Source organism: Thermobia domestica, chromosome 6 (assembly GCF_964235325.1).
Source record: "Thermobia domestica chromosome 6, izTheDome1.hap1.1, whole genome shotgun sequence".
NCBI classification, from domain to species: Eukaryota; Metazoa; Arthropoda; class Insecta; order Zygentoma; family Lepismatidae; genus Thermobia; species Thermobia domestica.
Genome location: NC_137459.1, coordinates 11,835,155 through 12,988,587, shown reverse-complemented (window position 1 = coordinate 12,988,587; position 1,153,433 = coordinate 11,835,155). Strand labels below are relative to the sequence as shown.

Genomic DNA, 1,153,433 nt, shown 5'->3' with positions numbered 1-1,153,433 from the left:
GTGGAAAAAACGTGAATATAGTTTTCTTCAGTTTCTTGCCTCTCCTGCAAACATTACGAAATCCTGCGGACATACTTGCTTTCTGCAGTACGCAGTTCATATTTTCTTGTGTTAACACTAGAAGCCAAATGGGTCATTTTGACCCCTGACGGAATTTAAAATATTGTAGTTTTAAGAATAATTATCTAATGGACACGATATGGCGTCACTTTTACTCGTTTGTTATAACATGTCCATAGCTGAAATATTTATAGGCAATTATTTTTAATTTTTCCGAAAACTTAAGTTCTACCTAGAAGGACCAAAGGGGTCAATTTGACCCTTAGCGTTTTAAACAAAGTTATATGAATGAATAGTTTAAATATTTTCTGTCGCTGCTATTTTATGACTTTTTTCTTGAGTACCGTGTGTTTTGTACGACGATGTTCTTCTGAGAAGTAAGAATTGTGCTGTGTTTAGATTATACGTAGTGGAGGAGTGGGTATTCTGTTTTGGGTGGTATTGCAATATAATATTATGGCGTCGTGTGGCAGGAAAGGACTCACAACCTCAGGAAATCCTGGACGATTTACAAAACGCTGATGCGATGGATTTGGGTGGTGAAGATGAACAGTGAACTCGAACTGAAACTGAGGACGAAAGTGCTTCTGAAGAGAACAGTGTAGCCGACGAACATACAAGTTCTGATGGTGAAAGTGATTTTAGTGATATTTCAAGTGAAGAGGAAATTTTCAACCAAATTCCCAATGACGAAGTTGCTTCTGATCAGACAATATGGACAGTGATGGATGACCGTTCTGCAGGGTGTGGTAGAATCAAGAAACATAATGTAGTGCATTACAGGGTAGGCCTTACACCTTACGCTATGCGTAACATAGACAATACTGAGGTGAGTGCGTTTAGACTGATTATTGATGATGGGATGATGAGAAATATAAAAGAATCTACTGAAACAGAAGCTCGTACCGTACTAAAAGATCCAAACTGGTCGGTTTCTCTTGATGACTTAGATGCCTTTGTAGAACTATTGTACATACGTGGTGCAATGGGGATGAGAGGAATAAGTATAAAGTGCCCCTGGTCTAAGAAGTGTGGCTCAAATTACTATGGAAACGTGATGTCAAGGAAGAGGTTTATGGAAATTATGCGATTTTTACGGTTTGACTTGAAGTCCACCAGGGATGACAGACACAAGACTGACGTATTTTGTCTGTTTCCTGAAACATTGTATAGGTTTATTGAAAATTTCCAAAAGTGTTACAACCCGGATGTCTTTTGCACCGTTGACGAACAACTATTTCCGATGAAAACGAGGTGTAGATTTATACAGTTTATGGGTAACAAACCAGATAAGTATGGTGTGAAATTTTGGATGTTAGTTGAGGTGAAACACAAATATATAGTGAACAGTTTACCTTACTTAGGAAAAGATGAACAGAGACCAGCAAACATTCCACTGGCGGAACACGTAGTTTTATAGCTTGTAAACCATTTCAAAAACTCCAGACTTCATGTGATCTGTGATAATTTCTTGACGTCGTTACACCTTGCAAGAGAATTGCGAAATTTGAAAATAAGCATGCTTGGTACTTTACGAAGCAATAGAAGGGAGATACCAGCATCAGTTCGCTCAAGTAGGAATGAACTGTATAGCACAGAAGTACTCAAAACGGCCAATGACATCACACACACATCGTATCAATGTAAGAAAAACAAAAACGTCCTTTTGTTGAGCAGTCTTCATTCGGATGTACGTGTTATGAAAGATGAGAAGAAAAAGAAGCCAGAAACAATATTGTTCTACAACAAACAAAAGGTCGGAGTTAATATTGTTGACCTGATGTCACGAAAATACACTGTGAAGGCAACAAGCAGGAGATGGCCTGTGCAGCTATTCTATAATATGCTGGATTTGGCCGCCATCAATGCCCATGTTTTGTACAATTCGCGGCAAAAAACCTGCAACATGAGGATGTAAGTTTATTGTGTAACTACGCCATAGAGCACAGGGAATGAACATAACGTCTAAGTAGAACGAATCACAGCAGCATAAATCTCGGCCTCCTCCCGTGCACACTTATTTTGGAGCAAAAGACTTCGTCATTTCACAATAAACTTATATGTTCATGTTGCAGGTTTTTTGCCGCGGATTGTACAAATGTGCTACAGGAGGAAAATCTCTCGACATACATTCATTCCCAAATTAGCGGAAAAACTTTGCGAAGCGACAAGACAGAAACGGGTGCGGAACGAGCTAAATTCTGAATAGTTGCCAGGTTCGATCCCAACCAAGAAACGAAAGAAGTGTCAGATAGAAAAATGTAAAGACAATAACACACAAGACATGTGCTTTCGCTGTAAGAAGTTTGCCTGTGGCTCTTGTACAGCGGTGGACACTTCTAAATGGTACAGCCATATGGAGATTTACGGCTAAGGTGTACCATTTAGAAGTGTCCCCCGCTGTACCAAGGTTGTCAAGAAATATGCTGTCTGCTCTATCTGCCCTGAATAAAGATACGGGATTCGTGATGGCACATATATGTTGTTTTCAGTAGGAAACTCAATAACATGACTGTTTCATTGCTCCTGTACGGAAATTACAATTCCAGCCAGATAGTTGTTTCAAGCTTTTTTATTCCAAAAAAATGAACATTCATATTTTCAGAAATAATAAAAATTGTGTATCTCTATTCAAGAAAAATAGTTTCTTTAGTTTACATATGATCCAGAATTCCTTTAATTTGAATAAACATTCATTTAAGTAAGTTGCATTAATATTTATTTATTAAAATTTAGTAGGGGTCAAAATTACCCCTTTGGTCCTTCTAGTGTTAATTTAGGTGAATATTGAGAAAAAAACTACTGCTGCTTCATAAAGTCCTTTGTCAATTTAAGCGAGCCAAATAACACAAAATCGGTAATGATGATGTATTGTTTCCTGAAACTGAATATGAAAATCAGGCCAAAATGTAGATATATTTCTGTATTACCTTTCAGTTTAGTTTTGTCAGAACGTATTATTCAAACAAATAGCATTTATTCCTTACCGAAGTTCCTAAACTCAAACAACAATTTGAAAATTGTGAAATTATTGTCAATTTGATTCGTGAATTAATTAAAAAAAACGGTTAGGAATTTAATTACCTCGTACTTGCAGAAGTTTGAAACTGAAGTAAAATTAAATCTTTTAGTTTTACGTCCCACGATTAAACCGTGTAGGGTAAAAGAGACGGTGATGACGATAAATGAATGAAAGTGTGAAAATGAATAAAGTAGGAGAAAACGGGATGAGCCTCGAGAAAACCCACGCACATGGTTCTTGTCTATCAGAAAGCTTATTGGAGCGAACTGTGATCCAACCAGGGACCCAAGAACCAGAGGTGAACGCTCTACCACTGAACCACCGCAACCCCTTGCAGCAGTTTCAAATGACACAATTTTCAATAAAATTATTTCGAAATTGACCCTTGTCATAAAGAATACAAAAACAAGGGTATATGATTTTGGGAAAGAAACACATTCGCAGCTTTCAGGAAGAACTTTAAATAATCGCAAGCTGTAGACTGTAGACTACAACATGTGGTTCTTTGCCGCCGCATGCTGCAGTCAGAGAGTAAAACATTCTCAAAACGTGTCCTTAAGAAAAGATCTCTATTCTCCTAGTAGAGAAATGTGAGTCATCGTCTTGCGATAAGAACCTCCAATGCCTTGCATTTGCAATTAAATGAACATATGTTGTTGCTTCTCTTTCAAGAAGACATAATGTTCAAAGGAAACTGAAAAGGAAAAAAAAGCTCTTTGGGAGTGGAAGAAAAGCATGGTGTTCTCAGCCACTCTTCACGATAATTCTCCTTCGACTCATTAATCTTTCTTAAAAGACTACGCAACTGGCTTTCTCAGCGTTGTCTTGAAAGGCCACCGAGAAAATAGCACATCTCACCAAAGTTTCCTTCCACGAAGCGATCAAGTAGAAAATCCTCACCATTCGCCTATCTCACTTTACAAGGTTACACTCGCCAATAAAATAGGTACAAATTTCCGCAGCAGAACACTCCACACATTGCCTGAATGAATTTGAACACACGCTGCTTCTATAGAAGGTATCTCGAAAAATCAACAGAATTTTCATAGAGTATATCTCCACATACGAAATCTTACTTCATGTTGGAAGAATATTAGTTTAATAGCGATTTTGGAAAATTTGAGATAAATGTATCTTCTATTTTTAAAGCAGCAATGCAGTAGGGTTTTATTTATCTTTGTATACATTTTACTTTTCATAATTATATCCTATGGACCAATGAAGAACATGGTTGATGAGTTATAGTAGTGAAATTGCAATAATACTGATAAACTTACTATTTGTTTTCTGCTTGGGTAACGTCTCAGTCTCTGCTGAAATATTCCAACCTATTAGTAGGGTCCCGTGGCATATGATCCTGTTTTTCAGAAAGGGGTTCAAACTGTTTTTTTCAGGCTCAGAGTTGCCATGTTTCAAATAACAGGAAAAAAAAATCAAATGTGTGTGTTCTTGTTTTGCTGAATAAAATAGTTTAGTTTTCACATAGATTTGTGGAAAATCTGTACTGCATGTTCGTATTGCACGTTGAGAAATTGGTTACATTGTAATATTGTAATCATACATACAAATTATAAGTTACAGATAAATTATTTCATGAATTATTGAAAAATTCAAGTTGGCTGGTATATCAACACCATAAAAGTGAAAGGGAATTTTCGTGAAGTGAAAGGAAATAAAATATACTGAAAGATGGAACGTACAAAATTTGTTCACGTTTATTTTCATAGTTATATGTATTGCACATGAAGTATTTCGGACATTGTTTCCACTCATTTTCTACTTATTGCAGAACAAGTCATTGTACCATCATGTTAAAAAAAATGCCGCGTATACTGTAACTTACAATTTTCCGCAATAACTTTGTTTTCGTAATGTATTATTTTTTTGTGCGTGTTCATGAGAGAAAGAAGTTAGTAAGTAATATTTATTTAAAATCTTATGCAAAAAAAGTGGGAAATCAAGCTGATATAAGCAAAAAAAAAATATAAATCAATAGCAACTTTCGACTCCTACCAACATTGAGTGAACAAAGAAACGAGAGCTCAGGTATTTGGAATCAAGGTAGACGTGAAATTTGAAACCGACATTTCACAATATTTCTGTTTTAATTTCAATGCACATGGTACTGTAAAATCCTTAAATGGTAATTAAGTTAGGATTTTACATCCAAATTAAGTTGCAACATAATAATTATCATTAGAAAATCCGAATCGGCAATGCGAATTTAAGATTAGCCTATACTTTCGATAAAATGAAAAAAAAAATGTAAATAGTGTAACCTAAGTGTTTGGCCGAGTGAGTAGCTAAGCGAGTTAGTAAATTACATGTGTTCTGCGCGGCAGTTCGAATCCGCCTCACTACCTATCAGTAAGTACGCCAGAATTTTTTACTTGGGGGGTGTTGAAAATAAAAGGGGGAGTGTACTCAGAATAGTGATATAATTTTTAAACAAACTCAAACAAGAAAACAGTATATTTTGTTACGCAACTATTGCAACACTACTACTACTACTACTACTACTACTACTACTACTACTACTACTACTACTACTAATAATAATAATAATAATAATAATAATAATAATAATAATAATAATAATAATAATAATAATAATATCAGCTCTTCGCACTGGTAGGTTCAATAAAGTAAGTTCACACATTTCAGCATTTATTATTATTATGAAACTAAGTAATACAGTGAAACCTCTCAAAATGGACATCGGTGGAACACCATTATTTGCCCGTAAATGAGGGGTGTCCCTAAAAGGAAATGTTCTCTCTCATAACACCACACTACTCATATTTATGGAATGGAAGAATACAAAAATTTGTCCTCTTATGAAGATGTCCACTATTAAGAGATGCCCGTTAAGAGGGGTTTCACTGTATTAGGAATTAATCTCCACTATTTTACCCAGTAATTACACGTGAATTGATTACATACGAATTATTGTAATTAATTTGTAAAATTCTGCTATTATTTCGATTTATTCACCCCCAGCAAGTTTTAGTGGGAGATTTTTCAAAAATATTAATTAGGAAAAATTCCCTCGTCCCATGCTGAAATCACATTCGTTTAGTAATTTATACCGTACATAGTTCCAATTTCATTATTTTAATATTCTAACGCTGTTGTTAACGTTAATTGTTGTAATATTATTTGATCTCTTAATGTCCGTTCCTGACCCTTCCTGGCTGCGTTATTGGCTCTGAATATCTTTCATAAGAAAATTATTCATTGATTTAGTTGTTTTCCAGAAGTCCAGTTTTTCAATTTACAAATACAGTGAAACCTGTCTTCAGCGGAATCGAGCGGGACTTGCAAAAATTTCCGTTAAATTCAGGTTTCCGCTTAGTGGAGGTAGACCTTTCCTTTCTTTCTTTTTTTTTTAAATACATGCTTCTAAAGGGGCATACTGAGAAAATATATTGCTGTACGTACATTGTTCGATTACAGTACTTCCTTCTTCTACGAATAAATACACAAAAAATTAAAATGAATACAAAATATACTATGCACACGTTTTCTTTATTTTTCTAATAGCCAAGCAGGGTTTTCTGTGTACATTGCTGCTTGACTTTCCGCATACACTTTAGACTGAGAAATTATACTAAGTGAATCAGAATCATTTTTCCGTAAGGCAAATTTTTGCAGTTCCTTTAAACTTCTGAGAGAATCTTGATATGTATTTATTCTACACTCTTCTTGGAACTCGGTATCGTATTCCTCTTCTTCCTCTATCTCGTTTGCTTCTTTCCGACATTCCGTATGATTCTTGATTAAGTTGCGGGGATTAAGGACAATGTGTGGGGGTCAGTATGAGTAGTGGTTGGGGAAGATCAACACTGTCCAGAAATATGTAACAAAAGAACGAACATTTTATAGCAGACAGTGTAATGTATATGTCTCACAAAATGTCTAAACATCTTTTAAACGCTTTAATCCGGAACTCAGAATTTTCCGTTAAATGTTTATTTTTCTTTCCGTTGTCCGCGTAACACAGTTTCCGCTTAATGGAGGGAGTTTTACACGTTTTGTTCTCCAAAATTCATGGGACCGTGAAATATTTCCGTTTAAGACAGTTTTCCGTTTAATAAAGGGTCCGTTGAAGACAGGTTTTACTGTATTTTGTATCTTTCTGTTTTGTCTTCTTTAATATACCCTCATTTTAATAATCCCAGGGCTCATAGTGGTCTGGTCTCTTGTAAATACTTGAAAAGTGACCAAAAATGGCCAAAGCACACGAAAAAGTGACCAAAATCTCATCATGTCCTTTTTTTTTCCTTTGCCAATATCTCCATCACCTCTCTCTTTATTTGTTTTGTTTCTTCTTTCCTTCTTCTTTTTGAGCTTCCTCCTTTCTTAGGTTTTCAGAGTAAGCTTTGTAGTTAAGTAGACTTAGCACATGTAAGAAGCTCCTGAGTAAGTGGAACCAGTTCTGGCCTATTCCCGAATTTCTTCGTCTCAGACATTATCATCCTTCTCAAAAAAGTATCATTTAGTGACAAATTTGAAAAAAAAAGTAACTTTTAGTGACCAACTTTAAAAAAAAAAGTAAATTTTAGTTAAAAAAAGTGACTCGTTATGAGCTCTGTTCCACTCAATCAATCTACGTGAATATACTTTACAAAAATTAAGCTAGCGCCAAATGCTCCTGCATCACACTAGACTCAGTCTAATATATATATATATATATATATATATATATATATATATATATATATATATATATATATATATATATAATTCTTAATTCCATCGATCTCCTCAATTCTAAAAACGTTTTGACTACACCCTTCTAACGTCCGTCCGTTGATACACCACTTGCAGAGCAGGCTCGAAACCAGCCACAGAGCTTTGGGGAGTCATGAATATGTTAGGAGGGTCCAAGTCATTAACAATTTTATTTTCAAATATCTAAATTGTGCATGTTGTATTGAGGTCTGGAGGGGACATGAAAAATTAAGGGAGAGGCGGGCCCTCCATAGCCCCCTCTGGTTGCAAGCCTGTTGCAGAGTAGCACTTACCAACTGAATGTGGTATAGGCTTATTACTATATTGGCACATTTTTCCTTATTGAGGAGGAGGTAGGTGAATGACCCCTCAACGCGTTGCCAATTTCAGTCATCTGCATCTGTACATAAATCTCTTTTCTCGGAAACGACCGCGGAGTCCAGGAGGATAGGTATAAAGCGGGTCTGTTTTGTCAATTGTTTTTTTCGAAACACCGCCCGAAACAATGAGGTCATGTGGTTCTTGAAGCCCGTACATGAGAACGAGGTCTTTTCATATTTTGAATTGAAATAAATAAATAAGAATATTGCCTTCTTTCCTAAACGCTAAACCTTTTTTAACTTGATGAAATAAATAACCTATGATATGTGATTGATACAATTGGATTTGGGGGAGTATTCCTTTTCCATCCAGGGGTGTGTGTAAAGAAATTTGGAGGGGTGTTAGGGGGGTGTTGGGGGGTGTAGATTACTCCCTGCTACCTATTTTTTTTTTTTTTTACTTTTTAAATAACGAATTACATTAGCACACACTACATGGGTGCAATTCTCATGCCAGAAACCTCAAGTTCACACGCGATGAAATAGCATTTCTGCATTACGCACCTTCAACTATTTCAATATGTGTATTGGTCTTGAGACAAAACCCTCCTTGAAAGGTTTGTTCCAAACCATACTGCATTTATGACGATGTTTCCATTATCAAATATATAGTTTTCTTTAACGTAGAATTGTATACGCCAAAGCAGTTGAAAACTTTTTCATTCTTTTAAATTTACTTGGGTTGACTTGAGCTGATTTTGAGTTAACGTCCCTTTCAGTAGCGAGGCTGTGAGCTGGAAACGCATACATTAGCCGCAATGAGTGGAGAACGCACTCAAAATCTTCATTTTGAGAGAAATTTTAAAACTTTTTTCCCACAGCCTTTGAACAAGCGCTTCGTTAGGGACTACCTTATGTATTTTACTCCTCTTAGAGGGGCCACGAGCCCCGCGTCCCTTCTGTGGATCAACACTGGGCAATACCCGGACAATCGTCACTGCAATTGAAAGTTTTGCATAATGAATCATTGCACTGAGTTTGCCGCGCCCCCATTCGGGAAAGAAAGACAGTTAGGCCTGTTTGAAACCTAGTTGATACTTATACAACTCCCTATTTATATTAAGAATTATAAGCAATGATATCATTATACCTTTAAGCTAAAAAGTAACAGGAAAAAAGAAGCTTTCACTTTTTTCGTCTCAACCACCCTGATAAAAATAATAAATAAAGCTGTGTACTAAAGTAATCATTCGTAATTAAATATAATTTATATCTCTTACAAGCCATATAGAGGAATTTTTCGCACTCTCTCTTCCTCAACTCAGTATGAGATGAACATAATTCATATTAAGTGTGTAGTGATAACTTAGGAAAATGATAAGAAAAACTTTAGGTTTCTTACTAAAAAATTAGCATTGTATACTCTTAATATATGTATATATAATGCAGCAGCTGCAATGCGTGCGGCAGGGGGTTAGTATGAGTAAATCGATGACAGAACGATCCAGGGCGCAGTAAAACTATTTTCGCCACTACTTGCAAGGCATCCTCTTAAATGAGAGCGTTCGTGTCCAAATTCAAGTAAAGGCATAGGAGACCCGAGTTCGATTCCCGATGGGAGCTCATGTGGTTTGGATTCCACGTTAATCAACAGGTCCACGTCTCATATAGCCTCGCTACTGAAAGGGACATTAAACTCAAAATCAACTCAAGTCAACTCAAGTAAAGTTAAAAGAATGAAAATGTTTTCAACTGTTTTGGGGTATACAATTTTACGTTAAAGAAAACTATACATTTCATAATAGAAGCATCGTCATAAATACAATATCCATTAGAGCAAACCTTTTGAGGAGGGTTTTGTCTCAAGACCAATACACGCAATGACATAGTTGAAGGTGCGTAATGCAGAAATGCTATTTTATCGCGTGTGAACTTGAGGTTTCTGCATGGGAATTGTCACCCATGAAGTGTGTGCTAATATAATTCGTGATTTAAAAAAGTTTTTTAAAAAAATAAGGAGGGAGGTGGATTGGAACTGCTGCGCAGAACACATGTAATTTACTAACTCGCTTAGCTACTCACTCGGCCAAACACTTAGGTTACACTATTTACATTTTTTTTTTCATTTTATCGAAATTATAGGCTAATCTTAAATTCGCATTGCCGATTCGGGTTTACTAACGAGAATTATTATGTTGCAACTTAATTTGGATGTAAAATTCTGACTTAATTAGCATTTAAGGAATTTGCAGTACTATGTGCATTGAAATTACAACAGAAATATTGTGAAATGTCGGTTTCAAATTTCACGTCTACCTTGATTCCAAATACCTGCGCTCTCGATTCTTTGTTCACTTAATGTTGGTAGGAGCTGAAAGTTGCTATTGGTTTCTATTTTTGGCTTATATCTGCTTTATTTCCCACTATTTTTGATTAAAATTTTAAATAAATATTAGTTACTAACTTCTTTCTACCATGAACATACACACACAATAAAATAATACATTACGAAATCAAAGCTATTGCGGAAAATTGTAAGTTACAGTATAAGCGCCATTTTTTTTTTTTTTTTTTAAGATGGTGCTACACATATATGCTTCATCAAATCAAGAGAAAAACTGATGGTTGTTACTTCCAATTACATATGCAAAAATTTATGACAGACTTTGAACAAACGGCAATAGATGCTACAAAAGAAACATTCCAGCAAGTGACAATAGCATTCGTTTGTTTCATTTTAACCAATCTATATGGAGAAAGGTTGGTTCCACTTTGCAAGGCTGATAATGATATGAGGAAATTGGTTAGGAGAGCAGATGCACCTCCACTCGTTCCTCTTGTAGACATTCCTGATGCAGATATATATATATATATATATATATATATATATATATATATATATATATATATATATATATATATATATATATATATATATATATATATATACAATACAACGAACACCCAGACGCACAGCGTTTCCTAGAGTACTTGGTGGAGACCTACGTTGACGAACTGATTGCAACCTTCCACCCGTCAATACAGCAACATTTGCAAGTTTACTTTTTATTGGGTTGTTATTTGACTCCTCCCTTGTACTAATTATATTTATGTTAATGTTTCACGGCAATATGAATTCAATTTTATAACAAGAGCGAAATAACTACAAGCAATTCCGAGACTTAGCATTCTAAGTTTAATAGGAAGTCGATACAAAGTCATTCAAATTATATAAAGATTCATTCTAGTTCAGAGAGAAGATCAAATTGAGAATGATGCCTCAATGCTGTTGCTAGAGGCAGGCAATTTAACTTCACGGAAAATATTTTGGAGACGTTTAGACAGTCATACGCGGTTTTTTAACCCTAAGAACACCAAGGTATTTTTGGGTTACATGGAACTCCAACGGGGGACCTCTAAGGCCCACAGCATAAAGGTCATTATTTCTCACGGAAAATAATTTATATTGTCTGATATGAACTTGGGATGTCTAAGACATCATATATTTTTATTTCCTATTGTTACAATGTTTCTAAGTACAGCGTTGCCAACTATATGTTTGTAGTAGTTTAAGTTACATTTTTTTTATTTATGTCAGTAACTATAACCTATTTATTTTATTTGTTTGTGTAGAAAAACTATTAAAAAAATCAATGGCAACTTAGTACAGTGTAGTATGTGTACAAAGGCGGCTTCTAAAAGCATTATGGTGGTAGTACAATAAAGTGCGATAGCATGGGGAAGAGTGGAGTATACTTCAGTATTCCAGCGAATTCAGGATTAATTTTGTATAATTCCATCCCGGTAATCTTTCTAATGGCGAAATTCTTTCAAATTTTATTTCCACGAAAAGATAGACAGTGTTGGGACGTTCATTGGACATTATAGGAGACGTCACCAGAGAAGCAGTGTCGCGAATTCAATATAAGTTACAATTTTTCTAGTAGCACAACGTCAGGTTTTTGCTTCTATTGAATGAACATGTAAAACGTAAGTAAACAACCTACGACTTCTCTATCAGTTTTGTAAACTAACACCACCTACAACATCATGAATATTACAAGGGATTCATTGCAGGAAACGTACCACTGTTTCCATTTGTTCCATTTCATTTATCAAATAAAATGTTCAAATCAGTGTCTTTTGCAACAAAATCTGACATGGTTATTTCCACCTTGCTATATTCGAGCTCACTACCTTCTATGTCAGATTCATTTAAAAGTTCTTTAAGATTTTTCTCAATTGAACTCTGGCAAAGAGCACGATTTGTCATTGTTCTAATGCTGTTGCAGATTCCCACATACAGTCACAGTCACAGTCATAGAATAACAAACTGACAATTTCCTATAAAATATGCGTCTTCAGTCAGTGTTGCAGACTGCTGCTTGTAGATTCTATGATTTAAAATACTTGATAACACCAGAGGCGTAGCAGCATAGTTCTTTCCGATCACTATTGAAACTTGATTACCTCTCTTTCTTTATATATATATATATATATATATATATATATATATATATATATATATATATATATATATATATATATATATATATACAGGGTGTTTCAAAACAACATCGACAACGTTTGGGAGGTGATTCCTGACACCGAGATAAAACAAAAAGTATAGACCATCCTGGCCAAATCCTTCCTTTTGGATATATATATGCTGCCGAAATCATGAAAAAATGAACTTAAAAGATAAATAGCTCCACAAACTATAGGTCCTACCGTGGTCGGGTCAAGATTTAACTTAGGAACTAATATGTGGGCTAGCCAAAAATACATGTTTCAGAATAATAAGATACTCACGCAAAAATTTTTATAGAAGCAGTTTGGCTACGGGCATAGAACTTGAAGTACTCACTAACTACCTCTATAAAAATTGTTGCGGATGTACCGTAGGATTCTAAAACATGGATATTTGGATACGTTATATAGTAGTTCCTAAGTGAAATCTTGACCCGACTACAGTAGATTCCATAGTATTGAAGCTATAGACCTTTAAATTTCATTTTTTCAAGTTTTCGGCAGCCTATTACTCCGAAAGGAAGCATTTGTGCACCCAGGTTGGTCTATACTTTTTGTCTTATTTTGGTGTCACGAATCACCTCCCAATCGTTGTCGGTTTTGTTTTGAAACACCCTATATGTATGTGTATTGAAACACACACACACATGCATGTATACTATATATATATATATATATATATATATATATATATATATATATATATATATATAGTATGCATGTGTGTGTGTGTGATTATAATATAAAGTGAGATGTTTAGGTATTAGCAGGTTTGAAGCAATAAACTAATGGAAAACATAATATTTAGGTGAAAAATAAAATAATCAGAAAAAATGTATATACTAAATTTTTATAAAGTTGGCAACATTACACCAAAATAATAGCTCAGAGTGCCCCTGCATGTTGTAATACCAAAATTCTTTCAAAGGAAATTAAAATAAATAGCCAAAACATTGTAATATAGCAGAGTATGCGGTGAATAGCCCCTTAGTACTACCAAGGGGGGGAGCTCTGAGGCCTACAGCACTTTATTTATAAATAAAAAAAAAACACTCGAAACTAAGCAAGCTTGACAATATCATTTTTTAAAAGATTTTTTATACAATTAGAAATGTTACAAAATGTAACAAAATTAATTTATGGGCCTCCGAGTTCCCCCTCCCCCCCTTAGTGTTCCTAGGGTTAAGAGCAGGTTTAGGTCTGGCAAGGTTGGCCTTAATCTGTACTTTAATGCAGTAACTCATAGCATTCATTTGGATAGCTGAAGTTATAATCCAATGAAGACAAGGTGATAGTATGACTCGCACCTGTATACTAAATGTATTAAGGTTCATGCTATTATTGTTCAATGCAAATGATAATATATATATATATGCATTTTTTCTTCTTGCAGTAGATCACGATTGGATTTGTACGACAGAGCTCTATTGCGAGCTGCACTTCTTTAGATCCATGTTGGTGTCTTCTTTCCTTTCCTACAATATTTCGAATATTGAGGTGCTACCAAAACTCTTCATGTAATTCTGCTAAACACGAAGTCATCATTATTTCGCAACATTGAATACTGATAAGACATTCCGCGAAACATGATTCAGAAAAAAAAATGCATATATATATGATGCAAACTATTCATTAGATCGCACCATAGTCGGTAAGGTGTCTATTTACTAATGATATGGCCCAGATTCAGTCTGTGGGAAGGGCGTGATTTATTTTTATTTTTTATTTATTTATTTATTTATTTTGTCCTACCCCATTTCAATGTGCCTGAGGTGTTCACCCTATCCAGCCAAATAGAACTAAATGTTTTGTGATGCTACAGTTTGCTGCTCAAGAATATCGATTTCGTAATCCAGGTGTTTTCAGGCATACTAATCGTGGATATGGCTCTCTGTACACTGTAACACTTGATTTGATACCTTCCCCTCCTTTATTTTTCTCATTCTGAAAATCCGTGCCTTTATGTCATGCATCGGTCTGTTGGAAATGACTCCGGTCGTGATGTTGACAGCATTTCCTGTACAGGTCGAAGTAAAGAAAATTGCAGTGGCTAAGCCATATGCCACATCCATTTTTCCAGAAAGGAAGAAATCCCTTGTATATTATAACTGTTGCCTCATTTGCATTAGGTGATAGACATGCTTCCTTCTTCTGACAATTAACAACTACTCCGTGTTTTTACCACACACATTCAAACTTCGACTTTGTATTCACAGAACTTCGAAACCGATTCCAATACAATATTAATAATGATTACAATACTTACCCGTGAGGACAATAAATGTAGAATTAAAAAATTACAACCACTTTTGTGTGTCTTTACTTGGTAATGTGTTAGTGGGAAACAATTTCTGAACTGGGGAGAAGAGTTTCGTCACCATATTCTTAAGAAATCTTACGTGTCGTAGCATGATACATTACGATTAATTACATAATACCGTATATACTAGAAACAGTTATTAAATATTCGTAGAAAACGATTTTGCAAGAAAGTCACCGTAAGTTCTATGGTAAAGGGTATTATCCAATCATTTGCTTTCTCGTACTACAAAAAACACTTTATAAAACTCAGTCAGGGTAGCCGATCGCGGGATTGGAACTCGGAAAGTCATTGCAAAGCAAAAACTTGAAGCGTTCTTGTCTGTTCGATGTTAGTGATAATAGGCCTATTAAAAGGGAATGAGAATGCGTGATGAAGACGAAAAGATGATTCGTTTTCAAAAAAAAGAGGGGGAATTGAAGTGGTGACAGCGTCGCGGCGACGGAGTAGGACGCCAGCAGACGTATCTCTTAAAACTGTGAGCAGCCATCCAATTACGTGTGACACGATCTAACAGGCTGACAAGCAGAATGACATTCAAATAGTGTGTTGACGGGGAACAAAGCGGATGTTATATTACGAGGAACACTCCGAACAAAAGATCATTTCCTCACTTGCTTTACACTTATCTGTGCATTAAAAAAAATTGTTTGTGCTTGTGACTTGTGGGGGAAAAAAACGAGAAATGCAAATTAAACGTTCAAAAATTTTAAATTTTTCAAATTACAATGATAAGTATGACGATAACAATGATAAGTCAAAAATAATTTACGTTTTCCAATATGTTCGAAACAAGAAAGGAAATATCTCGTTAATAACTAACTAACTAACTAACTCTATGGCCTATGGAACCCGGAGGTTCAGTGCCGCGTTCACAAAAGCTCTCCACTGACTTCTATCCTTAGCTACTTGCATCCAGTTTCTACTTTGTATTCCAATCTCTGCGAGATCCATCTTAATAATGTCCTCCCATCTGCGCCTAGGTCTTCCTAATGGTCGTTTTCCTATGGGTCTACCAGTCAAGACTTTGAAAGCGTTTCTACTTTCTTCCATTCTAGCTACATGACCTGCCCACCTAAGCCTCCTAGACTTGACGACCCTAACAATGTTGGGTAAACTGTATAAACTATGTAGTTCCTCGTTATGAAGCTTCCGCCATTCCCCATTCTCGTTCCTCTTGGGTCCGAATATTCTTCTCAGGATCCTGTTCTCAAATACTTTCAGTCTATGTTCTTCCCTCAGAGTAAGCGACCATGTTTCGCAACCATACAGAACAACAGGCCTGATTATCTTATATATAAAAGAGAACGCACAAATCCTTTGTTCCCTCATCACGCTAATACGGCTGAACCAATTTCTTTCATTTTTGGGGGGTTATTAGGATTTGGACCCTAGATGGTTTTTATCATATCACTTTAATTTTTAATTACCAGTGTCTTGAGATAATTGACCATTCAAGTGTCCATAACGTACAAATCCTTTGTTAGTTCATCATAGGTAAAAATAAACGTATTTATATGCAACCCGCATGACCGTGTCACTCGGCGGGTTAACATAAATGACAGGCGATATAATGTTAACATTTACTGCAATCTACTATGGTTTTTATCATATCACTTGAAAGCGAAAAAGTAAAAATTATCTAAGTAACAAGGTTTATTGCGTTCCGGGGTGACCCCAGCGAAGCGGGGTGAACGCTGCTAGTCGTTTTATATATTTTAAGCTTCAAATTCCTCGACAGAATTCGCGACGACAAGAGATTTTGAACCGAGTAGTAACACGAATTCCCTGCTTTTAGTCGACATTTAATTTCTTCGTGAATATGATTTTCGTCTGTTAATATTGATCCTAAATATTTGAAAGTATCCACTTTATCAAAAGCATTATTTAATATTTTAACGCCTCCACAATTTGCCGTATTACGGTCCCGACGCACTTCCATGTATTTAGTTTTCTCTGCATTTACTTCTAAACCCATGTCCCTGCAAGCGTTTAATAAGATCTCTGCATTTATTTCTACTGTTCTCCTATCCTCCCCTATTAAATTTACATCATCAGCATATGCCATAACCTGGTGAATGCCGTTCAACTCTAGGCCCTGGTTGCTATCATTGAATTTCCTTATGGCGTATTCCAGCACAAAGTTAAATAATAATGGCGACAACGCATCTCCTTGTTTCAGGCCATTTTCGACGTGAAAGCTCGTGGACAAAAATTTTCCTACCCGGACTTTACTTTGGGATTCACTTAAACATATCTTAATTAATCTGATTAGCTTTCTCGGTATTCCAAGTTATGTAAGAACGTTGTATAATGTTTCTCTCCTAACCGAGTCGTAAGCCTTTCTAAAATCAATAAATAGTTGATGTACCGGGGTATTGTATTCCCACTTCTTTTCGAGTATTTGGCGAATGGTAAATATTTGGTCGATAGTTGTTCGATTTCGTCTAAATCCGCACTGATAATCTCCAATAATTTCATCTGCGTATGGGGTCAATCTTGCTAACAGAATATTTGAAAGGATTTTATAGGATGTTGACAGAAGAGAAATGCCTCGATAATTATTACAGTCAGTTTTGTCGCCTTTCTTGTGAATTGGAACAATGATTGACTCTTTCCACTCTTGTGGCAATTCTTCCTTGTTCCAGATAAGGAGAATGAGTTTGTGTATCTTGTTCCACAATTTTTCGCCTCCAGCTAAAATTAGCTCATCCGAAATTTCATCTACACCTGGAGATTTGTGTTTCTTTAATTTCTTTATAGCGGCTTCCACTTCTATTCGATTGGGTTCTGGAATATACGGTTCTGCGGTGTGTATCTCCTTTTCTCCACGCACATTAGTTTTTGGCTGCGTGTTCAGCAAATCGTCAAAGAAATCTTTCCATCTATTTAAGAGGCTATCCGTATCAGTGAGAACTGTTCCGTCAGATTTCTTTAATATATAAGCACGAGGTTGATAGCCTTTCTTAAATTCGCTGATCACCTTATACATGTCCCGAATATTTTTATTTTTACTATTATCTTCAAGTTCCTTAATTTTAGCTTTCAAAAAATCCCGTTTCTTTGTTCTAAAAGTTTTGGAAGTTTCCCGCCTGATATCTGCGAAATTTTGTGTAGTTATTTCATTCGGATTTTGTAGCCACCGTAATTTTGCCTGTTTTCTCTTCTCTGCTAGTTTAATGCATTCTTGGTCGAACCATGGTTTGTTCCTACGTATTTCCGCGTGTCCCAGTTTTTCTATTGCTGAACTTTTAATGCTATCTTAAATTTCAATCCACGTATCCTCAACACTAGTGCATTCCGAGTCTTCTAAGACCGAGAATCTATTCGAAACTTCAATCTGGTATTCCTCTCTTACCTGGCTCTCTTCTAATTTCTTTAAATTAAATCTCTCCGTTTTCGGACATTGAATATTACCTTTATTCAACGATAATCTCTCCCGTATTATCGCTACTACCAGGTAGTGATCAGTGTCACAATCAGCCCCTCTAAACGACCGGACGTCAATTATGCTAGATTGTCTTCTTCTATCTACTAAAACGTGATCAATTTGATTATGTGTTTTTCCGTCTGGTTATGTCCAAGTGTATTTATGAACGTCGCGATGTGGGAATTTTGTACTCTTCACGATTAGGTTTTTGGATGTTGCAAAGTTCACGAGTCTAACACCGTTGTCATTACTTTCCTTATGCAAACTTTCGTTCCCTATAATCGGTTTGAAAATATCCTCTCGTCCTACCTTCGCATTGAAATCCCCTAATAGAATCTTCATATGGTATCGCGGGAGTTGGTCAAATATCCGTTCCACTTCTTCGTAAAAACTATCTTTTATATCGTCACCCTTATCTTCAGTTGGAGCATGTACATTTAAAACAATAATATCACACCACCGTTCCTTAAGAGTAATAAAAGAAAGTCTGTCAGTAACAAATTCAACCCGTTTAATTGCTGGTAATATTCGTTTGTGAACGAAAAACCCTGTTCCTAACTGGTGATTTTTATTTCCTTCCCCGTAAAAGAACGTAAAATTTCCGGAATTCTCAGATCCATTTCCTTCCCACCTAACTTCCTGAACTTATACTAAGTCCATTCTGTATTTCTCTAACTCACTCGTTACAGATTTTAACGCGCCTGCCCTATAAAGACTTCTAATATTCCATGTTCCAAATCTCATGTCCATTTTCTTTTGCTGATGTCGTGCCAAGTTATCAGTCCTTGTCCGAGGCTTTTGTGAATGTTTCTGAACAAGTACCTTTTTTACAGGATGAGGGTGTTAGCCTTACCCAAACCCCCAAGCTGGAGGACCACTCCTAGTCGTCTGTCCGCGACTGATTATTCAGTATATTCGCAGCTAACCTCTATATCTAGAGGCCTTCTCCTCGATCCGCAACCTGAGGACGCGCCATGCCGTGGTGACAGGAACCCACGTTGCTTTAGAATATTAGCAACTTGCAACGCAGATTCAACTTTGAAAATCCCATTTTGAGTACATGTAAAACGATTTCTTATTCACTTCTGTCTCTTTCAGCGAGGCTTCAAACAACATAAGCGATTTGTATAGAAAGCTAGCCATGGTGAAAAGATTGTTAGTATTGAAGCTAAGCGGCGGAAGTTCTATTCTAGGAACCCTATAAACCCTACAATCTTGGTGAACAAACATTACGTGTTTGCTATTTCCTTCCGTTGTATCATACTATTTATTGAAGCGAACGAACTACATAAGACAAAAATATATATAAGTATATATGTATGTGTATACACGTGTAGGTTGCTAGGTAAGTTTCGTAGTAAAAGGAAGTTAGGAAACATGTGTGTGTTCATTAAAACTCAAGACGTACTGCACCGGATTTAAATTGGTCAATACAAAAGGATGAAATGAACACCTACTTTGAGTTTGGGGCATACTGAAATGTGGAACAAATTTAATTCTTATGTTGTGTGTGTGTGTGTGTGTATTCTAGGGAGATGAAACGTGAACCACTTAGATACTAAAATATACACATATAGCTAAAATGTAACGAAAAAAAAATGTGCCATGAAGTTTAAATGTATACATTTATATTCAGATGGCCAAATAACATTACAAAAAAAGAAAAGAAAAGAAAAATAAAGAAAAAGAAAAAAATAGTCATGTTTTTCTGATTAAATCTGTCAGAAAATAAGAATATGCACCATAAAATAGTCCACTCAAGTTGTTCTTTTTGCCTTAATTCTAAATTCTTTTCCAGCCGTTCATGAATAGGTAATGCACAAAATGTGCTGGGGAGAGACATATCAATTGAGGTGAACATAGTTACGTACGTAAGTATAGAAGCTCATGCGTATGTTTTGAGAAATTGAGAGAAAAAGAATTGTAACCAAAAAATTATGCTGGACAAGAGCCACACAACTTATCAATACGGCTGACACACAACTTATCAACTGACACTGAAGCATACCATTCTCAGACTCTTCATTTTGGCGTCAACAGGACGAGACTACACGGTGTGGTGAATGAGGTAAAGCCCGAAATTTTCATTCATCAAACTTTATTTGCTGATGAAATAATACCTTGTACAATGATATATTCAAGCATTATAGGGGGTCTATATTGCCAAAAATAAATAAATAAATAATAATAATAAATAAAAATAATGATAATAAAATAAGGTGCAGATAAAAATCAAGGTGCACTAAATAAAATTGTCCTTTCTCACTTACCAACTCAATCTCCGAGGAGCACAAGTATTTGCCCTACAGTTACACGAACTTTGGAAATGAAAAAAAAAAATAGTCTTCTAGAGAAGCAAGAACAATTTTCACAAATGTCTGAACCTTCAAGTTATTGTGAAAAAAATCCACTCTGCAGCTGAGACTTCAGGTGAGGAAAACTAGCGAAAGTCACTCGGGGCCAAGTTAAGGCTAGAGATGTATAGTATCGTTAATTCTTTTTGTAAGTAGGTCTTAAATTTCCTCAGTACTGAAAATTGTGATTATGTAATGAGACTGAGACCTGGAACTATGCAAACCAAGTGCTTTCCGCACTTTAACAATTCATTTAAGAAAGGTCATATGCAGAGATGGAATGGGTCAGTGGGTCATGGGCCAAGTGAGTGAAGATTTGTGAGTGGGTCTTGGATTAATAGGACGTAACCCACTGATCCACCACCCACCGTGACCAAATCTGACCCACCATTCCACTCGGACCCACTGACCCACACTCCTCAGTGCATTCTAGACAGCATCTTCTCAACACGTGAATTTTTCTACGTTTTGCTTTTAAGGCCTCTTTTTTTCTTCCATTTTTATTTGTTCTTATTTATTACCTGAGATGAATATATCTAACTGAAAAAAAGAACTTCAGGTACTTTTGGATATTGATATTTGTAATTGTAATAATAGCAATAGGACCTACTACTTGGTTTTCGAGGCACAGCCTGTGCGTTTTTAGAAGAGATGACTACTGAAAAGAAATAAAGATATATTTTTGAATCACCTGTAATATATCGTCGCACGAGAGCCAGAGAAGCATAACTCCAAAAATGCGGTTTTCGTTTTCTTCATGTTTCGACATAATTTTGAAAGCGTGTAAATGTAACGTAACGAGTGAAGAGTAAATGTAACGTAAAAGAAGTGAAATATGTACATAATGAGCTAGTTAAAGTAGCTCTTCTTCTCTTTTCCAGTTGGTACAAAAGAAAATAGTCAACCTAAATTTTATTCATACTTCACTTCTTTTTTTCTAGTTGGTATTCCTTCGTTTATTTGAATAATGGCCCTTCACTTTTTCTAGTTGGTACATAAGGAAATAATCCAATCAAATGTTTCTGGTTCGTACAAAACTAAACACTCCATCCAAATTTGAGTATTACAAAATGAAATGAAATTCTGAGTTAGTTTAAAAAATTGGAAAGCTCACTCAAGAGTACAAAATAGTATTGAACTTCTGAGCCGGTTAAATTTATCCGATTGTTTGTTTAAAATACGCAATTATTTCTCGTTGGTGCAAAATTGAATAGGTCACTCAAATTCACCCCTTCGTTTGTTTAAATATTAGAACATGGTCTAGAAAAAATGACATTTCTCATTGGTACAATATTCCTTCGTTTATTTAATTAGTACAAGAAGACATATAATTCTCAGCTAGTTAAAATGGCATTTCTCGTTGGTACAAAATTGAATAGGCCACTCAAATTTATTAATCCTTCACTTTTTCTGCTTTGTACAAAATTTATCCGTTGCTCCGTTTACAAGCTCTCGATGGTCATTATTTTGGAACTTGCAGTGATTGATGAACTATTACTAAATGTGGAAACAGCACCTCAATATGTGGCTCAGTTTTCGTGTTATTAGGTTTTAAGTATGTTGACTTTTGACCTCGATGATCAGTATTTCGGAACTTATAGTAGTTGGTGGCCGATTACTAAATGTGGAAACAGCACCTCAATATGTGGCTCAGTTTTCAAGTGATTGGGTTTTAAGCATGTTGACCTTTGACCTCGATGATCATTATTTTGGAACTTGTAGTAGTTGATGACCAGTTACTAAATGTGGAAACAGCACTTCAATGTGTGGCTCCGTTTTCGAGTTATTGGGTTTTAAGTATGTTGACCTTTGACCTCGATGATCATTATTTTGGAACTTGTAGTAGTTGGTGGCCAATTACTAAATGTGGAAACAGCACCTCAATATGTGGTTCAGTTTTCGTGTTATTAGGTTTTAAGTATGTTGACCTCTGACCTCGATTATCATTATTTTGGAACTTGTAGTAGTTGGTGGCCAATTACTAAATGTGGAAACAGCACCTCAATATGTGGTTCAGTTTTCGTGTTATTAGGTTTTAAGTATGTTGACCTTTGACCTCGATGATCATTATTTTGGAACTTGTAGTAGTTGATGACCAGTTACTAAATGTGGAAAGAGCATCTCAATACGTTGCTTCGTTTTCGAGTTATTGGGTTTTAAGTATTTTGACATTTGACCTCGATGACCACTAATTTTGGGACATGTAGTACCTGATGATCTATTGCTAAATGTGGAAACACCATCTCAATGTGTGGCGCAGTTTACGAGTGATTGGGTTTTAAGTATTTTGACCTTTGACCTCGATGACCACTAATTTTGGAACTTGTAGTACCTGATGACCTATTGCTAAATGTGGAAACACCACTTCGATATTTGGCTCCGTTTTCGAGTTATTAGGTTTTAAGTGTCATACAAAGGGCGTATCCCACATAAACTATCAGACCCAGTTAAAAATAAGTATGATATTTGTAATCAGCATGTCCGAAAACCCTCATATACCGAGTTTCATCCAAATCGGTTAAAATTGTCATAGAAAGGGCGTATACCACATAAACTATAAGACCCAGATAAAAATAAGAATGATATCTGTAATCAGCATGTTCGAAAACCCCCATATACCGAGTTTCACCCAAATCGGTTAAAATTGTCATAAAAAGGGCGTATGCCACATAAACTATAGGACCCAGGTACAAATAAGTATGATATTCGTACTCAGCATGCTCGAAAACCCCCATATGCCGAGTTCCATCCAAATCGGTTCAAAGAGCGCATCCAATCGCTATGTTACATAGGTATTCATTGTCTTAAAATAGGGGTTGAAAAAAAATTTATGTAATTTCTGCTATGGTAAAATAGGGGTTGGAAAAGTAATTATAAAAGAGAACGAGTCCACCCCTAAAATGGAGGTTTTTGTGTGTTACGTACTCTCAGTGTAATTTCTGCTATGTTCAATTAGGGGTGGAGAAAATGAATGCACCCCCTGTGCTATGTCCGCCATGTTTCGTAGTCTCTGTCATGTTGAAATAGGGGTTGGAAAATATGCTCATAAAAGGGAATAAATTCACCCCTAAAATGGAGGTTGTTGTGTGTTACGTAGTCTTATTCTCTGCTATGTGTTCATAGTCTCAGTGTAATTTCTGTTATGTTAAAATAAGGGTTGGAAAATAAGCCATACTCTTGTATTAGCTCTTCTATATTACATAGTCTTATGCTCTGCTGCGTGTTCATAGTCTCAGTGTAATTTCTGCTATGTTAAAATAAGGGTTGAAAAATATGCTCATAAAAGGGAATGAATACACCCTTGTTATGTTAGGTACTCTTATGTGTTATCTGCTCTGCTGTGTGTTACGTAGTGTTATGTGTTATCTTCTCTTCTATGTGTTCGTAATCTTATGTGTTATCTCCTATGTTAAAATAGGGGTTGAAAAATATGCTCATAAAAGAGAACGAGTACACCCTTGTTATGTTACGTACTCTTATGTGTTATCTGTTCTGCTGTGTGTTACGTAGTGTTATGTGTTATCTTCTCTTCTATGTGTTCGTAATTAACATAGGGGTTGGAAAATATGCTCATAAAAGGGAACGAGTTCACCCCCTAAAATTTGCTCGTAAAAGAGAACGAATACACCCCCTAAAAAGTGCTCATAAAAGGGAATAAATTCACCTCTAAAATGGAGGTCGTAAAAGACCGTGGGCTCACGGTGTACGGTGGTCATTTTCCCAGGGGCTCCTGAGTTGGCCTAGGTTGAGCCAGATCGATCCATTTTCTACTACTGTAACGCCATCTGTTCTCCTTGTCAATCATATGTTGTAATGTAACTCAATTACCATCTTATTAAAAACACATCTTTCTAAAAAAAAAATATATCATTTTTGTTCTCTCGCCTGTAAACCTACGAAACTGGAGTTACGTTCCTCTGGTTCTCATGGGACGATATGAATTATTATATAAAAAGTGAATGTAATTATGAGTACGTGATCATCACAGCAACTTTTGGTATATAGTTATGCCACAATCCTAACTGGGATGTTATTATGTCGTTTTCATAATAATGCATATTCTAAGGAGGGAGCGGGAGTCCGAAGTTTTGCGAAAAATTCAGTATCCCAGGAACCGTTCAACTTAGGGAGCTGAAATTCAATATATTATCTCTTTATTAAGAAGAAGTTTACGAATGATCCAAAAAGCTGGATCAAAATAATGTGATCTTGGCCAATAATTGTTTTTTTTTTTTTTTTTTTTTTTTGATCAGCGGCCACTACATTTTTTAACGCCCCTTAAATCCAGTATTTTCTACGAAATGAGTTCAGCATACTGAGTTAAGTGATAGTTTGGATTTGATAGTTCTCCAGATATAAGGCATACAAGAAAGTGTTTGATTGAATGAAATATACTTTATCTTCGATCAGGGGCCACACAATTTTTGGACGACCCTTAAATCGACTTTTCGTATTTTCTACGGAATAAGCACATCATACTGATAGTTTGTGTTTGGCTGTACTGTATGTAATTCTCCTGTACGGCGTACAAGAAAACTTTTGATTGAAGTATATTTGATTTTTTGGCTCAAAAATAAACATGACGTGTACTAGCAGTTTTAAAGATTCTCTTTTAATGGGGAGGGGGAGCATTTCCTACACATGGGTCATTAGTAGTGGGTTGATTTGTAAAAAAAAAATCGAAAACGATCCATATTAGTTGATAATTAAATTGAGGATCAAAAACTACAGTGCTTCGTATTTTATATAATTGCTGGAGCTAGTGTTTATAGTTTGGAGTGTTCAGAGAACAAGGCAATCAAACCATAAAACTGTGAGAAAAATATGCAAAATTTGTACTGTAAGCTTAATGGAAATGAAAATTATATGGAAATTTTAAGTTTGTGGAGTTTGTTAAATGTATGGAAAATATTACACTGTTTTGTTTTTCTTTCCGTTGACCTATTTTACCTTGATTTGAGACTTTCAAATTTCATCCTATTTCTCACTGCAATTCAACAAGGAAATAATTATATCGCTCATTCTCTGCAACAGTAACACAAGTCGAAAATCCAACTTTTCAGGAGACGAGTTTAAAGGTTTCGATGTGTTATAATTTCGATAGTAATTGATATATACCTAAAGAAACTGTACTAGCAAACATTGATATTCATATCGTCTTTATTGCAGAAACTTCAGAGGACATCCAAAGCATTACAATCGTCAGATCTTAAAGTTACAGATTAAAATGCGTACATAATATTTACAAATATGGATACAGAAGAAAGAAAGAAAGAATATATATGTCGACTAAAATCTCGACTAAAAGCAGGGAATTCGTGTTACTATTCGGTTCAAAATCTCTTGTCGTCGCGAATTCTGTCGAGGAATTTGAAACTTAAAATATACAAAACGATAATCATGTCTGTTGTTCTGTATGGCTGCGAAACATGGTCACTTACTCTGAGGGAAGAACATAGACTGAAAGTATTTGAGAACAAGATCCTGAGACGAATATTCGGACCCAAGAGGAACGGGAATGGGGAATGGCGGAAACTTCATAACGAGGAACTACATAATTTATAAGATTTACCCGACATTGTTAGGGTCGTCAAGTCTAGGAGGCTTAGATGGGCGGGTCATGCAGCTAGAATGGAAGAAAGTAGAAACGCTTTCAAAGTCTTGACTGGAAGACCAATGGGAAAACGACCATTAGGAAGACCTAGGCGCAGATGGGAGGACATTATTAAGATGGATCTCGCAGAGATTGGAATACAGAGTAGAAACTGGATGCAGTTAGCTAAGGATAGAAGTCAGTGGAGAGCTTTTGTGAACGCGGCATTGAACCTCCGGGTTCCATACTCCATAGAGTTATATATATATATATATATATATATATATATATATATATATATATATATATATATATAAGATATAACTGTAATGCATAATCTAATATATACAAATTCTTGATTGTAATTCCAATACAATACAAAGAATAACGATTACAACACAATACAATAGATAACTACTCGTACTATACATGTCTATTCATTTTTCTCACAGTTCTTCAATCTTGTATTATTTTTCACTTGAACTGCTTTGTAATTTCGTAAAACTCTTCTATATCATATAATGGGTTATCTAATAAGGGTGATTTGATTTTCCTTTTAAAAGTACCCACTTCGGCATCTCTCAGTGCTTTCGGTAGAAAGTTGAATAATTTTGCGGACATGCCAATAAAACTCTTTTGTGTTTTGGTATAATTGTAATACACTGCCATTATATTATTTTTGTATCTTGTGTTATATGAATGATACCCGGAATGTTCAGGAAAATTATTTCTGTTCTCTTTTACATACATTAAACATTGAAAACCAAAAGTAGCAGGAAGAGTCATTTTTTGAGTAACTTAAAGCTAGGTTTGCAGTAACTGCGAGAAGAAAGGCTACATAACAATCACAGCTTTCTTTTGCAGCTTTAAAAGCTTATAAGTGTTACTAGATCAACCCCAAAAATAGTACCATATGATAGAAAGCTGTGGGTTTGGGCAAAGTAAACAATTCGTAAGATTTTCAAACTAACGCAACTTCTTAATTTTCTCAACATGTATTTACCCTTTGTTACACTAGCTGCAGTGATTTCAATGTGATTATACCAGTTTAATTTTGAAAAAGTTCAAATCCCCCCCCCCAAAAAAAAATAACTTTAGAATCTTTTATTCTGTGTAATCTAGATTGTTGTATGTAACATTAAGATCTTGTATTTTACTCACCAATCATCAACTACAGTTGTTATGTCTTGGGTTAGTTGTTCCCTTTCCACAACGAATTTAGAACTTACACCGACTCCAAAGTCATCAGCGAAAAGATAACCTTTAGCGGGAACAGTAGCTACTTTGGGAAGGTCATTGATATAAATAAGGAATAAAATGAGATCCAGAACAGCTCCCTGTGTTACCCCAGAACCCACTTGCAAGTATTTGGAGTTTGAATTATGGAATTCTACTTTTTCATATCTGTCTGATAAATATGATTTAATAAGGTTTAACGCATCATGTTGAAAACCGTACTATTTTAATTTACTTAAAATAATCTTATGAGATACCGTATCGAACGCTTTTGACAAGTCATACACTCTAATTTTAGTATTTTTTTTCCTAGGCTGTCTAAAAATTTTTAACTAAAGAAGTTGTTGTTTTAGTTGTACCTAATCCTTTTCTATATCCAAATTGGGAGCTACTAAACAATAAGTTACTCTCAAAATATTTAACTAATTAATCATTGAGCAATATTTCGACAAGTTTGGCTACTACAGGAATTATAGATATAGGTTTATAGTTGTCACATTCAGAATTATTGCTCTTTCTGTGTACTGGAATTACTTTAACATATTTTAACATATCAGGAAATATCGAATCTAATATGCAACTGATGACAATGTGTGTTAAAGATTAAGCAATAAAACGTATCACTTTTAAGTATAATATATTTAAGACCATATACATAACAGGTACTACTATTTTTCATCTTCAATTTTTTTTCAACGTCATTAACAGTTACTAATTTGAAACTAAAAGTACAAGATGGTTGTGGAATATAATTCAAAATATCTTTGAGTTTTTCGTCCCACGGATATGCCGGTTAGATTAAAGGAGACGGTGATGATGAGTAATGAATGATATGGTGGAATGAAGAAAGTGGGAGGAAACGGGAGAACCCCGAAAAACCCACGCACACGGTGTTTGTCCACCACAAAGCTCACTTGGCGGGGGCTGGGATCGAACCCAGGACCTCAAGCACCAGAGGTGAACGCTCTACCACTGAACCACCGCGGCCCCTCGAATATAATTCAGATAATTATATAAAAATTACTAGGAGTTCTTGACTCAATCTTCTTTACTATTTCATTTATTTTATTAATGAAAAAAAAAATATTTAAATTTGAAGCAGTAATTGAAGTAGAGTAATTTTCCTAGTTAATTTGCATTCCCTTCTTACAATATCCCACATGGCGTTACTTTTGTTTCCAGCAATATTTATTAGTGAGTCATTATTTTTATCCTGGTCTCTTTCAATAACTTTCCAAATTGTTTGTATATATATATATATATATATATATATATATATATATATATATATATATATATATTACATGAAGTTCTTTAAATGACTTATTGCCAGTGCTTATATAGAAATCATAACACACGTTACATAGATCTTTTATTCGATCTAGTTCTATGCTATTAACTTTGTTTGCTTTAGGCATCGTCGATTTGCCTTTTAATGGCTTTAAGGGAAATGCAGTTTCAACTGCGTAAATCAATGAATTCAACAAAAACATAATTCTAAAATCAATTGAAAGTTCTAAATACATACTGGTCCAATCAACGTTACTTAAAATATGTCTAAAAGTAACCTTACTATCATCAGAGATGTTACGTACCAGTTGCTTAGTATGCACCTGAGAATTAGAATTTGATTTCTTGTACCTGTCATTTTTCGTAACAATTAAATCTAAGCTACTTATTACTGGACAATGGTCTGAAATCCAAGTTTCTACCACATAACAACTCATACTACTACTACTGTTAGTAAGAATATTGTCTATGCAACTCCCTTCATTAGGTAGGTTTGGTTATATATTATATTTATCGGATAAAATATGTGTAATTCTTGTTGTGGATGTATTCTTATCTGTAAAAACCGGTAGAAAATATGCATTCGGACTAACGCCATTCTTGTAGCAAAATGTCACTTTAAAGACGGCGTTCGTATTATTATTATTAGATTTATTAATGAATATTGCTACAGGAAGTACTGAGAAATTTTACATGTCTTATTAAAATTAAAGTTATCATAGAAATGCTTAAACTATGGTAATGAATTAACTATAGAAAATGCATTTTCAGCTTTCGCAATACAAATACATATTTCCATAGTGTTGAAAAGTACGTTTTTTTTTTTTTAATTCACTGTCACCCTCATCGTCATCAATGCGTATGTATGTTCTATCGCCAATTAAGGCATCACCCTCTTCAGAGGTAGACTCACTAGAGGACGAATTGGAACTAGCAGATGAAGAACGAGAAAAATCAGGCGTTGAACTAAAGCTCGTTTCTTTCCTCTAGTTGTGACTTATCACACTCACAGCAGCACTGGTAAAGAATGGGACTATCAACAGAAGATGAGGAAAGTCTAAAAGCACCCTTGACAAAAAGTAAGCAAGTACTCATTGTTCTTGCAGTTTACTATATCAATGATATTCAATCCTATTTATTCTTGTTTTAACTGTCAACTCATGTAGGGACTGTTGTCCTATCGTTTGATCTTCATTCTGCAGTCAGTGTTTACAGCGAGTATGTGTTCACTGATTTGAAGTAGATCAAACGAAAGGACAACAATCTCCTGCATGAATTGACAGTTAAGCAATGATAAACATGATTGAATATCATTGATGTAGCAAGCAGCAAGAGAAATGAGTACTTACGTACTTTTTTTTTTTTTTTTTTTTTTTTTTTTTTGTCAAGTGTGGCCGCTTGAAACCTATACCGAAAAGATATAATCTCTGAATCTGACAAAACCAAATTTTTCATGAATGCTGAATCAGTAGGTGACGGAGAGTTGCGAAATGTTAACAAAAAAAAAAAAAAAAAAAAAAAAAAAACGCGACATCTTGAGTTTAAAATGCCGCACTAGTATTGAATGCATGTTAAGCTCAAACCACTGATTTTGGAGAAGCGAAATGTGGTATTTACGCTTATGGTCAATAGTAGATATCTACAAAATGTCAAAGAGTATCATATGTAATCCAATATGGCTGTCAGCGTGAAAAATGAGTTTGTATATAAATTTTCTATTTCCTTGAATATTGTGAAAACAACAACAACAACAACAACAACAACAACAACATTTGACGCAGCTCGACGTACTGAAGTGATTTGCACGTGGTTTGATACTGCTCGCCAATCTTGTAAATGAACTTTTTTTTTTTTTGTATATTTGGTATTTCTTGAAATATCGCGATCAAACCAACGAATGACATACAATACGAATACGTTACAATACAGCCCCTAACCTGACTGCTGCAGCAAGTCCTTTATGTATGAACTATGTATGAAAAAATTTGAAAAATACCCGAAATTATTCAACTTTTGTTTAGCAGTATGAATAGGAGGTCAGAGTTGTGTGTTCATCGCATATTCGTTATATTCACGTAAATGATATCGAGAAAACCGTGACGAACGTGCATTAGGAACAAAACATATATGTGTTGTTACGGAATGAAATAATAGTTGAAGTGAATTTAAATTCAATTGTTCTTTAGTCTTCCTGTTGTTTCTAAATACATAATAGAGATTTAAATTTGTACTGGTATGAATGACATAGGTTTTGAGCGGTCATCTTGGATTCAAGGTGGCAATAGATTTTCAATTAAGCTTTTGTTTAAAATTTGACCCGCCTCCAATTTGCACAGGTTTGTCGTAGAAAATCAAGACTTGCTCCATCTTCTTTCATTTAACAACACCTTAAAAACGATGTGCTACTTAACCCCTCTTGCCATTTGTAACTTTTTAGTTAGACCACACGTGAGACCCTGTGGGTGGGTCAAGACGTCTTAACTTTAATCGTTGTACTTTGAAAATAATGCCACATTTCCTTCTCTGTTTTCACACTTGTTTCCGATTTATAGGGGTGGCCACAGAATTTTCAATTAAGTTGTTGTTTACATTTTGACCCACCGTCATTTTGCACATGGTTGTCGTAGAAAGTCGAGGCTTGTTCCATTTTCTTTAATTTTAAAACAGCTTTCAAACGATATGCTACTTAACCCCCTTTCCATTTGAAAATTTAGAGTTGGACCCCGACTGGGACCCGCAGGGGAATCTGGGTAAAAACTTTTACCCCACAATGTGTTCTTGAAAATGATGGGATGTGTGTTCGCCGAGTTTTCCATTTACCCAACCGATTCCGAACAATCACCTGGTTCAAACCATTCTGCCAGGTATTTTTTTGTAGCCTTTACATTACAAAATATATTGCAACTCATGATATCCCGCCAGGTGGCACGTATAACTTGGGCATTCGTTTAGTTATAATATATCAAATACAAACACAATTTTCTCGTTCGAATCTCAGCGGAGCAACTTCGTGACCCTTCCTTGTAGGTTCGGGAAGCGTGAAAATTACTGTGGAAGATTGATTGATGGTACATGGGTTTTGGGGGAATTGAGATAGGATCAGGGATAGTGATTGCTGGAAGTCTCATGATTGAATGAGGCTGTATTTAAAGACTCACATGGAATCATTCCTTGAATTTCGTAGATCCAGTGACATTAGTTCACACGCAAAATATTGAACGTTTGTTGCACAACGCCAAGGACAGTATTCTACGATATGGTAACAAAATGCACCTTTTTGGTGGACATTAACTTCCTTTTGTTTCAGGAACATTTTCCTCCGCAAACGAGATTTTGCAGTTTATCTGTGGAGCTCGGTACAGTATACCCACCTAAAATATGCGGTAAATTAAGCACTATAATGCTTAGTGGAAGGTAATATTAGATAAGGGAAGGGAAGAGTAGAATAGAGTTAGGTTAGGATAGAGTACACTAGGGTAGGGGTTAGGTTAGAAAAGTTTGGACCTCTTCTTTAAAATGTAATTAAAATTCATTTTCTTTATAATTTCCTAACATATTCTTTGCCATCGCCAACATTTTTTAGTGTTCAAATTGATGTTATGGCTATCACTCGGTTAACTTGAACGACGGTAGTCACTACAAACTAGTTTCCCATCGAATCCGGTTCAGGGTGGGGCGTAGCTGGAATGTCCGCGCGTTAATACAGAGGTTCGTCCCTAGGGAGCAGGCGCGATAGGGACCGTCAGTGTTCGTTACTTCCAGTGTTAATTTCTGCATGCGTGGATACTCCATATCCTTGTATTATATGCATTCTTGATTCCTTACCAAGTGCTACAGAGAGTAGCGTGGTACATTGCTGGTTGCCAACATGTCATGTTACCACTTCTTCTAATAAGGTGCGATAATAAGTAGAGGACAATAATATGGGTTCCAAACATTTATCAGAATAGTCACACCGGCGTTCTAAAATATTACCAAAACGTTTTGGCGAGATACTATAAAGCTTACTATCAGGTGTGTAACTGAAAAATTAGCTATACAGGGTAAGAGAAAAAAAACTAGCTATTGAAAATTGATATAAATTGTGTAATATTGATTCATGTTTATTAGAATAACATGTGCATGTTTCTCGTTAGGTAAGAAGACAAAATAAAATGCTAAATCTCAACATATGCACTTGTGTTGTTCACCAACTTCTTGAAACGACCAAGAATATAATTGAAGACCTGATTTGCAGAAAATCAAAAGTCCACCGGAGTACTTTTGTGATTTTAGGTGAAAGACAAGATGATCATACTTGGCATGCTATTTTGTTTTGCTGAGTTATTCTTATTTTTAAAGGTTTTGATCTGTATTTACGTATTATGCAAGCTAGCATAGAAAAAAAGAAAAACGCAAAATACGAAGAAACAAAGTGAACTTGGTATATTATGCAATTCAGGTCTTCAATTGGTTCCTTTCTGAAGGAAGTCAATTTGGGTGATAGCAACAGGGCCGGGTCCTGAATCCTGCAAACTACGCGTTCGCAGGAGGCGCCAGATGAAGAAGGCGCGAAGTTGGAAAAGGATTTTTTTTTAGTGAATATTTATTAGAGAAAATGTTAGGATGAATAATTTTCCAAATAGCTTCCAATAATTATTGTACAGACTGAAATACAAATAAAATACATCAAAAGGACAATAAAATCCTTTGCGTCGTTGGCTGAAAAACACCCCTGTACAATTGAAATTGAAATGGACTCATACGTCAATTGGCGCCAATGCCACACCTACAAGTGATGCTAGTTTGAGGAAAATTTCCGCGGCGCAAGGGGATTTAGGAATGATTTTTTAAAGAGGAAAAAACGAGATTTTACGAATAGGAGATACAATGTAGGAAAATATACAGTAGCTTTTCGATAAATGTTATATTAAGCATTACGAGAGTACGACTGAAGACACCGGAATTCTTTCCATAACTCCACCATATAGGTACACAAAATGCAAATGTGGCGGACTCTTCACTCCTCTCTCGGAATTTGAAAGAGTATTAACATGGAGACGGAGTTGAGATATTTGATCTGTTATTTCGGAAATAGCCTGCGCTGTAGGATCGGTCGCGGTGGTGGAATGTGTCTTTGTTTCGGTTTCCCGTTTGTGAAAAAGGTGGTTGGTTTGTTCCAGCAAGGTGACTTCCTCTAGGAGGGTAGGAGAGTCGGGAATTGAGCGTGTCCCGAACCAACGAATATATTCAGGTAACATATTAGAAACGCATTCTAACAAAAATTCCTGAAAGTCTAGCTGGGTTTAAGCTTGGTCTCCGCCTGTCATGTGGGAGAACGGGGTTCGATTCCCCGTCGGCTAGACATAAGACGTTAAAAAACATGATTGATTGCCATAGGGCAGGTAGTATGGTTCCCGAAAGGAGACAAATAGCTTCTTAGAAGAATAATGCAAAAGGTGACTTTATTGCGTATGCGTACATAATGTATGACCGTCACCAAAATGTTAAGAGAGAGATGAATAATATTTAAGGTAAACGAGAGTATGGTGAAGATAATAAATAATACTTCGATTTACACGGGGTTACATATTATCGTTCTTATGTTAAGACCGCCAATGAATATTTCATTATAATAACGGACAGAGTTCATGGTTGCGTACTTACACTTGGCTGAAGTCCATGATCAGGCACAGTCACTTGACAGCTGAGCCTGCACACCACTAATGCTAAGATTGTAGAACGCCACTGCAAACGATGTTGTTCGAATGCGTTTAGGTTGAGTTGTGATTGCGATGTGATGATTTTTGTAAGTTTTCTAGAGTATATATATTTATTTTCCATACTTTCATTTTCTATTTCGGATTTGAAAAAATAGAATTGTTTATTTTCCGTTGTGAAACTCTTCCTGTGTTTACAATATTTGTTTTTAACTTTCACTATTTTTACCAGGATGTTTTTCGATACTTTATTCAAAATATTTCACTTTTACTTGTTTATTGTTTGGTTTCCCCGAGAGATTAAGAAAATACTTAAGTTTTTAATATCACAAAGTAAAAGAATGTGTTACTAGGAACAAAATTTAATCTCTTCTGTAAATATTATTGTTACTGCAGTCGTTGTGTAAAAAAATTTCTTCAAACTTCGTGTCTACATCTGTTGACAGTGTGAGAATTACAAGAGGAATGAGGGGGAAATATGCTTTGGTTATAGCAACATCCAGTATTGGCAAAGGGGATTTTCCCCCTCAGCTCCTTTGTAAATCGCACAGTCAACAGATGTAGACACGAAGCCTCAAGGACATTTATTACACAACGACTATCATCAAGGGCACCGATCACGGAGGCCGGGGGCCCCGTCCCACCAAGCTCATGTGGCCTCCATGCATTTTTATGAATATGTATTTTCATATATATTTTTTATTGCTACATGCATTGTTGTATGTATTTCTTATGAATGCCCCCCAAATTTACAGATAAATCTGAGTCGTTGACTGTCGTAACCATAATACAGCTCATGATGTCAGTATATTTACGGAATGGATTAAATTTTCTTGCTAGTTAACACGGAACATTCAAAGATTTTACAAGTGATTTTAAAATTTATGTTGTTTTACTCATTATAAACATATTGTGAATTAATATTTTATTTATAATTACAGTGGTTACTTTACTAGTTGAAACAAAAAAACACAATGATGGACTCAAAGGGGAATCGAATCCGGGATCCATTGCATATGGGTTGCACACTTTACTCACTCTGCCACGCCGCCACTTCATAAAGTTGCGCGTCGTACAGTATATGCGACGAGTAGAAAACTTTTGAGGACAGTTTTTCTCCCTTATTTTTGCCCATTGCGCTCTCCCACTTTGTAATATTAATTCTATAAATGTGCACTACCTCCTTGCAAAAAATGACCCCGAAGCTCACTTACCAAAGTCTGCCTTCTCCTTGTCAGATGCGTTCAGTGAATCAGTTAAAGAAAAGAAAAAAGTGTCTAAGGCATGTGTCTGTAAATTGTAAGGAACTCTTAAAGGTTAGTTCCAGTCCCACCAAAGTAACATTTTTCTTTTACTTGTTCTCGAAGTTTCTCTTTGTATTTCTATCGGATTCCAATAAATAGAACTTCGAATAGAGACCACATTGAATTCATTTATTCAGTAAGCCTGAAATTCTTATACGATATGGCTATGCTTTTATTATTATTATTATTATTATTATTATTATTATTATTATTATTATTATTATTATTAGTATTAGTATTAGTATTAGTAGTAGTAGTAGTAGTAGTAGTAGTATTAGTTAAAGTACGAAGTTTCAAATCAGGCGATGCACTATTTACGTAAACTAAATGATAAATTATTTGATAATATTCACTAGCCTACTATACATTTGCGAGGTTTTGCTTTGGGTAATGAAGTGTATGCGACATTGAATAGTAAAAATATTACAATAAAAAAAATATTTTTAAAAATATTGATTAAGTAATTGGAGTTAAACATGCTTTCCAGTAAGAATTATATAGAGAGAGGATTTACTTTAAAGTGAGATGCAAAGCAATATTCTAGTTTTAATCCGATTAGAAATCGATAACTTACACAATAATATTTACTTCAATAGTTCTATAAATCTTTAAGCTTTCTTTAAAATTATGATTTTGCCATTTCAAAACGTAGAACGAGAAATAAATGTAATATTCTACCTACGTATTTGTTAAGGAAATCTTTCAAACAGTGATGATTTCAGGGCATGACCTGTGGGAGAATTTGAGACCCTGTCGACATAAATTTCCCCTTTCGTGGCCATATCTTAACTTACGCTCAAATGGACTAATAATGTTCTATCAATTTTATATCATTCATATATTGACCACTACCGGGGGAGAATCTTCTAAAATCATCAATGCTTATAATTAGTTTTTCATTACAAATTAAAGTATAATAATGAAATATTGAAAATAATTAATATTTTATTTTCAGTTGTGGATGTTAGATTTGCAATTCATGTAATGTTCCCTTCTAATCGAATTTGAGAGAAAAGTGGTTGCCAAAGATTTATCCAAAGAAATGTTCTCAGTCCTCTGATGAAAATAGGAATACAGTTAAGGAAACAAACAAATTCAATACTTCATACAGGGTTTGAACACACAAACTTATGATTGATAAACTATTGTCCCAAACCGCTCGACCAGTTCGTATGTATTCATTGACGTCGTTTAGACTTTTGTGTCAAGCGGTTTCCTGCACCACACTTTTTATTTTTTCTTTTTCTTTATTTTATTTTATTTTTTTTTGTTTATGTCGATACGACTATAAGTTTTTGGTGAATATTTTGGTGTTACAGGTCTCGCAATGCATAAAAGTCTTTTTCGTATAAACTACATTCAATTTTACGTCGTAATAACTTATATACAACAGGTTGAATCTGTGAAATGGTTGGGGTTGGAGTGATCGTAAATGTTTTCATAGTTAGGAAGGTGGATATACAAACCCGCTTAACGTGGGGATTTACTTCTGTGAAATTTGGTATATATATATTACCTGAACATCTATTCAAATGCATATATTCATTTTGAATATATTAAAAAAAAACTATGGGTACTTAAGGATTCACTTTTGCTGGGGATTGCACAATTTAAAACGTTATACTACGAGAAAAATCAGTTCCCTGACTAATAAATTTAAGACTAATTGAGCATTTCGTAAAATAAAGACTGAAAAAAAGACAGTGACAGTCTAAACGTTCATGAGCAGACATCGATCAGTAACTTGCCACAAGGAAGAAAAAAAAAGAGAACCAAAAAGTATTAATAGTAGTAGTATTAACACGAGTAGGAAAAACGTAGAAGCAGTAGCAGTAGTACGAAGAAAAAATATCTTTTTCTCTTTTAAAACGAACAGGTGCACAGAAATGGGAAAAAAAGGAGTGGAGTTTCGTGAATAAGCAATTTAACTCCAGAAAAGAAATTAGCTCCTCGCCTTGATTGGAATAGCAAAGCGAAATAAAAGTTCCATAGTAGACGAAATCATATGTAAATGGGCGTGAATTTGAAAAAGATTTTCAGTATTAGCTCATGCGTAGAAGACTTGCTGCGACGAAACTAATGTGAAATGAAATATCAAGAAAATGGATGAAGAAAACTGTCAAAGCAATTTCCTTAAATCAAATTTTTATTAATATTATAGAACTGAATACAAATTTAAAATACTTATCCGTCTAATAAATGTATTTCTTCTATAATTCAGAAATTTAAGTATTATTTTATAAATTAAACATTTATTAGATGCTGTAAAATAAAAGAAACTACGAGGCATGACTACGGAAAAAGACTAGGTACGAAAAATGTCTAAGCATTTTTTTCATATCCTATTAAAATATCATATAACTGATTTCATGTTGGAGACAGTGTCATAATACAAAGTAACTATTAAGATTCCACATTACCTGCTTTACTTACAGCAGGGGCGGATCCAGAGGGGGGCGATCGGGGCGATCGCCCCCCCCCCAGAAAAGGATATTTATTTATTTGTTATATATAAATAAAACCCTCCCCAAAGTTTGGAGGCCTTAAAAGTAACAGTATGACAACCAACCGCTCCCCCTCAGAAGTCGGTCCTGGATCCGCCTCTGACTTACAGTCAGTTCAATCGTTGATCCTGAGAGCAGAAGGCGCAATGTAAACACATGGTGGAGCGATCATTATTGTTATAAGGGTGTTCAGATCACTGTGCTGGACACCACGAAGCCTGGCCAGCAAGAAATCAGAATTTCACCCTGTGTGATTTTTTTTTTTCCTTATGGGAAGGTTGCAACGGATGAGCGCTTCAAGGTATACAAATCCAAATATCCAAATATCGAGGAATTGGAGGCAAGGATTCAAGAAGTTATTGCAATCCAGGCCGGTTCTAGACATTTCTCAATTGTAAGCAAGCAACAGTTCGGCGCCCCAACCTAAATGAAACTAAAAGAGTAGAAAGTTGTAATGGATAAAAACTCTTCAAATAATTGCTACAGTTACAAATTTCCTCAATATCTGTAGTCTCCCTGGCAATATGAATGAAAGATGGCGAAATTATGACTAATTACTGTGGATGAATAGTGAACAAAGTTCCAATTTTAATAATTGATAGCGTTTATTTAAGAAAAATAAACACAAAACACAACTACGATATATACCTAAAATGTATTTTGACAAATTGAAGCCTAAAAGTCGAAACAGAATAAAACTAATGAGCTTCAAGTCTAACAATAGCAGTATAAAAATGATCGATCTGGAACAGAAGAGAACAATCCAGGAGCTCATGGGAAATCGAACACCCTGAACCGTCCACCCACGGTCTTTGATGACCTCCATTTAGGGGTGTATTTGTTCCCTTTTATGAGCACTTTTTCCACCCCTTATTTAACCATAGCAGTGGAGACTACGAACACATAGTAGAGCAGATAATCTTTTATCGAACACCCTGAACCGTCCACCCACGGTCTTGTAGGGGGTGTATTCGTTTCCTTTTATGAACATTTTTTAGGGATGTATTCGTTCTCTATTTTAACACAACATAGTAAGGGGTGTACTCGTTTCCAACCCTTTAATTACATAAGGCTACGTAACATAGCAGGGATGTATTCGTTTCCAACCCTTATTTTAACATAGCAGGAATTACATATGACTACGAACACCCTGAACCGTCCAGCCATGGTCTTTTACGACCTCCAGTTTAGGGGGTGTACTCGTTCTCTTTTATGAGTACATTTTAAGGGGTGTACTCGTTTAGGGGGTATATTCATTCTCTATTTTAACATAGCAGAAATTACAAAGACTACGAACACCCTGAACCGTCCAGCCATGGTCTTTTACGACCTCCAGTTTAGGGGCTGTATTCGTTCTTTTTTATGAGCATATTTTTCACCCCTATTTTAACATAACAGAAATAGCAAAGACTACCAACATAATAAGGGGGTGTACTCGTTTCCAACCCTTTAATTAACATAGCAGAAATTACATAAGACTATGAAACATAGCAGGGGTGTACTCGTTCCCTTTTATGACTACTTTTTTCAACCCCTATTTTAACAAGCAGAAAATACACAGAGACTACTAACTACTGACATCGATAAAATATTTTCAAACCTCCCATTTAATATATTACATATTACACACGCCTATGTAGCATAGCAGAGCTAATAAAAGAGTTCGGCCTATTTTTAAAGCCCTATTTTAACATAGCAGTAATTACACAGAGATTTAGAACGCAGCACTTCTATGTAACAGAGCAAGACTACAAACATAATAAGGGGTGTACTCGTTTTCTTGTATGACCAATTTTTTCAACCCCTATTTTAACATAGCACATATTACAAGAGACTATGTAACATAGCAGAGCTAATAAAAGATTATGGCTTATTATCAACCCCCATTTTAACAAATACTTTATTCCCTTTTATGAACCATTCTAGGGGGGTTTTCGTTCTCTTTTAAGAGCAACTTTCTCAACCCCTATTTTAACATAGCAGAAATTACATAATACTGTGTAGCATAGCAGAGTTAATAAAAGAGTATGGCTTATTTTTCAATCCCTATGTTAACATAGCAGAAATTACATAAGACTACGAACATAGCAGAGCTTATATAAGAGTATGGCATATTTTGCATCCCTATTTTAATAGAGCAAAAGTTACATAAGAGTACGTAACATAGCAAAGGCTACTAAGATAATTGACAATAATGGAGTTGTATCCGTTGTCTTTTACGAGCACTTTTTTCAACCCCTATTTTAACATAGGAGAAATTACTTAATACAATGAACACATAATCCAGTCAGATATTGCACAAAGACTACGAACATAACAGAGCTGATAAAAGAGTATGGGCTATTTTTAACCACTATTTAACATAGCACAGATTACACCCCTATTTAATACAACAGAGAATATGAACCAGTAGTAGGGATGTATTCGTTATCTTTTATGAGCACTTTTTCCACCGCTATTTTCACATAGCAAATATGACATAAGACTATGAGCACAGAGAATACGAACGCATATTTTAGCAGCACTTCTATGCAACAAGCAAAGACTACTAACATAACAGATAATAATGGGGTCTATTCGTTCCCTTTTATCAAGCCATACGTAACATTGTATAGAATACATAACACTGTGAACTCGGAGACTACGAACATCACTCCTATGTAACTTAGAAAAAGACTATAAACACACCTCTGACATACCACAACCCTTATATAACATAGTAGATATTACACAAGAAAGGCTACATAGCATTATACTATGAGTACATTTTCCAACCCTATTTAACATAGCAGGGATTTGACCAGGTATAGTAAACTGTTTGTATGAGACATTTTTAGGGGTGTACTCGTTCTCTTTTATGACCACTTTTTTAAACTATTTTAACATAGGAGAAATTACACAGAGACTACAAACACCTATTTTTCAACCCTCTATGTATAAAAAAGCATGACCTATTTTTAACCACTATTTAATGTAGCACAGATTACAACCCTTATTTAATACAGCAGAGAATATGTGTCATAGTTCCCTTCAATCAACACCTATGCAACAAGCAGAAATCACACAAGCATTACTCCGGTACTCCATGTCCCAAAAGTATAGACTATCGAGGTCAAAGTCAAAAATTTAAATCCAAATAAATCATAAAATATTGAGGTGCTATTTCTACATTGAGTAACAGGCCATCAACTACAACATGCCCCAAGAGTACTGAATATCAGGGTGAAAGGTCAAGTGTTTATACCCTAATAACTTGTAAACGAAGCAACATATTGAGGTGCGGTTTCCACATTTAGTGACACTTCATCAACTAATACATATTTCAATAGTACTGAGCATCGAGGTCAAAGGTCAATTATTTAAACCTAAATGACTCGTAAACGGAGCAACGTATTGAGGCACTGTTTAAACATTTAGTAATAAGTCATCAACTACTGCATGTCCCAAAAGTACTGACTATCGATGTCAAAGGTCAAATATTTAAACTTGAATAACTTGTGAACGAAGCAACGGATTGAGATTGTTTCCACATTTAGTAATACTTCACCAACTAATACATGTCTCAAAATTACTGACTATCGAACTCAAAGGTCAAATGTTTAAACCATAATAACTCTTAAACGAAGCAAAATATTGAGGTGCTGTTTCTACATTTAGTAACAGGTCATCAATTACTACATGTCTCAAAAGTACTGACTATCGAGGCCAATGTTCAAGTGTTTAAACCTTAATGACTCGTAAACGAAACAACATATTGAGGTGGTGTTTCCATAGTTAGCAATACGTCATCAACTGCAACATGCACCAAAAGTACTGACCATACAGGTCACACATCAAATATTTAAATCCGAATAACTCGCAAACGGAGCAAGAAATTGAGGTGGTGTTTCCTCAGGTATTAATAGGTCGTGAACTGCTACATGTACCAAAAGTATTGACCATATATGTCAAAGGTCAAATATTTAAACCCCAATAACTCGCAAACGGAGGAATCTATTAAGGCAGCGTTTCCCAACCTTTTTCAACTTGCGGCACACTACAGGTGTAACTTGAATTCTCGCGGCACACTCATGTAGATATTTTTATTATTATTATTATTATTATTATTATTATTATTATTATTATTATTATTATTATTATTATTATTTCTAAATATAAAATACCGTAGTAATTTATTTATGTGATTACTGGTCTCCTCACAAAGCTCGATGACTTGTTTTCGGTAATTTATTATGTTATTTTTTATTCTAATTTAAAAATAGAAAACAACTGCAATGAGATATAGGAGTCAGATTTTTAAAAATACACTTTCTTTTTCGAAAACTGTATCCAACCTTTCACTAAGAAGGAAGATCACTAAATAAAGAACGAACAAATAAATCTCTTTTACTTTTAAAACACAATAGGTAATTTGTATGCATGTTTGCTTTGTCGAAAAGATTGAATGATATTACGAAACAGTCTGCAACAATAATGAAGCAATAATGGTCATAACAATCATAGTAAATACTTTTTTCAACATTAAAAATGTATAGAAAAGTAACCGAGTATGAAAATTAAAATTGTAGATTAATAGTAGAGGTTCATAGTAATGTGAAATACAAATATAAACTTTCCCCTATGTTTTGCAATTTGATTGCCATGAATTAATAATTTTATTTCGATTTCCTCGCGGCACACCAGCGGACCATTGGCGGCACACTAGTGTGCCGCGGCACACCGGTTGGGAAACGCTGTATTAAGTGTTGCTTCCAAATTTAGTAACAGGTCATTACTTATACATGTACCAAAAGATTAACCTTACAGGTTAAAGGTGAAGTATTCTAAACCCGAATAACTTGCAAACGGAGCTACATATTGAGGTGCTGTTTTCACATTTAGTAACAGGTCATCAATTACTACATGTTCCAAAAGTATTGACCATCCAGGTCAAAGGAAAAACCTTTAAACCCAAATAAGTCGCAAAAGGAGCAACATATATGGTGCTGTTTCCGCAGTTAGTAATACTTCAACAACTACTACATGTACCAAAAGTATTGACCAACAAGGTCAAAGGTCAAATATTTAAACAAGAATAAATCACAAATGGACCAACGTATTGAGGTGCTGTTTCCACATTTGGTTACAGGTCATCAGCTACTGCATGTATCAAAAGTACTGACCATCCATGTCAAATGCCAAATATTTAACACTTAATAACTTGTACAGAGAGCGACTGGCAAATTTGTGTGACTTATTCAATGTTTGTGCCAAGCAGAAAAAGTGAAGAATGAATAAATTTGACTGGTTTATTTACTTTTATATTAACGAGCGAAAAATCAAAGAAACGTCATTTTAACGAACTGAGAATTTTATAACTTTTGTATTACGCAGATAGAGGAAGGAATAAATTTGTACCAACTAGAAAAAGAGTAGAAGAACCATTTTAACGAGCTGAGTATCCTATACCATTTTCGACTACTCAAATAAACAAAGGGATAAGTTTGAGTGGCCTACTCCATTTTATACCAACGAGAAATGCCATTTTGACTAGCTGAGTATTTTATATCATTTTATAATATTTAAACAAACAAAGTTATAAATTAGTACTAAGTAAAAAAGCGCGAAAAATGAGTCAGTATTTATGTACCTTTTGTGCTACTCAAATAAAATGAAATAATAAATATGGTTGTTCTAATTTTTGTATCAACAATAAAAAACGAAGGAGGACCATTTTAGCTCGCTGAGTATTATTTAAATAAACAAATGAGTAATAATTTTGTACCAATGGGAAATGTCATTTTAAGGACATTTTAAGTAGTTCAGAGTGTCTATCCCATCTTGTGCTATTTAAAGAAAAGAAAAGAATTAATTTGTACTAACCAGAAAAAGCGAAGACGTTTCATTTTAACTAACTCAAAATTTTATATCATTTTGTAATACTCAAATAAACGCCGGAATAAATTTGTGTGACCTATTCAGTTGCAGAAAAAGGAAAGAATTAACATTTTTTGCTATTAAAAAAAACGAAAAAATGAATTTGGATGGACTATTTATTTTTGTACTAACTAGAAAGAAAGCAAAGTTACCATTTTAAATAGCTCAATATTTCTGTACCATTTTGTACTAGTTAAACAAACGAAGGAATACATTTGAGTGGTCTATTCAATTTTGTACCAACGAGAAATGCCATTTGAACTAATTGAGTATTTTAAACAATTTTGTACTATTTAAATAAACAAATGAATAAATTTGTATTAACCATTTTAACTAACTCAAAATTTTATATCATTTTGCAATACTGAAATAAACGTAGGCATAAATTAGTGTGACTTATTCAGTTTTGTAGCAAGCTGCAAGAGGAAAGAATTAACATTTTGTACTAAACAATTAAAAGAATGAATAAATTTTGGGGAATATTTAGTTTTGTACCAACCACGAAAAAACGCGAAGGTATATTTTAACTAGCTCAATATTGCTATACCATTTTAACTAACTCAAACAAACGAAGGAATACATTTTAGTGGCTTAAGCAAAGAAGGTCTATGTTCACTAGCTCAGTATTTTGTACCTTTTTGTGCCATTCAAATAAACGAAGGGTTAAATTTGAGTGACCTATTCAATTCTGTACCAAGCTAAAGAAAATGAAGAATGAATATTTTTTGTCTTCTTTACTTTTGTATTAACAATTAAAAAAAGCAGAGAAAGTCTATTTTAAATAGCTCTGTATTTATGTACAGTTTGTACTACTCAAACGAAGAAATAAATTTTGATGTTCTACTTTCTGTGCCAATCAGAAAAAAACAAAGAAAGACCATATTCTACCACTCAATGTGGAAAGAGCACCTTAATATGTGGTTCCGGTCACGATTTATTCGAGTTTAAATATTTGACCTTTGACCTCGATGGTCAGTACTTTCTGGACAGGTAGTAGTTTGTGACCTATTACTAAGTGTGGAAACAGTACCTCAATATGGTGCTCCGTTTGCGAGTTATTCGGGTTTAAATATATGACTTTTGATCTCGATGGTCACTACTTTAGGGACATGTTGTAGTTAATGAATGCTTGTGTAATTTCTGCTATGTTACACAGCGATGATAAATGGAACAAGTACACTCCTGCTATTTTTTCATATTCTCTTCTGTACTAAATAGGGGTTGTAATCTGTGCTATGTTACATAGTGATTAAAAAATAGCCCATACTCTTTTATACATAGTGCGAAAATAGGTTTTCGTAGTCTCTTTGTAATTTCTGCTATGTTAGAATTATAAAATGCTGAGCTAGTTAAAACCTTCTTCCTGCGTACCTTCTTTGCTTTTCTTCTGATTGTTACAAAAATAAAATAGTCCACCCAAATTTCTTTGAGTAGTACAAAACGGTACAGAAATATCGAACGTGTTACAATTTACCCTCTTTTCTTTTCTTCGTGGTTGGTACAAAACTAAAAGGGCTTTTTCTGCTTGCTACAAAACTGAATAGGTCACACAAATTTACTTCTTCGTTTATTTGAGTAGTACAAAAGTTACACATAAATTCTGAATCCTTTCTCGCTTTTTTGGTTAGTACAAATTTATTCATTTGTTTATTTAAATAGTACAAAATTGTTTAAAATACTCAACTAGTTCAAATGACATTTCTCATTGGTACAAAATTGAATAGACCACTCAAATATATTCCTTCGTTTGTTTAACTAGTACAAAATGGTACAGAAATATTGAGCTATTTAAAATGGCATAACTTTGTTTTCTTTCTAGTTAGTGCAAAAATAAATAGTCCATCCAAATTCATTTTTTCGTTTTTTGAATAGCAAAAAATGTTAATTCTTTTATTTTTCTGCAACTGAATAGGTCACACAAATTTATTCCGACGTTTATTTGAGTATTACAAAATGATATAAAATTTTGAGCTAGTTAAAATGAAACGTCTTCGCTTTTTCTGGTTAGTACAAATTAATTCTTTTGTTTCGTTTAAATAGCACAAGATGGGATAGACACTCTGAACTACTTAAAATGGCATTTCTCATTGGTACAAAATTATTACTCATTTGTTTATTTAAATAATACTCAGCGAGCTAAAATGGTCCTCCTTCGTTTTTTATTGTTGATACAAAAAGTAGAACAACCATATTTATTATTTCATTTTATTTGAGTAGCACAAAAGGTACATAAATACTGACTCATTTTTCGCGCTTTTTTACTTAGTACTAATTTATAACTTTGTTTGTTTAAATATTATAAAATGATATAAAATACTCAGCTAGTCAAAATGGCATTTCTCGTTGGTATAAAATGGAGTAGGTCACTCAAATTTATCCCTTCGTTTATTTGAGTAGTCGAAAATGGTATATGATACTCAGCTCGTTAAAATGGTTCTTCTACACTTTTTCTAGTTGGTACAAATTTATTCCTTCCTCTATCTGCGTAATACAAAAGTTATTAAATTCTCAGTTCGTTAAAACGACGTTTCTTTAATTTTTCTCTCGTTAATATAAAAGTAAATAAACCAGTCAAATTTATTCATTCTTCACTTTTTCTGCTTGGCACAAACATTGAATAAGTCACACAAATTTGCCAGTCGCTCTCTGTACAAGTTATTAAGTGTTAAATATTTGACATTTGACATGGATGGTCAGTACCTTTGATACATGCAGTAGTTGATGACCTGTAACCAAATGTGGAAACAGCACCTCAATACGTTGGTCCATTTGCGAGTTATTCTTGTCTAAATATTTGATTCCAAAAGTATTTATACTAGTACTAGTAAATATACCAAAAGAACTTATTTTAATTTTCCGATTGCAACACCGCCTTGATCTCTTGCATTATGGTCTGGGTAACCACAGCGGAGAAAGTTATATCGAGGAAAACGAATATATGTAGTTGGTTTGAGCGCTGTTTCATTCAGAAGAAAGGCGTCTATATTCTCCTCAAGTAGTAACTGCTCATACAGTATGGGATGTGACGTAGAGAGCGAATGTTCATGAAAAGAAGTGCAACAGACATAATCGGATAAACTTAGACTGCCGTGTCTTCCGGTACAATGTGGAAAAGAACACAGGTACCAGAATATGTAGCATACAGATTAATTTGAAAGATAGCTGAGGCTGCTGCCATAATGTGATCCAGAATAAGTTGGCGTTGGAAAGGAAATATATTTTAAAGTATAAGCGCAATGTAACGGAGTAAGTTTTCAACAACTAATGGAGTTGTTATGAATTGTGACATTAGTACTGTTGAGTCTAGTCCGTAGTGGGACAGTCATCTCAGGATGTTCTGGATTTGCTGGTGGTTTCGCTTCAGGTCGGATGTGTGTCACTGGAACAAGTAGAACAGTGCAGGGCCTTTCCCGTATTTGGACAATCTTTGGTTTCGTGAGTGCCAGCACAATATCCTCATTTCGCAACGTTTGGACATTTGGCTGTTATGTGTTGATTATAAATTTGGCAACACTGACACCGAATTGGCAGAGGGCGATTAGTACGGGATGGTTCTACTCTGTGACGCATTTTTTTAGATAAGTGCGCCCTCTTGCAACAGAATATCAATGGTTGATTGAGAAGTGGTCAAAACTCGTACCATATATGTTGAATCGTTATTGTTTTTAATTCGGATATATTTTGAGACTTCAATTGCCTCACCTTTTAATTATTCAATCACTTCCTTATCAGTTATTTCCGTAAATCACCTCGAGCAACTACTGACACCATGGGTGTTCTTGGAAGTGGAGGATTTTGTTTTACTCTATCCGAGAGTTTAGATAATTGTGCAGCTTTGCCAAAAATTTCGTAACTCGCTTATTACAAAGTGTTGTACCGAAATTTTCATCTTCGGACTTGATGATAATACCACTCCTGGTGAATACTGGCTCTTGTTAGGTATTGGATGATTTGGTTAAAGATATGACGAGTGTTGCTGTACTTAGGATCGAAATTGGTAAGAAGAAATTAGTATAGTTTCGGTCGAGCAAGTGTGGCTGCATATGACTGTTACATACCAACAGTAGACGTGATAGTATTTGATGCAGTGGTCTGCATCGGTTCTGGATCCTCTGGACATTTGATAAAAGTAGGAGAACGAGAGCGGGATCTCCTCTCAACAGATTCTAAACTACCCTCCGAGAGCTGTCAGCTACACCGATTACTTCGGAGATCTCGTTTGGCATACGCCTTTGGTTTAGGTGTAGGTCCTTGAACTTATCCCGGTAGCTTATGCATGGTGCGATAAAAAACATGCACTGCATAAGGTAGGGTTTATACGGGTAAAGAGCAGCCCATTCGGATGAGTGTTACTACCTAGGAGAGCGACAAAATAGTTGGTCAGAGTGTGAATACCACAATGACCTTCAAAAATTTAAGTAAAACTCTCCAGAAGATGAGGATCTTCTATCAGACTCCTAAGTAGAGTATCTGTATTGATCTCCCAAGTACGTATGCAATACTTGATCATTGCTTAGTACAATAAGTATCTACAAGAGAAGTTAGGTTCGAAGTATGGACAAAAGCGTCTGAGCTCCAACCTATTACTTTAGATTTCAAACCTTTGATTTATGGTCATTTGTGATTTCACGTTTAATAGAGATAAATATTTTAAAATATTTGTACTTTAAGTAAATTATTCATTAAATAGATCGTTTTTCATGAAGTTTATTTTCTCAAATTACTGTTCAAAGTCTTTGTATTTTAATAAGACTTCTCCAAACTCAATACAAATGAATTGTGCTGCCATTTTGGGAGTTCTTTTAAACTATACGTTTGTGGATATTTATATGTTTGTGGCCAATCCTTTCGACAATGAGATCTCGGAAACTACAGGCTCTAGAAAGATGACGTTCTCACTGATCGATTGCAAATTGTATGCAGATTGTCCAGTTCTAATTGAATATTAAAAAAAAAAAAAAAAAAAAAAAAAAAAACATGACCATTATTTCTTTATTACATTTTTACGGGTGCACATGAATTGTTGACATGAGAAAAACACTAAATCATTATGTCCTACGCATTATTCATTTCTACATCACATAATTGTACACAGGGGTTGCATACTTCTCAGGCATTTGTTTCATGGTCAAAGTATAATGAAAAACGAAGGACAACCTTTTCTCTACTCTAAGTTGAATCTTTATTGTTTGGAGTCTTTTGCCCGATGAACACCATATATCACTGACATTATAATTAATTGTGTGTGTAATGTATTTGCTTGTTACATACTGCATGCAAGAACAAGAGAAATGACTGATCATACATGAATTAAAAACTCCAACCGGAAGTAGGCTCAAATCTTGCAAACGGTGCGAGATATTGAAAAAGTAATTTAAAAAAAAATCTCCCATTTATGGTATCTCTTGCTAATTTTTATCAAGACTTCTTTCCCTTGTGTTTGCAAAGGGACGTGTACAGATGTGATGTATTACAAGGAAATTCATGATCGTATGTGAGTAATACGCTGTGTAGAGAGCTCAGGTCCAGCTAGTCTATATATTAAAAAAGCTAGGATTATATGTTTGTCTCCAACCTTACGACAATGAGATACCGAAAACCAAAAGTACTAGAAACGTGCCGCTTTCACTTGTCTATTCCAAATTTTGTGTAGATTGTCCAGTACTACTAATTGAGTATTTAGAAAACGTGGCCGTTATTTCTTCATTTCATTTTTAGGGGTACAATGGAACTATTGAATGTTTCTAAAAAAGTAAAACATGATATCCTATGAGTTATACATCCCGACACAGCACAGTTGTATAGTGGTCGTATATCTCTCAGGCGTTTGTTTCATAGCGAAATCATAATGAGAAACGAAAGATAACCATTTCTCCAGGCTAAGATGAATCTTTGGAGTGTTTTGCCCAACCAAAAAAATGGAATGTAATCTTTAACTTTTACGTCCCATGGTTATGCCGGTTAGGCTAAAGAGACGGTGATGATGAGAGATGAGTGGGATGGTGGAATGAAGAAAGTGGGAGGAATTGGGAGAACGACGAGAAATCCCACGAGCACAGTGTTTGCCCACCACAAAGTTCACATGACACGAGCTGGGATCGAATCATTAACCCGAAGCACCGGAGGTGAGCGCTCTACCACTGAGCCACCGCGCCCGCCTGTTTTCCCCAATGAACACAATAAATCACTGACATTATAATTAGTTGCGTATGTACCCTATTTACTTATTACATACTGCATACAGGAAAAAAAGAAAACGATGATCTTTCATGAGTTAGAAACTCCAACTGGAAGTAGGTTCAATCTTGCCAACTGTGCAAAATATTGAAAAATTCCCCCTTTATGGAACATCTTGCCGATTTTTATCAAGACATATTTTACTTGTATTTGTGAAGGGACATGTACAGACGTTGTGAGGAACGAGAAGGAGATTCATACTCATATGTGAACAATGCGCTGTGTAGAGAGCGCAAGTTCAACTAGTTAATATCTTAAAATAGTTGAAAATACATTAAAGCTCTGTTTATATCAACAAAACATGTTTATTATGGGCATTTAAAGGATACGCATGTAGCAAAATGCATATATTAGTACAACTGCAAATAATACAGTATGTACTATCTCTCAAGGAAGCACATGCACACCTGTCTGTCAGTCTGACATCCCTACATCGACTAGTATGGAGGACATGACAGTGAAATCAGTCAGATCTGCAGCTGGATGGGAAGGGTCAATTAAAGTCTAAAGCACACGCTTAATAGAGACAAAAGTTGTACATATAAATTATGCATGGTAGATATAACTGACAAGGACACAAATAAATATGAAATAATGTATGAAACAGAAAAGCGGGATAGAAAAGAAATAGTAGGACAAATTGGAATTTTCTGTATAGATGTCGATGACAATGCCTCAGGATGAAATAGTCGTAGCCCAATGGACACTAATTTGTAGGTGTGCGCGAAGGAGTGAGACCACTGACTTATGCTTGAGGTGTACCCCTTTAAGTATGGACTGTAAGTGTTTTCTCTATTGAATATATGCCAGGCCTTTGGTGAGAGCGTCGTGACTACGTGGACAGTGCAGAGGCGGTTTAATAAGTTTAACGACCTCGAAGACGCACCAGGTGCCGGAAGACCAACACGTGTACAAAATGAAGTTCTTCATGCAGCAATTGAGGCGAACACTGGCCAGACATGCGAGGAACTGGGATTACAATTCAGTGTGAGTGGTGAAACTATTCGGCAGCACCTCCATCAACTTGGGAAGCACTGTGAGTTGGGTCGATGGGTCCCACATGATTTGACTCTGGGCCAGAAGGCAACGCGAGAAGATACCTGTGTTTCTTTGCTGTCTTGTTGACATGTGGTGAGAAGTGAGTCATGTACGAAGCTCCACAGCGTCGTCATCATTCGTTAACATTTAATGAACCGGTTCCAAAACAGCGGAAACCAGCACTCCACCAGAACAAAGTCCTCCTGTGTGTTTGGTGGACTACTCGCGGCATCGTGTATCTGAAACTGCTACCTGCTGGACAGGTCATCAGTGCAACTGTGTACAGTCAACAGTTGAGCTGTGTTCAAGAAATAAAAACTCAAAATTCTGGAGCCAACACTTTTGAATCGCAAAGGGGGTCCTCCTGTTACAATACAATGCTAAGCAGTAAGTGGCTAAGATGATGCGTCACATCATTCTACGCCTTAGATGGAAAGCATTGTTTCATCCGCCATACTCCCCAGACATTGTACCGTCCGATTATTACCTGTTCCATTCCTTGAACAATCAATTCACAGGACGCCAGTTCAAATCTTTAGCAGGGGTGCAAATTGCGCTTGATACTTTCTTCGCTTTATGGACCACCAAGTTCTAACTCGATGGAATCCATGGCCTTCCAGAACGTTGGCAGAAGATCGTCGATGCTGATGAGGACTATTTTTGATCTTCCAGGTACGTCTTAGGTGACATATCGATGTTTGAAGGTGGTGGATGAAAAAGTGACATATTTTCCTGGTTACCTTGATATTCTCCTTCTCTTTTATGTTCGGATTTCAAGTCCATTTTACTTTGTGATGATTGAACTATTTTCATAAATGATTAGAATTGGAAAGATTGATTGAACTTAGCTGTCGAGTGTAGGTCCAGACAAGGTGATGTCGTCTACACGTATGAAATCTAAAATTGACAAAATCTACTTTACATGGCATATGATGCCTTGTGTATGCGACATTATAGTTCCTATAGCGATCGCAGTTCTGCTTACACGTTTCTTGCACGTTTCCTACTATAAGTTATACCCTAAGCTCATGGTACACGATGTAATTAAATATATATTTCGAGAGAAATGGACATTCTGGTGCTGACAGCAGTGAAATTTCGATATTTTAAATTTGTGTGACGAGTTAAGAAGTGTTGGCAGTGTATGAGTAGTCATGAATTCACAATTGCAATACCTAAAAGGTCATTAACTCGTAAGAAGATGATTTATAAGAGTTAAGATTTTCCCTCTCTTTCAGGTTTTTATTTTGAGACCTGTAGACCATCAGATAGGTTTGTTTTATAAGGTTCATGCTGCTGGTGCGTGGCATAGTTTGGAAGTTAATAAAAGGTACAGGCCAACGCATTAAAATTTGTCTCTCCAGTTCCTTAAATTATATCTTGTTGTGTTGCATTTATTAATAAAATAGTTTGCTGTAAAACTACGAACAAAGCTATAAGGCGTTTTCGGAATACTCTGCCGAAAGAAAATGTACCCCCAAAAGAAATGCCCCTATATATTTTCCGTACGAAATGACTTGTTGCTTATGTTAGGGTTATTAGTAAAATATTTGTTTATAAAATAACAAGATCTCATAAGTGACAAAAGATCTCACAAGTATTAAAGAAAAACTAAAAAAAAACTCACTCCCAAGATTAAAGTACCCTTTGTAAATATTGCCATGGAACATTAAAATGTTTATTTATGAACTATGAATAAAGCCGCCTCCTGTGGAACAAGATTTCTGAGAAACTCCTCCAGAAAAAAAGAACTCACCTGAAAGAATAATCTAATACTTGCATACGTTTCCAGGACAAATATGTTATACTATATTGTCAGGTTATTAACAAAATATTTATTTTGAAATATGATGAAAATAGCTTGACTAGTTTTTGAGAAGATCGTCCGAGAAAACTCATTCTTAAGAGTAAAGTAGCCCTACTTTATTTTCCCAGGAAGATAACTCACACTACAGTATTGAATTGCTATTGAAAAACTGATTTATGATATGCGAACATATTTGCTAGAGCCGTTTTTCAAAAAATCGTTTTTCTTTTTCATTTTCACCCTTTAGTAAAGAACCCTAAATTTTAGGGGTACGCAGAAAATTCGGAAAAGAAAGAAAAACAAAACAACTTGAGAATTGCATGAAAATCTTAAATTTAAAATTTGGTTGAAATGCGTTGAATAGTACGATCTCTAGGGGTGTATACATCAGTACAAATGTTTTAAAATAACTTTTCGATATCTATGCAACAATAAATGTGTAAATTCGTTGAAATCTCGAATTTGAATTTTTGCACGATCACCGTACTTTCTACTGTCCTTTCGTCGCTCGAAAGTAAAAAGGTAACTGAGTAAGTTGTATTATATAAATAATAAAATCTCAGACTAATTTAAAGAGCTGAGTGAAAAAAAAATATTTATTGAAACGGAATATGTATGAGTGAAGAAGAGGCTATGAAGCGGATGGATTCAGAAAGCATCAAACGCTGAACTTCACACAGAGACAGTATGCCCAACAATGGGAAATGGTGAGCTGATCAACAAGCAACGTTGGCCCTACGTCGTTTTAACTGTTTTGTCGACAATTTTCCAATCAATTCCGTCGACATCGTAGGGCCTTATACCGCAGCGGTTTTCGTCAATGCAATACAACACTTAAATATTAGCTTGTGATTGTCGGATTACTGGTTGCAATTGTTTGTCTCAATATTTACGTCGCGTTGAGATCTACAAATTTTGCGAAATCTGTTACGGAATGAGGGCTGTAGAATTGAAATTCGGAGTATGAAGTCCAAACTCGTGGATAAATGACAACAAATTGTTGGTTCAGCTTCCGTGATATGTTTTCAACTTTATTCCTATCGATTCCTAACTACACCGACCAAATAATAAAAGATTGCTAAAAATATAGACAATTACAGTTGTGGCCGGCGAAAAACTAGTAGCAATGAAAACAACTCTGGAGTGTATTTCGTTTTAGTTTTATCTCATTTCAAAACCAAACAAACAAAAAATTAGTAGACAGGGATAAGTGAAAATAATGTGAGCGAAAATCTTAAATGAGTGGTCTGGTTTGACACAATATAGGCAGCGCGTTGTTTCAGTGGCGATTAATTTTTGGGTGTTACAAGAAAGACATGTAGTTTAAGCGTTACTGTAAGGTCAACAACAGATGGAATCTTTCTCTTGTATAAATTCAATTTTGTTCAACAAATATAGCAGTGTTATTTCATAAAGAAACATTTCTTTGCTGCACACACATATGAATTTCTTCAAGCTAGCAGAGAGGGAAACAAAGAAACCGGATTGTTATTACGCACCATAGCACTTCAAAGAAAAGACGGAATTATACTCGAGGAATAATATTGCCTCATTTGTACCAAAATCGGTTACTTTTTTGCTAGAGGGCCATTTGGCGTTACACTCACATATTTTGTAGACTAAAAGTCCTTTTGTCATCATAAAAATGTGTACCTTCTCAAAGAGTTCCCTTGCGGGAAAATGCGGTAAAAACTCTTTTGATCTTGCTACCGTCTAAGAGCATACAAACAGCTAGGTTTATTTTTAGAAAATGTTATTGTTGGAATTGTCTTAAGGATGGTGTGTGTACGTGATAGAGCATTTAGATTATTTTTTCCTTCCTCTTTGTATATGTAATATTTCATGATCTTCTTCGCCTTCAGGGCAAACGATACATGGGTCAACAACCACGAGTTCAGCATTCCGTATACAAAAATTGAAGAATGTTTCTTCCGTAACCTTTCGCTTGGTTATTTGAAAATACCTAGGTTGATGGCAACGTTCAGCATATTCCTTAGAAGATTAAAAAGAGACAAGATTATTTCCTTATTATTATTATTATTATTATTATTATTATTATTATTATTATTATTATTATTATTATTATTATTATTATTATTATTATATTTAAGGTTTGGTGAATTTGGTGTTACTGACCTTTAACGTCAGTGGCTAACTTTTGCTGTGATCATCTGGTTGACTTTTTGCGTTTTTTTTTTCTTATCCTCTCAGAGAAACTAAAAATTACCTGCCTCACAAGTAACCTTAAATTTCTACTTCTGTTACTTGTATCAAACATGAATTGCAATGTAATTAGAAAGTAATATGCAACCGAGTTTCTTAACATGATTACATAAAAAACTTCCACCAAAAGAGGTGTGTGTAAAAACTCTTCCTAAACACTACATACAGTTTGGCTCATACTCATTTCTGTCGGTGTACAAGTGAACTATTTGGATCACGGAATTTTTAATGACGCATCTCAGAGATCGAGTGGCTAGCAATTACACGTTGGGTTTCGAGTCCTATTGATGTTTCAATTCCCTCTTCCTCTCAGTCTGTGTGCATTTGTGTTTATGTTACTTTCTCTTCCAGAAAACGTTGCTTTCAATTCAAGAATACTTTAGAGCAGATTTACGTAATTAATTAAGAACTAAAATGAGTTTTAGCACTATTATAAAATACTTCCTTAAAAGTAATGACAGAACGTTTATACTTGAGAAAGAGCCTGTTTTACATGTGCACCAGTGATTTTTCCTCTTAGAATACAGTTCTAAAATTCTCATTTTATTTCAGTTAATATGACTGAACATATATATTAGTTTTTTAGGGAAAGAAACAAGATGACAAGTCAATATGAATATTAAGTTTCAACAACCCAACAACACTTAACTCTTTTTTTTTAATTCGAAATCAAGAATAGGAACAAATAAAGCAAAATGGTATTTTAACTACGGGAAACGAACCATTACGTACAAAAGTAATTTTTATCGAAAAATGCAAGCCCTATCTTTAGGGAGATTTAATAATTTACATATTTGATATTACGCATGAGATCCCAGACATACACAAAATGAAACTGTGGGTACTCCCTGGAATCAAGTGAACGGACAATCTGCATGATAAAGGTAGCCAATAACGTTCTGTCGCTTTTTCACCCACCACCTTCGAACATTGATATTGCACATAAGATGTACCTGGAAGATCAAAACTAGTCCCCATCAGTATCGACGACCTTCTGCCAACGTTCTGAAAGGACATGGATTCCATCGCCTTAGGATTTGGTGGGTCTTGAAGCAAAGAAGGTATCAAATGCATTTTGCATCTCTACAAGGGATTTGGATCGGACGGCACAATGTCGGGGAGCATGGAAGACGCAATGACGTTTCCCATCCAATAAGTAGAATGGTATACCTCTACTTATCTTCTCGCGTTGCCTTCTGGTCCGGAGTCAAATCATGTGGGACCCATCGACACAACTCGTAGTGCTTCGCAAGTTGATTGATTATAGACTTAAATGGTATTAGAAGTGTCATTTTTATTCTCAGTAACCCAGAAACCTTTTTTATTAGAGACTAACATTTATGTTTTCGATTATTTTACTTGTCATTCCCTCACCATTCTCTTGTATTAAAATCTTCGTTAGGTTACGATACGCTCATATTATTTATTATTATTATTATTATTATTATTATTATTATTATTATTATTATTATTATTATTATGCAATTTTGAAATTATTTCTTTTTGTTTTAACAATTTACTTTTTCTATTATTGCCTCTATTAACCTAAGATCAATGTCAAGAAGTTTAAATTGTCATACATTAATTCACAACACTTTTCTCTTCATATTTATTATATACGTAAATAATCTTTAAATTTATGCACACAATGACATTAATTCCGATTTATACAAATGCATTACAAAAATGCAGTTAAGTACATTCTATGGTCAAGGAATATTATCTCTGAAACCCGAATTGGATTGTGTATGTTGTTATCTAATTGACGATATTTATACTTACGAAAATTTAATCTATTAGTGTATCTCAATTAACGTGTTTGATCATTAAAAAAAAAAATTCTAGTAAAGAAAAAATAATACATATATTATAGAAATTATTCTTTGTAGGCATGTTATGGAATTGCTATTGAATTATGGAATTGCATGTTATGGAATTGCTACATGAACTATTAGGCTCACTCCAGAGATGGAGTGGGTCAGTGGGTCGGTGGGTCAGTGTGTCAAGCGGGTCAAGATTTCTGAGTGGGTCAGTGGGTCGTGGGTCAACAGCATGTGACCCAATGTGACCCACCACCCACTGTGATCCACCACCCACTGTGACCCACTGCGACCCACCACCCACCATGACCCACTGTGACCCACCACCCACCGTGACCCACTACGACCCACCACCCACCATGACCCACTGTGACCCACCACCCACCGTGACCCACTGCGACCCACCGACTCAGTATGATCTACCGACCCTCTCTGCTCACTGCATTGTAGAGAGTATCTTCTGAAGACTGGTAAATTTGTCTCCGTTTTACTTTCAAGACATTCATTTCCCTTTCTTTTCCACTTGTTTCTGTCTACTTACCTGAGGTGAGTATACCTAACTAACTAACTAACTCTATGGCCTATGGAACACGGAGGTTCAGTGCCGCGTTCACAAAAGCTCTCCACTGACTTCTATCCTTAGCTAATTCGATTCAGTTTCTACTTTGTATTCCTATCTCTGCGAGATCCATCTTAATATTATTATCCCATCTGCGCCTAGGTCTTCCTAATGGTCGTTTTCCTATGGGTCTACCAGTCAAGATTTTGAAAGCGTTTCTACTTTCTTCCATTCTAGCTACATGACCTGCCCACCTAAGCCTCCTAGACTTGACGACCCTAACAATGTTGGGTAAACCGTATAAACTATGTAGTTCCTCGTTATGAAGCTTCCGCCATTCCCCATTCTCGTTCCTCTTGGGTCCGAATATTCTTCTCAGGATCCTGTTCTCAAATACTTTCAGTCTATGTTCTTCCCTCAGAGTAAGCGACCATGTTTCGCAACCATACAGAACAACAGGCATGATTATCGTTTTATATATTTTAAGCTTCAAATTCCTCGACAGAATTCGCGACGACAAGAGATTTTGAACCGAATAGTAACACGAATTCCCTGCTTTTAGTCGACATTTAATTTCTTCGTGAATATGATTTTCGTCTGTTAATATTGATCCTAAATATTTGAAAGTATTCACTTTATCAAAAGTATTATTTAATATTTTAACGCCTCCACATTTTGCCGTATTACGGTCCCGACGCACTTCCATGTATTTAGTTTTCTCTGCATTTACTTCTAAACCCATGTCCCTGCAAGCGTTTAATAATATCTCTGCATTTATTTCTACTGTTCTCCTATCATCCCCTATTAAATTTACATCATCAGCATATGCCATGACCTGGTGAATGCCTTTCAACTCCAGGCCCTGGTTGCTATCTTTGATTTTCCTCATGGCGTATTCCAGCACAAAGTTAAATAATAATGGCGACAACACATCTCCTTATTTCAGGCCATTTTCGACGTGGAAGCTCGTGGACAAAAATTTTCCTACCCCAACTTTACTTTGGGATTCACTTAAACATATCTTAATTAATCTAATTAGCTTTCTCGGTATTCCAAGCTCTGTAAGAACGTTGTATAATGCTTCTCTTCTAACCGAGCCGTAAGCCTTTCTAAAATCAATAAATAGTTGATGTACCGGGGTATTGTATTCCCACTTGTTTTCGAGTATTTGGCGAATGGTAAATATTTGGTCGATAGTTGATCGATTTCGTCTAAATCCGCACTGATAATCTCCAATAATTTCATCTACATATGGGGTCAATCTTGCTAACACAATATTTGAAAGGATTTTATAGGATGTTGACAGAAGAGAAATGCCTCGATAATTATTACAGTCAGTTTTGTCGCATTTCTTGTGAATTGGAACAATGATTGACTCTTTCCACTCTTGTGGCAATTCTTCCTTGTTCCAGATAAGGAGAATGAGTTTGTGTATCTTGTTCCACAGTTTTTTTGCCTCCAGCTAAAATTAACTCAGCCGGAATTTCATCTACACCCGGAGATTTGTGTTTCGTTAATTTCTTTATAGCGGCTTCCACTTCTATTCGATTGGGTTCTGGAATATACGGTTCTGCGGTGTGTATCTCCTTTTCTGCACGCACATTAGTTTTTGGCTGCATGTTCAGCAAATCGTCAAAGAAATCTTTCCATCTATTTAAGAGGCTATCCGTATCAGTGAGAACTGTTCCGTCAGATTTCTTTAATATGTAAGCACGAGGTTGATAGCCTTTCTTAAATTCGCTGATCCCCTTATACATGTCCCGAATATTTTTATTTTTACTATTATCTTCAAGTTCCTTAATTTTAGCTTTCAAAAAATCCCGTTTCTTTGTTCTAAAAGTTTTGGAAGTTTCCCGCCTGATATCTGCGAAATTTTGTGTAGTTATTTCATTCGGATTTTGTAGCCACCGTAATTTTGCCTGTTTTCTCTTCTCTACTATTTTAATGCATTCTTGGTCGAACCATGGTTTGTTCCTACGTATTTCCGCGTGTCCCAGTTTTTCTATTGCTGAACTTTTAATGCTATATCTAATTTCAATCCAAGTATCCTCAACACTAGTGCACTCCGAGTCTTCTAAAACCAAGAATCTATTCGAAACTTCAATTTAGCATTCCTCTCTTACCTGGCTCTCTTCTAATTTCTTTAAATTAAATCTCTCTGTTTTCGGAGATTGAGTATTACCTTTATTCAACGATAATCTCTCCCGTATTATCGCTGCTACCAGGTAGTGATCAGTGTCACAATCAGCCCCTCTAAACGACCGGACGTCAATTATGCTAGATTGTCTTCTTCTATCTACTAAAACGTGATCAATTTGATTATGTGTTTTTCCGTCTGGTGATGTCCAAGTGTATTTATGAACGTCGCGATGTGGGAAATTTTGTACTCTTCACGATTAGGTTTTTGGATGTTGCAAAGTTCACGAGTCTAACACCCTTGTCATTACTTTCCTTATGCAAACTTTCGTTCCCTATAATCGGTTTGAAAATATCCTCTCGTCCTACCTTCGCATTGAAATCCCCTAATAGAATCTTCATATGGTATCGCGGGAGTTAATCAAATATCCGTTCCACTTCTTCGTAAAAACTATATTTTATATCGTCACCCTTATCTTCAGTTGGAGCATGTACATTTAAAACAATAATATCACACCACCTTCCCTTAAGAGTAATAAAAGAAAGTCTGTCAGTAACAAATTCAACCCGTTTAATTGCTGGTAATATTCGTTTGTGAACGGAAAATCCTGTTCCTAACTGGTGATTTTTATTTCCTTCCCCGTGAAAGAACGTAAAATTTCCGGAATTCTCAGATCCATTTCCTTCCCACCTAACTTCCTAAACTCCTACTAAGTCCATCCTGTATTTTTCTAACTCACTCGTTACAGATTTTAACGCGCCTGCCCTATAAAGACTTCTAATATTCCATGTTCCAAATCTCATGTCCATTTTCTTTTGCTGATGTCGTGCCAAGTTATCAGTCCTTGTCCGAGGCTTTTGTGAATGTTTCTGAACAAGTACCTTTTTTTACAGGATGAGGGTGTTAGCCTTACCCAAACCCCCAAGCTGGAGGACCACTCCTAGTCGTCTGTCCGCGACTGCTTATTCAGTATATTCGCAGCTAACCTCTATATATAGATGCCTTCTCCTCGATCCGCAACCTGAGGACGCGCCATGCCGTGGTGACAGGAACCCACGTTAGAGTATATCTAACCAAGTGGAAAAAGAACTTCGGGCACTTTTGGATATTGATATTTTTAATAGTAATAAAAAAAAATTAAATCTTTAAGTTTTACGTCCCACAGTTATGCCGTTTAGGTTAAACGAGACGGTGATGATGAGTGATGAATGAAAATGGTGGAATGAAGAAAGTGGGAGGAAACGGGAGAATCCCGAGAAAACCAACGCACACGGTGTTTGTCCACCACAAAGATCATTTGGCGAGGGCTGGGATCGAACCCGGGACCCCAAGCACCTGAGGTGAACTCTCTACCACTGAGCAACCGCGGCCCCCTTTTAAATAGTAATAATAGCAATATGACTTACACTACAATTTGGCTTTCGAGACCTGTGAGTTTTTAGAGCTAAGTACTGGAAAAAATACATTTTTGAATCACTGTAATATATAAATTATTTATAAAAAATTGAATGTAGTTATGTGTGCCTGATCATCACGGTCAAATTGCAAAGTCAAATGAAAATACTTTTGGTATATAGTTAGGCCTTAATCCAAATTGGGATGTTATATTGCTTTTATTATAATGCACAATATCCTAAGGAGGTAGTGAGGATCCGAATTTTTGCGAAAAAATGAGTATCTCGAAAGCCGTTAAACTTACGGAGCTGAAATTCAGTGTATTAACTCTTTATTGAAAATAAACAACATGTGTCCTAGCATTTTTTTAAATTCTCCTTTATGTGGGGGGGGGCACTTTCTATATATGGAAAATTAGTAGTGAGTTGGTTTGTAAAAATGATCGAAAACGATCGATGTTATTTCAGAAAAAAAAAATCAGAAACAAAAAATACAGTGCTTGGCTTCATATATCCATTGCTTTCTGTTATAATAATTGCTGAAACTTATGTTTATTATATGGAGCGCTCACAGCACAGGGCAATCAACCCATAAAGTTGTGAGAAAAATAGGCATAAAATTTGTACTGTAAGCTTAATTACACGGAAATATTAAGTTTGGATTGTACGCATAATTGTATGGAAAATTTTACACTTTTTTCCCTTTACGTTGGTCTTCTTACTTTGATTTGGAACTTTGAAAGTTCATCCTTTTTTTCCACTGAAAAGTGTTGATAATTCAACAAGGAAATAATTATACTATGATAATTTAATTTAAATTCATCGAGTTTGGCACATGACAAACAGCAGTGTGGTAATTGAAGGGGAAGAAGGAGGGAAATTCCCATTCACCTCTGAATACTTTCCAGAAACCTCGTTCCCTTTCGCTTTCTAGACGGGGGAGGGAACTTGTTAATGGTATCAAACCTTCATGTGTAATTACAAAAATTAAAGTTATAAACAAATAATAAATCATCAATTTATCAGGCTTTAATTGATAATTTATTCACAAGATTCCCTATCAAAGGCGTGGTAGATGAAGTTTCTGTTCTACATGGGTCGACATTGCCAACTGACACGGTCGATATGGAAAAGATGTTGTATGGTGATAGAGAGATGATATTTCTTGCTGAGTATTTCAAAACTGACCGAGAAAAATCGTTATCAGACTTAAGTCTAACAAGTAGATTGTCGATGGGAAGTTGCAGAAATCGGGTAGAAATATTATTAATTTCCACGACAGAGTGTGAACGGGGATTTCCCCTTATGAATTTACAGATGACTGATATTAGAAATAGATTAAGTGCTAAAAAATTGTCTGACTTGTTGCTCATCAATGTTAATGGCCCACCGCTAGACAAGCTCAAAGTACACGAGCTAGTTATTTCTTGGCTGAAGGATGGACATCATTCCACTGCGGATGCTTTACCGCCAAAAAGTTACCAACAGGAAATAAATTCGATTTCAGATTTGTTTTAAGGTGGAAAATTACGGGTTACGGAAAATGTATACTTGTATTACTAATGGCTTATTTGTGTTATTCAACTTTGTATCTACTTTTTAGTAACTCTCTTCTTTGCTTTAGGTAAACTACTTCCGAATAAATATTCATAATAATTGCAATTATGTATATTTGTAACTTAAATTTAACGTGGTGTTTTAGTGATTACACCAATTACAATTATGAGCATACTTTATGGAGATGCTCTCACATAGGGTACCCGAGCACCTTTATACCGTATGAACAACTGATTTTTCAAGTCTTTTGTGAGAAAAATACTGTGAGCTGAGAAACCATAACGTTTTTCATATTGTACAGGGGTATTTTCCTGCGAATAGAAGTTTCTTGTGGAATACGTTCAGAAATTAACACTTGCAAGGATACTCTCTTAGTACAAGTACATTTTAGGCACACACTAATTTCCCCCCACCTCGAACTGTTTCAATTTCCTCACTGACAAACACTTTACCATTTTATATCATAAAGGTCAGATCCACCGTTATTGTAACAGAGTGGTGGTTGAGCGATTGACTAGAAATTCGAACTCCGATTAGTGACAATTTCACAGTCTTGTTTTATTACAAGTGTAAACTCTTTAGTCAGTTTAGAAGAGGCCATGGATCGTGTTCAGAGTTGATGACGATGGATTTTGGTGAGTCAGAGTAGGTCAAAGTAGATGAGAGTGGTTCGTGGTGGGTCACGGTGGGTGGTGGGTCAGATGTGGGTCACCGTAGGTGGTGGGTCACGGTGGGTGGTGGGTCAGTGGGTCATGGGCCACGGTGGGTGGTGAGTCAGTGGGTCGTGCGTCAAGTTTTCATTGACCCACGTCAACTCTGGATCACTCTGTGAAGAGCAATTGTCTAAAATATGTTATAACGAATATTATGATGAATATATTACAAAAAGACGTCATGTTTGAATAACAAAGCAAAGTGAATTGGAATGTAATAAGATCATGGAATGGATTATTAGATTTAATTAGAGAATTTGCAGATAAAGTTGATTGGGGGAGAGGTATTATTAAATGAAATCTTCTCTTAAGATTTTAATAATTAATATACGGTATATATAAAGTTGATTTAATAAACTTTCTTGAGGAACAAATTCGCAGAATAACTTATATTATCATTATACCAAATTTTAACAGGAAACATTATAAGAAATGACGCTGACAGAGTAGACTGGAACTTGAAATCAATGAAGCATCGTTTATCAGGAGATTTTATTTTAGAATTTAATGCTTTGCTATATGATTTCGCAATATACTCAACATCTTCCCTTAAAATATATATAATGTACTAGCACCGATAACCCGCTTCGCTAGGTTAAAATAGAAAATTAAATACACAACTCTGTATCTCGTGTATTTAGTATCCGTGAACTATGCTGTTCTCTTTTTTAGTGGCATCGATTTAAACGGTATCGGAAAGATCACTGTTCATCTCCTTTCATTGAGATCGGTCGGCTGGTTGAAGTGTGATGAAGTCAGAAAGACAGTTACTTTCATTTATATACGGTGTGACTTGGGGGAGTCCTCCCTCATCCCCCTCCCCTAAGCAGTGTTGGGAAGTAACGTAACGCAAGTAACGCGTTACTTGTAACGCGTTACTTTTTAAGTAACGTTTCCTAGTAACGCGTTACATTTTTTCCAAAGTAACTGTAACGGTAACGCGTTACAAACTTTTAAGTAACGTACCTAGTTTGCGTTATTTTTTTCGCGTTACATTTTGAATGAGTAACTACAATATATATATATATATATATATATATATATATATATATATATATATATATATATATATATATATATATATATATGTATATTTTTTTCGGAAACAAATGTTTCTTTCCTGTAAGTGAATTTCTCAGAATGAAACAATCGAGCATGAACTACGTATGTAAGTGACCGACAGTCACCGACACATAGAGAAACAGATAAGTTCGTAGTGTCACTTGCTGTTTTTTGAAGATGGGAACAGCCTTAGGGAAATCACGTGTACTGACTGCAAGCACCTGGAAGATTTTGTCGTAGATTTTGACAGCTCCAAGTCAATACATTTAGTGAGTGAACTAGGAGTGCAATGATACCGTTAGTTTATTTTACTTTGATTGGTGTTGTTTTTTATAAAGATGGCGAACGAAAATATTTTACCGTTCGAACATTTGAAAGAATATTTTTTTCTTAAGAGCTAAGGATGATGGTGGACAGAACTTAAAAGTAAAGTGTCTGAAGTGCCCCGGCAGAAAATATTTATCAACAACTAGGGTGCCATAATTAACGATGTACAGTAAGGGATTAATATGAATAAACTGTGTTCTGATGAGCAGGCTACTTCATTACTAGAAAATAGTTTGCTGATGGTATGTAATATTGGAGTTCTTTCAGATCAGTTTGCTTGTCCTGGAGTCCCGTTGATTATAGATTAGTGTAGTTTCTCTATATTCTTTATTTTTAATTTTACATAACATTAGTTTAGCAGAATAATAATAAGCAACATTTTTTTCTAACGCATAGGGATGAACACGAGTCAAGCTAAAACTCGACTCGACTCGAATTCAAGTCGAGTTTCGAGTCAAGTCAAGGGTAATATCCTCGAGTCGAGTTCCGAGCCGATTCAGTTTTTCGCGTCGAGTTTAGAGTCCAGTCGAGTTTGATAAATGACTCGTCCGTTTTAAGTCGTCTTGAAATCGTGGCCTGATTACACTGGAAAACGAAAGCCATGGAATACTTTGAGTGTTGTTCACGAGAGGGGACACTGCTCGCATCTCGTCTCGTCTCGATAACGAGACCACAAGATATTTTTTAATAACAAGTTCAGCTTCGCTCGGCTCAACTGAGAAGATGGCTCAAACCGGCTCACTTGGGGTGAACCATCGGCTCGAGCTGGCTTGGTAGATACGAGTCATTTGCTCGGTTCGGCTCAACTGAGCCGAGGGCTCTAGCCGAGTCGGTTGGGTGAGCTGTTGGCTCGGCTCACTTCACGGTTCGGGTCGATAGTGAAAGAGCTGTGAACCAAGCTGCTCGAGTCGTTGAAAATTCTAAACCCGGGCCGAGCAGTTTTGAAGATATTTAGCCAGTGCCCTATAACTTTTAACAGTGTTTGGCTCGAGCCCATACTCAACCTAGAGCCTCAACCCAAATTCAGAAGCTCGTGAACAATATCCTTGTCTCCTAGACCTCACGAGTACCGAGGTTGGCAATCAATTAGTTTTTTAGTATTCAAATACAATCCACCTATCTTTCTTTTTATATACAGTGTTGTTATAATTAATAATAATAATAATAATAATAATAATAATAATAATAATAATAATAATAATAATAATAATAATAATAATAATATAAGTTGTAGTAGTAGTAGTAGTGTCATTGATTATAGTTATACTGTCTATGTAATATATTTGAAGAATGTACTCGAAACTACACACAGGATTTGGCTCGAGTCGACTCGGAACTCGACCACAATTCGAGTCGAGTTGGAGGAAGTTTTTCGAGTCGAGCTCAAAGATGTCTGTTTCTAGTCGAATCGAGTGTCAAAGAAAACTCGATCGAACTCGCTCGTGTCTTCCCTACGAGTAACGCAGTATGGCATTTTATCAATGTTACATTATATGAAAATGTTCATGTATCAAGTAAAAATTTGTCCTTGCATTTACATAAAGCGATTCAGAACGTGCAATAATAATAATAATAATAATAATAATAATAATAATAATAATAATAATAATAATAATAATAATAATAATAGCGGTAGTAATAGTAGTACGGAAAATTGAAGTCATATTTTTTCACATTTTTAAAGTTTCGGACCTAAAAGTAACGCGTTAGTAACGCGTTACTTTCGAAGTAAAGTAACAGTTACTTTTTGGGGGCAAGTAACGCGTTACTAACGCTTTACATTTTAAGAGAAAGTAAAGTAACTTGTAACGCGTTACATTTTTACAAGTAACTTGCCCAACACTGCCCCTAAGTTGCACAGTCAAAGTAAAATAATCAAATAGCATCCCATGACCGAACCTCATCTATGTTGAAAATTTGATCGAGATCGGTCGTGTGCTTCAAGAGTTATTAAGTTTTATTTATTTTTCTATCTCCCCTCTCCCTTTCCCCCAAGTTCTAGAGTAAAAACGAATAGCTGAAATCAGTCTCAGGCCAGAAACGCATCTACATAAAAAAATGATCGAAATCGGTCTTGCGGTTCAAGAGATTAAGAGTCACAAACATAGTCATTTTCAATTTTATAATATAGATTTAGTCACCCGTGAGATTAGAATGCTAAGAAAACGTTATAATAATCTTTGTTTAGGTGATGTTTTAAATATAGCGTTAGGAATATATTAATCTTTTTAATCTTTAATTTTTAAGAAGTGCTTTTATACAGTATGCGGCAAAACAAACAGTACTAAAATCACATCGTTGGCATTTATTTATTTATTAGTTGTACAACATAATGAAGCATAAGAAATGTTGTCAAATTGATATCAACTAAACGTTACTCAACAGATACTGTAAATTTATGAAGACTCGTGCCTGCATATCATGTGTTCAAAATGTTGACCATTACATCGCGCACTTTCTTAATACTGGTCCTATAGATTGACAGACATATTAGTGAACACGGGTTGCTGGAACGACTGAACAATGATCGAATCTTCTCTCTGAACTACGTTATACTGGTAGGGAGTTATCTGTTCGAAAAAAAAATATGTAGGTGTCTGGAGCCCTGAGGCCATGGGAGTGGGAAGGATATGGAAAATCCATTTTGCGGGAAATCAAGTGATGTCCAAACTCTCGTGGGCGGAAGGACAAGTGACCCAGTTGCAATGTAGGCGGTAACCCCTTCTTCTGCATTCATTGTTATTGTAACGACAGAGTTTTGGTGCGGCGGAAACCTCGCAAAAGATGCAAGAATGGATGAATAATCAACTGGCGATCGATGTAGCAATAAGGTACACATGGCTTTTCATCACTGAACCATATGTTACGAATGAAGACTTCATGTTCATATACCATCTCTAGACCAATACAGTAGACGTGGGCGCTCATCTCCTGCAGTGAAATGCTGCTCCACACCTTATGTGCGGAAATAGTGGTCGCAATAAACACCTTCTCCTCTGTTGTAAGTAACATTATCTTTGTGCCAACTGCACACTACGCTATTCCACATACAACTGAGCACACGTGCGGCGCTCACAGCTCATACCATGGTGTGTTATTTCTACCATAGCTCATACCGTGTTGCATCAGCGCACCATCCGTACGCGAATTTCAGTACTGTTTATTTTGTCGCATGCTGTAGATAGTGCTTTGTAGCGAGTTTCCGAGGACCTCCTCAAAAAATTAGTAAATACATCATTAGTTTCTTCCACATCTTTTAATCTAATCCATTTTAAGGTATTTGCAACCATTTTGACAAAGCCTTGTAACATTTTGATAATGATCATACCCGTAATAACAATAAATCGATCTTCTTAAAAGTAATAATGACGTTCTTCTGTTTAATTTTCTTTGATTAGTTTGAAACATACGTTTGTGATATCCATTTTCCCTTACCATATAGAAAATCCTCATGTATTTAAATTGAATTGAAAAGTTTCCTTTACGTATATATGTTTTAGAAATGTGTCTAATGCAATAAATCTTAACTACCATCATCACAGAATTTAGCAGTGCGTATATATCCATTATGATTTCTTGAAAAGTCTCCAATTCGATCACTTATTATTATTATTATTATTATTATTATTATTATTATTATTATTATTTGAAAAGTAGCTGTTAAGTAAATATATGTATACATAAAAAGACAGAAATATTAAATTGCGTTACTTTTATCTACCCAAATATTTTATAAGAATCAGACCCTATTTTTTATCATATACTTTATCGTTTTTTCTCTTAATAGTTTTTTTTCTTCAATATATCCACCTTTCTTATTTATTTTTTTAATAAGTCTTTAAAATAATCTTGTTGTTCAAATCTTCTATTCTGTATGTTGGTAGGTTCAAAATAATAAGATTATTAATAACAAACTGAATTATTAATAACGCTGAAATATATTCACCGTCACCCATTAATACATGAACTGATTGATTCTAGTAAAGAACTCTGCCGATATTATCATTGTACCTATGTATTGCAAAACACATAATTCAAAGATGTACCCACATGCATGAGATATGAACTATATATAGCCACCGCTTCTCGTTTTATGTGAACGTGACCTATTAACGAAACCAGTGTAGGTAAATCGTCAAGATGTATGGCATATAAATATTCACCTTTAAGTTCGCCATTATTCGTTCATACGGTAAGGGATTTACTCCATTAACGAAGTCGGTCGAGGGAATCAATATATATTGCAAACAAGAAAGAAGAAAAATAAAAAAATAATAATAAAAAAAACAGAATTCAGAAAGTTGCTTGCACCTATGAAAGTGTCATTTAGATAGTTGTTAAATTTGCCGTTACCCGTTACAGTGTTGATTGATTGTCTCCATTAACAAACCCAGCCGAGATTATCGTTTTATCTCATACAAATAAACAGAATTCAAGAATGGGCTTATATGCATGGAATATGGGCAACAGATAGCCATGTTTAAGTCTGCCGTTATCCATTAATACCTCAAAGAATTGACCCCGTTAACAAGCTCAATCGAGATAACCTATTGACAAAAAAAAAAAAAAAAAAAAGAAAAAAAGAAAGAAAGAAAGAAACTCACATCCATTCAAGGGTTGTCGTACGGAGTAACATACATATTAACAACACAATGTTATAAGGCTCACTGTGTGATTCTAACTACTGGTGATTGAAATGAAATGAAATATTTCAGTTTTACAACCAACAGTTAGCCGTGTAGGCTAAAGGAGACAATAATGATGAGAAATGAATGAAATTGTGGAATGAACAAAGCGGGAGGAAACGAGAGAACCTCGAGAAAGCCCATGCACACGGTGTTTGTCCACCACAAAATCCACTTGGCACGTACTGAGTTCGAACAGAGTACCCTATGCAATAGAAGTTAACGCTCTATGACTGAGCCACCGCGGTTCATTAATTACTGGTGATTTTAGCAATGCATTTTTTTTTATTTTGTTCGTACAGTGACTACACGCTCATTACTTTTAAACAAATAAAAACTAAATGGTATATGCAGTACTACAAGCCTGAAGTAAGATCGTTTTATCATATGTATAAAACCAGTGTTGTGAATAAATGCTCCTCGGCATCAGCTTTGTCCACGTGTGTGCGTGACTTCGTGTGCAGAATTCAAAGTTATAATACACACTCTTGAAACGCACACATGGGAATATGCTAACGTTCCTTAGAAGCATGCATCTCCGGTGATAGAAAATATATTTGGTGCTTGATAAGGTTTCAGATTAGCCTCTCTGATTAGCTGCACTGAAAGGCTCTCTGAGTATGGAAATCCTCCGATATTGGTTTTCGGAGCTGATAGAAGACATGAATCTCAATATTATATTACGAAAATTCTCACGCCACGCAAAAATTAGATTGGGAGCTACTCGCTTAGAATCTTTACTTCAATATCATCTGTTTTACACACTAATAGAATGTTCATCCTTAATTTCAAGTGTTTACTCTTAATAATTTTCTTTTACTATATTTCAGCCATAATGTTTTGAAGTTTCAAGCATGTAATCTAACAGTAATTGGATACCACTAATACTACTATTCTACTTATTAGTTTAATGCCTTGGTTCGATTCCCAGTAGGAAAGCCTTGATATTTGAACCAAATATGTTGATTGGGGTTTAACCTTAATCTGTAGGTGCACGTCTAATGAAATTAATATTAATTTCAACAAATCAATCGATAACTACTACACCATTATTATTATTGTTGTTATTATTATTATTATTATTATTATTATTATTATTATTATTATTATTATTATTACCACTACAGTAACTACTAAAGTTGTTTCTTTATTATTCAGTGGATACTTCCAGAGGATTTTTTTTTTCGAAAACCCTGGTTAATGTGTTGTTGTTAAGATAATTGATTACTTATTAAGGTTTGTTCTATGGTTGGTAATATTCGTTGAATATTGTATCAATAAATGGAATAGGTCAATATTACTTACTTAAATATATTTACTACCAACATATTATTTGATTAAGCACCTGAAACCGCAGAGATGCAGCGCGAACAGTTTAGAAGCGGTGGTTTACCCCTTTGGTGAATTTTCTTCGGTACAGAGTATTCCGAAAACGTTTATTATAATTTTGCTTATATTTCGTAAGTAAATGTTTCCCTAATAACTACAGCATTCTATGGTTCTATTTAAGAAGTGAGAGCGAGAAGGTTAAGTGCAGTGACTTACTAATATTTTTCCTATATGTATATTGGATGTTCTCATAATGGCGCCCATGGACTGCAGAGCATTATTGTACAAGTCAAAATGAAGCGAAATATATATATGTAATCGTATACCTTGCGGGTTCTCGTCTGAAGACGCAAATTGCACTATGTGGCAACATCGCAGATAAAGAACGACAGAGAAGATCGACCAATCTGTCAAATAGTTACATTGATTGTCTCCAGATGGCAGTTAAAATCGATATACGTTTACACTAGCACAATCTACGTATCTGTTTGATGGATTCGTAGGGCAATGCTAATTGTTGAAAGTTAATCTGCGACGTTGCCACATTGTGAAATTTTGATTCCCTCTAGTGGTTGAAGAAGACCCTCGGGGGTACGCCATTATATATGATTTTTGCTTTATTTTGTCGTGAAGAATTGCGCTCTGTTGTCTGTGTGCGCGAATTTTGGAACACCCGATATATATTGAAGAAATATCAGTAAGTGTCTGAAAGATTCACAACATCCCTCATCGAGCAGAAATAAAAGTTACTAAGCCTAGTTTCACACTGAATCTGTATTGACTAATGTCCTTGTGAAAAATATCACCAAACATCTCGCCCCTTATCTCATTCATTAATGTCAACCAGGATACAGGTAGGGTGTATTAACAAAATAAAAAGAAATAAAGAAAAAAATTGTATGTGAGGATGGACGTCAATCTCCCTCCCCCATGCTTTATATCTACACAGGTTGCAATTTTGTTTCATTCGCACTTACGTTTTAAATTTATGTTGCTCCAAAATTAGGGTTTGCGACTTTCCGAGTACTCTGTAGTTGATAAAATAATAAGAAAGTGGACCCATGAAATATGTTAGTGCCTACGTTTGATCTTAGTTTTATTTTATTTTTTTTCGTGTGTATTGATTCCTTTTTTCAATGCTAAAAATGATCCTGTGTGCCTCGAGTAGCTTCTGGAACTGACGTCGTATTCTCGCTGCTGAAGAAATGGGGAAAATGTTGATGTAGGCGTATCTTCGTTTGGATTAACTTGATGATTTAAGAGCATCTCTGAATATTTTAAAGTTTGCTCTTTCTTAATGAACAAATGCTGGGAAAACTCCATGTGATACATAGAGCGAGCTTTTGATTTCATTTCCAGAGAATTCCTTTTATCCAGAGAGCTTTGGAATACGTCATGAATGATGAAACTCTTTGTTATTCCTCTTAATATAACATTTCAATCTTCAAACCATTCCTAAACCTGTTAAATAGTATTGTTCACACTCGCTAAAGTAATTTATTAATATATTTCGTTATCTGCAATGCGAACAAGGAAGAGCGCGTCTTAGTAAAGCCGATTATTTTAAATTTCATCTGTTTAGTAGAATCAGAAAATTCAAGCAGATTTGAGTATATTTCTAGTTCATTTAATTTTTATTCTAGCCATTTTTTATTGTTTGTTATTATAGTTTAGTAAAATTTTGGAATGAATAATTTGAGTCACTTTATAGATTGACTTTTCTTACAATATTTATTACGACCTTATACCCTATGACAGTTCCATGCAGACTGTACTAACTAATAGGGACAAATATAATAATAAATTGAGCTGAGTAAGCTTTCGTTGAAGTAAAAAAAAAATGTACTATTCCCAAATGTTAAGCCCGCTAATATGGTTAAGTTTTAAAATTTAAGCGTACAAAAATAATTATTTCTTAATATAATTAACATACCTTGGCTTTACATCCCTATGTGGTCACACAAATGAGTACCGTGATTAGTGTTTCGAGGGTTGTCACATTTTCAGAATTATTGACGGTACATTAGAAAATATACTGAATTCGAATCCTTATTTTGCCGAATGTACTGTATCTAGTTTTCTCAAAATCTAATTTAAATACTGATTATGGGAATATTATTGGCTTAATCTGAAACCAAAGATTAATGCAAAAACGATACACAACAGTTTAAAATTAGTTTTGGACTTCATGAACGTTAATAAAACATAAAGTCCAAAGTTTAATAGCAAGATGGACTAGATGGTGAAAACACATAGCAGCTAGTAGCATTCTCTTGTGGAAGAATTCTGAATCGATTGACACAACACTTGACACTGAAGATGAAGCACCAAAGAAGATAGTAGTCCCTAATGGGATATATAAATAGCTGAAGGTATAAATGTGAAATTATTACCTTTATCACTCTGTGCAATGTGTGGCAGCACTGTCAGAGCCTAGCAGAAAGTTCAATGTCTGTAGTGCATGGATGCACAACGCGAGTTCACAACATATGATTGTATGTGCGCTCCTTTGTCATGAGAGTTAATACGCCCCATGTTGTATTTCTGGTTCCGTCATTGCTGTAGGCATATTAAATTAATTGCTTCTTTTACATACTGCTTAATATTCTTTAAGTTCTATCATCATTTGAGAAAATTAAGTTAGTAGCCATCTACATGGTTTAGTGTGTGGTGCCATACTAAACATTTTTATGTATTCAGTGTGAAACGACTTAAATTACTATGTATACGACTGTTTTCATTAAATTTGACTCGATTTAGCATTTTTTTCTATTTTCTTCAAAAAAAAAAAACTAATAAAAGAAATCTCAAGTTAAACCAGTACCATTGGTAGCTGTACCATGTAGCAGACGTCGCTTGTAAATAAGGAAATTAGTTCTCAATTTTGCTGCGTGCGAAGGTAAATCAAACGAGTAATACAATGATTTTATTGTAGCAATACGTTAGGTTTAAATTCTTTAGATTGTTGATCCTGTTTTACCGTATGGCACGCTTCACATCTAGTGAAATCAGTTTACATGTGGTTATTAGACTTTCAAACTGCGCTATGTATAACTGTCAGTAGTCTTATAGAACAAGTTTGTCAGTCCGTCTGTCTGTTGGCAAGTATCAGAGAAAAAAAAAACAGTAAGATATGCTTTTCTGAAATCGATTAATTGTCACCATAATATTTTTTTCTCATCATTTAATTCCCTATTCAAACCGGAAGTGATTTAAATTAGTCACTTATGGTTTTAATGTTTATCATCATAGAACGAAAACAGTAACAGATAGAAAGAAGTTGTTTCTTGCAAACGTTTCCGCATCTCAAGAAAAAAAAAATATCGGGATTATTCACAGTTTACTCAACGTGGCTCAGCTTTGCTACTCTTTCCGATCGTAATACTGATTTTCATAGAACAAACAAGATAAAATATACTGAAATACATTTTTTTTTGAATCGATTCAACTTTCCAAAAGTAGGTTCCAATGTTTTTTTCGTTGACCTATTTAAACCGGAAGCGGGTCAAATTAGCCACATTCAGTTTCAACATACATCACCATCGAATAAGGACCGCAATATATATCAATGGATAAAGGGTCTCGAAACCGGAAGTGCTTCAATTTACTAGTACTTCGGGTATTGATTAGTGATGTAGTGATGGGCAGTAGGAATATTCCCGGTGGGAAGGAAAATTAAATATACGAATATTCCCGAGTTTTTTCCCTGGCATATAAATTCCCGGGAAGGAATTTATTTCCATGTCTTTACTTTATCTTGCAAATTATAAGAACCATAACACTAATCACATTATTTTAATTTATTATGATTTACTTCTAGGTTTTAAATAATTTTTAGATTAAAAAATTAAAATTCGTTGATCGTACTTTATATAACTAATAATATAATTTTTAAAGTTCCATTTATATTTGCACTAAAAAGTAGTAAGTTACTAATTTCCAGATGATGAAAAGGAACAAGTTTCTAAAGTAATATTGAACATACCGTATGTAGAAATAGAAACGAAGTACTATTAACACAAAGAACCACTGTTAGTAATAGACATCAGTCTGTCTCTTGTCTCTGACACGAATTTCTGAAGAGTTATTCGAACTTCTCTTGCATGTGAATTAACCCATGAAATTTCAAGAAATAGGTGGTAAGAAAGATTGTATGTGGCAATGTTACGTGCAAAATTATAAAGTTAAGTCAGTATCTTGCAAGTATTGTAAACATAAATATGTATGCGCAAATGCTAATAAATTGGTGAGACATGTATCTTCTGGCAGTTACCCAACCTAATTTGTTTATAACATTTAAAATTTTAATATGTTTATCTGGTGAATACCGTTCAACTGTAGACTCTGGTTGCTATCTTTGATTTTCATTATAGCGTATTCCAGAACAACGTTGAATAATAGTGGCGACAACGCATCTCCTTGTTTTAGGCCATTTTTGACGTGAAAACTCGTGGACAAAAATTTTTATACCCGGACTTTACTTTGGAATTCATTTAAACATACCTTAATTTATCTAATTAGCTTTTACGGTATTCGAAATTTTGTAAGGATGTTGTGCAATATTTCTTTTTTAACCGAGTCGTAGGCCTTCCCCAAATCAATAAATAGTTGATGTGCCGGGATATTGTATTTTCACTTTTTTAGAATATTTGGTGAATGGAACTTATTTGGTCGATATTTAATCGATTTCGTCTAAATCCGCACTGATAATCTCCGATAATTTCATCTGCGTATGAGGTCAATCTTGCTAATAAAATGTTTGATATAATTTTATAGGATGACAAATGAGAAATGCCTCGATAATTGAAGAGCTCAATTCCTAAAGAGCATAAGTCAAAAAAGTAACTTTTTCAGGAGACAATTTGTGTGTTTGTGTTTCCATCATATTTGTGAAATGAAAGTAATCTACATAAAAGAAAATTGTAATTTTCTATTTTTCGTTAGAAAACGGTAAGATTATATGTAGCAAGATTTTATAAGTTTTTTAAGGCGTGAGTCATAAAATAACTTCAGAGAATACTGTTGACTAAGGACATTTTGGAAAGCAACGCTATTTTCTTTTACCTACAATTAATTTGATTTATGGCGTTTTAGCATGAAACTCAGTTCAATATACGGACATGCTGAAATGTAACTTAATAGAACTAATATCTCAAAATTGACAAAAATTATATTACGCTCTTTTCGAATCCACCCCTTCAATTATTACGGTCAATTTTGTCGCCTTTCTTGTGAATTGGAACAATGATTGATTCTTTCCACTCTTGTGGTAATTCTTTCTTTTTCGAGAAAAGGAGAATCAGTTTATGTATCTTGTTCCACATTTTTTTTTTTTTGCCTCCTGCTAAAATTAACTCAGCCGAAATTTCGTCTACACCCGGAGATTTGTGTTTCTTTAATTTGTTTATAACGTTTTCTACTTCTATTCGGTTGGGTTCATAACATACGGTTCTGCCGTGTGTATCTCTCTTTCTCCACGCATATTAGATTTTGGCTCCGTGTTAAGCAATTCGTCAAAGAAATCTTTCATCTATTTAAGATGATATCTATATCCGTGAGAACTGTTCCGCCAGTTTTCTTTAATACAGGGTGTTAATGAACTATACTGACAAACTTTAAGAGATGATTCCTCACATCAAAATAAGAGAAAAAGTTCATATGGACCTATGGCGGAAAGTGCATAGTTTCAGAGCTAGGAATGGACAAAAACGCGAAAAAGCCAAATTTCAAGATGCCCTATTTCGAATTCGAGAGAATGTGCATGCTGTTCCTTATCAGCGTAAAGGAAGTCAGGCTTACGCAATCAAAAAATGCGTTAATGTTCGAAGTGTGTACAGATTATTCCCTGCAAGGTGAGATTTCCAGACATGCCATCAACCGAATTTTGAGATATGCTCTGACTTTATGATTGGTCCAAAGCAGGCAAGCGATAAGCCTTGATATTAGTGAACACGGAATCCTTTGGCGGAAGAATTAAGGATCGGCAGCATCACTGTGTCTCGTATTTGGGAAAACGTATGGCGTGATGTTTTCATTCATGCTTATAAGTGAAGTAAACATGAAATATACCGCGACGAAATATATATCATCGCACGTTATTCCGAACACAATGAAACAGGGAGAACTGTTCCTAACACTTCCTGCTTCCCTCCGAAAAATTGGATGATCATTGTTGTCAAGGTTTATGTCCTGCCTACTTTGGACCCTTCTTGATCTCACGGTATATCTCAAAACTCTATTTAAAACAAATCTGAGAATTACACCCTGTAGGGAATACCCTCTACACCTATTGACAATTGATGAGATGTATACTTTTGGATTGTGCATACGTGGCTTCCTCTACCCTGATAAAAAAAACCATCCAAAGTTTCTGGAATTCGAAATAGGTGCCATTAAAGTTTAGCTTTTTCGCGATTTTGGACAGCCCTAGCTCTGAAATTATTAACGTTTTTGCCATAGGTCCACATGAACTTTTTCTCTTATGTTTTATGTAAGGAATCACTTCTTACAGTTTGTAGGTATAGTTTATTAACATTCTGTATTTAAGCACGAGGTTGATAGCCTTTCTTAAATTCAATGATCCCATTATACATGTCCCGAATGATTTTATTTTTTCTATTATCTTGAAGTTCCTTAATTTTAGCTTTCAAAAAAACTCGCCTTTCTTTGGTCTAAAGTCTTGGAAATTTCCCGCCTGATATTTACGAAAGTTTGTGTAGTTATTTCATTCGGATTTTGTAGCCAACGTAAATTTGCATATTTTCTCTTCTCTGCTAGTGAATGCATTCCTGGTCGAATCATGGTTTGTTCCTACGTATTTCCGCGGATCCCAATTTTTCTTTTGCTGAAATTTTAATGCTATCCCTAATTTCAATACATGTATCCTCAACACTAGTGCACTCCGAATCTTCTGAAGCCGAGAATATATTCGAAACTTCAATCTGGTACTCTTGTCTTACCTGGCTCTCTTCTAATTTCTTTAAATTGATTCTCTCCGTTTTCGGACAATGAATATTACCTTTATTCAACGATAATCTCTCTCGTATTATTGCTGCAATCAGGTAGTGATCAGTGTCACAATCAACTCATCTAAACGACCGGACATCAATTATGCTAGATTGCCGCCTTCTATCTACTAAAACGTGATCAATTTGATTATGTGTTTTTTCAGTCTGGTGATATCCAAGTGTATTTATGAATGTCGCGATGTGGGAATTTTATACTCTTCACTATTAGGTTTTTGGATGTTGCAAAGTTCACGAGTCTAACACCGTTGCCATTACTTTCCTTATGCAGATTTTCGTTCCCTATGATCGGTTTGAAAATATCCTCTCGTCCTACCTTCGCATTGAAATCTCCTAATAGAAATTTTCATATGGTATCGCGGGAGTTAGTCAAATATCCGTTCCACTTCTTCATAAAAACTGTCGTTTATATGGTCATCCTTATCTTCAGTTGGGGCATGTACATTTAAAACAATAATATCACACCACCGTCCCTTAAGAGTAATAAAAGAAAGTCTATCAGTAACAAATTCAACCCGTTTGGTTGCTGGTAATGTACGTTTATTAATGAAAAACCCTGTTCCTAATTGGTGATTTTTTATTTCCTTCCCCGTAAAACAACGTAAAATTTCCGGAATTCTCAGTTTCATTTCCTTTCCATCTGACTTCCTAAATTCCTAGTAGATCCGTCCTGTATTTCTCTAACTCATTCGTTACGGATTTTAACGTGTCTGCCCTATAAACACTTCCAATATTCCATGTTCCAAATCTCATGTCCATTTTCTTTTGCTGAGGTCGTGCCAAGTTATCAGTCCTTGTCCGAGGCTTTTGTGAATATTTCTGAACAAGTGCTTTTTCTTTACAGGATGAGGTTGTTAGCCTTATCCAAACCTCCAAGCTGGAGGACCACTCCTTGTCGTCTGGCTGCGACTGCTTATTCAGTATATTCGCAGCTAACCTCTATATCTAGAGGCCTTCTCCTCGATTCGCAACCTGAGGACGTACTATGTGGTGGTGACTGGAACCCACTCAGCGAACACATTCCATCTTTGGTCTTGTTACTCTATTCCAGCCGGTAATCATATATGTACACCTTGGAGTTTGGGTTGTTTCGCTGTGTGTTCAGTATTGAGTAGTGAAATGAAAATGTAATAATTATGTTCGTTCTATGAAGAATGGTTACACATATAGAGAGTGATTAGAAATTGTTGATAGTAGTGAGCGTTTGTATGTGTAAATTCCGAACATTTGGCATCTCACCTACCATTTATTATGATTATGCTAAAGTTGTGGAAAAGGCATTTATAGTCGAAAAGACAGAAACCAACTGTTAGGAATCAAAATAAAATTTAGTCCCTTTTTAAGTTCCTGTCATAGCAAATTTTTGTAGCAACTAAAATTACTGCAACGACATTAACGTTTAGTTATCATAGTGTCAAAAACTACCATTCTTATAAGTTTCAAGATTTAATTGTAATTTGCATCTTCATATTTGGATACAAACTTTTAAAATGTTATGCAGGAGAGTTTCTTCTTAACCTTCGGATACCCAAGGAGGGTACAAATGTACCACACGCACATGTTTTACTGTATATTTTATGTCCCAGACACCCGATTTTGACTAGCGTTCTTTACATTGTGGGCCGGACTTCAAGGAAACTTATTTACCCAATAACAATTGCGTTGTAAGGTGGTATGTTTATGCATGTGGCCAAAACTACACTGGGGTACATTATACCCCTCTTGGGTATATATGTTACCATCTTTGTTGCAAGTATTTTATTGTTGTATTTTATTATTGTAAAGAGCAAAATAAATAACATGTAACATTAGAGCCTATTGTAATATATCGTTGCAATGTCCTTGCAATATTGCATTCATATTGCAATATTGCAACTTTTCCTGCCACAAACTATTACGAAATTAATACAGTTCTATAGCGTGTAAACAAATTACCGTTTCGCTAACCTAACCTATCTAAACTTACCGTAAATTAATCTACACTAACAAGAACAACATAACCTAACAAAGCACAACCCAATGTAAACATACAAATAGTATCGGTGCCACAAAAAAGAATGTTTCTAATTGCAAAAAAAAAAAAAAAAAATGTATCGAGGTATACCTGTACTCCTGTTTTGAATTCGGAGTTAAAAAAACATGGTTGTCCGAGGTTAAGAGATATTTAAACTTTCCTTATTCATTAAAAAGTCTGGAGGAATTTATGTCAGTTTGGAGTTTGCTTTGCATAATTATAGTGATATGTTAGGACCTTCTTTTCTGATATGGTTGTCTTTCCAGTCAGCTCTAGAGTGTTTTGTTAAGAAGTAGGTAGTTTTACCGATATTTTATTTACCACCGGGGAAGGAAAAAAAACAGCATAAACCAATCTTGATTTATTTTAGTACGCAGCAAAAAGAAGTAAGTGAATATTCACTATCAGTAGATTTTTCAATGCAACTAGAACATTTTTTGGTTAGAGTTTTAAATAAATAAAGGAGGAGACATTTTCTCTAGATGTTTGCAGGATTAAAAACAATCAAAAAGAAAATTTCAAAGTGGTCAATATGGAATTAGAGTACGTTAGAGAAACAGATAAAGTATATCATAGTAAAAGAGTGACAGATCATTTCAATATCTTAATAATTGGCACAATTTTAGTAACAATTAGATTTAGGAAAACTGCATTCTTTCTCGATTTATGCAATCAACGTTATTTTCATTTAACAATTTGTCAGAAGTGAGGGTGGAATTTAAAATTATTGTCCAGAAAAATAAATAAATAAATAAATAAATAATAATCTGTACAATGCGTCTTGTTTTCAAAGGTGTAACATCGACACTTGAAAGCGAAATTAGCAATAAATGTAAATTAGGGAATGCACTATTATTATTATTATTATTATTATTATTATTATTATTATTATTATTATTATTATTATTATTATTATTTAAAAAATCAGTTCCACTAAATAACGCACAACACTTCTCTATACCAGTCTGTACTCCGAATGTCGAATGGGTGTTTATTGAAATGAAAACTTTGTGGTCAGGTGATAACTAGAATGCCAACGAAAATGACCGATCAAGATTTCTACTAAATGGTTCTGGATAATTAGATACTTATTCACGCAGCAAAGAGCTCCAAAGTTAATCTTAATAAGATAAACGTCTAAAACCATCAATATGTCGCGTTATTTTAATCTAGTTCGGTACAGTGCAAGTTTAGTTAGTAGTAATCAAAGCGTTAATACTTAGCAGTAGTGATTATAAGTGTTAAAAGCAACAACAGTAATGCCAAAAATAAGAGTAAAAGTCTTCAATTTTAGATATGTGTCCGCAAGTATACAACATTTGTCTAGTTTGTCTTCAGTTCAATGTCTTAACATTAAGTTTATATCTCTCTCTGGTTTTCTTTCTAACAGAAGGAAAGCAGGGTCGAATGCAAGTGAAGTGCATAAAATACAATTTCAAGACAAGTATAAGGAGGAAAATGAAATTACCTCCATGTCAATTTATTTCTTAAAGAACATAATGAAGCCCTGAGGGTGCCTCATTAATCAATATCCCTTCGGATCGTCTGGCTGTTTAAACAGTGGTTTCAGAAAATTAGTTTCAGTTTGCCAGAAATAAGAATAGCACAAGACAAAGCACAGCAGGGAGTTCCTCTATTATCCAGATTATATATAATTTCTTTCGTAAGAATGAAGAAAATTCACAGAAATATCAACTCGCTTTTAAATGTTAAGTACACCGTTGTTATTCCCGTTAAAATATAACCTACTTTCACAAAGATGGATTAAATTTTAAAGGTGATTTTTTTTTCATTTTTTTCAGTAGAAAAGATAAAACACAGATGGAATTTCCATTCTTCTAGAGTGCAGTATCCTGTCTTCGATACTGACGACGTAATATGTATACCGCTACCGTATACGGATTTCGCCACTGGTGGAACAGTCCAAAACGCCGTTCCGGAAGAGAATCGGTACAGATTGTGAGTTAGCGGGCGGATGGGAGATCTTTCCCCAATCACATTTTGGCTCCCCACAAAAATAGCTGAATTATCCCTGCCGGAGATGCTTGTTTTTTTTTTTCTAATCAACGATGTGTATTCATTAAAACAATGAGTGTAATGTCAAATTCCGTTGTTGCTCATATTTTCATGTAACCTATCTCTGCTAGCTGTATTCCAAAATAAAAGACGTATTTTTTTACTTCTAATTCGCTATTCGCCGTTACTACACACACATTATACTATTTTACTGTGTCTACAGCTGTGACTTGCAATCATATTTTTATGAATTAGTTCCAGAAGCGACAGTCCTATTAGCGACAGGAACTGTTATCTGTCCTATGAGCGACCGATTCATTTACATTGATATGATGGAAGATGATATGATTCCATCTCGTAAATATGTTTGCCTCTGGCGTTATTAGCGCCCGAACAACCTTGGTATGAAATATACACATGCCAGCGATACTGTTCGTCAAATATATTTTTCCTCTACTGTGAGTGCAAATAAAATTTATTTTTAATTTTGAGTTAGATTTGACATAAACATATCAAATAACTTAACGAGATAACAGGGATATTTTCATGAAAAGTGTACTCGTAAAGGTAAAACAATGCAAAAGGTACACAAACTCTTTAAACTACCACCTCCCCCTATTGTAAGCTACTAAAACGTAAACTAATTGCTTAATTTGCCTTCCTCCCTTGTTTTGACTTATACATAAAAGCTTGTCGTGAAGCAATCTGAAATAATCCCTTATAACTAGAGGAACTGTTAAGTCCTGCGAGAGATTTGTAACTTGTGTAATAACTTCTTCGAATGCACCGTGTTTTTTGATTTCTTTGATATCCTCAAATGGTGAACACCTTTTTTCCATGGGCACCCGATGGGAAAGCAGGGGTTGCCTCCCTGGCTCACAAAAATGTATACGTAATATAGCAAACCACGTATATTAAATACCAGATATACCAGACGTGATAGCAACCTTGTAGATGCCCCTCCCTAGAAAATTTTCTTCGGGCGCCTATACCTCTTTCTGATTTCTTTCTTATGCCATAAACATATTCAATCTAAACTTATGCTCCGTATCATTTTAACATGTCATTTTTAATTATATTAGAATCATAGACAAAGGCAAAGCTATTCTAAATATTTTGTTAGTTTTCCCCTTGATAGAGTCAATGTATTCATATAAATTAATTCAAAAATATAATATTAGAAAAAACGTATAAAAGATTGTTAATATAATGAGAGCATTCTCACGTATTAAATTGAGGTAGAGCGAAATTTTTCATAGAACATTTCTTTAGGTTCTAAATCACATTAGCATAAAACAAGTTAAAGAAGAGAGAACCTTATCTTCTTCAATTATCTTAGTATGAACGAATCGGTGACTTATAGGGCAGTTAATAGATCGAATCGGTCGCTCATAGGACAGTTAACACTTCCTGTCGCTTATAGGACTGTCGCAAGTGGAAAGACACCATTCTGATACAGTTCAGCTCGTAGTGGAATTTGGATTACGACGTTATAATAACGATGGAATGTTGTTTATTCCAAAATATAATATAATATTGGAAACAGTTTGTAATAATTCTGCTCTATTATGCGTTGAAATTGCACAGAAATTTCAATAGAAAATTATTGTAAATAACACCCAACAAAACTACTCAATTTTGATCGATTGCAGCGCTTTCAGTGGAGGGGCATGTGAAGTGGGGATTGAAATTTAATGACACTGAACATAAATAACTATTGTAGCGTTCTGAGAAGAACGAATGTAGAACAGTAAAAAAAAAGAAGAAGAAAGTTATTACAGTATAGTGGAAGCGGGACATTTTTGTTTCATGGAACTTCTGTTTTCTAGGAAAATAATGTTTGTCTTGCCTAGAGATTATTGGAATGAGTTTTGGATATATTAAGAAGATGTATAATAGATATTGTGCCAAGTAGTTGAATGTTGAGAATAAATGCATGATCTATCCAACGTGGGAACTATGTTTTTTTGTTATGAATGTTCGAGATCAAACACAGTTATTGTCTGCACGTGGATTGGAGTCTGGTGGAAAATATAGTTAGGTTGTTGGTAGCAACTATTAGAGTGTAATTGGTGAAATTACAGCAAAGTACTTAAGCTTCGCAATAATTAGATTTAACATTTTTGGCGCCCAGCGTGGGGCATAGAGTTTCGCATTTTATATATTGCGAAGTGATAGTGTAACTAGTGAAACCACGATGGATAAGTTAATTGCATTACGGAAACCCATTCGTACATTGTATACAAGGACTATCATTAGTGCAAAAGAAGAATTGAAGCAGAGTGATCCGAATGAAGAAAAAGTAAGAGTGTATATTACGAAGTTAAATAGGCTGAGTACAGAACTTGCTGATTACGATACAAAGATTCTAGAGCAGTTGGCAGAAGAAGTAGAAGCAATTGACGTAAGTGTATGTGAAAGTGAATATAACAGCATAGAAGAATATAAATCAATGTGGGACGAAGTGCAAGTGTTATATGAGCAGCTCATTAAGTCACAGTACGAGAAAAAAAAGTGAACAAGGCAGCAGTAATAGTTCAACTGGTTGTGTTAATTCATGCAAAAAACTGAAACTACCCAAATTAGAGCTTAAGAAATTTGGAGGACAGATTAGCGAATGGCTAGGCTTCTGGGGACAGTTTAAGAGAATACACGAAGACAAGGACATTGACAAAGAGGACAAATTTCAATACCTACTGCAATCCGTTGTACAAGGTACAAGAGTCTGGGAAGTAGTAAACAGTTATCCTCCTACAGCACAAAATTACGACAAGGTCATTCAGAGTTTGAAGAACAGGTTCGGTCGTGAGGAATTGTTAATTGAATACTATGTCAGAGAATTGTTAGGGATTTTGATACAGAATGTTTCAAACCAATCCAACAAGCTATCGCTTCCTCGTTTGTACGATAAATTAGAATCACAGTTGAGAGCATTAGAATCGATTGGTATGGATAGTGATAAGTTCGCAGCAGTACTGTTTCCCTTAGTTGAATCATGTCTTCCCGAAGAATTCTTACGAGTATGGTTAAGGTACTCAGGAACTGATACAAGGAGCACTGAAAATGAATCAGTTGTAACGTACAGTGATAAAATGAATCAGTTGTTGAAATTTTTGAAAAATGAAGTGGAAGGAGAGGAAAGAATCGTTCTAGCACAAACAGGCTTCAAGGTATCAAGTAGTAAAACAAGTTACGCAAAGAAGGAAATGAGAATTGAAAACAAAATCCCCACTGCTAGTAATTTGTTGTCAAGTCATAAATTGGATACAGAAGCAGGTAAGAAGTGCTTATTTTGTGAAGAATCACATCGTGAACAGAACTGTTCCAAGGCCCGTGACATGTCACTGGACGAGAAAAAGAAAGTTCTTTTGCACAATAGATGTTGTTTTTTGTGTTTTCAGCCATATCATCAAACAAAGTCTTGTAAAGTGAAGGTCAACTGTTTTAAGTGTAAACGAAATCATTTTTCTGTGATGTGTCCAGTGAGTGTGGAAAGAAAAGGTAAAAGTACCGGTGATTGTAAAGAATCGAAAACGTGTACGCTTACAAACCAAAATCACTGTGATCAATATTTGTTACAAACTGTGAAAGTAAAACTGAATGTGAACGGACAAATGTGTGAAGTAAGAGCTTTAATAGATAATGGTTCTCAGCGCTCTTACATTCTGAAACGGGTCGCAAGAGAACTGAATCTTAAAACCCAAAAAAAAGAAACCGTGAAACATATGTTGTTTGGCGGAGTTGAAACAAATAAGGAACAGCACAATTGTTATATGATCACTGTCTGCGACATGCAAGAAAAGTTTTCATGTGAGTTAGAAGTGTTGGAAAGATCTGTTATTTGTGTTCAAATACCAAGTTTGAAGCCAGGACCATGGGTTGCAGAAATGAAAAGAAACCAAATTTGGCTGTCAGATTTCGGAGGTCATGACACAGAAATAGAATTATTGATCGGTGCAGATGTGGCTGGTCAACTTATGACAAATAAAGTGCATAAGTTAAAATGTGGATTAGTTGCTGTTCGAACTTTGTTAGGCTGGGTTATGATGGGAAAGGTGCCGATAAAGAAACAAGATAGCTGTCATGAAGTTTCAACATTAAATGTTATTTCACTATTGACACAGAATGCAAATATATCAGATTTGTGGAAGTTAGACACATTAGGAATTTTGGACCCAACAGAAACAAAATCCAGAAAAGAATCGGATGAAGCGGCTTTGAATCATTTTAAAGAAACTGTACGAGTTAATGAGGAGGGACGGTACGAAGTCAGTCTTCCATGGAAAGTTTGTCACCCAGAACTACCTGACAACCGAATACAAGCAGAAAAAAGATGTGTTTTGGTTACAGAAAAATTAATTGTAAATGGAAAGTATGAAGAATATGAGTCCGTGTTCAATGAATGGTTGCGAGATGGAATAATCGAAGAAGTGCCACCAGATGAGGTTACAGATTCAGGATATTATCTCCCGCATAGAGCTGTTTTCAAAGAAAGATCAACGACTAAAATTAGACCAGTTTTCGACGCTTCGTGTAAAGTACGAAATTCACCTTCGTTGAATGATTGTTTAGAGAAAGGTCCCAACCTTGTGGAGTTGATTACTGACATTTTATTGAGATTTCGAGAGCATAAAATAGGGGTAATATCTGATATTAAAAAAGCATTTCTACAGATAACTGTTAAAAAGGGGGATTGTGATTTTTTGAGATTTTTGTGGTGGAGGAATTTTGCTGAAAGAAACTTAAAAGTGCACCGGCATCGTAGGGTAGTTTTTGGTGTCAATTGTAGTCCATTTATGTTAAGTGCTGTTATACAGTTTCACTTAGAACATGTTTCTTCAGAGTACAAGGGTACAGCTAAAAAGTTGAAAGAATCATTTTATGTTGACAATTGTGTTACATCAGTGCGTAATGAAGAAGAACTCACCTCATTTATTGAACAAGCTAAGAAGTTATTAGCTGAAGCACAATTTGATTTACGTGGATGGGAATATAATAGTGTAGATGATAACAGTGAAAATCATGACAGTACCAATGTTCTAGGCATGTATTGGAACAAGCAAAAGGATGTTATTATGTGTGATCTGAATAGTTTAAAAGGTGTTGAAGAACCTGTGACCAGAAGGAAAATGTTGGCGGTAGCTCATAGCATATTTGGTCCATTAGGATTCCTGTCACCTGTGACTTTAGTACCTAAACTTTTGTTACAAGACAGTTTCCGTAAAAAAGCAGGATGGGACGAGGAAGTATTTCCTGAAGTAAAACGAAAGTTTGATCGTTGGGTAAAAGATTTATATCAGTTAAAACAAATAGCAATACCGAGATGTTTGTCGGTAGATGAATCAAGGAAGTCATGATCTCTGCATATATTTTGTGATGCTTGTCAGTATGCATATGCTTGTGTTGTATACTTGAAAAGTGAACATAATGGTAAAGTCGTAGTTCAGTTGGTAGCCAGTAAGGCACGTGTTGCTCCTATGAAGGAAATAAGCATCCCTCGTCTTGAGTTGTTAGCATGTTGCATTGGTGCACGTCTGGCGAATAATATTATTAGTAGTTTGAAATTAAATATTCCCATGAATTATTGGACTGATTCTACAACTGCGTTATATTGGATTCGAAAGAACGAACCATGGAGTGTGTTCGTGTTCAATAGAGTCAAGGAAATTCGTTCGTTGAGTGACATAGCGTGTTGGAGGCATGTACCTGGTCATTCTAATCCTGCGGACATTCCCAGCAGAGGTTGTAATGCCGCAACTTTTGTGAAATCCCGTTGGTGGGAGGGACCGAATTGGTTGAAGTTAAGAAAACCTGATTGGCCCACAGAAGAAAGCGCTTGCGACGAAGTTGAAATAAATAAGGAAAGAAAGAAGACAGTAGTTGCGATGACTGTACAGTGCGAAGATGTGTGGTATTTGAGACGTTTCTCCAAGTATCAAAATGTGTTGCGTATGATAGCGTGGATGCGCAGATTTATTATAAATTGTCGGACTGTACCAGTTAACAGAAATGTCGGAGAGTTGACTGCACAGGAGCTCAACGCTGCAGAAAGGCGGTTAATATATCTTATGCAAAAGGAGAGTTTTAATGATAACAGTGAGAAATTGAAGACGTTTGTTAAATCTAATTATTGCGAAGCTTAAGTACTTTGCTGTAATTTCACCAATTACACTCTAATAGTTGCTACCAACAACCTAACTATATTTTCCACCAGACTCCAATCCACGTGCAGACAATAACTGTGTTTGATCTCGAACATTCATAACAAAAAAACATAGTTCCCACGTTGGATAGATCATGCATTTATTCTCAACATTCAACTACTTGGCACAATATCTATTATACATCTTCTTAATATAGCCAAAACTCATTCCAATAATCTCTAGGCAAGACAAACATTATTTTCCTAGAAAACAGAAGTTCCATGAAACAAAAATGTCCCGCTTCCACTATACTGTAATAACTTTCTTCTTCTTCTTTTTTACTGTTCTACATTCGTTCTTCTCAGAACGCTACATCCTCCCACCTTTTGATTGCGAAAAGCAATCAAAACAAATACCGTAACGGAACATTTACAACACGTCCACTTCTAGTGACTACTTTTCGTTCATCACCACTTGGCTCTGCCATCGATTCTTCACCTGTTCCAGAGTTTTCGATCTTCTCAACAGTCTTAGACGAAACCTGTTTACTTTGATCGGTCGGAAACACTATCTCTAAAGGATATAATTTCTGTATAGGTCGAGTTAAAGCTCCACTTGATGTTTTCACTTTTACCACTCGAACATGACTATCTATACCAGGACACAATTCTATAACTCTCCCTAGTGGCCAGTTAATTCTTTTCTTATCTTCCGTTGCTACCAAAACAACATCTCGCAGATGTACTTCTCTACCATGTCCTTTATCCCATTGCTTTTGCACCAACAGACTTAAGTACTCTTTTCTGAACCGGTCTCGCAATTGTTGTCTAATAGCACTCAACCTCTTGTATCTCTTGATCAATAACGTGTCTTCCACTCGGTCCAAGTCAGTCACTCCAACTTCTTGAACATCCTGTATGAACATAGTGGGTGTTAAAGCAACAAAATCCTCAGTGTCCTCAGATATATACGTCAAAGGACGACAGTTAATTACGGATTCGCAGTCACATAAAACAGTAGACAACTCCTCAAAATTCAAGGAAGCTTTTCCTAGTGTTCTTCGCAACAGATTTTTCAAGGTACGTATAATTCTCTCCCACCATCCACCCCACCATGGAGCTCCTGGGGGAATAAATTTCCATTGAATTTTATATACAGAGCAACTCAGTTCTATTTCTTTCCAATCAATAGACTTAAACAAATTAACAGTGCCAACAAAATTCGTTCCATTGTCACTGTACACTACCTTTGGTCTACCTCGTCGTGCAATAAATCTTCTCATTGCCAGCATGAATTCACAGGAAGACAAGGAAGACACTAATTCTAAATGCACAGCTCTATACACCGCACAAGTAAATATCACTATCCAAACTTTATTTCCATCATTCAATATAAGCGGTCCTGTCAAATCAATTCCTGTTATCTCAAATGCTAAGGCATCACGCACTCTATCATAAGGCAAGGGACTTGTAACTGCAGTCATTCTTCCCGCGTCTTGTTTCCTACACGTAACACATTTTCGAATTACATTCCGTACAGTTTTTCTTCCTCGCAATATCCAGTAATTTTCTCTTAGCTTACATAATAAAATTTGGGTTCCTGCATGGTTCATCCTAACATGTTCCTCCATAATCATTCTGTGAACTAACTCATGATCTGATGGAAGTACAAATGGACTCCTGAAGTTCTCTTTATCATCTCTTCTAACAATCTTCGTTTTGACTCGGATCAAGTTTTCTTCGTCGTTGAAAGTCATCAACGTATTCAATTTCTCACTGTTGTCATTAAAACTCTCTTTTTGCATGAGATATATTAACCGCCTTTCTGCAGCGTTGAGCTCTTGTACAGTCAACTCTCCGACATTTCTGTTAACCGGTACAGTCCGACAATTTATAATAAATCTGCGCATCCACGCTATCATACGCAACACATTTTGATACTTGGAGAAACGTCTCAAATACCACACATCTTCGCACTGTACAGTCATCGCAACCACTGTCTTCTTTCTTTCCTTATTTATTTCAACTTCGTCGCAAGCGCTTTCTTCTGTGGGCCAATCAGGTTTTCTTAACTTCAACCAATTCGGTCCCTCCCACCAACGGGATTTCACAAAAGTTGCGGCATTACAACCTCTGCTGGGAATGTCCGCAGGATTAGAATGACCAGGTACATGCCTCCAACACGCTATGTCACTCAACGAACGAATTTCCTTGACTCTATTGAACACGAACACACTCCATGGTTCGTTCTTTCGAATCCAATATAACGCAGTTGTAGAATCAGTCCAATAATTCACGGGAATATTTAATTTCAAACTACTAATAATATTATTCGCCAGACGTGGACCAATGCAACATGCTAACAACTCAAGACGAGGGATGCTTATTTCCTTCATAGGAGCAACACGTGCCTTACTGGCTACCAACTGAACTACGACTTTACCATTATGTTCACTTTTCAAGTATACAACACAAGCATATGCATACTGACAAGCATCACAAAATATATGCAGAGATCATGACTTCCTTGATTCATCTACCGACAAACATCTCGGTATTGCTATTTGTTTTAACTGATATAAATCTTTTACCCAACGATCAAACTTTCGTTTTACTTCAGGAAATACTTCCTCGTCCCATCCTGCTTTTTTACGGAAACTGTCTTGTAACAAAAGTTTAGGTACTAAAGTCACAGGTGACAGGAATCCTAATGGATCAAATATGCTATGAGCTACCGCCAACATTTTCCTTCTGGTCACAGGTTCTTCAACACCTTTTAAACTATTCAGATCACACATAATAACATCATTTTGCTTGTTCCAATACATGCCTAGAACATTGGTACTGTCATGATTTTCACTGTTATCATCTACACTATTATATTCCCATCCACGTAAATCAAATTGTGCTTCAGCTAATAACTTCTTAGCTTGTTCAATAAATGAGGTGAGTTCTTCTTCATTACGCACTGATGTAACACAATTGTCAACATAAAATGATTCTTTCAACTTTTTAGCTGTACCCTTGTACTCTAAAGAAACATGTTCTAAGTGAAACTGTATAACAGCACTTAACATAAATGGACTACAATTGACACCAAAAACTACCCTACGATGCCGGTGCACTTTTAAGTTTCTTTCAGCAAAATTCCTCCACCACAAAAATCTCAAAAAATCACAATCCCCCTTTTTAACAGCTATCTGTAGAAATGCTTTTTTAATATCAGATATTACCCCTATTTTATGCTCTCGAAATCTCAATAAAATGTCAGTAATCAACTCCACAAGGTTGGGACCTTTCTCTAAACAATCATTCAACGAAGGTGAATTTCGTACTTTACACGAAGCGTCGAAAACTGGTCTAATTTTAGTCGTTGATCTTTCTTTGAAAACAGCTCTATGCGGGAGATAATATCCTGAATCTGTAACCTCATCTGGTGGCACTTCTTCGATTATTCCATCTCGCAACCATTCATTGAACACGGACTCATATTCTTCATACTTTCCATTTACAATTAATTTTTCTGTAACCAAAACACATCTTTTTTCTGCTTGTATTCGGTTGTCAGGTAGTTCTGGGTGACAAACTTTCCATGGAAGACTGACTTCGTACCGTCCCTCCTCATTAACTCGTACAGTTTCTTTAAAATGATTCAAAGCCGCTTCATCCGATTTTTTTCTGGATTTTGTTTCTGTTGGGTCCAAAATTCCTAATGTGTCTAACTTCCACAAATCTGATATATTTGCATTCTGTGTCAATAGTGAAATAACATTTAATGTTGAAACTTCATGACAGCTATCTTGTTTCTTTATCGGCACCTTTCCCATCATAACCCAGCCTAACAAAGTTCGAACAGCAACTAATCCACATTTTAACTTATGCACTTTATTTGTCATAAGTTGACCAGCCACATCTGCACCGATCAATAATTCTATTTCTGTGTCATGACCTCCGAAATCTGACAGCCAAATTTGGTTTCTTTTCATTTCTGCAACCCATGGTCCTGGCTTCAAACTTGGTATTTGAACACAAATAACAGATCTTTCCAACACTTCTAACTCACATGAAAACTTTTCTTGCATGTCGCAGACAGTGATCATATAACAATTGTGCTGTTCCTTATTTGTTTCAACTCCGCCAAACAACATATGTTTCACGGTTTCTTTTCTTTGGGTTTTAAGATTCAGTTCTCTTGCGACCCGTTTCAGAATGTAAGAGCGCTGAGAACCATTATCTATTAAAGCTCTTACTTCACACATTTGTCCGTTCACATTCAGTTTTACTTTCACAGTTTGTAACAAATATTGATCACAGTGATTTTGGTTTGTAAGCGTACACGTTTTCGATTCTTTACAATCACCGGTACTTTTACCTTTTCTTTCCACACTCACTGGACACATCACAGAAAAATGATTTCGTTTACACTTAAAACAGTTGACCTTCACTTTACAAGACTTTGTTTGATGATATGGCTGAAAACACAAAAAACAACATTTATTGTGCAAAAGAACTTTCTTTTTCTCGTCCAGTGACATGTCACGGGCCTTGGAACAGTTCTGTTCACGATGTGATTCTTCACAAAATAAGCACTTCTTACCTGCTTCTGTATCCAATTTATGACTTGACAACAAATTACTAGCTGTGGGGATTTTGTTTTCAATTCTCATTTCCTTCTTTGCGTAACTTGTTTTACTACTTGATACCTTGAAGCCTGTTTGTGCTAGAACGATTCTTTCCTCTCCTTCCACTTCATTTTTCAAAAATTTCAACAACTGATTCATTTTATCACTGTACGTTACAACTGATTCATTTTCAGTGCTCCTTGTATCAGTTCCTGAGTACCTTAACCATACTCGTAAGAATTCTTCGGGAAGACATGATTCAACTAAGGGAAACAGTACTGCTGCGAACTTATCACTATCCATACCATTCGATTCTAATGCTCTCAACTGTGATTCTAATTTATCGTACAAACGAGGAAGCGATAGCTTGTTGGATTGGTTTGAAACATTCTGTATCAAAATCCCTAACAATTCTCTGACATAGTATCCAATTAACAATTCCTCACGACCGAACCTGTTCTTCAAACTCTGAATGACCTTGTCGTAATTTTGTGCTGTAGGAGGATAACTGTTTACTACTTCCCAGACTCTTGTACCTTGTACAACAGATTGCAGTAGGTATTGAAATTTGTCCTCTTTGTCAATGTCCTTGTCTTCGTGTATTCTCTTAAACTGTCCCCAGAAGCCTAGCCATTCGCTAATCTGTCCTCCAAATTTCTTAAGCTCTAATTTGGGTAGTTTCAGTTTTTTGCATGAATTAACACAACCAGTTGAACTATTACTGCTGCCTTGTTCACTTTTTTTCTCGTACTGTGACTTAATGAGCTGCTCATATAACACTTGCACTTCGTCCCACATTGACTTATATTCTTCTATGCTGTTATATTCACTTTCACATACACTTACGTCAATTGCTTCTACTTCTTCTGCCAACTGCTCTAGAATCTTTGTATCGTAATCAGCAAGTTCTGTACTCAGCCTATTTAACTTCGTAATATACACTCTTACTTTTTCTTCATTCGGATCACTCTGCTTCAATTCTTCTTTTGCACTAATGATAGTCCTTGTATACAATGTACGAATGGGTTTCCGTAATGCAATTAACTTATCCATCGTGGTTTCACTAGTTACACTATCACTTCGCAATATATAAAATGCGAAACTCTATGCCCCACGCTGATGCGCCAAAAATGTTAAATCTAATTATTGCGAAGCTTAAGTACTTTGCTGTAATTTCACCAATTACACTCTAATAGTTGCTACCAACAACCTAACTATATTTTCCACCAGACTCCAATCCACGTGCAGACAATAACTGTGTTTGATCTCGAACATTCATAACAAAAAAACATAGTTCCCACGTTGGATAGATCATGCATTTATTCTCAACATTCAACTACTTGGCACAATATCTATTATACATCTTCTTAATATATCCAAAACTCATTCCAATAATCTCTAGGCAAGACAAACATTATTTTCCTAGAAAACAGAAGTTCCATGAAACAAAAATGTCCCGCTTCCACTATACTGTAATAACTTTCTTCTTCTTCCTTTTTACTGTTCTACATTCGTTCTTCTCAGAACGCTACAACGTTGATGACTTTCAAGGACGAAGAAAACTTGATCCGAGTCAAAACGAAGATTGTTAGAAGAGATGATAAAGAGAACTTCAGGAGTCCATTTGTACTTCCATCAGATCATGAGTTAGTTCACAGAATGATTATGGAGGAACATGTTAGGATGAACCATGCAGGAACCCAAATTTTATTATGTAAGCTAAGAGAAAATTACTGGATATTGCGAGGAAGAAAAACTGTACGGAATGTAATTCGAAAATGTGTTACGTGTAGGAAACAAGACGCGGGAAGAATGACTGCAGTTACAAGTCCCTTGCCTTATGATAGAGTGCGTGATGCCTTAGCATTTGAGATAACAGGAATTGATTTGACAGGACCGCTTATATTGAATGATGGAAATAAAGTTTGGATAGTGATATTTACTTGTGCGGTGTATAGAGCTGTGCATTTAGAATTAGTGTCTTCCTTGTCTTCCTGTGAATTCATGCTGGCAATGAGAAGATTTATTGCACGACGAGGTAGACCAAAGGTAGTGTACAGTGACAATGGAACGAATTTTGTTGGCACTGTTAATTTGTTTAAGTCTATTGATTGGAAAGAAATAGAACTGAGTTGCTCTGTATATAAAATTCAATGGAAATTTATTCCCCCAGGAGCTCCATGGTGGGGTGGATGGTGGGAGAGAATTATACGTACCTTGAAAAATCTGTTGCGAAGAACACTAGGAAAAGCTTCCTTGAATTTTGAGGTGTTGTCTACTGTTTTATGTGACTGCGAATCCGTAATTAACTGTCACCCTTTGACGTATATATCTGAGGACACTGAGGATTTTGTTGCTTTAACACCCGCTATGTTCATACATGATGTTCAAGAAGTTGGAGTGCCTGACCTGGACCGAGTGGAAGACACATAATTGATCAAGAGATACAAGAGGTTGAGTGCTATTAGACAACAATTGCGAGACCGGTTCAGAAATGAGTACTTAAGTCTGTTGGTGCAAAAGCAATGGGATAAAGGACATGGTAGAGAAGTGCATCTGGGAGATGTTGTTTTGGTAGCAACGGAAGATAAGAAAAGAATTAACTGGCCACTAGGGAGAGTTATAGAATTGTGTCCTGGTGTAGATAGTCATGTTCGAGTGGTAAAGGTGAAAACATCAAGTGGAGTTTTAACTCGACCTATACAGAAATTATATCCTTTAGAGATAGTGTTTCCGACCGATCAAAGTAAACAGGTTTCGTCTAAGACTGTTGAGAAGATCGAAAACTCTGGAACAGGTGAAGAATCGATGGCAGAGCCAAGTGGTGATGAACGAAAAGTAGTCACTAGAAGTGGACGTGTTGTAAATGTTCCATTACGGTATTTGTTTTGACTGCTATTCGCAATCAAAAAGGTGGGAGGATGTAGCGTTCTGAGAAGAACGAATGTAGAACAGTAAAAAAGAAGAAGAAGAAAGTTATTACAGTATAGTGGAAGCGGGACATTTTTGTTTCATGGAACTTCTGTTTTCTAGGAAAATAATGTTTGTCTTGCCTAGAGATTATTGGAATGAGTTTTGGCTATATTAAGAAGATGTATAATAGATATTGTGCCAAGTAGTTGAATGTTGAGAATAAATGCATGATCTATCCAACGTGGGAACTATGTTTTTTTGTTATGAATGTTCGAGATCAAACACAGTTATTGTCTGCACGTGGATTGGAGTCTGGTGGAAAATATAGTTAGGTTGTTGGTAGCAACTATTAGAGTGTAATTGGTGAAATTACAGCAAAGTACTTAAGCTTCGCAATAATTAGATTTAACAACTATAAGATTTTTCCAAAGGTGCAGAAGACTGATACACAAGCGGACGAGTGAACACCTAAATGCAGAACACTTCATGCAGAACAACAAATATTTAGTATATTGTTTAACTTAACTAATTATAAAGGTAACCAAGAAAGTTCTGTCGCTTTTTCACCTGCCATCTTCGAACATCGATATGTCACCTAAGACGTACCAGAAAGATCAAGAATAGTCCCCATCAGCATCGACAACCTTCTGGCGACGTTCTGGAAGGGCATGGATTCCATCGCGATGGTACTTGTGAATAAGGTATCAACTGCATATTGCATCTCTGCTGGGGTTTGTGCCGCGTCGACTTCGTGCGGAATGAGGCCGACGAATATGGACACGACACAAGAGTATTCAATCGAATGAAGGATAAAAACTTTGTAAATTAGATTGAGTTAAACATATTTTGTTGTAAGAGTCGCTATTGGATATGTAAGAATCATTGATTTTGTTTATTATTTTCTTCTTTTTAAAATTATAGAAAAAGTAAAAAGAAATGTTAGAAAGGAAGGAAGAAAAAAGTATTGAAATTATGTTGAAAATTTAAGTAAAGACAGTTGGAAAGACTGTTAGAGGAAAAGATTGCAGTTGCGAATATTGGGCGTGGTCTTCGAAATCGAATCTACCAGCTAAACTGGGTTACGTGCCTACTTTACTTTTGTTCGTATTTGTATTGTCGGAAGATTGCCTTTACGGAGTATTTGTATAGCCGGAAGATTGCTCTTACGGAGTATTATATAGCCGGAAGATTGCCCTTAGGGAGTATTATATAGCAGGAAGATTGTCCTTACGGAGTATTGTATATCCGGAAGATTGCTTTGTTCGTATGGGTATAACCGGAGGATTGTACAGTCTATGGAGTGTAGTTTCGTTTCGGCAGGGTTTCTCTTAATTGAGAATTGTTCACCGTTGTTATTCCTGTTGGTGTGTTGTGTGTATTATCGACGTCTATCGATAAAATCATATTGGTGTTGTGTCAGTTATATATTACAAAGTGATCAGTGGAAAAAGTAATGTTTTATTCCTTCACTATTAAATTCTCGCAACCAAACTTAGTGGCAGGTCAAACGGGCTCTTTTTCTTTCCTCGTTTTGTGTCTGCTAAGTTATGAAAGTGAATATTAGAGTGAAAGCTTTCTTTAATAGTGTATTTTATGCTTGTGAATTGATAGCACAGATAGTTATTTGCTTTATAAGCTTATTCTCTCGTTTTCTGTTAATTCTGTGCAAAGAAATAGTGAGTTTAAAGGACAGTGTTCTGTGGGGCCTATTGTGCCGAGTGAAATCCCGATTAGATCACGTTCATAGTAATTCCTGTTGGGCATTAGCTGGTTTAGTTGGTTTAAATACCAGTAATAACTCTTTCTTGCTTTGCGTTTTCGTTTGGAAACTAAGGCACAGAAAGATTTTTGTGAGGGATTACATTACATTAGAAAACTGACGTTTTTCCACCAATCTGATTTTACTCGAACACCAGAAAAGCTCAGACGGAAGCCATATTACCTGAAGAGAGAGAGGGTTGCACATAGAAGGTAAATCCATATTCGAAACAAGTCGAGTGTAATTTCTGACTTTTTCCAAGTAGTGGCTGTGACTTGTTTAATTTTGTGTTTTGTGCGGTTGTCTGAGTTGTGATCCACTCCAGGTTGTATTGCTAATGCAATTCCAACATTTTTTCACCCTTACGGAAATTCTTAGTTTTTTCTGCAATTTTGATCTTTCGCGGAGTTAAGTAGTACGGGGGGACAAAACTGACCTTTTTTTTGGAAAATCGTAATAATTCCAATATTTCCAGTTTAATTTGGTTTCTTTTACAGTTAATAGTTAGTATTCGTTCCATTTTGAGGGTTCAGAATATTTTGCCGTTAAAAAACCAGACTGCAAATAACTTTTCCTCTATCATTCTCACTCCACGTTTATTGAGAAGAGAAATTATAGATGTTAATAGATTATTGACTGAGAATTGCATGAAATTTTGAATAATATATGTATAATCAAGATTTGATGTTTCAACATTTTCATTCTACTATTCTAAAATTTGAGACTAAGAGTTCAAATGAAAGAAGTATTATTTAATTCTTCATAAGAGAGATTATATATACTTATTTTCTTGAAATTAATTATTTCAGTAACTTGGATTTAGTTAGAATTCGTAAAGAAAGAGAAATTAAAAAAGCGCGCTAGTAAATTGTAGAAATTTTGCTTGACTTTATTAATTCTGATTTGAAGTAACGTTGGTAGAAATATTATTGAGAATCTTTGATATAAAGAGGATATTAACGTAATTTATTCCAATTGTATTTGCTTGATAAATAGAATCTTCTTTGAAAAATATTTTTTGAAAGTATATTGCTATTTAGAATAAAGAATACTAAAGAAATTTAATTGCACATTAGAATCACTTCGATATTTTGTTAGTATATTTTTTTATTTAATATTTTCTTTTTTTTGTTGTATTATTCCGTTAGTGTACCTACATTATTCTAACGCAATAGTGTAAATACACAACCCAAGTTTGTTAATAAAGTTGTTACTTAAAATTGAATTTCTGTTGTCGTTATTTGTTTTATATATAATATTTTTTTTCCTATTTATATTTGAATTTACTGTGGTTTTTGGAAATATTGGAATAATAATTAACTTTCACACTAACTAGTTGTACGATGGAGAACTAAATCTTCCGGTCCATGTCCCATCGACTAGATATTAATCGGATTGCATTCGGTCTGACGATTGTTATTATTATTATTATTATTATTATTATTATTATTATTATTATTATTACTATTATTATTATTATTATTACTTTGAATGATAATAGTTGTCGGAATGGAAGCTTTCTGTGTGCGTTAGGTGGAAGGGGCGTTACAGGTTTAAACTCACTTCCTCTAAGGTGATTGTCTACGGAATGGAACAGGTGATAATCGGAGTGTGCAATGTCCGGGGAGTATGGAGGATGCAATAGTGTTTTCCATCCAGAGCATAGAATATTGTCCCAGGTCATCCTATAGTAACGTGGGCTTAGCGTTGTCCTGTAACATGGGATCATACTTGCGGTTCAGAAGTGCTGGTTCCAGAGTTTTGAGTTTTTCTTGAACACGGCTCAACTGCTGACACTACACAATTGCATTGGTACTCTGACTAGCTGGTAGCAGTTCCCGATGCACGATGACTGGCAGCGACGTTTGTCCCGGGAAATCGTACAGGATAGATGCAGTTATGACGCTCTGTGCAAGTCCCATATTCACTCTGTCCTTACTCAAGTTCACGGTGTAACTGAACTATACAACCAGCTAATATATTGGATAAATCCACACCAACAGCTGCCTTTCGCCTTATCTCCATTCCCATTCAACTCACAATGAGAATGACAATTGAACATAAACCTCCACAAAAAGCGACAGAACATTCTTGGTTACCTTTATATATTCAATACACTGAACCTTAACTAGCTGAAACAAAACTTTGAACCTTTTCTGTAAGTACACCAAAAAGTATTTGTTAATACATTACGTAGTTTCCAAGTTATAGAGTTTTACTTTCCTGCAGAACTTTATGGACTCCTTGTACATACTCAATCGTTGAACGTTGTTAGAATAAGTAGTCAGAGAAACATAATTGCAAGGCTACTAATTGCTATGTCTTGGAAGAATACACGCATGCATATATATATATATATATATATATATATATATATATATATATATATATATATATATATATATATATATATATATATATATCAAAAATAAGATTTGTGTAGCAATTTGCGGAAACACATTCAAATTTTCATTATGATTTACAAATTTAAGTATTGATTTTGTCATTTTATCGACTGGCCAAATTAGCTGACTTTGAATGCATCCACGTGGAGTTTTTTTTACTAAGTGCTAAATCCGTAATGTCGTAAAAAAATAATAATCTACATCCACGAAATAAACTTTTATTTCTATGACAAATATATATATATATATATATATATATATATATATATATATATATATATATATATATATATATATATATATATATATAATTTTCACAGATGTGTTATTTGGTAACACATATTGTAGCCAAGCCAAATGCTATCACAATCCAGTTCGTTTTCATTTATTTATTTTGAAAAAAAATGAACTCATATATATATATATATATATATATATATATAGAGAGAGAGAGAGAGAGAGAGAGAGAGAGACAGAGAGAGAACGTCGCAAAGCTATTATTTCTGTGCCAATGCTATGAAAGAACTATGTTGTGTGACTTACCTATTTCTTACTAGAGTTTCAACCGACAATATGGCAGAAAATGTTTTCGTGATTTCGCCATTATCTAATTTATCTATTTCTAAACCGCTGGTGATACAGGCCATAAAGGTATGCGGCCGGCAGTGGCACATGTTCAATGAAGTGATGCGTAGTTAGGGCATTTGTTTCAAGGTGTCTTTATGTACGACGTTCTGGAGTCTAATAACTATTAATTTAGATAGTTTTCCAGGTATCTTATGATGCTGGGTTAACTACGAAATAAAATTAATGCTCCCATTGGAAATACAAGAAGAGGCCAAGCAAACAGAAGTCACGCACGCTTAGAATTCGGGTAAACAGGAGCTCACAAGGTAACATCTTATATTGATAGTAGCGTTGCCCAACTAAATAATGCGCAATCGATAGAGTGAAGAAAAGTGAGAAATTCAAAAGATTTACTTGCCGACACCTAGAAACACAGGAGATACAGAGGAAAGAAGGATCTAGAATTATGTGAAGATAGCAATGCAAAACATACACTGGCACAGAAAGAACTTCAAAATGATTAAAGTAATCAAAATGACATTTACACACAGGGTGCGAATTACCGGGGGGGATGAGGGGGATTTTCCCCCTCAATCACATTTTGTTCCCCCCCAAAGAAGTCAGCTGAAGTATCCCCACCGGGGATGCTCGCTTTCCCCCTCAAACTATGCTTAGTATGGTGACGTGCATTTTCTCACGGTGCAATCTCACACGGTGCTCATTATCGAGCAATTTCACACGGTCCTGGTTTTCGCATTAATCAGTCAGCAGGTGTGGTGCATTTTCACACGGTCCATCTGCAATCACGTGATTCACCCTGAAACTTCTTTCACTACAAGGGGAGGGGAGGCAGAACAACTATGAACTAAGTAAGAACAGAGAAAGAGCAAATACAAGTTAAATACGAACAATTGCAATTAATATTAGAGAAGGAGAGCTTAGAAAATGTTTCACTTTCACAAAAAGAATAATGAAGAAAGTAAGCAGAAATTAAAATAACAAAGAACAAAATAGAACAAAGAAATCAGTAAATAAAAACAATAGTAAAGAAGAAGAGAAAAATAGCATATACAATAAGAAATTGAAATAAATGAAAAAAATAACAGAAACTATAAGAAATTGATATCAATAGGTCTACATAAAGAACAGCAAATGAAAATAAGAACAAATAAAGAATAATCAAAAATTAAAATAATTAGGGACAGAAGATAGAATAATCACATATTAAAATAAATAAAGAATAAAATAAGCAGCACATCAGAGAATTCAGACAGGTAGTTCAACAATCGAAGAAAAATGTGCCCGCCCTAGAGCATAGAAAAACGTTGTGATTTGTAAAACACACAATATTAGCTCCATACTCCAAGGCGGTTCTAAGAAGAACCTTGTCATCTTGTTATTTTCCGAGCGAACAGCACGTCGTTAAGATGGAACCTTCTACTTTTGTACGTCGTCAACCCATTTTTACAGTTCATAGCCCATTATCTTAGCTTTTGGAGATAGCTCAAGCTTCTCAAGCAATTTTTAAGGTCTGCGCCATTTTCTAGCTTCTCCAGGACTAAATGCAATCGTTCGTCAAGACGGATGTAAGTGAATTTTCTACGCTTCTCCGAATTGCAGTCTAAGCCCTGTCTCGAAAACTAGCTGTCGCATCTGCTTTTAATACACTCACAAGCTCAAAGATATGTGGTGTACTCTTAGATATGGTGCGATTTAACTTATTGTGCCAACCCTCCACTGGGTTGTTTGTTCTGTGCCTTTGACCGTTGCAGTTCCATATTTCTCTTGGAACATTTGGATTATCCATCCATTGTTCAATGAAATAATCGATGAACATTTCGATTTTCTGGCCAGATGGACAGTCCTCCATGACGGTGAGCCAACCTTCATCGATCCTGCTTGTTGGTATTAATGCCAATGCACTACACATGTGAACATGATGGCGTACATCTTCATTGTGGAGGTATTCTTCGACGAGACCTATACTCTGAATCTTCCGCCAGATACTCTGGTTGAAATGGTAATGGCAGCCGGAAACCTGTGAATTGGGAAACACTGCACGCAACGCATTGATTGCAGCAAGTTCAAAATCTATTTTTAACACTCGAGGTTCGTTCTGGCCAGACCACGTTTTAAGAAATGTAAACAGTTGTTCGTATGTTCGCTCTGTTTTATCTGGCAACAATGCATACAAGACCGGTACAACCAGTGTCTTATCATGTGTGCTTCCTATGTCTGCATGTATGGTGTATAACTGGGAAAAATACTTACAGGAACTCTTGAACGTTCCGTCAAAAAAACATTGTTCGCTTTCCTTCAGTGCTGGTTTCAAACCCTCGTAACCAAAACACAGAATTCGTCCGTCTCCTTCCAGTGCGTCGTACTGCAAAAACGAGGTACCATCTTCAAACCGAATCATATAATCGGGAAAGCAGATATTTCTAGGAGTCGGTGCACCTTGATGTATGCCGAGTGATTTCCTTCTAACACCATTTAAACCCCCTTCCTTCTGATCATACGATGGTATAGAGGTTACTAGGTCCAGACCTTGATTAATTGGAACAGCCATTTCTTCTTTGAAGATAACAGACACTGGTGTAAGGATCTCGTCTCTTGCTCTCTTCTTGCAATTTGAAAGTCGCTTTCGTATCTCGCAAACTGCAACATCAGGTACACACTGATGATCTCTTTCCACAACTGCTATTTTATCTTCTGTCTTGGGCAGATTGAGCCTGCCATGGCAATTTACCTTCTGTCTGTTGATGCATAGCTAAAATAATAATAATAATAAAAACATCAGCTTCTGAAATAAACAATTGAAATGTGTTTTCGCATATACGTACACACACATAAAAAAGCGTTTGCTCGGTTACAAATGTACAAAATAAATTATTATTCATAAGTATCTTTTGTTTAAAAAATGAAACATAAAAACATGCGAATTTGTGTTATTACTTCCTTTTACGCAATTATATATGTGTAGATATTTGTTTAGGCAAAATGTCACATGAAAGAAAGTTAATTTTTAAACACAGTAAAGCTCCGATTATCCGCGAGTACTTTTTTTTTAAGCCCTGCTGCAGCCGCCTACTATTATTTTTCATAAGTACTCGAGTCGCTGCGGGATGACAATCCGTCCGCAGATATGTACTGTATGTTCTAATACATAAAAATAAATTGCATTGTAAAAATCAATATTTCCAATTTTCTGCTGTATTGTACATATTTTAAAAGTTTTATTATGTCTTGTTCGTACAATAAAACAGTGTTTATGCTGAAATATTTTTGGGTTATCGGAGATTTTCGCCATCTCTGGTGCCCTTGCTACCAAATTCCGCGGATAATTGGGGCTTTACTATATTAGAAGTACTAAAACAACGTGAAAAAATATTTATGCTTTAGAGAAGCAAGTATACTGTCCTCTCAGATAAAGATTAAAAGTAATACAGATACTGTTCTTGTAATTCAGGTAAAGATTAAAAGTTACGAAATTTTCAAAATACCATCATACATGTAAGATATCATAAAGTAAGATATCATACATTATTGCATATTTTCGAGTGCCTTAGACGATCGGTGCCCAGTTTATGAAAACAACCACCAAGAAAACTAAGAATGTATTAAATCCACAATATAAGCCAACCTACTTCATTAAAAGAAACTAACATGTATTACGAGAACATGTCATGTCTAGACATCGGATTTTTATGCACTTAAAATTTATGAAATATGCATACAACTTCAGGGACTTCTTTTTAGAATTTACTTTTATAATAGTTATAGGTTACATACTCTTAACGTTTTAAAACACACACAAATAATGGAATTAAGTTATATGAGAACACGATCTCTGGTTTTCTTGACATTTGTATTTTACAGTGGATTCAATTAACACGAAATAATACGAGTTGAGTTGATTTTGAGTTTAACGTTCCGTTCAGCATCGAGTCTATATGAGACGTGGGCCTACTTATTAACGTGGAATCCGAACCACATGAGCTCCCGCCGGGACGAAATAATACGAGTCTACACGTTTCCATTGTACAAATAATAATAATAATAATAATAATAATAATAATAATAATAATAATAATAATAATAATAATAATCGTTTTCAAGGGTTTACTCTTCCCGCAATTAGCCTTACAGTGTATCACAAGATGCTTCTCTTCATTTTTTGGTATCCGTTTATGACATTTGTAGCCAGAAAATGAACTATTAACATCAATAGATGTTACTATACAATATTTACGCAGAGGAGCAAGTGTAGTATATATATATATATATTCTGGCAAATTGAAATTTAACCCTTGGAGATATTTTCCCATGGCTTCAATTATTTTTAGTTGGAGTTTCTCCCAATAAGATCCGTCATTTTTTTTTCAAGGAGTGCCCGAATTTACCAGAAAATGACCGGAGCTCGTGTCGAACTTCACCAACTAGAGCTAAGCATTCACTGAGTAGCAATACTCGTATCTCTTGTTTCTGAATTGATGTCGACACGATATTACAATTCTTCCATCTTCTCATGCAAAAAGCCCTTCCGTTGCATAGGCATGTAAATGTATTGAAAATATAAACTAAAACTGGATTTATTCCATGTTGTAAGCATACATCTGAAATAAAAACTTATAAAATGTGCTGAATATGCTCTTGAGTACTAATATATGCTCTAACCTTTGAAATATGTATTTATATGCACTACAAAGCTTCAAATTCGGACTATATTATTATTTCTAGAAACCCCTACCAAATTTAACGGAGATGCATACGAGCAAACAATGCATTTGCATAAAAATCCGATGTCTAGTCATATTATATGAAGCTTTCGCCCCCCCTCCCCCAAAAAAAGAAGAAAAGAAATTAAGAACATAAAAAAACATGAATTTTTACAGAAAATCCTAATTCTATTAATACGATACTTACCCATACTGTATGATCCCTGTTTTCTCTCTGCATGTAGTACTGGAACCCTGCATGAACTAAGAGACGATTACCTCTGCTAGTTGTTATAAACTCAATTTCTACGTTGAATCACTATGTTCACCCAACAACGAAAACACTAAAATTAAGGAATTAGACATCAAGGGCGATTATTTTATACCCTATTTATCCCCCACCCTCCAATGACATGATTCACAGGTGTACCATGGCCATACGCACCTGCAGAGATAACTAAGCAGTAACAGGAAAAGAATAATCACAAAATAAAAGTTTATTTAACTCATCTTTCTATTTTTAAACAATGGGTTCCGACTTCATTAACAAAGTGCATATTTTATTCTTTGCTGTGGAGAATGACTTTATTGTCCATACATTATTTCCGATCAACTTAGCCGCAGGATGCCTTGAAAGTCGACCTGCAGAGACGATATCAATTTGGAGTGGAAACCAGTAACACATTTTAGTCTGTTTTCGCAAGATTATTTGTTTTTCTGAATTTTTATTTTCATGTACTTTAATTTGCTATTATTTTCGTTATTAGTTTTATTTTATTTTTGTAATTATTTTCCTCTTCTTTATTATAACGTGTGTTTGTTATTTTTTTTCTTTTTTCTAGCTTCTCTAGTATTAATTGCAATTGTTCATATTTAACTTGTATTTGCTCTTTCTCTGTTCTTACTTAGTTCATACTTGTTCTGTCCTCCCTCCCCTTGTAGTGAAAGGAGTTTCAGGGTGAATCACGTGATTGCAGATGGACCGTGTGAAAATGCACCACACCTGCTGACTGATTAATGCGATAACCAGGACCGTGTGAAATTGCTCGATAATGAGCACCGTGCGAGATTGCACCGTGTGAAAATGCACGGAATCCTTAGTATAACTCCAAATTTCACTGATTTTTGTTATTTCTTGTAAATTTAATCTTCTAGCTGTATTTCGAAATGATCGATGTAAACTGTTCAGTTTTGGTCATTTCTACTTACCACCTAATTACCCACTATTTTCAACGTTGTTTAGTAGAACTATATTATTATGACTACGGTTGTTACTTGCAACTGTACCTTCGTACCCTTCAGTTCGTCATCGTTTGTGAATTTGAATGTACTAATTGCGTATAACAAAGCCACATATAGATTTATAAATGTTCTTAGCGGTTGGCCAAGAAGTAAACAAATAGCTTCTTCTACCATACTTGGCGAAGTTCGGATATGTCATATTCATCCTCTATATTTGTATCGATTATCATCTTATTTTAATTTTTGTTATAACATGTTATTTCATTTTCCAGTGTACTCTTTGTTAGCACATGGTCTTCATTCCCTAGTAGGTTGTGTGTATGCAACTCAAAAGTTGCATTTAATTTGTGATAATTAACAGTTTACGGAAATGAACTTTTGAAACTGTACTCAAAATCTGAGATATAGGTACTCTCTCGTAAGTATATGTTAACGTACACGCTGGGGGATACGCTCCTAGTGAGCAGACATGTTAATGAAGGTGATTTTTAGGTGAATAAGCGAATAATTCAAGATTTGTTTCAGCATTTGTTAATACGACTGGTTCTCCATGTCATTGTCCGTGTCTGTATAAGCATTTCAACTCGAGCGGGTTTTTTTTAAAGTTAACCCTTCATTTTTCCATCTTTTCGCTGTACAGTTTGCTGTCCACGCAATTAATGTTGTCTGAAAAACTTCAGTGTAATGTTTTACTTTATTTGAATAACGTAGCCCATAGTGAATCAACTCATCTTCAACCTAACAGTAAAGTAATTTTTAAGTGTTGACTTTCTGTGCCCATCACGGAATCGATATTTGGAGAAAAAAAGTCGTAATGAGCACAGCTTTAGCGGGAAGTAGAAGCACAAGCTCGAAATTTGAATTGAGAGATTTTAAATATTTGGCCTTCGATTTGACCTTGATGCGAGAAATCGGGACCAGCAACAATCTATTTCTTATTTGATAGGCTAATATCTAGATTTTCTTAAAAAAAAAAAAAAAAAGATATGTCCGGTTTAACTGATAATTTTAGTGGTTTTCACAAGACTGAAGTAGGTTTCTTTTCGCAACCTGTATGTATTAATGCAAAGTGGAAGCTTTCAATATGAGTGGAAAAATTAACATATGCTTGTGATCATGGCTATCGCTCGAGCCGAATTATTAACTAAATAAACCTTAGAGAGCTACGGGGACAAGAGTGAGCACAACATTAAAACACGTTCAGAAAGGATTAGTGGGGTGTGTGTATGTCAGACAATATATATGTGCATAGTTATTGTCGGTAGATTTATTAAATTAATAAATCTCTTATTTATTACAGATGTCACACACACACACACACACACACATATATATATATATATATATATATATATATATATATATATATATATATATATATATATATATATATATGGGGGGTAAGGCATTTATTGTCTCATTTTGAAATTTGAACCTTCAGACTATGTCCTTTGGCCTAATTTTATCCCCCCCAATATAGATTATCTAATTCGCACACTGTTTACACAACAGTATAGTAAACAAACATTGTACCCACAGACATGCTGAATAACATCATATGTAATGGAGTGTTGCCAACTGAGCACAAAATGAAGTTTTGTTAAATGGCACGGAACACAAACTATAAAATATAGAAAATCTAATTATGAGCATGATAGAACGATACCTGTGAAGTCATGATGTATAGTGTTGCAAACATTTGAAGATTGGCGTATATGAATTCCTACATGAATCTCGGATGTAGAAGAGTAAATACAGTACCAACACACTACGGAGCGCTTTATCAACAGCAACACAGCATCATTTTAGTTTTGTGTGTCGTGTTTGATACCATTCTGATTTTCACTGGTAAACCTGCTTCGACACTGTGTTTCGTTCCTTATTTTCGAACTTCAGTGATTATATTCTTGTTTGTGGTCTCATATTTTGGTTTTGACTAATTTGAGTCGTGTACAGTTTGTTCTCTTCTACATCCGAGATTCATATGGGAATTCATATAGGCCTTTCCTCAAACGTTGGCAACGTTGTACATAAAGACGTCACAGGTATGGTTTCGTTCATAATTAGATTTGCTAGATGTTATAATTTGTTTTCTGGGTCATTTAAGAAAACTTGATTTTGTGCTCATTTGGAAACACTGCATTACATATGATGTTATTGAGCATGTCTGTGGGTACAATGCTTGTTTACTATACTGTTGTGTAAATGTCATTTTGATTACTTTAATCATTTTGAAGTTCTTTCTGTGCCAGTGTATGTTTTGCATTGCTATCTTCACATAATTCTAGATCCTTCTTTCCTCTGTATCTCCTGTGTTTTTGGGTGTCGACCCGTAAAACTTTGGATTTCTCACTTTTCTTAACTCCTCTATCGATTGTACATTGTTTGATTGGGCAACGCTACTATCAATATAAGATGCTCCCTTGTCAGCAATATTAAAACAATTCGTGAATATCAATTGGTAAACCTTAATTCAAATAGTAATGGTAAAGAGCTTTAGAAGATAAAGAGTACAGTATGTACTGCTAACTAATTTGCTGAGCTTCTATGCATGATTATAGTAGTGGTGGCTGCAGATATTCGAAAGAAGGTAGTCACATCGGCAGTGGTAGAAAAATCATTTTTTTTTCCCTCCACATTTAGGGTCTAAAAATACTTCCTTTTAGAATGAACAACTGCCGAAAATTCAAAACTAGAAGATCTATCGCAAGCAGCTTAAATAATTACACAAGAACTAGTACTTGTTCTATCTTAAAAAAAAAAACTATGTTTTACAATCTTCTGTTATCGGCAAAACTAACTTTTTAAAGGAAGTTGCAGTATGGGGCTTTAAGAACTAAGTACCTTTTAAGCACTAATGGTGCTTTCGTTTTGCTGGTATTGTAGGATTCTGAAAATGGCCATTAAGTAGAGGTCTTTTGGGTTTCTGTGTAATTCCTTAAATTGATTGAAACGGATTCTATAGTTTACAAGCCAGAACATTTTGAAAAGAGATTTTTTTTTAATTTTCGGCGGTTTATAACTCTGAAATTAGACTTTTTTAGGTTAACGTTATTATTATTATTATTATTATTATTATTATTATTATTATTATTATTATTATTATTATTATTATTATTATTTCACTTCATATAAGGAATCACCTCCCGAAGTTATTCGGATAAGTTACCTCCCATTCTGTATAGTTAGCTCACGAGACCCTGGTTCTATCCCCAATGGCAGTTTGTGTGATTCGGATCCCACGCTAAGTTATATGTCTACGTCTCACATAGTCTTGGCGCCAAGAATGTATTGCATGACATATGGCGTATATCCAGGTAATATTTGTATATTTCGCATATACTCATTTTAAATTGGGGATATAATGAAGGATACCGGTATAAGGGTAGGTATAGGCTATGTTTCTGAAAACGGTCGAGCGAATATCTCCAAAAAACTTTAGCAGCGCATTGTTTCTCGATACTGGAGAGGGTGCTAAACTCGAAATCAACCTTAAATCAAAAATGTATTCATTCGACAATTCAATTCAGCACCAACATGTAGACCTACTGTTATCCATGACGAATATCAATTTGCTACCCACATACTCACGAGAAAGCTTCAAACTATGGATAAAGTTCCGTATATCTAGCGGAGACCGAATTTACTGAAACTCGTGATTTTTCCTTACCTTAAACTTGACCTACATGTCTTAACAATTGACAACTCTCTGCCTACTGGTATTCTACAATGATTTATTGAATTGCAAGTGTAGCATTTACATTCTTGTCTACGATTTCGTATGTTTACTTTTACAGTAACATTTCAGGGGTAAACCAATTTAAAATGTAGCTCAAAAGTATTATTATGCTGAATGCTTTCTCTAAATGCTTTCCAAATAAAGTTTTGTAACCATATATAAGGTATTATTAAGTTTCAAAATTGTGAAGTGTATTAAGAAAGCATTTGATTTCTTCTTCATAATTATTTGTATGTAAGTGTGTCTGAGCACGCACAATGCTTCAAGAATCTCTAATGTGGAATCCCCCCGCCCTTGAAATAATACGAGTCAGTCCTTTCCCTCAGATTAAAAAAAAAATCTTCCCATCTTGTTTGTGTGCAGCCAGAGCAGTGGCAAAACCAGCACTCAATTTAGAAGGTCCAACATATCTTTTCCTCTCCCACCCGCTGCGCAGAGTTACGTATAAAACAAGTTTATTTAGTCACAGTAAAAGTGTGACTACACTATATGCATGGGTATTAATAAGCGTTTAAACGACTGTTCTGTGAGGCAGCCTAAAGGAAGTAAGAACTATACCAGAACACGTGAACAGGGGGTAAAATTAAGCATTACAACGTACATTATGTTTCCGAGTTTCTCCTGGACATTAGTCAGGAATACAGACTTCATATTGAAAAAAAAGATCGGCCTTACCCCATTCGCGTACAAAAATAAATGTCCATAAATTATTATTTTTAATATATTTATTCGTATTATTTGAGAATATGCGCAATTTGTAACTATATTAGTGAATCTCCTCTGGGTTAAAGATGGAATTCTTCAGAAAGAAGATTCTCTAACATGAAAGACGTGATATAATTACTGTATTTCGTGATGAATCATTTAAAGAAAAAAATGCGTGAAACCATTAAAAATTAAGTTAATAAGCGTCAAGTATCACATAACACACTAAAATAGACTTTAATGCACGAAAAACAAGAGTGGAACCAGACTTAATAATGAGTACGCACTTGCAGACAGTTCACTCACGTTACCTAGTACGCAATATGTAGTATAGGTATGTTAGTATAGCGATAAAATAGTACTGATGCTTATAATGAATCTTCAGATTTATTCAACCTAGATAATTAAATATACAATACTACAAAAACCTTTAGTATCCATATCTATCAGTTTTAGTTCTGATGAACAGGTTAAAAGTTAATGGTATTGTAAAGTTGAATAATTAAGCATGAATTATCGTAGATATTTTTCATTGTGAATTAGGAGAACTAGTAATTTACTGGATGGTCTTTACAACAATTAAACTAGATACAGCAACAGACATAATGTCTGAAACCAACCACTCTTAAACGAAAATGTAAACATAGCAATATTAGCTAAAAGTTTCGATCAAATGTTTTTTTCACATAATAGAGAGCAGGTAACAATGCTCAACATATAATACTGTGCAACTAGTTCAATTTCTTTACCTAATATTGAACATATGTCAAACATTTTCGACACCAAGGATTATTGCATATTAATTTTGTCACTTTAAAAGTCAAGAAAACAGTAAGACCTTGCATCAATCGTCCTTATAATATGTATACAAAATATAAAATAATATAGTAAATCGGATATTCCTTAAAGAATAAAATATTCCAAAAACATAATATGAACTATAAACTTGTAAGACATCAATTTAAATTACATGCTTTAACATAAAAATATATACCACATATAAAGAAAACAAACAAATTGAGTGCATCGACGTACAATTTTCATTGAATGTCATTGTTTCTGAGAGGTGAATAATAAAAAACACATTCAATTAAATTAGAGTTATGCTTAACCCACAGTCAAGTTATTTCTCCATTCATCTATATTATGGTCTGGTCACAAGACTTATATATATGTCTTATGTCATGTGAAAGTCCATTTTTGGCCAGTGTTCAAGGGGAAAGAATTAACGGATTTTTAAAGTCTGACATCTGAAGGAAGATTTTGTATAGACGAAGCCAAACGGTTTCCGTAAGTGAATTTGCTGTAAAAGGAATAATATACGAAGTATAATTGGATATAGAATTGTGGAAATTGCGTTGTGATTTTGTGTTTATTTTATCTAAAGTTGACACGGATGGAAATGTACTAGCTAAATACAGTGGTTGTAATATTTTAAGTATTTTATACGATTAGCAGGTTGAACATTGAAGAACTTTTCAAATATGATCTTTAACGCTACATATGTGTGAAATATTCTTGACTGACAGTTTAACGCCTACATCAAATTCGTCAAGCTAGAAACTTGAAATTTGATTTCGTAAAATGAAACGAAATTTTTAAGTTTTACGTTCAACGGTTATGCCGGCAAGGTTAAAGGAGACGGTGATGATGAGACATGAATGAAATGGTGTAATTAAGAAAATGGGAGGAAACGGAAGAACCCTGAGAAAACCTGCGCACACGTTTTTTTATGTACCACAAAGCTTACTTGGCGCGAGGTGGGATCTAACCAAGGTCCCCATGCACCAGAGAAGAACGCTCTACCATTTAGCCATTGCAGCCCTCGGTTTGAATTGATGCTGAATTTAGCGTCCCGTTCAGCAAGTAGGCTAAATGAGACGTGGATATACAGCTTAACGTGGAATCCGAACCACATGAGCTCCCGCTGTTTATAAAACTCGCGTCTTCTACGCCAAAGCCGCGTGCGCTAACCGATTTTGCGACGAAGGAGCTCTAACTAGACATTTGAAAATTGCACATGACTTGTGCCATAAGGTATCACTAAGAAAGAATGTTTTCCTTTTGACATTTACTGTGAAACGGCTAATGAAGGTGGTAATTATAATAATACCTCTATATGGTGAAATCCTTTAATGTTAGAAATCTTGTATTTGACCTTTCATTTAAATAATTAAACACTCGTGTCAGTATTCTTCGATGATTGGCCTAGAATGAAAGAGAGATGACTAGTGCGGTTCGTACGAGGCGCTAGCGTTTCGTGTGCTACTTCCAGTTTAGACAAATTCAATGTGAAAGGAACGGAAAGAAGAAAAACGCAGTAACATGTGGAGATTTTTCTTAGTATCAGCTAAAAATCAGTACTGTTCTTTTGATACAGGATTATCATGAATTCTACGGCTTTGGTGACTTTGTCACAAACTTCTACTCTACGCAGTCTAGATAGGTGAGTCAAAAGGCTGAAATAGACTGAAAGAAACACACGATGTGAGTTTAAAGTTCTTGTCACTAAATTTGTTCCAAAAATATTTATTTATCTAGTTTTTAAATGTAGAAATCTGTTTCAAATTGACACCGCTTATGTTTACAGTTTGATGTCTTCGAAATATAAAAGATTTAAAGTTGGACATGCGTTAGGAGGTATTAAGTTTCTTTCTGAGTTTCAAACCAATTTTAGCCCCTTTTCGTAAGAATTTCAAAAATTCGCTAAACTAAATTATTTAACATAAGAAAGCTACATAGAAAAAATATAATTTCTAAGAAGACACAGGATTTTTTTTCGAACACAATTCTTCGTAAGATGGAACACGAAGTCTGCAATTACACGAAGCAATGGAAAGAATTCCAATCTAATATTATCTTCATATATTTTACGCAGTTCACTTTCTATTTGTTTAACCCTTTAGGAATGGTTATTTTGAATAAGTATTTCTCAAGAGACACCGAAATAAACATTTTCCAAACTGATTTTTAAAATTAGTTAAAATTAAAATTAGGCTATATTGCAATATATATGATATTTTGACAAATTAAATAATATAGCTGAACCTGTCCTGTCTGCAAAGCGCATCGTTCTGTTATGACCACGAATATCTTTACCACTGTGCACGTCTCCATACTCACACACGCAAAGGATAGGTTGATTGATTACTATTGATTTCGAAGTCCCTCTCAGCAACGAGGCTATATGAGACGGGACCTACTGATAAACGTGGAATCCGAACCACATGAGCTTCCGCCGGGAATCGAATCCAGGTCTTCCACACCAAAGGCGTGTACGCCAACCGCTTAGCCACGAAGGAGCTTAATTAAAGGATAGGAGACTCACTAAGGAGGTGAATTGCAATGTATAGATGTTGGAGTGAGTTTGTAGCAAATTTGTAGATGTAACACGATATCAGGTGGATTTTTTTCCCTAATAAATCCATATCCTTCAGAGTACGAATCATTGCATCTCTTGAGGCCTTTGAAGTTGCCAGCATGGAATAGATTTTGCCATTCAGATTTAAGCAAATCGCCTACCATGCTCGTCAACCCGCCATACGCAACTTATCTACGGGTTGCCTAATACTGTAATTTCGGCCTGCTAGGATGTTGATGTTATGGGCTCAAAACCGCCCCTAAAATGTTGAATAGAACAGTAAGGACACGGTGTTTTTGAAAATTTGAATGAGAGCTGGACAATCTACAGCAAATTTGGAATCAACTAGTGAAAACGGCTCGTTTCTAGCAGTTGTGAATGTTTTGAGATCTCATTGTCGAAAGGATTGGAGACAATCATATGAACCTAGCATTTTAACATATAGATAAATATTTATATTAGTCCTACCCGCCCAGATGTGTTTATGTACTACCCTGTCCTCTATAGTATCATCCGCTATTTGTTTATATGCCCCGGGTTAGTACAAATGCAAATTCAATCTTCAAGTAAATTATGTAGTTAGTGCTAATCTTATTTCATTAAGGTGGGAAACATAATACACGCATTGATAATATTATTTGCTGACTGACGCATTGAACTTTGGTGTTCTCTTTCAATATGCTAATCAAGCATTCTTGAATCTACTGCTTTGAATGGCATCCTAACTTAGGTTTAAATGAAAATATAAACACGCCAATTGGAAATTGAATTCTGGAATCAGACGCACTCATTCGGTCTTTATCGGATACTTCCAATGGTGAATGGAGCACGGTGGTTCAGTGGTAGAGCGGTTATCACTGGTGCGTGATATCCCTAGTTCGATCTCTGCCAACTAACTTTGAAGTGGATAACATTATGTGCGTGGGTTTCCTCGGGGTGATCCCATCTCCTCTCACATCCTCATTTCATCATATTTTATTTGCCTTAGTCATGTCTCTTTAGCCTAAAGGGCTTAATGATGATACATTTAATTAATCGATTTCATTTCATTTCATCTACTTTCAATGGTAAAAGTAGAAACAGTGTAAATGGTAGAACCACTACACATGCCATTATTTCAATAGATTTATTAAGCTAAATTGCAGACATCGAAAAATATTTCCATATCGTCTTCATGAACCTTTGCAAATAACCACTTTGTTGTACTGAACATGTTTCTTCTTCAAACTCATGCAGGTATCACAAGAACTGTAATTGTGCCTTCTTGTTTTATATATATATATATATATATATATATATATATATATATATATATATATATATATATATACACTTGAAGTTATTTTATGCGTTGTCTTCTACTCAATATTCTAGATATCACTGCTGTCTGCACTGCTGTAACTGAACTGCGACGACGTGTATTAAGTTCGTTAAATTGGAAAGAAAATCCAGTCTGTGAAGGCAAATGCAATCTGTGGCACAACATAAGTAGTCAAATTTTTCATTTTTCGTTATTAAGATAGCAAATTTATATTAATGTTCAAATCGGATTTCTTCTTTGGACTTACTAATGTGGTAATCTTCTTTTCTAAATCTAATTGAATGTCAAAATTTTTGTCTATGGCAGAAGTAGCTACCTAATTTTACAAATCGAAAGGAAATCAGGAAGAAAGAAAGATTGTCACGTAACCCTGGGAGATGATTGTTTCATCGAATTAAAACTTCTTATGAAGTCTCACAAAGTTAATTAGAAGGATTCAGCTTTTCACAATGGACTCACAGCTACATTACGCATTCTTCTTCTTATCCATGGAATGCTTAGGTATTTTTCTTTAGTATTTTTTTCTCTGTCTTTTAGAATGAATAAAAATGTGATATTACTTGTCTTGCTTCTTGTTTCTCGAGTTGAAGGAAGAATAAAAGACATTTCAGTAACTGGTGAAATGAATTTCTTTGGAGATTAGCATAGCCCAGAGATAAGAGAAAATTCTGATGGCAGAGAACAGTGCTTCGGATGGGAAAAAACTTGAGCGTGAATGCTGAAAAAAGGACAGAGAGAGAGAGAGAGAGAGAGAGAGACGAAGAGAGTCAACCTTTCATCAAGTTCTCTTAAATGTTTTTGTTATTTTCTTCAATTAGATACATCTTTCAGTTACTTTCTAACTTTTCAGTACTACCTTTCTTATTTTTAAATGCACTTTTTTCCTTGTTTGTTTTATATTAAGAAAACATTTCCAAAAGTTAAGCAACACTTCTTTTAATATGTTATTTATGGTAGTAGAAGGTACGATCATACATCCTTTGAATGAATTATCTATATTTAGAAATACTGCAAAGATACTTTAATATTTATAATGTTCAATGTTTTACTTTATTTAGCGACTCGAATTTTACAAAATATGAAGAAACAAGCGCATCAGTCCTTCAAAAATAAAAACGAAAACGTAGCCTAGAAGAAAATAATAAGAAAACTTAATCACGTACTTAAAAAAAAAATGAAATATAACTTGAAACTTACAAAGCAAGAAATTTACACACACACACACACAAATACATTTGTTAACTATTTGTATTAACATGAAAACTTTCCACACTGTATTTTCAATTCCTATTGAATCTATTTCAATCTTGGGAAAATGAAATGAAATTTTTGAGTTTTACGTCCCACGTTTATGCCGGTTAGGCTAAAGGAGACGGTGATGATGAGTAATGAACGAAAAATTGGTGGAATGAAGAAAGAGGGAGGAAACGGGAGAACCCCGAGAAAACCCAGGCACACGGTGTTTGTCCACCACAAAGGTCACTTGACGGGGCTGAGATCGAATCCGGAACCCCAAACACCAAATGTGAACGCTCTACCACTGAGCCACCGCGGCCGCTCAGTCTTGGGAAGTAAGTTAACGCAAGTTACGCGATATTTTTAAGTAACGTTTCCTAGTAATTCGTCACTTTTTTCCCCAAAGTAAATGTAACGATAACGCGTTACAAATTCTTAAGTAACGTACCTGGTTCGCGTTACTTGTTTTGCGTTACATTTCGATTAAGTATATATATATTATATTCGGAAACAAATGTTTCTCTTTTGTAAGTGAATTTCTCAGAATAGTGAAATGGGGAACGAACTAATATGTCAGTGACCAACAATCAGTCACCGACACACAGAGAAACATATAAGATCTTATTGCCACTTTATGTTATTGGAAGATGAGTACAACCTCACGAAAATCACATGCACTGATTGCAAGCACCTGTAAGATTTTGATACTCCAAGTCAATGCATTCAGCGAGTGAACTACAAGTGCAGCGTTACTTTGATTGGTGTTGTTTTATAAAGATCTAAAAGGAAAATATTTTACAGTTTTAACATTTGAAAGAATACTTTTTCTTAAAAGCTGAGGATGATGATGGACAGAATTTAAAAAGTAAAGTGTTTGAAGCGGGGGAAAAATTGGATCTGAAAATGTAAGGGGACCCATGACGTCACGTCGATCCGTGCCAATCTTGGCCCATTGATATCTCTTTAGAAAGTGAGGGACGCCACAGATATTTTATGAAAGTACGGGACGGCGTCCACCTGCGTTCCCCCCTCACTTTTATCCCTGGTTTGAAGTGAAGCGAGAAATATTTATCAATAGCTAGGGTGCCATAATTAACGACACTCAGTAAAGGGTTAATATGAATAAACTGTGTCCAGACGAGCAGGCCTATCTTATTACTAGAAAATGGTTTGTTGATGTTATGTAATATTTTAGTTCTTTCAGATTAGTTTGCGTATCCTAGAGTCCAGTTGATTATAGAGTTTAGAAACAACTAGCTTTTAAAAATATGTATCGACTTTAAAGTTATTGGAAAGTTTTGATTCACCTTCAGTTCATATCTTATTTTATTAGTTATAGTGCAATGCGGCTCTGTATTCTGTATGTTTAATTTTTACATAACAGTGTTATAATTAATTTAGCAGAATAATAATAAGCAGTCATTTTTTTTTTCTAACGCAGTATGGCATTTTAGTCAATGTTACATTATATGAAAATGTTCGTATAGCTGTCAAGTAAGAATTTGATCTTGCATCTACATAAAGAATGTGCAATATTGCGTTTATGAAATCAGCGAAGAACAACAAATTTCCAATTAAGTAACTGTCCACATGAAAGGATATAGCAACGGTGCTATTATCAACCTCCAGTTCTAAACATTCACGATGATTGAAGAAAATCGGAATGTGCAATAATAATAATAATAATAATAATAATAATAATAATAATAATAATAATAATAATAATAATAATAATAATAGCCCCTAATAATACGGAAAATTGAAGTAATAAGATTTTTTTTTTTTTTTTTTTTTTTACATATTCAAAGTTTCGGACCTAAAAGTAATGCGTTACTTTCGAAGTATGATAATAGTTACTTTTTTGAGGCAAGTAATGCGTTATTAACGCGTTACTTTTTAAGCGAAAGTAAAGTAACTTGTAACGCATTACATTTTTTACAAGTAACTTACTCAACATTGATCTATGGGAATATACCGAGTGTTTCAAACGCCCCGTTACTATTACAACTTTCAAACTGAACAATACGGACCATCATAGTCTCTTGACAAATGCACACCGAAGGCAATGACTATTTCATCTTGCTTTTAAACATATTTATAACACTCAAGACTAGTAAATATACTATTGATAACATACCTTCTTTTCAGCTTGTCTTTGATATGTTCTTCCTTTTAAACACAGGGGACTAGGCTAGAACTTCAGTAAACAGAAATACATGAAATGCAGATTATCTACCTCACCAAACCTAACCTAACCTAACCCCCCAAAAAATAAATAAATAAAGCAAGAAAGTACAAATTTTAAGGAAAGAAGTCTGGCCCCCCAGTTCGAATCCTAACATAACATAAGCTGTCCTAACCTAAGTTAAATTAAATTAAACTAACCTAAAACAACTTGAGTTGAGTTGATTTTGAGTTTAACGTCCCGTTCAGCAGCGAGGCTATATGAGACGTGGACCTACTGATTAACGTGGAATCCGAACCACATGAGCTCCCGCCGGGAATAGAACCCGGGTCTCCCACGCCATAGGCGCGTACGCTAACCGCTTAGCTAAAATAACTTATCTAAACCATTGAAACATAATAACAAAGTACAAATTTTCAGCAAAGAATCCTATCCATCCAGTTCTGGATCTAACCTAACCTAACCCAACCAAACCTAACCTAAACTAAACTAAACTAAGTAAACCGTGAAAATAGAGAAAGGAAGTACCAATTTTAAGTGAACATTCTGGTCTACAGTTCAAAATCTTTCCACACGTCACCTAACCTAGTTTTTCCTTAACTAAACCAATTCCCCAAAGAAAGAAAACCAAGAAAGTACGTATTTCAGGCAGAGGATTCTGGCCCCCAGTTCGGAACCTAACCTAACCTAAACCATAAAAATAGAGCAAGAATGTACGAATTTAAACAAACAATTTAGGCCCCAGTTCGAAATCTAACCTAACGTAACTTACATTAACCTAACCTATCCTAATTTAGACTAACCTAACCTAACCCATAAAAATAGAGCAAGGTAGTAGGAATTTTAAGCAATCCATTCTTGCCTCCGGCTCGAAACCTAACTTAACCTAACCTCACTTAGCCTAACCTAAATGAACTTAACCTAACCTAACCTAAGCGAACCTAAACCATAAAAACAGAAAACCAAGAAAGTACGAATTTCAAGCAAAGAATTCTGACCTCCACTTCGAAACCTAACCTAATCTAAACCATAAAAATAGAAAAAAAAAAAAATAGAAATGTTAAGCAAAGAATTCTGGCCTACCAGTTAGGAAAATATTTCTAACGGCGATCAAACTTTTTTTTTTAATACAACTTTGACCATCTATTTGAGGAGTATAAGTACGGCCACAGATATCGCGAAATGTGCAAATCTTCTCCAAGTATGGCGGAAATTTCCACTTCTTTGGCCTAACATGGCGCACATGGCGTGAATAATATGTGGGTGTATAATTTGTTTGTCAGGTTCTCCAGAACTCATTGTCTGCATGCTATGGACTCGATTTGCCAACTATAGATGTTTTACGAAATGATGATTTATCAATGCTGCAGGTATTCTAAAATTGTAATCGTCCTTTTCTATTCATTGAGTGCAGTGGCGTACTTATGGGGTGACTATCGGGCTCAAGTCCCCCCGAAATAAATGTGATATAAGCATAACTTCATTACAATTTGTCGGCACCGAAAAGGAAAAGTACAAGTGGTTATTCGCGTGTTGTGCATAGTCCCTCCCGAAAGAAAATCCTAAATACGCCACTGATTGAGTTATTGATTAAAGTTTATAGGGGCGTCTTTGGCTAGACTATTTGTGGTCATATGATGAAACATCTTTCCACTCGCACATGTATTTCTTGGTGTTTCAATTTTAATTATCAACAATGTATTAGACTAGGGAATGTGGTCTTGAGATCGATCGTGCTGAGGGCCCAGAGTTCTCCAGTGTTAGCCCACCATAACTAGGTAAGTGTGAAATCCTTGGATCGAAAGGAGGCAAAATATAGAACTAATGACAATGGAAGCTGAAGCTGATGTCCTGATTAAACTTAACTCATTTACCGAATTATTTCCGTTATTTGTTTTAACATAAATGTTGAAGTGTAATTCCCCTGTAATATTTTGCGACAGAAACAACAGTTATAACTATCACCACTTTTATCGTTATTATAAATAGTAATAATGCTAATATTAATTAAAATTTTGGCGAGGTATCTCAGAAGAAATCTGGCCAGGTTACGCATGTTCAACGAACATTGGGCAGCGCACTTACTTCAGCACACAGTCCACAAATTTTCACAATGCTAGGTGGAAACTGAAGCAAAATTGAATTGCAAATATTAAGCTTAGAACCAAATGTGTTACAGAATAATTTACTCATACAGTACTTATTAATGGATTATCGGGAAACCTAATTTAAATCTATCATCATAATAATACTGCATAATGAAGATGTAATGTGTTTACCTTGGAAATGTATTACATGATAAGTACCATTCCTGAAAGTGGAGGTTCTCGCATCTCTAGTCATCATTTTTCGTTTTATCTTTTTATTGATCCTTCTTAATCTCGCCTCCTTCAACGCATTCTGGCTTACTTATTAAACAATAGATAGTAATTTAATTAAGTTCTCACCCTGTCTGACAATAGATAACACGTAAGGGAAGGCGCAGCAACAGTTTCGGACGTGATTATAATTGACTCATTGTGGAAAGTATTGTTTTGACACAACAAAGAGATAAGAAACTTCAACACTCTCTTAGTTAACCAGAGGAAAAAGCCCGACAATTGTTAGTAACACAGTGTCATCTACAAGAGAATGCTAATTAGCAACCAAATCTGTTTTTGACTGCTTCGTTCTGTCGCTTCCCTTGATAATTCTATGGTCTTTATCTTCCCATCTCTTTCTGTAAATAGCAGCTTCCCAAGATATACTTTGCAATTAAGCCATTTTCAAAGACGATTCACGCGCAGAATTTCACAAACTTGGATCAATTCCCTGTTGAGGGCTTCTCAATAGAATTGAGTAATTGATCACGATCGTTTTAATATTGTTGTAGGTGGTTTTACAAATCTTATAGGTATACTGAAATTTTCTACAAATTCTACTTCAAACACGCAACTTTTTTTTTCTTGATTTTAGAAATAATGTCATTTTAATTCATTAGCCAATAATGATAAAAGAATCTACTCAGTATGCAGTGTTCTATAGGCTGCCTACTTCAAACATCGTCTTGCTTTGTAATGAGAACCTTTATAATGTCATGGCTTTGCCTCATCGCAGAAAATCACAACGTACTTGGCTCACGCAACGTTGACTAATATTCAAGTGTAACAGATCAACATACCTCGAAAGCAGCATCCAGGCAATGCGATTAGTCCTCTGACTATTTCCTAGAAACTTGATTTAGGCCTACCAAGTGTTCCCTTGAAACTGCGTATGTCCAAGATTAAAAAAAAAATCATGCAAAGCATACAAGTACAATTTGGTTGACGATGCATTCCCAGGACACTCATCTGCGTATTGTCACCGGAGAGAAACTGTTATCTGGTTGACTATCACTATATTTGTTAAAGCTTGAAACGGCCAGATTATTCCATCTTGCTACCATCTAGAAGGCTTCAATAATAATGGCTCAATTAAAACAAAATAATGAAATAATCTTATATACAAAAGAGAACGCACAAATCCTTTGTTCCCTCATCACGCTAATACGGCTGAACCAATTTCTTTCATTTTTGGGGGGTTATTAGGATTTGGACCCTAGATGGTTTTTATCATATCCCTTTAATTTTTAATTACCAGTGTCTTGAGATAATTGACCATTCAAGTGTCCATAACGTACAAATCCTTTGTTAGTTCATCATAGGTAAAAATAAATGTATTTATATGCAACCCGCATGACCGTGTCACTCGGCGGGTTAACATAAATGACAGGCGATATAATGTTAACATTTACTGCAATCTACTATGGTTTTTATCATATCACTTGAAAGCGAAAAAGTAAAAATTATCTAAGTAACAAAGTTTATTGCGTTCCGGGGTGACCGCAGCGAAGCGGGGTGAACGCTGCTAGTAATACATATATATGTACAAGGTGACCAAAAGAATTCTTGCGGTTCTGACTTCCCACTAATCATGCGCTTCAGAGAGAATGCGAAATGACACACGTACTTGAAAAGTCATCGGAAGCTAGTCTGGCCATCGACCCTCAACTAATACAGGCATGTTGAAGCGTTATCGTTGTTTTCTGGGAATCACACTGTCACAACAATTTGTAAATTCAATAATTGAACTAAGCCAATTTATTAAATCTAATATTCTACATGTAGTTCGTTAATACTTGTCAGTATATGGAAGTCAAGAGAATGGTAAAGAAAGGGGACGAAGAAGAAGAAAGAGAATAGAGGGGAGAAAGAGGGTTAGAAGGATTTTCTGAAAGAAATATATTATGTTAGAGATGCTGGAATAGTAGAGGGAAAGGTTATCGGAAAGGAATATTGGATAGTATATTGTTAAAACAGAAAAAGATAAAAGAAGGGAAGAGAGAGGAAAATATAAATGAAGAAATACGGGGTAATTATTGAAATATAGGAAGGGAGCTCAAATATGTACTAAAATTACTTTATATCCTAATTTTATTACTCAAGAATCGATTCTGAACTGTTCATGATATGACACATGCTCCTTCATACGACTCTTGCCTGGATCCAAGCAACTACTCAAGTTGGAGCTATCCTAATCCAGCCCAGATGATGAGAAGTACTAATTTATTCATTTTTTTGTCGTTTCTGATAATTAAATAACTCCCGTCCATTAACTGAATTTTACATGGTGAAGATCGAACACATGTTTAAGAGTTAGCCAAGAAAAATATCAAGTGATACACATATCTTTCATAAATCGGACTTTTTGAAATTTTGAAAAAAAGAAACGTTATTAATCCAGCATATTAGTCTCTTTTGCTTGCCTCTCAGAGCCGATTCGGATTAATTAGGGATTAGTTACCGTTGTCACCTCGATCATGACTTGCATATACACATGCTCCATTTGTATACATAGATAATAAAGATTATTACTTCATATTAAACTTTAAAATGCACCACTTAAAACTAGAGTTACAATTCATTCACCCATATCCACACGTATCGGACAATGTATTGAGACAGGTAAATAGGTTAAAATTTATTTGAAAGGAAACTATCACCTAGGTAGAGTTTTGCACAATTTATTACATATACTAAGTATAAACACAAGGACAGATATTAATATATACACTTTATATTAATTACAAGTTATGATAACCTGCCTCCTTTTACATGCATCATGCCGTTAATATGATAATACTTAGGTGTTAGGTACACATATAGGTTGTCACACTAGAAGGACAAGGATGATATTTAAGTGTAAGACGGTAGTATACTCCAAATCTGCATTTCATGTCAGTCCAATAGCAACTATAGCAACGAACGCAACCGCTCGGAGTAGGTAACGAGACCCCTTGTTTACATTAGTTAAAACATTTTTAACATTATATTATACTATTTTGTACAACACGCACATTCATTACATTTCTACAATTCAACACACATATGTTTAGTCATTTTCTTACGGTTTCTAGTTAATTACTCCGTTTAATATAACTTTAAGGTTGTGCAACTACAACATATACCACGAAATAAACTCGACAACAAGATGGGTAACCGCCCGACATCATAAACCATGTTTACATCCTTAGACATTTACAAATAATATATATTAAGAGTAAAAGGCAGATACGTAAATTGATCTATGATACTGAAAATTTTGCAGTTTGCAATACAGATGATGAAACCTTAAGAAGTTAACAATAATTCATGGGCCCATATACTTCACACAGAAAGATTCATCTCTATAGTACGGCATTGAAATGAAAATTGATACAATGACCGCTACATTGGTGGAGCCCGAAGCATTTCGTCAGGATATGTCGAGATTAAAAAAAAAACAATATGTAAAAGATTTTAATGTCATTTCATTGTGGATAAAACGGAAGCAAAGTTAAACCATATTTAGGACGATCGCTCACGACTACAGTGGGACAACTACAATGGAAACGATCTCTTGATATATGACGGAATTAAATGACCCTACGAATTATATCTTGCAACATTTCGTGCGAATCCAAACAAATATCTAGATAATGTCTGTAAGTTTGTATCAATTACATAGAATGGTTATATGATTGACAAGATAAAAGGGGAGGGGGAATTTGAAAAAATAGAGAGGAAAATAGAAAGACTCTTAGAAAAAGACAGAAATGCACAGAAAAAGGTAAGATAGAATACAAAATATTACAAGAAAAGCGGTCGAATCTAAAAAAAAATGCGAAAAATCGTCGACTTCAAAGCCAAACATATATCTTAAGAGCCTGAATTACTAAAAATAATACAAAATTAACCAATTTTATTTTGCTTGTTTATTCATAAGTGAAAGGAGACAATGAAATGCAACTTACCACAATCATAGATAATGCTATTATTCAACAGAAAATATTAACCTGAAGTCATTTTAATGTTGCCATCCATAGAAATTACAGCGTTTCCAGAAAAACAACGCCTCTAAAATCTAAGTTATGGCAGCGACTAGAGGAACGATCTCAACTGCATTTCGTTACGTATCATGTTGCTTTGGTTTCCTGTGAGCTGTTCTTTTTAAAATAACATTATCATTTATTTTTAATAGCTGTGTGTTAAAACTAATTTGTTTATTACAAACTAAATACAATTATTACTTAAAAAGTAATTCACAGGAAACCAAAACAACATGATACGTAACCAAATACATTTGAGTTCGTTCCTCTACTTGCTGCCATAACTTAGCTTTTAGGGTCGTTGTTTTTTAGAAACACTGTAATTTTATGGGTGGCAACACTGAACATGCTTCAGGTTCATATTTTTTTGTTGCAGAATAACATTATCTATGATTGTTGTATGTTGCATTTCATTACTCATTTCACCTATGAAAAAACAAGCAAAATAAAAACGGTAAATTTTGTATTATTTTTAATAAGGCAGCTCTTAATATGCCAAAACAGCTGGCCTACTAAATGTACACGGCGAATCGGTGAAACACTTGTTGCCAAGAAGCAAGTATCTGCCTTGTAAATAAAAACTTCACAAGGTATTTCTTGTGAAATTTTTATCTACTAATCTCTCCGGCTCAAACCAGAAATGGAAAGGGAAAGGGGCAAGGCGACATTGAACTAAATTATGAAATTTCTAAAATAAAAATATCCGGCCCCTCGGAAAACAGAAGAGTTTGGGTTAAAGTGTGGAGAAAATAGCGTAGAAGTCTATAAGAAAAGAAAATCCGAAAGGGGGTAGCCAAAATTAAAAAAAAAACTAAATAAAAATGTACTGGCAAGTTAATATAAGCCAATTTTGCCAGTCGCTCCCAGTCCGCAAGACTCGCGATGTCTTGAGGCGCCAATTAATTTCAAATATTATATCCTTAGAAGTAAAGGAAATGAAGATTCATGAACATAGATCTCCTGGCGCCCTGGTAGGGAAAAATAAACCTTTACTGTAGTAAACCTAGTATACTATTTATCCTTATCCATCCCGTCACCTCTATGAACGGTAACGAACTCAACTTAGTAAAGTAGCATTGAAAAGGAAAGAGAAAAATCTCAAACATAAACCAGATACTATCGCGAGTCGGAGGTTGAGGACGTGTATACTTAAACTGCACTATAATTCACGATTCAGATATACCGTTCTGTAGTTGCTCTTGAATTGTACGAAAATATTTACGCACAAACACTACTTATATCGTCAAACTAAATATATCGTTAACACACGTAAACATTCACCAAATCGGTTTTCCTGAGTGATTTTATAAAGAGTACGAAATATTAATCATTTCTTGCCATACGAATCCTTTAAGACACTTCGTGGACTCAATTTGAACAATTACGGTTGACCAATAGGTGACGCAGTGTAAACATAATCCGTCATTGGCACACATTCCCTTTCATACGAATTTGGATGTGGAGACCACTGCTCGAATAGTTATCATCATACACAAACATTCATACAACTGTTTATGTCACGATCTTAACCAGTGGCAGAAGAGTAACTGGGCTCACAAATACATTAAGGTGTCCTATTATTCAATTACATTCACTATATTATATGCCTGTATTATTACTTACTTATATTTATTCCCATTTCATATCGAAGATTAGTTTTTCGGATATCTGATTTTTACACACGCCCAAACTACATACGCCACTACAAGTAAATAGTTAAACCACTTCTTACACCCCGTATTCACATTATTCAATACCAATCATAGAGTAGGGGTTATAAACTTCAATAAAAAATCTAAAGCACTGACTACTACATGAAAATTCGCATGAACCAAGTTCCACTTCTTCCAATACGAGCAATATCTTGTATTAACACCCTGCAGCCTAATAATCGTATATATGCAAGGGAAATTTAGTATTATTTACTTTATTTACACTTCTAACATGCAAATTGATGTGTAAAACCATTCGTATTTCTATACGATACTGATTTATAGATAAACTTATATTCCGAAGTCAACAATTGGAGTATTTGCAGAAAGAAAAGAAAAAGAAAACTTTAAAGCTGTGATCTAACGATGGAGTAGCGTTCTGTATAATGTATTGTAGTTAAACGCGAACATAAAGTTTAAATTCGTTTTCCATTTGATTATTAATTACATAACTTATAATAACTTTGAGTACATGGCATCGGTAATGTACTTTATCTATTTAGCTGCTCACATAGCCTGTGACCATCAAATAATTCCAAATACTAACGAAAAATAGGCAATTTCAACTTTACAAATCTTCTTAACTATTTTGATCAACAAAGGACTTGCATTACGCGATTGTTTACTGGCGTTAGAGGGCGCTGTAAGGTGACGATAAACTTTGAATTGAAAAATGTTTTGGGCACTATTTACAACAAACTATCTATTCTATATAACGAGACAAATGTGCAATATCACAACGACTTTAATTTAGGGATGAGTTAACTATTAGGTCTGGTCAAAAGAGATCGGTAATTAATAAACCAAAAATACATTGTCCTTAAATAAGTTAATAACATTCTCACACATACATGCTATATCGACTCACAACAAGTTAAAACTACACATACAATACATATTACTATACAAAATCATATCTTGCATATACCTACACTAAACATTTCTCAACATGAGCACATTTTAATCGGCTCTGATGGGAAAAGGAGGGGAATAACTGGAACCAGGTGGCCCTTGTACCAAAATTAATCCATTCTCTCAATTATATTATTATTATTATTATTGATGACACCGAAGGGGCATATTAAGGAAGATTATGGAAGATCCCTTTCTTGAAGAGAAAGGAAACTTTCACGTAATCATCTAACCGGGGCCGCGGTGGCTCAGTGGTAGAGCATTCACCTCTGGTGCTTGGGGTTCAGGGTTAGATCCCAGCCCCAGCCAAGTGAACTTTGTGGTGGACAAACACCGTGTGCGTGGGTTTCCTCGGGGTTGTCCCGTGTCCTCCCCCTTTCTTCATTCCACCATTTCATTCATTACTAATCATCACCGTCTCCTTTAGCCTAACCGGCATACACGTGGGACGTAAAACTTAAATATTTCATTTCATTTTCATCATCTAACCCATACTGTATTGGAAGCTAAGCCAAATTACGAGTATAATAGGAGTCCCTACTGGAGTTTACTCTGACATTTTAAAATTTAACTTGACTGCTACAAAACCCACGTATACTGCCATATAATCCCCTCAATTACGAATATACCACACACACACACACACACGAAAAACTATGTCAAGAGCAGGCTACCGCATCTAACTATATAACTAATGAAAACCGGAAAATTTTGTGTTGAATCTCCGAATGTCACTTAATAATGCTCATAAAACCGAAAAATTAATTCACTGGCACTGCACACCTGTCCATGAATTCAAACGTGGCAATCCTAACTTGAAATTAAATATTTCACAATTTCCTCTCTGTTTGTCAGATCAAATTTTAATCGTTCAGGACTCCTATTGCTTCCAAATTGTTCATATCGTGATATAAACTAATATTACGTGTTATCTTGTAGTTTTCCTGTCTAATTTATTAAATTTTTCCCTGCGGCGATACGTACAGTATACACATCGGAGTCTAGACGACAAAAAATATGGTAGAGATGCGCCAGAACACTGATGTGGCATATAGTTTCGAATCACAGCGCAGAAAATTCGCGGCGGAAAATACAAAACGAATGACAAATATAAAAACTGGATCGTACCGGATTTTAAGAGGATATGTGTATCTCATCGGGACGAAGGGGGTCTAAAATATCCTACCCAATACTGGATTGGTGGAAAATTTCAGAAAATTCTGCCCAATTATTAACGTATGGATTACATCGAAATAAGAATGTATATTTATCCGAATGAGATACCCATACATCAAAATTTACGAAGAAAAATAATATATAAATAAAAGAAATTATTTACCGAAGATTATTTTAATTAATTATTCTTCTGAAACTTCAGAGTTAATTTTATTTGGACAATACGAAGACGGATCTAGTATATAAACTGAAAAATTATACAGTAAAACCTGATAACGCACAACATTGTTACACAGCTCGAGTGAAAATTATTCGAACCGAGAAAAAAATAATACCACCTCAGCTGTAACTGAATGTTACAAAGTTGCGTACATACAGCAGTCATACCTCGTCCATGTAGAAGAGAAATGGAGATATCGAAGAAACTTGTTTGTATGCGTTTGTTGTGTTACTTTAAAGTGATTGTGTCAGCTGCAGCATACATATGTCAGGCATTTGAGGATAATGCCGTGAACGAACTATGCCAGGCATTGATGCCAGAAGTTTCGTTCGGGAGATGTGAACCTTTCGGATGAACCTCGCAGTGGACGACGTCATATGTTGGGTGGCAAGGCCCTGGAAGCAGCCATCGAGAAGGGCAATGGTTAAACGTGTGATAAAATTCCAGAAAGGTTTCGTGTTTCTGCTGAATCAGTCAGACTACACTTGATAGTGAAGTCATACAAGTTAAGCAACTGGATACCCCACACATTGTCCGTAGCCAACGAGGAACAACGGATAACAGCCTGTTTGTCCTTGCTCACTGGGCATCGGAAGTAACTCATCTTTGATCGCTTGCTCACTGGTGATGAAAAGTGGGTTATCTATGACATTCCCAAGACATCAGACATTAGACCCTGTTCCTCACACATCAAGGTTATGCTCTCTGCTTGGTGAAATGTATTACGAACCCCTTCCAGCTGGTCAGACTATCACTGCTGACCTCTACTCTCAGTAGTTTCAAAGGGTGCACCACATATTGCGGCAGAAGGATACGGTATTTGCGAATCGCAAGGTTAAACTGTTCCTGCAAGACAATGTCAAGACACAAGTGTCAAAAAGGAACCGGGAGATCCTTCAGGAACTTTACTGGGTGGCAGTATGCCATGCACCATATTCACCTGATCTTGCGTCAACAGATTACCATTTGTTTCATTCCCTTCACAACCAGCTCCGTAGTAGATCCTTCGCAAATGAGAGAGACCTCCAGAACGCACTCACGGACTTCTTTACATCCACGACCACATAGTTTTATCACCAGGGTCTAGTGCATGGGGTTCCTGGTTCGATTCCAGATCGCTCTGTGGACTTTCATGTAGAAAAACACGGTGTGGGGGTTTCTAGGGGTTCTCCCGTTTCCTTCAACTTTATTCATTCCATCATTGTATTTATTTATCATCATCAATGTTTCCTTTACCCTAAGAGGCATAAACGTGGGACATAAGACTAAAAGATTTCATTTCATTTTTTTTATCAGGATATTGGGAATAGGTGTTGAATACTGATGAAGATTGAAGCCTAAAGGTACCTGCTCTTGACTGCAATGCTCTACAACGGCAAGAACTTCTTTGGTTACCTTGCATATATCCAACAACCACTTCATCACTCAACATTCAGATAGCGGAAGCATGAACAAACGAATAGAACATATGCAGATAAACCTCACTACACGCTTTCAAAACAAAAGGATACTAATGCATATACAACATACATTTAAAGGATATACATATACAACAGTGTTCGAAAGAAGGCTCCTAGTACAGTGAATTGATTGCACGAACTGGCAATTTTACTACAGAGATCTGCGTGCTGAAACAATGTACTGACGAAAACTATACACAGCAAGGATCCAGTAGTAAACCGTTCAATGTTAATATACCACAGAAATTTGTAGAATATTGTCCACATGGCCGTGATGAACCAGATTCTATAGCGTTGTTCACAGCTTTCGGTGGGCAATGAAGCATTGTGCCTGGTATGAGCTTGTCTCCGTCGGCGGTTCAAGAGATTTGCTGAAGGATAGACAAAGTGGAAAATTTCGTCAATTTCCATTGAGCCAAAATTATAGTCACCTTATATAACAATGGGCACGTGAGCATTGTTGCTGTTGTGATAAGTGGGAGACGATCATACTTTGACACAAGTTCTATTTTAACCTGTCTTTCAGTGATATTTGCATAGATGTTATTCTATCGTAGTGAGCGAAATCTGCCAATGTACAGCATGATGGCCGAACGGAAGTTATGAGTGGATGATGTTCCATTGGCTACATCGCACGATCTCTCCTCCTATGTATTTAGGGCAAATTCTCCAGTGACTGGTACAAATGCAAAATCTGCAGATGATCTCATTGAGCACAAGACGGAATGCGACTGCCAATGAATACAGCAATAAATACGATAAAACAGGTCATAATTCATCAATGGTTAGTGATATGAGAAAACGGACAGCAGCATTGCATTCCAGATCAAAAAGTAGTCTTAAAACATATGCCCCATGCCTACCTTCCAGTTTAAAAAAATAAAGTGATATTCGAAATGGCGTACTTCATGATGGCGGTCGTGGTGGTCATGTTTGTTTTTTAGGTCCCCCAACCCACTCATCGTCTATGACCAACGTGGATCTCTAAACTAACAGACTTTTCTGTTACAGAACTGTCACCTGACTCTTTGCCCACTCTGTACATTATAAATATTTGTTTATGCACTTCATCAATTGTTGACTACATTATTCTCATTTATTTATTTATTTGTTAACAGGCACCAGGTACATCTCAGGCGCCATTTTACACTAGATATATAACAAAGGGAAGGATTTCGGATGGTATGGGCCAGGGCGTGTATGCTAAGTACCATTCTGACATTTGCCTGGTAGGACTGAGGGAAATCCTGGAAAACATCAATGAGGACAGTCGGCCGTGAAACATGAACCCACGACAACCTTCCGAATGCCAGTCCAACACACAGTGATGCATATCTTATTATAACTTTGGTTATATTTACAGGAATGCTTATAAACTTGGTATTTTATCTCTTGATGCTACCCAGCTTATGTGTACAACTTTTCATGAAAATCCATAGTGGTCGCCGGGAAGACCTTTGAAAATTGTTTGATCTGAGGTGGAATGACCCAAGTGGAACATCACACAATTATGTGAAATGAAGAGGAAACGTTATAATTGAGAGGCGCCACATTTTACTACAAGAAAAGGCAAATCAAATGAGCGCGAGATGAAAGTTTTATCAGAAGTAAACGTTCATTTACCCATTGAAGTGCAGCTTCCCTTTCCAGCATCAAGAGCATATAAGATCAGGACGAACATACAGTTTAAGAAAAAAAAAATGAACTGACCAGTAATGCAATTAGTGCTGTACCACATCTAATCCAACACAGAAAGACATGTACAGCTCACAGATGACGAGAAGAACCCTAGCAGAAGTAGTGTGACGTAGGTATGGGCTCGCCCACTTTTCGCACGGGGGTTTCAAATGACACCACGGAATAGCACACAGATAACTACCCGGAGTAGCAGACGACATCTAAGTATAGACCACACCTCAAAAACCGAAAATGGACTTGACCGTGTCGTTGACCTTTCCCCGCTACCCTGTTTTAGGTTTCTTCTCGTCATCTGTGAGCTGTACCAAAGGCACGCGCTGGGAAAGATCAGGACAAGATCAATGAAAATGAAGAAAAATGATGATACATATAATAGGAACGAAATAGTGTTGAGATAGATTAACACAATTTGTAATCAAGATAAACCAAATATAGTCAGGAAATTATTCAAACATTGGGATGGAGCGATTGGGTTATCTCACTGACGTATGTCACTTTAGAAGACCATAATAACATTTATATTAGTCAAAGCAGTATCTGCCTGCAGCTACACTTTTGTCATTTCTCAATCAACAGTTAAATTCCATTGCGAAAGAAGTATGAAGTCTGGAACGTGAAGATGCTGACTTAGGATCCGCTGAACAATATTTAACCTGCCTCTAATTGCACTTCCACTGTTCCAAGGTACACTTCCATGATGCTCCTAAGAACCCCATCACAACATGATGTTGATGGATGGCCGAGGGACTCATTTTCTATATTGTGTTAGTGGCACGAAATTTTACAGACCGATAACAAATGGTGCACCCATTTACAATTCCTGGTTTAAGAACATTCTTTATCTTTTCCATCACGGCTAGATATGCACAATGTCCAACTTTGATCTCGTAAAGGAAAATCACTTGGAAGTGTGCGTTGTCTATGGTAAACTTTCACATGACAATGTTCAAGAACATACTGCTTCCTGACTGATTGGATAACACAATCTGTTTTCTGAACAAATACGGAGTTTGTGATCTCCGCATGTGACGATGGGTTTTATTACAGGGGGTTTCCGATCATATGTAAAAATGGATATGCAGATCACACCAAGGCAACACATTCTCCTTGGATAGATTTGAATTCGATTTCCAGCGGGATGTTATGTAGTTTCGAGCTAATATTAAGCTATAGGCCTACGCCTCATATAGCCTTGCTGTTCTCTAAAGACCAATCCAACCAACTATTAGAAGCTCCAACATCAAAGCACTCAGAAGAAGAAGGAGAAGTCAGATGCTCCTGGATAACATCAACTCACTGTTAATGAGAGATTACAATGCAGGAAGGTGGGTAGATGAAAGGAGACATTTTCCTGGAAATACATAGATTTGAAATGTGTGTGACATTAATCTGTGTAAGAGAATTGAAGAGGCTTTAATCAAGAGTGGGTCGTAACAAACGAATATGATAATGTTGGTTCATGAAGGCGTCGATAACATTACTTTTGCATTGCTAATGTTTCTTTGAAATTACTTTATGCTATCAGAATGTTTACTAAGAATCAGTCTTACTAAATCAGTCTTTTGTTATTTAAGTATTAATTTCTCAAAATTCTCCACAGACTTCAAAAGGAGTCATTTTACTATGAAAGAAAAAAAAAAAACGACCTTTAACGTGTAAATAGTCTCTACCTTACAGACAAGATGAATATTTATGCGTATAACATATTGTGTTTTTATTAAGGACTCCTATACCTAAATACGTAAGTGTTGTTTTATTAATTCGAATGCAATAAAGATTTACGCGTTACAACGAAAAAGTATATAGCAGTACTTTACAATTAATTAAATTTTCAAATACTGCTGGAGTATCTATTTTCTAAAGCAATTATATTTGAAAGTAGAAAAGGTCTATAAAGCTTAACAAACGATCCTGAAAGAGGAAGAAGTTATCCCTGGAATGTGAAGTAAAATTAAAAAAAAAAAAAAACATTTCCTTAAAAAAAATATAATTTGAATGACGTTATAGTCTTTTTACAATCTTAATTAAAAACAACACATTTATGATGAAACAGGTATGAGAGCTTCAGTGCGGTGGGAATTGAAGGATTATGTTTATAGGATAATTCACGTAAAGAATCTCATGTAGATTTTTTTTTTTTATTTTTTTAAATATCTTCCCATCCTTTAATGTTTCTTCCTATTTGAGGTCTCCACAAACGTCATCTCTCACCAACATAAATCTTTCTTTATAATAAACGAAAGTAAATATGCAACGATTTAACTATATATCATGTTGAACTTTGCACTGATCATCCGTTATTTGAATCAGATTACTATACACGGTTTTCAGGAAATATATCATAATTCTTCTAGTGAAAGTTAAAAACATTTATATAACACACACACACACATATATATATATATATATATATATATATATATATATATATATATATATATATAGTGGTAAGGAACAAACTTCGGGAGCTGATTACCGACACCAAAACTAGCAAAAAAGTCCGGTGGAACTTCGGTCAGAGAAGGATAGTTTTGGCGATATAAGGTGCCGAAAGCGTGGGAAAAATGAACTGCAGATGGCTGTAATTCATAAACAATGCAACGTAGAGAGTGCGGTTTAGAACATGACATTTGAAGTCATACCTGCTCAATTAAAAAATGTATGTTTGAAACCTCCGTAAGATGTGCGCGAGGAATCCCCCAAAGGATTACTTGCCAGACCATAGGGAATCCATAAGTGCCTTTGGGGAACACCTCGCACACATCTTCTAAACCGCACTCTCTACGTTGCGCTATTTTTGAATTACAGCCCTCTGAAGTTCATTTTCCCACTATTTCGGCACTCTATATCGCCGAAACTATCCCTTACTGACCAAAGTTCTACAGGACATTTTTGCTAGTCTCGGAATCAGGAATTAGTTCCCGAAGTTTTTTTTTTTTTCAAATAGTTTGTTACCACCTGCCTTATGTAACTTGTACTTTGATATGCGAAACTGGCTTATTCAAGGTCTATTTGCAATGGTTGTAACGGATTTAAATTTGATTTATTCAACGCACACATAAAAAATAGGTGAATAAATAATGATAATGATTTTGTTACTTTTAAATATTTGAATTGGAAAACCTATTGTAAATTCGTAGATAAATGTGTACTAATAAGCATTGGACAAACTCGTGTCACGCAATGGTATTGATTTTCTAAGATACCATCACAATATTTGCAGCGTGTAAATAATAAAAAAAATATTTTCGTCATAACCTACAATATAATTTTATTTCTTAGTTCGATTTTTTTTTTGAGTTTAGCGTCCTTCCAACAGCGATGCGTGAGACGTAGATCTAAAACTTAACGTGGGATCCAAACCACCTGAGCTCCCACCGGGAGCTAAATCAAAGTTTCTCACGCCTGAGACGCTTAAGAAAACTTATAATCATGATGAACCTTAAATGGATGGAGCTTGAAATCTTCCGTCAGTTCTGAAGTTACATGAGGCAGTATAAAGGTAGACTCACCCACCCAACCATGTATGTTACACCAGAAAGTTGCACTTGAAGCGGCCAGACGAAAATAAACAGTCGTTAAAGCTACAGAACCCGCAACACAGGTTATGTGATTATACTGGGTTTTACTATTAATGCACTTCCATTTTTTAAATAAATTCGACCCGAGTTCGATTCCCGGTAGGAGCTCATATAGCTTTGCTTAGCTCTAGGTCCATGTCTAATATAGCTTTGGTACTGGAATGGACGCTAAACTCTATATGAGATGTGGACCTACACCTTAACTCGTGATTCAAACCACATGGATTCCCGCTGGGAATTGAACATGTCAAATAAACACTGAAAAACGATAGTACGCGTAAAACACGACTGAAACAACCAATCAGAATGATTGTATATAAAAGACTTCTACTGACCGATTTGTTTTGGTAGGGTACTGGTAATTATGAATGTATGATTGAAACACCTAAAATGCTTCAACTTCACTATCAAACTTCATGTTTGCTTACCACCACCGCTTACTGAACTTCAAGTTTTGCTGCCTACTCTCCAAATGTGTCATATTGGTGGAAGTAGTCGCATGTCATACGTTATAAACTGTTGGAATATCAAAATAGCGGACTCGAATATAAGACCTAATGGATCGTTTAATTAGATAAAATATTACAAGTTGGCTTTGTTTTTAGTATAATCATGGAATGACTATAGATGATCAGCGTAACGTTCTGAGTTGTCAATTAAATGAAAGTCATAAAAGGTTTATGAAATCGATCCATTTTTAAAATAATGCGATCGATTTTATTCCCAACCAATAAGTAATCTTAACCCTCGGCCTGCCAGATGTCATTCCGAAGTAATAGTCTTCGAAGAGAAACTTCAATGAAATCATATAGCATGTTTCCCATAAATCTGATTACTTATATAAAGGATATTCAGAGTACAGTGGAATCAAGTAAAAGTACCCAAGTTGTGAGAAAATGAAACACAACATTTTTACCGTATGCTTAAGTACAGGGTGGTCCCAAACTGCCATTACAATTACATACTCAAACAAAATGAACACATGATCTCTGCAGTAGTAGTTATTGTTCATGTACACCCAGCCACAAAAGTATCTCCCCCCTAAGTGCTCTAATTCCATTACTTGGGGTCCAAGACTTTGGAATTGTGAGATCGCCTAGACAGATGCAACCAAACTTACACGTAACTTTTCTCGGCACTGACAGCAATTTATTTTGAATATTCGCAGCAACCTTTCTTCAGAGATGACACACAATAAGTAAAATTTATGTGTTCAGAATTATGAACTAAAATAATGTCTATAACATCAGATTACAATTGCTTCATACTTCTAGGCGACAGCTATTATAACTTGTCCTCTACATTCTGTGCACAAACTGCAGATCACCCATCAGAAAAAAAATATAAATCTAAATTATAAAATTAAAAGTGACTCTGTTTGTGACTCTTAATCTCTTGAACCGCCCGACCGACTTCGATTCAATTTTTTGACGTAGATGCAGTTATAGCCTTGGAGGGTTTTTAGTTATTTGTTTTGACGGTAGACCTTAGGGAAGGGGGTATTAGAAATCAATAAATAAAACTTAGTAACTCTTGAACCGTACGTCCGATCTCGATCAAACTTTCAACATAGATAAGCTTCGGGCAGTGTGATATTTTGTTTTACTATTTCACTTTGACAGAGTAATTTATGGGAGGGGAGGTGGGGGAGATATATGAAAATCAATATTAGTTAAAATAAAAGTGATTATGTTCGTGAGTTAATAACTCTTGAACCATCCAATCGATCTGAATCAGATTTTCAACATAGATGAGGTTTGAACCTAGAAATATTTTCGTCACTTCACTTTGACGGTACATATTAGGGGAGGGGGATGGGAAGAGGGGAAATATTTGGAATTGAATAAAACTTAATAATACTTGAACCACTTTTAAACATATTTGTCTGTGTCATCAAGAGAAAAATGACCTGAAAATTGAATCAGTAGTAATGAAAAGTCCATGTGTCAGAAAATTTAGATTTTGCATTGTAGCCTATACAGTTTTTATTTCTGTGAAGGTAAATACACTATCTAGGCTGAATATTGCATGGGTATTTTTTTTGACGAAATATATATAGGTAGTGGTAGATCTGTGTTTGTTCTGAAAAAAAAAAGGCCTGAGTCATAGCTCTTTCCAAAGTGGCGAGCTATGTTGACAATATCAAAATGGCATCTTATATTGAAGATGATATTACTCAGTCTTCCCGCAATAAACTTACAAATGATGTTTGTGAAATAGAGAAACATACAAGTAAACGTATAAAACTGCTAAAATTAAAAACACCGAACATGCCCATAACGCTGGCAAAATAGTTCCTGTACTTATAAAAGCGAGGACATTCATTTCTCCCTTCCCACTAGAACTTCGGCATTATCAAAAAGAAAACGGACAAAACAGATCGTGTCTAGACCCCCAAATAAATAAATAAATAAATAAATAAATATAACATGATTGCCCAAACACCACTAACAACTGGAAAGTTTGTTGTCACAGCGGCTGCGAAGAAATTTGCACTATAATTCAACAAATGGTGACCAAAATATTACAATAAAGCAACACTGTCAATCGATTCATTAAGAAAAACAGTTCCTAGAAATCAGTTGGTTAAATTTTATGTGTCTCAGTTCTATTTTGAATATTGTCATCGGTTCCTGGAGTTGTGAAAGCAAAACAGTTCATGGATGGGTTTACAGAACATTACTTTTGACTGATCAACGGAATTGTGCCATGGTTACCAATAGAGAAAGCTTATTGTACAGACTGCTCAGTGAACGAAAAGAAGATAGCAGATATCAAGGAACTAGTAAAATCAATTCCTGATAATGAGTAAATGAACAGTTCTCACTGATATAGATAGCATCTTAAATAGATGGAAATAATTTTTAATGATTTGCTTAACACGCAGCCCAAAACTAATGTGCGTGGAGAAAGGGAAATATACACCACAGAACGTATATCACAGAACCTAACCAAATAGATGTAGAAATCACTATACAGAAATTAAAGAAACACAAATCTCCGGGTGTGGACGAAATTCCGGCTGAGTTAATTTTAGCTGGAGGCGAAAAATTGTGAAACAAGATACACAAACTCATTCTCCTCATCTGGAACAAGGAAGAATTGTGACAAGATTGGAAAGAATCAATCATTGTTCCAATTCACAAGAAAGGCGGCAAAACAGAGTGTAATAATTATTGAAGCATTTCGATTCCGTCAACATCCTATAAAATCCTTTCAAATATTGTATTAGCAAGATTGATCCCATACACTGACGAAATTATTGGAGATTATCAGTGTGGATTTAGACGAAATCGATCAACTACTGACCAAACATTTACCATTCGACAAGTACTCGAAAACAACTGGGAGCACAATACCCCGGTACATCACCTATTTATTGATTTTAGAAAGACGTACGATTCGGTTAGGAGAGAAACATTGCACCATATTGTTACAGAATTTGGAATACCGAAAAACCTAATTGTATTAACTAAGATACGTCTAAAAGAATCCCAAAGTAAAATCCGGGTAGGATTTTTATTTTGGTCCATGAGCTTTCACATCTAGAGTAACTTGAAACAACGAGATGCGTTGTCGCCATTATTATTCAACTGTGTTACGGAATACACTATAAGGAAAGTCAAATATAGCAACCAGGGCTTAAAGTTGAATGGTATTTACTAGGTTATGAAGTATGCTGATGATGTATATATAATAGGAGATGATAGGAGAACTTTTTTTTAATGTAGATGTCTTATTAAACGCTTGCAGTGACTTGGGTTTAGAAGTGTATGGAGAGAAAACTAAATACATGGAAATGTTTCGGGACCGTAATACAAAAAAATTGTAGATGCGTTAAAATATCAAATAATACTTTTGATGTGGTGGATACTTTCAAATATCTAATATCAATATTAGCAGACGTGTTATTAGAATTAGAATTCGTGTTATCATTCAGTTCAAAAATTTTGTCGATTAATTTCAAGCTTAAAAAAATATAAGATGATAATCATCCCTGTTGTTCTGTATGGTTGTGAAACAGGATCGCTATCTCTGAGGGAAGAACATAAACTGAAAGTATTTGAGAACAATATCCTGAAACGAATATTGGGACCCAAGATGATCGGGACTGGGGAATGGCGGAACTTGATAACGAGGAACTACATAATTTATACATTTTACCAAACATTGTTTACGACCATTAGGAAGGCCTAGACTCAGATGAGAGGACAATATTAAGATGGATCTCTCAGAAATAGGAATACAAAGTAGAAACTGGATCCAGTTGGCTAAGGAGAGTAGTCAGTGTAGAGCTTTCGTGAACGTGGCATTGAACCTCCTGGTTCCATAGGGCATAGAGTTAGTTAGTCATTTACTTTGAAACACCAAATGCTCACAACAAGTTCTTCATTTCAACAATGTCACGAAAACTCTACTTTTTCAAACGGAGGTCGATCATTTCATGTCTAACAGGATTTTTAAAAATTAAACAGCTTTTCTTCAATTTTCTAATAACTTCACTTTCCTGACTCTTCGTATTTTCAAAGATACCGATGCAATTGTTCTTTGATGTCAAGTGGTTTCTCATTTAACGATAATTTACTAAGCTCTCTCTCACCTGAAACAGTCACTAGCAGGCTAGTGAAAATTTTGAGTGCAATGCAAAGTTCAGGAAACATAAATATTGTAAATTCAATTGACAAATTTCATTGAAAAGAAGAAATGAAATCCCTTTATTTTACGTGACTTGGTCAGATCCGAGAAAGTAGCTGCACATAGGCTGAGTTACACATTTGTTTCTCTTTGACAAGTTTATAATTCAGATCACCAGAATAGATTGCAATTAATTTCATGATTGCTCACTATCATCCAAAGTGTTTGTTCTGAGAATGGTTTCGAAAGTTGCAAAAATATGTCTCATTTCTGCTCACCGAGAATCCAAGACACGACCTTGTGTACGATTACATTATATAGATAAAACTCATTTCCCTGTACTCCTCACTGGTAAAAGCATCTGCAACACCAGCCATTTCGTCACAAATGCAGTTTTGTTACTATACTCCTACAGGATATGACTATCATACAGAAATAAAGACTCATAAGAAATCAACAAGTTCCATCCAGATATCATACATAGTTTTAACTAATTACGTTAATATTCCTAACTATTGTGCACCTTAGAGTTATGCAACTGCTTTCTCAGGTAAGAATGGATGGTCATCTACTTACATATTGAAAGGCGCAAGTCGACCACCTGGTATAAATATAAGCAGGGGGCATTGTTTGACATACAATGCGATACCACTAGATTCACGTGTTACCAACCCATCATAAAACTATAGTTTCTTTCAAATGACACTACGACATGTTATTATACATTTCAAATAAGGGGGAAAACAAGGAATGTCCATGTGCGTGCTTTTTCAGGTGCTATGTCCTGTCTGTTGGTGAATCTTGATACTATTTGACTGTATATGCCATGCATGCGTAGATGTAGAAATATCCATGTAAAAAGGGGCAAAAAATTGACTAACCCTATTCTTTTTACGCTGTTTTCAATTTTAAAACGCCGTTTTCTCGAAAATGCAATTTTGTGACATTCCTTCTTTTTTTTTCCCTTACCCTTCTATTAAATGAAATCGTACATGATCAGTTTTATTCAGCGTTGCTAACTAAAGATTGCACAATATCACAAACATCCACATTGGTGGCCTCAATAGCAATAATACCACAAATGAGACGGATGAAGCAGTGCACATCCAAAGTACCTAGTATCTAATACTACGATCATGATACGACAGATTTCGAATGAATAGAAACAACTATATAAATGATTTTAAAAAAAATACTTCTTTCAAAAGCCTTTAGTTCCAAAAACTGCTTAGATAAATGCCATGTTCAATGACATAGATGGCTTTCAATAGATGAGAAGATTAAAATACCGTTTACAGGAATGTGATATCTCAGTTAGGGAGGAATCATAAAAAAATGGAAAAGCTTGCAATACTGCTTAAAATCATAGAAATAATGTAACTTATTTTAATTACCTTACAGAAAGTATTGTTGCAATGTTATAGAAGTAAATCAACAATAGTTTTATGAAGTTTCCATACATATACCATTTTAAGAAATATATCAAAATTAATAGTCTTTTCACATTTTCGGAATGGTGTGAGATATGAAATTATTTTGGAAACCATTTACAAATCGGATATGATGCTTATTTGGACACATTTTTGACATAAAATACTTTAAAGAAAATCAAATTTTCAATTACTTGTAACTTCGTTCCTTCTTCGAAATGCGTCTTGAGATGACGGTATTATCCAACTCAAAGGTATTTTAGGTGAGAATATCCTCGTCCGTGTCACTTGCTTTATTAGTGTCGTAAAATCTTCCATTTTTTTTGTGTTTCGATGTTTGCAACACTGTAATGCACTTAGTTTGCAGCACTGCATAATAATTGTCGTATTGTGTGTTTTCGTTTAACATGTACATTTGAAATACGTAAAAAACTGACGTAGTTGTATCAAAAAATAAAACAATTTTATTCTGGGGGCGCGGTGGCTCAGTGGTAGCGCGTTCACCTCCGGTGCTTGGGGTCTCTGGTTCGATCCCAGCTCGCGCCGTGTGGACTTTGTGGTGGACAAACACCGTGCCCGTGGGTTTTCTTGGGGTTCTCCCGTTCCCTCCCACTTTCTTCATTCCACCATTTCACTCATCTCTCATCATCACTGTCTCCTTTAGCCTAACCGGTATAACCGTAGGACGTAAAACTCAAAGATTTAATTTCATTTTCATTTTTCAACTTTATGCTGGGTTGGTAACACTTTTTCTTGTTGTAGTACAGAGTATGTTATTCTGCAAATATTTGTCAGGTACGAAACTTCAGTATTTGTTTAAGAATTAAAGGGGCACATAAAGATAAATCATCCGTCCTGTATATTAGGATGGTCCACTTTACGACAAACATCCTCTTGACCCTTATACTCAATCTGTTTGCTAAGAGAAGTGTTCTGTCAAAATTTCATGCCCGCATCTCACATAACAAAGGTACTGCAAAATATGTATCATACGAAATTTAGTCTGTTTTCGCGGTTTTGAAAAAGGGACATAAAGAGAATAGGCAAAATAAATTTGTATTGACAAACATTTATTATATATACACAAAGTGCATCAACCCAATTATAAACCTAATATAAAAGTCAACTTAAATGTTTAAATTCGGTCCTTTGAAGTAGAAAACTTTACACTTTCCATCATAGCTTATTTTGTTGATTTGGTTGAACCTAAGTATTTCAGTTGGCCTCCACTGCTGGCAACAATTGTTTCTTTTCTTCATTTTTCATTAACTTTTGAAATCTTGAGACAATTTGACACGTTGTCGAGCACGTTCTGCTTATCATTGACAACTTTGAGATTTATTACCCTTTTATCACCCTCTATATACTCGGGATCTTGAATCCATTCAGTGGGATGTTACGTAAGAAACTATTGATCAATCTCCAGATTGGACATTAGTTCTGACAAGTAAACCTTACGTTTGGGTGAATCGGATTGCTGACTGAGAGACATATGAGAAAGTAGTACTAAATGTGGTCAGTATTTCAGTGAAGTTGTAGGTGCGAAGCTCCAGGGGTTTAGGAGATACAGCTACCAGAACATCACATGGAAGTACAGAATAGTCTTCATACAGTTGGAGGTAAAAGCTCTGTAAGACCTCTTGTAACGACAAAAGGTGAATAACAAATATATGGGTATATATTAGGACTAGGGGGAAGTCATATACTAAGGGTATACCTGACGGCGGCCATCTTGATATCCGCCATTTTGAATTAAGGTTAAGTTTTTAAAATATGAACAGGGTCATGTGATACATGATTTAAGGTGCAAATTTAATCAGAAGAACAATGGTCACGTTAATTTTGAGTTACGCACAATTGGTAAAAAGTTACAGGGAAATTAAATATTGTTGCAGCATATTAGTCCTTTACCCCACCTTGTAAATTTTGTTTTAATGATAATAATTAAATAAAAAGCAGGTGGATAAATATTATATTTTAAGAGTTGCCTTGATGGCGGCCATGTTCAAATCCGCCATTTTGAAGCAGACAAAGGTTTTAAACAAAGCGCATAACAGTGATACATTATTAATAGCAAATTTTACCATAAATCCAACGGTATAACGATTTTTGCTTTATCATTAACCAGCATTTGTTATCGCATAAACAAGTTGCTATTTTAAGGAAAAATGACCAAATAGGAATTGAGTCATAATTGAACTTGGGTCTTTCTTTCAGAAAAGTATTCAATTAGCACAATCAATATTTAGTTCAGAAAAGAGTGTATGACTTGCACAAATGCTCTGCTCACAGCGAGCACACCTGAGTAAGTCAATCGAGTTACATTTGACACACCTGTCGTTAACAAATCCGTCAAAGCAGTAGTCGTAAGGAGCGATCCATTTAATTTTGTGCTGGTTAATGATAAAGCAAAAATGGTTATACCGTTGGATTTATGGTAAAATTTGCTATTAACAAGGTATCACTGTTATGCGTTTTGTTGAAAACTTTTGCCTGCTTCAAAATGACGGATTTGAACATGGCCGCCATCAAGGCAACTCTTACCATAGACCTAATATTTATCCACCTGTTTTTTTTTAATTATTATCATTAAAACAAAATTTACAAGGTGGGGTAAAGGACTAATACATATGCTGCAACAATATTTAATTTTCCTGTAACTTTTTACCAATTGTGCGTAACTCAAAATTAACGTGACCATTGTTCTTCTGATTAAATTTGCGCCTTAAGTCATGTATCACATGACCCTATTCATATTTTAGAAACTTAACCTTAATTCAAAATGGCGGATATCAAGATGGCCGCCGTCAGGTATACCCTTAGTATATGACTTCCCCCTAGTCCTAATATATACCCATATATTTGTTATTCACCTTTTGTCGTTACAAGAGGTCTTACAGAGCTTTTACCTCCAACTGTATGAAGACTATTCTGTACTTCCATGTGATGTTCTGGTAGCTGTATCTCCTAAACCCCTGGAGCTTCGCACCTACAACTTCACTGAAATACTGACCACATTTAGTACTACTTTCTCATATGTGTCTCAGTCAGCAACTCGATTCACCCAAACGTAAGGTTTACTTGTGAGTTTGCATATTTGCCACAATCAAATATATTAGAGTTATCATGGAGCAGATGAGTCTTCCCTTTTACCAAACAAAGTGGTGGAACAGCTGTCATTTTTCTTCATAATACTAACTTTTATTTTTTTTTTCTTTAGTTTAACGTCCCATAATTATGTATCGAAGCTAAAGGAGACGTTGTTGGTTAGGTGGATGATGACAATGCAATAACTTAAGTGAAATGAAAGAGGATAACCCAAAGGGAAAAAAATATACACACCACAAAGTTCAGTTGCCACAACCGCGACGAACCAAGGATCCCACACATGAGAAGTGAACAGCTTTACCACTGATCCATTGTGGTCCCGTTTACTTTTTCAAGTACTTTCAGGAAGATATTAACCAACTTACCAGACAGATCCCGTTGGTCAGAACGGAGAACTTTTCTTGTTGTCAGACTTCACTCTTGATCAAAAACGCTCTATTTTCTAGCTTCTTTCAAAAGGAGTATGCCAATGATGTATGTATTAGTAGCGACTGGTGACTCTATGCTTCTTTGTATGTACAACAGTGTCCCACAATTATCCCTAAATTATCATTATCTTTATTTGTAAGGTGAAAAATAGCCAGATAATTAAAAAAGTAGTTTGATGGTTGAAATTATAAGTTTGGCCATTCAATGAGCATGATGCGTTGCTCCATATGCTCTCTAATTTCCAGTTGGTGTCCTAACAGTAACAACATGAATTTAGTCAGCTCCATATAGTTATCTCTAGATAGGTATACTTACTTTAGCGCAGGAACCAATGAGTCGATGGTAGTAATTTATAAGCATTCCTTTTCAGCGGAAACATTCAATACTTTATAATTATATCGAACAGTTAAGTCCTACGTTTCTTTCCGCTTTCTGAACAGTGTGATTTCAGGTTAATTGGAAGTACCAAATCATAATGTAAAGAAAGGGCCGGAGCTAGCAATTTTACCGCCCTGGGCGGTACTTTCACACGCGGCCCTTTAATCCGGAAACCTTATTTTGACAGAAGGCGTTCAAGGGTCACGAATATCTAAAATATCTCATTTAAAACATGTATAAAATGGGAAAGTAAACAAAAAATTGAACAGCCTCTCTCTAATGCTTAAGTAATATTTAAACGAATCCATACATGACGCAATGTTCAGTGTATTCGCTGTAGCTGTATATATGTGATAAACAGCAGTGCATACAGAAAATAAAATTAAAAATGTATGATTTAATCACGACTAAGAATTTTAATTTTAAGCTTATGTTATATCAAACGGTGTTTCTAATAGAGTACGGAGCATACAAATAATGCACTGAATCATGTATTACGAGAAAACTAAGTGATTATCCTAAGCCTTATAATGTACTAAAACACAAAAGAGGTACATAAATCTAGAGTACCTTAATTGAAAAAAAAATATTGCTTTGAACTGAGCAAAATCCTTTATCACATTCGCGTAATCCAATGTTTCGGCCATTTTCTGTTCTATTGATATCATCGCTAACCACTCAACCGTGTTTCAGACATGGAAGAACGTAGATAATTTTTAATAGGCATAAGTTTCGAAAAATTTATTTTTCCACTTGCCACTGTTACCGGTAAGATTAACAAAATCCAAAGTGCAACACTGACATTGGGAGCAAAGTTATTTTCCTTAATTAAGGTCTCTTTTAGTGAACATTTAGGCTTAATTATAGCGAAAAACACTTTCAGTTCGTTTTCCAAATCAGTGGGGTTAATATCTTTCGATTCTTTGTGTTAAAATGCTGGCAAGTTTAGTACATTTTCAGACAAAATTTCAGGTGGCATGTGGAGGAAGATTACTTATATCGTAAAGAAAATCGAAATACTTACTGTGATGTTTAAATTGCTCAAACCTTTTTCTTAAAGTTAACACAATCACGTCTAGAACTTTGTAATAAAAATCGATCTTGTATCTTGTGTGTAGATCTTCAATAGCTTCATCTTCTGTTCGTACTGTAACTCTATCTTCTTCTTTCGGCTTCGAGGTTGCACTGTGTTACCTATCCGTGGATCATACATATCTAATGCTGATGCCAACTCCATCGCATCAACTAAGTAAGATTAAAACTTTGTATCATTTCTGCTCCTCTCAAAGTACTCAGATATATTTTTAAGAAACCCGACTGCATCCAAAACATGAGAATCAATGCTTGGAGACCTTTGGAGACCTTTACTATGTTTCGTTGAAATATCGTCCTACTCAGCAAGAAACCACAAATGAAAAAGAGCATTCTCGGAACGTAGGAGATAAAGCATCTACAACACTAAATTTGACTATCCCCTGTTAACGAAGATTTAGAAATATCTAAACAAGCGATCCGCAAATCGTGAATATGAAAGCAATATTGCGAATTAAATTATCATTGAAGGATGCGATGTTTCTTGTAAGCAAGAGTGTCAAAGGGTTAACGACAAGGTATAGTAAATGACTGCTGAAAGGAATATAGAAGACTTGGGAATTTATTTCTAAAATTCTCTTCTGAATACGTGAGTTTTTGTCTTTCATATTGAAACCATTGTCATATTTTAGGTCCCTATGTTCATTTCCTCTAGCTGTTTAATTATTACTTCTGTCAGTCCTAGACCAGTGGTGTCTGTTACTGGTACGAAACCAATGAAGTGTTCGCAAACTTTTATAAGGTACTCCATTACTATATGTAATTTGTACAAAACGAAATATTATTGTCATTTCCTCTGTAACAGAAATACATGGCGTATAGTGTATTATTATAATATAATATTATGCAGCTCTCAACAAAGACAGTATTTTACTTTTTATTTGTTCACGGAGAGTTTGAAAAATTTCATTCTGAACATCTTTTCTTAAGTAATGGTGGTATTTGTTTTCTCCTCCCATGATTCTTTTAATGTGTTCGGCCATGACACTGTCAAACTTTGCAAAGAGTTCCACTAGTTTCAGAAAATTACCGTTAAGTTTTCAGTTACATTTTCTGTTGTACACAATTTTATTTTCCATGTGGGCCTACTATGATACATTATATTTTGATAGTATTATTTAAAAAAAAAAAATCACCGCCCATTAAACTTGCCGCCCTGGGTGGTGGCATGGTTCGACTTCCCCCCCCCCTTCGCGACGGAAGACTTTACTAAAAAAAATCTAGAATGTGATGGAGACATGTCAGGCACAGAACGTCTTCCTTTTATTATCGAAGTGCATGTTCCATGTTTTGTACCTACGTCTACGCTGTAGTGACAAAACTCATTCCATCCTGTAACAGATGCGAGTTTCGGTAGTCCAAGTAGTTTTTTTTTTCACAATAAACTATATTACTGGTTATCTATCCACCTTCCCCGAGTTTATAATATAAAATATTTTGAAATCTTAGTGAATATGACAATTGATTTATACCATTAAAATTCGATCGTAATTCTTCAGAGACAAAACTTCATCGTACTTCCTACAGTTCTCTTAAACATCAGGGGGCGCGGTGGCTCAGTGGTAGAGCGTTCACCTCCGGTGCTTGGGGTCCCTGATTCGATCCCAGCTCGCGCCGTGTGGACTTTGTGATGGACAAACACCGTGCTCGTGGGTTTTCTCGGGGTTCTCCCGTTTCCTCCCACTTTCTTCATTCCACCATTTCACTCATCTCTCATTATCACCGTCTCCTTTAGCCTACCCGGCATAACAGTGGGACGTTAAACTTAAAGATTTCATTTCATTTTTTCTCTTAAAAATCAGGTAATATATATATATATATATATATATATATATATATATATATATATATATATATATATATATATATGTGGCCTATGGAATCCCGAGGTTCAATGCCGCGTTCACAAAAGCTCTCCACTGACTTCTATCCTTAGCTAACTGCATCCAGTTTCTACTTTGTATTCCTATCTCTGCGAGATCTATCTTAATATTGTACTCCCATCTGCGCCTAGGTCTTCCTAATGGTCGTTTTCCGATTGGTCTTCCAGTCAAGACTTTGAAAGTATTTCTACTTTCTTCCATTCTAGCTACATGACCCCCTACCTAAGCCTCCTAGACTTGATGACCTTAACAATGTTGGGTAAACCGTATAAATTATGCAGTTCCTCGTTATGAAGTTTCCGTCATTCCCCATTCCCGTTCATCTTGGGTCCGAATATTCGTCTCAGGATCTTGTTCTCAAATACTTTCAGTCTATGTTCTTGCCTCAGAGTAAGTGACCATGTTTCGCAACCATGCAGAACAACAGGCATGATTATCGTTTTGCATATTTTAAGGTTCAAATTCCTCGACAGAATTCCCGACGACAAGAGATTTGGAACCGAATAGTAACACGAATTCCCTGCTTTTAGTCGACATTTAATTTCTCCGTAAATATGATTTTCCTCTGTTAATATTGATCCTAGATATTTGAAACTATCCACTTTATCATATGTATTATTTAATATTTTAGCGCATCCATAATTTTCTGTATTACGGTCCCGACGCACTTCCATATATATATATTCCTTGTGCAGTATGCATATATAAAGGGACATTTTTCTAAATAATAGAAATAATAATAATAATAATAATAATAGTAATAATATATATATATATTATTATTATTATTATTATTATTATTATTATTATTATTAGTAGTAGTAGTAGTAGTAGTAGTAGTAGTAGTAGTAGTAGTAGTAGTAGTAAGGGTTGACATATTCTGAAAATGATTTTCCTCCTTTGAGTTTCAATAAGACTCAATGGAGTCATTTAAATGTAACGGATGTTGTCAAGATATATTTGTCAAGGATTTAGGAGTAATATTGGATGACAAGTTGATTTTCTAAATATATTTAGTAGCAATATAAAAGAACTATAAATAATTTAGCTATGTTGAAATGGTTATTTCGAAATAATAAATAAAAAAAATGTCAAAACTTGTAAAAGTCTTTAATACGTAAAGACTTCATCTGGAATGCTGTACACTTATCTAAAATCTTTGGTAAGCATATGAAATCAGCTCATAATGCTTTCTTAGATTGGCTAAGATGGGAGTTTAAATAACTTAGGGAAAAGAGTTTATCAAATATTAGGAAGGATTTGAAATGAAATGAAATGAAATGAAATCTTTGAGTTTTACGTCCCACGGTTATGCCGGTTAGGCTAAAGGAGACGGTGATGATGAGTAATGAATGAAATGGTGGAATGAAGAAAGTGGGAGGAAACGGGAGAACCCCGAGAAAACCCACGCACACGGTGTTTGTCCACCACAAAGTTCACTTAGGAAGGATTTGAATATTATACTTCTATCTCATCGACTTTGTCTCTTTGACTGCTTTTTCTTTCACATAATTCTTCATGGTGAATATTTTTCCAAAAAAAGAATAATAATAATAATAATAATCCTTTTAAGGAAAGTTCCGTATAAGTAAATAGAAGTTTCGTTCTTTTTCTAATCAAGTTTGTTTACAAAATCATCCATTGATAATAGTATTGTGATAGCAAATGCATCTTTTGCAGTATTTTATTTGTTTCGAAAAAAAACTTTGATCAAGTGCGTTCTCATTTAAAAAAAAGAGAAACTGTAAATATCTTATACTGCTTATTATTATTATTATTATTATTATTATTATTATTATTATTATTATTATTATTATTATTAATATTATTATTATTATTATTATTATTATTATTTACTAGCAATAACAGTAGTAGTAATTATTTTCTAAGCCATACTGTTTTATACCAAGGATGAATTCCCTTCAGCCAGCATGACCTTTTTCTATGAAACAAAAGATTGTGCTTACCTATCAGTAGTCTAGATGACCAAACCAGTGAGGAGAATATCTTAATTTAGAACAACCACAATGGTAATAATGGAAACGAAATTTATAAATAAAACAACAAGAAAAGTTTAAATAAGAACACAAAGCCTTTCTACCGTATGACGACTCTATATATACGATGATCTAATATTGTGTTTTAGGAGTACAGACAATATATATATATATATATAAAGGAAATCTAATGCAGTTGCAATAGGGGAGTTCTTGTAGTTTATTTGAAGAAAAGACGAAGATAACAAGCATAAAATAAATACATTCCTTGGACTTTTCAAATAGTGTCAGGTGGAAAACGAGAAGAAAAAGAAATGTGATGTCCATTCTAATGTTTTATATATGTGAAAACTCAGATACGTTCCATCTTTGTTACCCTTAACTGGTAACATCACTTTCCATTAAAAAAAATCTTTTGTTTATTTATTCGTAATTTTGTACATTCTAGTCACTTTTGTGCAGTTTTCAATTTAATATTATGATAACTGTCACACTTCTTGCTTAACTCAATAAATTTTATTTTTAATACAAAACTTGCGTACAGAAAAAAATAATAAACGTTAAAAAAAAATATTTGGTGTTGATGGGAAAATACCAAAATTGTAAATTAAACTCACATGATTTATTTCGGTTGTTAATGAATAAACTACAATCTTTCAGCCTTGTTATTGTAATGATTTCCTATGTCATGTATTCGGGACTTGTCAGAAGGTGGAGCATAGTAATGTCTAGCAAAAGAATACAATTTCCGCGTGTTTTGTGTGGGAAGTCAACTCAAGGTAAAATGTTTACGTTGTCCAATCTCACTGGGTCAAGATCGCTTTCCAACTTTTTTTTTTCTTTTTAACTTCTTAACTGAAGAACAAAAATGATGTAAGCCTCGATTTTTTCACATCCATCTCACAAATGTACACACAATATTACGTAAGAATTTTCTATGTAATTGCAATTACTATAGTAAAGAACGTGTCACATATTCCCTCTCCGCTTCGTGTGCAAGACATTGTGATGACGTGCAAATGCATTACACGACATTGACAATTGGAGAAATGAATCAGAATTCTATTCAGAACGAAGGTCTTGGGACATAATCTGTCTTATTGTTATGCACCCTCAGAAGTAATGCCGTTTATCTATTGTGCATTTAGATTTAAGAACTTGGAATCCTTCATGAATAAAAGATGATTATATTGGATTTATCATCCTTTTATTTTCAACAACTTCTTTGAGACTTTTACAAACTTTGATTTTGTTAAAACTTGCACTTTCCATCTATATATTCTCAAATTAAGTTGAAAATAACAATTTGCTCTTCGTAAAACATTAATAGAAAAAAACAATTTAAAATCACATACGGAAGGTATAAGTATTAAACATGATTAAACATTATGTCATGCTATTTCTTAGTAACATATTTGGTATGTCCTACGTTGGGCGATGGCTCAATGTAATGTATGTTGGCCAACAGTTTCGATTTATCATTCCTAACCACATTTTAATTTCTTTTACATGAACTACGAGCCTCATTCCGTAAATGTTTTCTCAAAATTTGCGGGTTGCAACGGTATGCTCATAACGCAACAAGTAATTATAACTGGTAAGTGATTTACTATAGTTATTATAACTGGTAAGCAACTTGTTCTCATAACTAACAACCTAATCGTTGCAACTAGTAATTATGATAAGTAAACAAAAATTACTATCGCAAATTTTGCATTGCGCTGACACAAACCACTACGAAATAAGACCCTTCGTTGGCAACTGAGTTGGCAGATGTTCGGCAAAGTTGCCAAGTAAAACGTAGGGCCAACGTTGGCACTTAATTAGCTCACTGTTTCCCATGGTTGGATCTATTGATTGAGTTGCGAAGGAGCACATCAGTAAAGTTCTGTTGAATACTGTTTTTAGTGTTATTCCTGATGCTATAGCGATTATACAGTTATCGGAAACACATGATTTTCAATTTAAAATGGTAGATTTTTCCAATCGCACCAGCCTCATGGGCTTCACACTGCTAAAGCGCTTAATGCTCAACTAAATAAAATCAACGTTTCTAGTTTATCAGACTAAATGGAAATTAACAACATTCAAAAAGCGACAAGGATAACGTGCACATTGTTCTGTGACGAAACCTTAGAGCCACTCGAATCCGTTTCCCAACAATGCTGTATTGTTGATATTGTGAGGGACCGAGGAAATAGGCTGCTTAACTGGCAACGTTGCTTTTGAATTTAACATAGGTAGCCTTACCAGTGTGATGCCTAAATCACTGGTGCGATAAAAAAAAATGAAATTTTAGACTAAAAACCACATATTTGCAATAATTATCCTCTCGTTATTTTTCTTTTCAAATTTCTACTTATGCAGAAGTTGGCCAATAACCCTGAACTTTTGACACACCGTGTATATCAAACCAAGATGAAACAGAATAAGGCCAAACAAATATTATGAAATGTCTTAAATTTTTGTTTGTTGAATCCTTGACCACTGTAATATCATGTAGACATTTATCTTCCCGCAAACCACAAATGAAATCTTTCATCTGAAACATGTTCAACTGCTACTTTTGTTAAGTAATATATATATATATATATATATATATATATATATATATATATATATATATATATATATATATGAGAAAATAAGTATATTTTCAAAGGAAAGTGTGACATTAGAAACACATGAACTACGAATAGTATCATTCTTCAAATTATGAAATAACTATGAATTGGGATATACTATGTATGCAGATGTAGCTAATGTGTAGATAGATGCTAGTAAATATATCAGGTCAGTAATAAGTGTTTGCTGTGTTTGTAGCAGCGACGCATACCTAAATAGGTGTTGTTGCATTGTTCGTAGCCACAACTCCTTGATGTATTCCTCTGCTTACCTGCGTGCAAACAAAACTCACAAGTCGTTTACCTCGTTCAGCAGAGTGGAATAGAAACGCCCTTTTCTTTCTTCTCATGTTTTGACAACATAAACGCAAAGGAATTATACAAATTGTGTGATGTTTATTCTTCTAAAATGCGGCTTCCTTTTTGTGATAGCGCAATTCTTTTCCTTTTCTGAATTACAGGACAAGTTATTTGCACCGTTGTCGTGAAGGCTAACATAATATATTAGTGTAAAAAAAAAAATAGTACTAGCAGTTCACTTCTCAATTTGTTTGCGTAATTGCTCAGTAATTTCAGCCCATACAAGTATATTGTACAACTTATAGTAAAGCACCTCGCCAATACTGTTTCCCAAAATACGATCCTTGCACTTCAAAATTTAAACACATTTAATTTGTGCCAGTTACTTCATCATTGTAAAGCTCATTGCAATGCTTTGATTAGCTAATTTAATAGGTCTACATTATGTCATTCTTTTGCTACAACAGCTTAAAAAGGAGTGTCTTGCAGTACTGATTTGTACTGATAAAGATCTAGAGTAGCAGCACTTGAAAAAAAAATAAAATGAAATCTTTAACTTTTACGTCCCACGATTATGCCCTTGGGCTAAATGAGACGGTGATGATGAGAAATGAACGATATGGTGGAATGAAGAAAGTGGGAGGAAACGGGGGAACCCCGAGAAAACCCACGAGCACGGTGTTTGTCCACCACAAAGTCAACACGGCGCGAGCTGGGATTGAACCAGGGGCCCCAAGCACGGGAGGTGAACGATCTACCACTGAGCCACCGCGCCCCCTGTAGCAGCACTTGAATCCTAGCCATATTCTTTACAGACTTTTTTCTGAAAATTTCTGTTAAAGTGATGTGGTACAAAACAGTTAAAAATATATATTTTTTTTTTTGTTCATAGACAAATAAATAATTGTGTCTTCTATCAATAATTTGCAGTATTACGATCCCGACGAACTTCCATGCATCTAGTTTTCTCTCCAGTTACTTCTAAACCAAGTCTCTACAAACGTTTCATAAAACCACTGCATTTATATTTCTATTGTTCATCCCCTATTAAATTTACATCATCAGCTTGCACCATAACTTGTCAAATTATCAGCATACGCCATACCATTCAACTCTAGGCCCTAATTGCCTAATCTTTGATCTTTCTTATAGCGTTCTCCAGGACAAAATTGAATAATAATTTCTACAACGCATCTCCTTGTTTCAGTTTATTCTCCACGTTAAAGTCCCAGGATAAATACCTGTATTTTACTATTCGTACTTTACTTTGGGATTTATTTAAACATATCTTAATTAATCTAACTAACTTTTCCGGTATTCCAAATTCTGTAAGAATGTTGTAGAGTGTTTGCTCCGAACAGACTCGTAGGTCTTCTAAAATCAATAAATAACTGATGTACCCGTTTTTATATTTCCATTTATTTTCCAGTATTTCTCGAATGGTACACATTTTGTTGATATTTGATCGATTTCGTCTAAATCCGCACTGATAATATCCAATAATTTCATCTGCCTATGGGGTCAATGTTGCTAATAGAACGTTTGAAAGGATTTTATAGGATATTGACGGAAGGGAAATGCCTCGATAATTATTACAGTCAGTTTTGTCGCCTTTCTTGTGAATTGGAACAATGATTGATTCTTTCCACTCTTGTGGCAATTCTTCCTTGTTCCAGATAAGGAGAATGAGTTTGCGTATCTTGTTCCACAATTTTTCGCCTCCAGCTAAAATTAGTTTAGCCTTAATTTCGTCTACACCCGGAGATTTGTGTTTCTTTAATTTCTTTACAGTTATTTCTACATCTATTAGGTTAGGCTTTTGAATATATGGTTCTACTTTGTGAATTCCACTTTCTCCACGAACATTAGTTTTCGGCTGCGTGTTAAGCAAATCGTCAAAGAAATCTTTCCATCTATTGAAGATAATACCTGTACTTAATGAGAACTGTTCCTTTGGCTTTCTTTAATGCACAAGCCCGAGGTTGATAGCGTTTCTTGAATTCGTTGGTGCCTTTATGCATGTCCCGAATATTTTTGTGATTACTATTATCTTCAAGTTCCTTAATTTTATCTTCCAAAAAAAAAAATGCGTTTCTTTGTTCTAAAAGTTTTGAAAGTTTCCCGCTTGATGTTCACGAAATTTTGTGTAGTTATTTCATTCGGATTTTGTAGCCAATGCAATTTTGCCTGCTTTCTCTTATCTACTAGCTTAGTACATTCTTGGTCGAACCATGGTTTGTTTCTATGTATTTTTGCATGTCGAAATTTTTGTTTTGCTGAAATGTTAATGCTATATCTGATTTCAACCCAAGTACCCTCAACAAGAATGAACTGCGAATCTTCTAAAAACGTGAATATATTCGAAACTTCAATCTGGTATTCCCCTCTCACCTGGCTCTCCTCTAATAATCCCCTAATGACATTTTCACATTGTATCGCGGAAGTTGGTCAAGTACACGTTCTATTTCTTCGTAAAAACTGTCTTTTATATCGTTATCCTTATCTTTTGTTGGGGCATGCACATTAAAATATATATCACACTACCGACCCTTAAGAGTAACAAGAGAAAGTCTCTCTTTAACAAATTGAACCCGCTTAGTTGCTGATATTATTAGTTTTTGAACGAAAGACCCTGTTCCTAATTGGTGAATTTTATTTATTTTCCTCTAAAAGAACGTAAAATTTTCGGAATTCAGAGTTCCATTTCCTTCCTACCTAACTTCCTGAACTCCTACTGGATCCCTCCTGTATTTCTCTAACCCACTCGTTACGGATTTTAAAGCGCCTACTCTATAAAGACTTTCCCGGGTTCGATTCCTGGCGGGAACTCATGTGGTTCGGATTCCACGTTAATCAGTAGGTCCACGTCTCATATAGCCTCGGTGCTGAAAGGGACGTTAAACTCAAAATCAACTCAACTCTATAAAGACTTGTAATATTCCATGTTCAAAATCTCATGTCCGTTTTATTTTATGAGGTCGTTCCAGGTTATAGTTCCTGGTACGAAGCTTCTGTAAATGCTTGAGAACAAGTACTTTTTTTTTTTTTTTTTTTTTACATGATGAGGTTGTTAGCCTGACACAAAACTCCTAAGGTGAAGGACCACCCATTGTCGTCAATAAGCGACTGCTTATTCAGTATATTCGCAGCTAATCTATATATCTAGATAGATGCCTTCTCTTGGATCCGCAACCTGAGGACGCGCCATGCCGTGGTGACAGGAAACCACATTACACGGACACACAGGAACTCACGCATAAAGTACATTAGTGAACTTTATTAGTTGCTATGTCTGGAAATCGTTTCCCAACTTCATTCGTAAATGACTTTTCGCAAAGAAAATTAGTTTTTTTTTTCACACCTGTAAATGGTCCATGCCTACGTCATTTAAAAAAAAAAAAACGTTACATGTAGTGAGAAAAAAAAGAATCGCTTCGTCAAAATTATTCCGGGTCACTCACTATTAATATTTGAATTCGTACAAGTTAATGACAAATCCATGCTTTCTGGAAGAGACAAGAATGTATATAATATAAAGAGACAAGAATATTATCGCTCCGCCCAGTGAATTATAAGTCATATGCGGCTTCTCAAATTATTTTTCTTTTATTAATCAGGGTTGTTTTATTTTTTCAACATCCTACCTATAATTTATGAGTACCTACGAGTTATTAACATTTAATCCTCTTTCACCAAATAGTTTTTAAAATGTATGTATTGGTTAATGTAAATTTGTATTGTGTTCCTTACCTATAAGTCAGTATTTTGGAGCCAAACCTCATTTCACAATTACGTTTGTTTGAAACTCGCAGAGGTTTCCTATTTCACATCATAACTGTTTCCCCACTACCACACACGACTCCATTTTCCCCCGCCTGATTCATTATACACAATCATCTAACACGCTACTAATATTAGTCAGGTGTTTCTTAGGCATCTTCCTCTTATTACGTCATCTATCTTACGTGTTGCAGCTACAAGGTGTCCCTATTATTTTGATAACTACCTGTACAGTATACGTTGTCTCAAAGGGCACATTCAATTTCCTCTTGCAGAACCAGCGTTTCAGAAGAGTTTGAAAAACGAAATAATAATAATAATAATAATAATAATAATAATAATAATAATAATAAAGTTCTATCCAGACCAATTTGGTACGGAATTTATCAAAATGCCACCGTATATATATTCGAAAGAAGTACTATTAAAATTCGAATAATTGATTCTTCCAATATTCAGGTAACAAATAAGGAATAATTATTCAAATGAATGCTCGAATATTGAAAGCGAAAATGGGGAGAGAAATATTCGAATAATTTTAACAGCATTCGTCTAAAGTTATAACGTAACGTTTCAAATTTAAAGTAAACGTGCAGCAGTTTTGACTGCGTTAGTGAATAGGGCAATAAGCTTAGCATTTTAGATCTGTTAGATATAGTATGCAGCCCGCAATCCGTCCGTTGAAGTGAATTTCCCTGTATGCTGAAACGCTGAGAACACTTTCTATGAAGAAAGTCCATTTTAATGAGTTTTATTTTAACTACGTGTCAGCCTTCACGTAGTTCAAATTAAAATCAGTGGGGATATTTTATTGCAAAGTGATGATGAATATCCTAATGTTGTCGCATAGGTCTTTTCACTTGTTCCCTGTGAAGGAATGTTACATAGAAACATAATAATCATTCAAATGTTCTATGTGTAGCGTAGCTCTAACGCTCTCGCCTTCGCTAAGAGCGGTCCCGTGTTCGATCTCCGGTGAGGGTACTCGGCCAAAAAAGAGTGAAAACCGTTTTCAATCCAGCTATCTTGAATGAGGTTTTCCTGGGTTTTCCTAATTCATACCAGGCAAATACCGGAATGGTACCTAACTTGATAGATCCCAGGCCGCTCCTTTCCCCAATAATTTCTTCCCTCCTTTTCCTCGGATAGTGTGCTCGCCGAGGGACGTCATCCTTCATAACAGGCTAAATGGTCATAGATGACGAAAGCACAGAAATCTAAATCCTAAATACAAAAATCCTAAATCTTGTATGGAAAACTAAAACTGCATACATCATACTCTTTAATTCCCTAGTTTGATGGAATCTTTCATAAGCTGTCTAGATGATGGAATTTTTTACACAATATATATATATATATATATGATGAAAAACATGCTCTTCTCTAGATGGCTATGCATATATACAGATTTACTTTCTTGTTACTTGAATTTATAGTAAGAAGTATATAACATCTTTGAAGTGTGTGGATATTGTCAAATTTATAAACACATCCAGACATGAATTAAATAATATTAGACTCAAACTTGTATAACAAATTAGAAAAAAAATATATATATTATCAAGAACTTTGAATTTCGGTAAATTTAACTTCAATTTCAATCAGTTTGGTAAACTGGTATGTCTTTTTTTTTAAACACATGTAGAAAAAAATACGGGTGTCTTATCAGTTGATTTAACTATTAACAAAATCTAATCTACTTTGACAGAAATAAATCAAAGTGTCTGTACCGGAGATTTAATTGTGTGCTTTCTAATGTTTGTTTCGCCACTTAACAGATACTAAACGTCCCGCGTTGATGTCTCTTGCAAGGATGGAAACGGCCAAGTTGCGTGGCTAATAGCCTGTATTTATGGCAGAAGAGGCACTATCTAAGGGAACAATAAGGTATGCCGTAATGTGCGTCTGGTAGAGTTAGCCGCTAGTTTCTACACCTTTCTCTATTAACGAAGTTCTTGGTGAATCGCTTAAATAAAACCAACTTTATAATCCTTTGCTAACGACGTTTCTTCTCTCACCGATCACTGTTTGTCGAACTCTATCGAAAGTTCAAAAATCGGGAGTTTACCTCAATGTGAGCTCAGAATTAGCTTTGCGGTAGAGGGTCGATTTTAATGGTGTATAAGCTTACACACGTAAATATTAAGCATTTCACTGGAGTGCAAAGTTGTTGTTTATTTGCAATTGTATAAATGTTTATCTGTTGCTTAATTTCCTCAAAATGAATTTCTAATGTTAATGCGTTACTATTTGTAGTTTATTATTCAAAGAGTTTATTTTCAAAGAAAAAAAACACTATTTAAAAGAAAAAAAAAACACTTATATTCAATTTATGAATCTTTGGAATGAGTTCTGTGGGTTATACAAAAAGATTTTGGGTAGAAATCACAGTGTAAAGTTATTCGTTTCTACCACCGCCGAATCATTCAACTTCTTCGGTATTTTAATTCAAAATGAAACATAGCACAGAGATGGTTGTACGAGGAGTGATCAAAAAGTAATGTTACAGTGAAACGTGTATATGTACTGTATATTATTTCATACAACCAATACAGCCAACAGATAGTACGGTCTACATATATTAGGTTATTCTGCGACATAGTCTCCATATTGCTTGAATGACTTATCACATCGTGGGATGAGTTTGAAGGTTCCCTCCTGGTAAAAAAAAAAAAAAAATCCTGTCCTTGCATGTTCAGCCACGTTGTTACTTTCCTGTACTGCTCAATATTCTGTACAATGTGACAGACGCTTTTGAACGATATTCCCAATTCTGCCACTACCTGCTGTAACGTGATCCTTCTATTATCCTGAAGCAACTCTTTCACGCGATCTACATGTATTTTAAAGTCTGTTGATGGCATGCTAGATCAGCCACTGCGCCCCTCGTCGATGGCGTTTTCTCTAGCAGCCGCAAATTATCGACATCATTCTGCGACATGCTGACGAACCATTTTAGTTTCTAGGTAACCTTTACCAGCTGCTGGTGAATTTCAGCCGCGGTTACATGTTTCGCCCAGAGAAATCAAATAACTGAGCGGACTTCTTCGCCAGACCAGTTTTCTAAACGAGTCGCCATTTGTGTTTACGTACAACCAGCGCCCTAGGTGGCGGATGACTAAACTTCTGCACAGTTGCCAACTCCACGTATTAAAATTATCCCACACTCCTCATTCCTCTATAACAGACGAAACTTATGAAACATCGGCCTTACTTTCTGATCCTCACTCATACGTTCAGGGACTTTTTTTTTTTAACGACAAACTTTCAGAACACCTTTCAAGTCCAACTTTATTTCCTTCTACTGTAAAAATAGCGATTGTCGGAATGTTTAACTTAGAAAATAAGGTCATGATTTGAGGTGTATGCTGTAATTATGTGAAACGGGCACAGCGGCGTAGTGATTTCATGTCGGTACCTAGTGCCGTATATTGCTTTAACGGCTTGGGCTGCCACTGACATTAATAATACATTATTATTATTATTATTATTATTATTATTATTATTATTATTATTATTATTATTATTATTATTATTATTATTATTAAGTTTAACATCCCAGGATTATGCACTGGGGCTAAGGTGGTGATAAGATGGGTAATAATGGTAGAATGACGAAACTGGGTCAAAACGATAGAACCCGGAGAAAGCTCACGCATATTACTACGATACTACGACTTGGCAAAGCTCACTTGGCGCGAACTGGAATAGAGCCAGAGACCCTACGCGACACATATGAGGGCTCTACCACCGAGCTACAGCGTGGCTCTGCAGAAACCGTTAATGTTTATCGCCGTAACTGAAGCGTCATCATACCTCTGTGCAGTTAACCTGTTTTGGTTTGTAACGATTAAATGCTAATTTTTAATTTGGGGTGACTTCCTCCACAGCCGCCTTTTCGTGTTGGCATATGATGCAAGATTTTACAAGTGCTGAAACAAATCAGCAGTGTTTCGTTCATAACTTACTAATAGTGAAAAAAATCTGTTTTGGACTTTTATAAGTAGCGGTTTGCGTCAATGAAAGCAATCGGGATTTTGAGTCCTTGTGAAGAGCACGGGAACTTTGAACTCTATTCGATGTTTCTGTGTTTATGTCCCTGTCGTATATGGTAGTCATGAGAAGTGTCTTTTTTTATCTTATTTATTTATTTATTTACTTTTCGAAAAAGAGTGGTGCTGCGCTCACCTTTGGTTGAATCCCAGGTCATGAGAGTTCGTGTTGGACAACACAGTGTCCGTGTTTTTTTTCTCACATTATCACATATTTACCTCACACGTTATCATTCCACCCGTACTTACATAATCATTCACTTTTATTAATGATACATATCGTGGGACTTTCAATTAAAGTAAGGATAATTTATTCTATTTTACGGAAAATAATGTAAACCTTTTGGGACTAATTTTTGGTTCTAATGGAGACAATTTAGTAAGCAGTTTGTATTTGAATTCACAATTGCTCTCGATTGTGGTGGAGACACTGCTGTAATAATTCCGGCAGGGATTAGTACATATACATATCTGAGCCAAACACGTCTCAATTCAGCACACAAATCTCTGATTCGGCACGACTTAGCTCGGATGATTTCGCAATGATAAAAACGGGTTGACACGGATCAACCCAGGCTGGTGTTCCAGTGCGAAAAGGACTCATGAGATTCGTTACCTAGCTTGAAAAAAAATATTAGTACAATTTTACATGTGTACAGCACCTCTGAACGTGGTGTACCTCTGTAGAGTGAAGCCTTCATGTGCAGCTAATCAGAGCACCTACGTCTTGTATCACATCAAAAGTCATTCCTCAGGAATGACCTCTAACACTTCTAGTATGCAAATCTGCAGAACATAGACAGTGCTAGAGGACAGTATCAAACACACTGACCACCAAACAAATTTTCCTGCTGAGATATGGCGTCCGGAGTCATCTGAAGGAAGGCCTCTGCTTCTAGAAAAGAACTTAGAACGCTACTCTCATTGTGTAGCAGCCCAGATAGCATGTTGCACCCTTGGCGTACCCACATCATCACACCTTCACTAGGTCCCTATGAGTCTCGACAATTGTTCATTGTATGACGTGTTAAAGCAGGATTTGTCCGTAAACAGAGCTGTCTGCCACCCAACACGACAACGATGCTGTTCAAGAACACATTTTATCATGAGGCATTGGGGTTGTAGGGAAATGGAAACCAACGCGAGAACATTCGTGAATCCAGTCCAGCGTTCAGCAAATTATATCGAAACAAACTCACATCCGTTACAGTGATTCAGCGTCGATCTAACAATGTGGACAACATTGAAATGTTCGTCAGAACCATGCAGACAAGATGCCTGCTAATTCCACAACTCAATTGTCGCTGCTCTCTATTTTGTTCTACAGATGCATCACTCGTGCTGGTGTGCTATGTACGTTCACACATTTTGCGGTACAAGAAGTCGTATTTCCATAGTTTGACCATGTTTTAAATTGCGCTTTCTAAAGTCATCGATACATAGTAGCGCTTAGCTATTCATTCATCATTTGCTTGTGAACGTTCCGATACGGAGTAGTCAGCAACTATACCAAATTGTGAACGGTCGTACGTTAACCTATACTATACAAATTGTGTAAATTTTGAAGTATTACGTCATCCCTTTTTAGAATTGCAATTTTCACAAACAACGGTGCATTATAATTAAAATAGTGTTGCTCAGGAGAGACGAGTAATATATCCTCTCGTTGCTGCAGCGTTGTTGCAGATGAGCATGTGTTGCAGCATTTTCAAAAAATTCTAAAGAAGGAAAAAGGGTAATTTTCTTCCAATATTCAAATTCGTAGTTTTATATTTCATTAAACCTTATTCTTCCTATGTCACTTCAACTTGTGCTATTACAAGCATTCTTCATTTGCTGTAGTAAACATGTTTTAGTAAATACTTAAGAGATAAATTTCACTTGGGAGAGTCAGGAAATCGTTTGGAGGCCGATCCCCCATTTGACTCCGTTCTTGCAACACCGTCGTTATATTCTACTTCTATACATCAACGGTAAGATACTCAAGTTGTCTTTTTAATAGTTTTAATAGTTTTTTTTTTTTTTTTTTTTTTTAATATTGTATCGCAGAGGAAATAAAGAGAAAAGAATTGTACATCTTTCTACTGGTGTGCAATCACGCGTGGTGTGTAAACAACAAATAAATTCTTTTGTTGAAATTTCTTTCCGTTGCTTGGAAGTTTTCTTTTCTTTTCTTTTTTTTGTGTGTGGTTTTCTGGAGTGTTAATTAGCCTTTAACATCTATTCACGTAGATTTCATCAAACTGCACCTGTCGTAACAAAGAAAATAAGTTGTAATGTTTATTTCCTTTCTGCTTGCAGTTAATTTTATGTACCGGTAGTTTTCCGTTACCTACCTTAATGGGCACGGTGGCTCAACAGTATAACAGCTACCTCCGGTGTAGAGGATCCTTAGTTCAATCCCTCCACCCAATTAAGTTTGTGGTGGGTAACATTGTGTCCATGGTTTCCTCATGGCATTTCCATTTCCTCAAAATTCCACCAATTCTTCCATCATTATTTACTTGCTTTAATCATCATCTCCCTTAGCCTAGAGGGGATAATCGTGTGACGTTAAACTCAAAAATTTACTTTCCTTCCTTTATCCGTTAATGTTATGCATTTGGGCTTGCCAGTTCGGTTAGGTGCATCTCACACTTATACAATCCTTGGTATGTCTGGAACAAAGTTCATTCTATTTAGCAGTAGAGGAATGTGGTATACAGAAGCAGTGGTTGCAATATCGAAAGTATGTGCGTACACGTGAGTGTTCTCATCCCCAGGCGTTCTTGAACCTTATCCAAATAATATTCAGGGAATATGAAGAGGAAAGTCTTTTCAAGCTCTATTTCTATATTTATTGATTTGAGTACCTTCTCTAATATTTATATAACATATAAGCTATTTCCTCTTTTTTATATAACAAAATGAACAAACACTGTCAATGTACGTTTATACGCTATTTATATACAAAACTTCTATTCCGATGTCATTGAGCATGATATACCTACATAGAATATATAGCACGTACTGTTGGCGTTACGGAAAAAAAAGAAAGAAAAAAAAGAAATTGCATATAATTATGCCTGCAATTAAAAAAAATATTTAATTAAATAAACCATACATTATTTAAAATGGAAGCTTAATCTTCGTTCCTTCCAAGTTGCAAATTTTTATATCACCTTCTGATTAAAATCCGGAATGTTGCTAACCAAGTCTCTCAGAATAAAAAATATCGCTACCGTAAACATTTCCAGCTTATTTTCTTTAACGTAGAGAAACACCTCTCTCCTCCGACAACCGGTATCTTGCTAGCATGTATTTATATGAGTACAAAGAACGGAAATTCAATTTCCATGGACTAAGTGTTTTTGTGCGCAGCTCTAGTGAAAAGAAACATGCAATCTAATATATTTTCCCCTTTGAAAATGAAGAGAAATGAAGTTTTTGTTTAAAGCACCACGATTATGCCTTTTACGCTTAAGGGAACAGATGGTTATTGAAAGTGAATTATTGTGAGACTAACTTTTTGTGCTCTCCCACCAGAAATCGAACACAGAACCGTGTGCACCGAACGCATAGAAGCTAGGCATTAGACCAGCGGCAGGATTTTTCTCCTTAGAGACATCAATTACTAAATAATAATATTTTGAATGATTTGTCAGTTTTCAATCAATGGGAACTACCGTAATTAAAAAAAAAAAAACTATTGAATTTGATGCTGAAAGAACCCCGAATGTAGAAATTTCTCTTTTGTGAGTGGAAGGAGTATATTTGAAGGTAGGATGGAAGGGCGAACTACTATTGCATGCACTAAATATTTCTCCTTTTAACAATGTTTATTTATTTTGTTTGATTTAGTTTTCATTCTCCGCATCATATTACATGTATATTTGACTATTGTTACCTGTTTTTGTTATTAATTGTAACGATGTTTAAAATCGGAGAATTTTGTGAATTAAGCATAAATAGATTAAAGCATAAATGAAATGTGTATAATTCTGTACATAATAATAATATTATTTTTTCACTGTCACAAATTATTTTCTAGATTATAAGTTACTTTGGGCCCCTCGTTCGACCCCAGCTAGCGTCAAGTGAGCTTTCTGGCTGACGAACACCGTGTACGTGGGTTTACTGTTTCCTCTTACTTTCTTCATTCTACCATTTCAATCATTGTCACCATCTCTTTAAGCCTACACGGAATAACTATGGTATGTACAACTAAAATACTTCATGTCATAAAAGTTGCTTATATATCAATGAAAAACATTGATGAGAGATTAATTTCAAATTACTTAACTGGGTGGAATTGGAAGAAATATCATAAATATTAAGTTTCTTAAACTTTTTTTTTTGGCATCGTTGGCTGCATATATACTTCAGTTTTTCATTAGACATACTTCCTGGTATTCCATGTTGGAATCTGCTGATTTCATGACTGGTAGTATAACAATACCAAAATAAAGGAAAACATCTTGCTTGAGAGAAAGCCGATACTTTACATTTTTTGAGGCAGTGAGGGTTCTTAAAAATTTACCTATATGAGCAGAAAATTAAAATACGGAATTAGAATAGTTCGGGGAAAGTGAACATACTAAGCATGAAAGTGAAAAAATCTTACACAGAAATGGTAGCACGGCTGATTGACAATTATATATGAATAGGACAGACCTTCTGCATTCTAAAAAAATAGAAGTATGGTTCATATCGTGTCTCAAGTAACGTGTACAGACATAAATGAATCTAATGGTGAAAAGAACCCTCACCAAGTTTTTCGTTAGAGCAGTACCAAGATGAAAGTTCACAATCTGGTTAATGAGATGTAGCTCGCAATTATGACTTTTTTTTCTTTTTTTTAATGATGTGTTGTTTAATTGAGGAGGTAAGCTCAACGATGGTCTAACCCACATTTTCAAAAATGGAGAAAAATCAAGTTAAACTTAAACACATGTGGGTTTTTTGTACAATATAACAAAAGCAAGCACAAGTGGTTGAATGTGTCATACATTGTACATATATACATATACATATATATATATATATATATATATATATATATATATATATATATATATATATATATATATATATATATATATATATATTGCACAAAAAACACATGGGTTTAAGTTTAACTTGATTTTTCTCCATTTTTAAAAATGTGGGTTAGACCACTGTTGCGCTCACCCCCTCACTGTCAAAAGATGCTACATATATCAATCAATAGGTAACATCAAAATAAATAAAATGAGACGTTCTCTATAGTTCAAGCTTTACTTTTAGTATACGTAAATTTGACTTAAACTACTCGTTGAGCAAACCAATACATTATATGTTATAAAATATATATACCTATGTATTAACGTGTGACAGTTTCGGCAACTTTGGCTTCATCATACACTGTCTTATGAAGCCAAGATAGATAATTGCAATAAACGTCTTGGTAGAAGTATATTACAATTAACGTCTTGGTTTGCTCATCGAGTCCTTTAAATTTTGAAAACAATGAAATGCTTCAAATGAATTACCATGCATGGTGTTCGAGATAATCGACTGAAGCAAACTTCGTGGTACTAAAAGTATTACTTTATTTGCAAATAATAACTTATAGCTTTTTATTCTGCAGGAAACGATTGCTAATTTGTGTATTGTATATGCATAAATACAATACAATAAAGTAGAATACAATAAAGTAGAAACGCTTTCAAAGTCTTGACTGGAAGACCAATCGGCAAACAACAATTAGGAAGACCTAGGTGCAGATGGGAGGACAATATTAAGATGGATCTCACAGAGATAGGAATACAAAGTAGAAACTGAATCAAATTTTCTAAAGATAGAAGTGAGTGGAGAGCTTTTGTGAACGCGGCATTTAACCTCCGGGTTCCACAGGCCATAGAGTTAGTCAGTTAGTTATTTGCAAGAATACAATTTTAAATAGTATATTGTATCTTTTGTTGTTTGCCTATTCGACTAACAGTTACACACATACAACTTGTAACATTTCATTACAATGCGTGAAGAAGCAACAAAAGTCCCTCGAAGTCAGCACTTTTTTTTTTTCAATAGCCAATTTTATTTGTTCATATCCAGCAATAAATAATTATTGGTGCAGAAAATTGATCATCTCCATTTCAATATTTAATTTATATGTAATTAATTACTTCGTATTCAAATTATGTTTGAACTAGAAACTAATTAAATATCAAGAACATATTAACAAAATATCTAGATGCTTTCAGTACTTTAAACTCAACAAACTAGTCTAAATATAAAGACAAAGCATATCTATATTTCTCATTATAACACGTATATATTAAATTAATAATAATGTTAATAAAAGATAGCTATCATTTGCAAATAATGTTGAAAGTGCATGGCTATATGTTTGTTTTAATGTTACAAGATCAATAATCGATATTTCCAAAACATTCTATGCAAATATTCTCATTTCTATAGCAACCATTCTTTTATGTATTTAATCATGTGGTATAATCCGAATTAAGTAACTAACAACAATGCATTTATCTGTATAATCAAAGATGTGACTTGTACCCAATCAGAGATGCTTTATGTGAAACGTCAACAAGCCACTACATTTTATGGTTGAGAAAAAAGGTCAAATATTAAAATGGTATGTTACGTAACTACATATTGTAAATGAGCTCTTATGTATGAATAGATATTTATTATTTTCATGTAGACCTACTGTCTAAAGCTTGCCTTTTATGTACTTGTGAGTTCGATTATCAGTAGAGGCCAACACTTTTTTTCGGTGTTGTTTTATCATCGTTCGAACAAGTATTCCTAACTTAATGTAATCATTTAAGAGTGAAGTTACTTCAATTAACAAGTATCGACCTCTCCGCTATAACACAAAGATAGTCTCTTGGACAACCATGCGAAAACAGTCCACGGGATTTCCCATTTCTACAAGTAGAAGTCTGTCAAAATCATGTGGAAATTCGCATATCTGTTTATGTCATTCATTGCATTGAATTTGAGGTTAGCTTCCCGTTCAGGAGCAAGGCTATATAAGGCGTGGACCTACAGTTTAATATGGAATCGAAACCACTTGAATTCCCGCCGGAAATCGATCTCGTGTCTCCCTCGCTAATTGAAACGAGACTTGGTGCATGATTCGTGTGGACTTCTGGACTTCTAGTAAGATAATCACAAGATGATTTATGTATATCCAACTATTCTCCCATAACAGACACATCTCATTAATGGCCAAAAGAAATACAGTGGATAATTCATTTACCCTTAAAGGTTTCTACTGTAAAGGCATATTCCATTAAAATCAAAAGGAAGTTCCTTGGTCAAGTCCATTATTCTTAAATTTTTAACTTTGAGAAACACATCCCATTAAAATCCAAAGAACGTGGCTAAGCTGTTAACGTCCGAGCCTTTGGCGTGGGAGACCTGGGTTCATTTCAAGGCGGGAGCTCATGTGGTTCGCGGATTCCACGCTAATCACACTCTTAACAATTTCCTTGCTCAGAAATGAGAAAAATGCATGTTCAGAACAAAATAAGTAATTTTAACTTATATTTGAGGGAAAAAAAAATCTCATTATTTTCAAACGGGTTTTCACTTGAGAGCTTAAGGCAAATTTTCAGGTTCCCATTTATGAGATTTTCCCATTTCTTAAATATGAGAATTAAATAGTGCTTAATTCGTAATATAATAGATGATTAAAAAGAAAAGGGAAAAGGGAGTAAACAATATAAACATGCAAGAAACTTCAGACTATTAGTACATACAGAATTTATATTAAATAAACATCTGCAGTTATATTGTTTAAAATATAACACATTTGAATAAATGAAGTTTGCCTTGAAGTGAAGATTTCTTCATTTCAGTGCAATCTTCATTTCATTCATTCCACAAAGACAATGATAACTTGTATTTTAAGTGCGTTACTTATTCCTACTACACCAGACAGTTGAACATTTTTCTTTTGATTACTGTCCACTTTCTCAAGATTTTTCACTGATGTGGGTTTGCTCAAGATTCTCCCGTTTCCTCCAACATTATACCAATTTTTTGATAATTCAAACTTAAGAATTGTCCGTCTACTTTAGCGTAAGGCCATCAATTTCTCTTGGAGTGTAACGTCCCACAATTATTCTACGAAGCTCAGGAAGACGTTATGATGATAATGAGAGAAAATGGTGTAATGAAGAAAGTGAGGGAGCTGCAATCAAGCTAGAAACTTCATGCAAAACAGGCGAGTTCTACCACTGGGTCATCGCGGTCCAATATGCCTACTTCTCTGACATAAACAAGTTGCCTACATGAGAAAACACTGTGTTCGTGGGAATTTCCAAGATTATCCAGTTTCCTCCTACAAGGAACGTACGCAGGAATTTACTTCGGAGGGAATGCAAATTCAATATCAGGAAAAATGTAATAAAATATGTAAAATTACCAACAAAATGACATAAAATTTACAAAAAAATGTAGCGATTTCGGGGAAGGTCCGAAGACCCAATACTCACTCCCTACCTTCCACCTTTTTCATTACGGCAGGGGCATGTGACAGTTTCTGTCAATCATAAATACGTTGTATGCTGAAACTCCATTGCTAAAGACACAATTCAGATTGGAATCAAGGACACAAATCCATGCAAAAGCTGCCCAGAAACGCACATCCATATTTTCATTACACCATTATTATCAATCTCTATCACTGTCTCCCTTAGCATTAGGGTACAATTGTCGGACGATAGCTTCTTCGTGGCTAAGCGGTTAGCGTACGAGCCTTTGGCGTGGGAGGCCCGGATTCGATTCTAATCTGGAGCTCATGTGGTTCTGATAACACGTTAATCAGTAGGTCCCATCTGATATAGCCTCGCTGCTGAAAGGGAATTTAAACTCAACATCAACTCAACAATAGTGGGACATTATTTTTTTTTAATGAAATGAAATCTTGAGTTTTACGTCCCACTGTTGTGTCTGGTAGGCTAAAGGAGACGATGATGATGAGAATGAAAGATATAGTGGAATGAAGAAAGTGGGAAAAATGGAAGAACCCCGAGAAAACCCACACACACTGTGTTTATCCACCACAAAACCCACTTGCCGCGCGCGAGCTAGGATCAAAGACCACAAGGGCCTCACACACCAGAGGTGAATGCTCTATCACTGAGCTACCGCAGCCAGAATTTTAAATTAAGAACAAATGCATGCATTACTATGCCACAAATAGCCTGCAAACATATGTCATTAAAACGATTACTGGTGGTGAAAACAGGAGGCGCCAATCTATGCTAGGTGATCAGCACAAAGCACCTTTACATTACAATTGCATAATAAATCACACTTTTTTTTTTTAACGTTGTTGCTAACTACACAGATGACTTATGTGTTCTTTGTTTCTGTACATACGCTATTTTGCACCTTCTAACGAATGGTAAATGGTGTAAAACGTTGACATGCCTTTCCATTCTATTGTAATATACAAAACAACGTGTTCTACGGGGCTCTAACATGCCTTCATTTGTTATTGCTGCACTCGTTATTATGAGAATTGAGTACTGAGCTTTGATACACAAAGGAGCCAACCTGACTACTATAGCCTAGATAAAAAAACATGATTGTCTCAGCGTTCTACACCCAAACGAGAACGATAGAACATAGTCTTTTAGTATATCGTAGTATGTTTACAATTCATCCAAACTTACGTTCGAAAACTGATAGGCTATGATGCTCTTCTCCGCTGTCACATGATATGTATCCAGCGTCGCCCCAGCCGCATCACTGGGTACTCATACCCATTCGCACTCTGCTACAGCTGAAATCCTTTATCTCATTTCCTGTATAGTATATTAAGCCCTAGAAAAATTACTCAATAGTAAAACATAGTAATATTATTTCGATAAGATTGTTACCGCTACCTTTTAATCATCTATGATATTGCACATCACACACTATTTTACTCTCATTTTTAAGAAATGAGAAAATCTCATAAATGGGAACCTGAAAATTTGCTTTGAGCTCACAAATGAAAACACGTTTAAAAATAATGAGACATTTTCCCTCAAATATGACTAAAAATTAATTATTTAGTTTTGAACATTCGTTTTTCTCATTTCTGAGCTAATTTTTTTTAAGGGTGTGACAATGATGATAATGTATATACAAAGAATGATTGCTTATTTCAAGAACATCCGACATATATAGGTATGTAACGGTACTTATTTTAACATGTTTGTTACATTTCTTGATATTTAAGATGTCTCAAACTATAGTGGACTACTGCGAGTTCACAGTTCTGCATAAATAGCGTATAAATGTCAAACTATTAGTCGGGTGTCCAAGAGATGTCGCGGCCTAATGTGCGCGTCGTAGTAATTTGTCAAATTTCACTTAAAATGTCGTATTGCATTACATTAAACAGCGTTCGTTCCTTTGTGTGAACTGCGCAACAACGGCCCCGACAGGTTAACACAAACACAATCAGGAAATACTTATCATTTAAGAAGTTAATTCTCATTCTACTGTTTGTTTGTCAGTCTCTTTTTCTCTCTCTCTCTCTCTCCCTCTCTCCGTATTGTAAAACAAAAAGCATTCAATATTGCAGGCGTCTTCGAGAAAGTATTGTTTCTATCGAAGCCTCAGTCAAAGGCTGTTAAAGTAAATTGGGTATGTACTGTTCTGAAGATGTCGCCCATCACAACTGGATTCTTACATTACTCTACGTTTGGCACCTTGTGAATAAATAAAAGGGAAAGTTCAATACTAAATAAAGCGTCCCTCTTTCCCCCTTTTAGGAGCTTTTTTTTTTTTTTTTTTTGTGGAAAAATCGAAACATGTATTCTCTTATTTGTATTTAAGAGTTTATATACTGAACTTCCTGTCTTCAACTTAAGTGCATCCTCACATAGGACACTTTCTCAATAAATAATTAGAAATTTCGATGTTATTTAAAAAATGACTCAACTTTTCCCTCTTGAAAATGACATTTTCGACAACGACGAAATATGTGAAAGCTTATCCTTATTCAGGAGTTTATACGCCGAATTTCAAGTCTCAAACTTAGGTGTATCTTCACATTCTGCATTTTGTAAAAAATAAATAAATACATAAATAAAGGGAAATTTAAATATAAACCTACGCTGTCTACTCAGCAAATCGTTCTGTTATGACCATGAATCTCCTTCCCACTGTGCATGTATTCTTACTCACACAAGCCTTCTCTAAAATCAATGCATGTGAATTCTGTTTTCATCTTCCGAGTTCTTTTAGACTATATGTTGAGGACGTTTATATGTTTGTGGTCAATCCTTTCGACAACGAGATCTCAGAAACTACAGGCTCTAAAAAGATGACGTTTTCACTGAACGATTGGAAATTTTGCGTAGATTCTACAGTTCTAATTTAATATTTAAGAAAAAAAAACATGACCATTATTACATGCTTTAGGGTACACTGGAAGCGTTGAAATAATAATAATAATAATAATAATAATAATAATAATAATAATAATAATAATAAACAACTAAAGCATCATATCCTATGCGTTATATATTCCAACAGCTCATTGTTGTATATTGGGGTTGTATATGTCTCAGGCATTTGTTTCACGGCCAAATAATAATGAAAAAGGAAAGATAACCATTTCTCGAGTCTAAGATAAATCTTTATTTATTTATTTTTTTTTTTTTGAGTGTTTTGCCCAACGAACACCATATGTAAGTGACATTATAATTAATTGTATATGTAATGTATTTGCTTATTAAAGAAAACACTGGTCATACATGCATTAGAAACTCCAACCGGAAGTAGGATCAAATCTTACAAACGGTGGGAAATATTGAGAAAAAATAATCGAAAAAAATCTCCCCTTTATGATATCCCTTGCCGATTTTTTTTTTTTTTTATCAAGACGTCTTTCACTTGTGTCTGGAAAGGGACATGTACATATGTTGTGAAGAATGAGAAGGAGATTTATGTTTATATGCGAATGATACGGTGTGTAGAGAGCGCAGGTTCAGCTAGTAAACTTTATGAAAAAGATATAGTTAACTAATTTACACTATTTAAAGTACAAATACTTAAAATGTTTGTCTCTGTTAAACGTGAATAACCGTAAATGAAAGACTTGAAAGCTAAAGTTATAGGTTGAAGCTCAGGCGCTCTTAATTGCTATTGTAGCATTTTAATAGATATATGCTATTGAAAGTGCTTTCTTTTTCCCCTTAGGAGAGGAATTTTCAAAACCACTGAAATACGTGTTGCCTATTTTTTATGTGCGCATAAGACTATTACGAGGATATAGGATAACTAGGACAGCATAAAATATCCAGTGACAAGAAGATAAATTAGAAAATAATTAGGAGATGTGTAATGAATAGAAAATGTGGAATTTCTTAGGAAGGTTGAACTAAATATTAAGAAACATCTTATCTATAAAATAAAAAAAAAATCAAGATTAAAAATAATGCATTTCCCAGTGCATTTGTATAGGTATTAAATGCACACTTTGAATGGATAAATATCCCAAAAGATAAGTTACCCTGAAAGTAAGGAGAAAGTGCATGGTAGGGATAAGTAGAAGGATACAACAATTGATTCACTCTCGAAAGTGGAAGACGACAGGCAGAAATAGGAGAGTTTCATACCTAAAAAAAAAAAAAGGCAAAATGGACTATATTATGTTTTACATTTGATCTCCAGATAAGAGATTCTTTAGGAGACAACCGAAAAGGAATTCAGGCATTTTGCAGTAACTACGAGAATCAAATGGAATAAATATATGGAAGCAATAATAGAAAATTTTATCCAGTGGTGGATTAATAACAATTATTATTATTATTATTATTATTATTATTATTATTATTATTATTATTATTATTATTATTATTATTATTATTATTATTATTATTATTGTTAGTAGTAGTAGTAGTAGTAGTAGTAGTAGTAGTAGTAGTAGTATTAACAGAATTACCACCATAAAACATTAAAAATGGAGTTTTAATCCACGTATGTCTTAAATGAAAGTTACGCCTGATTTACTACTACTCCGTAGGAATTAATATTTGTAATATACACAATTTATTTATTTCATAGCAATGATATAATTAGTTTGACTTAAATTACAGCTTTGGGATTAAAGTAACAATACATCAACTAAACTATTATGGGTCGAAAGTTTTAAGTTGATGCATTAGCAAAAAATATAAATTAACACAATATGTTCGTTGTAATTTGCGTTAATATGCATCACATGGCCACATTTAACTGAATTTTATGTTTAGATTGTAAAGATTAGTAAGTCATTGAATGTATTTTATGTTATTTTCCAAATTGTTTTCCTTAGAATATTAAAACTTCATGGAACTTAAGATGCCTGATAATATAAAATTGATGATTGTAATAAACTGATAACAATATTTCATCATCCATACATAAAATAACTACACAGCAAAATGCTTTTTCAGGAGTATAAACCGAAAATATTTTCACTTTTGTATTTTCAGGTTACTAGGGATGGAGCTAAAACTCATCTCGACTCAAAACTCGAGTAGAATTAGAGTCTAGTTTCGTGTCGAGTCACATGCATTTTTTTTTTTCAGTTGAGTTCCGATCCGAGTCACTGTTTTTGATGTCAACTTTCGAGTCGAGTCGAGTTTGATAAATGACTCCCTCGGTCAGCTCGGTCAGCTCGTTTTAACTCGTTTTGAAATCGAAGTTTGATTAAACTGGAAAGCGACAGCCATGAGAAATATAAGCAGTAATGTGGAATACGTTTAGTGTTGCTCACAAGAAGATACACTGCTCGCATCTCGTCTCGTCTCGATAACAACGCAACAATAGATTTTTTTTTATAACGAGACCAACTCACATGTCGTGAGCACCAATATAAGTATAAACTGTATGAAGTTCTTACCATCAAAGCTGAGTTCTGGATGGTCATTTTTTAACCCATGCAGAAGCCCAAATAGATAGTGATGTCAACCGGGTCAAGTGGGATGAGCCATCGGCTCGGTTCAATTAAGCAGATGGCTTGAGCTGGCTCGGTTGAGATGAGCCACCAAGTTGGTTCCACTCGGCTCAGGCGAGCCATCGGCTTGGTTGAAAGGAGTCCATCGCCCCGCTTCGACTGAGCTCAATCGATGCGATGGGTCGAGAAGCCACGGTTGGTATGAGCTCGGTTCGGTTCTGCTCAGATGAGCCATAGGGTAGAGCTGTTTCAATTGGGTGAGCTGTTTTCTCGGCTCACTTCTCGGTTTGGCTCGGTAGTGAATGAGCTGTGAGCCGAGTGGCGCCAGCGGTTGACAATAGGACTGTGCGATATGTCGATATATTGATATCGTCGACATCGATATCAGCTTATATCGATAATCGATATTGCAAAAATATCGACTTCGATATATCGATATTATCGATATTCGATATCGATATCCGATATCGTCGATATTCGATATCGTCGATAACGATATTCGATATTGGTGTTCGACACTGCCTCGAAAAAACCGCGGCTGGTTTTGCTTTATATATATACCCTAACGCTTTTTGGCTCTCGATAGCAGCTGCATTTGCATTTCTTAACCGAATGAAACCAAACTGCACGATACTCGTATGAGGCAGAAAAACGATCCATTTCATGAGTTAAATTAATGTAGGGGTTGGGGGACTATGCACCCCCAACATTCCATGTTAACATGTAATTTCTTTGTTTACTTCATTTCTTAACAGAATGAAACCAAATTTACACACGATTAGTATGGGTTAAAAATTTGGTTCCTTTTGAAGATAGTGGGGTAGGGATGTTTCTACGTCTATTTAATCCACCTAAATATTGTATATTTAACTTATATTATCGGCTGCACTACTTCACTGAATCAAACCAAACTTGTGCAAAAATTGTATTGGGCAGAAATGATGTTCCTTTCGAAGATAAAGCCAAAACCAGTGCAGAGCCGGGGAGCTATGCCTTCCAAAATGTTTATCATCATTAACATGGCTTTATTCCTTAACCGAGTCAACTTGATATGCTCACTACAATTGATATTTGTGCTGTATTGCCATTGCGAGTGAAGAATCAAATGCCAGTGCTAATATTTGCTTAAAACTAAACAGACAGGGAAAGAAGAATTTACTCGGTTTCTGTGCAAAGTAGTAATTTTCCGTTTATTTGTATGTGGTTACTAGATGTAAGTTGAGCCATATAACTCAACCCGCTAAAACAAACAAAAGCCTCCATTCTGTCATTTCACTACACAGACCTACATATTCCTCCTTATGCAGAGTCGTTCTGACATATGATTAGCATCATACTAAACGTATGACTACTGCAGGAGACTTATGTTAGTCGAACTCTTTAGTATGGCACTAATCGCGAGTCAAAACAACTTTGCATAAGGCCCATTATGTTTAGGTAGTATCAACACTTATCTATTTCTTTGGATTTAAGTATTAGAATATGCATTATTAGGTGCACTATTATTAGGAATGACTTAGAACCTTTCTAAATTGATTTCACAAGCAAAACTGAATAATGGTGCAAAACGTAAGCTTTAGCCTAAATGCAATGAAAACATCAACACTTTTAGATGTGAGTTTGCACAAAACCAATAACAAGAAACCTCTTCACGTCACGTCTTTGCGTAAAGCTCTTTAATACAAAAGATTATCAATTTAATAATAACATGAAATAGATCTCGACTGATCGTGTTTTTTTTTTAATTGAATATTAAAATAGAACACTACAAAAGAATAAGTCCAAGTGTTAAATTTGTAAAGCCAACGGATTAACTTAGAGGAACACAAACACATACATGACACACACAGAGAAAAATGAACAATAACTGTCTTATTTAGAAATATGCCTATTAGCACTGAGTTTTCAACTAGAAATGTATGATGCATTGAAGTTCATGACACTGCTATTTATGAACGAGCTTTTTTATTCATGGAAAGAAAATCAGTTATTTCGAATGTTCTGCGCTAAGCGAAGTATGAGCATCAGTTGCGATATTGCATCCACAACTAAATACTCTTTCCGATAGAACGCTGGCACCTACACAAAACACTTACGAGCTAGAAGAGCTAATTTTGGAAAGTCACTGTCATGAGATTTCCTCCAGTGAGGGAGGTTTTCTTCCATATATGTAGGCAGTGGTGCTATTCTAATTTTCTAACAACTGTTTATATATATGAGAAAGAGATAGTAGATGGATACATAGAAAGATGTATCTCTCCCTCTCTCTTAGGAAGCAAATCATATAAGATAGACAATAGCAAATTTATCACTGGACGCCACAAGTGACAAGTAGAGACCTACACAGCAACCTAATATAAGGTGTTGTGACGAAATTAGGTATCACTGCGAATATCTTGAAAACGAATTATCCAAAATAGATGTTTGTCAAGAAGTATTGGAAACATCTTAACTTAGCAATGGATTAACAATTGTTGATAATGGTATGTATGCGTTTCAAATGTAAATAACCCTCACCACTGCACTGATGTGATCCCAGTTTTCATTCTTGATATCTAACCAGCCCTTTTGAAATTAAGAAAAAAAATCGCTTATAACTTGTTCTGAGAGATCATATATCTAACCCTGTAGCTGTAAGAATTTTTAAGAACAAAGCTAAACACACTGAAACTTGCTCGTTCTTTGGTATAACAGGTTAAAATTTACGTTATGTCTGGGTATAGCAAACGGTTTAGCAAACTCGAAATATATTAACAACCAGTTCTAGCGAACCGGCTGAATAGCACCACTGTCTAGATGGCACTGAAAAATATGCATCGATTTCCTGTTGCAGTGAGGCATCAAATAATTAGCACAAAAGAGAAATGGGTACTACCCGATTTTGCTTTTGTTGATCGGGTATGTCATTCGTCCATCTCTGAAATGAAATGACATTTGTTTTACGTCCCGCGTTTATGCCGGTTAGGCTAAAAGAGATGGTGATAAAGAGAAAGGAATGCAAATAGTGGAATGGAGAAACTGAGAGAACCCCAAGCAACGCTGTTTGTTCACCACAGAGTTCACTTGGCGGGAGCAGGGTTTGAACCCGGGACCTCATGCACCAGAGATGAACGCTCTACCACTGAGCCACCGCGGCCCCTATCGTCCATATCTGGATCAAGTATTGTTTGTGCATGAGCTTAAAATACAAAGCAAGCATGTGTTATAGAAAGAACTTCTCTCTCTCTCTCCGAAACGCATACCGCTACACGTGCACATTCACAAATGCACATACATGAAATAAACACCTACACACAAATAAAACACGCATATTCTATGTTACCCTGTTTCACTCTCACTATTTCCGCAATGATGACTAATATGATAGCTGGGAAATAAATTAAATGACTATTTTCAGTAACTTTTTCTGAGAAAAGAGTGGTGGATTAGTAGGAACACAAGTCTGTTTTCTGTGAATAACAAACAAGTATTCTGAGATATCTGCCATTGAAACGTTTTGAGACCAGATTGTCTATATCAACATGAATATTCAAGACCAATCGGGCAATATATTGAATATCCATATTTGATGCTGTCGATATCATTATTGGATGTTGTCGATATCGATATTTGATGTCGATATATCGATATCGATATTCGATATTATCGATATCGATATTGAATATTGTCGATATTCGATATCGATTTTGTTGATATCGATATCCGATATTGTCAATATTCGATATCGATATTGTCGATATCAATATCCGATATTTTCGATATTCGATATCGATACTGTCGATATCGATATATCTATTCGATCTCGATATCAGAAAAATATCGAATGCCGATATCGAAATTTCGATATCGCACAGCTCTAGTCGACAACCCTAACCTCATGGCGAGCAGTTTTGAACATCTTTGGCCTGTGCCCTATAACTTTTAACAATTTATGGCTCTAGCCCGAATACTTGTTTCTCTGGAACTTAAACTCAGAACCTTGTGAACTATGTTCTTCCCTCCCAGACTTCACGACTACGGAGGTCGGCAGTCAACTAGTTGTTAGTATTCAGAGTCAAACCGCCTATCTTTCATGTTTATACACGGTGTTATAATAATAATAATAATAATAATAATAATAATAATAATAATAATAATAATAATAATAATAATAATAATAATAATAATATGTAGTAGTAGTAGTATCATTGATAATAATTGTGTTGTCTTTATATGATACTTGAGGAGGGTACTTGAAACTACACACAGGATTTGGCTCGAATTGGCTCGACTCGACTCGAAACTCGAACTGGATTGGAGTCGAGTTGGTGGAAATTTTTCGTGCCCAGTTCTCGAGGTGAGCTCAAAGATGTCTGTTTCGAGTCGAGTCGAATTTCAAAGAAAACTCGCTGGAATTCGTTCGTGCCCACCCCTACAGGTTACACAAATTAATGAAATCATAACAGCTAATTAATAGCTGATGATATTTCACATACTTTCAAGACCTTAATAAATTATCTAAACTGATCGTCTTGTGTGCTACCTTCACCTTTCTCTGCTTCTAATATAATGTATTTCGTTTCAATTTGAGTGAATACAATTATAAATAACGATATCCTAACGATATTTTATTCTGGAAACTTTCGTTAGTCAGACACCCTACTCAAAACCTGTTGCAGAGCGTGAAGTCACATTGAGCTCAGAAGAGAATGGGATGAATAATACAGGTGGTCTTTTCAACTCTCCACATGCATTCCTAACATATGACCTTCTCACTGATTCTCACAGTGAGGAATTTAGCTAACACATTAATTATAGAAGACGGAAATTTTGACGTGAATAAAGGAATGACGTCTTGCTGAATTAAAATTATAAATAAACGAATGTATTCAAAATAGCCTATAAGTTTTGTTGACACGTTATTGACATGATAAATACACTTATTAAATTTTCAACGGTGTATAGTCGTCGGCATGTCACACGAGACACTTTTTTTTAGCCAATTGTAGTAGATTCTAACAATTAAATAGTTTCTTTGCAATATCAAACATAGCATAAAATGTCCACAAGATGTCTTATAGGTGTCACACAAGTCCCAAATTCGACCCGGCCATTCAGAATCGATTGAATACATGTTAGGGACAATAGGAATATCGAGCGTTTCAAAACTCGATCTTGGACTCAGGATGGGGTGATGCTCGAACGAAAACTAGGTGTCTTGTTTCGGTGGTAGGATCCGGTAACACCACAGATGGCATGGTAACTATTTAACAGAATTTTTTTCATTATTTGGCGTCGAGTATGGTTCACGTATATAACTATCCATGGCTATCAATGGAACTAGGCTATCCATGTTCAAATCTTACCACTGCACTGGTTTCATTTTCTTAGCAGTGCAAAACGTTTCTTCAAGATAAATGTGAATGGAAGCAATAAAACAAAGTAAGAATAACACACAGAAACAGAAATAAGCATATTCACGGAAACATGTGAAATGAACACATCAATAAATACGTAACTAAACTGTAATTATTGTAATAATTCTTAAGACATTTTAAGACAAAGTATAATCACTGCAATTAAACTGTTTCAAACTACTGTTACCATATCTTCTAGGTTCACTTGATTGTGGTTGAATCAAACAGGAGGAAGCATATGAACTTTGATTTTATTTTTGTTCTTATTCTTAAACTTTAAATAGTTTAGAAACTACTCATTGGTGTAGTTTTTATATTAAACGGTGAATGGACGTTTCTTGTTGTTTGGGTAAAGAAATATAGATGAATACTTGGTCTGAAAACCAATTTTACCCTTGTGCCTGCCCCTGATGAAATTCCAGTAAGGCTCTCAACTGTAGCTTTAGAATGGAAGTTAGGATTCAAGAGTATAGATAACACCTTTGAATTTTTAGTAATGGCGGAAATTTTGGGAAGTATAGAATCTCTGTTGGCTTGGAGCATTTTACCGTTATCGGATCGAGAGATCCAATATATTTCAATCAAACATATTCTTGTAGGTCTTATATCTGGAGAACTGCATATAGTGTAGCCAAATCCAAATTATCACTTAACTCAGTATGAGGTGCTTATTCTGAAAAAAAGAAAAATAACTCGATTTAGGATAAAAAATTTAGTGGCCCCAGATCCAAAAACTAATTATTGGCCAAGACCGCAATATTTTTACGTATTTTTTTTATCATTCCTAAAACTCTTGTTTTAAAACCATAATTAAGAAGAATTTGCATATACTTTTGCTTTGTGTAACTTTTTTATTATTTATTTAGTAAGGAGTGCTAAATCATGGAACATAAAATCTCTGTTTGAAAAAAAGAAAAGTTCAGGTAGTGTAAAACGAACAGCCTTCATCAAGTTCTGACTGCTTCAGCCTAACAGGAAAGCTTGTCATTTTTTCAAGAAATCGATGACAAAATTAAGTGCGTTATCATACCTAATTTCATACTATAACACTATGATTAAAAAAAAAACATATGGAAGTGGATTTCCAGTAACTGGGATATGAATGTGTATAATCCTACAAGTAATCAATTTTATAGAAGCAACAATGTATAGTAGTATATTAATAATATTAATTTCAGTTTCGTTACTTGTAGAAAACACACCACTAAGTGCGTGACATACTAAGAACTTCCCGCTCTCTTATGTTACAGTACCGTACATAAATCATTCGCTTTTCTACGGAAAGCGCATCATCTGTAAAATTTTCTCACAATTGTTTTCAATTGGCGTCCTCTTAAAAACATAGAAATGAAGTGCTCAGAACACGACAATTTTAGTGCGCAATTAGATCTTCAACATTTCTTCAATCCAGGGTGAAATCATCTTATAAGAAGGTTAAAGTATGATCGGAAAACATCTTCCAAATGTTATTATATCCTTGTATGTCCATGGTTTTTGTTACCTTGTAATCGCTAATTTCAGTCAGGATCATATATATAAAAAATGAATATTTTTGTTGCAAGGCAACCCATGGCCCGGCTTCCTCGATTGCATCACGAATCATCTCTCATCGAAGCAAGTACATACGTGGCCTTCTTCCTCTCTGGTTACGTGATCCTTTGATGTTTGTTACCTTCTTACACAGCAGCCGATGAAACACGCAGCATGGCCTTGCCAAACTTAGTTTTAGGATGACATCATTTCACAGGAGAAAGTGCGTGATGTCACGCTATTTTTTTACTACATCTAAGTTTATTAATTATCCATATATATCTTAAAAGTAATTCCAACAAGTAATAGCATCAAAAACTACATTCCAGATCCCAAAATAGCTTCACCGTCGATTTGCGTACTTTACTATCCAGTCCTATATTGCACACTTCGTCACGCATGAGAAGTTTCCAACAATTTACGTACAGCAATTCAACATGCCTTTAGAAATAAATACAAAAAAGAAAAATGTTCAACTCAATCGTTTTGTTTATAAACAAATCTCTTACACCTTTCAGAAGTATTCAGTAAAAAAAAAAAAAAAAATCGTATATCCACTCATCATTGTTGTGTCGTTTACATAATTTCTGTGATGAGTAAAAAATAATCCTAAATTTCACAATAAACACTATGGCATTCAAGTGTATACATGTTGTTTACAACTTCATGACTACGGGAAAGAACAGTAATCTTCCGCCACGCACTTAATAGTATTTGTGCTATATGTAAACGTTCTCACGGGACTTTCTCACGCAGCATGTATATTTGCAGGACATTTTTATAATAATTTTTCTCACCTAAATGTGGTTGTCATAATCCCGTAAACCAATAACTGACCAAACGTACTTTTCCGTACTTCATGTCTAGAAGGATTTGGACATTTTCAGTATATGCAGTGAATTGTAGAATGGTTTAGTAATGAAATTGATCGTTGTTACTAAATTTGATACGTTTTAAATTGCATTAGATTTGGTTATTATTAACCAAGAAAATTGCTTAAACAATCTGGTCAAAAAAGTTAATTGTGAACACCAAACAGTTTTTTTTTTTTTAACATTAAATGCGCTAAGGGAAATAAATCCATATTTTTTCTCTTTATTAGCGAATCTACTAAAAGAAAAGAAAATTAAACTGAACGAATTGATTTCACTCTGCGAAACGAATGTTTGGTTAAATATATATTGTCTGAACATTTTTGTGTAATTTAAACAAAACGTATTTCAGTATGCATGCTTTTCAGTGGAATTTATGTTACGAAGTGTAAAAAAAATGCTTTTGAAACTAACAGTTCATTTATTCAGCTAACTTAAAAGTCTTTATATTCAGAGTGGATTTATGTCTGTTGCTCTTGGTAAGTTACGTGAGTTAGTGTAATTATTTTCAGTGACATGAATACGAAATTTAAATTTTCAAAAGCATAATATGCAAACTAAGCCAATGTCTGCATAGCATTAGGAATGAATTTGATTTTAAACTAAGAAATTGTGTATTAAACATTAAATGCGGTTGTAACAGTAAAACTGTTGAAGCAAAGTGATTATTTCTTGCTTAGCTCGCAATTTATATTTGTTTCCTTTTGCAGATATAAAGTGTGATTTCTAACAAGATTCTTTGCAAAATTAATGTAAATATCGTTTTAAAAAAATCATATTTTCTGCTTGTTAAGAATATGATAATTGTACTAAAATATTTGAAATCTCTTTCCAGTTTGTCTTGCTGCAAAAGATAACTTTGATATTTAAACAAAAATGTTATGCAACATTAAATTTAATTTTAAAATGTTAAAATTCAAGTTTTTGCATAAAATACTTGAGCATTTCATTTCAGAAACAGTATATACCTTACTATTTCATCTACACACTTATTTATTTATTTATTTATTAAATCTCTAAAATCCACAAAATGCCAGAAATCACTGCGAACGACTCAACTAAATGTAAATATTTTTTTTTATTTCCTCCCAAACACAGAAACTAGATGGAAGTGAACTGAAGTTGGATGAAAAATCTCCGTACTCAAGTAAGTTACAAGGCCGACACAGCCGGATAACATCTGTCAAATGTCAGACTCCGAGGAGTAACGAAGTACTCTCCGGTCGCCGACGATCGATGACGAAAGTGGGTGACAACGACTCTGGAGCGGCTTCCATCCTTAACGTTCGTTAGCCGCAAATTCTCGGAGACTGTTTGAAGATTACTGCACGCAATCAACTCCTTTAAAAATGCATTGAAAAATCATTAGCAGAACTAATTCATCTTTTCACGTTTACATTTTTTCCAGCTTTTATCAAAAGGAAGATAAATAACACTACTAAGTACAGCAATTTCTATCTAAGAGCTCATTTTATTATCTCCAGACAGAAACAAATTACTTGTGTTTATCTGGCTTTTAGACATTTCACAAGTTTAAGTTGTCAAAACTACCTTGATATCCCCAACAACCATTCTAGTGTAAATATGTTATACACTTTTTTAAGTTATTTTTAACCAACGAATTCCTTTACACGCGTGGAATTCGGTTTACTTGAATCTAACGTGTAATTGATTGTGCATTTCACTCAGATTTTCAACACTTTGAAACCAGTTGAAGATAATAATAATATCCCCATCTATCATCTATTTTAAACAAGTTTATTTTGCAAAATGTGTAATGTACAAATCAAATAATTGCTTTTATGCAACATACTTAAACGTACAACTATAAACAATGAATTTATTTTGAACTTCAAAGAGAGAACACCTAATTACAAACAAAAATGATCTGTGATGCTTTGCCGGACTTCTTATTGTTTGCCAATAGAAAGAATGTAAAAGAGGACACTAGGTTTTTATTGATTTCTTTAAAAAAACTATATTCAAATTTAATAGTCATTGACTCTGATGCTTACTGTAATTAGGAGACAAACAAAGCCGAATATGATAGGTTTTAATTGGTTAAGTGTGTCAAATTTCGATCATTTTCGTTTAAAAATCTGTATTTCGGACGCAATCAGTATTTGACATGCTAGTTTAGTGCGACGAAGAGTTTAATGCGCACACAGATACTGTTAAGCAAATCGTTAGTTCCTGAGTTACAAGCAAAGGCGTAACTAGAATGAGTCATGGAGGCAGCCTCCTAGAACGTTATTTTTCTCCCTATAAAACCGTTCTATCACAGGTAAGATCCTGTCAGTTCTAGGAAGTAAGTTTCCAAATCGTGTTTTTTTTTTTTTTCTCTCTCTCTCTCTTTTACGGAATAATCACATCATATTGAGTTAAGTGATAGCTTGGGTTTGGCTACACTATATGGAGTTCTCCAGATATAAGGTCTACAACAAAATTTTTGTCTGAAATATATTGGATATTTTGATCCAAAAATATTAAATAACTTCACTTCAAATTGAAGAAACACTAATTGTTCTTATGTTTTTGGCACCCATTTGTTCTCACTGTTGTTGTTGAGTTAACTGTATTGAAGAATAACATTTAGTGATACTCGTGCGGGGAAAAAATGAAATCAGAGCGTCTTTTGTACGTCTCGTGGAAATGCTTTTTATACCTCAGTGAACGAAGTTCTCCAACCGGAATCAAACCTCTATTGTTAGCTTTAGAAGTGAGTATGCAAACCACTTGGGAGGTGAATACGAAGAAAAAGCGGAATCTCTTTGTGTTACAATAATGAGGTTAATAATTTACTAGGGAAGAAATGATGAAAAAAAAAAACTTGTAGTGACATTTGCATATTTTTATTTCAAGAGTACTTTCTTTCAATTTGCATCAAATTATATTGCTAATTGATTAATTTTTAAATCCTTTTACATTGACTTTTCATTGCTGTATTTTCATGAAGTGGAAACGATGAAACATAGTTGATTAGTTATAATTATTGCACACAATAAAATGACAAAACTACCCTACTTTGTTCGACAGTCAATTTGCAGCTATCAAAAATCAAGGATTTTCTGGATACAGGCAGAGCCACTTAACTTGTTATTTTAAAGTGAAGTTACAACTGCCACTGTTCAAAAAAAAAAAATAAAAATAAAAATAAAATAAATACACATTTTTTTTTCGATTGTTTAATTGCACTTTTCACCTTTCAGTGCATATATACAAAGTGAAAGGGAATGCTTCCATTGTGTTTGTAATTACAATGACGACGCTTTTTAAGATGAACACATCACGAAGTGGCAACTTTATTGAATCATTCACGTCACAAAATAACAAAGTCGCACATTTTCGTCGCAAGCTTAAAATGTCACTAGTATTTTATTATGAAGTAACAGCCAGAACTATCACGATGTTCACAAACAGTCGTAAGCAAAATTGAAAAATGGTTAATCTATAAATTACTTTCCATTAAATAACTTCCGTGCAACTTCAGAGCTATCTTGGAATAATTCCTGTTAGCAAATGTCAGAAGCCAAGACTATTTGGTTGTATGGGTCAGTCATTTCATGAGATTTTCTTCAGACTGAACAAACTCTTACCTGAAAATTACTGCTGAATAATTCGTAATTTTCTTATGCGTAACCTACATCAGCGCATTGAGTAACAACGGACAATATTTTTGAAAATAGCAGATGGAATTTTTACTAAGTGTGATGTTGATCTATTCAAATAAATATAGTCAGAAGAATGATACGAATGATTAATGGAAACTAATGATGATAGAATAATTTTTGGGAAGATAATGTGAGAAGAAAGGGTAGGAACCCTAGAGAACTCATGCGATGTTGTCCACCAAAGAAACTTACAAAAGCTGGGATGGAAGCAGGGACCTCAGATACCGGAAGTTACATTTGGGACAGGTCAGTGCAATCTAGTTACCTTTAGAAACTATGGGTTAATATTTCCATTGTTTCAACTTAAAAAGGAGATAGCAGAACGTTCCGATAACCGTTAATCCCAACTACACATTTCGTATTAGAATAGGGTGCGATGATAGTGTTCGTTCCTACTCAAGCATGTACATGTAATTGGTTGATAGGCCTTTACTGACTATCCCGCTGCAGCTCTATTAGTGTTGCCTACCAGACGATATGAGATGAGAAATAAGGCTTTGTTGTCTCGTCTCATATTTTAAAAAAACTATCGTTTTGTATCGATTCTCGAATTATTGTTCAACTCATCTCACTTCTTGTAAAGCTTATATCGTTTCGTTTTGTGAATTTATGCCTGGATTTCATTCCATTAATTTCATCTAAAATACTGTTTCTCAAACTTTCCTATAACGTGAGCACCCTGTTATTTAGGAAAGTGATCTGCGGACCTCCTTGCAACGCTATCTGAAAGTTCACATGGTATTAAAAAAAAAATACTAGTTAGAATTGCCACTGACAAGAAAAATGATCAAGAGACATAATGCAATAAATAATTTATTCTAAAGATGCATGATTGTTTCCTAGTGAACCAAGTTTCAATTGAAGATACATGAACTTTCAATACAGAAAATCATTTTTAATTTTTTTTTTTTAAGGAAATCCACTTCATAAACAATGTTCTCAAACGTGGAGTCACTAATGTGAGGAATTAAATTCTTTGTGTTTTTTTTTTTCATAATTGCATTGGATTATGGAATAAGTTATGTCCCCATCAATCTCAGGTCCCATTCCACATGAAGACGATTTCGCTTTAAGATTTTAATACTGCAAAGAGGAGAAAAGATCTGCTTACATAAGTAAGTGGTAGGGAAAGGCATCGAATGTTGCAATACCTTTTTAGACAACTCTTCATACTCACAGGGCAGAAATTTAGTAAAGTAGGAAAACATTTAAATTTACAAACGTAGATACCGTGTCTAATTGCTTTCTTTTTAGTAACTGAAAAAGTATTTCTTGCCTAACAGCTGTGAGTTTCATTTTATTCCAATGCATTTCATTTTTAAGCGCCACGGACCCCACTTTGAGAACTACTGATCTAGATGTTACCAGAGTCTCCGCGCTACAATAAATTCACGAAACTTGTAACATAACAACATTTAAACCATGTTTCTTATTGGAGAATATTATGCAATGTCTTGCTTATCTTTAAACGTTGATAAATGCTCCTACACTGACTTTATCAATTTATAGTTTTAACCGACATCGAATAAACAAGTAAATAAATAAATAAATAAATAAATAAATAAATAAGAAAGGACTAAGTTCCTACAATTCGATCCGTTTATTATGCACACGTTGTGTCTATAGTTTCACGCATAATCTCGACGTAGACGCACCGACTTTAATGATTCTCCTTACGTTCAAAAGAAACTATAGTGATCGTGAAAAAAAAAATCGAATTCGAGATTTAAATGGTTTTGCACTTTCCATGGCCCATAAATAACGAATACAGTGGTTTCTCGACATCTGTCTATCTGTTCGTCTGTTCGTCCAGATGTACACGTATCTACGGGTCTGTTTGCTTGAAACATTATTTTCTTGTGATCCGATGCAAACATTGTAAGGACCTAGCAATAACACTGGTCAACAAGTTTTTTTTTGTCACGAAATCAGTTTTGTATATTGGGCTCAGTTTTCTTCTAACGTGCTAGTCCCTTCTTATTGAAATCCTTGAAAATCGGTAAAAACACTTCATATGGTTTATTCTTCCATGGCTAAATTTAAGTAACTTTCAGATTTATTGATTGAAATAAAGTTGAGTGAAAGTGAGATAAAATTGAGAAATTATGATGCATACCCTGAGATCAAGAAACACTCCAGGAAATGAGTGACATTTTTCAACATTGTCGATGACTCATATTCAATTACATAGAATTGCGTTGTAATTCTTGCCACCTGTGTCGCAACATTGTGAGTTCTGATAGCGTGGGAAGTGCTTGTAGGTTGTTCTAGGTTGGTGAAATTTCAGTGTTGTGGACATTCAGAAGAAGAAAATGCCTCTTATTTACGTCAATAGTGCAAATTATTTTTGTTATTTCTGTGGAGAGGTTACTCTCAAGTCGCAGAAACGACAATTGACCCCGCTCGTAAAGAAGTGCTACGGACTTTATGTCGGGTATAAGGTGGGTGACTAAGACAAGAAATTGACCCCCTGCATATGGTTCTTGACATGTTTTAGACTCCTGATAGGCTAGGCAAAAGGTTCACGACATGTGCAGTTTGCTGTTACCACGATTTGGCGGAAACCAACGGATCCACAACAGACTGTTACTTTTTTCTAACAAAAATAGCTCAAATCACGTCAAAAACAAAGAGTGTTTAATATCCGAATTTATCGTCTGCTATGAGACTTGTATACCACAGTGAGGGATTACTGGAAAATGTGATAGTGAGTGGCGATAAATCTGGTAACGAACATGAAGAAGGTTCAGAAGATGAGGGATCCACTCATACCGACCAAACATTTGAATTGCCCTGTGAATCAAATACCCCACACATTTTGACAGAAGGTGATCTCAACGATCTTGTTCGCGATTTAAATTTTTCTAAGCTTCAATCTGAGCTTTTAGCTTCGCGATTCAAAGGATGGAATATTCTTTCTCCCGATGCAAAAGTGAGTATTTTTCGTGACCACCATGCTGCCTTTTCTGAATATATCTCGAAGGACGGTGACTTTCCTTTTCTTTTGTAACGATATCAAATCCGTTATTGAAACTCTTGATCATGCAAGCAGTGTAAATGAGTGGAGGCTGTTCATAGATTCTGGTAAATTGAGTATCAAAGTATTTCTCCTCCACAACGTGAACAGATTTCCTTCTGTTCACATTGCTCACGCAGTTAACTTAAGGAGACCTATGAGACTTTGAAACTGCTTCCCACTCTTATCCAATATGACAAATACAAATGGAATATCTGTGGAGATCTAAAAGTAATTGCCATTCTGTTTGGCATGCAGCCCGGGGTGAACAAAGTACTGCTGCTTTCTATGCGAGTGGGACAACAGGGACAGAAAAAATACTATTGTGAAAAAAATGGCATGCTCCTAATGAACTGCTGCCTGGACATAAAAATGTGGCGAACACTCATCTTGTTGACCCTAAAAATGTGTATTTACCTTCGCTGCACAATAAGTTAGGACTTATCGAAAACTTTGTGAAGGGTATAGACCAAACATCACTTGTATCTATGTACTTGTGACAGTAGTTCCCAAAAATCAGTGATGCTAAAATTAAGGAACGAATATTTGTAGGGCTGCAAATTAGTGAATAAACGAATGATGCGGATTCTGTTGAGTTGTTGAGTGACGTTGAGCAAATGGCATGGCTGTACTTCATAAGTGTGTGCAAGAACTTTTCAGACAACCATAAGTCAGAGAATTATGGCCATATTGTACATGAACTAGTGAGATCATATCACTCGCCATACGGGATGTAACATGTCACTTAAACTGCATTTCCTGAACGACCATTTGGATTTATTACGGATAACGTTGGTGTCATTAGTGACGAACGTGGTGAAGGTTTTCAGCAGGATATTTCTGAAACGAAAAAGCGTTATCAAAGGAAGCGGAGTTTAGCGATGTTCTATGACTATTGCTGGACCTTAGGACGGGACTTTCCTGAGGCAAAGTTTCGCAAGAAATCGGGCACAAAACATTTTCAGGTCACTTTTTAATTTTTTTACTTACTTCTATGTTGTTCATTATTTGTTTCCTCAGGCCGCGGTGGCTCAGTGGTAGAGCGCTCACCTCTGGTGCTTGGGGTCCCGGGTTTGATCCCAGCCCCAGCCAAGTGAACTTTGTGGTGGACAAACGCCGTGTGCGTAGGTTTACTCGAGGTTCTCCCGTTTCCTCCAACTTTCTTCATTCCACCATTTCATTCATTCCTCATCATCACCGTCTCCTTTAGCCTAACCGGCATAACCGTGGGATATAAAACTCAAAGATTTCATTTCATTTTTTAAAAATTTCATTTTATTTTCCTTTGATACATTCGTGTACTAATACGAATTTTTAAAATCTTATGTAAGAAACTATTGTTGCTAGACCATGTCTTTATAGCAAATACATATAATAAGTAAGCTGCCATAGGCATGCACACACACACACACACACACACACACACACACACAAACTCATGTGAAAGCAGGCCGATGGGGAAATTGTGCAATTTGATCTGATAGCCAAATTATCTTCCACAAACAGTTTTTTTTTTTGTGACAGAAACTTTATTATTATTATTATTATTATTATTATTATTATTGAGTGTAATCTTCATGAAACTCTTCAACGGCTGACAATGTTAATATGGTAAATATCCGACCGCATTCTATGGTTGTTCACGCAAAACTTCAACGTAAATGTACCGATTTCGATAATTCATTTTCGAAAGATTGGTTTACCAAAAGTCCTTTATATATTTACCATGTCGGTCAGTCCATCCAAGAGACAAACAAAAATCTCTAGAGATACTTAAACAATCATCACCAAGTGTCATAATGGAGGGTCAACAGTTAGTTAATTGAGCAGATACTCACTCCGAAAATGATAGAAATTAACCATTTCCGGTTTTTACTTTGATCACAGTAGAGCAAAATCGGAATGTATATACAGGTATGCTGTTCTGTGTAATTAATTAAGCGTCCCAAATACATTATATATTCATCCATCTACATAAAACTGAAAGTGGTTGAAAACTACTACACCTTCCTCTTTCAGTATTGATCTATATAGAACAAAAAAAAATATAACATATAGCTAAAAGGAGTCTTTGTTTGGGGGGGGGACTCACATAGCGTTCTAGGAAAAGGTTTCATTTTTTCCTTAAGCATCTATTCAAACACAAAGTGGAATAATCAACGATTCCTGGTTTCAGCGTTGATCATTATAGATTAAAAACCGTAGCATACAACACAGGAGCTGTTTCCTGCAGTCAATTAACCCAAAAATATATTCCACCTCAACTGAAAGCTGTGTATTACAACTGGTATCGATAGAAAACAACCACTTCTAGTTTTAACGTTGATCATTATAGAGTGAAATCAATGCTAAATAGTGAGAAGCTCCTTGCTGTAATCAGTTAATGCCTCAAGAATTCCATCTCCATTCAGTTCTCTCTATCAATTTACTTCCATTTTCGGTTTTAATAATAACACTGGCCGACGTCAGTTTAGGTACAAAAAGGAAAACTCATTTCAGGATGCTGAATTCGAAATTAATAGCCCTTTTACTACATTAGCTCGTATCTTGGCGTTATCGTTGTTGCCATTTTTCAGTTTTGTAGGGACGGCTTCAGTTGTCATCGAAGTAATCGGTATGACAATGTTATTTGAGTAAGAAATAAGTTAGATTTCACTCAGTTGGCGATAGATAGGATATATATAACAATCAATACCAGGAGGACGGGGATGATAGAAATGCTTGACAATTGTGTTCCTCCCCCACCTTTGTTTGTTTCTAGACCACTTAAACCGGTTTAAAGAATAGTCTCTATGTGGCAACAATGAGCGGCACGATGACGCGGGCGAAAAAAGCGCCGACTGCGCCGTTATTGCGTGGCTCAGTCTTGCTTTTATGCATTGCAGTAAGTAATCTCTCAAATGTATAAGTATTTTGTCGGGAGAATTGACTTGGAAATTTTACGTCAGTAACTTCGGTTTTATTTTACTGTATTTTTAAAATTGTTTGCCTGTGTTTTCAGTATATTTTAGTGATTTTATGGAATAAGTGGTTTTGCTCTTGCTCTGAGTTTCGCTGTCCTGTGCAAAATATCAAGTTCTCCCCACAGAGGATGTAAAAAAAAACTCACCGGACAGATTTTGTTATATCTGCGGCGTATTTATGGTTAAGTCGCAGATTAGATCGATAAATGATGACATTAAGAAAGCATATTATTTTTATTTTGGCTGCAAGATCGGTGATCAAGATAAAATCTGGGCCCCTCACGTGTATTGTTTGATGTGTTATGCGACTCTGACTGCCTGGCTTAAAGGGACCAAACGAAGGATGCCTTTTGCTGTTCCGATGATATGGAGAGAACTCCGTAATCATTATGATGATTGCTATTTCTGTATGACGAACACAGCAGGAAGTAACAATAAGAAAGAACGTGCCATCGAATACCCAAACTTGCAATCCGCTATCAGACCAGTGCCCCATGGAGAAAATTTACCTGTACTTACTCCTCCGAAATATTGGGAAACTATCGATATTACAGCGACTACAGGAAGCGATTAGGGCACCAACTCAATATCTGCAGATGAAGATCCGAGAGACAGTTTATTCCACGTAAAAGATGAGCCTCACTTCATCCTACAACATGAGTTGAATGATTTAGTGAGAGAGTTACAACTTTCGAAAGAGAAAGCTCAACTTTTGAGTGCTAGACTTAAAGAGTGGAATTTACTGGCTCCTGGAACTACTTACACTCACTACAGGAAAAGGAACGAGCCCTTTTCAGAATACTACAGAATGGATGGTTCCTTTTGCGTATGCACGGACATCAGTGATCTAATGAATGAATTAGAAATTCAACATGATCCATCCGATTGGCGTATTTTCATAGATTCGTCTAAGTACAGCCTGAAAGCAGGTTTACTTCATAATGGAAATAAGCTGCCGTCTATTCTTGTAGCACACTCTGATTCGATGAAAGAGACTTACGAGAATCTCGCCCTCATTTTAAACCGTATTACCTACAAATAATATCGTGGGCAAACTTGCGTAGATTTGAAATTTGTTGCAATATTAATTGGTCTGCAAGGTGGATTTACAAAGTATATTGTTTTTTTTGTGTGTGTGTCTTTGGGACTCAAGAGCCACAGGAAAATATTTTTCACAAAATGAGTGTCCCCCCCCCCCCCGAGAGAGACATTTAAGCTAGGTACCAACAGTGTCAAGTATGAGTCTCTATCGATCCACCCAAGGTGCTGCTTCCACCTCTTCATATTAAGTTGGACCTCATGAAAAACATCGTAAAAGGTATGGACAAAGAAGGTGAAGGATTTAAGTATCTTAGACAGTGTTTTCCAAAACTAAGTTATAGCAAATTAAAAGAAGGAGTTTTCACAGGACCTGATATTCACAAACTTATCCATGACGAATTGTTTGAACAGAGTTTAAACGATAAAGAGTTAAATGCCTGGTGTGCTTTTGTTCAAGTTGTAAAACTTTTTTTTGGGCAAAGCTAAAGCTCAAAATTACGAGGCTCTGGTGCAGCAACTTCTAGTCGCATATGAAGCTCTGGGATGTTGCATGTCTTTGAAAATCCACTTTCTGCACTCCCATCTCAACTTCTTTCCAGAAAATCTTGAATATGTAAGCGACGAAATCGGAGAATGGTTTCACCCAGAATATAAGAACGATGGAAACTCGATATCAAGGACGTTGGGACCCTGCAATGATGGGGGACAATTGCTGGTCGGTGAAGGGAGAGGACCCAACATTTCATAAAAGCAAAAAGCAGATGGTGTTACTTGCAGCTCTAAACATTAGACTTTTTAAATTACTCTGTGTATGTAAGTGCTAATAGGCGTACACTAACAGAATGTATACAGTTTCTTAGTGCTAATACACAAATAGAATATTTATTTTTTTTAACTGGTTTGATTCAATAAATTAATTTTAAGAATTTTAAAAATTGAATGTCGTTCTTGACCAACTGTCGAAATGAAGTTGATTCCCTTGCGGCATGCAAACAGCCCATTGGTCGGTACACTTCATGATAGCTCATTTTCCCTATTATGGTAAATCTGGCAACTATGCGTTAAACAAAAATGCGAGCTAATGTAGTAAAATGGATATCATATTCATATTCAGGGACCTAATATTAGTCAGAATCAGTGAGTTTTGTTTCTATAACATTTCAAATGTTTTAAAAAATGGGTGCCTGTGTAATTGGGAAAATGTCAGACCATAAGGAAGTGCTTCATGTGGTGAGCACCTGACTCTGCTACTTGTTGAGTTTCAAAGAGCTGGTACAACACATTTTACATCTGGATCTTATCGCAGTTTTTTTTAACTAGTTCGTCAAACTTATCAACAGATGACTGTGTTAATATCGTGCTTATACTCACGTATAATTCCGTAACGCGTAGACCGATTAGTATACAGTATATACATGTATATAAATGTGTGTGTTTGGTCACGCATATTTCGGAGGCTGCCCACTTTATATTAAGTTAGTGTCGTACATTTGGTTTTCATATCTAACTAAACTACTTGGGTAACGAAGAAATGAAAATAATAATAATAATAATAATAATAATAATAATAAACTTAAAACAAAATAACCAACTTCAAAAACCAACACTAAACAGAGGATTTTTTTTATTAAAAAAGCTTTAAAAATAATAGGCTAAAGCACTTACAGGCAGAAAGTAATTCATTACTGTACCTGTAAATATATAAATGAAATATGTGCCAATTCTAACAAATAAATACAAAGTATATTTTAGGCACACATTAACTATTCCCAACCTCTAAGTGCTTCAATTTCCGCAATGCCTTAAATTAGGTTCCATGATAATTTTATGAAGCATAATTTGTTTTCTGGCACAGATATCTATTTATTTACCGATAATAGTAATGAATTATTATCCTTATAAACGCTTCATTATTATTATTTTCTGATTTTTAATGCACTTTTATTAAGCACACTGGACAAAATATTACGAAGTTTGGCTTTTCTAGGGGCCTTGTGAAAACTGGCTTTCAAAGCAATATGCTTGTAGATATTGTGAATGTGAGAATTGTATGCTATTTGCGACAGTTTGAGGCAGGTAACATGTACATCGTGGTCCGGAAGTGGGCGTACCTCTAATTGGTGGCGTTTTAGGTTTTACCCACATTTGTTTGGTAACATTGCTTGGCATTGTCTGGCAGCATTACAATCCATATTCATTTGTCTTCTGATGTTTTCTGCTTTTTTAACAATTATTTGCAGTGAAGTTGGAGTAATCAACAATGTCTGATCAAAGTCCATATAGAATTGAACCAAGATTAGAGTAGCTCCCGTTGCCTCCATGAAGTCCCTAGCTGATGACACCAGACAATGCTCTCTGGGGTTTCATAAAGTAACAAGTAAGAAACACTCGATGTCACACAACGCAGGAATTATGAACAGCTGCGGAACTCGCCTTCACCCTCGTGACTCCCGAGTATCTCCGCAAAACATCTGCAAGAACTTGGCGCATGATTCAGCTGCGTTACGACATGGATGGTAATAACACCGATATTTATGTATCTTAAGACTTCAATGTAACTGTGTACAGACAATCTACCATAACTAACACTATACTGTTGAAACTAAAGGGGGTACGCTCTTTTCCGGACCACCCTGTGCATGCGAATGTGGTATCATGTCATACAGGTTGAACCACATGGCGAAGAAGGGATATGACCGAGTGGCAAAACGGAACCATTATCTTTGTTCTTGAACTGTGGCATACCATGCGCGAGGTGCCACAGTTAGTTAGCGTGTCCATGTAGAGTGCAGGACGTCTTGCAGAAATCAATACTCTCGGAACAAAAATGGACAGAAAACCCATTATGTCCGAGTGCGACCGTAGATGTCTGTGGAGATTAGGGACCTACAAATGGTTCCAAACCCGGTAGGAACCGCTGCAGGAGTATAATGCGGGGCTCAGTCGCCAACTCTCTGAGCGAACCATACAAGGAGAGCTGTATGGTGTATGCATATTTAGTTACGTTCCTTGGTACGCTCCACGTTGAATGCCATAAAGAAGAGAAACCACCTGTCATATATGAGATATCACAGTTACTGGAGTAGAGATCAATGGCAACGCATCCTTTGGCTATACGAATAATGGTTCTGCCTGTATTCCAGTGACTACCGCTCCAGGGTGATGAGGTGGGCCGGAGAAGCCTCTAAATCTGAGTGTATGCAAAAGGGCTGTACAGAACGGGGTGGTAGTGTCGTTTCTGGGGTGTATTTTGAATTCTGGCGTGGGTCTCTTGATAGAGGTGCCCAACCAGACGAAGACTGTTGATTATGTGTCCATTCTGAATAATGTGTTTCCATTTGTCCAGTTTCTGCGTAATGGTCACATCCCAAAGTCCGAGTATCAAGACGATAACTCCGCCGTTTATCAAGCTAAGATTACGCGGGAGTGGTTTCCTGAATATGATGTGGGTATCCCACATTTCACGTGGCCCGCGAATTCGCCTGATCTCAACGTTATCGTGACAATTTGGGACTGTGAAGATGAGATATCAACATCCTCCCGCGTTGGCCGATCTGCGGGATCAATTGTTTAAGGAATGAGCCAAGTTAGATTTGAACGTCGTTGTCTTCCACATTGACAGCATGTCACAGGAAATCAAGCTGTAATCAGCGCAAGGGTCATGTAACGGCTTATTGAGCAATAAAGTACGTCTTCATATTTTTTATTACATACTTTTACTTGTTATCGCTATTGTTGAAGTCTGCTAATATTGTTTTTTTATATATATATATATTTTAAATATATACTTTATATACCATACAGTATGTTTTAGTTGCATTTTTCTACTAAGTTAAAACATCGTTTGAAAAAATGAAATCTTTGAGTTTTACGTCCCACGGTTATGCCGGTTAGGCTAAAGGAGACGGTGATGATGAGTAATGAATGAAATGGTGGAATGAAGAAAGTGGGAGGAAACGGGAGAACCCCGAGAAAACCCACACACACGGTGTTTGTCCACCACAAAGTTCACTTGGCGGGGGCTGGGATCGAACCCGGGACCCCAAGCACCAGAGGTGAACGCTCTACCACTGAGCCACCGCGGCCCCCCAAAGCATCGTTTGAGAACTAAGGCTTGTGTAAACTAGTGTTGTCCACGAGACGCTTGGAAATTCAACGAAACGGGATTTGTAATGTTTCTCTTCTTGTCTTAGCTTGTAAAAAACAAGTACTTCTCGTCTCATTTTTGAGACGAAATCGAAAGCGTCTCTTGTCGTGAAGAACATTAATATTATATTTTATTGCAAGTATATTATATTTTACTTATTATCTAGCGGACCTTAGAGAAATATGTTTTAGTGATACTATTCATTTTTCCCTCAGAGATTGTAAGTGTGCTCACTTAATGCCTAGAGGTAGCAATTAGTCAGAGAAATGAAAGTAATTGTGTTAGTTTCGCTCTCCTAGTAAGCTTTGTTTTTTTTTTTCTTTTTTTTTAGGAAAAGATTCTTTCAAGCGAAGAAATTATTTGAGATTTGTAAAAGAAAACAGATCACAAGAAGAAAACTTCTCCATTAAAAGTTTTAAAGAAAATGATTAAGTGTACTCACTACAATTAACAAAGCGAATACGTGCTGCTCCTCTTAAAATATTTATTTTCAATAACTCCTATTTTAAGTCATAAACTCATATTATACTCTGCATTTCAATTTCAAGAGAATACTTTCCATTTACAGATGGATTATTATAATTGCTTTAGTTTAAGATTTGAACTAGTAGTTGCTTAATTGGCATGAACAACCAATTATTTGAAGGAAGAAAACAAAGTAAAAAAAAAATGTACTCTGCGAGTTTATTATAACTTAACTAGTAAAAAGCTAACATTAAACTGCAGTTGACTCAGCATTTTCTTTACTAAATTTGTGATATAAACTTTTAACAATGAACATGCAATTTGAAATTCTTTGATCTTATTTCAAGAACCTGTCCGTTTGTAAAATGCTGGAGAAATCAGAGGAAAGATGAGAAGAAAATGTTTTCTTAACATGCAAAAAAGAAAAAGAAAAGAAAGAAAGAAAGAAAGAAAGATCAATAAAGCAATTTATGAGAAACAGTCGATATATAAAATTCCCAATGCATGCAGTTTTCGTACTTGAAGGAAATTTGTTACTTGTGCAACGAAGATGCATTCTTGCCGTACCGCTCGAATCGGTCGCCTTCTCTTTTCAGGCACTTGCATAGCTAAAAATCAGTTTGTAAATCCCTTTGTGATCATCTCTCAGTTGTCCGAGGACATTTCTCTGCATTCCAAACTTGATAAGTTCAATATTATACCAGTGAGAGATAAAATTGTTTTTTCCAACTCTTTAAGCGACAGTCGTCGGTTAGTCAGCAAAACCTTCTCATTTACAGGGACCAGATCTTCTGGCGTGGAAGAATGTTCGCTCATTCTTAATTTCTTACTAATTAAAAAGTTTGTTTGCTCATTTTACATATTTGCCACCACTTAGTCACATGCTGACAATCACCACAGCCATGATTCATGATTTTTTTTTTTCATTTTTTAATAGTTGTGCTCCTTTTGTATCCCCGTCAAAAATAGCTGATTGCAGACCTCCTTTGCGTACAAACTCACAATGCCGTAATCATTCTCCATTTGAATTCTTTGGAACTAGTGTGGAACTGAAATTAAGCACTCCCACCGCGTATACGTTGACCCATGGGAAACTGAAACCGCGCAATCATATCACGTAGACGTTAATGTATAAACTTCCTCTTTTTTCAAGGTGTAGTTTTCCCCCTGGAATAGAACACATACAGTTTTCTTTTTACTTTTTGGTTCTATTACTTTACCTCGTATTTAACTTGAAAACATTTTTTTTAAAAAGTACTGTTAAAATTCGAATAATTAATTATTGAAAATTCGTCATCCGGACAATGACTGGTGTAAAAAAAAAATAGGTTTTTGAACAATCAACTACAAAGAGTCATTCAAATATTGAAAACTAATATTTGAATATTCGATTAACAAAAACAATGAATATTCGAATAATTCTAACAACACTAGTCTGAAGTAATGAAAATACTGTAAACAAAGGAGGAAAAGTTCACAATGCATTGAAACAAAATTGAGTAAAGTATCTCATCTTGAGTTTTCAACTTTTGTTTAGAAATCAAAGGTATATTGGTATGTGTTACTTTTGGGTATATGGTACGTTTGATTTATCGCGATCTTCAATTGATTTAAAGTGGCATCCTCTTTATAGTTCATGTTTATAAGTTAAAGAATTTTTAAGATGCACTACAAATAATACTGGTATAATGATACTGTCGGAAACATAAAAAAGATCTGGCACATCTGGCATTGAGAATAATCTACCTGAAACAGTCAGCCTGAATATAAGAAGTAAGTGAAGTGTTTCTTAATCCTCGAGAAGTCGCGCTGAAAAAGTAACGCGAGTAGTCGCGCGCGGTCAAAAGGACCGCACGAACATAATGTGTTGCAAATATCGTTTTAAACATTTTTCTTGTATTAGAAACGTAATTTTGTATATTTTCTGATTAAGAGGGAATAACATTTTTATTATTATAATAAGTTTTACAGTAATAGCTATTAGAGAAACCTACAGTTAGACATACCCTTTTTTATTTCTCATTTGGAACAAAACGGTTTTTTTTTCGTTACATATTTCTTTAGATAGCTACAATAGCTACGCACTGGTTTTATTGAAAATTCTAAATCTGATGACGATCTTTTGTTTTTGTTAACTCTGGTTCGTCTAAAATTAGAAATGCAATAGTAAATTAGTTAAAAATGTACTATATAAACATAACACTAAAACAAAGCTTCACAGCGCATTTTACATTGAATTAAAGCTCACTCGTAGCTAAGCGGTTAGAATACACGCCTTTGGCGTGGGATTTCCGGCTTCGATTCCCGCTGGGACCTCATGTGGTTTGGGTCCTTCGTTAAGCAGTAGGTCCACGTCTTACATAACCTTGATGCTGAAAAGGGCGCTAAATTGAAATCAAATCAAATTGACATTGAATTATTTTACGGTTATTTTGAAACTTCACCTATACAGCACTACATTGAATTATTTTAGGTTATCTTCAAATTTAGACTGTTCTACACTTCCTTGTCGCTTATTTCGTTCTCTCCTGCTCTGACTACATTTGGGGAATCGCTGGTCATTTCTGGATGTAAGATCTTCAGATTCGCTCGCAGACTCCTCACTTCAGCTTTCGTGTCCACTCATATATATATATATATATATATATATATATATATATATATATATATATATTTGATATGATCTTCCTCAGGCAAAGCTTCCACGAGATCATCTCGGCTGATTTATCCAAATAGTCCATTCCTAACATTTCCCTCCGTATTCTATGCTGTTCATTTCTAATTTTCTCTTTTTTCATACTTGGTATCAGTTTGTTAACTCTGTCGACCTCTCTTCCGTCCATTAAAATAATATTTATGTTTATAAAGCTTAAAACATCTCCAAAGCAAAGGTCACGTGCAGAGCGAAACACTGAGAAAAAACATTACACGGTTAGTCGCGCGCGGTGGAAAGGACCGCAGAATCACTAAACAATCACTAGTAGTTAAACTAAACAACGGATAACGGAGTGATTGAGCAGGAATGTTCGGGAAGGTGAGGGGAAAGATTAGCTAGACGGAGAAGTCTGTCGGACAAACAGAATGGACACACGATCGAAAATAATTTCCCTGCGGTGCTTTTGACCGCGGCGCGACTACTGGAGGGTTAAGGTTGTTTCGACCGCTTGGCTTACAGCACAAGACTTTTGGGCACACATAGTTGCACATATCGTTATTGGTGTAAGCAATATATGTATCTCAAAAATTTCTAATTTCACCAGTATCTCATATGATTTTACGATATCTACCGATCGCTATGTGAATCTGTAAGAGCTTCCTTACGACGGAGGCTTCCTTCCTCACATATCGAATTCATTAGAAGGCTCAACGATAGATAAATCTCATAAAATCATACAAAGTACCGGTGTTAAGTCAAAATCGCAAATTTTGAGAAAGGGTATTGGTTATTTCAACTACAGTAACACATATGGGTGAAAGATATTATCGTTCGATAATATTTCAACATATTGCTGACAACACACAGAAAAATGTTCAACGAAAATTTAACAGTAAACACGTGTAAAGTTGATGTTTTCCTGATTCCATACTTAAATTTTGACTTGAAACTATTATAATGTTAATTTGTCATGTGTCGAAAAGGAAATATAATAAGCTACATTTTGTCTTCTACGAAATCTTTGTAGTACCTAATACATGTTGGTAACGTCAGGGACGTTTGTAGTTCTGTAGTGTTAAGAATACATTCCAGACTGGACAGATAAGCGTGACGTCGTCCAAGAGAGATAAATGTCTTTCAAGAATGAAAATATTACAGGCTATCCATCCATTTTTTTGACATGAATAAGGAAAAAAATCACAGAAAGAAGGGCAAATTTTCTTTGCAGTGCATTTTTTACATTATAATGTTAAAAAACTCAATAATGTAAAAATGTTCGTAGTAAAGTGCAAACATCAAGTCAGGAATGAAATTTAGTCATGATAATGAGACCTACCCGTTCCTACACTGCAAAGAGCAAACATATCTGTACTATACAGACATTATATACGGAGACTAATTTTTTATAATGACTATTAAAAGATAATCTGAGGAAAACATGATTATGTACAACTTCTACGTACAACTGACTTTTCACTTGGAAAGTACAACAAATAAAGTACGTAAAGGAATGATAGAAAGTGATTATATTGTTATATATCCCAGAAAATGGATAAAAATACATTTAGAACGAATAATTTACAGTAAGTAATGGTAAACAAAGTTCTGAAACTTTCCGTAATCATACAGTTGTTTGGTATTAACATGTTATTGTCATCTTAATTAATATTACCATACTGGCAGTAACGCATTACTCCTGTTATAATAGGTGGGAAAGAAAGAAATACAATTTTTCCATTACCCACAATCCCACACTGTGTGACAAAACCCGAATGAGCTATCTGTCGTTATGTGCTAGAACATAAGAATAACATATAAGGAAAACAGATGGCGGCATTCCTATCATGTAACTGCTTGTCAGACAATTCACAGGTTTACAAAATTATTATTGAAACGGATTAGGCCTATAGAATACATAAATGATATTTGTTACTTCATATAAATGCCAAATATAGAATACAGCGTATATCTTTGCTTATACCAAACAATAAAAAATGCAAATTCTCATAGCCAGTAGCTAGTTATTTCTGATATTCTATTCAGATACTTCGCTGGTTTTCAGCTTTCTCACTGGAGGCACTAATTGCATTGTCAAGTCTAGGCTAGGATTATCACGTACTTGTGGAAGTAAGCACGGCAAGTCGTACTTATGGGCGAGAGAGTGAGAGAGACTAAAGGTTTCACCTAAGTGGAGACTGCCTTACTGTACACACCAGTGTACATATTTTTTGGAAGCTCAGCTTCATCATTCATACATCATTTCTTCATCTTCATCATCATTTTCACTGCAACATACTACAGGACGGAGATTATCACGAGCTCAGACGTGCCTTATGGCATCTTACCCCGTGAGTGGCTAACAATCTGGTTTACAACCAGTTGTACCGCAACCCTCCTTCTCTTCCGGGAAATCGGTAAGACGGAGATGTCATTCATTGGAGCGGATTTCTGCCAGCCAGGGTTCTTCAGCTTGCTCCCGTTCCTCAGTGACATCAACAAAACTTCCGCCTGCTAAAAGACACCATAAGATCAGTGACGCTAGTTCCGAATCTTCAATGAATATTGCCATTCACGACTATGACCAATTTCCTAACCTGCCTCCACCGATTCGACCAGCTATCTATTCTTATTTACTTCAAAATTTTGATCTGAAATTCACTAATACGAAACTTCTTTTTGTTCAGATCACTAACGTAAGTAAATGCCTCGTGCCAATATCACTCAGATCATAAAAACCGGGAACGGGATTATAATCAAAACACCTGATCCAGAATTTCTCCGTACAATTCGGAACAAGTTCAGTTTCGAAATTTTCGGAGTAAAATCTACCATGACCAAGCTGAGTGACCAACGCACCAAACAACCACCACCACCGAAAAAATCGCCCACTATCTGTTGTTATTCGTGGTGTAGATCGGTGTTATACTGATGATGAGTCTTTGAAGAACTCAAGTTAGAAGGCTACACTATCATCAAATTTATCATTATCAGAGGCGACTATGGTCCGACATACATGGTGCGCATCCTTACTAATTCACAGCAGACTATTGATGGTTTGATTACTCGCTGTGCCTATATCTACAAACAGCGCCATCGTGTAGAACCGTCTCGCACCTCTTCCCCATTACCTCTTCGTTGTGAGCGCTGTCTGGTCTATGGTCAGCACTCTACTTATCAGTGCAAAAACCCATTTAAGTGTGGCTACTGTTCAGGTCCACACCCTACACGCAGTTGTACAAATTTAAAATTACCTCCGTCGTGTTCCACATGTCAAGAAAATTCACGTCCAACACATAGTTACAAATGCCGATCCAAACCATATCGTGAGCCATTACAACCAGAAACAGTAGTGCCACTGCGCATACCTGAACAAATCCAGCACTTCAACAGCCTGTAACTGTTCATCAGCTCTTAACATTTCTCACTCTCTCTTTACAAAATATCCATTCGTTCTTACGTAACGACATCGCTCAACAAATTCAGGCAGCCAAGGAAATTTTCCACGCCAACATCTGTCCTACATATTCTGGTAATGATGTCTATTGTCATTCAAATGTATTGGAAACCGAAGTTTGAAAGCCATCTTATCTTTCTTCATTCCACTATGGCGCTCTCTTTCTTGTTTTTGAACATACGTTCTCTACCACAACCCAAACCGCTCTTTGAAGCGATTTTGCTTGAAAAAAGATCAATGCATTTCTTCTAAATGAGACTCATCTCACACACAACCTGACATCCGCATACCTCGATTTAAATTGCTACGTCAAGACAGCACTATAGCACCTAGGCGAGCTAGCGGGGGAGTAGCGATTGGGTTTTCTCTTTCCAATCAGTTCCGCCGTCATTCTCCAGCTTTACCAAATCTTTCTGAACATCTTGTCACATCCTTATATTATAAGGAACTTTATGTGACTGTTGCTACTGTGTATATCCGTCCTGGCCATGATATTTCTCTTAAATTCTTCCAATACATCTCGGATAACTTTCGCACGTACATAATCATGGCAGACGTGAATTTACACAGCCGACCAGTCAATCAGCGAGATCAGTTCCTTAGTTACATCACTAGCCATACTACTGGCGTTACTCTGCCACTACCAAAACATATCAGGCCTTCTAGTCAGACTACCCCGGATATCGTTATTGTGTCGAATAACTTATATCATCGTAGCAGTGTTGAGGTTCTTGATCTCATTGGTAGCGATCATGCTCCCATCAAACTACTTATTACAACTCGCTCAGCCAATAATTCTCAGAATACTCACAATCGAACTACGTACCGCTATCCCTATGATAAAGCAAATTGGACTACATATAATGGTCAGAGTAAAATATGGCGGCGAGTGTAGTTGGTCGATCTGTAGCTCTTGAAGAAAGACAAAGTAGTGATGTTGAACTGTGTAGAAAATGTAAAAATAACAGTGTGTCAGCTATATTAGATGTTTGTGCAACATGTAACATAAAAATTCAAAACAAAAATACCATAATAAGAAGATCAAGAGCCAAAAACAATATAAGTGCTACGAAAACAAATGACGATCAAAATATATTGAAATCGAGCTATTCTATTGGGGTTGATAATATTGAAGCGTGCTTGAAACTGATAATAGAAGACTTTAGTGAGCTTAAGAAACAGGTAGACGTGCTTAGACATGGACAAATAGAGCTTACAACTCAACTTTTAAAGTTGGGTGAAGTACGTGTACAAGATACAAGTTGTTTGGAAAACGCGAAACAAATCCAATGCAAGGAACACAAACAGCGGGTTTCACACTGTAACAACAAAACGTACAGTGATGTATTAAAGATCAATAAAACATCTACAAACAGTAGGCTTACTTCCGGGAACAAATATGGCGTCAAAAAAAAGATAGTGCAAGTGGGAAATACACGATACAGAACGCGCAAGTTCAAGTACAAGGAACAATGGTAAATTCTCACAATAAAATAACTAGTACAGAACGGTCCCCTACGGAAAGTAAACACATAACCAGTGAACAAGTTGATAAGTGGACCGTAGTTGTGAAAAATACAAACAAGTGTAGTGCGAAGAAAATCAATACAAGGAATAAAGTAGGAGACGAAGTAGTACTGGCAAACAGATTTGGTGTTCTAAGTGAGGTAAATGATAAGTGCAAAGAAAGTGTCGAAATAACCGGCACAAAATGTGACATTAGTATTGTAAAGAAAAAGGGTCAGTGGCAGTCATACTGTAAAAGTAAACAAACAAGAAAAATACATATTTAAGCGGACAGTCAAGGAAGAAATGTAGGGTTGCATCTCAACAACTCAAGTAATTGTGAAGTGAAAAGCACTATAAAACTAGGTGCAACTTTCGATAAAGTTAGTGAGAGAATTGATTTTGAATCGGTATCAATGGGCGATAATGATGTAGTAGTTTTCTTGGCTGGCACGAATGGCATTTCAAAAAATCAAGGAAACGCATTTTTACGGTGTCTAAAACAAAGGCTTCAGGCCTTGTTACATAGAAAGGTAATAGTTTTCACTGTGCCATACAGATATGATTTAGCCACATGGCCATGTGTGAATAAAGAAGTGGAACGTGTGAACAAAGAAATATATAAAATAACAAAATACTTCAGAAACGTTCGTGTAGTAGACATAAGTGCGCTAGATAGGAAACTATACACATCACATGGTCTACATCTAAACAGGTACGGCAAAAAACACGTGTGCGCAGAAATAATTAACAATGTATACGAGATGGTAAATAGTAAAGGACATAACGCAATACCTCTGTACTGGAACACATTAGTTCCTTCCAAGGGAATTACAGTAAGAAACGAACATTTTTTAGCACTGAATACAGGAATAACATTGAAAACATAAAACCCGATAGAGAAAGCAATTCTGATGGAGATGTGAGAATCTGTTACTTGAATGTACAAGGGTTAAGTGACAAAAACAGTGTACTATTAGATTTTACAATTGAAAATTCAGCAAACATACTATGTATCAGTGAGCCCTGGGCGACAGAAAACGAACTTGAATTTTATAAATTGGATGGGTACATTTTGGCTAATTATTATAGTAGGAGACAGCATAAAAGGTAAGGGGTAGCTATCTTTTTGCGGTCTGACATACAGTATAGTAAACTAGATTTGAATTTTTTATGCGTAGAAATAGATTTTGAGGCAACTGCAATATGTTTAGAAGATCTGAGGGTAATAATCGTATCACTGTATAGATCGCCTGATGGAAATCCTGACATATTTTTAGAAAAATTGGAAGGTTTATTGGCATATTTAAGTTATAAGAAAAAGTACAAGGTAATAATAGGGGGTGATATAAATTCTCATTTTGAGGTAAATACGAGCAAAAAAAGTGTAACTGAATTTTTAAATCTACTAAGACAATTTGACTATTGTATACAAAATTATAAACCAACAAGACTAAACGCATGTCTAGATAATATTTTTACTAATTTAAGTAGAAATAATGTGAGTAGCGAGGTAATACATTTTCATTTCTCTGATCATTGTTCGGTTTGGATTGTATTGGGAAACTATATATATATATATATATATATAAACTGTCTCAGGAAGGCTCCTGATATTCTAACGGTTAAATCTCGACCAATGACAATAGAAAAAATGAATAACTTCATTATGTCACTGTTGCAGGAAGATTGGGAGGGACTAAATAGAGATATGAACATAAATGCGAATGATACATTTAACTATTTTTTTGAAGACTTTCATAAGTAAATTTCAAATGTCATTTCCGGAAAGAAAAATGGTAATGAACAAAAACACCGGTAAATTAAGCAAAGGCCATAAAGAAATTCCGTGGTACAGTACGCAATTAGCAGATATGAAGAAGAAAGTAGTGACTTATTATAATTTATATAAAAATGAGAGGACAGAGCGTAATAAAAGAAATTATACTACTACACGTAAAATATATAAAAAGGCTGTAATAGAAGAGAAAAAGAAATTTAATCAAATAAGCATCGAAAACTCTCGCAATAAATGTCAAATGGCTTGGAAATTAATAAATAAAGTAGCAAAAGGTAATACGATAGATAAAATGAATATTGCACCTGATGAATTAAATAAATATTTTATAAACTCTATAGATATATTGAAAAATAATATTAATAAAATAGGATCTGATAACCATGAAAATAAACTTAATATATACTCGCACATATTTGATTTTAAATTGGTAACACCGGAAGATATCATACGCATAGTTAATAGATTTAAGCCATCAAATAGCAAAGATATATATGACATATCGAATAAGTTCATTAAAAATGTAATTAACTATATTGTTGAGCCGCTTACATTTTGTATTAATAAATGTTTAAGTGAAGGGATTTTCCCAGATGTTCTAAAAGCAAGTAAGGTAATACCAATTTCTAAAAAGGGAGACAGATTATGTCCAGCCATCTATCGACCAATATCTTTAGTACCCATATTCTCTAAAATTATTGAAACGGTGGCAAAGGAACAGGCATATCATTATCTAAATGAGCACACAATGCTTAATAATTCACAGTTTGGGTTCAGAAGCGGTAGCTCAACGATAGATGCCATTGACAATCTAGTGAAATATATTCATGAAGTATTTGAGAACAAGGGTTTTGCATTGGCTACCTTTTGTGATCTAAGTAAGGCTTTTGACTGTGTAGAACATTATACATTATTAAGAAAATTAGAATGCTATGGTTTTCAAGGTAAGAGTCTGAACTTTTTTAAAACATACCTAGAAGGTCGTACTCAGATTGTTAGTGTTAATGGAATGAAATCTGATAGTATTCAAATAAAACATGGGGTTCCCCAAGGTTCTGTACTGGGGCCGCTATTGTTTATATTAATGATAAATGATCTGCCACTAAATATCTCAGCTAAATCCTTTCTCTATGCTGATGACACAACCTTTCTAAACACTAGTAATAACTCTATAGATCTAATGCAAATGAATGAGAAAACTTTTATAGAAACTAAGGAATGGTTCAAGGCAAACGCATTTCTTCTCAATGAAGATAGGACTACCCAGCAAGTATTTTCATTAACTGAATGTCCGGAAATGTCAAATAATGTGACATTTCTTGGCGTTATTCTCGACAGGCAGTTAACATGGAAGGCACATGTAGAATATGTATGTGTAAAACTTTCAAGAACAATAAGTTTAATACGAAATTTAAGAGATATTGTACCGAACAACTACATAAGATCAGCCATTTTGCCTTTTTTCCAGAGGACCTTAGAATATGGAATATTGTTTTGGGGGAGTAGTAAATACATAAATGAGGTTTTGTTACTACAAAAAAAGGTAATCAGAATAATCAGTGGGGCATCATACAAGGAACACTGTAAACCATTATTTTTTAAGTTGAAAATTATGACTGTTGTAAATTTGTATATATATAAAGTTTTAGTTTATGTAAAACAAAACATGTCAGATGTTAAACGTAGACAGGATATTCATTCATACAACACAAGATATGCTAAACAAGTTGATGTATCATACAGGAGGGTAACAAAAATTAAAAATAGCTATGCAATGCAGGGTACAAAATTTATGAATAGGGTACCAATAGACATCCAAAAATTACCGCTCACTCATTTTAAAAGCAAACTGTATGATTGGTTAATTACTGTACCATATTATAATATTAAGGAATTTGAAGAAGATAAGAGTATATTGAAATAGGGATTAAAATATATATATTTGTAAAACTGTATTTGACGTTGTCTATTGTCTGTATACAGACTTAACGACAATAAAAATATTCTATTCTATTCTATTCTATATAGATTGCATCTCACGGACCATCTTTCTCATCTATCACCACCTACTACTGAGTCAGAACTCTACCATTCTCTCGACTCTCTGGTTCTTTCATGCAAAACGCTATCGACAAATATGTTCCTAAATCTACTGCTTCTATATTTCGGACATCCTTGCCTCCTCAATATCTGCCGCTGATTAGACGTTCTTGTCAGTTTTATAGGGTTTTCGTTGCTACTGGTAACCTAGACTCCTTGCATCATCACCGACAACTACAACGTACCGTTCATAAGTACCTTAGAGCTTACAACCTACGTTGCTGTAAATAGTTTGTAAGCTCTAACCTAAACCTTGCAACCATCTTGGTTCTCTTTCTCATCCAATGCAGTATTGGAAGCGTTTCCAGCAACACACTGGTCAAACTACACGAACAACTTACCCTCTCATAGACAACAATACGCCTCTTCATACTGATACTGATAAGGCTAATGCTTTTGCACACTATCTTCAAGGCATATTTACACCTGATTTGCCTCCTCGTCGTCATCCCGTCGACAAACTAAATCTTGAATCTCCACATTTCCAACCAAATATTCAACACACTCTTCCTCAGAAGAATCCTCTTACTGAGCCACTTGAAGTTTCTGACATCACTTCTGTCGTTTCTCACATCACTTCAGTCGGCGCAACACTGCTCCAGGCATGGCCTCTATCACATATAGGCACGTTCAAGAAAGTCCTTACACTGTCTTATATTTGCTTTCTCTCATCTATATATTTATTCTTCGTACCGGCTAAATCCCAGCTGACTGGAAGACATGCAAAACCCCAATCTTTCTCAAACCAGGCAAACCGCCCCACACTGTAAGCTCTTACCGGCCCATTCAGCTAACATCAACTTTCTGCAAAATTTTGGAGCGTATCCTTGTCAAACGTCTTCATTGCTATCTTGCACTTCACAACAGTCTTCCTCTCGAACAAGCTGGTTTCAGACCCTCCTTCAGCACCAACTACCAATTACTACGGCTTACAAATTCCATCCACAAGCATTTTAATACAGGACATCCATCTTGTTTGGTCCTGTTTGACTTAGAAAAAGGCATTTTACAAGGTTTGGCATCCAGCTCTTCTATATAAACTCAAACAGCTCAGATTACCTCTTCCGTATATTCGCTTCATTTTCAATTTTCTCACCTGTCGCCTGGCTTACGTCTATATAATTTGCAGCTCCTCATTTCCGACTTTTCTTCATTCTGGGGTTTCACAAGGATCGGCTTTATCACCATTACTGTACATTCTATATGTTGCCGTCTTTCCTGCTGTCCCAGCTACAGTAAAACTCTTTCAGGATGCAGACGACACTGCGCTGTTCGCCACTGGTAAAAGTATCCACCAACTCAACTTGTCTTTACAAGACGCTATTAATACCTTTGTCAATTGGTGCTTCCACTGGCGCCTGAAAAGGAATCCGACGAAAACACAGGCTATTGTATTCCAATCTCCGAAAAACCGTTCTCGCATACATCATAACCCCAGTCTCTTGCATCTCACTGTTCAAGATGTACCACTTAAACCTTCTCGTACTGTCAAATATCTTGGCCTTACTTTCGATCACCGCCTTAACTGGTCGGCACATCTACAAGATATTTCAAAAAGACGTATGGTCGTCTAAATTTGTTGAAAAGCCTTGCTGGAACAACCTGGGGACTCTCAGCGACTACTATCCTGAACACCTATAAAGTTTTTCTGCGACCCATACTTGTCTACGGTCTGACAGCCTGGTTATGTGCACCACCATCATATTATGAGAAACTATACATTCTTGAACGACATGCCTTACGTATCGCTTTTCGTATTAAGCTGCCCAATCCAACAAGGGACCTCTATGCTCGCCTCACATTTTCGCACATCTTATATCACCTGGAAACACTTCGCACAAAATATATTACCTGCCGTCTGCAGTCCAATCATCCACTTTTACAGCAAATATTTGAAGAACACACCCGAAATCTCTCCCCTTCTGCTACTCTCATTCCTCCGCTTTCATTACTACTTACTCTGTACCGTTACACCATTCCTCCTTACCATCCTGACAGCCGATACTACGCACCATAATCTTCAGATGTTCATCTTCCTCATATTTGGCCATCATATGTTCCTAACACCTACCGCTCTAACAGGGCACCCCTGTTTCCATTAATGCCTAGCGTCGCCCCTATGCGTTGTGATGTGAACTGCACTTCATTCCATCTTTAATCCAAATTTGATGCTTCTCCTCCATCTGTACCTAATGCACCTTAACAATGATTATAGTTAATGACCTATAAATTGATTATACATAAAGTTATTTCTCTTAACCACCCATATCCCATCTGCTCGTTTGTTCTGACTGCCATAATATTTCTGCATCTCTTCCTATACAGGGGGCATAACCCTTTTCGGGCAGTAGGTAGCTTTTGCTAGCGGGCAAAAGAAACCTTGGAGTCCATACTTAGATCGATACAGTAATCGATCTCACCAGCTGTTGACGTACCATACGTCTGAAAGCTGCCTTTTGTTGGTTACATTCCTATTCCTCATCTCGGCCACTCTGTCATTCCTTCTCAAGAGAACCTAGACGTCAGACTGATCCAGCCTAGGGCGTCTGGTTCTACTGTAAAGGCAACGGGAGCTACTCAACCTAGACTACTATCCAAACGGGTAGTCTAAGCTTTGTTCATATTATTATCTCGTCATTACACAGTTAGGCTCACACTGCTTTGCTTTCGGCCTTCGGGCCAAAGATCTAAACTTTCGAACAACACTGCTTAACAAACATGGATTCGAAATGTTTGAGAAAGGCACTACTCTCACTAGGCTCGCAGAAAAACCTCTAAAACAACGGCCTTCACCACGTAAAGAGCCTTTGCTGTCAGTTTTAATTCGAGGCGTAGATACTGATATTACTGACCAAGAAGTCACTGACGAACTTACAATAGAAGGCTATACCATATCCAAATGCATTCGCATTCGTAAAAATAACGGCTCAACATATATGGTGAGAGTGCTTACACACTCTCAAGACACCATTGGCATTCTTCTGTAAAATGGGACATGCATATATCGTAAACGCCATAGAATCGAGCCTTCTAGATCTCAGCCACCCCTTCCCTGACGCTGTAAATATGTCAGAAATATAATGAACACTCTACTGATAAATGTTCGAACCAGCCAATCTGAGGGTACTGCTCCGGACCACAGAATACGCGACAATGTCAAAACCTTGCAGAACATCCAATCTGTTCAGCCTGTCATGAGCAACTTCCAGCATTCATTTAGAAGTGCAAGCAGCAACCTCCTCCGGAACCAACCAAACCTTAAATGACTGTTCCTTTGCAGCATCACACCAAGTTCATTCCGTCTTCTTCCACACCTACTGACAATCACCAGGCTGTCACTATTGTACAACTCCTTGCTTTCATCACACTCACACTTCAAAATGTTCATCCTTTTCACGGCCCTCACATCCTACAACAGCTAAAATACTCAACACATGCAATATTTCATATGAACTCCCATGCTACCTACAGCGGACATAAAGTATACTTTCATGTCAGTCCACTTGAAACCGAAATCTAACTCCATCTTACTTTTCTTATGTATCATCATGGCATTATGCTTTATATTTGTTAACATCAGTTCTCTCATCCAGCACGAACCACTCTTCGCACTTCTATTGCAAGAACACCGCAATTCAAGTTTCCTTCTCAATGAGACTCGCCTTACACTTTGAAGCTCCTCTAAAATATCTGGATATTCCGTCATAAGACAAGATAGTACTGTGCCAGCTAGTCGTGCTAACGGCGGAGTTGCAATAGGTTTTTCACCTTCTATACCGTGTCGTCATTTCGAACTTCCACAGAAAAACCTTCCAGAGTACCGAATAACAACTCTATATTTCAAAAATTTGTCTATTGCACATGCTAGATTTTACATTCGACCTTGTTATATTATTCCGATAAATTTCTTCCAGTAAATTTCAAATAACTTCCCATATTATATCATAATGGCCGACATCAATATGCATAGCAGAACACCTCAGCAGCGACAGACTTTTCCGTACAACTCATACCACCGGTACCCTTCATCAGCTACCTAAGCACACCCGTCCATCATCTCAAACCACACCTGATGTTGTAATTACTTACACAAACTTACTCTCTTCCAGTACCGTAGAAGCGCTGGATCCAATAGGCAATGATCATTTGCCAATCAAGCTTACCATCAACCGCTCGCATCCTAATACCTCCAACGACAAAAGTTTAACACGCAAATCTTTCAACTATAACAAAGCAGACTGGATCGGATATCGAAATTGCTAAACTGCAAAACTTTCTAACATTTCCGAACCAACATCATTAGACGACATGTATAACTCTCTTAATTTCCTAACCAGTACAATCCATCATTCCTCCAATACATTCATTCCTACATCAAGTTCAAATCCCTACAGTCCGAAATTACCTCCGCACTACCTTCCGCTCATGCGTAGATCTCGTCAGTTCTATCGCGACTACAAGCGTACGAGAAACCGAGAATCATTAGTTCACTACCGTTACATGCAACGCATCGTCACTGATTACATCACAACATATAAAAATCAGCAGTGGGTTAAAACATGTAATACGCTAGCTGATACTTCCCATCCAATGCAGTACTGGAAAAGGTTCAATCAACTCATAGTATCACCACATATCCTATTCTTCTTCATAATCAACCGCTTCGAACTGATACTGACAAGGCAAATGCTTTCGCTACTTATCTGCAGGATATATTCACACCGCCTTTAACACATCCTTATCCTCGACACCCCGTTGATCGACTGGATTTTCAATTTCCACACCTCCAGCCCGCACTCATCCACACATTCGGTAATAATCAAGAACTTACATCACCGATTACAGTCGATAACATTCTATATGTCACCAAACGAAAACGCAACAGTGCACCTGGCATGGACAATATCTCTTACCGGCATATTAAAGAGGCCCCTTACTGTTTCCTTCACTCCCTGGCTCTTCGCATTAATACTCCGCACAGGTTTCTTTCTTATCACATGGAAAATGTCCAGCCCTTGTTTCTTCCTACCGCCGTATTCAGTTGACCAGTACACTCAGCAAAATCTTCGAACGAATTCTAGTTACTTGCCTCCACGCTTATTGCACAGATCATCGCCTATTACCTCTTTATCAAGACGGATTTCTCCCTCAATTCAGTATAAATGATCAGCTACTTCGCCTTGTCAACCATATTTACAACGACTTTCTTTCCACGAAGCCTTCTTGTCCGGTTCTCTTTGACTTAGAGAAAGCATTTGATACTGTTTGGCACCATGGCCTGGTCTACAAACTTACTAAATATAAACTGCCTCTCACCTACATACGATTTATCTTCAATTTTATCAAAGGACGCATAGCCTACATCTCCATTAACATCGCATTATCCTATCCAGTCTTGGGTGCGCGGTGGCTCAGTGGTAGAGCGTTCACCTCTGGTGTTTGGGGTCCCGGGTTCGATCCCAGCCCCCGCCAAGTGAACTTTGTGGTGGACGAACACCGTGCTTGTGGTTTTTTGCTTCTCCACCTTTTCAGTCAACATTTTCTATCCTCCTCCGCAATTACGATACTAAGTTCTCCAATGAGATATTCGTTACACTTGAGCTAAGAAAATATCTTCCACGTGCTTCCATCAAGGAAATTGTGCACACCAGAAATGGGTACATCCTAAAAACAACTGATCCTGATCTCTACAATACTATCCGAAACAAAGTCCCTATAGGTATCTTTGAGGCACAAGCAGAGATCAGCCATCTCACGCCTTCAACGCGTAAGCCACCTCCTCCACCTCGGAGGCCAGCTCTTCTCTCTGCTGTCATCCGTGGAGTATTCTCTTCTTACACAGACGAGGAAGTTAATGAAGAACTAAAATTTGAAGGACACACTATTTCTAAGGTACTTAGAATCCGAAACGACCGTGGGCCAACCTTCATGCCTCGCATTCTTACACTCCATCCAGAAACAATAGACGATTTGCTTGCTCATGGGGCTCTTATATACAATCGCAAACATAGAGTCGAACCCCTACGTTCAATGGTACAGCTTCCAGTTCGCTGCGAACGCTGTCAGGCTTACAATACTCACAGTGCAGCTGAGTGCTAAAATGAGCTCAAATGTAGTTACTGTGCAGGACCACACTCAACCAGACTATGCACAAATTTACATTAGCTAGCACAGTATTCTACATGTCCTGACAGTCATCCTACTTACAGCTATAAATGTAAAGTAAAACCGGAACCAACGCCACAACACCCTAAACTTGTCGTACCATCACTTTCAACATCTAATGTTACCACCACCCCGTCTACATTTGACAATCCGATCACAGTAAATCAAATACTTACCTTTCTTACTCTCGCACTGCAAAACATCCACCCTTTTATCCGGCCACACATCCTGCAGCAAATTACTCGTGCAGCCAAACAACATTTCATATTCATTTCACGGCAACATATTCTGGGAACACAGTCCATTTTTATGCATCTCCAACAAGTCAAACTAGTTAACTTCTACTTCATCATGGCTATAAACTTTCTCTTTTTAAACATCACATCTTTTTTTTTAAAAAAAAGCTCCTGTTTGAAGCCCTGCTACTCGAGGAACAACATATCACATTTTTCTCCTCAATGAAACATTCTTAACTAAGGCAACTACATGTCGCCTACCAGGATATATCATTTTACAAGCAGATATTCCTCTGCCAGCACGGCGAGCTAATGGAGGCGTAGCGGTTGGTTTCTCTCCCCATTTGCCTTATCGTCAGCACACTTGTGCGATTACTCCTTTAACGGAACACATCATTACAACTGTGTATTTCAAATCTCTTAACATCACCATAGCTACAATCTACATAAGGTCTGGTCATCCACTCCCACTACAACTTGTTCAGCATATTTCCAACACGTATCGCCACTGTATTGCAATGGCTTATTTCAATGTGCACAGTCACTCTCAACATGATCGTACTAATTTTGAAGCATTTATCACCACAAACACCACTGGCACCTTCCATCTGCTGCCCAAACCTACTCGCCCAGAGTCTAACACAACACCTGGCAACGTTATCACATCTAGCAATCTCCTAAATCATAGCACCATTGTAGTCATAGATACCCTGGGCAGTGATCACGCTCTCTGCATCCCCTCGCTCGCAAATACTTTTCCGCACCTCTTATCGATTTGATAAAGCTAACGATCTGCTATCGCTCTTACCTCACAAAGCACACAAAGCATCTCTCATCTCCCAATACGGAAGACGATCTCTAAACCACTGTCGATATACTCACTCATACTATACTCACTATTTGCATACCTACTAGCAAAAAAAATATTCCATATCAACCTCGTTTGCCCCCACGTTATCTGACGTTCTCACAAACTTTATCGACAGTACATTCTTACTAGAAATCCTGATTCATTACATCATCAACAACAACTACAAAAAACTCTTCACAACTACATCCAGGCCTATAAGCTTCGATTTTGGGTTAAAACTTGTGATAATCTTCTACTATCAGCCATCCAACCAAATACTGGAAAAAGTTTAACGCTTTATGCGGAAAGTTTACAAAAACTCCATACCCCATTCTGATCGGCAACTCCGCCGCTTACACCGATACGGAGAAAGCCAGTGCTTTCGCAGATCATCTGCAAAATATTTTTACGCCGTCACCGTCTGGGACTACGCCCCATATTGCTGACCGTGCCGACACTCCACCAATTTTGCAACCTAATCACCTACATGAACTCACTATCGATCCACCTGTCACTGCACCAATCACTGTACAAGAGATCATCTATACTATAAAAGAAACACAACATCTGGCCTTGACAACATCACCCATCGACATACTAGGGAGTGTCCCCATCACTACTCACCCTCATCGCCAATCTCTTCACCTTCAAACTACGTACAGGTTACTTCCCTCTGTCCTGTAAAACATCTAAGACTCTCATGTTCCCAAAACCCACAATCCTCCTCATGAGATCTCATCTTAGAGACAGACCCAACTTACAAGCACATTCCGCAAAATCCTCGAACGTATTCTCGTTAAACGTCTCCATATTCACCTAAATGGCAGAAACATCATTCCTCTCACTCAAGCAGGCTTCCGCCCATCTTTCAAGATAAACGATCAACACTTACGACTCACTACGTACTATAACAGAGTCAAACCACCATGTCTGGTCTTATTCGATCTCGAAAATGCTTTCGATAAAGTATGGGACCTCGGGTTTATCTATAAACTGATCAGACTCCAGCTTCCTATTGCATACATACGGTTCAACTTCCTCTCAGGACGTCTCACCTATATACATAGCCATCAACGGACATTTGTCTCACCCCATTTTCTTACTGTCTGGAGTTCCACACGGTTCCGAACTTTCCCCGCTATTATACATTCTGTTTGTTGCTGACATGCCACACCTCCCCGATAAAATATATTCTTTCCAATTTGTAGATGACACTGTAATTCTTGCTCTAGCAACATCTCTCCAGCAAATCAATAACGTCTTACAAAAAGCCATCACTCACGTGACGTTGGTGTCAACTTCGGAAACTTACGATCAATGTTACAGAAACACATGCCATCCTCTTTATCCCGCCGAAGAAAACCAGCAAAGTCCGTCCAAATCCCCATTGCCTATCTCCCCATGTGGACAACGTTCCCTTGCGGGCTACTAAAACAGTTACCTACTTAGGCGCCACATATGACAAACATCTTACCCGGACGCACCATCTTAAAGCAATCCAAAATAAAGCTTATAATCTTCTGAATTTGCTTAAACGTCTCGCAGAAACGACATGGGGTCTACAATCACCTACAGTCTTAAACACTTATACAGTCTTTCTCCGTCCTATATTAACATATGGTTTTACGGCCTGGATTGCCGCGTCAGAAAAATTCTATAACAAACTTCTTATTCTCGAACGCCACGCCTTTCGCATAGCTTATCGCGTCAAATTCCTAGCCCAACACAGGAACTGTATCAGCGTACTATTTTTCCTACATTGCAGTACCAGTTGAAAACTCTTCGACTGTCATTTATACGTCGCCGTTTTCAAACTCAACATCCATTACTTTTCGACACCATGCACTACATAGCGCTACATCCCACACCCACCCGGTATTTTCACACTTCATTAGCTCTTCTTTTAAGAAGTCCAAATTCAATTACCTTTAGCATACAAGTGAGGAGTGAGAGTCGCATGTGAAAATAATAAACGACCGATATTATTGTTCAGTACATAGTTTTGAGGTCACTGAGATGAATTGTAACAGTTTTGAAACCGTTGAAGTCCAAAAACGCACCCCATTGCCTTGAAGATGAGGTGTAACGGAAAGAAATTTAATATGAAAATAATGATAGTAATAAATACCTATATTAATGTACTATCCACAGTTTTCGGTGTCTGTGATGAATAATGACGCTCTAGATGCCATGTAAGTCTAAATTAATTCCCCTTTAGCATAGGGATGAGGAGTGAGGTGACGTAAAACTAATAGTATGCGATTAATATTAATGTCCAATACATAGTTTGAAATGCCACTGAGATGAATGATGATTCTCCTAATGTTAATAGAGTCCAAATTCATCCCTCATTTGCACAGGAATGAGGAACGGGGGAAAGGGATGAAATGTAAACATGATCTAAAACGACTGACATTAGTTTCCAATAGAAAGTTTCCGGGGTTGCTGAGATTAATAGTGACACTAATGGTGACATCCAAGTCCAGATTAATCCCCCATAGTTCTATGGGTGAGAAAGGGGGTAAGATATTCAAAAACTTTCCATAAACCTATACCCGTGTGATGAATGTGCATTTCAGCAACTTTATTTCTAAATGTCCTAAGACAAGCACACAGCATGGGCCCTCCAATCCTTCTGTGGGCCATAAGTCTGATAGAAGATTGTGTAATAGAAGCTATATGAAACTACTCTGTATTCAAAGTGACCCACGAGATGTATTTTCCTTACACAGCAGCACCAACAGCGTAACTAATATGGTGTACTTCGCAACGTGTTTAGATCTCCACAAAATTAGGCAGTGTACACTTCAGAGACAAGTCTTGTATTGGCCTTGAGACTGATTCTTAAGCTTCCTCTCACCTGGTGGACTTTGGGAATGCATTACGATCCAGTAAATATTGTTGAAACTAATCGTTATAGAAGTGCCGGAGTCATCTTCTGGAATGAGCCATGACTGCGGCAAGTGTCCCAGTAGAGGACTAGATCTTCCTAGAACACGATGTGAGACTTATCTATGTTGACCTAGGTTCCGACTGATAATAATCGACCGTACTAGATAGGGCTTGTTTGATGTAGGAATATCTGGAACAAAAGCGTATCGCGCGTCTGGAGTGACTACCTTACCCCTATGCTGTACATGTTAATATTTTGGCACATCTGCTGATACCTTGGCATTGTAGCACCACCAGGACAAGCGTGTGTGATACAAGCAGGACGAGGTCACAGGAGATATGTATGTCTTCATGCATGCTCTCAGTGGTTCCGTATAATTCCCCAAGAACCTATTCCACACTATTTGATACTGCAAACTAATAAATCTTACACTTTTTTCACGTAGGGCCCGCGGTGGCTCAGGGGTAGACCGCTCACCTTTGGTGCATGGGGTTCTGGGGTCGATCCCAGCTCGCGCCAAGTGAACTTTGCGGTGGGTAAACACCGCGTGCGTGTGTTTTCTCGGGGTTTTCCCGTTTCCTCCCACTTTCTTGATCCCACCATTTCATTCAATTCTCATCATCGCCATCTCCATCTCCTTTAGCCTAGCCGGCACAACCTATCGTAGCAGAATAAATTTTAGTTTCCTTAAAACTGTTAAAGGAGTGTGTGCTGTAAAATATGCGTGGGCAATTATCAAAAAGATTGTAAAGAAATAAAATGAAATTAAATCAAACGAAAATGAATGAATGAAGTTAAAATGTCTTTATTGAAGCGGGCGAGGTTGAGCCATAGCTGCTCTACCATCTAACCCTTGTCAAAAGAATACAATAGTCAACATTACACATCAAAAGGAACGGGAACAAAAATAAGAAATCAAGCAAAAGAATAAATCTGAAAATAAACAAGTCACATTTGCAATAAAAAAAAAATATCGATATTGTTGGATTTAGCTAAGTAGTTACATAAAACTGTGCATGTCGTAAGTGCCACAGGCCACTCGCTAGGATTTCATCAAATGTGATTTTAATGAATTTCGAAATGAATTAAATGACTTTATTTCCGTGAGAGCTTTTGGTATCACATTCCATACTCTCGGACCTGCTCTAGAAAATGATCCTTGCACTATCTTCAGTTTAAGTCTTTGTATATTGAATTTCTCATTGTTATGCGTAACGTGAGAGTGAATTTGTGACCGCTTTTTAAATTTACAATATAAATATTGTGGGGATTATGTTTTAAGAATTTTATATATTGGACAACTATGGCGCAGGTATCTTCTTCTCGACATTGTTAAAATATCGTTTCTATTTGTCACTGGTAGGATATGTTCCGATTTCTTTAAGCTGAAAGCAAACCTAATGCACGAGTTCTGTATTTTCTGTATAGATTTAGACTTGTAATCGGAGAGATATTGTCCATATACAGCGTCACAGTAGTCTAATATCGGTAAAACAAGAACTTGTATGAGATATAATTTCATAGGCTGAGATAGAAAGTCTTTGGCTTTGTAAAGTCGACGTAATAAAGTAATAGCTTTATTACGCTGAGTGGATATATGATTATTATAATTTAGTTCCTTATCCAATATGAGTCCTTAGCTTTTCACATGGGCAGAGTAAGAAATATAAGTGTCCATAATTTTTATTTTTAGATCCGCTGCCTTGACTTCACTCAACTGTTGTGAGGTTCCTATAATCGTAAATGTACACTTACTGGGGTTGATGACAAGACCGTTATCGGTACACCATTCAGATAAAGAGGTCAAATCTATTAACAAGTTCTACAGTTTGTTCAATATTTTGAGGTGATGACATGATGCAAAGTTGTGTATCATCCGCGTAGCAATGCACAGTAGAGTATTTAATGGAAGCTATGAGGTCAGCAATGTAAATAGAAAATAAAAAGGGTCCCAAGATTGGTCCTTGAGATACTCCCTTGTTTATAACGAGTGAGGAAGATAAGGGATTTTGAGCTGTCCTAAGATATACTTGTTGCTTCCTGCCTAGTAAGTAGCTTTCAATCCAGTTTATAACGGTATCAGAGAATTTATAGTATGTTAGTTTAGCCAGCAACAGGTTATGATTAACTAGATCGAAGGCCTTGGTTAGGTCTAAGAAGACTATGATTGCAACTTGAGAGTTATCTTCTGTATTTAGTATTCCATCTGTTACCTCGAGCATCGCACTGACAGTACTATTATGCTTACGAAAACCGGATTGAATAATAGGATAATATTATTATGATTTGTGTAGTCGTATAATTGCTGGTTTACTAATTTATCTACAACCTTTGACATTATTGATAATATACTAATTAGACGTAGCTCGTTTAAGGAAGTTATGCGGGGTTTCTTTGGTAGTGGCAACAATTTTGCTGTTTTCCAGGCAGTAGTAAAGCAGCCGTTAACTAGTGAGATGATAGTATAAATGGCAACGCTAATTTGATCATTTTTGTGCTTATTGCATCAAGGTCAGCTGAGTTAGATTTTATGTTGTGTACCGCCTTTCTCACATAGGATTCGTTTATTGGGTTGAATAGAAATGTTGTCTGCAACTGTATATGTTTTCTTAGACAGAAATTTCTTAGTTTGATTGTCAACTCTCTCAGTATTAGTAGGAGGCAAACAAGGAAGACTGACGAAATGATCATTAATAATAAAAAAATAGTAAAATAACTTAATATCAATTCAAAACAAAATATGTATTAAAATAAGGTAAATAAATATTGCGGAGTGAGACTCCGCGCGCGTGCCTTGATGTTATAATTGACTATGTGAGCTATGGAGGGTTAAATATTTAATTTAATGTATTTTCCACGTGTTTAGTTGTTTTCTAACAAAAACTAAACAAATAAATAAATGTATGGATGTGAGTGCACTCTAGTGGAGGCAGTAACCGTTCTGGTAATGGATAATATAAATGGAAGCTATTTCGAACATATGCAAGGCTGCAGATTTTGTCTCAGGACCTTTTTTGCAAATTAACCGAAATTTTCAATCTTCCTAGACTTTTTCCAAATTAAAGGTCTAGCTACTTTCCGAAAACTGACCATATTTTATAAACGTCGTTTGACTAGGCTTGTTGTTTCCAATTAGATACTCTAAAACGTTACAATATTATGTTCTTAGAAAAACGCACATATAGAACAAGGACCAGGTGCGGAACTTGACGTTAAAGGTACACTGGCATCAGCCGAATAACAATAGCCAGCGATTAATGGATGACTTTGCAGGTATTCTATTCTTGTATTCATAACTACGCATACTCTTCAAGCATTTTCTCCTACCTTCTCGGTACAATGTATCCTCAATCTCCAACGAATCATGATATATTTCACACCTTCACCCGTCAGAAATATGTTATGACAGAACGCTGTTCCATCTTGATGCATGTTAATAGTGAGCAGCGATCTGAAAACTGTTGCAGCAACCGTGCTTCTGTCGATACATTCTTCTGCCACTTCCTGGAGAAAAACAACACATTAACAACAATATTGTCAAGTTTCGTAACGCCTGCATCACATTTCCTAATTTTTATAAACTCTTAGAGTTTTCATTTGACTGACCCTCGCATATAAATGAAATTTGATTTCAAGCATGAAATGATAGTTCTCTAATAATATAGTCTTTTTCCTAATTGATTGTTAAGAACGGACTTTATACCTATTACCTGTACTTTTTTTTTTTTTTTTTTTTTTTTTTTTTTGCACACAAGATCTATGCCAATTAGCCTATAAGCTTCGTATCAAGAACAATAGAAAACCAACAGTTCTAAAACAATACAATCATATAACAGAGTTCAGAGTTGCCATTCATAGTTTAAGTTGCCTTTAAAAACTCGTTCAACGTGAGTAAGTGGAATTATTCCAGAAACCCTGAACAATGAAATGTGATTATTAATTGTCTTTTGTTCTCTTTAGAAATAATTAAAGTCAGGTCATTAATATTTTAAAAAAAATACACCAAACGGAATTTTGTAATTAGCTACTAACCTTTCAACGAGAAACAAACTATAATACGGCTGCATAATTTCAAAGGAAATATCTTAACAACCCATATTCACAGATTTTTACGAAATTATTTTAGTTGGAAACTCTTTTGTTGAGGAAGAAATCACAAATATATAAATACATATTTCAGGTTTCATTGCTTATGAACTGCATTTAATTGTTAAATTTCTAATCAATTATTCCAAGTCTTTATTCGAGTAAATAACAGCAAATCTTTTGATCAGGGTATCTTAATACATCGTCAATTTATATTTTTTTAAAAATTTTTCACTAATGAAGTTTTCGAAGAAAATTCCTAAGACAGCGATTATTATTATTATTATTATTATTATTAATAATAATAATAATAATAATAATAATAATAATAATAATAATAATAATAATAATAATAATAATAATAATAATAATAATAATAATAATAATAATATTTTGAAACGTGCAATTCTACTTACTTATCTTATGTATTGTGTTTGTACGCTGCAGTTAGGTGGCCTAGTATTGTAACATTTAATCAATTACGAAGAAATATTTACTAGTTGAACAATTCCACTCTTCAGGAATCAATTACTCGGGTAGGCCTAAGAGATTGCTTAGTGGTAGAACGCTGTACGAAGAGTCACTGTACGTTTTCTAGGAATTTTCCCGTTTCCTTCTCTACTGTCTTTCCAACCATATGCTTCCATTAATCATTTCTCTTCTTTACTCTTAAGGGTATAACCGGCAAATTAAAGGTTTAATTTCGTTTCATCACTTTTAGTTGTCTTACTAGAAATGTGATATGTGGCAGAAGGTGAAAGATGACAAGTGATATGGAACTCAATAATTTACAGAAAGAAACATATATACCTAGGTAAAAGACCCCGTGGCATTTTTGGTGGAAAATGAAATTAATTCGAAAATTGGGTGTAGTCATTTAGATTTGAGAACAACTCCTTAAGAAAACATAGACATGTCAGTATTGAAAAAACACGATGAAGAATGCAAAAGCATGGTAAATTTAATGGGAAATTGTCACTCATTCCTGATTTTTTTTTTTTTTTTTTTTTTTTACCTTTTACTTTATGTTCATGTCAGAAGCTGATTCCTAGACTTCTCCTTTCCACGCAAATGCAACATAGATGAAGATCACGCCTCGGATAGTTTTTATCATTTCACTTTGACGCTGCAACTTAGGAGAGGAGGAGGGGAAATATTAAAAAAAATCATTGAATATGACTGATATTAGTGTCGAATCCATAGTTCTCGGGGTCGTTGAGATGAACAGTGACACTTCCGATGCCATTTAAATACAAATTCAATCATTTATCTCCAATATGAAACACATTCTCCCCTGCGAAGAACGGGCACTATGTTAGAGTATATATATATACGTCTTTTCCTACCGCTTACTTAAGTCATATTTTCATTGACACCAACGGAATCAGTGAAGGTAAGGAACCTGTCCTTGATTAGGATATTATGGCTAAATTTACAATGTACACTGTAGATTCCCCAGTTTTATAATTATTTTTAGCATTTAGCATTTCCTGTTAACTGAGACTTGTTATTAATTATATAATTCAGTTGAGCCAAACAGTATTCCAGTAAAAATGCTGAAACAGCGTTTAATTATACGATTTGAGTTGATCAAAAATGCAATATTTACTTTCGTTCACTTATGCATTCCCAATTCCCTTGAATGGAATCACATTATTTTGTTTTAATGCAGTCGCAGTAGAGTGTTCCGTTTTGCATTCATAATTCCTGGTTTTCATGCGTTCATCTTCATGCTTAGTGAGCTCATAGATAATGAATACAGATCTTTGTTTCATAAAAATTCTGAGAGGCATAGAAAAAAATAAATAACTATTTCCTGGTGTGAAATTGCAGCATTAATATTTGCTGCCTTTACCATTTGAGTTTGCCCATTTCACAAGAATATGTAGGTTTGCATTTTCATTATATCAGTTAAAGCTAATTCTGGAAAGAATGATGCTTCATCAGTTAAACCATGTAACTGAAACAACCTCTAAAATGGAATTTGTTGCTTTTGAAATTAGCAGCATTTATTTCTAGTTAGCATGCGTAGTGAACAGATCACAGGCATAAACTACTTAAAACTTGTCATGAAATTCGCTAGGAAAAGTCGCGAGTAGGTGATCTTTCAGTTTAACGTCCCACGATTATTCTCTTTAGACTAAACGAGATGGATGATTAAGGCAAGTGAATGGCGGTGGAATGGTGGTCCAATGAGAATGTGGAAGGAAACACGAGAACCCCGAGCAAACTCATAGACACGATGTTGTCAATCACAAATTTACCTGGCCGATGATCGAACCAAGGACCCCACACATCAGAAGTAAGCGCTGAGCTACCATGTACCCGGGTGGCTTGTTCCTAGTGAACTTTGTGGTGGGCAAACACCATGTGTGGGAGTTTTATTGAGGTTATTCAGTTATTTTGTATCCCCCATTTTTTTTTTGTTGCACTATTTCATTCATGATCATCATCACCATGTTTTTTAACTTTATTTCACGGTTTCTAATCCTAAACAACATGGTTATATCGGAAAGTAGGTGAAACCTTCATACCATGTTTCATTAAAATCAGATAGGTTTTATGAGAGTTATTGTGGAGACGGACGGACAGATGGACACACAGACAGTCACACACACACACACACATCCCGATCGATTCGTACACCAAAATCTCGCTACTAACTTCAATTTCACCAAAACAACTATTTTTAGTGATTTTCTGTCAAATGACCTCTACCATTGTTTAAGTTCTGTACTTAAAGCAAAACGAAGAAACGCTGATCTCATCTTAAGCCCTATTGTGTTGGCAGTTTTTTTAAAAAAAATCTCTCGTAATAAACCAGATTATTGGCTGAGTGGACGGCGATGAACGCATTGGATTTATGACTGCCTTTGTTGATAAAAATAAAATAAAAGAGCTGAAGGCCATCGTAAGTTCATGACAGCAACTACCTTACGGAACAAGGCCACGTCATGGTTTGTACAGACTCTTCTTCAGCCACAAGATGCAGACGCCTTGGAGAGAATCTGCCATCCCCATCAGATGACGTCATCGCCAAACTTTGCCCTTGCCACTCAAATCAATTACATAGAAAATCATCTGAGTGGAGGTTAAGCACGATTCTCTACACTCGTTGCTTCCTAATCTTCCTTTCCTTCAGGGTTTCCAACAATGAATTAGAGTTCTACATTAATTAGCTTATTAAACTTGTATAATGCGGTTAAACACAGTTATTAAAAAAAATACGCTGTTGTTTTTTTATCTAATGCACCAGGTTCGGACTGGCGAGGGCAGGAGGGCAGGGATTCCTGCCGGGGCCATCTCTAAATATATACATAATGAATATTAAATAACACGGAAAGTAACATAAAAGATGTATATTGTGTTTGAGCATAGTTACTCGTTGTAGTTTGATCCGTTCCCTGAGTTCTGTGTCCCCCACCATTGAATGTAGTCTTGGGGTCCCATTATTGGAATGAAACAGTATTATAAAATCTTGTTTGAGGCCCTTCGTTTGTGGCCTTGTAAGAATATATTTCAACAATATGAAGATTGGGGCCCCATGAATGCCGACATTAGACTTATTTTTATAAAGTCCTGCTGGGGCTGTCTGTTCGTCGTTTTACAAGTTATTGCAACACCATAAAGAAACAGAACAGGCCCCTACCCAGGGGTCCCAGTACCACGCATAAATATGAAACTGACAACTTTATGAAGAAAAGTCACCACCCGAAAGAAGATACTGCCGAGGCCCTATACCCCCCCCCCCCAGTCCGAAACTGTAATGCACCATGTAAAAGAAATTGAGGCGTAGGTAGTGAATGATCCAATTAAAGAAGAAAATATTTTTGCTATAGTCAATTTCTTCGTTCTATAAGCTAACATCAGTGATGTCGTTCAGCCTGTCCGTCTTCTGGCTCCCAAAGTGGTCGTTGGAATAAGAATTGCGATTAGGAGGTAATAGGCCATTTTTAGACGTTTGACATTTCATGACCTTCCAGGGGTAAAAGTGCGAAGGAACGCGGATGGACGTCGTCCCACAATTCCTGAAAACATATGTGGCGTCCCCCACTTTCTAAACATATAATGGCGAAAGATAGGCAGGAAGAAGAATCTCCCTACCTTTTCAGATCCACTTTTACCCCTGCGATCTGCTATTTTTTTTTAATTATTATTATTTGATGAAAGCCATTATAAGTTTAGACTTTCTTTTTATTCACCAACAAAAACGTAGATTCTTCAAAGCTGCTTTTAAGAACATTGAAACTTTTTTTTTTCTGATTCCTACATTGCTTGGCCCAAGTCCTCGTTCTGTTTTGTGCATGAATAGATCGAATTAAAATGAAAGGGACATTTGCATTCATCAACGGGGCGCTAGGCTCATAAAGGTTGAGTACCAGTGAGTTAGCTTATTAAATTAACGTCACAAAGTAATACTACTACTACTACTACTACTACTACTACTACTACTACTACTACTAATAATAATAATAATAATAATAATAATAATAATAATAATAATAATAATTGGAATAGTATATCGATATATTTAACTTTCTCAATTATATTTGTGCATCATTGCACACACAAAGCAGCGCTCTGGTAATTGCTACGAAATTAAACACTTTACAAATGTGCGGAAGTTTGTCTCAATGCGAGAATTAAGTTCCTTTGCTGCAGTGAAAGTACTTCTGAAAAGACACGTGCGTGAAAAACATAAAATTACTGATCTTGAGGATTCCATCCAAACATATATAATACATATACAGCTACACTTACATCATTTCAACTTCTCTTAATTACAAGAGATTCAAGAAATGCAGTCGCTGACTTAAAACCTGCGCACTCAGTTCTTTAATCCACTCTGGCTTAGAAAGTTATCTAACCGAATCGCGTAGTAACAATGAGGTTGATTCGCTCTTCAAAACAAATTTACGCTTCGTAGAATTTAGAACCACTTCAATGGGAGAAGAGATTTTGTTTCGTGCACAGCTCGTTGTCTATTTGTGCCACTAAACGTAAACATTATCAGTGGGAAGGGATCATTTTGCCAGGGTAAAGAACGTTCTTCCTACACAGACATCTCATAAGTCTTTGTTGGTAAATTTCAGTCTGCAAAGATTTCAGAGAAGTCTGTTTCTCGATTGAAAATATCTCAACGGATTTGTGATTACCAAAATGTAATATTTACATTTAAATAACTACAAAAAAAAAACGTTATCTTTGATGCGACAAAAATAAACGTCATGAAATATTTTCCTGATCAAACTAATGGTTAAAAGTGGGGAACTTGAAAACGGTGTGGCAAATATATATGTTGTAGGCACACTGTATTATGCCTATCGCAGTTTTATATTTTTGTTGTGCTTGAAACATTATCGAAAGTGGTGCAGTAAAGAATAACTTTCAACAAGCCCAAATCAATAAATTTAGTTATAAATATTAAACTTCGTAAACCGATATTCTGATTATTTAAATATTAAAAGTATCCAAACGAAATCAATACGTTATTGACTCTTGATTTAACAAAAAGGAAAAAAAACTTGAGACATTTTTTGCCATGGTAGTTGCTAGTGATTTGCAAAATGTTTCGTTTTTCGCTTCCTGTAACTTTTTTCTTCAGTTTTATGCTTGCCTTCAACGATATTTTCAGAAGTTCTCTCCTTCACGCTTGTGTGAACTTCTTCAATACTGCGATTAAGAGTATTGATGAAAAGCGTTTGACAGCATGGAAATGCAAAAGAGAACTTAAACACTCTAGCAAGATTTTACACGTTAAAATGCACACATTTCTGCATCCACTCCAATATTTCTGCAACATATTCGTAATTTTCAGATTCCTTTGCAACTATTTCTTTCTTTCTCTTTTGTTTTCGTTTCTTTTTTTAATGCAGTGCAGTCTTTGCGTCAGTTATTGAAGATCAATTCCATTTCATTGAATAATTGTACTTATATCCTTTGTGAGCAGTGAAGCTGTATGAAACGATAGTTACTGTTTAAACTGAAATTATAGATGTTCATTTTACTCCAACCTCACTCACCCTCGCCCTCACAGTGACAGTTGGCCTTCCGCCTGGTTCACCCTCGCCCTCGCGAAGGGAGTTGTTCATTGCCCTCGCCCTCGTGGTGGAAACTTGTACTCGCTCTCGCACACCCTCACTCTCGCAGTGGCAGTTGGGCCCCTCCCTCGTTCACCCTCGCCCTCGCGAAAGGAGTTGTCCATTTGCCCTCTCGTACCCTCGCCTTCGTCCTCGCTCACCCTCGATCTTCTGTCATTGTCGGCGATGGATTTTGAGGGTGAGGATGGCCTCAAGAGGGCCATCCTCACGACGATGAACATCTCTGACTGAAATCTGAAGCGCTGTAGGCCTAATACATTCTATGAAATTTTGTTCACGAGGTGAGATAAAATCTAACTTTTGTGACGATGTAGAGCTCTTGGAATATAAACGTTTCTGAGAGTAGATTCACTTTCACGACATACTTTTCAGACAGGACGGTATCAACTCCTACTTTGTTGGAAATTTCTGGTTCAATGGAGGGAATATTTCCCAGAACCTCGTTCACCAAAGCCATACGCGCGTTCCACTGAGATTAAACCGGAAGTCCTTGAATGATTTAGGGAAGGAATATATTTAACATTTCTTCTATTATGATTATTTTGAGCTAACACTGCAGAAATATAGACTTGAAAATGTAATTTTAGATGTCCACTTCATTTCATGGGGAAAGGGCTTGAAACAATGACAAAGCAGATCAAACACATCAGAACAATCTTCAACTATATATGGACAAAAAACAACCATTCCCGACTGACCAATGTACGACGTCGGATCACTCTTTTACTATAACAGCAGCGAGACAGAAAAACAGTAAGAGACAAGGAAAAGAGATAGCAAACATTTAAAGAAGTGTTGGCAGTGCACAAGTAGTTAAAGTTCAACGAGTGACTATAAAATAGCTCAGACATTTCAAAATAGCCCATGCATGACGTCAGTGGACGCTTTTACTCTAAGAGCATCAACAGAGAGAAACAGTAAGAGACAAGTAGGAGATAGAACAAATAAGAGGAGAAGTGTTGTCAGTGTACGAGTATCCATGGATCGCTAAGTTGTATAAATGCAAAGTCATAATATATTCCACTTTAAACTGTAGAACTCTAAGTCTCAAATAACCTCTATGTAGAAAAAGGGACAGGGAACTTCAGCAAACCGAAAAATAGACGTGATGCTTTGATTTATCTGTCACCACTGGCTATAACAACATGAGGTTCCTGAGTCTGCTCCCTATGCCCTTACCTCTGGTTGACTGAAATGGGGAATTATAATATGACGTCATACATAATCAAAATTTGAACATGTGTTGCAGAGTAATAATAATAATAATAATAATAATAATAATAATAATAATAATAATAATAATAATAATAATAATAATAATAATAATAATAATAACGTAGTAGAAGACATTAAAGTATGTTTTTACTGTAACCCTAATGTAGTGTTTAAAACGCGGAACAGTCACAACAAATGAAATTATGAAATAAAATTTAAGGTGTAATCACAGCGTTGTGATTACATACTTTTTAAGTTTTAAAAACTCTATCAAGTATTGTCTATAAGCAAAATACAACTACTATTTCCACTACTACTACTATCACTACTACTAATACTACTACTACTACTACTACTACTACTACTACTACTACTACTACTACTACTACTAATAATAATAATAATAATAATAATAATAATAATAATAATAATAATAATAATAATAATAATATGTTAATGTGAAGATCATGGCCAGATCTGAAAGAGATTATATTAAATTTTAAGCTTGAAGAATCTACAAGCGGATAAAAAAGAAGTAAAAAAAGAAGTGACAAAAATAAATTCGAACGGAGGGAGACATGTCTGAACAAGAAAGAGATTGAAAATGGTGAAATAAATTGTAGCGCTAAATTCGTTTTTCTTTTATCCTCTTTCGCCCTAAATATATTACTTTTCAACAGAGAGAATGAAGCAGTGACCAAAAAAAAAAAGTTACACAAAAAAATGTCCTACCACCAAAGAGATTAAAAAACAGTGAAACAAATAGTGATTACAAATTTCATCCATTTTGATACAGTTATTATATCGTTTCAGTGATTCTGCTAACCGCATTAAATATATGGCGGGTACTACTATATTACCGTAAATTCCTTGGCTTTGAAACCTATATGAAGTATAGGTGGTCAGACAACTTTCATATAGTGATGTGTGGTCAGGATATTGTTTCATACTGTGATATTTTTCTCTTTCGAAATCTGAGTTTAATATATGCAAACATAATTAGCCTTTCAATTACCTAATAAGTATGGGTGGACATGAGCGCTAGCTAAAAGAGGCGGATCACAAAAATAATTAAAGCTATCATTTATATATTTTTGAAAGTTTGTAGTAAGTTCAGATATATATACATGTCACAGTCTGGGTTCTGGCTGCCGTTACTGCTAGCTAATTAGTTACTGGGTTAAGATAAAAAAAAAAAAACAATAGAATTAACACTTTCGTAAGCAGTTTTTCTTTTTTTTATCAAAGCAAATAAAATGAAAAACAGACAGTAGAAAATTAAAGAGAGTGATGAATCCAGGAGAGGCATGATTGAAAATAATATCTTCTCCAAAAAATATTTTATTATTATTATTATTATTATTATTATTATTATTATTATTATTATTATTATTATTATTATTATTATTTTGTTTTTTATGTTCTATGGCAGCGTTTCCCAACCTTTTTCAACTTGCGGCACACTTCAGGGTAACTTGAATTCTCGCGGCACACATATTATTATTATTATTATTATTATTATTATTAATTGAAAATATAAAATACTGTAGATTTTTTTTTCTGATTACTGACATCCTTCTCACAGAGAAGAAAGCTAGACCACTGTTTTTTCCCCGTGGTAAATCATTATGCTTATTTTTCATTTTAATTTAAAAATAGAAAACAATTACAATCAGATATAGGGCTCAAGTTGTTAAAAATACACTTTTTTTTTCGACAACTGTATCCAACCTTTCATTAAGAAGGAGGATCACTAAATAACGAACGAACAAACGAATCTCTTTTACTTTTAAAACACAAATATAGGTAATTCGTATGCATGTTTACTTTGCCGGAAGGATTGAATAATATTTTAAAATTTCAAGTTACGATATAGTCTGCAACAATAAAGAAGCAATAATGGTCATAACAATGGTAACAAATACTTTTTTTTTTCAAAATTAGAAATGTACAGAAAAATGTTCTACAGAAAAGTAACACAGTATGAAACTTTAAATTTTAGATTCATAGTAGTAATTTGAAATACAAATATACCTTTTTCTGTATGTCTTGCAATTTGATTGCTATAGAATTAATAATTTTGTTCCGATTTCCTCGCGGCACACCGGTTGGGAAACGCTGTTCTATGGGAACAGCTTACAAATAAAATTTTGTTTGCAATCCCAAAGTCCGTTTTAGTTCAACCACAGTCAACTCAGCAACCACTTTTAGATCAGTCGTACTGAGGAAGAGGGCTTCTCAATTCATGAGTGCTGCCGAATCCTTAGTGAAATTGGGTATGATTACAATTTGTACAGGACTATTGTGCTATATACAATATAACAAATTAATGACCTTGCTGTTTTTCTTTCCTTTATGCAAATCCATTAACAAAGGACTTGAACAATCAAAACAGCAAAATAAGTGCATAGCTTACTGGTGGCCATATGGTTAACATAAACGTCTTCGGTGCCGGAGATCTGTTATCAATCTCTGAGGCGATTTCTCGCATGGCTTCGTATTGAAAAGGTATTCTAAAATTCTCAATTAACCAACTGATCTAAACATAAATATTTCATTACAAGAAACGATAGCTGTGTATGTGTGACAAACCCTATCCTAACTATATATAAAACCACATGAACTGACATAAATGAAAGGGTTACTTGGGGTTGACGTGGAAAGTTGAAATTTGGCATGATTGTAGTCTTCCGGTACCAACCGACAGGAGATTTGCCAACAGTGAATATTTTTATTTTTTTAAAGGTCTAAAGGGGGATGAAGAAATTCCCTTGTTATTTAAATTGACCTTTTCTTGAGATACAAAATATTATTTTTTAGATAGTTGAAATTAGAAAACAAAAACTTGAAATTCGGTAGAATTGTGGTTAGTGAGTTGAAGAGGTGCGAGGTCGAAGACCGAGCAAAGGTGGAGGTGTGGGGGCGAAGCCGTCAGGTGGGAAAATCCAGGAAATATGAAGAGCAAATGCACGAAATTAATTGTTGATGGAAAGGATGATACATAAGAAGATTAGAGGCCATAGGCCGAGTAATAGCGGGAGTCTGGGGACGGAGACACCAGCTAGACAAAAGCTAGTATATACACTAAACTAAACATACAGAGCGATATTATTGATACATATATATATATCAGTGATTATAATAGCCTACATTTTGTTGTTTGTTTGCACGAAACTACATTTACTTTATTAGTGCAGACAACAACATTACCGAAAACCGGTAATTCATATGTTTAAATAAGTAAATTCTCCTAAAAAAAACCTACTAAAATAAAGTAGTTCTCTTAGTCAACAAACTGCAACATACATTTCTTCCCAACTAAAACTATATTAATTCTCTACTGATTTTAAGTGATTGTTTGAATCTAATTGATGGAAGAGAAGTATCAATTTGTCGGGTACAAAATTGTCTACAAAAGTGTATATGCCAATAAAAACGACACAAAGACCGAAGTGACTCACACTATTTCATCTGTAAAAATATGAAGAAAAATTGGTATATATAATTACTTCCGTCAAATTATCCGCCTCGAAAATAAAATAAGAGACAACATGTTGGTTGTCAATTAATTAGATCTTTAACTGTAACACTTACGCATAAATTAATGACGCTTTATTAGAACAATCTCTTTAAAACTGCTATCTCCCGTTGCCTTTTGTTTAACTTTAGGATTCGAATAATCATCCTTCTCGGAAGGCAGCTTCTATCTCGAGATTAGCGCCAAAAGACAGAGAAGCAAAGGATCTCATTATACTCCCGCAGATGGACAGAGTTTTTGGCCCTGTGCTTTCTGCTTCTTCCTCTTCTCTCTTGATAACATGCTCTGTTAATTATAATTGTAAATTTAGTTTAGGGACAAGTCGAAGGAAAACCACTAATGGTCGTAGTGGAGAACGGGATGACGCATTTCATGTGCCAAGCGAGATTTCGATTTCCAACTGAAGCTGCCGTTAACTACAACGTGTCTCTCAATCTAAGTGTTTCATTTACACAAACCAAAGTTTAGGAAACACAATTTCACCCATGAGTATCTAACTGTGCTCGAACTTATTGTTTTCTGGTTAGTGGTACTGCTATGTGCAAAATATGTCAAATCAGATCCAACATATAAGACTTAGAAATAAAACACTTAACTGCTGAACAAGACTGTACTATTCATAAAAATAAATACTTTACATGTTGCGTTTCGATCTTTAACCAACATCCTCATCAGTGTATGTTTGATGAGTATCTTGGTTAGAAGATTGAAACGTAACATGTAAACTATTTATTTTTATGAATAGTACAGTCTTGTTCAGCAGTTCAGTGTTTTATTTCTGTTCTTATTTGCAAGAAGTGCAGCAATGTTGTGCTGTCAGAAAGAACTATATATATATATATATATATATATATATATATATATATATATATATATATATATATATATGTTCCACTACACGGACATAAAAATTTGGTTTTAATCTGAGGGATCAATACAAGCTGCGGTTTTATAAAAGAAGGTTTTAAGGAAAAACATATTCAAAATAAAAATAGTCTAAGAAAATGGGTTGAAAGCTATACAATTTAAAATTTCATAATATGGCGCATTCCAACTAGAAAGCGCAATTCCCGAAAAGCGACCTCGGAGATAGGAATCACTGACAATTCGTTTTCAGACAACATGTTGCGTGGTAACTAACGATTTTTATCAAATTTGCTTGATGACAGCTGCCAAGTTCATTTCGGTATTAACATACATAATTCGATGTTACATAATCCGAATAGCTCACATAAAGTCATCACTGAATATAATCTGATAATATGATCCGACATATAAGATGGGCAGGAATATGTAGCCTGTATGCGTATTAGGCGCGGGTTCTTCTAGCTTTCATGATATAAAATTTAATTTGGTAATTCACTGCACTTTCTTCCGTTATCATAAAGCTTTTAGTCATTGAAAGGTGGGTTGTGAATTGTCGGTTAGAGTGTGTACCTGTGTTTTGGCAGGTGGTGAATCATTGGTCAGAACAGGTTGAAGTTGATGGTAGATCCAGTGAGTCATGGTATATGATGGGTGAGTGCATCATGCTTCAAGTTTTCATTGATCCACATCATTTTTCATGGAGTACACAGAGCGCCTACACCAAATATAGTATATGGCCGATTTGTGATACATATAATACAAATAATGCTAGTGATTGCAATAATTTCGAAAGTTTAAACGCAAAGAGTTAAGAAGCGACTTCAATCAGCATGGCTAAAGCATGAGTACAGACATTTTTTCTTTGAAAAATTGGACAATAATGAAAGAATGTTAATAAATTATATCATCATAGCATAATACAAATAGCTCATTCACTGCATGAAATTTTGAACTTCCAGCCAGAAGAGGTGGAAGACAACATTCATATGATAATACCTAGGTATTAGGAGGAGATTTCAATTGGTGAATATAGTGCTCCATTTTTTTTTCTAAGAGATCTTGTAGATACATAGAATAAGCATGTTCTATTCATTTGCATGATTTTCTTTAAGTAACTTTCGAAGTTGTGGAAATATGGACATTTGAAAGTTGTTTGCTTTTTATATACGACCGAAGATTATTCACTGTAAGAACTTGTACTATTGGTGTCCAACCAATCCAATTATCTTATCTGATTCTTCATAGAAATCGGTTAGGCTATATTTACTTATTTCCTCCGAACCTTGCTCAACAAGAGAGACTTAATAGTGGTTGAGGAAAACATACTTCAGTCTTGTCAGTTCCAAACAGGAGGAAGCTTATCAACTGTGTCAGTAGAAAATGAAATACATTCAGAGGAAATAACAATGATGGAGCAATATTTTGGAATTTATTTTTAGTAGAGAAGACACAAGTTCTGGAAGTGATCATTTATTTGAAGCAAGTTCATCGAAGACTGCCAGTGTGTTAGGTTCATCGAAGTAAACAGCGTCCAGGCTTATGAGAGCTTACAGAATTCATGACAAGGCATCATCAGATGGAGCTAGATGGAGATCCAGTCTAGGTAACAGCGATAACCTAATATTAAAGAGAGTTCCTACAACGAAATGTAGAGCTAATGGGCTCAATTGACTGCACAACTCAATCAGCACCAGATATGACCTGTTTTTACCATCACATGCTCAAAAGAAGTGCATAACGTCAACAACCAAGTGGTTTGGTAAGCATTTACAAACTTTTGATTTTCACCAACAATGTGATAAGATGATGCCAATAGTGGACTGCGTATGATAAGAAGAGACCAATATTGTCCGATGAGTCGTGTGTTTCCTTGTTTCCAAAAACAAGGTGGTTGTCTATATGATAGATGCCAATAGGCCTATTTTGTTGGACTTGATTAGAGAAGGAATAACTTTCAGTGTTTATGTGGATATCTAATGTGATTAGGTGCATCCCGCGGTAGATATTATAATCAAATAATAATAATAATAATAATAATAATAATAATAATAATAATAATAATAATAATAATAATAATAATCTTCCAATCCATATAGCCAGACATGGTTTGAGGAATATGGCTATCTGAACAATAAAACCCGAGGTGCAAAAAGTGCAGCCAAGTTCGTCAGCCTCAAAAAGTGTTGAGATGAGGATGGATGAGCCAAGTTCCTTGGCCGCTGCATCTGTAACGAACACTGGAACTTGGTGCGAGGTGTCTAATATATTCGAATACACCAAGATGTCTGTTCCTAGTTTCACGACCGGGACATTTCTGCCCCAAGGCTGGCGGTGGTCTCCAAATCCACCATGCTCATAAGCACCATCCCTAAAGGTTCGTCAACATCGTTTTCCTTGACACCTCGCGCCAAGTTCCAGTGTTCGTTTCAGATGTAGTGGCCAAGGAGCTTGGCTCATCCATCCTCATCTCAACACTTTTTGAGGCTAACGAACTTGGCTGCACTTTTTGCACTTCTGGTGTTTTTGTTCAAATTTCACTTCTTTTTGTAGCTCATCTTATTAATTTCGTATATTGGGATTCTCAATTGCTTCATATTGTTGGATTTAAATTTAGAATTGCACAGTTTTAAAGGAGTCATAATGTGTCACATTCAACACTATTTCCCAAGGGCTCTTCCACCGGAAATAGAACCCAGGACCCTGTACAACAAAGGCGTGCATGCAGAACACTAGACCAACAGGGAGGATTTATTCTATTAAATATCTGTCAGAGAGTTATGTCCAAACGAAACTCTAATTCATTTACCCGAGCTACAAAATCACGATCATTAACATATCATTGTCCATTACTTAAATACGAGGAGTATCAGCAGGGCCCCAAAACCCTTGATGCTGAAACATCAAGGACAGTTAACCTCCAAAGGCTCTTCGACCGGAAATCGAACCAGGGACTCCGTACACCAAAGGCGCACGTAATAACGGGAAGGGCACACACTCGACCATTCGGGACATTGACAACATTATCGCTATGCATATGATGTGTTGAATAACGGAATCGTTCACGATTTCTCCTTGTAAGGACAGTTTTTGCTAATGAAAAATTTCCCATAGCAAATTCCTAAAATTTCATAATCAAACTTTTATAAGGTAACTTTAAGAGAGTTTCACATCTTTATCTCGTTAAGAAGTATCTAATGGCTATGGACAGTTTTTCGCCCGTAAAAAACTCCCATAGTGCATTTCTTAAATTCGGAATGTTTCCCAAATTGGAGTTATTACGTATGGTAGATACCATTCTGCAGAATTTCACGTCTCTTATTGGGAAGTACCTAATCAATTTGATGGGGGAGTCAGTGAATCAGTGAGCCTTAAAAGTGCATATTTTAGAGGTCCAGTACTCAAATATGGTTGAAGCTAGGAATGTGAGATTCTGTATATGAGCACATCTCTCAGATACCTCCTTAAATTCTGAACCTCATAGTTGTACCCTTAATAGGATCGTTTTTACAGAGCCTCGAAATCGGCGATTTTACCCAAAACTCTTGTTCGTGAACAATATGCTTAATACAGTACAGGCCAGTTTTCATTTTCTTGGCGGAACTTGGCTGCCATGCACTGCCGTGCATGTTGATTAACCTCTAATTCGCCTCCATTGGCTAGATCAATCACCCGCCTTGAACATTATTGTATATACATCGAACAGCCAAAATATTATGACCACCTACCCAATATACGATATGTCCATCTTTGAATCACAAAGTTGCAATTAGGCTTTCTTGGAAGCAATGATGTCTTGGGAGGTGGCTGCACCCAAAACAACACTTCAATTCTGTAAATTCCGTGAAGGAGGTCAACAAGCTTGGATCTGACGTTCAATGATATTTCGAAGGTGTTCAGATTGGTTAACATTGGGCGAATTTAGGAGTCACTGCAATTAACATCCTATGCTCATCAAATCACTGCAGTATAACGTTGCCTTGCTAAAAGCTGACATTACCAGCTGAAAATATGGCTCACATGAATGGGCGTATGTGATCAGCAATGATCTTCTGATACCTACAGGCTGTTATGGTTCCCTATACACTAGCTGCCGAGCCCACGAATGTCCATGTAAAGGTTTCCCAAGTCGTAATGAAGCCACCACCGGCTTGTCAAAGTCCTACTCTGCACGTCTCGAGCAGCTGTTCCCCTCAAAGACGACCGTTTCTGACCCAAATCTCTGGTGTAACAAAAGCAGTATCGTGATTCATAGAACCATGCAACGTTGTACTATTGTTTAAGAGACCAAAGACGATGGTCTCCAATCACAATCTACGACGCCGTGCGGTTACGATTGGTACACATTTGGAACGTCGGCTGTGGTGCATTGTTAACAATTGCTATTAATTGTGCCACAGTTTACTCTTATCCTGTTGTACCAACCTCAACAGCTTACGACACCCTATATCTTTAATGAGGTTTAGCCCTCCCGTGCCTTGTTGATGCAGGTTTCCAAAGTTTGGGAGACACGCTAACAGTAATATCTTCCGAAAAACTGACATGTCTCGCTGATTCCAAGATGCCGGTTCCCAGCCATCAAGCAAAGACAATCTGTCCCCTATCAAACTTTGATATATCGCCGTGCATTCTGTGCACAAGCACCACATTGAGTGATGCAGTAAGATCCCCACTAGTGACTGGCGAGCGGCTTTGTTATATTTCGTGGCTTTTACATCAGCACATCATGCATAAATAGTTTTAAATAATTAGAAATAATCACTCTTTCCTTGATGCATTTGTTCGAAATATTAGCATATGAAAAAAGAAAGTAATTAATTTACTGTCAGAAAATTTCACAGATACAGTGCAAGAAGTAAATAAGTCATTCAATTGCATATACACAGAACAAGCATACAAATAATTCAGTCACTTACAAAAATAATCTGTTACACAATGCACTTCCACCATGTATATATTTAAAGGTAACCAAGAAAGTTCTGTCGCTTTTTCACCCACCAACTTCGAACATCGATATGTCACCTAAGACGTACCTGGAATATCAAAAAGAGACCCCATCAGCATCGACGCCCCCTGCCAACGTTCTGGAAGGCCATGCATTCCATCGCCGTAGAACTAGGTGGACTGTGAAGAAAAATGAGGTATCAAGTGCATTTTTAACCTCTACTAGGGATTTAAACTGACGTCTTCTAAGGTGATTGTCCAAAGAATAGAAAAGGTGATAATTGGACGGTGCAATGTTCAGGGAGTATGGCGGATGCAATAGTATTTCCCATCCGAGGCGTAGAATGGTGTCCCGGGTCATCCTAGCCACGTGGAGCTTAGCGTTGTCCTGCAAGGAGTACCCTATTGTGATTCAGAAGTGCTGGCTCCAGAGTTTTATGTTCTTCTTGAACAGGGCTCAACTGCTGAAAGTACACAGCTGCATTGAGGCTCTGAAGAGATGACAGCAGTTTCCGATGCACTTTGCGCGAGCAGTTCATCAAACACACTGGAGGATATTTTTCTGGTTGTTTTGGAGCCGGTTCGTGCGATGCTAGCCAATGATGACGGCGTCGTGGAGCTTTGTACAAGACCCACTTCTCATGACATGTCCACAGCCTGCCCAGAAATGGCTCCTTCTTGAGACGAGACAGCAAAAAAACACAAGTGTCTACTCGAGTTGCCTTCTGGTTAGAAGTCAAATCATGTGGGACCGATAAACCCAATTTGTAGTGGTTCCCAAGTTGATGGAGGTGCTGCCGAATAGTTTCTCCACTCACATTGAATTGTAGTTCCAGTTCCTCAGATGTCTGGCCACTATTCGCCTCAATTGCTGCCTGAAGATCTTCATTCTGTACATGTGTTGGTCTTGCATCACGTGGTGCGTCTCCGAGTGTTTTGTCAGCATTGCTAAAGTTGTTAAACCACCGTTGCACGGTCTGCGTAGTAAATACACCCTCACGAAAGACCTGGCATATCTTCCGCTCCGTTGCAGCGGCGTTTGACTCCTGTTTGAACTTTTACAGCATACACCCTCTTGTGATGCTCTGTTTAGGTCCCATATTCACTCTGTCCTTACGCAAGTGCATATTGTAACTGAACTGCCACAACCAGGTAGTATGTTGGACATACCCACAGCACTGACCTTCACCTTATCTCCATTCGCATTCAACTCACGGTGTGAGAACCAATTGGAGAAAGGCCTCCACAAAAAGCAAAAGAGCTCAAAGCTTTCTTGCTTACCTAACACACGCACACGCATACACACACACACACACACACACACACATATATATATATATATATATATATATATATATATATATATATATATATATATATATATATATATAGATAGATAGATAGATAGATAGATAGATAGATAGATATAGATATAGATATAGATATTATATATAGATAACCTCATCTATGTTGAAAATTTCATCGAGATCGGTCGGGTCTCTCATTTTCTTTCTATAGATATAGATTTCCAAAGAACGCGTTTGAATTATTCCTCTCGTTATGTTAATACAATTATGTGTTATTGCTAAATATATACATTATACATATAGCAATATATAGAATATTCTACATAGAAGAAATCGTCGTGATGATATTTTATACTGACGATAATTCTTTCCAGGCGAGATTACGTCCCACGTAATTTTGGTCACATGAGATTCTGTGTTGCGAGATCAAGGCCGAGAGATTTTGGAAAGGCGAGATTTTGGGCGGTGAGGTTTTGGTCAGACGAGGTTCCCAAACCCTCCAAACCTATGGGACCTACCGTAGTCGGGTCAAGACTTCACTTAGGAACTTCACGCTTGACCCGGCTACGGTAGGTTGGCGTGTTGTTTTGAAACACCCTATATATATATATATATATATATATATATATATATATATATATATATATATATATATATATATATATTAGGGCGAAAATTCACTTTTTTATATATCGAAAACGCAATAGTGTGGAAAAGTTGTCAATTGATATTGACAAAATACTGTAAAAAATTCGTTGCTGAAATCAAATATCTTGCTGTGGCGAATCGCCAAAAAGGATTTTGTGTCTTTACAGGGTATGTAAACCAGTCGCACACACCACTCTTTTGTGTTTGTACGGTAAATGAACAAACATATTACCTATATTTCTTAATTTAAGCAGTCTGTAAAATCGAAGAAATAATTTCTAGATGATTTAGGCAAATTTGGAACCATAAATTAGCCCATTTTAGCAAAACAAAGTATTGTATAACATATACCGTACTTCATGTAAGGTTTCATGGTATTGTATAACTGTGCCCTACCGCGGTTTCATGTAAGGTTTTAGCATTGAATTAATACGCAGATAAATGTGTTCATTGTTCATTATAATTTTCCCTTCAACACTCTTTTTCCTTTAAAAAATATCATACTGCATTATACAGTTTATATCCCTCCCCTGCGTAAGAATTCAATTGGGGGGACTAGTCCAATTGATAGTAGCAGTATTAAAAAGAAACCACGTTAGTATTCGATAACTTTGCTCGAGTGTTGAAGACGATCTTTTCAATTTAATTTTGTGGCGTTAACATTGCGTCTGTGTTTATTTCGTTGCACGTAGTTGGTAAATGTATAAACAGTTTGTACTGTAAGTGCATAAACAGTGTACTGTAAATTAAACTTTATGTAATGTGTGTGAGATCTGTATGTTATATCAATATTGAAACTCTAAGCATGCCGAAGATAAGAACGATCAAGGACGACTTACCCCTCGTTTGGACATTCAGCTGGGCTTTCAGGTGTAGAGTTGCTCAGAAAATCAGATGTAATGAAGTATTATTTTCAATCGGTAGAGCTTGAAAAGTATGAGAAAGGGTATAATCGATCTGTAAAGAAGGTGACGAGAGGCGTTGTTTTGTGTGTGAAATATGTTTAGGACAAGGCTTCCATCCCTACTGTGTCGTTAGAACATATAGTTCAGCGCCTACTTGCCTTGCACAGAAATATATAAGAAGTTTGTTAAATTTGAGAAGAAAAAAGGAAGCTTGTGGTAGTTTGCAGAAAATAGATATATTTAAACAAGATTACACGAAGTTCTTTGATATTTGTTCCTGTAAATGTCCTAAACTTTACATGTGCTCATGTGAATTGAGAAAGAAAGTATCTAGGAAGGAGTGGACATCTCTGCAAGATCAGAGAACAACACAAGTAGGCAGAATAGAGAGAGTTGACTACAAGGAAGCTCTAAAACTAATCGTACGCCCTAAAAGGAAATCACGAAAGACCATACGCCAACAGTCTTCTTATATATCATAAACGAGTACTTCTAACGAATTCCAGACATCATCTTCTGATGGTGATGACTCAACTGTTGATGATTACTTTGCGAAACAACAGGATATTAGAGAAAAAGAAGCAAGCAGCGACATGTCTTTAGAGCTCTCGTTATGCTGGCAGACCGATTTGGAACATTTGATCGTGCATCTGCTTTGATACCAACAGCTACATTGCAATCTTTTGGAATAATTTATCGAAAGAATGCTGGCCAGATGATAGACCGCTCAAAAATCTGGCGAGAAAGGGAAAAGATACGACAAAAGGAAGTGCTAATGACCAAAGGAAAGGTTCTTAGAGGCTTGTACTTTGATGGTCTTAAAGGTCAACCTATATGCTGGAAATAGACTGGAAGTTGCTTTTTTCAGTAAAAAAGATACTCTACTTGTAAAAGATGGAGCTGAACACGTGTGGCTACTAGAAAAGAAGCTTTAATCCAAAATAACTGTTATTTCGCTCATCCGGTAATATATTGCTCTCTATGGTTGACAATGAAAAACTTCACGTCAGAAAAAAATGAAATGAAATCTTGGAGTTTTACGTCCGACGGCTATGCCGGTTAGGCTAAAGGAAACGGTGATGATGAGTAATGAATGAAATGGTGGAATGAATAAAGAGGGAGGAAACAGGATAAGCCCGAGGAAACCCACGCATGCGGTGTTCACTTGGCGGGAGCTGGGACCGAACCCGAAACCCCAAGCACCAGAGGTGAACGCTCTACCACTGAGCCACCGCGGCCCCCAAACTTCACGTTAGAAAATAGGTATGGAGAAAGATAGTCAACGCGAGGGAAAAGGTTAGGAACTAGAAGGGTAGAGATAATGACAGTAGCAACAGTAGGAAAACGAAACGAGAAAGACGAGCTAAAGTAAACAATGATTCACATGATAAAAAAAAATGGTATGCTATAAAGGCTCAATTTCAATGCAAACTACTATACAGACCTTATTAATTTGGAATCAGTTGAAGAGACGCATCCTCTAGCGCTGTCTTGTTTTCGAACAAAGAACTTGAAATCTACAATAATAACCGTGAACATCCAGGCATAAAAAAAGAGCTTTAAAATATTCCTGTCACATTAAGAGTACATAACGCTGCGTGAAACTTGTAACAAAAGCATCTGCAACAGTTTGTGACAGAGATGGTTTTATTAGACTTAAACTAAAATCCCGATCTGTAAACCCAAAAGTAGAAACAAAAGCAAACTATACCCTGCAAAGAACCAAAGATCTAATTTTGAATATACATGTTTGGATGGTAGGGTGGACATGAGAGGGACCCGACCTGTATCCACATCCTCGTCGTGGGTCCTGGTTCGTTTCAGTGAAACAAACAGAGGTGCAGAAAAAAATATGAATTTTGTATTAAGTGGATTGCTATTTTGATCATATTGACTATTGTGTTATTCCAAATGTGCCTGAATCATGCAGAAAATATTTCGTACATTTTATATATTACTTAAGAAATGTAAGTAATTATTTTTTACATTTGCATAGAAATACAAAAGAGTGGTGTGTACGGCGGGTTTGCATACCATATAAAGACACACAATCTTTTTTTGGCGATTCGCCACCGGAAGATATTCGATTTCAGCGACAAATTTAGACAGTATTTTATGAACATCAATTGACAACTTATCCGCAATATTGCGTTTTCAGTATATAAAAAAGTGTTTTTTCGCTTCGTCCTAATATATATAGGATATCTATGTGTGTGTGTGTGTGTGTGTGTGTGTGTGGTGTTACTATATATTGTAAACTCATATGTCAAATTTTATTGTATGAGGATGAATGGACGGAATAAATTGACTAGTATTCATGTAAACTACTGAAGACTTCTATAGCTCAGTTCAAACAAGCAGTACTCTAGGCCAAAGGTAGCCCTACTCCGTATTGATCAGGAAAGTTTTATTTACTTTGATAACTATTTGTGAAATGCGTGACTTACGACTTTTATGAGAACCATTCTAGCAGTATGCTTTCAAATCATAAGTTTCTACCACATTGATACTTCGTGGTTATTCGTCTCCCTCACTTAGGCATAATTAAAACCATTGACCGTAATTAGCGAACAAGTACTCATGATTTAATAACCTATTATGTATGCTATGCTTATAAGCCATTTATGTCACAGTATGCATAATAACAGATTTATTGGGAACATATTTTAATTATTACTTCACAGAAATAACAATGAAGATTTTTAATGTTTAATTAAGGAAGAAAAGACAACATATCTTCATATGGTGCATTGCTAGTTGGTATTTATTTTCCAAGATTTTGTGTGATTTATTTGTTAAAAATACAGTCCTTTCACTAACAGGCCGAATGTTTACATTAAACAAATGGCTGTTATTATGTGCATTCAGATTGCAATGTTGTTCTCATTGAAAGCAGTTTGCAAAGCTATTTCCAAGTTGAGTTCTGATATTATCTAGATCTGTCAAATGTCGTGACCATACATAATGTATTGCAGAAAAATGGTTCTGACAGGTCCACAAATTAGACGTATTCTTAACAACATAAAAGCCAACCCCCTTTTAATACGTGTCAGATATTCTGAATAAGTTATTATATAGTGAAATCCAAGCTCGTTGTTTAAGTTCGAAATGCATTCCTATTTTTGTCCAATATATATTTTAAAATATACTTAGGTATTAGAATCCGGAATTTCATTGTTAAAGTCTATCTTATCAATTTTGTTGTTTATCATCCTAATGCTCAACCAAACATGTCCTTAGAATGGAAGTAAATGTTAGAGAAAACTTTTAAAAAGTCAATATTAATCTCAAGACTATAGTATGATTCAAAAATATTGATCTGGGCTTAAAGTCTGTGCTATCGTCCCATCTTGTAGACACTCAAAAAATCACTTTAGCTTAGCACAAATAATATAATTTATTTTGTGTCACTCAACAGAAACTAGCTAAGTAAGTGGTAAAAGATTACTTGCTTTTTTATTTCACTTGGAATGCTACATTTACTTATTTAATCATTTTTTCTAGGGCTCGTGGCTCAGTGTTACAGCATTCACTTCTGGTGAGTGAGGTCTCTAGTTCGACTGCGGCATTTGCCTAGTGTGACTGAAAAAAAAAACACGAAAATTTAAATCAGCATGGCTGACCTAAAATGTTTTCCACTTTTTCTACCAAGCTTCCCCACTGGAAATCGAACTGCGTTACGCGCGAGGCAACTACTATAGTAATAGTTGTAGTATTGGCCTTTAAAGCTAAAACTAGCAAAGCTGGTCTATAGCGTAGTTTGCGGTCTAAATATTTACGAATAACAAATTCGCTGTGAAAGAAGCAAATTAACGGTTCGCATGTAATATGAGGAAGCAGCATGTGCTGTTTTGAGATACTATACACATAAATATTGTGAAACACAGGTAACCTAGCACAACCTACTACATTTGGAAGGTAAATAAAACCAAAAGTATTGCATATAGCTAATTATATATATATATATATATATGGACACAGTTTGTAATTACTTTATTCTTACACTCTTCCCAGGGATCCCAACGGCTGCAGCACTCTTCCTTGCAGGACGTTCTGTGCGTTGCAAAATGGACTGCTTTACAGCCTCGATATTCAAACGGTGAACCTATTGTTCAGAAGTCTTCGACCCATTGCAAGGTAATATTGCGATCATCAGCATTTTTACCACGTGTAAACTTTAAGCGAAAAACTCTTTGCAGTGAAATCACAGAACTGCTGTTTTTGACAATGATTTCGACTGCGTACGGGCGATTACCTCCTGGCCAAACGGTAATGACGGAAGCGATGGCCAGTCGCGTAACTACTGTGGCGCGAAACCCCGCAATGCGGAGGGCGACACTTCCAAGGGGGCCTTCATCCTAGCCTCCTAATAGGTCGAATCAACAGGCTTTCCAGTTTTGTATTACTCGGAAATATTCTTCCACCCTCCCCTTTTTTTCGGTATCTTTGGGAGGTTTGACATGTAGGTGAAGCACCGCAAACAAAAAGGAGGGAAATTCGGTTCAGTCGGCTTTTATAGGCCCTTATATTTTTCTCAGGCGGGAATTATTGAATCGTACTTTAGAATTAACATCTATATTAAATTACTTGATACACTAAATTCAGAGTTCCATTGTCGTTTTACATCTTTGCGTGCTACAGTATCCAAATTTTCCTTTTTTTTTCTGCCAATACATAAAATTCATCTTACTGATGGTGAAATTCTAAGAAGAGCACAGATACTTGAAAACACTTACAGTTGTGATATTGGTTCTTCTTTTCCGATAGAAGTAACTTGCTTTGTGAAACAGCTGAAATCTAAAATAAGTGTTCAGAATTCTGTGTTTGACCTACAAAACTGTTAATTGTGAAATATGTCATTGGCATCTAGCTCCTCAGAACTTATTGCCGCGCATTTGTTGTTTTTGAAGCTCCCTGTCTCCGTTAGTTCTGCGGAGAGGTTGTTCTCGAAATTGAAATTAACATAAAACTATGTGAAAGTAATCATGGTATCCGAATGATAATGATATTATTATTATTATTATTATTATTATTATTATTATTACTTCAACCACAAAGTATTTTTTTTTCTTTTTTTTAGATGATTTAACACAGTAACAAAACATGGAAATATTTTATGAAGAAAAGAGTTCACGGTTGTTTGGGCCAACTAAGGGAATTGTTTTTATTGTAGAAAGTGGCAGCGCTTACAAAAGGTTGATGGATAATATTTTGATATCATATTTTCCAAGGATTTCGTCATACATAGAGAACCGAGGAAAGTGTGGTGTATAAGTTAGCAGTTTACGTATGCTTCGCTTTCTTCCTCGTTGATATTTCAAATAATAAATAAACACTTTGGAAACCACGTTGGAAATATTACATGAATCACTCTGCGTCAACCTGTCATGTAAGCATCACCACCTCATGTACAGAACGTCTAAATTATAAAATAGAGACAGCATATGAAACAGTAAGGACAAAAAAATGAAATCTTTACCTTGTACGTCCCACGCCTATGCCGACTAGGCTAAAGAAGACGATGAGGATGAGAAATGAATGAATGGTGGAATGAAGAAAGTGAGATGAATCGGGAGAACCCCTAAAAAACCCACGAGCACGGTGTCTGTCCACCACAAAGTCCCAAGGCGCGAGCTGTGATCGAACCAGGGACCCCAAGCACCAGAGGTGAACGCTCTACCATTGAGCTACCGCGCCCCTAACAGTAACGTTAAGTTTGCCAGGGTGGGCAGTACTCTTTATCTAAACTCAAGACGCGACGAGTTCAACAACAAAGCTGATTCACCATTAGCAATAAACAAATTGTTAAGATCTAGAATTATCCAGTGAATAGTGCTACAGCCCGTTCGTTTTTGACAATTTCCACAAGCTTTATTTGTAACGAATTCCGCGACAACCTATTAGGCACTTGACTGACAAAGCGTACAGATAGTGTGCAAACGAAATATATCAGAGATATAAATCTCAGCGCAGCATGAACAGACAATCTAATTGCCAAGAGTACAGGTCTAAGTATACTGTTCTGATCGGCGGCACCAACTAGAATGCACAGTGTTCTTCCAAGCCCACAAAACGCATAGCATAACTTTCCTGGGCTTCAGTTCACACTCCCCATAGGCTATAGGGATTCTCCTCGCTTCAATCAAGATATTTTCTTTCATATTGTGGTCAGAGAATACAATTTTTATCACTTGTGATAACCACTTCAGAAATGCTTCGAGTTAATGCCGTTTCATTAGATATTCACATATAAAAGTTCGATCGAATTTGTTTTCCAGTCAGATCATGTGGTATGCAAACGTTAAGCATGTTTTTATAGCCAACTTTCCTCAAATGGGTTAACACTATTTGGAGATGAATGAATGGGTCATTGGCGATGCCAGAACTGCTTACATTCCGGTCTTGTTCGATTTTTGATAGAATACCATCCGTCATTTCAGTGAGTGATTCTCACTAGAAGGAGCATCTTGAACATCGACATTTCCAGAATGACAGGGACTGAACACATTGAGTGGCTTTTGTTTTTGATAACACATCTTGCCCACAAACAGCATAAATTTCCCGACGGGCCTGCGCATCATTTGCATATTAGTAGTTGGGCGTTACCTGACGCACACTACCCTAAAAATCGCCTTTTTTTCAGGGCCTCCTGAGAGCAAGGACTCAATTTTTCAGTATCGCACGGTACGTCATGACCCACGTACCGTCCATGGAAAATCGAAAACCCCAAAAACTCGTTCTCTTTTACGACCACGTTTTACGGGTGTACTCGTTCCCTTTTACGACCAATAGTTAGGGGTGTACTGGTTCTCTTGTGTGAGCACTTCTTCAACCTTTATTTTAACATAGCAGAAATTACACAAGACTCTGAGCCCATTTTCCAACTCTATTTAACATAGCAAAGGCTACTATCATAACAGACAATAATGGAGGTGTATTCGTTCTCTTTTATGACTGCTTTTTAACCGTATTTTAACATAACAAAAATTACTTAATACAATGAACACATAATCCAATCAGATATTACACAGACATTACGAACATAGCAGAGCTGATAAAAGAGTATGGGCTATTTTCTAACCACTATTTAACATAGCACAGAATACACCCCCTATTTAATACAGCAGAGGATACGAATCAGTAGCAGAGGTGTATTCGTTCTCTTTTATGAGCACTTTTTTCAACCTCTATTTTACGACCCATCGTAACATAGCAGAAATTACACAGAGACTACGAATATAGCAGAGCTAATGAAATAATATGAACACATTTTCCAACCCCTATGTAACATAGCAGAAATTACATAAGACTACGAACACGTAGCAGACCTAATAAAAGACTTTGACTTATATAAGCGGGAGAAAGGGCAATGTGTATATGGCGTATGGTCCGTACTGTAAACATAAGGAAAAAAATGAAAACACATTTTTGAGTTTTACGTCCCACAATATGCCAGTGAGGCTAAAGGAGACGGTGATGATGAGTAATGAATGAAATGGTAGAATGAAGAAAGTGGGAGGAAACGGGAGAACCCCGAGAAAACCCACGCACACGGTGTTTGTCCATCACAAAGTTCACTTGGCGGGGGCTGGGATCGAAAACGGCACCAGAGGTGAACGCTCTACCACTGAGCCACCGCGGCCCCTGTAAACATAAGGATTCCGTATATTTGTACCTTGGTGCAATATACCGCTGTCCGGATAACGGATTTTTCTCAGTGTGTTCAAAACGTAAACGCATTTATATTAAATTAGAACTATAACAATATGCCGGGATTAACATATGGTATATCACAGAAACCTGAGTTTTATACATATTATAAAATGTTATAAAATTGAAAGTGACTATGTTTGTGACTCTTAATCTCTTGAACCGCCAGACTGATCTCGATCAAATTTTCAATGTAGATGGTGTTCGGGACTGTTTTTTTTTTTATAATTTTAGTTTGACGGAGCAAAGTAGGTCGAGGGGGAGATATACAAAAATCAATAAATATAAAAATAAAAGTGACTATGTTCGTGAATTAATTACTTTTCAACCACCCGATCGATCTCAATTAAATTTCCAATATATATGAAGTTCAAACCTGGGAAGTTTTTTTTATCATTTCATTTCGAAAGACCTTAGGTTAGGGGGAGGGGAGGACGGGAAATATCTGAAAATGAATCAAACATAACTCTTGAACCACCCGACCAATCTTGATCAAACTTTCAACATAGATAATGTTCGTGCCTGGGATGTCTTCTTCACTTGACTTTTACATTGCAACAAAGAGGAGGGGGAGGAGGGAGAAATATATGAAAAAAGTAAAAATAAAAGTGACTGTCTTTTGTGACTTCATCACGTTTAAACCATCCTACCGATCTTAACCAAATCTTCAACTTAGATGAGGTTCAGATATGAGGTGGTTCTTATCATATCACTGCAACTATAAAACTTAGGGCGGGGGAGGGAGGAGATAAATACAACTTAATAACTCTTGAACCGCTCGACCGATCTCGATCAAGCTTTCAACATAGATAAGGTTCGAGCATGGGATGTTTCCTTCATTTCACTTTTACAGTGCAACGAAGGGGAGGGGAGAGGGGAGATATATGTAAAAATAGTAAAAATAAAATGACTGTTTTTGTGACTTCATCACGCTTAAACCCTCTAACCGATCTCTTAAAAAAAATCCACATATATGAGGTTTGGACCTGAGGTGGTTTCTATCATATCACTTTAACGGTAGAACTTAGAGGAAGGGTAAGGGGAGGGGAGAAATCTATAAAAATAAATGAAACTTAATAACTCTTGATGCACAAAACCTCTTGATCAAACTTTCAATATAGATAAGATTCGGGCCTGAGATGTTATTGTTATTCCACTTTTACGGTGGAATCTAGGGTTGGGGGAGGGGAGATATAGAATAAAAAGAATAAAAACAAAAATGACTGTCTTTGTGACTTCATCAGGCTTTAACCACAGGACCGATCTTAATCAAATTTTCAATATGGATGAAATTTGGACCTGGGGTGGTTTCTATCATATCACTTTGACGGAAGACCTTAGGGGACAGGGAGGGGAGAGGACACCTATATATAAAAATGGATTAAACTTACGAGAAAAAGGTCACAAGTGTAAACAGCCGATTTGGCTGGGGTCCGGATATGTGTTACGGGAGACCAAGAATTAGGAGACACGTATTTTGTCGTTTGGGCCCAGACGCAGAATTTTTTTTTTAAATACGGGGCCCCAAAGTGGCCCTACATGCTATAACTAGGAAGCGAATGACGGTACTTGTACACAACCCATTTGGCTGGGGTCCGGATATGGGTTACGGGAGACCAAAGTAGGAGGCACGTATTTTGTCGTTTGGGCCCATACGCACACATTTCCGAAATACAGGGCCCACAGTGGCCCTACATGCTATAACTAGAAAGCAAATGACGTTACTTTTACACAACCGAATTGGCTGGGGTCCGGATGTGTGTTACGGGAGAAAAAATGAAATGAAATCTTTGAGTTTTACGTCCCACGGTCACGCCGGTTAGGTTAAAGGAGACGGTGATGAATAATGAATGAAATGGTGGAATGAAGAAAGTGGGAGGAAAACGGAGAACCCCGAGAAAACCCACGTACACTGTGTTTGTCAACCACAAAGTTCACTTGGCGGGAGCTGGGATAGAACTCGGGACCCCACGCACCAGAGGTGAACGCTCTACCACTGAGCCACCTCGTCCACTATGTTACGGGAGACAAAAGTAGGAGATACGTATTTTGGCGTTTTGGCCCATACGCAGAAATTTCCGAAATACGGGACCCCAAATTGGCCCTACATGCTATAACTAGGAAGCGAATGACGTTACTTGTACACAACCCATTTGGCTGGGGTCCGGATATGGGTTACGGAAGACCAAAGTAGGAGACACGTATTTTGTCGTTTGGTCCCATAAGCACAAATTTCCGAAATACGGGCCCCAAAGTGGCCCTACATGACATAACTAGGAAGCGAATGACGTTACTTGTACACATCCAATTTGGCTGGGGTCCAGATATGTGTTACGGGAGACCAAAGTAGGAGCCACGTGTTTTGTCGTTTGGGCCCATACGCACAAATTTCCGAAAAACGGGGCCCACAGTGGCCGTACATGCTATAACTAGGAAGCGAATGACGTTACTTGTACACAACCGATTTGGCTGGAATCCGGATATGTGTTACGGGAAACGATAGTAGGAGACACATTGTATTTCGGAAATTTCTGCGTATGGGCCCAAACGAGAAAATACGTGTCTCCTACTTTGGTCTCCCGTAACACATATCCGGACCCCAGCCAAATCGGTTGTGTACAAGTAACGTCATTCGCTTTCTAGTTATGTCATGTAGGGCCACTTTGGGGCCCATATTTCGGAAATTTGTGTTTATGGGCCCAAACGACAAAATGCGTGTCTTCTACTTTGGTCTCCCGTAACACATATACGGACCCCAGCCAAATCGGTTGTGTACAAGTAACGTCATTCGCTTTCTAGTTATAGCATGTAGGGCTACTTTGGGGCCCCATATTTACGAAATTTCTGTGCATGTGCCCAAACGAAAAAATACGAGTCTCCTACTTTAGTCTCCCGTAACACATATTCGGACCCCAGCCAAATCGATTGTGTACAAGTAACGTCATTCGCTTCCTAGTTATAGCATGTAGAGCCACTTTGGGGCCCTATATTTCGGAAAATTTTGCGTATGTTTCCAAACGACAAAATACGTGTCTCCTACTTTGGTCTCCCGTAACACATATCAGGACCCCAGCCAAATCGGTTGTTTACACTTGGGACCGTTTCCTCGTTAGTAGCTCTTGAACCTCCCAACCGATGTCGATCAATATAGATGACGTTCGGGCTTGGGATAATTATCATTTAACTTTGACGGTGCAACGTAGGGGAAGGGGAGGGGGTTGCGGAGGCAGAGGCGGAGATATAAAAATGAAAGTGACTGTCTATGTGACTTCACTCTTGAACCACAATACCGATCTCGATGAAATTTTCAACCTAGATGAAGTTCGAACATGAGATTATTTTTGTCAGATCACTTTGACGATATAACTTAAAGTAGGGGAAAGACATTTACAAATGATAGAAAATGACCGATATTGGTGTCGAATCTATAGTTTTTGAGGTCGCTGAGATGAACAGTGACACTTCTGATGTCATTTAAATCTAAATTCAACCCGACAAAAATTGTGGGAGGGAAGAGGTAAAATCAAAATGACCAATATCAGTGTCGAATTCATTCTTTTCAGGGTCGCTGAGATGAACAATGACACTTCCGATGTCATGGCCTGCAACATGGGGAGGAGAGGGAATATATAAAAATAATCTAAAATGACCAATATCAAAGAGCGCTTTACTAATAGTAAAAAGTGACTGACTAAAGAAACATATTACTATTTTTTTTTTCTTAATTTAACCCAGCGAAGTGGGTAATTGTTGCTAGTATTTCTATATTAAATATTTAAAGACTTATGTTTATTTATATAATGAATGTTATTTTATGTTATTGTAGCTACATAGTTCTCTAACAAATAAATCCCCTCTGTGTCTTACCGTAGTATCTTCTTATTACTTCTTATTGATTCAACACTCTGAGTAATGACCTTTCCCCAGCTGAAACATTTGTAAGACGCTCTGACCTTTTTCGTGGGCAAAATGGTAAATTACTGTACTTTGTAGCTGAACGAAATGGTTTTTCTCTGCCGTTCTTTGCGGCAAGAAGTCAACCCCAACTAACGTAAGTTCCCCCTAATTCCTAAACAAGAAAAGATGACCCAGTCTATTGCTCATGGTAGGTCGGAGGTCAAGCGAAGATAAAATGGTTACCATTAAAGGTTTTCTTCATTTGCTTTGGTTTTAGAACCGCAACATTCAACATCGATGTCAATTTTCTTCGCTCTTGTAATATCACAAGTCACTGTAATATTAACAATATATATATATATATATATATATATATATATATATATATCACAATCCTTGAACAATTTGTTGTTTATATGCAATAGATATTTTTGTTATGAGTTAACTTTTATTTATCTATATTATTTACATAATTTATTTTCCTGATTTTAATATATTTTACAAATTTTATTTTCTTAATACACACACACACACACACACACACATATATATATATATATATATATATATATATATATATAGGGTGTCCCAGGAGGAAGGGGCAATATTTTGGGAAATGGTAGTATGGTTGATTCTAAGCAGAAAAGTTTATATTAAACATAGGTCCTAATCTCAACGGTTTGAAAGCTACGTTTTTACTTTGTTGCGTATTGTTCACCCTGTATATATACATATACTGTATATATGTCCTAACTATATATAAAAATACATGAACTGACATAAATTAAAGGGGGTACTTCCTGCTTACGTGGATAATTGAAATTTGGCATGATTGTAGCTTTCCGGGACTAACCCACAGGAAAATTGCCAACAGTGAATATTTTTAAATTTTTAGGTGTCTAAAGGGGGTATGAAGAATTTACCCATGTTATTTAAAAAGTCTTTTTTTGGACTGTAATCTCATGTTTTAGGTATTTGGAATTATAAAAAAACTTGAAATTCGGTAAGTTGTATGTTTTTGTTAGCAACACCTAAGCAAACCAGTAAAACATAAAAATTTCAACATTTAGAATGGTTTTATGGGGAACTGAAAAATCTTCCCCATTTTATATATATGGGATGTCTTCTACACTGCAAAATGTTTAGGCGCTTGCGGCAGGATTAGAATGATGAATTTTGGCATGATTGAAGTATTCCGGCATTAACCAACAGCAAAACTGACATTTTTTTTTAATTTTTAAGGAGTGTAAAGAGGAATGAAAAAATCCCTATGTTATTCAATTTGGTGTTTTCTTGAAATACAAAATCTTATCTGTTGTAATAGGAAAAGAAACTTGATATTGGAACATACAGAAAGTGGTGCGAATCCGAGCAAAGGCGTGTGTGTGGACAAAGCCTCCAGCTGAGCAAATTTAGAAAATATGAAGAGCAAATGCACGAGTTTCACTGTTGATGCAAAAGTTGATACGTAAGAGATGCGAGGGCGTTGACCGAGCAAATGTAGTCATCTTGGGGCGTAGCCCCCTGCTAGCAATAGCTAGTACATATATAATCACTCTGCATATTTTCTGATATGTTCAGCTTCTACAAACCTCAAATTGTTGAGGGCAATCATTTACGTTTGAAATATTTTCAATATGAGGTTCTTACAGAAATATCGGGCTTGCAACTCGTAGGATTGTTCGGAGTACCGATAGAGGACGAGTATTTTACCCCGGCAACACAGATCATTTTGGATTAAGAATGTTCTTGGCAGACAAAGATTCGCATGGTTTAAACCATAGGACGTAAAGAAAAACATCAGAGAAGTTCGTGAAAATTCGTTACAAATTTAATAGTTTCAGAGCGTTTGCAAGGAATGGTGCAGTATGCTGAACACACGAATTGGCCGTTGTCATTTTCCTATATGCGTACAAAGTGAGTTTTTAAATGCTCTTGGAACGATTACTTCCGGATGGATAATGTGTAATTATCAAAAACTTATGTTTCTTCCTTGTTAGTGTGTTTAAGTTTACCGCCCCTAACAACACTAGGGATGGGTACGGGTCACAGATAATTTACTCGAGTTGAGTTTTGAGTCGAGTCGAGTTTGATAAATACATCTTTCGTTCATCTTTCGTTTCTTTCTTTCAACTCCTGGAATCATGACCTGATTAGACTGGAAAGAGAAAGAAATGGTAAATATAAGCAATATCTAGCATCTTGGTGTTAAATATGGCATAACTAACACACTTTGGCCAAATGTAGCATAATTTCACTCTTCCTTCAGGAGAACAGGAAAAGAACAAAAATTTAGATGATTCGATGACTTTCGGGAATTTTCACTTGCAGTTGATAACGATGGTTGGAAGTAATAAAACAGGTCATTATTTCCACTGTTGTGTTGTTGAATTCAGAGAAATGTTCAAAAATAGCAAAACGTGACTCTGCAAAAGATGTTTACTTACCCTTAATTTTATTACTGTCAACTGAAAAACTGAGAGTATGGTTATTTGATATGTTTCTGTTCCTTCTCAGTTTACAACTTGAGAGGGGAGAGGGTATCATTGTCAGGGGACAGTTAGTAATACACCGCTAAAATAAATGCTTTAGGGCTGTGCCGGAAGCGGTATGATTCGTACATATTTTTTAAACTCTTATCCATTCATAAAATATAGATTCACCCCTCCTCCCTTACCCTCTTTGTAATACAGAAAACCGACTCTTTTGCTGAAGAGAGAACATTGAACCCTTTCCGAAAATGCTAAAAACAATAATAAGTGCAATGTGCAAATATATATGTATGATAAATCTGTGGGTGAATCAAATAATAGAGACAAATGGGAAGATGACTTTTATTTGAAAATAACATTGCTTGATGCAGCGAGGTACCACTTGTAAGTGTTTTATTTGTGTATGTGTATGTGCTTGATTCCGAATATGCGTATACACTTGTGTCTTTAAATTGTTATATTAATATCCAGTGGAATAAGTGAACATAAAACGGATTTGATGGTTGACAAATTCACGTCACATTGGTAAGTCATTATATATATATATATATATATATATATATATATATATATATATATATATATATATATATATATTTAGTAATATTATAGTTTAGCGTCTCTTTCAGGAGCAAATCTCTATAAGACATGAATCTGCAGCTTAACGTGTGATATGAACCACACGAGCTCCTACCGGAAATCAAATCTTGGTCTCCTGTGCCGAAGACGCGTACGCCAACCACAGAGCAACGGGGAGGGGGGGCTCAATACTTAGTAATATGTATATTAAGTTGTAAAATTAGTTGTATAATTTTCACTATACAATCTTCACAATGTAAATCCTTAGCTAGGCACTTTATCTTGTTTAAAAACAGAAAGTCCATCTGTTGTGTTTCAGTCTCGAGTCTGACTGCGGGATGATAGAAATATGCATGAGATGTTTCTATACTATTTTGTACAGTACAGCCGTTCCTTCATAATCACCGTGTTTGTTAAGAATAAGTACAAATATAAATGGAAGTCACATTCAAATGTATTGAACTGTTAGCTTAATCTGGAGATGGTTGGGAAATAAAGTTCCTTTTTAGGTACACTATTTCGCAACTCAGTGGATACAATGTCAATGTATTAAAAGTCCATTGATTCGCCTATCAAATTTAAATTTTGAAAAAAATATTCTCTCAACACTAACCTGAGGATAATATTCTTTTTTTTTAATTCCATCGCTAAAGTTTTTTTTTTTTTCCCACAAGGTATCTTCCTTCGTTCGGCATGAAAACTCTCAAGTTTGCACAAATGTTTACCCAGGCTGTTAATAAGTCGTGTGTTTTGAGTAAGAGGTCCTCCAGGAGTATTATTTAGGGGTCCTGGGTTTGTTATGCATATATATTATGTACATAAGTACAGTTAAAACAACACTTCATTAAAATAATAAAGGTAAGTAGGGGTGGGTCTTTAAAATTAGTTCGGAAATTTAGTTTGAAAATCTAACATAATTCAGGCCCGTGTCCGATATCATCACGAGTCTCGAGTGTGAAAACCCTTATAAGCAGTAATATGGAACACTTTAAGTGTTGCTCACGAGAGGAGACAACTGCTCGAGTGTTTGCGTCTCGTCTCATCTCCATAACGACACGACAATATGATGTTATTAAATAACGAGACAGCTTCAAAAGTCGTGAGCACTAATATAATTGTATACTGTAGTTCTTACCATCAAGGGTGAGACCTGCACGGTCGAATTTTTGAGCTCAAGCAGAAGCCTAGCCCGGGTAGTGATGTCAACCGGTTCGCCTCGGTTGGGACGTCATCGGTTCAGCTCATTTCAGCCCATGGCTTTAGCCGGCTCTTTTGGGATGAGCAACTGACTCGGCTCAGGTGAGCCATCTGCTCGAGCCGCTCGGTTGAAACAAGTCCATCACCTCGGTTAGACTCGGCTCAACTGAGCCGGGCCGATTGGGGTGGGCCATCAGCTCGGCTTAAGTTAACCATCAGCTCGAGCGAGATCGGTTGGTATGAGCCATTAGGTGAGCTGTTGGGCGGTTCACTTCTCGGTTCGGCTCGATAGTGAATGAGCTGTGAGCCGAGTCACTCGAGCCCTTGAAACCCTAAACCCTGGCCGAGTAGTTTTGAATATGGTTAGTCGGCGCCCTACAAGTTTTAACAAGTTTTGGCCCGAGCCCGACTAATGGCTCCTCTGGAACCCAAACCCAGAATATCGTGAGCGATATCCTTGCCTCCTATACTTCACGACTACTGAGGTCGGCAGTCAAATAGCTTTTTTTTCTGTATTCAGACAGCCTATCTTTCATGTTTATACATGGTGTTGTTATATTATTACTATTACAATTATTATTATTATTATTATTATTATTATTATTATTATTATTATTATTATTATTATTATTATTATTATTATTATTATTATTATTAAGTTGTAGTAGCAGTAGTATCAATGATAATAATTATATTATCTATGTAGGATACTTGAAGAGAGTTGAGTTGAGTTGATTTTAGTTTAGCGTCCCTTTCAGCAGCGAGGCTATATGAGACGTGGGCCTACTGATTAACGTGGAATCCGAACCACATGAGCTCCCGCCGGGAATCAAACCCGGGTTTCCTACGCCAAAGACGCGTATGCTAACCGCTTAGCCACGGAGGAGCTCGATACTGGAAGAGAGTACTTGAAACTATAAACAGGATTTCGCTCGATTTAGCTCGTTTTGGCTCGACTCGACTCGAAACTCTATCTGAATTCGAGTCGATCTCAAAGTTGTCTCTACCGAGTTGAGTCTAGTTCCAAAGTAGTGCCTATCCCTACTCAACACAAAGGCTATATGAAATGCGGACCTAGATCAATGGCCTCCCTCCAAAAATCGAATCCGGAATCGCCTGCAAAAAAGGCGTGCTCACCAACTATTTGACTAGCTGGTACGGCTAATTGTTTTTGCAAGTGTGTGTGTGTGTATGTTTCGTACGTGTGTATAACTCTACTGCAAATCGAAAAGGAAACAGAAAACACATGTTTCTTGAGTACGGTATACTATCCTCGTTCAAAACCATTAATTGCTCCTGCAACAGAGACAATATAAAGATGCTGATTCATTTCCATACGAACAACTTGGAGACAGGGACACCTGTTAAACCAGGTGTCAACCAGTAATAATAATAATAATAATAATAATAATAATAATAATAATAATAATAATAATAATAATAATAAAGTTCTTAGTATGAATTATTTTATAACTAGCTGAAATACCCATTCTTTGTATGGGCCAGACAAAATATCCACGAAGGGAAAGGAATAACGAAAGGAAAAAAATATCAGTCATTTTTTACTAGTTTTCCATGTCCCGGTAAACGCGCCCTAAGAACCCCTGGTTCGGAATTTGAAAAAAAAAAATACGCCTCTGGCACGTAGACAATGGGGCTCCATTTGAAAGTCAACGCCTGTGGGATTATCACTATTCATCTCAGCGACCACGAAAACTATGAATTTGACAGTAATATCGGCCAGTTTGTACTACTTTTACATGTTTCGGAAAAGCCTCTCCCCCTCAGGCCCCTTTGGTTTGATTTTTTTTTTTTAAAAAAAGAGCGTTTCGTCTTGGTCTGGAACCTGAACCCATGACCGAAATTTGGTAACTCTCGGTCCTCTTGTCTGGTCGCCAGGCCGCACACAGACAGACACACAAACAAACTCTTTATTTTATTTATATTATATTAGATAAATGACTGTGATTTAATCATCGTTTAACTTTTAAGATATTTTAATGTGATTTTAGAAATGTACAAACATGTTTACTATTAAGTTAATGTTCCTTTTTTTCTTTTTTAGTATATTGGGTTCATGGTGCTAAAATATATATAAAAGCTATTGCTAATTTTTCAAAGTGTGTCCAATTATTTTTTATATAACGTACAAGCCCACAACGAGTGTTTATGTGTAATTAATACTTACTATTACAGACTAAAATATTTAAAGATAATTTCAAAGAAATATTGGAAGCGAAAGAATATTGCTTGGTAATCTTTTTAAACATGTATATTCATATTATGTTAGAGTTAAAAAAAAAAAATCTGTATTTTATTTGAAGGCGTTTTAATTTTCTTTGTGTATATGATTTCTCATGAGAGTTTCATGGCCCGGTTGCTCATGCAAAATATTAAATCACGGTTTCTCATTTATATTCTCCATAAAGTTGAGGTCATAGCTTAGTATTGTTCTTTGAAATACAATATTATTTTTTCTGGCTTTCCTTTTTATTTAATTTTGATGTCTCTACAATAACATTACATAACAAAGGATGCAGACGGCTGTAAAATACGATTTAGCTTTATTACTTTTACATTTTTTTTTTTTTTTGTAAAGTATAAATTAATGAAATTTGTTAGTGTTGTTGCTTTCACCAACTTGTTAAATAAACATCGTACTTTGTGGTTTCGTGCAGATTTTTCATCCTTTTGAAAGAAATAGCATATCAAATCAACTAATCTGACCAATGGTAAAAGAGCTTATTCATTCAGCATACATATATAACACTAATTAACACATGAATTTATTAGTTTTGAAGATCTATCTGCCAGATGATGCTCAATATATAAGTAACATTTTTAAAAAAAAAAAAAGGAAGAAGAACAATTCTTTCTCTTATGTAATTTTAATTCAAGATTCCTCTCCTAACATACATATGCACAGAGACAGAGAGGAAGAGAGATAGAGAGATGTTACATCTCTCGAGAAGTCAAAGTATCTAATACATATGCTATGCTTGCAAATAGTCTTGGGTTGTTCCGTCCTGAGTCATGTACGGTCAGGCGCGCATCCACTTTTTTCTTTTTTTACTTTTCTTTCTTTCTTTTTTTTTTTTTTTTTTTTTTTTTTTTTTGAAATGGTCAAAGCTTTAGAGGGTTTGGCAGATCCAACACTGAGAGCCACCATATCTACGTAGTATTGAATGGTTATTATTCTGCACCCAACACTACCTCCTATAATTTCAGAAAATAAAGTAATAGAACTAGATTGTTTTTGTAAGGATGAGTATAGATGAAGTGTAAGATCAAATTTTCATGATGCATCAATTATTTCCCAATTAAAGAAGTATAGCTTTATTGAGAAATTGTAAACATGTATGATGAGTTAGGAATATTTTGGGAAGGTGTGAAGCCCCACACGTGCGAACCTGTGAACGGTTTAGATCTCATGTTTGCCCACGCAAAATTGTCCTACAGGAGCTGACAACTTTTATTAGGCATATTTCTGAAACATGAGAATTATTTATTATGAGAGCCACTCCAAAAGTAATGTCCAACATTGTTCATTCTATATATTTACTATTTACGGAGTACATAAAAGCATTCTTTGCGCTTCTATTATCAACTAGTTCAACCGAAGCCTATGCCTGGTGCCCTGCTAACAGTCTTTGAGAATGGCTGCTACACTTGATGTTTGACAAAAGCAAGGAGCTATGATTGAGGTTCTCTTTTGTGGAAATGAGACAATGCGAAACACTCAAAGAGACTGAAAAAGGGTGTAGAGGTACCGTTGTGGATCATAGTACCGTTGACTGGTAAACATACAGATCCTCTATTCGTAATAGCAGGTTAACATTCACGATTTGCCACTCGGAGACCACAGACTGCACGAACATCGAATAAGATGGAGCGCTTCAATGACATGATTATGGTAGATAGGCGGCTAGATGTGAAAGAAATACTGCTTCACGTGCGCATTGAAAAGCAGGTGTATGTATAATTCTGAATCAGTTGAAGTCGAGGAAATTTTGTGAAAGATGACGTTTGAACACAAGAAGAAACAAGAAACGATATACACCGAACTCATGGGACGGTACGAGAAAGATGAGGAATTTGCTTCAAGAATCGTTACGAGAAGATGAAACCTGACTGCACCGCTTCGAATCTGACACAAAGAGGTGAACAACAGTGTGACATAATGTTAATTGACCATCGCATGACAATATGTTTAGGACACTCAAGAACTCCCTTCCTGGGACCAAGTCTTAAATGTTGACTCTCTTGTGGTGATGTTGAGCTGATAAACATTGGTTGCGATGGATCAGTTCAGAATTTTATTTTACAGGCATACATACCGTTGCTCTAAGATGGCACGAAGCTGCAGAACGAGATGAAGATTATGTTCAAAATGAATCTGTCAATGAACCATGTATCAATATACTGTAAACACAGCCAACATGTAGAATACATAAATTGATATAGAAGCATATGAATGCTCCAAATAGGAGAGTTTTTCATTATATTGTTCTACAATGAAATAAGCCAGCTTTTGTACGTGTTCTGACGTTGGGAACTTTAAATTTCAGAAGCTCAAGTACTTGTGAGAATTGGATTTTTTTTTTTTCGTTTAAAATGTTGTATAGAATGCAGAGTAACCTAACTTTTCTTCTGCTGTCGAGGGATACAATGTTCAGTTGTTTAGTTAAACATTGTTATGCTTCAAATTTAGGATGTATACCTGTTCCCTTGAAAACTAAGTACCTTGCGAATTTTGATTGTATGCTTTTGTGGCCATACATTTCGCTTGCAGGATTTCAGATTTCGGTAGTGTATTCCAGTTTCGATCTAGCAATTGCATTATATGTATAGTATTTTTGGTGTGCGTTGTTTCCTGAAATATCGCGCAGTTCTTTTCGTATACCCCAAGTTTCTCTAAGCGTTGCTCATATATATATTTAACGAGGTTGGAAAATGTTAGTTGGGTGTCAAAAGTGGCCCAAGACGCTTAAACACTTTGATCCTTTTAATAACAACTTTGCCAATGTAATAGTTCTACTTTATACATATATTCTTACATGAGTTGTCACCATTTGAATCATTGAGCTCATGGAGTTGAAACCTTTGGAAACTTCATTTATGTAATTTGTAAAGATACACTGAATATATATATCACTTTTAGACACAGTGCGATACTGTACACATTACGGACACTCTTTGGATACCAGATGACACATATTCACCCCCTGCAGATACTGTGTTGCCCAAGTGTGTCCTAGATGTATGTACAAAATATGCAAAATGTATGTCATCAATTTGTTTTCGAACTGTTTGTCGAGAAGATTTGTTTTAAATATGTCATACTAGATCCTGTTTTTGGAGAATGAACGCTTTTGGACACGCGAAGCACACTTTATATACACACACTTGATATATTTTCATCTCAACATCTGTACTAAAATTATTTAAAAGCTTTTTTTTTTTTTTTTTTTTTTTTTTTTTTGACAGTGTACCGAGTCATTGGCAATACTAATATATCTTCCGAATTTTAGGTCACCTGCGTATAGATGGCTAAATGAATTTTACAGCCAATTGGAAATATCATTAATTCAAATTTAAAATAAAAGTGGGTCAAGTTTTGAGCCCTGAGGGACTTCTGAGAGAACTGAGTAATCGTCAGTTTGTATACGTCGGTACAATACCCTTTGCCGACGATCTTTAAGATATAAAGAAATTAATGTCAATCTGAGAGGTTTAAGCATTTCAATTTGGTTAAAAGGACGTCATGGTTAACCAGATCGAAAGCTTTATTGATGTATGTATACATAGCATCAACCTGTTTTTTATCCTCAAAGTGCGCAGCGCGGCTATAAAGTCACCAAGAAGAATTAGGTACGTAACGGTGGATCTGCCAGGTCAAAAGTCACGTTGGTGAGGACATTATGGGCAGTATGTGTAATGAGCATCGTTGATAAAGAATACTTTCAAAAGTCGTTGTTTATGCGCTTAGCACGACTATTCGAATGTGGTTTTCGAGTGTGGCTGTAGTTTTCCACTTTGTCGGGACTTCTCTTTCCGCCAAAAAAAAAGTTAAAAATACGTGCTAGAGGGGCAGCTAGTGGGTACATGTATCCCTTACTTATACATGGTGGGACTCCGTCAAGTCCACAATCTTTTTCTGCCTTTGAGCGTTTTTATGGCTTTCTCAATTTCAGAGACAGACATGTCATATAGTACAAATGAGTGAAGAACTATATTCATTTCGTGTCCTTTAAGAAGCGCACAGTCATATGTGGGATGTATAAGTAGAAAAAATTGTTTGGTTTATGCACTGGTAATTTCGTTATTGTTGGTTGATATTTAGTTTTTATATGTGAGACTCTTGTTTGCGTCTTTCCTATCTGTATGGTGTATAAAGGACTAGAAATTCTTTATATCAAGATTCATGTCAATTTCCGTTTCTTGAATGTAGTTATTGCAGAACGCATCAATGAGCTCTTTGATTCTCTACATCAATTTTCAAATTGTTTCCGATGATAATGCGAGTATTTCCTATACAGCGTTTTTAGTTCTTGTAATGACGTGATTTACTCTTAAGTGTTCTAATTAATTATTTCGTGAACTAGCAGGGATTTTTTTTTATAGCGTAGATTCCTTGTAAGGCACAGTTGTAAACTATAAATGGTTAAAGTAAAAGAATGAAACAAGTAAACTGAGATAGAAAATCAAACGGAGCATCACATTTATCCCTCTCATTGTCTCTCAGAATCTCCCATCACGGGTCTCAGATGATCACCCGAAAATTTTAAATAGCAAGGTATTTTTTTTTTAAGAACAATTGAAAAGAACATTGAAAATCATTTTTTTTTTTTTTTTGCATCTTAAAGTGTTTTCGTGTATCGCACCGTATACGAAATGATCCCATTTCAATTGAGAGCTCTTGCAGATTTAAATAAAACATCCAATGGTTCCAGGTCACCAAGATTGGAGATGAAAGAATGGATGAAAAATGCCAATGAGCACATCGAATGGAATATTGTTTGTTCCACGAGGCTCTGCACCATTGCGGCCCTGAAGGCCGAACGAAAGTTTTAAACATACTTGATACATCATGGAAAGGGTCATAGGAAAAAAAAAGAAAAAAAAAATGTAGGTAAAATGTTTCGTGCAGAGCCCTGTTTGCTAAATGCCAATCCCTTCATTGTAAATTATGTTACAATAAGATAAAAATCACAGTTCAATGCTGGTAACTTCGTAAATGAAGTCTCAAACGAAAACACTTTTTCCTACAAAATTTGTTTGTTTCTCCATAATTATTTCAATAATGTATCAAATGACATGTTGTAGTGGCCGACAGCAGATGTCAAAACCGCTGGGACCACATAAGAAACTATCCCACCGTAAGTCACGTACACAAACGGCTGTTAGCAAAGCGTATCTCGTTCTTAGGTAGTCAAAATTAGGCTGAGGGCATAATTTGGGAAAATGATAATGAGATTGTCTGGTTGTGATTTATTTAAGAGAACTACATGCCCGTTAAACTGAAAGTATAGAAAAATCTCATAGCTTGACATTCATTTCATTAGGTGTGAAGGTGGTCTGTCCTGTTATAACAGCTGCCGACAACGCAAGGGGAGACGGAAGCCTAGTTATAGCAATATCGATAAAAAAAACAGTAAGAATTTAATGATAATTCAAAATAACATTAATTTATAGGTGTCACACACACACACACACACACACACACACATATATATATATATATATATATATATATATATATATATATATATATATATATATATATATATATATATATATATATATATATCAGTTGACCAGAATAACGTAGTAGTTGCAGCCGTTTATCACCAGAATGAATTGTTGCACGCATTAGATACTAGGCTACTGAAAATAAGATTAATTTGAGTATTAAGCTGAAAGAACACCCAACTTTAGTACCAAGAAGTAATTATTTGTAGCGGGACGACAACCTGACTTAATATAATATGTCCAATGATCTACAAACAAAATGTTAATTAGATTAGATTAAGACAATGGACAGAGATTTGATTTCTTAACACAATAACTAAGGCCAGAAAACATGATTAAAAGAAACTATTCTTAGTCACTCATTAGCAACATTTAACTAATCAACAACATAATAAAATCAGTTAGTCTTGTAATAAGCTTGAGTTAATCATACAAAAGAACGGACGAGATATTTGCCATTAGCAACCAAATTTAAAAGGATTACTTTACGTACAAAATCAAAGACTTAATTGGTGCTCGCAAAATGGCACCTGACCCTACAATTAAATACACAAAAAATAAGACACAATCCAAATAACAAAAATATGCATTACTCACCCTTCAAATATCGAAAAGATTGTGAAGTACAACATATGGTGGCCTCAGGGCGTCGTAGCGTCTCTCAGAGATGGTGCTAATGGCTGTGAACGTGGCGATAATGACAGTCTGGAACAGATTCGTCGTTTCCACAGGCAGGGCCAACAATACATCCAAGCGAATGATCTCCAGTGACATAGCTGGTTTCTTTTAAAAGTAGAAAAGCTCACTCCAGCAGTTATTCCACGAACGAAGGCCGGAATGAAACTGGACTCGCAGGATACAGGATTATGTTGGTCCATACAACTTCTCAGACACAGAAGCTTTCAGCATGTGTGAACTAAACGGCGTGACAAACATCTTGGCATTTGAAGGGGGCGCTCCAAGTTCCATTTAAACGCTGCTAGCAAATGAGAGGCCATCGGTATTGCCATGTTTATTTTGTACACCCACGTCTATCCTTTGCCACCTGATCGCGCTGTAGTCCGTCTGCTTAGCCATAACCACGCCCCTTAGCATTCGGCAACATCGCGTCAGAGCTTGTGTTTTATTCGCTTAGCTGAAACGCCAAGATGTTTGTCACAGGCTTTAGTTTTAAGTCTACAAAAAGTCAGTAATAATAAGGCAGTTTTCGTGATCGAGCGACAATAGACAGTCCACAGACTTGGGATGTAATTTAAGAAAGAATTCCGTCAGGATTGAGGTAATAACTTAAGAGGCGTTAAATGACTGAGAACGCCAAGTTAGATGAAGAGTGAGTTTTATTGAAGGTTGCCAAGATCCAGAGAAATTTGAGAAATCAAGTCTTGACTAGAGTAGACTCAGATATTAGCATGGCACCAAAGTTTAGGAGTTGCGTATGCGCTTGCCCTGCATGGTTAAGAATGTAATGAGATTTAAAAGAAAGTAAGAGCAGCTCAAATTGAAGTATTGGCATTTAACTGGCTGTTAGAATAAGTTCGTGACGTTGTATCAAAGTTTCAACAATGGTTCATGTCCAGCACACTATCAGAATTCTTAAAATAAGCACACACACTGAATGTCGGAAAGTTTACTAAAGGAGAACGAGAATGAACGAAGTTCTCCAATGAAGCGGTGCAGTTACACATATCGAGAAATTAAGTTCTTCCTCTCCATGACTATTAACAAAGTCGGAGAAAGAAAACGCAGAAGGCAGAAGGGCAAAGAATAGAGTCCTAGCCTAGGGAGGGAGTGGCAGGAGCAACCCCCTCTCCAAAGAGCGACGAACACGAAGTTTGTGCCTCGAAGAGCAACTTAGAATTTCTTCACGAAACAAGTTTTCATAGCTGTTTTGTATTCAGGGAGGATGAGCACACGTCCATAACCATGGATATGTATTAAAAAGTGTCTTTTTTTTTCTTTTTTTTTTAGATAGCAGACATTCGTGTGCAATTAGGTTATTCGTCTATTTCGGATTGGGTGCGAATTATCTAAATGAGAGTTGTGGGTGTTAGCACAGGTTTTAGCGCATGAGCTCAAATTTAACTAGTATAAAACTCTGGCGTCAACTATAACAAAATATTCAAATTAAGGTTCAAGAGGTTAACTTGACAAAACATACAAAATCGTGTTTTAGCCAGAAATTACAAGTTACAAGGTGATAACACAAGTGCAGCTGTGAGTGAAGCCCATAAATACATAGGGCGGTATTCAGAGAAAATTCGTTAAACAAGGGTTATTCACCAACTATTGAGTTGCATACTAGCTCTTTACTAAGGAAGGTGTACTTTTTGAAATTCAGAGTCTACTTTGTGTACAACGAAAAAGTTGATTTGGGTATGATTAACTAATACAATCTCAATGTATCGAGTGAGAAAAAATAAATGTGGCAACTATGGAAAAGTAGATGTGTTCATGCGTAATCTGTAAAAACGTAAATACATGAAATAAGAAATACGGATTGTTGTGTCGCACAAGCTAAACAGTAAAAAAAGTTACCCTCTATTCCACATTAATTAGTCACATGTGATTAATTTTGTCAACTACTACGTTCTACTCAGAAACTCTGAATACACTTTTGATAACCATCCGTTAGTCAAACCTTAGGCATTAATCAGACGTCAAAACGACTTTGCATAAGGCCCATAGTGTCTAAAATTAACAAGTATGTGACTTTTAAGTGCTACCAGTGGCTACAAAACTTTAGTTATGCGCCTACAAAATTTGGCTACGCTATCTGGTATTTAAACGGAAAATAAAAGTTGCATTGAGAAGTTACAGATATGACGCAGAGATAAATACAACTGCCGTATATAGTCTGCACTTGTACAGTGATTCACAAGTCATAAGGTCAAAGACTTATTTCCTCTTTATTTTGGTTACATCACGATGGAAAGAGAGAGGGAGATGGTAATAAGACGGCTTCTTCTCAATATTACGAAACAAGCAGGCAGCTTTGCATTTTTAGTTCTTTCTAAGTTACGTTAACGGAATTCAAATGAAAATTAAGAAACAAACTCAAATAGTGAAGAAGTACCTGAATTAATTTTGTAGCAATAGAATAACTAGGTGATATAGAATAATTAGGTGACTAGGTCACTAATTATGATATTGAAACATCAACAACAACAACAACAATAGAAAAAAGTAACCTCGAAAAAAATAATTCTGTTCGGACCACTACAATGCTTTGCCATTTAAAATTTTTGGGTGTGCCTCCCTCCTCCGAGGCCCGAAAACAGGAGTATATATGTGACAAGTAGGTGGCCACATTCAATATGAATTTTGATGTTTTCCAATCTTCTTTTTCTGTTTGTCTCATATTTCATCTTTCATGTTTCATATTCGATTGAAAGTTTTAACTGGGAATGCAATCGGAAAGCTACCATTAGGAAGATCTTGGCACAGACGGGAGGATAATATTAAGATGGATCTCGCAGAGATAGGAATACAAACTAGAAACTGGAACCAGTGTTCTATGAACAGAAGTTAGTGAACAGCTTTTCTGAACGCAGCATCGAGCCTTCTGGTTTCATAGGCCATACAATTAATTAATTGACAGTTCCAAAACTAAAATGGGAAACATTTAGAGACCATAGCACCACCATGCCAAGTTTGGTGAGGGTAAAATGTTTTATCAATGAGGTAAATACTTTTATTTGGGGTGTTCAGAGCACAAGAAAGTCAATTGCAATTACCAAAGCTGTTAGAAAAAAAACGTAAAGTTTGTACAGTACGCTCTAGTACATGGGAAAATAATTGCTTATTTTTACATCATGAGAGTGATTTAGAATATTAGGACACGAATCTCTGAAAATCTGAATGAAGCTTGAGATATGAAGTATGTGCAAAATGATCAAAAAGTGGACTTGATTACATTATGCACTGAACACGTCATTTATTTAGTAATTTATTCTGAAAATTTCATTAAGTCGAAACAACAAATTTGTTTGCCCAAATCTCTACAAGGAAAAGTATGGACCCCATAATAGATCATATCCTTACTAAGGTTGTTAAGATCAAGTATCACGCGATTTGTAGTGTTTTGAAGATCGTATGAGTTTAACTGATCACGCACGATATGATACTGTCCTTCCGGTTGATTTATTTAAAGCAGAAATCTCAAATGAAGGACGATAAAGAAGTGGCGGTAACAGATATAACTAAATCAAAATTTCTGAAAGTGAAATGGGAAAAGATATACAGTTTCTTGTAGTTTTGTTCGATATAAGAGACGTCAAGTCATTTTCTAACGACTCAATGTAGAACCTTCCCTAAAAGTCATCTTGTAAGCTCATGTATGAACACTCACACTCGTATTTATAACATGACGCTCTGTGTAGAAAGTATGCTTGGGTCTTGTATCCGTCTCTTAAGCCTTTATCATTTTTAGTGATTATACGTGATGGTATAAATAAGACAGCTCTTGTTATCCGCGTTGACAGTTTCAATACCAGAAAGACAAAAGGTAACTCCGAAATCCTAATTCCTATTTCTCATCTACCTTTATCTTCGTCAACAAAGAGTGTGTGTTCTCTCCTTTTCAGAATTTTTCATTATATATGCAGTCGCTCTATATCCCTAGAGAGTGCTGCAAGTTCCTTTTCTTATCAAAGTACATTGTTGAACTGAAGATTCTTTCACACAACTGGGACTTAAGAAATAAGGAGGGGAAACGGAGGAGAATTCCATCTCGACAACGTATTAAGTAGAATCGTTTGCACTCTGTGGGATGGAGAGCTAGAAGAAAGGAAGACAAGATAAGTTTGCGAACGTGAGAATTCTTCTCTATTCTAGTTGGTTCTTGCAAAAAGCAGCCAGATGGAAGAGAGAATTCCGGAATGGACGCCATATTCTGTTGAGGTATGTTCTTATTCCTATTTCTACTAGAAAGGCAAAGATGATGATTGAATAGTCTATGCTTAGTATTGTTCTTCCAAAATTGTGTGGCTTCTTCTCACTATCACTTACCATTTGAAATATATTTTCATTATCATATTTTCATCGTTATGAAATAGAAATGAACCTTTTTGCTTGTTCCTCCTTTTCTATTTCCTTCTGCAATCATCTCAATTTTTTGTTCTCATTTTCGTTCATTCGTTTTGTTTCCACCCGGATGAAATTTTCTTCATCGTGGCTTCTTAGCAGGTAGATGTGTCTTGTGGGAGATATAAACTGGTAGGTAAGTCTTCTCTTTTGAATAAAGGCATGCAAAACTTCCTGTCTTACAACTATGTTATATTCGGACTAGTGTCATAAAGATTGTTTTATTAAAATTTAGTGCCACTAAATTTACAAATTCGCTGTTTTTACTTTAAAAAAAAAAATCTAGTACTTTCGTAGTTACGTGCACATTCTCGCTGCATTATGTTTCATTTCCTCTGAATTGTGCCACAAAAGTGTTACTTCTTTCTATTTAAGAACATTGTGTACTTGATTTTCTCGTAACATTAACATAACGCCTACAGAGATGTCTAGTAAATACAATTAGTTATGACTTCCGTCCTATACTCTGTACGACAATTAAGTTAGCGACTAAAGTTCACAAAGATTTAACATATTTAACCTCTTAATGAGACAAATACTTATAATTGTTTACTTTAGAATTGCCAGATCAAGGTAATCATCCATACCACCCCAATCACGCGTTGTGAATCAAACTGTAGCATCATTGAAGTGCAGCTCAAGTCTTATATATGTACAGCGACAACAGTTATAAGCACAAGTTTGGAAAGCTTGTCTTAATTTCTGTAGTTGTGTACAGTTAGATCATTACTACCAATTGGTTAGATATATTGATAAACATTCATTTTGTCAAAATGAGGTAAGACGCCGCAATCTAGGCTGGGAGATGGTGCGCTTTCCTACCATTACACGAACTATAGGGGCACGGTGGTTCCGTGTAAGGCGTTCACCTATTGTGCATGGGATCCATGGTTCGATCCCAGCTCGCGCTAAGTGAACTTTGTGATGGAAAACACTGTGAGCGTGGGTTTCCTCCTGGTTCTCCCGTTTCCTCCCACTTTCTTCATTCAACCATTTCATTCATTTCCCATCATCACCGTCTCCTTTAGCCTAACCGGCATAACCCTGGGACGAAAAGCTCAAATATTTCATTTCATGTATGAAATATATAGAATTTTACGAAAAAAGTTCCAAACTCTGAATCATTCATCTAGTGATAAAATGCTGCAACTACACTGCAATACCACAACCCAATACATCCAGGGTTACTGCACTACTTCCAAATAACCCTTGAACATTACAACATAATATATCTAATTATACCACAGTCAAAAATAGTCTAATATAAGTAAAATAAAGAGTTTGTTTGTGTGTTTGTCTGTCAGTCTATGTGCGGCCTGGACCAGACGAGTGGACCGAGAGTCAGTGGTACACTCATGTCCAATAATTATTATCGAATGTTTATAAATGTGTTTTTGTAGGAATATAATTTGATAACGAATTCGCCCGGTATTTCTTATAATGTTACTATGTGCATAATTGGCAAATATATGTATGTGGCAAATTTCGTGTCAAAAGAGCAGTAAATAAGAACAATAGAAAAATAATAATATAAAATAAAACTTTCTTGTCTATTTAGCAACTTTTTGTTTTACTCATTCCAATTTTCGTATTTATAATTCTTTTCCTGTGAAATTTACCACAAATATACATTTCCCGATTATACACATAGTATCAGTGCTAAAAGTTCCCTGCAAAATCATTATCATATATTCTTACAAGAAGACAGTTATAGATATGCGACAATCATTTTGGATATGAGTTTACCTTGGTGTAGGCCCCGATCAAAGCGGAGCGTTTTTTTTTTTTTTAGTTCAACCAGGGGGTCTCAGGGGTGCGTTTACCGGGAAATGTACAGTTATGTCCAAAATGATTGTCGCATATCTATAACTGTCTTCTTGTAAGAATATATTTTGATAATGATTTTGCAGAGTCCTTTTAATATTGATACTTTGTGTATAATCGGGAAATGTATATTTGTTATAAATTTCATAGGAAAAGAATTATAAATACAAAAAATTAGAATGACTAAAACAAAATGTTGCTAAATGGGCAAGAAAGTTTTATTTTTGATTTAGTGCTCTTATTTACTGCTCTTTTGACATGAAATTTACCACATACATGTCTTTGCCGATTATACACACACTAACATTGTAAAAGATACCGGGCGAATTTGTTATCAAATTATATTCCTTCAACAAGATATTTATAGACATGCGACAATAATTTTGTACATGAGTGTACAAGTAGTAGAAAATGACCGATATTGAAGTATATTCCAGGCGACCTGATAGGAAGTTCCTCTACCTCCCGCCACTTACAACTGCAGAAGGAGAAAGCAATTCGTTTACCTTTACAGGAAGGGAAGCTTTTCTAATAAACAAAATCGTGTAAATTCTAAATTAGTACGTCAATTCACTTGCGCCTGATGTTGAGAAAGCACTGCTGTTTAGCTATCAATCGCTAGTAATAAACAATTACTGTTTATATTTTTTGTCTTGTAGAAAAAAATATTGCATATTCTTTATGTACTAAAGTTTATACTACTATAAAACATTTTATTCTTTTAACAAATATTGAAAACATTAAAATCAATAAGAGCTTAATCTAGCCCATTTTGTATGAATGTCGAAGTTGATCCCTAACACGAATAAAAGAACGGGAACTGTGGGTTTTCGAAAATAAAATGTTGGTAAAAATATTTGGAGCAAAAGAGACATATGCCTACATTCAGGTGAATTAAAGCGTTGTACAAGTTTATTTATTTTTTTTTTCACAACTACAGGTCACCGAATATTATAGAAATAATAAAGTTAATACGTATAAGATAAGATGACACGTTGCTTGTGTGGGAAATACGCACCAAGTCACCAAATCCTATTCAAAAAGCCTAGAAGAAGGAGACTATTAGATGGGCGAAAGAGAAGGCTTCCGGACAATGTAAAGCAGGATCTTTGAAGGTTGGTTGATAACAAACATGGTACATTGACTTTTCGCAGGTTAAAATCTAATGGAAAAGTTTGTTTCTGCTACGATAAGCCTTTGAGCTCTTTAAGCCAAAGCGTTCGTTTTTTTTATATATATATATATAATTGAACGAACTCGTATTAATCGTTATTCTTTCTTTCTTATATAATAATCAACTCTTGTTAAAGCATTAGAGTATCCTGCATCCCTGGGGCCGCGGTGGCTCAGTGGTAGAGCCATCACCTGAGGTGCATGGGTCCCTGGTTCGATCCCAGCTCGGGTCAGGTGAACTTTGTGGCGGACAAACACAGTGTGCGTTGATTTTCTAGGAGTTCTCCCGTTTCATCCCACTTTCTTCATTCCACCATTTCCTTCATTTCTCATCATCACCGTCTCCTTTAACCTATCCGGCATAACGATGGACGTAAAATATTTAAAGATTGTATTTTTGGTTTTATATTATGAAATTCTTGTATCAATAAGTACATAACCATTCAATTACCAACGGTGTGTATGTATTTTTTTCACGGTATATATGTATTTGGCAACACCGTAGTGAATTTGATGGTTCTTATACTTTTGCCGTATTGCGTCCGAAAGTTTCGTATGGGAAACTTTATCGTATGCAACATTAAGCACACTACGTAATATATTCTCCATAGAAGTTTCCAGAGTGAAGGAAAAACAGAGATACTTTCATATACTCTTCTTTTCCTATTTGAAATTCTACACAAGAACGGTTTCTTTGACGTTTCAAACTTTCCAATGTCTGACTCAACAGGAACTCATTTCAACTTTCCAGAGTTAAAAATTAGTCAGTTCATCATTTTGTGCACCATGAATATTCTTTACCAGCCTGTGATCTAAGATGTGTATTTCGCATACTTTGAGAGTTTCTTACAATGCATTCATTATTGTCAGTCTTAAAATGCTTCAAATAATGCAAATACAACATACTTTTTAAATGCATACCGAATTTCTTGAACCAAATGGTCTAATGTGGCTATATTTGATTTTTTTCTCTTCCTTTCTTGTGTTAGGAATCATGCTCATTCGTGAAATCGATATTCAAACCGTAAGTGTTTGACATCAGCCATTTTATGTTTTACGTTGATTGCCATGGAGGGAATTGGTTTCCCGCATTCGATTAACCGTCTCAAGAATTCATTCCATCTTCATTCTTAACTCTGTGTTACATAAATTACAGTGCGTTCCACGAAGGCAGTAGTAATGGCAGCAACTGATCTAAGTTTGGACTTTGACCCTGATTTTTGTGACGTCATAGGTCAAAGGTCAATGACCTTGGCCCGGGGTCAATGACCTAGGGGTACTTAGGACCACCGCCTTAAAATTTGGAAACTGCCAAATCTAAAAATTGTGTATGGTAGCCTAGGACCAGGGTGTGTACATTCGTGTCTATAAATATGTTGTTGTAGGAATATAATTTGATAACGAATTCACCTTGTATTTCTTATAATGTTAGTATGTGTATAATCGGCAAATATATGTATGTGGCAAATTTCATGTCAAAAGAGCAGTAAATAAGAACAATAAAACGAAAATTAAACTTTCTTGTTCATTTAGCAACATTTTGTTTTACTCATTCTATTTTTTTTTATTTGTGATTCTTTTCCTATGAAATTTACCAGAAATATACATTTCCCGATTATACAGATAGTATCAGTATTAAAAGTACCCTGTAAAATTAAGATCAAATTATATTCTTACAAGAAGACAGTTATAGATATGCGACAATCATTTTGGACATGAGTGTACCTCTATTAGTATTGGAAGTCCACCTCGTTCCCTTTCATGGGTAAAAAATTGCAAAAAAGTTAAATTTCGTTTTTTTTTTGACCTAATTTATCCCCTTTGATGAGGTGTTATTACCTTATGTAGTTATATGGGCGTATACTGGGGTCCATTCTCTTTCATAAGATATGGGTATATTGATGCATACTTTAAAATTTTGGGAGGGGTACCTTGGCCCACCACCTAAATTTTGGAAATTGCCCAATTTAAACATTTGTTATTATAGAATAGGACCCTAATATAAATCACTATAAATTTGGGTGGTACACCTCGTTCCCTTTTAGGGGTAAAAAATTGCCAAATTTTAGTACAACCACGTGTTTGGTTTTTGGCCAAATTTATCCCCTTTGATGAGGTCCTATTACCTTATATGGTTATATGGTCATGCATATTGGTCCATTCCCTATCATAAGACATGGGTACATTGGTGCACCCCTTTAAAAATTTGGGAGGGGTACATTGACCCACCCCTTAAATTTTGGAAATTGTCCAATTTAAACATTTGGTATTATAGTACAGGACCCTAATATAGATCACTATATATTTGAGTGGTCCACCTTGTTCCCTTTAGGGGGTAAAAAATTGCCAAAATATAAACGTAAGCAATACGTTGTACCACGCGTTTGGTTTTTGGCCCATTTTATCCCATTGGGTGAGGTTCTATTACCTTATATGGTTATATGGTCATGTATATGGGTTCATTCCCTATCATAAGAAAAGGGTACATTGATGCACCCCTATAAAAATTTGGAAGGTGTACCTTGGCTTACTCCCTCTGTAATGTACCATTACAGTTGAGAGTAATGGCATTTTTTCTCACCCTGTACCTAGTATTTTTTTAATTCGATTTCGGTTTAATTACACGATTTATTTATTCTCTTTGCTTCAAATTAAATGTAATGAATCGAAAGGTCTCATTAGGAATCATATTTTCACTGAATAACATATTTATTTATATTTTGATTAATTGTATTTAATAAATCCCATTTTCGCATATACAAGTTGAATAGTTACAAGGTTTACTATTCTGACGTCATACCGAAATATAGTTCCGACATTGGATATAAATTTTCTTAATTTCAGACCAATGTAGAATTTGGCCATGTACTTAAACTTTCCCTCACCCCCTCTCACTAGTCCATAGTCACTTTCAGATCCGGTTATATCTGGATTTCACCAATTTCTATTTGCTTTGTAATTTCCGTGGCTGATAGATTTCGCCCTGATTGGTGGAATCCTCCTATCTCTGTCGTTTTCGGCGCAATGATGAGGAGCTACCTGCAACATCTTGCGGCCACATATCTGCCTAAAAAACTAGGATTTCCAGGAAAATTAAGGTAACATCTAATCGAATGTCATAGTAAACACCGTGTAATCATTTAGGAGCCTACAAACGTATACTTTGTTGAAAGAACTGTAAAACCAAGGGGAAATGTCAGATTCCGTTTGGCAGGACGCCATGTTGCTGCCAATATAGAATGGACAGAAAGGAAAGTGATTTTTGATCTTTTCAAATTCAGTTAGGGGTTAGGGAAAATACGACCTGGTTTTGTGCATTTTGTTAGTGTATCTGGTAGATGTGATTTTTTTATTTTTATTTTTCAGTAAGTGCATGTACGTAGTAGGTTTGATAGTTGTAATGTTAATTATCATAATGGCAGCTTAAGCTAACGTAAAGGGCTCTTATTCATGTTTCCAAATTGAACTATTTCTAGCGGGGGGATGGGTTAGTTATTGTTTGTTTTAGGGCCTTTTCCCCTCTCAGGGGAAAGGTCCCTCAATAAACTTTGTAAGGTGCCCCCAGGGTATCAAACTTTAGTAAACATGTTTTAAACAATAGGCCAGGTCAATTGGACCTAGGGTTTACTCTTTCATTTTGTCCTCCTAAAGTTCAATAGAGCCAGCTTTATATACCGACAAGGGAATAATGTGTTTTAAATCTAATATATCAGGTACTTGCCTTTAATATGCATATAATAAAGGGTGCTTGTTTAGTTAGTCGTCTTTATGTGTAGTACTAATAGTACTGTATGTAGTTAGTAGTTTTGTGTGAGTGCGTGAATTTTCTGTTAGGACAATGCATAAATATGCGTTAATTTAGCACCATTTGTCTAACTCGAAGTATACTAAACCACAGTAAATATTATAGTTCTGATTAATAAGTGTAAGGGGTATATTTTAGTACACAGTAGATTATTCCTTACTACAGCTCTATCGTGTTCGTTTTCGGTAATCAATTGTTTGTTGACATTACGTCATTGCACGAGTTAGCGATTTAGTTTGTTTGATTTTGGTCCCTTCTTCTTAAATTACATCCGGTGGACATGGTTTTCGGTTTATATGAGTATACATTCATATAAAATAGCATGAGATCTTACTGTTCTGAAAATTACAGCTTCCTACCTCAATTAGAAACCGAAATATCCACTGAAATCAAGAATGCCTATTTTTAAATATAAATAAACCCATGATGTTACTGTTTGTTTCAAAATGTAATATTAAATTCTCTTTTCCCGTTGCTGTAGAAAGATTTCATTGTTGCTTTAGTTTTATCAGCAAATCAGAAATATAATAGTCGTTGACAATTTAACTTTCAGTGAATACACATATGGATTTTTTTTAAAAAAACTGCGAAGTATATATAATTTGGTTGCTTCGGAACAAAGAGTCCGTGGTTCGATGAATGTTATCGTGTAGTAGTTTAAGAGTGACGGATTGGGATAATTATTGATTTATCTATATATATAAAAGAGAACGCACAAAATCCTTTGTCCGCTCATCACGCTAATACGGCTGAACCGATTTCTTTCATTTTTGGGGGGTTGTTAGGATTTGGACCCTAGATGGTTTTTATCATATCACTTTAATTTTCAATTACCAGTGTCTTGAGATAATTGACCAATCAGGTGTCAATACGTACAAAAAATCCTTTGTCCGCTCATCACGCTAATACGGCTGAACCGATTTCTTTCATTTTTGGGGGGTTGTTAGGATGTGGACCCTAGATGGTTTTTATCATATCACTTTAATTTTCAATTACCAGTGTCTTGAGATAATTGACCATTGAGGTGTCCATACGTACAAATCGTTTGTTATTAGTTCATCATAGGTATAAAAATAAACGTATTTATATGCAACCCGCATGACCCTGTGACTCGGCGGGTTAACATAACTGACAGGCGCTATAAATCACTTGAAAGCGAAAAAGTAAAAATTATCTAAGTAACAAAGTTTATTGCGTTCGGGGATGACCGCAGCGAAGCGGGGCGGGTTGGGGTGACCGCAGCGAAGCGGGGCGGGTTAACATAAATGACAGGCGATATAATGTTAACATTAGTGCAATCTTCTATGGTTTTTATCATATCACTTGAAAGGGAAAAAGTAAAAATTATCTAAGTAACAAAGTTTATTGCGTTCCGGGGTGACCGCAGCGAAGCGGGGTGAACGCTGCTAGTTAGTACATAATGTAATATGTGTATGGTCTGAGTGTAAATGCATGTAATAGGGTGTCTAAAATATTACTTCGTGTGGAAATGAGTAAATAATAAATAAATGTAACGATATAATAATAATACAATTATAATATGAAATGAATGAGATGATATGCACCTATATTTAAATGGATAGCCCTAGTGTATATTATATATTGAGAATATGAATATGTTTTACTGAAAATCTCTCGCGTTTTGATTTCTACACCGATATATTCATTCAACCGAGTTTGCTATTGGATAGTTGTGTGTAATTGGGAATTATACGTTACTTCTCATTTAAGTACCTCATATTAAGAGCCCCGGATCTTAAGCTTTTCATCAGATAGGGTAGCATCATATGGGAATTACCTTTAAAGGTTGACAGAAGTGATAATTAAGAAAAATAACTGCTATATCCTGTGATCATCGAAAAGTACAGGTTTGATCATTTGTACCTTTAACGTTCATTGACTCTCCGAGATTTTTTCTTCGTTCCTTATCTTATTTACTGTGCAGTGTTCATATAGCTAACAGCTTAGATCGGGCTGTCCGATTAAATCAACCGCTACTAAGTTAATATTTATGAACATTGCGTACCCGGACGTCGACCCCTAGTCCTCTTAAGTATTTTCGTTTCTTTTATTTGTTTAATTAGATGATGATGGAAATTAACGACGTCCCAGACTTTGGCATGTCTGCACAGGGTAGCCATCGGTCATGTTTGGTCACTGAAATCACCGATCCAAAATTCAGTTTATTTATTTCTTTAATTGTGGCAAATTACTAGCTAGGGATATCTTAGATTTTATTTACTATAGTTTCATTACTATTCTGGACTTTCTTAGTTTCTGAGAGGTCCGATGATTTTTTTTTCATTTGTGAAATTCCAAATTAAGAATTTACACTACCTTCCGGCATGGCCGGGGTCTTCAATGGCGTTGACCGGATACGGTGAGTGGTGGGATTTCCCTAAAGCCTTTGTCTTTCCGAAAATCCCATTGAGGGCACAGACTCGTCTCGTTGTCGAAGATATTTGTTTTTCGGCTATTTTATTTGGTAAGCCGAACCCCTTTTGGCATAAAAGAAGATATTTGGTTATAGTATGTTGTATACGTAAATTCGACCACTTATCTTACGTAGTTGTAGTGTTCTGTCTCCTCTCTTTTTATCTATTCTTTCTTCTACTCCTTTTCTAAAGTTTTTTTTTAATTTTCAACCTCCCCCCGGTTTCTGAAACTCATGAAAGCATACAATGTTCATATCACCTATTTTGCTCGTATGTACTAACTGAGACATCGAGGTATACAATTCGTGGAGGTATTTCCCGGTATTTCAGAAAAAACTCAGGACCATTTTTCACGATACTCAATCCACCATGGGAGGGACTGACGAGAATATGCAATATGATTTCAGATTCCCAGAAACTTGATTATTGTTCATCGATCGTACAAACTATACACATTGATTACTGATTTCTGGTTTCTTTCTATTGATTGGTTATAAGGTGTGTATGTGTTAGTAGTTGGGACCCACTAATTTCAAATAGTCTTGATTTTTTTCTCTGTATATACATTTATATATGTATGCTTAATTAGTTTGAAAAGTTACGTGTCTGTTCTATTTGTTGTCTTTCCACTTCTTGTGTCGACTTATTAAATAATATCAACCATTTCTCCATACGCGCATCTTAGTAAATGGAATTATTATTGATTATCGGGTTTATATATATACTTTTCAATGTTGTAACCTTATTAAAAGAAAAAGAATTTTGTTAGTCAGGGTTTTTTTTTGTTTATTTTGAGCCAAGAAAATGTGATTACTCATTAAATATGAAAAGGTTATGTAGAGAATTAAGTGTCGATGAAATACTAAGATTGATATTAGAATAAAATTTATTATATTGAGTAATATGAATATATATATATTATATAAGCGAATATATGTGTAAGGGATCGGTATTTACCCTGGTTATTTTAGGTTGCCATAGATTTTTGACACCCGATATTGATCAGCTATTTGTGATTGTAAAGTATTACCGCATAACTTGTACTAAATAGCATCTTACGGATTTGTTATTAATGTTCGTAACTATTAAATTTTATAATACTATGTTAAATGTTGCATGTAAATAAAACAAGTAACAGGTCGTAAAAATAGCCCTAATCTGTATCCAAAGTTAATTTTGTGAAACTGTATCGAAATCAGAGAATTATAAAACAGTGTGCCCCAAATCCTTCCCCTACGACCGGAAACATAACTATTTGTCATTCGTCAGTTCAGTGACTCGAATCTCTTGACTCCACGATATAAACCAGAAATGAAATTTAGTTATCTTAAATTGAACTGAAATTTGATTAATAATTTCGTAGTGTAAATACAGGACCTAGGATAGGTCCGGAAATCTAGCTGCATTGAACTATCGTATAATAGAAATATGTCCCAATGTTTGGAACTAAATTCACTATTTTTAAATCTCATGAAATTTGGAAATTTTTAATACGAAGTGCGTCAAGTGACGAAATGAAAAATATATATATAATGTGAAGCAACTATTTTGTTTGTAGTTAAGAAAAACGACTAAATACTCTCATGGACGCCAATCATAGTGTATAAAGAGAGTTCATAAAGGAGTTATTATCGACGTGAGAAAAGGACTCATAAAATTGTCGAATTTTCTCCTCTTGGGACAGAGACTCAATAAAAATGCTATCGAAGTTTTTTTTTTAAATGATTAACCAATTATTTTTTTCCACATTGGTATCTTAAATATGTTCAATGTTAACCTTTGTTTTTTTTCTTTTCCCTCTTTTTCTTTCGTGTTGTCGATTTTTTTAACGTAATCCAACTTTTAATATATCTACAAAGAGAAATATGTTATTAGATATTGAAAAGTAACAAATGTCTATGCATGTCTATAAACCATATTGTTATTACTAGTATTATTTTCATGTATCGAAATTTCTCCTGTGCTGTCGAATTAAGTTTTCTTGAAATGTAATAAATGTCTATAGAAATGTAGTTAGGTTAGTTTAATTCAACTAAATGCAACCTGAAGTATACATTGTCCTGTATGAATGTGAGTGTGAGTGAAATGTAGGTTTAGTATTAAATGCACCAATTCTTTTGACATATATGTGTGACTTACTATAATTAATGGTAGTTGGCAATTAAAAGTCGTTGAAAGTCAATACTAACTCAATTTAAGTTGGCTCTATAAAGGAAGCAACAAAGGACGGAAATAGCCTGAACGAATGATCATCATGGGAGAACTTTGAAGGTAAAAATCTTCGACAAATGTGTATGTTGCTTTGATTTTTTTTTTCTCTGTAGTCAATTCTAACATGCCGTTAACTTCATCATTTATACTTTAAATATTGGATACTAGCCAAGAACTTTCGGAAATATTGAATAAATTGTTAAATTAAACTTTCTCATCTATCTCAGAGCTAGATTGGGATAATTCGGTAGTTGGGGTTAAATGGATCTAGGTCTGGGAGGAATGGGTTAACATGTGTCTACCTTTGATCACCTTAATAACAAATATTCACCCAATAGCTATTGGAAACGATCCCAATTCGATAATTATTCACTTTCCTTTACCATATTTCTCAAAAATATCCAGCAACAGTTTCCCTCTTTTCTCATCTTCTTACTTTCCCTCTTTTTCCTCTGTTCCTATCCCAACTTCCTCTTCTCTTCTATACTTCTTCTTCTATTTTAATAAAACTGAAAAGGGGGCCGTGACTGGGAATTCCATATATAATAAACACGGTCATGTATTTATTTTATTTTATTATTCTTCGGAAGTCCGATATGAAAGTTTTTTTTTTTTTTTCATTTTGGTTGAACCTTGTAGGTTCATAAGTAAGAAATGAAATATATACATAATTAGACATACGCTGATAGCTTCATGAATATTCCCCCACCAGGGGTGAAGGGTTCCCACTCACGACTCGTCTCCATGCATCTCATTTGCACGATACAGGGTTTCCCACCCTTCTTTTGTTGCGGGGCTTCTTTTTTTCTTCTTCTTCGCCCTTTCCACCTCAATTTTAGAAATTGTTCAATATAAGCATTTGGTATCATAGTACAGGACATCAATATGTACCACTATAAATTTGGACGGTTTATCTCGTTCCTTTTCATGGGTAAAGAACTATCAAAAATCAAATTTCGGAGGCTATTGACCACTTTGATGATGTTTATTACCTTATATGATTATGTGTACATGTACAGGGGTCTATTTCATTTCTTAAGATATAGGTACATCGATGCACCCCTTTAAAATTTTGGTAGAGGTACATTGGTCCACCCTTAAATTTTGGAAATTGTCCAATTTAAACTTTGATATAATAATATAGGACTTTAATATGTATTGCTACTTATAAACTTCGGTGATCCATCTGGTTCCCTTTTACGGTTAATAAATTGATAAAAATTAGTACGACCATGTGTTCGGTTATTGATTCCATTTGATAAACTCTTATTATTTATATGATTATATGGACGGGTACAGAGGTCTATTTTCTTTCTTAAGATATAGTTACATTGAAAATTTAGGAGGGGTACATTGACTCACCCCTCAAAATTTGGAAATTTACAAATTTGGTATACTAGTATAGTGCCTTAGTAAATACCATTATAAATCTCGTTCCCTTTCATTGGTAAAATATTGCCAAAAATATAAATGAAAGTATTTGGTAAGGATGTATGTGTACAGGAGTCATTTCCTTTATATTTTTAATATTCCCTTTTAAATTTTGTTGGGTTACATAGAACCATACCTTAAATTTGGGAATTATCAAATAACTAAATTCGGTAAACGTTTTCTAGGACCCTTAGAAAAATGTCGGTGTCCCTTTTATGGCCAAATATTCAAATCTCGAAGGTAATTGACCTATTTTATTTTCTTTGATACGGCTTTATCATTGAATGAGTACAGGATTTATTACCTTTTTTATAAGACACATGTGTATTTGTGTACAAAGCTTAAATTTTGGGCGGGGTACATTTCTTATTGTTAAATCAATAATTGGTAGTTGATCTTAGAATTGGGTGGTATTCCATTCTTTGGGTAAATCAATGTCAAAAATTACTATGATAACGTGGTCAGTTATTGACCTATGATGGGATTAGGAGTCCAGGACATTGGTACATTGAAACTTTGTTGGATAATTTGAGAATTGTCAAAATGAAGTTACGTCATTAGTTTTGATTATTCCCGCCTATGGACCAAATATAAACGTAAGCAACATGATGTACCACGTGATTGACCTTGATGAGGTAGTGCACAGGGATTCATTTCCTTTGTTGTGTTACTTCTTAAGTTTGAGTACACACTTCTAGAAAACAATTGGTTCTGCTAAAGTAAACAATTGACGGACATTATTGACCTTATTGAACATATAATGATATGGTTAATTTTAAGACAGGTATATCAGGAGAGGTATTATTTAAATTCGGGAATTGTGATAAACAGAACTTTAACATAAGGCGCGAAATTTGAAACAATGCTTTGAACTTTAGTCACAGATCATAGTCTAAGATCATTGGTGGTTAAACAGAATTTTAACATAAGGCCCGAAATTTGAAACAATACTTTGAACTTTAGTCACAGCTCATAGTCTAAGATCATTGGTGGATAAACAGAATTTTAAAATAAGGCGCGAAATCTCAAACAATACTTTGAACTTTCATGATGATTTTATATTCTTTGTAGCATTTAGTTTTAAGTTTTGTTTAACATTTATCGATTACTATTTAAAAATCTTGGTTTGAACATTTTCGTTCAACATTTTGCACTCACTGATGAAATCATGCATTTAAAAGCCACAGGGTGTTAATGAACGACACCGACAAACTGCAAGATGTAATTCCTCATACCAAAATAAGAGAAAAAGTTTATATGGGCCTATGGCGAGAACAGCGTTGTTTCAGAGCTAGGGCTGTCCAAAATCGCGAAAAAGCTAAATTTCAATAGGCCCTATTTCGAATTCCAGAAAGAGCTCCCTCGTGGCTAAGCGGTTAGCGTAAGCGCCTTTGGCGTGGGAGACCCGGGTTTGATTCCCGGCGGGAGCTCATGTGGTTCGGATTCCACGTTAATCATTAGGTCCACGTCTCATATAGCCTCGCTGCTGAAAGGGACGCTAAACTAAAATCAACTCAACTCGAATTCCAGAAACTGTGGATGGTGGTTCTTATCAGTGTAAAGGAAGGCACGCATACACAATCCAAAAGTCCATATTTCATCAATTGTCAATGGGTGTAGAGGGTATTCCCTACAGGGTGTAATTCTCACATACGTTTTCAATAAAATTTTCAGATATACCCTGATTTCAAGAAGGGTCCAAAATAGGCAGGAGGTAAACCTTGACAACAATGGACATCCAATGCTTCGGAGGGAAGGGGGAACTGTTTGGAACAGGCAGTCCATGTTTCTTTGTTGTCGGAATAATGTGTGATGATATGTATTTCGTCACGGTATATTTCACGTTTTCTTTACGTATACGTGTGAAAGAAAAAAAAAATCGCACCATGCGTTTTCCGGAGTACGAGAGACCGTGCTGCTGACAATCCTTAACACTTCCGACATCGCGCCAAAGGATCATAAAGTCAGAGCATATCTCAAAATTCGGTTGATGGTATGTCTTGGAATTTCACCCTGCAGGGAATAATCTGTACACCCATTGAACATTAATGAAATATGCATTTTTGGATTGCGTATGCATGACTTCCTTTATATTGAGTAGGACCACAATCCACAGTTTCTCCAATTCGAAATAGGGCCTCTTGAAATTAGCTTTTTCGCTATTTTGGACAGCCCTAGCTCTGAAACTATGTACTTTTCGCCATAGGTCCATATGAACTTTTTATCTTATTTTGATATGTGGAATCACCTCTTAAAGTTTGTTGATATAGTTCATTAACACTCTGTATAATTCAATATCGAGCTTCAATCTCAATATATCGGTTTGCAATTTCAGTTCAACTAGGTCTTTTTCCTTTATTTCTTGATTACCTTTCTACATCAGTTAAATATATATTTTTTAAAAAAAAGTTTCCATCATCAATATGTTTGTAACAAAGACAAGACTAGTTTTCATATCAAAACTCTGATAACTAACTCAATGGAACAGGTGTTTCCTACAGTTCGAGAATTGAGTTCTTGTTTGTGACAACAATCAAGCAATTAATGCTGGGATTTGTTCGACCATTTGTTTTAGCACTGTACATGTGACAAACTAATGTGACCTAAGCATAGTTTAAGAACGTAATATTAATATAGAGGGTAGCTTATTAAATTTAACTACCATCATCATGAAGTATGTTTCCAACAAGGGATATTTATTTTAAATAATATACTTATGACAGATTTTGCCGCCTCTCGAAACTTACCGCGCCCTGCAAATGCACGTGTTGCATGCACATTATGGTAGAGAAGGTCCTGGTTATAGGTATATATCAAGAAGCGGTTTTCTGCAAAGAATTCAGCGTCCTAAGATTATAATTCATCATAATTACTGTTTTACTTTAGTATTTGAAGCAATTCATTTTTACTTTACTGTTACTGTTCTTCTTGCAAGTTTCATTAACACTTCTTCATTGGAGTTTCATTCAATGCAGGTAGTCTTAAAGATTCTTCGTCATCCCTACACTTTGATTGCTTCCAGTATTTTCCTATGGCTATTTCAAGGTGTTCATATTTCTTCTCTTATAGCACAACACTCCATGCGAAGCGTTTGGTAGCTCTTTCCTGTAATCCTTCATTTAAAAAGAAACAACGCATTTGTTTTTCTTCTTGCAAGAAGTATCTTCCGAATTACTTCCTTCTCTATTCTTACCCTTGCATTCATTAATTTCCTGTTGACATTTCACATACTTACCAATAAATAATGCTTTTGTTCATCTAAATGTTTATATCTCAATTCCTACATTTATTTTTACTTCCTCTTCATATTTTGGACCGTTACTAATAATGGTTTTCTTCATCCTAAAAGTTTATTTCTCTCTATCCCTATCATTAGTTTACCTCCCCGTTCGCGTATCAGAATTTCATTAATAATGCTACCTCTTATTATTCTTCTTATTCTGAGCTTTTCTTTTCATTTCTTCGTCGGCTCTTCGGATCGCTGTCCTCCGCCTGTTTCTATCTTGTGTCATATCCCATGTGATACCACAGTGCACTAAATAGTTCTTCACAGAATCTTCCCCCTTCTTCTTTTGTCGGCCTCGCGCTCGTTTCGCATTCACTTCAATTACATCCACTCGGTGAGCTACGTATTTCAAAGGTTTTCTTCTTACATGTCCAAACCATATCACTCTACTTTCTTGCAGTTTTTCTACCACTGATCTCACCTTTACAGTTCTCCTCATAATTTCATTCTTAATTTTGTCCTTCCGTGTCACTCCGCACATGCACTGCGATGTGCCTAAAATTGTTCACCTTTTCTACTTTTTCCTTTTTGATTTCTAGATTTGGGGCCTTTCAGAGCACAAAGAAATCAAGTCAAATTATCAAAGTTGTAGGAAAATGAGATATTGTTATATACCTTATGAGAGTTATTTACAACACTTGAACATTAATCTTCTGAAAGGACCTTCAGATAGAGATCTGAAAGATGAAATATGTCCGAAAATGACCAAAAGTGGACTTGATTCTCTTGTACATTGAACGTGCAATTGACGTAGATTTTCTACCTCTTTGTACCAATCACTATTAATTTCGCCTTATTACAATATGCTTTACGTGTTTTGATGTTGCTTTGAGTGGAATTTATTATATCCCTAATGAAAATTCTGAAACACCATATCGTAGACCACAATTAAGACTATCGTATCCAGATTGTTTTCACTTGGCAAGGACATTCAATCTTTCTTCCTCTTTCATTTAGTTTAACGTTCCACAATTATGCTTTGACGCTAAAGAATGTGGTGATGAAGATAATGGATGAAATAGCGGAATGAAGGGAACGGGAAGAAACGAGAGAAAATTCACATACGTGGTGTTTGTCCACCACAAAATTCACTTGGTAGCAGACTCCTGTTCTCGTTATTATGACTTTCCAGATCGTAGTTCTTTGGCACATTTTTGGTTTGAACTTTGCGTGTTCTCGGTTGGATTTGGATTTTGTTCGGAGAAAGTTGGTTAGAAAAATTAAACGGAATTAAGTTCAAAGAGAATTGTCAAACTCTAAAACGTGACTCTTTCAACTTAATATTGATGCTCTATTATAGCATTAATATTAATAAAAAATTAAAGAAAAAAATGGTTAAATACTTTATTAATGAAAAACTCTCACTTATCTTTGGAATCAAATAAATAACATTTTCATAGACAGTTAATTTTAGTAGTTTGTCGCAATAATTGAAATATAATAAAACAAAATAAGTTAGTTTACATCAGTTATCTATATTACCAGCTTTTATCGTCATACTTTTATATCGAGAAAGACGTTTAATTCTGAATATTACTGAATATATTACTCGATTCTTTTGGATATTCACATTTCATTTGGATTGCACCTGGTATCTGGTTGCTCTGCAGATCAGATTTTTGTGTTGCGAGGTAGGGCTGAAAGCTGTTTCGTTTACATAACAAATTATCCCTTTATCTTGTATGTTAAGTGTCAACCGTAGAAAGTTGGAGTTAAAAATGTCACATTATTAAAATTAGCAATATCTATATCTGCCGGACACCAAATCTGAATCACGTGTATCCAAGCCAAGCGTCGTGACTATTCAACAAATAAAACATTGTAACAAACATTTTCACCGAAATTAAACAGTTCGTTACTGAATTCTCCATGTCTGTGTGTCTGTCTGTTTGTCCGTCTGTCTGTTATTTGCGATTTCTTTTTTAATTTTGAACTCGGCATTCCATAGAGCATCAAAAACTATCAGAAAAAGTGATTAAATTTTTCGCGTCACTCTTACCGTTCCCGAGATATTGGCCAAAAAATGGCCGACTTCCAGAAATTTAAGGAGGAATATCTCGGGAACCGTAAGTCATGGAGAGATGATATTGGTGTTGATCAATATCTAAAAGGATAGTAAATATTTTGGTATAAAATAGTAATCGGTGGTCGTTGTCCAATTGGCCACTGGTTTGACCAATGGACAGTTGGCCAGTGGGCACCAATTAATATCGGTACCAAAATGTTTACCATCCTCCTAGGTATTGATCAACACCAATATCATCTCTCTATGACTTGCCGTTTCCGTGATATTGGCCAAAAATGGCCAATTTCTAGATATTTAATAAGCCATAGCTAGGGATCCTTAAGTTGTAGAGAGATGACATTGGTGTTGATTAATTCCTAAAAGGATGTTTAATATTTTGACACTAAATAGTAACCGGTGGCCTCTGTCCAACTGGCCATTGGATTGGCCAAGAGTCTGTTGGCCAGTGGCCATAAATTAACGTCGGTACGAAAATGTTTAACATTGTAATAGGGATTGATTAAACCAATATCATTTCTCTATGACTTACCGTTCCCGTGATATTGGCCAAAAGATTGTTCCGATTTCGGGAGATTAAAGGAACCAAATCTCGGGTACTGTAAGTCACACAGAGATCATATTGGTGTTTATCAATACCTAAGAAGATGGTAAACACTTTGGTACCAAATAGCAACCGGTGACAACAGATTAGCTGTCTACTGGCCAACTCGTCACTGTTCCCCAGACATTGTCCAAAAAAGGTCGAATTTCTGAATATTTAAGCAGCCATATCTCGAGAACCGTAAGTCATAGAGATATGATATTTTGCGAATTTTTGCGAGAAAGAGTAGGTGCGGATAAAATCATGATTTGCTTTTACATCTAGTTGTCCTTCCCGCTTCATCTCTCCATTCTTTTTAAGTTCGTTCTGGAAATGCTATTGGAGCATTCTCAACTGTTTTTTTTTATTTTTTTTATTTTAGTGATGGGAAACAAAAAAAAAGATCTCTTCAATTGAACAAATTCCATTCCATGCATTTATTTATTTATTTACTATGTTGGATATTGCTATACTTTATCGCCGTAAAATTATTACGATTGGAGGTTATAATTTTTTGAAACAAAGCCTCTAATTCTGTATCAAATTGGTGAAAAAAGTGCCTCTAAGGGTTTGAGCAATAATCAATGCACAATTAAATCTGTTTTTGTCATAAACAAAACCAATAACTAGAAACAAAATACAGTCCCAAACAATATAGTGGTATGATTATTACATTTAAAAGGGGGGAAAAAGAAAGAAAATAATTGAAATGGATGCAAAATACAGCTCTTTCTGTAGTAAATAGAATTACATAATATTACATCATTTGACATCCTCAATATGATAATGAAAAACAAAACAACTGGAATTTGCAACAGTTTTGAAGGAATGCAGAAGAAATAATTGTTTAAGGATGTATCTTCTTTAAATATACATTTCAATGTCCTATGCAACATTGGCCTTGATATTTCAGCTTATTTTCTTGACTTTAGTAGCCGATGGCTGTTCATGATCTTAGCAGCCTTGGTGCCGAATAATCATCTTAAAATATCTCGAAACTTATATTTCTGGCATGTTTTACATGATTTTTGCATGAACATTTTCTCTATTTAAAAAAAGAAAAGAAAAGAAAAAAGTTACAGCACGTAATGTGCAGGAGATTGTAACTAGCCTATTACCGGAATCGGTATGTTAAGAAATAGTATTTTAATCCTAGCAATAGATAGCATAGTTAATTAACTATGTCAACTTCTTTGATTTAGAATCAAAATATTTGAAAGTTCAAAATAACCTTATGGAACACAAAGATTTATCGTCACAGAAAAGGAAACTTCTCTACTTGACTGTCGCATATCTGCGAAGCCAACACACTCTGGATTCATAATACGCCTTTCCTTAAGAGTCTGCTAATTACATCTTCTTCTTGGTCTCCCTAGGGTATCTTGCACATGGTTTCCATCCCCTACTAAAGGCAAAACCCTATGAATTGTCATTACCCACCTCCCTAAGATGATGATGACGATGATGACGATTATTATTATTATTATTATTATTATTATTATTATTATTATTATTATTATTATTATTATTATTATTATTATTATTATTATTATTTTATTCTTCGATTATCTATTATCTTTTGTTATTTCGATCATTTTATTCTTCTTCTGTCTACTTCTCGCTTTCCTTCCATCTTTTCTTCTATGTCGGTATGAAGAACACAATTTATTCGCAATAGATGTCCAATCCAATTATTCTTCCTGTGAAGGATGTTGGTTAAAAACGTCCTCCTCTCTCCTACTCTCTCCTACTATCCTACTCGTTTTCCCCTCTCTTACTCTCCTACTCCTACATCTTCGTTTGTTACTCTTTCTGTCCGTTTTATCTTCTTCATCTTCATCCAACACCACACGAAGTCCAACGATCCATAGTCTATATAGCACTTGACCAACTTCTCCCTTAGTCCAAATTTAAGCCTGCTAGTTAAGAATGACCTTCACTTGTTGAATGCTTCTAGAGCTATAGCAATTCTTGACCTGATCTCTTCGGTGCAGTAAGCCCCTTTCGTCAAAATACTTCCCAGATACTTGAAATGATCAACGTCTTAAAGTTGTCTTTGTTCTACACTGACCCATAAAAACGTGTTTCCTTGGGATATTCTCTGACCTTCGATTTTTCAACTGCATTATAGTATCGTCCAAAGTTTCCTGATCGTCTTAGATGTATTTATATCATTACTAATATTCCATGAGCTGTAGATATTGCTATTGTCCACCTCGCAAAGATATGACTTTTTATTATCCTAACTTCCTATTGGTTCACCTAAAGGTCATTTCTCCATGCGATTCCCGACTATCCGTTTGCACACCGTTTGTGTGACCGACCCTCATAGACGCTTGAACTTTGTTCTCGTATTATGTTCAGTGGGGTGTAGGTAGTTATTGCAAAGTTCCGATACCGTAGCTTTCTAACTTCCTCATATCTTCATGTATTTTCACGATAAATCTTGTTTTTTTAAAAAATTTTCTTTTTACTTTTTCATCAGCCTTTGTTGTTATCTGCGCGACGAAGAGCAACTTTCACATTCATAGAGCAGAATGGACATTTCCTTTCTGACAAAAAGAAAATAATAAATAATAACAATAATTTAATGATTTCATCATGTAGAGCTAGTCTTCAATATAGGGCATGCAAAACGGATTAGAAAAGAAATAGTTGTCAGTTACGGAGATACAAGGCGTTAAACAATGCAAAAATGCGCTTCTTACGTCACGGAAAGAGAAATGGTCTGTTTTCAGCATTATGTCCTATTTCGTGTTCCCTCTCTAAGTTGCATTGGAAGCTTCACTAAATGCTTTCATATTGCAGTTCCATATTGTAAATGGCGAGTTAATTTAGTAAAAAGTAAAATAAAATATAAAAACTGATTAAAATACTAACTGAGTAATAAACGTAATGTTTTAAACTAAAATTAGTTCATAATATTATACCATTAGAAGTATTTTAGATATATATCAGCAGGATTATTTATTTCGTTATATTAGACCAGAAACAACAGTAGTCTAATTACTACATTAATTCGAATTAAAAATAAATAAAACGCAGATTGGGAATGCCTAGTATACCATATTACAGATCGAGATATAGCTTTTCTTTATTTTCGAAACTTGAATTCCAGAGCTTTGAAAGTTCATGTACTATTGGCACTTACGCATCTCTCCCACTCTTAATTGTACACATAGAAAATGTGTCGACATACGTATTACAAATGTAGTGAATCGCTACGCTATTATACTATTGTTACAAATATATCATCCTCTGCACCGAAAATATCTTAATACCTTTAAGAAAAAACTGTAACCTACTACTTCTTTTATAAAGGTAGCCAAGAAAATTATGTCACATTTTGTGGAGGTATGTGTTCAATTGGCCCTCACACCGTGAGTAGAACGCGAATGGAGGTAAGGCGAAGGTCAGTTGTTGGCCTGGGTATATCCAAAATACTATCTGGTTGTGGCAGTTCAGCTAGACCGTGAACTCGCATAAGGACAGAGTGAACATGCAACCTCCACAGAGCGTCATAACGGCATGCATGTTGTACGAGCTCACACTGGGTTCAAACACTGCTGTACAGCGCTGTAGCCAGGTCTTTGGTGAGAGTGTCGTGACTACGCGGAAAGCGCAGCGGTGATTTAACAAGTTTAAGGACCGTGATGAAACACTCGAAGACGCATCACGTTCCGGAAGACCAACCCTTGTACAAAATGAAGATCATCAGACAATAGTTGAGGCGAACAGTGGCCAAACATGTGAGGAACTAAGATTGCAATTCAGTGTTTGTGGAGAAACCATTCGTCAACATCTTCATCAATTTTGGGAAGCACTACAAGTTGGGTCGATGGATCCCACATGATTTGACTTCGAGCCAGAAGGCAACGCGAGTAGACACCAGTGTTTCTTTGCTATCTCATCTGAGGAAGGAGCCATTTCTGGACAGGTTGCGAATATGTGATGAGAAGTGGGTCCTGTACAAAGCTCCACGGTGCCGTCATCATTGGTTAGCATCCCATAAAACTGTTCCAGAAGAGTCAAAATTAGCACTGCACCAGAAGAAGGTCCTACTGCGTGTTTGGTGGACTGCTCGCAGCATCGTTAATCGGGAACTGCTATCAGCTGGTCAATGCAACTGTGTACTGTCAGCAGTTGAGCCGTGTTCAAGAAAATCTCAAAACTCTGGAGCCAGCACTTCTGAACCGGAAAGGGGTTCTCATGTTGCAGGGCAAAGCTAAGCCCCACGTGGCTAGGATGACCTGGGACACCATTTTACGCCTTGGATTGGAAACACTATTCCATCCGCCATACTCCTTAGACATTGCACCGTCCGATTATCACCAGTTAAATTCCTTGGACGATAACCTTAGGGGATGCCAGTTCAAATCCCTAGTAGAGGTGCAAAATGTACTTGATACTTTCTACGCTTCACGACCAAGGAAGCTCTGCCATGTTTGAATCCATGGACATCCAGAAAGTAGGCAGAAGGTGGTCGATGCTGATGGGGGATATTTTGATATTCCAGGTGCGTCTTAGGTGACATAACGATTTTCAAAGGTGTGGGTAAAAAGATACCGAACTTTCTTGGCTACCTTTGTACATTGTTTCTACCATTTACTGTAATTATTAGCAAATGACAACCATATGCATGCTTTTGTTTAGCGAATATGCTTATCTTAATGCTATTAGAACTCCTGTTATATTAGCGTCTTTACTACTTTACTATATTTCCAGAAAGTAAGGACTTTCCTGAGCATATGGGTAGTTTCGACGTAAATAAAGCAATGGTGAACAGATTCAGCCTAGTAGTACAAAAAAAAAATAAAATAAAATAAACTGCCGGAGAGGATACACACGAGCACGATTTTTTTTCTTCTGGGTTAGGTACCAGTTATGGAAACTAGACGTCATAGTACTACAAATTCAATTCGATACACAAGTCTACATATTCTGGATTTAAATTGTCGAGGCGCCAGACTCGTAATTTTCCACTGACACCCGGGTTTTGTCGAGCCCTGAACAGGAGGGATATTAACAGAAATTGTACTAAATTGTTATTATTTCGAAACTTGAAATGTGACTTTTCAACAGCTTATCACCAAATAATGTTCTCAGCGTACCAACACACACACACACACACACACACCTATATAGACTATTGTAATATTCTTCTAAAGCAAGTAGAAGGGAGAGCAATTACATATGGGAATTGGTTTTCTCCCACAACCAGTTTTTTTTTTTTTTTTTTTTTTTTATAAGGAGTCGCAAAGGGCGTCTTCTAGGTATATAAAATTAATGTAACAGCGTTTGTCGGCGAACTCATCCTAGGTGCGTCGATCCTGGTTATTTTAGCGCATGGGTGAACTTTCGCCTACCTTATGTTTATATTAGTGGGTGGGCACAAAAAACGGTTCGGTTTTTCACCGAAACCGGTTTCGGTTTTCTCCAAAACCGGTTATCGTTTTTTTTCTTTCAAAATCAGGTCTGTTTTTCACCGGATTCAGTTTCGGTTTTCTTCAAAACCGGTTCCTTTTTTTTTTTAATTTGTTCCATTTCTGACCAGAATAGTTTCATTTTTCTCCGAAAACCGATTCCGTTTCCACAGAAACAGTTTTATGTGTTTTCCAAATGTTTTCATCGAAATCAGTTTCGGTGAAAAGCCGAACCTGTTTTGGAGAAAACCGAAACCGTTTTTTGGAGAAAATCGAACCAGTTTTGGAGAAAACCGAAATGTCGATTTTTCTAGAAACCGTTTTCCGGTTTTCATAAAAACCGGTTTTGCCCATCCCTAGTTTATATAACTTATTTCCGGGGAGGAGGTGAAGGATGAGGGGTATAGACTACATGAAATTAATTCTGACCTATCGACGCCGTTCATGTCTAAATGCAGCCTCAGTGCATATTGTGAGGAGGGAATGGGTTTAAACAATTTACGTAAATTATTCTCCTTGTGCAAGGAATGGACATTAATTTACCTTTTGAAAAAGTGTTGAATGTGTTACCTTTCTTATTCTTTGTTTTATTAGTAACCTCATACACGATTGGAAAGCATGCATCGTATTTTTTTTCTTAGTCATTTCCCTTCTGAGCTGCGAAGAGAGTTTTCCCTGACCAACAGTTGACGTACAAACATGCGGTCATTGTTTTAGGGCAGGAGCAACAGATCAAAATTCAATCACAATTTTTAACTGGTTAGAATCAACGCATAAGCGAAATGGAATATTTCCCATAAACAGCTAGCTCGAAATTATTTTGTGGTGTAAAAAAAGTGGAAACATCCATTATGCTTTTATCAGTTTTTAAATTTCAATATCTTATATTTTGAATGCGATAACAGCATTTTTTGGTAAGAATATTAACAGGCATTTCCAACCATTAATCAATAGTTGACAGAGAACCAGTAATTCATACATCATTAAAACTACTGTAAACCTCAACTGTACTTCGCCTAATTATCCAAGTGAAACATCCTATTCTGCAATGTGTAGACTAAGCCTATAACAGGAAAGCGAAATTATACAGGGAAAAGCGGGATATTTTCCGATTTTTCCCCTAAAATAGGGAATTAAAATTTTCTATGGCTGTAAAGGTTGTGAACAGGCAGACGCAGAGTACCTTAAAATAAACTTTGGTACACCACTAATATATTCTACAAGCAGCATGTCGGTACCTATAAAACGAAGCATGTAATTTTAAAAGAAATGATTATGTTAAACAGAAAAGTACAAAAAAATCAAGGTTTAGAACCTAAATTCGAATTTTTCGTGCTTCCCCTAATTACCCGATTTTAACGATCTGTACTTGACTTCGTTCAATAAAGACTGATGTTTGCCTGGCGTAAGCTGACTTGCGTTCGTACGTATGGGTAGGGATTTATATACGTAAAATTTGAAACTTTAGTTTTTTTACCGCAAAAATAGTAATATTTTAATTTCTGTAGTTGGTAACACTGATTGTGAGTGATTCAAATTGATCTTAAAAATTAGGTCCTAAGTAAATCTCTCTAAAACGAAGGAAGTTATACTGAAAGAAACTAAAAAGGAAAATTCGAAATTCGAAAATTCACGTTTAGGGAGAAAAATATACCATCAGGAGAAACTATGGCCCAACCATATTTGGCATAGAAGAAATCGTCCCCATATATTTATTAGTGTTCACACAGGAGAGGATTAAGTAAGTGACAACCCCGTATGCGTCACTTTGGACATTAGATATCAAAAGGGTTAAACGGACTGTACTGTATATTTTGTATTTCCTGGAAAAATCAGATTAGTCCTTGTAGAAGATCGCAATTCAGAAGAAAGAAAGGGACAACTGTATATTATAGTTACAAACTTTTTTTTATCTACGTTCAACGTGTAACATTAGCGTAAAGTGCCGTATTGACTATATCACACGGTGTACTGACTGACATCATACTGAAACACAGACTAAATACCAATCATCAAATAATAACATGCTAACATGAGACACTTCGTATGCATTTCAGAGAGAACCTTAAACTGTGACGGGAACTACCAATTTCATGCAATTTGCACACAATCCCTTGGCTTGATTTTCATCCAGCCAAGTATGCAATTATATACTCTGCATGTCTTCCACATTTGAAGCGTGAATCAGGGAGGTGATAATTATTACCAATACAAACAGATTAATTAAAAGAAATTTACAATTAATTGGCAAGTAGAATATTTTACGTTCAATTCCCTCTCACTGATAAGACACATAGTTCTTATAAAATGGATAACATTTTGCGGACAAATATTATTGTGAACAATTCTTAAGAATTAGTTTGGTCTCGCACATTTGCGAACCCATTTAAGCTCACACACTTTAAACATTTTATTTATTTATTTCTAGACACAACAGGCTACATAACCCAATTACAGTGTCCGTTACATGTATAAGCGACTATAACACATTCATACATTCATATTATAATACACTTATAGTTATAATGCAGTTGCAGTATCATTGATGTTCTTTCATCTACAATTATTTCTTATTAGATTACAAAGAACTGCCTTGAATTGACTTAGGCTGTTACTATTATTATTCAAATCCATTGTGTATTTTGTTAACTTATTGTAGATTGTACTCAATCTCCATACTGGTGACTTCTTGTTTTCATTCGTGTGTAATCTGTCACAATAAAATAAATTGAAATTTTCAAGATGAGTTACATTTGTAGGAGTGCGTATTCTAAATTCTTGCAGTAAATTGGCGTAGTCGATTTTATTATTAAATAACTTAAATATAAACAACATATATTGCATTATTCGTCGTTGTTCTAGACTTAATGTATTAAAGTTTAAATTTAAAGATTGACTATTATATGTTATCGTATATACTTGTGTCTCCCTATATGTCAAGTACCTTAGATATATATTCTGAACTTTTTCCATATTATTTAAATTTGTTTTTGTGTAAGGGTTCCATATAGTGGCTGCGTATTCGAGTTTTGTACATACGTAGTGTTCATATAGCTTTCGGATAGTAGTAATAGTAGTAAAATATTTACTGATCTTGGTGATGAATCCAAGGTTTCTGTACGCCTGGTCAATCATGTGATTTATATGATTATTAAATGTTAATTTTCTGTCATATACCACCTCTAAGTCCCTGACAGTAACCGAGGTTAGTAAAGTGATGTCATTCATCTTATAGAAAATTTCTGAGGGGTTTTGCGGTTTGTAAAGGACATTACATTGCATTTGTTAGTGTTCACTTTATGATGTTCTCTTTGAACCATTCCATCAGTTCATTTTGAAGCATTTTACAGTCATTTAATGTTTATGTTGCCATGTATATTTTAACACCATCTGTAATAACAGAAAGTAAGTATTGGTATTATATTCCTAACATTACACTAATTGTATACTAATTGTATATACACTAATTGTGTCGATTGTAGTTAATTTATTTCACTCACTAACGTAACATTCTTCTTCTTCTTATTATTATTATTATTATTATTATTATTATTATTATTATTATTATTATTATTATTATTATTATTATTATTATTATTGCAATGTTTGTTATAATTGTATACCGAGTACAAAACACAAGAAAGAATCGCGATGTAAACCAAGGTGTTCCCCTATGTTTTCTAGTTGAAATACGCCTCGTCGGCCATAGACCATTCTCGATGGTAATTCTAGGAAGTTTTGGTGTTCCACATTCTTATACAACATATGTTATGAAGGACCGAACGTGGGCTTCGAACCATAACCTGGGTTAAATTTAGTGGAATTAACGGCAGGTGCGCAGACCTAGATCAACCATCACATTACCATCTGCTCCCCATCATAAAATCTTGCCTCTAAGAAAGAGATGCATTACAATACTACACCACAGGTTCTGAAGTGTAAATACTAGAGAGTTAACATGCATACCTGTAATTAAACGGCGTGACAAACATCTTGGCATTTGAAGGCGGCGCTCCAAGTTGCCTTTAAATGCTGTTAGCAACTGAGAGGCCAACGGTATTGCCACGGTTATTTTGTATACATCCACGTCTATCCCCTGTCACCTGGTCGCGCTGTAGTTTGTCTATTTAGCCATAGCCACAACCCTTTACCACTTGGCAACGTCGCACCAGAGCTTGCGTTTTACTCGTTCAGCTGAAATGCCAAGATGTTTGTCACAGGCTTTAATTGCCATGGAAAATGAATAAAATAAATCACAAACAGTAAGCTGAAGATTCCTGTTATATTTTAAAACAAAAGCATATACATTCATTAAGTAAATCTCGACAATGAGTTGTCTAGTCTATACTCTAAATACTACTACTACTACTGCCACTACTACTACTACTACTACTACTACTACTACTACTACTACTACTACTAATAATAATAATAATAATAATAATAATAATAATAATAATAATAATAATAATAATAATAATATCACTTGATTGATGTATTTTGAAATATACATCAGAAAGAGACAACAACTATTCTTTATTAGCTAATCGCTAATGCATTTACATGTGTCATGTGGTCACATTTCACCACCGCAACTTGTTCTTTTCTTCATGAAGGAAGATCCTTTCTGTAAATTCAGCTTTTTGGGTGTGCATATTTCTCTCTAGCATTGCGAACCTTCACCGCAGAATGAATACGAAATACGGAAGCATCACCTTTAACCATCGCACAGTCCCTCTTTAACGTGAAACTGGTCTCGCCATTTTGGTTCTAGCTTCAAGAATAAAACCGAGTTGTTCTGAAAGAGAATTGTGATAGAATGCTTGAAATATAGGTCTTTGTAAAGAAAGAAAAAGCGACGACCTCTATGCAGTTTTAAAGGAAACTTTTCGCAAACAATTAACCATGCCTGGCTTTGGCGTTCCGCGTAAATTACATACTCGTTTAATAAGTGAGTAATGAGCTTAATTAGTTACGTCTGGTCTCGAAGCCACGGACCTATTAATAACATGAGCAGAAATTCAAGATTTAATTTTGTAAGTCTTTTCATCCATTTTTCAACCTAGCTTCATTCCTAGGCGTATACACTCACAAGTTTTGGTTTCGTTATAATTAAATATTTCACAGTATATTGTTCGCCTTCTACTTATCTACTGTGCTGACGATGTGTGCTCAGAACAAGAGTATAAAACTTTTGTCATATTTCTTCTTGCAAAAAAGTTTTACTTTAACTCTCACTGCGGACATTTGTTCAGCAAAACTCACTTTGTTTAGACTACAAAATTACAGCAGAGGTAGAGGAACACGAAGACAAATCTGAATGGTTTGAACAGATTTCAAATTGGGTAACAATAATGTCAGAATGCGATAGTCAAATTCTAAGCAGGGGGCACAGTGGCTCACTGGTGTAACACTTGCCTCTGGTGCATTGGGCTCCTGGTTCGATCCCCTGCGAAGTACGTTCGTGGCCAACAACATCATGGATGTGAGATTTCTCGGGGTGCTCCCGTTTTCTACCGATTGTCATTCCACTGATTTTTCCATGATCATTCACTTGTTTTAATCACCCGTCTCCCTTAGCCTAAAGAGTATAATCGTTGGAAGTTAAACTAAAATATTTCAAATAAATCCTATCAAATAGTGTCCACGAGTCTAAAAGTGTCATCACTGAAATGTCGTCAGTTAAGTCAGCCATACACTGGCGTATTTTTCCGACGAAACTATAAAATTTCATGCGCTAGTCTTGTTAGCAGCTCTCAATACGTTAATGTATGAAACCTGGCGTAAGTTTACGTACCGTACGAAGCTGACAATGAGATAAATTACAATGTACACATATTTCATTTATTGATAGCATAAATATTTTAATTTATTTGTATAGATAACATTAGAAATTCATTATCATTGTTATTACTATCGAATGTTCAAATCAGTACTGCACTTATTTACAAATAAAGTCTTCCAAAGTAAAACGAACGAAACGACAATGTTTCTGAAGTTGTGATTTTACTATTGCAAATTATTTACAGAACATAAACAATGTATATTTTCATTGCTGCACGTTAATGATAGCATGCAATAAATTATCACAAAGCAGACACATCGATCATTTGATGGATTTGTGCTCCGCAATGTGATTTTGAAGAGAAGTAACAACGTTCTTACATTTATGTAATATGTGTACATAGTTTACAATCATTTGTGAAGAGAACGTTTGTAAAAACGGTGTTGGACACATCAGGTGCATCATCCATGTACAATACACACAATAATAATAATAATAATTGCACGCATAAATGTTTTTTTTCTAAGTGCATGCATTTTGAAGTATGGATAAAATGAAATGAAATTTTTGAGTTTTATGTCCCACGGTTACGCCTGTTAGGCTAAAGCAGACGGTGATGATGAGTAATGAATGAAATGGTGGAATGAAGAAAGTGGGAGGAAACGGGAGAACCCCGAGGAAACTTACGCACATGGTGTTTGTCCATAACAAAGTTCACTTTGCGGGGGCTAGGATCGAACCCCGGCCCCAAAGCACCAGAGGTGAACGCTCTACCGCTGAGCCACCGCGGCCCTTTGAAGTATGGAAACAACGTATGAAGCGTAACACGTGGAATATTCCATCACTTCAGAGATTCCAGATTTATATTCTACATACAGCTTCCTTCTGGGAACGTTGTTTTAGTTTCCCAGATGGTGACCAGAGGTGAACGCTCTACCGCTGAGCCACCGCGGCCCTTTGAAGTATGGAAACAACGTATGAAGCGTAAGATGTGGAATATTCCATCACTTCAGAGATTCCAGATTTATATTCTACATACAGCTTCATTCTGGGAACGTTGTTTTAATTTCCCAGATGGTGACCAGAGGTGAACGCTCTACCGCTGAGCCACCGCGGCCCTTTGAAGTATGGAAACAACGTATGAAGCGTAAGATGTGGAATATTCCATCACTTCAGAGATTCCAGATTTATATTCTACATACAGCTTCATTCTGGGAACGTTGTTTTAATTTCCCAGATGGTGACCAGAGGTGAACGCTCTACCGCTGAGCCACCGCGGCCCTTTGAAGTATGGAAACAAAGTATGAAGCGTAACACGTGGAATATTCAATCACTTCAGAGATTCCAGATTTATATTCTACATACAGCTTCCTTCTGGGAACGTTGTTTTAGTTTCCCAGATGGTGATAAATTATTGACGTTTAACGAAGAAGGAATTTTTCCATATACCAATCAATTGTTCTTACTGAGCTGAACAATTGAGCGGAGTAGAAAGAAAATGGAAGGAATGTGTAAATCGAAAGATTTAGGCTGTAAGAGAACCAAGCTAGTTCTCAAGGTAAAATCTATGTTATTAACCTCTTTATTATGAAACTATTAAGAAGACAATACAGGGTGGTCCGGAAGTGGCCGTACCCCTAATTGGTGTTTTCTGACGGATTTAGGTTTTTACCCTCATTTGTTTGGTAACATTGCCTGACATTGCCTGTAGAAAATGGTATCAAAGACACTGTTGTGTTGTGGAGCACCAGTGCACTTCACGATTCACGTGCGCAATTACCTGAATCAGACGTTTCTTAGCCGCTGGATTGGAAGAGGTTTTGCATCTTCACCAACTCCCTTAGCCTGACCTCCAAGAAGTTCCTATCTGACAACTCCAGACAATGCTCTCTGGGGTTTCATAAAGCAACAAATAAGCTATCACACAACGCAGGAATTACGAGCAGCCGTGGAATACGCCTTCATCCTCGTGACTCCGGCGTATCTTTGTAAAGTATCTGTGAGAACTTGGCGCAGAATTCATCTGTGTTACGACATGGATGGTGATCATGGCGATGTTTATGACTCTTAAGACTCTTAAGACTTCAAGGTAACTGTGTGCAGACATTCTATCATAACTAACACTATACTGTTGAAACTAAAGGGGGGTACGCCCACTTCTGGTCCACCCTGTACATAATGTGACTAATGATGTGTAGCTTCATACAATCACTAACTTATTATTATTATTATTTCTTTTTCTATTTAACTAAAATATTGCCGAATTATATCAGTCCATAGATCAACAACTTGAGCGAAATAGCATAGTTGAGAACAAATTGTAGTTTCCAAAATAACTTGTAATAAATATAATCATTTTAATGAATTCTAATGCATTGTAATCATTTGCAATTATTTGTAATGCATTGTAATAATTTGTAATTAATTCGAAATAATTTGTAATGATTTATAGGTTTTGAAATCATTTGTAATAAGTTCTCAGGTGTAGTTTCGAACAAAATTAAAATAAAACGAATTTCTTGACGCTAAAAATATATCGGAATGTTGGAGGAAGATGGATAAGATAAAATGGACAGAGAGAGAGTATCAAATACAGATGTTTTGAAACAGGTAGGAGAGAAGAGCATGCTTCTGGCTAGCATCCTTCATAGGATGACCAATTGGATTTGATGCATCTTGCGAAGAAATTATCTTCCCCATACTGCCATAGAAGGAAAGATAGAAGGAAAGCGAGGAGTAGGAAAAATAAGTTCATAACTGATCGATGATGTGAAAAAACATTGAGAGTTAAAAGATGAAGCGGAAGCTCGAAATACATTGAAGAAACATTCCCAGGTCCAAACCTAAACTTAAAAAGAAACAACACCTCATTAATACCAGGACCTGCCAAAAAGCAGGATACATAGTAATAATAATAATAATAATAATAATAATAATAATAATAATAATAATAATAATAATAATAATAATAATAATAATAATAATAATAATAATAATAATAATAATAATTGGTTGTGCATTGTCAGAAGTATTACAAATACCACGCTAAGAAAAATTGTATTTTTTCATCATATTTTCCCGGAAGGAATGTTTCATATTGGTGAATGGAGCTGCAAATTCGTAAATTTAGTTATTTAGTTTTGTTCACTTTTTGAATATGATATAAAATAATGTGATGATATGGGTACTGGTCTGTGAACTGTCCACTTGCTTGTTTATGTCAATTTTTTTACACATGCTACACTTCTTGTGTTTCAACTAACAAGGGCAAATAATGATTTATTAAATAACAAAGTGATGAGAACATTTTTAGTAATGCGTAATTTATGTAAAACAAACAACAAACAAGTTTTAATGTCTGTATTTTCTCTGAGTATGTTGCTATACTAGTTAATGGAAGTCACATACCTTTTAATACAAAACATATTATTAGTGGAATAATCCGATTCTCTCGCCCTAAGTAAGATTACAATACTATTTCCAGAACACGGCTGTATTTTGAGTCCTTTTCCAGTACTGAAGCAATTTTATGGATGTACAATTTAATAGAAGATCATTGTCACTTGTACTCTCACTGGGTGCTAAAGGAATAGGGCTCATTTAACCACATGGCGCTGTTACCTACTTGTTACTTTTTCTTTAAAATTTAACATTTTATGTCGTTTCCTCTCCTTTCAATTAACTTGTACTATGTGTGGTGAGTCAGTAGTGAGCCAGTGGGTCATGGGTGAAGTTTTCCTTGACCCACGAATTTCTGCAGCGCGTCCATCGCTGTGGTAGTGATGATGATGATGATAGTGATTAAATGCTATTTTAGTGTTTAGTGGTGCCTTTTTAGCATTTAGATGACAGTGTGTCGTGTTTCTAGTTAGAACTCGTAATAAGAAAACTCAAGATTGTTATAATTTGCTAAACATATGTCCACAAAAACAATTCCTTTAAAACAACCTGCTCCGAGTCAGAGGAACGTATTTCATTTCAATGGTGTGTAGCACGAAACTGAATTACTATTTTGATTAGCTATCCTGTTATTTGTGTAGTGTTGGAACACATTTTTAATTCCTTGATTACTATTCAATAATATTTTTGCCATATTATTATTATTATTATTATTATTATTATTATTATTATTATTATTATTATTATTATTATTATTATTATTATTATTTATTTATTTATTTATTTTTTCCTTTTAAAATCACTTATTTTCCTCTCTCCTGTAAACGTATGAAAATGGAGTTACGTTATTCTGATTCTTATGCGGCGATATGTATTAATGTGTAAATGAGCTTGGTTTAAACATAAGAATTACTTAGGTAATTTTCATTTGTTGTGAAGCATACTTACTGAAAATTAGACTAAACCAAATTATATTTTATTTAGTCTAGCAAGAAGCAAAGAATAATATTTTAAGTATTTTCATCCGTTAATACTAAGGTAATTGGAACTATGTCTTTTCACGTAGGCTATTTGTTTAATTAAGTGTTTGCTATCACTTTTACGGATTTAGTAATATATAACAGTATAATTATTTTACGTTTAATAAGTAGTAATTTATTAAGAGTAAAGTAATGTTTCAAAGGAAGTATGTCATCAATAGCTGGAAAACAATAATAATGCTGTTAATTACATTTGTAAATGATATTGTTTCTTTTCGAAAAATCTAGTTAACGGAATTGCATCCAAGCATAATTCTTTCAGTAAATTTGAAACTCTCAACATGGATAAAAATAACAAATCTGAGCGTCTCAAGGGCTAACAGCACGCCATGAAAACCTCTTTCCCATTGGCTTTCCCCTCCGGCCACATTCGTGCTTGACATCTCTAATGACTAGTGCTCCATCATGCTGGAACCAAACACTTCGCAACGATGCAAAAACTGTTTCTCTCTCCATTCCATTCACTAAAGCGTCCTAAAACTGTTTTCGATGTTTTCGATCCCTCAATTTGATAACATCATCACTCACTGTATCTCACATATTAATGATGTTTTTCTTTCTTTTTTCTTCATTATATTGTGAAAATACAAATTTTCAAAAAAAATCGTAATTTTAAATCAATAACAACAGTGCAAACAGACGAAAATCAAAATCTGATTCCAACTCTCTTGGTTTTCCCAAGTACTGCAAGATCTTTTATACAGTAAGTCCAAAGTGTTAATACGTAATGTTAAATAGTGAATTTATTATATTAGAACCAATTATTTTGTAATTCACTTATAAGATAAGAAAAGAAAGCCTACTAGAACTTACAAACTACCTTAGACTACTCAACCTGATTTTATTTTAATAACTTGATTCATTTGATTTCTTCAATTTTTGCCTCGAGCTATTGAATTTAAACAGTCAAAGGAAGAAGTTGTATGCTTAAATACTTCCCCTAATTTGACCCGATGACACATGTAAATGCGTTACTACTGCTTAACAAAGCATAATTAATGTCTAGATCTGATGTGTATTTCAAAATACGACAAGTGATAATATATTTTCTATGAATGCAAACAAAACGAGTTTTGGATAAAACTAGTTTGTAAAGAATGTTATTTAGGAATATAACTGAGGATATGGTAATTTCAAGCAAATAGTTTAACTCTCTCTCCTTTTTCCTACAAAATATTTGAGTCTATATGTCAACTGAATAAGTGAAAATATGAATATACGTGTATTAATTACATAATATGAGAAATATTATTCCTTCTTAAGAAGAGTTGCGCTTAAATTATTTTAAATTTCCAATGTGTTTGTTACATTGGCGAGATTAAAACAAATTTTAAATACTTTGAACTTGGTATATTTCAACTCACAGTGAATTGAGATTGCTCTTGTGTCAAAAGTTCTTGCGACATACAACTTTCCATGTCTTTCTGTGCTGGTCAGAAGGGATTTTCTCAAAGGCCATGAATATTAAACGAACTATAAAGCCATCCTTCTCGAAAACTGCCTTTTCCGTCCCTAGAACTGTAGTCAGTGGGATTATTTAATTATTAAAATCAGTAGGTTTGTTCGTGTTGTGTATCTTTTGATGCATAAATGTATTTTAAATTAATATCATGTATTTTTACTATTCTTTGTGGTTATTTAGTTTCTTTTTTCTTTAGGCCATGCAAATTGGAAGAGTCGATACAAGAAATCTAGTATAATTTCACACAGCAAGCGAGACAATTCTCTGTAATTGCTAATTAGTACAATTGTAAATTAAACTTAAGAAATCTAGAAATTTAATGTTGTGATTGGAAGGTGTTTAACAAAGCAAACACCTCAATTAAGAAGAATCGTTGTTACATTATCTTTGTCAAGATGTGGTGAACATAATATTTTCCTTGAAAAAAGGAACTAAATATACTGTACACTAAGTATTTATCGTACTAATGTAAACATGAACCCTTAATGCAGTTTATGTTTACTTTGATGGGATAAATATGCAGTTCAGCAGGTACAAGTGTTATACTCTAGTTTGAGACTTTGTATACTCGTTCTAAATTTTTAGTATAGAACATGGGTGTAAACACAACTTACGCAAAGTATGAAATAATACCTAATGTTGTAATTCTATGGTTAAGGTTCACCGTATCAAAAATAGAAGTCCATCAGTAGAAGATGTCCAATTTTAAGTTAGTTTCTATATTTGATCTTCAAGAGCTATTTAAAAAAAAAATATTCCATTCCTTACCTTGTCCAAATATCGCATTTTATTTTCAATACGGAAATTTAAGTAATAATTATTTAAAAAAAATGAAATATTTAAGTTTTACGGCCCACGTTTATGCCGGTTAGGCTAAAGGAGACGATGATGATGAGAGATGAATGAAATGGTGGAATGAAGAAAGTGGGAGGAAGCGGGAGAACCCCGAGAAAACCCACTAGCACGGTATTTGTTCACCACAAAGTCCACGAGCGCGAGCTGAAATCGAACCGAGGACCTCTAGCACCGGAGGTGAACGCCCTACCACTGAGCCACCGTGCCCCCAAGTAATAATTAAGATCAGCTGCAAATATATATTTCATTTTTGGTACCTTTAATTAACTAAAATTGGGTTGATTACATATAAAGTATTCAGTTATATTTCTCATGTGAGAATTTGTTAATATCGCGTAAATCATTTATTTATGCCTACTATGTGGAAGCCCTAAGTGGTCCTTGAAAGTTACCTTTGCTCATCCTTTCTGTAGCCTATGTTTGGATATGTTAATGAGCAACCGATAGTACATATGTGGAAACATGCATTATGAGAATTTAATTATGGAATGTGTTCAAGTAATGCATTTGTTCTATATTTGTTTTCTTATTTTTTATGCACACTAAAAATGTCTATTTTCATACGTAGGCATATGCATATCTATTACATAACTATATTACAACAATTTTCTATATCAGGTTCTCAACCTAACTCCAATCATGCCCCTCATTTTATCACATCCTCTTGTGAACGACCACTTTATAATTTGTGATTTGTAATAAGTTTGTATCGGATTTTTAATACACCTATTGCGGAGATCTCACGATATTCATCACTTTCTATAATAGTATAATTCATTTCTTGTATATAGTAGACACATTAACTTCCCTAAAAGCAAATGGGTTAAAAACAAATTTGCTTAGTTCATTCATATTACCAATATTAAATGCGATCCTTCATCCTGTTTCAAAATGGAGGCCGTTTGAAAATTTTAAAACTTCATAACTCCCTTAATTTTGGGGCATATGATAAAAAAATAAAGGGATTTTTAATTTTGGTTTTAAAGAAACTTAAAGAGCTGTTAAAAAAGTTATTGAGTATTTTAAGCGTTAAGGATTTATGGGATAATTTTATATCATGACTTAGTATCGTATTTAGCCGCTTATTTAGGTTCTATAACAGGTATTTAAGCCGCTTTCTATTAATGAAGTCAAAGGCGGACAAAGGAACACCTCAGATATGTTTTGAAACCGGATGGTCAACTTGGCGGCGGAAAGGGGTGACTCTTTTTATATTTATTTTTCTTAAGGCATTTTTTTTAAACGCCTTTAGTTTTACGATATCAGACTGGAACTTTGCATACCGAATGTGTGTATCTTTAGGTATTTCTGTTTTTTTCTGAGATATTTAAGTGAACCCGGGCCCGGGCCCGAAGGGCGCAAGTGTACCGAGGAGGTGATTTTTTTTAGGAAAAAAAAACTTTTCTCCCGATCCTTAAAATTGCGGTGTATAATACGGAGATGCGAGTGGTACCGTTGCAAAGGACTTGCAATAATAAAGAAAAATATTCAAACCATGACTCTAGGCTAAGAAGTAATGACGCAGTATTATATATATATATATATATATATGTGTGTGTGTGTGTGTGTGTGTGTGTGTGTGTGTGTTTGTGTATATAGAGATAAATCCTAAAATCCGACTTACAACAATTCTTTCCTGCTCCCTTTGGGGCCGCGGTGGCTCAGTGGTACAGCGTTCACGTCTGGCGCTTGGGGTCCCGGGTTCAAACTGTACTCCCGCCCAGTGAACATTGTGGTGTACAAACACCGTGTACGTGGGTTTTCTCAGGGTTCTCCAGTTTCCTCTCACTTTCTTCATTCCACCATTTCATTCATCCCTCATCATCACCGTCTCCTTTAGCCTAACCGGCATAATCGTGGGACGTAAAACTCAAAGATTTCATTTTCTTTCCTCCATTTGTTCTCAACATACAAGATTGAAATTTTGCACACGTATTACGTACGTAACATTTTCATATATATAAAAAAATTCAGATCCTTGCGTCAACCCAGGCCCGAGACAGAGGGGAAAAATGTTCCAGTGAGATTTTCCAAAATAAAAAAAAAGTTTTTATTTTTATTTTCCAGTTCATGTGTACGATACGTTCATGTGAGTATTGCCGTTGGAAAGGGCTTGTTATATTGAAGAAAATTGCGTTTGAATCATGAGTCCAAGTCAAATAGGAATGACGCAGTACATTTTGATTTATATATATATATATATATATATATATATATATATATATATATATATATATATATATATATATATATGAGGGCGAGTAAAAAAATATCTACACTTTTGTCATATTTTTTCTTACATTGCGCACTTTGTCTTCTGTCCTTGCATATTTTCTTGTTATACTGTTGTTGTAATGCTGTGAAAGTGTGATCTTAATTCCTCCATTTTTTCCCTTCCGTTACATATATATCATGGCTGCCCCATTAGAAGTGTGCACCAAAGAGGAACAACGAACAGTGATCCGATTCCTCTGGTCGGAGGGTGACAAGGGTCAGACGTTCATCGCAGATTATCATCGCAGTATGGGAGAAGTGCACTATGACGTAAAACTGTGTTTTTGTGGCTCGAAAAGTTTAAAAGTGGTCGAACAAGTGTAAAGCATGAAGACGGAGCAAGACGGCCATAAACTTCAACTATCAATGACGACATCCAGATTCTGGCGAATAGGAGAATCACTATCGATGAGGTAGCAGCTGCTTTGAACATCAGTCATGGCTCTGCCCATCAAATCATCCACGACGAGCTCGGTTTTCATAAAGTCTGTGCATAGTGGGTACCAAGAAAGCTTACTGCAGAACACAAGCTGTAAAGCTGAAATTTAAGTTACTGGGACACCCTCCCTACAGCCCAGATCTAGCTCCATCTGACTTTCACTTGTTTGAGCCACTCAAGGATGCTTTGCGTGGTCGCCGATTTGCCTCACATTTAGAGGTACAAAATGCGGTGCAAAAGTGGCTTCACGACCATCCGAAAACCTTTTGTTTGGAAGGAATATGTAAGCTCGTTGACCGTTGGGCCAAGTGCATTGATATAAGGAGGGAGATTACGTAGAAAAATTATGTGCATAGTATAACCCTAGCTTCATGTAAATAAACTGTAGAATGAAAGGTGTAGATAATTTTTGACTTGCCCTCTTAAATATATATATATATATGCAGGGCCGGATTTAGGAGGTTGCAAATGTGCACATACACTCCCCCCCTTCTTTGTTAATATACACTAAGTAAAGTGAGAAGTTAGCAGTGAGTTTTGCAAAATTAATAGTTTAAGTCCATTTTCTGAAGGTTGAAGGATAAGAATTCATCGAGAGCAGACACTTAGCATTTCCAAAGGAATTTCTCATTCACATCACAGATACTTAAAGGCATTTTATAAACTCAAATTTAATTAAAATGTATTGTTAGTTATTGGAGCACCCCCTCAGAGAATGCTATATGAACCATGGGTCACCTTCAGACCTCCAAAAATTTATCCCGACCTCAGTTTTCAAGATACAACAATGAAATCTTGTATATACATGTAGTATTATGTACATAACAACGTATTTTGTCAATAATAAAAAAATCAGATCCCTGCGTGAACACAGGTTCGGACCAGAGGGGCACAAAAATTTTGATTTTTTTCTTCGAAAAATCTTCTGGTTCCTTCCGATTTTCCCGTTTCTGTTGTATAATAGGGACAAGCGAGTGGTACTATTCGAAAGTATGATCTATCCTTAAAAAAAAAAAAAAAAAAGCATGAACCATGATCCTACGATAAATAGTAAGGAAGCGGAGCTCTTTGAATGAAATTCTAAAATTTACTTAAAAAAAAGGGAAATCCTAAAGGGGTTAAATGACTCGATAATATGTGTCACAAAGATTGACCGGACATTGCCGCAGTAGTTAAATCACACCATGCTCAGGTATCTCATTAGCTTTTAATTTTAATTGTATTTCAATATCCACGTTTTGTTGCATTTGTATTTTTGTGGTATTTCAATATGCAATTCTCATTAGTTTGATATCGCATCTCTTTCATTTAAACCGATTTTTAAAGAACTCTGCACCTGTTGAAAATGTGTAGTAGACCTATTTTTGTTCTTAACAGTATGTTAGAATAAAAATGTGCCTATCAGAACAAAATTCAAAATAATATTAAAAATGTTTTCCGGTATTAGGTTAACATCATATTTATCCCTCCCGCTCATCTTCGCGAAATCATGAAACCCTCTCACGACCCCAGTAGGAGTCTCGAACAACAGGTTGAGAAACCCTGCCCTATATGCAACAACTAATGTTTTTCTGATCTAGAAATTCTCGATTTTAATATATACATCTTTCATATTCGGTAATTTTATATCTGATGTGACATGTTTCCAATATGAATTGTATTGTTATTTTTTCTCTGTAATGTAATAAGGCATTAAGATTATATAAGTGTGTGTTTGAAACTAATAGCAACATTAGTTATTTTTTAAGTTGTCAAAACGGTAGTTTGAAAATCTTACGAACTGACTGAAAATGTTACACTTCTGTACATAAACATATTGTTGATAGACCTTTTACCAGAAAAAAAATAAACAAGAAAGATTTTACACTTCTGCAGGCATTCAAAGCTTTGACTTGTGAGTATCTGAGTTACTGTTCTTAAAACTTGTTTCTCCCAACAGATTTATTGTTGTATTAAATATATTTTTGATCCTAAGATATACTTCTTATTTCTGTTCTTCATGCGTATTTTCAATAGACGCAGCATTGACTTTCGACGAAAAGTAAACATGTATTTAACATAATAGAAAAGATTCTTGTAGACTAAATTTGCTCATTTATCATGATACTTCCTATATTACTTTTGTGTGCAAACTTTTTTTTTTTAATTAATGTGTTTTTTTTTGGGGGGGGGGCTGTTTTCCAGGTCTCCATTCCATTCCTTTTTTTTTAGCTGCGGTCTACCTTCCTTTCAACATCTTTTCTCATTTTTTACTCCCGTAAGTGTGTGGGTTGGTTTTCTATATCTTCTGCTTTCTTTTTCAGTGTTTGTTTGTGCTTATTTTCTGCCTGAAAAACTCTATTTTTCTCCGCTGCTTGTCCTTTCTGGTTCTTTAGCTGCACCGTCAATGGAAGTTCGGTCTCTAACCCTTTTTTTCCTTTGAATCTTTCTAACGTTCTTCTTTTCTCTGGTTAAACACAGCTTCTTGGAATGGAAATTAATCATGTATTTCGCTGTTAAAACACAGTAATAAAGGCTTCCTTCAAGGCTGTTTCTTTTTTTTTTCTTTCTTTAAATTTGTTTGCAGTACATGTCTCAAGTGTCCTTGTCAAGGTCAAAGAACCTCTGACATTGCAGTGATGTGATATGCATTTTTAAATCAAGTAATAAATAAGTAATACTCGTCAGTCTTGCAAAGCAGAATACTATCCCTAGTCACTCGTGCAATGATTCGGATATTATTTGCTTCTATGTAATTATGTACAAGATCACTTATCAAAGAAACATACGTTTTTAACATAGAAATTCAACCTATTGAAAACTAACTAACTCTATGACATATGGAATCAGGAGGTTCAATGCGGCGTTCACTTTAACTTCTAATTAGCTCTTCATTAACTTCTGTCCTTAGCCAATTGCATCCAATTTCTACTTTGTATTCCTATTTCTGCGAGATCCATCCTAATATTGTCCTCTCATCTGCGCCTAATGGTCTTCCTATGGTCGTTTTCCGATTGGATTGTCAGTTAAAATTTTGAAATAGTTCCTTGTTTGTTTTGTTCTGGCTACATGACCGGCCAACCTGAGCCACCTATATTTGATGACCCTGACAGTGTTTGATAAACGTTCTAAATTATGCAGTTCATCATTATGAAGGTTCCGCCATTGCCTATTTTCGTTCCTCTTGGGGTTCGGATATTTGCCTCAGGATTTTATTCTCAATTGCTCCCAATCTGCGTTCTTATTCAGGGTTAGTAATCATGTTTTGCATCCATATACCCCAACACACATATTTATCGCTTTATATATTTAAACATTCAAATTTCTCAACATAATTAGCTATGGCAAAATATTCTGAATGAATAATAACATGAATTCAGTGCTTTCACTCGGGTGTACTCTTCCATTCCTGTCTATTGTGAAACTTTTACAATACTATACTATAGAAGTCAAGAGACATCTGCCAGTTGAGACTTGTATTTAAGTATACAGTACTGTATATCAAAACATTTTAATTCCGGTTTAATCGGATTTTCTTTTAATCGAAGCACCACTATACCATAAAATTTGGTTAAACGGTACTCTGTAGCAGAACGGATTTATTCCGGACAAAACGTAGTGAAGTAGGGGATATTACTGAACTGGTTGAGTGGTGAGTGTCTTAGCTACAGGCGCACCAGTCACCAGTCGTCTCCAAGCATTCACGGAAAGTAGATCGAGTTTAAGGTGAACCGCTTCCAAGGTGCCTTATCATCTTCACAATGAATCGTTTGTTAGAGCAGCGTTAGGCGGTGAAGTTTTGCGTCAAACTGAGTAAAACTGCGAGTGAGACCAATGACATGATTAAGGCTGCTTATGGGAGTGATTCCATGAGTCGATCAAGTGTTTTTGAGTGGCACAAATTGATCAAGTCAAAAATGAAATCGATGCTTATTATCTGTTTTGACTACAAAGGACTGATTCGCAGAGAGTTCGTACAGCCTGGTCAGACTGTGAATGCTGCATTTTACATGGAAGTACTTGAAAGACAGAAAACGAGTCACGCGCGTCCGTCCAGCAATCGCTGGATCATGGAGGCCTTCATCAGGACAATGTGCCGAGTCACACTGCCTTTGCTGTGATGGACTTTCTGACGAAACGTGGCATCACACAACTTTTCCAGCCACCCTACAGCCCAAGTGTCGCTCCTGCAGACTTTTTCCTCTTCTTCTGCACTGAAAAGGTCATGAATGGGCTTTATGGCTCGGACCAAACCATTCAAGAGGTCATAATGTGATGTAATTATATCTTACAACGATACATAACACGATGAATACGTTTGAAATTGAAATAATAATTGGTATTCAATAATAATGACCGTAAATCATTGAAACGAACACGATTACTCCACTCAACAATAATTGTGTATGTTTACCTGTTTCAGGATATGCGCCGTAAAATTTATACAAGTTTAATGAAAATTAGCATTGCTTTTCTCCAACTTCAGGAAATAAGCCCATTTTGAAGTTCGAAACCAATGGAGAATAGCCGAGGACGATAAAGCGAGGTAAAATCAAACCCATATTGCAAGTTGACATATACACATGCATAATATAAAAGTGACATTATTTTCCATTATGATGATCATATACGAGGGCAGCTCATTAATTATTGTCCCTGACCTATAAGGAGTATTATTTTTCCAAAAAGTCTCCTTTCATAGTAATGCACTTCTTCCACCTATGCTCTAAAGCCACTAGGCCAGCTTCAAAGAAAGTCTCTGGATGAGCCGTGAGCCATATTCCACAGCTTCAGTAACAGCTGCATTTGAGTGAAATTTCTTCCCCTTGAGGTGCTCCTTCAACTTTGGGAACAAATGAAAGTAACTAGGGGCGAGGTAAGGTGAATAGGGAGGATGTTCCAACACATCAAAACCAGCAGCATGGATTGCGGCACCAGTAAGATGGCTTTTGTGGGCCGGAGCATTGTCTTGGCGGAACAGCACTGTTCGCTGCAACATCCCGCGCCGTCTTTCCTTGATTCCTTCGCGTAACTTAGGGATTAGGGATGCATAATAGGCCCCCGAGACAGTGTGTACAACCTCCAGGCAGTCAATAAGGAGCACACCCTTCGCATTCCAAAAAAATGTGGTCATAACCTTGCGTGCTGATGCTTGCACTTTGAACTTGCATGGGGGAGATGAACTACTGTGCCGCCACTCCATGCTATGTCGTTTGGACTACGGATCACAGTGGTGGAGCTACGTGTCATCCGCTGTCACAAATCTATCACAGAATTGTTTCAGGTCTGCCCCCATAACCTCCAAACCAGTCCTTGAACATCGAACTATGTCTTTCTCATGTTCACGAGATAACATTTTGGGTACCATCGCGCTGACACCTTTCTGAATCCCAAGTATTCATGTACAATGGTTTCCACTGAACCTACAGAGATGTGTATGATGTCTGCTAACAGTTTCACCGTGATTCGTCTCTCTGCTATAATCGTATCATGCACAGCATCAACGTTTTCTGGAGTACCTGCTTCTGTTGAAGGAGCAGCGCCAGTGGCCTGTTGACAGCTTTCCCTGCCGCATCGAAAGTCGCGGCACCAGCTCTTTACCACCTGGTAGGAACGAGCCTCACCACTCAACACACTGATCATATCCTCATGAATCTCCTTTGGGCTTAACCCCTTCTTCTGGAGGTACCTTATGACAGCTAGTTGTTCGGTTTTCTCCGTTTTTCAAGCTAGGTGTCACCTCTCACACCTGAAACGACAAAAAATAATATAGCAGCTATGGTTCTAAAATTTAGCATATAGACATCTAAGACATTAGGCTAGAATATCCCCCATCAGCCATCCCAGCTCAAGTATTTTAAATATGCCGGGGACAATAATTATTGAACCTCCCTCATATATTATATATATATATTCGATTTTGACCACATATTATTAAGTTTTAAGCTTTCCACATTCCAATTATTCCTTGTGTACGGGATTCAAACTGTCAAGGACAGATGATGAAGTTACCCTTCTCCTTAAAAATTCTACGATAAGTAATATGTTCGGTATAACGCACGTTCGGCATATCGCACGTTCGGTCCATATGTATGAGCACACGATATGGTGTGAGATACGTACACGAGTGTCGTGAGTAGCATGATGTAGGCCTACAGGACCAGCTACTTTTCATATACAATGTGTTACAAAATAACAGCGACAAGGTGATTCCTAGCACCAATATGATAAAAATGAAGGTTCATATAAACTATGGGGAAAAGTGCTTAGTTTCACAGTTATGCTTCAACATGTTATTATTGAACACCAGAAACCGTGCAGTGCCAGTCCATTTCAGTGTAAAGACATTTACGCATGAGCTATCCAAAAATGCATATATAGTAGTGTGCAATGTGTGCGCAAGAGATTTCCTACATGTCTGCACGCAAGACAATTTTCACACATGCTCCCAACATTAATATCAGATATGCTATGACTTTAAGGTAACTTTAAAGTAGACAAAATTTAAGTGTTGACAGCTGTGAATATGGAATGTGTCAGCGGTAATTCAAACAATACGTCACACAACTCGTCATTCCAAACACGAGGAACCATAGAGCTGGCGATCCCTAACATTTCACACTTCCCGTTGACGCAATTGCTCGCTGGTGTCAAAGTTTGCATTTTGTCTACTTTATACTCATCTTTGAGTTATAGCATATCTGAGTTATGTTGGGAGCAAATATGGAAATTGTGACCTGTAGTGAATCAATTACTCACACATTGAAAATGGTTGAAATATGCATTTTTGGATAGCGGAAGTGTGATGATTTTGTTTTACACTGGTATGGACTACCACTCCAAGATTTTTAAGTGTTAAACTAGCACGTGTTGCAATATAGCTTTTGCACACTTTTGGATAACCCCAGCTGCAAAACTAAGCAATTATCCCTAGGTCTATGAGCATTTTAAAATTTAACTTTTTGTCAGGAATCATCTCCCAAACGTTGTCTATGTTGTTTGGAAATACACTATAATATATTCTGATGCTCCAAGCATGATCCTTACATGTCGAGGTCAGGTCTTGATTTCAAATAGGGAGCCATATTTTGAATTCGACCGAACACGAGCCCCAAGAGATTTGTGAGACGACGACGAACCCACTGGGGAAAGTAAAAGACTAGAGTTGCAAATGAGACGAGATAAGAAATAAGGTTTCCACTTTTTGGGTCCTAAATTTTGCATAAGTCTCGTTTCGATTCACATTTTTTATCGTGTTGTTCTGTAAATGTATGTACACAATTTACACCAGGATTTGCAAGCCTTAATTTCATCAAGAAGCTACCAGAATGCTTCCGCGTCACGAGAAGTCTACGAAGGGTGTAACATTGTAATCGCCCGGGTGTCAAGTCGCTGTTCGGGCTTCCATTTATTTGTAACCAACTGGAGTTCGGGTCACTGTTCGGGCGAACATTTATTTGTAACCACTCCGTATTCTGTTCGCTGTCCGTGGCTCGTGGTGCTACCAATAAGTATACTCCTGATACTTTAACTTACCTGGACAGGACGATGAAGACCTCTCCAAGAAAGGTTACAAACTGTTTCCAAAAAGCTCGTCGGTCTCAATAATGAGATGAGCATTAGGCGCCGAGAGGTTTTGGTGTCTCGTCTCGAAAACCTCACGGACGATCAGACGGTCATACAGACCATAACGCACACAAACATCACTCATACAAACAACGAAAACACACTGGATTAAATAACACTATACTTATTTATTAGAGCACTAGTATATATAAAAAAAATAAGAAAAAAAATAACGAAGAGAAATGAACACAACACTGAACACTGAGGCTATATATCAATTTTAGTCGCTGAAATCACGCTTTGCCCTTTTCGGGTAATATAGCCCTTTTTATATATATGATTACGATTCAGATATCACTACAAATTCTTCTCTCACACCATTGACACACTTGGGGGATTAGCACTGGGAAAAAGTTGTCTGGATAGTCCCACGATGAATCCAGTTGTTACGCTGAACAGTCCTGCAGCGTAAAGGTGAATCTTCAGCAAATAAGATATCCACAGTGGAATACTGATATTGGAGGGCGCGTATATAACTTTTTAAACGCACAAGGTCTGCGGACCTGGGATTTCACTAGTTGGGGCTAGCCGTAAGAAATCGTCCTTCACCGGCTAAATAGCTTGTGCCCCTTCACAAAATTTAACCCACGCAACGTGCGTGGTGGCTGCGTACAACACCGGAGTCGAACTCCTCGAGCATCCAAGCTCAAGCTACGGGTTGCAATGGTCAACGGAAAAGTGTTGGCAGTTCATTCCAAAAATCACTCAGTTAACTCACCTGTATGCACACACAAACATAATATAGAAAACAATTTATGTTAAATTTTAGTCAACTGCCCATAATGCACTAGACGCGGCGATAACACTGTCGTGAGAAAGTACAGATAACGAGCTGCAAAAACTGTGAGGCTGGTGCCACTTTGGCTACTGGAACATCTGGTCAGCCCGTATTTCTCTAATCTATTGTAATGTTTCCATAAGTGATTAAAGAAAGCACTTAATTCAGTTCCCAATAACTGCAGAATATATACTGTGTATATAATGAGTCAGGGAGAAACACTGAAATGGTTCGTCACTAGCTGAAATGTTCTCAGCAAAAGCAATGTTTTAAATATATATATGAGAAAACGATGAAAGACTTCTTTGTCCAATTGTGTGGGAAAGAAGCAATTACCACCAAAGAAAGAACTTATGTGCGTTGTAGAATAAAGTATAAATCGAAAATAATGATCACAGTCTTTACGAAATATACAGAGTGTCCACAAAAAATCCTTCTATAACTTGGTAGCGGTTATAACATAAAAACATTTAAATCATGTTTATTATTGGTGTGTAATGACCTGCGCATCTTCAAACGTTGATAAATGTTTTTCACTGTGTTCGTACAATCGCATTATAAGTTTATAGCTTTTATACAATGAATGATGTATCACTAAAACTGTGGTTGAGGTCTAAAATTTCGAGGAACTAGTTTTTCCCACAAAAGTCGATTTTTTTTTTTTTTTGTCTTGTCTCGTATCAAATTCAAAACAACTATGATACTTCTCGTTTCGATTCTGGCCCCGTTTTCGAAACAAGAAATTTCTTCCGTGTGATGACATTGTTAACAACCATGAGTCAAAGAAGATTCGATCAAGTTTACGTAAGCATCGTTGAGGACACAGATCCCGAGTGGAAATCTCATCTAGCGTGAACCTAAATTTCAATCTCCTTTGAGAATGGTGAGACTGAGCCTACGCGAGACTATGTTACCAAAGCTTGCTAAACATACAAGGTGTATCTTTAATGATGAGTCAAACTTCAAGGGATGATGGAGAATGAGAAAAGAAGTGATTTAAGATAAAAAAAAGTTGTTATCCGAAAATGCGTCAGTACTGTACCGCCCGCCGAAAATGTATCAAAATGGAACAAAAATGAATAGAACTAGAGAACGAATTGTCGGAGAAGGGTCGGGTCAAAAGAAATAGTGCATTATTTGATCTGGAGATTCGATTCAGGTACAAATCGATGAAGAACAGTGGCGGCGTAAGGGTAGGTTCACAGGAAATGGACATACTCTTTGTGCCGGAGGCAAATATTCGATGTGGAAGCTGAGTTGTAATTCCAGTACGTAGAATTGTTTGGAATATCGGGAACGAACAACATAAATACAGGATATACACAGAGGTATTTGTTTGGAAAAGACATGGCTATACTAGCATCGAAGTAGGTTGCACTAGCTCCCGATAGTACAAATGGAGGTGAGTTGCCAGCATCATAATTTGGTAGATTTGACCACTACTAGCCACAAGAGAGCTCCTATACCCCACAGCTCGAACATTGTTGATATGTAAACATTTACATTTAATATCATCCTTGATGCAAAGTGGTTGCGTGGTAAAGCACTCAGATCTGAATCCAGTGGTCCTGGAGTGGATCCCAAATCATGTAAGGTTTCATGTTCTATGGCACGGGTTTCTCCTAGTTCCGTATTCCACCAATTATTGTAAATATCAGCAGACCTGACTTCCAATAACCTCAAGTTGCGTTTTATTTCTCTTTCGTGACGCTGTGGCAAGTACGATGGTCTACACGCAATCTTGCTTAAATCTTTTCTTGAAGCCCTATTTAGTAACCCACAACAAAATGCGTTTCGTCTTGTTAAAAGCATCATTCGACACCTATCCTTGGTCGAATATCATACGTTACCTACGTTGTTTGCTGCACACCAACAGGGGAAAGAACAAAAGTCTCTGTAGCCGTACACCCCCTGTATTACAATACTCGGAGGTCAATTACGTCATCCTTTGGCAGGCGAGTGTTTCCTTCACTAAACTGAATAAGGCGTGTTTCTGTTCCTTGCTAAGGGGGTTGGGGCGCGGTGGATCAGTGGTAGAGCGTTCACCTAAGGTGCTTGGGGTCCCTGGTTCGATCCCAGCTCGCGCTGTGTGGACTTTGTGGTGGACAAACACCGCGCTCGCGCGTTTTCTCGGGGTTCTCCCGTTTCCTCCTACATTCTTCATTCCACCATTTCACTCATCTCTCATCATCACCGTCTCCTTTAGTCTAACCGGCATAACCGTGGGACGTAAAACTCAAAGATTTCATTTCATTTTATTTTCCTTCAGTAGTTTCTCAGTATCTGTACCTATGCGTTGTCTGTGCTCTTGGTCGGTATCGGAATTAGTGCAGGGGTGAAATGGAGTTCACGTTTAAAGAACTTGCAGATATGGCGACTTTTTATGGGCTAGCTAATGGAAACAGTCATGCAGCTACAAGGTTGTATCACAGCAGGTATCCAGACAAGCGACATCCACAGTACTCCATGTTTTCGAGGCTATTTCGGCCTTTGCGGGGAACAAGACACTTCGGCCCATTATGTCACGACCACGGAAGAGGTTAGGACTCCAGACCTTACACAAGAGGTTCTTGATCGTGTGACAGAACAACCTTCGACAAACACTTGGGCATAAGCACATGAAGTGGAGGTTGATCACAGTACTGTTTAGAGAGTACACCGTGAACAACAACTGCACCCATATCATCCACAGAACGTTCAAGACCTGCATCCTACAGACTTTGCACCCCGTGTGGTGTTTAGTGAATAGCTAGTGCAGCGCCGTTTGCACGACCCGCCGCGATACTCTTCACAAATGAATCCTGTTTTACGAGAGAGGTTGTGTTCAATAGCCGGAACAGTCATGCGCGGGCCGACGAAAATCCCCCTGATTCCATTGTGCATGGACATTAACAGAGATTTGGGATGAATATCTGGGCAGGCATCGTCGGTAACAAACTTATAAGACCGTATCTCTTACCACATCGCTTAACTGCACAATTGTACAAATTGATCGTGCAAGAAACACTCCCTGAATTAATGGAAGATGTACACTCATGTCCAAAGTTACTGTCGCAAGTCTATAAATATATTGTTGTAGGAGTATAATTTGATAACGAATTCGCCCTGTATTTCTTACAACGTTAGTGTGTATATAATCGGCAAAGACATGTATGTGACAAATTTCATGTCAAAAGAACTGTAAATAAGAACAATAAAACGAAAATAAGACTTTCTTGTCCATTTAGCAACATTTTGTTTTACTCATTCTAATTTTCCTATTTATAATTCTTTTCCTATGAAATTTACTAGAAATATACATTTTCCGATTATATACATAGTATCAATATTAAAAGTATCCTGCAAAATCATTATCAAACTATATTCTTACAAGAAGACAGTTATAGATATGCGACAACCATTTTGGACATGAGTGTACATCTTGATGTTCGTCAACGTATGTGGGTTCAACATGATGATGGGGCTCCGCACACTTTGGAGTAGCTTCTCGCCAGTGCCTTGACTATTCCTTCCCGCATAGGTGGATCGGAAGGGGAGGTCTTATTTCTTGGCCGGCACGATTCCTTGATTGCAACCCGATTGCTTTCTTCTTGTGGGGTTATGTAAAATCTCTCTACTACGACACACCTGTACAGGACGAAGACACCCTCCTTGCACAAATCCTCGCTGCCTGTGATATCATTAGCATGAAAACAGACATCTACAAGAAGACGACACGAAACGTATTACGGCGATGCCTTGTCAGCATCGAAACCAGGGCACGTCATTTGAGCAGCTGCTATGACTGTAACTATATTTGCTCATTTTACCAGTATAATTTTCAGTCTTGTCTAGCCTTAGGACGTGTCATCCTCCATTACCATACACGCAATATACGATTGTTCCACCCTATCTCACACGTCACTCCGTTGTCGTTTATTATGTACATATTACTTGCTCCAAGGATCCTGCTTCCTAGGAACGCTCTCAACTTTCGGTGATATCCGGGCTTTGAGATCCCACATATTGCCACAATGTATACAGCTTTCGTGACGCCGGCAAATCTCACCCTGTTTTGCAATGTCCTCTTGAATCACTGCCAACTCTCCCTAGCCCTTTTCCCAACGCTCCGGTAGTAATACACTATACTTCTGTGATTCTTCTCTTGCGTCGCCACTGTTTCTCACCGAATTGTACAATCCGCGGCAAAAAACCTGCAACATGAGGATGTAAGTTTATTGTGAAACTACGCCTAACAGCACAAGGAATGAACATAACGTCTAAGTGGAACGAATCACGCCAGAATAAACCTCGGCCTCCTCCCGTGCACACTTATTTTGGAGCAAAAGACTTCGTCATTTCACAATAAACTTATATGCTCATGTTGCAGGTTTTTTGCCGCGGATTGTACATGAATTGAATGTCCAGGTCAAATAATGCACTATTTCATTTGACTCGACCTTTCTCCGACAATTGTTTCTCTAGTTGTATTCATTTTTTGTTCTATTTTGGTACGTTTTCGGCGGGCTATAGCTCAAAACTGATGCATATTTGGATTACAAATTCTTATCTTATATCACTTATTTTGTCATTTTCCCTCATTCCTTGAAGTTTGACCCATCATTAAAGATACATCCTGTATATCCAATGTTTCAGATTTATACATTCGACCTATGCATTAGGTTTCCATCTATTTATGATGTGGGGGGCGCGGTGGCTCAGTGGTAGAGCGTTCACCTCTGGTGTTTGGGGTCCCGGGTTCGATCCCAGCCCCCGCCAAGTGAACTTTGTGGTGGACAAACACCGTGCTCGTGGGTTTTCTCGGGGTTCTCCCGTTTCCTCCCACTTTCTTCATTCCACCATTTTCACTCATCTCTCATAATCACCGTCTCCTTTAGCCTAACCGGCATAACCGTGGGACGTAAAACTTAAAGATTTCATTTCATTTTTTCATTTATGATGTTTACATTTGGAATATAGTTCAAGATATATGTGCGCTAATTACCTTAATATACCTTATTTTCTTAGTGCATTCCAAATTCGATGTATGCATTTTTGCATTATTATTCAATATGTTTCATTAAAGGTTTACAATATTTTAAATCATGAATATATATATTTTAAATCGTGAATAATGTCATTTACACGTATATTTCGTTAGAAACCTCTAAGAGAATTTGTACTAAAATTGTAATTGAACATTACTCCGCGAAACACACGTTCGTCCAATCTATTTTGTATTCACATTTGCATACTTCTCTGTAGTCACATTTCTCAACTCTTACATTTTGAAGGTGTCCCTTGAGCCATTCTGCATACTTTTTTTTGAGGAGGTTTCTAAATGTAAGCGATATTAATGAGCACAATTTCAAGTTAGTCTTTAGGATTAAATAAATCCGTTCTCTGTACGCTCTCCCTTGTGTTTTTAAGCACTTAGCTTCTCGGAGGCTGTGAGCTACCGTTTTCAAACACCTTGCTTCCTAGAGTGTTTTGAGTACGTGGTTGGGCTCTTTCCACTGATTTATTTTCCGTTTCTAACTTCCGCATTTTCGTGTTCTTAACGCAGCTATTTTTAACACTGAAATAAATCTATACTTATGATGCCATATTTTAAACTTGGGAAGATTGATATGAAATCTCAAGGTGTTAATCGCACTTCTTCATTACAAGAAAGGAAAAGCTTAGACATCAAAAGTTGTCCAGGTGCAAATAAATTAAATCTATATTAATCAGCGACAGATTTAGAGCAGTAGTTCTGGGCATTTCGTAAATTATCTGAAGTGTGCTTACAAGTTCAAAGTTCAAGTGTTTGTATTTTCTTGATTATGAAGTGAATGCGTATCATTTCAAAGGTTGTCTAAGAGATGATGAATTACATTTTAAGCTTCACATATGCATTGGTGAATGCCGTTTTGATTAGAAATAGGACACAAGTTGTGCTTGATTACTATCAGGGGCGATTTCTCTGTGTAGAAAGTGAGGAATTCAATATTTAATTTACAAGCTTTTAATAATTTAATACTTTTTAATATTTTAATTACTCGTATAACACCGTAAGTGTACATTGAAGAGGCAGTTCCATTTTTAGCTACTATGTCCCCCCACCTCTTTATGCTTTTGCACTTGCGTTTTGTGTCCCTGGACGTTCGGAGTTGTTACTGTAACATAACAAATGACCAGCATAGGTACGATTTGCAAGTATCCGCGGAGGAAAAAAGAAGATGCAATTAGAGATGCACAAGAGTTGAGATGTGTCTCGAATCTCGTCTCAATTCGACTCGAAAACGAGACAAGATTCGATTCAACACACGCTTTGTGTAATTCGAGATGAGTCAAGACGACAGTGCTCGGAAAATCTCGACTCGTCTCTAGTGTGCCTTAAATCTTTGCATAATTGTACAGTTATTTCGAAGAAATTATTCACTCAGGAAAACACTAATTGCCTTTTAACTAATACCAATATTTATCTTACGCTAAAAATACAAATCACTCAGCAGAGCAACGTTTGTTTATAAAATAATACATGTGTGACAGTTTCGCCAACTAAATAAACACTGTAGAAACAAGAGAGAGTTGCATCTAAATATAACAGAATCTCAGAAGATGATTCTGAACCCTGACTGACTGATCAAAACAGTTTCAGCCAACCATTAAAAATATGACAAAAATGAAACTCCTCATATCCATTTCCCTCCCTGTTCCAGTGGAAAGCTAACGAGGTAAGGGCGCGATGTCACAAAGATAATTGCACCAAATTTGGTGTAGCAGTAAGTAATGGGGTTATAAAAGAACGTGGAAGCATTCGTTTTGCAGGCGTTCGGAATCAGAAATAATGACCCCTATACAGTTCAGGAGAAGTATAGTCTGCCAATCAAGTATTGATGGGACGGAGCCTTTGCTCTCTGTTGCGGCCAATGCAGATGAAGTTAAATAAAGTAAAACGAAAACAGAAAAGATGAACTGAAGAGAAAATGTGCCTATGTCCACCCTCAGTCCCACCAGGTGAATGCCGGGATACTAAATCTTTAACTGCCCTTCCCGTTACCAACTTTCTCTCTATAAAAACGAATTGATTTTTTTTTAATGGAGGGTTCAGTGGCTCAGTGGTAGAGCGTTCACCTCTGGTGCTGGTGCTCCCGGTTTCGATCCCAACCCCGCCAAGTGAACTTTGTGGTGGACAAACACCGTGCTCGTGGGTTTTCTCGGGGTTCTCCCGTTTCCTCCCACTTTCTTCATTCCACCATTTCCACTCATGTCTCATCATCACCGTCTCCTTTAGTCTAACCGGCATAACCGTGGGACGTAAAACTCAAAGATTTCATTTCATTTTTTCATTTTTGATTTTTTTTAAAAAAGTAGTCTCATCCGTTTCAGATTGAACGTGTTTTTTTCAGCATATTCATTTTTCTAATACTAATTATGCCGGTACTGGTACTGTGTGTGCCTGTTATATTTTTTAATGCTTCTGTTAACAACTGTTTTATTATGTCAGAAAAAAAGTATATAACTTACCGTACGGAATATTAAGGGTAACTACGGTATTTTCTAATCTTGTTCAGACCAATTTGGAAGCTAACTTTATGAACGTGGCATGTGTGTAGACTGTGAAAACGTTCTGTCTCATGTGTGCTAGGCAACAAAAGTGAAACCCTCATGTTCATTTTATGTTCACACTATTAGGCCCTGTCCAAAATTGTATAGTGCACACTTCGAGGATGCATACCCGAAGTCTAAAAATGAAATGCACACTAAATAGTGTACACTTTGTCAAATTACCTTTTGATCCGCACTTGCTTACAACGCCTCATCGTGGTGGAATATGGAACATTGATAACAAAATAAAGGAGAATTTCGCGTACTAGAAAAAAACTAAACATTCTTTATTTTTTATTTATTTATCCATTTATTTATTTTAGATGAATGACTTTCCAGTTATATGAAAGATAAATATATCATATAGGTTGACAATATAGGATAACAGTAAAATAATTTAAGAGTTTCTATCATGTATGCCTACAGCTTCAGTTTTACAGTACCTGCAAATATTTGTCATTTCGGATCGGATCAGATTAACAAGAGCGGAGCGTAAAGACAATATATATATATATGGGAGCAGGAAAATTCGGTGTAGGAAATTTCGGTGTAGGAAAATTCGGTGTAAGAAAACTCGGTGTAGGAAAATTCGGTGTACAGAAAATTCGGTGTACGGAAAACTCGGTGTGGGGAATGTTCGGTGTAAAGAAAGATTCGTTGTAGTAGACAGTAGTATTTATTAAAAACTTAACTTTGAGCATAAATGAGCGTATTAGTTTTAAGTTCAAACTTTGTGTAAAACGTACTTTTACTGTCTGCTATACCAAATTTTGAAAAAATGTGATCGTGAAATAATTTGAATTCTAGATTTCGACAGATTTTAGCATTTCATGGCCCTTACATGACGAGAAATTTGTTTATTGATGTCCGTTTGTGTGATTTAGCGAAGCGATCATCGATACCAATCGACATTTCATTTAAAACTTAAGTTTTTATGCTGTTTTGGAGGATGTCTCCTAGAATTTTATATTTCAAAAAAAAAAAAAAAAGTAGGTTACTAGACGGGTAAAGTTGAAAATTGTAGATTTTTCAAAAATGTTCTGACGATTTTATGTATATTTTATAAATAAATATTTAAATTTAAATTCTTCAAAAACGACATAGTTTATTTATGTTTCTCAAAGGTGTAAAAATAAATGCCTCAACTAAAGTATCTACGCCTGATTGGAGGAGAAGTCAATAAGGAGTCAATAGGGTTGCAGTACTTGTTTACCTTAAGGCAAACAAACTAAAGTGTCTGATTGGAGGAGAATTAAACTATTTGTACAAATATTATATGATAAAACCATCCTGCTTTATATTGCCCTTTCCACTAAGACTTTTTTGATCAATATATTTTTGCATCTTACATATGTATATGCAGAGTGATACTCCCGGATTCATTGGGCTCTAGAATTTCCAACTAAAGTCCGGTTTTCATGCGGTTTGTTGCAAATTATCAAGGGAGAATGGGAGGTTTATGGGACTATGTTTACTGGTTTAAATTTATCCGGCAAATATTCGCCATTGTACGTTACAGTTCGAATGAGATATTGGATATTTGAAGCGAAATTGAAGAATACAAATTAAGTGTTAGTGAGAATACAAATTAAGTGTTAGTGAAATGAAATGAAATCTTTAAGTTTTATGTCCAACAACATCCGCCAGCGGTGTCCGATGCTTCCCTGCCTTACTCAGAAGAGATCCTGTTTCCTGCAATTTATTCACTAGCGACCATATTATGTTCCTGTTTGGGGCAGAACGTGAGGCAAAGTTGCGAGTTTTAAAAGAATCACCTTGTATATGTTCTATGATGTCTATATAGGAAAGGTGTTTTAGTTGTTCCTATAACTATTCTCTGAACTTATAGTTGTAATTGTTTTATTTCTGACAAAAAGTGTGAGCTTCATTGTGTGATGAAAAGTAGTTTATAGTAATACCCCGCAAAAGACATGCAAGAGGTATTGGACTCAAGGCAGAAAAATAAATTTGCTTTTCTTAAAATAGGTAATAACATTTTATTTGTTACATTGTATGGTTTTCGTTTTCACAATATGAAATGTCGTAAATTATTGTAAGTAGTAATATTCAATATGTATTACACCGAATCTACCGTACACCAAAATTTCCCCACACCGAGTTTTCCGTACACCGAATTTTCTGTACACCGAATTTTCCTACACCGAGTTTTCTTACACCGAATTTTCCTAGACCCATATATATATATATATATATATATATATATATATATATATATATATATATATATATATATATATATATATATATATAATGTGTGTGTGTTTTCTTATGTGCACAATAAACTCGTAACACCATAAAAAACACTACACTATTGGCGATGTTCTATTTTATTAGTCATGTTTGAGCGCGGGAATATTTATTTATCTCCCGAAAGAAGAGTAGCACTGGTGGTTAGGGCGCTGACGAAACTGTTGGAAGTATCTTAGAAATTTTATTGCAAATGAAAGTAGGCGACTTGCAAGAGAGGTAGGACACCGGAGGTACCGAGGGAAGCGCTATTTGCAATATTGTGGCTCAAAAAATACCTTTCGAGGGAGTTCATATTCGGTATAATTGCTTCCTGTACGGTAAATACACAACAATGACACTATAATCGCCATAGTTCTACTGTATTGTTCAGTTACAGGCATACTGATTAGACTATTTCCACCACATTACACTAATACTTTATTGAAGTTCCTTAGATGTCACTCTTACTTTGTGAATCTATAAATTTTACCCGTAAATCTTCGAAATAGTGTCTCCATGTTCTTAATCTACACCAAAACTTTACACTTAAATGGATGACAAGGAAAGAAGTGGTGAAGTTGAACAACATGAGGACCAAATTTTAGAGGAAAAAGCTACTATATCACCATGAAATACCAATTTATAAGGATCACATATTCCCGGCGGGAACTCATGTGGTTCGGATTCCAGATTAATCAGTAGGTCCCCATCTCATATAGCCTTGCTGCTGAAAGGGACGCTAAACAAAACTCAGCTCAGGATCACATGTACTCAAGGTGGATAATCCTAATTAAAATAATGTGGTAAACATAACAAAAAAATGTAAGATTACAATCTTATAAGCCTGCTTCAATGGAGTTCTGTTCATTGTATACACTTACGTGCATATCACTACGCTTTCGCCGCCCTACATCTCTCTTGAAATACACCCCATGTTTCTTCTACATGCTTCCCATGCGAAAATGGTTACTCAGTAACGAAATATAACCATTAAAAACTACTACTAATATAATAAAAATTTAATTGAAATTAAGAGACGGTTTTATGAAAAAAATACAGTATGTAATGTAATGGCTTTCGTTGTTCAACTATACGGAAGGAATTTTTTGTTCATAATCGTTTCATAGTGGGTACAGTAATAGGATTATATGAATTAAGAGGAAGGCAAGACTTTACTTTGGCCATTTCATTCAATGAATCGTTCAAAGAACCGAATCGTAACGAAGACAGAAATGAACGTGCACTGCGGGGCTCTAACCTGCCTTCACTCGCTGACGCTCGCTCAGCAAAAGTATGTGGAACCAAAGCAAATTCATTTACACTTTTTTCGCTTAAAAAACTTTTGTCGACGCTAATGATTAATTTCTGTATATATTTTCTATATTTTTTAAATATAATTTCATTAAGCTAACTAGTGATGCATAACCAATTGGTAACGGCAAGGGCAGGGCAGTTGATAGATTTAGTATCCCGGCATTCTCCTAGTGGGACTGAGGGCGGACATTGGTGCATTTTCTGTTCAGCTCATATTTTCTGTTTTCATTCTACTATATTTAATTTATTCTGCATTGGCCGCAACAGCGAGCAAAGGCTCCGTCCAATCGATATCTGACTGACAGGCCATACTTCTCCTGAATTTTAGGGCCCATTGTAATGTACCATTACAGTTGAGAGCAATGGCAACTTTTTTTTCTCACCCTGTACATAGTGATTTTTTTTTAATTCGATTTCGGTTTAATTACACGATGTATGTATCCTCTTTACTTCAAATTAATGTAATGAATCGAAAGGTCTCATTAGGAATCATATTTTCACGGAATAAAATATTTATTTATATTTTGATTAATTGTAAATTCCATTTTCGCATATACAAGTTGAATAGTTACAAGGTTTACTATTCTGACGTCATACCGAAATATAGTTCCGCCATTGGATATAAATTTTCTTAATTTCAGACCAATGTAGAATTTGGCCAGGTAGCTAATTCTCCCTCACCCCCTCTCACTAGTCCATAGTCACTTTCAGATCCGGTTATATCTGGATTTCACCAATTTATATTTGCTTTGTAATTTCCGCGGCTGAAAGATTTCGCCCTGATTGGAGGAATCCTCCTATCCCTGTCGTTTTCGGTGCAATGTTATCATTCTCACCGTAAACACATCAGTAGGCGCAGCTTGTGATTTTCGTGCCACATATTTTTTTTGGGAAGAACTCAAATTTTCGAGTGAAAATCAGGTAAAAATTAGATTAAATGTCATCGTAAACGCCGTGTGATTATTTAGGAGTCACCAAACCTATACTTTTGATGAAAGAACTGCAAAACCAAGGAGAAATATCAAATTCCGGATTTCTGTTTACAGGAAGCCATGATGCTGTCATTCTAGAACAAACATAATGGAAGTGTGATTTTACCCTCTTCTTCTTTCAAACCATAAATTCAGTTAGGAATTAGGGAAAATACGACCTATTTTGTGTTTCGTTCGTGTATTGGGTAACTGTGATTTTTAAAAAATCAATAATTGCATGTACATGGTAGGTTTCGTAGTGTGATATTAATCATCAGAATGGCAGCTTAATTCAACTAAAAGGGCTCCTATTCTCCCTCCAAATTGAACCAGTTCTAGCGGGGGGATGGGCTAGTTATTGTTTGTTTTAGGGCCTTCTCCCCTTCTCGGGGGAAGGTCCCTCAATAAATTTTGTTAAGGTGCCCCCAGGGCTTCAAACTCTAGTAAACATGTTTTAAACAATTGGCCAGGTCAATTGGACCTAGGGTTAACCTTCTCTTTTTGTTCCCCTAAAGTTCAATAGAGCCAACTTTATATACCGACAAGGGAGTAATGTGTTTTAAATCTAATATATCTGGTACTTGTCTTTAATATGCATATAATAAAGGGTGCTTGTTTAGTTAGTAGTATTTATGTGTAGTATTTATAGTGGTGTATGTAGTTAGTAGTTCTGTGTGAATGCGTGATTTTTACTGCAAGGACAGTGTATAGAACACGCGTTAATTTAGTACCATTTGTCTAACTCGAAGTACACCAAACCAGAGTTAATATTTTAGTTCTGATTAATAAGTGTAAGGGTATATTATATTACAGAGTAAAATTATTTCGCTACCGCAGCGCCATCGTGTCCGTTTTCGGTAATCAGTCGTTTGTTGACATTTCGTCATTGCATGAGTTAGCGATCTAGTTTTTTTTTTTATTTTGGGCCCTTATTTCTAAATTATATCCAGTAGACATGGTTTTCGGTTCATATGAGTATACATTCATATTAAATGGCACGAGATCTTACTGTTCTGAAAATTACAGCTTGCTATATCAATTAGAAACCGAAATATCCACTAAAATCAAAAATGCCTATTTTCTTAATAGAAGTAAGCTTACATGATGTTACTGTTTGTTTCAAAATGTAATATTAAATTCTCTTTTCCCGTTGCTGTAGAAAGATTTCATTGTTGCTTTAGTTTTATCAGCAAATCAGAAATAAAATAATCGTTGACAATTTAACTTTCAGTGAATGCACGTATGATTTTTTTTCAAAACTGCGAAGTAAATATAATTGGGTACTTCGGAATAAAGAGTCCGTGGTTTGATGAATGTTATCGTGTAGCAGCTTAAGCGTGACGGATTGTGATAATTATAGACTTATTAGTGCATAATGTAACATATGTATGGCCTACGTGTAAATGAATGTAATAGAGTGTCTGCAAAATATTACTTCGTGTGGAAATGAGTAGATAATGAATAAATGTAATGATATAATAATAATACGATTATGATATAAGATGAATGAGATGAGTGTATATTATATATTGAGAATATTAATATGTTTACCGAAAATCTCTCGCGTTTTGACTTCTACACCAATGCATTCATTTAACCGAGTTTGCTATTGAATAGTAATGTCTAGTTGGGAATTATATGTTACTTCACATTTAAATATCTCATATTAACAGCTCCAGTTCTTAAGAATTTTATCAGATAGGGTAGCATCATGTAGGAATTACCTTTGAAGGTTTATGGAAATGATAATTAAGAAAAATAACTGCTATATCCTGTGATCATCGGTAAGTACAGGTTTGGTCAGTTGCACCTTTAACATTCATTGACTCTCCGAGCGTTTATTTCTACGTTGCTTACATTATTTACCGTACAGTGTTCATATAACTAATAGGACAGACGGGGCAAATCAAATTAAATCAACCGCTACTAAATTAATATCTAGGTCCATTGCGTACCCGGACGTCGACCCCTAGTCCTCTCAAGTATTTTCATTTCTTTTCTTAAGTTTAATTAGATGATGGAAATTAACGACGTCCCAGACCTTGGCATGTCTGCACAGGGTAGCCATTGGTGATGTTTGGTCACTGAAATCACCGATCCAAAATTCAGTTTATTTAGATTTTCTTTATATTTTGGCAAATTACTCGTTAGGGATATCTTAGCTATTTCTCTAGTTTCATTACTATTCTGGACTTTCTTAGTTTCTGAGAGGTCGGATGACTTTTTTCCTCCTGAGATTCCAAATTAAGAGCCTACTCTAACCTTCCGGTATGGCCGGGGTCTTCAATGGCGTTGACCGGGTACGGTGAGTGGTGGGATTTCCCTAAAGCCTTTGTCTTTCCGAAAATCCCATTGAGGGCACAGACTCGTGTCGTTGTTGAAGATATTTGTTTTTCGGCTATTTATTTGTTAAGCCGAAACCCTTTTGGCATAAAAGAGATTTTTTTGGCTGTGAGTTGTTATATACTTAAATTCGATCACTCGTCTGTGTAGTGAGTAGTACCTTAATTTTCCTTATATCGTTGGCGCCGCTTTCTTTATCTTCTCTCTTTCTTCCTTCTTACATCAAGATTTTTTTAAAATTTTCAACCTTCCCCGCCCCCCCCCCGGTTCTGAAACTCATGAAAGCATACAATGTTCATATCAACTACTTCGATCGTAATGTACTGACTGAGACATCGAGGGATACAATTCGTGGAGATATTTCAGAACAACTTACTACCGTTTTTCGCGATACTCAACCCACCATAGGAGAGACTGACGAGAGGGTACACTACGATTTCAGATTCCCAGAAGCTTGATTATTGTTCATCGATGGTACAAACTATACCCATTGATTACTGACTTCCGGTTTATTTCTATTGATTGGTTATATGGTGTGTATGTATTAGTAGTTTGGCCCACTAATTTCAAATAATCTTGATTTTTTCTTTCTCTGTATATACATTTATATATGTATGCTTACATAGTTTGGGAAATTACGTGCCTGTGCTACTTGCTGTGTTTCCACTTCTTGTGTCAACTTATTAAATAATATCAACCATTTCGTCATACGCGGATCTGAGTAAATGGAATTATTATTGATTATCTGGTTTGTATATACATTTCAATGTTGCAACCTTATAAAAAATTTTTGTTAGTCGGGGTATTCTTTTTTGTTTGTTTTGAGCCAAGAAATGCGAATACTTATTAAATATGAAAAGGTTATGTAGAAAATTAAGTGTCGACGAAATAGTAAGATTGATATTAGAATAAAATGTATTATATTGAGTAATATGAACATATATATTTATGAGCGAATATGTGTGTAAAAGGCTCGGTATTTATTCTGATTGTTTTAGGTTGCCATAAATTTTTGACACCCGATATTCACCAACTATTTGGTTTGTAAAGTATTACCGCGTAACTTGAATAAGTAACACCTTACGGAATTGTTATTAATGTTCATAACTATTAAATTTTCAATACTATGTTATATATTGCATGTAAATAGAACAAGTAACAGGTCGTAAAGATAACCCTAATCTGTATCCAAAGTTATTTTTGTGAAACCATAAAGAAAGCAGTGAATTACGAAACAGTGTGCCCCAAATCCTTCCCCTACGACTAGAGCATAACTATTTGTCATTCGTCAGTTCAATGACTTGAATCTCTTGACTCCACGATATAGTCCAGAAATAAAATTCAGTGATCTTAATTTGAACTGAATTTAATTAACAATTTCGTAATGTAAATACATTACCTAGGATAGGTCCAAAGACCTAGCTCCATTGAGATAGCGTATAGTAGAATGGAAATATGTTACCAATGTTTGGGACTGAATTCGATATTTTAAATCTTGATAAATTTTGAATTTTCATACCAAGTGCGTGAAGTGACGAAATGAAAAATATATATAATGTGAAGCAACTATCTCCGTCTGTAGTTAAGACAAAAGACCAACTACTCTTATGGACGCCCATCACAGTGCCTAAAGAGAGTTGATAAATGAGTTATTATGGACGTGAGCAGAGGACTCATAAAATTGTCAAAATTTCCCCTCTTGGGATAGAGACTCAATAAAAATGGTACTAAAGTTTTTTTTAAATGATTAACCAATTTTTTTTCTTTCTTCTTTCACATTGATATGTATTCTTTATACTGAATCATAAATATGTTCAATGTTGACCTTTGATTTTTTTGTCTTTCGTTCTGTCGATTTTTTTTTGTTTTGTAATGTAGTCCAACTTTTAATGTATCTATAAAGAGAAATGTGTTATTCGATATTGTTGAAAAGTGACAAGATATCTGTGCATGCCTATGAACCATACTATATTTTTTTAATTCATGTATCAAACTTTTCCCTGTTATGTCAAACTAAATTTTCTTGGAATGTAATAAATGTCTATAGAAATGTAGTTAGGTTAGTTTAATTCAACTAAATGCAACCCGTAGCCTGGGGTGTAGCCAAGGGGGGGCCATCGGGGCCCGGCCCCCCAAATGAGTTCCTGGGTCCCCCAATGACCAACCTTTAAACATCATCGTAAGATCACCTCTTTTCAGTCACTTAAAAATAACAAAGTTTACATATAATTAATAATTTACTGTAAAATAGTATGGAAAATACTATTTTACCATACTTATCGAAAAATAGTATGGTATCTCTTCCTTACACCGATCGGAAAATAGTATGGTATACATTTTCTTTTCACAGCAGATTACACAATTTACTGCGATTTATATTTGACAGTTTGAAAACAAATGTTTTAACAAAGTACTATAAATACTACCATACAACAATGGTACTAAATTGATTTGTAAGTAGGCCGGCATTACCTTTTTTGTATGCCGTAACTAATGTTTAAAAAATCATTTATATCAGATGGAAAATTAGGTGAAAACCACGTTATTCGGTTTTTCAGTTTGGATTCCAATTAATCGGTAATTTTCAATTATTTTTACATCACATCCCGCTTAGGAGTACTAATGGGGACTAAAATTTGATTTAAATGGCATCAGAAGTGTCATTGTTCATATCAGCCACCCCGAAAACAATGAATTCAACATTAATTCGAGGATTCGATGCCCGAAACTCATCTATGTTCGAAATTTGATCGTGATCGGTCGGGTGGTTCAAGAGTTAACTTACAAATGTAGTCACTTTCATTATATATATATATATATATATATATATATATATATATATATATATATATATATATATATATATATATATATATATATATTTCCATTATTTTGGAAAGTTGTGAACTATAGCCTATATAAATCGAATCATACAGTAGGGATTCCAAGATGCACTAGACACCATGCGTTACGAAATGTGTGGAGTGCCCCTAAAACAGTAAATGAGATATAGCTTTTAATAAAATTATGTTTCTTTTTTTAGTGACGAATAATAAATAAATATTTTTGTCAGGAAATTTTAAAGAAGTTAAGTGAAATTTCAAAGAAAATCACTCTTATGAAGATACAAGGGCTTAAACTAAAATAGTTATGCAGAAAGGTGTAACGTTTGGCGGGGACTGTAGTTATTGGTTAAACATAGTAAAAACTACTTGGAATATAATTTATGAAGAAAAAACGAATAATAATAATAATAATAATAATAATAATAATAATAATAATAATAATAATAATAATAATAATAATAATAATAATAATAATAATAATCTAAAAAACAGCTTTTTAGTTTTCCGGAAGGAAACTAAAATTTTCCGTTTTTTCCAGGCCTCAAGAGCACTAGCTGCAACATAAATTCTTTGGCTTTGTACATTGTAGCTGCCCCCCCTAAAAACGACGGGCCCCTCCTACATAAAACTGCTGGCTACACCCCTGCCCGTAGTATACATTGTCCTGTATGAATGTGTGTGTGAGTGAAATGTAGGATTAGTGTTAAGTGCACCAATTGTTTTAGCATATATGTGTGACTTACTGTAATTTATGGTAGTTGATAATTAAAGTTATTGAAAGTCAATACTAACTCAGTTCAAGTTGGCTCTATAAAGGAAGCAAAAAGGACAGAAATAGCCTGAACAAATAATCATCTTGGGAGAACTTTGAAAGTCAAAATCTTCGACAAATATGTGTTACTTTGATTTTTTTTTTTTTTTTTTTTGTTCTTTTCTGTGGTCAATTCTAGCATGCCGTCCCCTTCATCATTTATACTTCAAGTACTGGATATTAGTCAAGAATTCTCGGAAATATTGAATAAACTGTTAAATTAAACTTTCTCATCTATCTCAGAGCTAGATTGGGATAATTGGAGTTAAATGGATCTAGGTCTGTGGGGTATGGGCTAACATGTGTCTACCTTTGATCACCTTAATACCAAATACTCACCCAATAGCTATTGGAAATAATCCCAATTCGATAATTATCCACTTTCCTTTACCATATTTCTCAAAAATATTCAGTAACAGTTTCCCTATTTCCTCGTCTCCTTACTTTCTTTTTTCTTTCTTTTCTTCTTCCTATCCCATTTTTCTCTTCTTTTTTTACTTCTTCTTTTAATTTGAATAAAACTGAAAAGAGGGGTCGGGACTGGGAATTCTATATATAGTAAACACGGTCATGTATTTATTTTATTTTATTTTTCTTCGGAAGTCCGATATAAAAAAGTCTTCTCATTTTGATTGAACCTTGTATGTTCAAAAGTAAGACATGGATTATATGTTCCTATTAAATTAGATATAAGTTGATAGCTTCATGAATATTCCCCCACCAAGGGTGAAGGGTTCCCACTCACGACTTACTCCAGGCATCTCATTTGCACAATACAGGGTTTCCCCCTATTTTGTTTGTTTGTTTCTTTTTTTTTTCTTTTTTTTCCTTTTCAGTTTTACCATTATTTCTGATTCCGAACGCCTGCGAGACGAATGCTTCCACACGTGTATTCCCATTATCTACTCCTACACCAAGTTATGTCCAATTATCTCTGAGTGGCATCACGTCCTTCCCCCGTAAGCTACAAATTAAGTATTTCCCATAACTTGCCCCACTGTTCGTCAAATTTAAATTCTGTATTCCAATTCATACCACTGCCTTGTTCTTTTTCAATGGATTGGATAAATTTGATGCAAATATAGCTGATCCATTCGAGAAATATCGACTCTTGCGAGAAGTATAATCTTTTTTAAAATAAACATAACTTGCAATAAAGCAACGGTACTTAAAACATTTTTCTTTTGTACAGCTTTTTTTCTCTATTAGTTGTGTTTACCGTAATCTTACGTTCCTAAAAGCACAAAGGTATAATTTCGTATTCTGCATTTTTTTTTTTTAATTTACTGTGTGCATTAGAACAAACATTCAAATTTCAAACACACCTGGAAACTCATTTTAAAAAGTGCGATATATATTAACCGATAAGGACGAAATTCGCATAACATCAGCGTCTGTGCAGTTCAGACAGATCTAAGTCTAAAGAGAGGGAACTCATACTTGCAATCAACTGACTTCGAATGCTACTGCGAGAGGAAGGTAACCGTTCTGCAGTAATCCCGCTTGTGTTGGTCCTGGCATGTTAGAAGACAGTCGGTGCAAATCGGAAGCAGAATGGTTTCACAGCATACATGATCTTCAGTGGCTTGCTGACGCACCTCAGAAGAATCATTTAACTAAATTTAATTGACAGGAAAATCCCATCAAATACGATAATAGTCAACGTTATCTCTCACATGAGGGCAAATTCACCAAACGATTTATAATTAGTGGCACATGAGACTTGTTCACAGCCAGCAACGCTTTTAGTGAGTGCAGTGGGTAACCAAAATCTAGTGGTAAGCGCAATTTCTGTTTTAGTCATGGTTAGTGCCCTCTGTGTTCATAGGTGTCCACCTGAATGGGAAAAATAGAGAATATCAAACATGACCCAGATATCCTACTGTAATATTTCCATTGTGCAAGTTTTGATTTAGTAGACTTAAATCTGATTTAAACTACTCGCTGAGCAAAACAGTACGTTTGTTCTAATATATATTAACGTGCAACAGTTTCGTAGTGTCTGATAAAGTCAAGTGGACACTTGGAAAAACTGTTACACGTTAATATTTTTCCAGAAACATATTGTTTTGTTCAACGAGGAGTTTTAATCCGATTTAAATGCAATCCAATGTAACATGCTATGCATTTTCCTCATCCCTTCAAAACGTGCCCAGCTTCCTCTAGAAATAGCTTTGGTCTGTTTCTATCGGTATCTACGGTCAGTGTGCACATAACAATGGCAGTTAACTGGAGCAAGCTTGTATGTCAGTTGATTTAAATAAGTCGTGAGGATAGGTCGAGTGCTTGTCCGATATGCTTACTATACACTTCCAAATTGTGGGGTTCCAATACTGAAGCTTCACGATTTACCACTTTCAGTTTCAATAAAGGGATGAAGACAGAGATAGGATATACCATTTAGGACCCTCAAACAATTAAAAAAAAAGAAAGAAAAAAGACTCATCTCTGCCGTTTCTGTATTGATACCAATCGACAGCTAGCCAGAAGAATAAGAGGACATGATCACCCATACTTATTCATAAATAAGTGGTGTGGTCGAAAACAGTTTTTGTTTTACCTGTAATGTATTAAATAAAATATAGCGATTTCTACCCGCACAGATGGCACAAATGTAACATGTAATAATTTCAAATATAAACTTAGTATTTGCAAACGCGAACTACAACCATCTAAAGTTTCAACCAGAATTATATTTTGAGTACTCTCTTTTAAATTACGATTAGGATTTATGAAGTAAACAGTTTCCCACAGATACAGTATGAGCAGGCTAAACTAAAATAAGTGATTCATTTGTGGTAAAATTTGTGTTTTGCTGTGTGTATAATGGAGTGAAACAAAATAATTCCAGTTGTTTAGTATCCATCGTAGAGTAGTTTTATATTATTTTTTTTGTATGAATGTCTTAAGAAACCCTCTTAGAATAAACGAGAAAAAGACAATGAAATGAAGGAAATAAAAATTCAATTGACCAGCTCATTCCAAGCGAATTAATGATGTTCTTTCTCGTCTTTTTATTGCCCATAGATTACAGTGTCCGTGTCTCCAGACCCACTGCACTGAACGAACATTAGCCTGATGATTTTTCCTTACAAAAGGAAGCAGAAACACAAAAAAAGATTGGAGTCTCTCTCAAGTATAAGATGCGCAAATACATTCAACTTCCTGTTGGAGTGAACGCAGGAAATTCAAGGTCCAAGGATTTTACCATGTAAGATAGTTTGAATGTCTCTTTCGAGAGGGAGGGGGAGGGGTTACTGAATGAAAGTGTACATGGAGGTTGAATGTAAAGAAGTATTCCGCAACCAAAGTCCGGAGTATCTAAAAAGAGAAAAAGAGGAAAGCAACTATTCTTTTGCAGAAAGTAAGGCCATGGCGAAAGAAACAAACGACATACGAGAAACGATAATGGCTTTTAGACTTGGTTCCGCAGAAAGAATCTGGAAGTGAAATGAATGGCCAGAGATATTTCTCCGAAGACAATGTTGTCTGCAGTGACATTTACGAGAAGTGCCTCCCTTTCTACCAAAGATGCTGAGAAGTTTCCCTCAGCAAAAGATCCAACATCTGTTATTCTACAACTTTTCTAGGGGGAGGAATTTGACGAAGAGAGGAACGAGATAAATTGCAATATTTCTTTATAATAACACCTCATTATCTTCGTCAAAGGCCCATTTCCACAGTCATTTTCCGTGGAAGGTAAGACGTAAACTATTCAAACACAAGTTTTGAATTCGTCATTACACTCTTGCAGAAAAATGTGAACATATTAGGCAATTTCGAATGTCATTTGAAAAAAGGGATTAGATCATATCATCATGGAGACGTGTGATTTACTTGATATATTTATCAATTTAAATTTCGCTTTCCTAAGCAAATTCTAATAACATAGGATTCTCTCTCGCTCTCTTTCTGCTTTTCTTAGTCAAAATATATTCACTCTTTCATGCAACTGGTTCCAAATGACGGCTCATTGTTATTTTTCAAGTGTTCAATACCTTCTGATAACCGAAGCTATTTTGTAGAATGTTTCAATCTTCAAAAATAGCATTACTGAAGGTTTAAGTGTTATTTTCTCCATTAACTTTCCTCCAGTTTCTTAAAATATCCTGAGACTTGAAAAGTATTTCATAGTTTTGGATATTACACAATAACACACTGAGCAAGGCTATGCGATAATATGTAAAAATAAAAAAAAACACTATCACATAAGAGTTTCAACACAATAAATGTGTTTTCATCAGACTTCCACTCCTTGTGGCTGCTTGGGAGTTGGTCATCACTTATATACTCTCCGGATATCAACTTTTAATTAGGCTCCGCCCCTTCTTTAAAAAGTAACACTTGTGTGGGTTTCACTTTCGCTCCTGAAAAAAAGTTGATCTCCGGAGAGTATATAAGTGATAACCAACTCCCAAGCAGCCAGAAGGATTGGGAGTCTGATGAAGACACAGTTATTGTGTTGAAACTGGTATATGATAGTGTTTTTTTTTTTTTTTTTTTTTTTTTGCATATTATCACATAGCCTTGCTCAGTGTGTTATTGTGTATCAGTACAAAATGGAAACAAGGCCTGATTGAATAGTTTTGAATATATATATTAACCTCCAACCATGATCACGAAAAATGAACTGAAGTTTACCCGATTGATACCAGATAAGATACGTTAACATTCTAGTCACTCTTCTGTGTAATGAATCTGTTCATTTGGAGTTGAGTATCCCTCTCAGCACTGAGGCTATATGAAGCGTGGAATTACAGGTTAACGTCGTATCCGAATATATTAGTTCCCACTGGGAGTTTTAGAACAATGCATTTATTTATTTTCTTTCTTTTTTTTTTCAAGTATATATGTTTTAATTATACCATTTTAACAGAATAATGTGTTTCAGTCATATAGTGAAGTTTAGTGTCTTTTCTTCAGAATAAGGGTCATATGCAGTGGCGAAGGGTCGTAAGAAACCCTGAGGACCGACCTACCCATTTACTTTCAGAAATTATAATTTATAATTAATTAATATTTCTTGTACAGAATGTATGATATTTTTTAAGTTGAAAAAAAAATAATGTTCGATAAAGAAATCGTGGTTGGCACCAATGCTGGGAGGCTCACCGAGCAGTTTCTCAGCGGCAGTAGGAATACCGCCAAGCTAGTCAGCAAATCCCGCGAGAGAACATGTTGATGATAACCTGCGAAAGAGACCGGCCTCAGCGCTTATCGACTTTCGTTCCTACATAAAGCGTTTCTCTCGAGACCTTCGATTTTGATTCGATATATCAAACAAATAAAGAGCAAGAGGACATGGGTCCCATTCCGTTCCAACTTTGCTTAATTTTGCGGACTCCAAAGCAACGCAAAAGCTGGAACAAGTAATTCTATAGATGCTACGCTTATTATCACAAACTAATGCCCCTTTATTGAGTTACGAAATCAGACTCGTTGAGGTCATTAGAAAGAGTGTGTGTTTTTGAAACATTGTGAGTGACATTTTTTTTCTTACATTTGCAAAAGAAAATGAGAGAAAATATCAGTAAGTGGAAAATATGAACATAATATAATTCCTATTAAAAAAAAAAAAAAAAAATCTCCTATGTCAGTGGTCTTTTGAAAATTAAAGATGTGTTATTAAGGAACGAAGACCAACCAACGCCTGTGTTGGAAATAGAACAAGTAGAGGACAAGAAAGTTCTGCACAGATAAAAATCCGTTCTGCGGACAATGGCATATTGCACAGATATACGGTATCCTCTTGCTCACTATAGAAATCAGTACGGAGCATACGTTATCCGTGTGCTACATAGGCACTGCCCTTAGATGTTACATCATGCCGTTGCAGGATGTCTGACATCTAACAGTTTTCCGTATAACACATGCATATACTTATGTTACCTTCGTCAGCTATATGTCATATACGTCCATTTGTATGTGAAATACTGACCACCCATATTGTTTCATACAGAAAGTACGTATAGATGGAACACTTATACGGAAAGTATTATAAAACATGTGTTTCCAGTTATACGTCTGCTGTAAGTTAAGTCCAAAAACTACAGGAATTACGCATGTAACCTATCTTTTTAAGTAGACCACCTACATTTTTTTCTCAGTGTGCATGCATTGGCACAAAAAAATTATTTGGAGTTGTTGACATATAAAGAGCACAATATGAAAAAAAAATGTCGCATTCTGTTTTTAAGGGGGAATCAAGTTACATACAAAATGAGTTGATTGAATGCTTGTCATGTGTTTTGAACAATATAATCAAAGACGGAATTTTACAAGCAGAGTTTGTTTCAGTACTAGTAGACTAAAACAACATGGGCCTTATGCAGAGTCGTTCTGACGCGTGATTAGTGCCATACTAAAGAGATCGACTAACATGTTTCCTGGAGTAGTCAGGCCTTTATTATGACCCTAATCATATGTTAAAACGACTCTACATAAGGCAGCATATGTTTCTTGTAAAGCGCAGATAATGTGATAATAAATCTTCCCCACCCGATCACGCCCAATTAAAATAATTAAACTGCATTACGGTGAATTAAGATCAGCTATGAATCACATACGTGAATTTCATTCTGAAAATTGAGATCCGGATCGAATAAGTGCTGTTAATGGACTACAATTACGTTAAATTTATGTGAATTTCTCTTCTTGTGTTTATGTAGTAAAATATTTATGTCTAATCTGTTTCATTTTATTATTATTATTATTATTATTATTATTATTATTATTAGTAGTAGTAGTAGTAGTAGTAGTAGTAGTAGTAGTAGTAGAAGAAGAAGAAGAAGAAGAAGAAGAAGAACATTGGGCATACCCACTTGAAACAAGCACCCTTCGCCACTGGTTATATCAAACGTGAAACTTTAGTAGGCTTGAAGAGGATTTTTTTTCTTTTATTTGCATATGCAAAAATGTGAGTATATGTAAAGCGATATTGTGCACAAAACAGCATGAAATTTACTGCAACAATGCCTTCCCTTTGGAATGAATAAAATAAGTAATTTTCTGTCAATATGTCATTCACGGATCCGCGGAGATTTAAAGTGGATCCGTGAACATTCTACTTAGATTACACTTTACACACCTCCGATATTTGTGATATATATTACCTAGGCTCCAACCAATTGAGTAAAATAAAATACTGAAAAGATAAAAGAAGAAATAACAAAACTACCAACCATTGTGTAAAACACATTTCAATATCAAACAACTTTAGCTATTAACCTCTACAGACCTGATTTTTTTTACTACACCAAAAAATATTTCTGAATATTTTCTAGTTAAATATTTTTATTTCGGTGTATTAAAAGAAATTTCATATTAAAATGTGCCACAGGGGCACAGGGAGGGCATGTGCTCATTTGAGTAGTTTTGGGGCGTACTACATGCATTTATTCTAAATATAAAAATAAATAAAGGATGCTTTTGCTAGGAATAAGGCAAATATTAGCAGCTAGTTATCAATAAAAATTTATTTGCTTTCGTTTTCAAGCAGAATTCTTTCTTTTAACATCATTCAAGATCCATTCAGTATGAGTATAATTATTCGTGAGAATTTGATTGAATTCACTCCATATCATAAACGACTTTTTGCAACTGTTAAATGAAAAATCTAATGTTAATGACAAAAATATTGTTGTAGTGTTTACAACAAAGTTAGAACAAAATAGGCTATATTGTTGTGGTGTATCCTAACAAAATAAGAAACAAAGAAACATGTATTAATTGTATATTTACCTTCAGTGCCTTATAAGATAATCTGCTATAATAATCATGTACCGTCAATGTTTTATTAGAACAATCATACATTTTACATCACGAGGATAACTTTAACGAGAACACTCTTATTGTCCTTAACCATCATATTGATATAATTCATACATGCTGTTCCCATATCATGTCTCTTTTTGGTGCCTCATTTGGAAAACAAGAAATGGAATCTAATTCCATCTTAGTCTGCTGAGCATCATACTCTGAAACAGTACTGGTGCTGGTTTCATTCAATGTAAAGTCACTATTACTCGCCTCATTGTCGTCTAATATTGAAATGTCAGTAGGACATTACCTAAATTTGTAGAATGTGATCAGGATTATGCAGTACTTTTCTTCTATAAGATGCTGAAATAAATTAAGAACAATTCCTTAGAATTTAGGTAGCTACTGCTGAACATTACTCCATAAAAGGAAGTTATTTGAATTTAGTCGCAAGCAAAGAAAAACTGGTAAAATTAAAATAAAGAAAGAGCGCAATTTAATATAGAAATATTTATAAACTATATTAGCGATCACCTCTCATGTAGGGATGCGCACGAGTCGAGTCGAGTCGAGATTTAAGCCTGTCTCGACTCGACTCGAGAAAATGTTGTCTCGACTCGAAAATATCTTTCTGTCTCGACTCGTGTCTCGACTCGACAGTCTCTCTCTCGACTCGACTCGAATTCAAGTCGAGACGTCTCGAAATTCGAGTCGAGACAAAATGTACGAGTTAAAATATGCGCACATATCAGCCAGACCATCATGACTACATACCAAATTGTCAGTATGTCGACTTTTGGCATGGATAAAAACGGCGACACGTCTTGGCATACACGCAATGATCCTTGATAGGTCGCTGGAGAGAGCTGACACCACATGTGAACACTCAGGTCACCTAATTCCCGTAAATTCCGAGAAGGGGGGCGATGCGTTCTGACATCACTTTCAATCACATCCCACAAGGGACATCACTCAAATGTCCGGCTCCAATTTCAATGAAACTTTTTTTGCTGATAGAAGGCATGTATACATTACTTGTGATGACAATTTTTTGCCATGGTGCATGTTTTCTATTTTTTTTAATAACTTTTAAGAGTTGTGATGTGGTTATTAGAGATTACTACAGAAGTCCCTTACTACCCTTTGTAACCGGAGCTACTAATGAAGAAAAGTGAAGAACAACCATGTGGATGCGTATAAGTCCTGGGGGGAAGTCGTATGGTAGGTATGACCTTGACGGCAGCCATCTTGAAATCCGCCATTTTGAATTAAGGTCAAGTTTTCAAAATGGGAATAGGGTAATATGATACATAATTTCGGGCTAGAATTTTATTAGGAAGACAATGATGAGATTTGTTTTAAGATACACCCATTTGCGGGAAAGTTACAGGCATATTAATTGTTTTTACTTACCATGTGCGTAGGCCCCTTCTTACTTTCGTCTCAAGAACTGCAAATCGATCGCAACGGCAGAGCCCGGTTTCGCACTAATGTTTAGAAATCTTTAAACTCACTTGAGGCAATATTTGTGGACTATTGTATTGTATTTTGCCTTTAATTAAATTGGAATCCACTTCGTGATCTTGTGTAAAGTGTCACTAAAAGAGAATTTCTGTTTTTATGGAGAAAGTAAGCATAGCAATTATAAAAGGTGAGTAAGGTGCGTATGTATTTATAAGAAAGTTTATTTTACGAGTCTTTTGTGGTTCCGACAACCTATTCTTTAGTTTCTTCTTTTTTCAAAATACTCATATCTCATAAATAAAAGAGCTATTATAAAATATCTTACCACTATTCTTTAATACTTATAAAATTTTATTTATTGTAAAACCACTGGCGAGATATTTCTTATCTAAAATTATGGTGGAGCTCCTTCGTGGCTAACGGTTAGCATAATTGCCTTTGGCGTGAGAAACCTGGGCTTGATTCCCGGTGGGAGTTCATGTGGTTCGGATTCCACGTTAATCAGTAGGTCCACGTCTCACATAACCTCGCTGCTGAACGGGATGTTAAACTCAGAATCAATTCAACTCAAAATTATGGTTTTGACTTTATTATCATGTCATTAGTTTAAACGCCCAACTGCCCAGTAATTATAAACATTGACTACATTATAAAATTGTAATTTGTGACGACTAAAATATCAGAAATTAAAGATTATTCTTTGGGTTTTGGAAAATTATGAAAAACGTGAAAAACTGGTACTGCACTGATACAACGCACTTTTTGGATTTGTCATTGTGTAAAGTGATACAAACTAAAGAAGAATTACAACTTTATGAAATTGTATTAGGACTTATTATTTAGAAATAAACACCAAATAAGTGTAATTGAATTGTTTACAAAACTAATCATGATGAGAAAACTTTTGACTACTATTATACAAACAATTATTATCTTTTGTTTAACACTGTAATGTAAAGATCCAATAGTCAGAGAAATAAATATAATAATAATTGTGTTTGAACATAATTCACGGTCGTTTTCTACAATCCTAAAACACGATTGTCTAGTTTGTTCAGCATTGTTTATTAAAAGAATACTTAAGAGCCTGACCCTAAATGATGTCTGTCCGACCAAATCTTCAAGCCTGATTACGGCCATGGGTGTCAATATGTTTCCCATACTAAAAGAATAAGCCTTCAATTTAATTATGATTTAATGGGTTTTTAAAAAAATGAAATGAAATCTTTGAGTTTAACGTCCCAGGATTATGTCTGTTAGGCTAAGGCAGATAATGATTAAAGTAAGTGAATGATGATGGAGGAATTGTTGGAATGAAATTGTGGGAAGAAACGGGAGTACCCCGAGAAAACCCACGAGCACGATGTTGTCCACTACAAAACTACTTTGCTGGGAATCGAAACACAGCCCCACGCACCAGAGGTAAGCGCTCTACCACTGAGCCATAGTGCTCCATCTAATTTGTTTAGATAATAAACTAAGTAGTAACAAAGACTATCCACTGGTTATTTACTAAGTAGTATTTTGTGCTCGCAAATATGATGTACGCAAGTGTTACCACCAGGTCTCAAAGGGTTAAACATGCATTTCGCGGTCTGCAACCCGATTTCCAATAGTGATTCTGGACAAACATTCATCTACCAAGAGATAGAAAAACGCAATGAACCCAGGAACATTGTCTAACATGATCGTTTTGGTGTACAGGTGTTCTTGTGTGTGCGATTTAAAAAAGAAAGAAAGAAAATAAAAGAAAATGAGTTCATGGCTTCTATTGCTACTAGTGTCGCATTTAAAATAAAATATAGTAAATAACTATTTGTCTTGTAATCTTTTCTTTAACTGTAAAAATTTGAACTTCACGGTAAGTTTGTCTAGGGTAATTAACAAGCACAGAGTAGTACATACCACATGTTTAGGGAAACTTTGATCAATAGAGCATTTCCACAGTCCATACAGGATATTTTGGTGCTTAAGAATGGTGCTCTGATTTGAGAAGAATTTCCTTTAAGTTAACTGTCATGAAATAAAAGACCAACTTTTCAGTCCGGAGAAGAAGTCGCCTACTTAAGCCTTCATGAAACTATAACTTCAAATCGATTTTCTTTAACGCAGCAAAGCTGTGCTTTAATCATGAGAGAGCAGAACATATGTTTTCTTACATCATACTGCCTCACATCTAAAAGACAATTTCATTAATCAGAAAGCTGTCTGGCCTAAAGTCCTAAACATGGAATGGTCTATAAACAGACTCTCCATCAAAAAGGCTAGTTCTGTTACTTATAAGATTGAGTTGGGTGAATATAAGAAAATTCCTCTCACCAGAGAAGTGAAGCGCCTTCAGCAGAATCTTCGTTTGAGGTTAGGTTCGCATCGAGAACTAGTCCAGTATTATTTAAGTTCACACTCAGTTGAATACAGTCAGACTGTGGTTTAAAAACAGTCTTTAACCTAACCTCGTAAACAAGCATCTTTCTTGCTCACAATTCAAATACGGCTCTCACTCTAAAATTCCTACGACTTGCTCCGTTACTATGGAAACCAGGTATTGCTAGCAATCTTAAATATACGTGGAAATGTCAATATCCATAAAAATTAAAAAGACACTGTCTCCTGTGAAAATGTTAGATATTGCCTACTAAGAAATAACATAAGAGTAATCTATTTCTCTATCCGGGGATTGATTTACCTTGCCTTAACTAGAAACAAGTCGAACTGACTCAAAATAGTTCTGAATTCCACTCATATACTCAGACATAACTTATTTCAACAAATATGCTGCCTGGTTCAAAGCTTGTTATAGAGAATACTGCTCCAACTCGAGTTGTATATCTGATATATCCCAGAGAATCCATTATTCTCGAAGCGAAACCTTTAAGTCAGGGTTGCCACTCTTGAGACAATCGATGATGCCAAACACGGGCCTGAATTACCATATATTTTTCTAATCTTTACTTTCTTTACTAATCTTTCCACACCAGTTTTAAAGACCAACCACCACTTATTTCCATTAAGAGGAGCTAACTGTATTCATGTACTTGTATTAAAGAAATAACATGACTCTTTCACGAACTATATATATATATATATATATATATATATATATATATATATATATATATATATATATATATATATATATATATATATATATATTCACATTCAATGTTTGTTTAAAGGTATTTGAATGACTTAAATTTATATTTGTACGTTTTTAGTTCATATCCGTATCAAATACCAATTTTATGATGAATCAACTACACAATGTAGGATCCAAAAACGCTCATTGCAATTTGTTCCATCCTTCAGTCGAACCAGGAACTGAAACATAAAGAGTGACGTTTTCTTTTTAAAGATACTTTGTCCAGCTGAGCATTGTGAAGGTTTATGTCAGTAGAAGGAATTTCATTCCATTATACAAGCGCAATTTCACAACTTTATGTACACATTACTAAATATTGAACACCCTTGTCCATATGTTTAGCGTACGCGTCTTTGGTGCGGGAGACCTATGTTCGATTTCCGATGGGAACTCGTGTGCCTCTGAACCCACGTTAATTTGTAAGTTCATGTCTCATATAGCCTTGATGCTGAAAGGGACACCAAACTCTAATCTAATACTAAATACAATTATTTAAAGAAAAATGATGACGCACCAAGATGACGTGAATTTGGCTATCAAATCCATTTTGTGTTTTCAGTTATTTTCTAGTAGTATTTTTTCTAGGCATCCTTTCAAAACACAGTGATGCGAATTTCGTAACTGCGAATTCCTGTTAGAAGCCATGAAATTATCCGATTAGATGCAAAATTTCCCCTCCACTAAAATAGATATCGTAAATTTATCTAATATCTAACAATAATATCTAACAATAAATAATTTTGAAAAATATCGCTTTCGAGGGAAAAAATGAAGTGAAATCTTTGAGTTTTACGTCGCACGATTATGCCGGTTAGGCTAAAGGTGAGGGTTGATGATGAGAAATTAGTGAAATCGTGGAATGAAGAAAGTGGGAGGAACGGAAGAACCCCGAGGAAACCCACGCACACGGTGTTTGTCCACCACAAAGTTCACTTGGTGCGAGCTGGGATCGAACCAGAGTCCCGAAACACCAGAGGTGAACGATCTACCACTGAGCCACCGCTGCCGCGCTTTAGAGGGGCCATGACGTATAGTTAAACTCATTCTCGTAGTATGAAAGGCATTATTTATAATTATGCATGATAGGATCACAAACAAAATTTAAAAATATTATGTGCACTTTCTTTTAACAAACATTATATTGTCTTTTATGGTGTGGGAGAGAATGTTATATTCAAAAAAAAGTCCTGCATGTTCCTTGCCACAGAAAAGATGTAGCGATAGGTAGGCTATTTTTCAATTGCTTTACATTAGCTTGATATTTCAAGTCTTTTGCGTGTTTCTGAAGTTCACTTTTACCACAACAGAGCTTAATATTAACATGTCTTACATAGCTTTGGTTCGATTCTCAACACGGACTGCAACTACCCGTTAAATTGTGCATCCGAAGGGCACTCTTTGTTAAACCTCGCTTATCACCGCTCATCTTAATAATATATATATAACTTCACCGCGAAGCAAATGTTGCATTTCTCTCTTTCATCCTATCACAAAACCAAACTAACCACAGCTGTGACACGAAGGAGCTATTTCGAAAAGAAACAAACTATGCTTCATAGAGATATGTACCAAATGATAGAAGTATAAAATATTGTTTTCTTTCCTGTTTATTGATATCAGTTGGTGTTCTTAATGAGTTTACTCATTAGTTTAGAAAGAGTATATATGGAACTTGGACATATGTTGTACGTATTCTCCTGAGAAATTGATGAGACCAGAAAAATTATAAGGACAGATGGAGTAGGTTTAAGCGCATCTACGTGACTTTATCAAATATTTATTCTCCATAATGGTACCACTCGGAAAACTTGGTATACTATAATCTTTGCCTCCCTCTGTTAGTTGTTTCGTATCATATATATCGGATGGTTTTGATATTTCTTCTGATCATTAAAACATAGCAATGGTACCTGTGTGCGTGCAGAAATGCAAAAGCACAAAATAACTTCCTATTTGTTTTGGAAACAACAAACCCATTCCACGTGTGCGAGAGAATTTGAACACAGCGAGATCGGGCGTTTACTCACGGTCAGTTCGCAGCAGGAGTCCATGGTAAAAGATTTGGCTAAATATCTCATCATATTGACGTGAAAACACTCGCAAAACCCTACAAACACAAAAGACTGCGCTTCAAAGAAAGTTTAGACACAGATGTCTCAATTTTCTCTTAGCATCTTTCTTCAGCAAAAGAGTCGGTTCATTGTATTCGAAAAAGAGAAGGGAGAAAAGGGTGAATTTATATTTTATGGTGGGGGGTAACATTGTAAGTAGTATAAACAATACATACCGCTTCTGACTCTGTACTGAAGCACTTCCTTTAGCGGTATATCACTAGATCTGTCCTGACCCTTATCCCACATCAAGTTGTAAAGTAGAAAGGGACAGAAGTATTCAACATGACTGCGCACTTGAGTTTCAGTTCACAATACTAAAACCAGTGAGCAAGTAAACAGTCTTTTGTAGGATCGTGTTTCACTTCTGTGAATTCAACAACAGAACGCAGTAGAAATACGGACTAGTTTTTACTCCAACCATTACTTTCGCTCCAACCCAGGGATGCCACATTTATGATTTCGTATAATACTAGATTTAGTGATTTTACTATTGAACTAGTGATCTAGTACGTACTTTGGGTAAATAGGCACATTCTAGTGATTTTTTGCATTTTTTTCTGATGCAGACAAATGACAAGGAAATGGTTCTTAAAATAAAAGGAAGAAGTATATTGCAGTTCAAAACAAATGTAGAAACTTTAAATTATTTTTTCTTTTCCCTTTGACTGAATGAAACCCCTGCTGTGTAACGACCTTAGGTAAACAACGGCTATCTTTGGTCCGCTACATCCTTTTGTTAGCCGACATGAGATGGGTTACTTTTTTTTTAAGAAAGTGAAGAAATAATTATCCAGTACATTTACGTTTTGTCAGGCACACAGGCGCAGTTTGTACTTGGTTCCTAACGAATTTTAGCAACATAACATAAATGAAACATATGTACCAGAAAATACAGGCAGTACAAACGGACATTTTCATCTGTGACACAATTGATGAGAAATATAGTTAGATGTCATGTGCAAGCACTCTAAACATGTCCTATCCTTTAATTCTATTCGTATGTTTATGTAGGTAAGACTGAGAAATCAAGAAACAATAATAACTGGTTTTCTTCCAGGGGAAAAAATCTAAATGTGAAGGGGTGTTACACTGGGACTTTAATTGCGTCCTTTGTACAAGATTAACAAGTAATCGCAATTTAACAAAATTAACAAGAATCGCAATTTTTTAATTTATCTTAGTTCTTGGGGAGAGGAAGATGGAAGCGAATACTCGTAAGGACCTCTGCAAGAAAACATGAATACTATCCGCCACTGTTTGTTACATTACACAAAATTGTTATATATATATATATATATATATATATATATATATATATATATATATATATATATATAATATTGAGTTTTAGTCAGGGTTTTCATTCTGCAGGAGAGGGGGGATAATAATACCTGGCGAACATTTTCTATTCTCAGAGTGTTGCAAATGATAGCATTTTCTCCATTATAACTTGGCCACGCTAGTTGCATTATATATAAGTATTAAGTTAGCCTAAAAAGCTTAAATTTTTATGGCAGTTTTACTCTGTAGCCATGTTTCTCATTTTCGGTCTACGGGACTCTGTGTCCGGAAATTTTCGATGGCTTCCAAGTCGGAAAATAAGTGTATCAAAGGCATATATATATTATATGTGTGGTTATATGAGGCATGGATCTACAGTTTAAAGTGGGATACCGGTAGCAACTTCATGAGCTTCCACCGTAAATCGAACCAGAGTCTCCCGCGATCAAGGCGTATATGTTAACCATACAGCCACGAGGAAATTCACATAAGCACACATATATATATATATATATATATTGTTGAGTTGATTTTGACTTTACCGTCTCTTTCAGCAGCGAGGATATATGAAATGTAGACCTACTGATTAAAGTGGAATCCGAACTACATGAGCTCGCGCCGGGAATTGAACCCGAGTCTTCACTAGCCTACACTAGCCACGGAGTTCACACACACACACAGAATCAGAGTCCTCACACACCAAGGGTGAAAGCTGTGCCACTGAGTCACAGCAGCCACGGGCTAGGTCGAGTCCACTTTACGTTCATAATTTCTTAGTACATAAATGTTACGATTATGAAATAGATTTTCCTTAATGAGCTGCATAAAATCAAAAGCTTTCGAAATGCATTAAACAATTTGCTCGATTTGACTGTGAACTTAAAGTTATATCAGAGTGTAAATACGGATACGCACCAAAGCTCGAAAACTTAATACACTATTTCTCCTATATAGTCAGCATGTATCAAGCAATCGTTCAGCTTTCATTTGAGAGGATGGAAATCGAAGGCTCCTGAACAACTATGCTACTAATGTGCGGAATGTATTTATCTTACAGTGAACTGCTTTGATGCCAAGTGGCCTAACTCCAAAATTGAAATTTTCCAGTAGTGAAAGTTAAAGTTCAACATCTCATGAACAATCCATATTTCTTTTATGTTGGGAACCAAAACCATAATTACTGTATGTAGTTCATTGTTTTATAATTTAGTGTTTACAAAAATCCTTTTAAAAAAATACCTATTCACAGAAGTGAAAGGTACTTATCTGTACTAGTTCTTGGCATCCAAGCAGTCCATTTATTGTAATACTAGCTTAATATACCCATTCTTCGCATGGGGGCTGTATTTGGAAGTCAACACCTGTGGAAGTATCACCATTCATTTCAGAGACCGCGAAAACTATGGATTTGACACTAGTATCAATCAATATGGGCTATTTATACATGTCTCGATATTCCTTACCCGCTGACACCCGGCCCGCATACAGTGGTAGCTGAATTTGCAAGTCATCGCTGATGGAAGTGTCACCATTGATCTCAGCGACCGTGAAAAGTATGGATTTGATACTAATGTCGATCAATTTGGATTACTTTTACTACATGACTCGGTCTCGGTAAACGCCCCCCTGAGACCCCCCTGGTTCCAATTTTGACAAAAACGCTTCGCCTTAGACTGGGACCTGGACCAACGTATCCGTGACCAAAATTTGGTAACTCTCGGTCAACTTGTCTGGTCCTCAGGTTGGTCCCAGTAAACGTCCCCCCGAGACCCCCTCCGGTTCGAAATTTAAAAAAACGCTTCCTCTTGATCTGGGGCCTGGACCAAGGTACCCGTGACCAAATTTTGGGAACTCTCGGTCCACTCGTCTGGTCCCCAGGTCGCACACAAACAGACAGACAAACACACAAACAAACTCTTTATTTTATTTATATTAGAGAAGATATACTATGTAAAATAGTCTCGTATCATAATATGTGATGTACAATAAATGTTACATTATATATTATCCGTAGCTCGTGATATGCTGCAACATATTAAAGCCTCAAAATAGTTGGGCAAGCGAATAATCCAGAAGTTACGTAACCCTATTGCGTTCATGGGAACGAAAACACAATAATTATAACTATGCTAAATTACTATAGACTACCAACTGCTCATTCAGAGAATTTATGAAGTTCACTTTATCGCAATAGTTTTATACAAACTAGATTTAGACTACGGATAATAGTTTTATACAAACTAGATAATCAATTATTATTATTATCATTATATTTGCAATACAACCAAATACAACGACATTAACTATTAGTTCTAATTAACTAAATTGAACTGAAAATTAAATCTTGATCTTTAAAGATTTAATTATTAATTTTATGCATTCTGTACCTTTCTGAAGGAATAAAAGCTGGAATTGGTTTCAAGGCTGTTTCTGAGTGAATACTTTCTTCAAAATAATATTAAAAATTATAGAAAAATTTTCGAGACATTCGAGTCGAGTCGAGATTTTTAAGAGCCGTCTCGACTCGACTCGTGTCTCGACTCGAAAATTCGAGTCGAGAAATTCGTTTGTCTCGACTCGTCTCGAATTTTACAAAGTGTGTCTCGACTCGAATCTCGACTCGAATTCGAGTCGAGTCGAGTCGAGATTCGAGACATGTCTCGACTCGAGCGCATCCCTACTCTCATGATATTCCAGCAGTTAAAACTTTCATTAACACTACTTAATCGGAAAACAAGTTAAAATCATAAACAGAGAAAGGATAAAATCAGTGTTATGGTTGGCAACCCCAATTACGGCTTACGCCCATAGCATAAAGAGATGTAAAACTTTATAAAGAAAATATTAAAATACAAGCCTATTTTATCACGTTATTTATATCTCAACTGCTTTTAACACATCTTCCTAATCCAGTATCTAATGCTTATTTATTTCTAAGTGCAAGTAAAACAAAACAAAACTTAAAATAGCTTTTGAGAGATAAAAAAATATCTACCAATATGAAAAGTACTCAAATGAGTATAGAGGAATAATATGTATACGTAAGTACCAAAGTACTCATTTGAGTACATGGTAGTTTTTACTCAGTTCTGAAATGTACAGAACGTCCTTGCTACAAATAATACCTTTATATCAAGAAGTTGATATTAAATTACAAGAAAATAATTTTTTGAACCATGCCGAAGGTAAATAAAAGAATATACTCACGATTTTTTTTTTGTGAGGACCTTCAATGCTTTCCTCTCCTGCTGCAGCCATTCTTCTGAATCTCACACTATGTGCTCAATGCTGCCATCCAATAGACCCAAAGTGCACTAAATGTGTTCTCGAATAAGTACCTGAGTAGCAAAACGTATAAGGATGCGATTGAAACGAAACAATATATATTTACGTAGTATTAAAATGAATGTACTCAAATGAGCACTAGGGGACCGTAGACGTTAATTCGCAACTAATACCTCGTGCAACATATTCACTCGAATTAGAAAAAAAAAAAAAGACTAGGTGTACGGAGTACATTCTCGAAAATGAACCCTATTCTTGTCGAAGCAATAAAAAATGTCAATTTTATTAGGACTCATCTTAACAGCCAATTGAGGCACCTAATATCAAAATCCACTTTGCTTAGTTTCGAGTAACCTTGCAAAACGTGCAGTGAAGCTCCATATGCACGCGTACAAAGTTTCATATTTGAACTAGTTTTTTTTTTTTAATATGAAATATTAAGCTTTTAAACAAAATTATGTTTCCATGGAATTTCTTTAGATCAAACATGTAACAAGCGATATATAACTGAATTTCTGTAAAAAAAAAAAAAAAAAAAAAACGCTCAAGTATTTTATGATCTTGAGCACGTATTATTACATTCAGAAATCTGCTTGCTCTCGCGAGGGTAAGGTTGAGATCCGGTTGTTTGAGGGTTGTGTCGGAGTAAAGTTGTCTCTCATTAATTTTAACTTGAGTTAATACTAATTTAAATGATTTTACATGGCTCTTGCACCTTGTTCATTTGGTGAGAATTGTCAAGATATTGGCTACTTTTAACTCAAGCCTTCAAGGTACATTTGACACAGTGTTTTCTGTGTAAGACAAGATACAAACAATAACATTAAAAAAGCTAGATTTGTGATGCAACAATTTCAAAAAAAGCAAAATAGGATTTCTTATACATAGTGACTTATGCTATTCATCTTAGTGAACAACCCTTTGAGGTGATGTTGCTGGAAGGAAATGTGACAGTGGCGTCATTTGGGGGGCAGGAGGGGCACATATACTTTGAGGAACACATATACTTTAATCAATTGTCTACTAATATGCTACTACAAAACGTGAAAAGCTTATGTCGGTGGTGCTCTTGCCCCCTTAAGCGAAGTCTGAAATGACGCCCCTGAAGTGTGATTGAGTATTTCAGGTCGTTGATATTTCAACTACATCTGCACTTTGCGATTTGTCATTTTAAAAAAAATGCTCGGGTGGAAACGATCGTTCTGGACTCGGAAAGTGGACTTCCTTCTCTCGAAGAAAAGCAACTTGTTGTGCGCTTATGATTCGAAGTTCAAAATGACGTTTCCTTTGTTACCATTACTAGAATGCGGGTTCTACTCCAAATCTGTTTATTTTTAAAATTCCCAAAAGAGCTGTAAGACATGTTGTCATTTGCGATATGTAAGATATATAATACATGTAAGACACTTTTGAATGTAATTTTTGATTTCATGGGAGAACCCAGAAAATTAGGTTTGAAACAAAAAGTCGCCGACATCAGGAAGATTGGGAAACGCTGAAAGAAAGTATCAAGTAAACTTTTAACGAATTGTATACAATATTTAACAAAACAGGATTCTCGCGTTGCCTTTCCACTTAGGTAACATTGTCACTAACTGGTACAAGAGAGAAAAATATTATTATTTAAAGTAGTTTGAATAGTTTTGTTTGAAAATTAATATTATTTGTTGTTGGACAATGCACAATGTTGATCATAATATTCCCTAAGATGTATAATGACATTACACTGAACCAGGGCGGATCCAGAACGGACTTCTGGGGGGCGGTAGGCAGGCCCGTAGCCACCCCAAAAAATTAGGGGGACCGGTCGAAATTTGGGGAGCCCGATCCAACCACATTATAGTTCATCACTATATTATAGTTCACTTGTACGCCTAGGATGGGTCAGTAAAAATTTGGGGGGGCGCCCCCTGACCCCCCTGGATACGGGCCTGACGGTAGGTCGTAATACTGTTACTTAGAGCTACTTTTAAGAGCTCTCGGATGGGTTTTATTTGTATATAAAATAAGAAAGTTTCCTCTCCTGGGGAGCGATTGCCCCGATCGCCCCCCTGGATTCCCTTGCACTGAACGATTTTAATAGAAAAAAAAGAGTAATCGGTTTTTACATTTAAAATCAACGTTCTCTACGCTTTTTTTTGTTCTTTTCTAGGGATAGAGGTTGTAAATTTTGTCATATGCTGAGAAAGGTTTTCTTGTTTGTAATTTGCTTGCAAATGCCTTGTTTGAATTGTGAAACAACGGGATTTCGCAGTTTGCTAGAAACATTATAGAATTGTGATGCAAAGGAAAAATTGGATATCAAAAGTTTGTGATACATCTATGACCTTAACTACCTGCCAAAGTTAGCTACTTTTGTCAAAAAAGTTATTCCGTCGTAACAGAACTTTTGTCTTTCGACAACATATGACATACAGTTAAAGACATAAAAAAGCTGGCTTTTCTGTGATAGAGTTTTTCTTCTTTCTTTCTTCGCGTGAAATACTGAATTTAAAAGACATTTCCCCAGCGCTCAGTACTTGTGAGCCTTCAATATTTACTTCCGGGTTGGCTGCGTTAATTGGTTTTCAAACTCAAATTTCGTTAGTTGCCAACAGGTGCAAATTATGCAACTCAAATATACCAGAAATGTCATTTTGGTTGTGTATCCTCATTATCAAACGCCTGATAGTCTACTTTGTCATATGTGTTTAAAAGTTGTCTAAATCCAAATTGACAGACAGGAAATCGTACAAAATACCAAGAAACAAATACAAAATATTTTTTGAGGGGGAAGGTTTGGTATAAATATAAAATTTCGCTTGTGTATCGATGTTTAAAAAAAATGATTTGAATGGTTGTTTGTTTGATTTTAATGAATAGCATATAAAGTTTGCTTAACATGTATGCACATGGTACCCAGCTGTGATGACAACCTGTGGAGAAAATCCCATTCCGTGGGATTATATATATATATATATATATATATATATATATATATATATATATATATATATATATATATATATATATAAACTATTTGGAATGGAATAATGGAAATTTTCGTCGAAATTGACAACATATATGATATTTTTCACTATGCGTATAATTCAGGCCAACAAAATTCTCTACAAGCGAAAAATAGACATAATGGGACAAAAATAAACGTGTCAGTGTTGTTAACGTTTAGACTGAAGTTTTTTTTTATTATTATTTGTTATCAACAGCCTCATAATAAAACTCAAACTATAAGAAAACAAGAAATAAGTGATAAACAGCAATCAGAGTGAAAATCCCGGTAACGCAGCAGTATATCTGTTTTGGAAGACAATGTTCGCCAGCAAGGGTTTCCATGTTGTGGTTTCAAGGGTAGGGCAAGTATAAGCGACATTTCAATTGTAGTCTCAAATTTTGTGGTAACTATTCTAAAAATGAATTGGATTTCAGATCTTCCGAAGTACAACTTCCTGTAAAGGGGGGCGGTCACCCCCTTGTTCGGCAGATAAGGGAAGAGCTGTGAGTGCAATGAGTTATCTGTGAACTGTGGGTACGCACTTGCTGCGCTGGTATCCAGAAGGATGCTAATAAAATGAAATGGAATGGAATGGAGTCTTTTCAGTTTTACGTGCAGATAATATAAAGATTTTTAATGTAATTCAATCTTTCGGGATCAAGGTATAATGCAAAACAATCCAGATATGCGTGTAATTGTGAAATTATCTAAAAAATAAGTATCTTCATTTAAATTATGGTAAGATTCAAGGAATAATATATTCAAAGAAAGTAAATTATATAGGGTCTGATCCAGGATTTTCTGAAGCGGATACCCCAATAACTACCACTCACACTGAAACTCTTCAAAGTGGTAGGTGACAATATTCTTTACAATTGACAACCTAGTACGTAGATGGTGGAGTATTTTAAAGAGAATTGCAAGTGATATGCAGGGAAAAAAATGTTCTTCTCTCCTCATGGCTTCTGTTCTCTTCCATTCTTGACAAATGTTATATATTTTTGGTTGTTGAATCCTTTTCCTTCAACCTTCAAAAAATCGACAGAAACTATTGTTTTTGCAAAGCTTTGCTTTCTTTTAACTCTTTCGCAGCCTTGATTTCAGTACCCCAACCCACTGTGCCGCCTACACCTTTGCAATATTCAGCCTTTTGCATTAAAAAAAAAAAAAAAGAAACTGGCTACATCTACCGAAAACCAATCACACTACATAAAATGACAGGTCAACACTGTGTGCTACCAGAGTAGAAGTCGGACCGGAATTTTAAGCCCGGGCCCAGTCCGGCCCGTTAATTTATAGTGTCAGGCCCAACCCGAGTCCGAAATTTGCTTTTTCCTTTAATCTCGAGCCCAGCCCGAACTCGTGTGATAATCAAATGAGCCCGAAATAAGCCTAAATTACCTAAACTTAATAATTAAAGCAAAATTGTTTTTTTGTTCACAGCAATTAGAGATTTAATTTTGCAGTTTAAAACTTACATGATTCAGAGAGAATAAGGAAATAAAGCTTATCACTTCCACGAGCTAACTATAGGCACCTGTGAATTCTCTAAAGAAGGTTGGAACGTAAAACTCAAAGATTCAGTTTAATTTATCTAAAGAAGATGGTCAGTTATATAAATTCCGTACTCCTTAGCCGCGGGGCATAAAGGCGAGACGTTAAACTAAATATTTCATTTCATTTATATACATTATCATGAAATGCCCAACTTGAAATGAATAGTCCAAACATTTAAAACAAAGTGTGAGCAAATTCTTATGCAAATGGATGTGTACTGAACTCACTATGATAGTCCTCAAATCAGTCATTGTCGATTGCTGTGAAAAACAAGAATGGAATCCATCCTCTGGCTGCTCAAACTTTCACTCACAGATAAGCTAAATATGTTCATTTTTGTTACTTTTAGTGTAGTTTTTTTTCTACACTACTTCACATTTAGCTTTACTCTCATTTAAAAAATGATAATCAGATTTTTAGTGTGGGCATCTCAAGTTACAAACTTAGATGTGCTTTAAAAGTTCTCCAGGAAGAATGGTCCCATCGTCGTACAATATATTTACAAAGTTAGAACGTATAAAGCCCGAGAAATATGGATGTATATTTAAAAATTTACGGTCCGGGCCCGGCCCGAGCCCGAAGTGATCTATGCTTTGAGGCCCAAGCCCGTGCAGACCTCTGCACCAGAGTTTAAAAGCTCCATGAGCGCTTCCAACTTTACAGAGAATGTCTACAATGAGAACTATCTCTTCACGCCAAATGGTGTCAACAGCAATAAATATGGATGACGCATTATGCCGTCAAGTGGCAGCGAACGAGTTAAACCCCAAACGAAACATGATGGCAGAAAGTGTTGCTTTCTTCACTGTTAGCTTCTCATTTTAGATAGTGTATATTTACATCGAAGGGGAGTTGTATGTGCACCGGTGCACCCCCTAAATCCGGCCATATATATATCCGCATCAACTCCCCGCTTCGCTGGCTTAAACTAAGAAAAATATGTCAATATTTTCCTTTATTCAGTCACATTTTACTATTACTAAAGCGCTCTTTGATATCGGTCATTTTCAATGATTTTTACATATCCCCCTCCCTTCCCCATGTTGCAGTTCACGGCAGCGTGTCATTGTTCATCTCAGCGACACCAAAAACTACGAATTCGACACTGATATTTGTCATTTCTATCATTTTTATATATCTGCCCCCTCCCACAAGTTGCGGTTCTGAATTTGAGTTTAAACAGCATCAGAAGTGTCACTGTTCATCTTAGCTACCCCGAAAACTATGAATTCGATACTAATATCGGTCATTTTCGATCATTTTAAATGTCTCTTCCCTCCCCACCTCACGCCGTCTAAGTGATATGACAAAAACTATCTCAGGTCTAAACTTCATCTAGGTTGTAAATTTGATCAAGATCGGTCCAGTGGTTCAAGAGCTATTAAGTTTTATTTATTTTGTATAGTTCCCCCTCCTATCTCTCTCCCCTAAGTTCTAACGTCAAAGTAAAATGATTTTTAAAAATCTCAGGTCCTATCCTCATCTATCTTAAAAAATTGATTGACATTGATCTTTGCTTCAAGCGTTATTAAGTTTTATTTATTTTAACTCATCCCACCTCTCCTTTAAGTTCTATCGTCAAAGTGAATCCAGTCCCGAACATCATTTATATTGAAAATTTGATCGAGATCGGTCGGCTGGTTCAAGAATGATGAAGTCACATAGACAGTCACTTTCATTGTTATTATTATTATTATTATTATTATTATTATTATTATTATTATTATTATTATTATTATTATTATTATTATTATTATTATTATTATTATTATTATTTTGCATTTATCTTCCCCTTGCACTCCCCTACGTTGCACCGTCAAAGTTAATTGACAAAAATTGTCCCAGGTCTACAGCGTGGTCCGAAAGTGGGTGTACACCTAATTGGTGTTTTCTGACGGTTTTAGGTTTTAAACACATTTGTTTGGTAACATTGCCTGGTATTGTCTGCTAACGTTGCTTGGCATTGTTTGGCAACATTGCTACCCATGTTCATTTGTTTTCTTCTTGGTAATAGTTATTTGCAGTGAAGTTCGAGTAATCAACAATGTGTGAACAAAGTCCATATAGCATTGAACAAAAATGAGTTGTTGCTGTTTGGCTTCAAGAAAGGCGTTACACAGGTGTTAAAGCGAGATTTACAGACCGCTTTGGTATCAATCTACCAAGAAAAGCAACAACGTTGGGATGGGAAAAACGTGCATTTTCTACGGGCAGTGTGAAAGACCTTCCCCGAGGAGCAGAATTCAGCTGTGATACGACATGGATTAGGATTACACCGATGTTTATGACTCTTAGAACTCATAAGACTTCAAAGGTAACTATGTACAGACATTGTACCATAACTAACACTATACAGTTGAAACTAAAGCAGGGTACGCCCACTTGTGGACCACCCGGTATGTTGGAAATATGATCAAAATTGTTGGGTGGTTCAAGAGTTAAGTTTTATTTATTATTATATATAAATCTCCCTCTCCCCTTCACCTTCCCTATGTTCTACCATCAAAGTGAAAATCTTTCGATGTCCGACACTTATGTATGTTGAACACTTGAAAAAGATCGGTCGGGTGGTTCAAGAGTTATTCATATGTCCTCCCCGCTCCCCCTCCCCTAACTTCTACCTTAAAAGTAATATGATAAAAAACAATCCAGGTCCGAACATTAACTATGTTGAAAATTTGGTTAAGATCGGTCGGCTGGTTTAAGTATGACGAAGTCACAAAGACAGTCACTTTTATTTTTATTTTTTACATATATGTCCCCCCTCCCCTATATTGTGCCGTACAAGTAAAATGACGTAAACATTCCAGATCCGATAGAGAAAGTTTGATAGAGATCGGTAGGGTGGTTCAAGAGTTATTAAGTTTTATTCATTTTTATATATCTTCCCTCCTCCCCCTCCCCTAAATTCTACCATAGTGATGAGCGCAAGAGTCTTGGTCTTGCAGCTTTTACAAGAGTCTTGCATGCAAGACCAAGAGTCTTGCACAAGTACCGGCTCCGTGGTAGAGCAGTCACATGTGGTTATACTGGTCACTGGTTGGATTCTAGCTTGCGCCATGGTAACTTTTTGGTGGGCAAACACCGTGTGCATGAGTTTTCTCGGGGTTTGGTGTTTTCTCCTACTTTCTTCATTCCACCATTTCATTCATTTCTCATCATTACCGTCTCCCTTAGCCTCGATGCATAATCGTGGGATGTTAAACTAGATATTTCGTTTCGTTTCGAAACATATTAGTGGTGTTTTTCTTCCAAAACTAAAGAGAAATGTAGTATTGAACATTGGTAATACCGTACACCATAGGTACGGTATACTATAACATTATACCACAACAATAAATCTATAATATATAATTGAAAGTTACTATTTTTGTGACCCCTAATCTCTTGAGCCACCCGACCGATCTCGATCAAATTTCAACATAGATGGAGTTTGGGCCTGGAAGTGTTTTCATCATTTCACTTTGACGGTACAACTTAGGGGAAGGGAGAACATAATAAATAAAACTTAATAACTTGAACCAAACGAGCAATCTCGATCAAATTTTTTAACATAGATGAGGTTCAAGCCTGCAATGTTATATGTCAGTTCACTTTGACGCAGCAACGTAGGGGAGGGAGGGGGAGATGTACAAAAATCAATATGAATAAAAATAAAAGTGGCTAAGTTTGTGACTCAATAACTCTTGAACCGATCTCAATCAAATTTTTTTAACATAGATGAGGATCGGACCTGAGATGGTTTCTGTCGTATCACTTTGACGGTGCAGTTTAGGGGAAAGGGAGAGGGAGAGGAAAGATATTTAAAACTGATCGAAAATGATCGACATTAAATGGAATCTATAGCTTTGGAGATCACTGAGATAAACAATGATACTTCCAGTGCTGTTTAAATCGAAATTCAGCCTCGTAGCTTGGAGGAGGGGAGGAAGATAGACTATATAAAAATGATCGAAAATGACGAATATTAGTGTCGAATCCATAGTTTTCGATGTCGCTCAGTTGAATACTCAGACTTCCTTTACCGTTTACGACCAAATTCAGCCTCGTAACTTGGGGAAGAGGGAGATACATAATAATGATTAAAAATGACCAAATATGAGTGCCAAATCCATAGTTTTCGGGGTCTCTGACACGTACAGTGACACCTGTGATGCCGTTTAAATCAAAATTCAGCCCCTCAACTTGGGGAGGAGGAGGGGAGAGAAACATAAAAATAATCGAAAATGACGGATATTAGAGAGCGCTTTATTAATAGCAAAAAGTGATTGACTAACGAAATATATTATTATTATTATATTATTATTATTATTATTATTATTATTTTAGTTTAACTCAACGAAGTGGGTACTTGATGCTAGTAATCCATATTCACAACTGAGACTTCAAATAACTTGGAGTTTGATGCCGTTATTTTGTGTTTCTAATGCAGGTCAACAGTACCGGTATTTATATAAATTGAGTTTACACGAAAAACATAGACAGTTGAATCGTTTTCAGTTTTCACTCAAATTATTCTAAAATATTAAGAGGTTTGATAATAATAATTATTATTTTACTTTTCTCTCCCTCTTTTATTTGGGGTAAATATTGCTAAACATATCATCATCATCATAATAGCTATTGTGGCATTATTGGCAGGTTATTTCCTTCAACAGACAAGGTTCGACGTTCGGCGGTCCTCAACTAGTCTCTTCGTCTTGACGTAGCAATTTTCTGTTTTAATACCTTCAACTAGTCTGCTTCGCTCCCTCCCTCCGTTTCCTTCCACAATACTCCTAGCACGTCCTCCTCAGCCAATATCATAACCAGTTCCTCTTCCTCTCCTAACAATATCTAGAAGTCTTCTTGTTTCTTCTACTGCTAATATTTCTAACACCTTCTCATCCGTTTTCGTTCAACACAGCTAATTCTGTCCTTTTTTTCCATGCCCATGTTTCGAAAGTGATTTGTTTTTCATTATTTTTGCGTAATGTGAATGTTTCTGCCCCATAGAATATATATTGGAATCAGTAAAACAAAGTTTCAATATTTAATTGGAAGTTTGTTTAATACAAGGATTAGCTAATCGTGGTTGAAAAGAAAAATCTGACGCCTTTAGAGTGTAAAAATAATTTTGCAATTCATGGTATTTCAATAATCTGTGCCGTCTGATTTTCTTTCATGCACCTCAGGGGTAGCCTCCCCAGTTTGGGAACCAGTGGAGTGTTGGATCAGTTAAAAAATATAAACAGATTACGAAATGTTGTGATTTAGGCATATCTTATAAGTAGTGAAGCGTGGGCACCCATTAAAAAAATTAAAGGTCATCAGCTATGTTGTACACTATTATCATACTTACACGATGTTAAATTATATTACATTTAGAAACATACATTGTATTTTCGTTACTACTGGTGCATTGTAGAGTTTATTATCCCTTATAGCCATACTAAATTTACCCATGAAAAGCTTGAGATTACTTAAATGCGAGACTTGCAAGACTCTTGCATGCAAGACCAAGACCAAGACCAAGGGTTCCAGTGCAAGACCAAGACCAAGACCACCCCAGTTTTGGTCTTGGTCTTGCATTTGCTCATCACTATTCTACCATCAAAATGAAACGATAAAAAAACTTGTCAAGTTTGAATTTCAACTATGTTGAAAATTTGATTGAGATCGATAGTGTGGTTCAAGAGTTATTAACTCACGAACATGGTCACCTTTATTTATATATTTATTGATTTGTGTATATCTCCCCTTCATCCCCATCCCCTACGTTATTCCGTCAAATTGAAATGGTAAAATCCATCCCAGGCACGAACTTCATCAATGTTGAAAAATTGATCGAGATTGGTCGTTTGATTCAAGAGTAATTAAGTTTTATTCATCTTTTTTACAATTCCCCTCCCCTCCCCCACCTCTAACTTATATTGTCAAAGTGAATTGCTAAAAATCTCCCAGGCCAGAACCGCATGTATGTCAAGAAGATTGATCGTGATGCGTCGGGCGGTTCAAGACATTAAGACTCACAAACATAGTCACTTACAATTTTATAATATAGAAGATATGGGTGTTGTTAAGATTTTCAGTTTGTTATAAAGTGAAAAATTTAGGAGTGATACTGAATGACAAATTGTTTTCACAAAAACATCTTAAAGTAAAAATATCTAAAGCAAGAAAGGATTTAGCTACATATATTGAAATTGTTTTATAGATTTTTTTTAATGCCAACATTTGTAAGCTACCTTATATGTGCAATGGTAGATCATATTTCCAATATTGTACACTTGTGTAAAACAGTGAATGTGGATATGTTAGTAATTTATGGAATCAGTTCTGAATGATTTCTTAGTTTGGGTAAAATGGAAATGTAATTAATTAAAGGAAATGAGATTGTGAACTGATAGGAAAGATTTGAATCTTATACTTCTATTTGAGTCATTGTCTCTCTGAATTATTTTGTTTCTGACACGTGAAAATGTTATTTTAATAAGATATCCTTGTGGAAAAAAAAATAGTAATGTTGACCCTTTTGTAACCAAGATTCCATTTACAAAATATTGTATTTATAATAATATTGTGAGAGCAAACAAATTTCATTATGCATTAAATTTGCGTTTTCAATTTGTTGAATTCATAAATGTTTTTTTTTCTTTCTTTTTTTTTTGTTTTAAGTATTCTCTCAGGTTGGTGCCATTTATACATTATGGTCTAGTTTTTGTGATGATAGGATTGTCTTGTTTTTCCTTTGTTTTATTTCGAATATCTCTTCTTTAACTTCAGATTTAGAGCCGAAGTTATGTTTGTGTATTTGGGTTTAATTGAAAGAATATATTTTTGTTGGCTTGGATTTTACAAATAAGTTTATTTTTATGTTGATATGTTTAAATCAGAAAAAAAATCTCATTTTGAAATACAACATTATGTTTTGCCTTTATAATATTACTCTTTTAATACTTTGTACCTATTTCAATAATATTGTGGATGAAAAGTTGTATTTTTAATACTTTGTATGATGTATTTATTCTGTTTGCATGTGCCTTATGTTTCACTTCTTTAGTTGATAAGAGATACTGCACGTCTGTTTCTATATATTTTTTTTTAATATTTTGTATTTTTTTTCAGTTTTCTGTACCATAAGATGCATTTTGTATTTTATATTTCAGCGTGATGTTTGTATTCTACTTGTATATGTTTTAAGCTTCTAAATACGTTTTTTTTTTATTTTCTTTTGATGCATTTGTGGCTGTAATGTTGTTTGTTGCCAGTAAAAATATTAAACATTATTATTATTTTCATATTCTTAAAGTTGTTCAAAATAGTTTATATTTTAACAGTTATTTCATGACATATTGTGGCTTAATGAAATCTCAAGGAAGGTTTAAAAACGAATTAGACAAATAACTCAACTGTTACGTGCTATTACCCTTAACTGCAGGGTAATTGCACGCAGTGAACGGTTTCAAATTTCTAGGAACGTAAAGCAATCCACTCCGAACCAGACAGCGTATTATCGGAGACTGGCTGTCCAATTGACTACAAACACACGATGAGACTATGGTATTTCATTGTGACTGGAAGTAAAGTGCCGCAATAGATTCTCAAAATCAAAGATCTCATCATACTTTTCGGAAACTACAGCACTAACAAATATATTGAAAATTCTGTACCTTCGTTTATGCCCTATCACTATGTAATTGTTTCAAGCTCTGGTAAGGTTGGGTTAGGTTAGATTAGGTTAGGCAAGGTAAAGGGGTCAAACATGACGTAACTATCATTGACTCTGAAATAGTGTTTTTGCTACTCTCTTTATTTCTCTATTTTTTTTTCATTAGCGACAGGAAAGTATGGTTCTGTTTTGAATGCTTCGAAAAAGAAAGGAAGAAGGTAAAAGAAGAAGAATTGAATGAAAGTAACATTTCACTGCAATATGATACTGAAAATTATATTCGTGTGAAATTGATTGATTCAGGATGAAATTTAAAAAATCAAGGTTCACTTCGTAGACTGAGTTATTCCAGTTCAACTATACTTGACGACTTAATGATTCAATATTAAATTATAATAAATAAATAAATAAATAAATAAATATAACTCCTTTTTGAACTTTCGTTGCCTACGATATAAAAATTGAGGTTGTCTCGCCTCGAAAAGCTGTCGTAAAAATGATGTTTCGTCTCCTCTGGTCTCTCTCCCTCTATCGTCTTGTCTATATATATATGGTCTTTTTAATAACCCTATTTTGGACACATTCAAATTCTGCTACCAGCTTAGGCAATCTAAAAAAAATCGCAAAATTAGCTCTTGGATATTAACAATAATAACCATATTCCTTTGTTTGTGGGGGGAAATGATTTACTTAACTTATGAATTGTTATGTAAACTTCAATTTGTGTGTTTGGGGTGAAGTGTCCAGTTTAACGTGCCAGGATTATGGCGTGCAAAGTAAACGAAACGGTAATCTTGAGAATTAATGAAATTGGTAGAATGGAAACAGTGGAAGGAAAGTGGAAAATCCCGAGATAACTCACGCAGACAGTGCTTTTTTCTATCACGAAGCCCACTTCGTTCAAAGTGTGATCAAACCAGGAAACCACGGATCAGAGGTAGGCACTCTACCATTAAGCGACCGTGGCCCCTTGTTAAGCATTTTTTTTTTTTTTTTTTTTTTTTACGCGAAAAGCAAACTACATTTTTAAGGAAGCAAATGCACATATGTATGCACTCCAATGATAATGTGCTGTTTTATTCCAAATAACACATTTCTGAATTTAAAATACCGTAAAGCACCTCTCTCTCTCTCTTTACAAAGCAAAATTTATGTTAACTTCTCTGTGTTTTGGATTGTTTCCACTGTCTACTACCACAGCGATCATAGAGCACTTGCGCTTTTCTTTAAATGGTTCTCGTGATTGCTGAATTCTCGAATGAATACTTAGTTTAACGTTCTAAGAATATGTTTCGATGCTAAGAGGGGAGGTGATGATGGTAATGCATGAGACGGTTAGATGAATAAAGTAAGAAGAAACACGAGCGCCTAAGAAAATCCATGCACATGTTAATTGTTTAACATAAAGTCCACTTGGTGAAAGCTTAGATCAAACCAGGTACCCCGCTCACAAAAGGTGAGCACTCTACCTTGTTAAATCAATGTTTATTGAAGTAGTGCATTTATCTGTGTTTTTTTTTTTTAATTTTACTTATAACTTTGCTGTAAGAAATGCATGTATTGATTCCTGAAAAAATATATTAAGTGAAAAATGCAAATTATTACGGTTAATTCAACAATTGCAAAAATATTCGCCATATAATGATATGTTTTCAAATAGTAATTTTTATCCACTATGGCAAAATAACAAGGCTAAGAGTTGACCCTTTCTAACGGGTTCTGCTATTTGAAGTATGTAGGACTGTCCTGTGTGATGAATCTTAAGGCACTGCAACCAAGGATTTTAAAAGAGCCCAAAGCTTCTCACGTCTATATACAAGGTATTGAATAAATGTAAACAAAAAGCGTAGGAAATGTCTTCTTCACACGCAACTCTTTAGGAGAAAAAAAAAGGAACTTCTGTAGTCTATAACGTAAGAAACCCACAGGTTGAGTTGTTTCAGGAAACCCCTAGAGATGCTTAGCCTTTGGCTTCAAAATCTAGATCAAGATAACAGTTTTGTTTGCTCTGCTATAGATTCAAGTTTATTAGCATAAAATCTGAAATTGAAATTGTTTCCACCAATAAATTGAGTAACTCAGCCTCAAGGTTAGAAGTTCAGTTTTGAATTTCTACAGACAAATGACACAACAAATATATCCTTTTGAAAGATTGATCATGCGTATGGAAATGCTTCAAAACGATACATAACATCAGTTTTAATTAACTAAAACAAGCAAACTATGTAGCCCTGCAGCTCCATCACCTGCTGACCTAGTGTTAATGACACATGCCTGCAAGAATTGAAGCAGGTTTTAACACGCACTTGTTAAAGGAAAGAGAGAATAAGTTTGTCCATCACAATTCAATTGGCTTGTATTATTCTCGCAGAACAAAGTATGTGTTATTTTAATTGCAATTAAAATGGCCATTTCACCATCTATAAACTGTATTATTATTAATGTTATTACTATTTAAATAACTGTTCTATTTTATGTATACCGGAGGTAAGAAAACTGCAAACTAATATTTTTTTCCTCTTGCATGCATAACACGTTTCGTAAGGAAGGAGAGTTGTACCTAAGGTTGCCATATTTGTAAAATCGGAAAGGAGGACACTTTGATTTAAAACAATCTCTAAAAAAATGATTTTACCGAAACTTAAATTTGTTTCTAGATTATATCAAACAGCACATTTTAAAGGAAAACAAATAGTACAACTACAAAATGATGACTCACTAGCAGGGAGCAATACTAATGATACTTTTTGTCCGTTTAAGCTGCTTCTATCAATGATTTGCCATTTGACATATAGAATATACATTGTGGCACAGAAACATGTTTCAGAATCACCATCACTGTTATAATTGATACAGATTTGAAGTTTAGCCTTCACAGTATCAACACTAAGTCTATTTCTAACATCCGTCCAAAGTAATTTAATTCCTGAGAATATTTTTCACATTCTACATTACAATTCGATATGCAGAAAGTGTAAGGTGCTACGACGAACAATCCTTAAAAATTTGTGCATACTTTTCTTCATCAGATACAAGTTTCTGAAAATTTTCAGACGAAATTATTTCCTTCAGTAAACAATATTCTTCATAGGATTCATCCCTGTTAAAATCATCAATTGTTAGCTTTCTAACAGCAGACAGCAAGGAGTCAAATGAAGAAATTTGGTTCGTTAAGTCATGGTAGTAATATTTATTTATTCTACCTCGATTCTGGCAACCTTGTAGACTAACTTTGTTGACTTGTTTTATTAATTAGTCTAAAGAAGGACAAAAGTACGTCCGACTTGGGTACAAAGCCGGACATCAATTTTATGTCCAAAAACCGGACGTCTGGCAACCTTACTTGTACCAATGTCTGGAACAGAATTCCAAGAAGGGGAGAGGAGGTATAGCTAAAGTTAAGAGCAGAAGTGTAATACCGGTAATAGTATAAAATAGCTAGAGGATACTACAAGAGCTAAAATATACAATAAGTTTGTTCTTCGAAGCTTTACATACCAAAACTAGTTGCGACACGTTTTCGTAATCACTTCACTGTCAAGCGGCGAGATCAGTGGTCGAAGTGAGACGGTATGCGGTGGTATGCCATACCGCCTCTGGTTTTTCAGTAATGAGGACATATCGTCTCTGTTTTTTCAGTGATCAAGACAATATTTAAATAGCCTGTATGTTGAGTCAAAATCGTAATAACACATACCGTATCTGTTTTTTTTTTTTTTTTTTTTTCAACTTCGAGCACTGGGCGAGATAATACATTAGTTAATACAGTTGATTATTTCTTCGCGGTCCATCGTCTTAACCACTCATCTTTTAAAAAAAAAGAAAAAAAAAACTTTTGTTAGTAGTCAACCAAGCTGCTCTACAACAGTATGTTTTCCTTCATTTAATAAATGTGTTTACAAAATACAATACTGTACTTCATTCAGTATTGCAGGATCAATCGTAGAGTTTCAGTTTCGTATTTTTAATTCAATCAATTTACACACGACGTAAGTAACCCTACAATCAAAACATGGAGTCACCAGCGACGCCGGTTCATATAAAATGTGTTCTGCTGCTGCGCGGTTGTGACGCTGAAACATGAAATTTCGTCTAGCCACAGTTCAGAGCATGCCGTTGAAACTGTATGTTCCATTGTTGTGTTAGTACGATAATTTCTGCGGTCTCTTGAGTGCTGGGGTCGTATTAGACTCCACCTTGTCATTCATGAAACTTTCTTTTCTTTCGAACAGCCATACAGCAAAGTATATTGAAGTCAGCAATTTTTTTTTCATAAATGGCAAAATCAAGAAGGTATTCGAATCAGGAAAACATTGCGGGCATTTTAGGTGAATCAGATGAGGATATGCACGATGTTGATGAACTGGTAATTCAAAACAAGAATGATGAGGGACAGGAAGAACAAGAAGTGAATGAATTTGATGATAATAATGTGATATTGCAGACTTGTTATAACGAAAAGTGACTTACGGGGAGAATGACAGTAAGTGGCTAACTAAACCTCTCCACCAAAAATCGACTAGAATATCGAAGAAAAGCATCGTTTTTATATATATCTCAGGTATCTTTTTTTTTTATTTAACATAAATAGAAATTTCGATTTAAGGTCTTAGATCTGAGATAATGGGATTGATAGCCGCAAGAGGACAGTTAAAGGAAGTGAAGATCGCGAAACACGAAAAAAAAAAAAAAAAAAAACATTTCCAGGCCCTAATCTAAAAGGGGTGGGATCGCCTTTTAATTCCAAGATCTACCAATAGGCAGAATACAAGATAATAATGATATGCAGAGAAATAGTGAGTAACTCAGTTGATTTGTGTGTGAAAACTTTGTACAGTAGGTCTAAATGTGGAAAATTGAATTGCGTTGGTCTCCTGAGATGTGGCTTCTAGTTAAGTTGTAAACAACAAAGATGATACAATGGCATGTTTGGTTGTGAATACAGGTAGGGTAAGATCTCAAAATATAGATTCACTATTTTAAAAGGGCGTATAAAAAGTTTCGGCGACATTCGATAGGGCGTCGGTAGTCGATAGTGTTATCACTAATGTCATGAGAAATGCAATTTTGCCAACTCTCTACAAAATTGTTTTCAAGTAATACTATTTCAAGTTATCGAGAAACTTGTAAACAGTGAAAAAACATATCTAATATTTTTGCACGCATTGTTTCTAATGACAAAGCGTTATTAAGTTGGGCCAAAGTCAAAGTTGATATGATGGTAGACCTTGATCTGCTATATTATGTTGTGCAGGCTTTGGGTTCCCGAGTAATGGGCGGTCGAATTTTAGGTCATATTAAAACAATCAACTGTATGGGCTATGGAACTCGGAGGTTCAATGCGCAATTCACAAAAGCTCTCCATTGACTTCTGTCGTTAGCCAGTTGGATCTAATGTCTACTTTGTATTCCTAGATCCATCTTAATATTCTCCTCCCATCTGCGCCTAGTCTTCCTAATGGTCTCTTTCCGATTGAATTTCCAGTTATAACTTTGAAAGTGTTCCCTACTTTCTTCCATGATGGCTACATGACCTGCTCACCAGAGCATCCTAGATTTGGTGACCCTAACAATGTTTAATAAACGGTACAAATTGCATAGGTATGTAGTTCCTCGTTATGAAGTTTCCGCCATACCCCATTCCCGTTCCTCTTGGGTCTGTTTATGTTTTCTTTTAATTTTCTTTCTCTCTTTCTTTATCAAATACTTTCAGTCTTTATTCTATGGTAACTTAACTTTATTGAATTATTATACTGGAAGCATTTCTTCAGCCATTGTAAATGCGATATACAATTTAGGGGCTCTGAAATAGTGATTGCTAGTTTTAACCAACTTTCAATCTATCCGAATAGGCCCTGCGTCTCTGGTGGTTCGTTAATAGTAAGTCCACTGTATACACGAAAATGAGTGATATCCAGAACTTTTAGGAAATAATATGGAAAGTATTATTTTCGTGGTTATATACAATCTGTTGTGTAGAAAGACTGTCCATTAAATCAAGCAAATATTAATCTCCTGTGACCAATTGACATTTTTGTTCCGAGCAAAAGTATTATCATTTTTGTTGGAAGTGTGTGATGATGGAGGAATTGGTAGAATAACGAAGTGGGAGGAAACGGAAATATCCCGTGAAAACCCAGAGATACAATGTTGTCCACCAAACTCTTACTTTGCCGGGATCAAACCAGTGACCTCAGAGGTAAGCGCTTTACCACTTATCTGCCATGGGCCTGTACCTTTTTTTTTAAATGCCTCTTTAAAGTAGGTGGGTACCCAAATTTAAAAAAAAAAGAAATGCATATTGGGGTTGTACATTTGTTTTTCTTTGAAACTTCAACACCAATGGAAAAGAGGCTGCCTATGGAAGAGATTTCACATAAAGGAAATCAGATTATCCTTCGATTGGCACATCTCTCCTAGCTTTATCATAAAGTACAATAGCCAACCGCAGAACACGTGCTTTATTTTCATACTAATTCTAGCTTGGGTTTCCTTAGGTGGTAACGTTAGTAAACAAGACATAATAACTGAAATAGATCAATAGAAGAATGTGGTTGAATATAACAACAAATGTCTCATATCGTAAATATTGGCTTGCAGATGAATAAAAAAGTTGATGATAACATAAATGCACATATATATTGAGCGTAACATTTTATAGATATAAGGGATTTCATGTTTCGCTTAAATACGAAAAAAAATGTAATGGGGTACAAAATCAATGACCCCCGAAAGTGTCACAAAATCATTAAAATAATAATTAAAAAACAATATAAATAAATAAATTTGTTTGTGAAATTAGTTTTTTTTTTTTTTTAAATCGCGAGTATTGTGCTCTGTTTAGAGATAAACGTGGTAATGTGATAACGTCAGAGTCAAAAGACATTGCAGTGTTGGAAATGTTTTATTAATAGAAAAAGAATAATTTGTCGAAAATCTGTCTACATATTAAAATGCTAGGTTTATATGTTTGTCAACAGTCCTTTCGATAATGAGATCTCGAAAACCACATGCGCTAGAAACGTGCCGTTTTCGCTGGTCGATTCCAAATTTTGTGTAATTTTCAAAAAAAAAGTATCGTTATTGTCCTATTCAATATTTTAGGGGCCGTTTTGAGCCCATAAGGTTAACATTGTTGCAGGTCGAAACTAGGGTGTTAGGCAACCAGTAGAGCACATACGTATGGAGGGTTGACGGTCGTTGCAGGCGCGTTGCTTAAATCGAAATGGCAAAACCTATTGCATGCTGGCAACTTCAAAGGCCTCAAGAGACGCAATGAGGCGTTCTCGGACGGATATGAATTTATTAGAAAAAAGTATTTCCACTTGATATCGTGTTACTTCTACAAATTCGCTACAAACTCACTCCAACATATATAGATAGCAATTCACTTCCTTTATGAGTCTCCTATTCTTTACTTGTATCAGTAAGGAGACATGCACAATGGGAAGGAGATTATTGTCATAACAGAATGGTGCGCTGAATAGACAGCGCAGGTTCAGCTAGTCTATATATTAAAATGCTAGGTTTATATATTTGTCTCCAAAGAAAAGTTTATATGTTTGTCTCCAACCTTTTCGACAGTGAGATCTCGAAAACCACAAGTGCTAGAAACGTGCCGTTTTTGCTATTCGATTCCAAATTTTGTGTAGACTGTCCCGTTCTAATCGTATATTTAGAAAAAAAAAAACGTGTCTGTTATTTCTTTATTACATTTTTTTAGAGGTACACTGGAAGTGTTGAATTCTTTTTTTTTTTTTAAAGTAAAGCATTATATCCTGTGAGTTATACATTTCAACACAACGTAGTTATATACAGGTGTCATATATCTCTCAGTCATTTGGTTCATGGCCAAATAATAATGAAAAACGAAGGATAACTGTTTCTCTAGATTAAGGTTAATCTTTATTGTTTGGAGTGTTTAGCCCAATGGACACCATATATCGCTGACGTTATAAGTAATTGTGTATGTAATGTATTTGCTTATTACATAACTGCATGCAAGAAGAAAACACTGATCATTCATGACCGTGCAAGCTCAAATTTTGCAAACGGTGCGAGGTATTGAAACAATAATCGGAATAATCTCTCGTTTATGATGCCCCTTGTCGATTTTTATCGAGGCATCTTTTAATTGTGTCTGTAAAGGGACATGTACAAATGTTGTGAGGAATGACAAAGAAATTTATGCTTATATGTGAATAACGGGCTGTCTAGAGAGCGCAGGTTCAGCTAGTTGAATTAAAAACTTGACACAAAATAATTCTTTTGATAGCTAGGTAACATTTGTTACTAAGTAATTTTGCATTTTTTTTCTCTTGGCATAGCTTTATGAGGTTAAAGAGCGAATAACTCAATTATTATGTTTTGCAAACAAATTAGTGTATTGCCTAATTTATGGTTGAAGTACCGTTCATTACAAAATACTCTCGGTTGGCATGATTCAACTAGCAATGGACCAACGGTTAGAGATATGAAACATTAGAGTGGCATCTTCTGCATTGAAAAACAAATCTTCAGTTTGGACCAAGGCTTAACGTCTACGGCATTGTAACTGAAGCGCGGGCTGCAGTAATGCCATCTCCTAAGCATTCTGCACGGAAGTACCCAGCCGCACTTGGATCATCTGCCTGGGATGTTAGAAGAATCATTCGTTGGGGCAGTAAAATGCATTCATAGAAGATGCAAGTAATGCAAAAGTTAAGCGAAAGAGACTGCGAAACACGAATCTGCAGAATATCCCTTCCACAGCTGTTTTGTTACAAACGACGAAGCCAATTATCACTTATCCAGTAATATACATGAACAAAATTCCCACTTCTGGACCGCGGATAACCCTCCGAATCTTCATTAAAAATCAACTCACGGCAATCGAATGCCACTATACTGCACTGTTCCTGTTTGTGGTGTTTCGGGTCTTACTTTTCAGAGAAGATGGTAAAGTGATGCCGTGACTTCTGCTCGATTTTGTAGCATGCTTTCAACTACTTTTCAACAGAAATTTGATGAAGTGCTGCAAAATTGTGATGTAGGTAGTCATTTGGAAGGTTTTACTTTTAAAACTCATTAAAATAAAACTGTATTACACGCATTCTCCAATAATAAAATTATTTTGTCTTTGTCCAGCTTTATTTTCAATTCACGAGTTTTTGAAATTGGAAATATCAAGATGCCCCACCCTATAGTAGTGTCATTCTAAAAGTTTTTGTTACGATTAGAAGTGTCGAATGACGAATGCTTTTAACATTCAGCAACAAATGGTAGATTGCATGTAGAAAATAAATGAATTGGTATTTATTTATTTATTTATTTTATTGTAGTGTGTCTCACGGTAATTTTTATTAGTGGTAGTCATAAGTTTATTAAGTAGAATATAGTAAAACAAGGTAGGTTAGATTGTGCTTATAGATGGTGACGAAAACAGTCCCTTTATTTGGTTGTTCCAATTCAGTGTTATGATTAATATGATACGTTTATGTGATAGTTCATGTATGTAAGTTACTTGCTAAAAGAGCGGTGAATCGAAAAATTGAACCATGTTCACGTAAAACTGTAATTGTTCTCCAACCAAACGAAATTATGTTATCATTTGATAGAGAACTCTATATTGAATATTGTCTCCATTGCAGAGCTCAATATGAAAAAAAAATGCTATTGTTATAAATAATACTAAGAAAAGAATATTGATTCATGTTATAAATTGATATTTTCCTCCTGCAATCATCTCAAAAGTGTTGGTATGTAATGAAAAGTTTAAAATATTCAAGCGCAACAACATTCATCAGAATTATTTCAACAATAGCGATAATTTAAGGAAGATATAGCTTATACGCTCTAGACTTAACAGAAGAATTAATCATCTTGCCATACAAGTATAAGAGAGAGAAAATCAAAAGTGTATCTCATTTGGAATCTCGTATTTATTAGTTTTATTTTACAGAAAAAGAATTGAACGGCACAAAATTTAAACATGATTCATTTTCCCTTTCTATACATTTTTTTCTCTGTTCTCCGCTCGCGTTGTACTTTCGATGGTAACTATCTTCGTTAGTGCATCGAAAATATTTTGTGTTGTTTATAATAACGAGATGTTTCTGGGAGTTGTTTGCTGCGTGTAACTGGTGATAACGTGGAAATTGAATTCTTAATGAGGTCTTGAATGGTCTCTCGAATACAAAAGCTGGATTAACTACGTTGTCCCAGAAAAAAGAAAGAATATTTCGCTGGGAAAAAATATTTCTGCGAGATTTAGTTCTGAATAAATGTGAGAGCTGCTAAAACGAGCTCCCAAAGTGTATACATTTAAATTATGTAGTATATTTTAGCATCTAAACGATGGATAAAACATGGCGAGAGAAGTCATTATGTAGAATCACATTCATTTATAAGGATATAAAACGAATTTAAACCATTCAAATATGTTAAGACTTAGTACTTTCTATATAACATTGTTATTTGAATTAATGTCATATTTCTCGAAACTTCACTAACTTAAAGAACTCAGAACTTGAAATAGCTACTAACCGATTTACTTGAAAATTAACTAGGAGATGCGATAGTCAATCGTAAACCACAAGTTTCGAAACGTTTAATCAATTTATACATCTCTTAATCTCATACATTAGTTAGTTTGTTGATTTCACTTTGTATTTTTTTTCTCTACGTGTTGTGATTGGTCAACTTCTGTGCGCAGCACTTAGATTAATTTGTATTTACGTATGTTGTTAGCAACGTAATTATGTACCGGGCATCGAATTTTTTTACCTTGTACATCAAAGGCACGTACTCCAGCTAGAGGCGGATTGCGATATCAAAAACTATTGAAGTGTAAAACTACGAAAACTATTAAAATATCGAGAAATGTTGAATATTGAAATATCAGGGGGGGGGGGGAATCGTAGAGTCCAAGCGCTAGCCACAAGACCAGTGCAGAGAGTTTGTATTAAGAAAATTGAGTGAGATAAACCGTTGAGAATAAAGATCTTTTGTACCACGCGAATGACGGGATAATTCTTCAACAGACTAAGATGCTCTATAGGATCAGTTTCATCAACTCAGAAACAGAAGCTCTATATTGAATCCTATTATATTACTCTTCCCCGGTTTGTTACTCTTTGCCCTAAGATTGTGTTTTAAGAGTATGTTTTATCTCCTTAATATACCCAGTAAAAGTATTGTTGATTAGACTTCTCTAGTAGGACACTATAAATTATGCGTATATTTCCCATGCGAGGAACGTCTCTTTCTCATATTATAATATGTCTTTGTTGCTGTATTATATTCAGCGACCTACAGCTATCGTGAAGTTCCACGTTCTGTTAATCTCTACATTTTTCTTTTTTACACCAAATAGTTCTCGTCGTCTAATTTTACATCAAATATTTTTCTTCAGCCTCGGTTTTTCAGAACTATCAGCCTGTATTTCTTCCTAGGAATTAACATTCATAACCAGTTAGCACTACGAACACAATTTTCTTAAAAAGAAAAGAAAAAAACACATTTAATATACGAGTACCATCAATCACAGATTAAATCTATCAAATAAATTCCAAGTCCAAACGTTCATTTAATCAAAATCGCAGTACTTTAATAACACATGCAGCATGCCTTTGATTTTCACTCGAACGTTTATTTGATTGGATTCAAATCACTTTCTTTTTTTTTTATAACTGAAGTTGGTAGTATTTCGCACACGTAAAATGCAAAGGGCAAAGATTATCTCAGAAAGGTAAAAATTGCATTATTGAGGAAATTATGTGTGATGTGTTTACTAGTAAAGATTGTGATGTGTTTGCTAGTAAAGAAATTGTGTTGTACAAAATCTAATGACTCCGAAAGTGAATGGATACTGGAAAGGTTAGATTATAACATTTTCGGATGTTCTCTTCGGTTGTCCCATCATATTTAAATAGCGCTACGAACAAGAAGTAGCTGCTGGACACTTACATTGTAAATACCATAAGTTTGGTGATGTGCATTCATTGTAATAATCGAGTAACTACACCCGAAACGATCCCAAGTGAAGTTAATACCGCCAGCGATACACGGAATTAAGCTATTGACGGCATCGGTGAATTCACTGATGCAGCGCACTGTGGCCACTCCGTTTCATATGTTCAACCAAGCAATTTTGTTCGCCAATGCACTAAAAAGAAATCCACACATTTTCACTCTTCTGGATAAATGTTGTTAGGGGAAAATTCCCACTAAGTCACATTACTAATAATGTGAAAATCAGTTTTGGGTATTATCAGGAACATGTAGTGACATATATTTGCAATAACAAAACCCATTCATTGTGTGCAGTGGACACCAACCAGTGGAGATGCATCAAACCAAAACACTCAATGACTGGACTATATTACAGAGGCACAAATTTACATGCCGGGAACTCCTGAGTTTGGTTCACCGATTGTGTTCCACGTGTTTGAAGTATCAATACGGATTTTGAATCGTACTACAAAATTACTCTCTTATATATTCTGACAAAGATTAAACGTATCATAGTACATTATATAATATCTTATCGTATCACGATATACTAAAGTCCATACAAGAGATATATATATGCGTAAATCATTTATTAAATACTGCGTATTTCCCTGATGTTGTTGTGAACCACAACTTGGATATTGTATCCTCCGATGATCTGGCTACCCTTCTAGCAAGTCATCGTGAGTTGACGACTTTACATCGCTTAATGCGAGGGCAGGTCTCCGACCTTCAATCTGTCATTGAATACCCAACAGCCATTGTCACTAACAAAATATTTCCTCTAGAAAAATAACCATATCGGCGAACAAGCCATCAATTTCAGCATAGAACTACTCTCTATCAACTCGTCTTATCAGTTTTTGAATATATCAGACAGTTGCGTCGGAAGAGGAAGAGTGGTAAACAAGCGTGCTTTCCGTGCATGTTGTTCCGTTCGATTCCAGTAGTTCTACTTGACTTGGATACAAACTCGAGCAATAGTTTCGTTGGTACTTTAAACAATCTATTTCATATAGCATCCGTACAATTTCAGCCAATCAAATCTAGCAATATAAAGGACAATGGAGCAGATTAAAATATGATTTAAATTTTGTTTTATAAGGTTTGTAAACGCTTCCAACCACTGAATATGAAATGAAATATGTACTACACTTCGCTAATGGGAATTAAGAACTAATTAGTTTTAGGTCTTCGGGTAACGTCCTGTAAACTAAAGGAGGCTGTGCTTAATGAAATAGTTAGTTAAATGAGAATCTAGAAGGATGTAAGAGATCCTTGATAAGACCTACGGGCAGGCACGGTATGCGTTCTACCACTGAATCACCGTTCCTTCTACTTCCGACCATTTCTATGGTTTATGAAATGTAACAATGCAGGAGCACACTCTATGGAAATATGAATACAAAGTACACAAATACGCATAAAAAGAGAAAAAAAGAAGAAGAAAATCAGCGCAAATTATGTGGCTGATATTTTGTCATAGTTAAGTCTGTTTCTTTGTATGAATATAGACGAAAACAAGGAATCCATATGGAGGCTCAGAATGTTTATCCTTTTATACGATATCACTAAGAAACTAAATCACCATGAAAACCTCGTTCAAATGAAGATCACTGTGTTATGTGAACGGTGCGTACCTAATGTTTCGCAATTTGTGATAGCTAAAACCGAATAATTACAATAATGATAATAATAATAATAATAATAATAATAATAATAATAATAATAATAATAATAATAATAATAATAATAATAATAATAATAATAATAAAGTCGTTCTAAAGCTTTGAATGTGATTTTCTGCACACCTATGATGTCTATTGGTCTGATGTCTGACACAGTCAAGTTGGATCTTTATAAATTAAGATGATTTTATTTGCTAATAAGGTCCGAAGCACGCATTTGTTAGACAAGGAGTTGTAGAAGATTTAAAAAAAAAATCAAGTAAAAATAAGATCGTAACTAAAAAGTGAATAACGAAATACTTATTCTTAAAAGTAGTCGCTATTGTATGTAACGTCCAATGAAAATCTACATGACACAGTTGAAAAGTTTGTTCTATTTCCGTCTTCAAAGAAGCCGCTACTAGATTGCCTTGCGAGTATTTCCCTCCCTCTTCCTTACGAACAATTACAAGTTTATAGAAAACGAAAAAAACAGTACATGCTCTGTTTATACACAGCATAATAGTTACATATATTAAAACACGTTGGCTGCCAAGGCCAAATTGTGTGAAGCACATCGAGGAGCCAAGTACATTACTTTACATAAAAGGTGTCTCAAGCACAGAATATAATGCCTTACTTTCTTCTTCTTCTTCTTCATATTTTTTCACTTTCTTAAAATTCAACCAACATCAACTAACTAACTTACCATACAAATGCACTAATAGTTGTTTTGACAATACGCAGAATGAACTCACTATAAACAATAAGAAAGCAATTATTTTATTACAACAATGCTAGGGACAATTTCACGCTATTGTTGTCAGCACGTGGTGCTCTCTGGCCCCGAGCCACAAATACAGTGTAACATTCTGAATCCAAAGATTATTTTTGATCCGAGAAACAAATAGTAAGTGAAACCTCCGTGCGGGTATCGCGGCCTGAGGCGGTAGCTGAGGTGATACCCAAAAGTGGGTATCACGGCTCTACGCGGGACGTCCACTGAGACCAGTTTTCGGGTCTCCTGGCAGCCAACGTGTTAAATATATATATTTCTCCATTATAAATGCGAAACTACTTACCAGTGAATATTGAATAGCACTGCTTTACCGCATTACCGTTCCGATCAAACTGCAATTCATTTAAGATTCAAATCAACCATAAAAATTTGTAATACAGTCCTTTGCAATGGGACATTAACACTCAAGCACACATTCTAGGGGGGATTCCCCGCATTTCATGAAAAAGTGGTTGCTTTACAATCGATTTATGCTCGTATCTGAAGTATCTCGTATGTTCTTGATTCGTTTTGTTCTGTGTGTAGATGGCACGCTTAGTTTTCTGTGAACTTTCGTTGTGGAGAGACAATGTTTTGCCGTAAAAGCCTCCTCCGCGTGCGCATGCGTTTCTATTTTTTGATGACCATACTGTACTCGTGTTGCTTATATCTGTAATTAGAATGGAGTATGAAGAAGAACAGAGATGGGTTTTAAAATTGTTTAACTCAAAAATAGATGATGAAGTTGAAGGTGAAGATCTAGCTGAACCACAAAAACCATTGTTTCCTATATCAGATTGTGAAGGTGAGTGCGGAGTCCGTGTGTAGTGATGTTGATGAACCTACAAATATATTAGTTTTCCAAATATTTTTACATTGAAATGTTTCATGCGTTATACTTTTGCATGCATAGTTTCAAGTAAGATGAGCGACAGCTCTTGGAAACCACTACTAGAGGTTACGAGAAAAATAAATTTCTAAAGTGCGGGCAATCACCGTCACCGCGTGTGCTTACGTTTTTTTAATAGCTTATTTTTTTGCGATTTGAACATTTTTGCAAAACATTTCTTGTTCCTCGCATAAAAATAATTAGAAAACTTTCTTGATGTTTTTAAGAAATAGATATATAGATTACACTGTAGTAAAAAATAAATAAAGTACCTTTAAAGTAGAAATCTATGGGCAGTTTTTTTTTACAGAGTGAGGAAATCCCAGGAACGCATGTGGTTACGGCGAAAAAATAAAAGCGTGTGCTTGAGTGTTACGACTTTGAAAAGTGAAAACTTTCTGAACGTATCCTGTGATTCATACGGTTCATTAATGTAATATGCCGGAAGCCCATGAACTTAGCTCAGAAATATGCGAAAGGAATTAATTCTATTTGAAACATGTACCACCTTCCGGCATCTGACTCCGGAAATACGTTCATGGAAGTTCGAGTTCACTAGTCATTCACGCTTCCCCACCGATAAATGACTTTATCCCAGATCAAGACCTAGTTGAACAATTTTCCATCGGCCGCAAACGGGATATTCGCCCCATTCCAGTCTCGACCTCGAAATAGAGTTCTGCATACTTACCTGTAAATTACAACCCAAAATCAAAGCCTAACTCAGTTTCATCTCACATTCGAAAAATTGATTCCATAGATATTGTCTGATATTAAGTTGTCAATTTCTCCAAATGAATTTTCCAAAATTGACACTAAAACATCTTTATCCAAACTAAATTCTTGGTTATTCTCTTTCTCATATACGACATAGAACACGTAGACTATTTTGTGGAAATCGCTAGTCAAATTCAATATTTTCCTTCAACTAAGCAATCTTTTTCCAATCCAAGGATCAACTTGAGTGATTTCTCCGCAGTCAAAAATGTGTTGTTCTTTCGTCATGAAAAACATTTGACAGAGTCGCTAAGCTCCTACAAATGAGCTTTCCAATAGATCAAGTAAATGCTTTCCTCCACAGTCTGGACTTACTTAATACTTAAATTTCATTTGTCATCTTACATAACTAATTAACTCTATGGCCTATGGAACCCGGAGGTTCAATGCCGCGTTCACAAAAGCTCTCCACTGACTTCTATCCTTAGCTAACTGCATCCAGTTTCTACTTTGTATTCTAATCTCTCCGAGATCCATATTAATATTGTCCTCCCATCTGCGCCTAGGTCTTCCTAATGGTCGTTTTGCGATTAGTCTTCCAGTCGAGACTTTGAAAGCGTTTCTACTTTCTTCCATTCTAGCTACATCCGCTCACCTAAGTTTCCTAGACTTGACGGCCCTTACAATTTTGGGTAAACCGTATAAATTATGTAGTTACTTGTTATGAAATTTCCGTCATTTCCCATTCCCGTTCCTCTTGGGGTCCGAATATTCGTCTCAAGATCTTGTTCTCAAACACTTTCAGTCTATGTTCTTCCCTCAGAGTAAGCGACCATGTTTCGCAACCATACAGAACTACAGGCATGATTATCGTTTTATATATTTTAAGTTTCAAATTCCTCGACAGAATTCGCGACAACAAGAGATTTTGAACCGAACAGTAACGCGAATTCCCTGCTTTTAGTCGACAGTTAATTTCTCCGTGAATATGATTTTCGTCTGTTAATATTGATCCTAGATATTTGAAAGTATCCACTTTATCAAAAGTATTACTTAATATTTTAACACATCCACAATTTGCCGTATTACGGTCCCGACGCACTTCCATGTATTTAGTTTGCTCTGCATTTACTTCTAAACCCTGTCCCTGCAAGCGTTTAATAAGATCTCTGCATTTCTTTCTATTGTTCTCCTATCATCCCCTATTAAATTTACATCATCAGCGTATGCCATAACCTGGTGAATACCATTCAACTTTAGGCCCTGGTTGCTATCTTTGATTTTCCTTATAACGTATTCCAGAACAAAGTTAGATAATAATGGCGGCAACGCATCTCCTTGTTTCAGGCCATTTTCGAGGTGAAAGCTCGTGGACAAAAATTTTCCTACCCGGACTTTACTTTGGGATTCATTTAAACATATCTTAATTAATCTAATTAGCTTTCTCGGTATTCAAGTTCTGTAAGAACGTTGTTTAATGTTTGTCTCCTAACCGAGTCGTACGCCTTTCTAAAATCAATAAATAATTGATGTACCCTGGTATTATATTCCCACCTCTTTTCGAGTATTTGGCGAATGTTAAATATTTGGTCGATAGTTGATCGATTTCGTCCGCACTGATAATCTCGAATAATTTCATCTGGGTAAGGGGTCGATCTTGTTAATAGAATATTTGAAAAGATTTTATAGGATGTTGACAGAAGAGAAATGCCTCGATAATTATTACATAGGAGAATAAATAATAATAATAATAATAATAATAATAATAATAATAATAAACTACCTTAACCTAGCAGTACAATTGGTAGACCTATGCGGGAAAATGGTCGGACATTTTTAATTGTCATAGTTTAAAGTGTTATCGCCTTGTTTAGTCCCACGTGCGACATTTTGTATTCGTAACACCCTGTGCATAACACACGGCTATTATAACACGCTCAACACTTCACAAAAATTGAAATGAATTCTCCAAATATAACCAAGCTATCCTAATTCGTTTTTCTTAGTACGTATTAATAGATTTATTGCGTATTATACTAGGGTGGGTCGTTTTGCCACTTTTTTTTCGGAACGAAATGTAATACCTGGCAAAAGTGGCCCACCCACATGGACATTACAAGTATAGATTTTTTTTCAAATCAGATAATATCTTCTGTGAGAACTAATGCCTCAAAGTTTCAAAATTTCGCTGAAAATTACAAAAAATACCAAAATTGTTCATGAATTTTAGTTATGTTAAAGTAAACATATTTTTGGATTTATATCTGCCAGATACTATGAAAACTGACATTCAAGTCTCAAAATGCCAGTTATATGCCCCAGAGGTGGGATAGGGGTGCCCCCTCTGGGGCCCGAAAAAGGGAACAATTTCAGTACAATCAAGCGTTTCTACAGCTATTTTCGTCCTTGCCTTTTCCTTCTACTGGTGGTTCATAGTGGTAGCAGAGCATCGTTATTTTTCACCATGACACTCCCACCCCTCCACCTCACAATACTGCAACGCCCTTCTGTCCCGATCTGCGTAACTCAGCGTCACTATCAGGAACGAGCCGGATACGCTTCAAATTGGGCGCCATTTCTCAAGCGCTATATTTGGTTACTGTTGCCTTCAGCTTATATGAATTGGCCGTTACAGATAATAGTTTGCTAAACACTATTTTCACAGAAAATTCTGTATTTCTTTTTTAAGACAGTCAATCTTATTTATTATATCACAAAAATGACTTCAGTGACAATGAAGCAGACCTTGAAGAGAAAGCAGAGGAAAGCTCTTCTGAAGAAGAGACCAAACCCAGAGACAGAACATCTAAACCGAAGCTAGATTTGACTGAAACTGCTATGATTGCTCAGAGATACAATGTAAACGAAAGGGCTGCGGCACATATAACATCAACTGTGCTTCAGTCAGCTTTAAAGACTGGAATTATAACTTTTCAACAATCTAGCAACATAACTCTGCTTTTATTGTGGACAGGAGCAAAATAAGGCATGCGAAACTTAAAGTTGCTCGGAATTTAAAAGAACATTCTAGAAATGTTGATCCCATTAAAAACCTATACTTTGATGGTCAAAGGGAAGACACTAAAACACACGCAGGCATCGTTACAGAAGAGCACTTATCACTTGTGGCTGAACCTAACTCTCAATACGTTGGTGACGTGACACCATCCTCTGGCTTCGGCCATGACGAGACCGCGGCTATTTTCGAGTACATCATGAACCAAATCGAAGGTGGCTTTGATGAAGTTGAGGTTCTTGGATGTGATGGAACAAACACTAACACTGGTTGGAAGGGAGGTATTCGTCGAAAATTAAAGGAACTAACAGGCTATTTGTTTCTTGCATTTTAATGAACTGCCTTTCCGAGCTCTGTTCACGAATATTGGCGCTAATTCAAGCCCCTATTCTTACACAGGTCCCATAGGTTCAAACCTATCTGACTGTGAAAAGCTTCCAATGGTGTAATTGAAACCAATAAAATGTGACTTACCTCATCATAGTCAGAAGAGCTCAGAAAACTCAGTAAAGACCTGTGATACATATCTCAAGTCTCCCATTGCTAATGGTCCTTGTCACGTCTTTGAGAACTTTCACAGGTCTAGATACTTACCAAATGAATACCAGGCTGTAATCCGTTCATCCATTCAGACGAATGCATTTCTCGCACTCCCAGAGAATGTTCTTTTCGCCATGATAACTGATGGTCTACTTGCTGTCCGACAAGATGTATTACATAAGATTCTTAGTCCTCGAAAACACGAAGCAGAGAATCTTCATAACACTATTAGATATAACATCATTCCCAGACTGAATTTTGAGGCGAAAGATAACACTGAAATGATCTTTTGGGAAAGCACTGATGTTTCAATAACTGTACCAACAGTTCTAAAGACGGTATCAAACAAATAGCCCATGGACAAACTTTCACTTTCTAACAACACTGTGCCAAAATAGTCCTCCACCCGCACGATGGCAGTAGAACGGATAGTGAAATTAGTCACTGAAGCAGCCTCCCGAGCATGTGGCAATGATGCTAGGGACGGGATGATCAGGTCAACCTTACTTTCTAGGCAAGCTGTGTCTAAATTGCAATCAAAGTCCCAATTTGTGAAAATTGTTCCTGACAGTGACGAATTGGTTAGTTCATCCATCCCTATATATGGTTGGTTGGTTGGGTAGGGCTGGCGGAGGAGCCTTAGGTGCAGCCACATCCACGTGGTAGACGCTTGAACAGGCTATATGACCAGGTGAGCGAGGACCTGCAAAACCGCTTTAATGTACTGAATTTGCCCCCTTTGCGGGCCCCAGAGGAGGAACCCCTATCCCACCTCAGGGGCATATAACTGGCATTTTGAGACTTGAATGTCAGTTTTCATAGCATCTGGCATATATAAATCCAAAAATATGTTTATTTTAACATAACTAAAATTCATGAACAATTTTGGTATTTTTTGTAATTTTCAGCGAAATTTTGAAACTTTGAGGCATTAGTTCTCACAGAAGATATTATCTGATTTGAAAAAAAAAAATCTATACCTGTAATGTCCATGTGGGTGGGCCACTTTTGCCAGGTATTACATTTCGTTCCGAAAAAAAAAGTGGTAAAACGCTGCACCCTAGTATTATACTCAACTAATTGGCTTATGGTATTGAACTCTAAAATCAATAGGTATTTTGAAAATAAAAATAAATAAACAAAGCTTGAAGTCGTATATCTTACAGTATTAGTATGCGGTAGACCTTTAAAGCGTTCCAGTCATGGAAAGGCGAGCTCACCGCCTCGTAAAATGTACTATTATTGATTCTACAATCTGAAAACATCGTTAGCTGAGAGCTCTTTAGTATATATATGCAAGTCATACAACAAGAAACAGAGCGAGATATGGCAAAGTGAAGCCATTACCGTGTAGTGAAAAATTAACTGCTTTGATAGACGAGTGCTCCGAACAACACTAACCTCACTGAAAATAAAAGATCATTTGACATCCTTTTTATTGCAGAATTTTGTTGTGACTTGCTATCAAGTACAGAAATATGTACAAATACCTATTACTTGTTCATATCATAACTTATATTTGTATACATTAATATGTTAACCAGTTCAATCTTAAAGATACATTCTAACGCACACACACACACACATATATATATATATATATATTATATATATATATATATATATATATATATATATATATATATATATATATATATATATATATATATGTGTGTGTGTGTGTGTGTGTGTGTGTGTGTATATAAATGTGGCACAACGAAGAACAGAGCGCTATTCTTAAGGTTAAAATAAAGCGAGAATCTTATATATTGGCATACTCTTCAGACGCCATGCGGAATTCAACTTTCACCATGTGACAAGGTCGCAGATTAACTTCAAGCTTTTAGCTTTGCTCTACGAATCCATTAAACAGTTACATGAATTATTATGCTATTAAGTGGTGCTATTGTGCTGCCAAAATGTCTTGAGCCGTGACAAAAATGCGAACTAAAGCTCACACCCTCACCCACCCACGCGTGGAGCCAATAAGGGTTAAAAAAACATATTCACGAAAAAATTAAATGTCGACTAATAGTAGGGAATTCGTGTTATTATTGTGTTCAAAATCTCTTGTCGCGAATTTTGTCGCGGAATTTGAAGCAAAAAATATATAAAACGATAATCATGCCTGTTGTTTTATATGGTTGCGAAACATGGTAGCTTATTTTGAGGGAAGAACATAGACTGAAAGTATTTGAAAACAAGATCCTGAGACGAATATTCGGACCCAAGAGTAACGGGAATGGGAAATGGCGGAAACTTCATAACGACGAACTACATAATTTATAAGATTTACCAAACATTGTTAGGGTCATCAAGTCTAGGAGGTTCATGGGCAGGTCATGTAGCTCGAATGGAAGTAAGTAGAAACGCTTTCCAAGTTTTAACTGGAAGACCAATCGGAAAACGACCAATAGGTAGACCTAGTTGAGATGGGGGATAATATTAAGATGGATCTCACATAAACAAAAATACAAAGTGGCAACTGGATTCAGTTGGCTAAGGATAGAAATGAGTGAAGAGCTTTTCTGAACGCGGCATTGAACCTCTGTGTTCCATAGACCACAGAATTATCTTCTTCTTCTTTTTTTAGCATATCTTAATATATATATTATTTACCTTGCCTTAGCAATGAATTTTAACAAAAGACGGTGAGCTTAAGTTTTTTTTCTTTTATTCACTCTTTTTATATTTAATTGACATAATATTTTCTACCGTTTTCTGATTTTATTATACTGTATTGTTTTATATTTGTATCACTCAATAATACGACCGAATGCCATATTTTTTTTGTTTTAGCTGTTCTCAGAACGTTAATAATTTATTATTATTATTATTATTATTATTATTATTATTATTATTATTATTATTATTAATAATAATAATAATAATAATATTTGTTAGAGTATAATTATTTGTTTTTGGCAATTGAGATGATACATTATTATCTATCCTCATAAATCCATTATATGAAGTCATCTACTTGGCGAGATCTACGTTCTACGTAGCATCGGTGGTAAGATGTGACGATTAGCTCAAAACAAATTAAAACAAACAATACTAAGCAACAATAAGGAAACATGTTGAAGGACGAAAAACGTTTAACATTATAGAAAATGTAATATCCTCATTTAGCTACTTCTAATATGAAAATTACATTCAAAAATTAGGATCATTTTTAAATTACCAATATTGAAATGTGTTGAGTGTCTGGATTCTTGATACTGTAGAAGATCAGATGAATATTAATTAAAATGTTTAACTAGGTAATAACTACTTTAGTTGTTGTTTTTTTTTATCGTAAGTTCTAATTATGTATCCCTTCAATTTAATTCTGCAAGTTTCAGTTTTCCTCGTATCTTCGTGATGTACAGGAGAAATGAGCTGGTCGTCCTACTTGTGTTCTACCGGCATAGTTACACCGCTAGCTAAGTAAGTGGACTAGAACTTTTCTTCAGGTCACTAAGTAAGACATAACTCGAATTCAAATAGTTTTCAGAGATTTTTAGAATACTAAAATAAGTACACGTTAATATTCATTTTCCCTTGCTTTGTTTGATTTTTCTTTTTTTAATCAATCCCAAGGGTAGAATATATCTTACGTGATCTAGTAAATTCATCCAATATTTGTATGGAGAAAACCGTTTTCTGTGCAGACGTTGGTCCCAGAGTTAAGTTAGCCACATATTGACCAGAGGACAGGACAGTCAAACCGAGGCGTAGTGCAGACAAGAAACTGCTAAGTGTGGGACAAAGCCTCACACCGCATGCCCACTCGAGCATGTGTTAAAATATTGAGATATACCGTCAATGCACTCAGGCATCTTACCCTCTGCATCCTCTACTGCCTCGATTCCACTCAGCTGTCCTCTAGTGAATATGTAGCTAGCCTCATGTCTTCAAATGTGGGTTTTGGGCAATGAAATTTTTGCGAAAAAGAAAAAAAAGATCACTAATTGTTATTTAGAACAAGATGTAAGAGAAATTTATGACATTCCAAGTAGTAAAGGCATACTCAATTAAAGTTGAACGCTCGGAAATAACACTTGAGGTTTTCAAGTAATAATACTAAACTGCTCTGTAGTAATCAGTTCTCGTGTCTATATGTATAGTTGCTGGAAATTGTTCCTCTTTGCTTTGAAAAAAACACAATTTCAAAACAAATGCATAGTTGTTTTGATCATTCAGAGTGCATTTTCAGAAAACGCTTTGTTGAGTTTGCCCTTATTACTTACTAGGGATGATACCATACCGGAACCAAGTACCTGGGGAAAACCTATATATCGTCTGAAAGCTCTTGCCATAAGAAGTACAAACCCGTTTTCAAATCACGGACAAACCCACAAACTGACCCTACATCAGGCCAGTTTGTTGGTATTTGTGACCCTATGTGTAGTATATTCAACAGAAGTAAAAAATGAGTGTTAAGATGCATCACATGTAAGCCCCCGAAAACATCATATTCCTGTTTGGCTCACTATTAGAATGTGAATCGGGTAAGGATGTGATAATATCACTTTGCACCCCCCAAAAAAAAATGTAAAACAAGTTCCGTAAGATGAGACGTTTATACACCAAGCTTGGCAGAAATATCACAAGGACTATAGCAAAAAGATGTTGAGTGTGGTATTCTCCCAATCATCTAAGTTGCCAGTGTTGCCAACATGTGTAAATATCATAATGTTGAAAATGGCGTGAATGTCATGGAACTAATATATGACGAAATTGACAGAAGCAGCAGTGGACAATGGAAAACATAGTGTGAGTGTCCCCATCTCCCAAGCACCCCAGTGTGGTAGTGTTACCAGCTAATGCGAACATTCAAGATTTTTTCATGAAGTCTGGCGGACATAACTGAGAACATGGGTGCTTTGGGTTCACTAACATACTACAAACCTAGTATGGGTCACACTCTAATTATATCCGTCAATGATGTAGACTTCTCGCGAAGATATTGAATGTTCGCATTGGTTGACAACACTGTCATACTGGGGTGCTTGGGAGACGGGGACACTCACACTATGTTTTCCATTGTCCAATGCTGCTTCTGTCAATTTCGTCATATATTAGTTCCATGACATTCACGCCATTTTCAACATTATGATATTTACACATGTTGGCAACACTGGCAACTTAGATGATTGGGAGAAGACCACACTCAACATCTTTTTGCTATAGTCCTTGTGATATTTCTGCCAAGCTTGGTGTATAAACGTCTCATCTTACGGAACTTGTTTTACATTTTTTTTGTAATTGGTTGGCAGCACTGACAAACTGGGGTCCTTGGGAGAGGAATATGTCCGAAATATATTTCCTCTAATGGCGAATGATGTTTATGCCGCATTTCACGGATATACATCGAGTGGTACAGAAACCATCTGCCACATTGTATTTACAATTTCGTTGGCAACACTGACGAAATGGTTATGTTTGGGTGCAAAGTGATATTATCACATCCTTACCCGATTCACATTCTAGCAGTGAACCAAACATTAACATGATACGCTCAGCGGATTACGCGTGAAGCATCGTAACATTCATTTTTACTTCTGTCGAATATGTCATACACTAACCCTATATATCGATATAGGGTCAGTTTGCGGGTTTGCCCGTGATTTGAAAACGGTTTTGTACTTATTATAGCAAGAGCTTTCAGACGATATATAGGTTTTCCCCAGGTACTTGGTCCCGGTATGGTATCATCCCTAGTTAGAAGTAGGGGAAAATACCTGTTAATTTTAAGTTAAGCATTACTAAACGCTAAGTAAATACAGTGGCTATTTATAATAAAGATGTCCTAAAAGTAACGAAAGACTATTTTTTGCTCACGATCGAAACATTCATTAATAATACAAAAAAATATATCTAAGTTTGTATTTCGTTTTCATTGTAATTTCAATCCATTTTCTAAAGTCTTAGAATCAACATGTGTAACCAGTTGCATCTTCCTAACTTTACTTTGAAAACTAAATATTTTTGTCTTCTCACTCCATTCCAGAAATAAAAATTCATCACTTGACAAACACAATTTTACAAAAATGTATTTTCAGAGTGTATGACCTTTGGCATATCAGGTTGATTACGTACGAACTTTTACACCAACTTTTAAGTAGACCCACACTATATGACGTTTCAAAAAATATGGGTCATTGAACACTTTTATTTAGGTAATTGGAAGTGTTTAACTCCTCAGTTACACGCAATAATTTGTTTATGCCAAGTTGAATAGCCGAAATGAAGCCCAAAGGATACAACACCAAAGACTATTTTTTTAAAATCCTTAATTATATATCAGAGTGGCAAATACCACTGAAGCAAATCTGCAGTCGTTAGCGTTCTCTTCGAAGTGAGTGTTATTTATAACCCGCTGTTTTATGCTAACATTCGCGTCTTCAGCGGTTGTTTTATTGAAGGCCATCATTTGCGTCCATAAGCTTTTAATATGGGAATAAAAAGTGGTAATAGTTTTGGTAAATATGAAGGATAATACACAACGTTATAACGTTTTCTGCATGTTGTATATGAACCAGACGCTGTTTGCTTAGGTTCTTTTTTTGCAATTTGTTTTATGGAGAAACACTTTTGCATGACTTTAACATATACTGCAGCAAATAAACAAACGCAACAAGTTCAAATAAAAAAAAAAGAAAGATGCATTGCAAAAGAGACCTGAACACCACTATCTAGTTTAAAATGTATTGTTTTCGGAATATTAAATCTTTGCTGTTATAGTTATCTCAGAGCAAACACTGTGCTATATTCTGATATTAAGTTATGCTCATAGCCTGATGTTAACAGCATGTCCCAAGGTTGTAATTTATATGCTAATATATACGAATAACTATAAAACTTCCCGCATTTTAAATTATAACAAAACAAAGAAGTATTACAGATAGAAAGTTGTTTGTTCAAAAATATAGAATGATATTGAAAACTACGTAATCGCGTAAAATGTTTGTTACACTCTCCCTAGAAATCCCAACATCTATCAAAGTTATGCCTCCTTGCAGGACGTGTTGGGTACTACAAAACAAATTGTAGCACAGTCTCAATATTTTCACGCATACGGACATTTTTAAGTCGACCAGATGATATCTTTGAACGCTAATCCCGTAGTTCGCAAATTCTCGACCCTCTACAAGATAGTCTTCTTATCAGAAGCATTTATAAGCTCATATATTACATGGAATAGCGAACTTTCAACAAAAAAAGCTTTTACCACTGAAATCACAAAACTTCTGCTTTTGAAAAATATTCTACTGCTTACGCAAAATGGGCTTCTGACCACAACATAATGGCAACTGAAAACGGCAATAGAGTGGTGAGCGGAAGCAACAACACCCACTCCCTTCGCCCCTCCACTGAACTGGCGAGAATGGCTATGTTACTACAAGTTTAGGTCATAAGGTATCGGTTAAACACGTATAAGAGCAGAAATGGTGAGACGAGGCAAGAGAGACAATTCTATTGTTTATCCATTGTCCCGAAGATAAGTGTTGTATCTTTCTTATTCACCTATTACAAACTAAGGTGGAAGTAATCTACAATATCCGGTCTTAAAATGTGAATTACATAGAACAAAAACGGTCACTTAGGGAGACTTGTTAATTTTAATGAATTCAGCGTACCAAGGAAAGACCCCATATATCCGCCAGTAGTACTCAACTTGCAGATTAAGCGGTTGAAGCTCAGAGGAATACCCGATTTTAGTTTAGTGTTTGAAGAATACGTCCAATAAGAACTTAATCTCCATATTATAGCCGGCAATTAGATACATCTGCAGTATCCGGTTTCAATATCCATTGCCATAGATGGAAGAAAAATGTAAAACTACAGCAAAATATTCTTTTTTTTTTTTTTAATCTGCATCCAGCGTTCCAAGTATAGATGCCAAGTCTTATCACTGCAAAACCTGGAGTGGTAAAATTTTACTACAACTTTCGGTCCAATATTGATTTTCGTAAAAGTTCCTAGTTTGTGCTAACGCTTCTGGACATGGCGTAATTTATTAAAATGATGATAAAGTATGCATATTATTATAGTTTGCATTAGATAGTTATGAGTATGGGGTCTTCCCTGCATGCGAAAGAAACACAGATTCATCTCAATGCACGAAGATGAGAGAACACGCAGGAATGATACAAACGCCGTTCGCATAGACAGCCAGCGAGTGCTGCGCAGTGGGTTGCATATATTGCGTAATGGGAACAACGATGAGATGCATGTTTGAAACGAAAATGTGTGTAGGCAGTAGTAACACAAAAACGTAACAATTACTGTTATGTTGTACACATATTTTTGTAGCGATGTAATGTTGACACTCATGTGTGGTACTGCTATTACTGTTGCTGTTTATCTTGCGTATGTGGACCACCTGCTTTTACATTCTACTGTGGTATGCATTTTTGTTCCCATTACGCAATATATGCAACCCACTGCATAGAAATATCTCGCTGGCTGATCATACGAACGTCGTTTGCATCCTTCCTGCGTGTTCTCTCATCTTCGTGCATTGAGATGAATCTGCGTGTCTTTCGCATACGGGAAAAGCCCCATACCCAAAGGAAAGACCTGCATTTTACGTTTTCGTTTCTCCTTTCTTCTCGATCCTTGCCACCCTATTCACTCATTTCCGTAACACATTGTGACAATATTGTACACGTAATTGGTCCATTTCCGTATGTTCTGCTTCCTTCGCATGGGTGCGTTCCACCTCATTGTCTTGCGTCGACTATGGGTAGTATTTCGTACATTTAACCTTTCCCTATATCTCTTCTTGTTCTCTCTATATTCCACATAATCTCATTTTGACTCATTTTTAGCTCTTATTTGACAATTTCCATACGCTTGTTGCTTGATACTTGTCGCTTCTTTTTTGATGTTTTCTATGCCTGTGCAATCTTACCACAATCGACGTGTTACACCGGGTTACCCTGTCTTGTGAGAAAAAAAATAACTAAGCTGAAACTTTAATTTAAAATACCACAATTTGTTATCACTGGAGTTTGCCGTTAAGTGTCTTAACACGGACACGATTGATCACTGCTTTAAAATTTCTCGTTTGATGTGAATCGATTATGTTATATATCGATGTGATATACACAAGCTTCCGAAGTCTATTATGTGTACATCATACGAACGAAAATTTATGTCCTGAGAACAATTGTGTGTTTCTGATTTCGTCAATGAAACTGCTGGAGTGAAAATAACAATGTGGCTTTCAAAACATCAAAAATATTTTAGAAATTGATAGAATTGAGTTAATATAATTTTGACCCTTAATAAGATTTGCAATATAAACTTTGATCAAAATAAAAACAAACTTTACAGTACTCCGAGGAATTGGAACTAAACTTTATAATACATGATATTTAAATTCCTTCTTTAAAATTAAGTTTGTGGCAGTATTTCGGAATAATTGTCTGTACGTTCGTTAGATATACACTAGGAATTATGTTAAATTAGATAATTGTTTTACTCAGTGAACAGGTGTAATGATTTGCAAACCTTTGACTCTGTGCACATTTATTAAATAATTGTCTACGAGATGTGTCTTTGACAAGTATGTCAAATTCGCAAATGAGATAAAAACAAATGAATCGATCCTAAAGTCACGTTGATCGAATACATGATAATTTAAATTTCAGAAGAGCTTTGATGTGAAAATTATTGCGATTTGATTTTGTTAGACAAAGGAACATTGACTATTAAATTAACGTTTGTTTCATTTATCTACTTTATTTCTTTTATTTTTTTTATTTTATGTGCAAACCCCGTGGTAAGCTAAACTTGTTATATCTCCCGCCGTACTGGGAGCAGACCTGAGCTAAATCACCCATTATCTGGTGACGCGTAGCCTCACACCGAACACTGTCACAAAGTTAATATAATGACAATGCAAATACATTTTTTAAATATTTTTTTTATTTTTTAAGGAATGTTTTCTCTTTGTTTCGTTGAGCATGCGTAATTCAAGCCTGCCCAAATTCGGTGTTCTGTTCTTCGCTTACAGTTGATTTCCCGTGCTTTTGGCCAACTCTACACGGCTCCTGCTACGCGCTCTTTATCTTCATACGAAAACTATGCAGAGCTACATTTTCAACGAACTTAAAAAGTTCATTACTGAATTCTCTATGTGTGTTTGTCCGTGTATCTGTTATTTATGATTCTTTTTTTCAGCTTTTAACCCTGCATTCCATAGGGCGTCAAAAACTGTCCGAGAAAGTGATTACATTTTTCGAGTCACTCTTACCCTTCCCGAAATGTTGGATAAAAATGGCTGATTTCTTGACATTTAAGAAGCCATATCTCGGGAACCGTAAGTCACAGAGAGATGATATTGGTGTTGGTAAATTTTTTGGTCAACATTTTGGTACCAAATAGTAACCGGTGGTCCCTGTTTTACTGGCTACTGGCCAACTGGCCACCGTATCCCAGATATTGGCCAAAAATGTCCGAATTTCCGGAGATTTAAGTAGCCATATCTCGGGAACTGTAAGTCAGAGAGAGAGAGAGAAAGAGAGAGAGAGAGATTTTGTGAAAAACAGAAGATGCGGATAAAAAGATTTACATCTAGGAACAATGACAATTATCCTTCTCTCTCCATCTCTCCATTTTTTTTTAGGTTCATTCTGGCAGTGCTCTTGGAGCATTCTCAACTGATTTTTTTCATGAATTCTTTTAAACCAATATCAGACTCTTTCTAGACTTAAAAACTATGCTATGCTTAACAGTTTAAAGTCGTATAGAACGGCTGTACCTGTCCGTCCGTCCGTCTGAGTCTGTCGGCAAATATCAGAGCTAAAACGGTAAAATATACATAAAAAAAAAACTTCTGATATGGCCTTAGGGACTCTGTACAGAGACCGACAGTTTTGCCGGACACAAAATATCAACTTTCACCAGACTCCTTTAAGACGCCATTCTCATTGGTATTATCAGGGTTGCCAAGTAATATTTTGTTAAATTGTCGCAGATGTTTCCTCTCTCGCTAGAGTGGGTGTACACTTGAACGTCATTTTAAGAGGAATATCATTTGAGGAGGGCAGGCGGCAATCCTCCCCTTGTGAACTTGATAAACACATGCAGAAAAATGTATATTAATGTACTAATACAAACGTGAAGCTCTTTGTTGGTCGACATTCTTGTCTCTCTCTGTGGCAAAATCTGAAATGACGCTCCTGATTTTAAGATAGCACAAAAATCGGAAATAAAAATTCGCTATAAACAAGGTGACATTTTTGTTATGATTAAAATTACGATAAGGTCAATCCAGGATGCCATTTGAGATCTTGCCAGGGGGAAGGTTTCTGTTTTTATTATTGTATCTGTATGCTGTTCTGAAACTTAGAGGACAATTGTCCTCTGCCGTCCCCAAATAACGCCACAAACTCAAACACAATCTATTAGACAAATAATAGTGTTTCCAGATATTAAAATGTACACCCCATAACCACAAAGACGCTAGTTGTTGGGCAGGAAACATTTTCAGAATAATAGGTATTTTTTTTTGGAGTTATTATTATCATTGTCGTTATTATTAAGCATCTAAAAGTATTCTTTGAAGTCGGGACTCTCAGTTAGTATGTTGGGAAATGAGATTTGACCTCGGTTGCGAATCAAAAACGCTAACCACGGCATATAATAGATTAAAGCTATTACGAACAGTTGTGGAAATAAATGTGCTAAATTTATTTTTTAAAATGAAGAACACCTTCCGTTCTCCTGTTTCCTCCTACTTTCTTCATTCCACTATTTCATTCATTTTCATCAGCAGCATCTCCTTTAGCCTGCAGGACATAATCGTGGGACGTAAACGTGAAAGAGCTTAATTTCATTTCATGAAATCGAGCGAAAACTCTTATAATCATGGAGATAAACACTATTTTAATGAATACTCTTCTAAAATTTATATGCGTAGCTAGCTCTAAGATGGAAGTAGGAAAATAATATATTTGCTAATTTCAAGTGAAAAAAAAAAAGTGAAATAATCAGCAACTATCAACTCGAGAGGTTAGTGAATCCTTCCCTTTGCTTTTAGTGCATGCAGAGACGGACAACCAACACAGAAGCTACTGTATTTAAAATCATGACTAAACTCTTTCATATTGAGTTTAGCATTGAAAGGACGCATGTAATTTCTGCTCTTAATCTTGTACTGAAGCCGAAATTGGTAGGAGTTTCCAACTTCGGCTTTCAATATTGATTCATATGGGAGGAATGTAATATACATAGGCTAGGATCCAATAGAGGGCTATAGGGGATATATGCTCCTCCCTCGACGCTCAGGTATACATTGGATACAATGGGCTTCAATCCTACTTTCTTTACACTGGATAAAGCTACAAACTATGGTTTATCCACTCCCTTGAGCATATCTTGGATCCGCGGCTGAATATACGTATATGTATATGGTAGTTTTTTTTTTTTTTTTTTTTTTTTTTTTTTTTTTTTTTTTTTTTTTTTTTTAATGGATTTGACATCCCAACAAGTTGAAGTACGGCTTTAAAACTTTATTCAAACTGGAAATAATAGTATATGCTTCCGGTTTCACAGAAAAAAAAAAAAAAACAACGTGAATGTAAGTTCATAAGAAAAATTAGGATCTTACAAGGGACATCGCCCAATTGTCCGGCTCCGATTTCAATGAAATTTTTGTTGCTGATAGAGGACATATATTCATTACTTGCGATGACAGACATTTTTGCCATGGTGCATGTTTTCTATTTTTTAATAATTTTTAAAGGTTGGGATGTGGTTAATAGAGATTACTGCAGAAGTCCCTTACTACCCTTTGTAAACGGAGTGTTAATGAAAGAACAACCATGTAGATACGTATAGGGCCTAGGGGGAAGTCGTATGGTACATATGACCTTGACGGCAGCCATCTTGAAATCCGCCATTTTGAATTAAGGTCAAGTTTTTAAAATGGGAATAGGGTAATATGATACATAATTTCGGGCTAGAATTTAATTAGGAAGACAATGGTGAAGTTAATTTTAAGATGCTCATTTGGTGAAAAGTTACAGGCATATTAATTATTTATATTTACTATGTGCGTAAGTCCTTTACCTCCGCTTCTAACTCGCGTATTAATGATAATAAGTGGATAAAAGTTTCGGTAATACATATTACGCCTAGAGGGAAGTGATACGATAAGGGTATCATTGACGGCAGCCATCTTGAAATCTGCCATTTTGAATTAAAGTGAAGTTTTGAAAATGAAAACTATAGCATGTGGCACCAAATTTTAATAGTAAATTTTCCCTAAAAGCCAATGGTATGCTTATTTTGGTTCTATAGTTAACCAGTATGAATTTATGACTCTTCTAATGTGCACGAAACGTCCATTATTCGATCTTTCAAATTGGCAACACTCCTAATTTTCACCGCATGTTTTAAGATTCCAACTGGCGCTTTGCAATTGTTTCCATGGCTCATGTTTTCTAAATTTATTACATTTTTTTTAAGAGTTGCGATTTGTCAGTTCATGAATAGTGTTGGGATAAGCATCCAGTAATCTTTCTGAATCTTAAAACATGCGGTGTAAATTAGGAGTGTTGCCAGTTTGAAAGATCGACTAATGGAAGTTTCGTGCACATTAGAAGAGTCATAAATTCATACTGGTTAACTTTAGAACAAAAATAAGCATACCATTGGCTTTTGGGGAAAATTTACTATTAAAATTTGGTGTCACATGCTATAGTTTTCAGTTTTCAAAACTTCACTTTAATTCAAAATGGCGTATTTCAAGATGGCTGCCGTCAATGATACCCTTATCGTATCACTTCCCTCTAGGCATAATATGTATTACCGAAACTTTTATCCACTTATTATCATTAATACGCGGGTTAGAAGCGGAGGTAAGGGACTTACGCACAGAGTAAATATAAATAATTAATATGCCTGTAACTTTTCACCAAATGAGCGCATCTTAAAACTAACTTCACCATTGTCTTTCTAATAAAATTCTAGCCCGAAATTATGTATCATATTACCCTATTCCCATTTTAAAAACTTGACCTTAATTCAAAATGGCGGATTTCAAGATGGCTGCCGTCAAGGTCATATGTACCATACGACTTCCCCCTAGGCCCTATACGTATCTACATGGTTGTTCTTTCATTAACACTCCGTTTACAAAGGGTAGTAAGGGACTTCTGCAGTAATCTCTATTAACCACATCCCAACCTTTAAAAATTATTAAAAAAATAGAAAGCATGCACCATGGCAAAAATTTCTTTCATCGCAAGTAATGAATACATGTCCTCTATCAGCAATAAAAATTTCATTGAAATCGGAGCCGGACAATTGGGTGATGTCCCTTGTTAGTATATCATCAGCATCGTAACAATAATAATAGGTATTTTGCCATTGTTAGCAGGTCACCTGCTGCAGCTTACAAGCTTCCGTGTATCCGATCTTTAACTAACCTCATCGCATTCATCAACATTTTTGTGTGTGTTTTGAAATCATCCATCAACTGTAGCATCCTTCATCCCTCCCTCTCATTTCTGCCATCATATTCTCTATCATGTCCTTAACGATACAGTTTCTGCTCACACACTAACGAGTTTTTCTTCCATTTTTCATATGCATCTAAATTTTTCCCCTCCTACTATTCCTAGCTTCTCGTTTTCCGTGTGACCCATTATTTCCGTTCTTCTCCACACCCACATTTCGAAAACTTCAGTTCGTTTTTCATGAGTTTTTTTTTTTCTAATATTCATGTTTTTGCCTCATTCTATACAATACTTCATATAAAAGATTTTATGAATCTTTTCCACAGCCCTTTATTGAAGGACCTACAACATATATCTTCCTTGCTCCTATCCTCTCCAATCCTATTCTTCTTTCGCCAATCTTATCCTTGTTTTTTTTTTTCATGTTCTCATTTCATGTCAACATCGTTCAGTAGTGAGGCTATATGAGACTTATACCTAGAGGTGAACGTGAAATCCGAACCACATGATCTCCCGCCAGGAATCGAACACACGTATCCAAAGTCATAGATGCGTACGCTAACCTTAGCTACGAGAGAATTCTTAGTTCAATTTGAAACATCATCGATAGATAGATATATAGATAGACAGATCGACAGACATATATATATATATATATATATATATATATATATATATAGATAGATAGATAGATAGATAGATAGATAGATAGATAGACAGACAGACAGACAGACAGACAGATAGATAGATAGATAGATAGATAGATAGATAGATAGATAGATAGATAGATAGATAGATAGATAGATAGATAGATAGATAGATAGATAGATAGATAGATAGATAGATATTGTCAACTTGCATTTTCTTAAACACTTTATTTACTGAGTGTGTTACAGGATTCATACATTATTAAAATGGCATTTTTTTAAAGTGTTAGTTTTGCGTTTCCTCATTTGTTTATTTATGTCGATTATTCAAAAATGAAAAAGAAATCTTTCAATTTAACGTCCTGCGATTACGCCCTTTAGGCTAAGGAAGACGATGATTAAGGCAAGTGAACGATGATGGAAGAATTGGTAGAATGAGAAACTAGGAGGAAACGGGAATACCCCGAAAAAAACACGAAGACGATGTTGTCCACCACAATATTACTTGGTTGGGGATCGAATCAGAGACCCCAGCCATTAGAGGAAAGCGTTGTACCACTGAGCAACCGTTCAGTCGATTGTTCAAACATTAATGTGTGTGTGGAGATTGTGCGAAAATTGCTAGTTTATCACCAGAGAATGTACCCACATGTGTATTTTTTTTTCATGCATTGAAAACGTTTCTAATGAACGCTATTTTGCATCTATTTCCCTCGAATATGTGCTACTAGAAGTACCGTATTAAAGAAAAGAAATAGTTAATAATGCTACAGTTCATGAAGGAAAGAATGACATAGTATTCGTCGTGATTTCTGGAGTTCGTGAACTAAGTTTGTTAGTTCTAAACTGTAGCATGAAATTTGTAGTCACAATACAAATGTGACTGCTTCCCGCGTAGTTCGAATCCCTGCACATGAAATGCATGATACTTATCATTTGACTATTTAACAAAAGTGTTACGACAGTTAAAGTTTATCAAGTGTTTTCCTCTAACAGAAAGGATGGGAAAGATCATTGGTCAATGAGCTTCAATATCAATTTTCTGTTCCAGAATAGGATTTGTAAGTATAGGTTCACCCATTCCGGGGCAAATATTTGACAATAGTCCTGTAATACTCATTTTTTATGAGGGTAACTTAAGAAACAAGGAATACACTTGTTACCACACAAATTTGTATAGTAAATAAATGAAACTTAAAAAGGTAGTTTTATAAATATTACATAATTAATATTATTTCTATTGATATTTTCTGTAACTTCCAGTTTTTCAATTTTTGCTCAACAACTGCATAAGACTCACTTCTTCTTAGAACAAGATATCGCAAGATCAATCGCAATGCATTACAAACATAAAATATCATTTTTAGTTATGGTATATTCCACTAAAGAAGAATGCTTAGGGTAGTTCGTATTAAGATATAAAAAAAAATGGTTCTGCTAAAAGTATCAAAACAAGTCATCTTTCAGAATGTCTTACTTTTAAAGGATGATCAGTGTGAAGAAGAACGTACAATCCATGAGCATACACACCAAAGACAAGAACGCTATGTTTTACCCTTAAAGCACTGCTGTTTAGAAAATCAATCGTCGTCACCTCATCTGAACTTTTAAATCGATTTTTCTTTTTGAATCATTCGATTGTGATAGTTGAAAACTTACATTATATTTCAGTGGCGTAGGGAAGGGGGGGCCGGAGGGGCCGGGCCCCCCCAAAGAGGTCCGACAATGTACTTTGGTACTTTGATGTTTGTAATTTTTTATATATTTTTATGTTTATATATTTTCTTGTTTGTAATTTTTCTATATGTACCTATAACAGCACTTGCCCCCCCCCAAACACACATCCTGGCTAAGCTACTGTTATATTTGCATCGAATTACTCACGTGGTAATGTTCTTGGGACAGTTCCTATTCAGGATGCATAAGTTGCATTGCACTCCAGAATACAATTTTCATTCTTTTCTTTTCTTTTCTTTTCTTTTCTTTTCTTTTTTTTGAAAAAAAAGAAGCATGTTTAGCAGTTTATTTTAAATTAGTTATACATATATTTTCTTTGGCACAGAATTATTGAAGTAGTTTCATGTTTTAATTAAAATGTATCCGCATGATTGTATCCTTGGTTTGAACTTCGGATATGAGTTGATTTTGCTACTAAAGACACCGTGGCTCTTTACCTAGCTAGATTATAATTAACAAGTGCAAACGTATTATCTTCAATTAAAACAGTTCTTTTCCCTATGAAGGATGTTCACCTTTAACAATGCTGCAAGAAATGCGATCGATCATTGTTTACAAACGTGGATAGTTGTCTCTTTAGTATATGTAGGCCTTTGTTGTGTATACTCTTTCGCCTGTGTATGCTCAATCGTAATTAACTTGTTATTAATCATGACGTTTAATTAGACTTGCCTGAAAGTGATCTTGTTCTAGTCGAAACCAAATAACGCTCTTCCTAGTTGCTCAAGCAATTTATTGCCGGTTGACATTTGCAAAAGTACACACGTGGCGATGGGGAAGCAACTATCATTTAGCACACGAGATGTTCAAGGCACGGACAATTTCGTGCTATTGACAATTCAATTATGTGTAATAGCTATACATCACATATATGAGTCGCCATTCATGCTGCAGCGTTAACGAGGGTCGCTATTCGTAATAGTAAGATTAATCTTATTCAAAGTTTCATTTGGAATTATCTCAGGACGTGCAGTCTAATTCCAAAAGAACAGTTAGCTCACTTTATTTTTTTTCACGTCTTGAAACCCTACATCACCAGCAGAATGAGAATATAATTTTAGAAATATGAGTATGTGTTGCAATATAATCCAGGATTTTAACTGCAAAACTTCAGCCAATTAAGTATTAACATCCATGTAGCAAAACACAAAAACAAGTATATAGTTTTAGGTACACTACCCACCATTTGTGCTTTATTATTATTATATCAAATAGCAAAATAAAATATATTGTGAAGTTTTTTTTTTTTTTTTTAACATACTAAGTTGATACCTGTAAGTAGGAGAAACAATAATTTCATTTCTGTGTTTTGCGTCTTTATGTAACACTGGGCTTATCAAATACATGTTCTACTACTAATATAGGCCCCGTCACAACCGAAGCTTGAATTGCTTGCAGCCTGGGGCTGTTCAAGCCATCACACAATAACATTTAAGTAAGTTTTACGTCCCACGCTTATGCCAGTTAGGTTAAAGTAGACGGTGATGATGAGAAATGAATGAATCGGTTGAATAAAGAAAGTTGGAGGAAACGGGACAACCCTCGCTCATGGTATTTGTAAACCATAAAGGTCACTTGACGCGGGTGGGGATCGAACTAAAGACCCCAAGCACCAGACGTGAACATTCTACCACTAAGCCATACAGAATAATTCTCATACTATGTTGTCTTCAAGATAGTTGCATCAGAAGACGAAGTCAACGGTCTCAGAACTTAAGAAATAAAGTTCTTTGTAGAAATCAAGTTTTCAATTTCTTGTAAGTTTGTTTGTACTTGATCGAAATACGTCACACGATGACCGTATTCGACTCTGAGGAACTTTGGATATCCGTTATGCGTTCCCCGTCACTTGCATTGTTACTTTTGTAGAACCCTTCAAAATATGGCTGTTTTTTGATGTGTGTAACATCATTACTTTGAAACACACTGCATAATAAGTTTGGAAGTTTAAGCTTTTATTTTAGATACCGAATGGAAATATGTAATAAACTGACAGTGCCGTTTAAAAATATATTAAGTTGGCAACACTTTTAATCATTTGGTGCTTCAGAACATGCCAAACAATGTCCCTCTAACGATGTTTCCATAGTCCGAAATTTGAGCGTTTTGTGTCTATTAGTTTAAAAGTTTACAAGGGCATATCAATCTAAATAACCCTGTATATATACGAATAAAAATTTAAGGTTAAAATGGAATTATTTTTCTCGGAGTACACAAGACATTCCATTTCAGTTATTTTACATTATTGACTGAATATATAAACTGAACGACTGAATTGATAACTTTGTGACAATATTTGTCATTGGAACATCACATAGGATTCAAATAGTAAATGTATTGCTTCTGGAAGACAGATATTTATTGCGATGCAATGTTTTTGGTTTCTACGGATGCAACTTGTTTCTTATTTATTTTAATGAGTGTTTTCAAAATATGATGAGCGATAACATTTATTCCGCTAAAAGACACAGCGTGGCACGCGATGTTACATAAACACACTAAGTAGGTCTTTGTGGCGAATTGTTCTCCGTAACATGTGCTAATTACCTGCTTGCTGCTTAACTTTATCTCTTTTCTCAATCAAACTCTGAATTAATGTCAATTGAAGAATTAATTGGTGTATTTGAATATTTCAATGGTTCAAGTAATATTTGTTGGATGGTGTCACAAATCACGTGTAATGGACCCTCTTCTCACTAGCCCATAAGGAACGGACATGAACGTGTCATCCGGACATCCGAATCAAACCTAGTCCATTCGATAAACATAACAAAGATATGGTCATGCAAAACAAAAGTGTCATGGACAACGGAGTAAGTCCCTGGGGCCTTGGGGACCATTACCCTTGTAGTATAAAGCAAATGGTAGACTCGCAGTGAAATAGCTATTGCATCAACATTGTTCATTGGAAAGTCATGATTTATAGTTCATTCTCTTCACCATGAAACAAGCTTTCCAGAGGTGATATGTATTGGGGCCCATAACGTACTTGAACAATGAAAATTGATTGATTAACAGGAAAATTCCCTCCAGAAATCTCTTCAATCAACTTTTGACCACTCTGGTGTGGCCCTGGGTAAATGCATTCAATCCAAATCTATCTCGAAAAGTACTATAGGTGATAAGAAATGCGTGTGTCATGTTTCATATTTACAGATAGATAAAGTATAAGGGGAAAGCGTGTATTGCAGTAGCGTAGCCAGGATGTGTGTTTGGGGGGCAAGTGTTGTTATAGAGGTACATATAGGGAAATTACAAACAAAAATATATAAACATAAAAATATATATAAAAAATTACAAACATCAAAGTACCAAAGTGCATTGTCGGACCTCTTTGAGGGGGCGGCCCCTCTGCCCCCCTTCTCTACGCCACTGGTGTATTGGTATACAAGCTTTTCCCGCATATCTATTCCGTCTATCAATACAAAACTTGCTACAGCCATTTCTTATCCCCCATAGTACTTTCCCGGATACACTTGGATTGTGTGCCTTTACCCGTGGCCACTCCAGAGGGGCAAAAAGTTGATTTCTGGAGGTAATTTTCCCGTCATTTTCTCAATTTTCCCTGTTCAAGTACATTATGGGCCCCAATATAAAGAATCTCTGAAAAGCTTGTTTCATGCTGAAGAGAATGAAGTATAAACCATGACTTTCCGATGAACATTGTTGATGCAATAGCTATTTCACTGCGAGCCTATGATAGTATTTATACTAACAGGGTTAATGGGCCCCAGGGACTTACTCAGTTGTCCATGGCGCCTAAGTTTTGTGCATGAACATATCTATGTTATGTTTTTCGAATGAACTAGGTCTGATTCGGATCTCAGGATGACACGATCATGTCTGTTCGTTGTCAGCTTATTCATGTTAACAATATCCTGTAAAGGTTACCGTCCTTTTAATTACTGAGGTTGCATGAGACATGGACCTACAACCTAAAGTGAGATCTAAACCGCATGAACTCCTACCATGAATCGAATTCGGGTCCCCAGGGTGAAGATGAGTACGCTAATGATATAGGTACAATAGAGGTCTAGGTGAGAGAAGATTCAGGAATGGAAGGAACATGGTAGTGACAGTGCAATTAATAAAATGAACTTTGTTACATCAAACGAAAATTCAATTTTCATTTTTTTAGTAAAAAGAAGGTAATATAAAATCTTACATTTTGCAAAGGGTTATGACCGACCAGATGGCTGTTATTTGGATTATGTACTGGAAGAATATTAGTTTCTGTAAAAATCATGCTGTTGCCTCAGATTGAACTTCGCTATCCCGTAATTCTTGTGTACATGGAAAATGACTTAACCAAATTTATGTGTATTTAATTTTTAAAAAAATGATTTGATTTTTCAATATTTAATATTTACAGTATTCAGTAAAAATCATGTTAGTAAGTTAACAGGGGAATGATATAGATAAAGAGGAAATGTCAAGTATAATGTAATCTTAAATTAAACCACTATTAATTGAATTAAGTTTAAGAGAGAAAAAACGACTGCATACGATGTACTGGTTGGCAGAGCAATAGAATGGAAGCGAATGACAACTTGCGACAACTCTGCCACAAGGCAATGAATAACCGCTAACTGCTCCGTGGAGAAACGAAACAACTAATTTCTCGGTAGTTCTGTGGTTCAGAGCAGTTAGTTAGTGGCTGACATTTTTGTCCCTAATAGGCTGTTAAGTTTCACGTGTGTTGATTCACACAACCAAACTGACACTTCTCGATATTCATAAATAGATAATCATTCATTTTACAACATCCCTAAAAAAAAAAAAAACGTTAATGTATGGTTTCAATACATGGTACTTTAGTTCTTTTTCGACCAAAAAAAAAAATCTGCCTTAAAAAATCTGTACTCACATGACCAAAAGTAAATAACAAAATAGTGAACGTTCTTTGTTTCAATACGAAATTTTGAACTGTCCTTAGCAGAATTGTGACAATATAACCTTTTAAAGTGAAATGAGTGTCCAAGCTTTCTGAATATGATTGTATGGACGACTCCAAATGTGCATTACCATTTGCAATTCTCCCTTTCCTGTAGTAGAAGGCAACCCAAAAGCACGGTCGTTCAGTTGGTTGAGAATTATAAAGGCGCTGGACCAAACCTCAATTTTGTTACAAATATATCAGTGTGGCAAACTGCAAACAAGAGAATAAAATAAATTGTTAAATATGACAGTTTTATTATTGTGATGGAAATGGATGACATAAAAAAGTTAAAATATCGTCTTATTTAAGCAGTTCAAACAAGATGAAATGTAATAATATATATCAGAGAAAAGCAGTTTCTTTCCTTCTGCAAAAAAAATCCTCGTAAGAAAGAGAAAAAGATTACATATTGTATAAGATTTAATATAAACGCCTACCAGCAGAACGACCAACATCCACAAGAAACGGAGAAACAAACACAGACTAAGAGGCACCATAGGCGGGTCAGACTTGCGAGCCTCCCAGGCAAGATAAAGAGATGGGACTATTAGTTGCAAACCCAATGGTAATAATAATAATAATAATAATAATAATAATAATAATAATAATAATAATAATAATAATAATAATAATAATAATAATAATAATATTAATAATAATAATAGTGAAAACTTCTTCCGTTTGAAAATCTCTCATTCTGCACGTCTGCATATAGCGGTCATGTGTTAACTTTTTTTTCAATGAGCAAAAAGGCCCACAGGCTAAAAGGGATGGAAACCTCCGAGAGAGAGAAACAAAGAAACTTTCTGATGATAAATAATAGGCCGAAGTTCAAAGCACTTGCTTTTGACAATTGTTTTCTTGTTTTGTGTTTGTTTGTTTGTTTTCGGGAACAGAAAAAATTTTGGAACCCTAAAAATGTCAGTATATAATATTGGAAATTTCCAAGTAGATTTATTTATATTCCAATTTGTAGTAATAAAGAAATTGTCATTAGAAGACATTATTGTAAAAAATAAGTTTTATTACTTCATCTGTCAATGTTAAAAACTATTCGAAAGCGTACACCATACCTTCCATTCCAGACTACTAATGCAAACTGAACCAAAAAAGAAAGAAAAAGAAAAGATAGAAACTAGACAGAAATAAAAATGAATGAGTGCTATTTTACTGCTAAATTTCATTCAGAAAGAGCCTACATTAAAAGTCCAAATTGTATCATAATGAAAAGGTGCAAATGTTTAAAAGGAAAATTGGATGTTAGTTACTTATCCCTTTCAACACGGCGACAAATCGAGTGAGTGATTTCACTTAAAATTGTTTATTTTCGATTAATATTGATCCAAGATATACACAAATCACAATGATTTTCCCATGCCAGTGTTGTCTTGGGAAGGGGTGGGGGCGCACAATTGCGCGGGTTAGGTTTTTGCTTAGTACTAAAATAACTATTTAAATATTGAACTGCAAAATATTCAAGCAGTTTAAGAAAATAACATATTGCTAATATAATTCTCATAATGTCTAAAATCCTACGAGCTATTATATTTTACATCAGAGACTAGTAAAAGGATCAGAGATCACTTTCTGTACATATGTATTTCTGTATTCATTGATTAAGTACAAGATTGTTACAAATAGTATTATGATTAATCTAACAAAACAATGCATTCAATTTTCATCGACGTTTATAAAAGCTTGTTGCGTGGAATTTCAGAAAACAATTCTTCTCTTTCCTAAGGCAAAGATAAGAGTCACATTTCACTCATCGAGTTCTTATTCTCCTACACACCTTTTCATTCGAAAAGAGCTATCTGATGTCAGATTGTCGATTTCTGGCCAGTGGTCATAACTGTCATATATATATCTTGGTCTTCATAGATGGCCTGTAGATCCTTTGTGCCTGCCGTTGGGTGGAATCAGAATAATCTTCATCGAACTCGTCAGCATCTTCTCGTCTTCGTTTGCGATTTCGTGCTTCTGTTAGGTCCGTTATGAAATCCAATATGTCGTCTATCTTTTTCCCTGAAATTACATTTACTCTACATTTTTTTCTGTACTGTAACCATGAGTTCATAACACACATATCAAGGAAATGCAAGGTGACACTCAAGGAGTTGATCGAATATATCTACGCCACTCATGTTTGCATTTGCTCCAAAGAAACTGCTTCATTCTCCTCTGTTATTTCATCTTGCTCGGATGCCAAGTAATCACTTTTAGTTGGCTGTATGTCGAATAGAGGTTCAGCTCTTGTGAAAGGCATTTCTTCATCTTCGCCACTTGACAGATCTTCAATATCTTAGAATTCTAAGAACTTTAAAATATCTGCCGACAAACCTGAAAGGAAAAAATATGATGTTAAAGACCATTTGTAGTAATATTAAAGCTTTATTAATTATGCATAATAATAGCACAACTCTATATTACTTGTGTTTCGGACACCTTACTATTTCAAGTAATTATTATGATCTACTGTCAGGCTATAGGTTCCTAAACTGAAAGTCATCACAAGCAATGGAAGACTAAAGGTTATTTCCATTGCCTTCAAGGAATATTTCGGTCAAGATCACCCTCTGCACCTTCTGGATGGGGACCTGTTTTTTTCCCACACCGAATATTTATGTCCTAAACCCTTTGCTTCGCTAATCTACTCATCAACATTTTACTTTACAATCCACATTCCTATTATTTGAAATGTCTACCATCATTAACTAAACGAAATAAAAATCTACTAAGCCGCACAATTGAGCTACCTACGAAAAGTGTCCTATACACAACCATATGGTAGACAGTCCTTTAAATGTAACATTTACATCAGAATTTTTGTTATATTAACACTCGAAATCACTTAAAATAATTGAAAAACATGCAAGAAATGTATAAAAACAAAACCATTATCTTTAGATGCCATGGCTTCGTTCAGAAATCCACTTCTCTTTCTTCTTGTGCGCGCCAGAAATGACCTATTACAAAACAAAACAACTGAAAATCGTTGGACGAAATTTACACAATTACTGCACGCCATTTTGAAGAACAAAAATAATAGGGCGCACTTCTACATCGATTTTAACCAACACGTACAATTGTGTTTCCACGTGTTGAAAGGGTTATAGACGTAAAAGTCTTGCATATTTCGCATTTCATACTCGGGAAAAACAAATCGAATTATATGATGGAAACGAATTTTGTGTCAAATTAATATAAATAAAATATCTTTTTAAATGACCAAAAGCGGGGTTTTTCCGAACATTTGTATGCTCCGAACATTCACTCTCGATTTCACCTATTGTGGATATAACGTTGTAATTCTCAATGACAGAGTGAACACACTAGAGCTGAAACGGGTCGTCGCAGTGGCACGGTGATTCGATTGAGACGTGGTAACCCACAGGAAAAATGAGACTTTATCATTTCCTTGATGTAAAGTATATATATAATATATATATATATATATATATATATATATATATATATATATATATATATATATATATATATATGTGTGTGTGTGTGTGTGTGTGTGTGAAAGAGAGAGAGAAGAGAAGAGAAATATGCAAGAGGTGATAAGGAAACGTCACAAAAAATGGATAGAGGGAGAGAAAGGGACACAAATATAAACACGAAAACTACTTATCGTTACTATGTGTGATGAAGAACGCACATCCTGTTTATTGGGATTCTCGCAATTGATGCCTTGTAACTTCTCCAACAAACGTTCGTAGCGAATGGTTTATGACAAAAAAGATACTACCTTGTGGTGATTCGAACAGAGATTTTCCGTTTATAAGTCTAGGAAGGTACCAATATACCAATGGTTTCTCTACTCGAAACATATTTAACAGAAGGTATAGTATTTCCTTCTAAGAACAATAACATGGTAACTTGATACTACAGACCAATTGAGTTTCGAATTGTCCTAGTAGCCCCATAGTTATTATTTGCCCTTTCCCAACCAACATTTGTAAATCGTATCTATCATGTTACAGGATTTTGGATCAATTAAGTGTTTCGAATTGTCCTAATCCAACATAAAGTCCGTATGACATGAAATGTAATTTATCATAACTATATATAAAACTACATGATGTGAGGTGCAGGTAGCTATAGAGATAATCTATGCATACCAAAGAAACACCACCACAATAAAGGTAAATAATATACGGTGGAGTGGCTAGGGATATTCAAATTATAATGTAAATTACTGAAACTTGCAAATTAAATACTTTTGCATAAGTAATCCCTGCTTGGAGCGATAATGGTGATCTCCGTCTGAAGCCGCCACTGCCACATTTGATAGTCGGTAGAGCAAATAAAAAAAACAAAATATAGTAAAACAAACAAAAATCTCAGGGTTTTCTGGCAACAGTTATGGTCTTGCAGCTACTTCTAAGAGTTTTAGATGCAATAAGGTTAAAAAAATAAAATTACAAACAAACAGGTAGCAAACTGTTAATCACTCTTTATACTCATAACTGTGTCGTTATGTTCTTTAGGCGTACTTCTCCCTGGGCCCCATTCAGGAAGATGGTTAGATGTACTAGAGACAAGGATAAATGTTTCCTTGGCTCTCACTCCTGAAAATAAACATAGGGATTAGCATTCGGGTACTCACCAAGCAGGAAAACAGACACCCTCGCTATACTTTTTGAAGATGGAGATTTATTCCGTCTCATAGAACCATAGATGATAGCAGAACACACTCAACACTTTCATATTTACAATGCACTTTATACGACTTTCTTATTATGGTGCACCACTCTCACTACTTAGAATATACACACAATTTCACACTTTAAAGATATTGGATATGAATATATACATTAACACTAGAGGTCTGTCTGACCTCTTAATAAAACTGCCAAGCAGATACTCAAACAAAATTCACTCCTCACGACAATAAGTTCAGCGTCTCCGACCGTAATTTTCAGAGAGGAGGATAAAAAAATATATATAACAAAATGTAAATGGTAAATTTCATAATTATATCTATATATATCCGATGCAGTGTCCTGGTGACTCAGATTTCCTAATGTACACTTACTGGTAGTCTATATAAAATATAGGGGCTCTCACAAGGTCCATGATGGAATCACATCAAAAGGATAGTTTCCTACATTACCATTCCACTGAAAACATGAAATGTTCTTGACGAGCAGACCAACTGGATGGTCAGCTATGGTTGTATAACTGACGCAAGGTATGTCAGTATAGTAGCAATGCTAAAATGTCTTGCTAGTATCCTTGTTTGAAAGAATTCAAGGATGGCACTGTCGTAAGCTTGACAGGCCTGGTGTTTTCAACTAGAGATGGGAACAACGATTTTCCATTCCGTAACAGGAATAAGGTTTAGTGCGACGGCACTGTTGATAAAACTTGTCCGCAGAATAGCTACTGCTTGGATCTGCTAACACCATCATAGCCAATTAGCTATGGTTTCAGAAACTCTTGTCAAAAATTGATTATTAGAAAAAAAACGAACATGATGTGGTTAACTTGTTTCTGGGAATTCACTGTTCTGCAGCACTGACTATATTCACTATAAAATTAATAGTTATAAGCACTGTCCACAATCGTTGCCCGATACATGACTAGTCATGTATGTATTACACAGGACTCCATGGGAAGAAAACGGTCTTCGCACTGTCCCGGGATGATACCTCTCAATTCTCGAGAAGTTGAAAACTTCACACACGCTAGTTCGAAGTAAACTCTTCAGCGTCTAAGAAACAACTAGTCACAACCAAGAGCATGAACGGGTTATTAAACTGCACAATTCCAGGAAACTAGCCGACTCGCTCTTCTCAGAATTCTATGACAAAAGGTTTGATGCCTCCGGCAAATATCGTGGGTGGTCTTTACATCCAGCCACACCGAAAACTAGCTTGTGCCTGCAAAACTAACAGACACCACTTGGTAGGTGCTGCCATCACTTTTGAGAGCGGCCGGTTCAAAAGCTTCCGCTCAAAACAGAATTCCATCACAATAGCACTGTAAACATTGGCTATTTTCACTGAAATCAACACTTTGAATGATAGATACACATGATGAAATATACATAAATAAAGTAAATTATATACAGAATACAATGGTAATAATATACACAGCTGTCATCTCTCTGAGTATTTGTAGGAAGTCTCTTTTCCTTTGGCTTCCCTCAAAACTGTCTGCTACCAACCCCAGTAGCCATTTTTCAAGAGAGAGAGAGAGAAGAAACATCTTAGGTTATGATTAATTCTGAAAATATACAAGATCTAAGTGTCTTGAACGATGGGAAACACGTTGACAAATATAGTCATGAATTGTAAACGGTCTTTCCAAGAACTACTGAGCGTAATACGTTAATATTAATATATTACACATAAAATAAGTCAAAATAAAATACATGTTTTAAAAGTGCAGTGCATCATGGGAGAAATACTTAGATCCGATTGCTTTCGGGTAACGAACTCGACGTGACGCCAAGCCAAGAGCTTGATAGGCGTGAGATTCTTTTAAAAGGTGTGAAAACACCACCTTTAGAAATTCAAAATCTATCATGTTGACGCTAAAAATTTTACGACTTTTGAAACAAAGCCTGGAGAGCGTCTGTAAGCAATGTATCCATCTCGTCATTGCTATACAAGAGGAAGTTAACAGTATACTTCCTATACTGAATGAGTCATCCTTCCTTGGTCATTCAGGGATTTCTTCACTCGTTAGCTGTCATAGACCTCACATGCAGTTTCAGTGCAGACTAACGTCGCCAAGAAAAAAATATCTGTCCAAGTATCTCTGTAGCCCCAAAGTGCAAACGTCTATACATGAATCCAATGCACATAATATGAATTCTACTTTAATCAATTATATGTAGAATAGTTTGTTGACTATATAACTCCATTAACGCATGTAATATATACAATATATTGTCCCAGTAATGAGATGCACGCAAATAATAAATGATTCATAGCCTATAAAGGAATAAAGTACATACATGAAATACAAGATACATTAAAATTGTATTATTACTCTCGTATTACGCTCGGTGTTTACCCAATAATATTCATAATAATAAGATAATCATTAACATGAATGCTAATTAATAAGCAATAAAATTGACCACAAATTACCATATTTTTAAATAATGATATGCAAATGTGCACTCATCTGCATTTTGATATGCAGATGAAGGTGAAGGCATTCGGCCGGCTACATATCCCCCCTTTGATTCTAGGTGCTGAATTTACTAATACAGGACGTAGATCAACAGGGTGCACATTTTATGTTCTGAAAACAAAACAAGATAATACATGAATTAAAAAAACAAAGAAACATCATTACAAGCGAGAAAATCATAATAACTAAATACAGAGAATTCAGGTAGTCCTACATAACTTAACCTGAATACAAAATCCTAATATTAACACAATACACAAATACACTAGAAATAAACACTGTATCACTACACTATGTACACTAACATGTCATAATCAGGGGTTTGATGCTTCAGGTGTGATTTCTTGTTGCGTTTCCGTTGTACCATTACCACCATTGTTTGCTTCTTCTCTAGCTACATACTTCTTTAGTAAGAAAGCGTTTCTGATCATCTTGACCTCATCCGTTACAGGATCCGCTAGCGTGTACATGTTTTTGCCCGTGGTTGCAACGATTTTCCACGGACCCGAAAATAGGAGAAGGAGTTTCTTTGAAACACCTGCTAGAGCATCCGACTTCGGGAAAAATCTAGATAACACAAGGTCACCCACATTGTACACTACTGTATGGTGTGACTTGTCAAAATTTCTTTTCCGTGCAGCAGCATTTTTCTTGTGATTTCTCCTAGCTATATCAATATTACTGCAGGTCATGGCGCTGATCCACTTCTGGGATTTCAAAAAGCCTTGCTATGTCTCTAGACATAGACTGTCCAAAATGGCATTCATAGGCTGACACGCCAGTGGTCAGGTGTTTCGCAGAATTCAAACACTTCTCTATTTTCTCCAAGTGTTTGGGCCACAATCTTTGGTTGTCATGACACAATTTACGTAGTAAATGTACGGTTGCCGTAACCGGGACCTCCGCCATTTCTCCCTGAGGATAATATGGTGTGAAGGTTATGTGCCTGATACTAAGTTCTGCTAACTCTTTTCTCCAGCGCTCAGACTGGAAAGGTGACCCTCTGTCTGTCAAGACGAGTTCCACACTAGGATTTACTTTCAAGTATTCTTTCAACTTTCTTACTGCGGTGGTAGTGTTGGCTTTTCTACATGCATACAATCCCACAAGCTTCGAGAATGCATCATAGAAAACGAGAATATAAGGGACTCCCCCAATTCCTTTCGTTGTTGGCCCAAGCCAATCTGTGCATACCAGGTAGCCTGGCTTCTCTACGACGACGGGATTCAGTGGTCCCGGACGATAACAGTGGGGAGGGTTGCTCTTCTGACACAATTCGCAGGAAGCACAGTATTTCCTCATGCTTGCTCTCATTTTCGGACATACGAAAAATTCAGTCAGAAGTGGGAGTAACTTACAAGCCGACATGTGCCCTCGATCTGAATGGTAATAATCGAGCAAGGGAGTTACTAACACTTCTGGGATGCAGATGCGAACTCCTTCCCGGTCACGTTTACACAAACGTCCGTTCAAAACTTCAAAACGGTGACAAGCACCATTCACTCTTGGTGAGTTCGTCTTCTCTTCGACTTCCTTCTTGATTTTTCCATAGACTGGATCCGAAGACTGCATCTCTGGCAGTATGGCTATTATCTTCCTCAACTCACATGGTATCTCAGTAAGGATGGTCATCAGTGACTCCTGGAGGATAGGCTTCCGTGCAACACTGAGGTCTTCTTCTGTGTGAGGAGGGTACCTTGAGTGATAGTCACTCAAATTTTCATTCGACTTAACAAACTCAAATTCGAAATTAAAATTGGACAGCAACATTGCCCACCGGGTGATGCGGTGGTTTGTAAGTCTACAATAAAAGATAAATTTTAGAGCAAGGTGGTGGCTGCGAATCTTAAATTTGATTCCTACTAGATACTGTTTAAACTTTACAACCCCATCTATGAGTCCAAAAAATTCTTTTTCAGTCACCGAATAATTCTTCTGTGCTGCATTGAACACACATGATATGAAATCGATGATCCTAATATCATCATTATCATCGTGCTGGTACAATAAAGCGGAGCACGCAAAATTACACGCATCGGATTCTAAGATTAGTTGCTTATCAGGCAGGACGGTCTTGAGCACGACTTCTTCTTGGAAGATCTCCTTGATCTTCTCCATCGCTGCCTGATGTTCAGGTTCCCACTTGAACCTTACATTCTTCTTCAGCAGACTGAACAACGGATAGAGAACTTTCGAGTACTTTCTGCTGAAGCACCGGTAATACTGGCAGTAACCAATAAATGAACGCAGTTCCTTTACGTTTCTAGGTGTTATGAATTCTAACACCGACTTCACTTTCTCCGGATCTTTTCCAATTCCGTGTTGAGAAAGCTCGAAACCAAGTATGTTTAATTTCTTTCTAGCAAAATTACATTTCTTTAGCCTGAGAGTTAGGCCACCCGCAGTGAGTAAACCCAACACTCTGTCGAGGTGTACAAGATGTTCACTGAAGCTCCTGTCGGCTACTATCAGATCATCGACATACGCGCCGCAGTACTCTCGCGCTTCAGTTCCAATGAGCATACCAAGTGCACGAACACATGAAGCAAGACTTTGTTTCGTTCCGAAAGGTAATTTCTGAAACACGTAGGAAATACCTTCGTGTAAAAATCCGAGATACTTTTGGCCACTCTCTTTAACTTTAATCTGAAGGAACATCTCGGATGCATCTACGTAACTGAACCACGAGTTGTCGCAGATGTCTTGGAGAACAGACAAGGGGGGCATGGGCCGATCAGATAAATCACCAGAAATCTTCGCCAAAGCTCGACCGTCGATACATACACGTATACGCCCATCACTCTTTGCAGTCACAACCAATGTATTGATATAGGCAGTTGGTTGTTTTCGTATCACTCCCCACGCTAGCCATCTCGAAATTTCATAGGATACTAAATTGCGATAACGCTTAGTGTAAGGATAAAGCTATGTCTTTATTGGACGTTCGTCCGTTACTCCGATCTCATGCTCGTAGTTAGCTATGCAACCTGGCTTGACATCAAACAAAGCTTGATGCTTGAACAGCACAGCCTTTAAACTTTCTCTCTGTGAGGCTGAGAGATCTGAGTAGTTCGAAACAAACTCTTCAATGTCTGAATGGGAGGCGCGAGTCTTCACTTTCATCCACTCTTCTGGTGGGAATACGTAATTTGTCAATTCTTGGGCACTTGGGAAACGTCCATCATCCAAGTTTGGTGCACGAGTTGCCTTCTCTCTTGAGGTCTTACACTCCTCTTGTGCATTAACACTTATGGCTTTCTTTCTTTCGACTGACGGGGAAAAATCAAAATCTACATTTTCAATTTCATTCATTAAACTAAGTGGTCTGGTGCACTCACCATTCCACTCTAAACATCGAACTACTAGATCCTCAGTCTCGCAATCTACAGATCTAAATGCTACTTCTACATCATGTGGATGTTTTAGATGCAGAAGGCCGGTCTCATAGTCTAACACGGCACAAGATTCGGTAAAGAAGTTGGAACCTAAGATCAAAGACCTATTTAAACCTGATATAATAATACCTAACGTATGATATTCCTTCCCTTGTATCTCAATGACTAACAGAGTCTGGCCCACTAATGTCGCTGCTTTATTTCCAAAAGCCGAAGTTACTCTTATGTTTTTCGCACTCAAAAATGCGGCTGGGGGATGGCTATTAGAGACAGTGTTCCAAAATTCCTTAGAGATATCGGAGCATGTCGCTCCTGTGTCCAAAAGACAATTTACATCCTTTCCAAATAAACAAACATTAATTTCTGGGAGTGAAATCACGTTATTGGCTGTTAACGGTTCGTTACTCGTGTCAAAGAGGTTCTTAAATATACCATTAGCTTCCTCGTATATTTCCCTGTCTAAGTCAATGGGTTCTCCATTCCTACTTAACAAAACTAATTTCTTTTCAAAATTGCCTTCATCAAAATGCTTCGTGTTCTTTATTTTTAAACAAAAATCACAATTTTCTTTTTCTTTTTCTTCTAAAGTACAAAATTCTTTCACTGCAGTCTCACAAGAATTCTCCATGTTTACATTTTCCAAACAGGTTACTGACTTACGCACATACTTGGGGTATAATTTTGTCAACTCGGTTGAACAAGTTCTCTCCGTGTCCAGCCTACCGTCGCCACAAGCATATGCGGACAATTCTCATTCCCTGGAAGAGGGAGATGAGGGGTGGTTACTCCTGTTTCCCTGATTTGTTTGGTTCCGTGGAGAGGGCGCACGGTCATAACGTTCTAAGAGCTGGATCTCTTCTTCCTCCCCTCTAAAGGAGTTTCGTCTCTGCGGTTCCGTATTACGCATACTTCCCCTCCTACCGCGGGCTCCACGAGTGTTTTGGTGGGTGTGTGAGTTCCCACCACGTGACCAACCAGACGACCCACTTCCTTTACTCTGGTTACGAGGTGGCGATCGCTGGTTGTTATTGTTTTGTCTGTTGCCTCGTCTTTGGTTGCCTCGTCTTTACGCTGATTTTCTCGTGTTCGCTTTGCTTGCGGACGAGACAGCTGCTTACCGCTATGGCCTGGGGGGCTATTTCCTTCATTCTCCACGCTAACTTGTAGCATGTTGACCCCTTTCCTTGGGTTTTGTTGAAAGAACTGCTCTCCATTGGTCATCGAGGACTGCAGTTCCTGCACCAAGTTTAACAACTCTGCAATAGTTTTCGGGCGAGACGAGACAATAGCCCGAAATAACCAATTGGGAATGTGCCTGGGAAGAACTTTCAAGAGAGTTGAATCCGTCATTCTCGGTTCGAGTATGCTATTTTTGTGCAGCAAGTCCAGCAGATATTCTGCTGGGGACTTGTGCACCCGACTGTCATAATGAGAAGTGAGTATGGTTGCCCGTAAATTCGCCAGACGTTCTTCGCTCAGATAACAATTACTGAAATCTGTCACAAAATCTTCATATGAGTGAATCTTCCCCTATTCACCTGGTACCATTGGTAGGACGTGTTCCGGAGCGCCCTGGGTAAGAAGCTGAGTCTCATGTCCTGTGGTACCCCTGTGACCTCAAAGTAGCGGTCAAGATCCTGGATAAAATTGTACGTTTCCGTCTCTGAGTCCGTACCAATGTACACAGGTAGGGTTACATCGCGGTGTATAAGACCGAGAGCAGTAGCCAGATTTTGTTTCGTCTCATGGGTACATGAGCGAGACGTCGATGGGACAGGTTCTGTCTCGTGGGTGTGTTCCAGGTTCCCAGGTTGAGGACCGTGCAAGTCGCGCCTTGAGGAGTTGTACTGGGATGGTGGTCTTTCCTGAGTGGAAGAGACGGAGATATTGGCGAGACGTCCCTCGATCACCTCACTCGTCTTTTCCTGAACGGAGTTCTTCTACTCCTACATCTTTTTGTCAAGCTGAGTACAGACATCTTGCACGGTGTCATGCATCTGTCTGATGCTCCCGTTGCACTCAGAACGGATCTCCTCGAGCTGCATCTCTTGCTCGATCTCCCCCCTGAGCCTGGCAAGTTGGGAAGCGAAGCTCACCTCCACTCTCCTGACCTGATTATTAAAGTTCTGCGTGGTCTGTTCGACACGAGACGAGACACGCTGTAAGCCCTCATTCAGTTCGGAGTAATTTTCTTCAAGCTGTCTGGCAACACTGCTTGCGCTCTCCTGTACCTCGTCTAGCCTACTCACAGTTTCGGCTACACGAATGGACAACTCTTCGCGGGCGCCATCTATCTCCCCCTTAACTCGACGGTGGTGACCTCCAACCGTTCCGTTAACTGGCGCTCGCTTTGCTCAAGTCTCGAACTCACGTTCTCCAACTGGAGTTCGAGACGGGCATTGCTTGACTCGATCGCCTGTTCGAGTCGTTGGTGCATGTCTCTTGACTCTCTACGCACCTGCTCCAGGCCATGTTCAATACCCTGCTCTAACCTTTCACTATTCTGCCTGGTTTCATTGCGGACCTGGACTAAACTCCTCTCTAACTGTCCACAACTATTCTCTAATTTTCCCTCTAGGGTCCTAGCACTCTCATCTAATTTGGCTCCCAATTTTGCCTCAAGGTTATGTGGATTCTCTTCAAATTTCTTATTACTTTCCTCTAATTTCGATTCTAATTTATTCTCTAGGTTGCGAGAACTTTCCATAAGTTGTGACTCCAATTTACTTTCCAGGTTCCGCTGACCTTGTAAAATTTCCCCTAATATGGCAGCAAGATTTACACTACTAATACATCCAATTTCATTATTTATGACTGGGCTATCGACAATACCCGGATTGACAGTCGGTTCTGTTTCTTCCCGGCGAGGCACTTCCGGTTCCCTACTGGAGGATGGTGGAACCGTTTCCACCACATCCGTGCTTTCTACCACACATCCGGTGCGCTCGTCAGCGCTTTGCGCTAAATCTACACTATCACTTGTATTCTCCATTTTTTCAATCTGACGAGCCTGTGCTCTCGTAACTACCATAAGTGAGTACAACAAAAACAAAATATACTTCCCCCCTAAACTCTAAGAGCCTGAATTCTCTAATACATAAAAAATCAAAACTCATAGGCACAAACATACATAGACATTTTAAACACACCGAAGTTCTTGGAAATTTCTAGGGTTATCAAACACATAAACCGAAAATTTAAACCAAAATGTACTCTGACCATGAGTATTTTCGTAAGAAATACTAAATCGCCATTTACGCTGCTGGCGCCAAGTTTTTGTCTTGGTGCAAAAGCGTGAGATATCGTGCCCTGCAGCTGGGTAGCCAAGTTTTTGTGAGGTGCAGGTAGCTATAGAGATAATGTATGCACACCAAAGAAACACCACCACAATAAAGGTAAAAAATATACGGTGGAGTGGCTAGGGATATTCAAATTATAATGTAAATTATGACAAAAAAGATACTACCTTGTGGTGATTCGAACAGAGATTTTCCGTTTATAAGTCTAGAAAGGTACCAATATACCAACGGTTTCTCTACTCGAAACATATTTAACAGAAGGTATAATATTTCCTTCTAAGAACAATAACATGGTAACTTGATACTACAGACCAATTGAGTTTCGAATTATCCTAGTAGCCCCATAGTTATTATTTGCCCTTTCCCAACCAACATTTGTAAATCGCATCTATCATGTTACAGGATTTTGGATCAATTAAGTGTTTCGAATTGTCCTAATCCAACATAAAGTCCGTATGACATGAAATGTAATTTATCATAACTATATATAAAACTACATGAAGTGAGGTGCAGGTAGCTATAGAGATAATCTATGCATACCAAAGAAACACCACCACAATAAAGGTAAATAATATACGGTGGAGTGGTTAGGGATATTCAAATTATAATGCAAATTACTGAAACTTGCAAATTAAATACTTTTGCATAAGTAATCCCTGCTTGGAGCGATAATGGTGATCTCCGTCTGAAGCCGCCACTGCCACATTTGATAGTCGGTAGAGCAAATAAAAAAAAAACAAAATATAGTAAAACAAACAAAAATCTCAGGGTTTTCTGGCAACAGTTATGGTCTTGCAGCTACTTATAAAGAGTTTTAGATGCAATAAGGTTAAAAAAATAAAATTACAAACAAACAGGTAGCAAACTGTTAATCACTCTTTATACTCATAACTGTGTCGTTATGTTCTTTAGGCGTACTTCTCCCTGGGCCCCATTCAGGAAGATGGTTAGATGTACTAGAGACAAGGATAAATGTTTCCTTGGCTCTCACTCCTGAAAATAAACATAGGGATTAGCATTCGGGTACTCACCAAGCAGGAAAACAGACACCCTCGCTATACTTTTTGAAGATGGAGATTTATTCCGTCTCATAGAACCATAGATGATGGCGGAACACACTCAACACTTTCATATTTACAATGCACTTTATACGACTTTCTTATTATGGTGCACCACTCTCACTACTTAGAATATACACACAATTTCACACTTTAAAGATATTGGATATGAATATATATATTAACACTAGAGGTCTGTCTGACCTCTTAATAAAACTGCCAAGCAGATACTCAAACAAAATTCACTCCTCACGAAAATAAGTTCAGCGTCTCTGACCGTCCTTTTCAGAGAGGAGGATAAAAAAATATATATAACAAAATGTAAATGGTAAATTTCATAATTATATCTATATATATCCGATGCAGTGTCCTGGTGACTCAGATTTCCTAATGTGCACTTACTGGTAGTCTATATAAAATATAGGGGCTCTCACAAGGTCCATGATGGAATCACATCAAAAGGATAGTTTCCTACATTACCATTCCACTGAAAACATGAAATGTTCTTGACGAGCAGACCAACTGGATGGTCAGCAGGGGTGTAGCCAGCAGGTTTGTGTAGGGGGGGGCCGTCGTTTTTGAGGGGAGGCCAGCTACAATGTACAAAGCCATAAAAATGTGTTACTGCTAGTCTGCAAAACTAAAAACACTATTTTAGCTTCTTCTTCTTCTTCTTCTTCTTCTTCTTATTATTATTATTATTATTATTATTATTATTATTATTATTATTATTATTATTATTATTAGTATTATTATTATTATTATCCGTAAATTATATTCAATATAGTTTGTATTATGCTTAATCAAGAACTACTGCCCGGGACCAAACGCTATACTTTTGTGCATAACTATAAAGGTAACCAAGAAAGTTCTGTCCCTTTTCGTGGAGGTCTGTGTTCAATTGGACCTCACATCGTGACTTGAATGCGAGTGGAGATAAGGCGAAAGTCAGTTGTAGTTGTCGGTATATCCAACACACTACCTGGTTGTGGCAATTCAGACACACCGTGAACTTGCGTAAAGACAGAGGGAACATGGGACTTCCACAGAGCGTCATAGGAGCATGTATGCTGAACGAGTTCAAAAGGAGGTCAAACGCCGCTGTAGCGGGACAGAACATATGCCAGGCCTTTGGTGAGGGTGTCGTGATGACGCGGACATTGCAGCGATGGTTTAACAAGTTTAAGGACGATGACGAAACATCCGAAAACACCACGTGTCAGAAGACCAACACATGTACAAAGAGGAACTGGGACTACAATTCAGTGTGTGGAGAAACCATTCGGCAGCACATCCATCAACTTGTGAAGCACTACAAGTTGGGTCGATGGGTCTCTCATATTTTGACTCCGGGCCAGAAGGCAACGCGGCAGTCGCCTGTGTTTATTTACTGTTTCGGAGCCATTTCTGGACAGGGCGTTAACATGTGATAAAAAGTGTGTCCTATACGAAGCTCCACGGCGTCGTCATCATTGGTTAGTATCCCATGAACCGATTTCAAAACAACCGAAACCAGCACTGCACCAGAAGAAGGTCCTTCTGTGTGTTTGGTGCATCGTGCATCGGGAACTGCTACCAGCTGGTCAGAGTATCAATGCAACTGTGTAATGTCAGCAGTTGAGCTGTGCTCAACAAAAACTCAAAACTCTGGAGCCATCACTACTGAATTGCAAATGTGTCCTCGTTTACGGGACAACGCTAAGTCCCACGTGGCTAGGATGACTCAGGATACCATTTTTCGCCTTAGATGGGAAACAATATTGCAACCACTATATTCCCTGCGAATTGCACCGTCTGATTATCATCTGTTCCATTCTTTGGACAATCACATTAGAGGACGCCATTTCAAATCCCTAGTAAAAGTCCAAAATGCACCTGATACTTTCTTCGTTTCACGGCCCACCACGTTCTACCGCGATGGATTCCATGGCCTTCAGGAACGTTTTCAGAAGGTCGTCGATGCTGATGGGGACTATTTTTGATCTTCCAGGTTAGGTGACATATCGATGTTCGAAGGTGGTGGGTGAAAAAACAACAAAACGTATCTTGGTTACTTTTATATTTAAATTTAAGACCTTGTATACAGAACCTATCTACACAAGATTGATTTTCTTTGAAATTTCACTTAATTTCTTTACGGTTTCCTGACAAATATACTTATTTATTATTCGTGACTAAAAAAAACATAATTATTTTATTACACTGGGTAGAAATGAAAGAGAGAGCGAATGAAATCAAAATTGAATAAAAGCATTGTTTCTCACCAAATTTTCTATCCTCTGTGTCTTTTAAAACACTTGTTAAAGCATACAAAAATATACTGTAGTTACAAATCAGTTTAGTACTTTGTTTTATGGCTGTATTTGTAGTACCTTGTTAAAACGTTTGTCTTCAAACTGTCAAATATAAATCGCAGTAAATTGTGTAATCTGCTGTCACAAAAAGTATACTATTTTTCGATCGGTATAAGGAAGAGATAGTATACTATTTTTCGATCGGTATAAGGAAGAGATAGTATACTATTTTTCGATCGGTATAGAAAAACAATATTTCTCCATACTATTTTACCATAAATTATTAATTGTCAATAAACTTTGTTACTTTTAAATGAATGAAGCGAGATAATTTTACTATGATGTTTTAAAAGTTGGTCATTTGGGGGGGGCAGGAAACCATTTGGGGGGGGCCGGCCCCGATGCCCCCCCCCTTGGCTACACCCCTGATGGTCAGCTATGGTTGTATAACTGACGCAAGGTATGTCAGTATAGTGGCAATGCTAAAATGTCTTGCTAGTATCCTTGTTTGAAAGAATTCAAGGATGGCACTGTCGTAAGCTTGACAGGCCTGGTGTTTTCAACTAGAGATGGGAACAACGATTTTCCATTCCGTAACAGGAATAAGGTTTAGTGCGACGGCACTGTTGATAAAACTTGTCCGCAGAATAGCTACTGCTTGGATCTGCTAACACCATCATAGCCAATTAGCTATGGTTTCAGAAACTCTTGTCAAAAATTGATTATTAGAAAAAAACGAACATGATGTGGTTAACTTGTTTCTGGGAATTCACTGTTCTGCAGCACTGACTATATTCACTATAAAATTAATAGTTATAAGCACTGTCCACAATCGTTGCCCGATACATGACTAGTCATGTATGTATTACACAGGACTCCATGGGAAGAAAACGGTCTTCGCACTGTCCCGGGTTGATACCTCTCAATTCTCGAGAAGTTGAAAACTTCACACACGCTAGTTCGAAGTAAACTCTTCAGCGTCTAAGAAACAACTAGTCACAACCAAGAGCATGAACGGGTTATTAAACTGCACAATTCCAGGAAACTAGCCGACTCGCTCTTCTCAGAATTCTATGACAAAAGGTTTGATGCCTCCGGCAAATATCGTGGGTGGTCTTTACATCCAGCCACACCGAAAACTAGCTTGTGCCTGCAAAACTAACAGACACCACTTGGTAGGTGCTGCCATCACTTTTGAGAGCGGCCGGTTCAAAAGCTTCCGCTCAAAACAGAATTCCATCACAATAGCACTGTAAACATTGGCTATTTTCACTGAAATCAACACTTTGAATGATAGATACACATGATGAAATATACATAAATAAAGTAAATTATATACAGAATACAATGGTAATAATATACACAGCTGTCATCTCTCTGAGTATTTGTAGGAAGTCTCTTTTCCTTTGGCTTCCCTCAAAACTGTCTGCTACCAACCCCAGTAGCCATTTTTCAAGAGAGAGAGAGAGAAGAAACATCTTAGGTTATGATTAATTCTGAAAATATACAAGATCTAAGTGTCTTGAACGATGGGAAACACGTTGACAAATATAGTCATGAATTGTAAACGGTCTTTCCAAGAACTACTGAGCGTAATACGTTAATATTAATATATTACACATAAAATAAGTCAAAATAAAATACATGTTTTTAAAAGTGCAGTGCATCATGGGAGAAATACTTAGATCCGATTGCTTTCGGGTAACGAACTCGACGTGACGCCAAGCCAAGAGCTTGATAGGCGTGAGATTCTTTTAAAAGGTGTGAAAACACCACCTTTAGAAATTCAAAATCTATCATGTTGACGCTAAAAATTTTACGACTTTTGAAACAAAGCCTGGAGAGCGTCTGTAAGCAATGTATCCATCTCGTCATTGCTATACAAGACGAAGTTAACAGTATACTTCCTATACTGAATGAGTCATCCTTCCTTGGTCATTCAGGGGTTTCTTCACTCGTTAGCTGTCATAGACCTCACATGCAGTTTCAGTGCAGACTAACGTCGCCAAGAAAAAAATCTCTGTCCAAGTATCTCTGTAGCCCCAAAGTGCAAACGTCTATACATGAATCCAATGCACATAATATGAATTCTACTTTAATCAATTATATGTAGAATAGTTTGTTGACTATATAACTCCATTAACGCATGTAATATATACAATATATTGTCCCAGTAATGAGATGCACGCAAATAATAAATGATTCATAGCCTATAAAGGAATAAAGTACATACATGAAATACAAGATACATTAAAATTGTATTAATACTCTCGTATTACGCTCGGTGTTTACCCCATAATATTCATAATAATAAGATAATCATTAACATGAATGCTACTTAATAAGCAATAAAATTGACCACAAATTACCATATATTTAAATAATGATATGCAAATGTGCACTCATCTGCATTTTGATATGCAGATGAAGGTGAAGGCACTCGGCCGGCCACAATGAGCTGACATAAATTAAAGTGGTACTTCCAGTTGACGTGGAAAGTTTAAATTTAACATGATTGTAGTTTTTCAGAACTAACCGACAGAAAAATTGCCAGAAGGATTTTTTTTTAATTTTTAGGGGGTCTAAAGGAGGAATGAAGAATTTCCCCATGTTATTTAAATGGCTTTTTTTTACCTATAATCTTATGTCTAAGGTACTTGGAATTGGAATAAAAACTTGAAATTCGGTACGTTTTCGTTAGCGTCAACTAAGTAAATAAGTAAAAGTTTCCAACTGTAGAGTGGTTTTATGGATAACTGAAAAATCTTCCGTATGTTATTTATATTGGGCAATTTTTTCTCAACCCCAAAATGTTTAGGTACTTTCGGAAGCATTAGAATGATGAAATTCGTATGATTGTAGCCTTCCGGGACTAACCTGCAGGACAACTGCCAAAAGTGAATATGTTTAGTTTTTAAGGCATTTAAAGGGGGGAAAGAAGAAATTCCCATGTTATTCACGTATAGGACGTTTACTTGGGGAACAAAATCTTATATTTAAGATAGTTGAAATAGGAGAAAAACTTGAAATTTCGTAGAATTGAGGATTTAAGTGGTGCGAGGCCGTAGGCCGAGTAAACACGAGGGTCAGGGTGCGAAGTCCCCAGCTGTGTCAAATTCAGGAAATGTAATTAAAGAGCAAATGCACAAAATTTACTCTTGATACAAAGGCTGATACATAGGAGATACGAGGCCGTAGGCTGAGGAAACGTGGGTTTCTGGGAGCGGAGACCCTAGCTAGCCAAAGACTAGTCTATATATTTAAAATTGAAAATCACTATGTTTGTGAATCTAAATCTCCTGAACTGTCAGACCAATCTCGATCAAATTTGTAACATAGATGAAGTTCGAGGCTGGGCTGGTTTTAGGCTATTAACTTTGATTGTTGAATAAAGAGGTCGGGAGGTGGAAGGGGTATAAACATAAATAAAATTTAATAACTCCCGAACCAGTCGACCGATTTTGATCAATTTTTCAACAAAGATGAGGTTCAGGTCTGGGATCGTTTTTTTTTTATTTAAATTTGACGGATGAACGTAGGGGATGAGAAGGAGGGGATATATATAAAAATCAATTTATATAAAATAAAGTGACTATTTTGTAACTCATATCTCTTCAAGCATTCTTAAGCTCTCAATCAAATTTTCAACATATATGAGGTTGGGATTTGGAAACATTTTTGTAATTTCACTTTAACGGTAGATCCTAGGAATGGGGAGGGAAGAGGATGAATAAATAAAAACTAAAAAAACCTAATAACATTTGACCACCCAACCAATCTTGATCAAATTTTCAACATATATGGGTGTCGGGCCTTGGGTGTTTTTATCGTCTCACTTTGACGAGCGAGCCTAGGGGAGGGGAAAGGGAGATATATGTAAAAAAAAAAATAAATTAAATATGACTATTTGTGACCATCACTCTTGAACCACCTGACCGATCTCAATCAAATTTTCAACATGCGTGAGTTTAAGGGCAGGGATTATTTTAGGCTATTCACTTTGACGATGCAATGTAGGGGAGAGGGAGGGAGAGGAATTTAGAAATAATCAAAAATGACCGAAATTAGTGTTGAGTCAAAGGTTTTTGGGGTCGATGAGAGACTCAGTGACACAACTGATGCTGTTTCAATCCATGTTCAACCCTGATAGTTGGGGGGAGGATACAACGTACACGAGGAGGCAAACATTTAATAGTGATCGAAAATGACTAATATAAGTGTCGAATCCATAGTTTTAGGAGTAGCTGAGATCAACAGTGACAATTCTGATGCCGTTTGCCCCAGCACGGAGGAGGGAGACCTATGTATGATATTGATCGAAAATTACTAATATTAGTGTCGAGTTCATAGTTGGGGTCGCGGTGGCTCAGTGGTAGAGCGTTCACTTATGGTGCTTGGGGTTCCGGGTTCAAAACCTGCTCCTGACAAGTGAACTTTGTGGTGTACAAACACCGTGTGCGAGGGTTTTCTCGGGGTTCTCCCGTTTCCTACTACTTGCTTCATTCCACCATTTCATTCATCTCTCATCATCACCGTCTCCTTTAGCCTAACCGGCATAATTTTATTTCATTATTTTTCCAGCTCATAGTTTCCTGGATCATTCAGATGAAAAGTGGCATTTTCGATCCGGTTTAAATCCAAACTAAACCCTGCCACTTGTGGGAGGGGGAGGAAGTGATGTTTTAAAATCATCGAAAATGAGATATATTAGTGCTGAATCAACATTTTTTGGGGTCACTGAGGTGAATGGTGACACTTCGGTGGGGTGCTGACTGCCACGACTGGCGCTAATTGTCAATATCAAGGTACTAACTGCCACGATGGCGTGCTGACTGCCACGAGCCTGAGAGATAGTTGCTTGACGTAACATTACCGGACGACAAGAAGCATGAAAGAAACTAGATGATCCTTAGGATCGTGTTGTTCACACCAACACCTAACAAAGGTAAACAGGTCTCTATATGTACACTCATGTCCAAAATTATTGTCACATGATTATATTGTTCTAGTAATATAATTTGATAACGAATTCGTCTGGTATTTCTTATAATGTTAGTATGTGTATAATCGGCAAAGACAGGTATGTGATAAATTTCATGTCAAAACAGCAGTAAATACTAACAATAAAACGAAAATAAAATTTTATTTTCCATTTAGTTACATTTTATTTTACTCATTATGATTTTCGTATTTTTATTCTTTTCCTATGAAATTTATCACAAATATAAATTTCCTGATTATACACATAATATAAGTATTAAAAGTACTCTGCAAAATTAACAATTTATATTCTTACAAGAACACAGTTATAGATATGCGACAATAATTTTGGACGTGAGTGTACTTTCAGTTTTGTCAGGGAGCGGTGCGTACAAAATTAGTACGATTTATGTATTCCCACTTGAACTCCCTATGTCAGCATGAACTGTGTACAGCTGTGCAAATTGTTTCGAGCAGCTCTTGAAAGTTCCATCAAAAAAGCACTGCTGGCTGTACTTCACAAGGGAAGTTCAGGAGAAAGCACTCTCCTGCAGAGAAACTAAGCATGCCATTTGAAGTCCCAATTAATGCTGATTATAACAAGCTAATAAAATTCCTGTACGGTTGAGAACGGTTCGAGATATTCAACTTGGAAGTTTATATGAGAAAATGAGGATATACGCATTTATACGCGTTAAGTACAACATAATTAGTAAAGAATATTGACATACGAATTGAAACCTATCGGAAGTAACAGAAAAAAAGTGTTTCGCAATAACTAACGGGTTTGTTAGATACAATTAGTCATTATATTGCTCACAATAATCATAGGTTAGAGATGAAAATTGATCACTGTTGTTCTTCTGTTTATGAAGAAATGACGTCGGCAAAATACACCCTTGCACCATGAACATTGTATATGTGCAATTGTGTTGCATCCGCCAAGAGAACAGTTCGCAGAACCAAAGCGAAAAGCAAATTCGACAAGTGATTCAAAAGTTATAGACCTATAATTTGTTCGTAACCTGCCTTGCAGAACGCAAACTGAAACAATCCAATGTATTGCGGTGATCGGAAGTGATTCGTATGGACACGAACTTTATTTGATTGTTTCGTTGGTACATTATAACGTCCAGATGAAGAAGATTCATACTATGTACAAATCTCCTGCCACAATCTTTGATTGATCGTGATCAAAACACATCAAATGGTTTTCTCAACCATTACGTCTTTGCCATCCGTCATGCAACTTGTAATGGACAATTTGTCTGTGAATGGACCCCAGTGATCAAGCAATAGCAAGTTCAAATCATCAGGCTTCGCCATGGGTGAGAATACTTAAGACATTAAAACGTGCATCCAATCGTTTTCTCATATAAATTTCCAAGCTGAATATCTCGAACAGTTCTCAACGTACAGGAGTTTTATTACCTGTTGTAATCAGCATGAATTGGTCCTTCAAATGACATGCTTATTTCTCTGCAGTCGAGTGCTTCTCCCAAACTTCCGTTTTCATCTGGCTTCAGACCATCATATCCATTAAATAATGCAATAAAGCAATTAATATAAATAATGAAATGTGCAAATTGTACATATAACAGAAAAGACAATCCCTTTATAAACATCCAAGTGTATGTCGTTCCACTTAGTGAGTAACTTTGTAACTTATAGGATGCCACATAGATTTGCTGTGATAATTACTAAATTAATTAATAATCATAAATTTAGTATGAGGGATTAATTCATCTCTTTCCAAATACAGTTTCTCCCAGGCTCGTGGCAGTCAGCACGCCGTCGTGGCAGTCAGCACCTTCATATTTGCAATCAGCGACAGTCGTGGCAGTCAGCACCAATAATTGGCTCTGGCAGTCAGCACCCGTGGCAATCAGCACCTATCCATGGAAGGCACCACGTATGAAAATAAATGCTTTTAGGGATGAATTTTTCGTTCATTAAAAAGTTGGATTTTGAGAGGAAAACGATTTATTGTTTACTTTTTTATGACTTATTGTTCAAACTCTCCTTCCCCCTGTAGTGAAATCCACGACTAAGAAAGTGCGTTTAAAACATCCAATACTTATGGGTCCTATGTTATGCCCGACTACTTCTGTATTCTATGGCTTACAAATTGGCATTGCACTTGTTGCCAGTAAGTTTGAACTATGCAACCTTCATATCCTAACTGTTGTTTTGGTTGTGTAATTATCTTATCAAGTATCTGAAAGTTATACAACTTGGTATGGGCGTTTTATTGGTTACCTGAATTTATTCTGGAAGGCAAAAAAAAAGCCATAAACAAAACAGAAAATGAAAACATACAAAATAATTTTCATATTGTTATAACACTTTCGTTACATTTAGTTGTCCGTTAGGGAAACATCATATTCCGAGCTTCAGAGAGATGAGTTTACAAACTTAAAGCCATGAACGAGTAATTTGGGTCTGATATTAGTTGAGCATAACCTACATATCGCACACTCGCGGAAGAGTGCTTAAACTCAAAAAAAAAAAAGAAAAATGGAAATATTGATTTATCATCACTAAAAAGAGAATAGAGAGGGGGAAGCGAGCTCTACCTGGTAGTAACTAAACATGAAAGTAACTAAACAAATTATCACGTAGATGGCAGAAATACCAGTATTCCAGGGAGTGACTTTGATAAAATAACAAACTTTAAAAACCATGTGCCTGCAAATGTGTAATTTTGACTTGTAAGTCTTCCAGCGGGTGCATGATATATATAAATGAAAGTTACTATGTTTGTGACTTCATAACTATCTCGATCAAATTTTCAACATAGACATGGTTTGGACCTGGGAAGGATTTTTCTTCGTGGCTCCACTTTGACAGTGCAACTTACAGGAGGAGAAGGGGATATACTGTATATATGTAATCGAAATTTCCTATATTAGTGTCGAATCCATAGTTTTCGGGGTTGCTGAAATGAACAATGACACTTTCGGTACCGTTTAAGTCCAAATTCAGTTTACAATAGTAATATTTAATTTTCATTTATGTAGATTAATTATTATTTTCTGATTTTTTCTTTATCTCTATTGATTTGAGAGCGCTCCAGTAATAGTAAAAAGCGACTGACTAAGGGAACATATTAGTTTTTTTTTTTATCTTAACCAAGCAAAGCGGGGAATTGATGCTAATTATTCACAAAATTGTTTCTTTCTTTACTGGTTGTTACATGATGTCATTTTTTAAAAATAAGAAACTTGTATGTATATAGTGTTTTAAAGACTTTTCTCCACCCAATTTAGCGACCTCGATAATTGCTACATGCAGTTATAATGACTCTTTGTTTATTCATATTTTCCCCCCACGAGATCTTTAGTGTCTGAACACCTACTGCTAACAGTATAAAATTTTAACTAAACATTTTTGTTATTAAATTATAATATAATCAATTAATACCAATTCATAGAAAACCCACTGCATACACCGATTTAGATTTTTTTTTTCTGTTCAATGAGATGTTCTTTAACTCACAATGATTCAACCGAGAGATCAAATTTTGCAACTTTACTTTAACTAACGGACCGCGGTATCTCAGTAGCCGGTGGGTGTAGCCGAACGGTCTAAGGCGTTAGGCTGATGATCTTGAGGTGAAAACCATCGGGGATTCCAGTCCCTCTGTAGTAGAAACGGTGGAATTTTAACTGTCCTCGATGTTTCTGTGTTCGCGTCCCTGTCGTGTCAAGTAGTCCTGAGAAGTAGTTGAAGTAGAAAATAAGTCAGAAGTTTTTTTTCTTAAGTGGTAGAGCATTCACCTCTGGCGCATGAGATCTCTGGTTTGATCCTAGCTCGCGCCAAATGAAGCTTGTGGTGGAAAAACACCGTGTATTAGGTTTTTCTTCAGGTTCTTCCGTTTCTTCGCACTTTCTTCATTTTACCATTCCTTTCATATACCATCACCACCATCTCTTTTAGCCTAGCCGGCATAAACGTGGGAAGTAATACTTTTTTTTTTTACTTTAATTCATTTCCAGACGTCATGAAATTTAACACATCAACATAAGTCACGTGAGACAATATTGTATTGTTACATTCATATATTCCTATAAATTTGTGTATTTTTTTGAAAGAAGAGTCATTTTAGTTGGACTGTACGGAGATTAACCTTACTTTGTTATATAAAAATGAAAGTGATAGATCACTGGAAAATGATTGCCCCGATTTAGTTATCGTCTACTTCAATTTTTTTTTAATCATACTATTTTCATTAAAATGTATATTGTATGTGCACGGGGATCATAATTTATAATCCATGCTCAAAATTTACTCTGTCATAAACACACGTGTAATTTAGTATTTAGTAAATTTAGTATCACTGAATCTATCAACTCAAAATCCGACATATAAGCTCCTGATTTTCTTTTTTTTTAAGTAAGTAGACACGCAATCCAGTATTCTCGAAAATTTATATTTAAAGGGGTCATTTTATATTCAACCTGCAACGCCTTCAGCAATTCCCAAACTTGGTACACATATAACTTACAATATCGAAATAAATACTGGGAAGATAATAGATGTCTTGCACCCAGGGGTAAGGTGGAAACGTTTAACATAAAAAGTAATAATTGAAAACGCCTGACAAGAGTGTCAAATCCATAATGGTTTCATGCTGTTTTCACGCAATACTCAAACTGCTTTCCCTGCTTCCAGGTAATGTAACAAAACTAATTATAAATTGTTTATAGATAAAGGAATAGATAAATGCTTATAATGTACGGGATAGATAATTTCCTCAATTATTTTTATTTTAGTTGGCCTTCCGTTACTGTCTTAACACAAGATTTCTTGTTTGATCGTTTTGTCTGCTTGCCTACTTTATTAAGAATACGAGAAACTTCATAGAGCACTGAGCTGGAAGTGCCTTCTGCTCATACAAAATAGTCAATCAACATGAATAGATAATCCTTGGGTGTGGTCAAGATTACAGTCATTCAATAAGCACAATTATTTTCGAAATTCAAATGACATTTTCCGATTACTGTATTTCCGGGAGAAGAGAGGGTAAAATCTACATTACTATAATATATGCATATACTGTCGTATCTGTCTGTGCAACCGAGCTGTCAGAATACGATTTGTTTGAAAAGAAAAGGACAGCAACAGGAATAGAGCAATTGTTTTGAAACGCAATGCGAAATTCAGGATGCATAGCTTGAACGAATTAATCTCTGATTTGTGATTCATGAAATTGACTTTTGGTTAGACGATGCCTGAGAACAAATTCAATTTCGAAGGCAGAACTGATATGATGCAGGGGTGTCCGTGATAGAAGACAAGAACTACGTTAATGCAAACTCTATCTCTCGAACCGAATAAAAATGAAATTTTCCGACTGCGTTTCTCTCTTCAATCATCGAGAATTCGGCCACCGCACTGCAGTTAACTTATGTGGTGTGGAATAGATATGGCTTTTATTTAAAAACACACTTTTCATTACAATGGAAGAAAACAACGGTGTAGTGTACACTTTTTTTCTGTCTTGCCTGAACACCAATGAAATTATATTTCCATGCTATTTGCCTGTTAAATTATGCACTTATTCTGAAAAGCAAATTGAACAAAACTTACTTGAAAATAAACTTTGAGAGAGTGTGTAAACGCAACATTCATCAATTTAAAAAAATAAGCCACAAAAAGAGGCATTGAAAGTTTTGTGTTTAGTACTAAAACTTTCGAGAATTAAAGTTTAGTATTATGTATCTGTTATGTATGAGAATTTTGTGAGTGTTTAAGTATGCAGGAAGAGCCTTATACGCTATATGCCCTCCCTGATGCAAATGGAATATTTTTTTTTTAACCATATACACAAATGTGCGTTATATTTCTTCCATTTCTAGCGTACTACTACTTAATATGCTTCCTTTCTTTTGTTTCAGAACAGACATTTTACTTTTACAATTATATATATATATATATATATATATATGTTATTGTGCTTTATCATTTTTGTTTTCATTTTAGTTTGACTGTATTAGTTTCATCCAGCGTTGGACATTAATCAATTAAATCAATCAATTGATTGAAAGTAATTGATTTGAAAATTAATTGCGATCAATTTCAATTGCAATTAGTTTTTTTTTTCGTTTTGCAATTAATATTAACTGAGATTGAATTCAATCCTAAAATTTTCAATTGAAATTAAGTTAATTGTTAATTGGTCATCTGGGAATTAGAACTTGTAACTGTTAATAGTTAATCTCAAATGAGAAATTGAGACTGCCAGATTATTAACATTAATATAATATTTCTTAAAATACTTGTATATCAAAGCAAAACATAATACTGTATTTATGGAATTCATGGACAACGGATTTTTAGTCTGTAAGATAAAGAACTTTCGGGTTCGAGGACTGATAGCTCAGTGATAAAGTGTTCATGTCAGCTGAATGGGTCTCTAGATATAAACCAGCTTCCATTCAGTGAGCTTTGTAATATCCTGTGCATGGGTTTACTCGGGTTACTTTCGTTTCCTTCCACATTCTTGATTCCACAATTTTTTTTCCATTATCATAATCACTGTCATGGATCACAAAATGTTGGGAAAATATTTTTATTAAAAAAAATATAATATGCTCGTTACCCATTGTCAGGGTTGAAAAAAAACGTTTTTTTTAAAAAAAAAACAGAACAAAAAGAACGCTTTCTTATGTTTAAAACATGTTTGTTGTTTAAAACGTTTTAAACGTTTAAAACAAAGTACTTTGTTTTAAACAAAAAAAAAACATGTTTAAAATGTTTATTTTGTTTAACACAACAATCTAAATTGACAAATATATTACATTTTTACACTCTTAGGTATTGCTTGTCATCTATATTCAACCGCTGGATCAAATTTCGGGAAAATCCCTAATCTCGATCGGCCCAAATGTTCAATTCCGGAGAAAGAAATCGGGATTTTCCCGATCTCCGTTCACGGAATAGGTAGTTTAGTTTCTTTGTGTTACGTTCTACTGGTCGTCTGCATTCTTAATATTTAAACGCCCATTGACGCAACTGCTGTGTCAGGGCTTTAAACCTCAATGGCTCAGTCTTAAACCTCAAATTAAGGCTGGAAGATGGTTTCGGTACCAATTTATTCCTGAAAGATGCAGCTTTGCTGGTGTACATTTTATGTATAGGGGAGGAGGGTAAATATCGTGTTTTTGGGGGGCTATTCCCCCTCTTGGGGGATAGATTTATAAAAATTGTTACGTGAAGCAATGAAGTAGGCCACTGCATGGTAATATCGTGTATTTGTACTTCTTGCTTATATGGGGTAGCAGGGAGGGAGCAAAGTTAGCAAATTTTTACATTTTAAGTTTTTTGAAGTAAATTACATTTAATTTTACAACAAACATCAATAGCTCAGCCTCTAATTAAGCTAGAAAGATGATTTGGTACCAAAGTATTTTTGAGGGATGAAGCTTTCCGTCAGTTGCATTTTACGTATATAGGGGGTGTATGTACGGCCGAGAAAGGGAGGATGAAGTTCGTTTTTTTTAATTTTTCATCAATTTTTTCATCAGGTTTTCGCGGGTATCCCCCCCCCCTTTGTGGTACATCCATAAAAATTGGTATGTGAAGCAATGAGTTAGTCCCCTACATGATAGTAACCTGTATGTGTACTTGTTGTTTATAGAGGAAGAGGGGGTCAAATTTAGTTAATTTATATTTATTTTCGGAACGGTCCCATATAACACAAGATATATTTCACTGAAGTGGTCTAGAAGTAATTCTTGTTCGTATACATGATGTGTGCAGCAAAAATGATTTGCATATGGACGTGGTACTATAGTGGGGGAGGGGACAGAAGTCTAATTCAATGAATGTTTTCTGCGCATTTTTTTAAATATTTCCTACATAAACGAATTTATTACGCAATGGCAGCAATGGCTACCATTTCTTATATTATTGTCACAAGTATGTGGCCTAAACATTCATCATTTTGTCAGCGTAAGGTGACTGCAAGGGTTGCCAAGGCCCCGCAAAGTCAATATTTCCATATTTTTAATGATTTTTATGTCTGTTCTTTTTCTACGAATACATTGGAAATTTCACGAATGTTACCTCGTTGGAATTTGTGGTCTATAAGCTTTCCAATGGTGTATAACTCATGATTCTGTGATAATTAGGGGGGTCACCAGACCCCCAACGTGAGAGTCTACAATTTTGTTAAAATCCCTGGCGGGCGTCTATGTGTTGTTATGCCGTAGACATTAATCATTATTAGCTACCCATGTTGCAGATAGAGATGTATCTTCAGAACTGCTTAGTTAAAATATGTCATTTGCTCCTTGTAGGCTAGTCACTGCTCTTTTCTATGAGTTGTATTGTATTTGCCAGAGCATTTCTTCTAGCTTATGATGTGAGAACTCTTCATTATTATGGAAATGATAGTGATCAAAAAATACCCAAGTTTTGAATTTGTGAATTTGGATCTTAGAATAGTGTATAGTGTGTTAAAATCCCGTATTCTTGGAAATTAAGAAATGTTGAAATACTTCATTTGAATTCCTGTTGGTTTAGCTATACGCACATTGATGTGCAGAATTTCGTTCAGTAATTGCTGTTATAATAAGAATATAACTCTGCTTGTAATTTACTTCATTCACAAATCCTGCGGAGGATGGGTTGTTTGTTAGAAAATTAAATTAACTTACTCAATCTGATATTTTAGTTGTTTTAAACATGTTCAACCACCATCGAAAAAAAAACACGTTTAAAACAATTTGTTTAAAACGTTTAAAACAAACTGAATAAACAACAGCCCTCGTTTTAAACATGTTTTAAACACTTGTTTTAAACATTTTGTTTTAAACACTTGTTTTAAACGTTTTCTTTTAAACATATCAACCCTGCCCATTGTCTTTTCTTCCATGCTTTGGACAAAAAAAAAAATCTTCCGACCAACCTTCCCAGTGATCACTATCATCAGTGATCATTACACACTTTCATTTTCAGCATTTGAAATGAAATGAAATGAAATCTTTCAGATTAACGTCCCACAATTATGCTCGTTGAGCTAAGGGTGATTGATTATTAAGGAGGATGGATGAAGACAAGTGAATGATAGTGGAATAATTAGTGAAGTGATAGTGTGGGAGGAAACGGGAGTGTCCCGAGAAAACTCGCGGGCACGATGTTGTCCCCCACTCAGCCGGGGATCGAACCAGCGACCTCACACAGCAGAGGTAAGCGCTCTACCACTGAGCCACCGTGACTCCTTCAGCATCCGATTACGAGTTCTGTGTAACTTATTGTTGGGCTGAAAGCAAAAAAAAGAAAAAAGGAAGAAAAATAATAAACGAGTTCCATTCCAAGCGGGAGCTCATGTTCTTCGGATTGTGCGTTAAGTTATAGGTCCATGTCTCATGTAGGCTTGCTGCTTAAAGGGACACTAAACTCAAATCCTGATCCTAATCTGAAAGAAATAGACTACTGTAACACATTCTAAAATTTAAGCTCTTTTCCGTTCTATTACTGTAACGTTTGTCCATTATATAGGCCTACGCCATAAAAAATAGTTGTGTTATTTCAACGACATGGTTATGTGTTAATAAGATTGTGTTAAAATATAGCACAAACAAGTGGTTAGAACAACTCACTCTCCATTTGGAGTTGTGTGTCAAATGCTGGTACTTGAAATGGCACACAGCGTGTGTGTTAAATTAACACAAGTGTAGAATCTTCGATGTTGTTTTCTGTGTGATTGCCAAATATGTTGGGCATCTAATTATAAAGGCTTATGAATTGAAACTACAGAAAAACCCAGTAGAAAGAAACACTTAAACAAATCCAGGTATACGCAAAATTTCTAAATGCAAACCGCGCGATGAGTTTTCAATTGTATTACATAATGTTTCTGAGGAAACCCTAACAGCACAAGATGTGCTAGGTATGTACCATTTGTATTCTAAATTCATCTCCCACATTTGATGCAATTACTGCTTCTTTTTGTAAGCTATTGTGTACTAGAAACAACAAACGCATCAACTTTATTAGATGGCAACTGGCGCCGATCATTTGAAAGTCAATATGGAAGAACTATAAAATAAAGTAAATAGACAGTCGTCATTTTGTTACAAAAATAGGTCTACATGGGGAGCAGATTTCATCTTATCCCGAACGGTTATCGTCGAATATACGCGGCTTAAAGCAGCACTCTGATTAGCCAAATTCAAAAGACCTCAATAATATATCCCTCTACAAGCGACGTTTTCTTCATCGCCTCCGTGGCCAAATCGGAACACTACGCGGCTAGTAATTGAAAGGTTGGTGGTTCGTGCCCCTCGTCACTGAAGTACATTTTTTTGCTTGTTTAAAGTGCTTTTTGGACTCAGCATAATGTAAACACATTAGGCATATAGGCGATTTAACATATTTTGGCCGAATAATTTTGTGGTCCATTAACGCTTACAGCACGGCTCAACACCGATTGTGTGTTAAAGACGTAACACACCCCCTGTGTTAAACGCCAACACCGCGGGGTATGTGTTGAAGTAACACCACATAGTGGTAGTTACGCTGGAACCACTGCCCTGTGTTAAAATTGAGTTGAATTAACACAACCATTTTTTACTGTGTAATTATGATAAGAGGAAGATTCTGCATAGGCGCATTGTTAATATCCGTGTGTTAAGTGCATTCTTATTTAAGTTCGATTCCCAGTAGGAACAAGCAAGAAACAACGTATCTTCTTGAATGAAAGAACTCGAGAAAACCAGCAATAACGCAAAAATGTTTGCAATGCCAATTTAAAATCTTCGACTTGAGGCTTAAGCCGTTCGTGGTTTTGTGCCAGTATTTTTTTGTTATTGTTCTTTTTCAGTTTAAAAATCAACGTGAACAAATTAGAATGCTATTTGTGGAGGCATGGTAGCTCAGTTGTACAGCACTTACCTCTGGTTTGATAACCGACCAATTAAGTTTGTGTTAAACAACATGCGAATGGGTTTCTCTGACTATTCCCTTTCCTCCTACATCATCATTCCGACTGTTCATTTATCATCATTCACTTGCTTTAATCATTTACTGTAAGCTAAACGAGAATAATGGTAATTCGAAGTGAATGATGATGTAATAATTACTGGAATAAACCCCCGAGAAATAATGCCATGCTATCCACCAACCTTACACTGTAAAAAATCGTTGTGCTATTTCAACGGCATGCCTATGTGTTAACACGATTGTGTTAAAATATAACACAAACAAGTACGTAGTTAAAACAACTCACTCTCCATTTGGAGTTGTGTGTCAAATGCCAGTAGTTGAAATGACACACAGCCTGTCTACTAAATTAACAAACTGAAGAATCTTCGGTGTTGTTTTTTTGCGTAATTTCCAAATATGTTGGGCTTCTAATTATAAAGGCTTATGTATTGAAGCTATAGAATAACACAGCAGGAAAAAAGTACTTAATTAAATCCAAATATTCACAAAATTTCAACATGTAAACCGCGCAATGTGTTCTCGATTGTTTTACATAATATTCCTGAAGAAATATGTCAACAACGAGAAATAACACCATATTACTGTGTCACTTCTACGCTGCACTAGAGCTCACCAGTCAACACTGGGGACTGTGTTTCAAACATGGCGCAAAACAAGTAGACAGACGATTAAGAAGCATAGGTAAGAGCTTCTGATAATTTGTGAACAAGATGTTGGTGAAGCTTGTGTTTTGCACCATCAAGAAATACTTCACAATAAATGTTGTTGAGGACGACAAAAAAAAAAAAAAAAAAAAAAAGATTTTCTAAATGAAGTGTTCTCTAGTTTACTATTCTTATTTTAAAATTAGAATCTTCGGTAAGCATAAGCATGTACGTACATAACAAGGTTTTCCAACACATGGTTACATCAACACGGCACACGGAGTTATTTCAACAGAAGAGTCGAACTAACACCAAAAACGGTGTTAATCTGGTAGTCTGACTTTCAATTTTAACACATAGAGTGTCAAATTAACACCAAAACGGTGTGTTAAATTAACACCAAAACGGTGTTACTTATACGGCTACGACCTTGAATTATGACACAGATTGTGTGTTGAAACAAGAAAATGATGTTGAAATAACATAGAGACTGTGATATATGATACTTGGGACTGTGTACTATTAACACAAATTAATTAACACACTACACACTGTGTTACTTTTTTCGTGTTGGTGCAACACCGCCACGAATAACACCCAACATTTTCCTCCACACTACCGACCCTGACATGGTGTCGAATGAACACTGACAATACTAACACAGATCCCAATTTAGCACCACTCAACACCGGTTGTGTGTTAAAAACGTAACACATCCCCTGTGTTAAACTTCAACACCTCAGGGGCTGTGTTGAATTAACACGGCATAGTGGTAGTCTGGAACCTGTGTCCTATGTTAAAATTGAGTTGAATTAACAAAACCATTTTTTACTGTGTAGGATGTTAAATTGAAAGAAAAACATTTGAATTAAAATGTAGCAATTTCTGGTCTAGAATGACTGAAATACTGTGGTTAGGAACCTATGCATTATGCTGAAATTTTTCCTTTTGGAAAAAAATAGTCCTTCGCCAGCTCTATGTTGTGAAACTTTATATTATTATTATTATTATTATTATTATTATTATTATTATTATTATTATTATTATTATTATTATTATTATTATTATTATCATTATCATTATTATTATTATATCAGAGTAAATCGGTTTTATCTTGTAATACACTGTACTTCAATTATTTCAATTTGTTTAACAGGTAAAAATTAAGAATAATAACATCAAAAAACTAGGTGTCGAACTCGTATTTCCATCCACCATGACGACTTGAAGTTTTCCTGATATATCCTATGTGCTGAAAATAAATGTTAAATATAAGCCAATAAATCAACATTCCTTTCTCTTCCTCTGCGTCCACCATATTAAATTCCCACAACTCAACAACATAATCATACTATGAATACTAAATTCATTCAATATATTAAATTTCGTAGTTTTATATCAAGCGGTTCAAACAAAATTAGATTTGGTAAATCTACTACCTACTTAGGACTAGAATTAAACGATTCTTAATAACATTAATAATAATAATAATAACAATAATAATAATAATAATAATAATAATAATAATAATAATAATAATAATAATAATAATAATAATAATAATAATAATAATAATATACTTCACAGTAAAAATGGCTGTGTTAATTCCACTCAATTTTAACACAGGGCAGTGGTTCCAGCGTAACTACCACTATGCGGTGTTAATTTAACAGATACCCTGCGGTTTTGGCGTCTAACGCAGGGGGTGTGTTACGTCTTTAACACACAAACGGTGTTGAGCCGTGCTGTAAGCGTTAATGGACCACAAAATTATTCGGCCAAAATATGTTAAATCGCCTATATGCGTAATGTGTTTACATTATGCTGAGTCCAAAAAGCACTTTAAACAAGCAAAAAAAATGTACTTCAGTGACGAGGGCCACGAACCACTAACCTTTCAATTACTAGCCGCGTGGTGTTCCGATTTGGCCACGGAGGCGATGAAGAAAACGTCGCTTGTAGAGGGATATATTATTGAGGTCTTTTGAATTTGGCTAATCAGAGTGCTTCTTTAAGCCGCGTATATTCGACGATAACCGTTCGGGATAAGATAAAATCTGCTCGCCATGTAATTTTATAAGAAAATGACGAATGTCTATTTACTTTATTTTATACTTCTTCCATATTCACTTTCAAATGATCGGCGACAGTAGTCATCTAATAAAGTTGATGCGTTTGTTGCTTCTAGTACATAATCGCTTACAAAAAGAAGCAATAAATGCAGAATTGTGGGATTTGTAGTTAGAACACCTAAATGACACATGCCTAGTACATCTTGAGGGTTTCTTCAGAAACATTATGTAATACAATTGAAAACTCATCGCGCAGTTTGCATTTTGAAATTTTACGTATACCTGGATTTATTTAAGTATTTCTTTCTACTGTGTTTGTCTGTAGCTTCAATTCATAAGCCTTTATAATTAGATGCCCAACATATTTGGCAATCACGCAGAAAACAACATCGAAGATTCTACACTTGTGTTAATTTAACACACAGACTATGTGTCATTTCAGCTACCGGCATTTGACACACAACTCCAAATGGAGAGTGAGTTGCCCTAACCACTTGTTTGTGTTATATTTTAACACAATCGTGTTAACACATAAGCATGTCGTTTAAATAAACAACGATTTTTTTTTTACAGTGTACTTGTAAGTTTGACTTTTACACTGCCTTGAAATGACATTCAAGTGATTTACAGTGGGCGGTCACTCTCATAGGAGGGAAATACCTGTAACAATTTAAGAGAAGGCTGTCTGACAAAACTGATGTGCTCCGTGAGAAATCACTTCTTAGTTTATCCCACAAAAACCCACACATAGTTCAAGTAAAAATTTTTGAACAAAACTTCCATGGTTCACTAAGTGGGGGCCTTAGATAACATAAATATCGAAAAAAAAATGTCTTCGAATGAATTGGTAACCCAATGTGACACCTATGACTCGGTGAGAAACTAACGTAATTTATAACCTTAAATTAGTGTATGAACAATTACTACTTTACCAGAGTAATTGCTGCCCCTTCTAGATACAGTAAAACTAAATTATTAGGGGTTAAAGTACTTACTTATCATAAGAATAAATAAAATATATCCGGAAGCTTAAAGACGTTCGAGAACTCCATGAGTCACATGCACCTACTGACAAGAAAAAGTAAATAAAATTGCTTAAACTTGCAAAAAAGGAATGAAACAAAGCTTGCTACAAAGGTTTAAGTGTGACTTGTAAAATACAATGTGTACTTGTGTAAAACGTTTAAAACTAACTATATAAGTTCAACGTGAAATCAATGTGACAGATGTGATACAGTGGGGATTTGTGGGTTATAATGATATGCTGAAATTTGTTATTTTATAACCGACAGTTGATATGTGCACAGAGTCTCTAACTCCAGTACTCTTTGTCTGCTATTTTGCTTTTATAAGCTCTATATATTACTTTTCTTTTAATATTTAGAGGTCCAGTATTATTTTATTTTGTTGTATGAAAACGGGTGTACGATGTAAGATATACACTACTGTAGTGTTAGCCATTAATCAATGAAAATTAACGGCAACTAATCAATCAACTGAATGGAGTCTCTGAAAATTAATTGTGATTCAATTAATAGCAAAACACAATTAATTGCAATTAAATTACCTTTCTTTGCAAAATATCTTCCACAGCAATCACTTCCAATTATTTATTATCATTGATCAACGTTTCAGTATTACTTATTTCAACTGTTAATTGCAACTAACAATTAAATTTACAGATTAATTGTTAATTTTAATTCAATTGAAAGTCACCCAACACTACTTTCATCAAATACTGCATGTTCCATTTGCTATTTCAAAATGAGTTTTATTGAACTAGGAAACAATTCCTTAATGCTCTGTACGAAACAGATTTACTCTTTCAGAAAGTATGTTTCGTTACAAAATTATGATAATTAATTTTCTGATCAAAGTTATATACACTTACAAGATGCATTTTTTGAAAACACAATCTGAAGCCTAGATGAATATTGAATCGTTAAAGCAGTATAAAAGATTTTTTTTTGAGAACTAAGTCACCAGGATAGTCATTTTAACATGTGCTTAACTGGAATTGTGGGAAACCTGCAGAAACTAATTCGGGATTACCGGCTTTGGGATTTATATCTGGAATATCCAATAGTAATAATGATTTCATGCCTAATGGGACATCCTCAAATAAATTAAGTTTTATAACTTTGAAAATATCGTTTCAATATCTTCGACGTTTCACTAAAATTCCGTGTAAATATCCAAGAATTCTGTCAGATGTTGATGAACAGAGCACCGAGAACAGTGAATCCTTTTCGCATTTTTCCTCGCGCATTAAATTTCTGACCAGCCATTGGCTCGATAATGAAAAAAAAAGGAAAGAAATCTGTAAAATATTGTAATTACGCATTATTCCTACAAGTGATGCATGCAGTGCAAGTAGAAAGTTAGTTGATCATAACTTAATGGAACCTGTTACTGTTATCCTCACTTCGTTGCAAATATACCACTGAAAATTCCTTCAACTCCAGAACAATTAAACTGATCAGAGAAAAAGAAAAATACCAAGAAAGTTCTGAACCATTTACACAGAAAGAAAACAAGAACAAAATACTATCGAAACGTTCCCACTATTGTTTTCACAAAATACATAAGATTTAATTATTTGTTACGAAAATCAGTTCTATTACTTACTACCAATGATTAAAACGTATATAACATGATACAGACATTATACAATAGAAAATTGAGGCAACGTTTACATTATTAGTGTGATCTAAATGATATCATTTCTCTGTGAATTCTTACGTTTAACGGCAAAAAAGAAATGCTTCCGTAATTGTACGCTTCGTTGAAATCGACACTTACTAGTACACATATCTACTTAAAGAGTTTACTTACTTTAAAGAGCGGATATTATTAAAAAATGGTTATTTTGTATTTATAAAAGACCCCGTTCTTTGCACGGGAAGAATCCGTTTCATTTTGGACATAAAGTGCAAAGGAGGCTGAGTTTGGATTTAATCGAGATCGGAAGGGTTACTGTTCGTCTCAACGACACCAAAAACTATGGATTCGACATAACATTGGTCATTTTCGATCATTTGTATATATACATATCCCTGCGTCTTCCATAAGTTATGGAACTCAATTTGGATTTAAATGACATCGAAAGTGTAACTGTTCGTCGCAGCGACCCCAAAAACTCTAGATTCGACATTATTATTTGCCATTTTCGATCATTATATATATCCCTATTTCCCCAAGCTGTGGGACTGAATTTGGATTTAAACGGGACCGAAAATATTACTATTCATCTCATCGACCCCGAAAAGATGAATATTCGGCATTAATATCAGTCATTTTCAATCATTTTTCCGTCCTCCGCCTCCCGTAAGTCGTACTGTAAACGGGAAATAGTAAAAGCCATCCCAAGCGCAAAACTCATCTATTTTGAAAATTTAATGGAGATTGGTCGGGTGGTTCAAGAGTTATTAAATCAGAAATATAGGTACTTTCAACATTTTACGTGTTAGATTGCGATACAAATAACGAATTTTATTACTAGTTACGGCTAGTGTTCTGGTAAAATAAAAGCAAATATTGTAATGAACAGTAGTAATATAGCGTATATAACACATTTTACGGATCATAGTAATAGGTATAGATTGTGTTAGAGCTTTTATGTGACACATTACAGTACTCGTAGCTTGCGGTGGACAACGTTGTATGCGTGGGTTGTCTTCGGGTTTCCTCATTTCCTACCACTTTTTTTCATTTTACCAATTTGTTTACAATCATTCGTTTTCATTAACCATCCATTAAACATTGAACATTAAGGGTAAATACTTCACTTAATGTTCAATGTTCAATACTCCCAATGCTTATAAACAAATCCGGAATTTAGTCTTTCTTAAGCTACGTATACCAGCTTACTGACAAAAAGGGCTTTTTTTCTTTGAGAAACGCAACATTCTTATTTACTGTTTTCCTTTCGTTTACGCCCGTTCATGCTTTGGAAGATATAAGTGCATATAGTATAAATGAATGAAGTTGCAAAATAATAATAATAATAATAATAATAATAATAATAATAATAATAATAATAATAATAATAATAATAATAATAATAACAAAGAGACTTTGATTTTCCAAAATCAAACTGAAAACTAATTATTTTATATTGCCATGCAATTACCAGTGATAAGTTTTGTGTGTGTGTGTGTGTCAGCAAGTTTGTGATTTTTTTTATGTGATTTTAACTCTTTCAGTCACCCGAAACGCATTAGTAAACGAAGGAACATGTTTATGATGTTTACTAGTGATGAAACTTGATGATACGTGACCTTAAGAACTAATAAAAAGTTGAACAAGAGCAATCCATTTCTGGATGTGCTCAGCTCAGGATAAGGGATTTCCCTTCTACGGCGATAAACCCTTAGGGTCATTTCGTTAATAAGGTCGTGCAACGCATGTAGTAGATTGTTAAATTATTTACGTACTGTATTATCCCAAACTTTAACCAACCTATCCCATTTTTTTTCTTCTAATTCAACAACCTGTATGGTCAAAATTTGCTGTTACTTCAAGACGTACACAAACACACGAGCATACGAGACGTTAATAGAAGAAATAATTTCATATAAAGAAGAATACGGATTGTTTTATAAGTACACTATTCGTACTCAAAAAGTACTAGTGTTGCCCACGAGATGACAGACGATACAAAAATTAGAAGTGAAACGAAAAACATGATAATTCCCGTATTGTTCTCAAGGGAAAAAATAATTTAAGAGTTTCGTAGAGAACATTAGTTCAACCAAGTTTTAAACCTCAAACACTCGTTTAGTATTACATGATTCGTAATATAAACACTAAATTGATAACGCTATTGTATGAACACAATGAAGGGTATTTATCAACTTTTGAACTTACAAAAGACATTATACAATATATTCCAATAAAAAAGATGGTTTAAATGTCGTTATGTCATACCATTCATTGGCCCCGCATGATGCAGAAGGATTCTGATCACTTCTAGGGAAAAAAATAAAAAAAAAACATCAAAGCATCATTTTTGTTCATAAATTACAAAACGAGACAACATGATCAACACGTTTCAATAATCGATGTGAGAATGGAAATATTTAAGCTAGAAGCAAGACCACATCGGAAGTCTACAAAATTTATGAGCGAAACAAAAAAAAAAAAACCTTATTCCTTCGTCTAGAAGCAACACAAATTACTACTCATACACTGCCAATACTTATATTTACCTTGCTTCTATTCCTCCTCCTTTGCTCTACATGCTTCTCTCCGTCTTTTCTCCGAGAATTAAAACAGGATACACTATCATACATCAATCAATGGAAATGACTGCAATCATGTCTCTGTTTTTCTAACGCTAACTGAATAGCGTTACTTTCAACTTATACTGAACCTGGATTATGAACTATCAATATTTTAATACAACATTTATTTATTGTCAAAGCATCAAAGGCAATTGGTATAAATCAGTTTCACATTTTAATTAAAAGTAAATGTTAATGAAGAAACTTGGGGGTCGGCCTGGAAAGGTGCCTCGCCAACATTTACGTAAGCTATCTCTAACTCAGCAAAACAAAAAGCGAGTTTTGTTTGACCTTATGATCCCACAGTAGAGCTTCAAACTAGAAATCAAACATGAGAGCAGAAGTAAAATTTATACCACTTTAGAATTCAACAGAATGATAAGGAATCGATATAAAACTTACCAAGTCAAGATAAGAAATGAGTGTATTGATAGACGTAATAGATACGAGAAAAAATATGGTATTGTTAATTCCCTCATAGCTCTTCCGTCTACCAATACAAAAGTTGGTATCCACATTTCCTAAACCCTATAACATTTTAGAGATATATTCGGATTGTGTGTTTTTACCCGGGGTCACTCCAGAAGGGTCCAAATGTGATAAGAGGGATTTCTGGAGGGAATTTTCCCGATATTCTCTCATTTTTCCCTATTCAAGTACATTATGGGCCTTAATGCATAGCACCTCTGGAAAGCTTATTTCATGCTGAAGAGAATGGACTATAAGCCAAGACTTTCTAATGAACAGTGTCGATGCAATAGCTATTTCACTGCGAGTCTACGATTTTCTTTATACTAACAGGGTTGATGGGCCCCAGGGACTTACTCCGTTGTCCATGGCACCCTCTTTTTTGTGCATGGACATATCTTTATTATGTTTTCGAGTGGACTAGGTTTGATTCGAATGTCCAGACAACATGTTCATGTCCGTTCCTTGTAAGCAAAATTCGCATTGTTCTAAAACTAGCATTTTCTAGGGAGAAAAGCCAATTGGCTGCCTTATTGCAAGCAAGTATCATGTCGTCTGCTCTGCAAAGATGCAGAGCCGTTCAGATCAAATTCAACATTCAGTCACTGTCGCTGGTGAAAGGGATATTTTCTTAAGAATAAATCCCAAGAGGCAGAAGATAAGCCAGAGGAAGTAGTGTCATTGACTTGTGACATTCAGCGTATTGGGCATAACAAAATTTAGTACTTCAGTGTAATTTGGTAAGGAATAAAGGAATTCTTTTGATACCATTGTATCTGATGTTGTGTTAGTATTCTTTTAAATTAAAAATGTAAAAGCTTAGGTTTTCATATCCCTAGCTAAATCTGTAGAAATAAAAACAAAAGGAACAGGTAGGTGCTAGGCGTTCCATGTTCACGAGAATCGGAAATTCTATCTTGCATAAATATGGATCAGGCAGCAGGGACGCCGAATTTGAGGGTGCTCTGGTCCGGTGGAGTAAGGCCTTAATTTTGGAAATAAAGATAATCATTTCATTTAAATTCGCCAGATTTTATACATTTTATCATATGCACCTAAATTTTGTTCTAATTAACTAGCTTCATTTGGTTCATTTCCTTTTAAAATCTGTAAATCCAAAGGCTGGCATTTAGAATGGCATTATGAGTTCAAGGATAGAGGGTTCGAATCCTAGAAGTTCCCTAACTATGCTGTCTTACTCTTGCTCAAGAATATTTTCCACTGTGGAAGACAAAAATAAAATGTACCATTTTCATTCAAAAATACGTAAATCTGCATTTTCAGATTGATTTTCAATATTTTTCTGGAGACCATCTGGCCTCCCTAATTAGAAGTATCCCAGAACACCCGGTTGTGCAACTGATTTTCAAAATGCGGCGCTCTTTCCAGCCAGTATATGGCTGACCAACTGACTATGTTCTTTTATCCACTGAATTCTATGATAATGTAATATTATTTTAAATAGCAAATCTACCCCTCACCATACAGAATTTTAATGGAAAACAAACTCTTATAATAGGCATTTTCAAGTAGTCACCATAATTTTACGGAGCGGTTAATCGAGTGTTCATTAAGTGATAAATAGCCGTATTAGTCATTTTTATTTTGTTACTGAAAATGAATTCGGAATGTCCCAGAATTCAGTGATTATATGTGTATATATATAATGTGTGTCATGAATAGTTCCAAAATCGTTTCCATCCGATTACTACTTATAGACATGTGATCACACAGATTTGACAATCAAATGAATTAGGAACATCAGTATGACAGAGTTAAATATAATGAAAGTGTAAAACAGAACAAAGGAAGGGAACACCAGATGTTATCTTTAGCACAGCAGGGTTCTTGAACATGGAAGACACTAAAAGTGGAGCCAATTAATGAACAAAAAATAACTCCATTAAACTGTTGAATTGCAATGCGAAATATGATTAAAAACTTCCAACCATTCGAACACAAGTAATTTTCAATAGAATTCGAAAAGACCTGAACAACTCTGTAACAGAAGAAACGTTTAACTAAATAAGACACATAATGATCAGTTTCTCCTTTGTTCCAATATTACTACATAACGTGCAGCAGCAAATTTGAACACTGCTCCTCTATGTGACAAAGGACGGCAATATGAAATATATATATATATATATATATATATATATATATATATATATATATATATATATATGTGTGTGTGTGTGTGTGTGTGTGTGTGTGTGTGTGTTTTTTTTTATATATTACTGAAAATGGATTAGCCACAATATTGTCCAAACATGTCTAGAAACGAAATGCAATATTTAGCTTTATGTTCCAGTATAAAGTCATTTAGGACAAGAAAATGAAATATATATTAAAAACTATACTTTCAATGTGTTACAGTTTCAAGGACCTAACGTCCTTTTCATCAGACACAAACTGTAACACATTGTAAGTATAATTTTTAATATATTTCATTCTGCTCTGGTCAGAATTGTGTTTTATTTGTTACTCTACTTATCCAGAGCCATGGAGTTTGTTCATAAGAAAATGGATGATTATGGACAGTAATGAGAGAGTAAACGGGAGAACTTGGAGAAAACAAATGGACATAATGTTACTCACGCTATTAGCACATACTAATATTGCATCAGTTTTTGACATTGTTAAATGATGTATTGTCATTTATAACCTGTTTCCCGATCGGGAACAACATCATATGACACTCAACAGAGATATACCAGTAAGTGTCAACTGGTAATATAATGCAATAAAGGATATTACTCATTTTAGGTACATGCAAGAGGAGCAAGGAGTGGTGCATACTGATGAAGGCAGGATCAAAGATGGGCCGGTTAGATCAAGAAAGCTTTTAGATTGAAGACTTTTGAAGGTGTCTTGGATGGAACTCCAAATCTTGGAGCAACATCAAGAATAAGCCGAGAAGAGGTAGTTGAAGCGTTAAATAAAATGAAAAAGGGAAAAGCAATAGGTCTAGATGGTTCACAAGTTGATTCACATATATTCAGCCGAATTTGAATGTGTCACTTAGCTAGGAAATGCCGTGTTTCTACCACCGATTGCATTCCATCTGTAGGCCAATACTAACTGTTGTTCGGCCTCGGAGTTTCCATTGCATGAGGCTACGTTGCAGCTGGGCTGTGGGTAATGTATCTCACTTCTATTTACAGATTTTCTGCAGGTCGGAGGCAGTGCCGACTCGATGATGGAATAATCGCTGCTTGAGTAGTCTCAAAACACAATATTTCATTGATCTGGCATCTTGAGCTCCTGACAGGGGTATCAGAGAAGACAACTGCCGAAATTCCAGTTTTCTCTTCCATATGACAATAAAATTCCAGAAAATGGCTATATGTCTTGTCTTCTCTTAGTGCTGTTCAACCCGATTCACGTCTTGTCCATACTGTGCTTGGAACTCGTGCTGGTATATTTCAGTCAGGACACAAGTCTGATAGCATACAGTATTGATTTTGACAATCATGAACCCTTTTGTAAAACGGTTGAAGCTACACACGTCAGTGCGATGGGTCCATCCGTATAATACGATTCACAATGATTTAAATTACGCACTTGACACATTTGTACGATGTGCGAGTCGTGAACTGAGGCCACAATGAACCCTTCATCTGTTCAGTTTCGGCGGCATCTGACTACACCAACAAGACTGCTGTACTACGTACTACGTTGTTTGCATCGTGGTAATCTCACGGCGATGAGTTAGGTATTCGCGATACAGTTACACATTGATTTCGGCTTAATATTAGCAAATCAACCTCTGTATATTAGTAGAAATATGGAAGAGTTTGGGCCCAAAAGGTATAAATATTGTATGGTATACGACACAGAAAATTTATGGACAGGAAAAAAATGCGAAATCAATGTAGAGATAGTGTTATTGTACCTATTATCAAGAACAGAGGTATCAAGGACTACAGAAACTACAAAGGGATCAAACTAATATTTCATGCGATGAAGATTTGGGAGAAAATTGTAGAAGGGTGATTACAGGAAGAAGTACAAATAGGAGAGGAATAATTTGGATTAATGTCAGGAAAGTGTACAACTGACATGATGTTTATACTAAGACAAACTATTGAAAATTTGCCAGGAAAAATAATAATAATAAAAAAGAATGCATATGGTATATGTTGATTTGGAGAAGGCCTATGACAGAGTACCGCACTAGGAAATGTCTGGAGGAGAAACCAGTAACAAATATATTATTATTATTATTATTATTATTATTATTATTATTATTATTATTATTATTATTATTATTATTATTATTATTATTACTATTATTAAATGTTCTGTCTGGCTGTTGGCAGATTGTAGAACTTTTCCTTTTAGATTCAGGATTGAAAATGTTTTATCCATGTTTCTCAACCTTCCTTTTTCTCCTCTAACTCGCAATACTTACTTTTGTTTTTCAAATCATTGATCGCTTGTGTTTTTCTTCCTGCTTCTTGCTTTCCTTCAATCGTTTCATGTATGCCGGTATGGAGAATATAGTTTTTTTTTTTTGTTTTTTTTTTGTTCTTTTTTTTTTGCAAAAACTGTCCGGTTCAATTGATTTTTCTAAGAAGAGTATCGGCTGAAAGCGTCCTCTTCTCTCCTACTCGTTTTATAACATATCTTTTGCTACTCTCTCTCTCCATTTTATATTTTCCATCTTCATCCACTACTACATTTGGAAGTTCTCAAATTATTTCTTTCCTAAGTTCCGTAATGTGGTAGTCTCTGAACCGTACAATTTAATATTTCATATATAACACATGACCAGCTTCTTCCTTAGTCCAGTATTAAAACTGGTAGTTAAAAGTGATTTTTCTTGTTGATTTCCTCTTTTTAAGTACGGCAATTCTTCACGTAATCTCTTAATGCAGTAAACGTCTCTCTTCAAAATACTTCCCGGATATTTGAAACGATCTTCCTCTTCAAGTTCTCTTTGGTCCACTGGCTCTTGAGGGAGGGTTTCGATGCGATATTCTGATCACTTTCGATTTTTCAACATTGATTTTCATTCCATATTGTTTCCCAATGTCTGCTATTTTGTATGTCATCTCCTATAAGTATAATAACCGTATCGTCTCCTTACACAGCCTTGTTAATGGTCTCCCCTGCAATCTTGAAATATCCAAATCCCAATAATGCTTCCTTCATCAAACATTCACCATAAATGATAAATAATTGGAATGACATACTACATCCTTGTCTGAGTCCTCTTCCAATTTTACACTATTGGTTTCTCCTTCACTCAAGCGTAACTTCACTCGTTGCCCTATGTATAGGTTGCGAATGAGTCGTCGGTGTCTTCAGTCGATCCAGATATATTTAAGTATTTTCAGAAGTTTGGTCCAATTACCCTGTCGAAAGCTTTCTACCAGTCAACGAAGCACAAAACAACTCTTCCTTTACGTCAATATCTAGAAACATACGTAAGGATAATCCAAGATATGTATGTACAGAATCTATGACCCAAGTAAGTAGTGTGGTAGTAACATGCAAAATCTGTTAGAATTTGATTCTACCAGGGCTCTTTCTTCAACGTTGTCATGGATGTTACAATTCTGATGTAAGGAATGAAGTCCCCTGGTGTATGATGTTTGCCAAAGATATTGTACCATGTAACATAAATAGTGAAGACGTTGAAGTGAAAGTAGATAGTTAGAGGGATTATTTGGAAGGCAGAGACTTGAAATCAGTAGAGACGAAGCAGAAAATGGAATGCATCGAGTTGTATGGATAGTGAAATGGGAGAATAACGATACAAGGACAACGACTGAATTAAATGAAGAATAAATATTTAGGTCCATAGGTCACCATGAATAGTGATTTAGACATGGAAATAACACTCATAATGTAAGAGGGATGCTAAAATTGGAGAAAGTATGTGGTGTTCTGCGTGACTGCAGAATCATGGTAAAGATTGAAGGGATAATATACAAAGCGAAGATATACAGAGCATACATATAAGCAACAAAGAAAGCACGAAAAAAAAGAGAAATGAATAGAGCCGAAATGAGAATGCTGTGCTGGGTGTTGTCAAATACCTTACATTCGTAACAGTGTTTGGAATAAAAATAAGAGGTAGACTGAAGAATAAGACGGGGGATCAACCTGCGTTGTATTGATATATAAGAAGATGCAAGCAAGAAGACTGCAGTTGTGCTACCATGTAATGAAAAAATAAATAATGGACTATGCGATTTGAATAATGATAGTAATGGAAGTGGGTAGGAAGAATGATAGAAGGAGTCCAACAAGAACTTGGATGGATATGGCTAAGAATAACTTCAAAGAGAAATGTCTAATAGGAAAATAATTCCGAGACAGAGTTTTATGGAGAACACTAATGAGAAACGTTGATCTCATGAACGTGGGAATAGACGGAGGGAAAAAAATGAAATAAAACTCATTCATTTCCCCAATCGACGAGAACATGCAATACAGTAGAGGTAATGTGAAGTTTTCAGCTATATGTAATACAAATAATGTAAAAGCTTCTACCTCGAATGTATATTAAAGGAATTATACGTTTCTATGTTGGCAGAGAACACAATAAAATTAAAAATAAAAAAAATAATGAAACTTTCTCACTTACCATGTAGCAAAAGGTGCACAACGAATAAAACGCATTTGACTCTCAAAAGAGTGTACACTAATCGTATGAGCGGTGTCGGTAATAAATCGAGAAGAACATTAGATTTGTCTTCAAATTTTTGTGGTGTACCTATATTTTTTTTTATCTCGCGTTTCCTGCTTGTGGTTACACTTTTCGTCTGGTTTTTAGTACGTAGTTTTCACTACTCTTTTTTTTTTTTATTTTTGTTAATTTATGGACTGCGTTCGTATACGGTGTTGTTTCATTTTTACCATTTACACAACACAGATACATTTTAGAAGTTATTTATGCAAGAGTTTTTTTTTCTCTCATCATATTTCAAAATGCAATAACCAGATATTACATTAAAAAAATGTGCATGTTTTGCCCCATAGATTTGAAGTACTTTTAAAATTAGCTCTCGAGATGTCACTAAGAGCATGAAGAAATGAATATTTATAACAGATGATGTACAACATATACAGTTTTTTTTTTTCTGTTATATACATTCTATATTCCCTACTTGGATATGAATTATTATTAATAAAACTTCTATCACGTGACCTGACGTGAAACGCAGCGTAACTAATTAGTATTTTATAACACTTGATAATGTTATATCAGATAAGGGAGTAATTATAAAATAGTAAAATATTTTAGAAAATACATTATTGTTTCTTTGAATTCACATCATAGAGAACAATTTTAGTAATATGAATTGATTTCGTTTTATATATATATATATATATATATATATATATATATATATATATATATAGTCAAGTTCTAATTCAGCGGTAGCCCATCTTGACTGTTTTTAAGACTTCGAATGTGCTCTATATATTAGTGTACAGAGCCTTATAGATCGGTTTTGTCCTACCATCTCTCTGTTAGAAACTATCAAAATATTTTTCTACATGGAATCATCGTCCCTAAAATACCTAGTCTAGACAAGTCTTGAGGCATATCGGTAGATTGTGCAACTGCGGGCATGGGTAAGAGAAACGCAAAACCATGTTCTGCAAATCTTGAAGGATCTGGTTGTGGGCACAGAACTAACATTGAACGAACGATAACATGTCTTCCAGACATCCAAATCAAACCTAGTTCATTCGATAAACATAACAAAGATATGTTGATGTACAAAAAAAATATGTGCCATGGACAACGGAATAAGTCCCTGGGGCCCATTAACCCTGCTAGTATAAAGAAAATCGTAGACTTACAATGAAATAATTATTGCATCAACACTGTTCATCGGAAAATCATGGTTTATAGTTCATTCTTTTCAGTGTAAAACGAGCTTTCCATAGGTGCTATGCAGTGGTCAAAGTAAGAAGGTATGCAGTGGTATGCCATAACGCCTCTGGTTTTCGAATGATTAAAACATGCCGTCACTGAAAAGTAGATGTTAAATACCTTTAATAAATCCACTTTTATACGCAGTTATTGACGCATGGCTTTGCACGTAAAAGGTTTCATTTCTTGTATATGAATAGTTTCCAAGTTGACATCACCAACATGTTTCTTAGGTCTCCATTTTGTTTTTAAAATGAGGTGTTTGCAAAGAAGTTTACTTAGTTTATATTTTGATGAGCCATATTGAATTGTTTCTTTGTTATGTACGTTTGTATGTGTGTGTCTTCTTGCCTTAATGCCATGTTTTGAGCATGGGCAGGTTTACGATTTGTATGCTATGGGAGCGGACCTTCAGTGTATTTGGAATACCCCACAGTCAAGTGGGGACGTGGAGTTTTCCCTCAGGAAATTATTAACATCCTCATTCGGTTTTTGAACATTTTCGTCTATAATTCTCTATAATACAACATAAGGGGATTTTCTTTTCAGAAAGTTGGAGGAGATCAAAGTCTGTCCATGCCCCCCCCCCTCCCCCCGCGTTACTACAGAAAAGCTCTCGAATGGTTTTCAGTCATTATGTAAATAGAAATGAAATGAAATGAAATTTTGAGTTTTACGTCCCACGGTTATGCCGGTTAGGCTAAAGGAGACGGTGATAATGAGTAATGAATAAAATGGTGGAATGAAGAAAGTAGGAGGAAACGGGAGAACCCCGAGAAAACCCACGCACACGGTGTTTGTCCACCACAAAGTTCACTTGGCGGGAGCAGGGTTTGAACCCGAGACCCCTAGCACCAGAGGTGAACGCTCTACCACTGAGCCACCGCGGCCCCCCCATTATGTAAATAGAAACGCAATCTTTTAGCCAACATACCCCAACTGCATTTCAACATTTAGGTAGCCGGTATGTCAAGTCAAAATCGTAATAAATCATACCACCACTGTTTTTTTTTTTTTTTTTCCACTTCGAACACTGGTGCTATGTATTTGGTTCCATAACGTACTTCAACAGGGAAAATTGGGAGAATGTCGGGAAAATTCCCTCCTGAAATCCCTACCATCTACTTTGGACACATCTGGAGTGGCCGCGGGTAAAAGCACACTATCCAAATGTTTCTCGAAAATACTATAGGGGCTAATAAATGAGTGTACCAACTTTTGTGTTAATAGAGGAAATAGATAAGATGTTAAAATGTGTATTGTTATACAAGCTTCTCCCTCATATTTATTTCATCTATTAATACAAAAAATTAGTACACTCCAGATGGGTCCAAATATGATGGTAGGGATTTCTGGGGGGAATTTTCCCGATATTCTCCCAATTTTCCCTGTTCAAGTACGTTATGGGCCCAATTTCATACCACCTCTGGAAAGCTTGTTTCATGGTGAAGAGAATAAACTATAAATCATGACTCCCCAATGAACAATGTTGATGCAATAGCTATTTCACTGTAAGTCTACGATTTTCTTTATACTAACAGGGATAATGGGCCCCAGGGTTTTAGTGCATTGTTCATGACACCTAATTTTTTGTGCATCAATATATCTTTGTTATGTTTATCGAATGGACTAGGTTTGATTTGGATGTCCGGATTACATATTCATTTCCTTTCCTTGTGAATCCAGATTGCAGGTCCTCAATCAGCGTTCTATTCCTAGTATATTTCTAGCATATTTTTGAGTATACATAGATCTATCATTTTTAGTTATGTATTGACATTATTATAAAATCTAACATGTTTTTATTTTTGCTTCTGTGGTGATATTTTCCTTGTGTTGGAGTATAGATAGCTGAATAATCTAGAGGAAATTAATGCTAAAACTTTTTAGACTAACGATCAGAAATAAAATTGAGAAAGACAACGCAAGTTAAAGATAAACCCACACATCTTTCTTATTTCGTCTAGAAGCGTAATCACTCTACTAGTGTCCGAGGGCCCGGTGGAGGGGGGTCTTCTGGATAATTTCGGGGAATTCGGTCACTTTCTGTGTTTTCTTTTCTTTCTTTTTTTTCTTTAACATCTCCAAACCATATTTTTGAATGAATCATATTATGATTACATTTATTTTAGTATACGATTCACAAAGACCTCAAAACATGTGCTACAGCCCTGAGGTCAGATTCCATTATTGGTTGTAACTAGTAGTCTCAACCACAATTAATATTTTTTTATGTGTGTGATATTTCTAAAATCCCTTACAGCTTAAATGGATAAATCTTTATTTTGTTCTTGTCTCCCATTTTTATTATTATTATTTTTTTTTATTTTCACTTGAAAGTTGAGGTAAGAAATTCAATTTAACAGTTTGTGTTTGTGTAGCGCTGAGAATAGTTTCATGTGCGCGTTATTGTGCTTTTGGTTTGAATATCTATTTTTATTTCCCTGTTTATTCTCCTGTTCTTTATTCTATCGTATGTGAAATGTCTTTTAATCATAAATGAAACAATAAGTGACATAAACATAGATATATGAGATAAAAAATATAATGTGGAGATTCCAATTGGAAATAGGAATCTTGTGACCAAATACTAATCGGAATGGCGCAAGAAAGTGATCTTAAATACATGTAATGAAAATCAAAAACCTATGTCACCTGTAATATGGAGGCTTCCATCGTAAATTCAATATATATATATAAAGTATTTAGCAAGTATTGGCCGTGGAGCCACAACAAACATAATGTACGGTGAATTAGTTGGCAACCCAGGTCCTCATGGAATTATTTTAGAAGGAAGATATCAAAATGTCTCAGGATTTTCTATTGTAAGTGTGCCCCTTCTGGCGGTTCTGTTGATGTGTTTTCCCGTACCTCCCTCGGAAAGGAAGGGACAAGTTGCTGTGACCAAGATCGTTCAATTGTTGAATGCGTAGACGTTGCACAATGAATTATTGCACAGACTTCTCTGTGCTCTGTTTTGTTAGCTATTCTAAGTAGCCTACGATCTTCACTCATCAAGGTCAAACGTCTAAATGACAAATTGGCAACACAGCTGATGTCATTCACTTCTCTTCTGAAAGCAAAGGGAGGGTTTCTTCCGTCACAGGTTGAAGGGTGTAAGGTCGAAGTATGTTTCGCATATTTTCCGAGGATACACTTGAAATAGATAGGCTGTAGCAAGGGCTCATATCATCTTGATGTCACGCCGTGTGGCAGTCGCTCTACCCGCTCATAGTGAACCATCAGGCTAGGCCAGTTTTGTCCCCCTGTCGCCATGTTCTTACGTGTCACATAGGGTAGTAAGTTCTATCATTTGCTATTGACAGTATCAGGCCTTTGTCTGCTAACTTTGGTACAGCTATCTTGTCTCATTTTTTGGCGATGGATTTTTAATGTCTATTCGTCTATGTTGCTGCGTGTGTATGCTATAAACAAAACAAGGGGTCAAGAAACGTATTCATAGAGTTTCTCTACGACGTTTATGACAATAAGATACACATAGCTTTCCCTTTCTCATAATCGCATAAAGTTCAGAAAGCAATGTTTTCACCTGGGATGTACTTTTAATATTTTTTTTGTTTTCTTTTTTCACTTATATATACTAGTGATAGAATAATACTTTTAGAAGGCGATTTCAAATTCATGAGTAATTAACGTTTGTAGTGCCGAAGGCGAGAATATTTAAAAAAAAAAATGTTTGTGATTATTATAAATTTCCCTAAATTCTAATTAAACTAGTCGTTATATAACAAAGTTAGTTGTCAACATTTTAAAGTAAATTAAAACAAATAAAACAAGGTACAATTCATTAAAATACTATGATCATGGTAGCAAAGACATACAATTATTTGAAAATTTCTGTTTTTTATTTTTTAAAAAAAAAATATATCCCAGTCTGAAATGGCTTTTAATAATTTACTATAAAATGAATAATATATGTTCATGTTCATATTCAATAGCAGATACAATTCACTTGCTTCCACTTATATTCAACCATGTGGCAAAAACCTTATTGACAAGTGTCATTTCATTATACTATCTTTATGATTGATTTCATTTTTATTACGAAAGTAAAATAAAAGACGAAAAATGGAGGAATAAGAAATCAATATACTTTGTTTCATTTTTTTTTTTTTCACAATATTGACAAACCAGCTGATGTATTAAACTAAGAGCAATCAATTTCAGTTGCGGGAAGAGAACAAATGAAACCTACGTTAAGCCTCAGAATGTGTCATTGTTTTTTTTTTTTTTTTTTTTTTTTTTTTTTACGTGAAATGTTTTTCTCACAAACAATCTGGGTTGCTTTACCTGTATTATGTTGATGATTCGTTTATACATACTTAATTATACATATCACGTCTAAATGTCCGATTATTCTTGTTTGAAGCACAGGAACAAAACATATAATTCCGCTTCTATTTGCATATTATTCTCATTAATTGAGTTCTATTGTGAGGCCATTACATTTGAGAAAACTTCAATGTAACAAGGTTCATGGAGTAAGCAATTCGGAACTCCTTTTTTATGTATATAATTATATCTTACATCTTCCTGTATACACAGTTGTGTTCCATTTCGCAACGGAATATACTGTAAATATAACTCTACTTTTATTTGATTTCTTTTTCTCCCTAAAGGTTGGGTGTCCAATGCTCAATGATACGGTTACACATATTATTTCTCAACACTTACTTCGGGCCGCGGTGGCTCAGTGGTAGAGCGTTCACATGTGGTGCATGGGGTCCTGGGTTCGATCCCAGAGCACGTCAAATGAACTTTGTGGTGGCAAACACCGTGTGCGTGGGTTTTCTCGGGGTTCTCCCGTTTCCTCGCACTTTATTCATCCCGCCATTTCATTCATTGCTCATAATCGCCGTCACCTTTAGCCTAGCCGGCATAAGAGTGGGGCGTGAAACTTAAAGATTTCATGTCATTTCATTACATTTCATCATTTACTTCGTGTATGTTGTACGGGTTGGACGAAATCCATCTGATATTAACCAAACTTGATATGGTGATAGACCTCATAGACCTTCGCGAGCTTAGTATGCTTATGAGATACTATTGATAAGATAAAGTATAATATTTAAAAAAAGTTTAGGTTAAGAATGGAAAATGATTATGCCATGCCTGAGCTCAAACTGTTGAGGAATAAAAACCAAATACAAAAGCGATATAAAAATAAAAGTCTGGTTAATTTAAGCCCCTTACTCTATGGCCTATGGGACCCAGAGAATCAATGTCGCACTCACAAAAGTTCTCCATTGATTTCTGTCCTTAGCCAACTAGATACAGTTTCTACTTTGTATCTCTATTTCTACGAGATCAATCTTAATATTGTCATCCCATCTGAGTCTAGGCCTTTCTAATAGTCGTTTTCCGATTGTGTTACACTTAAGACTTTGAAAGCTTTTCTACTTTCTTCCACCCTGGCAACATAACCTGTCTATCTCAGCTCCCTACAATAGTTTGACCCTAGAAATGTCTGGTAAATGCTGTAAACTATACAGTTCCTCGCTATAAAGTTTCTTTCATTCCACATTTCCGTTTCTCTTGGGTTGGAATATTCGTCTCAGAATTTTATTCTCAAATAATTTCAATCTGCGTTATTTGCTCAGAGTAAGCGACTATGTTTTGCAACCATACAAGCACAACAGGCATGATTATCGTTCTATGTATTTGAAGATTCATGCCCCTCGAAAGAATTCGTGGCGTTAAAGATTTTGGAGTGAATAACTTAATATAAACTCCCCGCGTTCAGTTAATACTTAATTATTCGTGTATAATTTTGTCCTGTTAATTGCGATCTTAGATATCTGAAATTATTGACGCTTTCGAAAGTATAATTTGATACTTTAACGTATTGATGTTATGCACTATTATGAGATTCTGGGAGAAGTTTGAAATATTGAATTCATTTTCTTTCAGAATTGCCATACTTCTGTTATATCGTCGTTCGAAAGTAAATATTGTTATGCAAATTGTGGATACTTACGCTTCTTGTTGTGCCATTATAAAAGACTATTTTGTAGCAGAGTTTAGTAATAATTTCTTTTTTCTTTCATTTTTACAATGTTAGATCTCATGAGCACAGATGAATGTAGTCCTATTTATGAAAGACAAAATATGTCAGTGTCTCACCTCACGGTAATTCGTAGTAGTAAACAGTCACGATAATAGATGTCGTTGTGTGCATCTCTGACGCCAATAGATATCGCTATCGTGGAGTGAATTTGCCGATTTAAAAGTATTATGAGGATTTAATTGCAACTTAAATGAACATGAACACGCTTTACTGTTTATTATTAGAATAAGGGTCGTAATCATATTCAGATATGAACATTAACATTAATGGAACCACATGTTGATTGGTGGGCAAACTAATAAATAAACAAATTTGTTAAAAGTAAATAATTAGAGCTTTCAGTTAATTACGATTTTAACCTATAGTGGATTGCGAATACTACAATTAGTTTATGTTATATTATAACGTTCTATTTGTTCCATGTTGACCAGATTGAGATTCTTCCTCCGATCTTCTTCCCGTTTGTTGGCTGAAAAACGATGTCGATGACTTGGAATCCAATGTGTGGGAAGAAGGTAGCTTCTGACTGTTAAGAATTGATACGCCTGTATCCCACAAAATTCCGTTTTTCCTTTGCAGATGGGCTGCTCTGGATGCGAATAGCATGTCATTCAGAAGAGACGTTGTGCATTTAAATAATGCATTGAAGATTTTGTATGCTGCGAATAAAAACAAAATAAATAAAAAGAAATGCTCTTTACACTTCAGTATTCAGTGGAAAGGGTTTTCTTTCTACGAACGCTGTTGTAAATTTGAAATGACAGGTTATTTCTTAACCTCAGACATTTTCGCCTTCTTGGTATTTTAAACAAGCCATTCGTTTTCCAATATGAATGTACAAACCCCCGATTCTTCTGAAAGTATATTCGTTGCACGTCAAACAATTCCCTCGCATATATTCCCGAGCAATATTTCGACACTTTTATTTTCAAGGAATGTTGTCGGTTCTTATAGTTCTACACTGTCTGGAAAGTTACTTTCTATCCGCAAAATAGTGTATTTCATGACGTCATAAGAAGTTAATAGATTTTATGTTATATGTATAGCACTTGGTGCAATAGTCTTTGCGTTAAAAGAAATGTTGTTTACTATACGTGTATACCCTACAAAATATTTGTTCTATATGTGGCGGGTTTAATCCAATTCTTTCGGAAGCAAGACAGTGAGGGAGGGATGCACTTCAATGTTTCTTGCCATACAACATAAAACGATGGTGTGCGTACACCAGGCTCGCACCCAGATTTTTTTTGTTTGTTTGTTTGTTTCCTTATTTGGGGGGATTGAATACTACAAGCTACTACGTCTATTTAGTATTCAACGGTTATTATACTGCATCCGTAAAGACGATAAATAATTGTAAAATACATCCACCTATATTTTTTTAGAGTAAAATAATAAAACTAGATTGTTTCTATGAGATAAAGACTACAGATGAAAAGGAAGATCAAATTTTCATTTTACCTGTTAAACAATTATAGTTAAGTGTACAAAATAATGCTGAGTTAGGAGGTTTTGTGGAAGGCCCGGACCCAGAGGATCCCCCGCTGTGGGAGCACCCCTGATGTGCACTACTATAGTGCCAAATTCAAGTCTCGTCACGATCCGGTAAATACTAGATCCTGTTTTTTTTTTTTCTTTCATATTTTTGTGTTAAATAAGGATGCAATGTAAAAATCAATTAATCAATATTCTTGTAAAATCATTATGTTAGCTAAATGCAAAACCTCACATTTTGGTCAATTCAAGTGTGTCAAATATCGTCGTTTATGCAGATATGGCAACTAAGTATTAGAACGAGTTTAGATTTGTGAATCTTAGTGAATACAAATATTATTCTCTGCCTGGTAATTTCTAGATTTCTTTAAACACAGCTTCTGTTGCTGTTCACGATGTTGGTGTTAAAGTTGTCTCACGTTGTAGACATAGTTAAGCAATCAGCGTTCTTTAGAATGTTAAGTAGATCCCATGTATCTAGTGTTTACTCTGTACACAGATGATATATATATATATATATATATATATATATATATATATATATATATATATATATATATATATTAATGTAGAACTTTTACATCCTCTGCTTACACTTGCAGAAACAAAATTGAATCACTTAGAAAACTATTTAACTAACTAATTATTATCTGATTTTGCGAATTCTAAGGTTATTGTAGGGGAAATATCTAAACTTCACTTTCATTTGGTAGCATCAACAGTCCGTAAAAGTCAACAGGAGCTTCCCACACGAGACAGGACATACGCGGAAAGACTTTACACTTATTTGACTTCCAACATACATGAGGAACCTGATTTTGTACCAGTTTGCGTCAGCGAAACGCAAAATTTGCCTTTTAGTTTCTTGATAGTCGGCATAGCAGCTATAATTAATTGCCTGTTGCATTATTTATACTATCTCGCGATCCCAAAGATTGCTCAAATAGTTACGGAATGAGGTCCCTGGTGGTTGTAGCTAGAAGCATACTCTGGGCGTTTTGAATATTTTTACAGAATTGAATGATTCCTTGAACCTCAATGGAACGAGCATTGAAAGCAACCGCTCATCGAAACCGAATAAACGTATAAATTATCTGTATTAGCGCATAGCGTTTGAATTTTGCGACACTGAGTGCAAATTCTATCTGCGTAGACTAGTAAAATAAAAATTATCATTTTAAAATAAAATGCATTGCAATAGTGACAAGTGACAGGACTTATGTCCGCAATATTTTGGTGGGAAGTCAGGTCATGTTCTGCGACACCTGTTTGCACTGATCGCTGTTCCCTTAATAGGAACAACTTTCTAAGTAACAGGATGCTATTGAACATGTAGCAGGCACACGACTTTTCTATACATGTTATTAATGGTGAATTGCAGTTTAGCATCCATTTCAGCACCGAGACTATATGAGACGTGGAGATAGAGAACCAAGTCACGTGAGCTACCAAAAGGATTTGAACCCATGTACCTCGTGCTGAACTAAGTACGCTAACCATGTAACCACGAACAAACTGTACACATTTTGCATGTGAGTAACATCAGAATTGTATGAAAAGGCAATTTTATAGTATCTAAATGCGATTTTCACACAGGACGTTTGTAACTGTTGTGTACATATTTTAAGGAAAAACTCAAAAATGCTCAGATAAATTAATTAGGGATTTAGGATTTAGATTTCTGGGCTTCGGCATCTCTGGCCATGTTAGCTCGTCACGTTTGACGGATGCCGTCCCTCGGCGAGCACGCTATCCGGGGAAAGGGAAGGAAGGAAGCGGCCTGGGACCTATAAGTTAGGTACCACCCCGACATTTGCCTGCTGTAAATAAAGAAAACCTGGGAAAACCTCATTCAGGGTGACTGGCCCGAAAATGCTTTTTAACACTTTTTCGTCCGTTACTCAGTTAAATTGAAAAGTTATATCATATGGGGTACTGTAGTTGAATACATAACCTTCTTGCTGATTTAGTGCTCGTGCCTGTTGTGGATGAGGCCCTGGGAGAGCGATGAACGCATTGCGGTAATTTATGTTCCTATGTTAACCGTCTCATATAGCTTTGGTGCATAAAAAGGACGCTAAACTTCAATAGACAAACCAAACACGGACACACTTTGTGTTCTATGTTGATATTGTAATAAAAGAAAATAATGTCTGCCTACTTTCGGAGGCTTTTTTTTTCATCCATTTTATTCTTTCAGCAATTTTTCACTGTCTCTCATATCGTTTCATTTACCCTACACAGAACGTTAAAACAAATATACGCTTTTGTTTACTGTAGTTTCTAAACTTGAAGCTACACATTTGATTAGTTATACATCGTATATATTTTTTTTAAATATCACAATTAAACTTATATTTTCTAAAGCTCTTCCTTCTTTTAAAATGATATAGCTTTGTTAAAAATCACAAAGTTATCTCCAAACGGTGTCAAAAATATTGTATGTTTAGTATGTTGTTGGCGAATGGAAATAGCGAATGCTGTTATGTGGAAGCTATTCAATGACTAAATTGGGAAACTAGTTTGAAATGCGTCTCGGTTCCTGAAGATACAAGCAATAAATCAGCAATGCTAATCAAACATTCATAAATTCGCGCAACACTCGCTTTGCACCATCCAGCTTCAAATCCTCTCCCCAAATCAATACAGTTATTTTGTCTATGTTTTTTTTTATGTTGTTAAGTTTTGTTCTTGCAACCGCAAAATTTGAATGCATAAAATTTAATTTGGAAATGCTTTCGTTGTGTTTCACTAATTTCATATTTTAAACTCGAATTTAATATGCAGGAACGAAATACAAGTAACAATATTTATTTATTTTTTTTAATCAATACAGCAAAATAAATTTATTACACAGATAAGCTAATATAGAAATTCAAACTGAAAGACACATTAGCATCATAAAAAAGTTATTAAAGCTCAGAAGATGAAATTAAGGATCGTGAATGGTTTCAACTTCACGGAATATGTAATGGTGTCATACATATATATAATGCAATCCCTTATAATCTATGCTTACGTACTCACTGTTCACAGGAACAGCAATTTCACTAGAATTAATACCAAAAAAATTTACAAACACATACACAAACACAAATGTCGAGACATACCAGTATATCAGCAAAGTGGTTGGTCAGGTAATTGACTGTTCGATTTAATTACAATTTCAAGAAGAATCAATTTGATATGATATGGTATCACAATGACTTACGTTATTTACAAGGTACGAGATCGTACTAACCAATTAAACTAGATCAAAACCTAATAATAATGCATTAAGAACAAATTCTCACATATGGAGATACAACCATAATACACTTGAAAGCTCTAATGCAAGTTTATAGATAAGGTAGTGAGAGTAGGCATTTGGAAATGGATATTAAGGTAGAAACATATGGGAATTATCTTAGAATTTTGGAGGTGATGTTAGCTCTTTCTATAACGATTCAATCTTCAATCCACTCTGAACTCTGAGGTCTGAGCATCAATTTCATGAGCGTAGGACATAAGTTCACTGTCAGTGTTATGTTAGAAGCACGGACAAAAGCTCACCGATAGTGGAGATAAGCTCACTTAAAAATTAAATATATAATTACCATCCCTTTCACTTTAGACTATAATTATAAAATGTACAATAGATTTTAAAAACAAAATATAATCAGTGGCGAAGCGTAATCCCACAACTAGGGTAGGCCCGAAAAACGAATAAAACAAATAACAATGTATCTTACAATGTTTAAAATTACAGTCAAAATTATATTTTCCTTATTGAGTTAAAAGAAAAACTACCAAATCTATTAAAAGAAAACTTAACTGTATTTCTAGAAATGCTTCGAGTAGAATTTATGTATTTTTTGTTGTTGTTGTTTAGTTTAACAAGAAAAAATGAATATGTAAGCAAACATAGACGGAAAGTATATTATTATTATTATTATTATTATTATTATTATTATTATTAGTAGTAGTAGTAGTAGTAGTAGTAGTAGTAGTAGTAGTAGTAGTAGTAGTAGTAGTAGTAGTAGTAGTAGTAGTATTCCAATTTAGTTCCACTACAAACATTTTGAAGTGCAGTCATATATTCTTCTGTCTGGGATTTGCAGAGGGGAATAAGGGGAATTTTCTCCTCATTTGCTGTTTACATTTCCTTAATATTTGAAAATGAAGAGAGAGAAAAAGTAAATACATTCTTACAGTTAACTGTCAAATTTCTTCGATAAGCCTTTGTTATTTGCATCTCTCACTTTAAAGTAAGTACAATACTTCACTTAATTAATGCATCACGTGTTAATAACTTCACTAGAAATATTAATGCTCAGAAAGAACTTTGTTTGAATGAACGCAATATATTTAAGGGGATGGCTTCCGGACTTAAGCACTCACCGAAATTTGATCGCAACTTTTTATTGTTTATAGTAACTTATTTTATATTGTAGGTAGCGTTTGGTAAATTTATACATATGTTTAATGTATCTGACTTATATTCTACAAGCTATTATGAACCAGGCCCTATGTAGGTGAAACGACACTTAATCAAATGTCCTCAGTTTATATTTATACCTAAACTAGGCTACGGAAAACATTTCATATTGCATTTATATATTTTCCTTTTATTATAGCACACAATTACTAAAATAAATACACACACTCAAAAATGATACGTGTAGTCTTCCATAATATGGTTCCAGAATTATATTTTGTTGCTATGACAACGAATCTCTATTTTAGCACAAAACAACAATGTATATCAACAGCAAAGCAACTACATTTTTATATATTTTTCTTCCTTCTCTTAAATAGCTTGTACATCAATTGCAGGTACATTCTGCCCAGAAAAGTGAAAGACAATTATAAAATGCAAGCAAAAATATACAAGTATCGTTACATAGGTGGAAAAAAATCTACTCTTAATAACTCCTGAGAGTATGTACCTAAATTAAACAAGTTATCACTAGAAGAAATATATAATACTACACAAAAACTTCTTACTCTGTGTTGAGGAAATTATTTTATAACATACTAGTTGAATATACCAATGCTTCGCACGGGGGCTATATTTGGAAGTCAACGCCTGTGGGAGTATCACCATTGATCTCAACGATCGCGAATACTATAGATTTGATACTAATATCGGTCATTTTGGGCTATTTTTTTACACGTCTCTGTATCCCCCCCGCTGACTCCCGGCCCCCATGCAATTTTAACTGAATTGGCAAGTCATCGCTAATGGAAGTGTCATCATTGATTGCAGCGACCGCGAAAACTATGAATTTGACACTAATATCGACCATTTTCTACTACTTTTATATGTCCCGGTAAACGCCCCCCTGATACCCCCTGGTTCGAGTTTTGACAAAAACGTTTAATTCTGGTCTGGAGCCTGGACCAAGGTATTCGTGACTAAAATTTGGTAACTCTCGGTCAATTTGTTTGATTCCCAAGCCGGTTCCGGTGAACGCCCCCCTGAGACTCCCTGGTTTGAAATTTAAAATAAAAGCTTCGTCTTGATCTGGGACCTGGGCCAAGGTACCCCTGACGAAAATGTGGTAACTCTCCGTCCACTCGTCTGGTCCCCAGGCTGCACACAGACAGACAGACAAACAAAAACACAAACAAACTCTTTATTTTATTTATATTAGATTAGCATTGAAAGATACCTTTAACGTCAAAACTAAACTCTCAGAGGCGAGCCTTCGCACCTTTCCAACAATGTATGCAATTCACAGCGATAATGGCTTTTCTCCCTGCGCAGTGTATCCTGTAAGCCTGTCCAGCGAGCTGATGAGGCTTAGAAGGAAGGGACTTCGGGTGTTTCCAACCTACTCTTTTGTCACCGAAAGATAAAAGAAATATTGAAGTATTGTCTTTATTTTATAAGAAACCAAAGATAAAGAAAATATACGGTAGAAAACAGGGTAGGAACAGCCTCAGAGCCACTGTATGTAATTCCAAGGGGTGTTGCGTTAGGAAGTATAATACATTAAGATTAGAAATAACAAGAACGCAAAAGAGGAAAAAGGAATTGGCCTGTGATGGTTACGAATATATTGTAAGAAAAGAAGGAAAAGACGATCTGTTCAGCGTGTAATGAGCAAAGAACGTTAAACTGCAAGGGAACTCTTTCAACGAATATTTTTGATATTTCTTAAATTTCTATCACACTATGCTCACAATAACAAAAACTCCAGTTGGAGAAGTACGTGACTTTCTTACGTTGGGCATTATAGTTTTGATTTCTTGAAGATATTTGTTATAATAATGTGTATGAGAAATTTAATTATTTTTTTTCTTTTAGATTGCATCAGTAAAATATGGTTCAACAGTAGCAGAACATAATCATCCTTCAAACCACTAGGTTTAGAAATACAAAGAATACGTCAAAATATGAATCTGAAAGCAACAACGGCATTTAAGAAGCTCCAACAGTTGATTGCAGTGGCACTATACGCAATACAATAGTATATTGAAAGGGTGGCATTTCCAAATTTGGAAACAGTGAAGCGAGACATCAGAAGGCAACGACAAAAACTTATTCCGAAAGAACCACAAACAACCACTGATTTATTGTTAGACATAATCTTAAAATTATATCTTATTCGCTTTTTTATCACATTCAATTTTTCAATCTAGTTCTTGCACTTAATATTTATAATATGTATGTTAGCATACACTGTTTCAAATGGTGAATGAACTATAAAGACGCACTAGATTTGTTCCAAATTTTTCAAGTTGCATATAGCTGATGTTTAGTCAGGTTGAGTACTTATCTCTATGACATACCGGATACTATCATAGCTTTCGTTCTTTCAGATGGAGAGTGGACTTCAACAGGAAGAGGAGTTTTTGCTATATGGTAATGGTCCACAAGTAAACAATAGGATGTTACTCTTCAGCACATATGAACAACTGAAGCATTTAGAGATATCACAAAGTTTGGTATGCAGACGCTAATTTCTGATTATGTCCGGATCTTTACAAACAGATATACATAATTATAGCTCGTATTAGAGACGCTGCTGTCACTTGCGTGTTAACATTTTTACTCGGTATTGAAAAAGGATATGACATTCCAAACTTACGAAAAAAAAAATGTGGCCAGTGTCTATATGTGATATTGTGTGTGTCTATTGATATTTAGATGAGAAATGTGTTCTGAAAAAGAATCGAAGAATGCACTCAAAACATAGCTTTAAGAAACACAATTTATAATTTCACTCAGGTTAAACATATACTAATTTGTTTCTGTTTTACTTTAGGGCTACCATATACACGTAGGGAATGTATGTATTTATATAACTAAGTTTCTATTGTTCTATCAGAGCTTTCATTTCTAAGCCATAAGCATTCAATATTTTTTTTTTTGCGTTCTTCAAATTAATTCCTTCTACATCGCAACTGAGATTCTATCTTCTAAAGAATTAATGGTTTGGAGATGAAAGTATCAAGGTTAACTTTTATCAAGTAATACAATTTTGTTTTGTTTCTGCAATCAAACACAATTCAATATGCTAATGTAGAATGTTCTAATCAAAATATTTACAATATTTCTTTTTATCTGTTTCAGTTTTTTTTCTTTTTTTTTCTTTTTTCGGTGAATGCAAACATTAGCAAAGCACACAGTTCTTTCAGTGAGCAGAACTTATTGCAGGATGAATTGTTGCACTGTGTCTGAAATGGTTTCCAGAGTTTCGCTTCTAACGGCGGACGTTGAAGAAGATCACATGTTTTTATTTAAAATTATGCTGAAAGTAAGAACTAAGTATCAAGTATAAACAAAGATGTTGATAAGTGTTAATTGGTTAGTGATAAGTTGAACTTTGCTGTGAGGATTTTTGATTACCATTTCGGACATTACGAACACTTTGCACATAACTTTACACATGCAGCTTATTACGCAACATTGTTACTGAAATGAAGAGCATTGTGATTTAAGTGCTGTAAATCATGGACATGGACAACTGAATACATGATAGAGCTGCTTTCATGGAAGCAGCCAAACACAAATCGTTCACAAAATATTTCACCAATAATTATAAACAGATTCTTTCTTCCACATACGTGCCAGAACAAAATGTGGATGTTCATTCGTATAAAGGTATCGTTTTCATTTTTGAATTATTCTTATTTTAGAATTGAACTATAAAGATCATATAATTATTTATACAGATAATTGCGTTATCAAATGTATTTATTAATTTAAGTTTTTCATGAGTAAAGCGTTAGGATGACATCATGACTTAATTATTTAATTTCACGTAACGAGTTCATTCGAAAAGAGATGGAAAGTCCGTGAAAATGAATGGGTGTGGAATAATTGGTGGAATGAGAATCCGGGAGGAAACGAGAGAACGTCGATGAAAACATGGAGACGATGTTATCAACCACAATCGCACCATGATATGGGATTGAACCAGAGACCCTCATATCAGAGAGGATTAACATGCCACTTGGCCATAGTGCCTACGTGTCAAACAGTGTTGTTGCCAATTATAGACGAAATATACAGGGCGTCCCGAATGGGACTGACGGTTTTTAAAAGTGTATAGTTTTAATATGGTCAGAGATACAGAAGGAAACAAAAAACATGCGCATTAAAGGAGAACTCAAAAAGTTTATTTGGTCTTACTTACAAGTAATTCTAACTCAGTGTAACTCCACGTGAGCTCCGGTTGTAACTCTTACAGTACCTCGCCTGAACTCAATATCTCTCTCCACGTATTCCAAAATATCTGAGGTGTTAGTGAAGGAATCGTATTCCTAATGTGGTTCTTCTGTTCAACAAAGTTGCGCACTTCTTCACCACAATACACAAGGTCTGTCAAATACCCCCAAACGAAGAAGTCCAGGGGGTAACATCAGGGGCCAATTGACTCCGTATGCCAGAAACACTCTCTTATTGCTTCCACATTTTCTTCTGACACACGCGATTTACCACCGCTGTGTTGTTTCACTACACTCCCCGTTGATAAAAAATTGATGCTTCCACGCCTGGATACTGTTGCGTCATGGGGGATCCTTGTGTTAAGCACGTGGAAAGTTTCGTTGAACTTGAACAACACTTTTTGTATCTGCAAACCACCACACGCATTGCGCCTTTTCGATTGTCAACGCCATTTTTGTGTATCGGCGATACTAGCTCCGTCAGCGGTGGTTGTTCAAGTATGAAAATTTGCTGAACAAAACATTTAAAATGTCCTTCAATATGAATGTTTTTTTTTTAATCTCTGACCATATTAAAATTATACACTTTTAAAAACCGTCGGACCCATTCCGGACACCCTGTATGTGATTACAGGATCTAAAAATAAATTGCAGGAAAGTATTTGATAGTGAAAAATGATCTATATAAAACAATAAAATTCGTCAGACACTTTTGATAGCATTTCGACAAATTCAATCAGTAATACAATATTTCGCGTGTTCACAGTTACTCAAAATCAAAACGTTTATTTTTATATTATGTATTAATGCAAACGAAGGTTAATGGGTCTTATGCAGAGTCATTTTGACGTATGATTAGCGTCATACTAAAGGCCTGACTACTGCAGAAAACAGATGTTAGTCGAACTCTTTAGTATGACACTAATCAGCGTCAGAACGACTCTGCATAAGGCCCAATAGGTTTTAAAATCGCTTTTATTTCATGTTCGAAAGTTTCTGCATGAATTTGAAGGAGTGAATTTTCTCGTAGACACATAGCTAACATACGTACACTCATGTCCAAAATTATTGTCACATATCTATAAATATATTTTTCTTGGAATATAATTTGATAACGAATACGCCCGGTATTTCTTATAATGTTAGTATCTGTGTAATCGGCAAATGCATGCATGTGGCAAATTTCATTTTAAAAAGAGCAGTAAATAAGAACAATAAAACGAAAATAAAATTTTCTTGTCCATTCAGCAGCATTTTATTTTACTCACTATATTTTTCGTATTTATAATTATTTTCCTATGAAATTTACTACATATATACATTTCCCGATTGTACACATAGTATCAGTATTAAAAGTATCCTGCAAAATCGTTATCAAATTATATTCTTACAAGAAGACAGTTATAGATATGCGACAATAATTTTGGACATGGGTGTGCCTTTGATGTGACAGACTTGGTATCGATTTCCTGTGCAAGAGCGACTCATTATAGCCTCCGTGCTGAACGGAACACTAATATCTAAATTAGCTAACCCTAAAGCAGTGGTTTCCTACATTTTTTTTCTTTTTCTTTCTTTCTTTCTTTTTTTTCATTTTCTTTTTTTTCTTTTTTTGTAATGAAACATTTTACTCAACGCCCACGGCGTTGCAACAAACTTAGATTAGAGCTGAGCATTGTTAAATGCATTGCAAGCGTCGGCTGGTACATTCTCTCTCACAATTAAATATTTCAATGTAAAAATAAAATATACTATATGAAGTCTATACTTGTAGGATACCGTATCTGGATGATATACGTTTAACAAAATCTAACATTTTGTGACACACCGGCTGAGAAACGTGTCTCTAAAGGTCATTCAGATCTTTGTTCAACATAATTCCACGTGAATATTTTGAATGGAAATGTTCGACTGTGCAAACTAAGTAAATTAAACCGGTGAGAGAAAAATTTATATTGTTATGTTTATATGCATATTTTGAGGGATAAATAATCACATATCAACATTAATCAATGCTTACAAATATCAAGGTTGCTTCCAAACAACTCCGAGCATGTTTGGAAGATGCTTGCCAGGGCCGTACCCAGAAATTTCTTTAGAGTTTGATTAGATTTTCAGTTTAGATTCGCTTTCAGCAGCGAGGCTATATGAGACGTGGACCTACAGCTTAACGTGGGATCCGAACCACATGAACTCCTGCCGGGATTCGAACCCGTGTTTTCCTACACCGGAAGCGCGTACGCTAACCGCTTAACCACAAGGAAGCTAAATTTCTTGATGCTGGGCTCAGTTCTTAGAATAACAATATATCTTTTATATGTGTCTGTATCTGTGTGTGTGTGTGCTGCTAAGTTCGATTTGAAATATTAAGTTCCAAATTTTTGTATCTCCTGCATTTCATTTTATATTTCTACAAAATAATAACCTCACTTTATGTATATACACTATGTGATCAAAAGTATCTGGACACCTGACTGAAAATGATTTACAAGTTCGTGGAGCCCTCCGTCGGTACTGCTGGAATTCAACATGGTGTTGGCCCTCCCCTAGCGTTGATGACAGCTGCCACTCTCGCAGGCATACTTTCAATCAGGTGCTGGAAGGTTTATTGTGGAAAGGCAGCCCATTCTTCACGGAGTGGTGAACTGAGGAGAGGAATCGATGTAGGTCGGTGAGGCCTGGCATGAAGTCGGCTTTCCGAAACATATCAAAGGTGTTCTATAGAATTCAAGTCAGGACTCTGTGCAGGCCAGTCCATTACAGGGATGTTATGGTCGTGTAACCACTCCGCCGCAGGCCGTGCAGTTTGAGCAGGGGCTCGATCGTGTTGAAAGATGCAATCGCCATCCCCGAATTGCTGTTCAACAGTGGGAAGCAAGAAGGTGCTTAAAACATCAATGTAGATCTGCGCTGTGAGAGTGCCACGCAAAACAATAAGGGGTGCAAACTCCCTCCAAGAAAAACACGATCACACCATAACACCACCACCTCCGAATTTTACTGTTGGCACTACACATGCTGACAGATGATGTTCCCCGGGCATTCGCCATACCCACACCCTGCCATCGGATAGCCACATTGTGTACTGTGATTCGTCACTCCACACAATGTTTTTCCACTGTTCAATCGTCCAATGTTTACGCTCCTTACACCAAGCGAGGCGTCGTTTGGCATTCACCTGCGTGATGTTTGGCTTATGAGCAGCCGCTCGACCATGAAATCCAAGTTTTCTCACCTTACGCCTAACTGTCATAGTACTTGGAGTGGATCCTAATGCAGTTTGAAACTCCTATGTGATGGTCTTAATATATGTCTGCCTATTACACTTTACGACCTTCTTCAACTGTCGGCGGTCTCCGTCAGTCAACAGACAAGGTCGGCCTGTACGCTTTCGTGCTGTACGTGTCCCTTCACGTTTCCACTTCACTATTACATTAGACACAGTGGACCTAGGGATGCTTAGAAGTGTAGAAATCTCTCGTACAGACTTCTGACACAAGTGACGCCCAATTACCTGACGACGTTCGAAGTCCGCGAGTTCCGCCTCAGCGCCCCATTCTGCTTTTTCACGATGTCTATTGACTACTGAAGTCGCTGATAATGAGTACCGTGCAGTAGGTGGCAGCAAAATGCACCTAATATGAGAAACGTATGTTTTTGGGAGTGTCCGGATACTTTTGATTACATATATATACAAGTGCCCGTTTTCTTTAAAGTAACTACACAATTTACTGTTTTAAATGCATTATGCAAGTACAAGATTATTCTTCTGGTTTGAAATACTTTCAACACGCTAATTTAACAGAAACATACAATAAAATTCAATTTCTTCTTCTTAGTAGTAGATACCCAATCTTAGTGACACAATACATAGACTATAGGAATAGAGATAACGTGATATCATTTTTTATTTTATATCTATCTATCTATCTATCTATCTATCTATCTATCTATCTATCTATCTATATATATATATATATATATATATATATATATATATATATATATATATATATATATATATATCGTTTTTTGTGTAATTTATCGTTCATGAATAGACACATCTATTTTTGTTATACTCTGAAAGAGAAAGTAAATTACACACTATAGACTTTGTAGATTGATTGTAGTTTTCCACGTTTCAAGTTTAAATTAAAAAAATGGAGTAAAAATCAGTTCAAGAATAAAAGGGAGTATTTGCATTTTGGACGGATTTCGTGTCATCATCCCTCTTAAGTTGTGATCTATTACTGGAAAAAGAACTGGACAACCATTAAATTATTCAGTTGTAGTGTTTGTTCCTGGCACGCAACCTGGAGGTCCCCGGAAGTTCACCAACTCCTTATTCTCCTCCCTCGCCGGATCTAAGACAAATTAAACTGCGATTATGTGTCACTTTTGTGCAGGATATGCCCTTTAACAACTAGTGCCCCAGTGCAATCCACTCACGCTTTTATTTTGCCTCCGAACAAAAGTTTCCGGAATAAAGTATGTTCAGCTGCTTCAAAGACTGTGTTTTTACTTGCATGTTCCTCTGAATCAGGAGGAGCGTCAGAAATTTTGAAATATACTAATTGGTATTGATTTTTTTTTCATAACGTACTAATTTACAAATTCCGATCTACAGTGTTAGAAAGCTATGCATAATTTAATATCAAGTTGCTGGCTTTTAGTTTGTAAATATGCATCTCTAGCAGATCTGGAAAGATAAAAGTAATGTTATGTTCATTTTGGTGCAAAGGATGACGGGAAGTAACATAACAAAAAAAAAAACATGTCGAACCATTCTTATATTTTTCTCCAGTATGTTAGACCTTCGGCCTCAGAAAGTTTTTCTTATCAGAAAGGATGTGGTATGTTGGATGGAGTGTAAAATGTTACTCCGCCTAACATTTGGGGATATTAGCTTGTTTGCACAAAAAATATATTATTGGTCAAATATATTCACATAAATAGTTCTGTAATCTGAAAACATAGAAAGGCTTATGTTTTCCCTTGAACAGAGCGTGTGCTTTTTCTGGATCCACCACTGGCCTACTAAAGGTGTATATCTCTCCATTCATGTTCAAACAGATGAGAGGTTGAGGAGACCGAAAAAAATACCTTTGGTAACACTTGAGGATATCGGGTAGTTAGAAATAAGAATAAATTTGGTCTAATATCTCAGATGCTTGTGCAAAGCGTGTTAATAATAATAATAAAAAAAAAAACATGGGGGAATCGAATTGAAAGTTTTAGCATAGTAGAAGAATACACAATACAGAATACACAAATTCAGAATTTTGGTACAAGTTTGAACTTAATTGAGACTCCTATACGCACATGTAGATTGTTTCTCTTTCCAGTGATAATTTTCTGAAATTGATTGGAAAATACAGCCCTGTGACAACATCGTTTACACAGATTATCGAGATATATTGAGACAAAAAATATCTTAGTCATCTCATATTGTTGAAAGAAGACAGGAAGAGTAATATTTTCTCTTGAACGGGGTATATGCCCTTTTCTAGGTCCAACACTAGCCTACGGAACATTCATATCTCCTCATCCACCCTCGAAAAGTTGGAAGGTTCGAAAGGAGGGCAAAATATTACCCGCTCTAGTATTTTGGTGATACATTATTATTATTATTATTATTATTATTATTATTATTATTATTATTATTATTATTATTATTATTATTATTATTATTATTATTATTTTATTGTTTTGCAAAAGACTGAGAGTAGATTGTTAGTCTAATATATTGACAAAGTAAACTTTTGTCGTTTTGTCTCGTTGAAATAAGACGGGAAAGTTATTCTTTCCCTCCAGAGGAGAGCATCCCCCCTCTGGATCCGCCACTGCTGGTTACTGACACATAATACAAAAAGAATAGGCCAACCTTGCTGTAGAATTACTTCTTTTCGGCGCTATGACAAGTCAAAAAATGTCGAAAACTGCAGAAAGAAAAAAAAAATCTCGAGAACAAAGTGTAGTATCAAAGATGTGTAGAGAAATGCCTCGATAATTATTACAATCAGTTTTCTTACCTTTCATGGAAATTGGAGTAATCATTCTTTCCCTTCTTGCGGCAATTCCTCTTAGTTACTCAGAAGTAGAACAAGTTTTGTTATGTGAAAAATTCATTTGTTAGAAAAAAATCAAGTCTCACTTGTGTAAACACATATCTATCGTAATATATGTTATTGTGGGTGGATGCTAGCAAATAATCTTTGCCATATGAACTGCACACGGGATGTGGTGCCCTCTATAAATTTTCCTTAGGTTTATCAAGCTTCCATTCGTCAGTGCAATGAAAAAAGCAAGGTGCTCTACATCTTAGATTGTGAATGTAGTTCTAAAACAAACAAAAAAAAAGCATGACTAAAGTAAATTATTTCTACGATATTGTGAGTTCTCAAGTGCAACTTCCATGATTTTGTGAGTTCTCGAGTGAAAATTTAAGTGCAATGTTATTTAGTTATGAAATAAACTAGTGTATGCTAAAAGAATGTTAATCAATTTTGAATTCAACTACAACTTACGTACAAAAGAAAATTTTACATTCTGTTACTTTAATCTTTGGCCATTGGTGTGCATGTTTTCTTTATATTATTTCCATGGATTTTCAAGACTTATTTAGACTGAGCAAGTATTATTTTCTACATGTTATATGCTTCTATTGACATATTCAATCCATTTGTAAGCTAATTGCAGATAGTCATTTCTTACTGTTTAAATTTTAGAATTAACTTCATTTCGTTATCAGGTATAATTTACTTCTAGTTAACCTTGAATAAAATTTGTTACACTTGTTTAGTTGGAACTTACCTCTTTAATTGGAAATTATACCTAGTAGAGAATACACCATTAAACGTTGTATCCGAATCGTTTCTTATATTTGATCAAAGAAACATATCAGTTTGTGTCTTGTTCCACAATTTTCCCCCTTCGGCTAAAATTAATTCAGCCGCAATTTTGTCTACACCCGAAGATTTGTGTTTGTTTAATTTCTTTATAGCGATTTCTACTTCTATTAGGTTTGGTTCTGGAATATATAGTTCTTCTTTGTGCATTTTCCTTTCTCCACGAACATCAGTTTTCGAGTGCGTTTCAGGTAAATTGTCAAAGAACTCATGACATCTATTCAAGATGCTATATGTATCAGTGAGAATTGTTCCATATATAAGCACAAGGTTGAATTCGTTGATCCCCTTATACATGTCCCGAATGTTTTTATGTTTACTATACTTTAACTTTATTAATTTAACTTTCAAAAAATTGCGTTTCTTCGTTCTAAATGCTTTGCAAGTTTCCCCTAATGTCAACAATATTTTGTGTAGTTATTTCATTCGAATTTTGTAGCCAACACAATTTTATATATTTTTCTCCTCTGCTGGCTTATGGACAATTGGAGGTGGTGCAGGAGAGAAACAAGACTGACTTACGTAGTAGGGATGACCACATTTTTTTTCGAAATATACTTTTTTTTTTCGAAAACGAAAAGTGAAAATCTTTTTTAAAAAAGCGAAAACTGAAAATCATTTTTAAAAAAAAACTAAAAAACGAAAAATTTGCCGAAAAACGAAAAATTTTCGTAAAACAAACTGAAGTCATTTCATTTGTTAGGACTTCCAAACTACAGTATACTATGCATACGTACAAGAAGTCTTAAAGAACAGCTATGTTCATCTCTCTGTCTATCCATCTGTTCGCCTGTAAGCTGGCATCAGAGCAAGAGCGGTTAGAAATAGCGAGAAGGATAGTTTTGTAACATGAATAGATTCTTCTAATCCATTTGACTTTTATTTAATCCAGAAGTGGTAGAGATCGATCGCATTCAGCTACATTGTTGATCACCACAGAGCACAAACGGTAATATATAGAAAGACGCAGTTTTCCAGAACCAATTCAGTGTCCAAAGAATATATTCAGTTACGCTTCCAGCTTAAGCTATGCATAAGTGTCGGAAGTTTTATAAAACGTCTTTGTCCGTCCATCTGTCGACAGGTGTCAGATCAAAAACAGTAACAGATATTACGAAGGCGTTTCTTGCAGTTCATTCAGAGTTCCCAAAATAGGTTCCATCTCCGTCATTAACCCCCCATTCAAGGAGGAAGTGGTTCAAATATTCTTTTCTGGTTTCAACTTCTATCGCTATAGAACGAAAAGGGTAATAGATAGCAAGAAGCGATTTATTTAGCGTCTTAGGACAACATATAACTATTCACAACATTCTATCAAAACCAGAAATTGTTTATATTTACTATTCTGATTTCAATTCTGAATTACATAAAACAAAAACAGTAAGAGATATTGAGATGTGGATTTTTGCAATCGATTCAGCTTCCAAAAAGTAGTTCTATCTTTCCCATTAATCCTTTATTCAATTCGAAAGTTGTTGAAATTAACCATTTTCGGTTTCCACACTAATCGATATAGAACAAAAATAGTAATAGATAGTCGCAAATTGTTTTTTTTTTTTCAATCGAATCGATACAGCGTCTCAAGAGTATATAAGCTATATATCATCACAACCCACAATACTATCGAAACCGAAAGTGGCTGAGTTTACTAGTATATTGGTTTCAATATTCATTTTTATAAAGCGAATACTAAGAGAAATCGTGATGTGGTTTTTCGCGATCGACTAAGTGTGCTAAAAATAGGTTCTACCTTCACCCTTGACCTCTATTCACACCAGAAGTGGTTCAAATTAACGATTACAAGTTTCAACATTTATCACCACAGAACAAAATTGGTGATAGATAACAAGTGTTTCTCCTACAATCGATTCAGTGTCTCAAGAGGAAATACCATGACAATCCGCAACACTCCACAAAGGCAGAAGTGCTTGAAGTTTATTACTATTTTTCATTTTATTGGTAATACTAATTTCATAGAGCAAAATCGGTGGGATATATCGAGATACAGTTTTTTTTTTTTTTTTTTGCAATCAATCCAGCGTCCCAAGAATAGATTCCATTTTCTTCGTTTACTCTCTATTTGAACCGAAAGCGTTCGAATTAACCAGTTCCGGTTTTAACACTTGTCACGATGAAACAAAAATCGTAATAGATAGCGAGAAGCAATTTTCTGGAATCAATTCAGGGTTTTAAGAGAGCATATCGTCAAAACCTGCACCACTCTTCTGGAACCTGAGCATTGAACGTGTTACGGTGGTTCTGATTCCACTTTAAAATGTAGGTCCACGACTTGTATAGTCTCGCTCGATACTGAAAAGGGACGCTGAACATCAAACAACCAAATAAAAAAAACAATATTTCGTCTTAGTAGCTCTACTGAAGTTAGTAGCAGTAAAAACTAATAAGAAAACGAAGACCCACCTGTTTAAAATCTGAATTCTCGTTTGATGAGATTATTATAGTAATATACTTGTTCCCTGTCCTACCGTATATAAAACATCTCTAGAACAAATAAACCATTCAATAGCACTTTGTTAGTATTAAATTACCTATTTTTGAAACCAACCAAATTGTTTTTGATACTGAGTTAATTATAGAAAATAAGAGAAATGAATGGGAGATCTTAGTGAGGAGTCTTTAGAATCAGTATCAGTACATATAATCACTCCATGTTCCATATTTTGTTAAATTCAATTTATTACAGATTTGCTTAATACTATCACGATCAGTTTATACAACAAACTTATTTTTGAAAATTTGTTACCTTTTTTGTTTTACATTATAAAATAAATTGTCGATAACGCATGAATAATCACTATTAGTAAATAATTATATTTTAATATTCTGTAAAATATAAATTTTATACTGATTACCTTTGGTAAGTATTTCTAATTTATATCCCTCGAGAATGGGAACCAAAGGTCTGTACATCACAATATTCCGTGCTGAGCTTGCATGCGTACCAGACTCATCAAAGGGGGCGTGGTAGAGCTCAGTGGTAGAGCGTTCACCTCCGGTGCTTGGGGTCCCTGGTTCGATCCCAGCTCGCGCCGTCTGGACTTTGTGATGGACAAACACCGTGCTTGTGGGTTTTCTCCGGGTTCTCCCACTTTCTTCATTCCACCATTTCATTCATTTCTCATCTTCGCCGTCTCCCTTAGCCTAACCGGTATAACCGTGGAATGTAAAACTTAAAGATTTCCTTTCATTTTCCAGACTCGTCAAAGTCTATGATATCAACTTTTTTTGGGGGGGGATCAAAAGATCCAATATATTTTAGGCAGAAATTTTCTTGTAGGCCTTATATCTGGAGAACTACATATAGTGTATCCAAACCAAAACTACCACTTAACACAATATGATGTGTTTATTCCACAAAAATACGAAAACTTGATTTAGGGGCCATCCAAATTTTTTATGGTTCCTGATCCAATAGTCCAATATGTATTATCCCATCAAATATTTTCTTCTACGTCTTATATCTGGAGAACTACATTTAGTGCAGCCAAATCAAAACTACCACTTAACTCAACATAATGTGCTTATTCCGTGTATATATATATATATATATATATATATATATATATATATATATATATATATATATATATATATATATATATATATATATATATATATAAAGAAATGTCAATTTAGGAGCCATCCAAAATGTTTGTAGCACCTGATCCAAAAAATCCTATGTTTTTCAATCAATTACAAATTTTATTTTACGCCTTATATCTCGATAACTACATACGCTGTAGTCAAACAAAAACAACCACTTAACTCAGGATGATGTGGTTATTCCGCAAAATGCACGAAAACTCAATTTAGGGGTCATTCAAAATTTTTATTGCCCCTGATCAAAAAAAGCCAATGGTTTTCATTCTATTATAAAATTTGTTGTAGGCCTTATATCTTGAGAACTACGCACGTTGTAGCCAAACCAAAACTACCACTTAACTCAGTATGATTGTGCTTATTCCGTAAATTATAGGGAAACTCGATTTAGGGGCCGTTGAAAAATTGTGTGGTTCCTGACTAAACATTAATTATTGACCAAGATCGCAATCTTTTGATCCATTTTTTGGGATCCTTCCTAAAATTCTTGTTCCAATATCGGGTGAGTTTAACGAGTTTTAATGAAGTTTCTTGATTCTACAAAATTCAAAGATATTTTCTTGGCAATATTTCGAGAACTAAAAGCCCATACTTCATAATATTAACCATGTATACTAAAAACGTTAAAGTCTATAACTGTACAATTTTATATCACGATTAAAGGATTTCTGTCGATAATATGTATTATATCAACGGAAATCCTTTCGTTATTTAATGGTCAAACCTATGTTCAATGGTGAATAACTCGGGAATCAAGTTTGCTCACCATAACATTACATATATACGAGAACAACTATTTATATTTTGAGCCTAGCAATGAAAAAGAAATAGTAATTTGTCATTAAAATTGATTTATTGTTTTTCGAAATATTGTCCTTTATGATCAATACACTTTTGCATTCGTTCGACCCGTTTGCCAAAGCATTTTTTTCAATCTTCTTGATACACCTTCATGATATGTTTCTTGAACTCACCAACTGCTTTTTCCGCCGACGAAATTCGTTGTCCACTCAATTTGTTCTTGACATTCGGAAACAAAAATCATTGGGTGCCAAATCAGGACTGTACGGTGGATGACACATTAATTCTATTTTTGAGTGTTCAAATAGTTTGTTGTTAGACGAAATGTGTAAGAGCTAGCATTGTATTGAGGAAGTATGATCCGACGGCGTTTGTTTGTTTTCCGTATTTGACCGAAGACCTCCGGTAAACAAATTGTTATGTACCATTCAGAGCTTACCGTTCCTATAAAGGTACAGTTTCTACCTGACCAGTTTTTCCCAGAAAACAGACGACTATTTGTTTCGATGTGCTTCGAGCGCGAACAACCTTTGTTTGATTTGATTCATCTTGAAACACCTATACAGTCAACTGTTGTTTACGTTCCGGCACATATGCATATATCCATGATTCGTCACCTGTTACAGTCTTATATATGTATTTTGAAGCACCGCCATTGTATTTATTGAGCATTTATGTGCACCAATCGACGCGAGCTTCTTTTTGAGTTTTTGTCAAATTAAGTGTCATCCACCGAGAAAAAACTTTTCTCACAGCTAAATGATCATATAACATTTTATATATGCTGGCGGAACTAAAGCCTCAATCTCACAGTATGTAACATGACGATCTTGTGATATTAGGTTTTGCACAGCATCAATGTTTTGTTGAATAACACCTGATTTTGGACGACCTTCGCGAATTTTTGTCAGTGGGCGAATGGCGACCATGAATAAAATCGTTATACCAGCGTTTCACAGTAGCAAAAGATGGGGCTTCATCGCTAAATGTGTAAATCAGTTGACCGATGTGCTCCTGTCTTGATAATCCACGTCGAAAATCGTAATAAATCATCGCACGAAAATTTTCACGAGTTAATTCCATTTTCCTGTTGTCACGCAATATTCAAGTTAACGTAAACAACAGAAATAAAGCTATTGACAAAACATTAGAAGTACGTTATGGTCAACAACATCAGACGTTTCTATTCAAACAAAATGACACCTAACTACAGTCAGTGTTACCAAGGCTCAAAATATAAATAGTGGCTCTCGTAAAGGTAAATAAGGAAGTTCTGTGACTTTTTGTGGAGGTCTGTGTTCCATTGGCTCTCACACCGTGAGTTGAATGAGAATAGAAATAAGGCAAAGATCAGTTGTTGGTGTGGGTATATCCAACATACTACTTGATTGTGTCGGTTCAGTTACACTGTGAATTTGCGTAAGGACAGAGTGAACATGGGACCTCCACAGAGCATCATAAGGGCTTGTATGTTGTATGAGTTCAAACTGGACTCAAACGCCGCTCCCGCTGGGCGGAAGATATGTCAGGACTTTGGTGAGGGTGCTGTGACTACGCGGACAGTGCAGCGATGGTTTAACAAGTTTAATAACCTTGACAAAACACTTGAAGACGCACTACGTGCCGGAAGACAAACTAACTAACTAACTCTGTGGCCTATGGAACCCGGGGGTTTAATACCGCGTACACAAAAGCTCTCCACTGACTTCTATCCTTAGCCTATTGGGTCCAGTTTCTACCTTGTATTCCTATTTCTGCGAGATCCATCTTAATATTGTATTCCCTTGACAGAATTCGCGACGACAAGAGATTTGGAACCGAATAGTAACACGAATTCCCTGCTTTTAGTCGACATTTAATTTCTTCGTGAATATGATTTTCGTCTGTTAATATTGATCCTAAATTTGAAAGTATCCACTTTATCAAAATTATTATTTAATATTTTAACGCATCCATAATTTGCCGTATAAGGGTCCCGACGCACCTCCATGTATTTAGTTTTCGCCGGAAGACAAACACATGTACAAAATGAAGATCTTCAGGCAGAAATTGAGGAGGGCAGTGGCTACACATATGAGGAACTGGGACTACAACTCAGTGTGAGTGGAGAAACCATTCGGCAGCACCTCCATCAACTTGATAAGCACTTCAATTTGGGGCGATGGTTACCACATGATTTGACTCCGGGCCAGAATGCAACGTGAGCAGAGACCTGCGTTTCTTTGCTGTCTCGTATGAGTTGACACGTGATGAGAAGTGGATTCTGTACTATACTCCAAGGTGCCGTCATCATTGGTTAGCATCCAATGAACCGGTAAAGCTACCGAACCCGGTACTGCACCTGATTGTTTTCCTCCTCTGTGTTTGGTAGACTGCTAGCGGCATCGTGCATCGGGAACTGCTACCATCTGGTCAGAGTATCAATGCAACAGTGTACTGTCAGCAGTTGAGCCGTGTTCAAGAAAAACTGAAAACTCTATAGCCAGCATTTCTGAATAGCAAAAGGTTCCTCCTGTTACAGGACAAGTCTAAGCCCCACGTGGCTAGGATGGCCCGGAACACCATTCTACATTTTAGATGAGAAACACTATTGCATCCGTCATACTCCCCCAGATACTCTACCGTCCGATTATCAGCTGGTCCATGTTTTTGGACCATCACCTTAGAGGATGCCAGTTCAAATTCCTAGTCAAGGTACAAAATGCACTTGATACTTTCTTCGCTTCACAACCCACCAAGTTTTACGGCGATGGAATACATGGCCTTCCAGATGGTTGGCAGAATGTCATCGATGCTGATGGAGACAGTTTCATCTGCTAGGTACGTCTTAGGTGACTCGATGTTGGAAAGTGTTTGGTGAGAAAGCCACATAACTTTCTTGACTATCTTTATAGTCACTAATCTCCTCAAGATCTACTACCATGCTATAAGTTTGGTAAAAATTGGATGAACTCCATGTTTCGCGCTTTAGTGAAATTTCTTGATTTCACTGATTCCAAACCTAACATTGATAGCTAATAAGTAGGGAGCGAAAAGTCTATACACCATAATATTTTATACTGAGCTCACATGCCTACCAAGTTCGTCAATATTTACGATCATATCGACTTTCGTCAGGATCGTTTGAGTTTAATCAAATGCGTCTTAGAGAAATTTCTTGATATCACTAAGTTAAAACTCAAATTTGATTAGCAATAACTCTGGAACCGAAATCTCACACACCATAATCTTTAGCGTCCGTTCTAAATACATCGCAGTCCATAATCATACTAATCTTGGTCGTGATTGGATGAGTTTCGTCAATGGTAGTCATTATACAATATCGTTTCATCAAACCCAAACCCAAGGGAACATGATGGCTCAGTGGTAAAACGTTTACCTCTTGCGCATGGGATCCCCAGGCAAGCAAGTTCGTGGCACACATTTTGTCGGTGCGTTTTCTCGGAGTATTACGGTTTCCTCCCACATTATAATTCCACTAATTCCAAAAACTTTTCGAAAAACGGAAAATGATTTTTTTCGAAAAGCGAAAAACGATTTTTTTGGAAATACGAAAAACAAAGAAATCGAGAAGCGAAAAACGATTTTTTTCGAAAAACTGAAAACGAAAATGAAAAATTTTTCGGAATACGAAACATTTTTCGAAAAATAGAAAATTCGAAAAATGAAATTTCCAAAAATCGAAAGCAGTTTTTTTTTTCGAAACCGCCGTTCCTATTACGTAGAAAGTGAAGAGTTTATGGGACATTTCATCAAAATATAACTGATGCTGATAAACGAGAGCCAAGTAAAATATTTTAACGAGTAACAATCGTACAGCGTTGTTCTGCTTAGCAAAACACTATCAGAATTCTAAAGAAGGTTAGATACACATGTTGCATTCCGTTTCATAAGACAAGAGTACATTGAAGTTCCCCCCTAAAATTTTTAGAGGGGTACCTAGGACCAGCCTTTAAATTTGGAAACTGTCAAAACAATATTTGAAAAATATTCTCTCGAGCCTATTCTCTCGAGCCCTAATATACACCACTGTAGATTTGGGTCGTCCAACTCACACATTTTCAACGGTGTCGAACTATCAAATAATAATAATAATAATAATAATAATAATAATAATAATAATAATAATAATAATAATAATAATAATAATAAACCGTAATGGGAAAAATGAAATCAGCAAAACTCCAAACAAAAGAAATAGAACTAGAATCCACAGTGGATTCTAGTTCGTGCAATTTACCTAATGTCACTCCCTCACATTAGGTAAATTGCACGAATGCATTAGGTGGCTTTCACTGGCAGTTACGCGTGCATTCACTCTAAAGAAAGCATTTTCCGGGACTTCTCCGGTGTCACAGGGATTTTTTACCCCTGGAAAGTTTTACCCCCTGGAAAGTTTTACCCCCTGGAAATCTTTACCCCCTTGTCGGTTTCTGGTAACTTCAAAGGAAAAATCAAAAGTCGCATTAAAAATTCATATAATTGAATGTGATCTCTCAGTGTATGCACTCACTTTGGTCAAGATGGCTTTATATCAGAAGATTTGGTAGGGGGGTAAAAATTTCCTAGGAAATTATTACCTCCCTGTCGGCTAATGGTTACTTCAAAGACAAACTGAAATGTTACATTATAAATTGAAAGCACTCTGTAGTATCTCTTAACATACACAGTCACTTTGGCCAAGATGGCTTTAAATCCGAAGATTTGGTAGGGGGGTAAAAATTTCCTAGGAAATTATTACCTCCCTGTCGGCTATTGGTTACTTCAAAGACAAACTCAAATGTTATATTATAAATTGAAAGCACTCTGTAGTATCTCTTAACAGACACAGTGACTTTGGCCAAGATGGCTTTAAATCCGAAGATTTGGTAGGGGGGTAAAAATTTCCTAGGAAATTATTACCTCCCTGTCGGTTATTGGTTACTTCAAAGACAAACTCAAATGTTATATTATAAATTGATACCACTCTATAGTCTCTCTTAACATACACAGTCACTTTGGCCAAGATGGCTTTAAATCCGAAGATTTGGTAGGGGGGTAAAAATTTCCTAGGAAATTATTACCTCCCTGTCGGTTATTGGTTACTTCAAAGACAAATTCAAATGTTATATTATAAATTGATACCACTCTATAGTATCTCTTAACTGACACAGTCACTTTGGCCAAGATGGCTTTAAATCCAAAGATTTGGTAGGGGGGTAAAAATTTCCTAGGAAATTTTTACCTCCCTGTCGGTTATTGGTTACTTCAAAGACAAACTCAAATGTTATATTATAAATTGAAAGCACTCTGTAGTATCTCTTAACAGACACAGTCACTTTGGCCAAGATGGCTTTAAATCCGAAGATTTGGTAGGGGGGTAAAAATTTCCTAGGAAATTTTTACCTCCCTGTCGGCTATTGGTTACTTCAAAGACAAACTCAAATGTTATATTATAAATTGAAAGCACTCTATAGTATCTCTTAACATACACAGTCACTTTGGCCAAGATGGCTTTAAATCCGAAAATTTGGTAGGGGGGTAAAAATTTCCTAGGAAAGTATTACCTCCCTGTCGGTTATTGGTTACTTCAAAGACAAACTCAAATGTTATATTATAAATTGATACCACTCTATAGTCTCTCTTAACATACACAGTCACTTTGGCCAAGATGGCTTTAAATCCGAAGATTTGGTAGGGGGGTAAAAATTTCCTAGGAAATTATTACCTCCTTGTCGGTTATTGGTTACTTCAAAGACAAACTCAAATGTTATATTATAAATTGATACCACTCTATAGTATCTCTTAACATACACAGTCACTTTGGCCAAGATGGCTTTAAATCCGAAGATTTGGTAGGGGGGTAAAAATTTCCTAGGAAATTTTTACCTCCCTGTCGGCTATTGGTTACTTCAAAGACAAACTCAAATGTTATATTATAAATTGATACCACTCTATAGTATCTCTTAACAGACACAGTCACTTTGGCCAAGATGGCTTTAAATCCGAAGATTTGGTAGGGGGGTAAAAATTTCCTAGGAAATTATTACCTCCCTGTCGGTTATTGGTTACTTCAAAGACAAACTCAAATGTTATATTATAAATTTATACCACTCTATAGTCTCTCTTAACATACACAGTCACTTTGGCCAAGATGGCTTTAAATCCGAAGATTTGGTAGGGGGGTAAAAATTTCCTAGGAAATTATTACCTCCCTGTCGGTTATTGGTTACTTCAAAGACAAATTCAAATGTTATATTATAAATTGATACCACTCTATAGTATCTCTTAACAGACACAGTCACTTTGGCCAAGATGGCTTTAAATCCGAAGATTTGGTAGGGGGGTAAAAATTTCCTAGGAAATTATTACCTCCCTGTCGGCTATTGGTTACTTCAAAGGCAAACTCAAATGTTATATTATAAATTGATACCACTGTATAGTCTCTCTTAACATACACAGTCACTTTGGCCAAGATGGCTTTAAATCCGAAGATTTGGTAGGGGGGTAAAAATTTCCTAGGAAATTATTACCTCCCTGTCGGTTATTGGTTACTTCAAAGACAAACTCAAATGTTATATTATAAATTGATACCACTCTATAGTATCTCAACATACACAGTCACTTTGGCCAAGATGGCTTTAAATCCAAAGATTTGGTAGGGGGTAAAAATTTCCTAGGATATTTTTACCTCCCTGTCGGCTATTGGTTACTTCAAAGACAAACTGAAATGTTACATTATAAATTGAAAGCACTCTGTAGTATCTCTTAACATACACATTCACTTTGGCCAAGATTGCTTTGTATCCGAAAATTTGAGAGGGGGTAATATTTTCATAGGGAATTTATCCCCCCTTATCCGTTCTTAATTATTTCTAAAACAAAATGTAATGTTACTTTATAAATTGGTATTGTACCCTGGTGTCTCTTAACAGACGCACTGATTGTCCGTAAGATGTTTTTGTATAAGAAATTTTATAGGGGGTGATTTTTCCCTAGGGAATTTATACTCCTGTATTGGTTCTGTGCTACTTCAAGAATAAGTGTAAATTTGTACATTATAAATTGATGTTAAATCGTTTTATGTCTTAACATACGCACTCACTTTGTGGACAATAAAGGATGGTTTTATTTTCGGAAAGTTCATAGGAAGATGATATATAAAGAAAGCTAAACTTATTTTTATTTTTAATGAGATGTTGAAATACCAAATTAGATGACTGGAGTTAAATAGAGCCCGAAAATGTACACGTTTTTATAAGATAATTTTCACCCGTATCCTTCGATTCCACTTCGAAATTCCAAAAATAGTTTCTTTTTGGTATCTTACGTCTCAGATCCTACGTACTGACTAAGCATAAGTTTCCAACTGGTAGGACTTGAGAATCTTCTTTTTACAAGCCTTGTACGTTGTTCTGGTGGGTAGCTCGCGCTAGCTAGCTTAGCCATTTTGAACAGTGTTAACAACTTTATCAATGATTTGATTATATATCCGGTACGGTTTGAGATATTGAAGTGCTGTAAACGATAAAATAAATTGTACGTTCATTGCAAACCATACATGTAACTAGATATAATATTTACCTAAGATTTTTTTAAAAAATAAAGTCTTTCAAAAAATTCAAAATTTTCAACCCCTGTAACTTCGTTTCTATTCATTCAAAAAACGTCATACCATGCATCGGCGCAAATCTGTCTTCAACATTGGGGGGACGGGTATGACCGTTTCCATATTATATATATATATATGTATGTATATGTGTATGTGTGTGTGTGTGTATGTGTGTGTGTGTGTGTGTGTGTGTGTGTGCGCATGTGTGGTGGAAGTGAGACGGTATGCGGTGGTATCCCATACCGCCTCTGGTTTTTCAGTGATCAAGACAATATTTAAATAGCCGGTATGTTGAGTCAAAATCATAATGAAACATACTGCCTCTGCTTTTTTCCACTTCGAACATTGTATATATAAAAGCGATGTTCAAAATATTTATGAAGTTGAAAAACAATGCTGTGAAGAATCAGGGGACAGAATTGTCTTCAGTGGCGTATTTAGGAGGCTATCGGGCTCAAGCTCCCCCCGAAATAAATTTGTTAGTTTTTCGCATTCCACGTACAACAATAATTCTTCTAACCATTTCTAAGAATGTCATTGACTTTCTTATGCTCTTTGTTCAGAAATAATACTGTATTTGTCAAATTTCATTCCATGTAAGAACTGCGTCCTTTTGTTCTTTCTTTCGTCCTTTCTGGTTTTCTGTTTCTTTTTCTTGACGTTACTTTCTTTTATTTCGCCTATCATACTTTATCGACCGTTGTCAGTTGTGATTCAAGTCGGCCGTCATCAGTAACACAAAAACTAAGTAGTTGATAAGCGAAACTGGTATTCCACACCAACTTGCGCAGATATCAACATGACAGGACTTGAGTTATTACCTAGGTATAGCAAAGGAAAAATTATACCGTTTAGTTATTTTTAAAAGAAGGGAATGTTTGAATTTAAAAAAAAATTCAGAACGAGGGAAAAAATTAGCCCGGGAAATTAGGAAGGCCAAGAGGATGCTTGCTTTTTCTTGTATGAATAGAATAAAGGGTTAGATTCACTCCTAAATTTTTGTATCATATCATATAGGATTTATTGGCCTGCAATTCTTGCCATTATAACATCAATTTATGCATAAATTAAAATATATTTAATTCTCAAACTCAGGTGGGCAATTGCCCACTTCCTTCCTTGTGTTGGGCATAGCCCCTCGAAACAAAATCCTAAATACGCCATTGGTTGTCTTCAACATTGGGAGGTGGGCGCATTTGAGGCTTATTCTAGAGAATGGGGATGAAACTCATATTACGGTAGATGAATCTGATCAACTGTTGTAGAGTATATGTAGATGAAGTAGTAATACATATCAATATTACAAATCACTGCCGTGAACACATTCTGAAATCTGAATACATGCATATTTATAATTGGTATGTTTCTAATTAGGCATCCACAAAGATCCACGTTAAAATTGTTTTATAATAATATAAATAATGGCTTCCCCAAAACTATGAAGAAAGAATATCAATTATGTATGACGCAACAATACTCTTTGAGCAAAATGATAATCTCAATCAAGGACGCCGATTTCTCTGTAACTTTGGGGAGGGGGGCATTCATAAAAAAATGCATAAAACAATACATATAACAAGAGAAAATACATATAAAAATACATATTCATAGAAATACAGGGGTACACGTGAGCTTTTGGGGGGGCCTTCGACTTCCCAGGATCGGCCCCTTAATCTCAATAACATTAAAGGAATCGTTACAGAAATCTAACGCATGTCATATACTCTTTAGTTAACAGATCTAGCCTTAAGATTATGGAGAAAAATATTCCAGCAATTGAATTCATTTCTTTGCTTACGAAGCATCCTCTCTCAAAAGAAAAATTGGGACACGCGGAAATACGTAGTGACAAACCATGGTTCGAATGAACAGAAAAGAGAAAACAAGCAAAATTACGTTGGCTTCAAAATCCGAATGAAATAACCGCACCAAATTTCGTAGACATTAGGGGGGAAACTTCCCAAACTTTGGGAACAAAGAAACGCGATTTTTTGAAAGTTAAAATTTAGGAACTTGAAGATAATAGTAAAAATAAAAACATTCGGGACATGTATAAAGGGATCAACGAATTTAAGAAAGGCTATCAACCTCGTGCTTATATTAAAGAAAGCTGATGGAACAGTTCTCACTGATACAGATAGCATTTTAAAAAGATGGAAAGATTTATTTAACGATTTGCTTAACACGCAGCAAAAACTAATGTGCGTGGAGAAAGAGAGATACACACCGCAGAAACGTATATTCCAGAACCCAACCGAATAGAAGTAGAAATCGTTATAAAGAAATTAAAGAAACACGAATATCCGGGTGTAAACGAAATTCCGGCTGAGTTAATTTTAGCTGGAAGCGAAAAATTGTGGAACAAGATACACAAACTCATTCTCCTTATCTACAACAAGGAAGAATTGCCGCAAGAGTGGAAAGAATCAAACATTGTTCCAATCCACAAGAAAGGCGACAAAACTGACTGTAATAATTATCGACGCATCTCTCTTTTGTCAACATCCTATAAAATCCTTTCAAATATTCTATTAGCAAGATTGACCCCATACGCAGATGAAGTGATTGGAGATTATCAGTGTGGATTTAGACGAAATCGATCAACTATCGACCAAATATTTACCATTCGCCAAATACTCGAAAAGAAGTGGGAATACAGTAGCCCGGTACATCAACTATTTATTGGTTTTAGAAAGGCTTACGACTCGGTTAGGGGAGAAACATTGTACAACTTTCTTACAGAATTTGGAATACCGAATAAGCTAATTGGATCAATTAAGGCATGTTTAAATGAATCCCAAAGTAAAGTCCGGGTAGGAAAATTTTTGGCCACGAGCTTTCACGTCGAGAATGGCCTGAAACAAGGAGATGCGTTGTCGCTATTATTATTTAATTTTGTGCTGGAATACGCTATAAGGAAAATCAAAGATAGCAACCAGGGCCTAGAATTGAACGGTATTCACCAGATTATGGCATATGCTGATAATGTAAATTTAATAGGGGATGACAGGAGAACAATAGAAAGAAATGCACAGATCTTATTAAACGCTTGCAGGGGCATGGGTTTAGAAGCAAATGCAGAGAAAACAAAATACATGGAAGTGCATCGGGACCCTAATACGGTAAATTATGGATGCGTTAAAATATTAAATAATTTTTTTGATAAAGTGGATACTTTCATATGTCTAGGATCAATATTAACAGACGAAAATCATATTCGCGAAGAAATTAAATGTCGACTAAAAGCAGGGAATTCGTGTTACTATTCGGTTCAAATCTCATGTCGTCGCAAATTCTGTCGAGGAATTTGAAGCCTGAAATATATAAAACGATAATCATACCTGTTGTTCTGTATGGTTGCGAAACATGGTCGCTTACCCTAAAGGAAGAACATAGACAAAGTATTTGAGAACAAGATGCTGAGACGAGTATTCGGACCCAAGAGGAACGGGAATGGAGAATGGCAGAACTACATAACGAGAAACTACATAATTTATACGGTTTACCAAACATTGTTAAGGTCATCAAGTCTAGGAGGCTTAGGTGGGCAGGACATATAGCCAGGATGGAAGAAAGTAGGAACGCTTTCAAAGTGTTAGCGGTAAGACCAATCGGAAAACGACCATTAGGAAGACCTAGGCGCAGATGGGAAGACAATATTAAGATGGATCTAGCAAAAATAGGAATACAAAGTAGAAACTGGATCCAGTTGGCTAAGGATAGAAGTCAGTGAAGAGTTTTTGTGAACGCGGCATTGAACCTCCGGGTTCCATAGGCTATAGAGTTAGTTAGGTTACGAAGCATGAGTAGATGCCTAGGCTGATACTACAAATAGATTAATTCTCATTTACTGAAAAGATGGGTTCTACTGACATTGGAGAGTCTGTATATTCTTCGTGTGCTAGGGCCTAGGGGAGAAAAGGAGATAAGATTTCATATCAGGTTACGTCACGCACAGTCGCACGCCTTCATTTTCATTAAAAATGAAAAAGCCAAGAGAAACAAATTACATCTCACTTTCCTTTGTGGCAGTCGGACAAATCATCACACTTTTCTGCAAAAAGCACTTTTCAAATCGGATTATTGGGAGAACCTCCAGTTCCAATGTTGGGGGGGGACATGTATCCCCATTTCCCCGCAATTCGTGCCCGTACCTATATCTGAGAGAACTTTTCAGCACGAGGAGAGGGGTATATCCTCCTCTGGGATTTATTGCAATTTGTGCCAAAGTAGTGGAATTGAAATTAATACATATTGATGAGAGTACTAAACGCACTACAGCATGAAGTTCAGTTTGAAATACTACAGATTACGATTCTTTTTTAAAGTGGAAAAGCCAAGAGAAATCAATTTCCTCTTACATTCCTTTGTGGCAGTCGGACACAAATCATCAAGCTTATCCCAAAAAGCACTTTTTAAGTCAGATTATTGGGGGGGACTGTCCCCCCCAGGTCCAACATTGGGGGAGACATGTCCCCCTCGCCCCCCCCCCGGGATTTGCGCCAGTGATACCATGACCATTTCATTCAGCGCTAAAGTTCTTTCGATGTACATTATTCTGTGCATCTCTGTTGTGCTATCTGCGGTAGATGCTTCTAAACTTCGGATGTTTGTGATACCATAGTATCTTTAGCTTGCAAACTGATTAATAAAAGTGGCATTTTAAGTTTACAATTGCCATGTTGGTTTGAAATGTGTAATAAACTGACGTAGTGCCATTTGAAAAAATATAAACTTATATTTGGTTGTCAACACTGTTGTGAATTTCTGTCTAAACCCGTTATAGCGGATGATCATGATAATTTGTCTACCATGTGTATATAAGGAGAGAGAGAGAGGAATAAATTGCAATAACGTTTTTAATTGAAAGATGTGTTTTACGTTTTCAATTATTTATGTTATAAACTGTGCAATAACAGTTATCAAGATTATAAGGCAACTAATATCTAATATTTTACACTACAAACTACGTAATAATTTGGAATCAAAATCTGCTTTCTCGGTTGCAAATAACATACTTTAAAATTAGATTTACTTACTTTTCTTTCAAAAGATTGTTTATTCTCAATATATTTTTCTTCCCACGTGTTCCACACTGTCAAAAGAGTCAAATCGAGTTTCAAAATCAATACATTCCTTTCGACGCTACTGAATCCTTAAATCTCGACTACTAGTGAAATAAGTCAAGAGCTGCTTCCAGGAACGAAATTATGAAATATTTTTTAACAGTGGAGTGTTTCGGAGGAAAGTTTCTTCCTCCTTTTATACTAGGCCGCTAAGATGTAAGATCTGAATTATTCCTCTTGAAGAGCAGCTTATACAAACTTCATTGATATAATAAGAAAACAATTAATAGAAAATAACACTTTGACACTGCAACCATCTTAAGACACCTGGGGGACGCTGTGGCTCAGTGGTAGAGCGTTCACCTCAGGTGCTTGGGGTCATTGGTTCGATTCCAACTCGCATCGTGTGGAATTTCTGGTGGACAAACACCGTGCTCGTGGGTTTTCTCCGGATTCTCTCGTTTCCTCCCACTTTCTTCATTCCACCATTTCATTCATTTCTCACAATCACCGTCTAATTTACCCTAACTGGCATAATCGTGGGACGTAAAACTAAAAGATTTAATTTCATTTTTTTATTAAGACACCATCGTCAGACAGCAAATCACGTGCAAAACTAGAAAAGCAATTATTTCCTAGGAAAACATTACCAACTATCAAATTTTGGGTTATGAAGCCAAATTTTCGGACATAAAGCAATCTTCCCCAGAGTAGTTGCGTCTGTTAAGAAATAACACGGAATAGAATCAATTTACAATATAAAAATTGATATTGTCTTTGAAGTAACCAAGAACCGACAGGCGGTATAAATATCTTAGGAAAATATTACACACTATCAAATTTTCGGACATAAAGTCATATTGACCAAAGTGAGTGCCTCCGCTAACAAACAACACAGAATGGTAATAATTTATAATGTAACATTGATGTCCTTGAAGTAACCAAAACTCGATATGAGGGTATAATTTCCTAGGAAATTTTTACTCCCCTACCAAATCTTCGGATTTAAAGCCATCTTGGCCAAAGTGACTGTGTATGTTAAGAGATACTACAGAGTGCTTTCAATTTATAATATAACATTTGAGTTTGTCTTTGAAGTAACCAATAACCGACAGGGAGGTAATAATTTCCTAGGAAATTTTTACCCCCCTACCAAATCTTCGGATTTAAAGCCATCTTGGCCAAAGTGACTGTGTATGTTAAGAGAGACTATAGAGTGGTATCAATTTATAATATAACATTTGAGTTTGTCTTTGAAGTAACCAATAGCCGACAGGGAGGTAAAAATTTCCTAGGAAATTTTTACCCCCCTACCAAATCTTCGGATTTAAAGCCATCTTGGCCAAAGTGACTGTGTATGTTAAGAGAGACTATAGAGTGGTATCAATTTATAATATAACATTTGAGTTTGTCTTTGAAGTAACCAATAGCCGACAGGGAGGTAAAAATTTCCTAGGAAATTTTTACCCCCCTACCAAATCTTCGGATTTAAAGCCATCTTGGCCAAAGTGACTGTGTCTGTTAAGAGATACTATAGAGTGGTATCAATTTATAATATAACATTTGAGTTTGTCTTTGAAGTAACCAATAACCGACAGGGAGGTAAAAATTTCCTAGGAAATTTTTACCCCCCTACCAAATCTTTGGATTTAAAGCCATCTTGGCCAAAGTGACTGTGTATGTTAAGAGATACTATAGAGTGTTATCAATTTATAATATAACATTTGAGTTTGTCTTTGAAGTAACCAATAGCCGACAGGGAGGTAAAAATTTCCTAGGAAATTTTTACCCCCCTACCAAATCTTCGGATTTAAAGCCATCTTGGCCAAAGTGACTGTGTCTGTTAAGAGATACTATAGAGTGGTATCAATTTATAATATAACATTTGAGTTTGTCTTTGAAGTAACCAATAACCGACAGGGAGGTAAAAATTTCCTAGGAAATTTTTACCCCCCTACCAAATCTTTGGATTTAAAGCCATCTTGGCCAAAGTGACTGTGTATGTTAAGAGATACTATAGAGTGTTATCAATTTATAATATAACATTTGAGTTTGTCTTTGAAGTAACCAATAACCGACAAGGAGGTAATAATTTCCTAGGAAATTTTTACCCCCCTACCAAATCTTCGGATTTAAAGCCATCTTGGCCAAAGTGACTGTGTATGTTAAGAGATACTATAGAGTGCTTTCAATTTATAATATAACATTTGAGTTTGTCTTTGAAGTAACCAATAACCGACAGGGAGGTAATAATTTCCTAGGAAATTTTTACCCCCCTACCAAATCTTCGGATTTAAAGCCATCTTGGCCAAAGTGACTGTGTCTGTTAAGAGATAGTACAGAGTGCTTTCAATTTATAATATAACATTTGAGTTTGTCTTTGAAGTAACCAATAACCGACAGGGAGGTAAAAATTTCCTAGGAAATTTTTACCCCCCTACCAAATCTTTGGATTTAAAGCCATCTTGGCCAAAGTGACTGTGTCAGTTAAGAGATACTATAGAGTGGTATCAATTTATAATATAACATTTGAGTTTGTCTTTGAAGTAACCAATAACCGACAGGGAGGTAATAATTTCCTAGGAAATTTTTACCCCCCTACCAAATCTTCGGATTTAAAGCCATCTTGGCCAAAGTGACTGTGTATGTTAAGAGAGACTATAGAGTGGTATCAATTTATAATATAACATTTGAGTTTGTCTTTGAAGTAACCAATAACCGACAGGGAGGTAATAATTTCCTAGGAAATTTTTACCCCCCTACCAAATCTTCGGATTTAAAGCCATCTTGGCCTAAGTGACTGTGTATGTTAAGAGATACTATAGAGTGCTTTCAATTTATAATATAACATTTGAGTTTGTCTTTGAAGTAACCAATAGCCGACAGGGAGGTAAAAATTTCCTAGGAAATTTTAACCCCCCTACTAAATCTTCGGATTTAAAGCCATCTTGGCCAAAGTGACTGTGTCTGTTAAGAGATACTATAGAGTGCTTTCAATTTATAATATAACATTTGAGTTTGTCTTTGAAGTAACCAATAACCGACAGGGAGGTAAAAATTTCCTAGGAAATTTTTACCCCCCTACCAAATCTTCGGATTTAAAGCCATCTTGGCCAAAGTGACTGTGTATGTTAAGAGATACTACAGAGTGCTTTCAATTTATAATATAACATTTGAGTTTGTCTTTGAAGTAACCAATAGCCGACAGGGAGGTAATAATTTCCTAGGAAATTTTTACCCCCCTACCAAATCTTCGGATTTAAAGCCATCTTGGCCAAAGTGACTGTGTATGTTAAGAGATACTATAGAGTGGTATCAATTTATAATATAACATTTGAGTTTGTCTTTGAAGTAACCAATAGCCGACAGGGAGGTAATAATTTCCTAGGAAATTTTTACCCCTCTACCAAATCTTCGGATTTAAAGCCATCTTGGCCAAAGTGACTGTGTATGTTAAGAGATACTATAGAGTGGTATCAATTTATAATATAACATTTGAGTTTGTCTTTGAAGTAACCAAAAGCCGACAGGGAGGTAAAAATTTCCTAGGAAATTTTTACCCCCCTACCAAATCTTTGGATTTAAAGCCATCTTGGCCAAAGTGACTGTGTCAGTTAAGAGATACTATAGAGTGGTATCAATTTATAATATAACATTTGAGTTTGTCTTTGAAGTAACCAATAACCGACAGGGAGGTAATAATTTCCTAGGAAATTTTTACCCCCCTACCAAATCTTCGGATTTAAAGCCATCTTGGCCAAAGTGAGTGCATACACTGAGAGATCACATTCAATTATATGAATTTTTAATGCGACTTTTGATTTTTCCTTTGAAGTTACCAGAAACCGACAAGGGGGTAAAGATTTCCAGGGGGTAAAACTTTCCAGGGGGTAAAACTTTCCAGGGGTAAAAAATCCCTGTGACACCGGCAGTTCAGACGGCGTTGTCGGTACGTGTGCAAGCTAGGATTTGATTACATTGAAACGAAGTTCATCAGCGACATTGCTGGTATTGTGTGCAATGGAACAAAAGCTCTCAGAAAGCTGTGAGACAAAGTTGGAAAATAAGAATTAGCGTTGTTTTGGCCCTCTGGTCTACAATTAATGTACGTAGAAAAATCATGAGATTATGACAAATATTTACTTTTCGGTTTCGAAGACATGGAAAACGTCTGAATCAAGGACCTGTCGCATCTGATGTATGTGGTCTAGGTTTCAACTCCCGATGCCAGTTTTTTTTTTTAATCTCACTTTAAGCTATAGACCTATGATTCCTTTAGCCGAGGTTAACTTCATAAATTAAAGCAAACCAAATCAATCCGGTTAATTTGTTGTTGTAGATTTTGTGTTTTGGAAGAATGCTCGCATTTCATGAACAGAAAATGTGGAAAAGATATTTCTTTCATTTTTGCCAACAGAGCTGATTACTGGACAACATATATCAGCAAAATACTTGTGAAAACCTGTTTCCAACAAGATATTTTCCACTTTCCTTCTAGAGCTAACAAACTGGCAGACATATCTATGAGGGAATTATACCTGGATTGCATGCGATAAATTGAACAGTTTTAGCTTATCTTAAAAGAGATATGGTTTCTGAAGATTTATCTCTACCGTTAATGATGTATCATCAAGTAAGTGTAAATTATTTCTAACACATTTTAACTCTGGTTATCAGAGATTGAATATAGTTCCGATTGTAATTGTTTACGACTGTCAGTCGTAGGTCTCGGGATTATGAAGAAGGCAGAAAATACATTGGCAAATTATTTTTTTTTTTTCAAGAAGAAACAAAATTATTGTTTATATGTTTAACGCACATTTTATATATAATGCAAAAAATCATGTAGTTTTAAAGGAGATAACGTAAAATTTGGTTCCCTATTAGATTTTTAACTGCCGATACAAGTACATTACTTCGATATTATCAAGTGAAAAATTTAAAAGATAGGCAAACATTTGAGAGCTTTTGTAAAAAGAAAAAAAAGAGATCATTTTTTTTGTGGCATGTAAGCATATGTCGCTCAAGTCAGTAGGATGTAAAAGCAATCGGCCAGGGCCTTTGCTATGACACCATCCAGGCATCCGCTTGGTGGAACTGAGAAACCTTGGAAAAATTCCATTAGGATGATCGTCGTTGAGTTCGAACCCACGTTCCTATGTAGTCCGCATTACAAATCCGAAGTTCCGTACTTGATCCATTAGACCACGGGGACAGTGATGTTTGCGCACTGGGCGATAACAAAGACAATATCGAACTCTGCGATATCGAAGTAATCAAACTACAGTTTGTCAATGTTAAATCATTAGCTTCATACTCAAGAGGTGTTTATACGAGGAACAGTCAAAATGTTCCCGGAATTCTGTTGTAGCTCTTGATTACCACAATATAAGTACACATTTACTTAATGGTCGTCAAAGTTGGCGCCTTCAGAACACAAGCACACCTGTTGCACCGGTCCTGTGATTGATGGAAACAACGAAGTCCAGGCATCGCATTGATTTTGATCTCTTCTTCGTTAGGAAAGAAAACGGACAATTTTAGCGTCGGGAAGAGCCAAACACCCGATGGTGCTAAACTGTTTTTAAGACTATCAAACTCTCTGAATCAGATATTCCCCAATTTGAACACAAACTTGATGATTACGCGTCGCTTGATCCGTGAAGTTGCACAAACTGATAGCGATGGGCATGAGTCGAGCTAAAGCCCGAATCGACTCGAAACTCGAAGCGAATTCGAGTCGAGTCAAATGTGATTTTCTCGAGTCGAGCTCCGAGCCGAGTCACCACTTTGAGGTCGAATTTCGAGTCGAGTTGTGTTTGATAAATGGCTCTCTCGTTTAGCTCGTTTTAACTCGTTTTCAAATCATGACCTGATTACACTGGAAAGTGAAAGCCATGAGAAATGTAAGCAGTAATGTGGAATACTTTTAGTGTTGCTCCCAAGATGGGACACTACTCGAATCGAATAACAAGACGACGATGATTGTTATAACGAAACAGCCTCAAATGTCATGAGGAACAACATAAGTATATACTGTAGTTCTTACCACCAAGGTTAAGACCTGCATGGTCGAAGTTTGAGCAGAAGCAGAAGCCCAACCCAGGTAGTTACGTGAACACGCTCAGCTCGGTTCAACTGAGCGAACAGTTCGAGCTGGCTCGGATGAGGTGAGAGACCGACTCGGCTGAGGTGAGCCATCGGCTCGAGCTGTTGGCCCTTCTCGATAATGAATGTGCTGTGAGCTGAGCCGCTCGAGCCGTTAAGAACCCTAGACCCAGGTCAAGCAGATTTGAACATGTTTGGACGGCGTCCTCTCACTTTTAACGATTTTTGGTTCCAGCTCGAATACTTGCTCCTTCGAACTCAAACCCACAATCTCGTGAACGATGTATCCTAGACTTCACAACTACCGAAGTCAGTAGTCAACTAGTTTTTTAGTATTCAGATATAACCCACCTATCTTTCATGTTTATACACAGATTTGTTACACTACTATTGCTACTACTACTACTACTACTACTACTACTACTACTACTACTAATAATAATAATAATAATAATAATAATAATAATAATAATAATAATAATAATAATAACCTGTAGTAGTAGTAGTAGTATCATTGATAATAATTATATTGTCTATGTAGGATACTTGAAGATAGTACTTGAAACTACACACAGCATTTGGTTCGATTTGGCCGGTTTTGGCTCGATTCGACTCGGAACTCGAGACAAATTCGAGTCGGGTTTGGAGTCGAGTTGGAGGAAATTTTTTGAGCCGAGTTCTCGAGTCGAGCTCAAAGATGTCTGTTTCAAATTGAGTCGAGTTTCAATGAAAACTCGCTCGAACTCACTCGTGCCTATCCCTACCAACTGATCACCAGAAACTCCTCCGTTTAGCTATACTATCGTACACTGCCTGTTAAGACGTGTCCACATATTTTCAACGAACTGAATTCTCTATGTCTGTCTGTCTGTTATTTGCGATTTTTTGAATTTTGAACTATGCATTTGATAGAGTTTCAAAAACTATCAGAGAAAGAGATTAATTTTTTCGCGTCACTCTTACCATTCCCTAGATATTGGCCAAAAATGGCCGACTTACAGAGATTTAAGGAGCCATATCTCGGGAACCGTAAGTCACAGAGAGATCATATTGGGGTTGTTCATTACCTAAGAGGATGGTGAATATTTTGGTATCAAATAGTAACCGATGACCACTGGTTTGGCCAATGGTCAGTTGTATAGTAGCCATCAATTAGTATCAGTACCAAAATGTGTACCATCCTCTTAGGTATTGATTAACACGATTATCATCTCTCTATTACTTACCGTTCCCGTGATATTGGCCAAAAATTGCCAATTTCTAGATATTTAACGAGCCACAGCTTGGGAACCATAAGTTGTAGAGAGATCAATCATATTGGTGTTGATCAATACCTAAGAGGATGGTGAACATTTTAATACTAAATAGTAACCAGTGCCCACTGATTAACTGTCTACTGGCCAACTGGTCACCGTTCCCCAGATATTGGCCAAAAATGTCAAATTTCTACATATTTAAGCAACAATATCTCGAGAACTGTAAGTCATAGAGAGATTATATTTTACTAATTTTTTGCGGGAAAGAGAAAAAGGATTTACTTTTTTCATCTAGGAACAATGACAGTTATCTTTCCAGCTCCATCTCTCCATTCTTGTTATGTTCGCTCTGGCAATGCTCATGGAGCATTCTCAACTTTTTTTTAAAAAATTCAGAATTAGGCAACCTAGGAACTGCATTGCGCAAGATTCATTGTGCTTGCATCATAAATGCCAGAACTACAACTTTCTGGGAAAATTTTGAATGCACCTCGTATGTTGGAGACGGGGCTGCCCTCTTTATTCAGGTTTCTCTTGGTTTACGAAGAAAATGGTAAGATTTTGTCTAAAATGAAACGAAGGGTGACACACTTTTGATTGTTATATTAGCGTATTTCACATTACGATAATCATCATTTAGCAGGCATTTGAAGACCAAATGGACCGAAATAGTATGATGTCACATCCTTCTCGTTGCCATCGGGATCGCAATTTTATTTTCTAAATATAATATCCTAAGAACCTAAGTAATCAACAGTAACATGTTGATTTCCAGATTGAAAACATTAAAGAAAAGAAACAAACAAACAAAAAAAAAAGATTTCCGATAAAGGAAACTGTGAAAATATAGAAAAGCAAGCAACTAGGTAAGTAATATGTTAAATTGTGTCAAGCATGAAAGTGAAATATTTTTCCTGATATCGCAGATTTTGTATGTTTTGCATAAGTTTATTTTGTGTAAGTTACACTAAGTGTCAAAATATACTTAGCTTATTTATTGTCGGATATTAAATTTGCATAATTCTGTAATTTTTTTTTCTTTTATTCAGTACCATCAATATCACACATTTCATTGCAAGTGTATTAATTAGTGTTTAAAATATAAGCTGAACCACTCGTAATTGGATGTTTTCTTGGTATACTATCAGTGTATACTTTAAAGTAAATAAAAAAGAAATAAGGAAATATCTGATGCATGCTAGTTGAAAATTCTCAGCATGCATGTGGTTACAAGCATAGTATCATTGTTTTTCTGTTTTGTTTTGCCTATTCGAGTCTTTATTTCGTAGTCACTGTAACTATGCACTATTTTAAGGGTGAGCGCGTAAGAAATCTAAATGCTCTAATATAATTAACATTATTCTCAAAATAGACAATGATTTTTCCTTGTAGGCAAATTGTATATTTGTTCTATTTTCATTGTGCCGACAGCTCTTCAGTTTGTATAATTTTCTTTCTTTTTTTTTTTTTTTTTTGTTCATTATGCATTACGTGGTAATGATGCTGACATTGCTTATACAATTTCTCTCTTATCAGTTTAGATATATGAACCTTGTAGAAAAAATATTCTTTAGATGTTACTTTATGAATTACTAGATTTTGCTCGTAATTTTTCTAGATGGTGGTCCCTTATTCTCAATCTATGCCTTTTCCCACCAACTTTACTTTGTCTTCAAAATATTATACAATTATCTCATTAATAGTAGACTCCAAAGTATTCCTTTCACTTCATGCATTTATTAAAAAAAGAAAAAGAAGAAAAGCATGGCAATCACTATGGTAACGAAGAGAAAATGACGGTATCATTTTCAGTCAACAGTAGTGAAATAGTTGTTTGACTGTTTCATTAGGTCGTAATATTTTATGATTTAGAAAAAAAGTAAGAACAGGAAAATTAGTAAAAATGGTAAATTTTTCGTAAAGCACAAAACAGTCTTAATAATTATCTTATGAAAGCTACGAAATCCCATGCAACATGCATATATACACTGCGAAGTCCCATTCGTAAATGAAAAGTCGTACACTCGAAAGCTATGCTCATCGGAAAAAGAGCTCTTCCTCTTCCTACGATAGTTTATTCCGAACTGAGACAGTGTAGCTTATTACAATATGTGCATCTATTTTTGGTTACAATTCTACAGTACTCTTCTAACATGCACAAGGGCGCCCATGTTGTGGTTTCCAGGGGGGGGGGCAAGTATAAGCGACGTTTCAAAAATAGTTTCAAATTTTGCTGTAACTAATGTAAAAATTCTATTGGATTTTCGATATTCTGAAGTACAATTGCCTCTAGGGAAGGGGGGGGGCGAATGCCCCACCTTGCCCTCCCTGATGGGCGCCCTTGAACATACATGATGAGTTATGATATTTACTCACTGAAATATCAAGCTAGGTTGTTGTCAATATTCCTCATTCAACTTTTGATACATTCATTAATATATGGCTAAATAATGAACACTCCTTTTAACTCGACTTTGATCTGATAGTCCTTTTCTAGAGTTATAGTTCCTTTTACGCTTTTCCCACGAATTTTTAACTGATCATAGCGGCGAAATGAAGTACTTCTATACCGAGGATTTTAAACTTTTTTTTTTTTCGTTTTTAATCTTATCTTCATGTCAGAAATCACTTCCCAATTGATGTCGGTGGTGTATAGAAGCACTCTGAACATATGATCGTTGGTGTTTGGAAATTCCACGTGCAATCAATAGACAGTGAACACTAGAAAGTGAGATATTGGATGCACCCTATACTTCATAACATTGGATTTACGTACATTTAGAAAAGCAATAATTATAGACAATTATGTGTTATTTTCTTGGAACAATTCTAATGAGTGCACTCATTTGATTAATTAGCAAACGCACATCTTAATAAGAAACTCAAAATAGACAAGCATGTACTATTTTATATAGGAGCATATACTAACATATAAATAGGTCAAACGAAAAAAAAAAGTACAAGAAAGAGTTCTGAAACTCCAAAAATAGTTTTGTTGTAAAATAGTGATTCGATTTGCCCGAACACTACAGAGTTGAATAACAGTTCTGATTCATGCTGACATATTTTCCATGAAATAGTCATGATTAAAACTTGCGATAACAAGAGAAAAAAAAATCATATTATGATCGCCAACAAGAAACGGTGTGTTATGCCAGGAAGTATGCAATAAGGGAAATTATTAGCGCATAACACATGATGGACAGACATTTAAAGAATCGACATGATTATGTGTTGTTCCAGTAGCCCAGTTCCCCTGTTTCTATTTTCAAAGAGTGCAAATAATAATCACTTGACGTCCAGTGTGCTTGTACAGCATCGCACACATTCACTCTTGGAAGAGAAAGTTATCCTGACTCTAGTGTTCAATGGAGTTAGTCGCTGCTTTTGGTTTGAATGGGAGAGGAAGCTTCAGTAAATGATGCATCTTACAATCACTCACGTGTTATCGTCTACTTTAAAATGGTTTCCACTTGCTTTTGTAGACGATCGAAAGAGAAAGCAAGTCTTCTAAAGGGAAAAGTGAATTACGGTATTTTTCTTCAAGCTCAGTTCCTATTGAAAATAAAATGTGCATCCCTGAACAATTTGCTAATGCAGCACAAAAATACATGTTTCTTAGTTTTGATGTCCATTTCTCGACGTCGTTGTTTTCACAGAAACTAAGATAAATCATCGTATTTTGCTCTTTGTCCGTTTTCCTTAAAAAATATGTAAAAAAAATAATAAATAAAAATCAAATTATGTGTAAGCTATATTCATTCATTACTTCGAAATAGGTGTATCTAGTTTGATGTTTTCTTTTCTTTTTTTTAATCCTTTAAAAGAGTATTTACTTGGTGATCCGGGGTGAAAACCATTAGGATCCTATGGTTGTCTTCGGAGCTAGATTAATGAAGCACCTCAACGGTTGGTAGTACCTCACCTCACTTCAATGGAATACCGTATTTGTATGTTTCTTCACGTATAATCCGTTACTGCATAGACCGACTAAAATAAATGTTCGCATGTGCTCCGTAGCCCGATCAGTCTTCTCTTTTACTTTAGGTATCTATTTGAACTACTGGGATGCCGAACAAGTGTAAAAATTAAATAAACCTTTAAAATGTATTAGTCTACTTTAAAATAGCGATAAAATTCAGAAAATAATAAAAGTGGAAAATGATAGGAAAGTGGTAAAGGCAGAAACTAATTTAAAAGCCTTTAAAATACTAATCTAATTTAAAATTCTAGTTTAAATATTAATTACATTACGCATTAAAATGTTTGGCTTCTCATAAACTTCAAAGAAATATTATTATTAATCGTAGCTTTTCGGTTTTCTTAAATTGTTTTATGCTTTCAGCCTTTAAAAAAATTTTCTGCGTTCAAGCTTTTTTTCTCACCTTTTTTACAATTTTCTTTCGTTCTTATAAGATTGTACGGTATTATTTGAACATACGCTATTAAATATATAGCATTGAAGTTTATATTATGTACAGTACAGTACAATATTTTATAGTTTGGAAACCTAAGATTATGCCATTTACAAATAACCTTCAATCTCATTTTGTCTGATAATTGGACTAAAGAAACATTGTGGAATCATTGGAAAATGAAATGAAATGAAATCTTTGAGTTTTACGTCCCACGGTTATGCCGGTTAGGCTAAAGGAGACGGTGATAATGAGAGATGAGTGAAATGAAGAAAGTAGGAGGAAACGGGAGAACCCCGAGAAAACCCACGAGTACGGTGTTTGTCCACCACAAAGTTCACTTGGCGGGGGCTGGGGTCGAACCCGGGACTCCAAGCACCAGAGGTGAACGCTCTACCACTGAGCCACCGCGGTGGCTCTGGGTATTGAAATCCAGATTACGCGATGCACCTTTTCCATTACAATGAAGCAGTTTTCAAAGATTTTGTTTGGTAAAGTCGCTACAAGAGTGATTGCTAGTTTAAATAGCATTCAGAGGAAAAGCGAAGTCAAACCACAAAACAGAGCGCTGTGAATTCTTCAGATATATGGATCAACTTGTTGGTAGCAGTTAGTATGCCAGGTTCGAATACACAACCCTTATCGTTTTGCTTCCAGCAAGCAATCTTGTATAAGTACAGTGCATACGTTATGCAGTAGGCAACCCATTTCAAAAGATGAAAGTGGATCTCCACAGTGCAAGGCGAGAGCTGTCACGATGCACAACAATTTTGTTGTCTATCTGAGCACGTCTCATCCTTCCGTTTTCCTGCCAGGTCGAGGGCGGAAGGAACAGCATCAGTTACTTTTTTTTGTTTGTGATTTTCTGGAAAAGGAAGTTTCAAAACAAAACCTCTTCACCTCTTACGCGTGAAAGTGAAAACGTATGGAATGTCTACGCTGCTAAATTACCAGAACCTTTTGCCTCTATTCTCTGACCTGGAACTTTACGAGCGACTACAAAACGACTTCTGCTAATCTGTCAAGATATTTCATATTGTAACGTCTCCTGTCACTCTCTTGGGACTTTTTTCTACAAATATTTTCTGCTTTTTTTACTTGTTTCCATTTTTCAGGATTAACAAAAAAAATCTCGTTCTGTATGGTAATTATTGAAAGAAAATTCGTGCTTAGTCTATGAATGTGACATTGCATGATCAAGAAGTTTTAAAAAGATTCGTTCGTTATTTCATTTCCGATAATAACATAAAAGTACACTTATGAAGCAGCATCGTGAGTTAATTGGGAAGCTATTAGAATCAAGAGGAAGGGAACTCATGTCTAAAAACCCAGATCAATTGGTAGCAAGAGTCAATGGTATTTGTACTTTCAAGTTTTCCAACTGTGCACGAATTGTATGTTCTAATGTGATAAGCGTTGCCAACCTGATTAGACGATATCATCTACCTAGCACTTAAAATTATCGTTTTTGTCGTAAAATTATCGTATCTTTTGTTTTCAGTGCCAATATCAACCATTATTATTATTATTATTATTATTGATATTATTATTATTATTATTATTATTATTATTATTATTATTATTATTATTATTATTGCTAAACTAACTGGAACGTTTATAGCTAAAACTATATTTAACACTCCGCATAGAAAACAAGATCGAATTTCAATTCTTTATCAGTCTACCGAAATGTGATTTTCCTTCAAAATGGTATATATTAACTTGTGAAAATTTGTCTACATCAATAGGTAGTAACTATACCTTCTTGATCCAGTACATAACGCAGGTTTCCTCTGCATGTGGTCTCAGGTTTGATTACAAGTGGGACCAGTTGTCTGGAGAACAAGCACTAGTAGTGATTTGGATGAATTTTGCAGTAAGTTCCATCTTATAAAATATCGGGCTCAAAATTTATGTTTAATTGCAGTCAGGGCCCTGCCGTGGGGGGAGCGGGGCGACGGCCCCGGGCGCCGAAGTAAGGGGGGGCGAAAATTCGGGAGAAAAAAGGAAAAAGATAGGAATAATTGCTTGGAATATATGTATGGGGGCGCCGTCGTATCGCCCCGGGCGCTGATTTTCCACGGCACGGCCCTGATTGCAGTGAACCGATTAATGATTTACCTACCAATACTAACCATGAGTAATCAGGTGACTTGGTTTTATGATTTTAAAGTACGATAAACGTAAAACGTAGCTAACTATGTAACGTAAGAGAAAAGTCACTACCCCATTAACGTTAATTTTACCTTCATTATTTACCTTTTCGAGACATTGGTCGCCTTTGTAATGTTTTGAGTACTTATGTTACATATATTGCGATATTTAAACTGTTTTTTTTTTTTTTTTTTTTTTTGCAGTAAATTACATTTCTTCTGATTTTGAAATGCTTCCAGAACTATGCGTTTCACCAGGAGCAATTATACCACTTGTATAACTTATTTATTGATTCTTTTCAACAAACAAACTGGCATAAACACAATCTGCAAGAAATGCTATTTAAAAAAGTCTGAATGTGAATTTGGTTCGTGAAAGAAAGTAGTAGACTACATACAGCTGATTTGCTGTTGTAATGAAATTTTAAGAACATACTTAAAAAAAAAAAAAGTCATCTAGTCTAATATAAATAAAATAAACAGTTTGTTTTTGTGTATGTGTGTTTGTGTGTGGCTTGGGGACCAGACGAGTGAACCGAGAGTTACCAAATTTTGGTCACGGGTACCTTTGTCCAGGCGTCAGGGCCAGACGTCCAAACAAAGGTGAAGCGTTTTCTTCAAAATTCGAAACAGGGGGTCTCAAGGGGGCGTTTACCGGGACATGTAAAAGTGCTAGAAAATGATCGATATTACTGTCAAATTCATAGTTTTTGCGCTCGCTGACATCAATAGTAAACCTCTGATTGCATTAACTTCCAATCACCCCCATTCGGCTGCGGGCCGAGAGTCACCGGGGGATACCGAGACATATAAAAGTAATCCAAAATGGCCGATATTAGTGTCAAATTCATAGTTTCCACGGTCCCTGAGATGAACGGTGATATTCCCAAAGACGTTGACTTCCAAATACAACCCCCACGGACTGTATGCCAGAGGCGTTCTTTAAACAAATAGAACCTGGAGGCCACAGGGGGCGTTTGCAGAGATACGTAGAAATATAGAAAATTGTCGATATTTGGTTCTTTCGTTGTTCAATTTGTTTGCATAGATACTTATTTGACCCATGTGAAGAATGGCTATTTCAGCTAGTATTTTACAAAAGATTTAACAAATAATGAGGAGGAATGCATACCTAGATATTTTTTTCTCAGTTTCGTTCTATGTTCTACACCCTTTAATGTTGTAGATCCAACGGGAATGGTTTATTATTTAAATTCAGTTTAACGTTCAACGATTATCATCTTTGGGCTAAAGGAGACGATGTTGAAGGCAAGTGAATGGTGATCGGAGAATTGGTAGAATGATAGTGTGGGAGAAAACGAGAATAATCGGAGAAAACCAACGGGCACGATGTTGTTTACCACAAGCTTATTTAGTTGAGAATCAAACCAGAGACCCTACCCACCAGAGGTAAATGCTTCATCACTCAGCAACTGTGTCCCCTGGTTTATTATTTAGGTTAGCGAATAAATATATGACTGTATCAGGTGAATTTAACGGTAAGCACCAATTCCGATGAAATTGAGTTATTACATGGAATGGGTTTGCTTCTACTATAAAGTACTGACTATGTACTACCAGTACTGTTACTATCACTAGAGACGTTGCTGATACAGCCTGTCTCAAAATTAAATTAAACTATTGTCAAATACGTCGTGATTTTAAAAAAAATGTTGCTACAGAATCTATAAGACTGCGCAACACATCAGTGTATCGTAAAACACCGGTTGTTAACCACTGGTGTTTTCTGATCTTTATTACTTTGCATGTATATTACACGGAGAATTAACAAAGAGGAACAAAAAATTCCAATAACCACAGAACAGCATTACAGATATTACAATCTTTGACTTTCAAATATCTATATTCACGTTCCTGCGCGTATTACATTATTAAAGCAATTTTGGTCACATACCGCCTCATACATGAACATATTTGATGTGCAACATCACACCACTGACTGTATTAAACTATTTGATCCGGCCATCAGCAAATGAACCACCCATGGGCATTTATAGATCCAATTATCTTAGGCGAATATACTGATAGCTTGTTGGACTCTTTGCTTCCCACATGTCCCAAGGGATTTTGTTTTTCTTTTGTATTGAGCCATCACAAATGAAATCCACAGTTTAACTAGTCTATCAACACAAAACATTTACACACACTTTTTTCCTCCTACATCCTGAAGCGTCTTTACGAGCCTACGGTAATTTATTGCTAATTATGCTTAAATGTTTCACAATCGGTGGATGTACATATGTAAAAGTTACATTTGCATAACTATTTGTTTAGTACGGACTCGTTTGTATATTTATCTAGAATGTGTTAAAATAGTAAATCAGCATTCTACCAGTCACTTTCGGATATGAACATATTCAGAATGTTAGCGTGTTGTGAGCCTTAATAACACATTCATGCGTAATATATACAGGGTGTTTCAAAACAACACCGGCAACGTTTGGGAGGCGGTTCCTGACACCAAGATAAGACAAAAAGCGTAGACCAACCTAGGTGCACCCAAATGTTTCATTTTGGAGTTATAGACTGGCGAAAATATAAAAAAAAGAAAACTTTAAAGTTTCATAGCTCCAATACTATGAGACCTACCCTGGTCGGGTCAAGACTTCACTTAGGAACTAGTATGTGCCCTATCCAAATATCCAAGTCTCACGATACTGCGATACTTCTGCAGCAATTGTATAGGGATAATTGATGAGTACTTCAAATTGTATGCCCGTAGCCCAACTCTATCTATAAAGTTGTTGCGCGAGTACCTTGGGAATCTGAAACACGTATTTTTGGATAGCGCACATGTTAATTCCTATGTGAAGTATTGACCGGACTACAGAAGGTCCGTTAGTTTTGGAGCTATGGGCCTTTAAATTTCTATTTTTTTATTTTTATTTTTTTTTAATGTCTTCGGCAGCCTATAACTCCGAAATGATGAATTTCTGCACCAAGGTTGGTCTATATATTTTGTCTTATCTTGGTGTCAGGAATCACCTCCCAAAAGTTGTCAGTGTTGTTTTGAAACCCTGTATAGAAGCGGCGTTACAAAGAAAATTATTAATTATAGCAAATCTACAAGAATAGGGTAAGATGATTTTAAGAGACAGGAGAATAATAAGTTATCCCCACATATTATGTTAATTTTAGTTTTTCCGTTGCTCTACAATTTATTTTCATCTTATTGAGATCTTTTACTTTCTTCCATATACTAGTGGATATGAATTAAAAAGATTATCCATTGGAATTTGCACAAATGAATATGTGTTCGAAGAGAGTATGATAACGTTAGTTTGAAATTTCCAACCCTCTGGTTCCATGACCACTCCGAACTATTAGGGGGAGCGGAATGACAAGAGATAACGTTTAGAGGCAATTTATTCTCGAAAATTTCGTTCTAAATAGCAATGGATAAAAGTGTCAAATATTATTAGACCTAATACTTTTTCTTTTTCTGAACTAATAGACATAAAGACATAAAATTGATATGTGCTATAGTGTTGATATACAAACTACGAAGGAATGAGATTGACACACGTTCCATATGGCTGACGAAGAAAGACATGGGGAAGTTTTTTGGGCATCTGGATAAACAGGTGTAATTTTTATGAAAGGAAGTTGGGATGTAGTGTCCCTTTCAGTAGCAAGGCTATATGAGATGTGGACCTGCAATTTAACGAGGATCTGAACCACGTGATCTCCCACTGGGAATCGAACGCGGGTGAAATTTGATGTATGTGGGGTTGTATATAAAATATGAATATCTTATTCACTTGAGCGGTTTCTGGAATTTCCACCCAGAATACCAAACCAAAATTCAAGTACAGTATATACATTCTTGGAAGTTAGACGTGCTTCTATATGGTAGCTTTTTACTTCAGAAAATAAGAATTGGTTATTTCTTTGCCTGAATTTAATATGCATAATGCTAACAAGAGTGTAACATTTTTTATAATTGTATGCAGAGATCATTTTAAGTTTAAATATCAGATGGTTTAAAAGGCATTGAAACTTTTGCGCACCAGATGGGGTCAGTGTCCCAAGTATCAGGGTATGTGAGTCGCAGCGAATCATACATAACGTCATTTCACAGCTGACATTTGAAGTTAACAGATGTGAAAACAGTTCTGGAAATCTTTTAATCACACGTAAAGTATTATGGCATGAAGAGAACTTAACTTTCCACTGAACAGTGCTTCATTTTATAATTTTATTTCGATAAAGGCAAACACTGCGTAGCCCTGTAGAGAAATTTATGTTTATGAGAATGGTACAATATAACAAGCAACAGACAAAAAAAAAAAAAAAAAAAGCAGCTTTTGATGTGGAAATTTTGATGTTCATGATGCTCCTCGTAGTAGACAACCAGTTGTAGAATAAGTGCAAAAGAGTCTGACATATAAACAGCTATGGCATTGTTAAAGACCTAAACATGATTTATCAAGCAGTTTAAAACCATTTGAGAAAAGGTGTCCACAAAATTAATTTCGACGTTTGAGTGTCACTGGCTCTAAAACGTTTGCTCGATTGAATTTCCATCTGCAAACATCGCTGAAAGGTAACGAACTCAACGCATTTGTGAAGCGACTGATCACGAGTGTTGAAAAATGAATAACCTATGACAACAATGTACGAAATAGATCGTGGTCCTAGCGAGGAGAAGCTCGATATTATGTGACAAAGCCAACACTGACGCCCATGAAGGATATGTTGCGCCTTTGGAGGGATTAAAACAGCGTTTCCCAACCTTTTTCAACTTGCAGCGCACTACGGGTGTAACATGGATTCTCGCGGCACACTTAGGCCTATAGATATTATGATTTATAAATATAAATCACACTGGTATTTTTTTTTTTAGTTTTATTACTGATCTTCGCACAGAGAAGAAAGCTCGATCACTCGGTTTTCCTCGTGGTAAGTCGCTATGTTTGTTTTTCATTTTAATTTAGAAACAGAAATCAACTGTAATGAAATGTTGAACTCAGGTTATTAAAAATACACTTCCTTTTCCGAAAACTGTATCCAACCTTTTACTAAGAATGAAGATCACTAAATAATAAACGAACAAACAAATCTCTTTTACTTTTAAAACACAAATGTAGGTAATTTGTCGAAAGGATTGAATGATATTTTAAATTTTCAAGTTACGAAATAGTCTGTAACAATAAAGATGCAATAGTGGTCAGTAGCAATATGCCCTTCCGTCACGAAAACAAGATGGCGGACGTTTAATTAATCTGATATTACGCTGTATTACGGGCTTTTTAGTGCCGCGGTGTTGCCAAATTATGCCCTAAAGGGTTGAAATTCCCTATATTTTGTATATTTATAGTGTAAATTACGCAACATTGTAAGATATAATTTAATTAAATTTTGAGGGTCTCACTTTTTAGCCACTGGGTAACGAGTCAAGATGTGCTTACGATAGTTTTTTATATGGTTAGAGGGACTTTTTACCTGTTTGTGGATCGATAATGACGCAATTTTACCCATAATTCACCTGATTTTCCATTAAACAAACACAATTTATTTTTTATTACTCTACAAAACCCCTATTCATTTTTTATTAGGCATTAGAAACCCCTATTCATTTTTTATTAGTCCACAGAAAGCCCTGTTTATTTTTTAGCAACCCTTAGAAGGCCCTGTTCATTTTTTATCAGTCCGCAGAAAGCCCTGTTCATTTTTTAACAGTGCTCAGAAGCACTGTTTGTTTTTTATTTACCTTATGACGCGTGTAAGATGGTTCCGTTGGCGCCCGTACTGTCTGGTTATGTTTTGACTTCCCTTTATACTTTTTCCGCCCGTCTACTTTGTATATTACTGACTGCCGCGTTGTATTGAATGTTAGTTTTTTTTTTTTTTTGCTGGCGCCATTACCGTCGCGAGTTTTAGCCCCGCCCGCTTTGTATATCCGCCGCTCGGTAGCCGTGGCCGCTAATGGTATTTTCGGCGCACTTTGTATATTTATTTAATATTTTAACTTAAGTAAGAAGAGAAAGTTTACTTACCTTTGATGACATGCCCGCTATTTTGCTGTTTATTTCCTGGTTGCTGCCACTGCTTTATTGATGATGACAATCTTTTTATGACGTAGAAGAACTTGTTGAGCGAACAAGCAAATATTGCGATACCGCATTTTGTAATTTCCTGTTTTAGGATATATTTATAACCTCGGTTGACTTTTTGATTCAGATTATTATTAAACTTAATAAAATAATAATTCATTGAGTGAATATATGAATTTGATATTGTAATTTTATGAAAAGTATAAATATTGTGCCTTTATCTATACTTTATTTTTATGCATATGAAGTATATGTATTCTTTCTTTAGCTTATACAGAATACACATACTTTAGTATAATGTACGTAAATAAGTTTATATAATAGTATATGAAGCATATGTATTCTTCCTTTATCTTATACAGAATACACATACTTTAGTATAATGTACGTAAATAAGTTTATATAATGGTATATGAAGCATATGTATTCTTCCTTTATCTTATACAGAATACACATACTATTTGTATTAGGTACCTTTCTATTTGTATAGGACGTAGAAATTAAAGTCATGGATGTAAGTTTTAAAAAATTTATTGTAAAATATTGACAAAATATTATATATAATAAAAAAATAAAAAAATATAAATATAATAAAATGAAAATGTAAAATATATAATAAAAAATTAAAATTTAGATATATAATAAAAATAAAAATGTTGATATATAATAAAAATAAAAATTGTAAAATATATAACAGTTGATTAATATAATGATATATACAGTGTTCTATTGATTGTACTTGATTAACAAAATAATTTAAGCTTTTGAATTATAGTATATACAATATATATATTATGAAAAAAATATTTACAATATTTGTGAAAACTATTTACAATAAGATACAAATGACTTAAAATACAATATACATAATATATAAATACTATTTATAATATGAAAAAATATTATTTACAATATAAATTATTTAGGGCATGAGAGGCTGTAAAATATTTAAAGAATTTGATAATATAGCATACCCGGGAATAACATGTTAGAGTGTATAATTGTTACGTGTTTCCTTTTCATTCATTTATACCACTATTTATATTTTCCCATTTATTCATTTATTTACAGTTTTTTTATATGTTCATTTTATTACATAGTAACAAGATATATACAAATATTTACAACCCATTCATGCACTTACACATTCACACATTTGCCAACCATTAGGCACGGTACCCAAAGGGTAATGTCCTGTAGTCAGTCGTGCTGTTAGGATTTAATCGTCGTCGTTTGTTGGATACCAGTTGATGGGTCTTTGTTTCAGGACGCGAAACGATGACAAATCCGCGCTTACGGGTAATCCTACCTGGGATGTTTATTGTTTTCCTTTCAATTTTTCCACGAATCAGGTTGTAAAAATGCTCAAAATTAATTTCTTCGCGTGTTCTATAATCCAAAGTGATACCCCGAATTTTATACACATAATCAAATTTTCCCGTCCCAATTTCTTTTAACCTATACGCATAATTTTTTGGCCCCAGACCTATAAATTTGTCTATTTCCCACCCCTCTTTTACTTCGTCGGTTAGTTCACCCAAGTAGGGCCCTAATGTAAGCGGAGATTTCTCATTACGGCGTTGTACAAACATGATGCTATCAGTATCACAATACAACACCTTATCGCGACCTACACTTGTCATCAAGTCATACAGTTTTAACCGTGCCCATGACGTAATAAACGCCGCAAGAACAACGTTTGAAAATTTCCAGGGCTTATTTTTATTTTCCGTATTATGAAAAGTAAGAATAAGATGTTTATCTCCGACGGGTAATACGCTTTGTACCTCGTACTGCGGTGCCCATAGATAATGCAAAAATTTTTCTGGTGTGTCAACAATTACGGATTGCGACAAGTCCGTTCTTTGTCCCCATTTCCCATAAAGCGAATTGAGGAATATCTTGGAGATATACCTCAGACCCGGGTTCAATTCAATATTATCCTCCATTAACTCTATGCCTTCATGGGCATAATAATCTGCTACGTATTTTTCTTTGTCTCCTTTGGTTTGACATGATGCAGGAAAACCTGAAGCCTCCTGCTTCATTTGGAGGAAGGAATTCACGTAGTTGCGGAACAAACTACGCGAATTACGATCCTCAGAACCGAACAGTTCGAATTCCCATACTTCAATAATTTGCAGAATTTTATATCCGGCCTTTAACGCTTTATGAAGTTCTGGGGTACAATACGTGTCTGTTAAGGCACGCTCGGCGTCGCAATGCATGCAATCATTGATACCTTCTTCCATACACGTGCGACATAAGCCAAACATAAGTCGTCCGTTACACGTATATGGGAGCACCGGAAAATACAAATCTTTTGGGGGCAAAATGGTGCATTTTACTAACCCATTGATACTTCCCACATCTGGGAAGTCTGGCCCCTTGTATATTTTTGGTTTACCTACGGGCATTGGTTTACGTGCCATTACCCAAGGATACAATGATGTTACATCATAATATGCAATGAACTCATCGGAAGTACATTCGTACAACGCATTGAAACACTCGGTCCGACCACCATGAAAACCGTCCTTGGGTACAAGGTGATCAACAAGATCTTTACACTGAGTTTTAATAAACTCTTGCAAACTCTTGTCATTTTTCACCATGTGGTCCCAATCACATTCCCACATTTCAACGAGATTAACACCTCGTTTCTTGAGGTAATTAGCTTTTATGATGGTCTTTTCGAAGCGATCTTGTAGGGATGTACTATCCTTAGAGGCAGAATCGAGACTGACGTGGCGCAATGCTGTAAAACAACGCTTACACCCGTGGAAAAAACATCCATGAAACTCATAAACTGTATTTGTTTTACTATCATACCCATCGACTTTATATTTACCAATACGCCTTTCCAATCCATTCCCTGAATGTTCAATTTTATTACCTTTGGTACGTTCTAAATACCGTAACCAATACAAAGCTTTTAGACTTTGCCGATCACGATGATCGAACCCATAAGGCGGAATAATTGGAATGACCTCATTTGGTAAATATAAGGACCGATAAGTTAAAATTGCCAAACTTGCAATTGTAGGGGAGGAAATAAAACACTGGATACCATTCGTTTTTTTCCTCGATTAAGTTCGAAAACTTAATCACAGCTTCTGCAAGAATCTTAACGTCATTCCTACAGTATTCCATCATCTCGTATTGGAGATCATACTCCTCGCCGCTTAAAGCACGTTTTTGGTGCCAGGCGATTAATTGTCCCCGTTCTTTCGGGCAGAGACTGTCTGCATCAAAATACTCTAAAGACGGAATTTTGCCTACATAATTTTGATTTTCGGATGTGTTAAATAAATATGGGAAATATCCCTTTCGCAAATTGCCAGATAAACCTAATGCTTCAGGGAGCCGGGACAATTTGACTCCCATATACAAATATGTGTCACGGAAATAGATTTTATTTCCAAGTCTCATTTCTACAATTTTTTGGCCCGTCATTATTACATCAGGTACAAGATCATGTTTTTCTATTAAGGTTCTTGCACAGAACTGCATGTCATAGTTACTTCCATTATGTGAAAGTACTATGATCTTTTTGAACATTGGCCGACTTATTAGCACGTGACTAATAAATCCGTCAATATCCTGGAAATCAAACTTACGGGATCCATTTTTATCTCCACACACAAAGCAGGGATCATTCAACTTTGTGTCTTTGCATTTATGGCAAATATTAATACAATTTACAAAATTCACGCAATGTTCTCGTTCTCCCCGTTCATTTTTGGGTAATAACATCGTCTCCACGTCAAACACAATGTACAAGAAGGTATCGACATGCTCAACTTTGGCAGCCTGAACAAAACAAATATGGTCACCATCCACATGCATGTAGCATGCTTTGCAGAAATGTTCACCACATTTGTGTTCAGACTTCCTATTTCGCATATTGAACATATCACCACAATCGGGACAAACTTTCTTTAATTCACACATTGTCTTGCCACGTGCAATTACATTTTTATGATTGGCAAAACACTCATGCGAAGGAAACAGTCGTAAACAATCATTACACTCGCGTTTAATATCGTTATTACAAGGCTCATGATATTTTTCACACGCAGGACACTTATATGCACACCTATGATATTGTACATTATTATATCCTTGCAGACAATAGTGACAATATGATTTTTTGTCCAAAAGTGTAGTAATATTGGTAATCAGCTCATAATGCCCTTCTGTGTACAAAATTAATATTTGTTTGTTTGCATGAATTCCCGGATATATTATATTATACTCCCGAGTCATTTTGTTTTTCTCATAAATAACAATTTGATATTCGGGGGTTAGTTTGTTTTGGAATTTTTTCGCATCAGTAATAGTGCACCCATTTTGATGCTCAATGGTAACATCAGCATCATCGCACAAATCCTTGGCCTGCTTCAACAATCGCTCAGGATGATTCTTTAGCTCGTACACGTAGTTACGACGCTGATCAGCCCTACCCTTCCCGAGGATGATAGCCTTAGGAAGACAATAGACATTTCTTTCCATAGGGATGGTACACTTTTCCAAAAGCGTTGCATAATCCTCATATTTGGCCGATCCACGGGTTCGACCCCTTCCCTTGCGTGGATTAACAATATGGATCTTAAAATCCACCTTTTTCCCAAAAAGAAAATGTTCATTACTATTAAGCACGTTTTCAATGGTACGGAATAATACATCAGGGTTCAATTCCTTTTTAGGACGCCATGTCATGTACACCGGTTTGTTTAATTTTGACGCAGAACTTTCAATAGTAATACCGATGTACATATCATCATCGACGTCATTTAGCGTATGTTCTTGTACAAATTCAAATAATGAGCGAATATATGTTTGCGGGTCTTCGATTCCAGTAGTGCGCATACGCTCAACAGTAACTTCCTTTCCACGCAGACCAAAGTAAGGATAGTGCTTAGTTTTACTATTAACAATGCGAAAATAATCCCGTTTGCCTGCACCATACAATGTAGGTTCCAATGTAGAACATGTACTATGTTCTGGTGCAGAACTCGTACTAGCCCCTGGAAGAACACCCAATAACTCGTCAGAATCATCAGCAGTTAAGCCTGTAGTCTTCCCTGCAGACACAAATTCCCTAAATTTTTTACGCGCTAAATCCCGCATGTTATTTTGACGGAAGAAGCCCACACGATATAAATCAACAATATCCTTTGCGGACTTACAACTTGTCAAAATAACAAGTGGGTCATGCCCAAAATATTCCAATAATGCACGTATTAAACGCGCATACTGTTCGTTATATATACGGGTTCCTAATGCATGACATTGTGTCACCACCTCCCACGTAAAGAAAATCTCTCCTGCATCGTTGTATCCACGAGATTCCAACATCTGCAACATAGTTTTAATTGTGTTGGTGCCATCGTACGATCTAACAGATGCCATTGTTGAATCTAATTTAAACAAACAATTAATTAGTTATTTCACCTTATTATTATACACTAATTTATATTACTCAGATATTTTAATTTACTTTTATATGTAAACTTTAATTGACGTAATTTCCTAAATACGATATTTACACCTTGGAGTACAAAAACAAACTGAACTATGTTTCCACGTAAGATCAAATTTGTATATTTTCCAACCACTATTACGGCCAAAAGCTCACTTACACAGGTTCGCACAGTAGAACTGCTTCATGTAGAATAATCAATTAACAATTTTGAGCTTCTTATATACACGCAGATATGGATTATTCCCAAAATTTTATGCGAACTTTTCTGACAATAACCAACTTATAATTTACCAAGTAATTTCTTCGAAGATACTGTTTAATTTTATCAGCTAACAACACTTTCCGATAACTAATTGCACCCCGTAGTATAAACCAGGAACGTCTTTACAATTTCAATAATTCTTCACTACTGACTGACCGCTTTGTTTTGCCTGTCTTATATACACGAAGTTTTCCGAACATTAACGAAATTTTCCGAACATTAACGAATTTTTCCGAAGATTGCCGAAAAATACCAATCCTATATTAACACTGTTTATTGAAAATATAATTAAATGTTTATCGACAGATCCTGATAACTATAACTCCGTAAGTTTTCTCAGTTTACGAAACTGGCAAATCCACTTAAAGTTTCCAAGAACACTAAATGACAAAATCCTGTAATATTTATCTAACTGTTTTGCAATTGCAGCACACAACGTACAAACAGAAATGTCTTCACTGCAGCAGTCCTTCTTCTATAGTGAACCGCCGCGGGTTGCTGCGCCGTATTTATACTTTTGGAAATGTAATCTCGTACCCAAACGCATTTAGTTTGTAATCTCGTACCCAGATACATTTACTTTAAAGTCTCGTACCCAATCGTGTTCAGTTTGTAATCTCGTACCCAAATACACTTACTTTAAAGTCTCGTACCCAGACAATTTAGTTGTAATCTCGTACACAGACTGATTAATCATATATTAACGAAAATATTTTCTAAAGTAATAATGTTATTTTACAAACATGTATTATTTAAAGTTATGTGACGTTCTCGAAGTTTCCCGAACTTAACCGAATGTTTCCGAATATTTAATTTTACGGGCAATAATATTTTCATATTTGAAAAAATGAACATATCTGATGTGAACATTCCAAAGAATAAAAAATCATTTCAAAATAACATTGGCAATAAAAATCCAAGTAGTAATAAACAGAAACACAAACTAATAAAAATAACATAGTAAACAAAACACATCAAATAAGAAATAATTTAGCAAAAATCAATTAAGAAACAAGGTTAGAAAAAGGTTTAGAATAGTTTATGACCCAAAGCATCAGAACTTTATCAGACAAACAATATAGCAGAGATTTAAAGAATATACTGAATTAATCCACATAGGTTAGGAAACCCATATTTAATTAAACCAATTATTAAACAAACAACAGCATAGAAACAGCAGATTTTAAAGATAATGCAGTTCTATTCAAAATAGCATTCAAATAATTAATTGTTACAAATTATAGTTAAGAAAAATTACGTATGGTTAAAATGAAAGTTCGATTACTTACAAATCATAGTTAAACACCAATCAACAGAGAAAATTTATTAAATAGGATTAGCAAAAATTAAAATAATTAAATCATATTAGGAAAAGCATCATTATTTAAAAGATCAATTACTAAATTTAAAATACGTATAGTTAGAGAAAGCATATTAAATTAACAAACAAAATAAGAACAAATAAAATAATTAATATGATAACTGTTCTACAGTATTCAATGAAATGCATCAACAAAGAAAACTAATATATTTAATAAATATTTTGTGACTTTCTATTATTCAATTTGTAAATTTTGATTTATTGTAACTATTTTTTATAATGCACTACTAATGAAAGTTTGTTAATTGTAATATTCAATTCTTCATAATTATGTTATTTTTTGTGTAATTAATCTTATATACTCTTTATATTATAGTTTCATTAGATTAAAATATTGTTTTTATTAATTCATTTATGTAAGTAACAATTATTTTTATTTCTATTTATTAACAAGTTTTAAAGTTTAAAAAAAATGTATATGAACACTTACCGCCGCTGGAAAGACAGGAAATCCTTATCTAAATGTTCTTAGATGTCGAGAAGTGATAAATTCACACTTGAGGATGAAACACTTGAATGCTGTAATAACAAAGAAAGACAATATTACTTTACATGAAATTATATTACTAAACTGTAGAAATTAATTTGTAAAAATTTAACTATGTTGCATGCTACAAAAATTTTTAAGTGGTGTTAACAAACTGCATGCTAAAAAAATTTTTAAGTGGTGTTAACAAAACTGCATGCTAAAAAACTTTCATGTGAACAAAAAATAAATTCAAAAATATGTATGCAAGAAAAAATGTATTAGTTGTTAACAAAAAAAAAATGTATGTTGTAAATGGAAACATGTTATAAACTTTATGTTGTGCAAACAAATGCACGCTCTCAAAGAAATAAGTAATGCAAAATAATTCTTTCAAAGTAATCTGCATGTTACAAATAATGCACGCTATGACAAATGAAATAATGCAAAATAATTCTTTCAAACTAATCTGCATGCTACACAAGCTCAAAGCAGCTACGCTGTGATTATTTTATTCGTTCGTGTTATTTTATTTTATTGGTTCATTTGCTTAGCAAATTCAACTTATTTATTGGTTCGATTTCTATGAAATCTCAGAACACTTGTAGTGTGAACCTACAAATAATTTCTTATTTTTTATTGGTTCGTATGCCAAAGCATACTCCTAAAAGCAGCTACGCTGTGAACTTAGAAAAAAAAAATCTTAAGCATAAATTATTAAGTGTTGTCAATGATACTTACTTTACTTCTGTGAAGTGCGATACTTTGGAATTTTGAATTCCGCTGCAACTTTTACTCCAAGTAGTTACCTCCAATTACTTGTCCTGAAACAATGAAACATTACTAAGTAACACTTGTAATTTATTTTCCTAATCATTTTTATGATTCGCTTCTTATTAATTTAACCTCTCGTAATAAATTACTCGAACACTTATAGAAAAAATTCTTATAGAAACTCGTAAGAGCAGCTACGCTGCGAAATATTAAAATATTTTATTGGATCATTTGCGTAGCAAATTCAACTTATTTATTGGGTCGTTTGCGAAGCAAACTCAGAACACTTGTAGTGTGATTATTTTATTCGTTCGTGTTATTTAAAATAACACTCGTTTTTAAAATATTTTATTGGTTTGTATGCCAGAGCATACTCGTAAGAGCAGCTATACTGCAAAACTGTAAATAACTCCTTTCTTACACAAATTCAAAGCAGCTATGCTGCGAACGTACAAATAATTCGTATTATTTTCAATAATACTCTTGCACCAACATAAATGGTCTATTTAAGTACAAAGGAATAAAAAATACCTTTGGTAGCAGAAAATATCTTGCTCCTCTGGTACTTTGGTTGGTACTTCTCGATACTTTTAGTAGTACACCAGTAATAATGGTATTGCCACAAAGGGTAACCTAAAATATAACATAACATGTGTTAGAGCATATGTTGTAGTATTAAACCTTATACCTAACTATATATCTATATCTACATTAGAGATATAACTATATTTATCTATCTATAACTATATCTATATAACTATATTTATCTATCTACAACTATATCTATATCTATAACTATATATTTATCTATATCTATAACTATATCTATTTATCTATAACTATATATCTATATATATATATATCTATATGTATCTATAATTATATATCTATATATAATTATGCCTATATCTATCTATATCTATAACTATCTATAACTATATCTATCTATCTATATCTATCTATCTATAACTATATCTATTTATCTATAACTATATATCTATATTTACAATACCGATATATCTATATCTATCTATACCTATAACTATATCTATATTTACCCATAACTATATCTATAACTATATCTATATCTATCTATAACTATATCTATCGATATATATTTATATTAGAGATATATCTATATCTATCTTATATGCTAGTATAGTATATGGTATGCCTAATATAAGATACAAGAGCATGATATTGAGTGTATCTAAAGATATATATTTCTGAAATATGTATAAATCATTTGGTTCTGTTAGAATTAAATTTTCAAATATCAGTACTATAAGATACTAGGAAGGTATACAGGTGATGTCAATGGAGTTTTGATAAGTTACGAGAAACCTGAAGGAAACATTTATGAAAAAACGTCTACGAAAACAGAGTACAAAAAAACAATACAAAGAAAAAACAAAGGCAGGCATAAGAAGAAAACATGCATAAAGACAAAACATCAAATTTGGATTATACACAAACAGAAAGCTTCTGCTATATACAGAAAGATAAAAGACATATGATAGCTAATGTCAAATAGTTTGGGTTAGGTTAAAGAAGTTATAATAGAATAACAGAGAAACATCTTGAAAAAATACAAGTAGTAGTGCTAATAATAATAGTAAATAGCAGTAGAAGCCAAGCAAGAAAAAAATACTAAACACAATAGAATAATACTCAAGCAGGTTAAGAAATTCTTCTAGTAGTGCTAGTACCAAATAACAAAAGAAACCAAGTAAGGAAAATACTAAACACAATAGAATACCAACCAACCATTTTAAGAAATATATAATGCTAACACAATAAGGAACCCATACACCACTCTTAAAATCATCTACAAAGAGGAGCACAATTGGAAATTCTAAGAGACGTCTAATAATAGAATTGGTAACAAACATAATAGCAAACAGGGAGACAGAAAACTTTCAAATAGCTTAAGCTTAGTTCAGGATAGGAACATAAACTTGAGCATGCATTAGTTAAAAGCATGACACTGGTTTAGCATTAAGAACTAGCGAACTAATTAGTTAGCAAGTAAAAGCAAACCATGAGCTTAAGTTTAGGAAACATTTAAAGCTTAGTTGTTGTTCTGTATGGCTGCAAAACATTGTCACTTACTCTGAGGGAAGAACATAAACTAAAAAGTATTTGAAAACAAGATCCTAAGACGAATATTCAGTCCTCGGAAATGGAAAATGGCGGAACTACATAATTTATACGGTTTTACCCAACATTGTTAGGATCGTCAATTCAACTCTAGGCGGGTAAATCATGTAGCTAGAATGAAAAAAACGCTTTCAAACTCTTGACTGGAAGACCAGTCGGCAAAACAACCATTAGGAAGTCCTAGGCGCAAGTGGGAGGAAAATATTAAGATGGATCTCCCAGAGATTGGAATACAAAGTAAAAATTGAATCATGAATAAAAGTCAGTGGAGAGCTTCTGTGAACCTCCGGGTTCCATAAAGTTAGTTAGTTAGTTAAAGCTTAGCTGCGGACAAGATCTTAAAAGTTTAAAATCATTCAAAACAAATTATTCAGATCATGACCGTATTGGTCTTTATTGTAAGTCATTGGCAATTGACGACTGAGGCAAAGCACAAATACAATAAATTAAATTTAGTTCAGTACAATAACAGCAGGAATAAAAGTAACGGCAGCAAAGTAAAAGAGGAAATCATATAGTACAACAAACAGAAAGAAAATATTTAGCGATTCATACCATGAAAACAAAAGACAGATATATTACATAACAAGTAAAGATGGGTGGGCAGAAGCAAGAATATGTTAGCTAAAGCATAGTAGGGAAAACCAAAGAAAGAGCGAATCAGGACGTAATTTATGTAAAATTGGAAGCCCATCAAAATTAGGGTAGCACACAATAAGTTGGAATAGCATAGGTTACATAAAAAGGAGTCAAACTCAAGCAAGAGAAGATACTAAGCTGTAAGAGATGGCTTGTTAATGGTACTTTACTTAGTTTTTTATCTACTTCATCATATTATTCTATAAAAAGAGATAGACATACATGAGAAAAAGAGAAATATTCAATAGACATAAACCAAGGAAAAAACGGGGAATTTAGAAGCTGATCAAGGAAAGAGTAAAATAGAAATAGGTACAAATAGTACAAAAGGTGAAATAGAAATCTAATAGCATTCTGCATAGAGCAAATAGGTAAAAATAGTTAGAGAGAAACACAAAGAAAAGAAACTTTGATTAGAAAAAAAGGGGATAAAGGCAAAGAAAGAAAAAAAGAGGCATACATGCAAAAGTTTACACGATAGTAGAAAAAAGAAGGTTAGATTACAAGCGGAACAAAAGAAATAACCACAAAGCAACAAGTAGTAATCGATATGCGATTGTTCACATACAGCCAATAGTAGTAGTAGTAGCGGTAGTAGTAGTAGTAGCGGAAGTAGCGATAATAGTAGTAGTAGCAGTAGTAGTAGTAGTAGCGGAAGTAGCGATAATAGTAGTAGTAGTAGTAGTAGTAGCAGTGGTAGTACTAATAGAGTATTAGTAGCAGTATTAATTGTGGCAGTGGTAATACTAGTAGTTGGTAGTAGTAATAGCAGTGGTAGAATACTAATAACAGTAGTGGCTAACAGTGGTAATACTAGTAGTCGATAGTAGTAGTAATAGCGGTAGCGGTAGTACTAATAGTAGTAGTGGTGGTAGTAGTAGTAGTAGTAGTAGTAGTAGTAGTAGTAGTAGTAGTAGTAACAACGGTAGTACTGGTAGAATACTAATAGCAGTAGTAATTGTGACAGTGATAATACTAGTAGTAGTAGTAGTAGTGGTAGAATACTAATAACAGTAGTGGCTAACAGTGGTAATACTAGTCTGTAATAGTAGTAAAGGTTGTAGTAATAGTAGTAGTAGTAATAGATGTGGTAGTAGTAGTAGCAGTGGTAGTGCTGATAGAGTATTAGTAGCAATAGTAATGGCAATACTAGTAGTCGGAAGTAGTAGTAGTAGTAGTAGTAGTAGTGGGAGTAGCAATAGTACTAGTACTAGTAGTAGGGTAGTAATAGTAGCAGTGGTAGAATACTAACGGCACTACTTGCGGCGACAATGGTAATACTAGTAGTTGGTAGTAGCGATAGTAGTAGTAGTAGTAGTGGTAGTGGGAGTAGCAATAGTTGTAGTAATAATACGAGTTCATATAGTTTCAACGATCATGTGTTTTACATATATAAAGTATCTGTACTTCAAAACTTAGTTACTTAAGAACCCAAGGTAAATACATATGTAGCGGACTCAACTAATACAGATTTACTTTTAATTAGATACTTTCTGTTACATATACAATAAGGTTCCATATACGTAGACTCTCATTGGGTAAGCATTTATCTAATGTAGGGGTCCAGGGTAAGCATTTTACTTTAAACTAAATTAGTGACAATAAGAAAAAAGGAATGCCTAAATTTAATCATTATTATTGTTAGCATGAAAATGAGTCTTTACAATGTATCAGCTATATTTTCTAACAATATCAATAACTTGGTCCTATCTGCAAATATAAGTTGGACAAATAATGAACCGGTTTTTTTCTTAGTTTCGCATGTGTCAGTGTCTTGAACAATAGTATTCACATTGAATTGAAACAAGTGTTTCTGCTTCTATTATTCATATTGACTACTCCTCATACTTTCACGAATATTAACAGCGTACAGTTTTTTCCTTCTCTGATTATATTGAAATCTTCTAATTAAATGCGTAGCCTAGTTAAAATTGCGTCCATTTAACTCAAATGTATGCCATACTCATTAGTAAAATTGTGGGTGCAGTGCTAAAAATTCTTGGTTTCCTGTAGCGTTCTCATGCCAAAAAACAAGTGTTTTGTATAAATTGTAGTGAACAATCATCGTAATCGTGGGTTTCCTTCCACTTTTTTATATACTTTTTCAACAGCTTTCTTTGTAAAGCAAATCAATATAAAAATTCATTTCTCATAAGGGACCGCAATGGTTCAGTAAGCCGGTGGGTGTAACCGAGCGGTCTGAGGCGTTAGGCTGATAATTGTGAGGTAAAGCCAATTGGGGGTTCGAGTCCCTCTGTAGTAGCAAGGGTGGAATTTTAACTGTCCTCGATGTTTTTGTGTTCGTGTCCTTGTCGTGCCTAGTAGTTTTGAAAAGTGGTTAAAGTAGGAAATAAGTCAGGAAGTTTAAAAAGTGATAGAGCACTCACCTCTGGTGTTTGGGGTCCCGGGTTCAAACCCTGCTCCCTCCAAATATTTCAACATTTTCATGACAAACATTGTTTGGATTTATTTTTTTTTTATAAATTGTGGTGGACAAACACAGTGTGCGTGGGTTTCCTCCCACTTCCTATATACTTTTAAGAGCTTTCTTTGTAAAGCGAAGCAATATAAAAACCGGCATAACCATGGGAACTCAAAAAGATTTCATTTCATTTTTTCATTTTCTCATAATCACCATAAACTGAAAAATACTGATTCTTTAACAAGTACATACAGAATTTCCCTCTGTCCCCAGTCTTAGTGTCCATGTCCGGTCATAACAATTTTAAATCTTATATAAATTGCGGTGGGACCCCACCCCGCCTTTGGCTTACATTTGAAAGAAAATTGGTGAGTATTCTACGAAAGTCATAATTATGGGACGCTAAACTAAATATGTCGTCTTATTATAATAGTAAATTTCAAAGAATAAGTTGAGATATGGTAGTATCCCTGGTTGTATGCAACCCAGCGGTACATAAGTGCTTATCTAGTTACATAACATTTCAGGCACTTTTCTATTAAATATGTTTGGTATCGTTCCCTGTATAGTTAAACCTGCGGTACGCTAAGCATTTTAAATGTCAAAATATACAAGTCTCGGCATGTCCTCAAATAAGTCATTATCCAAGGAAGTCTAAAAAATCTAAAATCTCGATTCCAATCCTATATGTATTTCTGAGTATTGTCCTGAACATCCCACTAATCAATCTTACAAGAATTGAGGAGTGCTATAACATTTCTCGCCGGCATCAAATATTTTAAGGAAGCTAAAGACTCTATTTGTTAATTAAGAAATTTCATTTAAAATTTTGTCCATCTAAACATTTTCTCATTTGTATTATCAAACGAAAATAGATATAAAACAAATCGGGTACGCTAATATTCAAATATTACTGTAAACAAGGCTGTGAAAAAAACACAATTTATGTATACTGTTCAACTTATTTTACACAAATACGGAACTAATAGCTAATTTGATAATTCCGATATAAAATTATGTTTCCAATAATATTGAAACTCAATCAGGTACAAATCAAATTTAGTTTCAGGAAATACTAATTTCAATAAACTCAAATAGTACGCTACAAACAAAATTCAAAAGTACTATAGCTCGTTGTATCTAAAATTGTTTCTACGGACCCTGTAATCCTCATTATTTCTTAATAAAAAATGTAATCTACAACTAAAATACAATGTAATTAATCTAAATAGCAAATCAGTACAACACCTCCTTTATATAGTCTTAGTATTAATCAATTTGTCCTCATACCAAATATTTCCTATATTTCTTTATTTGTGGGGAATCAGTAATAGAGTGCTTACTTCAAAGCCAAGTTAGGGCATTATAACAATGTCCATAGATTTTTTCGAGGTTCTATCTATTTTAATGGATCAAAATAACCACCATTTCCTTCATAACTTAGCAACTATAATTGCATAAAAGTCGAAATTATTTCGCAGATCATTATAACTGCAAGTTTTTCCCGGAGTGACTTAAACAATATAATGCAGTAAACAAAGTGAGAGAATTCTTTAAATTTGTTCTCCAAAACTTTAAAAAAAAAAAAAAAAAAAAAAAAAAACGTGTGTGCCGTCCATTTTTAAAATTACTAACAGCCTTTAGAATCTCAAACCAAACAAAGCGGTACTACTAATTCAATAATATATGCCTCATATAATTACACCGTTGGAGGTTCATGTCTTAAATAGCCATAACTTTGAAACTTATGTTTCGCCACCCATTTAAAAAAGTAATAACTTAGTTCATACACTCTATCCAATGTCGTTAAGTGTCAATATTAACTGTATTATGCTATTTCATCAGTTATGAATCTATTCGCTTTGCTTCACTCTATGACATCCAATAAATTAAAAAACTGTTATTTCGTTCTACGCAATTTCTACTTTCATTTAAGCTCCTCCCCATAAAATTTAATTTTATATGCGTCCAAAAGAAATAACATCTATAAAGTATTAAGGTTTTCTCGGAGTATCATATACGGCTTTAACACGGTGGAGGTCCCCCATGTTACTTCCTGTGGTTCAGGAATATAATAAAATATAGGTCCGTGTCTCCTATAGCCTAGCTGTTAAAAGTAATAATAAAACTTGTTTCTTACTAATCAATTACCGTACACGTCCTAGTTGTGGGAAACCCACCAATGGGGAAGCAACGCTAAGCTATGCTTCATATAGCCACAGTTCTGAATAAACTCTATGTATTATCTTGGACTTTAAACGTAATTTTACTCAATAACCGTAAAATTGAAAAAGTATATTTTCGGTGAGTCATAATCCAAAAGATCTAAGTGGGAAAATAAAATTCAATTACAAGGCTAATATAAAAAATAACAATACGGTCAATAATCGTAGACTCCTCTCATTATGAGGCGTAAAGCATCTAGATGATAATGGAAATTATTCTACAATTACATCTCATGACTTGTCCCTAGCTGGACATTCTTTATTTTTTTTACTGCTATCAACTCGCTGGATACTCACAAAATTTTATAATTCAAACCCTTTAAACTTAATTATTCTGTCACGCAGCAATTCCTGTAACATTGGCAATGCCCCATTTCATATAAAGTCAATACTTTATACTATCGGTATGTAAAATCATCAATAAAAAGTTTAGTATTCGATGACTATAAGGAAACATCCTAAATGTAATTCACTAGACTTGACATCACAATTTAATGGTCATATTACAAAATAAGGAAAACAAACGTAATAATGATAAAAGGTACTGAAAAACAACCAAATAAGATAATATTCTTGCAATTAATCCTTTTTTCGCAAAACGAAGGATTTTCTCTTTATATATAATCTCAAATTGATTCCTAGTTAGAAAACCTTAAACACCAACGTGATAAATACGCATTTCACACTAGTAAACTCCAATAAATCACTTCAACAAATAATGTTTCCTACAACTTTGATTCAAATTCTGTACTGCACAATAATAAAATAGAAAATCTCCAAAACGGAAAACAAGTTTGAAATTAAGCTCAAGATGCGCAAAATTCCAGCTCATAATAATAATAATAATAATAATAATAATAATAATAATAATAATAATAATAATAATAATAATAATAATAATAATAATAATAATAATAGAGCTTCTTTACTGCTAAACTTTTTAGCGTATGTGCCTTCGGCAATTAATTCTTTTATTCCTACAAAGCAGTATTCAACTCTGCTTTCCATTGTTTATTAGTTTGTTCGTTTCATTTAAAAAAAAAAAAAAATCGGTGCTAAACAGGTCTATAAACTCAAGTACAATCAACATAGTGAAACAAATCTCTTTCAATAAAACAAAGTTTAAAACGAAATATCAATTTCATGAATCAATCAATCTTTGCAATATTTAATTCTATATTTTCTATGTATAAAATTATCTAAAGTTTTCTTACCTTAATTCTGCATAAGCGCTGAAACAATCTTCAATGTCAATACACCTATCTGCAGAAATCAAACACCAAAACTAGTACACCAATAAATTCTAATACGACCACACAATAAAATCTTCTCTATACCAAGCGCAGTACTACCCAAATAATAAAACGGCTATGGTCGGTCATGTATTTATAAAGCCACCTCAATTTCGTCAAAGCATAAGTTCATTTACCTGCCCTCCCTTCTCCTATCTATGATTAGTTACAAAATATCTTTCAGCTTTCTACCGGTATGCTTATTTAAAAAAAAAAAAAAAAAGATAAAATCTGATTTCCTCATGCATTTTCATCAGATATAATAAATGAGGGGTCAGTCTCCTGCCTTGTCCTAGTTTTTGGGTTAAGCAAACAGTTAACCAATTTATTTATTTTATTTCTAGCCAGCATGTTATTCCAAAATAAGATTGCACTTAAAAGAGAAAATTGTGGAAACCGTTTACTGATTACATGGCAATAACCTCTGTAAATAACGACCCCAGTATACATAGCACTTTCTTTCCTTAACTAGCATTCCATCAAAGTAACCTTTAGTGGCCCTTCCTTTCAAATCGTCTATTAGTACACAATTAGAGGCGTCTTGCAGACATAAATATCTTCACATAAGTAAATCTTAAAATATCTAAAGAGTCGCCATAAAGTGGTTCTTTAGATAATATCACTCATTGGGCCATTACTGCAGATAATATCATCTATAGGAGAAAGTCCCATAGAGGTTCAGAAAATAGCACTAGAAATCAAAGCATGTTTTTATTACAACAGCTGTCGCTGTTAATCAGATATTGTCTACATTTATAACTCATTAACCGTCCTCATTTCAAAATACTTTATAGTTCTTGTGTACATCAAAATAGACACAAGCATCAAAAATAATATTTCAACAAGCTGTATTTCATTTAGAGGTAAATGACATTTTAAAAATAAATATGTTCCATATGCTTTCAAGATTGAGTTCCAAATTTCCAGTAACAACGAATATTCCGCTACAATCACACCAAAAACCCATCACTAAGGGTTCATTTCAAACAGGTCATATATGCTATCAAATTCTCCAAGTCATTGTAATACAAAATTCTGCCACATGATGTCAGCACCTCCTTATACGCAAAGAGAAATCTATCTTCGAAAGTATTAACACATAAAAAGATGCATAGCTGGTTTGTCTTTAATTTTCTTTCCGCAAAGAAAACTAAAAGTTACTATAATATATGAAAATGTTATTATAACAATAAATAATTCTAAGTTGTTCGGAAAAATCAAGTTCATTCTACAAATAATTAAAAATTAAAAAAAAAAAAACTCCGGAATCATAAGACCACGATCTGTGCAGTTCATGTGTCATCAAAGTGCTACGTCAAAAACCATTAGCGTCCACGGCTACCAAACGGCATATATACAAAGCGGGCGGGGCTAAAACTCGCGACGGTAATGGCGCCAGCAAAAAAAAAAAACTAACATTCAATACAACGCGGCAGTCAGTAATATACAAAGTAGACGGGCGGAAAAAGTATAAAGGGAAGTCAAAACATAACCAGACAGTACGGGCGCCAACGGAACCATCTTACACGCGTCATAAGGTAAATAAAAAACAAACAGTGCTTCTGAGCACTGTTAAAAAATGAACAGGGCTTTCTGCGGACTGATAAAAAATGAACAGGGCCTTCTAAGGGTTGCTAAAAAATAAACAGGGCTTTCTGTGGACTAATAAAAAATGAATAGGGGTTTCTAATGCCTAATAAAAAATGAATAGGGGTTTTTGTAGAGTAATAAAAAATAAATTGTGTTTGTTTAATGGAAAATCAGGTGAATTATGGGTAAAATTGCGTCATTATCGATCCACAAACAGGTAAAAAGTCCCTCTAACCATATAAAAAACTATCGTAAGCACATCTTGACTCGTTACCCAGTGGCTAAAAAGTGAGACCCTCAAAATTTAATTAAATTATATCTTACAATGTTGCGTAATTTACACTATAAATATACAAAATATAGGGAATTTCAACCCTTTAGGGCATAATTTGGCAACACCGCGGCACTAAAAAGCCCGTAATACAGCGTAATATCAGATTAATTAAACGTCCGCCATCTTGTTTTCGTGACGGAAGGGCATATTGCTACTGTGGTCATAGCTGTAACAAATACTTTTTTCAACATTAGAAATGTACATAAAAGTAACACGGTATGAAACTTAAAATTGTAGATTCATAGTAGAGGTTCATAGTAATGTGCAACACAAATATACATTTTCCCCTACGTTTTGCAATTTGATTGCTATAGAATTAATAATTTTGTTTTGATTTCCTCGCGGTACACCAGCGGCCCATTCACGGCACACCGGTTGGGAAACGGTGGATTAGAAAGGCTTCGTGCAACGCGAGCTGCTCCTGCCGGGCAGAACGATAGACTGGAACCTGTACGATTGACAATTATTGCGGGTGCACATAGCGAGTCGAGGAAAGGGTTCAGAACTGGTCAACAGATTGGGTGTCGTATATGCTGACAACGCCAGACCACATGCATATTTAACGTCTTGTAAGAAGTTGAGAGATCTTAGCTGCAATGTTTTAATACAACCACTGTATAGCCTGGACCTGACACCTACACATTATTATTATTATTATTATTATTATTATTATTATTATTATTATTATTATTATTATTATTATTATTGTTATTATTATTATTATTATTATTATTATTATTATTATTATTATTATTATTATTATTAGTTTCTCTATATATAGATCTTCCTAAATGGTGTTAAATTAATTTCAAAAGAGGCCTGGAAAAAAGCATTTTTTTTTTTTTTTGTCTTAAGCAGATATCTCACAAATTCTATAGCACCAGAATTATGATGTTGGCGAGAAAATGGCAGAAGGTCGTGGTCAAACAAAATGTTGGAGTGTCGTTTCATTATATTATTTTCAAATTACAATAAATATATTCTCAGTGTTGAGCCCCAAAGGGTCAATACTTTTTAGACAACCTAATATACAATTATTTTATTTTTTTATATATGTTTAGCTGCTAAGTTGCCAAGCATTAGGGTTATGACACATATTCCTTGACCTCTGAAGTCAGAAGGTTACGACTGAAAGTGCACTTGAAAAGTTGTTTCCTCAGCTTCTATTCGGAGGGAAACTCTTCCTGTAAAATGAAAGCCTAGAAAGGAAGTTTAGTGGACAAAGTGACCAGTGAAGCAGATGGAACCAGTTCCGCCGGTAAATCAGAAGTCTCCGCAGGCTACTTACGAACGAGGACTTGCATTAATTGCATAAACTTTCTTTCCATAAAGCACACGATATTGTTGACGCTGCGGTTACACGTTTTGTGTACAAGTGAACTTCCCAATGAAGTAGGAATGTTGTCTAATAGTAGTTTATATATATAGCATATATATAGTGGCGGATCCAAGGGGGGCTATAGGGGCTTTACCCCCCTCTTGACTCTGAGGTATACACTAGATAAAATGAGCTTTTATCCTGCTTTACACTGGATAAAACGGCAAAATATGGTTTAGCCCCTTCCTTGATCATATCCTGGATCCGCCCCTGTATATATATATATCCTGGAACAGAATATTATAGTACGCTAAACGAAGTGGCCTCTCTTCTCACAGGAAGAATGACATATATTAACCAGGGAGGCGCGGTGGCTCAGTGGTAGAGCGTTCACCTCTGGTGTTTGGGGTCCCGGGTTCGATCCCAGCCCCTGCCAAGTGAACCTTGTGGTGGACAAACACCGTGCTCATGGAGCTCCTTCGTGGCTAAGCGGTTAGCATACGCGCCTTTGGCGTGGGAGACCCGGGTTCGATTCCCGGCGGGAGCTCATGTGGTTCGGATTCCACGTTAATCAGTAGGTCCACGTCTCATATAGCGTCGCTGCTGAACGGGTACGTTAAACTCGAAAATCAATCATCAAACACCGTGCTCGTGGGTTTTCTCGGGGTTCTCCCGTTTCCTCCCACTTTTTTCATTCCACCATTTTCACTCATCTCTCATCATCACCGTCCCCTTTAGCCTAACCGGCATAAGCGTGGGACGTAAAACTTGAAGATTTCTTTTCATATATTAACCGGAAGTTTGAATATTGTAGAAACATTCACCTTTCCGCCTTCAGAAATGGAATTTTGAAAAAAAAAAAAACTCTAAAACGCATATCAATTTATTTAAAACAATATTTAATATACTGAATTTTAATTTTCCAAATTAAGCTAATCTTTAGATTCAGCACCTTCTGAATAAATAGAAGATACTTTCAATATTATAAAAACGATACCCCAGCTCCCTCTCAGTTATATATATTTGAAAACGCGGAAATAACTATGTTCTTATTTTTAACAGAGAGTTTGCCCCTTCGAACTGAAATGAATACTTACATCCAGTACTTTATGAATAGAAATAGATGTAGGCCTATTCCAAATTTATAGTGGGATATTAATGATTGTTGACTCGGTCCTAAATACTATACAAATAGTATGTGGGGTACGAAATTACCAAGTAATGAAGAAATTAGCAATATAATGCCAAGACCTGACAGTCTGAGGAAAATCTAGATATTCAAGGTTGTAGTTTTAGCTGATTTTTTTTTTTTTTTTTCAAAAATGCTGTTATTGAAGTCAAATATCTCGGTTTATACCCGATTATGCCCTTCAGGCTAGGAGAAACGGATGATGCATGCAAGTGAAAGAATTGGTAGAATAAAATGTGGGAGAAAACAGGAGTAGCAACGGAAAATGAAAAAGCAACGCTGCCAGTTCAGCAGGCTGATCCCTTGGACTCTCAACGTACCAGCAATATAGCATTGTTGGAAAACGGGTTAAAGGTGCTGGTGCAACTGGAAAAATTTCACCATTTTACATTGGTTACTACCTATTTCCAACAATATTTCTATATCTCCACTTTTTCGTATCTTTATCCATATCTGCTAATTTACGAAACTCGAAGTTGATGCCATGCAGCCATGCCATTCTGCTATTTCTAACTCGTTTCTAATGTCCCGCAGCAGGCTTTCTTTAGACCTAATATACTATAGAGTAGAATTTGTGCACCCAGAAGCATGAAATAAAGTGATGATTATAACTTAATCATCATATTTAGTTCATAATCCTATACTAGGGTTGCCATATTTCAGAAATGAAAATTCGGGACGCTACTAAATTACGAGAATCTTTGAAATGCTTAAAATGAAAAGAAGTGTTCTATACAAATTTACCTTCTACCACTAGATAGAATTGTCCAAGTGTTACGTAATACCATTCTTAGTTAATTTAGTAGACCTTATTGTTCCTAGTTAAGCAAACGTAAGCAGATGGTTTACCTCTTCCCCCTGGTAATAAAACTTTTTCTTTAATTTCTTAGGGTCTGTTGTATTATATCCTTAATCCTGTGAGAAAAAGGACACCGTAATATTCCATTTCTTTCTTCTTAGCTGAAAGCCGGGACATTTGAGCGTCCCGAGAAATATTTTCGGGGCACTGGGACGCAGATCTCTATTTCGTGACGGTCCGGGATTTTCCGGGACGAATGGCGACCCTATGCTAGATGACTCCTATATAAAAAAAACAGAATGCTTTGTCGGGAACAAACACCGTGTGCGAGAGTTTTGTCGGGGTTCTTGTGTTTCCCCCACTTTATTCAATACGAAGTTGTTCATTCATTTTCATCATCATCATATCCTTTATCTTACGGGACATAATCGTGGGAAGTAAAACTGAAATATTTCATTTCATTTTTTTAAAATATATAAAATCCAGTTCTTTAGTAGCGTACCATAGCAAAAAACAGAGCATTATGTAACAGGAGGTCATATTAAGAACTGAAATTATATAAATTATATCGGCTATATACGCTTATCAATTATATCAATGAGAAAATGCAAGTATATCAATTAACTAAGTTATTGTGATATTAATGAAGTTTTGTGTTCATTTGTTTGAAGCTTAATGCTGTCTTTCTGGAGCGACTCTAATGAGAACTCTCTCGTCCCAAAGGCGAAAACACTAAACCATTTGATCCAGAGGATCAGAAACAGAGGTGCCTGGCAACCCTTCCTTTTTACCCAGGTGTTTGTGAATCTTCACGATAATGAGGTATGCTAAGATAGGAATGCAAATTATGTGACAAAATCGTAGCCAACAGCACTAAAATCGAGTCGTGGCAAATAACCCGTGGCAAACAACACGCCATCGATGGTAGTGCTTGCCAAGTTGTTGTGTTTATTTTATTTTTCGTTTTTCTTTCTCTCTCTAGGATATTATGGAGACCATCCTTGAGGTTGGTAGTCCAAATTCTGTGAAATTCTAATCGATCATTTACCAATCAAGGAGAACACATGCAATTGTAGCTTCATTATCACTCTTTGAACTTGCCTGACAAAAAGAAACAGCGTAAATATTTGTAATAAATAAAGATAATTAATAAATTAATAACATAAATACTTAAAATAAACACTTAACTAAATAATTATAGTTATATAAACTGTTAAATTTATTCAAATGATAAAATTTGTTACAAACTGTGGTTCAAAACTAGAGTATTCATATAACATTTTCGTCAAAGTGTCATGCTTTGGCGTTTTGCCTATAAAAAGTACAACTACTCATTAACTTCACAGTACAAAATTCTTTATATAGTATTTACTTCTCGGTTGTGTGAAATTGTCATCCATTATTACCGAACTATTATGGAAGTAACTCCCTTTCACTCTTATATGTGCAATTTTGGACAACACTGAGACATGTTTTCCCTTGTATAGATTTAAAAGTCTATCACCAATGGAATGTCATACCCTCAACTTAAGAAAATCCTCACATTGGACACTTTCTGAATAAAGATAAGGAAATATGCGCATTAGAGAGAGTCTCTTTCGCTTCTCAGAGGGAGAGTTTCTGTAAACATCGAAGCAAACAGTCTACACATCGAATCTCACACTTTAACTTGTGATAATTATGTCATTCGTCACTTTCTGAATAAAGAAATGAAGTATGAGCATTACTAAGTACCACCTTTTTCCTTATTAAGCATGAAATTCTCAAGAAAGCGCTGCCGTATCTATTTATTAGTAATGAAATGTTCATGTGCTGAGTTTTTAGAAAATGTAGGACCTCGTTCACCTCCCGTAGGATAAATTTCTCAAAAGATGCTTCCTTAGATTTTGCTTCCGTGACAAAACAAATATTATATCCAAATGTCCTGTTTCTAGCTGTAGTATCATGGCCTAGATCAGCATTTCCCAACCGGTGTGCCGCGAATGGTCCGCTGGTGTGTCGCGAGGAAATCGAAACAAATTATTAATTCTATAGGTACCAAATTGCAAGACATAGGGGAAAATGTATATTTGTATTTCACATTACTATGAACCTCTACTATAAATCTACAATTTTAAGTTTCATACTGTGTTACTTTTCTGTACATTTCTATTGTTGAGAAAGGTATTTATCATTATCGTAACCATTATTGCTTCTTTACTGTTGCAGACTATTTCGTAACTTGAAATTTTAACGTATCATTCAATAAATTCAAATCATTTTAAAATTAGAATGAAAAATAAGCATAATGATTTATCACGTGGGAAAACCCGTGATCGAGCTTTCTACTCTGGAAGAAGGAGATCAGTAATCACAGAAAAATACCACGGTATGTTATATTTACAAATAATAATAGTAATATAATATGGGTGTGCCGCGAGAATTCAAGTTACACCTGTAGTGTGCAGCAAGTTGAAAAAGGTTGGGAAACGCTGGCCTAGATGATGATGAGTCAGTCACTTCTACTCTTTTGTACAGGGTGTTTTTTTTTTCAATTGAGATTATTTTTTTTTCTGAGCCAATAGATGAAAAAAGCTGAAAAGAAATTTTGAAGGAAGGCAACTTGAATGCTGGATAATTGTTTCACATGCACCGCAGTACAAACAGCTGAATATTGTTGCTAACCCAACACAAAGTTTTATATATATTGAAATGCCAGTACATGAGATTATTACATATTTTAAGTTTACGTGTTAAACGAAGGCCTACAATACCGATTAATTAGTGTTGTAAAGTAATGGAGCTAAAGTATCACAATCATATTAATAGCACAACTGAAATGGACATCCAAAGTACCTTAGTGTTGGATACCATTAGGATGATAGGACGTGTTTCTAATAAATGAGGACGAAGATACCTTTGGTTGCAAATTTGGTCTTTTCTTTTCGAAATGTTTTATCTCGAAAAATGATTGCACGAGTACGATATCTAAGTATTTCCATGATTTCCAATAGATAAATCCAACCCCCCCCCTCTTCCATCTCAGTTGTGCTGTTAGTGTGGTACCTGCTACCAAAATTCGAATGTCTCGTATGCTCTAGCTTCATTAGTTTGCAACACTGAATAATAAAATTGTATTGTGAGTTTCCGTTTTACATGTAAAACATAAATAATCTGATAGAGTGTAATTTTTTAAAAAAATGTATGTTGGGTTGGCAACACTACTTAGCTGTTTGTGTTGCAGCCCACGCCAAACGATTTCTTGGTATTGGTGTCTGCTTCGTGTAACATTTCAGATTTTTTATGCATTAGTTTAGAAGTTACAAAGTTGTCTCAAGTTTAAAAAGATCTTTCTGTTTTTAATAGTTTAGATTAAACATAAGCTTTACATGTTGCTTATACATAGAGTTTGTTTATAAATACACTCTGACCTTTCCTAAATCTGGAATTTTATCACAACAGAGCCTGGGTCTCTTGGGACTTTGTCAAGCTCTCAAATTTTAATCATGGAACATATACAACTAAGAGGAGCTCTTTCCTTTTTTCTGTGTTAGTCTCAAAATAAAGCAGTGAAATTCTAGGTGCACCGAGACCAGTCCAAACTTCCTAACTTAACATACATTTGTACACTTTCTCAATAAAACAGAAATGACTGATGCTGCATGAAAATTTGATCTTCACTTAATCTGTAGTCTTTCTCTTAGAAAATCAATCTGTCATTTTGTTCTGAAAACAACAGGCAGTATTTTACACTTTTTCTTTCTTATGCAGAATAATACTCGTTCGTAGCATTGGTTTCTAGTATTAGACCCTGCAAAGCTTGGACCCTTTCCAAGAACGATTTCTGGGTATGCGCTTGGTGCATACATACTATACTAAACGGCATGACAAACATCTTGGCATTTAGAAGCGGTGCTACAAGTTCCCTTTAAATACTGCTAACAAATGAGAGGCCAGCGGTATTGCCACGTATATTTTGCACACATTCACGCCCCTGTCACCTGATCGCGCTGTAGTTTGTCTGCTTAGTCATAGCCATACTTCTTTACCACTTGGTAACGTCGCGCCAGAGCTTGCGTTTTATTCGTTTTGCTGAAATGCCAAGATGTTTGTCACAGGCTTTAGTACATATTCAGTCATTTTGGTCGCTGAATTTCAGCTGATCTCTGTGTTACAACACTAAAATGCTTTTAAACGAGCAGTCCAATATGGCTTCTAATTACCTTCCTTGTTGGTGTAGCACTGGCGCAAATCCCGGAGGATGAGGCTGACATGTCCCCCTCAGTCTTGTAATTCGGGGACTATTCCCCCAATAATCTGATTAGAAATGCGTTTTAGGGGAGAAATGTGATGATTAGTGTCCGACTGCCACAAAGGAAAGTAAGATGAAATTGATGTCCCTTGCTGTATAATATACAACAGGTTCACCTCTGAAATCAAATGCATCTACCGTAAGATGATTATCATCTCCCCCAACAGAATCAGTCTCAAATCTGCCCGCCTCCCAGTGTTGAAGACAACTATGCTCCCCTGAACCTCCAGAACATTGTTTTTCAACTTCGTAAATATTTTGAACATCACTTTAATATAAATACAGAGTGGTCCAAAAGTAGGTATACAGTCCCGTCCTGATCAACTCACTGTATTTTATATAATTTCTTATTGTTATCCATAGTTTCTTTATTTTTTGTTCTTAATGTCTTTTTACTTATATTTTAAGCTCGGAACAGGCGAAGCAAATAAATCCTATAAGCTAAAATATTATACTTGATCAATGCAGGGGTGTAAACCTACTTTTGGGCCACTAGTCTTACCTCATGTTGAAGACAGATTTGCGCCGATGTGGTCTAGTAGTTAGCAAGATTGGTACATAAGGTCGCGGATTCGATTCCCGGTCAGAGAACCTTGAAACTTGAACCTATTATGATGGTTAGGTATTCGATATTAAGCTGTACGTGTATAGGGCCTATCTCCTATTGCACTGATGCTAGAAAGAAGTGCCGAATGCCAGCCAACAAAATAGTGATTTCGGAAAGTGCTTCATTTTAGTCATTTGATGACCGCGAGTGAAACTATGGCTTTTGGTATATAAACATTGCAACAATACGCATTTTCCTAAATTAATTTAACTCTACGTTAAAGTGCTGAAAATGTTTGCAGGTAAACCAATATGGCTTCTCATGAACTTCACGTTTGCTACTTTTAAGGCCGACCACGTTATTTCGTGTCCTCTGCAGATTTACATCAGTAACTAAGTTCATAGTTTATTTAATAAGGTACAAAAACTAATTCTTCTTGTAGATATGGACAGGCGAAACTTACAGATGTGTAAGTTATTTTGTCAAAAAAAAAGACAGACACAAAAGCAGATCTAGATAAGTCTATCTGTTAACATAAAATATGAAGCAACTCAGATCTTCATTCAGAAACATGGCAGATCTTAAAAGATGATTGAAAGTTCTAGTGACAAAAGAAACAGCTGTTCATCAGCAAAGTGGCATTAGTCAGACACAGCGGTGGCGTAAAAGGGAACAGCGGTCCAGCTGCACCTTTTGAGGGACCCCACATGTAGCTGAAGTAAATTGGCAATAGTTCGTTAAGCAAGGAGCTCCTCGATGGTGGTTGGTCGTGCAATAATTGTGGTTGTCTCAGGACTTAATTGTATTTGCTGAAAGGAAGACGCTCCAATCTCCAAGAACTCAATATTCATGAACATTCACAGGCACAGACTACAACGAGAGAACGAGAAGTTAGGAGCTTTACATTGTGAGTCACCCATGGTTGCACGGAACAATCCTTGTTTCCTGTCCATTCTCAGCTCCACGCTTCAAATCACTGATTTTATGATTGAATCTTGGATATCAGTCTTGCTTCTACTGTTGTGTTGTACTCTGTGCATACAGCAGATAGACTTATATTTAATGGGTAAACTGTACAGAGAATCCCCAACAAATTGATTGCCATGAGCACCGCATGTCGTGCTCACACAAGTATGTTTTGGTATATGTATGACACGGAGACGGTATTCATTTTTGAGGTATACTAATATACATAAAACGGAAGTACCATTCTAACGCTAGTTTTAACACTAAAATATCATGAAAACCAAGGAAGTTACGCATACTTGAAATTCAGCTCCTTTCTTCTCTTATTTATTTTCGTATATTTTCGGCTGGAACTTTTAAACCATGTTTGAAATTCGTGTATTTGTAACTTTCTTGAATAGATTTCTTTCTGTGTGCCTGGCAACAGCGCTTCATCCCATCACTTTTGCCGTCAAAACTGCAGTTGGTTGTTTACGATGTTGTTTTTTGTTAACTCGTCATTATGGACAAAAAAGAGAGGGCTGATATTAGATAACTGCTGCATTATTGTAGTCTTCAGAAGACAGTGATAACGATGTTGTATATAGTGACATGGATGATGTTGAGTGCCGTGAAGTTGACGATCCAGCATTTCTTCCAATGACGCGGAAAACGATAATGAATCAAGTGATTCTGATGGAACTGATTCCAGTAGTAATACAGTATTGAATGTTCCGTTTTCTTCTGATGCTGATTGCCACTCTGAAGGCACAGGTAAACACAATGATCTTCATACTTGGATACATCACATGATGTTCAACTACTAAATTTTTTGTAGAGCAAAGGATGGAAAACATGTAAGTGTGAATTTTGATATTGTTGATTCATTACCTGATGGTTCACCTATTACTTTTTTTTTTCAGTTTGATGAATGATGTGATTGATATACTTGCTGAGGAATCCAACAGTAAGGCACAGCAAGTGCCTTAGAACTCATCCATTGTTTCTGTATAATTCATGCTAAGAAGCTGGAATGACACGAAAATAACATCATTGAGATTTTGGGGGGAAAGCATATATATGGATGAGAGTTGTGCAAATGACAACATTAGAATCATTCTGGAACAGATTATTCCTCTATGAGACTACCATATCAAAAGTAATGACACAAAATCGTTTTCTAATTATTCTTAGAATGTTTCACTGCTAACAATGAAGACCATGGATATAAGCATCGACTATACAAAGTAAAAAAAACCGTGGATGTACTAATAAAGAAATTCCGATAGTATTATATTCCTGAAGAAAACCTTTTGTATAGATGAATCAATGATACTTTCTTAGATCGCTTACGGCTCAACAGTACATTAAAAATACGTAGGTACGGAGATATATTGTGTTATAAGTTTTCTATAAAACGTAAACTCTTGCATTGTTGAGTACAAAATATGATATGCATGCTGAGAAAATGCTGACAGTTGCCGTGAGCACCAAATGTGGTGTTCGGCTCCTATTAGTGCATTTCTGCAAAAGGTGGTTTATCGGACAGGGTTAGTTCGGATGCTTGACTTAAGTATGAGGAAAGTTCATTGGCCCAGGTAACACAGTACTTCCATGTTCCTTTAACATTCAACTTGTTAAGGTACAATATTTATTGTTTAACATATTACTTACTGTTAAAGTCGTATTTTTCCTATTTTCTTTTCTTTTGTTTTCTTTCTCGTGACATTCGAAATGAACTGATTATCCTTTGAGAAAAAAAAAAATCACCAGCACATACTTGAAGCTGAGAAAAGCACGAAACACTTCAGTAATATTTTTGATCCAAATTCTGATTGATTTCACGTGGAAGAATAGTTGTGGAAAATTATTCAATTAGTGAAGACACAGCCAAATTCAGTTTAAATTCGGTAAGCATTTACTAAATCCGTTGCTATTGAGTGAAAGACTGGTTAATAGTTTTCAAAACAGAACTCTTTAAATTCAGGTTAATTTCTTACCTATGGAACTCCTAAATGATATATATATATATATATATATATATATATATATATATATATATATATATATATATATATATATATGTGTGTGTGTGTGTGTGTGTGTGTGTGTACTTTGGTTAATAAAACTATTGAGGAAAGCTTACCATCAATTTTGTTGTTGTAATTGTTGCATACCTTTTGGAAACGACTTTCCACATTGCATTGATTTCAATATCCTTTGTAAATCTAATTACTAGATCATTAACTTCCATATTGAATGGCTATGAATAATTTAGTGAGTAAATGATTTTCTAGCAACATTAATTAGCTGTGGGTAGGAATTTTCTGGAAGCTACTGGCTCTGATGAAATCCATCTTTTTATTAACTCTTCAAACAGTGTACATTTTAACATAATTCTGACAGCCCAGTTGTTTGTATTTATTCTGCCAACACGCAGTTTGATTACCATTGAAAGGACACGTAAATGTAATGATTGATTTACCCAGAATGTGATTAACTATTTATGAGAAGATTAAATGGAATAATTGTATACGATTCTTGACGATAGGAAATCATTATTCCATGATTAAATATAGTGAATTTCTCTTGTTGGCTAGAATAGTTGTCAATTTTGTTAAAATAATAATAATAAAAAATAAATTTTCCAGAAACGTTTGGTTCATTGTATTTGTAAAAGCCAGTATAACCAAAATACAAATTGAAGCTTTACATTTTTGTCATCATTTTCCACCATTTTTTACTTCCAACACAGACTTGATTTTACCCTACTTTTGTCCCTTTTCCTTCGTGCGTTCCAACCCCAACCAAAAGTGCTGTTTCTGAATGTTGAAGAAAGATACATAACTTACCAAGTTTCGTAAAGGCAGAAAAGTTTTACGAGAGTTATCGTGGTACAGATGATGCTCATATTAACAAATGGACAGACAAAAAAAAACACAAATACCAACCGAGTAGATGATAGACGCATCGCTAACGTTCGCATCAATAATATAAAGCCTGAATCAATATGTATTCCATGTGTCCAGTTAGAAATAGTTTATTTCTTTTTCACTGTTTTTTTCTGTTTTCAGCATTCCCCATTACGGAAAACTCCTAGGTTGTAAAAACAAACAATATATATATATATATATATATATATATATATATATATATATATATATATATATATATATATATATATATATATTGTCACAGTATCTTCGGAAAGCCTTACATTCGATCGTACAATTTCTTGTTTCCTTTTATGAATAACACCAGTTGCATTTCAAAGAAGATATTATAATCTGTTCTGTGAATAACTTGGAAAGCTAGGCCACTTGTCCCACTACACACCTTCCCTACTTCTTGACAACACAAGGGTCTTGGGGGTCCTGACCTTTGACTTTCGAGTTCAGTACTTTCAAAGAAATCATGACGTAAGAAAAATAGGATGAATAAACTACATAATTAATAATATATATTGGTCATAGCGAATATAGACAATTAATTGGATGTATTGCCAGTCCTTAATCAGTATTTAACTACTTATTTCTATGGGTTAGGGAATAATGTATGTGGTACAGATAAGGAAAATTTTAAGAAAAGGCGAAGATGTAACCAAACATTTTAGTTTAACAAAAGTAGCAGTTCTTTGTTACATAGCTGTTGCAAAACTAAATATATGCAACAACATTTCATATAATATCTTATTAAATTGCATACAATTGCGTACTTACACTTATTGCTAACAGGAGCGGAATCTACTTTTAGCCCCATTAACTTGTGAATGTACACTGGGCTACACAAAAGCTTGAGGTACAAAATCCGTGAGGCAAGCAACCCAACTAACGCCCACTCCAAAATCAATTACGCCTGTTAGAGTAGCTAGAATAGCTGCATGAAGTTACCCTCACCTGCTAAAAGAAAATAAATCGTAAAGAGTGATTTGTGCATGTGTGAGGCGAAACACTGGCTGACGAAATGACAAAAGGGAGTCTTTGAATTCTTGTACTCACAATACACAGCGCACTACCAGAAAATAATATATACATACATACATAGAGGCGCCAATGAGAAGATAAAGTCGGAGGACTTACCTTTAGGACACGAAGTAACTATATTTAGTTACCTAAAAATAAGGCTTGGGATACGAAATAACTATTTATAGATACCTTGCAGTTTGCCCACTAAACCTAATTGCTTTTTAACTTTCTGGGTATCACATATATGCACTTGCATGTGTTTTATTCAGGAGACATACTAGGCAACTGCAGAAATTGGCGCCGTATCCCAGGCTTTATTTTTTTATAAAGGCTCCGTAATTAAAAGGTTAAACAATCTTATAATTAACTCAAATGAGATAATATATATAAAAAAGTTAACTTACTTCAAATGACTATACATATATGCGTATCAAATAATATACGGATAGATTATGCAGTATATGTGGTAGGTTATTTTTTAATTAACACAAAGCTTTGCGCTGAGCTTTGAATCTATTAACAGTAGCCCTACCTGCAAATCAACTAAACTAAGTATGGATCAATCGGCGAAAGAACCCAGCCCCTAATGAAAATTTTGGGGGTCTAACAGGGCCTGAGCTCCTAGCTTCCGGCCCCACTCATTGATATGTAATACTACTTCGAAAGAAGAACTTGTCCGATTTCATTATTCGTTAAATGACTTTTGAAAATGCTAATTATTGGTATGCAGTAATTTATTTATTAAAAATGCAAATTTCGACAACATTCAAACGAGTTGGAGAACTTATCCGTGTTAACGTATTTCCCCTTAGGTTGCAAATATAACTGAGGGTTCCTGACTTGTAAAATATTTGTGATAATTTGCACATTGAAACACAGAGAAAAGGGAAGAATATAGTACCAATAAACAAGTTTAAAAATGCACGAAATTAACGGATAATATCAAATATAAAATCATTAACAGAAGTAACTCTGTAACTCGTTTTCGCCATTCACCCTTATCTTCACGATTATGTCATCACAGAATTTCTCCACTGGATATTATTTTTTATTTAGCAGGATCAAAATGGAGCTCACCCTTGTAAATGAACACGTTTTAAAAAGTGTAAAGGACGAGGAAGAGAATCGAACACGGACCGCGGAATTAGGATACCACAACACTAACCCCTGAGTTTTTATAGTATAGTAAAAGATGAATAAGTTTAAAATAAATCGAAAATCCTCTAGTAGAGGGCAGTAGCTGACTGGCGAGAATCAGCCATTAGCGATATAGATGCGATCCATGCAACTCTATATTGAAGGGCTTGTATGTATGAACTGGAAACGCCTTAACTGGTAGAGTTTGTTGGAACAGACATTTCAAATTGGGTCGTTGACGACAAGCCTGGACACATTCCTGGGGTGTCCAGGTTTGTCGCGGTCGATCCTGACAAGCCTGGACACATCTCATTTTGGGTCGTTGACGAAAAGGTTGGACGACGACAAGCCTGGACACATTCCTGGGGTGTCCAAGCTTGTCGTGGTCGACCCCGACAAACCTGGACACATCTAATTTTGGGTCGCTGACGACAAGGTTGGCCAACGACAAGCCTGGACACGTTCCTGAAGGTGTCCAGGCTTGTCGCGATCGACCCCGAGATGGTTTGACATATATCATTTTGGGTCGCTGACGACAAGGTTGGTCAACGACAAGCTTGGACACAAAAAGTGTCCAGGCTTGTCGTCGTCCAACCTTGTCGTCGTCCAACCTTGGCGCGTTCCCGGGTAAACTCTCGCCCGGTACCCACAGTTTTGCTGTCACATAAACGTTAATAAATTGAATACGATGTAATAAATCGAGTCTTCGAAAACGCATGGAATATCACAGTTGACGTACCTGTGATAACACTGGGAACCAAATTTCATCATAATTCTGAGTTGGACATAACGTGAAGGGAATTCCTATGATTGTTAAAGACGTGACACGAGGTAAGGGTGGTGCACCGGGAGCAATTGTAGGTAAGTAAAAACCATAAAACTGTAAAACTTGAGTTTTACGTATATTATAGCGGAGCCTGAAACAACCCGAAAATCGCTGCAAAACTGGAAAAAAAATCCCATCATAGACGCGGGATCAACTTCACTGATGTTCAGATTGTCAGCATACACAAAGCTATTTTGGCTGCGAAACGCACAGGGGCCAGGGAATTATAATCTGGCCAATCTCCGAAGTAAAAGTTCTAGCACCAATCCAAAAAGCGTAAAGCATAATCTACAACCCTGGCGTAAATCTCATTCTAACTGAATAACGTGATAAATGGCCAGTAATTTGAATATGAAAGTTCGCTGTAGCATAAAGATTAGAGATGACCTACCAGTAGGAAAACGGGAAGCCCTGTGCTTCGAAAGTTAATGCTAAGAAGCCATGATCGACGCTATCATACGTTTTTTCCAAGTCACTGCCAGTGCTCCCGCCGGCATATGACGAGAGTGAAAATATGCAAAAGCATCTCGGAGCGAAGATTATAATGGTGGTTATGGGTCTCATGGAGTGCTGCCTGAAAAGCACCGATATAGCGAAGAAGAATTGGTTGTATCCGCGAGGTGAGAGCCTTCGTGAAGAGCTTTAGGTCGACCGGCAATAAAGAGATAGGGCGAAAGTCTGAAACCTCACGTGTGGAAGAGGATTTATGAATAAGTACAATGATAGCTGTGTTGCGAAACAGTCAACTCCGATAATAAATTGTTAAAGATATTGACAAGTGTTGCACTGAGACATTGCCAATAACGTCTGTAAAAGGTTATGATCAAGCCATCGATTCCAGGGGCACTTCGACTTTCAGCGTGCTTGAGAAAATTGAAAATTTCATTTCCGGTGATGAGACTCATTAAAAGGTGACCTTCTTGTTCCGTGAGTTTGTGGGGTAGCGTGGACAAGAATTCCGGTCCATAAGCATAATTCATCTGGTTTGCAGTCGCAAAATCATTAAAATAGCGAGTAAATTCATTTAAAATCTGGAAAGCATCGTTAGTAGTCGTCCCATCACTTAAAACAAGGGAATTGATGAAAGTTAAACGCCTTGTTCGTAAAAGTCGGTCAACGTGATAAACAGACGCAGTTTCCTCTGGGAAACAATGGTACAAGTCATCAGAAAAATACGCTTGCAGGGATGAATGCATTTAAATCTGTTTCAACCGGCATTTAAAATTGTTAATACGAGCTAAATTTTTCAGTGAAACAGGTGCAGCCCAAAGTTCACAAATAGCACTAGGAGAAAATTCGTGGAACTCATGATCGTCTTCACTCGCGATTCGATCACGCCATTGAAAAAAACTACGTATTTTAGGGTTATAATATACGTTATACCAATAATGGTTATACCAAAATGAAGCCTTTCTCATGCATATAGGATGACATTTGGGAGGCTATCTTGGCGCCAAGATAGCCCCCCGTATCACAGCACAAAAAAATGAAATACACCATTCGAAAGCAAATCGTTTGTGCCGTTTGTACCGAAAAAATTTTGTTTGCACCCTGATAGTTTTTGAGAAAGAGGGGATAACATTTGGGGGACTATCTTGGCGCCCAAATGCATCTCCTGTTTCTCGAAAACTATCAGGGTACAAACAAGACTTCTTTCGGTACAAACGGCACAAACAATTTGCTTTCGAATTGTGTATTTCAAATTTTTGTGCTGTGATAGGGGGGCTATCTTGGCGCCAAGATAGCCCCCACAAATGTCATCCCTTCTTTCTCGAAAACTATCAGGGTACAAACAAAACTTTTTTCGGTACAAACGGCACAAACGATTTGCTTTCGAATGGTGTATTTCAATTTTTTGTGCTGTGATATGGGGGCTATCTTGGCGCCAAGATAGCCCCCCAGTTGACCTCTCAAGTAACCCTATAAGGAAAATGGTACAAACGAAAATATTTTCAATACAAATGGTACAAACGTAGTACAAACGTATAGCCTAGTCATTGTTTCATTTTTTTTTTTTTTAAGTGTGGGGGCTATCTTGCCATACGCTATTCAAGACCTGGAAGCCAACATTCGCAGTGCCATTGAGAACATTAACGCGTCTAATATTCGTAAAGTTGCTGCGAACCTGGTGAAACGTGTTAACCAGTGTTTGAATCAAAACAGGGGACACTCCCAGCATCCACTGTAGAGCTGGTAACTCATTTCTGATAGTAGCAGTGTTGCCGGTTGCAAGTAAGTAAATGTTTTATCATGATAATTACAAAGTTTGTTTTTCATTATTTTCAGTTATTGCAAAATGTAGACAGATCGTTAACACACCTTTTGATGCACTAAAACGTCAGCGAAGTTGCCAATTCAGAGTGTTAATTTATGAAAACTACGATTTCCCTAGTTCCCCTTTACAGAGGCCTCGCCCGATTAGTTGTCGATGGAAATGAAGAAAGTCTATTGTCTGCTTCATAGTTTCCAAGCTGCTCCAAATAAAAAAAAAACTGAAAATTAACGACAAAACATTCATACGTATGAGTTATGAGTCAATTTACATGTTTTGCAAAAAAATTGATTTACACCTTTGGTTGCATCTGGCAACACTGTGTGGTTCCTAGTGTATTTCATTCATTGCTTTCTAGCTTAAAAATATACGAATAGACAAGGCTTCATTTTGGTATAACCATGATTTGTGTATCACTTCAGGTTCAAAATTTCTACTATCCCAAACTCCGGGTTGTGTCGTGTATTGGATAGCCTGTAGCTACTCTACCATGCGTAATTAATCTTGGAGTGGGCGTTAGTTGGGTTGTCTACATCACGGATTTTGCACCTCAAGAATTTATGTGAGCTACTGTACACAGAAGCAAATATAACATAAGTATCCTTCAAGAAAATATAAATTTGTTCTTGGAAGCAAAGTTATAATTTCATTAACTTCGAGGTTAATTATTTAGAGTTTCGAACCTAATTATATTTCCATTTCACATGAAAAGTGATTAACTTTATTATAACTTCAAGTTCATTGCCTTTTGTTAATAAACTGTGAGGGGTATTGTATTAAGTCTGACAACATATTTGAATTATTTAATATATTTTACTAGTTGAAATGCCTGTTCTTTGCACGGTAAGAATAGATTTGCAGAACCCGTTTCACTCTTAGGATAAGGGTTTCAATAAGTATGGACTTAGATTTTGCTATGCCTTATTCAGTTTATGTTAAAACTATTAAAAATAATCATTGATTATAAGCGACTTTTAATTCTAACCCGACTTTGATTGTGATGTTTTGAGTAAAAGAGTACTTCAGTTACGTTAGATGACTTGCAATTGTGATTAACAGCTTTTGTCAGAATTCTTATTTCAATAATTAGATTCTGGATATTTATATTATGTTTGTTCTTTGATTTGTGTCGTAAAGATCCGCATTTATAGCCTTTTCAAGGTTATATTTGGATACTTGTGTTATTGATGGAATGATTGCAAATATATCTCCTACTTGTGTTTTCTCATGCTTGTACTATTAACTGTATATGTATCGTTTTATTGTATTATTACTTTTTACTTTTAACTTTCTGTGTTTTGTTTGGTTGTGTGTCTTAATATTTATAAAACTTCTAATTATGTAAGTCTATCGTAAATGCAAATGTTCTTTTCGTGTAGTAGGTGACCAAAAAAAAGTGTAAAAAAAATACCTACAATATATTGTTATACTTTTGATCGATATTCAGTTATATAGCGGCGATTTTCAATTACATTTACATGTTCCAATTTCCCTCGCCGCAGGGTGCTAATGTGGACTGAGCTTTAACTTGCGGTGGGTCAGTGGTAGAGCATTCACCTCTGACGCTTGGGATCCTTGGTTTGATCCCAGCTTGCGCCCAGTGAACTTTGTGGTAAACAAATACCGTATACGTGGGTTTTCCCGTTTCCTCCCACTTTCTTCATTCCACCATTTCATTCATTTCTCATCATCACCGTCTCCTTTATCCTAACCAGCATAACCGTGGGACGTAAAACTTAAAGATTTCATTTCATTTCATTGAGGTTCATTATTATTCCATCATTGCTGATTAGGGAGCGTGGAAACGTATGGAATGCAATCGAAACTCCCGCCAAGTGTGAACGACTCCATATAATTCGCTTATCTAGATCTGTTTTCTGTGTGTACTCTTCCTGTTTGAAAAAGTGAATTACATAGGTACAATTTTAATCCGTCCATTTAACGCGATTGCTAGGGGGCATGCTTTACCCTTGCGTAACCTTTATACAGTATAGCGAAATGTGAGCATGGAAGTGAGAATAGCCGATCCCATGAAAATGTAGGAGGGCAACATTCGTGCAGTAATAAATTACGATATTATACAGTATCTAGCCAAAATACCCCTTCTTCCTAAATTTGTTCGAGTATGTACCTCTTTCCCACTTAAACAATATTCATTTCAATAATAGTACAATGACAAAAATCCGTAATTTCACCTCTTCCTACCCCTTCCATTCACACTATACCGATGGATTCCAACTTGAAATTAAATTGCATCGACAGTATCACTATTCATCTCAGTGACTCCGAAAACTATATATTAAACACTAATATCGTTCGTTTTAGATTATGCTTTATATCTGACCGTATCCCACCTCCCTCAATTCATGCCGATGGACGATGAATGCGGGCTAAAACGGCATTAGAAGTGTCACTATTAATCCCAGAGACAGCCACTAGACACTAATATTGAGTAGTGTTAACTCGCAAAGATTAAGTGTTGGAATACATATGTGTTCCCATTATTTTGACAAAAAAAAAAAATATTTTACAATTTTGAATCCAATATTGTAGAGTTTGATTTGAGACTAATTTTGCTGGGAACAGTGAATCGTGTGGTATTTTAAATTTGAAAACCCTAACACTTGCCACCAATATTAAGATTTAGGAATGCAAATCCTTACATTTTTGTGCTACCTAGGTATCATTTTCGCCTGTGGTGCAGGATTCATGGATTCCATTCCCGACAACAGATTGTGTGTTTTATATTCTATTTAAGCTAGACTGTCTTGGCGCTTTATACGAACATGAAACGTTAGGCTGTAATAAACAAACAAACTAAATAAATAGCGTATAGGTTGAAATATGAAAGGGATTGTTTTCTAAAATTCAAACAACTATAAAAAGTTGATTAACATGACCAAAAGAATAAAATGAAATATAAGTAAAGTAATTAGCTTCATAATGTAAACTAATTATATTGATTTCATATACTTAAGCCAGTGATGGCAAAAATGTAGGGAAGAAACAGAAAGTAATAATGGATTGTAATATTCGTAAAATGAGGTTTGAGATCTTGCAACAGAAAAACTTCGATTTTTTGACCTGCTTCACTTGTTTACTTATCTACTTTGCATACACAATTTTCAGCTCTTACGTAATTGAAACATTATGGAGAAAAGAGTATTAGTTAAGAGCATTTCGACATATCCATCAACTTTCCTTTTTGAATTTCTGTGAATAACTTAGAAACAGATCGCATTAAACTAAGAAGTGTTTCCAGGTCTACCTCTTAGGCTGCAATTTATGACGTCCCTGTCGTCGGGCACTCATATTTCTGCAGTTCGTTTATTACTATATTACATTAAACGTCCTGCATAGAGAACTAGATAATAGATAGCAAACCAGTTTTAAAACCAAAATTTGTTTGATAGAAAACCGGGGTGTTCTCAAAACTGAAAGTCCTTTGTAATAGAAAACGGAACCGGTTTTTGGTTTTGAAAAACCGAAACTGCTTTACAAAAAAAAAGTTTACCGATTCGGTTTCGTTTTTTTTTCTAGAAACATAAAAAGAAACTTGTGTGTGTGTGTTTCCAACACTGGAGGATATGTAGTCAACACTACGATCCATAGTCTTAATCCCCATTTCACAGAAGCAGAGTGAACTGCAGAGCCACACTTGAACGAGAGTGGAACGAGGAAACATTTCCACATGGAACAGGAATCGAAGCCGGGCCACCCGGGCTCTCACCAACTACAGTACACTGCAGCTCTAAGCATAGTAAAGTCTTTCAGCAAAGCAGAGTATAGCAAATATTTTTTTTTCTTTTTTTCCGGGGCAGGGGCAACAAATTACGCACACCATTCTACACAGCAGAAGTTAGTTATCATTAAAAAAGTGATTGAAAAATACTTTTGTTCGCTAAATAAACAATAACTTTTAGCATTAAACTTTTTTATTTTTAATTCGGGAACTCGGAACCCATAAATAACAACTACATGAGCAGATGGACTGACCACACATCATCCAACTACGACCTCTTATCCTTTGTGAGTTGTATTGGGAGGGAAATTATTTTACATATTCATTTGCCATTCCTTTAGTGCAATCAACCGTCTGAGCACATTTGTTTTGTTGTCAACCATTCTTGAAGTAGAGACTACGTGTTAGCTGTTTATTAGTAGATGTTTATTCATAACTTTCTCGTATGGCAAGGGAAGTAAATCCCTTGATGGTATGTTGGCAAATTAATCTCTCTGTAAGACACACATGTGCTTTTTTCCTAGCTCCTCTTTCGATGCAAGATACAATAAAACATCATAAGAAAATAGTGGGTGTGTATAGCTCATACAAACGAGATAATTCTATAAAGTACCACCAAGGAAATGATGCAACACCATATTTGCACTTTTGTGAATGATGTATATCTTTTAAAGTCCATTTTGGAAAAAAAAATCTAGACTCATGTCGAGAATTATTATCCATATATTCTACAATATAATTATATGTACCAAATAATTTTACTAACAATATGATGTATTATCTCTAATTATCGTATAAAATTAGATATGGTAAACAATGATCTATACAATGCTGAGTTTTGTAGGCAAGTCTTTAGAATCATATTTATCAAAATCTTGTAGTGTATCCTATTCCAGTTCAACAAATATCCTTTCCCAGATCATTTCAAAAGCTATTTTCTACCGAGAAAAGCTAGAGCACTAACAACTTCTAATATGTTAAAAAAAATATATATTCGAACTTATTGTTTGAATTATGTATAGCACATAATGTTTTCCTATACGTAGGAAAATAATTAAGTTACTTCCTGTCTTTTGGAGTATTTCCAAATGTTTTATCTAACACGAACATAATGTAATGAAAAAATGGGATACTTCACGAAATTGAAATGATCTCTCTCTCTCTCTCTCTCTCTCTATATATATATATATATATATATATATATATATATATATATATATATATATATATAGTATATATAAAGATACTTGAGTTGAGACTAGGGATAGGAATTCCTCAAAGAAAAATTGAGGAACGCGGAAATATTTAGGAACAAGCCATGTTTCGTCCAGGAATGCACTAAACTAGCAGAGAAGAGAAAACGAGCAAAGCTGTTTTGGCTACAAAATCCGAACGAAATAACTACACATAATTTCAGACCTGAGACTTGCAAAAGTTTTAAAACAAAGAAACTCGATTTTCTGAAATCTAAAGTTAATGAACTTATAAATAACACTATAAAAAAAAAACATTCCGAACATCTGTAAGGCCATCAACCTACATTGAAGAAAGCAGACGGAATGATTCCCATCGATAGAGATGGCATTTTGAATAAGTGGAAATATTTCTTTGACGATTTACTTCACACGCAGCCAAAAACTAAGGTTCGTGGAGAAATGAAAAGGTACAAATAACTATATATTCCTGAGCCGTCAGTGCTATAAAACAGACTGCTTCTCAATCACTTTTCATCTTAGAGGCGGCCAGTTCTCTTGAATTTGTTGTAAGTGTCCTTAATAACTTTTGTTGTAGGTGTTTCTTGTACCTGTTCGTATGTCCCACCACGCAGACGAACGCATACCATGGCTATATACTAGGGTGTATCGAAAAAAAAACTTTTTTTCGAAATCCGGTTACGGCTAGTGCGGATTTTTGGCCAAATGGCATCAATAAAACGTATAAAAAATTTCAACTAGATCAGACAACTCCTTCTGCTGCCGAGTAGAGCCCAAATATTAGAAAAACCAACGAAAGATTCACTTTTCAACTGATTTTCCAAAAAATATTTTTAATTTCCTATATTTTTCGGTGTTTTAAATTTTTGAAATAGCATTGGAAAGGAGAAATAAATACATAAAACAAATTTATTACGGTTATTTCTGTACATTACAAGCATAAAAACCTAGTTAATTATTTGTAAAAATGCACTGATTTTCTGGCCCATCGTACAATTAAATTTTAATATAAAATTATTGAAGTCTCTTGAATAACGAAGAAAACACTTTAGTGCTAAATTCTAAGAGCAGTAATAGTATAAATAATTTGCTCCCAATGCCGTGTGCATCTGCTTATCACACTAGATCACCTGCCGCCCACCTCTCCCCGAACGTCTCTTCTCTTGTACTTGCCCAGCTGAAAGGATCTGTCTTATCAGTCGCCAGTAACCAACCAGCTGTGTCGAACGTGATTGTCGCTGCTTGAGTTATTTATTAGTGCTGTAGGAAATTTTAACTACATAATGTTTTCGTGTGACGTGCAGTATGTAGAAGTGAGAACAGTGTTTCAGTTATGTTAAGCACTTTTTTTATTAGGAAGAGAGTGACAGATACGCTGACGTTACGGCATCGACAAGTTTGTTACGGTCTGACGTCAGGAATAGCATTATTGGGACACCCAAGGAATTGGGTAGAACACAGCTACCAACCGTTGAAATGTATTGAGACAATACCTATGGGAAAGAGCCCCCAGCAAAGGATTTCTCTTCTATCGTCGCCAGGAAGATTGTAGAAAATTGAAATTACGCCTCAATCAGCGGCGAAGCAATATTCAGTGTCAGAAGAATTGTTGAAATGATATTGAAGTACCATAATATTGTCCGTGACTTGCAAAACTCAGCAAAGTCCGGTTTTCAAACTTCTGCGAAACGAATTGCTGATTTTCAACAGTCTGCCAAAAATATTTCATTTGGCATAGCCTTTTGTAAGTGTTCCGATCCTCTTGCCTGCAACTGCGAAAAAGGAAAAAAAGTGCCAGTGCTAGAGGTGCCTTTTCTTCTAGATCAAAGAACCACAAGATTGAGGCGTAATCTCAATTTTCTACAATCTTCCTGGCGACGATAGAAGATAAATCCTTTGTTGAAGGCTCTTTCCGGGATCCCGAAATTCTCATTTTTTCTTGTCCCAATAATGCTATTCCTGACGTCAGACCGTAACAAACTTGTCGATGCCGTAACGTCAGCGTATCTGTCACTCTCTTCCTAATAAAAAGTGCTTAACATAACTGAAACACTGTTCTCACTTCTACATACTGCACGTCACACAAAAACATTATGTAGTTAAAATTTCCTACAGCACTAATAAATAACTCAAGCAGCGACAATCACGTTCGACACAGCTGGTTGGTTACTGGCGACTGATAAGACAGATCCTTTCAGCTGGGCAAGTACAAGAGAAGAGGCGTTCGGGGAGAGGTGGGCGGCAGGTGATCTAGTGTGATAAGCAGATGCACACGGCATTGGGAGCAAATTATTTATACTATTACTGCTCTTAGAATTTAGCACTAAAGTGTTTTCTTCGTTATTCAAGAGACTTCAATAATTTTATATTAAAATTTAATTGTACGATGGGCCAGAAAATCAGTGCATTTTTACAAATAATTAACTAGGTTTTTATGCTTGTGATGTACAGAAGTAACCGTAATAAATTTGTTTTATGTATTTATTTCTCCTTTCCAATGCTATTTCAATAATTTAAAAGACCGAAAAATATAGGAAATATTTACAAAATATTTTTTTGGAAAATCAGTTGAAAAGTGAATCTTTTGTTGATTTTCTAATATTTGGGCTCTACTCGGCAGCAGAAGGAGTTGTCTGATCGAGTTGAGATTTTTTATACGTTTTATTGATGTCATTTGGCCAAAAATCCGCACTAGCCGTAACCGGATTTCGGAAAAAAGTTTTTTTTCGATACACCCTACTACATACTCTTCAGTAGAGTGCATTTTCGCAGATCAGGTCAGATCAAATCACCTGCAACAAAGACCTAGAAGTGCTAAGTGACTATAGATACAATGTATTAGTAGTTATGGTTAAGTAGGCGAAGGAAAATATATTTTAGCCAATCAGGTCATGTGAATTAGTAGTAGACATCATGTCTCTGAGTTCTCTAGGTTTCCTCGTTTACTTCCACTTTCTTATTCCACCCATTTCATTATAATCATTCCATTCTATATCCGTCTCCAGAAAGTTTGTTGAAAGGGGTTCAAGTTTTTTTGGGGTGGGTGGGGTGGGGGATTCAATGCTACAAGCCACTATGTCTGTGTTATATATTCTGCACCCGAAAATACGATAAAATGTAAAATACTTCCCCTTTTATTGTCAGAAAAAAATGATTGAACTACATTACTTTTATAAGACAAAGTTTTACGTCCCACGGTTATGCCAGCTAGGCTAAAGAAGCCAGTGATGATGATGAGAAATGAATGAAATGGTGCAATGAAGAAAGTGGGAGAACCCCAAGAAAACCCACGGGGTTTGTCCACCACAAAGTTCACTTGGCGCGAGCTGGGATCAAAGCAAGGACCCTATGCACCAGAAATGAACGCTCTACCATTGACAAGGGAAGTTCGGGAGAAAGCACTTGTTTGCAGAGAAACTAAGCATGCTACGTAAAGGACCAATTCATGCTAATTAAAACAAGCTAATACAATTCCTGTACGGTTGAGAACTGTTCTAGTTATTCAACTTACAAGTTTATATTAAAAATAAATAAGTATATTCGCATTTAAACGGATAAGTACTTAGGGATGCATTCGAGTCGAGTCGAGACAGAAATTTCCTGACAAAATTCGAGTCGAGACACAGCTCTTCCAATAGAAAAATATATATTATTCGAGTCGAGACATCACTTTTACAGCACATTTTCGAGTCGAGACAGTCTCAAATCTTGTCTCGTGCGCATCCCTATAAGTACTACATAATTAGCAACGAATATTGACATATGCATTAAAATCTTTTGCAGGTAACAGAAAAAAAAACTGTTTTGCAGTAAATAACTGGTTTGTAAGTTAAAATTAATCATTATATTGTTCACAATAATGATAGGTTAGAGATGAAAATTGATCACTGTTGCTCTTCTGTTCTATGAAGAAATGACGCAAACAAAAAAAACTTCCTTGCATCATGAACATTTTATATGCGCAATTGCGTTTCATCTGTCAAGGGAACAGTTCGCTTAACCAAAGCGTAAAGCAAATTCAAAAAGTGATTCAATAGGTATATAATTTGTTCCGAAAACTGAAACAATTCAATACATTCCGGTGATCGGAAATGATTCATTAGCATGGACATGAACATGATTTGTTTGTTTCGTTTTTATGTCATAAGGTCCGGATGAAGAAGTTTTATAATGTGTTCAAATCTCCTGCCATATTCTTTGATTGGTCGAAATCCAAACACATCAAATAGTTGTACAAATCGTGTGCAGTTCTTTGGTATATTCTCAACTATTACATCTTTACCATCCGTCATCCAACTTGCAACGGATAATTTGTCTGTGAATGGACCCCAGTGATCAAGCACTAACAAGTTCAAACCATCAGGCTTCACCATGGGAGAGAGTACTTCGGTTTTATACTCTGGCATCCTTCTTTCCTCATCATGAATCTCTCGAAAAGTTCTCAATTGTACAGGAATTTTATTAGCTTGTTTTAATCAGCATGAATTGGTCTTTCAAATGCTTAGTTTCTCTGCAGGAAAATGCTTTCTCCCGAACTTCCCTTGTGAGCCACCGCGGCCCTATAAGAGAAAGAGCACAGATGAAGTGTAAAGTGTGTTTTTGTTTGTTTGTTTGTTTGTCTTTATACTACATCAATCATTCCCCTGTTAAACAAAATAGTTTTATTGAGAAAGTCTAGAAATATATTTTAAGTTAGGAAGTGTAGCGGGGTATTTGGACCCAGTGGATTCCCCTGTGGGTACACCCATGTGCGGGACGTTCAATCAAAGACTTAATTTTACATTTTTAATGTTTTCACTAGTTGAAGCTAAGGGTCTACTGTTTTATAACTTACTTTCCATACATGACATTTGGTGTTTTGTCTTTCACACGAATCAGAGATACAGCTATTGGAAGAGCATTGGAGAATACGGTACGCTTTGATGGTTTTCGATAACTTCTCTCCCACTTTTCTTTCTACTTTTAGTGCATAATTTAAAAACTACTTAAGTACATTTAACATGTAGAAAGTTAGGCAGATTGTGACAAAAAAAAAAAAGTTGTTAAATACAGTAATAACTATTTTCAAATCTTTTCACCTATATGGGTATGCCGAAATAATTGTTGGGCACCCAAATATACGCAGAAAAATTTTGATCATTTTTAGTTCGGGTTATCTGGTTCATTTCCTAAATGTGTGATACGATTTCTCATTGCCCATAAGATGCTCACTGAACATTCCCCCTCCCCGGCAAAAAAAATAAGCTCAGCAAACAGTCTTAAGTTGCTTGAAAACCTAACAATAAGGAGAATGTAATTTTAAAATACTTACCTCTAACTTGACAGCGTGACAACGCAGATTATGTTTAATTTATTTTCATCTGAACAATTACACACGAGGATGCTCTACACCGTTACTACTTCTCAATCACCGAATTAACACCAGGTTCAGAAATAATCATCATCTGAAAAGCTTTGTTTTTTCTCATCTTATGATTATCTGACTTTATTTTATTTATGTTGTTCATTACATTTCATCGTCGAGAGTGCAGCCCTATCATCATGGCTGTTGAGCTCTCTCTCTCTCTCTCTCTCTCTCTCTCTATATATATATATATATATATATATATATATATATATATATATATATATATATATATATATATCACATACTAAGATGCATAAGCAGTCGTTATTAAGCGTCCTTTCATCTAATCCGTCCATCACGTGATATATATGCATAAACCTAACAAACTTTTAAGCACACTGTTTTCTAGGTCGATTTGATCGATTACAGAGAAGCATCTGCTCTTCTTTAATTACCCAAACTTTCATTACGTCATACTTTTGGCCACGCCGCGTCATTTATCGTAAGGCTCAGCTCTGAAAGATGATTTATGATGTACACAACCATCAGCACTGCACATCAAGTGAAAGACGCATTGAAGAGTGACTGCCAGAAGAGGTGGCTGACGTTGCATCTAATCAACTCCATTTTAAAGAAGTTCCGTTCCAATGGAAATAAACCATTCTAGTCTGTAGTTGGTCATTAAAATGAGGTGTTTTCAAACAAATCTCTCTTACAAGGTATGTTATGAGCGACTATAAAGTATTACAGTCACGCTACCAACAGCTACCAGACTATGAGGCTTCGGCGCCAATGGGAAGTTTAAATATGTCTAAACAATGTGTTCGTTGAGTGATTTGACTAGCAAAACTAATTAAATTATCTGTGTATTGTTTTCTCAAATGAAGTGGTTATCTTGTCGTTTAAAACTCACTCAAATGAGAGACCATGAATATTCTTCTTTGTGGCTTCATTTGAACCAGTCTGGTACTTGAAGCCTTTCATTCTCCAAACACTTTAATGGCCTTTGGAATGTTGTCTTCACTGTACGCTTAACTGTGTTATTGATTGCTTATACTCTAGTGTTCACGATATTAACTCTAGGAAAGCTAAATCACTTTAGGAATCAGGTAATTCCCCGACATCCCATTTATAACATTTCTTTATTGTTTCACAAATTTAATCGACATTTCAGAAAATACGAGTTCATTTCCTCTTTCTCAAACTTTACACGAGAGCTCAGAAACTATGTTCCTTTTTAAGAAAAATGCTTTTGTGAGATTTATTGAGCTCAATAATTGAATACTCTCCACAGAAACGTATTTGTGTGTCATTTTGAACTTATATTCTTCCTAAAATTGGTCAGAACTATATAAAAATGCATTATAACCCGAAAACACAATGTCGGATGAAGGTAGGATAAAATAGCATAGTGATTATTCTGTGAATAAACTGTTTTCATGTGTTATTTTTCAGTTTTTTTTTTTTTTTTTTTTAAGCAGACCTTTTGAATCTCATATTCATCGGGATTTACCCAGAGGCCGCCTTTGTTCCACATCAGATATATATTAATGTGATATAGGCTCAAAATAAGCATAATGTCTTTCACCAAGTCTTTATATGGCATCTACTTTTCAAGACCTTTCATTTTATCGTTCCAACCAATTTTCGGCACTCTATAGCTCAGAAACGGAGCATTTATGGACCCATGCTTGTCCATGTTTTGTTTATGTTTTCTTGTGAGGATGCATTTCCCAAAGTGTATTGGTAATTTTCCCAAACACACTGTACATGATGTTTCTGTGTTATAATTTTACGTAGTTGTAATAGCTGAATATCTAAACAGAACATAATTAAGTTACAATGTTTGATTACAACTTGTTGTGTACAATAATTGTGTTGTGTTTGAGAACACCACTTTTTTTCGGATTCCTGGAATTGCTAAAAGAAAGTATACAAGACAGCTATTTAAAAACATATTAAGTGTTTATTATGTTTTTTTTTTTATGTTTCACCGTACTACCTTACTTTCATAGAATGTGTAACTATAATTTGAAAAAAAAAAATCGAATGAACAATCGATTTTTTAAAGTTGTAAAACGGAGTACTCTGAAAACCAAATAATTAATCGAGTTGTGAAATTCATGTCAAGGTAAATTAAATCGATATATTAATATACTATTCATATGCATATACCACATTAACACACATGACGAGTATATATAATTTTAGTAAATCAAAAACTTTTTTTCTAGGAAAGACATGCACAGACAGGAGTGTAGTTGGTGTTTCAGTACGTGTTGATGAAGTTGTACATAAGGAATATATTATGTACAAACATAATTTGCTTAATCATTTTATCCACATTTTACCTTGTTTTTCTGCTAAACGTTTTAGTAGCTCTGTGGGTAACTTGTAACATTTTCAACTTTCGTTTTCTAATGCACCACGACCTAAATCCTCCAACATCTACATGGAATCTCACTTGATGGAAAAGAGAAATTTTAAGGTAAAGCTAGTTGTTTCTGATATTGATCAAGAGGACATTTAAAAATGTGCGACGTTTCATTCAAATTGAAAGTTCCGCAGTATCAGTTCCTGGTAACAGAATCCAATAAAAGAGCGAAAGCTCTCTAAATCATATTTTTGCACTAAATCATAAAATATACAAAAAAGTTTTTTTTTTTTTTTTTTTTTTTTTACGTATTAGATAATTCAAATATGGTAGAATTGACATAGACCTATAATTGGTGTAGAGGCTAAAGAATAGTAGTGTGTTGTATTGTTGTAGTGGTCATTCAAACTGTTTCTATAAAGACTGAGCATGGCGTCAAAACAGATATTTTTATTAGAACAGTGAAAGAATCCAAGTCAAATAATAATAATAATAATAATAATAATAATAGTTATTATTATTATTATTATTATTATTATTATTATTATTATTATTATTATTATTATTATTATTATTATTATTATTATTATTATTATTATTAATTGTGGGTGTGCAGGAATGAGGTATGGTTTCATTATTTAAATTTATCTACGTAGTTATTCCCTGCCAGACCTTCGTCTTGTCAGGAAATTGACTAACACTAACGACATCTCTTGGTGTCAGGTAGTGCAGCTGTCAACAACTAGTAGTCTGAATCTGAGCTATTGCGAATTACCATGATGACAGAGTGAAGTGTCTTACTTTGTAGTAAACGTTATATAGAGCTAAATAGTTTTACCTAGACGCTTATGCAGAACACAACTCTTAAATGTTTTGAAGTTTACATATTGGCATCATTCAAATAACTGAGATACATTTTTCGTAAGTAAGATAATGAAAAATTCGATGAAATCTTTCAGTTTAATATCCCGCCATTATGGTTGTTAAACTAAGGGAGATGGATGATTAAGGCATAATGATGGAAAAATTATTTGAATGAAAGGAAACGGCAGTACCCCGAAAAAAAAAACTCACGGACACGATGTTGTAAACCAAAAAAACTTACTTGTCAGGGGATCGAACCAAAGATTCCAAGCACCAGAGTTAAACGCTCTACCACTGAGCTATCTATTTTTTTAAAGATCAACCATTCATACATCCGGAGCACCCGAGTTTCCTCGTATACAAGGTTGCTTTAACCTTTACCTATTTCGACAGGGACACGGACACATACATGTCCAGAACAGTTAAAATTACAAAGGCTCTCCCACCAGGAATCGCACCCGCGACCCCGTACACCAATGGCTGACGTACTGGCCCCTAGACCAGCAGGGAAGGCACCCGACTCCCATGCGAGAATTGAGATAAAACAAAATATGTACGAGAGTTGGAGAAGGAAGATTGCAGGACAGAATTAATCCATCTGGTGACCAAGGGGCTAGAAAAAAATATGTGACCCCTCTTGACCTCGCCTAATACATTTCTGTGAAAGTATACTAGGAAAGTTAACGGAATACGTTTCATATTTTTGGTCATATTTTATTTTATAACGACGATTGTATCTTTAGTATTCATTTTAGATAGTAAGTGCTCTATCCAAAAATATATATTTTAGAATCCTAAGGTACTCACGCAACAATTTTTATGGAGGTAGTTGGAGACTACTTTATATCATAGGCCCGTAGTCAAACTCCCTCTATAAAATTGTTGCGGATGGACTTCAGAATTCTGAAACACACATTTTTGGATAGGGCACATACTAGTTCCTAAGTAAAGCCTTGACCCGACGAAGGTAGGTCCCATAGTTTTGAAGCTATGAACCTTAAAATTCATTTTTCATGATTTCGGCAGCCTATAACACGTAAACGATGGGGTTTTCGCCCTGTGTTTTATTGGAACTTTTTTGTTTGTTTTACTCTCAGGAATCACTTCTCAGCTTTTGTACAACGAATTTAGCACCATACTCTCTCTCTCGCTCTCTCTCTCTCTCTCTCTCTCTCTCTATATATATATATATATATATATATATATATATTGCTTTATTTTGACTTGTAGAATAAGACTCTGTGGTCCGTAGGCGCCATTTTCAGAATACCGGATATACAGGTCTATAGATTGATAGATAGATCGTGCGTGTATGTGTGTGTTATACTCATTTTTACTGTGCGTGAAACCTTTAATACAGTATGATTTTTATTGACTGTAATGTGGAAAATGTTGGAATACACTAAAAATTAGAGGAAAAAAGGCGTTAGTATTCTACCTTTTGAGCTAAGTGTATTACCCTAACTTGTGTAAACTTCATGAACGTACTTCAGGTTTATTAGAAATGAACATCATAGTGTAATAAAAAATGTCTGAGAAAGGAAAGTGTAAAAAGAAGATAAGAAAAGTACTTACTATACAAAGGGATCAAAGGAGATACCCTTGACATGCATATAAATTGGCATGGCCAACGTCATGAAAACTTATGAGGTAGCAACAGCAGGAGCGAGCTTAAATATAAAACAGCGACGAGACTTGGGCCTATCAGAGAGCAACATGTGGAAGAAAAGTAATGTGTGGAAATTCGTATGTATAATGCGTTGCCAGTGCTGTCGATTCTAAGGAGAATAGCAACAATTTGTTATCATGACTACCAAATCTATCCGTACAATTCAAACGTAGAAAGAAAAAAGAAAGAAAGAAGAAAGTATATTTTATAGTAACAAAAGCAACATTGAAAACTGAAAATTACATAAAAGAATGCACGTAGTTCTTGATACATCCACAATCATTCCTGTGGCACACAGAACAAAGCTTTTGGTTAAATTTAATTTTCTACATATCATCTTTATGTTCATTTTTACAGGACCTATGTATACAGTTTATTCAACTCTGAGGTTGAAAAACAGCTACTGCGCACAGCTGTGGAAAAAATAAAAGAGAGAGAGAAATAATTTCAGGAGAGTAGTTTCACTTACCAATATAACACTTCATTGTGCTAAGTCAAATGTCATATTCTATGGGGAGAAAATTATTTAACATTAAATAAAATAATCTGTACATGGAAATTTTAAAACTTTTCTCTCGCTTGGGAGAGCTGTTTTATACTTTGATAAGGCCTCTTCTTCGTAACTGCATCTAGATATTCTATCCACGGCCTTCCTCTTCCCGTTTTTCCTTCTGCCTTTCCCTCTATCAGCACAGTGATCCAATCGGAGTGTCGAATAAGATGGCCAAGCATGCTGCTTCCTCTTTTTGCTAATTTCTTCATGATTTGTTGTCGTTCATTAGCTTCCTTCAGTACGCCTTCATTCCGTTTCTTTCGGTCCATGATATGCGCAACGTTCTGCGCCAAACACCGCATTTCAAATGTTTGCAGCTTGTATATTTCCGCTTTTATCAATGTCCACGTCTCTGATCCGTACAGCGCCACGCTCCATACCAGTGTGTTAATAAATCGTTTGCGAACGTCCAGCGACACATTTCTTGATGTTAGTAGTCTTCTTTTCTTATTGAATGTTTGTTTAGCCTGTGCTATTCTGGAACTTACGTCTTTTTCACTTCTTCCGTCCGAGGATACTAGACTTTATAAATAGGGGAACGTCTTGACGTCTTCGATTTTTTCCTCCATCTAGCCGTATGTTTGCCGCTTCCTGTCCTGCTTTTGTGCACTTTATCACTTTCGTTTTCTTATTTATCTTCATTTTGCATGTCTTTTTTCAGTTGGTCGTTCAAGTTAGAAAGTGCTTCCTGTATGTCCTCATCGTTCTCCGCTATCAATGCTATGTCATCAGCAAACCTTATTGTGCTGAAAACCTGACCATTTACTTTTACACCTTTCTCGTTTCTATCCAAGAATTCCTTCATAGCCTTTTCTATATAGACGTTGAACAGGAGCGGTGAAAATCCACATCCTTGAATCACTCCTTTACTTATTCTTGCTTCCTTCTGATCTCTTTCTATAACAGCTGTCTGGTTCCTATAAAATTGGTATATTATTCTTTTGTATCTGCAATCTACTCTCAGCTTTTTCAACGCTCTGAACATTATATTCAAATCTACGTTGTCAAATGCTCTATCTATATCTACAAATGCTATCACAATTGGTTTGTTTATTCTGATATGCTGTTCCATGATCAACCGTAGGCTCAGTACTGCTTCTTTTGTTCCTCTTTTCCTCCTGAATCCAAACTGGTCCTCCGATATCCGTTCTTCGATCTTCCCCTCTATTCGCTGTGCGATAATTTTGCACAGTATTTTTGATGTATGGGAAAGCAAACTTAACGTTCTGTGTTTTCCGCTCTTCCGTTCGCCTTTCCTCTTCGGAATAGGTATCAATATGCTTTTATCGAAGTATCTTGGTATTTTTCCCGAGATGTATATTTCATTAATAAGATTAAATAGTTTATTCTTTGTTGCTATTCCAAAATTCTTAATCACTTCCGTTGGTATTCGGTCTATTCCTAGGGCTTAATCATGTTGCATTTTCTCCAAAGCGTTGTCAAATTCGCACTGTAAAATTGATGGTCCTAATTCATTTTCATCGACGTCTTCCTTCTCTATCTCTTCTTCGTTCACTCTGTCTCATTTGTAGAGTTCTTCAATGTATTCCTTTCATCTTCTTGTTATCTGCTCTTCTTCTATTAGCGTTATTCCGTCCTTGTCTGTGATGCCTGTGTATTTATTTTTTCTCACCAAACTGTTTTCTAACGTTTCATATGTCGTTTCTGTATATCCTTTCCTCAATTCCTCAATTTCTTTGCATAAATTGTTTATCTAGTTTTTCTGGCCTTCCTTACTTCTCTGTTGATGTGATTTCTCCACCTTCTGTACTCCTCTTCTTTGTTTGTTATCTTGAACTGCCTTCTTTGCTCCACCATTTCCACTATTTCTGCTGAAAAGCTATTTTTAAGAGTTCATAGGTCTCCGAAGCAGATTTCCCGCTTTTAAAACCAAATTTGACACAATTTTGCGCAATTAATGAAATGAAATGAAATCTGTAAGTAAGGAATGAAGAAAGTGGGAGGAAACGGGAGAACCCCGAGAAAACCCACGTACACGGTGTTTGTCCACCACAAAGTTCACGTGGCGGGGGCTGGGACCCCAAGCACCAGAGGCGAACGCTCTACTACTCAGCCACCGCGGCCCCTGGCGCAATTAATAATCCGCTACGACACATATACACACGCTAGCACTCAACAGGTTGCTACGCTGTACTGAAGAAAGATATCGCAGTGTTTCTTGCAGCACATCAAGGTCGCACCAAGTTTCGCTTCCACGCTAATGGGCAATTATATATACATCTCGTGAGCAGTAGTTCCACCTGTCTTAAAAGTTTCCAATCACACCTCGTACATGTGGATTGCTCCTAATATCAAAATATGGATATTTCTTATAGATATGTAAAAGAATTATAGTAATAAAAATCAATTCTAAAGGTAGCATACATTTTTTTTTGGATAAGCATTTATTATTTTTGTTTTAAGAACATATGTAAAACGTGGGACTTTATCCTAATTTGAAGTGCTTGTGTTTATGTTCAAAGCATCCAAATTAATGTTCTTTTTTTCGAAACTTGTATGCGTTGAACATTAAAAATATGACCATGAGATGGGGTTTTATTCCCTCCTTTCGCAGGTATTCCGTAACCCATTGGTCTTAGAACGTCACGATTCCAATAAAGAGGAAGACTCCGTGCGTCGGAGCAGTCTCAATCACGTAATAACCAAGGGAAGTGAAGACGTTTTGCGGCAATAAATTCTCTGAAGATGTTCGGGAAAAACGTAGATGCTATTGTTCAGTGCGACATCAAAGCTCATAAAGAGTGTTTTGGTTATGACAAATATTTATATGCTCCTGATTTGAGTTGTAGTAAGAACTAGTTTTGTTGTAGAAGGAATCTTATCAGTCATTAGCAAAATAAGTCTATATCGTCCTTAATATTCTATAATACCACCCTTTTGGATTACTTCACTGTTTATCAATTATTCGCTATCTGAGTATATCTAAAACTTCAGTTTATTATATACTAAGTAGAAATGCCCGTTCTCCGCATGTGTTTATGTTTATGGACAATATTTCAACCTTCCTTAGTGAAGGTACGTATTTTAATTAAAATAATGGTAAATACCCATTAGATATCCTATTTTTTGCAAAAAATGAAAAATAAAAATAAAAAATAATGAGTCCCTACCTTCTAATATTGGAAGGATTGTACGCACATTAATCAAAGTGAATTCCCAGCTTAACCTAAATATTATTATTCCAAAATTAATTTTAAACTGTTTCCCCCGTAATGCGATCACAAACAACCGGGAACATTGCTTTGAATGTGATGAAAAGAATTATAGAAAATGTACCCTCCCTACCGAAAACGGAAATTTTGAAAAACGCTTGGACATGTGAGTTCTTATTTTTAATGAGGACTTTATATACCGATTTTCATTTTCTTAACTTGAAGGGCTTGTGCAACACTTGCATTTTTATATAAATGTTGAACCCCTTCTGTCACCTTACGACATGCTCTTTAATCAAAGTAAGACGATAAGAAGACCGACAAAGCTCAGAGTTGGTACTTTCTATTTTCTAAAATTCATAGCAAACTGCTCAAGTATTTCCTTACGATTCCATTACAAACAAGACCCAATATTGCTTTCAATGCGAGTAAATAAATTATAGAAAATACCCCACTTCCTTCCTTAAAACGAGAATGCTCAAAAACGCTGACACATGTCTCCTTGTTTTTTCATTGAGCAGTTTATATACTAAATCTCACCTTTCTAACTTGACAGGATCGTGACACACTGAATTTTTTTGAGTATTCGGCTACCTCCAAATGTCCTCACCTTACAGCCTCGTACGTCGTATTTCAGCTTTTGCTTCCCATGTTCACACAGTAAGAACAAGTGTATAGCATTATTTTTGGTCAATAATAATAATAATAATAATAATAATAATAATAATAATAATAATAATAATAATAATAATAATAATAATAATAATAATAATAATAATAATAATAATAAATTCCTTTCTGATGACGAGACTGACAACCTCGAACTCATTATATATATTGAGTAAGATAAAACAGAAATTGCTCCTCTTCTCTCGTTAAAAGAGGAATTTCTGCAAACACTGTGACATATACCGACTTGTTCTAAATAAGAAATGTATATACCAACTTTCATTTACCTAACATATCTCTAATCTGAAAGCATTTCGAGTTATACGCATCTTATCATAGCAATTACAATTCCTACCAATGTTTTTTTTTTTCTTTCGTCTATTTTTTTTTTCCGGCCGAAGGAAAACATCAAAAAACCCTGAAAAATGTATTTAATTATTGCAAATGGAAAGCCTAAAAACTAAATTTCATGCCTGACTTTAAGGAATTTTGATATGTGGTCATCTTATTTTAAAAATTGCAACCCCCTACCCTATTTTCCTTCCACCAACACCCTTTACCCCTTTTTCCTTTGTTGGAGAATTTTCAGAAACACTTCTTTTCACACATACGCACACGCACATGCACACACACACACATACACATAAAAAGACTTTGAGGTATGTTGACGTGTCATAAAAAAAATTCTTCACGCATATTGTTTCCTTCTTTTTAGGGAAAATATAAAAAAAGAAGTCAAGCACGTATATAATCGTTTTAAATGGGAAGTCTATATGCCAAATTTTATATATTTCCATTCTTCAGTGATTCGGAGATTTTACCATACGAATCGCCACTCCTATTTTCCCGCTTCGTCGTCGATTTTTTTTCTTGTTTTTTAAATATACTTCCTCACTAGGACCTTACGTTACAAATTATATGCACTGTTAAAATTTTAAATCTCTAACTTAAGCGGTTTGGTCTGGGCGGTGACCACTCACTCGCTCACTCAGAAGTTATTATTAGTATATTACTGACCCCTGGAAACTATGCGAATACTTTGCCCCTTTCACCTACTTCAATAAAAATGTAATGATAATAATCTTTAAGATACCCTTCTTTTGGTATTACTTTTGAAACTTCCATAGAATACAAACTTCAATCGAAGTGACACGATAAAAAAACGAGCTTTTACTTGACGTTCCTTACAACACAATACGCTCCTCTCTACCATCATCATTAGTTAGGATTAGCTAACAAAAACAACAATTTTAGGAATGATCCAAAAAATGCATCAAAAGATTGCGAACTTGGCCAATAATTAGTTTTTGGATCAGGGGCCACAAAAGTTTGAAACTTCCTCTAAATCGAGTTTTCGTATTTTTTTGCGGAATAAGCACATCATATTGAGTAAATTATTAGTTTTAGTTTGCCTACACTATATGTAGTTCTCAAAGTATAGAGCGTACAAGAAAATCTTTGATTGAATGAAATATATATATATATATATATATATATATATATATATATATATATATATATATATTTTAGATCAGAGCGACAAAATTTTTGAACGGCACCTAAATCGAGTGTTTTTTTTTTTTTTCGGAAGAAGCACATCATACTGAGATACGTGATCGTTTGAATTTGCCTACACTATATGTAATTCTCGAGATATAAGACGTACAAGAAAATCTTTGATCGAATGAAATATATGTTTTTTTTTTAGATCAGGGGCCACAAAATTTTTGAACTACTCCTAAATCGAGTTTTCTTTTTTTTTTTTTTTTTTTACAGAGTAAGCACATCATACTGAGTAAATTATTAGTTTTAGTTTGGCTACACTACATACAGTTCTCAAAATATAGGGCGTACAAAGAAATGTTCGATTGAATTAAATATATTGATTTTTTTGGATCAGGAGCAACAAAATTTTTGGACGGCCCCTAAATAGAGTTTTCTTATATATATATATATACATATATATATATATATATATATATATATATATATATATATATATATATATATATATATATATATATACGGAATATACACATCATACTGAGTAAATTGTTAGTTTTGGAGTGGCTACACTATATGTAGTTCTCGAGATATTAGGCCTACAAGAAAAATTTTGTCTGAAATATATTGGATCTTTTGATCCAAATAAGATCTTACTAAAATATCTATTAGCATTTTGACAGAGAAACACAAACAGAAACTTTGCAATAATAATAATAATAATAATAATAATAATAATAATAATAATAATAATAATAATAATAATAATAATAATAGGGAACATTAAATCATAGATAATTCCAAAATATGGACAAGTGTTGGAAGCTTTCTGACGTTTCCAAAAATGTTTTAAACAATCTGAAAGCTTCACCTTTAATCTTCTGTTTGGAGATCATGTAATATACATTAAAATATTTCCATCCGACCTTTTAAAAGTATGCTTTTAATACGGCTTTGATCGTTCGCGTAATTGCTGTGTATTCTATTTTGTCTCTTTGTTTTATTTTTAGTTTAACAATCTATCATAATCTATGTTGGAACTTTTCTCTTAATCTGCTTTCATTCAGAAGGACGTTGATTTTCATTTTAGAAAGTGCACTGGTAGCAATGTTTAACAATATTTTCATTTTTAGCTGAATCCACTTTCGAACCAGATAAAACAGTGCATGCTCGTCACAGAAGCCAACGTTCGAAAAATTAGGCTGCAAGGAAGCGAACTGGAACCCACCTGACTTTCAAATATTTTGTAAATTAGACCATGGGAAACATGAATTTGAAGGAATTTTAACAATCCGATTTTCGGAACATCGAAATCCTTTTTTCGGTAAGACCTCCATGGTGGCTAATAGGTTAGCATACGTGCATCTGGCGTGGGAAACATGGTTTCGATTCCCGGTTCGGATCCCACGTGAAGTTGTAGGCCCACGTCTTATATACTCTCGCTGGTGAAAGGAACACTAAACTAAAAATCAATTTCCGTTTGGTAAAACAATTTATTCAGAAAGTATAGAGGAAAACTGAATTCTCAATTATTTTGTGGCATACTCTCTTACGCCTTCTAACATAATGTAATAAACTAAAAAAAAAAAAAAAAAAAAAAAAAAAAAGCTAAATGGAGGTCGTCTAATTTTGTTCGTGTACTACAAGAATATGTATGAGAAGTTCCGGCTGATAACAAACGTCTCCTAGCGCCAAAATTGCATTCAGGGTTGATATGTTTAAAACAAAATGTTTAAAACAAGTGTTTAAAACATGTTTAAAACGAGGGCTGTTGTTTTATTCAGTTTGTTTTAAACGTTTTAAACAAATTGTTTTAAACGTGTTTTTTTTCGATGCTGGTTGGACATGTTTAAAACAACTAAAATATCAGATTGAAGAAGCTAATTTAATTTTCTAACAAACAACCCATCCTCCGCAGGGTTTGTGCATGGAGTAAATTACAAGCAGAGTTATATTCTTATTATAACAGCAATTACTGAACGAAATTCTGCACATCAGTGTGCTTATAACTAAACCAACAGAAGTTCAAGTGAAGTATTTGAACATTTCATGAGATATACACCATTGAAAAGCTTATAGACCACAAATTCCAACGAGATAATATGCGTGAAATTCCCGCCGTATTCGTAGAAAAAGAACAGACATAAAAAATCATTAAAAATATGAAAATATTGACTTTGCGGGGCCCTGGCAACCCTTGCAGTTACCAGGCTGACAAAATGATGCTAATGTGTAGGCCACATACTTGTGACAATAATATAAGAAATGGTAGCCATTGCTGCCATTGCGTAATGAATTCGTTTTATGTAGGAAATATTTTTAAAAAAAATATGCGCAGAAAAACATTCATTGAATTAGACATTCTCTCCCCTCCCCCACTATAGTACCACGTCCATATGCAAATCATTTTGCTGCACACATCATGTATACGAACAAGAATTATGCTTCTAGACCACTTCAGTGAAATATATCTTGTGTTATACGGGACCGTCCCGAAAATAAATGTAAATTAACCAAATTTGACCCCCTCTTCCTCTATAAACAACAAGTACACATACAGGTTACTATCATGTAGGGGACTACTTCATTGCTTCACATACCAATTTTTATGGATGTACCACACAGAGGGGAGAAATACCCGCCAAAACCTGATGAAAAAAATTGATGAAAAAAAAACTTCATCCTCCCTCTCTCGTCCGTACATACGTACCCCGTATATACATAAAATGCAAGTGACGGAAAGCTTTATCTCTCAAAAATACTTTGGTACCAAATCACCTTTCTAGCTTAATTAAGGACTGAGCTATTGATGTTTGTTGTAAAAATAAATGATTTTTACGTCAAAAAACTGAAACTCCAAAAATTGGCTAACTTTGTCCCCTCCCTGCTCCCCATAATAAGCAAGAAGTACAAATCAGGGTTGGCAAAAACCATGGTTTTTATTGAAAAAACAAAAAAAAAACGTTTTTTTTTTGGGGGGGGGTTAAACCAGGTTCTTTTGGTTTAAATAATTTGCTCTATATATTCATATCATATATGGACAGAAATAAGTTTGTTTCGCCTTGATATTATTATGCAACTACCGGGTTATGCTGGAAGGGATCACATAAGCTTAAAGCGGAAAAAAAATCGTTTCTCGAGTTACATCCGAGAGAAATTGTCCTCCATTTGAACTCGGAACCAGGACTAATTGGCCACAAATGCGATACGTCTGCCGACTCACTCACGAAGGAATCCTGATAAAAATACGTTGTACTGATCTTTACATGCTTCTTAATATAACTGTCAAGAGTCATTTCAGAAGGACAAAAAGATAAACAGTTGCACAAGTGAAACCATTATACAGAATTACATATGGACAATTTCAAAGTACTACGGAGTACAGAAGAACTAATTTAGTTCAAGTTAGTTAACAGCAACTTTTATTGGTCCAAATTAAAGAAATACAACGACTTAATTTGCATATTAGTAAGAAAAGTGAATAAAGATACGAATTATTTGAGTCCACTTTGGCTCAGACTCATTTATACATAAATAAATACATCAAGATTTTACAAACACTTACACTTTTAGGAACATTTTTCGTTTTTTGGTTTAAACCAGCCAACCCTGGTACAAATACACGATATTACCATGTAGTAACCTACTTCATTGCTTCATGTAACAATTTTTATGAATCTATCCCCCAAGAGGGGGAACGGCCCCCAAAAAACTGTTGAAAACAAAACAAAAAAACCCACGATATTTACCCTCCTCCCACATACATAAAATGCACACCAGGAAAGTTGCATCTTTGAGGAATAAATTAGTACCAAAACCATCTTCTAGCCTTAATTTGAGGTTTAAGACTGAGCCATTGAGGTTTAAAGCCCTGACACAGCAGTTGCGTCAATGGGAGTTTAAAGATGAAGAATGCAGACGACCAGTAGAACGTAACACAAAGAAACTAAACTACATATTCTGTGAACGGAGATCGGGAAAATCCCGATTTTTTCTCCGGAATTGAACATTTGGGCGGATCGAGATTAGGGAAGTTCCCGAAATTTGATCTAGCGGTTGAATATAGATGGCAAGCAGTACCTAAGAGTGTAAAAATGTAATGATATGCTTATGTAGATTATTGTTTTAAACAAAATAAATGTTTTAAACATGTTTTTTTCTTGTTTAAAACAAAGTACTTTGTTTTAAACGTTAAAAACGTTTTAAACAAAAAAAAACATGTTTTAAACATAAAAAACGTTTTTTATGATTTTTTTTTAAAAAAACATGTTTTTTTTCAACCCTGATTGCATTATATAAGCTTCTATTGACATAGGCATTACGTAGAACTTATCTAACACCGCACACGCCAATGCATAAATTGTTCTACGCCGGAAGTAAACACGTTTGTGTCCCAAGTAGCTATGTTTGGTATGTGCAGTCACGTGTTTGACTTCCGGTAAGGAAGCGTAATTATTGTTATGGACTTAGCAGCGTAAGGTATCTGCGGAGCTACTTGAATTAACAATTAACCAAACACTGTCTGTAAGGTCTGACTAACCATCTTTGCTGCAAACCGAATCTCATAATAAACTAAAGATCCACGCTGCACGTAATTTCAATGCTATGGGTCTTAAATTATAAAATTGTGTATTATTATTATTATTATTATTATTATTATTATTATTATTATTATTAGTAGTAGTAGTAGTAGTAGTAGTAGTAGTAGTAGTAGTAGTAGTAGTAGTAGTAGTATTGATCAGCAGTGTTGTTCATATATTGTGTCACTACGAAATAACTAAAATTAATTAAAAGTTAATTTGCTGGATGATTTATGTTTAGAAATGTCTAGCCACAGTATGTGTACATTTTCATTGTTTGTTTATTGAAGCTCAGTGTGTCTTTCCAGCAATGAAGCTATAAAACACGTGGACCTACATTTTAAATTGGAATTGCAACCAGTGCGATGCGTTTAAGTTTTGTCAGAGCTCTCCCGCCAGAAATCGAACTGGAGATCTTGTCCACAAAAGGCAAGAGTACTAGCCATCTACACATAAGAGAAGAAGGCAATGGTCATCTTCATACGAATTCAAGTGAACTAGTACTGCTCTTTTACATTGATAATCAGGGTGGATTGATTTAAATCAGTCTGATTTAAATCACGATTTTAATCAAGATTTAAATCACTTGATTTTTTTTAATAAAAATCGTTGATTTAAATCAAATTCCGAAATGAATTAATTTAAAGTGAAAGTAAGTAAAATTCCGTTTCTCTTCTATTATTTCGATTATGGAAGATAATAATCATAATACAATGAGACTCAATGTATGTAAGCCCAGTATGAAAACGAGTATCATATAGGGAACTATCAGGGAAAATCCCGTTTGAACGGGTTACGTGTGAACCCTGCTTTCTTCTGTTTGTAACACAGGGTTTTAAAATTTCTATTCCAACGGGGAAATCACCATGGACATTTAAGATGAAGACTCTTGTGTCCACGTCTATTTGTTTGTTTCCAGATAATAGGGGCGTGTTTAGAGGGGTCCGATCCCCTCTCCGAAAAAAAAACAAACAAAAAAAAATAGATTTTAAAATTTTGGGCGAAATGTATGTACTAAATACGTAGAAGTTCCTCGGGATTGTAATACGAGAAATTTTGGATGCGTTAATATATCGAATAATACTTATGATAAAATGGATACTTGACCCCATTGCAGAACATGCCGCGATCTGCGATGTGATCACAGAAAATTTGCCGCGCCTGTGCAGGAAAAGTTGTCAGAGGAAATAAAATAGCCGTCAGAACATAAAAACGTGCCTGCTATGTATAGATGTCTTAAATGCACGGACAACTCGCATTTGAACTGTTTTTCACGTCACATAAAGCATATTTTTAACAATCACAAGTGTTGTTTCTTCTGGAACTGATCAGCTTGATTTTTTTTTTTAATTTTGGAATTCCTTCAGGGAATTCGTGTTATTATTCAGTTCAAAATCTCTTACATCGCGAATTGTGTCGAGGAATTTGAAGCTTTAAAATATATAAAACGATAATTATGCCTGTTGTGCTGTATGGTTGTGATATATGGTCGCTTACGCTGAGGAAAGAACGCAGATTGAAAGTATTTGAGAATAAAATCCTGAAACGTATATTCGAAACCAAAAGGAACGAAAATTAGGAATGGCGAAAACTTCATGATGAGGAGCTGCATAATTTATACCATTCACCAAACATTGTTAGGGTCATCAAATCTTGGAGGCTCAGGTGGGCAGGACATGTAGCGAGAATGAAAGAAAGTAGGAACACTTCCAAAGTTTTAACTGGAAGTCCAATCGGAAAACGACCATTAGGAAGACCTAGGCGCAGATGGGAGGACAATATTAAGATGGATCTCGCAGAAATAAGTATACAAAATAGAAACTGGATTCAGTTAACTAAGGATAGAAGTCAGTTGAGCTTTTGTGAACATGGCATTGAACCTCCGGGTTCCATAGGTCATAGAGTGAGTTAGTTAATTTTAGGCGAAATTTATGTAATTTATATGTATTTCGTGCTGCTAGCTAGTTCCAATTGTTTAAAAATATGCCCCTGCCAAATATCAGTAACTTTCGTGAAAAGAAAAGTGCCATGTTGATATACATTGCTGTACTTTTTCCTTAATACTTAAGAAACATTGTTTGGGATTGAAATAGGTTAACGATTGGGAATTAATTCAAAATTAAAACCCAGTACTTTCACTTAAATGACATAATTAACATTTAATACTAATTCCTGATGTTTTTTCTTCAGTTCGCGACTTGTATTATACGAAGAAAAAGATTTGATTTAAATCAAAAAAATCGATTTAAATAAAAATAACAACAAAAATGATTTTTTTTAAAAAAAATCATGATTTTTTCCCACCCTGTTGATAATATAGGTTCATTCTGGCAAATGGCATCACGAATAACTATCTGTAAATTACTATTAAATAGCTAAAAAAAAAGTTTTTTATTGCTTGGATATGAAATCAAATAACTACACTGTTCAAAGAAATGCAGGGGAAAAGTTTCCCTAACTTCCAGAATACCCTCTTTATATTTGAGCTTATTCGGAGTATTGGTAGGTCTTGGGACAGAAAGGCAAACATCGTTTGAAGTTGGACTGAATTCTCAACAGTTTTTCATTAGCTTTGTTATAGCCGATACGAGAGTAAGTAGGTCAAAGTTAAATGCTACTTAAATGTATATGGATGGAGAGAGATCCTGAAGCATCATATTTGAAGTAAACAGAAATCTCCCGCAAGAAATTGTCCTCATTGTAAAATGGAATTTATTTACATAGCTGGAATATCAATCACAAGAAGGCTTACTTGAACTCCTCTCCTGGGAATTCTGCCGAGACTCAAGAAATAAAATATTCAAATGCAGTGCAGTTTTCATACGAAGTGTAAGATTTAAGAACACAGAGTGCGCTATGAAGGAAAACGTTTCAAAGTTGAGAGAAAGTATGTGAATGTCAGACAAAAAGAGACTGTTTACGTCGTCGACATTTTGAATGGGGACAAATGCGTTTCTGGCTTTAAAGAAGAAAGGTTAATAGTCAAGCATGATAAATGAGAATAGTACGAAAAAAAATACGTGACAATTCTAAACTTCTTACTTTTTCCGTATTATTCATCTCTCACATTTAAGTACTCTTTCTTTGTGTTCGGGTACTAATATAGTTACGTTACACCTGTGAATTTAAATATAACAATATAGCTTCCTCGTGATTATGCGACTATGTGGATAGGGTTCAGGGGCGAATCCTGGAAATCTGGTCGTGTTTACAACAAGTTAAACAGGATAACACATTTACAATGCTATAACATTTCTCTAAATAAATTATATTTGGATATTCCATAACTCACACGTAAACACCCTATTCGAAATAGTCATGAATCTCCTGTGAGTTTTAAATTAAGAATCTTACCTGAAGCTATCAAGGGTAGACAGACAATTCCAAAGAAAATTTATTATATTAAAAAAATGAAATATTTCAGCTTAACGTACCACAATTATGCCTTCTAGGCTAAGGGAACCGATGACTAAGGCAAATGAATAATGACGGAAGAATTAGTGGAGATGGAACCAGTGACCCCATACACTAGAGGTGAATGCTCTTCCACTGAGCCACTATATCCGCCCCCAAGAAACTAGGAAAATAAAAGAAAGCTTAAAACTCTCAGGATGTCGTTTCATACAGTGCGAATTTACATTGTGTGCTGTGTTTACCTCACAACATTCTCCTAGCATATTCTTTGAATTTATTTTTCTCAATTTCCTCAACATTAGAATTAATATTAGGCTGCATTCTGAAGAGCCACGTTGACGCAGGAACACTTGAATTTGGTATTGAACCTTGAACTTACCGATAATAAGGAAATCTACTACCAAAATGCATAATCGACACAAGCTTGCAATCACAAATTCTACTTGATTCTTTTTTATTTCAATCATAGTCTACTGGCCAGGATCGAGCACACTGCAGCGATCAGTGCTTTAAACGGAATAGGGATGCGCACGAGACGAGTCGAGACGGGATTTTCCTGACAAAATTCGAGTCGAGACACGGCTCTACCAATTGAAAAATATACAATTTTCGAGTCTAGACATCACTTTTACAGCACATTTTCGAGACGAGACAGCAACAAATCTTGTCTCGTGTGCATCCCTAAAACGGAAGATCTCCTTTTATATATAGTTTACGGCTTTGTTGCTGATATAAGACGTAATTACAAATCAATCACTTGTTTCGCTTCGTCCCTTTCAACTGCTCTACTTTAGAGAATAATGTCCGATAAGAAAGCAGAATAGTATGAGCAGAGGATAACGAAAAATATAAAATATTGCAATTTAAGCATTATATTTTTTTTCGGAAACAAATACTGGATAAATTAAAACATACTAAATACAATTAATATTGTGTTGATATAAACAATACATTTGATGTCATCTGCTTACAATACGACAACAAAAACCGCCTTCTTTTCTGCAAAATTTAGTAGAAACCCTGAAGCTTGTCGCAATCAAGTACACTTCTCTGGTATTTGAAAAGTGTTGCATTTCAACGTTCTTTCGCGTGCTCTGGCGTGGCCTTCTTAATGAGAGGAATGGTGTCAAAAATATTTCCTTTTAAACACCGTTTTAAATTTTGGAAGAGCTAGAAGTCGCATGGTGCTATATCTGGTGAGCACAACGAATGTGCGCAAACATGAATATATATTGACGAAAAACTCACGGATCAAAAGCAAGGTGAAGAATGTAGCTATTTGCTCATTTAATCGGAGGTTAAAAATGTTTTCATAAGAGATCTTTAGTTCTTCCGAAAGCTCTTCTATAGTCATTCGCCTGTTTGACCAAATGATTTGTGCCCCATTTTGTTAAGTTTTTACAGGGGCACATTTTGAATCCTGCGAACTACGCGTTCGCAGGAGGCTGCAGAAAGAGCGCCAAACTTGAAAATGAATTTTGTGTTTTAAATGTGAATATTTATTATAGAAAATGTTATGGTTAAAAGAAAATCAAATATCTTCAAATTAATATTTTACAGAGTGAGGTACAGCTAAAATACATCAAAAGAATAATAAAATCCAATCTTTGAATGGTTGACTGTAAAACACCCTTTTACAATTAAAATGGACTCGTATATCAATTAGTACCAATGCTACACAAAATGTATGGTTTGAGAGAAAGTTACGGCGGCGCAGGGAGATTTAGGAAGTTTAAAAAAACAAAAGGGGGAGATTTTAAAATATGAGATAAAATGTAGGGAAATTTAGCTTTTCAATAGATGTTTTATTAAACACTACTGCAGTACAACTAAAGACAGCGGCATTCTTTCCACGATGCACATAGATATATAACAGACTCTTAATTCCTCTCTCAATAACCCTGCCGCGACCTTGCTAGATAATATCATTGCCAAATATGTCTTTGAAATAGAAATGGATCAACAAACAAAAGTAACTCGACTGCACAGCTTGTTATGGATTGGGTGGCATTATCACAGTAGAAAGAAATGTCTTCAAGGGTGCTCCACCTTGTCATAAACAGTGTCCCCGCATAGTACTTCGGTTCAGAGACCACAGTTAGAGGTTAAAAAAAAAGTCAGCGTAAATTAAATGCACATAATCGAAGTTCAAGCGACTAGGCTTTCGTTGTCCATTGGTCCAAGGAGGGTAGGAATATTAAGAAAAGATGAGCGGTACAAATGGAATTTTTGATCATTTCTGAGGGAAACTTTAATTTAGTTCCTAATATCAATGGCTCGAAACCGCTTCTCTCTGCTTAATGCTCATTTTGTTAATGTCCACTAGTCTATTTGTTAATCGTCAAAATTTTCGTTTCTATCCTGAGTCGTTTCATTTTATTTATTTAATTATTTATAATGGTGTGAGCTTTCACTTTTCAATAGTACATTGTTTTTATGCAATAATAATCAACAACGATAAAAAGGTGAACATTTTATCCGAAAAGAAAGCTATGAAACTTGAAAGAAGATGAGAGGCAAACGTAGGCTCAAAAAGTTTTTTTCGACTTCTCCAGTTACTGTTAACGAAGCATTTGCCAGTCGATAGAAGTTTGAAACATTAAGTTTATTTTTCTCTATTATAGTAATTTATTTGTTAAATTCAAACGGAATGGATACGGCCTCTTCGGTTACGGGTTTGAGTTAAATTTAATGCATTTCAACATTTGTTTGAATACAAATGTTTTCAGGCAGATGCACACTAGTGTTGCCACGAGACGAGACGAGACGAGACTTCAGGGTGTCTCGTCTCGTCTCGTGCAAAGCATGTCTCGTCTCGAAAAAAATGTGCTCGTCCCGTCTCGTGTCTCGTCTCGAGAGGTTCTGTCCCGTCTCGTCTCGTCTCGTCTCGTTTGTCTCGTTTTGTCTCGTCTTGTCTCGTAAAAATATAGCAGCATACCATGGGAACGAAAGTAAAATGTAGCAGGCTGCACAATGCTAATCAAGATACAACTAAGTTACAAGAGTTACCCAGAACACACAAGACAAGAAATGTCACGGTAGCTACACCGTGAAGCCTTCACCTCTGGTGTATGTGGTAGTCGGTTCGATCTCGGTTAGTGTCATGTGAGTTTTGTGGTGGACAAACATTAAATGTGTGTGGGGACCGCGGTGACTCAGTGGTAGAGCGTTCACCTCTGGTGCTTGGGGTCTCGGGTTCGATCTCAGCCCCGCCAAGTGAACTTTGTGGTGGACAAACACCGTGTGCGTGGGTTTTCTCGGGGTTTTCCTGTTTCCTCCCACTTTCTTTATTCCACCATTTCATTCATTACTCATCATTACTGTCTCCTTTAGCCTAACCGGCATAACCATGGGACGTAAAACTCAAAGATTTCATTTCATTTCATTTCATTTTTCGAATGTGTGTGTTTTCTCGAAGTTGTCTAGTATCCTACTACTTTCTTCATTCCACTAATTTCCCCATCATCATCCATTCGGCCAAAGTTGCCTAAAGGTCTTAAAAATAAATTCAAATAAGCTCACAAGGCAAGGACAAATAGTTTACAAGATAATATATCTCTGCTGTTAGTTGTCTGAGGCTTCTCGACCTTGGCTTTTTTTTTTTTTTTTTTTTTTTTTTTTTTTTTTTTTTTACATTCTGAAACTGAAATTTGTTTCACCAGTTTCAATATACAGTACACGAATATACAGTAAAATGCTCATAGGTACGTCGAAGATGCTCAGTAAAATGCTCATAGGTACACTAATGTCAAATAATGTTTACACGACAAGCACAGTTCGATGTAAAGGTGTCACCATCCCCGACACTACCGTATACTATCAACCCACTTGCTTTATAGTGTCTGTATATATATATATATATATATATATATATAGATAGATAGATAGATAGATAGATAGATAGATAGATAGATAGATAGATAGATATAATATATCAGAGAGAGAGAGAGAGAGAGAGATGGAAAGATACCGTATTTATCCGTGTATGCCGCGCACCTTTTCTGCACAAAAACTAAGTCAAAAAACAGGGTGCGCGGCATACACGAGGAAATGTAGAATTGACTGAGCCACCAAGCATTTAAAATCACGGGGAGTTTTTATTAGCCTAATACTGGAATATTGTGAGTAATTTTACAAGAGTAGAAAAGTTTTAATATAAAATGACAAGTTGCAGCTCATCTTTCCTCTTTGCATTAACCGGCCTTTCAAGAACTACTTGCGGCGACTGTACACTGAATGGATGGCAACTGCAGTACACGAAACTACGCCAACTGGCCGAATTAAGAAACCTGCACTCCGCCTTTTGTGCGAATGGACTATTAAAGCATGGAATTCAATTCCAGAGGATCTTGTCGTCCGCAGCTTTAAAAAATTCTGCATTTCCAGTCTCTGTGTATAACAATTTTAATGATTAAAAGTAGGATGAAAAATACATTGTACCTTTTTTTTTTCAGAAAATTGATGTGCGCTGCTTACATGAGTTTTTATTTATTTATTTATTTATGTATTTTCAATTTTAACGTTCCAGAAATTGGGGGTGCGTGGCTTACACGGGGACGCGTTATACACGCGTAAATACGGTATATAGATAAATAGAGAGATAGATATGTGTGTGTACACTTTGATTTCATATATTCCAGCCTTTAGGTTTCACAGTGTTAACCCATACCAATCAAAAAACTACTTTCCATTTTAGCATGTTTAAATTTGTTGCAATTATTTTTTTTTAAAAAAAGCTCGGAACCAAATAATTTTATTGATCAATGGAAAGTATTTGATTGAAATTTTATATGTTACTGCACAGTAAGCTCTACTTAAAGTGCCATAGTAATGGGAGCTGAACGGCACATCGGATGAAAGAATGCTTGGAGCCAGTCTTCACCTCCATAGTTCAAATCTGTTCCCATAACCGCGGGATGTGTGATACTATATGGTGGTTGCCCCGTTTGTGTAACAAACTCATGACAATACACCCAGATTAGCTAGTGGTCTAAAAAAAAGTTGATTTTTGGTGGCCATTTTGGATTAAAGTTTCTTATATTGTCGTGATCTATTCGCAATCATACAACGTACATCTTCATACCAAGCCGAGCGGTCTGCGGCGATAGACCATCGGCTTGAAGTCCCCGAGTTGAGTCCCGGAAGGGTCATGTGTATGGATTTTAACAACATTTGTTTTTTCGTATTGTGTCAGTGGGGTGGGGGTAAGTCGTACGGACTAAAAGGATTTCAGTCTGAAAAAAATGGAGAGAATATCCTCCCCCAAGATACTTTCATGGTAGTAAAGAATTAGTAAAATGATAGGATATACATTTTATAGCAGGTTTAAAAATATGGTTTGGGTATCCTATTTCTTTTCTGTTAATTATGTTCTTCAATGTTCGAATTTTGATCATTCTCATGATATTTTCTGCTTTCAACGGAGTTCCATGAATATTATACCAAATGTTCTTTACATTTATCAAGTTCGACAGGTGTTATGCGCCTGTAGGAAACCATTTTTTAAGATAATTCAGGTCCTAATGAATATTATTCACTAGGAAAGGAAAGTATTCCAGTCCTCTCAACATGGAAGCAGAGGGCAATTTCGCACTCTGGTCAGATCAAACATTTCCGCGCAACAAAAGGAAGGCCCCCCTGTAAAACCTCTTCACCTCCAGTGGTATTGTTAGTATCATAAATTTGCTGAAAGCAAACAATTTGAAGGGTTCGTCGACAGTATCTTTGCTTTCCTTTGTCCTTCGACCGGCTTCCAAACAAAGAGGTGAATTTTACAACATGACTGCTGTATAATAAGCGAGCGATTGGTAAAATGGTATAAGTGTTTTTTATGTGTATGTGTGTGTGTGTGTGTGTGTGTGTGTGTGTGTGTGTGAGAGAGAGAGAGAGAGAGAGAGAGACAGAGAGAGAGAGAAGACAAAATTTTAGTTCCAAGATGACATACTTCAATTGCCGTTTTCGGTTCATATAGCAAAAAGAATACCGCAACTACAACCTGTGATGAATGTAGACCTTACTCAGTTTTCCAATTGAATAGCTGGTGGTGGTAGTTCGGTTTCTTGACCTTGTAAAAATCTTCCCTGTCTTTGATTTTGTTTGTCACCATTCCAGCCAGAAATGAAAAAAATGAGAATTCCTCAGTTTACAGCAAGGGGAATTGGGGACAAGACATTAAGGATGATATTCCTGGAAGCTCATGTATCACGATTGTTTCATTCAATAGACAGAGGACACTTTTCTATGAAGGCTTTTCAACATGTTTTCTCACAAAGGGGATTTTCCTTTTGCAATCTATATGACCACTGGCAATTTCAATCTTGGCCATTCCCGCCAGTTTTCATTTTCGAGACACGAGACGAGACGAGACATTTCACGAGACGTCCCGTCTCGTCTCGTGTCTCGTCTCGTTTTCGAGACGGGACAAGTAGCCTGTCTCGTCTCGTGTCTCGTCTAAAAGGGTTCTGTCCCGTCTCGTGTCTCGTCTCGTTTACGAGACGAGACGAGACGAGACACGAGAAATGCCTCGTCTCGTGGCAACACTAATGCACACATAACCCGAAAGACATATAACTGCAATCGAAAGGTCATTAGGCTTCACTTTTTTTTTCAGAACTCCCACTTTCAATCATAGCAACTCTTTGTATTATAAGAATTACTATCAATCCATTATCTCGTATTAAATTTAGATGGAGTGATAATTTTAAACAATTGGTAGTAGTCATAATGCAAGGCAGAGATTTGATTATTTGTTCAGAGTGCACCAACAGAGGTGGTCCGAGAGTCTGGATCTCAGACAACTTTTAATTTTTAAGAAAATTAGCACAATTTCAGGGGGAAAATAAACAAAATTATTAGCATTTTGTAGGCCACTCCGAAAAATCTTCACATCCAAAAGTGATATCTTGGATGCACTACTGCTTATGTTTACATTGTGTTACTCATTATCTGACTTCAAATGTCTATGTTGCAATGAGACATGAAAGGACTGAATTGATTTATTGGCCTAACGGGCCCTGAAAATATTTTTTCGGGGGGATATGATTTTGAAGTTCCGCTACTGAATCGAAGACAAATTAGGTTATATATCTATTAATGCATACTCTTTTGTCATTTGTTGTTTATTAAACATGTTCAGCTAAAGCTAATAAGGAATTATTTGAAATCAACTATATCTCAAGAACAAGTATGTAGTAGCATTGATGGCCATTGAAAATGACATACTCAATGAAATGAGTACTGTAAAGACCTAGTGCGTACGCTATTTAAATTTTGATATGCAAATGTCATATCAAAATCTTTGCATATCAAAATGGTAATTATATGTAAATATGTAACCACATATATTTTATATCAATTCATTTAAATATTTAATCATGCATAATTAGATGTAAAAGCCAACAAGATGTATATAATTTGTATTAAATTCATATCATTTTCATGGGAAGAGATGGAAGAACTTCGAGCACTAAGTTTTTTTTTTTCTGGAAGAGCATTTCTAAAATTTTCAAACTGAAGTTCAGCAAACTCATAGCCTCCAGCGGAACACACACGAACAGCAACTAAAATGGTACAACTGTTTCCAGCTTACTATGAGTTTCCAGACTAGATTTTGGACTATTCAGAAATAGTTGTACGCAGGACTACAACTATATGTCAAGGACTAGTGGATGAGAGATGGGTTGGCTACTCTCCAATATAGCGCCGTTCAGTCGTGTACATGGCTATTGTATACTAGTCACACAGTAGTGTTGTTTTTTGGGAACAATAAGGTGCTAGAAACTCTCTTGATGACGTATTTTGTCACCTTACCCGCCTCCCCCGCCACGGCTCTAGGCCGGTAAAAACGAAGCTATCGCCAGCTACAGCGCGGAGTAATATGTTTTTGAAATTGTGATTTGGTTTTGGAAAATTTGATCTTATTCAAATTTAAAAGGTTCTTGGATGCAACCGTTTATATATTATGATTATTTAACACGGTATGTCACATGTCCGACAGTATCACGTACTCTTTCAGTACGTTTTGACAGTACTATTTACAGACAGTTGTTTGAACTCGTTGGACGGTGTTCGTCTGCAAAGATGGAAGGGGCTTTATGCCTACCAATGTATCCGGAAGACAAATACATTAATTAACCACCCCTAAGGTAATGACAGTAATGTATTATAATGTATTTATATAGTAAATTGTCTAATGTTATTAATCTAAGGTTTGATTTTGCAGCATATTTGTTCAATAAGCAGGGATGAGTGAAATTCAGAAAAAAGTTTGTATTGAGATTACACCCCGCTGCAGACATTGTTTGGGTATAGATGTCACTACCTGTCACGTGAGTGCTTGATGGAAGGGGGAACATGTATTTTTTTTTAATATGTTTTGTTTTCTTAATTGTTTAAATAGTCTTCCGGTACATGACATATGTTGTGTTATACATCAAAATCTTCATAGAAGATCAAAGAATCATGTAAAATATGTGAAACTCACCAGAGTGTATTTATAAACGTAATATTAGGGCATAACAGTGGTGACCTATTTAGGAATATCGGTTGTCACCAAAAGAGAGAGTGAACGTTGACCATAAGAAAACCGGTAGACTGAAGGTGAGTCTAGGTTTTTCAAGTTCCAGCGGACCTAATAACTATGGTCGCAGGAGAGATCATGACACACTTCGTTCCATGTCAGGAGACACTACACGTCGCTCAGTGAGACTTTACTTCGTGTGACTTCTTAGTTCATAGAACACTTCATTTAGTGACATTACATTATCATGTCTTTGCTAGTGTAATAGCAACTACTATGACAGGTATCGCATAGTGCTTAGATAGAAAAAAGGGGAAATATCTTCTATATATGACCCCATCGGGAGTGTATTTTTTTTTAAGTAACTTGCTGTAGTTACATTTGCGTACATATAGTTAGGGGTGTTTCGTTGTACACCAAGACCAACTATTATCTGAGAACATGTACGTGTTATGAAGAGATTAGTAACGTGTGTTGGTGGACTTACCGTGTGGCTCACATTTACAATGAGCACACTTCCAACCAGTTTGTTTTGTGTTTAATACACAACTATATACCAACACTGTCATCAGCAGAAACATTTATTTTTTTTAACCTGTGAAAGTTAAATAGTGGGACTTTTGAACCACAGCACATAAAATCCAGTAAAGCGTGTCGAGCCTATGTCACCTTTACTGTGATAGTGATGACAGTAACTCTCAACTTGTAACAGAGAGATACCAATGCAGAGATCGACGAAGACAACGTGATCTTCAAGATTGATCATCAAAAACCGTACTGTGTGGGATAAAAGTACGTCACGCATATACGGAAGAATGCGTGCAGATTGGAGGATCCAGACAACAGTGAAGACTGGACTCATGCAGGACATATCTGTGAAAACTACAAACTAAATCACGCGTGGACTAGAACTATTGGTATAAGTAAAACATATTGGCCACAAAAACGAATATCATTTTTTTTCTTTCTTTTCGTGTACAAGTGTTGTTTGTGAAATCGAGTGTAAATATTTCAAATTCAATTCTGCCAAGGATCTATTAAATAGTTATGAAAATCTACTTATACGTCTGTTGCATACTACAATTCCCGTACGAATCCTGAAGGTTTACTTGCTGCCTGGTGAGTACAAAAATATCTAAAATGTTTTGTAACTTCTGTTCTTTTCAGGTGGACTTCGTTCGGCGACTTCATTTAACTTACTGCTAATAGTACTCCTTGTTAATGTATTCTGTTGGTAATCATTAGACTCAAGATCATGTTACATGAGCCGCTACTAATTGTGTAGCCCATGAGTCGCTTCGAGAGCGTACAATCAGGGTAGGGAAACATGAACTATGAGACCTATGTAGATCTCAAAATCGGGATTTTCTGTTTAATTTTAAAAGTAGCATAGATCTACATAGGGGCATTTTTTGATTATTCTATCAAAATTAATTTTGTTTTGTTTTAAGAGACTCAACAATTTTTTTTAACTCAGTCTCTACCGCAACCAAACAGTTCATAGTTCATGGAACCCACGATGACAGACAGTCTTCTCAGGTGTGACGTAAGACTGCTGTCAAATGTAGAGAGAGAGAGACACACCTCACCATCACTGGTACGCCTTCCTCTTCTCTCTACAGAGCCTCACCCAAATTTACATGCTTGACACTTCATGTCGTATGCAAATTTCAGCACACCTGTGCTTGAAAGGTAAATTCTTCATGTGTCACCGAGCCTGGGGCTCCTCACACCTTAAACATTTGGCACCCGAGCTTGAGGCTCACTCCTCTCTTTACAACGTGACTCCCAAGCGTGGGGCTTGATGGACGTCTCCGTCCTTTAACAATGTGGCGCCCAGCGTGGGGCTAAGCATACGCTAGCAGCGTAAGCCGAAAAAGGGTACCTACCTTGATACACCAACAGAAGTACAAGGGTAGAGCAGTAACTTTTCATTTTTTTTGTTATTATCTCTTATGCCGCGTGATAGTTTGAAACATAGTCCCCATGGTATCCAAGAACCTTGTTACAGTGCCTTGTATTTGTTTTTGAAAGTATTTATTATGAGCGAAAATTTTGTGTCATGTGTATTTGCATAAAAATTAGGGGGGAAAGGTTTTATGTGTAATAACTATTAGGCATATTAGAGTTTCTTTTGTTTTTGATTAAATGCCGGTAACGAGAGCTCAGACGCGTAAGATGGAAGAGGAATTTAGATCTGACGTGTACGCTCAGCGTATTGAGCTGGATGAAGATATAACTAGTAATAATGTTACCGTCAAGAGCATAGAGAATGAAAATGAAATAGATAATATGCATAGTGAAACAGGCGTCGAAAGATCCACTGAAGATGTAGTAGGTTCAGGAACCGGTGACAGTCACGTACGTTACGGTGACGTCACAGAGAGAGAAAACAGTGACCCAGCTGATGGACAGTGTGGTCAACCTGTCTAGGAAAACACAGCTGAGGCAACACCCAGGGAAATTGATGTAGTACCTACCGGAAGTCAAGTGGTAGAGACCGGAAGTGGGCAGTCCGGAGCTCAATTCGTCACGACCGCTGACTTATCGAGGCTGCTGAACGGGTTATTAGATTCTATTTCGGCTAAGATTGAGCAATCTAGTGCGTTAGTTGCTGAACAACATAGAGCTAGTAACCAGTCTGCGTGTGAAAAACTGGAGAAATCTTTAGTCACGAGATTAGATTCTTTTGTAGAAGAGAACAATAAGAGGTTTGAACAATTGAACGAGTCAATTGCTTCAGTCAATCGGAGACTTGACACCTCCAATTTAGAGTTACAGACACAGCTCGTGTGTACTAGTCAAAGGATACAGGCTTCATTAGAGCAAGTTAGCGACAGGGTACAGTCTAATGAAGTCTCGATTGCATCCTGTAGTAGTGAGATCCGAAAAGTTGAACAGTCAGTGAAAGATGCTCAAAGTTCACTGACAGTTCAAATCAGCGATGTCGAGAATCGATCGAAGGACCTAGGTGATAGGATAGGCGACCTATCCACCAAACAAACAGACATCGATCATGCAGTAGAGAGCATGCACTTGCGAATGGAGAGAGTCGATCGAAGTATAGAGGACATTGTAGGCAGTCAGGCCGAAATCAGAGCTGAACTTCAGACAGTGCAAAGTGAATTTGCACTGAGATCTGAATCTACAGCACAGCTGGGAGACAAAATCAAGGATCTCCGAGACGAAATGTCTCGTGAGATACAAAAAGTAAAGCAAAGTTCACGACTCGAGATAGAGACACTACTAACTGCACGAGACGGGTTGTCATCTCGTTCTAGCGAGAACGAGACACAACAAACAGAGGAGAGAGTAGTTGTCGGCAGTGGTCCCAGCACGAGCTATTTGTTAGCCCCGCCTGAACTGTTGTCGAGTAATAGTAGGGAACCTGTGCCATCAACATCGCGTGTGGGAGGACACGGAAGCGTTCACACAGTTCAGAGTAGTGGCGAAGCTGCCCAACTTGCCACTGCAATGAACTCGTTCTTGCACAGAGACCTGAAACTACCGACATACAATGGAAATGAGGACGAATCAGCTACCCATAATTATCTAGTAGATTTAGATAATTATTTCGAGCTAACTGGAGTAGCGCCAGAGCATAGACTGAGCTTCTTAACACGCTCGTTAAGAGGAATCAGTTTACAGTGGTACAAAGTGATGCAACACAAGATCACCGACTATACTAGTTTCATAGAGGAATTTAAGAAAAACTACTTAAGCTCCGATCGTTTAGCGTCCTTGCGTGCAACCCTGCTCATGAGTCATTATGACCCTAGAATTTTCAGACAGCCTAGTGAGTACCTTCTCACTCAGCTGCAGAGAAATGCTGTTTTGGACCCTCCCTTGTCCGAACAAAATCTTTTGAAGTTACTACCGAGACAGCTTCCTCAGTGGATCTGTAGGTGTTTGATTAGTGCAAAACCACAAAGCATCTCAGAGCTTCTCGCGTTAGTGAATGAAGTACAGTTAACGCACAGGGAGAATGGTAATAACCAGCAGCGAAGAAACATAAATATGATTGAAGTGGTAGAAAACAATCAATCAGCAGGGGCGAACTTCAAACGTAACACGAGACGTAACAGAACACAGCAGGGGCCGTATACTAGAAATAGTAGGGGCAGACTAGAACGATCTAATGAGAATAGTGAGCCTAGTAGTAATCCTCGTAATGAATCCCGACAGAATCGATTCAGAGGTAACGGAACTAGTTCGTACCGAGGTACAAGAGGTAGCAACAGAGACAATAGGAATAGGCCTAACCAGCAGATGAGAAATAGTAGAGACGAACAGATACAAGTTCTTGAAGTGTACGATACACGAGACGAGACTCGGGCAAGTACTTCGAGACAAGTACAGTCCGACAACAATGGGCGTGTCCTGAATGTTTCTCGTAACTGAGGACATTCGGCACACATTTGGAATCCCATTAGCGTGGAATCTCAGGATAGCGATTACACCCCAATGAGGTCGGATGATGTAACTGAATGTGTGCTGGAAATTTCGAGAAATGAAATAGATGAAAATGAGACATTGGTCAAGGATGTAAATAAAAATGCTAGTGATAATTGTAATCAGTGCCAGGGAATTATTGAGAAAAATCATTTTAAGGAAAATTTAGTTCATTTTGATACAAATAGTGAGAAATTAGAATTGAGATTGAGAAATGGAAACGTAATACTGTTGAATCGAACAGAATATGATCAAGCAAATGCTATTTTTGATAGTTTATTAGATACTAGTGATGACCTAGTTGTTAGAAATAACGTGATAACCTTACCTGAAATTGAAGTTATCGTGTTCGCTCAACCGGTACTTGGCTTGTTGGACTCAGGTTCGAGTATCAACGCGATCAGTAGTGAATTGTGGCAAACAGTACAGAATAGTAACCCCAGACCTGCGTTCCTTAGAACGAATAATATGAAAGTAACATCAGCATTCGGAAGTAATGTGGCTAAGATTCTTGGTCAGATTTTATTACAAGTAACAATCAATGGAGAAGAGTTTGAAACTGTGTCATTAGTAGTGCAAGGGTTGAATAGAAAGTTGATTCTTGGTTCTCAGTTCTTTGCTGAGACTGACGCTGTATTAGACTATGGGAGAGGGGTGTTCAGTTTGAAGAAGCCAGTAGAAGTAGATGTAAGTTTCAAAGACGTCGAAATATCAAATGAAGATCTAGTGCTAAGAAATATTGAGGAGATTTTTAGTTTTGATGATCTCGAAGGCGGAGATCCAAGTAACGGTTATTCACTTGTAAGAGGTAGACAAGTTGGCAATCATGAGATGGGTACGGAGATAGGGAAGAATAGGCTAATTGAGAGCAACCCACCCGTAAAGTCGCAGGTTAGAGGATACCCGACGCCCACAGAATTGGCCAGAACCGTATTTTCACCAGATGAGTGGAAAAATTTTCAAACGCGCGCGAGTGAGCGTGATATAAAAGAGCACGTAGATGGCTACACTGATCTCACTGATTCTCAGAGAGCAGAACTCACCTCCCTCCTCATAAGACATAAACAGCTGTTTGATGAGAGACCCGGTTGCATTAGAGGTTATGAACATGAGATACATCTAACCGACACAAAACCGATTCGTTCAAAAATGTTCCCGTTTGCACATTGTTATCAGAATCAGGTCAGGAATGAGATTAATCGTTTTCTAGCATGGGGAATAGTGAAAAAGGCTGCCACGCCTTATAGCAATTCACTAGTTGTAGTACCGAAGAAGAATGGGAAGTTACGCTTATGTATCGACGGGCGCCCTCTTTCGCGGGTCACTTTGGCAGAAACAGACCAACCAATCCCCGCCATTGATGTTTTACAAGAGTTGAGCGACAAAAATATTTTTTCTGTTTTCGATGCAGTAGATTTTTTTTTCAAGTACGTGTAAAAGAGGAATTTCAGAAGTATCTAGGATTTGTGCACGAAGGCATTTCATATTGCTTCGTCAGACTACCATTTGGTACAAAGACGTCTCTGTCTTCCTGTATAAGGGCACTTGATTTAGTACTAGGAGAAGATGTAAAGAGCTTTTGTCAAACATACGTCGATGACCTAGCGGTAGGTTCGTACAATTTTACACAGCATTTAGACCATCTAGACCAAGTTTTCACTAGGCTGGAAACTGGCGGAATAACGCTCAGATTAAAGAAATGTGTTTTTGCACGCACACATGTCAAACTTTTAGGTTTCGAGTTGTCTGCTGAAGGAATCAGAAAAGACAGGGAAAAGATGGAGAAAGTAGTAAATTTTAGACCTCCAAAGACGGTGAAGGAAGTTAGACAGTTGATAGGTTTCCTCCAACATTATCGTCCCTTCAGTAATCGTTATTCTGAGGTACTAATTCCACTTTTTGATCTTCTGAAGAAGAATACGAAATTTAAATGGGAAAAAGTGCATGATGATGCCTTGGTAAAAATAAAAGAGATTTTTCAAGAAGAAATCGTTTTAAAGAAACCACTTCCTGATAAAGAATTCATTTTAGAAGTGGATGCGAGTGATAGGAGTTGTAATAGTATCCTATATCAGATAGACGACAATGGAGAAGACAGGATCATTGGGATGTCTTCAAAAGTCTTCAATAGTGCGCAGAGGGCGTACTCGATTACTGAAAAGGAACTTTTGAGCTTAGTAGAGGGTGTCGCTAAATTCAAATATTATTTGATAGGAAGGAAATTTAGAGTTCGCAGCGATCACTTATCATTGAAGTTCATTTTACATTGTCGATTGACGAATCAACGTATCACACGTTGGGCCTTAGGGCTCGCGAATTTAGATTTTTCATTCGAATTTGTTCGCTCAAAAGACAATAAAGCGGATTATCATTCACGCTACCCAGCGCAGTCTAGTAACGTGACAAATTTTGACAGTAAGCCTGTGTTACGCGAGACATTAATGTCATTGTTAGAGGAAGTTCCGTGTGAACTTCGGAAGTTAATTGCAGTGTTGCCAGAGCTGCAATCGTCAGATGCCTTTTACGGTCCTCTGAAGAAGGCTACACAGAGTGCCGAAACGTCGAAGAAAATAAAAAGTCAGCATCACGAATATATTTTGTTTAGTGGAAGATTATGTAAAAGAGATAAGGATGGTGTAAAGATTTGTATACCAGAAGTTTTGGTTCGACCACTTCTGCAGTACCACCACGATGAAAGTGGGCACCTATCCGCTTCGAAGCTGATACCACAGCTCGTCGAAACATACACTTGGCCGAAGATGAGAGAGCAGATAAGGAAATACTGCGGGTCATGTGTCATTTGTCAGAAGGCTACTGCCCCTCACACCTACATGTGTGGGCCACTAAACTCTATTATTCCTGAGAAGCCTGGTGTGTTCATCGCAGCAGATTTCTGTGGACCACTAGTGCGAGGTATTGGTGGTGTCCAATACATACTTGTATTTGTTGACATTTTCTCCAAATTAATTGGTCTTTTCGCATGTCGTCGCGCAACCACACACACAGCCTTACAGAAGTTGAAACAGTTTCTCAAACTGTGTCCGCGAGCTGAAATTCTATTGACGGACCACGGTTCTCAATTCTGTAGTAACCAGTGGAAGAGAGAGATTCAGGCCTTAGGACTGAAGCATTACATGTCTACTGCCTATTACCCTCAAGCGGAACCTGCAGAGACAGTAGTGAAAAGTACAACCAGGATGTTGAGAAAGTATTGCCATAACAATCAACGTTATTGGCCAAGACATTTGAGTAAAGTAGAAAGATGCTTGAATAGTGCTAAACATCTTAGTACAGGGTTTTCAGCTTATGAGCTGCATCTGGGAGTTTCGTCCACTGCTGACGTTGCCAGAATATTTGAAATACCCGAAGTTGAACGGCTAGTAGATAAGGATTACTTCGTGCAAGTAGCACACAAGAACTTGAAGAAGAATGCAGCAGCCAGGAAGAAATACTTCGATTCCCATCATACTTTGGTACAATATGATGTAGGACAGCTAGTGCTAACACGTGTATTTCCGAAATCTGATGCTTTGGCCGGAATTTCGAAGAAAATATTACTGATGTATTCTGGACCCTGGTTGATCCTCTCTAAGACTGACAAGAATGTGTATACTCTCGCTGACCCACAGACTAAAGTGGCAGTGATGAAAAGAAACGCTTACCTGCTTAAGCGGTATAGAGAAAGAGAACCTGAAAGTCAGAGAAAAATTGCAGCAACTGAAGAAGAGATTGCTGAAACAACGAAGAAGAACTGAGCTCTTTGTGTTACATTCATGTAAATATTTTGTTTTACGTGTAACATTAATAGTTTAAACTTTTATGTATGTATTATGCCATTAGATTATTATGGGAACAAGTTTTTTCTTTAATGTTTTTATTATGTATTAACCATTATTGTTGGGTTAAAGTATTTTCTATTACGTCCGCACTTATTGTATATACTTGTATGTAATGATGTATTTCGATAAGCTTTGATAGCTAAAGTATCTTTACTCTCAAAACATATCGAAAGGGGGGAATTTGTAAAGACCTAGTGCGTACGCTATTTAAATTTTGATATGCAAATGTCATATCAAAATCTTTGCATATCAAAATGGTAATTATATGTAAATATGTAACCACAAATATTTTATATCAATTCATTTAAATATTTAATCATGCATAATTAGATGTAAAAGCCAACAAGATGTATATAATTTGTATTAAATTCATATCATTTTCATGGAAAGAGATGGAAGAACTTCGAGCACTAAGTTTTTTTTTTCTGGAAGAGCATTTCTAAAATTTTCAAACTGAAGTTCAGCAAACTCATAGCCTCCAGCGGAACACACACGAACAGCAACTAAGATGGCACAACTGTTTCCAGCTTACTATGAGTTTCCAGACTAGATTTTGGACTATTCAGAAATAGTTGTACGCAGGACTACAACTATATGTCAAGGACTAGTGGATGAGAGATGGGTTGGCTACTCTCCAATATAGCGCCGTTCAGTCGTGTACATGGCTATTGTATACTAGTCACACAGTAGTGTTGTTTTTTGGGAACAATAAGGTGCTAGAAACTCTCTTGATGACGTATTTTGTCACCTTACCCGCCTCCCCCGCCACGGCTCTAGGCCGGTAAAAACGAAGCTATCGCCAGCTACAGCGCGGAGTAATATGTTTTTGAAATTGTGATTTGGTTTTGGAAAATTTGATCTTATTCAAATTTAAAAGGTTCTTGGATGCAACCGTTTATATATTATGATTATTTAACACGGTATGTCACATGTCCGACAGTATCACGTACTCTTTCAGTACGTTTTGACAGTACTATTTACAGACAGTTGTTTGAACTCGTTGGACGGTGTTCGTCTGCAAAGATGGAAGGGGCTTTATGCCTACCAATGTATCCGGAAGACAAATACATTAATTAACCACCCCTAAGGTAATGACAGTAATGTATTATAATGTATTTATATAGTAAATTGTCTAATGTTATTAATCTAAGGTTTGATTTTGCAGCATATTTGTTCAATAAGCAGGGATGAGTGAAATTCAGAAAAAAGTTTGTATTGAGATTACACCCCGCTGCAGACATTGTTTGGGTATAGATGTCACTACCTGTCACGTGAGTGCTTGATGGAAGGGGGAACATGTATTTTTTTTTAATATGTTTTGTTTTCGTAATTGTTTAAATAGTCTTCCGGTACATGACATATGTTGTGTTATACATCAAAATCTTCATAGAAGATCAAAGAATCATGTAAAATATGTGAAACTCACCAGAGTGTATTTATAAACGTAATATTAGGGCATAACAGTGGTGACCTATTTAGGAATATCGGTTGTCACCAAAAGAGAGAGTGAACGTTGACCATAAGAAAACCGGTAGACTGAAGGTGAGTCTAGGTTTTTCAAGTTCCAGCGGACCTAATAACTATGGTCGCAGGAGAGATCATGACACACTTCGTTCCATGTCAGGAGACACTACACGTCGCTCAGTGAGACTTTACTTCGTGTGAGTTCTTAGTTCATAGAACACTTCATTTAGTGACATTACATTATCATGTCTTTGCTAGTGTAATAGCAACTACTATGACAGGTATCGCATAGTGCTTAGATAGAAAAAAGGGGAAATATCTTCTATATATGACCCCATCGGGAGTGTATTTTTTTTTTAAGTAACTTGCTGTAGTTACATTTGCGTACATATAGTTAGGGGTGTTTCGTTGTACACCAAGACCAACTATTATCTGAGAACATGTACGTGTTATGAAGAGATTAGTAACGTGTGTTGGTGGACTCACCGTGTGGCTCACATTTACAATGAGCACACTTCCAACCAGTTTGTTTTGTGTTTAATACACAACTATATACCAACTCTGTCATCAGCAGAAACATTTTTTTTAACCTGTGAAAGTTAAATAGTGGGACTTTTTGAACCACAGCACATAAAATCCAGTAAAGCGTGTCGAGCCTATGTCACCTTTACTGTGATAGTGATGACAGTAACTCTCAACTTGTAACAGAGAGATACCAATGCAGAGATCGACGAAGACAACGTGATCTTCAAGATTGATCATCAAAAACCGTACTATGTGGGATAAAAGTACGTCACGCATATACGGAAGAATGCGTGCAGATTGGAGGATCCAGACAACAGTGAAGACTGGACTCATGCAGGACATATCTGTGAAAACTACAAACTAAATCACGCGTGGACTAGAACTATTGGTATAAGTAAAACATATTGGCCACAAAAACGAGTATCATTTTTTTCTTTCTTTTCGTGTACAAGTGTTGTTTGTGAAATCGAGTGTAAATATTTCAAATTCAATTCTGCCAAGGATCTATTAAATAGTTATGAAAATCTACTTATACGTCTGTTGCATACTACAATTCCCGTACGAATCCTGAAGGTTTACTTGCTGCCTGGTGAGTACAAAAATATCTAAAATGTTTTGTAACTTCTGTTCTTTTCAGGTGGACTTCGTTCGGCGACTTCATTTAACTTACTGCTAATAGTACTCCTTGTTAATGTATTCTGTTGGTAATCATTAGACTCAAGATCATGTTACATGAGCCGCTACTAATTGTGTAGCCCATGAGTCGCTTCGAGAGCGTACAATCAGGGTAGGGAAACATGAACTATGAGACCTATGTAGATCTCAAAATCGGGATTTTCTGTTTAATTTTAAAAGTAGCATAGATCTACATAGGGGCATTTTTTGATTATTCTATCAAAATTAATTTTGTTTTGTCTTAAGAGTCTCAACAATTTTTTTTTAACTCAGTCTCTACCGCAACCAAACAGTTCATAGTTCATGGAACCCACGATGACAGACAGTCTTCTCAGGTGTGACGTAAGACTGCTGTCAAATGTAGAGAGAGAGACACACCTCACCATCACTGGTACGCCTTCCTCTTCTCTCTACAGAGCCTCACCCAAATTTACATGCTTGACACTTCATGTCGTATGCAAATTTCAGCACACCTGTGCTTGAAAGGTAAATTCTTCATGTGTCACCGAGCCTGGGGCTCCTCACACCTTAAACATTTGGCACCCGAGCTTGAGGCTCACTCCTCTATTTACAACGTGACTCCCAAGCGTGGGGCTTGATGGACGTCTCCGTCCTTTAACAGTACCGATGCATTAATAAGAGATTTTGTCAAATTGAAAGCTAGAACAGTGTCTTCATAGCATTAACTTCTCAGTAACAAAGAAAACGAGAAATTAAGCTAATTACCATAATCGTATCACTAGAAAATATTATGTAAATATGTTTTTAATGAAGCATAAGAATACGCCTCGACAAAATCAAACTTGTGTTAATGTTAGACTTGAAGCTAGTGAGTTTTATGTTTCAATTGTACTTGTCAAATACATCTTATATCTTAGTTGTGTCTTGTACTTATTTAATAAAGTGTTATTAATGATTATTGGAACTCTGCTGAGTATTCATCTACCATCAGTTAGTTAATGACAATGAATTTAGCCATTTTTCGTTAATATTCACAAACAGATATTGAGGAAATTTGCAATTGTAACAATTATTTTAAGATTTTTTTGTCCATTACAACTTTCTCCTCTTTTATTGTTATTTATGTGGGGGCGCCTAAATGTTGTTTGCTTACATTTAAGAAATGTTTAGAACCAGCCCTGCGTTTTCATATGTTTCTGATGTCGAATGGTGTCTCGATCGTTGCTCATTTCCGCTTTCGAATCGTTCATACCATTTGTAAACAGTCTTCAATGCCACCACTTCACCAACACTGATTTTGACATTTCGTGAGCTTTTTTTTGGCATTGTTTTTGCAGCTTAGAATAAAACTTAATGTTGACACGCGACAGGCACTAACACGTCCTCACTCTTCTGCCTTTGGAAGCCAACTAACATGTCACAACTTGTTCAAGCTTGACACTGAATGTACCAAAGGTTTAGGCTACCTTGCTTATTAGTTGAAATCGATACAATATCGATAGATGACACTGTGCAACTACATTCACCACATCTTGTATTTTTTTATATCGAAAAGTATTTACATATCAGTTTTTGTATTTGTGTGAACAGCATTTCCACCGACATGTCTTCCTAACGACATAGCCAGTAAGCTCAACAGCGAGGAAGGATACGCTATCCAATGGTCAATATTGGTCGTGCGTTGCAATTGTCTGCTTTGCTGATGGTTTGCCAACCAATTGAAATTACCCTGTTTGACCTACAAACATTTTAAATTACATTGATCGAACATTTTTCACCTTTATTTTTGCAATTCCAGACCACACTGATCATTAGCCCACGTGTGATACTGAAAATAATAATAGTGAAAAACTTGAAAACTGCTATCCCATTTTGTTCAATGTGGAGTTGCTCAACCCTCTCCCTATCCAAGTCTATGTCTAAAGAGTATACTGGTAACACAATCCCATTTCCTATACACAACGGTTTAATATATCAGCTGGTAAGTGAATCCGTGAATCACCCACGGAAATATGTTGTCTATATATTAAAATGCTAGGTTTTGTCCGCAATGCTTTCGACAATGAGATCTCGTAAACCACAGGTGCTAGAACCACAAGTGTCGTTTTTTTCTGGTCGATTCCAAATTTTGTGTAGATTGTCCAGTTTTCATTCAAATTAAAAAAAAAAAATGTCATTATTGTTTCATTCAACATTTTAGTGTCTGTTTTGAGCCCATAAGATTAACATTGTTGTAGGCCGAAACTACGGTGTTAGACAACCAGTAGAGAAGTTACGTATGGCGGGTTGACAAACATTGCAGGCGCTTTGCTTAAATCTGAATGGCAGAACCTATTGCACGCTGGCAACTTTAAAGGCCTCAAGAGAGGCAATGACGCGTACTCGGACGGATATGAATTTATTAGAAAAAAATATTTCCACTTGATACCGTGTTACTTCTACAAATTTGCTACAAGCTCACTCCAACATCTATACATAGCAATTCGCTTCCTTTGTGAGTTTCCTATCCTTTACTTGTTTGAGTAAGAAGACATGCACAGTGTTAAGGAGATTCATGCTCATAACAGAACGATGCAATGAGTAGACGGCGCAGGTTAAGATAGTATACACTAAAAATGTATCTTATTTATTTTTGGGGGGTATATTTGCCACAGTTTGAAATACAATTTACTATATACTTATATTTAGCTTAGTGTTCTTTGATTAGTTATTATTATTTATTGCATCGTAATTTAAATCTGTATACTAAAATAAGTGTTTGTTCATTTTGTTGTTTCATGTTCTTAGATTGTATTCCCTATATAGATTAAATCAATGCTAAAATTTTAAATCAAGAGCCCCTTCGTGGCTAAGCGATTAACGTACGCACCTTTTGGCGTGGGAGACCTGGACTCGATTCCCAGCGGGAGCTCATGTGGTTCGGATTCCACGTTAGTCAGTAGGTTCAGTCTCATATCAACTCGCTGCTCAAAGGGATTTTAAACTTAAAATCGACTCAACTCAAAATTTAAATCAAATGAAAATGTGCATATATTTTAAAGCGAAGCATGCGTCAAATCTAGTTTTATGAACTTAGTTTCATGACTCGGGCGAATATAATGGCATGTCGCATTTTCTAACTTTCGAATAAACTAAATATAGTTTACCATTCCCATGCAATTCAATGCAATAACAATTAACAAACAAGCTTCCGTTGCTATCTGCAGGTATATTTCCGAAATCAAATTACGTACATACTTTTCTATGGTCCAATCCCAATCCATTCCACCTAATAAGTCAATTTCACCAGAAGTGACGCTTATCATTGTGTTCTCCCGAGTTGCTCAATTAGAAGTTACTTTACACATAATACTCTTTTCAATTCTGTGGTTCTTTGGAAATGTTAACGCATTGTAGATTTATCTACTGTTGATTTATCGTAGGTGATACGGGACGAACTATTGTCATAAGAAAGCTAAAAAAAATAGCGTCATTTGTCTTGATAATGTTACAAAAAATAATTATGATGGTTTGGGATTATCGATCACAAACTATAATACAGGGTAATACAAAAGTGTGGAAACTCCCAAATAAAAGACAAGGTTTCAAAAGAATTTCAAAAGTAATACTATAAATTAGTAGAACAGGTGGGGGAAAACTTTCAGAACATGCGATGTCGATGGCCACCATCTTGAAATCCACTATTTTGAATCACTTTCATTTTCTTAAATGAAAATCATATGTTGTGATATCATATTTTCATTTCAAATTTTCTCACGATTAGTTTGTTTCATTTCTTGCTTTATCACTTACCATGACAAAGTCATGACTGTTTTATTGTTTGTTTGCTTTCAAAACTCAATCACATTTTTCCTGAATAAATAATGTGTTCGATGTGTTGTTCCTTCCGTTGAATTGTCAAAGTCATTCTTTTTGCTCATACACCCAAAATCTTCCTCAAAGTGTTTTCAGGTATGCTTGCATATGCGTTTGTTATGCATTTCTTTAGGTGGCCAATATCCCGAATTGTCGACGAATACACAATGGACTTGAGATATCCCCAAAGATAAAAACGTAGGGAAGTGAGGTCAAGGAAAGTAGTAACCACTACACAGCACCACGTCTATCGATCCACGAGTTGGAAAACTGCACATTCAAAAATTCAGAAACACAATTTTCATATTGTCCTGGGGCACCATCGTGTTGATAGAGGACAAAAAATGTTCCATCTTCGGATAAAAGAGATGAAAAGTTATATTTTTTCAACATTCCACGATACTCAATTGTTCTTATGGTACTAAAGAAGCAAATGACCCACACACACCACGCCACACCATCATTTTTCCAGGAATGTCAGCAGATACTTCACACCAATGAGAATTGGTATCCGGACTAGTAGCGAATATTCTATTTGTTTGCCACACCAGAAATGTAAAAGTTGGTCTTATACATCGTAGGAGGAAGAGTTATTTTTTGCTTAGTTTCTCTGTTGCCCATTATGTGAATTTAAAATGCCGATCAGGGTCATCCTCTAGCAGGTGCTGACGCACTTGTAGTTTCTAAGGGTGCCACTTATACAGGGACAAAACACGCATGATGAATGTGCTACTAACACCACTTTCCTGAGAAAAAACTACGAGTGCTTTGATTCGGACGCTATCAACACTGCTATTGACGTTCTTTCGTTAGTTTCCGTGTATGGCTATCTGCTTTTACTTTGTTGGCCACGGATCATGTTTTTTTTCTGAATTTTTTAATTGTTGTTGGTGTTTATTGTAGTTTGGATAATGTGTACCCCATCGGAGTGACGGTTAAAATAATCAGCAACGACTCTTGTTCTTCGCTCTCAATCCGTTCTACCCGCACACAGCCATGTTTTCTTAGTCACCAGAAACGATACCAAGAAAAAAAAATAGTCGTAACTTCGTTATGGTAAGTGATAAAGTAAAAAAAAAAAAAACAGTATTGAATTCGTTCAAAAAATTAGATGAGACCAAAATATCATATGGTTTCTATTTGATTAAATGTCCATGATTAATTTTAAGATGGTGACAATTTACATCGCATGTCTTGAAAGATTTCCCTTCAGCTGTACTACTAATCTCCTGAGTTACTTTTTAAAATTATGTCCTTCATTTGTTTATTTGCACACTTTTGTCATTATTATTGTAATAATACAGTTGAAAACTCTGCCATTTGCTGGAAAACACTCCATTAAACATCAGAAGTATCCAGGCATTCTCTATTTGGTGCAATGAAAACCTCTTATCATGCCTAAACATACATTCTAGGTAACAATCCAAAAAAAATGGACTAATTTCATTATCTTCTCCTTCTAGTGTGTCCAGCCAAAGTGTTAGGCACAGATCACCCTGTACATGGCTCAGACGCAAGAAATGAGCTACCTGGGACCAGTTTAGGTACGTAAACTATCAATTTAGTGATAATCTGTTAAGTGCATTTACTATAAATAAGAATATTAGTAGTCACAAAATCGACAATTAAGTTTTCAAGTAAAGAGAATTAAGAGCAGGCGTGACAAGATCAATACATCAAGTGGGTCGAATAACAATTACACTGAAAGATTAAGTTGCGTCAAAAGAGTCTGCTCAATTTAAGTAAGTGAGGCATGGAATAGACTCACCATACAATAACGAAAAATCTCAAAATAGATTAAAAAGGTGTTGTTTCCCCATTATCTGAATAAAATATATATCTCCATATGATGGAACATAAATCTAATATGGACTTTACTCCAACAAAACCCCAACTGGAGCCCCTCGAAAAATTCAAATGTTCATTGAGGTTTTAAATTTCAGGGATGGTCCAAATTCTGACAACTATCTATCAACTCATAGACCTGGTTCGATTGCTGGTTGGAGGCAAGAACTATTTATTGTTCTACTTTCGTTCACTTAGACCTCGAGTGGCCTTTTCCGCGTGGAAGCATCTTTGAAAATAGTGTAATTTCAACCTTCTCACTTATAAAGTATTACAGGTATACATCTCCTTTTCATTCAAATGTGAGCACTACCTCAACCATTAAAATTCGGTATGTCTGATATAAATTAGTTACTCAAAATAGGATTATAAAGTCGACTGGTTGACTCAATACTATAGATTTAAAAACAGATTGTTCAATATTTTCATAGGCTATTCATATGCACTACTTTAATCGTAATACGTATTTTGAAATGAAAATTAGAAATACGCTAATTAAAACTCAATAATGCTTGCTTCAAACACGAAAAATCCCAAGTAGATTTTTAAAATTAATTATGAACTATCTAAGAAGAGACACAACAACTGAGGTGCTCTCCCCTCTAGCGTAGTTGCAGGCACGTGCATCTTCAGTGCTAGTGGTCCTGGGTTGGATTCCCGGTGGAGAGCATTGAGCGCGTCATGGTGGTTCAGATTGTACCTTAACCTGTAGGTCCACTTCTCATATAGAACGGAGTTGGAAAATTAAACAAACGGTAACAGAGTGACAAAGAGCTCATCTTTGACACAAAGGGTCCTTGGTTCGACCTCAAGTCATGTAAAAGTGTGGTGGACAGCAGTGCTTCCTAACAGTTTTTAATTGAGGATGAACTTAACTGAAACCTCACGACGTCGAAATACACTTATCTTATGTTACGTTAGAATTAAACATTGTTGATGACGTGTCAGACATTGACTCTTAGACGCACCTATCACTAAGAGAAATTGATTTTCATTTATCCGTAAAAAAATCATATGGTAAGAACAAAGTGCATCGTGTTAAGCCTAAAATTACAGCAATTTTGGATGGTATAAGATGCGCTTTTAAATTTTATTTAACTGTGCCGTGGCATCTTGGTTGGATAAGGTTGGTGGACAGCATCGCATTATTTCTCAGGGGTTCATCCCAGTAATTCTTACACCATGATTCACTTCGACTTATTAGTATTCTCGTTTAGCCTGCGTTCAGTTATAGATTTCTATTAAGTTACAAATCCCCAAAAGCATGTTCTTTGTCTTACAACAAAATGTGAGAGAGAAGCTTGGTTATAAACATGCTTAGAGTGGTTTCAGTTCACCCAAGATAGTTTATTGATTTTTTAGAAGCTTAATCAACAAGAGACATGACAGAAAGTGATTTGTCATGATCAAACTTACAAAGATATGCTTGGTGGTAACTTGAGCATGACGTGGTGCTCTCATTATTCTGTGATCTTTTGTTTATGACATCCTACGTTTCCTTTCGCCTAGTTACGTTCAAACATCAAGGGAATGGACATGCTCTGTTGATATATTTTGTATGTCAAAAATGCCTGACATAGATGCTCATTTCAGCCGAGTGATGAACGAAACAAGTTAATAATAATAATAATAATAATAATAATAATAATAATAATAATAATAATAATAATAATAATAATAATAATAATAATAATAATATCTTAAATTTCGTCAGTGAGTGTGCTACCCATTCATGCAGACAAGTTTGTCTCATATATTCCTTGACGTAATAAAATTCAATCCACGATCTGTGAGCAAGGGAAGTCACCTCTTCATACAGAAACCTTGAAGGTTGCTTCAGACGTAACTTAATTTCTTAGAAGTTTAGTTTAAGTTTGCCATTCAAAGCTCCAAATTTTACCGTATTAAACGAGTATAATTCAATTGTATGTTCATACTTACCGCAAGTATGTTTAGGTTCTAAGTGAAAACATTAAAAAAAATGATAGTTCAAAACTATTTGAAAGGAAAAATAAAATAAAAGAAACACGTATTACTGAAATTTAGATTTGTTATAAGAGGAGCTGCTCTCAGACATCGTATCACTCATGAAATTAAACTTTCTGTAGACATCCTATTTCTCACAACAGGTAATTGCAGTAGCATTAGACTTTGATAGAAACTTCATTATGTTTAGCTGTATAAAGAAGAAGTAAAAATGGTAGTTCTTCAGATGATTAAATCAAGATGTTTGAAGTCCTTTGAGCTTGCTTCTTGTTTCTTTCAAAGAATATTTGAAACATGTAACAGAGTCCTCATAAAGGTTTCTTCTGACTTTCTGTATTTTTTTTTCTCCTTCCAAAGAAGAGAGCAGGAACACTGATATGAGGCCCGAAGATCAGTCGTAGCTACTAAAATGGTTCTCCCAGAGAGAGGCGAGTCAATTAAATTTTCAATCGCCTTTAATGTTCACAGATCGATCAACGGAAACCAATTGGAGGCCATTGATTTGCTTTGAAAAAGCAAATAATTGAATTCGTTGTTGAGCGCATACAGAAGCACTGTTAATCAAATTTTTGCTCATAATATAACGATAGAACTGTAGCTGATATTTATATTTGTTTGAAAATGCCATCAGATAAATAATTTTACAAATAAGGGTTAAATTGAAAAATAAATTACATTGATATTGATTTTTATACGTACTTATTCAATTCAAAACCTTTTATCCTCCCAAGTAACATAAAAGAAATTAAAACTAATAGTAGGGTTTTTAATTCAATATAGCGAGGCGTCATTTTAAGTGAGTTCGTGTGTCTGTCTATTCCTCAATACGTTTCTAGAGCATAGTGACTCAGCAGTAGAACGCCCATATCTGGCATTAGGGTCCCTTGTTCGATCCCAATCCACGACAATACTGCATAACTTCGTCTAAGTGTGTCTTCTTCCGGTTCTCTCACTCTCTCACACATTCTTATTCCAGCTATAATTTCATAATCATTCTCATTAATCATCCCTCTCTTTTAGCATACAAGGTGTAAGCATGGGACGTAAAATTATAAATTCACGTCATTTCATTTTATTATTTCTTCAATTCTATTTTCCGCTTAAGTATGATCTCAAGTGATTGGCGAAATTTTCTCGGGGTTGAAATTAATGACGACGTAATTAGTTAGGTGCATTCCATCACCAATAATAAACTTCTGATGTTAAGAGTAGGTCACTTGACACAAAATGTGATCACTTGTGGCAATATGGTTAGCATACGCACTTTCAGAGGAGGATACTTCGATTCGATTCCTTGTAGGAGCTCATGTGGTTCGGATTATAAGTTTAACTTGTATAGTAACGTCTCATATAGCTTTGGTGCTGAAATCTAACGTTGAGCTCCGATCTAAGTAATTCATCAAGTAGTTTGCCGCAAAGAGGAATATTCTTCTTGCGTTTTCGCGTTCAACTAGAAGTCATGAAGTGTTGAAGTGCTGAATCCTCAGTTGTGGTGCTGGAACTATTGCTGAAAATTGTCAAGACAACCACGAGAGCGGTGTAAGTACTAGTAGTGTGGTATGCACACTGAATGGAGGTAAGGCGTACTTCCAAGGTGGTGTAACTGGTACGTGACGACGACTCAGATTGCAGGATGCAATTTTGTGAATGCCCTCAGGAGGTGATTACACTTCAACCGGGATTTATGGGTAGCATTGTTTGATCTAATGAAACGCAATTCAAATTTAATGCAAGTGTGAATAGGTTCAGTTATGTGTATGATTACTGGGCCCCACATTACTGTTGAAAATGCGGCAAATTGGCCTGATGTAAACGTGTGGTCTGGTTTGTCTTTTAGTGGACTCATTGGGTCATTCCGTTTTGACGGTGTTGTAAATGGAGAAAAGTATTGAACAATGCTCGATGATTCCATTTTGCCTGCCATTCCTGCAATGTAGGGTAATGGCATTATTTTAACCAGCAAGATGACGCCCCGCTGCACTACTTAGGGATATGCGATAATATTTGGATACAATTATACAAGGTCAGTGAATATGATACAGGGAACCAATCGAGTTTCCTGTTAGCCTTCTGGACCTTGATCCTCTCGATTTACCTTCTGGGTCACAGTGTACCGAAGTAAATCACTTAACATGGATGCACTTTGTAATGAGATTCAAATGGTATATACAGAAATTCCACTGAATACTTTGGTGTAAAGCTCAGAAACAATCGTCACTCATACTCAGAAGTCTATCGATGCTGAAGGCTACCATTTGGAACATTCATTTTGAGCAGATAGTACATTTTTTCTTTAAACTGGACTATACGCTCATTTTCTTCATAAATTTATCCTTGTAGGTGGGAAAATAACGTTTCTATACCAGTTCAAAATATTTACACACTATATTGATACACCCGGTGTGTATATATTGAATGACGTTTATGCATTACAACACTTTTTCGATCACTTGTAATACCGGTGATTTCATATCCCTCTGATTACTTGTCTTCTAGTATGGCTCCTACTAGTTGGTTCATATACAAGCTCTGTATAGCCATTCGAACTGTGTTTAATTCCAACCAATATTTTGATCGATTGATTAGTTTACACATGCAACCTTTCTCAGCTCCAAGTCCGTAGGACGAAATCTAAAGACAATGATGCCAACTCATGGGGGAAAATCCCATTTTGTAGGATTTTATACATTAATTTTTCAAATGGGGATTAACGGAATTTCCGTCAACATTGACAACTAATGAAACTTTACATATATTTCACGATGCCAAGAAAATTCCCTATGAGCTGGAGGCAGGGTAATAACACATGAATGAACGCCAAATCAGTGCTAATAGATTGATGTATGTATTTCAAAATTAGTGCATACATCAATTATGTATTAATTTGTAATACATATGCTAATTATGTATTACAAAATAATATTTTGTTGGAGCCCTCAATAACAACAGGAGAAATAAACCGAAGAAATAATATTATCAAAAATTCTGCAAACAACGTTTTGTTTTCATTATTATGCATTTAAGAAAAATACAAACCATGCTTTTTTTTTTAACTGTTCCTAAAAATTTCAGCAATGTTGTAAGTATAGGTATCTTCAAATAGGATTAACAAACCAGTTTTAAGTGCCATTTTTTAACCGTTTTACTATTGATTTTTTTATTTGTTTAAATGTTTTTTTTCTGTAAATATTACAGCTGACTGACATAGAACATGTATTAAAACGTTACAAATAAAACTGGTGTTATAAGAAAAGTAAATGCGAGTTTTCCTTTTTTTTTTAATTAATATATTAACTTCTTAGTGTGTTTGCCAAACAGTTACGTCCATCAAGGTATAAGAATAAAACCTTTGTTTACACTTTCGAGGAACTGCGTGCACTTAAAAATAGCTGCATTCTTCAAGTAGCATTCAGTATTAATGAAAAACAAATTTTCTGCGAAAGGAAGTGTTGATCATAGAGTAACCAATACTGGTTTCTTGAACCGTTCATTCTTTGTTCCTAGTGTAAAGGTTCAATGATCCAGCAACGTTGAAGATAGCTGTTAAGGAGAGATGAGGTGTTAAGTTTTTATACTAACACAAAAAGTGTGAACTGAGTGACGCGAAAGATGCTTGGACGTTGGAGTTGAAAAATCTCAGCAAAGAAAGTAGATTCTTGCTTTTACAAGCTTAAACGAAAGCAAAGTATATCGATTTCTGTTTACAGCGCAAAATAAAAACAAAACGCTGTGAGAAATAGGTGACGTTAGGAGATTTTTTATGCGTTTCTCTTGTATGTTTCCAGAGCTCGATTGATCTTTCGCCTGGAACTAGCTCCTTAATTCGTGCTCTGCGTATTAATTTATAATATTCGACAAGCGAGCTCTTTTCCGAATGTAGATCGTCAACTATTCATCCAATTTGTTTTTAATATAAAGGGTGTGTCACTTTCAGGAATGGATATGAAACAAAAAGAAGATAAACAAATAAAGAATGCGGGAAATAAATGAACCATCACTAGAAACTAGTAAGCATCAATGACTCGCAAGGAATACTTCCCAACTGTAAAACAAATTTAGAGGAAGTGGAAAATGCATTTAGTAGATCCCTTAAACGTATTGCTTTCAACGTCTACTCCAAAGTCACAGCTGCTAATGGTCATAAATAATGAAGTTTTATCACAAGTAATTTGAAGATCAAGAACCCAATCAAAACTTTATTATTAATATTATTATTATTATTATTATTATTATTATTATTATTATTATTATTATTATTATTATTATTATTATTATTATTATACAGTAGATAAACCAATATATCTTGAAGTACAGCTAAGCAATCTATGTGAAACTTTGATAACGTAGAACATATTACTAAGATTATCAACAAGCACCACTAACAGGATCAAACTATTATGTTTCCCCGATCCGCACATATACACTTGTCGGAGCAAAAGAAATATATATATATATATATATATATATATATATATATCCAGATGGTGATCAGAAAAATGGAAACACCTGAACGAAACTGCAACTTACCAGATTAATATGGTGTCGAGCCACCTTTCGACTTCAGAACAGCCTTGATGCGACGTGGGGTGGAGGCATAGAGGTCGTAAATGGTAGCACGTGGAATTTTACACCATTCCTCGTGCAGGACATCGGCCAGTACTGTGAGAGAGGATGGAGGTGGAAATGGTCTCCTAAAATTGCGACATAATCGTTGGCAGTGATTCGTCCGCTAAGTGTGACCTAATGAAAACCATGATATGGCGGCCCACAGCATCACCGAGCCGCCGCCATGTTTCACAGTTGGACGTAGACACTGCAGCTCATAAGCTTCTTTGGGCGTTTTCCACACATAAACACGGCCCGTGGTTGGGAATAGGGTGAAGGATGACTCATCCGACCATATCACACGTTTCCAGTTCTCAACGGTCCAAGTTACATGGTCGCGGCACCATTTGCGGAGTGCGAAAGCGTTATGGTCCCTGATGAGCGGTTTAACCCGTGCAACACGACCCCGTAAGTTCATGTCATGTGATTCCTGGCGGACTGTGATTTTCGAAATAGGGTGGGGGAGGTGCTGATTGAGTTCCTCCGTCACTTGCTCCGCAGTGGCACGACGGTTCTGCGTGATAATGCTCTTTAATACCCGGCGTGACCTGTCACTCATGATTTTCTTCCGCCCACTGTTCCGCTTCCTCGATGTGGTTTTCCCGTGTTTTGTGTAGACCGTCATCATCTTCGACACTGTCCCACGCGACACACCTAACACAGTAGCCACTGCCGTCACACTCACTCCACATAACCGAGCACAAATAATTTGCCCTCTTTGAAAATCTGAGAGGTCTCCCATTTTACACTACCTCCGTCTGCTGCAGCCACTGGACACTGTTGTTCCACTGCGCCTGACGTAGTATGGAGACCGACCTAACACACCACTACCAGTGGTCTGGCGCTACGGGCGCCACGACACCACTGCCAACCCATACGTCTGACGTGTTGGCAACTACAGGTGTTTCCATTTTTCTGATCACCTTCTGTATATATATATACAGACGTGGAAAAATTATTAGCAATTTTCACATAAAAATTGAAGAAATTCACAAATTAAAACAATAATACGTGTGTAAACATTTTAATGTTTGAATAATTTTGTATCGCACTACATTCTATGTACTGTTATATATTTCAGTCCTTTGTATGGAAACTCTTGACTTGACATAGTGCCTGGATTCGTTTTGGCATCTGGTTTGTTAACGTACAGCAAAAGTTCTTTATTTTCTGGATCACCGTCCATACAATTATTCACAATTTCTATTAGCAGGTTCTATGAAGTTGGATACTGACTGCTTCGTAACTTTTTTCCTCAGGAAAGCCACAGAGACTCTATATCGTCCATACGTGGGCTGTTTCCAGGCCACGGAAGGACTAGGACGCCTTTCTTCTCCAAAGACTTGGAAATATCCTTAGCCTTGTGGCACGACGCCCTATTAAGCAAAAAAATTGGGTCCCCAGATGGAAACCATTCACGCAACTGTTCCAAATAATTTCTATGATGAGTTTTTGATATTGTCCTGCGTTCATGTTCTATTCTATTCATAGAGACTTCCCGTTCCTTTCACACTAATGCAGCTTCATACCATCACTTGCGTTGGGGATTTCACACTTCGTCTTATATAATCTGTCTTAAAGACTTCACCTTCGGTTCTCCTCACATACTGGGAGTACTCCTCTTCTACAGAAATTATGGTCTCATCACTGAATACAACCTGTGAATAAATGAGCATGTTTCAATGACTTTAAAATTACTGAAGTCCACATGAATCACAATAAAATTCGTTCAGTAACCAAAAACACTGGTAACCTGTATATTTGCAATCTATCAAATTACACTTGAATGATAAATTATGTATTATTACACTTAAATGAGAAATAAAACATCTTTTCTGAATCAATTGCAGTAAAATCCTGGTAATCCCTGGCTCACTGATATCGTTTCCTCACTATTTCCGGAGTCAGTTGTTGTTTCTGGAACGCCTAGCTTCCAGCCCTCTCTCAAACAATTTGCATGAATTCAAAAAAAAAAAAAAAATGCTAATAATTTGTCCACGTCTATTCGTCCCAATATATATATATATATATATATATATATATATATATATATATATATATATATATATACAGTATATGTATGTATGTATATATGGGGAAATTGCTCAGTTCGCTTGCAGAAGTATTTCAGAAAAAAAATATATCCATACGCAGAGCTTCACGTTATGTATATACACTGCTCTTCACTAAAACTGCAACATCAATAAGGAGACAAGATTGCAGCACCAAAGTTCGCAGGTGCAGCCCTGTTGGCTAAAGTGGCAAATACTTAAACTTACCGCTCTCTGCGATTCTGACAACGCGGCGACAGCGGGGCAGAACTGGCGATATTCAGTAGCCTGTGGGCCCAACATGGACGGTCAAAACAGATGCAACCAGGGTTGGCAAGGTAATTTACTCGTTACGTATTTTACATAAATTACGCGTAATTTACTAGTAATATACGTCATGTAGAAAACCAGTTTTTCACGCAGACGTAGAAAACTATATTTCTTTCATTAAAACTAAGATCATTTTGAATAGTCGGTTATATTGTAAGCTTAGTTTTCTTGTTTAAGCATTAAAACATTATTATATTCTAAACATTATATTTAAAAGTAATGATTTCATGCCAAATCATAGTAATAAAAGATATTTTTGGATAGCCCCTCGCCGGCTCGCTACTCTCCACCTATTAGCGCACAGACAAGCACAACCACCCAACATATAAGCACACACATTAAAAATATAAGTGTTGGTTCGGATATGTTTGAAAGTATCAAGTAACCTTTTGATTATAACAATTTGCGGCTTTTAATATAAAGCTCGAATCCTTTCAGTATACTTTGAAATTTCTATTAGAAAAGAAAACGAGATTGACTGTTATGCTCATTTCACCTTTATATTACACAAAAACACACATATAACTGATACGAAAAATACTGACCAGAATATTGAAATAATGACATTTTAGAATAAACTGGTTTGTTCTTCTTCCACGTCCCAACGATACTATATATACAACTTCACTTAGCACTGGGCCATATCGAATTTTCGATGTAAAATTTATTAGATTCTCATTTTAAACACACACAACTGAAAAAAAAATATAAAAACAACCAACATAACATTATACTACATTTTTCGGAATGAACTCATTTATTTTGCTCTTTTCTTCCAAGTCCAACAACAACACTATTTTAGCACTTGACTATCATTTAAACTTTTAATGTAGAAATTTTTCATGCTCATAATAAATAGAAAAAAACTGAAGAAAATACTCAACAGAATATTGAGCTACTTGTTTCTTCGTTGTTTTTTGGAAAGAAACAATTTGTCTTTCTTCCTAGTTCGAATACTGAATATATTTCACTTGGTTCCAATAACATTGAGTATATGATTTCATTTAAAACTTAGCCATTATTTTAATTCTAAAAGAAAAACATGTTACATGCCATTTCCATTATAGTTTAGTACAATTCGAACACAATACTCTTAATCACACTAATATTCATAACTTGAGTGGTCTTGTAATTTGAGGGTGTAGTATATTTGAAGTAGTTTCTTCGAACGTTCGAAGCTGAGGCGGTTCCTTGTGACATTATGGACAAAGGACCAATTTGAGAAAAGTCTTTCAATTTGCGCTGAAGATGCTAGGATGTTCAGTAACTTCATAGCAAATTCCGACAACTCCTTATGTTGCCGAGTACCGAAATACCAGAATGCGCGTGGTATTGTAATTTCCTTCTTCATAAGTTCTTCAAATTTTCCACATTTACCCCGATATTGCTAGTAGCTAGTTATTCCTGAAGGGCCAAGGTTTTCCAACAGAAACTCCTCTACTTGTTCGTGATGCTTTTCTCAGACATTGCAGAAAGTCGTCACAAATGGAGACCACGAAGGCTTACCATTGTTGTTGTATTGCACAATAGTTTCTCCCACGGCTTCTCTGGCATAAAACTTTTCTCGATTACAGAGGGTTTAAAACATGAAACATGATGAAATGGGGTTTGAACAGTCACGCGTGCAAAACCGTATTATACAATGCTCCTTTACAAAGCCAATAAAAAATTCCCAGTTTATGCTTACGGATTAAGTTTCGCAAAATCCAGCTAGATTCCATACAATTTTTGGAAGATTTTTTTTAAAGCTCAGCGCGTAGAACGTTTTCTTTTAATTTGTAGATCTGTTTCTAATTTTTTTTACGTACTTTAAGTATTTTACGTAAATTACGCGTTTTACGCGTCACGTAGAAAACTTTTTTTACGCGTAATTACCCAATCCTGGCTGCAACTCGGCGAGGTATCGAGTCGATCAGCTCTTGGATGTTACCCTGGGGTATAGCCGAGCCATGCGTTTTTGACAGGACACTACAGGTTACCAAACGTAGCTGACAAAGTTATTAAGTGTGAGAGACGTGTGCAACCATTGACCACGCATGTTCAACAGAGGATAAATCCGTTGACTGGTGATATGTCTGTCAATATATATCAGGCACGAACAGGAACCGAATCCAATGACACACAATACCATAAGTCGGTATCGGATTGACGTGGTGACGCAAAATACAGACTTCGTTCAGCCTAGTGTCATGGTAGAGCCAGATATGGATGCAGCCACCATGATGCTGCAGACAGAAGCTGAATTCGAGTGGAAGGAAAATATTCTACCAATTGTGTCCCCATGTGCGAGATTTGGAGCACAAATTTTGTCTCTCATACCTATGCTGTGAAGTAAGCAGAAGCCGCATCAATGGGTGCATTGCACATATGCTCAGCTAAGCCGAATGACTAAAACTATTCGTAAGGACACTGGGCGCTGTGCAACAGCCTACAGTGTTTGCGCCAGTGTGCGAGATGTGGCTGCTGGAGCAGCCAGAACAATACGCACAAGTCCTCTCCTCGCTGACCGTGGTACGGTGTGGTTGTTGGGTTCCGGCGTATGGTACGCTGTGCAGTCTCTTCGTGGAGGTATCTAGTCTTATGCGCTGCACTGTGACCATATTTTGCCCAATACGGGCAACAATACACTAATATCCCGGAAGAACAAACCACACTCGCGACAGGTCAGAAAATTCGTCCATGATCAATGGCAGAAATCGGCTAGAAGGAGTACTTCGTTCGATGACAAGACATATTTTCACCGTATGCACCCACTCACGTCATTCCAAAATTTCGTCTGCTACTGAACTGTGACTCTCTGGTTGGCCTATGTCTGCTGTCACTAGATGTTATACCCATTGCCTCTACTGCTTCACAGCGTTGTCGTGTTAATCAATTGTTTGTCCTTTTATGCTCAACATATTCTGAAAATTCGGATTTCTTTCAATGTCTTCTTGGTGTGGCACTTTTAATGGCAAGCAGTGTATCTGTTCACTAATGTATATTTAACATGGATGCAATCACCAATGTAGGGTTAGAATAATTTGAAATTCGAGCCTTTCTATCCAGAAATCGTACATACGGGTCGTTCAAAGCACAAGGGATTCAACTTCAACTACCAAAGTTGTGAGAAAAAAGAAACAACAGTTTGTACGCTCTGTTTAAATACTTGCAAAAGTCAACACTACATTATAAGAGTTTTTACTGTCTCTGGACATGAATCTTTTAAACCCTGAAATAAGCTTCAGGTAGAGATATTAAACATGAAATATACCCGAAATGACCAAAAAGGAACTTGAGTCTTTGTGCATCAAACACCTCACTCATTCACTCATCAATATCTTCGAAACTGTAAAACATCGAAATTTGAAATTTTGTCCAAACAGTATCTAATTATAGACTGTAAAAAAGAAAAGGCGTTTTGCGATATACAGACCACAAGGGCAGAAGGGCAATCTTGCGTCAAGTTTCTTGAAACAAACAAACAAACAAAAATTTATATATGCTTTAATTTACTTTTCGTAAATTTCGTTATTCCCGTACGAAGAGCGGAAATTTCTTATAGTACATATCTGTATAAATGCACTAGCAAATGTATATGTTAATCACATGGTTAGAATATGGTGAATTAACGTAAAACCGTAAATTTGAATATAATTTTAATTGTTCCACATTATCCCATTTAGAAAAGTAATTTTCGAACAGGCTGAGGAATGTACTCCCTTATTATTAATTATCAAGAGCTTAAATATTGCATTTTACACCTCCGACTTAAGTGAATTCTCACATTGGACATTTTTGACTAAATACTTGGAAGTTTCCATTTTATACGTAAAGGAAATGACCCATTTCCCTCTTTAGGTCTGGCAATTTCAAAACTACTGGAACATGTGAGCAACTTTCCTTTTTCTTGGGGAAGGGGGTGTGACGTGCTGAGTTTTATATTCTCAACTTCAGGAATTCATAGAATACTCTACTATTAGGGAAAAATAGTCACTTTTAACTCCCTTACGATGTGTATTTCGAAAAAGAAATGAATCACATGTTGTCGTGACAAATTTAGTTTCTCGCCAATGTATCACGTTTCTGTCTACAGTTAGTATCGCTCGGGCGTTGATCTAGGAGACACTTCCATTCTTTAATATACTTGCAGAACCAAAGTGCTCCAATGTGAAGTTTGAAGGAAATCTTGAAAATTGTTTTCATGTTAAATTTTCAATACGTGCACATTATAAATTAAATCTAGACATCGTTAAAATAAACTGTTGAATTGAATTGGGAAAGAACCACATATGATAATAAGTATATTGTGTAGTGCATTATTCCAAAGGTCATGCGGGTTAAAACCTTATAATTAAAACTATTGAAACGTGGTGATAAGGTGAACATTATGAGTGCCAAAGTGCATTCAGTTCATTTTATGACGTGTAATTATATGTTCAAAATCTACAACATGAGTTGTTAGGCATAAAGCCAAGGAGAAAAGGGCACGTAAAATTATAAGCAATTACATCTCTGCATGAAACAATATCAGATTATAATAAAACATTTACTACCACATAAACGTATTTGCAAATAACATTCAAATATCAGTTATTTCTATTATCTTAGGATAGTTTTGTAGGAATGGAATGAAATGAAAATAAATCCCAGTAATTTCTGATCTTATCTTCAAAAACTGCATCACATTAGTTTGGAAGAATTTTTATTTTATGTCCATATTTTCTTGTTGAAGTAATATCACTATTGAGAATTGTTTTCCTGAAGACTGCCTAATGTACATTCTATTTATTCAAATGTTTGCAACACAAACTACATTGGAATCACTTTTTTGTTTATTATTATTATTATTATTATTATTATTATTATTATTATTATTATTATTATTATTAGTAGTAGTAGTAGTAGTAGTAGTAGTAGTAGTAGTAGTAGTAGTAGTAGTAGTAGTAGTAGTAGTAGTAGTAAGTAGTAGTAGTGTAAGCAACTCATTAGCAATAAACAGTTTGATAAGCTCTCAGGACCTGTTCTATTGTTGTAGAAGTATAAGAGTCCAACAATTATGAAATCTCAAACTTTATCTAGCCACTCCTGTAGGGATGCGCACGAGACAAGACTTGTGGCTGTCTCGTCTTGAAAATGTGCTGTAAAAGTGATATCTCGACTCGAAAAATGTATATTTCACTATTGGAAGAGCCGTGTCTCGACTCGTATTTTGTCAGGAAAATCCTGTCTCGACGCGTCTCGTGTGCATCCCTACACCCCTGTTTGTTCCATCTCTCCCTTTGGAAACGAGAACATATCCTAGGCACGTTAATGACCGCATCAACACCCAATGGTTTACATTACAGCATTTTTCTTTTCTTTTTTTCTTTTCTTTCTTTTTTTTTGTAACAGGTGTAGTGCGTAGCCTCAAAGGAAGTTTTAGAATTTGAAAATACATTTTTGCCATCTAGAAGGTCCATAAGCCAGGAATATGACGTAGGACCAAAACGTCATACGCCTGAAACTTTAGCTGAGAAACCTGTTTCGGCCCCATGTAGTTTCGGTCGTATACCGTTTCGGCTCTACGCCGTTCTGCCATACATATAACCACGGTAGAATGCAGTTCTTAATTAATTAAATAGCATTTCGTGGATGGCTAAGTCTCTAAATATTTTATATTTAAATTATGTATTTTTAAAAAAACAATTATTTACTTAATTAAAAATGTGGTGCAGGAATCCTGAAAAATTACGAACAGTGACAACAATGGAAATGAAGTGGAAAAAAAACGTTTGACAATACCTACATTTTAAAAAAAAAATCATACCAGTATTCGACAGTTGGGAATGAAAAACACAAGTGTAGTGAAACATCAATGAGAAGAGCCAAAAACAGAATACGAACTTTGGGCCATCCAATGCTAACGAAAAAAAAAAATCCCGACCAGTTCTGTAGATTCTGTATATAGAAAGGAAACTATACCAAGTTTTTCTTTGAGCAGCAACTTGAAGTGCTTGTATTCATGTATACTGCACCATATTTCAACAAAATTTATAATCAATACATATGAGGTGCCAACGTACGGTTGTTAAATTACATTCAAATACAACGGCAAACATCAAACATGTTCCTTTTACTGTAATGTTATAAGTTTGACTGTAATGTTATAATCGTTTTGCAAGGCTATCAGTGACACACTGTACATATAATTTTAGAAATTATTCCAGTAGGCATACAATGGAGTAAATGTAGGTACTGATATCTGAAACTTAAAGAAATCTATACATTCCCTGTTCAGAAACATTGATTTATTTTCCCACGGATTTTAAATGTAAAAAGAATGTCCGCCGCATTCCCGCGTTGTATTTTGTCGCTCATGATATGACACTTTTGACATATGTCTCAGATAAGTTAAGCACAGTCTAGTTGCCGTGTGTAAACTATTGAAAGTATGTCTTTATGTAGGGACCTTCAGCTGGTGTATGAGACAGAGTACTAAAGTTTGATAATATTGTTGTGATTAACATCTAACATATCCCTCACTAATGTTGCAGTGGAGTTAGTTGTGAGTAAGGAATAACCACAATATTTTAAAACAGAGATTTTTCCTTTAAATTGAATAATTATGTGGTTTACAATTACAACCATGCATACATATTTCTATACACGTAGTAATTACTTTTTTACGGGGATATTCACTTTTGCTCATCACTGTACAACAATACCATTCTAAATCCAATTGCTCTACAAAGGGCCATTACAACTTACCCCGAAGCATTTTCTAATCTAAGTGAAGAAACTTTTAATTAAAATATTGGAAAATAAACCCTTTCTGAATGAACATGCAAAACTAAAAAGTAAACGATGCAGTGCTCACACTAATCATGCCAGACCGTAAATACACATTGTGTACACACACGCACACACACACACACACACACACATATATATATATATATATATATATATATATATATATATAGAGAGAGAGAGAGAGAGAGAGAGAGAGAGAGAGAGAGTCTATATAAATAATGTGCAGCGTATAATGCTTATAAACAAGTAAAATGGCACATACGCAGTTATTTTTACGTATATATTTACTTATACATCTATATAGCATTTTACAAGCTTTTTCACACATCCCATACAGATTTATTTAACTAGTTTAAAATTCGTTCAAAACTTTCTGTTATTTATTTCTCACCCACCCGTGAAAATGAAAGCCATAACGCAGTTTGTTGGATTTTATGCATAAATCGTATCATTTCTATCAACGTGTTTATGTCCAAAAAGGATTGATTGAGTTTGGAAGGTTATGCAGATGACATTAGCACAAAACTAGTGCAATTCTGACTATGCACTGACAAATTAGTTTATTCTTGAAGAGTTAATTGTCTCGATATATTTAAAAGGTTGTTTTGAAAATATAAGTTTAAAACAATTTCAGACTGCTATTAAATTAAAGAATAATATAGAATTTTGCACTAGTGAAGTATTTATATGACAATTCTATTAAACACTTAAAAAAAAAAGGCTTAACACTTCTGTCCTAATAACATCCTGCATATGTCGCACTACATTAAGAAGTGCTCCTAATAATGTAGTGTAAGCGGTTCCCAACCTTTTTCATTGACGACACATTTTACTGAACGTGTGTGTTGAATAGCATTTTCTGGCTACCTTTGCATTACAAAAAGATTCACAGTAGAAGCAAAATATGCCATACAAAGTGTAGGCTTATAGGATTACATATTACGGTGGTTCGAAAAAATCGATTTTCGGAACGCTATAGTTGTCATTTGTATAGACAAGGAAAAAAAAACAAAAAGAAAAAAATATTTACATATCTTCCGGTTCCGCATCGCCGTTGAAATTTAAAAACTCCGGTAAAAACAATAAATTTTCAATATTAAAAAAAAAAACGATTAGAGAATATAGGACGAGGACCCTATATGGCCTAAATGTTTCTTCAAGTACGTAGAAACAACGTTAAACTAAAACTATATTGATGTGATATCTTCTAGTCGCGCATCGCTGTCAAAAAATTTGCAAAGTTTGCGAATTTAGCAAAATTGAAAGTTTAACATGCTTTTTTTTTATTTTCTTAAAACAAGTAAGATAAGGACGCTACTCACCACGAGGGGGTGCTGCACTTGGAGTTACACTACCTAACAGCCATCCAATGATTAGGGTGTATTATTTACTATTGTATTAACAAGTTTATAATTTTGCGTAATTCGTCCACTAAAAATTTCCATTTTCTCCTTTATTTTTGCCCGTTACTAATGATTTTAATCTCTGGTTTATGCGGGGGCAGCGAGGGCTCAGTGATAATGCGTTCACTTCTGTGTATGAGGTCTTTGGTTCGATTCCACCTCGTATCAGGTGAACTTTGTGGTGAGCAAACACACAATGTTTGTATGTATTTTAAAATTCTACAACTTCCGTTCGGGCTACACGCCACGCCAATTGCAAACACTTGATGTAGCCTAAACTAGTTGTTGTCGATGTAGGCATTAACGCCCCAAGGGCGTGTTCTCGTTTCCAAAGGGAGCTACAAGAAAAATTAGTGGTTACAGAACCACATACTATTTGGGGGAAGTTGAAGATTTTCTGACTGTCTTTTTTATTATTATTACAGAACAAAAGTCATGCAATTTACAAATTATCAGGAGTTTAGACATTTTACAAATAACTATGTAGATTATTCAATTCTGATTTTCCCATTCTTAGGATGCTTCGTCTGTTTTATGTTCATTCTTGTGCATGAGTGAATTGGTATAAGATAGTGCGGTGCGATCAGGACAATCGCCTTCACCGAAGAAAGCGTTAGGTTCCAAAAGGTTGAGAAGCACTGGTGCGAACCATAGCTCAGTATATCGATCTGGATAAAAGTATGAAATATTACAATTTAAATTGTTCGACTGAAAAGTATAAATAAATTCTAAATGTGGAATTGTCAGGGCAAACTAATAATCATTGCATCCTTGGCATCCATATGTCGTGGGAGGTGAAATTTGTTAGCATTATTATCCGTAGATTTTAGTGATCGCTCGAAGGGATTCCAAAAGTTTAAAATTTCAAGTGACACGAGTAAGGATTTATCTAGGAGACATTCATTTATCGAGACGTTATTACGAAAAACTTACCATAATAACTCATAAAAGAGTTAGAAAGTGTAAATTGTTCCACATTTTAATGCTTGTTTATTTATTTAATGGTTTTCCAAACAGAGGTGTCCACTTTGTAGTGGAATAATCATTAATAAACAATAAAAAAGGAAGTGCAAATAATGTCAGCCATGGCATATATTTAAATGTACCATCTCACCATTGACTGGTTGAAACTGAAGATTTAAAACCTGATCTACCCGATTGCAAAGCAAGAACGCTAACTTCTAATATTTATGTTCGGTGTATCACAAAATGCTTTTTCTTCTGCCTCTTAATAAAAATATGCCTTGGTCGGAGGGAGTTTTACATTACACACACACACACAAAAAAAAAAAAAAAAAAAAAACTGGCGAAACTGCGATCTACTTGTTCCGATTCAATCAGCACCTACAGAGGGAAGACACTTGATATAAAATATTTTTAATACCCACGATTATACCCATTAGGTTAAAGGAACCGGCTGATTACTGAAACTGAATGATCATGAAATTAAATTTCATGCGCTCTCCCACTCGGAATCGAACCCAGGATCGCGTGTACCTTTGGAATCGAACCCAGGACCGCGTCCCTAACCACTAGACCAGCGCATAAAGTATTGACTGGCGTGAAACACAGGCGTGTGCTATAGGGAGCAGTAAATTAAATTCCAAAATTAATCCATATAAACTGCATAAATATCGAATAGAACTGCAAACAACACGGCATACTTATTTATTTATGTATTGTATATTGAACACAAGAGGTGTATACCCATTGACAGTGTTCAGCAGTATACATAAATGATTGCATTGCATAGTATTTGTTCTAGTGGTAAACTATGCAATCAAATTGTTTTTTTTTTTTTATGTACAGCGGGGGACACTTCAAAATGGTACAGCCATATGGAGATTTACGGCTAAGGTGTACCATTTAGAAGTGTCTCCCGCTGTACATCAAATATATCTGTTGTAGGGCATTTTATTTGAACATTATTATATATTGTGCACATGCTCCTACTAGGCGATATACTTAATGCATTAGCATGCTGTGGTGGCTCATGAAATGTTTGTGGCCGTGAACGCATTTTCCTGTTCGGAACATGAAGGGACATTTTGGACAATAATATTGGTGAATCTATCTCATTGTGTATAAATTTATGTCAAAAAATATAGAAGGAAATTAACTCTTCTTGCTCCAAGAGAATGTATTGGATATCATGGTAAGAGTTCAAGATATTTTTCATATCGAGGATAAATAAAAAAAAAAAAATCAATCATGGTCATATAAATGATAACAAATAGTTTTCTTAACATTACAAATGTACAGAACAGTAACACGGTATGAAACTTAAAATTGTAGATTCATAGTAGAGTTTCATAGTAATGTGAAGTACAAACATACATTTTTCCCTACGTTTTGCAATTTGATTGCTATAAAACTAGATTGCGTAAGTGTGTGTGTACTCAAAAAGTCCTCCGTGTTTCGAAGTTATTAACAAAAGAACTTGTAGGAGTGGATATTCACTGTTGTCGGCGACTGTCCAGCATTTAATATTTCAAAGTTTTAGAGTAAAGTTTGTAGGCCATTTATGTTAGTATTTCTTGGCTTTTGTGCAAAGTTTAATCCTAACTTACTGTAGATGAAAAGCGACACTTTGCGTTTGGAGCTTTGATATCAGTGACCATGGAAGTTACACCCTCCAGAACCACGCAGGAGATGCTTTCTGAGGTTTTCTAAAGTATGTTTCCGCTCCCGTACACACGAGAAAATAGCAAAGGCCGCCACCGTCATTCAATCTGTGTCTTCGTGTTCTGGTGCAATAAAGTTAGCGAGACTATTTCCTGAATCTTCAATCTAATTACTTTTATGAATACTTCTCTTCGCAACTGGTTCTATACGAGTACCTATATCTCCTCTGTACCACATAACATTGGAAAGGTATATGAAGACAATTACTCGGCGTTGAACTGTGTGCTCAATCAATATTGTGTGTGCTATCCTGCACTCTGTACTACCAGTATTAAATTCTTGCAAGTAAAAGATTATCTTAAATAGTTCCCCAGTTTCCTAATTCCTTGTCATTATGTTCAGCTGCATAGGGGCTGCAAGTGAGGGTAGGAAGGCGATGACCATGGAAAAGAGACCGATGTCGTTTAAATCCGAATTCCTTCCTCATTGACGTAGGAAGATGTTTGAATAAATTGGTATGAAAAATAACCAAAACGGTCAATACAAATGTCAAGTATATAGTTTTCGGGGTAACTGAGTGATATTCTCAATGCCGTTTAAGCTAACATTCATCCTACATCACGTGAACCCCGTGTAGCGTAGTCGCTAACGCTCTCATCTTCGGTGCGAGCGGTCCCGGGTTCGATTCCTGGTGGGAGCACCCGGTCGAAAAAGTGTTAAAAACTTTTTCAGACCAGCCATCCTGAATGAGATTTTCCTGGCTTTTCCTCATTCACATCAGTAAATGTCGTGGTGGTAACTAATATATAGGTCCCAGACCGCTTCCTTCCTTCCCCAATCCTTTGTTCCTTCCCTTTCCCCGGGTAGTATGCTCACCGAGGGACGTCATCCTTCATAACGGGCTAAATGGCCATAGATACCGAAAGCCCAGATATCTAGATCCTAAATCCTAAAATCATCGTCCATCAGTATTTGGTTAGGATGGAGAGAAGTGACGTGTAAAAATAATCGAAAACGACTGATATTAAAGTTCAGTCCATATTTTTCGAGGTCGCTGAAATGAATAGAATCACTCGGGATTAGGGATGGCCACGAGTCGGGTCAAACTTAATTTTCTCGTGGGCCGCGGTGGCTCAGTGGTAGAGCGTTCACCTCTGGTGCTTGGGGTCCCGGGTTCGATCCCAGCCCGCGCCAAGTGAACTTTGTGGTGGACAAACACCGTGTGCGTGGGTTTTCTCGGGGTTCTCCCGTTTCCTCCCACTTTCTTCATTCCACCATTTCAATCATTACTCATCATCACCGTCTCCTTTAGCCTAACCGGCATAACCGTGGGACGTAAAACTCAAAGATTTCATTTCATTTTAATTTTCTCGAGTCGAGTTCCAAGCCGAGTCGCTCTTTTTGAGGTCGAGTTTCGAGTCGAGTCGAGTTTGATACATGGCTCGCTCGTTCAGCTCGTTTTAACTCGTTTTTAAAGTATGACATGAATAGACTGGAAAGCGACAGCCACTTGAAATGTAAACAGTAATATGACTACTTTTAGTGTTACTCACGAGAGAGGATACTACTCATATCTCGTGTCTTCTCAATAATAAGACTACAATATATTTTAGAACGAGACTTCCTCAAATGTCTTGAGCACCAATATAAATATATACTGTAGTTCTTATCTCCAAGGCTGAGACCTGCATATTGAGTTTTTTGATCCCAAACAGAAGCCCAACTGGGTAGTGATGTCAACTGGCTCGACTTGGTTCAACTGAGCGAACAGCTCGAGCCGCCTAGGTTGGATTGAGCAATCGGTTCGGCTCAATTGAGCAGATGGCTTGAGACCGTTCGATTGGGATGAGCCACCGACTCGGTTCGACTCGGGTCAAGCCAGCTCGGTTGAAACGAGTCCATCAGGTCGGTTCGCCTCGGATCAACTAAGCTGATGGCTCCAGCCGGCTCGGCTGATGTGGGCCATCAGTTCGGTTGAGTTCTGCTCAGTTGGGTCATCGGCTGGAGCTAGCTCGGTTAAGATAAGCCATCGGCTCAATCCGATTCGATTGGGTGAGCTGTTGGCTCTACTCACTCATAGTGAATGAGCTATAAGCCTAGCAGCGCAAGCCGTTTACATCCCTAAACCCGGAAAAAAGCTGCTTTAAACATGTTTGGCCTGTGCCCTATTACTTTTAACAATTTTTGACTTCCCCTCCGGAAGTCCAGAACCTCGTAAACGATGCCCTTGCCTCCTAGACTTCACGATTACCGAGGTCGACAGTCAACTAGTTTTTAGTGTTCCGATACAAACCGATTTTTCATGTTTATATACGGTGTTATAATAATAATAATAATAATAATAATAATAATAATAATAATAATAATAATAATAATAATAATAATAATAATAATAATAATAATAATAATAAAGTTGTAGTAGTATCACTAATAATAGCACATTTTTTTTCTATGTAAGATACTTAAATAGACTACTTCAAACTACACACAGGATTTGGCTCGTTTTGGCTCGACTGGACTCGAAACTAGACCAGAATTCGAGTCGAGTTGGAGAAAATTTTCGAACGAAGTTCTCGAGTCGAGCTCAAAGATATCTAAGTCAAGTTTCAAAGAAAACTCACTCGATCACCTTGTGCCCATCCCTACTCGGGATGTGTATTAAGTCCAAATCCACCTCCCCGCGTGTATCCTAAGTGTAAGACGGTTTAATATTTGCCATAAACTATTCTTCCCGTGGAAAAAAGCAGGCATTTCAGTTAGTAGTTTATAAATAAATGTTTCAGTAATAACTCCAGCATTGCATGATTTAATTTTAGAAAGTGTAACGGGAAAGTTTTATTTGAGTTTTCATAATGATACTTCTTTGTATCACAATGGAAAAGAAGTGTTCACGTACACTTTTTAGCATATAGATAAATGCAAATATCAAAATACATGAAAAAGATCAATGATAAAATTTGGCTGCAAAAGACGTACGCAAAAAAAAAAAAATCACCGATCTTAGAAGTAATTAGTTGGAGTTAATTACAAAGAAATTCGTTCGTTTTCAAATGACACACCACGAAAGTAAAATGTTTCAGTTTTACGCCCACGCTCATGTTCTTTCAGCCTAAGGAAGACAAATAATAAATAAAAGCGAATGGTTGCGGAAGAATTGGTGGAATTGAAATGTGAGAGGAAACTTGAAAACCTCAAGAAAACCCATGTACATGATGTTGTAAGCCTCAACTTCATGTGATCTGGGATAGAGCCACGGACTGAGCCACCTGACTCCATGCACAACAGATTTAGAATGCTTCCAGAATGATCAGCAAAGTTCCATCTCATCTCATATTTACTTTCTCTACACATTATATTTATTGTATATAATCTATTGAATGATGAAACCAAACGTTTTTTTTTTTTTTTTTTTTTTACAAATATATATATATAACGTGTAATAAGCAGGTTCCAATTCGAAAATCCAACATGCTAACTATGTGTGAATGGTCATGTGCACGGCAATCTCACTGACATAAGAAATTAACTTTTTTTATGGCCTAATTGCTTGATTATTACTTTCTCTTATACGCTGACGTGTGCCTTGTATGCATGGAGTATTTTGATGTGATAAATGCTAGGTTAGTTTTTAATAGTTATTTCCAATGTTGCTTAAATATAATTTTGCCTGGAAACGCTGTTTAGTCAGCCCTTTTTCTGTGTGTGTGTGTATATATATAAGCTAGGGTTTAAGTAATCGCGGAACTACTTCCATCAAGAGTAAGAATATTTTATCATGTATATTGTAATTTATTCTTATTTCTTGCGTAATTTGCAATAGTGCTTCGTATTGCAACAAAACATAATCTAGATTACATTTGTTTATGAAGTAAATAAGTAGCTAGGTAGCGGACAGCGTTGCACTATTCACATAGCTCCCTCTTGGCTACATGGTTGCATAGGATTCTTCAGAGCGGGAGACAAAGTTCGGTTCCCAGTGATTTAGATACCGCACTGTGCTGTGGGTTCAGGTCTTATGTACCCTCGGTGCTACAAGTTCCCAGAACGGTCCCTTTTCAATGGATTATATATAATGTCAATGTCAATATTAAACAATGATTTACTGTACGAATATATAACATAATATCTCCTACCCCGAAAAAATGAGGACAACAGCGCTCACAGAAAATAATACTGAAGCATCCCCGGCTTAAAACGACTTTAGAGAGGAAATTAGAACCGTCTTATGAACTCCCTCGTGGCTAAGTGGTTAACGTACTTGCCTTTGGCAGGAAGACTCAGGCTCGACTCCGGCGGAATCTCATGTGGTTGGGATCCAATGCTAAGCTGTATATCCACATCTTATACAGCCTCGCTGCTAAAAGAGACGTTAAAATGAAAATCAAATCAATACCAAATTAGAAACGACTTACAAAACGTTTGTGTATCCCACGTACTTAATTATTTGAACATGCTTTATGAGTAAACTTATTTAGTGTCATCAGGCCTAATGTCTTTAATATGCCTAGGCATATTTTCATCTTAAGATTTTCTTCAATCTTCATTAATATCACAAATATGAAACAGTTTTGCAAGCTAGGATCGAACCAGGGACCTCAAGCTCCAGAAGTGAGTGCTCTACCACGCAGCAACCGCGACCCAATATAACCAAACTAGGCGTATCTGTTAAACATTAAATTAAGAAAAATACCAAGTAAATAGACTTATGCATTATGTACACATTAGTTTATATAAAAAAAACAATAAACGTAGGGAATAGCACAACTTCAAAATAAATAAATAAATGATATCGCAAGTTGAACTTAGCACTACATCCCTCAACACACACACTATGTGTATATATTGAAGGCGAAACAAAATTATATATTCGAGAGATTTTACTATTTTGAGTAAATTTGTAATTATTGTAAAACGAGGCGCATGTTCATTTAATTTTGATATTTCTAAATCAGAGTCCAAAATTATGTGTTTTATCATATTTTTACAATTCTCGGTTCTACAGTTGGTTCGATAGTCAAATTTAGCATCCTTTTCACCACCAAGACCATATGAGACGTGCGATCGAGACCACATGAGCTCTCGTCGGGGATTGAACCCAGGCCTCCCACATACTGTACTTCTGGCCTTGTTTCTTTTATACACTTGAAAATAACATTAAAATTTACTCGTTATCAAACAAAGTTATTCAGCAAACCTTTCAAGAAAACGCGTAACGACTATTAAGCAGTAACAAGTGAAACTTACAGAACAAAGGCAGGAACTGAGTATCAGTCTATTATTATACACGCAGTAACATTCTTAGGAAACAGCAAAATAGTTACTATTAGTTTCAGCATGTTTAATAATGTCAGAAGTGACAAAGTTTTTTTTTTTTTTTTTTAACCGTAGAGTTTTTCATAAACGTAGAGCTTATCTCACAACGGGTATCCTGTGTTCTTGCAAATATGTCCTGCAATTCCCATACTTCTTTCGAAATTAATCACCGTGCTATTTACGTTTCCGTTTAGACAACAATGTATTTGTCTTGGTGTCAGGAAAATGAAATCTTAAAAGTTTTATGCATGTAGGTTGTCTTCTTCTACATGCGTGTAGTATGACTGTGTTTACATTTATGTTAGAACTAGCTGAAATACCCATTCTTCGCATGGAGGGCTGTATTTGGAAGTCAACAACTGTAGAAGTATCACCATTCATCTCAGCGACAGCAAAAACTGTGCATTTGACACTAATATCGGTCATTTTGGATTATTTTTACATGTCTCGGAATCCCCCTCCCAGGTGACCCCCGGCCCGCATACAATGGTACCTGAATTTGCAAGTCATCGCTAATGGAAGCGTCACCATTGATCTCAGCTACCGCGCAAACGATGAATTTGACACTAATATCCGCATTTTCTGCTACTTTTACATGTCCCGGTAAACACCCCCTCTGAGACCCCCTGTTTCGAAATTTAAAAAAAAAAAAAACTTCGTCTTGGTCTGGAGCCTAGGCCAAGGTACCCGTGAACAAAATTTGGTAACTCTCGGTGCACTCGTCTGGTCCTCAGGTTGCACAAAGACACGCGGATATATATATATTAGAAGATAAAATATCCATGGAGTTGTTAACAGAGCAGTCGCTGATTTCTCCGTAGACAGATCGTTGTGCTCTTGAAACTAGTAGTAGGATCTCTGTTTCGTTTACTATCGTAACTGTTTCAGTCGGTTACGTTTCGTCATATCCTATGAATACAACAGAGAGATTTTAAACCAACTCCTAGTTTTTGCTTGTTTGTTTGTTTGTTTGTTTTTTAAGTATTCGTTATGTGACATCATGTCATGGACTGAGTTCATTAAAAGTAGAAGCCAAAGTAGAATTTTGTTTAGAATACGAAATGATATAATTTATTTAGTGTGACCATATCCTGTACCTCAAATGACGTCTGACTTTTGCACTGTCACCATCGAAATCGTATACCTAGTCCTGATGTAGTATGCTATTAAGTTTGGGACCAAAAAAAATTAAATGATTTTTTTTTTAAGTTTTACGTCCCACGAATATGCTGGCTAGGATAAAGTAGAAGGTGATGATGAGAAATGAATGAAATGATGGAATGAAGAAATATGACGAAACGGTAGAACCAACGCACATGGCGTTTGTTCACCACAAAGCTCACATGGTGCGAGGTAGGATCGAACCAAGAGCCCCATGCACCAGAGGTAAACGCTCTACCACTGAGTCGCCGCAACCTGAACAATTATGGGATAAAGTTTGACTCCTGCTAAAAGAGTATAATGTGGCGCCACAAGTTAAACTATGAGTGATATTACCTATAAACCAACAGCTGAAGCTGTCTTCCCTCGAATAGGAGTTTTGAAAGTGATGTATCGTCTCGGAAAAGCATATTATTCTCTTGGAAGAAGTCTGTCTTCATCTCGTGCCTCGTCACACACACACAAACACACACACAAAAAAAGAGTTGAATTGATTTTGAGTTTAACGTCCCGTTCAGCAGCGAGGCTATATGAGACGTGGACCTACTAATTAACGTGGATTCCGAACCACATGAGCTCCCGCCGGGAATCGAACGCGGATCTCCCACGCCAAAGGCGCGTACGCTAACCGCTTAGCCACGAAGGAGCTCAAAAAAGAAAAGAAAAGAAAAGAAAAGGAAAACAATTCTCGTGTAGTCTACGTGGACAATTCTAAGTATACATCAACGGTATTGAAAGGGGGCGCTCAATTCCAAACAACAATACTTACTTTGGAACGAATCGGCTTGTAGAAAGAAGGTATCATGTAAAAGTTGTTTAAACCGCATGACAATTAACCACTGTCAGTGCTGATCTAGTGGCTAGAAAATCTCCTTTGATGCACCTGGTCATGAATTCGATTCGATTCCGAAAGGAAAGCTGAATTTCACAATCATTTACGTACATTATTCATGTGTGTACTTTAACCTAAAGGTCGTAAATGTTGGGGTGAATGTAAGGTTAAAAAAAAAAGAAAAAGAAATCATTTCATTTTCGACGTGAAAATTAACTTATTTGTAAGAGAATGTAAAAAAAAAAAATGCAAACTATTCCCAGTTAAGGTCTCAGCCTAATGGAGTCAAATCGAACATGAAAAAAAAATCTTTCAGTTTAACGTCCCATGATTAAGGCAAGTGAATGATGATGGAAGAATTGGTGGAATGAGAGAATGGTGGAGGAAACGGGAGTACTACGAGAAAACTCACGGACACCAAGTTGTCCACCACAAACTCACATAGTCTGGGATCGAAGTAGGACCTCAAGTATCAGAGGTAAGCGCTCTACCAGTGAGCCACTGAATTGAGCATGGAAATAGCAAGCAAGAAAGTTGAAAGTACAAATTCTGGTTACTAGGTTGTTCATACTACTACTACTGTTGTGAAGGAATCAAACAATAATTTGATGCTTTCAGAAAATTAATGATAACTGTCAGTTTGAAAAAAAAAATAATCAGACATCTGAACTATAAATAATAGAAGAACAATGAATTTTAATTTAGGATTTATCTAATGACCATTGTGAAGATTTCAGTTGCTTTAATATTTACAACACGGCTCAATCCACACTCTACACAAAGGATTTTACACCTCCTAAAAGACAATAATTTATAACTAATATATATATATATATATATATATATTGTAAACAACAAATTTTACTGGTCGTAGTCCAGGCCGATGAGCGTAGAACGTTGACACAATTTTCCATATACTCACCTTTAAGGAGAAAGTTGAACTTCATGTCCTTTGCCTGAAGACAAGCTAGTGTTCCGCATTTCCGACTTTTGTCCTTCAGTATTTAACCACAGGTACCAACGGATGACATGTTTTCATTACTTTTTCTCTACTGATGATCACCAAAGGAAATGATACTTTCTTGGTAGTTCCTTCCTTCCGTATTGTTTCGTACTGTAAGTAAAACCAAAGTGCTGAGTTCAACCACGAATATCCATAGGAGTATAGCGTTCTATTGTCGAACATGTTTTCCGTTACACACCCAGAGAGGGATACTAATGTTATGACCTTAAAATAACTCAAGTTATTTCATCTGGAGCCTGTTTTTGTGTTGTTAAATTTTCATATGTAAGTAATGATGTTCGCGATTGTTATATACTTCAGAAATTCAAAGTATCGTAGGTTCAGTGTTATGTTTTCTGATCTTGTGGTATGTAACATTAGGTATGTGGGTTTTCTTGGGTGTATTCCGTTTACTTGCAAATATAATTCATTTCTCGTTATCTTTCATCATTTAACACCATCTTCGAACACACATGACATGTTCTATTTTGTTTATCAAACTTTTTAAATAATACTAGGAAGTTATTTTGTTGTTTCTGATAGCAGCATAATAATAGGTTGCACTTGGATCATAGGATCAGAATGTGTTAACGAAACAGGATGTTTGCATGGCAAAATACATGCATGGTTAAAATACTTCTACTTTGTGAATCCTTTAGTGAAAAAAAAAAGTTTGAATTGACCAATCACTTTCAACTGGATGCTTTGTGATTTCACAGTTTGCTGCTCCGCTTCTGAGTAAACCACACAGAAAGAATGAAGTGTAGACAGAAAACCTGGGGTTGAAAGCGCAATGTTCATGCAGAAACACGAACATTGGCGGTTTTGCAGGTACTACTAAGACTTCTGAATACTAGTACACTGCCGAAACTACCTCATCCCCGAATGAGACCTAAGTTCGATTCTTGGCGGGAACATTGAGCTATAGGTCCCCGTCTCATATAGCCTCGGTGCTAAAATGACACTATACCTCAAACTTAATGAAATAAATCATCTTTATCCTTATATGCTCACTACATTTTTTTCTGATTCTGGAACCGTGTTTCTACATAACAAGTAGACCAGTTGGATGTTTCTGGGAGACTATGGGACCACGAAGAATATGAGAGACTGAATAAATGATGAATCAAAAAGTTGATTTTGAGTTTAACGTCCCTTTCAAAAGCAAGACTATATGAGACGGAACCTACTGGTTAACGTAGAATCCCAACCCCATGAGCTCCGCCGGGAATTGAATTCGAGTCTTTCACGCGAAAGGCGCGTACACTAACCGCATAGCCACGAAGGAACTCTGGTAAGTCATTGAGCTAGAAAGCTAGATCATAGAGCTAGAAAGATGGAACAAACGCCACTCGCAAGCTGTTGCACAACTGAACACAACCAAAAGCGGGCCTAATTGCTGAACCGTGCGTAGTTTCTGAGATCTAGCAAAAAAACATATCAAAATACTTATTTTTTTCCGGGCTACGACCATCGTGACGCGCGTGCTTTTTTTCGCGTTTTCATCATGTCCTCACTTTTTTCTCCATGTAATATCCGCCATGATTTGTTCGACAGTTTATTCACATACAGAATTACTTTGTGGCCTAAGCAGCAATTTTTAGCACTTTGACCTCCTGAGATATTACGCCCAAACATGACATCAAAATCACAAACTTCAACTTTCGGTCCCCCATAAATCTACGATACCAGTAGTATCATAGCTGTGTATATTTCAGCAGATCCTTTACATGCAATGGTATTCACCACAAAACTTATGAACCCCTCAGTTTATGCCATTCTAAAATACAGGTCCTTTAGCCCTTTCCGGATCCTGGCTTTTTGGGCTATTTTTTAGACTTTCAGTCAAGCAGCTACTGTATCGTCACTATTTATCCTAGGATCATGGTTCATACCTCATTCTCTTTAGAATAGAGCTGCCTTTCGAATGGTACCACTTGCATGCTCATACCGTATACCAGAAGCGGGAAAAAATGTCAAAGTGAAAATTTCTGAGGGAATTTTTTTCTCGAACTTTGGCCCCCCTGGACTCCCCCCCTGTGTGATCGTAGCCATCAAAAAAATCTGATAAATAGTACTTGGTATACTGAATGTGTGTGCCAAATTTCAAGTTTCTATCTTGAATAGTAAGGGCCGGAGAATTTTTATGAAAAATTCCCACAATGCTCCAAAGTACCATAAAACACTATGATCTCAGGGAAAAAATTCCTGAGACATCCCTAATTACCCTAGGACTATAATCCGCCAATCATTCTCTTCAGAATAGAACTGTCTTTCAGGCAGTACCATTCACATGTCTCCATCATGTATCTAAGGCGGGAAATTCCTGAATAAAGGGATTTTGGGGACAAATTTTCCCTTTTTTCAACATTTGCCCCTCTGGACCCCTCCTGTTTTTACGCAGAAATCGAAAAAAAAAACTTCTGGTAAATACTACTCGGTGGACTGAATGTTTGTGCAAAATTTCAATCTTCTACGTGCAAAATAGGCCCGCCAGAAAAAAATCCCTACCATGCCCCACTTTTACCCTATACAGAAGTATATTTGGATAAAAATTCACTGAGACGGCCCTAATTACCCTAGAATAATAATTCGACAGTCTTTCTCTTCAGAATGGAACTGCCTTTCAGACGGTATGACTCACGTGGTCCTATCATGTATGTAAGGCGGGAAAATGACGAAAAACGGGATTTTTGGGGTAAAAAATCCCTATTTTTACCTCTTTGCCCCTCTGCCCCCCCCTGTTTTAGCACTGACATCAGAACAAAAAAATCTGGTAAATACTACTCCGTGGACTGAATGTTTGTGCAAAATTTCAATCTTCTACGTAGAAAAATAAGCCCGCCAAAAAATATTGAACATACGCTTAGAAAATGAGAAAAGAAATTTTTGACTTATGACGTCATCACCTCCTATGTCTGGACGCAGGACGGTCTAAAACCATACGTAATGTCTTCTGCAAGGCCTCTGGACTTGGAAAACAAAAACAAAAAAAAAAAAAACGGACGAAAAAGCTCAAATAGAAGAGAAATAACGCAATGTACAATGAAAAGTGCGTATGGTACAAATTGTACCATAGGATCCCGAAGGGGTTAAAAGTGTAATTTTCTGTACTTTTTCTGGTAATTTCATTTATTGGTTTGCAACCCTGCATATGTATTTAGACGCAAAAGTTCATATTCATCGTGTACCTCCCTCTCTCCTCTAAACACTCGTTTCTGTTTGGAGTTCGTGTGATACGCACGTCCTGAACAACTGTAGTTTTTGTAAACGCTTGCAAATGCAAAAATTGGCACTCCACCGACAACAAAGATGGCCGCCATTCAGGAACACTTGCACATACGACAATGTGAATGATGTTATTGACCTTCTCATGCACACGGTTCGTCACACTCAAAGTTTTATAATTTTTGGAGATGGTCGAGCAACCATTTTCTTGGACCACTTCAGATGGATTGACCCAGATTTCTTTCAGTGCTTTGTTAAGTAATTTGTACACGGCTTTCAAATTTGAGTTGAGTTGAGTTGTTTAGTTTAGCGTCCCTTTCAGCAGCGAGGCTATATGAGACGTGGACCTACTGATTAACGTGGAATCCGAATCACATGAGCTCCCGCCGGGAAGGCTTTCAAATTTGTTCTTACCCTTCCATGTATTCAAGCCTACATTGCGTCATTTTCTAAATTGAAAACTCTTAAAACTACAAGTCAAAACAATTTGCCTTCTTTACTTTTTGTATTTACAGAAAAAGAAAAAAAAATGAAATCTTTAAGTTTAACGTCCCACGATTATGCCGGTTAGGCTAAAGGAGACGGTGATAATTAGAGATGAGCGGAACGGTGGAATGAAGAAAGTGGGAGGAAACGGGAGAACCCCGAGAAAACCTACGAGCACGGTGTTTGTCCACCACAAAGTCCACACTTACAGAAAAAGATTTATTCCAGAATGTAGACAAGAGAAAACTAATTGATTTGACTCAGTCGTCAAGTGACGCACTGCGTAAAAGACTGCCAATGTAGCTGAAGTAACTTCACGATTACGTTTGATTGTCTCAGTGTTATTGCTTCTTCTTCTCTCTTTCTTTTTTTTTTTTTTTTTTTTTGCGATATGTTTTGCAGTACATATTTTGCAGTTCAGTACAGGAAATATGATTTTGGCACTTATTATGTTTTGCAATTTACGTGTTTTACACAAATATATATATAGGATGGCCCAAAAGAAGGTATACAGTCTCGTACTGATCAGTCCATTGTACTTCATTTCATTTCTTATTCTTATCCATCAGTTTTTTTTATTTGTTATTAAAACCTTTTTACTTATACCTTAAACTCGCAACAGCCGAAGCAAATAAACCTATGAGCTAGAATATTATACTTGATCAATGCAGCGGTGTATACCTACTTTTGGACCACCCTGGGATCGGATCCAGTATACGATCAAGGGAGGGGCTAAATCATAGTTTGCCGCTTTATCCAGTGTAAAGAAAATATTGAGGCCTATTTAATCTAGTGTATACCTGAGCGTCAAGAGGGGATATAGCCCTTATAGCCCTTCCCTTGGATTAGGATTAGGATTTAGACTTCTGGCTTTCGGCATCTAAGGCCATTTAGCCCTTCACGCACGACGTCCCTCGGCGAGCACACAATACGGGGAAAGGGAAGAAAGGATTGGGGAAGGAAGGAAGCGGCCTTGGACCTGTAAGTTAGGTACCAGCCCGGCATTTGCCTGGTGTAAATGAGGAAAACCCAGGAAAACCTCATTGAGGGTAGCAGGCCTGAAAAAGCGTGTTACACTTTTTCAACCGAGTGACCCCACAGGGAATCGAACCTGGAGCCGCTCGCACCGAAGGCGAGCCATCCCCTTGGATCCGCGCCTGTATATATATATATATATATATATATATATATATATATATATATAGGCTGTCTCAAAACAAAATCGACAACGTTTGTGAGGTGATTCCTGACACCAATATAAGACAAAAACTATAGACCAACCTGGGTGTACAAATGCTGCCTTTCGGAGCTACAGGTTGCCGAAAAGATAAGAAAAAATGAACTTTATCGGCCCATAGCTCGAAAACTATGGAACCTACCGCAGTCGGATTAAGACTTCACTTAATAACTAGTATGTGCCCCATTTAAATATCCATGTTTCAGAATCCTGCGGTACTTCCGCAACAATTTTTATGGAGGTAGTTGGTGAGTACTTCAAATTATATGCCCATAGCCAAACTCTCATATTCCTCCATCGTATATATATAAAATGGGGGCCTTTAAGGACCTGCCCCAAGGACCTTCAACTTGGCCACTCCGACACTGCCCATAGGGGAAACCGGGGTATTCGCGAACACTGGGGTAATGCCGAACTCCCAAGTTTACGCCCAAGGAAGCTTGTTAGAAAGCAGACGATTTTGCTGCACGCTACGGAAAAGAGCTCGAAAAGTGTGTCATAAATTTGGTGACAGTCAGCGGAGTGAATTGCCAAGAAGAAGACGTTTGTTAGGTTAGGTTAGGTTAGGTTAGGTTTTTGTCGATTCACTTATAAAGTTGATGCAAGATGGATCTTATTTTATCTATATTATTACAGATAAGGCTATATATTATCCTATATTTGGGCATTAATGCTTTGTAATCTTACTAGCCTGTATGCAGTCAACAATTAGTTTCAACTATAGAAATGAAATGGCGTCCCGGGGCCGCGGTGGCTCAGTGGTAGAGCGTTCAACTCTGGTGCTTGGGGTTCCGGGTTCAAACCCTGTTTTCGTCCAATGTACTTTGTGGTGGACAAACACCGTGTGCGTGGGTTTTCTAGGGGTTCTCCCGTTTCTCCCACTTTCCTCATTCCACCATTTAATTCATTTCACATAATCACCGTCTTCTTTAGCCTAACTGGCATAACCGTGGGACGTAAAACTCAAAGATTTCATTTTTTTAAATGGCGTCTCACGGGAAAATGCCAAACACAATGTTTGCTATTACTCCGGAGTGCTCGGAATCGCCCCATGATGTGAAATAAATTATCAAAATTGTTTAAATAGTTCTTTTTATTGAAAAGTAAGTAGTAAGTTAATGACATTGATTTGGGAAATAGATCATGTCTTGGTAATAAGCGTTATTAGTTTTATTAATTAGAATAGTTTGCTATATTTATTATTTGATATATGTATTAGTTATGTTTGTAATTATAATTGATATTAAAGATTTAAATACTAAATTATGGTATATTTTCAATGTATTTTAATGCATTTTGCTTCTTTCGTAAAGGAAAATTTAAATGAAAATGAAATGAAATCTTTAAGTTTTACGTCCCACGGTTATACCGGTTAGGCTAAAGGAGACGGTGATGTTGAGTAATGAATGAAATGGTGGAATGAAGAAAGTGGGAGGAAACGGGATAACCCCGAGAAAACTCACGAGCACGGTATTTGTCCACCACAAAGTTCACTTGGTGGAGGCTGGGATCGAACCCGGGACCCCAAGCACCAGAGGTGAACGCTCTACCACTGAGCCACCGCGCCCCCAGAAAAATTTAATGTTAACAGTATGTTCGGGCTCACTCCGCCCATAGGTACATTTTAAAACCATCTCAGTGATTTGTTGAAAAATGCTACTTTCGACTTTCCTCTGCACTTTAGTAAACAGGAGAAACTGCAAGTTTTCTATAAAGAAGAAATGTTAATTGTATCTGCAAAAAAACAAGAGTTATTTCTAAGCATAAATGTTCGTGAATACCCCGGTCTCCCCTACACTAAAACAAGCAGAATTATTTATTCATTCAGTGCTATGTTACAGGTATCTTTAGATATATTGTTGCAGGGTTATTGTACCGTTCAAGCAGGATGAAAACAAATCGAGTTGACTAGAATTAGCATCAGGCCTGAAACGTGTGCTAGTCCAGAGCGGAATATTCAAACAATCCAAAGCTGTTAATGACGTCCCAGTCAAGGTTAGCGGAGCAGAATGAACCATACAGCGGTATTGCACTGCCGTGTCGTGACAAAACGCTGTAACTTTGGCGAAGAAGTTTTGCGAAAATGAGCCTTAAAGTTTTCATCCGAAAATGTGATCTGTATCGTGTAGAACCAGTGTAACTAGGCAATAATGGTCAACCCATCAATTTTCACCAAATTTAATCACACAACATGCATTTACGTAACATTACATGTAACCATGTGTTTCCAAAGTCAAGATACACTATTTCTACACGATACAGATCACATTTTCGGATGAAAACTTTAAGGCTCATTTTCGCAAAACTTCTTCGCCAAAGTTACAGCGTTTTGTCACGACACGGCAGTGCTATAGTTCGGAAACGCACCAAAGCGTCGTCAACAACAGAATTGCAAACAAAATCAAGTGTCCCTATAGAACCACAAACAATACTAAGATGGAACTGGCCACCTCGATGTGAAGCAAGGAACTATACTTTCTAACCTAGTATGTAGGCTACCATTTTTTCAGCGAAAGCTGATTTTGCGATGTATTTGACAATGACAGATAGTTAGACAGTGAGTGTGGAAGTGTTCGATAGACCACGATTTCTGCAGTACTACGGTGAAATATGGCTGCACAAGTTTTGGTGAAGCAATGGTGTAGGATGACGTTTGGATAGGTTGTCGTACATTTTTTTTATGGGCACTTCAATTCAACGTTATGCATCAAGCATCTTCCAAGATGGATTTTTAATCTTTTTTGAAACATGCAATATTTCGCAGAAAGCCACACTATAAGGAGGAGACATCATTTCATAGGACAAATCACTCGCTACAAGAGGCAAAATATGGTTGGAATTCTGCAATGTCTTCCACATGAATCTGACAGACAATGTCTGCCGTCTGTAACTACTGAGTACAATTGCACAAGCGGCCAAACAGACTTGTTATCAAACGACACTCACTTAACTAATGATATCGCATATCATAGTTGAATTGAGGATAGCATCCATTTACGACTAAAGCTTTACTTCCTGCCAAGGGAACGGGACTCCAGCAAATACCACAGAAATGGTTTGTTCTCAGCAATGGCAACGTGCTGATTTGTCACGTGTCTATTTACATATGCCAGTGTGATACATATACGATACAGGAAAGCATTTCAGAAACGTCACACGTCGAAAAGTTGTTAACAATATGAATGGCAATTTCGAATAAAGGAAAAAGACTAGGATAACCGCTGCAAACGTTTCCTGTGATATGACAATGCATAAATTCTTCAATAAGCATGATTTGTCATCGGGTGGTTCCATGGGTGGAACCACCAAACAAGTGACGTCAGGAAACGCTTATTCAAGTATTAAACAACAAAGAAAGAAAAAGCAAAGAAGAATATTAAGGTCATAATTAATATGAGAATATATATGTGATGTTAATGAACTATACCGACAAACTGTGAGAGGAATTCGCCACATCAAACTAAGAGAAAAAGTGCATATGGACCTATGGCGAAAGGTGCATTTTGGCTGTCCAAAATCGCGAAGAAGCCACATTTCAAGAGGTCCTATTTTGAATTTGAGAAACTGTGGATGGTGGTCCTTATCAGCGAAAAGAAAGTCACGCATATGCAATCCAAAAATGCATATTTCATTAATATTCAATGGCTGTACAGAGTATTCCATGCAGGGTGAAATTTCCAGATATGCCATCGACCGAATTTTGAGATATGCTCTGACTTCATGATTGGTTCAAAGTATGCAAACGATAAGCCTTGATAGCAGTGAACACGGAATCTTTTGGTACGATGTCGTCGGAAGTGTTAAGGATCGCCAGCAGCACGGTCCCTTGTACTCGGGAAATGCATGCTGTAATGCTTTCTTTCAGGCTTATAAATGAATAAAACATAAAATATACCGTGACGAAATACATCGCCTCACACGTTATTCCAAACACAAAAAACATGGAGCTGCCAGTTCCTAACACTTCCAACTTTCCTCCGAAGTATTGGATGTCCATTGTCGTCAAGGCTTACACCCTGCCTACTTTGGACCCTCCTTCAAATCAGGGTATATCTGAAGACTCTATTGGGAGCATATCTGAGAATCACACCGTGTAGGAAATACTCTGTACACCTATTGAAAATTGACGAAATATGCATTATGGGTTGTGTATGCGTGACTTCCTTTACGCTGACAATGGCCACTATCCACAGTTTCTGGAATTCGAAATAGGGCCTGTCTAAATTTTGCTTTTCCGCGATTTTGGACAGACCTAGCTCTGAAACTACGCACTTTTCGCCATACGTCCATATGAACATTTTCCTCTTATTTTGATGTGAGGAATCAGCTCTTACAGTTTGTCAGTATAGTTCATTAACACCCTGCATCTCTCTCTCTCTCTCTTTCTCTCTCTCTCTCTCTCTCTCTCTCTCTCTCTCTATATATATATATATATATATATATATATATATATATATATATATATATATATAAAGTAATAATTGCACTATATATCATTTTGAGCATGCTTTGTTACAGGTGTACCGGGTATTCGTGATTTCCTTTCAACAAAACAAAAGTGTTTTAATAAAATGCAGCATGGCCTGATTCTTAACAAATTCCGTTCATTATACAACATAGGCGAAAAACCTAATAGGTATTTGATATAACATAATTTTGTCATTGTATATTTCGTGGAAGCCTGCGAAAGATGAGAATGGTGTTTATCAGTTTAAGACTCATATTGTCCTTCTAAGAAATTAGGTTGAACAAGCCAACCGAATTGTACCAAAAAAAAAAAAAGCGCTACAACCTGAATGGCATTCGCTATTCACTCTTGCTCGGTGTGTGCATACATTTATGAAGGAATGTTCAATATTAAAGATCTAGTTATACCATACATTCCATACCATACATTCCTCATTCCCGTTTTTTTTGGGTCCAAAACTCGCCTCAGGTTTTTATTCTCAAAACTTTTCGCCTCCGTACTTCCCTCAAACTAAGTGACCATGCCGTAACCATACAGCAGAACAGGTATAATTATCGTTTTATATATTTTAAGCTTCGAATTATTCTACAGAATTCGCAAAGACAGAAGATTTTGAACTGAATAATAACATGAATTCCGTGCTTTCAGTCGACATTTTTAATATCTTCGTGAGTCTGTTAGTGCTGAATTTAGATATTTGTAATTGCATACTTTATCGAAAGTATTATTCTATATTTTGTATCCGTAATTTGCTTAATTTCCAATCCTGTATCCATAATTTTCAGTGTTACGGTCACCGCAAATTTAGCTTTCTCAGGATTTATTTCTAAATCCATGTCCCTATAGGCGTTTAAAAAATCTGCATTTATTTCTACTGTTCTTATATAATCTCCTTCAGATATACATCACCAGCTTAAGCCTTAACCTTGTGAGTGTTATTCAGCACTAGACCATGGTTGCTATCTTTAATTTTCCTTATAGTGTATTCCAGAACAAAAGTGAATTAATAATGGCGGAAATGCATCTCCTTGTTTCAGACAATTCTCAACGTGGAAGCTCGTGTACAACTATATTCTTACTGGGAATTAATTTTGGGATTAATTTAAATACATCCTAGTTAATCTAACTATTTTTTTTCGGTATTCCAAATTGAGTAAGAATGTCGTGCTATATTACCCTCCGAACAGAATTGTATGTCTTTCTAAAATCAATAAATAATTAATATACCAGGTATTGTATTTTCATTTCTTTTTGAGTACTTGTCAAATGTTAAATATCTGGTAGATAGTTGTCGACTTCACGTACACCTAAATCAACACTGATAATTTCCAGTAACTTCATGTCCGCATGTGATCAATCTTGCTACCAGAATGTTTCAGAGGCTTTTATTGGATGTTGACAAAGAAAATATTCCTCGATAATTCTTGCCATTAGTTTTGTTGTCTTTCTTGTGAATTTATTACAGTTATTGATTTTTTCCACTCTTGTGGTAATTCCTCCTTGTTGCAGATGATGTAAAAGAGTTTGTGTATCCCGTTCAACAATTTTCCCCTCCAGCTAAAAGTAGTAAGCATGAATTTATTCTACACCTGAAGATTTGCCGTTTATTTAATTTCTTTAAAGCAATTTGTATTTTTGTTCGGTTAGATTCTGAGATATTTCGTTCTTCCTGCCTGATTTGCAACAACCTCCATATCTAGATGCCTTCACCTCGATCCCCAGCCTATTATTCTACTACTCTATGATTTTGTAAATTCTTCAAATATATTATTTTATCAAAATTAATATAACTACGATAGTTATACAATTAAGTGATTTTAATGTCCGCATTGAACAGTATTTTTTATCCTTCAAACGATACAATGATATTTTTGTGTGTATACAAACTGGTAAAAATCCCATTTAAGGTACATGACCACAATAAACTGTATATAGGTTGATATTTCGTTTGCGTCTTGATATAACACCAAGGCTATGAAGGACGGGCCAAATATTAATGTGAGTGCGGAACTACGACCGAGACGGTTGATGGGTCCCCAGACCATCGTGGAAGATCACAGAATCGCTCTCTTTTGCCTTCAAGAGCTGTATTACAGGGTTACATCATTGGCCAGGCGCAAGCGTAGTTGTGAACAGGTCTGAGATGGGACTTCTACCAGTATCAATGCCGACTTACGTCATATATCTTCTCCATTATTATTTGAATATGACGTTTGATTTAGACCAGTCAGCAATTTCCAGTTGGTTAATGCTGCAGGAGCAGTGCTTTTACAATTAGCGAAATGGCAGAGAGAAGAACTAGAGCAAAAGAAGAAACGGATAGGTAGCAGTATCCAGTAAGCAAGTGTTGGCAGTGTACGCGTAATCATGAGTCTAAGAATAGTGCGCCTGTAAAACCGTCGCCTATGCTACCGATGTTCCTGTTTACCTGCAAATATTATCCCTCTTAACGCTTAGGTTTTCTGCCTTCTCCTTGTTTTCTCCGTATGATTTACTGAGAAGAGAGGAAGCAAACTCTGGCATCACAGAACTTTCAGTTGAAAATATCTGATTTAGAATGAACAAAACATGAGAGAATGTGTAAAGGAAAATTATTTCTGTTGATTCTCAAGAACTGATTCCTCGTGACATAGTGACATGTCAAAAAATTCCAAGTTTTGAACATTAGTTTAGTGTTGCCTTTTAGAAGCAAGGTAAATCTAATTTCGGTAGATTACTTTATGAAATACGTATCACATTTTGTTTCTTGTTAAGGAATGAATAAGAGTATGAAGACGTTGAGAAACAGAAGTGAATACTGATTGAAAAAAAAATACTTCACGTAGAAAGATGAAGTAGAATGAAAGATGAACAACATCATAAAATTCATGAGCATGGTGTTGGCCAGCCAATTGGGATAAAATTCGTAGTTATGAAATCTTAAAGTGAGTGTTTTGGTGAAAGTCTGCAGTTGGAGAAAAGCTGAAATATCATAAATCTATAGAGCAGCCTGAAAAGCACAAAATTTGAAGGAACGTACAAAGAATGTTTAATTAACTATGTGTTTGATGATAATATAAACAGTAGAATCTTACGCTCGCTAAATGTAACTGAATTCTTGAGATAACTGTCTAAGAACTGAGGTAATCGTAATCGCCATTGATTATCAAAATTACTACAACTAAATAATAATAATAATAATAATAATAATAATAATAATAATAATAATAATAATAATAATAATAATAAATTGAAAAGTTAATACACACTACACGGATCAGACTTTGATAGAAAAGAACCGAGAACTTTGTATGTAAGAATCTAATACCATAAGGTGTGAACATACTGTCTCGAACGCGAGTGGTCTAATCCAGTGAAGTATTAAAACTGTAGCCTCTACTAATGGGATCATGGCAATCTAATTTCATGGACTGATTACGTTGGAAAATTCTTGAATAGATCTATGGTTCCATCAATGCGTATATTAAAGGATAGCAATGAGAAATGACTACATCCATCATTAAATTTTACGTTATAGGATATTCAAATTCGTAGAGAACGTGCAATAATATATTCATTTCACAAATTTTTAAAAAAAAGGAATGCATAATATTATAATAACTGCTGCACTTAAAAAAAATCAGATTTATTCTGGAGAATATAAATTATCCTCTGGTTCTTGAAAGTGATCACTCTCGATTACAAAGCTCTCCCTACGCAATAAGATTGTTCAACAACATAATTATTTATATTAATTAACGATCAATCATTGATTATTTTAAAGTAATAATGATTTGTATTAATTAGCAGTTAACAATGTTATCCATTATCCATTATTAAGTTTGAAATGAACAATCCATAATGCTAATGATCAATTATCGTTAATTTTGAAATGATACTGGTTTATACTAATTAAGAATCAATAATACTTCTGATCAGTCATTGTCTATTTTAGGATAATAGTTTTAGGGAGTAACCATTTTTGTTTTACTACCAAGTGTATTTTAATACCAAACTACTTTTTATTTTTATTTTTTTTTTTGTTTGTTTTCAGTTTAACAAAATACATATTTGTTTATTCGTTTCTTGGTTTGTCCGCTATACAAATCCGCACACTTGAACTGGTTAAAATGAATTGTTTGCAGATTGCTAGCACTTGGATTGTCTTGGGATTTTGATATATCGATTAAAGTATGCATTCTAAGGGTTTCAAGGGGTGCCAAAAACAAAATATATCAAGTTGGACAGGTGAAACATCAGTACACAAACTCCTTATTGAAAATAAGTTGAAAGTGTCTGAGCATTTTCGAAGATTCCGAGTCTAAGAAGGGAGAATTGGGCGTATATATTTATATTATTTTAACTTTCAATTTTGTACTCATTAAATGAAGAAAGTGAGGATATGATTTAACCGACTAAAATTAATTCTCCAACAAAGTTATCACGTGGATAATCTGAGACTGTATGATTATACTTTCCTTATGGTTTGGAAGAGGGTTTATTTAGATTTTTCTCAAAGAATAGCGCCTACACGGTTTAAAATGATTATTTTGTTAACACATAGTACTTGAGTCGAAGTGGGTTTCTATCATTTTCCTTTTTGTCTGAAATACACCTTCTAAGGGGCTTCAAATATACCGTATCTTCCAAATATTCTTGCATAAGCCTATTTTTCCTGTGTGAATAGTTGGTATTTCTGCTGCATAAGTGTATTCTTCATTCCCTTCTGAAAGTAATACTTACGAATTGCATTAAGTGTCAAACAGAGAATAAGGATTTATATATATATATATATATATATATATATATATATATATATATATATATATATATATATATATATATATATATTTGTGATACAACACTTTCACTATACAACTACAGTAATTCCCTGCTCCGTTTGTGCTTAATCACTTTGCATCATGTTGTAAGACATCACTTACTAAGTAACTACATTGTTTCTAGCGGATTCACTTGTACACAGAGCAGGCATCAATGTTTAATTAGCATCATTGTCCTTGTTTTCTGAAGTCACATTCTCCATCACAAAAAGCTGTTTGTCCCCTTCATTAACATCATTGTTCTTTTACTCTAACGAGGAGCTTTTAATTTTTGTGCATATTACATGAAAGTAGTTTTTATTTATGATTTTCTTAGTATCGAAAGCAAGTGAAATTATTGAAAGGATTATTCTACGTGTCAAGTAAACAAGCATTAGAAAAAAGAAACAACGCTTTATTTGTATGCAAATATAACTGCAAACCTTTCTAGTAGAGAAACAATGAAATACGTTTTGTGACGTCAATGATATTATTTTATTTTATTTATTTTTATTTACTTCTAATAAAACTACCCGTCTTACAATCTTCCTCAACAGCATCAGTAAAGCAAGGCCTAATTATATATTTATCAATGTCTCCTAGTTAAAATAATTCGTGTTAGTTTATGTTCTGTGTTTGTGCTAGAATTATATAAACAAATACATGTATAGTCAACATAGCTCCCTTGAATCCACATCTGCAATTACAGTGCGTTTATCTGAAATTTTGAAACAAAATCGACTGTCTAGAGGGACCATCTTCTTAAGGAAAGTTCAACAATGTACCAAAGGTTTTAAAATTAAGATAAAACTCAAATATCAGGGTCTGCAGTGGAATTATCGTGCTTCCTGGTTGGTCTTCATTTAGGTGAATTTTGTATTAGAGCAGTGAAGTTGTGTAAGAGCCTACCGTGCTTATTTTAAACATTAACACATCTCACAAGGTACGTTCCTGAAGTGTCCTCTCGGAATTCGTGTAAAATTGATTCAAATGCAAAGTTCTAATGTGTATTGCAAAGATCTAATGTGTACTGCACTAATTTTAACGGCTTATACCAATAATTTGCATATTTATGGGCCTTCATATATCCGGAATTCAATCATATACTGCTATAACGCTCGGACACAAATTGCTTTTAGTCTCTTTAGATGTAACTGAACATGAATGTGGACATATGCAAAACAAGTTGGCTCAAATACCGCTTCTATGACACATGTTACTCACCACGGCCGCCATCTTGGATCCGCCATATTGGATTAAAGTTTCGTTTTTTCACGTGGGAATAGGTGCAAGCGATACATCACATTCATATAAAATTTTCTCGGAAATTCATTGGTGTAGTGAGTTTTACTGTAGCTTGATGAATTTGATGTATCACTTGCACCTATTCCCATGTGTAAAACCGAAAGTTGAATCCAATTTAGCGGATCCAAGATGGCGGCCGTGGTGAGCAACATGTGTCAGAGAAGCAAAACTTGATCCAACTTGTTTTGCATATGCCTACATTCATATTTAGTCAGAAATAAAGAAACTAAAAGCAACTTTGTGACATAGCGTTATAGTAGTGTATGATTGAATTCTGGATATATGAAGGCCCATTAATATGAAAATTACTGATATGGGCCGCTAAAATTAGTGCAATACACATTGAGCCGCGGAGAAGTTTGAATCAATTTTACACGAATTCCGAGGGAGACTTCGCGAATGTACCTTGATAGTCTATTATGGCGGAATACGAACTTAAACATGAATTGAACGCATTCAAAAATTATCTTTCTTATCCTTTATCTTACTTTACCTTAATTATATACTTTTTTTCTCTCAGATTCATTTTCTGGCAAACAAAGTTCAGAAGTTTTTTTTTTTTTTTTTTTTTTTTTTTGCTCGGCAGTTGCTTCCAAAGATGTGTTAACTCTATAGTATCAATGTTTGCTTATTTTTATTCTAACATAACCATTTATATGAACGTGAACATAAATATTACTTAAACCAAGATTAAATAGCTACGAGCAGATAGAAAATACAGTACATACACAAAAATATCATTAACTAACAACTCAAATAATTAAATATAAAGTTAATTAACTAAGAATGTTAAAGTTGAGATGGAGTAAGTATGTGGGACATGCTGTCACTCAAATAGTGCTAAGGTAAAGAGACAATTAGTAACATTATTATACTTCCACTCGAACTTTATTGTTGCACTATTTTTGCACACACACACACATAAAAAAAAATTCAAGTACAAATACGCCACAGAACCGCCTTATAATATATTAGACTTCCGAACTGTGCTCTATAAGCATAGGAAGTGTAGGAAGTCTGTGCTTTGTCCGTCCGTCCGTCTGTTGACAGATATCAGAGAAAAACGGTAAGATATATCGAGAATCGGTTCTTTGCAATGGATTTGGCGTCCTCGCAACCCCCAGTACTCTGCCTCTAACGGAAGTGATTGAAATTTATTGCTACTTCAGATTTCATTATTGATTTTCATAGCACAAAAGCGGTAAGAAATATCAAGATGTGGCTTCTTGCACACTTGATTCAGCTTCCAAGAATAGGCTCTATCTTCTGCGGTAACCCTATATTCAAACCATAAATGATTCAAATTAGGGATTTCCGATTTCAACATATATCACCATAGAACAAAAATGGTAATGTGTCCGGAATGGGACTAACAGTTTTTAAAAGTGTATACTTTTAATATGGTCAGAAATACAGAAGAAAAAAAAAACGTATTTTAAAGGAAAACTCAAAAAGTTTATTTGGTCTTTCTTACAAGTCATTCTAACTCAGTGTAACTCCACGTGTGCTCAATTTGTAACTCTTACAATATCTAGCCTGAACTCAATCTCTCTCCACGTATTCTATAACATCTAAGGTGTTACTGAAGCAATCGCATTCCTAATACGGTTCTTTAGTTCATCAAGGTTACTCACCTATTCACCATAATTCACAAGGTCTTTCGCATACCCCCACAGGAAGAAGTCCAGAGGGGTAACATCAGGAGAGCGTGGAGACCACCTAATTGGCTCATCACGGCCTAACCAACGGCCAGGAAATTCCGTATCAAGGTACTCCCTCACTTGTAGGCTCCAATATGGCGGGGCATCATCCAATTGGAATACCACTTGAGGTTGCAAATGTTGTAACTGGGGAACAGCAAAGTGTTCAAACACGTCTAAGAACACATTTCCTGTTATGGTTTGCTCTAAGAAAAAGAAGGGGCCTATAACTGCATTATGTGTTAAAGCACACCAAACATTGAATTTGGGACTGTCTCTAGAATGCTCTGTGTACGTATGCGGATTCTCAGATCCCCATATCCTAAGCTTTCCTTCTGTTAACACAGCCAGACAAGTGAAAAGTTGCCTCATCAGATAAAACAACGTTCAATAGGAAATTATGGTCATAATCAATCCTGTCGAGAATTTCAGTAGCAAATACTGCTTTCTGTGGCTTATTCTTGGGCTTAATTTATTACAACAATTGCACCTTATAAGCAACAATTGCACCTTATAAGCAACAATTGCAAACGTAATCATTTGTGTACCGCATTGTGCACTGCTGACTTTGGAATTGCCAATTGCCTGCTCGCTGTGCGAATTGACTTCCTCGGGCTTCGTGAGAAACACTCTCTTATTGCTTCCACATTTCCTTGTGGCACACGCGATTTACCACCGCTGTGATGTTTCACTACACTCCCCGTTGATAAAAATTTAGCCTTCCACGCCCGAATACTGCTGCGTGATGGCTGAACCTTGTGGTAAACACGTCGAAAGTTTCGTTGAACTTGAACAACACTTTTTGTATCTGCAAACCACCACACGCATTGCACCTTTTCGACTGCCGACGCCATTTCTGTTTATTGGCGATACTACGCCGTCACCGGTAGTTGTTCAAGTATGAAGATTTGCTGAACAAAACTTTTTGAGTTTTCCTTTAACATGAATGTCTTTTTTCTTCTGTATCTCTGACTACATTAAAACTATATACTTTTAGAAACCGTCAGTCCCATTCCGGATACCCTGTACATAGTGACAAGCGTTATTTTTTAATTGATGCAGGGTGTTAAGAGAATATACGATCACAACCCGCAACGTTCTATCAAGAGCGGAAGTGGTTGGGGAGATTTACCACTACTTCCGGTTTCAATACTGATTTCCGTAAAGCTAAAATGGTAAGAGATAACGAGTTGCAGTTTTCTTTTCTTTTCTTTTTTTCTTTTCTGCGATCGATTTAGCTTACGAAGAATATGGTATATATTCCCTCCCTTAATTATCTATTCAATCCGGAATTGGTTCAAATTAACGATTTCCGGTTTTAACATTTACCGCCATAGAAAAAAATACAGTAAAACATAGTAATTAATGCCTTTTTGTTATGGATTCAGCGTCCGAGGAATAGGTTCTATCTTTCATCTTAATATATGTTGCAACCAATATATGTACCAGTCCAAGTACATAGGAAATATTGGCCTGCACTAAGAGGGTAGAAGGTGTGAACAGCAGTGGTTTTTGTTATGAAAAGTGTGTTTTAATGGTATAGTCGAGGCAGGAAGTGAGTAATTAAAAAAAATCGTCCTATCCGTCCTATCCATTAGGACAGTTACTCCAGAGTCTACTGTAATTATAAATTACAATAATCTTATAATTTTGGAGTCCCACAGTGGGTCGTGACTCTACACAGTTTAGTTTGATTTGATTTATATTTACATTATAAGAGCTGTGGTAGCTTAGAGAATACGTCTACTGTCCATCAACACGAACAAGGGTTTGATTTCAAATGGAGACGAGATTTGTTTTCTATTCTATTCTTCTTTTGTTTTATCAAATCTTGGGATGTAGGGGGATAGAAATAGACGGAGTATGGTGCTTACTCGGAGGGGAAACACGTATGTGGAGTACAGAAGATTGTAGGTTACACACGTAAACCTTGTAGTTTTAGACTTAACGTACGACTACAGACATAACTTCTTGCAGCAAACATATAACTGAAAATGCATGTTTTATACGCACTTTCCGTGTAAGTGTTCCGAATAAACGTACGGACATTCAGTATGAACGAAAGAACTGCATATAGGCGGTCAGGCTCTCACATACAGATAATCGTCTATAATATATAGGGCAGAAGGGAGGAATTGGAAGTTTTTTTTTTTTTTTTAATACAACCTTTTCTCCCCTCACAGGCTATAGGTGATTCTCTAGTTTTTTAAGAACTGATCGTATGTTGCAGGTTCTTATGCATGTAGTGTGGTAGTGGTAAGCTTCCGGCATCTTCACTTTTGATGTTGCAACATTTTTATTGTTGTTGGTCTAATGTCCACCCAATTACCTGCAAGGGGGTAATTGGGTGCAAAATCATCAAAACCATTGCCGGCGCACATAAACCCGTGAGAGTGATTGGGTGTAAATGAAGAAAACTCAAGTTTTCATTTGATGTATATAACTTGTACTCCACTTAAAAACTAAGAGTTTTATGTGGCCTGGCAAATATATATATATATATATATATATATATATATATATATATATATATATATATATATATATATATATATATATATATATATATATGTGTGTGTGTGTGTGTGTGTGTGTGTGTGATTACGCAAAATAAGGAGTAACTTATTTCTAAATCTCAAAGATATTTGAATGCCTTTTCAAACCTTCCAGTTATTGTGTATAATAATAATAATAATAATAATAATAATAATAATAATAATAATAATAATAATAATAATAATAATAATAATAATAATAAATTTTATTGCAGAAACATCTGAGAACATCAGATGTATTACAATCGTCAGAAATGGAAGTTGAAATGTTTAGGGTTACATATAAAACACACCATAATATACCATAATATAAACAAAGATCACTGGATAACAGACGCAAATATTTTAACTATCAATTTTGAGTTCAAAAAATTCTTCAACACTATATATACAATTATTAATAAGTAATTTCTATACTTTTTTTTAAAGCCAGAAATGGAAGTTCTCTTAGATATATAGGAAGAAAATTACAAAATTTAGCTGACATATAGTAAAAGGTATTTTGCGTCTTACTATACTCATATCTAAATAATCCTAAACGGTTCCTGTTTCTAGTTTGATACGTATGAGAGTACCCTAACTCATCGTAAATATGATTGTTTTCCTTGACGTAAAGCAAACATTGGTATATGAAAATTGCAGGTACTGTCATAATTCCTAATTTAACGAAGCTTGACCTACAATGCGCACGACTAGGGAGACCAAGCATTAATCTTACACATATCTTTTGTATTTTCAATAGGCTTTTAATAGAGGACTGATGACCCCAAAGTATCGTTCCATAACTTAAATGACTGTGAATTTGCGCATAATAAACAGCTTTAAGTACCTTTAAACTTACGCACAATCTTAATCTACGAATTAGATAAACTCCTTTACTAGCTCTAGATTCCACCTTAAGGATATGGTCGTCCCAGTTCAAATGATTATCAATTAAAAAACCCAAAAAAGGAGCGGAATATTTTTTTTTTAAGTTTTGCATTCGAATTTTTGTTATTGTAGGCAAGCACAAAGTCCGACTTGCAGAGTTAATACAAAGCAAGTTGGAAGTACACCAGTCTTTAATAATATCTGAGGTGATGTTTAATATAGACTAAACTGAGTTTTTTTTTTTTTTTTTTTGCGAGTTAACACAAATATTCAGATCATCAGCAAATAAATAACTATTAACGAAGGGTGAAGCGACGTTGTATGGGAGGTCATTGATATAAATGATAAAAAGAATTGGACCAAGAATAGATCCCTGAGGTACTCCGTGTCTAACAGGCAACAGATTAGACTATTCTCCTTCTCTCTAATATCGTCCATTTAAATACGAACGAAGAAGTGACAGAGCTGCATTATCAAAACCATAGAATTCTAGTTTTTGCAACAAAATATCATGAGACACCGTATCAAATGCTTTCGATAGATCATATACTGTAGTTTTACATGAACAAAGTTTTTACTGTCCAACCCAGAAATACAATTTACCAAAAATGAGACAGCAGCCTTAACAGTTCCTAGTAGGGATCTATAGCCAAATTGAGAATTACTAAATAAATTATTATGTTCAAAATAGTTAACAATCTGTTCATTCAAAACAATCTCAAAAACTTTAGAAATAAGTGGAATAATAATAAGTGGAATAGCATAATATATTGTCCTGTGAACTTAATCCAAACTATATATATATATATATATATATATATATATATATATATATATATATATATATATATATATACAGTATAAGCGGTCAAAACTTTGGCCCAAAATGTAAAAAAAAAAAAAAAAAAAAGAGTAACCAAGATAAGAAGTCCTGATGTTCAAACAAGATAGTAGGACTAACGCTAAATAACTATAAACTATTACAATAGAACGTGTGTTGGAACTCAGGATTGATAAACATGTCCTATTTACAGTATCAGTACTATTGGCATACGTAACGGCCACTGGAGGCCTAAGTTGAATAACATAGCTTAATAGCAGCCCATACACGTAAACACATGCCTGAAGAAACAGCCCGACTTGTATGAAAAATGATAAAACCACAGGCAAGTTGATCGTGTATGGCCTAGTTCATTCATGTTGAAAGTTTTCAAAATCTTCTGAAAACATGTTTGATGTTTTTGCCGTTCTGCATGCATGTTTACCGTGTATGGGCTCGTTCATGCAAGGTGGCTGTTTTATATTTAGGTCCGCCAATCACGACAGCGGAAGAAATCACGTGAGTCTCTCCTCCGTCGCATGCCAAGGTCGTGCAGTTGCAGAAAGAAAAAGCACGCGTTTCCTCGTCCTCCACATTTCTCAAACTACTTTCAGTATGTTGGACAGCACGTTGGTACGTGTGTGGGCAAAAAATTCTTTCAAGATGCATGATGAAAGAAACCTTTCATACATGTTGGTAATGCAAGTGCGTGCGTCTATGGCGCGCTAATAAGCACAATGCACTATGAGAAACAAAAGTGTACACCACAAAAAAAAAAAAGATAACACAGCATTTATATCAATTCTAGCAAAAAAAATGTTCACTTAAGGCATTTCACCCAATTACCCCGACATCATGCACCCAATTACTCCGTGAGTGTAATTGGGAGGTACAAATTTTAACAAAATTTTAACTACCTCACAGTGAGGATTCAAGATTGCTGCTCTTCACGGCACCATCCTTATGATGTGTTTAAGCAGCAGTGAAAAATCAGGATTAAAACAATAATAGATGCGCGATTTATTGTGACTCAAACCAAAATACACACAAACTTGAAACTCGGTTTCATATATGTAATTTCTTAATCAAATCAGTTTTCTTTTTTTTAATCATTATTACACCCTCTCAAAATGCATCAAAGCTTCATTTTTGATCAACATCAACATTGGAGTGTAACCAAATTCCATAAAAGTATACTGAAATGCAAAATATACATTTTAAAAATAGTTTTCTGCCCAATTCCCCCTCCACCCAATTCCCCACTTCTACAATAGCTTACGTAAGTAACATATGTATACGTATGCAATGTCAGACATCCTACAGCAGCATGATGTAATGTCTAGTGGGAAAGACGCAACACATATGTAGCATGTGGATAATATATGCTCCGTACAGTTTTCCGTAGTAAACTTATGGATTGCGTATATTTCTACAATATACCGCTGTCCGGATAACGGATTTTTCTAAGTGTAGCCATGACACCTATTATCTATGCCAAGATCAAGGAAAATGTGCAGCTTTAAATTCATACTTCTTGTTTGATACATTGGTTTCTTTCAAATGAGAGTCCCAAAATGTATAATTTACTTTCGGATACTATAGCTTCTATCGCTATATTTCGAATCTAACACACATTTCCGTACAATTTAAATACATGCAGGGTAATTCTTTCTAGGGTTTCCAACTTCAATCAGTTATAATTCTTTATTGGAACCGCATACAGACTTGTTTTAAATGTCATTATATTGTAAAACACTTCAAGTTTCTCTCTCTCTCTCTCTCTTTTGACAAATCCATTATGCGCCTGCGGTCATCCTGGACAAATCCCAACGAAAGTCAATTTTTTTGCCAAACAGTAGCCAGCATTTCGGGAGTAACGTCCGCGATTTATATTGCGATGCGATGTTTCAGTTCATCAACATTAACAAGTAGGGGAGGGGTATACACCTTATCTTTCACAAACCCCCACAAATGCTGAACCAATGACAGAGCTCATTCGTGGCTAAGCGGTTAGCATACGTGCCTTTAGCGTGGGAGACCAGAGTTCGATTTCCGGTGGGAGCTCATCTGGTTCGGATTCCACGTTAATTAGTAGGTCCCGTCTCATATAGCCTCGCTGATGAAAGGGACGTTAAAGTAAAAATCAACTCAACTTATTGGACCAAGGATAGTCTCTATGGCTTTATGGACAAAAGTATACGCAATACACGCCAAACAGTGGTCTGAGGGATACCAGTTTCTTGTGATGCACGTCGTGTAGATTTTCGAGAACTGCGGACAAAACTCTCCCTAACTGTTTTCACCACATCGTCAGTCACGGGGAGCACCCTGGAGCCTTTGCGTGTCGCACAGAACGACCTGATTCAACAAATGTCTGGTGCCATTTGTACACTGTTGGTCTGCTGGGTGTGCTGAACTTACGCTGTACACTCGTTGCTGACTTCGTTTGCTCAAACCAAAACATAGCTCTTTCCGCGCCAGTGAAAGTCTCCAGTTTCAACTACTGACCGGCGGTGCCGCGTGTGATCAACTCCGTAAGTACTCACTACTTGAGTCAAATATGAAGTGCTTTGCAGTATAATGACATATAAACCAAGTCTGTATGTGTTCCGATAAAAAATTATAACTGATTGAAGTTGTAAACCCTATAAAGAATCACCCTGTATATGCTCAACAAATGAAGGTTTACCACAGTGAAAATTCCATTTTTAAGACAAACACAATCGTAAAATCCCATTTTGTTAAGATAACGGAGGAGGCTTTGACATTAAAGCAAACTTATCGTCTGACATATAGGAGACACATTGCAATCCCAGCTGAGCAATCATCTTATTCATGCAGAAGGTAAATCAAGTTAAATCTTCCTGTAAGTCTAAAATTCCTAGTGTTGATCTTCTCTTTGCTGTTTGGTGAGAACTTAACAAAAGTTTGTAAACAGAGGCATAAATACGAGCCCCGTGGCTGCAGTCACTTTGTCATAAAACTTCCCCAAATGAATGAGGTTTGGCCAAAAGAAATTTCGAACTTTTTTGTCTTCTCGAGCAACTGCAGCACTAAAACTGTCGCTCTTCGCTAATTAGGATCATTGTGGTGATAACTATTTCTAAAGAGAAAAATATTATGTAAACACGTGTTTTTATGTTTATCATAGAATGAAATAAAAAGTCATTGTATTCATAAGAATCTATGTGTTTGTTCCCATTTTTATTTATTTTGTCTTATTTTTTTTTCATTTTTTAAACATCTTCTACGTTCTGCTTGTACTTTCTAGCGACGAAGAGAAAGAAGAAAGTATGGTAATCGTGAAAGTAATCCAAGTCGAGATTTCAAGAGAATTACATACCGGTATTCATGGTTCGTAGATACCGAAAAAGTGTGATTTTTCGACAGCTGTACATCTCTCTATGGTTCTTTATTTGCGACGTTGCCACATACTGCGAAAATAGACTCGAAATATATAAATTATACAGAATGGCTCAAAAGTAGATACACAGTACCGTACTGATCAGCTCACTCTATTTCATAGCATTTCTTATTGTTACCCATCAGTTTCTTTATTATTTGTTCTTAAAGCCTTTTCACTTATACCTTAAGGTCGGAACAGCCGAAGCAAATAAACCCATAAGCTAGAATGTTATACTTGATGAATGCGGGGGTTAATACCTACTTTTGGGCCACTCTGTATATAATTTTCACTATATCTTTACTTGTAGTCCATGGGCGGCATTTTTAGAACACCTGATCTCTCTCTCCCCCTCTCTTTCTGTATATATATACAGAGAGAGAGAGAGAGAGAGAGAGAGAATTATATATTAGCTGAAATACCCATTCTTCGCATGGGTCAGATAAAATATCCATGTAAACAAACGGAACAATGAAAGGGGAAAATATCGGTCTTTTCTACTACTGTTACATATCCCAGTAAACGTCCCCTGATATCCCTGGTTCTATTTTTTTTTTAAGAATGCCTCTGGCCCCCAGTCGATGCGGACTGTATTTGGAAGTCAACACCTGTGGGAGTATTACCATTCACCTCAGAGGCCGCAAAAACTATGAATTTCACACTAATATTGGCCATTTTGGATTATTTTTACATGTCTTGGTAATCCCCCTCCGCAGGTGACTCCCGACCAACATAGAACGGTAGCCTAATTTAAAAGGCATCGCTAATGAAAGTGTTACCATTGATCTCAGCGACCGCGAAAACTGTGTATTTGACAGTAATATCGGTCATTTTGGATTACTTTTACATGTCTCGGTATTCTCCCCGGTTACCCCCAGCCCGCAGCCGAATAAAGTGAATTTGGAAGATAATGCAATCGGTGTTTACCCATCGATCTCAGCGACCATGAACATTATGAATTCGACACTAATATCGGTCATTTTCTACTACTTTTAGATGTCCCGGATAATGTCACCCTGAGACCCCCCCCCCCCATGGTTCGAATTTTGAAGAAAGCACTTCACCTTGGTCTGGGGACTGGACCAAGGTATCCGTGCCCAAAATTTTGTAACTCTCGGTCAACTCGTCTGGTCCCCAGGCCGCACATAGACACACACACACACACACACACATACACAAATACACACACACAAACAAACAAACTTTATTTTATTTATATTAAATTATATTATATACTACCTGAATATACCCATTCTTCGCATGGGGGCTATATTTGGAAGTCAACGCCTGTGGGAGGAGAATCACCATTCATTTCAGCGACCGTGAAGCGGAGGATTTGACACTAATATCTGTCATTTTGGGCTATTTTTCACATGTCTCGGTATCCTCCTCCCCGCTGATCCCCGGCCCAGATACAATGGTAGCTGAATTAGCAGGTCATGGTAATGGAAGTGTCAGCATTGATCTCAGCGACCGCGAAAACTATGGATTTGACACTAATATCGGTCATTTTGGATTACTTTTACATGTCTCAGTATTCCCTCCCCCCTGGTTCGAACTTTGCAAAATCGCTTCTCCTTCGTCTGGGACCTGGACCAAGGTATTCATGACCAAAATTTCGTAACTCTCGGTGAAATTGTCTGGTCCCCAGGCCGATCTCAGTAAACGCCTCTCCTGAAACCCCCTGGTTTGAAATTAAAAAAAAAAAAACGCTTTGTCTTTATCTGGGCCTGAGCTAAAGTACGCCTGACCAAAATTTCGTAACTGGTGCACTCGTCTGTGCCCCAGGCCGCACACAGACAGACAAACACACAAACAAACTCTTTATTTTATTTATATTAGATAGATTGTATATTTATATAACTAATATATAACCAATTTTCATTCAAGGAAAACATTATGCTCCTTACAATGGCAGTATTTATTACATTATATCTCTATTCCAAATATCAATTGTGGACTATGGCGTAACGTCTAATACTGTGTGAGTGGGCTCTGTTGGCATCCCGGTGTGATGCATGCCAGTTAGTGGTACAAATACAGGGATGGTAGCGAAGTGTGAAAGGGATTTATACCTCAGTAGATAAAACTACCATAAGGAATTGCCATTCGAAGCGGTAGCAGATATTAGGAGGCGCAGTCACTCCCCAATCTCTAGGTCAGAAGAACATATGCAAATGGTTCAGGAAATGTTTACTTGAAGTCCTCAGAAATCACAAATATAAACATTACGCGAAAGTGGTTTAACTCAACACACAATCCATACTATTTTGAAGGAAGAATTGAAATTTCATCCATGAAAACAACAGCACAAACAGAAAGACTATGATTATCGGTTGGCATATGGGAAGATGATTTTTAGTTGATATGAAGAATGGTACGATCCTTTCGGTAATATGCTGTAATCAGGTGAAGACGTGTTTCATGTTGGCTGATTGTTAACTGATGACATAATTATTATTAATGGGCCTGCTTTTTCATCGTTTTCAGTTTAAATGACAAACAAAGAATAACAATTAAAATAAAATAAATATAACGCAAAAAAGTCAAAAGTCCATGAGATACCACGGAAACAATTCCCCAACTTCGTAAATTATTCCTCATTAATGTTAAACAGAAATAGCCTCCCTTGCTTGTCCCATTTAGATTTTTTTTTTCGATTTCCTTCTCCGATGATATACAAATTAGCTTCTTAGACATACAATTTGCACACTTTCTTTGTGGTTCGTGTAAGATCACTAAATTGTTTTCCGCATACTTCAATATCTATTCCACCCAGGAGCACGCTAATAGTATTTTCAATGAACTTTAAAAGTTCGTTACTGAATTCTCTATCTCCGTGTATGTGTCTATTATTTGGGAATTTTTCAATTTCGAGCCCTCTACTCGATAAAGCATCAAAAACTATCTGAAAAAAAGTGATGAAATTTTTCGCGTCACTCTTACCGTTCGCGAGATATTGGCCAAAAAATAAATCACGTTTTCGCTTCTTGGACATGCTTTTGGGAAAGGATACAACGTTTGATGACAGTAAATAAATAAATAACAAATGAAAGTATAATAGTAATAAATCTTTAGTTTAGTTGGTAACAGAGTTTGTTACAGGGTAGAAAAACAAAGTTTGCATCTTTCTCTCGAAAACGACTCCTAACTATTGTTTTGCCATCTTTACTTGTTTTGTCCAGATTCACAGTTTGGAAGGTTTAATTAAATTAGAAGTTAATATTATTTACTTAGTTACAGGATTATATTTCTTTATTTTGTGAATGATAATGCAATGTAGTATCTTGGGTAAAGATGCCTCACTGAGTGAAGGCGCCCCTTCTCGAATTGCTCAAGGCCTCTGACTCGTGGTCACAGGACTTGTCATGCGCGTGAAAGGGTACACAGTCATGAGTAAATATATGTAGAAGTTGAATCGGAGAAAGAAGCTGCTGTTGTTCAGGCCTGTTCACAAAGCTAAGTTACTCTTATTTCAGTGTCTATAATTTTAGAGAGTGAAACGTAGTAATGCTCTTGACGATAGTTAAATAGAAGTACATGAATAAAATATAATTGCTTCAGTCTTTTACAAATGCTAATATGCTTTGGTTGTTTCTGCGTCCATGAGTATATCACGTGATCGACTGGGGCGTCTTTGCTTCAAAATTGGAAAAGTTGCCCCAGTGAAATCAAAGCAAAGATGCCCCACTTTATAATATTAAAAGTTTAAGATTTCTGTTCGAAAAAAAAAAAAAGTTTATGACACGTTCGTTATGATTTAAACAATGTTTGGTTTGAATATGAAACACTAATTGTTCTGTAATAACCTGTAATTAATTGTTCACTCAGAAGCAAAGGGGAAATTCCCACTTGAAGCAAGAACTTGGTCTCCTGGCTGGGTTGCTGCTTTCAATGATGTAGTATTCTGTTTATAAACTTTTTCTTTCCGCTCCTTATGTGATAAATATTGGACTGAATGAACTTCACATAACGTGTATGACACTAGTTGGCTAGCAAGCTAAATCAAAAGAATGTGCATGAATTGAGTTTTAAGCCATTTGTGAGAGTTGAATATGTATGGGGGTTGTTCAAAATACTAAAAAAAAAATATCCTTGGGGAAGAGAGCCTGCTACACACTTGATTTGTCACAACTTCCTTTATTTGTTGAATTATTTTGGAAAGGTAAATTTCTGCTTGAATCAAATATCTCTTAAGTACAAAATGAAGAGCATTTCCACTAATTCATCAGATATCATTATAGGTGTACCAGTGTTGTAGCTAGCAAGTTCTTATAAGGGGAGACATTACTTTTTCAGGAAGCAGGTTTTTACATATTAAAATAAAGCTGTCCTCCACTACGCGTCCCTTTGGTGCACGGGTATCGGTGTCCCGGTGTGAACGCCTTGGAGAATTTGAACGATTATGCTGGTCGGGATTTAAACTGTAGGTCCACTGAATGTCACTGCATTAATTGTGATCCCAAGAATCCAAGTGTAAAAAAAAAAAAAAAATAATGAATGATATTGTTATGAAGGTCCACAATTATTTTTTCTCTTTTATTTTTATCCATTGTTTACAAACGGATTTAGAAAATGGAGAATACTTCTCATTTTGTTGACATTTTTCTTTATAATTAGATAGATAATTGGTAGAAATTAAAGTTAGTAATATTAGTGGTACAAAAGCATAGTTGCCTATTTTTATGACGTTTATGAACACATGATTAAAAATTGTGAAACTGGGGCATCTTTTCCCCACATGCATGCCGAAGATGCCCCATTTGAAGAGTTTTATAAATGGTTTATTTTAAGTTCTTAAATTTACTGAAATAAAATGGTATATTTAGTCATTAGAAACAAGACATCAGCCTTTTAATTGATCATAAATTCAACAATCACACCTCAATTGCAGGAATGAAAAATGGATATTAATGAAAAAGTGGGTCATCATTACCCAAGTTACTCTTCCCTAATATATATATTTTTTTTCTTGTAACGTTTTATTTATTCTTTTAAACCAAACTATTATTTTATTTTTTAACGTGGATTGTCTAAATACCAACACAAAGACTTCAATTTAAAAGATACTATGTTTGGTGACAGTAAATAAATAAATAAACGTAAAAAAATAAACAAATAAATAAATAAAAGTAAAATAATAATAAATCTTTAGTTTGGTGTTCGGCTGTTATTCTTTGTGTACTAAAAGAGAATGGAAATTATGATGATAAGGTAATGAATAAGATGCTTGAGGTCGCTTTGGGCGCTATTTAATATTTTTCAATTGAGCTATTTTTTTCATAGGTTACTTTGGTCTGATATGAAATTATTTTTCGGAGTGAGGCACCTCGTCCGCCCCCCCCCCCTAAAGAAAACTCGTAAGTTGAAAAATAAGGACTATATATACGAATGAAATTTTATTCTGTTGATAGGTAAAAAGAGATACACTAAACTGTTCGAAAAAGCAAAGAAAGAATAATAAATGTATATTCTACGTTTCCAAATTCCATGTGGAACTTTTCATGGGTTATTAATTGCAATATTTAGATTTTTCAGGGTTTGAGCAATTGCTTTGGAATGTTGGTGTGAACAATGAGGATATAAAAGTTCAAATTTTATTTGTTTCTTACTCATTAAAAAGTTGCTTATCTACTTGTTGAAATCACCTGTTGTAGTAATATTCTGTTCAACACTCACCTCAGCAAATTCTTGCTCGCTTAGCATGATAAAGGTCAATAATTCTAAATAAGGTGTAATTCGCAGCAGTCTGTTGTCGTGTTGTGTAGTTGTCATCTTTAAATAACAGTTGCCTTGCCATTAAACGTTCAAAGAAACTCGAACTTCAACGTACGAAATGCCAATATGGATTCACATCCATTACGAAGCAGATCTCATAGTGTATTTTGTTAATAGTGAACTCCCAAGTTATGACATCTAGATTACGTCATAACAGTTTCTCCTAGTTTTCGACTCACCAGTGAAAAAAAAAAAAAAAAAAAAAAGCTTAAGACATTGAAACCTGGAGTAGGGCAAAAGTGATATTGTCCAGTTCTTCATCGAAACGGAAGAGAAACTCATCAGAAGATGGCGGAAAACTACGGTAAGTATTTTCACTTTCCTCAATTTTACAAAATGAATTGACTGATTTGTTAGTGTTTAACGTACGTTTTTACTACCGAAGCTATATAAGACTGACTTACACTTTAAGGTGAACCATAAATCACACTCAGTGCTCTCCCACTACGAGCTTAATATTGAGTAGTCTAAAAATTATTGGGCCCTTTACACATGGTATCAATTAGTGCTGTCGAAATCGGTTTTTGAAAAAACCGAAAACCGGTTTTTGAAAAAAGTGAAATTTCATAAAACCGAAATGTCGGTTTTGAAAACCGCTTTTGCGGTTTCGGTTTTGAAAACCGATTTTGCGGTTTCGGTTTTGAAAACCGCTTTTGCGGTTTCGGTTTTGAAAACCGATTTTGCGGTTTCGGTTTTGAAAACCGCATTTGCGGTTTTCGGTTTTCAGAAAACCGGTTTTCTCAAAAACCGAAAACCGCAAATGTCACAAAAATTCAACAGCACTAGTATCAATGTCCCAATCTGCAGAATGTATGAGTCACAATGGAACAAACCTAACGTCATATGACAGTCAAAGCTAAACCTATGCAAAACGTGTTGACACATACGTCCGCGTGGTTCCGGGTTCGATTTCCGGCCGGTTCTTCCCAATTTTCGGCGTCCACCCAGCGTCGTGAGGCAAACTGGGGACTCATGTGAAAACAAGACGTGACGCTCAGTAAGGCTAGAAAGCTCCTGATGCTCCTGAAGGGAGAGGGCGTCGCAGTGCTCTGACCAAGTACTCGCCGCTAGGTCCTGGACCAGACTTAGGCCCACAAAATGGGCTTTTACGCCAAGTGGTCTGTGGTTGGTTGGTAAGATAGATCCTACTAAGTTGTGAAGATAAGTAAACTCTCAACAAAAGCTGCGCTACTTTTATACAATTTTATTTAGATTAACCCACACGTAATGCACAACCCCACGAAGAAATTTGTGCTTTTGTGGACAAGATAAATTATCAAAAGCAACATCCAAATTGTGATTAAGTTACATTCATTCTGAAAATTTCTATGTTCAAGATACAGGGTTAGAATCAACGGAATCAACGTTTTTTTTTTCTTCCTCTTATCAACTAACATCCTCGGCTTGTCAAAGAATACTGTATTCGTGTCATGGGAAAATTTATCCCTATTTCACATAAATATCTTGCATCCTATGTGGAATGTTTTTCCTTTCTCATAAAGAAAAATGATTGATTCGAACCCTGCCAAGATGCCCCTGCCAGTGGGCAACGCACCACCTAATAAAATGTGATTTATATTCTGGCAAAAGCTGAACAAGCAGCCATAACATCGCAAGTGATCTAAACATGCATTACAAAACAGTGTTATCAACCCAACATAAAGTTTTTTTTTTTTTTCAAATGACACTATATCACGTTATTATGTATTTCAAATCTACATATAAAAAGGAAATATGCAATATCATACTTGCCATACGGTGTTCCAAACTACGGACACTACAGTATCATAAATTTCAAGATTTTGGTCGTCTATACAGGGTGTTTCAAAACAGCACCGAAAAAGTTTGGGAGGTGATTCCTGACACCAATTTAAGAAATAAAGTATAGACCAACCTGGGTTCACAAATGTTTCCTTTCGGAGTTGTAGGCTGCCAAAAACATGAAAAATGAATTTTAAAAGTCCATAGCTCCAATACTATTGTACCTACCGTGGTTCGGCCAAGACTTCACTTACGTATTTCATTTAGGACTTCCTATCCAAAAATCCATGTTTCAGAATCCTGAGGTACTCACGCAATTTTTATAGATGGTGTTTGCTACGGACATATAACTTGAAGTGCCAAAAGACTACCTTTACAAAAAATTGTTGCGAAAGTTCCGCATGATTCTGAAACTTGGATATTTGGATAGAGCACATGATATTTCCTAAGTGGAGTCTTGACCCGACTACGGTAGGTCCCATACTTTTCGAGCTATGGATATTTTTTTAATGTTTTCGGCATCCCATAACTCCGAAAGGAAACATTTGTGCACCCAGGTTGGCTTGTACTTTTTGTCTTATCTTTGTGTCAGGAATCATCTACCAAACATTGTCGGTGTTGTTTTGAAACACCCTGTATAACAGAAATAGCGCAAATGGGACAGACGGGGGAGTGAATATTCCAAACTTGAAATTCCAAACAATTTCCACCTCAGATTATTTCGGTTTAAGAAAACGAAGGAGTAGGGAGAGGCCCATTTTACTATTTCAGAGAGCCTTCTTGATCAAAATAATAATAATAATAATAAAAAACAGTCAAGAAAACCTTTTATTCTTCATTTAATGAATGTGAACCACAAACATCATCAAATCACTGCACTTTTATTGTTCCCAGTGTTGCTAACTGTGACATCAAAGTTAACGAAACTTTGCTAACTTTAAAAGGCTGCAGTTAATTCATGAAGCATTGGTCGAGAATGGTATTTGGTGTGTTTATTATTCATGTAAAGTTGAACTATCTGACAAAATTTCAGAATTTTAAAAGATGGTGTTTTCGAGAAAATGGCGCCCAAAAATGGCGATTTTTGAAAATTTTACAATTTCTCGAATTTTTTGCGACAAAACGGTTGCACACAGAAGCGATACAATTTTTTTTTCCGAAAGCGGGTAACCAGGTCTTACCAACCGTGAAAACAGAATTTTAAAATTCGAACCGAAAGTGCTCGAAAAAAATTCGCAAACTTCGACTTTTCAGATAAATTGACGTTCATTTGTTAATTTATGTACAAAAAGATACGCATGCGCAAACCAAACTATAATAAAATATAGTTTATTTATATCCCTATGTACATACCACAACAAGAATTATAACTCTACCTGTCTCCATAGCCGAATGGTGAGGCTCCGAAGTTGACCATTTTCCATGTCTTCTACAATTCATAAATTGTACTCCCCGTCTTTGATGGCCCATTACTTGGCGGGAAAATTTTTTTCGACAAAACAAAAAAATATGGGTCTCTTAAAAACATGTCTAGTTACTATAAAAAAAGTTTCAACAATATCTGAGATGGTGATGGTACATGCTCTGCCTGAATTGAAATGGAAGGCACCAAGTACGTTAGAGTTTAATACTATGATCATGATATGATGAATTTCGAATAAATATGAAGAAAGTTACAAGGAATGAACATTTGACTTTTTCTCAATAACCATTGCTTCTTAAAAGTGCTTGGATAAATATCTCATCTTATTACACAGATGACCTTCAATAAGTGCACAGATTATAATGCCGTTTACTGCAGTTTGATATTTCAAACCATTCTGAATATGTGAAAAATATTGTGAAACTTAGCGACACTGCTTAAAATTGTATAATTCCGGAAACTTACGCCATTTGAAACAAAATTGCCATCTTTACCATATTTTCCGTATCTCCGGAACGGTTTGAGACATCAAATTGCTTAGAAAAGCATTACAGTATTTATGTTTATTGAAAATCACGTACGTAATTGAAAAGTTTTTTTTTTTTAGAAAATAAAATTAATTGAAAACAATCAAATTTTCAATTATTTGAACTTGTACTTGTTCGAAATACGTCATATGACGAAAGTAGCGTCTGAAATTAAGGTATTACTTCATCTGTCTCTACTGTGTTATAAATGTTCCAGAAGCTTCTTAAATTAGGCGTCTTTAGTTTGCAACACGGAACAACAAATGTGGTGTTTTGTTTTCCTTTTATATGTAAATGTGAAAAATGTAATAACCTGACGTAATGCTATTTCAATATATTTAATAAAACTTTGTGTTGGGTTGGCAATATTGTTAGTACTGTGGTATAACAGAGCATGTCAAATAATATATCCCTGTTAGATATGTGCATGCTGCGTGGTATAACGTTTCTGCCTAATGCATGGTGGCTCAATGCAAGAGCGCCCAATTTTGGTGTGTGGGGTTCGTGGTTCGATTCCCAATCAAGTAAGTTTTTGGTGGACGACATCGTGTTCGTAATTCATCGGGGTGCTCTCGTTTCCTCCCACATTATCCCTCCACCAATTCTTCCATTATCATTCACTTGCCTTAACCATCAGTCTCCTTTAGCCTAAAGGACATAATCGTCGGAAGTTAAACCGAAAAGATAAATGTAACGCTATGATATTTTTTCTTTAGGTGCTATGTGATTTGTCATAAACATCTTCAACTAGGGGCCGCGGTGGCTCAGTGGTAGAGCGTTTACCTCCGGTGCTTGGGGTCTCTGGTCCGATCCCTGGTCGTGCCGTGTGGACTTTGTGGTGGACAAACCCCGTGCTCGTGGGTTTTCTCAAGGTTCTCCCGTTTCCTCCCACTTTCTGCATTTCACTCATTTCTCATAATCACCGTCTCCTTTAGCCTAACCGGCATAACCGTGGGACGTAAAACTTAAAGATTTCATTTCATTTTCTTGCTACATCACACGTTTCGTTGGCCTCTTGTGACATGGAAGGATTCTGAAAACTTATGGATTAAATTAAGAAGGAAAATTAGTGCATATGTTTTGTACATGAATTTAATAAACGATACATTATATACAGTATATATTCTAGAATCGACACGTGGGTCTTAGAAAATTTACGAAACGATATGTGAAAAACTTATTTCTTCGTCTCGTCTCGAAAGCAATACTAATTCAGTTATAATTAAGCTATTTCGCTGCTGAATCATATGATCACCAAAACGTTGTTTCTTTTGGTCTTTTTCTTCTTTTTTCTTGAATGGGAATCAGGGGCGGATCCAGGGGGGCGATCGTTCCCCCCAGAAGAGGAAACTTTCTTATTTTATATATATAAATAAAATCCATCCCAAAGTTTGGAGCTCTTAAAAGTAGCAGTATGACAATCCGGCGCCACCCCCCCCAGAAGTCGGTCCTGGATCCGCCCCTGATGGGAATAAACTTTAGTTGTAATTCCAATTTCAGTAATCAAGTCTCTGAGCAAACCAAGTACAATACAAAAACCGTGGAAGTGTTGTACAATGTGTAACTTTTTTTTTTTTTTCTTTCTTGAAAGAAATGACAGTTCATGCCTCGAAGAACTCATCACAAAGCTACTTTTCTGATCCCCTTTTACGAAATGTTATCCGTGTTTCGACTATTCTCTGCCATGAAGTGAATCGGAGCGAATTTTCAAAGGAGTCCGAAGTTCCGATTAAACGTGGATATATGTGTTGAGTCGTTGTTTAGCTGTTGGGTCCGCGACTCCGGCCTTCACCAAGGCTGGTTTTCGGTCTGGCAGATGCGGGAGGGAAGGGGAGAGCGACTCGGTGAAAGCGCGGCGTGGCGTGGAGGCAGTTGCTGGCGGGACGTCCGTCCTGACGCACGTGGAGTTTCGGTCTTCCAGTGTTTGACCCGTGTTTTGAGTGGTGCGAGTGATCGTCGAAGCATCATGTCTAAGTGAATCAAAACGTAAGTGTTGTTAGTGGCAACATAAAACGTGAGATGCTAGTGTGTTGTGGGTTCTCATACTCCAGTGGACGAATTCTCTTATTTTATTATTTCTTCGTTTGTTGAGACAGGGTGTATTGAAAGAAAAAGTCCTCAAAGTGTGGAGTTTTCTGAGCGAATGTCTGATTATAAAACAGACAATATCGTGCGTGTCTTGCGACTACGCTCTAACATGTATTGTTCATGTCAGTATGTCTAGAAATTCTGGAAATTGGTTGAAATAATAAGGATCGGAGGAGTGTATCGCTGTCATAATGGCAGGTAAGAAACTTTTTTCTCAGTAAAAACAAAACTTCAAAATTGATTCATATTAGTTTTTTTTTTCTTTTTTTTTTTACAGCATGACTATTTTTGTCGGTTTTACAAGTATATTTTCATATTCTTGCATAAATTTTAATACTTAAAAATACACAAACACTAATTCACACCGCCGGTTACATTGCGCGGTGCGCGCCATGTTTAACATTTTTTTTTTCCTTTCTTTAAAATCGTTTTGCAGCTATTGGAATGCTGTTTGTCCACTTTTCTTAGGTCATCTTCCACGACTTCCACATCGTTCTCAGCATCTTCCAAGACATATCGTATGCGTCTATACAATAGAAGCATAAAAAGTGTTCATCGTAAGATTAAAGAACTTACTAGAGAAATTGATGTGACTGTCTTGTTGACAAACATCATCAAAGAACGATTTCGTTGTAATATATATTGAGACGCACTATTTGTTTGTATTTTTAAATTGCAGTCTTTGGGATCATTTTTATGTTCATTTGTTTCTTCGATACCATTGTTGGATAGCGATTGTTTAAGTCCTTCATGTAGACCTAATAAACATCAATGTAAACAGAGTGAAACGAATGTAATGTCTTTTCCGGGTTTTGCTTCGTATAATTTGTTTTTGTGCACATGTTAACGTTAAAAAAAAGAAAAAAAAAACACCGAATAACCTGTTAGTTCATATTTCGGACTTCCATTCCAGTAGTACGACTATTATGTTCTAAATAATAATAAAGATACATTCCAAACTTGGCCTTTTCATGAAATCCTTGTATTCCTTTGTCATAATATTTCCCCATTTTTAGTTCAGCTGTTACATTTTTCTGATGGCTGAATCCGAATAGCTACTTTAAAATATGAGTATATCAGTGAACAGTTGGCGTGATGTGATTACACTAAGATTTCAGAATTCTTTCTTTCAATCATCTTAAAAGTGAGCAATATTTCTGAAGTATCTGATTACTATTTCCCGTGTCCCGTCATTACACAATATAGGTGTTTCGGATGTGATTTTTACCCCTCTGGATGTATACTGACTTTACGTTTATCAAAATATGAGGAAAATCGTACATTTTCGTATAATTATGGCATTTATCTAATATTACTATTCGAAATAACCAGTGTTAGGAGCTTCAATCGAGAGCTGTTTCAAATCTGCTTGGCGAAGAAGAATGGGCTCAATGTACGATTTGAAACCCCTTTATTCTTTTACAATATAGCCTAGTACTTTCTAAACTATAAATGTAGGGGATGAAACAGTAATATTATGAAGCTATGGTTCCACTCAATATTAAGAAAAAGGGCGAAGAAGTAAATATCACTTTGATATTCTATCGCCACTTTTTTTTTTTTTTGAAAGCAGTCTCTGCAACAGCTGGTTCCGCTAATCTTGTATTTCGTTCCATTATGGTTGGAAAATACTAGTATAAGAGAATTTAAAGATTTACTCTTTCGAATCATTAGCTTAAGAGAGAGAATCAAAGTGTTCTGACATCAGAGAATACTAACATGCAACTTAATCTTGTTCATGTATAGTGTGATATGGCGCTTTTACTTCTATGTTTCTCTCGAAATTGAAAAATCGATATTATGTTGAGTAGCACATCATGTTGATAGATTTAATGCCGTATGCTGTACAAACATTTGATATGCTTTACAAGTAACTTATGGTTGTATATACATGTTCAGTGTTGTTACTGTTCAAACTTACAGTTGGATTAGGAAACTGTTAGTAGCCCTAATCAGTGTTGCAACTGGGTAGTTTTTTAAATATTAATTTAGATATTTATATTTATAAGGAATATAACTTACTATTAATTATGACGCATTAGAATTCGCATAGGGCTATACTCTTCACAAGTGACAAGCAGGATGTTTATTTTTTTATTTTATTTTATTTATTTACTTATTTTTTTTCTGAGAGAGTGAAGGATATTACTATTCATGTTTTCTGGGTAAAAACTTTGCCCTCGGAACTTCATTTGTTATTTTCTGACGCAGTAGAGAACTTTTAGAGCCTCACATTTAACGACAAATTGTCGTCTTTCATGTATTTTATTTCGATGAATTTATCTTCATGTTCAGGGATTCGTAAATTCACAAAAATGCAAGTCTACATGTATTTCACATAAGCTGCAACATGTAATGGAGCAGAAGTACTAGAGTTAGAGGATTGTTTTTATAATGTATAGATCAGATGCTATTCGTTTAGTAAAATACAAGTTTCTCATCAATACAGTACTTTGAAAAAGTGTTCAGTGTGTAAGAAATGTGCGTTGCAAAGCGAAAGTCGGTTGTTTCGAACGAGTGACGATCATTTTAGTTTTTTCCTGTCTATAACAAAGCACATTATTATTACATTATTATTATTATTATTATTATTATTATTATTTAAAAAAGGTATTCAATGGGTAATTTAAAGCAATATTTGCGTACAGGCACTGTTTCTCTAACCCATCATGGCATGAATTATTGCATTTTACACGAGAGTCAATGCCAAACTTTCCATTTTTCGTGACTAGTAACCTGTTCTTCACCAATATTGAACTTAGTATTTTTTTTGTGTCATTTTTTCCCCCTTGCATTTTTTTCTTCTTTCTTTCTTGAGATTTGATGTTGTCATAAGCAGAAAGCAGTATATGATTATCGTGCCAAGGAGAGAGGAACTATGGTACCATGAACTGTGTCGATTCTTCACAGACTTAGGTGAATAAAATTCCAATGAATTCTTTTTCTTACTGACACACACACACACACACACGTGCATATATATATATATATATATATATATATATATATATATATATATATATATATATATATATATATATATATCTACAGTGGCGGAACCAGGATATGATCAAGGAAGGGGCTAAACCATAGTTTGCCGCTTTATCCAGTGTAAAAGAGGATTGAAGTCCATTTTATCCAGTGGATACCTGAGGGTCAAAGGGCGGAGGGGCTATAGCCCCCCTTGGATCCGCCCTTTTTTATATATATAGTGGTGTAGTCCTAAAATTTTCAGAGGGTATACGCTGTTTTGTGTGTTTTGTGATCATCTATGATTGTCATAAGACATAGGAAGCATTTTTTAATGAACAATATAAAAGGCATGTATTAATGTAATTAAAATATAAAGAATGTATTACTGTTTTGTAGTCTAAAAGCATTTTATGCTATTTTCTTGATGACACTTCTTACTAAAATGACACCATTAGTAGCATAAATGGGCGTAGATATGTGCTAGAATTAAGAACATTATGCCCAAATTTAATTCTATCAAATCATTAAGACATGACTTTTTTTTAATTAATAGGTTCTGTATTGTTCAAAGTTACGTATCAGCATTGGCATGATATTGACAATATTCATATCTTAGTTTAATAAATATCGAACAAATTTAGTTCTTTTCAGTAGAGAACAAGGTTTTAAGGAATTAAAATATCACAACCATCGACCTTCAAAACGCTTAGACATCCTCTCGGAACAAGAATGCGCCATTTTGTATCGATCTATCCTCTCATACTAAAGCTAACAATTTTGTTTTGGTTCCTTCCTGTATAATAACATCCAAATGATAGTACATAGCTAGTAACAACAATAAAAATGAAAATGGTTTCTTTCTTGTGTGTGTGTGTGTGTGTGTGTGGGATTGCAGGGTAGTTAAAAAAAATGTCCATGACTCATATTTGAATATCTGCTAAGTAGATAAGAGAAAAAAAGGTTATATAATCACTTTATCATTGGAGTCATGACCCGATTAATTAAATAAATATAAACGAAACTAAATTATAAAGTACTCTACGCTTTGAAGCAGAAGGTACACACTAATGAGTAAGACTAAACAGAGGGTAGACGGCGTGTACCGCCGTGTACCCTCAATACAGCGCTGTATATATATATATATATATAGAGAGAGAGAGAGAGAATGAAATGATAGGTTCACTCTTAATATTTCAACAAAGAAATAGGGTTTAGAAATAAACTTTTTGCATATTATTCCGTTATTTTCCAAGTCATTGAAGATCGTTTCAAAATGTGACGTATGTCTCTGTACACTGACGTAAAATTAAAGTCTCATGTTGTACGGCCCACGAACGTTTGTGACTCAGCTTGGAGTTATTTGGCTGTGCACGATCAGCAGTAAGTAAACCCTGAATACGTTAATAAGAGAGAGAAGAATGTTTTCAAATTGTAAAAGTGCACGATGAATTGCTTGCAAATAAGTGCTGTGTTTGCATTTAATTCACTTCGGAAGTATAATTACTGGGCTGCAGTTCAGAATTTTATTACCAATTCTTACTCTACGTTTGGATCTTGACTTGATGTTGTAATTTTTCGTTTACATTTTAGATATAAAGGGCCTTATGCAGAGTCGTTTTGTAACGTGATTAGTGCCATACTAAAGAATTCGACTAACATGTTTCCTGCAGTAGTCAGACCTTTAGAATGACTCTAATAATGCGTCAAAACGACTCTGCCTAAGGCGGAAGGAGTCTGTAATGTCAAAAACGTACATTTTCAGACTTCTAGCTTAATAACAGTCTGACGTAGTCGCCTAGAGATGCCACTTTTAATACGTTGTAGTACCGGAGCACCGTTTCCTTGTAGTTAGAGGTATTTTAGGGTGCGGATCTGTCCATGGGTAGCAGCATCATTATAACTTTTTGCGGATATATATTTTAGTTTCTTTGCGGATGGCGGATAGAAATCTGGGTATTCGTGAAAGGACAAGTTTTTTTTTTAATTCTTCTAAGCACAACCAATTAAGCGTGAGTACCATTTCAAAACAAGAGTTCCGTTGATGATGACGATTATTATTATTATTATTATTATTATTATTATTATTATTATTATATTTTTATGTGCATTTTTGCCGTATAATCAATATGAAATTCTGATTTGATTTGATGGCATTTTGTATACGGCTCCTTCTTATTCCTTCTGGAATGTCTTTACCTCCACTTTGTCCCTATGCTCGGAGCAAGGACAGTTACGTATTATGAGTGACGAAAAATTGAAAAAAAAAAAATGACATATATATTATTACTAGCTTGACAATTATCTTGTTAGAAATATGGATTTGGACGAATCTTAAGTAAGTAGATATATTTTACAGTAATTTGGTATTTGTGATTGAATGAATTCATTTGCCGTAGTTGACGTAGTTAGAATTAGCCAGAGCCTTACTTGATGTGGTCAATTCGTTCCTACGTTACTGAAAAGTGAGCATACAGAGATAAGTTTATATTTTAGCTGGCCACTGTACCAACAGAATACTGCAGGACTAGTCTGGAGACACTTCTTATTACAAGGAACTCTGTACCTCGTGGTATGTTGATTGGCTGTCGAATTATTTGGCGATAAACCACATCTGGAAATCACACATTACTTCATTCCATTCCATTTATTTATTTATTGTGTTACACATGTATAATTTCTAATCTTGGGCATCTGTTTATGGTTTGGCAAACATCAAGGTTATACATGGAATACGTAATATACTATAATGTAGGATCCAAACTTTGGGAATCTAATACTGATGTTCCAATAATTTAGCCATCTATAGTGTCACTATCATAGTATGCGGAAAGTAATAAATTCAAAAGTGTCATTGATCAGTTAATATCTACAATATAGATATGTTTCAACGTAATATAGAGGAAGCACTTACTCGAGACATCAATTTTCCCATATCAATATAGGGAAACAGAAACTACATCGTAATTTGTTAGATGGTATATATATATATATATATATATATATATATATATATATATATATATATATATATATATATATATATATATATATATATATATGTAAGTGTGTATTTCTTGTTTCGTAAATAATGACAATAAAATGAAAAGTAAAAGTACTTGTTGTCCCCACGTGAACGTTAATTTGTATGTATGGGTGAAACGAGAGACCAACAAATTCATGGAATACTGTGACTCCATTTTGTAGTAGTTTTTACTGTATTAACAAGCGCGAAACTTCCTCTTGGTGAAGTGACTGCTCTGTGCTTACAAGATTTATCGCTCATATTTTTGCTTGTTTGGACGTCTACAAAAATCATGGCACACTGCTTGACAAACGATTCCAGATAAAAATGCTTACATTACATGCTCTCAGCATTTACATTTTTTTTTTTTTACAATGTTTGTGATTTTCGCTTTCTATCCTTCTTCGTTTTCATTTTTTTTGTGTTGTGTTTTTTTGCTATCTGTTCTCGTGTTTTAAAACAAAGTCTTCTATTGGTTCAAATTTATCAGGCAGGACAGAGTTTTAGGCAACGATCAATATTTAAAAATATGTGATCCCTTCATATACGTTTTTTTGCTTTTCTTTCGAAAAGTTACTTCACAGTTTTAAAGCCAGATAAGCAGGTTTTTGCAAAGTACGGACACCATCACGGGATTTCAAGCATTCTCAAAAAAAGAGAAAGGAAAAGATGTGTAATAACGCTTTAGCGTAGGAGCACAGTTTGTCCTGCACAGGAAAGATAACAGCTGTTAACAGTTTACACTTGTGTTATAAATTTCCATTTAGGTGTTGTATTTAAGAATTTGTATATATATTTAAAACTATAGGGGTATCGTTATTTTGATTTTATTATCTGTTTCAACTATAATCTGTTTCGTTGTTCGTCGGGAAATGTCCACTCACCATTACTATTTTAATATAATTTTCCAAAACAAAAGTTCACACAATTGTTCTATTAAAACTAAATGCAGTCTCATTAAGGGAAAATGTTTATAGTTAATATCTGTTTACAATTTTAGTTACATGTTCTAATCAGAATGAAAGATAAGTTTTTCCTCTCAGAATGTGCCACAGATAATGGCTACTTTTCTGAACAGCTCTATAGCTTAGCTAAAACAAGTTAATTTGTATTATGTTGCTGTATTACCTTCTGTTTGTTAGTCCTGATAATTTATGAAGACAATATTCGGATATAGTATACATGAAGCTGCATCAGTTCCCGAAGGAGCAGGACGCTCATACTTTTAGGGATTATTCATTGAGTATGTACGAATTTACAAAGGGGGTAACAAAGCGACTTTTGTTTACCTATCGAGTGATACGAAAATAAAAAGAACGTACCTGTACTTTATATCTGCATGTGTAGTGCCCTTGTACTTTATCTATGACTGTGTGTGTGGGGGGGGGGGGATTTAACGCATATCGCATGTCTTGTGCACATGGATACTTCTTACTATTGCACTACGTAGAAAATTTGTGGTATTTCATGTAGAAGTGGTAATAGAACACGGAAGAAACGCAGATCAGGGGGTTCTCATGTATACTATTACCCAATATTCTTGTAATGTTTCAATTGCAAAAGGTGTTCGAACCTTTCGCATTAAATAAATCAAAAACCAAATAATTCAACTTTAGAATGCAGTTTCGTGATATTGACGAAGCTTATTATCTGAACTTGAATGTTGTGACATGAAAATATATTTGCAAAATTTAAAACAGTGTTATGCGAATTTTGTTCAGATAATGTTTAAGAGCTCCCTTGTCTCTAAGCAGTTAGCGTACGCACCTTTGGTATGGAAGACCCGGGTTCGATTCCCGGCGGTCCCCATGTGGTTCGGATTTCAAGCTAACCAGTAGGCCCGTCTCATATATCCTGGCTGCAGAAAAGGAAGTGAAACTCAAAATCAACTAAACTCAGATAATATTTACTTCACGGTGCGAATACCGGGATAACAGTATACCAGAGTTTGGCAGTTATCGTCTAGTAGTGATTTGTTGTCATTCCCTCCTACTTAAAATCGTTTGTGAGCTTAACCATGTTCATGATCTTCCCAAAAGAAGTAAGTTATTTTTCATAGACCAATATCTGTGTCTTGTGCTGCTGTCAATCAAGTCAAATTTTGGTCATGTTTTATTTGATTGATGGGTTTTCTCTGTTCTTGTGTGACTTGTTCCATCCCTTTCAAAGAAATCAAAGGGAGTTTTCCAAGGGAAAAAAACGAATATTTTTGAGTTATCTCATGGAATATTGGTAATGATGCGCTACTTTTCCTTTTTTCCGGTTAGTTTTGAGCTATGTTTGTCAGATGCAAAGAAAGTCACGGTTGTAGGATTTGTTTCATTTTTTTTTCTTTCTTTCTGGGTGACCGGTTGGTCTTTTCCCATCTACGAAAGCCATCTGCGATGTTATTTCCGTTTCTCTGATGTTTGCCTTCGTCCTCCAGTTTCCTCGACTCTGTTACAGTTCAATCAAACTGGTCATCTTTTTTTCAGGTTTTCGGTCTCTTCGAACGAATCTTTCTTCCCATTTTACCTCTCCCGTGGACTTCCTTGCCTTCAGTGCAGAGTGTTGGAGTGGAGGTTATGATTGAGCACTGATTTTCAATTAAATCGGGGTGCTAGTGCAGAAATGATTTTGTTGTTTTCTCGAACTATTATTTCACTCCGATCATGTTTTCTTTTTTCTTTATTTTTAAAGGATTTCCTTGCACATCTTCACATTATATACTCGAGCCTGAGTTTAGCTGAGTTGAGTAGATTTTTTGTTTAACGTCCCTTTCAATTGCGCGACTACATGATATGTGTCTTACTGATTAACGTAGAATCCGAACCACATGAGCTCAAGCCGGAAATCGAACCGGGCCTCTAATGCAAAAGGCGCATACGCTAACCGCTTAGCCATGAAGGATCTCTTTATAGTCAAAGCATATGCAGATTTTATATTCCTCTGATTCATGTTTTTAGTGAGTACGTCCTGGAGTGGACTCTTTGATGCAAAAGCGGATTTCTTCTTTGCATAAATCTTTAAATGAGACAAAACTCTTTATCGACAACGTGCGACGTGTTATGGTCAAACTATCTAAAGTATAATTTATAACTATTGAAGTTCATGTATATGAGAGAACTTTCTGTTAAAGAAATAACATACCGCCAACAAATCAACATTAATAAAATCATGAGTCCAAGTTCCTTCTCTAATTTTAAAATATAATATTTTTGCATACACAGTATCCAGCTAAAGTAGTTCAACTGGTTCAAGATACAGTGTGCAATCTAGTACGCAGCCTTTATCTTTCGTAACTGCGATTGCTTAGTTGTTTTTCTTTCAATAATTTTCATAACTTTAATTGTGAAATCAGCTCCCTCTTGGCTCTGTGGATAGCGTACGCGCCTTTGACGTGGGAGACTCATGTTCGATTCGTGGCAGAGGCTCGTGTGGTTCGGATTCCACATTAACTGTAGGTCCATGTCTTGTATCGCCTCGCTGCTGAACGGGAGGCAAAAGTTAAATTCATTTGTTTAATTCAAACGTGATATACTACATCTACTCATTTTGTTACTGCATCATTTTATCAATACAAATGTGTACCAAAAATGCTCATTGTTTGAAAGAATGAAAGCTTTAGAGTTGGCTTTTGGCAATATTATGAACATATTGTATGCATTTGCATTCTTATTTTCTTAACATACGATATACGCCTCCAGTGCAATATCTGAATTTTTGTAGTGGTTTAGATGAATGCATATCGAACAAGTGTTTTAATTATATTTAGAATATATTGTAATGAATGAGAATCACTTGTCTTTATTATGCATCACCCCGTGTTGACCTCACCTACAATTGCAAATGATTGTCACGTCTTAAAGAGCATCGGTGCTCAAAACGTAATTTGCTCAATTTCTTGGTTTATCATGTATACCCACATAAAACTCATAGCGTATGCCCAAAGTTTAGATAGCACTACTCTGATCATGAATTGTAAGAACCACAAATTAGCAATGCTACTAATATGACCTTTGACATGATGATTCGTCTTGCGCAGCAAAATCGACGAATTATAGATTATCGTTCGAAAACCTGCGCTTAGACAAGAAAGTTTAATTTCGTGAACAATAACCAACCTTCCACACCAATTGATAAACGCCCACTGTTTACCCTCTTTTCCCCTTGTATCAGTTAAAAACTTTGGGGAAATACAACTTACCAGTAACAAAGTTCGTTCAGGAGTCGTTTTGCGTTTGTTATAATGATTAAAAAAAAAGAAAAAAAAACAGGTAGCTAGTTGTCTCTTCTGGAGAAAGTGAAAACTTTTGTCAATATTGAAATTGCGACTTCCGGTTTTATTCATATCTGAATGCACACTGTTCTTCATATTGTGAGCAAGTTCTTTGGTTTTCAATGGGGATACGAAATGATGCAACGTATGTTAAAGAGTTTCTAGCAGAAACAATTAGTAAAGGTGTAAATTATGATGAAATGCGTGATCTCAGATGCTTCTACTCAAATGCTAATTTAAAATATGGAAATATGTTCTTTATTTGTAATAGTTTTCTTTATTATTTACAGGAAATTTTTTGTGTGTTTCGTAAAATAAATATTTAAAAACATATCTTTATTTATTTATTTATTACATTATGACAGGTTTGACTACAGTGTCCTGTCAGTAGAATTCAATTGTTGTTGGATAATTTTATTTATTTTAAGTTTGAGCGAATTAGCTACTGTTTTGGTCTGTGTAGGAAGATTTATGGTTCCCATTTAGTACTCTGAATTCGTCCTCTCGTAGATTCCGTATCGTGTTCCAAATTCGTACTGTATGTTGCATTTATTAATCATCTGTATTTATTAAGTTTTACTTTGTATCCAGTAGCACACTGGCATTTTCGTAGTGGATATCTACTGTACACTGTTCGTATTGTGTAGTTTTATTGTGGTTGCCAAGTTATTGTCAATTTGCAGCGTACCATTTTCTTACGTTGAAATCATCAGATTTAATAATCCTAATTTAGTATATTTCTTCAGTTTAGTATGCACTTAACTTCTTAATTAAACAGGTAGCGTAATTTGAAATAATAATAATAATAATAAAACACGGCAATGTGAGTATCAATGTTCTGACCACGTACTTCGTAACACAACATTTTCTGAGTTTTATGCCAGAGATTTTGTTTTTCTAATTTAGTTCTATATAATTTTGAACTTCCGTAAGTTTTAGATATGTATGTGATTTAATGGAAGTTTTGTTAGGAATAGATCCTGGGAGTGTACTCTATTGGAACTATGAACTAGAAGGAAAATAAATCTTTTTAAAGATAAATTATTTTGTAAATGTAAATTGACTGTTTTTTTTTTTTTTTTTTTTAATGATCACTGCGGGCCTATACATTGTTAAGAAAACAACTTTGAGTGATATATATAAAGTGATTTACTGAAAACAAGTTAAATTTGATATTTAAAAGGGAGAGCAATTAAGATAACTTCAAAAGTTAAAAACAAAATTAACTGATACATGGAAATTGACTTCTAAGAGCGGCTGCCATAATTAGACTAACGAATTAACAAACTAGATTTTAGATACAAAAGATAAGGGAAAAATGTTTCCAGGTATCCTTCCTCTTAGACCTATTACCATTCGTTCTCAAAGTTGCACAACCGAACGAAAATGGACGACAAGGAAGAATAAAATTCAAATTTACATTTGTACTTTGGAAATACGTTAACTGAACCATTTTACCGTACCAAGTAATATGTCTTATTAGGTTGTGGTTAAGTCCCGGCAAACAAGCCAGCTACACTTCAATTCTGTGTACTACTGACATTCAGCGTTAGTTAATGACAGTAAATTTAGATCACTGGTGGCAAAATACAAAGTGAATGCATATTTCTGCTAATTGCCAACATATTAATGGTTACTTCTATTGATCCTTAGAAATTATTTTTACTTTGGACCGGTGATAGGAGAGAAGAGCACATCGTGATCGTGAAAATAAAAGATCTAATTCAACGTTTCAACGGATTTATACGTCTCATTGCGAAAAATGAAGTTTTGAATATTCGTCCGTTCGCCTCGACGTCAAGCTGTTCGCTCGCCTAGAACAGTTATCGTTCAACGCATCGAGAAGGTTTTTATAAGATCCCCTAGGGGCATTTTTGCAAGTTTATTCTTATCCCAGAAATAAGAATAGTTTACTAAAAGGTGAAAATAAAAATGTGGTTTTCTTTGAAATGATTCTAAAGATTTTGTTACATATTTCGTAAATCAGTGTTCCGGAAATAAATCTATAATATGGCATAAGTCGTTTTTCTAGGAAAAGTTCACCCGGTGGGAGCTCATGTGGTTCGAATGTCACGTTAATTAGTAGTTCCACGTTTCCTATAGTCTCGCTGTTGAAAGGAACGTTAAACTCAAAATCAGTTGAACTCTAAGAAAACTTCTGAAGAGGTAGTTATTCTTGGGGACGCGTTTTCCCGGCCAAATTAAGAAAAAACGGCGATTTTGGTAATTTTTCATAAATAGGTGTTTTATAAGTAAACCTAGTATATATTGGTAAATTATCATTAAAAAGTCCACAAACGGTAGTTTACGTTTGGAACTGAGTTTTTTTTTTTTTTTGGACTATGTTTTCGTGTACATAATTCTGTTCGTATTCCGTAAATAAATGCTGCAGCACAACTGGAGCGAGAACGTTTAGTGCAGTAGAACAATTACATTCATAAGTGGCGTGTTAATACATACGAAATACAAACGTTCAGATCACTGATGAAGTGGGAAGTCTAGTTTCTTAGTAAGACTTCACTTATTTTCTTCACTGCTAAAGCTTTTTTTTTTTTCGTCTATGTGTCTAGTAACAAAGAATAAACATTGGCGTGTTTCAGAAGCTTCTGAATATGAAGGGAGTTTGTATTGGTTGATTTTGATATTAGCCGCCCCTTTCAAGCACCGAAGGATATATACATATATATATATTTGTGCGACCTAGATATACTTAACATGGGGTTCGAACCACAGTTGCTCCCGCGTTAAAGGCTCGTATGATAACCATGCAGCCGCAATGAATCTCAAACTGCACGCTTTTAACATATCATAAATACGCCTCTTGAGCTAATGCAGATATCAGAGATGAAGAATTCCCAGGAGTAAATCCTACGACAGAATGTTATCTATGAAATTATGAAGGAGTTTTTGGTGCAAACTCGTTAATAAATAACTAACCAATGCAAATTTTGAAATGCATTGTTCCGTTATGTGGAATAAAATTAGGTTTTGGAATTTAGCATCCCAATATGAGGATTATGGAAATGGATTATTAGTAGAAAGGAAGGGGTTACGATTTGGCTCCCGGAACTTTTCAGTGGAAGGATATGGGCTGTCCTTAAAAGCCGTTGATACCATGTGTCTCAACGAAAAGGTCACCTGAACAGGCTTCAGGAATAAGCGCAAATCTAGGTGCTAATTGATTAACTCCAGACATTTTTTTCTCTCCAACGATTATGATGATGGTACTACTACCACCAATAATAATAATAATAATCTCCATTATTATCATATCAACTATATCAGTCATCAACTACCATCATCAACGATCATATCAACTACCATTTCTAATAAGTCTGGCTTTTTAGTCAGGAATTCTTAATTCATGCGGTTCTTTAGCTGCTTCACTATGCTGGTTAACAGAAAATACGATGTTCCTACCAGGATCAAACCTTTTATCACGCGCGTTAATTTCTCAGATATATTAGATGGTTTTGGCTCACTTTGCAAATTGTAACCGTGACCCGGCACACTTGGGCCATCAAGTTGACCTCAAAACTACGTATGTCAGAGAGAGAAACGTTTCCCATACGGGAGCAATCTGATTGATCTCCCACCTGTTCTCTGGATACTCCCCCGTGTGATACTACCAGAAAGGGATTGCTATTAGCTTTCATGCTCTTTTGAAGCTAGTGCTTAGAACGGATAGGCTATACTGTTTTTTTCAATTATTCTATTATATTTCCGCGTAAACTATATATATATATATATATATATATATATATATATATATATATATATATATATATATATATATATATATATATAATATCTGAAAATTCTGTTTTGGGTAATGGTTTTGAAAGAAATGTATTTATTACAGATACAGCCCATAATCATCGGCCAAAGTGAAGAGTCCATTTCTGCGTATAATATGACACTTTTTTTTTTATCCGCATTGAAATTTACTTTTATTTAAAAAAAAAATGCTGTACGGGATATGATGTAGTTACTATTAAAGGGTGAAGTGTGTTGTGGACTACGTTACCAGCAGTCTTCAAAAGTTTCCTACATCACCGTATATCGTTAACATTATTTTTTGTTACTGTCTGCTTCAGTGTCATCAAACGTCCTTAAAACAATGAAGAAAAAAGGACTTGCTATTCCGTTATTCTCTCCGTTAGTTGGGAATATCCATCCATCCATATTGAGTTCTCAGGAGAAATGTTCCGCCAAATTTGCTGCCCAATTTCCTTCAAGCTTTATTGTTACTTAAATTACACATATGGGATATTTTGGTTCTGCAGGCCATTTTTTAAAACCCTGGACAATATTTTTTTTCCACCTCGGCAATGTGTTAAATGAAGTGACTTTCATTCTGTCAAGCATATGAACATCGTGTGTCCCAGTGAACAAAACTCGTGGTTCTCTGTTCTTTTTCCTAGTGATATTGTGTCTCTTGCTTCTATGTAGCATTCAATATGGACATTGAAGTCAAATAAGTTGTATAACATGTATGGAAAAGTGCCTTTAAGATGGTCAAAATATTAAAGAAGAAACTAAACATTTTAAATTTAATAATGAATATAAAAGAGAACGCACAAATCCTTTGTTAGCTCATCACGCTAATACGGCTGAACCAATTTCTTTCATTTTTGGGGGGTTATTAGGATTTGGACCCTAGATGGTTTTTATCATATCACTTTAATTTTTAATTACCAGTGTCTTGAGATAATTGACCATTCAAGTGTCCATAACGTACAAATCCTTTGTTAGTTCATCATAGGTATAAAAATAAACGTATTTATATGCAACCCGCATGACCGTGTCACTCGGCGGGTTAACATACATGGCAGGCGCTATAATGTTAACATTAATGCAATCTTCTATGGTTTTTATCATATCACTTGAAAGCGAAAAAGTAAAAATTATCTAAGTAACAAAGTTTATTGCGTTCCGGGGTGACCGCAGCGAAGCGGGGCGGGTTAACATAAATGACAGGCGATATAATGTTAACATTTACTGCAATCTTCTATGGTTTTTATCATATCACTTGAAAGCGAAAAAGTAAAAATTATCTAAGTAACAAAGTTTATTGCGTTCCGGGGTGACCGCAGCGAAGCGGGGTGAACGCTGCTAGTAATGAATAAAACATATTATTATTTAGTTGGTCAAGACGACCTTAACATGACTTGAATTGTGTGCTAAATTTTATTTATTTTCACAGCATATAAGGCCTACTTATTAATGCTGTGCATGGCGAAACTAGTTCATCCTATTGATTTGGTTAATTGATTAAGAGTTTAGCATTCTGTGCAGCAGCAAGGCTATACGAGACGTGGGGCTACAGTTTAACATGGAATTTGAACCACATAAGCTACCACCGGGAATCTATGCCCGATCTTCTGCGCCAAAGGTGGATACGCTGACCATTTAGTTACGATGGAGTTCATTATGTTGAGCCCGCCACATTCTCATGCGACTACTTATGTAAGTTGTTTGTTAGTGGAGCCTTAGGAGGCCACTCAGCATGTTTTAGTTGCATAAAAGAGAACGATACTTACATTCACGTGTTGCGATGAACATGCAAGACGCCCAAAAGTGCGTCATTGAAATTTAAGTTGGTCGAAAGCGAGAGGTGTTGGAACAGTTTAAGCCAGTTATCAACTAAATGTTAATTTTAGAATTATATAATTAATACAAGAAAAATATATTTTAACCGAAGCTGTACCCATGGGAGATGCAAGGAATCATTGAGTAAGTTGAAAGTTCTTCTTTCGTACCTGTTTTTGAAAAAATGACAAGCGGAAGAGTGTAGAGGCTCATGATTCACTGTAAGGGGAAGAACATAGGCACACCCTCATATATATATATATATATATATATATATATATATATATATATATACTTTTGAAGTTGGTATTAAAGAAGCCAAATTCCGTATCCATGCCTGAGTAACACGAAAAGTTTAGCTCTTTCTTTCTTATTTCTGAATTTAACTCATGACAAAGGTTCATCGAAGCATAATATTGATCGCACTTGTAAAATATTTCTGGAGGTCCTTGTATATCTGGATTGATCGAGCTAGGAATATTACCTGATTACTCTTTAAATTGTGTTAAAAAGGCAAACAAACAAAGGAAACATATATTACATTACAACATAGTTGATGCTAACACCGAGTTTCTTTGTCACTTGGTAGTTCACTCATGGTAAATTTCTCACTTGGTTGTGATAACCTGGGTTATTCAAGTTCGTCATGCACAAGGAAACTTCCTCCAACACAAATGAGATATTGTTATTTGTAAAGCCTCCATCAGATGCGTTACACCTTGTCTGACGGAGTAACATTTTCATTGGCAATAATTGAGTAGAGTGTTCTCTTTCCATTGCCAAACTGTGGTGGCTTTTAACGATGTGGCATCATTGTCAGCTGAAAGAACTTGCTGTGGATGACCGCAATAAAGTGCACGGCTTCCGCAGAGCTTGCCTGTCTCAAAGCATTGAGAGATTGCCAAGAAACAGCCAGTGGAGTACTTTATGAAGCATTGACCTCTTGTTAAGGTATGAAGCAGCAGCGTTACGAGAAAGTCGTTAACTTTACATTGTTGAGAAGTATTTTTCACTTGCTGTCAAACTTCTCGATAAAATCGCAAGTGAATTGCTGACCATTCTTGGGAAGATTTGTTTCTATTTTTGTTGCCCAAGGATACACATTCAACATGTTCCCTTATTTTATTTTTCACAATTCAATCTATTTTGTCCGTACAATCAATATTTTATTCATTGCTGCGATTGTGCAAGTGAATCTCTCCGTTTTGGTCATCTAGAGCCGTAAATAATCCTACCTTGAACCCTGTGATACAGTTTGGAGGTCACAGATGTTGCGAGTGAAATTGCATAGAAGACAATGATTCATAATTTAGTTCAAGTCAGGTAGAGATTGAACAACTTTCGTTTCGCTGAAGAAAGGAAAGAGTGAAAATTGCTCACATACAGCTGTGGCTAAGATTCTCGGTTCATGCTAATGAGGTTACGTGAAGGAACTTCAAGAGCTGCTACTAACAATTTTCTGTAAATATGAGAAGTTATACTGAAGTTCAGTTACATTGTTGTTGTTGACGGACGGTGTGATCATCACAGCAAGAGCAATAAATTGAATGTTTCATTAAATTTAGCGTTTTTCCCCCTTTTTTGTAACCGTAGTGTTTCTTTACAAGCATAGGAGTAAATTGTTTTTTTTTTCTTTTTGTATTCGCATGTTTCTTTAATACTTTTTTTCTGTTCTGTTCTACAATAAACACTTCATGTTTCCTATGTACTGGGACACACAGAAGTCTATCAATAATCAGAAACACGCGTATCATTTTGATCTTTTGAAATATGCTTAATATTTTGGTATAGTGTTTACGAATGTAGAGTTTTTGAACACTTCCGATAAATTGTTCTTATTCGCTTATTAAAACGTAGATTTTCGAAATTTCGAACTTTATTAAGTGCAGTTGGTAAAACCTCTGAAGTATTTACGTTTTGCAGCGAATGCTAAACTGTTATATAATTAAAGCTGACATTCCGTTGTCTTATAAAAAAAATGTGAGATACAGTATATAATGTGACTTTTCTCTCCTACACGTATGTCTGATATGATATGTGGAGTTAGCAGTTTACATTTTCTGCAGAAGTGGCGTTGCAGAACTTTTTTTCTATCTCAAATGAGACAACATCGTATTTAAAATGGACTCTTTCGTCTTTTCCATATGCAGCCTGCCTTTCTTTCCCTCTTTGGAAATGGACGCCATGTTGCATGGAAGAAGAAAAGCACAAAGACCTTGAAGAGTTGTAGGCAATCGTTGAAGTCGAACTCGTAATAATAGACCGCAACAAGCATAGTGGGATCCCTCCGTAGAAACCCTGACCTTGAGAGCCGAGACACCCGTAGGGAAGACAGGTAAAAATCACCTGAGAGATCTGGCTGACGATTTCTTTCAACTGTGACACCAGCCATACACTGACGTATTTTTCAGTCGTAGCCATAAAATTTCATGCGCTAGTCTTGTTAGCAGCTGTCAATACGTTAGTGTATGGGACCTGGCGTACGTTTACGTACCGAATTTTTATACGCTGGAAAAGTCTGGGTGCTTTTAACTTCGAGCGTAAATACGGCGCGTAAAAACGGCTCAGATGAAAGGGTTTTCGAGCAGCAGGTGGTCTCTTGCCCTTTCCACGGCCTTCTCCCTGGTCTGGTCTTATTGTTTTCAGAAGAGAAAACCTGTTCTTGTGTTGTCCTCGCGAATCGTTGCTGAGGTTTGCTGGTAGACTCACCAGAAATAATCATTCCAATCTAGTTTCAGTCCTTCCATACAATATACGATTTCGGCTAAACTAATATTTCCTATTGCACAAAACGAGACCTTATTTCCTAACTAAAATTCATAATTAATTTTGAGTGCACAGAGAAAACGGTATTTAAATCCAATACTTCCTAATCTGAATTCGCAAATTATGAGAGCTCCTCCGTGGTTATATAGTCAGCGTAAGTTTCTCCGGTGCAGGACATCCTGTTCGATTCTCGGCAGAAGCTCACGCAGTTTGGATCTCGCTTCTCATATAGCCTCGCTAAGAGGTCGCTCAAGTCAAACCCAATCCAATCGAACATGATGTCTTTCGACTACGAATTTAACATTAAATTTAATATTTGACAATTAGTCCCAAGATACTTCAACAAGATACTATCTCGATATCTGCCTGATAAAACAGCAAAAAATTGCGTTTGACTATCGAACTTCACTGAAATTTTTTTGCTATTTCGACCACCTGCTGATTGTTATTTTAAGTACCTTCTCAATTTTACAAGAACTTGTAACAAAATAGGTTCAGAGTCATTTTTTTTTTCACGTGATCTTAACATTACTCGTGAAAAATAAAATGTGATAAACCACAATACATAGGCTAGTGTTTCTTTCTTTGTGAATTATTTCAAACCTCAGATTGTACATATATTTAAATTTAATAGACCTAATAATCCTATTTCGCCATTAGTGCTCACATACTAAGTCTAAATAGCACAATCATTGTACCGCTCGTTTTAGTGTGCTTGCTTTTCAGCCTTAAAAGTTCAAGTTCAATCCAGGGTACCAGCTATGTTGAATATTTTTCAACATTTTATTATATCTCGTCATGATGGGAACTGTGCCAACACTTATTTGAAAAGCTTATGTAGACTCAAAACAGAACATACTTAACGCCAAAATTGAAATGACACCCATTTGCAGGAAATAGGATTACACTCATAATAGTTCATGTTAACTCGTAGTATGCCATTAAAGCATTTCTCAACCTTTGTGGTGTGGTTACTATCAATTCTTCCCAGATAAACGTTAACTTAAGGTCTATTATCACAAAATATTAAATAACAATGAATATCTGACACTTAAATAATTTCTTTCACGAACAACTCAATCATTTTACTGAGCTCCTCTGTGACTAAACGATTAGCATACGTGTCTTTGGCGTGGGAGAGCCGGGTCTGGGAGTTCATGTGGTTCGGATTCCACGTTAATTAGTAGGTCTCGTCTCATATAGCCTCGCTGGTGAAAGGGATGTTAAACTCAAAATCAACTCAACTTAATCGTTTTACTATCTTTATAAGTAGCATGACCATCCTATCAGGAGAATTTATATAATAATTGACTTAATAGTGTACTATTTTTCTTCTTACTTAATAGTGTATTATTTTAGTGTCATTTTTACTACTAGAGCTTCGAAATTAATTGATATTTAATTGTTTTCAGTTTCGTATAACATACAAGTCTGTTTACATTTTTCTTTTTACTCTTTGCTTAATTCCTTATAACTACGCTTTCTTACAGTGAAATACGCCTTATATAATGAATATAAGAACTATGAGTATTAAAAACATACAATACGACAAAAACATACAATATTTTCTGAACCAGTAAATGGAAACTCTTCCGACTTAGATTGCTTCAAATCATTAATTCATAAATTGTGAAACAAATGTAATAATAATAATAATAATAATAATAATAATAATAATAATAATAATAATAATAATAATAATAATAATAATAAATTTAAACGAACGAATGGATTTGGTTCAAAGTGTCTTTAATAAGTTAACAGTTTAAACTTCTTTTGAAAAAAATCTAAAGTAAGATTGGGTAGCTCTAATTTAATTTTAATAAGCAGTTGGATGTTTGTACCCACATGTAGTAAAATTTAAACAAACCAGTCGTTCAGAATAGTTTAACTTTGTTTGAAAATAACCTAATCTAAGTTGAATTGGAGGATAGAGAGTTGTGAATAGCTACTGTTTCAACGGAATTTGACTATTATTATAAGTTCGAAATTAAATAAATTAAAGTCTATATTATGGTAAAGCTTCGTGATAATATGCCAAATATCATAGCTACGCCAAATTCATGAAACAGCTACAATCATTTGTAAAAGCCCCACATTTTATTATTTGCAGTTTTTTACGTTCCTATATAACATACAAGTGCAAAAATCTTTCTTTTAGACAAATTTAATATTTAGTATACTAAATAACTATAATAATTTTAATAAAGCGTTAAATTTATCTTACTTTCCATAATAAATTGTAGTTGCGCAAAAACACAGATCTATTCGCTTGTAATGGAAAGTACCAGTGACGCCAATTGGGTATGAACACTAGAAAGGGGGACAAAACACTACTAATAGTAGGGGGCATGGCATGTAATTAGGCTATAGTATAAAGCCAAAAAAGTGGGGGCAGCAATTACCTCCACGCCCCTAATCGCCGATGGACAGCAAACTTGTTAATATTCCCAATTTAAGTGAATTTTAAGAAATTGTTGAGGAATAATTTTAGTAGTATTTAATTAGATCTATACGGTTTTATTTGAATTACTTCACTTCAGATCTACAATTAGTTTCATTATATTTTCATTAACTGTTAATAATCAAACGATGCGTTCAAACGTAGAATATTCACTAATAGTCATTACATTGGCCAACAACTTAAATTAATTTGTTTACAATTAAATAAATGACAGTTTTTTTAAAAAAAAAACACCAAATTTGTTATATTTAATTTGAACATGTGGTTTGGTCCAGTCATTAGAATCAATCATTTTTTTTTAAATTTAAAAGTTGGATTCATCGATTAAAAGTGTCTGCTTACTGTGTCACAAGGTTTTCAGTAGACCCTACATTGAATGCTGTAAATTTCTTATGTCTTATACATTAACATTAGAGGGCGTATTGTGAAATTATACAGTGAGAAAAATGTATGTGACGTACGTAAAAACGTAGGTTACATGTGTAAATCATGTAGTTTTAGGACTTAACGTACAGCAAATGTATAACTGAAAAAAGTACATTTTATACATACTTTCCGCATACATGTTTCGAATAAACGTACTTTCTGTACGAACGAAAGAACTGTATATAGGTGGTCAAGATCTCACATACAGATATACGCATGTAGCATACAACTGGCGTATGTAACATACGTATACGTATGTGATATAGTATATATATATATATTTACAACAATGAGGAATATCACAGTCGAATCGATAAGTGTTAGTAAACAATACAAATGTTTAGAAGGTGGATGAAAAACAGAGCCGTTGGTAGAGATTTCGGCGCCAGGGGCGAAGTAGAATTCGGCGCCCCTACACTCACCTTATCAAGCTTTTTTTTTTTTTTTTACAAATAAAAGAAACAGCTGTTGTCGTTATGCTACGTTGAATTTTTATTATGCTGCTTGCACAGACTATTGCAACAGCCAAAAGTGATCATCCTCTATTCTTTTACACATAAAAGCTGTTTTCAAGTGGCTTATTTTGGACTTTTTGTTAAACTTACAAAACTGCCTTTGCTGTACACAAATCCACTTTGAGAACAATTATGAAAATTTACAACTATTTACGTTTCATACTATATATAAGAAATGAAATTTTAATACGTTAGAAATTATGTGATTTAAAAAAAAATGTTCGAAATGGGTAACAGCATCAATTTCCAGTAATAATTGTAAACTTTTGTAATTTTATGATATTCTGTATGTGAGCACATAAAGAAGATTTTTATTTTTATTGTTTTACGGTAAAAAAAAATTTTGTGAAATGTAACGGGACCTTCTTTGGAGATTTCTTAATATTGATCGATGGAGGTAAATAATATGTTTAATGTTTGTACTTGAAATCCAAAATGTAGTTTGGCTACTACATACACTACGTGAGCAAAAGTATCCGGACAACCCCCAAAACATACGTTTTTCATATTAGGTACATTGTGCTGCCACCTATTGCCAGGTACTCATTATCAGCGACCTCAGTAGTCATTAGACATCGTGAGAAAGCAAAATGTGGCGCTCCGCGGAACTCACGGACTTCGAACGTGGTCAGGTGATTGGGTGTCACTTGTGTCAGAAGTCTGTACGCAAAATTTCCACACTCCTAAACATCCCTAGGTCCACTCTGTCTGATGTGATAGTGGAGTAGAAACGTGAAGGGACACGTACAGCACAAAAGCGTACAGACCGACCTCGTCTGTTGACTGACAGAGACCGTCGACAGTTGAAGAGAGTTGAAGAGAGAATAGACAGACATCTATCCAGACCACCACACAGGAATTCCAAACTGCATCAGGATCCACTCCAAGTACTATGACAGTTAGGCGTGAGGTGAGAAAAAACTTGGATTTCATGGTCGAGTATCATGCAGGTAAATACATCGCTTGGTGTAAGGAGAGTAAACATTGGACGATTGAACAGTGGAAAAACGTTGTGTGGAGTGACGAATCACGATACACAACGTGGCGATCCGATGGTAGGGTGTGGGTATGGCGAATGCCCGGTAAACGTCATCTGTCAGCATGTGTAGTACCAACAGTAAAATTCGGAGGTGCTGATGTTATTGTGTGGTCGTGTTTTTCTTGGAGTGGGCTTGCACCCCTTGTTTTGCGTGGCACTCTCACAGCGCAGGCCTACATTGATGTTTTAAGCGCCTTCTTGCTTCCCACTGTTGAAGAGCTATTCGGGGATGGCTATTGCATCTTTCAACACGATCGAGCACCTGTTCATACTGCATGGCCTGTGGCGGAGTGGTTACACGACCACAACATCCCTGTGATGGACTGGCCTGCACAGAGTCCTGACTTGAATCCTATAGAACACCTTTGGGATGTTTTGGAACGCCGACTTTGTGCCAGGCCTCACCGACCTACATCGAGTACCTTCAACCTTCAGCACCTCCTACAACCTTCCAGCACCTGAGTGAAAGTATGCCTGGAGAATGGAAGCTGTCATCAAGGCTAAAGGAGGGCCAACACCATATTGAATTCCAGCAGTACCGATGGAGGGCGCTACGAACATGTAAGTCATTTTCATCCGGGTATCCGGATAACGACTGAAAATTTTGAATTTAAGGTTACTTTTATTAATAAACATATTAAAATACATGGACACACACACACACACACACACATTATATATATATATATATATATATATATATATATATATATATATATATATATATATATATAATGTGTGTGTGTATATATATTGTAGGTATGTAGATAAATAAAAAAATATCATACAACTAGATACGAAAGCACAAAAAAGAATCCTGGTGATACAAGTAGTTAATGCAGAAATGATCTCAATAAATTCCTTTAAATTGGAAGCATTTCATATGTCAATCAAATAATAATAATAATAATAATAAAACAGTGGTAGCGAGCACTTTGAAAAAGACGAAATTCGTGGGATAAAGTTCTGACCCATTAAGCCCCTATCCTACAACTGTTTCAAATTCAAGAACGTTATTATTCCCCTTGTTTACATTCATTTTTAATATTCCAGCGCGAGCATCAACTTGTGTGTCTCTTCACTCCTTTCATTTTTCATACCTTTATTCTCACCGTCGTGATTAAAACGAAGAACGTGATTAACTAACCAAAGTCATCATCATCAAAATGCGTAATTCGTACGTATTCAAGACGGTGACCGTTTCTGATTTTGAAAACGCTCTCGTTTACACTGTAAGTCATTATTTGGCAGCATGTATGTCACATCGTCATTAAGAAATGATAGGTTTTTTTTTTTTTTTTTTTAAAGTAATAAGTAAAAACTTGTTCGGACTTATTGAAACGTTTGGATTGCGGGCGTAGCGAGCAAGAAAATTTTTAACAAATCTATTTTCATTTCCAATACTTTCCTTTCTTCTTGCTCCTTCGGCACCCTCTTGCTATCAGCGTCCGGGGCAACCGCCCCGCTGGACCCCCAACTTAGTTACGACTCTGATGAGAACTATTCTAAATATAAAGCAATCTATTCTACAGTTGCTAAACGGATAAGAGATAGCACATGCTCTTATATATTTAAAAATTAGTTGTATTTAAGGTAAAGTATTTTTATCTTCAAAAGATATTTTAACTTCCAAGCAACTTATTATTATGAGCAAATGTACTATCCAATGTAATGTAGCATCGTGCATTAATATCGTCACTGTTAGAACAAATGCTAGGCTTCAAAGATCGTGAAAGAAAACAGGAGAGTGAATTAGTAAAGTACAACAATACAATTGATATTGTTTTCATTTGGTTATGTTGTACCTCAGATCAAGTGTTAATTCGTTTTCTAAATATTAAATTTTAATTATTCTAGATATTCTTTGGAACTTTTAAATAGCTTGTCAAATCACACTTTGAAATTAAAACTTGGTTTGTTTGTACTTGGAGACGGTTGACTTTCCTTCTTTTACTTGACCCTTTCATTAAGGACTAGATTCTACAAGAGCAGCAGATGTGCTGAGCATATATTACCCAAAAGCAGTTCGCGAATTAAGTTGTGTATATTTGAAGGGGAATAAAATAGTTCCTAACAGGAGATAGTTGATTGCTTTGTGAGCGATCAATGTTTCAATTTGTTGCTTTTGGAAGGGATTAAAACAAAATACAAGAAAATTCCGGTCCGGGATTCGCACCCTGCCCTACAGACATGAGTGGCACAAGCTGGATGGTAGGCCCTGGTTCCATGAGATATGTTACGCCAAGAGAGTAGATTTATTTATTTGTTCGAGAAGTCTAACAAATTTAGTGAGAAAATTTATTAAATTGAATACTGCTTTCGCAAAATCATGCATTTAGCTTTTGTTTTTCTTTCTTCCTTTTTCTTTTTTTAACCTGATTTAACTTTCTTAAAACATTCTATGGGAATTTCACATTCCGATACTACGAAAAAGAAACAAAAAGTACTCCTACATTTGAATATCACTTCCTATCCAAATCTATTCTGTTCTTTCTTTTTATTCGTTTCCTTAATAGCATAATGTTTGTAGGACCTGCACTTAGAAGATATATGCATCCTCTTCAAACAACTTGAGCAAACTGGAAGACGACCGCGTGCTCAAACAACAGACAAGAGGAAGAGCGAAATACGACCGCTTCTTTTTCTTCTTCTTTTACGCGCCTATTTTTACGCTAGGTGTATGGGCCAACTTACGGACCGAAATTTACGACATCATTTTACGGACCGAAAATGCGCGCTGAAAATACGCTAGTGTATGTTGGCCTTGAGAAAGTTCTCTCTGTGTACGGTAGAGAGCGCCAAGTTTTAAAAGTGTTCTTGGGATACATTAAAAGAAACTACGTTTCTCCAAGAAAATCTTTTTCTGTAGTTTTTCGCCAGTTGTTTGACGTTAAAACTCCTGGAGTGTTTCCTGCAATAAACGTTCGTGCTAAGTCCTATAATAATGAATCCCATATGGTAAATACGAACAATAGTGTTCGCCTTTTGTTTCTATTAACTGGACTGGTAACATGTGCTAATAACTAGAAATTTTTCGAAGCAACACGATTCGAGTTTAGTTGCTGCAGTCGTTTCGTGCTATCGTAGCAGCAACAACATAATACCAATTTCATAAATGGAATTGTTTTCGTAACCGTATGTTTTTATTGGCCTGTATTAAGAGTGTGCGTTTAAAAATAGTCTCTAGAATGTAGCCATATTGTGTTAACTCCCGATATTACAATTGACTTAATTATGAATGATTTTAAAATAGAAGTAAATATCACTCTACTATTGCACAAAGGGTTATTTCTTTCAATAACATTATAGAACAACTTCCGTTTAAGCTTATTACTACTTGTAATAGGTTTGGCCAATTATCATCATATGTATTCTGCCCTTACTGGCTGGTCACTTGCTGAGCAGGTTGCATGCTCCACGGTTCTCCGCTAACCCCTTCGTCTTCACATATGATCTTTCTGTTTTTACATCATACATTAGTTGTTTCCTTCGCCTCCTCCTTCTCTTTCCTGCCACCATACCCTCTAGGACGTCCCTCACGATACAATTTCTTCTTAGGCAATCAGTTTGTCTTCATCTTCTCCGTAACATCTAAAAGTGTTCCTTTCTCCTCCACCATTTCTAACACTCTCTCATATGTTTTCCCCTAGATCCAGCTAATTCTTTCCATTCTTTTCCACACCCACATTTCGAAAGCTGCCAGTCGTTTTTCATCATGTTTACGTAATGTCCATGTTTCCGCCCCATACAGTACATCACTCCATACGACTTAGACGGCAGGCTCACTAATCCGAATATATACCTAACTTAAAATTGATAATTTTTGAGTTGTGGCACTTTTGTAGTAAGGGTGCGATATATTGGTTGAGATAGATCAAATTAGGATAATAAAAATGAGGATGTTAAATGACGTCTCATTTTACTAGTGAAACGAAGTATTATGATGCCAAAATTGTTAATAAATATAAACCTACTGAAGAACACTGAACGATAAAAAAAAAAAAAAAAAGAAAAACGTTGTTTATTCGAAGTAAGCGATTGATGTGTTTTTTGAATGCAAAACTAAAACAATCTCCACAAAACCAGAGGAAAGTTAGCTTTCTACAACGTTCTTTTACTACATGGTACTTGCATCCTTAAGTGCTTGGCATCATAACACAATCATTTAGGGCGTTGCCCATGAAGGTGAACTAAGAAACCAAATTCAGTTCCAAGAGTTTCTTCAGTTCTGCACGCAAATAGGTAGTATCGTTAATAGGTGCGCCAAGTTGGCTATTTGAACTCACTTGTGACCATAAACTGTTTGGTATTTTTATATTTTATGCGACAAATTGGATTAGATTTTTGCTAAGAGCTCATGTGGTTCGAATTCCATGATAAGCTTCTGACATTAATATGCTAACAAAGCATATCAAACTACAATTTAACTTTACATTCCCTCGATTTCTCCAAAAATACATTGTAAGGTGCGTGTTACCATCCTAACTATTAAAAAGATTTATTGATTGACACAAAAGACTATTCAGTTATGTCATATCGAGGGTGGATCGAGGAATTTCCTAGGCGGGGGGCGGAGATTTGTGATATAACATGTATATGTGTATGTGTGTTTGAATGGTGTACTGTTAAGTTCAACTTGCGATATCAATTTTCAAGTTCTGGTATTTCCTACTTTTTTTTTTTTTTTTTTTTTTTTTACGAAAACTATAATAAGTCTCTTTTTTTAAGATATTGTTTAACAGATACGCCTAGTTTGGTTCGCAGTTGCTCAGTGATAGAGCACTCACTTCAGGTGCGTGAAGTCCTTGGTTCGATCCTAGCTCGTGCCACTGTTTCATATTGTGGTATTAGTGAAAATTGAAGAAAATCTTAAGATCAAAATGTGCCTAGATATATTAAACACATTAGGCGTAATGACGCTAAATAAGTTTAATCATAAAACACGTACAAATAATTAAGTACGTGGAATACACAAACGCTTTGTAAGTCGGTTCTGATTTGATTTTCAGTTTAGCGTCTCTTTCAGCAGCAAAGTTGTATGAAACGTGAAGCTACAGCTTAACGCGGTATCCCAACCACATGCGATCCCGCCGGATTCGAGCCTGAGTCTCCCACGCCAAAGGCGCGTACGATAACAGCTTAGCCACGAGTGAGCACTTAAAGCGGTTCTGATTTCTTCTGTGAAGTCGTTTTGTTCCAGGGATGCATCAACATTACTTTATTTATTTTCTGTGAGCGCTGTCGTGCTAAAAATGTGCTCATTGTTAGGGTAGAAGATATTATATTATGTTGGTTATATACTCGTATAGTAATTCGGTGTTTGGCATTGATCTCTAATTCACCGTTTCGTGAAAAGGCAAGAGTAAGCGCTATTTCCAGTATAAGTGTGTTGGAATAGGACCGCAGAACAGTATGCAGGTGGTTCAATTTTTGAAATGCAAATGCTAGGGGAAGCTTTTTTGGTACGTACAATTACATTGCATTGCCTGGTAATGGTAAACTTCCTTTTCCAGCTTGCTTGAAATCTAGAAAATGTAACGTGGCAGCATTTTCTCCCGAGCTGCTCTATTGTGTAGAAGGAAAATGTATAGAAGTATCTCCCCTTGCGATAAGACGACATGTCTCCAGGGAACATTTAGGTTAGCAAACATTGTCTATGGATGTTATGCTGCGGGAGTGGTTGTTTCAAACATGCATCATTTGAGCCAAATGTACAGTGCATTTGTTCGGTAAGGCCAAGGAGATAATTTATCACTGTTCTCATTATAATGTAAGTTAAAAATGGACATACTATATACGCGTCTACCTGCAACCAGTCAAACTTAAACATTTAAGCAAGACTATTAATCAGATTTCTTGATAATTGAGAGTTTACAACAAGAATTGCAATATTATTATTTCATCAGTGAAATATGGAAAACGAATGATGTTTTTATGTAGACAGTAGTATTTTCGACTTCAGTCATTATCCAATTATGTATGTATATATTTTAATATCGTGGTTTTTGTAAATATGTCCAAGAAATCAAGATTAAAAGGATTTTTTTCCCCGCTTTGTTTCAGTTAGATTCTTGCGGAATGTGTGTGTGTGATCTGATAAATTAGCGAGATCTTAACTATGGCTTTGAAAACAACTGTAACAAATGGAAGACTGCAGCACATAGATCTTGGATACGTTACAAAGGGATCAGAGAGCAGCTATCTCGTCGCGAGGGAGCGCAGACTAAAGGCGTGTTCTTTAAAGAAGGGCCTACATAAATCGTTGGCGCTTTTGTCAGATAGGGAAATGAACGGCCTCATAAAGAGAAGTAAATAGCGATGAGAAAGATTGGAAACAACATTGTTTTCATTAGGTGAACTCTTAATATGTTTTTGATGGATGATACTGTGTGTTTTCTGTCGTGGAGTAATTTTTATGGTTCCCACGTTTCGATCCTCTTTCGTAAGCTCTGTTTCCTTACGTTCGAAGTTTTGAAAGTTAGAGAAATTGGTGTTTTACAACTTTGCCAGTGTTCGTTGAACGAATATGTTGACTCCTGGATCCATCCAGTGTTTTCAGAGATTCTCAGATAATAGCGCACGTATACTAGTAATAAAAAGATCAAATACTTCATTTAAATTGATAGAATCATGTGGAACATTTGGGTATACAAAAAAAAAAAAAAAGATGCATAACCACTTCATATATATAATATTACAGTCTGTTTAGCAATACACGCAAATGTCATCGAGAAAGACGTGAATACAGGAACCAAATGAGAGTGGTATGGTGTACCGTGAAGTGCGTGACATCCAATGACCACAAAACGACAGGAATACATTTGCAGTGTTTTTGGAGAAGCATAACAAAGCTATTACCAGTATGTTACATAATACGAATACTGACCATGTAGGTGGGAACACAGTTCTAATTTCACGAAATAGTGCATTAGAACAGTTTATGCATAGGAGAGTCTAATTTCGCTAAAAGAAATAAAAAAAAGAAAAAAAAAACACGAAGTGCTATGACATCTCTCTCTGCTTTAAAACCTGCATAATGCCTGGAACGTGCTGAAGAGTACCGGCATTTTTGACCATCTGAAACGTTTCCAATGTGACGGGTAAATGTTGCTTCGATTTTGTTCTTTCATTGAAACTTCATAGAAACATCATATTGTGTTTATGAAGAAAAGTCTGTTTTGTAAAACGTTCGTATGTAGACACACTGGCTTCTGTTTCTGTTGTCTCTACTTAAGCGATGGATAAGTATTTTTTTAAGTTCTAATTTGGATACATTAAACAGAAGTAAAATACGATTAATTTATTTGTTAATTTCGCATTATTTTCCTGAATAGATAGCTATCAAACGACCATTTTTTTTTTATTTGACCTTACAATACTATGAGAAAAGCGTTATTATGCAACGCGAACCACTTAAAGTGACTCCTCATTGTAACGTCTCAACTAATTGAAAGAAGTAGCTGAAATTTTGTACCCGGCAAATACCAGATGGAGAACAAATGTTTGGCATACTCGGCAATACCACTAGATTAACAATGTTGCCATCTCAATATAAATATTATTTTTGTTCTTAAATAATGCTAAGTCCGGTTATTATATATGTCTAATCTAATTAAAATATAACATTGAACTATCATACTTTTGTTCAGTGTTTCCAACGATGATACAGTATCGTAAATATCCAATTTTTTTGGAGGTTTCTACAACAGCAATAAAACAATTGAGATGAACGAGACGGTGGGTGTATACAGTAATTTAATGTTGGATGCTATAACCATGATACACTCATTTCGAATAAGTAGAGACTTGCTAGAAATTGATTTTTCTTCTATTTTTTATACAGACTTTTTTTTTTTTTTTGGAAAACAAAGTGTTCAGGTAAGTATCATATCTAAGGAGTTTGATCGTTTCTAACACAAAAACAAACAATGTTGTTTGCAGCAATTTGATATCGCAACTCGTTCTGGAGACACGATAAACATTTGTAGAGTTTGTAACACTGCTTAAAATTAAGTAATAATTGCAAGAACTTAATTCAATTAGAATTACTGAATACGATCGCTGTAATGTTATACGTAGATGCAAAAGAAAGCAACGGCATTTTAAACATTCCCTACAAATACGTCGTTTTAAGCAGTGTACAAACTCTACCAATGTTTATCCCATCTTCGCAACGATTTGAGATATGAAATTGCTGTAAACGAGATTGATTTTTTTGTCTGTTACAAACCATGTAACTACTTGCATAGGATACTTATTTAAGCACATTTTCGAAATAAAGCTTGTATATAAAAAATCAAACCTTTAGTTTTTGTAACTTTTCTTCGTATTTATCCGAAATATGTTCTATCATTGTCATAGTATTCGACACTAACTTACTGTAGATATGCAACGCCTCGTACATCTCACTCGTTTTATTACTGTCGTAGATACCTTCAAAATTTGGAAATTTGTGATGATGTACCATCCTTAGTTGGCGATATTGAATAAAACTGTTATATTTTTAATGTTTTGTTTTACATGCAGGTTAGAAATATGTAATAACTTGATGTAGTGTTATTAAAAAATGTAATTTTGTATTAAGATGGCAACACTGTTAATTATGATATTACCGAGTATGCCTAGCCTTTTCCTCATTTGGTGTTTCCTTGGTGAAAAAAATCAGCTATTTCTGTCAATTAGTTCAGAAGTTTCAAGGAAAGGTCATCCATTTGAAGTGGTTCACCCTATATAATGATATAGAACTTGTTCAAAGCGGAATCATAACGAGCTGGACTTTTTTTTTTTTAAAAAAAAAAAAGAAAAGCACATTTCCACATATATTATACATTATACTATAATCCTGAATAATTTTAAGTACGCAATGATAGGGATATCTGCTCTGTATTGTTAATTCTCGCTGATTTCATTGTTACACGGATGCATATTGTAAAATCCTACAGTACATTTACCAGCCGCGTGATTAGTTATTACCCTTTACACTAGATTTCATGTTGTATTTCACTGCCTTAATGCATTAAATCGCATAGCAGTACATCTTAGGACCTTCGTTTTGTAGGACTTTTACAGGCATATTCCGTGACCTTGCGTTAGTGAAGCATTTCCAAATGACTTCATTAATATTTCGTAGCGAGTTTAATGTGGTTTCGTCTCTATTTGACCACCTTATTGCAGCTATTTGTCCATAACTTTGTCTTTACCTTTTAGTGCATCACAAGTGTCTGCTTTTTTCGCACTTAAATCTCATATTTTTCACGTGTAGACAATTTGTCATCTTTTTGACTCCGGGAATTTCCTCAATAAGTTGCTATGATGCTACTCTCTATGACATAATGTCAATGGATTGACTTCTAGTGACATTTTGCCTAACATGAACATTTTCCAACAATTCAGACTTTTACATTTCCCCCATCTCCCACCCTTAACTGTTAGTTTGAAGTATTATGCACAAAGGCACTCACCATTGGCAAAAGCAAACAGGAATGCTGCTGAGACATTCTCGCATTTTCTCACTACCTTCCTAGGCATCTTTATTCGCACATTCTCAAAAGATGTATTCTAAGTTGTACGTAAGCAGTGCAAATGAGGCGAGCAGGATGAAAGCAGTGAAAGAACCACAGTGCAAATTGCACAACTGTTTATTATTCTGTAAATATTTCCGTATTATATACGTAATTTCTAGTGAGTTAATTATTGTTTTCTAGTTCCGAGTTTTATAAATCACGTATTATGCAAAATAAAAAGATAACATTGCACAACTTATTTTATTTGGTGAGACCACGGAATTTATCCACGAAAGGCAAGTTTCCGCCATATTCACGTTCGTCTTTGAACAAGTTTTAATATATATATATATATATATATATATATATATATATATATAATTTACATTATTTCTTTTGAAAATATAATATAGATTTAAGAGAACGTTTGTAATAGAACACCGCAGGCCTATTAATAATGTTTTCTGCTTCGTTGCATATTGCATTATCGATTCCTCTTTTCAGACCGTTGTTTATTTACGCAACCGGCATGAACATCATTTTGCATTTGAATTGCATTAACGGGGTAGCAACGTATAACTTCACGCTCTTCTGAAGTTCAGCTTCTGACACACTCATTTCATGTTGCTATTCATGTAGATTTGCACAGTCTCAGAGACAAGTTTGTTTGTAGGCATGCAGTGTGAGTAGAAACTAAAAACATGGCATCAAAGAGCTGTTGATCGTAAGAGTACCTCGTAGTCATACGGATACTTTAAGGTTACTTTGTGGATATAAATGAGTCAGTTTTTTTTTTTTTTTGTATAATTTTGTCTTACATCAATCCGTGTACGGTAATGGAAATCGCGTCGCCCAGATCCACGTGCGATAAAGGAAGTGTAACTAGGAGCCCAGAAATAAATTATTCTAGGATTAGGAAAGGATATGTTACTCTTATATTTAAATGACAAGAGAAGAAGGAAGTCAATAAAAAAAACGTGTTCGTTTGCTTATATTTAAAATTTCCGCTTGAAACATCATCCCTCTTAAAAAGTACGTAGGAAGATCTTCGTACATTAAAAAAAGAATGGAAACAGAAGGTAGAAAAAAAATTGCAATAAAATGCAAAATTCACATAACCTACTGCGTGCCACTTTCATGAAAACTCGACGTGACGCCATTTAAAAAAAATCCAGCATGAATGAATGAATAGTTTGTTAAACTAAACGTTTTTGATGTTTCAGATTAATGTATCCAGAAGCTGTCAGTGAATAATTGACATTTATTACGTGGGATATTAGAGGAAGGAATGACGATCTCCGATTTTACTTTCTCTTTGGTTCTTGAGCGAGCAGTGAACTTCGAAGGTGATAAAAATCAGAAGTCACATTGAGTCACGAAGATCATATCTCGAAGGCGAATTTTTACCTTTCTTTGCGAGTTACAAAGCCATTTTTCCCCACTGCTCTGTTTCTGTAGAAAGGTGTCGTTCTAAAGCAAAGTTCCATAACAGATCGTTCACCTACAGCGTACATGCATTTTTTAAATTAACTTCGTTTTATACATCTGTATCGTTTCCTCCCTCTGTATATATATATATATATATATATATATATATATATATATATATATACAGAGGAGAAGAGATAGCTATGGTTGAAGTTGTTAGGAGCGTATAGTAGGAGTACTTAAAAAGAATTCACGGTCAAGGTAGCTTGTTTCGTGCACCTGGACAGGAGGATGTTCGCTTTAGCGCATCTGGTTGACTAGATTTTTCTTTGTTTTAATTTGAACTGTTTTCGTGCAGTCCACTGGTTCACAGTTTCAATTGTTTCCAACTTTTGTGCACCACTTTGTGAATCACATCATGTGAAGCGGAACAGTGTAGGATATTAGTCTCCAGACACTAAATTGTTGTTGTTTTGAGTGGCAGAGTAATTTCATTTACATAGCATTTGGACAAAAAAAAAAAAAAAATCAAAACGTTTTTCTTTTTTAAAAAAAATTTCAAAACAATGTAAAATTCACAGATCAGCAATTGAAGCTGATGTTTGAACAACCTGCAAATCGAAGACCATGATCATTGAATCCTATTTCATATATGTGCTTTTTTTTCTTTGTTTATTTCTCTTTTTTTTTAACTTGAAGGGGAGGGAAGTGTGGCTTATTGAATTAGGCATCATGACAAATTTTATTTTGATTTCCTAAATGTAAAAGTATAGTTGTCACAATTCGAAAAGTGTATCACTCACTTATAAACAAATCAAATGTTAAAAAAATAAATAAATAAATAAAATAAAATAAAATAAAAAAGTACAGTAAATAACTTTTAGGGATATTTTATCGCGATTAAAGTAGAGTTTGAATATGCTGTACAGTCTGCTCATGCAGTATCAAAATATATAATTGGAACTGCATAGTTAGTAGTGAGGATCGTTCTCCAGTTTTGTTTAAAAAGTAACCGTTACGTCTTGCTGCAGTAGTAAAATTAATATTTGGTACTACTAATCAAGAACGTTGTTTTGTTAGGGGTATAAACTAGATGGTTAACAATTTTACTCCGTAATCAAGCTTTCATTGTTATAAACTTTTATAGAGAAATATATGCATTACATAATCGTTGCAGTTAATATTATAATTAATATTTAAATTTCGACATTGCTGGTATATAAAATACTTAGTTGAATTGGCTTGTAACGAGTGTTATTTAAAATTTGACGAATAAATTATGGTTTGAGTTGGAAGTTGAAAGTGGGAGATTCACGAGGTAAGTTAATTAAAATGTAACATTGTCCTGTGTGAGCAAGTGGACTAGGTAGAAGGTTATCCTGTATTATGAAACGCTATGTGTCCCTACAACTTTAAGTATATCAATATGGGTAAACTCATTTGCTTGTGATATAGGTCATGCTTGTCTGTTAAGTGTTGCAGTTTGTTGATAAATTGTATGCAATCCAGCTAATGTTTGAACAGTAACAACCATTGTGTTTCAAGTGTTACGTGATGCTACAGTTTCATTGTTATTCCAAATAACAATATGTAACTGTTTTATTAGTTTTTAAAGTGTAATTCTATGCATTTTTTTTTCTTTTCGCTTGATAACCAAACGACTAAAATAACAGTTTCTCATTAAATGTAAATATTCCTTCCCGCCTGAACTGGTGCTCGCTTTATTGCTGTGTTTGCGAGAAAAGTGGGTTTATGACACGCTCCCTCTGTTCACTTAGACTCTGACGGAAGAAAGATTAATGATTGAAGTTTTTTTTTTTTCTTTTTAGTGGAGGGGATGAAATGTGATCGTCAAGGGTTGTTAAAAAAAATTATAGTTTAAAGTTTTTCTTCATCTTCTTTTCTAAGTTCTTGCATTTCTTGCGATTCCCGCAGGAACAAGAAAACTACAGAGAATGTCGCGGAGGAGTAAAGTGCCAAGAAGTCTTTAATTTTTCATCTTGCTGAGAGGACGCTGCTTTAAACTAGAACATAAGTTCATTGCAAACTCACCCCGCACAGCTTTCTTGTCACATTTTATTCATATATTTTTTTTTTCAAACATACACAGGCACTTTTGAAATAGTTGGATCCAGAAAACAAAGTTTATTATAAAAAAGAAGTTGCAGCTTAACTAAGACAAGAATGAAGCTTTGCTAGGAAGTTCAACCGTATCCATTTACCTTAATAGGCTTTGTTTCGGAAACTGCTCGTTTCCTAACTGTTGCAGAATGTTCGTAAAGTTCTTAGAGTTCGCGTTATTGTTAAGTTTTCCAGCTACCGTTGACTATTTTGGAACTTTTACTTTAATCTTTGTTTCTTCTTCTTTTTCTTAATGTTTTGATTTAAAAAAAAAAAGCACGGCTTGACTCCACAGAAGAAGTTTGCAATTTACCTGGGGGTGGTATTTTTCATTAAGCAGTTGAAATCGACTTACTGGAACATAATTCTCAATGGAAATCGCGATGCGGTAATATTTGTGGAAACTCGGAACTAATCTCTTAACATTTAGTTGCTTATGGCTATGCGACTACTACATACTGATATATATATATATATATATATATATATATATATATATATATATATATATTATTATTATATATATATATATATATATATATATATATATATATATATATATATATATATATATATATATATATATATAATATAAGTACTATTTAGTTAATAGGAAATTTGAATACTAGAATACCACATGGAAGAATTGATATTTCGATTGTATTTTTCTTTTAAATGCAAAGTGTTTCGTGGACCGAAAAGGTTTGTGATATGTTTTTTTTCTGCAACTTAAGCGTTTCTTTGATAAAAGAAAGTCGAAAAATGTGAGTTTTAGTTGATAGACTCTGTTGAGTTAAACCAAATATCGGTAAATTCTCATGTGTAATTTCCGAGAAAATTGGAAGTTTCTTGTAAACATAAAGGTGTGTGATGTCGACATCTTATACTAAGATTAAACTAATGTTAAGGTGTACCTCATTAACGTTTTCAGTACAACACTAGGAAGCGGTAGCATATAGTTGGTTAATTAGATATAGCTTAGCATCTTGACTAACTCTTAAACTTCAAGACGCATACCGATTTATTTGAACAAAGTAACATGCTGGAGGGTAAATAATTGCGACAAAATCGAGATGCATTTTTTGTGTGTGTGCTGTTAAAGGTATGACGTTGTTCATTGTCAATCTGTTCAAGATGATTCAATCTCTTTTGATTTCTCTAAATAGTGTTCCTTATTAGTGACGTACATATTACTTATAATAAATATCCTTAATCCTTCCTCCTACTCTAAGGTTTCAGTTTATATTAAAGTCGAGAGAGACATATGCTTGATAGTCCCTATAAGCGTAAACAAAAGTAATATTATTTACGGACTCATTATTTGTCTGCTGCAGCAGACCAGACTAGGATATGAATTTACTTCATTTTCAGCTATGTGGTTGAGAGTCAGCCACTTGAGCTGTTCACTTCATCCTAAGATATTCGTTTTTTAATGTATAAAACGTAGAGCATATGTTTGCAGCATGTGCGTGGTCGTAATAAGCATCTAGATATATTAGTATGTTTTTTACGTTTGGAGAAAATGAACTATTATGTAATACATACAAGGACGAGCTTGCGGAATATAACGCCTCCTCTCCCCCCAAAAAAGCAGACATGATTTATGTATTGCAATAGAATAGCGTCTTTCGATTGGCGATTTCAATGCCTTTACGGAAGAGTAATATTAACCTCATTCTAATATCGTCTTGTGAGAACCAGAAGAACGGAACTCCATGTTGGTAGGTTTACAGGAGAGAGGGGAAAAAAGTTGTTTTCTTCAAACAAATGTTGTTTTAATAAGATGGTACACACTTGATTGCATAGCACACAAGTCAGTGACAAAGTCAACTTCAATAACACTCAAGCAACAGCAAGTGGGGCTTTCAGAATTGTGTTTATAACCCAAGCAAACAAAAATTCCATTCTTGGAGTTATGTTCCTCTGGTTCTCATTCGACGATATAACCATTATCATCATGCACAGTTTGCATTCTATATGGGATGAAACTTACTGTATCTTTTCCACCATCTAAGTTAGTGACTTACGTAGATTGAAACAGTAGCCACGTTCTCCAATTCTACATTGGAAATCCTCTTTGCATGAAATCTGAACTCTCATTTGTTTCATTGCATCTCACTCCCATCTGTATAATGAGCACGCGATACTGTAGTGGAGAGTTTTCCGTGGATGGCCAATACAGATATTTTTTTTCATCATTGAACTTTATTGATCAATTAACTACAATATTAATTCCATCTTCGTGAATCTTGAATTCATACTCATTCACGCGGTAAATTGCAAACTGTTGTATACAGGAAAGCTGAGTTGTGCGATAAAAGGGACATTTACACATGGAGAGGTTAGTCTCTAATAGTAACTTGAGAATAAAACCAAAAGTAACCACAATAAACAGCTATATATATACCGTATCTTGTAAACCTAAAGTAATTTGAGGTGTTAGGTACTCTTACTAAGAAAAAAATGTTTAATACAGGATGGCCCAAAAGTAGGTATACAGTACCGTACTTACCAGCACATTACATTTTATATAATTTCTTATTGTTATCCATCAGGTAGACTTAGTTTCTTTATTATTTGTTCTTAAATGTCTATTTACTTATATCTTAAGCTCGGAACAGCCGCAGCAAATAAACTGATAAGCTAGAATGTTATACTTGATCAATCCAGGGGTGTATACCTACTTTTGGGCCACCCTGTATATTCGTTGAAGTAAGAAATCAAGCCAAATGAAATGCGACCTGTAAACTAATGTTGTATTACACGTATTCGATTGATAAATTGAAATAACAATTGAAGGTCGTTAGTTCATGTCTTCTAGTTTTAGTCATTAATGCACCATAGTTCAAGATATTGTCTGCCCATCTATGTTACGTAAATACGAACTTTCGATATGAATCACTTTCATAGTATATATTTCATCTGAAAATTGAAGATGTTCCATTGGACATCATGTTGCATTAACTTTTTCATTAAACCTGCCTTTGAATATAAACCCATTACATGAAGAGTTGGAATGTGATATCTAAGTGACCAGTTCCTGCAAGGAACTGAATTTGCATGCATTAGCATACATTTTCTTTGGAAATAAACTATTATGCACGGCAAAGGAAGAAATATATGTACTTACACCAAATACATAAACATTTGTATTCATTGTTTGCACAAAATGAAAAAACAAACTGGTAATTGCTTCTGGGCAATGGCTGTTAAGTGACAGTTTGGATATCCCATGAATTCCAGGTTATCTCCACTTAAAAAAAAAGTTTCTTTATTAGCAGAGATTTCCATAAGGGAGGAGGTGTAATGTCTGGGAGAGGGTGTGAATTATCGGGGTATAACAGTAATTTTATTCTAATTCACATTTTGATTCCTCTAAAGGAAACCAACTGAAGTATCCGTACCGGGATGCTTATTTTCCCACCAAACCATGTTCAGTAATAGCAAGTTTTAACATATTGTTAAATCTAACTGCCTCTTATCCTTTTGCATTTGTTACATATACAACCTAAGGTACTGTCAATACTACACGTGTATACTCAAATATGTTTCGGAAAAGTTAGATGCGGGCATCTTAGGGAGGCAATATAATGCTAATTTAGCAAGTGTTCCTAAATCTGTCGATTTAGTAGTTTTCCCGTGCATTATAATTGTCAGACAATTATATATATATATATATATATATATGATAGACGTGTGGGGTAGGGGCCATCATTGTTTCGCATTATCGAACCTTTCAAACCTGTATGTCTTGGTGGCCATCACTTTAACCCCCAATATCAGTAACCTAATTCGCACGCTGGCTTGGGGTAAAATTAGACGTTTTCGAGTGGAGATAGTGACTATTTCTGAATCGGTGCATCCAAATTAGCTATGAACTAACCTCAAGTGAAATGACAATTCGTATTTTTCTTAACTGTTCCGTAAATGGTAGATACATACATTAATACCATCCACAACTATCTTCCTATTATAATGTCTTGCTTTCGTTTTCTACTTTTAATTGGATTGGATTTGCGTTGCCTCTACAACGGAATTAGTAGAAGTTCGCAACAAATTGAAAACACTTCCCAGTAAATGTATTTCCTGTTCATGAATTGCCACTATTTGATTGGAATTTCTAAATTGTCTGCAACTCATCGGAGCTTTCTCCGTTGCATCATCCTTTCACCGAAAGATGATGCAGCAAGAAACCGCGTGACTGATTCGTTCGGATCGGCCGCCATGTTTGTGCAGCTTGACTCGAAGAGCAGACGTGGTTTGTCTCCTGCTGTTCTCTGGATAATTTATCTTAGAACGATGCAGCGGAAGCCCTGGTTTCGACAGGTCAGCAACAAGAACAGCGCATTAACATAAAACTCAAAAGATGGTGAACGTCTTTTTTTTTTTATTCTATATTTTAAAAATGCATTTTCGGTTCTTGCTTCGATGAGGAATGTTTATAAATTAGTTTGCGCATATGAATTTTAAATTGTTTTTCGTATGCCTGTGTGAAGTTCGCTCTTTTTATAAGGGTCCGATATTTTTGTACTGATTAAAGAGAAGGAAAAGGAATTCTCGAGATGGTACATTTATATAATAAAAGAATAATGCATCACATATTCATTATCCGCTGTAGTTTTACACAAAAATGGTAGTTACTTTTGAAATTGTCTTAAATGTCGTATTTCTCCGCTTTTGTTTATTTTATTCTATAAGACAAATATTCAAATTGGAATTGCAAAATTTTAGTAGTATTTAAAAAACAAGATCAATGACCATATTCGTGACTACAACTTTTTACAGTTTCAACCTAAGAATTTTGTTTCTTACTGAAATAATATAAAAAGCAATCTTCGATCGTTTTCTGAACTTTGGATCCCTGTTAAGTTATGTTGATTGTACACTATTGCACACAACCAAGCAGTGTCGTAGTTTTCAAGTGTAACCCCTCTTGAGAAAGACATATCAAATAAACATTTACTCTCTCTCTCTCTCTCTCTCATATATATATATATATATATATATATATATATATATATATATATACAAAACTAACGATTGTCCTAAAGGGATATATTATTGAATGCTTGAACCTAACCTATTGATGAAATTTTGCGTACACCACTGCAACTAACGTACAGTTGATTTGCATATTACACGTAAGTTCTTACATTTCAACTTGTACTACTTTATTGTCACTGAGAAGCATAAAAAAGAATGCTCAGGAGAAGGGGAAATTATATGCAGAGGAAACATTTTAATAGTAACTAGCTGAACCTGTGCTTTCTACACGGCGCATCATTAATATGAGCATGAATCTCCTCGACATTCCTCACAACATCTGCACATGTCCCTTTACACAAACAAGCGAAAGTTGTCTTGAAAAAAAAAATCGGTAAGGGGTACCATAAACGGAAGATTGTTTCGATTATTTTTTTTTCAATATCTCGCACCGTTTGCCAGATTGACCTTACTTCGGCTGGAGTTTCTAATTCATGTATGATCTGTGTCCTTTCTTCTTGCATGATGTATGTAATAAGCAAACACCTTATACAATTAATTATAATGTCAGTGATATATGGTGTTTATTGGGTAAAACACTCCAAAGAAATAAAGATTAATCTTAGAATGAAGAAATGGTTATACTTAGTTTTTCATTATTATATGGTTGGCGTGGGAGATCCGGGTTCGATTCCCGGCGGGACCTCATGCGGTTCGGATTCCACTTTTAATCAATAGGTGCACGTCTCATATAGCCTCATTGCTGAATGGGACGCTAAACTAAAATCAACTCGTCATTTGGCAATGAAGCAAACGCCTGAGAGGTATACAGCCCAACTGGACAACTTGACTGTGTTGGAATGTATAACTCATAGGATATGATACTTCATTTAAAAAAGAAAATGTGCCCCTAAAAATGCAATAAAGAAATAATGGCCATGCTTTTTTTAATATTCAATTAGAACTGGACAATCTACTTAAAATTTCCAATCGATCAGTGAGAACATCGCCTTTCTAGAGCCTGTAGTTTCCGAGATCTCATTGTCGGAAGGATTGGCCACAAACATATAAACGCCCACAAACGTATAGTTTAAAAGAACTTCAAAGATGGCAGCACAATTCACTTGCATTGATTTTGGGAAAGGCTTATTAAAATACAAAAGCTTAGAACAATAAATTAAAAAAAATAAACTTCATGAAAAAGGTCTATTTAAATAATTTATTTGAAGTACACATAATATAAAACATTTATCTCTGTTAAACATGAGAAATCACAGATAACCGTAAATCAAAGTTTTGATATACAATGTTATAAGTTGGAGCTCAGGCGCTTTTGTTGGTATTGCCGCATTTTAATAGATAAGTAAGCGAGTTTTGTTTCTTTTAATTTATATTGTGTTTTTTTTTGTATATTTGAAAAAGAAAAGAGCATCCGTACTACATAAGCCCCCAAGGTTTTTTTTTTTTTTTTTGACATGGAGAGCAGGTAATGCTTTGTACAATACTGGTAAATTTATATGTCGATAAATTTGTTCGAATCTTAGTGACAGAAGAACAAAGGTATATTGATAGAACGTACGCTCTTCTGGAAGTAATTCTGTACACGAGCCACCGTACTGCCGGCAGGACTCACCTCCTCAATGGAAAGAATGTGAGTTTGTCTTTCAGGAAGGACGGAAGCCTTTCACCAGTACACATTTTAAAATATACAGTAATCAATGTAATAATAGATGTAGTGTTTCCCAGTTATCACCGAAATTCACTCTACACATTACTTGTGTTGGGTGGATCAAAATAAGGAGCGTAAACGTACACACAATCAGCTTTAGAAAACATCCCGCAATTATTGAACTAACAGTCGTACCAACATGATTCTGTTTTGCACTAAAACTACGAGTCCATGCACTTTCCACCAGGATAACTTTGTCCTGCTGGAAGTACATAGAGTACTCTAATTTATAGATGCACATGGTAGGACTTTTAGGACGTTGCGTTCTGCCGGAAGGACGTTGTATGTTCTAATTATATACAGTATGTATTTTTGTATATTCATTTTTACCTAGGTAGTTCTGACTGCATATCTAAAAGAGTAAATTTAACTAAGTAACCATCAGCAAAGATCATATCGTCTTGTATGAACAGTGATTCGTCTACGTAAGCACCAACACAAGAATGGAGAAACTGTACTTTGAAAGGTGGAATACAAAGCGTTATGATTTTTAGATTCGATTTATCTTTTTTTTTTCTTTATTTCTTTTTCGAATTGTCCATCCGGTGTTACATTTATTTTTGAACGGATTGAATAATAGTAAAAGCGATAGTAATTGCCTTGAACAATTCAAGTTCTTTTCAGATTGTTATTGAATTAAATGCCCCACCCTGTTGATATTAAAAAAAAATAAAATAAAAATAAAAAAATAAAAAAAAACTAGATATGGTGTAGATAATTCAAGGTGGTTTTCTTTGTAGTTGTCGACCAGCATATTTGATGCTGAAGTGAAATTTCCGTAACATACTCTGAAATCCTCTCCATGAGAGGTAATTGATATTCATGTTACATTTTTCTCTGTCAAAATAGTAAAGTATATTTGAATTATGAATAGGCCTATGAGCGAATATTCAATTCATTAAATAATTAACTTATAGTGACTTCCTTTGTCAGCAGGAGGCCTACAGCTTACAGAGGAAGTGCATTCGATCGTTCATCTGGTGGTAGTCAAACCCGGGATATCAGTACATGTGTATAATTCCAGAAGTGTGCATTTTTTGAAAGTGTATTCCTTCGTCAGCTATATATATTTGTTGTTAACCTGTTTCTGAATCATTACACTTCCATATCAATCTGGCGTCAGTACATATTCATATTTATTTCTTTTGAATTTGTTCACGTTTATCGCTATATTTGCGATATGTCCCTTCTGTCTATGTCCATTTGCATTAAGTTCGTTGATTAGTGACAATCAGGCACAAGTGAACAATTTATGTTGTTGCTTCTCAATCTGGAGATCCCAGGCTCAAATCTGCACCCTGAGTTTTTTCCCCTTCAATCTTACTAAGTAATGCAAGGAGCGCATAGGCTACGGGCGACTTTCTTTCAAAATTATATTGCGTGTTTCATTAATTCTTAACTTTCCGGTTGCATGTATGCATTCGTCGCTTTCTTGACCAAATATTACTGTACAGAATTTGCTGTTCTTGTCTTCAAGTTAGCAAACAAGATGGTCATTCATACAATAGGGTAGATAAATGACGACGCTTATGAATTTGTTACTGATAATTTATCCGGTAACGCAACTCTTTGTAAGAAACATTTTACGTGGATGCATTTAAGTTAAGACCAATTCAAATGTAATAATGTCTGATTAACATTAACTATCACTGCGATACACTGTTTATTTTCTGCTAATGCTAATGGCCTCCTAACGTTTGTTGCTGTCTTTGGCCGTGGTATTTATAACTAGTAAGTCACCACTAAGCAATGTGCTCTACGAAGTAACACAGGAAAAGGTATATCAAATCAAACATGGAGACTTGTATTTGTTACAGGCCAAGGTCTAAACATGTTTTCACCAAAACCTAGATCAAATGGTTATGGAAAGTTGTTCTGATATGCGCTTAGTCTTATAAGGATGTTGTCCATAAAGATGATCAAGTCACATACACTATAAAGAAAAAGTCATATTCTATTCCTTAAAAGAAAAGTGCATACGCTGCGCATATGGAAAGAAATGAGTATATATTTCATTGTGATAACATTACATATTTCTTGGGAATCAGACTTGAAATAACGAGTTCTTCACACGATTACCATAAAGAGGAATATAAACAAAGGAAAATTAGAACAAGATACAAAAATACCGCAAGTTTCCAGGTGATGTATACGGTAACACAGTTAAAGAACTTTTTTTTTTCTTAAGTAATTACGGACTAAGTTAACAGTCTTTCCGACAACGGGAGGTCAGTCGTACCTTCTTCCAAAACACGGATCTTGGTCATTATGACGAATGTCGTCAAAACTTTTTCGAGAACCTCAACACCAATGTCTGAAATTAGATAATTAACGAAAATAATGAAGGAAGAATAGTTAGTGTTTCCTTGTTGTTTATGTTTCTCGAGGAAGTCAAGTTACTAAAATAACATAAATACTTGCAATACAAGCCCTTTCTTATTTTGATGTATGATTAAACCGTCAACTATCTGCTTGTAGTGTGACCAATATGAACATTTCAATTATACTTGTATGAACGACTTGTGTTACTTATTTATTATTTTTTTTTCAATGCTACAATGGTTGAATGTACTTAATGACTTCTCTTAAAGATACAGTTAGGCCTAGATTTTGTTTTTTCTTCTTTCTTCTTTATATTGAAAGAAAGACTAAAGCTAGGTGGCGCTGATGTCGTGATCCATAACATGAATCTAATTTCAAAGGTAAGAATGTTTCGCGGTCAAACGCCCAGGGTGGATCACAGGCGACGCACGAGAATACCTGGAGAATTTTGCTCGTTTGTGACACACATCCGGTGTCGACAGGATTGTTACGTTGGAATGCTTGTTTTGCATGGATAATAATACAGAGTGGGCATCAAATTGAACAGGGGTTAATTACTTCTCCCTATTGCCAGGATCAATTCAATGCTGTCGGTGAATTTCATGCATTGTAGATAGATGAATCTAAAGCTATAAACCTTTTGGTTCGTGATGTTTTCATTTGCATCTCGCGAGAAGTGAGTGACCGCCACAAAGCTATCAGTTTCGCAGTAAACAACAGCATATTTGGTTGTAATTTCCAGTTGCTAATGGCCATTTTCTTTCTTCTTTACATATTATTATTATTATGTTTACCGAAGATATCCTAAAATATATTCGCTTACCTCTTAAAATATAATCGTTTAATTCGTGTTTAAATTTTTTGAAATGTGTCACGAGTATTATTAAGTATGTCATAATGAATCTAATCTGTCATCTCGCAACCAAAGAAATTCTATGGTTGAGAAGATCTGGAATAGTAACTTTTATTGGCAGAAATCTTATTAATAGTTTCTTCCAGTTCCATCTAGATTCGATTTCTTGTGGAAATATGTGATTCAAACTTCACATTAAAGCTCTAAGTCCACGTCTGTTTCTCGGTGTTGAAAATCAAAATATTTTCCCATTTCTTCGTGTTTTATATATATTCTTCGGTGCATCTACTCCTAGGATTTATTTCAACTGGGAATCTTGGAATTTCAATTACACCGTAAACTGTGTATCCCTGTGCTCAACGCCAACAACCCAACGACCGATTATGGTTCTGTTATCTCAATGACCGTTTCAAGATAGCAAAGAAAATTAAATATATTCTGTCAGGGTTTTGTGAGAAGTACGAAATAGTCCTTTGGGAATAAAAATGAAGAAAATTAATCCTGTGCTAATTTAACATTGAATATGGTAAAATTAAACGACAGTAACTTTTGCAGCCTATTGTACAGACAAGTTGTGATATAAAAACTGAACGTTTTTGTTGTGGATTTCTGTTGCCGTTTGCTAAGAAGAATCGAATCACACACTCACAATTGTAAAAATGACGAGTATTTTTATGCATACATAATCCATTTCACATAATAGACAGGATGATTCCCGTTACTTTCTGAGTCTCAATATAATGCTGTCTTCCATTACATAAATATGAATTTTTCATAACTGTTTACATATTACCGACTTCAAGTGAAACCAGTTCAGGACTCTCTATCAGTACAACTTCCATAGACCTATACTTTCTCCGTAGTTGGGTCGTTGACTTGAGCCTATTAAACATTCAATAGGTCTTCGATCCATCTCCAGTGGCAACTTGAGAAATAAATATCTGCTGGTTAGTTGCATGCTTTTCTCATAAAACTGGTCTCCGAAAACTAAACATTGCATCTATTCGTAAAATTTTGTCTGTAGACCTAAGTCTAGTGATCGATTACCAAAGCAACTAAAATTATTTTACTTCACTTCAGATAAACTACGATGCAGTTGCTTTCAAATATAGTTTTTTTTCTTTTGTCCCGAGATAATTTTTGTTTGATTCGGAAGAGTACACACAGATTGAATGTTTTTTTAAAAAGATTTTCATTGTTTTTATTTATTTTATTTTATTTTTGAACATTGTTGCGGGTGATTTAAAGAAAATGTATTCAAAAGCATGAATACAGTTGGAGCAGTAGAATAAAGTACATTTTCGATACGTGGGTAGTACTCTTAGTAATGATATGAAGTGTGAAGGTGAGGTAAAAGCAAGGATAGGAATGGCGAAAGAAGCCTTTAGAAAAAAGAAAAAAAAACTATTTTGTGGGACCTTGAATAAAGAGTTGAGAAAAGGACTTAAAAATTTCTTCGCGTGTAGCATTGTACTGTATGGGTCTGAAACATGGACATTACGCAGCAATGATGAAGAACGATTGGAAGTTTTCGAAATGTGGGTGTAGTGAAGAATGGAGATAATTAGCTGGTCGAGCGGAAAACTAATGAGAGGGTCTTGGAAATGGCGTGGGAGAAAATAACAATTTTATATATTATTAAGAAGAGGATATTATTAATACACTGGCTAAGAAGGAACTGTATCATGAGGGACCTGCTAGAGGGTAGGCAGCAGGAAAGAGAGGGAGAGGGTGAAGCAGAACACAATTAATGGACGATATCAAAACAGATAAATCTTATGTGAAGAGGAAGAGGTTAACGGAAGACTGTGAAGTATGGAAGTTTCTCAGCTGCGGCAGGTGACCTTCGAATAATGACCGAACACCTATGATGATGATTTGTCGGATTGAAATTTACGAGAAAGAATGGTTTCCTGTGCAACTTGTGTACTTTGCTATCGTAGAAGACCAAATGTCTGGAGAAGTTAGTGTTAGTAGGGATTATTCACTCGATATGCTGCTTATGCTACTTTAAATCAACGCCATTCGTTAAGAATCACGAATAAGTTCTGATCTGGAAGTAATGGAAAACATATCATTAGCTATGTATCATTAGTAGAATCAAGTAAACCGGGAGCTCACAAGGGAAAGAGTTTTGTTGCTAGGGGTTTGCGTGGGAGGGTGAGATTCCTGCTACCACCTTCAACCTCCCCTGAAACTTCCAATTGTTTATTGGTATGCAGGTATGAATGTAAGGTAACAAGCCAATTTCTCCTTAAATTCTATCCCTCTCCTGTCTTAATGTTCTGGCTACTGCCTTGTTATGACATAAAATCGTACTTGCTGGGGATCGCAAGACCTTTTTGTTGTGAGTTCGAATTCGACAAAAACTATTGGAGGAGGACCACATCACGTATTAAAGTAACATGACAGTAAGCATAATATCGTTTGACAGAGAGAGAATACAACATAACCATGAGCACATAAATTAAAATAACTTCTTGTGATTTCATTCACTTTCATGCCAGACGGTAATTTGAACATTAACATTATTGTTATACGAGTATGTTACACACAAGAATTTTTGAACTAGTATTTACTCTATATCCAGAGACGGCTCGCGAGGGAAATCACTCTGTTAAAAAATAGTTCTATCGCTTGAAACTAACGGAATAAAGGTTATCTGCTATATTAACTATTGTATGCAACCATTAGTGCATTAAGATTTATTTCTTCCTTTTCTTTTTTTTTTCTTTTCAATTTCAAGCAAGAAATAACTTTATTTTTCCTGTGTGACTTCACTCACGAGCCGCCTCTGTTTATATTTCACCTTGCATCACTCACGCTTTGCAACCAGTGATCTAGTTATGGCTGTCACCACTTTTAATTCAATATTCCTACTCTTTGTAGGCTATTAATTTTAGAAATGGGGTGTGTATCTTATCATGTAGTGTTACTTTTAATGGTAGTTGCAGTTTAACGACACAATTTAGGATTGTTATTAAAGTTTTTTTTTTTTTTTTTTCCTAGTTTCTATTCTGTATCTTTGTTGCGTTTAATTATACTAACGCACAATAATTTAGATGTCCTGTTGATGAATGAGCGTATACTGTTCGTTAATTTTGTGTTTAAATATTTATGTTGTGAATTATTGCGTACTTAAAAAAAAAAAAAAAAATCAGCAATTAAAAGTATAGCTTCTTATTATTGTATCTCATCTCGAAACCATTCTTTTTTAAAATTATTTTTCACTTGGTTGAAAAAATTAAAAATCTATTTCCAGTTAAACTGGTGTCGTGACACGAATTCCATCAGTACAGAAAACACACTAGTTATCGCGTAAAGTGGAATTCAAAACAGGATGCTGATGGTCGTCATTCCCTCGAGAGGGGTAGCCTAGTAATGTATGGTCTTCATGCAAGATATTTCAACAGTTTTTTTTTCTTCGTTAATAGCTTCCATACGTTACAGTTTAGTAGCAGAAGACTTGTTCCATAGTTTTGCAGTTGATAGAAGCCAAACATTTGATCGAAATGTGTAAACCATTCAGAGAAACATGTATCATAAAGTAATATTTTTTATTATGAATCACTGACGTAAACTTTGATTTTGACCTTAAATACTAATGTCATATGTGCTAATTATAGATTAGCTCACAAAAGTTTACGTTCTTTAAAACACTGTGTTTTAATTGAGGAAGAGTATATTCCACACAATTGCTTGCTTATGTAATGCCACTCCTTGTGAAATCCAATGCTAGTTTTGACTTTTGCTCAGGTTTTCTGTCATTGATGATTTTATTAGATTTTATCCCGGGGGACAGGGGTAAAAGTGAGAGGGAAGGCGGGGGGACACGTCATCTCCACGCTTCTAGAAAATATTCGTGGCGTTCTCCACTTTCTAATAAAATTACAATCGGTAAAGATAGGCAGGGGGGACGGCATAACGTCATGCGTCCCAATACCTTTTCAGATCCACTTTTACCCCTACCCGGGGGGGAGGGGAATTTCATACACTGGAGGTGGTAAGTAGTATTAGCGACAATACGAGGAATCCACATTAGAAACTATGCGATATATGGTCTCAGAGGGAGGAATTCCCTACGGAGCCACCCTCTGAAATCACCATTCATCTCAGTTATTCCCGGTGACGATGATTACTAATGATAATAACAGAGGAGAATGAAGACAGTAGCCGCCTTTTTCTTTTTTAGCTTCGTTGCCTGTTACTTCAATGGGGGTATGGTGGCTCAGTGGTAGAGCGCTTACCTCTGGTGCGTAGTATCCCTGGTTCGACCTCCGGTCAAGCAAGTTTTGTGGTGGACAACATCGTGTACGTGGTTTTACTCGGGATACTTCCGTTTCCTCCCACACTGTCATTCAAAAATTCTTCGATCATCAATCACTTGCTTTAATCGCCGTCTCTCTTACCCTAAAGGGCAGCGTTTCCCAACCTTTTTCAACTTGCGACACACTACGGGTGTAACTTGAATTCTCACGGCACACACACAAATATTATTTGTAAATATAAAATACCGTTATATCTTTTTCTGTGATTAATGATCTTTCTCACAGAGAAGAAAGCTCGATCACTGGTTTTCTCCCCGTGGTTAATTATTATTGTTACTTTTCATTCTAATTTAAAAATAGAAAACAATTCAATGAAATATTGGACTCAGGTTTGCAAAACTACGCTTTCTTTTTCGAAAACTGTATCCAACCTTTTACTAAGAAGATAGATCACTAAATAACGAACAAACAAACAAATCTCTTTTACTTTTAAAACACAAATGTAGGTAATTTGTATACATGTTTGCTTTGTCGAAAGTATTGAATGATATTTTAAAATTTCAAGTTACGAAATAGTCTGCAATAATAAAGGAACAACAGTAGTCACAACAATAATAATAAATACTTTTTTCAACATTAAAATTGTACACAAGAGTAACACGATATGAAACTTAAAATTGTAGACTCATAGTACAGGCTCATAGTAATATGAAATACAAATATACATTTCCCCTTATGTCTTGCAATTTGATTTCTATAGAATTAATAATTTTGTTTCTATTTCCCCGCGGCACACCAGCGGCCCATTCACGGCACACCAGTGTGCCTTGGCATACCAGTTGGGAAACGCTCCTAAAGCGCATAATCGTGGGATGCTAATCTGAAATAAGAATTTTATTTCATTTTACCTGTTACTTCAACAATGTGAAGAACGATTGCATCTTAACTGCATCAGCTCCCTCCACTGGCCACGAAAGTCAAATAGTTCTAACCAACTTCGTTAAATATCCTAACTGTTTTCCTTATTTATTACGTGGTTATGTAGAACCATCAACACTTCGCTGCAGAGGTCGTGCCACCGAGCTTCGTAAAATGAAACTCAGGAATAATTGCTATATCTAAGACGAAGGACGGGAATTAATTATTGCTGAAGGTTGCTGAAAGCTTCCGGAATTGACACTTCGAATGCATTAATTGTAGAATAATAAAGGAAAGAAAAAAAAATAACACATTAGTCAGCGTAATAATATGATGATTAAAGTACTGCACTTAGCATTCTTGTTTGATTTTTTATGCGTCTTTCCTGTCAAGCTTACGTGAAAACTTTTTTTTTTTTTTTTTTTTTGAAAATGAAATGAAATCCCTCAGTTTAGGCTATGGGAAATAGATAATTTAGACAAGTGAATGATGATGGTGGAATGAAAATGTGAGAGGAAACGAATGTCCCGAGAGAAAAATAAAGACAGTGACACTATGTTCTCCACCACAAACTTACTTGGCCGAGGATACACCACTGAGCCACCATAACCCCTTCCATGAATACAATTATTTTCATGTGGTAGTGACTTTCATTGGTTTGGATATTTGCTTACAATTTCCAATTTGAACTTATCCATCTTTTTGCTGAGTACTGGTATCTGAATGAAATCCAATATACGTACTTGGTTGATCGCATTTCTTGTTTAGAAGTTCTAGTGGATGTCACGCAAGGATTAGATGTTAGGCACGTTTAAATATAAGTCCAAATGGAAACTATTAGCTTCTACAGTAACTGAAGTTCTAAATCCCATTGCATTCCGTGCTGAAGAAATGAGATTGGTTTACATATTTCCTCTGAAACGCAGTGTTGCTTCGTTAATGAGTTGGAAGAGGCATTAGAAATAGCTTTATAACCCAGTGTTTCTGTCGAAGTTCTACTTTGTACATTATTATTATTATTATTATTATTATTATTATTATTATTATTATTATTATTATTATTATTATTTAAAACACTGAGTTCCAAACTCGATTCTAAAAGAAAAAAAAACTCTTATATGGAAATAGTGTCTGTGATTAAGAAAACTTTATAGTAATTAGTATGATTATTGTTATAGGATTTTCTCCCAGTAATATTCTCACTTTGTTGTCTAGTAATCAGTATTATATGACAATTTCTCTAACAATTTATTGTGTATGTGTATACCTACTAATTTTGTTAATTTTTTTGAACTTGCTGAACATGCGAGTGTGTATATCTTGTGAAGTATGTTGTCAAATGGCACCTGTTACGTTGGGCTCAAACGAGAAAAAGGTTGTTTGGCTCCATTTGGTGTCACGTTGATGATTACCATTGCTGTGTATGCATCGTTTCGTGGTGAGAAACAAATGCGATGAAAAGGTATGTGAGGAACGGCAAAAATGATTATAGAACGTGACACATTAACGCTGCGGACATTTAGTGGATGACCCAGGATTTTTATTCTTTTTTTTATTTGTTCACGGGGGAAAACTAGACCTAAAAACAAACGTAGTATAATATATGGTGACGATTTTTCAGCGAGAGAGAGAGAGAGAGAGAGAGAGAGAGAGAGAAATTGCAAAACATACCTACCATGTAGCTCGGAGGTAAGTTGGTTAAGAAGTGTGCAATATAAACATCATCTCTAATGGCCTTACGTTTGGCGTTAATCTTATAAGGTTTTGGTGGTTCTTGCATTACGGCTGACCAGTTCGGGAGTTGGATATAGAGTACCACGAAGTAGCAATCAATTTGTCTACTAAAGCTGTTTTGATGAAGATTTTTTTTTTTTTAATATGGAATATACAGGGTGATGTACAAAATGCCATACACTGACAATACGTAATAAAATTTAAATGTGAATATTCCAATTTTGGCATGTGTAACGTGGATTCATGCATGGCTCAACTTTTGTGAATGCAGTGGATATGTGCAGTGTGACGCTCGTATGTTTAAGTATGGTGGACAAAGGCCGGTTGACGCTTAAGCATAAAGTAAAAGTAGTGTTTTACGCAAAATCAGTGCGTAGCTGTAACACAGGAACATTCTCCTGTTCGTTCTCGTACCAGGCGGGGTTCCTGCAGACAAATTGTGTATAGACTATCCACAAAGTTTGAAACCGATGGTAACTTACTGCTTTGAAAGGAAACGACCGCGTCTCGCCACTCACATTTATATTTTCTGTAGTCGCCTGTTTTGTGTGGGTAAATGGTGAGAAATAGCCCGCGGTGTCCGTTACATACTGTCTGTATCGACCACTGTTACTGTTTCATGGCTCATTCTAGCGGGCCAGTGAACAAATAAGTAGGCCGCCAGTGACTTCTGAAGTAAAAGGTGCTCCTCAAACCAAAACATGTTGGTTATACCCTGTTATAGAGCTTCCTTTTACAGTTTCATTCAGTTTTAGGGGCCCATTTTCAGATCGATGCGTGTGAAAAGTATGCCTATGGTTTTGTTTTGGTATTTAAATAGTACATAGTTACAGGACTGGATTAATGCGTAGATTGAGTAGGGTGAAACGTAGAGCGGCATATTTGGCTTTTTTCCCCTTCTTGTAGAATATATAATAAAATAATTTATTATACTACAAATTTTTCACGTGGGGCTTTTTGCATTACGAATGTAAAAGATCGATAAAAAATATAAATGCATCTTTTTGAATTAAAATAAAATGATAGGACCGCGGCTGCATAGGTGGTAAGCTTTCACCTCTGGTGCGTGGGGGCTCTGTTGTTTTTCAGTTTGCGCGAAACTTTGGGGTGGATAAGCATCGTGTTGTTGGGTTTTCTCGATGTTCTCATGTTTCCTCCCACTTTTTTCATTCCACCATCACATTATCCTTAGCTTTACGCGAATAAACGTGGAACGTAAAACAGAAATATACAACCTATAAAAAGCATAATGTGCAACAACACCTTAAGATTCGGTAAGTAGAATTATATTTGAAATCGCATTACTTTTTGGGGTAGGAAGTTCAAAAGTATATCAAAGGACGTAAGAGTGTTAATTTGTCCCTACATTGGTCTGCATATAGCAGGGATTGCAAAAGGGAATGAAATTAAACTGTAGTTTTGTATTCCCCAATAGACATTACATTTATATATATAATATAAAATATGGATTTTTCCATCAGATAAGCTATGATGTTTTTTTTTTCTAGGAGAAAGTATTTTTTTGTATCTACAGCTCAGTACTTCGTTTTCGTCTGATTTCGATTGTTCGGTGCAACAACATAGTGTAAAAATGGAACCACACTGGATATAACATAGCAAATTGATATATTTGTAACAAGAACCTCGGTGGATCTGTGGTAGAGAGCTCACCTCTGGAATATGGGATCTTTAGTTCGATCCCTTCCCGCGTCAAGTGAGCTTTGCGGTGGACAAACACCGTGTGCGTTTTCTCGGGGTTCTCGCGTTTCCTCGCACTTTCTTCATTTCACTATTTCATTATTTACTCATTATCGCCGTCTCCTTTAGTCTAGTCGGCGTAAGCGTGAGACGTAAAACTTACAAATATTGAAATGAAATCTTTTAACACATTGATTATATTTTTGTGCAGAGTTAATATTAATTGTGAAAGAAACATGCTATTAGCAAAAGTGTCAACATTGTTGGTAGCAAAAGCGTTTATATTTTATAGAAAATTTAAAGAACTTGTCGAGAGTAATACTGTTAAAAGTAGCATAAGCAATATATGATGTAGACCTAAAATTTTTTGTACTTGATGACTTCCAACGGAAATTAATGTAAACAAAATTGATGTTTAGAGTTTGGTTGACGGTAAAAAGTAGAAAAGTAGCAGATTTAGGTTTTTACGCTTACTACTTTTTGTGGCTACGACTTTTAGATGGAGCCTTAGATATGTCCTCGTTTACAGAAGTTCCTTGCACTGCCAGTAAATAAATTTATACACATAAAATAACTAATGTTTCAATATGCGTTGAATTTCTAATATGAAAATAAGTATTTAATGGTCATGAAGACCGTTATTACGTAATGCGGACAATCTTTCCATTTATTATTTATGTATTTATATTTTTCTTACATTATATTATTATAATTGGACACATTTCGTTGTTTTCATGATAGAATATTGAACCTTAGTTTAATGCGTAACGGAATTGCCGGTAGTCATTCTAAGAATAGATTTTCAAATATTTATGGCGTGGTTACCGAGCTTTATTACACAGTTTATCGGCTAGTGACACATTCCTCGTATAATTCCTGCATTTCGTAAATTATGTATATAATAAATATATAAAGCTTCGTTTTTCACAAGCCATAAACAGAGAATGACGTTTAAGTGATCGGTGTTTTCAACCGCAGGAAGAAAGCTCAGGATGATTTATCTTATTTAAAGATGGAAAGTAGAAAAAAAAAAGATCGTTAACATCCCAGGAATATGACCTGTAGGCTAGAGGAGACAAAAATCAATGATTATGAATCAAAATGAAAAAGAAACGAAATCTTTGTTTTCCATCTGACGATTATGCCACCTGGGCTAAAGGAGACGGTGATGATGAAAAATGAATGGAATGACGGAATGAATAAAGTGAGAGGAAACGGAAGAACTCCGAAAAAACCCAAGCACATGATGTTTATCCATCACGAAGTTCACTTGACGCGAGCTGGGATCAAACCGTGAACTCCTAGCAGCAGATTTGAGCGATCTACATTATTTCTACTTTATTATTATTATTATTATTATTATTATTATTATTATTAATAATAATAATAATAATAATAATAATAATAATAATAATAATTTCCACTTTTATTAGGTATGCTTGGAGATTTGAATTTTGTATTGGAGCCGAACAAAGCGATATCACACAATATTAGTGTGTGCGATGTTTTAAGTTACTTTGAAAATGAAATTTCCAGTTTAACTTCCCACGTCTATTCCCTTTAGGCTAAGGGAGACGGATAATTTAGACAAGTGAAAGGTGATAGGAAAGATGATGGAATGAGAATGTGAGAGTACATGGAGAAAACACACTGCCGTGATGTTTTCCATCATAATTTTATTTGGTTGTGGGTTTAAGTTACTTTGGATTAACTATTATATATTAAGAAAGTGTATTGTGTTTAATGTTTCCGTTATGAAGGATCACGTGGGATGCATTATGCTATCTCTGCGCTAGTATTTCAGATATATATATTTAATCTGTACAAATAAATTCCCGAGACGTACGTTGTTTTTCGTGAGATACACAATTCATCTATTTTTTTTTCTCCAAATAATGACGCCTTTTCCTTGTATGTTCTTGATATGCACAAGGAAACAACAGTGGGTTAATTCTAAAGCATTTTCAGCCTACAGGCATATAGCAAAAATAGGGCAACATTTATGCAATAAGCTGACTACAGATTACACTAACACGTTCTAATGCGAGTTAACACTTTTTTTTATCATATATTACTGGAACTAAATTTAAGTGTTGTCACGCCAAAAGTAGTTTTAATGCCTACGAAGTGTTAACATTGTAACATGCATTAAACAAAACTTGAATAATAGTATTTTTGTTAGTTGCTATGTGAACTCAGAGGAGGAGATTTGTAGTTCAACATTCATCTTCATTGTTGAGGTTATGAAACGTAGCCGTGGAGTTTGACGAAGGATTGAACGCGGGTCTAGATTAACATTGAGCGTATTTCCCTTTTGTATCTTCATCAGTGATAAAACTCAATGTGCACATTAGACGGCTAAATGGTAAACACTGTAGCTTTTGGTGTTAAAGACCTGAGTTCGTTTCCCGGTTGAAGCTCACAAGGTTGTAAGCACTACTTTATTTATATTAATCTCACCACATGAAAAAGGAACAGTATCTTCCATGGTTCACCTACCGCTCCTCAAATGCTGGTACTCCTTATTAAAAAAAAAAAGAGAGAGAGAGTACAGCTTTTTAAAGTTTGTTAAGAGTGGCATAACTTCAGTATTGCTCTCTTGGTTGCGGTATTGACTTCAATGTAGCTTTCCTTTGCACCTTAGCAAACTGCTATATGCAAACTACATTTCCAAACATCTGTAAGTGATTATTCCGAGGACAGCCAATAAAAAAAGTCTATATATAATATCGGACAGTTTTGGAGATATACAGAGTGAACTACAACACATGCCTCACACCACTAGGTATTCACGCAGAGAGACCATCGGTGAGCCTGAGAGAGACACTGATATTGGAAACAGTCATCACCGCACCGCAGGCGTAATTAATGAGGGTAGGTGCAATGATGACAACGATTACTACAAGGAACATTTGATTAATGCAACCTTGAGAATGACAGACGACTCTCGAAAGGAGACAGGGACATGGTCTCACACTGGGTGCAAGATTATTAGAGAAAATGTCCTAAATGACTACCACCTGGACGATGGCTGTCATGTTTCACGAACGGTGGGCGTTCTGTCATTTAGTGAGCACAATTTCGAACATCCTGTATATGTCAGGAAGTGTTCGGTATGATATATATTACGCCTGCGGTGCGGTGATGACTGTTCCCAATATCAATGTGTGTCTCAGGCTCACCGATGGACTGTCTGCGTGAATACCTAATGGCGTGAGGCATGTCTTGTGGTTCACTCTGTACATCTCCGAATCTGTCCGATATTATATGCACATTCATATGGACTTTTTTCTCCCTGTTCTTAAAGAAGTCTCTTGTTGAAGTCCGGGTATATCTTAGCGATCCACCCTGTACATAGTTGTTTGAAGTAAGTTTTTTTTTTTTTTACCCCGCCCTAAAATTTCAATGACTCATTTTGTGTCATGACCCCGTTCCATGTATGTAACTTTGAGAAAATGAACTTAAAACAACTTTTAATTTGAGCTTTTCTGTAATATGGCGAAGTTACAATACGTGATTGGGTCATATTTTTTTTCTCTCTCTCTTTCTCTAGAAATAGTTTCTTATAACTACGATGTATTTATATGTACCTGGGTATTTGATTACATTTCAAACAACTCATTTTATTATAATTAGAAAGCTGATTGGAACAGGGAATCTAAATACATAAATTATAATATATAAATTGCAATACATAATGGTAATAAATACATAAATTGTACAATGCATTACGGGAAATGTCTAGAGATGAGACTACCATTCGGTAACTCTAATTGAGCTGAACAAAATTATGTACACACCCCTGCAGAAAAAAATGGCTCTAATATGGCATGTGGTACGTTGCCAACCGTAGTCGAGAGTTGTTTCTATCCAAAAATGAATTATTTATTTACTGTAAAAAAAATGACGCAAGAGGCTTTAGGGAGCAAGACAAACGGGTGGGTCCCGTCGCCGTTAGTGTTGACTTTCTTCACCGGAGTTTGCTACTTTTTAACAAGAAAATGAAGTAGCTCCCCAGTTTTCCTCATGACACTAGTGAAAAAGGTTAAAAGGAGAATAAGGCCTGTACTAAGTTCTCAACAGGAGACAGAGTGGTAACTTTAATACCTTATCTAGCGACTAGTGTGCGCACCTTGATGCACAAGGTTTGGGGTCGATTCCAGACATATGGCATCGTCCAGGATATAGTATCGTCCATACTACAGTGGTTCAGACACCATGTTAAATTGTAGCTGTTTTGTTCTACGTAACCTCATTCAATGACGTGAAATACAAATGGGCAGGTCGAGAGATGTTTTAGTTGCTCTAAACTCATTTTAAAAGAGAGGAAAAATATATATTTTAAATAATTTGAAAGATAATACATTTATTCATGTTCATATGTGAGAGTTGACTGTTGTATGTCATTCGATACATAGTACATTGTTTGAATTTGATTGTTTGGGTTGTAACTCTCGTGTCAGTCAATACACTGAATCACAGCTTTTGGTGTGAACAGAACTATGGAAAAGTGTGAAACAATTTTTGACGAAAAGAAATAAAAAACAAATCATACAAGGGAAGTGATATATCGTTTTTCAAACAATACATACATGATAATATTGTTTGGCGCTTTGTATACCAAACTGTTCGTTGAAACTAGAAGAGGAACAAAAATTATTGTATGGTAGATGAACACGGAAATCATTTTTAAAAGCATATATGGAAATGAAAAAAAAAAAGTGTTTGTGTGTTTTTCAAATCTTTTTATTATCTTTTTTTTCAGTTGTTTGATCGCTATTAAGGGTTTCCTGTTTCTTTTTATTATGTACTCGATGTATTGTTGCTGTATAGAATATCAAAGAGCATTTCCTTCATGTAGGTTGAAATAGTGTATCTAACAAGTACTAACTCTACTTACATTCATTTGTGGTAAAAGTTCGCCAAAGTCTTGTACTTGCATTCAAAATGAATTTATATATATATATATATATATATATATATATATATATATATATATATATATTTTTTTTCCGCTTGGGTACCATATGAATGGTAGGCACCTTCTATTCCAGATGATGAACCACCTTAATATTCAGTCACGCAAAACCACTTTAACCTAGAGAGACAGCAGTGATATGGTGAATGAGTAACTAGACCTCCTCCTCCATGTGGGATTCCTACACCACATGTGATTAAGCCTAATGGACACAATGTACATTTTATAGATATGAGAAAAGGGAGACTGAACATGGAGTTTTAATGTAGTAGATAGATTACTGCCGATATATATAAATGAATATGTGGAAAGAGTAGAGGTTCAACATTCTTAATGGGCTTACGTTTCTGCCCTGAAGACCTGCTGTGGACATCTTTTCCGTTGTTACGCATTCTGAAGACGAAACATTTGATGCCTGATCTCTTTCCAACATCCGGATGACCGAGTCTCGCGGAAGGAAAAGTTTTTGTTTAGTTATTATTTTACACACTAGTAACGTATTGTGTTGATATTTTGTTTCGGGAGGAAAGTGTAAATATCAGAATATGTGCTGTGAATATTTTGTCGCATACTGCAGATACTGCATGTAGGTCAGCAGCTATACACGATAGAAGGCCTTGCGGTGGATATTTTGCCTGTGGCCAAATTCAATAGCACACCACAACCTTATGAAAGGATTATATTTACGTGGGATTAGTCATTGATTCATGCAATTATCTGGTTGTTTCAAAATCAGTTTTACTTTTCTTTCGATTCCTTGGATGAACGGTGTCAATGAAAATATAACAACGTTGCTAAGCTGTAGCCCTATTTGTGATTCATAATTTGAACAACAGCGACCTAAATGACGAAAGCAAATGTAGATACATACATTATTCTTTGATTTTCTGTTGCTATCTTTGAATAGGACTGTATGCGTACAGTTGGTAGAGTTCTGAGCATGCTGACACCTCAATAAAGTTGTTGTAGTTTCAAAATTGTATTGTGCTTTGATTTTATGTAGATATGTGTATTTTTAATTTGATATTTTAACTTTGTAATTTGTCATGAATAATTAATTTACATGTTGGTATACAAACACACAAAAATAATCTATTCATTCTGGCTGAAATTTCCTACATAAATAACTAACATTTTCTTATAACGTTTATTTATTAAAACCGAAAGAACGTGTCATAATTTCAACAATTTAGCATTGTCTTCATCAGACATTCAACCCGTGATTTGAATATTAATATTTGCGTAACCACATGCTGGTCAATGGGCAAAGTTAGCAAAAGTTAACCGTGCGAAGTAGCTCAAGTGGTAGAGTGTTGGCTTCGTATTCGGGAGGTCGTGGGCTCGAATCCCTCTGCCGACCTCCTGACTGTGGTTTTGCAGGATTTCGTTCAGTCATAGCAGGCAAACGTCGGGATGGTACGTACTAAAATACACCGTAACCAACATCTTCCCAAATCCTTTTCATTGTTGTTGTTCTTGTTGGTGGTAGATACCCACTGTGTAATGGCTTGTGAGCTGTTTCTGGTCATTATTAAATAAATAAAAATATTAAATAAAAACAGTTAAATGTTTTAAGCAAACACAGTATTAACCTATACTGTCCGAAGGCTTTGGGGTGCAGCAGTAAAAACAACATCTACTACTACAATAATAATAATAATAATAATTTGCCTGCCTGTTGATAGGAGTCGAAGTTTTGCGAGGAAGTCCAACACAACAACCAGGTATATGTAGTATTGAAGGGGTATTATTCTGCACCCGAAAAGACGGTAAGTAATTGTAAAATACTTCCACCTAACTTTTCAGGGGAAAAATGAACTACGTTATATATATATATATATATATATATATATATATATATATATATATATATATATATATATATAAGAGAATGCTAAAACAATCATTTTCCTGTTAAACAAATATAGTTTTGTTGACAAAGTGTACAAATGCATGTTACGATTTTTTTTTGGGGGGGGGTGTGTGGATCTAGTGGATTCCCCCATGGACGCACTTCTGTGACTCACCCATGATCTAACATTATTACAATTAAATTACTTTTCATGTTGAGATAAAATCTTTTAATGTACATGTTATTAATTTGTGGAATTAAGTAATACATATCGTGTTTCTTTGTTCGTTGCCATTTATCAACGCAGCTTCTACCAAAGAAGAACGGTGATCTTTTTTTTCATTTCCTGTCCCCTCCTTTTGTATTTCAACTCCTCTCTTTAATAAGAGTTTTACAAAATTGACAATACATCATCATTATTACATACAATTTATTCTTGGAAATTGAGTGACGTCTATATTAAACAATTCTTCGCTGAATTATTTGAATTGACGTAAAAGCTAGCAGTAGAGTAACACAAAACTAGAGTCAAATTGCAATTCTTCCCCTCCCTGATTTTTCTTCCAGTAGCTCTTCTATCACTTACTGTAAAATAATATGGCTTTCTCAGTATTACAACCACTTTTTTATTTTTTTTTCTATTTTCAATATTCCAATATTGTTCTTTCTATGTCCTCTTCATCTGCTGATGTGGAAACCTTGAAAAATTAGATATTTGTCAATAAATATTCAGTAAATTGATTGCCAAGTAAAAAATAAAAATAAATAAATAAATAAAAATTGGCGACATTTTGGTTCATTGTTCATCACGAAAATTGTGATGCATCCAAAGAGCAAAAGAAAATAAAAGTTTGTTCTTGCGTTATGAGTTAGTTAACCTATTTTAAGTGTGTTCAGCGAACAGTATCGGAGTGGAACATTGTAAGAAGAGGTAAATAGTCATCCTGTCATTGTGTTTCAAACTGAATAAATACCATAGTTAAGTTTCAAAATTAAGGAATTGTAAAAAAGAATGACAAAGGAAATGGTTGCATTAAAGACAGACCTTTGTGACAACGATAATTTACGAACAATGTGAAAGAATGATTTTCTTGAACTGTTCCTTTTCCTTGGTTTTGCACTTTCACAAATAATAATAATAATAATAATAATAATAATAATAATAATAATAATAATAATAATAATAATAATATAATGGTTCTTGAATTATATTTGTTCCTCCTTCAGCACTTCGGTGCGAGCGGTCCCGGGTTCGATTCCCAGTGGGGGCACTCTGTCGAAAAAGTGTAAAATGTTTCTTTTTCTAGGCCAGTCATCCGGACTGAGATTTTCGTGGATTTTCCTCATTCAAACCAGGCAAATGCTGGGTGGTACCTAACTTACAGGTCCCAGGCCGCTTCCTTCCTTCTCCAATCCTTTCTTCTCTCCCTTTCTCCGGATAGTGCGCTCACCGAGGGACGTCATCTCTCATACGTAACAGACGAAATGGTCATAGGTGTCGAAATCCCAGAAATCTATATTCCTAAAAATTCATCTTCCAACACTTATCAAATACTCTAACTCTTTAAAGAGTTTGGAGTTATAACTCTCAACTAAATTGTAATTGTTTTGAAATTATCTTTGAATCTAAACGGCGTGACAAACATCTTGGCATTTAAAGGCGGCGCTCCAAGTTCCCTTTAAACGTTTATAGCAAATGAGGGGTCAGCGGTATTGCCATGTTTATTTTGTACACATCCACGTCTATCCTTTGACTCCTGATCGCGCTGTAGTTCGTCTGTTTAGCTATAACCACACCCCTTAGCATTCGGCAACATCGCGTCAGAGCTTGCGTTTTATTCGTTTAGCTGAAATGCCAAGATGTTTCTCACAGGCTTTAGTTAGCATATCTAATTCAGTATTAATTATGTAATGTTTATCAACTTATAAATGCCAACTTTCATTTATTATTGCAATGGAAAAATGATCGTGAGATTTATGTTAGCTGCTCTGACATTTAACGGACGGCATAATACAATAATTCACTATTATTAGCTCGCAATCAAGATATTCCGTGTTCAAAGCTACTGATAGAGGGACACAGTGGCACAAAGGTACAGCGCTTACCTCCGGTGCATGGGATCTCTGCTTCAAGTTAGTTTGTGGTGGACAACACCTAGTCCGTGGATTTTCTCGGGGTTCTCCCGTTTCTTTCAACTTTCTCATTCCATGATTTTTTTTCACCGTCACTCACTTGTCTTAATCATCGTCTCCCTTAGCCTAAAGAGAAGAATCGTGGGACGTTAAACTAAAATACTTCATTGTCCCTCTTCCATTGTTGTTCATTGTTAATGATTCCAATATGAATTAGAATACGTCCAGGTTATATCTGAAAGTTTGATGAATAAGTAAATAAATAAATAGTATCTTAAGAGTAAATTTCTTCTGAAAAGCGAAATCTCTATTCTGGTCACTTGATTTTTTGGTTGGTTGTGACGAATAATGATCTACGCTAAAAGCAATTGTGAAACGCAAAGTGGTCGAAAAGCATTAATAATTCATTTCAGAGATTTTTCATTTTCACTTTACATGTAGCCGAGCGTTTAGCGTGCGCGAGTTTCCTTGTGCTACTTCTGTTGGCGATAGAAATTTTCGCCTTTCATTAGCGTCGTGAGGCAATTGGAGGGCTCCTTGAATTCAAATAGAAGGAACTACGAACTAAAAGATGCAGGAATGAGAATATTTGAGACTATTTAACGTAGATTAATTGGTCAGCCAGATTCATTCGTAAACCATAGTGTTGAGGCGATAAAAAGAGACTGTAGGATCTATCGTAAGTAGTTATACAGCTACCAAGAAAAATGCTAATACAAACACATTCTTGTGCAATGAATTGAGTAACGAGAATAGTTTTCAGTACTGCACAGAAGAGTATCTTATTTCTAGCAAGAAAGCAATTAAATGATTTCAAACTATCACCAAGTTACAAGATATAGGCTATGGATATCCATTTTATGCTACTGAATGTACAGTTACTAGCAAAAGTAATTGCTATTTCCCTACATATTCTTTTCTAAACTGGGGGGCGCGGTGGCTCAGTGGTAGAGCGTTCACCTCTGGTGCTTGGGGTCCCGGGTTCGATCCCAGCCCCCGCCAAGTGAACTTTGTGGTGGACAAACACCGCGCTCGTGGGTTTTCTCGGGGTTTTCCCGTTTCCTCCCACTTTCTTCATTCCACCATTTCACTCATCTCTCATCATCACCGTCTCCTTTAGCCTAACCGGCATAAGCGTGGGACGTAAAACTTAAAGATTTCATTTCATTTTCTTTTCTAAACTCTTCAGAACGTTGAATCAATTTGAATACGCTCTTTAATATACAAAAAGTTTTTTTTTATGTATGTTACCCTAAACTTGGCTTAAATTTGTTACTTATACAAACAAATGTAGTAGCAGAAATAATGTTTGCTGTCTAGTGGTTTGATAATGAAGTTAGAAAAACAACTTGTATGAACTGAGTTGGTATTTTATGGAATGAAGGAAAGTCTTAGTAACTTGACTTGCGAAAGCGTTAAAATAAATCATTTCTATAAATGCTCTACTGAGGTTTGACAATGTATTCACGACATTCTTACCATGTGATTGGACTCTGTAATTGAAGAGAACGCAGCCTTCCTTAACGAATGCGGACTTTCTACTTAGTAAGAGCTGCGTAAGGAGGAGGACGTGAATCCCTGTAGCAGGTAATTGACATCTGGTTAACTAAAACGTTTACGCAAGATCCCGGCAACGTTTGCGGTTGACCACTTTTTATTTATTTATTTATGTTTCTTTTTTAGTAGTACGCTAAGACTTTCGTATGATATTGTGTTACATTAAATGCTTCATACGACTTAATTTTATTAGTAAAGATGTAACGAATTGAAATGGAATTACATACCTCGAGACAGGCGTTTCCATATCAATAATATGTGATGTCACGATTTGCTTTTCCCCATTCTCAGTAGACTAGACGAACGGACATAGTAAGAAGGCTAGGAACTTGGCTGGTGCATTGATTTGAGATTGATGGTTCCTTTCAGTAGCGAGGCTGTATGAGACGTGGATCTACAGTTTGTGGTGGGATTCAAATTGCATGAGCACCCACCTAGAATCCAATTCGACTCTCCCGAGTCAAAGACACACATGCTAATAATATAGCCACGACGAAGCTTTACGAGAAGTTTGGCGTTGATCAAGGTCATAAGACAAACAACACACTCTCACTCATGGTGTCTCAAAAGTCCCCTGACACAGGATAACTGTTATTATAAAATTATAAGATTTACAAAAAAATGCAAGAGGGGAACCCGTCTCCAAATATGTATGTAGGTCGGTAGCCCCCATTTCAAACAGTAACTTAATTTGCTTACGTTATGGGTACAGGTAAATGATAACGTTGCATTTTCATTTAACATTGGGCGCATAAAGAGTGTGCAGCCCAAACGGCTCGTCCGATTAAAAAAATCATTCACTTTAGATTGAAAATATTTGGAGATGGTTTGTCCTCTTACATTTTGTCGTAAATCTGGCAATAACAGAGTTTCTCTATATCAGAGAACTTTTGTAGCACCCTGCATAATACTATAAAATATGTGTGGGGCGTTTGTTGGTATATCGTTCGTGGAACAGTGTCTATTCGTACAATACCAACGTTTGTCTACAACTTTCCTTGACCGTACCGACAATTCTACGCTAAACATCGATCACTTGAAAATACTACTCTGAGATATGATTGATGGTTTTATATGTAGAAAAGTATAAGAATAACGATTTTCTGGAGGATTACAGAACATTTCCATCAAACCGGTTGACGGTGGATTGCGCGACTCAGTTTTGAATATTGACTGGACCAGGATCCGTTAGCGTAGGGTTTGGTTCTACGAAGTGTTGGCCACGAAACGTTTTATATTGTATCGCAGATTTTAGAGATGTCTCGTCTCGGTTCTGAAAAATACTTTCCCGTCTCAGTTCGTAAATTTGCATAAGATGTATACCATGGCTGTTTCTTAACTAAAAGTGTACAGAATTTGTGCACGTCATGATAGATGGACGAAGGGAGTAATATAAGAACGTTTAAACCGTGCTTATTATTGAAGTATACAGGGTGGCCCAAAAGTAGGTATACAGTCCCGTCCCGTGTTTCATATGATTTCTTATTCTATCAAACAGGTAGACCTAGTTTATTTATTATTTGTTCTAAATGTCTTTTTACTTATAAATTAAGCCCGGAGCAGTCAAAGCAAATGAATCCATAAACTAGAATATTATACTTGATCAATCCAGGGGTGTATACCTACTTTTGGGCCACACTGTATTGTGTAATATCTTGCATACCTTTAAACGCTGATAAATGCTCGTCTATCAGTTTATAGTTTTTCTACTATGAAATATGTAACACGAAAACAGATTTTGAGTATTAAGACTTGGGTGAAATTTGTCGTCCCATTTTCGAGACGAGACGCTCGTATGTGATACTAATTGTACGATTCCTGTAGATTGAGGGAGATCATACTTCTTCCGAAAATCTGTGCATTTAAAATGGAATATTTCAGTTTTGTGTTATGCGGTTAAACCGTGCAGGGTAAAGGGGATGGTGATGATGAAGATGACTTTAATGAAGGAAACGGGAGAACCCCGTGAAAATCTATGCACATGGTATTTGTCCAGTGCAAAATCTACTTGGCGGTAGCTGGAATTGAATCAGGTATCCAACGCAGCACAGGCGAACGCTCTAACAATGAGCCTCCCGTGAGACTCATTGATTCCAATATAGAACATTGAATCTTGTTAGGGGAAACTTGCTGGGTCAATATAATTAAAAGAAAACAAAGAAGAAAAACGTAATTTTCTTTATATATGTTCATAATATGAACTTCTCAAAATTATTGAAAGTAAACGCTAATTACATACTTGATTTTTTTCTGTCGTTTCGTGGCCGTTAATGAGATTCTTACAAGCATTCTATCTTACATGATTACTTTGTGCGGTATATTAAATTTGTTTCCAATAATAGTATATCTTTATCCCCATATTTCATCACTTTTCCATCAGAGTTTTTTTTTTCCTTTGAATATTATCTTAAGAAGTCCTCATTAAAAATTTTGTTATAAATATTCTTGCATCTAATAATTAACCTCTCAGGCATCGCTACGATATTGTTTTCGTAATATTAAACGTTATTTACAGAATCCCTTTTTGAAGATCGAAGCATTAACAAGATACATCGATGTTCGCTCAAGATGATTCTTAGCGAGGAGAAAATCGCATTTGTACTCTAAACCTGGATGTAAATTATAGTGTGTTATTTAAAAGAACCTTGAAATTTGCATTACTTACAAGAATATTAAAGGAAGAGAAAAAAAGAGGTAATAATGGCCATAGGGAAGATTGGTTGATAAACAGGCTAAGAGTAAATAAGTGAAAAACATACTTTAGTGGTTAGTTTCTTACTAATATATTTTTTCTGCTTACTACGATTATGATGTAATATACAATAAATCTAAGCAGACTATTATTATTATTATTATTATTATTATTATTATTATTATTATTATTATTATTATTATTATTATTATTATTATTATTATTATTATTATTATTGTACATTACCTCCTTATTCCTATTGAGTGACACAGTCCCAAGGAATAGTTTCAGTTGGAAACATCCCCAAAACGTAATTGAACTTGCATCAAAACCAGAAAACTTGACGAAAGTTATAACCCAGAGAAGAAAGTTCTATTAAACATTAGTCCGGGAAGGGGGGTGACTCAGTGGTAGTGTGTTCACCTCTGGCGCATGGGATTCTTGGTTCGATCCCAGCTTGCGCCAAGTGAACTTTGTGGTGGACAAACAGCGTGTGCGTGGGTTCCTCGGGGTTCTCCCGTTTCCTCCTACTTTCTTCATTCCACCATTTTCATTACTCATCATCACTGTCTCCTTTAGCCTAACCGGCATAAGCGTGAGACGTAAGACTCAAAGGTTTCATTTAATTTATTTTTTTCCTGTTAGTAAAATTTCAGCATTGACTCAAGATTCGGACGTAGTTGAGAGGGGTCAGGATAATTGAATTAAAATGAATCTAAATACAGCAATGGAACAGATGTGAAAGAATACTAGTATAATTATTTTATTCTTGCGAAAATAATAATTATTAATGCATTTGCATACTTTGGAGTACGAGTACTTACTAAGTGTTCATGTAAGTTATTTTTTTTCTTTCATTTTTATCAGGATTTCCGTCTTTACTGTAAGTTCTTAAATGCAATATAGGCTCTGCTTAACGACTTCTAAAATGTTTAAGCTTACTCACGTCAAAGAGGAAGGGAAATGCTATTTTTATTTTATTTTTATCTTAAGTGCTGTTGATAAAACTACTTAGAACAAGCCGTAACATTATTTTCAAATTTAGCATTGATAATGCGCGTCATGTTTTATCTTTAGTGTCCTGTTAAACAAAAGTAAAATCCGCCCTTTTATCTTCTTTGTTATTACCTGTCTTGAGGAATGGTAGTGCCGAAAAATATTTTCTGGATTGAACACTCCCTCAGTTGGAAACATTTCTGAAAAAATGAATAAATAAGTTAATAAAGTAAAATTTCTAAGCTATCTAATTTTAGTTTGCATATTTCTGATGTCTTATATTCTCACAGTATATGTTTTAGAACAGTTGAAAGCTTACCTTCTGAAGTTGATTTTTCGGTCTTACTTGTCAATGAGTTGATGAACTAGACCTAGTACTGAAGTGAAATCTTGACCATTACGATTTCTAGCCCGAATCTATTCTTATTTTATCGTGAGCTCCTCCGTTAGCGTACGTGCCCTTGGCTTGGGAGAGCGGGGTTCGATTCCCGGCGGGAGCTCATGTGGTTCGGATTCCACGTTAATCAGTAGGTTCACGTCTCATATAGCCTCACTGCTGAACGGGACATTAAAGTCAAAATCAACTCTGGGGCCGCGGTGGCTCAGTGGTAGAGTGTTCACCTCTGATGCTTGGTGTCTCGCGTTCGATCCCAGCCCTCGCCAAGTGGACTTTGTGGGAAACAAACACCGTGTGGGGGGTCCCGTTTCCTCTCACTTTCTTCATTCCACCATTTCAGTCATTACTCATCATCACCGTCTCCTTTAGCCTAACCGACATAGGTGTGGGACGTAAAACTCAAAAGATAGCTGTCCGCGGTCGTCCGCTACGAGGTGTGGCCAGGACTCTGCTCGTCCCATCGAATGTTGTTAATGACTGTGGCACAGGGTAACGTCGTGATGACGCTGGTTGAAATGAGCAGCCACTGCACATGCACTCTTTCCGCCCCACAGTTTATCTGGACGCGTTTCTCATGTGATAGTGGTATGGTTACCCACCTGCAAGAAAGAGATAAACATAACTTTCAGTTGCCAATAACTTTTCACCAAATTAAGTTACATGAAATCTGATTAAATATTTAACATCCTGAGAAAATTCTAGCGTTTAACTATATATCACACTACCCGTCATTAAATCATAATAAAGATTTCGGATCCAACATGGCGGTGGTGCGAGTAACGTACTCTCGAAAGTGTTCCTTTGGACCTAATGTGTATCGCTCATCTCGCATTCAATGAAACTACATCCGTGAAGTTTTTTAAAAAAAGGGCGATAAGAGATTTTTGATACAACTTGTATATATATAATATAGATTAATATTAACTAATATAATATAGTTTTTACCTTTAAGAATTCCACTTCTCTCTACATTATTGAGGACTATACATGAGCATTAGCGGTGTACAGCATTACATGTCTTCATTTAGATGTATTGGACAACATTCGAACTTCACTAACATTTCGACAGTCGAGAACTTAGAATGTATAGGAATCAAATATAGGCATGTATGTTATGTGCGATAGATATCCGGGAGAAAAATAATTCGGAATAAGTTAGTGGAAGGGATATTCTTCAAATACGGCAAACTTTCATTAATACTCTGGCAAAAATAATGAAAATGAATAGAGTTATATGTGAGGACATCGCTTTCGGCTTTGACCTGGCATGCTAAGGCAATTGCTGATAGGGATGCGCACGAGACGAGTCGAGACAGGATTTTCCTGACAAAATTCGAGTCGAGACACGTCTCTTCCAATAGAAAAAAATATATTTTTTTTCGAGTCGAGACATTGCTTTTACAGCTTATTTTCGAGTCAAGACAGCCACAAATCTTGTCTGGTGCATATCCCTAATTGGGGAATCTTTTAATTATATGGCGAAAGACATGAGATGTAATAATACATTATATGTGTACCAACTCGAACTTATGCTGAAGACATGATCATTTTTTTCTGTGTGTTCGTTTTTGAAACAATGGCGTTTGTGATGTGCTTTATGAACATAAGAGGTCATTTTCGTAATTTCATGAAGAACTTTTCTGCGAGAGAGAGAAAAAATAACAATTTTATGGAATCAATAAAGTTCTTTTAAAAGAAAGAAAAAAAAGTGACAAGCTTTTATGGCTACGAGGTTCACAAGTAATCCGATTTCAATTATTTTCTTGATCCAAGTAACATGAGAACCGTGTTTCCCGTAATTAGCTCTCAGAGGAGGTGGAGTACTTCCATCCTCTTAATTTATTTAATACATTGTTTACTTAAAAAAAGTTCTGAAGCTTTTATCCTCCATGATTTTAGTTTGTATTTGGGAAGCAGGTGTTGGCATCAACTTTGAATTTTGATCCTTGCTAAACTTTACTTTCCATGTGACGGCTGCTACATCCATACAAGTTGTGCAATATTGAGTAAGTTGTGTAGTTCTGTAATAAATAAAATACAAAACACTTAGGAAATGTAACAGTGCAGTAAATAATAATAATAATGGCAATTATACAGTAAAATAACAGTATAACGAGATTTCAGATACCTCTGAAATAAATATAATCTTAAGAACTCGCCTGTTGTTTTCATTGCATAATCTAGAATGCACATATCTACATGACTCCAACATGGATTTACAGTAAAAATAAAACCTTATATTTATTAGACGAAATATAATTTAGGATTTTAAAATATCTGGTTGCTAAAAGTTGCGTCCACAGACAAGAAAGTGCTATTCTACAGGCCAAAATGCTATGGAATGCGGAAATGCAATGGAATTATATACCCTCCGGGGTCGTGGGAATAAAGAAATTCACTTTGTGGCAACGTCGTAGATTAACTGCTCTACAAATCGATTGTTACGATAATAGATGATGCAAGTGTCAACGTTTATTGACTTTATCTCCATCTGCAAAGGATCGACTTAACTATTTGATGGATTGGTAGATTTATATGCGATTTTGGCACTGAAATTCGCAACTTCAGATGATGACCCGAAAGGTATACAGTTACATATACGGGTGTTCTAAAAATGGCTCTCGTGAATGTAGAACTATTCTGAAAGTCCAAATAAAATTCCTCACCTTTTGCGTTATATGATTTTGGAAATGCACGTAGGCAAACATACTAACATTTTCCTTCGTTATTCTGAACAGATCAAAATTCGTTGATGTGACATATTCTAACACACATGAGAAAGATAATCATTTTTGCGATTCTGAATGTTATATTAGTGTTCTTTACAGCAATATTGTACTGTATATTTATTATTATTATTATTATTATTATTATTATTATTATTATTATTATTATTATTATTATTATTATTATTATTATTATTATTATTATTATTACATACTAAAGCTAGCGCTTTGCATTGTGTTCTGTTTAGTTATCGTTCTTCTATAGATGAATTGGGATAAAAATAATATCGTCTTTTAAAATAATTTTGGAAGAAAATTGTATTGAAATTAACATTAGAAAGACAAGAGCAATACCGATTTAAATGAAACGTACGATATCAAATTTAGAGTACAAAGGAAAGAAGTAGAACAGGCGACCAATTATCCGTGCTTAGGTAGTATTTTAATTGAAAATATCAAGTCCATACGTGAAATGAAAGCAAGGACAGGAAGGCGAAAGAAGCACTGAAAAAAATACTACTGTCTTGGATAAAAGTTAAAATAAATAAATAAATAAATAAATAAATAAGACTAGTAAAATGTGTTGTGTAGAGTCTTGTACTCTACTACGGGGACATAGGCATAGTCACTAGGCAGAAACGAATAGAACAGGCTAGTAGCTTCCGAAATGTGGGTATGAAGAATAATCGAGAAAAGAGCTGAGTTGAACGGAAATCCAATGTGGAAGTATTAGAATTTGTAGGGGAAAATGACTGTATTGAATAGAGTAAAAGATAAAGGGAATTTGATTGTCTGAGAAGAGATTGTATACCATCAGGGACATGATGGAAGATTCACTTGCAGAAAAAAAAAGAGGGATCGAAATAGGTTACAATTATTGAACGGTGTAAACTATAAAACCACTACGTCACAACAGAGTTAGATGTAAGCTTCTTCGTTGGCTGTAAATGACCTGATTCCAGATTAAGTTTACTTTAGAACTACTCAGCAACTTTTATTTTTCTTCCTTTTTTTCGTATATATAGCTACAGATTCTGCCCTTAGAAGTCTGATAACATTCACAGACTTGTAGTTGGTTTAGTACAAGTCTTCTCAAATTTTATGTGTATTACAGCTCGAAGCTCTTTGAACTGTCCAATTTAATGTCCCACAATTGAAGACTCGCTGTAGGAAACAACGTAAGTTCCACCTTGAAATTGTTTCAGTTATTTTATTTTATTTATTTATTTATTTATTTTACGCTTGGACACAATTTACTATCTTTCGTCTCTACTGTTACAGTAAATTTTGTACAGTTACATTATTTTCGACAGCGAGGCTAAATGAAAGGGGTGGTTAATGAAAGTGAAGTGATATGGCAGTTTGCGGAATGAGAACGTGGAAGGATAGAGAAGATCTCCGATAAAGGCCACGGACGAGATGTGATTGGTCAGTCACATGATATGAGATCCAAACAAGAACCCCTCCCACAGAGATGTGTGTTTAACCACTGACTCATCGTAGCTCCCAAAACAACGCATGTGGGAAAAATTCGATGAGAATGCTCCCGCATTTTTCTTTTCTTTTTTTCTTTCTTTTTTTTTTTTTTGCATGGAATTGTTATATTCTTCATCTGTTCTATTGGTTAATGGGGAATGGTTGTTTAGTGGTAGAGGGTTTACCTCTGATACGTAGGGCTCCTGGTTGAATCCCGTCCAAGTAAGTTTGATGGGCAACATCATGTCCGTGGGATTTCTTGGGATAGTCCCGTTTCCTCCGACACCATCATTCCACCACTTTTTCCATCATCATTCACTTGGCGACATCTTCCGCTTCCCGTAGTCTGCGTTTACTTTGGAGGCATGCTTGGCCAAGTAAAATGGAAGCGCACGTTTGCGCAAGCTTGCTCCGATGGGGGTGTGTTTATACTACAGGCAAGCAACAGCAACTGATCGCGCTCCCATTTCATCAGTCAAGATGGAGTCATCGGACAGTGCAGACGAAATATTGCTTGAAAATCACAGCCACTTGGTAGAGCCCAACTTTGAAGGAGCACGCTTGCCTGTAAAAACAAATTGTTTTGTTTCCCGATGGCGGCGGGGCAAGCTTGTGCAAGCGCGCCCTTGCGAGTGGTGATCAGTGTAACCGGTTCCGTCAAATCACCACCTGCTTCAAACGCCCTTATAAAAATTTTGTTTGTATGGGCAAGCTTGCGCAAGCGTGTGCTTCCAGTTTACTTGGCCAAGCGTGCCTCCAAAGTAAACGCAGCCTTAGCCTACAGGTCATAATCGTACAACGTTAAACTGAAAGATTTCATTTTTTGTTCCATTCCTTGCCTTTATAGGCACCATCGACTTTTTTCTTAACTTATTGAATTATATGAATTTCAAATGTAAATCACACTTGCGACCAATCTTTAACGAACATTTTATTTCTGTTACCCGATCGACCGACTCTTGGTTCTAAGTTACTGCTTGGTAGTTCGAATTGTCGTATTCAAATGTCGCTTATTAATATTCACGTGCAGACGCCATTTTGGAAACCAGAAGAGCAAGAAAATATTGCTTCTTGTCCAGCGTTAACTTTTGTTGTTGTTCCTTTCTTGTTGCGTCAATGCCAATTGAGAAGAGAACATACAATCACCTCACTGGCAAGGGTAAAAAGAGACAGGATGTGATTTGTTGGCGTTTGCGTGATTTGAATTTGCTCGTAGCAAGTACATTCACCGAACCAGAAGGAATAAAAAATGCTGGTACACCATGAAGAAATGTTACACGTATTAGCGAGATTACAAATCTCACAGCTAAACTATTAGTGTTCACTTCTTTGACGCTGGAGACCAGTGTTCGCTCCTTGTGCGATGCTTCATGGTCTTTCTTATATTTAAGCTCTGGACTAGTTATTTATAACTGTGTGCTCTGTAACGTCATAAACTGCTTCTCTCATTTTAGTGAACACAAACTGAATAAGGACAAGACATTCAAATTGAACATTGTCAAAGCAGTGGTGCTAGGTAAAAATGAATTTTGATAGTGGGTGAACTGCGGTTTGCGTGCGGGTTTATGACCACTTGTACACTTTTAACACTTAGTATACTTTACAAATTTCTCCAGTACCGTAATATGTTGACCAGTTTGGAATGACTTTTTAGTGCAATGCAACTGTGTGAGACCACTAAACCAGTATGGCAGGAATTAGGATTCCTAGTTTTTCTTACTTGTCCAATTACAAAAACATTCAGTTGCGTAGATATTTAATTAGCGAACACTTTATTCTAGTGGTTAGAACGTCGGACTCACGTTCATGTGATCGTGGATTCGATTCCCAATTTTGGGCGAGAGACAAACTGGAGAGTCACGTGAATAAAATATGTGACGACTATTAAGTCAACAAAGCTGCTGAGACGCCGGTTAGAGACAGGGAGACACTGCGTATTGACCATGTGTTTGTCGCTAGTTCAGCTGGTCGCTAACAGATGACACTGGAACAGCTCAGGCCCACAAAAGGGCTGTTTCGGTTTCGATAGGTACTTAAATATATGCATGTTTATAAAGACACTCTGATGTCTTATAATGACACGAAACCAGATCTATTTCTTTTTTTTTTTATCAAGATAGTATCTATAATAAATAGCAAAGTTGTGTCTCAAATAATTGTGTATCCAACAGTCTTTTGTTTGAATATAAATGCTACAAAAGCTTCCTTCACAAGGTTAGTGAAGTCTTAGTGCTTCTATGAATTGAATAAGACAGTTTCTAAACTAAGATATGCGTTCTGGAATTTACGGTGTGGAATTTCTGAGAATGAATGTGTCAAATTCACAAGGAAAAAGCGTGAACTTGTATTTGTTTCAAAAGACCACTTTCGATAATTTCACGAGCAATAAGGAAAGTTGGAAAATGGCTTCATTGACGTGCAGCCGGAAAACAATTCTGTGTGGAACGGAATTTCTCCGATAGTTGGGAGAAGAATGAACAGTTCGATCGACTTCATTAAGCAGCGGTTTACACTTCTCATGAAAGCTGAAGATCAAGAACATCTGACAACACCTCTCTTGAAAGAAAACAAAAACAAAAACTGTTTCTGTGGCTTTGTTGCCTTCATCGAGATAAATACCATGTATATGACATTTCAAAGATACACCGAAACCTTAAGGGACTAATTTCTGACACATATAAATAGGCACGGATTTATTTCGGAATTTATTTCGGGAGGTATCCAAAACTTCTTAGGGGGATCAAATTTAATATTATGATAAACTGTATTAAAACGTGCAAAATAATCCCTAAAGTTAGGCTAAATTTATAGAAAAGCCGGGTTACTAGGGGTTCGGATCACCAGGATCCACCCCTACATACGTGCCTGTAGATAAGAAAAAAAAAACTATATAGATTTAAAAAATTCATTACATGTCTTTATTGCTGTTGATTTCAGTTTAGCGTCCCTTTCAGCAGCGAGGCTATATGAGACGTGGACCTACTGATTAACGTGGAATCCGAACCACATGAGCTCCCGCCGGGAATCGAACCCGGGTCTCCCACGCCAAAGGCGCGTACGCTAACCGCTTAGCCACGGAGGAGCTCTACATGTCTTTATTATTCAGGTGTAAGGATCTGCTCGCCTCTAGAATAGCAATCTGTAATTTATTATTATTATTTTTAATCACTTCGGATTTTTTTTAAAAAAAAAACAAAAAATATTACTGTTCTAACATACACAAAGAACATACAAATGTGTACATAATCTATGATACGACAATTTATTATGTAAGAAATTATATTACAAATATCTATAGTTTGTCAAAAAAAAATAAATAAAAAAATAAAAATGAAAATAAATTGCATGTTGGTAAAGCGTTCTATGAAAATACAGGGTTAGCTTAAACGGTTCATTCGTTTTGAAAAGGCTATGCTTTCGAAAGTATTACGCGTACACACATGAACGATATATGGAAAGAACTACAAACTCAACAAGTTTATACACCCTCTACAAATGTTCAGTATGCGCCCCTGTGGTGACACGACACACACCCAGACGATACTCGTCATTCCGTACATTTTGTAACGTAGTCCTGTTAATTTTCTGCACTGCAGCGCTGACGCGTTCTTTGAGCTCAGCTAAGGATTGCTTTAGTGGAGGTACGTAAAGAAAGTCCTTAACGTACCCCCACAAGAAGAAGTTGCAGGTCGTTAAATCAGGAGATATGGGAGACCATTCTCACCAATGCGTCTAAGCCAGCGATTCAGGACGTGCCAATGAGGGAGATACCCCGTCTTATGCCCCTTCGTGCTGCCACCTGGAATACATAATACAAACTTTGTGAGTTTGTGATTCTTTTCATATATCTTTCATGCCTGCACCTAAAATACTTTTCAAAACTATGAATCATTTATGCTAACCCTTTATGTGGATATATTACTACTTTAGAAACGTAACTTCTATTTGGCGCATGTAAAGAGTGTATTACTTAAACTTAGCTGTGCAATTTTGAAGCTTTCTGTATAATATTATGGAATTAGTCACAGTCAGAAGCTAGTGGACTCCCCAAGTAATTTTAATTAAATTCTCTCTTGATATTCTATTTATTACAAATTGGAAAGCAGCGTACATTTACATAAACAAAACATATGTTCAACATATTTGTAACACGTTTCGTGAGTTTGATGTCTAGAAGCAGACGTGCTTTATTATCTTAAAGGAAAGAAAAAAAATCAGGATGTATAGTTTTGGAAGCAGAATTAATGTACACTATCCGTGAAGAGGGGAGGGGAATTCTAGTTATGTTTTGTATATATTAGAAACAGCGTAAATTTTGGTCTATATATTTACTAACATTTGCAAGAGTATTGGTTTTGAAGTTGGCGGTATCAGGCTTGATTTTTGCTTGAAACTCACCTTTCGTTATCTTCTTGTCAAACTCATGAAACATAAAAGTTGCAAAAGTATTATTTCATTTTACTTTTCTTTGTGTGCTTTTGTGATCCTAATTTTGCTTGTTTTTTTTTTTATTATTATTTTACAGTTCTCTATAACATGCCATATGAAACGTAAATCTGCAGTTCAATATTACATCTGAAGCGCATATACACCCACCGAAAGTTAAATTTAGAATTGCCCTGTGTGTCTTTTTGGATCAAAAGATCTAATATATTTCAATCAAACATTTTATTGTGGGCCTTATAGCTGGAGAGCTACACATAGTGTAGCCAAACCCAAACTGTCACTTATCTTAGTATGATGTGCTTATTACGTTAAAAAAAGTATATTTATGGCCCGTTCAGAATTTTCGTGGCCCCTGATCTAAAATATATATATATTGGCCAAGATTGCAATCTTTGGATGCATGTTTTTTTTTCTTTTTCAATCATTCTTCCAGTTCTTGTTTCAGAGAAAAATAAATTTTAAGTTCTGTACCATTACTGTTTAAAAGTAGCTAAAATTCAAATAAATAGCAGGAATTTATTTAAATACTAAATATCTGTGGACTAGTGGTTTGTGTTCTTGCTTCGAAATCTGGAGTTTGGATTCTAATTCTCTGAGTTGTCCTCAGTTCCACCAGGTGAATGTTGGGACGATAGTTTCGTATGCTAGCGATTAATATTGTTGCTTTGCAATCAGGAAATATCTTGTACAACCTGAGTTATTTTTTTTGCACCAGACAAATGCCGCGATGGTACCTTTAGGGTCATTGGCCATCGCTGAATTTTCCTCTCTCCTTTCAATTATTGTTGTTGATTAATTATTCCAGTTTTAATTGGACTCGAATGCTGCATCTGAACGCTTGTTATATTAACCAATAAACAAATAGCATAAATGCAGGAAAACTGTTTGTTTTTAGCATGCTTTCATTAGATTGTATTTGTTTTAGCGTAGTCTCTCTCTACTTTTTTTTTTTGCTCTCCCTGACATCCGAACATAACGTGTGTATATTTTCTCCACATTGCAGTAATGACATTCTGATCGATATCCATAGATCATATAACTGGAAACAAAGCAATGGATAATTTCTAAAAGTATCACGTATGCTTACCGTAGCTAGATATTTGCCCCACTTATTTTTGTTGACTTGTTTTTAAGACGCTCTAAATCTCCGTCAGAAGGCGACGCGAAAGAAACGCATTGGACTTCTTCCGTGCATGGTCAGTGTAGCTGAAATTATCCTCCGACGAAAACAAAAGCCTTTGATTCAACACTGAAAACGACGGAAACCGTGGAAGGTTGATTTTGCATATTTGAACACTAGGTTACAACACGCGCTCGAGTTTACGAGAACAATGCAGTCACCTCTAGATTTTTAAATATGTCGTTAGCTTTAATGGAAGAATGTTAAAAGGACTAGAAATTTTGTTTCGTTGTGTTTAAATTTTATTGAGCGGGAAAAATTATTGAAATAACAAAATCTATGTATTATGATGCTATATGTACCAAAGTTTTATACATGATAAAGAAAAAAAACTGATAATTAATTGCCCACAATAATTGTTTAGCTTTGCATGACTTGTTAGTCATATATATGTGATCAAAAGTGACGGATATCAGAGAGCGATACATATGTTTAAATGAAGGCGAGCATACAGTGGTTAACTACTGTTTTATTTAAAAAAAGTAACACAAAGGAAGGAGTTTTTATTTATGCACACCTTTGAAGAATAAGAATTTATGACTACTAAATTCACTTACTTCATATATATCTACAATTTGTTAAACAACATTAATTCATTCTTAAAGTTGTAAAACAATTAAAACATGTATGATCGTTAGAATAAATAGAGTTTATGTTAACACAGTATGTACAATAATCACATGTCAGTATATATATTTTTTTTACTGTTACTACTATTCAAGGGCACATCGATGGACCCCCAAAAACCTTCGTAACGCAATACACAGTTGTAAACTTTCTCATAAAACTCTACTTGTTTAACAGGGAAACTATTAATGTAGCATGAAGATTTGATCTTCCACTTCATCTGTAGTCTTTCTCTTTTAAAAACAGCATAGTTCTATCATTTCTTTCTGAAAAGTAATTGTAAAATACTTCCACCTATATTTATGTTTTCAGGCGCAGATTAACAACCGTTCAATACTACATGGACTTAGTATCTTATAGTATTGGAGTCCAGCACTTTTAATAAAAGCGTAATTTTAGAATGTTATTAGTCTCTCTCTCTCTCTCTCTTTTTTTTTTTGTGTGTGTGTTAATATATTGTAATATTTGTCACACAATATCACCCTAAAAACTGTATATCAACCTTTCAACTTTCTGCACCGAAGCCATATGAGACGTGGACCTACGTCTTAATATGAAATCTGAACTATCTGAGCTCCTGCCGGGAATCGAACCCAATCGCACACGTGCTAGGCAGCGGCATTGTAAAACCTCCATTGTTGGCATAACCTTCACTCAAGGTTGAAAGGCCTATAACTTTCTGTAAGGTATAGATTGAATGCAAATGCTTTGCAATGTCCCTCCTCGCGCTAATCTAGTAGCAAGTGCGTGTACCTTCGGGTTCGAGTCCCCGGATGACTCTTGCAGTCTGGATTTCACGTTAAGAGTAGATCCACGTCTCATAACAACCTTGGTGTTGAAAGGGGCTCTAAGTTCTAGTAATGAAATAAAATGCAATGTAATATGATTTTTGTGCCTTTTGGTGCACGTTGTCCCGTAGAGAGAAAATTTCAACGCATTGCAGTAGTTCGGATTCCGCATAGGGCCGATTCTAACGTAAGTGCATTTCCATGCGGCGACAGAAACCTGGCATATAATATACGATATATATATATATATATATATATATATACCTATTTCCATATTGCTAATCGGATTTCCAATAGTATTGTTGGCATGGGGCCACGATGGCTCATTGCTGGAGCGCTTACCTCTGGTGTGTAGGGTTCTTGGTTCTATCCTCGACCAAGTAAGTTTGAGGGAGTACTCCCGTTTCATCCCACTCTCTCATTCCACAATTCTTGCATCAACATTCACTTGCCTAAATCACTTTATTCCTTAGCCTAAAAAGCATAATTGTTAAACGTTAAAACAACATATTTAATATAATGTTTTCCATTGTTGGCATAACCTTCAATCAATATTAAAAAAAAAACATACTATTGGCGATATTTATCAAAGGCATAATAAAAGCAATATATTGTCAATATTGCAAAATTATTATATGGTATATTTAATTACATAACAATTGTGCTAATTGTAATTTCCTTATGATGCCATAATAATTTTGTCTCTAGCTGTCATCTACTTTAAAATGATATATATATATATATATATATATATTTTTGGATGGTTTTGGGGGAAAATCCGGTGAAGTAGATTTTACTGTGGGCCTATAGTGTGTAGTGAAGTGTTCACGTATTTTATTGCTATGTTTTTTAATGTTATAAACCTAGTGGTACGGCAATCGCTAACTAATAGTTTTTTATGTGTATTTTTTTTCTGCGAGAAATTTACAATTAATAGGCCCAAATATTTTAACCTCGTAATATGTTAAGAAATAAAATATGGAGTGAGAAGTTTCGGAAGCGGAATTAGAGTACATAATAACCTGCAGGAACATTGACAAAAGCATTCAGACTGCATAGCAAAGCATGGACAAATGTGTAGTATACCCTGGCCGGCGAACGATGATTTCTGACAGTTCAGTTCACGAGGACGACTGAGGAGTGCGATGTTGCCATGTGCTTCTCGCGCAAGGGGAGAATCGTTTGCTTCCTCGTTGGGGATGGGAGGGGGTGAGTGAAAGTTTGGCAATGTGCGGTTGTTATCATGGAGACGCGACAAGTTGTGAGCCTAAGGTTGGTTGACCTGCTGTCTTCTGCTTGTTCGCCGTGGCCTTGTGAAAAGCTGTCAGAAATCATTGTTCACCGGCCAGGGTATAGTAATCACCCGAAAAGATGCAAAACAATAATAGCTTTGATCAGGAAGATGACAAGCATGATATATTATTTTGAGAATAAAAGTATTTGAAGTGTTATTGCGTGCGACATACTACTAGAAAAAATATAACTGAATAGTAAGAGTTTTTACTTAATAAAAATACTAAACATACCGTACTTTCTATCAAGTTTTTACTTTGTATACTATAGCATGCTTACAAGCGTTGGTTTCGTCTTTCTTAGACCATTTTAAGTTTAGTTGGAAGTCCTCACACCACAAAATCGCCCTATATTAATATACAATCATTATGCATTATCACCATTCAAATGTATAATCTGTCAGTTTTTAGCATTAGCATTTGCAATTGGATTTGCCTTAATCTAAACGCTTGCCTTGCCTCGCAAACACAGAGCGCACTTGGCAAGTGCATCACTAATATCAAATTACGTGTGTCAAAAATGATTGTCCCAGCGCAGTATGCGTTGACAAACTGATTGGACAACTACCAGTTCCTCAGACAATATTGTTGGTAGTTTAACTATTCTCTGCACACACATCTCGCGAAGCGTTGACCTCAAATTTCATGTGTCAAAGATAAACATTTCTCCAACGCACCATTCACCCACTATCTGATTCTCATACTATCATCTGTGTATTGTCAGCAGAGCAACGCCGTTATTGGCTTGCTTCTTATGTTAGTGTTAATGATCATAACGGACAGACTGTATGCTCCAGTAGGAAATCGAATCTATGCATCATTTCAGAGCGGACAGAATGCTAACCATTTAATCCCAATTCCGTAATTAGGTTAGGTTGTGTGCCACGATTACCTTTGTAGTGATATTTAAGTTTCTAGGGAACCACAGGAGCTGGACAAAGCTAAAGGAAGACCTTGGCTGCGAGAGGAAATGATTCTAAGAATATAGCCGCCTACTCGAGAGCATCTGTTTTTGTTTTCAATTTTTCACACGAAAGTAAAAGACTGCGAATACAGGAAAAGAGATTACGTAAGGTTAATGGCTTGCGTCGTCTTCGAAAATCGTTCAGACTCTGGAAATTTCCATCAAGTGTAAGCAATGCGGGTCATCGCATTATGTGGGTTGAAGTAACAATATACTTGAACCCTTCAGTCTCAAGAATGAATATATATATATATATATATATATATATATATATATATATATATATATATATATATATATATATATATATATTTGAAAATGCGGCAACTTTGAGATATAAAATATTAGGAAATTTCACTGTATTAAAACACATAATACAGTGTTTTATATTATTAATATAAAATCCAAGTTGCCGCATTTGATTTTATATCAATATGAAACCTGTATGATATTATGTGTTCCTAATAATACAGTATATCACAGTTACTTTTGTGATATGTAATAGAATGGGAGTTATTACTGACGCAGGGAAAGCCGAGCTTGTGCAGTTTATGATTGTTCGTTTCAGAGTTTCTTCTCATTTGATTTTATAACGTGATAGTTGAATGTTTGACATAATTTTATTTCATGCATCTAATCCAAAATTACACAAGTAAATAAATACTCAATAACTGACAAAAATAAGCAGTATGCAGAATATGTTCCTATTATGACATTTTTAATAAATAGTGTTGCCCTTCATTTTTTCTTAAAGAGCAGAAAGCACACAGTGGTGTTTAGTAGTAGATAACTTTCCTCTGGCTCGTGGGGTCCCTGGTTCGATCCCAGCTCCCTCCAAGTGGATTTTGTGATGGACAGAGAACACTGTGCGTAGGTTTTCTCTCGGAGTTATCCCGTTTCCTCCCGCTTTCGTCGTTCCATCATTATCATACATATCATAATCACTGGCACAAATCCCGAGTAATGAGGGAGACATGTCTCCCCAACCTTGGAACTGGGGTCTGTGCCCCCAATAATCCGATTTGAAATGTGTTCTTTTTTTGGAAATAAATATGATGATTTGAGTCCGACTGCCACAAAGGAAAGTGGGATGAAATTGATGTACTTTGCTGTATAATTTACAGCAGCATTATAATATAATAAGATTATGGAAAAGGTCTTACCCAATCCCCCCCCCCCCCGCCGAATGTTGAAGACAGATTTGCATCGCTGATCATTATCGCGGTCTCTCGTACGTTAAACTAAAATAACGTTGGATTTAGACTTTTCTCCAAAAAAAAAAAAAAAAAAAAGTTATAAATAAATAAATAAAACATTTTATTTAAGACAAAAATATACGGAACGCCTTCAATTTGAGCCCTAATAAATTAAATGATAAAGTTGATTTATATATGCTTTAAGAACAATAACAATAATAAAAAGTACATAAAATCAAAACTTCTTTTCGGAATACGGACACTTATTATTATTTTTAATCTACTTATTTTTCAGAATTGACCCTTTTGCCGTGTAGTATTAAAGTTTATTTTAGTAGCAAACAAGGTTAATTTATTTTACTCAAGTGAGCAAAAATGAATCTGAATATATTTTACGAGCAGTTTTCGTTTTCTGTTCACAATTCTATAGGTATTGAGCAAATAACTGAAATTCTTCATTTCTGCTACTTTCAACACGAATCTCTCCACCAATTGACGCTCGCGGCGGCAGAGAACACGGAAGGAAAACAATCCATAGAGCATGTGAACACGATCCCACTTTCTATAGAATAACATTCCATATCACGCTGTTTTGCCACAACGAACAATTAACAAATATTTCGTTGAAATTATTTCCTCAAGGAGGGAGGCAGAGGGATAATAAACACAATTAGTTTTACATGGTTTTTAAGCTTTTCTGGTAAGTGTAACAGAGGAAAAATTCACTTTTCTTTCACATACTAATAAAACTAATACGCATACGTAAGTCAGTGATTAACATAAAATTAGTGAAGTAACAATTGGACAGTTTTCTCTTAATATCTTTTAACAAACAAGATTGTTTAAATCAGAACTAAGTAATACAACTTGTAACGCTAAAAAAAAATGTAAAAAAAATATTCGTCTGTGGGATTCGATCACGTGATAACCATAATTTTAACCGACCCCAAACTGGGTTTTGTCATGTCACTTTTATTAGACCTAAAGTGGTAAAATTGATATATAGCTATTTTGCATAAACATTATTCATCCCGTGTGAGGCAGGGCACTTCTGTCAGCGAAGAGTAGAGACTACAGCAGAGGGATAAATTAGCTCTTAAATACCAGACTAATGAAGTGATAGCGTTTAAAGGACTATCACTCCATTACCCTGGTGAGAAAAAAAAACAACGTAAAAAAACAGCTGGTCAGCGGATTTGAACCTGGAATGCGTCGATTTCGAAGTAAAAACAGTAAGCACCGGCTTATATTCACTTGGTAATTCGTTTCCGCTACTTTCCCCAAACTCTTATTTACAGAGTAAATAATGTTTCATCCTCGTCACTTGCAGTTCGTTTATACAAATATTCTGTTTGGGTGTATAGCTAGTAGCTGAGGAACGTATAACTAATAACAAAGGTAACTAATAAGGTCTTAGAGACAAGAAAAAGAAAATGAAAATTGGGAATGAAAAGAATGACAACAACCATTGTGTTATATTGAGTTTCTTTCTTTCATTCATGAGGGAGTTCGCTATGTTGAAAGCCGGTTCAACTGATCTGGTGCAGACGCGACAAGACTACGACAGTTGCCAACGAAGATGTTTTTTTTTTTTTTCCTTTCTTGTAATTGTCATTGTATGTCATTTTAATTAAGATAGAGTGTTTTTTTTTCAGATCTTGCTAGAAAATCTAGCTAACAGACACAACGAAAATAAAAAGAAAGAGAAAAAAGAAAAGAAAAGAAAGAAAATAAGAGGAAAAAAAACCTTGGTGGCATTGACATGAGATGTCATATTAAATAAGTTCCCAAAGATGGCGTCTTGGAAAAGATGAATAATTCAAGATATGGGTCAATGCTTTGCTTTGAATGTCATTTTCATTTCTCATTATTAAGTCTTAGTTAGTAAGTGCAGTTTCTTTCGAAATCAAGGACCTTTTTTTTTGTACAAACTTTCTCATACATAGGTATAGCAAATATTTATTAAGTAAGTACATTGCAATTTTAGCAGACAGAGAACAGGAAATAGTGTTGTCTGAAGCGGGAAAACATGTTGTAGGTCAGATAGGTATGCTCAAAATGTTCACATGATCATCAATAGTTTCCCGTGGTTGACTCTTCACTTGGTACAACCTGCGGCAAAAAACCTGCAACATGAGGATGTAAGTTTATTGTGAAACTACGCCTAACAGCACAGGGAATGAACATAACGTCTAAGTGGAACGAATCACGCCAGGATAAAACTCGGCCTCCTCCCGTGCACACTTATTTTGGAGCAAAAGACTTCGTCATTTCACAATAAACTTATATGCTTATGTTGCAGGTTTTTTTGCCGCGGATTGTACAAAGTGAGAATCATCCATGGTCCTCGGCTAATGTTTTCATCTTGGCGTAACAATTATTTGTTTCAATCATCAGTTGTAACTATTTTCCTTTCCACTGTACATCGCACCGCATATCTCAGGATACAACGTCTCAAACAGTTTATTTTTCTCTTTTTATGTAACCAACACTATTTTTTTTTTTTTTAAATCCTACTATCCCCATAGCTTCCTCATTCATCTTTCACCATTCTTGTCTGCAGCAAAAATGTAATTAATGTCAAGATTACTATTGGTTGTAACATTTTTTCTGAATTCTATTCAATAAGGTTAATAATGAATTTTATGTGGTTCTACAGCTTACTATGTACCATTCTAGCACCTGATAAACAAGTCTTCAATAAAATATATCTCTGTATTATTTTTCGAATAATTTCGGAACGATTCCTGATTTTAGTACGACAAGCTACAGAAATAAATAAAGAATACTGCTGTCAAATTTCCTCAATGGTGTGTACAATGTTTATGGATATAACAGAGCGCTCACTCCTGGTGTAAGTGGCTCCTGTTCAATCGAAATTTCACTTTATATATATATATATATATATATATATATATATATATATATATATATATATATATATATATATATATATATATATATATATATATATATGTGTGTATGTGTTCCTACGCTATTGTATTTTTGATGATTGTTCTAAGCCAAGTGAGTTCTTCAGCAGACGTCATATCGCATTGGTAATCTTTCAGATCAATGTCTTTGTCGATTTGCCGGAATTATTTTTTTTACAACCAGAATCATCATTCGTATTTTATAATTTCAAAACAAATAATAATAATAATAATTAATTGTTTACATCTCGCAATACTGGATTTTCAAGTGCATGTATATTAAGCACACAACTGAACAAACATTTTTCTTTGATTGAAGTTTAATATTTCTTCTCAACAACAGTTCAAAATAATCTAGATCAATGATTCGCGTCGGAAATCAATCCCTGGGTCTCTCATAAAAGAGGTAAGGCATACATATCCACTATTTATTCGTTGTGAATGCGCACATGTCAAAAGGAATGGATGTGACAATAGAAGGGAGGTGGTAAACAACATTAATAGATGTGTGCGCTAATGGCGGATTTTTAGTGATGCTGAATAACTTGGATTTCTGCAGAAGCATTATTGAATAAGTACTGGCGTCTGGTTTCAGGTTGTCGATCTTTATGAATACAGTAATATGCAATGCTTAGAAAAGTTGTGAAACGCATAATTGTTACGCTGGTGTTAGTACATGAATGTATTATTGTTAGTAGTACTGTAATATATGGAGACTATTAGCGCCATTGCGTGTATGGTCAAAGTGGTGAAGAAAGTAAGGACGCATTACAGTTGGATGCTAACGTTCATGAAATATTCATGGGACTATTGTGTGTGTGGTGACCCTTCATGGCTTCATAAGGATTCCATCGAAGCTGTCATATAATCATTGACTTTCCATTGTTGCAGCAATCCTTGACAAAGAAAGTGAAGATGTCTGCACTCAGGCGAGCTTACTCGCATAAAGGAAAGTCTCGTTAGCAGCTGTGGATTAAATGCTTTTAAATATTTTCACTACAGCGAAATTAAACTACCGCTAATTTTAGAGTTTTTCTGTAACATCTTCAAAACAAATAAAAATATCCGAAAAGCAGAAACGTAGTGAACTAACCAATACGATTTTCCATGTGATACCGTTATCACAACACATCCATCTGCTTTCGATTTGCAACTGTAGATAAATTTAGCATTTTTTTTTTTACGGGTTCTGTAAATAGCGGCATACCAAAAGCAGATAGGTGAATTGTGGTAAAGGTATCACATGCAAAATCATATTCTCTAGTTCACTACGTTTGTGCTTTTCCAATATATTTATTTCTTTTGAAGATATTATAGGAAAAACTAAATCTAACGGTAGTTTAATTTCGCTGTATTGAAGACCCTTAATGCAGGACCGTCATTAATGGGAGAATGGGGGCAATTCCTCGCTGAAGATAACATGATTATTTTAATCCACAGTATCTTCAAATTGTATCAGTCGAGTTCTGTGCTACCCAAGAAAAACTGAAGATGACGTTGTTGATTAAACGCACGGATGTTAAAAACTTACATACAATTTTTAATGTTTTACTAAGATAAATTAGCTACTTCACTATTCCCGTAATTCAAATTTAGCGAAATGCACTGTTGCATTTCAAGACGTTAAATAGTGTTAATGTTATTACCATTAAAGATAATCTTTATGTTGTACCCACCGTTAATGTCTCTTTTGTTGACATAGATATAATGACACCTAACCCAGTCAAAGCCATCATGCTGATTTTATATCAGAACAGGTCTTTACACTGGGAGTAACAACTGAAAGAAACAAATAGTCAGATTGGCGAAAAGTGTAGAGAAGTGTTGGTAGTGCACTATCAATTCTCTTCCACGGGTGGTTTACCTACAAAAAAGTTCTAGTTTTCCTTGTCACCACTGCTTTGCCAGTCGTAATTTTCCTTGCTTGTACTTTGTCTGTTTGTGTGATTTTCAGAGAATGGGTAATAAGTATACCATGTAAAACAGAGCATCAGCTTAGAAGTAACTGTATTTGAAGGAGTTGATCTCTTTTAAAATGAGCTATAACACGTTCCTAAAACTACACTGTCAGATAGCACAATAGCTTTGGTATTTCTCACTGAGGATTACAGGAAATAAATCCTAGGTTATTCGTTGCTAAAGGGTAAACGCTTAATTTCTTGATGCGAGAGACCCAGAGTTGACTCCCGATGGAATGTGAGAGATTTAAATTGTAGTTTGTCTGACATAGACTTGGTGTTGATAAATAAGCAAAAAAAAAAAAAAAAAAAAAAAAAAAAAAAAAAAAAAAAAATCAGTTGAGTAAAATCGCGGAAAGCCGAAGAAAAAAATAAGCTTCATTATTATCTAGTTCATTTGTCAGAATCAAATGGAAACTGAGCAACACGAAGCTCAAGACCGTTCCCAAATCCGAATTATACACAAAACTTGATGCAAAATGGCTATTTACTTTTATGATTACGCACAAAATCCAATAGTGTGAGAAATGTTGGTATATTTGTTCTGCTAATTACTTGGCACAGATCAAAGGAATTGTCTGTTCTGCTCTTTTAGAAAAGGAAAGAAGGATAAAGTACAATTATGTGGGATATTCTTTTTTTTCTTATTTTCGTTTGGTTTCAGCAATCCATTCGCTGCATGGGTTGACTTCCAACCAATGCTATAGGCAGTGGACTGGAACACAGTCAATCTGGGGTGCTTGGGAATCGTAGTGGAAGCGAAGTTATTCATATGTCATACCATGGCTTCGCATACGAATGATGAAACGGTCCATACCAGTGGTACGATTTCAGGAAATCGGAGAAGAGAAAAACATCTGCTTTTCCCTTGAGACGGAGTCTATCTTTGCGATGGAATTTATTTTTCTGCGTTTCTGCCTGATATATAAAACCAAGGGAACAGAGCTGCTTAACCTCATTACAGCGTTTCCCTATTGTTTCGTATTTTGTGAAAGAAATATTCAAATTCAATTTTCCGTGTGTCTACAAGATGTACTTCTAAGAATTCATATATATATATATATATATATATATATATATATATATATATATATATATATATATATATATATATATATATATATAATATCGATATTTCTTGCAAAAAACATAGTTCAGGAAAGTTAATTGAAAAAAAAACTATGCACCTGACCAAAAGTCAAGTTTTGAATCCATGACGTTTCTTTCTGATGTCAAGTACTCTTGGAGTATGTCCAGTTAGAATTCAGATCCTATTATATACTTTTCATGACGATCATTGTTGTTTGGAGTGAATGAGCACCGAGGTTATATGAAACACAGGACCTACTGGATTTATATATGTAGAAAATATCTCTATCTTGAATCAAACACGATACCACGCACACGGAAGGGACGCTCGTTAGCCATACGGCCACGAAAAGAAACATCCTCTAGCGTCTCAATTTGCTGCTCCACTTCTCAGTAAACCACATGGAGAGAGAAAGGAGGTGACAGGTACACCGACGTTGATTAAAGACAATAAGGACATTCAAACATAACAACGATGACGTAGTTATTGGTTTTGCAGGTGTACCACTCGTGGATCAATGACTACTCTTACTCTCCTGCGTCATACCTCTCCCCTCCTTGCGTCATTGCATTCATATCTATTTTCATCAGAATAAAAATGGGTGCTTCTACGTGATATGTAAGCTTGTTAGAAATGATTGCTCATGACGACCAGTCTGAAAACGAAACTAATATCAAACCGTAACGATTTATGTGACCATCAAATCTAGTTGGAGAACTTGTCAGAATTTAGTTTGTTAAACGGGTTCTCCAAATAGACGTGTCTATTGCAGTAAAAATATCTGGCAGGATCTCATTTAAATCATCATCATAAGCCCTGGTGCGTAGTCTAGTTGCTGGAAGTTTCGTATATTTAGTGTTGGAGGTTCTGGATTCAATTTCTGCTGGGAGATCATCGCAGGCTATACAGTAGCTTAGGTCTTACTTTTAATCGTAAATCCTGCTCTATATAGGATTAGTCATAAATCCAAATCAATCAATCGACAAATATTTTGACATCACTTACCTTGATTGTTGTCAGTTTTGAAGGTTCTATGCACCACACTACCTAAATAACTTCCTCGTCTTGACATACAAGTTATCTGATTCAAAACCACTGATGAATTGCAACATTTTCGCCCTCTCGGAGTCTTTTACCACATATCATTGAAATGATGTCTTAACCAGTGTATTTCCTCCACTTCGGTTACTTGTAATAGCTATTCTACTATTCCTGACATTTTTTAGGAGTGTAGATGTAGGAAATTGAGTGCTTGAGCAGAAATTATTTCCAGAAAGTTGAGGGAATCCTAAAGGGGCATAAACTTTGAGAGTAAAGATTATATTGTTCTATTAGTAACAACTATTTGTCATGGGCATTTACTATCACACACTACTAATAAATATTAAGTTAATATTTTTATTACTAGAGGACTACCAGGTAAATATGATAATATACAGTTACAAAGTGTGTGTGCTCATAGGAAGTTAGACGAGCTCAGATAACCGTATAACATTACTGTATCGCCCGCAGATGGAACCAAATAAAAGTATGATATTTGGTGCTTTAATATGCTTGATATTTGCATTCAATTGTCGAGTATTAATTTTCTAGTTGACGCAACTAGACATTTCTCTCTTTCATGCAAGCAGTCATACATTTATGTATCCATCCAGTATAACATCTTACGAAAAAAAAAAGTCTTCTTCATGCCGCCATAGAAGGAAAAATGGAAGGAAAGCGAGGAATAGGAAGAAGAAGAACACAACTAATCGATTATTTGTAGAATAGAAGACATTATTTTGAGTTAAAAGGAGGCTGAAGATCGAGAAACGTGGAAGAAACATTTCTAAACCCAAACCTAGTACATAAATAAAACTCATTAGTCGGGGACCTGTCAGAAGGCAGAAAACTGAATAACAGCATAACAGTTGGAAACACTGAGATATGACATCGTTGTCTAAAGTGAATAAAAATCTAGTAGGTATATACGAAATTGCCATATTTTCTTTCTGTGCGCGTTGTTCCAGGTTCGACTCCCGTTTGGTGTGCGTATCAGAGAGTAGTGGATAGTGTGTCCTATTTAAAACAATAGGCCCGCCTTACATAGCTGAAAACGGACCAACTCCAATGAATTCAGTCTAGTCATACAAATCCTGTTTGCATTACAGCCAGAAAAAAAATAAGTGTAATGGTAATGACTAAGCAAAAATTTCCTTAATCATCCTCTGAGATAGTGTCAGCAATGTTAGTATTCATGAAACATATGATGCAATTTAACACAATTGCAGCAATAAGTGCTATTGAAAATAGTATTAACTTAGCTTTTTTTTTTCACAGCTTATATACTGTAAGTTATTTATTCTGCTCCCAGTAAAAATAAATTTAAAAATGTCTTTTTATATGTCATCTTGCCTCATGAATCTTCTTATAAAATATAAGTGTATGCTCGTTCGAGATTATTTGTTCTAGTCGTCGTCATTAGGTATTCCTCCATCATTGACAGGTTATTTTCCGTAAACTTAGAAATATCCTTGCACCACTGTTCTCAACTAATTAACCGTACATCAATTTTTGCCGTCGTCGCTCCAGCTTTTCCCTTCTACCATGCCTCATTCTTCTCAGCAAATATCGCAATAAATTTATCTTCTTCTTTTTAAATACATCTTTTTTTTTCAGTATTTACAAATCATCTTTGTTGGCATTCCGTTTGACGCGGTGATTTTCTTAATTTTCCTCCACAGCCACATTTCGAAAGTTTAAAATTGATTTTCGACGCTTTTGTGTAGTATTTGTTTCTGTCCTACAAAATGTGATACCCCACACAAAACTTTTTTTTTAACTCTTTATTCAATGATTCGTGAACTCCCTTCGCAAACACTTTTGTCCAATATTATCCATCCTCCTCAGTATCTTAAATGATACTACCTTGGCACTGAAAACTAGTCACCTACTCTTTCGTCTTCTTATGCTTCTACATTTGAAAGGATTTCTTATAATTTCATTCCAATCACCATGTTTTATTCTCTCTCTCTGAGGTTTATTTTCAGCTCATTTTATCGTATCTTAGCAACTTCATACAAGTGCATGATCGGATTATACAAGAGCCATACCATCTGCAAATCATATTCACCATCTACTACTGCCGTCAATCAAAATTACGTCTTCATATAAAAACATTCTTTGTTTACTGTTTTAGAAAGAGAGAGAGAGAGAGAGAGAGAGAGAGAGAGAGAGAGAAACTAATAATGTCGGCTAGAGGTAACACCTCTAAAACCTATATCGAAGTTTCCTCCAATTCTACTGTCATTTGTTCCCATATTTTAACATTTACTTTTCGTAAGTCAATATTTATGAATATTTTGTTTTTGGTGAAATGAAAGAATATAATTTTGGGGTAATGATTTTAATGCATGAAATTTTACGTTTATTTGTGTTTGTTGATTCTTAAGCACTGATTTATGAGTAGGCATTGACAAATATGAAACAAGTACATACCTTAGAAGAAGTTTTAAAGTAATATACTTTTTCTTTTTTTAACTATGAGAATGGTTTTAGAATGTTGATACGATATTTTTGAGGTTTTGTTGTAACTATCTTTGACTCTGGAAAGCGAAGTAGTTTTGATTTTTCACTTTAACTGAGGCTATGAACTTCTTGCGCCCGTGGTGAAATCGTATGTAGACTCATGTCCAAAATGATTGTTGCATATCTATAACTGTCTTCTTGTAAGAATATAATTTGATAATGATTTTGCAGGTTACTTTTAATACTGATACTGTGTGTATAATCGGGAAGTGTATATTTGTGGTAAATTTCATAGGAAAACAATTATAAATAGGAAAATTAGAATTAATAAAACAAAATGTTGCTAAATGAACAAGGAATTTTTATTTTCGTTATATTCTTCTTATTTACTGCTTTTTAACATGAAATTTGCCACATACATGTCTTTGCTGATTATACATATACTAACCTTATAAGAAATACCGGGCGAATTCGTTATCAAATTATGTTCCTACAATAGCATATTTATAGACATGCGACAATAATTTTTGACATGAGTGTACGTGAACCTTTGGAAGTGGGAGACTACATCCCCCACGTTGCCTTTCAATTTTATCCGTGATTTTAAAGACATAATTACATAGCAGTGTTTACAGATAAATAATTTGTTAAGTAACTGCATTGACTGGTACACTCTCTCTCAAAATGTATTTTAAGTAATTATAAAGTGCTTCATGATGTTTGAATTCTAAAAAAACGAAAAAAAAAATCACGACACACCCTATGAGTCTGCGAGACGTACCAATGTGTCGCGGCACACCGATTGGGAACCGCTTTGTTGATAGACTCGCAACTCGACTTTCGTAGTTGGTCACAGCTCATCGGACAGACTCGCCTGATGGAATGAAAGTTCTAGGTTTACCTCCCTATTTATTTCCTTTAACCTAAAGGTACAGATGATTAATGAGATGTTATAAAATAATTCATGAAATCTGAATGTGCAAGACAGCAGGGCAACCCCGAGAAAAGCCACGAACACGATGTTGGTCCCCACCTGATATCGACGAATCAACTAACATATAACTTAACTGCGGATCTCGTTTAATTTTGTAACTACGTTGTACAAAATCAGTCGTAACACTTAGATGATGCGTGATTTTGAACCTATTTTACTAGGTCTCATGCTTCTCTGTACCAACGACCTTGGAATATGTAATTTTATTTTGACACCAATTTTCTTTAGCTTCATTTGCATGCCTCATCATGATAGGCATATACTAAACATTTACCGATGATAAATCAAGAGGTACTGTGCATATTTGTTGCATGTATTGCGAAACCTTGAAGAAAACATCCCAACTTCAGTCCCTGGACTGTTCGATTATGTATTCAGAAAATTGTAGTCGAAGGTCGCTCATAGGCGGATGACACAGTAATTGCGTTTGTTTATGCTTAGTACTATTTTATTCCTGTTTAAATAAAAGAAAAATATATGTTTGGAGGGAAAATATCTACTTGTAAACAAGATATGTCTTTGGATAGCTATAAAAGGAAAGTCTCTGAAATGACAAAGATGCAATATGAGCAAGTTCCCAGTTCATACTTGTTATTCAGGGAACATGTTTAATATAATTGCACACCAAGCCGGATTTTTATTTCATTTGCACGTGTAGGTTTATTTGTGAATTTTCAGGTTATCATATATTTCTGTAATAATGTTCGCTGGCTACCAGCCTGTCCTGAGGAAAGACATAAAAAATAAAATAAAAAAAATAAATAAATAAAATAAAATAAAATAAAACTGATAATGTATTTTACTTTCAGACACAACCACCAAACTGCTATTTCACGCTTCAAAATTTATCAACAGAAAGTATGAAATAAGTTTCTTAGAGAATTCGGCAAAAAAAAAAAAAAAAAAAAAAAAAAAAACTATATTGGAAGTAGGTGGGAAAATTCACTCTCACGTTCTGAATTGGTTTCAAATCTAAGTAGTGGAAATGACTGTGAAGCCTTAAAATGTATACGCTATATTCCATGAAAATCTTATATTTTAGGAAAGATATGTACATTATATATATATATATATATATATATATATATATATATATATATATATATATATATATATATATATATATAATATGAGGACGAGGAGTAATTTTGTCACATTTGGGGCTAAATTTACCACCGATTTTTGACTGATTTTAATACCGAACACAGGGGATAACAGAAAAGAGTCAAAGAAAATATACAAAATATTGTATCAAAAGCGAATTTTATGTTATCGTGAAACTTGAAAAAATCGAGAAGGTAGGAACCACTATCTTATTCATTTCAACTCCAAGCAGGGTAAACGATTATAAAACCTTAAAATGTACGACATTTTTAAGGTTTTATAATCGTTTACCCTGCTTGGAGTTGAAATGAATAAGATAGTGGTTCCTACCTTCTCGATTTTTTCAAGTTTCACGATAACATAAAATTCGCTTTTGATACAATATACGACATACGCTTTTGATACGACATATTACATCAAAATCAAACAGTTGTAGCGGAATTGGTCGTGGAAGATGTATTTTCTTATTATATTTCATATGAGGAAAGTTCAATTCACCGCTCATTCATGGCTGAGTTTAATCGCAGGCACTAATACTTAGTTACGGAAAATAGTCAAACAAAATTTAAATTATATTGTATCATAATCGAATGAATTTTAGAAAATTCATTGCAGAAGTTCTAAGACAAATAGAGAGGGGCATGATAGGAGGGACGTATTTATTTGGAAAAGGGGTCGTCCGTACTGTTATATCTGAGATAAACGTTTCATGAGAAAATCCCAGCCAGGAACTTTTTATAACTACCTGCAGCTTGTATTTTTTTTTCTGTATTCCTTTTTAACAAGTAAATCGATACATTGAATTTCGTGGCAGGAAGCTTGCTGACTACAGTAGGAGGATGACTTTAGCTCAATAGTTATCAAAATATGATTTATGCTAAATTCAGCAAGCTGTTGGTGTCCCTTTGTTTCTCTGTTTTACAATACAAGATGTCTTTCCAGTTTTAAGGTGGGGGTTTTAGCTGCATCCTCATATAAACATGTTGAGAATTTAATAAAAGGACTTTTAAAATGATAAAATAAACTTTAAAATATTTTAAACGAACGACTCATGTGATGATAAAATGTTATTTACACAGACTACACGAACGATCAGCATTGTTGCATCTCAATTAATTGTTTCGGGTTGACATCAAAGAATCGTCGTATTGACTTAACATGTTTTTTGTTGTCAGCACTACTAGGCAAATGCTGATATGTTAACTTTGTAAAATCCCTCACTGAATTCCATCTCAAATTCTTTAGTTACTAATTGTTTATAATGTAATACGGCTTCAACACTTGGATCTGAAAATTTCATAATACAGTTTCTCTGAACACGGGATTGAAACTCCAGGTTCCATAGGTCGTGTTATTAGTTTAATCGACTGGGGATATTATTACGAGGCCTTAAGGTAACTCTAGAAAAGATGTTGACACTTGCATGATCAAATATTTTGTTTCTTAAGCTTGGACAATTGGTTAATAGTGTAACTCACTCATTCTTCAGTTGTCTTTTCAATAAAATCCTGAGTAGGAGTTTACCCATGGTGTCTTAAGTATCCCACTTTGATATTAAAATCATATCGCAAATTAGAAGCAATTTTGGATGTCGACTGGATAGAAACTGAAAATGATACTTCCGAAACCCAGTTATGTGGCCTATACACATGTGGAACTAACAAGGGACATCACCCAATTGTCCGGCTCTGATTTCAGTGAATTTTTTTCTAGCTGATAGAGGATATATATGTATTATTTCTGTTGATAGAAATTTTTGCCATGGTGCATGTTTTCTATCTTTTATAATTTTTAAGTGTTGTGATGTGGTGATTAGAGATTACTGCAGAAGTCCCTTACTAACCTTTGTAAACGGAACGTTAATGAAAGCACAACCATGTAGATACATACAAGGCCTAGAGGGAAGTTGTATGGTAGGTATGACCTTGACGGCAGCCATCTTGAAATTCGCCATTTTCAATTAAGGTCAAGTTTTTTTAAACGGGAATAGGATAGTATGATACACAATTTCGGGCTAGAATTTAATCAGGAAGACAATGGTGAAGCTAGTTTTGAGAAACACCCATTTGGAGAAAAGTTACAGGCATTTAATTGTTTACTTACTACGTGCGAAAGTCCCTTACCTCCGCTTCTAACCCGCATATTAATGATAATAAGTGGATAAAAGCTTCAGTAATACATATTATGCCTAGAGGGAAGTGATACGGTAAGGTTATCCTTGACGGCAGCCATCTTGAAATCCGCCATTTTGGATTAAAGTGAAGTTTGAAAAATGAAAACATGATAGCATGTAACATCTCAATTTACTGGCAAATTTTCCCCAAAAGCCAATGGTATGGTTATTTTTGTTGTATAGTTAACCAGTATGAATTTAGGATTGTTTCTAATGTGCACCAACGTCCGATAGTCGATCTTTCAAATTGGCGCAACACTCCTAATGTTCACCGCATGTTTTAAGATTCCACCTGGCACTTTGGAATTGTTGCCATGGCTGATGTTTTCTAAATTTATTACATTTTTTTAAGAGTTGCGATTTATCAGTTCATGAATAATGTTGGGATAAAGATCCAGCAATCTTTCTGAATTTTGAAGACTTGCCATGTAATTATTTTTTCCTATACCTGCCCTTCAAAAACTAGTTTACTGATATGAATCATCGCACAAGGAAACAACTCCGACTTTCCACTCAGGTAATATCGAAGACGTAGCTTGTGTAGTAGATGAGACGAAAAATCAAATGAAAATTCACTTCAAAAGGAAAACGAAATACGATTGTTGTGTAAATCAAGAGTCTTTTGTTTTGCTTTATGTTTATTTCTTTACTGTATATTTATTTATTTATTTTATAGCAATTTTTAGCTAGTCAGACAAAGAAGTCATTCGTTTTCTAGCGATTGTTGTCGATGATTCATGTTTGTAAGATTTATAATCAGTATTGATCGCGAACTCAATTAAGTTACACCTCTTTATAAACAAGTTACCTGTTTCCATATTATGTTCATGATACAAACAATGTTTTGGGAACAGTCATATTATGCCTCTTTGATATTTTCTATCATTGCTGCTGTTCCTTCAAAGTTGTATTTATTAAACATATTTTATTGTTTGTCGTTTGCTCAACATGTAGGCTACATTTCCTGATAATTTTGTGTTGATATAACACCAATTTGTTATAATTTCATTTGTATTTCTTTACGTCACATATGTCCATAGGTTCTTCATGTATTCTCGTTTAAACTAAATAATTACATTGCAAATCTTCAAAATTCAGAAAGATTGCTGGATGCTTATCCCAACACTATTCACGAACTGACAAATCGCAACTCTTAAAAAAATGTAATAAATTTAGAAAACATCAGCCATGGCAACAATTGCAAACGGCCAGTTAGGATCCTAAAACATGCAGTGAAAATTAGGAGTGTTGCCAATTTGAAAGATCGAATAATGGACGTTTGGTGCACATTAGAAGCAGTCCTAAAATCATACTGGTTAACTATAGAACAAAAATAATCATACCATTGGCATTTTGGGAGAATTTGCTATTAAAATGAGGTGTCACATACTATGGTTTTCATTTTTCAAAACTTAACTTTAATTCAAAATGGCGGATTTCAAGATGGCTGCCGTCAAGGTTACCCTTACCGTCCACTGCCCTCTAAGCCTAATATGTATTAGCGAAGCTTTTCTTCACTTATTATTATTAATGCGCGGGTTAGAAACGGAGGTAAGGGACTTACGCACATAGTAAGTATAAACAATTTATATGCCTGTAACTTTTCCCCCAAATGTGCGTATTTTAAAACTAACTTCACCATTATTTTCTTGATTAAATTCTAGCCCGAAATTATGTGTCATATTATCCTATTCATATTTTTTTTAAAAAATGACCTTAATTAAAAATGACGGATTTCAAAATGGCTGCCGTCAAGGTCATACCTACCATACAACTTCCCTCTAGACCTTATATGTACGAGGGCTATCCAGAAAGTAGATTACGTTTTGGAATAAAAAATCAACAAAGTATAGGAAACAAATTTTATTATATACAGATGAAAGCCACACACAAATACTACTTTTCGACATAGTCACCATTCAAATTAAGGCATTTATCGTAGCGATGTACGAGCTTGGAAATTCCTTCGTCGAAAAATTCGGCCGCCTGCGACTTCAACCACTTCGTTACCTCTTCTTGCAGCTGTTCGTCGTCATCAAAACGCTGCATAGCCAGCCACTTCTTCATTGCTGGGAATAGGTGGAAGTCGCTCGGTGCCAGGTCGGGACTGTACGGCGGATGAGGAAACAACTCCCACTGAAAAGATTCAAGAACTTCACGCGTGACATTTGCCGTGTGGGGCCGGGTGTTGTCGTGAATCAACAAGATCTTAGAGCTCAACATTCCTCTGCGCTTGTTTTGAATTGCTCTTCTGAGGTTTTGCAGAGTTTGGCAATACCTTTGAGCGTTTATTGTAGTGCCTCTTTCCAGGAAGTCCACCAAAATCACACCTTTTCTGTCCCAAAAAACAGTCGCCATCATCTTCCTTGCCGACATTGTTTGCATGCATTTCTTGGGTTTTTGGGGAGAACCTGTGTGCCCCCACTGCATTGATTGCAATTTCGTTTCATTCACGTGTTTCACCCATGTTTCGTCACCAGTGACGATGCGATCGAGTAAAGAGTCGCCATCCTTATTGTAGGCGTCCAAAAAGTGCAACGCTGCAGCCATTCGCTGATTTTTGTGGTCCTCTGTCAAGATTTTTGGAATCCATCTTGCACAAAACTTGTGGTAACCAAGCTTTTCGCTGATGATTTCGTGCAACAAACTTCGCGAAATTTGTGGAAAACTCAAAGAAAGTTCCGTTATTGTGAACTTTCGATTTTCACGGACTTTAACATCGACTTTTTCGACAAGTTCGGCAGTCACTTTGCTGGGTCTCCCACTTCGATCTTCGTCGTGAACATTGGTTCGGCCATTTTTAAATCTTATGACCCACTGTCGCACTCCACCTTCAGTGATAATGTTGTCCCCATACACTTCACACAGCTGCCGATAGATTTCTATCGGTTTACAGTTTTTTGCTGTCAGAAACCTTATTACTGCACGCACCTCGCAGCTCGCGGGATTTTGAATTAACGCAGACATTTCAAACCGTCACAGTATCTTAACGGAGCACAGCACGAACCTCTCACTAGCACGGCTAGATGCCGACTGAGCTGCGCAACGCTCTGACCCCAAGATGGCCGCGCTAGCCCCGCCCCTAGCGGACACAGACGAAAACGTAATCTACTTTCTGGATAGCCCTCGTATCTACATGGTTGTGCTTTCATTAACGCTCCGTTTACAAAGGTTAGTAAGGGACTTCTGCAGTAATATCTAATAACCTCATCACAACTCTTAAAAATTATTTAAAAAAATAGAAAACATGCACCATGGCAAAAATTTCTGTCATCACATATAATACGTATGTCCTCTATCAGCTAGAAAAATTTCATTGAAATCGGAGCCTGACAATTGGGTGTTGTCCCTTGTAAGCATTTTTGGTACTGCATTCCTTTTTGCTATTAATATGTACAAGGCAGCTTATCTTGCAAATGATAAAATACTAACTATATGCTTGCACCTTTCTACACATTTTGTCAATGTCACCACTATTTTGTATCACTATGTATTTATTTATTTACCCCTTTGTAGCATTTTATTCCTATAATAACTAAACAAGGAGCACGGAGCCTGTGAGATACCCCATTACTTCCGCTTCAGCACAGTGTCGAAAGTTAGACAACAGTTAGGCGAATTAGATGAAAACAATGAATATTAAGTCAAAGGAAGTGGCAACATGAAACTGACCAATCACGGTTATTCTTGAGCGTTTTTCTGCATACGAATATGTACTTAATGACCGGATTAATATAAAACAAAACATTGAAATGTTAGTTGAACATGTTCTGCTTCAACTGTCTCGTAGAGTCACAACTTCAATAACATTACGTTCTGAGACTTGTTTCAGAGGAAACTTCTTACTACATAAGTGGATCTTGACTCGTTATATGTATTTGGAGATTGAAGGCTTCTCGGTCACGTGACTCGTATTTTCAGTAAGTTTTGCTCTATTTGGGATTATATATATATATATATATATATATATATGGGAGATCAAAAACAAGAAGGTTTCAATAAGAATATTATCGTTCGAGAAGATTCGAGAACTTATTTTAGATCTTGTTCTTTTTCCGTAAATCTTTTACTTACAATGTCTAAATATTAATTTGTATATTATATTTACCTTTTTTCAGTTTGAAAAGAGTTTGAGAAATTGTTGAAAATCATTTATTTCTGACTTCTCACACAACTAATTGTTGATTTCACAGATGAGTTTAGAAACGTGCTAAGTTTAATAACAAATGTGTTAATAATTTTCACGGACAAAATAGAATCGAAAATGTAACATTCTTTGGAATATGTATTTATTACACAAACTAGAAAGAAATCACACATAATGAAAAAGTCATTAAGTCGTCTGCAGTGTTTGCTATTTTAGGGCTAGTATCTTCATATATAAAGGAAATTCATGAGCTATATATGTAGGTGTAATATGATCACATATATCAGTGGCCTCAATAAAACTGTTCTCTCTTGAATCATCATCTATGAGTAGCGAACATCTCTTAGATCAATGAATTTTCATAATAATGCAGTATATCACTTACATTAAATTTATGCAAATTTTAAGTTGAATCTTTGTAATCTGGAATCTTCGAAACAACTTGTAAATTACAATTTTGGTGCAGTTGATAGGAGAACAGCCTATCATCACTTTCTGATTGAAAATACTAAGCCCAAGCATACCATTCTCGTATTCTTTATTCTATTTTTCTTTTGACTCAGAATCCAATTCTGAAGTTACAGTTCTGTGCTTTCTGTAATTTTCATGCCAAGTGGCTTAAAATAATAAAATAACATTATAAATTGTTATGATGTATTACATTCCAGATTTCCTTATTGCTATATTTGGATGCTACAAATAAATGCTATAACTAAAAACGAACTAATCGTTGACAAAAGCAAACCAACTTATTATTGTGAAATTAATACAGAGTGGCCCAAAAGTAGGTATACAGTCCCGTACTGATCGTTATTTTTATATCATTTACTTATATTATCTACTTATATCGGTCCCGACATTTTATATCATTTACTTTTGTTATCCATACAGGTATTGACTTAGTTTATTCCTTATCCGTTAATAATTTATTTTCTCTTATACCTTAAGCTAGGAAGAAACCAAAGCAAATAAATTCATTATTTTTATAAATTAAAATGTCATTCTTGATCGATGCTGGTCTGTATACCTACTTTTGGCCCACCCTGTATATTGTGACCCACTTCACCAAACATTATCAAGTGCTTGACAAATCCTATCTACCTGTCAATGAGAGGTGATCACTAAATGTACGAAAATGGAATTTATTGCAAACTGATCACAAACTGGGATATATCTAAGTTTAGTGCCTCCAAATCACTTGAGTTCCCACTGGGATTTTAAACCTGGTCTTCCGCGTCACAAAAGCCATTGGGATCGCAACTCTGAGCTGCAAAGGCAAACGCTACAATAATGCTCCAATGTCGAATTAGTATATCACGGAAGTGTGTTAGATTCAGCTTTCCTCCAGGTTGTTTAGGGAAAATGGGCTACGCACGTGTAAATTATCCTCATTTCAAGTTAATACGACTATGTTGTTGATACTTGGTAATTTCAATATATTTCCTCCAGCACAGTTGAAGGTCATTCAAAGTTTCGAACAGATTACATATATTAATTGAGTATTAAGAGTATAGTGTTAAATTTCTGTGATGTACTAAAACATTAAGCAAGACAATATATGCATATTTGGTCCGTTCTTAGATGTCTACGAATTAGCCAACACATCGGAACCACTTAGCTTCGAAGCTCCTCTTAACAAAATTTACTTATTTTTTTAAAGTCGAGATGCTGTTTTAATACGTTGAAACTACCCTGGGTCTGAAACAAACTTTTTTTTTCTTTAAATGTTGCAGTCTTAACCTAGATTCAAAGTAGATTAAGTACTTCACCAATAAAATTAACTTTGTATCCCTCATTGATGCACTTGCGGTAAATTTATTTAGAGCTGGATTTTGGAGTAGCTAATGCTGTTCTTAGTGTAACACTGCATGAGATTGTAAAAAAAAAAATCTATATTTTGCAGTTAAAAACAGAGAAATTGGAAGAATTTGCCAAATATTGACAATAGTAGAACACACTTATCTTACGCCAGAAATATCTTATATTGACGTGAACATATTTGAACCTACAGTATTACTCCTAGTTTTCGATGGTGTAGTTTTCAAGGAGATTATTAATTAAAATGAACCGAATAATGATATGGAAAACATTTTAATTAATGAGCAGCAGCCTAATATAAATATGAAGTTGTTAACAATTAGGAGTGATGGCGATTAGGTCATCAGAAACTTTGTGGAATAGGGAGATGTCAGTGAAAATTCTTACAGATAATGAGTAATACGAGGGGGTATCGTAAAGTTTTAATTATACCAGAAGTGATTAAGATATGATGATGAAACTTTGCCACTGTTTGGTTCTTTTGTGCATAACCTTAAGGAAATTGACTGCTGAAGTTCACCTAGGGGATTGCGAGGGTGAAAATGAGATTTATTAATACCTGTTTTCTCATAGGGGTCTCTTAAATGTCTCCCCTAGCGTTAGGAGAGATTAATAAATACGGGGGTAAATCTCTGTCGCGGTTTTTGACAGTAACTTCAGCTGCACCACGTATGATTACAGGCACTACAAGCGTATGTACTACTTCTAGCATGATAGACAAGCTAAAACTGTCATTCTGGTGATACCGCACAAAAAAAGTGTTAATAAAACTGTAAGCTATATCTCGACCAGCGAACGAGTCCAGACGGCCATTTTTGTGATTAAAATGGAAACATCACTGTTGCCAACCGGTTAACTTGTAATCCATCTGTCACAGCTCATATTGTCTTGTTTGTAATGAACCACTTTGCGCATGCGTCCAACTCGTTCAGTATACCCAATGTTGCGTTCGAGGAATGTAAAGTTTTACCCCGGAGGGGGAGCTTGACAATTACGGGTTTCTTATAGTTCCAGTAAAATCTATCAAATTTTCTCTGAGTCACGTATTAAAAAGGAAACCGACAAAATGTGTTTCCAGGGCGTAAGAAAATGCTTACAGACATCATGTTATTATAAAGTTAATGCTACTTCTGAAACTGATTAAGATGAATGAAGCTTTTCTTCCAATGTGACTCATTGTTCAAAGATAGTAATTTTGAAGCATTTTTCGGAACACACCTGGTCGCTTCTTATACCAATTCATGAAGAAAGAACATGGGTTCAAATGTTAGATATGTAAGTTTAGTATTAAAAAAAAAAATTCTCTCGCAACCGTATGTAGAGTAGTTTATCTTGAAAGAAAAATCACAACTGGTTAAATACGATTTGCCTTCATTGAATTATATTTACGGATGGCAATACAGGGCGGCGGAGATTTTATTGAACCAGATAGTTCATCTGATACGCTGAAGCTATAGGCATCTTGTACTTCCAGTCATTTGAATTCAATCGACATATGTCATCAAAAAGATATTCCATGGAAAAACGTATTACCGCTATTATGTCTTGAAATATGGACACACAGATAACATTAGGCTTTCAAGTTTCAAAATTACACTGTCTGAAAGCATTTAGTACATTTAGTTCTTTGCCACCTGAATTGCAGAACCAGAGATAAACTCACAGGGAGTCAAAGAATAATTTGTGTGCTCATAAATGAAAGTTATGCATTTGTTATTTATTCATTGTTCATGTGGCTTCCCATGTATTTTTATGAACATGTATTTATATATGCGTTTTTATGCAGATACAATATTTGGCATAATTTGAAAACTATTTGTCTTAAAATCCCCATGTATGCCTTCTTAGACCCTTGTCTGCAACCAAACACACATCTGAGTGCCCTCCCCTCAAATTGGAGAGAAATCGGCGCCCTTGAAGGTTGTTAATATAGAAGAGTCTATTTTTGGATTCGTTGTAGAAAGTCAAAACATTTATATATTTTTCCTTTGTGCAGAAGCGTCATTTCAGATTTTGCTTGAGTGGGAGCAGGACACCTTGATATAAATAAAAGTTCGCGTTTTTCACTGATTTACTATTATTTTATTGATAATATATAAATCAAACTCAAGTAGGGGTAATTGCCCCTCCCTGCTCCCCCTAAATGACGCCCCTGCCTTTGCATTCATTATTTCTTCTCTTACAAGTTTTATATGACACGACTATGTTAGTAAGCAAATGAGGACTAGATACCTACCGGGAATTGATCTTTGGACAACAAGAACTCTTCTGTTCTGATGCACTTCGTTCGTCTTCCTGTTTATCTTCCAACGTAGAAGTTCAGAACAAGTCAAAGGATTGGGAGGAAACTCTACTCGTTGTGGTAGGGACGGAAATGAGAAATTGCTGAAATATAAATCAATCTGACCAAAGATGGATGCACTGAGATAAGTCTCAAAGTTTTTTTTTTTTTCGTTTGCTCTTCTTTTAATAATAATAATATAAAAAAATAACACAGCGAGCAAGTTTATATCTCTTGCTTTCATAAAGGCTGCCAGTCTAACTTTTCAGTTCTTTGTATTCGCAAAGAAACCAGGAAAAAAATCTTTCATCTGTGCCCTTTTTCACATAATTTGGCAATATTCCAAATTACCCCGCTCTCATTTTTCTTGTAGGGGTTGGGGTCTCAGTTCCTTCCGGTCATCAATGATATATGTGGCGAGCACTCTTTGGAAGAAGGATGTCAGATGGTTTCCTTAATTTTGGACAGAAATTTATGCTTATCTTGTTTCCGTCCCCATTACAACTGGCACTACAGTCATTCCGTATTCACAGGATAATCAAGCTCTATTAGGCGATTGTCCTCTTGCCTTATGGTTGATATGGAAGCCTTATGGTTGGTTGGAACACTAATGCATCTTCTATTGATTTTCTGTATATCTGGTCAGATATGTCTTCTTTATATGGCATTCTGGTATTCTATTTTTTTTTCTAAAACTTTTAAACATGTACTAGTTGAACCTGCGCTCCCTACACAGCGCATCATTCACATATGATCATGAATCTCCTTGTCATTCCTCACATCTGTACATGTTCCTTTAGAGGCAAAAGTGAAAGACGTCTTTAAGTGTTTTTTTTTTTCGATTATTATTATTATTATTTCTTTTTTTAATATCTCGCACAGTTTGTAATATTTGAGTCTACTTTCGATTGAAATTTCTAATTCATGTATGATCAGTGTTTTCTTTCTTCTTGCATGCAGTATGCAATAAGCAATTACATAACACAGAATTAAATATAATGCCAGTGATATATGGTGTTCATTGGGCGAAGCACTCCAGACAATAAAGATTCAACTTAGACTGGAGAAATGGTTATCCTTCGTTTTTCATTATCATTTGGCCATGAAATAAACACCTGAGAGATATGCAACCCATGTATGCAATAATGCGGTGTTGGAATGTATAGTACGTAGGATATGATGTTTTATTTTTTTTTTAAACTTCAACACTTCCAATGTATCCGTAAAAATGTAATAAAGAAATAATGGTCATGTTTTTTTTTTTTTTTTTTTAAATATTCAGTTAGAACTGGACAATTTACGCAAAATTTGCAATCGATTAATGAAAACGTCATCTTTCTAGAGTCTGTAGTTTCCGAGATCTCATTGTCGAAAGGATTGGCCACAAACATATAAACATCTACAAACAACTCCAAAGATGGCAGCACTATTCAATTATATTGATTTTGGAGAAGGCTTATTAAATACAAAGGCTTTGAACAATAATTTTAAGGAGAGAAATTTTATGAAAAAGATCTATTTAAATTATTTATTTATAAAGTACACATACTTTAAAATATTTGTCTTTCTTAAACGTGAAATCACAAATAACTGTAAATCAAAGGTTTGAAATCAGAAGTTAGATGTTGGACCTGTGGCGTTTTTATTGTTTTCGTAGCATTCTAATAGATATATGAATATTCTAATAAGCTGACATACAGCTACGGCGGAAAGCTACTTTCTTCAAATTTTTTGATAAAGTTTTTTTTTTTTTTTTTTTTTTCAAGTTCTTATAGCTATATAGGTTTATATGAGGTAATCCTTCATACGAACAGAATGAAAGGTTAATACTCGCTTGTCATTTATTTGTTGAAGGGGTGCATTATCAGAGCACCAGCAACTGGTGGGAACTCCTAACGTCTATCATTCTTCTTTGAAACGTTGTCTACGGTTTGAGAAACAGTCACACATCGAATAAAAAAAGAAGTCTTTGCGGTTTACGTCCCATGGTTATGCCGGCTAGGCTAAAGCAAACGGTGATGATAAAATGGTGAAATGAAGAAAGTGGGAAGAAACGGGAGAGCCCCGAGAAAATCCACGCACACGGTGTTTGTTCACCACAAAGTTCACTTGGCATGAGGTGGGATCGAATAGTGTCACATAGTTTTATTTATTTACTTAAATTGTTTTGCTGATGAAATCAATGAAGCATGTTTAAGTTGAAAAGCAATTTCAAACTTACTTTGCTTGAAAATATTAATTCGTTCTTACGCAATTTGGAAATATTTAGTTTCTATATCGTTTCATTGAGTTACTGTCCAACGCTACTTAAAAAAGCTGCCCAATCTATGACAATGGCGAAAATGGTTAAATTCACCAACTGACTATATTACTGGACTTTGTTCTCTTCACTAAACTCAGAACCATTTTTTTTTGGGGGGGGGGAGTCTTAAAATAACATTTGGGGTTTTAACCATGCTCCCAATGGGATGGGAGGAGCTATCGGGGCATTGTCCCTACTTTTTGACAAAAAATAATAAAAATGCCACCTATAACATGGCCACCTACCACACTCGTCTAGGAAGTATTCGACAGGTCCGTGACTGACCAAAAGGTCTGTCCCCCAGCAGACAATTTCTAACTCCGCCCATGCCGAAAGGACATATACTACGTATTTTAAAACTGAAGCGCGTTCTGTTAGGTTCAACTGTGAATTTTGCTATATTTATTTACTTATCATTTTCTTTTCTTTTTTCTTTCATTTTTTGTTCGGTGCGAGGTTCAAAGGACGAAACCTAATATCATTTGGAGCCTCATACCGCAGCGGATTGCGTCAACGCAAAATAATAATAATAATAATAATAATAATAATAATAATAATAATAATAATAATAACTGAGATTTTGGCCACCATAGTCGTAATGTCAATTATATTTATTTGTTACATTACTTGTCTTGCATTGCGATCCACGTATTTTACGTTACGGAATGAGGTCCCTGAACAATAAATTCAAGTTGTGTGCGAGACGTTGTATTCTCACTCAAGCGTTACAGTAGCAAATTACATTTTGTCCATTTTAAACATTACACTCTAAATGACACGGAAGTTCATAATAGTGTTGCTCTAACGATAAAAGCTGGACGAGTGTCTAGGAAACAGGTAGGCGACTAATCTGATTGTCGGTGCATGTTGGCTCTGTATGTGTACAGTGAGACGAAGCGGTAAGATTATTGCAATTTTTATTACAACGTGAGTCGGTGATTAATGCATATAACGAACAAACTATACTAAAATTATATATATATATATATATATATATATATATATATATATATATATATATATATATATATATATATATATATATAATGTGTGTGTGTGTGTGTGTGTGTGTGTGTGTGTAGTAACCTATTGCCGTAATGTTTTCAACTTCAAACCTGAGCATCGAAAACAACTGTTCCAGTCACTATGCTGATAACTTTTTCGTTTTTTAATGTTCAGTCTCTTTTATTTCAAACACTACCTAGAAAGGTCAACATAAAATTGTTTCTTACTAGTACAGCAGCAGATTACTCTAAATAAACTTTTTCATGCGTTTACATTTTGTTCAAATTTAATCCAAATAAAGAAGAAGTTTTTCTGGATTCATAGATCAAGGAATAACAGTGCAGAGGAACATTTATGCTGCAGTGTCATTCATATTTACAGCTTTCCCATACTAGCTTTATTGTGAGAAATTTAGAAGCCCCTAATCGGGGTTGATATGTGGCTTGTACCCCTTTCAGGACATTTTCCAGAAAGTTTGTTTCAAAGAAAGCAGAAGGCGGAAGATGAAAAGAAATCTAGAGATGCTATCGTGGCTCAGAGGGGAAAGAGCCCGCATGTGTGGGTAAAAACCTTATTATCTAATATTCTGAAGCGTAGTGGTTAGTGTTGTCGACAGAGGAAGATCTTGCCCTCGAGAAATAACCTTTTTTTTCTCGCTTTCTTGGTCGACCCAGCGGGTGAGAAACTTCTGTGTTCCCTCTAGTCTTGTCGCTCAGTTGATCGGAACTCAACCAAATTCTCTGAAACACATTGGAACGGAAGATCTATGGCGGTTGAAGCTTACTGCAACGGATCAAAGCGATAACAGAATGAACCACACATGGATCTTCACATTTCCTTATCAACGAATTTAAAGAATCGAAATGAACACACATATAACGTTATTATTTATCGTAGATGATAAAGAAGAAAAACTTGCGTCCATTTTTTTCTTCTTTTTAATGAAGTATGAAAAAAAAACTAGGTTCTTTTTGGTAGTAAATTTTCGTTATAAAAACATATTAATATGCACAGTATGGCTGACCGTGTGTTGATTCAATAGTTACGGTAATGCCCAAAGACCTTTTCCCTATCAGCATTAAAATAAACACAGTGATGCCGTGCGAGTGTACTCTCAGTTTACTCGCATTTTGAGTGGAATTAGTAGAATCAACAAGATTATATATATAATGTGATCAAAAGTATCCGGACAGCCCCAAAAACATGCTTTTTTTCATATTAGGTACATTGTGCTGCCACCTACTGCCAGGTACTGCCATTATCAGCGACCTCAGTAGTCATTAGACATTGTGAGAATGCAGAATGTGGCGCTCCGCGGAACTCACTGACTTCGATCGTGGTCAGGAGATTGGGTGTCACTTGTGTCACAAGTCTGTACACGAGATTTCCACACTCCTAAACATTCCTAAGTCCACTGTGTCTGATGTGATAGTGAAGCGGAAACGTGAAGTGACACGCACAGCACAAAAGCGTACAGGCCGACCTTATCTCTTGACTGACAGAGACCGCCGACAGTTGAAGAGGGTCTTAAAGTGTAATAGGCAGACATCTATCCAGACCATCACACAGGAATTCCAAACTGCATCAGGATCCACTCCAAGTACTATGGCAGTTAGACGTGAGGTGAGAAAACTTGGATTTGATGGTCGAGCGGCTGCTCATAAGCCACACATCACGCAGGTAAATGCCAAACGACGCCTCGCTTGGTGTAATCAACATTGGACGATTGAACAGTGGAAAAACGTTGTGTGGAGTGACGAATCACGGTACACAATTTGGCGATTCGATGGCAGGTGTGGGTGTGGCGAATGCCCGGTGAACGTCATATGTCAGCGTGTGTAGTGCCAACAGTAAAATTCGGAGGTGGTGGTGTTATGGTGTGCTCGTGTTTTTTTCGGAGGATGCTTGCATCCCTTGTTGTTTTGCGTGGCACTCTCACAGCGCAGGCCTACATTGATGTTTTAAGCACCGTCTTGCTTCCCACTGTTGAAGATAAATTTGGGGATGGCGATTGCATCTTTCAACACGATCGAGCACCTGTTCGTACTGCACGGCCTGTGGCGGAGTTTTTACACGACCATAACATCCCTGTAATGGACTGACCTGCACAGAGTCCTGACTTGAATCCTATCGAACACCTTTGGGATGTTTTGGAACGCCGACTTCGTTCCAGGCCTCACCGACCTACATCGATACCTCTCCTCAGTTCAGCACTCCGTGAACAATGGGCTGCCATTTCCCAAGAAACCTTCCAGCACCTGATTGAAAGTATGGCTGCGTGAGTGGAAGCTGTCATCAAGGCTAAGGGTGAGCCAACACCGTATTGAATTCCAGCAGTACCGATGGAGGGCGCCACGAAGTTTGTTATTTTCAGCCTGGTGTCCTTATACTTTTGATCACATAGTATATATATAATATAAAATCCCTATTTGACTTAAGAGTAATTTGTGATTACACATAGCGGGATATATCGATCGGTATTGTCAAATGTTAATATGAAAAGTTGTACTGATAGATATATTAATGATACGATATTTTTGATATTTGGGTATTCAGCTGCTCCTATGTTTTGCCGATATTCGATGTTTCTCGATATGTCTAATATTTCAATGTATACATCAAGTTTCGATATTTTGTGGATATAAGTTATATTTTATACCGAAATTCGGATATTGCAACTCTAATTGCAGAACCTTACTTTTTTTTTTAAAGGCGACATAAATTAATACTTTCTTTTAAATGTAACTTATGCATTACAACAGGCAGAATATTAATTATTTTCATTAAGATTAGGAATTTAATTTCTGGGCTTTTGGTATATATGGCCGTGTTAGCCCGTCACGCTACCCAGGGGATGAAGAAGGGAAGGGGAAATGCTACTAGGTACCATCTCAGCATTTGCTTGTTGTGAATGAGAGAAACCTCACTCAGGATGACAGGTTTTCACCTTTTTTCTGACCGAGCTTCCTCATCAGGAATCGAACTCGTTATCGCTTGCACCAAAGGCGATAGCGATAGCGATAGCGACTACGCTATACTGGAGTACATAACCTTTTAGATTTTGAACAGTGCTTTCTCAAGAGTATAAAGTGAGGTGTAGTGCTTTTGTTTCGCAATACAAACAAATCATCTTGTCCGTTCATATACATTGAATAGTTAAAAACTCGCAATGATCTACGAAATTTTCCTGTGAACAATCCTCCATATGTACCCTAAATTCCAGCTTCAAGCTCGGACATGTTAGTTTTTTGTATACTGATTGACCTGTATATATATATATATATATATATATATATATATATATATATATACGCGTTTTTAGATTTTGCATTTTTGTGTACAAAACTGTGAAACAAATTTTAATGACTTCAACAAAGGTGGAATTCGAATTACACATACAAAGTGAAGCACTATTTTTACGATAAAAATAAAATAATTTAATTTCACACAAAGATGCATTTCCTAACTCACATTGCGACCAATTGCTACTCCGATCAATTTTCTTCCCATTAAAAATAAAATAGTAAACCTAAGACTAATTTATTTTCGTAATTTCAATGCAAAAAAGGAAAGATTTGAGTGGTTAATGTTATGAAAAAGGCAAGAAAGGTGTTCCATATTTTAGTAAGAAGTCTAATAAAAAAGAAATGTCGGGACACATTGTGCCGCTTTCTTTAAAATAGAATAAAGTGTCAAAGTGAATATGGTCTCCATCGTCAGAACAGTTTCCGTCGGTTTGTTTGTGATCCGCAGGAGCATAATCTACTAGATTAAGATGTCGTAGATTATGCTCGTAAGATCCTAAGAAACACCTAAACGAAAACATCGGTTTTCGAATTGAGTGATCACTAAGCTTTAACCATATGTGAGAACAAAATAGAGTCGTTTAGCAATGAAGGAAAAAACAATGATAGACTGCTTTATGTTGTAGAAAAAAAAAATATTATGTTCTGTAATAAACTATGGAGTTTGCGATACAATTTTTTTCGTATGCATTGAATTTCTACGATTTTGTAAATCGTAGATATAGCGACGTAATACCGCTTAAAAAAATACCGGTACAGTATTTTACGAAATACTACGCATAAGTGCATTGCTTTTCTATTTTTAGTTATTCCACCACACAAGCCCCGAGGTATTCAATGTGTGATAAGTGAATTGATGCACGAAGTAAATACACATGTATTTGCGTGTCTTCCAAAAACAATAAATTATACTTTTATTTGTCCATAAATATTTCACACAAAGCTCCCGATAGCCACATTCAACTTTATGATCTCCGCAACAATTTTGTGCAATTATTAACATGCGCTTGCTGGTCGGAATGGAGCTTTACTTTACCAGCAAATTGCGCCACTCTTGTTTTCATGATACAGGTTCAAATGGTTTGCAAGAATATTCCGTTACACGAAGAACTGCCTTATTGGAACAAACAAATAAACAAGAAAAATAGATAATATGCTGAATCACAGTAAACTCATTTATTATAAATAAATATAAATTAATTTACTAAATTTTATTCTCATCAGTTTTTTTTTCTTTCTTTTTACATTCTTGTGCAATACAAGGTTATGTACGACGAGACCTACTATTAATATTTGGTCTCATCTACAACAGAGGCTTGAATCCGATGCAGTTCGCGGATACAGAGACCATTATCCTAGATCTATAAGTCATTACATACAATACTGTCTCGCGTACCAGATACGCTACGTTGTCTGCCACGTGAGAGGTAGACCACGCTACTGTCCCATACAGGATATGGAGAATAAATTGTATTGCATTGATCAATATGAAGCTAGTTTTATTTATATTTATTTGTTTATTTATTTGAGTTTTACTTCCACGATTATGCACCGGGGCTGAAGGAAAGGCTAGTGATGAGATGGATGTTAATGGTGGAAGGGGACGGAAAACCATCGGGGAAAAACTTACGCACACATTCTGTGTTTAGCACAAAGCTCACTTAATGGGAATTTGAATCAAACCATGGACCCCACGCGCCAGAGTTGAGCGCTTTCGCATTGAGTTGCCGTTTTTCCATGATGCTAGGTATGGCGGAAGGAAAATGGAGGCGAATTCAGTGAATAGAAAAAGGTCCCTTATGAACACGCTATACTTACAAAGGAACACTCGTATTATTATTATTATTATTATTATTATTATTATTATTATTATTATTATTATTATTATTATTCATGGACGACAATCCTTAATGTGTATAGTATTGATTTAACATAAGCGAATGAACAGGCGATCGCAATCCCAACAAAAACTCACTTACCTTGAAAGAAAGTGGACAATGTAGCCTATAGTTTTAAACACTATTTAAACATTTTCTTTATTTTATGTTTATTACATAATTGTACATTATTTGATTCACATATGATGAAAGAGAGAACCATTAAGATGTCTTAGATAATTTTGGACATGAACATAAAAGCTGAAAGCTTAGAATCAATTGCCTTCGGTTTATAGTGTTTCTGTCCCTCTCCTTACCGCATTCAAATTCCTCGCATTTTGTGGGTGGTTTCCGGCGATGTCTACTGCGTCGCTTTTCGACTACAAATCGCCTGCATCCTGGCCTAGAGCTCAACACAAGATAATCAATATATGTAGAGTTTGAACTGTTTTATAAAGACCCTAAAAGGTATGGTCTCATTATTTGCCTGGGAGCAATTTTCGATTTTTTTTTCATCAATCCCAATTTTATATTTTGGAGATATACCTTGACATATTATATGATAAGTGAGTAATATGAAATCTGATTTTTTTTTTAAAAAAGTGTTATGAAATGGTAACTGTTTTTAATTTTCCGATTTTTATGTTGAGTCATTTAAATTGTACATGTATAGTGAATTTAGCGTCACAATTCAAGGAATTTATAATTAGTAGCCGACCATGTAATCTGCCTGCCTTGGAGGCGATAAAATGAGGTGAGGAACGCCCTATACTGTGAAGGTTGATCTTGTATTATGGTCTCCATACCTGTTTCAAGCGCCGGTCGTGTCTCGGAGTCCAAATAACCTTGGTGTTGAACAAGAATGCAACTCAGCTCAAGGGACACTATGGCTGAGTGGTAGATCGCTTAACTTCGGTGCGTGGGGCCCTGGTTCGATCTCCGGACAAGAAAGTTAATGGTAGACGATATTCTGTTCACGGGGTTTGCTGAATACGCCCGTTTCCTCCCACATAATCTTCATCCCATTTTTTCATTCATTTGCCACCCCTTATCATTTCTTTCCCTAAGCCTTAAAGGCATAATCACGGGACATTAAAATGAAATATTTGTTTTCAACTTAGCTGAACTGTTCGATATTAATTCAAAGTTTGCTGTTTTAGTCGACCATGGTGTCAAAATATTTAATATATTAGCGAATGTAATATATGAGTATAATTATTCACTGGAATGCAATTAAAAAAAAAAAAAGAAAAAATCGTAACTGCCTCTGTCATTAATGTATTATTTTGAATCAGAAACTAATTTCCTTCTCCTCTTTGTCATATTTGTATTTGTCACTAAATAGGGGAATACCTGAATTGTGCTAAAATGTCCATATGCCGTTTGTGAAACGGTCTAAATTCTCTCCAAGCTCATAACTTAGAACTGCATGATAAAACTGTAGTGAAATAGCAACACGTAATGTGTATTTTTTCTTTCATATGTTGGCGATTTTAGGGTTTGCTAAGCGTTGAAAATCAACGAAGATTTTTTTTTTTTTTAATATTTAAATATTTATTTAAGCAAGTTATTTTTAAAACAAAATTCGAGTCTGCTTACGAACCTAGCTCCTCAGTGACGTACATAAGTATAAAAACTCAGTATTGACTAGTAACAACAATAATACAGCTCTGGTTTTCTGAACAGGGATACATCGTGAAATAGTAAAAATATTGATAAGCACTATGGTCAACTATTGTGCATACCTAAATATGAACAAACTTTATATGTCGGAAATTAGTGACCACGATCCATGATACCTGGTCATTATGTAACTTGGGTACTATTAGTTCATCGCTCTTTCATATATGGGTTCCATTGATTGCCCACAAATCATGTATTCCATGCTTCGCTGCATGAAAAACAGGAAGTCAAATGTATTAACCGGACGTAAAACAGTAGAGAACCTCTCGGTTGGCATTCAAGTTAGTAGCTTCTCTTTCTGAAGTATACGCAACGAAGTAGCGGCTTTATATGCTGCTTTGATGTTTCAACTTGATGTCGTTAGTTTATTAATCTATATTGGTTTGTAAATAAAGTTCAGCTTTGATTTTTAGCTCATCTAATTTTCTTATCGTGCTACAGATTTTGTATCGATGTAAAACTTTTTTTTCTTTGCAAAATAAAAAAAAAAAATGAAAATCATGCAGTGGAAAGGATATCTTTGTTTCCGCTTCTCAGGTTGTAAAAAATAAAGTTTTATGCATATTCCAAATTTCAAAATGATTATTTCAGAAAATCTAAGTATTTTTGTTTCCCCAATCCTTCTATGTCTATAGGTCATTGGTAGCCTGCTGCCATTCCGTTGAAATAAGACTGGAAATGTTAGTAGATTTTTTTTTTTTTTGATAACACTTCACAATCCTTATCACAAACTCGATCAGCCTTTAGAATTGAATATCATGCATTGAAAGAAATCTGTAATTATCCCTATGATCTTGATATGTAGAGCAGAAATTCATTATTATTAATATAATATGCACCGAGTATCACGAATTAAGATATTCATTTATTTCAAGACTAGCAGCGTTCACCCCGCTTCGCTGCGGTCACCCCGGAACGCAATAAACTTTGTTACTTAGATAATTTTTACTTTTTCGCTTTCAAATTGCAGTAAATTTTAACATTATAGCGCCTGTCATTTATGTTAACCCGCCGAGTGACATGGTCATGCGGGTTGCATATACATACGTTTATTTTTACCTATGATGAACTAATTACAAAGGATTTGTACGTATGGACACTTGAATGGTCACTTATCTCAAGACACTGGTAATTAAAAATTAAAGTGATATGATAAAAACCATCTAGGGTCCAAATCCTAATAACCCCCCAAAAATAAAAGAAATTGGTTCAGCCGTATTAGCGTTATGAGGGAACAAAGGATTTGTACGTTCTCTTTTATAATATAGATTTATATTTGAATGATTGGGTGAAGGACACTTGAAGCGTTCAACTAATTGTCCACGCTAGTAAACATATATATTAAATTCAGCGTAAAATGCTTACAAACTCACAGGCATGTGAAAAAATGTTTCAAGTGTTCAACTGAATTGATACTTAGGATATATATAACCAAGAAGGACGAACATGCTGCATATATATAGTGAAAAGTAAGGCAAAAACATTTAAATGCAATTTATAAAATGTACTAAGAAAATTTTAACGCTTTGTTAAATTTTCTTCTTTTATCATGCTTGTAAGCTGTGGAGAAAGAATAAATTACATACGCATTACTTTGCGTATTTTTGCTAACTAAAATTCACGAACTGAAAAAGCATTTATTATGTTCTTTTTTTCACCAACTTTTAATATAATTTTAATGTCACGGTTCCCAGCAAAATTACTAGAAACGGGATGTGCTCAGAAGCAACAAAATTCACTCAAGATGATGTGGCCTTAACTTCCATATACACGATTCCTCCCGAACAAGGACGTATCCTAATGACACCCATGTTTTACTACTATGTAATGTTTCGTAAGAGGTGGCAAGCAGGAATAGGAAACGGTGTCATGGTATATCACTTGAACGAGAGAAAGTATCGGCAGCATGTCGAAAATAAGGAAGGATGAATAGATGTCTTCGTTTAAAAAAAAAAAAAAATCGTGTGTGTATCCTTAGTACTTTTTTGCATTTTAAAAAAAAATCAACTTGTAATGCCATTTGCATAGATCATTATTATCATTGATGGCAGGATCAAAGCAACAAATATTAATAATGGAGAAGATTATTAAATTTAAACATTTAGACAGTGACAACAAACAAATATTCAGACAGTAAGTTAATGATGGAAAATTTTTTCTACGACTCCCTGCAGGATATGATATATTGATTCATATTGATAAAATGAACTGACGGAAACCATCTTAAACTAAGTTTAGGTGTCGAAAAACATAATAACTTTCCAGTTTATATTAAGCACAAACTATTATTATTATTATTATTTAAAGGTGAATTTTGATGCAATGTCAAAGACAATATATTAACTTATATTTTTATGTGAATTTAGTTGAGTTGATTTTGGGTCTAACGTCCCGTTCAGCAGCGAGGCTATATGAGACGTGGACCTACTGAGTAACGTGGAATCCGAACCACATGAGCTCCCGCCGGGAATCGAACCCTGGTCTCTCGCGCCAAAGGCGCGTACGCTAACCGCTTATCCACGGATGAGCTCCTATGTGAATTTAATTCAGCGTACCAACACGAATTATTACAACACATTTTAAACACCAAAATCATTCTCATAGAATCCAGAAGATTAAATATACTTTCGTTATAGTCATCGTCAAGAAAGATAAGCAATGTACAGACTGCACATGAACTCAAAACGACAATAACTTAAAAAGAGCGTAATGTGTTAGTATTGTGCCAGAAACTTTTCGAAATTTTGATCTGTTTGACAGTTGTGCTCTTCAGTCTAACGTAGACGGATGATTAATGAACGCATATGCTTGTATAATTAATTGTTCTATGCTTTCCCACCGGGAGTCGAACCCAGAACCAAGTGCACCAATGGTACAAGCGCTAGCTACTGAATCAGGAGAGAGGACATTTGAGGCATTTATCCTTTGTAAAAATATTATGGGAGTAAAGAAATGAAACCTTGTCGCGTGTGTTAAGATTATCTGAGGAATTAACAAAGTCAGAACTATTGAAGTTTAGTGTATGAAGTTGTGGACGCCTCACTACAACGAGGGTTCACTAACTATTTGTTTAATATGTTTTACCAAGAGATATTTGGTATCTAGGATATAGTGCTGTTCTGTGTGTTTTATTTAGTCTCTGCTATTACATGGACAGGTTAAGTTCTTTCAAAACTTTAGGAATGGATTGAAACAAACCGTGAGTGGTTAACCAGAAACTCAACAGATTTTACTTATTTGTAGCTTATTCCCCTCTTAAAAGACGATACTTTCGCTACCGTATACATATTTTAATATTTTGGTTTGAAATATCTCAATTCACCAATGAAAAATATCTTGCTTTATGCCCCTCAATTATGGCCTATAGGCCCAAGGAGACAGTAATGAAAGTGAATGACTAACATAATTGTTGCATTCATGTTAAAGGGAACGGGAGATACTGCAGAAGACCCATGGACAGGGTGTTGTCCGCACAGGTATACACGATCTGGGACCTCGTTGCATTAGGGCCGGTACACACGTTACGATATACCTGTCAGGTAAACTTTACTGGTATACCGGAAAGGGACTGTGTAGACTGGAGCGCGCGCACATCGTTAATCCTGAAGATTTTAACTCAGTCGAGGGATGGCGAGCAAACAAGGAGACGACGACTGACGCTCCCTATTCAAGGAACTAGCTACAACTTACTTAAACACTGTACAAGTGTGCCGGAGTGATACCCCTGCGCAGGTAGTAAAAATTGAATTTCAGTTCTTCTCCGGTAGCCAGTTCAGGTCGCTTTGCCTATACTGTTTGGCCTGCAGCGGCTGGCGCACTCTCTCCGGTTTACATGTACAGGTAAACCTCACCAATATACCGGAACGTGTGTTCCGGGCCTTAGGGGTGAGCGCCTGGCTTCAAACAAGACTTACTTTGCTAAACGAGTTTTCAGAAAAAAAACTGGTAGCCATTTTTAAAACACGATTGCAGTCTTACTTAAAAAAAAAAAGAACTGCGTTCAGATCGGGATCATATAAAACAGTCTTGCTACAGTTTTTGTCCCTATATTGTAGAGTAGGATTTGTTAAAAGGAATTTTCTTTTACAATTTAGTTAAGGGGGAAGTGTGCCTCAGTGGTAGAGCGTTTACCTGTGGTGCGTGAGATCTTTAGTTCGATCCCCGGCCCAGTAAGCTTGTGGAGGACAACATCGTGTCTGTGAGTTTTCTCGGGATGCTCCCGTTTCCTCTCACTTTCTCATTCCACCAATTATTCAGTCGTTATTCCATTGTTTTAATCATATGTCCCCTTAGTGTAAAGAGCAAAACCGTTGGACGTTAAACAGAGATTTCATTTAAAATTTATTTAAATAGGTATGGATTTAAAAAAAAATGGCATCTTTTGTCAATAGCGATGCCATATGTGACGGGACCAGTAATCTAAAGTGGATCGGACGAGCTGTAATGCGTTATATGTTCTTGTAGCTGAAATCAAATCTCGAACCTCATACAGCAAAGGTGCACTCACAAGCCACTAGGCCAGGGATGAGAACATTAAATAAATAATAGGATGTGTTTCTGAAATTACACTCATAAAGTGGATATAAAGAGAAAAATGAAATGAAAAGCTTAGTCAATGACAAATCATTCACATACAAAATAGTTGACGCATCTATCTTATGCAACTTTTAAGGCTGCCATTTTAAACAAAAATGAAAAACATAACTAATCAGTAAAAAGCTTCAACCATGCAAAAATTAGATTAAATAATAATGCTAACCACATTGAAATTAAATTACGTAAATGAATTCCACACACACACACACACACTGAAAAGATGATCATCTCATTTGTTTTACGGCCACCAAAGCAAAATCCGATTTATGTCTGAAAGTGTGTGTAGGCCGCGAACGCCATGAAATTCCAATAAATAAATATTAAGGCAAAGTTAGTGCGTCTCCTACCAGAACTGGTGTCACACTCAGATCTTGTTTCCTCGTATGTCCTTTGAAATGGTATTCCAACATCAGCTGAAATGAATAATTCATTCTTCTCCAGCAATAGAATTGCAAAAAACGGTACAATTGTGAGCTTGTCTTCACATGATCCTAGGGTAACCATCCAATTGAAGATGTATTTGCAATAATAGGCCTAGAAGAAGTATGGATGTGTTTTCAAAACTAGTTCACATGAAAGGAGCTTTTGCTTCACCCATAGCCAAAATAACCTAATAATTCAAAATAAAATACACTATTTTATGTATATATATGCATTTAACTTCATATATAATATAGTTTTTCTGTTTATTATTTCTGTTGTGTATCTTTTTTTAAATCAGAATCATATTCGACCAATGAAACTCGTCCGATCTTGACTAAACTTAGCATATGTATAGACTTTGACAATGATATTATGTATATGAAATAGTCTGATGTGTTGATCTTTGGTTTGGAGTTATTGGTCATTGCACTTCGGATTTCAACTTAGTTTTTTCTTTTTCTTTTTTTTTTGCAAAAGACCAAGAAAGATCTAATTACTATTTAGGACACAATTCCACGGAACGAAAGCTACATTGTAAGTATAGTGCGTACTCATAATAGCAATTTGCTAAAATGCAACAACAACGACAACTACTACTACAAGTAATAATAATATAAAATTTACTAGTATTTACAATTTACCATGTAATAAGGAAATTAATAGTTCCTTATAAAATCAAAGAGCAATGAATTTCACCACTTATTTCACACACCACTGAACTCATTTTACTGTGAAACAGAATTGCATTGTTTATAGGAGCTAATACCAAGTTTCCTCCATTGAATGTCTACTTTTCTATATTAGTATAACAATGAGTTACCAAGATATTATGATAAAGAATTACATCAATAATAAAGGTGAAAAATTAAGGAATATGCCAGTATGTTCTGATTCTTAGCATGTATGTCGAGACACTTTGATTTCCATGAAGGCTTTACTTGTGATTGCTGGAGGAAGGGAGGATACAATTTTCGTGGATAATCTAAAGTTATATAGGCAAACTGTTGAAGAAAAATAAAAGGAGTACAAAACGTGCATTTAACTTCATCTAATGAATGCTGGAATTCAAGCCTCTGCTTCAACGTTAGGTGAATTATTCTATTTTTTTTTAAGTCAGCTAACACTGTCGTACTGCTTTTTTTCCCTTTTTGTTTCTTATTTTCTGAATAATTGACTCCTGGATTTCTGCGAAATAACTGAAAGTTGCATGACTATTTGTTAACATGTAATGAATTTATCGGAATATACCTACAAGTAGAAAACAAAAAAATAATTAAAGAAACAAAATAATAAAAATAGATTTCAGCTGTCCATTGATAAAGGAGAAAAGGACTTAACGACAACTTTTCAAGTATAACAGTTTGTTTTGTGACTACATTCCATTTTATTTGTATTATTTGTATAATTGCATGTCGTTATTCCATGTCTCGAAGGCAAGCAAATAACATGCTGTACCTCTGATGATCTACATTCTTTAGGCTATCATTCAACTGGGAGGTTAAGGTTATTGGGTCAGTTTGCTCGCAAATTAATGGCTGATTGTATTTTATTTTATTTTTTTTTAAAGAGGTCTATAACCTTGTGTTTGCATCTTTTTCGTTTTTTTTTTCAATTATTAACAACAATACTCCTTTCTTATGTAATTATATTTTCTCATGTTCATTGTGAACAAGTTGTGGAAGCATCGGACATGAAGTTGAACCTTTGCAGTTAATATGTTCCGTATCGAACCAGTCACAGATCTATTTGCTGCTGGATTCTCTTTGCTTTCCCCTGGATCTATGCTATTTCTGAATCTTTCTACATTTTACTCTAAACCAGAGAACAACATAGAATGTCTACCCATCGCTATCTTCAATTTCCCCAATATTGAAAACAATTGACTTGAGGAGTTGGATTTCAATATTTCGTGATGTGGTTTTACAGGAGAGGCATTTGTTTATATTATTCGTTTATATGATATAGAATAGCATCCTTGTTTACATCTTTTGTGCTCTAAGTGTAGGACATGGTAGTAACAGGAAGTATTGCAATTTTTAACTTACGAATGGAAAGAAAATGACACATATTGGCGGTTTGAGGTCCAGTTTGAGTTTTTGAAACCATAATACATAATTAGAAGCGATACTGTTTATAAAATTAAGGGATAATTAGCCTGCATATGTCGCATAGGTTGTTGTAGATGCAATTAAAACAGGAAACAATGTGGATAAAATTCTGTTGGAATTCCGCTGCATATTTTCCCTCGCGACATGTTGATTTTCTGCAAGTGCAGAATTTCTGAACCAGTTTTGCTGTGAAGTTATATTCATGTTAGCTGTTAACGTCGTAAATATTGAAAATTCCTGTTACATAACAAATGCTCAAATTAATTGTTTGTAATTAATGCACATACACTTCGTTACGTATATTTGAAATTGGCGGATACCATCATCCGATCGATTCAGATATGGTTGATTTTTGAAGGTTACTGATAGGTATTAAAAAAAAAAGCGGCGATACGTACTGTTGCTCTGGCATTTTTAAAGTGTATTTGTCTTTCATGAACCATTGATGTGGAGCATCAGGCGTAACGGATCAGTCCATTTTACACTTTGTTTAAGCTATGTGGTGCAGTAGCTTTTCACAGCGAACCGGAATAGAAGTAAGTGTTGTACATGTGCATGGACCACCATTCTACAGTAATGGCGGAAATAACTTATCCTCCAGGTTATTCTATAAAACAATCCTCTAATACGGTATTTTAGTGGTTCAGGAATCGTTGGTGTCCTGCATTGAACTCTTCGAAATATACAGGGTGTTTCAAAACAACAGCAACAGTGTTTGGAGGATGATTCCTGACACAAAGATAATTAAAGTTTATGTGGGCCTATGGAAAATAGTAGAGGACACAGTAATCTAGTGTTTAGAATGTTGGAGTCACGTCTTGATGAGCGCAGTCTGGTCTTGCAGTTTGTGTAAGAGTCTTGCATGCAAGACCAAGACCATACCTGTAAGACCAAGACCAAGACTCTTGCACAAGTCTTGCACAAGTACCAGTACTACTTGAATTCTTTTATAGAATGTAAAAAGGAAGGCGAAAATCATTACATCTTTCGCTTGAATTTCTTGGCTTCAGTAAAAATGCCGACTGGAGTGAATGTGTTCCCAGTACTTTTTGCAATCCATGTGACTTGATCTGCTTCTGTAGCATATAGCTAGCTACAGTAGTCCGGCCGGTGCTTCCTAATTCTCGTTGTACACCCAGCGTCGTTAGGCAAACTGGAGAGTCACGTGAAACAAGACGCGACGGCCACTAGGTATAGGCTGAAATAGTGATGTCGTCATTTCCTCTTCGTTACCATGGTGATCGCCATGTTGTTTTCTAAACAAACGCATGAAGCCATATGAATACTATGATGTATACTGTTAATAAGAGCACACATTTAATAATAATTTTAGAACATTTTGAGAACAAAGTAAAGTTCACAGAAAATATACAGATTAAGAATATGGGTCCAATATTCAGAACATTTTTGAGTGAAATCTAGTTCTGAATGAAGTAACATATAAGGAACCGTTTTCTGCAGGGGACACATCTCTAGGTAATCTGATAAGATAGAAATTGCATAAGTAATGCCAACGTCATTACCAGGTAATGCACAATGAACAAAAGCAACTACACGCAATGCAAATACTCATAAGATACAGACTGACGAGCTGTCGGCACAATGGAAATAGAACAAATACTTGATTTGTCTGCAAGAAAAAAATAATAGTCCACTTTGAAATCCTTGTTGTTAATTATATTGGCATATTTAGATATTTTACGCCGACCGTTTAAAATATGAGTACATAGTTACAGTGGCTACAAAATAAATAAAGAAACAGTCAAAAAAAAAAAAAAAAAAAAAAAAAAACACGAAGCTTGTAACAATATGCGTTCTGACAATTTTCAATCTGGACCAATTTCTGGTCAGTTAACATGCATCGGATTTTATATATATATATATATAATATTTCCTACTTACCTTAAAAATATAACAAGAAAATATCCAAATATGAGTGGTTCAGCATAAGTTTTAAACACTATTTTTTGTAGACCTACACGTTTGGAGTGTAATGTGTGATATCGGTGGTACTAAATAAAAATTTTCCATAAATATTTAAATGTAATATCCGGTAATAAATAAGCTAAATCTATTTTGACACATAACGTAACCTCTAAATGTATAAAACACAAAATCTGCGATATCAGGGGAAACATTTCACTTTCAACGCTTAACATATTTGCCTCATTGCTTACTTTTTCTATGTTTTCGTAGTTTCATTCATTGGAATCTTTTAAAAAACATATACAAATATTTCTTTTACTCTGATGTTTGCAATCTGGAAGTTAACACGTTACTGTTTTCGCTTTGTACTTAGGTTCTAAGGCCATGTTGTTTAGAAAATAAAACTACGATCACCATAGCAACGAGACGGATGTGACGTCACACTATTTCAGTCTATAGGAAGCTCCTGATACGCCGGTTAGGGACAGGGCTGACCACGTGCTCGTCGCTAGGTTAGACGTAGTTCACCCAGTCGCCGACAGATGGCTTTGGAGCGACTCAGGATCTCAAATAGGTTGTTACTCCAAGTGGATTGTTTCCATGGGGAATAGTGACCAGTTTCACAGCTAGGGCTGTCCAAAAGCGTGGAAAATCTAAAACTCAATATGTATTATTTCGAACACGATAAAAATGTGAAGCGGCGATCGATGCCAGGGATTTCGTAAATGGTATAATTAGTTGACATGTTCCCAACAAAGTTGTCATATATGCTCTGATTCAAAGGTGGGTCCAAAGAGGCGTCAGCGAGAAGTCGGAAATGTTAGGAATCACTAGCTCCACAGTATTTATGTTGGGAATAACGTGTGCCGCGATGTATTGTTGCACGAGATATTTCACATGACTTTTTTTTCTAAATATTTTCTTTCTCTTTTACACGTATAAGCCTCAAATATATGCCAAGGCCTTGTACCAAGACGGAGTAGCTATTTCCACTGGTAATTACTGTTATGTATATAGACTGTCCGGAATCGTTAGATATTTTCTTCTTTCTGTCATATTTAGGAAGATTACCACGTACGAAAATTTATCTTGCATAATTAGTTCGAAGGAAGTCCTCATCTTATCTCATTTCAACGTACGAATGCACAAAGCGAGTAGCTCATTGAGCGTTGACCTAGAATTACGTATGCCAGTTATAGATCTATTTTTTTCCCCTATCACAGCATCTGTGGTCGGTCAGATTGCTCACCTACCTAAACACTTACCTGAAACTGTGCTGATCTGGTACTGTGTATGTAAGAGATAGACAATCTTCCAGGTCCGCATATAGGGTAATCTGATCGGTTGCCTACCTGCTCACTGGACACTTAGCGCACACCGTGTTGATAACACATTACGTATGCCAGAGACAAAAATGTTCTTGCCGTAATCTGATTGATCAACTACTTGCATGTTGTTCTGCCACTATTTTCCTACTATCGCCAAAGTGCCATTATTATGGGTCTACTTACCATGCTAAGAAGGTAATGTAAAAACGGACAGGCTATTCAAACATGATTCCGACTAATCTAGACCTTAGAATGAAAGGCGGAAGTTTACGTAACATTTCAAGGTTCTTTTCTTTATAGTTTCTGAGATCTGCTAAGCAACAACAACAAAGCTTCATCCACCTTTAGAGTACAGAAAACTTACCCCTAAATCAAGTGAGGAACTTTGTAGCTTAATCCAAATAGAGGTACACTGACGCAAGAACAATACCATCAGATTTTGATCAGACACGCCGTACCATTTGGGACCAGAGTCTTTGATTCATCGTGCAGCAAGACAATGATCCAAAACACTTATCCCGACTTTGTAAAATGTGTTTGACAGCAAAACAGAAGCAGGGTGATCTCAGAAATAGGGCATGGCCACCACAATCACCGGACTGAATTCCATGCAGAAACTCATACGCAGAATGCCCAAGATGTGTCAAGCTGTCATCAAAGCCGAGTAAAATAAACGAAAGGTCAATTTATAAAAGTTGTCTGATAAAAGAAAATAAACTATATTCTCCCAGGTGCATATTGTAGTTTCCAGATACAAATAAACTCCATTATATATATTAGCTTTTTTGCTCCAACATATACAAACACGAGCCTATTTTGTATGTTAACTTTATTAGGATGTAGATTTCTGGGCTCTCGGCATTTAAGGCTACTTAGCCCGTCACGTATGAGGGATAAAGTCCCTTGACGAGCACGCTATCCAGGGAAAATGAAGGAAGGATTCCGGAAGGAAGGGCCTGGGACTTATAAGTTAGGTACCTTCCCGGCATTTGCCTTGTGTGAATGAGGAAAACCTCATTCAGGGTGGTTGGCCTGAAAAAGCGTGTTACACTTTTTCGACCGAGTGGCCCCACCGGGAATCGAACCCGGGACCGCTCGCACCGAAGGCGAGAGCGTTAGTGACTACGCTTTGCGGAGCTACGGTAATTGTATACATATGGGATGTTCTAAAAAGGGCACCCAAGTACCACAGAGCACTATTTTACAAATCAAAATCAAAATAAACATATATATATATATATATATATATATATATATATATATATATATATATATATTTGTATACCTTTCGCGTGCTTGTCTGGAGATGCGAATTGCACTATGTGGCAACGTCGCAGATAAAGAACCATAGATTACATCTACCAATGATTACATTTACCAATCTATCAAATAATGACATGTATTCTTGCCAGGTGATAATTAAAGTCAATAGTCATTGGCAGTAGCACAAGTTATTGTCTTAACAATCGATATAACTGTTTGATGGGTTGGCAGAGCAATGCTAATGGCTCTAAGTTAATATCCGATGTTGCCACATATTGAAATTTTGATTCCCCATACTGGCTGGAGGAGGCCCAGGAGGGCATTCCATCATATAATATTTTCGCTTTATTTTGAGCTATAGAATAGTGCTCTGCGATCCGTGAGCGCCATTTTTAGAACACCTGATATATATTTCTTCTGTTATTACCTTGAAATGGTAAAGTATGTTATTCCCTGATTTGACAGTTCAAACGCAATAATTAGTTCTTTTCTCGTTTCGTGTATTTCGTGACTGCGGCTTGAATCATTTAGTCCTTTACTCGAAGCTGTTACGGGAATTGTTCCCGAAGCCCCATGGGATGACATAATAACTTCGTTTGCTCTAGCATTTTTGGTGGAACGTTCTACTGCAGAAGCGAACAGGTGTAGAGTTAAGAAATTAAATTTAATTTTATTTTGGAAGTTTCTCCTCCTGCTTCTGGCGGAATATACTGTGTAGCTCGAGTTGTGTTCAGCTGTTCCCCAGTACCGTAGAGGGAGAAGTCTTTTCGCGTGATGCTGACTGGAAAACAGTGAAATGGGTCTTCTGGGAGTGTCTTGAACCACGAAATGGAAGAAAAAGTAGCTGCACTGAGTTGTAAATGCTAACTGCTATTCAGATACTAGATCAAGGCAGGGGTTTGTCTTTTGACTTTCGAGAAGTAGAAAACATTTCAGAGTGAAACCTGTTCTAAAATCACGGAATAAATTCGTGTGTGTTTGTGAGTGAGCAAATTTGTACAGTATGTTAATCAGGGTGACTTGAGAATTTGAGGTTAACCGATCCTCTCATGTGGCTATAAAGTTAGTATCCCACCTTTGAGGTGGAAACGCGGGTTTGATTCCCGTTAGGAACTCATATGGTTAGGATTCTAGGTTAAAGTGTAGGCCCACGTTTCAAATAACCTCGATGCTGGAAGGGAACATTAATACACAGAAAAAAAAATCAGTACCACGTGCATTAATCTAGCTAAAGATCATACAGTATACAAAATATGCGGTTGTTTTTAATTTTACTTTGTGTTTCAAGAAGCTCTTTATATATATATATATATATATATATATACACAAACTTGAAAGATGTAGATGACAAATGGTATTCATTAAAGTTAGCACTGGAAATTCTTTATCAAATTGACTTGCCAATGCAAGGGTCTCAGCTTCATAGACAAGGTTGTTGCTTCTTCAAAACTTCGATAAGCGGTATCTGGGACAGTACTATTTTCGGATAGGGTCTGCTTGAATAGAGGTTCCAATTAAAATTTATTTTTTTTCATGCAGAAGACATGATTTTTTTTTCTTTTATTCCAATTCTTTTCGTGATGGATGGGTGACAAATAGGTATATTACTTCGCTAGGATGATGCACATTTATAGAATACACGCGGAAGCTGGGAACAAACGACACGTTTCCACAAATTAGAGTTGTTTAGCCCACTTCCAAATACGCTATCAATTTGTATGTATTTACCAGGTGTTTCAAGCTGAATGCTCTGAGACATCATTGCTCCTTCAGTTCGAGGTAGACACGTTGAACAGTCTGCGGAGCAGACAGAACAGCTTACTAGTAGTCGAAGAGGTGGTGACGAGCAAACAAGAACTTCAGTAACAGAGTCTGTTGTCTTTTAGGTAGGGCCTACAGTACTGAATGGTTCAACACTACTCGTACACTACCAACCGCTCCTTCCCCTTCTTTCCTGGGTCCTTAATGGTCCCCTAGTAGTCTATGGTCTTTTATGTACTCCACTCGTGGACTCATGACTACCCGTACACTGCCAACATTTCTTTACTCTTCCCAACCGCCCACAGTCATTACTGATTCTGTGGGTCCTATCTCTGTGCAGAAGACGTAATATTACGTCATACAACGGACAGTTGTGAATGAGTGCTTTAAAATTTCCTAACTGGCTGGAACGCTGTACATTACAGTCCATATTGTAAATACAAAGTTACTTAAAGAAAAACAATCCAAGTTGGATTTATTTCCTGGCTACTGGAAACAATGAAATCAAGAGAAATGAAACTGCTACAAAGACTAAGCAATATACAATTAGTTTAGAACTTGGTCATCAAAACTTTCAGTGAGGTCGTTTATCAAAATGAAGATTTGTTTGGCGAAGGAGATTTTTTTTTTCTGTATGAATCTCCTTCATGCTGGGCTTCTAAAATATTTCGTTTAGTTAATTGGAGAACAATTCCTTAATGGCATACTAGAGCATAAGGAAAAGAAAAGAAGAAACAAAATAGAATTTAATAATCCTTTAAAAAAAAAAGGCACACCTGGAGCTACAGTGGAAGTGAAAACTACACAAACACAAATATGGACATTAGTCATTTTAATCACGTAAAAAGGTTTTTCTTCCAGAGATGTTGATATTAAGAAAGAAGAAAAACAAATAAAATAATAATCCCATAAGAAAGAAATATAATTTGGATCACGTTCACGTAAGAAATACTACTTGGTCCGTTAAGAAAAGAAAAAGAAAAGAAAGAATATGTGTTTTCTATATTTAGTAGAACTAGTTAAGGTTGCTAATAACCTACCTCACAAAATGGAGTATGGTGGCGGAATAATTGTGCTCTCTGAACGTGAAAGTTAGGTACAGTCCGCAGAAAAAGAAACCTGCAACATGAGCATGTAGGTTTATTGTGAAACGAGAAATCTTTTGCTCCAAAATAAGTGTGCAGGGGAGGACGCAGAGTTTTCTCCTGGCGTGATTCGTGCCACTTAGACGTTATGCTGATTCCCTGCGCTGTTGGGCGCAGTTTTACAATAAACTTACATGCTCATGTTGCAGGTTCTTTGCTGCGGACTGTACCAACTAAATTTTACTTGATACGTTGAGTTGAGAATAATAATTGCAACTAATGTTACGGTGATACGAAATTAATTTTTAAAAAAAGAATGAAGAAAAACTCCCTTTGTCTCAGAAATTCTATACAATTCTCATCTCTTTCGGTAATTTAGGTTTTGTTCTTTCTCCTGCATTCCATCTTGAATTTATAGGAATCCTTTCACGTTACGAGAGGTCCACGTGCATGCAATTAAAACATTATTTTAGATCTAGGACTTGGGCGAAGTAGTCTTTCCCAAAAGATTAATCGAACGTCTCGTGTCGTCTCGTCTCGAGCAAGAAAATATATTTCTCATATCGTGGGCAACATTAGCTTTAGCAAAAAGTCTTAAGCAATTGGAACAGTTGTACATGTAAATACTGGCCTCTCAGGATTTCCACTTTTTGAGGTAAATTTTAGACTTTCACTCAAACAACTGCTGCTTCCTTACTATTTATCATAGAATCATGGTTCGTACCTCATATTTTAAGGATAGAACATACTTTCCAACAGTATTACTTGTTTGTCCATATATATATATATATATATATATATATATATATATATATATATATATATAGATAGATAGATAGAGAGAGAGAGAGAGAGAGAGAGAGAGAGAGAGAGAGAGAGAGAGAGCGAGAGAGAGAGATATGTATGCATGTATGTATATGTATGTTCTATTTATACTCAGCTCGAGAATAGAGGTGCGGTTGCTGCAATGGGGTGGAGCTTCTCTAAGGTCATGCGAGACGAGTAGTGCTTAATTCTCCTTTTATTGATACCAATGCGAGTAACTACTCCAAAATTTGTAATAAACAGTAACTTCTCCGTTTTATTGATATCGCCCAGGTCCTGAGTCTGATCCGTTGTAGGAAGGAATGCGGTTCCGATCCCATTTTGAAGTAAAAAAATCACATTTCAGATATCGGCTCTGAAAAGTGTCGTTTTACTCAAAGCATGCAAAAAATAAAATCTACACCCTAATGGAAGTGATCTCAGAAAGGCATTGTTACTTCTGTAAATGCAAAAAATGTAATATTTATGCTTTACGTCCCACGGTTATGCCAGCTAGGCTAAAGAAGACGGTGATGATGATGAGATGAGTGAAATGGTGGAATGAAGAAAGTGGAAGGAAACGGGAGAACCCGAGAAAACCCACGTACACGATGTTTGTACCAGAAGGTTCACTTGGCGCGAACTTGTGTAAATGTGTACATGCATAGATCAATATTTGAAGTATTTGCTTCCACACTTTTTGCATAACTTACAATAACTCTGCTTTTTTTATTTTCGCTAATTGTGCTTCTTAACAGTCACTAGAATTTTTGTTTCACAGAATGCAAATTAGATCTGTAAATACAATGAGAAGAACTTAGATGTATCATTGGGTTGAACATGATTTGAGGCGTGGGAGACCCGGGTTCGATTCTCTGTGGGAGCTCATGTGGTTCGGATTCCACGTTAGTAGGTCCACGTCTTATATAGTCTCGCTGCTGAATGGGACGTTAAACTCAAAATCAACTCATTGATCATAATTTAAGTGTTAACTCATTAAAATCTGTAATTACATATAAACAAATGTCTTTAATGGTCAGTAGTTTCCTAATTTAAGCACCAAAGACTCGAAATGTAGAACTTGGAAATAAAACTACATAGTAACTACATAGTAGTAGTAGTAAGAAATAAAACTACATAGTGTGTGCCACTTAACAACTACAGCCTACGGAAAACAGCGTAGAGTTTTAATATGCAAGTACAGAGTGTGGCGGTGTTTGTTAAAGACCGTTTTTAAAATACGGAAGTTAAAGGGTTGCAGTCGTTAATGTTGTTTGGAATATTTTTGGAGATCTATCCAGAGAACAGCAAGATACCGAGAGAGAACTTCAGGTGTCGTCGTTCGTCTGCAGGGCAGTGCGAGTTCATTGACTCAGCGACATTGGCCCACGATACAACTTGCTGAAGGGGAAATGAACGTCGTTACTTCGTCCGATTATAGATGGCGCGAGGACTGCAAGAAACTGACAGAGCCAGTTTGTGGAAACTTTTTCCCCTTTTCTTTGCAAGACTTACAAGTAATTCAGTATTTACGTTTTTTTTTTTTTTTTTAAGTAATAGAATGTTGCGTTCTGATACTACATTGAATCAAAGTCAATTTGTGACTGTAGTCCGAGGGTAAAACATATATCCTGTTTTAAACAACCATATTTTCATCCTGCATGTATTTTCCGCTATATCTGCTATAGGCCGTATAGACATGATCATATTTTCCATCATATGTTGCATCAGCCCATTAACGTAAAGGCTGAATATGCATGATGCTGAGGTGTATGCAATATTTGAATTGCATATAATATTTAAATCAATACTTTATTTTCATCCGAAATTCCTTTAAAAAAAGTCAAATACGCCGTGCTGCACTCACGTTTTCCATTCCACTATTTCATTATAATCATTCACTATCTCCCTTAGAGCAGGGGGCGCGGTGGCTCAGTGGTAGAGTGTTCACCTCCGGTCTTGGGGTCCTGGTTCAATCCCAGCTCGCGCCGTGTGGACCTTGTGGAGGACAAACACCGTGCTCGTGTGTTTTCTCGGGTTCTCCCACTTTCTTCATTCCACCATTTCACTCATCTCTCATCATCACCGTCTCTTTAGCCTAACCGGCATAACCGTGGGACGCAAAACTCAAAAATTTCTTTCCATTTTCATTTCATGCTTTCTTCCCAAATTTGTATAAGGTAATTTAGCGAAGTTATATTAAATGTTTTCAGATTGTTAACGAGTAGAGCGTAAAAGTATTTTGCTTGGTATCACAGACTTATTTCTATAATTTGGGGTAAACATTATTGATGGGAAAAGAACCGCTCGATTGAACCATGTTCAGCATCACTACTTAAAGTTACTCAGCAGTTGGTTGTTAATAACCGGATGTTTCTCTCATAAAGTTTCTGAGGAAGGATATAATATTGCTTTGGTCAGTTGGAGTTTTATTAGAGACAAGGGTATATCATTAAATATACACAAACATTTATGTATGTGTGTTCCAGGATAACTTTGAAACGCCTGGATCAATATTAACGAAACTGTATACATGCAATTTACAATGGATAAAATACTATAAGAAGTGGTTGGGAGCGCAGATGTGTAAAATAATCGAAAGTGGCCCTTATAATTGTCAATGCATAATTATTGGTACCGCTGAGATGATTAGTAACATTCCAGATGCCCTTTGAGTCAAAGTTCAATATTCATTAACATTTCTAACATGTACGAAGAATTGACGTAACATAATTGTAAGTAATCGATATCAAATATGTATTTCTCGGGGCTGTTAAGCTGCTTGGTGACAGTCCAGATGGCATTTAAGTACAAGTTAATGCAATAAGGGAAATGTTTGCTGGCCGAGAAATCTTCGTTTATTATTTATTTATTTAATTTCTTTATTAACATATTTCATAAACATTCTTCTCGTGCAAAAGACAGGTATTTCATAGTTAATAATAAATTGCAAATAAGTCATTGTTTTGCAATGCAATAGTCCTTACGTTGAGCACAGATACCTTACTAGATGTCCCTAGATACTGAATCTTTTATTTCCATAAATAATCACCCCCAATGTGGATGCACAAAGCCTAGGGTAAAACATGAGGTTTTACGTTAATTTATCGACCCACGTTCGTCCATTCACTTCTATCGGTTGCTATAAAGTTGTACAATTGGTTTTGGATAAAGGTGCTAATCCTGGTGTGACTTTTCCAGATGATAGAGGTGTGATTTTTCCGTGTTCAGTTGTAAGAGCAAACATTTATATTATTATTATTATTATTATTATTATTATTAATAATAATAATAATAATAAACTTATTTAACCGTGTTCAGAAAGTATATTGTCATCGAGTTCCTCAACTTTTCCCCCTACGGTTTTCTGTAGCCCTATCTTGATATAATCATCTGATGTAATGCGATAGGCAACTGCTCGCTTGTTAAGGTAAAAGGAAGTTGAAAGACCACGGAACAGCGTCTTTGTGAACCCCTCAGTACTTTTCAGTTGTGATGATGCTAAGAGTTATTTAATTCATCTCTAATGAGACAGCCTCCGCTCGGCCATTTTTCACTCGTACTTCAATATCTGAGTCGGAGGTTATTTTTTCCTGGGATCTTGTTAGGCACTCGTTCCGTTTTGCTTACTTCAAAGGATACCACAGAATAGTCTTCAACGAGGTACACTCACTATGATTCTAGTTTTGATAGGAGATAACAATTTCTTAGGAAATTATTATTCTAATTGTACTCACGTAGTTTCAGGTAATAGTGAAATAATAATAATAATAATAATAATAATAATAATAAAACTTCCACAAATTTTCATCTTTTGAGTATCTGATCTTATTCTTAAAGTTGAAAAATATAGCCAAAAAACAGTAAGAGATGGATGGCTATTGGAAAGCTGAAAACTGAGAGAGTTGAAACTATATTTATAGAGAAATTCGAACAGTTCAGAAGGAGTTCTATACGAGAAAATTGAAAGGAACCGTGGATTACGAAAGAAATGCTTAATGCAATTAGGGACAGAATATTTGAAGATACGACTTCATCTAGGGTGACCTAAAAAAGTTCAAGAAAGAGAAAAAGGGTTACACCCTGTTTCGGGTTACATCACTGTGCGACATTGCCAGGTTTGCATTCCTGTTTCGCAGAATCGCATTAGAAGTTTTGATAGGGTCTCAATATTAGAAATATTTAGTGAAATGAACAAAGCGCCAACACAAATTCAAAGAGGTGAGGCTCGCAATAGAGCCTTGTCGCACAAGTGCAATCGTGATTAACTGCAACAAAAAAACTTATCACAAACCCACAGAAGCATACACACACACACACATTATATATATATATATATATATATATATATATATAATACTGCAATGAACAATAATGGCATGAACCTTACGTAATAAATTTAGTATACACGTGATACTTGTATTATCACCTTTTTTCATTGGATTGTAATTTCAACTATCCGAATAAATGCAATCAAATACTGCATTAAAGTATTTAATAAGATAAGGTCAACCTTGCTAAACCTAAACTTACTCTTAAGAACCCGAGTACGACTTTCTAAACGTCTCCACAGTCTTCTCCGAAAAGTTTGAATTGCCTGCTTCCAGCAGCCGCATTCTGGGACTGTTCTTGTTTCAAAAGTACAATGAATCTATATAAATAGGGATGATTTATGTCTGCTTCCTGTTAAACTTGAAATACTAAACCTCAGCATTGTTCGTGTTTTTTTTTTTTTTTTTTTTTTTTCGCTGTTATAAATTTGCAGCACAGGCTTTACACAAAATTATGTAACAAATGAAATCTCTCATTCTGCGAAACAGGAACACTCGCATTGGATTATTTTGCTGTTCTTCGAAACATGGTTACCCTGAGCGAGAAAAGCCAGTTGAAACTCCTTTCTGCCAGTTGGAGCCCCCGTAGGAAAATATGAAGAAACATACCTTGTAAAAAATAAAAGGAAAAGCGGCGTAGTATAAAATAATGCTAATGTAGCGAAACGAGCAGATAGACACAGAAACGGATGATAATATAGCGAAAGTTTGAAGGAGCAGATGCAACAATAAAAATAGATAACTGTTACGTCATGACAAAGAATTGTAACTGGGACAATATTTTGGGTTTCGGTCCCAGAACCTAAGTAAATATTTCCATAACATGTCGACATATTGGTGCTTTTTACGGCACCATAAACCGTAATTTAACATACTTCGGTAAGAGAATCTGAATATCTTTCGATTTCTCAGTTGGAAACACAGTTAATTAAATATTGTTACAAGTGGCAGATATTTTGTTACTAGGTATGTTCACCATTCCACAGAAGACACTTTCAATTTGGCAACGATGTCACAAGCTTAGAATTAAGACTATTGGTTACTCTAGTTATGTGCATTTTTTTTTTTTTTTACTTACAAGAAAAGTATGCAGATAAATTTATGTCATCCTTTTATTTATCCAGTGAGAGGGTGTTAGAAATGGTGAGGGAGAAAAAAAAAACAACTTCAGATCAGGAGCGTCATTTCAGATTTTGCTTGGGGGGGCAACACCCCTTGATATAAGTAAAATGTCGCCTTTTTTTACTGACACTTACTACTATTCTATTGATATAATCTATATACATCTCAAACTCAGGGGGGCAAATGCCCCTCCCTGTTCCCCTGAATGACGCCCCTGCTTCAGATATTACTGCGGAGAAGGAGATAAACTAATTGGGACATTGGCGAACTAAAAACTGTAGGGTATGTTATCAGGAACGTACTAGAGGGTGTGGTGACAGGAAAGAGAGGGAGGGAGCGAAGTAGGCCACAATTGATGAACGATATCAAAACCGAAAAAAAAAAATCGTACGTGAAGACGAAGAGGTTAGTCGTTAGGTTAGAAGTCTAAGTTCAGAACTGTAGACTAACCAAGATCAACAAAGTTAAACCCCAAAAATCGGCCTTTCAGTGTTAAATCTAGTTCATTTCACTACTTGATCGAGACTTAACGTTGAACATTGATCACGCAACACACATTTTTACAGAACTTGGCTATGAACCTCATTCAACAGTTGAACTTCGTTAATGTACACGGCTGTAATAGTAATACATGGTAGATCAATAGTTCTAGGGCATCAGTGCTTATTGCTTTGTGTCAACGCAATGCTACTCAAAATTTGCGTTTTAGTTTGCGAAGTTGGCATAGCAATTATTTCATCTTCTGCCCCGCGACATTCAATTACGAAAGTTTTGCGGAGTCCGATGCATAGTGAAGCTCCAGTTCCTCTTTCATCAGCACCACAGTTCAACTATATGTGAAGATAAATCGCCATTTCACCAACACTTTAAAACCATTGTGAAGTTTGGTATGTTAATGATAATCCTTTGACACAGAACCAGGAAATCCTAAATTCATTTGCAAAATTATTTTCAATCAGCTTTAATTGGTAAGTAAATTAATCATAAGCAGTATATTGAGAGTTTATCTAATTAGCATTAAAATATAAATACGTCTCTTAATGGTATTAACATATTTGAGGTTAATAGCAGACTAATTTATTAGTGTATTAAAAAATCAATTTGATTCGATGAAATCTTTCCCATATTATTGAGATTCCATTTATGAAAAATATTCCATCAAAATTTGTGTTAGCGCCCATTCCATGAATAATATTCAGCGTCTTTTTCTTCGTCGCCTTGTATTTCCGTAGCTTCTAAAATGACTAACAAGTAGTTTTGAATAATTCCTTGTAAATATCAAACTACGTTAATGCATGTGCAAATCATGTTAAGCCAGTAATTCGTTAATTTCAGATCATCTCGTCCAACAAAGGTCATAAAAAATATGCAATGATAATCATGGCCTGAGGATCTCAAGAAGTAGGATGATGAACGCAAGGGAATGCGTAGAACAGATTAGCTTGAAGGGCATTATAATGATGATACTTCAAGCTGAAATATTAAATATGGTGATGAGTTTAAAGACGTATTAATCAATGTATGTGTGTCCATCCATGATTTCGTAAAGAACGGAAGTCTTCATCGGAATGCAGTTACCGTCTACACTACTTCCAAAGATAGCGTACGTCTATTGCAATTGGGTAGGTCATCCAGATTCAGTACACTTATTTGTATTACTGATGGAATACAAGAACAATAGGTGGCACAAGCTTCTCTCTCTCTCTCTCAATATATATATATATATATATATATATATATATATATATATATATATATATATATATATAGGGTGTTTCAAAAGAACACAGACAACGTTTGGAAGGTGATTCCTGACATCATGACATCAAGATAAGTCGAAAAGTATAGACTAACCTGAGTGCACAAATGCTTCCTTTCGAAGTTATAGACTGCCGGAAACGTAAAAAAAAAAAAAAAAAGAATTTGAAACGCCCATAGCTTCAATACTATGGGTGGCCCCGCGTAGCGTAGTCGCTAACGCTCTCTCCTACCGTGCGAGCGGTCCCGGGTTCGATTCCCGGTGGGGTCACTCGGTCGAAAAAGTGTAACAGCTTTTTCAGGCCAGCCACTCTGAATGAGGTTTTCCTGGGTTTTCCTCATTCACACCAGGCAAATGCCGGGGTGGTACCTAACTTATAGGTCCCAGGCCGCTTCCTTCCTTTCCCAATCCTTTCTTCCTTCCCTTTCCCCGGATTGTGTGCTCGCCGAGGGACGTCATCCCTCAAATCGTGAAGGGCTAAATGGCCTTAGATGCCGACAGCCCACAAATCTAAATCCTAAAATCCTAAATCAATACTATGGGACCTACCGTAGTTGGGTCAAGACTTCACTTAGGAACCTGTATCTGCCCTATCCAAATATACAAGTTTCACAATCCTGCGGTATTTCCGAAAAGCTTTTTATTGAGATAGTTGGTATTTCAAAATGTATGTCCGTAGCCAAATTCGCTCTATAAAAATTGTTGCGTGAGCACTTTAGGATTCTGAAACATGGGTTCTTGGATAGCGCACATATTAGTTTCTAAGAGAAGTCTTGACCCGACTAAGGTGGGTCCCATACTTTTGGAACTACGGTCCTTTTAAGTACACTTTCTCATGTTTACGGCAGCCTATAATTCCGAAATGAAACATCTGTGAACTCAGGTTGGTCTATACTTTTTGCATTATCTTTGTGTCAGGGATCACCTCCCAAACGTTGTCGGTATTGTTTTGAAACACCCTGTATATGTATGTTTATGTAATGTATGCATGTATCAATCTTTCTTTGTGTATAATTTATAGTCTTTGTCACAAAATGTATTTGTGTGGTGTAGTAGATAGCGTGTGTCCATTTGGTGGAAGCGTCTTGGTTGACACACGTTACTGTGGATAAAAGTCCATCTCATACTGTACGCCAACGTCTCATATAGCCTTCTTCGTTTTCTTGTTTGCCTCAACTATAGGTTGGTGGGCAATATGGAAACTTTAAAACATTTCTCTCGCTTGCGAGAGCTGTTTTATACTTTGATAAGGCCTCTTCTTCGTAACTGCATCTAGATATTCTATCATTGGTCTTCCTCTTCCTGGTTTCCCTTCTGCTTTTGCCTCTATCAGCACAGTGATCCAATCGGAGTGTCGAATAAGATGGCCAAGCATGCTGTTTCTTCTTTTTCCTATTATCTTCATGATCTGTCTTCCTTCATTAGCTTCTTTTAGTACGGCTTCATTCGTTTTCCTTTCGGTCCACGATATGCGCAGCATTCTGCGCCAACACCACATTTCAGATGTTTCCAGCTTGTATATTTCCGCTTTTATCAATGTCCACGTCTCTGATCCGTACAGCGCCACGCTCCATACCAGTGTGTTAATAAATCGTTTACGAACGTCCAGTGACACATTTCTTGATGTTAGTAGTCATCTTTTCTTATTGAATGTTTGTTTAGCCTGTGCTATTCTGGAACTTACGTCTTTTTCACTTCTTCCATCCGAGGATACTAGACTTCCTAAATAGGGGAACGTCTTGACGTCTTCGATTTTTTCCTCCATCTAGCCGTATGTTTGCCTCTTCCTGTCCTGCTCTTGTGCACTTTATCACTTTCGTTTTCTTATTTATCTTCATTTGCATGTTTTCTCCAGTTGGTCGTTCGTTTGAAAGTGCTTCCTGTATGTCCTCATCGTTCTCCGCTATCAATGCTATTTCATCAGCAAACCTTATTGTGTTGAAAACCTGACCATTTACTTTTACACCTTTCTTGTTTTTATCCAATAATTCTTTCATAGCCTCTTCTATATAGAGGTTGAACAGGGGAGGTGAAAGTCCATATCCTTGCCTCACTCCTTTACTTATTCTTGCTTCCTTCTGATCTCTTCCTATAACAGCTGTCTGGTTCCTATAAAGTTGGTATATTATTCTTCTGTCTATGTAATCTACTTTCAGATATTTCAACACTCTGAACATGATATTCCAATGTACGTTGTCAAAAGCTTTCTCTATATCTACAAATGCTATCACAATTGGTTTGTTTATTCTGATGTGCTGTTCCATGATCAACCGTAGACTCAGTACTGCTTCTTTTGTTCCTCTTTTCCTCCTGAATCCAAACTGGTCCTCCGATAACAGTTCTTCGATCTTTCCCTCTATTCGTTGTGCGATAATTTTGCACAGTATTTTTGATGTATTGAAAAGCAAACTTAACGTTCTGTGTTTTCCGCACTTCCGTGCGCCTTTCCTCTTCGGAATAGGTATCAATATGCTTTTCTCGAAGTCTCTTGGTATTTTTCCCGAGATGTATATTTCATTAATAAGATTAAATAGTTTATTCTTTGTTGCTATTCCGAAATTCTTAATCACTTCCGTTGGTATTCGATCTATTCCTGGGGTTTAATCATGTTGCATTTTCTCCAAAGCATTGTCAAATTCGCACTGTAAAATTGATGGTCCTAATTCATTTTCATCGACGTCTTCCTTCTCTATCTCTTCTTCGTTCACTCTGTCTCCTTTGTAGAGTTTTTCAATGTATTCCTTCCATCTTATTGTTATCTGCTCCTCTTCTATTAGCGTTTTCCCGTTCTTTTCTATGATGTCTGTGTGTTTCTTTTTTCACCGAACTGTTTTTTAACGTTTCTATATGCCGTTTCTGTATTGCCTTTGACTACATTTTCCTCAATTTCTTCGCATAAATTGTTTATCAAGTTTTCTCTGGCCTTCTTTACTTCTCTGTTGATGTGATTTCTCCATCTTCTGCATTCCTCTTCTTTGCTTGTTATCTTCTAGGAGCTGTCAAAGAGTGTACTTACGTACAATAAATAAATAAACAAAAATAATGCTTTATTTTTTTTATGTTTTGAATTAAATATTTCTTTGCAACAGTTTTTCCCCGACTTCCAAACTGAATAAATACTCTTAAAGTTACTGCACTCTACCGTTGCTTTGTACTCTTCGGTTCCGCGTTAGAAGTGAATTTGCACTTTTTGGGATATTATTATTATTATTATTATTATTATTATTATTATTATTATTATTATTATTATTATTATTATTATTATTATTATTTTCAACTGTCAAGTTTTCAAGCCTCATCTCAGAGCAAATTCAGTCCAGCGATGAGATTATGTTGCAATTAACTATTTTTTTTTTTTTTTTTGTAAAGTAAACGCATGATAAGATGATCCTTAATGTTCCTAATGATACATACAGCAATCACCGTAATGAAAAATATATTGACACAGCTGCCTACCCACGCGAATCGGCCAGTTCTTCTGGAAACTACAAGCTAAATAATGTCATTTCTACTGCGGAAAACTTGTTATTTTCCATCACCTGACAATGAATTTGGATTATTATGTGACCTTGTGAATTGAGGTTGCATATGATCTATTACGGCATTAATATTTCACGGTAAACAAGCTTGAGGAAAGATCGATTTTCTATATAAACGAGAGAGGCAGAAAGTATTTGAACTTTGTCGTACATATGAGAATGTGCAGTCGAGTCAACCATAGAAGACAATAGATGTCTCCGCGCCTTCGTGTAACCGAATAGTGAGTGCATACAGTCCAAGATTTCATTCCTATTAGGAAGAGAGATTTTTCGCTATTGGACCACAATAGTAAGAATATAGGAACAAATTATGTTAGCCCGTCACCTATGAGGAGTAACTTTTCTCGGTGAGCACACTATCCGGGAAAAGGGCAGGAAGAAAAGATTAGGGAAAGAAGGAAGCGGCCTGGGACCTCTAAGTTAGGTACCACCTAGACATTTGCCCGGTCTTAATGAGGAAAACCCAGGAAAACCTCACTCCTGGCTTGCTTCTGAAAGCTTTTCCCTTTTTCGAGTGTTTCCAGAGGAAGTCGAACAAAGGACCTGTCACACCAAAGAAGACAGCGTTAACGACTACGCTATGCGGGACCACTGCTAAATGCCGAGAAGAGTTTTTTTTTTTTTTTTTTTTTTTAAGAGGTATCTATATTTTAGTATATTACGGAAAAGATATGTTTATATTAATTGACTTAATTACAGTACAATATGTCTGAGGGCCGTGCTCGCCCTGTTCTGGCATTATCACTCTTGCAAATTCATCATAACAGTAGAAGTGAGAAGGAAGAAAGGAGTAAAAAAAAAAAAAAAAAAAAACCTCACCGGAATGCTTCCGCATAGAGTTCACACATTTAAAACATCCATAATCAATAAACTATGTAACATTAGCTATACCACTAACCACTAGTTTACTCGTTACTTACATATGGAATACATTTGAATAACATATGAGCTAATACTTGCAAACTTCTAACAATAGGTCACACCTACCAAGTAAGTTGAGAATGATGAGTTGACTACTAGGAGCAGAGCCCCATTGCGTATTGATTTGTATCAGTGCTATTAAAAGTTTCAGGTGCAATGTACAAATTTTGCGAATATCGTTACGTAATGAGGATTCAGTCCTATCGGAAAAGGAAGTTGTGGTATATTCACCTAAGATATCTTCCCCCCCCCCCCCGTTTAAATTATACTGAATAATCGTTCAAAATGCACTAAATCTTGTAAATTCCATTGTATACTACATTCCATAAACTTACTGGATACGTACCAGGTACTAACTATGCAGTAGCCAGTTGAAAATAACTATCTGCTTAAAAGTGTAGCACCCAATAGGAGTTGGTTTCTAATGTTTAAGGTACTTTCCTCCAACAGAAATGTTTTGCACTTGGTACTGTTGGTTAGGCTAGGCACGTACATTCCTATGGGCACTACGTCCCAGCTCGCGCCGTGTGGACTTTGTGGTGGACAAACATCGTGCTCGTGGGTTTTCTCGGGGTTCTCCCGTTTCCTCCCACTTTCTTCATTCCACCATTTCATTCATTTCTCATCTTCACCGTATCCTTTAGCCTAACCGGCATAACCGTGGGACGTAAAACTTAAAGATTTCATTTCCTATGGGCACTACGGTTAAATGCCTTCGGGAACACGTGCAGTCAGTTTGTTATTTCTGAATTAATTTCAATTTTCTTCTCTGTGGCAAAAACAAATTTTCATAAAAAAAAAAAAATAGTTTAACCCTTGTTGGCTAATGAATGAACTGAAATGAAAATTGCTAGAATAAGCGTGCAAGAGAAGCTCGAGAAAACCACTACAAATCACATAGTCTGTTATCGAAAGATGAACCCTCGCACCAGGGAGGGAGTGCAGTACTACTAAGCCATTGCATTTTCCCTAACAACAAAAATAACAGGAAAGTTGAAGTGTGATGAAAGTAAGATTATTTTGACCTCATTTCACGTCAAGAAACCACACTCAATTTAGTGCATTCGTTCCGAAATTATGTATGAAGAACACGCAGACGAATTATGTTTACCTTTGCTTATATTGTGCTGCATTTTGTAAAGCGTTAGGATTGTTTGCAGTAAAAAAAAAAAAAAAAAAAAAAAAAACTATTTGTTTTAGACTTTATTTAACGGTTTATGCCCGGAATCTAGGCATTTTTTTTTCTTCGCAGATGTACTGTTAGCATGTATATGCAGCCCCCAAATAAGGTAATCAGGAATCGTCTCGACCTTCAATATTTCCGACGTGTCAATCCTTAAGCATTCTTCTACTGGAACACCTCTTCCCCTTGTTTGGATTGGGAAACAATAAACAATAAACACACGCTTGAAGCCAGGTTGTAGCAATGTACTTGTGTGTATGTGCAGGCCTTATGCTGGAAACAATGGTTCGACAGTAGCTCATACTTTTTAAGTTGTACATTGTGTAATTTTTCTCTATTCCCTGTTTTCTTCTTTTTCGTATTTATTATTATTATTATTAACAACCTTCTTCGTGGCTCTAGACTCCCGGGGCACCCAGGTTCGATTTCTTGAGGGAGCTCAGGCGGTTCGGATCCCACGTTAAGCTATAGGCTCGTGTCTCGTACGGCCTTGATGTTTAAAGGGACGCTACACTCAAATCTAAGCCCATAGGGCCGCGATGGCTCAGTGGTAGAGCGTTCAACTCTGGTGCATGGGGTGCTTGGTTCGATCCCAGCTCGCGCCAAGTGAACTTTGTGGTGGACAAACAACGTGTGCATGGGTTTTCTTTGAGTTCTCCCGTCTCCTCCCACCTTCTTCACTCCAGCATTTCATTCATTTCTCATAATCACAGTCTCCTTTAGCCTAACTGGCATAAGCCTGGGACGTAAAGCTTAAATATTTCATTGTTTTTCAAATCCAACCCCATCCACCTCATCCTCCTCTTTCTACTACTACTACTACTGCTACTAAATATAATAATAATAATAATAATAATAATAATAATAATAATAATAATAATAATAATAATAATAATATGAAACAAATAAACTTATAAAATAAACTTCATTCAAATACTATCTCATAAGTGATCTCATTCGGAAGATAAGAGGATATGATAAATCATTTTAGTTGAAAATCAAATATGTCACGGTTGAAATTTCGTAATTCTTTCGGTCTTCATTGCACCCTTAGGAAATATATATGATTAAAAGCAGCAGTCGATATAGTTTATAATTCATAATAACTTTCTTGTTGCATTATGAATACTTTCCTAGATGAAATATTCTTTCAGGGATGACTGACAAATATGTCCCTGAAAAACATAATTTATAAAAAAAATAGCTTATTTGTTCTCGTGATAGTGAATTCTTTTCCTCACAATTTGCGGTTATTATTTTTATTATTTTGAGTGTCTTTTTTAATATTTTTATATTTCACTTTATTTATTTATTTTTTTTTTGTAGTTTGTATAGTTTACCAGTTTGCGTTTTTATTATTGTTGTTGTTATGTTTCCGTTTCTTTTTTTCTTTTTATATATATAATACTTTTTTGCCTTTATGGATTTTAATGTTTTTTCAACAACAGTGCCGGTTGTTTACTCTACTCGTTGTGTCAAAGCAAATATTCCACATAATATAAAAATGTAGAAGTGAAATCTTTTGAAACAGATTATACTGTTTAGTGAAAACAAAAGATAATATTCTCCCACCAGGAATCGAATCTAGATTAATGACTTTGAAAGCGAGAATGGTAACCAATGAATCACGAGAAACAAGTGGTTGTTATATGTTGTATAATAAAAGTAGGCGGGAAATTCTAAGCCTCAACCGATGTCAAGCTATAGAAGAAAAGGATGCAATTAGGCAGCTCTACAAAGAATTCTTTTTTTCTGTGTTGGGGAAATTAACTTGACTAAAGATTCTGTGTAGTCCTTATTGTTCCTATGTTTGATATAAGTTTGATCTTAATTGTTTTAGTATAGAGTCGATTAAGCTGGCGACATATCGGTGTCCATGTGCAACTTTCCCCACGAATTAAGAACTAGCTCCCACAGCTCGTCAACCCTATTTTCTTGAGTTCTAGTATTTTCCTCCCGTATGTTTTGCATTGGATTCAGTCAGTTTCTCTAGGAACCCAGTAGAATAATTCAACATTGGGTTCCTGCTGAAACCAGGCTTGAACCAAATGGGAATCGTGAATTGAGCTGTAATATTACTGCACTTCTTCTATGACGTCTTAAAATGCATTTCTTACAACTGGAAACAGTATATATTTTAAAATGTCCAGGTACTTCTGGTTGTTCAATCGGTCCTCCATACGGTAACACCAGTATTGCATCCTTACATAACCACCGCTAGCCGTGAACTGACATATATCATTCTACATGTTCTAACCATGTACTCGTTTATCATATCGTATCGTTTTCGTAGAGGCCTGCAAACGAGTCGTGGATCATAATTTGCAGAGAAAAAAATATCTTCTCGTCTGTGAATATTACGCGACCCCAGTTATGATAAATATTTGCGTCAGCAAATGCTAGTCAGTCAATTTTATAGATATTTGTCGATTGCACGTTACCTACGTCTCCGTAGGTCTTAAGATTAGAATATTTGAAATGCCTTTTTCCCACTCGCTAAATATAATTTAGTACAAAGGTTAAAGTAATATAAAAAAAAATGCATTTTGTCAGTGAAAATAATTGGTCGATTTGATACAGATTTACCTTTAAACAAATGAGTAAAAACTGTCGATCCTTCTTTAATAGTTCCAATGGAAAGTATATCACACCATTCAGGGGAAATTGACACTGTATGTGAGAGCAGAGCATTATAAATTCGTGCACATTGTTACATTGCATGTCAAGGAGAGAAATAAATGGCATAGTTTAGCCCTTTTTTGTATTTTCAATAAAAAAACCCTGTCGTTTTCCACATATTGCTAAGTGTCGTTTGGTGCGAGAAAATATGAAAGTGTCTTTGCTTCCAGCTTCTGTTACGTATAGTTGATGTTAAAAACAGTTCGCTTTCAGTAAATTGTTTCATGCTCATTTTGTTCGTAACGAGGGCAACGAAACTACCTCAGCCGTGGATTTTTAAGATTATTGTGTTAACAGGCCAGCCATGCTGCTCAGTTGTTGAAGTGGATGCTCTGTTTCAACGAAAATTAGAAACACACTAATAACTTTGTTTTTTAGGTTCAGTAATATTAAGTTCTCAAATCTATTCTTGCATTAATCTAGCGTGAATTTGTGGGACACATAAAAATATTAAACTATTAAGAAAGATTGTAAATGATATGAATAACGCAATTATGATTGTTTCCGTTTTTCTAGTTTTTCTTAATAATTAAATAATTACTCACAGAAGTGCCCGTCCTTCGCACGGGACATGAATAGAGATTTTTTTTTGTAAAATTACCCTGGAAAGTATACTGTTCTTTTGACTACTTTTACGGATATTGGGTGTCAACACTATTGCTAACACAGACGGAAATTGTATTATTAAAGACATAAATGATTATAAAACATAATGCGAGTAAACTTTGATATCAAACTTCAAAAGGCAATTTCTTATTACAGTTAAACGAAAAAAAGAAGTTATAATAGAGTGATTAGATCGATGAGACCTGCTTTTCGAGCTAAAAAAACTAATGAAACTATTTATTATTATTATTATTATTATTAGAGACCGGATGTTAGGCAAAATGCCTATTCTTTAATATTAAAGATATGATCAAAAATAACGTTTTAAAATTTATATAGGGGATTATAGTTTCGATTTAAGCCAATTTTATTTTGCCTATTTTGCCTATTTCGACCTTTACTGCCTAAATAATTGCTTTAGTGCCTGATGTTGCCTATTCTATGCATTTTCTTCAAAATAAGCCTTCATTGGGAAATATATAATTTATATAACACAAATAATACATACATATGTACGTATATTAAGTGTTTGTAAACACAAGCACGTGGTACGTCACAATATATACACAGGATGTATTCAAAGATGTGCACATACTTCCGAGGTGTTTAATGATATCAAAAGAAAACAAAAAGTTATCTTGTAGTTTGTCGAATTCCGTGTCGTGTGCGAGTGATAGTGAGGCCAACTTGGAATCGAAAATCGAATCTTGGCAATTGGAATGGAACAGATAGATGTGCACATACATTGGGAGGTGATTCGTGACATGAAAAGAAGGCAAAAAGTCCTCTTGAATGTCAGAATCACCTCCCAAAGTATGTGCACACTTTTGTGTCTCGCTCCAATTGTCAGAATTCGATTTTCGATTCCAAGTTGCCCCCTCCCCCTGTCACTCGTATACGGCGCGGAATTCCACAACATGCAAGATGACTTTTTGTATTCTTTTGATATCACGAATCACCTCCCGAAGTATGTGCACATCTTCCAGGTTCACCCAGTATATATGGAATGCATTACAAGCTTTGTTTTTATATACACAATACAAGAAGATATTGAGAAAGAAGTATGCTTCTATATTCTTTTAGCATTATTTATGACTTGAATCTATTTTTTAATGGTATTGAATATTTATCTTCATTATTTCGAGCTACATTTTAGTGCCTGTTTTACTGCCTATTTTTTAAATTTTTAGTGCCTATTTGCCTGCCTATTTTCTAGGTTTTTAGTGCCTAAACATCCGGTCTCTAATTATTATTATTATTATTATTATTATTATTATTATTATTATTATTATTATTATTATTATTATTATTATTATTATTATTATATTATTATTATTATTATTATTATTATTATTATTATTATTATTGGTGTCCCCAACTCGGAATCATGTCTAGAAATAAGCATTTCAGAATAATAATACACTCTGTAAAGAAAAAATAGCGACACCTCAATTCTCAAGGTAACTTACACAGAAAACCATAGTTGCAGCCGGCTAGATGAGGAATAGAAGAAAATTATGAGTGTGATAGTTCATTTGCATTATCTGTGACACCTATGGTGTACAACGGCGTTTACTAATTATTTATGTATCAGTAATATTCTCACCAGATGGCACCTGAGAACGTCTCCTAAGTTATTGGAGTGAGGATTCTGTATTACATTTGTGATGTGTAGGCCCAGGTAATTAACATTTTGTGATTGTTCTCTGCTTTGTCATAATTTGAACAGTGTCAAGTGACAATATTGTTGTTGTGCAGCGTTGTTTTTGTATGAAATTGTTGCTACATGTGGACTGTAAACAAGTATGATAGGTAAGAAATGTAACTTGTCGCCACGTGAACAAGACATAATTCTTGCTTTGCACAGCTAAGTTACATCTCTAAGGGACATGGCTGGAATACTCAAAATCACCATTCGACCGCAGAAAGAGTAATTTAGAAGCAAAAATAGTATAAGAAATCATCCCTTTCTCAACATTGTGAGAGAAAAAAGAAACCATACCCAGAGCAGATCGACAAATAAAATCAATAGTAGTGCAGAATTAAGGAATGACTTCCCCAAAAATCGTTCCTATAATTTGAGATGACCTTGAAACTGCAGTAACTCGTACGACTGTATTATCTTAACTGTATAACGAGGATATTACGAAGAAAAAACCGCTTGGAAAGTCGAAACTGACAAAAGCACAGAAGTTGTCAACACGTAGGTTTGTGAGGCGATATGCTACTTGGACTTATGACAACTGGAAGCATGTTGTTTTCTCCGTTGAAGTCTTTAGAATAGTGGAAAATGATAGTGGTGTGAAGTTGTGGATACGAATGAACGAGGAACTTCATACGGATTTTGTTTAAGAGATGCAAATATTCAGTTACTGAGTGATGGTATGGGTTTGCTTACCGCCAAAGACGTCAGAACAATGGATATATGTAAAGAGTCATTTGATACACAAAAACGTCTTCAAATTCTGGTACGTAAAATTCTTACAACAGCTAAAGATAACTTTCCTGAAGAAAATATGGACTACTTCGTTTACCAGGACGTTAATGCTTCATGTCACCGAGCGAAAATCGTTAATACGTGGTGCAAGAATATGACTATTCTAAGACTCATGTGGCCTCCAAACTCACTTGACATGAATCCAATTGTAAAATTTGGGTCAATATGAGTAGAAGACTCAATAGACAACAAACTCGGATAGAATGGAACTCACGGAACAGATAATCCGGGTGTGATTTCATGAAATCAAGGTTGCATTTTGCAATAGCCTTGTCAACAAAAGACCTCGACTATTCCTAAAGCCGATGGTCCATATACGAAACCTAGTTTGATGTATTGTACCTCTCAATGATCGTACACAATATACCTTACTCTTAAGAAATTACTTTTTTTGGTTTGCGCTATTATTGTTGATCTTTCATACTTTTATGTATAGTTCTTCCCACAGCTGTTTTTGCTGAAAACACACATTGCTACTAATATATGCATATAAATTCATTATATGTATATAAAAAACCTGAAACTGCGGCACAAGTATTAAGAATGAACTGCTCAAAAATATGCATTGTAATATTATCAGCAATTCATGTAAAAACTCATATTGGTTAATGTATGTTGTAAAAACCATATCCGAGCAAGTGTCGCTATTTTTTCTTTACAAAGTGTATAAGCAAGGTCACAAGTACTAAGTTGAGAGAGCAGCAACAAATTGACACAACAGCGGATGAGAATACACGCGCATTTGGATGCACGTGCGCAAACAACACTTTATGTAAGACAAAAATGATATATGCTCATTGCATAACTCTACTAACTACACTACAATATTTAATATGTATATACCTAGCACTAATGTTATAAGTAGTACGTAAAAAACTATACTTTGGCATGTAGAAAACATACATTTCGAAGAATGAATCCCTTTTGAATATCTAGGATGGACGATTCTCTCTCCCCATTGCCTAACCCTGTAGATAACCTTGAATATAAGTTGTATTTAAATGTCTACGCTTGCATATTATATTTTGTACTTCCGCAACAAATCTTAAGCGCAGAAGGTAATGATTATCATTATTGTTTGTGTAAAGTGTGTTATGTAGGTGCATACTGTATAGAAACTTACACAACATTGTGTGTAATATTTTGAAGCGTCTTTACTGAAGCCCATATTTAGTCCATATAAGGGCTAAATGACCTTGTTTATTTTCATGATAACAAAATCGACTTATGTTTATCAGATTTAGAAAAAAAAACTTGAATAATGATCAGAGTTTTGTAGTTTTCGAAGTTCAGCGTCGTTTGTCTGTAACCGAAAGGAAAATCACACGATTTTGCTCGTATAGGTACAAGGAAACAAACGATTTGTAAGTTACGAGGGCTTCGACTCAAGTTCTATTGATTATTTCAATAACCTTCAACATAAATCAATAAATAATAGCTGCCAGAAAAAAAACAGACATTTGAAAAAAACATGAAAAAGAACGATGTTTTTTATTGAAAAAAACTTCACAGAAAAAAAACCGTTTTTTTACAACACTAGTTCTGAAACATTTTATATGATGATAAACATGTACACTCATGTCCAAAATGATTGTCGCATATCTATAACTGTCTTCTGGTAAGAATATAATTTGATAATGATTTTGCAGGGTACTTTTGATACTGATACTATGTATAATCGGGAAATGTATATTTGTGGTAAATTTCATAAGAAAAGAATTATAAATACGAAGCAAGCATCAATTAACGCTTAAATTAATGTATTTCGACATTGAAGTAAATGCTCCTTTTTACTGAAGTACTAACTCATTATAAGTTCGGTGTGTGTGTTAAACAGTGTTGATTGATGGAGAGTCCACGTGATTTAAGTGGGATAAACTAGCACTTGTTGTGTGATACGTTAGGTACATATGCTATGAAACATGAACTTATAGCTTAACTTCGAATCCGAACACATGAGCTGTAATAGATAATCGAACTCATGTATGCAAAATATACCCGGGTTCAATACCAGAAGAAAGTCATACTTCTTGAGAATATCATAGACAATATGATTCTAGTGTTAGCTAGAACATATTATTTGTCACATGCAGTATTTATAAATTACATACATGTTTACATATTTAATATACTCCCATCGTTATGTCGAAGGTATTATAAAGATTTTATCTCATTTATATTCTACCAACCGTACGTCCATGGTTATTTTTCATTTGCAGTTTATGTATTAAAATTTTCAATCGTATCGTATATGTCAAGTCCGTAGCAGAGTAATACCTTGATGGATTTCCCAGTGAAGCGAACACTAATATCATTTGAGCAGAATCAATATTTCATGAATATCTGAGCTAATTAACGTGGGAAATGTGAGAAGTCAATATAGTGAGCTTGGACTGTTATTACTGCATGAGAAATCAACAGTCACCAATTAACCAGCCAGATAGATCTTCGTCCTGGCTTTGCAGAATCCGTCAAAATCCCAGGTGCTTAGGTCAAACGGAGCCCACACATTTGATTCTGTTTATATTTTATCGTCTCTGAAATAGATAAATCATTTGTATGTAACAGGGAACACTTATTTTATGCAACAATTAGCAATAGTGTTTTTTTCTTCATGTATTGTGTTAAATCTTAGAAATGTAAGATATGCGAATTTGGTGACAATGAGGCAATGTGGTGACAATGTTTTTTTTTTTTTTTTTTTTTTTTATTGGGTCTTAGAATGCTCAGGTTTCCAAAATACTGATGCAGAATCGAAAGTTGACTGACCTGACAGTACTTGCGCTTCTGTTTGCTTGTTGAAGTTTAACACATTTTCAACATCGAGGCTGTTGGATATGTGGACCTATAGTTTAAATTGAAATCCGCTCTACTGTAATTAGTTTACTCCTTTTCCTTTTGGGATCGAATCAGTGACAACGAACAACAAAGACATATGCCCTAGCTGCTAGGCCAGCAAAGAGGGCATGTCAATTTTTGTGTTAAAGACAAACTTTAAGATTTTTTTAATAGGGATGATACTTCTTAAAAAGTTTCAGATTATATCATATTTCCCAAAACTCGAATTAATGCTCTTTAGACCTTGAAAACATTAACATTAAGCATAAATGTTTCGTAGTTCTAAGGGTTCTGCTGTAAACAATTAAATTATCGCTTGTACCTTTCCAAGGCCTTAAATTATTAGATTCTGCAACCAAGTTTGTGTATGTTTAACCGATCCCGAGTTTGTAAAGTTTCAGTCTAACAAACGGACATGAGAAGTATATGAACCCTTCCCGCTTGTATTGTGTGGTCTTAGGTTTGTTTCCTGGTGGGAGAGTATGAAAATTTGGACGTTTTACGGTGATTTAGTTTCCACCTAGGTCCACGTCTCATATTGCCGCAGTACTGAAAAGATGCTGAACTTCAACAAATAAACAAACACTAGGGCTGATAAGTTTATTAATTTCACTAAAATAACGTCACTGCTAACATGTTGTAACCAGCTATAACATGAAGTAAATCTATGTGGAAAATCAGAAATAGTAAATCTGTCAGCATCCCTTGGGTGGATTATAGTTCTCACGATCGTTGAACTTACAGACACCTGGAACCGACAAAGGCGTCCACTATATGCAGGTTTGGAACCCTCAGTGCCTTTTCCTTGCCCTACAACGGAAGATTATTGCAACATATTTCAAATATCTCGCTTCCATTCTAAAGCAGTTATTAACAGGAGTTTGAATTTGCTGCATTTTTGTTCCTCTTCCCTCCTTCACGAAATCATCTCTGAATGGCATTTCTCACAATTTTCTTGCACTCAACATTGTTACTTAAACAAGATGAAATAAGAACAAATTCGTTATCCGATTTTTCACTCATTTTTCCCCCATGTTTTATGTTATTGGTCAGCACCTTAAAAATATTCATATAATACCTAATTTATAATTACTCTGAGATTTCAAAGAAGGTATTGGTAAAACTTTTGTTGACATCTAATGTGAAATAGGGTTTCAATTTAAATAAACATACTTATAAAGCAGTAGTCGTAGAGCACCCCTGTGTTTATATTGTTAATTACGCACCCTTGATGCAAAACAGCCGGGTTCGATCCCAGTGGGAGTTCAAGTGGTTAGGATTACACGCTAAGCTCCAGAGTCACGTCTCATAGAGCTTCGGTCCTGACAGCGACACTGAACTACAATTCAATCAATCAATATCAGTAATTGTACGGTCCATAATCTGACTCACAGCTTTTGTTTGGGCCATCCGGGTCATTCGTTTCTCAGATCCGCTCACCCAGACAGGTTCAATGATCTTAAAAAAAAATGTTTACTGTACATGTTGCAGTGGGTTAGTGGTGTCCATTGCTTGAGCTTCAATATTCGCCTGCTCCTTTCTCGATGTTACATTAATTCTTAATTACGATACCGGTACATTTAAACTACATGTCAGAGGCTGCCATCTTGCTGAATCGATCTCATCAAGATGTGGAATTACACCTTATCGTGACATGCAGTTCTATCAGGAACCTTATCCGAATATCCTGTGCTGAAGTCGGAAACACAATCGCGTCGTGATTTTATGTCAACAGTTCACTGAACATAAAAATAAAGGGAACCCAAATTTGCTCAACTATCTTCACAGGAGGGAGAGTAACGATATATTCGTGTCTCCGGGTTTTCGTGGGTCCCCTAATAACGAATATGTTTGGATAGTGGGTCTGGTCGAACTACTGCTATATGTATCAGCTAAAGAATTTTATGATATTAGTAAATATATGGATGGATGTATAAAGATAGCATAACATAGTTTGTGAAAACGTAATCCCATTTTGTTCGTTCAAATCCAGTAAGATACGTGAGTATCAAGGAAGTAATATTATGCATATGTGTGTAGCTTTATGCTTTTTCTTCTGGTTGGAAGGAAAGAGGTTGCTTTTTTATTATTCCTTACTTGTATCTACTTAATTATCCGGAAGAGTAAAAAATGGTGTAATTAAAATTAAAATAAATCATTACAAGAAGAATAAGGAAGCTTGTATGTTTTCCCACGAGCGTGCAGTCCTTGTTGCGATCTGTGAATTTACCACATCGTTAGAAAGTAAAGCGCGAAGAAACATATAGTACTGTTGCAGACAAGCATATGGAATATTGTGTATCATAAAGGCGTATACTCAATTACTCGATACATTGTTTTATAGTTTAGTAATTGAGAAAGTAGAGATGAAGCTTCCTAATGCATGAGTCTTATTTGCTATACAATATGTGCAGCCATCACTATAAAGGAGACGTCTTCGGCACGATAGACATAGGTTCGATTCTCGACCGGAGCTCATGTGTTTCGGATTCCACCTTAAGTAGTTGGTCCATCGCTGCTAAACTCTTAATCCGAAAAAGCAACTATACAAGTGAATGTTTTACAAAACAAATGGAAACTAGAGATCATGGTTTCTCAATGACAAATTGCTTTTTTGTACCCAGTATGATCTTACAAAAGAGCACTTGGTTCGATTCTAGAGTATGTGACGAGTAAATCATCACTCAAATTTACTGTCCTTTTTTGGTCATTGGTTTGAGTTGAGCGTACTATTTTCAGCACCGAGGCTACATGAGACCTAGACCTTCAGTTTAAGCTGGAATCCAGACCACTAGTTGGCTTTGTATGCAAGACAGGCATCAAGTAGGTCTACTCTGACGGGAAATTGAATCCGGAACTACAGTACCAAAAGTATGTACTCTGTTCATTAGGATACACTTAATTCATTTAATCTGTTTCATTTAGACTGCAGAGTTTACATGTAAAACATGACTTTAGATTAACTTCATAATTTATTCATAACTCTTGTTTTGCCTCTTTTGCTACCTTTAGAAATAGTAATGAGCTCCCTTATGGTTAAGAGGTTAGCGTGCACGCCATTTGATTAAGAGACCCGGATGCTATACCCGGCGGGAGCTCATGTGGTTCGGATTCCACAGTAAGCTGTAGGTTTGGATTCCACGGTTTGACATCATAACTCATATAGCCTCGCTGTTGAAAGGGAGGATGTATATAACTAGCAATAAATTAGAACATGTAGGAATGGTTTATTTAATATCAAACCAGGACTCGTCCTTATTAAAAATTGTATACTTGGAGCTTTCCACGTTTGATACGACAAACTCAGATTCGGATTTTCATTAAGCTGTAGGTTTGTGCGTCTTATCCCCGGAGCTAAAAGGGGGATGTCAAACAAATGCCATCTCCAAACAAATATATTCCTGAATGCTCCTTTGTTGTGAAATTTCGTTGGTAAATTCATGTTGTAGTCTCTTCAGCACATGCATTTCACGAGTATGCCACCTCTACATTTTAACACGAGAACTAACTGTCAGGAATACCAATGTTAGGCGTATAACTTGATGCAACATTGGAAGTCACGACATCGCAGCAACTTTCACTGCAGATACGTGCTTTGCAATTGGAACCCATCTGATTGTCTTTTACTGCACGCCATTTTGGTTTGTGTTTTTTGTGTGTTGTATAATCCGAGTGTTACGCACAGAAACTGATTATTGTTTTCCGCAATTCCTTTGATGAATTAATATCGCAACTCTTTGAAATAGAAAGTAAAATGGGTTTACGTTGAATATTGAAACTCTTTTCCACTACTACTATCAGTATTTGCATCTTTAAGGAAACTCATTCAATTTCTCTTTTCTTTTTTTTTTTTTTTAAATCAGGAGTTACGGTCAAATTAATATATCCGTATAAACTTGTAGCCATACAGGGTAGTTTTGGATTATTTAAAGCAAATCAAATTAAAATTTCAAGTTTCAATTACTTCCTAACCTAATGCTGAACGGCACGACCGTACATCTAGAAGGGGGGGGCTGATTTTTAGTCTAGAAAATCTGGTGAGGCGAAATTAAGTACACAATATTTTCTTTACCAGACTACGCACAGGTTTGTTGCTTAGCCAAGACCGATTTATAGAGCCACAAATAGACGGAAATCATATGCATCATCCTACGGCATGTGCTTATGCACTCTGATCAATACAATTTGGTTTTGTAGGGACACTTACAATGTAGAAAATATGCAACACAAAAATTTTCTAGGAGTGTATTACTTTTGTCGTGGTAGCAGCAGCTCCAAGAAAGCCACCTGTAGGATTTTCCTTATAAATGCAGCCGATTGTTCTCTCCGCGTACATACGTACACTCATGTCCAAAATTATTGTCGCATGTCTATAAATAATGTTGTTGTAGGAATATAATTTGATAACGAATTCACCCCGTATTTCTTATAATGTTAGTATGTGTATAATCGGCAAATACATGTATGTGGCAAATTTCATGTCAAAAGAGCAGTAAATAAGAACAATAAAACGAAAATAAAATTTTCTTGTCCATTTAGCAACATTTTGTTTTACTCACTCTAATTTTCATATTTATAATTCTTTTCGTATGAAATTTACCACAAATATACATTTCCTGATTACACACATAGTATCAGTATTAAAAGTACCCTGCAAAATCATTATCGAATTATATTCTTACAAGAAGACAGTTATAGATATGCGACGATCATTTTGGACATGAGTGTACATTTTGAGTTCAGGTAACTGAAGTGCCATGTTAGTAATATGTTCGATCTTATTTGGTGAAAATTGCTATACATACATGTTATTAATGTGGCTTAACACAAGTTACATTGTACGTCTAAAATACAGTAAAACATCTGAAGAACAGCCACTAATGAGAAAACATTGTCCATAAATGAGAGGTGTCAATTAGAGAGAAAAAAAAATGAAATTAAATCAGTTTATCGTCCTATGATTGTCTCCTTTAGTGTAAGGGAGACATAATGATTAAGGCAAGTCATTGATGACGGAAAAATGTGGAATGACAATGTGGGAGGAAACGGGAGTACCCCGAGAAAGCACGGGCACGATATTGTCCACCACAAACATACTTTGTCGGAGATCGAACCAGGGACCCCACACAAAAAGTAGGCTACTGTGCCCCGATAAGGGCTAACGTGGCCATAGATGCCGAAGGCGTTAAAATCTAATCCTAATCGACGGTGTCTTTTCTCATTTAACATTTTATAGAATTCACACTAGAAAACCATATATATTAATGAAAAGAGATGATGATTCGAATCTCAGCATCCAACTATTCCGTAAAGACATTCTCTAAGAATGAATGAATGTCCCTACCACAATGCATACATCTGCAGCAGATTTATTTTCGAATTGGAGAAAGTATTTTCTGTTCTAAAAGCGCCCTTACGGGTCAGAGTGGAACAGAGTACTTGAAGAGGTCGATCATTTCAAATATCTGCGAAGTATTTTGACGAAAGACGCGCACTGCTCCAGACAGAGATCAGGTCGAGAATTGCCACAGCCAAAGAAGCACTCAACAAGAAAAAGGTCACTCTTAACTAGCAGGCTCAATACTGGACTAATGAAGAAATTGGTTAAGTGATATACATGGAGTATTGGATTTTATGGTTCAGAGACTTGGACATTACGGAAGTTAGAGAAGAAGTATTTAGAAAGCTTCGAAATGTGGTGATGGAGGAAGATCTAGAAGATAAAATGGGCAGAGAGAGTAACAAACGAATACGTTTTAAACGGATAGGAGAGAAGAGGACGCTTCTAGCCACCATCCTTCGTAGAAAAACCAATTGGATTGGACACATCTTGAGAAGAAATTGTCTTCTTCATACCGCCTTACAAGGAAAGATGGAAGGAAAGGGAGGAATATGTAGAAGAAGAACACAAGTGATCGATGACTTGAAAAACAGAAGAAAATATTGGGAGTTAAAAGAGGAAGCTAAAAATCGAGAAACAGGGAAGAAACATTTCCCCGCCCAAACTGAAAATAATTAATATTAATATAATAATAAATACGTATGAGATAATAATTTCTGTACATTACGAAGAGGTTAGTAAAACTTCGGGAGTAAGAAAATTTATGTAAAAGGCAAAGTTCTGTCCCATAAAAATAATGCCGGAACAAACAGTATTTGAGGTAATCGTTATTGCAAAATTCCTTGAAAGGAAAATCCACTGTATTTCATTCATTTTTATTTCCTTTTACCTCCTCTTTCGTTCTTTCTCCCTCTCTTTCTTTTCTCTGTAATGGGCCAGTTGAGAAATGCAATCAGAACGAAAGATGCTGCGGCATGAAGCTAATAATCGTGAGGTCTTTTATCTGTCTGCAGTGTGGAACAATTTCTGTTTCTGAGCACGTTGAAACTTCGGAAGAAAAATAAGGGGTCTCACCAAACCTTACGGTCTGGAAGCAAACACTTCAACTTCCGTTTCGTTCTTTCTTTTGAAATTTCGGTGTTGACAAGATTTGCGATATGTGATTGTCCTGTCTTTAACTGTGTTGCTCTCCTTTAGTAGGACGCCGGTGGGTTCTCAACGCGACGCAACCACTTGTGGCATTCACATCTCATCTCGTAGCGAGCATCTGCCCTTACTAAGAAAGTAGAGAGGGATAAAAAAAAAATGCCGTGGAAAATGATGATGTGGAGAAACCATCGGTGGTATGACTAATGCGAACTTGATTCCGAGACGTTTCACTTGAAGTCTTTGATGGATAAAGATGATTTTTCTTCTTGCATTTGAGCAACTGGCAACGGACGAAAATCCAGCTTCCATTTTCTGCTTTCTGTCATCTGTTCTTAACATTAATCTTTCAGTACGTAGCCATGGTGATCTATACAAGGCGTATACACACACATTTGCCTTACGGAGTATAAAATACAAAAGCTCGCACATGATTGATGTAAGAGTGACTACTGAAGTCTGTTACCTACACACACTCACTACCTTAATGCAATATCTCTCGGAGAGTGTTCCATTAATATTTGAAAGAAAACTAGGAATTAATGTCCTATGATAACAAATTCTAAAATTGTTAACAATTTACAGTTAGTAGTTACAAAATGACATTTTGTATCAGTCTTCAGCGTCCATTTTGAGCAGCAAGGCTGTATGAGATTTGGAATCCATAGACTTCCACATTCAAATATTGGTACACTAATTTCTAACCGTAAGCTCATATCTACTGTAATAGAAGAAACCTATTGCTGGTCATTATTACGTTCAAACGTTTAAAAACAACTTTCATTGGAATGTTGCAGGAATTTATTTAAACCATAGCATAAATTAAATATAACGATAGAACGAAGCGGTTGGTGGCAAATATAGAAGCAGGAGGGGAGAAAATAGAACATGTGATTAGTTTTCGATACCTCGGTGGTAGTATTAGTTATGATATGAAGTGTGAACGTGAAATAAGATCAGCGATAGGAATGGCGAAAGAAGCCTTTTATAGGAGTAAAAAAAAATACTATTTTGTTGGGCCTTGAATAAAGACTTGAGGAAAAGGCTGATAAAATGCTTCGTGTGGAGTATTGTACTGTTCAGGTCAGAAACATGGACATAACGCGAAAAAAAAATGAAAAACGACTGGGAGATTTCGAAATGTGGGTTGTGGAGAAGAATGAGTTGAGTTGATCTTGAGTTTAACATCCCTTTCAGCAACGAGGCTATATGAGACATGCACCTACTGATTAACGTGGAACCCCAACCATATGAGCTGCCGGAGAAGAATAGAGAAGAACGAATGAGAGGGTGTTAGAAATGGTGGGAGAGTAAAGAACAATTTGAGATTTTATTAAGGAAAGGAGGAGAAGCAGGTTAAAACATTGTATAAGAACGAAATGTATCATGAGGGACGTGGTAGTGGATATAATGACATGAACGACAGGGAGGGGGCGTAGGAGACTCAGTATCAAAACAGAAGAACAACACGTGAAGTTTAGCGGAAGATATGCGGCATATAATCTATGGTGATGATGATATTGATAGATTTAATTTTGATGATTTTTTCTAACACGTTGAATTAGTTCCATGTGTTAGATTGGCATTTAAATCTTGTAGATTTCAGATTATTTTATCACTGAGTCTTGAGCACATGGACCTTTTGAGTTTGAATGTCAGAGATACATACATTAGATCCCTATATATTAAATGAAACTGAGTTTGTATTGGCCTATTTATTTGGAAATTTTTGACACTACGTTATTTATATTGATGGGCTAAGCACCAATTTTTGGCGATTTTGTTACACTTAATATTTGCGTCCATAAAAATAAATGCGTGCAAACTATATGATAATATCTAAGAAAAAACTGCATAACGCACTATGATAGACAAAAAAAAGAATACAGAGAGAACAGTTGAACTAAACAAACTAACTAACTATATAAAACAAAAAAAAAAAAAAGAGGGATGAGATTTGAATATCACACAGTCTCCCAATATATATACCTATCTCAATTTCGTTGTGTGGGAATAATATATTGTAATGTTTGTTTGCTGACAGTAAACGTTATAATTTGTTATACTTTGCTTTGGATAACAAGTTCAAAGATAAATCATTTGCCTGTAACTTGTTTTGCTAATTTATGTTTCATATGTTTGAAGGTTCGTGAAACCAAATGCGTTAAACGCATCATTGCAAGTTTGTAATATGTTTAATCAGCATGCGTTTCCTTCAGTTATACCAAATTATTCACATTTATTTATAGGCCTGCGTTGTTTACATTTGAGAAAAATTTAATGTAAGCATATAGTTGTCAATTTCACAAAGATCAAAATATACACTTGAATCAGCATAGAACGTCTCCGGAGGCCAAAACAGACATATCAGTATAGATGAGAAAGTTAACAATGTATAATGCACAAATTATCAAGCCTATATAAAATATACACTGAGTACTCATTGCATTGTTGACCACCCCTGCACACAAGAAAGTGTAGCCAGCACCCGAGCTGATTACATGCCCACCCCGACTGTTAGTATTGCAAAGAAAGAACACACTCGACGCTACGTGTTGCCATACATCACACTGTTATAATGGGAGGCGGAGAGGATTGCGGATACCCGAGCAATAGGTGCGTCAGTAATCGAGACTTGTTGGATTCATCCGTTCCTTGTAGTTAAGGCGGCAGACTACTAAACATTTTTGAAAAACTAATAATTTTTCTTTTGCCCATTTTTCGTAAGTGGAAAGAGGTAATAAAATGTAACTTACTACAATAATAGATAATGTTATTCTACACCCGAAAGTACGAATCGGAAGAATTTTCAGTGTTGCCATCCATAGAAATTACAGTGTGACCAGAATTTGAATTACTCAAAAATCTAGATAAAGGCAGCGACTAGAAAAATGAACTCAACGGTAATTGATGACTTATCATGCTGTCTACCTTTCTTGTTTACTACTTTTTAAATAATATTTCTATTTATTTTATAAAACTTACATAAATTATTACAAAATAAATAAGTTATTACAAAATAAGTAGAAACATTTTTTAAAAAGTAGTAAACAAGAAAGGTAGACAGCATGATAAGTTATCAATTACCGTTGAGTTCATTTTTCTAGTCGCTGCCTTTATCTAGATTTTTGAGTAATTCAAATTCTGGTCACACTGTAATTTCTATGGATGGCAACACTGAAAATTCTTCCGATTCATATTTTCGGGTGTAGAATAACATTATCTATTATTGTAGTAAGTTACATTTTATTACCTCTTTCCACTTACGAAAAACGGGCAAAAGAAAAATTATTAGTTTCTCAAAAATATTTAGTAGTCTAACCCCTTAAGGTGTACAATGACTGGGAAGAAAATGGGGAAAAGGTCTCAAAGATACGGAACTCTATGGGCTTACACTGGAAGGCATACAATTCCACAGCAGACGACCCACGCGTTGACGACTCGTCACCGCAGATTTAGTCGCGCTCTTGCACAGGAACACTGGAAAAGGGTGTGTTGGTCCGATAAATCACGGTTTGTTCTACTCTTCTCGGACAAACGTGTTCACAGTGCGTAGTGTACAGGCAGATGGGGATGGCTGTATGTTTTCGGAATGTTTCTGTTGGCATCGACTGGGACCGTTGGTGTGTATGAACCACAGCGAGATATCCGTTGGTGTACAAACAGGTGTTAGAGAATCACATACATACTACAATGTAACATTTCTACCCACACGAAGACGGCATTTTTCCAGGATGACAATGCCACCAAGACAGGACTGCACTTGCTTGGCTTAAGCAACATATGAATTGCCCACCTAACTCACCGAATCTTAATCCTATAGAACAACGTTTCCCAACCTTTTTCAACTTGCGGCACACTACGGGTGTTACTTGGATTCTCGCGGCACACTTATAGATATTATTATTTGTTAATATAAAACACAGTGGTATTTTTTCTGTGATTATTGATCTCCTTCTCACAGAGAAGAAAGCTCTATCATTGATTTTCCCCCCGTGGTAATCATAATGCTTATTTTTCATTCTAATTTAAAAATAGAAAACAATTGCAATGAACTATTGGACTGAGGTTTTTAGAAATACGCTTTCTTTTTAAAACCTGTATCCAACCTTCTACGAAGAAGGAAGATCACTAAGTAACGAAAGAACAAACACATCTCTCTTACTTTTAAAACACAAATGTAGGTAATTTATCGAAAGGATTGAGTGATATTTTAAATTTTGAAGTTACGAAATAGTCTGCAACAATAAAGAAGCAATAATGGTCATAACAATGATGATAAATACTTTTTTAAACATTAGAAATCTACAGAACGGTAACACGGTATGAAACTTAAAATTGTAGATTCATAGTAGAGGTTCATAGTAATGCGAAATACAAATACACATTTTTCCCTACGTTTTGCAACTTGATTGCTATGAAATTAATAATTTTGTTTCGATTCCTCGCGGCACACCAGCAGCCCATTCACGGCACACCGGTTGGGAAACGCTGCTACAGAACATTTATGGGATGTTGCGGAACGAGCACTTCACATCATGACTACTATACCAATACCTGTGGGCTCATTGTGGGATGCCGTCAGGAATATATGGTGTCAGATACTCGTAAAAACATCTCAGCAACTATCAGAATCCATGCCACATCGTGTTCAAGCCGACCTCTAAGCTAAAGGTGGACCAACATAGTATTAGGTAGATGGTCGCAGTTCAGTGACCACACTGTATAATATTGTTCTACTGGAAGAAGTGTTTGTATAAAATAGGGACTATGCGTCATTCATTAAAAAAAAATAAAAAAAAAACGATATTAATATTAAATCCGTTACCTTCCTGTCCCTCTGATACTGTACAATATTGATTATTGCAACTTTCAAGGTGGAATTGTAAAGGCATTATAAATTGTTGACTTGACGGAATTCATATGCATTAACTAGAAAATGCTGACTTAATTAGACACTTTTTATATCAGTTGGAGAACTTTTGTTTTCGTACTATGCACGGATGGATTGTAGTTTCAACATCGAAAATTTGTTTCTTGTAACGATAATTGGTTGTGGCAGCGTAGGAGGTAAGCGGATTATAGCTAATAATATTAACTGTTGCGAAGTAGAACGTCGCACCTTATTTACAAAACCAATCATTTTACCTCTTCTCGTCATTGTAATAGTAATCCTTACGCGGGATACATTCTCCGAGTTCAAGGACACGGATTTCCCACACAGACGACCAAAAGAAAACAAAAAGGTTTCTCACATCGTGCGGAAACTTTAAATCTTCGCCATTTTTGTTTGTGGATGCCGTTAGTTATGTTTCGCTTGCATGTGGCGTCTGAATTAAGTTTACAAAAGCGAAAAGTGCAATTCGTGTTCCAGCATTACGTTGGGTTTTAAATAATTCCAGATGTTAGTGGACACTTTTCCCCCTTCATTTTCACACACACTATATTGTAGTAGCGAACAATGCATATGAACGCCTAGTTTACTCCTTTACGTAAAAAAAAAAAAAAAAAACAGCCTGAACGAAAACAGCACAAGACGCAGCATTTTGCAGGGATTCAAGGGAGGAAGCGGATTAAGAAAAAAATGGCAGCAAGTTTCACCTGTTTCTATTTACTTTAGTGGCTTTAGAATATTCACAACATTTCAGTGAAATTCAAGAGAATTATATTCAGATTTTATGCAAAGATAAATTTCCATGGACTTTTATTATAGTTGTTGCTTTTTTCATTGTCAAGAATACTTTTTTTTTCCTTTTCACTTCAGCGTTTTATTTCAAATATGGTAATTAGAATTTCAGTATCGAAATTCTAATTAATGTATATTAGAGTGTATATTATTTTGTGATTGTTGATTCGATGTTATCACATCCATCTCTTGAAATTGACCGAATTATATTGTGAGTATCGTCATTTCGAGAAAGATTTGGTCGCTTGGATTAATTTTATCTTTCTGTTTAGAACAAAGACTATGCGAGACATGGACCTCCAGATTTGAAGGCCCTTTCACCAAAAGTCGAGTTTGGAACCCCATACACCAAAGATACGTGCCGTTGCTACTAGACGAGACTGAAGGGCTCAAAAAAACAATGTTGTAAAGTTAACTGGAATGTCCTGCCATTAACATATAATTACGAATTTTATTTATAAGTGAGAAATGATGTAACGACGTCGTAACATTACTTATGAAACATTGCTGGTGTGAAGTCTCCTTAAGACGTAAAAATATGACCAAAACTACCCACTATACATAGTTTGTTCATAGTTTCGTGAGTATAGCAGTCTTCCTACTGGGAATACAAAGTCGTGGTTTAACCAGGAAGCGAAACTTTTCGGTTGCAAATAACGACGAAATCTTTTAGTTTGGCAACGGACAATTGGCCTTCACCTTCCGTGATAAATGTCAAATGGATTTACACCTGGAATTTCGTACACTGGAAAGAAGTTTGAACAAATGGATGAAAGGTCTTGTTAACCTGCTTCTTCAATCACCATTTTTTTTTTTTTGTTATCAAATATATATATATAAATCTGAAGGTAAAACTTTATCATACTAAAAACGTCAGTAAAAAGAAAGGTCATGAGAGTTTTTAAAGACAGTACAAACCATGAAATATATCATTTTATCTTCGGAATGCTTGAGCCCCCTGAATTTCCACTGGTTTTAGACACATGCCATGCAGGTTAATAAGGACAAGACGAGATTTTATTATTTCGGAAGATGAGATCAATGGCAGATCATTTGCCTCTGTCGCTTCTTAACCACTCAGCAGTATCAATGGTTCTCTCACAATAAAAATAAATCCCGGTTAGGCCGCTTGTGTTTTATATTCTTCAATCCCCTCAGGTAAATTTATTTCACAACAGAGCGAGAATTGTTTGTTTCAGTATTAGTAAACTCCTTGGCGTCGCAACTTATCAAGGACTATCACCAGTCAAATAATCCACATTGAAAAGATTGGTGCATGATTTTCACCATCATTCCACTACCTTGTAATTATCTTTATTGTAATCATTCACTAGTTGCTGTGCGATGTAGAGACAACATGAAAAACTATAATTCCTCAACAGGAATAAAAAAAAAATGGAACCATTTGTACCAAAGGAACCACTTTCTTTTGAAGTTAAAACTAGTTTCACTTCGTGGCCAAGTGACCAATGTGCGAACTTTCCATGCGCATGGTCTCCAGTTTAATTTCGATGAGAAGAGTTGTCTCCGATTTTTTTTTTTTTTTTTTTTAATAAGGTAGTTGGATCTATTGTAAGTTCCGTCTCATTTGCCTTTGAAAAGGGACATAACCTACAACTAATCAGTTAATATTAACAATTTTCGTGATGTGCTTTCTTTATCTGGATGATATATTACACACCAATATATAGTTATATGGTTTGGTTTGATCTCAGTTTAACGTCCCATTCAGTAGCTAAGCTAGATGACATGTGGACCTACATCTTAACATGGATCTGAACTACATGAGCTCCCACGGGGAATCAAACTTGGATCTCCCGCGCCAATGACGCGTGCGTTAACCATGTAGTCACAAGAGAGCTATTATTATAACAGTAATTGTATTAAGCAACCTTCATGCATATATGTTCGATCTCCCACCTTTCACGCACTTTTGAAACAAATACAATTATCGCTCTACGGTATTGTTTTACTGCCAAAATAATAAATTAGATTTTATAAATAAACCACCTTTGACTAGCAAGGGGCTCCGCCCTCATTCCCCTGCGTTTGCTCGGCCTACGGCCTCACATCTCTTATGTATCAGCCTTTATATCAACAGACAATTTCGTGCATTTTCTCTTCACATTTCCTAAATTTGCCCAGCTGGGGGCTTCGCCCCCATACCCCCGACTTTCCTCTTCCTACGGACTCGTACCTCTTAAACCCACAGTTTAACCGAATTTCAAGTTTATTTTTCTATTTCAACTATCTAAAAGATAAGATTTTGTATCCCATAGACACCTTAAAAGTTAAAAATTTCCACTTTTGCCAATTTTCCCGTCGGCTAGTCCCGGAAGGCTGCAACCATATCAAATTGCATCATTCTAATCCTGCCCGAAGTGTCTAAACATTTTGGGATGTAGAAGACATCCCATATAAATAACATGGGAAAGATTTTCAGTTCCCATAAAACCTAAACAAAGTACAAATATCGAGCGCCTGGTGCTTATACAACCGAAATCCCCAGGAAAGTGTGCCTACTTGCAGATAATAGGAGTCCCGCTATTCATATCAACACTTACTTTCTCTTCTGGTAGTAAGAGAAAAAATAGAGTATTACTTTCCATAATGCAACTTAATAGTAATACTAACCATTAAAAGGACGTGTGCTGTTATAAAATTCCCCAGAAAAGAATATATTATTAAATATTGCACGTCTATAGTTTTTTTAGTGCATTTTATAGAAGTATTGTTTTGTTCTCTTCTTTTACGATTTAATCTTTGTTGAATTCCCTCGTGCCTATGTCGATAACTCTTTAAGTTAGTAACACTGCTACGTATTAATTATATGTATTCTCATTCAGCATTATCATAGCGTGCGCTTCGAATCCCAAGTTCAGCTGTAGGTCCACATCTGATACAGCCTCGCTGTTGAAAGGGGACGATAAACTCAAAAAAAAAAAAACTCAAATTGTATTTTAGTCTTTATTCAGTATGTTTCTTCATTATTAGTTTTCTGTAATTTGTTAGCTAAAAAAAAGCAACCGGAACCTAGTGGTATTATAAAGATACACCTAAAACAGGTTCACCGAACGAGAGAAACAGACCACGTCCTAGCTTCGTATTAGCAATTGATTCCAGTACAGACATTTTTTTTACTTTTTTTCTGTCAAATTACACAAATAATGGGATTGATTTATTGTTCACTTTAATTTTGGTTTATGTTCTGCTTTTTTAATAACTTCTGAGCTCCAATCGAGAAGAAAAAATCACCCCACACATCGATGTCTAAACATTTACTTTTCGGAGGCTTCAAAAAAAAAAATAAATAAATAAAAAAAATACTATGAACTGTAAAATACCAACAATGGTAGTTTCGTTTTTTATTCCATGCAGCATGAAACTTTGATATGGGACGTCAAAGTCTACCATAAAAAAGTTTCCAAGTGGCTATAGATACTTTACGAGTTTCTCCATAACTTTGAACTACCTGTGTTCCTATGTGTTTTTTGGAATTGAAAAAGAAAAGGAAAAACTAACATTTTCTTTCCAGTGATTTTATATATATATATATATATATATATATATATATATATAATATTGAAACTAGGTGTATATGTTTGGTGCATGTGAGAGGTTGGCGAAGTGTATCGGTGCCATCAACCGAAGAGCCGAGCGTGTTTTATGCGCAAAACCGGATATTTTGATGGGAACTTTATTGTGTGGCGGAAGGTGCTTTTTTTTTTTTTCATCTGTTTGTCGTGCAATTCTTGCCACGCAAAGATCACTGGCTCCTTGAATTTTTACGTTCAGGAACCATGCAGTTCAGAAATTATAATGCTTTTCCTTCATCATAAACGGAAACAAGCTTAACTCAGTTTATTATTATTATTATTATTATTATTATTATTATTATTATTATTATTATTATTATTATTATTATTATTATTATTATTATTATTTCATGAATGATTGAAAAAATAAAACTATAATCACTGTGCTGGAGCTTGCGAGTAGTCGAGTGATTATTTAATTCGCTTTCCCGAGTTCGATTTTCGGAGTGGGCAACCTGCGATTTGTAACAGAAATAGGTAAACATGACGTAATTGTAACTTGGATGGTGCATACTATAATGTGGCATTCTATAGATCCATATTAATCCTGAAAGTTTTATTTATTTATTTCTCTATATCTATCTCTGTTTGTTGTTCTTCCCCTTGGTTTCTACAAGAAATATAGATTTCGAGTAACACTTTAAATTGTACGTAAGCTCACAAGGGTGCACGGGTAGAGCACTCGCCCCTGGTGTGAAGTTCCTAGAATGAATTTCTCAGGACGACATAGACTCGCGTTTTTTCTAGTGGTTCTACCGGTGCTCCTGCATTTCAATTCCACCTATTATTTCATGATCACTTCGCAATTTCATTAATCATCATCATCTTTAGCCAAGAGAGTATCATCGTAAGACGTTAATCCGTCCAACTTTCCAAACACATCACACGTTACATTGTACTTCATACAGGCGTATAAACAATTCACTGTTGACACGTGCCACTGAACGTCACACAGTTATGAATTTACTTAAGATTAGTAAACAATAGTGGCAGCAGAGATAATAAATAATTTACATAAATCCCGAGAATAAATCGTTTGGAATTAAATCTGGTTTCAGAACGGTCATTACGTAATTCTACCATGTTTACTACTGCCATCTTGTGACAAATCACAGCAGCTATGCAGAATCGTGTCCGAAGTTGGTATTCCGAGAGTTTTATTGTTGCTTTAGTATTACAATTGCTGTCACCTGAACTGTAGGAGTAACAACATTTTTTTAAAAAAAATATTTTAGGAATCCTATTGTAATTAGTGACAAGTAGCATGAATGCTTAATAGTCGAGTTATTACCTCTGGTGCGTGTAGTCCTTAGTTTGATAGCGGACTAAGTAACTTTCTCCGGTATTTCCGTTTTCTATTCCACTATTCCTTCCATTGTAAATCATTCGTATTCCTTACTTTAACCAGCATAATCGTGTGACGTTAAACTGAAATATTTTATTTTCATTCTGTAATTAGTGAAGTAGCACAGATGTACAAAACTGACGTATGTACCCACGCCCTCCCTCCTCCCTCCAAAAAGGTACACTTCACGAAAGCTATGCATTGTTTCTGCTACAGTTCAAACACACAAATATTTACCCGACAGGTAAACATTATGTCCCTAATTCACGGAATAATGAGGTTTAGAATGAAGGATTTTTGTTTTTTTGTCGGTGACGTATGTACTTAGACATATTTCTTTATTAGCACACTATTCCATGAACGGAAAAAAAAAACATGGAGGTTTAATAGGACACAGCAGAAATTGGGAAAACAAAACTCTTGTTGGATGGTCTATATGCTGCAGTCGACAAAGGCTTTACTCACTCGATTGCATTGCATGCCACAAACGGATTTTCAACAGATCGGTTACCCACGTAATACAATAGCAACGCTTTGAAGTTCTCAGTATCCAATATATACAGTAGTGTGTGCTTAACATAAGATAACGTTGTTGTGTTGCAAAATCCCAACCCAGACTATATAGTTTACTAACTATATCAAGTTGGGGGCATATATATATTTAATCGCTTAATTACGGGTTATTATATGCACTTGTTTGAACGGTTGGTATCGTCATTCAAAGTTGCGCGGTTAACAGCCTATTGCTGGTCCGTTCTGTGCAGAAGCGCATCCACGGGAAGGTTCATCGGGTCCCGATCCTTCTCCTCCCCCCAAAACACTTCCTAACTCAACATAAACTTGTACAGTTTCTCAATAAAACTATACTTTTTTTTTAACAGGAAAATTGTTGATGCTGTAATCGTACACTTCATCTGTACTCTTTTTTTTTTTTTTTTTTTTTTAATATAACTGAAAGTACTTTACAATTATTTATGGGCTTTTCGGGTGCACAATAATACATGTTCAATAGTACATTGACGTAGTATCGGGACCCTCCCAACAAAAATTTCTGGTGGTGCACCTAGTTCTGTGCATTGTCGCTTCCTAGTTTTCATTGTTGTGCAGCTTTAAGAATCGAGCTTTCATATGTCACTAAATGCTAAATCGTGTCCAGCATTCTTGCTAGATACCTAGGTTCGGTTCCTGAAAGCATTTTTTTCTGGATCACGGGGTTCCGGGTTCTGCCGGAGACCCGTGAAATTTGAAGCCATTACCTTAAACCGTAGGCTCACGTTCCATATAGTGACCTCGCTTCTAGAAAAGCTACTGCAACCTAAGAACAAAATCAATTCTTTGAAGTGCTAAATATGGTTTTCGAATCCACAATAAACTGTAAGTTCGTGTTTCATTTACGTTTGGTGCTACGAAGCACGAACGAACGTAGAACTCAGCATTAAACGAATGTGAGCTTCTGTAAATAATAACGAAAGCAAAATTTTTGCGCAATCTTAAGAGCAAATATAATGAAATTTAATGCAATATTTAAGGTTAGCGTCCCACGTTATGACCATTAGTCTAAGGGAGACATATGATTAAAGTGAGTGAGTGATCATGTAATAGTTGGTGGATTTAAAGTGGGAGGAAATGGGAGTACCCGGAGAAAACCCTAGAACCCGATGTTGTCCATCACAAACTTACTTAGCCGGGGAACGAATCAGTGACACTACACACCAGAGATAAGCGCTTCTTTTTTTTTATCCCTGCACCACCGTGCCACTTTAAGAGCAAATATAAACACTGTAGTGTCGATTTGGATCAAATAAGAATCACATTTCTAGGCTTTTGGCATCTATGGCCATGTTAGGCCGTCACATATGACGTCCCTCGGTGAGCACACTCTCCGATAAAAGGGAAGGAAAAAGGAAGCGGTCTGGGACCTGTACATTAGGTACCATCCCTGCATTTGCCTAGCGTGAATGAGGAAAACTCAGGATGGCTGGCCGAAGAAATCTTTTACACTTTTTCGACCGCGTGACCCACCGGGAATCGAATCTGCATCAAATAATGAATGGGCCCTGACAATGGAAGAAACAAACCAACTGCCATGTTCGTTCTATTCGCCAGCCATCTTTGCCGCGCGATTTGTTTGCTGTATTGTATGAGCCACTGCATTTGTGTTCGTAGTCGCTATCGCTGAAATTTTCAACCTGTCATGTGCATGAAAAAGACGTGTTTTCCCTTACCGATATGAAAATTGTAGAGGCGGCGGAGAGAATTAGAATTAACGTTGACGCTTACTGACACAATTCAGATCTTGAGGTTATATATATATATTTTTTTTAACAAAATAATTTCTCCGTCTTCCCCCTCCTAAAAACTAAACTCCTTAAAAAAATGACTCATGTCAAATTTTAGCGGTTACTTCAAGTACATATAAACAGCTGCCACGGCAATTAATAAAAGTTTCTCAGTGTGATTTTGTTGGTGTTAGTCGGTAATTGAGAAAGCAAACAAATATGTAAAGCAACAGTGTATACGGGAGGAATCAATGAATCCTTTATTACCGTGGAATTTTATATCCGCAAGAGGTTATTGAACATAATGGAATGTTATTTTTTTTTGTTTGTTTTTTTGTTGCTGGTGTTGTAGAATCTGAAGTGTAACGAATCATTGGTATTTAAATCAAGGTAAAATACATAATTATGCGTTATTTGCAGCTTTATGAAATGCATTATATAAGATTACTGAAGCGAATCTTTCCGAAAAACCTTTATTTAATAACTTACTGTTTCACAATGTATTTTCCCTTTCTAAATGGGGAAAGTTGACCTAGTATAAATATAACTTCATTTGTAAATTTCTTGCTGAAACCAATCAAATGTTGTTCGATGAAAATTTTTGATCAATGATAATAGTATCCTATATGGAAGCATACAGTCATTATGATTTTTTAAAAGTACTAGTCATTTAATTGTATGTTCACACTTTAAGAACATATTGTACAAAGGTAATTTTTGTTTATTATGGCATTGTTCGCTTATATCGGTTTGCGATATTTCAATTGAATTGAATATTAACAGAATGCCAATGACGACGACGATTATTATATTATGTGGTCTCAAAAAAAAAAAAAAATAAATACATAAATAAATAAAACTTTGATTTTAGCGTCCTATGATTTTGTTTCAGCACTAAGAAAGACGCTGATGATGACCAGAAATGAAGAAATTAATGCAATGAAGAAATGGGAGAAAGCGAGGAAATCTTAAATAAAAAAAAAAAAAAAAGTATTTTGCCCACCAGAAAGACGTATGGTAGTTTGCACGATTTTCGGTGGAGCACGCTTTATTTCTGTTTACCCAAGACCCTACACTACTTCTAAAGCAAGTTTTTCCGTTTTAAGCATCAACCTAAAGGCAATGTGCGACCACGGTGGTTCAGTGGTAGAGCGTACAACTTTGGTGCGTGGGGTCTTTGGTTTGATCCCAGCTCCCACCAAGTGAGCTTTGTGGTAGACAAATACCTTTTTCGTGGGTTTTTTCGGGGTTGTTCCGTGATATTCAGAAAGTACGATAACAACGTAAAACTTGTAAGAATTAATTATAAGTGCTATCTTTATTGTCTCTATGTTGCAGATTTTGTGTTGCGTTGATACAAACCGTTACAGAATGAGGATCCTTGTCAGATTGATATTATGTAATTATCGAGGAAACTGTCTTACCACTCGCGTTTTCCTTATTCAACTTAATCCAACTTTTGCGTTTTTTTTTATACGAATCACAGATGAAAACAATGCCACTTGAAGTAATCAAAAAAAAAAAAAAAAAAAAAAAACGTGTTTTGCGATTTCGTAACACAGTGTTGGATTTGTAGTGACCAAATTTAGTACATACACTAGGCAATGCAGACACAGAAGTTTGGATTATATTTTTAACGACTGAATATTGTTATATTGACTACTTTCATTCTCTGCGTTATCAAAAGAACAGACAACAATTAGTGACTGAAAAACTTGGCTTACTAAGTTCGTCCTCAATCTGTTTGTGAAGATAGTCCAGTACCGCTCGTTAAAAAAAAAAAAAAAAAAAAAAAAAAAAAAAAAAAAAAAAAAAAAAAACTTGATATCCTGATATTGACACGAGTTTTAGCTCGAGATTTTCTGTTCAGTGGATAGTGCATTTAAAAACGCAGTTTGTATGCTCGTTTCATTACACAGGATTGTGTTTTCCTTTTAATCTAATGTGCTTCTTAGAAAAACGAAAATAAAGTATACATTGGCCACCTGTCCCATTTGATTGTAAACTGATAATACACTATCAGCACTCCACAATCAGTTTTACTATGTCCTTTATGCCTGCTGAATAATTAAGGATTTTTTATACATGACATTTTCAAATGGCTTCTCCCTAAAGCGAAAATGAAAATGCACAATATCTGAACTGCCCCTCACGTTCCCCCAGGAGCGACATAAACAATTTCAGCTAGTTTCCTTTTAAACTTTTGTTTAAAGGACTATTCATTATGATATTTTTCAAATATGATGTCAGAGTCGAAGAGGAACCAAATTATACTGGAAGTTGAATAACAACTTGCGCGTTCTTGAAGACGAACAAGGATAGCCAGCGTGACCTTCACCCATGACCGAACTATGAAATGTTGACGCGATGTATGTTATAGTGCGTCCAGTAAGAGAACGTCTCTGACAGCTCGCAGTGACATGGCCGCTACTCGCGTGTCAAGGTTTTTTTCGGTGCGACTGTAGTTGCAATTTAATTAATGGTATAAGACAGAGTGATCGTGGTTGGTAACACTGGTATCAAAGTAGGGGCTGCAATGTCCCACCGCATGTGGTAAGAAACGTCAGAGACCATCTCTTGTTGGCCGTGCTATAGAATAATATGGTGCTTCTCGTGGTCCTGGAAGATTGCTTGCCGCAATGCTATATGTTGCTCAGCAAATAGCGATTCAAGAGACATCTTTTGGTAATACATATTATTGCTTTAGCATGACTTGAACACTTGACTGTAGTGTATCCGTCTGGTTAAAAATGATATTTTGCTATGTTACTTTTGTGTTTCTTGCTATGCTTCCTTCTCATATTTCATCAACTTGACAATTTTGTTTTTCGTCGATTTCCTAAAGAAGACAACCATCTAATTTGTGGCTGCGTAGATTGACAGTATTACAATCATTGAGTTATTGAGTTGAGTGGATCTCAGTCTAGCGTCTCTTTCAGCAGCTAGGGTATATGAGACATAAACCTACAGCTCAACGTGGGATCCGAATCACATCACCTCTCTCCGGGAGTCGAACTCGGGGTCTCCTACGCAAAAGACGCGTGAGGTAACGTATTAACTACGAAGGAGATCCATTGAGTTATTAAACTAAACACAGTGGGGTTTATGCAGAGTCATTCTGACGCGTTATTAGTGTCATACTAAAGAGTTTGACTAATATATGTTTCCTGCAGCAGTGTGGCCTTTTAGTATGACGCTAATCATATGTTTAAATGGCTCTGCATACGGCGGAGTAACTATGATCATGACACTATCCACAACCTCGTCACCGTGAAGATTTACGATTGTAGCCAAGGATGTCCAAATTACGAGGCAGTTACCTACTCAACTGGTACACCGTACTCATTTTCGATTTAAAGAGCGTCCTGGTCAACGTTACAGTATAATTTGAAATTTAGCGAAATAACGATTACTGTTCTTAAAGTTGTTAAACTATTTCTTTAATTCAAGGGCGTGTTTTTATTTTTATTTTTATTTTTATTGTAACATTGTGTTCACATCGGCTTCAACGCTGTTATTTCTGGATTGGAACATACATTGTCTGTTAACATGTAATTACGATACGAGTCAACGTCGAAAAATCTTTAGTCGCTGCCAATAATTGAACTCAGGACCACGTGCAATGGGGAGCGTGCTCGATATTAAGAGACGGAAAGGTCAGAGTAGTGCAAGCATTTTAATATAATGCCCTGTTTAGTTTATAATAATTTATGTTTACATGTTTAGCCAGAGTGGTAGTAGGTATCTAGCTTAAGTCTTGGCTTTCGAGTAACTGTCTGAATACCTTAAAAATGGGTTGGGATGTAAATATTTAAAATTAGTTTGTTACAGAGCAGTATGTGTTTGTTTACTACTTTTTTTCTCGTCTTATAATTAGTGTAATACAGAATACATTATCTACAGTACCAAATTATTTTCCAGACGAGCTAATCTTTCCTACCACCATTACATGATCACACGATTTCACCAATTGTTGTATGGTGTTTATAGTATATCTCGGGGACACGATGGTTCATTGATAGACAATTACCTCTCATAAGTGGGGTCACCTTTTTGATCCCCAGCTAAGTAAGTTTGTGGGGGACTTCGTCGTGTTTATCTATTTCAAACACTAGAGGAGAAATAGCACAGTCTATCCCATGAGATCATTCCTAATGGAAGCATTGAACACAGTGCATGCACTTTAAGATACTCAATTCAAAGTAAGTTGAATCCGCGGTCTAGTAAGCTTGTGAGGGAAAACATCTTATCCGTGGGTTTCCTCGGGGTACTCTCGTTTCCTCCCACATTCACATTCCACGAATTATTCCATCATCACTCGCTTGCCTTAATCATGCGTTTCTCTTAGCCAGGACATAATCGTGGGACGTTGAACTAACATATTTAATTTCTTTTCATTGTTATTGTATAACAGCGTGGAACAAGGACCTTTTAAACTGAAGATGTAATCTAATTTTCGAAAGATATCTAAACAGTTAAAATCTAGAATTACTTGAGGATTTGCGGTCCGGGGTCATAAAATTCTGTAAGATAACAGACTTTAGAGCTAAGAAAGAAAGACAAGAAATGTTCTATACAGAATTTATTTTATGTTGAAACTGAAGGTACACAAACGGAACGAGAGTTGTAGATGTAGAATTTCTTGTTCGTTCCATATGTCGCATGTCACCATTTAGCTGGATGCTGTCTCACAACCACGCAAGAACTTGGAATGGCATCACTATTCTAGAGAGAGAGAGAGAAATTCTAGAAAATAGAGCAGGCTGACAGAAGGATCTGTTCGATGTTCCATGTTGTTTCTGTGAACTTGCATGTAAGGTCCTTTTTTGTGTGTGTGTGTTCGTTTTCATATTAATACAGAGTAATTTTGTGCTTAGTCCTACGTCGTTGTGTTGAAAGGAATGATGGAAACTCTGTTACAATCTGCGATCCGTTCACGATTTGTTGTAATCCACACAAATCTAACTTTCACATGCATTATGAATTTCTTTATGGGTGCCAGATCTGCTTTTGATTCGCGACAGCAGTTTATCTGGCTTGTATTCCGCGTTAAAGGAGTTTTTCATCACATTCCTCTCCCCTCTCCTTCAGTTTTTCAAGATATTCCAGTAGTGCTGCCTACAAGGAATAATATTTTCTCGTCTCGTCGCTTCTCGAAATATTTTCCATATCGTTCTGTAAATTAATGCAGGGGTGCCCACAAGAGGGGACTATGACGCAAACTGCGTCATTGAAATTTTTTGGGGGGGTTAAAAATCTATATAAATATGTTTGAGGGGATGTAAAAATTAATCGAAAAGTTTTTTTTTTTTTTTATGAAAGAACGCCTACGGACATATAATTGAGGGGGGTGCGTCATGGACATGAGGGGGTGCACCACTGATTAATGTACACAATTTATTACCTATCTTTTTCTTAATTTCGTATAGAAGTTGTCAGAAACATTCGACGCCACAAGAGATCCACGAAGGTTGTGATATAACAGCATTTAAACCATATTTAATATTGGATTGTATGGTGTAATGACTTGCTTATCTTTCTTTAAATGCTGATAAGTGTTCTTAAATGCTGATACACGTTAATTCACATGATCAATTTATAGGTTCTAGTACTACGAATCGTGTACCACTAGAACAGTATTTGACGAATAAGACTGGATTGTACTGGTATTCCCTAGCCTTTGTGCAACCTCTATAGCAGCAAATAATTGCTGTTTACTTATAATAAAATAAAATGTATTTTTTCTTACTGCAGAAACGCTAATTAACCTGTATTTTTACTGTACAGTAATGCGTGTTAATTTCAGCATTATAATGCGTCTGATGAAGTAACGATACAGTAATGAAACTGTAACCGAGTTTGCTTTGGTAAGATTTTAGTTTTTATCTAAGAGATTATTGGTTCTTCGTAAGGGGGAGAATAGGTGCATTTTTTTTTACATAAATGGCTAACTTTGGATTTGAACGGTATCGGAAGTGTCATTGTTCATCTCAGCGTCCCCGAAAACTATGGATTTGACACTAATATTGATCACTTTTGATCATATATATGAAATATCTTCCCCTGCTCTTCCCCTAAGTTGCACTACCAAAGTGAAACAAGAAAAAAAAACTCCCAGGCCCGTACCTCATCCATGTTGAAAATTTGACGAGATCGGTCGGGTGGTTTAAGAGATTAACTGAGGGCTATCCGAAGCGTTCACAAAACGTTTTTATTACTCATGCGTACACTTGAAATACGCTGACCATGTATTTAAATGTGGATGGTTAATCATAATGCGCTACAAACGCGAAAGCGATAAAAACACGTAGAGAACGTTGGTCCGAGCGTATTTAGTGCGTTTCGAAACAATAGACCGCATGCTGTTTAAAATATGTCTAAAGGAAGGAGAAAAGCAAAGACGTGTTGCAGGCAGGGAAATTTTAGCAAGAAACAGCTGCTTGAAAGATGTTTTGTGCAGAATATTGGAACGCTGCTATTATAGAAATAGACCTGAAAACCATGACTGGCTCACAGGACGATTTATAACTCTGGCGAAAGTAAAATTACCAGAAAGTCAACTAGGTCGCGTTCGTTGCGGAGGGTAACGCATCAAAAACGCGTTCTCGAATAGCCTAACCGTGAGTGTCACAAACATAGTCTTCATTTTATATAGTATATACTAGTTGAATATACCAATTCTTCGCATGGGTCAGATAAAATATCTATGTAAACAAAGTGAACAACGTAAAAATATCGGTCATTTTCTACTACTTTTACATATCCCGGTAAACGTTCCCTGAGACCCCCTAGTTCGAATTTTGAAAATAAAACGCCTCGGTCCCCCAGACGATGGGGACTGTATTTGGAAGTCAACGCCTATGTATCACCATTCATCTCAGCAACTGCGAAAACTTGGATTTGACATTAATATTGGTCATTTTGGATTACTTTTACACATCTCGGTAAACACCCCGCAGTTAACCCCTGGCCCGCGTACAGTGATAGCTCAATTTGAAAGTATTCGCTAATGGAAATGTCAGCATTGATCTCAGCAACCGCGAAAACTATGGATTTGACACCAATATCAGTCATTTTTGATTAGTTTTTATGTCTCGGTATCCCCCCCAGGTGACCAACGGCCCGCTGCCGAATGGAGTGAATTTAGAAGATAAGGAATTGATTTCAGCAACCAAAAAATCTATGGATTTGACACTAATATCGGTTATTTGAATATTTTTACATGTCTCGGTAACCTCCCACCTTGCAGGTGAACCCCGGTAGCGAGGCCATGTAGCTTAATTTTAAAGTCGTCATTAATGGAAGTGTCACCATTGATCTCAGCGACCGCGAAAATGATGGATTCGACACTAATATCGGTCAACGTCTTTTAATGTTACGGTAAACGTTCCCGCCCCCCCTGAGACCCCTCTGGTTCGAATTTTGAAGAAAAAAAGACGCTTCGTCTTGGCCTGAGGCCTGGACCAAGGTACCTGTGACCAAAAGTTGGTAACTCTCGGCCCACTCGTCTGGATCCAAGACCGTACACAGACAGACAAACGCACAAACAAACTCTCTCTCTCTCTCTCTCTCTCTCTCTATATATATATATATATATATATATATATATATATATATATATAGATAGATAGATAGATAGATAGATAGATATAGATAATATAAAATTAGATTAAGAATTTCATGTTTTCATTAGCATATTACTGTACCGGTACTTCTCGTTAAAATTGATATATCTGAAACTTGTGAGGAGAGCAGTTGTTCCACATAAATGCTGCCGCTAGGATCATATGGATTTCGGTCCATTTTAATTTGTAGATTCACTTCTCATATAGCCTCGGTGTTGAATGGGAATCTAAACCGCAATCCAACCATGTATACCATGTATGCAGTTTGTTCCTTAGTTTGTTAACGTGGGATAATGTAGGTAGCAGCTTTTCCTTATTAAGCTAAAAGAAAACGTTCAGGTAAAGAAAGCAGAAACTGAGTTTTATATTATATCGTAGCAGTGACAGTAACATTTACGTCATGACATTAAGCCTGTCTTTCCGCTTGTTTATTATATTATTTTTCCTCTTGGGCTTTTGTTAACGCTGCTCTTTCAGCTGTACACTAAAATACATAGGATTCTTTCTGTAGTTGCCAGGCAACGCTAGAAAAATCAAACAAGATTCTAGACAAGCACTAAACATGTTGGATCGTATCTCAACTTTGTTGTTTTTCGCTTTCCGCACATAGATTTGCCAATATTTTATGATCGGGGTAGTAGAGATGTATCTGCGGATAGTTATTATCAAAATATTAGAAGTACATCAACAAAAACACTATTATTAATACAGGTTTGTAATTGCAACAACTTGATCCTGTAGTAAAGCTTTTTTCGTCGCGGAATTGAGGCCTGGAACTTGTGAGTAGTTTTCAAATAAACATCAACGATTCTTCATGCAGTGCAGGGAAAAAAGTGCATCATCGATGATATAGGAGATCGGATTATTCTGTAGGTTTCAAGTCAGGAGATTGAGGAGGCAGGGAAGATATTGAAGTTGCACAACCCATGCCTCAACAGGACCAACTCTGTGTTGACACATTGTCATCTTGGAAGACTGTACTAGGTAACAGTATTGTATTATAGGATGAATCCGGACATTTATAATTTCTACGTGCTCGATGATATTATTTTATCTTTCGAGAGTAATAGTAGATCCAACCCCAAAACGATTAAATTGTCCATACTACGTGAGAACCGGCCGCCGCCGTGTTTTGCGTAAGAAATAGGCAATAGTTACATCGCAGGCCCACCACATCTTCTGCTGTTGATTTGATTGGTCTGTATGGACGTCCTTTGTTAGAAGCTAGGCTCTATTGAACGGGAAATTTAAAGGGGAATCTGAAACCTTATCGTGCGTTCAGCGTCCTACTGAGAATCAGCTTTGGTAGCTTGTGTACCAAAGGTAAGCGCGGCAGAAACTATACTACCAATGATAACAACTGCTATTGGGGAAAATGACCTATTCGACCACATTACGCTCGGTTCAGACATGCAAAAAAGTCTGTTGCGTCCCCGCAACAGACTCGCAGCAGACTCGTGCATGCGTCACAGATCAACCAGTTCAGACGAGCAGAAAAGTCTGGTGCGGGCCCGCAGCACACTCGTGCGGGCGTCTCAGCCCAACCACTTCACATAGACATAGAAAACATCTCATTTTATTTTCAGCTGCAGTTGAATGAAGATGTAAATTGAAAAAAAGAAAACGTGCTGTTTTTGTATACTTAGCCACTAAAATCCTAAGGAAGAAACAGAGACGATACTGGGTTCATCCGTACGTAAGCTCACGACTGCTTAGAGGTGAATTTTCTTCCATGTTTATTGATTTGCGCAATGGCGAAGATAAGTTATTTTATTATTTTTGCATGAGCATCACTTCATTTGATGAACTCTTATCGAAAATAAGTGATAAAGCAGAATATACTTTCATGAGACTTGCGATACCACCAATTGGGATGTTGGCTGTTACATTAATGAGTTGATTTTGAGTGTAACGTCCCGTTCAGCTGCGAGGCTATATGAGACGTGGACCTACTGATTAACGTGGAATCCGAACCACATGAGCTCCCGCTGGGAATCTAACCCGGGCCTCCCACGCGAAAGGCGCGTACGCTAACCGCTTAGCCACGGATGAGCTCTGGCTGTTACATTAAGGTAAGTTAATTATGTTAACTAATTATCGTTTGTAAAAGCACAGAAAGTTTAATATTCGGAGACCTATTCATAGACATTTTCAGGTGTTATTAGCGGCCACTGGCGTAGTTTAACCATTGCGTGACTAATTTCGATTTTTTGACATAGTTGGTGGCTTTAAATTAAAAATGAGACATTTATTTGAGACCTCCCGAATATCCCGCTCAAGAGGGGGCGTTTCAATAATAGCAAAATTTCCCTTTATTTATTCACAAATTACCGAATGTGAGGAGTCGCTTCAGTTGGAGATGTAAAATTCGGCATGTAAACTCATATTAAAAATAATGGAACACAGGTTTCAGCGTCTTTGAAAATTTTATCTTGAAGGGGAGATGGGGGATTTCTATAGTAGTGGGATCCGGTAGCTCAGTGATAGTGTTCACCTTTGGTTCGATCCCAGCTTGCGTCAAGTGAGCTTTGTGGTGCGAGAGTTTTCTCGCGGTTCTTTCGTTTCCTCCCACTTTATGCATTCCATCATTTCATTCATTTATCATCATCATCATTATTTCCTTTAGCCTACCTGGTATAAGCGTGCGACGTAAAACTCAAGGATTTCATTTCATTCCTATAGTAGTGACATTTCCCGTTATAGGCCTATATTGAGAAAGTGTTCAATATGAGAACTCGCTTAGATTGAAGATGTGAAATTCTTAACGTAAACTCTTAAATAAAAATAATGGATTTAATGTTTCCGAATAAACCGTTTCTAAGGTGAGAAAAAGGAAACATTTTTATAATTGTGATATTTAACGATATAAGGTTTTGAAGAAATCCCCAATACGTGTAGCACACCTCAAGGAAGCAATGCAGCAAACGAAAGCAGAAACAGGTGGGCTGATTATTTTGTAAGCGACATAGGTAGAATTCCATGGCAAGATAACTTTATTTAAGTAGTTCTTTATGTAAGAAACCATTCAGTTGTTATCTCTAGAATAGCAACGACGTACACAATATTATGAATTGTACGAGAAACACAAATATTTCTGTTACATCTCTAGCATGCTTTTTATTTTTTAACCACATGAGTGCCCTGATGTTCAGCAATTTTCGTGTTAACTCTTTTTTTTTTTTTTAAATTTAGTACATTAGCAAATAAAGAATTGTCAGCCGAAAAACTTTTTTTTTTTTTTTTAATTTTCTGTTCTGCTATTAAGTTGATGGTTGTTTTGGATTTCAGCGTCCCGTTTGAGCACAGAAGCTATATAATACGTGGTGACCTCGACCTAAAGTATAATGCAACATACGTTATAGTTATAGTCTAATGTCTAAACAGTCGGTTCACTCCGAAGTGAGTGACAAGAAATTTCATCAAAGAAACTGCATTAACAATAAAGGCTTGTTCTCTAAGCGTGTGTTGTCTATTGTTATCACACAAAAAATATTCATAGCCTCGCTGCTGAAAAGGGACGCTAAACAAAACTCAAATGTAAATAGTACGTGAATATTAGATTTTTTACATTGAAAAGTAATAATAATACATACCAATACTGTTTTTTTTTTCTTGTGTTTTCATTAAATTTCTCACATAAGGTTTCACACACCTTATTCCATGCATCCAGTTTTTTTTTTTTCTATCTCTATACATTTCGCACTTTAAATTCCATATCTGGGGATATTTTTGTATTTCGTTAATGAATAGTTCTATATCCAGTTCTTCTCTTTCCATTTCTCCGGACGCGGGAAAGTCTGCACGTGTGGCTTGACTCATTGCCAGCAATGGTTTTCTGACCCGCTACACCTGTGCGGACTCGCTGAGAGCCAGCAGTCCCCGCAACTCAATGTTTGCCTGCTGCGGGTCCGCAGCAGAGTCGTGCGGGAAAGTCTGCACGTGTGGCATGAATGATATGAACCAATGTATTTCCGGCTCGCGCGGTTCCGCAATTGAATTTTCTGCTGCGGACTCGCAGCAGACTTTTCTGCACGTCTGAACCGAGACTTAGTCCCTTTCTAATCATCGCCAGTTCGTGCTTTACCTGTATGTTTTATTTATTTATTTTTATTTATTTATTTTGGCAAATGATTCGTCTTTTGTTTGATTTGCTGCAATAATCACAATTTTTAAGTCGTAACAAGTCCCTGAACGTTGAGCTTACGTACCTCTCATTGGAGTATGTATGAAAAGGTGGTTTCAGATGCTGTTTGAGTCCTACAGTCAGTTGCGCTGCATCAGCTCTATGATGCTTTGTGATAATCCTCTTCAATTTTGGTTATACTTCTTGAGACTTGCATTTCTTTCACTTTTTCATCTTCTTCGATGTATTTCCACAAATTTTCTATCATACGTCAGATACTGTTTCTCTTGATACGTATAACTCATATACTCCTCTTAATAACTGCAAATGGGAGAAACAGACTCTTACATCACATGTCACCGGGTTGGAAGAGACTACTTTAGCCACAAAGGAACTGATAAATTTGACGATAACGCATTGTATACTCTTCAAGCCTTGCACATTTTTATCTAATCTTCAATATTTTTAGTATCTTATCTATTCCTCTATGTCTTTATCTATTCTTCCGCATCCTTACTTAGTTTTCAATTTCCCCATCTAATCTTTCATACACTTAAACATTACAAGTAAATAAACGAAGGGGGCAGAACAAAATTTGGGAAAGGTATTGGAACCGATTCGACACATTTTTACAGAATATCTTTAATTTCGTATGTTCGTATGGCTTGTGGCCTCGAGAACATGGTGACTAGTGTTACCGAAGAGACAAGATTTGAAATAAGGTCGTCTTGTAAATATTTGTCCCATTCTCGGGTCGTCTGAAATCTCAAAGTGTCAGAATTATTTATCATCTTGTATCGATTCGTGAGAAGTTTTTAAGGTGTCCTCTTGTTTTGTATGTGTGTCCTGATTTTCCTTTTAATTTCGTCTAGAAGTCATAATACTTCCGCGTCACGACAGGTCCATGAAGTTTGAGTTATAGCATTTAAAGGCAATCTGCTGTTGGAGTATACGATTGAATAATGACTCGCGAGTCTCTGAAAACTGATAAATGCTACTCATTATGTTTGTGCATTCACTGTATAAATTTATATTTTTACTAGTATATATCATGTATAGAGACGAAACATTTCCATTAATGCGATATGCGCAAAACATTAGAAATAATGCGTACATGTTTGAGGTTTCCTGAAACGTTTCGTTTCAGAGCCAGAAATCACGTTTATATTATCGCGATTTTTTTTTTTTTTTGCGAAATTCAGCATTACTTGCGATAAATGCGAATGAAAACGAAAAAGTGGAATCCTTGTTAATTATTGTTAATGATAACTAAAAAGCGGCGCATTTCCAATATTATTTAACTTAAAAAAAAAACGTTGCATTTTCGAAAAAGCTGTGCGAGTTATTTAATTCATAAACTGTTTCACTTCATTAAGATGTAGACATCAACAAAATTGAACTGTTGTTTAAATTCTTGAGTGTGTTTTGTGGTGAAAGTGTTAATGATCTGTTGGTTGCTTACCGTGAATTTAAAAGTAAGGTTATCGAAGTTCTCAACTAGTGAGGAGGAGGAAGTTGAAATTGTATCATTGTGAAACAGTTTTAAAGTTAACCACAGGTCTTTTGTTGTCAGCTCGTTACGTTCAATGTGGTTTGCAGTCTCGAGTGTTAATGCCGAGAGATCCTTTTCCAAGTATAATGTGATTGTTACTGACAGGAGAAAAAACTTAAAAGAAGAATTGGTAATATCTTGCTACATGTTATCCTTTAAGAGTCTTCATCCCGGCGAAATTAAAATACCGCTAATTTTACAGTAGTTATGTGATATCTTCAAATAGATAAAAGATAATTGAAATATGAAACAAGAGCGCCCTAGACAATATTATTTTGCGTGAGGTACCGTTATCACAAGTCATCTAGTGGCTTTCCGTTTTCAGCCGTTTAGAAACGCGAAAATAAATGCCGATTTTCAAAATGGCTCGAAATCAAAAGCAGATAAGTGAGTCGTGATAACGGTTTCTCATGTAAAGTAATATTGTCTAGGGCGCTCTTGTTCCACATTTCGATTATCTTTTATCTATTTGAAGATATCACATAATTACTGTAAAATTAGCAGTATTTTAATTTCGCCGAGATGAAGACTCTTAACTAAGGATGTGGTTAGAGGAAGTGTTTAAATTTTTTGCGTTAATTTATATATTTCAGTGAATACATTAGTTAGAATGTGCACCTAATCAAGGTATATCCCCATTTTTTATATTATATACACTTCACTACCAAAAATGTACTGTTAGCAAAGTTCCACAATAAAAAAAGAAAAAAAGGTGCTATATATTAAAAGAAAATAATGCGACATAAATGCAAAGATTGTGATAATTAATGCTACAAATATCAAAATCGTTGCGGAAAAGTTTCGTCTGTAATCATGTAACAGTAATACAGTGTTTGACGCTTAAGATTTCATTTTACCAGTGTTCCTTACGAGATTAGAAACCTGTCTCTTCTCGTCTCTAATTGAGAATGTGTTTCTTGGCTCGATTATCCTCTCATTTTTGAGACGGGACGAAAATATTCCACAATGCTTAAAAAAAATCTCGAATCTAAAATCTGAAAATGTACTTGTAAGCTACTTTTCGAGACGAGACATATTTGGACAATAGTACACGGGGCACCACTCATTAGTCAACAATTTGTTTATCCTTTTTATTAGGCTAACATCACATACTGTAAAGTAAATATGTTTGATTTGTTTTTACTGGCACATGAGCTACATGCAGGCAGTGTCTTTATTCTTAATGACAAAGATGGACAGTAGGGAAATTACGCTGCAACAAACACACATTCGTAATCTCACATGGAAACATAAATTTTATATATGTATATATAATGTTTCACCCTCATCCGCTGACAAATCTGACAGATGATGCCGTTTCCTGCAGGAAGAATCACAAATCGCGGTGTGCTTTCACCGTTGTTTCAGGCTGGGGAAAAGTTCATTTATCTTAGTGTATGTCACTGGGGTTCATTTCTCGTCTTTTGACATGGCAAATGTTGGCTCACGGATTTATTCGAGCACTGGAAGTGTCTTGGATAATGAATGGGATTATTATTATTATTATTATTATTATTATTATTATTATTATTATTATTATTATTGAAGCGCCACTAAGTCTGTAATTAGCTACTGTTTGCTAGATCACTGTATTCTAATTTTTTAAAACATTTTTTTTTTCTGTAAGATTAAAACTGACTAATCCATTATCATTTCACTTGGCAGCGGGCGCGTACCCATGGGGGGCTTGGAGCCACAAATTCGTAACTCGAAATAAAATTTACATGTTCTTAATAAAACTATACTTGTTTAACAGAGAAATGATTGATGTAGCATACATATTGGATCTTGTACTTCATTTGTACTCTTTCTTTTAGTATAAAATTGTGGGATTATTTTCCTTTCCTACACACACACACACACACACACATATATATATATATATATATATATATATATAACTATAATCACGTGAAATATTATCAATTTACTACAAAAGCACATTCATGAATACGAACGAATTCTAAGCTGCATTGCTGGAAATAATAATAATAATAATAATAATAATAAGAACTGTGGTAGCTCACACGTCAGTGTTACAGTTCTGGTGCATTGGGTCCCTGATTTGATCCCAGCTCCCATCAAGTGGGCTTGTGCAAACACTGTGTACGTCGGTTTCCTCTATCTTCTCCCGTTTCCACCCATTTTCGTCATTTCATTATTGCATAGCACATTCTCTCTCAGACTCTTAGCATAATCGTGGGACGTCAAGTTCAACGATGATAAAAATTCCATGTAAACTTGCAAATCTCGCTTCGTTCGGAAATATAAAATTATATATATATATATATATATATATATATATATATATATATATAGGGGCGGATCCAGGATATGATCAAGGGAGGGGCTAAACCATATTTTGCCGTTTTATCCAGTGTAAAGCAGGATTGAAGCCCATTTTATCCAGTGTATATCTGAGCGTCAAGGGGGAAAATAGCCCCTCCCTTGGATCCCCCACTATATATATATATATATATATATATATATATATATATATATGATTAGAAATTACGTATGAAATGATATATTGCACGCTAGGCCTCTTGCCTTTATTGCAGATTGATATACGTCAGTGGTTCCCAGCCATTTATGACTGACTATACTGAACGAGTACGACATTGTGCCATACTTCTTAGACATTTTTTAAATTAATAATATCGTAAGACTATAAATTCAGAAAATTGAAGAATAATGAGCATTCTTGCTGCCCCTGGAGACAATGACTGGTGTCGTCTGTCTGAAAATTAATTCTGACTAATTATGAAGTGATTTCTGATTTTAAATTCCACAACATTGCGATACAGCCTTTGAGACTGCGTGACGCACCAAGCTGTCGCGACATACCGGTTGCGAACCATTGGGTTATGTGATTAGACCTATTTACGTGGAGCATTATTCATACTAATGGAAAACACCATATGTTGTTGCTGCACTTTTTATTACCAATCAAATGACTCTTTTAACCTCACTATATAGTTTTTCACGCCCTCTTTTTTGAAAAGAGTCGCATGCATATAAATCCTTTCTGGTGGCACCTGCAAGGAAGCAATTTAGAAAATGGAAAAACAAAACTGGGACTGTCCTGAAGGAATTGTACTTATAATTTTAGATTTTTGAATATTGCATATTACTCTTACTGTTGTGTCTAATTATGTTTCGCCTTAAGTAGCTATTCTTAATCCCCAACCTCATATGACACATTTTATCTCCTTTTTCAGATTTTTTTTTTAATCACTGAAAACAAAAGTTCAATAATATAAGCAATATGCCTACATTTGCATTAATGTTATGGATATATATTGGCGTGTCTACGTTGTGTACTGTCTCAACTAGGTCACAAAAATACTTGTGTCACTTTCCATTTTGATACGCAGAATAAGAATATAAGGGCATCATTTGAATAAAGGCAATAAAACTGCTGTACACGAACATCTACATAGGAATTTTATGTTCGTTTGTTTGTTTCTTGGTTGCTTGCTTATTAATATGGAAAATTTTCATGTTCTACTGATTATGTACAAAAAGTCATCTCTTGAAATGCAGTTGTCATTCGTATGTTCTTCTTGTGACATATATATTAACAAAAGAAATCCTTAAAGAGAGAGAGAGAGAGAGAGAGAGAGAGAGAGAGAAATAAAGAAAAGAAACAACTTTTAATGCGACATAGCATACATTATATAGGATATTTTCATGATTGTGCTACAAATTCCAGTGTAAGATTTGCTGTGCCAATTGGAACTGTTTCGATAATCATGAGTTGAAAAAGTTATATCAGCTAAAAAAACTAGCACGATTAGAGTTAGATATATACATCTCCTTTGAAAGTCTCTACTCAGATTGATAGTTAATATATTTTCTTAACATTAAAGTTTGAACTGATTTTGAAGGAGCAGGTTGCGCTCATAATTTTTCTTGGTGGGAGGCATAAATTTTCATAACAAGTGGCAGGATTGAACTTTAGTTATATAATAATGGTCCCATCAATAACTATAAGGCAAAGAGTTTATGATTCAGTAATAACATTTGTAAAGCCAGTTATCTTAGTTTTGTCACAATAAACTCCGGACTCCTCGACTACTTTTCGAGGGAATGTTGTAAATTTCGAGGATTGAGTCCAAACACTGTTGTATTTGAGTGTAGTAGGACAGCATGCATAAAATAAACAAATCTAATCTAATATAAATAAAATAGTTTGTTTGTTTGTGTTTGTGTGTGTGTGTTTGTGTGTGTGTGTGTATGTGAGTGTGGCCTGGGGATCAGACGAGAAGATCGAGACTTACAAAATTTTGGTCACCGGTACTTTGGTCCAGACCCCAGACCAAGACGATTTTTTTTTTCAAAATTCAATCCAGGGTGACTCAGGGGGGTGCGTTTACCGGGATATGTGAAAGTAGTAGAAAGTGACCGATATTTTTTTCTTTGTTCAGCTTTTTTTGCATATATATTGCATCTGACCCATGGAAGAATGAGTATTTCAGCTAGTATATGAATAAATAAATAAACAAATAAATAAATAAATATGAAATACAAGTCTCAAATTGGATCTGAGACTATGTACACTTTGCGATCAATAAAAGTTATATTTTGGAAGTTTTTTTTTTTTTTTTTTTTTTTTTAATATCATTCAGCACCTTCGTTCTGATTCCTCTTCACTAAGTGTGTTGCATACATACGACATATTTGTGGGCAAGTAATCTTCTTTTCCTTAAATTTACTGATTTCTGCGTTAAATCATGTCCATTGCTATACTATGAATGTTATCATTTTCTTTAAAAAAATGTTAAAAAAAAACTTATATATGTTTGTTTTGTTTCACAGATATTAGCATAGACCTATATTTTATGCGCATATAGATCCTACCTCCTATGAATCCATCTTTTATTTATAAATATTTAACAAGTTGCAGTGTGACGAGCAGATCACGTGAAAGAGTTTCGTTTATATGACGTGATATTTTCTCAATTATTATTGGAGCCGGAAGTGGTAGTTAGTAGATTTCTACCATCTCCGTTATTGATATACGTACATACTAAAGTAGAGATGGAATATTTTCTTGGGATGCATAATTGATTGAAGAAGATCCCTTCCCCCTAATTATATATTACCGTTTTACCTATCGTAATCACCGGATTTTTTTTTTTTTTTATTTGTGTGACTTTGTTTTAATAGGGGTTAAGAAAGAGAATGACACTACTCTTAGAACGATAAAGAAATTGAATAAAAACTTCACTTCTGTCTCTGGTTCGATCCCCGGTCAGGTAAGTGTGTGGTGGACAACATCGTGTACGAGGATTTTCTCTTGATGTTCTTCATTCCACACATTTTGGCGTCATCATTCACTTTGCTTAATCGTCCATGTCTCATAGCCTTAAAGGGCATAATCGTGGGACGTTAAACTGAAAAGTTTCATATAATTTGATGCAGATCAATATTGAAACCAGAAGTGATTGTTGATGTTTACTCTGTATCGATTAGCGTTAAAGTCAGAAGCGGATGGTTTTAATAGATATATCAGAGTGGAAATGGAATATATTTTTGTGAGACTTGGTCGACTGCAGAAAATGCTTCTCGCTATATTTCAACGATCAAATGTAAAACCGAAAAGTGGTTGTTTTCTGTCACTTCTAATTCTATTAGGGAGTTAAGAATGGATGTTCGATTTCTCTTTGGACGCTTCATGGAATGCACAAAACCGCTTCTCTTCTATCTGGTACCATTTTCACTTTACAGCGATTAATGCTAAAACTTCAAATCGTTAGCTTCTGCCAATTACGGTTTGAATATCGGCTTCAAAAGCGAACTCTCTATATCGTGACCAAATTCGCTGGTGATCCATCAGAAAAGTTTTTGGTGTTTTGTCTCCCCGACGGGCGCACGGACAAGACAAATAAACTTTAATCCTTGAAACGTTGCAAATGTTCCCATCTGTTACTGCAAACAATATGTTGCGTTGTGCCTTCTACAGTTATCATAGAGAATCCGTCTGAAATCGAATTTTCGTACGAACTACCCCACCCCTTTTCTTTCATTCTGTATCAAATATAATAATAATACATTGCAGCTTTGGAAGATTCAAGATTACTAATAAAACTCTAACTTACCAAAGCAGTATATATAGTTTAAGATTATATATACTGCTTTGGTCAGTTGGAGTTTTATTAGCAATAATAATAATAGTAATAATAATAATACCACTGGAACACGTGTTTAACAAATGCCAAGTTTCATGTTTTTAATCTTTAACGGGTTGTGAGATGCGGACGTCTTATAATAATTACAACCTCGCTTTCCATGCCTTATTAAGAAAAAAAAAAAACTTTATTGGTGGCTTAAGTACGAGTTCTATATACTGTTGAAATTTCAAGTTTCCAAATTAAGCAGTTTGGCCCAGGCATTCAACAGTCATTTAGACGTCTTTTTTCTTCGTTTATGTACACTCATGTCCAAAATTATTGTCGCATGTCTATAAATATGTTGTCGTAGGAATATTATTTGATAACGAATTCGCCCGGTATTTCTTATAATGTTAGTATGTTAATGATCGGCAAATACATCTATGTGGCAAATTTCATGTCAAAAGAGCAGTCAATAAGAACAATAAAACGAAAATAAAACTGTCTTGTCCATTTAGCAACATTTTCTTTTACTCATTCTAATATTCGTATTTATAATTATTTTCCTATGAAATTTACCACAAATATAGATTTCTCGATTATACACGTAGTATTAGTATTAAAAGTGCCCTGCAAAATCATTATCATATTACATTCTTACAAGAAGATAGTTATAGATATGCGACAATCATTTTGGATATTAGTGTACGTATAGAGATAAATACAGCGTTTACAGTTTTTTATTTATAAATACTGAAAATTAATGAATTAATTTAAACCAAATACATGATATTTAAATAATCTTAAGGAAGAAACCATTGAAACCAAAGAAATGAAATTTCGGTTTGTGAAAAAAAAGTGAATATTTATCCTATAAATTTATCAAATAAAAAGTCCAGACCGCTTTACAAACCAACATTTTCTTCTTTATTCGTATGAGCTTTCCGGTTAAAACGAACTAAATATTTAATTTTATTTAAGTATATTGCTAGTAATTATAATATTTTCCTTGAGTTACCTTTTTCTTATCTGCTAACTGTCATTATGATATTCAACTTAGAAATTATAGTTGTACTCGTGAGTCAAGTGTGAGTATAGATATAGAAGTAGTCTGTAAAAATATCTTATATTGCACAAGTAGAAACAAGGTTTGCAAAATGTTGCAAAAAAAAAAAAAAAAAAAAAAAAGAAGAAAAGAAAAAAAATAATCGAGGCCAAAGAGCTGTTCCTGTTACAAGGAAGAAAAATAGAGAAGCGAGAAAAACTGTAACAGTTGTATGTTCCAAAGCAGAAACTTGGGAGCAAGATTGCAAATACTTCTGTTAACGTGTGCGAACAGAGAGATTGCTCTTTATATTCAGACACTACACACACACACACACATATATATATATATATATATATATATATATATATATATATATATATATATAACAAAAAAGAAGTATCGGCATGTTTTTATAGGGCACCCGGGGTTCGAATCACAATATATCAACACCGCATAACTTCTGTTCCCACCAGATTGTAGCAGCGTGTATTTCTATATATAGTATTTGTGTTTGTATCGGGACGTCGCCCAGCACTTACGAGTACAGCAGTAAAGCCAACGTTGATTTCTCTCAGAAGACTAACTTCTACTGTTAAATTTCACGAACCTAAGCAGTGCATAATAGTATAATTCAATCCCAATGTAAATACAATTGATAAATACGGATCAATTTGGCATCTACTTCCCGTTTTTTTTTCTTTCTTAATTTAACGTTCTACGATAATGAATGATGATGAATGAAATGCTGGAATAAAGTGGGAGAAAACATGATAACTTTGAGAGAACCCACGAATACAGTGTTTGTCTACTACAAAGCCAACTTGTCTCGAGTTGGAATCGAGCTAGAGAACCCACACATCAGAGGTGAATTCTACCAGAGCTAATCTAGGTTGCATTTCTTTTGATTTGTTGAAGTTTCGTGTCCATTTTCAACATCGATACTGTATGAAACGGAACATCAGCTTAAAGTTTAATCTGAACCAATGTAACGCATTCAAATTTGAATGTTTTCCCACCAGGAATTGAACCCAGGACGTCGTGCACCGGAGGTACACGCGATTGTCACTAGACCAGAGGGGAGGGACCAAAAATAGACGTCTGTGGCAGATTCTTAACACACTGGCTCCCACATTGTTCGACTCCTGGACTCTATGGCATTGTTGAATTCATCAGGCTCAAAATAACAATTAATAAATGCAATAATTAACAACTGATCAGGGCGATAAAATTAGAAATTGAATAGTTTTTTTTTCTTTTTCTTTTAACGCTTGAGTATGAGTTATTGTAGGCAAACCATGCCTGCCGTGATTTCTTTTTATTATTTTAAATATAATTCCGCCAACTATTTTCTAAGATTCGCTCGCGTAGACGAGTAGAAGGCGTGTCTTTGATGTTCATGGTTCAGTTTTGATCCCTGCAAGAGAGGCACAATTTGCGAAGTGCTTTTATCGTTGTGAGTCTATTGGGAAGTTACTTGTATTTCAAAGTTGTAGATCTCGAGTAAGAAGGAAAATCCTCGTTATGAGATGAGCTGAAAGCAAGTAATTCTTATTCATGTTGTATTAGTAATGTGTTTTGTGTTTTCACAATCATCCCCACGATAGTCATAGAATGAAAAGATGGATAAAATATAATTACCACATAAATTTAAGATATGGTATCATGTAATTTTGGGTTGTACTTCACACGACTTTGTTCCTCATGCTAACAATACTCGAAATCACGACAAGCAAACCTTCATGAAAATCAGCTTAATGTTTTTGCTCACTACATTATCAACCGGCTTCGTACGTGAAAGTGTAATTTTGGCAGAGGTAGTTTGTGAGGGAAGTCTCTGATACAAATTAAAGTTTTTCGCTTAAAACTTAAATAATAAAACATTCTTAATGTATTTGTGGTATAAAACAATGAATACATTAGACAACCTTTATTCGTTTAATTTCAAACGATAAAACTTAAATTTTCACTAGCGTAACTTCCCTCACGAGGCGCCTCTGAATGTGGGGAAATGTTTACGTTAGCAACATTCATCAGCTTTACTTCACACCAAAGTATTTGATTATAAGGTTAACATGTTACCCCTGAGCTACTCTGTACCATTCAGGTGAAACTTCATTGTAAGCTGAAATAAATTTACAATGAGAGGCAAAATGCATATTTGTGCCTATAGACTGTTGTTTCTGATGCAAAATGTTGGGAACGGTCATTAATATCTTGGATATATCTTCAAAACCATGTATTTCACTATGTTTTGCTTTAAAATACATTTACAGAAAAAAAATCTCCTCTTGGCAGCTTGCCAGAAGGATTAGATGTTCCTAGAGAAAATATAATGACTGGAGTTATCAAGCGTAGAACACTGACGCATAACAGGTCTAGTTAATGCAAGGAAAGTGTTCCTCGTACGAGGAATTGCATAAAATGCATCCTAAAATACTGTGATCCTCATAGCCAGTGCTAGCATTCAATGTGTTGTGTACACACGTTGCAAGGAAACAGTTAAATTTTGATGGAACTTCAATGAAACCGCGAGCCTTGCCACTGCGTCCTGTCCTTGGCTGTGAAAAGGGGCTCGATGCAGTGAGTGAACAGATAAGCTAGGGAAACCGATTGTTTCGCGAGTCGCGCACTTTAATTAAACTGTTTTCCAACAGCCAAATAGTACATCTGCCTGGACAACCTCGTTACGCAATCCTCGGAGAAAGCAAAGTAGAGCAAGGCCCGCTTGTTTCCACACCTAACAGACTGGCTTGGCTGCATTCATTGATCTGTGACGAAATACCCAAGTTTGATCTGCTCACACGAAATAAAAACAAAACTACTGGAGATGAAAGGGCATGTAATTGAATAACAAAACTAAGAAGCTCTTCATTTTATATCGGAAATGTATAATTTTTTATCCGTTGATTTGATCGGGATATCATTTGAATGTTATTTACTTCGATATTAACGCTTCAATAATTCAACTAAAAGTAGTTTACCTGAACAAGGGAAAATTAATGTAATATTCGAACTGTATTTATTATGCGAAAGTTTAATTTTGTAACGATTCTTAGTTAATAGAAACTAAAAGCATTTTTTTTTTTTCGTTTCATATATGAAGACTGCAGCTCAAAGCTAGGATAGTCTCACATCTGGTGCGAGCATTTCCTCGTTCGATCCCATGAAGTGTTATATAGTTGTGGTTGACAATATCATATTTGTGGTTTTCCCCTGGGTTCTCCTGTTTTCTTTTATGTTCTGTGTGTCCGCATTTTATAGATCTTAGAATCAAATGCGATTTACCTCATATCCCGATTGGATCAGAATTTCTGCCTCCATGAATAATAGTAATAAAGAATGTTTAGCAAGTAAATGCAATGCATATTTCCCCATTTTCTAAGTTATGTAACGTCCTTTTCTAGCACTGAGGTTACATAGTGGCTAAGTGGTAAAGCGCTCACCTCTTGTTCGAGAGGTTCCAGGTAATAAGAATTTGTGATAGACAACATGGTGTCTGTGGAAAAAAAATGAAATGAAATCTTTAAGTTTTACGTCTCACGGTTATGCCGGTTAGGCTAAAGGAGACGGTGATGATGAGTAATGAATGAAATGGTGGAATGAAGAAAGTGGGAAGAAACGGGAGAACCCCGAGAAAACCCACGAGCACGGTGTTTGTCCACCACAAAGTCCACACGGCGCCATCTGGGATCGAACCAGGGACCCCAAGCACCGGAGGTGAATATTCTACCACTGAGCCACCGCGACCCCCATGGTGTCCATGGATTTTGCCGTTTCCTCCCAGATTATTATTCCATTAATTATTTTATAATATAGTTTACCTTCGTTAATCATATATCTCCATTAAGTTAAAGTCCATGACTGTGGGGCGCAGTTTTCCCTTTCTACCACTAAGACTATATGAGACAGTATCTTGAGTTTAATGTTGGATACAAAACATACGCACCCACATCTCTACTAGAAATCGAACACCGAATCATTCATTCTGCGAACATGCATCTTATCCACTTGGGTACTCATAAGTTCATTCTAAAATAAGAAACCAGAAAGAAGGTAACAAGTGTTCAGCTTTTAATATTCATTTTTTTTATTATATGACATAAAAATAGTTTTTGGTTTCGTGTAACGATGGAAGAGGTACCATTTTCTTTTTTAGCTACGATAACTCCAGAGAATTACCGGTGTTGGCTCATTCACACATGAATGTCACTATTTCCTTTTTTTCCGAGGATGAAATGAAAATGACATCTTTGAGTTTAACGTCTCGCGATTATGCCCTTCAGGGTAAGGCAGACGATAATTAAAGCAAATAAATGATGATGGAAGATTTTTTTTTTTTTTTTTTTTGAATGAGAAAGTAAGAGAAAAATGGAGTACTCCGAGAAAGTCCACGGACACGATGTACGTGTCTGAAGACCAAAGTAGATACTCCCCACACACCAGAGCTAAGCTTTGTATCACTTGAGCCACCGTACCCCCACCTTTCGGAGATATTAATGGCAAATTCTCAGAAAACGACTGTACCGACTATTATACTATTTTGTTGAATTTTGTATCACTAACAGCAGAGTGTCGACTTCTGATAAATCTCAAACTAGGAAGTTGTCAGTAGTTTATTGGGGATAAATTACGAGATGACATCATATTTCTGAAAATAACGAAATAGTTTATGTAAGGAAAGAAAGAAAAAAAATCAAAACTGCCGTGCAAAATAACTTCTTAAATTACTTCCGAATTGTTTCTGTAAAATGTTTAAAAACATATGAACTTAGGACTGGTTCTGACTTCAGAAATTGGATTTTCGACAAAAGCAATTTCATGATTATTTCATGGCAGAGTGAATTTAAGATGTTAGTATTTATTTATTTGTGATATGTAGAGCTATATCGTAGTTGGTTTCACAAAATAAGGACTGACATCACAAGGTATTCTATAATCGTTTGTGTAGGTGCTAGACTGTTCGGAACATATCTAAATGCATGCGTACGGTATCAACATATGTAGATTTCCATGTTATGTCATTTTACTCCGCGGTAATCACCTTCTACAATTATGTCAGTAGACTTTCCGGCGTCTGTTTTCTGTTAATATACAGATATTACCATTCTAATTGATATGCGAAGGCCAAGCTGTGATGTGTGCCTCGAACTCCGGGACTCATATTACGTAACTGAACCGACGAAAGCCTTCTTACTTGATTTTTTTTCTTTTCTTTTTTTACGTTCACGTGTTTCGTGTTAACATGAATCTTTTAATGTGAGGTAGCACTACTCTAGCATTTTTGAAAAAGTCAGAATGCCATCCTATATACATATGCTATGGTGATAAAAACATTTGCAAGTAATACGTTTCTCTCTCTCTTAAACAGGGTGTTACAAAACAACACCGACAACGTTTGGAAGGTGATTCCTAACACCAAGATAAGACCAAAACTATAGACCAACCTGGGTGCACAAATGCTTCCTTTCGGAGTTATAGGCTGCCAAAAACCTGGGAAAAAATAAACTTTAAAGATCCATAGCTCCAAAACTATGGGAGCTACAGTAGTCGAGTCAAGACTTCACTTAAGGAACTAATATGTGTTATATCCAAAAATTAGTGTTTCAGAATCCTAAGGTACTAACGCAACAATTTTTATAGAGGGAGTTTGACTTCGGGCATATAATTTCAAGTACTCACTAAATAAGTTCTGAGTGAGAGACTGATCAACGCTCATGCCAAACCATTCAAGTTAATAACTAAGTACATAGGATTTGTGAAGTAAGATAGCGTTAAGGAAGGATTTTTTTTAATTGCAGGAGGAAAGGAGGGGTAGGGGTTGCAATCACTATAGTAAAATATCCATATCTCCGAATTTATGAACAGTACAGATATGAAATTTAGTACATGGATTTCCAATTTAAAATAAAGAAGTTTTTTTTTTATTTTTTTAAAAATATTTTCCATAGAAAGGAACGAAATGGCGGGAGCAAATCATGATGTTACAATTGTAACCGAATATCCATATCTCAAAATCTTTGAAGCCAAGATATATGCAATTTCTTATTTACACTTTTTCTTTAAATTTAATTAAAGACGCATTTCAGTTTATATCGCTACAAGGAATAAAACAAAAAAATAAAAAGTACGGACCACCGCATCAAATTTTTCTCGGCCCATTTCCTAAACAAAATCATGTTAGGCTGCAGTTACTGATCAAACATTATCTTGTAAAATACGAAATAGGCGTTTTCAAACAACATCGTCCAAAGAAAACTCTCACCCGAAAGTAAACTACCCCTTGTTGATTTTTTCCATAAGAAATGAATAGAGTTGCCTTGCCTTAGGGTTATTAGTGAGATAGTTGTTTATAACAACGTAGCATGAGTCGTATTTTACAAAACTCAAAGTAAATAAATAAATAAATAAAATAAAATAAAAAAATAATGTCCAAAGCATTAATTGTTTTTGCTCTGATATCTATTGGCAGACGCACAAACAAAGCTTCTGAAATTTATGCGTAACATGCCATGGAAGTCTAGTAGAAGGAAAGTTAAACGAAACAATTACATTTCATAAACTATAGATTATAGAATAATAATAATTATTATTATTATTATAAAATATTGAAAGCCTACAATGTTTTTTTTTTTAAAAAGGCAATAAAAAACTAGCATACATTTTCTCGTATTAATACGAGTACAAAATTAAATTTAATTGTTTCACGATTATAAGTATAGAGCCAAAAAGTAAGAAGAATAATTAAATAAAACAAGTAAAACAAAAGTCTTCTTTTGAAGGTTCAATAGTGCAATTCTTAAAAAAAAATGACAATGAAAACAGTCTCGACTTGAAAACATATTGAGATTTTTTGGCTTAGTGATTTTAAAGCAATCACAACTCAGGCAATACGATGTAGCCGTTCGAAGAAATTATTAAACCATTTCATATGTGCTTCATAAGTAAGTCCAGGTCCATTATAATACGTATATTGGTAAACCACGTGAAAAGTAATCAATACGTATGTCGGTCGATGAGATGGGTTTGTGCAGCCAAAGGCAGTTCTTGAATTGAATGTGGAATGAAGTGCGGTTCAGATGGTCGTTATTTTCAAAGAAACAGGTGTTTCAATCTGAAACACATAATCCACTAGAAACCTCTCCTCTTTGTTGACTCTCGCAGGACTCGGAGTCATGGAAGGGAAATTACCGTCGTTAGTACCTCGAGAGCTGCTCCATCAGAGCTTCAGCGAAATTCTACGGAAGACCACGCGACGGATTCATTTTGTGGCTGAGTTTAGAAAATAGGAAATGTGATGTTTCCAGCACCGAGCGTGGCGTTGTGTTCTGGTTAGCAATTTTGCTCCGCTTTACAGAGGCTCTAGGTTTGAATCCACTTATTGACTATTCTTACTGATAGTTTTAATTTTTTCCCCCTCAGCTCTACTACGGTAATTGTACTTCTAGAATATAGACCCTGGCTGGTTTTGTTCTTTGTTTTCATTTTTGTTGTTCCTGCTGTTGATTGAAAATGACATTGTGATGCAGATAATTCTCGTAGACTGTAGCCAGAACAAACAAACAAGCAAACCAATAAGTAGTTATTTAAGCGATTTTACAAAATTTATCCGATAATTCATTATTGTCCTAATGTTACCGTGTGGGTAACACGCATATTTCAGAACATTTACGATTTACAGGTTCGTATTTTGATGATGTTAATACTTCTAAACGCAAGATGCTTCAGTTTTTGTCATGATCAGACCAATAGTGATTGCTAGTGGGAAGGTGATTTGCAGCCAAGCCGAAGACTTTTGGGGAACAAACAGTTCATAAAAAGGGAGGAACATTGAAGTGTGTCGGTAGGGGCTGCTTGGAAAAATTAAGTCTTGTACTGGCGATATAATAATTCTGTCGCTTATTAAGCCACGAGTATTGGGATCCTTTTTTTTTTTAAATATATATAAAACCCTTTTTAAACCCATATTTAAATACGATCGAAAACAGAGTGACTGTACTTCATTCAGGAGGCAGCGTAATTGTTTCTAGCACTACAACGGATAAGTCCTACCCCAAAGTTTTTGCCACATTCGGCAGCATGTGTCAGTAACTACCGATTCTCTACACAATCCACTCCTTCATCAAACGCAAAAGTTACATAATACCGCAGTTCAAATCCACTCAATTCTAACGTAATAAGAACGTTTTGAATGAAATTACTTTGAAACTAATGCATTGCTATAAATTAATTTTGTTTCAAATAATCATGTTACTTAATTACGATTACGGAATTGCAACCATATTAACAACTACAAAAACCCAAGGTGGCTTCTCGAAACCACAAGGTACATTTTTTTTTAAATCTAGCAAAATGTTATTACCCAGTTATTCTTTTGTAGTTATTTGTTACTTTACTTGCATAGTTGAACATTATAGCGATTTTAATCTGATGTAAGTACCAAGCTATTATCTCGCCAGAATATCCCAGGTAATTGTATCTCCGATGTCGCCGAATTAAATAAAGTATGTATGTGATCACACTACCTAATCAGGCATCAGTTTTATACTAATTGGCGCCAGATGTTTTTATACATTTTCTTGTCAGCGCAATATCAACAAAGAGTACTGCAGTTTGCGGTAGATAAATCAAAAATAGGTCTTATGCGTTTTATGTACGATGGTAAATGGGTGCTTATGGGCTATCAAAATTTAAAATAACCCTTTTGCTTTTTAATTATATAAAGAAATATTACTGGGTGGATTCGAGAATTATCCTTTAGGATGACATGTAACCTAAAATAACTTGAGATTTCTAGAGATAATATTTCATTTGCTATCAGTCGACAGTAGCGACACCATTCGGTAAAACATCGCTCTGAACGATCTTCCTGCTGCTTCACAAGTAATTACTATTTAAACATGCAAATAGCAGTAATGCGCTATGACTTGCGGTCATGGGCGGAGCTATGAGGGCATAGGGGGCATTGCCCACCGACTTTTTGACAAAAAACAAAAATGCTACTTATAAGATCCTTTAATTCTGATTTGTAGTAACCGTGCCTCCCCCCCCCAGCAACCGATTCCTAATTCCGCCTATGCTTGCGATGACGTTGCGGTAAGGAGAGAAGCACGTGAGTAGTCATCAATTATATGGTGGGATGCTTATTTGGTTCTGCATTATATAAATAATGCATGTATGTGTTTTAAGTAAATTGCGAATAGGCCCTATCAACACTGTGATCATCATCTCTGTGAGTTGGCTGCATTTAGCGGAAGTCTAGTACTAAGTTCTGATGAGTCGAAATGCTTAATGTCTTCTAAAATTGGCGACATTTCTACAAATTAAGAAAGTACATAAATATTATGATCTTGAAGCTTTGCTGGTGTCTACTATTAATCCAATGTTCTCGGGATTGCTGCCAGAGTGAGTGTTGCTGTGCTGAGTTTTCGTTACCATACAGCAGCAACATCTTCAGAGCTATATGAAGATGTTGCCCTTGTATGGTAACGAAAGCTCAGCACAGCAACACTCACTCTGGCAGCAATCCCGAGAACATTGGATTAATTACATAAATATTGTCTTTGTCTATAATATTAGACTGGAAAACATTCAACAATCAACAAATTGCGATTTTAGATTGAGGTAGTCAGACGCAATAAAGGTTCAAGTGGGTAAAATATGTTTTACACTATCAACATATAGGACCAACATATATTCTCAAAAAAGTCATTTTTAATATGAATACCTTTTCATGATCAGCCCATGATTTCCAGTTTCAAATAGCTGCTTGTAATTTAAAGGACCATATGTGTGAATATTTGTGTAGTAGCATTTTCTAGGAGAAGGATAAATTCTAAATTCTTAACTCTACCACTGGATTTCTTTCCACACTTGCGTAAGCCATTGAATGAGATTGAAGGACACACTTCAAGAGAGAGCGAACCCTGTTTTTACAACTTTGTATGTCAGTGTCAATAATTAACTCATCGACGATAAATAATTGCTGAAGATAAAAACAAAATTTCACACGTACTTATTTTTCCTTTGATACCAATTTTAATTATTTGCAGAAATGTCTGATTATCTTGTATACTTAGACAGTTTTATTTAAATTTATGGTCTTCATTTTCTTTCTATTACATTCTTGATAATTTCGGTTTTACTAGTTTGTATTCAATATGAAGTGTTATCTTTTTGAGCTGTACGTTTGGCAATATGTATAACAGAGCTATTTTTTTTTTTTTAGTAGATTTGTAAGGAAAAAGTCGCTTTTATACATTTTTCGTGATCTGTCCTATCTGTAATTATATAGTCTTGTGTCTTGAAATGAGCTTTAGATTTGTAATCAGCGCCTATGTCATTAATGTCGCACGGAATCTTTGTGGCGGGGGGAGTTTCTACTGTACCTTGAGAACGGGGATATCAGAAAACGAAATTTAAGTTCAGTATCAGCCCACTTGAGCTGCCCAGCTGCTTTCAGTATCATGGCAGTGGCATCAGCAAGATTATGTCTTTTTAAGAAGGCTTCCGAAAGAGGTGAGTGCCTTTAACGAGGTTAGACTTCTATCATTTGTCTCTCTTTATTTGCATATTTCTGAAACAGCATAATCCCCTTCTTGTCAGTCCCTAACGGACAAGACTAATTTTGTCTTTAACCAGTGGCGGATCTTGAGAGAAGTTACGCAGTTAAAATGCAAATTTTATTGCTAGTATATCAGGCTCATTGGATTGGAGTTCAGCACCTAGGTTATGTGAGACGTGGACGTATGGCTTAAGGTGGAATTCGCACAACCGAAATGGGTTCAAATTTCAAGGCTGTCCCACCGGGAATCGATTCTGCAACCCTGTACTTCAAAGGCGAGTGCGAGATTCACTTGAACATTGGAAAGGTTCAGTACAACCTAAGAAAAGGAAATTCGCCTAATGTATTAATTTTTGAATACAGTTTACCAAAGCTGTATTACTTTTTTTTTCCTTACCTTGTAGAGACAATCTTTAATTTGTTATTGATGTCAATTCTCCCAAGAGTCAGGGCCGCGGTGGCTCAGTGGTAGAGCGTTCACCTCTGGTTCTTGGGGTCCCGGGTTCAACCCCTGCTCCCGCCAAGTGAACTTTGTGGTGGACAAACACCGTGTGCGTGGGTTTTCTCGGGGTTCTCCCGTTTCCTCCCACCTTCTTCACTCCACCATTTCACTCATCTCTCATTATCACAGTCTCCTTTAGCCTAACCGGCATAATCGTGGGACGTAAAACTCAAAAATTCCATTTTTCATTTCTCCCAAGAGTCTCCTCTGCCTATAACATTAGTTCATTATGTCAATAAGTATGTTAACCCCAGAGTAAACCCTATTGCCTACCAAACTTGAATTTAACAATATTCATTTTGCGTTTCAAGATTAGTGTTTGATACAATGTCCTAATCATTAACTAATGATGATAGTTTTGTTCTGATTACCCCTATGTTTTTGGATGAATGGATTGATTAGGGATTATGGCGTCCCTTTCACCAGGGAAGCCATATGAGACGCGGTTCTATAGCTTAGCGTGGAATTCAAATCAACGAGCTGGGCCTGAAACCGAACCAGGGTTTCCCATATTTCTGAAGAAAAGAATAACGTAGTATATTTAACATTAAAATGTAACCTATTTGCACAGCGTAGTTAAGCAGCTGTTTAATAGTAGTTGCAATTTTAATCTATTTTCACATATTTTAGATAATTCACAATTATTCCATATTTGAGAGCATACATTTTATAAACAGTAGAAAAAAAAAACGGTTTAATGCTGGATGCTTGAGATTGGCAGAGGCTGCACTACGCGAATTTTATCTAGTGTAATTACACATTACAAAGTGTTTCCGCTTGTTTCAAATTGAGAGAATCTTGGGACAACGACAAAAATCTAATAATATTATGTATCTACGAGTACTAACCAAATTGAAGCCTTAAAAACCCGTTTAAATTTAGAAACAGCGAGCGATTATTTATCATCAAAGTCTGCAACAATGAGAGACATGGTTTGAGGAGTAACTGCCAGGTAGGATCAGTAGGTGGAACGCTAGACAAGGGGAAACAGTAGTGTAAAAGGTATGGTGATATTACTTGCATGTTGAAATAAAGAACATTCTTTCCCCTTTATTCTAAATCAAATCCATCAGAATTAATCGAATAACAATTGCACTATGTTGATTAATTTTTATCACTACAACCAATGGAAGTTTCCATACTGTGATAAATAGTTTTACTTTGAAGCATGTTGCGAGTGTTACCACCAGTTTTATGCACTTTTCCGCCATCTTGTTACCTTCGAAAGTTGGTGCTGCCACCTATCTGGTACTCTTTAGATTTCATGCCTGGAAATTTCCTTGTTCAAATTAAATTCTAGGGCAGTCACGTATTATTTCTAAATTTTATTGCACTTCTAAGGTTTTCGTTTGATATTCACTCATATACAGGTGGCCCAAAAATAGGTATACAGTATCGTACTGATCAGCTCATTGCATTTTATATCATTTCTTATTGTTATCCATCAGGTAGACTTAGTATTTATTATTATTATTATTTGTTCTTAATATCTTTGGATCAAAAGATCCAATATATTTCAGGCAATTTTTTTTGTAAGCCTTATATCTCGAGAACTACATGTAGTGTAGCCAAACCAAGACTAACAATTTACTCAGTATGATATGCTTATTCCGTATTAAAAAAAAAATATACGAAAACTCGATTTAGGTACCGTTGAAAAATTTGGTGGCCCCTGATCAAAAAAAAAAAAAAAAAATCAATATATTTCATTCAATCAAACATTTTCTTGTGCGCCCCATATTTTGAGAGCTACATATAGTGTAGCCAAGCCAAAACTAACAATTTACTAAGTATGGTGTGTTTATTCTATAAACATATGAAAATTTGATTTATGGGCCGTTCCAAATTTTTGTGGCCCTTGATCCAAAAACTAATTACTGGCCAAGATCGCATTTGGACCATTCCTAAAATTCTGGTAATCAAATACACCCACAAACTAGAATGTTATACTTGATCGATCCAGGGGTGTATACCTATTTTTGGACCACCCTGTATTACTAACCTCAGATCATAAAAATATTTCAGTGTGCAAATTGCCAGAAATCGATATGTATTATCAGAGTAAGAAGTGCTGAATCATTACAGCCAAAAGCACCATAAAGTTCTTTACTTCACAACGCCTAATGAGAATTTACACTGTAGTCATTAGCAACAGTGATAAAGAAAGTGAAGGAATGTCTGTGAAGACTTACATTTAAATGTGTCATCCCGGCATCTGCCTGGTAGAACTTCGGACAAATTCTGAAAAGATTTCTCAGTCAGGATGAGAATCCATAGGAATTGAACCCGAGATATTCCGATTGCGAAGGAAGAATGGTAACCACTAACCTGCACATAGCGAATTAGTGTATATTATATTTGTTAGAAACCATTTATTATGTAATTTCTACTAGGTGAAAGAAGCTCGATTTCAAAATAACTGTGGAAAATGTATATAATATGGTTCCTGGCTGGCCTGGCACCTTGCCTTCAGAAACTGAAGTCATTCATCCTAAACAGTGCAGCTTGGGTTTCTGTCCTTCAACGAAGAATACAATACAGCTTCCGGCTTCTCGTCAATTCAGTATTGCAATCATTCAATCGTGTGTTTTATCTACAATGATGTGTAGAACAAAGCCACAATTTTGTGCCCTTAGAATATATTTTATAGTCCTTTCAGGTATGTGTTCCTGCATTTTGTAATTATCAAAATAAACATGTTTATACAGAATTCTTGAACAGCGTAGTGTAACATTTTTTTTCTTTCTTAATTCTACATCAGATAATGTATTTTCCTTGATCACAACAGGGTTAACACAAAGAACGGAAGCGCTGGAATTCAGGATTGAGTATAGTTTGTGAACACTGTGTGCAATAAATGTCTTTCTTTTCTACATAAAAAATATATATATTTAATAACGTTTTCTTTTTATGATTAAATGTGAGAAATATTCCCATAACGGAGGAGACATTTCTAACAATTTTAAAGAGGAAATTCTATAACGCACGTAGATGCTAATTAAAGTCGCATTTGTATATGAACACACATACCGGGTGTTTAGGATAAAAGGTGCATTGCCTATAAATCAAACGGTTGGAGGTAAAATAATAAAATAATAGTGAAACGGAATGCTCCTTTGACCTGGGGGTCACTCGAAACTTTTAAATCACAAGGTATGGCATATGATACATCATTGATAAGACAATGTAAAAACAACATTTGTAAACAAAAATCGTGTTACGATGAAATTTAGGAAATATTCACCTTTTTAACTGTCATTCCACAGCTGTCAGTTTGACATGACACAGGGAGTTCTACAAAACTAATACTGAAGCTGTATACTATTTTGTCCAATGCATTTCCAAGGGCACTGTTCGTGCTATCTGAAACACCCTGCATAATCAAAATATCGCACTATGTTTCGTGTTACTATTTGAACACAGGTTCGGAACAAGATTAAAAATGATCTACAAATTCGATGTGTGCACACGTCATGGGGTCTGTGATGTACTATATAAATCTACATATTATTAATATATAAATCATTGTTATTGGGAAATTCAGGAAATCCTTTCATAGTTTATTCTCAATCGTTTCCCCGTATTTCCTTTTAAAATATTGCAGAAATCGAATATTATTATGTAACTCCTTTATATATTTATTCTGTCCGTTCGTTTACGGGAGACAAAAAAAAAATCTCAAGAACCATTTGATGCAGATGGTCAAATGTTAGGCATAAGCTCCTTCGTAGCTAAGCGGTTAGCATACGCGCCTTTGACGTGGAAGACTCGGGTTCGATTCCCGGTGGGAGCTCATGTGGTTCGGATTCCAGGTCAATCAGTAGGTCCCGTATCATATAGCCTCGCTGCTGAAAGAGACGTTAAACTCAAAATCAACTCAACTCAAAAGTTAAGTATCCAGTTGGTGGAGGTTAGTCTAGGAGATACGGAGATATAGCCCCCCATCAATGACACGGGCATCGTCCGCTCGTCAGCTGCCTTCAGACGTCTGTCGTAAAGCACGTCTAACCATACTATTTTAGATATACAAAAATTGGCTGCTCCCTCTCAAAAAATGTATCTGGCCCATCCGCCTACCTCCGAAGAAATTAAAGTAGGCGTCATCGTCAGTTACTCCCATGTATTTCTATAAACGTTTATTGTAGATAAATTGTCCTGATTGAAGTAATATGGAACCCAACTGTACATGGAAGTCAAGCTGATTGCATAGCATAGCTTCTTTCAATATTCTAACCAAACTCCTTCACTTGATGTACACGCGAACCTATCACTTATTTACTGTAGTTATTACAAAATACTACTTAGTAGAAGTAACTATTGTGCTGCCAAAATGTCTTCAGATGCGGCAAAAATGCGAACTAAAGCTCACACCCTCACACACTCTCACGTTGAGCCAATAAGGGTTCAGCTGTTGCTAAGCGAGAGAAAGCGAGTTGAATTCCTTCAGCCGATAGCAGCGCTTGCAACGGAAGACTAGGGATCAAGTCAATGCGGTATAATAATAATGGTTTGGAATCTTCATCTTGACCAATTAGTCGTGTAAACCTAAGGCGCCATAATTGATTAAAACACTTATTCTTTCAAGCAGTATTTAACTTAGTGCCATCAATATAATTTTATTAGTATTTCCTTCGTTTTTAAAATAAACCGGAAAATGTCATATAGTTATGATCTGACCATTTACATTTACTTCTAACACAACAGGAAAAAAAAAAAAACGATAAATGTCGCCCCGCCAATAACACGCTGACAAATGTCCATGTTCAGGAAGGCGACCAATCAGTTTGCTGTTGAGTGGTTCTCTTGAGGAGTTGTGTGTTTCTTCCATGACAAAGCAAGGCGACAATGTTGCAAAGCAAGATTGGGTTTTTATATACTGTTGAAAACGAATAAATTGTGCCTTTGAAACTCGAAGTTGTATTATTCGTTTTAAGCTCTCTTTTCCGTTTGTGTTCATGGACCCAAAGAGAGCGAGTTTCTTCAAAGAATAAAGGTGGGCGATTGCACACGAACCACCTAGAAGCAGCCTCTTAAATATTTAAGTCTGTTCTGCGTTTGTGTTTCTTTCGGTTTCTATGGATATGCATATGCGTTTATAGTTACATCTCAGATCTCTTTGTGGGCGTCGAGCGGAATGGAGAATAAGAACTTGTCTTTTAGGAACTTTCCTCTGAACTTTTATTTATTATTATTATTATTTGGTTCCCTTCTTTGTCGTAATCTTTGTTATTTCTGTTGACTTTGATTAAGAGGAATATATATATATATATTTCTTTAATTTGGTCATTTCATCCTTTTCAAGTTGAAACAGTTTTGGTTTTATGTTTGCTATTCCCTTTTAGTGAAACGTAGTGTGCTTTTTATTTTAAAGAGAGAGAGAGAGAGAGAGACAGAATTAACACCGCTTGTTAAATATTAAAGAGTGCTAAGGTAGCTACTCGAAGTTTCCGTTATGCTTCGCGCTTCGCACGAAATTGATGATATGCATGCATTTAGTGTTGTTTATTTGTTTATATTCTAGTGTAAAGGGTAACACTGTTCTCCTCAAGTAGCATATATGTAATAGTGGAGGGAATGCATCAACTGCTCTTTTCAACAGCATTCCTTAAATGTGCTTAAGGATTATCTAAATAATCTATATGTATAGTGTAATATATATATATATATATATATATATATATATATATATATATATATATATATATATATATATATATATATATATATATATATATATATTGGCGCGGATCCAAGGCGGGCTATAGGGACTATAGGCCCCCTTGACGCTCAGGTATACGCAAAATAAAATGGGCTTCAATCCTGCTTTACACTGGATAAAGCTGCAAACTATGGTTTAGCCCCTGCCTTGATCATATGCTGGATCCGCCGCTGTATATATATATATATATATATATATATATATATATATATATAGGGTCATCCAAAATTGTAGCACTTCCAGTGTTCATAAGTAATGAGAGCGCTTTTTTTTCAGGTGAAAATGCATTTTGATTATAGCACCATTGTCACTAGATCAACATATTTTGATCATAAAAAAAGAAACTTATTGTAAAAAACAGATGTTCCATAAAGAGAGAAACAGAAAACTTCGTGAATTTTTCGGTGCTTTCAATTGTCCTACTGAACAAGCAACTCACAATCGGGTGAAGAAAAATGAATAAACTAAGTTTGTTCATAATAATTCTTCTTCAAGAGACCAAAAGCTGCACGTCTCCTGGAAACATTGCCGCTGTACGTGAATAATCCATCACCATCAATTTCGTGACTTTCTCAACCCATCTCTTGAAACAGTCTTTGGAGAGTTTTGCAGAAAGATTTGCATTTACATGCCTATAAGATTTAGTTAACACAAGAACTAAAGGAAAGAGTCCATATGGGAGTTGAATGTTAGAACAGAAGGCAAAAAAGTCCATGGTTTCTCATCAAATTATCTTCAGCCGTGAGGCCCATTTCACTTTAAATGGTCATGGCAGCAATCAAAATTATCGCATTTCGGGCGGGGAAAATCGTTGCATTATTCAACCAGAAACATTTACACTACAAAAGTGTAGGATTTAACGAGGTTTGTGGTCTAGAGGAATCGTCGTTTTTTGAAAATGACAATGGCGTTGCTGTTACGGTGAACGCGGAGTGTTAGAGAGATACGATTGCATATTTATTGTGGCCTCAACTTCACGGAGTCGACATTTCTAATTATTTTCAACAGGATGACCCTGCAAGTCATACCACACAAGTTAACATTGCGTCATTATGCACTAAATTTGCAGAATGTGCGGTTTCAAGAATTGTTGATGTGTACTGGCCACCAAGATCTTGCGACTTTACTTTTTTTTTTCCGTTGAGGCTACTTGAAAATCAAAATGTGCGCCAACAAACCATGTAAACGTTTCAACCTTAAAAGAGAGCATCAGAGCCGCCATAGGATAAATTACTGGACCGATGATTGAAAATGTTACGTAACTGTAATTATAACGTAAGTGTTAATTGCTGCCGTATTTGTATTATTCACTTGCATCCAATATCGAAGATGAAGAACGGAACGTAGAAAGAGGGAGATATATGAGATATTCGCTGTAACACGTGAAGATAGACGCTAGGAGCCTAGTCCTATAAAATTTCAAGACTTGTGAAGAGTTGATGAGTTGATTTTGAGTTTAACGTCCCGTTCAGCAGCGAGGCTATATGAGACGTGGACCTACTGATTAACTTGGAATCCGAACCACATGAGCTCCCGCCGGGAATCGAACCCGGGCCTCCCACGCCAAAGGCGCGTACGCTAACCGCTTAGCCACGGAGGAGCTCAAGACTTGTGAAGAAAATTTGGTTTTACATTATGATTAGTGATAATCTGATATACCTTTAATAAAACTTAATCCTTTTAGCAATGCATTAAATAGGATTTAATGATGTGCATTTGGTCGGCATATTTTGATAACATAATAAATACTTTTGTCATAAGGCATAGTGGTAAGGTGCCTACTTCGTACTAGGGACCGATAGTTCGATCCCGTTTCATTACTTAGTTATATTTCAGTTTAGTGTCCCTTTCAGCAGCGAGGCTATATGAAACGTTGACTTACAGCTTAACGTGAGATCCGAACCACATGAGATCGTGACAAAAGTCGAACCCAAGTCTCTCACTCGATAGGCGCGTACACTATCCCCATAGCCACGGTGGAGTTGCATCCCATTTCATTTCAGAGTGTGTGATGGGCACGATCGTGTCGTTTGGTTTTCCCTTTCATTTCATTCATTCATTCATAACCATTCTCGTGATATTCATCAAGTGAGCGAGATTAAACCAAACATTTTATCATTTTTACCTTATCCCGTCACAAAATTATATTAATGAGTATTCAGAATGCATTAGTTGCCTATTATCGATTTCATATCTTCATTTGAGCATTAACGATCCATTTCATCACCGATGTCATCATAAAACGCGAATTTCAGTTCAATGTGAGACTCGAACTGTATAGGCTTTCTTTGGGAATCGAATCTTGATCTCTCATCTAGAATGGAGAATTTGTATTTACGTTTATACCTTTTCATTCACTTACAATATATAAATATATATTTCTAAATATACATGTGTCTTTGAATCAAAGGGTCTCGATTTCGATCCATAAGTACGAACTTCCTTATGTATACATCGAAAGCTCAAGCATCAGTAGAAACTGAGAGAAATGTAAGCCAAACCAGCATTGGTGCTTCACAAAATTGCCTTCAGCTCAACCAGATACGAGTGACTTGTAGTCCACTAAAATCATTCAGTGAAACAGAAATGGATTTCTAACATATTCGTTTCACGGTTTTTCGTGTCTTTTCTGAATTCATTTTCTGCCCGCTTGAGCACTCCTCTGAGAAACAGAGATTTCATGCTGAAGTGTTGTCTAAGGAGATTGTAGGCCTCTTTTTTGTCCTAGAACAAAGGCTTCGAGGTGCAGAATCATTTCTGGATGGCAAGTCTTTTCATTCCGCACATGAAAGTTGTTTTCGAACCGGAAAAGGTTAAAGGACGGCCATGTCCATACCTGTTCTTCTACCGTGAAATTGAATCTACATCGCTTTAACCATCCCTTTTCCTCTTGTATTTCAATACGAAGAATTTGTTAACGTTTTATGCGCTGCAAAATTTTGAGGAGTCACATTATACAGACTGTTAATTCTTAGAGCTTAAACGGCAGATTTTCATTACATATTACAGTGTAGATTTCCGAGAAAATGAGACTGGGAATTCTGGGGAAGTAGCCAAAAGCTACAAGTGATGTTGAAGTTCTCTGTTTCTAAAAATTAAATCCCATTTCTGTTAGAAACTTCCTTTCTGGAAACAGCCAAGTATAGATTTCCAGGACTAGTTTCCATTTTGATCTAAAGTAAGAGAAAGCAAAGTTTCTTGAGTCGAGATTTACTAGATTAATTTTGAAGCATTCAATATTTGATCAGAACATTTAAACAAGAAACACATACGTATTTCGTTTGTTTTGATTCCTAAATAAATGATTATGAATAGAGATAGTGTTTTCCTTATGTCTTTATGTCCAAAAATATCTTGAAACTTTACAGTTTCGACAAAATTAACAATCGTAACTTCTTTGATTGTCTTGGAAGGACGCCTGTGATTTGAGTGGTCCCTGGTTCGATCGCAGGTATAAAAGTTCGTGGTGAACAACATCGCGTCTGTGGATTTTGTCGCGTGGCCCCGCGTAGCATGGTCGCTAACACTCTCGCTTTCGGTGCGAGTGGACCCGGGCTCGATTCCCAGTGGTTGCACTCGGTCGAAAAAGTGTAAAACGCTTTTTGAGGCCAGACATCCTGAATGAGGTTTTCTGGGGTTTTCCTCATTGACACCAGGCAAATGCCGGGGTGGTACGTAACATATAGGTCCCAGGCTTCTTCCTTCCTTCCCCAATCCTTTCTTTCTTCCCTTTCCTCGGATAGAGTGATCACCGAGGGACGTCATCCCTCAAACGTAACGGGCAAATGTGGCCATAGATGCCCAAAGCCCAGAAATCTAAATCCTAAAATCCTAAATCTCCTGGGTTTTGTCGCACGTTAAATTGAAGCTTTTATTACAGTTTCTTCAATCATCAATACTAGCTTTTTTTTGTTAATCTATTTGGCTAAACAAGTTTGCTTTCGATTGAAGCGAAGGAATCTGTGCTGAGGAGGTCATTATCCCCCACCATACATAATAAATAATTTGATAATGTGACGAGAGAAAGGCAGAAGGAAAGTCTTAAACTGTTGTTGTGAAGGTGGGCGGAGAAACCCACCTTTCAATGTTTCTTTCTCGTTTCTTCCCGTTCTTTAGCCTTGAAAAAGTCGTTCGTTCTCCCAACGAAAATCGGAAATGCATTTTCCAATTCTTGCATTGTTAAGTGCCGATGATTTTTTCTTTCCTTTCACTTTTTTTTTCCTTCTGCAATTACTAACTGTATCTTGATAAAATTTACTGTCATTATGCTATTAAGCTACTGAGCAAATTGTCTTTTATTTTCAACTATTGAGTAATATTGTTAATCAAGCCTTTGTCATTACTGAACTCTTTACTCCCTCTGCAGACGTTTATTTGTCGTCACGCTTCAAAACAATATAATTGTTAAGAATGAAAAGAGTGAGATGAAAGTGGACGTTTAAATGCTATTTCAGGAAATTATCCTAATAAGAAAAAGAAGTTTTGCTTCTTCTTTTATTTGTTTTCAAATTCACATGATAAAATACGGATAAATCTCAATTCAGATTTCGACATTTAGCCATTACAAACTATTCGATTCTAGTTTAGCGCCCCTTTCCAGCCACGATTCTGACGCCTTAAAGGAATGTAAAATACATTGTTCCTCCCCTGTTTCACAGAGGACAAATCATCTCTGAGTATCTAATTCTCATGACTTCACCACCACTCGTTGATGACACCTCCGTTATTATTATTATTATTATTATTCAGGCAGGTCCTGGGACAAGTTTTTTTTTTTTTTTTTTTTTTTTTAAATTTTAGATTTAGGCCTGGAAGTGTTTCTTCCACGTTTTTCGATCCTCAGCTTTTTCTTTTAGCTCTCAATATTTTCTTCTGCTTTTTTTTTAATAATTGAGCAGTTGTGTTCTTCGTATTCCTCGCCTTCCATCCATCTTTCCTTCTATGGCGGTACGTATGTATATTTAATTTATTCACATTGAAGTCCTAACACTGGGAGATGAGGTGGTTGATCGGGATACGCCTGATTTGCGGAGAACTGAAGTTTCCCTCCCAGTCTTCAATTACTGCTTGGACCGATCCAGTGTGAGTCCTCTACAAAGAGCGCAGTAGTAGATCTTGCGCCTAATGCGGTTGCTTAAACTTTGTGGGGAATAGGATACGCCCATTTTGCGACCAGACCAAGGTTCTGAGTCTCCTAGTTATGCCTACTGATGGAAGACACTACCTTAGCGAATAAGCCTACCAAAATCTGAGTGCATCACACTCGAGCGTTAAGGCTAACTCAAGCCCCGCCAATGCCAAAGCGCACTACCAAATCCCCCGATCTGACGGCAGTCCAGTAGAATCCATCCCGCATCTTGGAACCCCTTAGCAGAGCGGGAAGGGGCGGGGGACTTGAGTCTCGGTCCTTACTATTTCGTGTCGTTCAACCTCGTGCAGAGTTACCACTTACACGTTGAAATATTACGTAGTTACTTCCGGACACAATGCGTTATTTGGTTCGTCACTTGAAACTCTCCTCGCCACTCGCCAACCACTGCTCTCCCCTGGTAGAGTTGAATATATGATACCTGCACCTACAGTTCTAAAGAACCAGAACAACCGTAATGTGTTTAAATTTCAAGGATTTCTCACCGAGAATCGGACCCCGAACCCCATGTCGCATATTTGAGTATATCGCCGCTTTTTTAAATACATATGTGGTATATATATATATATATATATATGTAACTGAGTCTAAGGGTCAGTGTCACTTTTTGGACAAAATGAGATATTCTTCAATTTTAACGTCTATAAATGGATATTTTATTGTGCAAGAAGAGCAAATGTCAACACGAAATAGCTTGGAATATATACCATTCATATTAACATTTGGTTTTCTTGCACAAGAAAATATCCATTTATATTCGTTAAAATTTCATTTTTGCCAAAAAGTGGCATTGGCCCTTTTAGACCCAAACCACAGATTATATATATATATAATCTCGAAATCTTATATCTAAACGAATATTTTATACTATTTTGAAAGGTTTTACACACATGATTTTAGCTGGTCAGTACATTGATCCTAATGCGATTGTTAGTGGATTTGTAAGTTTACCAGACGGCCTTGGAAATAATTTGCCCTCTTTAGAAATTAGAGAATTTGCTCATTTTATACTACCATCATCTGCTCATTTCACTGCAGACTGATGTGCTACTTCTCCTTACGTAATACATACATACTACAAACAGCCTTACCGTTGCCAACCTTAAATGTTTCATGAGATATGATTCATGACCTGTTACTCCCAACCTACGCTAATGGAACTTCCTGTTGGACAAACATGCGCGTGGATTTTCTCAGGGTTTTCTCTTTTTTCCCCACTTAGTTGATTCCACCGTTATCATCTGTCTCATCATCGCCTTCTCTCTTTATCTCTGTGCATATACATGGGACGTTAAACTAAAAAAAAAAAAAAAAAAATTGCCTTGTGTCTAAGATGAGTCTTCTGCTTCCAAAGCGGAAACCGTAGTTATTTGTTTACGACCGAGGAATATCGTCTTCCGGACAACCAGTGGAAGCCGCTAAGGGTCGATTTTCTATTTATGTGTATGTTTTTTTCTGGTCATAGGGAAAAGGCAAGAAAAGAACATTCTGGTTGACTAACTAATGGTTAATCAACTAACTTCTGTAAATCTCATTATTTGCCTTATGTAAATAAGAGAGAAAATTCAGAGTAAACCAAATCAAATTTCCAGCGAGGATCGCATTCAGAATTGAGCGGCTCAGAGAAAAACAATGGTAAACACCACTTCCGCTGAAATTGAACTATTATGTGGAATTGGTTGGGATCGGACCGCAGAACAATATGTAGGTAATTTAAGTTCGAAATTGCACCTGTATGCGGGGGAGGAAGCTTGTTTAGTACGGGTCATTGCATGGAAATGTTAAACTTTCTTTCTCAGTTTAATCGAGTTAGAAAATGTCGCATATTATTTTCCTCCCGATCCACAGAATCATCAAACCTGAAACCATCCACTTATTTAATCATACAAGAAAACAGCAACGACATGGGCAGTGTCAGGGACTGAACACTAACATCGAATGTTTTCTGTTGTTATTACGTGTCACTAGTAATCTCAGCAATCCCAAAAGCTAAGGATTAAGCAGTGATATTGGTAGATTTCGGTTATTCTACATGTCACCCTCTCTCGCGTTTTCTCCTTCCTTTGCCAAAAATATACTAAAACCTAAGTTAGACCAGGGTCCATTCATGTACCAAAAGTTGTCAAAGTCGATCTAGAGGTCTCGGAGGAGTTCACAGACATAGGTGTATTAATGCGTAGAAAATGTCCTCTCAGAAAGGGAAATTTTTAGAAACACTGGGACGTGGGCCTTGTTCTCTTAAATGACATTTTTTGCGTAAAATTTGAATTCCACGCTTGCCCCTTAGGATACGCATTTTAGTGCGTGATTAAAACCTAAACCAGACGATGATCAAGTAGTGTGCCAAAAATCATCAAAATCGGTTTAGCGGTCTGGGAGGAGTCGAGAGACAAACATCGTTTACTCTCATTTTTAGATTAATACACAATAATACACTGAACAAGGCGATGTGATACTATGTAGAAAAAAAACGTGAATGTGTGTTTTTTTTTACATATTATCACATAGCCTTGCTCAGCGTGTTATTGTGTATTAGTACAAAATGGAAACAAGGCCTGATAGAATAGTCATTTTTAGATATATAGATATGACAAATCAATGGAACAACATGAAAAAGAAACAACAGTAATTTCGCAAACACACCCAGGAACAGAGAAAGGGATACAGAAGGCATTGGAAGGCAAATACATGAAGTCATAACCAGTATACCAATTGCCATGTGGTATTTCCTGAAACTCTTGCCCTTCAGCAAGTGCAATGTTGCCAATCATATTTTGTGGTGGAAAATATATATTTCTTCCAGTATACCAAATCGATGAGGAATATGTAGTAGTTGACAGTTCTTGAATTATCAAGGTTTATTCGTTGAGAGCGACGCGAATTTTCTCCTGTGCTTTGAAGCTAACACTGTCGCCACTTCTACTCCACATCTGCTGTATATTAATGGAATCGATTACTGAAAATAATCACTAGGCTTTTCTGATCGACCTTTATCTGATATTTTCTTGCTGAAGTTATGTCAGATTTATCTTTCATAAAAGTTTTCAAAAAGCTATAACTTCATGTCGGCCAATAATTTGTATGTTTATTTGTGTGTGTGTGTGTGTGTATTGGAAATAATTTCATAAAGTTTGTCAGCGTTGTTTGCAAGCACCCTGTATATTATACTCACGACTTGTTTTATTTCAGCAAAAGGTCAAGGGCAAATTTGATATTCAATTTTGAAACTCATTTATTCATTTCAACAAGTTTGTTCGTAAAGAAGAATCGGAATTTGCTTTGATTCTCTTGCTACATAGTTGAGGAATGTAACTGCAGACAACAACGATATATTTGCAAAGCGCTAATAGCATTGCGGCACCTCATTGCAGGTTTCCATTGCTACCGATGTCATCAGTATTGGAAACAGTTCAATCTCTTTGGCTGCCAGAAACTGTAAAAAATCTTATTTTGATTGAAATTCGACATTAGAATTCAATTTGTGATTTGCGGTGTACCATGTTTACAGCAGAGACTGCATTGCTATGCATTTTTCATGGATTTCCCTGGATTTCATTCTTTGTTGTTGTGCCAGCTAGCGGTGACCTCAAACGCGTAAATGTTGGATTTATAGAGAAATATTTTTCTTGGCTTTGCGGGACATCGAGAACTCTGTGGATTGCAGTTTTTTTTCTCTCTTTTCATTTTCTATATGTTTTAACTGAAATTTGTAAACAGTGCTGGCTAGGGTGCAGTTATAGCCGTAGTATGAATTAATCCCTTTCCTAGGACTCTTGCAGCTAGAAGTCTGTATCTTCTGTCAGACCCCTCTCCTGAGAGTTACAGTTGTGGTTTACCAATTGCAAGCCACCATGGGGCATGTTCACTATAGCTATTGCCGCGTAAGTTGATGAACCTCTCCCACTGTCCAATAGAACGTGATTTTGTGTCTTGGTACTTTCTCTCTCTCTCTTACCCTCTTTCTGTACACTTTTGGTCACACAAAGCTAGATAATCTTTTAGAATGTAAGTCCAAAAAGTAAATGGTAGACCTTTCTTAGTTCTGATTAGTCTGCACACAGATAAATTCATTTTTCTTTTTTACGTTCTATCACAGGGGATGGCATACATTGCCACCAAACAAATATACGTGTAACTGGTATGTAGATAACAGTTATAATAAATCACGAAATGAAGAAAAAGAAGAGAAATACAAAATAAAGAAAATAGATGATCCAAGTGTGTAGAGGGCAATCATCAAGATGGAAAGACAAAGATGTATCAAGATGGCTTCTTGGTGTAGGGTCAATTAATTTGAAATCATCCAATTTCAGATTAAAAGGTCACTGACAGTATTTATTATTATTATTATTATTATTATTATTATTATTATTATTATTATTATTATTATTATTATTATTATTAAACACGAAGTTGTACTTTATGTAGAGAATTGAAAACTAACATTCATTTTTTTTTTAATGTTCAGTTATTCTTTAAGCGGCCATTCTGTATAGGCGTGTAAGCCTATTTTGTAGTTTACAAAGGTTCGGGAGTAAATACTGCAGCTCTGTTATTTATGGAGATATTGATTTAAAACAAAAAAAAAAAGTAATTTTAAACAGAATTAAATACACAGAATTTAATGTTCAATGCACATTTAAGCCTACTACACTACAAATATCTTAAAAACTTGTTGAAATTTAGTTAAAAAAATAAAAATAAATAAATAAAAATGAGATATGATTTGTGGCATACTATTTCCTAAAAATGCTTATATCTTAGTGTCATCATTCTTTTGTTACGGGTCTTCAAATATGTAACTTTCGGAAAATCGGCTATGTTCAACCTGAAATCTCAAAACGGTCATGCTTGAAAAATCTCAAATATTCATTAAAAAAAGTCTATATTGGCATCGATTTACTCGATCAATTTCTACCTGCGAATCTCTATTGAAACATAACGAACTCGAGTCATTTCCAAAGCGATTCATGAGGCATGAAAGGTGCGTAACTGACCATGACAATGTGCTAAAAAATTGTGGTCTAAGCAAAAAGAAGCTCTACAGTCTATGACAAAGCTCACACTGATGCCCGGGAAGATTATGCTGTGTGTTTGATCGGATTGCAAAGTTGTCGTGCATCACAAGCCGCTCTACCGAGTAGCACGATAGACTCGGACTTTTATTGTCCATAATTAATTTGAATGTACCCGGTAATTCAAACGAAACGGCCGGAACTGATCAAGAGAGAGTCGTACTATACCACGCTGACAACACCAGACCACATAGTTTTTAACGACCCGTCAGAAATGGAGAAAACATAGGTTTGAGCTATTACTGCATTCATCATGTACCCCGGATCTAGCACCGCCAGATTATTTGTTTCGGTTTCTACAGAACTCATTAAGTGGTGTAAAGTTAGTTTCAAAAGAGGCACGTGTCACTTTTTTTAAAATATAAATCATAAACAACAGAAGTTCCATAGTGGCAGGATTATGATGTTGCCAAAACAAAATGGCAGAAGATCGTTGAACAAAATGGCGCATATGCGGTGTCATAATGCTAATTTTAAATAGCAATAAATGCATTATTAACTTTGAACTCCAAAGGCTCAATATTTTAAAGAAAGTCTGATATTTTGTTTTTATGCAAATTTATCATTGCAATTTCTCAAAATATCACCTTCCCCCAGGATTCTCCATTACTATTTAATGCACAATGTATTCCCTTCTGTTTGTAATGTGTGCCGCTCATCTTCATTGTATCGTTATATTACCCCTATTATGTGCGACGTGTAGCTGTTGTTTTCCTCATTGTGTAAGCTTCTACTTTGTCATCGCTTTTTGTATACGGGTGCATTCTTCATGTTGTTTTGTAAGGAATTATGGGTATAATCTTCGATTTGCGATATGTTTATTCGAAATGCGTACAGTGAATCCTACACCATACTCTTACTATTTTCTCTTTTACGTTAGAGAAGAATTTATCAGAAAAAAAAATGTTACGTGCACCGTTCATGCGTAACTGAATAGTTAGCGCACAAGCTACTGTGCGTGATCACATTGTTTTTCACTTAATGTCCCATGTTTATATTTCGAAGCTAAAGGATATAACGGTAATGAATGAAATGGTACAATCAAGAAAGTGAGGTGAAACGAGAGAACTCCAAGAAAACCCACATACACGGTGTTTGTCCTCCACGAACTCAACAACACTGATAAGGGCCACCATTAAAAGTTTCTGAAATTCGAAATAGGGTATGTAGAAATTTGGCTTTTTCGCGATTCTGGACAGCCCTAGCTCTGAAACTATGTAGTTTTCGCCACCGGTCCATATGAAGTTTTTTTTTTTCTTATTTTGATTTAAGGAACACCTCTTACGGTTTGTCGGTATAGTTCATTAACACCATATATCCATATATATATGTTCTTTCTCCGATTGTGATTAAAACAAAACAAATGAATCATTTGAAAGTTATGCACACAGAGCATTTCGTAAACTTAAATTGAACTTGTGAAAAATAGTTTTTACCATTATCCTGTCACAGAAACGAATGTGAATATCAGTTAAAAGGATTATTTGTTCGGTGACGTGTTAAGTACTCTTAAGATGATGCAAATAATTCTTCAAGCAGATAGACAACTATAAAATAATCGTGCAACAAAGTCACGCTCGATGACATGACCCATTTGTATTACCTTTTTTTTTTTTTTTTCGATCGTTTGTTGCTTAATGCTGCAAAATTGTTTTGTATTGAACAACAGAACTCCAAGATCCTTACCATGTTCTGGTATTGTTGCAGTAGATTTCTGTATTTATTTATTTATTGTTTCGACAGTACCGGAATGTATAATTTCTAAAAATAAAATAAATGCATTTTTACTGTTGAAAGACGTGTTTAAAAGTTGTCAGTTCCATTAGACGTTAGCTGCACCATGGCGAACGAGCTTTCTAATGTTAGGATGCGATTTGTTTCCTTGAATATTTAAGTTGTTATTGATGCTATATATATATATATATATATATATATATATATATATATATATATATATATATATATATATATATATATATATATATATATATATATATATATATATATAATGTTTCTGTGTGTGTCACTCAATACGAAGGAACTCAGAATACGAAAGAATATAATGTCTACACACATACACACATCCAAATAAATTCACTGATAGTCCCTGTATGTATGTATATATATCCACATTGAGCTCCGTCTGATATTTTCCCCTTCATATATATTTTTTTCATTCACGATATTTGTGCTCTTCTATAATTCGTCTGCAACAAGGAAATGCCATTTTCACTTGCTTTTCCGCAATGAATGGATGTGGATATTGTTTTTTCCCATCAAACTGTCGAAATCATATTTTTTTTATTATTATTATTCTTTCTTGTCTGCATTCAATAGCTGCTTTGATGACATAGTTTCACTATAATGTTCTATTTGCTTTACAAAAGAGTGGAATTCTTTTGAAATTCGGCCTTGTTTGATATGAAAGCAAAAGCAAAAAGAAAAAAAAAAAAGCTTCTAAATTGGAGACATAAAAATTGAAGCACGTTCTAATTTCCTATGGAGCTACAATCTATAGTATAGCTTAGACAGAATGTGTTCGAATAGAAGCAACCCATTCGGTATCATAGTTGAGTATTTTCTTTAACTAACCCTACATCGGTCGTTCTGCCTGAATCTTTAGCTCATGCTCATCAGTTAAGGCTATTTATTATTTATAAGACTTCAATCCATGACTTCACGTCCCTTAGTGATTTTACAGTTTGGAATAATTTTGATTAGATTTGACTTACTTTCAAGAACAGTGGTAGGAAAATTAATATCCAAAGTAGATTAATGCTTTTCGCTCTTCGTTTCCTATATTTTTGACCGAGTTAGAAAAAAAAATGAAGGAAGTTCTCAGTTCAAATTCTTTGTATCAGCATTTTTATGCGGTATCGTATGGCTGTTTGCCACACAAAATCATAGGACTACGACGCAAACGAAATTGCTTTGAGTTGATTTTAACATCTCTTTTAGTAGCGAGTCTGTATGAGACGTGGACCTAATGATTAACGTGGAATCCGAACCACATGAGCTCCCACCGGAAATCGAGCCCAGGTCTCCCACGCAAAGGAAATATTGCATCGCAAAATGTGATACATCTATTACCATAATTAATTACCAAAATGAACTACTTCGGTAATTAATGGCTTCTTAAATGTCTAGAAATCGGCTTTTTTTTTTCAATATCTGGGGAACTCTTAACTGAGGCGAAAAATTTAATCACTTTCTCAGATACTTTTTGATACTCTATCGAATGCAGGGTTCAAAATTGAAGCAAAAGCCGTAAATAGCAGACAGACGGCCAGACAGCCAGACACAGGCACACACACACACAGATAATTCAGTAACGAACTTTACAAATTCGTTGAATATAGCTTAGATATTGTTATATCACGTTCTTCCTTGACCTCTCGTGACCCGGAAGAATTCTGATAATTTCTAAGTGAAATTAAGCGGGGAAGAAATTAGAGCATAAATTTACAAACGAGACAAAGAAAGCTTTTCAAAAATAATGTTCGAAGATAAGTCCTCTTCAAACTTTAAGAGACGAAACAACCCTATTTACGAGTATAATCTTCTCTTCTCATTTGAGCAACGCTAGCTCCTGGTTGGATCCCGGCTCGCACCAAGTGGGATTTGTAGCTGACAAACACCCTGTGCATGAGAGTTTTCCCAGAGTTCTCCCGTTCCCTCCTATGTTGTTTCTTATCATCGCCACCGTCTCCCCTAACCTCGGAATATAATCAGCATAGTCATGGGACATTAAAATAAATTGACCGTTTTGTCACTATCTTATAGATTGAACAATAATGCAAGAAATACTGCTATAGAGACTCGTATTCGCATTGTCTGTAGTGCAGTTTGTACCCAGAAACCTCAGCAAGTCCTATCAACAACTAATTTACTTTAGCCGATAACCAGAATTGGTAATGACACTTTACACCTGTTACTTAAAAAAAAGAAAAAAAAAAAGAAAGTGTAACATCATAATGCATTATTTACGTTGAATATAGCAGAGGAGTGAGTATGTTTGAAGTTCCGAAAGTAGTTTGGTGGTGACATGAACATTAGAGAACTAGGTCTCCTGGTCTCCAATATTTTGTGATTTTCTCCGCAGAAGCATAATTCTTTGAACAATTTCCTTTGAAAGCTGGAGTCTGAACGCTGTGCGTGAAAACCATTGTCTCGCTGATTTCCATCCAGCGAGGGGAGCTCGAGGTCTCGCGGGCGGATACAAGACGGCTGAAGATGAATTCTAATTGTCTTTAAACTCATTAGCCAAGACAAATGGAAGGCTCTTCCTGGATTGGGAAGCATCCAGCGCGAAGCCACTCAAAGTATTTAATGTAGATAAACCAGGAGAAATCAAAATATACTACTTCTAAGAGCTGTGTAAATAATGTTTTTTTTTTTCGAATAATGTTTTGTGACAGATGCCACTTTTTTATGCATTAACATTCGAGATGCAACTGCTGAAACCATTTTGCTCTGGAAACATCCTAACTATAGCCCTATATAAAGCTATGGACTGGCATAAATAAACGGGTACTTCCGGTTGACGTGGAAAGTTGAAATTTTGGCATGATTAGCTTTTCGGTACTAACTAGCAGAAACATTACCAAAAAGGCAATATTTTTAAGTTTTAGGGGTTCTAAAGGGGGCATGAAATAATTCTCCATGCTATTTAAATTACCATTTTTTGGACTTTTAAGTACCTAAAAGATGAAATTATAATAGATTTTTTTAAAAGCAGAAATTCGGTATATTTGTACGTTTTCGTTAGCTTTACCTAAGTACATCACCAAAAATAAGTTACCAACTTTAGAGTGGTTTCCCGTTCTTTATATGAGGACACCTTTGGCACCCCAAAATTATCGGGCACTTCCTGTAGGGTTACAACGATTAAATTTGACATGATTGTAACATTTTGAGATTGGCGACAGGAAAATTGCCAATAGTGAGTATTTTTAATTTTTAGGGAGTCTAAAGGGGTGATGAAAAAAATAATCATGTTACTGAAATAGGCTTTTTTATTTATAATCTCATATTTTAGGTACTTGGAATTGGAATAAAAACTGGGGCCGCGGTGGCTCAGTGCTAGAGCGTTCACCTCTGGTGCTTCGGGTCCCGGGTTCCATCCCAGCCCCCGCCAAGTGAACTTTGTGGTGGACAAACACCGTGTGCGTGGGTTTTCTCGGTGTTCTCCCACTTTCTTCATTCCACCATTTCATTGATTACTCATCATCACCGTCTCGTTTAGCCTAACCGGCATAACCGTGGGACGTAAAACTCAAATATTTCATTTCATTTCATTTTTTTTTTTTTGGAATAAAAACTTGAAAATCAGTTTGCTTGTACGTTTTTGTTAGCGTTACTTAAGTAAATCAACAAAAATAAAAAAAAAATCAACTATAGAGTGATTTTATAGGGAACTGAAAACCTCCATGTTATTTGTATAGGACGTCTTCTACAACTCAAAATGTTTAGGCACTTCTGGAGGGGTTAAAATAAAATTTGGCCTGATTTGTAGCCTTCCTGGACTAACCCACAGGAAAATTGGCAAAACTGAATATGTTTAGTTCTTATGGGGTCTAAAGGAGGGATGAAGAAATTCCGATCTATGTATTATAGTGCTAGGTTTATATATTTGTCTCCAAAGAAAAGCTTATATGTTTGTCTCCAATCGTTTCGACAATGAGATCTCGAAAACCACAAATGCTAGAAACGTGCCGTATTCATTGGTCGATTTTAAATTTTGTGTAGATTGTTCAGTTCTAATTGAATATTAATATATATATATATATATATATATATATATATATATATATATATATATATATATATATATATATATATATATTTATATTTATATTTATATATATATATATATATTTATATTTATATATATATTTATATTTATATATTTATATTTATATATATATTTATATTTATATATATATATATATATATATATATATATATATATATATATATATATATATATATATATATATATATATATATATTTATTACGTTTTCTAGTAATGAATTGGAAATGTTAATTTAAAAAAAGCATATCCTGCGAGTTACACATCCCAACACCACATAGCTGTGCCCAGGGGTTGCATATCTCTCGTATGCGTTTGTTTCATAGTCAAATGATGAAAAACGAAGGATAAACATTTTTCCAGTCTAAGATGAATCCTTATCGTTTGGAGTGTTTTACCCAACGAACACCATATATCACTGACATTATAATCATATTCACGAAGAAATTAAATGTCGACTAAAAGCAGGGAATTCGTGTTACTATTCGGTTCAAAATTTCTTGTCGTCGCGAATTCTGTCGAAGAATTTGAAGCTTAAAATATACAAAACGATAATCATGCGTGTTGTTCTGTATGGTTGCAAAACATGGTCACTTACTCTGAGGGAAGAACATAGACTGAAAATATTTGAGAACAAGGTCCTGAGACGAATATTCGGACCCAAGAGGAACGAGAATGGGGAATGGCGGAAACTTCATAATGAGGAACTACATAAGTTATACGGTTTACCCAACATTGTTAGGGTCGTCAAGTCTAGAAGGCTTAGGTAGGCGGGTCATGTAGCTAGAATGGAAGAAAGTAGAAACGCTTTCAAAGTCTTGACTGGAAGACCAATCGGAAAACGACCATTAGGAAGACCTAGGCTGTCTAAAATTAAACGACCATTAGGATGTCTAAAATTCATCCTTAGATGGAGACCTCCTCGTAAGGCTTAATTTTGCTACGCCTTTAAGAAAATAAATAATAAAGCTAAAAAAAATCATATTTTGTCAGTTTCTCTGCGTAAAGTGTTCGTAGTAATAGCTTGCTCCTAGGTGTGGCGAACATCAAAAACTTAACGTTCTTAAATTTTGTTGGGTGTTTGTTTATCAGATGGAGTTGAATGAAATGTATATATGTTAGGCCTACTCTAGTTCACACTTTCCCCTCCTCCTCTGTATTTTCTTTCTCTCTCATTCTGACCTGAAGTCGTTGAGCTCATGAATTGTTCATGACCGTTCTTGGATAAAAGACATTTATATCCTAAAGCTTTTCGAAAGCTAATGTTGTTTCATTATTCAACAGGGACTCCCTCTCTTATCATAGCAAAAAGCATTTTTCTAAAGGTTTATATATATATATATATATATATATATATATATATATATATATATATATATATATATATATATATATATATATATATATATATATATATATATATATATAATGTGTGTGTGTGTGTGTGAAAGAAAGAGAGAGAGAGAAGGAACTAAACAGAAATATTTGAGCAAGACACTGTATACTGTTTTTATTTCGTTTATATTTGTTTCGGAATTTACTCTATTATTATTATTATTATTATTATTATTATTATTATTATTATTATTATTATTATTATTATTAGCTTTATAATGAATGGTGGACTTAACATGTTTATAAAGTTCTTTTCGAATTTCATTAATTATTTTACTTCTTTTTTTAAATGACTCTGCTTTCCAGCATGAAGTGTGTGTGTGTGTTTGTGTATATATATATATATATATATATATATATATATATATATATATATATATATATATATATATATATATATGTGTGTGTGTATGTCGTGGACGTACAGTTGAACCTGGAATTCCAGCCAATCAATCGGGAATCAAAGCTAAGTCCATCGACTGAATTAAAAATCGGTAGAAACTCATTGCATATCTCCTCAGTTTATGGAGAACAAATTTTTTCAGTGAAAGAGAATGTTCTCCGATTCGATCTGAGCTCTGAGAGCCTCTGATAGAACTAACATGTCCATATGTTTTGTGCTGGGTTCTCATTTTTTTTCCACTCTCGTCAGTTCACTTATTTCTTTATCATCATTAATATCATAGTACTTTATCGTCATTGAACCTCACTTAATTTGCAAGTCAAGGGGCACGGTGGCTCAGCGGTAGGGTGCTTTTCTCTGATTCTATCCCCGCCAAATAAGTTCGTGGTGGAGAACATCGCGTCCTTGGGTTTTCTTCCGTTTCCTCTCGCATTCTCATTCTGCCAATTTTTTGATCATCCCTTTCTTGCCTTAATCATCGTCTCCCTTAGTCTAAAGGGTGTGACGTTAAACTGACATATTTCATTTTCATTTCATAGTTTACAAGTCAAAATCGTGAGAACTAAGAAGTCTGTCAACTTTTTCGTGTAATGCTGTCAGGTTTACACGTTAACACGCTACTGTGTGCCATCACAGTTCGTTTCTACCCTAGTTGGTAGCAAGAAGACTCGCACGGAACGGACGAAACCACTTGAACTGTAAAAACAGTAGTAGCAGGCAGTTAGCCATAGGACTGTACCATAGTGCTACGATGCTCCACATTTTTCGATATATCGAGCAAGTTTCCATATTGATGGACATAGATGTTCGATATCCAAATGAGGTTATAGAACATCTCCACTCTTCCGTTTATCTGTTTAAGTCGATCATTGTGGTGCAGGTATATCCCTCATGGGATCTATGACTACCTGTACACTGCCACCGGTCTTGCTTTTTTTGGCTCTCACCGTTGCTCTGCACTCATTCTCCGAGAAAGTGTGCTACAGCATAAAACGTAGGCTACTTGCAAGTGACTGGTATATTGTCATATTTCATCATATGTGATCTGCATTTGCCGCAATAATCCCAAAACTAAGAGTGTGGCTTCTACGCGTGAATTAAAACTACTTAATCAAGAAAGAGCAACACCCATTTATTTTGTACGTGCACAATATGTGAAGCACGAATCATCATTCTTGTTGATTTAACGATGGCTGCCTTTCATTTAGTATGGCTGTTGGCCTTTTTAATGATATCCCGAAACTCTTGGTGTGGTCCTAGAACCCAGCTCTCTGGAGGCGAGAGTGTGGTGGGAAATGTCGATACTGTGAGAGTTAATCTTGTAAGATGATTTGTGCATCCGCCGTATCAAATCTCCGGTTGTGGTTTGGAGTCTGTTAATAACAGGCTCCTTTCTTCATAACCACGGTCTTCAGAAGGATGGAAAACACTCAAACTCGAACTTCTAAGGATAAATTGTTTGTGTAAAAATAATGTTTTTCACACAACTATCACTTAAAAATACTCCTTAGGATAATCACAGTTTTATATTCAAGAAAACTGTGAATGACATATTCATGAAAACAATGCAATTCCATATTATGCAGTCACCATGGAAAATTCTGAGAAATATGAATTAGTAAAGTGATGTAGATAGGTATTTAAAGACTAGTGAGACTGAGGAGAGAGAAACTGAAAAATTCTAGCCAGGATACCTAGTCGCAGGACTTAACCGGAAATAGTCCTAGCCACAAAGAAACAGCGTAAAAATTTCTTCATATTCTCGTGCGATTCGGCTAAGATTGATTTTGAGTTTCGCGTCCCCTTCAGCAGCATGGATATATGAGACATAGACCTACAGCTTAACGTAAAATCCGAACTACATGAGCTTCCGCCGGGATTCGAACCCCAATCCCCCATGCAAAAAGCGCATACATTAATCGCATAGCCACAAGGGAGCTCCGATTTGGCCAAGATACTGTTTGAAAATAAATCCGTAACGTGTGAAGAAAGAGCTTGTGAAACAACCACCATTACCAACCACCACGAACCATTTACTTTTTTTTTTTACCTGAAACAATCTCATCAGGAATCGAGGCCAGGACCACACGCATTAGTCGTGAAGGAACGCAGAAAATTTTTGTATCACTTTTATTATCTGAAGCATGTTGTTCAATTTATATAACAAAATGCCGAAGTATCCTGTAGTGAATGTCAGCGTCATATCACTGGCTTGTTGTTACCAATGTGTTGGATGAATAAAGCAATAATGCAAAGATTGTCTCAGAGGAAACTACAACTGGGAATCATAAACTATCTTCAAACATGCTTATTTTATTTGTGCGATGTACAAACAAGAATAAAAGTAGATAGGGAAGAGATCGTGTAGTACTGTTTTATTCAGCAGACACAACAGAAGGTTTTCTTTTATTTAGCGAGAACGCCAAAATTTTGCTGAGTAGAATATTTTACGGGATGAAAGAGAATTGAAAGAAGCATTTGAGACAGTCATAAAAAGAGTGAGATCAAGCTTTTATCTGAATTCTTTTGAGCAAGAAATGTTTGATGGATGTTTTCCAAGTGGTTTAAATGCATCTAATAATACGCTCTTTAGTTTCAGCAGATGAGACAAATTGATCACGCAGCAACATAGGCTGGTTTATGAACTATAATTTTATTTAAAATTTCCGTGTGTCAAGTATAATTCTAATACTGTTTTTTTTTTATTAGAAATTAAAAAAAAAAAAGTGAAGGCACAACACTTTGTTCGGGATGTACTAATGTGGTCCAAGTGTGGTGTCTTCTCGAGTTCGTTACATTAAGATGATCTTGATCAGCTAGCTCCGCACTCCAGCCATCATTACCTCTTTTTTTTTTTTTTTTCGTCATATATGAATTTTACAGAGGCTGGTGATGCCGAACCTCTGAGCTGTATTCGACAATGATAGATTGAGAGTATTAGGTCAGCCGTACATTCTCCAGAGGACAGGACAGCCGTGTCAAAATACAGCATTATAAGCAATGCAAAAAAGCCTTGTATCGCATATTCACTCGAGCAGTGCTAGACAAACGCCTTTCCAGGGTTGTGCTGAGACACAGCCAATGAGGGATCTCTCTTTGCGTTCTCTCTGCCTCAGCTTGTTTATACTGCCTTTGTCAATATGCGGCTGACTTAAATCAAGCATCACCTTTGCCCCATCTAGTTACTATGTAAACAGATAAGGCAACCCGGCTTACTTATGTTGAAAATAATACATCTTAATTTAAAGGTATAGAATGGTGGTTCAGTGGTAGAGCGCTTGCCTCGGGTGCGTGGGGTACTTGGCTTGATTCGTAGCCAACTAACTTTGTGGTGGACAGCATCGGATCCGTAGGTTTTCTCAGGGTACTCCCGTTTCCTCCCACATTTCATTCCACCAATTCTTCCATCATCATTCACCTGCCTTAATGATCCGTCTTCCTTAGCCCAAAGGATATAATCGTGGACGTGGATTTCATTTCCAGTAAGAGTCCTTCCCTCGAATACAAACCGAGTGTTGTTTAGAATCATCCCGTTTCATATAACCAGGTGTTGAAATGAGACGTCCCATTGATCTAACCACCACTTTTCATTAAATTTTCAGCGGGCTACGCGGAAGGACCCAAACTTTTGTCTTATAATCTTGTTTCTTGACACTACTCACTAACACTAGAGTAATGACGTAGGACTCACATTACTACTTCATGTCAAAGCTGCTGTTGTGGCCAATGTCATTGATTACTAGCCGTATTTTGATGACCAAAAGTGTTCACGACCACAATGGATACGTTTCAAAATTATGAATACAAAGACTTGTATTAGTGTGTTTTGCTGTAGTTTGCACATAGCGTTCCGAGCTATTTATCCACGGAGAATTACGGAAATCAAAGTGACGAAGGCGTTGTTATCCACTTTTCTAACGTCGTTCTTCAGAAGGTGAATTGTGCCTTTTCTTTGCTGCAACAAGCTCTATTGTTGACAAGTAATCCGTAACTTTTTCTCTCGTCGAAACGTTTAAGAATTAACAATGCCGCAGACGTTTACCAAAGAGCTCTAAAGAAACCACTTTTGAAGCTGAGATCAGCTGAACAATAGGAGTTTGTACGAGGTCTTGATAGTGTCCGTGTTAAATAACCTTTACCATAAAGGAGAGAAATGATAATGAATAGGGAGAATGTGTGTGGAATTGTAAGATGGAGTGAAATACAAAATCGATGAATTTAGAAGCAATGTGCCTTCCCTGTAACGTCTTTCAGACTTTTTTTAAATTTCTTTTTTAGGAAAAGAAAGTTCAGAACCATTTACAAACTTTTTCATTATACCTACCATGTAAATTGTTAGTGAAATATTATCTAGCATGTAGTCTGTTCATTTTAAGCATTAACCCTTTGCACTCCTGTGTTGACTGTGAGCCGACCTTGTACAGTTCTCAGGTTTCAATCTTTTACCAGCGGTTCGCTTTTACAGTGAACAATAGGGCAAAATTGAGAGAAAATCGTACTTTATAGTTTTGTCATTATCATCATTATAGTTTTATCATTGTTCACACTTGCAATATTTTATAGTTGAAATTTTCGGACAAAATAGTTGAGGTCCATTTCTGTGGCTTAAAATGGAGATACGTATCCAAAGAACTTATCGTAATACAAACATTAAACCCATGGCTCTTGTGACTCAGTATATCTTAAAATAGATCAAAAGTTATATTGCAAGTTTAGGATTCTGTTTCACAGGTAAAACATCAAACCGTTTTTAGAATATTGTTGTAGAATAATTCGAGGTCTGAACATTTTGTACGTCACACAATTCAGTTTTTTTCATTTCCAACATGTATTGCGTTAATATTACATATAATATTTCCAGTGGCGTATTTACGATTTTGTTTCGGGGGGTTACTTTAAAATAGTAAATAAAATTTCGGCGGCTTCAGTCCGGAAGGCCCCTTAAATGTACCACTGCATACTTCAAATTTTAGGTTGAAAATTTCGTTCGCCCTTCCCTGCCATTTTAGATCGTTACTATTATGAGCATGATGTGAATTATTGTTTTAATAAATAAAGTTAATTTACTGAATAGATGCAATACTGAGTTCTAAAATTACAGTTACTTTATGTATATATACACCTCTTATTAATATGTCGTTTTCTGACATCTGTTTTTAACGTTATAGTTCAGTGTATCGTAGGAAGTGCTATTCCCTGGAAATTGCTTTGTTATTCCCTTACAGTCGACTGTTTTACACCTACTACAAACAGAATAAAGTCTGGATCATTATGCCTAAACATGTAATTCTCGTTTATTCATGAAATCAAATAAATAGGCATTGACTAATGCGTTTTTATATGTTTACTCTTTGCTCATGGTGAGAAATACAAATTGATTCTAATGCTTGAAGTGTTTCTTACAAACTTCCGCTGAAAGTGCATCGCACGCGAATGCGTCACTGCCCGAGGTCGCTGTTCTTCTAAGAATGTCCTCTTGGTTCTTTACAGGGATAAAAGAAGATGGCTCTTTCCGTAGAAATAAGAATTAATTGGTTCCAAAGGTGATGGTTGGGTTTCCCAAACACAAGGAAAATATATATATATTTTTTTTAACTTTGTACTGGGCTGTGGTGTGAAAATGAGAGCAAACCTAGTCTTGAATCCTAACTGAATGTCTATCCATCTGGACGTTTCTTCCTCTGCAGTAAGTGGAAAAGAAATGCTTGTAGTGTAGACTGGAATATATTTTTATTTCTCTAACATTGTAAGTTTCGACGCATTTGCTATCGGTTTGTACAGTGACTTTCTAAAGTAAGGTTATAATGTTTCTTATTTCATAAATGTTGGATAAATTATTCGGTTAGAACATTTTTTTATTACTTCTGTCACTGTTAGAAGTATTAGGGGAAATCAACAATAAACACAATCTGCTCTTAAGAGTCTTCATCCCGGCGAAATTAAAATACCGCTAATTTTACAGTAATTATGTGATATCTTCAAATAGATAAAATACAATTAAAATATGGAACAAGAGCGCCCTAGACAATATTATTTTGCGTGAGGTACCGTTATCACAAGTCACCTAGTGGCTTTCCGTTTGCAGCTGTTTAGAAACGCGAAAATAAATGCCGATTTTCAAAATGGCTCGAAATCGAAAGCAGATAAGTGAGTCGTGATAACGGTATCTCATGTAAAATAATATTGTCTAGGGCGCTCTTGTTCCACATTTCGATTATCTTTTATCTATTTGAAGATATCATATAATTACTGTAAAATTAGCGGTATTTTAATTTCGCCGGATGAGGACTCTTAATGTTCTTCTCTAAAGTCTAACTTCCTTTTCTTTTTGATTTGTTTTAAAGAAATGCATTTAAAAGAATCTATTAAAATGCTACAACAGCAATGTAAACGTTTTTTTTCCTATGCCAGCGAAAAGCCAGCAACCGTTAGAAGATTGCGCCTTCTGTGCGGTAAGAGATTATGCAGATAATTCATTGGAGCTCACTTATCATTTCACGGGCTGTGAGATGTTCGTAAAGTAGGAGCAGGATGTTCTATTTTATTTTCATTAAATAGGATTTAGTCATCATTTTATTCAGGTTCTATTTTATTTTATCATTGTTTGAAAAAAAATGGGAGAATTAAATGAAAAGAGGAACATGAACTGCACTGTCACAACACAACACATAAGTGATAGTTAGTGGAACAAATGAAGGTTATCTTCTGTCCAGGGGCAACTCTGGACGTGATGAAGACAAACGGGTGCCCTGTTAAGACGTGAGGTACTTACTGTACAATAAATGAAAACGCATGAACTTCAACCTATAACCTTTGATTTAAGGTCATTTGTGATTTCACGCTTAACAGAAACGAATATTTCAAACTATGTGTACTTTAAATAAATTATTTAAGTAAACTTTTCAATATAAAGTTCATTTTTTTAAAAAAAATTATTGTTCAAAGCCTTTGCATTAAAAAAAATAGTATTTTCCAAAATCGATGCAAATAAACTGTGCTGCCATCTTTGGAGTTCTTTTAAACTATACGTTTGTGGGCGTTTATATGTTTGTGGCCAATCCTTTCGACAATGAGATCTTGGAAACTGCAGACTCTAGAAATATGACGTTTTCACTGATCCATTGCAAATTTTGCGTAGATTGTCCAGTTCTAACTAAATATTTAAAAAAAAAACATGGCCATTAGTTCTTTATTACATTTTTACGGGTACATTGGAAGTGTTGAAATTAAAAAAAAATCATATCCTACGTACTATACATTCCAACACCGCATTATTGCATACATGGGTTGCATATCTCTCAGGTGTTTGTTTCATGGCCAAATGATAATGAAAAACTAAGGATAACCATTTCTCCAGTCTAAGTTGAATCTTTGTTGTCTGGAGTGCTTTGCCCAATGAACACCATATATCACTGGCATTATATTTAATTGTGTGTTATGTAATTGCTTATTACATACTGCATGCAAGAAGAAAGAAAACAATGATCATACAGGAATTAGAAATTGCAATCGAAAGTAGACTCAAATCTTACAAACGGTGAGAGATATTGAAAAAAAAATAGTCGAAAAAAACTCTTAAAGACGTATTTCACTTTTGCCTCTAAAGGAACATGTACAGATGTGAGGAATGACAAGGAGATTCATGATCATATGTGAATGATGCGCTCTGTAGAGAGCGGAGGTTTGGCTAGTCTATATATTAAATGCTAGGTTTATATGTTTATCTCCAATCCTTTCGACAATTAGATCTCAAAAATAACAAGTACTAGAAACGTACCGTTTTCACTGGTCGATTCCAAATTTTGTGTGATACTCTCGTTTCAGTATCAGTCTCATGTTTTTAGATTTACATAACATTATTTCTTTCTTTCTTTTTTTTTAATTTCTCCTTGGGATTTACAGTCACTCATATCATGTTCTTGAGCACAATAAGGTTCATAGGCATATATCTCAATGAACGATAATAATAACTTTCACTTGCACTATTCAGTTCATTAATTCATTCAAAGAGAACACAATTGAAACGTCACTGCGTTTTCTTAAATTAATGAATGCATTTTTCTTTTTCGCAGTGTTCACAATATATTAGGTGTACGGAGTATTTCCATGTCGACTCTAAGCATTAGTACTACACACTTGATATATATATATATATATATATATATACAACCTCCAGCTTCTGTACTTTCGTTAGTCAGATACCCCTGGTGACTTACCAAATTTCAATTTTGTTTGTGATTCTGGCTTTGATCCTTCATACGCTTCAACTAAAACTGAAAAATAAGTAATAAGAAATATGATGATTAAAACCGTTTTGTTAATGACGGTGTGACTCATTTACTATTGTTTAATTACAATAAACCAAGTTTATTAAGAAGTTCGTTAGTCAAATTATTTTTTTTTTCTACACATTTATTGTTAGTATTTTTACAACAAAGCCAACGAACATCTTGGATGTTGTCAAAGAGAGCGATACGCAACATTGGAAATGAACGAAACCGTGCCTGGTGATTCAATTAGAACAAATACTCGCTGCTCTGGGAGGAGAGGTTTTATAACGAATCGGACCTGTATACTTGTCTGTGCTAACAAGCAGAACATTCACGAAGCAAGAAATACGCAACCATAGCCAAATTCATTTGCATAGTACCTTGTGTTTCAACACGATCGTTTCAATTTATTAAGACTTTAATTAGAGACTGGTTGACAATTCGGACGAATGATTCTTGAAACTTGTTAATGCGACTTGCTTCTGCTATATATTCGGGAAAGGGAAAGAGGAAACAGTATGCTTTTGTTATACGACTGACTAATCACTTTAATTAGCATTTTTATTACTTTCGCTTTAAGCACCCTTCTACTCACTGTAAAATTTCAAACGTCTTATTTTTGCATTGCGTTTTTATATTTTTTTTTCTGTTTTACTTCAGATTCCATCTAAGGGCTTTATTTTAAAAGGTAGAAGTAATTTAAAATGTTCTATTTTAGATGTATAAGTGCTGCAGAGTACAAGAAGAAGTGCATTCATCTAGCATTCAAGATGGCAAGTGTTTTCATGTCTAAACCTATTGATAAAACAATAAACTTGACTTCAATACTCTGAACAATTTGATAAAAATTTAATTTGAAAGAATGAAATAAAGGAGACATAAGTTGTGACAGGAATGACATTGGATTCAAAATAAATTGCTATTATTTATATTTATATCACTCAAGATTCATTAGCATAAATTGACGACTCATTATTTTAGTGCTTAATCATAAAATGCCGATGTTAAACCCTCTCCAGTTGCTGTTGGTAACATCACTCATAATACCTGTGGTTTCACTCATCATCATGAGCTTCAGCCTTACAATGATTTTGACTCCACATTACATATATTTCAATTACATATATTCTGAATAAGAAGTGCTTCAATGCTAGAAAAGGAAATACTAGTTTTTAAGTTTTACTGCATTTCTACCCAACGCTTTTTCCCTGTCTTTTCTTCGTGTTCGGAAGAGCTTTGAGATCATTTTGTTGTGAAGTACGGAAGTTCAAGGAAGAACTGGGAAAATTGATGAGGAGGAGTACTGCGAGGTCACGCCGTTGTTTATCCGGGAAGTGTCGAGGAACCGGTCCGCCTGATTTAACTTCTCATTTCGATGCAGTGAATAGTCTTCAGACAACTTTATTTTTCTTCCATTTATTTTGTACGAGAGCAATCACTTTTTGTGTGTGTGTGTGTTATTTTCTTTGTACAAGGAACATGAACAATTACTATAAAGGCTTCTCAATATAGCACGCGATGATTATACTAGTGTAATGCACTAGATTAATATTACTGTTTACCACCACACACAATCAATTGGTGTCCAATGCGTTTTATTGAATTTCTGAACCATTCAGCTCTTGATTTATGTATTGCGAAGAAGTTTAAACATATTTTATTACATTTCTTTTAGAAATTGAAAACATTATGTTTGCTTTACCGTTGTTGTACACTAAATATGTGCACACGTTTGTTTCTTTGGAGTGAAGTGTGTATTTTCATTACCGAAACTTTAAGGTGAAATAAAAATTTAATTTAAATCAGATTCCTTGTTGTCCACTTGCTGTCCTTTATATATATATATATATATATATATATATATATATATATATATATATATATATATATATATATATATATATATATAATATTTCGGATTTTGGGGGTTTGTGCTTAAAGGGTTAAATATCGCTTGTTTCTTCGTAAAATACCCATTTTTAAAAGTCGGGAAAATAAAACTCCAAAGTAAATTTTGTTTATTAATCAATTATTTGTACTGATATATAATAGCGTTCCAGTATTGAAAAAAAAAAAAAAAAAACAATAAACACACATGCACTCCATGCTATCCAATGTTAATATATATTTTTGTTTGTACAAAAGCAAAACCGAAATTTAAAATGCAGTTTAATTAATGATTTTTTTTGTTCTTTTCTCTCTTCAGGATTCCAGAACTGCTGTGCAGTGAACTCTCTGGGAGCGAGACCAGTTCGTAGAGCCTTCTACTTGCTTGGCTTTTGGAGTTTATTGATGGTGGCCCTTTTCCAACTGGCAGGACGAGAAAATACTGTTCCAGCTCTTGTCGACAGTGTCAACAGTCGTTTGCTCCTGCAAAATGTTGCTGATCCCAGAACGCCAAGAACTGAAGCCAGTCCAACTACAGAGAATGTGTTACTTATGGATATGGAACCAATCGTGGACAAATCTCCTAGTCGCTCGGACGACATGATAGTGGAAGATATTCAGAAGCGTATGGCTAATTTACCTATAGTGTATTGGAATAAACATAAAAACAAACCTATGTTCTTTAAAAATGAAAGTTGTGCTAAATATCCAAGTATATATGATCTCCAATTCAACAATGTTTATTGGCAAAGCTTGCATACATCTAACGGAACCTTTCAGCTCTACGGAGCATACTATGACGTTCGCAAGTTTAGTAGAATAGGGCCAGCTGTGAGAATACTTGGAATGATAAACCGAATTGAACCTAAAGTAAAGACTTTTTGTCAGTTGTGGTTTGAATCTTCCAGGGAACCTGTATTCACAAAAGTTCTTGAATATAAATATATTTGGTATAAAAAATGGGGTAATTATAAGCAAGGCATATACCAGCCATATTTAATAGCTTGTCAGATTCCCTCTCAATACCACAAGCAAGTACCCTCATCTGTTTCTTTAGTTGAAAAGCCGTGTGACATAGCCACTAATAATCTTCGCGTGATTTTTAATAAACCGGAGAAAAAGAAGGGATTTGCAGTGTGTGTGAAGGGTTTGGATTTCCTCCACGAGGATCTGTCCGTTCGTCTCGTGGAATGGATTGAACTTTTGTCCATTCTTGGTGCTGAGAAAGTGTTCCTATATGAGCTTCAAGTTCATCCTAATATTTCAAAAGTTCTAAGCTATTACGAACAAAGAGGTATGGTAGAAGTAACACCTTTAACTCTACCAGGGGGGCAGCCAAATGTTCCTGGCTTCCAACATTTGTACCTTACCAAAAAGGTCAATCATAAACGTCAAAATGAACTTATTCCTTACAACGATTGCCTCTATAAGAATTTATATACATATGAGTATATAGCTCTACTAGACATTGACGAAGTTATTATGCCGATGAAAACCATGTCCTGGAGAGAATTGATGAATGAAGTGCTACCCAAAGCTCTTGCTATTAAAAACGAAACGCGAGCATCATATAATGTGAGAAATGTATATTTTCTGGATGATTTCATTCATTCTCATGGGTGGTTTAAGAATATTCCTAGATATATGCATATGCTTCAGCATGTTTATCGTAGTAGAAATTTCACGAAACCAGGACAGTATGTCAAGTGTTTTCATAATCCAGAAAGAGCACTAACACTTCATAATCATTTTCCACTTGCTTGTTTAGGATCTGGTTGTACTTCTTATCCTATCAACACAACGGATGCCCAGCTACAACATTATAGAGCTGATTGTGTGAAAACATTGAAGAAATCGTGCGAAGAATATCGAAAGAACAGCGTTCTGGATACTACTATCTGGAAGTTCAAAGATAAGTTAATTGCAAGAACTACAGAAACATTAATGAAACTAGGTTTCTTTGGTCATGGTATACGTAATTCTCTTTCACAGTTGGACCCAAGTCTTGCGGATTCTAGTTCAACTAGGACGTGATCTATTATTTCATTGCTCAATATATTGTCTAGGCATATCCAAGGAAAGGGAGAAAAAACTATAGACACTATAATCAGTGTGTAACTGACCGTCCTAAAAAAATAAATAAATAAATAAAATGTTTTATCTGATCCCAATTTTGCTGGTCATTCATCAAATAATTAGTCAGTGTTTTGTTTCAGTTAGTGGGTGGTAAGATTTAGAAAAAAAAGCATTTCATACAGTGATTCGAAGATACAGAGGACAAAAATGAGATTTATGCACCTTAAGAAATTGAGGGGAAGGAAAGCGTTTATAATTTAAGACCTTGTTGAACTTAATATTCGCACTTATATACGACTGCAGTTTTTACTAGAGGGCTCTTCTAATTTTAACTAGTGTAGCACTAGAATTACAGAGTGAGTGTAATGTTTTCCTACTATAGAGCTGAGTAGATATATGGTAACTGCAGTTCTTTTTCAGCAGTACTTGGACAATTTAATGAATGTATTTTTAAATTATATCTGTGATATTAATGTGCTGTACGGATACCATACATGCAGCTCTAAAATTTATATATGGTTTCTTCCATGAAAACAGCTCAGTATAATATATATATATATATATATATATATATATATATAATATGTGTGGTTGAGTGTATTGAGGTGCTTCAGTACAGAGTATGCAAAGATTTCTTCATGTGAATAAGTCCTGTTCCTATCGAACAAAATAAGTCACTTAATGTCTAAGTCCCCATTTTGTGCATATGCAGTGTTTCAATATAACATTATGTAGTCAAGGTTTTTTCAGGAACAACTGTATTCTTCCCGGTGGATTTCAGTTTGCTATTATGAGTTCTTTTTGGTAGATATACATATGAAAGAAACGACTAGGAAGAGTGCCATTTTTAGTCACGATAGAGCTGAAGTTTTTAATTTTTGTAATTTCAGTTTTTTTTTTTTCATTTTTTGTAACAGTGAGTGAGTTTTTAAAGACACTCGTAAACATTCGCTCAAAAATTCGGGTACTTTGGTGTAGAGTTGACAGGTCCCAGCTTGGTGTCATAAAGTCGGTGAGTGAAATGTAACATACATGTATAGTCTGAATCGTTCGAACTGTAGTATTAAATGAATACTTATTTGTACAATAAACACTTAAGTTCAAGTTTGTTTTCGTTCAGCGAGATGAAAGTTGTCGTGAGATTAAAATTATTAGGCAAAGTAAAAATGTATCTTTAGTTGACAATACGCATACTCACAGACTTAAGCACGAGTTCATATGCAAATATTACAAGTATTGCTTGTAAACTCTGTCGAACTAACTGTTTACATCAACCAGTGCATGTGTAGATATGTTTCTTTTTTGTACGACGATTAGCTTCAGTGAGTATGGGATTATATATTATTTATCTGTGCAGTAAATGTGTAATGTGCGTGTTTCTTGTTCCAATATTGGGCAATTGACTGTCATTGGCTATTCAGTGGCCTATAAAAGAAAATTGTGTATGTTGTGTGTACAGTTTTCATTTAGTGTTGTTGTGTTTTTCATTCGATTTTTTTTTTTCGTAGTAAGTATGATTGTGGCACTAGCTTTACAAATGCAACGAGTTATGTAAAGTGGACAATATTAATGATACGACAAGTCCATTTTGTAATAATTCTTAATAACAAATAATATCTGACATCACAACACCTAATTTAGTTCTATTAAGTTATTTTACATCACATTGTTTTTATTACCACTTTAGGTACAGATATTTCTAATAACTATCGAGTAGTGGAAAAACAAATGATTGCATCTCCCTATCTTAAAATTGACATTGTGATTATTTATACAGATTCTAGTGTATTACATCTAACCTATTAGCACACGTAGTTATGTTCCATTATAATTGACATGAAATAAATACTCATAATTCGATCTTGTCTTAGCGTACTTGAGGCTTATTAAGTTTTCGTATAAAATTGAACCTAAACAATACTTTTGTAGATATTTTGGTACTGATACATACATCAAGTATTGTAAGTGTATTTATGTGGTTAACGACATTTTTGAAACAAAATCCATATGTTTTCAATGATACTGAACATACGAGCAGCCAATAAGTTAATAATCATCTACGAAATAACATAATTTAAAGGTAAAATCATAAATTAAAGAAGCACATCATTTGTAATTATATGAAATATTCAAATTTGTAATTATATGAATTATATGTATATTGTATATATTGAATTAAGTTCCTTTGCAGTTTTTAAGTTAGTATCGTTCTAAGAGTGATTGAAATACAAAAAGAGAGAACAATATATATCAATTTTCCTTGAAATTGGGAGATGCATCATTTCTGTTTAGTGTTTTAGTTTCCAATAATGTTTGGCTTCATTAAGCTGGATTGTGTGCAAAGTCCATTATATTAGCAACTAAATTATTGTAAATTTTATTGATAAATTATTAGAAACAGCACTATCTACCTACTTATTTTCAGTTTTCAATACAAAATAAGTATTATTTAAAGAAAAAAATCACTATATACAAACTTACAGAAAAAAATAATATATCAAATATTTAATAAGTATTGTTCGTGTCTATGATGCATAGTGGTAAAACGTTATATTGTGGTATTTCGCTGCATATGGAATGGTACATTGACGTAAAGAAATGTCTTGTTAATAGTTGTCATTTGAGTTACGTGGAGATGGACTCTCTTGAAATAAACGTGATTTCAAAACATAGTCCTTATCCCGTATTTTCATCTAAATGCAGTTGCCCCCTCATTAAAATGGTAAATGTACAACGTTGTTAAATCAAACGATGTCGTGACATTTGTACGAAATACCAAACTAGTGGAACAGTTTAAAATTTCCGAGTATTTTCTGGAATCAAGGACATTATGTTTTGAAATGAACTATGCAAATTTTCATTTACGACGTTTCAATGGAAACCACATCATGTGTCGTTCTGCTGTTTTCCAAACTCGTTGCTGGTTACGTGTTCCATGGTGCTTGTATTATGTTGCCGTCTTCTTAATGGCAATGTACTCATAAAATATATATTTAAACAAATCTATAAGCAAGATTGTTGTTGTTAAAATCGAATAACCTCTTCAGTTTGATATAAGAAAATAAACAATACATCTGAAATTAGTTGAATTGGTTGCAAACTAGAGAAACAATACCGTTTCTACGTACGATTTTTTTTTTCTTAGGAAGATAATAGGAAGGAAATAAGTTTGTATGTGTTTTACTTTTGATTCCTTTTGGAATCAGATTGTAGTAAAATTGATAGGTACTAATTTCAGCACGGTACTATTAGTAAATTTTGTAGTCGTATTTGTGTTCGGTATTCTTTAGTTTGCAACCAATAGTGCCAAAGTTAGAAAACCAAATTTATTTATGATGGTTATAAAAATAAAATGAAATGATTTTGTACCATTATACCCTATTTTCTCCAATAAAATGTTGAAATATCATTTTATTTATTTATTTTTTCAACTTTGAAAATAACATACAGATGCAGCGTCAACCTGTAACCTTTTTCCCAATCAAAACAAACCATTTAGAATTTACCATTCTTTTTTTGAACAATTTGACCCGTTTTTTTTTGTTAGTGCCAAACCTTGCAACTTTTCATCCAGTTCCTATTATCAAATCTGCGTAAATTTTGTGGGGTGTATATATCTGATGAAAATGTAGAAATAAAAAACATATACGTATTGTATTTGTTAATATATATATAGTAGGTGGTTCAAGAGGATACCACAACATACAATTTAAATGGTGTGAGAAATGCAAAGTAAATTCTGTAGATATGCAATGGGGAGGAGGAAAACGTAACAAAGCATATTCCAACTTTAGAATTATCTTGAAATTTACATCTTAGATTTGAGCTAGATTTCTTAAAAGAGAGTAACCATGGATAGTAATATATTACTCTAGCATATGATTTCTTCACAGATTCAGTGGAGTAATTAATTTTGATGCAGATTTATTCCTAACTATATTATATTAATTAGATTTCCTCTCATTCCCCACTACTCAGTAGAATTGAAATTTTGTTCATTTCTTTTGCGTGATAATATTGCATATCCATAGTTAGTATTCGTACAAATTTAAACTACTTTAAAAAATCATTTTAGGGAAGTGTATCTATCAAAACTAGTATAGACATTTTACTGGAATTAATGATGGGTGCAAGAAAGTGATTTATGTAGGTTTTATGTTCCAGGAGATTCATTATGGTAGATCTAATAATTTTGAATAAATTAACTGATTCTACTTTTCTGGGTCCGATATATCGATGCATCAGCTTAGGGGTACAAGAAATCAATTTAGTCTCGTTTCGACTTTAAAAAAATAAAGTTCGATCAACCTGAAAACTTATTATGGTAGATCTATGGACTCAAATGGGCTGAATGTATCGTTTTAGTACGATGATTGAAAGTTGAATCTCGACCTCGTTGAAACCAAGGACAGCTTCGTAACACTCATATTAGGATAATATGTGGATTTCGATGAAATAGAGTGGATGGGAATGCGGAACTAACCCCAAAATGGCACATAACCTAAACTACATTGAATTTTAAACGCAAAGTATTTTATTAAAAAGTTATACAAACTCTAAACGGCATTAGCCCTGAAAATCTCTTGTGACACTATTATCGCTTCCATGTCAAGAATACTATAGCAGTAGAAAAGTTAGGTAGCTAACACAGCCATGTTACTCGAATATTTAAGTTAGTAGTTTGTAGCAAGGGTAGCCACAGAGATCAATGAGTTGTAACACACAATGTGTCATTGAAAGTTTAAGTGATCTTACAAAAGCAATGGAACTGAAATTTATGAGGAACTTTAAAACTATATTTAAAACAAGTATTAATTAATACAAAAACAACGCTTCATTCAAGGCCACACCCAATGTTTAAGGGGGAGGTATATTGAAGTACGATCCATTGAATCGGTTTAGAATCAATAGTTGGGTTTGAGTTTTTGTATTTTTCGTCATTATGGAACGTCTTGTTTACAAAGGACGGAACCTGGTATTAACGCAGACTCCGAAACACGACCGGGGCTTGCAAAGCGAGCCCACAAGCAGCTATAGGCCGTTTTCCACCTTCAACGAAGTTGGATTATAAGATCATGCCATCGGTCTCAGCAGCAATAGCTGCTATTTTGGGGGAAACGGGCGAGGTATTATCTGTCAGGAAGGTAAATGTACACCTATTTTTCGAGTCTGGCATTCCTGCGCTACATCTGTGGAGAGTATGAGAATTAAATCAATCAAATGTTTACTGAGGGGCAAAAAGAAAAGTTTAATCTGAATAAGACATTGCAGAGGGGCACAAGCTGTGAATACGAATAGTGCATAGTGTAAATAAAGGACGACACCGAAAGAAAAAGCCAGAAACAGCTGTTAAACTTAGAAAAAAAGAGTAATTGTCGAAGTGGGAACATAAAACACAAATACAACAAATACGCCGACAACCAAACGTTTACCGTGCCATGATCTTGGTGTAGTGGTTAACGTGCTGGCTTACAAATGCAAAGATCGCCAGTTCGAATCCTCGTCAAGGACATTTTTAAAAATTTTTGTTAATAATACATACAGCTCATGACAGATGGTAAAAGAGTTTTTCGTAGCAATTATTATTGGTAATGTTTAGTACTGATAATACTTTTTGTCTTTGGGTATTGCTTTTATTCTTGTCTTCATTTCGAAATAAAAGAATATCCGAACAAATGCCACCAAAATTCCTCATATTTTGAATGTAAACGCCATTTGCAATTAGTAAAAAATAAAAATTGAACGTTTCGATGTAGCTGCAAAAAGTAAAAAGAAAAACATGGAAGTGGAGTGTTCGAATCCATACTCATGGTTATTAAAAATACAATTTCTACATGCCTTACACCTCCCAACCACGTTTCTACGTTAGCAAGTGAGAGGTTTGTGTTTAGGTTAGGCTGGTCAATACGTTTTGCAAAGAGGCCCGGTTTAGCTCTGACGCACCACAGGTGCGAGAAGGGAGCAAAACACTTTATCTCTCTCCCTCTGTGTATCTATTTATCTATCTATCTGTATATATATATAACGCTATTTGTGAATGCCATAACCACCCTAATTTTCAGCGGACTGAGACAAAACTTGGCACATACAATAATTGTTGAAATATCTTGATGAGTTCGTTAACCAGAATAATCAGATGAAAATGTTCAAAATGGCGGCCCTTCAAACTCTTAAAAACTTCCAAGGGAACCAAATTTCGCCCATAAATAGGTATCAGAAAGTTTGAATAACTTTTCCTCTTTTACTGAAATATTTGTGTGCAGGGACTTATTAAAATATTGGACCCGATTAATCGCCTAAAGAAGGTTCACGCCCTTTCGCTACGGTCATTTTTTTTTTTTTTTGCAGGAGGGGGCTATTTTCGTATCAGAACAAGATGATTGTTAGTGATGATAAGAAGTTACACATTGAAAGTGAAGTAACTTGTGAAACGTGTCATTTGAAAGAATAATATAATAAATGTGCTTTTCTCTAACACAGAGAACTGTAAATCATGTATTTCGAGTTCGGGTTCGTGAATGGCGAGGAGTGTTATTTGATTTGCTTTTTAGTAACACATTGCAATGCAAATATAGGTAGGCAACATTAGTGGTAAGTAAAATAATAATAATAATAATATAATAATAGGTGTTGCTTGTGGCAAGGCAATATCTTCCTCAATTCTTCTTCAAACGTAATGATTGTAACGTCATATCTCCCTTACAAACAAAATATTAGCAATTTATATCGAGAGAACGAGAAACTGTTGAGTGATGGGAGCATCGTTGGATAGTATGCACTCATAGTACTCAGAAAAATAAGCGATTTCAATGCAAAATGAACGAAGAGTCTTTGTCGTGGGTAGTCATGGAGCCACGGCAGAGCCCTCTTTAGGCAAAATGTCGATAACTTATATCGAGAGAACAGGAGGTGATAGTGAGATGGGACCAACGTTGGACACCGTGGACCCATAAGGTGCATCGAAAAAAATAGCCGGGGGCGGGCGCCAGCCAGCGTTACTTATTTCCACATAAGATAAAATTATATTGTCGAAATACACAAACGAGTTAGCTACTAATATTTCATATTATTATTATTATTATTATTATTATTATTATCATCATTGACAGCGTCTTTTCGTTACGTGTGCATGTTTGACATGAAACCAAAGAGAAGATCCATCATTCGTAGAAAGAATAAGAATAGTCACTTACTTTAACTGTGAATGACAGCGAAAAATACGAAAAGAGTGACTACCGTATGTAGCGAAAACAAACAAGACTTTCTCTCAAATGGATAAAAAATCAAGCCGAGATAGATTCGAACTCGCATGGACGGCGCGAAAAGCCAGTTCATTGTCCACTTTTTTTTAACTGACTCACCGAACGTGTTTCATTAACTTACTTATTGCTAATTTTACTTGATTCACTCGTTTAACTTGCTTTTTCTAATAACTTATAACGACAGGGACACGAACACATAAACATCGAGGACAGTAAAAAAATCATTGATGCTCTCTCGCCGGGAATCGAACCCGGGACACCATACACCGAAGGCGCACGTACTAGCCACTAGACAGCGGGGAGGGCACCGTTCACTCCCTGTGTCGTTAGAGATTACGACCACTGTATTGCCAGCTATCACTTCTGTGGGTTGTATACTATGATCACATGTTTCTTCTTTGCTGGAAGAGTTAAACCTACATTCTATGTAATACATGAGGTATTTAAACCTACATGCTCTACATATAATGTAATAAAAGGGTCATGCTGGGAATAAGAAAAAGAACATTCCTTGGACAAAACGGAAACTATTGGTATCAGAAATATTTATCTACGAAGCATGCGCAGTAGTATATTTCAGAATAGTTACTGTTTAGTTCAGTAAACGAAGAAAAGGGTAAAAAAAGCAAATATGTCGCGTCAACGAGATCGACCAGAGTTGACAGAGGCAAAAGCAGATGTGTAGTAATACAACAACTTGGTTAAATTGATAATTGGTTCTTTATTCTGTAGTATATCGTGTCACAACTTTACGGGAGAGCAGAGAAAGAAATGAAAAATGAAATGAAATCTTTAAATTTTAAGTCCCACGGTTATGCCGGTTAGGCTAAAGGAGACGGCGATGATGAGAGATGAGTGAAATGGTGGAATGAATAAAGTGGGAGGAAACGGGAGAACCCCGAGAAAACCCACGTGCACGGTGTTTGTCCACCACAAAGTTCACTTGGCGGGGCTGGGATCGAACCCGGGACCCCAAGCACCAGAGGAGCAGAGAAAGACTTACTAACGCTATCATACAGTAAGCTTTAGTAACACGATCATATAGACACAAATGGATGTAACTGTGAGTACTACAACTTGGATTTAACGAAAACCGTTTAGATATTCAGTGGTTTGCAGGGTTGTGTAAGACACAAAAAGATAAGACACAATACAATTCTTCATACCTCAGCTTCCAGTAGCTATACATTATTCGGCGTAAGCTCTAAACTCCGATAAACAAAATATTTGTATCCTTCCGCTTGTCACAAATACGATTGGCTAGTGATGTATCACTCCCACTCTCCACGGGGAGGAGCAAATTATACACGTGCATTTTTAAATACTGTCTCGTGTTGTCCAGATACTTACAGCAGCAGAAAAGAAACTCGAAAGATTAAAAAAAAAATTATTTGAATTTCGCTCGTAAACAATCGTTGCTTAGTGAGTAAAGGTTTGCCTTGTTGGTGTTTCACCACAACACTCGCGGAACTGAGATTCATGCCAATCATCTTTCAAACTATAAAAGCAGAACAGGCGTCCACAGTTGAGTAGGCGCCAGAATTACTGCGCATGCTTAGTGTTTATTTCTATTGTTTCATTAGCCACACTCAATTGCAGTATTATTAGATAATCCGTATTATATGTTTGTCATTTATAATAATATAGCAGTTTTATATGAAGCTTCATAGTAAAAGAAATAATGCAATCACACGAACTATTTTGCGGAGGAGTACAAGCGTCGGTAGGACAACAGCAAATCAGCGAGATTTAGTTTTACGTGTCTTTGTTTATCGATGTTTAGAGCTTACACCGAATAATATATAGATACATGCAATTTCTGGTTAGATACTAAAACTGCTGTCGGATTTTAATACATGACGTATTGCAGGATACAAAATGCTTCGCATTACTTGTTTCTTTGTAGACAGCTACTAGCTTAGGTTCTGAAAGGTTGTGTATAAACTAGGGATAGCCAATTCCGGGTTTATTACTTTCCGGACTCCCGAAAGTAAAACCAAACAAATTCTGGAATTCAGAAAATTCCGATTTTGGAATAATTCCCGAATTCGGAAAAATCCGGAATTTAGAAGTTTCTGATTTCCTTAACATTCCGGAATTCGGAAAAATCCGTTTTTTTCGAAATCCGGAGTTTTTCTCAATTCCGGAATTTTCTAAATTCCGGATTCTTCCCGAGTTCCGGAATTCTTCTGAATTAGGGAGTTTAACTGAACTCCATAATTTTCAGAAATCCGGAAAGTGAAAGTTCTGCTACCGAAAAATGAATTTATTTTGGTTAATATGAATCGTGGCGGAAATAAGTCTTTGCCAAGGTAATGGCGACTGCTTTGAAAGAAATGGTGAGTATGAGAATTCAATCTGTCATATTTGTAGTTTCGTGTGGAGAAAAAACAAACTTGTGACCCAACGGTTTAAGAAAAACTCAAGTTATTAATGTAAACTTTGCCGACTTCATAAAAGAAATACGAAAGACATTTTGAATCGAAGAAATATAACATATAAGTTTGCAAGCGGAGACAAAGAAACCTAACGTAACCAGACTAAAACTGATTGTTTACCGCGTAGTGATCGTGGTTCAGTGGTCAAGGTGCTTGTGCGAATGCACGTTGCAATTATTATTTTTTTTTTTTTACTTTAGGATTTTTGATGGCGATTGATCAGCGATAACATACGTTTTATTATATTCAGATATTTGAATGCTCGGGTGTTTCAATACTTGAACTATCAAATCTTCAGGAATAATAATAAACTAATAATTATTATTATTATCTCGTAGAAGATTAAAAGCTAGAAGCTAATTACCGCTCAGGTCATACCATTACAAGCAGAAACGTGATATCTGGAAAGAATATTTCGGTTTGGTTTAACGTTGCTCACGAGAAGAGGAATTTCTCATCTTGTTTCTAAAACAAATAAAATAACATGGGAATTAACATTTTACATTCAAGACAGGTCAAGGCTATCTCAAATATTTCGTCTCTCTTTGGAGATGAGAATAGAGACGAGACGAAAAGTATCGTAAACATTTACCGTCTTGTCTCGATTCTCGAAATAGTGTATGTCCATTCTTTAAGTAACAATTGCTCTGTAGACTGAATCTCATAGGCTATTTCGTTACATTGTATTTCAGAGCTCAATGAATTACGTTCTGTGTATGTATTTTGCAGCAAAGCTTTTATATTTACCTCTGCATATCCTAAAAATTAGTTTATTATATGCCTTACTGTTCCCTGATATTCAGTTATATTTATTACAGTTATTTTCCTTAAAACATACAGTAGAATACTTCCTACATGAAACTTCAATGGAACGCTCTAGTTTAAAATGTTGGTAGTTACAGAGGTGTGTCTTGAAGGTACGGAACCCTTTCCCTGAAATCTCTACTTTTAAGTAAGTTTTGCCAAATTTCAATACAAGTTTAAAATTTTATAATAATAATAATAATAATAATAATAATAATTATTATTATTATTATTATTATTATATCAACACCGTGTATAATCTTTAAAAGATATGCGGCTTGTATCTGAATAGTAAAAGCTAATTGACTGTCGATCTCGGTCGTTGAGAAGTCTTCAGGATGGAAGGACATCGGTCACGTTCTGGGTTTGAGTCCACAAGGGGCAAGTATTCGGGCTCGAGCCAAAAATTGCTAAAAGTTATAGGCTTCAGCCAAACATGTTCAGAACAGCTGGGACCGGGTTTTGGCTTCTCAATGGCTCGAGCAGCTCGGCTTACAGCTCATTCACTATCGAACCGAACCGAGAAATGAGCCGAGCCAACAGCTCACCCACCCGAGCCTATTTGAGCCATCGGCTTAGTTGAGCTGAGTCGAAACGTGTCGATGGACTAGTTTCAACTTAGCTGGCTCGAACCGGTTCACATGAGCTGAGTAGGTGACCCATCCCAACTGAGAAAGCTCGAGCCATCGGCTCAATTGAGCTCAGTCGATGGCTCGTTCCAACTGAGCCGGCTCAGGTCTTCGTCTCAATTGGGCCGAGCCGACGGCTCATCCCAACCGAGCTGACTCGAGCTGTTGGCTCAGTTGCAGTGTTGGGCAAATTTCAATTGAATTAACAATTAACAATTAATCTGTAAATTTAATTGTTAATTGCAATTAACAATTGAAATAAGTAATGGTTAATTGTTAATTGCAGTTGGCCATTGAAAAAGGAGAATCAATAGCAATTGATCAATTGATTGAAAGTAATTGCAGTGGAAAGTAATTGCAATTGAATTCTGTAATTCAATTTCAATTGAAATTAATTGGCAATTGATTCAATTGCAATTGATTTCCACAGCAATTACTTTCAATTGATTGATCAATTGCAATTGATTTTCACTGATTAATTTTCAACACAGTAGTTCAGAGAGGGCGTGGGGCAATGAAAACTTTAGTCACGACCAATTGACTCACCACCCGTCGTGACCCACGACCCACCGTGACCCACTCTGACCCACCACCCACCATAAACCACTCTTACCCACTGTCACCCACAGACCCACCAAAACCAATTGTCATCAACTCTGACCCATGATTCACGACCTCTTCTCTACTGACTAAAGAGTTTAAACTTGTAATAAAACAAGCCTATAAAATTATCACTCATCGGAGTTTGAATTTCTACGATCAATCGCTCAAGCACCGCACTCATACAATAACGGCGGATCTGACCTTTCTAATATAAATAAAATAGAGTTTGTTCGTGTGTCTGTCTATCTATCTTTGTGCGGCCTGTGGACGATACGAGTGGACCGAAACTTTTCAAAATTTGGTCACGGGTAGCTTGGTCTAGGCCCCAGACCAAGACGAAGAGTTTTTTTTTTAATTTTTTACTAGGGGGTCTCCAGGGGACGCTTACCGGGACCTGCCTGGGGACCAGAAAGTCGACCGAGAGTTACCAAATTTTGGCCAAAGATACCTTGGTCCAGGTCCCACACCAAGGCAAAGCGTTTTCAACAAAATTCGAACCAGGGGGTCTCAGGGGGGCGTTTACCGGGACATGTAAAAGTAGAACGATAACAGTGTCGATTTCATAGTTTTCGCGGTCGCTGAGATCCATGGTGAAACTCCGATCGCATTAACTTCCAAATTCACCGTGTTCGGCTGCGGGCCGTGGGTCAACGGGGGGGATATCGAAACGTAAAAGTAATCCAAAATGACCGATATTAGTGTCAAATCCATAGTTTTCGCGGTTGCTGATATCAATGACGACACTACCATTAGTGATGACTTTCAAATTCATTCACCGTTGTATGCGGGCCTTGGGTCACCAGAGGGGGGAATTCCGAGACATATAAAAATAATCGAAAATGACGGATATTAATGTCAAATCCATAGTTTTCGAGATAGCTGAGATCAATGGTCAAACTCAAGACCACGTTTACTTTCATATTTAGCCCCCATCAGCTAAGAAAGGGGGGGCATTATAAAGGGGATCACGAGACATGTAAAAATAATCCACAATGACCGATGTCAAATCCGTAGTTTTCGCGGTGGCTGAGATCAATGGTGATACTTTCATTAGCGATGATTTTCAAATTTAGCCACCATTGTATGCGGGCCGGGAGTCACCGGGGGTGGGGAGTTGCGAGACATGTAAAAATAATGGAAAGTGACCGATATTAGTGTCAAATCCATAGTTTTCACTGTCGCTGAGATGAATGGTGATACTTCCACAGGCGTTGACTTCCAAATACAGCCCCCATCGGCTGTGGGCCAGAGGCATTGTTTTCTCTTTTTTAATTGGAACCAGAGGATTATAGGGACTTTTACCGGCATATGTAAAAAGTAGTAGAAAATGGCAGATGCTAGTGTCACATTCATAGTTTTCGCGGTATTGGTTGGGGGTTGGTGAGGGCCAGAGGAGATTTTTTCACAATACGAACAAAGGGGGTCTGAGGGGTGGTTCACGGGGACATATAAAAGTAGTAGAATTTGTGTCGAATCCATATTTATTGGGGTTGCTCAGACATATAGTGACACCCCCGATAGTGTATACGTTCAAATTCAGTCCCCATCGGCCTTCCCAATAAAACACATGTACGTTGTTGGTAGGGATGCATTCGAGTCGAGTCGAGTCGAGATTTAAGCCTGTCTCGACTCGTCTCGAGAAAATGTTGTCTCGACTCGAAAATATGTTTCTGTCTCGACTCGTGTCTCGACTCGACTCGAATTCGAGTCGAGACGTCTCGAAATTCGAGTCGAGACAAAATGTACGAGTTAAAATATACGCACACATCAGCCAGACCATCATGACTACCTACCTAATTGTCAGTATGTCGACTTTTGGCATGGATAAAAACGGCGACACGTCTTGGCATATACGCAATGATCCTTGATAGGTCGCTGGAGAGAGCTGGCACCACATGTGCTCACTCAGGTCACCTAATTCCCGTAAATTCCGGGAAGGGGGGCGATGTGTTCTGACGTCACGTTCAATCACATCCCACAAGGGACATCACTCAAATGTCCGGCTCCAATTTCAATGAAACTTTTTTTGCTGATAGAAGGCATGTATGCATCATTACTTGTGATGACAAATTTTTGCCATGGTGCATGTTTTCTATTTTTTAAATAACTTTTAAGAGTTGTGATGTGGTTATTAGAGATTACTACAGAAGTCCCTTACTACCCTTTGTAAACGGAGCGTTAATGAAGAAAAGTGAAGAAAAACCATGTGGATACATATAAGTCCTGGGGGGAAGTCGTATGGTAGATATGACCTTGATGGCAGCCATCTTGAAATCCGCCATTTTGAATTAAGGTCAAGTTTTCAAAATGGGAATAGGGTAATATGATACATAATTTCGGGCTAAAATTTAATTAGAAAAATAATGGTGAGGTTAGTTTTAAGATATACTTATTTGGGGGAAAGTTACAGGCATATTAATTGTTTTTACTTACTGTGTGCGTAAGTCCCTTCTTACTTTCGTCTCAAGACCTGTAAATCGATCGCAACGGCACAGCCCGGTTTCGCACTAGTGTTTAGAAATCTTTAAACTAACTTGAGGCAATATTTGTGGATTATTGTATTGTATTTTGCCTTTAATTAAATTTGAACCCACTTCATGATCTTGTGTAAAGTATCTCTAAAAGAGAATTTCTGTTTTTATGGAGAACGTAAGCATGGCAATTATAAAAGGTGAGTAAGGTGAGTAAGGTGCGTATGTATTTATAAGAAAGTTTATTTTACGAGTATTTTGTGGTTCCGCCAACCTATTCTTTAGTTGTTTTTTTTTCAACATACTCATATCTCATAAATATAAAAGCTATTATAAAATCTCTTACCACTATTCTTTAATACTTATAAAATTTTATTTATTGTAAAAGCACTGGCGAGATATTTCTTATCGCCCACTAAAATTATGGTGGAGCTCCTTCGTGGCTAACGGTTAGCATACTTGCCTTTGGCGTGGGAAACCTGGGCTTGATTCCCGGTGGGAGTTCATGTGGTTCGGATTCCACGTTAATCAGTAGGTCCACGTCTCACATAGCCTCGTTGCTGAACGGGACGTTAAACTCAGAATCAATTCAACTCAAAATTATGGTTTTGACTTTATTATGATGTCATTAGTTTAAACGCCTAACTGCGCAGTAATTATAAACATTGACTACATTATAAAATTGTAATTTGTGACGACTAAAATATCAGAAATTAAAGATTATTCTTTGGGTTTTGGAACATTTTGAAAAACGTGAAAAACTGGTACTGCACCGATACAACACACCTTTTGGATTTGTCATAACATGTCTTACATAGCTTTGGTTCGATTCTCAACACGGACTGCAACTACCCGTTAAATTGTGCATCCGAAAGGCACTCTTTGTTAAACCTCGCTTATCACCGCTCATCTTAATAATATATATAACTTCACCGCGAAGCAAATGTTGCATTTCTCTCTTTCATCCTAACACAAAACAAAACTAACCACAGCTGTGACACGAAGGAGCTATTTCGAAAAGAAACAAGCTGTGCTTCATAGAGATGTGTACCAAATTATAGAAGTATAAAGTATTGTTTTCTTTCCTGTTTATTGATATCAGTTGGTGTTCTTAATGTGTTTACTCATTAGTTTAGAAAGAGTATATATGGAATTTGGACATATGTTGTACGTATTCTCCTGAGAAATTGATGAGACCAGAAAAGTTATAAGGACAGATGGAATAGGTTTAAGCGCATCTACGTGACTTTATCAAATATTTATTCTCCATAATGGTACCACGCGGAAAACTTGGTATAGGCCTACTTTTATCTTTGCCTCCCTCTGTTAGCTGTTTCGTATCATATATATATCGGATGGTTTTGATATTTCTTCTGATCTGTTGATCTTAAAACAACAATGGTACCTGTGTGCGTGCAGAAATGCAAAAGCACAAGGTAACTTCCCATTTCACGTGTGCGAGAGAAATTGGGCACAGCGAGATCGGGTGTTTACTCACGGTCAGTTCGCAGCAGGAGTCCATGGTAAAAGATTTGGCTATCTCGAAAACACTCGCAAAACCTTACAAATACAAAAGACTACGCTTCAAAGAAAGTTTAAACACATATGTTTCTTTTTTCTTTTAGCATCTTTCTTCAGCAAAAGAGTCGGTTCATTGTATTCGAAAAAGGGAAGGGAGAAAGGGTGAATTTATATTTTATGTGGGGGGTAACGTTGTAAGTATTATAAACAATACATACCGCTTCCGACTCTGTACTGAAGCACTTCCTTTAGCGGTATATCACTAGATCTATCCTGACCCTCATCCCACCTCAAGTTGTAAAGTAGAAAGGGACAGAAGTATTCAACATGACTGCGCACTTGAGTTTCAGTTCACAATACGAAAACCAGTGAGCAAGTAAACAGTCTTTTGTAGGAACGTGTTTTACTTCTTGAATTTATTTTTGAACATTTCTGTGAATTCAACAACAGAACGCAGTAGAAATACGGACTAGTTTTTACTCCAACCATTACTTTCGCTCCAACCCAGGGATGACACATTTATGATTTCGTACTAGATTTAGTGATTTTACTATTAAACTAGTGATCTAGTACGTACTTTGGGTAAATAGGCACATTCTAGTGATTTTTTTGCATTTTTTTTCCTGATGCAAACAAATGAGAAGGAAATGGTTCTTAAAATAAAAGGAAGAAGTATATTGCAGTTCAAAACAAATGTAGAAACCTTAAATTATTTTTTCTTTTCCCTCTGACTGAATGAAACCCCTGCTGTGTAACGACCTTAGGTAAACAACGGCTATCTTTGGTCCGCTACCTCCTTTTGTTAGCCGACATGAGATGGGTTACTTTTTTTTCTGGAAGAAAGTGAAGAAATAATTATCCAGTACATTTACGTTTTGTCAGGCACACAGGCGCAGTCTGTACTTGTTTCCTAACGAATTTTAGCAACATAACATAAATGAAATATATGTACCAGAAAATAGAGGCAGTACAAACGGAAATTTTCATCTGTGACACATTTGATGAGAAATATAGTTAGATGTCACGTGCAAGCACTCTAAACATGTCCTATCCTGTAATTCTATTCGTATGTTTATGTAGGTGAGACTGAGAAATCAAGAAACAATAATAACTGGTTTTCTTCCAAGGGAAAAATCTAAATGTGAAGGGGTGTTACACTGGGACTTTAATTGCGTCCTTTGTACAAGATTAACAAGTAATAGCAATTTTTTAATTTATTTTAGTTCTTGGGGAGAGGAAGATGGAAGCGAACCCTCGTAAGGACCTCTGCAAGGAAACATGAATACTATCCGCCACTGTTTGTTACATTACACAAAATAGTTATATATATATATATATATATATATATATATATATATATATATATATATATATATATATATATATATATATATTGAGTTTTAGTCAGGGTTTTCATTCTGCAGGAGATGGGGGATAGTAATACCTGACGAACATTTTCTATTCTCAGAGTGTTGCAATGATACCATTTCCTCCATTATAACTTGGCCAAGCTAGTTGCATTATATGTAAGGATTAAGTTAGCCTAAAAAGCTTAAATTACTATGGCTGTTTTACTCTGTACCCATGTTTCTCATTTTCGGTCTACGGGACTCTGTGTCCGGAAATTTTCGATGGCTTCCAAGTCGGAAAATAAGTGTATCAAAGGCATATATATTATATCTATGGTTATATGAGGCATGGATCTACAGTTTAAAGTGGGATACCGGTAACAACTTCATGAGCTTCCACCGTAAATCGAACCAGAGTCTCCCGCGATCAAGGCGTATGTGTTAACCATACAGCCACGAGGAAATTCACATAAGCACACACACATATATATTGTTGAGTTGATTTTGACTTTACCGTCTCTTTCAGCAGCGAGGATATATGAAATATAGACCTACTGATTAACGTGGAATCCGAACTACATGAGCTCGCGCCGGGAATTGAACCCTAGTCTTCCACGGCAAAGACGCGTACACTAGCCGCGGAGTTCACACACACACACAGAATCAGAGTCCTCACACACCAAGGGTGAGAGCTGTGCCACTGAGTCACAGCGGCCACGGGGCTAGGTCGAGTCCACTTTGCGTTCATAGTTTCTTAGTACATAAATGTTACGATTATGAAATAGATTTTCCTTAATGAGCTGCATAAAAACAAAAGCTTTCGAAATGCATTAAACAATTAGCTCGATTTGAGTGTGAACTTAAAGTTATATCAGAGTGTAACTACGGATACGCACCAAAGCTCGAAAACTTAATACACTATTTCTCCTATATAGTCAGAATGTATCAAGCAATCGTTCAGCTTTCATTTGAGAGTATGGAAATCGAAGGCCCCTGAACAACTATATTACTAATGTGCGGAATGTATTTATCTTACAGTGAACTGCTTTGATGCCAAGTGACCTAACTCCAAAATTGAAATTTTCCAGGAGTGAAAGTTGAAGTTCAATATCTCATGAACAATCCATATTTCTTTTATGTTGGGAACCAAAACCATAACTAATGTATGTAGTTCATTGTTTTATAACTTAGTGTTTACAAAAATCCTTTAAAAAAATACCTATTCATAGAAGTGAATGGTACTTATCTGTACTAGTTCTTGGCATCCAAGCAGTCCATTTATTGTAATACTAGCTTAATATACCCATTCTTCGCATGGGGGCTGTATTTGGAAGTCAACACCTGTGGAAGTATCACCATTCATTTCAGTGACCGCGAAAACTATGGATTTGACACTAGTATCAATCAATATGGGCTATTTATACATGTCTCGGTATTCCTCACCCGCTGACACCCCGCCCGCATAGAGTAGTAGCTGAATTTGCAAGTCATCGCTGATGGAAGTGTCACCATTGATCTCAGCGACCGTGAAAACTGGATTTGACACTAATGTCGATCAATTTGGATTACTTTTATTACATATCTCGCTAAACGCCCCCCTGAGACCCCCTGGTTCCAATTTTGACAAAAACACTTCGCCTTAGACTGGGACCTGGACCAAGGTATCCGTGACCAAAATTTGGTAACTCTCGGTCAACTTGTCTGGTCCCCAGGTCGGTCCCAGTAAACGTCCCTCCCGAGACCCCCTGGTTCGAAATTAAAAAAAAAAAAAAACGCTTCGTCTTGATCTGGGGCCTGGACTAAGGTACCCGTGACCAAATTTTGGGAACTCTCGGTCCACTCGTCTGGTCCCCAGGTCGCACACAGACAGACAGACAAACACACAAACAAACTCTTTATTTTATTTATATTAGATAAGATATACTATGTAAAATAGTCTCGTATCATAATATGTGATTTACAACAAATGTTACATTATATATTATCCGTAGCTCGTGATATGCTGCAACATATTAAAGCCTCAGAATAGTTGGGCAAGCGAATAATCCAGAAGTTACGTAACCCTATTGCGTTCATGGGAACGAAAACACAATAATTATAATTATGCTAAATTACTATAGACTACCAACTGCTCATTCAGAGAATTTATGAAGTTCGCTTTATCGCAATAGTTTTATACAAACTAGATTTAGACTACGGATAATAGTTTTATACAAACTAGATAATCAATTATTATTATCATTATATTTGCAGTACAACCAAATACAACGACATTAACTATTAGTTCTAATTAACTGAATTGAGCTGAAAATTAAATCTTGATCTTTAAAGATTAACTATTAATTTTATGTGTTCTGTACCTTTCTGAAGGAATAAAAGCTGGAATTGGTTTCAAGGCTGTTTCTGAGTGAATACTTTCTTCAAAATAATATTAAAAATTATAGAAAGATTTTCGAGACATTCGAGTCGAGTCGAAATTTTTAAGAGCCGTCTCGACTCGACTCATGTCTCGACTCGAAAATTCGAGTCGAGATATACGTTTGTCTCGACTCGTCTCGAATTTTACAAAGTGTGTCTCGACTCGAATCTCGACTCGACTTCGAGTCGAGTCGAGTCGAGATTCGAGACATGTCTCGACTCGAGCGCATCCCTAGTTGTTGGATATATATTCACACAAAATATATCCAATTTTAGAAATGTTTCTTAATTGTTCTTCCGTTGTTCAGTTCGTTTACATTGATATTTTATCTGATCCATGCAGAAAACGGACATAACAGCTAGTACGAAATGGTAAAGTGTTTGTTATGGAACAAATTACAATGAATTCAATTATATAGATAATAATTATAATTAATAATTATTTCCTTGTTGAATTATAGATACTTTTCAGTGGAAAACTGAATGAAATTTAAAAGTCCCAAATCAACGTAAAGTAGACCAACGTAAAGGAAAAATGTATAACATTTTCCATATAATTAAGCTTACAAACTTAAACGGAAATTTAGCTTAATTACATGGAAATTTTTTGTGTCGTTTTGTACGCCTATTCCCTCGTTTTCTGCGTCACCGGAAATGGGTCAATGTTATCCTACAAATATGGTGGAACAAGTTAATGCTGTTCCGGCAGGAACGATTTCGAGGTCGTTTCCTTCACATCATCTTGTGCGTGTTTTCTACCGTTTTGTAAACCTATTTCCACGTTTTGCGAATCTATGGAAGTGGGTCAAAATGGGCATTCAATGTGGGAAGAAAAATGATCCACTCTCCTACCAGTATCGAATTTCAAGGTCGCTTTTTCGCATTGTTTAGTGCATGTTTTTACCATTACTGCGCATATTTTCACGTTTTGTAGGCCAACTAAAGTGGGTCAAAGACGACCTACAAATATGACAGAAAAAGACATATCCATTCCACTTTCAAGGTCCATTTTGACCCTCTTCCACTGATGCACAAAACGACACAAATCATGCAAAAAAAAAAAAAAAATGTGAAGAAAACGACCTCGACATTCGATGGTGACGGAACAGCATTAAGTTATTCCGCTATACTTGTAGGCCATTTTGACCCATTTTCTTTGTCGCACTAAAGTGGAAATAGGAGCACAAAACAGTACAAAGCAGGCACTATATGATGCGAAAGAAACGACCTCCAAATTCGATAGTGGCGGAACAATGGCTCTATTTCCTCACACATTGATCGACCATTTTTACGCATTTCTGGTGATGCTCAAAACGTGGAAGTAGGCGAACAGAACTGTACAAAATACACACTAAACGATGCGAAAGAACCAACCCCGAAATTCGACAGTGGCGGAACAGTGAGCCATTTAACTCCCACTTTAAAGCCCCGTTTAACTCACCTCGGGTGATGCACAAGACGAGAAATAGGCGCAGAAAACTTAAAAAAAAGGCACTAAACGATGCGAAAGTAACGATCTGGAAATTCGATAGTGTCGGAACAGTGGGTCATTTTCGTCACACCTTGGAGGCTCATCTTGACACACTTCTAGTGACGAACAAAACGTGGAAATAGGGGCAAAACGTAACAAAACAGGCACTAGTCAAGGCGAAAGGAAGGACCTCGAAATTCGGTAGTGGCGGAGGAGTGAGTCATTTTCGTCACACTTTGGAGGCCCATTTTGACCCACTTCTGGTGACACACAAAACGTGGAAATGGGGGCACGAAACAGCACGAAAATTCAGTAGTCGATGCAAAAGGAAGGACCTCGAAATTCGGTAGTGGCGGAGAAGTGGGTCATTTTCGTCCCACCTTCGAGGTCCATTTTGACCGTCTTCCAGTGACGCACAAAACGTCGAAATAGGCGCACAAAAGGGTACGTGGTGTGAAATTAACGACCTCGAAATTCGATAGTAGCGGAACTCTTGGTCATTTTCGTCCCATCTTGGAAGCCCATTTTGACCCACTTCTGGTGACGCACGAAACGTGGAAATGGGGGCACGAAACAGCACGAAAATTCAGTAGTCGATGCAAAAGGAAGGACCTCGAAATTCGGTAGTGGCGGAGAAGTGGGTCAGTTTCGTCCCACCTTCGAGGCCCATTTTGACCGTCTTCCAGTGACGCACAAAACGTCGAAATAGGCGCACAAAAGGGTACGCGGTGTGAAATTAACGACCTTGAAATTCGATAGTAGCGGAACTCTTGGTCATTTTCGTCCCATCTTGGAAGCCCATTTTGACCCATTTCTGGTGACGCACAAAACGAAAGTAGACGCACAAAACGGCACAAAACGATGTGAAGGAAACGACCTCGAAATTCATTGGTGGCGGAAGAGCAATAATTTGTTCCGTCATATTTGTAGGCCCATTTTGACCCACTTCCGGTGATGCACAAAATGTGGGAATAAGCGCACAAAGCGACACAAAACACGCACAAAAATGCAAAACAAAGTATCTCGAAATTCGTTGGTGGTGGAACAAGTTAATGACGCCGTGAGCACCAATATAAGTATATACCGTAGTTCTTACCAGGGGGCGCGGTGGGTCAGTGGTAGAACGTTCACCTCCGGTGCTTGAGGTCCCTGGTTCGATCGCAGCTCGCGCAGTTTGAACTTTGTGGTGGACAAACACCGTGCTCGTGAATTTTCTCGGGGTTCTCCCGTTTCCTCCCACTTTTTTCATTTCATTCATTTCCCATCATCACCGTCTCCTTTAGCCTAACCGGCATAAGTGTGGGACGTAAAACTGAAGATTTCATATAATTTTTTGTAGTTCTTACCATCAAAGCTGAGAACTGCACGGTCCAATTTTTTAGCCAAAGTAGAAGCCCAACCGGAATAGTGATGTCAACCAGCCCGGCTCGGTTCAACTGAGCGTACAGCTTGAGCTGGCTTGGTTGGGATTACCCATCGACTGGGCTCAATTGAGCCAATGGCTTGAACCGGCTCGGTAAAGGCGAGTTATCGACTCGGCTCGATTGGAGCCAATGGCTCGAACCAGCTCCGTTGTAATGAGTCCATAGACTGGGTTCGAGTTAGCTTAACTGAGCCAATGGCTCGAACCGGCTCGGTTGGGGTAAGCAATCAGCTCGGTTCGGTTCGGCTCGTGTGAGCCTTCGGCTCGAGCTGGCTCTGTTGGATGAGCTGTTGGCTCGGCTCACTTCTCGGTTCGGCTCGAGCCGCTTGAGTGAGCGAGCCGCTTGAGTCGTTGACAACCCTAAACCCGGGTCGAGCAGTTTTAAACATGTTTGGCTGAAGTCCCATAACTTCTAACAATTTTTGGCTCGAGCCCGAATACTTGCTCCTCCTGAACTCAAGCCAAGAACCTCGTGACCGATATCCTTGCCTCCTGAAGATTTCTTGACTACCGAGATCGACAGTTAACTAATTTTTAGTATTCCGATACAAACTGCCTATATTCCATGTTTATACAGGTACACGGTGTTATAATAATAATTAGTTATAGTAGTAGTAGTAGTATCATTGATAATTATATTGTCTATGTAGGATACTTGAAAATAGTAGTACTTGGAACTACACAAAGGATTTAGCTCGAATTGGCTCGACTCGACTGGAAACTCGATCCGAATTCGAGTCGAATTGGGGAAATTTTTCGAGCCGAGATGTCGAGTCGAACTCAAAGATGTCTTCTTCGAGTCGAGTCGAGTTTTAAAGAAAACTCGCTCGAACTCGCTCGTGCTCATTCCTATTGTATGCATGACGGGCATATAGAGTTCTTTCGAGGAGGATAGAACCATAAACATAATATATTTAAAAAATACTTAGTTTCACGGCTTTCTTAAGGGATGGTAGGTATCCAGCATTTCTTATAAGTACCTTATTTGAAATATGTAAAACAGTAACAAGTTGACAATACAATATACACACATCTTGTTATATTCAGTTTTAATTGCTGATTTCAATTGCAATTAACAATTACAATTACAATTACAAGTTTCAATTGTCAATTGCAATTAACAATTGAATGTTTCAATTACACCCTTTACAATTGACAATTAACAATTAAAAGTTTCAATTGCCTGGTGACCAATTAACAATTAACAATTGACGAAAATTCAATTACAAATTTTATGATTGAATTCAATTGCAATTGAAATTAATTGTCAATTACAAATTGAAATCAATTGCAATTGAAATCAATTGCAATTGAAATCAATTGCAATTGATTTTCAGAGCAATTACTTTCAATTGATTGATCAATTGCAATTGATTTCAATTGATTTTGCCCAACACTGCTCAGTTGATACGAGCCGAGCCGGTTGATATCACTACCCGAGTTGGTCTTCTACTTGGGCTCAAGAATTCGACCGTGCAGTTCTCAGCCTTGATTTTAAGAACTACAGTATACACTTATATTGGTGATTACGACATTTGAGGCTGTCTCGTAATAATAAAAATCTCTTGTCTTCTCGTTATCTAGACGAGACGAGATACACTAAAATTGCCCCACGAGATGCACTAAAATTACGAGACGAGATGCACCCCTGTCGTGAGCAACACTAAAAGTATTCCACTTTACTGCTTACATTTCTCATGGCTTTTGCTTTCCAGTCTAATCAGTCTATTATTTCAAAGCGAGTTAAAACGAGCTGAACGAGCGAGCGAGCCATTATCAAACTCGACTCAACTCGAAACTCGACCTCGAAAACAGCGACTTGGCTCGGAACTCAACTCAAGAAACTTACCTTTGACTCGACTCGAATTGAACTCGAGTCGAGTCGAATTTTGGCTCGACTCGTGCTCATCCCTATTCGTATTTGTATTTTATGTTTCCAATTACCTCCTTACCTTGACTGCTCATGTGATTGATTTTATTCTCACTTTCTGCGAAGGACCGATGAAAAATTATTATTATTATTATTATTATTATTATTATTATTATTATTATACTATTGAACTTGCACGGCGAAATTACTGTATAATACGATATCATTTCTGTAATTTTACTCCATTGTATGCTATTTAGTTTATTAATGGGCACTAAATTGTCTCCAGATCAACGAATAAATTAACTACGGCATGCACTTTGGTGGAAATATCATTACAGGAACATTATTGCTTCGTTCCAAACATGTTCATATCCCCCCTCCTGCAAAAAAAAAAAAAAAAAAAAAAAGCCTGACCGTAGCGAAAGGGCGTGAACTTTCTTTAGGCGATTAATCGGGTCCAATATTTTAATAAGTCCCTGCACACAAATATTTCAGTAAAAGAGGAAAAGTTATTCAAACTTTCTGAATACCTATTTATGGGCGAAATTTGGTTCCCTTGGAAGTTTTTAAGAGTTTGAAGGGCCGCCATTTTGAACATTTTCATCTGATTATTCTGGTTAACGAACTCATCAAGATATTTCAACAATTAATGTTTGTGCCAAGTTTTGTCTCAGTCCGCTGAAAATTAGGGTGGTTATGGCATTCACAAATAGCGTTATATATATACAGATAGATAGATAAATAGATACACAGAGGGAGAGAGATAAAGTGTTTTGCTCCCTTCTCGCACCTGTGGTGCGTCAGAGCTAAACCGGGCTCCTTTGCAAAACGTATTGACCAGCCTAACCTAAACACAAACCTCTCACTTGCTAACGTAGAAACGTGGTTGGGAGGTGTAAGGCATGTAGAAATTGTATTTTTAATAACCATGAGTATGGATTCGAACACTCCACTTCCATGTTTTTCTTTTTACTTTTTGCAGCTACATCGAAACGTTCAATTTTTATTTTTTACTAATTGCAAATGGCGTTTACATTCAAAATATGAGGAATTTTGGTGGCATTTGTTCGGATATTCTTTTATTTCGAAATGAAGACAAGAATAAAAGCAATACCCAAAGACAAAAAGTATTATCAGTACTAAACATTACCAATAATAATTGCTACGAAAAACTCTTTTACCATCTGTCATGAGCTGTATGTATTATTAACAAAAATTTTTAAAAATGTCCTTGACGAGGATTCGAACTGGCGATCTTTGCATTTGTAAGCCAGCACGTTAACCACTACACCAAGATCATGGCACGGTAAACGTTTGGTTGTCGGCGTATTTGTTGTATTTGTGTTTTATGTTCCCACTTCGACAATTACTCTTTTTTTCTAAGTTTAACAGCTGTTTCTGGCTTTTTCTTTCGGTGTCGTCCTTTATTTACACTATGCACTATTCATATTCACCGCTTGTGCCCCTCTGCAATGTCTTATTCAGATTAAACTTTTCTTTTTGCCCCTCAGTAAACATTTGATTGATTTAATTCTCATACTCTCCACAGATGTAGCGCAGGAATGCCAGACTCGAAAAATAGGTGTACATTTACTTTCTTGACAGATAATACATTTAGGAGTGCGACGTGTACTAAAGCAGACGGATTCCCCCGTTTGTAGCGTAAAAGTGGATAGAATAGAATTCTAGAGCTAAAAGAAGCATACATGCTTTTAAATTCCGAAATACGTTTAACCAACTTCAATTCCAACAAATTCATTATTCATTTGTACGGCATATTTTTCCCCTGGAAGCTTTCAGGGCAAAATATGCCTTGCTTCATGATTTATAATTATTTATGTATTATTAACGAAAGCTACCATGAAATATGATCTAAAAGTTGGTTGGTTAAAAAATCTTTAACTAATGTTGATCAATCAAAAGAGGCCCCGTTGGAAAGCTTAAATAAAACATGCACGATGCTCCATAAAGTCATTGTTAATTTGCTTCTTCCCTCCAATTCAACCATAAATCAGGGGTAAAAGTGGATCTGAAAAAGTAGCGAGACAGTAGGTAGCAGCATGACGTCCTGCCGTCCTACTGCCTATCGTTGCCCATTGTAACTTTTTAGGAACTTAGGGGACGCCATACTTAGTTTTTAGAGGTGGGAACGGCGTTCCCCCGCATTTTATCCCTGCCATAAATAGTAGCGATAGCTCCCTAATCTGCAAGCGAAGTAGCTCAAGTGGTAGAGTGTTGGCTTCGCATTCGGGAGGTCATGGGTTCGAATCCCGCTGCTGACCATCCTGACTGAGGTTTTCCAGGGTTTCCCTCAGTCCTACCAGGTAAATGCCGGGATGGTACCTACTAAACAGGCCCTGGCCGGTATCTTCCCAAATCCTTTCCATTCTTATTGTTGTTGTTGTTGAATATCCAGTGTAAAATGGCCTCTGAGCAGTATCTGGTGATTGTTAAATAAATAAATAAATCTCAAATAGAATATACCCTATTTTATAAAATCACATTTTCTTTTTTGGGGGAGAGGAAGTTCTCGGAACGTGTTTTCAACATCGGTAAAGGGTAGTGTTAAATTCACTTCCTTATTATTGCTTAATTTGAACTTGATTGTTTCGTAAGCATCAGAAAAGATGCATACAGGATTGCATCAAAATCCAATAATTGTAGACTGAATATGAAATCCGTGCTAAGTGACAAAATGAATATATTGAGTAAACAGCCCAAATGTTCAGAACTGGTAGGACATATGCTCATGTGTATTCCTCTGACGATAATTTGAACTACTTCCGCAGTGAACCAGAATAGCCTACATCTTGACATTAAACGGAACTTTTCCATTTTTGGCACGGATTTTATTTTCAGTCTACAATTATTAAGGAAATGTATAAAAAAATGGGGGGGGGGTTAAATCACTTCTTCATAGTTATTACAATTTCATGGAAGAGAATTGCAGGAAAGCCTGAAACATTATGTAGACCATATTCTATAAAATCGATTTTTTTTTATTTTTTTATTTTTATTTTTTTATTTTTATTTTTTATTTCATTTTTATTTATTTTTTTTTACGAAAACTATAGCGAAGGATGATGAAGTGAGGGAAGTATGATTCTATCTCCATTAAGAGCAGGGTTGTGAAGAATTCAGATATTAAAAAAAAAAAAAAAAAAAAAAAAAGCAGCATATTTTATTGGGTAAATTTTGTTTGATTGGATTTGTTTCTAATTTCTGTACGTACATTTTTAAAGCCGTATTTCCTTGTAGGGGGAATTAAAAAAAAAAAACACTGAAACGCGGCTTTAATTATTTTAAATGGGAAATCCATATAATAAATTTCATGACTCTACCCTTTTGAGATTTGAAAGTATTAATTTTATTATAATCGTCACCCCTACTTTACCCTCTTTCCCGGTCGAATTCTAAAAGTCCTTTCTTACGTTACAAGTGCTATGCACTGTATTTGTATTTGTGCACTTTAATATACAGTTTTTCTCCAGTTTAATGCATCCTTTATTCCAACTCTATTGCACGAAACATGCCTTATTTAAAATTTCCATTAATATTCTTTGGTGTATTTGAGAATAAGTCAAATAAGAAACTTATATTATTATTGCTTGAATAGGAGTGGCGAAAGAGGCTTTCAGGAGGAAGAAAAGTCTGCTTAGTGAGACCTTCAATAAAGAGTTGGGAAAAAGACTCATGAAATGCTTCGTGTTGACTATTGTACTGTAGGGGTCAGAAACGTGGACATTACGCAAAAAAAAAAAAATGATGAAAAACGACAGGAAGATTTCAAAATGTGGGTGTGGAGAAGAATGGAGAGAATTAGCTGGGTCGAGAGGAAACGAATGAGAGGGTGTTAGAAGTAGTAGGGGAAAATCACAATTTTAGATATTGTTAAGAATAGGAAGATAAACTGGTTCGGACACTGGGTGAAGAAGGAATTGTGTATCATGAGGAACGTGCTACAGGGTATGGTAGCAGGAAAGGGTGAAGGAGACTGCAATTAATTGATGATATCAGAACAAACAAATCTTACATGAAGACGAAGAGATTAGTGGAAGACCTTGGAACATGGAAACTTCTCGGTTGCAGCAAGTGACCTGTCAATAATATCAGAATACGAATGATAATGGTGATCTTATGAACAAGTGATGCCGGACATCTTCGCGTTCCTTAACGCTTCTGAGGCTTTCTTCGGTCCAAGTTTCCTTCGGAAACGTTATTAATTTTGTTCATAGTTCACTAATAAATGGTTCTGTTATAACTGATACAGATGATGATTTAATTTAAGAAATTGGAGCGAGAAAGCTTAGTTCAGTGGTCTGTAGCTTTTATTGATTTTAGTTTATTGCCAAATAATGTTTTGAAACAGCAGAGGAAATGCTTCCATTAATATTGTAATGTGCTTTAACAGTTCAAACAATGCAAACAAAGTGTTGTATGATTTGCAGTATCTCCACTTGAATAACTTAGGAAACTAGGAAGCTATGTATACCAGTATCATTAATAATTTTGCAATATCATACATAAATATTTACAAGATGTGTAGGTTTGCACATCCAATTAGTAACTAATTGCTGCTTCTTTGGTCTTGAAAACGACTATCATACAATGCGGCATGGATGTATTTCTACGAAAATGGACTCTCACGCGTCTTCCAAAATTGCTCATAAATCAGGTAAGAACGCCGGTGATTGATTCCATGATTGTAAACATTATTCCAGAGGTGTTCAATGGGATTCAATTCCGGAAATTTTGGTGGCCATTTAAACTAGAAAAAAAAGCAACGAAATACTCCTTGAACCAAAGAGTAGCCACTTGGTATTACCCTGCTGGTACCTCATTTCAATCCGCATTACAGAAAAGCATGATGAATTGCCCTGCAGACTTACGTATTTCGATGCATTGTAAGAATTAAATGTTGCCAAGAGAAAAATTCCAGACCATCATAAAACCAACATGGCTTTGTGTAGTTCCAATCTGCACGTCGAATCTAGTTCCAGTAGTTCCAACTTTAATGACTGCCCGACTGGACCCCTCATCAATTAGGTGGATATCCGAGCAAGGTGGTGGTGATAGCTATATACGATACGTCTAAGTGTCAACTTTTCCATTACACTTTGGCCGATTACTTTTCCTTTTACTGCTGTTCGAGTACTCTCGTCACACTCGTGACACTGCTGAATGAGAAAACACCATTCCTCACATGATTTCTGAAATTCAATTCCACATGCGTCAAACACTTATTATTTGTCCTCCATAGAAGACATCTAATCGCACGTTTTACACGTTACGACACTATTACTATTTACTTCAAGAGGGATGCATTTCCAGCTGTACATCCTACGACAGCGTCCGCGCATGCACAGAAATAAGAAAGCAGCACCACTACGTATGCATACCATTGTTTATATCTAATTTAGTGGCACTTCAGTGTATAATAAAACGTACATGGGAACCAACAATAAAGAATATACATATACCAGATACATATTACAGAAAAATACGACAAAATACAAATAAATAAAACATTACAGTAGGGATGCAAATAACCACTCGCCCGAGGCGATTGGTTCATCGGTGCGGGCGAGTATTTAATATCATTCCGAAGGTAAGTAAATGGTTTCTATTGTGAGATGTGGGCCAGTAGCTCTTTTCTTGGGCGAGTAAAATTTTGTTATTTGCATGCCTAATAGGTAGCGTTGTAATACGTAAAAAGCTTTAAATAATTTCTAGATTTATAAATGAGTAAACTCATTGATTCATTCGCTGACTCTCAGACCATTGTACGTAGAAACTTGAACCTTTTATATACATTATAGATAAGGACGAGTCTCAAGGAAAACCACTCCGAAGAAAGGGAATAAAAGGGCTTTTACAATTACATCTATTTATTAAAATGCTACAATAGCAATTAAGAACGACTGAGCAATAACCTATAACTTTAGCTTCCAAACCTTTGATTTACTGTTATTTGTAATTTCACGTTTATAACAAAGACAAATATTTTTAAAAAGATGCACTTTAAATAAATTACTTAGAGATATTTTTTTCACAAAGTTTATCCCTTTAAATTATTGTTCAAAGCCTTTGCATTTTAATAAGCCTTCTCCGAAATAAATGCAAATGAATTGTGCTGCCATCTCTGGAGTTTTTTAAGCTATACATTTGTGGACGTTTATATGTTTGTGGCAAATCCTTTCGACAGTGAGATCTCGGAAACTACAGGCTCTAGAAAGATGACGTTTTCACTGCTCGATTGCAAATTTTGCGTAGATTGTCCAGTTCTATCTCAATATGTTTTTTTTTTTTTTTAAAAAAAAACATGCCCATTATTTATTTATTACATTTTTACGGGTACACTGGAAGTGTTGAACTTGAAAAAAACTATAGCATCATATCCTACCTATTATACATTCCAACACCATATAATTGTATATAGGGGCTGAATATCCCTCAGGTGTTCGTTTCATGACCAAATTATAATGAAAAACGAAGGATAACCATTTCTCCGGTCTAAGTTGAATCTTTATTGTTTGAAGTGTTTTGCCGAATGAACACCATATATCACTGATATTATAATTGATTGTATGTGTAAAGTATTCGCTTATTTTAAAATGTATAAAATGATAATCATGCCTGTTGTTCTATATGGTTGCGAAATATGGTCTCTTACTCGAAACGAAGAACATAGATTCAAAGTATTTGAGAACAAGATCCTGAGACGAATATTTGGACCGAAGAGAAACGGGAATATGGAATGGCGGAATCTTGATAACGAGGAACTACATAATTTATACGGTTTATCCAACATTGTTAGGGTAATCAAATCTAGGATGCTCAGGTGGGCAGGTCATGTAGCCAGGATGGAAGAAAGTAGGAACGCTTTCAAAATCTTAACTGGAAGACCAGCCGGAAAACGACCATTAGGAAGACGTAGGCGCAGATGGGAGGAGAATATTAAGATGAATCTCGCAGAGATAGGAATACAAAGTAGAAACTGGATCAAATTGGCTAAGGATAGAAGTCAGTGGAGAGCTTTTTTGAACACGGCATTGAACCTCCGTGTTCCATAGGCCATACAGTTACTTAGCTAATATATTTGCTTATTACATACTACATGCAAGAAGAAAGAAAACACAGATCAAACATGAATTAAAAACTCCAACCGGAAGTAGGCTCAAATCTTGCAAAGGGTACGAGATATTGAAAAAGTAATCGAAAAAAATCTCCTCTTTACGGTATCTCGTGCCGATTTTTACCAAGACTTCTCTCACTTGTGTCTGCAAAGGGACATGTACAAATGTAAGAAATAATAAAGAGATTCATGCTCATATATGGATGATGCGCTGTGTAAAGAGCGCAGGTTCAGCTAGTATTTATTTTAAAACACTGAACATATAGTTACCCAATTTGGTATATGAAGGCTTATTGAGTTACAACATATTAGCACCTCAATTACTGTTCGAATGTTAGAAATTCCATCCCGAACAGATGAAGAAAGATAATCAGTACGACGTTCTTTTAAACTGTTCGAGTAAAGACATTAAATGTAACATCACCAGATGAGGGGATGTTTGTTTCACCAAACACGACTTTGTCAATTGTATGGATTCAATGTGGAGACGGAGCATAGGTGAAATGTGGATAGGGACTGCAAAATATTGATTATGGCACAAAAGATGGGAAATGTTAATGCCTCTCTACCATCATTTTCTGCAAACTTTGACCAAATAACGTGAGATTTGGCAGGACATTATTTTCTTTACTCCAAGTTTCTTTTTAAGAAATGATATTAAAAATTCAATACCTATGATGGTTGAGAACAGCTCTTCCCCAGAACATTGTCCACGGAGGACAAAACTAAGTAAAATAATAATAAGAAGAAGAAAATAGAAAGGAATGAACTTATCTGGGAAGAACAATACAGAGGTACCATGTTCTGTGTATTTCTGGATTCAATGTGGAGACGGAGCATAGGTAAAATGTGGATAGGGACTGCAAAATATTGATTATGGCACAAAAGATGGGAAATGTCAATGCCTCTCTACCATCATTTTCTGCAAACTTTGACCAAATAACGTGAGATTTGGCAGGACATTATTTTCTTTACTCCAAGTTTCTTTTTAAGAAATGATATTAAAAATTCAATACCTATGCTGGTTGAGAACAGCTCTTCCCCAGAACATTGTCCACGGAGGACAAAACTAAGTAAAATAATAATAATAATAATAAGAAAATAGAAAGGAATGAACTTATCTGGGAAGAGCAATACAGAGGTACCATGTTCTGTGTATTTCTGTAGTTCACGCGTCTGGTAAATGTATAACTTGTATTTTTTATTCTCCATGAATTCGTGAACAAGGCTCTATTGTAAAACCGAAAGCTTGACAGTACAATGATCATCATCAGCAATCAACATTACTTAGCGTATCCGCACTTCACACGAAGTTGTCAAGCACTTATATATATAATGCGACATCAAAGATAAGAAAAAAAAAAGTCTTCCGAAAAAAAAAAAAAGAATTTTCTTCTAACGATTAATTAACAAAAATTAATACAGGTAATTTGTTTAAAGTTACAAACTGGCCAATTATTTCAGGAATTATATGCATCTGAAAATAAAAGAAACAGGAATAAGTTTGTCGTAATGTTAAAACTCAATTAAAAAAAAAGCCGTACTTTCTTTGTTGAATAATAATCAAGTTTGTGGACGTCCTTTTCCCGTTAATTTTTAATGAACTACCCATATCTTCCCGTTGATACACTCAAGTGTGCACAAGAGTAAAACTAATATAGAACTGAATCTTCTTCAACCTTGAAAAAACAATAATCCACTTTCATCTTCCCACAACGCTTTGTTGGGCAGGGAAGCAGAGGAGGTAGTTTGCGCAATGTTCTATTGTCTTTTGGCAGGAAATCGACTGACTCATACCAACTAATTTTCTTCAAGTTCTTCATCAGACAATAAACTATTGCAAGAAGAAAGTAAAGAACAAATGACCATTTTTCACAAGGGAAGAGATAAGAATAATGGAAAATAGTTGAAATATATTAAGAAAGAAATATGCTTTCAGGATACTTGTTGATAACTAACAGAATCTCCGTGATGATGTCACAAATTCACCTCTATTTCACTTATCCAAGTCAATTTTGTGCTTTCCAAAACCGTAAATTCACCTCATTTCACGTAAGTCGTTAGGTAAAATTATTTTGTTTCTGAGGTAAATTTTCCCAGTTTTGGAAATTTTAGCAAAATTATTGGAACTTTATATTTACAGTAACCCCGAAAACCCTAACTTTTCATAGAGTTAAGGTCTACAATAGATTCAAGACAAAAGCAAGTAATTTTAACCTCATTTGGTGGGAATCTTTAGCATCCTTTTAAAAAGTGTTCTCTCTAAATCGCTTTTACACCACTTTTTCCACTGTCAGAACCTAGCCAAGTTGCTTTATCGCATCTGAAAACAGTAGATACAGTATGTGATATTGAATATAAATTACACTGCTCTACAATGATTTTGCTGTTTGGAAACTATTAAGGTTTTCTTAATGTTTTTGACCTGAGAAATCCAAAAATGTAGTTAGGTTTGCTCTATCACGTACAGTTTTCTTAAAATAGAGGGGACGGAGAGAGGAAAATAGCCGTATATAAATATATTTCGGAAGAACTGATTATAATTACAAATATAAAAATATACTTTCGATGCCATAGCCTTCTGGTTATTTTTGAATTTGTAATAAAAGACGTGCAGTTACTTATTCTGCTAACATTGAAAAAAATATGTACTGTATCTGGTAGCACTGAATGATATCACAACGCGTTACACGTTGGGAACGCAATAACAGCACTGTGTAAGCTGTGATTGCGAGAACTATAATGCAGAGGAATGGATGCTATTCATTGATTCAAGAGAAGTTTGAACGGTCTGCTTCTTCACAACAGCAACCAACAACCCTCTGTATACCCATTATTCATTCTGTACATTTAAAGGAGATTTACGAAAATATGGAAATGTTTTTTTAAAACATATAAAATAAGAGGATCATCATTGGTTATTGTGCTGCGATCTGAAGGTGATATGTATAGCCTACTTCTTGGACAGCAGTAAGGGTACACCAAATATCCATGCCACATTTTGCGAATGGAACAGCAGAGAACACAATAAACACTGGACTCAAATTGATTGTCAGCGAAAGCCGCAATATAGGAAGTAAAAATTTGAAAAACATCTGTCTCGTAGACCCTTCACAAGTCATATTACCACATTTGCATATTAAACTGGGCCTAATGAAACAATTTGTCAAAGCTCTGAATAAAGATGGTCAATGCTTCCAGTATCTAGTGACAAAATTCCCACAACTTTCAAGTGCTAAGTTAAAAGATTCATTGGTCCTCAGATCAGAAAGTTGTTTAAGGAAAGTTGTTTGAATATTGTATGACAAGTGTTGAAAAGTAAGCATGAAGTGCATTCGGGAACGTGTGTCATAATTTTCTCGGGAACAACAGAGACGAAAATTACAAGTACATTGTGTCTAATATGCTCCAGAAGTTTAAACGCTTAGGGTACAAAATGAGTCTTAAGATTTATTTTTTGTATTCACATTTAGACAGCTTTCCTTCTAACTTCGGTGATTAAAGTGAAGAACTTTATGAAAGATTTCACCAGGACGTCAAAGCAAATGAATTCTATTATCAGGGACGTTGGAGAAAAAACAATATTGGCGGATTACTGTTGGAACGTTGGTGCGTGAAGATTCACAAACTACTCACAAAAGGAATTCTAGTTTTAGGAGCTTCCAAGTGAAAAAAAAAAAAAAAAAAAAAAAAAAAACAGAGACAAAAATTAGGTACATTGTTTATCAATGACCTTCAGCGACGTAAATACGTTAGTTGCCGCCTGGGGTAAAAACGCGCCTTAGCGCCCAACTGACCAACCAAACCAAAACGCTCCCCCAAATATTTGCCCAATTTGGGCCTTTCCAATCCGGCGCTCGGAGCACAAGCCCCGTTTCCCCCTAGTTAAGCCACTGATGACCTTAATTATTTAGAATATCGATGTTCAGATTAGTTCTGACGCAAAATAATGTTCCTTCGTTAGAAATATATAGTCATAATGTTACTGTATATTAGTAGCTTTGCTGTGTAAATAGCACAATTTACGCAATCATGTTTTCCGATTTGTGAAAAAACCTGACGTGATGGGGGGAAAACTAATTTCATTTTCGTAATTAACAACCTCAAATTATATAAAATCAGGTGTCAAATCAAAAACAGCTTTCAAAATGTTTCATTTTGTAGAGCAGTGTTATCAAAGTAGAACGCAGGGTTTTCTCGCACGATAAAAATTGCTATTCAAACTTCTTAGAATCATCCCACTTCCTATCTCCCCTCGGAAAGTATTTTCCCAAATTTATACCCAAAAGACCATATTTAATCTCAATCTATTTTTAGCTAAATTGCTTTCCTGCACCTGGAAGCTCTAGATTCTCTCAATTTTAAAGAAATACTACAAAAATGCTATCTTCTCATAGAACAGTTATTTATTTTTATTTCATTTATTTATTTATTTTCAAATTTGCACTTGAGTGACTTCTAAAGCCAAGATGGAATACAATTGGTTTGTTGCACTTGAAAACATAAGAGTAAGAAAACACTATGATAGTTCCTTGTCAAAAGGAGCTGCCCACCTTCGGTTTCTCCAATGGTCAATATTCTTGCTTCTTACACCTCCTACGTACCTCATATTAAAACCAATCAAAGAGAGGATAGATTTGTACTTTAAAAAAAGTGACTCAAAACTTACTTCCGCACATAAAAAAGTGCCCTCCCCTCAGTAACATAATCCGCATAATTTCTACAAATGAATAACAGATTTGTATTCTGTGAAACAAGAATCTCTAACTTTAAAATTTTGTCTGATTATGCCCATCAATGGAATGTTATGTCTAACTGGTCATACTACACTTTCAATCCGCTTAAGAGTCGGATTTTTAAACATGTTTTCTTAGGGAACACATTTCAGAAGTGAAACAAAATCTTTAATGTTAGGGTCTCATTTCATTTTATGAACAGCTGAAAGAAAAAATAAAAATATCATTGATTTTTTCAACCCGTCAAGGGGCTTCTATCTACGATCATAGATTCTTAACTATATGCTGGTAGGGCGCGGAGACAACTTGAATACCCAAACTTTCTTCCAAATATTAATCTTCCTTGTTCCTGTATCTTTGCAGATGTCAACTTCTGTGTAAGCCTCTCCTTTTACGTCACGAAGTTTCGAAGCTACCACAACAAATTTTCCTATATTCTTACGAGAGGCGCTAGTAATTGCAATAATTAAAAAAAAAAATATGGTAACAAGAAAACATACTATGTTTGTCAACAAAAGATGTAGCTTCAAAAACAACCTTAAGCTAAATAAAGTAACCTTTAGGAATACGAGGTTTTTCAAATGGAATGAAATGAGCTCTTCAAGTCTTTCGTCTCACGGTTATACCGGCTAGGCTAAAGGAGACGGTGATGATGAGAAATGAATGAAAAGTGGAATGAAAATTGTAGGAGGAAACGGCAGAACCCCGAGAAAACCCACTCAGATGGTGTTTGTCCACCACGAAGTTCACTTGGCGCAAACTGGAATCGAATCAAGAACCCATGTACTAGAGGTGAACGCTATATCACTTTTTTTTCTTATTTTTTGCAACCTTGAACGACAGGTACACGAACACAGACACATCGAGGACATTTAAAATTCCAAAAGTTCCTCCACCGGGAATCGAACCCGGAACCCCGTACACCACAGATGCACGTACTACCCAATTTTTTAATCATTCATTGAACTCTAATGATTAGTACATTGTATTAGACAAGGATGTGATTGAACCTTGTATTATCATTTGAGGCGTGAGAAAATTAGCAAATACAGATGTTTCATTCGGAGTGGTCATAGGAAAAGTATAATTATAAGCATATTTTAAGTACAAACAATATTCCTCCACGGTACGCTTTGGGTAGAGGACATATTATAATAGATAGTTTGCCCGATAAGCCAATTAACAACAACACTGAACCATGATCCACCGCGGTCCACGATGTTTCTGACTCTCCTATGCTCCCGTATAGGCCTATACAATTTATTTCAAGAGCGACATAACTCAAAATTCCTAGCATTTCATGAGAAGCGTTTGAAAGTTTTGAAACGCGAAATATATATATATATATATATATATATATATATATATATATATATATATATATATATATATATATATATATGGCATCTGTAATAAATAGGATATTTATTAATTCAATAAATCTACTAACAATAACTAGGTACGTATATATTGTCTGACATGCATACACCCCACCTAACCTTTCTGAATGTGTTTAAATGCTGTACTCACTCTTGTCCTCGTAGCTCTCTAAGGTTTATTTACTTAATAATTCGGCCCGAGCAATAACCATGAGCACAAACATATGTTATTTTTTCTGCACATATTGAAATCTTCCACTTAGATTCACTTTATTATACAAGCCTTACAAAAAAATGCATGTTTTTTTAGTTTTGATATCTGTTGAGTCATTTCGGATTTCTAGGGGCGGCCAGAGACTTTTCAATGCAAACTGTTTTAACATTTTGGCCTGCCGCCATTTTGTACAGGTTTACTATAGAACATGAAAACCTATTCCATCGTCTTTCTTTTGTAAATAGCTTTCAAACGATATACTACTTGACCCCCCTTGCTATTTAAAAATTTTGAGTTGGACCCCGTCTGGGACCCTGGGGCAACTTTGTTTCACTCAATAAGTGGTACTTTTGAAATGATGAAATACGTGTTTTCTCGCTTTGACATATATTTTACCGTTTCTGATTTTTAAGGGTGGCAAAGTACTTTATGGATACTCCATATAATATATATATATATATATATATATATATATATATATATATATATATATATATATATATATATATATATATATATATATATATATATATATATATATATGTGTGTGTGTGTGTGTGTGTATGTATATTTGCGCATTGTATGTGAATGAGGAGGTATACTTTATTAAAACCCCGATGATGATACAGCAACAAGTGGCGTAACTACGTTTTATGCCCCCCCCCCGCAAGAGAATTACCAGCCCTCCTGCGCCTTAACAACATATTTTTAGTGAAATCATAAATAACAATAAATAACCATACTTTTCTATATATGTGAATAATGAGGTAAGTGTATGCAACTACTAGGCCTAAATACAGTATTTATAAATGGAAACCAGTTTGTTATACATATAATTTATTCAATACGCTTTGGAATGGAAGATGGATTTACCTCTTTGCAATCAGTGACTTCAGTCTTCATGAAGAGTAGCGGGAATTAATTAAATGGATCCTTCTTGCTTTTCTCTCAGCTAAATCCTTTACTAACTCTCGTACATCCATTTTTTTCAACTTAGTCCGCATTTAAGAGCAGTGCTAATTACTTTATACGTCATTTTGGCCCATTGTCCTTCTCACATAGTTTATTATTATTATTATTATTATTATTATTATTATTATTATTATTATTATTATTATTATTATTATTAATAATAATAATAATAATAATAATAATTTCAATTTTGAGAACGGCCTCTCCGTAGAACTGTCAGACGCAGGGAGCGTCAAAAACAACAAATACGCGGTAATATGATCTGAAATGCTAGACGCCAATGACTTACATTTCCCAATTAAAAGCCTTGTTAGGTCAAACAGAATTATGTACACTTATTTCAAATTTCAGCTGTTTCACAAAGCTGATTACTTCCATCGGAAACGAAGAACCAATATCACAACCAGACGCGGATGCAGAATATGATCAAGGGAGGGTCTAACCCAAAGTTTGGCGCTTTATCTAGTGTAAAGTTAGATTGAAGCCCATTTTATCCAGTGTATACCTGAGTGTCAAGGGGAGACTATAGCCTCTATACCCCTCCCCTTGGATCCGCGCCTGATCACAACTATAAGTTGTTTGAAGTATCTGAGTTCTTTTTCTTAGAATTTCATCATCAGTGAGATGAATTTTATTCACAGGAAACAAGAAAATAAATTTTGAATAGTGTATCACGCCAAGACGTGAACAACAATGTAACTGAATTTAGTATGTCCAATAATTTCATATAGATGTTAATTCTAAAGTTTGATTCACTGCCACTGAGACGATTATCTTCACACAACTCATCAAAATAACGTTTCACCTTTCTGAATCGTTTGCATCTAGTTCTCGATCTGGTTTAATATTTGCCGCCGAAGGAAAATATATAGCCTATAAAAGCCGACCGGACTGACTTTCCCTCGGTTTTGTTCGCGGTGCTTGACATACACGTCAAGCCTCCCAAAGATAGTCGATAAAAGGAGAGGGTGGAAGAACATTGCTGACTAATACAAAACTGAAAAGCATGTTGATTCGACTTATTAGGAGGTTAGGGTGAAGGGCCCCATTGGAAGTGTCGCCTCCCTCCGCATTGCGGGGTTTCGCGCCATAGTACTTACGCCCCTGACAGCAACACGTTACATGATGTATTTATGTCCTATGGTTGAAGACAGCCATGTGATAATAATATGTATCGCCTTACCTACCACTTCAGACTCATGTAGACAGTACCCACACACCAATATTCTGATCGTATGCCCAGTGTGTCAACAGAAACATGTATAATAATGACGATAGTTAAACACTATTTTAGACCTTCTCCCTGGCCACACCCCTTCGGTACGGAATTTCTCAAAACTTCGTCTCACCTAAAATTCAGGCTTAAGAATAATATTTCAACATTTTTAGCTAAACAGTCTCAGATGTGATAAAGTCTAGGTTATTCAGAGTCTAGAATTCAAGTAGAACATTTGTGCAAATTTCCAGTGTCTGTGTCGGAGGACTTCGGAGCTCTGTTTAAAAGAAAAAATGAAATCTTGTAGTTTTACGTCCCAGAATTACGCCGGCTAGGCTAAAGGAGATGTTGACAAATGAATGAGATGGTGGAATGAAGGAAGTGAGAGGAAACAGGGAATCCTGAGAAAACCAACGCACACGGTGTTTGTCCACCACAAAACTCACTTGGCGCGACCTGGAATCGAACCAAGGACCCCAAGCACGAGAGGTGAACGCTGTACCACTGAGCCACCGCGGACCCGAGAGCTGTAGTGGTTAGTGTATCAGTGACGGAAGTAAGGTTACTCTTTGTGAATATGGATAGTTTCTAAGGTTTGGGTACAAAACCTCGCGGCCAGAACCTCGCGGCGACAACCTCGCGGACCAAAACCTCGCCTGGCCAAAACCTCGCCTCCCAAAACCTCGCGACCCAAAATCTCGCCGGGCCGAAACCTCGCCTGGCTAAAACCTCGCCGCCCAAAACATCGCGGGCCAAAATCTCGCCAGTCCAAAACCCCGCCTGGCCAAAACCTCGCCGCCCAAAACGTCGCGGGCCAAAATCTCGCGGGGCCAAAACCTCGCGGGCCAAAACCTCGCCTTGCCAAAACCTCGCGCCCCAAAATATCGCCATACCCAAAATCACGCCTGACCAAAACCTCGTTGTAATGATCTCGCGATACAGAATCTCGCCTGGTCTAAGTTAAGCAAGACGTAGTGTCGCCTGGGAAGAAATGTCGTCAGGATAAAACCTCTTCACGACGATTTCTTCAATGTAGAATGTTCTATCGCCAGATTTACAAAACTTATTAGGTTTTGAAACTTGACATTTTGTATAAATCTTCTTGCTGCACAAGGGCACAAGCTCCAGATAAGACGATATTTTGCGAAATGCATTCCCTAAAGAAGAATGGATTGGGAGGCCTTGAATGAATTTTGCCGTTCTCCAGATCTAAAAAACTACTAAGCATAGAACCTTTACATTTTGGTACAAATCTTCTCCTTGTACCATAAGAAGGTATGTTGCAAAACGCTCCTCGTAAGGGAGTGTTGAAGTTTGGATAATTCTTGAGCGTTGGCTTGATCTCAGGACCCACGAGGTTTTGGGTGGCGAGGTTTTGGCCTGGCTAGATTTTGGACTGCGAGGTTTTGGCAACGCGAGGTTTTGGCCCGGCGAGGTTTTGGCCACGCGAGGTTTTGGCCCGGCGAGGTTATGTCCCGCGAGGTTTTGAGCGGCGAGCTTTTGGCCACGCGAGGTTTTGGCCCGGCGAGGTTTTGGCCCGCGAGGTTTTGGGCGGCGAGGTTTTGGCCCGCGAGGTTTTGGGCGGCGATGTTTCGGCCGCGAGATTTTGTCCGTATCCCAGTTTCTAAAATATCGAGAGGTAGGGCTATCACACCTAACATTGCTTAGAGTTTTTTTCTTTTTTTATATAAAATTATTTTTGATCTATTACATCATTATGTTTGCTATTTATTTAAAATATGTTGTTCGTGGTTTAATTTGCTAGGGTATTTTTTTTTTAATTCTTCCTAGTTTAGTTGAATTTGTAGGGAATTTAGAAAGAGAGAGCGAGAGAGAAAAAGGCATGAGACGAAGGGAATCAACTATGATCGGATTCCACAAACGCTAATGTTAAATGGTTCCTCACCAAACAAATAGGAAGATATGATAGTGGTTCTTCGTATTGTGGTCTTGAAGCTATCTTCAATAGAGAACTGTTGAGGCGTGAACTTGAGGTTTCGTTATGCACTTTACAAAATGAAAGCCTCTGGCAATTCTAGTACTCTTCAAAATAGACTTCGTTATTGATCAACATCAGTGCAGTAAAGTCTGTCATTGTTGTTGAGCATTGTTGTTTCCTTGAAACATACTAACTTAGAAAATAATTTGTATTTCGATAAGACAACCATTATTGATTATAATACAGTAACTCGATTTATACAAGTTCCATTTTGTGTTTAATAAGTAATGCATAAAACAAGTCTTTTTTTTTTCTCTTTAATTTCTGCTAGCATCCAATACATATTTTTATTTTAATTTGTTATTCGCACATTAGGAGCTAGTTGTCTAACGCACGTTGACAGGTTCCGCCAACATTACCTCTATCTGGGCTGCAGAGTTGGCATGGGTCAATGAAAACTTGACCCACGACCCACTGACCCACCATCCACCGTGACCAACGACCTAGTGACCCACCACCCACCGTGACCCACTCTGACCCACCACCCGCCATGACCCACTCTGACCCAACTTGAACCACTCTCATCCAGTGTGACCTACTCTGACTCACCAAAATCCATCGTCATCAACTCTGAACACGATCCACAGCCCCTTCTGTACTGACTAAAGAGTTTACACTTGTAATAAAACAAGACTGTGAAATTGTCACTAATCGGAGTTTGAATTTCTAGTCAATCGCTCAAGCACCACTCCGTTACAATAACGGTGGATCTGACCTTTACGATATAAAATGGTAAAGTGTTTGTCAGTGAGGAAATTGAAACAGTTCAAGTGGGGGGTAATTAGTGTGTGCCTAAAATATACTTGTACAAAGAGAATATTCTTGCAAGTGTACCCCTGTACAATATAGAATAGGTTATGGTTTCTCAGTTATTTTTCTCACAAAAGACTTGAAAAATCAGTTTTTCATAGTGTACAAAGGTGCTCGGGTACCCTATGTGAGAGCATCTCCATAAAGTATGCTCATAATTGTAATTTATGTAATCACTAAAGCACAACGTTAAATTTAAGTTACAAATATGCATAATTGCAATTATTATGAATATTTATTCCAAGTAGTTTACCTAAAGCAAAAAAAGAGACTTACTAAAAATTAGGTACAAAGTTGACTAACACAAATAAGCCATTAGTAATACAATATACATTTTCCATAACTCGTAATTTTCCACCTTAAAACAAATCTGAAATCGGGTTTCTTTCCTGTTGGTAACTTTTTCGTGGTGAATCTTCCGCAGCAGAATTATGTCCACCCTTCAGCCAAGAAATAACTACCTCGTCTACTTTGAGCTTGTCTAGCGATGGGTCATTAACATTGATGAACAACAAGTTAGACAATGTTAGAGCACTTAGTCTATTTCTAATATCAGTCATCTGTAAATTCATAAGGGAAAATCCCCGCTCGCACTCTGTCGTGGAAATTGATAATACTTCTACCCGATTCTGCAACTCCTCATCGACAATCTGCTTGTTAGTTTAAGTCTGATAACGATTTTTCTTAGTCAGTTTTGAAATACTCAGCAAGAAGTATCATCTCTCTATCACCATACATCTCTTACATATCGACCATGCCAGTTGGCAATGTCGACTCACGGAGAACAGAAACTTCATCCACCACGCCTTCGATAGGGAATCTTGTGAATAAATTATCAATTAAAGCCTGATAAATTGATGATTTCTTATTTGTTTATAAATTTAATTTTTGTAATTACACATGAAGGTTTGATGCCATTACCAAGTTCCCTCCCCCGTCTAGAAAGCGAAAGGGAACGAGGTTCCTGGAAAGTGTTCAGAGGGGAATGGGAATTTCCCTCCTTCTTCCCCTTCAATTACCACATTGCTGTTTGCCATGTGCCAAGTTACGATGAATTTGAATTAAATTATCATAGTATAATTATTTCCTTGTTGAATTATCGATACTTTTCAGTGGGAAAAAGGATGAAATTTGAAAGTCCCAAACCAAGGTAAGAGGACCAACAAAAAGGAAAAAAAAAGAGTAAAATCAGCCATATTTTTAAGCGTACAATCCAAACTTAAAATGTCCGTGTAATTAAGCTTACAGTACAAATTTTATGTCTATTTTTCTCACAACTCTATGGGTTGATTGCCCTGTGCTGTAAGTGCTCCATATAACGAACATAACCTTCAGCAATTATTATAGTAGAAAGCAATGGATATATGAAGCCAAACACTGTATTTTTTGTTTCTGATTTTATTTTCTTAAATTACATCGATCGTTTTCGATCATTTTTACAAACCAACTCACTACCAACTTTCCATATACAGAAAGTGCCCCCGCCTAAAAGAGAATTTGAAAAAAGTGCTAGGACACATTATGTTTATTTTCAATAAAGAGTTAATACACTAAATTTCAGCTCCGTAAGTTTAGCGGCTTGCGAGATACTCATTTTCTTTTTTCGCAAAAATGCGGATCCTCACTACCTCCTTAGGATATTATGCATTATAATGAAAGCAATATAACATCCCAGTTTGGATTAAGGCCTAACTACATACCAAAAGTAATTTCATTTGACTTTGCAATTTGACCGTGATGATCAGGCACACATAGTTACATTCAGTTTTCTATATAATTATTTATATATTACAGTGATTCAAAAATGTACTTTTTTTCAGTAGTTAGCTCCTCTAAAAACTCACAGATCTCGAAAGCCAAGTAGTAGTATAAGTCCAATTGCTACTACAATTACAAATATTAAATCCAAAAGTGCTTGAAGTTCTTTTTTCACTTAGATATAGCTTACTCACCTTAGGTAAGTAGACGGAAACAAATGGAAAAGGAAGGTTAATGAAGGTCTTGAAAGTAAAACGAAGACAAATTTATCAGTCTTCAGAAGATACTGTCTACAATGCAGTGAGCAGAGTGGGTCAGTAGATCATACTGAGTCGGTGGGTCGCAGTGGGTCATGGTGGGTGGTGGGTCGCAGTGGGTCACGGTGGGCGGTGGGTCACAGTGGGTGGTGGGTCGCAGTGGGTCACGGTGGGTGGTGGGTCACATGCTGTTAACCCACGACCCACTGACCCACTCAGAAAATTTGACCCACTGACCCACTCCATCTCCGCTGGGCTGATAGATCTTGTATACGAGGTGCACCCTTAAGATCTGTAGTCTGCCGAAAACACAAAAAAATGATAGTTAAAGGTCCCTAGCTTCTATACTATGGGACATATCGTAGTCGGGTCAAGACTTCACTTATGAACTAGTATGTACCCCATCCAAATATCCAAGTTTCAGAATCCTGTCGTACTTCCACAACAATTTTTATAGAGGGAGTTGGTGAGAATTTCAAATTATATGCCCGTAGCCAAAATCCCTCTGTAAAAATTGTTGCGTAAATACATTAGGATTCTGATACATGTATTTTTCAATAGTTCACGTATTAGTTCGCAAGTGAAATCTTGTCCTGACAACGGTAGGTCGGTCCCATAGTTCTGGAGCTATGGACTTTTAAAGTTATTATTATTATTATTATTATTATTATTATTATTATTATTATTATTATTATTATTATTATTATTATTATTATTATTATTATTTAATGTTTTCGCAGCCTCTAAACTCCGAAAAGAAGCATTTGTGCACCCAGGTTGGTCTATACTTTTTGTCTTATTGTGGTGTCCGGAATCACCTCCCAAACGTAATCGGCGTTGTTTTGAAACACCCTGGGGGGCGTGGTGGCTCAGTGGTAGAGCGTTCACCTCTGGTGCTTGGGGTCCCTGGTTCGATCCCAGCTCGCGCCTTGTGATCTTTGTGGTGGACAAACACCATGCTCATGGGTTTTCTCGGGGTTCTCCCATTTTCTTCATTTCACTCATTTGTCATCATCACCATCTCCTTTGGCATAACCGTGGGACGAAAAATTTAAAGATTTCATTTCATTTCATTTGAAACACCCTGTATATATAATTATTTATGTTGCAATATATAATGTATTAAACAGAAATAAACTGTTTGCTGAGTAAAGCTAGGGATGCGCTCGAGTCGAGACATGTCTCGAATCTCGACTCGACTCGACTCGAATTCGAGTCGAGATTCGAGTCGAGACACACTTTGTAAAATTCGATACGAGTCGAGACAAACGCATTTCTCGACTCGAATGTCTCGAAAATGTTTCTATAATTTTTAATATTATGTTGAAGAAAGTGCTCGATCAGAAACACTCGGCACGAGAATTTCGGAAACTGCAGGACTTGTCAGGTGTTCAAGGAGTGCTATGGTGATTGTCTTCAGCAAGTGGTGAAACCAAGGGGAAAAGACGTCCAAATGTCGAGGGGTTGTGTGCCCCACCTCATTACAGATGTCGAACGTCGTAGGCTGGGCAGACTGGTAAAACAGAACAGGCGGCGAACTGCGTCAGAACTAAGATCAGAGTTTAATGCTGGGCAAAGTACAAGTGTATCTGAACTAGTGTTGTCAAATTTCCGGAAATTTTGAACCTGTTTTTTTTTTAAAAAACGTTTTTTTTCGATTTTCCGGAAAAATTGAAAAAATAAATATGTTTGTATTAGGTTAATTTTACTAGTAATGATATCTTTTTGTTTTCAAACACGGGAAACATTTAAGTTCAAAAATTTCAATATTGCGAATATTAAAAAATAGCACTCGAAAATAAAATTATTCCAATTATTATCTATATATTAAAATACTAGATTTACGCGTATATGTTTCTCCTCAAAGAAAAGTTTATATGTTTGTCTCCAATCCTTTCAACAATGAGATCTCGAACCCACAAGTGCTAGAAACGTGCCGTTTTCATTTGTCGATACCAAATTTTATGTAAATTGTCCAGTTCTAATTGAATATTTTTATATTAAAAAAACATGGCCATTAGTTCTTTATTACATTTATAGGGGTACACACGAAGTACTGTGGGGGCGCGGTGACTCAGTGGAAGGGCGTTCACTTCCTGTGCATGGAGTCCCTGGTTCGATCCCAGATCGCGCCGTGTGGACTTTGTGGTGGACAAACACCATGCTCGTGGGTTTTCTCGGGGTTCTCCCGTTTCCTTCCACTTTCTTCATTCCGCCATTTCATTCATTTCTCATCATCACCGTCTCCTTTAGCCTAACCGCCATAACCGTGGGACGTAAAACTAAAGATTTCATTTCACTAGAAGTACTGAAATTTCTGAAAAAGTAAAGCATCATACCCTACGAGTTATATATATTCCAACATCACATAGTTGTATATAGGGGTTGTATATCTCTCAGACGTTTGTTTCATGGCCAAATGATAATGAAAACGAAGGATAACCATTTCTCCAGTCTAAGATTAATCTTCATTGTTTGGAGAGGGTTTTTTTCAATAAACACCGTTTATCACTGACATAATTAATTGTGTGTGTACTTTATTTACTTATTAAATAATGCATGCAAATGCATGCATACACGATATGGGCATTCAGTAAATGGATACTTGAATATTTGAATTCAATTATCTATACAAGCCGGCTACGAATCTTTTGTCCAAACTACTCTTTGGGATGAGCTTCTTACCAGATGTGTAGCCTACCGAAGGACCACACATATGTTATCGAAACTATTGTGCTATTGTTTTTTTTTTATGCTTTGGCAGAAAGTTCTGTAGATATCGAAGCCCGCCAGTGAAGCCATATCTAGCATCTTGGTGCTAGATCTAGCATAATTCACTCCCATTTAGCATATAACATCTTGACTTTAGCATCTTGGCAAAATCTCATTCTTTCCTCTGGAGAACAGAAAAAGAACGAAAATTAAGATGGCTCACTGACCGTTGGGAATTATCCCTTTATTTAAAGCGATGGTTGGAGTAATAAAACCAGTTAGTATTTCCGCTGTTGTATTGTTGAATTCACAGAAATGTTCAAAAATAAGCAAAACGTGACTCTGTACAAGATGTTTACTTACCCATAGTTTTATTATTGTCAACTGAACCCTGAGTGTCTGGGATGTTTCAGTCCCTTCTCACTTTACAACTTGAGAGGGGAGGGGGTATGACCGCTAAAAGAAATGCTTCAGTGCTGCGTCGGAAGCGGCATGTTTTGTATATATTTCTTAAAATATTATCCATTCTTAAAGTATAAATTCCCCCTTCCTCCTCTGATTCTCTTTCCAATACAGCAATGAAGAAAGAACCCTGAACCCTCCCGAAAATGCAAAAATGAATGATGCGTACAAATAACAAATCTGTGGATGAATCAAATAATGCAGATACATGAGAAGATGATGATGAAGATAACAATGCTTGATGCAGCGCAGTCCACCACATGTAAATAGATTTGAAGGGTTCATATTTGTGTATGTGTACGTGTGTATGTACTTGTTTCTGAGTATTTATATGCGCGTGTGTCTTGTAATTGTTATATTAGTATCCACTGGATTAAGTGAAAGTATAAAATGGGTTTGATGACTGCCAAATTGACGTCACCTTGGTAAGTCATTATTTTTTAATATTTAGTAATATTAAATTAGATTATAGTTTAGCGTCGTTTTCAGGAGCAAAGCTCTACAAGACGTGAACGTACAGTTTAACGTCGGATTTGAAACACATGAGCTCCTACCATGAATCAAACCTCGTTCGAGAAAGGCGCATACGCTAACCATATAGCAACGGGGAGCTCAACATTTAGTGGTGTGTATATTAAGTTGTAAAATTATATTCGTTTAATTTTCACTAATACAATCTTCACAATGTAAAGCATTCGCTAGGCACGTTATCTTGTTTAAAAACAAAAAAGCCCATCTCTTATGTTTCCGTCTCGAGGTTGGACTGCGGGATGATAGAAATCCGAAAGAGATGTTTTTATTATATTTTGTACAGTAGATCTGCTCCTTCATAATCTCCGTGTTTGATAAGAATGAACCTCCCTGGCTCACGTATACGTAATATAACAAACCATGCACATTAAATGCAAGACTAATATAGCAAACATTGAAGATGCCCCCTAGAAAATTTTCTTCGACCGCCCATATCTGGAGGTACACAATTTCGCAAGTCAGTGGATACGATGTGGATGTATTCAAAGTCTACTGATTTACCCATAAAATTTAAATTTTATAACAATATTCTCAGTGAATACTAACCTGAGGAGAACTATTTTTTTAATTCGATCGCTAAAGGAGTTTTTTTTTTTTCCACCAGGTCTCGGTAATCGTCTGGCACGAAAACTGAAGTTTCTACAAGTGTTTCCCCAGCATTTTTTTTGAGAAAGGGGTCCTCCAGGAGCGTTATTTAGGGTGTAATTCCTGCGTTTGTTATATACATATATAGATATAGATAGATATAAATATAGATATACTGTGTATATGTTTAAAGATAAGTAGGAGCGGGTCTTTAAAATTAGTTCGGAAAGACAATATGAAAATCTGGCATAATTTGCAAGAATCTATCTAGTCTAATATAAATAAAATAAATAGTTTGTTTGTGTTTGTCTGTCTGTATACAGCCTGGGGACCAGACGAGTTGACCGAGAGTTACCAAATTTTAGTCAGGGATACCCTGGTCCAGGCCCCAGATCAAGACGAATCTTTTTTTTTTAATTCGAACCAGGGGGTCTCAGGGTGCGATTACAGGGACATGTAAAACTGGTAGAAAATGGCCGATATTACTGTCGAATTCAGTTTTCGCGGTCGCTGAAATCAATGGTGAAACTCTGATCACATTAACTTACAAATTCACCCTATTCGGGCCGGTGGTCACCGGAGGGGGGGGGGGTCGGATACCGAGACATGTAAAAGTAATCCAAAATGACCGATATTAGTGTCAAATCCATAGTTTTCGCGGTCACTAATATCGATGGTGACACTTCCATTTGCGATGATTTGCAAATTAAGCTATAATTGTATGCGGGCCGGGAAAAAATCTGGGCCCACGGTTATGCCAGTTAGGCTAAAGGAGACGGTGATGATGAGAGACGAGTGAAAGGGTGGAATGAAGAAAGTGGGAGGAAACGGGAGAACCCCGAGAAAACCCACGCACACGGTGTTTGTACACCACAAAGTTCACTTGGCAGGGGCTGGGATCGAACCCGGGACCCCAAGCACCAGAGGTGAACGCTCTACCACTGAGCCACCGCGGCCCTCAATAAGGTTGGAAGCTCGTCAGTCATGGCGGGAGGTGGCACATGCCATAGGAGTGGCACAGAGTGTGATTTCCCGATTGTGGAATCGATTTCAAACAACTGGAAGTGTTTAATGAAGACAAGGACAGGGCAATCCACTAGCAACCAAAGCCAGAGACGATCGTTATCTCTTGTTAACAGCCCGTCGAAACCGGCGTCAGAATACAACTCTGCTGCCGCGAGCCTTCCGAACAACAACAGGACGCACAGTATCTACTCAAACGGTCCGCAATCGCCTTCGAGAAGGTGGTCTCTACGCACGTAAGCCTATGGTGTGTCCCATTAACTGCATGACACCGTGTTGATCGAAGAGCGTAGGCGGAGGAACATCGTGGGTGGGGACGCAATGAATGGGGCAATGTTTTGTTCTCTGACGAGTTTCGATTCAGTGTAGAGCCTGATAATCGACGTGTTCTCATCTGGAGAGAGTGTGGAACACGACACAATCCCATGTATGTGCGAGAAACATCCCAGTATCATGGTGGTGTACTGATGGTGTAGGCAGGAATCAGCATTGGTGGGCGTACTGAGCTCCACATCATCCGAAATGGCTCTTTGACGGCTCTCAGATATAGGGATGAGATCACGAAAACTCTTGTTCTTCCTTATTCTGGTGCCATTTGTGATTCATTCCTTTTTATGGATGACAATACTCGTACTCACATAGCTCGGTTAGTGGATGAGATGCTGGATGCTGAGGGTATCGCTCGGATGAAGTGGCCAGCATGCTTTCCGGATCTCGTTCCAATTGAGCATGTCTGGATAATGCTTGGCAGACGATTTGCTGCTAGGCCAGTAAATCCAACAACTATTCCAGAGCTGGAAGTCGCTCTTCTGGATGAGTGGCACAACATCCCCCAAGAACTCATCGATAATCTGATTGAATCCATGCCACGCAGGTGCGAGGCCCTGTTGGCTATTCGAAGTGATCATATGACATATTAAGGAACAATCAGTGTTGTTGCCTTGCCTGTTTGTGAGCAGTTCGAGAGGTGCACACATAACCCACTTGTGTCATGAGCCATGTGAACAAGGTTTTCCGTGCCCCAACACCAGTATGTGCCCCATTTTTCTAGTGTATCTTAAAGCATTCCTTCTTATATGATAATATGAGTCACACACAAGCTTATTCCTACACTATCTTAAGGTCTTGTGTGATATTTCAGCTGAACCCCTAATTTTTTTGAGCATTATATACAGTATATATATATATATATATATATATATATATATATAGTGGCGGATCCAGGATATGATCAAGGGAGGGGCTAAACCATAGTTTGCAGTTTTATCCAGTGTAAAGCAGGATTGAAGCCCATTTTATGCAGTGTATACTTGAGTGTGAAGGGGGAGGCTATAGCCCCCTTGGATCCGCCTCTGTGTATATATATACATGATCGAAAATGGTCTCGAATCCATACTCGCTGAAATGAACAGAAGATGCCGTTTAAATCCACAAATTCAGCCCCATTAGTACTCTAAGGAGGATGGTGACATGTAAAGATAATTGAAAATTATCGATATGAATGTCAAATTCATAGTTTTGGGGCTCCACAAGTTCATTGGTGACAGTTTTGGTGCCCTTTGTGTCCAGAAATGAAACGTATTCTTCCCGTGCGAAGAACGGATATTCTGCTAGTCTGTAATAACTAACGGAAGTTTCATTTAATATATTTTTCGCTGCTCAAATTTACTCACTTGTGCGGTATATGTGTGTAAAGTAGAATTAAAACCTGTTGCTCTAAGTATTTTTCCGTTAGCGAAAACATTGTATATACACTAGGACGTCGATAATCCTAACGTCAAAAATCCGAACGCGGTCCCTAGAAGGTTTTACATTTTGGCTAGCGAGAAACAAACAATAGCGTGTCCATCGACGTTGTGAAGTCAGTGTTTTTACAAAAGTTCATTTATATGTAATTGTTTGCCATGTATTTTTATTTTTATTTTTTCTTAGGCCTATAAGTTTTAAGTGTGACTTAGAGTACAAGCAAGTTCTTCAGAAACATTAAATGTAAGTAGCCTTACGTGCGGTATTGTAATTACTGTATGTACTGAATAACCACCGTATCGATAGAAGAACATACCGTACAGTATATGTAAGCCTAAAAGATATTTTCTTGGTCATTTTCGAAAATCCGAACAATTTGAAAATCCGAATACCTGTGGTACCAATTAGTTCGGATTTTCCACTTCCCACTGTATATGTTGCAGACATGTTACAGCAAGTAAGATCACTAGCATCAGGCCAACAAATAGTTTTTAAACTACATTTTCCTGTTTTTGCCAATATTTCCGAACAAATTATTTTTTCTAATGGTTTCAAAATTTCCGGAATTTTACATAGAACAATGAAGATATCTCTATGAAATATATGTTTGATTTAACATATTAACTAAAATGATTCTGTGATTAACAAGAATGATGATTCTGATCATACCCAAATTTTCCGTTTTTTCCTCAGCTCGGGAAAACAGTAAAAAAAACTGTTTTTTACCCAAAATTTCCGTTTTTATCACAGGCCTTCACAACACTAGTCTGAACACACAGTGCACCGAACACTCCTAACGATGGCGAATGTTAACACCACGACATCGGCAACTATAACTGAAATGAACACGTGACCATCACCACTAGACCTTGGCACAATGGCAGAGCATTGCATTGTCTGATGAATCCCGATATCTTCTTCATCATGACGATGTAAGGGTGTGAATCCGTCGTGTTCAAAGGGAACAGCTCCTTGACATCTGTACTGCGGGACGGAGACAAACTGGCTGCGGCTTAATTATTATCTAGGGAACATTCAGGTGAGCATTCATGTGTCCAGTGGAGCTCGAGCAAAGCATCATGACGGCCGATGTGTCGCACGCTGCTTGCAGACTACGTACACCCCCTTCATGACGGCCATGTTTTCCATCGGTAGTGGCATTTTTCGACAAAATAATGCACCATGTCACAAGGCCAGGAGTGTGATGGAGTGGTTCGAGGAACACAGGAGCGAGTTCCAAGTGATGTGCTGGTCCCCAAACTCTCTGGATCTGAACCCAATCGATCACATCTGGGATGTGATTGAACGTAACGTGAGGGTGCATCACCCCCTCCCCGGAATTTACGGAAATTAGATGACCTGTGTGTGCATATGTGGCGCCAACTCTCTCCAGCGACCCACCGAGGAACATTGCGACCATGAAAAGACGCGTTGCCGTTCTTATTCGTGCCAAAAGGTGGACATACTAACAATTAAGTAGGTAGTCATAACGGTCTGGCTGATGTGTGTGTATATTTTAACTCGTATATTTTGTCTCGACTCGGATTTCGAGACGTCTCGACTCGAATTCGAGTCGAGTCGAGACAGAGACTGTCGAGTCGAGACACGAGTCGAGACAGCACCATATTTTCGAGTCGAGACACGAGTCGAGACAACATTTTCTCGAGACGAGTCGAGACAGGCTTAAATCTCGACTCGACTCGACTCGAGCGCATCCCTAAGTAAAGCAATATATTGACATTAAAAAAAAAAACTACATACGTATGATAGTTTCGCCAGCTAACACTTTGGCTTCATCAGGCACTATCTACCTAATGTATATATTGCAATAAGCTGGCTGAATTCTACGATAAGGCTTCATTCATTATACATGTATTTGGTAGTGTTAATTCTCATAGCGACTGCGAAGTAAGTGGCTATTTCTGTTTTGTTTTCGTTTTCTACCTGCTTTCAGAGTTCAACTCTCAAAAGACTAATTCTAGTATTACAATTAAACTAAACGGAGAAAAAAAGCACGACACATAAATGAGTTCATTACCTACTGAAGTTTCTTTTATCTTGGACACGGCAGTAGTGGGGGATGTGGACCATTACAAAGAAACGTGTTCTGGTTTACTGACGTGAAACCTAGCATTATATTACAAAATTGATACTCGCAGTGTAATAAGGCTTTTTTTCCTGTTCATTTCCTTTTGTACTTAATACGAGGGTATGTCGGTATGTTTCTGGCATGAACCAAAAGGAAACATTTCTCTTTTTTTTTATTTGTCTTTTTTGAATTGTAGGTGTTATATATATTCCCTACGAGGTTACGAGTTCTAATGTTCAATTGTTCATTCTCAATAGGTAGAATTATGAGTTTTGATTGAGCCATATGTCAATGAGTAAATTGGTCTATTTTCAGGAAAGGTTGCCCCTTGGATGATGAAATACATTTATGAGGGTAGTAGTAATTTTTTTTTTCAAAATACCTTATAGGGGAAATACTCCATCCTGTGCAACAGTAAATTGGTGAGCAAGTAAACTGAAACATGGGTGTCAGTCCAACAATAACGAACTCTGAACCGAGTGTCCGCGGAGTGCTTCTACCGACAACATCATTGAAGTACGTGGCATGATTAAGAGTCAGATTGTCGTTGACATTACAAGCTATTGCAACATTTTTGAGTTCCAAGGAGTGGGTGCAATTCATTATTTACGTGCATTAGGACATATGCATTGGGTTCAAAAGAAACTCGACAATTGAATAAAACTATGAACAAGGAGTTCTTTCAGATGGGAATTTGCATCGCAAGCGTGCAATCCATGTAGATTTTCTGAGCAGACTTGTGACTCAGAATGAATCATACTGTTTGTATTTTAAAGTCTGACAGATGTGTTCCGAGAATAAGAAAAGCAATGCTGATTATAGTGAACGAAATAATCGAATGAAGAAAATGAGGGTAAGCGGGAGAAACACGAGAAAACTCAAACACATGGTCCTTTTTCACCATGAAATCCATTGGCGCGGACTGGGATCGAAAAAAAAGACCTAACTCACTAGAGGCGAGTACTGTACCACTGATACTCTGCGGCTCCGTGTCACCTCAACCCAGAGGCAAACAGCAGTTACGTGTTTAAACATTCCCAAACATGCCGACCTTCCACGAGAAAAGTTCTTGAACGTACAGGGTGGTTTCCTAATCTGTTCACTGTCCAAAGAGCAAATCATTACTGTCAACTATTATACAGCCTCCGACAGTGGGTTCCGTTAAAGCATCTTGGCAAACTGGAACGTAGGGTTTTCTTCCTTCATGACAACGCGAAGCACCACAATGCTCGCCTGACACTCCAACAATTGTAGTCTATGGCTTTGAATTGATCAAACATCCCCTATTCGCTCGATTTAGCATCTCCAGATTATCATGTGTTCTCTGACATAGCCTCACCCATGTGGAAATACTTGCCCTTCAGATGTGACTTCGTTATGAATGGATTTCGGTCTTCTCTCATGTTGAGTTTTCTGTCAGACCAGAAACTTTCCACGTGAACCACCTACATGCTGTACACCCTCTTTTAAGATGCACAATAAAGCCATGTTTGGACAGCTTAGGCTATGATTTTTTTTTATCTCATAAACAATCGAGTTTCGTTTCACATTGTAAAACGTCAGTGCACTTACAACCTATGGGAATCCGATATCGAAAGCACTGGGTGTGAAACAGGTGTACCACTTCCGGTTTCAGTGGAGAAAGAAACGTGGGTACGAAACCTGTTCTTCTGACGCTTAAGCAGGTCAGAAACCATTTGTTGTTATATTTTGTTCTGGTATGATATCTATTAACGGTAAATCGGGCAGGGAGGTGAAGAAATTTATCGTTTACAATTTCCACATTTATGTATTGCGCAGTTTTTGGAAGTCTAATAAAACATCATGGCGAGTATGAACTTCCTATTTGCAGTTTTGATCATCTTTGTAATTGCCTCAAGTAACAGCAATGTTTGCGTCGAGTACGGGTAACATATGCATGGTCCTAATAATACTTTTCATCTAAAAGTTGACTGTTTTTCACCATAGTAGGAAGAAAACCTTGTTAACTGTTGATTACTAAGTTCCGTGGGGCACAAAGACACTATGATGACGGCAACGCTGTTGTCAGCGAGATCAATAGGAAGTAAATGTTCTCCCTCATTTGATTGCCCCATTAGTTGTAGGTAGAATTCGTTCACACAAAATATTAACTAACTTGGTATATAGTAGTTTTCATATAAAGTCCATTTCCATACTATGAACTTGGATCAGCTGTTAACTTGAATATATTTATAATCCATTCATGCAGAAAAATTGAAGTACGCACTTGTCTAAACTTGATACGTATTGCATTCACGCGAAAGTAACTCATGCTGAAGTTCGTTGTACGATAGTCACCAAATACACTTGCAAAATAGCCAAATATAGCTAGTGTATATTAAACACAAAGAAAATCTGCTTTAACACGCTAAGATGATAGCACATATAACAACACGAACGATTGGTTTTATCGTTTGTTTCAGTATGAATGGCCTGCGAGGGAGAAACGATGTTACTTGTATGAGCTCTCCGAAACGAACGTCAACTGAACCACCGCAGCCTTTCTAGCCATGCCTGTACGGGGAAGCCTTTATGGATAGCGACTTAACGTGAGTTAATACATAGTCCACAGAGAAAAGGCAACGAATATGTTGCTTGCTATCCAGAACAAATTATTCGTAAACCGAGTATACAACTGTCCTATTCAAATACATTCAAATGCTACTTCTCTTTTAACACTGAAGTAGTCGCGTGGAGGACAATAGTCCTCCAGATATTTTTTTTGTCATTTCAGTAAATTCTGTTATTACAATTTATTATTTTTATTACCTTAATAGATCCCATTTCATGTAAAAGTAAATTAATAATCCACTAACATGGAATTCATACACAATAAACGTTAACTATATAAAAATTACAGTAATATATATGGAGGACTTTGTGCTCCACGCGACTAATGCCGTTCCAATGGGCTACGCAACCATTGCAGTGTTAAAACCTCTAATACACTTACTTGATAGTACTTCTGGGAAAATTCTGCCTCCTTGAACTTACAGGAAATTAGAGTGTTTATAGAGGGCCATTATTAATTGCCGCGTGCCAGCGACTATCTGCGTAACGAATACATAATTTCACAACTGTTGAACACGTGGCATCCCGAATCAACCAATATCTCTGCTCCAGCTCGTAATTATCAATTTGTTTTATCCTATTTGTAAAAAATGGAGGAAAGAAACTCGCCACCTTTGTCCTGCTTCATTGTCCCATTGCCTTCACCTAAGTATGTTAGAGTGAGGCTAGCCACATATTAACCAGAGAACAGGACAGCCAAACCGAGGCGGGCGACAGAAAATGTGAACAATGAAATAAATCCTCGTACTGCATATGCATTCCATCACTTGCTAGACATTCACCTCTCCAACGTTGCGACAGAAAGACACAGCCAATGTACTCAGACTTCCCTTTCTGCATCATTTCCTGGCTCCCTCAGTCTCATTTGGCTGTTCTGTCTTGTGGCCGATATGCTGATAGGGCCTTTCTATTTCAACTGTGCCCTTGATGGATCTGCTGTCGATATGTGATTTCCCGTACCTCCCTCGAAAGAGGAATAACAAGTTGGTGCGGCCGAGGTCTTTCAATTGTTGGATGTGGAAGCGTTGCCACAATGAATTATTTCACCGACTTCGCTGTGTCCTGTCCTGTTAGCCATTCTAAGTAGCCTACGATCTTCACTCGTCAAGACCAAACGACTGAATGACAAATTGGCAACAGAGCTGAGGTCATTCACTTCTTTTCCGTACGCAAAGGAAAAGTTTCATCCGCCAGAGGGTGGCGGTTGTAGAGCCGAAGCATAGTTCGCATAGTTTCCGAGGGCACAGGTGGAATAGACGGCTAGGAACGACGAATAGACGGCTTCTAGCGTATGTCGTCTAGGAACTTCCTTCGAGCAGACCACACATACAAAAGAATACCCTGTAATGATGTGCAATCAGCAGTTCTCACACTCTTGTCAGCGAATTGGCTCAATCTTAATCTTCATATAAAAATTTATATGCTAGCTGGGATTCCCATTCTTTGGAAGGAGATTTATGGTAAATGTGTGAATACCCTAAACCTTAGAACATTTTTTTTGCATAATTATTGAAATACTCTAGCCCAAAAAACACGACTTAGATCAAATTGATATGAACAAAATAAAAGAAAAAAGAAATAAAGAAAAAAAATCGAAAGAAAGAAAAACTTAAAGTGGTACTATCTTCCAAAAGTCATTTCAAACAATTCAGGTGTTTCTCGTCCCGAAAACTATAAATTCGACACAAATCTGTCATTTTTCACATTTTATTTTTCACCTACCTCTCTCTGTCAACAGGGCTTAAATGACATTGGGAGAGAGTGTGTTCATTTCAGCGACCTAGAAAACTATGGATTGCACATAATATCAGTTGTTTTGCATTGCTTTTACATTTTACGCCTTCCAACTTGTACTACTTGGAGTGTCCCATTTCGACAATAGTTTTCCTCTCTTTTTTCAGATTTAACATTATTGGTCTACCACGATTGGTTAAAATTGCTTCAGACGTTTCGCAGTTATCCCGAATTATACATCATACACATACATTGTGTGTATATAGGTGCATGAGCAACACATTTATCGTTGCCCTGTGTATTCCGAATCCAGCTGACATGCTCGCCCATGCCCAGGTTTAAGATTAAATGTCATCTCGATTGTAACCTAACAGTTTGATGGACCCAAGCTATAAATTCGGCACTAATCTAATTCATTTGAGACATTTTATTTTCACCCCTTCTCGCCCTTATGCCGATGGGGGACTGAACTTTGAAGTTAACGCTATCGGGAGTGTAATTACTAATCTCATCGACATCGAAAACTATAGATTTGACAATTATATCTGTCATTTTCAATTGCTTTTACTTGTCAAGCCCCTTTTCACCACCTTAGAGGTACTAATGGAGGTTAGACTTTACTGGTATACGGAGTGTCATCAATCAACTTAAGGACTCCGAAAACTATGGATTCGATACTAATATCGATTGTCTTAGGTTATTTTTTTTAATGTAAACCTTTCCCCCAGGGGTACTAACGGGGTTTGAACTTGGATTTAAACGACATCGGAAGTGTTGCTATTCATTTCAGTGAGCCCGAAAACTATGAAATTTATTCTAAGGGGATGTCTACCCATTATCACAGGCTTCAGAATCTCCATAAGGTAACATGTAGAATTGAATTCGTAAATATCTTACAAAATACTGCCCTTAGAAACTTGCAATTTTCTATACGAATGCCAAAGAGCAATACGAAGGAGATGGTTGTCTCAATTTTAAACTTAATGACTTAATTATAATAATAACTTCCGTAATGATGCAATCACCACTGTAGGTAAAGGATCAAAAGACCACTTTCATACCTCATAAATTACTAGGGGTGACATTCTTTGAAGAACACGTGCTGGCAGGAATGCATTGTGGCAATTTGAAGAGCGAAACTCGTGTCTATCACCTCAATTTTGATAATCATTTACGCCTTGAGCAGTCTCCCTCCCCATCTCCCAAATCCACTTCCCTACTGATTTCCTACAACTTTACGACGGCAATTATCTGAATTTGCCTTTTCGGTGGAAACTGGTGTGACTCACATGTCAAGAAAATATTTAGTAAAACAAAGATAATGATCTTTGAAACCTCAGTATCGAACATACGTTTCCGATTGCTTTCCTACATCTTTTGTTGCTTGAAACGGACGGATTCTTCTTCCAAGCAGTAGTTTTCACCTCTGCCACTCACAACTATACAACCAAGAAGTCTAAATGTCTCTTATTTTTCTATTTTTTTTTTTTTTTGTTTTCTGAAAGGATAGGTTACATTTCATTTTATATTATTTATCATAGAAAACAAATACCGGTAGCGCGACGTTTCTGTGGTTAGAACGGATTAATTGTATGCAGGGGTAGCAAAAGCCAAGTTTTCCTTGTTTGGCTGTTAAATAACTAGAATTTGTTTTACCTACTCCTTTATATATTTACCATACCCGTGTGTGAAAAAAGAAAGAAAAAACTAAAGAACTGATTGATGGATCATCACCAAATTTGGTCAAAATATAGTCGAGAGTTAGGAATTTGTTATTAAAACCACCTACCCAAACCGGAAGTGATTTAAATAAACCATTTCTGGTTTGATCTTTGATCACCATAGATCGAAAACGGTATTGTGTGGTGAGATCCGGTTTTCTGCTTCGTAAGAGTATATTTAATTTCTATTATTAACTCCCTACTAAAACCGAAAATGGTTCAAATCAACTATAATTTCTGGTTTCAATAAATATTGATCTACATAGAGCAAAAACGGTAAAAAAAGAAAAAAAAGTAGTTTTCTCCAATCGAGCAGCTATCAAGCGTCTTAAGTGCACCTTTCATCTCCTCTTTTGATTTTCAATTGAAACCTGAAGTTGAAATTAACCACTTCCGGTTTCAATAGTGATCTCCATAAATCAGGAATGGTAAAAGCAAGAAGCGCTATTTCGATTTATATTCAGCGTTTTAAGAAATAACTACTATCTTCTGTCTTAAGCCACTATTCAAACCAAAAGAGCTGGTAATCAACTACTTCCTGTTCTAACGTTGATGGCTATAAAATAAAACATTTAATAGAAAACAAGCTGTTTTCTGCAATCAATTAGGCATCCCAAAAATATATTTTGTTTTTAGTTTAATCTCTCTACTAAAAGCGGAAGTGGTAGAAACTTACTGCAATATCAAGTTTCAATATTAGTTGTGAAAATATCGTACCACAAAAACCAAACTCCTCTGCGTGGTGTACACGTGATACTGCTACTTGTTTTTGAACCATTTTATTTATCTTGTGGATAATTGTGGCCTCTATTTTTTCAACCATAAAATGAGTCAAACTTGAGGTCATACGTAAACTAGTTTTACAAATGATTTACAAGAAGAGCACAAATTATTTACTAGTCTGGCCATTCAGCAGTGTTTAAGATTGAATAAGCCGAACCGAGTAGCGCGTCTGAAGAAGGGATTGAGTTAGGAAAACTAATATATAAGATTATTTGCATGAAGTGAGTGCCGTGCCGTGGAAAATCAGCGCCCGGGGCGAGAGTATACGACAGCGCCCCCATACATATATTCCAAATATTTTTTTTCCTTTTGTCTCTTCCGAATTTTTCGCCCCCTTACTTCGGCGCCCGGGGCCGTCGTCCCGCTCCCCCCGGCACGCTACTGCATGAAGTTAAACCTACTTTAGATTTGTAATAAGGGATAAGAAATCTTAAACATCTGAAAGATTATTTAGTTCATACTGTTATAGTTAAGAAATAGATAAGAGAATAAGACAGGCTGGATTAGAGCCTAAGTTAGGATAAAGCGGGAAGTATATAACCTTCCATCATGCTATTTTTTTTTACAACCAATTAGGTTACATAATCTCCAATAAAATTCGTAAGAGTTTGCATACTTTCATAATTAAAGTCTTGATTCTGAGGGATAAGAACTAGTTGACCTTTGACATGGCTACAACACTAACTTTATTTAGATTACATATGGATAGAAATACGTCTTTTAGCCCATTCATATGTAACAGTGGGGTTATGAAGGACTGAACCTACAGTTTAAAATGGGTTACAAACCACTATTCGGTTTGAATCCGAGAGAAACTGTCCTCTAGCTCGGCTCAAACCTGGGACCCCTGATTACAAAAGTGACAATTCTACAGACTCATCCACGAAGAACACCTGATAAAGATATATTGTACTGACCTTGCATGTACTGTACTTGTGAATATTTTAAGTCACTTTACAAGGGAAAAAAATAAAAAAACGTGCACAAGTGAAATCAGTACATAGTACAGAAACAAAAGATATACTTCATTCCTCCACGTTAGTTCACAGAGTCAAAAATTTAGCGACCTAGTTAAATTTGCATATAAATATAAGAAGTGAATAACGATATAAATCATTTGAGTTTACTCTGGTTCTAAACCATTTATGTTATTTTATTGGTTTAAATGAATTGTTTGTTTAACACACACATACAAATTCTAATTATATGTATTTATTTGAACTTCAATGGGAAAATTATTTTGGTTCTCACACAGTGGAATAGGTATGAGGTTCGTGACCCGAGATCTCACTATGTATGTTTACAGGATGTTCGGAAACGACATCAACTTAGGTAAATTAATCCTTACACGTAGTGTGGGAGTAAGGAGTTGATAGAAGTGGTATGCAAGAGTAATACAAAACGACTGATGTTAATGTGTAATCCATAGTTTTTGGGTTCGTTGAAATGAAATGAAATTTTTAGTTTTACTTCCAACGATTATGTCGGTTAGACTAAAGGAGACGGTGATGATGAGAAACGAATGAAATGGTGGAATGAAAAAAGTGGGAGGAAACGGGAGAACATCGATGAAACCCACGCACACGGTGTTTGTCCACCACAAAGTTCATTTCCCCGAGCTGGGATCAGACCAGGGACCCAATCACCAGACGTGAACGCTCTACCACTGAGCCACCACGGCCCCCGGGTTCGTTGAAATGAATAGTGACGCACCTAATGCTTTTTAACTCAAAGTACAGCCCCAGGGGACCGCGGTGGCTCAGTGGTAGAGCGTTCACCTCTGGTGCTTGGGGTCCCGGGTTCGATCCCAGCCCCCGCCAAGTGAACTTTGTGGTGGACAAACACCGTGTGTGTGGGTTTTCTCGGGGTTCTCCCGTTTCCTCCCACTTTCTTCATTCCACCATTTCATTCATCACTCATCATCACCGTCTCCTTTCGCCTAACCGGCATAATCGTGGGACGTAAAACTCAAAGATTTCATTTCAAAGTACAGCCCCGTCAACAAATGGCGAAAAATAAAATGTCAAAAATCACTAAAATTTGTGTTGAATTCACAGTTTCCGGAGTGGGTAAAACGGTGACCCGTTGGAAATGACGTTTGGAGGAAATATAGTATCCACTTGAAACTTATTTTTTTAAAATCATATTAGTTTGATTAAATGTTCATCCTTTGATGGCAGTGTGTTAGTAGTAATCGCGTCACTTTGCCTAACTTTTTGGCCCCTGGGTCCCTGCCTCAGGACCCATGGTCCCTGGCCGGGGTCAATGACCTAGGGGTACATATGTTCACCCCCTCTAAATTTTGGCAGGGGTACCATGGCTCACCCCCTAAATTTTGGCAGGGGTACCTAGGACCACTCCCCTTAAATTTTGGAAATTGCCAAATCTAAAAATTTGGTATGGTAGGGTAGGACCATAGTATGTACCTCTATCAGTATTGGGGGTCTATGTCGTTCCCTTTCATGGGTAAAAAATTGCCAAAAATTCAAATTTCGGGGGTTTTTGACCTAATTTATCCCCTTGGATGAGGTGTTATTACCCTATATAGTTATATGGGCGTATACAGGGGTCCATTACCTTTCATAACATATGGGTATATTAATGCACCCCTTTAAATTTTTGGGAGGGGTACCTTGGCCCACCCCTTAAATTTTGGAAATTGCCCAATTTCAATATTGGGTATTATAGTATAGGACCCTAATATGTACTATGATAAATTTGGGTGGTCCACCTCATTCCCTTTTAGGGGTACATAGGACCACCCCCCTTAAATTTTGGAAATTGCCAAATCTAAAAATTTGGTGTGGTAGCCTAGGATCATAGTATGTACCTCTATCAGTATTGGGTGTCTATGTCGTTCCCTTTCATGGGTAAAAAATTGCCAAAAATTTAAATTTCGGGGTTTTTTGACCTAATTTATCCCCTTTGATGAGGTATTATTACCCTATATAGTTAAATGGGCGTATACAGGGGTCCATTACCTTTCATAACATATGGGTATATTAATGCACTCCTTTAAAAATTTGGGAGGGGTACCTTGGCCCACCCCTTAAATTTTGGAAATTGACCAATTTAAACATTGGGTATTATAGTATAGGACCGTAATATGTACTATGATAAATTTGGGGGTCCACCTCGTTCCCTTCTAGGGGTACAAAATTGCCAAAATATAAACGTAAGCAATACGTTATACCACGTGTTTGGTTTTGGTCGATTTTATCCCCTTTGATGAGATGTTATTACCTTATATGGTTATATGGTCATGTATAGGGGTCCATTACCTTTCATAAGATATCGGTATATTTGTACACTTCTTTAAAAATTTGGGAGGGGTACTTTGGCCCACCCCTTAAATTTTGGAAATTGCCCAATTTAAACATTTGGTATTATAGTACCGGACCCTAACATGTATTATGATAAATTTGGGTGGTCCACCTCGTTCCCTTTTAGGGGTACAAAATTGTCAAAATATAAACGTAAGCAATACGTTGTACCACGTGTTTGGTCTTTTGGTCCAATTTATCCTCTTGGATGAGGTTCTATTACCTTATATGGTTAAATGGTTATGTATAGGGGTCTATTCCCTATCATAAGATATAGGTACATTTTGTGCACTCCTTTAAAAATTTGGGAGGGGTACTTTGGCCCACCCCTTAAATTTTAGAAATTGCTCATTTTATATATTTGGTATTATAGTACTGGACCCTAACATGTATTATTATGATAAATTTGAGTGGTTCACCTCGTTCCCTTTTAGGGGTACGAAATTGCCAAATTTTACTACAACCACGTGTTTGGTATTTTGGTTCAATTTATCCCCTTGGATGAGGTCCTATTACCTTATATGGTTATATGGTCATGTATATATTGGTCCATTTCCTATTATAAGACATGGGTACATTGATGCACCCTTTAAATTTTTGGAAGGGGTACCATGGCCAACCCCTTAAATTTTGGAAATTTTCCAATTTGAGCATTCGGTATCATAGTACATGCCTCAACATGTATCATGATAAATTTGGGTGGTCCACCTCGTTCCCTTTTAGGGGTACAAAATTACCAAAAATATAAACGTAAGCAATACGTTGTACCACGTGTTTGGTTTTTGGCCCAATTTCTCCCCTTTGATGAGGTTCTATTACCTTATATGGTTATATGGTCATGTATATGGGTTCATTTCCTATCATAAGACATGGGTACATTGACGCACCCTTTAAAAATTTGGGAGGGGTATCTTGGCTCATCCACTCGGTTTTAGAAATTTTTTAATATAAGCATTTGGTATCATAGTACAGGACTTCAATATGTACCACTATAAATTTGGATGGTCCACATCGTTCCCTTTCATGGGTAAAGAACTACCAAAAAATCAAATTTCGGAGGTTATTGACACCTATTTAGCACTTTATATGGGTATGTACAGAGGTTTATTACCTTTATATGTTTATGTTCCCTTTTAAATTTGGGAATTATCAAATAAAAAAATTCGGTAAACGTTTTTTAGGACCCATTGGTGTTCCTCTTATGACCAAATATTCAAAATTTAAAGGTTATTGACCGGCTTTATTATTGAATAAGTACAGGATTTATTACTTTCATAAGACACAGGTGTATTTGTGTACCAATCTTAAATTTTGGGAGGGGTACATTTCTTATTGTCATATCAATAATTGGTAATTGGATAGTATCTCATTCATTGGGTAAATCAGTATGATCACGTGATCAGTTATTAACCTATGATGGGATTAGGAGTCCAGAACATTGGTACATTGAAACTTTGTAGGATAATTTGAGAATGCGTCATTGGTTTTGATTATTCCCGCCAAATATAAACGTAAGCAAGACGTTGTACCACGTGATTGTCCTTGATGAGGTAGTGTACAGGGATTCATTTCCTTTGTTGTGGTACTTCTTAAGTTTGAGTACACACACACACACTTCTAGAAAACAGTTGGTTCTACTCAGGTAAACAATTGACGGACATTATTGACCTTATTGAACATATAATGATATGATTAACTCTAAGACTTAGGTATATCAAGAGAAGTATTCTTTAAATTTGGGAATGGTGATAAACAGAATTTTAACATAAGGTGCGAAATTTGAAACAATACATTGAACTTTAGTCACAGCTCATAGTCTAAGATCATTGGTGGTGATTGATTTGAAATCTGATAGCTAACCTTATGGAATCTTATGACTCATAGACGAAAGGCAATACATGCTACAACAGTTTGAAATTTAATCATAAGGTGATGTAATCTGACACTAGCAAAGTTATTGTTAATGCAATTTGATTGGATGATCACTATCTTTCCTGCAATCTGATTGGTTGATCACTATCTTTCGTGCAATCTGATAGGTTGATGAGTTTTAAATCTTTTTCTGCATTCAGTTTTGTTTAACATTTAAAAAGTTTTTGAATTTTTTTTGTTTGAAAATTTGGTTTGAAATTTTTCGTTTTAAAAATTTTTTGTTTGAAAATTTTCAAAATTTTGTTTGGGATTTTTTCGTTTGAAATTTTTGTTTGAAAATTTTTTTCGTTTGAAATTTTTTGTTTGAAAATTTTTGTTCGAAAATTTTGTTTAAAATTTTTTGTTTGAAATTTTTCGTTTCCAAATTTTTTGTTTGAATTTTTTTGTTTCAAAATTTTGTTTGAAATTTTTTCGCTTCAAAATTTTGTTTGAATTTTTTTCGTTTGAAATTTTTTTTTCGTTTCAAAATTTTGTTTCAAAGATTTTTGTTCTAAATTTTTGTTTCAAAGTTTGGTTTGACATTTTTAAAAGTTTGTGCACCCATTAGTAAAGAACCGGAACTGTTTAGAGCAAAAACCTTTGACAACATTGTGGTGCAATAGTACACGTCAGAACCTGAGGTTGTACTTGAAATGAAAAAACACAATTCATTGAAATGGATCATTTTATTACACTCCACATACATCCATGCCAGATATATGATCTGGATATTGTCGATACAATGTATTTTGAACTTCTTGCACTAGTTTGTCTTTAGCATATAATTTTAATTCCAGTTGAAGTCTTTTAAGGTCTATTGCAATATCAATTGGTGGAAACTCAATGTCCATTTGATCACAAATAAACTGTTTATCAATACAGGTATGCACCCAAGAACGATGTTGACAACCATCACAATATCTAGATACATGTTGTACAATATGCATAACACATTTTTCAAAATAGTACTTTTTCAGGAATATACTTGTTTTGTTGCACACTTCCACTGCATGTTTCACACACGGAAATACGCTGATGAATTTGTTCCATTCTGTTTCCGTTAGATACACCATATTGCGAGGGACATGAAATGTACTCTTTTTACGTAACAGCACCATCTTCTCTTCGAGGACTGTACGCAGCACCACTTCATGATTTGAGCCTAATGATTTGACTATGGTCACATTTAGCTCATCATGAAAATAATCGTTCATTTGGTCGATTCGTGAACATAATATTTGCCATTCTTCACAGGTCAGTTGTACACCAAATTGTTCTGCTTTGCCCAATCGAATCACAGGTTCAAATGTTCTAGCACTGATACCAATCATCACATGTTTTGTTTGAAATATATTTATTGGATAATAGCTTGCGAAGATGAAATCTTTATCGTTAGAAGTACACATCTTTCCTCCTGAAAAGCACTTGCTCAAATGATTTCGTGGGATGACACTGTATTTGCTGGTTTATAGTTATTGCTGACGTCATTGGTAAGGAATGTGCTGACGTTTGAATTCATGATTTCATCACAGTTGCTGACGTCATGCTGACCAACCAAATTCATACAACTACGGCTGACGTCATTGGAAAGAAATGTGCTGATTCATGATTTCATCACAATTGCTGACGAATCTGGCTGTGTACTAAATTCAAATTGATGACTTCGACCCAAGAATCCTTTGTAACATAAAGATACAGATCCAGAATTTAAGAAACGCAGCAGTTCTTCTTGTTTTGATGCTTCCATGGGTAAATATCTTGCTGGTAAAATTATATTCTTATCATTTTCAAGCTTCACTACGATTCTTAATCCAAACTTTGTAGGGATCATTTGGCTAGCTAAGATTCTATAAGGTACATTCTGTTGTAAATCAGTAATCTTGGTAAATGATTTCATCACATCACGCGTGTTTAGAAACTGCAGACAAGTAGCCATGATGATGTTATCATGAATACTAACTCGAACGATACTTATATATGATGAAAAACTGATGACGTTGCATTATCATGTTCTGACGTGTACTATTGCACCACAATGTTGCCAGAGGTTTTTGCTCTAAACAGTTCCGGTTCTTTACTAATGGGTGCACAAACTTTTAAAAATGTCAAACCAAACTTTGAAACAAAAATTTAGAACAAAAATCTTTGAAACAAAATTTTGAAACGAAAAAAAAATTTCAAACGAAAAAAATTCAAACAAAATTTTGAAGCGAAAAAATTTCAAACAAAATTTTGAAACAAAAAATTTGGAAACGAAAAATTTCAAACAAAAAAATTAAACAAAATTTTCGAACAAAAATTTTCAAACAAAAAATTTCAAACGAAAAAAAATTTCAAACAAAAATTTCAAACGAAAAAATCCCAAACAAAATTTTGAATATTTTCAAACAAAAAATTTTTAAAACGAAAAATTTCAAACCAAAGTTTCAAACAAAAAAAATTCAAAAACTTTTTAAATGTTAAACAAAACTGAATGCAGAAAAAGATTTAAAACTCATCAACCTATCAGATTGCACGAAAGATAGTGATCAACCAATCAGATTGCAGGAAAGATAGTGATCATCCAATCAAATTGCATTAACAATAACTTTGCTAGTGTCAGATTACATCACCTTATGATTAAATTTCAAACTGTTGTAGCATGTATTGCCTTTCGTCTATGAGTCATAAGATTCAATAAGGTTAGCTATCAGATTTCAAATCAATCACCACCAATGATCTTAGACTATGAGCTGTGACTAAAGTTCAATGTATTGTTTCAAATTTCGCACCTTATGTTAAAATTCTGTTTATCACCATTCCTAAATTTAAAGAATACTTCTCTTGATATACCTAAGTCTTAGAGTTAATCATATCATTATATGTTCAATAAGGTCAATAATGTCCGCCAATTGTTTACCTGAGTAGAACCAACTATTTTCTAGAAGTGTGTGTGTGTACTCAAACTTAAGAAGTACCACAACAAAGGAAATGAATCCCTGTACACTACCTCATCAAGGACAATCACGTGGTACAACGTCTTGCTTACGTTTATATTTGGCGGGAATAATCAAAACCAATGACGCATTCTCAAATTATCCTACAAAGTTTCAATGTACCAATGTTCTGGACTCCTAATCCCATCATAGGTTAATAACTGATCACGTGATCATACTGATTTACCCAATGAATGAGATACTATCCAATTACCAATTATTGATATGACAATAAGAAATGTACCCCTCCCAAAATTTAAGATTGGTACACAAATACACCTGTGTCTTATGAAAAAGTAATAAATCCTGTACTTATTCAATAATAAAGCCGGTCAATAACCTTTAAATTTTGAATATTTGGTCATAAGAGGAACACCAATGGGTCCTAAAAAACGTTTACCGAATTTTTTTTATTTGATAATTCCCAAATTTAAAAGGGAACATAAACATATAAAGGTAATAAACCTCTGTACATACCCATATAACGTGCTAAATAGGTGTCAATAACCTCCGAAATTTGATTTTTTGGTAGTTCTTTACCCATGAAAGGGAACGATGTGGACCATCCAAATTTATAGTGGTACATATTGAAGTCCTGTACTATGATACCAAATGCTTATATTAAAAAATTTCTAAAACCGAGTGGATGAGCCAAGATACCCCTCCCAAATTTTTAAAGGGTGCGTCAATGTACCCATGTCTTATGATAGGAAATGAACCCATATACATGACCATATAACCATATAAGGTAATAGAACCTCATCAAAGGGGAGAAATTGGGCCAAAAACCAAACACGTGGTACAACGTATTGCTTACGTTTATATTTTTGGCAATTTTGTACCCCTAAAAGGGAACGAGGTGGACCACCCAAATTTATCATGATACATGTTGAGGCATGTACTATGATACCGAATGCTCAAATTGGAAAATTTCCAAAGTTTAAGGGGTTGGCCATGGTACCCCTTCCAAAAATTTAAAGGGTGCATCAATGTACCCATGTCTTATAATAGGAAATGGACCAATATATACATGACCATATAACCATATAAGGTAATAGGACCTCATCCAAGGGGATAAATTGAACCAAAATACCAAACACGTGGTTGTAGTAAAATTTGGCAATTTCGTACCCCTAAAAGGGAACGAGGTGAACCACTCAAATTTATCATAATAATACATGTTAGGGTCCAGTACTATAATACCAAATATATAAAATGAGCAATTTCTAAAATTTAAGGGGTGGGCCAAAGTACCCCTCCCAAATTTTTAAAGGAGTGCACAAAATGTACCTATATCTTATGATAGGGAATAGACCCCTATACATAACCATTTAACCATATAAGGTAATAGAACCTCATCCAAGAGGATAAATTGGACCAAAAGACCAAACACGTGGTACAACGTATTGCTTACGTTTATATTTCGACAATTTTGTACCCCTAAAAGGGAACGAGGTGGACCACCCAAATTTATCATAATACATGTTAGGGTCCGGTACTATAATACCAAATGTTTAAATTGGGCAATTTCCAAAATTTAAGGGGTGGGCCAAAGTACCCCTCCCAAATTTTTAAAGAAGTGTACAAATATACCGATATCTTATGAAAGGTAATGGACCCATATACATGACCATATAACCATATAAGGTAATAACATCTCATCAAAGGGGATAAAATCGACCAAAAACCAAACACGTGGTATAACGTATTGCTTACGTTTATATTTTGGCAATTTTGTACCCCTAGAAGGGAACGAGGTGGACCCCCAAATTTATCATAGTACATATTACGGTCCTATACTATAATACCCAATGTTTAAATTGGTCAATTTCCAAAATTTAAGGGGTGGGCCAAGGTACCCCTCCCAAATTTTTAAAGGAGTGCATTAATATACCCATATGTTATGAAAGGTAATGGACCCCTGTATACGCCCATTTAACTATATAGGGTAATAATACCTCATCAAATGGGATAAATTAGGTCAAAAAACCCCGAAATTTAAATTTTTGGCAATTTTTTACCCATGAAAGGGAACGACATAGACACCCAATACTGATAGAGGTACATACTATGATCCTAGGCTACCACACCAAATTTTTAGATTTGGCAATTTCCAAAATTTAAGGGGGGTGGTCCTATGTACCCCTAAAAGGGAATGAGGTGGACCACCCAAATTTATCATAGTACATATTAGGGTCCTATACTATAATACCCAATATTGAAATTGGGCAATTTCCAAAATTTAAGGGGTGGGCCAAGGTACCCCTCCCAAAAATTTAAAGGGGTGCATTAATATACCCATATGTTATGAAAGGTAATGGACCCCTGTATACGCCCATATAACTATATAGGGTAATAACACCTCATCCAAGGGGATAAATTAGGTCAAAACCCCCCGAAATTTGAATTTTTGGCAATTTTTTACCCATGAAAGGGAACGACATAGACCCCCAATACTGATAGAGGTACATACTATGGTCCTACCCTACCATACCAAATTTTTAGATTTGGCAATTTCCAAAATTTAAGGGGGGTGGTCCTAGGTACCCCTGCTAAATTTAGGGGGTGGGCCATGGTACCCCTGCCGAAATTTAGAGGGGGTGGTCCTATGTACCCCTAGGTCATTGACCCCGGCCAGGGACCATGGGTCCTGAGGCAGGGACCCAGGGGCCAAAAAGTTAGGCAAAGTGACGCGATTACTACTGTGTTTAATATTTGGTCTAGGAATTAATTCGTGCGGTTGGTACGCACACATTGAAGCTGTAGTACAAACACAAAATACATAAATACCTTAAGAAAAATATTGTCCATCGCTAGCCACCACTTTCGCCCATCTGTCAGGCAATGTACGGATTCCGTGGCGAAAGAAGTCCTCATCCTTGGAAGCGATCCAGTCAGAGACCCATGTTTCGATATCTTCTGAAGAAGTAAAATGCTGTCCAATCAAATCGTTGTTCATGCAATCGAACAAGTAGTAGTCCGAAGGAGCAACGTCTGGTGAATACGGCGGGTGGGGTAAAACTTCCCATCCGACATTTTCTAAATAGGTTTTGACCGGTTTTGCGACATGTGGGCGAGCGTTATCATGTTGAACAATAAGTTTATCATGTCTGTTCTCCCATTCTGGTCGTGTTCTGGCCAGAGCTTGCTTCAAACGCATTAATTGTCGTCGATAACGTTCTCCATTCATAGTTTCACCCGGTTGCAGCAGCTCATAGTACACCACACCTTTCATATCCCACCATATGCACAGCATAACCTTTGCACAGTGAATATCTCGTTTTGGTTGTGATGGACCTGGTTCACCTGGTTTCACCCAGGCCTTTTTTCGTTTAGGGTTCTCGTAATGGATCCACTTCTCATCACCCGTAATAATTCGATGCAGAAACCCCTTTCTGCTCTGTCGTTGAAGCAGCAATTCGCAAATGGTTTTTCGTCTTTCAACGTCTCTGTCTTTCAATTCATGTGGAACCCAATGTGACATCTTTTGAATCATTCCCATGGCTTTCAAGCGTTTGGAGACTGTTGTTTGATCAACGCCTAATGCTGCTGCAAGTTGTTCCTGCGTTTGACACGAATCCTGCTCGAGCAATGCTGTCAATTCTTCGTCTTGAATTTTTTTTTTTTTTGGCTGTCCAGCTCGCTCTTGGTCTGCCAAGCCGAAATCACCACTTCTAAACCGTGCAAACAACTTCTGACACGTTCGCTCAGCTAGAGCATGGTCGCCATACACTTCCACCAAAATACGATGACTTTCAGTCGCACTTTTCTGCATGTTAAAGTAATGCAGCAGGACACCCCGCAAAAACACTTTATCAGGCACAAATTGCGCCATGTTCACTTAACTACAAACTGGTGTTGTTGACGCTTTAATCCACTGCCCTATACTACGAAAGATACGCGATGACAGGGGTTTGCAACACATGTGTGGATACACGGAACTGTGGAACGCTCTGTTCGTTGCGCCATCTCTTGTCCACCCGCACGAATTAATTCCTAGACCAAATATTATACCAACAGAAGTGTATCTTCTGTAGTTTTACAATTACACTTTAATTAACATAAATGTCCTAAAGGCAAAGGAAATTCGAATATTTCCCATAAATCTATTTTCTCCGTGCAAGTAACATGCATTTTAGCTAGTTCAAATATATTCAACTATAATAGGTGAACATCGAAAATTTTGATTCCCTCGGAATCAAACTCGAAATCACTTGGGGTGGAAGATACAAGTATAATTATTTGATTCAAGACTTTAGTCGTGTCCTTGGGAGATCAGTATGAAACTTTAAACAAGAAATGAATATTCAACATTTTTTTTAAACATATGATATTACTATAGTAATATAGGAATTGAATGACATTATATTTACATTCTTGAGACTTTGTGCATCCTTCCAAGATTAAAATATTCCAACCAATTAAGAAATGCTTTGACATTCAGCTCTTACTGTATGCATGTCCAAATACCGGTTCGAAAGATTTTAAAAAATGAAAATGTGATAGGAAATCACAATCTTCTAAACAAACAAACAAAAAATAATAATAAAAAAAAATGGTTTCATCTACGTTCAGCGAATGGCACGTTTTCAAGGAAGGGAACAAACTCGTAGCGTGATCAAGCATATAATCATTGCAGTTGCTTACCCGAATGGGATTTTGTGGACAAGGATAAGTTATTTTCACATTTAATGAGATAGGTGTGTATTTAATCTTTAACATTCTGGAAAGGATTCTATGGCTACACCCTATTTCTTCCCAGAATATTTTTATAACATTTGTAGACAATGAATGAGAAGTAAATTACCGTAAAATGGGTTTACTTTGCACCAGATTTAAGGAATTTTAAAGAAAATCGCATGTAACTTACAAAAGTAATGATTTAGAACACTGTACTTTAAACATATAATTGCTAGACATATATGAAAAAATATTCGTACAAATGCAGTATTAAACATTCGATATGGCCATAGTTATTGAAATATTAGCTTCGTGCAAAGTTAACTCATAGGAGAGTATATTTTGCACCACATACAAAAAAAGCATGTTCAACATACGAACATAATGTTTCTGTGCAAATGTTTTCTCTTCAGTATTTATAATTTCACTTCCTACACAAAACTGCATGCAGTCTATAATACCAAAACTTATTATCGATACCGGCACGAACCCCATTCTGATAGCTTAGCATACGCCCCACAAAAATGTCAGCTCAGAAACAGAAAAAAGTCCCCGTGAACTGACTTGGTTGTTCTTTATGTCCAAGAATATCATCCCAAACGTACGTAATCAGTGGAAGATTTACGGGGTTTAGGACTTTCAGGACGAAGTTCACCCAAATTGCATGATTTCTTTAAAAAAAAATCTAATGTTAGTTATTGCTATGCGTATAAGCTTCAACCTCTACAAAAGTATAGGAATTTCTTAATAAATAAATAATTTAAAAAAGACATGGGCCTACAGCTTACTGTGAGATCCAAAGCACATGATCTCCTGCAGCTAAACTAATTTTTCACGTCAAAGAGCAGCGTACGCTAATTATTTAGCCACGACGGAGCTCGGCGAGAAAATTGCTTTGATCTGTATGTAAGCTATTATACGAATATTTGTACTTCACCGCGGGAGCTCATGTGGTTCGGATCCCCGTTAATCAGTAGGTCCACGTCTCATATAACCCTCGCTGCTGAACGGGACGTAAAACTCAAAGTCAACTCAACGGATATTTGTATGGTGTGGCAGAGATGGCTCATTGCCACAGCGCTCATTCCTGGTACGAAAGTTTCCTGGCCATATGGATTTATGGTAGACAATACAGTGCCCACAATTTTTTCCGAGGTTTTCTTATTTCCGTAATTGTTTTCCCAATCATTTACTGGCATTAGAAATCTATATCATTTAGTTGCAGTGAATTACTGCAATGTTTAACTAAATGTTACGTTTCATTCTTCATTTATAGGTTCTGAAAGTGTTCAAATTTCAATGCAACACAAAAAACTCTAGGAGTCCGGTGAGGAAATGCAAAGATTTTTGGAGGTGATAGGGGAGGTCATTCTAAGCCAAATGCCTATATGAACATAGTGTCTAATCCCCTTCGTTTCGGAGATAGGGGTGAAAGTAAGTTGTTGCCGCTTCCTCTTCTCAAGTTCCGTGTGAAAGCTTATAGAACACCCTGTGTTTAGTTTTACGTTAAGTATTATACCTCGTTTTAAAACTACTGAAACAGGCTTTCAGACGGTATACAGATTGTCCACGTACTGCATACAAGAGGGAAATAACGGAGGGAACATTTTCGAATTGTGCTATAAAATTCCCTTTTTCAAACAATTTTTCGCCATTCTTGGGTGGAAACACTGGCAATAGAGTAGCATGATCTAATTGGGGGAAAACGATGCTGCACACCACAAACCCAGGTGAAATGTCAATTTAGTGTCTTCATTAGAATGCAGAGAAAAATGCTTACGAAAGAATCGTAAAAGAAAGATTTCTACTGGAACCAAACAATTGTGTTGATTGAACACTTATACAGAAATTATGTCCCTTATTGGAATGTTATTGGTATTACTGTATTATTCGAAGATTTGTGGGACCTTACAAGAGTCAATCTACAATCACGTGGATTAATACCATTGTAATACTTATGAGTTTAATAATCGTCGAAAAGTACATTAATTAGAGCACAATAGGAATGCAGTTGAATACAATGGCAGGCACGAGGGCAGACCCAGACGTAACACTACTAGCGTTCATCTTCAGCGTTATTATATGGAGCGTGCAACACATTTTCAAAGATATCACCTTCCTCCTGAATGCACTTTGCAGTGCGCCTCAGGACATGCATTGTTGCCCAATGGATGTCTGCTCGTCGCTCTTTGACGGTATTGAATGTCTGTTGAATATTCTGGAGTAAGTCTTCTCGTGAGTTGGCCCTCCGCCTGTACACAATGTCCTTCAACCACCCCCACAAGCAACAATCCAAAGGTGTAAGATCTGGGGAGCGGGGTGGCCAGTGAATCAGCGACCAGCGTCCTCCACGACCTACTCAACGATTACGAAACTTGGAGTCAAGATAGTGACATACACGTCGTGTGGAATGGGAGAGAGTCCCGTCGTGCTGGAAGTACATAGACACCCCAGTTTCCAAATTCACATATTCCAGCAGTACCGGCAATTCGTGGCGCAGGAAATGCAAACAATAATCACCAGTCAAAAGCTGGGGCAACACAAAGGGACCGATTATCTGATCACAAAGAATCCCCTCCCAAACGTTGACAGAAAATCGTTCCTCATATTGTCTAACAGTGATTGCTCTCGGATTTTCGTAACTCCAACGATGCCAGTTGCGGGTGTTGTTTATTCCATTCCTTGTGAAAGTGGCCTCATCAGTGAACAAAATGAATGGCAAAACATTCGGATGCTCCTGTACCCATTGAGAAAAAGCAACACGTAGTTCCCTGTCTCCTGGATGGAGATGTTGTACTCTTTGAATGTGGAACGGATACATCCCCTCTCCTCGAAGCACATCATGCACATACGTACGTGGAAGTTGATGTTGAGTAGTAAGTCTCCTAAGGCTGATTGTTGGACGTTGCGTTGCAGCCTCAATAACGTTGTCTTCTTGCTCAGGGGTGTATTTTTGAAGGTCGTTCCGACGTTAAGTTCACGCTGGGAAGCTCGCCAGTTTCACGCAGTTTAGTATACTCGTTTGTGAAGACTCGTGCATTAGGGACTCTGCGGCCAGGAAATCTACGCTGGTATTCATCCACAGCACCTTTGGCATTGCCATCACAAAACACGTAGACATACATCATACCTGCATATTCCACGTGTGTGTATTGGAACAGCATTCTAGTACTACACCGTCTTCACAGTCACCACACCAACTTCGTTCACAGTCTACAAACACGCACTGTACTACACTTACTAACGGTCTCGACACTCCAGCTATCACACGAATCCACGACACAAAATAGCAAAGGGAACTTTCGAGCTGGTGTTTTTTTTTTTTTTTTTTTTTTTTTTTAGTGCTAGCCAAAGGCTAGCTTCCTTTTAGAGGGCTACACCCTCTCTGAGACAGAAGTGAAGGAATGGTTATCTATATAGGAGTAAGGCATAGGTGGTCTAAGGTTTTTTTTTTTATTAAATCATTTATTTTATTGTCATTTCAGAACAAGGACATTATGATCTTTTCGATCATAATCATTTGTGAATGGTAGGGATATTGAAAACATAAGAACATAACAGTAACATAATATAAATATAAGTGTACACAAAATAAAACAAGGAAATGATAAAGCAAAATATAAGCACAAGATTTACAAGGAGATTGATGATATAAATAGATAAAGAATGAAGTTACAATACATATATATGGTTATTGAGTAAGTGATCTTGGAATGGTAGACTGCCAACGAGATTCAAGTTACAATGCGAGTGAGAGATGGGGCGATGTGCGATACACAAGACAACACAGGGTACATTAGTAAAACAAATGCATGTTATCTTCTGCCTAGGGGCTGCTCTAGGCTGATGAAGACATGGGGAGCCCTGTTAGGAACAAAAGGTGTTACTGCGCAGTGAAGGATGGAAAGATGTGAGGTAGATGAGCATGAAGTTGGTAGTCTTCGAGCAGAAAGAAATCCGGATGGTCAGGTGCCAGAGTATAGCAGTATAAGGTGAAAAGCAGACATAGTGGAGAATAAGCGTAGCGAGGGTGGACAGGATGGAGTTCATGATAGCGCATAGTATCCATGAGTAAAGGATGTTGAGTACTATATCGCACTGTGATGAATTTCTGCCTAAGAGATTCGATATGGTGGGTAATGCTTGGAAAGGTGATAAGGTCATAGAGTGCTCGGGTCAGACTGGGGAGTTGTATGCGGTGAGCGATTCGGAATGCATGTCGTTCTAGTATGCGAAGTTTTTCTTAAAAGGTGGGCGGAGCGGAAAGCCAGGCAGGGAAACCGTACGTAAGGACGGGGTGCATAAATGCCTTGTACGTATTGAGAACTGTAGCTGGTTTTAGGCCCCAGGTAGTGCCAGTAAGACTCTTGAGAAGGTTTAAGCGTTGGTAGGCTTTGGCAGCGACTTTCTGGAGATATGGTTTCCATGTGAGATGCTGGTCATAGATCATGCCAAGATAGGTAACGGTGCGAGTAGGAACTATGGGAGTATCGTGGATGTGGAGGGAGAGCAACGATGGGTTTCGGTGAACTTTGGAGCGTTTGCGTGGCGGAATGAAAGTGATGGCTTGTGTTTTGGTTGGATTTATAGAGAGACTCCACTTAGTGCACCAGCGAGTAAAACGATTAATAGCTTCTTGCAGGTCCTGATTAATCTCAAGCTGGTGAGTTGCTGGTGAGTTGCGGTACGCAGCTTATAATACAAAGTGTGCCAAAACATTTCCAGGAATTTGGGCCGAACCGTGGGAACGTCTCTGTTGCGTGTACGTGAGATGATCAGAATGTTTGCGTGCACTGGAAATAATTATTTACCGCCTTCGACAACTGTACTGCACTGGATGCTCTGGTCTCGAAAACTGTACGAGTACTTCACTTCACGTGGACCTTGCTGCTCCCATCTGTTGTTCACACGATTATAACATTGTTCTTGGATAGAAATGTAGAGCTGTCGATGTTAGAGAATAGAATTGTATTCCCACTTTTGCTTAAATACGCGTTTATTAACATTCGTAACCACTATAAGCTATAGCAAATTCGAATCTTGTGATAAAGTAATTAGTAAGAAATGTTCTCTGCTTTCTAATGAAGACACTACATTGACATTTCACCTGGGTTTGTGGTATGCAGCATTTCCCCCCCCCCAATTATATCCTGCTACTCTATTGCCAGTGTTTCCACCCAAGAATGGCGAAAAATTGTTTGAAAAAGGGAATTTTATAGCACAATTCGAAAATGTTTCCTCCGTTATGTCCCTCTTGTATGCAGCACGTGGACAAACTGTATACCGTCTGAAATCCTGTTTCAGTGGCTTTAAAACGAGGTATAATACTTAACGTAAAACCAAACACAGGATGTTCTTTAAGCTTTCACACGGGACTTGAGAAGTGCAAGCTGCAACAACTTACTTTCACCCCTATTTCCGAAACGAAGGGGATTAGACCCTATGTTCATATAGGCATTTTGGCTTAGAATGACCTCCCCTATCACCTCCCAAAATCTTTGCATTTCCTCACCGGACACCCTGTATATATATATATATACACAGTGAAACCTCTGTATAACGGACACTAATGGGACATGAATTTTTGTCCGCTATTGAGAGGTGTCCGTTACAGAGAGATTACAGAAATTTAATTTTTCACAATGGTAATTGTATGCAGTAATATACAGTAACTGCATTGTGTATGAGCGTAGATACGTAAAATTCAATATGAAAATATTCTATTTAGTACGCATTTGAATTACTGGGAGGGATGAAGGAGAAATTCATTTCTTAAATATTATTATTACTGGGGAGTGTGTTAATATATTCGTTCTTTGGATGAAAAGGCAAGTTATTGCAAGTGCATATGTTTATTGACCCAGTCTAGAGACCTGCATGGGCCGGGCCCAGCCCGAGGCCAGAAGCCCGGCCCGGCCCGCGGGCCGGGCTTCGGCGGGCCGACTCTGTAATTTCTTTGGGCCGGGCCGGGCTTGGGCGGGCCGACACTGTCATTTCTTTGTTCCGGGCCGGGCTTGGGCTGGCCGAGATTGATTTCTCTTCAGGTCGGGCCGGGCTGAGGCCGATCAATTGCAATTCTTTAATAATTATTGACTTTCGTTAAACGATAATTGGAATAAAGTCAAGCGTTGAAGAAGTGTGTCCGTGAAAAATGTTACAATGAATGCAATAGCTATTTACAGTTTGTGTTGCTTAGCGGCTCCGCTTTCACTATAGAGGATTGCAGGCATTATGCGGTAAATTGAGCTCTGACCTTGACCTTCACTGAACTCAAAATATAACAAGAAGGGGTGGGAATGTTTTGCCTGTCGCTAAACAATATTCCCATCTTCACTTTATGCTAAAAATCAATGAAGCTAAATTTTTGTTACAGGGAATAGAGTTTTTGTTCTCTCGATGACAGGAAAAGTTCTAGGAGGCAATGGTACCATTCGGGAGGCAAGCGTCAGGTTGTGAACCAAAGTTGAGAAAATGTTTCTAAGGGTTAGGTCAAATTTAGTACTAAATTTTGAGAAAGATTGGGGCTCGAGCTATTTTTTTAATTTATCGGGCTGGGGTCAGGCCAAAAACTTTTAAAATTTATCGGGCCCGGGCCGGGCTTGGGCCAAGAATTTTGAAAAACTCATCGGGCCGGGCCGGACCCGGGCCGAACATCTCCAAAACTTTTCGGGCCCGGGCTGGGCCAGGCCTAGGTACGTTCGGGCTGGATTGGGCTCGGGCCGAAAAATTCGGCCCGTGCAGGTCTCTAACCCAGTCCCAATCACAAAGAATATCCTCTTAGTGAAAGTGAAAAGAGAGCCGGGAAAACCCCAAACCCAGACTTGTTCCAGTGTCATAAGTAAAAGAAAAATGTTACTTTTCCAAAAAAAAGTAAGAGAGGAAATATTGCTCGTTGAAAATGTTATTGTAAAACAAACATTATTTTGTTATTTAAGAAATTGTCGGGAAAGATGCAAGGCCCAGATGAAAAAGGGCTAAATTTGTTAGGGAAGGGAAGATCTTTCGCGTAGAATTCTTGGCCTTACGACTGACCTGCATGAGTGTTATTACTTATTAAAGGTTTTCTAGGATTTCGATCAGAAAGCAGTTTATTGCGGGCATAAACAAAGAAGAATTTCAAGTTCAGCTTGAAGCTGTTCTGTTTGATGGTTCACCAGGTCTAGACTCATGATAGATACACTTGTGGGGAAAAGACTTTTCTGTCTACTGTAATATATTGCGGAACCGAGAATAATTCCTGTCCGTTATGAAGAGGTTAATGAAAGTTTGGGGGAAAAAAGGACTGTCCGCGTCCGTATCTGAGAGTGTCCGTTAAAGGGAGGGTTTTGTTCCATAAGAGAACATATAAATTTGCCGGGACAAAAAACTCTGTCCGTATTATAGAGGTGTCCGTTAAGGGAGGTTTCACTGTATATATATATATATATATATATATATATATATATATATATATATATATATATATATATATATCTTTTGCATTATTATCAACAAATCAGTTCTTAAAATTCAATACAGTATGCTTTCGTAATTAGAACGGTGCATATTATTATTATTATTATTATTATTAGTATTATTATTATTATTATTATTATTATTATTGTTGTACAGCGTGTCCGTAAAATATTCCATGATTTTAGTTGGTTATAAAATGAAAACCTTTTAAATGTTTGTGTGCATTTTTTTGTGTATAAATGTATATCATGTATAAATGTATAAAGTTTCATGTGGTATAATTGTTCATTACATACATTGGATGTGGGACCCACGTGTTACGCGGCAAACATCTAAATGATAGTCAAATTCACTCCACAGTCATTGAAGTGTATCCGGACTGATTGTGTTCATGGCTTCTGTGATTCGTTTCTTCAGAATTTTCATAGTTTGAGATAGTGGAATATGTACACTAAGTTGTTGACATATTCTCACAGGAAGAAATCACATACAGTAAGATCCCGTGACTTAGGAGGCCACAGGAAAAAAACGTTTGGTCATTGTGTCCAGCACGACCAATCCATATCTTTGGGAGGAGCTTATTGATAAACTTACGGACATTGCGGTGCCAGCACGGTGGTTCTCCATCTTGTTGAAAATGATAGTCACCTACCTCAGTAAGTTGAGACATCAACCAGTTCCGTAAGATATCCAGGTAACTTCATCAGACACGGACTTTCAAAAGAAAAAAAAAAGTCCACAAACTCTTTGTTCTCATATGGCACACACACAAGAAAAAAAATCACAGTTGAGTGAATCGCGTTCCACCTCCAGCGTGGCGTGGAGATTCTTCGAAACCCATATTCGGACATTGTGTTTGTTGACCTTTCCATGTAGGTGGAAGCTTGCTTCATCACTGAAAATGATCTTAAACATCAAGTTATCATCACTATCGAGTAATTGCTGGAGATCCGAACAGAACTGCATCAACTCCTGCACCAGTTACAGTTTATACGGACGAAAGTGCAAACGTTTGTGTAATACCTCGCTAACCATGCTTCTGGGGATTTGTAGTTCTTGGTTAGCTCCGTGCGTAGATTTCTTGGGACTCAACACAAAGGCTTATCTCATGCGATCAACAACTTGCTGCTGCACTGGTGGTCGTCCAGGATACCCTTTCTGCTTGTCACAGATGCACCCTTCTTCTACGAAATAGTTGTAGTACTTCAAAATTGACCTGTTCGAAGGTGGTTTCAATCAAATTTGCGCCTGAACACACGTTCCACAGACGCGACACTCTGTTGAGTGAATTTCCGAGTGAATTTCTAAAACACACCAGCTGCGTTGCTCTTTGGCGAGCGTCATCTTGAATTTACTGCCACCCAGGAAATAAGAAGTGAATATTAGAGCCTATAGGAAAGGAACAAAAATGCTTTGAGTTAATGCATTTCCTGACATTTTACAAAGATCATGCAAGAAGTTTTCATTTTATAATGAATCGAAATTACGGAGTGTTTTCATTCTTTTTTTTATTTTATTTTATTTTGTTTTATTTTATTTTATTTTATTTTATTTTTTATTTTTTTGGCTTGCTGTACTTTCTTAAACCTTTTAGGATTGTTGGTAGCTTTTGTTACCATGGCGTAGTGTCGTCTTTCATCGCCTATTTAGGTTCTATAACAGGTATGTTTTAGATGTTTTATTGGTAAAGCCAAATATAGACCAAAGAACACCCCAGATGCATTTTGGAACTGGATGGTCAACTTGGAGGCCCCCAATTTGGGGCAGAGAGGCGTGAATTTTATATTTTTTTTTTTTACGCGAATTTCAAAAATTTTTCACGCCTTTATTTTTCAGGATATCAGATTCAAACTTTGCTCATAAATTGTGTGTTTGTCTTTGGGTATTTCTCAACTTTTCTGAGATCCCTACGTGAAACTGGGGCTGGGCCCGAAGGACGCAAGTGTTCGGAGCAGGTTATTATTATTATTATTATTATTATTATTATTATTATTATTATTATTATTATTATTATTATTATTATTATTATTATTATTATTTTCAGAAAATTTCCCTGTTTACCCGATTCTTCAGTTCAGATGTATGATACAGACATCCAAGTGGTACCATTGGAAAGGGCTTGTTATACTAAAATCTGACGTTTGAACCATGACTACAGGCCAAATAGTAATGACACAGTATATATATTTATATATATAATACGAGGGCTATCCAGAAAGTAGATTACGTTTTGGAATAAAAAATCAACAAAGTATAGGAAACAAATTTTATTATATACAGATGAAAGCCACACACAAATACTACTTTTCGACATAGTCACCATTCAAATTAAGGCATTTATCGTAGCGATGTACGAGCTTGGAAATTCCTTCGTCGAAAAATTCGGCCGCCTGCGACTTCAACCACTTCGTTACCTCTTCTTGCAGCTGTTCGTCGTCATCAAAACGCTGCATAGCCAGCCACTTCTTCATTGCTGGGAATAGGTGGAAGTCGCTCGGTGCCAGGTCGGGACTGTACGGCGGATGAGGAAACAACTCCCACTGAAAAGATTCAAGAACTTCACGCGTGACATTTGCCGTGTGGGGCCGGGCGTTGTCGTGAATCAACAAGATCTTAGAGCTCAACATTCCTCTGCGCTTGTTTTGAATTGCTCTTCTGAGGTTTTGCAGAGTTTGGCAATACCTTTGAGCGTTTATTGTAGTGCCTCTTTCCAGGAAGTCCACCAAAATCACACCTTTTCTGTCCCAAAAAACAGTCGCCATCATCTTCCTTGCCGACATTGTTTGCATGCATTTCTTGGGTTTTTGGGGAGAACCTGTGTGCCCCCACTGCATTGATTGCAATTTCGTTTCACAGTTCACGTGTTTCACCCATGTTTCGTCACCAGTAACGATGCGATCGAGTAAAGAGTCACCATCCTTATTGTAGGCGTCCAAAAAGTGCAACGCTGCAGCCATTCGCTGATTTTTGTGGTCCTCTGTCAAGATTTTTGGAATCCATCTTGCACAAAACTTGTGGTAACCAAGCTTTTCGCTGATGATTTCGTGCAACAAACTTCGCGAAATTTGTAGAAAACTCAAAGAAAGTTCCGTTATTGTGAACTTTCGATTTTCACGGACTTTAACATCGACTTTTTCGACAAGTTCGGCAGTCACTTTGCTGGGTCTCCCACTTCGATCTTCGTCGTGAACATTGGTTCGGCCATTTTTAAATCTTATGACCCACTGTCGCACTCCACCTTCAGTGATAATGTTGTCCCCATACACTTCACACAGCTGCCGATAGATTTCTATCGGTTTACAGTTTTTTGCTGTCAGAAACCTTATTACTGCACGCACCTCGCAGCTCGCGGGATTTTCAATTAACGCAGACATTTCAAACCGTCACAGTATCTTAACGGAGCACAGCACGAACCTCTCACTAGCACGGCTAGATGCCGACTGAGCTGCGCAACGCTCTGACCCCAAGATGGCCGCGCTAGCCCCGCCCCTAGCGGACACAGACGAAAACGTAATCTACTTTCTGGATAGCCCTCGTATATATAGTGCCTAAATTCAGATTTTTATCAATTCTTTCGGCCCTTTATTTCTAAGATACAAGATTGAAATTTTGCATACGTATTATGTATATATATAACAACATATGTTTCGTAAAAAGAAAAATCATCCCTACGTGAACCCAGGCCCGAGCCAGAAGTACAAAGTTTTCAGAAGGAATCTTCAAAAAAAAAAAAAAATCCGTGTTTTTCCCGAATTTTCCGGTTGAGGTATATGATACGGACATGTAAGTAGTATCGTTGGAATGCATGCTGTATCATGAGAAAACCAAGGTATGAGCCACGATCCAACGATACATTGTAAGGAAGCAGTAGCTCTTTGAGTGAAAGTCTAAAATTTACCTCAAAAATTGGAAATCCTGAAAGAGTTAACAAGCATAATATCAACGAATATAACTAGGAGTCCAATGTATCGTTCGAAAAACCGAGTAGAGTTCCGATTTTTACCTGAGTACATACTTCATGCTATTTGTGTTTTTATATGGAAGTAAATAAATAAATTAAATAAACAAATACAGAAATAAAATAAAAATCAATGGTTCTAAAATGTCAATCGTTTGCAGTAAATGGCCTAGTTTTTCTTTTGGAAACATTTATCTGCCTTGATAATTAACTGTAATATTAATCTGCAGTCTTAGGAACCAAACAGCTAGGTACTATAAAGCGTTCTCTGTTGCTACCGTGTAATTTATTTGTCTTGTGGCAAAACAGTATGATATTGAGGGGCAGTTTTACTTTAGGTGATTTTGCGTGATGATCAATATTTTTATGTTAGAACTACACGGGACTCAAGTACGCATGTGAAAACAGTAGATGTCGTTCTTCATAACCTTGGTCTTGCGTAAAAGTAACTTAAAATCAGGTGAAGAATATTACAATATTCTGGTCCAACACTTCACCTTTTACTGTAAAAACATGCCTTATAAACATTTTACGAAGTTCTTGTCTTTTCCCAGAAAAATGTTTTCACGGGACAATAAGTTTGATGTTCCTCAGCACACAACATGGCCTCAGAATAGGATAATTGTCCTAGTCCGCAGCGGCCTCAGACGGGGATCGGTAATCCTCTGTAGCTTATAGCAGTCCCAGGAGTAGGTATTAGAGGGAATCTCCATAGCCCATAGCGACCTCGGAGGAAGCTTTTGGTAGGCGAGCGATCAGCATTGAATTGATAATTTTCTCGTCTCGTCGTCGTCTTTTATAGCCATCTTCTTGGAGGGAGGATCCATCAAGGTGTAGTAGGCTTTCTTCGTAGTTCCGAATTCTCTTCATTTCTCCCTAGAGGTGTAGCCTCCTTCCGTCGTCTGTCCTTGGTTGTAAACACGTATTCGGTAGCAAGAACATGTGACTTGCAGTGCACGTGGGTATATGGATCCTTACAACATAAAGGACGAAAACTCCTCATATCCTCTTAGATCCTTCCAAGTTCTCCCCGTTAGTGTAGTGCATAACGTGCGTCCCCTTTTTACTCACGGTCCCGTGTTCAAGTCTCGATGGGACGACACTGACATTTTAACACATTATGGTGTTTAAGGTTCTTTCGTACACTGTAAATCCACGTCTCATATAGCCTTGATGCTGAAAAAAGACGCTGAACTTCAACAAGTGATTCTTAAAAATACTGGAAATAAATCACGAACAACACGGACACATTTCTGGCTTAATTCGCAGGAAAAAAATGGACTTAGTATTAAGATTAGGAAGTTGTAGATTGGATTAGTACCAGCTCCGTGGAATATTGAGCGTATAAGAGTATAGTCTGCTGACCTTCAGGCCAAATGGATTTACATGTGTATGGTTGTATTTTAGGCAGTATAGTGATTTAATCTCAGGGACGGATAGTGATTGCCCTTAACGTAGTCAACCATTATATACATTGAATTAGTTAGTTAGCATGTATGTATGTGTCGTGAGATACCCTTGAGATTGCAGGATTTTTTAAATGTAGAACTGAATTATTCTAAAAGAAAAAAAGAGCAATATTAAAAAAAATGCAAATATGGTCCTTGTAATGAATACATTATGGAAGAGATGAAAATGCCTTTGCTCTTTGATTTGAATCTGGGAAGTTGTCTTTCGCGTACCATAGAATTCTGTTTTTCCTTCCGAACGTCGCTACAACCGCTGATATCCGGCGACCCTAGCCCTTCGTCAGCAAATGACAAGTCCAATATCCTCCGGGGAAATCTTTTGAATACAAGGTGGCTGTCATAGAACGCAGCATACAAAAGTTTGTTAAATGTGGTAGCAGCCGCTGTTGAGAACCTTTCATTCATTTACTCGAGATATTGCTGTAATTTCGAATCTAGCAGCTTCGTCCGAAAGGCTTTCAGCATTGATTATTTCTCCGTTTGCCGCCAGTTTTTCTTATTCTTATCTTATTCTTCACAGGAAGTGCATTACTCATCTGAAAGCTTCTGAATAGTAAGGCTGTATATATATATATATATATATATATATATATATATATATATATATATATATATATATATATATATATATATATATATATATCAAGTGTTCTAAAGTGGTCCCCATGGGTCGCACATCACTATTCTACAAGCCAAATTAAAACAAAAAAGACTACCACACCTTCTGGATGCTCATCTAAACATGCAAATTTCATTATATTGCAGTGTCGTACATAAATAACAATACGGTTGATTTACCAATCCATCAAATAGTTACATCGACTATTTCCAGATGACAGTTAAAGTCGATAGACTTTGATACTAGCACCACCTATTAGCGACATAATAAATAATAAGCACAATTCATTACCTACCAGAGGAGAAAATACTTAAGCCAAATGCTTCCTACAAAAATACATATGTTCTAATTAAATCAGTGGAGTTTTGTTGTTTTATAATATATATAAATAGCAATTAAGGAGTTGTTTAAAAAAACAGTAATACTCAGATCGAATGACTTGTCAAATTCAAATAATAACAAGAATGGTACACAAATTCTGCCTGGATGCTGTGTAAGGCACACATAGCTAGGATGTTTGCATATCTATATTTAAATTAGTATATTATATTAATTGCTTTGCATATCAAAGGATTAGTAATATATTATTCTTTTTTCAAATTATTTATCAATTTATATCCTGTCTTTTATTTAACATAAGGAGATAACTGTTCAAACTTATGTTGTATTGTAATTATGTATGCGTATTATTTTACATTTATTGAATTTATAATATTGAAAAAATAGTATTGCATTTTGAAAAAAAAATGAAATAGGGAGGAAATATCTACAGCGCTGAAGAAGCAAAAGCCAGCTATTAAAAAAAATGCACAGAAGCCGACTGACCGCAGATGTTTTGTGTGGCAACATTGTCACCTACAAGACATTGGTATTTGTTCCAAAAGGAAAGCTTTATTTTATTTCTTCTTGAAAAACAATAAAGAAAATAAAAATAAAAATAAATTTTCAAGTTGACAACGATGTCATCTGAGCCTGTTCTCTTAACAACCAGACCGACATTTCCTTGTGGTAAAAACAATATAATTTTTCATATCCTCATGCAAAAATATCAATAACAATAGGTGTAAACCACAAAGTTTCTGGCTAAATATATATAATCTATGAAGAGTGCGTCTAAAACATCTCAACTAAAAATGAGCCTATAATTTTTCACTCACCTTCCTTGTTTCTTCAAAATGTTAGAGGGGAAGACATTCCCTCCACCAAACATCACCCCTTGGAAATAAAAAAAAGTCAGTCATCTTCTTAAGTTATTATACATTCTTGAATGAGTATTCCTTAGCCTTGCTTATTTGTGTTACAGTTTATTTACAAAATATAAATACAAAACTTATTTTGGTTTTATTTGCATCCTCATGTAATGCTGTAAAGCGGTTAAGCATGGTGGTGCAACAGTAGCAGTCAGGTGATTTCTCACAATCTTTTTTTTAAAGTGTTTCTGTGTAACTGTTAATATGACATGCACTAACAATTACATGTTTTAATATTGTAAGAAAATATATTGTAAGTGATATCCGTTCTTTTTTAAATTATCTGTGTTGTTATTTGTAAATACTCCACTAATAGCACGAACAGAGGCTAAAAATGTTTTAAGAGTAGTTTAAATGTTCCGCCACCAGAGATCAGTGACTCTCAGACCACAATGTGGCTTGTAAACATGCCTACTAAAAGGTGTTTTTGTAAATACTGTAGTTCCCGTTTTGAAACTAAAATTTTTGCATAGGTTAAAGTAACAAAACTTACTATAATTGGCACCAGTTTGAGGGTACAAGCTTACCATATTAGGTTACAGTACTAAAACAAAATATTAATCAAAAGTAAATTAGTTATTACCAAAAAAATAGGAGAACGTGCAATGGCACCAAATATTTCTACCCTTGCGCACCATTCCCTTCATTTAAAAAAAATAGCTAAAAGCAAATCTCAACAAAATAAAGAATTATATAACTTTTAAATATACAAAAAAAAAAAAAAAAAGGAGGAAGGAGTTAGTTCTAAATAGTTCATTGATCATGCGGCTAAAAAGTTCGTGTGCAGTTTCGTGGGCGAAAATTAACTCTCTTCGAAAAAAAAAAGTAGTTAGTGTCTCTTCATTTACTGTCAAAGTAATTCTCCAAATTGGGGATTGCTTTTGCTTCTAAATCTTTATAGTAAACACACTCGTAATAGTTACTCGAGTGATTTTTTTTTTAAATCCAACTAATAGTTAGATAATGGAAATACACGCTTCATAGTTTTCATATAAATTATACACCGACATACATATTCGAAGTTAGGAATGCGTGTCAAAATTACATACACATTTAAAACTGTGGCTGTGTAAGACTGTATAACTAAAATAATGTATAGTATTCCTACTATTTCATATATTTACAAACAGTGCATTATTATGTATGCATGAAGTCCACGTAATACAATTTATAAATCAATTACATCACAGGTAAACTTGATTTACAAACAGTGTAACTAAAATACTTTATACAAAATGCAACTAGTTTAAATATACCGGTAATAAAAACAAAAGACGCCTTTAATTTCTCAAAGTACACCTAATCATTGTTTACGAGAACTCATACAATGCAGGAATGACTTACCAAGGTGTTTGAGATTTTCGTCGTACCATAAGAGGAGCTCCAGCTGTATCTCGTTAATAATAATAATAATAATAATAATAATAATAATAATAATAATAATAATAATAATAATAATAATAAAAACCGAAAGTATTGCCGAAATGGAAGATGCAATATCATCAATAAACAAATAACAAAACAGTCCTGTAAACGGAAAAACGGACCAGATTCAATTTAAAAAAAAAAAAAACAATAATGCAAGTGCACAACAAACTAATAACCAATCTAAATCAATACTACTCAAGTACATATTATCAAATCATTCAGTGTTCATTGTTGTTTGTTAATGTTTTGTTATTATTATTATTATTATTATTATTATTATTATTATTATTATTATTATTATTATTATTATTATTATTATTATTAAAGTGTGCTGCATAAAAATCTATGGAAACTCTCTTCTTCAATCTAAACCTTAGGAAACGTCACAGGTATATGTTGCATTAGTGCTTCTCTGCTCGTTTCTTTTCAGCATCACCAAAGGAGCAAATAGTCAGCAAATAAAAACTTCTGTCTGTTAGCATATAATAGTTTTGTGTAACATTATCGGTATTGGTTTAATAAAGTTAAAACCAAGAAAAAAGTCCTAATTCTAAATATGTCATTTTGTTCTAGGGGGCGCGGTGGCTCAGTGGTAGACCTCCGGTGCTTGGGGTCCTTTTTTCGATCCCAGATCGCGCCGTGTGAACTTTCTGGTGAACAAACACCGTGCTCGTGGGTTTTCTCGGAGTTCTCCCGTTTCTCCCCACTTTCTTCATTCCACCATTTCACTCATCTCTCATCATTACCGTCTCCTTTAGCCTAACCGGCATAACCGTGGGACGTAAAACTTAAAGATTTGATTTCATTTTTCATTTTGTACTAAATAATAAAATTTATCGTTTGTAAATTCCATGTAAGCATTCATCAAAATTTAAATATTCTAATTTGCCTTTAATTTAATAGTATTTGTTATTCATGCTCTACCAAGATTTGTATATTCATTTACATTATTGTATATTGACTAACTTTAATTATTAAAATTCAAATAATCTTTCCCTCCAATTTACCTTTTTCAATATTTAGGGCAGTCCACTATCTCTCCTACACAATGTGTTATACTGACCCACTACAATTCAATATCTCAGTGAGACCTCAAAATATACATATATATTTTCATATCCCTTAAAAACAGGCAAAATATATAGAAGCTTGAGATGAATACATTCATTATACAATATATCGTAGGACAAAAATAATAAAAGATAAAATACAGTAGGATTTGAACCAGGTAAACGCGAATACTTAAACTTACAAAACAAGTGACAAGTAAACATCATTTAGCACCCTCCGCTCCAAGAAAATTGTAAAAAGTGATATTAAAGTGCATTGTAGGTAATCCGAACACTTATCTTCAGAGTTTTCATTCTTTACTGTATTTCGTAAAAATATTTTTTTTTTTCACTCAGCCAAGACAGAGCAGTATTTTTACAAAGAAACTTTATTTTTGGTAGTAATGCAATATTTCTCATACGGAACTTTCAAATGATGCAATGCTTGTCGATGGAGTTGAAACAGTGGAATTTAGAAAAGCAAGTTAATAAAATGTTATCTAGACAAGTTTGCGTTAGAAGGTGGAATCTATTGTGCCGTACGTTTTGTGGAAGAATAACTTGTAATTTGTGTATTTAAGTGTAGCACAATGAAAATAAATTATTTTCCATTTTTATTCATTTAATTACAATTTAAGGGAGTATCGTTCTTATCCAATCATAACAAGTAGGGTCTTTTTGTTCTGTTTAAAGTAGACGCATGCTGACGTCAGATATTGAGGGTCTAATGAGGCAATTGGCTTCTCATATTGAAACATAGTAGTTTCATGTGATGAATTTTATTTCCATTTTATGACAACGTATATATGTTTGGGATAACGACGCACAAACTTCTAGCATTAGAAAGCGAAAAATTTGAATTTAGAATTTTCGATCTAGAATGCTCTCTTCCCTTCTTCATCGTTTCCGTCTTTATTTTACTTTGTTTTGTAACCCAAAATTATTTTTTCGTTGTATTTCCTGCTTGAAGAAAATGTTTTTTCACCATGATTCTACCCAGAAGACCATAGATCTGAAGGTGCTGGGCCATCGTCCTATTTGATACCGAATAGGAATGGCTCTTTCATACTTCTATTGGTTCTTCTGGACCAGTTGATGTATATTTAATTTGCTTGTTTCTCGAATGAACTTTTCCTTAAGATAAATTGTTATTTTTGGGCAATAAGTGCATTTATGCGCAATATTTATACCACTTTGCGACTATCTTTCAAGAGCCTGACCACGGCCTTGACACACTCCTCCGCCCGATCACTGATGCAGAGAATAACACCCTTCTTTCAAAATAACCACTTGAACAGATCATCGGACTCTTCTGCATTTTATAGTATTTTCATGTTCTTTACACTATTCAAACTGGTTCGCGCGAATCAAAACAGTAAGATCGAATGTCACAGATTTCCATCCAATTTTGCCCACGTTATGACACGATTGAATAGTGCATCCATAACTTTAGTTAAAGTAGAGAAAATTACTGACAAGGGTTCATTCACACGCCACTAGGTGCTGTTGAAAAATGCATCATGAAACAAAGTGTGGCGTTAGTTACTTTTTCATTACTTATCTGTTTATTGTCAAATAACTTTCATCAATAAATTTGTCGCGATGTCAAGAAGAGCATGAATTTTCGTATCCTCATATGAGCAGCATTGTTTGTTTACAAAAAGAAGTCCAATAAACATGACTTTTTATGCACACAGTCTTTTACTTGGAAAATTCTGAAGAAAAAATTAATAGTCTGCTCAAACTTTTGACCAGGACTGGAAATATATTTAGATGTAGGTGTAAATGTTTATTCTGGTGCAACTATGGAACACCTTGGTAGACATATGACTTACTATGCATTGCTGTTATGAAATTCTTGCTGTAAAACAAATGCTTATAGCTTTATTTTTTTTAAATAATAATATTGCAGTGGGATGCATTTTAAATTATACGATGATCTGTAAATTTTTGGTTGGCAACACTATCAAAATGACGAAGTTCACAACACTGGTGACAACAAAAGTCATGAAAATGGCGTCGGTAAAAAAGAAAGCATAGTGTGTGTGTTGGTGCAGCGAAACTTCACACGAATGTACAAATAAAGTCCATTTTGATGTCAAGAGTATAAAGAGTTGGTATAGCAAGTTTTTGGCTATCAGGAGTGTTTGTGATATACAAAGAAGTGTTCGGGTGCCAGTGAGCCCAAACGTGGTAAACATTTGAGAGCCAAATCGCACAAGATTAAATTTGTGCATGAACTAACAGAAGAACATCAAGACACGAGATTGGAGTTTTCTGAATTGATGCTGAAACGTTTGAATGGTGACAAGGAATTTCTGCAGTTACTCATGTTCTCAGATGAGGTAACTTTCCATGTTTTAGTGGTAAACAAACACAACTGTATTGTTTGGGGAACTGAAAACCCTCATGAATATAAAACGCACGAAAGAGACAGCTCAAAATTTAATGTGTGGTGTGCCATATCATTGGACCACCTCACAAGCCTGTTTTTCTTCGACGAAAACACTGTGACAAGGAAAAAAATACCTTGAAATACTTACAAATTTACTGCTGCCCGAATTGGTTAGGTTGGAAATCAAGGATAGCATCTACTACCAGCAAGACGAAGCCTCACCCTCCCCATATTTTTCACAAGTCGTCAGAGACTACCTTGACCGTTAGCTACCTTACAGGTGGATTGGGCACAGATGCCTCATGCCTTGATCTCCAAGTATCCCGGTTTGATACCTTGTGATTTTGGTCATGGGGTTACGTTAAGACACAGGTTTATGCGAAAAAAAAAATGATTTGCAGGACCTGAAAGCTAAGATTAGTGAAATGATCCATGACATTTCTGACGACGCAAGGCGGAATAGCGTTCACTAATTTCACCGGAGGTTTCAGGAAAGTATGGATGTCAACGGAGCTGAGTTGTAGGTGTGGCAATGATGGCGGCGCTGTATCTATGGATGATGATACAAAGTGTAAGTTTCAATAAAGAACTTAACATTTATCTCACTGCAATATGATTATTTAAATTTAAAAAAAAAATGTTATAAGCATTTGTTTCATAGCAAGGACTTTATAACAGCCCTGTATTTTTTTTAAAAGTGGGAGTTGTAAAGGTGACGTATAAAAATATTCCAAAACGCCCGATATTGAAATCCAGTCCGTAGTTTTCGGGGTCGCTGAAATGGATAGTGGCGGTCCCAATATCTTTCAATTCCAACTTCAGTGCCATCGGCAGAAGAGAAGGTGGAGGTGTCAAAGTGTGAAATAAATATGTCAGAATTACTGTATAATTAATAGTTTTCGGAATCGGGAAACCGATTGACCCGTTTAAATAACTTTTGGAACAAAGTTAGTACCCACAGCAAACTGGGTTGCTTCTTCTTATCAATTTGCTTAAAGGGCATATTCTGTGAAGGCAGGATGTTTCAGAATTTATGCGGAAAATAGAGTATGTTCTGCATTTTTATCATTACGCTTTCACAGGAAAACTTATCCTAATCTGAAAAGGGAATTCAAATATTTCCCATAAACCTATGCTTCATGTGCAAAGAACGGACGTTTCAGCCAGTAACAAACAAAGAAAGTCACACTTTATTGAATGTGGGAGCTATTTTTATTTAGCTCTTTTATAACTTTTAAGAATTACTTGATTGAAAATAACGTGGAACAATTGTAGAAAATGTTAATAATATGTACCTAGGTAATATATTTGTTAACCTAATATTGTCATCGTATAACACACAATTCATTATTTTTGGTTATCGATTCATATAAATTATGACATATTTGATATATTTATTTCTCGTGAATCTTTAGTAAATAATAATTAAAATTAAATATGCCTTAGTTACACATTCATGTGAGGAACCTGGTCGACAACCTCCACAATAGAACATAATAACTCCCTTCAACATCTAAAGATTTAATTCTTAGATTCCATTGTTTAGAACTTTTGACGTCTTACTCTTTTGTAACTGGGAACGTAACATCGTTTAACCTCCAAACACGAAAGTCTCAATTAAGTTACGTATTAATTACAAAGGACCTTTAGAAAGATGTCTTCTAAGTGAACGCTATTTGCAGAACAAACTTGCCTTTAATTTATATTGACAAAGTTGTGGCAAAGTTTTCCGCGCTGTATCAATTTATGTTGCAAACAAACTCAAATGCAAAATGCTTCCAACTGGTTGGTCGGATTCCCTGTAGCTATTTAAGATGGGACCTCGGAATCTGAAGCTACGTTTAGGAAATTCAGTTGTTACTTTCATAAGAACTTCTTAGCATGAATGTAGAAATCGTGAAAATAACATTCGTAATAATCGTAAAAAAAAATGGAGGACTGTAGTTTAAATCCCAGTCTCTTCAAAAAAAGTTAATTTACTAATGAAGTTAAAGTTTTTTTTTCTAAACAATGATATAACTTTTCCCCCCCTCTCTCTCTCTGTATATATAACTTTTAAGGAAGTCTATATTTATCCAGACAGATACAAGACAAAATATGTACATAAACTACTGAACTACTGTAAAAAGATGACTTCGTTCTTGCAGTAATTAAATTGCTATGTTGTGAGTTCTCGTTATTCGCTACATAATTTTCGAATTTAGACCCTCTAATAATTTATGAGAATATTTGTGCAAATGAAACTATAACAAACGAATGATTATGTTAAAAGAGGTCTGGTGTTCCACACGAAAACCTTTGTTATTATTTCATTTTATTTTATCTACAATTTTTGATATATATTTTTAAAGAGCTGTAGATGTGCCAATCTGTCACTTAATATTACCTATATATTAAAATGCTAAGTTTAGGGTCTATATGTTTGTCTCCAATCCTTTCGACAATGAGATCTCGAAAAAAAAAGTGCTAGAAACATGCCGTTTTCACTGGTTGATTGCAAATTTTGTGTGTATTGTCGAGTTCTGATTCAATATATTTTTTTTAAATGGCCGTTATTTCTTTATTACAATTTTTAGGGGAACACTGGAAATGTTTAAATTTAAAAAAAAAGAACATCGTATCCTACGAGTTATACATTCCAATACAACATTATTGCATAGACAAGTATTATATATACCCCAGGCGCTTCTTTCATGGCCAAATGGTAATGATAAAGGAAGGATAACCATTTACCCAGTCTAAGATGAATATTTATTGTTTGGAGTGTTGACCAATGGCCACTATTTATCACTGACATTAAAATTAATTGCGTGTGAAATGTATTTGCTTATTGCATACTGCATGCAAGAAGAAAGAAAAACACTGATCATACATGAATTAGAAACTCCAACCGGAAGTAGGCTCAATCTTGCAAACGATGCGAGGTATCGAAACAATCTTCCCTGTATGGTACCCCTTGCTGATTTTTATCAAGACGTCTTTCACTTGTGTCTGCAAAGGGACATTTACAGATGTTGTGAGGAATGACAAGGAAATTCATGCTCATATGCGAATGATGTACTGTGTAGAAAGCGCAGGTTCAGCTAGTGTTACTTAAGAAGGAAAAAAAATCTAGTAACATGCTGCATTGAAGGTAGTGCAGCTTGATATAATATTTTATCATCAAAATGTATACTTCTCATCTTGGGTTCTCCAGGACAAATGTTTGATCCAAGAAAATGCAGAATCTTGTGTCCATATACAATAAAATATCAGAGTAGTATGAGGGAAACATCAAATGAAGTGTGCAAGTAAATATGTGTGGAATCAAACCATAATTACTCAGCTCTGATTTATATTGCTTAGTTTGTCCGTTTTACACATTAACCCCCAATAACATACATGTGAAGGATGTTATAAAATAGAGGATCTGCCCATATGTATATTCATTCTATGAACTCATGAAGCGAAAAAAAGAGCATCGGCACATCTACTCCCGTTGATTGACTAATCTCGTTCCCGCCATGAATGTTGGCTCAAAATATTGCGACCTTATTGGGCGAAGCGAGCGGAGTAGGAGTGGCAAAACTGTGACGTATGGGTTTACGATTTTGTTGTACAGGCACAGGGGTGTAGCCAGCAGGTTTATGTTGGAGGGGTCCGTCATTTTTGAGGGGGGTGGCAGCTACAATATACGAAGCCAAAAACATTGTGCTGCAGCTAGCATTTTTGAGTCTGAAAAAAATGGAAAATGTTGTGTTCCTTCCGTTTTTCTAGCTTATTTATTTATTTATTTTACTTTACTTTTTCTCCATAAATTATATTCCAGATAGTTTTTATTATGTTTAACCCTAGAAATGGCAAGGTGAGTCTTTCAGCCTCATGACCTCCATTTTTATTAAAAAGCTGCTTTAATGAAAGTTAAAGATTTTTAATATTTTATGAATTCTCACAGCGTCTTCTGTATATTCATTCGTGAAATGCCTCATTCAGCTTGAATGATAGTTTAATTACTTCTTTCAGCTTGTTTTTGTTTTTCATAATTATGTCAAAGCGAGCCTCTGAGGCTAAAATGAAAGGCCAGTAATTCTCTTTTAAATTCTTCATTATTAAAATATCAGTGTTCACTAGATGGCAGCACTGGCAGGTGAACTTATTGCAGTGAATGTATTTTTTTTTTATGTACAGGCTATTTGAAATTCAGGTTATTCCTCACTAGTTTACTGTTCAGTATATTTTTTTCTCACCTGAGGGATTGTGACCATATTTGAGGAAACACAGAGAGCCTCACATATCTTTAATCGGGTATAATGACTGGATTTCGAATTCTTATGCAAATGCATATTTTGTTTGCATATATGCATTTCTGTTAGGCTTGGTAGTGTAAGGGGGGAAAGGGCCACAAAGCGAAGAATGAATTTATATTATGTAAATTAATAAAAATTTGGAATAAATTTAAATATGTAAAACTTGAAATGCCAATGTTATGAATGATATGCAAATAACTAGCAAAGTCGGTAGAGCTTTAAATTAATTTGTCGGTAGAGCAAAATTTCTAATTTATAATGATTAAATGATTCTGCTGAACAAAATGTCTATAATTTAGATAAGCATTTCAAATCAAAGATGATACTCTACTTTTCAGGTCTACGTGTTTCTTCAGGTATCTAAGAGACAATACTAATTCTCACTCACGCAACAACATCTGATTATTGTCGCAACCGCATGGTACCGACATCGACCACTCCAGGACAGCTGAAAGGAAAGCATGATAATATCACACTTGTTACATACCTTGAATGACTTCCTGTGGAGAATGAGGAGTACGGATTTCATTTGATAGCATTTAGTGCAGTGTAAAACACGCGTAAAGCACTATACACAAACTTTACAGCAACGAGAAAAAATATTATTAACTTTCGAAATTTTCAGATCTGTTTCGCCGAAATGTTTCTTTCCTTTTAAGGCCTGATTTTTTATATGAAGAGTTCGTGCACGCTTCGATGCATCTCCTGTGGTCCTTTTCTTGTCCTGGGTGTCTCCCGGTTGTTCTTCTCATTTTGGGCGTTGGCCCCGCTATCTTCCCATTTAGCGGGACGTAGGTCCAACGAAGGCCATGTTCATCTTCCCCATTGAACATGACATTTCTCTGCTACTCTCCTGGTTTGCCTTCAGTTGTAGACTCAGGGAACAATTTACGATTCCCGGTTACTTGTGCCTGTGGTGAAGTCAGTTCTAGGCACGGGTTGTTTCGCCTAACCTGACGTGACCCAGCCTGTTAGGTGGCTATGGAATGACTAACTAACTTCATCACCCTAATAGTAAAGGAAAGATGACACTGAATTTACTAAAGAGTTCAGAGTAGTCACTTATTATTTCCTGCTCATATTTAACTATTCTCACAAATCACTGTCCTGTGCTTTATGCACACAGTTGCGAGTTTCACTTCGCAGGATTACCAACGAAAGTTTATATACATATTTCTGCGCTGAACATGATGCATGCGGTGACTATTATATTTGTTTGGTTATAGTTTGTATATACAAGTCCTTTGCACGCATAACTAATGAAAGTGCAAATAAGCACAACATTTAATGTTCTTCACTAGCGCTTATTATCATCCTACATAAGCTGTACGATCAAAGTCGAAAATTTCAAGTCTCAAAGATTGCGTTGAGAGCCCAACTACTTTCACAATCCAACACAACTTCTTCAAGAGCATCAAGAGTGTACCGTAAGCTACAATAACAGGACACGAATTGCCTAGCTTCCTCCCGTTTCCTTGTTTTTAACAAAACCAGCTTCTATTCAAAAAGCTGGGCTCGCTTCTTAGCTTCCGCGAATCTTATGACGGGGATGAAGCGGGGAAACAGAATGTAGCCTCCACAGGTCATTGTCCCCTCTTACCTTAACCCTTTGGGGATCTTATCGTACATTTTGTACGATACGCATTTTTCATCGTACATTGCGAGTAGTTGAAAATGGATCGATCTGGGCCAGTATTGGACAACATAGGACAACTCAGGAGCCCCTGGGAAATTGAGCATCGTACACCGTGAGCCCACGCTCTTTTACGACCTCCATTTTAGGGGTGAATTTATTCCCTTTTATGACCACTTTTTAGGGGGTGTATTCGTTCTCTTTTACGAGCACATTTTAGGGGGTGAACTCGTTCCCTTTTATGAGCATATTTTCCAACCCCTATAGCAGAAATTACACTGAGACTATGAACACACAGCAGAACAGATAATACATAAGACTCGTTCCCTTTTATGATCACTCTTTCAGGGGTGAACTCGTTCTCTTTTATGAGCATATTTTTCAACCCCTTAGCATCAGACTACATAGCGCATCAGACAGAGACTACGAAACATAGCAGGGGTGAACATAACGAACTTCCAACCCCTACGAACATCACACAGCAGAGCAGATAACACATAAGACTCGTTCCCTTTTATGAACACTTTTTCAGGGGTGAACTCGTTCTCTTTTATGAGCACATTTTAAGGGTGAACTCGTTTCCTTTTATGAGCACTTTTCCAACCCCTATTTTACCATAGCAGAAATTACATAAGATTTTTTTTTCAACCCCTATTTTAAGACAATGAATATCTATGTAACATAGCGATTCGATACGCTCTTTGAACCGATTTGGATGAAACTCGGCATATGGGGGTTTTCGACCATGCTGAGTACGAATATCATACATTTAGCAATTGGTCATCAACTACTACATGTCCCAAAATTAGTGGTCATCGAGGTCAAAGGTCAAAACTCGAAAACAAAGCAACGTATTGAGGTGCTGTTTCCACATTTAGCAATAGGTCATCAGGTACTACATGTCCCAAAATTAGTGGTCATCGAGGTCAAAGGTCAAAATACTTAAAACCCAATAACTTGAAAACGAAGCAACGTATTGAGGTGCTGTTTCCAAATCTAGTAATAGGTCATCAACTAGTGCAAGTTCCAAAATAGTGACCATCGAGGTCAAAGGTCAAAATACTTAAAACCTAATAACTTAGAAACGGAGCCACATATTGAGATGCTCTTTCCACATTTAGTAATTGGTCATCAAATACTACAAGTTCCAAAAATAATGACCATCGAGGTCAAAGTACTTAAAACCTAATACTTCGAAAACCGAGCCAAATATCGAAGTGGTGTTTCCACATTTAGCAATAGGTCATCAGGTACTACAAGTTCCAAAATAATGATCATCGAGGTCAAAGGTCAAAATACTTAAAACCTAATACCTCGAAAACCGAGCCAAATATCGAAGTGGTGTTTCCACATTTAGCAATAGGTCATCAGGTACTACAAGTTCCAAAATTAGTGGTCATCGAGGTGAAAGGTCAAAATACTTAAAACCTAATAACTCGAAAACAAAGCAACGTATTGAGGTGCTGTTTTCAAATCTACTAATAGATCATCAACTACTACAAGTTCCAAAATAATGATCATCGAGGTCAAAGGTCAACATACTTAAAACCTAATAACACGAAAACTGAGCCACATATTGGGGTGCTGTTTCCAAATCTAGCAATTGGTCATCAAATACTACAAGTTCCAAAATTAGTGGTCATCGAGGTCAAAGGTTAAAATAATTAAAACCTAATAACACGAAAACTGAGCACATATTGAGATGCTGTTTCCAAATCTAGCAATTGGTCATCAACTACTACATGTCCCAAAATTAGTGGTCATCGAGGTCAAAGGTCAAAATACTTAAAAACTAATGACTCGAAAACTGAGCAAAATATTGAGGTGCTGTTTCAACATTTAGTAATCGGTCACCAAAGATCACATGTCTCAAAAGTGTCAACCATCGAGGTCAAACTCGAAAACGGAGCCAAATATTGAGGTGGTGTTTCCACATTTAGTAATAGTTCATCAATCACTGCAAGTTCCAAAATAATGACCATCGAGAGCTTGTAAACGGAGCAACTGATAAATTTTGTACAAAGCAGAAAAAGTGAAGGAGGAATAAATTTGAGTGGCCTATTGAATTTTGTACCAACGAGAAATGTCACTTTAACTAGCTGAGAATTATATGTCTTCTTGTACTAATTAAATAAACGAAGGAATATTGTACCAATGAGAAATGTCATTTTTTCTAGACCATGTTCTAATATTTAAACAAATGAAGGGGTGAATTTGAGTGACCTATTCAATTTTGCACCAACGAGAAATAATTCCGTATTTTAAATCATTTTGTACTATTTAAAGAAACAAACAATCGGATAAATTTAACCGGCTCAGAAGTTCAATACTATTTTGTACTCTTGAGTGAGCTTTCCAATTTTGTAGCAAGAAGGACCATATTTTAAAACTAACTCAGAATTTTATTTCATTTTTGTAATACTCAAATTTGGATGGAGTGTTTAGTTTTGTACGAACCAGAAAAATTTGATTGGATTATTTCCTTAGGTACCAACTGGAAAAAGTGAAGGGCCATTATTCAAGTAAACGACGGAATAGAGTATTTGGTTTTGTACTGGAAAAAAGAAGTGAAGTATGAATAAAATTTAGGTGGACTATTTTCTTTTGTACCAACTGGAATGTTCTATTTTTGTATCAATCAGAAAAAAAACGAAGGAGAGCCATTTTAACAAGTTCATAATTTCTGTAACGAAAGAATAATTTCGATGTTCTACTTTTTATACCAACGAGAAAAAAAATGAACTAGCTGAATATTTAAATATACGAAAGTATAAATTTAAGTGACCTATTCAATTTTGTACCAATGAGAAATGGCTCAGCAAAAGGCGAAGAAGGACTATTTTATATAATTTTACTACTCAAATAAACAATGGAGTATTTAGTTTTGTACCACCAAGAAAAAAAAGAAATTGCACCATTTTGGAGTATTCAAATAAACAAAGGAATAAATTAGAGTGACTTATAATTTGTGTCAACTCTAAAATCAATTAAACTAAGTAATGCATTTGAGTGAGCTATTTAATTTGAAAAACCGAAGTTGAGTATTTTATACCATTTTGTATTATTTCAACAAACAAAGGAATAAGCAAAAAAGGATCATTTTATATCATTTTAAACTAGTCTAATAAACGAAGGCATAAATATAAGTGAGCTATTTAGTTTTGTAGCAACCAAAGGATTTTCACGAAAGAACAAAATTGTACTAATCAGAGAAAGCGAAGAAGACCCATTTTAACTAACTGAGAATTTCTGTACCTTTTTGTACTATTTAAACAAACGATGGGTTAAATTTGAGTGACCTGTTTTTTGTACTAACCAGAAAAATCGAAGAAAATACCTTTATACTAGCTCAATGAACGAAAGAACAAATTTGGGTGTTCTACTTTTCCATTTTAACTTGTTGAGTATTTTATACCATTTTGTACTACTCAAATAAACGAAAGAAAAGCGAAAAAAGACCTTTTTAACTAGCGCAGAATTTCTGTAACGCAAAAATTAATTTGGATGGAGTAACAAGAAAGAAAGCAAAGATATGCCATATTAACTCTTTAAATAAACGAAGGGATAAATATAAGTGATCTATTCCATTTTGTACCAAGTAGAAATGCCATTAACTTAGAATTTCTAGTGCATGTTTTATTATTTAAACAAAGCGAACATGAACCATTTTACTCAAATTTGGATGGAGTATTTAGCTGTGTATGAACCAGAAAAAAAGTAAAGGAGAACCATTTTAACTAACTCAGATCTTTATACCATTTTGTACCAATCAGAAGAAAATCAAAGAAGGGTCATTTTAACTAGCCAAGCAGAAAAAAAGGAAAGAATTAACACTTTGTACTAACCAGAAAAGCAGAAGAAGGATCAGCATTCTATACTTTTTGTGCCATTTATTGGGGTGTCCTATTTCCTTTTATACCAACGAGAACCATTTTTAACTGGCTTAGAATTTTATGCCTTTTTGTAAAATTTGTATCAAACCGAAAAAGCAATTAAATACCATTTTAAATAGCTCAGCATGTTACAGCTTTATGTGTTTTTGGTCTACCCCATTTCTTGACCATGTTGTACTATTTAAACAAACGAAGGAATAAATTTGTGTGACCTATTCACTTTTATAGCAAGCAGAAAAAAGGAAAGAATAAATTTGAGTGGCTTAAGCAAAGAAGGTCAATGGTAACTAGCCTTTTTGTGCTACTAAATTTGTGCTTGACCTATTGAAGAATGAATAAATTTTGTTTGTAATTAAAAAAGCGGAGAAGGTCTACTTTCTGTACCAACCATAGAAAAACAAATTTGTTTGACCTATTCACTTTATTCCTTTGTTTATTTGAATACTCCAAAATGGTGCAATTTCTTTTTTTTCTTGGTGGTACAAAACTAAATACTCTATTGTTTATTTGAGTAGTAAAATTATATAAAATAGTCCTTCTTCGCCTTTTGCTGAGCCATTTCTCATTGGTACAAAATTGAATAGGTCACTTAAATTTGTTCTTTCGTATATTTAAATATTCAGCTAGTTCATTTTTTCTCGTTGGTATAAAAAGTAGAACATCGAAATTATTCTTTCGTTACAGAAATTATGAACTTGTTAAAATGGCTCTTCTTCGTTTTTTTCTGATTGATACAAAAATAGAACATTCCAGTTGGTACAAAAGAAAATAGTCCACCTAAATTTTATTCATACTTCACTTCTTTTTTTTTCTAGTTGGTACAAAACTAAATACTCTGTTCCGTCGTTTATTTGAATAATGGCCCTTCACTTTTTCCAGTTGGTACCTAAGGAAATAATCCAATCAAATTTTTCTGGTTCGTACAAAACTAAACACTTCATCCAAATTTGAGTATTCCAAAAATGAAATGAAATTGTGAGTTAGTTAAAAAAATGGCCCTTCTTGCTACAAAATTGGAAAGCTCACTCAAGAGTACAAAATAGTATTGAACTTCTGAGCCGGTTAAATTTATCCGATTGTCTGTTTCTTTAAATAGTACAAAATGATTTAAAATACGGAATTATTTCTCGTTGGTGCAAAATTGAATAGGTCACTCAAATTCACCCCTTCGTTTGTTTAAATATTAGAACATGGTCTAGAAAAAATGACATTTCTCATTGGTACAATATTCCTTCGTTTATTTAATTAGTACAAGAAGACATATAATTCTCAGCTAGTTAAAATGACATTTCTCGTTGGTACAAAATTCAACAGGCCACTCAAATTTATTCCTCCTTCACTTTTTCTGCTTTGTACAAAATTTATCAGTTGCTCCGTTTACAAGCTCTCGATGGTCATTATTTTGGAACTTGCAGTGATTGATGAACTATTACTAAATGTGGAAACACCACCTCAATATTTGGCTCCGTTTTCGAGTTTGACCTCGATGGTTGACACTTTTGAGACATGTGATCTTTGGTGACCGATTACTAAATGTTGAAACAGCACCTCAATATTTTGCTCAGTTTTCGAGTCATTAGTTTTTAAGTATTTTGACTTTTGACCTCGATGACCACTAATTTTGGGACATGTAGTAGTTGATGACCAATTGCTAGATTTGGAAACTCCATCTCAATATGTGCTCAGTTTTCGTGTTATTAGGTTTTAAGTATTTTAACATTTGACCTCGATGACCACTAATTTTGGAACTTGTAGTATTTGATGACCAATTGCTAGATTTGGAAACAGCACCTCAATATGTGGCTCAGTTTTCGTGTTATTAGGTTTTAAGTATGTTGACCTTTGACCTCGATGATCATTATTTTGGAACTTGTAGTATTGATGATCTATTAGTAGATTTGAAAACAGCACCTCAATACGTTGCTTTGTTTTCGAGTTATTAGGTTTTAAGTATTTTGACCTTTGACCTCGATGACCACTAATTTTGGGACATGTAGTAGTTGATGACCAATTGCTAGATTTGGAAACAGCATCTCAATATGTGGCTCAGTTTTCGTGTTATTAGGTTTTAAGTATTTTGACCTTTGACCTCGATGACCACTAATTTTGGAACTTGTAGTATTTGATGACCAATTGCTAGATTTGGAAACACCGTCTCAATATGTGGCTCAGTTTTCGTGTTATTAGGTTTTAAGTATTTTGACCTTTGTCCTCGATGACCACTAATTTTGGAACTTGTAGTACCTGATGACCTATTGCTAAATGTGGAAACACCACTTCGATATTTGGCTCGGTTTTCGAGGTATTAGGTTTTAAGTATTTTGACCTTTGACCTCGGTGATCATTATTTTGGAACTTGTAGTACCTGATGACCTATTGCTAAATGTGGAAACACCACTTCGATATTTGGCTCGGTTTTCGAAGTATTAGGTTTTAAGTACTTTGACCTCGATGGTCATTATTTTTGGAACTTGTAGTATTTGATGACCAATTACTAAATGTGGAAAGAGCATCTCAATATGTGGCTCCGTTTCTAAGTTATTAGGTTTTAAGTATTTTGACCTTTGACCTCGATGGTCACTATTTTGGAACTTGCACTAGTTGATGACCTATTACTAGATTTGGAAACAGCACCTCAATACGTTGCTTCGTTTTCAAGTTATTGGGTTTTAAGTATTTTGACCTTTGACCTCGATGACCACTAATTTTGGGACATGTAGTACCTGATGACCTATTGCTAAATGTGGAAACAGCACCTCAATACGTTGCTTTGTTTTCGAGTTTTGACCTTTGACCTCGATGACCACTAATTTTGGGACATGTAGTGGTTGATGACCAATTGCTAAATGTATGATATTCGTACTCAGCATGGTCGAAAACCCCCATATGCCGAGTTTCATCCAAATCGGTTCAAAGAGCGTATCGAATCGCTATGTTACATAGGTATTCATTGTCTTAAAATAGGGGTTGAAAAAAAATCTTATGTAATTTCTGCTATGGTAAAATAGGGGTTGGAAAAGTAATCATAAAAGGGAATGAATACAGCCCTAAAATGGAGGTTGTTGTGTGTTACGTAGTCTCAGTGTAATTTCTGCTATGTTAAAATAAGGGTTGGAAAATAAGCCATGTTCTTTTATTAGCTGTGCTATGTATTATCTGTTCTGTTGTATGTTCATAGTCTCAGTGTAATTTCTGCTATGTTATAATAAGGGTTGGAAAGTGTGCTCATAAAAGAGAACGAGTTCACTCTTGCTATGTTACGTATTCTTATGTATTATCTGTTCTGTTGTGTGTTCATAGTCTCAGTGTAATTTCTGCTATGTTAAAATAGGGGTTGGAAAATATGCTCATAAAAGAGAATAAATTCACCCTTGCTATGTTAGGTACTCTAATGTGTTATCTGTTCTGCTGTGTGTTTCATATTCTTATCTGTTATCTGATCTTCTATGTGTTCGTAATTAAAATAGGGTTTGGAAAAGTGCTCATAAAAGGAAACGAGTTCACCCTTAAAATGTGCTCATAAAAGAACGAGTTCACCCCTGAAAAAGTGTTCATAAAAGGGAACGAGTCTTATGTGTTATCTGCTCAGCTGTGTGATGTTCGTAGGGGTTGGAAGTTCGTTATGTTCACCCCTGCTATGTTTCGTAGTCTCTGTCTGATGCGCTATGTAGTCTGATGCTAAAGGGTTGAAAAATATGCTCATAAAAGAGAACGAGTTCAACCTTGAAAGAGTGGTCATAAAAGGGAACGAGTCTTATGTATTATCTGTTCTGCTGTGTGTTCATAGTCTCAGTGTAATTTCTGCTATAGGGGTTGGAAAATATGCTCATAAAAGGGAACGAGTTCACCCCCTAAAATGTGCTCGTAAAAGAGAACGAATACTCCCCCTAAAAAGTGATCATAAAAGGAAATAAATTCACCCCTAAAATGGAGGTCGTAAAAGACCGTGGGCTCATGGTGTACGATGCTCAATTTCGCAGGGGCCCCTGAGTTGTCCTATGTTGTCCAATACTGGCCCGGATCGATCCATTTTCTACTACATTATTTCTCTTCTATTTGAGCTTTCTCGTCCGTTTTTTTTTTTTTTTTTTTTTGTTTTTCAAGTCCAGATACATTGTAGAAGACACTACGTATGGTTTCAGACCGTACTGCCTCCAGACATAGGAGGTGATGACGTCATAATTTTGAAATAGAAATTTTCCCTTATGTACCCTATGTTCATTATTTTTTGGCGGGCTTCTTTTTTCACGTAGAAGATTTAAATTTTGCACAAACATTCAGTCCACCGAGTAGTATTTACCAGATTTTTTGTTCCGATGACAGGGCTAAAATAGGGGGGACCAGAGGGGCAAAGGGTTGAAAAAAGGGATATTTTACCCAAAAAATCCCGTTTTTCAGGATTTTCCCGCCTGACATACATGATGGGGACACGTGGGTCATACCGTCTGAAAGGCAGTTCCATTCTGAAGATAAGGACGGTCGAATTATTATTCTAGGGTAATTAGGGCCGTCTCAGTTAATTTTTATCCAAATATACTTCTGTATAGGGTAAAAGTGTGGCATGGTAGGAAAATTTTTTTCTGGCGGGCCTATTTTTTCACGTAGAAGATTGAAATTTTGCACAAACATTCAGTCCACCGATTGGTATTTACCAGAAGTTTTTTTCGATTTCTGCGTAAAAACAGGGGGGTCCAGAGGGGCAAAAGTTGAAAAAAAGGGATTTTTAGATCCAAAAAATCCCTTTCTTCGGAATTTCCCCCCTTTACATACATGATAGAGACACGTGAGTCATACTGTCTGAAAGGCAGTTCTGTTCTGAAGAGAATGATGGGCGAAACATGACCCTAGGGTAATTAGGGATGTCTCAGGAAATTTTTTCCCTGAGATCATAGTGTTTTGTGGTAATTTGGGGCATTGTGGGAATTTTTAATAAAATTTCTCCAGCCCTTACTATTCAAGATAGAAACTTGAAATTTGGTACACACATTTAGTTTACCAAGTACTATTTATCAGATTTATTTGGAGGTCTCTACGTTCACACAGGAAGGGGGCAGGGGGGGGGGCAAAGTTGGACAAAAGCAAATTTCCCCTCAAAATTTTCCCTTCGACATCAATTTTCCCTCTCCTGGTATATGGTATGGGTATGTAAGTAGTACCGTTTGAAAGCCAGCTCTATTCTGAAGAGAATGAGGTATGAACCATGATTCTAGGATAAATAGTGACAATGCAGTAGCTGCTTGACTGAAAGTCTAAAAAATAGCCCAAAATGCCATTATCCCCAAAGGGTTAATTTACATTTTCACTGCTTCTCATCATGATTATTTAAAATTGGTAATTAATAATCACTAACTGATGCTTGCACTAAATCGTTGAAATGTCAAGCTTTTAAATGATATGTAGCACTACACTAAAATGGTTATGAATAAACGAATACTTTAAGTTTTCACACAAAAAATATCTACTTTTTGGATGAGAGAACCCCTTGCTCTCATGCACTTCTGCTGTGCTGCCGTCTCTCCAAATCCACCTGTGTGAGGAATACTCCAAGACAGTTCACCTGTGTGAAGGGTTGGTATGGAGAAGATTTTCACATTTTCATTGTTTTTGGTTCTTTGAAATGTTTGTTAATACACAAGGCACTAAAATTAACACACATATACACACGTATATATATATATATATATATATATATATATATATATATATATATATATATATATATATATATATATATACATTAAGGCAGCTTCCCTGAGCATATGACATGCTGTCATATCCGATAAACATAAAAATTACACATCTCCATTGTAGGTGCTGTTTTTCTCCTCAGGATGTCGACTACCATGACAACGATGTTGTCGCTCTTACATCTACTATGCATTCCCCTCAGGTATTACTGCCAAACTTGTCGTCCTGAACTGAAATAAGCCTTTCTTTATACTTTTGTTAAATAATACCATATAGCGACTAACCTATCTTATATATTATGATAACGAAAAATCAAGAAAACCTTAACAATAATGAGAGAATCACTTGCATGAAGTAAAATTATTTATAGGGGTGAAGGATTCTACATTGAATGCTCATTTCCTTGGTTTTGCTCCGGTGAGGTGAAAGGGCTGAAAATTTCTAGGTTGGACTTGAGCTGGCCGAATTTCCGTTGGAAGTGACGCTTCATACTAAAAATGTGTGATTTCTGGTCAGTTTGACAAATTTTAACACCTCTTTGTAACAAGAAATTTCGCATGTACCTATGAATTCCAGCGAGTAATTTTAACAATGGCTGCTCTCCTCTCGGTGTCTCTAGAAGCCACCGTATCCGCCCTTAGTATATTTTTCCTCTATATATATTGTAGGCTTATGAATACTGCGATTTCAGCCATATTCCCTTCTTTATGAAAATAGAGTTAGCAACTATGGCCCAGCTGCTTCTAACTCCTGGGTGTTCTCCGCCTTCAGGCAAATAATCTCCCAACATTTCTTTTTTTTTTTTTTTTCGTGCTGGGTTTCATGCGATCTACGTTACAGCTTCCTATGATTTCCAGAGCATTGCCTTCTTTCACATTTTATTCCAAGTTTAACATGTTTAATTAATATTCTTCACTTGTTAATTCTTCCCGTGACATTGACATAACACTAATAATAATAATAATAATAATAATAATAATAATAATAATAATAATAATAATAATAATAATAATAATAATAATAATAATAATAATAATAATACACACAAACTATTAAAATAAACTCTACACTATTACTTCCACAACTAATCCTTTACTTATTATTTACTAAATAGAAATGATTATATGCAAAATATATGTTTAATATGCAAATCGGACGCAAAACAATTATATGCATAACATAAGTTAAATAGATTTGAATACGGTGCTGTATGTACATTACAGTAGGGCTTTCTAACAACAGTAATAATGCTCGAATTTGAACTTTTATAATGCATATAAATGCATATTTCAAAGATTTGAGCATATTTTGCATATTCCAAAAGTTTTTCATATGTATGTTGATAGCACGGAATAAATCCAGTTTCAGTTTGTATTTTCAAAGCATTTACATGTCTATGCAACAGAACGTCGTTTTACATGGGAGAATGGGAGAATGCATGGTTTATGGAAAACCAATATTGTTAGCGACCGATCGGAAGAGCAAAGACTTATAATTGCTAAGACGTTAAGAGAGATCCGATAATGATAAAAACGTTGCAATATCATGTCAACATCAGTTCAGAACAAAAGACGCGACGAATGCTGCTCACTGAATGCTTTAGTTGATGACGTTCGGCACGAGCTCCAGTCAGTTCCTAGTAAAATCGGGCGCTCTGTGGAAAAGAAATTGACGATGTTACCAGAGGCGAAATTTAGGGAGACAGGAGGGGGAAATCCCCCCAAAGAGTTTGAGGAACACATGTACTTTAATCAATTGTATACTAATATACTAGTACAAAACATGAAAGTTTTATGTCGGTGGTGCTCTTGCCCCCCCCCCCAAGCGAAATCTGAAATGACGCCCCTGGATGTTATTGCCATAAACTCCGACTAGAAAACAATTGAAACTATGGGTAATACCTTCAACTTACTAGAAAATATACTCCTTTCTAAAATATTTTCCAGTAATATCTTCAAATGTTACCAACTGACACACACACACACAAAAAAAAGAGTAGAAACATCTTGTGATATACTGTAAAGCTAATTATGGGAAGGTATAAATGATATATATAATTTAAGGTGTAGAAAAGTGAGGATTGTATTATTTCGTGTAAAGAAAATGCACCCTAAAATACAAATGTGAAAAACAACTAGAAATCGTGTTCTTATATGTGTATTCTTTTAATCTCATAGTTTGTGTGTTTTAAAAAGTTAGTAGTTTATAAACTGTAACTGTCTATCCCTGAAAGGTAAAGTACACTTTTGATGTTATATTTCACCTACAACATTTTTTCACAACATTGCTGCAGGTTTGAAAATGTTCTCTTTTATTTTATTGTTAGTGCATATTAAGTGCATATTTCAAAATGTTAAGCAGCATAGTTGCTCGCATTTCATGAATTTAAGTGCATAAAAATCTGATGTCTAATAATTACAAATTCACACTTATATCTTATATTCCGAAGGAAACCTCTTCAGTTGTACTTTTATCCCGTATGTATCACGACAATAAATTTCATTCACAGACGAATAATAATCCAGATATTATTTTTTAATTTATTTTTTTGGGTGTTTCAAGACAACGCCGACAACGTTTGGGAGGTGATTCTTGACACCAAGATAAGATGAAAGTACACACCAATCTGGCAATTGTATAAAGTAATTTTGGACATTTTAAATAATTACAGTTTGGATCAAATATTCTTATGTGTCTAATTATGTGAGTCTTTGCATTTAAAATCTCGTAATTTCAAGTCATGGAGGATGTTACAGTTTATGGCCCATCATTTCAGTTTTTTTTTAATTCATTTTGGATGTTCAAGCCAATTATATGTCGGTTGATTAATTGTTATTAATATTTTTTTCATATGCAGACAGTAATTAGAAATGCACACAGATTTTCTTCATCGTATGCTCTTCTATAGTTCCTGTCTGCTGTAACAAGTTCTTTACAGCACTGTGTTTGTCTACGTGACTCTTTCTCTTTGTTACAAATAAAGTTACGAATCATCCGGTTTTCACCTGGACAGATCAGCTTTACTATTTGCTATCCGATGCCTGGTTCAATAGTCAGACCGGATATCTTTCGCTTTGTCCATTTATTTACTATACATATACCTATATTTTTAAGCTAAGGATATGTTAATCAGTTAATTATTTTCCTTCAGTATATTTTTAAATTCGAGATGGTACTAACTTTTTTTTTCTAATCTCGCACACAACACTAGTTCACCCAAGGTTCTGATCTGAAACCCGTATGATCTTATGATTCATAGTATAAAAGCTATTATTTGATAAAATGATTACACGAACACAATGTATTTTTCCCAGCTTTACATTCCACAGTTATGCCGGCTAGGCTAAAGGTTACAGTGAAGATGAAAATGGTTAAAATGGTGGAATGAAGGAAGTGAAAAGAAATGGGAGAATCCCGAGAAAACTTACGCACACAGTGTTTGTCCACCACGAAACCCACCTGATGTGAGCTGGGATTGAACCGAGACCTCACACACAGAAATGAACGCTCTACTAAAGAACCGTTACTGCCTTTGTACGAACATAATAAAGATTCAACGTTTAAAGATATGCAAGTCATTACACAATATATTCCAAAAATAAATATCACTTAAATATTGTTGTATCACACTCATGGTGGATTTCTCGTGACACAGAAAGCCTTTGATATTTATTTATTTATTTATTTATTTATCTGTCACCTATAACAGAGATATTGCTCCTTTCACAATAGATATTACAATATATAAGGATGAAATTAACATTACATAATGCAAAGTACAAAATTATATATATTATCATTAGAATAGAATTAAGACAAAATAAATAAGTAGAACTAAGACAGCATATTTAAATTGTCTTTTCAGGAAAAATGTAATCGAGATTACAAGAATACGGCTGGACGAAAAATGTGGTAATGGCGAATAAATTCAAGTACTTGGAATCAACTTTGCAGGAAAATGCACAAGTAAAAGCAGATGCAAACAGCAGAATTAAGAGTGGTTAGACAAAATGAAGAGGAGTGTCAGGAGTGTTGTGTGACCGTAGGATATCAATATGCCTTAAAGGAAAAGTTTACAAAACAGTAGTGAGACCTACCATAGTGTAGATATAGCAAAAAGTTATTATGCATTCTCTTAATTTTCTTAATGCAACATTCGTAATAAGGATTCCACACTACGAGAGATATTCTAGCTTGCTTCTAATAAAGCTATTAAATAATATTATTGAAGTTGAATCATTTATAAGTTATTTAGAATTCGGCAATAACAAAAAGAGGTTTGTATGCTTCATTAACACATTTCCCGATATTTTGATGATAAATAAGTCAACTGTCTAAAATTATACCTAGATCTTTTACATTAGTTGTTCTCTTTATTAACCTCTCATTCATTTTACATTCAAAGAGAAGTATGCATTGCCTATAGCACGCAATTGAAAAAAAAAAAACTTCTTTACATTAAGATTTGTTATTCAGCATCCATTTATAACATTCATTTAAGTCTGTAGCTCTAAAGCAATCCGTAGAATTAGTTATTTTCTTGTACATTTCAAAGGCATCAGCAAATAAAGGACATTTTGAAGATTTCATGAGACGTGGAAGATCGTTTATAAAAAGCAGAAAAAAATAATGGTCCGAAATTTTAACCTTGTGGTATGCCAAATTTTGCTTCAAATGTAAATGATTTTCCCCGCCCAGATGTAACAAACTGCTTATACCCATATAGGTAAGAAGATACGAAACTTAATAAGCGATAGGATAAACCAAAACTCGACACCTTCTCAACTGTGTGTATGATGTACTGTATTTTATCGAAGGTTTTTTGAAAAATTCGTCTAAACACAGTAACGTCTACAGAATGACAGTCATTTAAAAAAATAAATACGTGTTTAATAAATAAAACTAAGTTTGTAGCCGCACTCCTTATTAGACAGACTAACATGGCCTTAGATGCTTAAAGCTCAGAAACATAATTCCTAATCCAACTACTTGCGAGAATTTCCAAAGAAAAATTTTATTTCCAAACACTACGAAAATATCAAAGTTCTTTCTCTTTTCTCTAACCATTGATATTGGCTAGGAATATTCAGTTTTTCAAACTATCTATACATTGCAGCTTGCAAAAATGAGCCAAGAAAATGCTTGAAGTTATCAACCAAAGCAATTAGTCATTTAGTAATAAATTCCTGGCGATTCATTATTGCGGATTTGTTTATTTAATTATAGACAGGACCTACATTTAATTTGAAATATGGATCACATGTACTTTACAAACGATCGTTCTGAGATCTCAAAGATGTCAGACATAGGGTCCTGAAAGAGACTCAATGTGGTAGAATATAAAAAAAAATGTATATATGTAAGAGTAATTGATATTTTGTAATAAAATATAGCATAGACGAACAAAATAACGCTATTGTTTTTGTTCGTATGCCATATATTAGTGATAATAAATTACTGATATCATATCCAATTGAATTAAGTGAAATAACCTCCTCTCAAAAGGATGAAACATGTTGAAGGAACACCACCAAAATGGGTCCAATATAATCCATAGTAACAAGGAACGCTTTGAGTGCGAGGTCGCAAATGCAATCTCTAGTAAATCTCATTTGAAAGCGTAGTATGTATATACAATTATGACAGGCAAAATACTAGCTGCTAATGAATCACTACGTGCATCAGAAGGGCGACAAAAAATACGTGTCCGGGAGATACAGAGATCAACCTTCTATGGGATGTATGTATTATACTTCACAAAATGGACATCGTCGACATTGCCAAAATGATCAAAACAAACCAGTAACTTGCACCATGAACACCAAATGAAAAATGACGCATCACAGTGATTACAAATGTTCCTACCATCAAGATCAAAGGCGAACTTCTTGGGAGTTACAAACCGTTCAGAGCGTTCAGCTAGGTATCCGCTCTTAAAGAATACATATAGAAACATATTAGTGTAAAGGGGAGATGAAAACTGATGGCATACAACCGAATACGAAACGTCTCATCGTACGAAACCTGCTTTACAATATTTTCATTTTTATAGTTGGTTGGTAACACTGACAAACTGGGGTCATTGGAAGAGGAATACGTTCACATTATATTTTTTTTTTCTATTGACGAATGATGTTTATGTCAGGTTTCATGAATGTACATCCAGTGGTACAGAAATCATCTGCCACATTGTATTTACATTTGGTTGGCAACACTGAGTTGGCAAATGAGTACATCTGGGTGGAAAGCGATATTATCAAACTCTTGCCGGAGTTACGTTCCGAGCTAATGAGTCAAAAAGGAACATGATGCATTTTAACATTCATCTTACGCCTGACGCATCTTAACATTCATTTTTACTTCTGGCGAATATGCAATACATAGGGTCGCAAACACCAACAAACTGGCCCCTTGTAGGGTCAGGTTGCGGGTTTGTCCGTGATTTGAAGACGATTTTGTACTTTTCTTTGCAAGAGCTTTCGGATAATATATAGGTTTTCCCCAGGTACTTGGTCCCGGAATGGAATCATCCCTAGTAAGTAATGTGTTCTATGTTAACATTTTTTCTAATTGATTGATTATCATTGACTGAATTCACGGTCTTCAAATCATTATTATGTCATAACGTTTTCGTTAATGGCCATTAGATGCCGCTGGAAAGGATTATTCCATTAACGGATTCCTAAGTGTCCTTATCACTTTCACTAAATTCGTTTTCCAGTTGAGAAGTATTCCTTGTGAGTAGTAAACTAACTAACTAACTCTATGGCCTATGGAACCCGGAGGTTCAATGCCGCGTTCATAAAAGCTCTCCACTGACTTCTATCCTTAGCCAATTGGATCAAGTTATTACTTTGTATTCCTATCTCTGCGAGATCCATTTTAATATTGTCCTCCCATCTGCGCCTAGGTCTTCCTAATGGTCGTTTTCCGATTGGTTTTCCTAATGGTCGTTTTCCGATTGGTCTTCCAGTCAAGACTTTGAAAGCGTTTCTACTTGATTCACAAAGATAAACTACAACATTTTATGGTTTATTTTCACTTTTAGTGGCAGTACAAGTAACATCGTATGAGTGAGTAGTTAATGTTCTTTCATTATGAAAAGTTAGTTTCAATTTCAGAGTCGTGATTATTTTCGGGGATTTTCTTCATTCTACCAGCACATTTTCCGCAGACATGAAATCAAAACAAAAAGTTCAAAGCTACGCAGATTTCTATATACTGTATATTTTTTAAAACATCAGCCATAGACTAAATGTAGTTGTTCTTTTGCTTTCTTCAGAGTTTCCTATTCTAGAAAGAATAAAGGAAAAACATCTTTACAAGTACAACTTGTTCACTAAGCCATTTCTGTACAAGAGCAAATAAGATTGTAGAATAGAGTTTCGTCTTAGCGCTGCAAATGAATTTTCTTAGTTGCGAATTCACCCACGTGCTGAAGCAATAGTCATGTGTTTGTGTGTGGAAAGAGGTGTTGAGCGCCAGCAGCTAATTTCGTGTGTCCACGTTAACGATCTTACCTCGTCAGCTTGTCTTCGTTGCGAAAGGAATACTCCACAATGTAGCGAAGTTATTGCGTGGAAAACTAGCGGTGGTTAACTAAGGAGGCAGACAAAAACATTTGTTCGCAAGTCTCCAAGTCCATTAACTCTTGTGCGGTACTACAATGGGATTTTCTCCCTTGTTTCATTTGACTAGTGGCCAACTAGATACTCGAGCTTAAACTGAAACTTGCGAAGTTTGTCCAGCGGGGTTCTGTTGTTAAGTGGTTTCATTGTGTGCAGCTAGAATCTACCATGTGGTTACGATATTAGTCGACTAATTCACTTCGTTGATGAAATTTCGATGAATGCAACTAATATCAAGTTATGTGTTGCAATATTACGAATGTTCAATATCACATTACACCTGTTAGACATTATCATAATTGAGACCACTGTTACTCGGTGGTAAAGCGTTCACATCTGTTGCGTGGGATCCTGAATCGATACGAGCTCGATGCAAGTGGACAAGAAAACGTGTGTCCTTTTTCCAGTTTCCTTCCACTTTCTTCATTCCACCATTTTACTACAAAGCTCACTTGGCGGGAACTGGGATCAACCAAGGGACCCCATATAACAAAGGTGAGCACTTTACTGCTGAGTCACCACGTCTCTAAACCTGAAAGTTATTTTCCTTATAGACTAAAAATCCATAGTTTATGAATCACAAACATACAATATGTATGTTCTGCTTTCATATACAATTATTTCAAGAAATATTAATAATAATGCTAATTACATGGAAGTCCTAATTCTTGTCCTATCTATTGTCGAACTTTATCTTTCAGTGCCTTATTAGCCAGGGTTAAAAATACATTAACGGTCTAAAATTAAAAATTAATTCCATTAAAATATAATTGATTCAATTAAAAATATAATGCTAGAAAAATAAATGTATAAAGGTGAAACTAACTTGAAAATTAATTGTTTAAAATTGAAATAAAAGTATTTTACTAGTAAACATAGACAACTGCCTTGAGTTGTAAACAATTAGTATAAATTTAGTGAGGGCTGACTATACCATTGAACGTTTTTTTTTTAACTAATCAGTATAATATTTATTTTTAACGGATTAATTACAGCCTGCTTATTACGCTAACTTCTAGAGTAGCGTTTGTGTACAGATGCTACATTTTATACGCTGCGTATAGACATTTTATACAAACATTATTTTTAAAAAATGAGATGAAATGATTAAGTTTTATACCCCATGATTATGCCGGTTAGTCTAAAGGAGACGTCTATGATGAGAAATGAATGAAGTGGTGTAATGAAGAAAGTGCGAGGAAACGCGAGAACCCCCAAAAAAAACCACGCACACGGTGTTTGTCCATCACAAAGTTCATTTGGCGCAAGCTGGGATCGAACCAAGGACCCCGTGCACCAGAGATGAACGCTGTACCAATGGGCCACAGGGTTCCTTACAGGCATTCTTCAGTCTGTTCTAAGTTCATCAACTCCTAATCAATTTTGTGCACTGAATTGAAAGCAACGTGATGATTCATATTCACATTACTAATGACACCTACTCATGAAAACAACCACTGAAGTTTGAAGAATCTTTGTCAGCACGGACCAATGATGTAGTGCAGTTCCTATTATTGCCACGTCATTGTGTAAAGTGAGGAACACAGAATAGCAGTTTGTCTTTTCTTTCATGCCATACATGACTTTCAATAGAACAGGACACATTTATTACTAAAAATCAAATGTAAGCATTCAGAATAATTTATAATTACAGAGATGGCTAATTTTTTACTTATCTTTAAGACTAGTACTAGAACAGAGGCGTGATTTGAGTCTGCATGGGTGGGAGTTGGCAATTCCCCCCCTCTGGGTTTGAGGTGTATATAAAGTGAAACCTGTCTTTAGCGGAATCGAGCGGGACTTGCAAAAATTTCCGTTTAAGTCAGGTTTCCGCTTAGTGGAGGTAGACCTTTCCTTTTTATTAAATACATGCTTATAAAGGGGCATACTGAGAAAATATATTGCTGTACGTACATTGTTCGATTACAGTACTTCTTTCTTCTACGAATAAATACACAAAAAAAATTAAAATGAATACAAAATATACTAGGTACACGTTTTCTTTATTTCTCTAATAGCCAAGCAGGGTTTCCTGTGTACATTGTTGCTTGGTTGCTTGACTTTCCGCATACACTTTAACCTAAGACATTGCACTAAATGAATCAGAATCATTTTTCCGTAAGGCAATTTTTTTTTCAGTTCCTTTAAACTTCTGAGAGCATTTTGATATGTATTTATTCTACACTCTTCTTGGAACTCGGTATCGTATTCCTCTTCTTCCTCTATCTCGTTTTCTTCTTTCCGACATTCCGTATGATTCTTGATGAAGTTACGGGGATTAAGGACAATTTGTGGGAGTGAATATGAGTAGTGGTTGGGGAAGGTCAACACTGTCCAGAAATATTTAACAAAAGAACGAACATTTTATCGCAGACAGTGTAATGTATATGCCTCACAGAATGTCTAAACATCTAAACGCTGTAGTCCGGAACTCAGAATTTTCCGTTAAATGTTTATTTTTCTTTCCGTTGTCCGCGTAACACAGTTTCCGCTTAATGAAGGGAGTTTTACACGTTTTGTTCTCCAAAATTCATGGGACCGTGAAATATTTCCGTTTAAGACAGTTTTCCGTTTAATAAAGGGTCCGTTGAAGACAGGTTTTACTGTATATACATTTCAATGAATATTATATACTTCTATACTTCTGCTTTCAATACTGAAGTTAAAAGCCTTTCGTAATTGAAGTAGCCTTATAATTATCTTGCAATGTTGGATCAAAACCACTAATGCGCCTCCGTCGACATTCGAACCGGAAACCACGTACTTGGAAGGTGTGCATGCCAGCCGTAGTAAAGTAAACGTTTTTTTTAGATATATAACTCAATGAACAAACCAACACTACAAACTTTTTTTTTTTTATTTTTAGATCTAACAAACGGTGTTTTCCTATTTGGTCTACTCCCGTTTCTTTTACTGCATTATTATTTGTATCTATATATTGTGAAGTAACGCATAGTTGCGTGTACTTCTGTCTTAATTTGTTAAATTCAATTTTTATTATTTAATCAGGTTATTTTCTTTCTACGACTGAATTTTAACAGAATCTTTGAAATATTTAATTCTATCAAGACAAAACTTTTACTTATGATGTACATTCTCAGACAATTTGAATAAGTATTACAAAAGATACCATTAAATGCAAGGCTAGTTTCCCTCCCTGTTCTCGTGCAATACTCTCCGCCTAGCCTGATGCTTCCTACTTCATTGTTAGCATAGGGCCATCGCTTTCTGTCGAACAAAACCACGAAGGGGTCATTGCATGTCAACTCACCTAGAGCAATGTGCTTCAATGTTTCAGATTTTTTTTTTTTTTTTTTACACAAATTCCTATGAAATTATGCAAGACTAAAATTTTCCATTTTATTGATGAGAAATGGGCCGGGGAGAAATTTTTAAAAAATGTGAATTTGGCGCTAATTTCACCTTCCGCCACACAGTATCATGGAACTAAAATTACCATAACTTCCTTATTTTCCAAGTTATTTTGCTCGTCCAGGTGTCCAATGAAAGCTTAATGTTTGCTCAGTGGATTCTAAGAAACCTTGCAAAAGGTTACACTATCAAACATAAATAGGCATACAAAGCAAATTTTAGGATTTTTACAAATTGTTCCATTGATCAAAAGTTACAACTATGAAACTTTTGAAACTTTTTGTACATTCATCTTAACACGTGCACCCAGCCACAAAAGTAATTCCCCCCTAAGCGCTCTAATTCCATTACTTGGGGTCCAGGTAATTTGCAGTTGTGAGAACGCCTAGCCATATGCAACCGAAATTACACGTAACTTTTCTCGGCACTGACACCAGTTGGTAGCACTGAGTCAAGTCTGTATGGAAGTAAAATTGTGAGTAGTTGATGCACGAAACATTTCACCATTCTGAGATCAATCTCTCTGGTTCAGAGAGTGTTGTCCAATGAACATCATATGTTAATCTCAATTGTGTTGTGTATGTAATGTTTTTTTTTTCATTATATACAGTATAGCCAAAGAAATAAAAACACTGATCACATATGAATCAAAAAATGCTTGAAAGTAGCTGAAAATATCAAAACTAGAACAACTACTGGAAATAACTTTGAAAATGATTGCCTCCATTGAGAGACCTTCTCCAATTCTCCTCATTCCAACATATTCTTTCTGGAAGAGAGAAGATCTTGCTTATCACACTGAGTATGCATTGAAATTGAAACTGAAACAAGAAAACTTGAAAAAAGCTTCAGCCCGGACGGGACTCCACCAAATAGAAGTTCAATATGCTAACCACTCACCCAACGCGCCATTTAAATTTCCACCCAAACTAACACCTAGTTAAAATCGTTTCATGGAAAAATATAAGCAAAATACTCAAATATAAAAAAAAATGTATAAACAAAATATATAAAAAAAATATAAATAAGAAAATATAAGCAACTTGTGTGAGTGTCTTAATGACTTACTCGAGATTTCCTTGTTTAACTCAAAAACAAGTTATATACACGTAGCTCAATGAATAAAGTATCACAAAATGTTCTTCAGTTGAGCCTACGTCATCGACAGAGCCGTAACTTGTGGGAGGCAACTACCCCCCAGAGAAGCACCCTGCCGTATGACGGAGCCCATTTTCTGACAAAATTTTCTTACTCCATATACGATAGGAACATGAAATTAGAAATGAAGCATCAAATCAGGTCACTACATTACATAAACAAAACAGCACGCAAAAGGTAAATTGAACAAAAATTAGTCGTGGACCCATTTGAGTAATATTTACTCGTATGGCTTTGAGATTTATCAATATTGTCCCCTTAATAATTTTGCCATGTACGTAATGGGCCCAGGGAGTAACTAACGGAACCGCAGACCTTGCCGTGTGGGAGGGCCCACAGGCTCCATTGGGCCCATAAAGATTAAGAGAAAGTTGGAGAGAGGAAACCCAATAATTAGAAATCAACATTTTCTAGGGGCCAAATAAGCTTATTACTGCTTGCCCCCCCCAGAAAAGAGTTGAGTTGATTTTGAGTTTAACATCCCGTTCAGCAGCGAGGCTATATGATACGTGGACCTATTGATGAACGTGAAATCCTTACCACATGAGTTCCCGCCGGGAATTTAACCCGGGTCTCCCACGCCAAATGACCCCCTCAGAAAAAATCTAAGTTACGGCGATGATCATCAGTTGCAGGGATGGGCCCGACTTACATTATATTCGTCTTTAATATAACTTCTGAATTCCAAAGAAGAAAAGACGACAGAAATTATTTTTACATTCTTTAAATTGTATCAACACGTGTAGAAATATACAGTTCTATGTTTATGTTCCATAACTACTAGTTTATTTTCTTATATTCATATGAGGAGAAGGTTGCTGATCATCAGGCGCAATCCACTAGGGTTTCGAATTCCTCTGAAGAGCAAGGTCGGAATTTTAATTGTCCTCAGTATTTCTGTGTTCGTGTTCCTGTAGTGTTTGGAAGACGTCGAAAGGAGATGAGGTGCCAGTGGCGAACAATACTCCGGTTGTGGCGATTTGTTGAAAAGAAATTGTTAAAGCAGGAAACTCTCATTGCAGCTACTTGGGTTCAAATCCCGTAATTAATGATTTTTCTGAATGGGAAGATAATGTTTATGTAATTGGTATTGTAATTATATTATCCCTTTATTATTATTATTATTATTATTATTATTATTATTATTATTATTATTATTATTATTATTACCACAGAAGGAAAGAAAAAGTAACATAGTCGAAATTGTTCATAGCAACAGAAAATATATAGAGTACGTCAGATGTTTCTTAGGTTTATACATGAACGCAATAATATTATTACGTTTACGGATTTACAGATAAGATTATAATTTTATGACAAGAAATGGAATATAAAGATTTGTTAGCTGATGACAGTCATGCATTCTGTTTCGCCCTTCTTCTAAGTAGAAATGAGAGGTGGCATCTGAAATAATATCATTCTCGTGACTAGCGATCCCTGTTACAAGTTCGATCACTATTAGCAGTTTGCGCACAGCTAGGAACAATTTCTTGGAACTCAGTTTTGGCCCATACTACAGCAGTAAGGACGTGTTTAGCCCTTATGTGTTCATCAATTCTTATCCAAACACGTTACTAGCCAGACAGTTACGAAGGTTGATGCATTTAACGTAATTTTGTGTTCTTGGCGTTTCACCTATAAAGGAAGTTGTTTCAACTCTTAGACCCAGAGAAATTGAATATTTTTCACGTTAGCATACATCAGAAATATCAGTTTTTTAGATTGTAAAAATTTACTGAATTGCCACACCCGGAATCGATCCCGTGTCCCTAATATAATAAACTAACGCTGAAGCCACTACTCTAAGACAACACTGTACTGGGAGAAGGAAAAAATGGAGCTGTAGTGAATTCAATAATTACACACTTTTACGATTCCAGGGTAATAATGCTGAAACTTTCCGATTTCAGTCGTGATAAAATAGTAAAGTATTATGCAGAAAGATTAGTCCAGAGAAGTCAACTTTAAATTGCCAACTCATATGTACGGAGGCGCTGCCATATGCTCTCGCCTCGGGCCCTGATTGTTCACGGCACGGCATTGGACAGATACTTATATTGAATGGAATCTGGTGTTTCAGGGCACTGGATTTTTTTAAGTTAATTCATTTAACGAACCTCTCTGCTCACTGCATTGTAGACAGCATCTTCTGACGCGACAAAACGCCAACGAACCACAAAATTACTCACCCAAAATATGTTAAATCGCCTATATGTGTGATTTGATTACATTAAGGTGAGTCTAAAAAGCACTTTAAAAATTTCCAGAAAATTTACCCCAGAGGAGGTTTGAATCACCGACCTTATGATTACTGGGCGGGTGTTTTTCCGACTTCGCTACGGAGACAATGAGGGATACATCGCTTGTAAAGGGATAAATCGTTGAAATCGTTTAATTTGGTCAATCAGAGTGCTCTTTTAACCATACATATGAGAAGATAACTGTTTGGGATAAGATAAAATGCGTTCGCCATGTAATTTTATAACAAAATGACGCGCGTCTATTTACTTTATTTCATAGTTTTTCCATACTCACTTTCTAACGATCGACGACAGTTGCCATCTAAATTCATACAATTATCGCACTCAAGATTTTTCACTTCATGATGTTGAGGCAGTGGTTATTCTTGACCCCCGGAGCTCACTTTAGGAACAATTCTTCAGGAAAAAAATAATATATAATAATAATCGCATGCACATGACTGGCGATAGTTCGTGTTGGTCCCTTTGCGATGCTCCGCGACGAAGGAGCGCGGACCAAAACGAAGTCCTCGCTGCGACGTGGTGGGACACCGTCTTCAACACCCCGACGCGAGATATCTGTTTCGACTAGACGAAACCCTGCCGGCAGTGGGACACCGTCTTGTCTCTATATTGACGATCGAAGTTTACCCGCAAGTGGGCCACTAGATGGTGGCGACGTTTACGGCATGGGGTAGGTCCATTTGCATATAGCCTCGCTGCTGAAAGGGACGTTAAACTCAAAATCAACTCAACAAAAAATACAGTGCTTCGCATCATATATCCATATATGCTTACCATGCGCTTTATAATAATTGTTAAAAGCTTGTTTATTATATGGAGCGCTTAGAGCACAGGATAATGAACCCATTAAGTTTTGAGAAAAATATACATAAAATTTGTAATGTAAGCATCTGTATGTTGGTCTACGTACCTTGATTTGGGAGTTTCAAATTTCACCTGCTTTCAAACTGAGAAGTATCGACAATTCAACAATGAAGTAATTAGACCATGATAATTTAATTGAAATTCATTGTAAGTTTGCCCATGACAAACACTTTACCGTTTTATATCGTAAAGGTCAGATCCATCACTATTGTAACTGAGCGGGTTTTGAGGGATTTACCGTAGAAATTCAAACTCCGATTAGTTAGAATTTGACAACCTGGTTTTATTAGAAGTATAAACTCTTTAGTCGGTAAAGAGGACGTGGATCATGTGTCAGAGTTGATTAAGATGTGTTTTGGTGGGTCAGTGGTTCATTGTGGGTGGTAGGTTGGAGTGGGTCATGGTGGGCAGTGGGTCAGAGAGGGCCAAGTTGGGTGGTGGATCATGGGTCAGAGCGAGTCGCGGTGGGTGGTGGGTCAAGTTTTCATTGACCCACGCCATCTCTGATCAAATTTGTAAAACCAAACCAAACAAAGAGCAATACTACTACGCGAAACGCTAAACATCTTAGCTACTCATGACACACTATTGCATGATCCGAATAACTCTAGTATATCCACAAACCATCATTTGTCATATTTTACCGAAATACGTCATGACTTTTATGACAACCTGATATTTGAAATGTTGTTAATACGCAAAGTTCATTGCTCTCATCACTTATTCACTTATTCTCTTATGATCATCACAACCTTTAGTGTACTTCCCGTAGATATAGAAAGGTGAAATGTAGTATCCAGGCTTGATGTAGCGTGCAAGTAAACCAATGAAAAGCAACAGGATAATATTTTCCTCCTCCAAACCCCCTGAAGTGGAATGTGTTGATTATTCAACAAAAAGACTTGAAATCCAATCAGAAAATTCATAAGATATAAAATATGTAGCCAAGTCTCGACTTTACAACAACAACAACAATAATAATAATAATAATAATAATAATAATAATAATAATAATAATAATAATAATAATAATAATAATAATAATAATAATAATAAAGAAATAACAGAATTACAAAATCAATTACGTAAACAATACCTTCCAATTAAGAAAAAAATGATTGCCACGACGACGGGCCGTAACTTGTGGGGGCAGGGGGGGGGGCTAGTGCCTCCCACCCTGATTGAAACTCCGCGCCGTTCAAGGGGTTCCAATTTTAAGAGAAAATTGTCTTACTCCATATACAATACGAAAATGAAATTATAAGTGAATCATGAAACAGGTTCACTACATTACATAAACAGAACAGCACACTAAAGGTAAATAAAACAATAATGAGTCGTGTGCCCATTTCCGTAAAAAAAATGTCTACTATTAGGGGCAGTAGAAATAATATATATTCGTATATTATTGTCAGATTTGTCAATATTGTCCCTCTAATGAATTTGTCGTGTATGGAACGGGCCCAGAGGCGTAACTAACGACCCCGCAGACCTTGGTCTGCAAGAATTTCAGATACCCTCTGATCTTATTGGCCAATACAAATAGGACATCATGAGTCATGACCTACATATAGCGGAAATTAAGGCAAACTGCTTTTTGCCCTAGTGGCCGAGTGTTCTAGGGCAACGTTCCAGTAATGAAAATACTTTTTGGCATGGGTTTAAACCTTGCCCAAGGATTTTTTTTTCCTTGCCCAAGTTTTCATAACACTTTTTCATTAAAATAAGCTTGCAGTTTAACTATACGGATCCATAGTAAAAGTAATGATAATAATAATAATAATAATAATAACAATAATAATTAGAAGTAGTAGTAGCATCATTTATAATAATTATATTGTTTATGTAGGTTACTTGAAGAAAGTACTTGGAACTACACACAGCATTTGGCTCGATTTTCTTCGTTTTGACCCGACTCGAATTGAAACTCGAGTCGAATTCGAGTCAGGTTGGAGGAAATTTGAAGTTGAGTTCTCGAGTCGAACTCAAAGATGTCTTTTTGAGTCGAGTCGAGTTTGAGTGATAACTCGCTCGAACGCGCTCGTGTCCATCCCTACAATTTTTCTTTACTTTCTAGTTTCCAAAGAAGAAAAGACGATATAAATTATTTTCACATCATTTGAATTATATCGACACGTCCAGAAATAGTGTGTGCTATGATTATCTAACCTTACTACTAGTTTATTTTCTTGTCTTTGTCTGAAGAATTGTTGGCAAAGTGTGAGAGCAGAGAACTCCCATTACAGTCACTTGGGTTCGAATCCCGGTGTGGCATTTATTATTTTTTCTTGATTGGAAGGTATTGTTTACGTAATTGATATTGAATTCTCTTATTCCTTTATTATTATTATTATTATTATTATTATTATTATTATTATTATTATTATTATTATTATTATTATTATTATTATTATTATTATTATTGCAAAGTCGAGACTTGGCTACATATTTTATATTTTATGAATTTTCTGATTGGATTTCACGTGTCTTTGTTGAATAAACAACACACTGCATTGAATGGGACTTGGCGGAGGGAAATATCATCATGTTGTCTTTTATTTGTTTACTTGCATGCTACAAGAATCCTGGATACTACATTTCACTTTTCTATATCTACGGGAAGTACCCTAAAGATGATAAGAGAGTAAGGTTCGTTAAATTAATTAACTTAAAAAAATAAGCCAGTGCCCTGAAACACCAGATTCCATTCAATATAAGTATATGTCCAATGCCGTGCCGTGAAAAATGAGGGCCCGAGGCGAGAGCATATGGCAGCGCCTCCGTACATATGAGTTGGCAATTTAAAGTTGACTTCTCTGTACTAATCTTTCTGCATAATACTTTACTATTTTATAATGTCTGAAATCGGAAAATTTCAGCATTATTACACTGGAGTCGTAAAAGTGTGTAATTACTGAATTCACTACAGCTCCATTTATTTTTTTCTCTCAGAACAGTGATGTCTTAGAGTAGTGGCTTCAGCGTTACTTTCATAATGTTGGGGACGCGAGTTTTATTCCGGGTATGACTGTTCAGTAAATTTTTACAATCTACAAAACTGATACTTCTGACGTATACTAACATGAAAAATATTCAATTTCTCTGTGTCTAAAAGTTGAGAGGACCTCCTTCACAGGTGAAATGCCAAACCACAAAATTACGTCACCCGTATCAACTTCATTCGTAATCGTCTGGCAAGTAACGTGTTTGGACAAGAATTGATGAATACACAAGGGATAAACACGTCCTTACTGCTGCAGTATGGGCCAAAAATGAGTTCCAAGGAATTGTTCGTAGCTTGCAAATTGTGATCGAACTTACAACGCTAGTCACGGGAATGATCCTATTTAAGAAGTCAACTCACCTCTCTACTTAGAAGGAGGTCGAAACAAAATGCATGACTGTATCAGCTAACAAATCTTTATATTCAATTTTTTGTTGTCAAAAAATAATAATTCTAATTGTAAATCCATAAATGTAATAATATTATTGCGTTCATGTGCAAACCTAAGAAACTTCTGACAAACTCTATATCTTTTCTGTTCCTATGAATACCTTTGATGTGGTAATAATAATAATAATAATAATAATAATAATAATAATAATAATAATAATAATAATAATAATAATAATAATAATAATAAAGGGATTACATAATTACAACAGCAATTACATAAATATTATCTTCCCATTCAGAAAAAATAATAACTGCTACAACGGTATTTGAACCCAGTTAGCTGCAATGAGAGTTTCCTTCTTTCACATTTTTTTTTTTAAAAAAAACAAATCGCCCCAACCGGAGTATTGTTCGCCACTGGCACCTCATCTCCTTTCCACGTATTCCAAACACTACGAGCACGAACACAGAAATACTGAAAACAATTAAAATTCCGACCTTGCTCTTCAGAGGAATTCGAAACCCTAGTGGATTGCGCCTGATGATCAGCAGCCTCACGATCATGTGGCCTCAATTTGCCACAAATTCCTCATATGAACATAAGAAAATAAACTAGTAATTATGGAACATAAACATAGAACTGTCTATTTCTACACGTGTTGATACAATTTAAAGAATGTGAAAATAATTTCTGTCGTCTTTTTTTTATTTTGAAATTAGAAGTTGTGGTAATAACGAAATGTAAATAAATCGGGACAATCCCTGCAACCGATGATCAGCTCCGTAACTTAGATTTTTTTTCTGGGGGTCACAGTGGTCCAGAAACCCTGAAAATGTGGCCAAAATAGGAAGATGTGGTTCCATGTCCATGAAACTTGACAGATAAAGGTTTGTGAGGTCGCTGAGTACGATTCTGATATCCAAATTAAAAACTTCAAAATGGCGGATCCAATATGGCGGACAGAAAAAAGAAAAAATCAAGCCATGGAGCTGAAATTGGGTAAATAAAGGTTTCTGGGGTCGCTGAATACGAATCTGATATCCAAATGAAAAAAATGCAAAATTTCGGATCCAGTATGGCGGATGCAATATGGCGGATTGTGGAAACAAATAAGACATGTAGTCACCAAATGTGTATAATAGCATGAAATATATATATATATATATATATATATATATATATATATATATATATATATATATATATATATATATATATATATATATATATATGAATACATACAATGGACGTATATATATATATATATATAAAGTAAACAAATATATATTTTCTAACTGAAATATGTACCACGTTGGTTGCAAAATGTGCACACTCCTCAGTCCGTGTTGCATTGTACAGTACATACAAAAGAAGTATTTTGTTCAGAACCAACGTGGCAGATAGGCAGTTAATAGTCTTTAACACAGTTATTCGGACTGATCATCAGAAGGTTGTGCGTGCGGAGCCTCTATATATTTCAAAAGCATGAGTACAGCTGGAGACAGTTGCTTTTTCCTATGCTTCTGTGCCATGGGTTCACGAAGCGTCGAGATTTTGAGATCACTTGTGACCAGGAGTCGCAGAAATATATCTCGCAGCGTGTCCTCTCGTGTGCACTTACGAGAATGATGTTCCCTGTACTGTTTGATATGCTTGTTTCGGGCCTCCTGGGCCTCTTCGGACATCTGCCCAATCGGTAATATGCAATGACTGATAATTGCGGATCCATGAACAAGAACTTTATGCACTGAAGCGGGCATGTAGAACCACGAATAGTGTTGAAGGTACAGTTCCAGTATATCATTTGACCAAGCTTCAAATTTACGTGGATCTATCTCCAGCCCACAAGATAAGGCGTGAAGCAACACAGCACACTTCTCGATAAGATCCCGGTTCGATGAATGCAACCTTATCGGGATATTGAAAGAAACGACGGGCAATGTTTCCGTCATTTGAAGTACCGCTTCCGCCTTGCCTTGGTTCATCGATGATCAGCCCTAACTGGGCCTTCATGGCCTTTTGCATGTCGGCTTGCTTCTTCCTCATGATCAGTTTGTGTTCTTTACGAATTTGCCATCTTCGAAGATCCAAGCGGTATGCAACATGAAGCAGCCACTCCATAAAACGGATCCATGTATGAAGAAGAGACAGTCCGAAGCCAAGATTGTCAGGTTTTACTGGCTTAGGGCCCTTTGTCAATGTGTTCATCTCCTTTAGCGTTGCGCCACACACATAGCAGGCCTATGCTGATTTTGTGTGCGTAATCGCGTTACAGACTTTGCCGTCAACCATTGTGAAATGCAGGCTATGTGTGACCTCAAATACCTTTCCTGCGATGGTGATTTGGCTAGGCGTCAGTTCTTGTATTTGTCCCTGCATACATTAAAATTCTTGTCGTATCAGTTCAGTTGTTTCCTTCTTAAACTGCAACATTATGGGCCTGCAGAATCTAGGGGATGATGGCCGCTGATTCTGCAACACTACGACTCGTAATCACTTCCTTTCGTAGAACAGTTGAATTGGTACAATTGACGTGAACACAATGTCAGTGTCTATAAAGCCCTCCTCTTGTGCAACTTGTTTGTATTCAGCGTGTCCAGCAGTACCATCGCATCCCCATTTGGTGATGAGCTGAAGTGACATACTATATTTCGCTGGAATTCTTTCTAGCACAGGCTCCTGTGTTTGTACAATTCGTGCAGCTGTGCGGTCCTGCGTCCTGCAGTGGCTCGTAAAACGTGGACAAGTTTTCGTCTTCATATGTGATACGCCATGTCAGAAACGAAAAGAAAATACCCATTCAGCATTAATGACCTATACTGTTCGTCACATTACGATTATCATAATTACTGATACTGTAAGTCATAACTCTGTTAAACACAACACACTGTTGTTGTATTGCTGAGGTCTGTCATTGTGATTTGTATGGCAATGTATGTGCTGACATCGCATATAGTCTTCTATTTACTCCTTCATGCACAATTTCTCGTCATTAGGGTTTCAATTTCCAATCGTTTCAATTGTACATGCTTTTAGTTAGTTTAAATAGCTTTTATGCCACAACTATTTTATTACAAACACAATGAGAGCATTATTTGCAAAGTAGAACACACATTCGACGTATAATATACTCTGTTATGAAATGCCGTTGGATTCATTTGTCTACTCAATACCTTACTCCAGCTTTCTTTGCAAACCTTTAGTCTAGCAACACTGAATATCTACAGATGGCAATACTGAAGGTGCTTTTTCCATCTCCTTTGTGTCGACTAACATTATCTATGGTCATAGTACGTTACTATTCATTATCTCTATTCGTTTATGAGACAATAGCAAACGAATGAATATCAAACCTTTGCCTTCCAGAGGGTCCGGCCGCCCCTTACTTTCATTTATTTTCATTACTTCAACTACAAACTGACCCTGTTAGCATGTTTCTGGTTTCGGATTTACACTTCTCATGACATAATGCTTTAGAACGACATATTTCCATATATACGACAGTTTACCCTTGTTGTTCAGTCCCTTCGTAAATTTTTGTTTACCATCAGCTTCCCACAAACATCCATCGATTTTACACAACCGAGCAAAATGGAGCAAAGTTTGTTTGTAGTGTCTAATTCCGAGGATATTGGGCTCATATGTACGAGAAACATCTGAGCTTCACTTGGCTTCACTCAAAAGAAAAGTCTAGAAACACAAAAATACACGTATACTTTTGTTTTCTTTGCTACGCTTACCTTTAACGCTCATTCCAACGGGACACTGCAATCACATCACACATCTACGCACACCAACAGCAAGCATAAGCTTTGCATATATAATATATCCTGACCCCCTTGTTCAGTTGACGAAGGACATACATAACACAACACTGGTAACTTTGTTGTCTCTAGCTGATACACAACTGCTGTTCTGTGCACAGGCAACCTCTTACATTGGACGCCAGTCACAGACTGCGGGAGGCTATTATTTGAAACACCCATGTTGATATGACTGCCCAAGGTCAATGCCTATCCAGCACTACTACTAGTTCCGAGATTTGCGTCATGTAATTTTGGCCAGGTTTTGAGGGTCTCTGGACCACTGTGGGGTGCAAGCATTAATAAGCTTATTTGGGCCCGCTAGGAAAAGTTGTTCTTCTATTTCTTGCGCCCCCTCTTTCCAATTTTCTCTTAATCTTTATGGGGCCCCAGAGCCTGTGCGCACTCCCGCACGGGAAGGTCTGCGGTTCCGTTAATTACTACCTGGGCCCATTCCGTACATGACAAAATTATTAAGAAGACAATATTGATAAATCTCAAGGCCATACGAATAAATATTATTTCTAGAGCCGCTAATAGTAGGCATTTTTTACTGAAGTGGGTCCACGACTAATTTTTGTTCTTCTTACTTTTTGTGTGCTGTTTTGTTTATGTAATGCGGCGACCATATTTTGATGCTTCATTTCTAATTTAATGTTCCTATCGTATATGGAGTAAGAAAATTTTGTCCGAAAATGGGGCCCATCGAACGGCGGGGAGCTTCTCTAGGGGGGCAGGTGCCCCCTGCCCCCATAAGTTATGGTTCTGCCGATGGCGTAAGCTCAACTTGAAGTGCGTTTCGTGATATTTTCCTCATTAAGGAACGTCTATATTACTTGTTTTTGAGTTAAACAAGGAAATCTCGAGAAAGTCCTTAAGAGACACAAATTGCTTATATTTTCTTGTTTATATTTTTATTTATATTTTGTTTATTTTTTTTTTTTTTTGTTTTTGTCATACTTGAGTATTTTGTTTATATTTTACTATGAAACGACTTTAACTAGGTATTAGTTTGGGTGGAAGTTTAATTGGAGCTGTGGGTGAGTGGTTAGCGCATTGAAGTTCTATTTGATGGACTCGGGTTCGAATCTCGGCCAGGCTGAAACTTTTTGAAGTGTTTCTGTTTCAATTTCAATTTCAATGCATACTCAGTGTGACATGCAAGATCTTCTCTCGTCCAGAAAGAAAAGGATGTTGGAATGAGGAGAAATGGAGAAGGTCTCTCAATGTAGACATTTTTTTACAAAGTTATTTCCAGTAGTTGTTCTAGATTTGATATGTTTAGCTACTTTCAAGCATTTTCTGATTCATAGGTGATCAGTGTTTTTATATCTTTGAATATACAGTATATAATGAAAAATACACTACATACACAACAATATTGAAATTAACATATGATGTTCATTGGACAACACGCTCTGAACCAGAGAGATTGATCTCAGAATGGTGAAATGTTTCGTGCGTCAACTACTCACAATTTTACTTCCATACAGACTTGACTCAGTGCTACCAACTGGTGTCAGTGCCGAGAAAAGTTACGTGTAATTTGGGTTGTATATGTCTAGGCGTTCTCACAACTGCAAATGACCTGGACCCCAAGTAATGGAATTAGAGTGCTTAGGGGGGATTACTTTTGTGGCTGGGTGTACATGGTATGGTTAAAAAATGGTGTTTCTTATTTTTTTGTAATTATTATTATTATTATTATTATTATTATTATTATTATTATTATTATTATTATTATTATTATTATTTTGCATTGTACATGTGCTGAAATATACAGGTTTAAGTTTTGTTACAAAGTGTGTTATTGCTCGTAAGTTTCAACTACGAAACTTTTGAAACTTTTTATAGAATTATTTTTCTACATAGATGATATGGTTAAAATATAAAAGGCTGTTTTTGCTATCTTTGTAATTATTATTTTTGTACGTCAGAGTGCAATTCATGAATCGCTCTAGGCCTTCTATTTTCTACTGGCCAGAAAATGAAGACTTTTGTTGGGTACCTTTCGAAAATATGTGTCATCTGCGAAGTTCCTGCTCCATCTCTTACAAGTCAATCAATCCTGATTTACGCAATTGAAAACACAATTAAAGGAAAGCATCATATCATCAGCGAAAAAAAAAAGAGCTGTGAAACATAGGATACAACATTTTGTACGTAAATCTATGTAATTCTAAGAAGTTTTACCGGTGTGTATGTTTATTGTTTCCATCTAAGTACATTAGTCTGTTATCTATTATTTATGTTGATAGTTTTTGTAATAATCACTCAACCCCTTACATTGCTAGGCCTATATTTTCCATTCACAAAACCACAAAATTATTGCAAAAAGGCCTTCCTTTTTGTTAATTAACCATATCAAGTAAAGTAAACTAACCCCATACAAAGTTACAAAGTTTGATAGTTGTAAGCAATGGTACAATCGAAAAAAAAAGGCATAGTTAAAGTACAAAAAAATATTATGGTAATACCAAAACTACACATTACACAAATTTAATTTTTAAGCTTACCTAAAATTTACTAAGATCATTACTGCAAAAAGTTTAAAGTGCGACAGTTGTCACTTCAGAGTAGGAATGGCCAAAATTTTCCCGAATCCGGATTTATTTTACAGAATCGGAAACTTCACTTTCCGGATTTCGGAAAAAAAATCCGGAATTCAGAAAAAATCCGGAATTGGGGAAAATCTGAAACTTTTTCCGACATCGGATTTTTTTTTCGAATTCCGGAATTTTTCCGATTTTACTTTCCGGAATCCAGAAAGTAAAAATTCCTGAATTGGGCATCACTATTTCAGAGGAAAGGTATAATCTGTTGGCAACAATAAAACTGTATATTTATGTGTTTTTAAAATACCAATAATAATAAAAATTGCAAAAAGGATCATTTTTATTTCTAACCAGATCATGTATGTGCTAAAATGATTCTATAGAAAGAAGCTTCATAATTTCATTGTTGTAGCTTACGAGCAATGACACAATTTGTAACTAAACTTAAAACTGTATATTTCCGTACATGTAAAATACAAGTAATAATAATAATAATAATAATAATAATAATAATAATAATAATAATAATAATAATAATAATAATAATAATAATTATTATTATTATTATTATTATTATTATTATTATTATTATTATTATTATTATTATTATTATTATGATACATCATTGTTAGAAATTACTGACATAGCAGAATGTTTTAAAGTCGTATTTTATAATTCTTTTAATTTTGACTCCAACCAAAGTAAAAGATGTAAGGTTACGAAACTGACAGAAAATAATGATAATTATATGTCGATTTGTATTCCATCCATTACGCAAAAAAATGTAATTGAAACAATTAGTAAAATTAAAGGGAGTACTACACCTGGACCTGATAACGTTCCATATTATGTAATTAAAGGCTGTAGCAATGAAGTAGCGTCAAATTTAGTAAACATATATAACGCGTCGTTAAAGACTGGAATATTTCCTTCAAAATGGAAGCAGTCATACGTAGTGCCAATATACAAACATGGTGATCAAAATGACGTTAAAAATTATAGGCCTATAAGTTTAGTAAGTGTTTTCTCTAAGATTTTTGAAATAATTGTGCACAAACATTTATATTTTAATGTAAAGAATATATTAAGTGATATGCAACATGGTTTCTATAAAGGTAGATCAATTGCAACAAATCTTATCCATTTTACTGATTATACATACTTTGCACTGAAAAGTAATCTACAGGTAGATGTTATATATATCGATATGTCAAAGGCTTTTGATTCCATTGATCACAAATTACTTCTAAGTAAGTTATCAAACATTGGCCTATCATTGTCATATATTAATTGGTTTGAAAGTTACTTATCAAATAGAACTTTTAAAGTAAAGATAGAGAATGTAAAATCTAGTCAAGGTCAAATAGGGAAGGGGATACATCAGGGATCTCCCCTGGGGCCACTTCTTTTTTCTCTATTTATCAATGATTTACCAGCAAAAGTCGAATACTCAAAAATACTTTTATACGCAGATGACATAAAGCTTTTTAGAGTAGTTAATAACGAGTATGATAATTATCTGCTGCAGAAAGATTTAGATACAGTAAATCATTGGTGTGAAAATAATTTATTAATGATCAACTCTGAGAAAACTAAACATATGACATTCACTAATAAAACTCAATATTTTGTTAGCAAGTATAAAATCAATGGAGTAACAATAGACAAAGTTCAGCAAATTAAAGATCTCGGTATTTTGTATGACAGACAATTAAAATTTGCTAATCACATAAATGAGTTGTGCAATCAGCAAGGAAAAAAATAGGTTTTATATTTTATCAATGGCCTGATTTTATAAATGGTAGTTCGTATGTATACTTATATAAGACACTTGTTAGATCTAAATTGGAATTTGGTTCAGTTGTCTGGAATAGTCTATCCAACACACTTGTTAACAAAATCGAAGCTGTACAGAAATGTTTCGTAAGGCTACTGTGTTATAAAATGAAAAAAAGATTACTATGCACATGAATATGGATATTGGTTAACATTTTGGGGGCTTCAAGAACTATCGGAAAGGAGGAAAGTTACTGATAAATTATTTATTCAAATGGTGTTGGAAAATAAATATAGTAGCGAATATTGCTTAGAAAATATAGGAATAAGAGTGCCGACTTATAGTGTTAGGAATCAATCGACATTGGTTGCATTAAACTTAAAACGTGAAATACTAAGAAGGATGACAATGTCCTACAATTTAAAATGAACAAATGTTAGGAGAAATATCAGAGCATTTCTTACAAAATTAAACAGTTTTAACTTTATGACAAGGGTTCTAGCTGCTTATCTTTATTTTATTGTTATTGTGTATATTCAGTGTATTTTTATGTTATAATCTTTTACTCAAAGAACCAGTCTTTTACGTTAAAATATGACAATAAGTGAAAGAGATTTCTGCATGTCAAGGTCAAATTTTAAGTAAGGTCTTTTCATTATTTTAAATGGTAGTTAAATGAGACTATAATTTGCATAGTTCTTTTAATCGTATATTTTGAGACTGACAGCTTTCTTTTATTTTTTGTTTTATATATCAGTTTGAACCTTATAATTTTAATATATTACTCTTCTGACAAAGGCTTTATCCTGCTCTAATAGTAATTTTATGTTATATAATTTCTGGTCTGTTTAAAATGATTATATAATGATTTTAACATAGTGCTGTATTTTTGCTTATGAGCTGTTCATAGCACTTAAAATAAAGTTATTATTATTATTATTATTATTATTATTATTATTATTATTATTATTATTATTATTATTAATTGTTAACAATTATTATTGTTATTATTGTTAACAATTATTATTAACAAACCAAGAAATGAGGGATATATCAGAAACCATATGTTTCCTAGAAACTACCGGATTTTCATTAAACATGGCATGTGCTTTGTTAGTGTTGGCTCTGAGGAGTTACTGATTGGATATTGAAAAAGGACCCTAAACTCTAAATCAACGAACCTACCAATGATCTCCCGCAGGTAGTTTGATCTGGGAGAATGCACACGGAAAACATGGACTCCACTTGTCCACAAAGAGACACATGATTGTATAGTGTTAATTAAGCTAGAAACATTGCTCACTAGCATTACGAATTGTGAAACCCTTAAAATAATGTGTTAAATGAAATACCCACTAGCACAGAACATTCGAATTAGTTGCCCTATTATGGTCAAATATAAGAATATTTTCAGTAATTAGCAACAGTTTCATTGAAATATCTTCATACAGAATAAAAAACTGCAAATAAAAAATAAAAAAGAACTTTCGCGGAACGTAGGAGATAAAGCTTCTACATTACTGAATTTGACTGTCCCCTGTTGACGAAGATTAGAAGTATCTAAAGAAGCAACCCACAAATCATGTACATGAATATTGTTTGAAAGCAATAATGTCAATTAAATGATCACTGAAGTTATAATTCGGCGGATAACGCAATAGAGTGCGATGTTGCTTGAAAACAACAGTGCCAAACAAAGGGAAAAACATGCTGAAAAGTACTACTTACCATCGGCTGATTACAAAACAAAATATTTTCTGCACATTTCATTCATTGTTTATGAGGTTTGGTTCATGTGTTCGGATATTAAGTTGCAAAACACTCTTCAGTTCTTAGCCTTCTGTTTGTCCCCATTCAAATTTACAAGCTCGTGTATTGGGCAAGGACGAAAGTAAAGAAAAGGTTAACTGAAAATAAGTGGTGTTGCCAATAGTAGATTTACTATTCTGAGCAGATATGTGTAGACCCTAGGGATAATTATAAATTCCGGAAGTGTGTGCCATCAATGCTTATCTTTATTCCGAACAGTTGGAGTGGATGCATGCTGCACTACGCCAGAAACATCCTGCGTTGGTGAACCGAAAGCGCGCCCTGCTACAACAGGATAACGCAAAACTACACTCGGCTCGGGAAAAAGAATATAACATTCCGAAACTCGACAGTATCAAACCGACGCCACACCTACCATATAGTTGTGAGCTTACCTCTTCTGACTCCTATCTGTTTCAATCCATGACGCACATCCTGAAATCACAATGCTTCACCAACAAACATGAAGTAAAATAGCAGTAACTGATTTATTTGCCGCTAAGGATAAGAATTACTATCGACGCGAAATCGACGAACTGGTGGAAATGTGCTTGCAAGTAGTCCAACACGAGACACTATACTTTGAATGTTGACCTGATTTTATTGTCAATGCAGCGCTGTCAGGACAATTACAATTACTAACCAATTTTGGGATTTAATTCTGACTCAAATGCAAGCCTCAATGTACGATAGTGCCTCGTGTAAGTGAATTTCGTTTGCCAATTAACAGCGGAGTATTAAAAGAAATGGGAGCTGTGTGCACGTTTGATGCCCAATTCCTTGACGTAGGATTAAAATTGGAAAGAATGCATCATTGTTGGTAATTGTGGCACCTACTGAATGAGATCCAAATTTCTTCCAGAGTATCACTCCAGAGGACAAAGCAGGGACTTCCCAGCACGATCCGGAAGCCGAGTAAGAAAATACTGAAAGGTAGAATCTGATTCGCTTAATTCCTCCCCCAAGTCACCATTCAAAATTAAAAAAAAAAGAATAAATAAGAAACTCCTGGGCAAAGGAACTGCCCGTTGCGTCCTTTTGGATGGGAGTTCTAAAACATTTGCTGCAAAGAATTGCATGTATCTTAGACCACAGTATTGGAGACATTGGCCGGAAATTGTTGCATAATAAAACATCAGTACACAATGCATTGAATATTCGTGAGTTTTTTGGCCTGAAAATTTGTTTTTTGTTTTTTTTTTTTTTTTACCACATCTTGTATACTCGTTAGAAATATTCCGCTAGAATATATTTTCTCCAAATTAAAACAGCACTGAGGGATTTATTTTCTGGTTATGTTGCCACCACCTTGAAAGCAGTAACGAGTATAATGAACTTCATTATAGTATAAGATTTTCAGAAGCTATTGCATGAATTACCGGATCGTATGAATCTATATGCGATCAAACGATGTTTCTACTGTGAATGAGCTGAGATAAATTAATTTAACCTGTTATTCACTTATTTTGTATTACAGTTCCAGACTCGTTTCCCAATTGCCACACTGCCGCACTGTCATAATTTTTCGACACCCTTTGTCCACATTGCTTAACCTTATGCTATTTTTAATTTTAAAATTGTGATGACAAAAGACTCTTTGCAAGATAATAAGCTGAACTAAGTATTTTATGTGATCTAAAATTTGTTGTTTGTTCCAAGTATGAGTATCATGACGGAAGAGATGTCTCCCACCTGAAAGGACTTCTCCAATTATCTATGTGACTGGTGCTTGCAGAAAATAAATACAGTCTTAGGTTTCGTACTCAACGCCCAAGTAAGATTACAAGAGGGCGATACCTGTTATTTTTTTTCCGTATCTATCATTTACGTAACGTTGTCCCATATCCGTTGTATTGTGGATAGTTTACCGTAAATTGCATCATGCTTTTTATTCTATTTGTTACAGAAATCACCACCCACATAAACAAAGTATACACCTTTGCAGTTTTCAAATACTAGTTACGGAGACATGTGTGTCATTCACCTAGACTAGTATTGTTCCGCGTTGGAAGCTTAATATTGAGCCAATCTTCAAAAAGCCATCTTTGGGAGTAGTTGCCTAATAACCTTATTTCTAGTAGGATACACCCTGCAAGAAAGTGAAGACAGTACATGAAGTATTTTTTTTTTTTATATTTTTGATGGTACTTCGCCTGCCGAAAGCTTGTGTACACACTGATTTAAAGGTCTTTTATATGTATAAGTGTTGTAAGAAGTCACTTTAATTGCATAATCAAGATGAAAAGTTATTTCGTAGGAAAATGCATTGTATCGTGTTCAAATGCCACAAGAAAGTAAGTTTTCTTCTTCTTCTTCTTCTTCTTCTTCTTATTATTATTATTATTATTATTATTATTATTATTATTATTATTATTATTATTATTATTATTATTATTATTATTTACTTTTTAATTCACATTTTTACTTGTTTGTACACTCAACATTTGGAAAATGACATTTAATACTACACAAATAATTTTCATTTCAATTGCAGTTTCTTTTTTTGGGGGGGGGGGGCTAAGAAATAAACTCCATGCCGTAGCAATTAAAAGCTGTGGTGGGTCATGCAGTTTTTATCTGAATGATGTATGGTCAGCACAAAAGCTCTCATCGCCGTTTCGACTTTTTAGACCGCCGTATGTTACATCTTTTTCCGTATCCTTTTCTGTTAATGTATGAGCATTCTCGACTTCCAGAGGGTTAAAAAGACTAAGAAAACATTTCTAAACAACGACAGCCTACTGCTTTCTGGTTAATAAATCATATCTCCTACTCACGTTGTCTTATGATCGACCTCTGCTAAGGACCACATGATTCAAGAGAAAAAAAAAATCCAAGAAAACAAAGCTTTGTATGTGCAGCTTTAGTGGAATAATGTTTGCAGTCGGTACGATTACTTTGGATAATATGGGTAGAACTAAGATTTTCATTCTATTAACCATGACACATTTAATCTACCGTATAACTGAATTTGTTAGTTGACAACATTTTGTGGAGGAGTTAAAAGCTTAATATGAATGTGCATGACGGTTGTGCCTCTACATTGAGCTATTTTCGAGGACAGATGTAAGTAATTGTAGTTATTTATTTGCATTACACACTGTGTTATTTGTAAATTTCAGTATCATGGATATAAGCAACACACGCACCGTAAATTTAGTTTTTTCTAACCCAAATGCATTAGAAGGTTACACTTACGTTGGAAATGAACTGGAACATACGAGCAAAAACTATATTTTACTTTTATCATGCCATTTACATTTATTGCATTTGGTTTCTGTATCTAACATTGCAGTTTCAGGGTAGCTAAAGACATTACAACTCATACAGTATATTTTATTAGTGTTATTTCACGGCTCAAACATGTAACATGTTACGTATTTAGTACTGCTTCATCCATTATTATAGTCTGGTCTTAATTTACTATTGATAATAATTTAATTACTAGTGTGTGGCACCTACACATTTTATTTATAACATTGCCTATGTTACACATACATTTTCTTAAATATTTACAATTGCACTAAGATTAGTATTTTTAGTTTTCTCGGCAATCATTCAAATATTTCTTTGAGAGCGAATTCTCTGAGACTATACGCAAGATACCAATCTACGTTTCTGTAATATTTGTTGCCAAATTACATTTTAATATCTTTGAGAAAATTTATAATTGTTTCTTCTGCCTACATTATCTAAAATTACCCTAATAATAAATTTGGCAGAAGACAGATCGATTGAATTGTGTTGCGGACATACCACAGATTTTCTTTTTTTCAGCAACAAGTGATACGGAAATAGTATATTGTGTGTGTGCCTTCAGATTGCCCTACAGATTAATTCCCTTTGAACAATGCTCTTATTAAAGTATTTTCAGTATTGTTTCACATCACATGGCTATAACATGGCCCCGCTGTTATTCACCATAAGCTTACTTGGCTTCAAATCGAAACAGGGACCCCTCGTACCAGAGTTGTGGGTTCTAAAATTGACTTACCCGGTCCCTCTTCAGTGAAAAAGTAACCTAAATGAATAATATAGTCACGCCATGTGTGAAAACAGATATTACTTTTAAGGGTAGAACAGTTTGTGCGGGTGTAATATTCTACACTTCCATGACTTCGACAACATAATGCTATTTCATCAACACTAAACTCAATCCTTGTTTTGCCAGGCATTCTTTCGGTACGAGGAGGGAGAACCACTGAGCCATGTTTGGACAAATATAGAACAAAAGAATAAATTCCGTCCTGACCGGGAATGAACCTGGGACATGTAGTTGCTGGCTAGATGTTTTAATGACTACGACACCACAACTACATTATACAAGTACTTTTCTTTTTTTTTCTTTATTTATTTTACCTTCTTCCTTTCTTTTTTTCTGGAAATAAAAAAATGATGACCTCACAGAACAAAGCATTGGGGGCTCATGAGCAAGGTCGTATCAGTAAAAATTTAAAGTATGTCACCACAAAAAAAAAATAAAATAAAAAAAAATCCTTAGCTTGTAGCGAAAAAAATACTCATACGACTTCCCTCAAGAGCCGCCACTGGAGCAGAGAAAAATATGTTTGTAATCAACTTTATATTATTGTACCTGAAAGCGCTTATGAATATCATCCTCAGCTTTCACTTCTTTATGTTTCTTTAATTTACTGAAATCTCGATACAAAATCGAACCTTTTCTGCGCAATTTTATAATATGTAATGTGCCCGGTCTTTAGTCTTCAAGGTAGATCCTAACACTTACTCTAGATTTTTTCCATGGCAAGTTTCAATTTTAATGCCATATAGCATTGTTAGGCTGTAAAAAAGTAGATGATTGTTTAATTTAATCATCAGTAGGTAATATTAAAATGACCCAGGTGAGAGAAATAAAGCGCTCTAAGCACACAAACCCTGTCTACTTTTATCCAAAAGTTTCTAAGTTACACACTTCTGAAAAATATTCAGGCCTATCGTGTTCAGGTCACTATAACAAGAGAATGTCAATGTGATAACGTAAAATAAAGAGCTTTCTGTTTTACTTTCCACATCTCTCTCCTGCATACAGTAGACCGACATCGCCAGTCAATAAAAATAATATAATTTCTTAATAATCTACACACACAAATTAATAGTTCATCAAAACACAAAGATTTCAAAAATCGTTTGCATACAAAGTGTAACCACCAAATATTCTTCTAACCACATTTTTTCTTTAAATGTGGAGCTGAAACACTAAAATAAGACGTCCGATTCATTGTTGTCAAAGAAAGCCATTCTAGCGGTGGTTCTTTCAGTGGTTGCTGTGAAAATGTTGAAATAATATTCAACAAATCCATACATGGGGAAAATGTAAAAGCAATCCAAATAAGTATTATGTTATTATTAAATTATGTAATCACAAAATAATTGAAGAAGTGACAATCAAGGGTTACGAATTAATATAAGAAAAATTTCATTTAGCCCCCCCCCCCCGCATCTTGTGCGTTAGGAAGTAATTAGTACGCATACCTAAATTAGTCTGCCTCATTGCGACCAGTTCGACTGCAAATCTCTCTACATAAATTAAAATTACTCGCTTAGTTTAAAATGTACACTATACCCGTTAGAAAGCTAGATTTTTTTTTTTAAGGTTTATATCAGGTCAAGTTAATATTTCTCGTCGTTTATGGAAAATGTAAGGTTGAAAGATAAAGAAGCATACATTTTTTAGAGTTTTAGAATTAAGAGCTAAATATTTCTAAAAGCATGTGTTTTATGAAAAATTGTTTCTCTATAAAAATATTTTGCTATGTATGTTCTAAAAAACGACACTAAATTTATCTCTTTATGTTCAACCATAACGAAGATATTGTCATTTTTCTGGGTATTGTTCATTTGACACTTTCAGCGGCCATTTTCCAATATGGCGGGCGAAGGTCAGGTGGGATTTCAGGGTACTTTTAGTATGTTGTTTAGAAACCATTCCCAGCATCTATAGGGGATATACCAATTTTCAGCTTGTTACTATTTGTTCCTTTCTTCATTAAAATTTGAGCTTCATTTATTGCACTATAAGTTGATGTTAACTCTGGGTGAAACTTCCACGTTTCCTTTCTTGAAAAAAAAATATATATATCATACTCTAAAATGTGTATTTGAAACGAAATGAAATCTTTGAGTTTAACGTTTCTACCATTTAGGTTAAGGGGACGGATGTTTAAGGCAAGTGCATGATGATGAAATAATTGGTGGAATTAGAGTGTGGGAGGAAACGGGAGTACCCCGAGAAAACCCATGAACACAATGTTGTCCACCACAAACTTACTCGAACCAGGGACTCCATGCACCAGATCTAAGTGCTCTGCCATTTAGCCTGAAATGTGTATTTCATGCATGCTTAAAGACTTAAGTATAATAATAATAATAATAATAATAATAATAATAATAATAATAATAATAATAATAATAATAATAATAATAATAATAATAATAATAATTTCAGGGAAGCCAAAATAAACTTCAAAAAAGCCTTAATATTGACTAAACATTATAAGAGGCACGTTGGTCAGTGCACCTAGATGAAAGCTCAATGGAATAATAGGGAATAAAAGACAAATTTTGTCTTCCTTGTCAATAAAGTATCACAGTATGAAAGCGGTCAGAAAGTGACTTCAGTCCTCTTGTCCATGCCCCAAAGATATCTACATATCACAATAAATTTAGAACGAGAAAGTCTTCAATATACTATATAGCTGGCATGCTCCAGTGGCAGAACACAACAAGCATATCGATCGAAAGACCTGTATATCCAGGGTTCGAATTCCGCTCTGGTCATGGATGTCATCATACATTGAACTTTCGTCCTTCACTTTATTATTGTTATTAATTATATATCATGCACACACACACACACATACACACACACACACACACACACACATTATAACAAAATACTTTGGTTTGAGTAATATTTACCTGTACCTTGGGCAGAAAGTACTCATACATGTGCACTATACTTAGTAGAATGTTCATTTCATATTAACAAAAGAAGAATGTTTTTAATATATGTAAGTGAGTATTATGGGATATTTGTTGCTATGGACATGTTTTATGGTTACCTAGTCAGTGAGTTTGTGTACTTAACAGTTTTAAGAAAAGGATATTATAAGTTATATCAAATAATAAACCAGTTTAGCACCGTTTATAGACGTTGTCATTCTTGTTAAAAAGGTGAGATTAATGGTATTTAAATATCGAAGCTAATATTTTCATGCCAAAGAAATACTACCACTTCAGATTTTTATCTCAGCAAACGAACCAGGTTTACGACTATCATTTTGATAAGTCGTTATAAAAATTTTGGTTTACCTCACCCGGGACTTTGTAAATTCAATTCCCGAAGAAGAGTAAGGTTGAATTTACTTTTATACTACAGTTAATGAATACGAACTTAACCATATTGCGAAGTGGTAAAGTAATCATAAGAAAAATGGACAACGAAACAATGCAGCAGGAATCAAATACTAGTGACAAAGGTGAAACTAGTGTAACACCAGGATTGACATCGGAGGATCGAATCTTGTTAGCTTTACAGCGACAAATGATGCAGATGTCTACCGAGATAAAGCAGACCATGGAAAAGAAGTTCAACGAATCTAACACGACCATGGAACAGAAGTTCAACGAAGCTAACAAACAAAATGAAGAATTAAAGCAGACCATGGAACAGAAGTTCAACGAAGCTAACAAACAAAATGAAGAATTAAAGCAGACCATGGAACAGAAATTCAACGAATCTAACAAGACCATGGAACAGAAGATAGAACTGAAGTTTGACGAAGCTAACAAGCAATATGAAGAATTAAGTAGACGGATAGAACGGATAGAACAGAAATCAGATGAAACGAAACAAACGATTGTCCAGGTGGTGAATGACATATCCTCACAGTTCGAGGAAAAGTTAAAAAGGATATCCGATGATTGTCAAGAAAAGCACAATCACCAAAACCAAGAAATTAGTGCTGTAAAAAAAGATTTAGAAGTAATAGAATCTTCCATTAAACAGCAAAAGATCCAGGTCAGCAACAATTCTAATAACATACGTGTAAATACACAGTTGTTAGCTACTATTCAGGAAGAGATTAGAACGTTACAGGCTAAAGACAACATTTACCGTAATAACTTGGGTAGTGATCGCTTTGAGTTGCCCCACTCACCAGAGATGAACTCGCCTTCGCCGGGGTCTGATGAGGATATTATACTAGAAGAAAGTTGTCCGAAGAGTACTGATGAGCGAAACGTAGATGGTGCGACGACACAGCACGTCATGGATAGGAACTATCACTCAACAAGAACAAGGAATGAGAAAAAGAAGGTAAAATTAAGTGTTAAGATGAGTGAAATTCGAGCTATGAGCAAATTCAGTGGTAAGTGTAATGAGAATGCTACTTCTTTCTTAGAGAAATTCCAAGACGAATGCAATATAATGTGTATAGATCGATCACAATATATGAAATTAATACCCCATGTATTACTCCCACCTTGTTCCTTATGGTTTAAAGCAATACGTGATCACATTAGTACATATGAGGAATTCAAAGCGGCATTGATCGCAAATTATGAAAATGACTTTTTGCTGGCAAATAGAGATGCCACCCTTAGAAATCAACACTTCAATCCTCGATTGCATAAATCTGTTGTAGAGTTTGTTGTAAATGTCTACAACGAATTAAAGGTTGTTAATCCATTACAATCGGAATCGAGAATAATAGCATCGATTCGAAATTTGCTTCCATTTAAATTGCAACAGATCTTATTTTCCACACAGTGTATGAGTTTCAGCCATTTATTGATGCTTGTCCAATGCTACGAAACTCAATACCATGCCATGAATCCACAATCAGGAATGGGTAAAATTAAGAATAATTCAGATCATTTGGTGCCTGTTCGGAATTTAAATATCCGAAGTGTGAATAATACGGAACATAACCTAAGCCGAGTATACTCTAGCAATCAAAATGAGCAAAATAGACAAGGTTATGTAGGGAATCCGCCTAACCTAATTAATCGTAGCAATTCATATGTTAGACCATATAGTCAAAATAGGTTTAAAAATAGACGTAATGTATGGCGAAATTCTAGAAATACAGCGAACTACATGGATAGCCGTAATGGAAGGTCAAGAGATGGCACTTCATATCAAAATCAAAATCACGATGAAAGACATGTACAACATAATGTAGAACCTAATCATGATTGTGCGGTACAATGCACTTTATTAGATTCATATGCAAGTACGAATGTAACATGATTACCGTCAATGAAATTAGGTTAAAACCATATTAGTTATAGATTCTTGTGAATTTTCATTTTAAGTTTATGTGTTAATATCAATAATGAAAACGATTCTTAAAAATACTTGAAATGCTTAAATAGAGTTTTAAGTAGACTGGAAAATTGATTTTCAAATGATTTTTATTCTTTCTTGTTAATGTGAAGAATCATAATTCGATTCATAAATGATTAAAAGCAAAGATTATTTATATTAGATTGATTTGTGTTGAAAACTTAATTGTCAAAGATTATGTTAAGTAGAAGATCTGTTCTATAAAACTAATTATTCAACGACTACCTTGAATGAAATTCTTCTTTATTATAACATCTTAGTGCTACGATGTATACCTTTAAATGCAACATCTAACTTATTTATCATATAATGCGCTCTGACTATTTGTAACCCACGTTTGTCCTTTACATTTTTTGAAATCGCACCCTTCGACGATTTAATTAAATGAGCGACGATATTTTTAAGAAAATGTAATAATAATATAGTGGATAATAATGAAATAAATATAATTAATGTAATTAAAAATAAGTATTGATGAAATGAAAGATTTGTTATGAATGTATTTATATAAATGTATATGTGAAATGTAATGAATAGATATACAAGGTGCGATCAAAATATGATGGACATATGCAATGTAAAGAACACTAATGTAAACGGACCAGTGGTTCTTGAAGATAAAAGCCAAGCATACTCATGACTTTTATATTCAGTCCCTTTGTCGAGCGACATTTTTATATAACAAAATACTTTGGTTTGAGTAATATTTACCTGTACCTTGGGCAGAAAGTACTCATACATGTGCACTATACTTAGTAGAATGTTCATTTCATATTAACAAAAGAAGAATGTTTTTAATATATGTAAGTGAGTATTATGGGATATTTGTTGCTATGGACATGTTTTATGGTTACCTAGTCAGTGAGTTTGTGTACTTAACAGTTTTAAGAAAAGGATATTATAAGTTATATCAAATAATAAACCAGTTTAGCACCGTTTATAGACGTTGTCATTCTTGTTAAAAAGGTGAGATTAATGGTATTTAAATATCGAAGCTAATATTTTCATGCCAAAGAAATACTACCACTTCAGATTTTTATCTCAGCAAACGAACTAGGTTTACGACTATCATTTTGATAAGTCGTTATAACACACACACATATATATATATATATATATATATATATATATATATATATATATATATATATATATATATATATATATTAATGTTGTGTGTGTGTGTGTTTCTGTGTGTGATATATCATCAACTTTCGTCTCGCCATGGGAATCATGAGACGCAAAACTTTAAATAGCGTAAAATATTGTAATTAACCCAAATAATGCGTCTCATCTTTAGGAATACTACATTGATACTGGTGAAATGAAATAGTGCATGCTGATAATGTTTTGGTCAAAGGAATATCCTGTGTCGAGGTTTTCAATATACATATTATTCTTTCAAACGTTTTCTAGCTGATGGGAGCACGGTACCTGAGTGATAGAGCGTTCACCTCTTCTACAAAGACCCATGGGTTCGATCCCAGGCCACGTGAGCTTGTGGTGGACAACATCGTGTGCGTGGCTTTTCTCTAAATTATTCTGTTTCCTTCAACAATCTTATTGTATTTCAGAATCATTCACTTTCATTAATCTTCGATCTTCTTTAACCTAAAAGGTGTAGTATGATGGGACGTAAAACTGAAAGCCATTTCGTTTCTAAGAGAAGTACTAACCAAAACAAATATAACTGCAACTTTGCTTATAATGGATTAGCACAGATTCCAATATCATTTTCAACGAAAGAAAATTTTGAATTCGTGGTTTAGCGTCACGTTCAACAGCTATACTATATGAGACACAAACCCACAGTTTAACATGGGATCCGAACCACATGAGCGCCCGCTGGGAATGAAACCTCAGTGTCTTGCATGGAATATTCATACGCTAACGATATAATAACGATAGATTTCTTAAGAAAGCAAAACTAATACAATTGAACTGAGGGTATCATTAATATTTAAATATTCAGGAAAATTATTTCTAAGGACCACATCGGCCTAGAAGACAACTTAGAAATACTTTACTTGTAGAACTGTAAGGCAGTGTACTGTATGTTTTGCATGTCGTACTGAGTTTCCAACATTGTTTTCTTTCTATAATAAGTGCTTACGTCTTGAGTGCCACAATCGAGTAAACTTATTAAAAAAAAATAGTTAAGCAACCAACCAAAGACGAGGGAAGTAGAACATAAATGCAACATAACTACTTTCCAGTTGTTTGTTTTAGACTGTACAGTGCTCAGACTCTAAAGTTCTCAGTTGAAGTGTGCTAACCGGATAATGAAGTATTCAGCCATTGGTAGTAGGTACAGAAGTTCAATCAATAAGACTATATCTGCAATGGGAAAATAAATACGAACTACTAATTTCATTAAAAGTATCAGGAATATGACATGAACGAGGAAGACACTACCACAAATCTGCGACGGATTTGAAAATGCTATCACTGAGAAGATTTTATCCTTGTAGAATAAACCAGTGGCGTAGGGAAGGGGGGCCCAGAGGGGCCGTCCCCCCAAAGAGGTCCGACAATGTACTTTGGTACTTTGATGTCTGTATTTTTTATATATATTTTTATGTTTATATATTTTTGTTTGTGATTTATCTGTGTGTACCTATAAAGCACTCCCCCCCCCCTAAACACACATCCTGCTACGCTACTGGAACAAACCAATGTTTTTATTTATTTATTTATTCCCATTCCAATTCTTTGCCTTAAGCTAAATCTAACAAAAAATAATAACACAGATGAATCTTTAAAATGTTCAGTTTTGCTGGTTGTAGGTTGAACTCTCAGTGGAGGTCCAGTTTCCCTTATTGAAACCTACCTATGTATATGGGAAGTAACATTAATTAGCCCTTAAAGTGCAAATATAAATACCATGAATGGTGATAATGTAAGTTCTTGAGTTTGAATGTTGTGTTCTTATGCAACACCATGATTATAAAGGACCAAACATACTACTGGGTTTCGAACCAAGACCCGTAGTTAATCTGGTGCAATTGGTGGGAGAACAAACGATCATGCAAGATCAATCCTCACAGAATATGCCGCTTCCCACGACAACATCTCGCCTTCAAACAACTGAATTATAGCACTACACTGCCGACTCTGGCATAAGTAATTGGTTTAGTGATAAGCAGTAGGAAAATGGCAGTTGGTATTTATATCATCAAACGCACAAAGTCACTTTAAGAAAATCGACAAAAAGTTAAAAGTACTCTATGTGAAATTATTAACAAAAAAAAAAAAAAAAAAAAAGAGTCATGCCATATTGTGAATTTGTTAGGAATCATCTATTTATGAAATACGAAGAAAATGGTCTCAGTCGTTTCTGACTAAATCAAAAGGAAGAATCATAAGAGAACAGCAAACTACTGCCTTCCCCTGCCCCATTTTTTAGGACAAATGAGTTATGTCATATTGTAAGGTTAATAGTGAAATACAAACAAGCTTACCAGAGTCCTTTCTGAGAAAATGTCCGAGAAAAATTCATCTCAAGAGTAAACTACCCCCTTGCGTGATTTTTCAGGATAAATGAGTTGTCCCATATTGTAAAGTTGTTAATGAAATATGAACAAATTCACCTGGTTCATTTCTAAGAAAATCGTGCGAGAGAAATTAACTTCCGAGAGTAAACATATTAAAGGACAAAATTAGTTGTTCTATATTGTAAGTCTATTAATCCACGAGGAAGCTCTGCAAAAATTATCATTTTATTATTGAATTGTTCTAAAGTCCCCTCCTTTTGCTCAGGGGCGGATCCAGGACGGGCTTCTGGGGGGAGAGCGGTGGGTTGGAATACTGCTACTTAGATCTACCTTTAAGAGGTCAAAATTCTGGGATGGGTTTTATTTATATATCTAAAATAAGAAAGTTTCCTCTTCTGGAGGGGGGGGGCAATCGCCCCGATCGCCCCCTGGATCTGCCACTACTCTTGCTGCACTAATGTTCGCAAACTTCTTGAACTTTTTCCCGCTAGGTCGTAATGTTTATAGAGGCGCAGTTAGTGTGATTTCCAAAACAAAAATACTGAAGTTAAAAATGGATTCTGTGACTGTAAGCCCTGTTTGAAAACAATAATAATGAAAGTGGAAATTTAAAACTACGATTTGGCATCTCTTTCAAGCACATCTTATAAGAAATGTCTGATGTAAAATAGTAGAATAGAAGTTTAAATCTACACGTTTGGAGTAGCTAAAATCGCCAATACATTGACTGTTCCAACTTCACGCACTCCTCTCTCACACACGTTACACACACACACACACACACACACACACACATATATATATATATATATATATATATATATATATATATATATATATATATATATATATATATATATATATATATGTTGTTTGTTTAGTAAAATTAATTGGCTAGATAAATGTTTGAAAACCTTTCTTTCAGTCTGAAGAATAAAACCCGCTACAAGCAGGAGTCCTGAAAGCCTTTTTCGGGACAGTTAATTATTTCATTGATAACCGGGACGTCTGTCAACCCTACCTATGATGCCATGTAGGGCTGGATACGTTGAATGGTACAGGCTCCGGGCCAGTGAACATACGTACGAGGCCTGTCTAAAAAGTATCCGACCTTAATTTTTTTCCACGCAAAGTAGTGATTCTCAGGCGGCGCCCTCGTGCACGGTGGAAGGAGGAACCTTAATGCGCATGCTTGAATTTTTTCACCGCGTTCACGTGTGCCAGTCGTGAGCTGGTGGTCGAGAAGTGAGGTGCTGTTGGTAGTGTTCGTCGGATTTAGTGTTTCTCGCAAGATGACTGAACGAATTGAGCAAAGATACTGCATCAAATTCTGTCAAAGGCTGGGTGATTCTCAAAGCCAAACAATTCGTAAGATTCAACAGGTGTTTGGAGAAGATGCGATGGATGTACCACAAATTAAACAATGGTTCAACCGATTCAAAGATGGCCGCACATCAGTCGAGAGTAAGCAGCGTAGCGGCAGGCCCCAAACTGCTCGGAATGCAGCTGTTGTTGAGCGGGTGCAAAATTTGGTGATGGCAGATCGCCGTTTGACAGTGCGGGAGATTGCAGAAGATGTTGGAGTGAGTAAAGAATCTGCACATGCAATTTTGCGTGACGATTTGAACATGAAACGAGTGGCTGCTAAATTTGTACCCAAGTTGTTGTCTCAGGAACAAAAAGACACCCGTTTTGACGTTGCACAGGACCTTCTGAACACCACCAACACTGATCCTGGATATCTGAATTCCGTGATAACTGGAGATGAGTCATGGGTGTACGGGTACGACCCAGAAACAAAACAACAATCGTCTCAATGGAAGCATCCCGATTCTCCAAGGCCGAAGAAAGCGCGGCAGGTGCGAAGCAAAATCAAGGTGTTGCTGACTGTTTTCTTCGATGCCCGTGGAATTGTGCATCACGAGTACGCACCGGAAGGACAAACAGTGACAAAGGAGTACTATCAAGATGTTCTCAGGCGACTCCGTGACGCAGTCCGGCGCAAAAGACCAGACATGTGGACAGCGAAGAACTGGCACGTCCATCATGACAACGCCCCAGCACATTCATCCCAATTGATCCACACGTTCTTAGCCAAACATGGAATTACAACCGTTCGCCAACCTCCCTACTCTCCAGACCTGGCTCCTTGTGACTTCTGGTTGTTTCCAAAATTGAAGACGCCTCTGAAGGGATCCCGTTTTGAGAGTAGAGAAGACATAATGCGGAACACGACGACGGAGCTGAACAACATTCCAAAAGAAGACTTCCAGCGGTGTTTCCAGCAGTGGAAGGATCGGTGGGCTAAGTGTGTGGAAGCACAAGGGGCCTACTTTGAAGGGGATTAGGGTCCCAAATCTGTCAGGTATTCGCAACTATTTTTCTGGCCAAAGGTCGGATACTTTTTAGACAGCCCTCGTATTTACACTTTTATCGAACGCACCTATGGACAGTCATATATTCGTAAGTCACTTTCGTGGTTTTTAGGGACCATCGAACGTACAAATCACTTAAAATATTTAACTACTTTTTTCACAGTCACCATACTTTCTTGTCTTCTATCGATACTCGAAAATAATTAAAAATGAAACTGAAGTTATTTCCTGGACTGAGTGATGCAGCTAAATACATACGCTTAATTCAAAGTTTGTGGTTAGTTTCCGTTTCTCAGCTAGTGTGTGTTGTTTCAGATAGGGCTAACGATAGAATAATTAAACAATTAATCTTTTTTATTTATTATTGTTATTTATTAAAAAGATGAGAATCAAGCATTATGATACATCACAAACTTAGATAGTTTCCTACAAAACTACAGCAGCTAGAAACTAACACATTCAATTGCTGTTATGATATATTAGCTTAACACATACCGCATGCAAACTGGAAAGAAAGCGGAACATGAATCGTTTTATTTTATTCCTTCGATAAAATTTTTCTGACATTCTGATGTTACGTGTGTATCCTTGAAATTAGAAAATATTTTAAAGTATACGAAGAACGTATTTATTCTGTTTCATGTATTTATTCATTTCCCATCCCAGACACTAGCTATAAATCCGCCAATAACAATTATGATCGATTTATTGTAAAACAGTTATATGGGCAATGGACAAGGTCTGTACCTAACGTTTCATGCATGGAACACTTAGTTCTTGGGAGGAAAACATAGTTAAGGGAAAATGCATTGCTGTGAAATGTTTACGGAACTGAACCGCAGCCGAAGAATAAGAGGGGATTTTAAACGCATAATATGCCACAACCAACTTTACGATCCATTTGTCTGAACAAGGAAACCCGTTCCACCGACAATTTTCTATAAAATTTCTCGCGTAATACTCAACATAATGCTGGTTAGACTGTATGAAATTCGTTTTACTCTGAGATTCAACCGAACTAATCAGCATTATCTGTCTGAATCATAAATTTTGTCCCAAAGATTCCACGTCACTTGATGTGGTAATATACAGAGAAACAGTTCAGTGGTTTTGATTTACTAACTCTTCTATAAACAGATTACGTTCAAGATATCTCCAAAGCTTCGCTGCCACGCTCACTTAGTTTGTTCTGAAATTTGGCTATTTTCATTTAGTGGGAAAACGTGAAACCTGCCCAGACTGCCTGCTCAACAGATACGAAGATGCTTGAAAGCATGGCTTTAATGATGTGAAGGTAATAAAATTCCCTCTTGTGTTAAAATGATAAAGTTACTGTGTTTATTATCACAAGCAATGAAGTCAAGAGTTTCAGGGATTTTGACTACCACATACGCGATAAAACTTAAAAGTACTACTCTGTGCCATGCCTTTCTAGAGGTCCACAATTTTGTGATTCTCATACTTTTTTGTCCTCAAAACCATATTGATTTCCGTACAAATATACACAGAAAAATGCGAATTCTTTGTAAGTTCGTTTCTATCATTAAACACAAAAACATACTTGTGTTCTTAAACGTCTGTACTTATTATTGTCTTCCATACTTGTTTCGGTACTGCACTTCGTTTGTTTCTCTTCGTGCTTAAGTTGAAAGGTTTTCATCTCATTCTTTATCTTTTTTTTTTATCGTCAATTTGTTGAATGTGGATTTAGCAGATGTATGCATATGATACGTAGTATTTTTTTCCTTCAATAACAGACACTATCCTTGACGTTATTTTAACTTTAGTAAAAGCAGCTGGCATGCAGCAAGTAGGAGCAACACTTAAAACGTATTCACAATTAACTTACAAGGGACATCACCCAATTGTCCAGCTCCGATTTCAATGAAATTTTTCTAGCTGATAGAGGACATATATGTATTATTTGTGATGACAGAAATTTTTGCCATGGTGCATGTGTTCTTTTTTTTTTTAATTTTTATGGGTTGTGATGTGATTATTAGATACTACTGAAGAAGTCCCTTACAAACCTTTGTAAACGGAGCATTAATGAAAGAACAACCATGTAGATACATATAAGGCCTAGGGGGAAGTTGTATGGTAGGTATGACCTTGATGGCAGCCATCTTGAAATCTGCCAGTTTGAATTAAGGTTAAGTTTTTTAATTGGGAATAGGGTAATATGATACATAATTTCGGGCTAATCAGGAAGACAATGGTGAAGCTAGTTTTGAGATACACTCATTTGGGGAAAAATTACAGGCATTTAATTATTCACTTACTACGTGCGGGAGTCCCTTACCTCCGCTTCTAACCCGCGTATTAATGATAATAAGTGGAGAAAAGTTTGGTAATACATATTATGCCCAGAGGGAAGTGATACGGTACGGATATCCTTGACGACAGCCATCTTGAAATCCGCCATTTTGAATTAAAGTGAAGCTTGGAAAATGAAAACCATAGCATGTGACATCTCATTTTAACAGCAAATTTTCCAAAAAAAAAAAAAAAAAAAAAAAATCCGATGGTATGCTTATTTTTGTTCTATAATTAAGCAGTGTGAATTTAGAACTGCTCCTAATGAGCACCAAACGTCCATTATTCGATTTTTCAAATTGGCAACACTCCTAATTTTCTCCGCATGTTTTAAGATTCCAACTGGCACTTTGCAGTTGTTGTCATGGCTCATGTTTTCTAAATTTATTACATTTTTTAAGAGTTGAGATTTGTCACAAGATCCAGACTGTCACATGATAGGTCAAAAGTCAGGTTGCGTGCTAAATCGAGTCTGTAGATTCCAAATCAAGATGTGATATATTTCAAGTACGTAACCTTCGTATGCTATGAGTTATCTACATAGAATGGGACGTATGCAAGAGGTGTCATACCAATAACCAAAACTTTCTTAATAATCTAGACATCAATAAGTTTGTACACCAATAAATTCGTGATTAATCATTTCGGTTGAAATAAAAGAATAGGATCTGTGGGAAATGTTTTTAATGTGTGTAATTTTGATCAGTAGTGTCTATTAGAAACTTCCCAAGCACTGACTCATGATTAGGCATTGACAAATATGAAACAGGTACATGCTTTTTCTTATTGATGTCGTCTAGATGAACAATATGATCCACACTAGTTCCGGTTGCCCGGTTACGTCAGGAAAAGATTTTCAAATTAAAAAAAAAAAAAAAAAACATTAGCTTTACCAACTCGATATGTTCATGATTTTAACTTCGACGAAATATAGAAGAATTCAGTATTTTATGTCTTCGAAATATGTATGGTTATTGAGAAATTTTAGAAAAATGAAGCTACTGAGCCTGGGAGGCCCCGGTTGCCCGGATAGGGGTTAATGCTAATGTTTCGCACTTTGTTGATATGTTCCATCCATTCTATTGCAATTTGCCTTTAAAAAATAGAATTAAGAAGTATCTTCTACAGTTGAGCTGAAATTCAGCCATTTCGCCCAAAGTCTGTTCCCATAATGGTAACCGGATATGTTCTTTGTAGTTAAAAGGACATTTGCGATCCATTACCTCGTCAGTGAAACGAGCATTTAATATGTATTTTGGGTGTCGTTTGGTTGATGAAAGCAAAACTTGGGCATCCCACATTGTTCATGTGTGGCATTACCTTACTTTGCTTGACCAGGCTAAAGGAAAAAAAAGTTCATGAAATCTGCTTTACTAATGGAGTGAGAAGAATCTATCAAGCATCATAGATGATAATTGCTTACGTCTCACGTCTCACAGTAGTAGTTAAGGTACATTCTAAAATTAACAAATGTACAATAAGTTACCGCAACCTTAAATCCGTAATCAGACATATTTCTTACGGAGATGAATTCCATTTTCGAACTCAAATACCAACCTGTGGAGAGACTTACTCAGAAAAGATTGCAAGATCGACATCAAAATCCACAAATCCGACGTTCATCCCTGACAGTGTTAATGAACCACATCTCCTCCAGCGTTGTGAATTTAATGACTTACACTTGACAAAACACAAGATGAAACTTCTGTGATCAAGACTTCAGCAATGGAACTTGTTGGTTGGAGATACAAACATGTTAGTGTACAGAAGAAGGCATGTATGACTTTAGACAAAATGCAGAATACTTGCGTGTGTGTATACGCCTCTAAATGGTCTGATGGAAGGGCTTGGGATTCCTTATCTTCCAGATGAATGGATGTTATTTATTGATGCCTTGAAGGTCACACTTAAAGTGGCCTTATACGTAATGGCAATAAAATGGGCTTAACTTACTACTTGTTCACTAACTGGTTATTAAGGAATCCAATGACAACATGCCAATTTCGCCGAATATCATAAATTAAATGGACCATTATTGACAAATATGTTGTGATCTCAAGTTCCTAGATATTTCATTGCAACTGAAGTGCGGTTACTGGAAGTGCTCATGGGATAGTCCAACTTATTAGAGAGATTACAAACATTTAAAGTAAATGACTGGGAACTTAAAGTGCATTACGTCCCTGAAGTATTTAATGCCAAAACATTTCTTTGGTAGGCTATACTATAGATATTACTACCATAACGTCACATAAAGTTAAAACTCAGAATATTTTTTTCAAAGCCGTGAACACGACTGGTGAAGGCTTCAAATATTTGCGAGATAAGATAATTTTCCATACTTGAGTGATGTTAGTATTTCAGTAGGAGTGTTTGTTAGAATTCAGATTAGGAAACAAATGTTCGATAGTAGTTTCGACAGCAGGTTAAAAAATCCCAAGCTAGCTGCCAGGTCAGCATTTAAGTATATTGTACTCAACTCTCTGGGCAATAACAAAGTGAAACGTTATAGGACATGCTACACGCATACAAAAAGATTTGGATTGTAGAATGCCTTAAAAAATACACTTCTTACACTACAACCTTAGTTTATTTCCTGCTGGCCTAGCTGCTGTTAGCGACGAACAGAGAAAATATTTCATCAGAACATAATGACGATCGAGAAGATATACTAGGGACGATGATTTTTTCAATGATTGCGAATTATCGTCGTGCTTTCCTTAGTTTGACATGTTCATGATGTTTTTGCAATTCTATCGTACTTTCATACATTCTGGTAGTTTCAATGGTTTTTACATAACATTCTTGCAATATTTGTATCATTGCATTATTGTTTATAGTAACGTGTAATACATGTAAATTGAATTTTATTCTATTCTATTGCATACGAAACAACAATAAAATTAAAAAAAAAAAGAAAGTTCTGTATATAACCAAAAACAGAAGAAAAAATAATAATATGATGGTTTAGTAATACACACTTTTCCATCAGAACTTATCAAAACTTTTACAAGTTACTGCCATTATTGTAAGAATTTATAACAAAAAAGAACTGTATGTCACGACAATTTAGAGGATATTTTCGTAATTAGCGCCTGCCATTTAGTAAGGAACATTTATTATGATAAATGTTATACAACAAATGTTCAAATTTGTTGACAAGTGCTATCTAACTACTTAATTAATCCCATGACTTGTTTATTCAATTCTCCTCTCCTCCTTTCTCTCTGCTGTTTCTCTGGTTGTAAAAAGCCTACTCCTACGTTACACATCGGTCAGTTGGAAACAACTAGAACAAACTTAATCGCTTTTCCAAAGTGAAAATTAGAGACACATTTTGTCGTAAAAGGAATACAAAAGCTAGACATTTAACACGCCATACGTATGCATACAGTACAAAAATACCATCTGTCGTCGTTTTCCAATTAATCTCAATAGAATTTACATTTCCTTTTATTTATTGTTATATCCACCAGTTCCGTTTGGTTTCGCAAAAATTCTAAGAATGCTATTCAAATCACCTGAAGGTTTGTTTTCGCAATTGATTCAACTCCCACTGAAGATATGTCTAAATATTTTGCAAATTTCCGCCTACAATACTTTTCTCATTAAAAAGAGGGAAAAGTCGTTCAACCACAACATTGTTCATTATAATCAATACCAGAAAATCTACAATTCAAAGCAGAATCAATGATCCACAAGATTCTTTATACAGTTGTAGTGGAAGACACGCCAAGCAATTTTCTATTCAAAGTTGTATGCAGTAATCATTGTTTTCAAAGCAATTATTGTCAATAAAAGTTTTTTTTAAGGCTGTTTCATTCTATTTAAATTCAGTGATTATACAAATAACTAACGTAGTCTACCCGAACCTACAAACTAGCTTAATTTAACCTCCCAAAACACATGGCCGATGATAATGTGTATAAAATATTGAATTATGTTGCCTATGGTTATTCTTAATGCAAATATAACCAGAATGTTAGTTTTCCTTTTCGAAAAATAAAAAAAAAACAACCATGTTGTTATATAATGGAAACAATGGGAAAAACTTATATATATATATATATATATATATATATATATATATATATATATATATATATATATATATATATATATATATATATACGCCGAACCTGCACTCTCTACATAGCGTAACATCCTCATATAAGCATGAATCTCCTTGTTATTCCTCACAAAATCTGCACACCTCCCTTTACAGACACAAGTGAAAGACGTCTTCATAAAAATCGACAATGGGTGTCATAAAGGGGAGACTTTTTCGACTATTTTTTCAATACCTTGCACCGTTTGCAAGGTTTGAGAATACTTCCGGTTGGAGTTTCTAATTCATGTATGATCAGTGTTTTCTTTCTTCTTGCATGCAGTATGAATAAGCAAATACATAACACACAATTAAATATAATGCCAGTGATATATGGTGTTCATTGGGCAAAACATTTCAAACAATGAAGATTCATCTTAGCCTGGAGAAATGGTTATCCTTCGTTTTTCATTATCATTAGGCCATGAAACGAACGCCTGAGAGATATAGAACCCCTAGGGGTACAACTATGTTGTGTTGAAATGTATAACTCATGGAATATGATGCTTTGCTTGTTACAATTTCAAAACTTTCAGTGTACCCCTAAAAAATCTTATAGAGAAATAATGGCATGTTTTTTTTAATATTCAATTAGAACTGGACAATCTACGCAAAATTTGGAATCGACCAGACAAAACGTATCTTTTCTAGGACTAGTGGTTTTCGAGATATCGTTGTCGAAAAGATTGGAGACAAACATATAAACATAGCATTTTAATATATAGACTAGCTGAACCTGCGCTCTCTACACAGCGCATCATTCGCACATGAGCATGCATCTCTTTGTCATTCCTCACAACATCTGTACATGTCTCATTGTAGAGACAAGTGAAAGACTCCTTGACAAAAATCGGCAAGGGGTAAGCAAACATATTACACACACAATTAATTATAGTGATATATGGTGTTCATTGGGTAAAACATTTCAAACAATAAAGATTCATCTTAGATTGAAGAAATGGTTATCCTAAGTATTTCATTATCATTTGACTATGAAACAAACATCTGATAGATATGCAACCCCTGTATAAAATTATGTGATGCAGGAATGTATAACACGGAGGATAAGATGCTTTACTTGTTAAAATTTCAACACTTCCAGCGTACTCCTAAAAAAGAATAACGGCCATGTTTTTTTTTTTAATATTCAATTAGTACTGGACAATCTACACAACATTTAGAATCGACCAGTGGAAGCGGCACGTTTCTAGGACTTGTTGTTTTCGAGATCCCATTGTCGAATGGATTGGAGACAAACATAAACTTTCCTTTGGACACAAACATATAAACCTAGCATTTTAATATATAGACTAGCTACACCTGCCCTGGCTATTCAGCGCATCGTTCAGTTATGACCACTGTGCATGTCTCCTTACTCACACAAATATAGGATAGGAGACTCACAAATGAAGTGAATTGCTATACATAGATGTTGGACTGAATTTGTAGCAAATTTGTAGAACACAATATCATGTGAAAATAGTTCTTCTAATAAATCCATATCCGTCCAAGTACGCCTGATTGCGTCTCTTTAAGCCTTTGAAGTTGCCAGCATGCAATAGGTTTTACCATTCAAGATTAAATAAAGCGCCTGCAATGTACTTCAACCCGCAATACGTAACTTTTCTACCGGTTGCCTAACACAGTGCTTTCGGCCTGCAATAATGTTAGTCTTATGGGCTCGAAACGGCCCCTAAAATGTTAAACAGAAAAATAACTATACTGTTGTTAAAAAATTGAATTAGAGCTTCAACAAAACCTGAACCTAAACAAAAACTTCATTTCACCGATCTCTCACGCAAAATACGAACCTTATCAGGATCTTCCGACAAATCAACAAGTTCCAAAAAACGAGTACGCTCAAGGTCTCCAGTTACTCTTATCAGATGCCAAACTAATCTTCTACTGCACACCAACTAACCGATATGAACTTGGAACGTGTTCCTAATGACACATCAGGATCTGCTTCTCACAAACTTACCATCTAAAACTTCCTGCTCACCAAATACGATACTAAATTTAGAACGACCAAACTTGTTTATCTTCAACTTCAAAAATATATGTCGAAAAAAGATATTGCCAACATAATATTCACCAGAATGGGATTATTCTCAAATCTCCGGACGTCAATTTCGCTATAAAACTTCGAAATAAGGCATCTTTTGAAATCTTTGGTTCCTCAGGCTACTATTCAACGCCTTTCACCTTCCTCCAAAAAACAACAACCTATTCCTCGGCGACCTCCACAACTATCAGTCGTCATTCGAGGTGTGCCATTAGACTACACTGACGTAGAAATTGAAGACGAACTAAGCTATGCTGGACATGAAATCACAAAATATATTCGAATCATCGGACAACAAGGACCTACCTATATGATACGAGTGATCACCAATTCTAAGGATACAATCGATGAACTCCTTCTTTCTGGTGCTTCCATCTATTGTAAAAGACATCGAGTAGAACCTTCTAAAACTCCAACTCCTTTATCAGTACGCTGCGCCAAGAATACAATTAACATACCACTGCTCAATGCATCAAAACCCCTGTCTGTGGATACTGCACTGGCAATCACAATATAAAATCCTGCCCCAATCTACAAGCAGCTCCCAAATGGAATACTTGCTCCGAAACTCATGCTACCTATTCCTACAAATGTAAGGCTAAACCTTAACCTTTGTCAGATAAACCAAATCTAACTGTATATGTCCGTACAACCAATGAATCAACTACCAATAACTTCCTCAGAGACCCAATCACCATAGAATACATGATACGATTTACTACCATAGTTCTTCAAAATGTTCATCAATTTCTTGGAGACCATGTTCTATTACAAATCACAACCACTGCAAATTATCTATTTAAAGTCCAGTTTCAACTCACCTACTCAGGACCTCACGTTCACTTCACTTTCCACCCTATTGAACCTCAACATGACTTGGACTCTTAGATTTACGGTTTTCACCTTCTTGTTCTTAAATATTCGATCCATCTCAAAACATAAGCTCGTTTTTGAACAACTTTTACTTGAAGAACAAGTATGTGCCTTTGCACTCAACGAAACATTTCTAATACCCACTTCACCATTCAAAATTCCTGAATATCAATTATTTCGTTCTGACTGTCCCAGAAATGTCCTCAGAGCGCAAGGCGGAACAGCAATAGGCTGCTACAGACATCTTTCTGTCCGCAATCATACTTTACACCTCAATCTTCTCCAGCCTCTACCAGAAAACAATACAATCTACTTTAAATACCTAACTATAACAGTGGCTACTATCTATGTTAGTCCAGGACATCCAATCCCCTATGACTTCTTTCATTACATCAACAATCACTTTCGCCATTATATCATCATGCCAGATATTAACTTCCATAGCCGGTCAAATCGAGAACGCACCCACTTCATAACTTATGTCCAAAATCACAAGACAGCTGAAATCAAAGATCTTCCTTCTGCCTCAAGACCAATTAAGGATACAACCCCTGATGTCATCATAACCTTTACTATTATCAATATCGCAAACATTAGTGTTCTCCCGCACTTTGGCAGTGATCACGCTCCAATTTTGATAGATATAAACTCACCTATAGAACTCACACGACAGCCTAAGCCTATCAAATGCTATGACTATCAGCATGCTGATTGGAACGCCTGTCAATCAGATATTACAAGAGTACTGAATCCCATACCTGCTCCTACTTCTGAACAAGAACTTTACCATCTTACCGACAAAATTCAAGAGATAATCCTAAAAGCAGCTCAAGATCGCATACCTGTTAAGAAACGTTTCCCCAATAAACCACCCGTGCAATCTCAATATCGTCAAATCATCACCACATCACGACAAGCCTTTAGGGACTATCAACGAACTCGAAATCCTGACGTACTTCACCTCCATCACCAATGGAACAGAATGGTCTCTAATTATCTCTCTGCTTATAAGCGCCGCCAGTGGAGGCGAGCCTGTAATTTTCTTTCCATTCAATCCAATCCTACTCAATATAGGCAAAAATTCAAATTACTTACTGGAAAATTTCACAGACCTACTTACCCCATCATGCTCAATAACCACCCTCTTCACACAGATCTCGAGAAGGCTAATGCTTTCGCAACTTATTTCCAGCAAATCTTCACAACACCACCTCAACTGGTAAATAGACAAATCTATCGTCGCATTGTACGATTTTGTGACCCACATAACCGAATTCTTAAAGCCGAGTGTACACACATTTTGGAACCGGACAATGACCTTACTTCAGAAATTCTTCCGGCAGATATCCAAGCGATCATCCATCGAAAGTGCTCAACAGCTCCGGGATTTGACTCTATCACGTATAAGCTCATCAAGGTGGCTCCTGCACTACTTATACAGCTTTTAGCAACTATCTACACCATATTACGCACAGGCTTCTACCCACCTGATTGGAAAGTCTCCAAGGTCATTCTATTCATTAATCCAAACAAATCAGTTCATGATGTTTTCTCATATAGACTTATCCAACTGACCTCTTGTCTTAGTATTAAAAAAAAAAATCTTGTTACACGTCTCTATGCTGATCTCACAGATCATAATCTCATTCCTAATCATCAAGCAGGCTTTCGCCTTGGCATTAGTCTGAATGATCAATTACTTCGCCTCAGTAACGCCATCACCAATCATAATTCTTCTCACCCAACTTGTCTTCTACTGTTCGACTTAGAAAAAGCGTTTAATAGAGTATGGCATCAAGGATTGCTTTTCAAACTTCACAAATTTCACTTACCCAATAGCTACGTCCGCCTTATACATTCATTTCTTACCAATAGACTCGCATATATCCTCATAAACTCTATCATATCTCATCCCATATTCCTACACACTGCATTACCTCAAGGCACTGATCTCTTCCTGTTACTGTATATACTTCATGTAACCGATATGCCACCCCTACCGGCGAATATTCATTTATTCCAATATGCGAACGATACCGCTTTCTTGACTCTTGGAAAATCTATTCAACATATTAATCGCACTCTACAATTAGCCATAGATGATTTTATCAATTGGTGTAACATATGGAAACTCTCCGTCAATGCCTCAAAAACCCAAACCCTCATTATTCAAAAACGTCCTTCAAAAATCCGTCGAAATCCTAACCTGCTACGTCTTTCAATTCAAGGCACTCCCCTATTGCCAACTTCCCATGTTGAATATCTCGGAGTGATCTTCGATAGTAAACTGACTTGGAAGCCCCATTTTAGAAGATCCACTCAAGCCACTAAACGACTAGCATTACTAAAGAGCTTAGTAGGTAGCTCATGGGGCCTCCATACACAAACTGTTCTTACAACATACAAATCGTTTCTCCGACCGGCACTCACTCATGGCCATACTGCATGGATCTCTGTCCCAGCAAAACTGTATCAACGACTTGAAATCATTGAACGCCACGCTTTTCGACTGGCTTTTCGCATTCGCATTCCGTCCCCTACCGCACTACTCTACGAGAGAATTACTTTTCCTACCATTCTTCAACATATCGAACAAACCCGCTCCAAGTACATCACCAAAGGCATTCAATCAGGTAATCCCCTATTCTTGACGCCATTCATATAGACATCCTGCTAGACACACCTTCTCAGTATCTTGATACCCCTCTTCAACATCTTCTCACAATGTACTCCAACACCCTTGATGACAACGATCCTACTAAACAAGATTTTGCCATCTACCAGCCTGAACATTTGTCACGGCACATTTATCCACCTTTGCACTAGTACTCATCATTGTGGTTCCAGAGGAGCATCTGTGCTCATTAGTTTTGCGTTGCCACAGAACAGAAGCTAACCCTGTATTTGTCTATACTAGCATTTTCCTTGTGTTTGTCCTGTCCAATTGCACTGCATTCATCTATCATTTCATTTTCCCATGGATGAACTCCTAGTTTCAATTTCTCGCCGCTTATAGATATCTAAATGATGCTCTCTCTATTTGCATAGTACGATAATATGAAATTGATGTCCTGAATAAAGAATATAAAACCCTAAATACATGAATCAATGTAAACCTCAAATGAATGAAATGAAATATAAATAAAAATAAATTTTAAATCACTTAACCCTAATCTTTTTATCACCTTTACAATTGTTTTCCCTTCATGCTCTTCCCGAAGAAAGGGTGTACCCCTTGAACGGTCTCACCTTGTAAAAAAAGTTTTAATTGCTGTTCTAGCATTTTAATAGGTAGATGCTCGTTATGAAATGCATCCTCATCTATGAATATGATAAGAATTCTGCCATGTCCGTTCAAATCTGAATTGGTTTTAAAAGGGACAGTATCGAAAAATTTAAAAGACAAATATACTCTAACTTTCTCTTCTGCACCCAATCGGCGTCTTTCTATATTGCAATTCTTTCGGATGACTGCATCATTTTAAGGCATTGTTCCACCTAAAACCAACAGAAACGGTCAGTGTTGTACGTAGGGAGCTGTTTCAGTATGTCATACATATTCGTAGAGTACGTCAAATTGCTGTTCAGTGCTTTTAACCCTTAATTACTAACCCAGAGTGGCAAAAAACACCTTAGAGAATGATTATTTACCGCCAAAAAAGGTTAGTGCCTACAAAACTGGCGCCAAGATAGCCCCCCCCCCCCCCAAATGTCATCCCCTCTTTCTCGAAAACTATCAGGGTACAAACAAAACTTTTTCCGGTACAAACAATTTGCTTTCGGATGGTGTATTAACTTTTGTGCTGTCATACGGGGGCTATCTTGGCGCCAAGATAGCCCCCTCAAATGTCATCCCCTCTTTCTCGGAAACTATCAGGGTACAAACAAAACTTTCTTCGGTACAAACGATTTGCTTTGGAATGGTGTATTTCATTTTTTTTTTTTTTTTTGTGCTGTGATACGGGGGCTATCTTGGCGCTAAGATAGCCCCTTCAAATGTCATCCTCTCTTTCTCGAAAACTATCAGGGTACAAACAAAACTTTCTTCGGTACAAACGATTTGTTTTCAAATGTTGCATTTCACTTTTTGCTATGATACGGAGGGATATCTTGGCGCCAAGATAGCCCCCCCCCCCAGTTGACCTCTCAAATAACCCTATAAGGAAAATGATACAAATGAAAATATTTTCGGTACAAACGGTATAAACGTAGTACAAACGAATGACCCAGCCAGTGTTTCAATTTTCCAAAGTGGGTGGTTATCTTGCAATACGTCTCTAATCAAGCATCCCGTTAAAATAAGTGAAGAAAGGGGTTTCAAATCGGTCAGCAACTTTCTCACAGTAACCCCAGTTAACTATGATTGTTCCTGCCTAACTACAGAACGTTAGACCAGAAGACCTTTTTGTAAGTGTACTGTAATCACCATATTGGGTTCGCCATTTTGAATTTTGTAATTTTGACGTCATGTTCTGCATCAGCAGTTCTAACCCTTCCCTGGCAGTATGCTTTCTTCTATATTAAATGATTGCATTCTGTCTATGCTTGGAGGCCACCCCTACCGTTCAAAGGGTGGTTTCTACCCTTAAACCAGCACCATTGCCGAAATAAAAAAAACACGTGTCCATTATTTTAAGATGTTCTCTAAGTATGGAAAGTTTCATTCAAATCGGTGAGTGACACTTCCGTAAGTCTCCTTGTTAGTCTACGGAGGCCGAAACAAATACTACTTAATTTTTGTTGAGTTGAGAAACATGAGCATTACAAGTTAGTTTTGAACTAATTGTGACACCACGAAATTTAGTTGAAATGGAGAATTCGATTTTTTGTTATTTATCATTAGATAAGGAATATATTTTTTTGAAGATGATAATAAAAAAAATAGAAAGGAAGATTTATCATCGTTTAATATTAATTTATTGCTACTTAAGTAGTTACTTAATCGTGAAAATTCAATGTTTAGATTATATTCAATATCATGTCATGAGTTACCTGTAATAATAACATTGGTGTCATCAGCAAATAAAACACATTTATTGGGCAACATATCTTGTGTCGAATCATTAATGTATAAAAGAAAGAGCAGTGGACCAAGCTATTGTAAACAAAAGTCCACACATTCCCAGATGTACGATCTTAGAAGAATTCATTTTTTTATGTAGTCATCATCCTTTAGCTATTAGTATAGTCCATTTAAGGATAGCTTATTTAAGCTTTGTTTGTTGCTGCACATATATTGAGTCAAGTTCCACTTGTATTGCCTAGACTCAATGGGCCCTATGTAGAGTATTTTCTAGTGTTGTATTAAGAGCTTGACTAACGCATTATGTTAACTTCCTTATTTAGTAGCATATAAGTGAAGTGTACAACGATTCATATTGAGAAAAAACAGCCATGAATACTTCTCAGGGTTATCCAAACTCATAAAAACAAATCAAGGTACAAAAGACATATTTTGTCTTGTGTTTGGATAACCCTGATAACAAGTCATGGCTGGCTTTCTTCGATATAAATCGTTGTTAACTTCACGAACATGTTTCTAAATACATAAGTTGGCATCACGCGTTAGTGAAGCTCTTAATACAAAGCTAGAAACGACTCTGCATAGGGCTCGATGAGTTTGTGGAAGATAATGACCGGATTTATATTAATATATGTGTTTGCATTGATACATTAGTCTCCAGTGAGAGAGATCTCTGGAACATTAAGCGATAACCTTTCTCGGAGGCTTGGTAACCAATAGTAGAACCACCTAATCATCTGATAATTCTATGAAATTTGAAATATACTGAGTGAAGAGAGTACTGTTCACACATATGTGCATAAATTAAAACATCTTATTAACCCTCAACTGGTGTAGTGAATTTTTAGTGCATAGTTAGTGACGTGAGGTCCCTGGGACCCCTTGTTAATTATTAAATATTAAAAGGCGCACAATTACTTTTGCAAGAAAAACATGTTTTAAATATGCATTGTAGCTATAGGACATAACGCACCATAAGTATAATAAAGAAATATAACAATGTACCAAATTTCACAAAACTAAATCCCCACGTTAAGCGGGTTTGCATATCCAGGCTCCTAACTATGAAAACATTTACGCTCAGTCCAACCTCAATCATTTCACGAATTCAACCTGTTTTACGTATGTTATTAGGACATAATATCGATTGTGATTTATTCTAAAAACACTTTTATACATTGCAAGAGCTGTAACGTCCAAATATTTACTGAGAACTCATAGTCGTATCGGAATAAACAAAAGCGAGTATGGAACAGTAAACTGCTTTCACAAAAGGAAAAAGAATATATGCGAAAGGCCTGCAAAACGGTCGAGTGGTTTGGGTCGATACACTACCAATCACATGTTTGTGAGTTCAAACCCTGTAGCAAGTTGTTTCTTTTTTAAGTGTCTTCCTATTTTCATCCGGAGGCTGAAAATATTTCTTTGAGTAACTCATTGAAAACTTCTTTTGTTTCAAATTCGATTAGAACGGAACATTATATGAATTGCAAATCTAAAATCCATAGCTGAAAAAAGATGAAGTATACTCACTACTCCATTATCCTCTGATTTGTAACGAAAAACTATTTATAAACAGTGGTGACTTCAGAAAATTATTCTCGGGGGGAATTTCAATATGCGGGTGGAGGGCAAACATTGGTAGTCCACATTGAGCGCGATCGAATATATGGTCCTGAAGGCGGAAATTTCTTAGCTTGAGAGGGGTCTCAAATTCTCCCTCAGATCACGTCCTGAAAGCATCATTGCTTAAAAGCTTTTCGTAACAAATATAATATTACACTTGTTTCTCGTTCTACATTTAGAATTGGTAAAATCATAACTTATAGAGGATTATAACAAAAGCATAAAAATTACAATACCGATCATTTATACATTATCCTGTAAATTACCAACTTTGGGTCAGATTAAAACTCAAATATTTGTTTTCGGATTGCACTTAGAAGTAAGTCCTCTCTATATAATCCTGATTGGAAAGCCATGTTTAACACTAATTAATTAATCAATATTTATACGAATATTTTTTTTTTCATTTTACTATTTTTACTATTCAGTATTATATACACTTCATTTCCAAAATCAAAATCTCGAAAATGTATATTGTACAAGTGCAGACTCGCAAATAAATGATTATTTATCATATATATTGGTCTCTATTCGAAATTCTATTTAATCGAATCCGACAAGAACACAGACAGAAACATCGAGAACAGGTTAAAAAAAAAGAGAGAAAAAGACGTTGTACCCGGCGGGGACTCGAAGTAAGTTCGAATGGTTCTTTATAAGCCCGAACGCCTTAGACCACTCGGCTATGGTAACAACTAGTGACTATAGCAAAGGCTTCGAGTAGTAGTTCTTATTACAGAATAACATTTTCTATTGCCTAAAATTTAAACCTAATTTACTTTGAAATAATATATCTATTAATTTGTTACATGAACACGTTTTCGTTACTTTGATGAATGATGTATGTTGTTGATATAGATTCTATTACACATTCTTTCGTAAATATTATAGAAAGTATCAGGATTATTTATGATCTTTCATGGAAATTGACTGGCGCATGCGCAGTACACAGACAGTTCAATTGGAAGGCGACGAAGGAAACTCTAACAGACTGTTAGAATGTTTCATCGCTATGAAGTATAAAGAATAGCTAAAATGTATTTTACGCTTGTCATTGCGTAAAGAATCACCAGGTTAATGTTTGTCCAAGTTCTCACTAATCAACTGGACTCATGAAAAATAATTAATATTGTCATTACTGCACAATATGAAGAATAAAGAACGTATATTACACCAAATTGTTCTCGAATTCGAACTTAGCTAAGGTAGGGACAATAAACAAAATGTGATTTATTCATTAGAATTGAGATAATTCAATGAAACTAGAAATTACACAATCAAAAGGAAAAATATCGTTAAAAAGACAATAATACTTTTATCCGAGATGTGAAATAAAGTTATTAATTAACTGAAATGAAAGTAATATTGGGCATGATATAGAGTAAGGAAAAAAAGTAAAAGTATTCTTAGAAACGTTCAAAGTAAATTCACAAATACTTTTTGAAGATATACTACTCTTCCTTTACGTTTTAACGAACTAATAAGTAAACAAGCAAAGGAAAAGAATGAAGAACGAAAGTATTACTCTTGAAAAAAATATAATAAATAAATTAAACTTAAATAAATGTTTACACAAAAAATAACACACTAGTACTTCGTGTAGTCACCTCCAGAGTCAGTAGCTTCGTGTAGTCACCTCCAGAGTCAGTAACTTTTTTAAGTCTGGAGGGGATACTAGATACAAGTCTCGAGCAATACGACGGTGTGTCACGAAAATATTGCCGCAGTTCCATAACATGATTTTGAAGAAACGTTTGGTCTTTGTTTTCACGTCTCTCTTCCCATTCTTGCGCCATGTAGGCCCACATATGTTCATTTGGGTTCAAATCTGGGGATAGAGGGGGCCACTCAATACAAATTAACTCTGGATGTTCAATTAGCCACTCTCGTGTTTGCCTGGAAGTGTGAACAGCACTGTTGTCATGCATAAATATGTATTCTTCCTGTTCGGGGAAGTTTCTTTCTAAGGACGGTAACAACGTACTTTCGAGGATATTAATGTAAACACTGCTGTTCATTCTCTCAGGCACCGCAACTAAATCTCCAGGACTAGCAGCCGTCATGTATCCCCAAACGTGTGCTGATATTTGTCCTGAACAAGAAGTTCTGATAATATTTTGTTCAGCATACCTGGTTCCGCGCGGTCTATACAATATAACTCTGCCTTGTTGGTTAGACTTGAAAACCTTCTCGTCGGTCCAGATGACTAAGTCCCAATATGACTGAGGTTGGGTTATGTTATTCTGTGCCCATTCCATTCGTCTGGCCTTGTGAGTTTCAGTCAGGAGAGCCTTCCTAGCGGGTCTTGAACAGTGTAGACCAGCCCCCAATAATCTTCTTCTTATTGTTTCGTGAGAACAATTATATTCTCTGGCTTTGTCCAAGAGGATTGACGTGTGGCATAGAGGTGTGTTGATTACTTCTGTAACTAAAGCTTGATCTTGAGCTGAATTTGTCACTTTTGGCCTTCCACTTCTTGACCGAGACCTGAACCATTCACCACCTTCTTCATGTCGCTGAACCCATTTCTTGACCGTTTTCTTGTCACATCCCAGATCTCTAGCAATCTGAGGCACAGCTTGTCCCATTTTTGCTCGGCCTATGATTTCTCCTCTCAGAGCAACAGACAGTTCTCCACAGCCTTTAGAGCGAGGCATTTTGAGAACCTGTTAGAAATTTGCGTTCTGGCGTGTATGACAAATGTCGGTAAAGTGCATCTTTCTGTTTCTACTGCGCATGCACCAGTCAATTTTCATGAAAGATCATAAATAATCCTGACAATTGCTGTAATATTTATGAACGAATACGTAATAGAACCTATATTAACAACATCATTCGTCAAAGTAAAGAATACCGTAAACATAAAACAATTTCAACAGACTATTAATCAGGCCAAAATAGGCTTAAACTTCAGAGAATACAAAATAAATTTTATACTGTAACAAAAGATTGAACATGAAACACGCTTACTATATTTTCAACTTGTCACATTAGACGAATGGACTAAGGCATTCGGCTAGAGATTCTGAGGCACCATTCAAGAGTAGTTCGAATCCCACCACAGTACAATTTGATTTTACCTCTTCTTGACGTTTCTGTTTGTGATCCTACCGGATTCTATTAAATATAATTTCGTAATACGCTAAAATATACGTAATATTTGAAGTTCTTAACCTCCCATTTTTACATTTTTCAAGCTCACAAGGGAACCTTCCGAAAATGATAGTTGCAGTGAAGGACGTGACCTATGCCAATTGAAAGAGCTGTAACAGAGATGTTCATTCCCAAAAAATTAGCTGCCCATAGCAATAGGTTCAAGAAATATAAGGGGTGAAAGTTCTGGAAACAGCAAGGTTGGACAAGGGAGGAAAAGTGCAAATTCCGCAAAAAAAGGGGGGCACGGCAAAATACAATGCTGACAAGTGATGTATAAAAAGAGACTTGCCACAATAGGGAACAAATGAAGGCCACCAGTGGGGTTAGCAGTGTTGCCAACTGCAATGAAAAGTACATGTTTGGCAAAGAGCACTATATGAAGTGAGTGCAATATTCAGTGTCAACCTGTCATGTAGAACATAAGATATGACATGCATAGTCAGTGGTACAATCTAACAAAAGAAAATAGGAAAAAACAGAAGTACGAAAAATACGGAAAAGACGGAGTTGGCCGTAATTCGCCACATTTGATCACGAGCTGTACATATTAGAATGAACAAAACAAGAAGCACCGACTATGCGGGAAACCGACGTACCTGGAGTCGAAAAGAAAAACGAGTTCCAAAGTTGGCAACACTGGCCATGAACATCCAGACAAGTCTAATATAGTTAGGCCACTCGCTTTACAAAATGAAAATTCCGGCAACAGGCATCACTCGGAATGCATCAATGCTAGAGTGATTGAGGCAATGTCAAGTCGGGGAACATGAAATAGTTGGATTGAACCAACAACGATAATAGAAGTAGTGAACATTATGTCATGGTTGGGTCGTATGTGGGAATATACAGGGTGTCCCACCAAACTTTGTGACCTGAAAGATTTGCGAAACGAACAAAAATGTGACGGGTCCAGTTGTGCAGGAATGTACCAATGTCAGGGGATGATAAAAGTCTGTGAGAAGCTAGTGCCCCCACGATCCCCATCATAGGGCCCCAGGAGTCAACTTCAAACTTTCAAATGGCAACAGGGACCGAGTTGTACCTCTCTCGATAGATCATATAATGTGCAACAACACCTATAGGAAACATTTCCTATATGAAGCAAGTTTTTCAAAATGGCCGCCACAAATATATGTTATGTCTTAACATGGCATCGAACATTGTGATCTCAAATTGCTGCGAAGCGAAAAGAGATGTTGAAAATCCAATTGCACAGGAATGTACTCATGTCGAGGACCAAGAAAACTTTGTAAGAAGCAAGTCCCCCAGGGCCCCCATCATAAGGTTCGAGGGGTCAACCGCAACATTTTAAATGGGAACAGGGGGCGGATGATATTTCTCTGGATAGATACAACACCACCTATAAGAAACATTTGCTATATGAAGCACGGGTTTCAAGATGGCTGCCAAAAATGCACGTTCTTGTCACCGAGCAGATATTTTTGGAGGCCATTTTGAAATCCCATATAGTAAATATTTCTGATATGCTTTGTTGCATATTCCAAGATTTATCGAAAGAAATATAACTCGACCGATGGTGCTATTTGAAATTTTGAAGTTGGCCTCTTGGGACCCTATGATGGGGGACTTGGGGGCACTTGCGTCTCACAGAAGTTTGTCCCCGCTGACATGGGTACATTCCTGCACAACTGGATGTGTCGCATTTTTTTCACTTTGAAACTATTTCAGTCGCAGAGTTAGGTAGGACACTTTGGATATATCATATAGGCGGTGATAGTACTGCAGACAGCAACACACAGCAAATCAAGCCTTTGATTATGTTTGCTTTCTACAGGTGTGGATATGTGATAGAAAGACCACCAAAGGTTCCGACACCTCTAGAGTACTGTTTCGACACATTCACAGGCGATCATTGTACCATGTGTGACGGATTGGCAGTATTCCGCTGTGCTCACTGCAAATGTATCTTCTGTTTGGACCATTGTCTCATCGAACAATTCCACGTATAATGTGGACGAGCATGTACAAATGATGCGAAGGCTAATGCCTGTTGCCGGAATTTTCTTTTTGTGAATCGAGTGGCCTAACTATATTAGAATTGTGTGGATTATCATGGCCAGTGCTGCCAACTTTGGAACTCGTTTTTCTTTTCGACTCTAGGTAGTCGGTTTCCTGCATTGTTGGTGCTTTCTTGTTTTGTTCATTCTAAGCTCGTGATCAAATGTGGCGCATTATGGCCAATTTCGTCTTTTCCGTATTTTTCGTACTTCTGTTTTTCTATTCTCTTTTGTTAGATTGTACCACTCATTATACACGTCATATCTTATGTTCTATATGACAGATTGACACTGAATATTGCACTCACTTCATATAGTGCTCTTTGCAAAACATGTACTTTTCATTGCAGTTGGCAACACTGTTAACCCCACTGGTGGCCTTCATTTGTTCACTATTGTGGCAAGTCTCTTTCTATACATCACTTTTCAGCATTGTATTTCGCCGTGCCCCCCCCCCTTTTTTTTTTTTTTTTTTGCGGAATTTGCACTTTTCCCCTTTTGTCCAACCTTGCTGTTTCCCGAACTTCCATCCCTTATATTTCTTGAACCTATTGCTATGGGCAGCTAATTTTTTGGGAATGAACATCTCTGTTACAGCTCTTTCAATTGGCATAGGTCACATCTTTCACTGCAACTATCATTTTCGGAAGGTTCCCTTGTCAGTTGAGAAGAAAGAGGGAAAATGAAAGTACAAAGATTTACAATAATTACTTAGCATTTACTGTCATTGTAATTGTGGATATTTTATTTATGAAAATGTATAATTAACTAAAAATATATTTAGTAGGTCACATGTCTCCATTTTTCGATTCTAACTTGGAAGTTACAGTTTAGGCGGTGACATATCGAAGACCCAGGGGGTTGAGGGGGCTGTAACCCCTCCCATTGAAACTTTTATATTCTATTGAAATAAAAAGTGTTTCAGTTTATAATCTTGGAAAAGCAACAATCACTGTATGTGGAGGACGGTTTATTTATACTACGATTTATCACTTCCAAATGTGTAGAAGATGTGACTGGATATTGTGTATAATCATTCAAGAAATATAAGACAACGAAGGGACTTCGTAAATCCTTCACGCCACCCCAGGAGGAGGAAGTGCGTCCCGCCGTCCCTCGGTTGGGAACTACTGCTTGCGAGGGAAACATTGTAACAGTGTGTAAGCGTTTCATTCCTCGCCTTCCAATTGAACTGTCTGTGTACTGCGCATGCGCCAGTCAACTTCCATAAAAGATCATAAATAATCCTGATACTTTCTATAATATTTACGGAAGAATGTGTAATAGAATCTGTATCAACAACATACATCATTCATCAAAGTAACGAAAACGTTCATGAAACAAATTAATAGATATATTATTTCAAAGTAAATTAGGTTTAAATTTTAGGCAATAGAAAATGTTATTCTGTAATAAGAACTACTACTCGAAGCCTTTGCTATAGTCACAAGTTGTTACCATAGCCGAGTGGTCTAAGGCGTTCGGCTTATAAAGAACCATTCGAATTTACTTCGAGTCCCCACCGGGTACAACGTTTCTCTCTCTCTTTTTTGTCACCTGTTCTCGATATTTCTGTCTGTGTTCCTGTCGGATTCGATTAAATAGAATTTCGAATAGAGACCAATATATATGACTAGCAGCGTTCACCCCGCTTCGCTGGGGTCACCCCGGAACGCAATAAACTTTGTTACTTAGATAATTTTTACTTTTTCGCTTTCAAGTGATATGATAAAAACCATAGAAGATTGGAGTAAATGTTAACATTATATCGCCTGTCATTTATGTTAACCCGCCGAGTGACACGGTCATGTGGGTTGCATATAAATACGGTTAGATTTAGCTATGATGAGCTAACAAAGGATTTGTACGTTATGGACACTTGAATGGTCAATTATCTCAAGACACTGGTAATTGAAAATTAAAGTGATATGATAAAAACCATCTAGGGTCCAAATCTTAATAACCCCCCAAAAATGAAAGAAATTGGTTCAGCCGTATTAGCGTGATGAGCTAACAAAGGATTTGTACGTTCTCTTTTATATATATAGATAAATAATCATTTATTTGCGAGTCTGCACTCGTACAATATACATTTTTGAGATTTTGATTTTGGAAATGAAGTGTATATAATATTGAATAGTAAAAATAGTAAAATGAAAAAAAATATTCGTATAAATATTGATTAATTAATTAGTGTTAAACATGGCTTTCCAATCAGGATTATATAGAGAGGACTTACTTCTAAGTGCAATCCGAAAACAAATATTTGAGTTTTAATCTGACCCAAAGTTGGTAATTTACAGGATAATGTATAAATGATCGGTATTGTAATTTTTATGCTTTTGTTATAATCCTCTATAAGTTATGATTTTACCAATTCTAAATGTAGAACGAGAAACAAGTGTAATATTATATTTGTTACGAAAAGCTTTTAAGCAATGATGCTTTCAGGACGTGATCTGAGGGAGAATTTGAGACCCCTCTCAAGCTAAGAAATTTCCGCCTTCAGGACCATATATTCGATCGCGCTCAATGTGGACTACCAATGTTTGCCCTCCACCCGCATATTGAAATTCCCCCCCAGAATAATTTTCTGAAGTCACCACTGTTTATAAATAGTTTTTCGTTACAAATCAGAGGATAATGGAGTAGTGAGTATACTTCATCTTTTTTCAGCTATGGATTTTAGATTTGCAATTCATATAATGTTCCGTTCTAATCGAATTTGAAACAAAAGAAGTTTTCAATGAGTTACTCAAAGAAATATTTTCAGCCTCCGGATGAAAATAGGAAGACACTTAAAAAAGAAACAACTTGCTACAGGGTTTGAACTCACAAACATGTGATTGGTAGTGTATCGACCCAAACCACTCGACCGTTTTGCAGGCCTTTCGCATATATTCTTTTTCCTTTTGTGAAAGCAGTTTACTGTTCCATACTCGCTTTTGTTTATTCCGATACGACTATGAGTTCTCAGTAAATATTTGGACGTTACAGCTCTTGCAATGTATAAAAGTGTTTTTAGAATAAATCACAATCGATATTATGTCCTAATAACATACGTAAAACAGGTTGAATTCGTGAAATGATTGAGGTTGGACTGAGCGTAAATGTTTTCATAGTTAGGAGCCTGGATATGCAAACCCGCTTAACGTGGGGATTTAATTTTGTGAAATTTGGTACATGTATATAACATGCTCAAAGCAGTCTGGTATAAGTTTTCTAATGTGAATATAGATAGCTTCATATATGGTTACACTGACACTGTTATGCAAATTATAATAAACGAACAGCTCAAAATTATTGTCAATGTAAGGAAAGACATTTAAAATTTGTGAAATTTTTGAAATCTATATTAGTTTTGCCAATTTTGCGAAGGTCTGTTCTACCTTACTTGTCACTGCATCACTTTCACTTTCTGACATCAAACATGTAACATGTAATTAACTTGTTTCTGTAAATTCAGAATCATACACATTCACACTAGTAGGGGCGCGGTGGCTCAGTGGTAGAGCGTTCACTTCCGGTGATTGGGGTTCCTGGTTCGATTCCAGCTCGCGCCGTGTGAAATTTGTGGTGGACAAACACCGTGCTCGTGGGTTTTCTCGAGGTTATCCCTATTCCCGGCGGGAGCTCATGTGGTTCGGATTTCACGTTAATCAGTAGGTCCACGTCTCATATAGCCTCGCTGCTGAACGGGACGTTAAACTCAAAATCAACTCAACTCAACTCGAGGTTCTCCCGTTTCCTCCCACTTTCTTCATTCCACCATTTCACTCATTTCTCATTATCACAGTCTCCTTTAGCCCAGTCGACATAACTGTGGGACGTACAACTTAAAAGATTTCATTTCATTTTTACATTCACACTAGATGGGCCAGGTTTGTCAAATATATTGAACAAGGAAAAGTGATTATAAAGTTTTCAAAATGCATAAAATATGAACACTGGCAAGATCCTTCATGGCTAAGCGGTTAGCGTACGCGCCTTTGGCGTGGGAGACCCTGGTCCGATTTCCGGCGGGAGCTCATAACGTTCGGATTTCACGTTGATCACAAGGTCCCGTCTCATATAGCCTCGCTGCTGAAAGGGACGTTACAACTCAAAATCAAATCACCTCATGAACACTGCCCTGGAACAAAATATAGAGATGCCACATTGTCTTGATACTTAGTCTTCCTTTCCAAGCGCTGCTATTGGCTGAAGGAATTCCACTCTCTTTCGTCATCCGTAGAGCAATGTTGCCGCACTTCTGAACGCGAATCTTGCGGTCAGTACAGAACGTGTGAATTCTATACGATAGTTTCTTGTTTTTAAATCTGGCAATAGCGTAGACGACTGCAAAGTTCTCTCGCTCAGCAACAGCTCAACCCTTATTGGCTCAACGCGTGGGTGTGTCGAGGGTGTGAGCTTTAGTTCGCATTTTTGCCACGGCTCAAGACATATTGGCAGCATAATAGTAACACAATTAATGACGTGTGGTCCCTGGGATTCCACTAACTGCAAGAAAACGTAACAGTGACGCTTAGACATCCGAACTCTACAGCTACTTATAGCCAATTACGAGCGAGAAAGATACTGGGAGTGGCACGCGTTCAAGGTTAATAGTCTGCTAGAGGGAGAAGAAAAAAAGGTGTTCGGTGTCCGTGGGACCTCACGTAACCAATTAAGTGTTAAATTTCGCAATAACCAGCTTATGTGAAGGGAATTTAAATTTGTCTTAAAATTGTAGTGTTTTTTCGATCCTTATATTTCTAATTTAAGCTAGCTTTACACAGTTTCATAATATAACACCAACACAGTATCTTCATTCCAAGCCAATCAAAAAACAAAAAAAAAAAAAAAAAAAAAAAAATCTATAAGGAAATATAATAAATTTGTTAACTATTCTGTCCCTCGCACGTAATGAAACTTTAACTATACGAAGATGTTGGATATTATTTAAACCTTTCACAATTAACACAGACTACATTTTAACCAAGTAATTTGTTCTTGAAATTAACTGCAAAATTCTGCGAGTAAATAACTTAATCAGTATTTCAAAACCAATGTTTTTAGTTTTATAAGACTTCAACAAACTTACAGTTTGATTATTTTGAACGTGGATTAGATGCTGTCGTGTGACTGTTCTATTAGGATGTAAAGCATTCGGACACACTTTCTTAATGAGTGAGATGGACTTGGCGCTTAATATGAGAAAATAGAATCACAAATATGACCTACAAACAGCAACCCATAGCGTAAACAATTTCTAAATTCAGATCACGAAAACTTTGTTAAAAAAAAAAAAAAAAAAAACTGTTCAGCTTGTCTCACTTATAGGAAAACAAACTTTCTTTTTTCATTAAGACTTAAAGAACGAAATGTTAAAAGACAAGCTGAAATAAACATTAGATAATTACCTTACTTTACTGGATAATACGGTTCTGGAGTTCAATTAGTTCTAATTTCTTACTATGGAGGTAATAAAAGAGACCAATAGTTAGAAAAAGAAGTTGTTTATCCAAGTTCAATAAGCAAACAAGAAACATAAGAGGAATTGAATATTCTATCCATATATGTGTGCACGGAGAAGAATCCGTTCTCCGGACAGTGGTATATTGTACAAGTATACGGTATCCTTAAGTTTACTATATAAATCAGTACAAAACATACGTTATCCATATACTACATATGTACTGCTCTTAGATGTTACATCATGCCGTTGCAGGATGTCCGATATCTAACAGTTTTCCTGACGCTCATCTGTATGTGAGATCCTGACCGTCTATATACATTTTTTTTTCGTATGGAAAGTATGCTTATTTGGAATACTTATACGGAAAATGCGTATAAAATATATTTTTTTCAGTTATACGTTCGCTGTACGTTAAGTCCAAACACTACAGGATTTACACATGTAACCTACGATTTTACATTTTACGATTTTTTGTCGATGTGCAGGGTCAGTGAAACTGAAGTTGAACGTGGTAGAAAAATCTACTCATTTCAGCTATATTAAGCGATTTATTTTCGCATCAGGGTTAGGAAAATCGTTTGTGTTGAAAGTAACGTAAAGGGAAAACAAATGTTCTGGTACTACTGAACAATGCAATAAAGAAGTAGATTACTGGATTTACACAATGAGTGGTGGTGACTAGAATTACACAAATTCAAGAAAGATTCGAACAGAGTATTTTTAATATATGAGTAGAGTTATAATACAACTGTAACTTCAGAAAAAAAAGTGATGTGACTATTATGCAACGAAGGACTCTTTCTGAAGAACACATTATCTATTCTGTTATGTAAAAGAGTAGAAGTGTGATTTATCATCACGCACGCTCTACAGCCATAGATAGAAACGCAAAATTTAGAGAAACTATTCAATTTGTCACAGGGGGCCGCGGTGGCTCAGTGGTAGAGCGTTCACCTCTGGTGCTTGGGGTCCCGGGTTCGATCCCAGCCCCCGCCAAGTGAACTTTGTGGTGGACAAACACCGTGTGCGTGGGTTTTCTCGGGGTTCTCCCGTTTCCTCCCACTTTCTTCACCATTCCACCATTTCATTCATTACTCATCATCACCGTCTCCTTTAGCCTAACCGGCATAACCGTGGGACGTAAAACTCTCAGATTTCATTTCATTTCATTTCAATTTGTCACAAAGAGGTAAAAATAGATTTTTTGAAAATACTCACTCTAAGAAGATTTCAAAATTTCTCCTAAGAACAGTGTTATTCATGAATCCCTGGTGCTAGAGAAATGAAACTCGACATATGTACTTTTCATTAAAAGTAAAGGAACAAGTGCTTCAACGTTGAAGCAAATTCTGCTCCAAAGCGGGGAAACAAGGGTATTTAGAGAATACCCAAACTTCCACTTGTTTAATCAGAAAAGGCTGAATGTGAGATGTAAAATTCGGTTTATAAACTCCCGAATACACACAATGGAATACATATTTCTGCGTTTTCGAGAATTCTGCTTCTAAGGGGGGAAAGTTGAGTATTTTTTGAATATCCAAAGTTATCTTTCTTTATTGAGAAATTGCCCAATGTGAGGATTCGTTTAAGTAGACTTCAAATTGGGTACGTGAAGTCTTAAATAATAAAAAGCACGGGGTACTGCACTGAAATTTCTGGCTCAAATTTCTTAAACTAAATCACTTCGTGATACAGTTACAACTAAAACATTTAAGCTTACTACTAAAACAAGAACCTTTTTGCGTGTCATTGAAAAACTCCTGTACCGAAGAAAAACCATCTCCAAAAGTAAACTACCCCTTTTGGAGATTTTCATAAGGAATACTTTGCGCAACATAATAGGTTACTAATGAAATATGCATTTTTCTTGCAACACGTGTAATAAGAAAAGAAGAAAAAGCCGTGCTTGTGTTGCACTTTTAAAGGTTTCCGGCAGTACATGATTTGTACTGGTGCCAGATTCTTGTAGGGAACGTGTGGTACCAGCTTCTACCATACCGCATATTTCCATATAATATGATTCACAATTGCACAGCCTATACGCAGCGGCGGATTAAGCTTCGTCGGCGCCCTAGGCACAAACTTAATGTGCGCCCTTCTCAAAAGAAAAATGGTATTTGCAGTATTTTAAGGCTAATATAAAATTAGTGAACATTCTGAAATAAAAAGTGATGGATAAAAATGAATAATAAAAGTAATACGCCCAGTACAAACAAATCATTTTATGTATGTGCTACACCTAAAATTATGTAATGTATTGAGAAATTAAATGCACCACTCACTAGTCATAAATGAAACTGCTTCCGCCTCGCTTTTGCTGCAAACTCGTATATAAGTTCTTCAAAGTTGGTGTGTCTATCAGTCAAGATGTCTGCTTTGATGTGGAGAATAGATAACTCGTTCAGTCTTTTGTTACACATGGTAGATTGGAGATAAGTTTTAAGTCTTTTTAGAGCCGAAAACGGCATTCAGCTGAACAGTTTGCTACAGCAGTACACAAAAAATGTTCTTAATGTAATCTCCATATTTGGAAACACAGACTGCAATTTTTCTTTCCGTATAAACGCTATCATTTCTGCTGGTGAGTCACATATTCCTCTGGTTTTCGGAAGTCACGCAAAATGCACACATTCATTTGGAAGTGTTGATTCTAGATCAGTTTCATATGCAGCCTGAAGGTTGGCTGCGCGTCCAGAAATGACACGAGAAGAACTTTGCAGAAACTTACTAAAAACCATGAAGTTGTCAGACATTATTTTATAGCTTTCCTTTATTCTAATTAATTCAATGGAAAATTTATCAAGAATAGGAAGAAACACATCAAATTAAAATTTTTATCTTCCTGTTAGAACAACTTATTGTCTCTTACTTCGTCGTCTTGAATGTTACGTTTTCTAAATCTTTTATAACTACGCTCGTAATCCATATCTGCTTCCTCCATGGATTTTTGCTCATAAGAGTCGAGCATGACACAAAGAGAAGTTATAAAGTTCACAAGTGATTCAAAGAAATCATGTACTATTGTTAAATCTATGTTGACACTTTGCAATTTCACGGTGACACTTTGGAATCTCTGCAGTATATCATTCCAAAAACTGATCATGAAAGCTGTTTCCAGCCTGATTAGTTGATTCAAGAGGGATAAGGCCTGACTTCGAACTAGAGGTTTCTAAAAAGGATCATCGATTACATGAATAAGGATGTGAATTACACTATCCCATTTATTATATATATATATATATATATATATATATATATATATATATATATATATATATATATATATATATATACAAGCCTCCTCTCGTGCTGACCAACGTGTCTGTGATAAAGATTTTAGTGTTTTTGTTCCTGGATACATGAAAGAAGCAAGTAAGTTCCAGCGTTTTGTGAACTGGAAAAAAATTGTAAGGTGGCCCAAAAGTAGGTATACAGTCCCGTACTGATCAGCTCATTGCATTTTATATCATTTCTTATTGTTATCCATCAGGTAGACTTAGTTTCTTTATTATTTGGTCTTAATGTGTTTTGCTTTTAGCTTAAGCTCCGAACAGCCGAAGCAAATAAACCCATTAACTAGAATGTTATACTTGATCAATGCAGCAGTGTATACCTACTTTTGGGCCACCCTGTATTTTGAAGCATAGTGAAAAAGGAACGTGCTTCCCTACAACTGCTTGCTGCACCACTTGCGACTAAATTCGAAGAATGAGCTGCGCAGGGCACATAATACGCTTTAGAGTTTATTCCTTTAACAACTTTCTGCATGACTTTTTTCTTTAAGCGAATAAAAATCAGTATTAGAAGTCCTCATATGGGAACCTGAAAAAACGAATTAAAACTTGAATTTTAGATCTTCCACTTAATTCCGACGAGAAATAAGTAAATGCCATATATGACATACTTACAACTCACAAAGAACATGCCACATTACGCCAAAATATCTTATTCATACACGCCAATATCTCACACAGCAGACAAAACATTCATTTGATGCCTTTGATAAATCACAAAAAAGCTAAAGTGAAAAAAGGGTATGTGTCATATGGCACGGCATGTGGTAAGGGGTCAATTCGAGCCTGTAAACCTGTATATGCCCCCGACATATTGCTGACATTGTCGTACGACAGACCTCTGCAATTAAGTAAGGTCAATAGAATATCTGGTCAGAATATCTGTTACAGCTGCGGCTAGATTTTTCAGACTTGTGACCTGGATTTGACAGAAATGAAAGAAACTTTTCAATAGGTTTTACCCTCTTTGTTCACATATCTCAACACAAAAGCTAACTGATCACTATGCGAAATATCTGGAGTTGAATTAACTATTATGGAGAAATATTTGCTTTGTTTTATGTCATTAATAATTTGTTTTATCACTCTATCAGCAAGCAGTTCAATAACTTCATCACAAATCGTAGAAGACAAGTGGCTTGTATGACCTTTTCCCGGATTTCCAATCCGTTCAATGTGTTCCGCAAGAAATGGATCAAACTCGGCAATAAGCTCTAAAGACATCATGTATTGCCCGTTGTGCAGAGAATTGAACTTTTCTTCATGACCACGCAAAGAAAGCGCGCGACTTGTCAACTTATTTACGACAGAAAAAAAAAAAACTCTTCTTAAGACCCTGACCAAGTACGTGTGTTCTGTCTGAATATGTGATTGAAAATGGTTGTCCAAGGTCACAACAGATTTCTGCCTTGTTAAGAGTGTCAACTCGCAGTTTTTGTGTTCTTCAGAATTTTCGTGTCATGCTAGAATATTTGAAATGTTTTTCTAGTCTGAAATGCTGTGAGTTGCGATCTTTGTCTTGCCTTTGAACAACCTACATGATGCACAATAAATGGCACCAGTGCTACACGAATATACCAAATAATTCCGCAAAATCGATTCGCCATTTACAAGTTTACGAAAAATGCCCTCTTGTTTAGAAAGTATTGTCTTACCCGCTATGAATCTTTGCGATTTAGAAAAATCTTTCAGTATTCTGATTAATTCCACGTCTTAGAAGAATGCCAATTGTAGACTCATTCAGACACCACTCGGCATTATCGTCACTAACGAAATTTGCACTCTCACTGTCACAATCACTAACTCCTACGAACTGAGGAGACACTACTTTAGGTGCACTTTCTTCCTTCACTAAACTCACAATATTGTCAACATTTTTCGTTTCACAGAGTTCACCCGATGTAACCGCTTCCACTTCAGTTACTGAACTGCTTTCGGAAATCTCTTGTTCCTTTTGCCTAAAAAATGTATCCACTGTACCAAGCTTTTTCTGTAAGGTTGCTTTTCTTTCACGCTTTTCGTTTGCAATTTTACTATAAGGCGCCCTACTTAATTTTGTTCGTTCATGCCGCTGGATAAAAAAAAAAAAAAATCAAATCGCAAACGCACTAGCAACCAACTGAATGCACCAGAAAATACAGCAAGGCAAATACTAGTTGCATCGAATTAGTTATCTGCATAATAATTTATTGCAAATCACCAATACTCGTCTGCATATAACAGAAGTGACATTAAACAGGCAATGCGACTATGCGAGTTTCAAACAATCAGTCTTCTTTGTCGCCTGGTCATTGGTTTCGCAAGAGTGGTGAGAAATTGACAGTTTATTTACAAAAACAAACCAGAAAGATTGGGTGCGTGGCTTGCATTATTGTCATTGCAAACGATAAAAGTCACAGCACGGGTTAAAAAGCAAAACAATTGATGCCTCATTCCGAATCGGAAGGAGGCAGAGCAGACGAAACATTTCTAGATAACACATAAATACGATACATCAAGGTTTCTTTCGTATGAGGCGAAAGTGTTGCAAACCATTGATTTGAAACATTAGTTTCAAAGGTCTAAATTGTTACTCTGTACGTAAGACTTTTTTTTTATATTCTGAGAAAAGATTTGCCGCCCCCAAGTGTTGCCGCCCCTAGGCACGTACCTAGTGGGTCTATTTGGTAATCCGCCACTGCCTATAGGAAAATTATGCACTTTACACATCTCTATGATGCATGGCACCACGAACTTATCGTTGGAAGGGTCTACAATGAACCCCTCCCAGCAGTGTTGAATTCAGACATTTTCACCCGGGGGGAATGTCAACTCCTCGGGGGGAGGGTTGTTTTTCTGTATTTTTGCAAGAAAGCGGGATATTTAACAATTCCATTCACATCCACATCTTATCTAATATTGAGACTAACTGCTGATAAATATTCAATGTAAGATTATAATTTTTAAAAAATCGTTTAATTTTATCTAAAACATTAAATGAAGACGGGCAAAAAATATTTTACACTAAACTTTAACTGCTATTTACAGTAGCTATTTTTGTTATTATTTCCTATATTCAGTAGTTGCTGTTTCTTACTAATGTAAAAGTTTTTAAAAAGATTTAAATTAAGTCAAATATTTTTTGTCCTAAAACAAACATACATGCATTAGGGGACAAGAATAAACGACCAAAAAATGCCATTAAAACTAATGACATATATGGCCGTTTATTCTTGTCGCGTGCTTTAGGAATATCTTAACAAAAAGTTATCATTCTTTCTCACACTTCTGATTCTAAATCAAGCATATTAGCCTTGGTTTCTTCACTGTATACACACCAATAGTTTAGTTTACGAAATCTTCAGTAGGATTAGTGCTGTGTCGTGGAAAACCAGCGCTTGGCGCGAGAGTATACGACGGCACCTTCTTCGAGTGAGGTCGACAGACCAGCCGCGAATGGTGAGAAAATTAAAAAAAAAAAAAAAAGTAAACTCGGATTTTTCTTGATTTTGAGCACTTTTCATTACTTTTTTCCTTGCATTTTATGCATGTGCACATGTGTTTCATTCCTGTTTTTCTTTCCTTCTTTTCTTTTATTTTTCCCTCCCGAATTTTGCGGCCCTTACTTCGGACCCCGGGGCAGTCGCCCCGCTTGCCCCTACCCCATGGCACGGCACTGAGCAGGATCTTCACCATCTTCAATAGCAATCTTTCACTTATATACTACTATCATATTGATAAATTCTATATAAATCTCTAACCCAGGAGGTATAACTGTTCCTCCCTGATCCCTCTAAATGACGCCCTCTCAATCTCACCCTTAAACTGAATTATTTTTAATTAAAGAAAGGTGTGTTTACTTTAACAATCATAAAACACATTTGCGTCTGCTACATCTGATGCGAGAAATGGGATTTAGGCGCCCTATTTCAAATAATGCAAGAACTGCACATTTTCAAAAACTGAAGTCCGCTGACATCAGAGATCATATGGAATGATCGAAAGATCTTCCCTATTTTTCCTTTCCTATCTCAATCTGTGCTAGTGCTACCTACTAATATATAATATAGGGCGAGAGTATAGTACCTACTAAAATACAAACCTTTCTTCAACAGTTGACAATTTCATGTTCTGCCAAACTCGGTCATAGCGTTAAGAAATACAAGTTTTATTGACTATTTGGTATTCTATCTTAGATGTTACATGTTTAATATTTATATAGAATGGGTCTGCGTCATTTATATGTATATTGAGAGATCGGATTTCGTCTGCACGTGCACGGAAAGAAAGCAAATAATTGAGTGAAGTAATTTCTACATTTTGTGACTGATTTTTTTTTTTTTTTTTTAGTTTCTCCGGGGGGAATGAATTTTCTTTGGGTGGGAGATTCTTCCCCGGGCTACCCCCTGAATTCAACCCTGCCTACCAGAATCTCTTTAGCTTCGGTGGCATTAGACAACGCTTCACCATTGTATTGTGTGACTAATGAGATTCTTCGGTTTGCCTTGAGGCAATCTCACTGTGATGGGTTGAACATGCGCGGCACAGTTGGACTCAATTCAATATAACTGAACCAACCTTTGTATTTGTAGTGACGGTGGAATAAACATGATAAATATTCTAATACCTCACTCACTTGCACGAATTTTGGGAATTCCTTTACTTTGGGTGGAAAAAAAAAAGTGGAAATGTATTCTAGGATTATATTTTCACGAACTTTAGAATTTAACTCGGGAGAGATGGAATTCGATGACTAATATAATATAGGCCTCAGAGGCGGTCACTCAATGGAATGAAGGGAATGAGTCATTCCTCTGTGATATAGGAATAAAATAATATTATAAAGTACTGAAATAGTTACTTAAACTTCAAATTATTTATGTTAAAACCTTTTTATTTTACTTATTTCTAAGTTTAAATACGCCAGAAGCTAACGTAGATAGTCATTCCAACGCGCAGCTCTTTTGATGCATTTTGCGGAGCGCGACCGAGTCGGAACGAGCCGGCTCAATTGCCTTGCCGTGCCGTGGTGTTGCGAGTGGGAATGCATTTTTGTAAGCATTCCGTAGAAACAAGTGTGCGCGGGTGTAGTGCGATATTTTTTTTTCGTTTCGAACTGCAAATTGAAATAGGCAAAACTGTTTCGCGGAGTAAATATTTATTTTAATGAGTTAAAATTTGGATGTTCAGGATTATACTTGGTTTCTTCAAGAAAAACTTGGATTATTTCGAAGGTTTGTAAAGTGCATCTCTTTCCTAACACCTGTGGCGGCTATGCTAGGAAGGGAATGACTGTCCAGTTTGCATTCCATCAGCTTTAACCTATGGCAGCGTCGATGCAAGCCTAGTGATGGGTAAATTCCCGGGAAGATATTTTTCGGGAATATTCCCTGGAAATATTCCCGGGAAGATTCCCAAAATGGGAATTTATCCGGGAATTTATGTACAATTACAAAGAAAATTGCATTCTATTACTATATTATGATTTCAAAGATAAATTAGTTTTTATATCACAGTATGTTATTACTGTTGTCCCCAGAGCAGTCTTTAAAATGTATATTCTGAACGATGTTATGTTATTTTATTAATATTCTATTATATTTAGGGAGTACGCATAAATGTATATTTATTTACAATATGTTCTATCAATTAAATATGTGTGAAAAATTATATAGTAAGTCCTAATACTTTTAAACCGCTAAACAGTTTAAATTTATATATAAGTGGATTTCCTAAACTTGACTCTACTACTGATATTATAAACACATTAAATTTATATATTTTATAAACCAATTAGATTGGGTAAATGCCAGAAGATACATGGCTCACCAATTTATCAACATTTGCGCATACATATTTGAAGGGTCCATGGGAAGAAACTGATAAGTCCAAAAATCGATATTTTTTTGTTTTTGATACAGTGTTGCTCTATGAAAACGGAGGTTTCTGTTGATTTAATGACAAGGGGAACACTATGATAAGTCCGAAAATATTTACGAGTAAAGAAAACCCATCCTGGGGAAGAATATGTTAAGTCTACGACCTTCTGGGGAAAACGCTGTTAAGTCCAGGTTATTGTTGGCAGCACTGGTTACTGGCAGCATTGATATCGGCCATTTAAGAAATAACTTGTTCACAGTCTCCGTTCAGAAACGTGCTCTAGTTACATGAAGTTTACAATAAAACGTGGGTTTCTTTAGTTGTTGTGGTCAGTGGTAATGATCAACAAAGCATGGATGATTCCCTGAGTGAAGAAGAATCTGCTCCACCTTCAACATCTAAGAAAAAAATCTTCATATGGAAGAATTCGAGATGTAGTGCAAAACTCGGACGACAGAGCCATGAGACCGGCCCAGAGTGCACCTGCAAACGACGTTTTGAGAAGGTTAATGATGTAGGAAAACAAGAAATCATTAGACGAATGAACAAAATGGAGTCAAATGATGAAATAAACATATACCTTTCAGGCCTAATTGTAATAATACCTGTGCAGAGACATAGGCCGAGGAAAAACGAGAGTGAAGCGTCTTATTGCGATGCATCATATTCATACCGACCGCGGGTGGTACAAGAAGGTTAGACAGAGGAGGTCACTGTTTCTAAGCTGCATTCGCTTCACCTCATGGTATTGGTCGCGGGAAAGTTGATGATCTTACGAAACATTTGAAAAATACTGGTAATCCTCGACCTATGATGGTGAGTTTTAACGTATTACACGTTACAAAATAACTAACGTAACCTACCCTAACGTAAACTAGCCTACAAATGTTTAACTTAGCTTTTAAACAGTGCTGTCAATCGGCTCGATTCCGACTCGAGCCGGACCAGCTATTTTCGGGCCACTGGTTGGGACAGCTCGAGTCATGAGTAGATTCAGCTAGGGTCGTGTTACGGGTCGGTCGAGTCAGCTCGGGTCAGGTTATGTCAAACATTTGTGTTTTGGGTCGGTTCAATTTAATCCAAAATCCGACCGGAATCTTACCCGAAACAAAAATGTTCGAACCAACCTGACACCTGACCCGATCCGAGCTGACTCGACTGACCCGTAACACGACACTAGATGACTATCCATGACCCGAACTGACCAACCAGTGACTTGAAAAGAGCTGGGGGGCCGCGGTAGCTCAATATTAATATTCTATTATATTTAGAGAGTACACATAAATGGATATTTATTTACAATAGGGTGATATGAAAGTAAATATATTTCAAAAATGGTATAGTAAGTCCACATACTTTTAAACCACTAAACAGTTTAAATTTACATGTAAGTGGCTTTTCTAAACTTGACTCTACTACTGCTATTATAAACATATTAAATTTTTAAATGTTATAAACAATTTTGTCAACATTTGCGCATAAATATGTATGTTCACAATATTTGCAAGATATATTCTTATCTTTATAATTTCGAATGTTACATTGCCACATACGACCTTTCCTCCTGCTTATTTCTCGAAAGTTCGTGCGTTAATTCACATGTAAGAGAAGTTCGAGTACCTCTTCAGAAATTCGAGTCAGAGAGAGGAGACAGACCGATGGCTATTACTAACGGTGGTTCAGGGTTTATTAACAGTACTTCATCTCTATTTCTACATAAGTTTACTTAATTCTAAATTACTTTACAAAATGGTTCCTTTTAATCATTTGTAAATTAGTACTTTGCTAATTTTGGCTGTTGTTTAACATTGGGGGCCAGCTTTTTTACCTATTTTTTTGCGATATTCTATTCCGATGCGGTTGTTTTATGGTTTCATACGTTAAATTACGTTACCAACATTAAATTCAGACAGCATTGCAGAGCGAGCGTTAACGAGTGAAGGTGGGTTCGAGCCCCGCATGGCACGTTGTTTTATATCTTCGCTATCAACAATTCACTTTCTTTTCTCACATAAATCACTTCCACTTATATTCACGGTTTGTACAAATCCCTTACTGCCCTAAAAAAATCTGTTCTATACTTTCATGACTACTTCAACATCACTATCAACTCGTTTCTTCCGTAAATCATCCTACTTTTTGCTAGTTTTGGCCCTCAATATAAACAATTAGCTTACTTTTTAGTGCAAATTCAAGTGGAACTTAAAAAAATCATATTATTAGTTTTATAAAGTACAATCATACAATTTTAAATTTTTAACCTCCAAATTCTTTAAAACCTAGACGTAAATAATAATATATTTAAATAAAATAATTAGTCATATGCTTCTTATAATTTGGAAGATAAAGTAAAATGTTGGAAATAAATTCCTTCCCGGAAATTTATAGGCCAGGGAAAAAACCCGGGAATATTCCCATTTTTAAATTCCTTCCCACCGGGAATATTCCCACTGCCCATCACTATGCAAGCCAGTGAGGAGAGTGGGGTTGGGGAAATACAAGATTGTGCATGCGTGTTAGAAACTTTAAAAGGGCGGTCATTTAATTCCTTTAGTTTTCAAGATAAAAAAGAAATAATTTCACAAGGACGATATACACCCGATCTTTCACATATACAAACAAAAACAAAACGATGTATCCGTCATTTTAATAAGCAACAGTATGAAAAGACAGACTGGTTATTTGGTTGTAGGAAAACTTCAAAATTGTACTGCTGGCCTTGCCTGTTATTTTCAAACGAAAAAGGCACTTGGAATCAGTCAGGGTTTGATGACATGAACAATTTATTGAAAGCCACGCAACGTCATCAGCAATCACAAAATCACATTCGATCGCAAATCTGTCTCACAACTTTTGGCTCAGTACGAATAGACTTTCAGCTAGACCAGCAACGTAAGCAAGAGACTATTAAGTATAACGAGCAAGTGAAAAATAATAGGAAAGTTGTACGACGAATGATTGATGTAGTTATATTCTTGGCTTGTCAAGAACTTAGTTTCAGAGGCCACGTGGAAGATAAAGACTCGGTTAACAGGGGGAACTATATTGAATTACTTCAGTTATTAAGAAAATATGATGAAGTTTTAGACAACCATTTTCAAACAGCTACAGTATTTTCGGGACTGTCAAAACATATACAAAATGACCTGATTCAAAGCGTTGCCACTGTCATAATAAATGAAATTAAAAAGGAAATAGCTGATTCATCTTTCATTTCTGTGATACTAGACGAAACGAGTGATATATCATCACATTCTCAACTCTCAACAGTTGTAAGGTACATTCTTCCCGATGGAGAAGTTGTTGAACGATTTCTGATCTTTACAGATGTCAGCTCAAATCGCACTGCAAGCGCTTTAGCACAACACGTTTTCCAAACCCTCGAGAAGTATGATAGTGGTTCCAAACTAGTCGCTCAGTGTTATGACGGTGCTGCAGTCATGTCTGGCGAAATTAATGGCCTTCAGAAGAAAGTTAGGGATAAATATCCTGATGCATTGTTTATTCATTGTTTAGCACACCGGCTTAATTTAGTACTCTCTCAGTCAGTGTCGGCTATCAAAGAATGTAAAATTTTTTTCATGACACTTAGTAGTTTTGCCTCTTTCTTTTCAAATTCCATAAAACGGATGGCAGCTTTAGATTCAGAAGTCAAGAAGAGATTTCCTAAAGTATGTCCCACTAGATGGAATTACAATTCAAGGCTCATTGAAACAATAGTAGAGTACAGAAATGAGTTGACGAATCTGTTCTATACTATTTTAGATAATCCACAAGAATGGGATAAAGACACATATCATGAAGCCCGGGGATTGGATTCCGTGCTTTCTGACTTTGAGTTTAACTTCTTGCTACTAACGTTCAGCGAAATATTTTGTTTAACGGGCTCCCTCTACGACGTACTCCAGACCAAGTCACTTGATATAAATTACTGCATTAAAAAAATGAAAGAAACAGAGGAAATTCTGAAAGTCAAAAGAAATAATTTTGATTCAGTATGGAACAATTGTGTCGCAAATGTAGGCCCTCCCAGGAAAAGACGTTGTACAAATGACGGTAGTGATATGAAAACACATTATCGTCGTTTATATTGTGAAATATATGACGACATATGCAGCCAGATTGAGCTTAGATTCAGTAATTTAGGAAAATTGACATTTCTTCAGTTACTTGATGAAAAGAACATACAGAAACCATTCCCAGATGCAGAATTTTCTTCACTGAAAGAAAGTTATGGTCAATACTTCGATTTTGCCCGGCTCAGAAGCGAACTCTGCGTTGCATATTCTACAAATGAATATTTACCAATGGGTGTTCCAAAACTACTTATCTATTTGAAAAGGACTGGATTGTCATCGTCTGCTTTCAAAGAACTCTATAAACTTTGTTGTCTGATTGCCACAATACCAGTTACAAGTTCTACTGCTGAACGCTCTTTTTCTGCACTTAGACGAATTCACACATTCTGCAGAAACACTCAAGATCAAGAGAGGCTGTCTGATCTATCCTTGATATCTATTGAAAAAAAGTTGGTGAAATTGCAACAAGCTGAAAGTGATGATGAGTTTTATAATCGAGTGATTGAAGAGTTTGACAAAAAAGGGAGGAGAATAGATTTAAAATTTAAGTGAGGTAGTAGATTTTATAATAGGTTGATTCAAGAGTTTTTCAAGAAAGAAATAATATACCTAAATTTAAGTTACATGGTGAATTTTATGATCGGGTAATTGAACAATTTGACAAGAAAGGAAGAAAAATAAACTTAACATTTAAGTGAAGTGTTAAACAGTGGTGACTTTTTTTTAGCAGATGATTGGAGAATTTGACAGGAAAGGAAGACGAATAGACTTAAAATTTAGGTGGCATGGTGAATTTTATAATCGAGTAATTAACGAAGAATTTGTCAGGAAACGATGGAAAAATTTAAGGGACAAGTGAGTAATATCATAAAATATTTCAGTTGTTTGTAGTATTAGGTACCATAACAATTGCTTCCCTCTTTCCATAAGTCACCGACCGCCACTGATAGGCCTACTGTATACTTTTTCTTAACTATTAGACAAAAGCGTGAAAAATTTAGTATATGGGGCCTTTTGTGATAAACCAAATATACGTGTGTCATTTACTTGCATCAATTTTCAGAATACAACGGGCGATGAAGTGAGAAAATGCAACATGGGAAAAGCTGGGGAGAGGTGGTGGCTGTCAAGATGGTTGTAAGCAAACAGCATTTATACTATGTTTTATGATTCAACGAGATTTTTCACGCCAGAAGCCAGCCTTTATGTCTATAGGTTGGCATACAGTTTATCGTCGTTTTATGCAGCACCAATGACATATGAGACAAATATCTACAATTTAACGTAAAATCCGCACCATCGCAATGCATTCAAATGCAAAGGCTCTCCATCCGGGAATCGAACCCGTGAGCCAATCCACCAAATATTCACATGCCAGCTACTAGACCGCGTAGAAACCATATTTCAAATATGTACTATCTATTGACAGTTTTTTTTAGGCATTCGCAACGAGGAATGTTTCTCTTTTTTAATAATTAAGACTCGTTATAATATAACAATTATTTTGCGTCATTCTTGAAGTGAAATATATATTATACACTGATAATAATTCAAAATTTATGATGCAATACAGTTTCATGTATATAAATTTGTAAGTTCGTTTCACGTTTACAAATTTCCGTATTTCTCAAAGAACTTTACTCTTTCATTAATGGCCTTTCAATCGAGGATGCAAAGCTCTCGAGTTCTAATTAAAAGTACGCCTTTGAAGAGTTAATAATGTTTGATATGATTTTTTTTCTAAACTTATGTTAACAAAAAAAGTTCAACAAGTCATGGTTAAATATCTGCGAGAGGGAAAAACAGTTTGAAATAATATTTGAAGGAGCTCTTAATGTCTTCAAGTTGTTAATTAACAGTTATAAATGATCTTTCCACCAAAGTGTGCGTAGTTGTGCGAATTTTTGTAAGTAGATACATACCGAAGGAAGCTGGAATTGATTTTAGTTGAGAGAAGAAAATAGCTTCATAGCTGTTATGATGATAAATCTGCTCAAATATCGTTACTTGATATAGTTTCTGTAATACATCATTATCTGATATTTTTTTCTAAATCCTCTAAGGGGAAAATAAACTTTTACTGTATGTGGTTTCCTAGGGGATATGTTTATACATTTTAGTCTATACATTATGTAATGCACCATAATTAGAGATTGATGATGTTCACAAGATATATGTAATTAAAGTACAACTAATGGATGGAGCCATCTAACCGATATAACACTAGACTAGTGGTAACACAGGAAAGCATATTTGTAGGGGTTTCTACTGAAACTGATGTTAAAATAAAATCCTGAATATTGGAAATCCAAAGAAGAAATGCTTATAGATGGGTTCTTCTTAAAATGTTTTAATTACATTACTTTCTTTTAAATATATTTTATTTATGGCTCATTACGATATTTTAATTACGTAACTTTGACTCAAAATACTACTTTACTTCTGCTTTAGTTCTGAGCTAGTTAAAATATCCGTTCTTCGCACGGAAAGAATAGATTTATTAGAATTCTCTTTCCCCTTAGGATACGTATTTCGATCGAGGTGTAATGACAAAAAATACAAAAGACACTATTCTTTTGGAATAAATAATCAAACATCATACACTCACACAATACACCTTTAATCAAATGGATGTGATTAATGTATATATGCAGCATGAAGTGGATACTAGCTATCTCCCAAAAGCCATTTCACACAAGTCAGACGTTTTTCCAACCTAAAAACTATGAATTCGACATAAATCTGTCATTTTTTACATTTTATTTTTAGCTAATATTTTATGTTACTTTGCATATTTTTGCAATACATTCAACTCTTACGTATCGGAGATTGAGTGAAGAAGTTGTCATCGTATTCCTGAAATGTTAAAGGTATAATTATCTATCAGGTGTAGGATTTTGTGCTGAAGTTGACAATTGATATTTCACCGTAGCTAACATTAAAACGTTTGTAGTTTGAGATTGGAAGTCATTTTAATTACTTTATTTGAGTTGTTCTCTTCTTACAGGTTAATTTCAGAACATACGTTGTAATATACTGTTAAAGTATCCTAATTAATAGCTTATTAAAACCTAATCCATTATAATATTAATGCACAATCGAGTTTCAGTTTGATGGATGAACAGAGCAGGTAAATGTATTGTCTTTTCAACAATAATGATAGAACCATAATTGCAAAACTTAGAATAGTGAAATTTCGATATATACAACGGACACCACATTCACTTAGACAATTAAAAAGAAAGCTACCCAGAGAATGAAGAAAACAAAATAAAAAGAATAAAATTAATGTGTTTTACTCAGGAAAAGTTCTTTTTTCCCTTTGAATCATTTAACATAAAGGTGCCAAGTTTGATACATTGGGGGCTTACTGTTAGGCAATATGATACACAGACAGAAGGTGGCGGACAAACATAATCACATTTATTTCTTATGCATAGAAGATGCCCCATTTGCCAATATTTAAAACAGGAATAAAAAAAAAACACACTAGACCACGAGTCCTATTATTTTGAGTGAATAATTTATGTACCAAGTTTTATCTTTATAAGTCGATAGGATCATGAAATACTCTTCTTTTGTATAAATTTTGAAAATCTTGGTCTCTCTTTAGAATAGGTACATTCCTCATGCCATAAACGTCGCCAACACCTAGTGACCCACTTCCCGGTAAATGTCGATCATCGATGTAGAGACGCGTCTATTGATTGTCGCGGGTGTGCCACTAGTGGCAGGGTTTGGTAGAGTCGAAACATATGTCTAGAGTCGGGGTATTGAAGTTACCACCGTGTAGCAGCAAGGAATTCATTTTGGTCTGCGCCCTTTCGATTCGTCGCGGAGAATTGCGAAGGGACCAACACGAACTATCGACAGTCATGTGCATGCAGTATTATTATATATTAATTTTCCCAGACGAATGTTTCTAAAGTGAGTTCCGGAGATCAAGATTAACCCCTGCCTTTACATCATGAAGTGAAAAATCTTGAGATGAATGCGTATACTTTTATCAATTTAGATGGCAACTGTCGCCGATCATTAGAAAGTGAATATGGGAGAACTATGAAATAAAGTAAATAGAGGCGTGTCATTTTTGTTATAAAATTACATGACGAACGCATTTTATCTGATCCCAAACGGTTATCGTCGAATATATACAGTTAAAGGAGAACTCTGATTGGACAAATTAAAAACAAAACAAAAAAAAAAAAAAAAAAAAAAAACGAAAACTAGTTATCCCTTTACAAGCGATGTTTTCTATCTATGAGCTTTCTGCGATTTGCTGTGTTTGAAATTGTGGTGCCTATTAGAAGTACACTCATGTCCAAACTGATAGTCGCATATCTATAACGGTCTTCTTGTAAGAATATAATTTGACAATGATTTTGCAGGGTACTTTTAACACTGATGCTGTGCTTATAATCGGGAAATTCATATTTGTGGTAAATTTCATAGGAAGAGAATTATAAATACGAAAATTAGAGTGAGTAAAACAAAATGTTGCAAAATAGACAAGAAAGTTTTATTTTCGTTTTATTCTTTATCTTCCGGGCGAATTCTTTATCAAATTATATTCCTACTACAACTTATTTATAGGCACGCGACAATAATTTTGGACGTGAGTGTACTTGTTCTTTCTTCTTCATTACTTTGTTTTTTTTTTGGGGGGAACTGTTATCAAGTGCTTCATTATTGGTTACCGTTGTTATGTGTCAGTATATATTTTTTATTTATTTCTAGTATGGTCTCTGGTTAATACTGGTATTTGTAATATGATACTTATTCTAGAATAACTTATTTTTTTATATTTCTTTCGAGGCGACAGGGGTTCAGTGGTGCTACCACTCATGTGGTGTTCAGTGATGTGTGTGGTCCCTAGTTCGATCCCCGGCCTTGTTTGTGGATGTATGTGGATTTTCTCGGATTCTTCCATTCCTCTCACATTACCATTACAATTTTTCTCAATTCTCTCTCATTTAAAAATAAAATCATAATTCACTTGCCTTAATCAATCTGTCTCCCTTAGCCTACAGAACATAATCGTCCAACGTTAAACTGATATAAAAGATTTTATGATCCATTCCTGTCCCTTAATGTAGTTTTCTAGTATCAACTATATCATGCCTTTCCTTGTATTCAGTTTGTGATATCATTGAACATTCACTTCTGATACGTTGTATCATTCATGGATATATTGGACATCATTTGCATTTGTCATATTTGTTGTGATATTTTCAGGATGCATTTTCTATAGTGTATCGAATTTCTTATGTGATCATGTATTCATTGCATGAAGCCTTCTGTCTCTGGATACAAGTGTCCCGCTTTCATCCACTGGAATGTTGTGTGTATATCTACATGTTCTTGTTCGACTAGTTCCATGAACATGCTGTGGATTTTTTTCCTGTATTACTTCCTTATGTGCTCTGCTGTTGATAATGACTATATTAATGTTGATTCCTCTTTCTAGCTTAGGCGGAGTTATGTGTATTTGTGGTCTGCTGCTACTATTGCTTTGTGTAGTTTCGAATTTTCTTGTTTACCGTAGAAGTAATTTCTTAAAATTTGATTTGCCTGTAATGTAAATTTTGTATATTGATCCGTCCTTGTCCTTCTTCCAGTCTTGACAAACGAGACTATTTCCATAGCAACTTCTGGGTGTTGGATTTCCAGTTTCTTACTCCTACTGACAAGGGACCATTTCAATTTGGTGAATTCAATTGCTGAAAAAGATTGCCAGCACTGAATTCTGCACCAAAAGTAACAGAGAAAAAGACGGTGTTCCCTTTTTCTTGCTTCTTGTTTCCTTTGTTGCATTGTTTTTTTCATCATTGTGTGTTCTATTGTGGATTGATTGACACCTAGGCGCTTGTATACTTATTTTGGATTCATAACTTCCATTGTCTATTTTCTGGTTAACTTAGCCGGAAATTCTTTGATTATTTGATTCCTCTCGTCGACCTATAATATTTTACATTGTTCTATTCCAAACTTCACTTTTATGTCTATCGAGAATGTTTCAGTGATCTTCACTATTTTCCTAATAATAATCCTATTTGCAACAAAAAACATATCAGTCTGTGAGTAGCGACAACATGCAAACTTGGAAGCATTTAAGAGTTGTTGGTTGCATAAATATGTAGGGGAAAGTATTAAGATATCTTTCATCCTTATTATAAACTCCAGACGTCTCACAGTCAGTGTCTAAGTCATGCTAGTTCCTAATAGTTCAGAATCAGGTTAACAGATGTCGCTAGGTGCTGCTTCCTACCTGGCGCCAAAATACGTGCTAGTAATTTCGGACAAACCGAAGACTTGGAGGGAAATCTAGCAATATGTAATAATGGTTATTATTATTATTATTATTATTATTATTATTATTATTAGTAGTAGTAGTAGTAGTAGTAGCAGTAGTAGTAGTAGTAGTAGTAGTAGTAGTAGTAGTACTAGTAGTAGTAGTATTGCTGGTGTAAGTATTAAGAACGACCTGCCAACGTTAAAAAAATAAAATATGCGTACGACTGTCTTACGTGTAGTTCTCAGTTCAGTCAGTGGAGGGAATATCGAAACGTAAACCAAAGAACACGGATTATTCAAACGGTAAATGTGCTATTGAATCGATACTGTACACGAAATTATACTGACATATCACTTTATAAAATGCTATATCAAACATTTGCGTTCCTCATAGAGAACATTTATGACAGCCACTCATAAGTTGGAAACGGGAGCGGGCCAATCACAGTGGACTTAGTGACGTCGATGTCGTCCGAGACAATGTGTAACATTTTCACAAGAATTGAATATTCATATTCAATGAAGAAAGTCGTTCATCGTATACAAACATCATAGAAGCACCAACACTGTTAACACGGTAACAAAAAATACTTACTAAAGAAAAGGAGGAAAAACATAGCTCAGAACTTGATACTTCACATTTTGAATCAGTCTGAATAATTTGTACACTGCACGATTGAGGCTTAAGGAAAGAATATTAATTCATTTGAAGTGATTACGTAAGGACATACATTTTCAATAACGGATCAGGCGGACCGAATGAAATAATTCAGTTGCCCGGGTCCAGCTCGAGGAACAGCTGTTGCATATGGCCGGTTTATAACTTTGCTAATACGTCAAATGATAATGTGCGTTGTTTTTACGTCATATGATGCATACTCGTAAGTACATGAAGTATATTTTTACTTGTGACACTTACAAATAAAACTCGAGTTCGTTGAAACTTGAAGGATTAAATATATTTATATCTTTCCGCTCTGCTAGTACTTAATTTTAGATTTTTCTAACACAGTGTTTGGTTTTACACTTCTAAACTATATTGTCCTTAAGTTTGGGAAGTCTTAGGAAACTATGATCGTTCATGTTCTGTTTGTAGACACATATCAATAGCAATGGTTACGGATAACTAGAATTAAAACGAAACGGTTAATTATTCCAAGAATTGGTTCAACTTTTTCCCTTGTATATCTACTGAAACCGGAAGTGGTAGATCTTCTGGTTAGTATTGTATTCCACTTCCGGTTTTAATAGATCGCCATCGTTTAGAAGACCATCATACCGAACAACATTCATTTGTTTTGATTCAGTGAATTTGGAAGAAAGCGGACGAATACTTTTGCAGAACGTTTTCTGTTCACCTAAGGTTTGCAATTTATTTGGAACCGTTACACAATTGTAAATAGATGAATTTTAAATAATGTTCTACTTGTCCCAGTCGTTCCAAACTGTGTCACATTGTCTTTGTCAGGATGTCACTACGCTAAGGCCAAAATGTGAAATTTAATAATCTATAGGAAAAAAAAAAAAAAACGCAACATGATCACTTTTAATGCAAGTACTGTACATATTTTAAATAACATATTTTTTACATAATTTTATTTAAATTGCAATGGTTCAACCGTGTTCTAGCTCAACCATTTCTCAAAATCTTGCAACTCTGATTTAACTCATTTCCCTACGTCATACAAAGATGAAACGTTACACAGTGACGTAAGTCGAGCGATAGTACAATATCCCGTTGTTACTTTCATGTATTTCTATATATTTATATATTATTTTTTGTTATTCTATTAATATTGCTCTTCTTACCTCTGTTGCGAGGATTCCCTGGTTCGATCCCCGACCAAGTAAACTTGTGGTGGACAACATCGTGTCCGTGGGTTTTGTTGGGGTATTCCCGCTTCCTCCTACAATCGCATTCCACCAATTCTTCCATCATCATTCAGTTGCCTAAATCATTCGTCTCTCTGAGCCTAAAGGGCATAATTGTGGGACGTTACACTGAAAGAATAATATTGTTCTATTTACTATAGATATATCCTATTCCGTTATGCACCCGAAAATACTCTGAAGTTGGCGTCTACAGCGTAGCATTCAGGAGATCATTATGAAAGTACGATCGAATCCAAGAACTAATTGAAAACATCTGATAACATACGCAGAAGTAACTAACTAACTAACTAAATAAATAAATAATGGTTAGGGTAAAAATAGTAAATTAATAAACTCAATGCTTTCATTAAATGCACAAAATGATATTATTTTGTGGGTATAAAGAAGAAATGGATCTAAGAATGTAAAAACATTGAGTGCAGTTGATTGTAATGGATTGTGGTGAATCATTTAGAGCTTAGTTATATTTCTTCATTTTAACATCATTGTCATCACCCAGAAAAAAAAAGAGAGAAAAAGGTTTCCTCTAATCTTCTCCACTTAATTTCACTCATTTACCGACGTCATGCAATGATGAAATTTTGCACACTGATGTAAGTCGGCTTACAATACAATATTCCATTGACATATTCATAATGTAACTAACAGTAGCTTTTGAAAATCTTTTTCAGGTTGACTATAGTGTCGAAAAATAGCGAGTCTTGATTAGCATGCAGGGAATAAATAAAGAAAATTCTACAACGTCTAAAAAGTAAAATGCAGTTGTGTATGCAAGAAACCTATTTATGAGAAAAAAGAAATCTCAAATCTTATCTTGTTTGTCTTGTAAGTATACCTAGGAACATTATATTATAGTATGACGTCATATCTGGAGAATTTATGAAATTAAATGGAATGAAATACTTAAGATTAGCGTCCCACTATTATACCCTTTAGGCTAAGAGAGACGATGATTAAGGTAATGGAATTATGATGGTAGAACGAGAAAGTGGGAGTACCCCGAGGAAACCCACCGACACGATGTTGTTCGCCACAAACTTCTGTGGCCGGGGATCGAACTACCTAGCACCAGAGATAAACGCTTCACCATGGAAGCACGGTGTCCCCAACTCTGAAGAATTTATCAAGTAATTTTACATGAGAGCACTTCCATGCTTTTCTTGGAAGACACGCATAAATAAAATTGTTTTCTATTTTCATTTATATATTTTAGAACACAATTTTTACTTTTATTTCATTCTGTTTCATAAGTTTTTTTTTTTTTTATGAAAGTATGTTTATTTTACTTATAGTTTCTTGTTGTGAAAGCCAGCCATGTAGGTGTGGTTGCATGTCTGAACAGTATTTGTCTATCTCATAAGTTTCTTATTATTCACTTTTGTAGTGACCTTCAAATCGTGCATTTCAACATTTAAAATAATATGACAAATATTTTTTTTCATCATCATATTAATTTATGATTTTTTTCATTAAATGCAGTGGCGTTGCACTGAAAATGTAAGTTGGAAGTTTACTTTGTTATTGCCTATAAATTTTATTGTAATAAATATTTTTTTTAAAAGAAAAGTTTAATGAATAGTAAATAAATAATAAATAAACAGTGTACACATCTGTACTAGTCTAAATTAAACTTGTAATTAAAATGTTCATTTAGATAGTAGGTAATTAAATGCTTCCATGAACTAAGTATCTGAATGTTTTCAAAGCATGAATTCAAAGTAGTTTTAAAATGAAATGAAATGAAATCTTTGAGTTTTACGTCCCATAGTTATGCCAACTAGGCTAAAGGAGACGGTGATAATGAGAAATGAATGGAATGGTGGAATGAAAAAAGTGAGAGGAAACGGGAGAACCAATAGAAAACCCATACACACGGCATTTGTCCACCACAAAGTACACTTGGCGCGAGCTGGAATAGAACCAGGAACCTCATGCACCAGAGGTTAACGGTCTACCGCAGTGCCACCGCAGCCCTTCAAAGCAGTTTGAAGAATCACTTGAATCACGTGAAAGAACTAGTTATTAAATCAAGTTAAGCAACAAAGTCGAAAACAGAAATCAATTGAATAGTGTTGAAGTGCTATCTAATTGTGTCAGTTTTAATTTATTACGGAAGAAGCTGAACAGGCGGTAATATGTGGCGTGAAGGGTGTGACGCAAGATTAAGGTAAGATGTAGGTGTGGTAATATCTCCATACGAGAACAGATCTTGCGTTATTGTGTCCTGTCAACTTTTAAGCAGAAATGATCTCTAAATCTGTCTGAGTTGGTCATGGAAATGGTCATTAGGAAAGCAATTCTTTCACATTTAAATGCGAGTTGTTTTTACATTACTAATAATTGGTACAGCCTCTTGCATTATGTTACGGAAATTATTGTAATTAATTGAAACAGTTGATTGTTGTTCTGACGTACCAGTAGAAAAGTTGTGCTCTCACGAAAGAGTTCTGATTGATTACTGATAAGATTTGTTCCCTCCAACATTGCTCCATAGTTGACCAGCTGGTAAACGAGTTGTTCCTTTGAGCGCACTGCAACAGTAACCAGTCACGAATTGTTCTGTTAACAGGTCCAAGGTCTCGGCTACCGGATTTGAAAACTTCACTGGATGACTTGCGTAAAACACAAACTGAAGCATCTCTTAATTACATATTTCTATCTATTCTCAAAAGAACTTTTTATTAAGAAAAAGAAAAAAAAACATATGACCTCGCAGCTTCTAAATGAGGAAGCTTCTTGGATTATAACGGAACAGTGTTACATATTTAGGTGTCTTTATTACGTTAGTTGTACACTTGTTTTTCCAAAGCTCAAGAGAAGAAAAAACACTTGTTTTACAAGTTCAGCAAAGGAAAATGTTTTAATTACTCTGAACGAGTTGTATTAGCACTGTTTTCACTCCATCTCAGTTGCCGTTGTTTGCTTGTGGAACACATTTGCCACGGTTGGTATTATTGCCTCTGGAAAGTGCAACGAATTCAATCGCCAGGTGACCAAGCTTTCTTCATATTAAATGTCGTTCACTACGAAAAAGAAAATATCTTTTGTCACTGAATATTAAGGATTAAATCAAATAAGTAAAGCATTCTTTTGCTTTTTCTTGCTTCAAATTGGCAGGTCATTGGCTGGAAATCGACATTTTTTCTCAAATTTCTTCAAAGATTCTAATTTGAGCTCATGTAATAGAAAAAAAAATAATAATAACTCAAGAATCACCTTTATTGTGGCACAATGTGTTGGAAATTGTCCTAAAGCCAGATCTTTCTGTGAAAGTATCATATATGAAGGCCCTTCACCCTAAGGGAGCAATTATGTAATTTGTCTGTACCTGTTGCCTGCAGCAGTATAAATACTCAAATGGCTCTCCGGAAAAGTTTATAATCTCGAGTTACGTGTTTGGTTTGATCTAAGTTTAGTGTCCTTTTCAGCAGCGAAGCTATTAGTGATGAGCAAATGCAAGACCAAGACCAAGACCACCCGGGTCTTGGTCTTGGTCTTACACTCGAACACTTGGTTTTGGTCGTGGTCTTGGTCTTGCACACTCAGTCTTGGTCTTGGTTCGGACAGAAGAACTGGTTGGGACATTGGCTGAGGAGGGACTGTATTATGAGAGAAGTGCTAGAGGATATGATGGAAGGAAAGAAAGGGAGAGGCGAAGGAGATTGTAGTTGAAGGAAAGTATTAAAACAGAAAATTGCTACGTAAGATGAATAGACTAGCTGAGGATCACTTTACATCGAAGCTTCTTAGTTGTAGCAAGTGACCTGCCAATAATGGAAGAATAGCTATGGTGATGACAATAATGATGTGTTTAGCAATATTGCTAAAATAGGGAGAAAAAAATTAAAATAATATTGATTATAATCAAACAAGGTTTAAAGAAATCTGCAATATTTCGAGTTTGCTGCTGCTTTAATGGAAATAGTTCCTGCGCTTCGTTCTTATGCACTGATAAATGATGTTTTTTTCAGGCCTAAAGTGTTTCTGTTTTTCATTTTTGTTGCCACGTTGCTTCGATTTTTTCCACAGTTCGCATAACCCATACGGATGCTCCCCACTTTCCGCAACAACTTCGAAATACGTATGAAAGTTACTTTTTTGCGCTCGCCACTTGGGTTTCTTATTTTCAAATTTCTTCTTACTGGACGTTTGTGGCGTTTCGTGAGCAGACTGTCTGAGGCAAAGCAACTGAAGGGTGAAAAACAAATCCCTCTTTTGCTATGTTTATCCCAGGACGAGCCGACAAACTTTACCAACTCGAAGGTCAAGGGTTTAAGTTTACCCCATATATCACACCTTTGTCTGATATCCCGATAAGTAATCCTCATTGTTTAAAAACGCAGGAATGTATCGTAATCCAGCACTAATAACACATTTCTTTGTGTGCAACAAGCTTTGATTAGAATGGCATCTGTGTTGCTTGAAAGCGAGTAATAACTACAGAAAACGCGAACAACCTATTCACAAAACGATATACTGTAGCTACATGCTACAGGGGAAGATTAACTCACACGGATTGCATAAACTACTGGGAACACATTAACTCCAGCGGCATTTTTACTGAAGCCAAGAACTTCAAGTGAAAGATGTAATGTTTCCCCCCCCTTTTTACATTCTATAAAATAATTCAAGTAGTCCCGGCACTTGTGCAAGACTCTTGCCCAAGAGTCTTGGTTTTGCACCCGTGGGTCTTAGTCTTGCATCAGGATTCCTGGTCTTAGTCTTGGTCTTGCATGCAAGACACTTGCAAAAACTGCAAGACCAAGACTCTTGCACTCATCACTAACAGGGCTACATTTTTAAAAAGCTATATGAGACGCATCTTACAGGTTAAGTAGAGATCCGAACCACGCGAGCTCTCACCGGAATTGAACCCGATTATCCCGATCCAAAGTCGGGCATGCTAATACAGCCAAGAGGAAGTGATTTTGAGATATTCTTTTTCAATTAAAGGAGCGATTATCATATAAGAACTTTCCTCATGCATCCTGTGAGGACAATTTACAACGCTGGAAAGGTAAGTACAAGTTGTCCGGGACAAGTATTTAAATGTACAATTTCACATCTATTTGGTCTAAGTAAAAAAAACCTGAAAGAAATCTTAATCAGAGTAGCTGCCCAGACAACACGTACGTGTACGACACATGTGCACTATCCATGCATAATCAGTACATTTGCACATGTGCATTTGTGTGGATGATGAACACATACATAACCCGTGCATAAGCCGTACACGTGAATTTGCGTGGATGAAGCACACATACATAACCCGTGTATGTGCACATGTGCATTTGCGTGGATAAAGTACACATTTACATAACCCGTGCCTAAGTCGTTACATACACATGTGCATTTGCGTGGATGAAGCACAAGTGCAGAACCTGTGCTTAAAGCCGCTATGTGCACATGTGCATTTGCATGGATGAAGTATACATTTATATAACCCGCGCCCCGTCTTAACATATGGACATCCCGCCTGGGTTAGTGCATTACCTTACTTCTACAACAAATTAAAAGTGCTCGAACGACATGCTTTTCGTCTAGCATACCGAATCAAGCTTCCGAGTCCAACGCAGGAGTTGTATGACCGCATAACGTTTCCTACCCTACTTCATCACATCGAAAAATTAAGGCTCAGGTTCGTAACTACCCGCTTTCAGCAACGGCACCCTCTACTTGTGGACACGATGGATATCGATCGCAACTACGATCTGGGTTATAATTTCATCACCTGTCCTTTATCTCTGCTCTTCTCCCTTTATCTCAAAACTCTTCCACCTGATCACCCCGACCATTTTATCGCATCTGCCTATTCTTCCGATCATCTTCCCCATCATGTTTCACCCACATTTACTGCACTGTAAATCCATTATACTAACAGGGCTTCACATGTCTTCATCACTGTCCAGAGTAGCCCCTGGACAAGAAGATAACCAGCATTCGTCTTTTTAACAAATTGTTTGTGTTTGTCCTGTGAAGTGCACCTCACCATCATCTTTTCCTGCCCTTATGATTATGATCACAAGATCATAATGTCTGATGGATACTATAATAACATGAAATAAAGTTGAAATATAATAAAGTGTTACTTAAATACATGATGTTCCAGTTCTCCTACATCACATAGACCAGCTCCAATCTCCTTACTACCCCAATACTTTCAGCACTCACCCCGGATAGAGGGCGTAACCCTCGCAAGGGAGCTAGCCTTCGGGTAGCAATTAAAAAAATTGCAGACCTGCAATGTTACAGATGCCAACGCTTGGGGCATTCACAGGACACTTGCCAAGCCCACCCGCGCTGTCTCAAATGTGGGCAATTTCATTTCACCCAATCCTGCAGTAAAGCAGACTCCTCCACACCCGCCACTTGCGCCAACTGTCAGGGAGATCACCCCGCAAATTACCGTGGCTGTCCAGTTTTTAAATCCTATTCTGAGGCTCTTAAATTGCCGGCCCAGCAGCCGAGGAAACTTCCAGAAAAGACTAAGAAAACTTCCAATAAACCATCAGAAGAAACGACTTCCATGCCCACTGCTGTTAATATCCAACCTATGGCTACGGACAATGAAGACGCTGAAGCTTCCACTTCTCTCCACACCCAATCAGCTTCTGTCAAACAACAGGAGGGCCCGAAAGAAGATTTAGACTTAAAGTCCGTTCTTTCATTTCTCAAGGGTTTAGAATTACGCAAAATAATAACACATATTAAACGTGGTATTACCCGTTTCCGCCAAGCAGCAGACTCAGCTTCCAAGGCTGCAGCAGTAATAGAAACAATAGCGGAAATGGTTGATGATGGCTGTTTCTAAATCCAGCGTATTGCATCACACACTTGTCCTTGCTACATGGAATGCAGATGGTCTCGAGGGGCAGAAACAAATGCTTATTAGATTTCTCAAACACCATAGAGTTGATGTCATGTTTATTCAAGAAACACACTTCACTGCTCGTATCACTACTTGGCGACTACCCAATTACATTATGTATCGACAGGATAGAGTGGGCAGACAGAAGGGAGGATTATTACTCATAATCAAAAAGGCATTCCCCGTCAGGTCAATTACAATACCACCCTTACTAACTTTGGAGGCACTTGGTGTTGAGCTTATAACTCCAGGCGTTTCATTAATATTGGTCACCGGGTACAGGTCCCCGGCTACACAGCTAGAGCCCACAGACTTCGATGTCATTGCTAACTTAGGGCCCAAAGTCATCTTAGCTGGAGATCTTAATGCTAAACATGGAGAATGGAACTCCATTACTCCAAACACTGCTGGAGATACTTTACATCAATATCTACTCACGTCCAACTTCATCATCAGTGCTCCACCAGACCCAACTCATTATCCAAAATTCGGCGGACAACCCGATGTGCTTGATGTAGCCCTTTGCAAAGACGTCTCCTTTACCGTCCATCCTTATGTCATTGCAGACTTAGATTCTGATCACGATCCAGTCATTTTTCACGTCTCCCACCGCAGCATCGCCCATTCTGCCCCCATCTTCAAGCAAATAGAAACTGACTGGGACATATTTAAACAAGAAATAAACACCATGATCGATCTACGAAATAGACCTGCCACCATTGCGGACATCGATCAAGCGGTCTCTCACATCACGCTAGCACTTCGTACAGCAGAGGCAGCGAGCTCCACTACCATAATCTCTCCAACGCAAACCAGTCAATGCGACAGTTTTCATTTACAACTTTATCTTCATCTGAAACGTTGGGTTAGACGTCGATGGCAGCACACACTCCATCCCGCATATAAGACTTTGTGGAATAAACTTTGTATGAAGCTCAAGATGCTCACTATGCGACAGAATCAACAATACTGGGAAGACACTTTTCGAAATGTCACACTCAATGACCGTAAAATTTGGACGTACTCCAAATCATTCCAACGTGCCACAAATGCTTCTAAAGCTAGAGTCATACAAGGACCTCAAGGACTGACTCAAGATCCTCAGTCGCAAGCGGACATTTTCGATGACTCTCTGGAAGCACAGTTCCAGCCCAATAGAGCACGTCTCGATCCCTATCTGAAACAGCACATCCGAACCACATTATATAGCATAAGTACACAAAACCCTACACATGGCATCAACCCAGTTACACCTCGGGAAATAGAAAAACACATAAAATGTCTACCGACAAAGACAGCATCTGGGCCTGATGGGATTCGATATGAGATTCTCAAACATCCAACTAGAAAACTACTGGTCTTTTTAACTTACTTATTTAATGCCATCTTTCAGTTATGCTACTTTCCCAAAACCTGGAAGGAAGCTCGTGTGATCACAATCCCCAAACCTGGCAAGAATCCAATGCTCCCGGAAAACTACAGGCCGATAAGTCTTCTATCGCACTTGAGCAAACTCTTTGAACGGGTATTTCTCTGGAGGCTGAAACATCACGTAGATAATAGAGACCTTCTACCTTCCCATCAGTTTGGGTTTCGTGCTCAACTTAGCACTACAACGCAACTTGTACGAGTAGTGGATCATATAACAACGGCTTTCAACAGGAAACAACACACCCTTGGAGTATACCTGGATGTGTCAAAAGCCTTTGATAAAGTATGGTTAGCAGGACTATTATATAAGCTATACACCCAAGGTTTTTCAGATCGTCTTATACATTTACTACGTTCATATCTTACTGAGAGAAAATTTCATGTGTCTGTTGAAGGTGTCAAATCCACGTCTAGATCTATCAAAGCAGGGGTTCTACAGGGCGCTGTACTTTCACCGCTTTTATATAATCTGTACACGGCGGATCTCCCGACTTTACCACATTGCTTTTCCGCAACGTATGCTGACGATACTGCCTTTTTTACGACCAGCAGCTCACTTGCACAGTGTTACATCCACATGCAACGTCAACTCAACGGCTTTCAGGAATGGGCAAGACGTTGGAGAATTAAAATCAATGCAGACAAAAGCTGTGCTGTCATCCACAGCCGACGACGCATCCGCGCCCCTCGAAATTTAACGTATGAGAACGCACCCATTCCTCACGCCACACATGCTAAATATCTGGGTGTAACTTTAGATCGTGGGTTAACGTTCGCCTCACACATCAACGACATAAAGCAACGAGCATTACGGAAAATATCAGTATTGTATCACATATTTCGCTGCAGTTCAATTTCACATGAGGTCCGCGTGCACATATTGAAGATGATAGTCCTATCAACTCTTTCTTATGCATGCTCTGCCTGGCAACATGCTTCTAACAGTCATCTTCAAACACTTGAAAGTGTGCAAACGAGAGCCGGTCGTATCATCACTGGTCACGATAGATATACACGCAACAACCAAATTCTGGAAGATTTAGATCTGCCTCCTGTTAAGGAAGTTCTACGGCACCTCCACCATAAGTTCTGGCATACTTTACCAAGACACATAAATCCAGCTATAGCTACCATTGGAACCAAATGCGCTCTACGTAACGTTCATCGCACGCCACGCCTTTAATATCTATCCTTAGATCGTAATGACTTCAACATCAGCTACTCTGCGACAGTTGCAGATGTAGTCTCACAGACATAACAAAACAATAGTAATACCCAACAAGCCACCTGCACATCTGTATATATTCTTTCAGCCATCTTACTCATGGAGTCAGGGGCTTCGGCCCGATACTCTTCACAAAAATTCAACATTACCGTGGCCGTGACCGTGACCGTGCAGACGAACTGGCCACCTGGAATCTCTAACCAGGTAAAAAAATAGGGTATCCGTAGCTGGCGGAGAAAAATAAGCAAGTCACTAGAATTTCCATCCCCATTGGTTGAATCGCGAACTTCTAAATACGGTTGGATTACTTGCCTCATTGAGGTTCAAGGAAACAACCGTCGAGTTGATTTAAGCCTCCACAGAGGCTAACACACCTAACTGGTCTTACCTATTGACGACGCTGCTATTGGTCTTGGTTTTACGGTTTATTTGGTATCTTCTACTCAGGCTTAGCCCACCAGACGGCTTTCACTATGGCGGACTCTGGCGTAGACACTGGCAAATCCATAACCGGTCGACACAAGTTACCTGGCCTCATTTCAGGACCTTCCGGATGTTCGACTAAGGTGGAAAAACGAAAAGAGCGTTCAAAAGACCTAACTGTTCGTACCAGGAGCGCATCCCAAAGTTCCATTAACTCTGTTGCACCACTGTCTTCAAGAATCCAAGGTAGCTATGCTACTCGTTTGCAGCTTTCACCACCTAGTAAAAAAAACACATAAGACTTTGGATATTGAGATAGGTACCAACAACATGGAAACCGAACCATCTGCAGCTTCTGATTATTCCAGTCCACCATCTGCAACAACTTATTCATTTCTATTGACGAAATTCGACACTAAATTTGCGAACGAGAAACATATCGCCATACAACTTCGCAAATATCTCCTTAGAGCTTCGTTAAAAGAAATTATCAAGACTAGAAATGGATATATCTTTAAAAAAGATGATCCTAATTTACTCAGCACTATTAAGAACAAAGTGCCTATTGATACGTTTGGCAAAGATGCTCAACTTAGCAGCCTTAATGCATCTAAACAAAAACAAATGCCTCCTCCAAGACGTACACCACTGCTATCTGTGGTTATTCGGGGTGTCGATCCTTCCTACACCGATGAGGAGATTCAAGAAGAACTAACCTACGAAGGACACACTCTCCAGAAAGTTCTGAGAATCCGTAACGCTACAGGCCCTACATTCATGGTTCGAGTTTTAACATCATCGCAAAGCACCATAGATAGTCTGCTGACAAATGGCGCATATATATATAACAGGAAGCATCGTGTCGAACCCTCTCGCTCCTCTGCACCAATGCCTGTTCGTTGTGGAAAATGTCAGGCTTACAATCAGCACACTACCGCCAACTGTACTAACACCAACGTCTGTGGTTACTGCACCGGCGAGCATTTAACACGTGCCTGTCCAAATCTAGAACGGCCATCTACTTGTTCTACTTGTCACGAAGCACATCCGACATATAGCTATAAATGCAAAGGAAAACCTGCTCCTGAAGTAAATCATCCAGAATATGTAGTACCATTGCGCACACACAATTATTCCGAGGATGTTCCTCCTACTATGGACTCACCTATAACAGTGCGAAATCTTCTTTCTTTCCTCACGCTTACCTTACAAAATATCCAACCATTTCATCGCTCTCACGTCTTACAGCAAATTACTCACGCAGCAAGAGAGATTTTTCATGTTAACTTCTATGCAACTTATTCAGGACAAAATGTATACTTTCATACCTCTCGCTTGGAAACCACTGTTTAGCTTTGTCTGTTTCATCATGGCTTTAACGTTTATATTCCTTAACATTCGTTCACTTCACAAAAACAAACCTTTATTCGAAGCGTTACTACTAGAGGAAAGAGCCACAGTCTTTATTCTTAATGAAACCTTCCTTACTCCATCCATCTCTTGCCAGTTTCCTGGCTACACTCTGATCAGGCAGGATAGCTCCCTTCCGCTCAAACGAGCCAATGGAGGAACAGCTGTGGGTTTTCCACATCGTGTTCCATCTCGCAGACATCATTGCAATTTACCTGGTCTTCCTGAGTACCTACTACTTACATTATACTTCCGTAACGTAGCCATCACTGTTGCCACCATTTACATCAGACCCGGCCATCCACTACCTACATCCTTTGTTCGGTATATTTCCGATAACTATAAACGTTTTATAATCATGGCCGATTTCAACATGCATAGTAGATCAGAGCAAGACAGAACTACATTCCGAAACTTCATTACAACTCATACGCTTGGTATCATTCACAATCTGCCTAAACATACAAGACCTATCTCACAAACTACCCCGGACATCGTCATTACTTCAGCTAATCTAGTCTCCCAAGTACATATTGATATTCTTGATCCAGTCGGCAGTGACCATGTTCCAGTTAAACTTCAGCTCCGTACAACTACTATCAATTCCTCTAATCATTTCCAGCGCACTAGTCTCCGCTTTGACAAGGCAAACTGGGCTCTGTATCGAGCTCATCTAATGACAGCTATAGAGCCATTAGAAACACCCACCACAGAAGATGAACTCTATGCTCGTATCGACACTATCACAACTACAATCCAGGAGGCAAGTTCTCTCTTCATACCAGTTTCTACCTCCATACCGTACCAGCCTGCATTACCTCCGCAATACCTTACATTCGTTACCCGCTCTGGACAATTTTATCGAGATTATCAAAGGACTGGCAATCCTGAATCATTTAGTCATTATCAACAATTTCAGCGGATGGTCAGAAACTACATATGTGCTTACAAACTACGCTGTTGGGTTAAAACATGCAATTCATTATCTGATACCAATCATCCCACAAAGTATTGGAAACGTTTTAACACTCTTTGTGGAAAGTACACAAAAACACCTTACCCACTATTACAAGGGAAATCTCGAATTCAATCAGATACAGATAAAGCCAACGCTTTCGCTGATTTTCTTCAAACAATATTCACACCTAACAGGTCTCCTCCTACTTATCGCCATCCAGCAGACGCAGTCAATACGTCATCTCCTTCTTTACAGCCTCATCTACACCATACTCTTCCACTTAATCAACCTTTGACAGAACCAATTACAGTTCAGGACATCATCACTGTTGTTCGAAATAAACGTAATAGTGCACCAGGATTCGATAATATCACTTACCGACATATCAAAGAAAGTCCGCTTTCATTGCTTATTCTGCTTGCCAGCATCTTTACCTTCATACTTCGAACAGGCTATTTTCCTATCCAGTGGAAGATCTCAAAGACGTTAATGTTTCCAAAACCTCACAAACCACCTGAAAGCGTATCATCGTATCGTCCAATACAATTAACGTCTACCTTCAGTAAAATCTTAGGACGCATACTTGTCCGACGTCTACATACATACATCGACAGACGCCACCTTCTTCCCATCCATCAAGCAGGATTTAGACCAGGCTATTCTATCAACGACCAACTGCGTAGCTTATCCACTATGGTCACACATCATTTTAATTCCGTCAAGCCATTATGTCTTGTACTGTTTGATCTAGAGAAAGCGTTTGACAAAGTTTGGCACTTAGCACTTATCTATAAATTAATACGGCACCGTTTTCCTCTCACATATATCCGTCTGATTTACAACTTCTTAGTGGGTCGCCTTTCCTATATTTCTATTAACAACTGCCTATCACACCCTATTTTTCTGCTATCCGGAGTTCCTCAAGGATCGGCTTTATCGCCACTTCTGTACATTCTCTACGTTGCTGATATGCCTCCACTACCAGATAAAGTCCATCTTTTTCAGTACGCCGATGACACTGCATTCCTTGCTTTGGGATCGACTATCCAATCAATAAACAAATCTTTGCAAACAGCTATTAACGATTTCCTCCGCTGGTGTGATAGATGGCAACTTACAATTAATGCCACGAAAACTCAGGCGATTGTATTCATTCCCTCTAAGAAAACCTCACGAGTCCGTCGAAATCCCAACCGCCTCACACTTCATGTCAACCATACACCTATACAGGCACGCTCAACAGTGACCTATCTGGGCATTACATTCGATAGACATCTAACATGGAAACCACATCTTCAAACAGTCACCGCCAAGGCTTACAATAGACTAAATCTTCTAAAGACGTTAACCGGAACAACATGGGGCTTGAAACCTACTACAGCATTAAATACCTACAAAGCTTTCCTACGACCGACTCTAACATACGGTCACACTGCTTGGATTGCTGCTGCACGCTCTTTCTACGAAAAGCTCTTAATCTTAGAAAGACATGCACTACGTATTGCATTTCGCATTAAGTTACCTAGCCCAACAACAGAATTATACAACCGCATTGAGTTTCCATCTCTACAGTTTCATCTTGAAAAGTTACGTCTCACCTACATACACAATCGTTATGAAGCACACCATCCTCTACTTCTGGCTACTATGCATCATATGGCACTCCACCCATCAGCATTTCGATATTTCCATCCACCCCTATCACTCCTGTATACTCTGTACTGCTACACACTACCTCCTGATGCACTAGGCCTGGAGTTACTTGCTGACTATCAAATTCATGACCATGTTCCGCTCATCTTTCCATCCTATGTTGCACAATAAATCCATCCACAACTAACATGGGCTCCCTCTGTCTTCTTCAATGCCTAGAGTAGCCCCTAGGCGAGAAGATAACTTCATCCGTCAACTAACTTTTCCCCGTATTGTGATGTGATCATGCACCTCGCCTCATCTACCATCTTCATCTCCACAGCATATAACCTATATAATGACAACTACGTTGCATCTTATACATCATGTAATTGCTCTGCCACCCTTTTCCTGTCTGATGTTAAGGCCCGCACAGGTCCTTAAGTCTTCGATCGCTATAACAAGCTTTAATAAAAAACTCTGAGACCATCTCAAAGTCAGGCACATCTACTGTTCCCATACTTCAGTTCCCTAAGAGAGGGCATAACCCTCTAACAGGGTTCTAGTCGGTACGGCTAGTCACTTACCAAAAAAAAATGCAGTTATAGATGGTGTTACTGCATAAGACACCAAATATATAAACTCATTTTTCTCGTTACATCTCGAATTTGCTTTTACATCACCTCTGTACTACGAGGAAATCGCCTGTGCACTACATGTAAGGAATTTCGGTACTGCTTCAAATCACTTCTATCGTACATGTAAACCACCTGGGTACTGCGTGTAAATCACCTCTGTCCTACATGTAAATCACCTGTGTGTTACGTGTAAATCATCTCTGTCCTACATGTAAACCACCTGGTTACTGCGTTTAAATCACCTGTGTGCTACATGTAAATCACCTGTGTGCTACGTGTAAATCACCGCTGTCCTACATGTAAATCACCTGTGAACTACATGTAAATCGAATACGTGCTACTTGTAAATCACCTGCGCGGTAGGTGTAAATAACTTGTGCAGGACATGTACGTGTGAATTGCACATGTTCTGTGCACGTGAAAATGTTGAATAGGACCTGGCACGTATATGTGCATCACATGTACAGGCGTGCATTTATACAGATGATGCACATGTTGCATCCGTGCAATTGTACATGTACTATACGGATACTGTACGTGCATTGTGCTGTCTGGGTGGAGATTGGATTCAAACCCGGAATTCCCGGCCACAAACCAAGAAAGTTCATGCTCGGTTGTTAATTATTAATATAAGAAAAAATGAAATTAAAGGTCAACTTTTATTCTCTAACTAATGTTCTGTTGGTTAAAGAAGAGATGCAGATACTAACTAAGTAACTAACTCTATGGCCTGTTGAACCCGGAGGTTCAATGCCGCATTCGCAAAACCTTTCCACTGACTTCTGTCCTTAGTCAACTGAATTCAGCTTCTACCTTGTATTCTTATTTCTGCGTGTTCCATCTTAATATTTCCCTTCCATCTGTGGTCGATTTTTCCGATTGGACTACCAGTTAAGACTTTGAAAGCATTCCTACTATCTTTCATTCTAGATACATTCTAGATACAAAAGTAAAACGCTCATGCTCATTTCGTGTTTACACTATTAAAGAGCAATGTTTGTGAAATATGCGTGAGTTATATTTAGAGTCTTGAACGCAATTGTTACGAGGCTGTTTCTGTCCAATATTTTGCTGTTTTCTAGTGGTGAATAGACCAAATTCAAATATTTCCTTTATCCTTTGTGTTGCCATAGTTGTGTTAATAAACAATCTTGCATGTATTCAAACGGCTATTTTTGTTATGGCCATCCACAGTCGATCCCATTTTAAACATCACTAATTCCGAAATATATATTTTATTTCACCTTACAAACACACGATACTTTAATTTTGTTGGGCGCCACGTCGTAGATATCAAACACCCATACAAATGAAATCAGTTAATATTGGTGGGTTCAAAGATTTAATACTTGTGTACTGACAGCACCTTATAGCGTGAAGAAATACAGCAACTTCATTTCGACTTTTTCCCTGGAAAACTTCTGGCGACGCCCATGAATAATATATGTTTATATTTTCTTTATTTGCTTTAAATATAATTTAATTAAGCTAACTAGTGATGCATACCTAATTGGTAGCGGCAAGGGCAGGATAGTTGGTAGATTTAGTTGGTGTAATTATCTCTGAGTGACATTACTTCCTTCCCTCGTGAGAAAAGTAGTATTTTTGCCCAAAAAAAAAAAAAAAAAAAAAAAAAGACCTCGTACTTTCAACGTTGACCTTGTACTGTATAGCGTATTGCAGAGAAAGAGCAATGTTAACATTGAGGGCTGGATATATATACCGGGTGTTAATGAACTATACCGAAAAACACTGTAAGAGGTGATTCCTCACATCAAAATAAGAGAAAAAGTTCATATGGACCTACGGCGAAAAGTGCATAGTTTCAGAGCTAGGGCTGTCCAAAGTCGCGAAAAATTCAAATTTTAACAGGCCCTATTACCAATTCCAGAAACTGTGGATGGTGGTCCTTATCAGTGTAAAATAAGCCACGCATACACAATCCAAAAGTGCATATTTCCTCAATAGGTATGCAGAGTATTGCCTACAGGATGTAATTCTCAGATATGCTCTCAATAGAGTTTTCAGATATACCCTGATTTCAAGGAGAGTTCAAAATAGGCAGAAGGTAAGCCTTGACAACAATGGACATCCAATGCTTCGGAGGGAAGTCGGAAGTGTTAGAAACCGGCAGCTCCTTTTTTTTTTTTTTTTTTTTTTTTTTGTCTGTATGTGTGTTCGGAATAATGTGTGATGCGATGTATTTCATCACGGTAAATTTCACATTTTCTTCACTTATAAGTGTGAAAGAAAACATGCGTTTTCCCGAGTACGAGAGACCGTACTGCTGACGATCGTTAACACTTCCGACATTGCGCCAAAGGATTCTGTGTTCACTGCTATCAAGACTTATCGTTTGTCTACAGGGTATAGTTCATTAACACCCTGTATATTTCTAATCGCAGTCTGTTAAGGTTGAAAGTCACGCAGAATCCTCGGTCCCCTTGGCATGTTTGGGAAATAATAATAATAATAATAATAATAATAAATTAGCCAACACACTGACTCCAAGTTGAAAATTGGAACAGGAATGATAGTCACATTGTTGCGCAACCGGCAACCAAAGGCGCGTAGGCTAATCACTTAGCCACAAGAGAGCTCCAATTTATAATTTTGTGTCGAAATAACTAAACCTTTAATCTGGGGCTTTTGTACCCCTCCTCACCAGAAAATACTGTTCGTGTAATTTTAAAAATTTATAGAAAAAATACAAAATACAGTTTGTATTGAACTTACCACCATGTTATTAGTCAAAATATGTTGGATTTTGTTTGAAGCGCCACATAGAGATCCCAATCACCAAATACGTGGCCAAAAGTTGGAAAAGTAGTTTAATCTTTCTAAGTCTCATTACATAAAGTGTGATTTTTTTTCTTTTTTTTTTAAATATCACTGATTTGAAGTTGATATTATTGCTTCCTGAAAAATTGGGGATCCAAAGTGGCAGATTAAGATGAAATATAATCCAATTGTAGTAAAGTTAGTGTTCGATGGTTTCCGAAGTAGTTGGTTTTGGATTTTTAATAATTAATGACAAAATGCTATTGAATATTTTTATATTGAGTTTCCATCAAACGAAAAGAAAGGTTGCAATAAGAGCTCAGAATAGAATGTAGTCCTTAAACTCTAGCTGGGACACTGATGTACCTCGCATAAATAGTTTGGTCTTTTCTAAGCAAGTTGGCAGCACTGACTTGTCCGTCTTCACACTTTTCTACTTGTAGTTTATTCCAATATAGTGCTAAAAATCAAATGAACTATACTCAATTTCTCATCAATTTTGTTTCTATAGGGTACTGCAGTATCCCGAGATAGTGCTAATGTAATATCTGGAATGGGTAATATTTGAGCGTTAAGTATCCCTGCATAAAAATCAATAGAAGGAAATAAAACAAGTGGAGGCAGCTAATTTTTGTATTACATAACTGGAAAACGATTTAAAATTTGCTAAAAGTTATGTGGAGTGATTTTATGGGACTTTTGACAACTGTACATTTTATTTAATGTTTTGTGTTTCAAACTGTGGAAATGATAAAATAACTATATGCTCAAATAATATAATATTCAACTTTTATTGTATTTTATTCATACAGTTAAAATTCATTACCTTAAGTCATTGACTATATTAAAAAAAAATGTAAAATCTGCTTTTTAAAAAACATGTAAAGAGAATATGTACACTCATATCCAAAATGATTATCGCTTATCTTTATCTGTCTTCTTGTAAGAATATAATTTGATAATGATTTTGCAGGGTACTTTTAATACTGATATAGTCGAGACGTTCTATTCGTCCCTAACCGGCTTCCTTTGTACTCAGGCAGAAAATTTACCCTGACGGCCTTCATAAATAGCACTCCAAATAAGCCATAAACAGCACGTGTGTTGTGTCGAGGTTTTGCGTTGTTGTCATCGATAACTTATATTAACCCTTAAGGGATCCGGGGTTTTAGGGGTATTTTTTAGACTTTCAGTCAAGCAGCTACTGCATCGTCACTATTTATTCTAGGATCATGGTTCATACCTCATTCCCTTTAAAATGAAGCTGGCTTTCAAATGGTACCACTTGCATGCCCATATCATATACCAGAAGAGGGAAAATTGGTGTCAAACTGAAAATTTCGGAGGGAATTTTTTTTCATACTTTGGGCCCCTCTGGAGCGGTCCTGCGTGAACGTAGATATCTCAAAAAATCTGATAAATATTACTTGGTAGACTGAATGTATGTGCCAAATTTCAAGTTTCTATCTGGAATACTAAGGGCGGGAGAAATTTTATAAAGAATCCCCACAATGCCCCAAATTACCGCAAAAGATCATGATCTCAGGTAAAAAAATTCCTGAGACATCCCTAATTACCCTAGGGTCATGTTTCGCCCATCATTCTCTTCAGAATAGAATTGTCTTTCAGGCGGTATGACTCACGTTTCTCCATGATATATCTAAGGCGAGAAAATCCCGAAGAAAGGGTTTTTTGTCTAAATATCCCTTTTTTTTCAACTTTTGCCCCTCTGAACCCCCCTGTTTTAACGCAGAGATCTGAAAAAATCTGATAAATACTACTAGGATGGGTGAATGTTTATGCAAAATTTCAATCTTCTACGTAAAAAAATAAGCGCGACAAAAAAATAATGAACATAGGCTTAATAGGAGGAAATATATATTTTAAAATTATGACGTCATCACCTCGTATGTCTGGACGCAGGAAGCTGTGAAACCATACGTAAGGTCTTTTACAATGCCTCTGGACTTGAAAAAAAAACGGACTATAAAGCTCAAATAGAAGAGTTACAACGCAATGTACCATGAAACACCCGTATGGTACAAATTGTACCATCGGATCCCTTAATTGTTAACGATGGATATATTAGGCCTATGTACTACTACTACTACTACTACTACTACTACTACTACTACTACTACTACTACTACTACTACTACTAATAATAATAATAATAATAATAATAATAATAATAATAATATCAATAACATAACAATCATTAAATTAATCCTATGTAGTAGTATGGACAGGAGCGGTTCAAGGATGGACTTCTAGGGGTGATAACGTAAGATTGTATTTTTTTTTTATCGGGCTTTTGCAGCAATGGTGCCTTACATTGGGAGGGGGCAACTTAACATGTTTGGTTCGTACAAACGTTATCGTTATGGAAGTTATACGATATTATACGAGAGTAAAATAGGCACATATCATGAAACTAATGATTGATTTCCTTTTTCATTACTTCATATGCAAATTGACTTGAAATTAAATATTTCAGATTAACTTTCCATAATTATGTCCTCTAAGCTAAGGGAGATGGAAGATTAAGGCAAGTGAATGATAATGGAATAATTGGTGGAATGAGAATGTGGAAGAAAACAAGAGTACTCCGGAAAACACGACAACACGATGTTGTCTACCACAAACTCGCTTGGACACGGATCGAACCAGGGATGCCACACACCAAAGGCAAGCGCTTTACCACTTTTTTTTTAAAACAAGTCAACCGATCATGCCTCAGTTTCCTGAGCAAAATCTGCAGGAGCAATTATTTCATTTGTATCCCACGACCTCCACATGTTTTCTAAAGTAGCAGCCAGCTATCAATAAAATAACGAAAACACACACACGCACACAGTAAAACGTGAACAAAAGTAAAGGAAACAAAAAACAACGAATAATTAGAACAACGAAACCAAAAGTAACGAAAAAAAACTAGACATAATATGACTTGAAAATCAAATAGCACACACATAACAGTCATTAAATTAATCCTATGTAGTAGTATGGACAGGAGCGGTTCAAGGATGGACTTCTAGGGGTGATAACGTAAGATTGTATTTTTTTTTTTTATCGGGCTTTTGCAGCAATGGTGCCTTACATTGGGAGGGGGCAACTTAACATGTTTGGTTCGTACAAACGTTATCGTTATGGAAGTTATACGATATTATACGAGAGTAAAATAGGCACATATCATGAAACTAATGATTGATTTCCTTTTTCATTACTTCATATGCAAATTGACTTGAAATTAAATATTTCAGATTAACTTTCCATAATTATGTCCTCTAAGCTAAGGGAGATGGAAGATTAAGGCAAGTGAATGATAATGGAATAATTGGTGGAATGAGAATGTGGAAGAAAACAAGAGTACTCCGAAAAACACGACAACACGATGCATAAAACTACACTGCAGAATCAGTAGGCAAGAGGGTGAAAATTGCAACAACATCGCTTTCTTTTTCAGCAGGCTCAACTGGAAGTACTTGTTGCATTATCCCTCCCATGTAACAAAGAAACATGTGGTTTTCTTCAATGGTGTTCCGCTTCCTTTGATGCCGCCTGGGGACGATTTGAGCGGCCGTCGTATACTATGTGTATAATCGGGAAATGTATATTTCTAGTAAATTTCATAGGAAAAGAATTATAACTACGAAAATTAGAGTGAGTAAAATAAAATGTTGCTAAATGGACAAAAAAAAGTTTCATTTGCGTTGTATTGTTCTTATTTACTGCTCTTTTGACATGAAATTTGCCACATACATGTCTTTGTCGATTATATAGATACTAATATTATAAGAAATACCGGGCGAATTCTTTATCAAATTATATTCCTACAACATATTTATAGACACGCGACAATAATTTTGGACATGAGTGTACATTTATTTCTATATCGAAGTTCTAATTTCGTCCGGTAGATGACAACCGCTGATTGATGTGTGCTGCCATCTAACGGCACGGATTGTAACTTCTAATATTGTAGGAGACCCGGGTTCGATTCCGGGCGGGAGCTCATGTGGTTCAGATTCCCTAACCTATATGAAACTTGGTCCACAGCTTAACGTATGATCCAAGCCACATGATTTCCTTGCCGGGAACCGAAGCCGAGCGGCAAACCAACGCCAAAGGCGAGTGCACCAAGCATATAGTCACGAGGGATGTTTCCATTTGTTTGAAGTTTGCTTCTTGCAGTCTTCAAGCCACAGTAATGAAGAATCATAACAACATGAGATTCAAAACTGACAATCAAAACAGTGGCTTCCTTATCAATAGCGAGAACACTCACTTTGTGTCCACTCGACTTTGAGAAATTTCAGGCAAAGTTTTATTAACTTCTACATTAACTTGACCATGAAACAAAGTGAGCTGTAAGACATCTTGTTGCCAACTGAGCAGGCTGGATACGATCCCGGTGGAAGCAGGAAATATATTAACCGTTCTACGCTCGTTCCAATATCGCCCAAGAATTCAAGCAGTCCCTGTAGAAGAACTGACATTTAAAGGCGGCCGGACCGTCGTGACCGTCGAAATGTCCTGATCCGTGTCAAAAATTGAACTAAAGCTCACATCCTCGACACATCCACACGTTGAGCAAATAAGAGTTCAGCTGTTGCTAAACGAGAGAAAGTGAGTGATTTATTCAACCGATAACAGCGCTGCGAACGGAAACTAGGTGTCAAGTCAATGTGGCGTATCTATAACTACATCATCTCCTGTAAAGCCAAGTCTCCAGCCAGCTCTTAGAGTTTTTATAACATCTATAATGGGAGACACTTTTTGCATACTTCACTTACAGCTAACATGACAGGCAACGCAATAACACTGCAGCTATAACAAAAACAATCACACATATTTCCAGTAAGCAGTAAGCAACCAGTCACATTGCCCACATGTGATGCACTGGAGGAACGTTTATCTCTATTATACGTAGTTTGAGTTCAACGCTCCGTGAATCAAGTATCGAGGTAACACATAGGTGGCCAATCAGATTGTCCGTGTATGCTGTATTGGATAGATGTTTATATTTGACATACAGTAGGGGAGCATATCTGCCGATACAGATCACATTTTCGGATGAAAACTTTACGGCTCTTTTTCGCAAAACTGCTCCGCCAAAGTTACAGCGTTTTGTCACGACACGGCAGATATGTCATCCCGCGGCAGTTTTCGTGGAGATAAGATGAGAGGGTGATCTTTTTTTTATTATTATTATTATTTAGAGAAGCCTTCCGGTGAATAATTTCTATGGTGTCACTCACTGGTGTGTGGCATGTAGACATGATGACGTCATGAAAATAGCGAACAACTCGATTCAAGAAACAAATATCATATCCGTTATTTTGGACCGATTTTCTTTTATCATACCTCCTTTTAAAGGAAATTAAATTTCCCATAAAAAAATGTTGTGTAAATATTTCCTCTAAAACTAAAGGTATAGGAGTTATTTAATAATTTGATAATTTCATGAGCAATTACTTATGGAATATTTAAAAATAACTCCGAAACCGTTAATTTTAGAGAAAATACTTACATAACAGTTTAAAGGAAAAATTTAATTATCTTTAAAATGAGCTATTAGCGAAGAAAATCGGTTCATAAATAACGGAGATATAATATGTTATTTACGTCATCAAAATGGCGGTCATGAATAAAATTTTATTTCTAAACATGTCATCCCGCGGCAGTTTTCGTGAACATAAGATAAGAGGGTATTTTTTTTTTTTAAATTAGAGGAGCCTTCTGGTAAATAATTTCGATGGTGTCACTCACTGGTGCACGGTGTGTAGACATGATGACGTGGTCGAAATGGCGGACAATTCGATTCAAGAAATGAGCATTATCTCCGTTATTTATGGACCGATTTTTTTCTTATAGTTCATTTTAAAGGAAATCAATGTTCAATAATACGTTATGTATTTCCTCTAGAACTAAACGTACAGGAGTTATTAATTAATTTGATGAATTAATGTATCCTCGTCGCCATAAGTGCCTTTACATCGCAGTGACGGGTATGTGACCGCGCAGTACTCCAAGGAAGGGATGGTTGTATAAGAATTTGTGATTAATTTTGAAGAGTTTTTATTTTGACTAGGGAATTAACATAGGTGAAGGGAGTAAAGACACAGATTTGAAGCATCAGTTCACTGTTATTGAAGCATCAGTGCACGAAAAGATTCGTATTCTCAGTTTTTCTATTTATTGTTTTATATGTTAAGTTAAACACCACAATATGTATCACTGATATCGCAGATCGTATTATTTTTTAAAATCGTGTTTGTAACCTATTGTCAAAACATTCATCTCCAGACATGATGTAGAGAGAAGAGAAAGAGATACGACATCTGTAATATATGTATATGTGATTCACTAAGTAACTGTAGAAATTAATTAAAGGACACATAAGAGAGCGAAAAGGAGCTCTAGAAGTCTGAACTTTTTAGAAACGTCCTAAATAGGTGAAAATATAGTTAAAAATTTCCAAAGGTATCATGTAAATTACCTCTCTTTTCTTATATTCTAGTATACTTCTTCTTTCACATCCAAACATCTCTATTCAGAATTACGAGATAAAGGTGAAGAGAGAAACATTCCCATTTCAAGAATTATATAAGGAAAAAAATCTTTTGACTTAGACTAGATTCGAACACGCAACCCTTGAATCTATGGCTCAACGCTCTACCGATTGAGCTAACAACTTCTGCTAGAAAAGCCTGATTTCTACAACTACTGGTTGCTGAATGGTGTGTATTAACCAAGTTTGCCGAGATAATTACTTCATATAGCTATTGCAATAATAATAATAATAATAATAATAATAATAATAATAATAATAATAATAATAATAATAATAATAAAGCAGAAGAAGAAGATTAGAATTTAAAAAGTCGCATATGTTAAAAGTTTGACGTGCAGAGTAAGTCCTAATACGAGATTTTATTAATTATACATAATAAATGTAAGCGTGGTTTATTCGTGCGTGCTACTCAAACTGCGCAACTCACCACCTAGTCCCATAAGGGTTGTACAGTATGGTACATTAGCCTTGCGTCCTCCAACCGTGAAGAATGTTTCGGTTTGAACCTATGCGTGTCCTAAGAGGAAGGAGGAGATTGAAAGAAAGAAAAGTGGTTTAGAAATTATGCAAACGTAGAATATCTCACGAGGTGAGGTGATATAGAGTTCAGCTTGTCTTTCAGCTACTACTCTATACAAGACGTGCATCTACGACTTAACGTGGAACCCGAACCACACGACTCCTGACGGGAATCGAAACCCGTATCACCTCTAGTTCTATTATGGGAGACACAGGAACATGTAAAAATAATCGAAAATGAACGATATTAATGTTAAATCCATAGCTTTTGAGTACATGAATTATGTATGATACCCTCTATATCGTTCACATCAAAGTTTAGCATTATCGGCATGGAGGTTTAATGGGAGGGGTGAAAATTAAAAATTCCTAATTGAAAGATATGATTGTCTATTCAATAGCTTTCGGGGTCGCTGAAATGAATAATTGCACTCCCGATACTATTAAAGCCCAAAACTTTACTCTTTCGTTAGCAGGAAGTTTACTCATTTACGTAACTCAGGACACCTTAAAGTTAAGGATATGAAACTCGATGCATATATTTCTAATTCAAAATTATTAGATACGTATTGTAGCTTAGACTTCTAAGGAGGGGAAGGGACAATTTACGCAATGATTTCCCTCACATTCGAATAAAATACTGCCCCATTATATTGCGAAAACTCATTTCGAGTGGTGTCATTGCTAACAGTTTTCCGTATGTGTTTATATCCCTACTCATTTATAACAGTATCTCACTTTTCCTGTGACGGGAGCAACACCTAAGCGAGCATTCAGTAAAGTAAATGCCATTAAAATCTATATTCATAGCACAGTGGTGCAAATAAAGTTGAGTTCTTTGGCAATCTTTAGCATGGGAAGCGAATAAAGCCACCACATTGGAAAAGTAGCTAATGAATTCCTCTCCGAAAAAGATCACCCGCACATTTATTTTACAGGTGGTGGTTTATAGCTATACTTAAGTTTGTTGAAATTGCTCCAGTGGGGCGAGACACTGAAGTCATTCGTAAGAAGGGGGGAAGGGACATGTAAAAGTAGTCAAATATGAACAATATTAGTATCGAAATCATAGTTTTCGTGGTCGCAGATGAATAGTGACGCTGTCGATGTTGCTTAGGAACAAGTTAAGCCTTGGTTGGCATGGAGGTCAGAGTGGGAGGGTGACAGGCAAAAAATAAATAAATAAATAAAATAAAATCGAAAATATCCTATATTTGTGTCGAATATATATTTTTCGGTATCTCTGACATAAATAGTAATATTCCAGATGTGGTATATGACCAAGGTCGGCCCCATTTGCATGCAGTTTCAGAGGAGAGAACCGGTGAAGATTTCAGAACAGTTCCTTTGACTTAAGTTTCAGTACACTGAGAGTGAAGAGTGGTAACACACAAATACTGGTGTCACATCCGGACCTATCAGAGGTATGATTTCTGGGGAACTGTCGTTGCTCCACGGAGGCATTACCCCCTGATCAGTCCCTAAAATTCTTACTGCTTTACAGGGACATAGGCAGGAATTTATTTCAGTGATCGAAAGCATTTTTAGGGGTAAATTGTCCAGATGGTAATGTATACGTACACTAAATTCATTTGAAATCCCTCCAGGAGCTCATGTAGCATCGTACGTTCAACTGTATTTTTCTGAGTCAAAACTTTGCCTCTCTCTCTCTCTCTCTCTCTCTATATATATATATATATATATATATATATATATATATATATATATATATATATATATAACAGTAACAGGGTCGGTTGTAGACATTTCGTAACTGTAAGCAAATAATATTTAGGCGCCCCGCCTATATGATAATAAAATAATAGAATGCTGTAATGGACAAAAATTCTTCAGATAATTGTTACAATTACAAATTTCTTCAATATATAATAATTCAGTCTTCCTGTGAGTATTAAAGGAAAATGGCGAAATTAAACCTAATTAACTGTGGATGAATCATGACCAAAGTTCCAGTTTTAATAATTTATATCTTTTTTTATTAAATAAGCACAGGAAACAACTAAAATGTATACCTAAGATGTATTTTGACAAATAGAGTTGAAACAAAAGTCGAAATAGAATAAAACTAATGAGCTTCAAGTCTAACATTATCACAGGTTTGATTTTGACGAAGAGATATGCTCTTACACTTCATTAAAAGTATATTTAAATAGTGTTTTCTAGTGATACAAATATGGTAATTAGCTTAGTTTCTCGTTTTCTTTGTTACTGTAAAGTTCATGTTATAAAGTCACTTTTCTGGCTTTCAATTTGGCACAACCTCTTATTATTGCACCCATATCAATTTCATTCAGAATGTCATTTTCAAAGGCCATCAAAGCTAGTCCATTTAATCGTTCTTGAGATATACTTGATTTCAAATAATTCTTTATTAATTTTAGTTAAACTAGTTCAATACACAACAAATGACAAAAGTGTGTGTCTTAATTTATATGTAATTTGTCCCCGATCAGTGGCAGAACTTTAAAATCAGGTTTCTCCGCAAAAATTATTTTCAAGGCCCTTTATGCGTACAGAACAATTCAATTCTTTCATGTTTCTTTCCCACATAGACGTTCGAAATCAGGCAGTAACACAATGTAAACACAAGCAATGATGCACCCAAGATTTTTCTTTGGGGTCCGAAGATTTTTTCGGAATAGCCTACAAAATGCAAATAATGTTGTGTATTTGCCCCCTGAAATTGTGCTAATTGGGAGATCCAGACTCTCAGACTACCTGTTCAGTGTTTCGTCCACACATATTTTAGGGGGCCACTCCCCCCGGGAGGAGATCAAAATAATACGTCTATAATATAATAATAAATAAAAGAACACCAGCAGTGACCCTCTGAATACTAAGTGTGCCCCCCGGAAGATTTTTTCTGAATGGAAAACTGCACCTATTAGGGATGCGCACGATACAAGATTTGTGGCTGTCTCGTCTCGAAAATGTGCTGTAAAAGTGATGGCTCGACTCGAAAAATGTATATTTCTCTATTGGAAGAGCCATGTCTCGACTCGAATTTAGTCTGGAAAATCCTGTCTCGACTCGTCTCTTGCACATCCGTAGCACCTATGGCGGTACATCCCTGAACACAAGTAACTAATAATCAAAACTCTACTTTGCATTAGAATTATTACTAATTTAAAATATAGCTCCATCTAAATTTATTAGCAGAAAATGGATTAATAATTATTGTGGAGTGGAGTGGATTTTAGTTTAGCGTCCCATTCAGCAGCGAGGCTATATGAGACGTGGACCTACTGATTAACGTGGAATCCGAACCACATGAGCTCCCGCCGGGAATCGAACCCGGGTCTCCGACGCCAAAGGCGCGTACGCTAATAATTATTGTTATCTGCCATAATAAAACGAGCATCTGTATACGCTGCTGTGATTGAAAATGAGAGTACTGAAAATAATACTTGTCATCCAAATGACCTTTCGTCGCTTTCGATTTTATCCTTTCAAGTTATATACTTATATGCCACGGGAAAACTAATTGTATTCAAACAAATTTTGAAATACATGAAATTTAATTCAGACCCGTAACCGAAAGACCGTATCGTTCCATTTTAATTCAACAATTAAATTACTGTAATCAGGTAAAATAAATTTACAGAGTCAAAAGAATGTCAACCTGCAAATTCTTTCGTTAACAGTGACTGATATTGACAACTCCCCACCTCAATATTTGTATGATTTTGTCCAGCACTCGAAAGAAACTTTTTCGATTCCCGGCGGGAGCTCATGTGGTTCGGATTCCACGTTAATCAGTAGGTCCACGTCTCATATAGCCTCGCTGCTGAAAGGGACGCTAAACTAAAATCAACTCAACTCGAAAGAAACTTTTTAGAGCCTTCGGTTGCCTCTTATCTTCTTTCACGTTTTGTAGCTTTTTTTTACTATAAAATGCTCACTTGGTTTTATATCGTTGGTCGAGTAATGAATGAAATGGTGGAATGAAGAAAGTGGGAGGAAACGGGAGAACGCCGAAAAAACCCACGCATACGGTGTTTGTCCACCACAAAGTTCACTTGGCGGGGGCTGGGATCGAACCCGTGACCCCAAGCACCAGAGGTGAACGCTCTACCACTGATTCGTTAACTTGGTAGACGTATATGAAGAAATCACTAACAGAAAATAGCTGATAGCTTTACGCCTAACCATCTCAGCGACCTCGAAACTATGAACTCTACATGAACATCGGTTGTCGTTTTCGATCATTTTATATGTTACTCCCTTCCAAGGTCGCAAGGTGTCTTGCCCCTTATCCCAATGCATGAAAAGCAAATTATATTTTTGCAAGCAGCCAGGGGCAGGGAAGGAGTAACAGAACGCACACAACTCGCTGTATAGCTTTAGGGCAAATACCTAAAGGCACAAGCAATAGGCCACTTGACCAAGAGCAATGTTGCCAAACATAAGACAAGATAAGCCTACGCTCAGCCTGTTCGACACAAAATCACTGACCCTTCGAACAAGATAATATTGTCGCGCTCTCAGAGTCAGGTTTTAATTGCATTTGTGTTGAAGTACGTTTTATTTGGTTTTTAAACATTTGATGAATTTCTTACACACTGTTGTGTATGATATTTTCTATGTGGAATATTATTGTATATTTTGTACTGTACACGTTGTGTAAATAGAACTCATCTGTATTTCTTACATTGACTTTGAAAACTTTAGCAATGCCCTCATGCGCTGTGTAGGCTTTAAAATGAACACACGAAGTAGAAAAGTTGGTGAAGAGAATGTTAAGTTCCGTTCATTTCCAAAGCAGGGAGATATACAGCAATTGTAAAGCAATAGGGGTGGAATTTTGTCATCTGTGGTTGGACCCAAAAAGCTGTAGATCCACGCTGCTTATGCCCTTAGCAGAGCTGAGCTGATTTTGAGTTTAACGTCCCGTTCAGCAGCGAGGCTATATGAGACGTAGATCTATTGATTAACGTGGAATCCGAATCACATGAGCTCCCACCGGGAATCAAACCTGGGTCTCCCACGCCAAACGCGCGTACGCTAAGCTTGTGCCCTTAGTTTTATGAATTTTACCAAATTAATGAATATCTAATACATATTTTAACACAGTATATGAGTTCTTTGCTATACTGCTTCTGTAATAATATTTTTGTCATTAATTTGCTTATTATGTATCTTTCTATATAAAATAACAAGTTCTGGCTGGCTGATTGATCAACGCTAGGCCAAACCGCTTAAGCTAGAAACTTGAAGTTTAGAAAGGGCATATGATTTGTAATGTAATGTCCCACTAAAAGAAGAATATTTGAAAATTTGAAGGGAAAAGGGAGATAGAGGAGTGGCAATTATCTTAAAATGCCCATACCTTGGAATATTTGAGTGTTAACGGCATGAAATTTGGTATATGGACTTCTCATTTAAAATAATTAGATATGTATGTAAGCGCTTTTATGATATTTGCCCTAGAAAGGAAGAAAATAGGGTAAAGTTACAATTGTTATAATTGGGTGGTCATAACTCGAAAATCGTTAAGGTTATTGACATGAAAATTGGTTGAGTTGATTTTGAGTTTAACGTGTCATTCAGCAGCGAAGCTATATGAAACGTGAACCTACTGATTAACGCGGAATTCGAAATACATGAGCTCCCACCGGGAATGAAAATTGGTGTTTAGGTTTTGCAAGTGAAACAATTAAAGACATGTTTCTGCGTTTTTTCATTTTTCCTTAGAAAAAAAAAAGGTTTAAATTGTAATTGGTAAAATAGAATGGCCATATTCCAAAATCCCTTAAGAGTAGAAACATCTTGATTAATGATGTATTTCAGTTTTTTGATATTACGGTTAGAAGAAAAAACAGCAGGAAGACAAAGTTGGGGGTTGAAATTGTTAGAATAAGATATGCCATATCTCGAAACCACTTAAGATCAGAGATCTTAGGGATATGAGAAGTGAGAGGCCGGAGAAAGAACAAATGCAAGCGTCTGGGGGCGGACTCCCCGCCTAGCCGAAAGCAAGTTATGCAATTAAAAAATTTGCATCAGTTAAACTTTACACGGCGGTTTCTGGATGTTGGTTTTTGAAGCTCCAAGTTAATCACATAACTTCAATTTACATGTGTTTATTTTCTAAAATTCAGCAGTTATTTATAAGTGGGTATTTTGGACTCAAATTTTACATTTAAATTGATATGTTTTTTCGTTATTTATATCTGGTATCAACTTTATTTTCTTTATCAGAAAGATAGAAGATAATTTATTAGAATATTTTCATAGTTGAGGCTTTTGTTATACAGTAATGTCAATCTTAAGCACTCTCCGTTAATATGTCACATTAGGGTGGGCCAAAATATAAAACGAACAGTAGGCGATTGTCCACAAAATTTATTTTATTCCTTGTGATGTATACAAATAACCAACGAAATTTCAGTACAATTAAGTCATATTTACAGGTCGCTTCATTTTTGCCTTATTTTAGTTATTGTAGGATTAAAAGTGGATCTGAAAAGGCGTGGTGACGCATTCGGTCACGCTGTCCCGCGTGCCTATTTTTGCCATTTGCAATATTTTAGGAAGTAGGAGATGCCATGTATATTTTTTTGAAGTGAGGCTAACGGCGTCCCCCCATTCCCCCTCAGTATTACCCCTGATTTGTTGCCAAAACTTTTAGAAAAATGTCACTATTTGTATCCTCAATTTAAAAAACGCTTTCTTCAGTGGAGTGGAAACATTTTTTAAGATGGTTTTCGACCAATCGAATAATAAACTGTTTCTGTTCCTAGTCTTTTGTCAAGGCTTCATTATACTTTTGGATGAGACTGATACCTCTTTCAGCTACATTATTCACCACAGCCATTTATTTTGATAATTCACAAAATTCTTGAAAAAAAAAAGCATTATCTCGCCAGCGTTGTAGTGTTTGTTTGAGAAAATATTGAGACTTCTCTTTGCCTTTTTTCATTAGGACATCAAATATTGAGTGTTCTTGCTGTTACTAGATCCTCCAAATTAAGTTCTTCGGGTTTCTTTGTCAACTTAAGTCGTAGTGGAATGTTTGGTTATGCTGGCCGCTGCAGGCTTTGGACCATCCTTTCCTTTGTTTCTTCTGATACTCTCTCATCAAAGAAAAAAAGGCTAATTCTGATAAAAGTGCAGACAAAAACTAGAGATATCTTGAAAATGCTGCACATGCACTACTAGAAATGCAGTCCTCTGAGTAAGTTTTCAAAACTGACATAAAGTTAGTCATTGAGAGGAGTTTGGTTGACAAGGGGAGCTTCATTCCACTTTTTCACATAAACAAGGCTGACAAAAAGCGCTAAACATGTGATAATTTTACTTTCGCGCAGTCATCCTAAATTGAGACTTAAAAAAAATTCAATGCTTAAATGCCTTTCCCCATCCATCTAGCGTGATGTTTTGGGTCTCGAGCTCGAAATGACTGATTGTCGTTGCATCCACCAAGAAATATGAGAAATAAACGCAAAAGTTCCTTATAATCATCTCTAGGCTTCTTGGCTTAAGTAGCACTTGGTAAATATTTTAACATCTGATATGTTTGTGCATCAATGGATTCCGTGCATAGCATCTGTGCATCACTGGACTCTCAAATAGGTCGTCAGTTGTCTTTGTAAATCATCCTGATTTACTGATGACCACTGTTTATGAAATTGTTTGAACGATGAAGTTGATAGACCTTCTGCCGGACTAAACAAACATTTGAAGATACTAGAGAGGGGCCGTGGTGTGTCAGTAGTAAAGCGTTCACCTCTGGTGCATGGGGTCCCGGGTTCAAATACTGCTCCCGCCAAGTGAACTTTGTGGTGGACAAATGCCGTGTGCGTTGATTTCCTCGGGGTTCTCCTGTTTCCTCCTACTTTCTTCATTCCACCATTTCATTCATTTCTCAACATCACCATCTCCTTTAGCCTAGCCGGCATAACCGTGGGACGTAAAACTCAAAAATTTCATTTTATTTTTAAGACACTAGAGAGGACTACCTCCATAACATGATGACACCATCTAATGATCACAATGAAAGCTACGAACTTATCCGGCTATCCGGCTATTAGCACAGCAACTGTGTTAAATTACATTGTAGTCTTGACGCCTATAATATAGTATACATGAATATAATACCCATTAGGAACCTAATATTTTTCTAGTGCAGCATATATTTACCTTAAATTTACGAATGAACGAGTATATACGGAGAAGGGTATACGCTATATTTTTGAGAACGGTCCAGCGTATACCTCAGAAAACTTCTAGCGTTAGTTCATTGGTAATACTACATAAACAAAAAGATTTAAAATGGAGCGACCTGTAAATATTAAGCAACAGAGCTGAAATTAAGCAAGTAAATAGGTTATGGCTAGAGGAAAAAATAAGCCTTGTGGACTATTATTTTGAACAAGTTGAATTTTTGCATTTGATTTTGGACCACCCTAATGTTACATGTATCGTTTAAAAAAATAATCCTATTCTTTCTAAAATTATTTATGTAGATCAAACAAGGAACAGAAAGAAGTAAAATTCGTCCTTATCCGTTTGTATTTCAGCTGCTATTTGTTCCTTTCGTTTTGTAGAAAAATCAAAGTACAGAATTGTGCAGAAAATTGCTTTTGAGAAAGGAATTAAATGAAGATTGTTTAGAAAATTGAAAGGGAATCACTTGCGGTATCGGCATTTGTGATACTGCAACAATTGCGGTACTTCGAGTATTGACTTTTGTGGTATTGGGATATTTGCGGTACTATTTGAAATAACTTCTTATTCTCTTTACTAAGAGAAAATATTTTCGAGTGTTCAGTTACAGAATAAGCACGCAGTATCAACTGCTACACAACGACCAAATTTTATAACATTGGTGTAGCTAGCACTTTGTTTTAGGGGAAAATAACATGACTGTTTTAGGGGACTCGGGTTTTTGCATACTAAAAGCAGACTAAAAATCTTCTTTCAGAATATGAAACCATTATTAACTCACATACATACATACAAACTTTTCTCAGAACACTAAGAACATGTAAACTCAAATATAAGGATCAATTATACAGAAAAGTGAAAAGAAAAACATTTACTAGGATACATGGTAGACACATCCGAAAGATGTAAACAAATGCTTGTTTGTGATTGGCCAAAACTGGAAAATGTAAACAAATTCTTATCTCTCATTGGTCAAATGCCTGTCCATAATATTTAAAGTAAACTTCTAGAAATGTTTATATTTTTGTTTTCTTTCATAGCTTTCATTAACACTTTTCCAAGAACTACAGATAATTATGATGGATAGATAGAGACAACTTACAATCACAATAATAAAAACAATAAACAACGTAGCCTCTATTCTGGAAGAAACAATAATTACTCCAACTTTTGAATGTGTACCATTTTCCTCAAGGATTTCTTGACATCTTTTGAGGATACATAATCAGTTAATGCTTTTTCTATTCTTCCGTCCAATTCTATGTACGCTTGTTGTCTACGTTTCCCTTCAATGTTTAAAGGTCTTCTTTGATACAGCTAGCTGCTGTACACAGCCTCATTTTTTAGATACTTCTAAACAACACACTTAGGAGTTGATTTACTTATTAATGATTTGATTCTGTAATTCCACCTTCAACAGCATTATTCGTTCTGTGCTCTTGATTCGAGTAGTTTCACATGAATATGTCAATACCGGTATTATTTAACCGGCATTATTTCTTAATCACTGTTCTGCAAGATAATCTAAAAACCTAAAGTCTTTCGTGATGTGATGCATCTTCGATAATGGAAAGCCACCCAATAGCAATATCATCTACAGGGAGAAATGGTAGGGCAAAAGAAATTCTGAGGCGGAGCCTCACCTCTGGAACTGATTTATAGTTGAGTCCTAATTCCTGAACCTTCCTCCACAAGCACTGATTAAAATGGAACTTACACCAAGTAATGTGCGTTTCCTGGAACAGTGTTCTTCGAGATGTTATTGCTTTTTGCTCGAAACGTAATTTGCTTAATTTCGGATTCCAATCATAATATTAACCTTCACCAAACTGAAAAACTCTGATATCTCTTACTATCTCTTGCTGGTAAAAGGACGAAGATCCAAGGGACAATATTTGTTTCCTTCAAGATATGTTCCCGTTCTTGAAATTTCAATATTGTCTGTACTGAAAACCCTGATGAGAAACGCATGGTTTCTGAGATGTTTCGATTATTGTGATAGTTTCCATTAAGCAGCCCGCGTGATCTCCTCTTATATATTCATGACCTACTAAAATCAGCCAAACAGAATGAATCACATATACTAGGCTGTTGCATCTGCATACCCAACCTCTTTATTAATGTATTCATTCTAATTTAGATTAACGGGGCTGAAACGGATGATTTCGGCGCACGTTCCACGGTGTGTATCGCAAATGTCCTACTGTTTAAGGGAAAGTTTTGAACAGTACCGCAAATATCCCAGAAAAACTGGTGTTCTGGTTTTACCGCAAATGTCCTGATACCTAGAAAACTAATGAGTTCAAGCAATGACCATCCGGATTCTCTAAGATTTAAATACAGATAAGAGGGTATATAATGGAAAAGCATTCTACGTAAAAATATTGAAGCCATTGAAGAACCTTATACACAGCAGGGAACAGTAACATCTGCATTAATTGAAGATATATATACTTGAGAAACTCGGCACTACATGATGAATTATTTACAACAGTACCAGTGTTGTCAACGGCTTGAGCGGATCGGATCACGGCTCAGTAACCACCGAGCCGAGCCGAAAAGTGAGCCAAGGAAAGAACATCATTAGAAAATTAACAGGCATCATAAAAAAATGAATTTGTTAGCAAGTGTGAACCGGAGGTTTTAATATTTTATCCCATTTAGAACATACATAAGTATAAATTAACTAAACAAGCAACTGAAAAGTTCTTCCTCCGAAAGAACATTTTACAAGCAAATGAAGAAAGTGATGAAGTGAGAAAATTAAAAGTTCTGGAAAGAAATTCTGATTGACAAACGCAACTGGATTAGGCCAACTGGGGATACAACTTAAAGAAAAAAAATGAAAAATGAAATCTTTGAGTTTTACGTCCGACGGTTATGCTAAAGGGGGTGGTTATGATGAGTAATGAATGAAGTGGGAGAACCCCGAGGAAACTTACGCACACGGTGTTTGTCCACCACAAAGTTCACTTGAAGGGAGCTGGGATCGAACCCGGAACCCCAAGCACCAGAGGTGAACGCTCTACCACTGAGCCACCGGGGCCCTTAAGGAAAAGGAGAGAAAAGCGCACCACAGACGATAACTCTAGAGTTGTGGGGAAAGTTGTCCAAATAGACTTTTCTTTTTATTTACATTTAAAAAGAAATAAAATATATTTCCATGACGGAATAAAATTCCACTAATATAATAGACATCTAAATTAGAAATAGCAAAAGACAGCTGAAAGTAAGGAGAAAACAGTAATTTCACATCAGGTTCCAAAGAGAATACATAACAGCAAGCGAGTAAGCAGACAACAGCGTTACTTCTCCTGTGGTTCTGTCCCGAGCGAGTGTCAAAGGTGACATCATTGCACGAGTAGGACAGAAACGCGTTCAGTGATGAACTTACCAAGGCAGTAACTACTGTATTTACTCCACGGAGTCCGACACTCTATAAAGTGCCTTTTATCTATACAGGATTATGCGCGATCAACATTATAACTGTTACATTTTTCATTCTCTGTTGCAAGAAAATAATTGACATAAGGATAGGACCTGTACTTAAACGAAAAAATTACATAAACGGTCTGGTAGTTTTAGATAGAACGATCCGTCAACTGGAGGTGGGGTAAGTTCTCAAACATTTAAATATACGACGTCTTATGTAGGTGCACTACGCAACCAGTTACTAGAGAACAAGCCCCGAAGTAAGACTGGTATCAAAACGAGACAATAGGAGACTACTTACAGTATTAGTCCCATTTCAATCGACAAATAGCTATCTCAGTCTCGTCTCGATAGTTCCGAAGTAAATTGTGTGAAATTATTGCACACTAAATTCGACAGTAGATAAATAAAATATACCTCCAAAAGTTTTCCCTATTACTTCAGAATATATCCTGGATGCACCATTTTCTACTAGATAAAGTATGAATTAGCAATTCATATACAATATTCAAAAATGCATATGTCTATTTCCATTAAATATAACCATTAGATATATTTGAGATTAGATTTCCCAGCAGAATACGTATTTGAATCGGAATGAAATAGTACGAATCCATTTCCAGCAGGAGCCACTGAATAAACTTGCCGCTAACGAAGAATAAAGCCTTGGGCTTTCTTGGTATCGGGAGTGTCATTATTCACTTCAG

The 1,153,433-nt window shown here is 35.9% G+C and overlaps 7 protein-coding genes and 1 long non-coding RNA gene across 10 annotated transcripts; 5 read left to right on the top strand and 3 right to left on the bottom strand.

The window, feature by feature from the left end:
• Positions 1–85,203: 85,203 nt before the first annotated feature.
• LOC145687122 (uncharacterized) lies at positions 85,204–87,612 on the top strand. The gene has a single exon (XM_081760579.1). The coding sequence runs from the start codon at positions 85,204–85,206 to the stop codon at positions 87,610–87,612; it is 2,409 nt and encodes an 802-aa protein (XP_081616705.1).
• Positions 87,613–88,801: 1,189 nt separating this feature from the next.
• LOC145687121 (uncharacterized) lies at positions 88,802–90,793 on the bottom strand. Its single transcript, XM_081760578.1, has one exon. The coding sequence runs from the start codon at positions 90,791–90,793 to the stop codon at positions 88,802–88,804; it is 1,992 nt and encodes a 663-aa protein (XP_081616704.1).
• A 120-nt stretch (positions 90,794–90,913) lies between these two features.
• Positions 90,914–92,797, bottom strand: LOC145687120 (uncharacterized). Its single transcript, XM_081760577.1, has one exon. The coding sequence runs from the start codon at positions 92,795–92,797 to the stop codon at positions 90,914–90,916; it is 1,884 nt and encodes a 627-aa protein (XP_081616703.1).
• Positions 92,798–94,558: 1,761 nt separating this feature from the next.
• Positions 94,559–95,452, top strand: LOC145687119 (uncharacterized). The gene has a single exon (XM_081760576.1). It carries the CDS (start codon positions 94,559–94,561, stop codon positions 95,450–95,452), a length of 894 nt encoding a protein of 297 aa, XP_081616702.1.
• A 177,266-nt stretch (positions 95,453–272,718) lies between these two features.
• LOC145687847 (uncharacterized) lies at positions 272,719–476,170 on the top strand. Its single transcript, XR_014131797.1, has 2 exons — positions 272,719–272,848; positions 475,486–476,170. It is a non-coding gene; the product is annotated as an uncharacterized LOC145687847 (long non-coding RNA).
• A 355-nt stretch (positions 476,171–476,525) lies between these two features.
• Positions 476,526–919,395, top strand: LOC145687846 (uncharacterized). 3 transcript variants are annotated; one of them, XM_081761314.1, is made up of 3 exons: positions 476,526–476,770; positions 611,509–611,589; positions 914,230–919,395. In XM_081761314.1, the coding sequence occupies exons 1-3, from the start codon at positions 476,659–476,661 to the stop codon at positions 915,942–915,944; spliced, it is 1,908 nt and encodes a 635-aa protein (XP_081617440.1). In that variant the 5' UTR covers positions 476,526–476,658; the 3' UTR covers positions 915,945–919,395. The 3 variants fall into 3 exon arrangements, with proteins under 3 accessions (XP_081617440.1, XP_081617442.1, XP_081617441.1); XM_081761316.1 differs by lacking the exons at positions 476,526–476,770; positions 611,509–611,589 and adding exons at positions 676,107–676,619; positions 909,244–909,439; XM_081761315.1 differs by lacking the exons at positions 476,526–476,770; positions 611,509–611,589 and adding an exon at positions 676,108–676,619.
• LOC145687845 (uncharacterized) lies at positions 524,322–538,512 on the bottom strand. The gene is made up of 5 exons (XM_081761313.1): positions 538,364–538,512; positions 530,235–530,336; positions 529,671–529,753; positions 528,894–528,982; positions 524,322–526,755 (listed from the first exon to the last, which is right to left on the bottom strand). Exon 5 carries the CDS (start codon positions 526,745–526,747, stop codon positions 524,324–524,326), a length of 2,424 nt encoding a protein of 807 aa, XP_081617439.1. The 5' UTR covers positions 526,748–526,755; positions 528,894–528,982; positions 529,671–529,753; positions 530,235–530,336; positions 538,364–538,512; the 3' UTR covers positions 524,322–524,323.
• Positions 919,396–1,106,838: 187,443 nt separating the features above from the next.
• Positions 1,106,839–1,109,007, top strand: LOC145687118 (zinc finger MYM-type protein 1-like). Its single transcript, XM_081760575.1, has one exon. The coding sequence runs from the start codon at positions 1,106,839–1,106,841 to the stop codon at positions 1,109,005–1,109,007; it is 2,169 nt and encodes a 722-aa protein (XP_081616701.1).
• The last annotated feature ends 44,426 nt before the right edge of the window (positions 1,109,008–1,153,433 follow it).

Coding starts and splice junctions, on each gene's coding strand:
- LOC145687845 (XM_081761313.1), bottom strand. CDS start 526,747: ATGGCATCTGTTAGATCGTACGATGGCACCAACACAATTAAAACTATG.
- LOC145687122 (XM_081760579.1), top strand. CDS start 85,204: ATGGATAGTGATAAGTTCGCAGCAGTACTGTTTCCCTTAGTTGAATCA.
- LOC145687846 (XM_081761314.1), top strand. CDS start 476,659: ATGGAAGCAGCCAAACACAAATCGTTCACAAAATATTTCACCAATAAT. Junction 476,771..611,508: donor GGATGTTCATTCGTATAAAG/GTATCGTTTTCA, acceptor TTCTCCTTCTAG/TGTGTCCAGCCAAAGTGTTA. Junction 611,590..914,229: donor GCTACCTGGGACCAGTTTAG/GTACGTAAACTA, acceptor TTCTCTCTTCAG/GATTCCAGAACTGCTGTGCA.
- LOC145687121 (XM_081760578.1), bottom strand. CDS start 90,793: ATGAAGGAAATAAGCATCCCTCGTCTTGAGTTGTTAGCATGTTGCATT.
- LOC145687119 (XM_081760576.1), top strand. CDS start 94,559: ATGACTTTCAAGGACGAAGAAAACTTGATCCGAGTCAAAACGAAGATT.
- LOC145687120 (XM_081760577.1), bottom strand. CDS start 92,797: ATGTGTCCAGTGAGTGTGGAAAGAAAAGGTAAAAGTACCGGTGATTGT.
- LOC145687118 (XM_081760575.1), top strand. CDS start 1,106,839: ATGCAAGCCAGTGAGGAGAGTGGGGTTGGGGAAATACAAGATTGTGCA.